Source organism: Ambystoma mexicanum, chromosome 2p (assembly GCF_040938575.1).
Source record: "Ambystoma mexicanum isolate Mex_15411 chromosome 2p, UKY_AmexF1_1, whole genome shotgun sequence".
Lineage (NCBI taxonomy): Eukaryota > Metazoa > Chordata > Amphibia > Caudata > Ambystomatidae > Ambystoma > Ambystoma mexicanum.
In genome coordinates, this window is record NC_090923.1 from 770,297,366 (window position 1) to 771,279,492 (window position 982,127).

A 982,127-nucleotide genomic window follows, 5' to 3' on the forward strand; every position below is an offset into this window, starting at 1 on the left:
TAAGTCCACAAGCTGGTTTCCTTCCCTAGGGCTATCTGGTTTTCAACAGCACTCACGGTAGTTGATCTAAACCACTGTCACCAGTCATTTAAAGTAGGAAAAGGTAACATTTGACTGTTACATGAGTGTTTTGACTTAGGGGAAGCTAGGCAACCCCTCCAGCACTCTATAGAAAGATAGGGTGTGCTGGGTCAGTACATTTAAAGAGACTAGTAAAGTCAATTTAACTTTACAGGCTCTGGGAGACAGTCCCAGAGAAGGTATTTAAACATTGGGAAGTCTAAAATACATCCCTGTGTCACTAAGCAAAGGGAGTTTCATGCACCTCCCTCACAACCTGTCCACCCCAGACACACAGGCGCCAGAGGAGGTCTTCAGCACTGAAACCCGCCAAAGGCCAACAAACAATGGGACCAAACCTGGTTTGGCATGCAGAGACAAACACAAGAAAGACTTTTCCTAAAAGAAATGGTGAAAAATGGTGACCGGAGTCTGTTTTTGCAGACAGGTCTGGGGCGCCATATTGAAAAACATGGCTGAACCGATTTTTAGTTAGCGTTCGGGAAAAATCATGGTAGTTGATCTAAACCACTGTCACTGGTCATTTAAAGTAGGAAAAGGTAACATTTGACTGTTACATGAGTGTTTTGACTTTGGGGAAGCTAGGCAATCCCTCCAGCACTCTAGAGGAAGATAGGGTGTGCTGAGTTAGTAAATTTAAAGAGACTAGTAAAGTCAATTTAACTTTACAGTCTCTGGGAGAAAGTAGTCAGTCCCAGAGAAGGTATTTAAACATTGGGAAGTCTAAAAGACATCCCTGTGTTACTGCGCTGAGGGTGCTGTGTGACACACAGAAAAAGATGATGCCACTGGAGTTGTTTTAAAACTCCATAACCAAAGAACACAAAAGTAAAACACACATCCAAATACATGGAAGAGTTGGAAAAAAAGGCTCACACTCTTCCCAGGTAAAAACATAAAATCCTAGAAATCCAGCTGGGGGTCTCAAAAGGTAAGGGAAATTAGCACATTTTGAGAATTCTCCCTAACACCGCTCCAGACTTGATACCACCCACCAACCTCCCTCACCCGTGACACCCCCAGGCACCACCTCCAGACTGGACAGCACCCAAAAGCCCCCCCTCACCCTTAACACACGACAGGTATATCCCTCCAGACTAGACACCACGCACCAGCCACCCACACCTCTGGCACCCCATACAGGCAGCCCTCTCCAGACTGCACAGGACCTACCATCCCCCCTTACCTGTGACAAACCCCAGGCAGCCCCCTCCACACTGGATATCACCCACCTGCCCCCCTCACCTGTGACACCACCCCGGGCATCCCTCTCCAGACTGGAAAAACCCACCAGCCCCCATCCAGACTGTACACCACCCACCAGCCCCCCTCACCTGTGCCACACCCAGGCATCCCTCTCCAGACTGTACAACATTCACCAGGGCCCCTCCAGACTGGTCAACACCCACCAGCCCCCCTCACCTATGACACCCCCCCAAGCATCCCCTCCAGACTGTACAACATTCACCAGGGCCCCTCCAGACTGGTCAACACCCACCAGCCCCCCTCACCTATGACACCCCTCCCAGGAAACCCCCTCCAGACTGGACACCATCCTTCAGCCCCCCCCTCACTTGTCACCCCCCCAGGTAGCCCCCTCCAAAGTGGACACAGCCCCCCCTCACATGTGACACCCTGTGATGCATCCCCTTCTAGATTGGACACCACCCACCAGCCCCCTCCCCTGTAACACACCCCAGGCATCCCCCTCCAGATTGGAAAACACCCACCAGCCCCCTCACCTGCGACACCCCCACAGGCAGCCCCCTCCAGACTGAACACTACCCACCAGCCCCCCTCACCTCTGACACCACATCCAGGCAGCCCTCTCCAGACTGGAGAGCACCCACCAGACCCCGTCACCTGTGACACCCCCCCCCCCAGGCAGCCCCCTCCAGACTGGAAAACACCGACCAGCCCCCCTCCAGACTGGACTCCACCCACCAGCCCCCCTCACTTGTGTCACAACCCCAGGCAGCCCCCTCCAGACTGGACATCACTCACCAGCCCCCCTCACCTGTGATACCCCCAGACATTCCCCTCCAAACTGGATACCACCCACCAGCCCTCCTCACCTGTGACACCCCCGAGGCATCCTCTTTCTGATGGGACACCACCCACCAGCCCCCCTCACCTGTGACACCCCCAGGAAACCCTCTCTAGACTGGACACCACCCACCACCCCACCTCACTGTCACCCCCCAGGCAGCCCCCCAGATGGACACAGGCCCACCAGACCCCTCACCTGTGACAAACCTCCATGTATCCCCCTCAAGACTGGACACCATCCACCAGCCCCCTCACCTGTGACACCCCCCATGCAGCCCCCTCCACACTGGACACCACGCACCAGTCACCCTCACCTCTGACACCTCATCCAGGCAGCACCCTCCAGACTGGACACCACCTACCAGCCCCCTCACCAGTGACACCCACCCATGCATCTCACTCCAGACTGGACAACACCCACCAGCCCCCCTCCAGACTGGACAACACCCACCAGACCCCGCTCACCGGTGACACTCAACCAGTCAGCCCCCGCCAGACTGGACAACACCCACCAGCCCCACTCCAGACGACACCACCCACAAGCCCCCTCACATATGACATCACCCAAGAAGCCCTCTCCAGACTGGACAGCACCCACCAGCCCCCCTCACATGTGACACCCCCTACGCAACCCCCTCCAGATTAGACACCACCCACCAGCCCCCCTCACCTGTGACACCCCCTGCAGGCAGGCCCCACCTAGACTGGACACCAGCCACCAGCCCCCCTTCACTGAGACACCCTCCAGGCAGCCCCCTCCAGACTGGATACCACCCACCAGCCCCCCGCACCTCTGACACCCCACCCAGGCAGCCCCCTACAGACTGGACACCACCCACCAGCCCCCCTTACCTGTGACACCCCCGAGGCATTCCCTCCAGACTGGATACCACCGACCAGCCCCCCTCACTTGTTCACCCCCCAAGTAGGCCCCTCCAGACTGGACACCACCTACCAGCCCCCCTCACCTGTGACACCCCCCAGGCAGCCCCCGCCAGACTGGACAGCACCCACCAGACCCCCTCACCTGTGACCCCACCCAGGCAGTTCCCTCCAGACGGGACAACACCCACCAGCCCCCTCCAGGCTGGACACCACCCACCAGCCCCCCTCACCTGTGACACACTCCCAGGCATCCCCTCCAGACTGGATACCACCCACAAGAACCCCTAACCTGTAAACACCCCCTGGCATCCCCCTTCTGACTGGATGCAACCCACCAGCCCCCCTCACCTGTGACACACCCCAGGCATCTCACTCCAGACTGGACAACACCCACCAGCCCCCCTCCAGACTGGACAACACCCACCAGACCCCGCTCACCGGTGACACTCAACCAGTCAGCCCCCTCCAGACTGGACAACACCCACCAGCCCCACTCCAGACTGGACACCACCCACAAGCCCCCCTCACATATGACATCACCCAAGAAGCCCCCTCCAGACTGGACAGCACCCACCAGCCCCCCTCACATGTGACACCCCCTAGGCAACCCCCTCCAGATTAGACACCACCCACCATCCCCCCTCACCTGTGACACCCCCTGCAGGCAGGCCCCTCCTAGACTGGACACCAGCCACCAGCCCCCCTTCACTGAGACACCCCACAGGCAGCCACCTCCAGATTGGACACCAGCCACCAGCCCCCCTCACCTGTGACACCCCATCCAGGCAGCCCCCTGCAGACTGGACACCACACACCAGCCCCCCTTACCTGTGACACCCCCGAGGCATTCCCTCCAGACTGGATACCACCCACCAGCCCCCCTCACTTGTTCACCCCCCAAGTAGGCCTCTCCAGACTGGACACCACCCACCAGCCCCCCTCACCTGTGACACCCCCCAGGCAGCCCCCTCCAGACTGGACAGCACCCACCAGACCCCCTCACCTGTGACCCCACCAAGGCAGCCCCCTCCAGACTGGACAACACCCACCAGCTGTAACGCTCACCTGATTCTCGCAGAGGTGCCGGTCTTGACTGGGCGACTACCATATCTTCAAAAGTGATGTGCACCACCCGGTTGGCTCTTTGGGCTGGACCTCTGTGCACTGTATGCCTGACTCGAAGAGTAAGATGTCTGCAGATAGAAAATATGGGATTAATGAACTGGGGTTATTGGGGTGTCCCTATCTCTTTCCTTTTCTCCTCTCCTGTAGAACCCCAAGGTTAACGCTCTCACCTTAGGTAAGTGAACGCCGAGCTCTCCATCTGCCTCGGGGCAGGGTGCTGTACCCAGTTTCTTCACTGGATAGGTAGCGCAGGCCTCTTGACTTCAGAGGACTGCTGTCCGTCGTTTACTTCACGAACGGTGAGTTCCGAATATTTCAAATGTCTTAAAGTCTTTTGTAATGCTGTCTCTTATTTTGCAGGGTTCCGGCGATGGCGGTTGACTGGCTGAAGTGAGTTGAGGATGGACCCGTATGCGGAATAGAAGCGCCTGGAAGCGCATAAATAAGCGCTTGTTGCTTGCTTCACGATGCGCACTAACTGTCCTTTTATTTTGCAGGTACCAGTTCGGAGCTGCTGAAGGATGCCGGAATGCCCACTGAGTTCGGCGTGGATGGAGTAATGGCACGTGAGTATTGAACGTTACCCAATGTCTTTAAACGCACCTTCTTTTGTCTTACAGATGCGGGATGCAGCACCGAAGGCCTCCGGAGCGTGCGAAGAGTTGGTAAGCTTTTGTCTTTCAGATGCCGGAATGCAGTGTGATGACCTCCGGAGCGCGTGAAGAGTAGGTAAGCCTTTGTCTTTCAGATGCAGGAATGCTGCGCGAGGCGTTGATGACAGCCGATGGACCAGGTAAGAGATGCGCTGTCACTGAAGACCGTAGTGCTAACCTGTTCTTTCTTGTCTTTATAGATGTTGCTGAAGACTGGATTCAGGATGGTAAGCCTTTTTCCTTTAGGCCCAGGATCAGATGCAGAAGACACGATGAGCGTCCTGCTCCAGAGGATGCAGAATAACGCAAAGCAAGATTCATCCATCAGGTGTGGTTTAAATAGCCTCCTGTAGTGCTTAGGTGTCTCCTTCCACAGCCACGCCTAGGTAAGAAAAGAGTTCCTGCTTTCCAGAAGAGTTCCAGTGTTCTGAACCTAGGGAGTGGCTCCTGCCCCACCCAACAGGAAAAGTAGTCCCAAACAGAAGAGGATCAGGGGTTCAACTGGCAGGTAAGTAAGCAGCATGGTCTGCTGCAGGTAAGTCCACCCAAGCATTATGAGCCCGGCGCTTGCAGCGCTGGGACTGGGCATATTTATGAGCCTGGCGCCACTGGCGCCAGGACAGGGTCCAAAAGGTCCCAATTGGGACTGGCTGGCACTCTGAACCTGGGTTATGGGTCTGCTTCCAAGGGAGTTGGGTAAGTCCTGGCCTTTTGGAAGCAGAGATCATGACACCAGCCCCCTCCAGGCTGGACACCACCCACCAGCCCCCCTCACCTGTGACACACTCCCAGGCATCCCCTCCAGACTGGATACCACTCACAAGAACCCCTAACCTGTAAACACCCCCTGGCATCCCCCTTCTGACTGGATGCAACCCACCAGCCCCCCTCACCTGTGACACACCCCAGGTATTCCCTCCAGACTGGATGCCACTCACCAGCCCCCCTCATGTGTGTCACAACCCAGCACCCCCCTCCACACCTGCACAACCCACCAGCCCCCCTCACCTGTGACACCCCCCAGGCAGCCCCCTCCAGACTGGACACCACCCACCAGCCCCCCTCACATGTGACACCCACTAGGCAACCCCCTCCAGATTAGACACCACCCACCAGCCCCCCTCACCTGTGACACCCCCTGCAGGCAGGCCCCTCCTAGACTGGACACCAGCCCCTCTTAACTGAGACACTCCACAGGCAGCCGCCTCCAGACTGGACACCAGCCCCCCTCACCTGTGACACCCCCCAGGCGCCCCCTCCAGACTGGATACCACCTACAAGCCCCCCTCACCTCTGACACCCCACCCAGGCATCCCCCTACAGATTGGACACCACCCACGAGCCCCCCTTACCTGTGACACCCCCGAGGCAATCCCTCCAGACTGGATACCACCCACCAGCCCCCCTCACCTGTGACCACCCCCCAGGCATCCACTTTCTGACTGGACACAACCCAACTGATCCACTCACCTGTGAAACCCCTATAGGCAACCCCTCCAGACTGGATACACACACCAGCCCCCCTCACTTGTTCACCCCCCAAGTAGGCCCCTCCAGACTGGACACCACCCACCAGCCCCGCTCACATGTGACACCACCCAGGAAGCCCCCTCCAGACTGCACAGAACCCACCAGCCCCCCTCACATGTGACACCCCCTAGGCAACCCCCTCCAGAATGGTCACCACCCACCAGTCTGCCTCACCTGTGACACCCCCTGCAGGCAGGCCCCTCCTAGTCTGGACACCAGCCTCCAGCCCCCCTCACCTGTGACACCCCCCCCCCAGGCATCTTTCTCCAGACTAGAAAGCACCCACCAGACCCCCTCACCTGTGATCGCACCCAGGCAGCCCCCTCCAGGCTGGACACCACCCACCAGCCCCTCCTCACCTGTGACACACTCCCAGGAAGCCCCTACCAGATTGGACGCCACCCACTAGCCCGCCTTACCTGTAAACACCCCCCCAGGCATCCCCCTTCTGACTGGATGCAACCTACCAGCCCCCCTCACCTGTGACACCCCCCAGGCATTCCCTCCAGACTGGATGCCACCCGCCAGCTCCCTCCACACTTGCACAACCCACCAGCCCCCCTCACCTATGACACCCCCCAGGCAGCCCCCTCCAGACTGGACACTACCCAGCGGCCCTCCTCACCTGTGACACCCCCCAGGCAGCCCCCCTCCAGACTGGACATCACCCAGCAGCCCCCCTCACCTGTGACACCCCCCAATAGCCCCCTCCAGACTGGACCCACCCACAAGCCCCCCTCGCCCATGACTCCCCTGCAGGCAGCCCCATCCAGACTGGACACCACCCATCAGCCCCCCTCACCTGCCACCCCCCAGGTAGCGCCCCTCCAACCTGGACACCACCCACCCGCCCCCTCACCCGTGACACCCAACCCAGGCAGCCCCCTACAGACTGGACACCTCCCACCAGCCCCCCTCACCTGCCACCCCCCAGGTTGCCCCCTCCAACCTGGACACCACCCACCAGCCCCCTCACCCGTGACACCCCCAGGCAGCCCCCTCCAGACTAGATACCACCCACCAGCCCCCCACACCTGTGACCCCACCCAGGCAGCCCCCTCCAGACTGGACAACACCCACCAGCACCCTCTAGGCTGGATACCACCCACAAGACCCCCTAACTTGTAAACACCAACCCCCCCAGGCATCCCCCTTCTGACTGGATGCAACCCACCAGCCCCCCTCACCTGTGACGCCCCCAGATATCCCCCTCCAGACTGGACACCACCCACCAGCCCCCCTCACCTGTGACCCCCCCCTACAGCCCCCTCCGGACTGGTCCCACCCACCAGCTGCCCTCACCTGTGACACACCCCCAGGCAGCCCCCTCCAGACTGGACACCACCCACAAGCCCCCCTCACCTGTGACACCTGAGGTATCCCCCTCTGGACTGGACACCACCCACCAGCCCTTCTCACCTGTGACACCCCACAGGCATCACCTTTCTGACTGGACACCACCCACCAGCCCCCCTCACCTGTGACACTCCCCCAGGCAGCCCCCTCCAGACTGGACACCACCCACCACCCTGCCTCACTTCTGAGACCCCATCCAGGCAGCCCCTTCCAGACTGCACACGACCCACCAGACCCCCACACCTGTGACACCCCCCAGGCAGCCCCCTCCAGAATGGACAACTCCCACCATCCCCCTTCCAGACTAGACACCACACACCAGCCTCCCTCACCTGTGACACCCCCCAGGCATCCCCTCCAGACTGGACACCACCCACCAGCCCCCCTCACCAGTGACCCCCAACCAGGCAGCCCCCTCCAGACTGGACACCACCCTGCAGCCCCCTTCACCTGCGACACCCCTGCAGGTAGCCCCCTCCAGACTGGACAGCACCCATCAGACCCCCTCACGTGTGTCACCCACCCCAGTCATCCCCCGAGTCTGGACACTGCCCACCAGCATCCCTCACCGGTGACACCCCTCCAGGCATCCCCCCCAGACTGGATACCCACCCACAAGACCCCCTAACCTGTAAACACCCCCCCAGGCATCCCCCTTCTGACTGGATGCAACCTACCAGCCCCCCTCACCTGTGACACCCCCCAGGCATTCCCTCCAGACTGGATGCCACCCACCAGCCTCCCTCCACACTTGCACAACCCACCAGCCCCCCTCACCTGTGATACCCCCCAGGCAGCCCCCTCCAAACTGGACACCACCCAGCAGCCCCCCTCACCTGTGACACCCCCCAAGAGCCTCCTCCAGACTGGATACCACCCACCAGCCCCCCTCACCTCTGACACCCAACCCAGGCAGCCCCCTACAGACTGGACACCTCCCACCAGCCCCCTCACCTGTGACAACCCCCAGGCAGCCCCCTCCAGACTGTATACCTCCCACCAGCCCCCCTCACCTGCCACCCCCCAGGTAGCCCCCTCCAACCTGGACACCACCCACCAGCCCCCTCACCCGTGACACCCCAGGCAGCCCCCTCCAGACTGGATACCACCCACCAGCTCCCCACACCTGTGACCCCACCCAGGCAGCCCCCTCCAGACTGGACAACACCCACCAGCACCCTCTAGGCTGGATACCACCCACAAGACTCCCTAACTTGTAAACACTAACCCCCCCAGGCATCCCCCTTCTGACTGGATGCAACCCATCAGCCCCCCTCACCTGTGACACCCGCCAAACATCCCACTCCAGACTGGACCCCAACCACCAGCCCCCCTCACCTGTGACACCCCCAGATATCCCCCTCCAGACTGGACCCCACCCACCAGCCCCCCTCACCTGTGACACCCCCAGATATCCCCCTCCAGACTGGACCCACCCACCAGCTGCCCTCCCCCATGACACCCCTGCAGGCAGCCCCATCCAGACTGGACACCACCCATCAGCCCCCTCACCTGCCACCCCCCATGCAGCCCCCTCCAACCTGGACACCACCCACCTGCCCCCTCACCTGTGACATCCCCCAGGCATCCCTCTCCATACTGGATAACACCTATCAGACCACCTCACCGGTCACACCTCCCTCAGGCAACCCCCTCCAGACTGGACACCACCCACCAGCCCCCCTCACCTGTAACAAACCCCCAGGCAGCCCCCTCCAGACTGGACACCACCCACAAGCCCCCCTCACCTGTGACACCCCAAGGTATCCCCCTCTGGACTGGACACCACCCACCAGCCCTCCTCACCTGTGACACCCCACAGGCATCACCTTTTTGACTGGACACCACCCACCAGCCCCCCTCACCTGTGACACTCCCCAGGCAGCCCCCTCCAGACTGGACACCACCCACCAACCCCCCTCACCTGTGACACCCCGAGGCATCCCCCTCCAGACTGGACAACACCCGCATCCCCCCTCACTTGTGTCACCCCCCAGACTGGACACCGCCGACCAGCATCCCTCCATGGTGACACCCCTCCAGGCATCCCCCTCCAGACTTAACACCACCGACCACCCTGCCTCACTTCTGAGACCCCATCCAGGCAGACCCTTCCAGACTGCACACTACCCACCAGACTCCCTCACCTGTGACACCCCCCAGGCATCCCCTCCAGACTGGACACCACCCACCAGCCCCCCTCACCTGTTACCCCCAACCAGGCAGCCCCCTCCAGACTGGACACTACCCTGCAGCCCCCTTCACCTGTGACACCCCTGCTGGTAGCCCCCTCCAGACTGGACACCACCCATCAGACCCCCTCACCTGTGACACCCCCCAGGCAGCCCCCGAGACTGGACACTGCCCACCAGCGACCCTCACCGGTGACACCCCTCCAGGCATCCCCCTCCAGACTGAACACCACCCACCAGCCCCCTCACCTGTGACACCCCCCAGGCAGCCCCCTCCAGACTGCACACCACCCACCACCCTGCCCCACTTCAGAGACCCCATCCAGGCAGCCCCCTCTAGAACGGACACCAGCCCCTCTCACCTGTGACACCTCCCCAGGCATCCCTCTCCAGACTGGACAACACCCACAAGATGCCCTCACCTGTGACCCCCCCAAAGGAAGCCCCCTCAAGACTGGACAACACCCACCAGACCCCCTCACATGTGACACCACCCAGGCAGCCCCCTCTGGGGTATGTCACATGTGAGGGGGGCTTGTGGGTGGTATCCAGTCTGAAGGAGGCAGCCTGGGGGCGTGTCACAGGTGAGGGGGTCTGGTTGGTGTTCTCCAGTCTGGAGAGGGATGACTGCGGGTGACACAGGTGAGGGGGCTGGTGGCTAGTGTTTGGTCTGGAGGGGGCTGGCTGGGGGGTTGTCACAGGTAAGGGGGGCTGGTGGGTGGTGTCCAGTGTGGAGGGGGATGCCTGGGGGTATCACAGGTGAGAGGGGCTGGTGGGCGGTGTCCATTCTGGCAAGGGCTGCCTCAGGGGGTCAGAGGTGAGGGGGGCTGGTGGGTGGTGTCCCGTCTGGAGGGGGGCTGCTGGGTGTTGTCCAGTCTGGAGGGGGCTCCCTGGGAGGTGTCACAGTTGAGGGGAGGTGGTGTCCAGTCTGGAGGGGGCTGCCTAGTGGGCTTTCATATGTGAGGGGGGCTGGCGGATGTTGTCCAGTCTAGAGAGTTTAGAGAGAGCTGCCCGGGAGGTGTCACAGGTGAAGGGGGATGCAGGGTGGTGTCCAGTCTGGAGGGGGCTGCCTGGTTGGGTGTCACATGTGAGGGGGCTGGTGGGTGGTGTCCAGTCTGTAGAGGATGCCTGAGGGGATGTCACAGGTGAGGGAGGCTGGTGTGTGGTATCCAGTCTGGAGGGGGGCTGGTGAGTGTTCTTTTGCATTGTCTTGAAGGTGCAGAGTGCCACCCCCTCTGCATTGATGGCATCCGTGAACCCATCCCAGATTTGCTGATGTCTTTCCTTGCTGAGTTGCATCACAGGTTTGAAGAGGGCATCATAATGCTCCAGGACATTCTCCACCAGGATGTCAACTTCCCTGGTGGTGAAGTTGACAGCCCTCTGACTCGCTGCCATGGGGTTGCCACTCTGGTCAGAGGATGATGGGGAGGACACGGTAAACCGCTGAGGGAGGTGTGGGTGGGCGGTCCTGGAGCTGGCTTTGGAGCGGTGGTGGTGTAATGGCATGGTGGGAGTCCAATGAAGCAGCTGACATGGTCACAGGGCCAAAGTCTGGAGAACAGGCAATGGCTGTACAGCAGGCACTCCAAACGCAGTGCAGGTGGGCAGCAGGCACACACACTGGACAGACAGCATCAGATGGCAAAGTTGGAGGCAGCACAGGGCAGTAGGAGGCAGTTAAAATTGCATGGAGGCAGGAATGTGGGCCTGTGGGTCTTCTGTGTCTCGCAATTTAGGCAGCCGGAAACAGTGAAGGGACTTTGCGCAAAAAAAAATGCGAAAATTGCAGACACATGACATCAGAGGAAAGGCCCTCAGCATGTAACTTATGTGACCCACGCTGCACGCGGGTGTTGAGCACTCCATAATCGGGGATAAATAAGTTGTGTAGAAACAACTCCGAACATGCATGCGAAGGGGAGGAGATGGATGAGTGGAGTATTGCATATTTTGGGGTGCCACGCAATCTGTTCACTTCAGGGATCGTACAAACTTCTTATTTTGGTGTGGGATTTGCCTCCGCGCATACGTGCATCTACCTTTGATTTTTGCGAGGCTAAAGGTGAGTCGCATATGCATTTTATTCAACGCTTGGTGCCCCTGTGTATCGCGTACCACTATTTTTACATTTCTGGTAGCTTTCCGGGGTTCGGGTACACATTTTTGTGTTGCTGGGTGCCACTGCTTTTTGCGTACTGCTTTTTTGTTATTTCCGAAGCTATCCTGGTATTGCATATACATTTATTTTATTTTGGGGTGCCTTTGCATTACACATACCTTATATTTCACACCTGGGGTACATTTGAGCCTTGCTGGACCACAGAAATATGTCTTCCCCTCACTCAAATTACCCAGGACAATTACTTGGTGTGCCTTCCAAATTTCCATTACACCTGGAACATGAGTTGAAAGGCTCCAAGAAGGAAAGGGGGTAGACGTGGCCGTGGTCAGGGACGTGCTGCGTAAGCAGCTGTCCCAGCCCCAATGGTTCCAGGACGTGCTTCAGAAGCAGCTGACACAGCCCAAAAGGGTAAGGGACGTGCTGCAGAAGCAGCTGCCCCAGCCCGACAAGGTAAGGGACATGCTGTTGAGGCAGCTGCCCCAGCCCTCGGGGGTAATGTTATGCCCCAGGCCACTTGTGGTCTGGCATCTGGACCGCAGAGCAGTCACAGCCACACAGGGGTGGCACTAACATCTCATGGCAAAAAGGCAAAGCCTGCACAGCAGGAACAGGCTCAACCCCATGACACGGCACAGGACACTGACACGTTAAGGAAGAAGAACTTCCATGAAGAAGAACTCAAGATCCTCATGGACGACGTGACATGTGCCAGCAACCGGGGAGCACACATAACTTGCTCAGCGTATGGTGCATTGGTAGCATGTAACGGATGAGATCAACGCCTTAAGGTTTGAGAAGCGCACTGCTGCACAGATAGTGAAGCACTGGAATTATCTCACCTGCCACACCGAGTCCAGGCTGGGTGCCAACCTAGCCTCTGCTCTGGCAACTGGAGGGGGGTCACCAGAGGAGGAGGAGCTAACAGAGCATGAAGAGGCTCTGAGCCAACTCATTCTACTGGAGCAGGTGCAAGGCATGGGAGGCCTGGAAAATTATGATGACATATCCGGTGAGTGCCCAACATTGTGGATTCTGAGTACGTGAAGTAAAGCATCACCAAGATGTATGATTGTGGTGCACATCTGGCTGGATTGGAATGACTGCCCCCGGTGAACCATGTCATGTGGTGCACTGACTCCTGTCCAGTGTACACAAGAGTGGACACAAATCACGTGTTGTACATAAGTTGACCATGTCCGTGTGGCAGTACTCATCCCCCACTAGCATACCCCTACAACATGTGCAACATGATTCCACAATGCGCACCATTGTTTGATGCATCCTTGATGTCAGTGACTCTGCTCTGCTAGACAAGTGCATGTGTCTGAAATACAAGTTACACTGCATGCCCTGCAGGGTATATATCCTCTTTACACACATATACATAGGTGCTTCCATGCTACATGGAACATCCAAGATGACAACTAACATGCTTTATGGCATGCCCTGGATGAGTGTGCATATGTCTAGACTGTGCACATTCCTGATGCCCCAATGGCAATGACTCCTGAGGAAAATCGTTTTGAGGCCTGCTCCCTCACTCAGCCCACATTCAATGGGTCCATGCCCCTCTCCCTCTTGTGGTTCACTGAACCTTGTTCCTATCTACAACTCCATTGACTTACTCTCGCCACTTCACAGACCTAGCCTAGGTGGTACCGTTACATCCATACATCAACTGGGACTGTTTCGTCTTTCCCAAATGTATGGCATGTTCCCATTGTGTACAGTCCCTGTGCCAGGAAAACATTGGTGTGGCATGTGACGGATGCAGACTTGGATGTGGATATGTGTATCTGCCTGTTGCCATGTGATGTAACTGCACATCACAGAGCCACATGTTCATGCCCCTTTCACTGATATTAGTGTACAAATTGTGGTACCATGGGCCATAATGTGCTTCTTAACGACCCTGTTGGTTAGAAATGTGTCCACTGTAGCATGCCCATGAGCAGGTGATTTTGTTGCCAGTCGGCATACGCCATGCTCAGATATCTTGTTGTCCATAGTCTGTGGATGCTGTATTTGTTATGGTGACATGTCCTGCATTTTGTTGCATGACAGCAATGTGATACATATGTTTACTGTAAACACGTTGCACATGACTCGACATGTCTTTTTCTGTCCATGTGCAGGTGAGGAGGCACCAAATTCAGAGGAGGAGGAAGAGGATGAAAAAGAGTTGGTGGTGCTTCAGACCACCAGTGGAGAACATGGTGTGGCAGGCCGTGAGAATCCACTGCTGCTACAGATCATACTGAGCCATGCTGCAGACACTTCTGACTCTGTGGACTCAAGTAGCTTTGATGCTGAACCGGATGTGCAGTCCTCAATGCTGGCAGAGGTGAGTACACCAATGGGTGGAGCAGCTGGGGCCTGTGAATCTGAAGGGGGTCATGTACCTTGACAAGGCCAGTCAGTGATGGCACGTCCATCTGTGGTGGTTATGTCTGCAAGGCCACACTCCTATGTATTGTTTTTTTTTTCCTGGGACAGATGTCCAAGGGAGTGTTGCAGTCCTGCAGCCAGGGACAGGGGCATAACAGAAAGGGCCATGCTCCCTTGGATCAGGCAGGTGAAGGTCCCGCACACGTGGGGGATGTGTACAGACTGGGCAGGCAGAGTGGGAGCAGCAGATGTTGCTTCCACACACTGACAGGGTGCTGCCTATGAGAGTTTGGCTGAGGGCATGTATAGGGTGGCCATGCCCATGCTCCCCCCAGCTACAAGGGTGGAGCAACAGCTGCAGGTCATGCGGTCCACATGCCACTCCCACATGCTGCGCTTGGTGCCAACATCATGGGCCAACGGGCAGATCTGCAGTGTCTGCAGGCATCCCTGCTTGCAGAGGGTCAGGCACACAGGGATGCCCTGAGGTGTCAGTTGTCCCACAGAGCTGCAATCCATGAGAATGAGGCAGCCCGCTGAAGACTCTTTTGCCAGGAGATGTTATCATTGAGGCAGCCAATCTCGGAGGAACTCCTTGCAGGTTGTGCATAATGACCTCCAAGCCTTCAATCCAAGCCCTCAATTCATCAGTGTCATGCATGGTGGCTGCCACTGAGGACCAGGCCAGGGCACTGCGTGGTTAGCCTCCAGCACCACTTCCACCTTCAGATTCAATGCAGGATGGGGGTGGTAGCACAGACATGCCTTTTGGGTCCACCACAGCCTTGTGGTCCGTGAGCCCATGGAGGGGTATTTTTATATTTATTATCTTGACGTCCACCACGTTGACATGCATACTTACATGTGCTTTGCATGCTACCATGCCAACATGTTTTTTAAGTGGTACTCATGTCACTGTGTTACCTCCCTAGGTCAATTCATCTATGCCTGCACCTACTGTTGTGTAGTGCATGTCATCGCCCATCTCCAATCCAGGCAGTGTACTCCTTGATGTATGTTTAACTTGGCCTTCCCTCTCACTGTCACTCTCTCTCCCTCTCTCTGTTGTACTACGCTGCACTCATGGGTAGATCACAATCTATGTCATGTCACCCATGTGGTGGTTCTGCAGTGGGTGCTTTCTGCATATTTTCTGGATCCATTCATGTGTTGTCATGGATGTGCATGTTATTTCTGTTGTTACTATGCATGTCATTGAATTTAGAGGATGCGTCTCCCGATGGGTTGCATCGCATTTAAGGCAGGTGGGTACCCTGTGCAGGCAAGTGAACGGCCAGTACTACTTCATGAGTGAATGTTTCACAGGGTGTGGCTCGAGTGATAGGTCTGGGCATGGTGTAGTTTCTATGGATTGGTGTAGCCACTGGTTTACTATTCAAAATTGTGGGAGTTTTAACTGTGAGGGATTTTCCTGTGTGGTTGGGAGTGGGTGGCTGGGCCAGCTGTTTGTGGCCTGTGACAGGTGTTGATGGTTGTGCTGGTGTGTGTGTCTCATTGCACTTTGACCATGTGTACTGCGTGACACTTTACATCCCTTGCAATGTTTGTGGGGTAATGGTTCAACAGCACATTTGGCCTCTCTTGCTTAGGGTTCCCCAATTATGGCGTGCAGCACCAGTTACAAGTCACAACCATGGAACCATTGATGCACATTTCTGGGAAGCTATGTTGTGTACCAGCACATAACATTTTGCAGTGTTGGTGTTTTCACATGCATGCACTATGCATACTACACCATGGTGTTTGCAGCTTCAAGTTGACCGCAGCTGGGTGCATGATACTGATGCATTCAATTGAATGCACAATTGGACAAATGATCTGCTGTCACAATTAAGTCTGCATTCACCTTGCACTTTTACTTTGCATCCTATGTTTTGCATGCATTTTTCCTTGCTTGAGTATCACATTGCTTTGTCTTGTCTGCTCATGTCTTTCATGGCACTCTCGTCGGTGGCCAGCCTTCCAGTCTGACATCGGTATCTGTGAACTGCTGAGTCAAGCATGATCAAGCCTGGAGTGCAAAAGGTGAGTATTTGTGTTTTGCATCAAGGGCAAACATGACTGTGTTCATTGCACTATCCCAATGCTATGCAGGGGATGGCATGCCTTGTCATGTCATTGGTAGTCTTGCAGGGGTGTCCCAGCTTTTTTGGGGGGCTCAATTATCTGCATATGGGATGTCTTCTCATTTTCAAGCAGCATGTTGACTAATGAGTGCATTGCATATGTGCCATTGTCTTTTGAATTGGGATATGTGACATGCACATTTGCTGCATGTCATTCAGGGGTACAGGCAGTGTGGAGGTTAATGTTGTTTGTCAGTGTGTGTGTTTGATTTGCATGCTGTGTGCAGGTGTTGCTGCATGGGTGCTGGGGCACATAATGATGGTTGTCTTGAGAGTTGGTGTTTGCATGTGTTGTATGTCATTGAGGGGGGCCAGTGGGTCTTAGGTTTTGGGTGTATGGATCTGTTAGCTGCACTCTGTTTCATTTCGTTCATTGTCTGTAGATTCTTCCATCAGGGAATGATGGCTATTTCATGTGATGGAATTTGACTGTCGACTGCATGCCAAGGGGACAGGTAAGGTGTGAATTTATCTTAATCATTATGGAATGGCTACTTTAGCTGCTGCATGTCTGGATGTGGCAAGTCTAGTGTGTCGCCCTTTTTGTCAAAAATATCAATTACCTCTTGTTACTTTTTGTTTTTGGGATGGAGTTTATTGTGGTCATGTTGCCAGATTGAGTCGCATGTGGATCAATACTGCACTGATTTTCTACACCCCACAATAGGGACATGTTTGTGCATATCATGCGCATACTAGACATGTGTGCATCAAAATTCCATTGGGCTTATTGTATTTTGTGTCCAAGTTCATTGTTTAGGCCATGTATGGCTAGCAGCCCAGACATGTTTCAGGATTTATCGCTGCTTAAACATTTGATGGGTATGTTAGTTAGTCATATAGGATGTTTTTGGTGTCAAAAAGGTTATTTCATTAAATTGTTGACATAGTGGTAGTGGTGTACTCCCTCTTCAATGTGTTTATTTGGGAAACACAAAAGGAAATGTCTTTTTAGTTCTAAGGGATGCACACGCATTTATACTTCCAAGGGCCCTTTCTCAGGGTGGTTTTGTGGGAACAGCGATTGACCCATTGTCATCATTGAATGGCAACTGGTATTTGGCGGGATCGTGCACACTCCACAGGGGAAGGATTATAGGTGAAAAAAGATTGCACAAGCTGGGTACGTGCAGCTTCTCCTCGTGCCCTTTGCCCAGCCATACGCAAGCAGTGTGCCTGTGGGTGTGGATGGTGTGCCACCACCATTTCCACCGGGACGCCACGTCATGTTGCAACATTGTGCAGGGCACATACTGCCACAATGCCCCTGCAGACTGCTGGTGGTGCATATAGCAACACACCACCAGAGTGGTCAAGGGAGTGAAAAGGTGACTTGAGCACTCCGAATGTGTGCTCCACTATACCCCGAGTTGCAATACGTGCAGTGTTATACCTTTTGTCAGCAGTTGTGTTGGGGTTGAGTATGGGCGTCATCATGTATGTGCTCAGAGGGTAGGCACTGTCCCCTGTAGAGGTGAAAATGGTTGTCTTTGTCATTTGTTGACAGTGTCTATTGGGCTGTGTGCAACATGGATGCATGTGGATGGGCATTCATACTCACCAACAAGCCATGTGTTTGCCCTGCTTCCCAGCTTCCATGGCCCAATTTAGAGGGAACATCCTGAAGATGTAACTATCATGTGTGCTACCTGAATTGTTAGCATACACTTCAGTAATGATGCCCTTGGCATCACACACAACCTGAACATTGATGGAGTGCCAATGTTGCAGTAGATGTGCTCTGTTGCTCTAGGTGGACATAGAACAAAATGGGTGCAATCAATGGCACCTAGCAATTTTGGGAAGTGTGCCACCCCATAAAAATCCTGGACCACTGCTTTCCTTTCTGGTGGTGTTCTGGGCATATAGATATGCCGGCGGACAGAAGGATGTGCACTTATGATTGCCAACACCTGGTGTAAGCAGCGAGACTGTGTGGCCTGGGAGATGCCACCTACTATCGTGGTGGTCTGCTGGAATGAGCCAGTGGCCAGAAAATGCAGAGCAGTGAGCACCTTTTGCAAGGGGCTCAGTGCTTCGGAGCAGATGGTGGGTGATCTGAGGTCATCTTCCCACTCCGTGACTAGGTCTAGGATGATATGGGGGAACCTATACCTGCCATAGACCTGGTCATCAAGCATCCCAAAAAGACTGGTCCTTGGGTGGAAGATCCAGGCCCTGGCCAACCTCCTCCTCCTGCGGTATCCCTGGTTGGTTGCTGCAACAAATGGTGCAGTTATCATGGCTATATCCGTGCGTTTGTTGATCATGTGTGCTTTTTATGCATGTGTTAGTGTGCTCATTGACGTTTACGCCTGCTATCACGTGGCGTAGGTGTTTCAGGATTTGCACATGCTTTTTTGCGACCCGGTGTTCCCTGTTCAATTCTATGAATACGTTTGTTTTGCGCGCGCATGGGCAATGCGATTGTTTGACGGTGGAACGTCCCTTGTAATGCCCACATTTTTGCTTGTTCTTCCTCATTCCACATGTTCTCTTGGAGTGACATGGTGAACTGGCATGGATTCCGCACAAGTCCTGGGTAAGCCCCTTGCATTGTGTTTTATGAATCGACGAACAGGGACTTGCGCGCAATTTCGCACACAAGTACCCTATTTTCAGCGCAGATTAGTCCATGAATAGGGCCCTATGTATCCAAATGAATGGAATTGGATACTGTTGTTTTGTTACCTTTACAACCACGTATTAATATGTTGAACAAATTCCAATAGCTTCTCTGTATTTGTGAGGAGGGCTATCCAACAAGTATAATATGTTCTCATAGGCGCGATGGGTCTAATAGGATCCATTTGTTTTGAAGTAATCCAGACAGGTGAGGACTTGTTTTAGACTATTGCTGCCTTGATTTAAAAATACATGTACACATTTTAAAAAATGTTGGTAGCTAAGAATGGTGAATTTAGCGCAGGAGGTGTCTCCCTTGTGAGTAATCTGTGTTTAAAATGTAATTGTCCTTGTGCATCTAGCTGGGGAGGATTTTATATTTTTGATGGCAGAGACATACAAGGAACACACACAACAGAATAATCATTTACATTCACTGAACCGCATAGTGACACAGTAATCTCAAATAACCAATTCACTGGGCATAGAGTCGGGGAGAAAGAAGACGTAAAAGGAGGAACATAGGGCTCCACTACACAGGGGTGCTGTCCAACAGGCCTACTGATGAACTGCTTTCGGATGCACTTGCATCCTCAGTATTAAGGAAACTGTTGAATGCAGTCCAAATGTTCTGAGGGTGGGAGCGAACGGGATGCATCTCAAGGTATTCCTCCTCGCAGTTCCGGGACCAAGTAAGTAAGTTCAACCATTTCTGAAATGTGGGCGGGGTAGGGTTTTTACAATCTTGAAGTATGCATTTCTTGGCCACTGCACAATTTATGTTAAGAAATGTAGCCATCCCCGTAGCGTGCTTAGCCTTCCACACCCCAAACAGCACCTCCAGAGGATCCGGATCAATAATGCTTTCGCTGATCTCCGACAATGTTATTAATATTTTTTCCCCAACTTCTCCTAGTTTATGGCATGTCCAAAACATGTGTAAGTGGTCTGCATTCTCCATTTTACAACGGGGGCATGTATGTGAACCAGTGCGAGCAAATTTGGAAATCCTGAAGGGGGTGTAGTACAGCCTGCTTAACAGCTTATATTGTATGGCCCGATAACGAAAGTTAAGGGAGATTCTATTAGTGTGCAAACACATTTTCCCCCAGAGGTTATCGGGGATCTCAAGTCCCAGCTCCTCAGCCCAGTCGCCGCGCGCCCCGGAGAGCTGAGATGGAGTGTTCGTAAGTAGTATCTTGTATAGTGTGGAAACGATATGGAGGGAGCTGGCGAGGATTTGTTAACTGAAGGTATAGTTTTGAATTCTCAACTAGAACGAGGTGAATTGCCCACTTAACTTGGAATAGCAACGATGTTGCCACACAAGCAATGGTGCTAGAAAATGACTGCACTTGTGGGTGCTGCCTTACAAGTCACCAATACATGTTGCCTACATAGGTAGGTAGGCTCTGGTGCCGGTTCCAAAAGGAAGCGTGGTAGCATTCTGTGCCCTAATAAGCATGTGTAATATTGGCCTACCTAGTTTAGAGGATTGGGTACACAAGTGTTCAGGGGTGGTGTTATGTGCCCAAAAGGGGTCTGGTTTCATAGCCAACCGGGGGTTTGATGCCTCCCTTTAAAGATGGTGAGTTTTCCACTGTGAAACCAGGATGTTTCACATGGCAGTTTTTTTTATTAAAAATGACTTGAAGCTACTTTGGTTGTCTTGGGGTGCAAATGTGAAGATAATATCCTTATCCAGAATGTGTCAAGTGGTCATGCTAGACCAATCAGCCCTGATTACTGAATATATTTGTTGGTTGGGTTGTAGGCGAGTTTAGGGAATAAAGGCTTTCCACAGTTTGAGGTTACAGACAAGGGTCGGATGCTCAGTAGTTGCACTTTCCTATCTAGCCCACATGTTATAAACAGACATACATGAGAATATATGAAGTTGCCACTGAGTAGGGATTACAGGTTAATTTGCAACTATTCATGTTAAACTTGCGTATGGTTGCATTGTATGAGGTTTAATAGGAAACCCTTCCACTAGTGTGGTTCAAAACATTAAACCAGTTTACAATGTTGTGTCGCTGATATTTGTATTTTTACATCTGATGCATCTATCGAGCTTCAGGTTTCAGGGATTTAGTGTGAGATACAATTTAAATAGCTGTGTTTGGTCTCTGTTTGCTTAGAACGAGATGATTGATAATTTACAGAAACACCAAAAGCATACTTCTGAACAGCAAACACAATGTTTTCAGAATTTGTGCCACCTTAGTGGCTTTCCTGGTCCTTGTAGAATTATGGAACACAAAGCACAGAGCCCATGGCTGTATTTAACATTCCAAACCTTCACCATCTTTCGGCTGCTGTTACAAAGCCGTTCCTATAAATATTTTATGTCATGTGAATATTGTGTCATGTGGAATGGTGTAGGAGTAGGTTGTGCTTTTATGGTTACATGGTGGTGAGCTATAACTGTTAAACATTGTATGCTCTCGTGGTGCATTGCTGACGCAAGAGGCACGTAACAGGCAGCTGCAGTTAAAGCATTTCTTGGCAAGCAATGTTTCAACCTCCAGCTGGGCCACAGACATGATCTCTCCATCACGAGCCTCCTTGTGGCAGGGTGAGCTCTAAGGACTCCTGAAACCAAGATAACTGATGCTGCATAGAACGGTATGTTTTTAAAGCAAAACCATGTGTGTATGTGTGGAGTCCCACACAATAAAACCACAAAGCCAACTAGTGCAGCAGCAACAGACTCAACGTGTATTTATGCACAGTTGTTATGTTATGTTATGTTAAAGGTATTTGCACCGCGCACTGTCACTAGCTCAAAATGGACAGCACAACTGACAAAGTACCCCACCACTGGGAATAGCCCCCAAGCACACATTTCTCAGGCTTCTACGCAACGATAATCATGCATACAACAGTAAGATACATCGAGTGCATTGCATTAAAAGAATGCACTTCCTAATGGAACAACCTCCAACGTTGGGAGACTTTGCTCAACAATAGCATGTTAAGCCTGTGCATCTCTACTCTGCCTACCCATGCAACACAACATCCGCCATTGGAGAATCCCTCAGTCATATGTAATGCGATCAGTGGACAGTCACCCATAGGGCCCTATTCCAGTTCCCAGACAGGAATACCTCTCCTGCATGCGTGACGTGTCACTTTGTATATGTCACTGGTGTGCCTATGTCCGCATCAGAGAATAACCACACAACCTTCTGGCTATTTTCCTTTCTTCCGTTAGCCAATTGTGTCCTCTCACAGTCCTGGGGTGTCACCCTGCTAATCCTGACAGTGGTGCAGTTTTGTTCAGCAAACCTGACATGCCACTACTATTGGCTTCGAGAATGTGCATATTTTGAATGTTGTGAAATGAGTGTGTTTTTGCTTGATGGGGACAGGGAAGTGAGAGTGGCAGCCAATGCAGTAACTTTGCTGAAAATGTTGGGGGGTCATGACATCTAAATGAAAGGTGCCCCTTCCAAATGAGTGGGTCAAAATGGTGTGCCACAAATGTTTGGGGGTTGACAAAAACCCTTCTCCCCACTAAGATTAAATCCATTGTGGCATCATGACATTAATGAGTATGTATGTGAAATAATGTGAGTACCAATCGACCATTCATTATGAAAATATTTACAGTAGCAATACTGGCATATTTTTGGGGACAGGCATCATGAACATTTCTGTAAAATGGTAATGTGTAATGTTGGTTCCCTGGCATCTATTGGATTATTTCATATGTTACCCTACATAGCCAACTTAATATTGTAAGGCTTTTACCCATTTAACAAAGAAAGAACACATGTTCAACCACTTCTGGCATCCCTGATCCCCACACTGAACCCTGCTCCCCCCAGGCACCAACCCAATGAGGAATCTGCCTCGCCACCCTATGCACACCAACCAGTTGCCGCTTTTTCTCTTGCCCTACCATACAAACCCTGTTCAGCTTGGCCGATCCCAACACACAAACATGTCCCGATCCCAGCATCCCAAACCCCACAACTCAACCCTTCATGCCATATCCAACCCCTGAAAAGACAGATGGCACAGTCACATGTGGCATAGTGCACATCCACCAGACAGCAACCATCCAAACAATCATGCTCATAAACCTACTCAGCCTTCCATCTAAGTCCACACAATTCATCCAACATTCTATCCATTCATGTTATGTTATTTTGCATTTATATAGAGCCTTATGTACCATTGGTATGATCTCAAGGCGTAGGTAGGTTGAACGCCCACGGGAACCAAAGTTCAAGTCAGTAGAGAGAGAGAGTCATAAGGTGCGTGTGAGCACCGGATATGTGTGCAGCAGGTGTGGCATTCATGTGATAGCTGCCTCTTAGCGATAGATGCAGTGGTTGGGAGATCAAGAGTATGTGTTAGTTCTGGCAGGTTGTTATCCAGACCGATTCTGACTGCATTGGGCCTGAGGAGAACGCCTAGGCTGGAGGGTGCGTAACCAGCTGTGTTTAGTTAGGATGATGGGCAGTATGAGGCAAGTGATGGTATGAGAACAGCTAAACCGAATGGTGTCATAGTATCGCTGTGTTTTAGTTGAGTGGTGGTGTAAAGAAGAGAGTAAGCGTGGAGATGTGATATGGTGGTTTACCTTAGGTGGTTGAGATCGAGCACACTCCAATAGCTCCATGCACTACAACCATTCCATGCACTCCGACCATTCTATGCATTCCAACCATTCTATGCACTCCAACCATTCTTTGCACTCCAATCGTTGTATGTACTTCAGACCATTCCATGCACACGAATCATTTTGTAAGTGTGCATTTCGTGCCCTCTATCTGTTCCGTGCATTCCGAGTGGTGCAATTCATAACCGAACAGCAACCCTTATGAAAGCACATCCAGTGCTGCTGATTTACCAGTGCTATTTCTATGAGAAGCTACCCACTCAGGAGGGCCTCATTCATGATTTAGCTCGATATCTATTTTCATATTAGACTGATCCTTTAAATATAGAGATCCCAATCTTTACCTCTCAATGGTGGGGTCAAAGGTGGCAACCATTGGATAAATCCATGTTTTTATTTTTTATTAAAACATCCAGAGAGGACACCTCATTCTCTAAAAGGGGCCAACAGCTCAACACAAGAGTCATATACTGTTTTGTATTTTATCAATGTTTGTATAATTATCTCCCAATACATGATAACATGTTTTACAATATAGCCTTTGTTTGCAGTAATAGTTATTTCTTCACATTGCATTTGATGGCACTCTCCTGTGTTGTTTCAAAAAGGAATTGCACATAATTCAAAAGGCTCTGGTGAATTAGAAAAAGCAGTGAATCTCGGTGTTATGTTGATATCCTTAGGATCGGTGAGAGATTTCAGTCTAAAGTTTTGTAATAGAGTGGTGAGAAACAGAAACAGCTCCATCCGAGCAAGTCCCTCCCCAGGACAGCTCCGCTTTCCTAGAGGTAGGAAAAAGAGAAACCTGTTACTTGAATAATTATTTATTGAATGAGCTTCACTGATGTAGGACAATTAGCATCTTCACATGCCACTAATGTCTTGCTTCAAAATATGGGCCTTAACATGCCCCTATAGCATAGACCCTCAAGTGAGATACTGTAGTGTCTTACAAAGATATCCGAAGTAATGTTTTGGGAACAATTCAGTTTCCCAATTTCATTGTTTGCTATATGCTTTCTGGAGTCTTCGGACTCATCCTTGAAACTTGATACACTTGTGTATAGGTGCGTTATAAATGCAATATCATATCATCCCCTCATTTTGATAATGCTGGTGCATCCAGCAGAGAATACCACGATTCTGATGCACTCTTCAGTTTATCATCATTTTTCGCATGGAGGGGATGATTACAATGGATTCCAAGTGGTCCCTAGTTTCCCATGCCATTGCCTACCCCAGGCGGAAAATGCTCTCAGATTACAGATGTGAGCAGAGTAGGGCAGCAACAACAAAACTTAAAGCTGACGCAGATGGAAATGCTGTTAGTTTACTTGCACAGAGCACCTTTCCATCACATCAAAATATCTTTGAAGCAGTGAAACGAGCACACAGCTTGCCTCTGCACGTTCTAATGCCTCATGGACGGACATTTTACAACCTCTCGAAAACGAGGCACTGACCAATACTCAGTTATTCTGCATTCTAGTCAAGCTATAGATAGTTTGGGGCGTGACACTTTTTTGAAATCAATTAGAAAAATGCTGGATTAAGTTTTTCTAGTCAAACATAGGAAAAAGCACGACCCTCAGAAATGTTAATTTGTTCAGAGTAAAAGTCAAGATAATATTCTACACACTTATCTAGAGAAGTAATCTGAATTCTAGACCAGCAATACTTCAGAAAAAGAAGACAAGTTCCAATATTTGTAAACCAGTGCTCTATTTGGATTGTTACATCTGCAAGCAAAGTTTTTAGTCCAGTTTTAAAAAATACAGAAATCCAAATGTTACTACCTTTTTTGGACTAACTGTAGATAATGCTGTTGCAGGGTTCGAAATTGCCAGGAGCTGGGAGCTATTTAGCTCCTGGTTATAGCCAATAGGAGCCTGGTTAGCTTGATACCAACAGCTACCAGAAACTACTTTTAACTCCTTGGGCACGTGGTGCCATACAAACCTAGCTATGTGATTTCTTATCTATGTATGTATTTGGAAGGTTATGAAGTACAATAAAGAATGCACTTAGAGCATATTAGATGACATTAAGGGGGTAATTCATAGAAATCAGCACACAAGTGGCGCACATGGCTGGCGCACAGTGTGCACGTGTGGCAGTCTGCGCCAGTCGCGTGCGCCAAAACCCATTTCAGCGCACAGCGTATTCATGGATTTTAACATCCATAACCAGCGGTGGCACAGAGTGGCGCAGCGACCCTGCAGCAGCGCCAGTTACACCCCCAACCCCGCCCTGTGAGCCATGAACATCGCACAAATCCAGTACATGGTGGCGCAAAGGCCAGTGGACCAGCATACAGCCCCCGACCAAGAAAACGCGTGTAAAACTCCCTGCGCCCCCCTCCGAATACACGTACCCCTCTCGCGCTAGCGAAAACACGTGTAAAATTCCCAGCGCACCCCTCAGGATACACGTACCCCTCTCGCGCTAGCGAAAGCGCGTGTAAAACTCACTGTGCACCCCTCAGAATACACATACCCCTCTCGCGCCAGCGAAATCGTGTGTAAAACTCTCCGTGCACCCCTCAGAATGCACGTACCACTCTCGCGCCAACGAAATCGAATGTAAAACTCCCTGCGCACCCCTCAGAATACACCTACCACTCTCGCGCCAATGAAATCGCATGTAAAACTCCCTGCGCACCCCTCAGAATACACATACCCGTCTCACGCTAGCGAAATCATGTCTAAAACTGCCCGCGCCCCCCTCAGAATACACGTACCCCACTCGCGCCAGCAAAATCGCATGTAAAACTCCCCACGCACCCCTCCGAATACACGTACCCCTCTCGTGCTAGCAAAAACGCTTGGGAAAAGTCCCCGCTGTGGTGTGGGCTGCCTGTGGGGCATGCACTGGGGTGATGGGCTGCCTGTGGGTTATGGGGAGGGTGGATGGGCTGCATGCGTGTATCCTGAAGGGTGCGCAGGGAGTTTTACACCAGATTTCGCTAGCGCGAAAGGGGTACGTGCATTCAGAGGGGTGCGCGGGGAGTTTTACACGCGTTTTCGCTAGCACGAGAGTGGTACGTGTATTCTGAGGGGTGCGCTGGGAGTTTTACACGTGTTTTCCCTAGCACGAGAGGGGTACGTGTATTCCGGGGGTGCGCTTGGAGTATTACATGCGATTTGGCAGTGTGGGTCCTCCCGGGTGTGCCCCCTCCCCCTCCCCAGGCCCTGCAGGCAGCCCACACCACAGGGGACTACCCTACACCCCTGGCCATGCCCTGCAGGCAGCCCATCCACCCCTGGCATGCCCCGCAGGCAGACCACATGGCACCATGCACTTGTGAGCCCCAACACATGTCCCATCCAGCAGTGACGGGCACCTGCCAGCAGGCCCCAACACATGTCCCCCTGCACCCCCACCCACCCAGCAGTGACAGGCACCTGCCAGCAGGCCCTGACACATGTCCCCCTGCACCCCCACCCACCCAGCAGTGACGGGCACCTGCCAACAGGCCCCGATAAATGTCCCCCTGCACACCCACCCACCCGGCAGTGACGGGCACCTGCCAGCAGGCCCCAACACATGTCCCCCTGCACCCCCACCCACCCAGCAGTGACAGGCACCTGCCAGCAGGCCCCAACACATGTCCCCCTGCACCCCCACCCATTCAGCACTGACAGGCACCTGCCAGAAGGCCCCAACTTATGTCCCCCGGCACCCCCACCCGCCCAGCAGTGACGGGCCCCTGCCAGCAGGCCCCTGACACATGTTCCCCTGCACCCCCACCCACCATTGTCGGGCGTCTGCCAGCAGGCCCCGACTCATGTCCCAACAAACAACATGTCCCAATAAAACAGACCCATGTCCCTAAAGCCAACCCTGAACCCCCTTGCCCCCCAATCCAAGCATGCAACCATCCACAGAACCCACTCCCAAATTACCCATGCCATGATAGTCTAAATGAACCACCATGCCCATGCAGGAATGCACAACGGAGCCACACAGTGGCAACACATGACTTAGGAAATGTTCAATGAGACATGCACAAAACCAATGACAGAACACAACACCAATTTAGAAGTTAGAAAAAAATCTATTAAAAACATAATGAACTGACTTGGAGGAATTATAAAATGAAAATCAATGTGCAATGACAGATTTTGAAAAAGAAATTGCAAATCCAATGAAGTTAAAAAAAAAGAAAAATCATGTACAATAAAAAAGTGGTCCATTGCCAATGACCATAATAAAAACATTATCCAAAAAAAAAACATTGATCCATGGGACTATAGAAAAAGAAAGTATGTACAAGTCTGCAACTATATACAATTGAAGTCCAAATGGTCCATGATCCACAAACAAAAGGACCCCACAAAAAAGTCCTATGAAGAAAAAACTATATACACGAAGTAGAGCAATGTCCATTAACTCCAAAATAAAAGAAAAACAAAGGAAACCTAAGACTAATGAACTATATACAATGGCGGCGGGCAAGTCCTACGGCTCACTCTGTGATGTTCCGGGCCAGGGCAACATCGAACTCCACGTCGATGTCCCAGAGGCGGGCTTCTTCCCTGTCCTCGAGGTCTCACAGGGATGCAGTCATGGCGGGTTCCAACTCCCTGCGAGTTGCCTCGAGGCACTCAGCCCGCCTCAATGCCCTGCGCATGGAGTTCTCCGCCCTAATCATAGTGAGCCATGCCTTCACCGCCCGCCACCGCTCCACATCTATCCGCTGGCACAACCGCTGCCACACGGAAGACACTCCCATTCCAGGGTACTCCTGCCCTCCGGCCGATGCCTGCCCCTCTGATGTTGATGGCCCCGAGCTATGATGCCTCCCACGTTGAGCCTGCTGCTGCCTCCGACGCAACTGCCTCTGCCAGCTCGACGGCATCCGTGCTGATGGAATCCACCGGCGCCGTCGTGCACCTGCCCTGCCCGATGATGCCGGCACATCCTCCATATGCTGGATCCAGTTGCTGGGGTGTCCACCCCTGATGGACCTCCGACTCTCGACTGTGGCAGGGATGGGATCTCCACCAAGCTGGCTGCATTGGTCGGGGCAGGTCCACAGGGGGCCCTGGTGGCATCTGGGCGGGAAGACAGCATGGAGAACGACTGGCACATAGTCTGCACAGAGGAGGAGAGGGCCGCCAGAGTGGCCGACACATGTAGGAAACCCCCAACCATGGCCCCTCCCAACTGGGCCACATTGGCACGCAGCTCTTCGTGATGACGTGCGTGGTCCCCCCAGGAAGCACGCAGTCATCACGAATGTTACAAGTGCGCAACGCGACACCAATTAGGGTGGACTCCATACGGTCACAGGTCCCCTCGTCCGTAGGTAGAGAAGTGCCAGATGACGTGGACCTCCCCCCTACCTGTGGACGGCCTGTATTGGGGCATCCCTGCTGGTGCATGGTGGTGCAGTCACAGTGTCAGGGACAGTGACATGCACAGGCCCCTGCACGGCGACCTGTGCTGCCTCCTGCCCCTGCCCCTGGACTGCACCACTTGCACCAGTGGTACCACCCCCACCAGGCCCCATGTGCGGCTCAGTAGTGGCCTCCTCCTCCTCTGTGCACATCACCAACCTGGATGGCTCCACACCGTCTTCTGCCGTCACAAGCCCCTTTGGGGGCTCACCCGCCCCTTCCGCTAGAGCTGTAATGGCAGATGCGGCACCAGTCCCCTCGCTCCCGGATGATGGTAATTCCCAGGAGGGTGACTGGCCCTTGCGTCATCGGCCAGTGGAGGCATCCCCACCGCTTTGCTCCACAGTGCCGTCTCCGCCCTCTTCTTCACTCGCCGCTGTGTAGAGGGAGACATAGAACACAAGCATCAGGGTACTGTACAATAGTCCCCTAGACAGGAAGCAATAGCACATGAGTGGCACTGTCAAACGTCACTTCCATCATGTCCCTCCACAACACATGGGTCAGTGCAGGCAACACACATGCAGAAACAGGCATGGTGCATCCAATGAACATTTGCATCCATGTCCAAGGAACTGTTGAAACATACAATGGTGGTATGAAACTCACATGCATCATGGGTCATACTGATCACATGCACACACATCACTGTAGTTTCATGAATCTGGCCTCGTACACCCCAGACACAGTGGATACAAGGATGACTAGGCTGCATCAGTGAATCAACACATCGTCACAGACATGTGTTATGCATCCATGGCGTTTACAAGTCACACACCAGCTACTCAGACACACAGACATGTACACCATACATGTCCATGACAGCAGCACACATCTCTCACACCCCAACCATGTCCAAGAACAGAGACAGGCATGCATTCATGTGTGCATTCCGCATGCTGCTCCGCATGTTGCATTGTAACACATACACTATCCATGTGGTTCACGCATGACTGGTCTCACATGCAGCACCATCATGTCCCTGCACACACACATCCATACATGGCCCATGTCACACATACAGGCAAGTAGCTAACTACCAGCACACCGCAACATGCCCTGTTTCACACAGCAATGTATGGCCACTTACCGCTCGACTCCAGACGGGCCTGCATCCTGAGGATCTGGTGGTGAAGCACTGGGCGAATGCGCTCCAGGACCCTCATCTGCTGGTTGGCCTCACATGCACCATTGGACATGCTGGTCACATGCACACGCGTCACCGGAGGGTCATGCATTTGGCACGGTATACCCCCGGACACAGTGGATACAGGGATGACTAGGCTGTATCAGTGAATTAACACATCGTCATCAACATGTGTCATGCATCCATGGCACACACACTACTCAAACACACAGACATGTACATCATGCAGGTCCATGTCAACAGCACACATCTCTCACATCCCAAACATGTCAAATTACAGACACAGGCATGCATACATGTGTTCGTTCCGCACGCTGCTCCTCATTATGCTTTGTTACAGATGCACCATTCATGTGGGTCACACCTGACTGGACTCACATGTGGCACCATCATGTCCCTGCACACACATATCCAAACATGACCCATTTCACACATGCAGCCAAGTAGCTAACTACCAGGACACTGCAACATGCCCTTTTTCAAACATAAGTGCATGGCCACTTACCGCTCGACTCCAGACGGGCCTGCATCCTGAGGATCTGGTGGTGAAGCACCGGGTGAATGCACTCCAGGACCCTCATCTGCTGGGTGGTAAGCTGCTCCCTGCGCCCCACTGCATCCGCTGCGCTAAGAGGCGACGGGCCTTCTTGAGGGTCCTGGACTTGTAGTCCTCCCAGTGCTTCTGGACGTGTTTGATGTCGCGGGGTGCCACCCCCTCTGCATTGATGGCACCCACTATGTCCGTCCAGATCCTCCTCTGTCCTTCCTTGTCGGCGCGCGATGGTGTGAAGAGGGCATCATAATGCCCCAGGACTTGCTCCACCAGGATGCCAACTTCATTGGAAGTGAAGCCCTCTGCCTCTCAGCAGGTGTTGGTGGGCAACTGGGTCCTGGGGCTGGGCGGTGGAGCGATGGAATACCAGTCGGGAGTCCTCTGTTCCAGCAGGGGTGGTCACAGCAACTGGACCCCGGGAGATGGCAGATGTGCAGGCACAAATTGGCTGGGCACGGTGACAGCAGGCAGGCAGACAGCAACAGATGGCTTGTGGGAGGCTGCTCAGGGCTCTGGGGGGCAGTAATTAGGCCTTCTGGGCAGGAGCGTGGTCTTCCGTGTGTTGTCGTGTGGCCAGCTTGATACGGAGTGAACAGGCAGGTGAAAAAACTGCACGTCGGCGTGTAATTCGAGGAAAGGCCCTTAGCGTGTAAGCGCGTGTGTGACTTAACATACGCGGGCGTTCCCCTCATCACGGGTGCATAGTGATTCAGCACGTGAGAAAACAGCACGTCCGCGTGTAAATGCGTGTAATCTGAGGAAAGGGCCTAAGCGCGTAAGTGAAGTGACGTGCACAGGCGTTTCCCTCAGCACGGGTTAAAGGTGAGCAGGGCCAGCAGTTCGCTGTACGTGCCTTTCATGGAGACCGACGTGTGTTGTTACTTTGTGTTGTTTCGCGCGCAATCAGAACTTCACAGCGGATCAAGGAAGTATCTCTTATTTTGGCGGGGTATTGGCTACACGTGTTTTTCATTATCACACTAGTCTGGCACTGAGTGGCGCATGCTATTTTTCCAACTGTGGGTTCCCCTGTGTATCGCGTACCCATTTTCGAGGTCATAGTAGCCTGCGTGTCCCACGCGTACATGTTTTTTATGTCCCTGGGTGCCACAGCGTACTGCGGCAGGTTAATTCCACACACGTGGGCTACCGGGGGTTGCGTGCATGGTTTTACTGCAGTTTTGGGGTGCCTGAGCATTGCGTGACCCGTCACTTTATCACCGGGGTCACATACAGCCTTGCAGGTGCAGGGGTGCTGGTAACATCTTGTATCCCACCCTCTTCACCCCAATTGCCCAGGACAATTGTTGTGTACATTTCCCATTGGCACTACTACATCTGTGCCGGCACTACTACATCTGTGCCATGGCTGGGAGGCCACTAAAGGTAAGGGGCGCCTCAGCTGGGTGTACTCCACGTGGCAGGCGTAGTCAGGGACGTGGCTTGGGTGACCAGGGAGTAGGGGGATTCCAGGGTGTCCAGGGTGGCTGCAGAGCGGGAAGAGGCAGGGGTGCACCACTTCGGCACAATGTTGTGCCACGTGTTGGTGCAGTCATGCCACCACCCCCTGCGGCTCTGGGAGATGCAGTTCTTGCATCTGGCACTGGCACCCATGTGACCCGGCAGTCCGTTTCATCGACTGCCACGGGCCCAAGGGGAGTGATAGCTGCAGGTGCAGCTGTGGACACCACCACCCAGGCTTACGGTCTGCCAGCGCAGGCTGCGTTGGCACCTGAAGAGTCCCAGGAAGATTCCCAGGAGGTCAGGAGGCACACCGTAGGTGCACGCAGGGCTGCCCTGACCGAGGCACGTGTCAGTCCGGCAGTAATGTCATCTGGTGCCCCGACCAGCCGGGTGTTGGTAAGTGCATGGGCAGATGCAGCCGACACCACCCCGGTTGTGTGTCTACCATCCAGGACAGTCCCGGTCAATGACCCTGGCACAACAGATGTTGCTGCGCAGGGTTCATTCCAGGGCACCCAGCAACCACTGACGCAAGTCAGGGCTTCCGTCTTCGTTCCACCTGCCACTCCCTCAGTTCAACCCACCAGCGCCACAGCCCATACTGATCAGGGCTGCATTTGCCAGCCAGGGTCCGGACCACTGTCCAAGAGGAGGAAGGTTGCACCTGCAGTAGAGGCTTTGACCCCAGACACAGCTCCGGCCTCCGGCACATCGAGGAAGAAGCCTTTCTGCATGCAGGAACTGGACTTCCTTGTGGACTACGTGCAGGACCACAACCGTGATATGCTAGTGGGGCCGAATTGTCAAACTACTGCTGCCCATTGTATGTCCCACTGGAAGCAAGTTGCGGATCGTGTGAGTGCATTCGGCCATGAGGTGCGCACAGCTCAAGAGTGCAAAAAGCGTTGGGATGACCTCAAACGCAGTACTAAGGCGAAACGTGCCTCTAATTACAACATGACGCTGGTGACTGGCAGTGGGCCATCACCTGAGGAGGAAGACCTCACTTTGCACGAGTCTGTCGCTGTGGAGTTCATACCAGCAGGAATGGTCTAAGGAGTGGGAGGGATGCTGGACTTTGATGCCTGTGTCCAGTGAGTGTTGTTGCGTGTTTATCGAGGCCATGTGTGGTTTGCTTGTGTGATGTGTTGTGCTTGACAGCCACTACATGTCATGTGTACATGGTTCCCATGTGCAAGTCATGCAATGCTTCAATGATGCGTGCCTGCTGTGCAGGATGCTGATCATGTAGAGCAGATGGGGACTGTCCTCATGGCCACACTTGCACCCAACTCACATGCTACTCACCCGGCTGCCCCTCCGGTCCATGTTCCAGCTCACTGGCCCTTCTGCATGTAGCATGGGGTGTCTTTCATCTCAGCACTGGAACTATGTCATTGCATGACTGACGTGCATGTGTCTTCTGCCTGCATGTGGGTACTCCATGTAGGCATGCTCCTTTGCCCCTCCACCTCCCCTGCACCACAATTTCACCATGGCACTGGTGTGCATCATGTTGGCATACTGCAATGGCCTGTTCAAGGCTCCTGTGTACATGCAGACTTCCACCAGCCAACCTGCCAGACACATGCAGTGGGGTACATCCTCTGTCCTTGATGCAGGGTGTCTCATTTGGACTGTGCAGATGGCAGATGCTCCACAGGGACATGAGTGCCCATTCATGCTCCATGTGCATTCCATGCATGCCCCTATGTGTCCTTGACAGGATGATCATAGTAGTATGTGTCCAGGATGACCTACATTTCATGGCATTTGATCATCCATTCCATGCCCACTCTGGCTCAGGCCAACATCACACACAGGTTTAGGGTGTCACAGTCTGTGTGGGGTACAGGCCTCACCCTGTTTCAGGCCCACTGACTCTGTTCAACTGGTGTAGTGGCTTCTGCACACATGGGTGTACTACTGAGGGTTCATCATGTGTCCTGCTTACTGTCCCATCATCATCATCTGCTGTGTTGTCAGTTGACTCAGATGATGCAATTGACGCTAGTCAACACTGTCTGGCAATACACAGGTCACTGGTAACCCTTTTGCTGCCATGCAATGCCTCCCTGCATTTTCACTTAGGGGTGTGGGGGGTTTGCTTGTAGCCATGCACGTGATGCCTGAACTTGCGCTTGAACTGCCTTCGCGTGTATCGTTAGACATCATAATATACTTGTTCATGTAGATAGTGGGTCACGTACACATTCTGCACTGCATCAACCCACTTCTGAGCCGTGTTAGACCCTTCTACATGCCTACTCACTGATGCAATGTCAAAGTCACCTGGCATATATGGACTGTTTTTCATCCCTTCTCTGTCATGTATGCGACGGGCACAGGTGCAGCCTGTGACACATATACTCAGTATTGGAACTCCCTAGTGGTTGTTTAGATGAGTTTATTGGTCAATGTGCGGCCTATACCAACTGGCATAGGGAACTGATTGGATGTAGCCTGCCAATCGGGTTGTGATGACTGTGGAGCATCCTTCACGTGTGTATGTGTGCACTTCCACATACATCAAAGCAAGCAGCGTTATAGCTGCTTGTTTTGGTGTATTGGATGCTGGTCATGTTCACAATACAGGTGTATGGGGAAATGGGTTTTTTTGAACGCTTTCACATGTACATATGCAAGCAGCTTCAACGTTGTGTGGTGCAACATTGCGAGTACTCACTTATGTGTTTGTGAAAGTGTCCATTTACACATGTGTCTTCCGCAGCTTTATTGTTGACTGACTAATATGTAGTTGATATACGTTTATGCTGGTGAAATTTCTGCATTGCACATGTTATGTGGAACTGGCATGATCCCAAAGGTTCACTGTTGTGCAGTATCTGTATGCCCAGGCCCACTTAGCTACTATGGTGGGTCCTGGCCGTGGAGATTTCCACACGGAATGATGTAATGGGGCACATTCATAGCCCAATGTGCTCAATCAGGCCCTGAGGGGTGGTGTGGAAACCTCATGGCCTGCAGCTCGGACAGTATAGGGCGTTATGGTCACTCATGCCTGGTTGCAGGCCCTTGCTTTGCTTGTGACATTCACTATATCTACATGGCCCATGCCACCTGGTACGGGCCGAGCTGCAGATGGATGTAGCTATATTGATGATGCTGCTTTAGTGATGCATGTCTACATGCATGGTACCTGTGGCATTGTGTGTTTGGAATCACTTGCAGCAGTGGTCATTTTGCAGTTCAGAAATGCTAATGGTGTGTTGCATCTCTTAGTTGCCATCTGTCTTTTCTGCCTGTGACGTGCCTGACAGAGGTGGTGTCTGATGGAGTTCATATGCTACATTTTGTAATTGTGTAGGCTTTGCTATTTAGACACATCCATTTCCGCTTTTGGGATGTGTTTGCATATCAAGGCCACTGGATGCATGCCAGGTTCTTATTTGTGTGTGACATGTCTGCTTCATGTGTTGGCTGTCAACGTGATGTCTATGTGTGTGGGTGTTATGTGCTTCTGACATGTGTACTAATATCTTTTATCCACTTTTCAGATGATGACGCAATGGAGCCAGAGGATGGTGTTGTCATGCCAGACACAGGGTTGCTATCACACCAGCAACCCAGCACAAGTGGGGATCGTGGGGTGGTAGGCCACGAGAACCCACTTGTGTTACAGACCATCTTGTCTAGGGCTGGCAATGAGTCTAGTTCGGAAGATCACTCTGATGACAATGTTGAGTTGGATGTGCATCGGGTCCATTCGTCAGGGGTGAGTGATTCTGATGTGGACGCTCCTCTGTCCGCGACACCTGCACTGAGGGGCCAGACGGTGGTCGGACCTCCGCCTGTGGTGGAACGGGAGGCAGGGTCAACCTCCACTCCAGTTGCTGATGTGCCTGGGGCATCAGCTCGATGGAGGAATGTAGTCCTGCTGCCGCGGGTGGTGCCAACCCAACAAGGACGTCGGCTCCTTGGGCCCCGCAGGTGTCAAGCCAGCAATGCGGTGGCCGTGCGCCACTGGGGTATACTGAGTGGGAGCAAGCCATGGTTGCCAATTCAGAACACCAGGGGGCAGCAATTGATAACATCGCTGGGAGCATGGAATGTGTGGCCCAATCCGTGCAACCCCCTGCTAGGGAGGTGGAACTCCAGCAGCGGGTGGCAAGGTCCACGGCCCACTCGCTCAGGCTGGGCATGGCGGTCTCAGAAAGGGCACGCTGGGCTGAAATGGTGTCTTTGCATCAAGCAATTGCTGCTCACGCAGAGGCACACATGGAGGCCATGAGGATTGACTATGAATCCCTCAAATCTACTCTGGCTGTGCTCTTGATGTCCCAGAGGACGCGGTCAGAGGAGAGGATGGAGCAGCTAGCGAATACCATCTCGGCTGAGCTATGTGCTTGCCGGGAGGTGTACCAGTTGTCCAGCCAGGCCATGCAGGAAGAACTCTGTGTTACACGTGTTACCTTGCAAGAGGAAGCACGCGTATCACGCAAGGTTCTACATGCTGACCTACGTGTCATCACCACACAGAACCAGGCTCACCCGTCCCGCAGACTTGCTGCCGATGAGGGGCAAGCTGCGCCTAGGCGTGGTCAGGGTACTGTGCCAAGTCAACCTTTTCAGCCAGAGGGTGATGAGGATGACGAGTTATCTCCCACACAGGTCAGGCTGTGCAGGCCTTGAGCCCATGGAGGTTATTTTTTTGTCTCAACATCATCGCATGTGGGTGTTGAGGTGCACCCTGTATCTCCCCCCTGCTGGGTGTCCTCCCCCCGGATCGTATGTGGCCATTTTTGATTTTTATTGTTAGTTTAGTTAGTTAATACAGTTTAAAATTGCTTATCTATTGTGCATTCATGTGACGGTGTTGTGCTTTGTGGTATTTGAAAGCATCCACTGTCTGTTCCAGCTGGGCCCTTCAAGCTTGTCTCATGTATGTGTTTGCAGTTTAGGGTCCTGACTCACATAGGCCACTCCTGCTTCCCTTATCCATGGGCTCGCAAGGATGGTTCGGCGTAACAAACATTTACACAAGGGCTTTGGACTTTTGTCATATCTGTGGCCTGTCTGCTGCTGTACTACTTGTGTTAACACCCCTAGTGTGGATTGAGTGGGTTTCATCCACGGCATGTCTGTAATCAATTTGGGTGACTACATGATTGATATCTCCATTAATTGATGTGGATTGTGATGTATGTTATTTTCTTGCCTGTATATGTGCTTGATGCATTTCATGCTGTAGACAGTAGACTGCACCCTTTGCCTGTCAAAGTCACACTGATGGTGGGAGGAGTTCGGATGTAGGTCTCTAACATGGCCCAGTGACAACCAGCATGAAGACACACACACAGGGAACTTTCAAGCCTTATTAATATCTTTTCTGCACTATCTGCAGGAAAATTAGCCTCCAGACTACCTTTGCCAGCAGACACAGGGCCCAGTACTACTGAAACCTGGCCACGTTCAGTGGTGCAGACGTGAGGATGTGTGTGCAGGCAGAAGCACAGGGCTTGTGCTCAGACGTCCGACAGAAGCAGATGTGTTTCCAGGAGCTCCAAGCAAGGTGAGCAGCACAAGGGGCCACACCTCAGCCAACCGTTCACCAGGCCACTTGCATATGCATGCTGTGTAGCGCCAGTGCTGGGGAGCTTGGGCAGGCATTGTTGTACAAGCGCACAGTACAGCTAAGTTGCGTTGAGGGACAAATGCCAAGTATCTTTACAAGTTGTCAGGGGCACACGCAGGGGCCGTCGCACACATCCTCGAGTCTCCCCTGCTCCATAGAAGCTGAGTTATTAGCACAGTAGCGTTCCTAGCCAGAAACTAATACAGCGGACAGGGACACCCAGCGAGGCACAGACTTGTGTGCAGTGCATATCATTTGCATGTGCAAATTGCCACGTGCACTACCTATTGAAATCCGCGGCTGCCAGAACACAACTTGGACTGAAGTCGCACCTCGCTATACTCGTCTAGCAGCTCATCCAGGGACCATTCTATCATGTGTGAATCTTGACGCATTGGTCTTCCATTTACTGCATGCCCATGTGCGCCTGCCTTACTGCATTGACAGTGTATGAACCATCACAGGGGCAAGCTAACGTATACGTACAAAGCAGCAGACAAGAGTGTTTGTTTGTGGAGAAGTCACTTACTTTGGGGCATGAATGGTGTTGTGTGTGTGTTTTGTAAACACACACAGCTTAGTAACTCACGCTCTGTTTGCAGCATTGAACTGCTCTTGTTACCGGACCTGCGAGTGCGCAGGCAGGAGGCCAGCACTCACCCCAGAGATAAGTCTCTCCTTGGCTTGCATTTGACTCATTTGGTACAATGTGCATGATGAAAATGGTTTCTCTGAGTATCTGTTATTGTCAATAGTTGTATTTTGTATTTTGCCTACTTTCCCTTGCCAATCCAACTCCCCTCTCCTGCCCCTCTTTCCGGTTATCCTGAATACCAATGCCTGTCCAAACAACAGATCCCTAACCCTCTTTCCCCGCCGGGGTCTGGGAGGCCTGTGTAAGTTTTATCTTGCAGGCACCCAGACCATGGAGGGGGTGGTTGTTTTGTGCCACTCCTGCGTCTGGCGACTGGAGCTGTGACACTACCCATCAGTTGTTGCATCATCATTGTATGTTGTGTACTGATATGGTACCCATCCTGTTGAACCATTGTTGAACTGTGCTACCTTGGTTGTTCTAGCATTCTGCTTGTACATGTGCTTGGGCATTTTTTGCAACTTCAAGTCATCTACTGGAGACTCTTCCAGGGTTTCCTGGTGCATAGAGGCTTTTTCCCTGTTTTGGGGTTTGGCTTCTTGGAGTTCTCTGCCATTTGGTATTTTTACCAGTCAAGGTGGTCTCTGAGGGGGCTGGACCCTATTTACACGCAAGGTGGAACATGTAGACCAAGGGGTGGGAGGATCCTGTAGTCAGGCAGACTAGAAGGAAGAAGGCTAAATACCCCAGACACAGTTGTTCAGAAGGTCATGGTGATGTGTATATGAGGGAGGGCCTTTTGTTGTTGGACAGTAAGCTTGGGCTACAGTGTTTGTGCACTCTCTGACATTGTAATTGTGGGGTACTATGTACATGATGTGTTCTGCTGGTCAATGCCTGTTCCTGTGTTGTGTTTACTTTTCAGGTTTCAGGGGATTGGTGTGGTTTGACATGCTGGGGTGTACACATGGGCAATGTTCACGTGTAATGTATACAGGGCACTGACGTCACTTGATTTCACATGCATATATTGAGTGCATGTCCCTACTGACACACACACAGTTGCACAATGCTCCACCACACGTACAACCACCCTTCCATGCCCACAGGTGCACACATATTGCCTCCTCGGGCACGCTGTGTCCCTGTAGCGCATGATCAATTACCATTTGGGGATCCTGTACATGCGTCAATAGGTTATTTTTTTTCTTTGTCCTTTTCATGTGATGCTCAAGGTGTATCCCCAACACAATGGCTGCTCACTGTGCTGTATGCTGAGCAGTGTGTAGCAGGAGACACACACAGCACCCGGGTTCGGGAGTAGCGATTTTGCCTTGCCCAATGTGCATGTGAACAGGCAATCAGTGCTGTGTTCAAGCTACCACTGGTGCAAGGCATTTGTGTATGACTTGGTATGTGTGGGAGGTTGTTGGTCAGTCATTTCATCTGATTCCATGTCAGGCATCATTGTCTCGGGCCACTTTCCATTTATCACATGTTACTTTGTATCTTATTGGTCATGTGTTGGGCTTTTGCTGTTGCATGTCATGTCATGGTGTGGCAGACAAGGGTGATGTGGGTTGGGAGGGTTTGGGTGACATACCAGGGATTGTCCTGGCCTATTTTGCGGGGGTGGGGGGGTGATACACACCTCGCATGTGTTCCTTTTGGTCACACGGGATTGGTTATGTTTGAGTAGCTAGGGATGCACACAATGTAGCACTTCCATGGCAACATCCGCAGGGTGGTAAGGTTGTGACCGTTGACTGTCTCTTTGTCATCATCGATTGTCACCTGGTATGTGCCGGGCCTGTGTGCACTCCGCAGGGGTGGGAATTTTTGTGAAAAATGTGGCCACAAGCTGGGTCCGGGCTGCCTCGCCACTTGCCCTTTCCCCTCCCATGGGCAGCGCCTGTGCCTGTGGTTGGGGATGTGGGGGCACCACCATGTCCACCGGTGCACCCTGCTGTGTTGCAACATTGTGCAGGACACATGCTGCCACAATGATCCTGCACACTACTGGGGCTGCATTTAGTAGCTGGCCGCCAGAGCGGTCAATGGAGCGGAAGCATGACTTGAGCACTCCGAATGTGCGCTCCACTATGGCCCTGGTTGCAATATGGGCAGCGTTGTATCTTACCTGGGGTGGTGTGGTGGGGTTCTGGATTGGCGTCATAATGTGGTTGCTCAGAGGGTAGGCACTGTCCGCTGTGGAGGTGATGATGGTTGTGATTAGTTGGGTTTGTGTATTTGTCTGTGTGTGACATGCATGCATGTGCACAGGCATTTGTACATGTGTCACCATGCTTTCCATGCTTCCCAGCTTCCAGGGCCCGGCTCAGGGTGGACATTCTGTATATGAAACTGTCTTGGGTTCAGCCAGGGTAGTTTGCATAGACAGAGGTGATGATTCCCTTTGCATCGCATACAACCTGCACGTTGATGGAATGGCAGTGCTTGCGATTTCGATAGATGTGCTCAGTGGCCCTAGGTGGACGTAGGGCCCCATGGGTGCAATCTATGGTACCGAGCACTTTGGGGAAGTGTGCCACCCTGTTGAATTCCTGGACCACGGCCTGCCTTTCTGTGGGTGTTCTGGGCATGTATATGTGCCTGCGGACTGAGGGGTGTGAAGTCATGATTGCCAACACCTGGTGTAGGCGCGTGACTGCGTGGGCTGTGAGACCCCCCCACTATGGCAGTTGTCCGCTGAAATGACCCAGTGGCCAAAAAATGCAGGACATTGAGCACCTTCTCCAAGGGGCTCAATGCTTGGGAGCACAGGTGGGGGATGTAAGGTCATCTTCCCACTCCCTGACCAGGTCTAGGATGATATGAGGTGGTACCTATACCTGCCATAGACCTGGTCATCAGGCATCCCAAAAAGGCTGGTCCGGGGCAAAAAAATGCGGGGCCTGGCTATTCTCCTCCTGCGGTGTCCCAAGATCAGTGCTGCGACAAATGGGGTATTCATTGTAGCTGTATATACGTGTTTGTTGTTGCGTGCACTTTTATACTGTGCGCGGGGATGCTTCCGCCTGCCTTCGTGTGGAGGACGTGTTGACGCCTGTGCGTGTTTTTTACCGTGCGCGGGTTTCCCGTATTCAATTCCATGAATATGTGTTGTTCGCGTGCGTGTGGGCGTTCCATGTATTTCCCTGCAGTACTTCCCCAGTTACGCCTTCTTTTTCACGCGTTGTTCCCCATTCTGCATGTTACGCCCTGTGTCCCGCCCCCTTTTTGGTGTGTGCGCCGACGTTGTGCACTTTCGCTGTACGCGTCGCGCACGGCGTTCGGGATGTTGCTGTGACGTGAGCACCCATGCGCGCCACGCTCGAATTTGGCGCACATCCCGCAGTAAACATGCGCAGGCCCTTCCATGAATCGCACGCGTGCGCATGCACTTGCTTTTTCACGCTTGCTGGCTTGCGCCAAGATTTCCCACGCAAATTTGTTCCATGAATCGGCCCGTAAATGGACAACAAATTAGAGTTTGTATCTTGTGCAAAGTTAGATTTTCTGCAAACTCTGTACTAGCACCTTTTTATTCAGAGGTAGCTCCTGCCTAACTGGTTATACCGGATACCCAGGAACTGCTTTCTGTTCCCTGTCAACAAATCCCAATTTCAATCCCTGCCGTAAAGATGCAAAGTATTAGCTTTAAAGCCCAATAGGCTTCTTTAAATGGTAGCAACAAAGTGAAAGGAGACATGGCTAAAACATTGTAAAATCGCTGCATATTACCTATAGTTAGTCAATAATAGATTTAAAGTTTTGGACTTTTTTTTACATGAAAAGGTCAAACTATCGCTTTAAAGCCCAATAGGCTTCTTTAAATGGTAGCAACAACAAAGTGAACGGAGAACTGGCTAAAACATTGTAAAATCGCTGCATATTACTTATAGTTAGTCAATAATAGATTTAAAGTTTTGGACTTTTTTTTTACATGAAAAGGTCAAACTAATAATCGGCGGGCGGTAAATCTTGCTCCCACTGGCAAAAAAATGACAGAATTACTGGCACCGGTAATTCCAGTGCCCGTAATCAGGACTCCATGGAATGGGGAATTACTTACCTTACTGGCACTTCGAAATCTGCCCGAAATTCCGAAAGATCGAGTGCAGGTAATGGTAAATCCGTTTGGTCGGATCCCACCGGAACTTGTAATGACCCCCACTGTATCACTTAAAAGAACCCTACCAAGACCGATTGAGGAAATAATACAAGTTTTTTTTGTGTTTTCTAAATTGTATTATGTATTGGCTCATATGAACCTTTCACAAACAGAAAAAACAAAAGAAAAAGACTTAAAAAGGACATTGGGCCTCATCACGAGTTGGGCGGTAGCCCTTAAATGCGGTGGTAATGGTGTTACCGCCTCATTTAAGGGTTCGCCAATCTCGAGTTTAGTAGCATTTACGCCTAGCTTTAAGCTGTGGTTAATGTGCCAGAAAAAATGCTGATTCTCAGCATAATTACTGCTCGGTAATACCTCCGGCAGTAATTGTGCCGAAAATCCCCAATTGAGTCCAAGGGACCCAACAGGGAATGGGGAATTACTTTTACCGCCCAACCCGTGATCCGGTTGTAATACCACCAGATGGGTGGGCGGTAACACAAATACAGTTGGGCGGTATCCCAATCAGGATACCGCCCAACTCGTGATGAGGCCCATAATATAATATTACACATCAGTTAAAAATGTATTTTAATAATTTGAACAATGAAGTATCGTGTATGCCATTATAATTAAAAAGAAGGATGAGAAGCCAAACTAATATAGCTCCCTCTGTTCTTTACATGGTATTATTAAAAGTTTGTTTATCACAACCATTTATATATCATAGTTAAAATCTGATTTAACCCCTTAAACCCCAGACTATTATGCCAGTCTATGCAAAAAGGACGAGCATACTCGTTGTTGGCACTTAGTAATCTCATAATATATTATCTACCTAATAATCAATTTCCAGTTCATTCGGAAAATTGTATCCAGTTCATTCATTGACAGTAATTACTTCATGGACTTTTACTACAAAGTAACTACTTCGAAATTACTTAATAAATATGGGTATTTACGGGTTACAGGGTAAAAAGGGATTGGGAAGTGTTTTCGGCAGGGTTAGTAATGAAGAGGATAGGGGTGGCATGAGGAAGTGGGGGGGGCATGACGGGGGAACCCCCACATTTAAAAACAATTCATTTGAAATAACACTCTGAAGTTATTACTTTGTTGTAAATCAACACAAAGTAATTACTATTGATGAAAAAACATGGAACCAGGAATATTACATTCATAAAGCCTCTTATTTAATCACCTGATATACAGGTGGCTCATCAACTAGCCTACAAGTTAGGTAGGGTCAGCTAGCATTTTTCTCTGTCCTTTTTCTTGGACCAGTGGTTGGATTAAGTGTAACAATTGGGTTGAGCCTTTTTGAAAAATACATGATGGCCCTCATATGCAATTCTCCACAAACTTAAAGAATTTGATCACACACACAGTGCCTGTCTCACCTTACACTGCTGGCCATTTACACAGTTTACCTAGTGAGTGTGATCTTCGTTGTGGCTAAATATTCGGGATCACCGGCCTTCATTTTTCGTGTTACTGAATATTAGCTCGGGCAAAACCGGTTTAGTCTAAAATTGAGCTTCAGTCCCCCTTAGGGTTACTACATTGGATTGAATTCACCTGCGTGCTTTCGTTTTGCGTTAAATAAGCTAAACATATTGGCTGAGTTTCTACAAGACAAGGCTCTTAACATAGATTCTGCATCTTTTTGGTTCATATTTCTCTTATATTGGCATATCCAACTTTTATATTGTTGTTTAAGAGACTTACTGGCACTCATTTTACCTGCTTCATCAAGTTGTCCTAACTCATGTAATTTATAACGGAATTCTCTTTTTTTCAGTTGGATTATTCTGCCAAAACTACGTTTCCTCCGAGCAATCAGGTTACATTATTTGGCATCGCATTATAGAAGATTACTAACATCTCCGAATAAGAATGCCATCTTAAAAAAATCTCAATATTTAGATTCTTAATTCCCCTTTCTACTCATCATTAAAGTTGGCAATGCTGCGTTTCCTGCAGGATAACTTGTTTTTGCCTTTATTTACTATCCCATTTGTTGAAAAGATTGTTCTAATTTCTCGTCAATCAAATATTCTCCAAGTTAAAACTGAAGGCAAGTTATCACTAAACTTCATATCCCAAATGTTCAGAGTATTACATTGTCACGTATAATCTGACAGTGTGCCTCAATACGAGGTATGCCGGTAAGGGAAAAACGATGGCGGTATGGTAATACCGGCATCGTTTACCGTTCCATAGCATTCCGACCTGGAAACCCGGTATTAGCGGCATACTAAACAACGGTGCCGCCAATAGCGGCATAGGCACGTACACACGCACCTTCAGGGAGCAAATACTGGCATGCTGGTAATAGGGGGTAATTCCAACCCACGCATATATGCACATACCGGCATCGCGAAGCCGGTAATCACGGGCTGCACGATGCCGGCCATACAGGCATCGCGGGCCACCCGCATACAGCAAGCAGGATACAAGGCAGCTGCCACAGGTGCACACAATCCCACAGGTGGAGCCAATGGAGGCTGTGCCAGTATAAACTGAGCACACCCACACACCACAACCCCCCCACAGGTGTATGCAATTCAGAGTGGGCCAGTACAAAAGGAGCACACCTACACACCACACCCCTTCCTACACCGAAATGCTACCATTAGCAGTTGCAATCATGGCGCTGGAGGACATGCCCATACTGCTACAACTGCAGCAACAACAGCAACAGCAACAACAACAACTACAGCATCAAGAACAGGCAGCACATAGGAGACGCAGGAGGAGAAGGAGGGTGAGACAGGCCCAGCAATTACCACCAGAGCAGGCAGCTCTGCCTCGTAGGCAGCCACCAATCCCTCGCACCTGACCCAGCCCATTCAACCTAACCCCTGAGCAGATCCACACCCTGTACCGGTTGGACCGTGACACCATCACCACCATAGTGGACATGATACAGAACGACATTGCCAGCCAAAAAGAAATTCGCACTGCCATCCCCCCACTACTAAAGGTGATGTCTGTGCTACACTTCCTTGCCACAGGCACCTACCAACACACAGTGGGACAGCTGCATGGCATTTCGCAACCACTATTCTCACGCATGCTGAACCAAGTGCTGGATGCCCTCCTGAAGCACGCAAGCACCCATATATCCCTACCACGGACTGCCCAGGAGATAGCTGAAACCAAAGTAGGCTTCCATGCACTGGCAGGCATGCCCAATTGTGTTGGTGGGTGCCATCAACGGCACCCATGTGGAATTGGTAGTCCCCCATGCCATAGAGGCGGTGTTCGGCAATCGCAAGCAATACCACACCATCAATGTGCAAATGGTATGTGACTCCAGCAAGATCATCACCCATTGCTGCGCCCGATTTCCTGGATCCACACATGATGCCATGGTACTGCGCAACTCAACGCTACCCCGTCACATGGAGCGACATGCTGGACCATGTGCCTGGCTGCTCGGTGAGTTGCACAACAGGCCCATGTCCATGCTGTGGGGTACTGATGTGTGCGGATGCAGAAGGGGGGGGCCTACTGCACCTGGGTGGGAAAGGAGGGGGAATAGTGCACCTGGGTGGGAAAGGGGGGGGAATAGTGCACCTGGGTTACACTAGCCAGTGAGTGGAGAATGCATGCAGAGCTAAACACTCCTTCCCTAAACCAGCAAAACGGAACACAACACATCACTGGGCCACTTATCACAAATATTGCAGATGGATGACAACAAGTAAGAAGCACAACCAGGGCACCATCGTTATTGCAAGCAATGCATGAATGAATAGGATGGCAACTTGGCGAGTGTGACCATGCATATTAAATAATATACAGCATGATTTGGAGGCCAAACATTTGTGCACTACCAAAGCACATCTGCCAGTGCATCCATGATTACACCCAGCATCATCTATTGAACCCCATCCAGTGTACCACACCTCATTACAGTATACATTGCATCTAGGTGACTAATTTGTACACGTACAGGGACATGTGCATGCCCTCACCAAGTAGCTGCTGCCATGACTTTGCTCCCTGAAGGTGGCAGTTCTGTGTGACACACACCTATTTGTATCTGCTTGCAGGTGATGGGGGATATCCCTTGAGGCCGTGGCTACTTACCCCTGTGCGGAACCCGCAGAACAGACATGAAGAGGAGTACAATTGTGTGCACACTCGTACCTGTGTTGTGATTGAGCAGACCTTTGGCCTGCTGAAGGCGTGGTTCCGCTGCCTAAGCAGGTCTGGTGGGGCACTCCTATATAGGCCCGAGAAGGTGGCAAAGATCACCATGACCTGTGTCATGCTGCACAACATGTGCGTCTGAACTAATGTACCACTGCCACCTAACATTGACATGCATGGGATGGGTGAGGATGAAGGGGATGGAGACGGAGGCGAAGGAGCCCCCCTGCCGGTACGTGATGCATGGATGGCCATGATGTACACCAAGCACTAATTGATGAATATTTTTGAAACTCATGGACAATGTAAGTTATGTGTCCGCGACACACTGAATCTGGACATGCACACTTTTTTTGTTCGTATTGCCCCACTGTACACCACCACACAATAAATGTCCATGTACGAAAAGAACGATGTCCAGCCAATGATTTGCTTGCACACAACCGTGTATTTCAGCAGACGTGATATGGTGAACATAATCCCCTCACAACCCCCAGTAAACTCCCTCACCCACCCCATAAACTCCAGAAAATACCACAGTAAACTCCCTCATCCACCCCACAAACCCCAGAAAACACCCCAGTAAACTCCCTCACCCACCCCACAGATCCCAGAAAACACCCCAGTAAACTCCCTCAGCCACCCCACAGATCCAAAATGTCCAGATATGTCCAACAAACAGTGGTTCCTTCACCAATGTACTTTTTCTAAATGTCATTGCCCGTCCTGTTATTTCTTGGCAATTTTTGGGTCTGGGGGTGCCATGGTCGAGCGCCGTGCACTGCTCTGCGTTAACCGCACAGGGCTCAATTGGGCCGAGGTGGAAGGGGTTGTTGCAGTGGAGGTGTCAATGGTCAGTCCCATGGCTTGGCCAAGGTGTGGGCGCTGCATTTGTGGGAGATTTGCAAGAAGGGCCTGTGTGAGTGACCCCATAAACTCCCTGAAGGCACACGTTGATGCCTCCACAGCAGCAGTATTGGCTGCAATGGCCGTGGCAATGGCCCTCATGGCCTCATTCCCAGTGTTCACCTGTTGCCGCATGAGTTCCAGCATGGACTCTTGTCGGGCCTCAACCCTTGCCAGGCGAGCCTCGAAAGAGTTGTCGGCTGCAGGAGTACCGGTGGCCAGGGTGGTGGCTGGCAGGGTGGTGGAAGGCACCTGCGTGGGGCCCTCGTCCAGGGCCATGTCCTCCTCAAAGATGCCAATGTCAGATTCCCCTAGGTCCGAGTCATGGAGGCACGGATCGTACATGTCCTCAGACTCTGTAGGGGGGGGAGGCTGGTGATGGGGCTTGGGGTCGGACATGATCTCTGCCTCATTATCCACCTCTGTAAACACAACGTCCGTGGTGGCTGGCGGAGTATCAATGGAAACGGCTCCCACTGTTGTGGGTGCCTGCTGCTGTTCTGTGGCTGCAGGTGTCCCCTGCGGGGTTACTGCCTTGCGTGGCACACTGGCGGTTGCTGCAGGCATTTTCTTGGGCTGGGGGGTGGCGGTGGTACTGGTCCCTTTGCGTGCAGTGGATGTACTTGCACCCCTGTCTTGCGTTCCATCTTCCTCATCGGTGCCTGGGGGATAGAAGAGAATTGCAGGTCATCAGTGATGTTGTCAAATGGCAGCTACGATGTATTGCGGTGTGATATGTTCATACATTCAGGCATCATTTCATTTCTGGGGTGTGGCATTTGGGGTTCTGAGGGGGCATGTGGGCAATCAATGCATGGCTGGTGGCATGGCATTGGTTTGGTGTCTGTGTGGTGAGTTCCATGGGCATGGTTGGGTCATGTTGCACCTCGATTGGGATTGGCACTCAGCATGCGTATGGTGCAGGGTGTGGCACTCATTCTTCAATGGATATGTTGATGTAGCCTTGGGACATGCATTACCTTGCCTAGTCTCACTTCCACATCACTTGTGCCACATCATGGTTTAGTCTACATGGATGCGATGGTTCACTCACCTTCCTCTGTGGTAGTTGCAGCGCCAGCCTCCTGGTCTCCAATTCCCTCAATTGATTCTGGGTCAATGAAGGAACTTGCGGTCCCCTCCCATGCTGTCGACTTCACAGGGGAGTGTGGGCCCCTGCCTGTCGCCATTGCGGCCCTCCTGTTGTCCACTAGGATCTTCCTCACCTGGAGGCGGAGGTCGTCCCACCGCTTCCGGCAGTCACGCACACTCCTTGGGGTGCTCCCCACTTCCGACACCCTCTGTGCAACCTCCTGCCAGACCTCTTTTTTTTTGGTTTGTGCCGCATGCTTGAGGTCATTGCTCCTGATCATATCTGCATGCTGTGCAAGGGTGTTGGCAAGCATGGTGAGTTCTGCGTCTGAAAAACGCTGCTTTCTCTTCCTTTGGAAGGACTTCTTGGTGGCCTTTGACATCCTGCTTCTGTTGTGGCACACAACAACACGAGAGAAGTGGTGGTTATGGATTGTGTTTTTAAAGATGGCCGTCGGCCCATTTCCCGTTCCTGCGCGATGATGTAATTTCCGGGTCCGTTTTTTGTGAGCACGGTAATACCGTGTCGTTATTACCGTGCCGGTATTTAGGGGTTGGTATGAGGTGGTACCGCTATGGGCGGGTCCCGCGATGCCGGTATAGGGGAGTTGGAGGCCCTTTAGCGGCATGGCGGTTTTGCCACTAGCGGCATGGGGGAACGCGCGTGCTCGCGCACTTGTGATCACCCGCTATTAGCGGGTTCATAGGAGCACAGACCCACTCATTCCGGCATGCCGGTAATGAACCTGGTTTTTCTGGCCAACTCGTAATGAGGCCCAGTCTCTTTTGCTGGTCCAGAACCCAAGAGTGTTTTGCAGGGATATCAAGCTTTATATTACCATTCAAATAAGTAAAGCCCCAAGTCTTGTATGGGAGGACAGGTCAAAGAGACCCCCCTCCCCTGCAGGTCTCTCCTTGTGATATCCATGACTCATCAGGGGCCCCCCTGCCACCAGGGCCCAGGTGGTGGGTGGACCACTGGCCGACACATCGACTAAACATACTGTATTAGGCTAAGCCCAGGAAACCATTTTGAAAACCAGAACGCCATCTTAAAACCTGACTCCTTGTGTGCTGCAGCACGGCCCCCACCTTTAGAGAGTCCTCGTCTACCCTGTTGCCTCCGCTCCCTGGCAGATCCGCTGAGAGCCCGTTCCCACGACCAGTCGGACATGAGCTAGTGTTAGAGCAAACACTGTATCTTTCACCTTCCGCAGTGCATCATTATCCTCAGCGTGACCCGGGCAGCGGGGCTGGCTTGGAAAATAACTGTAAGCCATCCTCGATGAAACAAAAGCCTTAATCCCACACCAGGAAACTGCTTATACATATATACATATATTGCATTACAATGATATCCCTTCTGCACGACCTCCGTGTCAAAAATCTACAAACACTGTACAAACCGAAGAATGTGTCATTGTGCGACCACATGGTCATAATACTCAAACCCCCTCAGTATGCACAACACACTCAGGGCCCCTGGCCTCCTACTATGTGCCTCTCTAGGGGTAAAGTGAATGACACCAAGTCCTTATGCCATGACTACCCTGATGTTGCTAGAGTGCAAAGGAACACAAGTGCAACAGTATTGTGAACTCATGTAAATAAGATACATAGAATGCCATCAAGTGCAAATGTACAGGTTTAATGTGTATTACTGCTGTCAACCGTATTGGTCTGTTGCTCCTGCGTGCTCCACCAACCCTAATGCTACCTCACGTATCGTGTTTACAGTGTAATGCTAAAACTGCTAATATTGCAAATACTTACCCTATAGTGACTAATAGAGCTGTAGATATAGTTAACGAATTCTGAAATTAATATGTACCGATGTAAATACTATAGATGTGTAACCCCTTAGCCAGTTTACATTATGCGAATCCCTTCGTTTTACAGTTTGCAGCTTGCGAGAAGACTATCATTGTGGGCATATCCAAGGACACCTCTCCTCCCTTCCCATCGAAGCCTGCCAGAGAAAGCAAAGGCTCGAGCGACACCGCCTCACCTCCCCCAATTCGGCTGGAGCCGTTTCAGGCATTCATGATTCCCCCGCAGCTCATATGGCCACGAACAGCCACCTGAATTATTTACAGCCCAGTAGCAAAATCCGACAATAACCAGAGGCCAGAGGTGCCCCCTCATAGGTCCCACGACCCATCAGTTCACCCCAGATTAATGACGCTTGTAAAAGAAGATACCTAATATTGCACCAACATTGTGTAAAAGCATCCGTCATGACTTCTAACGAGACCCAAAGCCCGGACATCTTACCCCATGCCCTGAGACCCGACCCCGTGGCCTATGATACCTAGTCATCAGGATAACAGCAACCCTGTATTGATGTATCGCCAAAGTACCCCACCTAATGCGCATTCCTCCAGTGTTATATTAACCTGTAGAATAACCTATTGTAGGATTTACAGGACAACTGACATTGCAGCATTGAATGAATGGGGTGTGCCTGGCCCTTAGGGCAGAAAGCCAAGAAAGAAGTCCATCAATGACACTGACCATGCCTGACCGAACAGCACCTCCCGGATGAGCCCAGCTGACCTGCCCACCCCACGTTGGCACCCGGCGGTGTCCACCAACCACGGAGAGACGCAACACAGCTGCACATATAGTTAGTCGACGCCACCCAATCCCCATGTACATGTGCCCCCTATAGTGTGTAGGTGCCTATGACACTTTTTGAAAATATAAATGCCTGTCTTTGCTATTGTCAGACAGAGCGCTCTCGGAGTTTGCAGAGTTCTTTGCATGCCCTATTTTGACTTAGATAAAACTTTCCTTAAGCTCACCCGCACTTGGTCCTAGCCTTATTCCCATTCGTGGGAGAGTCCATTCTTGCCTCTCATTGCGGGGAGGGTCGTGCTATCTGGGGACGCTTGCCTTCAGTGGTGACCCTGATTGCATGATTACATCTCCTGGTACATCCTTTCCATCCCCTCTGGCACGAAAATCTCCGGTCGAAAGGGGAGACGCATGGTACGCCTGCTCCGGCAAGCTACCCACCTACGGCGACTGCTACACTCAGAAGTGCGCACGTATTAGAGAAAGGGTAAGGGATCCCGTTTCAAAAAATCCCCTTTGAGTACCGCTCGCCGGAACTGGGGCTGGCCGTTGAGCGTGTGGCAGCGTCACCTAGACGAACCCAGTTCAGAGACTCTCGGTTCAAGACGGGCACGTGAGTATTAAGTGCGAGTGATCATAAGGGATACGGGGAGTAGGGGAAGGGAACAAGATTAAAAAAAAAAAAGAGGTAATTTAAAAGGGGGACGCGGTGGGGATCACTAGAATATATACTATACTTTCTTTCCTTTTTCTTTGTAAATGGCCATTAGGATCAAAAGGTGAAAAGAGATAAAGAGACGGGAACCTAGCTCTGCAAGGGGGTAGAAGGCGGCACCGCATAGTGCTACCTTGACTAGTACTGGGAATATATGAACAAGTGGAGAATAAGATAAAGGTGCCTGGTAGAAAAAGGAGACACAGTGAATATATTAGTAAATGCTTTTCTTTGATTCTTTCTGGGTCTATAAATGAAAATAGGTGAAATACTTAGTAAAGACAAAAAGAGATTCGCGTGAAAAAGGGGGACCTCATAACAAATAAAGAAAGGTTAGGGGAAACAAGGGAAGGGGGAAAGAGATTAAAGGTTAACTTCCAATAGGGTACCGACTATCATTGTATATGCATTATATGTGTTGACACAAAGCCATGTTATGATGATTTTAGTGGATTGTAAAATGTGCATGATCATGGTGTGGTCATGGTAAGTGTGACCAGGAAACATTATAATGTGGTAAGCCCAATGAATGAAGTTGTTTCTTTTGAATATTTGTGCTGGAAATATTGGTAGTGTGCAGAAAGTGGCTTGCTCTTGTATGTGCCCCCTAAGTAATTTTTAGTATAAAGTACACAACCGCACACCCCCTTATTGCAAAGGTGTCAGAAAAGCATAGAATTTTAGAGATACATATCTATACAAATATTGTTATAGAAGCCAACCACATACAATGGGGACAGAGACACCCCTGGCTCATATCTTTAAGAGTTTAACTGGATATGCTGAACGCATTAGGAAGTACCACGATCAGTGGGTCACAGAGTTAAAGGGAAAGGGTCTGCTCCAAATATGGTCCGAAGGAGGATCTTTTGATAAAAATGTTCTAGACATGGTGGCTATATGCATCTTTATGAAATATAAGGGGAAACAGTTCCACAATAGTAGGGAGATATTAGATCTCTGGCGATTGTTTGAAGAGGTGCCTCCCATCAAAAAGATAGAGTTGATTACCAATTTGCCATCCACCACAGACAACCCGTTACTGATACCCAAAGGCGATAAAGAACTGACTGAGGGAGAAAAACCAAGTGACGTGACACGGTTGTACCCTATACTTAATAAAACGGTGCCCGCAGAAGGGTATAGTGACCCCACACATGTGCCCCCAACTCAAGCTACAACAACACATGGCCCGACTGCACCCCCGCCATATGAGGGTCATAGACAGCGTGGACAGATATTTACACCCACAGTAGATATAGAGAAATTCACAGAGGATTTAGATTCAAGGCTCTCATTAGCAAGAGATGAATTATCTAGAATTAAAAATATCTGCGAGCAAAGTGGGACGAATGTTGCCCGATTAGAGCAAACACCAAGGGCACAAAACAATGACAGGACGATTGAGGAGGGTTGGAAGAAGGGGGAAATATTGTTCAGAATACAAGAAGAGCCCACGCGAATAATAGACATAGACGGGGCAAATGAACATGCAGATGATGAGCTTTTGGTTACAGGGGGAAGAGAAGACTTGTGGTGTGATGTGGAGGACGATGAAGAAGAAGGTGGGAGATTAAGTGTGGCAATGGGAGGAGAGAGTGGGAGAATGGATAGTGCACATCTGGGAAAACAATGGATGAGGAATGGACAGGGTGACTAAGAAACAGGCTAGGGAGAATGTCCCCGCTAGGGAGGAAGGGAACGAAGGTGAGTACAAGCAAAGCAACAAAGGGGAAGTTACAACTCCCATTGATACACATGGGAGGAGGGAGACCAAACTACATACCCTGGGCTCAAATGGATAAGGCCAATCTGTTAAAACTATTACCACCACTGTCCGGAGGGGCAAGTAAGTGGATATATGCCTTCGAGAAACACACAGCGGGGGTCCCACTGGCGGTAGGGGATGTAAAAAGCCTACTAGTATCAGCGGTTGGGGAACAAGCAGATAGAGTGTGGATAAAAGCCGGTTTTCCGGGGATAACATTAGATTGTGACCGTCATGATGGTGCTTCCTTTAACACAGTACGAGCACGAGTGTGGAACGCATTAAGAGAAACCTTTCCAGATACACTAGACTTGCAGTCGGTTATGCAATGCACAATGAATGAGGGGGAGGATGCTATGGATTACATTTTTCGGGTACAGGAGATGTGGAGTGCGGAAACGGGCACGCCCTGGTACCAGTCAACATCATTATTTTATTTCATAATCAAGAGAGGATTGCCAAAAGAGGTACAGAAAGCACTTGACAAAATTGCAGGGATGGAGGCGAAGGGGTGGCCCGAAATACAGAGTATAATAGTACACCACTGCAAACGAATAAAGGAACGAGAAAAGGAAATAGCACAAAAAAGATTGGCAGATGAGGCCAAGTTAGTACAAACGAAACTGGTGAAGGTCGCTGTAGCAGTTGTGGCGCTCCCACATAGTAGGGAGGGAGAAGAGGAGGTGGAGTGGCTGGTAGCAATACAGGGGAGGATGGCAGCGAATTGGGCAGGAGCGGGACAACCACAGTGGAACGGACAGGAGCAGTACAGAGGTCCGCAGTGGCAGGATTGGGCCCCTCGCGGGGGACGAGGTGGGTACAGGGGCGCAGAGGAGGGGAGCAGGGGTACGGTGGTAATGGAGGATATGGGGGGCAAGGCCCCAGAGGTGCACAAGGGAGCTGCTGGAATTGCGGGAGGTGGGGGCACTTCTCACGAGAATGTAGAAACAGACAAAACAACGAATTTCAGGATGTGGAGCAATAAGGTAACCCCCATCCAGGGAGCCCATATGGCCTCCCAATGGGAAGACAACAGAGGCCAGAGGAGCCAGGGTATGTAGACCAAAGACACGTTCAACACAGCAGAACACAGGGTCACCCACAGAACGACGAACCTATGCACTACACACCAGGAAACCCTTTCGCCACAGTTGCGAACAGGGCACCAGCCGCAGCCCCCTACAACGGTGTGGCTGTTGTGTCAGGCAATGTTTTTAGTCATGGGGGAGCAATGAGGCAGCCAGCATAGGACAGCCCACAGGGAACACTTGCGCGTCCCATCCTATCTACCACGTACAATGCAGCGGAGGAACCATTAGTGGGGTGCAGATAGGAGACAAGCAGTTCATATTTAAGGTGGATTCAGGAGCCGAAAAGTCATGCATACGTGAGGGTCGGTTTCCGCTTTCTAACCGTAGGTTGGAGACGCAGGGGTTCTCTGGGGCTGTCATCGAAGTTCCTTTCACAGAATAGTTGGAAGTGACGGTGCGGGGTAAGACAGTGAGGACGCCCCTACTGTATTACGAACATTCCCCAATAAACTTGCTCAGAAGGGACCTTCTCAGCAAGCTCAATATGACTATATCCTTCACAGAAAGAGGGATAGTTTGCTCAACCCCAAGAATATGCCCGCTGCGTGTAATGCTAGTGGTACATGCGCGAGCTACAGCACCAGAGATACGTGGCATGCCAGTAGATGAAAGTGTGTTCATTGAAGGGTTGAAAACTCTAGCCCGAGTAGTACCTGAGCTAAAAAGGTTAGAATGGAGGGTACCAATAGAATTCATCTTCCGCCCAATAGTACGCACAGACATTACACCGGGGTCAGTGATATGTTTAGATTTGCATGCAGTACAGATATCAGCCAAAAGAATTGCAGTAATTGGTATGGACATAGACGGGTGTGAATGGCGCATTGTGTTGTGCATCAATGCTTACATTGCCTTACGTGATCTATCGATGAGGATCTCTTTTCAGACTCAGAAAGTGACTGAGAAGTAATAATGGAAATAGCAATACCATGTGATATCTTGATACAAGCAAGACAAGTGCCTGTACAGTTAATGGCTGTGGTGGGAACACCACCTTCCTTCTTTGATGATGACATGAAATTAGTGCCAAGCAACTTGTGGACTACAGGTCCCCATGATGTAGGGTTGTTGCACAGAGGTACCCCAGTCACGATAAAACTAAAACCAGGAGCAATCCTGCCCCGAGTCAAACAGTACCCATTGTCCCGTGAAGCTGAGGAAGGAATAAAAGAAACAATAAGTGCCTTATTGGCCCAGGGAATAATAGTACCCTCAAACTCCCCCTGTAATACTTGCGTTTACCCGATCAGAAAAGCAAAGGGAGAGGCATGGAGGATGATCCAGGACCTACGCCCACTAAATGACATCATAGAAAAAGAGTTTCCCCTAGTCCCGAACACTGCATCAATATTTTGCAGTATCCCAAAGAACGCATCACATTTCACAGTAGTTGATTTGAAAAATGCATTTTTCTCCATTCCCCTGGCGACAGAAGAGAGCAGATACTTGACAGCATTTACACTAGGGGGGAAAAGATATGAGCATTGCAGGTTACCACAGGGTTACTATGAGAGCCCCAGTATATTCAATTGTATCCTCCAAGAAGACTTGGGAAACTTGACAGCTGAGAGCACAATCATTCAGTACGTAGATGACTTGCTCATATGCGGACAGAATGAGGAAGAGTGCAGGAAGGACTCAGTTACACTCCTAACACTGTTAGCCCACAAAGGGTACAAGGTGGACAGAGGGAAACTACAATACTGCCAACCAGAAGTATTATACCTGGGATAGCTGATATCACAGGATGGGAAAAAGATAATACCGGACAGAGTAGAAGCAATCACAGCAGTAAAAGAGCCAAAAATGGTAACAGAAATGAAGAAGTTTTTAGGAATGTGCAACTATTGCAGAGCGTGGATACTAGACTATGCAGAATACACAAGACATTTACTACAAGCACTCAAAGAGGCCCAGCAAGAGAATAAAGAAATAAAATGGTCAAAAGAGATGAGTGACTCATTTGCGTCACTCAAACAACTAATTTCAAGCGCTCCAGTACTCGCCAACCCGGACTATGAGCGCAAATTTTACCTGTTTTCTCACTGCAAGGGAACACTAATGACAGCTGTTCTGACACAAAAGACATCCATGGGACACAAGCCATTGGCTTACTACAGTGGTACACTAGACCCAGTTATGCAAGTACACTTTGCGTGCAAACAGTCTCTCGCTGCCGCCGCATTCGCCATTGAGAAAAGTACCACCATAGTAATGGGATGCTCCGTTACGTTATATGTGGAACACTCCCTTTTCGCGATACTGTAAAGGGGGAAAGGTGTAATGGGGCACGCTACATGATAGCAGTTGTATGTCCATTTTCAAGATGGGTTGAGGCTGGTCCATGTGCACGTCCTGATGCTAAGTGCGCAGCAAGGCTTCTAGTGAGGGAAGTATTCCCGCGCTGGGGAATTTGCGATGTGATTCGCTCAGACAATGGCACTCATTTTGTGAATGAACTGTTCAAGGAAGTTACTGCATTATTGGGGATCAAACACAAGCTTTGCTCGATTTATCACCCTCAAAGCAATGGCGTTGTGGAGAAGATCAACAGCCTATTAAAAGGAAGATTGTCGAAACTATGCTTCTCACTCAAAAAGAACTGGGTGTATTGCTTACCCCTAGCACTATTCGAGTTGAGAAACCAGCCAAGTAAGGACCACCACTTGTCCACAAACGAGATTGTGACAGGGAGAAGAATGCACACAGCACATACTCCGCTGAGTAGACACTGAGATGCACATAGAAGCGCCACAGTATTAGGAGATTACTGATTATCTGAAAAAAATGACTAGAGCAGCGCGTGCAATATCAAGACAATTGTCACTGCCATTTACAAGAGAAGAGGGAAACCAAACTGTGTCATTTGTGGAACAGAGCCCCCAAGGACAACTAATGCCAGGGGATTTTATTTATGTTAGAAGCTTTGTGCGCAGATGGAGTGCCCCAAGATTCCATGGCCCATACGAGGTAGTATTTTGTACTCCCACAGCAGTCAAAATTAAAGGGCTAAGGTACTGGATACATTTGACAAGCGTACGAAGGGCCTACAATAGTGTTCAGGAGGAAGTGGATGAGGAGGCACAGACAACAGCAAACGATAACAAATGAAAGATTAAATGAAAAATGTGCAGCTAAAAATAAGTGTATCAGGTATATTAATATGCTAACAAAGAAATTGATTTACAGGTACGAGAAAGAAATAAATGAATAACATTAAGGGATGAAATGAAAAATGGAAAAAGTGATTTAAAACATTTTTAAAAAAAATGAATATGCATCTTTCTCTCGTTCTCTCTACACCCATCCCCACTCTCTCCCACTATCTCGCATTATAATTGTATGGTGGCTACTGTACAAAATGAAAATGTTTACATGTATATACTTAATGCACTTTTATGTTTCAAATAGGAACAACCATGACAACAAACGGGCAGCCCGCAACGGAGAGCAATAGAATATCAAGATATAGAAATGCTATAGTAGAAAGTTGTAGATATTCGTATGAATGTGGATTGTGTAACGCTCACCTGATTCTCGCAGAGGCGCCGGTCTTGACTGGGCGACTACCGTATCTTCAAAGGTGATTTGTAGCACCCGGTTGGCTCTTTGGGCTGGACCTCTGTGCACTGTATGCCTGACGTGTAGAGTAAGATGTCTGCAGATAGAAAATATGGGGTTAATGAACTGGGGTTATTGGGGTGTCCCTATCTCTTTCCTCTTCTCCTCTCCTGTAGACCCCCAAAGGTTAACGCTCTCACCTTAGGTAAGTGAATGCCGAGCTCTCCATCTGCCTCGGGGCAGGGTGCTGTAACCAGTTTCTTCACTGGATAGGTAGCGCAGGCCTCTTGACTTCAGAGGACTGCTGTCCGTCGTTTACTGCACGAACGTTAAGTTTCGAGTCATTCAAATGTCTTTAAAGTCTTTAGTAATGATGTCTCTTGTTTTGCAGGGTTCCGGCGATGGCAGATGACGGGCTGAAGTGAGTTGAAGATGGAGCCCGTGTGATGAATAGAAGCGCCTGGAAGCACGTAAGTAAGCGCTTGTTGCCTGCTTCACTATGCGCTCTAACTGTCTTTTTATTTTGCAGGTACGAGTTTGGAGCGGCTGCAGGGTGCCGGAATACCCACTGGATTAGATGTGGAAAGGAGTAATGGCACGTGAGTATTAAAGTTCCCCAATGTCTTTAAACGCACCTTGTTTTGTCTTTCAGATGCCGGAATGCAGTGTGAAGACCTCCGGAGCGCACGAAGAGTAGGTAAGCCTTTGCCTTTCAGATGCCGGAATGCTAACCTGTTCTTTCTTGTCTTTATAGGTGTTGCTGAAGACTGGATTCAGAATGGTAAGCCTTTGCCTTTCAGATGCCGGAATGCTAACCTGTTCTTTCTTGTCTTTATAGGTGTTGCTGAAGACTGGATTCAGGATGGTAAGCCTTTTTCCTTAGGCCCAGGACCGGATGCAGAAGACACGATGAGCGTTCTGCTGCAGAGGTTGCAGAATAACGCAAAGCAAGATTCATCCACCGGGTGTGGTTTAAATAGCCTCCTGTAGTGCTTAGGTGTCTCCTTCCACAGCCACGCCTAAGTAAGAAAAGAGTTCCTGGTAAGAAAAGAGTTCCTGCCTTCCAGAAGAGTTCCAGTGTTCTGAATCTAGGGAGTGGCTCCAGCCCCACCCAACAGGAAAAGTAGTTCCAAACAGAAGAGGATCAGAGGCTCAACTGGCAGGCAAGTAAGCAGCATGGTCTGCTGAAGGTAAGTCCACCCAAGCATTATGAGCCCGGCGCTTCCAGCGCTGGGACTGGGCATATTTATGAGCCTGGTGCCACTGGCGCCAGGACTGGGTCCAAAAGGTCCCAATTGGGACTGGTTGGCACTCGGAACCTGGGTTATGGATCTGCTTCCAAGGGAGTTGGGAAAACCCTGACCTTTTGGAAGCAGAGATCATGACAGTACCCCCCCTCAAGGCCCCTCCCAAACCGGGCTTCTCCGGGGGTTTTGGCTTGTCAGGAAATGTTCGGTGAAATCTTTTGATTAGGCGAGGAGCGTGGACATATTCAGCAGGTTCCCAGGATCTCTCTTGGGGGCCGTAGCCTTTCCAGTCAATTAGGTAGAATAGTTTAGATTTGGAGATCTTGGAGTCCAGAATGCTTTTGACTTCAAACTCGAGTTCTCCATCCACTAGGATAGGTTTTGGAGATTTGGTTAGTCGGGTTTGAGGTTGCACGGGTTTTAATAGAGAGACGTGGAAGACCGGATGTATCTTCATGTGCGGGGGCAAGTCCAACTTGACCGCTACTGGGTTTACTATGGTAGTGATGGAATAGGGACCAAGGTATCTTGGGTTGAATGTGCGTGGCCCTTTTAGAGATAGATATTTGGTGGATAACCAGACTTGATCCCCTACTTGATAGTGAGGGGCTTCCTTCCGATGTTGATCTGCTCCTTTCTTGTATTGTTCTTTAGCCCTTTGAAGGTGAGAAACAGCTTCCTTAAAGGCTTGGGTGATTGTAGAATGCAGGTAGTCTACTGCTGGTGTTTCAAGATCTTGGAGGGGATCCAACTCCGAGGTTCGAGGGTGACTGCCGTACAAAAGAAAAAACGGGGTTTTCCCAGTTCCCGAATGGACAGAGTTATTGTAGGCATACTCGGCTATCCAAAGGATATCTTTCCAAGTTTTTTCAGTTTGTTGCAGCATGCAGCGTAAATACTGTTCCAGAGTTTGATTGGTCCTCTCGGTTTGTCCGTCGGTCTGAGGGTGGTGACTGGTCGATAGTCTCACATCAATTTGAGCCGACCGACAGCAACTTCGCCAAAAATGAGAAATAAATTGACTACCTCGATCCGAAATTAGAACCGAAGGAAAACCGTGCAGTCGGACGATGTTTTCGAGAAATTCTCGGGCCAGAGTTGCTGCTGTTGGCAAGCCTTTGAGCGGAATGAAATGCGCCATCTTGGAGAATAAGTCCACGATTACTAGAATCGTATTGTATCCGGAGCATGGAGGTAGATCGGTGATGAAGTCCATAGAAAGCGTATGCCAAGGGCGAGGTGGGATGTCAATAGGGCGTAAGAGGCCTGCTGGTCTTTCCTTTTGACTCTTGTTTTGGGCGCATACTCCACAGGACATTATAAAGTCTCTGATATCTTTTTTCCAAGACGGCCACCAGAAGTAGCGCTTGATCTTTTCTGAGGTCTTGGCTATACCGGGATGACCTTCCATTAAAGAGTCGTGATAACAAGAGATTACTTTTTTCTGTAAATCTGTGCTGGGTAGGTATAATCGTTCTTGGAAATACAATAAGTTGTCCTTTACTGCAAAGTCCTTTCCCTGCAGATGCCAATTCTGTATGTCTGCTGGAGTTACAAGTTGCCTGGCTTTATCCTTAACTTCCTCTATGGATTCTGTGGCGATTACACCCAGAATTCTTTGTTCGGGAATGATTGGTACAGGTTTAGGGTTGACCAAGTGTTCTTCCACTCCCATCCGAGAAAGGGCATCGGCTTTACCGTTCTTTGTACCAGGTCGATAGGTAATTATGAAGTCAAACTCGGCAAAGAATAATGCCCAACGGAGTTGTCTAGAGGATTGGGCTTTTGCGGTCTTCAAATATTGCAGGTTTCGGTGATCCGTAATCACAGTAACGGTGTGTCGGGCCCCCAGCAGATAATGCCGCCAAGCCTTAAAGGCAGACTTGATAGCCAGAAGTTCCTTGTCAGTAATCGTGTAATTGATTTCAGGAGGCGAGAATTTGCGGGACCAAAATGCCACGGGATGCAACTGATTGGTTACCGGGTCCTTTTGTGATAGAACTGCCCCCATGGCAAGGCTTGAAGCATCAGTTTCCACGATGTAGGGGCGAGGGTGTTTTAAGATTGGTGCAGAGATAAATTTAGTCTTCAAATCCTGGAAAGCTTGTTCCGCCTCGGTAGACCATTCAAAACGTTTGTTTTTCTTTAACAAGGCAGTGATGGGCTGGACTATTCGAGAGAATTCGGGGATAAACCTGCGGTAAAAGTTAGCGAAGCCTAACATGCTTTGCACACCTTTTACGGAGGATGGTGATGGCCATTTGAGAACTGCATCGACCTTCTTTGAATCCATACGCACTCCGCCAGGTGATAATATGAATCCCAAGAATTCAACTTCAGTCACGTTGAAAACACATTTTTCCAATTTAGCGAAAAGTTTGTGTTGACGCAATCTTTCGAGGACCATTTTCACGTGTTTCCGATGTTCAGATTCCGATGAAGAATAAACGAGGATGTCGTCAATGTAAACAACAACACATACATCTATGAGCTCTCTGAGGACATCGTTCATAAAATATTGAAAGGCGGACGGGGCATTGCAAAGTCCAAAGGGCATGACCTGATATTCAAATAGCCCATACTTGGTGCCGAAGGCCGTCTTCCATTCATCGCCCTCTTTTACTCGTACCGAGTGGTAAGCTCCTCTAAGATCCAGCTTTGTATATATGCATGCTTTTCTGACTTGGTCCAGGAGTTCAGGGATCAAAGGTAACGGATATCTATTCTTAACGGTGATCTGGTTCAGGGAGCGATAATCGATACAAGTTCTAAGGTCTCCTTCCTTTTTTGGAACGAAGAACAGAGCTGAAGAAGCAGGGGACTTGGAAGGACGAATAAACCCATTTGCCAGGTATTGATCCAGGTATTGTCGAAGGTGAAGGTTCTCAGGCTCGGTGAGGGCATAAATTCTACTACAAGGAGGAGTTGATCCAGGTATCAGGTCTATCTGGCAGTCATAAGACCTATGAGGAGGTAGAGAGTTAGCCTGATCCTTCCGGAAAACATCTTGCTATTCTAGGTATTCGGGAGGTAACTGGGGAGTCTCTGAAGAAATTGCGGCCAGTGCAACACCAGGTGGAGGGTGACAAGTAGAGACACATTCTGGAAACTGGACCGTTCTTGCTCGCCAATCGATCAGAGGATTGTGTTTCTCTAACCAAGGTATTCCTAGAATAATCTGAAACTGAGGGGCCTTGATCACATCGAACACGATCTTCTCATGGTGTCCATCTTGACTTACTAGCGTCACCTCTTGAGTGGTATGCGTTACTGGCCCGGAGGCTATCTCCGTACCATCCACCGTAGTAATGACGTCCTTTACAGCCTTGGGACAAAGAGTTAGATTCATCCTCAAAACCATTTCATGATCCACATAATTGCCGATGGCACCGCTGTCGACGTAAGCTTCAATTGCATGTAATCGATCCGGATTATCAGGGCTAATGAGGACCATAGGTATCACGAAATGCGAGGTCACGGAACTGGTTTTCACGCTCGGCAAGAGGACCTCTATTCTTGTCGGGCGAGGTTGTTTCCCTGCTCAGAGTTTGTAACTTTGGTAACTGCAGCTCCTACTGCCTTCTTGGCAGGTTTCACCGGACAGTCTCGAAGAAAGTGCCCTGAGTTTCCGCAATATAGGCATAATTGCAACTGTTTCCTCCTTTCCCGCTCCCTTTGTGTTAGAGGACCTTTCAGACCCCCTATTTGCATGGGTTCCCCGGAGTCTACTCCTTTGGAAGGAGTTGGCGGTTTGGAAAATACTCGAGCATCAAACTTGGAACGATCGGCCTTCCTGTTCTGCAGCCTGTGATCTATTTGAACGACCAAGTCTATATAATCCGAACAGTCTTGTGGGGGATTCACTACTTGGGCTAAAACGTCTTTGAGCTCTCCACGTAGACCTCTATAAAACAGCGTAATCCTTTTGTCCTCAGGCCATTGAGTTTCCACTATTAGTCTATTGAAAGATGCAATATAAGCCAAAAGGTCTTGATTACCCTGTCGCAACGAAAGAAGCTTATTGTCCAAGGCCTGCCCCTGTGAATGTCTTGCGAACAGTTTTTCCATACTAAGCTGAAAGGCTTGAAAATCATGGAGAACCGGATCATCTTGATTAACTAGAGGGATCGACCAGTCTGCCGCATTGCCACTAAGGTATGAAAGTACAAAAGCTACTTTTGCTTGATCAGTTGGAAAGGCTGCTGGCCGGCATAAGAAGTGCAACCGGCACTGATTGATAAATACTGCAAACCTCTTTGGGTCACCAGAAAATCGTTCGGGCGGAGCCAGAGGTACATTCCCAGGTAGGTTGATCTGCACTGGATTCATAGAGGATGGTGAAGGAAGATTTGCCCCTGATGCGGGTAACGGGGTCTGTCCGGCTTGTGACTGTAGCACTTGTCTAGCAAGATTGTCTGTTCTCTCCTTGGAAATAATTAGTTCCCTTCTTAGAGCATTCGTTTCCTGACGAGCTGCATGCACTTCTGCCCTTAGTTCACCAAGTAACCGGGCTAGGGGGTCAGTATCCGAGGTTTCCATAGCGCCTGGGCGAGAGTTTTGCGGTAGGCTTTGCGTTCTGTAACGCTCACCTGATTCTCGCAGAGGCGCCGGTCTTGACTGGGCGACTACCGTATCTTCAAAGGTGATTTGTAGCACCCGGTTGGCTCTTTGGGCTGGACCTCTGTGCACTGTATGCCTGACGTGTAGAGTAAGATGTCTGCAGATAGAAAATATGGGGTTAATGAACTGGGGTTATTGGGGTGTCCCTATCTCTTTCCTCTTCTCCTCTCCTGTAGACCCCCAAAGGTTAACACTCTCACCTTAGGTAAGTGAATGCCGAGCTCTCCATCTGCCTCGGGGCAGGGTGCTGTAACCAGTTTCTTCACTGGATAGGTAGCGCAGGCCTCTTGACTTCAGAGGACTGCTGTCCGTCGTTTACTGCACGAACGTTAAGTTTCGAGTCATTCAAATGTCTTTAAAGTCTTTAGTAATGATGTCTCTTGTTTTGCAGGGTTCCGGCGATGGCAGATGACGGGCTGAAGTGAGTTGAAGATGGAGCCCGTGTGATGAATAGAAGCGCCTGGAAGCACGTAAGTAAGCGCTTGTTGCCTGCTTCACTATGCGCTCTAACTGTCTTTTTATTTTGCAGGTACGAGTTCGGAGCGGCTGCAGGGTGCCGGAATACCCACTGGATTAGATGTGGAAAGGAGTAATGGCACGTGAGTATTAAAGTTCCCCAATGTCTTTAAACGCACCTTGTTTTGTCTTTCAGATGCCGGAATGCAGTGTGAAGACCTCCGGAGCGCACGAAGAGTAGGTAAGCCTTTGCCTTTCAGATGCCGGAATGCTAACCTGTTCTTTCTTGTCTTTATAGGTGTTGCTGAAGACTGGATTCAGAATGGTAAGCCTTTGCCTTTCAGATGCCGGAATGCTAACCTGTTCTTTCTTGTCTTTATAGGTGTTGCTGAAGACTGGATTCAGGATGGTAAGCCTTTTTCCTTAGGCCCAGGACCGGATGCAGAAGACACGATGAGCGTTCTGCTGCAGAGGTTGCAGAATAACGCAAAGCAAGATTCATCCACCGGGTGTGGTTTAAATAGCCTCCTGTAGTGCTTAGGTGTCTCCTTCCACAGCCACGCCTAAGTAAGAAAAGAGTTCCTGGTAAGAAAAGAGTTCCTGCCTTCCAGAAGAGTTCCAGTGTTCTGAATCTAGGGAGTGGCTCCAGCCCCACCCAACAGGAAAAGTAGTTCCAAACAGAAGAGGATCAGAGGCTCAACTGGCAGGCAAGTAAGCAGCATGGTCTGCTGAAGGTAAGTCCACCCAAGCATTATGAGCCCGGCGCTTCCAGCGCTGGGACTGGGCATATTTTTTGAGCCTGGTGCCACTGGCGCCAGGACTGGGTCCAAAAGGTCCCAATTGGGACTGGTTGGCACTCGGAACCTGGGTTATGGATCTGCTTCCAAGGGAGTTGGGAAAACCCTGACCTTTTGGAAGCAGAGATCATGACAGATTGTCTGTGTGTATCATATTATTTTTTGTGATACTATTTGGCATAAGCACATATTTGTTCATAGCATTCATCTCTGTCGAGATGAATGAGGGGGGAGGGGGGAGCATAAGTTATATTGCAAATGAAAATGTAACAACTGAAAAGGCAAAAGAAGGTGGTATGGAATGGATACCAGCTTGTGTGGGGGTATAACACGAAACCGCCCAAAACAACAAACCATTAAAACAAAACAGCGCTGAAATAAACGCTAGCATAAATCCCCTGCCAAATGTCTCTATCTACAATGCCCTCAGGCTAAATGACTGCAACCCTTCTGTCATATTGTGGCTTTAAATGACCCTCACTACCCCGCACACACAAGTAACCACCCCTACAGCAGCCAGTGCTTTACTTCATAGAACAACTGAAGAGAACAAAAAGATGGCAGAAAAGTTTGCATCTCTGTATGATAAATGGACAGACGGGGATGTGGGAAAAGGGGGGTATAGCGCACACATCGCCCATGAAGCTGTGAGATATCTTAGAAATAATAGGAGGAAAAGGAAGGTGGGAAGTAGGAAGTATGACGAATATTATGGTCTGGGTTTAGATCAGATGGAAGACCCAAGACACCCTCTCCAGACTAATAAATGGCATGCAGACATGAGCGTAACTGCTAAACAAACAACAAATGAGAGTTGCTATTTCTGCTCCCTTATCCCCCATGCCTCAGGGACACCCAAGGTGCTACTACCAAAAGAATTGCCTCAGATAAATGCCCAATGTCTCCTTCATCTTACGCTGTGCAGAATTAAGAACACCTTTCAGGCACACAAAATAACTTTTAGCATGCTGCAGAACGAGAAAACATGCTACCCGAAAGTGGAAGGCGTAATATGCCTGAAAGAACCATTTTTTGTAATAAAGCGGACATTATTCACAGAGAACAGATGGAAAGACGAAGAAGTTACATGTGAAGCGGAGGCACTGCAGGGAGTGTCACCTGAAAAAATGCAGTGGATCAAAAGAACATGTACACCCATCTGGAAAGAGCACATCACAAAGTTAAAGTGGGTGACTGCCATTGAAAAACCGTTCAAACTGCAGAAAGAAATAACATATGAATTATGCTTCCAGGGGGAAGGAAAGACAGCAGTGGGGGTAAACAAAGATTGCAACAGGACTCTCACCATCCCAGACATGAGGAAGGGGACAGCAGCACTCATGGACAGCTACCGAGTGTGTGGCCGCCAGGCATACTTGCATCTCCCACAATCATGGAGCGGCAGTTTCTCGCTGGCCACACTACATTCAGCGCTAATGGTGATACCAGAGAGCCACATCGGCGGGGGCAGGATAGGGCAAGAAGCCCCCCGTGAAAACAAGGCCCAACCAACAGAAGAACCGCAGATGTAGGAGGAAATGCTGTCCCGAAACAGACAATCATCCAACTACATATCCAAGGCATCTTCAGAGCTATTGGCACAGATCCCAGACAGATATCGATTGTTTAGCTCTGCAGAGACCTTCTTTGCATCACTCATTCCAAGCATCCAGCACGGGCAAATGCTAAGTGGCTCCAAATAACACGCTGGGAGCTGATCCAGTTGGCAAACGATACAAATAAGGTTTCAACGTGATCAAGGTAGAATTGAGAGCCCTGCGGCTAATGACAATGCAAAATAGGTATATCCTGGACCTATTAACAGCAATGGACGGAGGTGTTTGCCAAAAAATTGGAAGTGCATGCTGCACTTTCATACCTCCTGAAGACGCTAATAATGGTACATTGTCCCACGTGATCGCAGCAGTGCACAACCTAGGAGAAAGAATGAAAACGGAAGGCGGGACAGAAGCAAGCACGTGGTTCGATTACCTCTTCTCCTGGGTCCCATCATGGCTGGGATTGACTGTTAAACTACTCATGCCAAAAGTAGTGTTTTTACTTCTAATTTTTTGTGTGTGCCAGATGGGCCTTCGATGCTGTGCGGGCGCAGTACCAAATGGTACATTGATGATGGTGACAATGGGCAATGCTTTAGGCACAACAGTGCAAGCTATGCAGGAAGCTCAAGTGCAAACAGGTGAAGAGCCGGGGCCTAAATACCAGATAGTGCCGGTATACTGCAATGGGGATATAGTAGATAGATTATGGCACGCAACAATTAGAGAGCCCCGGGAACTGGAATGGTATGAGGAGGTGTGGGTAGACTTAGAGGGAACTAGGGATTGCATATATCTAACTTGTACCCCAGATGAATATGCTAGAAGGGGAGAAAGCCTGAGGGGTGTGTGCAGGGCTTGGATGCCCATAAAGGTGAATGACACCAAGTCCTTATGCCATGACTACCTGATGCTGCTAGAGTGCAAAGGAACACAAGTGCAAAAGTATTGTGAGCTCATGTAAATAAGATACATAGAATGCCATCAAGTGCAAATGTACAGGTTTAATGTGTATTACTGCTGTCAACCGTATTGGTCTGTTGGTCCTGCGTGCTCCACCAACCCTAATGCTACCTCACGTATCGTGTTTACAGTGTGATGCTAAAACTGCTAATATTGCAAATACTTACCCTATAGTGACTAATGGAGCTGTATATATAGTTAACGAATTCTGAAATGAATATGTACCGATGTAAATACTATAGATGTGTAACCCTTAGCCAGTTTACATTATGCGAATCCCTTCGTTTTACAGTTTGCAGCTTGCGAGAAGACTATCATTGTGGGCATATCCAAGGCCACCTCTCCTCCCTTCCCATTGAAGCCTGCCAGAGAAAGCAAAGGCCCGAGCGACACCGCATCACCTCCCCCAATTCGGCTGGAGCCGTTTCAGGCATTCATGATTCCCCCGCAGCTCACATGACCACAAACAGCCACCTGAATTATTTACAGCCCAGCAGCAAAATCCAGCCATAACCAGAGGCCAGAGGTGCCCCCTCATAGGTCCCACGACCCATCAGTTCACCCCAGATTAATGATGCTTGTAAAAGAAGATACCTAATATTGCACCAACATTGTGTAAAAGCATCCGTCATGACTTCTAACGAGACCCAAAGCCCGGACAGCTTACCCCATGCCCTGAGACCCGACCCCGTGGCCTATGATGCCTAGTCAACAGGATAACAGCAATCCTGTATTGATGTATCGCCAAAGTACCCCACCTAATGCGCATTCCTCCTGTGTTATATTAACCTGTAGAATATCCTATTGTAGGATTTACAGGACAACTGAGATTGCAGCATTGAATGAATGGGGTGTGCCTGGCCCTTAGGGCAGAAAGCCAAGAAAGTAGTCCATCAATGACACTGACCACACCTGACCGAACAGCACCTCTTGGATGAGCCCAGCTGACCTGCCCACCCCACGTTGGCACCCGGCGGTGTCCACCAACCACAGAGAGATGCATCACAGCTGCACATATAGTTATTCGACGCCACCCAATCCCCATGTACATGTGCCCCCTATAGTGTGTAGGTGCCTATGACACTTTTGTAAATATAAATGCCTGTCTTTGCTATTGTCAGATAGAGCACTCTCTGAGTTTGCAGAGTTCTTTGCATGCCCTATTTTGACTTAGATAAAACTTTCCTTAAGCTCACCCGCACTTGGTCCTAGCCTTATTCCCATTCGTGGGAGAGTCCATTCTTGCCTCTCATTGCGGGGAGGGTCGTGCTATCTGGGGACGCTTGCCTTCAGTGTCCATAAGTAATAACCAACCCTTTCCTTTTTTAACAGAAGCAGTTATACGAGTTATAGTTTGTAAAGAGGTCAGTCATGAAGCGAGGCAACTTCACCTGATGTCTCCACAGATTAGAATAGAATTAGATTGGTGCTTTGGTTACCAACTGGCATAAAGCGCTTTATAAATTCAAAATAACATACAAAATACAAACTGTCTAGTTTGCCAACAACATCATAAAACAAATTATAATATGAGATTATTTCCGGATTCCAATAGATGTTGATTATTAAGGAAAATTGTATATGGGGAAATCTTTCTGTCCCAGCATAGCTCAATAGCTTGCACAAAATGGTTGGAATAATCCCAGATTAGTGTCATAATGCCTAATGCATTATGAATTCTGGTTAACAGGCCTGCATACGGATGTCTGATCGTGCCTTTAATGGCCCGATAAAAAATTAGAGTACTCATCTAAAACAGGCTTGTTAGTTAACCATGTTTCTTGAAAAATAAACATTTTGAATTCCTGTAAATGAAGACTTTTCTTGTGATATAGGTGGGAGAATCCCCTTGTATTCCACACGACTTTACGAATGAGTCCATCGGCTACTACCTGAGATTGCTAATAATAAAGCATCAGGTTTGGAGGAGAGAGCTCTAGCCAACCAGCAGCAATTCCTATCTTCCATTTTATCAATTATCCTCAGTTCTGAGAATTGAATGTGTCTATGAGTCTGCCGAAAAATAAGAAATATCCTGTCAAGTCATATCTGTGTGCCAACAATTGGTTATCAACTGATAATCGATGCTGAACAACACATTTCAAACGTATATGCATAATCACATGATCTAAAGTGAACTCATTGGCAAATTCCACTCATTATATATCCATAGAACCCATTTTCCTCAAAGAATCTATGCTATTTAGTTAGCGCTAGAACATTTGATGTATTGAGCATGATGGGTTCCTTTAATGTTGGACGTTTTTCTGATAAAAGCGGAGTACATTCTATCTCTTGTTGTTTTGATATTAATTCCTTCGAAGGAACTAAGCCTCGAAGCACTAGGTCATGTTATCAGTGACTCGTTACAGATACATTTTGCTGTTGAATACTATCTTGTTACTTTATTTTTGGACTCTTAAACGGTCTGACAATCAAGTAGCTTGCACTCTCTGTACCACAACAAGCCTTCTTCCAACGTCAAAACATGTTCTGGTTTTACACTCATTATAGTTGGTAAGTTTATTTTATTCTTAAATGTAATCATAGTTGAAATTGCCTCATTCACAAGTGGTGTTTACGCAGTGACCTTCAAATGAATATTCATTGGACAGCCTCTGTCAATTACATCTTCAGTAGAGTTATGTGGAGAAATTTAGTAATGGATCCATCAGATCTTGTTGTGAATGTCCCTCAGGATCGAATATCTGGTCAGAGAATCTCATGTTTTTTTTTTTAGAAATCCAGTTTGGTGTTTTCTTTGTTGCTGTTGAGCCTGAACAGGTTCTTGCTTCTTATTTTTGAATAATATTTTATTTCTCCCTTTCAATAATTGGGGCAGGTCTTTCGGAGGTAGGGTAAGACACCTATAACTATGATTGTACCCTGCTTATAGCAAGATGATTCCCTCATTTGGGATGTTTCAGGCAGTTCATAAATGATCGGGGAATATCCTTCTTTACTAGCCACTACTAGACTTTAATTTGTTGTTCCACGTAATCGGGGAGGAGGACTTTCTCCCGCCAGACCTCCTCAGCAGAGTTCCAAGTTGCAAAGTTCCAAGTTCCAAAACAATATTGGGAAGGTGTCTCCATTCCCCAAGTATTTCTCAGGCTCTCTTTTCCAATAGCTTTATTTATCAAAGTTCTATTTGTGCCAAAAAGATCTCTTCTCCCCTGGGGATTTTCGTGACTTGTGCAAAATTATTTCTCAGCCTGGGCTTCTCGTAACTGTACCAAAGGATCTTGCCCCCTGGACTTCTCGTGACTTGTGTCAAAGTATCCCTCACCCTGGGATTTTCTTGACTGGTGCCAAAGGATCTCTTCCTCTGGATTTATCATGTCATAGTGTGGATTCCTCACCTCTTTCTCATCTCTGTAAAATGGATTTCTTAAGCCGGGTTCACTAACCTGCCAGGCATTGTCTCGTATGAATAACTCTCTTGGTTTCTCAATGTTCAGCTCATCGACTCCTTATTCATCTTGTAATGTGGCAATAAGCCACGAGACTGCGGGCCAATACCGCCCCAGGTAATGCCCCCGGGGCCGTAGTTACAGGCTCGAGTGTAACGAGGGCCTTAACAAAGTCCCGGGGGCATTACCGCAGGCGGTATTGGCCCACAGTCGAGGGGCTTATTGCCATTAGTACCCCCGCCCGTTAGACCGGGGTACTAATTGCTTTTTTTTCTGTTATGAAAGACGTTTCAAAAAAAAAAAAAACAGTAAAAAAAATGGCCGCCGGGAAAGAGAAAACGTAGTCCGTTTTCCCTTTCCATGGCGGCCATCGGGAGCGGGTGCGCAGGGAACACTCTGTTCCCAGCGCGTCTGCTCCCGAGAAAAGAAGAAAAAAGAAGGTAAGTGGGGGGGGGATGGAAGAAAAAAAAAAAACGAACTGCGGTCTCCGGCGGGGGACGATGGAAGCCTCCAGCCGTGGCTGGAGGTTTCCATCGTCCCCCGGCGGAGACAGCGAGATAGAAGGTAAGTGGGGTGGGGTGGGGTGGGAAGAGGGAGGAGGAAAGGGGAAACAAAAAAAAAATGTCTTACCTGAGCCCCCGGTGAGGGACGAGGGAAGCCTCCAGCCATGGGGAGGCTCGGAGCGGGGATTGCCCCGTTTCGAGCCTCCTCATTGGCTGAGGGGCTGCCACGCCCCTCGCCGGGAACAGAGTAGCCGGCACGTACGGCGTAAAAGGGAATACCGTGTGGTATGGCTCGCAAATGACCCAATCACCACGCTGTATTCCCGCCGCGCGTGCCAGGTACTAATGTTTCTTAACTAGGCATGGTTCACTATCCTGCCGGGCCTCTCTTTGAGTCTCTTTGGGTTTCTCTTTCACCCTGCACTCTCAACTGGTCTCTCTTTTCAGCTCCCACTGGGATGAGGAAGATGGCTCTTCACTTTCTCCCAACCAGAGTCTCTGGGGTCTTCCTGTGCCTTCCCGGTTCCCCTTCGTGTACCTTTGCACTTCTGTGAGGGTTCCATTCCTCGGCAACACAGGTAAGCTTTTGTGGCTTCCTCAAGGTGCTTGTGGTCTTCCTTCAGCTTTTGGATGCTCGGCCACAGTGATTTCTCACTGTCATCGGGTCTGGCATGGACCGCTTGGCTGGCTTTGTTTCTGTCACTGGACGCCCGGTTCCCCAAAAACCAGGTACATTGTGACTTCTCTCTGCCTTCTCAGTCCTCACCTTCCTACTCCAGGCAGTTGTGCCTAGTGCGTGTCCTCTCCCCAGTGTGAAGCTGCTCCAGGGCAGGAGCGACCTCGAGGAGAGTCCTTCATCAGTTTTTATGTCGGATTGTCTTTCTAGCTTCCAATAGCTAGTATGCTCATGTTGGTTCCGCATAGCGCTCGTCATTGCCCTGCTCTTCCTCGTGGCAGTACTTTTGGAGTCATCCAAATTCAGAGACATTTTTATGGGAGGGCAAAAGGGGCACTTGCCCTTGGCCCCCATCTTGGAGGGGGGCACCACAAGGCTGCTTGATCTAAAGAAGTAAGATTCCATTATTCAGCACAATTTAGGATATTTTAAGGCATGCTGCTGAGGCTCTAATCCTATTGCCTGCTGGTTGTTGACAAGTACATTTTGCCTTGATCTATACCTCATGTAATGTTTTCTGTGTTCACTGTGGTATACATAGGGCCTCCAAACCGGGCTCCATTACTGGGTTCCTGCAATGAGGAATAACCGGGTCATTCCGACATAGGAGGATCCGGTGTTTCCTCCTTGCAGGAACCATTCCCCATTCCCATTTGAGTCCCCATAGGGTTCAATTGGAATGGAGATGGAGGTAACAACGGGCACATTACAAGTGTCCCGTTGTTACCTCCCTCTTCCCCTCGCAGGACCCGCAAAGGGAACCTCGTAATCGGCCCTGACGGAATGAAGGGGGCCGGTCCCGTACTGGCCCCCTTCATTCCGTCAGCGCCAGGGTCGTAATGAGGCCCATAAGTCTTTGTGTTCACTACTGCGCAACTCATGCAGCATTATTTTCTTCCTGGGGTAATTATGTTGATCTTGTGCAATAGCCAAAGCTGAAATTCATATTGATAAATTGAGTGCCACAATGGTTCAGAAATTAGCTCAGTGTGTTAAGCACTCATTGCAGAGATATGTGTTCATATACAAGATTAGAATAGCACATTTCACAAGGCTGGCTGAGTCTTTCCTATTACTCAAGTTTATAACCTGCCTTCATCTGTACTTGATATTTCAGGACACCAGGTGCTATCATTAGCAATGTACCTGCACCAGATAGAGGTTGCTATAAAAACGAACATGTCATCAGTATGGTGAAGGTCTCTAAATTGGTTTGTTCAGATGGGGTGTTGTAAAACCTAGGCAATTACCTCCATTGATGAGCATAAACTGTTAGTCCAAGAGGTAACTAAGTATCCAAATTCAAGACTGTGGAACCAAAGCATTCATGCTTGTATCCTGGCTTTGCCAGCAGATGATACAGTGATCCTGGTCAAATCTTCTAATATCTCTTACATTACTGTGCTGTCTTCTGTGAGGTTTGCCTTCACTCATGCTGGTGGCATCATTTAGCCCATTACTTGATCTTTTTTCTTATGTAGCCCATTTGAGTGAGAGGGGTGGTAGACAGAAGAGAGTGGACCAGATGTAGGCCTTGGGCAAGCATATTTTAAGGTACAGAAAGAGCTTGGGGTTATTGTGCTCCTCTCTGCACCAGGCTAACCAATCCCAAGGCTTTGGTCTGTTGCTTCTCTGGGTGCATTTATGGTTTATACAACGATTAAACTGTGTTACCAATTTGTGTGCTACTTAACTTATGTTTGTGAGAACAGTTTACTTTGTGTACAAGTTTGATAAAGAGCGAAGTCAGCTCGAAACACATGTCACTAAGGGGGCACACTTTCAATAAAGGCACCATATGACATTTCTAGTACAATACTTCATTTTCAGTGATCTTGGCACAACACCCAGGGCAACCAGTTACAAGTATATTTTAAGGTATGCACATTTGACACAAAGAATTGTGTGCTTTTTCGTAAAAGTCAAAGGTTTTTGTGCAATTTCACAAGCCAGTGTTTTGGAAATATTTAAAGCTTTAAAATACAAAAGACAATCCCAGATTAACTCTGTGAAATCACATCAGTTGGTATGCTGGTACGTATATACTTCCCTTGAAGATGGAGAGAATGAAGCTAGAATAATTTCCATTTTTTGCGAAAAACACCCTTATATAATATGTTGTTTAAAAAAATTGTCATGTTTGGAAATGTGATTTGTGCTCTTTCCAAGTCTGTTTTATCAAATTTTATTATTTTAGTTCATGCTAAGATCTAGATAGGAATGTGTCGAAATGCAGAAATTGCAGAGTTGGCACAAATCCCAGCTTCACCCCATAACCAATGTGAGATCCTGGCCAACTCATTTAATCTTGTATTGCCGAACCTCTGAACATTGCTAGTCCCTAAACCTTTCAAAATTGTCAGCCCGCAGAGTGATTTCCTTCTCAGGGTATGATCTTCAAAAAAGCCTCTCTCATTGGTTCACTGGCTACAGTGTTGCTTCCACTATAATATTGAGCATTGATATATTGCACGCCACAGGCACGTGCTCTTTTGATCTCTATGGCAACACCAACACTATTTGAAAACCATTTCCCACTTCTAATCTCAGTCTGTCTGGATACATATACCCACCAGGTAGCTTCTAATCTACATCCTCTATCCATGCTATAGTATGGGTAGCTTTCTCTTTCCTTCCAATTGGTCTCCTCTATCCATGCTTGAGCACTTTTGCATTCTGTGAGGCAGCTAATGTGAGTTATCTGTCTATTCTGGGTTACAGTTACATTTTGCATATGGTTCTGCATGAATACTAGAGGCTACATACCAGTCCTGGATGCTATTGATAAAAAGTATTGTGAATCCATACTAGAACAAAAGTAACCTCTTCGTAGAATGCTAATGTTGGCCTTCAAATGCTACTTGTTTATCATTCTGATTAGAGCAAGAATGAAGAGGATAAGGGGACTTAAAGGGAGTAAACATGCTTATTTTTAATGCTTTGAGGCAGCATATCAACCTATACGTTATAGGTTTTGATCGCGACGAGGGAGGAGGATGCAACCAGATATTCCTGATCACTCAATTCCTTTGGTTTGGTGGAGGGGGCCCCAAAGATCTACGTGCCCAGGGCTCCAAACGTGCTTAAGATGGCCCCATCCATTTCACTCTTTCCTCACCCTTCCTCATCACAATATTATCTGCCTGATATACATAATTGCTGTTAGGCAGAATCATATGCAGTACCCTTTGGAAATAGCACATACAATTAAGACTACGGGCCTCATTACGAGTCATGCCGGTAAGGGAAAAATGATGCCGGTATGTAAATACCGGGATCATTTAACGTTCCGTAGCATTCTGACCCGCAAACCCAGTATGAACGGCACCGTTATTTACGGTGCCGCTAATAGCGGCATAGGCGCATACACGCGCCTCTTCAGGTAGTAAATACCGGCATGCCGGTGATAGGGGGTAATCACAACCCACGCAAACATGCAAATACCGGCATCGCGAACACGGTAACAACAGGCTGCATGATGCCGGAAAAACAGGCATCGCGGAACACCCGCAACCAGCAACCAAGATACAAGGCAGCTGCCACAGGTGCACACAATCCCCACAGGTGGAGTCAAAGGAGGCTGCGCCAGTATGAACTGAGCACACACACACACACACACACACACACCACAACCCCCCCCCCAGGTGTAGGCAATGCAGAGTTGGCCAGTATAAAAGGAGCACACCCACACACCACAACCCCCCCCCAGGTGTAGGCAATGCAGAGTGGGCCAGTACAAAAGGAGCACACCCACACACCACAACCCCCCCAGGTGTAGGCAATGCAGAGTGGGCCAGTACAAAAGGAGCACATCCACACACCACACCCCTTCCTACACCAAAATGCTACCACTAGCATTTACAATCATGGCGCAGGAGGACATGCCTATACTGCTACAACTACAGCAACAACAACAACAACAACAACAACAGCAGCAAGAACAGGCAGCACAGAGGAGACGCAGGAGGAGAAGGAGGGTGAGACAGGTCCAGCAATTACCACCAGCGCCTCGTAGGCAGCCACCAATCCCTCGCACCAGACCCAGCCCATTCAACCTAACCCCTGAGCAGATCCACACCCTGTACCGGTTGGACCGTGACACCATCACCACCATAGTGGACATGATACAGAACGACATTGCCAGCCACATACAAATACGCACTGCCATCCCCCCACTACTGAAGGTGGTGTCTGTGCTACACTTCCTGGCCACAGGCACCTACCAACACACAGTGGGCCAGCTGCATGGCATTTCACAACCACTTTTCTCACGCATGCTGAACCAAGTGCTGGATGCCGTCCTGAAGCACGCAAGCACCCACATATCCCTACCACGGGCTGCCCAGGAGATAGCCGAAACCAAAGTAGGCTTCCATGCACTCGCAGGCATGCCCAATTGTGTCGGTGCCATCGACTGCACCCATGTGGAATTGGTAGTCCCCCATGCCACAGAGGCGGTGTACCGCAATCGCAAGCAATACCACTCCATCAATGTGCAAATGGTATGTGACTCCAGCAAGATCATCACTCATTGCTGCGCCCGATTTCCTGGATCCACACATGATGCCATGATACTGCGCAACTCCACGCTACCCCGTCACATGGAGCGACATGCTGGACCACGTGCCTGGCTGCTCGGTGAGTTGCACAACAGGCCCATGGCCATGCTGTGGGGTACTCATGTGTGCGGATGCAGAAGGGGGGGGTAGTACACCTGGGTGGGAAAGGGGGGGGATAGCACACCTGGGTGGCAATAGCCAGTGAGTGTAGAATTAATGCAGAGCTAAACACTCCTCACCTGACACAGCCAAACTGAAAATGACACATCACTGGGCCACATATCACAAATGATGCAAATGGATGACAACAAGTAAGAGGCACAACCAGGCCACCATGGTGATGGCAAGCAATGCATGACTGAATAGGATGGCAACTGTGCCAATGCGGCCAGTGTGACCATGCATAGCAAACAGTATACTGCATGATTTGGAGGCTAAACATTGTCGCACTGCCACAGCACATCTGCCTCAGCATGCATGCTTACACCCTGCATCATCTATTCAACCCCATCCAGTGTTCCACACCTCTTTACAGTATACATTCCATATAGTTGACTATTTGGTACACGTACAGGGACATATGCATGCTCACACCTAATCAGTTCAGAGTGACACACTATTTGTATCTGCTTGCAGGTGATGGAGGATATCCCTTGAGGCCGTGGCTACTTACCCCTGTGAGGAACCCGCAGAACAGCCATGAAGAGGAGTACAATTGTGTGCACACTCGAATCCGTGTTGTGATTGAGCAGACCTTTGGCCTGTTGAAGGCGCGGTTCTGCTGCCTAAGCAGGTCTGGTGGGGCACTCCTGTATAGGCCTGAGAAGGTGGCAAAGATCACCATGGCCTGTGTCAGGCTGCACAACATGTGCCTCCGAAGGAATGTACCACTGCCACCTGACATTGACATGCATGGCCCGGGTGAGGATGAAGTGGATGGAGATGGAGGCGAAGGAGCCCCCCTGCCAGTACGTGATGCACGGGACAGCCATGCTGTACGCCAAGCACTAATTGACGAATACTTTTAAGACACAGGGACCATGAATTACTTTTGTCAGTCAGACACTGGGCCAATGAACATGCACAAATGGAATGTTGTAGTTTGGACACTGAACACCGTAACACATTAAATGGATGCACACCAAAAATTACAATGTCCAGCCACGGACTGTTCTCCAGAAAACTTGTGTATTATATGAAAGTGCAAAACTGTGCCCACTCCCCCCTCCCACAATCCCAAAACAAACTCCCTCACCCACCCCACAGATCCCAAATGTCCCCATGTGCGCAACAAACAGTGTTGCCTTCACCAATGTTACTCCTCACATTTTTTCCAATTTTCAGAAAGTCACTTTTTGGTGACTTTAGGGTCTGGGGGTTCCATGGCCATGCGCTGTGCGCTCCTGCGCGTTAAGCGCACAGGGCTAGATTGACCAGAGGTGGAAGGTGTTGACGTGGTGGATGTGTCAATTGTCAATCCCCTTGCAGACCCGTAGTGTGGCTGCTGCACTTGCCTGATGTTGGCTAGTAGGGCCTCGATCAGTGACCCCATGCACTGCCTGAATGCAGATGAGGACGCCTCGACGGTAGCTATATTTGCAGCAATGGCCGTGGCTATGGCCTTCATGGCCTCATTACCGGCAACGACCTGTTGCCGCATATCTGCAGCATCTCGTCTTGGCGGACCTCCACCCTTGCAAGACGGACCTCAAAGGTGGTTTCTGTCGCAGGTGTACCTGTGGCTGGTGGGGTGGTGGAAGGCAGGGTGGTGGAAGGCAGGGTGGTGTAAGGCAGGGTGGTGGAATGCAGGGTGGTGGAAGGCTGGGTGGTGGAAGGCAGCGTGGTGGAAGGCAGGGTGGTGGAAGGCTGGCTGGTGGCAGGCACCTGCGTGGGGCCCTCGTCCTGGGCACTGTCGTCTGCGAAAATGCCGATGTCCGAATCTCCTAGGTCAGAGTCATGGAGACATGGGTCATCCAGGCTCTCTGTCTCCACAGGGTGGGAGGGGGTGCCAATGGGTGTTGGGCTGGGCAATCCCAAAGATTCTTCGGCCTCTTCCACCACCTCTGTGAACACAAAGTCCGTGGTGGCCGGTGGTACAGCTGGCACTATCGCAGCAGGTGCACCCTGCAGAGAAGATGCCTTGTGTGGCACACTGGGAGTGGTCGAAGGCAAATTTTCAGAGGAGGGGGTTCCGGTGGCCCTGGTCCCCTTGCGTGCACTGGATGTGCTTGACCCCCTGTCCTGGGTTCCACCTTCCTCATCGGTGCCTGGGGGATAGAAGAGATGCAGGTCATCAGTGAGATTGCCAAATGGCAGCTGCGATTTGTTGCAGTGTAATATCTTGATACATTCAGGCATGATTTCATTTCTGTTGTGTGGCATTTGGTGTACTGAGGGGACATGTTGGCAATGATTGCATGGCTGGTGGCAATGGATTGTCTAGGTGGGGGGGGCATGGGCATGGATGGGTCATGTTGCACCTCTGTTGGGTTTACATATTTCACGCAGCATGCATGTGGTGCAGGGGGTGGCAATCAGTATTCTGTTGGTGAGTGGATGTTGCCTTGGGTAAAGGAATTGCCTTGCCTAATCGGACTCCCATCTCACTTGTGTCACATCATGTTTTGTTATTGGTAGATGTGATGGTTCACTCACCTTCCTCTGTTGTGGTAGCTGCCCCGAACTCCTGCTCTCCGATCCCCTCTATGGATTCTGGATTGATGAATAACTTGCAGTCTCCTCCCATGTGGTGAGCTTAACAGGGGAGTGTGTGCCACCGCCTGTTGCCATTGCGGCCCTCCGGTTCTCCACAAGGATCTTCCAGACACGGAGGCGGAGGTTGTCCCAGCGCTTTCTGCAATCCCGGACACTCCTTGGGGTGCACCCCACTGCTGTTACCCTCTGCGCAACCTCCTGCCACACCTGTTTTTTACGCGTTTGGGCCGCATGCTTCAGGTCCGTGCTTCGGATTATGTCAGCATGCTGTTGTAGGGTGTCCGCTAGCATCGTCAATTCTGCATCTGAAAAGCGCTGCTTCCTCTTCCTTTGTGAGCTTTTTCCAGTGGCCTTTGACATCCTGGTTGTGTTTTGGCACTCAACAACACAGGTGTAGTGGTAGTAATGGAGTATGGCAATGGATTGTGTTTTTAAAGATGGCCGCCGGCCCATTTCCCGTTCCTGCGCGATGACGTAATTTCCGGGTCTGTTTTTTGCGAACACGGTAATAACATGACGGTATTACCGTGCTGGTATTTACAAGTTAGTGTGAGGCGGTAGCACAATGGGCGGGCCCCGCGATGCCGGTATAGGGGGCTTGGAGGCCCTTTACCGGCATGGCTGTATTGCCACTACTGACATGGGGGAACGCGCGTGCTCATGCACTCGTGATGACCCGCAATTAGCGGGTTCATATGTGCACGGACACGCGCATTCCGGCATGCCGGTAATGAACCCGGTTTTACCGGGCAACTCGTAATGAGACCCTACAAGTGTAAGTACAAATTCACCTTTGGTACAAGCCTGTACTAGACAGTAAAGTGGTAGTGATGGCTGAGCAGACAGACTTATCTCAAGAGTAAAGTGAGCAGTATCAGAAGTTACACAAAGGACAGCAATTGCTATGTGTTACGCTCACCTGGTCTCCACGGGGGCGTTGGGGCATGGTTGGAGCCCTCCCTTACCTGGCTCCTCGAAATCACCTTCCTCTTCAGAGAGTGGTTGGACCTGCGGCTCAGGAGATGGGTGTCGCTCCTGTAGTTTTATGATGTTGAGCTATCCGTCCTGCTTTTCCTAGAAGGGGTGCGTAGAATGGACCAAGTTACTTCACTGGCCCGTGGGAGTGTTGATCCAGACCAGCTGCGACCAATCCACGTATAAGGTAAGTCGTTATTATGATTATAGTTCGCTTAGACTGTCTGTATTCCGTCTAATAGTAGTTCTTGCAATGTCTCATTCCATTTCCATAGGTATGGGAAGTGAATCTGGATCGAAGAGAGTCAGAAGACCCTAGAGGCTGATGGAGTTTCAACAGTGACAGTTGGTCTTTATAAGAAAACTTTAGTCTCTTGTATAATGCTGCCGTGCAAAATGAGTTCTAACCTGTTTTGTTCTTATTTCCTTGTAGGTGCAGGACGACGATGAAGAATGGTGTCCGGGTTCTCCATGAAGATCCGTGGTTGTAGGAGGACGCCTCCGACTCCGACTGTAATGGAAAGCAGGTAAGAAGAGGAGTCCAGCACAGGCCGCAACGAGTTGCAGGTAAGATGCGCGCTCAGCGATGTAGCGGCTGGCGCACTCAGCGATGTGGCGACTGGCGCATTCAGCGATGTAGTGGCTGGCGCGTTCAGCGATGTAATGGCTGGCAACAGGTAAGATGCGCGCTCAGCAATGTAGTGGCTGGCAACAGGTAAGATGCGCGCTCAGCGATGTAGAGGATGGTAGCAGGTAGGATGCGCGCCCAGCGATGTAGAGGCTGGTAGCAGGTAGAATGCGCATCCAGAGATGGAGCGGCTGACAGCAGGTAAGATGCGTCAGCAGCGGTGGAGTAGTTGGAGTGAAGACGCTCACGGGGATGTAGTGGTAGACTGCAGGTAAGAAGAGTTCTCAGGACCATCTTCAAGATGAGGCTGTTAAAATCCAGTGAGGCACAGGTAAGCACAGCGGAGAGCGTTATGATGCTTAGAAGTAGAATAACGTGAAGCAAGGGCACGTGGATGGGCTGGCCTTATATAGGCTGGTTCAGGCCCCTCCCCTTAGCTCTGCCTACAAATGCCACCATGCCCTTCTTTAGGACTGTAGCACGTGCCTTCTAGTTCTGTTCCATGGCCACGCCCGGCCCAGCTGCACACGCCCTTGTCCTAGAGTGTGCAAGGCACACTTTAAAATGATCCTGGCGCCAGAGGCGCCAGAACTGGGTCCAATGGGTCACTGGGGATGAGATGGACTAGCCCCTTGACTAGTCGCCATGACACTATGGTTCAAACAAACACTGACTCAAGGTTTCTGAGTAAAAGAACATACATTTATTTACACCATCATTTGTAAAACAGTTCACTAATATAAAGCAGCAGAAAATCACAATCTTAATATACTACACGACACCCAATCAATTCTAGACAAGTCAAGCTCAAAATTAAGTGTGAGCAAAATGGAACGCCAGCAATTTAAAAAGGGAGGGAAAGACAAGGTTATTCAAAATCAAACAGCACCAACAAGTAAGTAGGCAGGGCAATCTAGAGGCTTACTACAACTAAGATTCAAATCAATAGGCCTGGGCCAATGTTAATGGTTCAGAGTCTTTGCAGAGGATCACACAGATCAGAGTAGTTTGAGGTTTAGTCTTTGCCAAGAATTTGAAATGAAGTTGGTCACAGGAAAAGTTACTTGAAAGAGTAGAGAAGGACAAGCCCTCGGATTAGCGAAAGATTTAAAACACTTTTACCGCTGTCGGACGGAACGCACAACCGGGTTTGAACAGTACCTTAGAAGAAGAAGAATGCTGTAGCTGAGGCAGAAGTTCCTGGCAGGTCCTGCAGGCTCACAGTTCCTCAAGCGACTGTCAGACTGACACGAAAGAGGAAGACTGGAGGGTGTCACGAGTAGTTGATCCCCCCAGAGACTGTACTGAATTCATAAATCTGGTCGTGTGGCTAGACCATCGGTTGCAGAACCGAAAAGCAGACCAGTCCAAAGCAGACTCTCGAGTAGTTTATGTTCGGCCTAAAGACAATGCGCCATGGGGGCCAGACAATGCCGTAGAACCCATACAGATCGGAGGGATACAACCTCCATTAACAAAACAAGAGCGGGATACAAGAAGACAACAGCAACTTTGTTTGTATTGTGGAAAACCAGGACATTTTCTGACAAACTGCCCAATAAAACCCCCAAGGAGGACAGTCGGGGCCACAGAAAAGGATGAAGTTAAGGAATCATAAAACTACCAAGCTCGGCAACCGTAGAGGTCAGTTTGTCGAGTGATGAGAAAGAGCCACTGACCTCACACTTTGCGATACCCGTGATCTTAATAAATCACCAACAATCATTAAAGATGCATGCCGTAGAAGCGTACATCGACAGCGGAGCAGTTGGGAACTATATAGATCAAGAGTTGGTAGCAGAGATGGGGCTCCCTTTGTGTTCTAAGTCTACCAGGGACAAGATGGGACAGAAATCATCTCCGGACCAGTAACCTAGTGCACAGCAGTAGTAACCTTGCTGTGCCAGAATGGACATCGGAAGTGTATTTCGTTCGATCTTATAAAGGCACCTCAGTTCCGGTTGATACTAGGGATGCCATGGTTGGTTGCTCACAACCCTTTGATAGACTGGCGGGCATGGAAATTAATCTTCTCCACCAACTGCTCCCAAACTTGCTACTCTCCTGACCCGGAAACCGACTCCTGTGTCTCCAAGACTTCCAATACTAGAGCCTCTACTCTGGGAGTAACTAATATTTTGCCAGATGAATACCGTGACTTTCAGGAGGTATTCCAAAAAGACCAGGCTAACACATTGCCGCCGCATAGGCCTTATGATTGTCAAATTGAGTTTATTCCTGGGGCACAAATCCCTTGTGGCAGGATCTACGCTCTTACCGAACCAGAAAACCTTCACCTGAAATCCTATTTGGACCAGCACCTTGCAAATGGATTTTTCCACCCATCTAAGTCCCCAGCAGCCAGTCCTTTGTTCTTCGTACCGAAAAAGGGAGTGGACTTGAGGACCTGTATTGATTACCGCACAATAAACCAGATAACCGTGAAGAACCGCCACCCTTTGCCTCTTATCCCGGAAATGCTAGACCAAGTCAAAGATGCCCAGATCTATACCAAATTAGACCTTCGGGGAGCATACCACCTGGTCCGGGTCAGAAGCGGAGATGAGTGGAAAACTGCTTTCCGTACCAAATATGGCTTGTTTGAATATCAAGTCATGCCTTTTGGCTTATGTAACGCTCCCGCAGCGTTTCAATATTTCACGAATGATGTCTTGAGAGAACTGATTGATGTTTGAGCCTTAGTGTACATTGATGACATCTTGGTCTACTCAGCCTCAAAACAAGATCATATCAGGCATGTTTGTTCAGTCCTCACCAAGCTCCGCCAACATCATTTGTATGCAAAGCTGGAGAAATGTTTTTTTCACGTCACCGAAGTAGAATTCCTTGGTTTCATCCTTTCCCCGAAAGGCATCAGAATGGACGTACATAAGGTGGACGCTATTCTAAAATGGCCATTACCAACATCTCTGAAGGGGATACAGAGCATGCTAGGCTTTGCAAACTTTTACCGCTGGTTCATCCCAGACTTCTCTCAGGTTGTGCACCCGATCACAGTACTTCTACGAAAAAGCAATAAAAAGTTTGCTTGGACTGAGGAAGCAGAAGGAGCCTTTCAGGAACTGAAACAAAGGTTCACCTCCGCTCCAATCCTGCGGCACCCGCGTCCAGACCTCACTTATGTCGTAGAAACTAATGCTTCCAGTATGGCAATGGGAGTGGTCCTTTCACAGAGGGACCCAGAAACTGGCCAGCTGCATCCTGTGGCCTTCTGGTAAAAAAGATTCTCACCCCGGAAATTTATTACGCTATCATGGACAAAGAACTCCTAGCCATCAAGTCTGCTTTCAAGGCGTGGCAACATTATCTTCTGGGAGCTAGACACACCATTACAGGGATCACAGACCACCGGAACCTGCAATATCTCAAAACACCCAAAGCCCAGTCTTCACGCCAGTTACGGTGGGCCCTCTTCTTTGCCGAATATGACTACGTGATCACCTTTCGACCAGGGGTCAGGAATGGGAAAGCATACGCCTTATCTCGAATGGGCATCGATGAAACGGTGTATACAACTCCAGACCCAGTATCCATCATACCTGAAGACATACTCTTGGGTATCACAAGAGCGTTATCGCAAGCCGAATTACAAAATAAAATTCGACAGGCAATGAACTCAAGGAGAACAATATTGCATCAAGGATCAGTTACCTTATTTTAGGGACCGGCTATATGTACCCGAGAAGGAGTTACAACAGCATATCATTTCAGGTTATCATGACTCTCTGATCGAAGGACACCCTGGAATCGCTAAAACTTTAGCCAAGGTATAAAATAACTTTTGGTGGCCTACCTGGCGTAAGGACATTGTCCAGTATGTTCAGTCCTGCGGCGTCTGTGCACAAAATAAATCACAGAAACAGAAACCATCGGGTCTCCTCCAACCACTGGACATCCCTCCCACTCAATGGCACACTCTTTCCCTCGACTTCATCACTGATCTGCCACCGAGTCAAGGCTTTAACACCATTCGTGTAATTGTGGATTTGTTCTCAAAGATGGCACATTTTATTCCTCTCAAGGGCCTCCCGGACGCATCCACCCTAGCAGAAGTACTTCTGGAAAACATTGTCAAGCTGCATGGCTTTCCATCAGTTCTGGTCTCCGATTGAGGCAGCCAATTTGTATCAAATTTTTGGATAAAATGTTGCGCAATGGCACAGATTGATGTCCGGCTATCGACCAGTCACCACCCCCAGACAGACGGCCAAACCGAGAGGACCAACCAGACCCTCGAGCATTATTTACAGTTCATGCTGCACCATGAATTGAGAGATTGGAAGGACTTACTGTGGATAGCCGAGTACGCATATAACAACTCTGTACATTCTAGCACGGGCCAAACACCTTTTTACACCTTGTATGGCAGACATCCACGTACATCAGAACTTGACCTTCTGCCAGCTTGGAAATGCCTGCAGTAAAGACTCTTCATACAACCATCACTCAGGCGTTCAGAAAGGCGAAGGAACATCTTATTCATGCTAAAGAAAAACAAAAGCACTTCACCGACCAGCATCGGAAAAAGGCCCCAGACTATCAAGTAGAAGACCAGGTTTGGTTAGCCACCAAATACGTACCCATCAAAGGGACCCGGACCTTGCATCCTCGATATTTGGGACCCTATACCATCAAGGCAATTATCAACCCAGCAGCCGTCAAATTGGACTTACCACCTAATCTATAAATCCATCCGGTATTCCATGTGTCCCTTTTAAAACCAATGCAACCCGGTACATGAATCAAGACACCACCTCAACCTATACTAATATATGGAGAACCAGAATTCGAAGTCAAGGGCATCCTGGACTCCAAGTACTCTAAAGCCAAGTGTACTATCTCGTCGACTGGAAGGGGTTTGGGCCTCAAGATAGATCCTGGGAACCCAGTGAGAACATCCATGGACCACGTCTGATCAAGAAGTTTCATCAGAACTTTCCAACTAAACCTGGACCAGGCAGGAGACACACCTTGGGAGGGGCCTTCGGGGGGAGTGCTGTCACGACCCTCAGCCCTGATCCCCACTGGCAAGCCCATTGGCCAGGTGGAATCAGGGCTGGGATCACTAATAAGGCTTGGCATCCACTTCTCAGGCCCTCTTGGGGCCAGTCCTGGCGCCTTTTGCGCCAGGCTCATCAGTAAGGAAAGACATCTGCTTGAGGAACTACTTTATTTAGGCTTTCAGCCAACATGGAGGCATCCACATAGCTTGGTTCCTAGAACCAAGCTATGCGGTCTAGTGTTTTGGGTGTGGTGGCCTAGGGACTACTTTACCTGGACTACTTTACAGTGGCTATTTAAACCACACGAACAAGACAACACGCTTTACGTTACTTTGCTTCTAGCAACGTGACGCTCACCGTGTCCAGCTTTCTCACGAGCCTGGTGAATTCCAGACCTGCAGAAAAACCAAGAACATCGTTAGCAGCAGAATCTTACCTGCGTTCATCATCCTTCAACAGCTCGTTGCTCCTGGGCAGCTCTGTTGGTGGAGTTCACCGCCCGGATCGAAGGACCTGAGAAAAGGAGAAAGACATCATTAAAGGAGGTAGTGGAGACATTACAACCACAGACTTACCTGGTTGGTTGCTTTTCGGCCGGCATAGCTCCGGAACTCCATCTGCGCTGGGAACTCACTGCGACCTATGAAAAGAGAAAAGCACAGGTCAGTGAGGACAAGACATCAATGCGGTACGCAAAGCGCCTGCTTATTGCATCATAGCGCTATAGCGCGCCACCATCTCCCGGTGAGAGCCAGCATATCCAGTTCTCCAAGTGGACACTCCGCGCTCCTACGGATATAAAAAAAGAGACATTTAGAACAGAGAAAAGGCATGCAAGAATTACGACAGCATCAATCGCAATAAGACCTACCAGAAAGACACTACAAGGGCAGCAGTCAGTGAAGTAACTGGACCGCCCGCACCCACAAAAGACAACGTGCCCCTGCCCAGAGAGCAGGACGGAGAGCCCACCGATTCCGACAACCAGGTGAGAAGTGAACCTGGAGGGGCTGGAAACACAAGACTTACCTTGGTCGCCCAGTCCTAATATAGTCTTCATTTCCAGGCGGAATCCCATCGACACAGAGACCACACCAGGGAATCATTGGGAAGGGCACCAATGACCAACTGGCTGGGTGGCATCCCCGTGCATACCAGGTGAGCGTAACAGGGGGTTCTGCGCTGCCCAGGGAAGAAACCAGCAGCCGATCAAAGCAACAAATAAAAAGTGCGCTCCTTAAAACCCAAACAGGTTCCGGTCTTCCTGGCTATCCGGTTCACTGCAGCAGTGCACAGCAAATCCGACCAGGGGAGGGAGGCCTTGCTTGGTGTTTGGCGAACTGGTTGGTCCCACCAGCTCAAGGGAAAAAGATTCCTTGCAGATCTTCTCTGTTGTCGAAGTTTAGGAGATTTGTACCCGCAGCAGTGCTTCACCGGGAGGTTCAGTAGTTGCAGCAGTCCTCTTTCTTCAGTTTCTCTTTGGTTCTCTCGATCCAGTGGCGACTCTGCCTTCCAAGTCCCAGAGACCTGATTTTTATACAGTTTTCCCCCATTCACAAAGCCTGGCTGTCAATCACACAGTAGGGTGGCTGTCCTGGCAGGACAGTCACCTAGCCAATCAAACAAGAGTGTGACTTGGGTCTCCCAGGAGACCTTGTACAGGGGGCCTAAAACCCCTCCCTCACATCTTATCTACCTAGAATCTCAGGCGCCTATGGGGGGCTTCTGTGCAGAAGCCCGCCAAAGGATGGCAAACAAAGGAGCCAAACCTGCTTTGGCGCGCAGAGTAAAACACGAGAAAGAACTTTACAAAAAGAAATGGTGAATAAAACCAGCCGGAACCAAATAAAAGTAAATGGGGTCCAGCGGATTAAAGTTTGAGGCTACTAACATAGCCTAAAACAGTACCAAAGCTATTTTCATAGACTGCAGTAGGAGAAATATGGTAGATACCACTGCCACCAGCCAAATCTTAAAGAAAGGGGAATGAAATAATGTTCAATGAGAGATAGACAAAAGGTATTAATATTAACCCTTTCCAGTACTCTATGTAAGATCGTTTGTACTGGGTCTGTGAATTTAAAAAGACTAATAAAGTCAATGGCAACTTTACATGTTCTGGGAGACAGTAGTCAGTCCCAAAAAATGGAGTTTAAAGTGGGACGTCTGAAAAAGACAACCCTGTGTCACTGCACTAAAGGTGCTGTGTGACACACAGTAAAAAGATTATGCCAATGGAGTAGGTGAGGCTCCACAGTCTATGAACACAAACATGTGAAACACACAGCAAAACACATGTAAGAATGGGAGAAAAGGCTCACACTCTTACCAGGTGAAAAAAATAAATCCTAGCAATCCAGCCAAGCTGCTGAGGGACTCAGTAGGTAAGGGAAATTAGCCATTCTGGAGAATTCTCCCTAACAATTACTATCCATAAGGAAATTAGCAGAAGAAAGAGGAGACAGAGAGGATGTAGGTGTCTGAACCCTATTTGTACGGTTGAGTCACATATGTCCGACATCATGATTGTGTGGATACTGAGTTCTCCCTTGACAGTCCTCACCTCTCTCATAGAGGGGGTCACCATCCATGGCATCCTCCCACTGAGTACCATCCCTAGGGGGACTATCTGCTAGTGACCTCACTTCCCTGGCCCCGTGGGAAGGGTCCCCCAGGAGAAGCAACGACATTGAGGGGTTCATCGTAAAGGCCAATTTCAAATTGTTGGTACTAATCATCGATCTTTTCTCACTTAATTAGCATGTATATTGTTATTGTTATTGTTATTTTGCATTTGTATAGCACCTTATATACCATTGGTATGGTCTGAAGGCGCTGGTAGGTTGAACGCCCTTGGGAACCGAAGTTCAGGTCAGTAGAGAGAGTAGAGAGAGACAAAGGTGCGAGTGACCACCGGGTATGTATGCAGCTGGTGCGGAATTCATGTAATAGCTGCTTTTTAGCGGTAGGTGTGGTGGTTGAGAGATCAGGAGTATGTGTTCGGTCTGGCAGGATTTATCCAGACTGAGTGTGGCCGGCCTGAGTAGAATGCCTGGCTGGGGGGGGTGTAACCAGCAGTGTTTTGCTCAGAGTGATGTGGAGTATGCGGGGGATGTTGGTATGAGAACAGTTATACCGAATGGTGTCATAGTATCTCTGTGTTCTAGTTGAGTGGTGGTGTAGAGGGGAGAGTAAGCGTGGTGGTGTGATATGATGGGTTGTATGCTCTTTCAAAGCGTTCTCTGCATTCTAAATCATACTATATACTATATACGTTATGCAATTCAATGTGCTGCAGTCTGTTCCATGCACTCCTACCCACTCCATGCATCACAATCTGCTCCACACACTCTGGTTCACTCGATGCACTCATGCGCTCCAGTCTGCCCCATACATGCACTATACATTCATCTGTTTTGGGCACTCGCCCCCTCTAGGCACTCGCTCCCTCTACGCATTCGCTCCCTCTACGCACTCGCCCCCTCTACGCACTCAGCCCCCTCTACGCACTCAGCCCCCTCTACGCACTCCGCCGCTCTATGCACTCCACCCCTCTACACACTCCGCCCCTCTACGCACTCATTGCCTTCTACGCATTCATTCCTTTCTACGCGCTCATTCCCTTCTACGCGCTCATCCCCTTCTACGCACCCCTTTTTTTTCTATATGCACTCTTTCGCTCATATGCACTCGTCTGCTCTATGTACTTGTCGTCCCTGCACACTAGTCTCTTCTATGCAGCCATCCATTCTATACGTTCTTCTGGTCCACTCCTCCATCCTGCTAACCTCATCAATTAGTTCCCCGCACTCATATATTCCACACACTCCTCCGTTCTACATGATTATCCGTTTTGCGCACTCATCCGGTCTATGTAACTCCTCCGCTCTAGGCATTTGTCAGCTTTATCCCCTCGTATGCACCATAGCTTCATCTGCTCTACGCATTCATCCACCCTACGCAGTCACATGCTCCCCGCACTTGCCTGCTCCCCGAACTCACCAGCTCTTCATTCCCATCCGCCCTCTGCACTCATCCGCCCATCGCACTCATCCGCTCCCTGCACTCATCCGCTCCCCGCACTCATCCGCTCCCCGCACTCATCCGCTCCCCGCACTCATCCGCTTCCCGCACTCATCCGCTCCCCGCACTCATCTGCTCCCCACGCTCATCCGCTCCTCGCACACAACAGCAATATGCACCCATCAGTCTTATAAGTCATTCGCCAATACGCAGTAATCCTGTTCTATCTATTTGTCTGCTCTCTAAACTCATCAGCTCTGTACATCCATCCGCTCTGTACACCCATCCGCTCGGATGTATACGAATTGTTCGAACTACAATTGTTCGAATTACAATTGACCTTTGCACAATTGACCGAATTGTGAAGGTCAATTGTTACATATATGCGGGGGGAAACCCCCCGCAACACCCCATTATATATATAAATATAAATATATATACATATATATATATATATTACCAAACCAATATATATACAATTGTGCAAAGGTCAATTCGGACCCTCGACTTTCGGTCAATTCGGTAATTCGAACAATTGTGTTCGAACAATTTGGGTAATACTATCCGCTCTGTACACCCTTCCACTCTGTACACCCTTCCGCTCTGTACACCCCTTCTCTCTGTGCACTCCTCCGCTCTGTACACTTCTCCGCTCTGTACACTTCTCCGCTCTGTACCCTCATCCGCTCTGTACACTCACCTGCTCTGTACACTCACCCAATCTGTACATTCATCCGCTCTGTACACTCATCCGCTCTGTATTCTCCTCCGCTCTGTATACTCCTCCGCTCTGTACCCTTCTCCGCTCTGTATACTCCTCCACTCTGTACACTCCTCCGCTCTTTACACTCCTCCGCTCTTTACACTCATCCGCTCTGTACACTCATCCGCTCTGTACACTCCTCTGCTCTGTACACTCAGGCAATCTGTACACTCAGGTGCTCTATGCATTCAGCCGCTCTATGCACTCATCCGCTCTACACACCCAACCGCTCAACCTGATCATCCATTCTATACACTCATCCAATTTAGATATTCATTCGATTTGTACACTCATTTAAATTATATAGTCATCTGTTCTTCCACTCGTGCATTCTTTCACTCAGTTCATTCATCTGGTCCACCCGCTTCATCTACTCTAACTATTTCACCCACGCCATTCATTTCGTTCACTCCTCATGCATTATGTCTATTTCAGGCTTTTAAGTCTCTTTACTGTTTCCGTACGATGTATTCTTATTAACTACTTCATTGTTTTGTTCTATTTTATTCGGATGCTTCTGATTGTCCTTTTAGTTTATGTTAGGGGTTTACTAGCTGTCATTTTCTCGCATCAGGTAGTTTGTTGGGTTGGTGTCATTGAGATGCTGTTAGTCTGTTTGGGTTAGTCTGGTATGGGTTCGTTTTAGGGGAAGAGCCAGGTTTTCAGCAGTTTGCGGAAAGACATTAAATACTCAGTTAGGCGGATGTGGGGTGGGAGTGAGTTCCATAGGGTGGGGGCCAAGGCTAAGAATGATGATCCACCTAATCTGAATGCGTTTGTCTTAGGTATGACTAGGAGGGCGGCTGAGCTTGATCTTAGGGTGCGTGGGGGGTGATAGGGTTTTAGCTTGTCTTGAAGATATTGAGGTCCGTTTTTATGCAGTGCTCGATGGGAGATGCATAAGGTTTTGAAAGTCACCCTTTGCGCTACAGGAAGCCAGTGCAGGGATGGGGAGCTGTGGTCTCTTGGGCCGAGTGCAAGTAGCATTTTGGCCGCTGTATTTTGTGCCCTTTGGAGTTTATTCAGTTGGTAGGCGTGGATTCCGAGGTGTAGGGGGTTTGCGTAGTCCAGTCTTGATATAACGATTGCTTGGACCGCGGAGAGTCTGTTGGGAAAGGAGAGATATGGAAAGATGTACCTGAGAGTTATATGAGAGTATATGCTCATATAATCCCACTAGTGAATTCAGAACATAGTTCAAGGCAGATATTGCTGTCTCGCCTAGTGGAGGAATAACACCAGGATCCAGGGGGGAAATGCAGGTCTGCACAAAGTGAAGCGCTAAGGTGCGTAAGGACAAGGGTGAAGGGGCGAAGTGAAGGGAGGATGAAGGAAGATTAAGGAAGATGCTGTTACAGTAGTCAAGCCTAGAAAGGTCCAGAGTTCTGGAGACATTGAGTGTCTTGGGGAAGGTGAAGAAAGGTAGAATACCTCTGAGGAAGTGCAGCTGAGAGTGGTCTTTCATTGATTCAGAATTTAAATATCTAGTATTTCAATTACAGGCACTTGATCTGTTGTTACAGGAGCTGGGGAGCTAGACCTAATCGGCTGTACACCACTGCCTTTATTTACAAAGAAAGATGTTATTTATTTATTTTTTTCTTATATAAAAGTTGTTTATTTGTTTGATTAACAAACTTTTTACAACATCTTAAGAATACAATTACAAATAATTAAAATTTCATTTTGAACACACAAATTTCTATTTACATTTCATGATCGGAAATAATAATTATGCATACTCTTAAAACAAATAGACATAGTCTTATCATTGCATAGGAGAACATACACCTTTAGTGTTATGGTTCCTTCATATGCAGTTCCAGAACCAACTTCTCAAGGAGCATGCATAGTGATACAACTACTTTGAATGAGTATCCCCACATGAACTTCTTCCAACACCATTCCCTCGCTTTGTGAGTCATCCCCAACACTTCCGGACCAATAGGAGAGTATCTTAGAGCTTCAAAATGTGTGCAATAGATAGTTAGATGTTTTAAATTTTCTATGGAGCTATTTCCTACACAAAATTTACACCATGGTATCTTTTTTCAGCAAATCGTGCTTGTTCCAGTTGTTTGTTTTCTCAAACGTATGCAATTGATTGAGCTTGAATCTCAAGTACAAATCTCGGTATTCTTTGGCTGGGAATTTTATCAGATATGCCTTTAGCGGAATTCTCGGTGTGGCAAATTTTGCTGCTTCCACATATAGTTTTTTGTATGCATATCCCTCAGTGTAATTGACCAGTCATACTCGTATCGACGTTTTTTTACAGTAGCAGACCGAAATTCGAGATCTAGTGGTTTTAAACCACATTCGTCTAATTTCTTGATCATGAGATTTGAGAAAAAAAGCAATGAATTTGGTGATCGATTTTTAATCATTATTGAGAATTCCGCATAAAGCGATGGTTGGGGTGGAAATAGCATCTTACCATAATTCGTTAGTTGTCGCCAATGGAATCTAGCCGATAAGGCTGAAATACCCAGCTCCTGTCTTAGGACACAGTTTGGTAATGCATTTGGTAACCTTAGTACAGCTTTCCATATTTGCCCTTGAATTTGATCTAGAATTGAATCTATGTTGCACAAGCATAAGTCGAGCCCATATAGTAGAATAGCTTCCACTTTCAGCATGTAAAAATGCAAGAGTGGTTCTATAGAGAATTTGCAGTGCTTCATAAATACTATCCGCATTTGTGTAATCAGAACAGCTTTTTTTGTATTTAGATTTGAGAAACATGTTTTTTTTGTGGGAGAGCCTATTACATCATAGCCCAAGTATCTCATATTCGCATTGATGGGCATAGGTATTGAGTTAATTGACCATTGCATAGTGGATATTTTCTTTTTCATATTTTGCAATATAAAAATGCTTGATTTCACTACATTACTAGTTAGATTATGTTTATAAAAGTAATCCGCAAATATTGCAAGCTTTTTTTTGTAGGCCATAAGGAGTTCAATCAAATATTAGCACATCATCAGCAAAAGCGATCCATTGAATTCGCAAATGTCCCAGTTTCGCTGGGTAAGTTATTTCAGTTTTCCATATTTGTTCAATGTCCGAGAGGTAGAGGTTAAACAGGGTCGCCGCCAAGTTGCACCCCTGCTTAACCCCCACCTCTGTTGAAATCGGGACAGTTGTAGAACCAGACTCATTAATGCGGACTAGGTATGATGTGCCTTGGTGTAATTTGGCCAACAATGCAATTAGGTCATGTGGTATACCTTTTTCCTCAAGTTTTTCCCAAAGTAGATTTCTTATTACACAGTCAAAAGCTGCTGATAAATCAGCAGATGCCATGTATAGGGCACCCGAGTTTGGAGTTTTCGTTTGGGCAATTAGATGAGCCAGAACGGTTGCATTCAGAGCGGTTCCCATCCTGGCACGAAAGCCTATCTGGAATGGAGAGAGGATAGCTCAATGCTTTATAATCTCATTTAACTGCTGTAATAGTAGGAAAGCGAAGGTCTTTGCGCTCACATCAATCAAGGCGATGGGACGAAAGTTTCCCGGGTTCGATCTAGCGCCTTTCTTATGAATAGGAACTATAATGGATTGCAGCCATGAAGGTGGGACACAAGATGAGGTAATAATCTCATCAAATTGAAGTTTTAACATCGGTGCCCATAATTGCATGTTTTCTTTCAACACACATGGCGGAATACAATCAGGACCCGGTGCTCTTGATTTATAGAGCTTTGTAAGAGCCCATATGATGTCTTTGTGGACCAACCTTCGAGTTTCTTGACTGAGTATTGATTGAACTTAGACGTTAAAGTTGAAAATCTTTCTGGTAATGTAAATTTGTCCTTGTAGTATTGCGTCCATAATTCAGCACTTATGCTGGTGGTTTGCTCAGTCATTCTTGAATGCTCATTCCCCCTTAGGAGGGCCCAAGTAGAACTCCTGTCATTTGCACACAGTGCTCCTATCATTGTTTGATTTGTTGTATGATGGAGGTATATTCTATATTTTTTTTATATTATTATAGTATTTGTTAAGAATCTTCCGTTTTGTATTTTGATGTTCAGATTCATGCAGTCCCATTTTTATCAAATGAGCAATCTCATAAATTTTAGTTTTTTTAAGGTTATAATTCTTAAAGCCAACAAATCAACAACTGGGGGCTTTACTTTTTCTTTTAATTTAAGTTTTACAAGATATATAAGGGCTATTGTAATTATGATAATATTTTGCGTTGGTAGACTCATCCCTTTTATAGTCGGATCCTTGACATTCGTGCAGTTGTCAGAAAGACTCTTAATAATTGTGTTTAGTTTTGTGCATGTTTTCAGATTCCATCGTAAGGAGGCCCCTTGCCTATCCTCCCAGATGAATGTACTGAGTGGATCTTGAAACAGATTTAAAGTGCCTAATTGAATTTCAGTGTATAATATACAGTGATCGCTCAGATCGATCTTGGCAATTTCTACTCCCGTACAACTGGGAGCCAGTTCCACAGATACTGCAATGTAATCAATGCATGCTTTCCTGTTGTTTCTAGACCAAGTGAATATTTTCTCTTTTGAAAGAAAGGATAACAAGATCATATTCCATCGGCGAAAAAACAATTGAAAAGATATACCCCTTTTCCTATTTCTCAATGGTTGATTTTGTAAATGTATTTTTTGTTCATTCTGGGGCGTTTGCAAGCAATTGGAATTAAAATCACCCCCTAGAATTATTTTTATATCAGACCATTTACACAGGACCTCGTCAAACAGAAGATCAAGATCATTCATTACTGTTGTCATTGCAGTAGCTAGCGGATTATAGTACATTGAAACTATTAAAACATGCTCCATTTTACATGTTCCTAGTTCAATTACAATCACGGTATAAGAGCATGTAGTACGTGTTAACAGCAAAGCATATACCAGGCCTGTATTTACCAAGATGGTAATTCCCCCCGATGGTCTCCTTTTAGAAACTTGTGTGGCAAGCGTCGAATATGCAGCAAACCCGCTAATTTTGAGTTTGTTAACAGCCATCGTCTCTTGACAGAACACTATGTCCACAATTTCATGGGGGGTATATCTGGATGCCCATCTTTTCAAATTTTTCAGGCCACAAGAGTTCCATGACATCACTCGTAGACACTTTTTGCTACTACGAGTGCTTGGTTCTAGTTATCTCCTTCCGAGCCCCCATCAATGCAGATAACCAAGACCAGTCCTTAGAAACGGCAGAGATTGCAACTAATTGTTCCAAGACTGCCGTTTCCGAAGCGGGTAATGTATTAGTTGGCAGTGATTGGTTATTTGTAATTAATTCAATTGAAGGCCTAGTCTCATTAAATATCTTTGCTTCCTCGATCATCTGGATTTGAGTGATTGCCAGTCCTAACATTTTTAACTCCCTTCGATGATTCCATATCAGTTTTGCAATTATTGGGGATTGCAGTTCAAATACCATCCTATGTTTTTTTATGGATGGGAGAGTTATCCAAATAATGTCACTCGAGACCAGTGTTCGCAGAGCTGGAATCTTTTTAAACATCTGCATCATGAACGATCGATTTAGATCCTGCTCTCCGTTTATTTCCGGAGCACTAATCCATCCCAAAATAGTCGACATAGGCTTGTCATAAATCTCTTGCTCCATAGGTTCAGTCGTTGCAAGAGAGTCTTACCTCACAGGCTCGCCGTCAAAGTTTTTCATAGAATCCTTTGATTGAGCTGGAGGATTTCTTATAACTTCAGGCAGAGTGGATAACAGCGAGCTCTTTAACACCCTACTATCTCCCGTTTCCCCTGGAGATAATTCTTGAGGTGTATGGTGCCTTTGTTTATCTAATTGCAGAGTGTTTGTTTTTCCTTCAAGCTCAGAAGCAGGTACATGTGTTTGCGATTTGTCTTCCAAGACCTCTGCTTCAAGATTTAAAGAAAGGGCTGAATCCATATTGGCTCGTTCAGTCGTTCTTTTGTTGGGGATTGGTTTATAGAATACTGATAACAAAGATTGTTGTGAGTGAGACAACGAAGACGCAAATTCTTTTTGTTTATCAGTAATTGATTTTTCTGTCACAGATGTTTCATTTTTTCCTTTCTTTTCACCCAAGTTCAATTGTAGTTGTAATGCGAGCCAACTTTCAAGTGAAAGTTCCTCCATATCAATCCCCATCTCATTACTTGAGCTAACGGGGGAGGTATTAATTTTTGCCTCATTTAGTAATGTTTTGTCATTGGCTTTTATCTCACCACTGGAAAGTTGTTTCTGAGTTTTCTTTTTTTGTTTTTGGTTGCATTCTTGTACATCCTGTGATTTTGCATTGCGCAGATTTAATCTATTCAGTGCACGTATGTGCAATCTTTTTTGTTTTTTTGAGAGAAACTGTTTTTTTTCTTCATGCTGACAAGGTTCCTCCATTGGTGGGGAGTCCAGTTTTACGAGTTCCTTCGCATTTTGCTCATTTATTAGTTCAATTAGATCAGAAGGACTATCTGGGGTTGCGGGCGGAGTCACAAGCTGGTCAACCCCTTTGTTTGAGCCTTCCATTGAGGCTTCCATATTGTTTGGCTGCATGCTACGATATCATTTGACACAGCTGTGCATGGGTATAAATTTGGATGGATTCCACATTTCTTGGTGCATTGACCGTCTGCGCAAACGACGATTGAAATCCGTAAACTGGACCACCCATGTTTTTTTTTTAAGGGGCCATGGATCTCATTTGATGTACTTTCTTTTTGACATGTAATTGTGACAGTGGATATATGAGGAATAGTAGGAGAGTAACAACCCTTTTCCTTTTTATAATTGTCAGCAAATATATACCCCTCCAATTTATTCAATTTTGAGGAGATTTCAAGAAGTGCAGATTTTATATCCCGAAGTTCATAACAGGTGTAGTCGTGACCTTTGTCAAGGAGATTGAGAATTGAGAATTCTTGACATTACCGGGTATGAAGCTTCAAAAAATTTGGAGGTCCTCCCCTTCTGACGTAACTTTGGGTTGAAAGTTCCCAATCATTTCCTCATTTATGTGTTTTGATTGAGGGACATGTTGAAAGTCAGGTGATGAACATATTCCACCCTCTTTACTCTGGGCAGCAACTCCGTTATATAAGTCAACATTCACATGTTTACTAGGCGTGTCTTCTAAATCCAGATAAGGTGGAGGCACTTCTAATGTCAAAGTACATGGAATCTCGCTGTGGAGATGTACTTTATGTTTTCCGATAGGCCGCACTGTAACTGGAGTTGATGGGCCATCAGATAGTATTATTTGTTTTTCTAGTTCCATGAGTACTGCAGGTGCGAGAATCGAGATATCAGAAGGAGGTCCTATGTTTATATCCTCGATAGTTTCTAAATCGTCATTTATCTCTAGTTCTGGGACACTTAAGAAGCTTTGCCTAGAGTTGGATGTCACAGCCTTGTTCTCTTGACTAGTTACACTCATACTTGATATAGTGGGATTTTCATTTGCAGCAGACTTGTGGGACCCATACATTATATCCAGTTTGGCCATTGTAGCATCAATATTCCACTTTTTTAGAATTATTATTGTTTCTTTTAACCCACTACGTATTCGCGAAGACATGCTTTTAAGCAATTTGCAGGTAAGTACGTTTAGACGCTCAACACTATATGTCGTGCGCTTCAATTGTATAGAAGATGAATGCAACTTTGGATACAAAAGCAATCAGACAAAAAATGCAGTGTTAATTACACCATACAATTTAAGGAGCATCCAGTCATAAGCAAAAGAAGTGGTAGTCAATCAGACACTCAGCTCCACCCCTAACAACGTGCTAGTTATGAACAGCAGTGTCATTTGTTTCAATACTTAGCACGAAAAACCATCAGGTTTAGCTCCCATATACAATCAAATCCCCATACTACCTCGTAATTGAGAGCAGTCCCGTCGACCGCCGCACCGCGAACCGCGAACAGCAAACAGTACTTGATCGGTACTTTGCGGTGCGCGCGCGGTGAGCTGGCCGACGGGATAGTAAGCTCTCAAGCAGTCACGTCACAGACCCGCGAGGGGGGGCTTCACAATCCGGAAGTGACCTAAACCAAATACAGAGAGAACGTATATTTTAGAGGGGCAGGTTAGTAGGTCATAGAATAGCCCCCTCCAATACACAAATTAATTTGGTTGCCCTCCTCAGACCAGAAATCAAAACGGGGCAATTGGGCACACTGTGAACAATTGGGCACACTAGAACAGTGGTGAAGCACGTTGATTAATTCGTAACCCTTTAAGGAGGGCTTAGGAAGCGTAAGCAGCTGTGATTAGAGAGTTAATCAGAAACAGTCACCTCGTCCGTTTAATACGAAGTCAGGCAGGGAATGGGTGTCACAGCAGCAGACGTCCTCCTCGTGCGCTGCCGAGATGTTTTCCAAGAGGCTGGTCCACAATCCTTGGACAAGATTAGCCGGCAAACACAGCAAACAGTACTTGATCGGTACTTTGCGGTGATGTTATTTTGGCATACGATGGTGAGGCTGCCGATAACAATTGTTGAGGTTTCCCTCCCCCTTGCCCCTTGGTGATTTAGGCATTGATACCTGCTCCCCCATGGTTATTGCAGTTGGTATTAAGCCCGACATTGTCTCCTGTGTGCCTCCTTTAATTGTAGATAGAGCCACAATGTTTGTAGCTGTATTAGATGTTTTACTTCTTAATTCATATGCTGACAACATATTGAGATAAAAGGATAAGCTTACGGGCACACATACACAATGTTCCTCAACCTGCAGGCAACAACCACACAGCACCATAAAATAAGACACCTTGATGTCATTGTTACTGCTTCAAACTTTCCCATCTTTTATATTCCTATTATACATTTATTAATGCCCAGTTTCCAAGTTGACTTACAAAATTGCCAATTATTTTGCTCCCTGTTAATTCCTTCCTTATCCATAGCATGTTTAATAAATGGATGCAGACAGGAAAGACTATCAGTTTAGGAATACCTTTTTTTTCAATAAACATGTTTTCAACAATCTAAAAGCTAACCTACCATCACATTACATCATTATGAATGTCAGCACACTCATTAACACATTTGGTTTCATTTCCTGATACCTAGAGTATGTCACTTTTAGTATTTCCCATAAAAATACTTTATATAATGTTCTATCTTTATATAAATGTTTTGAGAAATGTCTTCCCAGATCATTTGCAATAAATACACGCACGACTGCAAGTGTAGCAGTATAATACCCGAAAAACAACAGTCTGATAATTACATTAACACATGTGTTTTTTACAGTTGTTCTGCACAATTATGACTGTACCACCAAACATGTGATTAAGGTACTAACCAGATGTGATAGAATACTAACGCTGCATTTGATACACCGTTAGTGCCTGTCTGCATGCAGAAATGATGATACCGGAAGGGAAATCTAGCAAATAGCACAACAGATTCCCCAGCGGAACAGATATATGGCATTAAGCAAAACGTTTTGAAGAAGCTTAATATCCATATTGACCAACAAAAACTCTTTAAAGGAGTACCCTTAGTTAATGAAGCCCAACTTTCAGATTATTCACTAGGACCCAATAGTTAATTACATCTTGTTAAATGCCAGCAAAACCTCTTCCTCCATTGGTTTACTAGGCATACAGCCTCTTCCTCCATTCGGTTACTAGGCATACAGCCTCTTCCTCCGTTGGGTTATTAGGCATACAACCAAGTCTCAAGAGAGCCACTCAAACAGAGCCACGGAAAACCTTGGTGACCTCTTCCTCATTAAATAATATCCCTGGAGTACAAGAAGGTTCAACAGACAGAGAAAGCAAAACAGGTCTCAGACCTGGCTCTGCAAACCAGTGGTTATATTGATAGATTTGAGGAGGAGATTTTTTTGGGGGTGGAAATCTGAATGATCTTTTTCCCTCCAGTACTTTTAGAGGGACCCGTAAAACCCTTTCTATCCATAGAAGATGAAATGGTAATACATCTACTCTTGTTTTGATGGGAAAATGAGCATGTTGGAAGCCTTATTGGAATGGCTGGTGTCGCATCCTATACAGGTTGATGCCAGGTTAAAAGAGTGACTCAAACAAATAGTTACCACCTAACAAAGCCACAATTATTTCCCTAAAAGATTTAAAGCCGTGCAGAGAGGGAGAAGATTTAGGAACGTGTTTTTAATTTTGAGCAATTAGCTCAAAAATATAATTGTAGTGAATAATTAACATCCTGCTATTTCACTCCATTATTGAGAGGACACTTACAATCATCCTACCAAACCTTAAATCCTCTAGGGACAACATCCTTAGATGAGATTTAACAGGGCCTGTTACTTCAAGTAGGACAAAAAGAAGTCCTATTGGAACAAACTATGGGAAATAAAATTAAATCCTGGGGAACCAGCAGTCGAATTAAGGGTCCAAATTCAAAATACTGTCCCTGTGGCTGGGGAAAACACTGCCCAAGGTCATGGAAGCACCAGCCTTAGAAGGGCTTACTAACAGCTTGCGCCCATCCTTGCAGAGGGCTGTTTTACAGATTAATAGACAAACCATTATTGACGCAGTAGAGACGGCACAGAATTATGCCATAGTGAACAGACATCTGAGAATTCTACATCGAGGTGAAGTACATAGAGACCCAAAAACAATTTCCCAGAATTCCTTTCATCCCAAGATAAAAAGCAATAATAGAGTACTCATCCCAGAGAGTTCACCTAATAGGGGCACAAGACGCAGAGAGAAGAGATGATAGAAAACATCCAGTAGTGAAAGATCGAGGGAGTATAAAACCAGAAGAAGCAAGACCCCTGAAACACCCAGTGATAAGCTGTTTGACTAGGCAATTTCACACTAATCGAAAAGAGGAACTGATGGAGATAAGCTGGATGAGAGAGGAGGAATGGGACCCTGGGGTAGTACAGGAAGACCCCAACATTGAGAATTCCAGTAATTATCTGTGTTTGACCATTTAAAACCATTTAAACCCACAAACCAGCTACTGTAAATGGCATTCATGTCTCCGCTTTAGTCGACTCTGGCAGCAAGCAGACCTAATCCAAACTAACACTCAAGAAGAAAAAGATCCCATTAAAATCAGAGGTGTGTATGGGCAACAGGAAGGTTATCATAGGTCTCCAGCAGTTATAAACATCAAGTTACAATAAGCTCAGCTTTAATACCGGGGTTACCTGAAGAAGTAATAATAGGGACCGATTTTCCCATAGTTGGCAAAATAATAATGGAAGTTAATGAAGTAACCCCAAAATATTCACCATTTGAAACCTGGGAAGAGGAAGAATTTTCCATTGACACTACTCTTTGGAGATGGGGCAAGGGAAACCAAGATCGGAAAGAGGCACCCAAGATCATGTAACCCACGGTTTTATCCTTTTTGCAAGGGGGAGACCCTTTCCATGGGGCCAGGGAGGTGAGGCTGCTACCCGATAGTCCCCCAGGGGTGGTACTCAGTGAGGGGATCTCATTTGGAGGGATTCCCCCTATGGGATACATGGACGACATCATGGACCAATGTGGTATCCTCACCACTCATCCATCTATGTCAAACCTCCCTCCTTACCTTCTTCTAATCCTGAATCCTGAAAATGTCCCTGTGTACTTATGTCAACCCTTCTATACCTGTAGTATTGGAACAAGAAATAGCAGGGATGACTATGCTGGATCTCCAGGACAAACTACTGTACAAGGAAGAGGCACATAGCCACCATGCAACACTCGGAGACCTGGGTGGAGCATTCTAGTGGTCAAACCTCAAGAAGCTTAAAGATGGAAGAGGGACTAGCATTGTGGTCAGTCCCTCCTTGGAGGCACTGCAAGCAGAGGTCTCCTCTCATGTCAGGGTGAGCGGAGACCATAGCAGTGGGTCATGACATGGTGAGGAACGATCAGGTATCCTTACCTGCTCTGATGACGGCAGAAGTGCTGGAATTGGGTACAGCAGTCTGCCCCGGGACAGGAATGTTGTACTGAGAGGCTGAGCAGGTACATATTGCACAGCTCCACAGAAGTGAAGCATTGCTGCATAACACAGCACAAACACAGACAAGAGTGAAGGAGAACCATCAAAAGATATAAAGAGACAGAGAAGGAGGCGGATGACTGGGAGCCCAAAGAGAAAGTACAGGGTTGCCCGGGAACCTCTGGGTCTTGAGAGAACACAATATAAAGAGGTCTGGGACCCGTATTTGAGAAGCCAATGTAAAGGGGCTTGGTACCCACAGATAAGTAGCCAATATGAAGGGATCTGGGATCAGTGCATGAGGAACCACTGTGAAGGGGTCAGGGGAACTAAAGACAATAGATCAATACAAAGGAGTCTGGAACCCATGTGTCAGAAACCATTGTCAAGGGGTCTGGGACCCAAGGCAAACCTTGGCAGGGGAGTATACCAGGATTGCCTGTTGAACTTTCAAATCACTTTGAAGCAATGTGGGACCCAAGACAAACGCTGGCATTAGGAAGGCTGAACGTTTTTAAGCAAACCTAAACACATTAGGCAGTCCCTGGCAGGAGAATACACCAGAGCTGTCTGTTGAACTGCCAAAGTAAGCCTGAGGAAGAGAGACATTCCCCCACCTTTGTTAAACCACCAAGAGAGGCCTGTTTTTTCTGACACTGATAGAGACCAAGATGATACTGGTGGATGGTCACCAGATGGTCACCATCTATCTAATGACCATCACCATGTCACTTCTGCACAACAGTCCACACTATCCCTAAGAGTCCATATGCCATCTACGATGGGCTAGTCTGCCAGGTTGGATGACTCCTGTGAGGAACAACACTAGTTCATCATCAATTCCCTCGGAGAGAAAGATACAGCTCCAGAAGGACCTATGATGAAACTCTGAATGTGCTGCAGGACATCAGAAAAGCCATAATTTGGCAAGGCAAATGCTGCGACAGAGGTTGTCCAGTTGTGTGGGGAACATCGATGGCATTGTGGGGGCTGTAACATTTCAAAGCCTGTGAATGAGTGACATCACAGAAGCAACACACCAAGGTTTCCATCTGCATTGTGGGATTTTGTAGTGGATGGAGAAGTCCCCACAGCAATTCCAGTCTGGTGAGCTATGTACCCCCACAACATAAACCGCTGTGAATATCACAGTTGAATCTATCATTGGCAGTCCTCCATGTTGCTCTATATTATGTGAAGACTAGCTTCCCTGGTATTCCCGATAGAACCTGCTCATTAGATCCTTCCGCAATGCTTTTTGAGTACCCGCGATACTGGGAAATGTAGTGCTTGCGGCCTCAGAGCCACTCGATTTGTGGGGAGGCTGCGGTTATAATCGCCCACTGCTCGCCAAGCTGCTGAAGAGAGATCGCAGCTCTGGGCCATTCGAATATGGCACTGCAGTGACAGAGAAGAAGAGCTGGCATGCAATGTGCACAGGGCTTCGGGTGTGACTCATCCATTACTGGAGAGGATCCATTGGTGCTGAGGACTGTACAAGCCCCTGGTGATGTAGACTGCTGGTGATTCAATACCTGTGGGTGGTCAGAGCTGTGGTGTCCATACGATATGGTGAAGCCTTGGGGTCGACTTCTCCTGACCCAGTACACAGAGTAGAGATGGGACATGGGCTTTGTGGCTAGAAGTGTGGTGACTGAGATTGCTTATCACCTGGGACTATGCCAGGGAGTAAAATTGTGCTCCTTACACCTGTTGCCGCTCCGGATAGCCCTGGCACTCATCTAGGCATATTGTGCATAGTTGTAACAAAGCTGCTGGGCTACAGAGTTGGCTACACATACATTACACTCAGATTGCCCTCCCTACATTCCGGACCTGAAGCCCATGGGAAGGGCTAAACAGACTAAGTTGGAGTCCTTCGCTAATAGGCACCATCTGAAAAACGACTTTCTTCTGCTCCCAAACTAGTGCAGACGATGCGATATCCCATCATACAACCAGTTGAAAGTCAAATCTTGGAAGCTACAGCATCCCTGAGGACTTCTGTGGAGTTCAGAATTGAGGATGTCAAAATTGATATTAACTTATTGTGACAGGATGTGTGTTCCCTTGCTGAATGAATGACTGTGGCTAAGAATAATGTGTCTGAGACAACTGTGACAGGTCAGAAATGAGAGGCAGACACCAAGTGGTAATATTCTCAACATCAGCTATTTTATTAACAGAAAGGGGTTTGGATAAAGGCCTACCTTTCCCTATCCTAAATCAAAAGTCCCTTCCTATGAAACAAAAACTAAAGCAGGCTAACCTTGTGTCCAAACTGAATCTGACCCTCACACTAACATACACATCAAAAGGTGAAAGGTAAATGTTTCGAATTTCAATTCAACAAAAATGTGCAAGAACTTAAACATATAACTTCATCAAAATCAATTCTTGTGTCTAGGGGTTGGTTCCCTTCTCCTTAAGTATTTCAGGACAATTGTTCAAGGTGTTCTGTTTCAAAAATAGTCTCTTAAAGTAAAATGAAAATGTCTTTCAACCAAAACTTTCATCAGGATAGCAAAACAAATGTCTCTTCCAGAACTCTGGTTAAATATAGCAAAGATAAAGGGGGTCATTACGAGTTTGGAGGTAGCCATAATGCTATTAGCACCATGGCTGCCTCCAAACCCGTGTCCGGGTTCCTTGAATGGGGACTTACCAGGTCATTCCAAACTTGGAGGACCCGGTAAGTCCCCTTTCAAAATACCCATCCCCATTCGAGCCCCAATAGGGCTCAATGGGAATGGGGAGGTAGCTAATAACGGGCCCGTTAATAACAGGCCCGTTATTAGCACCCTGGTCCCCTTGCGGGACCTGCAAAGGGCGTCTGGTCTGACCAGACGTTCTGAGTGGATCCCGCAAAGGGAACCTCGTAATAGGGCGGTAAGGGGTTAATGGCACCGGCACCCTTACCGGCGCTGTTAACCCCTTACTGCCAACCTCGTAATGAGGCCCTTAAGTCTCTCCTAGTCTTTCAGGATGGTAAAACAGGGTGTCTTTTCCACAAAAGTGGTTGGAATATAGCAAAGGAAAGTCTTTCCCAATGTTCAGGATGGTTAAACAAATGGCATTTTTCCTGTATTGTTTGAAGTATGGCAAAAGGCACATCTTGTCTAATTTTCTGGTTAACAAAATTTTCAATTTTAACAACAACTTGACATGCAAGTTCCTCTTTAACACACCAGTTCAAAATGGTCTCCTGGTATACTCTCCTGCCAGGAAACTTCTCTACTGATTCTCTTGATATTCTTGTTTACTCCCTTGCCAGATCCAGATCCTGTGGTGTACTCTCCTGTCAGGTATCTCTTTCCTAAAAGGTTCACTGCCTGATGCTTATGTCAGGTCTCTGCAACATTCACATTCCTCTTATTTATTACACAACTTCTTCAATAGTACAACTTTGTTGACTTCAGTTATCACTTGTGCCAATTTCCTCCATGCTGACATCCCATATATGAGCGTTTGTTCAAGCTCTCTCTCCCAATCTTTCTTTCAATCTCTCTTGGCTCTTGGAAATGCTTGTTCCAGTTGTTGCCCAACTGACCCCTCAAATCTGGAGAATTGTACAACTTTTGCTGCTTGGTTTCTTTTATAATATCTTTTGACTTATGGCAATGCCGGTTCTAGGTTTCCCCCAACTGATATCTCTTATCAGGAGAATTGCACCATATTTGCTTTTGCTTTACAAATCTATTTGGTGGGTATTGAAAAATGCTTCACAAATGTTCATTAACGTATTTGCACATCCGCAGGCCCCCTAATCATTTAGGTTGACTCACCAGTTCAATAGGCTTCATTCCGAGATTGGAGGTAGTCATGGCGCTATTTGCGCCATGACTGTCTCCAATAACGGGTCCGAGTCCGGTGTTGTCCAATGGGGACTTACCGGTGTAGTCCGACCCTGGCGGGACCGGTAAGTCCCCATTGAACAAACCATTCCCCATTTCCATTGAGCCCCCATAGGGCTCAATGGGAATGGGGAAGTCGCTATTTACGGGCCTGCTAATGGCAGGCCCATAATTAGCGGCCTGGTCCCCTAACGGGACCCGTAAGGGATGTGTGGTCCGACCACACGTCCCTTGCGGTTCCCGTAAGGGGACCTCAGAATCGGGCAGTAGGGGATTACCGGCACCGGTCTCCTTACCGGTGCCCGGTATCCCCTACCGCCCAACTCGTAATGACCCTCAATGAGTGGCTGCTGCGAGTAGGTTCTGTTGGGCAAACTTCCCCTTCTTGGTAGATTCTCTTTTGGCTCCCATGTCAGCGTGTCAGCTCTTCGCCGATGGAACCAATGCTGCGTCTCCCCTTGTCCTGCTGCGCACAGTTCACCTTCACTTCACCAGAGTTACTCCTCTCTGGTCCTGAACACCACCAGTCTGTTACCGGCAGACGCGTCTCGCCCTTCCCACTGCTTTTTTTCTGTGATATTGCCTCTGCCTCTGAACCGCTCTGCACTCTGCAGTCTTTCTCCTCTCTCCTTCTCCGGTCTGTCAGCTGCAGTTGATTTCCAGGTTTAATTGCCCCATTCAGCTGACTTGGATCTTGACAACTAGAATAGACGTTGTACTTGAGGTCACATTCCCTCCACATTGGCTCCTTGCTCCTCTTCCTCATCTCAGTACTTGAGACTTTTTGGGACTTGAAGTCCAAGAAAGTTTCAAATGTGTTTAAATTACATTGCTCGTCAGTTTTGTTTACATAAGAATCACCGTAAAAATCAGATGTTGGATTCATTCTAGGCTTATCTTGTATGCATTAAAATTGAATAGGGTTTTATTTGAACAAAGTAGTTTTCAGATTTTTATAATTAAATGGTTCTGAATAATGACAACCTGCCATCAAAAACTATGGAATTAAGGGATCTTCCTCTCAAGAAAGAAAAGAATGCCGCCTCTCTCCTGCTGTAGTCACCATGTTTCCATGGCAACCATGTCATCCACCCTCAGAATACCACCCCCAGGGTCGAGATCAGGTAGCGGCTGCCTTCCCCATGTCACATGGCAGGAGACTTTAGGCTGGGGATTAGTGATGACTCTGCAATATTCATCACGCCATGCATGCAACAAGAGATCTACAGACATTAGTGAAAGATTTGATAGCGAAAATAAGGATACTGGAGAAGAGGGCTGAAGATGCCAAAGGAAGGGCAAGCAGGAATAACATCAGGATTTTGGGTCTTCTGGAAGGGGAGGAAAGCCAAGACCCGACAATGTGGACAACATACTACTAACAAAGATAGGGCCTGGTACACTGAAAAGGGGCTTACAGTTAAACGGGCACACAGATCAATATTGAAGAAGCCACTGGCTGTGGCCCTCTCAGGCTTGATGTCAAAATCCTGAATTTCAAAGACAGAGAACTGATTTTGAGATTCTCCAAGGAGAGTGGGCTTATTCGGAGGGCAGCTTCCACTCTGGCTATCTACCCTGATTGTACTATTCAAGTACAAAGGAGACAGAACATATTTGTCTGGCTAAAGAGAGGATCCACCAGCATGGCCTGAAGTACATGTTGATTTACCCTGCTAAATTGAAGCTGCTACATGACGGGAAGTCCCACTTCTTTGATAGTCCATAAGAAGTGCACCACTGGATGGATATTTACAAAATGGCATCTTTACAAGATAAACAAAGGGTAAACATTGATTGTCAGGCTTCTCCTCTTTATTTTTGGAGTTCCATATGGTTAACCTCTCTTGCTGTCTGACTCTGATGGCATTGATCCTGTTCATTTGGTTGGGTCCCTAATATGATGTACGCATTCTTTGCCATGTTCCTTTTCTTAACATTGTCTCTTGCTGGGATCCCCCTAGTTGTTTTCTGTTTTTTTCGGTATACTCTGTGGGTGGATACGCCAATGTCTACCACAGTCCATGTTCTTAGGTGGTAAAAGTTAGGCGTAGTGGCTCGAATAGCACTAAACTATTGAGATTTGCTTTTGGTTTTACAGATTGGTTGTTATGTTTTATTTTCTTGCCTATGTACTACTGTGCATAGTGTATGGGAGGAAAGGTCTATAGGACACCCTCCCCGGCATACCCCGCCTACGTGAGGCTCGTGGCTCATCGGCGGCCCACCATGCACCCGTGATCGGGGAGCAGGATGGCTGCTGGCTGCTGATCGACACACAGGGCCAAACGACTTGTACTGTAACATACTATAGACACCATTTTGAAAGTATCAAGACTCCATTTTAGATATAAACGACCAAAGCCCAATTGAAACAGCCTGCCTACGAGAGCTGCAGCTTGGCCCCCGCTCACTGCGAGCAGGGAGCCATGCACTCCCCCTGCGCCTCCACCCCATGGCAGATCTGCTAAAGGCCCGTTCTCACGAGCAACCAGACACGAACGAGTATCAGAACAAACACTGTATCATCACTGTCCCCAAAGTGACCTGACTCATGGTTTGAGTCTGGAAAATAACAAGAACCATCCCAATTGAACAGGCCTCGACCCGGAATCTAACCCCTAACATTTAAAATATATGATGTCAATAACCTTCCTGTATGAACCCCTGCCCACATCCCCCAGATGAAGTGTTAACTACATACCAAAGCCCAACGATTCACAGGGTTGTTTGTAAATTATAACACAGGTGTTGGAAAGGGATGAAGCTTATAATGTTAATAAAGCAAGGATGACTTCAGCCCGCTGCAAGATACCACATGCCTTGAAGGCTTAATGAAAGGGTGTGATAGAGCCCACTGTAAAGACTGGTAGGGGGTGTCTGTACTTCCGCTCTCTATATGGTAGAGGAGAGGCACAGAGGACCCCAGCCAAGATTCTCTATAAGGTAGCAATGGACGAGCAATCAAGACCTAGCTTCTCAGGAGGTGATGCGGGCTGGTTCTTAAGTACAGTGTAGTCCCCGAACCCCCACAAAGGAATGTCTACACACTGTATTACTGAAAACACAGTCTTTATATAATTAATATTGAAAGGTATGTACAGGATCACAATAACGCGCTTTGTACTCGGAAGTCAATAATGATAAATATATACAATTCTAAAGTGGTACCACTAATGTTATCGAATCTCATTAAAGTGCATCAACTGTACGGTTAAAATGTCACACAGATTAATAATGAGGAAACCAGCAATAGAGATAGGCAGGAACGTAAGGTGGTTGAAACTATAGGCAGAATGCTGACCCCTACCGCTAGGCACAGTTCTGTGTGGAGATCCCCCCACCTGGGCAACCTGTAAAATAAGGATATATCGCACAAGCCCAGTCCATATGTTCAATAGTCTCACTTCTTCCTATTAAGGTTTTACCCCCCCAATGTACCTGGTGGAGTAGAGTTCTCTGACGATGCGTCGACCGATCCTTCTTGAGTTCCTCCCTTTCAGGCGGGAGCCACGGATCGTCAAGAGGTGTGGGGGAACTTGGCGTTCAGTGTCGGGGAATCGACGGCCCTTCTTGAGTGCCCTCCCTTTAAGGCAGGAGTCACGGGTCGTCGAACGTCCGACGGTGAACAGGGTGAACTACGGCAGGGAAGTGGCAGCTTCGTTCCTAGTGGTGCTCGTCGACGACAGAGCGTTGGTTTCCTGCAAGGAAGAGGCGTGCGGGGCACCTTGATGACGATAGTTCTGGACCGCAAAGAGATGATGAAGAACTGTGGCCCAGCAAGGGCGTTGAGTCGTTGGCGTCTCTGTGGTCTTTAGGTGGCGGGAAACCCACCAGTGGATGCTCCTCGGCGAGTCAACGGTCGGGCCTTCTCCAGCGGGAGACAAGCGGATGACGATGCAGGCGAGAGCGTCCGATGATCAATGGAAGTTCTTAGGCAAACGGGAGCACGGCGGCACCGGTCTGCGACGGCGGTCGTCGACAGTGGCGGACAACAGTCCGGGCGCTTCTCCTTGGAGTTCCGCGGCAGTCCCCGTATCGGGTCGGCAGCCTGTCGAAGGTCTGTCTACCAGGGAGCGTTGGCAAAGATCAGCTGTGCACAATGGTCCCTCGTAGCTCGGGCAGAGGTCGCTTTACCAGGTCCTCTCTGGGTCAGTTCTTGGAAACACAGCAGCTTTCAGATTGTGAAGGAGAGCAACAGCAATACTTATCATCCAGCAGGGCTTCAAGGTCAAGCGTCAGTCACTCCAGTTACTCATCGTAGTGGACTTCAGCTTCTGAACACGATTCCTAGCAGTGAGAGGTCCCCAGATATACTGTTGATCTCCCATGCATTCCGCTGGGTCACACTCAAGCATCCAATCACGACTACGGGCATTCATGCAGGCAGGAAGCCAATCAGGCACACAAGGTATTCAGGCCATTCACTTCTCTCCAGACACTCACAACAAGTTATGTGTATTGGGACAAGTACCGAGCCATTCAACACTCCAAGCTGCATTCATACCGGTTTCGGGCAGGGTTGTCTCAGTCATTGTGTCAACCACCAGATACTAGACACCCACAACACAGAATGCATATTCGTCACACACTCTATTCACCCAGGTCCCACCCACAGGAGGTACCCACAACATACATCAATGGGAAGAGTCCAGCCAGTCTGGCCGGGCCTTCACAACAACACCATATATGGCACTTCCACCCAACAGCCAGTCAGGGGGAAGGGACAGAGTCAGGGCTTCCCAGGACTTTGGGAAAACAAGGTAATGGGTAATAGAAAGCAAGAGGCCACCGGGGCCATCTTGTCTTCCATCAGGAATCAACTGATTCCAATGGCAGGGCCGGGGTATCCCAAAATGGAGGATACTCCGTGCACCTGTCAACTACAGCATGGAGCTGCCACCAGCCCATACCCTGCTCTGCGGCCCACCCACAGGTGCCCAAAAACATACACTATGTGCACAGGGTTGTATCCCCACCAATGGGGGCCATAAGGGTATCCCACGGGTCAGTTCACCAAACCAAAAGAGAGAGAGCTGCACCGCCAGAAGTCTCACATGAACTCCTGCGCGGAAAACACGACAGAACACACGATAAAAAGCAGTAAAGGACAAGGATACAGAGGCCCTGTGCCTCCGATGCATTTCCAGCATCACACCCACCTAATGCTAACTAATGATTGCTGCTAATGTATAAAGGAAAGCGAAAAAGCATTATTATGAATACTTGTGTGCAACGCAGGGAAACGCGTTTTAAGTTGTTACAAATAAAAATGTAAATATCCAATGGTATATGAACATATTGCTTCTATGCTCCTGAGTACACGATCCAACCTGATGCTACCTCACGTTGTTATTCATTTGTTGCCTTACGAATTACCAATATGCGTTCAACTAATGTTATGTAATGCATGTGCCACTGCCAGACCCTCATTGCCATGTATGAAGAAGTAAACGAATTTACAGATGATAGAAACATGTAATCATCCTAATGCTGCTAACTCTACTAACTGGTCCCTCGTATGATATATTGTGCAGCCCAGGCACAGAGAATCGCTTAGAGCCACAAGGCCATCTCCCCCTCCTCCCGCCAAGGCCCGCCAGGGCTTGCTGGTGCTCCAGCAGCACAGCCTCACCTCCCCTCACTCTGCTGGACCGGCTTCAAGTATTCACCTCCCCCATGTCCGAGGCCGCCATAGTCAGCCAAATGAATTATTTACAAACTGGTCCTAAACCCCACCGCCAACCCTGTACTAACATACCATAAAGTAATCCCTCACCACATCTAACAGGAAAGAATGACAAGGTAGCTCACCTCGCGCCCTCTGGCAAGACACCCAGACTTATGACACCTGGTCAACAGGTCAAAAGTAATAGTGCACTGATGTATTGGTGAAGCTTCACATTGCATGTTGTTTCTCCGGTCTCCTATTATTTCTTAGAGTAACATATTGTAGAATTTACAGGACAACTGGAGTCGTCTAAGGGATGAGTGTTTGTCTGTATGTGGCCACAAGGGCAAAGTGTTAGTGGAGCCATCAATCATCGACACAGACCGTGCCTGGCATGACAGCTCCATCCCAACGAGCACAGCTGACCCGTCCACCCCACGTTGGCACCATGCAGATGTCCACCAATCCTGGAGCGGCTCATCGTTGTACCACCTATAGCTTAGTCGACGCCACCCAATCCCCGAGACGATGTGCCCCCTATAGCTTACAGGATTTATGACGTGGTTTTGTAATAAATATGACTGTCTTTGCTATTGTCAGACAGAGCACTCTCGGAGCCTGCAGCGTCCTTTGCATGCCCTACATTGATTATATAAAAACCCCTTTTACATCACCCGCACTTGGTCCTGGTCTCATTCCCTCCTGGGGTGTGTCCTTATTGCCTCTCATTGTGGGGAGGTTACTGCCTTTTTGGGGACGCTTGCTTTCAATAGGCACATCTCTTTCTACATACCCTTTAGGGATGTTGACTATTTTTACCATGATCTTGAAGTGGAGGTGGCTGGGACTGGGATGGGACAGGCCATTGGTCTTCCGGGGAGACGTGGGGATGACAGTAGTGGGTTGCTTGTTGTTGTGTCTAGGTATTGCTCTTTTGGATGCTTTGATGGGTGGGTGGGACACTCAAGGAGAATGGTGTGGTCCCTAGCTGCACCTTTGCATGGTGAATGAACTGAATGTTGTGTCCTTGAATGTCAGGGGATGAAATGGATATATAAAATGAAACAGGGTAGGGACATATTTAAGCAGGAATTGGGTGGCAATCACACTTCTGCAGGAGACTTACCTCTGGAATTCCACACACGCTTATCTCATTGGTAGATGGGGTGGGTCTGGGTGTGGTGCTAACTATTCTACATATGTACGGGGTTTTTATTTGGGTAGCTGCTGCGGTGCTTTTCAGGTTGCTGGAGACCCATACTGATGATGATGCATGAGGGTAGGATAGAGCTGGTTCATGGATATGTGGAACATAGGCAAGCAGTATAATCAATACTTAATCCCCCAATCAAAACGCTTCGAGTTTTTTCCACTTCTTATACACAAGTTTGGCTCCATTTAGAGATGCTATGTGGATTCGGACCAGGGACTTTAATTGCACACTGGACCAAAGGCTGGATAGATCAGACGACAAAAACTTTCGCCCTTCTATGCCAGAGCGGACACTTGTAGAGTACGGGCTCACTTGGACCTTGTGGATGTTTGGAGGAAGGAAAATGCAGAGCATAGAGCATACTCGTATTACTCTTCTCCACATGAGGTTTTCATTTACAATCTTTTAAAACTGAATATATGAGCAGATCATAATCGGATCATGCTTGGCTGCTACCACCTGGTTGGAATGCAATGGGCCACCCCTCATTTCTACATTCCCCCCTCATTTCTCCCCTGCACTTTCCCCTTCCCCCATCCCATGCACTTGCGCAATTTGAATGACACTTGGCCTAGTAGGATTGTTGTCTGTCCTCCCTTCGTTCCCCCTCCCTTGCCTCGTCGCGCCTTGAAACACTTGTGTATAGGCACGTTATAAATGCCATATCATAGCATATCATATCGTACATGGTAATTAAGAGCAAAAGGATTAACTGATGCACCATTTTGGGGCCACCTGGCAGAGAGTATTGACAAATTCTTTGAGATGAATGTGGGTATTACCCCTTTGTCTCCCCTTTCTTGTCTTGTATGCCTAGAAACACTTGTGTACAGGCACGTTATAAATGACATATATCATATCATATCATGTAGTGAGAATTGTTGTGACACATTATGGAAATTCTTTTAAGTGTCGGTTAGGGGGAGGCAATTGCTATGGCTGGGGGCATTTGGAAGTTCTTGTTGGGAGAATTGTCCAGGACTGAAGTTGACATAGGTGACATTGAAAACTCACCTGTACAGGATAGCGATGCTGAGCGGAACCTGGTTGCAGTCAGGCAAGACTGGTTAATATGGTTTCGGAATGTACATAGAAAAGCTCCAAGAGCAGGGAGATAAGACTGGTAGGTTGCTTGCCTGGTTGTGCCAAATGGAAACCCTGAGATCTATGATAGATTTGATAGCAAACAAATGCAGGGAGGTCTCAGATTAAGACTAAGGGGAGTTTTCAGAGGTATTGCAAGGCCCTGTACGGGGAGACTGAGTCTGCGGATATGGATGAGATTAAATATACATTGTCCCAGATTCTGCTGCCCCAAATGACACCGGAACAAGTGGATCTGCTGGATGCTCCACTGACAGTAGTTGAACTACAGGTGGTAATATCTTTCCTACAGTTTGTGAAAACACCGGAAGGATATGGCCTTCCATCTGAGTTTTATGAGTTATTTAGTGAATAAATAATCCTGAAACTGTTGGAGATGTATTAGTTGGCCTTCGACAGTTGGATTCTACCCCTAAGCATGTGCAAATCCATGATAGTATGTATCTTTAAGCCAGGGAAGCTGAAGCACTGCTGCAAATCCTATAGACCCCTTTCTATGTGGAACCAAGGTTGCAAAATCCTTATAGCTTTGTTACCTGGCAGATTGTGGCTGGTGATGACCAAACTTATACATGCTTATCAACCATGTTTTGTGTCTAGTAGAAATACTTTGCTGAATTTGAGAAAGCTACATTATATCATTGATAAGACTAGGAAGATGGATGGACACTATGTGGTTGCTTCGTTAGACACTGTTAAAGCGTTCAATTCGGTAAAGTGGGAGTGTATCAGGGTCATCTTAAGCACTTTTGGGGCCCTGGGTACAGATATCTCTGGGGCCCACTCCACCAAACCAAAGGAATGAACTGATAAAGAATATCTGGTCGCCAACCTCGTCTCGATCACAACCCGTAGGTTGATATGCTGCCTTGCAGCATCCAAAATAAGCAAGAATGAAGAGCATTCAATTAGAGCGAGAATGAAGAGGGTAAGGGGATCTAAAGGGAGTGAGCACTCCCTTTAGATCCCCTTACCCTCTTCATTCTTGCTCTATCAGAATGATAAACAAGTAGCATTTGAAGGCCAAAATTAGCAGTCTACGAAGAGGTTACTTCCGCGTTAGTATAGATACAGGAGACATTTTATCAATAACATCCAGGAAGGTATGCAGCCTGTAGTTTTAAAGCAGGACCATATGTAAAAGGTACATGTAACCCAGAATAGACAGATAACTCACATTAGCTGCATTAATAGAATGCAAAAGTGCTCGAGCATGGATAGAGGAGCCCAATTGGAAGGAAGGAGAAAGCTTCACAGACCATAGCATGGATAGTGGATGCAGATTAGAAGCTACCAGGAAGGTGTCTTTATCCATACAGACTGAGATTAGAAGTGGGACATGGTTTTCAAATAGTGTTGCCATTAGAATTCAAAGTAACAAGTGCCTCTGGTGTGCAATAAATCAATGCTCACTATTATAGTGGAAGCAACACTATAGCCAGTGACACCGTGAGTGAGGCATTTTTGAAGATCATACCTTGAAGGAAATCACTCTGAAGGGCTGACAATTTTGAAAGGTTTAGGGACTGGCAATTTTGAGAGGTTAGACAATACAAGATTACATGAGATGCCCATGATCACACAGTGGTTAAGGAGTGAAGCTGGGATTTGTGCCAACTATGCAATTTATGCTTTTGTACACTTTCATTTCCAGTTTTTACCATGATCTAAAATAATCTCATTTTTACGAAACTGACTCAGAAAGTACATAAATCACATTACAAAGCATGACCATTTTTAAAAGCAAAATATTATAGAAGGGTGTTACGCAAAATGGGAATGATTCTAGCCTCATTTTCTCTATCATCACGGGAAGTATATAAGTACCAGCATACCAACCAATGTGATTTGACGGATTTTAAAGCTTTAAATACTTCCAAAACATTGGCTTGTGAAATTGTCATTTATAAATGTGGAGAAAAAACTTTTGACTTTTACAAAAAAGCAAACCATTCTTGTGTGTCAAGCGGGCAGACCTTAAAATATGCTTGCCTGAGACCTGCAACATCTGGCCTGCTCTCTTCTGTCTACCACCCCTTCCACTCAAATGGCCTACATAAGAAGAAAGATCAAGTAATCGGCTAAACGATGCCACCAGCATGGGAGAAGGCAAACCTCACAGAAGACAGCACAGAAATGTAAGAGCTATTAGATGATTTGACCAGGATCACTGTATCGTCTGTTGGCAAAACCAGGATACAAGAATGAATGCTTTTGTTCCACAGTCTTGAATTTGGATACTTATTCACCTTTTGGACTAACAGTTTATGCTCATCGTTGGAGGTGAATGCCTAGGTTTTACAACACCCCATCTGAACAAACCAATTTCTAGACCTAGACCATACGGGTGACATGTCAGTTTTTATAGCAACCCTTGTATGGTGCAGGTACATTGCTGATAATAGCACCTGTTTTGCTGCAAAACCAAGTACATATGTTGGCAGGTTTATAAACTTCAGACATTGGAACATCTCAGCCAGCATTGCTGGAATTTGCTATTCTAATCTTGCATATGAACACATATCTCAGGAAGGAGTGCTTAACACACTGAACTAACTTCTTAACCATTGTGGCACTCAATTTATCAAGATTCATTTCAACTTTGGCTATTGCACATGATCAACATAATTCCCACAGGAAGGAATGCTATAGGAGTTGTGCCGTAAGGAATACACAAACTATGTATACCACAGTGAACACAGAAAGAATTACATGATGAATTGATGAAGGCAGAAAATATTAGTCAAAACAGGCAGACAACAGGTTTAGAGACTCAGCAGCATGCCATAAAATATCCTGACGTGTGTTATTTAAGTCTGATGAACAATGGAATCTTACCTCTTCAGATCAGGCAGCCTGATAGGGCCCCCCTCCAAGGTGGGGGCCTGGGGCAAGTGCCCCTTTTGCCCTCCCATAAAAACGTCTCTGCACTGTATGTATGTTTTACTTCAACATTTTGGTATTGCAGAAGGCTTTGTAGGTTTGCTATATATACGCTGCCCAAAGCTAGGGTGAGATTGTGGAGGATCATTTTGGATGCCTGGGATTTAGTAAAAGGGCACTAGGCAAGGCTGCCTGCTTTACCCCTATGTTGCACATCCTGGCCAGAGTTTGCTAGGGTGGGTATAGTGGTGGACGGCTCCAAACATTTATTTTCCTTCTATGCTAATGACATGCTTTTGTATGTTCAGAAACGGGGAGTAATTCATCGTATATCCTGGAGCTCTTTAATAGTTTTGCAGCTCTCTCAGGTATTACTATACGCCAAAGTAAATCGAGTCTTTTCCTGTTGGCGTTGCTGTCCAATTATGAGTGTACAATTGCCTGACTTTAACCCCAGATGGCCTGTCAATACCTTCAAATACTTGGGGGTTGTTATATGCCATGACTCACATGAAAACAATATGATGTATGCATTGTCAGCATAGTGAGACCATGGGGTTCCGGAATAAACTTCCCCTGAATCTGATAGGCTGTGCTGATTTGGTAAAGATGGTTATTTGTCCTCGTTTGTTTTATAATTTCACAAATTGTCCATGTTAGGCAGAAACCTGTGCAGTTCCCTCTGGGACCACTGCAAAAGATTTAAGACTACAGGTGTTTGGCAGTAAACCCACTTGGTAGCCGTCTGTACCACACAGATTCACTTGGTAGCTGTGGCTGAGCAGTCAGACTTCCCTCAAGAAGAGTTAGGCAGTATACAGAGTATTCACAATAGGTCAAAAGAACACAGTAGAACAAGCAAACACTGACCAGAGCTTGGTGTAAAAGAGATATAATTATTTATTTAAAACCACATCTAGTAAAACACACAGGCACTAACATTAAACAGTTCAAAAACACGGTCACTAAAAGATATACACTCCCTTAAAAGAATATTTAGACAATTCTTAAGTAAAGCCCCACTTATTTTCAGACAGCGGTGAGCGCTTAACGTAGATGGCTCTCTAATAATTTGCTTTAAAAGGGAGAGAAAAGCAGAGTATAATTTGAAACAGATCCCAACACTTTCATAAGAACACAACAAGAGAGGAAGGCAAAGTAAAACGGTGAAGTTAGAGTTCAGAAGGCCGGATCCACTTTAAGAGGATCAGAACGAAATGTGTCCAAGGTCACACGGTTGAAGTGCACAAAAATTCTTGAAAAGCTTCAGAAAGAGTTGGACCAAAGAAAGGGACCAGTTAGATGGTCAAGGCGGCCAGCCCAGTCCAGAAGGTTAAGGGATTATTATTACCTTGTAGCAATCTTTAGAAAGGGAGGCCTGGCGGACACGCTACCTTAAAGTGGTGAGTATACTCCAGCAGGGGCAGTTGTTCCTGGCAGCGGATGCAAGTCGGTGCTTCGTCCGGGGGAAGAGAGGATCTCATCGGGGAGGAAGACAGGAGTCCGTTGCACTGCCAGGGAAAAAACCAGCTGCGGAGTTCTCAGGTAAAAGGAGCGGTCCTTTTATTCGCGGTCCAGTGGTAAGTGGCTATCCGGTTGCCGGGGTGCTTGGCACGGGCAATTTGACCACAAGACATCCTGGGATGCGAGGAAAAGAAGGTAAACTGGTTGTGCCCACCAGTCAGGGGAAGAAGCCTCTCTAGCCGGGAGATCTTCTCTGTCGTCGGGAAGTGGTGAGTCGGTTCCGCAGGGCTCCACCGGTGGTGTCGTCGTGGTAGGTCGGCTCAGCTTCTCCCTCGTCGGATTCTCAGGTCCTGTGGTGACTTCTGAAGTTCCAGTCCCAAAAGCCCTGCTTTTATGCAGCACACCCCCATTCACTCAGCCTAGCTGTCAATCAAACATGCTAAGTGGTGAGCCGGCCGGCTCACCACTTGGGCCAATCACACAAGAGTGCGACTTGAGTTACCAAGGTAACTCAGTCCAGGGTGCCTAAACCCCCTCCCACACCCCCTGTGGTACCCAGACAGAGTGGCACCACTTGTGGAGGCTTCTGTGGAGAAGCCCGCCAAAAAGTGGAACAAAGGGCTCGACTTAGGTTGGAGTCACAGAGGAGAACACAAACGCCATTTTAGAATCGTGTTCTGGAAAAAAAATCAACCGGCGAATTAATATTAAATAAATAAACCAGCGGTATGTTCGAGGCTATGAGAATTAAATAATTAAAGTTGGTAGCCTCGAACAATGGGAAAAACCCGTAGGGATATATTTGCGGTCGAATATAAAAAGTAGTATCCACTGCCACCAGCCAAAACTCGATCAGGGGGGACAGAGACGTGCCCCCTCGACTAGCAGACCCCGGGGCAATCGAATTGCCCCGACCAGTACGTCCACAATATGATGGTTTGTACCGGTTTCTGTTAATAATTTGGGACTAGTAAAGCCAATGGTGACTTTACATGCCCTGGGAGACAGTAGTCAGTCCCAGGGTATGGAGTCTATGGTGGGGTGTCACTATGACACCCCTGTGTCACTGCATGGAGGGTGCTGTGTAACACACATAGTAAAAACATATGAGACCCTATGGAGTAAAGGACCACATAGCCCATAAAACACTTTACAGTCACAAATCATGTCCAAGAGAGGGAGAAAAAGAGTCTCACTCTTGGCAGGAGAAAAAAACAAACTCCAGAAATCCAGCAAAGCTGCTGGGGGACTCACTAGGTTAGGAAATTCAGCCTGAACAGAGAATTCTCCCTAACATTCCATTTGATATGCCGAGATCCTTTTTTCATACTATAAATGCTAAAGTGGGGGACTGGGAGGCATAACATTTTGCTTGACACTCTCTGCCTGAGTTAAGAGGAGGGGGGCATAAAATGGCCACATTTCAAACTGTACTAACTTGCTGGACAGGTTTTTTTTTTTGGTGGCTGTCGGAATGGGACCACTGAACTGGATAGTCAAGCCCCTTTGATGAGTAGCACTTACCCTGGAGATGGATGGGGATGCAGATTTTACTCATACATCAATAATGGAGCCGACTCAGGAAGATGACAAAAGGAAGATTGTTTTAAAATCAATTATCTAAAATAGGGAGTATAACAAATATCAACGCAATCGCTCGATCCTCTTACTCAATGCATTTAAGAAAAAACTGAGCTTTTATAAGCAATATACGTCATCAATGACGTCTAACCCTCATGTGTACTAACCTCATTCTACGTGCCAAACTATAAAAACCTATAAGCATGAGTGATTGGCTCTGAGTGAACATCTAAGTATATGATCCATTCTAGTCTAAAAAAGTCTAACTATGTGATTGGTTACTTAACATCAGGTGGGGAAACTCAGCCCTCCCCTTAAAAGGACCACTATGAACATCACTAAATACACAACATCCCATTGGTTTACACAATTATAGGACCCCTAAATATGCAGTCCTCCTCAATTGGTTGGCACTCTAACCTCCTTCAATACTTTTCCACCTACGTTAGCAGCAAACAGCCTCCCCATCCGCCATCCAGGTGCTTGTGAGGTCGTCTTAACATTAGATTCCCACCAATTAGCATATCAATCTATCATCACCTCAGTGTGTTTTGTACTGCCCTGCACCCTTGTCGCTGCAACTGTCCAGAAATGACAGAGATACTGGAGGTCATGCAGTTCAAAAAGTGACACAGTTCCATTCCAAACAAATCTGCAGTTGGCCGAGCATCACTTCTAATTCTGATGGAGGCATTAGGGGTGTTCTCATTCACCTCCCAGTCACTATCTCTGCTTTAGTCCGGACAACATGATGAACTGTCAATTAGGCTTTTGAAGCTCATCCTTGAGAGTGTTCTTAGCTCTGGGAAATTTAGGGAGTGAGAAGCACAGTCAGCCTCCGTGCGTAGATGTTACTTTCTCGTTCATCCAACTTCATGCTTCCATGTGACTGGAGACCATGGAATCGAACCTTTTTGTGCAGTTAATATAATTTTTAATAGGCCTCTGACATCTTCCTTGTTATGTTCATGCCTTCTGAACAGGAGTCTTGTTCTTTCATACGATTTTGTAGCCAATGTCAGTTCACTCCAGTTTGATAAGACCTTGGCTTTTTTGGCTCGTGCAGCCTCGACTGCTGGAATTCACTTGTAATTCAATTTACTTTTTAACTGCGACACACTGACAATGAGGCCTTTTTGCTACTGTCCAACCTGCTATAATACGTTAGTGGAAACATCCATACTACTCTCATTCCTATATATGTATACATTGGCGCTTGCCACAATCTATTCACTATAAGCTTAAGGCTAGCTTCACGATTACTTTGCTGCTTGTGTTTCTTTTGCATCTGTACACGTGTAAAATAACTTGATATCGTCATCTGTTTCTGTGGCATAAGCTTCTTCACCTTGATCCCAGGATGTCACTTATCCTTGATACTTTCTTGATGCCTTATGGAATGTCTGCATTCTCTGGTCGCTGCATCTCTTCTATGTATGTCATCTCAGCTCCGTGTTAGATATACTGGTGATGATTAGTAATGTTACCATTCATCCTTGCCACTTATTGGCTCTGCTTCTTCAGGGATTTCATTCAAATGGCCATCATATTTTCTTGTATGCCGCTATGGTTTTCTCAATGGGTACCTTGCCTCCTAGATTTTCTTAGGTACTGGCACTTTCACTGGTACTGGACAGAGTCCATACTCTGCCTTAGTCGATTCAACTGTTCTGTGTATGTCACATACTCTGGTTTCCAGCATACAGGTAAAAGGGGTGGGATGGTTTAGGTGGGGGTACTTGGCTCCTCTCTACACTCCCCCCACTGGGTGATTCATCAACCACTCTCACATCATCCTTCACATCCAGACATTTTGGCCTGAATATGGACTTCTTTGGAATCCATATCTTTATGACTCCCTTTAGGCATCCTGCTGTTTTCACATCCTCATTTTTGTTCCATGTCATGAGACTACATTGTCCACTTGGACTACAGTAGATCCATCTTCCCACATACGTCTTGTGATTCTTCAGATACAGGAACTTCGTCCCTTCAGGTGCATTGATACTAGCCTTTACAAAGTCTCTAATGTTTTCATTTGTCAGGTCTTTGGGCTTCCATCCTGATTCAACATCGATCATGATCTTCATCCCTATGGCTTTCTTGGCTGTCTTCTTGCATTGTGAGATTATTATCTTGGTCACACAAAATCCAAGCAACACCAACACGATCAGGACTCCAAGAAACTTGAACATGTCTGCCATCCATTGTGGAACCCAAGAGAAGATTGATCCAAACTAGCTGTCATCAGCAATGTATTCCACTTCATCTATCATTTGGCCATGGAATTTGTCAGCATGTCTATGGCCTCTGTCAAGGTTCCATTCTCGTCATCATCAGAAAGTACAAATGTGCAACATGATTCTCTGATTTTTGACCAAACACCTCCATCCATTGCTGTAATCATATTCAGGAAATATCTGTTCTGAAGAGTCATCAGTTGTATAGCTCTCATCTCTTCTCTGATCGCATTGAATCCCTTTATTGTACTGTTAATTGTCTGCAACAATTCCCATTTGGTAATTTGTAGCCACTTGGTGTTTGCTCCAACCTGAATACTCGGCATGAAGATCAACGTGAGCAGAGATGAGGTCTGGCTAAACAGCATGTGCTCATATGGTATGGCATCAAAAGCTTCTATCGACTTAGCTAAGAAATAGTTCTCCCTCCTCATCTTCTTTATCAGCTCCACAGATCCCTTCTTCCTCAGGTGAGCATCTGCTTTTAGGAAACTGTCAAGGTGCAAATCACTTTTTGGAATCACCAATGCTGAAACATGGACATTCACTAGTGTGCATATTCCTCCCCAGTCTTTGGGTAGCTTTATGTATGCCTTGGATCCACAAGCCCAATAATGATCCATGATCACTGCTGTAACATGTACCATTCCCGGAACATCAAAGATTCAACCACAAGTCTTATTCTCTCCAACTTTTCTTGTGCCATTATTTCTGAAGCACAGCTTTGAACTTTCCAATGGCACTATCTGCAAGGGCCCTCCTCTATCTTCGACCCAAGTCAGTAGCTTAGCAAGTCTTGGCCACAATGTCTAACAGCCATTCTGCATGATGTCAACAACTGGTTAATAATATCCAATGATCACCCAGGCTCTGCAGATGACCACTCCTTCTTCCCATCCATCTGGTGATAACATTGATCCCCAGATCTGCATTTGTCCTCTGTTCTTCCATCTTTGAATGTCCTCTGAAGATTTTCCTGCAACCTCCAGTTTCTTGTTCACCTCCCATCTGATTCCAGCTCCTTTTACTCCAGGCTTCTCATATCTGATCACATGATTCTTAGTATGGGCTCTGTTTCTTGTCTGTGTATCCTGTACAAAATCATCTTCATCTGGATCTGTCCATTCAGGGCCCATTTGAGGTAGGCATCTCATCCCATGAACTGGCCTCTGGTTTTGCAAAGTGCTACATGTGAAAGACAATGAGCTGTCTGGATATTTATTTCAATAGCTATGAAGATTTTAGACTTCCCCATACTCTATGGCAGGAGTGCCCACACAACGCATTCTTCATTTGAGGTACTTCTTCCCACTTCTTTCATATGTTGATACCAAATATTATTTCCTAAGTGAGCTGTACTGTCCAGGTAATACGTTCAAAACCATCTTCTTGAGCGTTTCTTTTAGTTCTCATTCTCCTCATGTGACCTTCCATAATCATGTCATGAAGTGTACCAGCATAATTTCTTCTAGCTGGATCAATTAAAGGCACACCTAACAGTGTTCCTTGAGTTGGAGAAAGATCAGAACGTCTTATCTGCTCAGCAAACCATTTAGGCATGAACATGTCTTGCAAAATCTCAAAGTGTGTCTGTCTTTTAGAGATTATCTTTGGGTCATTTATCACAGGACCAGGTGTGTTTACATGCATTACTTGTATAGGCACAACATCTAACAACGCCTTGTCTTGCCTGTCTTGCCAAACCTGATTTTTGTGTTCAAACAGAAGTTCTACAACATTTCTTGCATATGAAGGGTTGCTAATGGCACTCATCTCAAACTCAGGTAATTTGTCATCTTTCTTTGGAACAGGAATAACTACATAGGGTCTTGGGGGCCTAGTAGTTGCCACAATTGCTCCCTCTTCCTGCTCAGGAGGATTCACTGGAGTTTTAGCTCTATTTACATCAACATAGCATGATATGCAAACTGTGAGTGAAAGCATCACTATGATGAACAAAATGCAAGCGTAAATGATGCAAAGATATGTTAATTTACAGCATCTACTTTGTGGACAATGTGGATGTCTTTCTGCTTCAGGCATCACACAATTACTGTTGATGCTACTCATCTTTATTGCCTAAAGAATGAAAAAGTAATCTTTAATACATCAGCATTATGTACTACTTCTGGAAGCTGCTGTCTTGACTCAGCAATTTCGTCCTCGATCTACTGTCTGCTTACTGGATGATAAGAACAAACTCTCGACCTCTCTCTAGTTTTTAACCACACGAAATGTAGATGTCTCTCCAGCAAGAAGAAAAGTGCTCTCAGAATGTCTAGACAAGTTCAACAACATACAATAGCTCCCAGTCCACTCCTTGAATCTGCTTTAGTCCAGACGACATGATGAACTTCTTTCAGCATGAAACAAGAGTCTTTCTTTATCAGCAACCTCTCAATCTGTCCCTCGAAGGAAGGTTTCACACCACGACCTGTGGGTTCGCTCAGAGTATATGCTCACTTGGATTATAATACCTTCCGAGATTACATTCAAATGTTCAGTGTTTCTAGCATCCCTTAGAAATTTGAGCACATCCATGTGTCTGCCAACAAGATGCGTGTACTCGTCAATTAAACAAAAGAAAACCCATCTGATAAGTCTGTGTTCAGCATCAGTTGATTGGGGCAATTGTGCTCTCCCCACTGTACTCAGGTAACTGCAAAACTTGCTCAATGATTGCTGCAAGTAGTCTCCTTACAATGGGACCATTCTTAGAATCCTGCAGGAAAACACAAATATTAGAAGTTCAGCCAACAATAGCCAGGTAAGAGTGCAGAACAAAGAAAATAACTTCAAATCTGATTCTTGAAACATTGTCATTGGATAACACCATGGGCAAATCCAAACAAAAACTGAGTGTGAAACCAGTTGGAATACTGCACTCTTTTCCAATTATCCAAACCACGATCAGAATCTGGAATATTTCTCTTCTTATCAAAGCTTAAGCATGCCTCAGTCCAAAGTTTTTAACAAGCTCCCCTGTGGCTTTAAGAAGAAAGACTTTTTCCTTTCACCCTGAAATTACAGCACAGAGTGTTCGCATCAGCTTCCCTTTACCATTTCAGAGATGGCTAAAAGAGTGTCCCGAACCAAGCCAGAGTCAAATAAACTCTTTCACTTTAGTTAAGAGCTTCTGCGTGCTTCTTCCTTGTCATAGATCACGTCTGCACGTGCTGTGGTTCTTCCCCGATGCTTGTATTTACTTCTAGTAGGGGGGCGGGCAGAGGGTTTTTTCCAGCAAAGATCTCAACATCGCCTAAGAAAGTCCAAGCACGCCTGCCCTGCACTTTGACAGCAGACGGCGTGATGTCTTCCACAATGAACGAACCATTGAAACTGGGTTTGTCCCACTTCTTCCTTGTATGATTGCGGATTTGGACTGCATCTCCGGGGATAAGTTGGGGAACACGAAATTCTTGAGATTCACATGTTGAAGCATCTCCTTCTGTGTTCTGTACTGCCCTGCACCCTTGTTGCTGCAACTGTCCAAAAATGACAGAGATACTGGAGGTCATACAGTTCAAATAGTCACACAGTTCCATTCAAAACAAAACTGCAGTTGGCCGAGCATCACTTCTAACTCTGTATGGAGGCATTAGGGGTGTTCTCATTCACCTCCCAGTCACTATCTCGTGGGGTGTGAGATGGTGGTCAGAACCCGGTTGGTTCCATAAAGCATATAATGCCAGTTGGAGGCAATGCAACCACCCTTTCTTCAAGGTAAGCGTCGATATAGCTATTCTTTCCATGAACAGGCCATTTAGTCTCTCACAAATTCCACTTTCTTGCGGATGATAAGCCGAAAAAAACATGGGCTTTATACCAAGCAACACGCTGATATGCTCAAATGTTTGATTCACAAAATGTGGGCCATTATCTGACCTCATTACTTCAAATACTGCCTATCTGGGAAACACTTCTCGCACTAAAAATGTTGCTGCACAGGTGGAATCTTGGTGCGTACAGGGACCTGCTTCAATCCACCTTGAGAAGGAATACACTACAACAATCATGTATCTATATCCATTACAAATTTGTATCATGTCGACATAGTCGATATGCATATGCTTAAAGGGGCCAGTGGGTCTCGGAATAACTCCCCTATTTTTGACAGGCTATACAATTTGTCATAAAAAATGCAACATGCTCTAACATATATGGTACAAACCAATCTTCAGCAATAGTTGCAGCAAGGTTCTCCCTAGTTGGGTGCACAGGATAGTGTAGCTGTTTATGTGCTACCCTCAAGGAGGCTACAGGCATCACCGGTTTACCAGTGCTGCCTTGTCACCACAATGCTTCAGAGGTGTTTAAAGAATACCCTCTTTGTGTCCAAAAATCTTTCTCATCTTGAGGTGCTTCCCCCTGAACCTCCATAAGCTGCGTCTTTGACAGATCACTATATTTTTCAACCACATTCATCAACACAACCATTTTCTCTTTTACATCAGGGCTTTCAAATGTCATTACGTTTTCAGAACATGCAGCAAGTTTCACTTCATTGTCTGCTGCTTGGTTTCCATGTGAGATATAATCTGCCCTTTTAGTGTGACCTGTGCATTTAACAACCGCAATGGCCACTGGTAGTTGCAGTGCCTTAATAAGCCTGTCCAAAAAGGCGGCATGCTGCACTGGCACACCATCTGCTTGGAGGTAGCCCCTCCTTTTCCAACGTGCTAATCCTGCGTGCACCATTGACATCAAATAGGCAGAGTCGTTTCACACTGTTACTTCCTGGTCTGCATGTTTCTCGAGCGTGACTATCAGCGCCACTAGCTCCACAGCCTCTGCTGAATAGTGAGACGGGAGTCGTGCCCTTACCAATGTCTGAAACTCGCCATTAGCTGCGTGTTTTACCACAGCAGCACCTGTATATCTCTGTCCATCATTTTGATCAATTCTTGAAGAACCATCAATAAAAACAATGTCCCCACCTGTCAAGGAATTTTCTTTTATCCTAGGGATTTCATCAAAGAACTCTTCGTAGTTTGAACAATCATGCACATGCTCATCCTCTGCCAGTGGTTCAGCTCCAAACATGGCAGGATGCACTACTCTGCATCAAACTATTTTGTTCGCTGGATTCAATATGACTACCTTGTAGGCAGAAGCCCTTTGAGAAGTCAATGTTCCTTTTGATTTTTCTAAGATGGCAAATAATGCGTGCTGAACAAATAACGTCATGGAGCATCCCATCACTATACTTGCAGCTTTCTCTATGGCGAACGCGGCATCTGCCAGCGATTGTTTGCACGGGAAGTGACCCCTCATTACTGGGTCCAAAATCCCACTGTAATATACAAGGAGCTTGTACCCCAATGTGGTTCTCTGCGTAAGGACTGCTGTCATAACATTGCCATCTGTATGTGAGAATAAAAAGAATTCCTCAGCATAATTAGGAATCCCTAAAACTGGAGCTGTGCTAATTGCTTTTTTCAGCTTTTCAAACCCTTCTTCCATTTCCTCAGTCCACACAATTCTTTCCTGTGTAGCCAGTGCTTTTTTAAAACCTGCAATAAAGGCCTTATATACTAGCTGTAGTCAAAGACCCATGCTCTGACATAATTACATAATCCCAAAAAAATTCTGCATGTGCTTTATCGTGTGGCTTTGCAGTTTTCAAAATAGCCTCAGCTCTCTCAGTAGTAACCTTCTTTCCTTCATGTGAAATCAATTGACCAATGTACACTTCTTGTTGACAAAACTGTAACTTTTCTTTGTCAACTTTGTATCCTTTGTCAGCGAGTATAATCATCAGTTGAACAGAATCACGTCAGCACTCTTCCTCTGAAGTGCTGTAAACCAAAATGTCGTCCACATATTGCAGGACAAGGCTTTCCAAATCAATATTGCTCAAGTCCATCTGCTGGACTCTATTGAAAATCGATGGATTCTCACAATACCACTGAGGCAAACGAGTGCATTTCAGACGTGTCTGTCTGAACATTAATGACGTGAGATCCTGCAAGTCTTTTTGCAATGGGATTGATAAAAATGCATTTTTCAAATCAATCACAGTGAAATATCGTGGTCCAAAATGTATATTACATAACATTGTAGACGGGTTAGGAACTAGAGGGAACTCAGTTTCTACAATCTTGTTTATTGGCCTAAGTTCTTGAATTAAATGCCACAACCCCCCTTTACATTTTTTGATAGGATACACTGCAGTATTACATGGTGAATCTGACGTCACTAAGATGCCCTGATCCATCATTGTGGAAATCATCTTAAAAATACCTTCATCTGCATCTCGAGACATGGGATACTGTAGTGCTCGAGGTAACATTGCTGCTGGTTTGAGTTTAATCTTCACTTCTCCGACCCCCTTCAACAGGCCTACGTCATAAGGACCTGTAGTCCATAATGAAGCTGGCACTTCTGCCATATCTTCATCAAAATAGCGTCACTGTGTTAGAGTTGGACTTAGAAAGTGTGCCCTAATAGCATCACTGTGTTAAAGTTGAACTTAGAAAGTGTGCCCTAATAGCGTAACTGTAGAAGGTATTCCAACATTATTGAGTGTGCCCAAATAGCGTCACTGTGTTAAAGTTGAACTTAGAAAGGGTTCCCTAATAGCGTAACTATAGAAGGTATTCCAACATCATTGAGTGTGCCCTAATAGCGTCACTGTGTTAAAGTTGAACTTAGAAAGTGTGCACTAATAGCGTCACTGTGTTAAAAGTTGAATTTTGAAGGTATCCCCAACATCATTGAGTGTGCCTGGTCGCATACAGTTTACTGATTGCCACAATATCACACTACTACGCTTACTCTCTCCTATACACCACCATTCAACTAGAACACAGCAGTAATATGACACATTCGGTAAAGCTGTTCTCATACTAACAGGACTCATCAAACTACCCACCATCCTAATAAAACACTGCTAGCTATCACATACCGGCTAGTTTAGGTGTCTTCTCAGGCCTAACGTAGCCAGAACTCAGTCTGGATGTCCACCCACCAGACTGAACACATTCAATTGATCTCCTCAGCACCACACTTACCGCTAAGAAGCAGCTATCATGCAACAACCACACCAGCTGCACACATACCTGGTGCGCCCACGCACTTTATGACTTTCACTCTCTCAACTGACTTGAACTGCGGTTCCCAAGGGTGGTACATGTACCAGCGCCTTGAGTTCATACCAATGGTACATAAGGTGCTATACAAATGCAAAATAACATAATATAACATAACAAAATACTCAGGACGGTGTTGTGATAACATCATTTTCTGAGGCACCTCTCGTTTGATTGCTTTCACACAATAAGTAATACTCATGTCAAATATCACTTCGTCATCAGATGGATGATCGCCAAATAGATCATCATCAGTGACGTCAGTTAATGTGTAACCTTCCCCGATGGCAATTACTGCACACCATTGTCTACCTTTGTCATCATTCCCATCAAGTAAAGCCATTTCACCTCACACTGTGGCTGCTTGCAACTCTAAGGGAAAAACTTGTCCTCCTTCTTCATGCATAGGTATCTTTGGCCTAAACAGAAATTCATCAGGTATTCTCATTGCTCTGCCCACTAGGCCTGGCAGATACGTCAATAGAATGTGTACTCCATAATGAAAAACATCTGGTTCTAAAGGTATTGCTCTCATGGTTACTTGTCCTGCAAATGCCATAATATTTTGCACACGTTTAAATAATGCATTCCTGATGTTGAACACACTATGCCTTCATCGGTAAATGAGATTGTCATATTCAGCTTTGTCATCAAATCTCGACCCAATATATTGACATGTGCCTGCCTCGTATATAGCAAAGGCACCTTCATGTCGCATTCTCCTATCGAGACTGGTAATTCTTCTGTGAAAGGAACTCTGCTTGTAGCTCCTGAAAAACCTTGAGTATACATGGCAGTGCCAGACATGAAAAACTTTCCCTCTCATATACATGAGAGCGTTGCACCCGTGTCTACTAAAAACGAAAAAACTTTGCCTCCTATATTGACGTCTACCCTCGGTTCCTCGTGAGGATTCGGCATCACAGATAGTACCGAACACATCAAGTCTCCCAGTGAGCTGTCCTATTGGGGGTACATCCTCATTCTGTTACCTGTAAAAGGATTCCCTCCATGGACAGTGACACCCCCTATTCTAGAAGTCGTTAATTGCCCTGTACTCCGACTCTGCTGGATGTGCATGGGTGCATGCTGCGACTTCCCTTGTGGCAGAGCCACTGCTACCTGCTGTGTCAGCAAGTCTTGCTGCACTCTTGGTGCTTGCTGCTGCTGCATCGTTTGATTCTGAGCAAACTCATCAACTCACTGCTGTGAATATGCAGGCAGGTTTGAAGACCCCCTCTTAAAAATGAATCGTTTTGCACGAACCCTTGAATTCTACACATACGAGCAAAATGCCCTGTCATCCTGCATGTCCAAAATGTAGGTGGCCTCCTAATCTGCCCATCCTGCATGTTTTGACCGTCATTCTGCATATTTTGAACCCCACCTTGATTGTTCTGGAAGCATCCCTGATTGTTCTGCCAATTTCCTTGATTATTCTGTAAACCTCTTCCTTGAAATCCACCCCTTCCACGCAGAGTAAACCCATTATTACTCTGATCAAACTGCCTTTGGTTATTCACTTGTGGCATATTTGCAATCTGTTGTGAATTTGATCCATCTACACTGGTCACCATCGCCCCTTCAATGGCATACTTAGACAGTTTTTGCTGCACTAATTTTGGATCTTTGCTTTTTCGGTCTCGTCTTTTTTGCGATTCTTTTCCTGCAAGAGTCTGCAATAATGTGCAATGGTCAGTTGAATCTCCGACTATGGTTTGCCTCTATGCCTACTAACTTTGTGAGCTGCTTCTGTACAGGGTCTGGCAGCCCTTGACACAATATATGATAAAACACAGATTTTCCCCTTGCCTCGCATGTCTCCATGCCTCCTGAAAATTCTGAATGTAAACAAGCGGATAATCTCCGTCCTTCATCTTTTTCGTCATTATAGCTCCCATACTAGACGTGTCTGGATACAGTACTCTAAGCGCTTTCCAGACTGACACCCTACAGTTATTTAATGGTGCTCCATCATGAGCAGTGTTGACTGTAGTCACACCAGGGTAGCCTGCCCTTGTCCACACGTCATCAGCTCTCTCACCAAGTATGGCAATTAGGAGACCCTTAATGTCCCCTATAGCCAACGTGTTTCCTCCCGTAATATTTTCTAACTCATGTATCCATTTCCCAAGTTAAACCCGGGAATTTACACCTTAAATTATCTTTGTCCATCTGGGGCCATGGCATATACTGGTACTGTGGTCTGGCCCCTCCTTTCTCTAACAAGGGAGACTGTGACACCCCAAACTCATTCTCATCTCCCATCATTTGTCTGTTCACTTCAGGGACAATATTGCCACATCGCCTTCTTCCTGGTAGCGATCTTAATCTGCTCACATAAGGCGGCGAATCCCCCCTCTCACTATGGAGTTGCCCTGTAAATCGGTCTAACTGTGTCAATAGTTCTGATGCCCTAGTTACAGGTGTATTTACATTTGACCATCTGACTTCTTTCTCCATTGAAAAACATCCCTCAAGACCGCATACGTTCCCTCTTTCTTCCCCATGAAAGGTGTCTGTGTCTTTGTCTGGAATTTCCTGTGCCCAACTCGTGCAACCTTTCTCCTGGTCATCTCTATTTAGAGTCAGTCTATCTAGAGACAACTCCTTTTGCCTCGTACTTCATGAGGCTCCCTCTATGTCATACAACTGAGTGCTCTCGAATCGATCATTTTTTCCCTTCCCCTTTAACTCTTTCTGAGTTTTCATGTCATAATATACTTTATCGATCGCTTCCCCAATGCTCCTAGAGTCAAACTCGTCTTCTAGATTTACTCTAGACGGGCCTAGTAATGACTCATATTCTGGGAAGAATTCCTCTATATCCTCCGATGCTACTGCTGGCTCAGGATCTCTTATCTCCTTTTCCAGTTCCATATGATTGTCAAATTCTCTACGTTTCCTTGCTTCCTGTCTGACTCTGTCTTTTTCTTTTTTCTTCATATCACTTCTCTCATTTGCCGTGCATATCTCCTCATCCTTTCGTCTCTTTATTCTCTTATCCCTTAACTTCTGTTCTTCTCCTTCTATTCTTTTTTGTTCTATCCCCTCTCGATCATCAATCTCTCTCTGTCTGTTATCACGTTTTCTTTGCTCTTCTGCTCTCTCTTGTTTTCTTGACTGCTCTTCTTGGTATAACTGCTCTTGTCTTTGCCTATCCTTCCTTTTTGCTCCTTTGTCTTTCAATCGTTCCTCTCTTTCTTTTTCTTTTTTATCTTGCTCGTCTTGATCTTCCTGTTGTCTTACATGCTCAATGCCTTTACCATCGAGTTTAAGTAAAATCTGACCACCCATCCATTCATTCTGTAAAAGTGCTATCTCATCAGCCTTGTCTCTTTCTCCTTTCCGTCTCTTTATTTCTCTTCCTATATCTAGAGATGTACTTGCGCAATCAGATATCTCCTTATTGCGTCTCTCCTTGTCCCTCATGACCTTAGAGATTACATCTCTCTCAGTATTTTTCTCCTTGCCCTCATCACTGCTGTGCACATTGACTCGTATGCCGGGTTGCTATACCCTGTTGCTGCCTTAAACTCCCTCAATGGGTGTAATCCATCGTCTTTCTTGCTCTTGTCTCCTATTTCGGTTGGGGCGGGGGGAGCAGAGGACTCCTCACCCCCCTTTTTGCATACATTGAGTATCCAATCTACAGGAGGCGGTTCATCTCGCTCCTCTTGGTACATTTTCCAAAGCTCTAAACTAGCGAATCGCTTCTGTAGCTTCTTTCCTGTGTATGCTGCATGCAGCTATGTCATCATATGCTGCAGAACTGCCTTCAATAGGGACCCTCCTTGAGGCCACAGCATAATCATTTTATCTGTGGTTCCTTTAACCCATTCCACACTGTACTGTCTAAGCTTAGGTGTATGTTTCAGCAACTGCTTGCAGAGATGCATAAGTGGGGTAATATCCTCCATTCTTAACTCGTCTACTTGTAACCTGTTTGACACTCGTTTATTTTTAATCACAGATTTTAAATAGGTTTTCATAAAAATAATACAATATGAGCGAGCACCAATCGTTGCAAGCTCCAATCCCGTTAACCACAATTCTTACTTTAATCTTGCTAAAAAACAACCACCAGGTTCAATTTTAACCAATCAATTATTTTTTCCCACTTATCACGTCATCATTTCCAAAACCACATAAAACAGACAAACTCAACAGGTCACATAAAACTTCTATGATCTTTTCTCTAGGACTCGTCTTGATCTCTAAAATACTTCATACGAAGTGTAAACTAACCCCTTTAGATCCGCCTTCAACCAGATCCGTCTTCTACCTGTTCCGCTATGGGACTCTGAGTTCAAATTTCTTCTGTTATGTTTGTAAAAAAGGCACGCCAGGTCGTATTCTCTTATCATGGCCTCTGTCACGATTATATATTGTTCAGCCACACTCCGGTCAATATTTAATTCCTCATATATATCCCACTCTTACTCTCACGTTATATTTTATCCCGCCACCCTCCATTACTCACTTTGTTTTTTTACTCATCACCCATGCTTTTGCCAACTCACTCAGTTTTTTACTCACAATATCATTTTCGTCTTCCGATTCTCAGGATCGTCTGTCTTTTTTACCGCCTCTTCAGCCTTCCGATCGATCCACTTCACGTAGAAGTGGGAGAGGATTCTATGGAAACTGGGGGCCTGTCACACCCAGCTTGCAAGCTTTTCAAATTACACTAACCACTACCTACGGGGAGCTTCACGTCCTTTCAGCCGGATGGCAAAGGTCGTCCGATATTTCTGAAACTCTAAAGTTTACTCAGATCGATGGCTCTGAACCATCCTCTCTCTGCTACTAAGTGAACTGGATAGTCCAGCCCCTTTGATGAGTAGCAATTACCCTGGAGATGGATGGAGATGTAGACTTTACTCATACATCAATAATAGAGCCGACTCAGGAAGTTGACAAAAGGAAGACTGTTTTAATATCAATTATCTAAAACAGGGAGCATAATGAAAATCAACACAATTGCTCGATCCTCTTACTCAATGTATTTAAGAAAAAACCGAGCTTTTATAAGCAATATTCGTCAATGACGTCAAACCCACATGTGTACTAACGTCATCCTACGTGGCAAACTCTAAAAACCTATAAGCATGAGTGATTGGCTCTGAGTGAACATCTAAGTATATGATCCATACTAGTCTAAAAAAGTATAACTATGTGATTGGTTACTTAACATCAGGTGGGGCAACTAAGCCCTCCCGTAAAAACAACCACTATGAACGTCACTAAATACACGATATCCCATTGGTTTACACAACTATAGGACCCCTAAATACGCATTCCTCTACAATTGTTTGGCACTCTAACCTCCTTCAGTACTTTTCCACCTATGTTAGCAGCAAACAGCCTGGCCATCCATGTGCTGGTGAGGTTGTCTTAACATTTGCTTCCCACCAATTAGCATATCAATCTATCATCACCTCAGTGGTCTACTGTCAATTAGGCTTTTGAAGCTCGTCTTTGAGAGTGTTCTTAGCTCTGGGAAGTTTAGGGAGTGGGAAGCACAGTCTGCCTCCGTGCGTAGGTGTGACCATCTCGTTCACCCAACTTCATGCTTCCATGTGACTGGAGACTATGGAATCGGGCCTTTTTGTGCATTTAATAGTATTTTTTAATAGGGCTCTGACGTCTTCCTTTTTATGTTCATGCCTTTTGAACAGGAGTCTTGTTCTTTCACATGATTTTGTAGCCAATGTCAGTTCACTCCAGTTTGATAAGACCTTGGCGTCTTTGGCTCATCCAGCCTCATCTGCTGGAATTCACTTGTATTTCAATTTGCTTTTTAACTGCGGCACACTGAAAATGAGGCCTTTTTGCTACTGTCCACCTGCTATAATACGTTGGTGGAAACATCCATAGTTCTCTCATTCCTATATATGTATACGTTGGCGCTTGCCACAATCTATTCACTATAATCTTAAGGCTAGCTTCACAATTACTTTGCTGCTTGTGTTTCTTTTGCATCATGAGACCTGGTCATTTAGAATGCAATGAGTTCATCTGGACAGCCTGGCGTCTGACTGAGAGGTAGGAGGTAAACCAATTCAGGACAGTGAAGGAGAATCTCATCCTGTCGGCAAAGAGGAAGAGAAGGATGCAGTGGTCGACAGTTCTGAATGCAGCCGAGAGGTCGAGAGGGATGAAAAGGCATGAGTCGCCCTTATCCATGATTTGGAGAGCAAGGTTTCTTATTTTCTTAATTATTTTATTTTGTAAACATATACACAATTATAAAGTAATACAGTATAAAACAAATACCTTGTGGGGTATGAGCTTCTCTAGCTCTTGTGGATACTTGGTTTGCCCCTTGTGGGCTATAGGTACTCCGACTTCATCCTTGATGATTTATCACAGGCTGTAGGCATATCTCACCTCTGCTGTTCTTTGCTGGCCCCTTCATGTGCTACATTCATCTCTCGCCCCAGTGGGTTCTCAGTATGCCCCTCACGGGCTGCAACTTGCTTTACCCATGTGGGAAGCCATGGTGTCAGCGTTTCCAGATGCTGGTTTCCTTCTTCTGTAGTGGCAGTGGTGCTCCCTGGCTCAGAGGCCCCCTAGTGCCTGGGAACTTAACCGATGCCAGAGCTCCGGCCTGCTCCTCCCACCATGGCATGTATCATGAACAGGACTCCTCCCTTGCACAGCTCAGCACGTTTGAGCTTCCTGTTCCCCGGCTGATGTTCTTCTCCCCTTCCTGTATCTCACTGGTTTTAAGTTCCTCCCTGTGATGGAAGGAGCAATCCGGGAGGCCATGTTCATCGGCAAAACGCAGCACCATATACAGGCCAGAAACCAAGCCTCTCACCTTAAAGGGACCCTTTATGTGATGGTCCTGATCTGTTTCCATATTAACCCATAAACATGTCACAGCATGAGGAAATGGGGCGGGGCGATTGTTGTCATTGGGGCATTCCTTGATCAAGTGGGATCCCACTTGTCCTATTCCATAGGGAGGGTTTTGCATAGTGGGCTTACCTCCCTGGTGCCAAAGAGGATGTCATCCCTTGGGGAGGAGGGATGAAGTCCCAGGATTCATCACAGACTTGAATGTGGTTCAGTTGCTAACCAAACAGCAAAGTATAAGACTCCAAAATAAAGAAATGTCCAATCAAGGTTCTATAAAATATATACACTTTAATCAAACAGACATGTTGTGGAAAGAACACAGAATATGCAAGATAGCAAGACGCAGCACTGTGGGTAAGGAGACGAGCAGAAAATGAAAAAGGAAAAATGATATAACACCACAATGAGCAAAATAATGTGTTGCAAAAAGGGATTAATGTTACTATGACAGTGGCTATCGCCCAAAATGGACCCGGGTGGCAGATATCAGTCAATAATATATTTGCAGTGTCTTGGCGGTTCGACAACAGCAAACGAGGCTTCTCACTGCTGTTCGGTGGTTTGATGCAGTTTGAATTGCAGCTGTCACAGAGGTCCAACAGAAAGCATATGTAGAACATTTCTGCAGAAGAAGGGCTGATGGTGAGATGCAAAGGCGAGTCAGCTCGATGTGGGTGCTCGAAGTAAGCAGTTTGTGAAGATATCCAGGACCGGTTCGATTCAAGACTTGCAGATGAAGCAGTGCTTTGTTTGAGCCAAGGCAATGGCATGCTTTCAGATGGTGCGGTGTGACAGCAAACGGGTTTGATGGTGCCGGACTGCGGATCGAAGTGCAGAGAGTGCCATATGCAGCTTTGGAGGATCCTTTTTGTTTGAACAGTTTCTAACACACTCAAACTAAGGCTCTCACTGGTTCAATGGGCAAAATGGCAGGAATCCTGGCTGTACTAGCTCCCAGGGCCTGGGAGTCCCACTCCAGGGTCTCAGCGACAAGATGAGTCTTTTTCTCTGGCTTTCAGATACGGGACAGATGGCACACAGCTTCCAGGAGTCCTTCAACATGGTCAGCTCCTGGGCATCTGTGCAGCTGACAGAGATGCAGGTCTTGTTCCAGCAGTGGTTTACCCCCAATAGTCTCTGTGGATTGTTAGGGGATAGAGCTTACCTCTGCCTTGGAATACCTGCCTTCACCTCACAACTGGATGACTTTGGAATGGACTGCTCTCTCAACAGTGTCCAACACAATTTTCTTGAGATGATTCAAATTAGTATTGGGAGACCCCTTATTTTGAAGACGAAAGCCCCCAGGTGATTGGACTAAAGCTAGCCTGCTTTAGGGTTCCTATCATGTTCTAGGAAGATGTGGACTTTGCTTTCTGACATCCTTCCCAAAGGGCTTTGTGCTATAGGTAGTGGAGGGGACAGGAAGGAAAGATAGAGGCAGGGAGAAACAAGATTGTGAAATCTTCCTCCAGCTGTCAAGTGTTCCCTCTGTCTGCACTAGCCTTCCCCCCTTTCCTTCTCAGTAGAATCAACGTCCTTTACAGTAACATTACCAATCTAATGAAGTCTGCTCCTAGATTGAATTTCTGCAAAGTGGCTTTTAGCCAGGGCCATTTTATAGAATCAAATGCTTTAATTGCATCTTATGATGTCACTGCGTAGTGACCCGTGAGGTGATTAGTACTATGTATAATGTGATGCAATCTACGCAGAGTCCATGTTGTATTTCTTCCAGCAATGTACCCTGTCTGGTCTGGGTGGATCAAGTCTGTGATCACATTTGTTGATCTATTGGCTAATAGTGACGTGAGGATTTTACCATCCTGATTGAGGAGGGACAACGGTCTGTACGAGCTACAGTCAGTGGGATGTTTATTAGGGTTCAGGAGGGGTATGACTATAGATTCTCTTAGGGATTTAGGCACCGCACCCACTATGTATGCTTCATTATTTACATTGAGGAGTGGTGTTGCTAGCTTGTTTGCAAATTCTTTATAACATTGGCTTGGGAGCCCGTCAGGACCTGGGGTCTTGCTCGCCGACAGCTCTCTTATCGTGGCAATAAGTTCCTCTTTGGTAATAGGGCCCATAAAGGGATCTTTGGATCTTTGGCCTGGGGGAGGGGAGATACCTGCGATGCTATCATAAGGGGGGCATGGTCTGATGGTTCCCGTGCCTTATATTCTGCTTGTGCGAATTTGCTACTAATCTCGTTGCACACAAAAAAGTAATCTATCCTGGTGTTTATGTTATGTGGTTCCGAATGGTGTGAGTAGTGTCTTGTGTGGGGGTGACGGTCTCTCCATATGTCTGTCAGTTCAATAGCATTCATCAGAGTGGTCAACACGTTGGCTCTGGGGGCTGGTTGTGTGAATGTATTGTCTCATCTGTCTAGTACTGTCATCAGTGTGCAGTTAAAGTCTTCTCCCCATATTATTGAGCAGTTCCTATATGGGCCTATCTGCACGTACAAGGATCTAAAAAAGGTTGAGGTGTTGTGATTTAGAGAATGTGTTAATAATACATACTTCTCTTTTGTTCAGGAAATCTCTGTGTTATGATCATCCTGCCCTCGTCATCCGTTATCGTTTTTAGTATTCGGAGTGGCACTGATGGGGCTATCCATATCATCACAGCACGGGCGTACATGGAGTATGATGATCCTGTTGTGTGGCCCTCCCATTTCTTTTTTAGTGTATTTAGTTTATCTATGGTGAGGTGTGTCTCTTGGAAGAGAGTGATGTAATCTTATGTCTACGTTAGTACGTCATGGCCCTGTTTCTCTTAATGTAATTATTTAATCCCCTGCCACAGATTAATAATTTAAGGCTTTCCATCAGGCACAATGATGGTGGTGTGTCCTCAGTAATAGCTTGTGTGACAAGGCTAAGGCACGCTGAGTTATTGTTTTTTGCAACCATAACCCCTTGTGCAGGGGATTCATCCAAGTGTTTATGTTATCGACTGGGTACCATATGTCTATCCCATGCTTGTTTTGCTTGCTGTCTGATCTGGCTTGTCGTATGGTTGTCTGGGGGCATAGGTAACCCTGAGACCTAACTCTTCTATGCGTGAAGTGGTATTTTCTGTTTGCATCCTGCTTGGTGGTGTCTGCATTATGCTGAACAAAGTAAAGTTATTGTTCTGTTTGATTCATTCTCGTCTTTTCCTGGTTGCTTTATATGCATGCAAGCCGTGGCACCTTCTGTTTCACATCATATCATCTTTCTAGTTAGGAACTCCTTCTTGTCTTGGCCTGATTTTCTCGCTTTCTATCCAGTCATGAGTGCTTTCTGGGGTGTTGAAGAAAAAGGTGTGATTTTTGTATATGACTTTAAGTCTTGCGGGGTACATCAGCATATACTTAAGGTTAGCTTTCCGGAGTCGTTCTTTGGCTGAACTGAACTGCATTCTACCTTTCTGTACTTGAAATGTGTAATCAGGGTACGCTGAGAGTGTTGCCAATGCTCTACATATGTTATCTCCAGTTCTGAAGAATGCCAATATTTTGTCCCTGTCCTTGTAGTTCATTATTTTGGCAATAATTGGGCTCAGGGGGGGGACTCCTGGCTGAGGCCTCTTTGTCAGTGCTCTGTGTGCCCATTCTACCGTAAAGCCCTAGGATAAATTGCCTGGACCGATTTTCATCAGTAACATGTTTTCAATGTAGGACGTTGAGTCTGTGCCCTCTTGTCCTTCAGTAAGCCGATTATTCTCACATTGTTTCTACGGGCCCTACCTTTGGCATCTTCAGCCCTACTCTCCAGGTTTGCCACTTGTTGTTGTAGGGTTTTTACTGCATCCCACGCACCTTTCATAATTCTTGCATGTTGCTTGCAACCTGTTTCTTGAGCGACCCCGTTCTGCCTGCTAATTCTCAAACATCTTGCCGTAGTAGTCCCACATCGATAATGATGGAGTCCATCTTGGATTCAAGTGAGGATTTCAGGATGGCGATGACTTGTAGGATTGGCTGTTCTTCTTCCATTCTGTCTGTCATTACAGCCTGTTTGTGCTGACTTATTGTTGGTTCCTGTGTTATGGATGTTTTAGTACGTCTTGATGGAGATCTGTTTGGCTTTATTCTTGCCTGCCTTGGATGGCATATGGGGGGCAGTTCTTCCTTAAGGGCCCCACCCCTGAGAAAAAGTAGTCTGCCTGTGTGCTGGCCTGTCTTTAGGCGGATCCGTAGTGTGGGTAAACTCTGTCACTACCCTTCCACCCTGATGCAAGGCAATACTTCAGTACTCTGCATAGCTGTTCAATGTACCACGCTTGTTTCTCCATGTGCTGGTGAACTTCTTGGTTATGCTCCACCACACCAGGTTATTATTGCAGAGCAGGGTCCACTGGCAGATGAACCCACACCTCTATGCAGCGGGTTTTCTTTTCTTGTGCACTGCCTGGGTGGTGCCATGTGTTTGTGCTTCTGGGGCCCTCTATTTCACTTCGCGCTGCCCTGTTTGTGGTTTTCGGGGCCAGACTGTTAACTGGGCATGCAGTCATATTTCTGGACTGGAGGGGTAAGATTATATGGGGTGTGCACTGTAACTTTCTTATCTGGAGATTGTTGGCAGGCTATCCCTTTACAGTTTCCTGCAGCTAATGTGAGTGCCTTTTGAGTGCCTCCTTTTACACATCCTTGTTGGTGTACTAACAGGCTCCTGTGCAGGTTCTCTGCCATGTTACTATTGTGAGTGCCTCCGTTTAGCTGTAAGCGGGTGACTGCCACATGGCGTGTGCGCTTATATTAGTTGGGTGCCTGCTTGTCAGTAATAGCGGTTTGCACCTTTGCCTTCAGCGTTTGCTGAGGATTACACACTATTATTGTCCATCCCTGCTTTGGGTATGCTTCTATTACAGTAACACTTGCAACAGCTATGGGGGAGGGACACGCACTTGCTTGGCTTACATGGTTGCCGTTGTTGTTATCTGGCGGCGGTTCTCCGTGGCTACACCCGTCATCAGGGTACTTGTTTTGTGCAGGCTCCTGTCGGCTCCAGTCTTCTGCACCCCCGTCTGTTGTTTGGATCAGCTCCGACTGAGCTTACGCCACCATCTTGAGATCGAGGATCCTTTTCAGAGCTGTGGCATTCGGGCCCATTTACTGGGCTTAAACCTGCGATCTCTGATTACCTTCAGCGTTCGGCTTCTGTGTGAAGGTTGATTATGCAGTATCCTCTGCCGAGAGCTGTGTTCATATTTTCTTTGTGTGTTTTCTTGCGCAAATCAGAGTGGATCAGCAGGAGCTCTGAGAAGTGCTTCTTCACTGCATGGCAGTTGGCAACACCCCCCCGAGCTTTGAACCATCAATATATAGGTTCTAGGAATATGAATATTCCAGACTTGAAACTGCAATAATGGTGGCACTTGGAATCTCTGTCATATGTAATCGCTTCAAGGACCATTGCCATGTGCTTAATTTTTAAGTGCTGGCCTTCCACATGGGGTTCGCCTTAAAGGTCTCAATTAGCATCCTGTAGAGAAGCTGCAAAGTACCCATGATTGACCTAATAGTGTGCAGTGTCTGTGGTCGAAGGTATGCAGTTCCACTAGTGTGAGGGAAGTGGGAGGAGAGCTCAAGATGAGAAGTTGGTTCTTTGGACCTGAGTAAAAAAGCAAAATATGATTTTCCCAAGAACATTAAACAGTTTCAGACATTCATGATTAATAGTTTTTTTTTTTTACATGAATATCTCCTCTTAGCTACCTGGTTGGTCAGGGAAACAAATCAACTTTATATCAATTTTATCAGCACATTGCTAGGTGCCAACAAAAAAGATACCACTACTAAAGCCTTTAGTTCAGGCACGAATGTAAAAATGGTGTGGGATCAAGTTATTCAACAGAAAAAGAGAGGTTTACGAAAACAGATGGCAGCAGCTCATCAATGATATTTAACTGATAAAGAATACTTATTTTTTTTTTTTTTTTATATATATTTTTATTGGTTTATTTACAAACCTTTAAAAAGAAAAGCAAAAAGGATGAGGCTATGAATCGCTCTTCATTACATTCACATTATCCACATTGATTTTTGAGCCACCACATTAGTCCATTAAACAATTCTCAATTAATGCTAACAAAGTTGTCAGTGGTAGTATCAATTTTTGATCCGTTCCTCTAAACATGTGAGACCACCACTCCTCAGCATTGAGGGAAGGGTGACTCTCACTCCAGTTACCCAGCAGTCGGGTTCTTTCTGTGCGTAGATTTGTGCAAAATAGCACTAAGTGTTTTAAAGTTTCTGGTTCTTGATCACAGAGTCGGCACATTGGATTCGTATTCCTGTTAGCTGTCCATGTTCTCAGACGTTCTTTTGTTTTGAACATGTTAAGCCGAAACCGCATGTATAGTCTTCTTGCGTTCGGATCAGGAAATAACTCAATGTATTTTTGCAATTTGTTAAACGCACAAGCCTCGGGTGGCACTTCGCTCAATAATTTCAAGGCTCCTCTTTCAGAACAAGTCAGCTCCCAGTCTAGACGCCATAGTTTTAATTTTGCAGCATCCGGATTTCCTTCTAGCAGGGCTGGTTTGATGTCATATTCCGACATTAAGCTTTCACAGCGTTTTAGCCACATTTCTAGTACTCCTAAAGCTGATATAGTTTCATTGTTGAAAATGGCAAATTGCGGAATTCCCTCTCCGACCTTTGTTTTTCGGTATAGAGACAACAAACTCCAGCAAACACGTGCGTGCATGGAGATCAGTGATAGTTCGTACCTAATTGATGCTGTTGAAGTCCCTTTGGGTAGTCCCAGGACTTTTACCCAGAAAATATTCTCGAGCGTGGACCAAATTTTCCAAGAGCACCCCAAGGCGTTTTCAGCTCCATATATTAGGGATGGGATTACTTTTTGTTGATAGAATTTTAGTACCACTTTGAGTGAAAACCTGCCGAATCTATTCTTTAGAACTAAGGCTTGGTTTGCTAATTGTTTACATTTACGTTTTGTTAAAGAATACTTATTAATTAAGAAACGACACCAACAAAAATTAAGAAATTGGCTTGAAATGCAAAAAGCTTTGAAAAGACAGCAAGTCTGGGATACCATGTTACATACAATATTCATTAAATACTCCTGGTATCTCTGGACTTCAGGGTTGAACTGGGAGCCAAAAGAGGCACTGGACATAATTTTCAAAGTGGCCCCATATTACAATTTTTTAGCAAGCCCAGCCCTTTTCCTATGAGAACATCTGAAAATAAAATAGGTTACCACACTAAAGAGGTCTGGGTGCAGAAGCCGATAGGGAAATCTCCAGAGCCCCTTATGGGCCATTCCACGCCTGCTCGAGTATGATCAACAAAGAGAATGAGATATCTAGATCAGCTCAATTTACAGCAGTCAGTGAGGAGAAATTATCAAACTATATTGAAGTGCATTTTCAATCAGACAATTGTTATAACACCTTTTTCGATTCATCCTTCTCTAAAAACAAAGAGTGTGTTGAAATACTGGACTAAACAGAAGCATTGATGATAATCAAAAGAATTAAAAGATTGCGGGCAATCGGGATTGCAGGTAGTTATCCCAAGTGTGACCACCACATTTACAAATGACAGACTGTCCTGACTGGGATGCCTCTCATATTAGTGTGTTTTCTATAAACCAGGGAGGCAGCAGCATGCTGTAGCTTCCCCATGCTACGTCTTGCTCTTGAGTAGGCACAGGTAATTTAAAGAGTTCTCTGGGGGTTGTGCTTTGGGGAGAGAAGGGTGGGCAGGGGAGTGAATTACTACAAGTTTTTAATAGCAATGGGTGTTGAATGGGCAGGTAGATAACTGAAATAAAACCTGCGGGCCATGTGTCCCTCCTCACATGTCATTTTCCAGTTATCTGTACTCCTATGACAGTATTCAAAACCAGTGTGGGAGCCCCTCTAATGAGAACAAACATTGGTCAAATACCCTGTTTTATGGAATTTCTTCAACTCAGGATTGTCTACAACCACGTTTTAGCTCACTGCACCCTTCACAGAGGAGAAATATCCATTTGCAGATCAGTCTTTGTCCCACCCACAAGGGCAGTTCAGCACCAAAATGCAAGGCAATTCTCCTCTGACCAAGAGTGCCATCAACGACCCTAGACATGTGTTTTGACCTTGTTGGGCCTCCTCATTGAGGTGAAGCTGAGCCTCTATATGGCACAGTGAGCAAGGGGTCCACGTCTGGATTATCCTTGGTTAATTATGCCGAAACCTAGAGTTTTACAAAATTCAAATGGAGCGTGCAAGCCCCACTACGGAGAACAGATATGGTTCAAATACCCTGTTCTATGGACTTTCTTCCACTCAGGAGGGTCTACAACGACGTTTTTGTAGCTTACTGCATCCTTCACAAGGAGAAATATCCATTTGCATATCCGTCTTTGACCCACCCACAACGGCAGTTCAGCACTGAAATGCTAGGCAATTCTCCTCTGAACAAGAGTACAATCAGCGACCCCCAGGCACGTGTTTCGGTCTTGTTGGCCTCCTCAGTGAATAGTAGGTTACTAGTGCTACCTATCAGCCAAAACTTAAAAGAGTGAGAGATCTGACCCTGGCAGTGACAAACTCATTGCATTACCAGGTGGAGGACAGCAAAATATTCACCTCACTCCTGCTCAATAGGTTAAGAATAGGCAAAGGGAGAAAATCTTTTTCCTCTTAATCAAATTGGTTTTGGCTTAAAACCTTTTCACTTTTAATGTTCTGACTGAATCTTCTTTGAAAATCGATGAGCTGTCGGGACTTAGCAGAAGACCCATCATGGCCGCCTGAGTTGCTGGTAAACCTGGTCACTCCGGAGCATCCACTTGATTGGTGCAGATCGCTGCACACTGCCATATATAAGATGGTGGCCGCCCTGAACACCAAGATGGCAAAACGTCTGCTTCTGGTTTTCCATGTTGAGATGCCAGTATTTCTTCCCTGGGTCACGAGGGTGAAAGTGCGTCTTATTCCATTCCCCACTTACTCCTCTCAAACCTTTTTTCTTGATTCTTCTGCCTCTAGTTCTTTGCCTTGTTCCGTGTTCCCTGTGCCCTTGACTTCTGCCTTCCTGCTGCTCTTGACTCCAGCCTCTGCTGACTCCAGTCCTTCATCCTCCGTGTGCTGGGACTCTCGCTTAATTTTGACCCTGCACCCTGATTCACTCTGATATGCTGGAGAGGCTCAGGGCTTCCAGAAGGGATGGGGCCAATGCCTGCCAGCCTGCCTTTTCACTCTCACTTAGCAGTGCTTTCAGAACAGGCCAAGTATCTGCCCTTATACTCTCAACTCATACTTACCTGGCGGGAGAATCTGTGATCAGAAAGGCAGAACTCCCAGGGTGAGATTCATCTGTTACACTTTGTATGTGCCGACCCCTGCAATGTCCTTAAAACTGCATTATTTCTGGTAGTGGGGGACTGCCTTTGCACTCTCCTCTGATTTATTGGTTTGGGAAAGTATGTATGTGTGTCAGAGAGTGTGTTGGATGGAAACAAAAGACAGCTTCTGGCCCTCTACTAGTCTGTGTCTTGCTGCAGTGTAGGCAAAGAGTCAAAGTGAACAAGAGTGTGTTCCCTGTTGGGGAACTCCAGTCCCCTGCACACTATCTAAGGCTAGAGTAGCCCAGTACTTTTCGAATAGTAGAAGTAAGTATTTCAATTCAAGTCACTGTTTTCTCTGTGGATCTGTTTATGCAAATAAGACCAAAAGTAGTCAATTCACAAAGTCTTTTTTCTTTAACGGTGATTTATTCCAAATGTATATGCCCAACACGTTTCGAGATTCATTCTCTTCATCAGGGGCTGTGAGTTCAGTCAATTTCCATTTATCTACAAATATTCAACAAAAATACGAATCAATAAGTGTATAACATCCAAAGTAGTCATAGTGTAAATCATCTAAAGATTGTTCTTGTACAGAAACCAGGTTCAATCATCATGTGTCAACACCTGATCAGATTTCTCATAATGTGACAATTTAAAGGAACCAGAATTTATTACAATGTTGCCCATCCTCAATTATAATTTCTGAATATAATTCATGATTGTGAACACAATAGGGAAGTTTTGGAAAAAGATAAATACCATGTCAAAAATAGAGAAAACATATGTTAATTCTGTAAATGATGAGATATGCTAGAGATTAGCCTCAAGAATATGTCTATGCTTTGGACTAAGTGTTCTGACTACATAAGTGAAAGAGAAGTTAAATTACTTACTCCAGTATAGGATGTAGCTAAATTCCAGACGTAGCAGAGACGCCAAATAAGTGTGGCTGAAGCGGGTAAACCGAGAACAAGTCTCACGGTCAAGAAGTCCGTGTTCCTACAGACAACAAAATGGGGTAAAAGTAAAGAAAAAAAAGGACCCGGGCTTGAAGTATGCCAAGGAATGGTGCAGAACGAGCCAAAAAGTACTTACAATAGGAGGAATCACGAGCTATCCAGTTCTTGCCTTGTCCAAAGCAGCAGAACATGGCCGCATAAATATACGTCATGCGCGTGACGTCATCACGTCAAGAACGTGTCTGACGTCACGAAGGTAAACAAGTGGCGTTTGTTGGCTATGTTTGTGACGTGATTACGTTGTGAACACAGTTCTTATTCCTATTGTAATGGAAGGATCAAAGAGTAATGTGCGAGATATACAACCGAATTATCTGATCCTGTCTGCAGGTCAAATCGCGTGTTGTGAGTGTATGTAAAAAATCAAAAGAATCTTATAATGGGAGCAATAGCATGCGATCTGGGATACCTTTCACTGCTTAGTCCATATCAGTAAGGGTATTTCTAAGACTCAAAGAGCAGTGAAGTGTCAGAAAGACTGTCGCTGTCAGAATAAATAGTAAGGTGCTATGGTATATATGGTGTATAACTAAGATGGTTCCTGTCTCCTAAAACTGGAGTGCACAATCTGATACAGTACTAGACATTTCACAAAATAAATCAATTGCCAACAATCTTTGCAGTATCATTATCAACCTTGTTCAGAGGAAGGATCCTAAGTAAAAATCTTCATTGAGACCATGTGGTTGGACGGCGTCTAATTTATGTATCCAACATAATTCCCTCTGGGATAGTTTCTTAGCAAAGTCCCCACCCCTCGGTAATGAATGAACAGTTTCCAAAATTACCCATCGTAGTTGGGTGATAATGTGACCATTTTCTTTAAAATGTCTAAAGACTGGAGATTTTTCATCTTTGCTTCTGATATTGGACTTGTGCTCCATCCAGCGTTCTTTAGCCTTTGTAATCGATTTGCCAACGTAATATTTTCTGCACGGGCATCTCAGGGTATATATGATGTTTTTACTATCACATGTAGCAAAATCGTGAAGAAGGATTTTTTTGCCATTACTGGGATGGCGGACGTGATCTCCCTTGATGATATTGAAACAATGTTGGCACTGTAAGCATGGGTAAGTTCCCGGTTTTTGTTTCGTAAGTGTAGTTTGACTCGAGGTTTTCTTCCTTTCTGCTTTGATGAGGCTGTCTTTGAAATTCCTCCCTCTTTTGTATGCCATCATTGGGGGTTCCGGAAAAAGTCTGTTTAAATTGGAGTCTGATTTTATGAGATCCCAATTTTTTGTGATGATCTTTTTGATCTGATAACTCTGACTTGAAAACTTCATGGTGTGGATGAGTCTGGTTGTGTTTTTTTTGGTTTTACTTCAAGTAGTTGAGCTCTAGAGAATGATTCTGTTCGAACATCTGCTTTATCCAGGATTGTATCCGGAAAACCTCTTATTGTAAATCTTTTCTTCATTTTGTCATATTCACTTTGTAGTCGTGTGATGTCAGATGTTATCCTTTTGAGTCTTAGCATCTGGCTAAAAGGGAGGTTTTCTTTGAGATGAGAAGGATGAAAGTTTCCAAAGTGCAATGTGCTATTGCAGTCTGTAGGTTTCGTATAGATTGTAGTATTTAGATTCAATCCAGTTTTTTTAATATTAACATTCAGGAAGTGTATGCGAGGTTGCCCTATTTCCAAGGTGAAAGTAATTCTTTCATTACAGTTGTTGAGATAGTCAAAAAATGGATGTAGTTCTTCAAGAGTGCCATTCCATATCCCGAAGATATCGTCAATTAATCTCTTCCAAAAGACAATTTTTGTATTCCAGGGTTCTTTGTTAAGTACGTTTGTTTCCTCAAAGTGGAACATAAATATGTTCGCATACGATGGGGCCACCGGTGAGCCCATTGATGTTCCTGCGGTTTGTAATAAATATTTGCCGTTGTATCGAAAATTTTTGTTAAAAAGAATGATGCCAATAAGTTCAATAGCAAAAGTCTTATGGATTGTAGTGTCCCTATGTTTGAGAACAAACCATTCTAGAGAATCAATTCCTTGTTGGTGAGGGATCGAGGTATACAGACTGTTGACATCTAATGTAAATAGGATCACTGCAGGATCAGTGATTTGTATTTCCTCAAGTAATTTCAAGAAGTGGGATGTGTCCTTCAAGTAAGTTGATGTTTGTTGGACCAGTGGTTGTAAGGCCTGGTCTAAATAAACCGCTAGAGGGTGAAATACACTTTCTGTGCCCGCCACAATCGGTCTAAAAGGGGGGTTGTTTTTATTTTTGTGTATTTTTGGCAAAGCGTAAAAGACCGGAGTAACCGGGAATTTTTTATTCAGGAAGTCACATGTCTTGTCCGATATCCAATCCATATCCGTGGCTCTTTCTATCGTTTGTTTAATAGTTTCTTTGATAGACAAAAATGGGTCTGTGTCTAGGACAAGGTATGTCCCTCGGTCATTCAATAAATTCAAACAACCCTCATTGTAGAACTCAGTATCCATTAAGACATTTTGTGAAATGTCTAGTTCTTTATCAGATTGTGCACTCGAGTTTTAGGAGACAGGAACCATCTTAGCTATACACCATATATACCATAGCACCTTACTATTTATTCTGACAACGACAGTCTTTCTGACACTTCACTGCTCTTTGAGTCTTAGAAATACCCTTACTGATATGGACTAAGCAGTGAAAGGTATCCCAGATCGCATGCTATTGCTCCCATTATAAGATTCTTTTGATTTTTTACATACACTCACAACACACGATTTGACCTGCAGACAGGATCAGATAATTTGGTTGTATATCTCGCACATTACTCTTTGTTCCTTCCATTACAATAGTAATAAGAACTGTGTTCACAACGTAATCACGTCACAAACATAGCCAACAAACGCCACTTGTTTACCTTCGTGGCGTCAGACACGTTCTTGACGTGATGACGTCACGCGCATGACGTATATTTATGCCGCCATGTTCTGCTGCTTTGGACAAGGCAAGAACTGGATAGCTCGTGATTCCTCCTATTGTAAGTACTTTTTGGCTCGTTCTGCACCATTCCTTGGCATACCTCAAGCCCGGGTCCTTATTTTTCTTTACTTTTACCCCGTTTTGTTGTCCGTAGGAACACGGACTTCTTGACCGTGAGACTTGTTCTCGGTTTACCCGCTTCAGCCACACTTATTTGGCGTCTCTGCTACGTCTGGAATTTAGCTACACCCTATACTGGAGTAAGTGCTTTAACTTCTCTTTCACTTATGTAGTCAGAACACTTAGTCCAAAGCATAGACATATTCTTGAGGCTAATCTCTAGCATATCTCATCATTTACAGAATCAACATATGTTTTCTCTATTATTGACATGGTATTTATCTTTTTCCAAAACTTCCCTATTGTGTTCACAATCATGAATTATATTCAGAAATTATAATTGAGGATGGGCAACATTGTAAAAAATTCTGCTTCCTTTAAGTTGTCACATTATGAGAAATCTTATCAGGTGTTGACATATGATGATTGAACTTGATTTCTGTACAAGAACAATTTTTAGATGATTTACACTATGATTACTTTGGATGTTATACACTTATTGATTCGTATTTTTGTTGAATATTTGTAGATAAATGGAAATTGACTGAACTCACAGCCCCTGATGAAGAGAATGAATCTCGAAACGCGTTGGGCATATACATTTGGAATAAATCACTGTTAAAGAAAAAAGACTTTGTGAATTGACTACTTTTGGTCTTTTTGCATAAACAGATCCGCAAAGAAAACAGTGACTTGAATTGAAATACTTATTTCTACTATTTGAAAATGACTGGGCTACTCTAGCCATAGATAGTGTGCAGGGGACGGGAGTTCCCCAACAGGGAACACACTCTTGTTCTATTGTATTGACAACCCATATGCCAGGGCTGTTTCTTTTCTCCTCTGCACCGTAAAACCTCTTTTATATTTTCTTGAATTGTTTTACTATAATAATTGTACCATACATTTGGAGTGCATGGTGTCTAATTCGCTAAAGAGTCAAAGTGAGCCAGCGCTGATCTGGCATGAGTGTCAGGTCAAGAGCATCCACTGGAGGAGGAGTGAAGTACACAAGTTCTTAGCCACATGCTTGTGCCACGCCCAGGGGAGGGCAGGCTTGGTATGCCATGATATTATGTGCTAGGGGTGCACCTATGCTGGGGCCGCCTCAGAGCTTACATTACCTTATTCCAGAGCTATGGTGCTTTGGTGATTGTTACAGCAGACTTTGTAAAGACGATGATGCTTTCACAAACTTAAAAGACTTGCATTTGCTTTGTCCTAATTAGGCACGGTACCATGCACAATATTTAGTCAAAATCATACCTGATATTTGCTTTTTGAACATAGAAACTATTTAGCACAGATGCATGATGGGAAAACAGGTTTGTTCCATTTTGACCCTAATTTACTTATGAAAAGAAGTGGAAAATGTACTTGCGGATCAATCAAAACAAACAATGTTATTACTTTTCTTTCTTTCGGAAACTTAATCCAAGGAAATGTGATCATGTATAATGATTGGTCTTAATAGTCCTTGAAGGGCCAACCAAGAAGCCTACAGCCCAGGACGGGCTAAAACGAGGGAAAGAGTAAACCAGGTTGGAGGAGGGTGCCACCATCCCCAGGACGAAGAACCAGATAGCCTAGAAGGCCTCAGAAACCAGTATTCCTGGAAGTGGACTTAGGGAACAACCCCAGTCAAATTGCACTATCCGTGAAAATGGGATAAGACTCAGGAAATGAAAAGAGACCTTACTGAGAGAACATTTGTTGTGACATTTTCATTTGAAAAACTGTTTCCTTTTCTTTTGAGCTTTATGATGACTTCTGTTGTTCTTGAAGAAACCACACCTGCAAACCTTCAGAGACGTTATGCACCACCTGAGGTAAGAAACCAGCTTTCACTGTGTTTCCTGGGTAGAGTAACCCTAACTAAAGCACTTCTTTATTTCTCCTAGAAAAGGTCAGTGATAGGTCAGATTATGTTTTGGACTGAGAACTGCATTTGTTTTGGGCCATCCTGTTTAGCACCGGTTCATTGTTTTTTAGCATAGGGAATCCACCGTTGTAACAGGGATTAGAGAAATGTTTTATTTTACATTTACCAATAAAGTGTTGGTTGAATGATGTCCTGGATTATGTCTCCTATGTCTAATTTATCACAGATCCATCTTGAGAGTAGAGCCTTCCCCCAGCCCACGTTACCACAAAAGGAGAAGTAGGTATACCTCTTAACTTGGCCTGTTTTACCTTTATGTTTGGGTTGCCTTTTGGCTTTTAGAAGTGTAAGGTCTGAGTAGGCGATTTAGCCTCTGCTCATCCTTATGCTCCTGAAGAAAGGTCAATTATTAACCCCAATTCTCTGGGATTATACAGCCATCAATTTTTTTTCTAAATACACATAGCAAAGAAACCTCAGAGAACATGAAACAAAGTATCCCTCTGGCACATAATCCTGCCATTTTTACTAGGCCCAGCTTCATAGACACCATATTTTACTAGGTCCTATCTCAGAAGGACTGTGATTGATTGATTGAGATATTTGTAATGCGCACATAAACAAACCAAATCGTATCCAGGCACACATGGAAAACAACACAGAGAAGCGATACCATCACCAGTCGTATGTCAACAACAGGCTCCAATCCTAAACAGATTTATTTAACAAATCAGTGTTTCATTTGTTTTTCAATCAATCTTCATAGCCTCCCCTACAATCATGCATCACCTTCAAAGTCAGATGCATCAGAAAGCAAAGGTGCCCCGATACACATTCTCTCTTACCTGGCAGACAAAGTCACCATATCTGGGCAACCCCAGACCAGTCAACCTGCTATGTTGTAAGGACTGCCCTCATCCACATCTAACCTTTTAACGTATGCATGTAATCACTACCTATGTACAAGGCTTCATTGCTTCCGGAAAATAGGTTTGAGCTCAATAAATATGCAAAATAAATGGAACTAATGTTCATTGCTACTGTTCTGTAAACTCTGGGCCTCATCACAAGATGGGCGCAGCGGTAAAATGTGGCAGTAATGCTATTTCTGCTGCATTTACCGCTTAGCCCATCTCAAGTTGGGCATAAAATGGGAGTTTTACCTCCAACCTTTTTTCAGCCCATTTTTGGCTCTATTAGCACAGCGCTACTTGCACCGGTGTTAATAGCGCCAAGAAACCCCCATTGGGAATGGGGATTTACCTTCCCCCCAACAACTCGGGATCCAGCGCAAATTGCACCGGACCGAGTTGCTGTAACGCTAATAGCGATGGGCAGTATCCTGGCACAATTAGCACCGGGATACCGGCCAAGCCCTGATGAGGCCCACCTCTTAACAGAAATGTCCCACTACTAAAAAACAGTAAAGTTCTTATTGCCACGCAAGAGTTTGATATAGGTGACCATAACTGTAGCTATGTGTTCTTTACCAAAGACAATTCTGGATAAGCTATGAAAAAATGTATTTATATTAGGGATGAGAGAGTCTTAAAGTGCTTGACTTGAAAGCCGGTTCGAAACTTTGAAGACAAGGTTTGAATTGGTTGAGCTATTAGAGCCTCCATGCAGATGGTTTACTGTTCTAATCAAGACAAGTCAGTACAGCTTGTGATTCACAATGTACAATTCCGTAATGTATCCTTCCTTAATGTTTACAGTTACCTTTTAGCCTATCATTTCCAACTTTGCAAATTCCTCATTAAAGCTATTTTCTACATTAAAATACTCTTTGCTAATGTTCAATTGGCTCAGCACCCTATTAAATACGTATATGTGAGACTGCTTGAACCTGTTGCCAGCTGAAATGTATTAGTGCAAGACTCTGCTTCTTAAATGTCATGGAGAGTTGTAAAGATTGACATGGATGGCTTATTTCACGTTTATGGAAGCATTCCAAAGGACACTAGGCATTTAAGGCCCATTTTCTCCTTTCTTACAAATATACACAACAGGGCACTGATTCAAGTGGATTCACAATTTACATTGATATTAATGCTGAATTAATAGGTTTGGTGATTCACACAATAACTCACATTTTGTGGGTGTTTTGCTTCTGCAACTATTTGGAAAGTTTTAGAGATTTGTCCTGGGATGTTTAACACGGGTACCAATTAGGGTGCTGCAGGGACTCCATGAAATGCCCACTGCCCTACTTGGGCTTGAAGGGTAATGAGCTTGGTTAAACCTTTTTCTATTTTTAGTGGTATTTCTAGTGCTCTTGTGCTGGATCCATTCTTGTATCAAATGTATCTCACATTATAGTGATACTGTAACCATATTTTTCGTAGTGTACTTAGTAACAATACTATGTGATGCCACTTCCTGCTTTGTCAAGGAATTAAAGGTTGTGTTCCATCGCTTCCCGCAATATCACTTTGGGGTGGATTCAAATGACATCACTTCCTGTGATGTCATCTGAGGTCAAGGGTCGTGTGATGTCACTTCCACTACCCCAGGCAATTTGGTAAAATGACGTCCCTGGATCGAATGCTATTGACTCCCGGACAAATCATGATCAGATGGTACAAGGATTCTAACATGGCACTACATAATCTGCAGTGACAGTCTGAGTGCCTTGGCTTTCCTATCCTCAAGTACTTCCTTTGTAGGTAGTAGATTGAAACGTACTCTTAAAAACTGTTTTCGAGAAAGATCGATGGGAATCGGCTCAAATATGGTAGAGCTGTTCCTTGCCTTTTCACCTCTGTGCAGTGCTTCACATACAAGTTCAACCCTGTGACTGACTCGAGAGTGTCTATCCAGTCTTCATCTGATCGTAGAGCTGTCTTTTTACATGCTCAGGATTTCCCTTAAATAATTTATCTGTTTGGCCTGTCAATTCTAATATTTCTTTGCATTTGTCACTCCATTCCACCCACTTAAGTTCCCTTTTCTCTAATAGAGCCTGACCAAGTATAGTGAAGTCTCCTTCAGATGGAGGGAGTATGTACTTTCGAAAAAAGGAGAGGCTCTTCCGAAATGTTACGGTGAGCAAAGATGTTAAGCCCAGCTCCTTTCTATTCACAGCGATTGGCATTAAAATTTGGCACAGAGAGGACATATATCCAGAAGAGACCCTCTACAATCAGCCACACTTTCCAGGGTAGTGATAGTGATGCTTCTGCCCCATAGGTCAAAATAGGGATAACTTTAATTCGGTAGAATGTGATTATTGGCACAAGAGAGAATTTGCAATAGCGGAACCTGATGATTTTGGCCTTGGCTGCCAAACTTTTTGCTTTCCTTTTCAGGTTTGCCTCTCTGGGAGCATCGACAGAGCTGTTGTTTATTAGGATTCCCAAGTAAGTCATCTCAGTAATCTCGACAACCTTTGATCCATTTATGGACCAACCAAAAGGCTTAGTTTTCCTTCTTGCTGTTCTGCCAAATGTTAAGACTCCTGATTTGGAGGCCTTAATCGCAAGACGTTTTCAGATAGTTAAGTAGCCAGGGCATCCAATTGCCGTTGGATTCCAATTGGTGTTTATCCAAAGGACTACATCATCTGCATACAGGAGTCTGTTTACTGGTCTTCCGGATATAAACGGTGGAAAGCACCTGATATTCTTGAATGCATCTTCCATGTCAGATGTGTACAGGTGAAAAATCGCTGGTGCCAAGCGACATCCTTGTTGGAGGCCGATTGTAGTCTTAATGGGGTCCGTTAGATCACTCAGTCTGTTCATCCTTATACGAATAGACGTATCTGTGTGAAGGGCTTGTATAGCTTCATGTACGTAAGTGGGACAACCCCAAGATCTTAGTTTAGACCACAGAATTTGTCGATTGACTGAATCAAAGGTCTGCGATAGATCCACTGAGGCCAAAAACAGATTTTACTGTTCTTTAATGAAGTTCTTATTTTTAAAAAGTTGATCACAAACAAGTTAAACGCTGTTCTGATTCCTTTTTCGAAACCAGCTTGCCATTGATCGCAGTGATTTGTTGTCTTGCTCCAAACAATAAGGTGTTTTAGGACGAGGGCCGCAAATAGATTTCCAATAACATCAAGAAGGCCGATAGGTCATTACCAACTAATTATAGGCCTATCGCCCTTCTTGAAGATCGGAACCACAATTGAGGTCGTCCAGGAAGGTGGTATTTTCCACTTCGGCTTTATTAGGGTCAGCAGCTCAAAGATGAAATCCACCCATTCTTCAGGGTTCTTCTTTAGAATAATATTTGTGAGCCCATATGGTCCGGCCTCCCTCAAGGTACTTGAGTTCTTGATTATCTCTCGAATCTCTTAGTTTCCAGTCACGAAAGATACTGAGGGTGGATTCAACTCTTGACCATCCACATGCTCTGCTATTGCACCACAGAAGAGGGTACTAAAGTGTGTTATCCACACTCCTGCTGAGATGGGATTTGCTGATAAGGATTGCTGAGGGACATCCAGTAAGTTGAAAACATGCCACATCTCCCCAAAGTTTTTTGTTGCCTACCAACTTCAACATATATTCCGCATTGTGTTGGATTAGGGTTTCTTTGTGTTGTTTTAACCAATTTTTATACCTTTGTCTGTCTGTCTTTAGGGCTTCCAGAGTATTCATTGATGGAATTTTCTTATACTCTCCTTTTTACGTGGTTCAGCTCTTTTTTCCTTTGTGTGGACCGCCAAGTCAAACTTATGCAAGTTGTTGAAGTTTTTTTTTTTACCACCAGTGGAAGGCCTTTCTGTATATAGACAAAGATGTTTTGGATAATCCAGATCAACTTGCTTTGACCCATTCATGCGAGCTGCTGTTAGTGAGGAAATGTTGTCACGCGCCATCCTCAGTCTGTTCCATCCAGGCACGATGCCAAGGGCCTCTTTCTTCAATGAGAGGCCTTTAGTTACCCTGTATAATATTCTTATCTTCAGAATAGTGTGCTCGCTAAGCGTAGTGCTTGTGACCAGCATATCCTTTATGTTCTCATAAAGGTTGTCTGAGAGGAAGATGTAGTCCCGTATCTGTTTTTCACTACGCCTTTTCCAGGTCGGGTTAGGTGGTATATGTCCCACGATCAATCCGTTTATTAAGGTGATGTGTCTTGATTCTAGTTCTTTTCTCCATGTTCAACCTCGTGTTACAGGTTCCTCAGGTGTGAACGCAGGGTTCTCTATCAAAATTAGTTTATCAGTAAAACAGTGGATGTTAAGGTCGCCACAAAGTAAAATGCCCAAATCAGGCTTGAGTGCCCTGGCAACGTCAAGCTCCTCCATGACCTGTTGGACAAAGTTCTTGGCCATTTTTGATCTGATGTTCTAATATAGATTGCACATTAGCCAGGGCCCTGCTTTAGCCTCATAAAAGCTTGTTCTCTCCAGTAGTGTAATTTGGATTAGGGGCGAGACATTCCTTGTCCAAGATACCTTCAGACCACTAGTATTTTTTACTAGAAGCAGAAGACCCACCATCGGTAATCCCCTTGTCCCTTTTGTTGCAAGATTTAAGTAAATGTTGAAGCCCTTCAACAGGGGTGTGGCCCTAAGCAGCCAAGTCTCCTGTAAGCAGACTACATCAAAATCCTCAAATTAGAGGTCTCCTTCACTTAGCAGACGCTTAAAGCCTCTAGTATTCCAGCAACCCAATGCAATCTCCTGCTTTGTCTCTTCTTTCTCTGACTTTGAATGTTATAAGTTGAAAGCTAGAGCTCCAGCCAGCCAGCTCCATCCTTCTTCCTCATTTGTCGCTTTCTTAATTGTGGGTTCCACCCATCCTGTTGAGGATGGGTGTTATCTACCACAATCTGAAAGTTGTCGGCTTGTGGCAGCCCGTCATCTTGAAGTCGGCTGATGGCAGTTACATTTCTCCAGTTGTCTGCTGCCCTCATGCTGTTAGATCTATACTTCAGTTGATGCCTGTCTTCCAACAGACTGCTAGTCGATTCTACGATGGAACTGGTTCAATGTGTATCCTCCTCTCTAAGGCTCAAGCCCATTCTAGTTAGTTAAGGGGCCCCCCTCTCGAACAGATGTTTGATTTTGGACGATGAAAAGTAAGTATTTTTTGAAGGGAAATAATTCTCAAAGTCACAGTCACAATTCCCCCACAAAATAAACACTATTAGCATCCAGAGGGTTGCAGGATGCTAAGAGATATATGCCCCTTTTTTTGGGGTAGATGAGGCCAAAAGTGGTACAGAACTCTCGCCGATGCCCTAGTGCTCATATTCCTGGTCTGCCCTTCAACTGTGTGGATTTGCCCAATTCCACAGACATTCTTCTACGTCATCATAAATCTGAAAAAAGCAACCACAAATAATATTATTATGAATTTACCTGGAGATTCATGGCCATTTCCTCAGGATTTTAAGCACTGTAGTGAGAGGTATTACCCAGTTTAAAGGTGGTCAATTTCCCTCTGAGGATGAGGGCTATCCTGGAATTGAACCTGTGACAGTTGGTTTAACACAGTCACAAAGGAGTACTTAATTTGCCGCGCAATGTGGTCTGAAGGAATGATTAGAAAAGAGGACTGCTGGATTCGCTATCATCTTTTCCAAGTTATGTAGCCACCTGGTATTTTCACTGGAAAAATCGTTTATAATATAACAATGTTGTATGGTCAGTTTAATTATTGCAAGTCCCTGAAATTGTAAAATACAGTACACCTTTATGTACCTGTGGAAAATGGGACAAATGCCTGATTCCTCTTAAAGCCCCCTTTGTCATCCAAGAATCGACCAGGATTAAATTCTTCAGGACTTGGGAACATTTTCGGGTCTTTCAATGCAGATGAGAGTATTGGAATCACATTAGTACCCTAAAGAAAAGAAAAAAAAATTGAGCATTTTGCAAGAAAAAGTGTCCACACTATAGCTTAATGCCAAATTATATATATGTTAAGCCTTTTTGGTTTTGGAACATATGATTGTGATTTAGAGCACCTTTGGATCCAAAACAATGCCACAGAAAGAAGTGAGAAGGAAGGAGTTTTGAGACACAGAATATTCAGTTGGTATGGCAGCTGGCAACAATATTGGCATGCATTGGCTTCATCACAGATTGTTATTTTTTTCAGTCCTTATGTTCACCATGATTTTATCTGCCAGCATATCTCGGGGCAGGCATGCATAAAGACAATGAAACGGATGAGCCCTCTAACATGTAAAGTCTAAGGACCAAATTGGATGGTGTTGGTAAACTGTATACCACTGACAAAAGTGAAGCACTATACAATGATAAAATCTGAATGCAGAAGCACAAGTGAAATTTGAGGTTTCAGCCAAGTTGGTTGGTATTTTGTCAGCAAGGTGGGTAGTGTAGAGTGACAACTGACATATTCCATCTTTTTGCTGTTCTCGATCGCAAAACTGTGGATACACAGTTCTGTGAAGTAGACCTCATTTTCTTGTAAATAGCGTCATTTTTGCAAAAGTGTATCATACATATGTTCAGTGTGGAGAATGTATTGTGTTATGAACAGACTCACCCGAAATTGCATGGGGAATGAGTCTAGAGTTTAAGTCCCTGAGCAGATTCACACCACACCAAACTGAAGGTGTAGTCTCTGCACGGGCTGGAACATTTTACAGGAACCATCTGGGGGTAGGTCCCACTGTGTCTTATGAATGCAACGGTATTGGACATGAGAATGGCTGATGCAGATCTGTGGGGCTGGGGAAACAAACATGGACCCTTTAGTATCTTGTCTAAGGATTATACAATGCCTTCCACCCACACAGTCCTGAGGGTCCTCTGGGACAGCAGACCTACCGAGATGGGCATTTCCTGCAGCTAACACTAGTAATGCACTCTCTTCTGAATCAATCAACAACAGGAGTTTTCTTGTTGCTAAGCATGCTATATGGCTGGCATATCAAGCTGCAGTAAAGGGGAAAACAGAGTAAGACCCAGATATTCTACCCTCTGAACAAATGGAAAGAATAGCATATCAGTGAAAAAAGTATCAAAGAGCCTAATACAGAGGAGGATCCTGGTGGCCTATCAGTCTTTGGCTACGCACACTGGAACATATCTCTAAGCTCATACAGATGAAGCAAATATATAGTGAATGTATGGCTAACAACCACATTCATTGGTGTCTAGCACGACAAACGTATTCGGAAATCAAAGCAGCAAAGGGTGCAACAAGAGAATTTTGGAAGCATATGCCAGAGGCAGCTGCCAAAGCAAAGTGAAGCAGAGCATGGAGAGTACATAAACAGAGGTAGATTAAGGGGCTGCAGATTTGGTGAACACATTTATATCCCAAAAGTGGTCACCGTGACTGGTCATTTTTGTGCTGCCAGTGTTGTGGATGTTAAGGACTGTTCAGGACCTATTTCCCTTGAGTAATTTGAATGTTGATTTGGCAGAATGTACGACATCCTGTGGAGTAATATTCACCTCAGATCCTCTGCAATGTACTTTCCATATGTCAGTAGCGTGCATTGCACAGCGTTTCTGGCTGTTGTACACTCAGGGAATGGGTTTTTCTTTGGGTGTCCAGTGAAATAGTGGACATTTCTGTGAGTGTGTCCTGATTTTTGATGGGTTTGTCGGGGGAGTGGCCTGACATTTCTGGGTGCAGTGGGGGTTGTTTGTGTCTCACCGAGCGTCATGCCCCCCAGGGTGTAAGTTTGTTGGTGTTCACTAAGAGACTATGGGGCTAATTCATGGAATTATTTGCGTGGAAAAACGGGGATTTGTGCGCCATTCTGCCCGCAAATCCCCATTTGTTAAACAGGGAATTGCGGGCAGAATGACGCACAAATAATTCCATGAATCAGCCCCTTTGGTTCTTGGAGAGTCCATATCCAGTGGCATAACTTGCATCATGAGAGTGAGGTTTAAATGTGGTGCATGATGTGTGAAACTGTTCCGTTGTACGCAGGGATGAAAGGATGTATTATTTTGGACAGTGCATGAGTTCTACAATGCATATATTACACAATTAACATATCCTTAAAAAAGCTCATATTAAAGGGAAGTCACAGCTCACTTTGATGTCAGTTTTGAGTTATTGGAAACATGTACACTTTAAATAGGACCTGTACACAGAGTGTGTACCAATGGATCATACTGATATAACAACGACACCTACAACACACACTCTTTTGACACACTCTCCAATGACATGGTCCTATGACACATGCACCTATAACATGTGATTCTATGGCATGTGATCCTACAACACATGGTCCTATGACACACATGCTTACAACACAAACTTCTACTACACATGTGCCTACAACACATAATATGTGGATGTACAACACATGATCTCACATTCACATAGGGCACATGTACATATAAAACATTCTCCTACTACACATGCTCCTATGACACATGCTCCTACCACCCACACTCTTACGACAAACACTGCAATTACACACATTCCTATGACATATGCTCTGACGGCCCACACTGCTATAACAAGCACTCCTAAAACACACACTCCTATATAACACATGCGCTACTACATATGCACCTACTATACATAACATGAGAACATGCATGTGCTCTCATATGCACCTATGACACATGTACCCAGGCCCATACATCTAGGACACCTGCACCCTTGACACATGCATGTATGACACATGATCCTACCACACAAACTCTTATGACACATACTGTAATGACAGACTCCTATGACATATGCTTCTACGACACACAATGCTATACCATGTGTTCCTATAACACACACTCCTACAACACATGCTGCTACAACACATACAATTCACAATCTTTTGAGACACAGTCTTACAACACAGAAACTTAGAACACGTGTACTTATGACGCATGTACATATGCCAGGTGATGTTATGTTACACACCCTTATGCTTCACCCACCCTACATGCTCTTGCAACACAGATTACTGTTACAATAAACACTCAGAATCAATAATAATGTAACTGTGAGCAAAAAAAGTTTACATTATTTGAAAAATATATTTGTTGCAAAAGAGTTAAGGTTAAACCAACTACAACGTAAAGTCTACAAACATCAGAAATAATAATTTTATGTTATGTTATTTTATTTGTAACGCGCCAAAGCCTGTGGGCATCGAGGCGCCGAGAGACAGAAAAGAATGTAATTCAAAACTGCTGAAGACATCAGTCGTACTGATTGAAAAGCACTGTTTTCAGCTGCTTTCTAAATTCGAGATGGTTGAGGTAAAAACATAAAAAACTGTATTAATAAATTAAATATTTTTAAATCAAATATCATGGTGACCTTAACTCACCAACACACTTAATTAAAAGCATTCAATATTACCATCAAATTATAACAATTTCACACATAAACACAAGTAACATTCAAAATGTCAAATCATTTAAAATTGCATAAATGTACAGCTATAATAAATGTTAAAAGAAACTATACAAGATTTGTGTAGTACAAAATTACTATATAAATTAAAACTATAATATACACAAATATAATTCCTCTAAATAAATTGCAATTAAAAAGAATATACAGAATATTTTCTAAAATAAATGTACAATGACAAAATATACATTAGGAATCAAGTCTTATACTTTCCATATACAATAATATCAATTAACAAAAACCTTTAGAAATGAAAAAAAATGCAAGTACAAATATTAACAAGGTACTTGTCATTGTGAATACATATAATTTGCTAAGCAATAAAAGTATCATAAATATAAAATATACACAAAGCCAATACAACCTTATTAAAATATTATATACAGTAGAAGCTTAGTAACATTTACTTCTACAAATAACATTAAAATATACTCAACAGTGATAGTCATTGCACTGTGCATAAACCATGCAAACATTTAATATGTGTGCTAAATAAGATTTTGTAAATAATGCAAACTGTAAATACCAATAAACGCAGCACAAATGCCATGTAAATTAAAAATATCAATATATAAAAACAGTTTAACATTTTTATTAAAAACAAACACATTCACACAACACAATAAATGACTGTGACTATAAAGCATTTGAGAGCAAAAACAAAATATTCCAAAACAAAAACAGGGTGAGTTAAGGTTATCATGATAGATGATTTTAATATACAGGGTAATTCATGGAATAAATATGCACCGAAATGGGGAGCGCAAGCGTGAAAATTGCAGCGCACGCGTGTTAAAGCCATGCACGCAGCCGTTCATTGATTCATGGAATGCGCTGCATGTGTAAACCCTGGGATGTGCGCCAAATCCGTGGGTGGCACGGACCGGAGTACACATCACTAAACGCTCGCAACGCGCACAGCGAAAGCGCACAACATGTAGCACACACAAGAAAAGGGGCGTAACACGGGGCGTAACACATGGAATGGGGAACAACGCATGAAAATGTAGGCATTATGGGGGAAGTACCACAGGTAAATGCTCGCAACGCCCACATGCACGCTAACAACACGTATTCATGGAATCGAACAGGGTAAACCTGTGTGCCAAAAAAGACGAGCTAATCCGGAAACACATACGCCAGCAGGAAGCAGGTGCAAGCGGCCCCGTGCAGCATAAAAGTGCACGCAAACAACAAGCTCATACGCAACAATGAATATACCATTCCTCGCAGGCGTGGTCGTGGGATACCGCAGGAGGAGGAGGGTAGCCAGGCCCTGCATTTTTTTACCCAGGACCAGCCTTTTCGGAATGTCTGATGACCAGGTCTATGGGAGGTACAAGTTTCCACCACTAATAATCCTAGAACTGGTCAGGGAGTGGGAGGATGACCTCACATCACCCACCCTGTGCTCCCAAGCACTGAGCCCCTTGGAAAAGGTGCTCAATGTACTGCATTTCTTGGCTACTGGGTCATTTCAGCAGACAAGTGCCATAGTTGGGGGTGTCTCACAGGCCACGCAGTCATGCTGCCTACACCAGGTGTTGGCGATCATGACTGCACGCCCCTCAGTCCGCAGGCACATATAAATCCCCAGAACACCTGCAGAAAGGCAAGCCGTCATCCAGGACTTTTTATGGGGTGGCACACTTCCCCAAAAGGCTAGATGCCATTGATTGCACCCATGTGGCTCTACGTCCTCCCAGGGCCACTGAGCACATCTATCGAAACCGCAAGCACTGGCATTCCATCAACATGCAGGTTGTATGTGATGCCAAGGGAATCATCACCTCAGTATGTGCCAACTATCTGGGCTCCAGCCATGATAGTTTCATATTCGAGTGTCACCCCTACACCGGGACCTGGAAGCTTGGAGGCATGGTGACACATGGTGCATGCATGTCAGACACTGGAAATGGGAAAACCCAACTAATGACAACCATTATCACCTCCCCAGGGGACAGTGCCTACCCTCTGAGCACCTACATGATGACGCCAATACGGAACCCCACCACACCACCCGAGGTAAGATACATCACAGTCCATATTGCAACCTGGGGCATAGTGGAGCGCACATTTGGAGTGCTCAAGTCACGCTTTCTCTCCCTTAACCGCTCTGGTGGGCAGCTGCTATATGCGCCCCCAGTAGTGTGCAGGATCATAGTGGCAGCATGTGTCCTGCACAACTTTGCAACCCAGTGGGGCGTGCTGGTGGACATGGTGGTGCCCCAACATCCCCAACCACATGCACGGCCGCTGCGCATGGGAGGTGAAAGGGCATGTGGTGAGGCAGCCCGTACCCAGCTTGTTGCAAATTTCTTCACCTAAAATCCCACCCCTGCAGAGTGCACACAGGCCTGGCACATACCAGCTGACAATTTATGATGATGACAAAAGGGACAGTCAACTGTCACAACCATACCACCCTGAGATTGTTTACCTGGAAGTGCTACATTGTGTGCATCCCTAGCTACTTAAACACACCCAATGCTGTGTCAGTAAAAGACACACATTCATGCAGCATGAAGGACTACCCCCTTGCAAAATACTACAACCAAATAGTGGCATGTCACCCAACCCCTCCCTAACCCATCTCAGCTACCCAACACACCATGGGCATGGCGTGCTATGTGAAAGCAACCAAATGAATGCACAACACATGACACAAGTGTCACAAAGTGCACTGTCCCAAATGGAAACAGGCCAAAGACAATTTCCTCTCACTAACAAAAAAGAAACGGCACACATGAACAAATACTTACCAGCAAGACAAAACATTAGCACAGGAACCAACAGTGGCAACGTATGACAGTAAAAAATGAAAGTAGTGCAAGTGTCACAACTTGACAAAGGCAGCACATCGACCCTTTCCAACTGCAGTGTGTTGCTGGTAGGCAAATGTGGCAGTGTACTGCATACAACATGAACTGCATCTGCAATGGAGACGGGCTCGTTAAGACATGAAGAAGCTACATGTATATATGCAAAAATTCCTGTATGTAATACTATATACAAATCAACCATGCAGTGGAGGAATCAACACCAATTCCCACTAGGGATGTATACACAGTTTGGACTACAGATTGCCCACACAACTTATGGGAGCCCAATGCCTCTGTGTAAGTTACTGTCACTTGGTCACACCCTTTGCGAGCCCATGGAAAGGGGAAGCAGGAGGGGTGTGTGTGTCAGGAACCCACGTTTCTAACCCAAAGACAGGACAAGCCTGCATGTGCCCAGCTGGAATACACAGTGGATGCCTACAGGAGCCACACAAAACAACACACTGTAACATGAATTTACAATCTGAAAGAAAATGGTTATGAACAAAAAAGTAAATGCAAATTAAATAAAGAAAAAGAAAAAGAAAATGAAAAGTAAACCAAATAAATAAAAGAATAAATTAAAAATCAGAATATAATTTAAATAAATTAATTAGATTAAAATTAAAAAAAAAACTAATGAAATATGAAATAAAAATGAAAATAATAAATAGAAAAAAGAAGAAGAAAAAAGATAATAAAAAAAAAATTCTAATTTGCAATTTGGCATGAAATCTGAAAAAAAAATAGAAAAAGAAAAAATGGCCATGTGTCGACCAGGGGGTGGGGGGCACCCAGGATGGAGGAGGTACAGGGTGCACCCCAACACCCACATGCGTGGATGTTGATAAAAAAAAAAAACCTCCATGGGCTCATGCCTGCACGGCTACGCTACAGTGGGAGAACTGCCTTCGCTGTCATCACCCTCTGGTGGTACATTAAAAGGTGCGCATGATATGGGAGTGAGACCATGCAAAGCCCTGGCATGCTCTTCCATGGCACCAAGCATGCGCGTCTGAAAGGTTTGGTTCTGCAGGATGATGGTACAGAGATCCCCATGCAGCACCTCACGGGTAGCACGCATTTCTGCCTGCAAGGTCTCGCATGATGCCCGGATCTCCTCACGGTTTGCCTGGAGCTCAGCTGAGAGTGTGCGTGTCAGCTGATCCAGCTGCTGTTTTGACCTTGTACTCTGGGACACCTCAAGTGCAGCCAGAGTATCTCTGAGGGACCTGTGTTCTCTAACCTCAGGGCATCCCTGTGGGCCTGTGACTCTGCAGATATGGCTGTGCGCAGAGTCTCCAGTCCAGCCCGTCGGTCCCTGTTGGACGCCAACATGTCCTCCCTGTGTGAGCGGCACATGGACTCTGTTGCCTGCTGCTGGAGCTCCACCTGCCTTTCAGGGGGGAGAATGGAAGTGTCCACCCTATCCTCGGCCTGAGCCATCATCTCACACGATGCCCCTGTTGTGTGCTGCAATAGTATACATGGAGTTCTCCCACACAGTATTGCCTGGTGGCGGACGGCCACAGCGTTGGTGGGCACCACACGTGTTTGGGGCAAGGTGATGTGCACCTTGCTGTGCTGGCACTGCCTGAGGCTGCAGGACTGCATTCCTCCTTTGATCTGCTGGCCCAGGAACAGGAGCAAATATAGTGGAGTGTGACCCTGCATCCGTAACCGCCACAGGTGGACTTTCCAACACTGAATACCACATAGAGGGGTCTACCCCCAGTACAGGTGGGTTGGCCAGAACAGCATCCCTGCCAGAAACACTCACCTGCGACGGGACATTTGTCTCAATGTCAGATTCAGCACCTGAGCAATAGAGGTCTTCGGAGGTGTACCCAGAGACACCCGTGGACAGGATGGTCTGTAGTAATAATGGATTTTCACCCACCACCACCCCACGTCCTCCACTGGTGCCTGGTTGGGGCTGTGAGTACTCCTGCCTCTGCACCATCTCCTCCTCCTCAACAGCATCTAGTGCCACATCACCTGCAAAAACATAAAAGAAATGTAATGAAGACAGGCATGAGCAGCATAGCCGACACACATAGGCATCACGAGGTACACATCTAATACATAAATGACACATGTCACACATGACACTAACTTTGGCATGCATGCACTGGCAATGAAGTGGAAGTAGAGCCGAAAAGTAGACACTGAGGACTCCAAGATGGAAAAGCAACACATGTGCTGCATAATGGGAAAAAGCCAGTGTGTACTAATACAGTGATGGCAGGCACATGGATACATCAACGGTTGGTCACTTGGACATGACAGAAGACAACTGTCATGTTGAACATTCAAACAGGGCCCAGAAGTGATTGTGTGAAGGGCATGTGTAGGTGCACAATACTCAATCAGCCTGATTGATGAAATCATTACCATAATAAGCAAACAAATGTGTGGCATTGTGGGATGAAAACTATGTCTGAAGTATGTTGAACTTGGGGCAGAACGGCACAAAAATGTGTGTTAATCATGCAAAGGATTGCATCAATCAGGCAGAATGAACAGGAAAACAGTATCAACAATGTTGTGGCATGATGGCAGTTGAAGGGCAAGTGCAGTAATCAGGTGCAAAATGTTAACTGCGGTCAGAAGGGATACTGTAAAACCCAAACACAAGGCCGGGGGATGGTTTGGAGGCACCACATGGATGACCCATAGCAGTCATGACTACACAGCCTCACCTGGCACTCAATCAGAACACATCACCACAGCAACATACACATGGTTGGCACACACATGCATGCCCACTCACCGGACATTGCCTCAAGATCTGGTAGGACTCCCACGCCTTGGATCTGATCCTCTGTGATGAAGCCTCCAGCGATTGACTCATGTTCTGTGAGTACTTCCTCCTCTGGTGGAGACCCACTACCAGAGTAGAGGCATGATTGGAAGCCAGCTTGTTTTTTGCTCTGCGTTTGAGGTCATTCCACCACTTAGAGCAATCATCACCTGTGCGCCTCACGAATCCAATCTGGTCCGCAATGCACTGCCAGTGGGCCCTACGTTGAGCAGTCGTAGTCTTGCACCCTGCAGTCACCAGCATTTCGCGGCCGACACGTAGACCACAAGTGCGTCTAGTTCCCATCATTGAAACTCTGCTTCCTTGACGTGCCGGAAGGGGGAGCTCTGTCTGGGGTCCCAGTCTGTACCGCAAGAGCACCCTTCTTCCTCTTCAGAGGTGGTGTGTTAGGGGCTGAAGCACAGGTGGACTGGGCACTGGAAGTAGCCAAAGGCACGATGACCAAAGGTCTCACTGCAGGCATTGGCTGCTGGGTGATGTTGGCAGGACCAACCTTGGTGTAATGGTCTTGGACCAACACTGTCCCGGCTGGGAGACTCGGAGTTTGGGTGGATTGAGCTGCAGCTGCCCCTGAAGCCTCCTCACCCTGGCTACTTGAGGCAGCAGATGACATTGCTGCCCCAGTTCCACGTGGCCTGGTGACATCAACTTTCACCGTCACACGTGGCTTTGACTTGGTGACACAGACGTCAGCCTGTGAGTCATCCTGTGCCAGTTCGGTCAACAATATGTCCCGGGTTAACAAGGCCTGTGCTGGGATGGTGGCAGCTGCATCTCCCCGACCCAATGGGGGGGGCATAGGTGTCCCTGATTGGTCCTCCACACACTGGGCTCTTGGGCCACCCTGCACATCCTGGCCACGTCCCCTACCGCGGACACCTCTTGGAGGTCGGCCACCTTTGCCTCCCTTACCACTTGGTCACCTCCCAACCATGGCACTGATGTTCTTGGGCGAATGGAGGTGCACTAAACAATTGTCCCGGGCAATTGGGGTGAAGGGGGCAGGGTACTAGATGTAATACGTACCCTAGTGCTCTAGCAAGGCTGTCTGTGATGTGCAGTTTTTTCACGTGCCAAATCACTCTTTATCAAGCTGGCCACACGGAAGACCATGCTGTTGCCCAGAAGGCCATTTTCCTGCCCCCCAGAGCCCCGAGCCCGCTCCCACCTGCCATCTGCTGATGCCTGCCTGCCTGCTGGCCAGGTGCCCTGCTATTTGGTGCCTGCACGTCAGCCATCTGCAGCGGTCCAGTTGCTGTGACCACCCCTGCTGGAACAGAAGACTCCCGACTGAAGTTCCATCGCTCCACAGACCAGCACCAGTACCCAATTGCCCACCCAAACCTGCCTCGGGGGTTGCCATGTCGGGGGATACACCATCGGAGACCACTGGCAACCCCCAGCCAGAGAGGCAGAGGGCTACCAGCTTCAGTGCTGCAGAAGTTGGTATCCTGGTGGAGCAAGTCCTGGTGCATTATGATGCCCTCTTCGGAAGACGACACACCGACAATGAAGCACGGAAGAGGATCTGGAAGGTCATCGTGGCTGCCATCAACGTGCAGGGGGTGGCAGCCCGCGACATAGCACATGTCCGGAAGCGCTGGGAGGACTTCAGGTCCAGGACCCTCTGAAAGGCCTGGTGCCTCTTGGAGGCAGCGCATGCAGAGGGGTGCCGGGGGTTACCAGCATCCAGATGAGGGTCATGGAACGTATACACCCAGATCTCCACCTCCAGGTCCTTGAGAGGCAGACCCGTCTGGAGTCGAGCGCTAAGTGTCCATGCGTACTTATTGGACGCAGTGCATGTTGAGGTGTGCCAGGAGTGTGCAAGTTGGACATATGTCTTGAAAGGGCCATGTATGGATGTGTATGTACAGGGACATGAGCCTGCCGCATGTGAGTCCAGTCATGTGTGAGTCACATCAATGGTGTATGTGTTCAAATGCATGATGCACGGATGCATGTGGAGATGAACACCTGTTTGCATTTCTTTGTATGTACTGTGGCATGGTTGTGGTTTGACACATGGATGCTGGTTCCACCTTCATGTACGTGCATGACATACATGTGCCTGTGTGTTTTTGACATGTGTGTGAAGGTGATACGCCATGGATGCATGTGACACAGACATGTAGGAGTCTGATTGGCAGATGTGACATAGTTGCCGTTGATTTCACTGTGACAGGTGGTGGAGATGTACAGATGCATGTATGTATGGTGGCGTGTGTGCATGTGTTTGGCACTCCCCGTGTTGCATGTGAGGTCAGGCTAACCTTCGGATGCTCATGCTGTTGTATGTGTATGGATCTTGCTGCCTGCTGCAACATTCCTTTTAATTTGCGCATGTGTGTGGGTTCAAATGATATGTGTGTTGGGGAGTGTGATGCCATCTGTGAAGTTTGACAATGCCACTCATGTGCAACTGTCATGTGTGTATCAGTCCATTAGACAGTGCCTGATGCCTGTGTTCTGTCTCTCCCAGTATACAGCGTCAACTGATGAAGAGGGCGGAGACGGTGCTGTGGAGCACAGTGGCAGGGATCCCACCGCCAGCTAGAGACCCAAGGCCCAGCTCCCCTCCCAGGTTGTCATCTCTTCGGGGAGTGAGGAGTCTGGTGCAGCGTCCGTGGCCGCAGCCTCCGAGGGTAGGTGCAAGAAGCGGAGGTCGGAGATGGACTCCTCGGCAGTAGAAGGGGCAGCTGAGCCCCCACAGGGGCCTATGGAGGAAGATGGCACAGAGTCATCCAGTTTGCTGGTGGGTTTGGTTGAGGAGGAGGCCATGGAAGGCCCATGCATGGGGCCTGGAGGGAGGAATTCCACTGGTGCTTGTGGTGCAGTCCAGGGGCAGGGACAGGAGGCAGCACAGGCCGCCACGGAGGTGCCTGTGTGTAATCCTGTCCCCGATCCTGTGACTGCATCATCCCGCACCAGCAGGGATGCCTTCGTCCAGACCCGTTTTCAGGGAGCAGATGCGCGAACAACAACTGGCCTTCCTCTCCCTGCGGATGTGGCTATCCCGGACCGGGTTGAGCCTGTCCAGGCTGTGGTGGCATTGCGTCAAAGTGGTATTCGGGATGACGTGCAGAGTTCTCGTGAGGACAATGCATGTCATTCCGAATACCGATTTGACCGCGTCGGCCTACTAGGACAGGTCACCCAGGCTGGGTACCTCCGAGTGCTGGATCTTCTAGCGACCCCCTCCTCAACTGAACCACCTATGCGCCAGTCATCCTCCATGCCATCTTCCTGCCCAGGTATCACCTGGGCACCCTGTGGAGCTGACCCTGAACCAGCGGCCAGGCTGGTGGAGGAAACATCCCTGCCACAGTCGGGAGTCGGAGGTCCAGCAGGGGTGGCCACCCCCACAACTGGACCCCAGCAAGAGGAGGACGTGCAGGCATCGACCAGCAGGGCACATGCATAGCAGCAGCAGGCTCAGGGTGGGAGGCATCATGGCTCGGGGACATCTACATCAGAGGGGCAGGCATCGGCCGGAGGGCAGGAGAATCCTGGATTGGGAGTGTCTTCCGTGGGGCAGCAGTTGGGAAGGTAAATAGATGCGGAGCGGCGGCGGGCGGAGGAGCCATGGCTCACTATGGTCATGGCGGAGAACTCCATGCGCAGGGCATTGAGGCGGCCTGAGTGCCTTGAAGAAACTCGCAGGGAGTTGGAACAGGCCATGACTGCATCCCTGTGAGACCTCAAGGCCAGGGAAGAGGCCCGCCTCTGGGACATCGACGTGGAGTTCGATGATGCCCTGGCCTGGAACATCAAAGAGTGAGCCGTAGGACATGCCCGCCGCCTTTGTACATAGTTCTTTAGTGTTAAGTTTCCTTTGTTTTTTTATTTTATATTGGAGTTCATGGACTTTGCTCAACTTTATGTACACATTTTTTTGTAGGAGTTCTGGTAGGTTTCCTTTGGTTTGGGCATCATGGACTCTTTGGACTTGCAGTGTATATAGTTCCCGACTTGTACATACTTTGGTTATTTTAACATCCCATGGATCAATGGTTTTTCCTGGATTTCTTCATGTACTTTATTTGGACATTGGAAATGGACCACTTCCCTTTTTTCCTCTTGTGGATTTTTGTTTTACATTGGATTTTTCTTTTTTTATGATTTTATTGTCTCTTAATTTACAAGTTTGAATTTATGATATGTTATTTCAATACGATTTTTAATACATTTCATTTAACTTCATTATTGGTGTGGTCTACTCTCATTGGTTCTGTGCATGTCTCTATGAGCATTGACTCAGTCATGTGTTGCCATTGTGTGGCTCTGTTGTACATTTATGAATGGTCATTGTGGTTCTTTTGAGACTCTCATGGCATGGGTAATTTGGGAGTGGGTGCAGCGGATGGTTGCATGTTTGTACTGGGGAGCAAGGGGGAATAGGGTTGGCATTAGGGACATGGGTCAGTTTTGTTAGGACATGTTGTTTGATGGGACATGTGTCAGGGCCTGCTGGCTGGTGCATGTCAATGGTGGGTGGGTGGGGGTGCAGGGGGACATGAGTCGGGGCCTGCTGGCAGGTGCCCGTCAATGGTGGGTGGGTGGATGTGCAGGGGGACATGAGTCAGGGCCTGCTGGCAGGAGACCGTCAATGGTGGGTGGGTGCTTATGGGTGGTTGGGGGGCATGAGTCTGTCCTGCATGGTGCCATGTGGGCTGGCCGCGGGGCATGCCCAGGGGTGTAGGGTAGTCCCCTGTGGTGTGGGCTGCCTGCAGGGCATGGTCAGGGTGGATGTGCTGCCTGCAGGGAATGGGGAGGGGGGAAAGGGCACACCCGAGGTCACACACTGCCAAATCGCATATAAAACTCCCCGCGCACCCCTCGGAATACGCGTATCCCGCTCGCATTAGGTAAAACGCGTGTAAAACTCCCAGCGCACCCCTCGGAATACGTGTACCCCACCTGCGCTAGCAAAAACGCATGTAAAACTCCCTGCGCACCACTCGGAATACGCGTACCCCACCCGCGCTTGCAAAAACGCATGTTAAACTCCTCACGCACCCCTCAGAATACACGTACCCCACCCACGCTAGCAAAAACGCATGTAAAACTCCCTGCACACCACTCGGAATACGTGTACCCCACTCGCATTAGGTAAAATGCATGGAAAAAGTCCCCCCTGCGGCTTGGGCTGCTTGTGGGGAATGGGTAGGGTGGATGGGCTGCCTGTGGGGCATGGGAAGGGAGGATGGGCTGCAGGCGCATATTCCGAGGGGTGCGTGTGGATTTCAAAAAAAGATCCCGAAGGGAAAAAGGGAGTTCACATGGAGGAGTACTGTATTAATTTAAGTACTCAATTATGAAAATAGAGGCGAGGAAGAAAAGGAGAGCCCAGTCATAAATATTCACATTATCATTTTTAATTAGTAATTTATTACCATTATAAAATTGCATAATATATAAACATCAAATCAACAATAAAATCGATGAATTGATTATAAAATACTTGTCAAATCTAATGCCTCAAGCCATTCAATAGCAGTTTAGTTGCCACAATTCGTAACCTCATGTTACTCAAGGTGAAGCATCGCTGTCTCATTTTAAATTCCATCCAAATAGTCAAAGTGCTATGGAGAGGGCAAATAGTTAACAATTGAATAAAGTGCTAAGTGCAACCAAGTGCTAAGTGCCAAGTTGTTAACAAAGAAATAAAGTACTAAATGCAAAAAAAGTGCTACATGCCTACTGTGCATACATGATCTTAAAATATCATAACAGTTTCGGCGAATTTAACCTATCTGGCTCCATTGAGCGAGTCAGTAGTCGCCTTCCTCAGGGCGCACTAAATATTGCAAATAAAAACCTGGAACGAACTAATGCTTAAATTTTTTGTCTATCATTCAGTAGTTCTTGCAGGTAAAACTTTGTACAATTCATAAGAGCTTGATTGTAGATCTGAAAGTCTGTGGGAGACGTTGACCCTTAATGAAACACATTAAAACAGACAAAATAAAAAAACAGAAAAAAAAAAACTTTGTTAAAATACAGAGTATAATGAGTGAGCCTCCTAATTTTCGATGCCTCTAGCCATGGAAATAAAACCTGGGGATATATATATATATTCACCTAAGTTGGTCCAGAAGTGGTGCCGAAAAATGTGTTTGTTTCGATCCGCCACCCAAACAGGACTGGTGATGCAAATAAATTTACATCTACAAAAGACAAAAATAAGAAGCTAAAAGAGATATCACTAGATTACCTGATGCGAGCAGGGTACGTGTATTCCGAGGGGTGCGCATGGACTTTTACACACGAATTGGCAGTGCGGGCCCTTGGGTGTGCCCTCCCCCCCCTCCCCATGCCCTGCAGGCAGCCCACACCACAGGGGACTACCCTACACCCCTGACCAGGCCCCGCAGGCAGCCCACATGGCACCATGCACTTGTGAGCCCCAACACATGTCCCCCACCCACCCAGCAGTGACAGGCACCTGCCAGCAGGCCCCAACTCATGTCCCCCTGCACCCACACCCACCCATTATTGACGGGCACCTGCCAGCAGGCCCCGACTCATGTCCCCTAGCCATCCAACCACCCAAACACCTACCATTGATGGGCACCTGCCAGCAGGCCCCAACTCATGATCTCCAGCCACCCAACCACCCGTAAAACCCACTAACCATTGACGGGCACCTGCCAGCAGGCCCCGACTCGTGTCCCCCAGCCACCCAACCACCCACCCACCAGTGACGGGCACCTGCCAGCAGGCCCCGACTCATGTATCCCAGCCACCCAACCACCCACCCAGCAGTGATGGGCTCCTGCCAGCAGGCCCCGACTCATGTCCCCCAGCCACCCAACCACCCACCCAGCAGTGACGGGCACCTGCCAGCAGGCCCTGACACATGGCCCACCAAACAACATTTCCTGACAAACCAGACCCTTGTCCCTAATGACAACCCTATTCCCCTTGACCCCCAGTACAAGCATGCAACCATCCACAGAACCCACTCCCAAATTACCCATGCCATGACAGTCTTAAATGGACCACCATGCCCATGCAGGAATGCACAACGGAGCCACACAGTGGCAACTCATGACTGAGGCAATGTTCATTGAGACATGCACAAAACCAATGATAGAACACAACACCAATCTTGAAGTTAACAAAAATGTATTACAACATTATGAACTGACATTGAAGAAATGAAACTCGAAAATCAATGTCCAATGAGAGAAATTAAAAAAAGAAATTGTTGATCCAATGAAGAAACAAAAAAATACGTCATGTTGGATCAAAAAGTGGTCCATTGCCAATGTCTATTAGAAAAACATATTCCAAATTAAAGAAAACCATTGATCCATCGGAACATTTAAAAAGAAAGTATGTACAATTCTGCAACTGTATACAATGGAAGTCCAAATGGTCCATGATCCACAAACAAAAGGAAACCTACAAAAAAGTCCTATGAAGAATAAACTATATAAACGAAGTGGAGCAATGTCCATGAACTCCAAAATAAAAGTAAAAACAAAGGAGACCTAACACTAATGAACTATGTACAATGGCAGCGGGCAAGTCCAACGGCTCACTCGTAGATGTTTGGAGCCAGGGCATCATCGAACTCCACATCGATGTCCCAGAGGCGGGCCTCTTCCCTGGCCTCGAGGTCTCACAGGGATGCAGTCATGGCCTGTTCCAACTCCCTGCGAGTTGCCTTGAGGCACTCAGCCCACCTCAATGTCCTGCGCATGGAGTTCTCCGCCCTGACCATAGTGAGTCGTGCCTCCTCCGGCCACCGCCGCTCAACATCTATCCGCTGGCCCAACCGCTGCCACACAGAAGACACTCCCAATCCAGGGTCCTCCTGCCCTCCGGCCGATGCCTGCCCCTCTGATGTTGATGGCCCCGAGCCATGAGGCCTCCCACGCTGAGCGTGCCGCTGCCTCCCACGCAACTGCCTCTGCCAGCACAATAGCATCAGGGATGATGCAATCCACCGGCACCGTCATGCACGTGCCCTGCCCGATGATGCCGGCACATCCTCCATCCGCTGGGGTCCAGTTGGTGGGGTGTCCACCCCTGTTGGACCTCCGACTCCCGACAGTGGAAGGGATGGGATCTCCACCAGGCTGGCTGCGTTGGTTGTGGCAAATCCACAGGGGGCCCTGGTGGCATCTCGGCCAGAAGACGGCACGGAGAACGACTGGCATATGGTGTGCACAGGGGAGGAGAGGGCTGCAAGTGTGGCCGAAACATGGAGGAAACCCCCGACCATGGACCCTCCCAACTGGGCCATGTTGGGACACAGCTCTTCCTGATGACGTGCTTGTTCCCCCCGGGAACCACACACGTCATCACGAATGTCACGTGTGCGCAACGCGACACAAATCAGGACGGACTCCATCCGGTCACGGGTCCCCTCGTCTGCAGGTAGAGGAGTGCCAGATGACATGGACCTCCCCCCTACCTGCGGACGGGCCTGGGATGGGGCATCCCTATTGGTGCATGGTGATGCAGTCACAGTGTCAGGGACAGAGACATGCACAGGAACCTCCGCGGCGACCTGTGCTGTCTCCTGTCCCTGCCCCTGGACTGCACCACTTGCACCAGTGGTAACACCCCCACCAGGCCCCATGTGCGGCTCTGTAGCAGCCTCCTCCTCCTCTATGGCCACCACCAACCTGGATGGCTCCGCACTGTCTTCTGCCGTTGCAGGCCCCAGTGGGGGCTCATCCACCCCTTCCGCTGCAGCCGTAGTGGCAGAGGCGGCACCAGTCCCCTCGCTCCCAGATTATGGTATTTCCTGGGAGGGTGACTGGGCCTTGCGTCGCCGGGCGGTGGAGGCATCCCTGCTGCTTTCCCCCACAGCGCCGTCTCCACCCTCTTCTTCACTCGTCACTGTGTAAAGGGAGACATTGAACACAAGCATCAGGGTACTGAACTATAGTCCCCTAGACACAAAGCAATGGCACATGAGTGGCACTGTCAAACGTCACTTCCATCATGTCCCTCCACAACACATGGGTCTGTGCAGGCAACACACATGCTGGTACAGGCATGCACATGCAACATACATTGGCATCCATGTCCAAGGCACCTTAGTTGCATCCAATGGTGGGCCTATTCTCACATGCACCATTGGACATGCTGGTCACATGCACACGCGTCACCGGAGGGCCATGCATTTGGCACGGTATACCCCCGGACACAGTGGATACAGGGATGACTAGGCTGTATCAGTGAATTAACACATCGTCACCAACATGTGTCATGCATCCATGGCGCACACACTACTCAAACACACAGACATGTACATCATGCATGTCCATGTCAACAGCACACATCTCTCACATCCCAAACATGTCAAATTACAGACACAGGCATGCATACATGTGTTAGTTCTGCACGCTGCTCCTCATTATGATTTGTTACAGATGCACCATTCATGTGGGTCACACCTGACTGAACTCACATGTGGCACCATCATGTCCCTGCACACACATATCCAAACATGACCCATTTCACACATGCAGCCAAGTAGCTAACTACCAGCACACTGCAACATGCCCTTTTTCAAACATAAGTGCATGGCCACTTACCGCTCGACTCCAGACGGGCCTGCATCCTGAGGATCTGGTGGTGAAGCACCGGGCGAATGCACTCCAGGACCCTCATCTGCTGGGTGGTAAGCTGCTCCCTGCGCCCCACTGCATCCTCTGCTTCCAAGAGGGGCCGGGTCTTCTTGAGGGTCCTGGACTTGTAGTCCTCCCAGCGCTTCTGGAAGTGTTTGATGTTGCGGGGTGCCATCCGCTCCACGTTGATGGCACCCACTATGTCCTTCCAGATCCTCTTCCATCCTTCCTTGTTGGCGCACAATGGTGTGATGGCCATGCATAAATGCCCCAGAACTTGCTCCACCAGGATACCAACTTCATTTTCATTGAAGCTGGTAGCCCTCTGCCTCTCTGGCTGGGGGTTGCCACTGGTGCCGGAAGGTGATGTGTCGTACAAGGCAACCCCCGAGGCAGGTGTGGGTGGGCAACTGGGTCCTGGGGCTGGGCTGTGGAGTGATGGTACTTCAGTCGGGAGTCTTCTGTTCCAGCAGGGGTGGTCACAGCAACTTCACCCTAGACTTTCGACTGTACGAGGGGGTTTGTACCCTTTGACATTTTCCTCGTATGACCACTTTGAATATTCACCTCCTTTCTTAGTTAATTTCTCTCGTGGCTTCTCTTACATGCACAATCTTGGCATTCTTCATTCTTGTTATAAATGTGCTTTCACTCGCTGAGCACTTCAAGCATAACTGTTCTTTTCATTCATTATCACAAGACTGTCTCCCTTTTCACTCACCGGCAGCAGCTGATGCAGCTTATCAAAACCCTTCAGTTCAGTCAAGGCTTTCCACCCAGCACAGCTAGCCTCCCTTCAAGTCATCACACCGTACACGAAGGAGGTACCGCCGTGACCTTCTGTAGTGGCAGAATGCTGTCAGTTTGGGATTCTGTAGCGACCTTCACCTAGCAGCTTGTAGAACCACAGCCTCTCATTCGCCTCCTGGTCCCATCTGCTTTGCTTCCATACTCGCGTCGCCTTCCCAGGATTTCCTGCCCTTCTGTTCTGCTGGTCTTGCTTGCTTCAATTGCCTTTCACGCATTGCTCTCTGGGTGCTCTCATGCTCTGCCTTTTATCCCATTGGGGAAAGATAATAGGATTCAGGTGTGAGTCATCAAGGTTAAGTGCCTGACTCTCCTGACCATGATATTGGGACATGTCAAACGGACTGGTTGTTGTCTGTCTTTCTATAAGCATTTTATCCGTGCAGCAGAGTGTTTGTAGTAAAGGGGGCAGTAATGTAGTACATAGAATGAGGGTGTTTTACAGCGAAATGGGTATATGGATACCGCGTCTCTCCTCCAGTTGCCCCACTCCCACTCACCAGGGTCCCCCTTTCAGGTGATCTGCCCACACTGGTCCACCTTGGGGTCTGGATTCAATAGCAATGGCTGTGACCCAGCCATCTGGATGACAGATCCCAAGGGACTAGTCGGTGAGACACCTTTTGCTTTCTCATAATGATTGAAGGTCATGGGTGACTCACAAGCATAGATTACTGGAAGTTGGGAGTTGCTTCCTTACGGAGCCGGGTGCTCACATGAAGTCAGGGACCAATCAACTGCAGAGGTCCCCACAATGGCAGGATGGGAAAGAGCAATGCAGCACATAGGAGTACTCAGTGCCTGCCAGGTGGATAGTCCACCAGCAGAAGGGGGACATGCCCCAGGCAGACCTTACTGCGGGACACTGGCTGATGTAGAGTCTTTCCTGGTCTCTAGGGAAAAGTTCCCCAAGCTCAGGGGTTTAGAGCTAAAAAGAGAAAAGGTGACAGACTAAGTGGGTGGATGTGGTGGTGGGAGGCACCGGGACAGTAACACTGCCTGTAAAGGGATAACAAATGCAAACCTATAAATAATAACTTGCAAATACATTTACAACACATTGATGCATTTTAAAACACATTCCTAATATTAAAATGACAAGGATATTAATAAATAACATAATTACGTGATGTTTTCTGTGCTCATAAAATTAAATAAATAAATGCTGGTTCCAGAAGGTGTCTGACATCCTACAATTAGGCATAGGTGGGCTGTCTCGTCCTGAGGGGGGACAGTGGCCTGGAACCTTCTTCTATTATATGGATAAAAATAATGGAAAAAACCCAAATTAACATTTTCCAACTGTCACAACTAGAGAATCTGGTAAACAGGATCTGGGAGATGGGCTGGACAGCAAAACTGCTGTACTGGAAAATACCAGCCCATGAAAAACAATGTAGTCAATTGAACAGAATGAAAGTTCAACAGACATAATTGTTGTCCATAAAAATCAATGGGCCTCATTACGAGGTTTGAGGTAGTCATGGCGCTATTAGCGCCATGACTACCTCCAATACCGGTACCGTGTCCGGTCCCGTTCAATGGGGACTTACTGGTCTTTTCCGACCTTTGAGGGGCCGGTAAGTCCCCATTGAAAAAGCCATTCCCGATTCCCATTTCAGCCCCCATAGGGCTCAATGGGAAGGTGCTAATAACGGTAGCGCAAATTGCGGTACTGTTATTAGCTCTGAAGTCCCTTAAAGAATCCCTTCCATAACACCTGGTAAAACCAGGCGTTAAGGAAGGGACCCGCTAAGGGACCTCGTAGTAGGGCGTAAGGGATTACCGGCACCGGTGCCCTTACCGGTGCCGGTAATCCCTTACCGCCCACCTCGTAATGAGGCCCAATGTCATTTAAAATCAAATATTACATCCGTTATACAGTATATATTTTTTCAGTCCACCAGCATTTGGTCCCAGCCTTATTTAAGAGCGCAAATTGGCCACTGCCGAAAAATCCACTTCTGCAGGGTCTGGTGGTCCATGGACCATTGTCCTGCAGCCCAATTACAATCTTCCCACCAGCTTAATTTTTGGAAGTGTTACAATTTCTGTGACAAGAATGGTAAGGCTTTAGACATTTCAGCAGGCCCCAGACTGCCATTAGTGCCATTTAGTGCCAAATCTTGGTCAGAACCCAGACTGAAAAGGGTCAAGCAGAGAAACCATCTATACATTGGGGGTCATTCCGAGTTTGGAGGTAGCCATGGTGCTATCCAAACTAGGGTCCGGGTCCGTGGTGTCGGATGGGGACTTACCGGGACATTCTGACCTATGCGGACCCAGTAAGTCCCCATTTCGAAAACCATTCCCCATTCCCATATGAGCCCCAATAGAGCTCAATGGGAATGGGGAAGGAGCCTGCAAATTGCGGGCCCGTTATTAGCTCCATGGTCCCTTAACGGGTCCCACTAAGGCCGGCTGGTAAAACCAGCCGGTCCTGGTGGGACCCGCTAAAGGACCTCGTAATAAGGTGGTAGGGGGTTAACAGCACCGGCATCCTTACCTATGCCGTTAAATCCCTACCGTCAGGGTCGGAATGACTCCCATTGTCTTGGAGCTGAACTGTAACAACTTTCTCCAGGACTTTACTGGGTCCGACAGTCCAGCCACCGGCAGAAAATTCTGAAGATCATTTGGATCCAGGTTTGGTTTTTTCAACAGTGGGGTGATAATGGGGTAAGAATTGTTTTGCCTTGATGGTACGATACCCTGCAATACGGAGGCATTATCAACTCTAGTCATAAAAGAATGGATCTCAAGGGCTAAACATTGAGCAGTTCGATCTAGTACGTAAAATCATGTCTTGTTAGAGGGTTTAAGTGTTTTCATAACATTTAAAATAACATCCTCTGAAACTGTTTTAAAATCAACCTGCCCTTTCATATGTTGATGCGGCTCCCCTTCAATCTTGGGATTACACTTAAACTCATGTGCCAAGTTTTCATTCTGGGCTAATGGCCTGTCTTGTGTAATTTTCTCCTGAATAGCTTTGATTTTATTTGGGAACAACATGTTAAAGGGATTATATTGCTTAACCGAGGGTTCTGTAACTGAAGAGAAGAGAGCCGCTTCCAGGCAGGGTCAAATTGGTAATGATAGAAAAAGGTTTTCAGGGCTTGTTATTGGCTGATCCAAACTTATTGTAGAGAAAGTTTGATTTGACTTTAAAGATAGCCTTCTTATATTCTTGCAATGTCGTCTTTGTAATCAAGTCCATGTCAAGAGATCTGCGTTTTCTACATTTTCTTTCTGATGCCTGGTATTTTGCTCACAGCAAAACAAGCTTCTGGGAGAACCGTGGCTTACATTTTAATTTCACTGTCTGCCTCACATAGGGAGTACATTTTGTACAAATGGCATTCATAGTAGACGCTCCCTGTGAAAATAAATTGTAGCAATTAAAGCCCAAATGTATAGACTCCAAGGCCTCCCTCAAGACAGGCCTAGAAATAGTCCCTAAGTCCCTAGGCCTGCGACACACAACCGTAAGGGATGAGATGGGGGTGCAAAACCTAACCTTAGGATTGTCAACAAACAAAAGCCTAATAAAGTGATCTGACTAAGTAACATGCAGAGAGTCGATCATGATTATTCCTACACTGCAAACCAAGATAAGATCGAGGCAATGCCTCTGTGAGTGAGAGGAGGTGACTTCCCATACTTCCCACTCAGGACATCCCAGAAGGCTCACTAAGGGCCAACATCAAACAGAACACAGTCCTCCAAACTCATTCAAAAGACTTCTCAGAACTAACAAAGAGGATCACGCTCCAAATGTGAGCCTGCCCCATGCAGCACATTTGCTGCATAGGGCAGCAAATGCCCTGTTTGCATTGCAGAACTGACAAAGGGTCAGGAAATGAGCAAGACGTGAACCGGGCCTTATAAAGGGGGAGAAACCTCCAGTAGGAGATACGTGGCCTCTGAATTGATGCACAAACTCAGAGAAACTTGAAATATTGCCCGAAAGGGCCCTTATTGGCTAAACAAACCTGAGAAGTAAACCTGTTATTCATCCCAAGATCCACCACTAAGGATTGGAGGATGAATAATGCCCATGCAGGAATGCACAACGGAGCCATACAGTGGCAACACATGACTGAGGCAATGTTCATTGAGACATGCACAAAACCAATGATAGAACACAACACCAATCTTGAAGTTTGCAAAAATGTATTACAACATTATGAACTGACATTGAAGAAATGAAACTCGAAAATCAATGTCCAATGAGAGAAATTAAAAAAAGAAATTGTTGATCCAATGAAGAAACAAAAAAATACGTCATGTTGGATCAAAAAGTGGCCCATTGCCAATGTCTATCAGAAAAACATAATCCAAATTAAAGAAAACCATGGGAACATTTAAAAATAAAGTATGTACAATTCTGCAACTATATACAATGGAAGTCCAAATGGTCCATGATCCACAAACAAAAGGAAACCTACAAAAAAGTCCTATGAAGAATAAACTATATACACGAAGTGGAGCAATGTCCATGAACTCAAAAATAAAAGTAAAAACAAAGGAGACCTAACACTAATGAACTATGTACAATGGCGGCGGGCAAGTCCAACGGCTCACTCTTTGATGTTTGGAGCCAGGGCATCATCGAACTCCACGTCGATGTCCCGGAGGCGGGCCTCTTCCCTGGCCTCGAGGTCTCGCAGGGATGCAGTCATGGCATGTTCCAACTCCCTGCGAGTTGCCTCGAGGCACTCAGCCCGCCTCAATGCCCTGCGCATGGAGTTCTCCGCCCTGACCATAGTGAGTTGTGCCTCCTCCGCCCACCGCCGCTCCACATCTATCCGCTGGCCCAACCGCTGCCACACAGAAGACACTCCCAATCCAGGGTCCTCCTGTCCTCCGGCCGATGCCTGCCCCTCTGATGTTGATGGCCCCGAGCCATGATGCCTCCCACGCTGAGCCTGCCGCTGCCTCCCACGCAACTGCCTCTGTCAGCACAACAGCATCCGGGATGATGGAATCCACCGGCGCCGTCATGCACGTGCCCAGCCCGATGATGCCGGCACATCCTCCATCTGCTGGGGTCCAGTTGGTGGGGTTGTGAAAACAGAAAAATAATATGAGGCCAGGAAGCCCAAAAGGAAACACACCAACACAGGTTACAAAGAAATATACAAGTACTTTATTTGAAGCTACAACAGTTACCAAGTCAACTGACAAACGGATAGCTATTCGGCTCTCAGTATAACATAACAAACTTCAACGAGGGTTCGATGTGTTCAGTGAGAGACCGCACATTGGAATACCCGGGCCATTTATACAATTTGTCCAGCCCTCGGCCAACCCTCTTGCGGGTTACCCATTCTGTGAAATACAATACTGGTCTAGGGTTCCTTGCCAGGTCAACCTTTAATATATGCATTTTGATTAGTTTCGCTGATATAAGTAGTACATTTACATATAGGTCAACCGTAGGACAAGGTCTCATTTCACGACCCCGACAAGTAGCCTGCAGGCATATTAATCATTCAGCTGTACGGAGGTCACAACGGCCAGAATCTATTCGAAATGTCATTTGGCCTCCATTTTGATGTTCAGGGTGACTTCTACATAAGAAGAGAACCTAAAATGGCGGCTTGATTCAAGATGGCGGCTTACATTGATTTCTCTGAGGTCAAGACCTTGCCGTGGAGTTTATTCGCGCATGATGTTTAGACAACTTGGCGTAGGCCAATACACATTGTTACAATAGGAGGCATAATATTATTTCTATTCCGACAAACCCTCCTTTTGGCCTATGCCAAGTGCTAATACTATTTCTGATGTCTTTGCAAATAACTCCATGCATTTGTCACCCATACATCCTTAATCGTTATCTGTAATATCTATAGCCATTAGGTTGTTCACCAGAACCTCTTGCAACACAAACTCTTTAGATGCTGTATCTGGGGCATACACTTTACGTCCTATCGTGCTCACCGCCTGAGCGCATCATCCCCCTAGTATTGCACCTATACTAGGCAGACATTGGATACAGCAACAAAGGAATAGCAGAATTCCCAAAATAACCAGTATGACAGAAAGCACCTTCCAACCCCAGGATCGTAAGGAGTCCCAGAACCAAGTACTAATACTCCAATCTCCCACTGGAACATGCACTTCTGAACTAAGGACGTGCAAGTTCTGTATTGCCTTGAAAATTGTCGGGGAGGAATCTGGGACGAAAACACAACAAGCGGACCCTACTAATTTACATACTCCACCACGCTCTGCCAGAATGACATCTAATGCCATCCGGTTTTGGAGCGATACCAATCTTTTTGCTTTCAGTTCCAGTGTCATATTATAGAGTATAACCGTGGTCCGGTTGATGGTTCTCTCCAGTACTCTTGCTAGCCCCCTAATATTTTCGGAATTTGCTATTTGTCCCCAAAATGGCACAACTGATTTTGCTATATCTCCCAATATTTGCCAACGGGTATCTCCATCCTCGTCCCGCCGTGGACGAGCCTTAGAAACTTCCAATGTACTAGCTATAAATACCCCAGGTAACAGGATCCCTAAATAACATGTTCCCTGCCAATCCTTGGGCAACCAGGGAAATGCTGTACTACCGCAAACGAAATAGACAGGCCCCACTACATACAAAGGCCTGTTCTCCCCGGTCAAATTTACAACGTTCGTACAACCTTCAAAATCTCCCATTGACCGGGTGCCATTCCTTTGTACACAGAAGGGAACTGAATCGGGGCTATGGTTAATAGAGTAGGAAGGAGGCACGGCATCCTTATTGCCTATCGGAGCCATTTTAAAGGAAATTAGAGTTTGGAAAGGAAGAGACAGTTTATCAGATGGCCTAATAGAAGGAACATTAGGCTTACTTCTATTTGCAAAAAGCGAGCATCCCAGGGGAATCAATACACGTTTCTCAAAATCATTTAAATTAGTTCCATCAAAGTTCCCTGAGATGCTATCATTCCAACGGCCAAAGAATAGTGCTCTAAGAGAGGCATAACAAGCAGTCGTTAAAGGTAAAGGGTGAATATACCATCCTAGCCACTTGTTCCCATGTTGCAGTAAATGGGTGCAGATCCAGCAGTTGCTCTTATTAAAAATGGCATGCGTCAAATTCATTATTATCATTAAAGTGTTATTGTGATACTTTCGTCTATGCTGAGAGTCCCTAGGTAACAGAGTATGAAGGTTTACAGAGGGAGTCAGAGCAGTAGGTACAATTTCAATTGGTAAAAGAGGCTCGAGAGGATACATTTCTTCAAAGTACCAGAGTCCCACGGCAGTGACTATACAAATCCCAATTATTATTATCACAACACAGCAATAAGTTTTTCGGGGCCCAGGCACATTGTTCATTGTCCGAGTTGGTCACCCCCTTATTTACAAGTCCAATACGAGCAGTAGCGGTGGAGGTGGCAGACATCGTAGTTTTTCAATCGACGACCCCAATGTTCGTTGCTGGCGACACTACGGTCGTGCGACTTCTTAGTCCTTCCCCAACCCTAGCCAGCAGAATCCCCTTTTTTTCAAAAATTTTCCTTTGTAAGAACAAAACTTTCAATGACTCTTTTCTTTTCCAGATGCACGGGCAAAACCCGTGCCGCAGTTCTATTTTCTTCAGGTCGTACCTGGTGGTTCCCGGTACTGCTTGATCCGGAAATAAGGTAACGTCACTTCCTGAGGGAAGCAACGTATCAGAGGCGACAGAAGTCGCAGAACTTGAAACAACGTTTTCCGGAAGTGACTTTTCCGAAGAGTGTGGAGACAAAATGGACGGTTCCCCAAGCTCCACGGGCTCAGAGGGATTCTCCGACACACTCACAGTGCTATTTGCTACTCCAGGATCAGAGATTGTAGCATCAGCAAGGGGTTCTGCTTGTTCTGTAACGTGTGGCGTCGGGTGAGGAAGTTTCTTGACATGTGTCGCGTGGATCCAATGCTTCTTTCCAGCCACCCGCACTGCTGTCTGGGTGACCAACAGTACCTGGTAGGGTCCCCGTCAGCGAGGCGCGAGGCAGGAGGACCTTTCATAGGCCTTCACCAGGACCCAACTTCCAGGCTGAATATTGTGTCCTGGGCCCGTAAACCGTACAGGTAAAGCTGATCGAACCTGATGATAAATGAAATACAGATATTTAGTCAACTGGTTACAGTAGTCTGCAAGCAATACATTTTCAACATCTCTCAGCGCTTTAGGCTTTGGAAGACCACAAATATTAGCAGTCATCCCCATCACCACCTCGAAGTGAGAGAGACCTGTCTTAGTTTGAGGTGTGGTACGCATGGATAACAACACAATAGGTAAGGCGTCCGGCCATTTCAGTTTGGTGCCGGCACATGTTTTAGCGAGCTTATTCTTTAGGATACCGTTATGTCTCTCTACCAACCCAGCACTTTGAGGATGTCTAGCCGAATGAAATCTTTTTTCGATGTGTAATGCTGTGCATATCTGCAAGATTACTGCTGCAACAAAATGTGGACTGTTGTCCGACCAAATGACTCTTGGCAACCTAAATCGTGGGAAGAACTCCTTTACCATAGTCTTCGCAGTGGTCATGGCAGTAGCATCCTTAACGGGGAAAGCCTCAACCCATTTGCTAAAGGCACAAATGATCACAAGGACGTATTTTAGATTGTTACACCGTTCCATCTCAATAAAATCAAAGTGGATGACCTCGAAGGGGACAGAAGGCGGCCCAAAACTACCCCTTGGAGTTGCTGTCTCCTTCCCCACATTGTGCTGCAAGCAAATCATGCAACTTTGGACATACTGCTGGGCGATTTTCAAAATTTTATCATTTACCCAGACTTTTTCTAACATTTTCGTGATCTGCTGAGCACACACATGCGTAGGACCGTGTGCCAATCGTAACCATCACCAGCACATATGAATTAGGGAGCAACCATTTCCCTTCAGATGTGTCCACCCAACACCCATCTTCATCTAGTTTCCCCATCCCTTCGGCCCACTTTTTAGACTCTTCTATTGTGGCATCAGCTTGGATATCTCGTACAGACCCAATACCCTCATCCATTACATTGGCATCTCTTGTTTCTCTTAGAGCATACATGTCTGTACTAAGGACTGTGGCCGTTTGCCTGGCTATCTGGTCAGCAAAAGCGTTCCCTTTCCCCACATCATCTATGACCTTGCGATGCGCTGCACACTTTATGATCGCTAACTGACTAGGGAGCGCGAGTGCCGAGAGCAATTGCAATATCAGGGGGCCATGCTGAATCTTGGTCCCATGTGAGGTTAGGAACCCTCTTTCCGACCAGAGCCTCCCAAAGTTGTGAGCCACCCCAAAGGCATACTGGCTATCAGTATATATATTTACTGTACGCCCTTCGGAGAGTTCACAAGCTCGGGTCAACGCTATAATCTCTGCGGCCTGCGCGGAGTTATGCGGAATTCTCTTAGTTTCAACAACCGTACTCAATGTAGTGACTGCATAAGCAGCTGTAGATGTGCCATCTGGAAGTTTGAAGCAGGAGCCATCACAAAACAGCTCCCCTTCCGCATTATCCAAAGGAGTATCTATAAGGTCTATCCTGCCCTTCATTTCCTGTTCAGTAGTATACAGGCAGTCATGTGATTCTTCGTCACCGCAAACAGTATTTTGCGGGAAAGGTAGGAGTTCAGCCGGATTAAGGACACAACACCTCTTAATTTGAATGTGAGGGGCAAACAAAGTCAATTCATACCTCGTCAGCCGTGCAGAGGTGAGGTGCTGTGTTTGGGTTTTATTCAATTGGACATCTACAGAGTGAGGTACCATTAGGGTTAAATCATGGCCTAGGACCATTCCCTCACTCTGTTTTACAGACGCGGCAGCAGCAGCGACGGCTCTCAAACATCTTGGCAAAGCGCATGCGACAGGATCAAGGGCGGAAGAGTAATAGCCGCACGGCCTATTCTTCCCTCCGTGTTCCTGTGTTAATACAGCCAAAGCACATCCATCACATTCATGCACAAACAACACAAAGGCCTTATTGTAATTTGAAGTACCCAGAACCAGTGCAGAGCATAACGCGGTTTTGAGAAGCTCAAATGATCGTTGATGTTCCGACTTCCATGGCAGCGGCGAAGAAATGCCCTTCTTCGTCAAGGCCAATATCGGTTTTATCACTAGTGAGAAGTTCGGGATCCACAGCCTACAGTAAGAAGCCATACCTATTAAGGCTCTGACTTCCTTCTGTGTATTTGGGACAGACATGCCAGAAATGTGTTTTATTCTTTCAGGTGTCAATCTTCTCCCCTCCTTTGACAGGAGATAGCCTAAATAGGCGACCTCCTGACAACAATATTGACATTTCTTAAGCGAAGCTTTATGGCCATGTTCAGCCAAATGAATAAGCCTTCTTTACAAGCACTTTCAGAATCTGCAGCTAAAAGCAAGTCATCGACATACTGAAGCAGTGTACAAGTAGATGGCAGTTCAAGGGTGTCAAGCTGCTCTTTCAAAGCCCTACTATAAATGCTTGGACTTTCAGTATAACCTTGAGGTGCACGAGTAAATGTGAACGAACGTCCCCCCAAGGTGAACGCGAACAAATATCTACTATCCTTGTGTATAGGAATACTGAAGAAAGCATTCTTCAGATCCACAACACTAAAGTGAGTAGCTGTAGCAGGGATCATCGTTAATATCGTTGTCACATCAGGCACAATTGGAAATTGTGGGGCGACAACTTCATTAATAGCGTGTAGATCAATTATGAAAGGAATGGGATTGCATTGTCGCCTTTCTTTTACACGGGTAAAATCGGACTGTTACATAAACTACCTGCAATCTCTTCAATCACCCCTCAATGCACAAAATCGGAAACAATGCACTTCAAAGCACGCTCGCCCTCAACTGAGATTCTATATTGCGGAATGCGTGGTAGTTTAACTCCATGTTTCAAAACTATTTTAACAGGTTCAACCTGTAATACCCCGACATCATTGTCGTCAACCGCCCACAAACATTCCGGGACAACGCTAAATTCAGGAGGCAATGGTCGAGTCAGAAACTGAGAACTAGGAAGTTGCTGTGGTGAAATCGTCAGTCGCACACCGTCAGAGGAACAATGAATCACTGCATTTAATTTCTTCAACAGATTTAACCCCAGCAAATTCTCTCCACAGTTTGAAGTCAAGAGGAATGGACAGCGGTCCGTAAAGGGACCCAAAGAAACAGGCACCGGCGAAGAAACCAGACAAACAACTGGTATGCCAGAAAACCCTACAGAAACATTAGTTTGCCCTGACAGTGGAATGTTTGGAACCCGAGAATGATCAATGGAGCACTTCTGTGCTCCAGTGTCTATCAAGAACTGATGTTTCCTATTCCCCACTAACAGTTCAACGTAGGGACCTTTTTGACTAACGGGAATAGGTGAAGGTTCCAAACCCTGCTTCGGGCAATCCTAACGAAACAAAATGTCGTTGAAAGGAAGCTCTTCAGAAAGGTAGGCAGCAGAAGGGTGATCAAATATGTTTCTTGTGTCCACACTCGAAGTCTGATTATCCCGTGAAAAAGGTTGCTGAGGATCTTGTGAGAGCTGACCTCTATCAGGGCCCCCCACTCCGAGGCGACCTCTAGGTCGTCTACCCATACTCCCAAATGTGTTGTTTGACCTCTGTCGAAGGATGGGGCACTGTGCACGCCAATGACCTTCCTAGCGACAATAGGCACATTAATTAATATTCACAGGACCCAAGGGGACGTTCCCTTGCGGAACATACTGACCTCTGGTCTGTGAATTACCTCCTCTGGGATTTCTAACAATTTGCTGTAACAATACTTCAGTCTTCAAATCTCCTTTCCTCTTCTCGACTCTATCTTTTTCATTATTGACACGGTTCTCGTAATACTGAGCCATGTGCAAAACTTCAGATTGGGATTTCGCCTGCCAAGCGCTCTCGGAGGACATAATCTGTGAATGGATGTCAGGCAGCAATCCACGCACAAATTTGTCCACAATACCTGTTCGAATCGATTAAAGAATTCAGTGGCACCCTCAGATTTTCCTTGAACACAGGCCGTAAGCTTGTCCCAAATAATTCTTTTCTCAGGAATTATGGTTTTCAATTTTGCAACAATTCTATCTGGCAAAGTGAGTATTACCTGAGGTGGTTTCTCACCAGCTGGCCTAGTTATGTTAGCCCATGTATCTCCCAACTCAGGCACATCGTCTATTGTTCTAACCTGCTTCCATAAATCTACGGGCAGGAGTACAGGGAATAACAAGTCAATATCACTTAAGGTGAACACAGAGGACTGTCGGATTTTTCCTAATATCAGGAATTGATTGTCTAATAGTGTTCACTTCCTGTCGCGAAAACGGGACGTGAACAAATTGTGATACATAATGTGCGGGAATGTCCACAGCGGGTGCGCCTGTCCCAACGTTAGCAGGAATCTCAACCTTTGGAACAAATGTCGGAGGAACCTCTCTCATAGGCAACTGAGATATAGGTAACTCCGACCGCTTACTAAGCAACAGAGCCAGGTCGAGCGCTAAGGCAGTCGAAGAAGTGTCGAGCGAGAAAGCCCTCTTACAAATACCCAATAACTCTGTGGGACAACTAACCTTCTTCCTTACACATTCATCCTGTAGGTACTCCACCATTACCTGAATCACCTTCCTCTGCATTTCTACTGTATACTGACTATACGTGTCATACACTTCATCTGGCGGTATCGATGAATACGAGATCCATCGAATCGCATCTTTTGTACAGATTCGTACTTCCTCAGATGCTGATTTACGACACGGAAGGAATCGTTTCTGTACATACATACTGTCGTCTTCATCATCCTCATCCCGCAATTTTCCTAAGTCCCTCCTATACTCAAATAACCTCTCAACATGACCATGTACTTTCTCCTCAGTGTCCCTTGAAAGCGCTAGAGTATTCAGATCCCTCAACCCTGAGATCTGCATTATGTAATCTACCCCACATTACACATAAATGAGTCCCCAAACCTTCAATAAAAACATTTTTCTCAGGAAAATTATCCATATTTGATAATGTGGAAAAAACATTAGCTTGATCATCTCTCTCCATACAATGCTTAGCCCATGCAAACAATTCCCGTTTCTTTTCTGCAGAGACAGTATTTCGAGTGACAATCTTCGGCTCCGCACCCTGATCAACTACAGTCGGTACAGAACCACTCGGGAGCGGAGGTGCGGGCAAATTCAATGGAGGTGTGACTATCGGTGCAAGGGGAAGAGGTGGTAGAGTAGGTGGAGGAACAACAACTGGAGGAATAGGAACAATAGGTTGTACAGGGGGAACAGGAATAACAACAGGAATAGGCAGAGCACCAGGGAGAGGATCATACGGAGGTGGCGCAGAGGCACAAGGCCTTCGTTCGTTTAACAATTTGTCAATAAATTCTTCGGAAACATGAAAATCTTTAGAGGGATAGATTTTCTGGATACCGAGTGAGAAAGCCCTATCCATATTCTTGACTGACTCTGAATGTTTTCCTTATCATATAACAACGCCTTTTCGGCATTCGTTTTATGACGGCGTGCATGTTTATCCCTACTTTTAAGCTGCTGCAACGCTTCTTTTTTCCAATTCTGCAAAACATCAAATGCTGCAGGTCTGGCCTTCTTCTTTAACAAGACCGATTCTAAGTATTCAATACGAGGGATCTCGAAACTACCATTGATTGGCCACTGAAATTCGGAGGCATGTCTGGTTTTTCTGTGCCAAATATCATAAAATACTATACTTCCAATGCCATGCTTACAGTACCTAGTACACGCCGGCGACCCCTCCTGTGGTGCCGGGCGGCTAAATTCCAAAGATTGTCGATCGCTGCGGAACAGTGCCCTAAAGAAGCTAGACAATTTCCCAGGCATTTCATAAAAAATCGTCAATAATTGTGTCTGCAGATACAATACGCCAAATTCAAATTGTCAGGGTTAAATTAAGAGTCGGGTCACGACTACACCTGATCAAACCTAAGGAGGACTGTACGGTTTACCAAAGAACTTACCTAACAAATTTTACCTTGTGTTTGGTGGTTTCGACAAATCTGGCCGCCTCAAAAAATGGACCCTCGTCAAGATGCCGTTTCAGACCACACGACTATCGTCCAAGGATCGGATCGTGCAGCGCCGCCGAGGTTTCGCGTCTCGTTCGGTCGGGCCCGCAGTATCACACTGTCCGATCCCGGTTCGATAGCCTGCGTCAACCTTCAATGATCCGGCATCAATCTTGAGGGTCCCTATTCGGGCGCCAACTGTGAAAAGAGAAAAATAATATGAGGCCGGGAAGCCCAAAAGGAAACACACCAACACAGGTTACAAAGAAATATACAAGTACTTTATTTCAAGCTACAACAGTTACCAAGTCAATTGACAAACGGATAGCTATTCGGCTCTCAGTATAACATAACGAACTTCAACGAGGGTTTGATGTGTTCAGTGAGAGACCGCACATTGGAATACCCTGGCCATTTATACAATTTGTCCAGCCCTTGGCCAACCCTCTTGCGGGTTAACCATTCTGTGAAATACAATACTGGTCTAGGGTTCCTTGCCAGGTCAACCTTTGATATATGCGTTTTGATTAGTTTTGCTGATATAAGTAGTACATTTACATATAGGTCAACAGTAGGACAAGGTCTCAGTTCACGACCCCGACAAGTAGCCTGCAGGCATATTAATCATTCAGCTGTACGGCAGTCACAACGGCCAGAATCTATTCGAAATGTCATTTGGCCTCCATTTTGATGTTCAGGGTGACTTCTACATAACAAGAGAACCTAAAATGGCGGCTTGATTCAAGATGGCGGCTTACATTGATTTCTCTGAGGTCAAGACCTTGCCGTGGAGTTTATTCGCGCATGATGTTTAGACAACTTGGCGTAGGCCAATACACATATAACTATTACAATAGGAGGCATAATATTATTTCTATTCCGACAGGGTGTCCACCCCTGTTGGACCTCCGACTCCCGACTGTGGCAGGGATGGGATCTCCACCAGGCTGGCTGCGTTGGTTGTGGCAAATCCACAGGGGGCCCTGGTGGCATCTCAGCCAGAAGACGGCACGGAGAACGACTGGCGTATGGTGTGCCCAGGGGAGGAGAGGGCTGCAAGTGTGGCCGAAACATGGAGGAAACCCCCGACCATGGACCCTCCCAACTGGGCCTTGTTGGGACACAGCTCTTCCTGATGACGTGCTTGTTGCCCCGGGAACCACACACGTCATCATGAATGTCACGTGTGCGCAACGCGACACAAATCAGGACGGACTCCATCCGGTCACGGGTCCCCTCGTCTGCAGGTAGAGGAGTGCCAGATGACATGGACCTCCCCCCTACCTGCGGACGGGCCTGGGATGGGGCATCCCTATTGGTGCATGGTGATGCAGTCACAGTGTCAGGGACAGAGACATGCACAGGCACCTCTGCGGCGACCTGTGCTGTCGCCTGTCCCTGCCCCTGGACTGCACCACTTGCACCAGTGGTAACACCACCACCAGGCCCCATGTGCGGCTTTGTAGCAGCCTCCTCCTCCTCTATGCCCACCACCAACCTGGATGGCTCCGCACTGTCTTCTGCCGTTGCAGGCCACTGTGGGGGCTCATCCGCCCCTTCCGCTGCAGCCGTAGTGGCAGACGCGGCACCAGTCCCCTCGCTCCCGGATGATGGTATTTCCTGGGAGGGTGACTGGGCCTTGCGTCGCCGGCCGGTGGAGGCATCCCTGCTGCTTTCCTCCACAGCGCCGTCTCCGCCCTCTTCTTCACTCGTCGCTGTGTAAAGGGAGACATTGAACACAAGCATCAGGGTACTGAACTATAGTCCCATAGACACAACGCAATGGCACATGAGTGGCACTGTCAAACGTCACTTCCATCATGTCCCTCCACAACACATGGGTCAGTGCAGGCAACACACATGCTGGTACAGGCATGCACATGCAACATACATTGGCATCCATGTCCAAGGCACCGTAGTTCCATCCAATGGTGGGCCTATTCTCCATGCACCATTGGACATGCTGGTCACATGCACACGCGTCACCGGAGGGTCATGCATTTGGCACGGTATACCCCCGGACACAGTGGATACAGGGATCACTAGGCTGTATCAGTGAATTAACACATCGTCACCAACATGTGTCATGCATCCATGGCGCACACACTACTCAAACACACAGACATGTACATCATGCATGTCCATGACAACAGCACACATCTCTCACATCCCAAACATGTCAAATTACAGACATAGGCATGCATACATGTGTGCGTTCCGCATGCTGCTCCTCATTATGCTTTGTTACAGATGCACCATTCATGTGGGTCACACATGACTGGACTCACATGTGGCACCATCATGTCCCTGCACACACACATCAAACATGACCCATTTCACACATGCAGCCAAGTAGCTAACTACCAGCACACTGCAACATGCCCTTTTTGAAACATAAGTGCATGGCCACTTAACGCTCGACTCCAGACGGGCCTGCATCCTGAGGATCTGGTGGTGAAGCACTGGGCGAATGCGCTCCAGGACCCTCATCTGCTGGGTGGTAAGCTGGCCCCTGCGCCCCACTGCGTCCTCTGCTTCCAAGAGGCGCCAGGTCTTCTTGAGGGTCCTGGACTTGTAGTCCTCCCAGCGCTTCTGGAAGTGTTTGATGTCGCGGGGTGCCACCCGCTCCACGTTGATGGCACCCACTATGTCCTTCCAGATCCTCTTCCGTCCTTCCTTGTCGGCGCACAATGGTGTGATGGCCATGCATGAATGCCCCAGAACTTGCTCCACCAGGATACCAACTTCATTTTCACTGAAGCTGGTAGCCCTCTGCCTCTTTGGCTGGGGGTTGCCACTGGTGCCGGAAGGTGTTGTGTCGGACAAGGCAACCCCCGAGGCATGTGTATTTGGGCAACTGGGTCCTGGGGCTGGGCTGTGGAGTGATGGTACTTCAGTCGGGAGTCTTCTGTTCCAGCAGGGGTGGTCACAGCAACTGCACCCTAGACTTTCGACTGTACGAGGGGGTTTGTACCCTTTGACATTTTCCTCGTATGACCACTTTGAATATTCACCTCCTTTCTTAGTTAATTTCTCTCGCGGCTTCTCTTACATGCACAATCTTGGCATTCTTCATTCTTGTTATAAATGTGCTTTCACTCGCTGAGCACTTCAAGCATAACTGTTCTTTTCATTCATTATCACAAGACTGTCTCCCTTTTCACTCACCGGCAGCAGCTGATGAGGCTAATCAAAACCCTTCCGTTCAGTCAAGGCTTTCCGCCCAGCGCAGCTACCCTCCCTTCAAGTCATCACACCGCACACAAAGGAGGTACCGCCATGACCTTCTGTAGTAGCAAAATGCTGTCAGTTTTGGATTCTGTAGCGACCCTCACCTAGCAGCTTGTAGAACCACAGCCTCTCATTCGCCTCCTGGTCCCATCTGCTTTGCTTCCATACTCGCGTCGCATTCCCAGGAATCCTGCCCTTCTGTTCTGCTGGTCTTGCTTGCTTTAATTGCCTTTCACCCCTTGCTCTCTGGGTGCTCTCATGCTCTGCCTTTTATCCCAGTGGGGAAAGATAATAGGATTCAGGTGTGAGTCATCAAGGTTAAGTGCCTGACTCTGCCTGACCATGATATTGGGACATGTCAAACGGACTGGTTGTTGTCTGTCTTTCTATAAGCGTTTTATCCGTGCAGCAGAGTGTTTGTAGTAAAGGGGGCAGTAATGTAGTACATAGAATGAGGGTGTTCTACAGCGAAATAGGTATATGGATACCGCGTCTCTCCTCCGGTTGCCCCATTCCCACTCACCAGGGACACCGCTTCAGGTGATCTGCCCACACTGGTCCACCCCCGGGGTCTGGATTCAATAGCAATGGCTGTGACCCAGCCATCTGGATGACAGATCCCAAGGGACTAGTCGGTGAGACACCTTTTGATTTCTCATAGGCTCCATTTAATGATTGAAGGGCATGGGTGACTCACAAGCATAGATTACTGGAAGTTGGGAGTTGCTGCCTTACAGAGCCGGGTGCTGACATGAAGTCAGGGACCAATCAACTGCAGAGGTCCCCACAATGGCAGGATGGGAAAGAGCGATGCAGCACATAGGAGTACTCAGTGCCTGCCAGGTGGATAGTCCACCAGCAGAAGGGGGACATGCCCCAGGCAAACCTTACTGCGGGACGCTGGCTGATGCAGAGTCTCTCCTGGTCTCTAGGGAAAAGCTCCCCAAGCTCAGGGGTTTAGAGCTAAAAAGAGAAAAGGTGACAGACTAAGTGGGTGGATGTGGTGGTGGGAGGCACCGGGACAGTAACACTGCCTGTAAAGGGATAACAAATGCAAACCTATAAATAATAACTTGCAAATACATTTACAACACAATGATACATTTTAAAACACATTCCTAATATTAAAATGACAAGGATATTAATAAATAACAAAATACGTGATGTTTTCTGTGCTCATAAAATTAAATAAATAAATGCTGGTTCCAGAAGGTGTCTGACATCCTGGAATTAGGCATAGGTGGGCTGTCTCGTCCTGAGGGGGGACAGTGGCCTGGAACCTTCTTCTATTATATGGATAAAGATAACGGAAAAAACCCAAATTAACATTTTCCAACTGTCACAACTAGAGAATCTGGTAAACAGGATCTGGGAGATGGGCTGGACAGCAAAACTGCTGTACAGGAAAATACCAGCCCATGAAAAACAGTGTAGTCAATTGAACAGAATGAAAGTTTAACGGACATAATTGTTGTCCATAAAAACCAATGGGCCTCATTACGAGGTTGGAGGTAGTCATGGCGCTATTAGCGCCATGACTACCTCCAATACCGGTACCGTGTCCAGTCCCGTTCAATGGGGACTTACTGGTCTATTCCGACCTTTGCGGGACTGGTAAATCCCCACTGAAAAAGCCATTCCCGATTCCCATTTCAGCCCCCATAGGGCTCAATGGGAAGGGGGAAGGTGCTAATAACGGTACCACAAATTGCGGTACCGTTATTAGCTCTGAAGTCCCTTAACGGGTCCCTTCCATAACACCTGGTAAAACCTGGCGTTAAGGAAGGGGCCCGCTAAGGGACCTCGTAGTAGGGCGTAAGGGATTACTGGCACCGGTGCCCTTACCGGTGCCGGTAATCCCTTACCGCCCACCTCATAATGAGGCCCAATGTCATTTAAAATCACATTTTACATCCGTTTTACAGTATATTTTTTCAGTCCACCAGCATTTGGTCCCAGCCATATTTAAGAGCGCAAATTGGCCACTGCCGAAAAATCCACTTCTGCATTGTCTGGTGGTCCACAGACCATTGCCCTGCGGCCCAATTACAAATCTTCACACCAGCTTAGTTTTTGGAAGTGTTACAATTTCTGTGACAAGAATGGTAAGGCTTTAGACATTTCGGCAGGCCCCAGACTGCCGTTAGTGCCGTTTTAGTGCCAAATCTTGGTCAGAACCCAGACTGAAAAGGGTCAAGCAGAGAAAGCATCTATACATTGGGGGTCATTCCGAGTTTGGAGGTAGCCATGGTGCTATCTAAACTCGGGTCCGGGTCCGAGTCCGTGGTGTCGGAATGGGGATTTACCGGGACATTCTGACCTATGCGGACCCGGTAAGTCCCCATTTCGAAAACCATTCCCCATTCCCATATGAGCCCCAGTAGGGCTCAATGGGAATGGGGAAGGGGCCTGCAAATTGCGGGCCCTTTATTAGCTCCATGGTCCCTTAATGGGTCCCGCTAAGGCCGGCTGGTAAAACCAGCCGGTCCTGGTGGGACCCGCTAAAGGACCTCGTAATAAGGTGGTAGGGGGTTAACGGCACCGGCATCCTTACCGGTGCCGTTAAATCCCTACCGTCAGGGTCGGAATGACTCCCATTGTCTTGGAGCTGAACTGTAACAACTTTCTCCAGGACTTTACTGGGTCCGACAGTCCAGCCACCGGCAGAAAATTCTGAAGATCATTTGGATCCAGGTTTGGCTTTTTCAACAGTGGGGTAATAATGGGGTAAGAATTGTTTTGCCTTGATGGTACGAAACCCTGCAATACGGAGGCATTAACAACTCTAGTCATAAAAGAAGGGATCTCAAGGGCTAAACATTGAGCAGTTCGAGATAGTAAGTCAAATAATACCTTGTTAGAGGGTTTAAGTGTTTTCATAACATTTAAAATAACATCCTCTGAAACTGTTTTAAAATCAACCTGCCCTTTCATATGTTGATGTGGCTCCCCTTCAATCTTGGGGTTACACTTAAACTCATGTGCCAAGTTTTCATTCTGGGCTAATGGCCTGTCTTGTGTAATTTTCTCCTGAATAGCTTTGATTTTATTTGGGAACAACATGTTAAAGGGATTATATTGCTTAACCGAGGGTTCTGTAACTGAAGAGAAGAGAGCCGCTTCCAGGCAGGGTCAAATTGGTAATGATAGAAAAAGGTTTTCAGGGCTTGTTATTGGCTGATCCAAACTTATTGTAGAGAAAGTTTGATTTGACTTTAAAGATAGCCTCCTTATAATCTTGCAATGTCGTCTTTGTAATCAAGTCCATGTCAAGAGATCTGCGTTTTCTCCATTTTCTTTCTGATGCCTGGTATTTTGCTCACAGCAAAACAAGCTCCTGGGAGAACCGTGGCTTACATTTTAATATCACTGTCTGCCTCACATAGGGAGTACATTTTGTACAAATGGCATTCATAGTAGACGCTCCCTGTGAAAATAAATTGTAGCAATTAAAGCACAAATGTATAGACTCCAAGGCCTCCCTCAAGACAGGCCTAGAAATAGTCCCTAAGTCCCTAGGCCTGCGACCCACAACCATACGGGATGAGATGGGGGTGCAAAACCTAACCTTAGGATTGTCAACAAACAAAAGCCTAATAAAGTGATGTGACTAAGTAACATGCAGAGAGTCGATCATGATTATTCCTACACTGCAAACCAGGATAAGATCGAGGCAATGCCTCTGTGAGTGAGAGGAGGTGACTTCCCATACTTCCCACTCAGGACATCCCAGAAGGCTCACTAAGGGCCAACATCAAACAGAACACAGTCCTCCAAACTCATTCAAAAGACTTCTCAGAATTAACAAAGAGGATCACGCTCCAAATGTGAGCCTGCCCCATGCAGCACATTTGCTGCATAGGGCAGCAAATGCCCTGTTTGCATTGCAGAACTGACAAAGGGTCAGGAAATGAGCAAGACGTGAACCGGACCTTATAAAGGGGGAGAAACCTCCAGTAGGAGATACGTGGCCTCTGAATTGATGCACAAACTCAGAGAAACTTGATATATTGCCTGAAAGGGCCCTTATTGGCTAAACAAACCTGAGAAGTAAACCTGTTATTCATCCCAAGATCCACCACTAAGGATTGGATGATGAATCATCATGTGAGCAGGGAAGCCTGGGATTCATCAGTGTTCTGACTATAGGGACGAATCTTCTCTAAAAGATTAATTCACTACCATGAGCACATTTTCCAACTGTTAATCCTGGATTGCTCACGAACATGTCTTTCCACTGTGGAACATTTATTTTCACTGCTGCACAAAGTATCAGGCTATAGTCCTTTTCAGGCACAAACATGTATGTGTGGTACATTCGGTGTGATTATTGGCAACATCATATCCTGATAGGGACATGCACCTGTCACTTGCAGCATAATAATCCAGCTCTTGGCCACTGCAGAAGATCTTGAAGTATTTGATTATTCCACAACCTCAATTTAGGATAATTTTGCACAGAGCAGTGACTCGTAACTGCAATGTAGTGCAACATGAGGGAAGAAACCATGCAAGCAAAATAGGACGTACAAGGAATCTCGTTCTGCGCCCAAATTCACAAAAGAACAAGATGGTTCCAGGGGGGTTTAGAAATAAGCCTCGCCTAAAAGAAAATAATTAATTATTGCACAGGAGGAGAATGAGAATCTGAAAATCACTTTAGTTTACTGTGGAGAAGGTCCTGCAACTTTCCACTGTAATTAGGCGCATCGACGTTTTGAATTGTACACGCAGGGTAATATCCGACTGGCAATATATTGCTGTTGTGTCATTTACCAATATACATTGCTCTGCAAAGTGATGGCTTCCACCCAACACAGAAACCTAACGGATGTACCATTCACACTTGCACCTAGTACATTTGAACAGATATATGCAACGTGGCATACTTATTTAGGTCAGGACAAAATAATTTGGGGTTTCTCTGTTCTCATCTCCAAGAAGCAATCCTGTTCCTTTTCAGATTTCTGGCACAGATAGCGGGCTTCTTCGATTGCACATCCTCTTTCAGTTGCTGGTAGCATGACGTTCCCTCGACGGTGTCTTTATGTTTGGAAAAAATTCCCTTGTTACATGGTCTGAATTATTAGATAAGGATTTTCTTCTCAGCTCAAACAATGAATTTGCTGGGGGTTCACTACAGAATACTCAACAAGCTCATTTTTCTCTGTGTGCTGGACCCAAGATATTCCTACTGTCTATATGCGAGGCGTCTGTGGCTTGTCTCTTGAATTACCTTCCTGGTTCCACAACAAACCTCTGGATAGGGGTGTTGCTCATAATCGTATTCTTTACCAAGTACCTTGGGTATTGTTCCATTGCAAAATAAACTAGCAGGGTAATTCATAGAATTCAGCGCACAAGTGGCGCACACGGCTGGCGCACAGTGTGCGCGTGCGAATTTCTGCGCCAGCCGCGTGCGCTAAAATCCATTTCCGCGCACAGCGTATTCATGGATTTCAGCTTCCAAAACCAGCCATGGCGCAGAGTGGCGCAGCGACCCTGCAGCAGCGCCAATTACGCCCCCAACTCCTCCCCGTGCGCCATGCACAGCGCACAAATCCCGTACATGGCGCACTGGCCCCAACCACGAAAACGCCTGTAAAACTCCCCGCGCACCCCTCCAAATACACGTACCCTGCTGCACGGGGAGTGGAGCGGGGTACGTGTATAACAGGGGTTCACGGGAAGTTTCACACACGAAATGCCCTATGCGAGTGGGGTATGTGTATTCCTAGGGTGCGTGGGAAGTTGCACACGTGAAATGCCCTGTGCGAGTGGGGTACATGTATTCCTGGGGTGCGCGTGAAGTTTCACACGTGATAGGCCCTGTGCGAGTGGGGTACGTGTATTCCATGGGTGCGCGGGAAGTTTCACACACAAAATGCCCTGTACGATTGGGGTATGTGTATTCCTGGGGTGCGCGGGAAGTTTCACACGTGATAGGCCCTGTGCGAGTGGGGTACGTGTATTCCTAGGGTGCGTGGGAAGTTACACACGCGATTGGAGCGGGGAACGTGTATTTCGGGTGTGCGCGGGAAGTTTCACACGCGAATGGCCCTGTGCGAGTGGGGCACGTGTATAACTGGGGTCGCAGGAAGTTTCACACGTGAAATGCCCTGTGCGAGTGGGGTAAGTGTATTCCTGGGGTGCGCTGGAAGTTTCACACGCGATAGGCCCTGTGCGAGTGGGGTACGTGAATAACTGGGCTTCGCGGGGAGTTTCACACGCAATTTTGCTGTCAGAGCGGGGTAGGTACATTTCGGGGGTGCGCGGGGAGTCCTACATGTGAATTGGCAGTGTGGGTCCTCCCAGGTGTTCCCTCTACACCCTCCATGGCCCCTGCAGGCAGCCCACACCACAGGGGTCTACCCTGCACCCCTGGTCATGTCCCGCAGGCAGCCCATCTACCATGGGCATGCCCCCCAGCCAAGCCACATGTCACCTTGCACTAGTGGTCACCAACTCATATCCCCCAGCACCCCCACCCCCCAGCAGTCAGGGGCACCTGCCAGCAGGCCCCCACTCATGTCCCCCAGCACCCCCATCCCCAGCAGTCAGGGGCACCTGCCAGCAGGCCCCCACTCATGTCCCACACATGTCCCCCAGCACCCCCATCCCCCAGCAGTCAGGGGCACCTGCCAGCAGGCCCCCACACATGTCCCACACATGTCCCCCAGCACCCCCACCCCCGGCAGTCAGGGGCACCTGCCAGCAGGCCCCCACTCATGTCCCACACATGTGCCCCAGCACCCCCACCCCCCCAGCAGTCAGGGGCACCTGCCAGCAGGCCCCCACTCATGTACCCCAGCACCCCCACCCCCCAGCAGTCAGGGGCACCTGCCAGCAGGCCCCCACTCATGTCCCACACATGTCCCCCAGCACCCCCACCCCCCCAGCAGTCAGGGGCACCTGCCAGCAGGCCCCCACTCATGTCCCACACATGTCCCCCAGCAGCCACGTCATGACGATCCTCAATCATGGGCCTCATGGCCACCCACATCACACCCCAGGCCACCCCAGCCCAAAGACCCAAGTATTGCATCCACCCACAGAGAAATGGCCATTACATGATACAACCCGAATGGCAAGTATGTACAAGAACACATGTCTGTCAAACACACACAATGGGTGCAAGTGAATGTGAAAACCCATATCATGACATGCATGAAACCAATGAGAGAATACCACACATCGAAGTATGAAACAAAAATGCATTGAACACAACATGAATGTAATGAAAAAAAATCACTCAATAATGGGAATAAGAAATAAAATGCAGCATGTCCGGAAAATAATAAAAAATATGAAATCAGAATCCAAAGAAATCCAAATGAAAATTAGTCCAAAGTCTCAGTCCAACAAAGCAAATCCAAGGGAAAAAAAAATATATGAAATCCATTGTGCCATGGTGAAATTAAAATAAAAAACGAGAAACATCCACTGTTCAACTATATACAAATCACCAATCCAGGGTCCATGAGCCCAACAAATGAAATGAAACCAACAAAAAACACTACCTAATAAAGAACTATACACAAAAATTGTGGTGCATTGTCCAAGCGGCCCAAAATAAACAAAAACAGAAAGGAAACCTAACACTATCTAACTATTTACAATGGCAGCGGGCTAGTCCAACGGGTCACTTTTTGATGTCCTGGGCCAGGGCATCATAGAACTCCCACTCAATGTCCTGGAGGCGGTCCTCTTCCATGGCCCAGAGGGTTCGCAGGGATGACGACATGTTCACCTCCAACTCCCTGTGAATTGCTTCGAGGCACTCGGCCTGCCTCAGGGCCCTCCGCATGGAGTTCTCCGCCCTGACCATTGTGAGCCGTGCCTCTTCCGTCTGCTGCCGCTCCACATCTATGGCGTGGCCCAACCGCTGCCACACGGAAGACACTTGAAATCCGGGGTCCTCTTGCCCTATGGCTGCCTCTCCGATGTTGAAGGCCCCGAGACATCATTGCTCCCACCATGTTGCTGCTGCTGTGCCTGTGCCTGCGCCCTGGCTCTTGCTGCCTGCATGTCCTCCTCCGGCGGGGTGCAGTTGTCGTGGTGGCCACCCCTGCTGGACGTCCGACTCCCGACTGTGGCAGGGATGTGTCCTCCACCAGCCTGGCCGCAGGGTCAGGGGCAGCTCCACAGGGAACCAGGTGATACATGGGTGGGAAGATGGCATGGAGGACGACTGGCACGTAGGGGGTTCAGGTGAGGAGGGGGTCGCAAGAAGGTCCAGCACATGGAGGAATCCAGCACCAGTGACCTGTCCCAGTAGGTCAACATGGTCAAAGAGGCATGCGAGACGACGTGCAGTCTCTACACGAAAAGACTGCAGGTCACCTCACATGCCCCGTTGACGCAACGCTATCCCACTCAGGACAGGCTCAACACGGTCCCGGATAGCCAAGTCCGCAGGGAGAGGAAGGCCAGTTGTTGTGCACTCATCCCCTCCCTGAAAACGGGTCTGGACGTAGGCATCCCTGCTGGTGCCAAATGATGCAGTGACAGGATCAGGGACAGGATTACACACAGGCACCTCCGTGGCGGCCTGTGCTGCCTCCTGTCCCTGCCCCTGCACTGCACCACTAGCCCCAGTGGAATCCCCACCTCCAGACCCCGTGTGTGTCCCTTCCGCAGCCTCCTCCTCCACCAAACCCCCCACCAACCTGGATGACTCTGTGCCATCTTCCTCCGTTGGACCCTGTGGGGTCTCAGCTGCCCCTTCTGCTGCCGAGGAGTCCACCTCCGACCTCTGCCTCTTGGACGTACCTGTGGCAGCTGCGGCCTGGGACGCGGCACCAGACTCCTCACTCCCCGACGAGATGACAATCTGGGAGGGGAGCCGGGCCTTGTGTCTCCGGCTGGTGGTGCGATCCCTGCCGCTGTGCTCCACAGCACCCTCTCCGCCCTCTTCATCAGTTAACGGTGCAGACAGGGAGAGATAAAACACAGACATCAGGGCATTGTACAATGGACTGATACACACATGACAGGTGCACATGAGTGGCAGTGTCAAACTTCAGACATGGCATCACACTCCACGACACACATGTCATTTCAACTCACACACATGAGCATTTCCACAGCAATATTGCACCAGGCAGTAACATCCATACACATACAACAACATGAACAGCCGACGGTGAGCCTGACAACTAGGGGTGTCCCGAACTTCGGCTTCGAGTAAGTATTCGGCCGAAATCCGGCTGAAAAAAAGCTATTCGGCTCCTGCCGAATAGTTTCTTGCTATTCGGCTCTTGCCGAATACTTTGTGTTCTCATTTGAATACAATGCAACATGAACTTAGAAAGGCAAATATAGACTTTAGTTTGCAAAATAGAATAGAATTAGACTAGATAAATTGCTATCACACAGCTGAAAAATATCTTTTATTGTAATCTGCTCTTTAGGGCATGTTTTGGTAGAGATTCTTAGCCAAAAAAGGTGCTCATCTTTTATACTTAGCCTGCAACAATAAAGGAACATCTTTTCTTTTGGCGAATGTTTATATGCAATGTGCACTTTTTTCAGTTGGAAAAAACAAAGAAATGTGCATAGATACTTTCAGTTCCTGTCATGTCACTTCCCATTGAGTACGTCATAGTCCCCCCTTTTCTTTTTTTAAGGACTCGAGTCCTGAGTTTAACATTATCTGATATTTTATCAGGAAATTATAACTTGCATATGTTTATGTATTGGCGAGAAAGAGTGGCTAGGATAAGTGAAAAGTGAGCAGCATTTGTTTGGGTGGGGTTAATAGTTGTGAGATGGAGATCACGCATTTGAGATTTCCTCTTGACTTGTCTTCTGCATGAGCCGAAATGAACCATTTCATACATTTCTATGTGAGCTGCAAAGAAGTTTTGAAACTCGACCACATCGACTTTGCAACTGGATAGAGAATGCAACGCATCTGATTCATAAAGGTAGTCCTTTTGCATTTGTGAAGCCTCCTACTTTAACTGGCACTGAATATGAAACAATCTTCTGTACATTTGGTCCCTTCATTTTGTTTAAATCTGCTTTATTTCTGGCGTGTATACTTTAAATGAAGATGCTACGTTAATTACAATGAAGAGAAATAAAAGTATAGAATGCATTTAAAATGGTGCTTTATTTGTTTTTTAATAAGTGTGTTTTTTGAAGTTATTTACTGAATAAAGCAACTATTCGGCTTCATATTCGGGAGAATAGTTGACAAACTATTCGGTATTCGGCCGAATACTAAATATACTATTCGGTACAGCCCTTCTGACAACACATGAAACACAGGGAGTGCACTAGACATGCATACACGCCACCACACTTACATGCATGTCTACATCTCCTCCAACTGTCGCAGTGATGCGATCGCCATACATGTCACATCTGGCATTCAGCCTTCTACATATCAGTGTCAAGTGCATCCATGTTGCATCACAGTTGCACACTTGTCAAATACACACACATGCACATGTACACAGTGCAGATACATGCAGCAGGAACCACCATCCATGTGTGACACCACAACCATGCCAATGTACAAACACAGAAATTCAAACATGTGTGCTCCCACACCTGTATTTGCACAGCATGCTTACCAACACATACACCATCGATGTGTCTCACACCTAAGAGGACTCACATGTGGCAGCTTCAAGCCCCTGTCCAAACACATCTCTACATGGCCCTATGAAAACACATGTGCAACCTGCACACTACTGGCACACCACCACATGCACAGCGTCCAATCAGTATGCATGTACACTTACCACTCGACTCCAGACGGGTCTGCCTCTCAAGGACCTGGACGTGGAGCGCTGGGCATATGTGTTCCAGGATCCTCATTTGGTGGTCGGACAGGTGTCCCCGGCGCCTCTTGGCATCCGCTGCCTTCAAGAGGCGCCGGGCCTTGTTAAGGGTCCTGGACCTGAAGTCCTCCCAGCGCTTCTTGACATGTTGTAAGTCGCGGACTGCCACCCCCTCCGTGTTGATGGCAGTCACGATGTCCATCCAGATCCTGGTCCGTCCTTCATTGTCGGCGCGCAAACTTCCAAAGAGGGCATCATACTGCCCCAGGACTCGCTCCACCAGGAAACCAACTTCTATGGCACTGAAGCTGGTGGCCCTCTGCCTCTCTGGCTGGGGGTTACCAGTGGTGCCAGATGGTGTTGTGCCCGACATGGCAACCCCAGAGGCAGGAGTGGGTGGGCAACTGGGTCCTGGGGCTGGGCTGCGGAGCGATGGTATCACAGTCAGGAGTCTTTGGTTCCAGCAGGGGTGGTCACAGCAACTGCACCCTTGGCTGATGTGCAGGCAGCAAAGAGCAGGGCACGTGGGCAGCAGGCAGTCAGGCAGCAGCAGATGGCAGGTGGGAGCGTGCTCGGGCCTCTGGGAGGCAGTAATTCAGCCTTCTGGGCAGGAGCGTGGTCTACCATGTGTTGTTGCGTGGCCAGCTTGATACGGAGTGATTTGGCACGTGAAAATCTTGCACGTCAGCGTGTAATTCGAGGAAAGGCCCTTCGCGCGTAAGCGCGTCAGCACACGTACGCGGTTTCATTGGACCAAAGGACCTTAGCACGTAGGCGTTTCTGTGACGTGACTCGCGCGGGCATTTCCCTCGTGACGTGGGCATAGTGGGTCAGCGCACGTGAAAAAACTGCACATCCGCATGTGGATGCGTGTAATCCGAGGAAAGGGCCTTAGCGCGTACACGCGTAAGTGACGCTGTACGTATGGGCCGCTTTAAAAGGTACGTGTAGGACCACATTCCCTTGTACGTGCTTTTCGTGGAGAACGAGTGGGTGAATTCTATACTTCTTGTCGGTTCACACGCGATTACATCACAGCGTTTCAAGTTCGTACTCCCTGTTACCTCTGACAGCGTTCTTTATTTATCGTTTGGACCTGTTTCCTCAAACAGCATTCACTTCTTCTTTTGTCCTGTCTCCTCAGACAGCGTACAGTTCTTCTTTTGGCGGCGGTGTTGCCTACGCACACACAGGCGTTTTTTTCACATTATTTTTCCAGCCAGACAGTGAGACGCGCACGCATTTACCAACTGTGCTTGCCCCGTGTGTCGCATACCCCTTCAGAGGTCATTGTAGGCTGCATGTAACATGCTTACGCTTGTATTTGTGTTTCTGGGTGCCACAGCGTAGTGCAGGTTATTTTGTCCACGCACGTGGTCTACGAGGGGTTGCGTGCACGTTACTTTTTGTTTTTGGGGTGCCTGTGCATTGCGTGACCCGTCATCTATCCCCAGGGGACACAGACAGCCTTGCTAGAGCACTAGGGTATGAATTCCATCTAGTACCCTACCCCTTTCACCCCCAATTGCCCAGGACAATTGTTTACTGCAACTCCCATATGCACACCAACATCAGTGCCATGGTTGGGAGGTGACGAAGCGGTAAGGGAGGCAAAGGTGGCCAACCTCCAAAAGGTGGCCGTGGTGGGCATGGTAGGGAACGTGGCCATGATTTTAAGGGTGCCCCTAGACCCCCATGTGTGGAGGAGCAATCAGGTACACCCATGCCCCCCATGGTTGAGGGCAACGTGGCTGACACCATCCCAGCTCAGCCCTTGTTGGACCAGCCCATTGTGGCACCTGCCCCGGCACATGATGACTCCCAGGCTGACTTCCAGGTCAGCAAGTCTAAGCCACGTGTGCCGGTGCAAGTTGGTGTCACCAGGCCACGTGGATCTGGGGCAGCGATGTCATCTGCTGCCCCAAGTAGGCAGGGTGGGGAGGCTGAAGGGGCAGCTGCAGCTCTATCCACCCCAGCTCTGAGTCTCCCAGCCGGGACAGTGTCGGTCCTGGTCCATCAAACTGACGTTGCCCCTGCCAACATCACACTTCAGCCAATGCCTGCACCAAGACCTATGGACATTGTGCATTCGCACACTCCCAGTACCCAGTCCAGCTGCGCCTCTGCCCCTACTGACCAGAGTGGCGCAAGCCACTCAGGCTCTGCTCCACCTTTGAAGAAGAGGAAGAAGGGTGCTCTGGTACTACAGGCTGAGACCCCAGACACGGCTACACAGTCCGACACGTCAAGGAAGCCTAGCTTTAATGACCCCGAACTTGATGCACTTGTGACCTATGTGTCGGCACATAGCCGCGAAATGTTGGTGACTGCAGGGTGCAAGACCACACCTGGTCAACGTAGGGCACACTGGCAGACCATCGCGGACCGCATAAGTGCCCTTGGATTTGTGAGGCGCACAGCTGATGATTGCTACAAGCGGTGGAATGACCTGAAACGCAGAGCAAAGAACAAGCTGGCCTCAAATCATGCCGCTACTCTGGTGACTGGAGGTGGGTCTCCACAAGAGGACAATGAACTCAAGAGGACACTGTTGCTGGGACCTTCGTCACAGAGGAACAGATCCAAGGTGTGGGAGATTTAGCTGATTACGAGGGTTTATCCGGTCAGTGCCCATGCGTGTGTGTGTGTAATCCATGTGTATGTTGTTGGGTTGACGGGTTCTGATTGAATGCCAGGTGAGGGTGTGTACTCCTGAGTGTTATGGGTCACCCATTTGCTTCCTCCCATACATTCACGTGCCTTGGATTTGGGTATGACTGTATCCCTTCTGCCCACAGTTGCCAATTAGGCTCACATTAGTGCACTTTACCTTGACCTGTCATCTTGCAACTACATTGTTCAGATTTTGTTAGTGTTCTTTCAGGCTGATTGTTTCCACTCTCCCATTTTTACTACGCATTTTTCTGCCCTATTGCAACATATGTGATCTGCTTCGGTCATTGTTAACAGCCCAGACTGGGCCACTATTTTTACCTGGTTATGTTAATGATTACACCATTCAGGCCGATGGAGTATTGGGCTGCAGACATTTTTTTATTAGGGCCTGTTTGCATGTGGAACATGACAGATGTTTCCTGTAATGTTAAAGTGAGCAACCATTGATCAGCCCACAATGACTGTATTATTGGACACTGGATGTGTTTCAGTGTGTGGCACATGCATATTTAGCAACACTATTCAGCATTAATCTTCGCATCATGTCGATGTGACATGGATGTGTGACAGTACTCATTCACTGACATATTGCTGTATTTTTGTAATTTAACGTGGCTATGCTACATGACATCTGTGTGGTGGTATGTGTCATGTATGTGTATTGGCCATGCCACTCACAGCCTGATGTGTGATGCCAGTGCTACCCAACATGCTGCCAATGTGTTGCTTTTCCATCTTGCTCTCCCTAGTGTCTGTCCTTTTGACTCCACTTGCAACTCTTTGACAGTGCATGCATGGCAGGGTTATAGTCATGTGGGACATGTGTAAATCATGTACTGGATCTCTGCCTTGTCACGGCCTATGTGTGTGCTATGGTGCTCATGCCTGTTTCCAGGCATGAACATTTGTTGTGTTTCATGTTTTTGCAGGTGATGATGCACTTGATGCTTTTGAGGTTGAGGAGATGGTGCACACCCAGAAGGAATCTCAGGCACGACCGGGCACCAGTGGGGGACGTGGTGTGGTGGTGGGTGAAAACCCAATGCTACTGCAGACCATACTGTCCAGGGGTTTCTCTGGGTGCATCTCCCCAGACCTCTATTCAGGTGCGGAATCGGATGATGAGACATGTGCAGTCGCAGGTAAGTGGCAGGGATTCTGTTCTGTCCAACCCACCTGCACCAGGGGTAGAACCCTCTATGGGGATGACAGTGTTGGTAGGTCCGCCTTTGGCGGTTACGGATGCAGGGTCAGACTCCAGAGCATCTGATCCTGTTCCTGGGCCAGCAGATCAGAGGGGGAATGCAGTCCTGCAGACTCAGGCACTGCCAGCTCAGCAAGGTGCATATCACCTTGCCCCAAACAGGTGTGGTGCCCGTCAACGCGGTGGCCGTGCGCCACCAGGCAATACTGTATGGGAAAACTCCATGTACGGTATGGCAACCCAACAGGCAGCATCAGTAGAAATGATGGCTCAGGCAATGGAGAGGGTGGCCACTTTCCATTATCCCCCCTGAAAGGCAGATGGAGCAACAACAGCAGGCAACAGACTCCATTTGCCAATCACACAGGGAAGACATGTTGGCGTCCAACAGGGACCGACGGGCGGCACTGGAGACTCTGCACGAATCCATATCCATAGAGTCCCAGGGCCACAGGGAAGCCCTGAGGGTAGAACTACATAACCTCAGGCAGTCTCTGCTTGAACATGATGCTTCCAGTAATTTCAGGGCAGAACTGCAGCTGGAGCAGCTCACACGTTCGCTCTCAGCTGAGCTGCATGCAACACGTGAGGAGATCCGGGCATTACGCAAGGCCATGCGTGCAGAAATGCAGGCAACCCGTGATGTGCTCCATGGGGATCTCCGCACTTTAGTCCTCCAGAATCAGACCTTCCAGACCTGTATGCTTGCTGCCATGGAGGACCATACCAGGGCTTTGCGTGGGCTGCCTCCCATAATGCCACCACTTCCTGATGCAACAGCAGAGGATGAGCAGAGCAACAGTAGTTCTCCCACAATGGCATAGCCATGCAGGCCATGAGCCCAAGGAGGTATTTTTTTTTTCGCAACATCCATGCAGGTGGGTGTTGGTGTGCACCCTGTCCTCGAACCTCCTGGGTGGCCTCCCCCACCCCCCTGGCACCCACATGGCCATTTTTGATTTTTGATTTTTTTTTGTTTACAGTGTGTTGCCTTGTGTGGCTTCCGTGGGCATCCACTGTATTCCGGCTGGGCACATGCAGGCTTGTCCTGAGTTTGGGTTAGATGCTTGAGTTCATGAGACACACACCCCTCCTGCTTCCCGTTTCCATGGGCTTGCAAAGGGTGTGACCAAGTGACAGTGAATTACACAGTGACGTTGGGCTCCCATGAGCTGTGTGGGCAGTCTGTAGTCAATACTGTGTAGACATCCCTAGTGGATATTGTTGTTGTATTGAACACTGCATGGTGTATTGATATGTGCTTGTGCATCCATGTCTTCCCCCTAATTTGCAGGTTCCTTCCTCATGTCTTCACAAGGCCGTCTACTTTGCAGATGCAGTTCATGTTGTATGCAGTACACTGAGACATTTGCGTGGCAGCAACACTACATTTGGAAGGGGTCAATGTGCTGGCGTATTCAGGTTGTAAGACTACCACTACTTGAACTTAGTACTGTCATGTTTTTGCATTGTTCCATGGTGTGTTGCAGCATTGTGTTGGTGGTAAGCATTTGGTAATGTGTGCTGTTAGTTATACATTACTGGGAGCATATTGTGTGTGGGCAGTTTTATTAGGGACAGTGTACTTTGTGACAGGTGTGTCAGGTCTTGTGCATTGCTTTGTTTGCTTTCACATTGCATGACGTGCCATGGTGTGTTTGGTGGTGGAGCTGGGGAGGGGTTGGGTGACATGGCGCTATTCTCCTGTTGTATATAGCAAGGGGGTAATGAATTTAGCACCATAGATGTATGTCTTTTGATGACACTGCATTGATGGTGTTTGGGTATGTAGGGATGCACACAATGTAACACTTCCAGGTGACCATTCTCAGGCTGGTATGGTTGTGACAGTTGACTGTCCCTTACGTCATCATCATTGATTGTCAGCTGGTATGTGCCAGGGCTGTGTGCACTCCACAGGGGTGTAATTTTATGTGAAGTAATTAGCCACCAGCTGTGTATGGGCTGCCTCACCACGTGCCCTTTCCCCTCCCATGCGCAGCGGGCGTGCATGTGGTTGGGGATGTGGGGGCACCACCATGTCCACCGGGAGGCCCCGGCGTGTTGCAACGTTGTTCAGGACACATGCTGCCACTGTGATCCTGCACACTACTGGGGGGGCGTATAACAGCTGCCCACCAGACCGGTCAAGGGAGCGAAAGCGTGACTTGAGCTCTCCAAATGTGCGCTCCACTATGCCCCGGGTTGCAATATGGGCTGTGTTGTATCCTTCCTCGGGTGGCGTGGTGCGGTTCCGAATTGGCGTCATCATGTGGGTGCTCAGAGGGTAGGCACTGTCCCCTGGGGAGGTGGTGATGGCTATCATTAGTGGGGTTACTCAGTATCTGACATGCATGCATGTGCAGTGGCATTTATACTCACCAAGCAGCCATGTATCGCCATGCCACCCAGCTTCTAGGTCCCGGTTTAGGGTTGACATTCTGTAAATGAAACTTTCGTGGGTGGACCCTGGATAGTTGGCATATACTGAGGTGATGATTCCCTTGGCATCACATACTACCTGCACGTTGATGGAATGCCAGTGCTTGCGGTTTCTATAGATGTGCTTAGATGCCCTGGGGGGACATAGAGCCACATGGGTGCAATCAATGGCACCTAGCACTTTGGGGAATTGTGCCACCCTGTAGAAATCCTGGACGGCAGCCTGCCTTTCTGCAGGTGTTCTGGGCAGGTATATGTGCCTGCGGACTGATGGGCGTGCAGTCATGATGGCCAACACCTGGTGTAGGCAGCGTGACTGCGTGGCCTGTGACACCCCCCCACTATAGCACTTGTCTGCTGAAATGATCCAGTGGCCAAGAAGTGCAGTAGATTGAGGACCTTCTCCAGGGGGCTGAGTGCTTGGGAGCACAGGGTGGGTGATGTGAGGTCATCCTCCCACTCACTCACCAGGCCGAGTATTATGTGAGGTGGAAAACTGTACCTCCCATACACCTGGTCATCAGGCATCCCAAAAAGGCTGGTTCTGGGTGTAAATATTCTGGGCCTGACTATCCTCCTCCTCCTCCTGCGGTATCCCACGACCACTGCTGCTAGGAACGGTATGTTCATCTTGGCATCTGAGCTTGTTTGTTGGTTGTGCGCACTTCCTGCTGGCGTACGTGTTTCCGGATTAGCGCGTCTTTTTTGGCGCATGCATTAGCCCCGTTCGATTCCATGAATACATGTTGTAGACATGCGTGTGGGCGTTCCGCGCATTTGCCTCCTGTACTTCCCCAGTGACGCCCACATTTTCAAGTGTTGTTCCCCATTCCTCGTGTTACGCCCCCTGTTCCGCCTACTTTTGTTGTGTGCGCTGCGCTATGTGCGCTTTCGCTGTGCGCTTAGCGCACGCTGTTTGGAGATGTTGCGCCAGCCTGCGCCACGCAGAATTCTAGAGCACATCCAGGGATTTACACGTGCACGAACTTCCATGAATCGCTGTGCACAGGTTTCACTGCGATTTTCGCACTTGCACTGCGATTCGCACGCTTTCACACGCTTGCGCCGAAAATATCAGCGCACATTCATTCCATGAATCGTCCTGTAAATAACTCAAGGCCCACATCTGAGGTGCTATAAGTGGGTTTTGTAATGAATTTAGGTGTATAAATCATGCCTAGAATTAACATAAACATTCTTTATAAGAAAGAGACTGCCCTTCCAGAAACCATGGGGAGAACTAATTAAAATACAATTGCTGTGACATTGTATGTTCCATAGGTTATTGTAGCAAATGTAAACGACTTCAATTTTTCAAGCAAGTTTTAAGCTTAGCTCAGCAACATGGTCCCAAGAAAAATATTCAATGGAGTTATACCTTGGGAATTGAAAATCCTCTGAAGTTAACGTCTTGAGTCACAGTGTGGGGGATTCCAAGTGGAAGAAGATCACAGAATCTTTGGATCTCATGGATTACTGCATCCGTGTACACCATCTTGCTGCGGTCGTTGATGGATGGCATGCGATTTCGACCAACAACCTCATTGATCTCTTTGTGGATTTTCTCTCAGTGAAACATGAATAAATAAGCATTATGTGAAGAAACGTCAACATAAAAACTATATGGGTTTCTATCGTTATGTTATTGGGATTTACATTGCACACTGCTGCCATCTGCATGCTCAGCAGGCACTCTGGTCAATTTGAAAGAGAAGAGGGTGTGTTAGGTTAAGGGGGAGTGAGATATATCTGCTGTTGTGCTGATGCATGTAGATCAGAAGTACCATGAGCTATCTGTGAAGATCTGTTACTAAGGGTCATGTAAAAAGAGTGCAGAGGCTATTCTGACCAGAAGGAAGCCTTACTTACCCCCGGTGCTAGGATTCAATGGCCATGGCTATGGTGTGTATGTTGATTGTAGAGTTGTAGCATTCTATCGTTTGATGTCTCTAAATATGAATGCCTCGAAGTGATTCTGATTCACAAATGAAACCATTGAAATATACTGTGTTATTATGTTTATAGGTTGTTTGAGCATAATGAATGTTAGTGCAGGGAGATTTGTGGAAAGACTGGTGTGCAATGGGGTTCTCGCCTGGTTTGGCTATGGAAACATTTCGGTAGGCATGCCCTTTAGGGGTTTGGTACAGGTGTGAGGATGTGTCTGGAGACACACTTGAGTTGGCTGGTGTCTCTAGCAGAACACCGTGACAGTGGCTGATTCTGGATGGGAGGGGGACTGAGGTGGTTGCCTTAGCGGTTCTTTTTTTTAAAGTTATTTAATGTGACTGGTTTAGGTTGTGGCTGCAGCTTCATATAAACGGTTTACAGAAACAATGCTTGCATATGTTGTGGACTCAAGCATCATGAAAATGGAGTGAAATACTTCCATGTACAGTTATGATGATATGATAGGTTATTTATGACACGCTTAATACCCAGCGGTTTATAAGCGCGGACCCGGGGATCGAACCTGTGTTGCTTCGTGTTGTCTTGCTTCCAAGGTGAGCACCTTGCCGCTGAGCTATCCTCCCGGGACAAGTTGTACAGTTGGTGTAATAGCAGCAACAGGATTTGCTCATGTGTTACCATAGAGAACCAAATGTATGGCTTTTTACTCCGTTTTTCTCAAACGTTTTGCTGTAAAATGGACCACTTCAAAACATTATTTTTAAACATTTTGTCGGGCCAGAACCCCACCCATATCTCCTACATTGCTATGGGTCCCACACTGCACTCGGTCGGTCACACTAAATTGTGGGAGATGGTAATGCTGCTCCACTAAAATATTCACCTGGCACCACTGACAATAAATAGTTTACAATGCCATCGCCCTCTCAGTATAAGCCCATGGTCCCAACACAAAAAGGCTGCCTCTCCCGTTAGCATGTGCATAATAACTGTATTCGTGCAGACACAGTGGTGGCTGACACTTTTGAGCACCAGACGCCGCCACACCTTGTTCATATGCAAGGGGAAAGATGAAGAGTTTGATTTCAAAACATACATCTTTCATCTGATGCCGTGCTCAGCGCTTCCCGTCGGCATCACGGTCAGCTGTGTTTTACGCATGCCTTGTGGCCCAGCCAGCCATGGGTGTCTTTGGCAGGGCCCACGCTTCTTCGAGAAGCTTGGAGGGGGGGGGGGTGCATTATGTGTTATGCCACTGCATTCAAATCCACATATACAGTTTGTTGTAAAAATGTCATGTTACCCGAGTGTATGCCAAACTATAGCAGAGCCAGTCCCTCCCCCAACAGCTATTAACATCTCCCTGACATGGATCAGCCTTTTTGAAAAACCTGGCATGCATCCATCTTGGCACCTCTTGACAGTTTACAGTGTTTTTTTGTTAAAGGCAGGATCCCAAATGACCCACACCATTTGGGCACCAGGGAATTCTACCACGGGAGATCTCGTGGCTTCAGCTGATGACATGGCATACTAGGGTCATTCAGCAGGGTTTCACGAAACTGTAAGTACATATATTTAAAGGTTTGGATACCCATTTCTAGTGCCTTTTTTATTTACAGTAATGGCAGTTGGTATTACTCCCCCCAGACACTTTCTGCGAATCTGGTGTCTTTTAGAAACCATCGTTACCACCATATCTGCTACTGCAGCCCCTTCCCTACCCAATTCTCCCGGTTGGTTTAGCACTTAACAAACGCCCTTGCTTACTCTGTAAATTAAGCACCTCTAGCTTGCATTCATTTATTTCACCTTCCCGTTCCTGACATGACACAATGGTTTACTTGCACTCTGTTGCTTGCCATGCAAAGCATATCACCTTTAGTTTATGTTGCAACTTGAGCAGAAGCCCTTGTACAAATGCAGCGGCAATGGCCTCTTTGGTAGTTTCTACCAGTTTGTGTGACAAGGCCAATAACAGCTTTGTCAAACGGGGGATAGGAACCCCTCTTAGTCATGGATTGGAGGCCTATCACAGAGGAATCAAATGCCAGTCCTACCCCTGAGATGAACGGTGGCAGAGAAGAGCGCCCCAATTCCAGTTTCCCCTTTTTATGCCAGTCTGTTTCTTTGTAGAACTGTCAAGGTGTTCCCTCATTTGTAGATACTGCCCCGGATGTGAGAGCCAGTGATTTCAAGAACTATCATCCACACAAACTAAGCTCCAAAATCTGCTTCAGCTTTGCTGGGACCTGCTCATCGTTGCAGCATGACCAAGCAGAGAGAGAGATGCCAGCTGTAGCCGGGCACCATCTCAGAGCGGAAATCTGCACAGCGGGACTAGCAAAGCACACCGGTAATCCTGCAATTGGGAGAGACATCCAGTAGACCACTACAAACTAAAATGGGGCAAATTCCCCAAACCTACCAAGACAGTCACTGACGGAAAGGACGCAACCACAAACTGTAATAAGTACTTCCAACAACACCAAGTCTACCAAGTGGTGCGGCCACACAGAGAAAATTAATGGGGCAAACCCTCATTTTAAAGCCTTTCTATGCACATACACACCATGGGAGGAGAAAGAGAGAAACAGTTTGGATAGGGATGAATGGTGAACACGCACAGAGAGAGGGCTACTGAAGCAGAGTACAGGAAATAGGGAGTGTGGGTGTATCAGGAGAGGTCAAAGGTGGAGGCAGTGGAGTAACTTTGCTGAAAATCATGGGGTGGGCATGACATCTGATGAAAAGGTGCCCCAGCCAAATGAATAGGGACATAATAGTGTGCAATGAAAGTTGGAGGTGTATGCCGACCAAGAGATGAGAAGAAGAAAGAGGGTGCAGCATCTTGTGGAGAAGAGTTTTGGAGGAGGTTTGGTATGTGGTGCGAGATAAGTGTGTAGAGCGGGTGGTGTACATTGTGAGTGTGAGAAGGTTTGGACAGGGTGGAAGAAGGGTGGCTGAGTAGTGGTGTGGGAGAGGTAGTAGGGTGGGAGGAGGAGCAGTAGGAGTGTGGAATGAGGAGGAGGAGTGTGGGAGTAGTAGTCGTATGCAGAAGGGGAATAAGAGAAGTGTGAGTGAATGTATAATAGTGGGTGAGGAAGAATAGTAGTAGTGTGGGAGTAGTAGTAGTGGTGGTGTGGGAAGAAGGAGTAAGAGGAGTGTGGGAGGATGAGTAGTAGTGGGGGAGTAGTAGTAGTAGAGTGGGAGGAGTAGAAATGGGAGAAGTAAGAGTTAACATCAAAGGAGACCGGAGGAGTGGTACATTGAGGGACAGAAGTTTGGTGGGGTGGAGTCAGGGGTGAGGAAGTAGGTAGAGTAGAAGGGTAAGGTGGACATGAGTGAAACTAGTTGAATCCTAGAGAGCATTTGCATTGCACAATCCCAAACACCAGAATACTACAATTTGGTGATGGTAGGGACAGTTAGGAAATCACTGAAGGAGTCTATGAGCCTGCGTTTAGGGAGCTATCACTAGTCTAAGCCAGAACCTGCACAATAGGGGTCAACAATTATTAGCACTAACCACAATTAGGGACACCTAGGCTAGAGAGGAACGCTGTGGCAAGGTGGGAGGGAGAATGGCCCTTGTGCCACAACAGTCTTAATGAACACCCTTTAACTGTCCAGAAAACAGGTCCCTTCAGTGCAATTTGCGTCAATTGCACTGTGAAGTGCAAATGAATAGCATAAAGAGGTGGCAGAAGCCTCTTTGCATTTCTTTATTTGCACTGTGCAGTGCACATAGAGTAAACGCTGCCTGCCATGTATCCATGGTCTGAATTGTAGTTCCGAGAAATATGTATATAGGGTTGCACTCAGAAATTCAATTGTTTCTTTTTTAAGTTTGAAAATAAATATAATGTTGCTAAGAATGGTGTTTCTTAGAAAGAATCAGTGCCCACACCCAGTGGCTCACTGCCCAAAATGCCACTAGTAATCAAAATAAACAACTTCCCAGTCAAACTCAGGTTTCAGACACGCACCTCTTCACACAAAATTCAAAACAAATATACAAACATTCCCAAAGTGACGGATATTATTCAGTGCAGAAATAAATACATAGTAATATTTTTTTGTGTGTAGACATTTTTTGTGTATAAAAGCTTCAAAATACAAATCACATTATCAATGTTCAAAATACAACCAATATTAAATCAGAAATTGAAATAAAAACATTAATATCAGTTAATTTAAAATAATCTGTTCTAATGCTAACTAAAGTCTCCTAACAGTGAGTTCATGATTTTCACAAAATTTAAATAACAAAATTCGAAATCCTATGGAGATCTGCAATATCATAACAACACGATAACCTAAGCATATTCCAAGGTAATCACTTTGTCAGAAAGACAGACTCTCTAATGTCGAGGGTTCTCTCAATAAATGGACACTAAGGAGATTATCAACAAATCATAAAAGTACACTGGTCATTTTTAAGAGGTCAATATATAATGAATATTCAAGACAAACCTGCCAAAAGGAGATATCCTCCGATTAATGATGCAAAGGCAAAACTTGCTCCAAGCCCAGTGAAGGAGTCGTACTCCAAATGTACATCGATATTTATAAGATCAGAATCCTTATCACTTGCTGTTTAAAGAAAAGGGAACCTCTATTGGAGCGACTACTCAGTAATTCTCCTAATCTATTCAACAAACCACCACATAACAAGGTTGAAAAGTACCTCTGAGTTCTCCGGAGCTATGTCCAAATAATCACTCATATCAGAATAGTTGTGTAGCAATATCTAGAAGCACATTAGTTCGTAGGAATGCAATCAATACACTATTTAAGCAAAAAGAAAGTCTCTAGTTAGCTATCTAGTTAAGAAGACTCATCACTTAAACAGTCAACCATGTAGCAAATTAAGAAGGTACCTCAAAGATCGTAAACACTGCTTCCAAAACAGCCGCTGACTTCGAAGAATTTCTATGTCATCATCTACAAATCCATCTATTCATGTAACAAAGTATCAATCACTACCTTAAATAAACTCAGAAGCTGCAAATTGTTCTTCAACTAGATTCATCCTCCCTTACCTGACAGGCAGCATACAGGTGTCCTCTGGTAGTGGAGGCTCTACCATTTCACACAAAACTTAATACTTGTATATTGGAAGCCGTACCACATGGTGTGTGGATTGCCGGACACTAGCATGTCAATTCCAGGAACCAAAAAGGACTTTATTTGTTCACTATCCTGGAAGTAGACTATTGCAGAATACCTATAAATAATGCTGGATATAGTCTAGTTAAATTAAGGTAATCAGTCTCCAAGTATCTAGTAATGAGTAAGGCATGGAATATCTTGTATATCTATTCTGGTTTTTATGTGCATATAAATCCAACAATAAATGCCATCTCCAGGAAGGTGTAAATCCTTTGCCATAGATAAATAGATAGATGAAGAAAGTATAGCTGTAAGTATGTGTTCTTCATTCACCCATTGCCTACACCAAAATAGATCATCCCGACTAAGAGAGGTGGTTAAATCTTGAAAGACAAGTACATTCCTAGTCTCTAATAAACATTGCTCAAACTACAGCTAACATGATATTATGTAAAATGCAATCAAATAACTGAAAGTGGGTCACACCCGTCCAAGGAATGTAGATATTGCAAAACTCTCAATTACCAGAATATCATCAGGATCATGTGCATTTTCTAGAAAAAGTAGCCAAAATCAATTTCTGAATTCATACCCTTCTGAGCCAGGGAAGACATTTAATTAAATCCCAAAAATGTATTTTTGAGACAATAAACTATTTAAGTCACTGCCATGTGGTGGTAAGTTTACAACTTCAAATACAACCAGCTTCATTTGGGCCACTGTGTGATGAAACTCAGCAAAATGCATAGCCACATGGGATTCAATGATTTAAGTCTAATGTTAGTCGTGTGCTCCATCCAATGAACTTTTTCTCTCTATCTCTATGGCCTAGTACTTTTACTTTGAAAGGGACTGTACTCCCAACAGGGTGCCAGGTATGTCTTCTTGGTGTCAAGCAAAGAATCAAGGAAAGAGTGGGAGACACCTTCCTTAATAAGGTAAAAAAACACATGAAATTGACCAAAAGCAAGCCTGAGGAAAGGGTCAATATCCTGTCACTGTGAGAGTAACCTTTGCATTCTTGCATCATACGCAGTGAGTTTTGTTTCTGTATGAAGACAGACATCAAGAGAGGCCACCAGATGGCAAAACCCTTCTCTGTGACCCTCTGTCCTCTATGGCTATGTTATGTTATGTTAACCACTCTTATAGAGCGCACGTACACCCAAGGGCATCTTGGTGTTAGGATACTCAGGACATCGAACAAGGCTGGGCTAAAAAGGAGAATTTTAAGACAGTGACAGCATTGTAGACAATTCTCCACACTCCACAAGGCAGCCAGGCGATCATGCCAGAGATTTCCAGCAGCAATGGAGAAGGCCGACCACGCACCCGTGTCAGCTGGCATTTAGGGATGACAACCAAATTGGCTGACTTAGATCGAAGAGCCCTGTCTGGGGTATAGTGTGAGAATTTTTCCTGCAAATACTCTGCCCCCTCATGGTAATATGCCCAGTGCATTAGGCAGAATGCCTTAACTGTAATCCTCTCAGCTACAGGTAACCAGTGGATGGAGCAGAGGACAGGGCTGATATAGTCTCCATAAGTAGAGCCAGTGGTAACCCTTGCCGCCGTGTTCAGCAAGTGCTCCAGTCTCTGGACAAGACCCTACAGCCCATTGCAATAATCAATGCAGCTGGTGATCAGGGAGGACACTACCTGGGGGCATAGAGACGCCGAAAGAAATGATCATATTTTATGGAGTACCTTCAGGGAATAGAAGGCTATCTTGCAGACCGCACTCACCTGCGCGGACATTGACAGGAAGGAAGAGAGATAGACACCCTAGTTCTTGACTGTGGAGACCCGGACAGGGGCATCACCCAAGCCAGAAAGAAGGAGCCCAAGAAGTGGCTTTAGGAGAAGAACCCACCACCAGAACCTCTGTCTTATCCCCATTCAGCTTGAGCCAGTTACGATCTATCCACCCTCTTCACAGCTGACAGATACTCGCACATGCGCATCAACACCTCAGTCTGGCCAAGATCTAATCGGACCAGAATCTCTCGGTCGTCAGCATACGCGTAGCTTCTGAAGCTGCGAGAGCAGATGAGCGCAACCAGCAGCTGAACATACATGTTGAAAAGCTTTGGGGACAGAGCAGAGCCTTGGGGGAGAGTGAAATGTGGAAATTAAAGGAGGAAGGGAAAGTGACTGGCCCCAATCAGACAAACAGGAGGTAAACCAGTCCAAGACGTTCCCTGAGAAGCCCACCCCTGCCAGTTGACACAGGAGGATAGCGTGGTCAACCATCTCGAAAGGCGCTGATACATTGAGCAATATCAGGCCTCCCACACTCCCTTGGTTGACTAGCATGGTTAGATCATCAGCAATGATACCAGGACACTCTCTGTACCCGCCCTGGGTGGAATCCTGACTGAAAAGGATCAAGGCCAGAAGAGTGTTCCAAGAAAGAAGAAAGAAGAGGTGCAACCAAATATTTCAGCAGTTTCAAGATACAGGGGGACAAAGGAATTGGCCCTTAGTTGCCGAGAACCAGAGGATAGAGTGAAGGCTTTTTTAAGAGGTGGAAGACAAACGCTTATTTGAGGTCAGGAGGAATTCTACTCTGTTTGGAGGAGCCATTGACTGCAGTGGTTACCCAGGTGCCCTTCAGAACGCCCACTGAGATAGGATCTGAGGGGTCAGCAGATTTCAGTTGGAGAATCGCCCGAGCAACTTCCTCAGTGGAAAACTCCAGGAAACACGACCAGGAGTGAGAGGTTGGCGTGCCTACTTGTCCTGCGTCTATGTTACTGCTGTTTGAAATGTTTGCACTACAATAGGAGATAAAGTTAGTGATGATTTAAAAATCATAGCGACTGCTCCTCCAGGGTGAAGGGCTTCCCTAACAAGCTGAATGATATTATAATCAGTTGGGAGAGCAGCGATGACTGTCAGAGCTGAGGCTTCGGAAAGCCAAGTCTCTATAAGGCAGAGCAGGTCGGGAGAAGGCTCTTCCAAGAGATCGCATATATAGAAGCAGAGTGCGCCATGAGGGAGCGAGTATTCAGCATGAGCAAGTTCAGAGCCTGGGTAGTCAAATTATTGCTGATATCCGACTTCAAGTCAGCTAAATTAAAGTCCTTCAGGAATCTAGTTTTGACTGGGCAAGCTGTATAACATCAGTCCGTGTAGGCCCGTCTTTAGAGCAGATGGGCATGGACAGGCTTAACTTTGGCGCTACTTCTTTGTGGGAGACATGCTCCCGCTGCGCCCAACGGCTGCACAGTCGGTGCGTCCAGCCAAAATAACAACACAGAGTATTGGCTCAGCCAATCCTCATGCTCTCCTAATGAGCAGCGACAACAGGCTCCAGTTAGTCTGTGAATGTAGTGAGAAAGTAAAATGCTGAAATAACATAGCCGAGCTTCAGAGTGCCCTGAGACCAGTCACTCTCAGCCAGGGGCCTGGCAATGCAAGGAAACAAGTATAAATAAAAATAAATAATGAAAATGAAGAATTGAAAATATACAGTGCATGGGGAGTAGCCATGTGCCACAGCCCAGGTGAAAGCCTGGAGCCTGAAAGGAACAAAAAGTGTGCAGCGCTATGAAACCAAATCAGATAAAGATTAAAACAGCCGGAGGCAGAGCGCCATACCGTTTGCATCAAGCGAGGCAGTGGGAGTGGAGAGACTAAACTTCTCAATGGCCAATCCATATGCTCTCCTAACGAGCTACTCTAACCTAACCCTTTTCCCAACTCTTCGGTTTCAATGGCCCTATGGTGTGCAACACACTGATGCATCTATCCATTCATCTCATTTACTGAAGTGAAGATGTGCAGGTTAAACGCAGTGAATCCGTGTAGCCTTCATAGGTCTGACCTGTGCATTCAGGGATAGCCCTTGTTCGATATCAAATAGTGTGTGGGTTTAATAATTGTGGGCACATATCAATGACCATAGCAACACCAGGTGACATGAATGTTGTCACCACTACCTCCTTCCTGAGGGGAGTGAAAGAGACCTCCTCAGCAGGGGCTGTGGTAGGAATAAAGTGAGGGAAAAGCATATACCTGTGACTGTGCCGCAGTAAACAGAGCAGGCAATCAACCCACTGCAGTGGGTGGCTGCCCCTAGTCGTCGGCACAGGAGGGGGTTTCTAATGTCACATATATTTTAATGATGGTTCACTGCTCAAACCTTCCAGTAACCGTTTGTATGTGTATTAAACATGCACCAGGTATAACATATCAATGCAAATCATTTAAAATAGATGCCCCACAAATAGGGCCTTATCACGAGTTGGGCAGTAGTCCTTAAATGCAGCGGTAATAAAATTACCGCTGCATTAAAGGGTCTTTCCAATCACGAGTCCGGCAGCATTTACCCCCAGCTCCAAGCTTGGAATAAATGCAGCGACTTAACACCCATTTTGGGCACAATTAGCGCGTGCTAATTGCGCCAAAAATTCCCCATTGGGCCCAATGGACTCAATGGGGAATGGGGAGTTACGTTTACCACCCAACCCGTGATCCAGCGGTAATACCGCTGGGTGGGTGGGCGGTAATGCAAATACAGTTGGGCAGTATCCCCCCGGAATACCACCCAACTCGTGATGAGGCCCATAATGTTCATGTTTAAACGCTTCCAACAAAATTCTTAGTAATGATTGCTCAATGAATGCTTATTACACTCTCATGTATAATGTACTATCTTTTAATTATGAGAAATGAGAATTACGAGAAATAAGTAACATTCCTGCCATTATTGTCACTATACACAACACACTTAATATGCAAAAAGCTATTAATGAGTATTCAGCAATTACTGTCATTTACTCTAAGTCTATTCAAGACTAATCAACCTTCTCAAGGACATCATAGCAACCTTAAAATAACTAACTGCCTCACCAGACCTCGCTAGGCAACCTCATCAAAGATTGCTAGGAAATTTTCATAGAAGCACCTGCCGTTTTCAGTACCTCACTACCGTTCTCAATGTGATATCAGCGATGGGTGAAAGCTCTCATACTTACTATCTGTAGAAGGTCGGGCATGAGGAATGGGGAGGACTAGATGTCTGGAGCGGTCTGCCCAATCCATGAAAAATTCTACAATTATCCGGGCCAATTGGAAAAAACATAAAATATTACCTATCAGAATCACCATGGTCTCCTTTGGCAAAAAAGAAAAAAAACAACAAAGGATACAGTGTCAATTGGAAATGCCCATGTTGTTAGTCAAAAATAGTCAATTGGGAAAAGGTGGTGAGCTTATTGCTATGGGTAAGGGTTTAATCCCCATGCAGCTCCCATTGAAAATAGTAGTTTTTCTCAAAAGCAAATAGCCATAGACCTATGGGGACACAAAAGCCTCAAAAAAGCCAAATATCCTATTTAGTTTCTTTAAAATCAAGCAAGGAAAAGGGAGGGACTCTGACCCCTCACTTCTCCATAGAGGATAATGGCCCCAGTGCTCCTTTGTGGAATGTCCTCACAGCTTTCAGTCGGACTTCTGTCTTGGTCTGCCAGCCCAGTCAGAACAGCTAATCTCCTGCTCTTTCTTCCCAAGTCAGCCCTTTTATAATATCTGAGAATAAGCTGTCAACTCCCTTTACTAGCCCAGAAGCTAAAAGCTAGATCATCACCCCATTATCATTGATCAGCATCTTTCACATAAGCAAAACACTGGTTAAATGATTTCCGCATTATTAGTGTTCAGCATCTTTCAGACAAGCAAAAAGCATGTTTATGTTGAAGCAAGGTCGGCAATAAGAAGCCTCGACCTTTCACCCAGTTGTCAGCTGCATTCTATTGCACTATGGCTAATGCAGTGCCGGAAGCATTGACCTTTAGAGTATTCCCTTACTTATTGTTTTTTATTTACTAGAACAATTACTATTTGTTTATAATAACAAACAGGAACACTTGGATTACATCCTAGGCTGTAGGAATACAGTCAGAGACTTGGTTTACTCAATGTACTTGCAAGTACCAAAACAAAGATAAGGCCTGAGGTAAAGTGCAGAAATCCAAAAACAACGTTATTATCTGCATTTAATTGTGAATCCTACTTATTGCCCGAATATATCAATTGCATTACACTAGCTGGCCATGTTAAACACTACAATGCTGGGAATTACACTTAGACATCTCATACCCTAAATATGGATAATACTAAAAATACACAGCACAGGTATGACTTGGATTGCAAGCCTTTGTTATCAATAATGTTTTTCTAATAGTAAATGTTCATGTTGTCCTCTGTTTTCTTATATTTTCACATCTCTTCCAAAATATATATATTTATTTATTTTTCATGAATATCTTTTTCACATAATATAAGGTGTTTCGGAAGCATTTGTTCTTCTGTTTTTGAACGGGATTGACACGTTTTCTATAAAGTATATCTGAAGAATTTTCACACAATGTACTGTACCATTTTAATTGATAGTAACATTGAAAAAACAGCTCCTTATCGCTGATCCCAGCGTGGGTTAGTTAGATACATCGTTTTTTATACTGTAGTACTGTTATAATGCATTATGAAACATATTTGAAATTGTGAATCATCATTTAACTTTGAATGGAATAACCCCCTATTTTGAAATACAACTTTGTATTTAGAAATGTCATTAACTCAGTTTATAAGTGTTACTTCAGATTATGATTTGAGATGCTAGAGCAAAGGTATGCTGGTTGAGAGTATTGTATACTGCACATCTTCCCCATTCTATTGAACTAACTTAATTGAATATACCTGTATAGTTAAGGGTAATTTTTAGATATAGGTGCATATTTATCAACTACACGATATTATGATTTGTCTAATCAGCACAGGCAGGATAATCAGCTGCACTTATCATTTTAATAACTTAAAAAGATCAACTGACTCCCTCAAATAATAAAATGTTAATGAAGAATGTGTGTAGACTGTGCATTAGGAAGATTTACAATGATGCTAAGCTTTACGATCTTCAAGAGACTACTAATGGTGCTTTGAATATTGCCTAACTGAGGGGTTACTCTTACCTTTAGTCAACATGCAACCACATTTCACATATGTATTCATACCTGTTCTAAAGGAACCCTATTGAAACTTAAGAGACTAATGTTTTAAGGTCAAATGTATAGTGCACCTTATAAATGTTTGTTAAATAAAAAAACAGCAGTGAGAATTGGCAGTGGACCAATTGTAGAACACGCTGAAGATGTAAGGTTCTTTTCACTCTGATTTGTACATGGCACACTTACATAAAGATGAAAGATTTTGTTATACATCCATCATCTTGAAAACCCCAGTAGGATTGTCCACATGGTAAGACAAATGTAAATATGAGGGTATTAAATGGTGTGTAAGTCACAACAACAATCAAACAGTAAGTGATAACCGCTACTTGTGAAATATGATCTGAAATGGGGCCAAGGCAGAGGTTGGGTATCTTTCCAAAGGAACTTTGCTCCTTCTTTTGATTTATGATATTTACCCCAATCTAGTGTATCCTTGCCTGATAATGGGCTGGACCAAGCAGTGCAACGCTACCTATGCTATGGATGGTGGATGAATGAGCTGCAACATAACTCCAAGGTTACAGAGACACCAACACATGAATTGTGCCATTAGTAAGAAACCACACTCACATTAACAATACTAAATGACATTGAAGAGCACAACTGCTGATTAAGAAACAGTGACCAGACTCTGTAAGGTGGCAGGACTAAATATAGAGGTAGAAAGTGATGAGCACTGCAGTGAGACATACATAGACAAGAGTGACTAAGTGGTAATGAAGGTGTAATCTCTGACTTGAGTAAAATCTACTTTGGGAGGAGACCCTTACAATTTTGTTTAGATAACTAGCCTCATCTACATGACTCATTTCTTCCTATCTGATATTGGTGAGTGTTTGTTGAAGACCCACAATTTTCCACCAAAACTGGGTGACACCAAGTTCTCGTTTGTTACTTATGCTGATAACTTAACAATGTTTTCGATACAACTTTCGTCGGCATCTGCAGAAGTGCGAGAGCTGTTTTTGAATATGCAAAGTAAAATAACCTGGTCATCAATTTTGGAAAATCAAAATGTATGAGATTTGGGAACAGTAATGGGAGCATAACTCCATTGTGACCACTAGAGGCAATTTGCATAGGTTTGTAATAATTTGAATCTGGAGTAAGAGGTTGAGTGCCATTCCAGAGTAACTTTGCTTTTTTTTAAATGCCACACCAAGGCAGTGGCGATTATGCTATCCATAAAAACAATTGTGAATATAGAGAGGCACGCTTCAGCCTAATAGGCATTGCCATGTATTAAGACTGTGAGCTGTGGGCTAACACTCTGGAGGGCTATATTTGGCAATGTATTTTGGATCTCTCAGATGCAGCCCATGTACAGGCCATCAGATTGGAGATAGGGCTAACAGCTCTGAGCACAGTGGTGATCATGAACAGGGGTTATCTCTGTTGTGTGCCCTGTAACAAAATCACAGTCACCACATTTCCATTAAATAATGACAGGAGACAGCCTGCATGTCTGAACTCCTTTTATTCCATATCTTAACTGCCCCCTTCCCATTCCATTCCTTCCCAAGTTCTACTCACCAAACATTCCACATTCTATTCAGCTACAACAATCTCTTCATAATGATAGTGTGTGCCAATGGCATAAATGTGCTGTCGATTCTTAAGGGGACTAGCTGCTCCCTAATTGAGATTATAACCATTAACAAAAGATTCTTTGCAAAGATTGCGTGGGTCCCAGATTGGAGCGTGGGTTTGGGGTATATTATTAGGTTTGTTTAAAAATAAATCTCTGGAATTGGACTCTGCCCAAAATCACAACCATGTGGGCAGATTAAGGTCTCTATGCGCTTTTGCTAGAATATATTTTCCTTAATGGAAGGCCCAGACATATAGCTATCAGTTCCCCTGTCCCTATATGAGCAGAACGTTTAGGTGAATGAGACTAAACAGCCTATGTGGTGATTGTGATGTGCTGATTGAAATGCTCAGGCATGCACTGAAGTCTTGTAAATCTATGATAATGCACTATATATGTGAAGTAATGGGGTCATACAATTAAGGGAAATATAATGTATATTTATTGTAGTATAATAAGATTACATATAACTGTTTTATGAGTACTTATCACTATACAGGGGACATGAACTGCACACGTCTCCTCTCTTCCTCTTCCTCTTCTAACTGTGGTTCCTCCGCATTCCACGCTGGAATCCTCTCTTCTCCCTCTCGCTTCTCGTGCAGTTCTCACGTGCCGTATTACCAACACGTGCAGTGTAAAGTGTAAGGAAAACACTACACACCCCCTTTCCTTATAAACAAATTTAAATTATTCAAATAACATAGTCTGAAAGATGTCTCGGTCGCCTGCAGTGTCTTCCAGTTTTAGACTTCCTCCTGGTTTCTTCCGGATGATAATCTGAAGGAATTGCCAAGGAAGATACTCCACAATATTCTCTGGTTCTCTCTCTGCTCTCCTCAACCACAACACTTCTCTCTCTGCTCTCCTCAACTACATCATCAGGATAGTTTTCCAAACACTCATCTTTCAGGACCATAACCCTCTCGTTATTCCACACCCTACCATCTTGGGTTTTTACTGCATGTGAAAATACCTCTAACACTCTAACTGGTTTGGACCACTGACATCTATCTTGCCTCAGAGTTATTGGAAGTTTCATTCTCACTAGACAACCTACACGAGGCTCAGGTCTTCTCCTGAAAGACTTGCTGTCATGCAGCCTCTTATTATTCATTTGTCTTTGTTCAACACTTTCTCTCACACCATCTAGATTAACCACATTTCCCGCTACAGCACTCATCCATCCTGGGAAAAGTTTTGTATTAGCTTTTCTGGCCCTACTCAGCTCAAAAGGGGATACGCCGGTGGTGCTGTGAGGTGTGAATCTGTGAGCTAAGAGAGTTTCTTTAACAACTCTTTTCCACTCTTCCATGCTAGTTTGATGGCATCCTTAATCACCCTGTTAAATCATTCCACAATACCATTTGTTTGTGGGTGGTATATTGCACTAAGTCTATGATTAATGGCCCTTTCACTCAAATATTTTTCCATCATTTTGGATACAAACTGTGAACCATTATCTGTTAAGATTTCTTGGGGATACCTTTCTCTCTCACATAGTTCTTCTAGAAACTCAATAACTTTATGTGTAGTAACCTGTGGCAAGAACTTAATCTCAACCCATCTGGTTAGCATGTCAATGACCACTAAACCATACGTTGAACATCCACCACTCCATATTGGGCCAATCACATCCAAAGCAATCACACACCACGGACTATCAGGAATATTTCTCATCACCATTGGATAACTAGCACCCATACATATTTGATCACTTTTGGAGCAAAGGATACACTTCTTGATCTGGTCTTCAATCTGGCGATCAACTCCAGGCCACAAATAGGAGTTTCTTATCCTTCTCTTGGTCTTCACAATTCCTTGATGGCCTTCATGACCCATCTGCATAATCTTCTCTCTGAGCTTAGTCGGAGGTATCATCTTATCATCTTTCATGAGATATCCGCTCTGTAAGTATAGATCATTTCGTACATCCCAGAATGCTTTAAGTTCCGTGCGAAACACTTCATTCTTCCTCCACCTTCCTTCTTTAACAATCTTTACTAATTCTTGTAATGTTTTATCTTTCTCCATTTCATCATTCCACTCCTGTTCAGATATGGCTTGATTTAATACCATACAAACAGTTTCTAGATCTTCTGAATCACTATCCATCTCATCTACACCTGTGAGACGTGAAAGACAGTCTGCTGTGGTATTCTTTGATCCAGGAATGTTTGAAACCTTGAAATTGAATTCTTGTAATCTGGACACCCATCGCCTGATTTGACAAGAAATCTTGTCAAGACCTTTGGTACTAAAAATGTCCACTAATGGCTTATGGTCTGTATGTATACTGAACTCCACTCCCCACACAAAACTCTTAAATTTTTTAGTAGCCCATTTAATTGCTAGGGCTTCCTTCTCGCTGGTGGCCTAGTTCTTTTCTGCTCCTTTTAAGAGTCTAGATGCAAATGCAATAACCATTTCTTGTCTGTTATGGTATTGCGATAAAGTTGCAACAAGTCCCACTTCACTTGCGTCCGTTGTAACTATAGTTTTTCTACCTCTTACAAAACTTTGAAGTGCCGGAGCTCTGGCTAACCCTTCTTTAATGAAATGACATTATTTTTCACATCTTTTGTTCCACACAAATTTCTTGTTCATCTTTAACAATTTCCTCAGTTCCACTGTATGGTCAGAACATTTTTCCATAAATTTAGCATAATATTCTGCCATTTCAAGAAATGTTCTGAGTTGTTCTTTGTTATTCGGTACAGTCATAGATGTGATGGAATTAGTTAAATCTTTCTTTGGTTTGATTCCTTCTCCAGATATTACGTGTCCTAAGTATTCAATTTCTTTCGTGTCTATTTTTGATTTTTCTTTGCTCAAAACCATTCCCGCCTGGTGTAGTTTCCGTAATACCATATTCAACCTCTCATTATGTTCATTCTGATCATTTGCATAAACCAATACATCGTACTGGAAGAATACAACTCCTTCCATATCTCCCAGGATATTCTGCATAACTCTCTGAAAAGCTGATGCTGCAGAAATTAGACCAAAAGGCATCCTTTGGAATTGGTAAAGACCTTCTGGTGTGATGAAAGCTGTCAATTGTTTGGAGTCATCATGTAGTTTGATCTGGTGATAGGCGGCCGTGAGATCCAGTGTGGAGAAAACATTTGCAGGTCCTAATGTGGATACTAGTTCTTGTATGTTAGGCAACGGGTGCCTATCTGGAATTACACACTTGTTCAATTATCTCATATCGACACACAAACAGACTTTTCTTGTTGATTTTCTTACTATAACCATCGGGGAAACCTACTCTGCAGCTTCAACCCTCTCAATAATGCTTTGTCTTTCTAACTTGTGTAGTTCTTCTTTGACTTCAGTCCTGAGAGCCAATGGTACGTTCCTAAGTTTCTGGGCTATTGGCTTAGAGCCCGACTTGAGTAATATGCGATGTGAGAATCCTTTTACACATCCTATCACATCACTTTTGAATACTTCATCCTTGATTTTCTGGATATTCTCCATATTGGTTCCGTCAACTTGATAGACTGTATCATTGGCATTTGGGTCTAATCGTACCTTCAACAGTTTCTGGTGGGTCCAACTAAGTAAAGCTGTCTCCCCTCTCCTTGAAACATAAATGCGGCCACATGCCTGCCTGTCCTTAAATTCTATTTTGGCGGTAAACCATTCGATTAGATCTATCCTGGCTCCACCATAGGCTTTGGGTTTAACATCTACTTCATGTAGGTATTCTGGTCCACATGACCTCCACATTTCCTCTGGAATAAGTGTATATTTGGCCCCTGAGTCGACCATCATAACTATAGGAAAGCCATTCACAGTGATCTTTGCTCTGGGACTTTTGTTATATGTGTCTCCGTCAGAGACCATGAACACACACTCCTCTTCTCCATCATCATCACCAATCCAGTTCGAGGTATGATCTTCATTTTGATTGGTTCTACAACATTTGGCCATATGTCCTTTGCCACCACATCTCCTGCAAATAATTTTAAGGGCTAAACATTCCTTGTTATTCGCCCAATGATTTGGGCTACCGCATCTCGAGCATGCCCTCTGTCTGGTTCTTCCTCTGTCATCCTGGGGAAACTGTCCTTTGTTTTGGCATTCTCCTCCTGGCATGGACAATCTGGTCATCTCACTTTTATCTGACCTCTTGATTCCAGGTCTCTTCACTACCATTTGGTTTCTGTACACTGGATCTCATGGCCGCCTATCACCAGATCAAACTGCATGATGACTCCAAACAAGTGCCGGAGCTCTGGCTAACGCTTCTTTAATGAAATGAAATTATTTTTCACATCTTTTGTTCCACACAAATTTCTTGTTCATCTTTAACAATTTCCTCAGTTCCACTGTATGGTTGGGTTGGCAGCCAATGGGCATATAGTCTATGAGGAAGGACGGATGAGGTACAGCTCTGGGAAAACGGGGCGTGGATAACTGCAAATACAATGCGGAAACTGGAGACGGGGTAGCGAGCGACTGTGCAAGCCCTGGCGATTGTGAGTGGCTCGATTACGGCCAGAGATCCCTCTCAACGGCCACCATGGGTTCTTCAGACCTCGTCGCCACTGAAGTAATGGGGTCATACAATTAAGGGAAATATAATGTATATTTATTGTAGTATAATAAGATTACATATAACTGTTTTATGAGTAGTTATCACTTTACAGGGGACATGAACTGCAAACTTCACCTCTCTTCCTCTGCCTCTTCTAACTGTCGCTCCTCTGCATTCCATGCTGGAATCCTCTCTTCTCCCTCTTGCTTCTCGTGCAGTTCTCACGTACCATATTACCAACACATGCAGTGTAAAGTGTAAGGAAAACACTACAATATGTTATTGTACACATTTGGTCATCGGTCTATCAGACATTCAGACTAAACTATTCTGGTTTAATGGTTTATAAGGATGTAATGTATCCAGAGCCATTGCCATGGTTAAGGTACGGCAAGCATTCAAGTACAAACTGGCCAACGCACCACAGCATTGACATAGGTTTTGTTAATTTCTAGGAGATGGACATTTAATGAAAATGGATAATGATTTATTAGGTCTTTTATATTTTTTTTTTATGAGCTTATGTATTTTCATTTTAAACTGTTTGTTTTATATATGTTGTATAATATTGTTGATCTTTGGTTATTTTGATATGTGAATAGTTGGTAATAAACTGTACCACAAACAAATAAAGACGATTGGGTTCATAGCCTCCCAATCAGCCTGCTGCATTTACCAACTACTTGTCTCTTCCTCCTTGAAGTCAATGTTATCTCCCCTGACAAAGAAATAATTGTCACCAGCCGCAGGGCAGTTCTAACAGAAATTCAAGTGACTATTTCAATTTACCAAAAGGTACCACAACATAATATAAGCTTAGATATTCACGTTTGTAAACATGAGAATTTACATGGCATCTATTTACGGTCTATAACAGACCATACATAATAAATTATGCATAGAAGTTCCCGGGGAATGGGCTGGAATTAATGCTCATGGATGTCTCCCCTGCATTGATATTTTCTGATTCCAAACCTGTTGCTACAGTTGCAACATATAATTGTTTCCGCAAGCCTTATACATGTGGGGATGCCACAAGTGTGTGAAGTTGGAAAGTTCACATAGGTTCAAAAACAGACTGTAGACAAGTGATTTCAGAATGTTGTCTCACCCAAATGCTAACTTTGGACATGCAAGAGAGCGGAAGGATGAGGTTACATTTTGTAGTCCATGTAATGGGGCTGGCGAGGCCATGGAGGCCTAGTGCCACCACCTGCTCAATGATGCAGGACCCACAGGAGGTAAATGAAATTCAACAGGCCTCCCAGTGCCAGCTGAACACCATTAGACACCAGGGTAGAGCAGAACAAGACCCTGGAATGGACTAAAGAACCCAAGGTTGGAATACTTGGGTAAAAACATGGGACCCAAAAGTTCAGAAGAGTATTAGCATCTGTTAAACAGTGAGATGAGACTGAAACAAGCAGGGAAACAAAACCTGGCTGATCCCAGCGTGGAAACAAAACCCTTAGGAAATAACTCACCTGATGTCCCTCATGACTTTATCTCAGCAAGAACCCCTTAACCATAATCCAAATAATAACTCACACAGGTATATGGGATAGTTCCATTTTACCCAAATCTCTGTGAATTATTATGTCTACACAGTGCATGGCAAATTGTGTGTTCTACCCCAGTGACTGCAGTCACCGAGGGTCACTATTTCAAGGATGCTAAACTATTACTAAAGGTTTATAGAAAATACTTTTGGGGGCCTATTTCTGGAACAACGGGAGTCGGGTCCAGTGTATGTCTAAAAAGCAATTATAAAGCATTGGTTAGACTAAAGAAGTTGTCAGAGCTGTACACACCTGTGAGCCTCGAGCCAAAACACTCACGGAATAGTCACAGGCCTGACCTGCAACAAAGAAAGAAAGGAATGGAGAATCAAGATGGCAGCTAGCCCTAATGAGGGCTTGGTCTGCAACTCTCCACCTACCATGGGTGCAAAGCAGCATCAGCGGAGGCTTCAGATTCAACCACCGACAAGGCGGGGAAAAGCTGAGCACCGTCATTTCATTATGGGCTCTGTAGGCTAGCCTATATAAGAACTCCCAGTCTGTAACATGGCGATTGGGAGTTCTAGGTTGGCGGTTGAGCAAGAGAGGTGGTGAATCAGTGAGGCAAGGAGGTGGAAGAGTAACGCAAAGAAGTCAGAGAGCATAAAGAGGGAGAGATCAAATGTGATGTAGTAGAATGAGGTGGAGGTAAGAAAGAGTGCAGAGGAAGATAGGAGGTGGTGGAGCAGGAACAAAGGGTTTGAGGGGGTCAGGCAGGAAGAGGAATAGTGGAGAAGATTGGGAAAGACTATGCAGTGATGAAAAGGAATGAGGAGTAGAAGGTGAACTAGAACAAATAGAAGGAGCGACAGAGATTGGGAGAGCTCTGGGGTTGCTGGATCTGAACAAAGAAGAGCCAATTGGATTGAATGAGGTCAACAGTGTAGAGGAGATGGAAATCAGCTTATTAGAGGGGTATCTGAGGAAAGTTGACTGGAGAGACCGAATGATGCAATAGTAGATATAAAAGCAGAAGTCACAAACAGGTGGTGGAGAAGAAAGCCAAGAGGGAACTTGAAGAGGGCAAAGGGTTGCGTGGCATTGATGAGGAAGTAGGAATGAGCAAGAGAGAGGATGAGAGATGAAAGAGCAAGGGAGGTCCGGAGACACCAGCACCGACACCGAAGTGGCAGGCCAACTACCATCCCAGTATTGGTGGAGCCTGTGGCAGAATCTTTCAAGAGCATTACCAGGGCCCCAGCATTATCATGTCCTGAAGGTTCCAACCAAGACCCATGGGCCCTATCAACCAAATGCAGCTTAACTTGCTACCAACAAGAGCAACATCGTGACTTTTATGAATTTGTGAATATACACAGCACCTCACACAGAGTTTTACCGGAATACAAGGCACGCCATCTTGTGATTGAAGGCATGGTAGAATATGGTTACCTTAAAACACTATCTAAATATATGATATTGTTTTAACATTAGAACATGTACATATCAGGTTTGCAAAATACTTTGATTGGGCTAGGCTTCAAAAGCATCTTCAAACATCCCTTCAAAGCTACATGAGTGTGATGGAATAACATTAAAGCAACATATTAGGTTTGTGATGTCAGCAAATATAAACACAAGCATATAGCCCCTTTAGCCAGAATTAAAATGTATTAATGTGCACAATCATAGAAATGAATGCCACCTTCATACTGAGCCATACGGAAGAGAGTCATTTGCAACCATGGTAAGAAATCCACAGCATGGAAATCCTGTGAAGTGCATTTATGTTCATTCAAAAGCGGATATATGTTATTCATGTTTTAATGTATACTCATAAACCATGCCATAAACTGGTACTGATATATAAACTGATTGTACCTATTGGAGAGAATAAAAGACTTGTGAAACAAGGCGTCAGCTTCTTTTCTCAAATCGGAAGAGGCCTTGTGTAACCAATTACAACAAAGCAACACAGGCACTGGCAAGGTGGTATGACTGGATGTGTAAATTTAGAGGATACTAATTTCTGTAAAGCTCCCACAGGACTAAAAAAAGGTTAGCCTCTGCGTTTGTAAAGGCAGATCAAGAAAAGGGAATGATATGATATGATATGATATGATATGATGTGATGTGGCATTTATAACACGCCTGTACACAAGTGTTTCTAGACGTGACAAGACAAGGAGGAGGAATAAAGGGCGGACAAAATAATGATCTTACTAGGCCTTGTATTATTCAGATCGCGCACGTGTGGGGAAGAGTGGCTCATAAGTGCAGAGAGAAGGGACTGTAGGGTTGCAGATACAGACCCTTAAGTGCTGGGGAGCCTGGAGGCAGGGCGAGGGCAACTGGACATGCAGAAGCCTGGGCTTGAGTTCAGAGGGTTACCAGGTGACCAGTGAGCGATCAGTCAGGAGCATCAGCAGGGGAGAGGAAGAGATAAAGCGAAAGTGAAAAGGAAGGTCTTGAGTTGCTTCCGGAACTAGAGGTGGTCCTGCTCAAGTTTGAGAGAGGAAGGGAGGCTGTTCCCGAGAGAGGCCCCAGGCAAGGAGATAGATCTGCCCCCAACTCTCTGCTTGGAGAAGCGTCTGACACTCAGAGAGTTGGAGGTCGATGAGCTGAGAGGCCGAGAAGGAAGACGTTTAGAAGACAAAGTTGGAGGTAGAGCAGTCCCAGGCCCGAGAAAGACTTGTGGACAGTGCAGAGTGTCTTGAGGTTGATCCTTGCAGCCAGGGGGAGCCAGCGAAGCCAGTGAAGAGAATTCAGAGCTGGAGAGATATGTTCCTTTGGCTTGAGGCCTAGGACAAGTCTTGCAGTCCTGTTCTGGATAAGTTGTAAAGGTCAAAGAGCAGAGGCAGGCAGATTTAGAAAGAGGCTGTTGCAATAGTCCAGCTTAGAGAGGACCAGAGATCTGGAGACAGTGAGCTTCTGGGGGAAAGTGAGAAAAGGAAGAATACCTCTGAGGAGGTGCAGCTGATAGTTTTACTTCTTAGAGATGTCAGAGATGTGAAGAGAGAAGGAGAGGGTGGAGTCAAAGATGACACCAAGGTTCTTAGCCTCACAAGAAGGAGCAGGAAGAGGGCACTGAATGGGCGGCCAGCGAGACAGAGGAAAGGAGGGAGCGGGTGTTCCAATGAGATGGATCTCAGGCTTACTGGCATTAAGGAACAGATCGTTGGTGGCACACCATTCCTGAATTGCGGGCAGACAGTCTGGTATGAGAGAAGAAGCAGAGGTGGATGAGGGGAGTCTGAAAGAGAGCTGAGTGTCATCCACATAATATTGAAAATTGGAGTGGAAAGTAGTGATGAAGTGGGCAAGAGGTTCCAGGCAGTGGTTGAAGAGCCAGGGAGAGAGGTTAGACCCCTGGGGAACACCACAAGTAGAGAGAGAGATAGAAGAGAGCAAAGACCCCAGTTAGACCTTGGAGGGTTGGTCGGTGAGAAAGGAGGTCAACCAGGCCAGGGCCTGATCCGTAATACCAACGCTGTCCCGGAGACGATTGAGCAGAATGGCATGGTTGACTGTGTCAAAAGCAGGGGATAGATCAAGGAGAATGAGGGCAGAAGGGAGATTAGAGTGAAGATTGGTGTGCAAGTCTTCACGGGTGTTCAGGCGAGTAGTTTCTGTGCTTCTGGCTGCTTTGAAGGCAGACTGGTGGACATGGAGGCAACCAACAGATTCAGTGTGTAGATTAGGCTGGGAAATGGCCAGCTTTTCCAAGAGTTTGCCTAGAAAAGGAGTGATGGAGGTCGGACGATATTTAGCTGGAGTGGAAGGATCGGCCGAGGGCTTCTTTAGAAGAGGGTGCACAGGAGAGTGCTTAAGGGGGAGGGGAAAGCTCCAGTGGCAAAGGAGTGATCGCAGAAATCGGCCAAGGCTGGAGCAAGGGTGTTGATGTGGTCCTTGATTGTTCGTGATGAGCAGGGGAGAACCTGCTTTGATGAGACTTTCATAGATCGGACTTGTCTAGAAACATTGTCAGGGTGAACTGGGGAAAGGAGGAGAAAGGAGGAGGAGAGACGGCCTCAGACGGGCCAGGATTGTTAGAAGAGTGGTAGAGGAGGAGCAATAGGAGGTAGAGGAAGAGGGGGTGGACAGAATATGTGTATATTCAGAAATATAGATACACCTAAAACAAACGGTACTATTAAACAATGTAGTATATGATGACTTTTACTTTTCCGTTTGAAAAGGGGAAGGATTCTCAAGATGAATAACTAATAGTGAGATAAATAATTAACTAGGTGGTCTCAAATATATAAACGGTCAATATTCTGATTGTATATGGAGGGAAACTATAGTCTATTTAAACATGATAGGGCCTTCTTTGACTAGCGTACACTATGAACTGAACCACCAACAAGAACTCCTAATGTTGCCAGGCCAGCATTGAGTGATTACATGATTTGCTTAGGATCACATAGTTTGGTTCGGTGGTGAAGCCCAGTCTCCAATGCCACCAACTTACCATATCTCTTCCCATCTCTATTTGTACAGTGAGATACATTTATTTTCAAATTATTGTCTCTCACAAGATAAAACATTACTGGGGATGTACTTATGCCGGTGAAAATGTGGTCATGAATTGTACTATTTATTATATCTGGCAAAATATTCTTAAACGCATGGAAGATACTGTATAGTTGTATTTTAATGATCTCTTGGTTTTACTAATGTTGATGTTTTTATATATTGTAATGTGATATTTTGTTTTCATGATCATTTGTATATTATCTAGATAGTTTGTTTAGTGTTAAAGTGTTATATTTAGCCAATAAAACACTTAAAATAAAGAAATACTCTTGTTTCATAGATCTGAATTGTAAAGGAGATCACAAGACAAACAAACCATACAATGTATACAGAACTCTTATAGAAACATGTGAAAACAAGAGAGCATGAATATGTTGTGTATTTTTAGAATAGCAGGCTGAAAATCAGGGAATAATTGCTTCTGCTACGCTCCAATATCATCAGGCTTCACATCCCTTGCTGTGCTAAATCTTAATTTCTGAAACACAGCGATTGTAGTTGAAAAGACGTCTCATTATAGTTGTATTCTGTTGTGCCCCAGGTATCCAGATATTGGTAAACCACATTGTGCTACCTGCAAATGATTCCTAATATTGCAACTGTCGGACCTTTAGACAATTATCTAGAAACTGCACTCAAATTAATGGCAAAAGAAGCTGTGCGAATTATGCTTTCTGCTGTATTGTACTTTTATATTTACATGTCTGTATTGTTTTAACTGAACTTTCACTACACAGTGAGTATTTTAATCATGGTTCTCTTGTTGTTAAGAATGGGTTTGTAGGTTTTTAAACAAACTTTAATGTATGTTTCTTATATTTTATATCTGTATTGCATGCATTGTTTTTATGCCCTATTGCCGAATAAACTCAAACTATTCATTTCATAATGTTGTTTTGCCTTTTGAAGCTAACCTATAATCAGATATAGTACATGTTCATGTTCTTGAAAACGGAGTATCATGTTTTATGTTTCAAAGTCGACCAGTACATTATGGGTTTTCATGTACAGAAGTTAGAATGTAATTGTGTTTAAATGCACACTAAGCTAAAAGAAATGTAATAGTGTGTGACTGCAGCGAAGTGCAGGGGGATTTTAGCTAAAGACTGGCATTCACAGAAAGTACGCTCACGTGCAATCTACTCACACAACACAATTCTTGAAAAGCCAAGTCTGGCAGTCGTCTGCCAGACATGCTGATAAAACCCGGGGGGAAGATTATATTCGATAAGGTAAATGTAGCCAAATTATGCTGCGGGAAAGTACTTATTGATTTCACTGCAGAATATTCACAGCGGACTGTTCACTGCATTGAAACCCATTTTGCAGCTGCTAGAAGGCAAAAAAATAAATCAGAGTTAAAAAATGTGTCTTCAAAAGGACATGGAACTGTGGGAACTGTGGGAACCTGTGGAAAGTTCGAAAAGTGTGATATAAGAAGTCTAATTTTGATAGTTTGTTTTCAGAATTAGAGGCGATACTTTGCAAGGAGCAGGGCTGCAAAGCTGCCACAGTAGAACTTTGATCCATAGCAGAAGGCAAGTGCCTGAATTGCATTTTCTTCATTTTTACTTTTGGAACATTGAGAGTTCGGGGGACTTTCTTTCTCTTGATTTTAACCATTCTGTACAGAATTGTCTAATTCTGACACACATTTTGAAGTTTTTTTAATGTTTACAATTGTTTTAATTTTGAAGGCATCTGTGTTTTTTTCAAGTGGAAAATACAAGTGGACTGTGCAATATGAAACTGCTCATTAATGCCTTACTGCAGTTATGATGGGTTACAGTTTACGTGGTATGGCATGCTTTTCAGAAGGCCTATGGACTGATTATTTCTAATGATGCAAAAGATTCAGATGATTAGTTGACGTTATTGGTTTTGGGGGGATGTAGAATCGTTTCTCCAGAAGTATGCTAATGTCTATCCCAAAAGTCCCTGAAGAAGGTCACAAATCCAGTGTCAGCATTTGTCCTACTTTGTTTCGAATTATACTCCTAAATGGCACTTACAGAAACAATAAACGTTCCCAGATAAAACTTCGACTTGAATACCCCACCTAAAACCAGACGTCTTTATGGGAGGGCAAAAGGGGCACTTGCCCAGGGACCCCACCTTGGAGGGGGCCCCCCAAAATGCTGCCTGATCTGAAGAAGCAAGATTACATTGTTATCCAGTCTTAAATAGCACACATCAGGATATTTTATAGGGGTGTTGCTGAGTGCTTAAACCCATTGCCTTTCTGTTTTGACAAGTACATTCTGCCTTGAGCAATTCATCATGTATTGCTTTCTGTGTTCACTTTGGTATACATAGTTTGTTTGTTCCTTACGGCACAACTCTGTAGCATCCTTTCCTTCCTTTGGGAATTATGTTGATCATGTGCAAAAGGCAACAGTGAAATGCATATTGATAAATTGAGTGTGACAATGGTTCAGAAGTTAGCTCAGTGTGTGGAGCACCCAATGCAGAGATATGTGTTCATATGCAAAATTAGAATATCAAATTCCAGCAAGGCTGGCTGAGCTTTTCCTATGTCTGAAGCTTATAAAACTGCCTCCATATGTACTTGGTTTTGCAGAACAACATCTGCTGGTATCAGCAATGTACCTGTACCAGATAGGGAATGCTATAAAAACTAACATGTCATCCGTATGGTGAAGGTCTAGAAATTAGTTTGTTCTGATGAGGTGTTGTAAAACATATAGAATCGCCTCCAACGATGGCATAAACTGTTAGTCCAAGAGGTGAATAAGTATCCAAATTCTAGACTGTGGAACAAAAGTGTTCATGCTTGCATCCTGGCTTTGCCAGCAGACGATACAGTGATCCTGGTCAAATCATCTAATATATCTTACATTACTTTGCTGCCTTCTGTGAGGTTTGCCTTCTTGCATGCTTCTGGCATCGTTTAGCCCATCACTTGATCTTTCTTCTTATGTAGACCATTTCAGGGGAAGGGGTGGTAGACAGAAGAGAGCGGACCAGATGTTTCAGGCCTTAGGCATGCATATTTCAAGGTCTGCTTGTTTGACACAAAAAACGGTTAGCTTTTTGGTAAAAGTCAAAGGTTTTTATGCACGTTTATAAATTAAAATGTCACAAGCCATGGTTTTGGAAGTATTTAAAGTCTTTAAAATACAAAAGACAAACCCAGATTACATTTGTTAAATCACATCGATTGGTATGCTGGCACTTATATACTTCCCTTGATGATGGAGAGAATGAAGATAGAACCATTCCCATTTTGCATAGAACCCTTCTATAATATTTTGTTAAAAATGGTCATGTTTGGTAATGTGATTTGTGTTCATTCCAAGTCCGTTTTTATAAAATGAGATTGTTTTAGTTAATGGTAAGAACTGGAAAAGAAAGTGTTCAAATGCAGAAATTGCAGTGTTGGCACAAATCCCAGCTTCACCCCTTCAGCTCTTAACCAATATGTGATCCTGGGCATCTAATTTAATTTTATATTGCCAGTCCATAAACCTTTCAAACTTGTTAGCCCTTCAGAGTGATTTCCTTCTCATGGTATGATCTTCATACAAGACTTATTGATGGTTTCACTGGCTATAGGGTTGCTTCCACTTTAATAGTGCATATTTATATCGCACACCACAGGCATTTGTTCCTTTGATATCTAATGGCAACACTATTTGAAAACCATATCCCACTTCTAATCTCAATCTGTCTGGATAAAGGCACCTTTCTGGTAGCTTCTAATCTGCATCCACTATCCATTCTACGGTATGTGTAGCGTTCTCCTTTCCTCCAATTGGTCTCCTCTGTTCATGCATGAGCACTTTTGCATTCTGTGAGGCAGCTAATGTGAGTTATCTGTCTATTATGGGTGATATGTACCTTTTACATACGGTCCTGCATTAATACTACAGGCTGCACACCTTCCTGGATGTTATTGATAATAATTATCCTGTATGCACTAGAGCAGTAACCTATTCATAGACTGCTAATGTTGGTCTTCAAATGCTACTTGTTTATCATTCTGATTAGAGCAAGAATGAAGAAGGTAAGGAGACTTAAAGGGAGTAAACGTGCTTATTATGTTGCGAGACAGCATATCAACCTATAGGTTGTGAGCGCAACGGGTGGGGGTGGGGTTGCAACCATTATTCTTGATCCCTTAATTCGTTTGGTTTGGTGGAGGGGGGCCCCAAAGATGTCCCTGCCTAAAACAAGTCCTTGAGATTAATAATCACTGATTTGTCTACTGAAACTGCTCTGCTCACGATACCAGCCACTCATGCGCACATGCCAACTTGCAAAGCCCCAACTTGTACATGTGTAGGGCTTTTACATAGGAGCCCTATAAACATAGCTGGCATTTTTTAAGTCCTGCAAGACAATGGGAAGACTTTAGGAAAATCTTGCGAGACTTCAGGTTTGGTGGGAACTGTATTCTTGTTGCATTGCGAAATGGAAATGATGACTTCCTGCTGTTGTAATGGTGCAACAATGCTCTACAAGTTCCCTAAATCTTCGAAGCTCTTTTTTTATTTTGTTTATTGTGTTTTTTGACCACCTTGGACTTTCTCCATTAACGAGGAGATTGTTCACAAAGGAGTACTGAAAGAATACATTTAACTTTCATTGAAGGCCCAAGGAGGATTTGTCGAAAAAAACAGGTCGTCAGCAAATGCCAGGGAATTTAACTTTACATGACACAGATTAACTGGGAAAGTTATTGCCTCCGCCCAAAGTTTTTCCAGGTCACTGAGGTACACATTAAAGAGGTTAGGTGCCAGAAAACTGCCCTGTCAAAGGTCTGTACTGGTCCTGACACACAACCCTCTCTAGTCAAACTGACCTTGATTGTCGTGTTCTTGTGTAGGTTTGCCATTAGTTGAACCAGTGTAAGAGGAACTGACCATTCCAGAAGTTTGTTCCATAAAAGGGTTCTTATTGCTCTATCACATGCACTGATCATATGGAGCAAGGTCATATAGATAGAGCAACCAGACTTCTTTTTCACAGATTGCAGCAGATGATCGATAACTGTGGCATTGAGAGCCGTTCCCACACTAAAGCCCACCTGGAAGCAGTTTAGCACTCCCAGATACACCACAGAATGATTGAGATCGCAGAGTAGCAATGTCTTTGGTGAGGATGCAGTCTGAGCCTCTCTCCCCTTCCAGTCTGGTATTTATGTGTCATTCTGGTCGCCCACGCAGCGGACGGGTGCAGCGGATGCGCTGTCAGTGTGCCAAAGGAACGCTTAAGGCAGGCCCGTCTGTGCCCGTCTGTGCTGAGGACGGTGATGATGGACGCCAGCACTATTTGAGGAAATCCTTGCAGGTGCTTGCCCCCATGCACACGGTATTCCCGCCTGGTTGGAGTGACAGTACTATTGGTGATAAAACATCTTCTCTGCAGCAACAGTCGGCTGCTATAGAAAATATCTCCCCTCTATCTCTGATGCTTCTAAACACTCGTTCCTTGCTGGCTCATGCTGACGAAATTCGTTATTTGCTATCAGACCGTCACCCAGCTGTAATGTCTCACAGAGACGTAGCTTCAAGCAAACTCTGTGCCCACCCTTGTTCAGGCTATCCTCCCTGACTATCGTATTATCCAGGTGGATCAGAGGTCACCCCAGCATGGGGGAGGAATTGCAGTCATTTTTAAGTCAGAACTTAATGTTACCCAGCTCAACTGCCCCTATGGGCTGCCCATGGATTCATTATTTTTCAGATGGGTGATCGCACCTGTTCTCACATGGCATTTCTTGCTTATTTATCGTCTTCCCGGTCCTCATGGGGATTTTTCATAACACTTCACGGACCTATTGGCAGATCTCCAATTACAATGTACACACTTGGTGGTACTTGGAGATTTTTATTTGAAATGTAATCACCCTAGGCCCCAAGCTCTTAACCTTTTGTTTGACAGTGTGTCAGACTTGGAGCTGCACCAACATGTGATAGGACCCATGCATAAGTTGGATAATACACTAGATCTGATTTGGGCTAGAAAAAATGTATTGACTTATCAGTCTACTGAACCTGTGCTGTGGACATATAATTGTCTGGTATCCTGCTTGTTTGAATCAGCTGGACCTCTGGTCAAGACCCCTGAGGACAAAATCTGGCAGCGTTCGTGGCATACTGCCGACACTCAAGGTGCAGCTGCCTCGGTTACTACCAAGTGCAAGATGGCTCCCAGTGTCTCTCTCTCGCTGCTTTCTCAGGAACTGCACACGGCTGCAGATGCGGTGGCTCCCCTGCATCTCATCCAACCCTGCAGACTGCCATCGGAGCCCTGGTTTTCGGACCTATTGAAGGCTGCACGGCTCAAGCTGAGACAAGCTGAGCACAAATGGCACAAAGCCTATGATCCTATCTTTAAGGGACAGTATAAAGTCTGCTCAGCAGCATATGCGCTAGGTATTAAAGCGGCCAACACTCTGTATTTAACCAAGAAGATCGAATCTTCATTATGTCAACCCAAGGCTCTGTTTTCTGCAGTTTGATCCCTCTCATCTGCCAAACTTATTCCTAATATTATTCCTACTCAGGAATCGTGCGATGTTCTCTCACAATATTTTGTCGCCAAGATCGAGAATATTCGTACTAATATATCCACATTGGTGAACACTCTTCCTACTAGTGAGAATAACTCTCCTGAATCTGTGGACCCAGTCGGTCCCATGAGATGGTCGTTTTTTCCAAGGTTCTCAGAAGAAATGGTGTTGGCTGCCATTCATAAGATTAAGTTGTGTTCCCCGTCGGATGCAGTCCCCTTGACTATCATGAAAAAGATTTCCCATGATATTACGGCGATCACTGTGGCCATTAATGGCTTTTTCCAGTTAGGACTGGTGCCGCCAGAGCTTAAAGATGCAAAGATTATTACTTTCCTGAAAAAGCCATCACCGGACCCCTCTGTTCTGTCCAATTCTCACCCTATTTCTCTCCTCCCCTTTCTCATAAAGCTTCTTGAGTCCCTGGTGTCACCTATACTCTCTAATTTTCTTGAATCGTCTCACCTTTTGCATCCTGCCCAGTCTGGTTTCAGGCCTGGTAGGGGTACAGAGAGTGTTTTGGGTTCCGTCCAGGACGATATGACCAGGCTGGTAGACTCAGGTGGGGTGCGTGCCCTGATTTTGTTTGACCTGTCAGTGGCATTTGACACTGTCAACCACTCATTCTGTTGTCCCATCTTGCCCAGATGGGTATATCTGGTCAAGTGCTGGCATGGTTCACTTCCTTCCTGGCGGACCACACCCAGACCCTTGTCATGCCCCCTTTTCTTTCTGCCCTCTGTCATTTCAGTTGTGGAATGCCACAGGGATCCTCCTTGTCTCCGATTCTATTTAATATTTACATCTGGGCACTTGCGTCTCTCATCCGCTCCATCGGCATCAGGTGCTACTCCTATGCCGATGACACCCAGATCCTGATCCGTCTAGATCTCGATCAGGCTGAGGTGTCGTCGTGCTTTTGGGAGTGCCTTGCGGCCATGGGAGACTGGATGAACCACAATTGACTAGAAATGAACGGAGACAAGACTGTGTTTCTGGTGGTGGGCTGTCCTCCTGACCCATAACTTTGGGTATCTTCTTTCTGGCCTCCTTCTCTTGGTCCTCTCCCGGTTCCAGTGAAGAAGGTGAAAAACCTGGGTGTAGTTTTGTCTGCATCCCTGTCTATAGACAATCAAGTAGCAGCTGTCTTTCAGTCTGGTCACTTTCATTTGAAAATGTTAAAGAAAGTGCTCCCTATGATTCCTGCCTCCCTTCATCCACTGGTGGTGGCAGCTATGGTGCTATCCTGTCTGGACTATTGTAATTCTCTTTACTTCTGGCAGACTATGGGTCGATCTGTCAGCTGCAGCGTCTACAAAATGTAGCAGCTTGTGTTGCAAGAAGTATGCCCTATTGGGCACACATTTCACTGGTGTTTCGATCACTTCATTGGCTCCCAGTTGCTCAATGCATCAGGTTCAAAGCGTTATGCATCGTGCATCGGGCGTTGCACGACCAGGGTGCCAAATTTATTAGAGTACAGTTTACGGGTTACTCCCCTGCGCGCTGTCTGCTTTCTGCCTCGGCTGACCGTCTCTGCGTACCTTCCTTCCGGCGTTTGGGACTCGAGGCCGAGCCTTTTTCATAGCAGCAGCTCTGCTTTGGAATTAGCTGCCTTTAGCTATCAAACTAAAATTATCCAATCACTTGGCCTTTAGGAAGGCTGTTAAGATCTACTTGTTCTAACAGGCTTTGGTTATGGTTTGTACGGTTTATAGTGATATTTTCGAATGCCATAGTTTTGAATGACAAAGTTTTGAATAAAAAAAGCGTTTTTTTACCCCTTAACACCCATTTTAGTTAAAAAAAAACTTTACCTACAAAATGCATTTTAGAAACTTTTTGTCATTCGAAACTATGTTTTCGAAAAAATGACTGTATACCGTTTGTACATTGCCCTCTAGCGCCAAGATACACTAGAGTGAACAAGCGCTGTAGAAGTTTCCCTAACCTAACAACAAATATTTTGCTTGCTTGCTGCATCTAGGAGCGGTATTGGCCTATAATTATTGAGGTCGGTAGTAGGACCATTTGAATAAATGGGAAAAATTGTTGACTCATGCCAGGAAAGAGGTGAGCAAAGAAGATGGATGAAAACAGGCGTTAATTTTCAACAGGACAGGAGCCAGGACATCCGGTCCGGGTGCCCTAGATGCCTTAGCCCTCAAAATAGCACACACCTTCTAAACTCTACCTTCAGCTACCTTGAGCTATAATATTCCTATTTGTTTATGATTTCATGACCAAAGTGTAGGAAGGCATTGGTGAGTTCTGACAAGAGGTCCCCAAGGGAGCACAGTGTTTTTATTTATGGTCATAGGATGATCACTACATAATAGGTTTACAGCTACTGGGGGGCGTCCCTGGAGTACCTATGTTTTGCAGTGTTAAATGATTGACAGCAGAGTCCAACATGGCATGGAGGTGAGGTACTTGCAAGACGAGCATGTTAAAACAGCCAAGTGTGGCTTTATTTCACTATCATAAATTGACAACTATAGACAACTACAGGTATTCAAAGTTATATTAACCTATACAAATCCTCTCTGAGTGGTATTGCTGTTTTTAGAACATTTAAAGACACAGACACATGGTTACATAAACTATTCAAAAAGGTCACCTGCTTATAGTCATTGTTTAACAGTTCATGTAGCTTCCTGTTATGAAGACTTTGAAGAAAACAACTGGATGATAATTATTTTGTCAGGTAAAATGAGTAACTTTGCACACTCATGTCTCAGTTCCTCTTTCTTCAAATCCACTTGACGAAACACATTTCTAGCAAATACCCAGAGCCAAATCCTTTTTCATCCCTAATCATAACGATGGTTTCGGAAACTTGGATCTATTTGCAAAGCGAAATTATCTATCACTTATGTGCTTAACACCCTCAGTTGTACACACATATGGTAATTCAACTGATACTACACGTCAAACACCAGCCCTCCCAATTGTCACACTTTGTTATGTAAGGTGTGTTTTATTATATAACTAGCAATTTGTATGATTCCTGCTATCATGTTTGCTGTCTGTTGTTTGGTTAAAGTGAATCCCACAGCATTCTGATAATAATCTAGAAAAACATTGCTTGGGATATTGTATAAATGTACGCTTTGCCCTATCACTGGAAAGTTGCATGTGGCGCCACCTAAATCTTTGGTCAGACACAGAGGTCAGACAGAGACTCCCAGTGTTATTATTGGGTCTTCGGAGATTAGGTGTCCAGTAATCTTCTGAATTAACTCATTCAAACATGCTGTATTGCATTGAACAATATTTTGCACACTACCTCCTGACAATTGTCATCTACAAATAAAGTAGTGATACCAAAGGGTAAATATTTGTTGTCTTGAGAGCATCCAGTTTCTTCTAAAATATTATATTTCTATTATCAAACACTTTTGGTCACTTGTGCCTCTCATCCAAAAAAATATATAAGAGAGCAAGATAGAAAAAATAAATAGTTTAAGTAAACACAAATTCACAAACCTTTGAATCTCAAAGATTGCTAAGAGGCTTAAGACAACTTCAAATCCAAGCAATTGCCACTCAGCCCTTCACGCTTCCATGGAGGATAAATTGAGTAACATTAATGCAGGTAACATTACTCCATCACTTAGAAACAAGAGAAACACGAGTGTATGTTCTATCAATTCAGATATGAGGAAGATAAAAAATAATGCAAAGTCACTCACATACATGAAAACCTGGTTACAATATTTAAAAAAAAAGTTCAAATTAATGGAGGATTGTTGGCAGACACCTAACAATTTAGCACAATTGTTTTCCAGCTATTGACATCATGTTAATGTTTTAATAATTGAAAATATAATTTGCATAAATATAGCCTATATGGAAATGCATGCTTCATACCATTTGGGGATTTATATCAACAAACTCACAATCCAAGAACTTGCTGAAATTTATGAAATGTTTTATTGAGCTGTGGATCCTGGGGGCCCTGGTGGCTTGAATATAGTACTAGGAGACTGGAGGGTGCACACAAATCGAAGACATGCAATGAGTTTTCTGACATATTTAGTTATGCTATTATTTATGTTTTCTGGAACTGGACCTGTAGGGTAAATCTCAGGTGGAAACACAATTAACAAAGGCTTTGTGCTGAGGCTGCATGATCATGGAACATTTGTTTAATTTTTTTTTATTAGCATTTGGTTTTGCAATTGAAAACCTTAAGCTTGCTGGCAAAAAACAACAAACCATCTAAAACAGTGAAATAAGAATACAACTCATCCTCTTAGGTAGCAAGAAAAGTCCTGACAGTGAAGCAATACATCCTCTTGGAGGTGTAAGGTTATCACCTCCAATGATTACATTTGCTTTGTCTGTCCACATAAGTAGTTCTTTCAAGTATCTGAAGGACAGCTATAATCAGAGAATTACTCTCCCCATAAAGGATGGCTGCCCGCCATTCGACTGCCGTTTTAGTTTTAAATTTGAGAACAGATTTACTCATCCATTTATTTCTTTGACTGTTCAGTGTAGGGCAGAACATGATTAGGTGTTGTTGGGTTTGCATTTGCTCCCCACAGCACCTACACACGCAATCTCTCTGGTTTCTAGGTTTCCTTGCATCCAGTACTTCTTTTGTAGGCATTAAGTATATCCGCAGGTTCATGAACTCTCTTCTACGCATGCTGCACATGATTTTTTTCAAATACTCCTGAGGGTTTCCTCTTTCCCTATGGTCAGGGTCTTTCTGTTCATACAGCTTTAAAGATCGAACATTATCTCTAGTGTAAGACCAGTCCAGATCCAAGAGATTTTTTTTTGGCTGGGTTTGTCATTAGGGTATCTTCTGAAATGTTCAATTCTGCCAAAGTGGACAGGCAACAGTTTTTCCAAGTTTTTAGGTTCTGATCAAATGCTTGTTGGAGTGCTTGAAGACTCCCTCCCGATTGTTCAGGTGGTATTTACTGAAGAAAGCCACTTTTTTCCATTGCACAATTGACCAGAGCGAGTTAAGACCGAATTCTTCTTGTATTAAGTCAATAAGGATACAAGAAGGGAGAGCCAACACCTGTCTCCAGTAGATGCCCTCCAATTTTTGCCAGAGGTCTTTAGGAAGTAGTAGTGTATTTTCAGAGCCATAGGTTATGATGGGCACAATCTTCATAGTGTAAAAATCCATGGCTGGTTGTAATTCTAAACGTACAATATTTCTTTGCAATAATATTTCCCTGCGAGGTGAGGTTTCTCATTTTTAATCTTAATCTGGTTTCCTGTGGTGCCTCTACTGCGCTGTTGTTAATACAGATTCCCAAATACACAAAACGTGTTACTTCTGTAATTGCTTCCCCTTTAAAGAACCATGATTGTTTCCCAGAAGGTTTATGGACAATTTTCTCCGAGAATGTCATGATTTTTGTTTTTGCAACATTTACCTTTAAACTGTTTTCATCCAGGTAACTCGCTAAGGCATCCAGCTGCTTTTGTAAACCTACTTTGGTTTGGTCGAGCAGAATCAGGTTGTCTGAGTATAGCAGACGGTCCACTGCAAACCCTACCATTCTAGGTGGAAACATTCTGGTTTTCTCAAAGGCTAGGGGTATGTCCGAAATGAATTGGTTGAATAGCATAGGGGCTAATCTGCAACCTTGTTTCAGTCCCTTTGTTGTTGCTATGGGATTAGTAAGGTTGCCTTTTTTATCCAGTCTGACACACATGTTGGTATTCGTGTGTAGGACCATTATTGCCTCTCTCAGATCATCAGGACAGTTCCATCTTTTTAACTTAGCACATAATTTGGGTCTCTCAATCACATCAAACGCTTGCACAAGATCTACTGATGCCATGTGGACTTTGATCTTTGGTTACGCACTTACACTTGCCTTGATGTGATTTATCAGAAAAAGATTAAGGGCTGCTCCTATTCCCATTTCAAAGCCTGCTTGCCACTTATCAAATTGGCCAGAACTCATCCTCCAGGAATTCAAGGCTCTCAGAATCAAGGCACCAAAGATCTTACCCGTAACATCAAGAAGGGTGATAGGTCTATAATTAGATTGCTCAGCCCTATCGCCCTTCTTGAATACGGGTACAACAATCGAAGAACTCCATGAAATAGGAATCATCTTAGTTCTCTTTATTTTTGTGAACAAGTTGTGCATAACCTCTGTCCATCCATCTGGGTCTTCTTTAAGTTTGTAGTTGGACATGCCATCGGGCCCCGGGGCCCTTGAGTTACTCTCTAATAAAATCAAGGCCTTCATTTCAGATTTCTCTATTGAAAATGACCAAGGTATGTTAGATAGATAGGGCTGTGACCCTGTGACATTATCAGAGTTGAACAATGTCTCATAGTGCTCCTTCCAAACTGCTGCCGACACCCCATTCAGCATTATAGAATTTTTTGGTGCATTCAAGTTGTTTAATATCTTCCATATTGCAGTAGTGTTTTTTGTAGCAATGAAGCTTAACATCTTTTGAGCGTCTCTTTGGTATAGGAGCCATTTGTGATTCTTTAGCCAATTTGTATATCGTTTCAATTTCCTAGTTGTTTTCAGGTCCCAGCATTCGATCTTGGCTTTAGATAAGTTAGCATTGAGAGCTTTTTTTTCAGCATAATGTCAATATCAAATGCGTGCTTTTGTTTGAAACCACATTTAGAATAGCTCCTAGATGTCTCCTTGTACACCTCCAGTCTACTGGTCTCTTCATCCCTACTTTCAACTTCTTCTTCAATTGCGAGTCTATTATGCCAGGTTGCACATATAAATTAGGTCCCATTATGCTCTGATTGAAGAAGGGCCAGGTGCCTATGGACGTAGTTAATATCTAATGGTTACTCTTATCCGACATCCTCACCATGAAGTCTTTTAGATTCCCAAGCAGATTCTCTGAGTCAAACAGATAGTCCAGGGTTTGTTGTCCTGCACCTCTTTTCCAGGTAGGTTTTGCACCCTGTATATGACCGTTTGCAATACAGATGTTTCTTTCGTACATCTTGTCACTCCAAATTAAGCCTGTAAGTATTTGTGGAGAAGAGTTTATTGATCAATTAGATACATAATTTTAGCTTTCTGATCAAAACAATACATGTTTAGATCGCCACAAATAAGGATTTCGAAATTAGCAATCACATCCCTAGCACTATCAATGGTGTCCAGGACTGCTTTGACGTACTCTTCATCCCCAATCCGCACCGGGTTCCAATAGAGATTAATAAGCAGAATGTTTCTCAACAGGTTATGCTTTTTTAAGCCTGTTGTAATAAGGAGAGCTAGGATCCAAGCTGAGGGGGAAAACTCTTTGTCCACTTTAAATGTTATGGTGCTTTTTATGGCAATCAAAAGGGCAGCCATTGGGCGTCCCTTATTCCCTTTTACTGCAGGATTGATGTATACCTCAAAGCTGTCGAGTAAAGGAGCTTCAGACAGCCATGTCTCTTGGAGACATATTATTTCAAAATGATTGAATTTCAGATCACCTGCGCAAAATAGGTGAGCGAAACATAGCGTATTCCAAGAGGCGAGAGAGACATGTTTTTCCCAACAAGTACCTTGTGTTTCTGCTCTAACTACTGTGGGCTATGAGGTCGATTTTCCGCCTGCCAGTGACCCTGCCAGCCATGACCAGTTATCACATTAATCTTGTTTACTTACCTCTTGACGAGTCCTTCCATTTGTTGCATGGTTCTATTTTCCACAGTTCTGTTTAGGTTTCTTTTGGAAGAGGGCTATCCTGTGTCACTAGGCTATGTCTCCTTCTGACGGTATTCAACATCAGAAGAGTGATGTCTATAACTTTTGGAGGCCTTGGACGTCCAGTGTTGACTCTCTTTGTATATAGCCACTTGTGTTTCTTCAATGTCGTATTCAAACAACTCAAATCCCATACGTACTAATTTACCAGCAACATCCATAATTCTGTTTTTTTATCTTTGGAGGTGACATAAATAATAGCATGTCCACTCTCTCCTTCTCTGGGAATTCAATCAAATGGAGGTCACCGGAGTCAATATTTCTCAGTCTCGGAAAGCAGTGGAAGAAGCGCAGTATATTGACTCGATTTAACACCAGTCCATCTTTTATTCTATGTACATTTTCTAACAATAGCTGATAGGTGAATTTGTCTTTGCATTTTGCACCAGAGAATTATTTTTGGGCTGGACTTTCACTTCTGTTTATCAGAGCTCCTCCCTTATACGATTCATGTGTATTTTATCAATATTAGCTCTTTTGTTATCCATTGTTAGGAATGGAATAGTTTTTTTTTGTGGGCAAGCTTTAGATTTTATGGGCAAAAATGTTGATGGTAATTCATCTTCTTAGGGGTTGATCTCATTGTTCACCTGTTTCTTTCTAAAGGTATGTCTCTGCGATTCTTTTACTGGTAGCGGTATGAACTTAATTGGACTGTAGTCGACTTCTGAGTCAGACTCTAGAAGTTCAGGTTTCCGTGAGGCATTCAGATGCTCTGTTGTTGAAAACAGCACCTTATTTTTCTGTACCTTAGAAGGTTTGAAAGTAACTGCTCTTACTGCTGGGGAAGCTTTGAGTACTTCTTCCCCTGTGTTTTATTCATGAATTCCCTGTTTTAAGGAATAAATGATCTCTGACCTTTGAGGGGAATTAGTATGGACAGAGGATATTGGTTTCACTTTCCGTAGGGTCCGAAATCAAAGAATTTTCATAACAGGATTCATCGTCATGATCTAAATTGACCTGTAGCCAAATAGTCTTTCCTAACTGATAATCTGTCGCTTCTTCCTCAGCATCCGATTCCCCTTCTTCCATTATTGAATAAGTGGATAGATCCAAAAGTACCTCGGTATCATCGTCTCCACCGTGTTCCTTTATGCCCTCCTTTAAGTTACAAATGCCTCTACCTTAGTCACCCATTTGAAAGTTCTTACTAGGAGAAGACAGCGTCACCAGCAAAGACATTTGTTACTGCCCTCCTAATCTCTTTTGTGAAAAAATGTAGTTGTTTCTCACTCGTCTTAATTCTCTTTAAGGACTCGGCAATAGTATTCTGTAATTTTTGTTGTTTTTTTTGTTTCGTCAATGAAGCTTTTAAGAGCTGTCTTTTAGAGTTCAGAGAGTTTCGTTTTTTCTCTACTTCGTTCAACTTTGAAAAGATGTTGTATTTCCTTTTCTTTGGGGGACCGTGATATAGTTCCTCGGAATCCCCAGTTGGTAGAGCTATAGTCTTTTTATTGTTTTGATTCTGCGGAGGGCAAGCACCTTCAACAAGTTCCACGTCTTCATTTGGACAAGCATATATTCGTGTTTCATCGTAATTCAGAGATGAGGGGGGATGTACTACTCCTGTTGTTTCTCCACAGCAATCTGGCCGATCTCCCTCATTTATTATTTCCATTTCCCTTCTCAATGTTTCTTTTTGGGATCCTCCTTCTCTCTAATAAACAGATCAGATTGGCTCATAGACTTGACTTCTGTATCTAAGAGACCCCAAATCTCAGAAATCTCCATTGCTGCATCCTTTACCTCCCTAGGAGCTTTATCAAAGTTTCATTTTGTTTTGTTTTTGTCCTTCATGACGGAGTCAATTATGCTGTGTAAAATATTAGAGATTCCTTCTTTGTTTTTTTCAAGGTTGGTTTGTATAGCTGTTACAAAGCCTTCAATAAATATAAGCTTTGAGTGAAGCATTGCGATTGGGGTCGATTGATCCCTAACTTGGTCGTTAAGTGTTTCATGGAGTTTCATATGTGGTGTTAAGGTTAAAGTAAGCGCAGCAATTAAATCAGCATTCATTGCAGCTTTCTTTTTATCTGATGTTTCTTCAATGTTAGTTGACTCCATAGCTGCCAATAGTTCTTCATTTGCTAAAGATGTTTCATCAGGGTGTTTTATGTTGGAGTCAAACTCTGCAGGGCCTTGTGGGGTTTGTGATGCCGGGGTATTACTACAGCAGACAACGCCCAGATTTGGCAAGGGAGTCTGCGTTAGCAACAAATCACTCCTACTTTTCATCACTAAAGCCCTGCAATCCACTTGCTTCTTCGTACCTTGCTTGACGTTGTGTTTTTCCAGGAGAACTTTGGGGGATAAAATCTTAAGAGCCCCCGGCTGCGCAGTCACCATTATACAGTTATGTTGGTGGTCCTGTTCTCGAAAGAAGAACCTTTGTTTTGAAGTTAACGTTGTAGGTTTCCATTGCGACCGGATCATATTTTTTTAGCCGGGGCTCCAAAGCTTGGATTGTGTCTTCCAAAGTTATATACACTCAAATTAGATGCTTCAGAAAAGGATAAACATAGCTCACCAGAAAGACATCCCAACTCTATAGCCCTGGAGTCAGCTTCAATGCACTCAAAGGAAGCAGAGGGTGTAGACTCTGAAGAAGCCTTAGCAGGGAACTTTCTTTTCATTGTTTTGCTATATATTCTAGTATTCCTACCCAGGGTTGCCAAATAGCTATGGTTCTCTTGATTGGGTGATGTTTCCTTATGTAGTATGTTTTCGGGAGACACCGTAGTGGCGCCTATTTCAACCCTAATCTCATTCGGGCATTTAGTAGCACTCAATCCACTCCAAATCCACGTTCAGACAATGGGTCTCTTTAGGAACATCGGATGAATCTGCCAAGGACATAACATCTCTGGGGTCAAGCTCGGGCCCTGAATTCTCTAGCAAGTTATTTGGGCCTGGTTGCTCTCTATTCAGTTGTTGCTGGTCAAATTGCGAATTCGGTTGCTCTGTCATTTTTTTGTTGTTGTTGTTTTTCACCCTTTTATGGAGTAATACAAGTTACGTCCGGTGGGTCCACTATGAGATCTTTTTAACACTTACCGCTCGTGTTTATTGAACAGCAAGGAGATCAGGTAGCAGATAACAATTAGTGTAGCGAGTTATTGCGAGAGTAACTAACGTTACAAAAAAATTGTAGACTCTCGCTGGCAAAATAAATGTTAAAATGTCACAATGTTACAGTATTGCTTGCAAGTGATCAAGGGACAAAGAGGAAAGCCCCCAACAGACTCCCGCTCACAAAGAAATCCGCTGACTGACTAAAGTTAGCCTCTTACCAGCTCTGCAGATCTGTGAACCGTAGTATGTAGCTTCACAGGGCCTCACGTCCACTCAGAGAGTTTCTCGTGTGAGCTACCTCGAGTAGCGGGTTTTCCGACAAATGGTCCTGTGTGCATCCAAGGTAGAAACAAGGTAGAGGTGTTGAGTGGAACGCAGAAACCTTTCCTTGCAAACTCCGCCTAACACTCCGCCTAAACTCCACTGTAGGCAGGTGTTTTGTAGGCGGTGGCAAATTTGCGCTGCAAATTAGATAGTGAAAGCAGACTGCAGTATTTCCCAGGCACAGCAAAGTTCATAGTAATGTACACGAAGGACCAAACACTCGGCCTAACACTCCATCTAAGCTCCGCTGTAGGCAGGTGTTTTGTAGGTGGCGGCAAGTTCGAGCTGCAAAGTAGATAGTGAAAGCAGAGTGCAGTATTTCCCAGGCCGAGAAAAGTTCACGGTAATGCACATGAAGGGCCAAACACTAAAAAAATTGTAGACTCTCGCTGGCAAAATAAATGTTAAAATGTCACAATGTTACAGTATTGCTTGCAAGTGACACTCCATGGAACTGAAATTCAAATATGATATGTGTTCCTTAAAACGAACACCCTATTATAAATCCTTGCTGATATGTATTTGCTGGAAGTAAAAGGGAAGAAGAATGTGCAGCAGCTAGAGAGAGGCTAGGATCCTATCACCTTGCAGGGTCAGTTCCTTCAGCTACATAAAGAATAAAAGCTATGCATTTAGGGAAAGGTGTAGGTCTAGAAGGTAGGAAGATGTGGACTAGTCAAACAGTGGAAGGAGAAAGGCAACTCAGTATTGAAAATGTTGGCTTAATAGTAGCTCCTGGAGGAACAGGTGCAGGCTCTGTTCCCACACCTGGAGAGAGGAAGGTTCTGAAGGTGAAGAGACTTTCAGGGCCTGCAGCTGGGGTCAGAATGAAACATGATTTACAGTTGGATGGAGGCAGGGTCTGTAGATAGAAGGACATTAACAACCCATACACAGAACAGGTCAGCTATTACAGTTAAGGACCACTCATTCCTAATCCCCCCAGGTGCTACTATAGGCCAACATAAACACAAATCCTGCTTTCTTTCCTGGGAAAGGCCTAGATACTGTGGCGGGTCAGAAGAAAGAGTCAGACACATTGAGCACAGGTTACCTTTCTTTTAATTAAAATATAAGGCAAAGGCCTACCTTTCCCTGTCACTAAAGGGATCGCTGTGTCTATCTAAATTAACTAAAGGGGCTTGTCTGTCATCAGGAAGTCAAAAAGTATAATTTACCCTCAGTTCCAAACAGAAGTCCACCTGACCTTGCCACTAATATGAATAACTCAAAATAGGCCAAAAGAATATATCTCTTATCTAGGTTGTCTTTCTTCTTGCCTTCTTCCCAGTGGCTTTCTCTTTAAGGTTGTGTCTTATCTCCTCTGAGTATTGATACACAAATATCTCTGTTTAGAATACACGATTCTTTAAGTGATCTTCCCTGATAGTATCTTGATATTTCCTTTTTGAGCTCATGTAGATCTTCCCATATACTTGGAGGACCTGCCTTCTCTTTAATGACAGCTTTATGATAACTTTCCTTGAAATCGTTTCTCACACTCAAGTCTTTACTTGTATGTCGCTTATATTCTTGAAGGTTCAGAAACCCTAGGTTTTGTATGACCTAGCCAAATAATCCCCCTCTCCTGGGTTCTTGGTTTTGTATTCTCCCTTTTATGATTCTGTTCCCTTGACAGTCTGATTTCTTCTCTCAGTTGTTGTGGGTTCTCTCCACTCTTCAAGCCTCAGTACCTGGGGGTTTCTCGCTTCTTCCCAGGGTATTTGCTTCCACTTTTTATCTATTTCCCAAACAGCGCTATGCATCACGTTCTGTATGGATTTCAGATATCTCCAATTCTGCTCACTTAATGATCAACTTTCATGAATTGACTTTGAGAGTATTCTCTCCTTCCAATATGTTGACCCGGCGGCCTCCAGCCTCTCCTGTTCTTCATAGTACCTTTTACGATACAAGGAAACCTTCCGAGTCTTGGGGTGAACTTGAGTACTCAGCTTCTTGATTCCTCTTCTCTCTGCCTGGCTTCACTAGCGTAGCGTTCTCGGCTCCTCAGACTTTGGGTGCTGTATATGTATGCAGGCTGCAGGTAACTGGAAGTACTCCCTTCGCTGGTGGTCACAGCGTCATTTGTTGGTTACATGCCCTCTATGACAATGCCATGGTCACTACTACCACCTTGTAGGGATGTTCAGTCCCTGTTCGGGCAATGGTTCTCCCGTTGCAGGATTTGTTGGATCTCTGGCATGACACTCTGGCATTCCACGCCATTCCAAAAGTTATGGGCTTCACAACTATGTTCTGCTCAGCCTCTCCAAGGCATAATCACGTGATGGGGCTTTCCCAGCATACTTTACTCTCTTTCCTCACCAGAGCTACTTGAAGAGCTACTCGTCCTAGTTATATTCACGTCTCTTTTTAAAAGAGACATCTCCTTTTCCTTGATTTGGCTGTTTTGTTGCGAAATGTCCAGAACCCAAACATAAGGATGACAGATTAGTCTTAATAGCAGGTAGTCCCATATATGTAGATATGGGATTGGTTCTAGGGGATTCCTCATCAGAATGGGAGTCCTTTTCCCCTAATGGGGAGTCACTCTCATTGAGGTCCCACTTGCCCATAACCCTAGGGAGGGTTTGCAGAGTGGGCTCACCTCCCTAGCCTCAAAGGGTGATCCCCTTTGATGGATTTGTCACATAACCCTCGACTCATCACATAACGTTCTGCTTGCGGTGCATGCTTCACCATCTGTTTTGAGTTGAAATATGATAAGAAAGTCCACATTTAGTTGTTCTTGATCTTTTCCTTTCTTTTTCGATGTTCCACAGTAAAAGGAAAAGGTTGGAGGTCCAGAAACCACCTCATTACTGTAAAGTTAGTTTCTTTCCTGAAGCTCATCCATGTTAACAGTGAGTGGTTGGTAATTAACCTGAACTTCCACCAAGTTAGGTGGAATCTCAGGTGTACAATGGCCCATTTGTTTGCCAAGGCCTCGAGTTCTACCGTGGCATATGACTGCTCTTGGGTAAAGAGCTTACTGCTGGCATAGAGTACAGGATGCTCAACACCATCATACTCTTGGGAGAGAACTGCACCCAAGCTGACTTTAAAGGTATCAGTTTGCAAAAGGAACTCTTTATTAAAATCCAGCATCTTAAGAACTGGTTCCTGACAGAGGATGTTTTTCAGGCCATACAAACTCACTTGATCTTACTTATCGCAGGTTAGTCTCTGGGGTTGGGAGTTCTTTAATTTAACAGTAAGAGTGGCTGCCAGGGTTGAGTAATTTGATAAACCTTCTATGATATCTGGTTAATCGCAAGAAGGCTCAAAGATCTCTTTTTGTCTTAGGGGTTAGTGTTTGCAGGACCACCTTCACTTTCTCCGCCTATGGTTTGTGATGAATGTGATGGTGTCATCATTACTTTCCAAGCAGTGACCTCTCCCCATGTGGCCAGGGGACATCAGCTGCTACCTGATCCTGCCTCTGGGGGAGGTTATATACGGGAGGATCACTTGGGGGGAGGCAACCCTCAATGGAGTGACAACATCATCAGGCCAGGCACACTATCCCCGCCAATTAATGTACCTTAAACCCACTTCTTATAACCCTAAAAAACATCACTTCCCCATTGAACTCATGGTTTGTAACCTTCCCCCAAAAGTACTGGGACAAGGAAGAATATGAGAAGCCTGAATGAAGCTCACTTTCCCAGTACTGTGACGAGGAAGATCCCAATGACTCACAGGGGAGTTCTACGATCAGTACTGTGACAAGGGAGAAGAATGGAGGAATGAGGATTACATGCAAGAACAAAATGGAGCGGTCTAGTCTTTACCAAACTCCTATTGGCCAGAGCCCATATAAAAGCAAGGAAAGACTCAGGAAGTGTGAGAGAGGTCCTCCCTGGAGGACCTAGCTGCAGAAATCATTTATTGTAGAAGAAGGGGCCTTCGACTGCTGTTTCAGAGGATGTAAGGGAAAACCCTTGGACCCTAACAGCCTGTGGAGAACGTGGAAGCCATGGAGACCCCAGGGACTGCTGTGGCCCCCAAAAAGGGGGAGAATCCTTGGATACAAGCAGTGTTCCAGACGGAATCAGGAGGCTCCCTCACTGAGGAAGTGCAACTGTAAGCAAGAGAAGTTATCAAGCTCACGGCAGAGCAAGGTACTGCCAACATCTCAGGCATCTAGGCAGCTATAAGGTGGGAGTGGACAGCACTGCGATTAATGCAGTCTGGGACACCATTCAGAGTACAGCCGCTCAGTGAAGATGCTCAAAAGCCATAAGGATAAAGCTGGTGAGCCCAGGGAAAGGTGTGGGACACTGAATAACTGTTGGGCAGTGTAACAAAAGCCCTAGACAGTGGGACTAGGGTCTGGGACCCACAGTACAAACTTGGGGAAGACCAAGTAGGGTCTGGGACCCACAGTACTAGTTTGGGGAAGCAACGCCCGAGAGATGTCAAGGGGCAGAAGGATAACCCCACACCTTGTGTTTTTGTGACACTATAACAATTACATATGTGTTCATATGAAAAAGCCCTGGCAGGAGAGTGTACCAGGCAGATTCAAGTTGCAAGTATGTTTTTATGAGAAAACCCTGGCAGGAGAGTATACTAGACAGATGCAAGTTATAAGTGTGGGATGTCAGGTACAAGTATGTTTCTATTAGAAAGTCCTGGCAGGAGAGTAAACCAGGAAAGGTCAAGTTGAACAGTGTGAAAAGTATATCATATGAGGAAGTCCTGATAAGGATAAATCAGGAATAGACAAAGAATGTATTGAAATATTATAAAGAGAAGGAGAAATCTGGCAGGAGTGTACACAAGGTATCCTACCAAGATTAAAACCAACATCCAAGTTGCATAACAGTTGTTTTGTTGAACAAGAAAAATGCATGGAAACAGAGGTCTATGAAATTGAAACGTGCAGTGAAGAGGAATCATAGGGGAACAAAACAATCCCTTTGAGCCTTGAACCTTATCTATTGGGAACATTTATTTTGGAGTTACGCCTTTCCTTTGGAAATTGAACATTTCAGCACTTTCAAGGCCAAATACATTACCCCTTTCACCTTAGAGTTACTTTTGTTAGAATGTGAGGGCCAGAATAGGACAGAGGACATTTTGCTTTGGACATCTTGACAACAGACAGACCCTTAGTTTTGTGCTGGGTAGGGAAATACCTCTTAGAATAGGGACAGAGAAGCATTTTTCAACCCCCTTTTGTGTTTCAATAATCTTTTTTAGCCAAAACATGAGTGCTTTGTGTCTGTGTCTCATTCCTGGCTTCTCACAGTTTGGATGAGACCATTCCCCATGAAGTAGCCAAGATATGTTATGACTGACTAAACTAAATGGCAAGTTTGTGGGTTTTCTATCAATCATGCTTTCCTCAGAGCACGGGTGATTGAATAAAGGTGGTGTACGTGCTCTGGTCAGCTGCTACTGTGAACTACTATATCATCCAAATAGGCCCCGCAGAAAGCAGTGTATGGCTTTAGTAATTTGTCCATATGCCGTTGAAAGATGGCTAGAGCTCCATACAAGCCAAAGAGAAGGACTTTGATTTGAAACAAGACTTGTGTTGTAGAGAAGTCTCTCTTTTCCCGTCCACTGGATTTAATGGAACTTTCCAGTGACCTTTTTTCAAGTTGAGTGTAGAGATGTATTTAGCTGAACCCAATTTTTCGATTAAATCATCAATCCGTTACAAGGGGTAATTGTCATGGATGGAATTCAAATTCAGTTTCCTAAAATCTATACAGAAACACCAAGATTGGTCAGATTTATCAACAAGGACAATGAGGGAGGACCACATAATCGCAGAGGGCTTGATGATATCAGCCTTGAGCATCTCCTCTATCTCCTTCTCATTTATTTTTCTCCTGGACTCTGGAATTGTATAAGGTTTTAGGTTAATAGTTTTCCCTGCTGGTGTATAAGGTATATGGATCGGAATTGGAAGGAATTGGTGACCCTTCCCAGTTGTTCCGAAAATACTTTGGGAAATTGAAACCGGTGGTCACTAAGATCTTCTTGTTGGGAGCAAGGTAATGACAGGGAAATTCATGTATGTTCCATTTCTGTGTGTTTGTGACATCAGCAACTTCCGGGGGGTGAGGACACCGGCTTGTGACCACGCAATGTTAATAGCAACTTTCTCAATAATAGGTGAGAAGGGGGTTGTGGTAAAGTCAAGTTGTAACGATGTGATAGTAAATACTTCTGGGAATAGATTGGTCCAATTTAGTTATCTGGTAGGACACGTAACAGAAAATGAGAAGAATGTGTATTGTTCACCCGAAGAATTTTTGAATACTCTGTTCAGGTTAAGAACAAAGACTCAGAATAGCAAAGGGTAGAAACAAATATCTTTGCAGAAGGAAAAGGGTATACATTTGATAAAAAAGTAAACCTGAAAAAAGTGTGCCATGAGATCTAACATCAGGATGCTATTAAACTCGAATGGGTTAGAACAGGAGGGTAAAAAAAAGCCAAGATACACACTCTGAGGCAGAACTTCAAACAGTGGTAAAAGGGTTACCACACTTTGTACTACATAAAAGAGAACCACGTTTTTTTTTAAGGAGAAATAGTAAAAGAAAAGATGCCAGATCGATTTGGCAGAGACTTAATAGGAAAGACAAGGCCCAAATGAATTTACAATTGGCATGTGTTACAGAGGAGATTGGGTTAAGCATTTCTCCACCATATTTGGAAATAAAGAAGAGGCTTGTGTTTATGGTCCGTGTTTAAAGAGTGACCTTGGGCTTAAATGATTTTAAAAATTCGACATAGAGGAAATGAAAGATATCATTGACAGTTTTAAAAATTCCTGAGCATGTGGCCCTGATGGCATTTCGAATAGTATATAAAAATGGCTTGGAGGTTTGGGCTGATATCTTATTTAGACATTTTACTGAAGTAGTTAGAACTGAAAATATCACTGCATGACCAGGTAACAATTGTCCCATTTTTTTAAAAAAAAGTTAAAAGGGTGGCACCGGCTAGTTGCAGATCAACTTCACTGATAGATACCTCCTCTAAGATCATGGCAAATCTAGTATTATGAGATTTGACCAAATGGGCTGACAGTATATTTAGGTTCAGTCCACTCCAGAACTGATATAGGAAGGGAATGTAAACCGCATTGAGCAGCATGACACTCTCTGCATGTATGTCGCAGGCTGATGGGCGGACAGGTAGGATGTTATACGTGGCATCTTTAGATCTCTCCTCCACCTTCGACAACATGAATAGATCCAATTGTGGCATAATTTGTCAGGGTGGGGATTGAGTGGGGATTGCTTCGTATGCTTCTGCTTTTTTACTCCAAGAACAAAACCAGGGTCACACTGAAGATTGATGATGATCTATAAGGGGTAATTGAAGTTGGCAAAGGGGTAAAACAGGGTTGTATGATTGTGCCAACCCTGTTGTACCTATACATAGCTGTCATCTGGCATGAAAGCATTGGTTGAGGTGGTCTGCCCCCATCATGTGGAGGATAAAGGGTCAATTGTGTTGTCTATGCAGATGATCTGAATTTACTGGATTTTACACCATCAGGACTTTGAATGGTGTTGGAGCTGTATTTAAATCAAAACAAATGGATCATTAATCCAGTAAAATCACAGTGATCATAAGTGATAAATGAAGGAGGAAAAGATAGGTTTTGGAAATTAATAATGTTAAAATGGTGGGGGTGGAATGATTGTGTTGGTTGGGCTACCTGTTCACAACTAAAAAAGTGTTACTCAAGTTGAAAGCGAAAATGGGGGTGAAAGTAAGATCGTGCACTTCACTGATGAAGTCTATTAAACACAGGCTGTGTGCATTTTCTTTGTACCACCAATTGAATTTTATTGTGTAAAGGTGACAACGATGATTCTGTATGGGGTCGAATTGGTGGCCTTTGTTAATCTGAAATATTTGGATTGCCTTGAAGGAAGTTTTCGATTTGCCAAAATCAGTAACTATAAGTGTTATAAGATTGGAGCTGGGTTTACAATCCTGGTGGGCCCTACATATGAACAAATGTATCTCTATCTATGAGAAATTCATGAACATGGAGAGTCCCAGTCTTGCCTTTTATTTGGGAGAGATGCTAAAAACAGGTGGTAACACATTTCTTTGTAAATTTGAAAAGGTATGTGTGGGTTTTATGGAAAAAGCTAACATAACTATCCTTGATTCCCAGTGGTGTATCAAAAACAAAATGAAAAGGTGAGATAGATCAACTCACTTAGAGCACTTGAGCAGGTTGAAATTGTATTAGAACAAAGGACTTGTGTATGCACTGTTAATTGAAACTAGATTGTATTTGGGGACATTTTCATCCCAACAGTTCCATACTTGCTACATGAAGTTTAGACTGAACTGTATCCCCATACTGGAGGTTATTGGGGCGAGATTAAAAATTACAAAGGAACTTAGAACATGCAGGCTCTGTAAATCGGACTGTTTAGAGAAAGCACAGCATGTTGTGATGGAATGTTCACATGCAATGAAGTCAAGGATAAAGTTCCTAGGACCAGTTGTATATTCTACCTCTGCGGTAATCACAGAAAGTCTGTGGAACAGACTATGGAGAGGAACACAATTGACTCTCTTATTGACTTTTGTAAAATATTAAAATATTTAATGAACATTTTTGAGAATCTGCAGCATGTAATAGATGCGGGCAAGTGAAACATACAGAGCATTTTAGAATGCGGTTTGTAGATTATTAATAGCTGTTATAGAGTATACAGTGACAGGTTTTAGGGTAGGTCATGTTCTTAAAGTGGTATTTGTTGATGAATATTTTATATTATTTCCATAATACCATGAAATGCGTAATGATGCCGATCAAATCACTTGATGAGATACCCAGTAACTCCTAATGGAAACATTAGACTCCACTATGTGTATTCATATATTTAATAATACATTTCTTTGAATACAAAATATATCTACATCAAATTTGTAGTTCAAAATAATGATACTTGATCTAAATTGAAAAATCTTTCTCCTTAACATCCAAGAAAATAATACATCTCATCCAAACCTTTTCTAAATCTAGGAAGAAGAACACAATTGTGTTTCAGAAAAAATGTAATTCTGACAAGTAACAATATCCTTTTTTATATATATATAACTATCCCAGATAACACTCTTAAATATAATAAGTCAAACTTCAATAAAGATGGTCTCTCATTTGAATATTCTTATATCCACCACTACACATTTCGAGACTCAAAGTCCCTTTATCAGGTACGAATGTTATCTTTACAAAACATCTAATCAGGTAAAAGAGATATCACTTTTAGAGTCACGTTATTCAACATATTTCAAACTTAAGCATGCATACTCAACAAAATCAATAATACTTAAATCTCACACTAACCTGAGTGTTCTTATACTATCGGAATTCACAACAAATGGAAAGCTTGTTTCTCTCTGGCCCTTTGTAGTTAATAATGTTGTAACCAGTAACTGACGTGACCCGGTAATAATCACAATGCCTTTATTTACAAATTCAAAAAATCACATATATATCCTGTAATGATTGTGTTCCACCACAGCAAAATTTCTCAATCTAGTAGCCCACTTCCTACATGCAGTGCGGTCCACTCACACTTACCTCAAAATCCACTCGGTACAGGAAAAGGGAGAAGGCTGTGACCATGGCACCTCACACGGCTAGTCATGTGGTGAATTTCACCTGAGGCAACTCTTGATGTAAACACGGCAAACATCTTGTAAAGGACCCAACTTTTGGTTAACCAATAGTCATTCTTGTCAGGACAACGTTACTCTAAAGTAACAAAAATGATTTCAGTGAATTCAAACTTCCACCATACAATATTGTGCACATAAAAGTGCGTTGTTGCCATTTGTGCCACTTTACTATGTCTGATTGCTTCATTGCAAAACTTCAACTAAATCCCAATTCCTAACTATCATTATTGGCAAAGTACTCTATTATTTGGGTGATTCAAAGACACTTCCAGATTTACAGAGCTGACCCTAAAAAATGTCAGTTTGAATACAATGAACATCTTACAAAGCTGGCGGTAGCCGTGCCTGTAATACAGGCACGGCTGCTGCCTGTATTCATTTTTCTCTGGCGCTCAGAAATGGGCAATTACCGGGTCATTACGCCTTTGCTGGACCCGGTATTTGTCCATTCCTGGGTGCCGGAAAACATTATTTCCCATTCCCATTATTTATTATTTCCCATTCCCATGGGAATGGGGAGGTCGGATACACCGGCACCGTTTATAACGGTGCTGGTGCATCCGACATGCTGTGCTCGCGGGTGCCTTTCATTCCACCAGGTTAGACCTGCAGAATGAAAGGCACCCGCGAGCACAAATCAGAGTTTGCCGGTCCAGATAGAACAGTACCAGCAAGCTTACCGGCACTGTTGTATCCGGACCGTCATGCTCGTAATGAAGCCAAATGAGTCTAATGCGCTCATATCATAGTCAACTATATCGAGAGCCTTTCTTATTTGACGTTCTCTTGTATATAGATCTCTTTACTAAATACATGAAATATGAACTCAGCCATATCAGAGCAACATCAATAATATAGTCTGAAATCCAAAAGTCATACTCAAATAAATTATCAAATAAATTATGATCTCAACATGATAACCACAAATATTAGTCAATAGTGTTTTTTGACCATATACACTTCATCAAATCACTCATGTTTGACAAAATCCATCTACAGATCAACTTCCAAGATTTTCTTGATCCCTGAGAAAAATTGCAACTCCCACAATCCCTTCATTCACTAAAGAAAACAAAGACTGAGACTAGTAAGATTCTCAGTCACCATCACGCCCACTCTGCCTTTAGGAAATATGTTCAGTGCCATTACCGCCCCCCTCCCATTTTTGAACAATACTAAGAAGAAGAAGAGGGAAAAGGGAGCTATGAAGTTTACCCATAGGAGCCAAAGCACCAGGGATTCCTATGGGCAGTCGCCATTTTGTCCCTATAATGAGGCCAGGCAAGGTCAGGCCTCCCTCCACAATTATCCCCGCCCAAAACCTGTTATGTCCCCCGGCAGTATGAAAGGGAGAGCACACAGGCACACTTTGAGCAAGCTGGGGAGTCTGAAAGTATCGTGCTGTCCAGAGGAGCCAAGGAGAATCTACAGAGACCCTGTGAAGGAACTCTGAGAAGGAGTATAGGCTGCCAAGACACTGGGCTTGTGAGTGCTGGAGAGGCTGTAGTGTGGCAAGAAATCTGTACTTCCAGGCCACCAGACTTGGGGCAGCAGGAGCTATAGGACAAGATCCAAGCCAAGGCTCATCCCCTGGGTGTAATATTAAAACGTAGGCCTCTGAAGGTAGGTGGGTCAACCATAACCACAGAAAATCCTCATTGGAAAACCCACAGCTCAAAGAAACCTGCATATTGCCATTTTGGGGATCTGTCGAAGTGGGAGCGAAATAGAGACTGATGCCTTGTGTACCTTAAAGTCCAAAGATTTATTTTTGTTATTGAACTTTTGTGCAAAGCGAGAGAGTCTGAGCCTGACTGAGGGAAACCCATGTTTGAAGCAAATGAGGGGTCTGAGCCCAACTGAGGGAGACTCGTGTGATAAGCTAAAGGAGGGGTCTGAGCCCAAATGAGGGAGACACATATGAGAAGCTAAAGGAGGGATCCGAGCCTGACTGAGGGAGACCTGTGTGAGGAGATAAAGGAGGGGTCTGAGCCCGACTGTGGGAGATCCATGACAATTGGAGCAGCATGTAACACGAGGAGGAGCAGAACTTCTTGGGCAAAGGAAAACCCACTGGAACAGATCGACCAATCGAGGGACCAGAGCGTAGGGTTGGGAAACCCCGAATTTCCCTGGAGGAGGTTGTTGCCTCTGAAAAACTGGGAGAGAGCCAAATCCCAGACAAGAAGACTACATTGTGTTTCAAGGACGCCAGCGACCCTTCCGGGTGAACGGCAGAGTTGGGGAGGCAAGGACACGCCTGTGGTATTAAATTTGACTCCTGAATTAAAGCCGCAAAGTGAATAAACTCTGAAATGCATCAAGGTCAAGATTAACCCCGGCAAAAGGGGACGTGAAAAGGTGAATGCTTGAAGAGGATGACTTCTTTGAACTTTTTGCTTGTGGTACAGAACTACCAAGAGACACTGGGGCAAATAACACAAGAAGTGAAAGTCGAGTGGCCCTGAGGAAGTCCATAGTAACTTCCTTGCTCATTCTAAAGTCTTTGACATTGGTGAAATGTCCGAGCCCGACTGAGGGAGACCTGGAATGTGAAATAAGTTAGGAGAAGCAAATGTTCAACAAATGTGAATAAAGTTTGTACACGGTAACCCCTGCAAGTGATTTGATTGTGAGTTCCGAGTCCGGCTGAGGGAGATCTAGATTGAATCAGGTACTTTTTGCTTTGAGAGGTCCAGACAGAGGGAGACCCACATGAACCTTTTTTTGAACTTTGAGTTATTGCGAGGTCCGAGCCCAACTGAGGGAGACCTACGTGAACTTAATGCTTTGAGAGTTTTGAGCCAGACAGAGGGAGACCTATGTGGACTTTGTGCTTCAAGCGGTCTGAGCCTGACAGAGGGAGACCTATGTGAACCTTTTATTGAACTGTGAAAGAACTTTTAAACGTGGAAGGCCAAGCGGGTCTCGACCCACATTTTGAACTGCTTCTTGAAAACCTGAGCCAAAGTCTGTCATTCTGCCTATTGGGGGGCAACTTATTCCGTTCTGTCCAACATGGGAAGGAGAGCTAACTCAGCCATCTTGATTCTTTATGTTATAACACTGACTTTTCTTTGCATACATAGTCCCCTTTTTGTATAAGAGATAAGGCAGGTATACGTTTTGTTAGTATTTGCAATTTTGATTTGATAGAGACTTACGTAGGACAGTGTTTTGTTTATTATTTTATGGTAGAGACTACTCCCATCATAGCTATAGGGCAAAGTAGGAGTTTTTCCAAACCACACAAAGCTAATAAAGGTTTTGAAATTGTATCTATTGTGTCAGTGTCATACTTGTGATACCATGTCTTCCTTACAGTCCATACCACTTGGGGATAATTTTATTTTCACACATGGGAAGGAGAACTAGGACTGACTGACCCACAGGCAAGGATCTGGTCATAGTAGGTTTATTATAGACTGCTTTCTGATGTGCTTGGCTTGGGTGTTGTTTTACAATTTATCTAAGGGACGCCATATGAATTTTCAAATTATGGGCGGTTTGTGAAATTGGTAATATGGCCTCCTCTTGCTCCTCCAATGTCTCCTTTAGCATGTCTAGAAAGTCCCAATGTTCCTCTCATGAAGCAGTTCAAAAGGGGAATATCCATGGGATGCCTGAAGGGTCTTCCGGACTGCAAATAAAGCCCAGGGTATCATGAACTCCCAATTCTTCATATCAGTCTGCACTAGTTTGTGCAATATTATTTTTAAAGTTGGGTTGAACCTTTCTGAAAGACCAAAGAAATATTGAGGCTTAGTACCACAAATGAAATACACCAATCACAGGCTGAAGAGATACAAGTATCTTTTATTACTGTACAGTTTACAAAACAAAGCAGATAGCTATCTGGCTCCCAATGCCTGACAGTGTGTACCATCAGACACAGTGAGGAGTGAAAGTGCTGGACATCTAAACACAGACATATTTATACCATTTTAGCAATATTGTCCAGCCTCTCTCCAAGTTAATCATTTGGGGGCTAGAGTTTGTGCCTAGTCCACATGACAGATATTACAATATTATACAAAGGATTAAACAAGTTTACATGGCCATGAAGATACAATGGTACTGTGGTTCTCGAATCCATGGTAAGCCTTATTCCAAGAGTCACTATAATGCAGTTCAGCTTAAGCATACGATTGAAGTTTACTCTTCATTGTTTTGGTGTTTATGTGAGGATGAGACTTGTGAATGCAGACAACACTTGAATGGCAGTTCGTATGAAGCGTAAGGTTTCTTTGCATAGGTTAAACAGTCGGTCAACCTAAACATTAACAAAATTCAAAGGTTGTTTGGCTTGACTGCAAGTCAAAAACACAGTCCACCATTTTAGAACATGGAACATGAGTCAGAATCAAAATGACAGACGATTCTTAAAATGGCGGCAAATTTAACCCAAAATTGGAACTTTGTGAATGTGGTTTTCTGCGTAACGCGAATGGGCTTAGGCCAATAATCATAATAAGGAGGCACTTATTATGAAATTGGTATCTCAACTTTGCACGTCTGGTTTAAATGGTATCAAGTTTGCGCAGTGGGCGCCCCATGAAATCGTCTCCGGCCAAAAAAACGTGATGTTCCTGGAACGAGTGCGTGCACTGCTACAGCGGCACTTTGGGGTCCAATTACTGATGAGGACCTAATAAAACATGAGGTGGCATTCTCCTATTCGCGTGCACAGGCATTCGCACTAGCACCAGATGGGTCTCCCTCAGCTGATTGCAAATTCCCGCTTAGGAAGCCCTTACCCAAACCTGACCGTAAAAACTTCTTGAGTATGCGCATGGACACTGTAGTCTCTGAGCCTGTGCATTCCATTGACGCTACCCCTTCCTCCCCCTCTGACAACTCCATATTAGCGCCGGTGGTACTTTCTGCCCTGGAGAAACGGGTGAAGTTATCGGTGGGTCCTTCAACACCAGTTACCTTTCCAAGTTCCAAAAGAGCTGATGTTCACATTCACTGCAAAGACCCCATACATATGGAGGGCGTAAATAGCTCGCCAACACCTCTTTCCAATGTACGTCAGTCTGCCTCTCCTGCCTCTAGTTCGTGGCCGTCCTCACCTGCTCGGCCACCTTCCCTTACCCGGGCTGTACCTGGTATTAATCTCTCAGTAACGGATCCCCTCTTTCCCCCCCCCAAAAAGGCATCGAATCATCCATTTGGCTTTGACATGCTGGAACCCACAGCTGACATGCAATCTCTGGAAGCATCTTATCCGGTACTAACAAGAATACTTAACTTGTTGGATCGTGGCCATGAGTACACGCACTAAAAATTGAGGGATTGCAAGACCGCACTTACAGAAATCCTAATAAAAATAAACAAACTAGAGGGTTTCATTTTTGCAGACAGTCTCAGACTGGGTGGGGACGGACATAAACCACAGAGAAAAGACGAGCTATTAACCAGCTCGGTCTCGACCCAAACAAATGTGTTAGAAATTCCAGTGAATTAATCTACTACTAGGAATGCCCCCACACTCACCTATGCATTCCCGCAATCCTTTGCACAAACCCTGGCAGCCCCAAGACCGACTACTACATGTAACATTCTCTCGCATGCACAACTATGTACGGAAGTAGCAATTCATTCGGAAATGTTGGAACAGCTCCTATTTTTCCTGCAACCCAGCCAGGTGGAAGAAAAAGCGGGCCCGTCTCATTCCTGCTTGGAGGGAGGACAGGAACTCTATCCGGACAGCCCCTCTGTACTAACCAAACTGTTTGAAACCACCAGCCAAACTGACTCCTAACTTGATAACATCACTTCTGCCCCTGATATCAGGCAATCTACTGATGAGAGTAGTCCCCCGCAACTTCCCGAGCGGTCCTTTATATCAAGGAAGGAAAAAAGGCTATTCTTCCGTGCTTTAAAAAGGAAAGCTGACCGGAAAAAAACGGCAAAGATGTGCCAAAATGAATTAATTCCTCCCACAAAAACGAATGAAAAAAACAAAATAAAAATTGAGAACAAGAGTGCAGGGAAGCCACTAAGCAAGTCTGATGGACGGAAAAGTCTTGCAAATGACTTGGACACTGACGAAATAATTGCAATCAGACAAACAAAAAAAGTGCACCACCAAATACCCCGTTCTGGGAATGAGGAGCTAGGACATCCCTCATCTCAGACGCAACTACCTAACTTCTTTAAACCTATAGATAATAAAACAACGCAAATAGGTAAGGTAGTTGTGTCCCCTTCTATCATCAGGGGGACCGTGACGGAGATGGCGATCACTGATGTGATGACCATAGAAGGTGACGATGACATCGAGTCACTTAATCCCTGCAATGATCGAGAGACTGTGAAGAAGTCCTCTCCTATGTTAAACAAATTGCGAGTAGGTGTTAAGCAAAAGCAGCAGGAGTCAGAGCCAGAACGGTTTGTGGCTCACCCGGAAGAACTCGGGGAAGCCACAAAACAATCCCCTACTATCATAGGATGGGAAATTATATCATTCAAGAATGGCATAAAGCGACTTAATCGCTCTGCCTTGATGCAAGCCTTCAACCGTATACCTGGTTTGCGTACGTTGCATTCGAATGATATCGAATGGATAACCCTGCCACCCATGCAAAACCATTGCATGGTATGTAAGGTGCAATCGGCCATTATCACCAACCTCCTCCTGCAATACATGGATGAGTTACGTTTTATTGGCCTAATGCTGTATCGTTCGATTCCATCGATGATGCTATTTCATTTAATGAAACGCCTCTGGCGCCTGGTCCGGCGGAATTGCCAAAGTCGGACACTGTTGATTCTAAGAGCGGCATTAATGCGGAAGTGATTGCACAACTTGTAAGTCTATCTAATACTAGTAAGGATTGGTCATGGCTAGCCGCCTTACAAAATACTCGAAACTCAGCCATGTCTAACATTCCCCAGTAAGTAGCCTGCATCTCTCTCCATCCTATCTTGGAATTCATGCGGGTACAGCAATTTGAAGTTATGGTTTAGTAAGCCGCATGTAGGATTGGAGTGTGATATTATGCTATGTCAAGAAACTATGTGCACATACGATCTCGTGTTGCCCGGTTTCAATGTTATTCAAACTCATGCGAAACAAGGCACAAGTGGTCAGCCGTATGGGGGGTTGGCGATAGCCTTGAATACAAATCAAAATATATTGGTACTTGATGTTTTCAAAGCAACTGTAATGATGGCTGTACTAATCTTGCTCAAGGGCTCTCTGCTAACTCCTATTCTCCTGGTGTCTTTATATCACAACCCTAATACGATCAACCAAACATGTGCATTTCAAGAGCTCAATCCCTTATTTGATGACATTTTGGTTCGTCATCCCGCTTGTGATATTGTATTAGGAGGGGACTTCAATGCTTATTGTATGAAAAGTAACTCTACCCCGTTGAGTTGTGGGAGTACTTACCAAACATGGCATAGAGGCAGACTGTGGCAAGAATACTTAAAATCCTGGGAACTTGACATTATCCCGTTTTGTACTAGTGACGGATGTTACACCTGGAGAAGAGGGGACAGATGGACATGTATTGACTACTTCGCCACATCGCGAGGTTTGCAATCGTATTCCGACAACATAACAATATATGATCCCGGTTTTAGTGACCATTACATGATCCATCTAAATCTTCATGTGACATGATGTACCTGCACATGGACCCGCAGCAAGGGTTTATAGAAGGGGACCGTCCTGGCCTGTCAATTCGCTGGGCCACTAAACTTTGTGATAAGGTGAAAGACATGGCTTCTGCACGTTTAACACTGCATCACAGTTCTGACTTCTATTCTAACAATCCTATTGAGGAGATTACTGTGATATCTAGAATAATAACGGAGGTAATTCAATCTCTCCAAGTGCATGCATCGCTCCTCGAAGTAAGATCGTCGCTGATAGCCCTGAATTTTATCCATGAAGCAAAAAGATCAAAGAGAGCGGCCTTGCGGAGTATTTTTAAAACCGCTCCCACATGGGAGGTTTACTTATCAGAGAAAAAAACTGTTCTGAACACTTATCGGAATAAATGCAGAGATCACAGACATTTTATGTATAATCAGGAGAATCAGAAAATGTTTAGTACACTGTGCCACAGGGACAGGCCCGCCACTTGGAGTTTGCTTAGGGCAGGTACAACTGTACTTTCCTCTGATCAATCATCATCTATCTCTGCGCAATCTTGGAGAATTTACTTCGAAAAAAAGTTTGCCCTCCCATCTGCATTTGTAGAAATCGTTTATAAATGGACCTCCTTAGCATTACCCTCCTTTCCACTCTGGGATATTTTGAGCATTGAAGCTGCAAAAATTGCCCTGAAATACTGAAAAGCAGCAGGCCCAGATGGGATTCCGCCTTGCGTTCTTAAACGCCATCCAGCTTTGTGGGCAGGAATTTTCAAGAAACTGTTTGATAACATGTTGACAACTGTGTATACCCCACCGTCATGGCTAAATTCCATCATTGTTCCGATTTATAAAAAAGGAGTGAGGTCTCAGCCATGCAATTTTCGTCCAATAGCGCTAATTGACACAGCTGCTAAAGTGTCTGCTAGTTTGCTTTTGGGGGAACTACAAACAGTGATTAGGAACCTTAAGATCCTGTCTAAATATCAAATTGGTTTCCGTGCAGGAATGGGGACCCCTTTAAATGCTACAATTATGGCGCATTTATTAGCTAAACACAAACTTAAGGATTCTGGTCCACTATACATAGCATCGATAGACCTCACATCCGCCTTTGACTCAGTTGTACGATCACTTTTATGGAAAAAAATGGCTGCTATGAGCATACCACAATACATCATACAATTAATATCCAAGCTCCACACAAATACCACCTATTTGGTAAGGGTAAATAACCAAGGTGCTACAACACATCCAATAAAAGTTCGCCCTTGGTGTGAAGCAAGGATGTAATTTAGCAGCCACCCTTTTCAATCTTTATTTATGTGGCATCAATGATATTTGGAATACCCAGATCTCCTATCCAGCAAGGCTTGGATATCTCAAAATACAATGGCTAGCTTTTGCGGATGATATTATAATATTTGATCGCACGCCCAAAGGCATGCAGACCAAATTGGATTTATTCTCATCCTACTGTCTAACTCAGAGCTAGTCGATCGCGGGCGACTAGTAGCTCGCCTGAGCCTTTTCAGTCGCCCGGGCTGAAGACCGGAAAATAAACATTTATCCTAAGCTATATTATTTAATGGTGCTTTTTGCAGCCGTGTTCCATGTTCAGGATCCAAACCCTAGTCGACCCAATTGCAGGCAGAGAGCTTGGCTACTGTGCCACTTGGAACTGCTTGTAAATCAACTGGCAAATGACAGTATCACGTTATGCTTCTGCAGGCCGCCTGTAGTACCACAGTTGGCCTTGTGCGCCCCCACGACAGTCTTTCTTAAGCAAGCTGCTCTTGTTTGCCAGAGATGTTGGAGGGGCTGGGGCAGGATCAGGATCATCAGGATCATTGTGACCACGCACTGAAAATATCACAGTAGCACTGCTGCTCGCCTGGAAATGTTCAAAATAATATTTAAAAAACGGTGCAAATTCTTTCCAAATTCCACACCATACATTTCCACTTTAAATCACTTCCATGACACAAGTACACTCACTTTTAGTACATTAAGCAATCCATAGACACGCTGTACAGTAGAAGTCTACCAGGGTAGTTCAGCAGGTTGACAGACCGATGCTGAGATGTTATATATTCAAAACTACAGGTTGTTAATCGTATGATTTTTTGCAATGCATTATAAAAAAGGTGCTATACAATGTGTTTGGCCAGGGTATGGGTTGGGCTGGTTGCTTGCTTATATTCAGTGCTGAGGTGGGGATATTTCTGCCCCTGTGAAAATCAAAAGTTGGCACCCATGAACCCACAGTTTAATTTCCTAAAAACTGCTGTCAGCATAACAGAAGCATTTGTGATTAACCAGTTTGATAAGCATATAACATCTCTATAAATATAACTTGTGCTAAAACACAGAGTGGCACACAAATAATGATAATGATGTGTTAGTTATATAGCGCCTTAATCCAAAGCGCTTTACAGAGCACATATTTAGATGCAATATCACCCAACTGAAATTGGTACTCATGTATCGACCTCAGAAGGATGAAAGGCTGAGTTGGCCTTGCCTGGACCTGCCGATCACGCTCAGATCGCAGCAGCGAGCGCTCAACCCGCTGAGCTATCTTACTGGCAAATAACAGAGTATGTGTGGTGTCTGACAAAAAAAAAAATTCAAAGAAAACTTGTGAACGCAAGCAACATTTTTCAATTTGGAAATTACTTTTTTTTTATTTGGAAAATAATAGTGTGCCTAGCATGTAGAAAGCCTGCATAAAACGCAAAGGAAGGGGCACAAAAATTACAGGATATTTGTGTGGTAGTCCAACAAATATCTGTCTTTTTGAGACAGCTACTAATAAATAATGATGCAACAAAGAGGTTTTTGAAGTTCTTAATATATTTGTGAAGACATATGTGATTCCATCTGTTTATAGAGGAGAAGTAATCGAGCCAAAAAAATATTGGCAAAAATTCCGAGGCTTATAAACATCCCCACCCCGACGTCGCCCGCTAGTAGCTCTCCACTGTTGGCCTCCACTACAAGTAGCTCTAGCTAACGTAAAGGTTGGAGACCCCTGGCTAACTCATAATCTGAAAAGTAATGTGGAAAAATCCAATATAGTAGTATTTAGGAATCGCAAGAGAAAGAACATCAACCCAATTGGAGAATTGAGAATTTTCCCCTAACCATAGTTCCTCAAATTCGCTATCTTGGTTATACCATAACTGATTCCCAATCTCTAGCAATGTGGAGGGAGATATTACAAAAAAAGCTGCCCCTCTCGCCACGCAAATGCGGATGGTATATCTGAAGTTTTGTAAATTTTCATTGCTGCCACTTATGCAATTTTACATCCTAAAAGTAGAGTCTGTTATCCTTTTTGCTTTAGATATGTGCCTGGTAAACATTAACACCTACCTTGACCAACTGCAAGGGTGCATGTGGAAGGGGGTTTTGAAGTTGGCTAAATCCACACCAAATATTGTAATAAGGCAGGGACTTGGAATTACTGCCTTATCCGCACGCCGTAGTTGGCGTTTACTGGCTAATTTTGCCAGAATGTTATACCCACCTGCAAATTGTCTTTATGAAAATTTGGTCCAAGTCATGGTCGCGTCTGAACGATCTTCCACCACGATCTATTATACACAAATGCTTCATTTATTGGACGAAATTGCACTTGTACCAGCGGACCTCGAATTTAGACCTAATCATGTAAAACATCGTATTATAGAAAATAAATGGTGTAAAACGCTAACGGGAATGGTGGGTCTTGAAGGCTACAAGGAAGTACTTCGTTTTTGCTCTTCAAGACGGCCCCACAAACCCTATGTAATCCAGTTTCCCTGTGATAAGGCTAGGGAAACCTATTTACGATTTAAAATGAACCAATCTCTTAAGCTAGAAAGAATCAGTGGTTGGAAACTGCACTGGAAAGTAGAAGCGCAGTTAGGATGTAGGTTCTGCAGGAATGATTCAAGAAACCTTGAAACATCTGGTTATATTTTGTACATATTTTGAGGCAATACGTGCATTAACAATTGCAACCGACTGTATATCAACTGAGGCAACCAGGGAATGGCTTTGGTTAGCTTGTATACGGGGGACCCGCACGAGCTTTATATTAGCACTGTGTAGACTGCTAGTCATTATAAACAATGAACTTGAGAAGATGTTTCACAAGAAAGACGAGCAGCCTACCTGCTGAGGCTAATAAGAAAATAATGGTACTTAGCTGTTTCTATAAAGTACATTTGAGCTACTGTTGGTATGTTAATCCTTGGTAAATCGATTTTTTCTATTCATAACCCCTCCTAGAATTTGAATTCCTTTACTACTGGTTGAAATTAATATGGTAATTTCGAATTTAATTGCAAGTGTGACAATGAAGTTCCACCATTTTGTGTTGTCTACCGCTTGAACTCTTGTAAAAATAGGTAAATGAAAAGTTGTTGAAATTGCGTTATTATGATGGATAAGAAATGCATCACGTTGACCTATTGTCCTGACTTAAAGGTATATAGCTCGTGCCAATTACCTAAATGGAATAGTATATCAAAGGACACAAATTGCCACATCGATATTTTAGAGGTGATACATAAAAATGTACTTTTATTGCTATCAATAAGAACATATATATTTATAAGTTATGGTGAATTGAGATGTTTCAAAAGGGCCCACTATGTCCATCGCTATTCTAGAGAAAGGGACCTCAATAATCGGCAAAGGTTTTAAGGCTGCTATCGAGACCGAAGTTGCTGTAGACTTTCGGCAGATGTCACAAGCCAAAACGTAGTTCTTAATGTTTGCAAAAACTTCAGCCCAGTTGAATCTGGGAATTACCTGATTCTGTGTTTTTCCCACCTCTTGATGAGTGGCTGTCAGATGTGAATGTGCCCGCACTAATATGATGCTTCGATTGCTCTGGGGAATGACTAGCTGTGACCTGGTTGAGCCTTCTTTCTCAGTATCTCCCGGATATAACAAACTTTTTTTACAAAGTAAAAACGTCCAGCCTGGCTTTGTCCAGTTGCTTCAGTGGTCACCTGACCAAAAGCCTCTGTGTGGGCTGGGTCATTTCTTTGGGCAACAGCCAGATAGGGAAGCGGTGTGACCTCTTCCACCCCTTCTTGGCCGGCTTCCTCTATGAGGATGTCTGCTTCTCCAAAGCCCTTTGGGACCCTCACCATCTCTCTTAGTTCTTTCACACAATGTGCATAATGCACAGGGCAATCTGCGAATAAGGAGATGAATTCCTACAAAAGAAAATAACAATCTACAACCCAACAAGACCCCTCAGGTCAAGCAACGAAATCCGCCTGAAACTAAAACCATACATCAAGAAAATATTCAGAGGCACAGCCTTCTACCACTTAGCCGCAAAAACCTGGAACAACATCCCAAAAGAAATAAGAAACACCAAAGAGCACTTAAAATTCAGGAAATTACAAAAAACCTGGCTTTTCAATACCACAGACTAAAACCGAAACAGCAGAAAGGAAAAGGAATGACTAAACCGCAAAGGACACAGGCAACCTCCCAGAACCGACTGAGAAGCACTGATGGCAACCGGACAGGGACACAGGGCAGAGTGGAACACAGGCGACACCCAGGGAGACGGAGTCAACATCCCCAGCCAACCCTAACCAACATCTTCACTAGACCCCTAACTGCTACTAGATACCACTGGGTTGCGGAACTGTCGAGACTAACTGAGGTGTGGACACTGGCAGGTGCACTGGCCATATAAGTGGGAGTGAGGAACATGTGGGCCTGTTGGGGAGGCTGGTAGAGGTGAAAGCGAGATATGAAATGGGCCATGAATGCAGAACGTGCATAGACCCAACCAGAGATACAGGGTGCACACACACCCCATCTATGAGAGACTACGCAAGCCCAACTCTTCAATTCAGGATAGAGATGCCAACTAACCAATTCCACTAACAATTTCCTCCTCTGCATACACCTCTCAAACTCCAAACCAAACACAAGCACAAACCTACAGCACAACAAACCGCACAAATTTCACTACACTGCAACAACAAAACATAAAACACACATAGGGCCTCATTAGGACCCTGGCGGAGAGGGTATTACGCCAGCGTAGTGCATGGCGTACCTCTCCGCCATACTACGAGTTCCCGTAGCGCCATGGAGGTTTTCTCCGCCTGGTTTTACCAGCCGGAGAAAACCATGGCGCTACGGGACCTCGTTGTTAATTACGCCACCGTATTTTACGGTGGCGTAATTAACTCCTTCCCCACTCCCATTATACCCTATGGGGCGAAAATGGGAATGGGGAAGGGCAGAATGGGGATTGGGGATTTACCGCTCCGCCGAGGTCGGAATGGGGCGGTAAATCCGCCAACCCCCATGGCGCTATCGGCGGCTTTCCGCCATGCTTCGCGGTGCATTTAGCACCGCGAAGTCCGCCTGGGTCGTAATGAGGCCCATAGACTTGCACAACCGTACACGACGACTACCGGTTGCAAACACCCCAGGCCCAGCCAACAGACACACCGGGCTGAAGTCTCCAACAGCACATCACGGCACTCTTGAACATTTTTCACCCTCCCCCATTAACTCACCCTAACTCCCTCTTTCAGAGCCGCCAGAGCGCCAGGGGACCACTCCGGTGGTGATAGTGATTGATTGATTGATTGATTGGTAATTTATTTCTATTGCGCTCGTATACAAGTGTTTCAGAGCGCGACACTTGCAGGGTACAAATGTCCTTTAACATTAGCAATAACATCTCTTGGGGTATCAGGAACTAGGTGCATTCTAGAAACCCTTGGGCTTATTCCTCTCCCTCCTTGACTTTGTAGGGATTTCTTCCATGGTATGGATTCTGATTTTTAAATCTCCCCTTAAGTCAGGATCTGTTACCTCCACCATAACGTGTGGGCCATATCTCCATGCTAAGCCTAAATTGGAGGCTAGCCTAATATAGGTCTCTGGTGGTGGTGAGAGAGTGAGCCCCGTGGTTATCAAACGGCTCTCATTTGGTGGAATTAAAATGTTCTCTGTGCTCTGCAAGTAAAAGCTTACAGACTCTTCAGCGGCTACTGTAGGGGCTGTTAGGGAGAATTCTCCAGAATGGCTAATTTCCCTTACCTTACCTACTGAGTCCCTCAGCAGCTTTGCTGGATTTCTAGGATTAATTATTTTCACCTGGTAAGAGTGTGAGCCTTTTTCCCCCTCTTACATTTGTTTTGCGGTGTGTGTTTAACATTTGTCTTGTGTTCATAGACTGTGGAACCTCATCTACTCCATAAGGCATCATCTTTTTACTGTGTGTTACTAAGCACCTTCAGTGCAGTAACACAGGGTTGTCTTTTTCAGACTTCCCAACTCAGACTCCATTTTCTGAGACTGACTACTGTCTCCCAGAACATGTAAAGTTGCCATTGACTTTATTAGTCTTTTTAAACTCACAGACCCAGCACAGACTATATTACATAGAGTTCAGGAAAGGGAACATTGTTTTGTTCCCTTTTCATTAAGATTTGGCTGGTGGCAGTGGTAACTAGCCTATTTTTCCTACTGTGGTTATTGTAAATAGCCTTGGTATTGTTTTAGGCTACCTTAGTAGCCTCGAACTTAAACCCGCTGGACGGTATACGATTTTATACGGTTCCGGCTGGGTTTATTTGCCATTTCTTTTTGTAAAAGTCTTTCTCGTGTTTTTCTCTGTGTGCCAAACCAAGTTTGATTCCTTTGTTCGCTGTCCTTTCGCGGGCTTCTGCGCCGAAGCCCTCCTTAGGCGCCTGAATGTCTGAGGGGGACAGGATGTGAGGGAGGGGTTTGAGACTCCCTGCACAGGGTCTCCTTGGAGACCCATGCCTCACTCTGGTATGATTGGCTGTGGTGACTGTCCCGGCGGGACAGCCACCCTGCTGTGTGATTGACAGCCAGGCTGTCTGAATGGGGGAAAACTGCATAAAAAGCAGGTCTCTGGGACTGAGAAGGCAGAGTCGCCACTGGATCGAGAGAACTGAAGAGAAGCTGACAGAAAAGGACCTCTACCACGACTGAACCTCCCGGTGAATCCCTGCTGCGGGTCCGAATCTTCAAACTTCAACGACAGGGAAGTTCTGCAAGGAATCTTCTCCCCTTGAGCTGGTGGGAACAACTGGTTTACCAAACTGCAAACCAGGACTCCCTCCTACGGTCGAATTTGCTGTACCGAACTACAGTGAACTGGATAGCCAGGAGGAACGGACCCTGCTTGGGTTTTAAGGAGCGCACCTTTTATTCGTTGCTTTGCTCCACTGCTTGTTTCTTCCCTGGGCAGTGCCAGACCCTCCAGTCTTCCTCCTTCTTATCAGTCTGACAGTCGCTTCAGGAACCGTGAGCCTGCAGGACCTGCCAGGAACGTCTGCCACAGCTACAGGTTCACAACCATAGGTTTTTTAAGACAATATCTAAATTATGAACACCCCTCTCCTGGGCTCTTAGTATTGGATTCTCCCATTTATGTACCTGATCCCTTGACAGTCTGATTTCACAATAATTTTCAACCTTATTTGCAGTGGGATCTCCCCTCAGTACAAGCCTCAGTGCTTGGGAGTTTCTTCCTTCCTCCCAGGGCATTTCACGAATAGTGTTATTCGTCACAACCTGCATGGATTTCACATATCTCCAATTCTGCTCACCTAATGTTTGACTTTCATATCTGTTATTTTGAGAGTTTCCTCTCCTTCCAATACATTGCCGCGGTGGCCTCCTACCTCTCCCGTTCTCCCCGGTATATTTTCCAACGTAGGGGCCAGCAGGGTTCGGCACACACTTGGGTTTTCGGCTTTTTGGTTCCTCTTCTCTCTGCCTGGCTATGCCGGCTTAGCGTTCTCAGCTCCTTAGACTTCAGCTGCCATCTACTCAAGTGGGCTGCAGATAACTGGCAATATTCCCTTCTCCAGTGGTCTCAGCATCAGGCATCACACCCACCACAAAGCAGCCAGGGTCATGCCATCACCTTGCACAGGTCTTCAGTCCTCTTTAAGGCAACGGTTCTCCCATTGCTGGAATTATTGGTCCTCTGGCATCTCACTCTGGCATTCCTCCCCTTTCAAAAAGTTGTAGACTCTGCAACTTCATTCTGCTCTTCCTGTCCAAGGCATAATCACGTAAAGGGGCTTCCCCACTGTACCATACCCTCTCTCCTCGCAAGACCCACTCATCTCAGTTATATTGCCATATCTTTTTAAAGAGACTTATCCTTTTCTTTGATATGGCCGTTTTGTTCCCATAATGCCTGAAGCCAAACATAAGGATGACAGATGAGTCTTCATAGCAGGTAATCTCATATATGCAAATATGGTATTAGTTCAAGGGAATTTCACATCAGAATGGGAGCCCTTCTCCCCTAAGGGGGAGTCACTCCCATTGAGGTCCCACTTGCCCATACCCCTTGGTAGGGTCTTGCGGAGCAGGATCACCTCCCTGGCTTCAAAGGGGGAGGCTCCCCATCAGGGAGTATGTACGAATACCCTTGATTTATCCCAGTGATCACTTGCTGTAGGCTAATTCTTTGTAACTGGTGCATGTCTGCATCTTGGAAAGGATGCCTAAGGCATGGCAGGTTTGTCCTTGACAGCTCCAAACTAAGTACCTCTAATGCAGTTCACTATCAGCTGACTCCTCCTCTGCTCCAGTGGACCCCCACCCACACATAAACACACTATCACATACACATCTTCATGGCAATATAATACGTCCGATGTTTGTCAAAAAGGATATCTGCTTTCCAATGTCATTTTTAGACCTCTCTCCTATTCTAATCTTTGACTAAGGTCAGGCAATTCCTGGTGGGGACACAGTGCACCTACTTTCTGGACAAATCAGCTGCTTTGAAACTACCAAAGTCATGCGGTGGTGCAGTATTAAAGATTCACAACAGAAAACACAATACTACACAATGCTAGTCTCTGGAGGTCATTACAAGGTAGGTGGTAAGGGATTACCGGCACCGGTAAGCACACCGGTGCCGGTAATCCCTTACCACCCTATTTCGAGGTCCCTTAGTGGGTCCTTTCCTTAACACCTGGTTTTAACAGGTGTTATGGAAGGGACCCGTTAAGGGACTTCAGAGCTAATAACGGTACCGCAAATTGCGGTACCGTTATTAGCTCCATCCCCATTCCCATTGAGCCCTATGGGGGCTCGAATGGGAAAATGGGGAATGGTTCCTGGAATGGGGACTTACTGGGTCCTCCAAGGTTGCTAACAGCACTATGGCTACTTCCTACCTCGTAATGACCCCCTCTGTCTTTGATCCACAACTCTCAAACTCAGCAGAATCCATGGGTTTCACCATTGACAAGAGCCTGTTCTTCCATAAAAACACAGCCAAAAAGGCCAAAATAGCCATGCTCTGAATTTTCACCTTTCGCAAAATCAAACCATTTGCTGCTGCAGGACTTCTAGACCGTACAACAGGCCCTGATGGTCTCGCACATTGATGGGGAAATGCCTTCCCAATGGGGCTTCCAGCTGCTCATTTGGCTCCCTTAAAAGCAGTACACCATGCTGCAGAACGTCTTATTACGGATGCATGGAAATTTGACCAAAACACCTTAATCCTATGAGAACTACATTGGCTTCCTCTCCAGGCCAGGATACTGTTCAAGACTGCATATATAATCTACAAGCATTCACAAGTATCACAGCAGAATACCTGGCAGCAAAGCTCCACATATATGGTGGCACATGATCCTCCTGCAGGAAATCAACCAATCCTTTTCCTCTCACAAACCCACCCTCTGGATCTCACTCTTGGTGTCGACTCAGAACTCTCCCACAATTCTCCAATTTCCCAAATCTCTCAAGACATGGCTTTTTCAACAACACCTGACGAAGGACTCATTTCAATGAATGCACAAACCTATGCACATATCTCAACTCACAGTCTAGTGCTACTGTTAAATATGCCAGCCCAAATGCTGGCAACCCACACTCTGTACATCATTCTGCTGATCTTGAGCCTATGATTTAAACAATAAAATTAAAATAAAAATTGGTCTGTCACTTGTACGGTAGGCCCAAAACCCTATCAGAAAAATCAATCCAAGTAAGCAATAATGGAGCGCTCGATTTTCAAAGAAAAACAGCATTAATACATTGAAATTACTGTCGGGAGGGTCAGTCAGCTCCTTAGAACTGAAAACTGAAAACTCACTCGACCCGCTACACATTGTGTTGCAGTATTTAAAGAAAAAAACCACAACATTTGAATACATTACAAGTATCAGATTCAAGTTATTCCCATGCTCCCTATTGGCTCCCACCTAGATATAAATCTAAACAGAATGAACCCAAATACTATCTTATTGATTAGTACATTACTTGTGACCATCCTAAGTGCAGCCCCTACGAATGACCTAATTGTACAGTCACCAGAATATACTCTATCCTGATTGACTAAAGTCATACATCTAACATTTACTAAAATGGCATACCCTCAGTGGTCAAAACAAGTTCATATAACTTTTGGTGTGCGGTTCCGGTGAAACGACCCACTGCTGCACTGAGTGTGAACAGTGAAGTCAGCAAATTAGACACAATACTATTTTCTCCCATGAGCCCAACCAATTCAGTAATCCAGTCAGTTCCCAGGCCTTGCAGCAGTATACTCTGAAACAATGTTTGCAACTCCCGTTTTGAAACATGTTGCTATCCCTGGCACATAGTATTCTGGCTAGCTACTGGCAACCAGGTGGCTTCATAAAAAACATAGCTGAGGCTTCACTCGTCCCAACACTCCGTAGGGGGCAGTAAAACTACAATCTAGTTTTGCGCTTTGGCATTGGGCCTCATTCCGAGTATGGCGGTAAGGGATAGCGGCCACCGGTAAGGAGACCGGTGGCGGTATTCCCTTACTGCCATACTCCGAGTTCCCTCTGCGCCCTCGCCCTTAACGCCTGCTTTGAGCAGGTGTTAAAGTCGAGGGCGCAAAGGGGCCTCCAAGCCAATAACGGTGACCGTAATGAACGGTCACCGTTATTTGCATCTTCCCCATTCCCATTGAGCCCTATGGGGGCTCATTTGGGAATGGGGAAGAGCCTTGGTGAATGGGGAATTACTGCCCCGCCAACCTTGGAATGGGGCGGTGATTCCGCCATCCACCAAGGCGCTGCCGGTCCGGGTACGGCGTCAACCAAGGCGTTAATAGCGCCATTGGTTAGCGCCGTACTCGGAATGAGGCCCATTGTCTTCACTCAAGGATTCGTCCACAAAAAAATGTGTCACTCTCAATTATTGTACTTATCATTGAGATCACAAACCGTTATTTTATATTTCACTCAAAGCCCAGCAACAAGAACTATTACGAGGTGCTGCACCTCACCCTTCCTCCCAGGACCTTGGCCTGCTGAACGCTTGGCGGGGGAAGCAGGAATAAAATGTAAATAGAAGGACAGAGGTCCAGATATGTGGCCTAGTGCCCTGGAAGGCAGAAATCTACAACTCCTATGTGGCCTAGTTCAATATGGCAGGACTCTGGCTACTGTGGTAAGGGGCCCTTATGCTAATGGAAACACAGAACGATATCTTTGTTACTCATCACTCCATTACGTACTCTGTAGCATAGTGCTCCCTAGACTATGGCAATACTAAATCCAATTCTCCAATTGGCCTGAGATGCTGCGACAAATGACAGAAACACTGGCCCTAGAAACAACCACATTTTCATGCTAGTAGAATGTACACAGCTTGTACTTCCCATCTGTGTACAATGCTCTGCTCTCACCAACATTGACAGCATGGTACCAGGGCACCTGCCTGCAGCTGACTCACTCATCAAGAGTGGCATCCTTTTGAGTACACATCAAAGGCTGATAAAAGCCATTCAATGGCCCCCTGACACTCAGGAAAGTTCGCAATGCAGAAAAGCACACTACTTAATCAGCTGAGAAGGAAGACGTGCACTCTGGCACATTAACTGCTTCCACTAATTAAGAATCAACCTATTGATCGGCAGAGAAGCGTCAATTTGTGCAGCACACATTAATGCTGTGGATGGGGGAATCATAGGCATGACCGTGGCTGTGAATACTTGTGGAAATAACGTGCACAATAGTTTTCAGAAATCCAAGTGCAAGAATGTTCCTCTCATATGTATCTTTAATAGCTCTGTACCCTTCAAAAGGATCTTTGGGAATTTTGTGATGCTTAATATAATGTACTTTTTTTTATTCTAAAGTAAAGCTTTTATTAAGACACCTGTAAACTAGTGTTTATAATCCTTGGCTAATTCGTAAAATCATAATTTAATTTGAAAAGTGAGATGTATAGTTCAATATTAAGAGATTGGAACAAAAGTGTTCCAGAGTCTTTTTGTAATATTGTATGCCTCAGGCAAAAATACTTTTGTGGCAATGGTATAGTTTTATTCTGGGTTGGTAAGCATTGTTCATCAAAAATTCCACATGCAAAATCTTTGAAGTTGTTGACACATGTGGAAATCATGACCTACAGAATATGTGTAGGCTGAGACTTTTGTGCAGTGTCAATATTAAAGCAATAGCCTGCACCTACAAATCAGTGGCATCTTAACCTTTCATTTGACACAGTTAGTAACTTTACTATACATCTACGTTTTTCTTTAACCCATCCAAATTGAAAGAAATACTATATTCTCAGAGAGATGATTTTCATGTTCAAGCATTTATTCACTACCTGTCATCAACAATTGTAATATCGGCCTATGCATTGTGCTGACTTTGGCACCTTTTGTATCATAGAGTGACCTTCATTTAATTGATTTCTTTTCCCACGAGCAATATCCTGACATAGAAAGTAAATGCACCTCCTCACTCTCTCCATGGTGTGGCATTGGATGGAAAACATGCTGCCGATTTGCAATTTTTTCTCCAAGCTGAGTGCATTATGACGTATATGGATGTGCCATCACTTATGTACGCTGAGCTGCACAATCCCCTTGTGGGGTGTTAGGGCCATGGCTGATGTCCCATATGTGTCAAGCAAGAGAGACACAGGTCCGCAGTCCTTTGCCATCCAGGACTTTTTAGTCAACAGTCACACTTTATTTTGGAAGCCAAATTCATACATGTACAGTGAATTAGTTACTATAGAGTTTAACTGAATTTTAGTTTGCTGCTTATATGGTTTTCCAGCTGTCATGGTCTAGCAATGAGCCAAAACCAACCAATTAAAATGTGGTCAAAATAACCAGAATTCTTAATTAAATTGCACACGACATGTCTTTAGGTGCTCGAGCAGCAACGGTACGTGCTGCTGCAAGCGTGCATACGCATAACTGAAACACTCTAGCTTTTTTATTGATTTCTGTATTTTATTATAATTGCTCGAAGATATCAAAATAAGACAAATAAAATACATTATTATTAATACCAATTACAACAGGTGTTGTTAGAGGTAGCTTTACTACTTTATAGAGTGGCAATCAAATCGTACCATGCTACAGTATGCAAGGCTCATTGCTGCTCAGAGTGTGTCGCTTTCCAGAGTAGAGGGTTAAGGGTGCCCCGCTGATATGCTAACCTGCTGCACAAGGCCCTGTCCTGCCTATGGCCATGTGCAAGGTGTCCACAGCTATTCTCTGAGATTTCTGTCTGTACAGTCTGAAAAATATACATTGGCCCTGATTTAGGTGCATTACAGGTTGATGCCTGTACTTACCACTGTACATGAGGAAACAATTAAAACTGAAAACCTGTTTACCCCTCTCCAACATGTTTATCCAATTTAAGTGAACAAGTTCTGGAAATGAACTTGCAGTTATTTATTTTGCATTAGACCTTGTGTCAAACTTCTGCACCTGCTACCTGTATACATCTGAGTTCCCTGCAATGCATGTAAGCATTATCCGTGCCATGATGAAATGCATCAGCACTGAGACGAGTGCCAAACTCAGGGAGATTTCTCTCACTGTGAATTCCAGCAATGTCTCATTACTCTCAGGATTTACCTCATGCACCCTGTCATTTATTAACACAACGCTGTGAAAGCACAAATACTGATGAGGATAATTAAGCGTCAGGTGAATATGCATCACAAAAGCTTGAGGTATATATTGTTTGTGGCCTCTGACATAATCCTCTAAGAGTGATTTTAGACACCGTCATCTGTGTAATTGGTGCAAAGCATCTAATTAGCATCCAGCAAATCAAATAGAGGCAGAGTGAAGATATTATATAATGTATAATTGAAGAATTTAGGTGTGTGATTAATAAACTGAACACGGGTCAGTCACTTTGTCCGGATGGACTCCCTGCAGAATTTTACAGAATACTTCCGGAGTCTACACTTGAGTTAATGAAAGATATGTTCAATACTTCGAAAAGAGACGGCTTTCTACCACAAACTACTAATCATGCCACAATTTCAGTGTTCCTTAAAAAGGGGTAAGACAGGAACTTACCTTCTAGCTACCGTCCAATTAGCCTGATCAATACCGATAATAAAGTTCTGGCAAAGATTCTGGCTATGAGGCTCAAGCTTTTACTGCCGACATTAATTCATGATAACCAGTCTGGATTTGTAAAGAATAGAAAGACATCTAGCAACGTGTTTTCACTTGATGCCGAAAAGGCTTTTGATCAGGTAAATTGGGAGTATTTTTTCTCTGTCTTGCATGAAATGAACCTAAGTGAGAGTTATATCTCATGGGTAGCTCTACTATATGCAAACCCAACAGCTGATGTTAGAACAAACGGATTAAGATCAGAGCCATTTAAATTGGAGAGGGGTTCCAGACATGGCTGCCCTCTGTCGACGCTCTTATTTGTTATTGCGATAGAACCCTTAGCAATCGCACTTAGGTGCGAACAAGGGTTAAATGGTGTGAGCTACCTGGGAATAGAACAGAGGATTTGGTTTTATGTAGATCATCTCCTGTTGGTCCCGCAGGATCTTGAAAACTTCATTGCCCGTTTTGATGAGTCTTTTGTGTAAATTCAATGAGGTTGCTGGTTACAAAATAAACTGGGCAAAATCTGAAGTCATGCCTTTAACCTATACATGTAATAAAGCTTCAATCACAGCCCGGGGCTTTCAATGTTGTGAGAAAAGGCTATGCTATTTGGGTATATGATTGCTACGCTATTTGGGTATATGATTAATCCTGTGGTCAGCGATATGGTGGATGAGAACTTGAACTTTGCAGAGATTTTAAGATGAATTTGGAGGGATAGGCGTTATTGAATTTATCACTTTGGGGTAAAGTGAATGCCCTTGAGATGACTTCGGCCCCAAAAATAAATCATATACTTAGCATGCTACCATTGATGATAAGGGTGTCCAGTCATTTGGTCGACTGAAAACTGGTCGACTGCAATTTGGTCGACGCAATTTGGTCGAAAACCAAATGGTCAAATTTTTTTTTATTTATATATTTATTTTTCGGGTTTTCGTTTTGTAAAAAAAGGGGTTTTTAGAGAAAAAAAGGGGGTTGCGGGGGGGACCCCCCCAAAAAAATAAAAAAAAAGGGTTAAAATAATAAAAAAAAAATTCGACCATTTGGTTTTCGACCAAATTGGTTCGACCATTTGTCTGGTCGACCAATTTTGTTCGACCAAATGTCTGGTAACCATGATAAGCCAACAGTATTGGAAATAATTGGACAGACTGATGGAGACCTTTATTTGGGACCGGAAACCTCCCAGGCTTAAACTGTGGAAGCTTCAGCTGCCACTACATAAATGGGGTCTTAGGGTACGCAATTTTCATGCATACCACCTGGCGTTTTCTCGCTCAATTTCTTGTACCATTTCTGAATGATCACCCAGATGAATGGACAATAGCTGAGACAGGCCTTGTTGGCCCACTAAGCCCCAGGGCGGTCTTGTCTACGACAAATTTGATCGGAAAGAAAATCACAACTAACACATTTTACGAGATACTTGGAAAAGCTTGTCTAGCCTACTGGGTGTTGACACTTTGAAATTGCCGAATGCCTCTATCTGGTTTAATCCCAGAATTAAAGACAACAGGAAGACTTTGTTTTGACCAGAATGGTTCCTTAGCGGGGTGCACTAGATTGGGGACCTTGGGAAAGATGGGAAATGGCTTTCATGGGTGGATTTAAAAGCAAAGTGGGATGTCTCTGATTTTTCTGAAACAGATTATAGGCTGTTGAAATAAATCATTGGGAAAGTTGAGTGGACTAATAAACTCGATATAGATATCTTTACTGCCAAGACAAGGTTGGGGGAAGGCGCTATTGCTAGTAGGATTTACATAAATTGTTGCAAAGTACAAAGAGAATGACAGTTTAAGGGTGTAATGGGGTAACAGATTGATTTATGTTGTTGCATCCGAAGTGTGGCAGAGTATGTGTTCAAATGTGAATCTTTGTTCTGTGAATCTAGGCGAGAGTTTGCGGCACATTAAAATAGTAAACAGAGTATAATGGAGTCCTGAGCGCTTGAAAAAGAGGGGTATGTGACATTTGGATGAGTGTTGGGGTTGTTCACATGAGGTTGGTACCTTAGAGCTTATGCTACGCAACTGCACTTGTGTGCGTGATTTTTGGTCGGCAGTTTGCACAATGTGTGTGAGAGAACTTTGTGGGGATCTTGATCTTGACTTCCAGACGATGATATTTGGTTGTGATGACTTGATGGATGAATTGACAATGTCCCAGAAGAAATGGCTCCTCAGAGGGGCTATAATAAGTAAGAAATTGATCCTGCATGGATTGAAGTCTCGGGTTGCACCATTAGCAGATGAATGTACTGACGAAATGTATAAGCTTGCGGACATGGAAAGGACAATATACAAGAGGCTAAGAAAGTTGCTGATTTTTGATGAAATCTGGGGGAAATTTTGGGAATTGTACTAGTTTCATGGTTCATATGTTTGTTTTACTGGCTAAGGGGGTGGGGGTACGCTGTTGAAAACTGGTATATATCTATTCTATCACATAAATTGTTTATTTTAAGTTTATATTGACAGATATCCTTTCCATGTTTCTATTCTGTCGTCACTTATAGCTTGTGTTTTTATCTGGAAATGTAAATAAAGAATTAAAAAAGAATACATATACATATATATAATTAAGGTGACAAGCAGGATCCAAAAAATCAACCATGGACTCACCAGAGAACACCCTAGCTGAGCATTCTGACAGAAATTATTTGACCCAGTTTGGTTGCCGCTGGCAAATAAAAGCAGAGTATAATAGCCTAGAAACCAGCAGCATATGGTCAACTGGATCAAAAGCTGCCGGCAGGTCCAGGAGCATAAGGAGGGCAATGCCACAGCTCTCAAAAACCTAAAAATGTTTGCCTTCAAAACAAGCAGGGCCGATTCTGTGCTATGAGCACTACAAAAACCAGACTGTCTCTGGCCTAAGATGTTATTCCTAGACAAACATTCCTGTACTTGAATATAGGCAGCCCTATCCAGAATTTTCAACCAAAATGGGACATTGGTAATAGGCCTAAAATATGAAGGGGTTATCGGATAAAGCATTTGTTTCTTAAGTAAGAGTGTTATCTATGCCTGCTTAATGCATGTCAGAACAGAGCCTTTACTATAACAGGAATTGATACATTTCATAATGAGTGGAATAAGCTGTGACGCACAAGTGTTAACGACCATGGCAGGGCAAACATCTTGCTTACAATAAGTAGATTTAAGTTGTTGTAGAAGCGCTAAAACCTCAGATTGTGCAACCATCTGAAATTCAGAAATGGGGACAGTAATCTCAGGGTTTAAAAAGTCAGTATTTAATTGCGGCCACTCATACACAGTAAATTTGCTCACAATTCTATCCTGAATTCTCCTAATTTTATTCACCATGGCAGCTTGGATAGATGTACACCATCCTTTGTCCTTGGTGACAGCTTAAGTAGCCAGACTGGGATCTTCTAGCTCTATGGTGTCTGACCTAAAATGTTCGATCCTCTGATCACAAGTCTGATGCTTACCTAAAATAATGGCAGAATTATAACCTTTAAGTGCAAGATTATATTTATTTCTATTGTCCTCTGAGTCTTTTTTTTTCAGAGTCTCAAAGGGGCTCATTACAAGTTTGCCCGTCGGGATACTGGCAAACTGACCCTACCATTTCCGTTGCCTGATATCCCAATAGTACCGGGATATTCCAGCCAGCGCAAATGCTGGTAAATCCCCATTCCATGGAGTCTCAGAGGACTCAATGGAGGAAATTGTTGCATTTTTTTGCTGGTGTGGGGACCTGATATACCGGCAGGTCAGGCCTGGATGTAGATCTGTAGCCCTCACCTGCAAACCTATGATTTCTCAGTACAGAAAAAATGCTGATGCCGGAATTACCAGCAATTATCCCAGAATTTTTCTTGTACTGGTAAACTCGCAATAAGGCCCAAAGGCTTTCTGTTTGGCAACTTTTAGTTCCTGAACTTCAGCTGTGAACCAAACCTTGGAGTTTTTAAGCCTAACAGATAGGGTTTCAACTGGGGCAACTGAATTCATGGCAATGAGCAGCACATTTTGAGAAGGCTCCGCTAGTTCAGACGCTGATGCAAAAGTAGTCAGGCTGTTCAATGTTGTTTCCGAATGAGGCACCATTAATTCAGGGGAAAGGCTATGCATATTTCTAGATAAGATAGTTGTTTGCCCTCACCGGAGCCCCAGGTCCAGAGTCATGCTCCTCTTCCCTGCTCACCATCGCTCTGGGTCCAGAATCGCATTCTTCTCACTCCGCTCGGCAAACGTCTTAACAGTGCTTCTCAGTGTTCCTGTCAGTGGAGTCCTGGCTTACGTTTTCCCCAGCAGAACTTTTTGTTAGCTGTTTTCTGGCTTCTTGAACACTGGCATCTTCTTTCCTGTATTGTCTTTGGATTCCTCAGTAGTTTTGGAATCTTGTTTTTTTTTTTTCCTTTGTTTTTTGAAATTTTGGCTTCTGCTCTCCCGGATTGCTCTTGGATGTCCCCAGTGTTTTTGGTGTTTTTGGACTCTCTATGTGGATTACTTGGTGACTCTGGACTCGGCTGGCTTTCCTGGATTTTGCCCCCAGAACTTTACTATCGGATTTGTGTACCTTTCAGATCATTGACTTTGTAAACACTGCTTCAACTCATCGTTTGGAACCTCCTGTGTTGTGGAACTGCTTATCTCTATTAGTGGCGCCCTTGTGCCATGTGGGAGGGGTTGCCTCTTTCCTTGGGTCCTTTCTACAAGCTGCTGCTGTTTTCCATGCTAGGTAGCTGTTACACGAGTTTCTAAGTACAGTCGATGTACATAAAAATCGTGTTGTTGAATAACCATGTACTGTTTACTTTTAGCGCTCGAGATCTGGTGCTGCAGTTCCTGTTCCACCTGTGGTCCCAATAATTGTTTAGAGAGTGCAGAGTACACCTCTCTGACTGGTGATTGGGGACACAGCTATTGTTCGCTTGGAAGACCACGTCTTGACAATAGTGATCCTTTCGGATTATACATTTCGGATACATTTCTTATACAGGAAAAGTGGGCAATATTAAAATGGATCAGAGAGTTAGTCAACACAGACTCAGTGATTGCAGCCATGGCGTCAGAGCGATCAGCGAGCTCAAAATTAAAGTCCCCCAGAATGACAACTTTGGATGAGGGCTCATATATGAAAGCAACACCTCCAACCCGACCTGAAATGTGATCAACTCAAAAAATCTCAAAGCTTGGTTGAATAGAAAGAGTAAGTGCAGGGCCAGCTGCATCATGCAGCCATGTTTCTTTCCAAGCAAATACATCATCATGGTTATCCACAATGTGATCTGCAATCTCTGCATCTGCTATCTGTATACATCAATATCACCCTCTTGGAGCTCCTAAGCTCTACACTAGCATGACCAAATTGTTACTGATTTGGTGCACAAGTTATTGCAAAAGCCTCCTGTGAACCTTCAGTCCAGAGAACAGGTACCTCATACAGTGTGCTGTGTGTAGGCAGTATAGGCTGCAAAGTTGTGGTACACTCTGGAATTTAGGAAGTTTGCCCACCCACTTCATGGTGCAGTGCATCACCCCCACATCTGCCTTCATCCACATCTGCCTTCTTATGTTTTAGCACATCTCCACAAAGCAGAACATACTGCAGGTTACAGAAGGGAAGGAGACAGCAGGAGAGAGCAGGAGAGAGAGAGAAAAGAGTGTGATGATGTGTTCATCACACATCTCCACAAAGCAGAACCCACTGTAGCAAGTTATAGAAGAAAAGATGGGGGGATTGAGAGAAAGCAAGAGACAGAGAAAATACCATGTCACTGGCATAGTCAGTGGTGTGCAGTATCATCTGCACAGTAACATACAGTAACATTACATAATGAACCCTGTAAGGGGGCAGAAGGAGGGGACTGACACACAAGTGACAGAGTGATTGCTACAGACCTTTGTTTAAGATCAAAATAAAGAGAAAACATATATTTCCCTATATCTATGAGGGGGATTCCATGCCGTAGTGTAATGACCGAATAGTGCGCAGGCCTGCAAGCTGCTGAGCTAACCACTTTGTGTATGGGCACACAGCCTACCAAAGTAGGATATTGGGTTATTGGCTTATCAAAGCTCACACTGAATGCTCACAGCCTTTAGTTCTCTTTTGCTTTCACAAGTGATGCTCCATGTTCCATGGTAACCAGGTAAGAGTTTGCATGGGAAATTCAAGCTGAAGTGCAAGCCAACCCTGCGCACTAAGACACATTCTAGAGAGGTGCTTCCCAGCCACAGACTTTCTCTGACATGGAAGAGAGGAAGAGGGAATGGAAAGGCAGGTGGCCAGCAGTACTTTTCCCTAGACAGCAAGTTAGTGAACCTTCGAGAGGAATTTGCATCACACCTAATTGAAGAGCACACCTAAAAATAGGTTTGCACCTATTGGGGGTAGGGCAATTCAGCAGTAGTTTTGCATCCGGAACATGCAAATGCAATGGGTAGACAGCTCTCTCCCAGCGGTGGTTCCTGTCTTGCTATGTCTCGTTTGAGTACGGGCCAGAGAGAGAGAGAGGGTGAACATGGAGTCCTGTCCAGACGAGAGAGGTCAGTCTGATGCCTGACCAGAGAGAGAGAGGGAGATCCAGTGCTTAAGCTAAAAGGGTCCCTGGCATTGGCTGCTAATGCCTGAGGAACGTAACATTGGGCTGCATGTTTTTTGTTTACTTACATTTTTTCCCATTCTTGCTAAATTGAAGTTCATGCTCAATTTTCAGTGCTCTTTTGTAGTACTCTTTCAGCATGTTATCTACTCATTGCTAAATAAATGCCAAGTAGTAAAACATTTAAATTCCTCTCATGAGTGCATTAATTGATTCTGCAAATCATCAAATCTGTAATCCAGTGTACACGTTTACTTTGGGCTAGTTCTAAGAGCAAACACACACCAGCATAACATCCCTCCCTCAACTAAAGGTCTCTCAGGATTAACTTATAAATTAAAAGAGCCCACCAACCTGTGTCAAACGTCCCACTCTCTGTGCCTTACACTTATAACAAAACTACAGGTTGTGTCAATGTTCTCGGTCCAGGAGAATGACTCCCTCCTCCTGGACTGGGCAGCACAGTACTGTTTGCAAGTTCATCACCAGGGAGAATGACTTCCTTCCCCTGGGTCAATACTTCAAAAGAAAGGATTGCTGATCCTTTTACACTCTTACATTTTTTTTCTCTATTTCTCCCCTTCAGAGGATTGACTCCCTTCCCCTAGATCACTGGCTTGATCCTCTTTGTAAGCTCTATTATCAGGAGAATGACTCTCTTCTTCTCTTGTCTGACTCTCAGCGTCCCCCGCCCCCGCAACAAAGCAAGGGGGAATGACTGCTTTCCCCTGGACTCTCTTTTCAATTGGTTTTACAATTCCACAATGACAGGGGAATGACTCCCTTCCCGTGGCCTTCCTTCGCTTTTTTCTCACAGTTCACAGCTGCAGGGAGATGTCCTCCCTTCCCCTGGCCTTTCTTGGCTTTAGTTTCCCCCTTCAGTTTCTCATCAACAAAGATCATGTAGCAGTAGGGTCCTTGACCCAGGCTTCCCCATGATGGCCCACTTAGTTATTTGGCACTCCAACTGCTGCCCCAAGGACAAGAGCTTAACTCTCTCTGCTGCCCTCTGTCGTTGCGGTTCTCAGACCCACATCTATCTGTTCTTTAGTTCTGGCAGACCTGGTTCACTCTCCCGCAAGGTACTGCAACAAAGAAGATGACAACTATCTTCCCCTTGCTGCTGTTTCAGACCCATACCCTTTTCCTGCTTCTTCCTACTTCTCCCAGACTTGGTCTATTTGCCTGCAAAGTACTATGATGAGGAAGATCTCCCAACTTGTTATTTTGATGCATGGTCTTGTTCCTCTGTAATTTCTAGCCCCTACTGGTCCCTTTGCAGTTCCTGTTACCTTTCTTTTCCGCCGGGTGCATGGCCTGTTCTTCCTGGGGTCCTTCACTCTGTATCTTGGATGCATGTGCATCTCCGCATTTGGGTTCCTTCCCCTTGCAGACCTGTACCCTTGCATAGAACGAAAGGCTTCTTTTCTGCTTCCCACCTTCAGGTCCCTGTTTGCGAATGTTCCGCTTGGATGCCGGGGGGAAAAGAAGATTGCTGCCTTCCCAATCCAGGGAGCAGACTCCTCTGTTCCTCACTGTTCGGCTCCACGTCTCCTTACAACTTCCCAGGCTTCAACTTCCTGTGATCTGGTTGGCTGCTTCTCCCTTCCTCGTAGTCCTTCCTTGCTTTTTATGAGTGGATAACAACTAGAATGGGTATCAGGTAATATTATCTCCATATATATGGTCGCCGTACATAATATCGCCGGGAAAAGGTTGTGGCATTATTATATTGGTGACCATATATATGGGGATAGGGGCAGCCAAAAAAAGAAAAAAAAAAAAAGGGTTTGGTGGTTGCGGGGGTGTCCCCCACATGTTCCATGCAATAATGTCCCAACAAAAAACGGCAATTTTTCGGCGATATTTTTGCATGGCGATATTTTTGTGGGGACATTACTACATGGAACCCTAGAATGATTATCCCAGTTTTCACTACAGCTCTTAATGGCTCTGCACCTCCTCCTCGTCTCAGTATCCACCCATGGAGTCTTCACCAGGTAGTCCCTCCTCTTTCTTCTCTCAGTGGGTGTCAAGTTTGTTGCCCTGCAGACATACATGGGAGTAGTAGGTCATTGGGGTTTCTAGTGTAAGGAGGTGTGTAGGATGCGTAATTAGGGTTTTTATACCCCATTCTCCCAAGATGCTCTTCCTGATTCCCAGAGGGTTAGTCTCTCCCCACACGATCCTACTTCTGAGTACCACCGCAAGGGGTACTATCAGATAGCAGCCTCACCACCATGGCCTCATAGGAAGGGGCTCCCCATCGGGAGAAGTGACGACATCTCTGGATTCATCATAACACACACACAGGTTGTACACAGGTTATATGCAAGAAAACATTGCATTACTTTAAGTGACAGGAGAGAGATACCATAGAAATAGAGAAAGAACTCTGGTATAAACCCCATATCATATGTCTGGCAAACAAACAAACCTAGTGGTTGCAGTAATTAACTTTTGTGAAGCCTGAATTTAAGTGAAGGATGAGAAACAATACAATGGGATGTCATATTGATTTTGACTTGTACTGTGCCCGCCCTCTCCCCCAATCTTTGCATTGGGTTTATTTGTATTATCCCTTTAACTCTTTTCTCCATTTCAACCAAGTCTAACTTAGTTCAAAACACTAGGATTGATACAGTGTATGTGGTTGATTTTGCTGTCTTTTGAATGTGTTTTTTTAAGGAAAATGAATATGCAATTATGATTTCATGAATTGTATGTTTTGATACTTGGAACAATTTCTTTTTAATTTGTTTGTTTCTTTTTATCATATTGTTAAGGTTGAATTAATTTTTAACCAATAATACAAAATAAATGAATACATAAAGCCCAGTAACAAACTTTACAGTAATACAACAAATTCAACAGATGGATGGTGCCCTCAATGTCATCCTCCATCAGACAGGCAACCACGGATGCATGGGGGAGCACTGTTAAGATAATTCATAAAGTAATATTATACTAGAATATTTTTGTATATTTACACCTATCAAAAAACACATTGTTAGATGTTGAAGAAGAGAGAGAAAGATGATAGACCACAGTCCAGTGGGAGCGAGAGAAGGGAGAGAGAGCAAGTGATTGGCATTGTCAGCAGTTTGTGGTATAAAGGAGCATAGGTTTAAATAACATTGTGTGCTGAAAAGAGGAGAGAGTTTAAGGGGTGGAGAGTTAGTTTACCATTTTTATTGATTTCATGAAGTACAACAATACATAATACAAACAACTTCATATCATAGTACAGTGAATAATGAATACACTTTGAGAGCGCTAGAGGAGAGCGGATGAACTCCCAGACATCAGGAAGAGCCTAAAGCTCATCATTCTCTACTGCTTCCAATGAGCAACCTGACAACTAAACAACTACACATGCCCTCTCACCCGGCCATCCACTTTAACACTGCTCAATTACTGGTAGCATATACACCACTCTAATCATCTAGCCGCATTGCAGAGGATGTCTTACTCGGTAGTCTCCAACAAAGTGTTGATTCATAACCAAATTCATTTAAACACAGTAACTACTCCACAGACAAACAAACAAAACAAAACACAGCGAACCACACAGACTTAGCACAAAATGGTGGCAGGGGGGAAGATGGAGACAGGAGTAGCAAGAGCACATCTTTCAGAGATTTACGCTGACATCACCTGAAGCAGAGAATCAATTGGCCTTTACAAAAGCCCATTGCCACCCAATCTGCTGTCCTCCAGGTCTTTGCCAAGGCAGCATGATCAGGATGCCCACAGCCTGATTACGCCCCATCCTCTCAGGCAGCACTAAGCCAATCTTCTAGATACTTCCATGGGGATGGACCTGCAAGCGAACTCAAAGATTTCCTAGCTATTCATGCTTCAATATGGTGAGTGTACACCACCAAATTCCATAAATGTTGTGCAGACAGTTTGACACAATGGGCCTCATTATGACCCTGGCGGTACGGAGTCAACGGTGTCGTACTGCCGCATTACAAGTTCCCTCGCGGTTTTCCCAGGCGTGCTTACCGGGTCACGCGAGGGGAAGAGGGAGCAAACAACGGGCCATATCGTAATGGCCCGTTGTTTCCTCCCTCTCCCATTCAGCCCTATGGGGGCTGAAATGGGAATGGAGAAGGACCATGTCTGGGTCCTTGGAGGGAGGAATTACCGGGCCTTCCCAACTCGGAATGGCCCGGTAAGTCCTCATTCCGAGGACCCGGACCCCGACGCTATTTCGGCGGCAGCCATGCCGCCAATAGCGGCATGGTTACCGCCGAACTCATAATGAGGGCCAGTGACTATTAGTGCATCAAGTAACTTCCCTTTGGACCTCCTCCCACAGAATAAAGAGTGTAGGCTCCCCATGAGAACAGCCATTGGGGTAAAGGGGATACCCGCCCCACATATATGTGGAAGCCATGGACAAATATCTATCCGGAAAGCCCAAGAATATCTGCACCGGAAAATCATATGAGCCCTGGTACCCCTAGCCTCCTTACAGGACCAGCAGAGACTCTGCTTACCATGCTTGTTCCTTTTAATGAGGAGGGAGGAGGTGAACAGGGCTATATTTTATATCATGTACAGCATCTGAGATGTAGTGGCAGCGATGGACGTGTGCCTAATTTTCCCCCATATGGCCGACCAAACATTGTTTGGTATTTTAACCCCACACTCACCCTCTCACACCAACTCACTAGCCCTATTGGTATTAGACTTGTTCTCCTGATTGAGGGCTTCATAGAGACCTGACACCATACAGGGAGGCCTCTTCCAGCATGCATCTCCCTCTATCCCACCTACCACCACTTTCACAATGCAATTAGCTAGCTGCCCATATTTTAAGATCTCGCCAGCAGGTAATCCAAAGGCTTTCTGAAGAGCAGCGAAGGGGAGCATGCCTGAAGACGACCTAACCTGTTGCAAGTACAATATACCCCTCTTCTTCCATACATCCCAGTTTACCGTTCTATCCACCATTACCAGATTTGAATTATACCAAATCGGCTATTCCCCAAAAAAGGATGCAGCTCCCCATCCAAGCAAGCCCTCCATTCTTGTGAAGCCTCACACGTAAACCTTATCGGGATAACCTCCTGAACAGATGGCTTGTCTCTAATATGGGCGATATTGCAAGCTGTAAAGTGGTATGCTAGCAATGCATCTAGATCAAGCCATGCCAGTTACTGATCCTGGTCTACCTCCACAAACGAGTCAATTTCTAGGTGGATAGCAAACGCTGTTAGATACTTTCAAAAGTTAGAGAACTTCATTTGACCCTTAGACAAATGTAGTTGGAGCCTGTTGTGAGCTATCCTGGGGCGCTTCCCCTTCGCCAAAAATGTGGCCAGTAGCTTATAAACGTCCTCAAAGAAAGATGAGGGCCAGCAATGGGGTAACATCACAGAGCTACACATGAGAACCTGGGAAATACACATATTGACCACCCCCACCAGGTAAGTAACAGTGGGCAGCATTTGCTCAGAAGCCCCCCCACCTTGGCTTTACCTCGCACACAATTCCTTTTTAGGGTATCCTCCATTTGAGTGGAGAAGGCAATACCCAGATACCTGACAAATCTCTGCTGCTATTTGAGGCCCCATCCCTTGATATGTGAACTAAAACTTAAGTTGTTTAGAGGAAGTACTTCTGATTTGCTTAAGTTGAGTTTGAAACCAGAGACAATAGACGACTGCTCAATTTCTTGCAGGAAGGACAGAAGCAAGGTCTCATGCATCTCCAATTAGGCCAGTATGTCATCCAAATATGCTGAGACTTTGACCCTACACAGCGAGAAGCCCTCCCCCTTAATAGAGTCATTCTTGTGAATGCGTTGGAGTAGAAGCTCTAAGGCGAGTATGAAAAGTAATGTGGAAAGAGGGAAGCCCTGTTTTGTGTCTCTACATCAAGGAAGACCCCATTCACAAATACTGTATCTGTAGGATGTTTGTATAACGGCATTACCTATGCTATTATCCTGGGCCCAAAACCATGCAAGTGCAACGCCTTCCTCAGGAACTCGCAGCCCACCCTGTAAATGGGCTTCTCAGCATCTACGGTAGCTGCCGCCGATGGCTTAGATGCTTTCCTCCCCAATTCCATTACATCACAGAAGAGCTGGGTGTTCGAGATGCTAAGCTGCCTTTAACAAACCCTGTTTGATCCTTGTGGATAAGCCTGGAAAGGATAGGGTCCAGATGCATGGCCACCACTTTGGGAGTGGAGAGTTTACTACGAAGCAAGCAGTTCTTTCATGCCACTTTATATGGTTTGGTGCATGGCTTTTTGGGTAAATTGGAATCAAGGCCTGTTTTCGCTGTAGAGATTTGAGTGGATTCCCAAGTTCTGGCTGGTCAAAGTGAAGTTTGCATGACTTGGTGTGGGTCTTGTAGAAGTTCCTTTAGATCAAGATCGAGGAGTATTCCAATACTGACGGCAACCGTGGCACATCAGAATATTGCCTTGACATTTAAGCACACTCTGGCCTTTGTCTGGGCTACAGACAAATTCATATGCTAATTGCTGCATCCCCCACAGATGGCCAATGCCTAAAGTGAGGTATAAACAGAACGAGGGTCAAGAGAAAGCTAATAATGCATTCCAGTACCCCTTCTTTTATTTGTTATTGTGGGCTGGCACAGGCTGTGGCTCTATGCTCATACAATGCCTGTTCTGCCTACCATATAGGCGGATGAGGCATTTCTTTGCATTGTGAGCTGGCCATCTTGCCTCATGAAGAACAAGTTTAAATGTACGAGGTTCCAGCTCACAACCTGGCATGTGCCCATAACCTTCTACACTCTTTCTCATACATAGATACAGGAATTTCAATTTTTAAGATGCAAAACAACAAAAAATATGACGCGGACAAACATGTTAGAAGTTTTCTTGTGCAAGTTATGACCTACATTTACAGTATTGGAGGCAGGAAATGCTTCTATGTGCTTTCCCTGATCAGCATATAAATGGTGAGTACATATCTTTGCTTTTTGCAGATCCCAGCTCAGGTATCCCAAAGTAGATCCACTAAGTACTGAGACTTCAGTAAGCAAATGTGTTAGCGATATAAGTTGAGGCTTTCAAATTACATCTCTGTTTGTTTTGGCCTACAACTTCCATAAACCTCCACATTGACCATGCTGGCTCAGACTGATAGTAGCTGTTGTCAGAAACAGAGGGTGAGCCAAAGTTTGTATGACCATGAGTGGCAAGAAGGCCACTCCATAATACTAGGGTATGTATGTGATTTCTGGAGTGCTGTCCCTTTCAGCAAGTTTTGTGGGCAGATAAAACCGAGTGGTGCAATAGTCTGCTCTCTCCAGGTCTGACCTCTTCCTGGAATCAGTGACCGCTTTCGTAAATCTCTGGTTCTTACCATCTCCTTCTGAGCCTTCAATGTGCAGGTTTAAATGGGCTCACAGACTTGTCTTACTTGGAAAGATCTCTTGAAAGAAAAAGGGTGCATGTCTGGCTGTTATTTACACTTCCCCAGGCTTCATCATCACAGTACTAGCTGGGAAGTAGTGAAGGTTTTCAACCCTAGAGGCAAGAAGCTGCTTTTAATTTCTACCTCCACCTCCACCAACACCTGAATTGGCCTTTTCTATGTTTACTTTTGTGCTTCTCCTTTCAAGTTCTCGAGCAAATACAAAAAACAATGAAAATAGTAAGATACAATATCTGTGCCCAAATACTTACAATAACATGTATTCATTTATTTCTTTTAGCATTTGTAGGGCGCACTAAGCACAGGGGCATTAAGGCGCTAGATACAATCAATGATTCAGGTTGACATAATAACAATCCTTAACAGATCTTAACTGGTGCAGGATGCAGCCTTGTAGGGTATGTGCAAAAAATGTGTTTGAAGAAGAGGGATGTAACAATCACCCCTATGACTCTTGGGAAAAGAGAAAAGTTTTGAGCTGCTTATAGGATTCCCAATTGGAATGTTCAAGTCTCAAAGATGGTGGGAGAGCATTCCAGTTCTTGGCGGTGATAACCAGGAAACTGCCTCGCCCCAGCTCTTTGGAGTCTGAATCTTGGGGTGTTGCATGTCGAATGGGTAAGACTGATGTCTGAGGTTTTGGTAAATTTGGATGTGAGTTATCTTCGGGCAGAACCAGCAATACATTTGTGAGTTATAGCCAAAGTTATGAAGCAGATGCTCTCTTTGATTGGTAGCCAGTGTGCATTTCTTCTGGCTGCCGAGATATGTTCTTTTTTTGCAATGTTCAAAGCTGCACTTAGAGAGTTGTTCTTTATAATTTGAAGCTTGTTGATGTTATCGGCAGAAGTGCCTGCGGAAAGGGCATTGCAGTAGTCCAGTCTGGATCCTAGCAATGTCCTTGCAATGGTGAGGCAGCTTTCTGAGGAGAGGAAGGGTCTGCAAGCATGGATACGTTTTGTAGTTTAAGCTGCTGATGAGGCAATGAAATTGACTTCCCTGGGCAGGGTATGGTCTAGATATACCCCAAGGGCTTTGACGCTGCTGGCAACTTTGATAGAGATGCCATCAATGTTGAAGAATTTGTATGCTAGGTCTAGTTTGTTTAGGAGAGGTAGTGAGCTGACTAAGAGCAGCACCCTTTTGAAGTTGTTGAGGAAAAGCATATGTGTTGCCATCTATGCTTGGATAGATTGGTATACTGGTCTGAATGAGTCAGAGTATGTGGGGTAGTTGGCAGTGATGGGTAGGAATAGCTGAGTATCGTCAATTTAATTTGTGTTAAAAACTTCCCTGGTCGTCGAGTAGATAGAATAGTGGTTTAGTGAAGATATTGTACAGTTTGGGAGACACACATGAACTTTGGGGGACACCACAGGTGTTGGGGATGGGGGAAGATGAGGAAGAGTAGAAAAAAAACTCTCATTGTTATATTTGATCAAAAAGAAGATCTCCAAGTAGTAGCCTCAGGAGAGAAGTGGGCTGAAGAGTGGAGAGTCTGGCATAGTATTTGGTGATCCACCAAATCAAAGGTGGCTGAAAGAACAAGCAAAAGAAGGCGGGCAAGGTTTCCAGCGTCTTTGGATTCATCAAGCTGATTTTTTAAGTCGAGTCTGGGAGTTTGATGTCTCTATACTGCATCATAAATATTGTTACGCTCACCTGACTCCCACGGAGGCGCTGGCCTGGTTCGAGCTGCTGTGACCTCTTCTAAGGTGATACGAAGGGTTCGGAAGACGGACTGGACCGGGCCCCCAAATCTGGCTTGTCTGGCTCGCAGAAGTATCCTTCTGTAGGCGAAAATAGGGGATTAACTGTCTGCGGGGTAATGCAATCGGCCTCCCACTTTCCCCTCTCACCCTCCTTGAAACTCTTCTGTGATTTCTCGTAGCGTCTCACCTTAGGGTCTGGAAGGACGAGCTCTCCATCCTGCTTCTGATGCAGGGGCACGTTGGTATCCAGTTACTTCACTGGATTTTCGGATTGGTGAGAACCAAACTTGCTTGGCTTCCAGGTAAGTTTTTTTGATAAGAGGTTCCCCCTGTGTCCATGCATTAATGTACTAATGCTAGTGTCTTTTTCCCCATAGGGGCCGGGGTACGGAATGCCGGGGAACAGGCACCGACCCGAGATGAGAGGTGAAGTCCTTGTAGAAATCAGGTAAGTCTTTAATGAGCTTTTTTGGTAATGTCTTTTCATTCGCTCATTAACGCTGATGTCTCTTTTTCCCCTTAAGGGCCGGGGTCCGGAAATGCCAGGATGCGGCGCGGTCCCAAAATGAAGAGGGAATGAATCAACAGGTAAGTCTTAACATGGAGATTTAGCTTTCCTTATTCCCTTCTCTCTCTCACCTTTTGTTCTGGTCTTTTTCTCCCTAGGCGCTGGGGCGTGACTGCGAATCCGGATGATCGCTGCTGAACATGGAGGTGCCCTGTAAAGGTGAGTGGAATGCGGCGCTGCAGCGATCTACGCGATGAGCTTTTAAATTAAAGTCGTCCTTTTCAGGATTGTCGGCGAGATGTCTCCGGGATGCGGATTTTAGCAGGTAAGGACTTTTCCTTCTTCTGTTCTCTTCTTCTCTTCCTTTGCAGGTGATCCAGAATGCTGGCAGGCGTGGCAGAAGTCAGGATGCAGGAGCAGACACGGTGAGCATCCAGCTGCTAGATGCAGAACAACGCGAAGCACGTGTGGCTGTTGGGAGGGGTTTAAATAGCCTTGGAAGAAGTTCCAGGTATGTATCCTTCCTCCAATCAGGTATGTATCCTTCCCCGACCACGCCCGGATGGTAAATTAGTCCCACAGGTAAAGTAGTTCCTTTCAGGCCTCAAGGAGGCCGGGATCCTGCAGCATGGTCTGCATCAGGTAAGTGCACCCAAGCATTCCCATAATGAGCCTGGCGCCTAAGGCGCCAGGACTGATGTCTTTTATGAGCCTGGACACTGTCCAAAGGGCCCCTATATGGGGTTGCTGGGTCCTTCCTTGGGGACTGGATGTCCGCTTTCGGGGACGCCGGGCTTGAACCGGCTCCCCGGGAGCGGGCATCATGACAAATATTTAAATATGTGCTACTGTTTGGGATGCCTTTCTTTATTTTATTTATTTTTTATTTTTGCATTTGCAAAGTGCACTGCAGCCCACGGGCATAGAGGCGCTGTCAAGGATACTTAAGAAGGCTTGCTTGAGGGTTACAATAAGCAGCCCAAGAAGTATATAACGTATGCTTTGGTTGGTACAGTTACAGAGAAACATTATTATACATTGTTAGGTTTGAAACATTCAGTGATGGAGCATATGTCAGGAATCGTACAGGAGGAGGCCCTCTAGACAAAGAGCATAGTTTTAAGACCTTGCGGAAGGCAGCATGGGATTCGATTGATCTGATCTCGTTCGGGAGGTTGTTCCAGAGAGAGGCTGCCATTGTTGGGAAGGTCGAGCCCCCAGCACGCACTCTACATGTGTGAGGAGTCAGGATGTGGTTGGCGTAGGCAGCCCTGGAGGGTCTAGTCGCTGTTTGTTTGGAGATCCTTTGTTCGAGATACGGGGATGCGAGTCTGTGAAGACATTTATGTGTTAAGGCAAGGGTTTTGAAGACCACCCTTTCTTTGATGGGTAGCCAGTGTGCCTCTGTCCTAACCAATGAGATGTGTTCCCTGCGTGAGATGCCTGCTGTGGCACTTAAGGCATTGTTCTGGGCAATCTGGAGTTTAGCAAGGTTTCTGTGAGAGGTACCGATGAAGAGGGCATTGCAATAGTCAAGTCTGGAGCTAATGATAGCTCTGGCTATGGTGATGCAGTTCTGTTGGCTGAGGAATGGCCTGATCGCATTGATCAATTTGGAGTGGTACGCTGCTGAGGAAGCTATAGCATTGACCTGCCTATCCATGGTCATGTTAGGTTCTAGGTATACGCCCAAGGTCTTAATGGTTGGTGATACTGCGATGGAGGTGTTGCCTATATTGAAGGCCTGATACTCCTTGTCGAGTTTGCTCAGTGTGAGGGGGGACCCGATCAGCAGGAGTTCAGTTTTTTAACTGTTTAGACAGAGACAATTGTCTGCCATCCAGGATTGAATGGTGGAGTAGATGAGGTTGAGTGTACACGTATCAGTGCGAATGTCCCCTGATAGGGGTATGAGCACCTGCGTGTCATCTGCATGGTTGGTATATGAGATGCCCAGTGATTCCAGAATACGGAACAGCGGTCTGGTGTAGAGGTTGTATAGAGTAGGGGCAATACAGGAGCCCTGGGGGACTCCACATTTGATCAGACTCGGTGTGGCATTAGAGGATTCTGAGAAAACCTTCATTACTCTCTCCTGCAGGAATGAGTTGATCCAAGCACAGGCCTTTGGGGAAAAGTTTGCAGTGGTTGCGAGGTGATGGCATAGGGTTTTGTGCTCTACCAAGTCGAAGGCCGCAGAGAGGTCTAATAGTAGAAGGAGCGCCGGTTTGCCTGCATCTCTTATGTCATCTATTTGATTTTTTAGATCAAGTAGCGCAGTTTCAGTGCCATGACGAGGACGAAATCCGGATTGGCGCAGGCCAAGAAGGTGGTTGTCCTCAATGAATTTCTGAACTTGCAGATAAGCTGCTTTGTCCAGGATCTTTAAGAGGAAATGGGACCGTAGTAATGGGTCTGTAGTTGCCAGGTATCATCGGGTCGAGAGATGTTTTTTTTAGTAGAGGTCGGACCCAAGCTTCTTTAAGGGAGCTGGGTACAGTGGATGATTGGAAGGAGGAGTTAATAAAAACAGTCACAAAGGGGGCGATGGCTGGTGCACAATCTTTGATGATGTGAGCTGGGCAGGCACCCCCCTTACAGTTAGAAGGCTTAACAGACTTAATGAGGGCAATGACTTCCGATTCGTCATTTCATAACTTTCCTTTAGTAACATTGAATTTAAGGATTCCAGTAGGAGGCCAATTTTGATGGCTGCGGACTCAGAGTGCATGCCAGTCATATGGGGATCGTAACCTCATTTAGAGTGCTTCAGACCTTTTCCCATAGGATCCTATTGCTGCAGGGTACCAGTGTTTTGGGCAGAGGAGGTCTGCAAGGGGAGGACAGGTTAAGACAAAGACCCTGTTTGAGAAAAGTAGTGAAGATTCATTGAGAAGTTGTATTGTTGATTTTTTCTGTTGTATGCAGTGCATACAGTTATGCCCCTATGCATTCAATATGTATTGCAAAACCAATGAACAATGTACATATCTGCCAGAGCCTATTTCTGTTGCTTACTTTTTTTACCGAAACAATTAGAGTATCTAAAAACACATGAAAAAACAAGAAAGGGGAAATCAAAAAAGAAAATCATGAATACAAAGTCAATAGATTCCACAGGTGTAATGTACTAATTAATTAAATGTAAGAGTCATAAGATGCATCAAATCATGGGGCCCATTTGAATAGGGGTTTAGGGGTTTCACAGTTTATGAAGCATTAACCTAGTTGAATGAGCCTCACACCAGGTTCAAACTCTGGACCATGGTCTATCATAGATACACGAGGTAGGCTATCAACCCTGCAGCCACCACTTCTACAGAAATCCCTGGACATATGAAAGTCTATGCGCTTGATTGGATGTCGAAGGGAACGTTGAGGCTAGGTCAGGAGCCCCTTCCAACTTGCAGCACGGATGTGACCAAGGCCAGTGCATGACGTTGCTGGTGCTTCTACTCCTGTTGAATGGCAGGTAGGCCCCAAGTGCTGAAATTATGAACAATGCCTTGAAAGGATGTCCTGAACAACATGAGGATAAAGATTTGTGGCCAATGTTTCCAATTCAGTCAATAAATGAAAGCAATACATTCAAAACTTGCTCACAAAGACTGTGGCCCTCATTACGACCCTGGCGGATTTTTTCCGCCATCGACAGACTTTCCGGCCATGGCGTAAAGTCCGTTTACGCCATGGCGGATGGTGGACTTACCGCCCCATTCCGAGGTCGGCGGGGCGGTAAGTCCCCATTGACCCATTTACCCTTCCCCATTCCCATTTCGGCCCCATAGGGTATAATGGGAGTGGGGAAGGAGTTAATTACGCCACCGTAAATTACGGTGGCGTAATTAACACCAAGGTCCCATAGCGCCATGGATTTCTCCGCCCGCAAAAAGCGGGCGGAAAAATGACCATGGCGCTTTGGGAACTCGTAGTTGGCGGTAAGGGGTCGGTGCAGCTAACGCTGGCGTAGACCCCTTACCGCCAGGGTCCTAATGAGGCCCTGTATGTGCTGAGTGTTATTTTGTTCATAATTCTTCATATTGCAAATAACTGCCTTGTTTTGATGGTCAATCATGTGCTCAGTTTATAGTTCATCCGATGCTCACCCCATGTATTGGAAATCAATATGTATATAGTGATGAATGGATGACAGATTTTAAGACATTCTATATATGATAATATTGATTACAATATTAAATTCTACATTTCTATTCCTTTGGATGAGCCTTCTCATGTCATATGTTTTAGTACAGTCTGTTTTTTAAAATGTGCAAAAGCCAAACAACTTTAAAAAAAATCTAAATCTAGTTGTGGGTAATTGTGCTCAATTCTGAAGGCATAATATACACATTTGAAGCTGGAGGATGAATGTTATATTTTCAATACTGTAAATGTTTGTACGTGTATACAAATTAAGTCTGACAGTGAAACAAAAGGTGGTTGAATCTACTGGACTGAGACAGTAGAAGTCTTGTAAAACATCCTCTTTATTGATTTGGCGCTCACATTTGTGTTAATTTTGCCTTCACAGACTAGATTAGTTCTTCGCCTCTGATCTGGGGATAAGCAACTGCAAACTAAAACATAAAGGATCCAGAAATCTTTCAGTCTGACACCAAAACGATTTTCAAAGCCATTATTATTGTTGTTGTTTTGAAGGGTGACAACCACAACATTAAGGCTTCATAGTGCCCCAAGTTGAAAGGTGTGGCGTGGGGAAGCAAAGGTAGCGAAGGAGCAGGAGGAAAGGTCATTAGACCTTACACGCATTGGTACATTCAGGAACAGTCCACATTGGGAAGATCTTAGTCAACAAATTCTTATTTTTGTAAATCTTGATGGGAAAATTAACATCAGAACATTGTGAAGTGTAAATAAATTCAGCCCTGAAACCTCCTCATCTGCTCTGACATTTTCAACCATTGTAGTACTTAAGGCTACAATATCATCAAAATCTGACATTGAGAATGTCTCAGTTTTGGACTTGAAACCCTCAATATCTTGAATTTGATAGACCTCTCCTTTGCTTCAACAGATTTGTGAAATGGAGCTTTGCGACCAAGGACATTTTTAATACCAAGTATATTTTCGACGCTGCTGAAAATTTAGAAAGGGCACAGTTATTGCCATTAGACATGAGGGGTCATTAGAAGGTTGGAGGTAGCCATGCCGCTATTTGCGGCATGGCTACACTCATACCGCATACCGGGTCCGGGTTCCCTAAATGGGAAAATACCAGGCCATTCCAACTTTGGAGGACCCGGTATTTCCCCATTCAGGGAACACATCACCTTTCCCATTCGAGCCCCCATAGGGCTCAATGGGAATGGGGACCAAGCTAACAACAGGCCCATTGATAATGGGCCTGTTGTGAGCATGCTGGTCCTTTAGCGGGACCCGCTAAGGGTGCCTGGTAAAACCAGGCACCCTTAGCGGGACCCGCTAAAGGACCTTGAATGCCGCGGTAAGGGGTTCACAGCTCCGGCATCTTTACCAGCGTCGTTAACCCCTTACCGCTGCACTCGTAATGTGGCCCATAGACATTGCTATTTTACGTGTGAAAGGATTATTACAATTATTACACGCAAGTGGACTCTGAAAAATATCTACATGTGCAATGGATACAACATCTGTGAATACTACATTGCTTTTTTGCCCAAGGAATTCTTGACCATCAACACTTAAGGCCATTTATACTTTATCAAATAATATAATAGTTAAGCGCAGAAAAATAGTCAATGTAGTGGCAAGACAATCACCAAGGGCAATCTGTGCCGTAATTCAAACTCTAGAACTTGCGATGGCAGCTCCTCTTCTGTACAATAAACTAAAGCCCTGCAAGTATATCTTTCTGAAACCTCCACATTCTGACTCTGTTCAAAACATACATCCAAACATCTTCTACACATGGACTGTATTTGTTCGCCAAGTGAGTGCTATTCACGTATCAACGAGGTTATAATATAAGCAGTAACTATGCCTTAAATTAAATGTTTTTATTTTATTCTGACGATCACATTGTTATTGACTTGGAAGGATAAAAACTCATATGAACTAAAATGTGAACGCACTCATGATCCCTATGAAAAAAGCACAACATATCTACCACAGGCAAAACAAAATCAGATATAGTAAACGGCAAACCATACCATAACAAAAGTGCCAACATCATAAGCAGCCATGCAAATTGTCCTCAAAATGGCAGACAAACTTGGATTCACTGAGAAATATTCAGACTATGGTATTTAGTAAGGTACATGCCAGTAGCATCAGAAAAAGTAATATGCTAAAACCTTGCATTCAGGTTTTAGAGACTACTTCATCGTCAAAGAAATTAGCATGATTCAGAGGTTCAAACACAGACACAGAAATCATAATGCCAATGCAGACTGGACAGATCAGGTACTGAGATGGTACGACGTCCATTCATCAACATGCATTTTTGGATGTTTTTTTTTCAACTTTGTTTTTTATTATTAAGGAATTTCACATACATAAGCGCCAGGGAAATCCTGGCAACAATCATAAAAAACAAGACTAAGAAAAACATGATGAAAAATTCTTCTCAATCCCAACCCATCTCCCTCCCCGCCCGACCAACCTGCTCAAAATTGTACCGGACCCAGACAACATCTGGGTAGAACTAGCGTGGAGAGAAAAAAAACAAAAATAACAACAACTCAAGAGGCAGGACAATCAATTACAGCAGACAAAGTGAGGAAACAATCTATGATCAAGGATAAGGCAAAAAAAAAAAGTTTGGCAAGCAATACTAGTCCGGCTGCCATGTCTCAGGCAACTCCAGCTTGCTACAGCTTCAAGGCACCACACTCATCACTGAGGAGAACAGACCACTTCAGGAGGAAAGAGTCAATTTTGTTGTTAGTTATTGCAGAAAGTTTATTATACGTGAAAATGGCTCCTAACTTAGCAAGCCAGTCAGCTTTGTAGGGTGGTGGTGGGGCTTTTCCACTTCTGGGCAATGGTAAGTCTTTCAGCTCTCAGCATAGCCTCAACCACCTTTGGGAAAGCTCCAATGCCAGAGTCCTGGCTTGGCATCCCTAGGAGTACCTCCAGGGGGTGTAAGGAAGGTGCAGACCCCACGATACTCTTAATTCAACTGAGTAACTTGGCCCAGTAGATCCGGACTTCTGGACACTCCCACCACATATGGAACCATGTTCCCTGTTGAATACAGTTCCTGGGACAAAAAGGAGAAGTACTCTGGAACATTTTGGAAAGGGTAGCCGGAGGACGGTGCCAAGAGTGTAATATTTTAAAGCCATGCTCCATAGCTGATGAGTAAAGGGACCCCGAGAAGATGGACCTAAAAATAGCACTCCACGTTTGCTCCTCAAGAGGCATCTCCAGCCACTCCTCCCAAAACTGCTTAAAAGGTTGTCTACCATCCAGGTTCGCCGCAATTAGTGTTTTGTATATCCTAGAGAGGGAGCTCTTCCTAGTGGTAGATTTCACTATAACCTTCTCAAGGGGTTTAACCGGGCAGACCAAGTCGGCAAGCCATCTGGGGTCGGTGAGGGTCCCTTTGAGCCGCAAATATTCAAACACAGTGAGCGGATTGTCCCCCATTGCAGCGGCAAGCTGGCCATATTCAATAAAGGCACCCTGGTGGAAGAGCTGGGCAGCCCTCTCCCAATTCTGACCACAAATGGGATTTACGGAACCCCTTCGCTTCAAGATTAAAGGGAGGACCCCACAGGGAAGTCAAGGGGAAAGTCCAAGAGGACAGTGTTACGGAGAATTCTCATTCTATGGCTAATTTCCCTTACCTATAGAGTCCCCCAGCAGCTTTTCTGGATTTGAAGGGTTTGTTCTTTTCTCCTGCTAAGAGTGTGACTCTTTTTCCCACTCTTAGGCATATGTGCTATGTGTGTTCTAGGCTATTTGTTTGTATTTAATGTCTATGGGGTTTATCTCACCCCCTTAGGAACAATCTTTATCCACATGTGTTGCACAGCACCCTCCGTGCAGTGATACAGGGGTGTTGTAGCGACCCCCCAACATAGAGTCCATATCCTGGGACTGACTACTGTCTCCCTGGGCATGTAAAGTCCCCATTGACTTTACTAGTCAATCTTTATGAACAAAACCAGTACAACCCATCTTACTATGGAGGTACTGGCCAGGGTAAATAGTTTTCCCTTACGTTCATTTACGAGAGGCTACAGTAAAGTCCCTCTCTCAAAAGTTTAAGGCTGATGGAAGTGGTTACTACCAAAAATATTCGACTGCAAATATTCCCCTGTGGGATTTTCCCATTGTTCGAGGCTACCACATTTACTGACAGCCTCTAACATACCGCTGGTTTATTTTTATAGTAACCTTACTCCGGTAGGTTTTATTTGTCAGAACATTGATATGAATTGTTTCTCGTATCTTTCTCTAAACTCCTAACCCAGGTCGGGGATCCTTTGTTCGTCCTTTTGGCGGGCTTCTGCCAAGAAGCCCTCCTTTCGACGCCACTGAGTCTGGGGTGGATCCATTGTGTGGGAGGGGGAGTACGACCCCTCAACAGGGTTGCCTCAGCAACTCATGTCGCACTCTGCCCTGGTAGGCTGGAGGGTCTCCCGCCAGGATGACCACTCCACTGTATGAGTGGCAGCTATGCTGTATGAATGGGGATCTTTTTGCATAAAAGCAGGGTCCTGAGGATTGGAAGAGCAAGCCGTCGCCACTAAGAAGCCAAAGAGGAGAGAAGCCAAAGACATCTGCAATGACTGAACCACCGGCGAAGCCCTGCTGCAGCATCTCACCACTTTTCTCCACACGACGAGAGAAGATCTTCATCTGCAAGAGCCTTCTTCCCTTGAGCTGGTGGGGCCAACCAGTTTGCCAATCGCCTTCCCCGGCCTGCCTTGGTCGAATTGCCAGTACCCTGTACTTGGAGACTGGATAGCCAGGCATCCGTCTACCCGGACTGCGATTTAAAGGAGCATACCTTTTATTCATTGGGAAGCACCGCGGCTGGCTTCATCCCTGGTCAGTGCAATAACTCGAACCTTCCTCCACAACGAGAGTCCCTCTTCCTCTGCTGGATCAACCGAACTGCAGAAACTGTCAGGAACAACCGCCAAAGCAGGAGCCTCTTCTACATTTCAAGGTACATTGTTCCGCCAGGCCGCCCTTTTCACGTGGTGGTGCTAAAGGTGTTTTAAATCCTTTACAGACCTGTTGGGTTGGCCACCCCTATCCTCTAACATTGTCTTTCACCTTCTGCATCCACCTTTTGAATCGTTAACCAAAGACTTGACTGCAGCTACAAGAACATTTTGCTCCTGGGCCCTTTGCCCTGTACTATTGACTCTGGAACAGACCTATTGACTCTGGCTACATTTGTTAGAACTGCCTTCTCTAGATTGCTTCTCAACTAGAACTGTGTTGATGCACCTACTTCTTATAACCACCTCTTTCTTCCCATTTTTAAAAACTTGTGAAGTGCCATTTTGCTTGGTTTTCATTTAAGTATTATGCATACTAAAGTACTACCTTGACTAAACGTGTTCACAAAATGATGGGAAGTGTTACTAAGGTGTGTAAGAAGATATTCCTGTATAACTTGTGTTGTCCCTCCCTTGTGAGAAATTGCTAGAGTGCCATTTGTGTTTGGTTTTCAATGTGCCGTTTTGCTCAGTTTTCACTCTTGCTCAAACTTGTCTACAATTTAACTACGGAGTTGTGTATACTTTTCTTAACTGATCTTAACTTGCTTTAATAACTGTGATGAATCTGTTGAACCAGAAGTGTGTAGTACATATATATATATTCAGTGAAAAAAACTTTGTTAAAGGGACGTTATGGTTAAGTTGCGCTACTAAAAACCTATGAAATTCAGTGAAAAAACTTTGTTAAAGGGACATTATGGTTCCAAGTAAAACCGAAAAACCCCTGAAATTCGCAAGCTAAGCAACCATAACTTGCGCCACCACCGTGCACTGCTAAGACTAACACCCACAACATCAAAGATGACATCACAAATGGCTATTCTTCAGAGCACAGCTATTTTTCCTGCAATCATCGAGATGGCATCCATGGCTGCACTACTGCCACCTTGTGCTGCACCTGCTTCAGCACCACCCCCACACCCTCCACCACCACCACCTCCCCAAGGCCCTGAAGAGGGGAACAGGAGTGAGGATGCAGAGGAGGAAGAAGAGGATGACGAGAATGAGGTAGTGGAAATCCCTACTACCCGCACTCAGCGTGAGTCTTGGGTGTGGCGGTTATTTACCATTCATGGGAATGGTCCTAAGGCTCGTGCGAACCGAGTCACCTGCAATGAGTGCAAAATGGTACTCAGTCATGGGAGGCATGGTTTGTATAGCTTTGGGACCACCACCATGAAGCGACACCTCAAGTTATTCCACACTGGGGCCGTTCGCAAGGTTGTGTCTTGTGAGGAGCTTAGCAGGTTAATTTCCTCTACTTCATCCTCCGTTTCTAATCCTGTCACAACAAGGAACACTCGTGTGGGACAGCGTCTTCCTCAAGCTGCCTCACAGGCCATACGCAACGCTGATGACCTTTACCTTTCGAGGGTCACAGTTGTGTGTATGTACTGTGACGCAGTACTCTGCAGGGGGGAGCGACTTCGCAGTGCTTTTGAGACTATCGACTCAGAGCACGAGAAGACATGCTCACTACCCAAATAAAACCCACTCTACATCTTCCTCTCTCAGCTCGCCCTTTCTTATCCCTGTGGTTGGTGTCCCCCCATTACCCTCTTTTCCCCTCCTCTCTTAGTGTGTCGTGTATAAAAAACCAAAAAATATATAAATAACAAAAATAAAAAAAAAATAAGGCTCTTTTCAGATCCGCCTTTCACAGTTAAAAAATAGAAGTGAAAATAAATGAAGCAGGGCCCTTTGTATTTTTTAGAAGTCCGCGGACATCTAAAATTTTGGGGTGCTACCCTATCATAAACATTGCAATTTTCTCTGGGAGGAAGTGGTGGCTATGAAAAGAGCCTTTTGGGAGGTGTTTGTGTTTCAAAAATTATAAACACTCAACACCTACTTCAAAATGGATGTTGTAATTCTAAAAAAGGTCGCAATGCATTTTGTATGTTTCTTAGAAAAATCTGATTGCCAGCGTAAATTAGAAGTACTCCATCTCAGAGAAAAATGTATGTACTACGAAACATAATATTTTCATTGTGAAAAGAGGACATGCCAAAATCTCTTAGGAAGGCACACACAGCCTTATTGACATTGTGCCTTGCTTTCTCCATTTGTGGACCAAATGAAGATGAACGAAGCCACATTTGTCTCTGAGCAATCCGTGAAACAATTACTTGAGAATTTGGAAACATGTCCATGACCTTCCCAAGTCCTTCTTTTATTGCAAATTGCAAAGAAATTCCAGACACATGTCCTAAACTGTTCCCTCCATAATGAATTATAATTATATCTGGATGTTGCTCTGTCTCCAAAGTAGCACAGAGAGGTAACAAGTCCAACCACTTCATTCCACATACTCCATGCCAGTGTACTTCCACATGTGGGAATCCAAGATCTACAGCTACTCGACAGCTTTCTGCATGCACCTTCAACCAATGTATCCACGAGTCTCCCAAAATCCAAACAATCTGTTTTCTGAAACACACAGCCATAGCTATCTGTTCTTCTCTCAGCAAAAAGAGTATCTGAGAAACTCTCTCCTGGCACAACACACCCACAAAACTTTCCTAACCAATCCCTTTCTGTGATGATTCTCATTTGCATGACTTCCCAACCCAAAAATCTCTGAATGTAACACCCGATGTCCGTGAACTACCGCCATGTGCGCGGACATTTCGTAACATGGACAGCCCTTTTACCATTTCCACTTCACTTTCTGTGCCATTCCCTCAATGGATGTAGCTAAGAAGTCACATGACCATCCACCAATCACATCCAAGACCTCTACATCTAACTGCATCATCATAGATCAGCACTGCAAATGTACTGTGAATCTCTCTGAGTACAAGTGTCATATCATTGGCAAACACCATCTACAAGAAATACTGTACAAGTCTCCAAGATTTCTACTTGCAGCTCCATGCATATCCATATGCATGAACACAAACTACAGGTATGCATATTTTCTGTACAGTACATGAACACATTTTCTAACTGACTTTTAGCTTGTGTAATCTGGAAAATGAATCTACTGTCATTTTTTCTATCTCCTAAAATCAACTGCCGCTTATAAACCTTTATACTATTTAATTTCTTTATACACACACACACTCAAATCATGTTAAACTAACATTTTTGAAATAAAATATATAGACTACATATAGTCAAACAAAATTGCATGCACACTCTATGTTCAAATCTCAAACAATAATACTTGTACAATTACATAATTTTTAAAAAAAATCTTTATTTATTTAATTACTTACATTTATATAGGAGAAGCAGCCCATGACATTGAAGCACTATTACTTGGAAGAGTTTAGTAACAAGAATAGTGGTATTCAGTGGTAGATTATTAATTTCACAAGGCATAGTAAAGATATTTTGTTTGCTACAGTAAGTCATTGCAATACAATTTATTCATTAAGAACATATGATATGTATTCACCTGGTGCGATGTATCTTATGTAAACAAGATAGTTTTAAAGGTTTTGAGGAAGGTGTTGAGGATTTCAATTAAAAAATCAATGTCTAAATTAAACACAGTGCTATATACAAACAAAATTACTCATTTGATTCTTATACAATTGCAGTGAAGACCATTCTCCTGAAAAGAAGCAGCCGAATTTGAAGTACAAAGAACAGCTAAGAAGCAACCTGCTCATTTTAGAAAAAAAGTAAGTAGAATATCACCATAATATTTGTATTATTACTCAAACACACTGTAAGGTTAATTCATGCTATTTCTGTGCCTAAAAATAGAGATTCCACACCATTCTGTCCTAAAATCCCCATGTCTTAAACAGCGATTTACAGCCAGAATGGCCCACAAATTCCAATTTTTTGACACACAAATTACCCAACTCAGCCGCTAGAATTTAGATGTTATAGAACAAACAACTGTTTTAATTGTATAGCATTAGATATACTATTTATACTTCTCCACACCACTAGCTTACTTTTTTCTGTAATCTGAACCCCAGTTTAGTAACACATTAATTCAAGAACCCCCATCCCTACTAGTTGTAGTTCCCAATGCACAATCAGACACCATTACATAAATCTTTATCATTTTACCAAACACCCCAACACATACCTTCTTTATTTTTTTCAACAGACCCTAAAGAATGCCTACCAAAAATCAAGTCCGTAGAAAGCAACGCAGAAGTAGAGAAAATGAAAATAACGTTTTTCAACATATGCACCCATCTCTAACAGAATTTGTTAAAAAAAGTAGAAACAAAACAGCTAATAAAGTCATTTGGTGAAACAAAAGAAGTTTCAAGTACAACAACTTTGCCTCCTCTATCAAAATGTAAAACAAACCAAAAACCAATTAACAGAAAATCAGCTATCACTACAGATAAAACTGCTTCTTTAAATCTTGAAGTAGTGCAAAGTAAGCATACCAAGAAAAGTATTTTAGCCAAAATGTTCTGTCACAAAGTCCTTCAAAATCTTATAAAAACAGGAGAGAAACCAGGTTCAACACTTAAAACATATCGTAGGTAATTAATCTTAGAAGCGTTGATAGACAGTGCAATTCTTCTCAAAAGAAAGTTATTTATTTTAGTGTTAGACAAAATAAAACCACTAACAAAACTAATAACTAAATTACAAAAAAGACTTCTCAATAAACAAAATGTCAATAGAAAGAACTTCTTAAGTATCTGCGGAGGTGAATTGAGTCACACTACGAGCACAGGACCATACTTTAATGAAGAAGTGTACAAACAAAAGCAAACAAATACAATTGCCATACACAGCAGTGGTCAAGGTTATGAAAAAGTTAATAATACCATAATGGAACAAGAAGTACTCCTTACAAAAATATGCCATGAAAACTTAGAATTACCCCTCCATTCAACTGAATCAGAACGTCTAGTGTGCAAATGGCCATGCACTTCAATGTGTAACATTCCCAAACAATTTTCCAATTCTTTACGCCAATTCCTCAATCAATATGTGAAAAGCAAAGACAAAATCAAAATTAAACTACTGCAAAATATGGATACCTGTCCAGTACGCAAGTACACAGGGCTACAAGGACATTCATTGGCCTGCATTACAGGACCTACTTGCAAAACCACCTTCCATGATATCAAAAGGATATCAACACATCATTCAACTATAAGAAATCTAGTTTATAAACTGTACTATGCTAAAAGTCCTGCTTTAGCACTAGCAAAATTTAAATAACATTCTTCTACATGGTACAGTAAAAGACCTACTAGAAGAAATCGACTATATCCAGAAAAAATATTTTGGAAGTGAAACCCACTTACAGAATGAAATAGCTGTAAACCAAATTACACATGGCAACCTTTTACTACACACATACAAAAAAGAAATACTAAAATTTAAAAGTACATCAGCTGAAGTACCAAACCATGTGTGTGTGTGTTGCCGCAGAACTTTTTATAAAAGTAACACAAAAACTGTAGACCTATCATACAAAATAGAAGACAATGAAGATTCTAAATGGTTTAAATTAGTTCTCTGCCTTATAGCAGAAAACAAATACAAAATAACTGACCCCGTAATACTTTGCAGTTACTGCACTACAAATCTTGACAACAACCAAACTGCTTCACGTGCTATCACAAATAATTTAGAATTATATCCACTACCAAAACCCCTTCAACACTTAATTTATATGAGAGCATCATAATTCAAACAGTGCACCCATTTCAAGCAATAATACGGCTTCAACCAAAAACTGCAAAATTACCTCCCTCTGAATTAGTGAAAGGTATTCATGGAAAAGTAGTGTATTTACCATTAGATCTAAAAGAAAATGTGCATACTCTAGGAGTGCAACGTCCAATGCAACAATCTTTAATTATCTTGGTAAATGGAGTACCTACAAAAGACAAAAAAAATTGGCAATAGCTGGTAGATTTACATAAAGTTAGAGAAGCCTTGCAATATCTTGAAGAGAATAATGAATATTACAAAGAAAGGAATATTGAAGAAAACTTGAAGGATACAACTGAAATAATTCAAGAGACACAAGAAGCTGGTCAATTTGAGCTCCTAGATCCTGCTACAATATCAAACACTTTAGACCATTATACAATTCATCCATTGCACTCTAATGACACTATAGAAGATGCACTGGAAACGTACCAAATGCGTCAAACAAAAGGATCACCAATCAGCATATGGGAAAAAAGTATAGAAGCACGTGCTTTTCCTCTACTCTTTCCTAATGGCAGAGGAGGAAGGTACGATGATAGACCTATTCAAATATCAGCATCAGACTGCCACTCATTACGGATGTATTCTGAAGATCCCAGTTTTAGACAAAATGTGGAATACATATTCCACCTACTCTTTGAAAGTGAACTAGCAACTTTATGTTACGAAGTTCACACATATTAAAATCAGGATTGCACTTTCAAAATATGACAGCTACTCAATTATTACAAAAAGTTCAACAAAAAGATGAGGTTTTACAATTAAATATTACAAATCTTTTAGCAAATATGCGTGGAACTAAAGAGTACTGGTTTCAACGTCATGGAGATGTACCTTGTATGATCAGAAACCTTGGCACACCCACTTGGTTTGTTACATTAAGTTGTTCAAAATATGCATGGGAAGATTTACATGATTTCCTAGGCATATCAAACAAAAACAAAGCAAAAATAGATATACTCACACATGGAGAACTTTGTTCTCTGGATCCTGTTAATGTTTCAAGATATTTTCACCATCGCCTCATTGCTATGCTACATTATATTTGTAATAAAACTGTTCGTCCCCTTGGAGAAGTGCAACACTTCTTTTGGAGAAAAGAATACCAGGCCAGAGGAGCACCACATACCACATGCTTTTGTGGATTAAAGATGGTCCTAAATTTGGTCAAGACAGTGATGCTACTGTTTTACAGTTTATTGAAAAATATGTTAATTGTGAAATTACATTAGAATCCACAAATAGTGATCTTCATGCACAAATTTGACAATTTCAAAGACACAAATGTGGCAAATATTGTCGTCGCAAATACAAAACAAAGGGAAATACTACACCAAATGCCGATTTGGTTTCCCTAGACCAGTTACAAATACAAGTCAAGTGAACAACCTCATGTCTTCAGTTAGACATAGTGTTAAAGGTAAGTCACCTAAAAACGCATATTACATAAAAAGAAAAGAAGAAGAAAAATATATCAATGATTACAATGCAATCATTGCCCACTTATGGAATGCAAACATAGATGTGCAGTACATTGCAGACAATTCTACTGCAGTTGCACGATATGTCACAGCATACTTAACCAAAGCAGAAAAGACAGAGCTGCAAGACCTCTGGAATGACCTGTCATCAGATAAAAAAGTGGGCCTCATTAGGTCTCCAGCGCTAAACCATGGTGCTGTTAGCACCATGGTTCATGCCGGAGTCCGCCATTGCGGAATGGGGAATTACCACCCCATTCCGAGGTTGGTGGGGCGGTAATTCCCCATGCCGCCATGGCCCTTCCCCATTCCCATTTTTGACCCATAGGGCTCAATGGGAATGGGGGAAGGCACTAATTACGGTACCACAAATTGCGGTACCATAATTAGCACCAAGGTCCCTTTGCGGGTCCCTACTTTAACGGCTGGTAAAACCAGCCGTTAAGGTCGGGTCCCACAAAAGGACCTCGTAATTAGGCACTAGGTTTTTAACGGCGCCACAGCCTTTTACGGCGCCGTTAAACACTTAGCGCCTGGGTCATAATGAGGCCCAGTGTCTCAGAAATTATACAGCTTGGGCATAAAAATGCTGTCCCATAGAGAATGTGGATCCTATGAAGCAGCTGATCATTTAACTGGTACTGCATTGTATGGTAAATCTGAAAATATAGTATGGCTAAGTCTTGGTCCAGCTAAATCTAGTTCTAAAGAGTTCTAAAATCATACGAAGATATAGAAACAATAGCCAAACATGATCCCAACAGCCAAGACATTTTAAAAAACAATTTATTGGACACATACTACCCAAACAGGAGTACCACTTTGGAAACCATGTGTCTATACCACATAGCCCAAAACTGCACATATAAAAATAATATAAAACCTGATGAAAAAAAACGGTAAATACAGAGTGACAAACTGTGAAAGCAGCTTAGTAAAACATGCCAAACCAAATTTAATTAATCATATCAAATTGTCATTAAAGACTCCTCAACATAAAGAAGTATTTTACATGTCCCTGCTACAACTCTTTAAACCATGGAGAAAAGAAGAAATACTAGATAACTATGACTCATATGAAGGCTTTTTCAAAGCAAATGAAAGCACTATAACTGATGTAAACTTTACACAGTACAAAACAATGTTTCACAATGAACAGCAACATGAAGAAGAACTCCAGGCCCAACTAGATAAGGACACTCCTGACAGTAGTCAACCTTCTGTAATAGGAAGCCAAGAACCACTGGGAGAGCCACTAATAACAAATAACAAATGAGGCAGAATTAGCTATGATAGAAGTAGAAAACACTGTGTGTCAGTATGAAGATAAAGAAGACTTAACTATACTACAATCAAAACTAAACAATGAGCAACGTAGCATTTTTCAAGAAGTAACAAAAGAAATTGCACATGGTGTACAACATGAAAACAAAGAATGTACCTGCTAAAATTACAAACCTATACTATTGTATGTCAGTGGTGAAGCTGGTTCTGGCAAAACATTCCTAATCAAAATCATCAGTAAGTTCCTTCAACAATTGACAAATAACAAACTGTCAGCTGTTGTCACTGCCCCCACAGGTTTAGCTGCCTACAACGTGGGTGGTGTCAATACACACCGATTACTACTCCTGCCAGTAGAACACCAAAACAAATTAGACTATTACAAACTTTCTACAGAGTATTGAAACAAATGAAAATGCTACTAATAGATGAAGTGAGCACGGTGTCCAACCTAATGTTGGCTTTGATTCACCTCAGATTACAAGACGTACTCAAAACAAACTATGAAGAGCTCTTTGCAGGAAAACACATTATTGTTTTCGGAGATCTTCTTCAATTGACACCAGCAAAAGGTGAGCCTATTTTTAAAAACATTAGGACACAAACTCTGCCATAAAACTGTTGGCAGCATTGGGAATGTCAACCTTTGGCAATATTTCCAATACAGAGAATTAACAGAAAACATGCGGCAATCTGCAGATCTCACTTATGCCAACATCTTAAAAAGTATCAGAGTTGGTATACTTTCTAAAGAAGCAGAAGCAATATTGAAAACCCGGCACATTCATGCACTTTATGGTGATAATGCATGTGCTACAGATGTTATGGAACAATTAGCCCATAAAAATGTCAATTGTAAAGCCTTAATGCCAACTCTTGCAAGCTGTTTCAAATTCAATTAAATAATGTTAAGTAAAGAAATGCAACCAATAATGGAAATTAGCGCCACAGACACACGATATGTACATGGTATGACACTACTCATATGTGACCAAGCCACAACAAGACTAAATAGTTTAGAAACATCAATCTCAAACACAGTAGGCTTGGAAAAGACATTAAAATTATCCTTAACCCCTTAAGTGCCATGGGTATTTCTCCCCAGTGCCAGGGCCTTTTTTGGTGATTTCGGTATGTGGCCATTCAATGGCTTGCAACATTTTTGTTACATGAGGTATCTCGGCCAAATTTGGCTCCTTTTTTTCCAACATGTAGGCGGTTATAATGCCACCCAGGAATCCTGGGTTGCTGTAGGGGGAGGGGGGTGAGAGAAAATAAGCAAAAAGAGCAAACATTTTGGGTTTTTTCAAAAAATGCCAATAAAATGATGTACAAAGAAGCCTATGATTTTTTCCTTGTGAAAGCTAGGAACAAATGATTTACTGTGCTGAATTCCCCAATTTCCTGGCTTTCAAGAACAGGTTGAGTGGAAACGAAAAAAAAAAATATTTTGATGTGGTTATCAACTGTTTTGTGAGAGGTAGGCGATTTTTGCCATTTTTGCCAATTGGACATGCATGGACGGAATGGAAGAAAAGGGTAGGAAAGCTGAATTGGAGGTCAGAAAGGCAAGTATTTCTGAAAAGTAGACATAATTCCACGTTTCAGAAGGGGTGATTTGCGTAGGTCAGGCAACAACTAGGTAGGGGAAACTGCCATAGATTGGGGGAAAAGCAGGAAAATTACTGAAAAAAAGGTATGTGTTGGACATGGTTGGCTTGGTACGGCAATGGCTTCTATGAATTTTGAGAAAAGCAATGCTCTGCTACATTCCCCCGACTCTTGCAGTTAGGAGAGCACACATTTTTTGTAGTGTTTTACAAAACAAGCAATACCACAAGCCAAACACTGAGCCATGGTACACAGGAGTTTTACGCTCACGGCCTGAACAGACGCACTTAGCATGTGTAAATCGGGAAAACCAATGTGGTGAGGAACGGCAAGCATACATTTTTTGAAAGAGCACAGGCAGACCTTTTCAAGGGTAGGTGACTTGTGCAGGTTACAAAAGTGTATGGTGCCTAAAGCAGCGACTAAATGTATGTCACATTTGGGAAATTAAAGGGTTGTATGACAAAGGCCACCAGCAAATGGGTCAAAACGTTATGAAAACCACACAAACACAACACATGGCCTACCGTCCCGCCTTCCCACAGGTGTCCCGATGAAAACGGTACCTAACAATTGTGGGTGCACCTACCTGGCCACCAAGCGGAAAGCCTAAAACACAAGTAACCCCAAGTCTGTTTTCAGATCGGAATTTGAGACGCTCTGCCGACCGGTACAACATACAGATATGGGCCTCGGGTGTCCAAGCCACCGGGGAAAACAGGGAACCCCATGCATTTCCGTGAAGAGCACACCCGTGGGAATCCACAGAGGTATGATATGCCCAAATCGCCCCAGAATTTATTACCCAGACACCCCCGCAAAGTCCGAAATGTGGGGAAAAAAACGCATATTCTGCACATTTCGCTCGGCTCACCCATCGAAACACGCCCCCAACAACACATGGCCTACTGTCCCGCGTTCCCACAGGTGTCCCGATGAAAATGGTACCTCACATGTGTGGGTGAACCTACCTGGCCGCCAAGGGGAATGCCTAAAACACAAGTAACCCCAAGTCTGTTTTCAGACCGGAATTTGAGACGCTCTGCAGACCGGCACAACATACAGATATGGGCCTCGGGTGTCCAAGCCACCGGAGAAAACAGGGAACCCCATGCATTTCCGAAAAGAGGAGACCCATGGGAATCCGCAGAGGTATTATATGCCAAAATCGCCCCAGAATGTATTGCCTAGACACCCCCGCAAAATCCGAAATGTGGGGAAAAAAACGCATTTTCCGCACGGCTCACCCATCGAAACACTCCCCAACAACACATGGCCTACCATCCCGCATTTCCACAGGTGTCCCGATGAAAACGGTACATCACATGTGTGGGTGCACCTACCTGGCCGCCAAGAGGAAAGCCTAAAACACAAGTGACCCCAAGTCTGTTTTCAGACCGGAATTTGAGACGCTCTGCCGACCGGCAAAACATACAGATATGGGCCTCGGGTGTCCAAGCCACTGGGGAAAACAGGGAACCCCATGCATTTCCAAAAAGAGGGCACCCGTGGGAATCCGCAGAGGTATGATAGGCCCAAATCGCCCCAGAATTTTTTACCCAGACACCCCCGCAAAATCCAAAATGTGGGGAAAAAAACACAGTGTCCGCACATTTCGCTCGGCTCACTGACCGAAACGCGCCCCCAACAACACATGGCCTACCGTCCCACGTTCCCACAGGTGACTTAATGAAAATGGTACCTCATATGAGTGGGTGCACCTATCTGGCCACCAAGGGGAAAGCCTAAAACACAAGTAACACCAAGTCTGTTTTCAGACCGGAATTTGAGAAGCTCTGCCGACCGGCACAAGATACAGATAAGGGCCTCGGGTGTCCAAGCCACTGGGTAAAATAGGGAACCCCATGCATTTCTGAAAAGGGGACACCCGTGGGAATCCGCAGAGGTATGATATGCCCAAATCGCCCCAGAATTTATTACCCAGACACCCCCGCAAAGTCTGAAATGTGGGAAAAAAACTAGTTTTCCGCACATTTTGCTCAGCTCACCCATCGAAACACGCCCCCAACAAAACATGGCCTACCGTCCCGCGTTCCTGCTGGTGTCCCGATGAAAACGGTACTTCACATGTGTGGCTGCACCTACCTGGGCGTGAAGGAATAAGGCTAAACCACTGCTACCCCCCCCAAAAGGGTTTGGGGAGCCAACCTACACATTTAGGCCTGGGGTGTTGCAGCCACCAAGTAAAACAGGGACCCCCATGCATTTCCAAAAAGAAGACACTCGTGGGAATCCGCAGAGGTATGATTTGCACAAATTGCCCAGAATTTATTACCCAGACACCCCTGCAGTCCGAAATGTGGGGAAAAAAACGCATTTTCTGCACATTTCGCTCAGCTCACCAATCAAAACACGCATAGGTCTGGCGATGTGTTTCGGTGAGTGGACACAGGGAAATGTCTCTAAATTGGCTGGAAATGAAGACCATTCTCAGACATTTCGCTCTGGCAATGTAGGGTGCCCCTCAGCCCCCCCTAAAAAGCAGCCTACCATTTGTGGTGGCCCTCTCCTCACCCACACCGAATGGAGGGGGGCACATCATGCAGCCCTTCCTAGGAGGCTCAAGGAGGGCTGCATAAGGTGTCCCCCCCAGCCATTTGGGGTGTTGGGGGAGAGGGCCACCACAAAAGTAAGGCAGGACCCCCGATAGATGGGGCAGTAGGGTTTGGGCACCCTGGGGACAGATTGGCACACTAATGTGGCCATCTGCGCCAAGCGAAGTTGGGTAAACAAAGAAAATAATACAAAATCGTAGGCTGTTTTTTAGGGGGGGCTGAGAGGCACCCTAAATTGGCAGTGAATGTTGTACTGCAACGGGGGGTGGCACTCTCCCCCCCACCCCAAATGGAGGTCCCCACCTCATGCATCCGTCCCTGGCGTCAGAGAGGGGAGGCCCCACCTCATGCATCCCTCCCTGGAGTCAGATGCCCCTTCCTAGGAGCAGATATCTGCCCCCAGGGAGGGTTGCATGAGGTGGGGCCCTCCATTTGGGGTGGGGGGTGAGTGCCACCCCCCGTTGCAGTAGAACATTTGCTGTCAATTTAGGGTCCCCCTCAGCCCCCATGGGTGGGGGTACAACCCTGTGCCCCTAGTGTATGTTTTTGGGCACCTGTGGGTGGCCCGCAGAGCAGGGTATGGGCTGGTGGCAGCTCAATGCTGAATTTGACAGGTGCGCGGAGTATCCTCCATTTTGGGATACCCCGGCCCTGCCATTGAGATCAGTTGATTCTGGATGGAAAACAAAATGCCCCTGTGGCCTCTTGCTTTCTATTACCCATTACCTTGTTTTCCCAAAGTCCTGGGAAGCCCTGACTCTGTCCCTTCCCCCTGACTGGCTGTTGATTGGAAGTGCCTTATATGGTGTTGTTGTGAAGGCCCGGCCAGACTTGCTGGAGCCTTCCCAGTGATGTATGTTGTGGCTACCTCCTGTGGTTGGGACCCGGTTGAATAGAGTGTGTGACGAGTATGCATTCTGTGTTGTGGATGTCTAGTATCTGGTGGTTGACACAATGACTGAGACAGCCCTGCCCGAAACCGGTATGAATGCAGTTGGGAGTGTTGAATGGCTCGGTACTTGTCCCAATACACATAACTTGTTGTGAGTGTCTGGAGAGAAGTGAATGGCCTGAATATCTCATGTGCCTGATTGGCGGCCTGCCTGAATGAATGCCCTTAGTCGTGATTGGATGCTTGAGTGTGATCCAGCGGAATGAATGGGAGATAAACAGTATATCTGGACCCTCTCACTGCTAGGAATCGTGTTCAGAAGCTGAAGCCCACTACGACGAGTAACTGGAGTAACTGAAGCTTGACCTTGAAGCCCTGCTGGATGAGAAGAAGTGCTGTTGCTCTCCTTCACAATCTGAAAGCTGCTGTGTCTCCAAGGACTGACCCAGAGAGGACCTGGCAAGGCGCTCTCTTCCCGAGCTACCAGGGACCATCGTGCACAGCTGATCTTTGCCAATGCTCCCTGATAGACAGACCTTTGACCGGCTGCCGACCCGAGACGGGGACTGCCGCGGAATCTCAAAGAGAAGCACCCGTACTGTTGTCTGCCACTGTCGACGACTGCCGTCGCCGACCGGAGCCGCCGTGCTCCCGTTTGCCTAAGAACTTCATTTGATCATCGGACGCTCTCGTTTGCATCATCACCCGCTTTATCCCGCTGGAGAAGGCCTGACTGTTGACACGCCGAGGAGCATCTGCCGGTGGGTTTCCCGCCACCTAAGGACCACAGAGACGCCGACGACTTGACGCCCTTGCCGGGCCACAGTTCTTCATCATCTCTTTGCAGTCCAGAACTATCGTCACCGAGGTGCCCCGCACGCCTCTTCCTTGCAGGACGTCAACGCTCTGTGGTCGACGAGCACCACTAGGAACAAAGCTGCCACTTCACGGCCATAGCTCAACCTGTTCGTCGTCGGACGTTCGACGACCCGTGACTCCTGCCTTAAAGGGAGGGCACTCAAGAAGGGCCGTCGATTCCCTGACACCGAACGCCGAGTTCCTCAACACCTCTCGACGATCCGTGGCTCCTGCTTTAAAGGTAGTCACTCAAGAAGGATCGGTCGACGCATCTTCGGAGAACTCTACTCGACCAGGTACATTGGGGGGTAAAACCTTAATAGGAGGAAGTAAGACTATTGAACAATATATGTACTGGGCTTGTGCTATATATCTTTATTTACAGGTTGCCCAGGTGGGGCGATCTCCACACAGAACTGTGCCTAGCCGTAGGGGTCAGCATTCTGCCTATTGTTTCAACCATCTTGCGTTCCTTCCTATCTCTATTGCTGGTTTCCTCGTTATTGATCTGTGTGACATTTTCACCGTACAGTGGATTCACTTTAATGAGATTTGATAACATTGGTGGTACCACTTTAGAATTGTATATATTTATCATTATTGACTTTCGAATACAAAGTGCGTTATTGTGATCGTGTACATACCTTTGAATATTAATTATATAAAGACTGTGTTTTCAGTAATACAGTGGGCCTCATTACACGGATGGTGGTAGGTATTTAACGTTACCGTTAATGGAATACCGGTAACGTTAAATGCCCATGCGGATTAAGACCCGGCTCACCGCCATTAGCGGCACCGCTAATTACGGTACCACTAATAGCGGTCAGTCCGCGTGCGCGTGACCTGCCAACCCGTAAATAACGACATGCCGCTAATAGCACACCATCACAAGGCCAGTGCACACGGCAATAGCGCCATGGTAAATACCCCAAAAACCCTTACCGACATGGCGGCAATGCCGCCATCGCGAACCACCCGTTAAAAGAACTAAGCAGTGTCAACACCTGCCACAGGTGGCCAAAATCAGCACAGGTGGAGGCAATGGAGACTGTGGCTGCTCAAAAGAAGCACACCACACCCCTTCCCACACCAAGATGGTTCCAATACTGGCAGCATTACATGGCCTGGAGGACCTGATTGCAGCGCTGCTACTACAACAACAGGCTGCACAGAGGAGAGGCAGGAGGAGGAGGAGGGCCAGACAGGCTCAGCAAGCACCACCACGCCACCTAATCATACCACAGAGGCACCCACCAATTCCCCGGATCAGAGCCAGTCCATTTAACCTAACACCTGAGCAGATACACACCCTGTACCGTCTGGACCGGGACACCATCACCAGCAACGTGGACATGATACACAATGACATTGTGAGCCTCATAGATATCCGAACTGCCATCCCCCCTCTGCTCAAGGTGGTGACAGTGCTCTACTTCCTGGCCACAGGAACCTACCAGCATACAGTGGGGCAGATGCATGGCATCTCCCAACCAGTATTCTCACGCATACTGAACCAGGTATTCGATGCCATCCTGAAGCATGCACCCGAACACATATCCATGCCACGGACTGCCCAGGAGATTGCAAACATCAAAGTTGGCTTCTATTCACTGGCAGGCATCCCAAGTTGCATTGGGGCCATCGACTGTACACATGTGGAATTGGTCGTCCCACATCAGAATGAAGTAGTCTACCGAAACAGGAAGCAATTCCACTCCATCAATGTCCAAATGGTATGTGACGCAAACAAGATAATCACACATTGCTGTGCCCGATTGCCAGGATCTACCCATGATTCCATGGTCCTGCGGAACTCAACTATCCCCGCTACATGGAGCGACAAATGGGACAACGTTTGTGGCTACTTGGTGAGTTCCATGCTAAGCACATGGCAGTGTGATTGGGGGGGATAGATAGATACTCCAACTGGGTGTGCATTGGGGGGGATAGATAGATACTCCAACTGGGTGTGCATTGGGGGGGGGTAGATAGATACTCCAACTCGGTGTGCATTTGGGGGGTAGATAGATACTCCAACGGGGTGTGCATTGGGGGGGGTAGATAGATACTCCAACTGGGTGTAGCCTGTAGTCCGTCGCCCAAATGCATGTACAGATGTACACTAATGAGCATCTGTGAGGGCAGCAACATACTTGGGATGAACGGACATGCAAGTATATGCCACACGACACAGCTGACAACCCAAATCTGGTGACATCAAACATCAATCCTCATCCACATTGCACGACACTCCACGCCACGAAATACACAAATGTCATCCATGCCGCCAACATAGTCATGCAGCATTCCTACAGCACAACATTAACAATGCATTGTGCCCTGGGATGCATGCAAAGGTATACCCCCTAGCTATGGCAATGCACCACAAACCCATGGCACCACTGAAGCGTTGCCTCTCAGCATGGCAACAGCAATGTCGGAATGACAGTACACCACCAGTGTGGTACCAAATGTGCCTGCCCACAGGGACACCAATGACCTGGTCTCACCCAGGACATGGCAGTCACTGTTGGAGGCATCCATGGGGCATGTCTACTTGCATGCTTGTGCTCATCTTTGCACAAAGCAGTCACACAGACCATATTCATTGATGCATTTGAATGTGTACATGAATCAAAATGATAGGCCAAAGTATGTGACATGAACAGGCCACACATGTGTCAAAAAGTAACAGGAACCCATTCCTCCCCCCATGTAGGTGATGCCGGCTATCCCCTGAAGAGGTGGCTCCTCACACCTATACGGAACCCACAGAACAGGCAGGAAGAAGAATACAATCATGCACATACTCGTACCCGCCTCGTCATCAAGCAGACTTTTGGACTGCTGAAGTCAAGGTTTAGGTGCATTAGCAGGTCTGGTGGCGCCTTCCTGTATGGCCTTGAGAAGGTTGCAAAGATCACCATGGCATGTGTCATGCTGCACAATATGTGGATGAGACGCAATGTGCCACTGCCCCTGACGTTGAAATGGAGGCACCTGATGAGGATGATGACGGGGATGAGGATGGAGGTGAAGGGGATGCAGGTCATGCAAGAGGGCATGGCCAGGAGGGACGTGCTGTGAGACAGCATTTGATCAACCAAATATTCTGAGTAACATGTAGTCATACTGTCACCTGTATATGGCTGGTTATGCACTGGTGTCTGTTTGTTAGCTCACAATGGACCTTGCCGTCAATAAATTGATCATACACAATGAAGGAGTCAAGGCCTGTGTTTTGCTCAAACAACAGTGTATTAATGAACAGAAACAGGAAAATGTGCAAGGCCCCAATCATCCCGCCACCCTTCCCCTCACCCCCCACAACTGTCCCATCACACCCTTCCCCCTACCACCCACAACTGTCCCATCACACCCTTCCCCCCACAACTGTCCCATCACACCCTTCCTCCCCACAACTGTCCCATCACACCCTCCCCCCCACAACTGTCCCATCACACCCTCCCCCCCCCACAACTGTCCCTCATGAGTCTCCAACAATGTATGTGTCCAGGCATGCACAGAGGTCAATGGACATTCACGCCCTATTGTTCATTGCCAGGGCCAGCATTTGGGGGCTGGCTGGAGGTGCGCCTGGTGGTGCGTGTAGAGCGTCTGATTGGGCTTGTCTGCCGCGAACTGGTGGTCAAAGAGGTGGCAGACTGTCCTGGTGGAAATTGGCGCTCCATAGCATCTGCGATGCGTGTTAGCACCTCCCGGACGCGTATCAGCTCCCACACAGCCTGTCTGTGCATGACTCCATTCCCTCCCTGGAGTGCCTGGATGTCTCCCTGAGGTCAGCCCTGAGACGGGCAACCTCCTCCACATGTTGACCTACGAGGTCTGTGAGAGTCTGCTGTGCACCCTGATGCTGGCTGGTGTGCAGATGCCGCCTCTGGGGGGCTACTGAAGGCCTCCATAGACTCGTGAACGGTGACGTGCGAGCAAGGTGTGTGTAGGGGTGATTGCTCGGGGGTTACAGCAGGGCTTGGGGTGTGCATAGGCAGATCGAGTTCCGTGGGCTCATCCACGTCGGCCAACGGGGCAATGGCTGCTGCCTCCCCTGCCGAACTGTTAGCAGCTGAGGGTGGACCCTCGGTGGCAGTGATTTGGGGGGGGAGTGGACCTCCAGAGGCGGCGCAGTAGGGTTTTGCGTGGCACTGGCAATGGCGCGCAGGAGTTGTTTTGGACGCTGCAATAGGGGCTTGGCCTTTTTCCACCTGATGTTGTTGGTGCGTCCTCGCTGGGCTGTGGCCTTTTCTTCTTTTGCACAGGGGGTGCCTGGGATGCTCCCTCGCTGTCTGTATGCGACCCTGTTGGGGACAAGAAGGGGGATGTCATTGGTTATGGTCGCATGTACTCAATGCAGGCTACATCATGAATTCATTTGGGGCCGTATGAACTTCATTGTGGAGGAAGCAGGTGAGGTTTCATTTCAGTGCCTCATCCATGCAGTGTTGTGTGTGGCACTTGGCTCTGTTGATGTATGCATGGGTGTGTGTTGGGGTCTGGCTCTGACATGCGCAGGGTAGGATGCATGTGTGGATGCCGGGCCATCCATGCAGTGATCCAGGGCTGCCATCTGTGGGGACTTGTACATTCACATTGCATGCTTGCATCAGTGCACTTACCTCCATCAGAAGTGTCCGGCACGCCGTGCTCCATCCTCCCGACTCCCTCATAACATTCTACCCCGATGAGGTTTGCACATGTTTCCTCCCACTGCTTCAGCTTGATCAGTGACCTTGATCCTCCAGCGGTGGCAGTCTTCTCGGCCAGGATCATCCTGACCCGGAGTCTCAGGTCGTCCCATCGTTTTCTGCACTCGCGTACAGTGCGCATGCTGGTGCCTACAGCACTCACTTTTGTTGCCACTTCGGCCCAGATTGGATTTCTTCTTTAGGAGGGTCTCCTGACGCATGTCATTTGCGAAGACCACTTCTGCATTAACTCCTCGGTGGGGCAGTAGGGTTTGGGCACCCCGGGGCCAGATTGGCACACTAATGTGGCCATCTGCACCAAGCGAAGTTGGGTAAACAAAGAAAATAATACAAAATCGTTGGCTGCTTTTTAGGGGGGGCTGAGGGGCACCCTAAATTGGCAGTGAATGTTTTACTGCAACGGGTGGGGTACTCCCCCCACCCCAAATGGAGGTCCCCACCTCATGCATGCCTCCCTGGCGTCAGGTAGGGGAGACCCCTCCTCATGCAAACCCTACTGCGCCATCTATTGGGGGTCCTGCCCCACCGTTTGTGGTGGCCTTCTCCTCACCCACATCGAACGAGGGGGGCACATCATGCAGTCCTTCCTAGGAGGCTCACGGAGGGCTGCATGAGGTGTCCTCCCTAGCCATTTGGGGTGGGGGAGAGGGCCAGCACAAGAGGTGGGGCAGGACCCACAATAGATGGGGCAGTAGGGTTTGGGCACCCTGGGGCCAGATTGGCACACTAATGTGGCCATCTGCGCCAAGCGAAGTTGGGTAAACAAAGAAAATAATACAAAATCGTAGGCTGCATTTTAGGGGGGGCTGAGGGGCACCCTAAATTGGCAGCGAATGCTGTACTGCAATGGGGGGGCACTCTCCCCCACCACCCTAAATAGAGGTCCCCACCTCATGCATCCCTCCCTGGCATCAGATAGCGAAGGCCCCACCTCATGCATCCCTCCCTGGGGTCAGGTGCCCCTACCTAGGAGCAGATATCTGCCCCCAGGGAGGGTTGCATGAGGTGGGGCCCTCCATTTGGGGTGGGGGGATGAGTGCCACCCCCCGTTGCAGTACAACATTCGCTGCCAATTTAGGGTGCGCCTTAGCCCCCCCTAAAATGCAGCATACGATTTTGGATTTGTTTTTGTTTACCCAAGTTCCCTTGGCGCAGATGGCCACAAAGTGTGCCATTCTGCCCCCAGGGCCCCAAACTCCCTCCCACCTCCCCATCCCTCGATTTATTTATTTGTTTATTTTTTTTGTTTTCACCCCTGGGGGCAGTGATCATCCATGCTTTGGGGCCACGGGGGGAAGGGAGCCGCTTACCTAGTATGCAGCCCCCTCCTCCCCCCGCATCACAAACGGATCTGTATTGATCTGGTGGCATTGCTGCCTGCGGATCGCACGCCCTGCGCCTGATCCGCGGGCAGCAATGCCACACAATGGGCATCGTTGGAAAGGGGAGGATCTCCCCTTTCCAACGATACCCACCTCGATCTCCGGCTTGAAATACAGTCGGAGATCGAGGCGGAACAAAAAGGTCTCTTACCTTCTCTCTTACCCGCAGCAGCCGAAAATGGCTGCTGCGGGGAATTTACTTTCAGTTTCACGCCGACGTGCGTTACGCATGCCGACGTGAAACTGAATGTAATCCAGCCCCCTGGCAGTGAGGGGGGACCTCCCCCTCACATAGCCCGGGGGTTGGATTACAGTTTTGCTTGAGCCCTGCGTGGCAGGGATCGAGCAAAACAGAGTGCCTAAACCGACTAGCCGGCTCGTCGGTGGCAACCTGGAGCGCTTGCCACTGACGAGCTGGCTCGTAGGTGGCACTTAAGGGGTTAACTTGCAGAGTAATGCTTAAACGTAACCTTGACATGGACCAAGGACTAGTTAATGGAGCACTGGGTACAGTTGTTGGCTTTCAAACATACCCACGTGACAACAAAATTCAGTTTGTCAATATTCTCTTTGACAAACTTTCAGAAGTAAAAAGGATAGGACGCTCAACAGCTCAATTCCTTCTCTTGAAAGACATGTATGTACGCAGAGAACAATTGCATACGCAGTCACCATTCATAAATCACAAGGTCTTACCCTAGACAAAGCAATGATAGACATTGGTAACACAGTCTTTAAAGAAGGCATGAGCTACCTAGCACTATCACGCTTACGTACACGTGACGGTCTATTTCTAATCAACTTTGATGCAAGTAAAGTAAACACTAATATTCCTTGCATTTTAGAATACAATTGACTTTGCTCACTATACACCCCTCATCTAAACACATATTCTGTACCACAAAAAGTAAAACGTTGTAACCGTTGTAAAAAAAAACTATATCAAACAGAAATGCAACAGGATGTCACTGCAAATCCTCCAAAGAGAGTAAAAGAAACTAAAACTTCATCAAGTACAACAAACATAAAAGAACCCATTAGGGAAAGTAAACCAGGTACTTCATCAAAGAAGGAAGACAAACTAAAAAAAAAAAAAATCAGGTACAGAACTACCTGGACCATTTAAACTCTCAAATATAGTTGGAGTAAGTTGCTACGCAAATTGCCACCAATTGTTGACAACAATTACTTACACAGTACAGACCAATTGTTTTTGCAAATGTTAGTACTTCACAGAAATGCAACAAACAATCCTGACAACACATACAGTGTTTATTGAATAAAACAACAATTGGACTACCGTTCTGGAATCGTTAAATTCACTATAAACTCATAGGAAGATCCACAAGAATTTCTAATGTACTTACTAAAAGTACTGGAAAACAGAAACATACCTATAAATGAAATTTTCCAGATTTCATACATGTGGAAACATACATGCACTCTCTGCAACAATGTGACACAAGAAGAAATCCCCAATGAACGCTTCATATATATATATATATATCAATACCTAATGGTGAATCCATTCCATTTCAGCAACTTGTACAAAATGCAAACCATGGTAGATTATGTACTACCTGCAATTCGGATAATCGCTCCACGTTAGTAATACAAACACATAGTAAATACGTAATACTAATGCTTCTACGTTACAATGCAGATGGTACCAAAAACACTTGCAAGCTGACTGGATTCACACATGGTCAAATATCACTTGGTAAGAAAACCTTCACATCAATACACTGCATATATAAAAAGAAATGTGGATGGTTTGAATGTAATGATAGTACCATTACTCTAAAGCAGAGATTACCAGCAAATCTTTAAAAAAAAATGCTTATTTAATGTTCTTAAAACCCAAATTTTATAACTAAACTGTACTTAAACCTTAAGTAAACTTGTAGTAAAAAAATATAAACTGTTAGAATATTCCAAAAACTATCTAACTGCCCAAAGATTCTACAACAACTAATCAGATAAATGAATACCACTAAATTAGAGCAAAAAATAGACAGTTAGAATACGCCAATTGGTATCTAATTGTCCTGAAATTTAACAATATCCAAACAAAAAAATAATATTTTACTGCTCCAAAAAACTGCAACAAGACAATGTATAAAGCATTAGCCAGAAACAACAAGTGAACACTGAAAACAAACAAACAAATAAACAGAAAAAGATTTTTTAATCCAAAATGGATTTTTTTTTCTCCCACAGACCCAATGATTTTAGCAACAAACACAGAAACTGAGCAAATTGCACAGTACTCTGGTTTGTAATCTACTAAATATGAGGGTAAAAAAAAATGTTGATTATACAATGTAATAAGTCATTACAAAATAATAATACTAACATGCTATTTTCTTTTATCACAGAAATGAATAATAAATCCATGTACTCCAGTTACTAAACCAAAAAGTAAATATATTATAATAAGTAAAACCATCGCAGCATATCACACCCATAGTGGCTTACAACTTTGTTCCTTATAAATGTGTTTTTGACCCAAAGTTATAAGCCACTATGAGTGTGATATGCTGCGGTGGTTGTGGCCAGGGCATAGAGTCTTGGGTGCATGGCCAAATGGCCATGCACCCAAGACTCTATGCCCTGGCCACAACCACCGCAGCATGTCACACCCATAGAGTCACACATTTCAACTATGGCCTGTGGAAACTTTTAATGTCCGCGGACATAATGAGTGTTCTTAGAACACTTTCAACTTGCCAGCGAACAATACGGACAGCCTCCTCAGAACACCCCCATTTTTTTATTTGGGAACATTTCAGGACACCGCGAGTGTTCTTAGAACACATTCAACTTGCCAGCGAATAATAAGGACAGCGTCTTCAGGACACCCCCTACGAACACTTCAGGACATCGCGAATGTTCTTAGAACACATTCAACTTGCCATCGAACAATACGGACAGCGTCCTCAGGACACCCCCATTTTGTTTATTTACGAACATTTCAGGGCACCGCGACTGTTCTTAGAAGACATTGAACTTGCCAGAGAACAATACGGACAGCGTCCTCAGGACACCCCCATTTTGTTTATTTACGAATATTTCAGAACACCATGAGTGTTCTTAGAACACATTCAACTTCCCATCGAACAGTATGGACAGCGTCCTCAGGACACCCCCATTTTGTTTATTTACGAACATTTCAGGACACCACGGGTGTTCTTAGAACACATTCAACTTGCCAGAGAACAATACGGACAGCGTCTTCAGGACAGCCCCTACGAACATTTCAGGACACCGCAAGTGTTCTTAGAACACTTTCAAATTGACAACGAACAATATGCACAGCGTCCTCAGAACACCCTCATTTTGTTTATTTGCAAACATTTCAGGACACCGCAAGTGTCCTTAGAACACATTCAACTTGCCACAGACCAATACGGACAGCGTCCTCAGGACACCACCATTTTGTTTATTTACGAACATTTCAGGACACCGCGAGTGTTCTTAGAACACATTCAACTTCCCATCGAACAATACGGACAGTGTCCTCAGGACAACCTCCATTTTGTTTATTTACGAACATTTCAGGACACCACGAGTGTTCTTCGGACACATTCAACTTACCAGAGACCAATATGGACAGCGTCCTCAGGACACCCCCATGTTGTTTATTTACGAACATTTCAGAACACCGCAAGTGTTCTTAGAACACATTCAACCTGCCACAGACCAATACGGACAGCGTCCTCAGGACACCCCCATTTTGTTTATTTATGAACATTTCAGGCCACCGCGAGTGTTCTTAGAACACATTCAACTTCCCATCAAACAATAGGGACAGTGTCCTCAGGACACCCCCATTTTGTTTATTTACGAACATTTCAGGACACCACAAGTGTTCTTAGAACACATTCAACTTGCCAGAGAACAATACAGACAGCGTCTTCAGGACACCCCCTACAAACATTTCAGGACACCACGAGTGTTCTTGGAACACTTTCAACTTAACAACGAACAGTACGGACAGCGTCCTCAGAACACCCCATTTTGTTGATTTGCGAACATTTCAGGACACCGCGAGTGTTCTTAGACACATTCAACTTGCCATTGAACAATACGGACAGCGTCCTCAGGACACCCCCATTTTGTTTATTTACGAACATTTCAGGACAACACGACTGTTCTTAGAACACATTCAACTTGCCAGAGAACAATACGGACAGCGTCCTCAGGACACCGCCATTTTGTTTTTTTACGAACATTTCAGAACACCGCGAGTGTTCTTAGAACACATTCAACTTCCCATCGAACAATACGGACAGCGTCCTCAGGACACCCCTTTTTTGTTTATTTACGAACATTTCAGGACACCACAAGTGTTCTTAGAACACATTCAACTTGCCAGAGAACAATACAGACTGCGTCTTCAGGACACCCCCTACGAACATTTCAGGACACCACAAGTGTTCTTAGAACACTTTCAACTCGACAACGAACAATACGGACAGCGTCCTCAGAACACCCCCATTTTGTTTATTTGCGAACATTTCAGGACACCGCGAGTGTTCTCAGAACACATTCAACTTGCCATCGAACAATACGGACAGCGTCCTCAGGACACCCCCATTTTGTTTATTTACGAACATTTCAGGACACCACAAGTGTTCGCAGAACACATTCAACTTGCCATCGAACAATACGGACAGCGTCCTTAGGACACCTCCATTTTGTTTATTTACAAACATTTCAGGACACCACGACTGTTCTTACAACACATTCAACTTGCTAGAGAACCATACGGACAGCGTACTCAGGACACCCCCATTTTGTTTATTTACAAACATTTCAGGACACCACGACTGTTCTTACAACACATTCAACTTGCTAGAGAACCATACGGACAGCGTACTCAGGACACCCCCATTTTGTTTATTTACAAACATTTCAGAACACTGCAAGTGTTCTGAGAACACATTCAATTTCCCATCGAACAAGACGGACAGCGTCCTCAGGACACCCGCATTTTGTTTATTTACGAACATTTCAGGAAACCACAAGTGTTCTTAGAACACATTCAACTTGCCACAGACCAATACGGACAGCGTCCTCAGGACACCCCCATTTTGTTTATTTATGAACATTTCAGGACACCGCGAGTGTTCTTAGAACACATTCAACTTCCCATCGAACAATAGGGACAGTGTCCTCAGGACACCCCCATTTTGTTTATTTACAAACATTTCAGGACACCACGAGTGTTCTTAGAACACATTCAACTTGCCAGAGAACAATACGGACAGCGTCCTCAGGACACCCCCATTTTGTTTATTTGCAAACATTTCAGGACACCGCAAGCATTCGCAGAACACATTCAACTTGCCATCGAACAATACGGACAGCATCCTCAGGACACCCCCATTTTGTTTATTTACGAACATTTCAGGACACCACGAGTGTTCTTAGAACACATTCAACTTGCCAGAGAACAATACAGACAGCGTCCTCACGACACCCCCATTTTGTTTATTTGCAAACATTTCAGGACACCGCAAGTGTTCGCAGAACACATTCAACTTGCCATCGAACAATACGGACAGCATCCTCAGGACACCCCATTTTGTTTATTTACGAACATTTCAGGACACCACGAGTGTTCTTAGAACACATTCAACTTGCCAGAGAACAATACAGACAACGTCTTCAGGACACCCCCTACGAACATTTCAGGACACCGCGAGTGTTCTTAGATCACTTTCAAATTGACAACGAACAATATGCACAGCGTCCTCAGAACACCCTCATTTTGTTTATTTGCAAACATTTCAGGACACCATAAGTGTTCTTAGAACACATTCAACTTGCCACAGACCAATAGGGACAGTGTCCTCAGGACACCCCCATTTTGTTTATTTACGAACATTTCAGGACACCACGAGTGTTCTTAGAACACATTCAACTTGCCAGAGAACAATACGTACAGCGTCCTGAGGACACCCCCATTTTGTTTATTTGCAAAGATTTCAGGACACCGCAAGTGTTCGCAGAACACATTCAACTTGCCATCGAACAATATGGACAGCATCCTCAGGACACCCCCATTTTGTTTATTTACGAACATTTCAGGACACAACGAGTGTTCTTAGAACACATTCAACTTGCCAGAGAACAATACAGACAACGTCTTCAGGACACCCCCTACGAACATTTCAGGACACCGCGAGTGTTCTTAGAACACTTTCAAATTGACAACGAACAATATGCACAGCGTCCTCAGAACACCCTCATTTTGTTTATTTGCAAACATTTCAGGACACTGCAAGTGTTCTTAGAACACATTCAACTTGCCACAGACCAATACGGACAGCGTCCTCAGGACACCACCATTTTGTTTATTTACGAACATTTCAGGACACCGCAAGTGTTCTTAGAACACATTCAACTTCCCATCGAACAATACAGACAGTGTCCTCAGGACAACCTCCATTTTGTTTATTTACGCACATTTCAGGACACCACGAGTGTTCTTCGAACACATTCAACTTGCCAGAGACCAATATGGACAGCATCCTCAGGACACCCCCATGTTGTTTATTTACGAACATTTCAGAACACCGCAAGTGTTCTTAGAACACATTCAACCTGCCACAGACCAATACGGACAGCGTCCTCAGGACACCCCCATTTTGTTTATTTATGAACATTTCAGGACACCGCAAGTGTTCTTAGAACACATTCAACTTCCCATCAAACAATAGGGACAGTGTCCTGAGGACACCCCCATTTTGTTTATTTACGAACATTTCAGGACACCACGAGTGTTCTTAGAACACATTCAACTTGACAACGAACAATACGGACAGCGTCCTCAGAACACCCCATTTTGTTGATTTGCGAACATTTCAGGACACCGCGAGTGTTCTTAGACACATTCAACTTGCCATCGAACAATACGGACAGCGTCCTCAGGACACCCCCATTTTGTTTATTTACGTACATTTCAGTACAACACGACTGTTCATAGAACACATTCAACTTGCCAGAGAACAATATGGACAGGGTCCTCAGGACACCGTCATTTTGTTTTTTTACGAACATTTCAGAACACCGCGAGTGTTCTTAGAACACATTCAACTTCCCATCGAACAATATGGACAGCGTCCTCAGGACACCCCTTTTTTGTTTATTTACGAACATTTCAGGACACCACAAGTGTTCTTAGAACACATTCAACTTGCCAGAGAACAATACAGACTGCGTCTTCAGGACACCCCCTACGAACATTTCAGGACACCGCAAGTGTCCTTAGAACACTTTCAACTTGACAACGAACAATACGGACAGCGTCCTCAGAACACCCCCATTTTGTTTATTTGCGAACATTTCAGGACACCGCGAGTGTTCTCAGAACACATTCAACTTGCCATCGAACAATACGGACAGCGTCCTCAGGACACCCCCATTTTGTTTATTTACGAACATTTCAGGACACCACAAGTGTTCGCAGAACACATTCAACTTGCCATCGCACATTCAACTTGCCATCGAACAATACGGACAGCGTCCTCAGGACACCCCAATTTTGTTTATTTACAAACATTTCAGGACACCACAACTGTTCTTACAACACATTCAACTTGCCAGAGAACCATACAGACAGCGTCCTCAGGACACCCCCATTTTGTTTATTTACAAACATTTCAGAACACTGCAAGTGTTCTGAGAACACATTCAACTTGCCATCGAACAATACGGACAGCGTCCTCAGGACACCCCCATTTTGATTATTTACAAACATTTCAGGACACCACGACTGTTCTGACAACACATTCAACTTGCCAGAGAACCATACGGACATCGTCCTCAGGACACCCCCATTTTGTTTATTTACAAACATTTCAGAACACTGCAAGTGTTCTGAGAACACATTCAATTTCCCATCGAACAAGACGGACAGCGTCCTCAGGACACCCCCATTTTGTTTATTTACGAACATTTCAGGACACCATGAGTGTTCTTAGAACACATTCAACTTGCCAGAGAACAATACGGACAGCGTCCTCAGGATACCACCATTTTGTTTATTTACAAACATTTCAGAACACATTCAATTTCCCATCGAACAAGACGGACAGCGTCCTCAGGACACCCCCATTTTGTTTATTTACGAACATTTCAGGACACCACGAGTGTTCTTAGAACACATTCAACTTGCCAGAGAACCATACGGACAGCGTCCTCAGGACACCCCCATTTTGTTTATTTACAAACATTTCAGAACACTGCAAGTGTTCTGAGAACACATTCAACTTGCCATCGAACAATACGGACAGCGTCCTAAGGACTCCCCCATTTTGATTATTTACAAACATTTCAGGACACCACGAGTGTTCTTAGAACACATTCAACTTGCCAGAGAACAATACGGACAGCGTCCTCAGGACACCACCATTTTGTTTATTTACAAACATTTCAGGACACCGCGAGTGTTCTTAGAACACATTCAACTTCCCATCGAACAATACGGACAGTGTCCTCAGGACACCCCCATTTTGTTTATTTACGAACATGTCAGGACACCACGAGTGTTCTTAGAACACATTCAACTTGCCAGAAACCAATATGCACAGTGTCCTCAGGACACCCCCATGTTGTTTATTTACGAACATTTCAGAACACCGCAAGTGTTCTTAGAACACATTCAACTTGCCACAGACCAATACGGACAGCGTCCTCAGGACACCCCCATTTTGTTTATTTATGAACATTTCCGGACAACGCGAGTGTTCTTAGAACACATTCAACTTCCCATCGAACAATAGGGACAGTGTCCTCAGGACACCCCCATTTTGTTTATTTACAAACATTTCAGGACACCACGAGTGTTCTTAGAACACATTCAACTTGCCAGAGAACAATACGGACAGCGTCCTCAGGACACCCCCATTTTGTTTATTTGCAAACATTTCAGGACACCGCAAGTGTTCGCAGAACACATTCAACTTGCCATCGAACAATACGGACAGCATCCTCAGGACACCCCCATTTTGTTTATTTACGAACATTTCAGGACACCGCGAGTGTTCTTAGACACATTCAACTTGCCATCGAACAATACGGACAGCGTCCTCAGGACACCCCCATTTTGTTTATTTACGTACATTTCAGTACAACACGACTGTTCATAGAACACATTCAACTTGCCAGAGAACAATATGGACAGGGTCCTCAGGACACCGTCATTTTGTTTTTTTACGAACATTTCAGAACACCGCGAGTGTTCTTAGAACACATTCAACTTCCCATCGAACAATATGGACAGCGTCCTCAGGACACCCCTTTTTTGTTTATTTACGAACATTTCAGGACACCACAAGTGTTCTTAGAACACATTCAACTTGCCAGAGAACAATACAGACTGCGTCTTCAGGACACCCCCTACGAACATTTCAGGACACCGCAAGTGTCCTTAGAACACTTTCAACTTGACAACGAACAATACGGACAGCGTCCTCAGAACACCCCCATTTTGTTTATTTGCGAACATTTCAGGACACCGCGAGTGTTCTCAGAACACATTCAACTTGCCATCGAACAATACGGACAGCGTCCTCAGGACACCCCCATTTTGTTTATTTACGAACATTTCAGGACACCACAAGTGTTCGCAGAACACATTCAACTTGCCATCGCACATTCAACTTGCCATCGAACAATACGGACAGCGTCCTCAGGACACCCCAATTTTGTTTATTTACAAACATTTCAGGACACCACAACTGTTCTTACAACACATTCAACTTGCCAGAGAACCATACAGACAGCGTCCTCAGGACACCCCCATTTTGTTTATTTACAAACATTTCAGAACACTGCAAGTGTTCTGAGAACACATTCAACTTGCCATCGAACAATACGGACAGCGTCCTCAGCACACCCCCATTTTGATTATTTACAAACATTTCAGGACACCACGACTGTTCTGACAACACATTCAACTTGCCAGAGAACCATACGGACATCGTCCTCAGGACACCCCCATTTTGTTTATTTACAAACATTTCAGAACACTGCAAGTGTTCTGAGAACACATTCAATTTCCCATCGAACAAGACGGACAGCGTCCTCAGGACACCCCCATTTTGTTTATTTACGAACATTTCAGGACACCATGAGTGTTCTTAGAACACATTCAACTTGCCAGAGAACAATACGGACAGCGTCCTCAGGATACCACCATTTTGTTTATTTACAAACATTTCAGAACACATTCAATTTCCCATCGAACAAGACGGACAGCGTCCTCAGGACACCCCCATTTTGTTTATTTACGAACATTTCAGGACACCACGAGTGTTCTTAGAACACATTCAACTTGCCAGAGAACCATACGGACAGCGTCCTCAGGACACCCCCATTTTGTTTATTTACAAACATTTCAGAACACTGCAAGTGTTCTGAGAACACATTCAACTTGCCATCGAACAATACGGACAGCGTCCTCAGGACTCCCCCATTTTGATTATTTACAAACATTTCAGGACACCACGAGTGTTCTTAGAACACATTCAACTTGCCAGAGAACAATACGGACAGCGTCCTCAGGACACCACCATTTTGTTTATTTACAAACATTTCAGGACACCGCGAGTGTTCTTAGAACACATTCAACTTCCCATCGAACAATACGGACAGTGTCCTCAGGACACCCCCATTTTGTTGATTTACGAACATGTCAGGACACCACGAGTGTTCTTAGAACACATTCAACTTGCCAGAAACCAATATGCACAGTGTCCTCAGGACACCCCCATGTTGTTTATTTACGAACATTTCAGAACACCGCAAGTGTTCTTAGAACACATTCAACTTGCCACAGACCAATACGGACAGCGTCCTCAGGACACCCCCATTTTGTTTATTTATGAACATTTCCGGACAACGCGAGTGTTCTTAGAACACATTCAACTTCCCATCGAACAATAGGGACAGTGTCCTCAGGACACCCCCATTTTGTTTATTTACAAACATTTCAGGACACCACGAGTGTTCTTAGAACACATTCAACTTGCCAGAGAACAATACGGACAGCGTCCTCAGGACACCCCCATTTTGTTTATTTGCAAACATTTCAGGACACCGCAAGTGTTCGCAGAACACATTCAACTTGCCATCGAACAATACGGACAGCATCCTCAGGACACCCCCATTTTGTTTATTTACGAACATTTCAGGACACCGCGAGTGTTCTTAGACACATTCAACTTGCCATCGAACAATACGGACAGCGTCCTCAGGACACCCCCATTTTGTTTATTTACGTACATTTCAGTACAACACGACTGTTCATAGAACACATTCAACTTGCCAGAGAACAATATGGACAGGGTCCTCAGGACACCGTCATTTTGTTTTTTTACGAACATTTCAGAACACCGCGAGTGTTCTTAGAACACATTCAACTTCCCATCGAACAATATGGACAGCGTCCTCAGGACACCCCTTTTTTGTTTATTTACGAACATTTCAGGACACCACAAGTGTTCTTAGAACACATTCAACTTGCCAGAGAACAATACAGACTGCGTCTTCAGGACACCCCCTACGAACATTTCAGGACACCGCAAGTGTCCTTAGAACACTTTCAACTTGACAACGAACAATACGGACAGCGTCCTCAGAACACCCCCATTTTGTTTATTTGCGAACATTTCAGGACACCGCGAGTGTTCTCAGAACACATTCAACTTGCCATCGAACAATACGGACAGCGTCCTCAGGACACCCCCATTTTGTTTATTTACGAACATTTCAGGACACCACAAGTGTTCGCAGAACACATTCAACTTCCCATCGCACATTCAACTTGCCATCGAACAATACGGACAGCGTCCTCAGGACACCCCAATTTTGTTTATTTACAAACATTTCAGGACACCACAACTGTTCTTACAACACATTCAACTTGCCAGAGAACCATACAGACAGCGTCCTCAGGACACCCCCATTTTGTTTATTTACAAACATTTCAGAACACTGCAAGTGTTCTGAGAACACATTCAACTTGCCATCGAACAATACGGACAGCGTCCTCAGGACACCCCCATTTTGATTATTTACAAACATTTCAGGACACCACGACTGTTCTGACAACACATTCAACTTGCCAGAGAACCATACGGACATCGTCCTCAGGACACCCCCATTTTGTTTATTTACAAACATTTCAGAACACTGCAAGTGTTCTGAGAACACATTCAATTTCCCATCGAACAAGACGGACAGCGTCCTCAGGACACCCCCATTTTGTTTATTTACGAACATTTCAGGACACCATGAGTGTTCTTAGAACACATTCAACTTGCCAGAGAACAATACGGACAGCGTCCTCAGGATACCACCATTTTGTTTATTTACAAACATTTCAGAACACATTCAATTTCCCATCGAACAAGACGGACAGCGTCCTCAGGACACCCCCATTTTGTTTATTTACGAACATTTCAGGACACCACGAGTGTTCTTAGAACACATTCAACTTGCCAGAGAACCATACGGACAGCGTCCTCAGGACACCCCCATTTTGTTTATTTACAAACATTTCAGAACACTGCAAGTGTTCTGAGAACACATTCAACTTGCCATCGAACAATACGGACAGCGTCCTCAGGACTCCCCCATTTTGATTATTTACAAACATTTCAGGACACCACGAGTGTTCTTAGAACACATTCAACTTGCCAGAGAACAATACGGACAGCGTCCTCAGGACACCACCATTTTGTTTATTTACAAACATTTCAGGACACCGCGAGTGTTCTTAGAACACATTCAACTTCCCATCGAACAATACGGACAGTGTCCTCAGGACACCCCCATTTTGTTTATTTACGAACATGTCAGGACACCACGAGTGTTCTTAGAACACATTCAACTTGCCAGAAACCAATATGCACAGTGTCCTCAGGACACCCCCATGTTGTTTATTTACGAACATTTCAGAACACCGCAAGTGTTCTTAGAACACATTCAACTTGCCACAGACCAATACGGACAGCGTCCTCAGGACACCCCCATTTTGTTTATTTATGAACATTTCCGGACAACGCGAGTGTTCTTAGAACACATTCAACTTCCCATCGAACAATAGGGACAGTGTCCTCAGGACACCCCCATTTTGTTTATTTACAAACATTTCAGGACACCACGAGTGTTCTTAGAACACATTCAACTTGCCAGAGAACAATACGGACAGCGTCCTCAGGACACCCCCATTTTGTTTATTTGCAAACATTTCAGGACACCGCAAGTGTTCGCAGAACACATTCAACTTGCCATCGAACAATACGGACAGCATCCTCAGGACACCCCCATTTTGTTTATTTACGAACATTTCAGGACACCACGAGTGTTCTTAGAACACATTCAACTTGCCAGAGAACAATACAGACAGCGTCCTCAGGACACCCCCATTTTGTTTATTTGCAAACATTTCAGGACACCGCAAGTGTTCGCAGAACACATTCAACTTGCCATCGAACAATACGGACAGCATCCTCAGGACACCCCCATTTTGTTTATTTACGAACATTTCAGGACACCACGAGTGTTCTTAGAACACATTCAACTTGCCAGAGAACAATACAGACAACGTCTTCAGGACACCCCCTACGAACATTTCAGGACACCGCGAGTGTTCTTAGATCACTTTCAAATTGACAACGAACAATATGCACAGCGTCCTCAGAACACCCTCATTTTGTTTATTTGCAAACATTTCAGGACACCATAAGTGTTCTTAGAACACATTCAACTTGCCACAGACCAATACGGACAGCGTCCTCAGGACACCCCCATTTTGTTTATTTATGAACATTTCAGGACACTGCGAGTGTTCTTAGAACACATTCAACTTCCCATCGAACAATAGGGACAGTGTCCTCGGAACACCCCCATTTTGTTTAATTACGAACATTTCAGGACACCACGAGTGTTCTTAGAACACATTCAACTTGCCAGAGAACAATACGTACAGCGTCCTCAGGAGACCCCCATTTTGTTTATTTGCAAAGATTTCAGGACACCGCAAGTGTTCGCAGAACACATTCAACTTGCCATCGAACAATATGGACAGCATCCTCAGGACACCCCCATTTTGTTTATTTACGAACATTTCAGGACACCACGAGTGTTCTTAGAACACATTCAACTTGCCAGAGAACAATACAGACAACGTCTTCAGGACACCCCCTACGAACATTTCAGGACACCGCGAGTGTTCTTAGAACACTTTCAAATTGACAACGAACAATATGCACAGCGTCCTCAGAACACCCTCATTTTGTTTATTTGCAAACATTTCAGGACACTGCAAGTGTTGTTAGAACACATTCAACTTGCCACAGACCAATACGGACAGCGTCCTCAGGACACCACCATTTTGTTTATTTACGAACATTTCAGGACACCGCAAATGTTCTTAGAACACATTCAACTTCCCATCGAACAATACAGACAGTGTCCTCAGGACAACCTCCATTTTGTTTATTTACGAACATTTCAGGACACCACGAGTGTTCTTCGAACACATTCAACTTGCCAGAGACCAATATGGACAGCATCCTCAGGACACCCCCATGTTGTTTATTTACGAACATTTCAGAACACCGCAAGTGTTTTTAGAACACATTCAACCTGCCACAGACCAATACGGACAGCGTCCTCAGGACACCCCCATTTTGTTTATTTATGAACATTTCAGGACACCGCGAGTGTTCTTAGAACACATTCAACTTCCCATCAAACAATAGGGACAGTGTCCTGAGGACACCCCCATTTTGTTTATTTACGAACATTTCAGGACACCACGAGTGTTCTTAGAACACATTCAACTTGACAACGAACAATACGGACAGCGTCCTCAGAACACCCCATTTTGTTGATTTGCGAACATTTCAGGACACCGCGAGTGTTCTTAGACACATTCAACTTGCCATCGAACAATACGGACAGCGTCCTCAGGACACCCCCATTTTGTTTATTTACGTACATTTCAGTACAACACGACTGTTCATAGAACACATTCAACTTGCCAGAGAACAATATGGACAGGGTCCTCAGGACACCGTCATTTTGTTTTTTTACGAACATTTCAGAACACCGCGAGTGTTCTTAGAACACATTCAACTTCCCATCGAACAATACGGACAGCGTCCTCAGGACACCCCTTTTTTGTTTATTTACGAACATTTCAGGACACCACAAGTGTTCTTAGAACACATTCAACTTGCCAGAGAACAATACAGACTGCGTCTTCAGGACACCCCCTACGAACATTTCAGGACACCGCAAGTGTCCTTAGAACACTTTCAACTTGACAACGAACAATACGGACAGCGTCCTCAGAACACCCCCATTTTGTTTATTTGCGAACATTTCAGGACACCGCGAGTGTTCTCAGAACACATTCAACTTGCCATCGAACAATACGGACAGCGTCCTCAGGACACCCCCATTTTGTTTATTTACGAACATTTCAGGACACCACAAGTGTTCGCAGAACACATTCAACTTGCCATCGCACATTCAACTTGCCATCGAACAATACGGACAGCGTCCTAAGGACACCCCCATTTTGTTTATTTACAAACATTTCAGGACACCACAACTGTTCTTACAACACATTCAACTTGCCAGAGAACCATACAGATAGCGTCCTCAGGACACCCCCATTTTGTTTATTTACAAACATTTCAGAACACTGCAAGTGTTCTGAGAACACATTCAACTTGCCATCGAACAATACGCACAGCGTCCTCAGGACACCCCCATTTTGATTATTTACAAACATTTCAGGACACCACGACTGTTCTGACAACACATTCAACTTGCCAGAGAACCATACGGACATCGTCCTCAGGACACCCCCATTTTGTTTATTTACAAACATTTCAGAACACTGCAAGTGTTCTGAGAACACATTCAATTTCCCATCGAACAAGACGGACAGCGTCCTCAGGACACCCCCATTTTGTTTATTTACGAACATTTCAGGACACCACGAGTGTTCTTAGAACACATTCAACTTGCCAGAGAACAATACGGACAGCGTCCTCAGGACACCACCATTTTGTTTATTTACAAACATTTCAGAACACATTCAATTTCCCATCGAACAAGACGGACAGCGTCCTCAGGACACCCCCATTTTGTTTATTTACGAACATTTCAGGACACCACGAGTGTTCTTAGAACACATTCAACTTGCCAGAGAACCATACGGACAGCGTCCTCAGGACACCCCCATTTTGTTTATTTACAAACATTTCAGAACACTGCAAGTGTTCTGAGAACACATTCAACTTGCCATCGAACAATACGGACAGCGTCCTCAGGACTCCCCCATTTTGATTATTTACAAACATTTCAGGACACCACGAGTGTTCTTAGAACACATTCAACTTGCCAGAGAACAATACGGACAGCGTCCTCAGGACACCACCATTTTGTTTATTTACAAACATTTCAGGACACCGCGAGTGTTCTTAGAACACATTCAACTTCCCATCGAACAATACGGACAGTGTCCTCAGGACACCCCCATTTTGTTTATTTACGAACATGTCAGGACACCACGAGTGTTCTTAGAACACATTCAACTTGCCAGAAACCAATATGCACAGTGTCCTCAGGACACCCCCATGTTGTTTATTTACGAACATTTCAGAACACCGCAAGTGTTCTTAGAACACATTCAACTTGCCACAGACCAATACGGACAGCGTCCTCAGGACACCCCCATTTTGTTTATTTATGAACATTTCAGGACACTGCGAGTGTTCTTAGAACACATTCAACTTCCCATCGAACAATAGGGACAGTGTCCTCAGGACACCCCCATTTTGTTTATTTACGAACATTTCAGGACACCACGAGTGTTCTTAGAACACATTCAACTTGCCAGAGAACAATACGTACAGCGTCCTGAGGACACCCCCATTTTGTTTATTTGCAAAGATTTCAGGACACCGGAAGTGTTCGCAGAACACATTCAACTTGCCATCGAACAATATGGACAGCATCCTCAGGACACCCCCATTTTGTTTATTTACGAACATTTCAGGACACCACGAGTGTTCTTAGAACACATTCAACTTGCCAGAGAACAATACAGACAACGTCTTCAGGACACCCCCTACGAACATTTCAGGACACCGCGAGTGTTCTTAGAACACTTTCAAATTGACAACGAACAATATGCACAGCGTCCTCAGTACACCCTCATTTTGTTTATTTGCAAACATTTCAGGACAATGCAAGTGTTCTTAGAACACATTCAACTTGCCAAAGACCAATACGGACAGCGTCCTCAGGACACCACCATTTTGTTTATTTACGAACATTTCAGGACACCGCAAGTGTTCTTAGAACACATTCAACTTCCCATCGAACAATACAGACAGTGTCCTCAGGACAACCTCCATTTTGTTTATTTACGAACATTTCAGGACACCACGAGTGTTCTTCGAACACATTCAACTTGCCAGAGACCAATATGGAAAGCATCCTCAGGACACCCCCATGTTGTTTATTTACGAACATTTCAGAATACCGCAAGTGTTCTTAGAACACATTCAACCTGCCACAGACCAATACGGACAGCGTCCTCAGGACACCCCCATTTTGTTTATTTATGAACATTTCAGGACATCGCGAGTGTTCTTAGAACACATTCAACTTCCCATCAAACAATAGGGACAGTGTCCTGAGGACACCCCCATTTTGTTTATTTACGAACATTTCAGGACACCACGAGTGTTCTTAGAACACATTCAACTTGACAACGAACAATACGGACAGCGTCCTCAGAACACCCCATTTTGTTGATTTGCGAACATTTCAGGACACCGCGAGTGTTCTTAGACACATTCAACTTGCCATCGAACAATACGGACAGCGTCCTCAGGACACCCCCATTTTGTTTATTTACGTACATTTCAGTACAACACGACTGTTCATAGAACACATTCAACTTGCCAGAGAACAATATGGACAGGGTCCTCAGGACACCGTCATTTTGTTTTTTTACGAACATTTCAGAACACCGCGAGTGTTCTTAGAACACATTCAACTTCCCATCGAACAATACGGACAGCGTCCTCAGGACACCCCTTTTTTGTTTATTTACGAACATTTCAGGACACCACAAGTGTTCTTAGAACACATTCAACTTGCCAGAGAACAATACAGACTGCGTCTTCAGGACACCCCCTACGAACATTTCAGGACACCGCAAGTGTCCTTAGAACACTTTCAACTTGACAACGAACAATACGGACAGCGTCCTCAGAACACCCCCATTTTGTTTATTTGCGAACATTTCAGGACACCGCGAGTGTTCTCAGAACACATTCAACTTGCCATCGAACAATACGGACAGCGTCCTCAGGACACCCCCATTTTGTTTATTTACGAACATTTCAGGACACCACAAGTGTTCGCAGAACACATTCAACTTGCCATCGCACATTCAACTTGCCATCGAACAATACGGACAGCGTCCTCAGGACACCCCCATTTTGTTTATTTACAAACATTTCAGGACACCACAACTGTTCTTACAATACATTCAACTTGCCAGAGAACCATACAGACAGCGTCCTCAGGACACCCCCATTTTGTTTATTTACAAACATTTCAGAACACTGCAAGTGTTCTGAGAACACATTCAACTTGCCATCGAACAATACGGACAGCGTCCTCAGGACACCCCCATTTTGATTATTTACAAACATTTCAGGACACCACGACTGTTCTGACAACACATTCAACTTGCCAGAGAACCATACGGACATCGTCCTCAGGACACCCCCATTTTGTTTATTTACAAACATTTCAGAACACTGCAAGTGTTCTGAGAACACATTCAATTTCCCATCGAACAAGACGGACAGCGTCCTCAGGACACCCCCATTTTGTTTATTTACGAACATTTCAGGACACCACGAGTGTTCTTAGAACACATTCAACTTGCCAGAGAACAATACGGACAGCGTCCTCAGGACACCACCATTTTGTTTATTTACAAACATTTCAGAACACATTCAATTTCCCATCGAACAAGACGGACAGCGTCCTCAGGACACCCCCATTTTGTTTATTTACGAACATTTCAGGACACCACGAGTGTTCTTAGAACACATTCAACTTGCCAGAGAACCATACGGACAGCGTCCTCAGGACACCCCCATTTTGTTTATTTACAAACATTTCAGAACACTGCAAGTGTTCTGAGAACACATTCAACTTGCCATCGAACAATACGGACAGCGTCCTCAGGACACCACCATTTTGTTTATTTACAAACATTTCAGGACACCGCGAGTGTTCTTAGAACACATTCAACTTCCCATCGAACAATACGGACAGTGTCCTCAGGACACCCCCATTTTGTTTATTTACGAACATGTCAGGACACCACGAGTGTTCTTAGAACACATTCAACTTGCCAGAAACCAATATGCACAGTGTCCTCAGGACACCCCCATGTTGTTTATTTACGAACATTTCAGAACACCGCAAGTGTTCTTAGAACACATTCAACTTGCCACAGACCAATACGGACAGCGTCCTCAGGACACCCCCATTTTGTTTATTTATGAACATTTCCGGACAACGCAAGTGTTCTTAGAACACATTCAACTTCCCATCGAACAATAGGGACAGTGTCTTCAGGACACCCCCATTTTGTTTATTTACAAACATTTCAGGACACCACGAGTGTTCTTAGAACACATTCAACTTGCCAGAGAACAATACGGACAGCGTCCTCAGGACACCCCCATTTTGTTTATTTGCAAACATTTCAGGACACCGCAAGTGTTCGCAGAACACATTCAACTTGCCATCGAACAATACGGACAGCATCCTCAGGACACCCCCATTTTGTTTATTTACGAACATTTCAGGACACCACGAGTGTTCTTAGAACACATTCAACTTGCCAGAGAACAATACAGACAGCGTCCTCAGGACACCCCCATTTTGTTTATTTGCAAACATTTCAGGACACCGCAAGTGTTCGCAGAACACATTCAACTTGCCATCGAACAATACGGACAGCATCCTCAGGACACCCCCATTTTGTTTATTTACGAACATTTCAGGACACCACGAGTGTTCTTAGAACACATTCAACTTGCCAGAGAACAATACAGACAACGTCTTCAGGACACCCCCTACGAACATTTCAGGACACCGCGAGTGTTCTTAGATCACTTTCAAATTGACAACAAACAATATGCACAGCGTCCTCAGAACACCCTCATTTTGTTTATTTGCAAACATTTCAGGACACCATAAGTGTTCTTAGAACACATTCAACTTGCCACAGACCAATACGGACAGCGTCCTCAGGACACCCCCATTTTGTTTATTTATGAACATTTCAGGACACTGCGAGTGTTCTTAGAACACATTCAACTTCCCATCGAACAATAGGGACAGTGTGCTCGGAACACCCCCATTTTGTTTAATTACGAACATTTCAGGACACCACGAGTGTTCTTAGAACACATTGAACTTGCCAGAGAACAATACGTACAGCGTCCTCAGGACACCCCCATTTTGTTTATTTGCAAAGATTTCAGGACACCGCAAGTGTTCGCAGAACACATTCAACTTGCCATCAAACAATATGGACAGCATCCTCAGGACACCCCCATTTTGTTTATTTACGAACATTTCAGGACACCACGAGTGTTCTTAGAACACATTCAACTTGCCAGAGAACAATACAGACAACGTCTTCAGGACACCCCCTACGAACATTTCAGGACACCGCGAGTGTTCTTAGAACACTTTCAAATTGACAACGAACAATATGCACAGCGTCCTCAGAACACCCTCATTTTGTTTATTTGCAAACATTTCAGGACACTGCAAGTGTTCTTAGAACACATTCAACTTGCCACAGACCAATACGGACAGCGTCCTCAGGACACCACCATTTTGTTTATTTACAAACATTTCAGGACACCGCAAGTGTTCTTAGAACACATTCAACTTCCCATCGAACAATACAGACAGTGTCCTCAGGACAACCTCCATTTTGTTTATTTACGAACATTTCAGGACACCACGAGTGTTCTTCGAACACATTCAACTTGCCAGAGACCAATATGGACAGCATCCTCAGGACACCCCCATGTTGTTTATTTACGAACATTTCAGAACACCGCAAGTGTTCTTAGAACACATTCAACCTGCCACAGACCAATACGGACAGCGTCCTCAGGACACCCCCATTTTGTTTATTTATGAACATTTCAGGACACCGCGAGTGTTCTTAGAACACATTCAACTTCCCATCAAACAATAGGGACAGTGTCCTGAGGACACCCCCATTTTGTTTATTTACGAACATTTCAGGACACCACGAGTGTTCTTAGAACACATTCAACTTGACAACGAACAATACGGACAGCGTCCTCAGAACACCCCATTTTGTTGATTTGCGAACATTTCAGGACACCGCGAGTGTTCTTAGACACATTCAACTTGCCATCGAACAATACGGACAGCGTCCTCAGGACACCCCCATTTTGTTTATTTACGTACATTTCAGTACAACACGACTGTTCATAGAACACATTCAACTTGCCAGAGAACAATACGTACAGCGTCCTGAGGACACCCCCATTTTGTTTATTTGCAAAGATTTCAGGACACCGCAAGTGTTCGCAGAACACATTCAACTTGCCATCGAACAATATGGACAGCATCCTCAGGACACCCCCATTTTGTTTATTTACGAACATTTCAGGACACCACGAGTGTTCTTAGAACACATTCAACTTGCCAGAGAACAATACAGACAACGTCTTCAGGACACCCCCTACGAACATTTCAGGACACCGCGAGTGTTCTTAGAACACTTTCAAATTGACAACGAACAATATGCACAGCGTCCTCAGAACACCCTCATTTTGTTTATTTGCAAACATTTCAGGACAATGCAAGTGTTCTTAGAACACATTCAACTTGCCACAGACCAATACGGACAGCGTCCTCAGGACACCACCATTTTGTTTATTTACGAACATTTCAGGACACCGCAAGTGTTCTTAGAACACATTCAACTTCCCATCGAACAATACAGACAGTGTCCTCAGGACAACCTCCATTTTGTTTATTTACGAACATTTCAGGACACCACGAGTGTTCTTCGAACACATTCAACTTGCCAGAGACCAATATGGACAGCATCCTCAGGACACCCCCATGTTGTTTATTTACGAACATTTCAGAACACCGCAAGTGTTCTTAGAACACATTCAACCTGCCACAGACCAATACGGACAGCGTCCTCAGGACACCCCCATTTTGTTTATTTATGAACATTTCAGGACACCGCGAGTGTTCTTAGAACACATTCAACTTCCCATCAAACAATAGGGACAGTGTCCTGAGGACACCCCCATTTTGTTTATTTACGAACATTTCAGGACACCACGAGTGTTCTTAGAACACATTCAACTTGACAACGAACAATACGGACAGCGTCCTCAGAACACCCCATTTTGTTGATTTGCGAACATTTCAGGACACCGCGAGTGTTCTTAGACACATTCAACTTGCCATCGAACAATACGGACAGCGTCCTCAGGACACCCCCATTTTGTTTATTTACGTACATTTCAGTACAACACGACTGTTCATAGAACACATTCAACTTGCCAGAGAACAATATGGACAGGGTCCTCAGGACACCGTCATTTTGTTTTTTTACGAACATTTCAGAACACCGCGAGTGTTCTTAGAACACATTCAACTTCCCATCGAACAATACGGACAGCGTCCTCAGGACACCCCTTTTTTGTTTATTTACGAACATTTCAGGACACCACAAGTGTTCTTAGAACACATTCAACTTGCCAGAGAACAATACAGACTGCGTCTTCAGGACACCCCCTACGAACATTTCAGGACACCGCAAGTGTCCTTAGAACACTTTCAACTTGACAACGAACAATACGGACAGCGTCCTCAGAACACCCCCATTTTGTTTATTTGCGAACATTTCAGGACACCGCGAGTGTTCTCAGAACACATTCAACTTGCCATCGAACAATACGGACAGCGTCCTCAGGACACCCCCATTTTGTTTATTTACGAACATTTCAGGACACCACAAGTGTTCGCAGAACACATTCAACTTGCCATCGCACATTCAACTTGCCATCGAACAATACGGACAGCGTCCTCAGGACACCCCCATTTTGTTTATTTACAAACATTTCAGGACACCACAACTGTTCTTACAACACATTCAACTTGCCAGAGAACCATACAGACAGCGTCCTCAGGACACCCCCATTTTGTTTATTTACAAACATTTCAGAACACTGCAAGTGTTCTGAGAACACATTCAACTTGCCATCGAACAATACGGACAGCGTCCTCACGACACCCCCATTTTGATTATTTACAAACATTTCAGGACACCACGACTGTTCTGACAACACATTCAACTTGCCAGAGAACCATACGGACATCGTCCTCAGGACACCCCCATTTTGTTTATTTACAAACATTTCAGAACACTGCAAGTGTTCTGAGAACACATTCAATTTCCCATCAAACAAGACGGACAGCGTCCTCAGGACACCCCCATTTTGTTTATTTACGAACATTTCAGGACACCACGAGTGTTCTTAGAACACATTCAACTTGCCAGAGAACAATACGGACAGCGTCCTCAGGACACCACCATTTTGTTTATTTACAAACATTTCAGAACACATTCAATTTCCCATCGAACAAGACGGACAGCGTCCTCAGGACACCCCCATTTTGTTTATTTACGAACATTTCAGGACACCACGAGTGTTCTTAGAACACATTCAACTTGCCAGAGAACCATACGGACAGCGTCCTCAGGACACCCCCATTTTGTTTATTTACAAACATTTCAGAATACTGCAAGTGTTCTGAGAACACATTCAACTTGCCATCGAACAATACGGACAGCGTCCTCAGGACTCCCCCATTTTGATTATTTACAAACATTTCAGGACACCACGAGTGTTCTTAGAACACATTCAACTTGCCAGAGAACAATACGGACAGCGTCCTCAGGACACCACCATTTTGTTTATTTACAAACATTTCAGGACACCGCGAGTGTTCTTAGAACACATTCAACTTCCCATCGAACAATACGGACAGTGTCCTCAGGACACCCCCATTTTGTTTATTTACGAACATGTCAGGACACCACGAGTGTTCTTAGAACACATTCAACTTGCCAGAAACCAATATGCACAGTGTCCTCAGGACACCCCCATGTTGTTTATTTACGAACATTTCAGAACACCGCAAGTGTTCTTAGAACACATTCAACTTGCCACAGACCAATACGGACAGCGTCCTCAGGACACCCCCATTTTGTTTATTTATGAACATTTCCGGACAACGCGAGTGTTCTTAGAACACATTCAACTTCCCATCGAACAATAGGGACAGTGTCCTCAGGACACCCCCATTTTGTTTATTTACAAACATTTCAGGACACCACGAGTGTTCTTAGAACACATTCAACTTGCCAGAGAACAATACGGACAGCGTCCTCAGGACACCCCCATTTTGTTTATTTGCAAACATTTCAGGACACCGCAAGTGTTCGCAGAACACATTCAACTTGCCATCGAACAATACGGACAGCATCCTCAGGACACCCCCATTTTGTTTATTTACGAACATTTCAGGACACCACGAGTGTTCTTAGAACACATTCAACTTGCCAGAGAACAATACAGACAGCGTCCTCAGGACACCCCCATTTTGTTTATTTGCAAACATTTCAGGACACCGCAAGTGTTCGCAGAACACATTCAACTTGCCATCGAACAATACGGACAGCATCCTCAGGACACCCCCATTTTGTTTATTTACGAACATTTCAGGACACCACGAGTGTTCTTAGAACACATTCAACTTGCCAGAGAACAATACAGACAACGTCTTCAGGACACCCCCTACGAACATTTCAGGACACCGCGAGTGTTCTTAGATCACTTTCAAATTGACAACGAACAATATGCACAGCGTCCTCAGAACACCCTCATTTTGTTTATTTGCAAACATTTCAGGACACCATAAGTGTTCTTAGAACACATTCAACTTGCCACAGACCAATACGGACAGCGTCCTCAGGACACCCCCATTTTGTTTATTTATGAACATTTCAGGACACTGCGAGTGTTCTTAGAACACATTCAACTTCCCAACGAACAATAGGGACAGTGTCCTCGGAACACCCCCATTTTGTTTAATTACGAACATTTCAGGACACCACGAGTGTTCTTAGAACACATTCAACTTTCCAGAGAACAATACGGACAGCGTCCTCAGGACACCCCCATTTTGTTTATTTGCAAAGATTTCAGGACACCGCAAGTGTTCGCAGAACACATTCAACTTGCCATCGAACAATATGGACAGCATCCTCAGGACACCCCCATTTTGTTTATTTACGAACATTTCAGGACACCACGAGTGTTCTTAGAACACATTCAACTTGCCAGAGAACAATACAGACAACGTCTTCAGGACACCCCCTACGAACATTTCAGGACACCGCGAGTGTTCTTAGAACACTTTCAAATTGACAACGAACAATATGCACAGCGTCCTCAGAACACCCTCATTTTGTTTATTTGCAAACATTTCAGGACACTGCAAGTGTTCTTAGAACACATTCAACTTGCCACAGACCAATACGGACAGCGTCCTCAGGACACCACCATTTTGTTTATTTACGAACATTTCAGGACACCGCAAGTGTTCTTAGAACACATTCAACTTCCCATCGAACAATACAGACAGTGTCCTCAGGACAACCTCCATTTTGTTTATTTACGAACATTTCAGGACACCACGAGTGTTCTTCGAAAACATTCAACTTGCCAGAGACCAATATGGACAGCATCCTCAGGACACCCCCATGTTGTTTATTTACGAACATTTCAGAACACCGCAAGTGTTCTTAGAACACATTCAACCTGCCACAGACCAATACGGACAGCGTCCTCAGGACACCCCCATTTTGTTTATTTATGAACATTTCAGGACACCGCGAGTGTTCTTAGAACACATTAAACTTCCCATCAAACAATAGGGACAGTGTCCTGAGGACACCCCCATTTTGTTTATTTACGAACATTTCAGGACACCACAAGTGTTCTTAGAACACATTCAACTTGACAACGAACAATACGGACAGCGTCCTCAGAACACCCCATTTTGTTGATTTGCGAACATTTCAGGACACCGCGAGTGTTCTTAGACACATTCAACTTGCCATCGAACAATACGGACAGCGTCCTCAGGACACCCCCATTTTGTTTATTTACGTACATTTCAGTACAACACGACTGTTCATAGAACACATTCAACTTGCCAGAGAACAATATGGACAGGGTCCTCAGGACACCGTCATTTTGTTTTTTTACGAACATTTCAGAACACCGCGAGTGTTCTTAGAACACATTCAACTTCCCATCGAACAATACGGACAGCGTCCTCAGGACACCCCTTTTTTGTTTATTTACGAACATTTCAGGACACCACAAGTGTTCTTAGAACACATTCAACTTGCCTGAGAATAATACAGACTGCGTCTTCAGGACACCCCCTACGAACATTTCAGGACACCACAAGTGTCCTTAGAACACTTTCAACTTGACAACGAACAATACGGACAGCGTCCTCAGAACACCCCCATTTTGTTTATTTGCGAACATTTCAGGACACCGCGAGTGTTCTCAGAACACATTCAACTTGCCATCGAACAATACGGACAGCGTCCTCAGGACACCCCCATTTTGTTTATTTACGAACATTTCAGGACACCACAAGTGTTCGCAGAACACATTCAACTTGCCATCGCACATTCAACTTGCCATCGAACAATACGGACAGCGTCCTCAGGACACCCCCATTTTGTTTATTTACAAACATTTCAGGACACCACAACTGTTCTTACAACACATTCAACTTGCCAGAGAACCATACAGACAGCGTCCTCAGGACACCCCCATTTTGTTTATTTACAAACATTTCAGAACACTGCAAGTGTTCTGAGAACACATTCAACTTGCCATCGAACAATACGGACAGCGTCCTCAGGACACCCCCATTTTGATTATTTACAAACATTTCAGGACACCACGACTGTTCTGACAACACATTCAACTTGCCAGAGAACCATACGGACATCGTCCTCAGGACACCCCCATTTTGTTTATTTACAAATATTTCAGAACACTTCAAGTGTTCTGAGAACACATTCAATTTCCCATCGAACAAGACGGACAGCGTCCTCAGGACACCCCCATTTTGTTTATTTACGAACATTTCAGGACACCACGAGTGTTCTTAGAACACATTCAACTTGCCAGAGAACAATACGGACAGCGTCCTCAGGACACCACCATTTTGTTTATTTACAAACATTTCAGAACACATTCAATTTCCCATCGAACAAGACGGACAGCGTCCTCAGGACACCCCCATTTTGTTTATTTACGAACATTTCAGGACACCACGAGTGTTCTTAGAACACATTCAACTTGCCAGAGAACCATACGGACAGCGTCCTCAGGACACCCCCATTTTGTTTATTTACAAACATTTCAGAACACTGCAAGTGTTCTGAGAACACATTCAACTTGCCATCGAACAATACGGACAGCGTCCTCAGGACTCCCCCATTTTGATTATTTACAAACATTTCAGGACACCACGAGTGTTCTTAGAACACATTCAACTTGCCAGAGAACAATACGGACAGCGTCCTCAGGACACCACCATTTTGTTTATTTACAAACATGTCAGGACACCACGAGTGTTCTTAGAACACATTCAACTTGCCAGAAACCAATATGCACAGCGTCCTCAGGACACCCCCATGTTGTTTATTTACGAACATTTCAGAACACCGCAAGTGTTCTTAGAACACATTCAACTTGCCACAGACCAATACGGAGAGCGTCCTCAGGACACCCCCATTTTGTTTATTTATGAACATTTCCGGACAACGCGAGTGTTCTTAGAACACATTCAACTTCCCATCGAACAATAGGGACAGTGTCCTCAGGACACCCCCATTTTGTTTATTTATAGACATTTCAGGACACCACGAGTGTTCTTAGAACACATTCAACTTGCCAGAGAACAATACGGACAGCGTCCTCAGGACACCCCCATTTTGTTTATTTGCAAACATTTCAGGACACCGCAAGTGTTCGCAGAACACATTCAACTTGCCATCGAACAATACGGACAGCATCCTCAGGACACCCCCATTTTGTTTATTTACGAACATTTCAGGACACCACGAGTGTTCTTAGAACACATTCAACTTGCCAGAGAACAATACAGACAACGTCTTCAGGACACCGCCTACGAACAGTTCAGGACACCACGAGTGTTCTTAGAACACTTACAACTTGACAACGAACAATACGGACAGCGTCCTCAGAACACCCCATTTTGTTGATTTGCGAACATTTCAGGACACCACAAGTGTTCTTGGACACATTCAACTTGCCATCGAACAATACGGACAGCGTCTTCAGAACACCCCCATTTTGTTGATTTGCGAACATTTCAGGACACCACAAGTGTTCTTAGAATGCATTCAACTTGCCATCGAACAATACGGACAGCGTCCTCAGGACACCCCCATTTTGTTTATTTACGAACATTTCAGGACACCACGACTGTTCTTAGAACACATTCAACTTGACAGAGAACAATACGGACAGCGTCCTCAGGACACCCCCATTTTCTTTATTTACAAACATTTCAGAACACCGTGAGTGTTCTTAGAACACATTCAACTTCCCATCGAACAATACGGACAGCGTCCTCAGGACACTCCCATTTTTGTTTATTTACGAACATTTCAGGACACCACGAGTGTTCTTAGAACACATTCAACTTGCCGGAGAACAATACAGACAGCGTCTTCAGGACACCCCCTATGAACATTTCAGGACACCGCAAGTGTTCTTAGAACACTTTCAACTTGACAACGAACAATACGGACAGCGTCCTCAGAACATCCCCATTTTGTTCATTTGCGAACATTTCAGGCACCGCGAGTGTTCTCAGAACACATTCAACTTGCCATCGAACAATACGGACAGCGTCCTCAGGACACCCCCATTTTGTTTATTTACGAACATTTCAGGACACCACAAGTGTTCGCAGAACACATTCAACTTGCCATCGAACAATACGGACAGCGTCCTCAGGACACCCCCATTTTGTTTATTTACGAACATTTCAGGACACCACAAGTGTTCGCAGAACACATTCAACTTGCCATCGAACAATACGGACAGCGTCCTCAGGACACCCCCATTTTGATTATTTACAAACATTTCAGGACACCACGACTGTTCTGACAACACATTCAACTTGCCAGAGAACCATACGGACAGCGTCCTCAGGACACCCCCATTTTGTTTATTTACAAACATTTCAGAACACTGCAAGTGTTCTGAGAACACATTGAATTTCCCATCGAACAAGACGGACAGCGTCCTCAGGACACCCCCATTTTGTTTATTTACGAACATTTCAGGACACCACAAGTGTTCTTAGAACACATTCAACTTGACAACGAACAATACGGACAGCGTCCTCAGAACACCCCATTTTGTTGATTTGCGAACATTTCAGGACACCGCGAGTGTTCTTAGACACATTCAACTTGCCATCGAACAATACGGACAGCGTCCTCAGGACACCCCCATTTTGTTTATTTACGTACATTTCAGTACAACACGACTGTTCATAGAACACATTCAACTTGCCAGAGAACAATATGGACAGGGTCCTCAGGACACCGTCATTTTGTTTTTTTACGAACATTTCAGAACACCGCGAGTGTTCTTAGAACACATTCAACTTCCCATCGAACAATACGGACAGCGTCCTCAGGACACCCCTTTTTTGTTTATTTACGAACATTTCAGGACACCACAAGTGTTCTTAGAACACATTCAACTTGCCTGAGAATAATACAGACTGCGTCTTCAGGACACCCCCTACGAACATTTCAGGACACCACAAGTGTCCTTAGAACACTTTCAACTTGACAACGAACAATACGGACAGCGTCCTCAGAACACCCCCATTTTGTTTATTTGCGAACATTTCAGGACACCGCGAGTGTTCTCAGAACACATTCAACTTGCCATCGAACAATACGGACAGCGTCCTCAGGACACCCCCATTTTGTTTATTTACGAACATTTCAGGACACCACAAGTGTTCGCAGAACACATTCAACTTGCCATCGCACATTCAACTTGCCATCGAACAATACGGACAGCGTCCTCAGGACACCCCCATTTTGTTTATTTACAAACATTTCAGGACACCACAACTGTTCTTACAACACATTCAACTTGCCAGAGAACCATACAGACAGCGTCCTCAGGACACCCCCATTTTGTTTATTTACAAACATTTCAGAACACTGCAAGTGTTCTGAGAACACATTCAACTTGCCATCGAACAATACGGACAGCGTCCTCAGGACACCCCCATTTTGATTATTTACAAACATTTCAGGACACCACGACTGTTCTGACAACACATTCAACTTGCCAGAGAACCATACGGACATCGTCCTCAGGACACCCCCATTTTGTTTATTTACAAATATTTCAGAACACTTCAAGTGTTCTGAGAACACATTCAATTTCCCATCGAACAAGACGGACAGCGTCCTCAGGACACCCCCATTTTGTTTATTTACGAACATTTCAGGACACCACGAGTGTTCTTAGAACACATTCAACTTGCCAGAGAACAATACGGACAGCGTCCTCAGGACACCACCATTTTGTTTATTTACAAACATTTCAGAACACATTCAATTTCCCATCGAACAAGACGGACAGCGTCCTCAGGACACCCCCATTTTGTTTATTTACGAACATTTCAGGACACCACGAGTGTTCTTAGAACACATTCAACTTGCCAGAGAACCATACGGACAGCGTCCTCAGGACACCCCCATTTTGTTTATTTACAAACATTTCAGAACACTGCAAGTGTTCTGAGAACACATTCAACTTGCCATCGAACAATACGGACAGCGTCCTCAGGACTCCCCCATTTTGATTATTTACAAACATTTCAGGACACCACGAGTGTTCTTAGAACACATTCAACTTGCCAGAGAACAATACGGACAGCGTCCTCAGGACACCACCATTTTGTTTATTTACAAACATGTCAGGACACCACGAGTGTTCTTAGAACACATTCAACTTGCCAGAAACCAATATGCACAGCGTCCTCAGGACACCCCCATGTTGTTTATTTACGAACATTTCAGAACACCGCAAGTGTTCTTAGAACACATTCAACTTGCCACAGACCAATACGGAGAGCGTCCTCAGGACACCCCCATTTTGTTTATTTATGAACATTTCCGGACAACGCGAGTGTTCTTAGAACACATTCAACTTCCCATCGAACAATAGGGACAGTGTCCTCAGGACACCCCCATTTTGTTTATTTATAGACATTTCAGGACACCACGAGTGTTCTTAGAACACATTCAACTTGCCAGAGAACAATACGGACAGCGTCCTCAGGACACCCCCATTTTGTTTATTTGCAAACATTTCAGGACACCGCAAGTGTTCGCAGAACACATTCAACTTGCCATCGAACAATACGGACAGCATCCTCAGGACACCCCCATTTTGTTTATTTACGAACATTTCAGGACACCACGAGTGTTCTTAGAACACATTCAACTTGCCAGAGAACAATACAGACAACGTCTTCAGGACACCGCCTACGAACAGTTCAGGACACCACGAGTGTTCTTAGAACACTTACAACTTGACAACGAACAATACGGACAGCGTCCTCAGAACACCCCATTTTGTTGATTTGCGAACATTTCAGGACACCACAAGTGTTCTTGGACACATTCAACTTGCCATCGAACAATACGGACAGCGTCTTCAGAACACCCCCATTTTGTTGATTTGCGAACATTTCAGGACACCACAAGTGTTCTTAGAATGCATTCAACTTGCCATCGAACAATACGGACAGCGTCCTCAGGACACCCCCATTTTGTTTATTTACGAACATTTCAGGACACCACGACTGTTCTTAGAACACATTCAACTTGACAGAGAACAATACGGACAGCGTCCTCAGGACACCCCCATTTTCTTTATTTACAAACATTTCAGAACACCGTGAGTGTTCTTAGAACACATTCAACTTCCCATCGAACAATACGGACAGCGTCCTCAGGACACTCCCATTTTTGTTTATTTACGAACATTTCAGGACACCACGAGTGTTCTTAGAACACATTCAACTTGCCGGAGAACAATACAGACAGCGTCTTCAGGACACCCCCTATGAACATTTCAGGACACCGCAAGTGTTCTTAGAACACTTTCAACTTGACAACGAACAATACGGACAGCGTCCTCAGAACATCCCCATTTTGTTCATTTGCGAACATTTCAGGCACCGCGAGTGTTCTCAGAACACATTCAACTTGCCATCGAACAATACGGACAGCGTCCTCAGGACACCCCCATTTTGTTTATTTACGAACATTTCAGGACACCACAAGTGTTCGCAGAACACATTCAACTTGCCATCGAACAATACGGACAGCGTCCTCAGGACACCCCCATTTTGTTTATTTACGAACATTTCAGGACACCACAAGTGTTCGCAGAACACATTCAACTTGCCATCGAACAATACGGACAGCGTCCTCAGGACACCCCCATTTTGATTATTTACAAACATTTCAGGACACCACGACTGTTCTGACAACACATTCAACTTGCCAGAGAACCATACGGACAGCGTCCTCAGGACACCCCCATTTTGTTTATTTACAAACATTTCAGAACACTGCAAGTGTTCTGAGAACACATTGAATTTCCCATCGAACAAGACGGACAGCGTCCTCAGGACACCCCCATTTTGTTTATTTACGAACATTTCAGGACACCACGAGTGTTCTTAGAACACATTCAACTTGACAGAGAACAATACGGACAGTGCCCTCAGGACACCACCATTTTGTTTATTTACAAACATTTCAGAACACATTCAATTTCCCATCGAACAAGACGGACAGCGTCCTCAGGACACCCCCATTTTGTTTATTTACGAACATTTCAGGACACCACGAGTGTTCTTAGAACACATTCAACTTGCCAGAGAACCATACAGACAGCGTCCTCAGGACACCCCCATTTTGTTTATTTACAAACATTTCAGAACACTGCAAGTGTTCTGAGAACACATTCAACTTGCCATCGAACAATACGGACAGCGTCCTCAGGACTCCCCCATTTTGATTATTTACAAACATTTCAGGACACCACGAGTGTTCTTAGAACACATTCAACTTGCCAGAGAACCATACGGACATCGTCCTCAGGACACCCCCATTTTGTTTATTTACAAACATTTCAGAACACTGCAAGTGTTCTGAGAACACATTCAATTTCCCATCGAACAAGACGGACAGCGTCCTCAGGACACCCCCATTTTGTTTATTTACGAACATTTCAGGACACCACGAGTGTTCTTAGAACACATTCAACTTGCCAGAGAACAATACGTACAGCGTCCTCAGGACACCCCCATTTTGTTTATTTGCAAACATTTCAGGACACCGCAAGTGTTCGCAGAACACATTCAACTTGCCATCGAACAATATGGACAGCATCCTCAGGACACCCCCATTTTGTTTATTTACGAACATTTCAGGACACCACGAGTGTTCTTAGAACACATTCAACTTGCCAGAGAACAATACAGACAACGTCTTCAGGACACCCCCTACGAACATTTCAGGACACCGCGAGTGTTCTTAGAACACTTTCAAATTGACAACGAACAATATGCACAGCGTCCTCAGAACACCCTCATTTTGTTTATTTGCAAACATTTCAGGACACTGCAAGTGTTCTTAGAACACATTCAACTTGCCACAGACCAATACGGACAGCGTCCTCAGGACACCACCATTTTGTTTATTTACGAACATTTCAGGACACCACGAGTGTTCTTCGAACACATTCAACTTGCCAGAGACCAATATGGACAGCATCCTCAGGACACCCCCATGTTGTTTATTTACGAACATTTCAGAACACCGCAAGTGTTCTTAGAACACATTCAACCTGCCACAGACCAATACGGACAGCGTCCTCAGGACACCCCCATTTTGTTTATTTATGAACATTTCAGGACACCGCAAGTGTTCTTAGAACACATTCAACTTCCCATCAAACAATAGGGACAGTGTCCTGAGGACATCCCCATTTTGTTTATTTACGAACATTTCAGGACACCACGAGTGTTCTTAGAACACATTCAACTTGACAACGAACAATACGGACAGCGTCCTCAGAACACCCCATTTTGTTGATTTGCGAACATTTCAGGACACCGCGAGTGTTCTTAGACACATTCAACTTGCCATCTAACAATACGGACAGCGTCCTCAGGACACCCCCATTTTGTTTATTTACGTACATTTCAGTACAACACGACTGTTCATAGAACACATTCAACTTGCCAGAGAACAATATGGACAGGGTCCTCAGGACACCGTCATTTCGTTCTTTTACGAACATTTCAGAACACCGCGAGTGTTCCTAGAACACATTCAACTTCCCATCGAACAATACGGACAGCGTCCTCAGGACACCCCTTTTTTGTTTATTTACGAACATTTCAGGACACCACAAGTGTTCTTAGAACACATTCAACTTGCCAGAGAACAATACAGACTGCGTCTTCAGGACACCCTCTACGAACATTTCAGGACACCGCAAGTGTCCTTAGAACACTTTCAACTTGACAACGAACAATACGGACAGCGTCCTCAGAACACCCCCATTTTGTTTATTTGCGAACATTTCAGGACACCGCGAGTGTTCGCAGAACACATTCAACTTGCCATCGCACATTCAACTTGCCATCGAACAATACGGACAGCGTCCTCAGGACACCCCCATTTTGTTTATTTACAAACATTTCAGGACACCACAACTGTTCTTACAACACATTCAACTTGCCAGAGAACCATACAGACAGCGTCCTCAGGACACCCCCATTTTGTTTATTTACAAACATTTCAGAACACTGCAAGTGTTCTGAGAACACATTCAACTTGCCATCGAACAATACGGACAGCGTCCTCAGGACACCCCCATTTTGATTATTTACAAACATTTCAGGACACCACGACTGTTCTGACAACACATTCAACTTGCCAGAGAACCATACGGACATCGTCCTCAGGACACCCCCATTTTGTTTATTTACAAACATTTCAGAACACTGCAAGTGTTCTGAGAACACATTCAATTTCCCATCGAACAAGACGGACAGCGTCCTCAGGACACCCCCATTTTGTTTATTTACGAACATTTCAGGACACCACGAGTGTTCTTAGAACACATTCAACTTGCCAGAGAACAATACGGACAGCGTCCTCAGGACACCACCATTTTGTTTATTTACAAACATTTCAGAACACATTCAATTTCCCATCGAACAAGACGGACAGCGTCCTCAGGACACCCCCATTTTGTTTATTTACGAACATTTCAGGACACCACGAGTGTTCTTAGAACACATTCAACTTGCCAGAGAACCATACGGACAGCGTCCTCAGGACACCCCCATTTTGTTTATTTACAAACATTTCAGAACACTGCAAGTGTTCTGAGAACACATTCAACTTGCCATCGAACAACACGGACAGCGTCCTCAGGACTCCCCCATTTTGATTATTTACAAACATTTCAGGACACCACGAGTGTTCTTAGAACACATTCAACTTGCCAGAGAACAATACGGACAGCGTCCTCAGGACACCACCATTTTGTTTATTTACGAACATTTCAGGACACCGCGAGTGTTCTTAGAACACATTCAACTTCCCATCGAACAATACGGACAGTGTCCTCAGGACACCCCCATTTTGTTTATTTACGAACATGTCAGGACACCACGAGTGTTCTTAGAACACATTCAACTTGCCAGAAACCAATATGCACAGTGTCCTCAGGACACCCCCATGTTGTTTATTTACGAACATTTCAGAACACCGCAAGTGTTCTTAGAACACATTCAACTTGCCACAGGCCAATACGGACAGCGTCCTCAGGACACCCCCATTTTGTTTATTTATGAACATTTCCGGACAACGCGAGTGTTCTTAGAACACATTCAACTTCCCATCGAACAATAGGGACAGTGTCCTCAGGACACCCCCATTTTGTTTATTTACAAACATTTCAGGACACCACGAGTGTTCTTAGAACACATTCAACTTGCCAGAGAACAATACGGACAGCGTCCTCAGGACACCCCCATTTTGTTTATTTGCAAACATTTCAGGGCACCGCAAGTGTTTGCAGAACACATTCAACTTGCCATCGAACAATACGGACAGCATCCTCAGGACACCCCCATTTTGTTTATTTACGAACATTTCAGGACACCACGAGTGTTCTTAGAACACATTCAACTTGCCAGAGAACAATACAGACAACGTCTTCAGGACAACCCCTACGAACAGTTCAGGACACCACGAGTGTTCTTAGAACACTTACAACTTGACAACGAACAATACGGACAGCGTCCTCAGAACACCCCATTTTGTTGATTTGCGAACATTTCAGGACACCACAAGTGTTCTTGGACACATTCAACTTGCCATCGAACAATACGGACAGCGTCTTCAGAACACCCCCATTTTGTTGATTTGCGAACATTTCAGGACACCACAAGTGTTCTTAGAATGCATTCAACTTGCCATCGAACAATACGGACAGCGTCCTCAGGACACCCCCATTTTGTTTATTTACGAACATTTCAGGACACCACGACTGTTCTTAGAACACATTCAACTTGACAGAGAACAATACGGACAGCGTCCTCAGGACACCCCCATTTTCTTTATTTACAAACATTTCAGAACACCGTGAGTGTTCTTAGAACACATTCAACTTCCCATCGAACAATACGGACAGCGTCCTCAGGACACTCCCATTTTTGTTTATTTACGAACATTTCAGGACATCACGAGTGTTCTTAGAACACATTCAACTTGCCGGAGAACAATACAGACAGCGTCTTCAGGACACCCCCTATGAACATTTCAGGACACCGCAAGTGTTCTTAGAACACTTTCAACTTGACAACGAACAATACGGACAGCGTCCTCAGAACATCCCCATTTGGTTGATTTGCGAACATTTCAGGCACCGCGAGTGTTCTCAGAACACATTCAACTTGCCATCGAACAATACGGACAGCGTCTTCAGAACACCCCCATTTTGTTGATTTGCGAACATTTCAGGACACCACAAGTGTTCTTAGAATGCATTCAACTTGCCATCGAACAATACGGACAGCGTCCTCAGGACACCCCCATTTTGTTTATTTACGAACGTTTCAGGACACCACGACTGTTCTTAGAAAACATTCAACTTGACAGAGAACAATACGGACAGCGTCCTCAGGACACCCCCATTTTCTTTATTTACAAACATTTCAGAACACCGTGAGTGTTCTTAGAACACATTCAACTTCCCATCGAACAATACGGACAGCGTCCTCAGGACACTCCCATTTTTGTTTATTTACGAACATTTCAGAACACCACGAGTGTTCTTAGAACACATTCAACTTGCCGGAGAACAATACAGACAGCGTCTTCAGGACACCCCCTATGAACATTTCAGGACACCGCAAGTGTTCTTAGAACCCTTTCAACTTGACAACGAACAATACGGACAGCGTCCTCAGAACATCCCCATTTTGTTCATTTGCGAACATTTCAGGCACCGCGAGTGTTCTCAGAACACATTCAACTTGCCATCGAACAATACGGACAGCGTCCTCAGGACACCCCCATTTTGTTTATTTACGAACATTTCAGGACACCACAAGTGTTCGCAGAACACATTCAACTTGCCATCTAACAATACGGACAGCGTCCTCAGGACACCCCCATTTTGTTTATTTACGAACATTTCAGGACACCACAAGTGTTCGCAGAACACATTCAACTTGCCATTGCACATTCAACTTGCCATCGAACAATATGGACAGCGTCCTCAGGACACCCCCATTTTGATTATTTACAAACATTTCAGGACACCACGACTGTTCTGACAACACATTCAACTTGCCAGAGAACCATACGGACATCGTCCTCAGGACACCCCCATTTTGTTTATTTACAAACATTTCAGAACACTGCAAGTGTTCTGAGAACACATTGAATTTCCCATCGAACAAGACGGACAGCGTCCTCAGGACACCCCCATTTTGTTTATTTACGAACATTTCAGGACACCACGAGAGTTCTTAGAACACATTCAACTTGCCAGAGAACAATACGGACAGCGTCCTCAGGACACCACCATTTTGTTTATTTACAAACATTTCAGAACGCATTCAATTTCCCATCGAACAAGACGGACAGCGTCCTCAGGACACCCCCATTTTGTTTATTTACGAACATTTCAGGACACCACGAGTGTTCTTAGAACACATTCAACTTGCCAGAGAACCATACGGACAGCGTCCTCAGGACACCCCCATTTTGTTTATTTACAAACATTTCAGAACACTGCAAGTGTTCTGAGAACACATTCAACTTGCCATCGAACAATACGGACAGCGTCCTCAGGACTCCCCCATTTTGATTATTTACAAACATTTCAGGACACCACGAGTGTTCTTAGAACACATTCAACTTGCCAGAGAACCATACGGACATCGTCCTCAGGACACCCCCATTTTGTTTATTTACAAACATTTCAGAACACTGCAAGTGTTCTGAGAACACATTCAATTTCCCATCGAACAAGACGGACAGCGTCCTCAGGACACCCCCATTTTGTTTATTTACGAACATTTCAGGACACCACGAGTGTTCTTAGAACACATTCAACTTGCCAGAGAACAATACGGACAGCGTCCTCAGGACACCACCATTTTGTTTATTTACGAACATTTCAGGACACCGCGAGTGTTCTTAGAACACATTCAACTTCCCATCGAACAACACGGACATTGTCCTCAGGACACCCCCATTTTGTTTATTTACGAACATGTCAGGACACCACGAGTGTTCTTAGAACACATTCAACTTGCCAGAGACCAATATGGACAGTGTCCTCAGGACACCCCAATGTTGTTTATTTACGAACATTTCAGAACACCGCAAGTGTTCTTAGAACACATTCAACTTACCACAGACCAATACGGACAGCGTCCTCAGGACACCCCCATTTTGTTTATTTATGAACATTTCAGGACACCGCGAGTGTTCTTAGAACACATTCAACTTCCCATCGAACAATAGGGACAGTGTCCTCAGGACACCCCCATTTTGTTTATTTACGAACATTTCAGGACACCACGAGTGTTCTTAGAACACATTCAACTTTCCAGAGAACAATACGGACAGCGTCCTCAGGACACCCCCATTTTGTTTATTTGCAAACATTTCAGAACACCGCAAGTGTTCTTAGAACACATTCAACTTGCCACAGACCAATACGGACAGCGTCCTCAGGACACCCCCATTTTGTTTATTTATGAACATTTCAGAACACCGCGAGTGTTCTTAGAACACATTCAACTTCCCATCAAACAATACGGACAGCGTCCTCAGTACACCCCTTTTTTGTTTATTTACGAACATTTCAGGACACCACAAGTCTTCTTAGAACACATTCAACCTGCCAGAGAACAGTACAGACTGCGTCTTCAGGACACCCCCTACGAACATTTCAGGACACCGCAAGTGTTCTTAGAACACTTTCAACTTGACAACGAACAATACGGACAGCGTCCTCAGAACACCCCCATTTTGTTTATTTGCGAACATTTCAGGACACCGCAAGTGTTCTCAGAACACATTCAACTTGCCATCGAACAATATGGACAGCGTCCTCAGGACACCCCCATTTTGTTTATTTACGAACATTTCAGGACACCACAAGTGTTCGCAGAACACATTCAACTTGCCATCGAACAATACGGACAGCGTCCTCAGGACACCCCCATTTTGTTTATTTACAAACATTTCAGGACACCACAACTGTTCTTACAACACATTCAACTTACCAGAGAACCATACGGACAGCGTCCTCAGGACACCCCCATTTTGTTTATTTACAAACATTTCAGAACACTGCAAGTGTTCTGAGAACACATTCAACTTGCCATCGAACAATACGGACAGCGTCCTCAGGACACTCCCATTTTGTTTATTTACGAACATTTCAGGACACCACGAGTGTTCTTAGAACACATTCAACTTGCCAGAGAACAATACGGACAGCGTCCTCAGGACACCACCATTTTGTTTATTTACGAACATTTCAGGACACCGCAAGTCTTCTTAGAACACATTCAACCTGCCAGAGAACAGTACAGACTGCGTCTTCAGGACACCCCCTACGAACATTTCAGGACACCGCAAGTGTTCTCAGAACACATTCAACTTGCCATCGAACAATATGGACAGCGTCCTCAGGACACCCCCATTTTGTTTATTTACGAACATTTCAGGACACCACAAGTGTTCGCAGAACACATTCAACTTGCCATCGAACAATACGGACAGCGTCCTCAGGACACCCCCATTTTGTTTATTTACAAACATTTCAGGACACCACAACTGTTCTTACAACACATTCAACTTACCAGAGAACCATACGGACAGCGTCCTCAGGACACCCCCATTTTGTTTATTTACAAACATTTCAGAACACTGCAAGTGTTCTGAGAACACATTCAACTTGCCATCGAACAATACGGACAGCGTCCTCAGGACACCCCCATTTTGTTTATTTACGAACATTTCAGGACACCACGAGTGTTCTTAGAACACATTCAACTTGCCAGAGAACAATACGGACAGCGTCCTCAGGACACCACCATTTTGTTTATTTACGAACATTTCAGGACACCGCGAGTGTTCTTAGAACACATTCAACTTCCCATCGAACAATACGGACAGTGTCCTCAGGACACCCCCATTTTGTTTATTTACGAACATGTCAGGACACCACGAGTGTTCTTAGAACACATTCAACTTGCCAGAGACCAATATGGACAGTGTCCTCAGGACACCCCAATGTTGTTTATTTACGAACATTTCAGAACACCGCAAGTGTTCTTAGAACACATTCAACTTACCACAGACCAATACGGACAGCGTCCTCAGGACACCCCCATTTTGTTTATTTATGAACATTTCAGGACACCGCGAGTGTTCTTAGAACACATTCAACTTCCCATCGAACAATAGGGACAGTGTCCTCAGGACACCCCCATTTTGTTTATTTACGAACATTTCAGGACACCACGAGTGTTCTTAGAACACATTCAACTTGCCAGAGAACAATACGGACAGCGTCCTCAGGACACCACCATTTTGTTTATTTACGAACATTTCAGGACACCGCGAGTGTTCTTAGAACACATTCAACTTCCCATCGAACAATACGGACAGTGTCCTCAGGACACCCCCATTTTGTTTATTTACGAACATGTCAGGACACCACGAGTGTTCTTAGAACACATTCAACTTGCCAGAGACCAATATGGACAGTGTCCTCAGGACACCCCAATGTTGTTTATTTACGAACATTTCAGAACACCGCAAGTGTTCTTAGAACACATTCAACTTACCACAGACCAATACGGACAGCGTCCTCAGGACACCCCCATTTTGTTTATTTATGAACATTTCAGGACACCGCGAGTGTTCTTAGAACACATTCAACTTCCCATCGAACAATAGGGACAGTGTCCTCAGGACACCCCCATTTTGTTTATTTACGAACATTTCAGGACACCACAAGTGTTCGCAGAACACATTCAACTTGCCATCGAACAATACGGACAGCGTCCTCAGGACACCCCCATTTTGTTTATTTACAAACATTTCAGGACACCACAACTGTTCTTACAACACATTCAACTTACCAGAGAACCATACGGACAGCGTCCTCAGGACACCCCCATTTTGTTTATTTACAAACATTTCAGAACACTGCAAGTGTTCTGAGAACACATTCAACTTGCCATCGAACAATACGGACAGCGTCCTCAGGACACCCCCATTTTGTTTATTTACGAACATTTCAGGACACCACGAGTGTTCTTAGAACACATTCAACTTGCCAGAGAACAATACGGACAGCGTCCTCAGGACACCACCATTTTGTTTATTTACGAACATTTCAGGACACCGCGAGTGTTCTTAGAACACATTCAACTTCCCATCGAACAATACGGACAGTGTCCTCAGGACACCCCCATTTTGTTTATTTACGAACATGTCAGGACACCACGAGTGTTCTTAGAACACATTCAACTTGCCAGAGACCAATATGGACAGTGTCCTCAGGACACCCCAATGTTGTTTATTTACGAACATTTCAGAACACCGCAAGTGTTCTTAGAACACATTCAACTTACCACAGACCAATACGGACAGCGTCCTCAGGACACCCCCATTTTGTTTATTTATGAACATTTCAGGACACCGCGAGTGTTCTTAGAACACATTCAACTTCCCATCGAACAATAGGGACAGTGTCCTCAGGACACCCCCATTTTGTTTATTTACGAACATTTCAGGACACCACGAGTGTTCTTAGAACACATTCAACTTTCCAGAGAACAATACGGACAGCGTCCTCAGGACACCCCCATTTTGTTTATTTGCAAACATTTCAGGACACCGCAAGTGTTCGCAGAACACATTCAACTTGCCATCGAACAATACGGACAGCATCCTCAGGACACCACCATTTTGTTTATTTACGAACATTTCAGAACACCGCAAGTGTTCTTAGAACACATTCAACTTGCCACAGACCAATACGGACAGCGTCCTCAGGACACCCCCATTTTGTTTATTTATGAACATTTCAGAACACCGCGAGTGTTCTTAGAACACATTCAACTTCCCATCAAACAATACGGACAGCGTCCTCAGTACACCCCTTTTTTGTTTATTTACGAACATTTCAGGACACCACAAGTCTTCTTAGAACACATTCAACCTGCCAGAGAACAGTACAGACTGCGTCTTCAGGACACCCCCTACGAACATTTCAGGACACCGCAAGTGTTCTTAGAACACTTTCAACTTGACAACGAACAATACGGACAGCGTCCTCAGAACACCCCCATTTTGTTTATTTGCAAACATTTCAGGACACCGCAAGTGTTCTCAGAACACATTCAACTTGCCATCGAACAATACGGACAGCGTCCTCAGGACACCCCCATTTTGTTTATTTACGAACATTTCAGGACACCACAAGTGTTCGCAGAACACATTCAACTTGCCATCGAACAATACGGACAGCGTCCTCAGGACACCCCCATTTTGTTTATTTACAAACATTTCAGGACACCACAACTGTTCTTACAACACATTCAATTTACCAGAGAACCATACGGACAGCGTCCTCAGGACACCCCCATTTTGTTTATTTACAAACATTTCAGAACACTGCAAGTGTTCTGAGAACACATTCAACTTGCCATCGAACAATACGGACAGCGTCCTCAGGACTCCCCCATTTTGATTATTTACAAACATTTCAGGACACCACGAGTGTTCTTAGAACACATTCAACTTGCCAGAGAACCATACGGACATCGTCCTCAGGACACCCCCATTTTGTTTATTTACAAACATTTCAGAACACTGCAAGTGTTCTGAGAACACATTCAATTTCCCATCGAACAAGACGGACAGCGTCCTCAGGACACCCCCATTTTGTTTATTTACGAACATTTCAGGACACCACGAGTGTTCTTAGAACACATTCAACTTGCCAGAGAACAATACGGACAGCGTCCTCAGGACACCACCATTTTGTTTATTTACGAACATTTCAGGACACCGCGAGTGTTCTTAGAACACATTCAACTTCCCATCGAACAACACGGACATTGTCCTCAGGACACCCCCATTTTGTTTATTTACGAACATGTCAGGACACCACGAGTGTTCTTAGAACACATTCAACTTGCCAGAGACCAATATGGACAGTGTCCTCAGGACACCCCAATGTTGTTTATTTACGAACATTTCAGAACACCGCAAGTGTTCTTAGAACACATTCAACTTACCACAGACCAATACGGACAGCGTCCTCAGGACACCCCCATTTTGTTTATTTATGAACATTTCAGGACACCGCGAGTGTTCTTAGAACACATTCAACTTCCCATCGAACAATAGGGACAGTGTCCTCAGGACACCCCCATTTTGTTTATTTACGAACATTTCAGGACACCACGAGTGTTCTTAGAACACATTCAACTTTCCAGAGAACAATACGGACAGCGTCCTCAGGACACCCCCATTTTGTTTATTTGCAAACATTTCAGAACACCGCAAGTGTTCTTAGAACACATTCAACTTGCCACAGACCAATACGGACAGCGTCCTCAGGACACCCCCATTTTGTTTATTTATGAACATTTCAGAACACCGCGAGTGTTCTTAGAACACATTCAACTTCCCATCAAACAATACGGACAGCGTCCTCAGTACACCCCTTTTTTGTTTATTTACGAACATTTCAGGACACCACAAGTCTTCTTAGAACACATTCAACCTGCCAGAGAACAGTACAGACTGCGTCTTCAGGACACCCCCTACGAACATTTCAGGACACCGCAAGTGTTCTTAGAACACTTTCAACTTGACAACGAACAATACGGACAGCGTCCTCAGAACACCCCCATTTTGTTTATTTGCGAACATTTCAGGACACCGCAAGTGTTCTCAGAACACATTCAACTTGCCATCGAACAATATGGACAGCGTCCTCAGGACACCCCCATTTTGTTTATTTACGAACATTTCAGGACACCACAAGTGTTCGCAGAACACATTCAACTTGCCATCGAACAATACGGACAGCGTCCTCAGGACACCCCCATTTTGTTTATTTACAAACATTTCAGGACACCACAACTGTTCTTACAACACATTCAACTTACCAGAGAACCATACGGACAGCGTCCTCAGGACACCCCCATTTTGTTTATTTACAAACATTTCAGAACACTGCAAGTGTTCTGAGAACACATTCAACTTGCCATCGAACAATACGGACAGCGTCCTCAGGACACTCCCATTTTGTTTATTTACGAACATTTCAGGACACCACGAGTGTTCTTAGAACACATTCAACTTGCCAGAGAACAATACGGACAGCGTCCTCAGGACACCACCATTTTGTTTATTTACGAACATTTCAGGACACCGCAAGTCTTCTTAGAACACATTCAACCTGCCAGAGAACAGTACAGACTGCGTCTTCAGGACACCCCCTACGAACATTTCAGGACACTGCAAGTGTTCTCAGAACACATTCAACTTGCCATCGAACAATATGGACAGCGTCCTCAGGACACCCCCATTTTGTTTATTTACGAACATTTCAGGACACCACAAGTGTTCGCAGAACACATTCAACTTGCCATCGAACAATACGGACAGCGTCCTCAGGACACCCCCATTTTGTTTATTTACAAACATTTCAGGACACCACAACTGTTCTTACAACACATTCAACTTACCAGAGAACCATACGGACAGCGTCCTCAGGACACCCCCATTTTGTTTATTTACAAACATTTCAGAACACTGCAAGTGTTCTGAGAACACATTCAACTTGCCATCGAACAATACGGACAGCGTCCTCAGGACACCCCCATTTTGTTTATTTACGAACATTTCAGGACACCACGAGTGTTCTTAGAACACATTCAACTTGCCAGAGAACAATACGGACAGCGTCCTCAGGACACCACCATTTTGTTTATTTACGAACATTTCAGGACACCGCGAGTGTTCTTAGAACACATTCAACTTCCCATCGAACAATACGGACAGTGTCCTCAGGACACCCCCATTTTGTTTATTTACGAACATGTCAGGACACCACGAGTGTTCTTAGAACACATTCAACTTGCCAGAGACCAATATGGACAGTGTCCTCAGGACACCCCAATGTTGTTTATTTACGAACATTTCAGAACACCGCAAGTGTTCTTAGAACACATTCAACTTACCACAGACCAATACGGACAGCGTCCTCAGGACACCCCCATTTTGTTTATTTATGAACATTTCAGGACACCACGAGTGTTCTTAGAACACATTCAACTTGCCAGAGAACAATACGGACAGCGTCCTCAGGACACCACCATTTTGTTTATTTACGAACATTTCAGGACACCGCAAGTCTTCTTAGAACACATTCAACCTGCCAGAGAACAGTACAGACTGCGTCTTCAGGACACCCCCTACGAACATTTCAGGACACCGCAAGTGTTCTCAGAACACATTCAACTTGCCATCGAACAATATGGACAGCGTCCTCAGGACACCCCCATTTTGTTTATTTACAAACATTTCAGGACACCACAAGTGTTCGCAGAACACATTCAACTTGCCATCGAACAATACGGACAGCGTCCTCAGGACACCCCCATTTTGTTTATTTACAAACATTTCAGGACACCACAACTGTTCTTACAACACATTCAATTTACCAGAGAACCATACGGACAGCGTCCTCAGGACACCCCCATTTTGTTTATTTACAAACATTTCAGAACACTGCAAGTGTTCTGAGAACACATTCAACTTGCCATCGAACAATACGGACAGCGTCCTCAGGACACCCCCATTTTGTTTATTTACGAACATTTCAGGACACCACGAGTGTTCTTAGAACACATTCAACTTGCCAGAGAACCATACGGACATCGTCCTCAGGACACCCCCATTTTGTTTATTTACAAACATTTCAGAACACTGCAAGTGTTCTGAGAACACATTCAATTTCCCATCGAACAAGACGGACAGCGTCCTCAGGACACCCCCATTTTGTTTATTTATGAACATTTCAGGACACCACGAGTGTTCTTAGAACACATTCAACTTGCCAGAGAACAATACGGACAGCGTCCTCAGGACACCACCATTTTGTTTATTTACGAACATTTCAGGACACCGCGAGTGTTCTTAGAACACATTCAACTTCGCATCGAACAATACGGACAGTGTCCTCAGGACACCCCCATTTTGTTTATTTACGAACATGTCAGGACACCACGAGTGTTCTTAGAACACATTCAACTTGCCAGAGACCAATATGGACAGTGTCCTCAGGACACCCCAATGTTGTTTATTTACGAACATTTCAGAACACCGCAAGTGTTCTTAGAACACATTCAACTTACCACAGACCAATACGGACAGCGTCCTCAGGACACCCCCATTTTGTTTATTTATGAACATTTCAGGACACCGCGAGTGTTCTTAGAACACATTCAACTTCCCATCGAACAATAGGGACAGTGTCCTCAGGACACCCCCATTTTGTTTATTTACGAACATTTCAGGACACCGCGAGTGTTCTTAGAACACATTCAACTTTCCAGAGAACAATACGGACAGCGTCCTCAGGACACCCCCATTTTGTTTATTTGCAAACATTTCAGGACACCGCAAGTGTTCGCAGAACACATTCAACTTGCCATCGAACAATACGGACAGCATCCTCAGGACACCACCATTTTGTTTATTTACAAACATTTCAGAACACCGCAAGTGTTCTTAGAACACATTCAACTTGCCACAGACCAATACGGACAGCGTCCTCAGGACACCCCCATTTTGTTTATTTATGAACATTTCAGAACACCGCGAGTGTTCGCAGAACACATTCAACTTCCCATCAAACAATACGGACAGCGTCCTCAGTACACCCCTTTTTTGTTTATTTACGAACATTTCAGGACACCACAAGTCTTCTTAGAACACATTCAACCTGCCAGAGAACAGTACAGACTGCGTCTTCAGGACACCCCCTACGAACATTTCAGGACACCGCAAGTGTTCTTAGAACACTTTCCACTTGACAACGAACAATACGGACATTGTCCTCAGAACACACCCATTTTGTTTATTTGCGAACATTTCAGGACACCGCAAGTGTTCTCAGAACACATTCAACTTGCCATCGAACAATACGGACAGCGTCCTCAGGACACCCCCATTTTGTTTATTTACGAACATTTCAGGACACCACAAGTGTTCGCAGAACACATTCAACTTGCCATCGAACAATACGGACAGCGTCCTCAGGACACCCCCATTTTGTTTATTTACAAACATTTCAGGACACCACAACTGTTCTTACAACACATTCAACTTACCAGAGAACCATACGGACAGCGTCCTCAGGACACCCCCATTTTGTTTATTTACAAACATTTCAGAACACTGCAAGTGTTCTGAGAACACATTCAACTTGCCATCGAACAATACGGACAGCGTCCTCAGGACACCCCCATTTTGTTTATTTACGAACATTTCAGGACACCACGAGTGTTCTTAGAACACATTCAACTTGCCAGAGAACAATACGGACAGCATCCTCAGGACACCACCATTTTGTTTATTTACGAACATTTCAGGACACCGCGAGTGTTCTTAGAACACATTCGACTTCCCATCGAACAATACGGACAGTGTCCTCAGGACACCCCCATTGTGTTTATTTACGAACATGTCAGGACACCACGAGTGTTCTTAGAACACATTCAACTTGCCAGAGACCAATATGGACAGTGTCCTCAGGACACCCCCATGTTGTTTATTTACGAACATTTCAGAACACCGCAAGTGTTCTTAGAACACATTCAACTTGCCACAGACCAATACGGACAGAGTCCTCAGGACACCCCCATTTTGTTTATTTATGAACATTTCCGGACACCGCGAGTGTTCTTAGAACACATTCAACTTCCCATTGAACAATAGGGACAGTGTCCTCAGGACACCCCCATTTTGTTTATTTACGAACATTTCAGGACACCACGAGTGTTCTTAGAACACATTCAACTTGCCAGAGAACAATACGGACAGCGTCCTCAGGACACCCCCATTTTGTTTATTTGCAAACATTTCAGGACACCGCAAGTGTTCGCAGAACACATTCAACTTGCCATCGAACAATACGGACAGCATCCTCAGGACACCCCCATTTTGTTTATTTACGAACATTTCAGGACACCACGAGTGTTCTTAGAACACATTCAACTTGCCAGAGAACAATACAGACAACGTCTTCAGGACATCCCCTACGAACATTTCAGGACACCACGAGTGTTCTTAGAACACTTTCAACTTGACAACGAACAATACGGACAGCGTCCTCAGAACACCCCATTTTGTTGATTTGCGAACATTTCAGGACACCACAAGTGTTCTTAGATACATTCAACTTGCCATCGAACAATACGGACAGCGTCTTCAGAACACCCCCATTTTGTTGATTTGCGAACATTTCAGGACACCACAAGTGTTCTTAGAATGCATTCAACTTGCCATCGAACAATACGGACAGCGTCCTCAGGACACCCCCATTTTGTTTATTTACGAACATTTCAGGACACCACGACTGTTCTTAGAACACATTCAACTTGCCAGAGAACAATACAGACAGCGTCTTCAGGACACCCCCTACGAACATTTCAGGACACCGCAAGTTTTCTTAGAACACTTTCAACTTGACAACGAACAATACGGACAGCGTCCTCAGAACATCCCCATTTTGTTTATTTGCGAACATTTCAGGACACCGCGAGTGTTCTCAGAACACATTCAACTTGCCATCGAACAATACGGACAGCGTCCTCAGGACACCCCCATTTTGTTTATTTACAAACATTTCAGGACACCACGACTGTTCTTACAACACATTCAACTTGCCAGAGAACAATATGGACAGCGTCCTCAGGACACCCCCATTTTGTTTATTTACAAACATTTCAGAACACCACAAGTGTTCTGAGAACACATTCAACTTTCCATCGAACAAGACGGACAGCGTCCTCAGGACACCCCATTTTGTTTATTTATGAACATTTCAGGACACCACGAGTGTTCTTAGAACACATTCAACTTGCCAGAGAACAATACGGAAAGTGTCTTCCGAACACACCCTCCGAACATTTCAGGACACCGCGAGTGTTCTTAGAACACTGTCAACTTGACAACGAACAATACGGACAATGTCCTCAGAACACTCCCATTTTGTTTATTTGCGAACATTTCAGGACACTGCGAGTGTTCTTAGAACACATTCAACTTGCCAGAGAACAATACGGACAGCGTCTTTAGGACACCCCATTTTGTTTATTTACGAACATTTCAGGACACCACAAGTGTTCGCAGAACACATTCAACTTCCCATCAAACAATATGGACAGCGTCCTCAGGACACCCCCATTTTGTTTATTTATGAACATTTCAGGATACCACGAGTGTTCTTAGAACACATTCAACTTGCCAGAGAACAATACGGACAGCGTCTTTAGGACACCCCATTTTGTTTATTTACGAACATTTCAGGACACCACAAGTGTTCGCAGAACACATTCAACTTGCCATCGAACAATACGGACAGCGTCCTCAGGACACCCCCATTTTTTTTATTTACGAACATTTCAGGACACCACAAGTGTTCGCAGAACACATTCAACTTGCCATCGCACATTCAACTTGCCATCGAACAATACGGACAGCGTCCTCAGGACACCCCCGTTTTGATTATTTACAAACATTTCAGGACACCACGACTGTTCTGACAACACATTCAACTTGCCAGAGAACCATACGGACATCGTCCTCAGGACACCCCCATTTTGTTTATTTACAAACATTTCAGAACACTGCAAGTGTTCTGAGAACACATTGAATTTCCCTTCGAACAAGACGGACAGCGTCCTCAGGACACCCCCATTTTGTTTATTTACGAACATTTCAGGACACCACGAGTGTTCTTAGAACACATTCAACTTGCCAGAGAACAATACGGACAGCGTCCTCAGGACACCACCATTTTGTTTATTTACAAACATTTCAGAACACATTAAATTTCCCATCGAACAAGACGGACAGCGTCCTCAGGACACCCCCATTTTGTTTATTTACGAACATTTCAGGACACCACGAGTGTTTTTAGAACACATTCAACTTGCCAGAGAACCATACGGACAGCGTCCTCAGGACACCCCCATTTTGTTTATTTACAAACATTTCAGAACACTGCAAGTGTTCTGAGAACACATTCAACTTGCCATCGAACAATACGGACAGCGTCCTCAGGACTCCCCCATTTTGATTATTTACAAACATTTCAGGACACCACGAGTGTTCTTAGAACACATTCAACTTGCCAGAGAACCATACGGACATCGTCCTCAGGACACCCCCATTTTGTTTATTTACAAACATTTCAGAACACTGCAAGTGTTCTGAGAACACATTCAATTTCCCATCGAACAAGACGGACAGCGTCCTCAGGACACCCCCATTTTGTTTATTTACGAACATTTCAGGACACCACGAGTGTTCTTAGAACACATTCAACTTGCCAGAGAACAATACGGACAGCGTCCTCAGGACACCACCATTTTGTTTATTTACGAACATTTCAGGACACCGCGAGTGTTCTTAGAACACATTCAACTTCCCATCGAACAATACGGACAGTGTCCTCAGGACACCCCCATTTTGTTTATTTACGAACATGTCAGGACACCACGAGTGTTCTTAGAACACATTCAACTTGCCAGAGACCAATATGGACAGTGTCCTCAGGACACCCCAATGTTGTTTATTTACGAACATTTCAGAACACCGCAAGTGTTCTTAGAACACATTCAACTTACCACAGACCAATACGGACAGCGTCCTCAGGACACCCCCATTTTGTTTATTTATGAACATTTCCGGACACCGCGAGTGTTCTTAGAACACATTCAACTTGCCAGAGAACAATACAGACAGCGTCTTCAGGACACCCCCTACGAACATTTCAGGACACCGCAAGTGTTCTTAGAACACTTTCAACTTGACAACGAACAATACGGACAGCGTCCTCAGAACATCCCCATTTTGTTTATTTGCGAACATTTCAGGACACCGCGAGTGTTCTCAGAACACATTCAACTTGCCATCGAACAATACGGACAGCGTCCTCAGGACACCCCCATTTTGTTTATTTACAAACATTTCAGGACACCACGACTGTTCTTACAACACATTCAACTTGCCAGAGAACAATATGGAGAGCTTCCTCAGGACACCCCCATTTTGTTTATTTACGAACATTTCAGGACACCACAAGTCTTCTTAGAACACATTCAACCTGCCAGAGAACAGTACAGGCTGCGTCTTCAGGACACCCCCTACGAACATTTCAGGACACCGCAAGTGTTCTTAGAACACTTTCAACTTGACAACGAACAATACGGACAGCGTCCTCAGAACACCCCCATTTTGTTTATTTGCGAACATTTCAGGACACCGCAAGTGTTCTCAGAACACATTCAACTTGCCATCGAACAATACGGACAGCGTCCTCAGGACACCCCCATTTTGTTTATTTACGAACATTTCAGGACACCACAAGTGTTCGCAGAACACATTCAACTTGCCATCGAACAATAGGGACAGTGTCCTCAGGACACCACCATTTTGTTTATTTACGAACATTTCAGGACACCACGAGTGTTCTTAGAACACTTTCAACTTGACAACGAACAATACGGACAGCGTCCTCAGAACACCCCATTTTGTTGATTTGCGAACATTTCAGGACACCACAAGTGTTCTTAGATACATTCAACTTGCCATCGAACAATACGGACAGTGTCTTCAGAACACTCCCATTTTGTTGATTTGCGAACATTTCAGGACACCACAAGTGTTCTTAGAACACATTCAACTTGACAGAGAACAATACGGACAGCGTCCTCAGGACACCCCCATTTTCTTTATTTACAGACATTTCAGAACACCGTGAGTGTTCTTAGAACACATTCAACTTCCCATCAAACAATACGGACAGCGTCCTCAGGACACTCCCATTTTTGTTATATACGAACATTTCAGGACACCACGAGTGTTCTTAGAACACATTCAACTTGCCAGAGAACAATACAGACAGCGTCTTCAGGACACCCCCTACGAACATTTCAGGACACCGCAAGTGTTCTTAGAACACTTTCAACTTGACAACGAACAATACGGACAGCGTCCTCAGAACATCCCCATTTTGTTTATTTGCGAACATTTCAGGACACCGCTAATGTTCTCAGAACACATTCAACTTGCCATCGAACAATACGGACAGCGTCCTCAGGACACCCCCATTTTGTTTATTTACAAACATTTCAGGACACCACAACTGTTCTTACAACACATTCAACTTGCCAGAGAACAATATGGAGAGCTTCCTCAGGACACCCCCATTTTGTTTATTTACAAACATTTCAGAACACCGCAAGTGTTCTGAGAACACATTCAACTTCCCATCGAACAAGACGGACAGCGTCCTCAGGACACCCCATTTTGTTTATTTATGAACATGTCAGGACACCACGAGTGTTCTTAGAACACATTCAACTTGCCAGAGACCAATATGGACAGTGTCCTCAGGACACCCCAATGTTGTTTATTTACGAACATTTCAGAACACCGTAAGTGTTCTTAGAACACATTCAACTTACCACAGACCAATACGGACAGCGTCCTCAGGACACCCCCATTTTGTTTATTTATGAACATTTCAGGACACCGCGAGTGTTCTTAGAACACATTCAACTTCCCATCGAACAATAGGGACAGTGTCCTCAGGACACCCCCATTTTGTTTATTTACGAACATTTCAGGACACCACGAGTGTTCTTAGAACACATTCAACTTTCCAGAGAACAATACGGACAGCGTCCTCAGGACACCCCCATTTTGTTTATTTGCAAACATTTCAGGACACCGCAAGTGTTCTTAGAACACTTTCAACTTGACAACGAACAATACGGACAGCGTCCTCAGAACACCCCCATTTTGTTTATTTGCAAACATTTCAGGACACCGCAAGTGTTCTCAGAACACATTCAACTTGCCATCGAACAATACGGACAGCGTCCTCAGGACACCCCCATTTTGTTTATTTACGAACATTTCAGGACACCACAAGTGTTCGCAGAACACATTCAACTTGCCATCGAACAATACGGACAGCGTCCTCAGGACACCCCCATTTTGTTTATTTACAAACATTTCAGGACACCACAACTGTTCTTACAACACATTCAACTTACCAGAGAACCATACGGACAGCGTCCTCAGGACACCCCCATTTTGTTTATTTACGAACATTTCAGGACACCACGAGTGTTCTTAGAACACATTCAACTTGCCAGAGAACCATACGGACATTGTCCTCAGGACACCCCCATTTTGTTTATTTACAAACATTTCAGAACACTGCAAGTGTTCTGAGAACACATTCAATTTCCCATGGAACAAGACGGACAGCGTCCTCAGGACACCCCCATTTTGTTTATTTACGAACATGTCAGGACACCACGAGTGTTCTTAGAACACATTCAACTTGCCAGAGACCAATATGGACAGTGTCCTCAGGACACCCCAATGTTGTTTATTTACGAACATTTCAGAACACCGCAAGTGTTCTTAGAACACATTCAACTTACCACAGACCAATACGGACAGCGTCCTCAGGACACCCCCATTTTGTTTATTTATGAACATTTCAGGACACCGCGAGTGTTCTTAGAACACATTCAACTTCCCATCGAACAATAGGGACAGTGTCCTCAGGACACCCCCATTTTGTTTATTGACGAACATTTCAGGACACCACGAGTGTTCTTAGAACACATTCAACTTTCCAGAGAACAATACGGACAGCGTCCTCAGGAAACCCCCATTTTGTTTATTTGCAAACATTTCAGGACACCGCAAGTGTTCGCAGAATACATTCAACTTGCATTCGAACAATACGGACAGCATCCTCAGGACACCACCATTTTGTTTATTTACGAACATTTCAGAACACCGCAAGTGTTCTTAGAACACATTCAACTTGCCACAGACCAATACGGACAGCGTCCTCAGGACACCCCCATTTTGTTTATTTATGAACATTTCAGAACACCACGAGTGTTCTTAGAACACATTCAACTTCCCATCAAACAATACGGACAGCGTCCTCAGTACACCCCTTTTTTGTTTATTTACGAACATTTCAGGACACCACAAGTCTTCTTAGAACACATTCAACCTGCCAGAGAACAGTACAGACTGCGTCTTCAGGACACCCCCTACGAACATTTCAGGACACCGCAAGTGTTCTTAGAACACTTTCAACTTGACAACGAACAATACAGACAGCGTCCTCAGAACACCCCCATTTTGTTTATTTGCGAACATTTCAGGACACCGCAAGTGTTCTCAGAACACATTCAACTTGTCATCGAACAATACGGACAGCGTCCTCAGGACACCCCCATTTTGTTTATTTACGAACATTTCAGGACACCACAAGTGTTCGCAGAACACATTCAACTTGCCATCGAACAATACGTACAGCGTCCTCAGGACACCCCCATTATGTTTATTTACAAACATTTCAGGACACCACAACTGTTCTTACAACACATTCAACTTACCAGAGAACCATACGGACAGCGTCCTCAGGAAACCCCCATTTTGTTTATTTACAAACATTTCAGAACACTGCAAGTGTTCTGAGAACACATTCAACTTGCCATCGAACAATACGGACAGCGTCCTCAGGACACCCCCATTTTGTTTATTTACGAACATTTCAGGACACCACGAGTGTTCTTAGAACACTTTCAACTTGCCAGAGAACAATACGGACAGCGTCCTCAGGACACCACCATTTTGTTTATTTACAAACATTTCAGGACACCGCAAGTGTTCTTAGAACACATTCAACTTCCCATCGAACAATACGGACAGTGTCCTCAGGACACCCCCATTGTGTTTATTTACGAACATGTCAGGACACCACGAGTGTTCTTAGAACACATTCAACTTGCCAGAGACCAATATGGACAGTGTCCTCAGGACACCCCCATGTTGTTTATTTACGAACATTTCAGAACACCGCAAGTGTTCTTACAACACATTCAACTTACCAGAGAACCATACGGACAGTGTCCTCAGGACACCCCCATTTTGTTTATTTACAAACATTTCAGAACACTGCAAGTGTTCTGAGAACACATTCAACTTACCAGAGAACCATACGGACAGCGTCCTCAGGACACCCCCATTTTGTTTATTTACAAACATTTCAGAACACTGCAAGTGTTCTGAGAACACATTCAACTTGCCATCGAACAATACGGACAGCGTCCTCAGGACACCCCCATTTTGTTTATTTACGAACATTTCAGGACACCACGAGTGTTCTTAGAACACATTCAACTTGCCAGAGAACAATACGGACAGCGTCCTCAGGACACCACCATTTTGTTTATTTACAAACATTTCAGGACACCGCGAGTGTTCTTAGAACACATTCAACTTCCGATCGAACAATACGGACAGTGTCCTCAGGACACCCCCATTGTGTTTATTTACGAACATGTCAGGACACCACGAGTGTTCTTAGAACACATTCAACTTGCCAGAGACCAATATGGACAGTGTCCTCAGGACACCCCCATGTTGTTTATTTACGAACATTTCAGAACACCGCAAGTGTTCTTAGAACACATTCAACTTGCCACAGACCAATACGGACAGCGTCCTCAGGACACCCCCATTTTGTTTATTTATGAACATTTCCGGACACCGCGAGTGTTCTTAGAACACATTCAACTTCCCATTGAACAATAGGGACAGTGTCCTCAGGACACCCCCATTTTGTTTATTTACGAACATTTCAGGACACCACGAGTGTTCTTAGAACACTTTCAACTTGACAACGAACAATACGGACAGCGTCCTCAGAACACCCCATTTTGTTGATTTGCGAACATTTCAGGACACCACAAGTGTTCTTAGATACATTCAACTTGCCATCGAACAATACGGACAGTGTCTTCAGAACACCCCCATTTTGTTGATTTGCGAACATTTCAGGACACCACAAGTGTTCTTAGAATGCATTCAACTTGCCATCGAACAATACGGACAGCGTCCTCAGGACACCCCCATTTTGTTTATTTACGAACATTTCAGGACACCACGACTGTTCTTAGAACACATTCAACTTGACAGAGAACAATACGGACAGCGTCCTCAGGACACCCCCATTTTCTTTATTTACAGACATTTCAGAACACCGTGAGTGTTCTTAGAACACATTCAACTTCCCATCAAACAATACAGACAGCGTCCTCAGGACACTCCCATTTTTGTTATATACGAACATTTCAGGACACCACGAGTGTTCTTAGAACACATTCAACTTGCCAGAGAACAATACAGACAGCGTCTTCAGGACACCCCCTACGAACATTTCAGGACACCGCAAGTGTTCTTAGAACACTTTCAACTTGACAACGAACAATACGGACAGCGTCCTCAGAACATCCCCATTTTGTTTATTTGCGAACATTTCAGGACACTGCGAGTGTTCTCAGAACACATTCAACTTGCCATCGAACAATACGGACAGCGTCCTCAGGACACCCCCATTTTGTTTATTTACAAACATTTCAGGACACCACGACTGTTCTTACAACACATTCAACTTGCCAGAGAACAATATGGAGAGCTTCCTCAGGACACCCCCATTTTGTTTATTTACGAACATTTCAGGACACCACAAGTCTTCTTAGAACACATTCAACCTGCCAGAGAACAGTACAGACTGCGTCTTCAGGACACCCCCTACGAACATTTCAGGACACCGCAAGTGTTCTTAGAACACTTTCAACTTGACAACGAACAATACGGACAGCGTCCTCAGAACACCCCCATTTTGTTTATTTGCGAACATTTCAGGACACCGCAAGTGTTCTCAGAACACATTCAACTTGCCATCGAACAATACGGACAGCGTCCTCAGGACACCCCCATTTTGTTTATTTACGAACATTTCAGGACACCACAAGTGTGCGCAGAACACATTCAACTTGCCATCGAACAATACGTACAGCGTCCTCAGGACACCCCCATTTTGTTTATTTACAAACATTTCAGGACACCACAACTGTTCTTACAACACATTCAACTTACCAGAGAACCATACGGACAGCGTCCTCAGGAAACCCCCATTTTGTTTATTTACAAACATTTCAGAACACTGCAAGTGTTCTGAGAACACATTCAACTTGCCATCGAACAATACGGACAGCGTCCTCAGGACACCCCCATTTTGTTTATTTACGAACATTTCAGGACACCACGAGTGTTCTTAGAACACATTCAACTTGCCAGAGAACAATACGGACAGCGTCCTCAGGACACCACCATTTTGTTTATTTACAAACATTTCAGGACACCGCAAGTGTTCTTAGAACACATTCAACTTCCCATCGAACAATACGGACAGTGTCCTCAGGACACCCCCATTGTGTTTATTTACGAACATGTCAGGACACCACGAGTGTTCTTAGAACACATTCAACTTGCCAGAGACCAATATGGACAGTGTCCTCAGGACACCCCCATGTTGTTTATTTACGAACATTTCAGAACACCGCAAGTGTTCTTACAACACATTCAACTTACCAGAGAACCATACGGACAGCGTCCTCAGGACACCCCCATTTTGTTTATTTACAAACATTTCAGAACACTGCAAGTGTTCTGAGAACACATTCAACTTACCAGAGAACCATACGGACAGCGTCCTCAGGACACCCCCATTTTGTTTATTTACAAACATTTCAGAACACTGCAAGTGTTCTGAGAACACATTCAACTTGCCATCGAACAATACGGACAGCGTCCTCAGGACACCACCATTTTGTTTATTTACAAACATTTCAGGACACCGCGAGTGTTCTTAGTACACATTCAACTTCCCATCGAACAATACGGACAGTGTCCTCAGGACACCCCCATTGTGTTTATTTACGAACATGTCAGGACACCACGAGTGTTCTTAGAACACATTCAACTTGCCAGAGACCAATATGGACAGTGTCCTCAGGACACCCCCATGTTGTTTATTTACGAACATTTCAGAACACTGCAAGTGTTCTTAGAACACATTCAACTTGCCACAGACCAATACGGACAGCGTCCTCAGGACACCCCCATTTTGTTTATTTATGAACATTTCCGGACACCGCGAGTGTTCTTAGAACACATTCAACTTCCCATTGAACAATAGGGACAGTGTCCTCAGGACACCCCCATTTTGTTTATTTACGAACATTTCAGGACACCACGAGTGTTCTTAGAACACTTTCAACTTGACAACAAACAATACAGACAGCGTCCTCAGAACACCCCATTTTGTTGATTTGCGAACATTTCAGGACACCACAAGTGTTCTTAGATACATTCAACTTGCCATCGAACAATACGGACAGTGTCTTCAGAACACCCCCATTTTGTTGATTTGCGAACATTTCAGGACACCACAAGTGTTCTTAGAATGCATTCAACTTGCCATCGAACAATACGGACAGCGTCCTCAGGACACCCCCATTTTGTTTATTTACGAACATTTCAGGACACCACGACTGTTCTTAGAACACATTCAACTTGACAGAGAACAATACGGACAGCGTCCTCAGGACACCCCCATTTTCTTTATTTACAGACATTTCAGAACACCGTGAGTGTTCTTAGAACACATTCAACTTCCCATCAAACAATACGGACAGCGTCCTCAGGACACTCCCATTTTTGTTATATACGAACATTTCAGGACACCACGACTGTTCTTAGAACACATTCAACTTGCCAGAGAACAATACAGACAGCGTCTTCAGGACACCCCCTACGAACATTTCAGGACACCGCAAGTGTTCTTAGAACACTTTCAACTTGACAACGAACAATACGGACAGCGTCCTCAGAACATCCCCATTTTGTTTATTTGCGAACATTTCAGGACACCGCGAGTGTTCTCAGAACACATTCAACTTGCCATCGAACAATACGGACAGCGTCCTCAGGACACCCCCATTTTGTTTATTTACAAACATTTCAGGACACCACGACTGTTCTTACAACACGTTCAACTTGCCAGAGAACAATATGGAGAGCTTCCTCAGGACACCCCCATTTTGTTTATTTACAAACATTTCAGAACACCGCAAGTGTTCTGAGAACACATTCAACTTCCCATCGAACAAGACGGACAGCGTCCTCAGGACACCCCATTTTGTTTATTTATGAACATTTCAGGACACCACGAGTGTTCTTAGAACACATTCAACTTGCCAGAGAACAATACGGAAAGTGTCTTCCGCACACACCCTACGAACATTTCAGGACACCGCGAGTGTTCTTAGAACACTTTCAACTTGACAACGAACAATACGGACAGTGTCCTCAGAACACTCCCATTTTGTTTATTTGCGAACATTTCAGGACACCGCAAGTGTTCTCAGAACACATTCATCTTCCCATCGAACAATATGGACAGCGTCCTCAGGACACCCCCATTTTGTTTATTTATGAACATTTCAGGACACCACGAGTGTTCTTAGAACACATTCAACTTGCCAGAGAACAATACGGACAGCGTCTTTAGGACACCCCATTTTGTTTATTTACGAACATTTCAGGACACTGTGAGTGTTCTTAGAACAGTTTCAGCTTGCTTGCGAACAAAATTGACACATATTGCGTCCTCAGAACACCCCCCCATTTAGTTTATTTAGAACATTTCAGAACAGCCGTGTTGTCCACAGACAAATCGAACACAACTAGAGCGTCTACCACATAAAAAAACACAACATTTAACCTATCCCATATTCTCCCACCCTCCCCAAACACTCTTACACACCAACACACTCTACTAAATACAAATTTTAAACCAAGTTTCACCGCGCTGTCCGCAGACATCTGCGAATCCTAGATGGCGGGCGCAACCGAAAATGTGACGCGCTTCATGCTCCACGCCGTCCAATCAGCGAACACGTCGCATGTCCGCAGACATCACCCAAGCCGATTGGCCAATCAGGACACTGTCCGCAGAGTGAACAGGGAAATGTGTCCGCAGCAGCACGCTTTTGGCACCAATCCACTACTCCTGGTCCACATTTGGTGAAAATCCGTCCAGCGGTTTGGGCTGTAGGCGCGAGCAAACTTTTTTCCCCAGTCAGTCTATGGGGAAAAAAAAGTTTTGGAAAAAATTTCAGAGTGGGCCATATACTTTTTTTGCAAAGTTTAGTGTGGATTCGTCCAGGGGGAGCAAAGTTATAAGCCGCCCAAAAGTGCTCTTCCTATGGAAACAGCAACCTAACCATAACTACACAGCCACTTCCATGACTGTGTAATTCTTTTTAATACAAAGCTTTGGTAAGTGTTTCCTTGTACCCTAGTATTGTAGTCCTATTGTGTAAAGCCTGAATACTGCTCGTCTCCCTCTTGAGATAAGTCTGACTGCTTAGGCACAGCTACCTACTAAATCTTTGTGGTACAGACTGATACCAAAGGGATTTATTGCTCATACCTGTAGTCTAACAGGTCGATTCATGGAAATAATGTGCCCCGAAATTTTCGGCGCAAGCATGCGAAAGCATACGAATCGCAGTGCCAAAATCGCAGTGAAACCCGCGCACATCAATTCATGGAAGTCTGTGCACGAGGAAATTCCAGGATGTGCGCCAAAATACTGCGTGGCGCACGCTGGCGCACAGGTCTTCAAACCGCATGCGCTAAGCACACAGCGAAAGCGCACATAGCGCGGCGCACACAACAAAAGTAGGCTTAACACGGGGCATGACACGGAATGCGGAACAACGCATGAAAATGAGGGTGTTACGGGGGAAGTACAGGAGGCAAGTGCGCGGAACGCCCACACGCTCGCCTACAACACGTATTCATGGAATCGAATAGGGCAAACCTGCGCACGGGCAAAGACGCGCACAGGCCTAAACACGTCCGCCACACGAAGGCAGGCGGTAGCGTCCCTGCACATGAAAGAAATGTGCACCAAAATGTGCGCTAACAAAAAGGACGTATATACAGCCATGATGAATGTCCCATACTGTGGCCCTCTAGGACAAATGACGTGCAAAGGGGTACGCGACAAACACTGACACCCGCTGTGTGAAAAATAGCGTGTACGTGTATTTCGGGAGTTCGTGGGAAGTTTCACACGCCATAGGCCTTGGGCGAGCGGGGTACGTGTATTTCAGGGGTTCGCGTAAAGTTTCACCGGCAATTTCAGCAGGGTATGTGTATTACGGGGTTCACATGAAGTTTCACCCGCAATTTCAGCAGGGTACGTGTATTACGGGGTTCGCGTGAAGTTTCACATGCAAAAGGGCCCTGGTCGAAGGGAGAGCGTGAATTTCAGCGGTGCGTGGCAAGTTTTACATGCGAATGGGCAACGCCCGTGCACAATACGTCACAGACGCGCTTACGCACTAAGGGCCTTTGGTCAAAATATATTGCGTACGTGTGCTGACACGCTTATGCGCTAAGGGCCTTTCCTCGAATTACACGCGGAGGTGCACGATTTTCACGTGCCAAATCACTCCGTATCAAGCTGGCCACACGTACACTCACGGAAGACCATGCTCCTGCCCTGAAGGCCATTTTCCTACCCCCCAGAGCCCCGAGCACGCTCCCACCAGCCATCTGCTGCTGCCTGTCAGCCTGCTGCCCACATGCCCTGCTATTTGGTGCCTGCACATCAGCCATCTGCAGGGGTCCAGTTGCTGTGTCCACCCCTGCTGAAACAGAAGACTCCCGACTGGGATTCCATCGTTCCACAGCCCAGCCCCAGGACCCAGTTGCCCACCCACTCCTGCCTCTGGGGTTGCCATGTCGGGCACATCTCCATCTGGCACCACTGGCAACCCCCAGCCAGAGAGGCAGAGGGCCACCAGTTTCACTGCCACCGAAGTTGGTGTCCTGGTGGAGCATGTCCTGGTCATTATGATGCCCTCTTCGGAACAAGACGCACCAACAAGGAAGGATGGACCAGGATCTGGACGGACATCATGACTGCCATCAAGGCGGAGGAGGTGGCAGTCCACAAATTCCATCATGTCAAGAAGCGCTGGGAGGACTTCAGGTCCAGGACCCTCAACAAGGCCCGGCGCCTCACGGAGGGGGGCCGGGTCAGCCTGAGAAACATCCAGATGAGGGTCCTGGAACGTGTAGGCCCAGCGCTCTACGCCCAGATCCTTCGGAGGCAGACCCGTCTGGAGTTGAGCGGTAAGTGGCCAAGCATTGCTGTGTGAGACAGGGCATGTTGCAGTGTGCTGGTAGTCTGATACTTGCCTGTATGTGTGACATAGGCCATGCATGGATATGTGTGTGTGCAGGGACATCATGGCCATGCATGTGGGACCAGTTATGTGTGAACTACATGGCAGGTGCATGTGTTTTCATGCAACATGGGGACCTCTATGCAGAATGCACACCTGAAAGCATGCCAGTCTCTGTTGCTGGACATGGAGGGGGGATGAGGAATGGGTGCTGATGTCATATACATGTATGGTGCATATGTGTGTGTGTGTGTGTGTGTGCACCAGAGAAATGTGTGTTTCACTTTTAAACGCCATGGATGCATGTGACTTTGAAGGCAACATCTTGGTTTACAGGGGCCCTTGTACATGGGTGTTGATATTGATTGCAGGTGCCGGGAGTGTTTCTGCATGTGTGTTGCATGCATTGACCCATGTGTTGTGGAAGGACAGGATGCAAGTGACATTTGACAGTGCCACTCATGTGTTATTGCTTCCTGTCAAGGGTATTTTGTGCTGTACCCTGATGCTTATGTTATATGTCTCCCTCTACACAGCGTCAAGTGAAGAAGAGGGTGGAGACGGCGCTGTGGAGCCAAGCGGCGGGGATGCCTCCACCGGGCGGCGACGCATTGCTCAGCCATCCTCCCAGGAATTACCATCATCCGGGAGCGAGGGGGCTGGTGCCGCGTCTGCCACAACGGCTGTGGCGGAAGGGCCGGGTGAGCCCCCACAGGGGCATCCAATGGCGGAAGACGGTGTGGAGACATCCAGGTTGGTGGTCTCCACAGAGGAGGAGGAGCCCACTACTGAGCCGCACATGGGGCCTGGTGGGGGTAGTAACACTGGTGCAAGTGGTGCAGTCCAGGGCCAGGGTCAGGAGGCAGCACAGGTCACCACGGAGGGGCCTGTGCATGTCGCTGTCCTTGACCCTGTGACTGCACCATCATGCACCAGCAGGGAGGCCCTGTCCCAGGCCCGTCCGCAGGTAGGGGAGAGTGCCATATCACCTGCCTCTCCACTACCTGCAGGTGAGGGGTCCCGCGAATGTATGGAATCCGTCCTGGTGGGTGTCGCATTGCGCACGCGTGTCATTCGTGATGACGTGCATTCTTCCTGGGCGTAGAACACACGCCATCACGAAGAGCAGCGTCATGACGTGGCACTGCTGGGAGGGGCCCTGGTCGGTGGGTTCCTACATGTGACGCGCACTCTGGCGGACCTCTCCTCCTCTGTGGAGGCTATGCGCTGGTCATTCTCCACATCGTCTTCCGGCCCAGATTCCACCAGGGCCCCCTGTGGACCTGGCCTGACCAACACAGCCAGCTTGGTGGAGATCCCATCCCTGCCACAGTCGGGAGTTGGTGGTCCAGCAGGAGTGGACACCACAACTGGAGACCAGCAGATGGAGGATGTGCAGGCACCATCGGATAGGGCACATGGACAGCAGCAGCAGCAGCAGGCTGTAGGTGAGAGCAATGATGGCTCAGGGCCATCAACATCGGAGGGGCAGGCATCGGCTGGAGGGCAGGAGGACCCTGGACGGGAAGTGTCTTCCGTGTGGCAGTGGTTGGGCCATGCGATAGTTGCGGAGCGGCAGCGGGCGGAAGAGGCACGGCTCACGATGGTCAGGGCGGAGAACTCCATGCGTAGGGCCCTGAGGTGGGCCGAGTGACTCGAGGCCATTCGCAGGGACCTGGATTTCCAGATGTCATCGTCCCTGCAAACCCTCGGGGCCATGAAAGAGGACCGCCTCCAGGACATTGAGCAGGAGTTCGATGATGCCCTGGCCCGGGACATCAACATGTGAGCCGTTGGACTTGCCCGCTGCCCTTGTAAATAGTTAGTTAGTTACTATTAGGTTTCCTTTCATTTTTTCTTTATTTTGGACCGCTTGGACAATGGACCACATTTTTGTATATCGTTTTTTTATTAGGTAGTTTTTGGTAGGTTTCATTTCTTAAGTTGGGCTCATGGACCCTAGATTCTTCAATTGTACATAGTTCTACATTGGATTCATCTTTTTTAATATTTTTTTTGTGTTCACCATGGAGCAATGGTTTTAACTTTTTATTTTCCCTTGGATTTGATTTTTTGAACTGTGACTTTGGACAACATTTCTTTTTGGATTTCTTTTGCTTATGTTTTCTTGATTTTCATAATTTATCGGACATGGACCATTTCTTTTGTTATTCCCATTGTTGTGTGTTTAATTTGATTTATGTTCATGTTATCTTTAATATATATTTTTGTTATACTTCCATTTGTGGTATCATCTCATTGGTTTCATGCATGTCATGGTATGGGTTTTGACATTCACTTGCACCCATTGTGTGTGTGTGAGACAGAGATGTGTTCATTTACATACTTGCCATTGGGGTTGTATCATGTAATTGGCATTTCTATGTGGGTGGATGCAATACTTGGGTGGGCCTTTGGCATGTGGAGGCTGGCCATAAGGGCCAGGGATATAGATTGCGATGACGTGTTGGCTGGGGGACATGTGTGGGGGCCTGCTGGCAGGTGCCCCACACTGCTGGGGGGTGGGGGTGCAAGGGGACATGAGAGGGGGCCTCCTGGCAGGTGCCCTGCACTGTTTGGGAGGTGGCGGTGCTGGGGGACATGAGTGGGGGCCTGCTGGCAGGTGCCCTGCACTGCTGGGGGGTGGGCGTTCAAAGGGGTAATGCGTTGGTGATCACTAGTGCAAGGTGACATTTGGCTTGGCTGGGGGGGCATGCCCATGGTGGATGGGCTGCCTGCGGGACATGACCAGGGGTGCAGGGTAGTCCCCAGTGGTGTGGTCTGCCTGCAGGCGCCGTGGAGGGTGTAGAGGGAACACCTGGGAGGACCCACACTGCCAATTCACGTGTAGGACTCCCCTGTGCCCCCGAAATACACGTATCCCACTCGCACAGGGCCTATCACGTGTGGAACATTCCGCGCACCCCAGTAATACACGTACCCTGCTGATATCGCGTGTTAAACTACCCCACACCCCAGAAATACACGTACCCTGCTGAAATCGCGTGCGGAACTTCCCGCGCACCCCAGTAATACACGTACCCGGCTGAAATCGCATGTCAAACTTCCCCGCACCACAGAAATACACATACCCTGCTGAAATCGCGTGTGGAACTTCCCGCGCACCCCAGTAATACACGTAGCCTGCTGAAATTGCGTGTTAAACTTCCCCGCACTCCAGAAATACACGTACTCTGCTGAAATCGCGTGTGGAACTTCCCGCGCACCCCAGTAATACACATGCCATGCTGAAATTGCGTGTTAAACTTCCCCGCACCCCAGAAATACACGTACCCTGCTGAAATCGCGTGTGGAACTTCCCGCGCACCCCAGTAATACACGTTCCCCGCTCGGCATTTGCTGTTTGGCAGCCCTGTATACTGGTCCAGGGTTAGCACAGCCCTTTGCGCTGAATTGGGAATTTTGATGGCTTTTCCTTGAGCGAGGGCGTTCTTGGGGGCGTAACTGGCGCTGCTGTAGGGTCGCTGCGCCACTCTGCGCAACGGCTGGTTTTGGAGGCTAAAATCCATGAGTACGCTGTGCGCGGAAATCGATTTTAGCGCACGTGGCTGGCGCAGACATTCACACACGCACACTGTGCGCCAGCCGCGTGCGCCACTTTTGTGCAAAATTCTCTGAATTACCCTGTTAATCTTCTGTAGTGCTCCCTAAGGGAACTGCACAGGATTCTGCCTAACACTGGTGTACAGCGGTGAGGATTAAAGTATTGGATTTACATTTTAGTGTGCTGCTAATACCTTGGTTCAACTAACCACAAGGCTAACAATCACAACAAAGTTTATTTTAAACAAAGTCAAAGTATGGAAAGTTACAGCCAGGAGACCCTCCTTACTAAACCTGCTGATTATTTAAGGGATCTGTGTAGACAGAAAGGTCTTCCTGTCAAAGAAAAGAAATCAGAAATGATTGATAGACTGTTAGAAAAACAAAGTCTGGATAGTGGTGCTGTAGTGCCAACTACTCCAGCAAATGTAGCAAACATTGAGGATGATAATGTTGATGATGTTATTGTTGAAGCAGATGAGGAAAAGGAGGATAACAATGTCATCCCTCTGGCCCTCTGCCTGCTCAAAGGCCTCAACCTGTGGCTACTGGACCAATGTCAGGTCCTGCATCAGGTCCTTACCCCAGCATCCGTCGCCACACGAGTGAGGTTTTTTACCTCGTCAGAGTTCAGGAATATTCCCCTGTGTACACCGCTCTCTCCGCGACACGGACACCCAAGGTTGCCATAACAACCCTTCAACTAACACTACCGCGCATGCGCCCTAACCAGACACACTGCCTCCCAACGCATACGCAGCTAGCAATAACGGCACAGCACATTAAGTGGACTGCTGCTCTTTCAGCTGCATTCACAGAGATCGCGATCAGTGTGATTTACTCGCACCCGTCGCTTCTTCTTCTCTCTAGGTAAGCCAGTTACCTCCCACCTAAGGGGCCTCCTAATAATGCGACAGCCCGCACTTTAGCTCCCTACCACCAAAAAAGATGCTGCCTGGACAGCCCCTGCCAGCTCTCATGCGCAGTCCCAGCTTCAGCTAAAACATTCTGCCCTGTTCCATTTACAGGGTCTTGGAGACTTAAATGATTGTGCGCCCTATAAATTTACAGCCTGCCTTCCACCACACTTGTCTGAGAGCCCTCTTTTCGGAAACTTGGATTACAACTACTAAAATCCAGGTATGGTGCTCTATCTCTGTACTTTTTCCCCGGCTAAAATTAGTTCTGTTGCCTCCCTGCTCTCTTCAATTTGTACATGGTGTGCTAAGCCTACAATCCCTTTATGGCATTTCTTTTTCTGCACAGGCACCTGCATCTGGTCACCAACCATCTCTGCCCTGACCAGCCCCTCCCTTCTGGCTCACATCTGGCAGTTCAGGTACCTTTCCACACTTTTGCAACGCCACTCTTTCACCTTCACAAGACCTGCCCAGCCCATTCACAGCCACCCTGTTTTTATCTCTATCCCTCTAGTGCATCCAGAACACTAGTTGGCAAGCCAGACAAAAGGAGTCACCTCCCCCAGCCCAACGGGTTCTGACCCCTCTGCCTCTCCCCCACAGGAAGAAGTGCCACATCTGATTTTTTGTCCAGGTCAGTAACTGGTGCACGCAAGCTACTGAACAGTGTACGCACACTGTTCAGCTTCACGGTCTTAATTCAATTTTAATAGATGCCAGTATCAGAGCCAATAGGCCCTTTTCTAAGGTGAGCTCAAAACAGTTTGAGCACCTTTTCCTTGTTCTGTTCCCCGTTGTAGGGAGACCCGGTCGAGGCCCATGAAGAAGGCTTCCTTGCCAAAACGTCACAGGACTACTCCATTGTGTGGGCCTACTACCCACCATCCCGCATCATCACTCGATCTACTTCCAGACGTAGACCAACGACTAGGTCCTTTTCCCACCAGCGAACTTCAAAACACTCAATGCCAGAAAGAATGGTTCTTTGATTTTGACTGTTTTTGTACTATTTAGTTGGTTGACCTTTGAAAAATTTGAAATATTTCTTGTATATGTTTGAATGTGAATGTTTACCTATGTATTTGTTCATTTAGTTTATATTCTTTTCTACACAATTTCGAATACAAGTGCAATACTGAAATTGCAATGTGAACACAATGCGGAACTGCATCTGCATCTCCAAACACTGGCTAAATAAACAAGCTACAGTGTCACCTATAAGAGTTTGTTTGGTCACTTTTTCTATATGAGAGTTAGTTTAGAAATACAGCTCTGCGTATACTAAGCATGACAAATGGTTAAATCTTTACAGAAAATGTGCATGTAAAGTGACTAAATATATGTGGTAGGATGCCACCCCCTGTTTCCAATCCTTAGCTCAGATAGCACTTGGCTGATTCAAAAGAACTAGATTCTAAGAAACTGGCTAAAGCTGCTGACTTGTGGGTTGCCAACAGGGCTACAAACGAGGATTCAGGGTCACTCAGAAAAAGGATGAAGGGAAACAGCCTAAGAAAGACAACAAAGAGAATTCAGGTAATTCCAATTCCAAAGAGGCCCCCAGACAAAATTCTAAGGGTAAGGCCCCAGGGAAACCTAATCAGGCTAGTGTGCCTTCTGGTCCCAGACCAGAAGCAGGTCAGAACAAGCCCCCATTCATAAAGACATTTGGGAAATGTTATGTCTGTGGCTCTACTGATCATGTGAAAGGGGATCCCAGATGTAAGGGTAAACCTTCAGGAGTCCACATTGTCTCCTTAGCCTTCGCTCCAGAGGAGGAAGTAGATATGGCCAGTGTAAACTTTCAACTACTAGCTGAAGACCCCATCAGAGTCTCAGCTAGTGTATCTTTAGTGTCCCTAGGGTTGTGGGAACAACGGAATTTAGATGTGTATAATTTGCTGTCCAGTCATTTGGTCGAAAAACATTTGGTCGAAAGACAAATGGTTGAGGGAATTTGGTCGAAAGCCAAATGGTCGAATTTTTTTTTTATTTATATATATATATTTTTTAGGTTTTAGTTCAGGGAAAAAAGGGGTTTTTTTTAGAAAAAAAGGGGGTTGAGGGGAGACCCCCCCAAAAAAAAAAAGTGAAAATACAAAAAAAAAAAAATTCGACCATTTGTCTTTCGACTAAATGGTGTCGACCATTTGTTCTGTCGACCTTTTTCTTCGACCAAATGACTGGTAACCGTATAATTCTATCCCTCCTAATACTAAAGAGTATTATAAAGACAGTGTCCTAGTAAATGGTCAGGAGATCCCTACCACTAGAGACACTGGGGCCAGCATAACTGTGGTGGATGAATCTTTTTCAAGGTGGAGGATGTTGCTAGGGTACCCAAATGCCTCACCAAGTTAGCAGGAGGGCCTGTGCAGATGCTTCCCCAATTACCAGCTCTCATCCAGTGCAATGAAATGACTGTGAGGATACCTGTTAGTGTGCAATCTGAAGTGCCTGGAAGGGTTCTTTTAGGGAATGACCTTAAGGAACTGGGAATAGTGTCAAGTACTCCCAAACCTCCCAGCAAAAGATTGCAGGAGCACACCAGACTTGCAAGGGAGAGGACCTTGAGGGGCTCTCCTGAGGAGATGATAGAAAAAGAAATCACTCCTACTCCACTGGAGTTACTAACAAAGCGGAAACCCAAGACTTCAAAGAAGAAACCAGAAGAAAGCACTCCAGTGCTTCCAACCAGGAAATCTCCTAGGTTGTCAAAAATCACATCTGTGATTCCTCCTCCAGCCAGGAACTCATTGGAAATCTTGACCCTGTGGACCATCCTGAGCTGCAGTCGTTACTGGCAGAAGGAGGCCCCAAAAGGGCAGACTTCAGTAGGGGACAAAGCGAATGCCCGACTCTGGAAGGTCTTCACCACCAGGCAGCTTCTCAGCTTGAAAGGCAAGAGCCTGGGAAGTATAGGTTACACTGGGAAGAGGGTCTCTTCTATAGTGAACAGGCAGAGTCATTCTCTGGAGACTACAAGAGACTTGTAGTGCCCCAAGAAAACAGACTCCAATTCTTGCAACTAGCCCATGAGATACCTTTGGCTGGTCACTTGAGTTTCAAGAAGACCAAGGAAAGGCTCTCTCTCTATTTTTATTGGCCTAAGATGGGGGCTGAGGTAGATAAGTTATGCAAGACCTGCCACACTTGCCAAACTTCTGGTAAAAGTGGCTCCAAGAACGTGGCACCTTCAGTGCCTCTCCCTGTGGTGGGAGTACCATTTTGAAAGGGTAGGGAATGACATTGTTGGTCCTCTTGACACTCCAACATCTTCAGGCAACAGGTTTATACTTGTTCTAGTAGGCCATGCTACTAGATACCCTGAAGCAACTCCTATGAGGACTGTTAGGGCTCAGGCTGTGGCTAAGGCCCTCCTTGGTATTTTTACCAGGGTTCGGTTTCCTAAGGAGGTAATATCAGACAGGGGGTCAAATTCTATGTCCCACTACATGAAGGCCATGTGGAAAAACTGTGGAGTTACCTACAAGTTCTCAACAGCATACCACCCTCAGACAAATGGGTTGGTAGAAAGGTTTAAAAGAACCATGAAGAGCATGATAGGAGCTTTAGAGGAACCCCTTAAAAAAAAGTGGGATCTCCTACTGCCATGCCTTCTCTTTGCATATAGAGAAGTCCCTCAGGAGGTAGTGGGTTACAGTCCCTTTGAACTTCTCTATGGCCATCGGTCAGAGGTCCTTTGGCCCTGATCAAGGAGGGTTTGGAGCATGCTCCTTCCCCCACACCAGCCAGAGTTACTGACAATGTGATAGGACTCTGGAGGAGAATGTCACACATGATGGCTGAAGCAAGTGATAACTTGAAAGCAGGTCAGGCTCTGGTGAAGCATTGGCATGACCAGAAAGCCAACATGGTTGAGTTCACTCAAGACCAGCTAGTTCTCGTTATGGTACCAACAAGCCAGAGGGCCTTACAGGACAAATGGTTGTGACCCTTCAAGATTGTGGGAAAACTTCGAGAGGTGAACTATCTGGTGGATTTAGCCAATCCTAAGGAGGCTCCTAGAGTCGTTCACACCAACCGTATAAAAGCTTATGTCTCAAGATCAGAACTGGGAGCTTTGCTTCTAGCTTCAGCTCAAGAGGAGGAGGAGATTGAACCTCTACCTGACCTCCTCAGAGGCAGCAAACCTTTAGATGAGAAAGTAGAAGGAGTTAATCTCTCTTCTAATCTGACACCTGAGCAACAGGAGGAGTGCAAAGTTTTGTTAAATCAATTTGCCCCTCTGTTTTCTCTAGCACCCCTTGGGGCCAGCATGATATCAATACTGGTGACTGTTTACCTGACAAAAGCAGGGGTTACAGGATGTCAGAGAATGTAAGAACCCACATCAAGAGGTCAACAAGATGCTTGATCTCGGGGTAATAGAGCCCTCTACTAGTCCATGGTCTAGCCCAGTTGTGTTAGTACCAAAGGCAGGATCCAAGGAGTTGAGATTCTGTGTGGACTATAGAGCCCTAAATGCAGTCACTAAGACTGATGTCCATCCTTTGCCAAGGACAGATGATCTAGTGGATAGATTTGGTTCAGCCAAGTTCCTCAGCACATTTGATCTCACGTCAGGCTATTGGCAAATAGCCCTGACTGACCATGCCAAGGAGAAAACTACATTTTCCACCCCAGTTGGCCTATACCAGTTTAAGGTTATGGCTTTTGGACTAAAGAATGCACCTGCTACATTCCAAAGGATGGTTAATCAGGTTCTGAATGGGTTGGAGGACATCTGCATGGCATACTTGGATGACATTGCAGTGTTCAGCCCTGCTTGGAAAGAACATGTTGACCACTTAGGATATGTTATGTTTTGCAGGCTCTTGAACAGGCCCATCTGACCATAAAGGCAAGCATGTTGTCAAATTGGTCAGAGTAAAGTGGTCTACCTTGGGCATGAGGTAGGAGGAGGTGAAATAGGGCCTTTGCTCAGCTAGATTGAAGCTGTGCAAAATTGGACAACCCCTTCTACTCAAACCCAAGTGAGAGCCTTCCTAGGCCTCACTGGGTATTACAGGAATTTCATTGAGAACTATGGGTCTATAGCTTCTCCTCTGAATGTAATCTCCTCTCCAAAATTCCCAAAAAAGGTCAGATGGAATGAAGAGTGCAACCAGGCCTTTGAAAGCCTGAAGAAAGCCCTTTGACAATCTCAAGTTCTCAGAGCTCCTGACTACCAACAACCCTTCATTGTGCAGACAGATGCTTCCAATATAGGTATAGGTGCAGTCCTCATTCAACTGGATGAGAAAGGTAGGGAGCACCCCATTTGCTTCATCAGTAGGAAACTGAAGGAACCTGAAACAAGGTGGCCAACTATTGAGAGAGAATGTTTTGCGATTGTCTTTGAAGAAGTTTAGACCATACTTGTATGGATCTACTTTCATTATTCAAACATACCACCAGGCCTTGAGATGGTTGATGCAAATGAAAGGGGAAAACCCAAAACTGCTAAAATGGTCAATCTGCCTCCAAGGGTTTAATTTTACCATTGAGCACAGGTCAGGATGTCACCACCAAAATGCTGATGGTCTCTGTAGGATGTTTATAACCGACTAGAGATAAGAGACTCATCCAGGAGTGGATAAGATCCTCCTGTCCCTTTGTCTGGGGGGGGGGGGGTGAGTGTTAGGGAGAATTTTCATTCTATGGCTAATTTCCCTTACCTATAGAGTCCCCCAGCAGCTTTGCTGGATTTGAAGTGTTTGTTCTTTTCTCCTGCTAAGAGTGTGACTCTTTTTCCCACTCTTAGACATATGGCCTATGTGTGTTCTAGGCTATTTTTTGTATTTAATGTCTATGGGGTTTATCTCACCCCCATAGAAACCATCTTTATCCAGATACGTTGCACAGCACCCTCCCTGCAGTGACACAGGGGTGTCGTAGCAACCCCCAAACATAGACTCCATACCCTGGGACTGACTACTGTCTCCCAGGGCATGTAAAGTCCCCATTGACTTTACTAGTCAATCTTTATGAACAAAACCAGTACAACCCATCTTACTATGGAGGTACTGGCCAGGGTTAATAGTTTTTCCCTTATGTTCATTTTCGAGAGGGTACAGTACAGTCCCTCTCTCAAAGGTTTCTGGCTGGTGGCAGTGGTTACTACCAAAAATATTCGACCGCAAATATTCTCCCATGGGATTTTTCCATTGTTCGAGGCTACCACATTTACTGACAGCCTCTAACATACCGCTGGTGTATTTTTATATTAACCTTACTCCGGTAGGTTTTATTTGCCAGAACTTTCATATGAATTCTTTCTCGTGTCTTTCTCTAAACTCCTAACCCAGGTCGGGGATCCTTTGTTCGTCCTTTTGGCAGGCTTCGACCAAGAAGCCCTAGTTTCGGCGCCGCTGAGTCTGGGGTGGATCCATTGTGTGGGAGGGGGAGTAGGACCCCTGGACACGGATGCGTCAGCAACCCATGTCGCACTCTGTCCTGATAGGCTGGAGGGTCTCCCGCCGGGATGACCACTCCACTGTGTGAGTGATGGCTAGGCTGTATGAATGGGGATCTTTTTGCATAAAGCAGGGTCCGGAGGACTGGAAGAGCAAGCTGTCGCCACTGGAACTAAGAAGCCGAAGAGGAGAGAAGCCAAAGACATCTGCAACGTCTGAACCACCGGTGAAGCCCTGCTGCAGCGTCTCACCACTTTTCTCCACATGATGAGAGAAAATCTTCATCTGCAAGAGCCTTCTTCCCTTGAGCTGGTGGGGGCAACCAGTTTGCCAATCACCTTCCTGGCCCTGCCTTGGTCGAATCGCCATTACCCTGTACTCGGAGACCGGATAGCCAGGCACCCGTCCATCCGGACCGCGATTTAAAGGAGCGTACCTTTTATTCGTTGGGCAGCACTGCAGCTGGTTTCATCCCTGGGCAGTGCAGTAAGTCGAACCTTCCTCCATGACGAGAGTCCCTCTTCCTTTGCTGGATCACCCGAACTGCAGGAACTGCCAGGAACAACCGCCACGACAGGAGCCTCTTCTACATTTCAAGGTACATTGTTCCGCCAGGCCGCCCTTTTCGCGTGGTAGTGCTAAAGGTGTTTTAAATCCTTTACCTACCTGTTGGGTTGGCCGCCCCTATCCTCTAACATTGTCTTTCACCTTCTGCATCCACCTTTTCGAATCATTAAGCAAAGGCTTGACTGCAGCTACAAGAACATTTTGCTCCTGGGCCCTTTGCCCTGTACCACTAACTCTGGCACAGGCCTATTGACTCTGGCTAAACTTGCTAGAACTGCCTTCTCTAGAATGCTTCTCAACTAGAACTGTGCTGGTGCACCTACTTCTTATAGCCACCTCTTTCTTCCCATTTCTATAAACTTGTGAAGTGACATTTTGCCCGGTTTTCATTTAAGTATCATGCATACTAAAGTACTACCTTGACTAAACTTGTTCACAAACTGATGGGAAGTGTTGCTAGGGTGTGTAAGAAGATATTCCTGTATAACTTGTGTTTTCCCTCCCCTGTGAGAAATTGCTAGAGTGCCATTTATGTTTGGTTTTCACTGTGCCGTTTTGCTCAGTTTTCACTCTTGCTCAAACTTATATACTTTTCTTGACTGATTTTAACTTTGGTCAGTGTTTCCTTGTACCCTACTATTGTAGTTCTATTGTGTAAAGCCTGAATACTGCTCACCTCCATCTTGAGATAAGTCTGACTGCTTAGCCACAGCTACCAACTAAATCTTTGGGGTACAGACTGATACCAAAGGAGATCTATTGCTCATACCTGTAGTCTTAATCTTCTGTAGTGCCCCCTAAGGGAACTGCACAGGATTCTGCCTAACAGTCAGTAACTGATTATCTCTCCGACCCCTCCAGGATGCCCATAACACAGCCAGGGTCGGATGCGTTCTGAGATTAGAAGGAAGGGCTCTGGGGGGGGGCACAGGAGGTCCCGAACTTTCTTAGGGTGAGACTGATTGTCCTCAATATAGGTTCAGTAGGTACCACGGTTGTCCCCCATGTGCTCCATAATCACTCGAAGCTGGGTTGCCTTGTCATACAACCTAAAGTCAGGAAGCCCAAACCTCCCGCAATATTTCGGAAGGGTCAAGATAGCATGTTTAACCCTTGCCCTTTCACCACCCCAAATAAATTGCAGAACCGCCACATGCAGGGTTGAGAAGAAGGATGTTGGAATCAAAATGGGAAAGGCCGAAAAAAGATAGAGAAGGCACTGGAGGATGTTCATTTTGACCGTGACCATACGACCATACCACGAGAGAGTTAACAGCGCCCAGCGTGAAAGATCTCTACTAATCTTAGTCAAGATCAGGGTGAAGTTGGCCTCAAATAACTTCCCTAGATCTCTAGGGATAGATACTCCCAAGTAGGAGATGGCTTCATCTTCTATCTTCATTCCCAAGAGCTTGCGCTTCCATCTGGTTTCATGGTCATTGTCCCCCATAGGCATTATGCCTGACTTAGCTAAATTGATCTTAAGACCAGAGAAGACCCCAAAGGACCTAATTAGATCGAGTAGCCTCGGGAGGGAGGTGCGGATGTTGGTTAGGTACGCTAAAATATAATCGGCAAAGAGCGACAGTTTAAAGTCATAGGGCCTCATTCCGAGATTGGAGGTAAGTAACCGTCCTTACCGGCATGGAGCAAATACTGTTTCCATGTAGAAAAGAGCCCGCTAATAGAGGGCTATTATGAGATTGCTTCCACGAGCTTTGCGCCACGGCGGTAAAGACATTACCGCCATGCCCTTAAAGTCCTCAAAATGGCCTTTAGCGGAATCATGTAAAGCGCAGACAGCACTACAGGCATCAATTAAAACGACATTAGTGGTCACCGCTAAAGTGGACACCGCTATTAGCGGTGACCGCTATCAGCGGTGACAGCTAATAACAGTCACGGTAAATAAGCGGAACCGAAGTAACATCATCACACAGGAACGGGAAAGAGCATGGCGCCCATCTTTAAAAACACAACCCATTGCCATCCTCAGCACCCAGGACATGGAGTATATTGCTGTGTACCTACATCAACCCAAAACAACTATATAATGCCCAAGGCAGTGAAAAAAGGCACCTCCCGCCATCGCAAGGAGCGCTTTAATTAACACAAGCTCACCATGCTGGCTGAGACCCTGGCTGAGAATGCCGATGTTGTATTCGCTCACAGCCTCAAGAGGGAGGCAGTCATCAAGAATAAGGAAATCTGGGCACTAGTCGCACAAAGAGTCAGCACAGTAGGCAACAACCCCCCGCACAACTAAGGATGTCCGGAAGAGGTGGGATGACCTGTGAGTCAGGAACATCCTGTCTGCAAACAGGAGCCAGGCCATGGCAACTGGTGGAGGAGCAAGCTCCCCGATAAAGCTGAGCCGGTGGGAGGAGATGTGTGCCAGCACGATCGGTATAGAAGCCATCGAAGGCGTGGGTGAAATGGAGTGTGGCGCCATCTCATCGGCGGAATGAGGTGAGTGTCCTAAGTAAACACTGTAATGCAAAGTCTGATGATATAGTCCACCAATTTGTCTGTCTAAGATGCAAGCCATGCACCAATACACACACATTCCCAGCCAAGTTGTCGTCCGCAGCACAGACACATGCAGATACCTGCAGCAAGGAAATGCCATACATGACACGCACCACACTAAGATGTCAATGGCATAAGTCACACTGCACGCAGGCCACAACAGAGATGCATGTCAAATAGCATATGTTCGCCCCAACATGAGTGACCTTGACGGATGCCTGCATTACCCACCCATATAGCAAGCAACGTGATCATCCAAACTACATTGCCTATTCACCTCTATTATATAGATGAGCAATTATACAAATGTATGCATGATGCTTGTCAAACCATCACTCATGCTGTCCCTCTCTTCGACCCCCACAGGCTCAGATCCTGACAGCGAGGCCCGGTACTCACCCCCGCAGCCGACTACACCCCGGAAGAGGGTCAGGGATGATGGCAACAGGCCTTCCACCCACCTTGAAAGCCCCCCACAAGCCACAACAGGCACCGAAGAACAAACCACCCCAGGATGCCGCGGCACTGGTGCCGCCAAGGCCCATCACCAATGGACCCACAACTCCTGTGAACCTGCTCAGCGGACAGTTGAACAGGCACTCTCTGCAGAGAACAGCTCTGTCGGAGAGGCAGCAGCTACAGCACCCCTGACTGATGACAACGTGCAGGGAAAGGTGTGTGTGCCCATCGAGGACGACTCCTCCGACCTACCGACTACACCAAGTCTGGCACCATCCCCCCAGCTCACATCTGTCGACTCCAACCATGGCACCACCCTGAAGCAGTCTGGGGGGGAGTACATCCAAGGGAGCATGAGTCCCATAGAGGACCCAAATGCATTTGAGCATGACACACAAGCACCCTCCACCTCCACTGGTGTACCGGCGGGGGTGCAGCAGGCAGGGCACGCTTCACAGCTGCAGAAGGAGCTAACTGCCCTAGCGAGAGAGTTTGTCACAGACAGTGCCCAAGCAAGGCAGGAGTGGCGTGAGAACACCGCCTCCTGAAGGCAGATCATTGTGGATAGCACTAGTAGATTGTGCTAGGAGGTGTCTGCCCTGCGGCAGGTCCTCAGCCGCATTGCTGATTCAATGGAGGCTGAGCGTCCGGCCTCCCGAATGGAGCAGGTGGCCACACCATCTTCCTCAAGCTCCACGCAAACCAGCCCCCTACGCAGGTCGGCGCGCACCATGCGCCGCTCGGACATGCCGTCACCAGGTGCAGGGAGTGGCAGGATGTAGACTGGCCAGCCTGATGAAGGCAATAGACAATTGCTTGGACACCATGCGTGGGCGAGTTGTGGGGGGAGAGGGAGAAGGGTGAGGGTGTGTGGGGGAGTTGTGGGGCAGGAGGGTGAGGGTGTGTGGGGGAGTAGAGGGGGACGGGGAGGGGGAGAGGGTGTGTGTGGTGGAGGGTTTGAGCACTTTAATCTTTATTGGACATTTAAGTACACCCGTTGTGTGAAAAAAATATCTTGATTGGACGTTCCTCATTGCATATGTGTCATTTATTCATATACAGTGCATAGTGTACATGTACTCCCACACCCAGTGCCCTCTGTCCAACTTTCATGTCAGCCTCTGCACCCATGTGTCAGAAATGTTGTGCTATCACTGACTGACATAGAGCACATCCCTCCTGTGCATCAGCACTGCGATGATGTGCAGCCACATCTTCCTCATCCCCTTCATCATCACCAGGTGGTTGCAGTTCAATGTCAGGGGGCAGGGAACGTTCCATTGGATACACATGTTGTGCAGCATGACACATACCATGATGATTTTGGCCACTTTCTCATGCCTGTAGAGGAGTTCCCCCACCCGACCGGCTAAGGCAGCGAAACTGTGCCTTCAACAGTCCAAAGGTCTGCTCGATGACCACACGGGTGCGGGTTTAGGAACGATTTTAGTCCTCCTCGTGCCTGTTCTGTGGGTTTCGGACAGGGGTGAGGAGCCACGGCTTCAAGGGATAGCCACTATCACCTCCATGAGAGGCAATAAAAGGTATATGTCAGTCAATTCATGATGGACAGCTGTAGTAGTCACACATGCCTGCAGATTTTCGTTGGTCACATGCACATGTCCCTGGTTGTATGCACACAATTTTCATGCCCTCAATGTGTTCTGTGCCATGGACTTGTGGTGTGGGTTGAATCTCCAAGTTGATACACGGTGTACACTGCCCTGATGTTGATCATGCATTGTGGATGCATACCGCAGTGTTTGTGTCAAATATGTGATGTGTAGTGTTCTGTCTGATTTTCTAACGGGCAGCGTTGGAAGTAGGCTCTGCAATATTAGGCATTCAGCGCTGATTATTACGATGGTGACATGCTGCACTTCATTGGTGGTGGCGGCCCTGTGACAAGCAGTGGATTCCCTTGGTGATGTTCTTCAGTGCACTCACATGGATGCTTGTCCTGTGTAGTGATTTGCTGCAGTTACTTACATAGTGAATGTTCACAGCATGTTCCAGGATTGTGTTACAGAGGATGAGGTACGATGATGGGTGGTGGATGTGTTGTGGGATGTTGGGTGTTTTTAAGTTTGGCATGTTGTGATAGGTGTCCAGCTTACTTCATTGCTATTGGATTTTGTCGTAGTGTTCAGTTTTGGATGCTTTGGGGCACAGTGTTTTCTGATAGCACATCGTGCTATCACATCAACAATGCCCCATGGTGGAGTGTGCATCTATCCCCCATTTCACTGCCATGTGCCTGCCATGCCACTTACCAAGCAGCCAGGCATGTCGTCCTGCATGTCACTCCATGCAGCTTGGTGGCGTAGAGTTCTGCAGGACCATTGAGTCATGCATTGATCCAGGATATCAGGCACAACAATGTGTGATGATCTTGCTGGCATCACATACCATCTGCACATTGATAGAGTGGTATTGTTTGCGGTTGCTGTACACCACCTCCATGGCATGAGGGACCACCAACTCCACATGGGTGCAGTCGAGGGCACCTATACAATTTGGCATGCCTGCCAGTGCATGGAAGCCAACTTTTTGTCAGTAATCTCCTGGGGAGTCCGTTATAGGGATATGTGAGCCCTTGTGTGCTTTAGGAGGGCATCCAGCACTTGGTTCAGAGAACCCAAAAAACAGTCAATATCAGTACCATCCCCAGAGTATTCTGACATATACAGACCATCATAATATTGGTGAAACTGTTCCACTATGGCAGGCTGACTTGTATGCTTATCCCCCTCCGCAGAGCAGATGGAATCTACCCTTCTGCTATTCCTGAGTTCCATCAACCTCCAGGCCAGAATCTTATCCACCTTTTCCCCTTTCTCCATATACCTCTGCTTTAGGAAGGCCAGTTTCCATTTTGTCTAACCCCCGAGGAGAGCTGACAGCTTTGCCCTAAACTGTTGAAGTTCTGCCTACTTCCCTGGGAATATTTCAGATCTCAATTTCCGTCCCTGCTGATTTGCTCTTATTTTTTCTCTTAACTTTCTCTCCTCATTGTCCCTCTCTCATTTTTTCTTCGAGCCCATTTCTATGAGAGAGCTCCTGATTGTAGCTTTGAACGCGTCCCAGACCCCCATGACTCCTACTTCCCCATTATCATTGATAGTGAAGAACTCTTTTATAGCTGCAAGTAGGGATTTGGCCAGTTCCTTATCTTGTAAAAGTAGGTCGTTGCATGACCAACATGATCCACTGGGCGAGTGGGGGGGACACCCAAATGAACCTTGACCAAATCAAGGTCTGACCACGGGACTACCGCGACCGTGAAATGAGACACATGCTCCCGCAGTGAGGTGTCAATTAAGATATGGTAAATCCTAGAAAAAGTAGCATGAGGTCTCGAAAAGAAAGTGAAGTAAGGGTCCCGACCCTGGGCTGGTGTGTATGGGTCCGACAATCCCAACTCCTCATTAACCCTTTGAAATGTGGCCACTAACCTCCGCTGCAGACGCAGGTCAGCAGGTGGATTAGCTGACTTTCTATCTCTCTCTGGGATGAGAACCATATTAAAATCCCCACCCACCATTAAGATACCCTCTGTGAATGCTATAATTTTCTCCTTCATTTCCTCCCAAAAATGGCCTTCGGTCTCATTCGGGGCACATATGCATACTGCCATAAAGGAGAATAAGGAGACTGTAACCTGGGTGAGGGAGGCATTCTCTCAAAGCAGAGTCACAGTTCGGAATTATTGAATACCTCTCAGTTATTTGGTGTTGGACATAGGGTGGTGGACACTTTACTTTGGGACACCCCGACAGATTCTGTAGTACTTTTGCTGAGGCAGGGAAACCCCTCTTAGAAATATGGCTAGATATATTTTCTTTTCTTTACTTATAGACCATAACAAAAGCATTTACCAATTAGTATGCCACCAGACTCGTACATCTGCACCCTTACAGTAGACCGAACTTTGTTCCAGGCATTAAACAAAATATATTCTGAGACTCGGCGGTTAGGCATATTCCTCGAGAATCGCCCCCCACTACACTACTCAGCTATGTGGCCATGTCTCAGTGAAACTCTGTGTCAGTCTGCACACAAAAACGTATGCATGTTTTCAATACTTACTTTCCTATTTCTAAGCATAGTGAATAGACCTGGAAAGCCAGCGATAGCTTCACCAATTTTAGTTATAGCAGTTGATAGTGAGTCTCCGAGCACCTTGTTTTGCCTTTCATCTGCCTTGCCAAATTTATATCTGAATAATAGAAATCCAGAGTCCTGCACTTTTTGGTCTTGACAAAAGTGGTCCACTAACAGGATATCTGCCCTGATCCAAAGAATCAAGAACACCTTACCTCTCACCAGGAATCGATGGTCCCCAGAAATTGTGGAAAATGTCCACCTAATTCCAAATTCAATTCGCCTAGTAGCTACAATGTTTCTAGCCAAGTCCCACTACCATGTGTAATGCTGCTGAACATTTGACTACTCAACAGTGGTTATTCCATAATTTCTATCCCTCCAAAGTAAAAAGGGCTTGGGTTACCCCTTCTCTATTTTTCTATGTGGCCCCTCCTGCATTACATAAGGCTTCCGTGAACTAAGTGTAACCCGCATTTGCTGTGGGTTTAAGCACTGTGCATAGGCTACGTGTCACGTTTGTTCGACTTGCCTGCTTGTTTATTGTCCTTTCTCTGTGTTGGTTTCATCTTTGCTGCACAGGTTTGCGCGCAGTGTTGCCAGCAGAGAGACATGGTAGGCTCCACCAGTAGGGGAGCGGGGCTGTCTCTGAGGTGATTTCACCTCAAGACCAGCACGAGCCCATCTGCTGGCAGAGAAAAGTGGAAAGTCCTTGTGGAACTTAAGAGCCCTGAGGGGCTCGTGAGGCAGAGAGCGCCAGTAGATACAAGGAGAGAAGGAAGCTCCAAGCCGACACAGAGGACTTCCAGGCCCTCTGTTGTGTCTGGGATGCCCCAACACCCGTGGGCCATCCTCCTTTCTAGGCCAGCATTCCTTTCTCCCCCACCCGGGGTCAAGAGAGTGTGCCGGTGTACGATATCCGAAGGAGCACTCGGCGGGTGCTTCACCCGGCACACCACTGCTCGTGTGAGATAGAGCAGAGACAGGTTTAGCGCTGCGTCTTTGCAGTCAGGTAGGAAAGAAGAAAGGTGAAAGAGAGAAAAGAGGGACACCATTCCCTGTGTGTGCCGGCTTGTGGTAACACAGCGGAGGTGGAGGATCATCAGGAAAAGTATTCTTATCCGTGCCAGTGCCAGTGGTGCTGAGAGGGTTTTCTCTGTCAGTGGCTCTGCGGGTGTATGGGGATCATTTAACTTGTGTTATAATGAGGTGGGTTTTGGCTGACTCAGAGCACTGTAGGTATAAGGCACTGTGGTGCCCTTAGGGGGTTTGCTCACACTTATAGTTGAAAGGTCCCGCTCATTTTCCAGAGGCCTGCCTGTGGGTTAGGTTTGGTACAGTTCCAACTCTCACAGTTTTATCCACACTGGAGGGCTCCCCTAGTTCAAATTAAATTGTGGATTATGGCCCGGTAGCCGGACTGGGTGATTGTTGATTGTTGTGTTAAGTGTTGTACGTCCCTGTGACCTTCTGTCTACCAGCAGTGAGGAAATGCTGCTCCGACCTATTTGAGTATTTATTTACCAAATGAGAATGTACTGGTTTTCAAGTGAACCCATTGTTCTATTTAAGTATTTATTTACTAAATGTGAGTGTGTTAACTCTCAAGGAGATCCCACAGATCTATTTAAGTATTTATTTACCAAATGTGAATGCATTTGTTTTCAAGTGAAACCACTGTTCTATTCAAGTATTTATTTACCAAATGTGAATGTGTTAACTCTCAAGGAGATTCCTCAGATCTATTTAAGTATTTATTTACCAAATCTGAATGCACTGGTTTTCAAAGTGACCCACTGGTCTATTTAAGTATTTATTTACCAAATGTGAATGCACTTGTTTTAAAGTGAACCCACTGTTCTATTCAAATATTTATTTACCAAATGTGAATGTGTTAACTCTCAAGGAGATCCCACAGATCTATTTAAGAATGTATTTACAAAATGTGAATGCACTGGTTTTCAAGTGTACCCACTGTTCTATTTTCGTATTTATTCACTAAATGTGAGTGTGTTAACGCTCAAGGAGATCCCACAGATCTATTTAAGAATGCATTTATCCTCAAGGTGATCCCGCTGACCTACTTCAATATTAATATAGCTATTGTGAAAGTGTTGACACCGAAAGGGATGAAAGGAGAACTTTAAAGTATTGTTTTCTTTCAGGTACTAGCAGAGAGCTCCTCTGTTAGGAACAACGTAAGTAATATTACACAAGTGTATCAAGGTTTGATTTGGCAGATTTCTATTACATAAACGAAAGCGGTCCACACTATTATAAGAATGAAGGCTGTGTCTGTTTATTAAACCAGGGGCACCAGTTTAGCTGTCAGGCATCTGGGCTGATCGACGTGGGACTCTCAAGAGGGTCCATCCAAAGTCCCCCTGGGCTTTCATTGTTTTGCACATGTGTGCAGTAAGGTGTTGTACTCATATGCTCAGGTCTCCTACAGGTTGCGGCTCAATCATTACTACAGAAAAGGAAAAAAAGGGGGAGAAACAACTTACACTTTTGGAGGCACTACTGAGATTCCTGGGGGAACTTCACCAAAGGGAACTTGATAAAAATCTTAGTGGTTATTTACACATAGTCAACATGGCACATGAATATGTGTTACACTGGATATGAGCTGAAGGGCTTAGCCCCGAGGCATGTTTCATCACAGATGAGTTCCCGTTGAAATGTTAGCCATGACTGGTCCCTTAGAATCCGTCACTGGTAAAGTGAAAAATGTGGGCCGCATGCTTGGGCCAGATACCAAATGTTATATGCTATGTTATGGTGGAGTTTCTGTTACAGGTAAAACCTTGCCCAGGGAAATTCAATGTGGGGAACCAGTGTTTACCTGCCCAGTGTGGCACTTCGAGGCTTAGCCTGGAATACCTCTCGGCCCAGAAACTACAACCACTACCAAGGATGCCATTGTCATTGCTGCTGCGGTGTCTGAAGCCATTACAGTAACTATGGAGCATCAAACACTGTCACCTTTGATTATTGAACATGGGGCCTACACTCGCTTGCACCCATTTTCATGTGAAAAACCTGTGACTTAAGGAGAAAAGGGTTGTGAAGTATGGGCCGACCCTGCTCAACTTATGCAGCATGACTGGAAAGTGTCAGATCAAGAAAAGAGGAGACGAGTGATAGAGGCATTGCGAGGACCTGCACTACAGAAGGTACAGTCCCTGTGCACACTGAGCCCTGATCTAACTTCCCTACAAGTGATGGGTACACTGGAAGGAGCACTTGGCACTACTGAACCCTGGGAAGATTTGGTGATGAGGTTCCATGCCACCTCACTGAAGTAGGGAGAGAAATTATCTGAGTTCCTAGTGAGTCTTGAACAAATCTTGTGCCTGGCACATCATAGAGGAGGGGTAGATACTTCCCAATTGAACCAGAAAGTTAGAGGAGCCAAAGACGCTGACATACCCGTCCTCCAACTCAGGCTACATGAAAAAATTGACACACCTCCCTCATATGAAGATTTACTAAGGTCAAAAAGAGCTTTTGAAGAAGAAACTGGCAATGTCAATGTACAGAGTCACCCGGTTCAAAGCAAGATCCCAGCACCCGACCATGCCCTTACTCAGCAGAAACAGATTGAAGAGCTGCAGCAAATGGTAAGAAAGCTACAGACCCAACTGCTACCCACGGAAAATTGGAATGCAAATCAACAGCGAGGAAGAGACTTTTTTTCCCTCATAACGCGAAAGAGAACACCAGGTATGTAGACGAGCCCAAGAGAATATTTTACCCAATCATCTGCACCTTTACCACCATGGAGATTTTGCCATCGATGTGGGAATGACAGCCACTCAGCTCATCTGTGTGACCAAGACCAAGATTATGCCCGAGTAACTGCTTGATTCACTGCATTGAAATCAACTCCAGCCTGAGCACTGTTGGAAAATGCCCAGGAGGTTGTAGCGGAGGAGCAGCTAGAACCTCAAACCCAGGAGTAAGGCCCACTGTCAATAACTCACGTACAGCCCTAAGTACATGAAATCCTGAATTCCTAACTACCAAGCACCAAATTAAGGTTCAGGAGGGTCCCACAGCTGATTATCTCTGACTAGTCCAGGAGCTCTGCAACTCTAAGAGAATGTCACCAGCAAACTGAGAACTCATGCTTGTCTTCCTAGAGGCATTCCTGCAGGCCTGATCGGGCCACCCATGACCATCTCAGTTGAACTTGAAGGGCAAAGGATTACAGCACTACTAGGCAGTGGCTCCCAGGTCACCATTGTCTTTGGGACCTATTATCGCCAACATATGTCATACCTGCCCTTAGAACCGCTGGAGGGGCTAAATCTGATGGAAGTCGGAGATGCCACCTGCCGATATCTGGGGTACATCTGCATGAAGATCCACCCAAATCAAGAAGTGTCTGGAGTAAGAAGCACTTTGACTGCCCTGGCATTTGTGTGCACAACCAAGAACCTGTATCCGGAGGTAGCCCTGGTCATGGAAACCAATTCTGCCCTGTTTGGTACCTTAGCCCAGATGTGCAGGGAGATGGCGGGTCCACAGTTTGCACATTCTCTGCCGATGCACCCAGCTTGCCAACAGGTCTACCTTAAGAAAAGCAAGAAGAAAGCGGAGCAACCCGACAAGCCCGTGGGAGAGGTGACCACCACTAACCACAGTCAACTTGACATAATGCCAGGTCAGACAATATTGGTACCTGGCCGTGTACACCTTCAAAGTCAAAACCATTACAGAAGATTGGTGATGAGGCTCCTGAAGGCAAAGAACTGCCTGGAGGCCTGATGGTTCCTGGTACGCTGATCAGTGATACCGGCCCAAGAGGGCCCACATTAGAGTCCCTATCACTAATGTCACTGATAAAACTGTGCATCAACCTGGAGGCCTGACAATCCACATTGCTGAATCAGTGGCACAGACGGCTGGAACAGGAAGAACATATCTTCCCTTGGAAATGGACAAGATAAACTTTGGGGAATCAGCTTTGTCAGAACGCCAAAAAAATCATCTACGAGACCAACTGCCCCTGAAAGCAGATGTGTTTTCAACCAGTGACTGGGACTTGGGTGAAGCCAAGGAAGTGCAGCACCATATTGGGATGAACAATGTCACCCCCTTTAGAGAAAGATCGCAAAAGCTGGCACCTGGAGATGTGGAGGACGTCCAGCGTCATCTTGAAGAATTGCTGCAGGCAGTTATTATCCAAGAGTCGAGAAGCCCCTATGCTTCCCCTATAGTGGTGGTGTGAAAGAAGAACCAGGATATGTGGCTGTGCATCTACTACCGGCGGCTAAATAGCAGAACCGTTCCAGTCCAATATACCACCCCCTGAGAGGATGAGGCCCTAGACTGTCTGGTTGAGAGCTGGTGGTTTTCGATGTTGGATCTTTGGAATGGGTATTACCAGATCCCCATGTCACCTGAGGATAAGGAAAAGATGGCTTTCATCTGCCCATTAGTATTCTACCAGTTTACCCGAATGCCACCCAGGATATCGGGAGTGCCAGCCACCTTTCAACGCTTGATGGAACGAACAGAGGGGGTCATGAACTTATATGAGGTGCTGATTTACCTAGACGATGTGAAAGTGTTTGGGAGGACCTTGGAAGAACATCACCAAAGGTTACTGAAGGTATTGGATTGTCTCCAGCAGCAGTGGCTGAAAGTATTGCTAGAAAAATGCCAGTTACGCTGCATCAGTGTAAAGTATATTGGCCATGTGTTGTCTGCTGAAGGAGTGAGTGTGTATTCTGCCAAGATGGAGACCCTCGAGGCTTGGCCCCGCCTGTAGAACTTGCAGGAACTGAGAAGTTTCCTGGTGTTCTGAAACTATTACTGAAGGTTTTTGCTGGGTTTCGCCAACATAGCTCGACTGTTTACCGAATTGACCAAGGGTTATCCAGCCCCACAGAAAATGGCAGTTAGTAGAGGGAATCAGCCCATGACTCTGTATCATCCTAAAGAGAACTTAGGTCTGCGATGGAGTGAGAAGTGTTAACAAGCTTTTGTCTAGTTAAAGAAAACTCTTACTGAAGCGCCTGTACTGGCATACGCTGATCCACACCTGCCCCATATCCTACACGTGGATGCCAGCTCTGATGGGTTGGATGCCATACACTATCAAGAGCAACAGGGGACCATCAGAGCCATGTTGTGTGCCAGCTGGCGGCTGACCTCCTCTGAATTGAACTACCCCAACCATAAGCGCAAGTGTTTGGTCCTGAAGAGGGCAGTGTCGGAAAAACTGCATGACTACCTGTAGGGAGCAGCTTTCACCATGAGAACAGACAACAACCCACTAACATACATCCTCAAGACCACCAAATTGGATGCTACTGGCCATCGATGGCTAGCGGCTCTGTCCGCATACAACTTTCAGTTGGAGTATCGCCCTGGAATAAACAACGTAGATGCTGATGCACTGTCCAGAAGATCCCTCTATGACAACAGCTCCGAGACCATCCCTATCGAGATGGCATCTGTGGCCGCAATGAAAGCCATCATCCAACAAGGGACTTGTCAGACCGCTGAAGCAACACGTTTTATCGACTGCTTAGGAGGGACCGAAAAGGGGGTCCCTGTGAGCTATTGCGATGCAGCCAGTCTAATGGCTTCTGAACTGCTACACCTGAACCAGACAGACTTGAAACAAAAGCAGCTGCATGATATGGAAGTACGAGAAGTGCTGCAAGGCAAAGAGAACAGCGCCAAAGGGCAACTGGAAAACAGAAACATGCCCAATTACCAGATTCATTGCAAAGAATGGAAATCATTAGTGATAAAAGGAGGAGTACTGTACAAGGAGAGTCGAATACAAGGGTGCCTCATACCCCGGCTTGTGTTGCCACGCTCATTACTTCCACTGGCCATGTGCACTCTGCTTGACCACCATGGACACCTGGGAAGTGAACAGATATTAGAATTGGTACAAAATCGGTTTACTGGCCTCGCCTAGGCCCTGAAGTAGAAGAGTATTGCCACACCTGTGCTCAATGCATCGCCCGAAAAACCCTGAGACATCCAGCTGCAGCACTCCAACATCTACTAAGCTCTGGACCCAATGACTTAGTTTGTGTGGACTTCCTGAGCCTTGAAACTGACAATGGAGGGATTCAGAACATCTTGGTAGTGACAGATCACTTCACTCGATATGTTCAGGCATATCCCACCCGAGATCAGAAGGTGACTACCATAGCGAAAGTACTTTGTGCCTTGTGGCTGGCCTGCTCACCTACATTCTGATGAAGGGGGAGACTTTGAATCCAAACTCATCAAAGAACTCATGCAGATGATTGGGGTAAAGAAAACTAGAACCTCCCCTTACCACCTACAAGGGGATGCCCAAACCGAATGTTTTAATCACACATTGTTGAGTAGGCTAGTGCCAAAGAGAAACTCAAGTGGAGCCAACATGTGTCCACTCTAGTTCACACCTACAACTGTACTAGGAATGACAGCACTGGATTCACCTTGTATCAACTAATGTTCAGGCGGGATGCCCTGCTACCCATAGACTTGTGCTATGGGGTCTCCTCTGATGGGACAGGGGTAGAAAACTACTGCAAATATGTGAGGGACCTTGAGGACCAATTGTCCCAAGCTTTCTAACTAGCACAAGCCACTGCCAAACTTAATGTGCAGCAAAACAAGAAAAGGTATGATGATAAGGTCTGGTTCCACAACCTGCAACCAGGGGATCGGGTGCTCATTAGGAGTTTAGGGAAGAGAGGGCGAAACAAGTTGGGAGACCGCTGGGAATCGCAGTCCTATCTGATTAAGCGACAGTTGATAAGGTTGCCCGTGTTCAGACTGAGAAGGGAAGCCCCCCCGCCCCCCGAGGGAGGTGAAGACACTCCATAGGAATCATCTCCTGCCCAAACGGGATGGTGTGGAAATGGATCTGACTGTTGCTGAAGTTCCTTTTTTTTCGCCCAGTAAGAGGAGCACCAGAAGTCATCAACAGGAATGTGTCCACAGGGAATTTCAACAACCGGCAGGCCCAAGTACTGTTCCATCTGTAGCCTCCAAATCATGAGAGAAGAGAAATGCGGAGGATAGAGAACCTCCAACACCTGAAATGGCCCAAAGGCTTTCAGACATTTTGACTAGTCCAGACGAAGATGAAGGAGATGAAAGTGCCGAAGGTTTAGCCATAGGATACTGGTATGGAAGTGAGGATACAACTCCAGGACCCGCAGTTCAGTCTGGGACTAGGAGAGAGGTATCAGGTTTTAGGGGCTCCAACACGTTATGGCCAACACAAGAAGAATGCATGCAAAGTCCAGACTCGTGACTAGAGATGGACCTCCTGCATCAATAGACCCTCCAGAAACAGCGTTGGAGGATCATTCAGAAGTCATTAATGAGCTCAGGTGATCTCCAAGCGAGGTCAGGCCAGTCAGAATATTGAGCTACGATGCTCCTGGAGCCCAAACTGAAATTATCAGAAGGGTACTGCTTGTTCACACCATTACGTGTGCAGATGCTTATACTAATGAAGCAATGGGTTATTCTAAACAATGGTGAACTGTGCCATTGCTATGGATGGACAAATGTCATATTGTATTGTATGCACTTCGGGAGTAGAGAAACCCTTGGTAAATAGGCACTTAAATCTGCCCAGCAACAGACTTTCAGGCACCAGAGATGTGGATTTGGACTAAAAGACCCAGCCCCCTTCTCTAGTGCACACACACAACACTCCTTAGCCTGTGAAAGCCACAGCTGTCCTCGGGTAAGGGATTTTAATATAAGGCATTACCTGACCTGGGAAGGCATGAAGAAGGCCAAACAACAAATTGGCCAAAGAACAAGGAAAATACCTTGTGGCACTGCCATCATAGGGTGCTTGCCACCTTTAGTAGCTATTCAAAGTAAATCCAAAAGTGCACAAGTAAAATAACAAATTGTAAAATATCTCAGCTTCCACCAGCGTGTCTTAGGCACACTGTGGAAGTAACCAAAAAAGCCATTATATAAAACATGAATGAACTGCACTTCACTGTGAGGTGATGTGTGCAGATGTAACAATACAAGAATTCAGAAAAAGAAACATATTGGGCCTCATTACGAGTCCAGCGGTAACTGAGGTGGTAAAACCGCCTGGTTACCGCCAGACTCGTATTACCATTCCGCCTCCGTGATTCCCGGAATTACCGGGGCATTACAACCCCAGTGACCCCGGAATTCCGGAGGCGGAATGGTGTAAATCCCCATTCCCACTGAGTCCCATAGGACTCAATGGGAATGGGGATCATGGAAACACCGGCACCATCTCGTGATGGTGCCGGTGTTTCCTCGTCCGCCTGCAGGTGGGCGGTGTTAAACCTGGCGGGATTGACGCCTCCGCCTGCAGGAGTCGTGAGTTGTAATGAGGCCCATTCTCTCAGTTCTGATAGTCTTAGGGACTAGTCTGTTTCGCCATCAGAATGGACAAAAAAGGCAAGGGAATTAAAACAGAAGTCTTTCGGTAGCTCCAAAAATCAGAACAAAGTTCAGAACAAGCAATAAGAAAGGGTGTTCCATAGAAATCTATGGAGGGAAAGTTGCAATAAGAAAATCTTTACTTATCACCACCATGCTCAATTATGAGTCAATGTATCTATGTCTGCCTTATTATTGACCCCGAAGTCAGCATTTAAAAGCCTAGTCATTGTAAACTTAAACTCTCCCCTTTATTGGTTGATTTGGGAACCATTTCAAAGAGCTTTTCTTCTCTTCCATCCTCACCGAATGTGCCCACAGAGTTCGGATCCCCCACTTCATCATTGGTTCTTTTAGCTGGGTACACTTTCTAAGTTGTGCTATATTTGTTGGAGCTGGGCATTATGTTGGGTAATCGCGGGTTACCTCTATCGGCAGCAGTGGTAAAGGGTCAGGAAAAGGAAAGACCAGGAGGTCAGCAAAGTGATGCCATCCAGGCCAACGGCCTGGCGTTTGCTGCATGGTGTTTTATCTGTATTGAATTTCTGGACATAGACATGTGCCCAGGACCTGAGCGTCAAGCTCAGACAAAAACTTAACAGGTTGTGGGATATCTTGATATCAGAGGAGGTTAACTTTCACATGTCAGTTTTCACATTATCTGTGTATGAGTGTAAGTGGAAATCACATCTGTGAAGTCTATCTGCAGTACCATTGGCTAGTCAATTGTGGCAGAATAACATTCTATGCAAATATGTGATTTCCGAGAGAGCTCTTTGGTAATATAGGTTTGATTAAACACTTCTATGAGTCAGAGAATTTCCCCCTGCCATTTCATCCTCGGATGCACATAAAAAGAACCAGGCTCACAAAGTTACAATCTGCTATGGTCTTTCTACAGAAATATATCATTCCTTTACATAGAGGTCAATTAATTCATTCTACAACATTTAAGACATCTACATAGTAGTACAAGGTGCTTGTCCTCACATGTTGATGCTACAAACGTAAACAATACTGAAGGGTTTCTGAATCCTACTTTTGATGAGACATTGGGCCTCATTACAAGTCCGGCAGTAACCGGACCGGTGAAACTGGCAGGTTGCCACCGGACTTGTACCTTTTACTGCCGCCTGGATTGCCGGAAACACTGTGGCATTACAACCCTGCCGGTCCGGGAAGTCAGGCACCGATAAAATGTTGTTCACCATTCCCATAGAGTCCCATACGACTTTAAGGGAGTGGGGAACAGGGAAGCACCGGCACTATTAATAAAGGTGCCGGTGCTTAAATTCAAGGCTGCCTACCGTGGCTGCTGTGCCCGACAGGGTCAGACCTACCGGACCCAGCAACTCTGGCAGACAGGCCCGTGATGTGCCGGTCCGGTAACAACGGTGCCGGTAGGCTTACCGGCACCGTTGTTACCGGACCGACACACTTGTAATGAGGCTCATTATATTATTTACTAGCTAATACACACAGCGTTGCGTGGGATTTTATTTTCTTATAGGTACTATTTGTTAGAAATGTAGCTTTACGATTTTCAGAAAGGCTCCATAAGAAAGGTAAAAAGAAAAATTCACTTAACTTTTCAAAATTCACTCAACTTTTCGATTGTCATTTTAAAAATGTTTTCTTTTTTTTTATGTGTTATAGTTTATTACACTTTTGACATGCATAGTTACCATAAAACATTGCATCAACAAGAAATTAAAATACAGACGCAGCACATGCATCTCAAGTAAAATGAGAGATGGAAGCCTGGCAAAGCTCATGGCCCCAGCAATCTCACGGCCCATTCATATCATGTTAACATTTCAAAAATATTTACAATTTTCCGCCAGTGAGAAAAATAATGCACCCATGATTATTCCCTCTCATCAACTCTTCCCACATCAAGTCAGTGGGTGAATTCACCATCAGTCCCACTGAGCGTAGCGCACCTGCCCTTAAATTTAAAAGAGACACACATTCACGCAGGAGATGCCTTACAGATTACAATCCCCCCTCTCCACATACACGACATTCCCAATTTACCCTTGGTTTCGGGTGCCAGACTCCCTCAATTTCCGTTGTTCTTACAGTGTTATATTTCAGTTTTAAGTATTCCCACTCCAGGTAGTTGCCCAAGAATTGTTGGATATAAGTGGGGATACAATTCCTTTCCTGAATGTAGGCAACAAACTGCAGCAATATTTTTTGTGCTGAGGCTAACTAAGGACAGTTCTTGGCCATAGCCAGATAAAATAGCTTTAATGGTTTTCTGGAAGTTGTGGAGAAAAGAGCCCAGTAATTTCCCAGGGTCTAATATTAACCATGTTTGCCGTGGTACAAAGTTTAACAAGATAGCTAAATTGCACCGAAGTTGCTCTGGACCTGTACACAAATGTTTTCTCATAAAGACTACACAACACAATGGGCCTCATTACGAGGAAATAGGTAGCCATGCAGCAATTTGCAGCATGGCTACCCCCATTCCGGGTACCGGGTCCGGGTTCGCAGAATGGGGAAATATCGTGCCATTCCGACATTGGAGGGCCCTGTATTTCCCCATTCAGGGAACCCAGACCCTGTGCATCCCCATTCCCATTCAAGCCCCCATAGGGCTCAATGGGAATGGGGAGCATGCTAACAACGGGCCTGTTGTTAGCATGCTGGGCTGCTCGCAGGACCCGCTAAGGGCATCCTTAGCGGGTCCCACGAGCGGACCTCGTAATGAGGTGGTGGTATGGGGTTAACAGGGCCGGCAGCTCTACCGGCCCCGTTAACCCCCTACCACATTCCTCGTAATGAGGCCCAATGTATTGTTCTTCTTAAAAACTCATTCAGAAACCTTTAACTATATGTGAGAACAACATGGAGGTATCTGAGCAACATGATAGGCGGCATGATGCCAACGGTGACAACAACTATGGAACTAAAGTTCAATATTACTAAAGTACATTTTAAGACTTGTTTCTAAACAAGATTTTCTGTTTCCCTTCCCGGTGAACACTGTTGTTTCAACTTCATTGGGCAGCGGTTTTTCCATGCCTAGCTGTTTGCCATTACACAGCCTAGGTGGGCTGTGATTGTGAAGCAGCATGATGGGTGACCCAACTTTCAGTCGAAGGTGATGTGGCGGCATTCCTGGGGGAGTGGGGTCGTGCTAGTTGAGGAATTCTGTTGGATAGTTTATGCCTCATGGGCATCGACCACCGTATCGATTGAGTTGCACTCAGTAACTGTGCCCGGAAGCATATCCTGAATTTGATCCTAGGGCCTGGACCTCGAGGTTTGTTGCTCATGTTGGGACCGGTCCGTCTACAACCAAAATGATGGTTTGCCGATTTCACGCAACCGTCTCATGTGTGAAGGTGCTGAAATCCATGGAAAGGGGTGGGGTGTCCTAATGTCATGTAGCTAGTAATGTCCGCAGGGTCCTAAGAGGTAACTATGAACAATTTGGTGCAGCTTGGTGAATCAGTGTGGAATTGCATAAGGAACAATGCTTTGCCGCAAACCCACAAACACACAACTATTGTAGGTCCTCTTCCTGCTCCCATCTGTGAGGCTAAAAACCCCAGGGTCATCTTCGACTCCACACTCTCCTTCTCTCCTCATATCTCTGACGTATGTAAGAAGTCACACAACTAGCTACACCTCCTCAGAGGTATTCTTCTTTTCCTCTCCTTCCCCCAGAAGCTCACTGTCTCCAGAGCTCTGGTCTTCTCTAGGCTGGACTACTGCAAAAGCCTCTTTCTAAATCTGCCTGCTTATACTCTCCGCCCGCTGTAACTCATCCAGAACAGGACTGCGAGACTTGCCCTTGGCCTCAATCCCAGAGATCGTATCTCTCCTGGACTGAAATCGCTGCACTGGCTCCCAGTGGCTGTGAGTATTAAGTTCAAAACCCTCTGCATTGTACACAAGGCCTTCTGAGGCCTAGGGCATCAATACCTTCAACCCTCTCTTCCTAAATATCTTCATTCTCGAGCTCTTCGCTCATCCGCCTCACACTCAGGGTCAGTCGCTTCTACAAGCAACAAGTTGGTGGTAGGTCTCTTTCTTTGGCTGGGGCCTCCCTCTGGAACAGTTTCCCTGCCTCCCTGAAACTTGAGGAGAACCATCTCTGGTTCTGGAAGCCTCTCAAAACCATCCTTTTTGCTTCTGCTTTCTCTCCTCCTCTCCCCTGCTGAACTCTAAAACTGCATTGGTCACCTGCATACCCTCTGATCTTGGGCACAGGTACACTCACCCACCAGTTGCACCCATGTACTGCCTCCCTGGCATCCCCCACATTTGTAAACTGTTTTCTGTATCCCTACATCCCCCTACCAGCACTTGACACCCGATGTTTGCACTTACCGTTGCACTTGCCACCAGCTGGCCGCACTTTTACTTTTGCTTTATGTATCTATTTATTTTTGCTGTTGTTCCCATCTACTGCACTCCCCTTCCTCCGTCCACTTACACTTTTCCCCCTTTGCCTGCACTTGCGCAATCTCAATGTCAACTGGCCTAGTAAGATCATTGTCTCTATCTTCCCTCTGTTCCCCTCCCTTGCAATGTCACGCCTTGAAATACTTGTGTTTAGGCACGTTATAAATGCCATATCATATCATTATCATACTCTTCACATCCTACAAAGTAAGTGCAGTAGTGTTGAAGTATTCTTTATGTTACTCATACAGTGCAGTGTAAACTTATAGTAGCATACAAAATTCTATCCAAACCAACAGAATTTACTTCACTCTTAGTCATTGCACCTCGGCAGGTACACTCTTCCTATTCTCATCTGAACAACAGAATCGTAACACCCAGTAGTATCATGAAAACAATATAATGCCCTTACCTATTCATGCACAGTGCACTGTCATAAGCACTACACACACAGCTACTATTACAACCTTCCCAACCAGAACTAAGAGCCCATTGCACAATCACACATCCCTCTATTTATGCCTGCCCTGATATTCACACTAGTTCACAATGCACGTAAATACATTGCAAACTTTCAAACCCACACTTTCCTTTTTTCTCCAACAGACAAAACAGAATGCCTACCAAAAAGCAACTCTGTTGAAAACAACAAACAAATAGAGCAGATACAACTTAAAGCATGCAATATACTCCTCCACCTCTAGCAGAATCTATAGCAAATGTTAAAAAAAAACAGCTAATACAGTCAATCACCAAAACTGAACCAGCTAGCAGTAAAATAACTATGGTTCATCTTCCAAAAAGTAAAAATAAATGTATTAAGAAGAATAAAACTACTAATAGTGCTAGCACTACATCTACCAATCTTAATGTAGCCTTAATGTATCAGTAAACTACAAAACGTACTTCAAAACATGTGCAATGTAAACAGAGATATCTTTGCAAACAGCTGTGCAGTTGAGAGGATTCACACAACCAGCACAGGACCATATTTCATTGAATAGGCATACAAACAACAGCAGAAAAAAACAATTGTAATAAATAGCAGTGGCCCAGGGAATTAAATGGTAGACAATGCCATCATGGCAGAAGAAACCCTAATTGAAATAAATGTCCCCACCAAAGTTACAATCAACTCTCCATTCCACCGAACCAATCCGTCCAGTCTACAAATGGCCCTGCACCTCAATGTGTAATGTACAGAAGCAATCCTTCTAATCTCTGCACCAATTCCTCAATCACTATGTCAAAGTAAAAGAGAAAATTAGAGTAAAAACTTTGCAAACCATGGACTCCTATCCAGTACGCAGTTACACTGGACTGCGAGGACATTCATTAGCCGGAATTTCAGGACCTGCTTGCAAAAGCACCTTCCACCACATCGAAATGTTAGCAACACACCATTCCACTCTACAGAATCTTGTCCAGAGACTGTAATAGGCAAAAGGCCCTGCTTTAGAACCTCGAGATTTTAATAACATTCTCCTACATGGCACATCCGAAGAACTCCTTTAAGAAATATACCATATCCAAAGCAAATATTTTAGAAGTGAAGATCACTTAGAAAATCCAGTAACTTTAGAAAAGAGTAGCGAAAACCTTACAAATGCCAATCTTCTAATAAATACATACAAAAAAGAAATAGCAAAGTTTAAAAGCTCCTCTGCTGAAGCACCAAACCAAGTATGTGTGTGTTGTCACAGAACATTTTATACAAAGAGCACCAAAAATGTAGATATAACCAAAAGTAGAAGACAATGAGGAATCCTGACGGTTCAAATTAGCTCTCTATCTTATAGCAGAAAACAAATACAAAATGTACTAACCCCGCAATACTTTGCACATACTGCAATAGAAAGCTTGATAATAACCAAATGCCTTCACAGGCTATCACTAATAAATTGGAAATATTCCCTCTTCCAAAATCTCTCCAACAGCCTAATTTGTATGAGAGCATTATAATCCAAACGGTACACCCATTTCAAGCTATAATAAGCCTTCAACCCAAAACAGCCATATTACCTCCTTATGAATTACTACAAGTCATTTGTGGCAAAGTAGTTTATTTGCCTTAGATCGTAAAGAAAATGTGCACACTCTAGGAGTGCAATGGCCAATAGATCAATCTTTGATTATCCTAGTGAATGGTGTAACAACAAAAGACAAATTAATTTAGCAACAACAAGTAGACTTGAACAAAGTTAGGGAAGCCCTACAAAATATTAAAGAGAACAATGAGTACTACAAAGAAATAAACATTGAAGAAAACCTAAGGGACACCACCAAAATAATTCAGGATTCCTCAGCAACTGGCCAATTTGAACTTGTAGATCCTATTACAGCATCCACTATTTTAGACCCGTATACAATGCATCCACTGCACTCCAAAGACACCATAGACAATGCACTAGAAACATATCAAATGCATCAAGCCAAAGGATCTACAATCAGCAGATGGGAAAAAAGTGTACACGCACAGGCCGTTCCTCTACTCTTTCCTACTGGAAAAGGTGGAAGTTATGATGAAAGATGCACAGGATCAGAATACCACTCTTTACGAATGTATTCTGAAGACCCCAGATTCAGACAAAATGTTGAATACACATTCCACCTCCTGTTTGAAAGTGAAATAGCAACTCTATGTTACAGAGTTGCACACACATTGAAAACAGGTTCCAATTTTTTTAACTTGTCTGCTACTCAACTACTTTAAAAGATAAAATAGAAAGATGAAGTTTTGCAGTCAAGTAGCACAAATCTCTTGGCAAACATGCGTGGTACAAAAGAATACCTGTTCCGATGTCACGCTGATGTAATGTTTATGCTACAAACCTTGGCCCACCCACATGGTTTGTCAATTTGAGTTGTGCAGAATATGCATGAGAGGACTTGCACAACTTCCTATGCATAGCAAACCAAAACAAAGAAGGGATAGACATAAAAACTCCAGGAGAACTCTTCTCTCTTGACCTTATAAATGTATTCACCACCGCTTTATTGCCATGCTGCACTTCGTCTGTAATAAAACAATTGCTCCCCTCTTTTGGAGAAAAGAATATCAATCCAGAGGAGCACCACACATCCACATGCTTTTGTGGATAAAAAATGCTCCTAAATTTGTCCAGGACACTGATGACACTGTTTTGCAGTTCATTCACAAATATGTAACCTGCAACACACACATAGTGCGCTACATGCACACACTTTACACTTCCAAAGACATAAATGTGGCAAATATTGTTGACGCAGATATAAAAACAAAGGCAACTACTACAACGAGAAAGATTGAATGAATGTGCATTATTTCAATTGCATGCTACATTGCTATACATGTATTTGTTGAGAAGCGTCGGAAGCGGCTGCATACGCGTACATGTCTGTGTGTACGTGTGTTGGTACAGCAGTGCGGTTTGAAGTGTTTTCCTTGACGTGTTTCCTGGTGGTCCTTTGGGTCCTCTCCTCTAACCGCCACAAGCGAATGAGCGCGATGAGCGGGTGCCAGAGTGGGAGCGGTGTGCCGAGTGGGAGCCTAGCCAAGCCTAGCTGAGCCTCAGAGGAGGCGCTGTTAATTCTGGCCGGTCACCTAAGTTCTTGGTGGGCCCCCAGTGCCGGCCTGGTGGTCTCCCTGCACTGCACTGCACTGTACCAGTAGCCCAGGACCCAGGGCATATCCCACGGAATAGATACCCAGGAAGTGGAGGAGGAGGAGTGACAGCATTTACAGTAAGTGGGTTTGGGTGAGTGAAACACTGCCCATTGTGATTTCTGTTGGCCTGCCCGGCTACCTGCTTTGTAGTGAGGGTACTTGGGTGCCGAATAAGGGGACTAGGTTGAGCGTGGCGGGGAGTGTGCCTTTTAATCACTGCTTTATTTGGCAGAGGTTACTCTGAGGGCGCCTGAGTGGCCAGCCGGCTGAAGGGGTGTGCTCCTGCTGCACACTGCCTGCCCTGCCTGTTTTGCCTGGTGGGGGTAACAGTGAGTGTCTGAATATATTGCCTTTCCTATAGTGTTAAGTGGGAAAGAGCGATACACCTCTGATTGCTCCAAATCCAGCCGTATAGGTGGGGACTGCAGGTTGGGCCTTTGACCCACACGGCTGTGAGTGAGGTTACACCCCATAGATTATCCCTATCACACTGAGGGGCTGTATTTGGGGCCCAAATTGATAGGGCTTTATAGCAGGCAAGAGTCGACATACGATTAGTGTCACCTGTGAGCCTCTTTTGCAAGTGCAAGATGCCCCCCAAAAGAAGAGTAGCGCAGAGTATTTACTACTTGCGCAAGAGTACTGCTGAGACAGTCACAGATGGCAATTCGAAGTTGGGGCTAAAAATAAATTAAAGCAGCACAGACTGACTAGCAAAGGCACTATACCTACCTTCTTTCCTCCTAACTCCTTAGTAGAGGTAATTTCAAATACTTCTGGAAAGGAGGTAGTGAATAACCCGGGTACTAGTAATGTGCTAGATAGCACTACTGAACTGATGATTGACAACAACTCTCTGTTGGAGTTATGCCTTTCAGTGCAAAGGTCATTGACTCCGGCTTTGATTAATCCGGCGATAGAGAAAGAAAAAGGAGAAACAGCGAAAGAAGCTATGCAATCGACTGCACCTCAGGAGAGACTATCAATATCACCTAATCTTATGATACATTCTGAAATCTCCGAACCAGAGCAAAATGGGGGTTCTTTCATCGGTACAAACACCTTGGTGGAAATACAAGCCTCAATGGCATCCCTGCAGTTTGCTCTAAACATCTTATTAAAAATGTGTGGCCGTATTTTGGAAAACACTATCAATTTGACTACTGATGGGAGAGACAAAGAAACCATAGAAGAAACAGAGCATAATCTGTCCGAAGCTATATTGATGATTAATGAGCCCATTATGCCTGCCGATGTAGATTTAAGTGCATCAAACGATTCAGAGGTTTATTTTTCCCGGAAACAATAAAGATTTGCAAAAGGGGCTAATACAAAGAAAAGAGTATCAAATACGGCTGCATCGCCCCTTATATCACCCACAGCCACAAACAATAAAAATAAAAATGAGGAAAAAGGCTGCTAGGGCCAGTAAGAGAAACACTGCAAGAGAAGGGCGCCTCACCAGCTGGCTCATCTCTGATAAAGATAAAGACGTACCAGAGGTGGAGGAAGTAGGTCTACCACCCAGAATTTTGCAAAATGAACAGTCAGCAGGTAATCCCTCATCGACACCGAATAGTGTCAGACAAATTTCCCACCTTGAGAGGACAAAGATGTCTGTATGCAATGAAAGATAACAGTTGCCGGTACCAAGTACCAATCAGATTTGTATAATCCAGAATCTTTACCAAAACCATGACCAGCATTGGTTATCTCGAACAGAATTCTTTATCAGATTGCATTCGATTCCACAGTTAAGAGTACTCACATCCGATGATTTTGAATATATAGAGCCATTAAGGATCCAAAATATAAATGTATCGGCAGTTCATTGTAAATTTCAGGTGACGGCAAATCTGCTACGCACACATAAACTAAATCTGTATGATGCTGATGTGGAAATCGACACAGATCCTGGGAAAATAGACTTGGAATGTCCTAAGAAAGTGGTGGTTGAAACAACAATCAAGACGAATACCCCCCAATTGCCGGCAAGTAATGTGGTACAAATGGCAGATATACAGAATATCCTAAAATGGTTAGCAGAATCGCTTCCAACAGTCCTTAAAAAAGACTGAGGGAGTTTGATTCTGTCTTGGAATAGCAGGGGTTTCAGCCACTTAATCAACCAGAAGGGATCATTACCCTTTATAAGCAATTTTACATGCATAGGCTTGCAAGAAGTGGGGCTGACTACCCCGGTGGTGCTAGAGGGTTATACAGTGTTCCAATCTCTGGCCAAAAAGGGGGAACGGGGAAGACCGTTCGGTGGATTAATAATTGGTATACAGCATAATGTTAAGTCTCGGCGTATCGCAGTTAAAATGGAGGACTTTGTGATTGCGATTGAACTTGTGCTGTTTATTGAGAACAAGGCAGAGAATATTGAAGTGGGAGAATGGGAGAAAAAGCTCCCCCCAATCTCCTCGCGACCATGGCCCAGAGGATCGCTGACTAGACACCCTCCACGAGATGAATTCGTCTATCTACCAGACGACCGCATACCCTGGTTCAAGAACATACGGATATGCCCTCCAGCCTGCCCACCAGCCTGCCCTACTCAAGCCGACACCTGCGGTATGGATGAACTTGACTAAAATGTCAACAACAAGCACTCACATCGTTAGAGATGCCATGATGACATAGCCAACTGCCAAGAACACACGTGCCACCATGCACACTGGACACGCACACATCAACCCACACGAAGAATATAATCAGTGCTATGACGTAGGTGACAGATACACCCACTGATGTGCATCTTTATTATTTTTCACATAGGTTTTCCGTAATGCAGAAACGCAAGACGCACAAAGCACTCACGTACACGCTTGCTGACGCTTCTCCCAACCCTTGCATCGTGATGAAAATATAACGAAGACATAATACTACCTATGAAGCCATGTCGCACCGCAACACAGGTGCCGTGCATTACACATCCCCACCTATGAACCAGGCCCAAGTAGGCCGTAAGCAAGAGCTGCCATGAACACTGACCGAGCAAGAGTACAAGTGCTGATCACGCAGAACGAGCCCAGCGAGAACTCACAGCCAAGGGAGTGATGTTGCAACTCATATGCTACCAGCCGGCACCAAGGTCACACCTGTAAGCGAAGCCAAGCATGCAGAAGCAAAATACAACTTTAAATGTGTAGAATTCTGCCCCAGCCACGGTCTCTCCTCACGTGACCAAGCCAACCTGACAAGGTGCCAGACCCACGAGGGAGAAGTCGCCTGGGTCCTACGTCTGGGACACAGGCTGCAACAATGAAAATGACCCAATGGACACCTACAGCGATGGGAATGATCTGCTCTCAAGCCTATGAGCAAATCCGCGCATTGTCTGCACAAACACATAGTTACATATTGTTGCTAATGACAGGTACACTGCGAGCTAGGAACAACAATGGTCCCAGGCTGGGGGGCTCGCGGGTGGACCAATCAGCACATGGGGGCACTCACCACTGACGCCACTAACATTAGCCAATCATTAGGGGTCTTTGTGTAACATTTCAAGTATCTAATAGAAGGGACAACCCAAGTATACCACCTAACTCACCCTCAACCACTAATAATGTTCTCTATATGTATGCTATACTAACCCTACCACTCGAGGAACCAATCCAGAGAGGCAATAGGTTTTTCGCTAACTTTCCCAGGTGACGCAAACAGCGCGTCATACTGAGGTAAAAAGGGCCTGCGAGCCCCACGAATTTTGAGAGTCTGGACGGACGCGTATGATCCTAGACCCATCCCTGCCGTTGTTCAATAAACAGCAGAACCATCTTGCTTCTTGCGTGTGTCTCATACTCATTTTTGGGGAACACGGAAGGAGTTGGGGCCTCCCAGCCCGGAGGTCCGCGGACGGCCCAGCCGACCCCGGGATAACTACCCCGACGAGTTGGAGGCACTGCTGAGATCTGTTTACGATCTTCCTTTTTATTCTTCCAAATCCTCTCGTTGTGAGGAGGCCCGGCGGCGCGGCCCCCTCTGCCGCTGCACCCTTTTTGAGGACTACAGGACCATCGCGGAACTGCGAGAAGACCGGACAGCGCAATCCGGATATTGGCCCTCGGGAGCCGGTTGAGAAGTATCCCGCCCGCGGTTGGCGAGTGTCCAGACGTGGTCCAGACGAGGGGAGGTGGCGATCCGCTTGGAGGGGTGCACGCAGTCGAGGGGCCCCGCATCAAGAGAACTTGGTGAGTATGTCACACCCAACAAGCAACGTGAGATTGTGAGGGAGGGGGGAGGAGTGCAATAAGGGCGGTGGGAGGTGTTACTAAGGTGTGCGGCGAAGATTTGATCAGTTAGTGCTGACGATGAAGTGAATGGTAGCAAGACAGGCGCAAGAGCCGACCGCTACCATGTCACGGAGAAGGGTGGGCGGAGCAAGAAAACATCACGTGGCCACCTGTAAGGGGTGTGTGTGTGTGTGGCTTCCTACGAATTGGCGGTTATTGATCAATGAGTAGATGAGGATCCCTATTGATCGAGTAATGAAACTCGATAGATAGATGACGTTTTCCTGTAGGCGGTAGCTAACTGGTTGCCTAGTATGGAAGATAATTGGCTGATTAAGCCCTCCTGTTGAGGGGCATATCACACGCGAGGCGACGCAGCGTGCACAGTTCGATTATATTGTTGGTTACCTTGTTCCAGGCGTAACAAGAGGACAGCTGTGGGGTTAACGGGGACAAACAGCAAAACTTATTTTGAGCCTTCTGAAGTGTAAAAGATCTTACCGGTAGTTTTGGAAGAGGTCAGTGACGTCACCTGTAGGGCTTTCATAGGATACCTCGACCACACAGCATTGTTGAAGGGTGGTGGGGAAGTGAATAGTGGAGTGGGGGTGCGCACGGAGGTTGTCGGCCACTTTAAATACGGGACAGGTGGAGAGGGGGAAGTGACCGTGCACGGAGAACGCCGGTCACGTCGAGTGAGGTAGGAGGAGAAAGGGAGGAGAAAAGTGGGATGGCTGTATAAGCACGTCAAACAGGGCACGCAGCTGCAGGGGGCTTCGTGTGCCTTGGCCACAGGGGGCCGTAACGGTATTAAGGAAGAAAAACAAAGACAGGGAAAAGACAGCATATTTGCAAGCGTTATATTTGACTGTATTTCTTTTAACGGACGGTCGCAAGTCCCCAAACTCCGGGGCCAGGTAACGACAACTATACTGAAGGGAGCTAACAACAGAGTGTAACCGTGTCATACGGGTTAGGATCGGGAGGATGGGGGAACACCATCACTACCCCACAACAGCATATATGTAAAACACTATCACCCCATAGGGAAAAACTGATCAAATACAGCATAGAATGGACACAAGGGACGGACAACAAAATGACGACACCCTGGCCGCCTAACGGCAGTTTCGACCCGTACGTCCAACACTCGCTACTGACACATATACATAACACATACAAGGGGAAGAAGTTGACGCACCACGTGGAGGTGTTCAACTTATGGAGGATGTTCCAGGGGTCCCGACCAGGACCAACCGGAATGTTTACCATGGAGGAAACGAAGGAGGGGACGAAAATTATGGAGGAAGAGGGAAATGGGGAAAAGGAGGTTGAAAGCGCACAGTGCACGGGAAGGGGCCGAGAGGGGGAGGAAAAGCTTAGCATCGTAAATGAAACAGAAATAAATAAGGAACGGACCGACGACATGCCTTTAGCGAAAGTAGTGAAAAAGGAGGAAGGGGGGTTATATCCTGTAACGGAACTACGAGAAGCGGTAAGGAAACAACTAACGGCGGCTGAGGGGTATTCGAACCCAGCGTACAGCCCACCACCATATACAGCTACAGGTGGCTACACAGGGGGGGAGGTGACAAGTGCGGTAGGCCCAACTTATACGAAGATGCACGCAAGGGAAGGGAAGACTAGTGAAGAACCAATCCCAACCATAGGACACGACGAGTGGGTAGCTGCGCAGGTGCTGCTAAAATTGCGAGGGACACTAATGGGGGAAGAGAAGGAGGTAGTAAGGAAAATGAACGAGGACGATGAGAGTAGCAGTGAAATAAAAGGGGAAAAAGGTAAAAAGATAGAAGGGGAGCTGTTACGAGCAGAGGAGGAGATGTTGGAGGAACGATTGGCGGAATTAAGGAATGAGCAAAACGCCCTGATCAAACAGCTTGAGAGGGAGGAACGAGAGAGAAGGAGGGAAAGGAAGGAAAGTAAGGATGAGTTAGAAAAGATAAGGGAACGAACTGAAGAACGGAAGAGGGAAGCTGAAAGGATGAAGGCGATAGCAGAAAGGGTATCTCGAGCAGCACAGCGTGACAGGAAAAGAGAGGAAGAAGAGAAAGAAAAGGAAATGGAAATATGGAAGAGGAAAATACTATCAGAAACCACCAAGAAATTCGAGGAAGGGAAAGTAATAGAAAGCATATTAGAAAGGGAGAGAGAGAGATGGGAAAGGAGGAGAGAAGAAGAATTGATATTAGAGAAGGTGAGTAGTGAGGTGATGGAGGAATTAAAAAAGAAAAGAGAGGAAATAGGTGGTGAAATAGTAGAGAAAAGGGAAGGGGAAAGAAGAGATAGGAAAAGAGAGAGTGGGGTAAGGAAATATGTACGCAGGGACGCAGAAGTAGCAACAGCATCAGCACAAAGGGGAGCAATTGGTAAAGAAGAAGTGGGAGGAACGGATTTAATAGATTTAAAAACAGTGACGATTAGGGGGAAAAAGACAGATTGGGGGTTGCCGCTCCTGGATGATTTTTGCAGCGAAGAAGAAGAAGGAATGGGGGGAGAAGGAAGAAGCGGCGATAGGGAAAGCTTAGACAAATTGTACATCACCCGCACCAACAGGGAATCCCCATGGGCATGCAGAAGGAAGGAAGAGATGGGGGGAGTGAGGAGAAAGAACAAGGAATGGCGGGAAGGCAAACACGTGCAGCTACACCCGCATCATCCCGTCCAACATGTCCGCCCACACCCGCTCCTGAACACACCCCCTACGCGGGCAGGCTTATAGATCTCCCCGGACGCAGGCAGGAAGAACAGACACACACACCCACATCAAATAAAGGAAATAATAAGAGAAGGGGAAGAGATGAAGGGGAAACTGCAATGAGCGGGGGAAATATGGACATAACAGATGACCTAGACGACACAGAAGAAGAGTAGGGGTATACGCACTCTACACCGCGACAACTGGGGGGACAGATGGGACACAATCTAATGCCGCTATTGGAGAGAGGGGGGGTTAGGCCACAATACGTCCCTTGGAAGCATGCAGATAAGGAAAATATGAAGTGTAGGCTCCCATCACTAATTGGAGGAGCGGGAAAATGGATATATGAGATGGAAAAACACACTGCAGAACAGAAACTAGCAGTAGGCGACGTGAAGGGCCTACTAATATCAATATTAGGGGATGCGGCAGATGACATCTGGAAGAGAGCGGGTTTCCCCGGGGTCACAATAACGAACACATCACATGACGGGGCACCATTTGCGAATTGCAGGCATGCATTATGGCAAGCGCTGAGGGTACAATACCCAGACACCTCAGACATAGGAGCAATTACGTCACGCAAGATGCGTGAAAACGAAGATCCTGTTAATTATATCCAGGAGATTCAGGAGAAGTGGCGTATGGAAACTAGAGAGCAATGGGACAAGACACCAGCAATATTTTACCACATACTAATACAAGGGCTCCCGGAGGCAGTACAAAAACAATTAAAGAAAGTAGTGGGGATGGAAGCCAAGGCTTGGCCGGAAATACAATTGACAATAGTACACCATTGTAGGACGTGGCAAGAAAAGATGAAACAAAAGGAAGAAGATAGAAAAGCGGAAGAGGCTAAATTAGTGCAGAAAAAACTGACTACGTACACCATGGAAGGTGCACTAATAACTACATCAACAACAATGACACCAAACCCCACGCAAGTAGTGGCCGCACAGGATCCCTCACTACAAACACCACCACTACCACAATCATCACGACTTATAACACAACAGCTGCCACCACCCCCACCATACACGGCTAACATGGGAGGAGGATACATGGCATCAGGAACTGTATATTATAATAACATCAGGGACATGGGAGGAATGATGAGGGGGAGGGGATATGGCCATCCTGCGCAACAGCAAGGGGGAGGATTCCGAAGCTTCTACCCCACTGGGCAACCAGTGTACCAGGATAATGCCAGAAGAGATTATGACATGTCTGTCCCGCTCCTGTATTCAAGGGAATCACCAGTGAACATACTTGGGAGGGACATAATGAGCAGGCTAAAAATGACAATCTCCTTCACGGAGGATGGCAAAATTTGTTCCACTCCAGGAATAAACATGCTTACTGCACGACAAATACTGCAAGCATACCGTGGACAGACAGTAGCTCGGGCTGAGCCAGTGGATGGCGAACTGTTCCAGTACGGAACGGACATGGCATTCGCCTGGATGCCAGGAATTGAAGGAAAGATCTGGAGGAGGCCAGCAGCATATTTGTTCAGGCCTGTGACACCAGCCAATGAACCAGAAGGGAAGGTGAATTCGGTGAGCATCAAGAGTATTATAGCAACTGCTGATTATATTGCAGTACATGCCCAAGACCGGGAAGGGAGAGCATGGAGGGCAGTGATAGCCCTGGCTGAGGGATGCAGGCACACCCAGGTGTCCGATGAGGAGCTCTTTTCAGAAGACAAGGAAGAAGGTGAAATGGTATTTATGATGAGTGTAGATATATGGCTAAGAGTGACATATAAGCAAGTGGCACAGAAAATGGCCATGGCACTTGAAGCACCCGCATCTACCCCAGTTCCCTTCTACGAGGAAGATATGGCAAAAGTTCCAACATCACTGTGGACCACCAGTCCCTATGATGTGGGATGCATAAAGAGTATCGGGGGAGTAAGAATAAAGCTGAAGAAGGGTGCAATACTACCTAGAGTGAAAACAATACCCACTATCAGAAGAGGCAGATGAGGGCATATACGAAACAATAACGCCCTAATAAATAATGGCATATTGATACCATCAGAATCACCATGCAACACGGCCGTGTACCCAGTGCGCAAGGCTAAAGGAGGGTCTTGGCATTTTATCCAGGACCTCAGACCCTTGCACAACATTTTAGAAGCAGAATACCCCATAGCAGCAAACCCGGCCACAATATTATGTGGAATTCCGGCAGAGGCCTCACGGTTCACAGTGACTGACCTCAAAAATGCCTTTTCTCAATACCCCTGCACCCAGATTCACAAGACTTGACAAGCTTCACATACAGAAACACAAAATGGAAACACACCAGGTTACCACAAGGAAACTGCGAGTCACCCTCAATTTTTAACAGAGTAATACAGATGGACTTGGGAAACATTGAATTGAAAAGTACGGTGCTGCAATATGTTGGCGATATAATAATTTGCAGCCCAAGCGAGAAAAGGTGCAGGGAGGACTCATTGAAAATGCTGACAGTGTTGGCTGAAAAAGGTTACAAGGTAGACAAAGAAAAGTTACAGTACTGTCAGGAACAGGTACTATACATTGGTCAACTAATATCCCAACACGGAAGAAAGATTGCACCACAAAGAGCACAAGCTATATCAAACACGCCACTACCACAAACGGTGAGGGAGCTGCAGCGGTTCCTGGGATTATGCAACTACTGTAGAGCATGGGTTTTTGACTACAGCTCATACATAGGACCCCTACTTGAAGCATTGAGAGAAGCACACAAAAGGGACAAAACATTGGGGTGGACAAGGGAAATGAAGGAGGCATTTGACGAGTTGAAGCACGCCATATCCACTGCTCCGGTACTATCCACCCCAGATTATGAACGGCAGTTCTTTATCTTTTCACATTGCGACTCAGCAGTAATTAAAGCAGTATTGACTCAGAAAACCAGCATGGGACACAAGCCAATAGCGTTCTACAGCGGTCACTTGGACCCTGTTATGTTAGGTCATTTCCCTTGCGAACAGAGTCTCGCCGCAGCTGCATTTGCGGTAGAGAAATCATCATCGATTACAATGGGGTGCCCAACCACACTATTTGTGGAGCATGCGCTGTTTGCAATATTGAATAAGCCTAAGTCCACACTAACCACGCAGAGGGCGTCAGGTTATGAGATCATTTTGTCTAGACCTGAACTGTCAATTGTCAGATGTAGCACAGTTAACCCAGCAAGGTTTATAGCGGAAGTTATTGAGGAAGGTGATTATGCTCACGATTGTACACAGACTATCGAAACGTATTCATGCACTAGAAAAGTTGAAGAGGATGCACTCAACGGTGGAGACATTTTGTTTATTGATGGGTCATCGACAATAGACCAAAGTAATGGGATAAGGAGAACTGGGGCAGCAGTTGTAAAAATTACAGAAGATTTGATGTATGTCCCGATGAAATGTGTGCAGTTACCACAGCATTATTCGGCTCAAGCAGCAGAATTGGTTGCACTGATCTTGGCGTTGAAGGAAAGCGTTGACAAAAGAGTTACTATATATTCTGATAGCGCATATGTCACGTCAACTGTCCACTCGGGGTTGATAAAATGGCAGAGAAGGGGGTTTAGGAGAGCTGATGGGACCCCAGTGCAATATGCTCTCTTGTTAGCAGAACTAATTGAAGTAATTCATGATCCCCAAGAAATAGCTTTGGTTAAATGCCCGGCACACACTAATGGAGACGACCATATCTCGAAAGGGAATGAAACAGCAGACGCACATGCCAAACATGCGGCGTACTTTGGTGAAATATGGAACCCCCCCAGAGTCAGAGAGAGGGAGAGGGAGGGGGATGGCCAAACAGATGTTGATGAAAGAAGGGTACACCCATCTTCCAGCCACACAGATAATGGAATTACAGGCAGCCGCACCAATGGCAGAAAAGGAACTATGGGTAAAAAGAGGATGTACAATGTCCCCAACTGACACACTGTGGCGTCAAAATAACACCGGAAAGGTGGTCATGCCGTTGGCACTGTTGAACACCGCCCTCACCCAGCTCCATCACCCAGCTCATACAGGAAAGGAAGTAATTGCAGCACGAATTATGGAAGACTGGTTCTGCCCCGAGTTAAATTCTCATGTAACAAATTTTATCAGCAATTGCCTCACATGCCAACAGGTTACGGCCGGTCACACGCTGCAAGTGATAAAAGGTACTATACCCCGGCCAGAGGGACCCTTCCTGCACATTCATATTGACTACGTTGATATGATCAATGTATGTCAAGGAAATATGTATATGATTGTAGTGGTATGCCCGTTCTCCAGTTGGATTGAGGCCGGACCCTGCTCACATGCAGATGCGTTCAGAGCAGCTAAATTTCTAGTGAGAGAGGTTTTCCCCAGGTGGGGTGTGTGTGAAGTGTTGCGGTCAGATAACGGCCCACACTTTGCTATTAAAATGTTTCAGCACATCACGTCCTTTCTGGGTATTAAGCATAAATTTGCGTGTGCATATCACCCGCAGGCTAACGGTGTATGTGAACGCCTGAATGGCCTATTGAAAGAAGAAATAGCAAAGATACAGAAAGCAACCAAGAAGAGCTGGTTGTACTGTCTCCCGCTAGCTCTATTTGAGCTAAGGAATAGGGCAGGGTCTGATCACCACCTCACTCCTCACGAGGTCGTGACAGGACGTCAAATGCGCCTTCCTCTAACGCCTACATCAAGAGCATTCACAGACCATGAAAACACTGCAACTGTTCTTGGTGACGAAATATATCAAAATGTGTCTTCTTTGGTTACTAGTGTAGCGTTTGTATCTCAACAGCTCGAGCGCACGCGGGGCGGGTCAAAGAGTTCTCAACAAGAAGACACCGACAAGGAACTGGAAAAGGAAGCACTAAGCAAAATTGCTAAAGGTGACCATGTGCTACTCCGCAACTTCAAAAGAAAGTGGAACGGCCCACGCTTTACTGGTCCTCATTTGGTAGAGGAGGTAGCTACCAGAGCAGTGAAATTGCAGGATAAGCGTGCCTGGAATCACCTACACGACGTGAAGATCTACAAACTCCAGACCCGCCCTAGCGTTAACAACAGGGCCATTGGAAGAGCAACGACAGCAACAGAATCGGCAACAGAGAAGGAAACATCGGCCACAGCTGATGACAGAAGTGTCACCACACCTGATCACCCCCCAGATTCCCCAGAGGCAACTACTGAAATAGACACTGGACGCTTGCCCACTGCCCATCCCATGGTCACGAGATCGCAAAGTAAACAAACTTCCGCCAATTGAGCCCCAACCCCCTCCCCTCTAAGGTCACCCCCGATTGAAGGACATTGTTTTGCGCACACACACACATGTAAAACACTTGTATGTTTTCTCTTTTCTTCTCTCGCACATGCAGGTACTGTGTATAATTGTATTGTTAAGAAAATAAGTAACTAACAGTGTACTGTGCCTAGGAGTAGATGCTGCCCACGGATGATAGCACCCCTGAAGCCCTATCACACCAATTTGTATATCACATAAGAAGACTGAAGTACCTGAAAAGAAGGAGGGTACGCGTATATTACACTGCATTTATTTTGGCCATAGAACAATCATTTCCCCATCTTCACCAGCACTTACCCGTGCTAAGGGATAGATCACTAAGGTTAGCGTAGGAACAGCTCTTCGCCTGGGCACTGAACGATTACTTGATAGGGAGAGCTTAATAACAACCACTAACAATAATAACAAGCGTATTGAGGATTTTCAGGCGGGCACCTTTAACGTCGCAAGAATAAGCTGCCGGACTGCAGCAAGGTAAGAGCAAATGCCGGTGAGACTAGCTTTTGTAATAAAAATGATAGGAGTATTGGTCATCACTGGTCTATTGGCTGCCTCTGTATGGCAGAAAAGTTATGCTATCAATATTATGGCTGCACCCAAACCTAACATACCCCCTCCCACGGCTGCAACAGGTGTGACGTCAGGTGGTACTAGCAACCCTCCGCATAAGGGAAGTAGAGTTAAACGCAGCACATATACAGATAACAAGGGTATTGATAATTACATAACAGATTCAGCACACGTCTCATACAACATGTGGTACCAGCACATGACACAAATAGGTAAGCAGACAACAGAAATAGCTGTTATGTTTGCTCATTGATCCCATAAGTCATGAGCGCTTCTCGAACATTCGTCGCCACAGAAATACAAGAAACGACGGTGCGATGTATAGTATATCTGGCACTATTCCAAACGAGAGGGCGATTTCAAGGAACGGTGATGAGAATGGAGTGGAAAACAAGAGACACATACCCATACGAAAACAATTTCCTCAAGTCATATTTGAGTTACCATAAGAGCAGTTTACATGCTGAAGCATTCAGATACATGACAAATGGCCCTGAAAAGGGAGAAATGAAGAAAGTAACCCTACAATACCTACCATGTGATTGGTACGCCACTGAAGTTCCTGGTATACAAGGCTGTTGAGAAAGGCCACTGATAACAATAACAGGGAAGGTATACATGAACAATGAATGGGAAATAGGAGTGGTCGGTAGCAACATGATAACAAGAGAAAATATTACCACCATAAAGGAACACAATGACAGATGTTGGACGACATGGGGCAAATACGTACCCATGCTGACATGGATGGAGAAGGATGAAGACCCAATAAGCATACTACCGCTGACCGTGCCCAAGTTATGCTACTAACACAGAGGAGATGTGGAGGTGGGATACAACACCAACTGTGGAAGCGTGCTAGAATTACCAGAGGGGGGTGCTGGAACGGCAGTGATAATGGATCACTATTGGGCCTGCGGAAATAAGGCATAACACACCCTGCCCCCGTTGTGGAATGGTATATGCACAATGGTACACATCAATGTACCATCGCTAGTGGTGCCCCAAAAACATGTGAACATGGCCAAATTCCCCAAAATGGATGAAGGGAACAAGAGGAAGAAGAGATCCGTACAATCACAGGAGGGAGAGAACAATAACAACAACAACAGTGTCCTAAAAAGGATAAAGAGACAAGGAGAACCCCTGACAGGAAACTACCTGTAGGGAAGGTCGGAAACAGCACTCACTTCTATCCCACCAGAACATAGGTTATTTAGCAGGGCTGCTATGTTCTTCTCGTCAATAATACACCCTGGACTACAAGCTTATGCAAACGCTAAATGGCTCCAGATCACCCGATGGGAACTAATGATGACTATTAATTCAACAGTAAACGGATTCAATGCAATAAAAGAGGAACTGCGAGTGGTAAGAATGGTAGCACTACAGAACAGATATGTACTGGATCTCCTCACAGCGGTGGAGGGAGGAGTTTGTGCAAAAATAGGACAATCATGCTGCACATTTATTCCTGCTAACGATGCAGATAATGGTACACTTACCGAAGCAGTATCACAACTGGCCCAGATGCACTCCAAGATGATGGAAGAAAGTAAAGGAGTAAAGAAGGATGATAGCTGGTTTTCATTGTTATGGTCATGGATGCCATCATGGCTGTCGGACGGGCTGAAGATAATAGTTGGATGCATAATACTGGCTGCAGCCGTATTGATTGTAATAAGGTTTTGGAAGGCGAGGAAGGCACGCACTACAGATGAAATGATCAAAATGGTCGGCATGCACCCCTTGATGCCAACTGACGATGACCAGCACACAGACGTGATAATAAAGGAAAGAGAGAAACTGCGCAAACAGATCATCGCCAATCACTTAGACCCACCATCCGTAAAGCTTGAGAACCCAAGAAACCCGAGGAGCTATATCGGAAGATGGGATACTGCAAACCGGGAGGGAGCTGTGTATACATGTACTGGTCATTTGAAGATCATGTCAACCACTATGGACACCTGGGAGGAGTGACGAAAATATGGAGAGTAAGAGGAGATAAAGAAAAAGATATGTTTGTGGTCGACAAGTCGAACAGAAGGGGGACTGAATTGGGAGAATGGGAGAAAAAGCTCCCCCCAATCTCCTCGCGACCATGGCCCAGAGGATCGCGGCCTAGACACCCTCCACGAGATGAATTTGTCTATCTACCAGATGACCGCATACCCTGGTTCAAGAACATACGGATATGCCCACCAGCCTGCCCACCAGCCTGCCCTACTCAAGCCGACACCTGCGGCATGGATGAACTCGACTAAGATGTCAACAACAAGCACTCACATCATTAGAGATGCCATGACGACATAGCCATCTGCCAAGAACACACGTGCCACCATGCACACTGGACACTCACACACCAACCCACACAAAGAATATATTCAGTGCTATGACGTAGGTGACGGATACACCCACTGACGTGCATCTTTATTATTTTTCACATAGGTTTTCCGTAATGCAGAAATGCAAGACGCACAAAGCACTCGCGTACACGCTTGCTGACGCTTCTCCCAACCCTTGCATCGTGATGAAAATATAACAAAGACATAATACTGCCTATGAAGCCATGTCGCACCGCAACACAGGTGCCGAGCATTACACATCCCCACCTATGAACCAGGCCCAAGTAGGCCGCAAGCAAGAGCTGCCATGAACACTGAATGAGCAAGAGTACTAGTGCTGCTCACGCAGTACGAGCCCAGCGAGAGCTCACAGCCAAGGGAGTGATGTTGCAACTCGTATGCTACCAGCCGGCGCCAAGGTCACCCCTGTAAGCGAAGCCAAGCACGCAGAAGCAAAATACAACTTTAAATGTGCAGAATTCTGCCCCAGCCACGGTCTCTCCTCACATGACCAAGCAAATCTGACCAGGTACCAGACCCACAAGGGAGAAGTCGCCTGGGTCCCACGTCTGGGACACAGGCTGCAACAATGAAAATGACCCAATGGACACCTACAGCGATGGGAATGGTCTGCTCTCAAGCCTATGAGCAAATCCGCGCATTGTCTGCACAAACACATAGTTACATATTGTTGCTAATGACAGGTACACCGCGAGCTGGGAACAACAATGGTCCCAGGCTGGGGGGCTTGCGGGTGGACCAATCAGAACATGGGGGCACTCACCACTGACGCCGCTAACATTAGCCAATCATTAGGGGTCTTTGTGTAACAATTTTCAAGTATCTAATAGAAGGGACAACCCAAGTATACCACCTGACTCACCCTCAACCACTAATAATGTTCTCTATATGTATGCTATACTAACCCTACTACTCGAGGAACCAATCCAGAGTGGCAATAGGTTTTTCGGTAACTTTCCCAGGTGACGCAAGTAGCGCGTCATACTGAGGTAAAAAGGGCCTGCGAGCCCCGTGAATTTTGAGAGTCTGGACGGACGCGTACGATACTAGACCCATCCCTGCCGTTGTTCAATAAACAGCCGAACCACCTTGCTTCATGCGTGTGTCTCATACTCATTTTTGGGGAACACGGGAGGAGTTGGGGCTTCCCAGCCCGGAGGTCCACGGACGGCCCAGCCGACCCCGGGATAACTACCCCGACAATATGCTATTGATTAACCTCTATAACCCACTGGGGGAAACCCAGACTGAAGCTATTCAAGAGGCTTTACATGATGTTATGATCAAGTGGACTCTTAGCAAGGGAAATAGATCTATAATGTTCATGGGCGACTTTAATTGTCCTATGTCTGGAGGGGTGTAGTAATCCTCACCTAAATCTGTGAGTATAATTTTCCACAAGAAAATTGAGCCTTAGGGACTATACTGGCTGAGTTCTTTTGAACTATGGGACATGGAAATGGTGAACAGTAGAACGATCAGTGATTGCCCGGGTCAATACACCTGGGAGGGTAGTGGGGCAAAGAGTACGCTGGACTATTTTTTTGTAACAGAAGATATTGCAGGCCGGATTAGAGATATGAAAGTGACCAATAACATTTGGTGTGATCATGCTGTGCTTGAGTTAAATATATATGCTGATGTTGTAAGCCATGTTACAAAATCTATGGGAGATTTAAGGATTAATCACGCTGCAACTCGTATCTCATGGTCCAAGCACAACGTAGCAAAGGTGGCCATTTCTTTATCAAAAGAATCCTATGGGGAATTTTATGTATTTAAGACCATGACGATTGAGGGGATTGAGCAATGGATATCCTCCTTTGTACTAACTTATGCTTCCGTTAGGACAGGAGAGGCGGTAACTTGTCATAATATGAGAAATCCGCATGCTCGTGAGGTGAGAGACGCCAAAAGGCGATTCAGAGCGGATATTAGGAAGGCTAAGAAAACCTATTTATCGACTAAATGTTTTGTGGCTGTAAGTAAAAGACTTAAGGGAAAATATAATTTATGGTTAAGACAGAAAACACATCTAAAGAAATTAAATCAATGGCAAGAGACCCTAAAGATTTTGTGTACTAAGAACACTCGGAACATCTGGGCTCTTCTAGGAGAAGTGAGAGGAAACAGAACTAATGCAATAGTAAATCCCATAGGAGCACACAGATGGGAATGTTTCCTGAGGGAGCGTAACATCTTGAATCAAGATAACGATAAGAAGGCTAGTAATAGTAACCCCCCTGGGCTGCCAATTACAATTATGGTTGCAGCATTAGTTGAGAAAATATATAAGTTAAAATCCTCGAGGGCACCAGGCCCTAATGGTCTGGCCAATATAGCATTGAAATGTAACCCCTGTCTTTGGGCGGGAGTATTAAAGATCCTTTATAAGGTTCTGCTCGAAGGGAGAATACAACGCTCATGGCAAACTGCCACTCTCATTCCAGTACACAAGAAAGTCGACAAGAATGACCCGAGCAACTATAGGTTGCTGTAGATGCTTGATTGTACTGGTAAGCTTTTTGCAGGCCTAATCTTAGAAAAACTACAAGAATGGGCGGAGAAGGAGCAGATCTTTAACTGTTTTCAAAGTGATTTTCGGCAGGGCTACTCAACGATACACAATGTAATTATTCTAGATTCTTTGCGTACAGAGGCTAGGAAAAAGGGAAGTCCCCCGCTTTATGCGCTTTATGTTGATTTTAAAGCAGCTTTTGATTTGGTCCGCAGAGATACCTTATGGTCCAAATTAGAACAGCTTGGTTGCCCAAAAGGCCTCTTATACTACCTAAGGCTTTTTCACCAGAACAATACAGTTGCCCTTAAGCTCGATCTTCAAGGTAATATGACTGATCAAGTCGATCAAAACAGAGGAGTAAAGCAGGGTAATGTAATGGCTCCTACTTTATATAATCTGTTTACATATGACCTACCGGCAGCAATTGACAAGGTACATAACTGTCCACCGAAAATAGGTGATAAGCATTGTCCAGTCCTTGCATATGCGGATGACCTAGTGTTATTAGATCATACACTTAGCGGTCTGAGGAGATCGGCCGAAGCATTGTGGCCCTACGTAAACAGCAATGGACTAATAATAAACTTACAGAAAACTCAAGTAATGCTATTCACTAATAAAAAGGTAGCACGTACCAGTCTGAAGGTACAGAATTTGGAGATTCTGTACACCCCAAAGTATAGATACTTGGGAATTGATATAGAAACACTTGGGGACTATCTACAATGTAAACAGAACAGAAAGATTAGGGCAGCCCAAATTACTTCACTTGTATATCGCTTTACTATCACTCAGGCAGGTTTCACAATATGGGCTGCACACCTGTTATACCAACAGGTCCTAGTTCTGATGATGATTTATGGCCTGGAGGACCTTCAAAATATGGAATTAAATTGGTTGCAGGTTGTGGAAGGCAAATATCGGAGAAAGATCTTAGACCTCCCAACCTGCATTCCGATGGCCATCATCAGGTTGGAATTAGGACTGATCTCTCTAAAATCCCTAGTGCTTAAATAAAGGGCTGAATTATTTCTATTGATGTTGAACAGAACAGGTAACCCTCTTATTGACACCTTGAGGGTGGAATCTTCTAAAGAAACTGGGAACTTTCACCTCAAAGACAAGGTCGATATCTATTTGAAAGAAATTGGGTGGAATATTCGATCTGATGGGTTCACTCCTAAAACTAGGACTGCACTTTCCCAAAAATTGGATATGCACGATTGGATAGGAAATTATGCCCATTTGGAGAATCTAAAGTCCTATCAATTTACCAAGTTTGTACTATACTCGTATAACGAGCCACAGTCGTATCTTAATCCCTGTCCAGCAGTCAGACTGAGGTGCTTTATAGTGTTACTTAGGGTAAACTATTTGCCGGTTATGGCCTGTACCGTAGTAATACACCAGACACCTCAGTCTGAACGATACTGCCGGACATGTAAGAACCAGTCAATAGCAGAAACGGGGAAACATGTGTTAACTAATTGCCCTAAATTACGTATAACATACCAGACCCAATACGGGAGATATGTACATAATCTTGACTCCATTGCAGAATTAGCTTTTTGGTGGAGCAGTGTCAATTCTCAGCATACGAGCCATTTAATTGCAATGTACAATGTTTGGCTGGTATTAGAGAGTCTACTGGGAATTTCCATCTGAAACAAGTGGCAGGTTACTTGTAAGACGCCAATGGTTTACTTAAGTGCTGTCCCTTTGGAACCCCCTGCTATAGAAAGCTGGAGGACTCATGAGTTGCATTTGTTTTATGGCCATTTTTTGTCAACTTTTAACCTTCAAATTACGACCTACTGCTTACAAGTGTGAAGACTTACAATGTAACAGATATATCGTTTTATGGAAATGTAGGTACTTAAGTGGGTTCTATTATTATTTTATTTTATTTTACTGTTTATATTAATCAACTATTCATAGTTTTAGGTTTCATATATATCCTCTTTTGTGTTTGAATAGTTAAGGAAGCAAGCATTAATATGTAATAGCTAAATATTGTGTATGTAAGAAAATAATGTGTATATTATATGCGTATTTCATTGTATGTGTAAAGTTTATTTATTAACTATATCGCATTAAAGTAAAATAAACAAAAATAAAAACAAATTCCGTTTCAGCAAAAGGACAAATAAACAGCTTCATGTCTTTTGTTAGACATAGTGTAAAAGGCAAACAAAGCTTCAAAGTACATCAATGATTACAATGCAATCCTTGCCCTCTTGTGGAATGCACACATAGAAAGACAATACATTGCAGACAATTCCACTGCTGTTGCACAATATGTCAAAGCCTAACTAACTAAAGCTGAGAAAACAGAGCTAAAAGACCTCTGGGATGACATATCATCTGAAAGAATACTGTCACAAAAATTGTACTTCTTTGGCATAAAAATAAAAAGTGACTTTGCACTGCAGACACAAACCCTGATACATGGAACCGTACAAAGTGTATTTTTGCTGGGCAAAGTCTGGGCAAATTCAGCGCATAGTCATTTTTGCAGTACAAAAAACACTTTGCGCGGTTCCATGAATCAGGGTTTGTGTCGACAGTGCAAAGTCACTTTTCAGCAGTGCAAATGCACTTTGAACTGGGCAAATATTTCATGACTCAAGCCTATAGTCTTGCTAAAGCCTTGGTCCTACTGCATCCAGAAAAAGAGTGGTGATATCGTACCAGGACATAGAAACAATAGTCAAAAACAATCCCAACAGCCAGGACATTTTGAAAAACTATTTATTAGACACATACTACACAAACAGAAGTAGTGCTTTGGAAAACATGTGGCCATACCACATAGCCCAACATTTCTTGTACAAGAATAATATTAAACCAGATGAAAAAAATGGAAAATAGATAGTCAAAACTTGTGAAGGCAGCCTCATTAAACTTACCAAACCCAGCCTAATAATCATATAAAACTATCATTTAAAACTCCTCAACAAAGAGAACTTTAGTACATGTCCCTATTCTAACTTTTTAAACCATGTAGAAAAGAAGAAGGTTTATTACGCACCGATGACTCCTTTGAAGATGCTTTCGATGCAAATGAAAGCACTATAAAAAATATCAATTTCAAGCAGTACAATAACATGTTGGACAATGAACGCCAACAAGAGGAAGAGGTTCAAGCACAACTAAATGAAAACACTCCTGAGAGCAGTCAACCTTCTGTTACAGGAAGCTAAGAACTCCTTGGAGAGCCACTCATAGTAAATGAAGCAGAATTAGCCGTGACTGAAGTAGAAAACATCATCTGTCAATATGAGGAATCAGAAGAAAACTTGCCTCTGCTGAAATCATAACTCAATGATGAGCAACGTAGCATTTTGCTAGAAGTTACTGAACACATTGAACATGGTTTGCAGCATGAAAGTAAAACTTGTAGATGTAAAAATTATAAACCTGTACTCCTCTATGTAAGTGGTGAAGCTGGTATTGGCAAAACATTCTTAAAAAAATCATCAGCAAATTCCCCCAAAAATTAACAAAGAACACACTTTCAGCTGTTGTAACAGCCCCCACACATCTAACTGCCTACAACATAGGAGGTGTTACTTATTACCCACTAATGCTCCTTCCAGTAGAACATCAAAACAAATTAGAGTACTGCACACTTTCAAAAGAAGCTGCTATGGAGCTATGCAGAATTCTGAAACAAATGAAAATGCTCCTAATAGATGAGCTGAACATGGTCTTCAACCTAATGTTGGCTTTGATTCACCTCTGATTGCAAGAGGTCTTTAAAATGAACTACGAATAACTCTTTGGAGGTTAACACATTATTGTTTTCAGAGATCTCTTACAATTAACACCAGTGAAAGGTGAACCTATTTTTAAAATATTTGGACACAAACAATGCTGTAACACACTTGACAGCATAGATGGAAATTTCTGGCAACATTTACAATACAGAGAACTAACTCAAAATGTGCATCTGTCTGCAGACCTCACCTATGCTAATATTTTAAAAAGCATTCATAGTGGTCTTCTTTCTAAAAATGCACAATCTTTCTTAAATAGTAGACTCATCCATGAGCTATATGGGCATAACACATCTGCTCCTGATGTCATTGAACAATTAGCACACAAGAATGTGAAATGTAAGTCCTTAATGCCAACCCTAGCAAGCTGTATGCAATTCAATGAGGCAATGTTAAAAAAAGAAATGCAATCAATAGTACACATTAAATCCACAGACAAACTACAAGTGCACGGCATGACAATCCCTATGTGTCAATAAGCAACAGCACAACTGAATAGCTTAGAAAACTGTATCTCCAACACAGCTGGTGAAGGCGCCTGGCCCCAACATGAAACAAACAAAACCAAAGAAAGGACGCACCCCACTACGGAATGAGACGAGGAGAAAGATTGCAAATTGAACAGAGTGCATATCAGTAAAGTTGTGCACACAGAGAACTCTGCTGCCCTGTGAGGGCTCTGCCAAGCATTAGACAGGCAGCACTTTTATGGACAAGTATCATCATTGATAACATCATATTCCAAATACACAACTCTGCAATATCATTAGGTTAAATCATCAGTACTATACAAAAAATGTAGGCGCTGACCACGTAGGATTGTCAGTGACTTGGGTGTCACTCTCACAGCATGTGGGTCAGGTGGGCTTGTCTCCTCAGGGTGAAGATTGAACTTTGTTCACAACATGTCATTCTTCTAGCTAATCTAAACTACACAATTACCATTGACATGCAAAGAATAATGTTAAACATTGGCTCATTATTCAAATGGAGCGGGCTATAGAATGTGGATCGATATACAGGCATTCCGACCCATGCTTTTATGGGGGCACAGGTACCTTGTGCCCTCAATTCGGATGTCTTATCTTCAAGACTTATATTTGTGATCTATTCTCCCTGGTGCCTCACGATTCAAATGAGTGAATGGATGGGTGTTGGTTTTACAGAAGGATATATGGTCACACTGGATCTGTTAAATGGTGGGCAATGGAGGGAGGTCCAGAGGGGAAAGTTTGTTCAGAAGTTACTTCAAAGAGAGGGAAAGGTATGTGGGCAAGGGGTCTGTAAGCTGTAACTCCTAGAGGTGGGGGTCGAGGTGGCACAGGCAGGTTTGTGGAGACAGATGGACGCGCAGGTCAGAGCTTGCTCTGGTTCACAACAATACATGGCCAAGCGCTTCCATGAGAAATGGGTCTGAGCAGTGCTGCCAGGAGGAGGTGGAGGAGGAGGGGGCTGGCAGGGCTCGCTGTGCGCGGCACATGACAGAGGGAGAGAAGGCTTCTGCGAAATCATAACAGGGCCTATAAAAAGATGGCATTTCGGGGTTACACAAAATGGAGTCTGTAGGTCTCATGAAATGGCTTTGTCTATCGTCTTTTTGTGAATACACTAAGGCAAAATTATTAGAATCGATAGACAAACGTGGGGACGATTCCCTCCATTTAGGTTAACACGAGATCCATTTCATGTAGGAATGTCAGGGGGGTCTGAAAAGACCTTTCCATGCTTGCATTCCCCCTTTATATTACTACTAATGTAACAAATGCCTTTGACCAGTGTTTCTGCGTTTTTCTGCCTTTTTTACTTCTGCATCCCATGCTGGATTCCCTTTTATTGGCATCCATGCATGACATGCATATATCAAGCTTTCACCCCTCCTGACATATTCTTCAGGTTTACATGTCATATAACTACAACCCCCATCTCCAGCTAGGTCCACCCCTACCTCCTGGTGATTTTCTAAGACTAGGGGTTCATCGATAGTTGTATGCCACAGATTATCCACTCCTGTGTCACACACTGCAGTCATGCAGTAGTTGAATTCATTACTTTCACCTGTTTGTGCCTGTGCTTCCTTGGTATTGTGAGGCACCTTAGTTGGGTTACCGACTGACACCATCATCATAGCACTACTAGGAATTGCTTTCGCACAGCATCAAACCCTACCTGGCACACACAGAAAATCCACAGCAGAAAAACAATAATAGGGACCAGCATCTTCATTGCAGTCCCAAGCTACGATGGTACCCAGTCCAATACTGTGTCAAACTAGTCACTGGGCTGGACCCCTCCTTCCTTCTTCATCCTCACTCCGAGTTTGTGCACAGCATTGATCACATGTGATAGTGTCCCATTATCAGCATCTGAAGAAAGTATGAAAGTGCAACACCGCATTCCATTGCTGTAGGAAGGTCCAGGACATAAACGTTCTGCATCTTCATCACCCGCAAGGCCCTTAGTTCTACCTTGATGATGTTGAACACCTCTGCAGTGTCATTGGCTAGTTTCATCTGTTCCTATCTAATTATCTGGAGCCATTTTGCATTTGCTCGGGCTTGGATGCTGAGTTGAAGAGTTCGTATTGGTCAGGTATCTGCGCCAGGAGTCTCAAGAGAGGTAGTTGGATGCTCTCTTTGTCACGATACTGACCTTGCAGCTGGTTTCTGTTAGTTCATTATAGATGGGGGTTTTTCCTGCGTTGACTGGGGTGCTGGCGACAGTCAAGTGGGAACCCTCTCCCCCTGGACTTGGTTTTATGGGATCACCATCAGGGCAGAAAGCAGCATTGCCAGAGCACAATCCCCCACCATGATTGCGGGAGATGCAAATATGCCTGGTTGCTACATACCCAATAATTGTCCATCAAGGCAGCAGTTCCCTTTCGCATATCAGGAATGATAAGTGTTCTGTTGCGATGTTTGTTTGATCCCAATGCCACCTTCCCTTCTCCACAAAAGCAAAGTTCAAATGTCTCTTCATGCTGTATTTTTATTGTGTTTTTTGAGAGCTGTGACCCAGGTGAGCTTTGCGATGTGTTTCAACCAAGTTCCAGCACATGTAACTTCCATCCATTTCAGCCTCTCATCTGGTTGTTCTTGTAGTGCTTCAGCCGTGCACATCACTGTTGCATCATTCCATTTACTTTCAGTTAACATGGTTCCTTTTATTTCAAAAATGGTTCTTTAAAACACGTTGCACCTTGTTGCTTCTTTTTGCATACTTTGTCGTCAGGAGGTTTTAATTGCAGTTTTACTGTGTGTGCCTGGAAGATACTTCAAATTCTACACAATGCAGGATTAAAGAGACACTGGGCTTCCACTATGGGGGTTTCCAGTGGCACTAAAACTTTAGGTGTTCCTGATGCATGAGGGATCAGCAAATACACATAACAGCTCTCGTTTGTGGTTTGCTTGCCGGTGGTGCTCATGCCTGAGTACCATTTGTTAGATTGCACTGGGTGATGGGGGTCTTCAATTGCATCTAATACCAAGCAGTGATAGGCATGATAATTATGTTTCTGTATTGCCCTTTTCCTGCTCCCTATCCCACCTAGGCCATTGTGGGCATATATTGCATTCTGCAAACAAATAGGAAAAATACCTGTATTCAACAGTTCCTCATACTCATTATATTTCTGATATTGCACATTCAGAGGAGTGGGTAATGTGATGGGTTGGGATCCAATATATATAAATTAAATGCTTGAGGTAGGTTAAAAGGTTTTCTGTAACTGAATGTGTGGTGTTTGCTGTTCATTATCATAAATATATATTACGTTGTCGCTAGCATTCATGAAGGATGAGTCATGATGGAAAGGGATAATCGTACAGTTTTTATATAATGTGGTTAGATTTGCAAAGACATTGTGGTTGCATATTAGTTTTACTCCATCCCATATCAGTTTAGTACCTTGTTGTATTAGTTTTCCCCCTCCCTCGCTTCTTTAATTTCACCCATTATAAAAGACACTCTCCACTAAAACCCCAATCATAATAATATAATGGAAAATACTATTGCTACAAAATACAATCCACAATTATATGAATAGGCCCTAGTGGCACTAACATTATCCCTACTGCTATCTTACTCTCTTCTCTCTGTATTCAGAGGGCTCGTCTCAGCCAGTGTTGCTCCTACAGAGTGGAATAAAAGTGTGTTACATACACATTCAGGTCTTATACTACTATCATATACATTGAGATGCTTTATTGAAAATAAAGCGAACCAAAGTGAGAGAGAGAAATTAGAGGGAGAGAGAGAGAGAAAAAGAAATGAGAGAGTGAGAGAGAGAGAGAGATAGATAGAGAGAGAGAGAGAGAGAGAGAGAGCGAGAGAAGAAAGATAGTGAGAGAAAGGGAGTTTAGCTATACATTATGCATTTCCATTTTTGACATTTTCTATCTTCTTCCTTCACTCATAAAAAGTAATGTGCATTACTTCTCATCGATATTTATGGTTGCACTTTTCTTTATATCTGTGTTGTGTAACTTTTATCAGGGTACTGCCACCTCATGGTCCTCTGGCACTACAGTTTGTGGTGTTACGCTGTCATGTTCTTTCCTAATGTCAGACAGATAGATCCAATATTTCAGGCCCTTTACCATGACCGCTGAAGCTGTAGAGTATATCACCTCGTAAGGGCCATAAAATCGTGTAGAATTCCATCTTCTGACAAAACTGAGAAAGTATACTAGTCCCCCTGGCATCAGTTGTGTTGCCGGACTGTCTGCAGCTGCTCTTATTGTGTCCGTTCCCTCAGTTTGTCTGAAGGGCAGTCGTATTTGCTTGGCAATACTCATTACTGCCTGTGTTAACTGTGTTAAGTATTCTTTAAACTCTTCAACCAGGATTGTTGCTGTTTTATGGGCATCTGACACCCTCCTTCCTGGGGAAAGGGGGGTTTGCATGCACCTTCCTGTCACTATTTTGTGCAGTGACAAGTGGTGGTCTTTGCTAGGCTGTGTGCGGAGTTGGAACAATGTTAAAGGTAGAAAATACACTCCATCTTTCTTTAAGGTGTGACACAATTTTGACAATCTGCTTTTAAGTAGTCCGTTGACCTTCTCGACAAGCCTGTTAGCTTGTGGGTGATAAATGGAACACATTTTATGTTTTATACCTAATAATGCAGTCACTTCTTTGAATAGATCATTAACAAAATGTGTTCTGTTGTCGGAGCGAATGACGTCAAATATCCCCAATGTGGGAACACTTCTCTCATCAAGAACTTCGCCATGCATTTCGCGTCTGGGTGTGCACAAGGTCCTGCTTCCACCCAACGTGAGAAGGGGCAGACCACCACTATTAAGTATCGTGCTCCATTGCATCTTTCTTACATGTCTGCATAATCAATGTGTAGCTCACGGAAGGGTCCAATGGGGCGCAGTAACGTTCCACACAATGTGTGAAGAGTCATTCCTTAGCTGTATGTTTGGCACATTACACATTCAATAGACATTTTGGTCAGGTATTCTTGGAGATTCGGAACAAACCAATCCTCCTAAATATCTGCAGCTATGTGATTTTTTGTCGTGTGCCCAGGGAAATGCAACTGTTGAAATGCTATTTGCAGCATTTCAACAGGCATTACCACTTTCCCCGTTGCAGTTCTATCATCTGCGTATTGGTAATGCATTGTACCCGTCTTCTTTGTGTTCCTCTACTTTGCTTTTCTGTACAAATTCGGTACAGAACTTTAGTATTCATTTTCTGAATATGTGTGCGAATAATGAACAGCATCCAATTTTAAGTCACTCATGACATGTACGCGGCGATCGCAGTCACGCACGTAGCACCCCGGTCCCTTGTTGACATAATTCGTTATCCTTGCGACTTAATTGAATTTTCTTTTGTGCACTACTTATTGACATTTATCTCTATTCAACCCCATTGCGTTTAAAGACTTAACCTTTGTATTAGTTATTGAATATTTGTGTGAATAATAAATAGTATCAAATTTCAAGTCACTCATGACATGTACGCGGCGATCGCGGTCACGCACACAGTACCTCGGTTCCTTGTTGACATAATACAACATCTTTGTGACTCAATTGAATTTTACTTCTGCCGACGTCACTGTGTTGACATTGTACGTCACTCACGTGACGTAATTCGTCAACGCCTCCGTCGTCGTCACTTCCGTGACGTACACGGCAGCCATTAGTATTTCAGAGCGACCCAGGTAAGCATTCGCTGGATTTGTTTCATTCTATTTGTTCCATACTCGATTTACCGAGTAAGTATTTTCTCCTTTTGCCCTTGGCCGTCAACTGATGATTCCATTTTCCAATCTCTCATTCATTGTGCTATTTTTGCAGGCGATATATTCGTCCTAGCCAATTGGCGTTTCCTATTGATTTCATCAGTTTAAATACGCCCTTTAATGGGAACGTACCTACCAATCTCCATTTTGGTGACTTTCGAAATCTTCGTTTTCTTTTTATTATTTGATTCCAGGTATTTCCTGGATTCCATCACTAATTTACTTTTGGTCATGTTCCAACAGGATTCTTATACTTATTGACCATTCCTAATTCTTTATGGTAAGCGTATCTTTGTTGGTTACACTATTCTTCACTGACCCACATGGTCCTTTTGATACCGTGCTTATGGGCTTTCTTGTACTGGCTTCTTTATTAGAATTGGTGATTCCTCAATTGCCGCTGTGCTTGGATCTACCCATCTTCTTTAGCACCATATTTATTGATCTTGCAACTTCTGTTACGGGTGCCATCTATATATATTTTGTCTTGATGGCCACCGGCACCACTGTCAATTGGACTACTTTCCTGCATTGACACTACTACTCTTTACTTACTGCACAGTGCTGGTGCGTGATCTGCATGAGGGTTTTGCAGCGGTGTTTGTAGCATCAACGATACTTGAAGATGACATAGTATTAATTATAACTATGCTTATGTATATTTCCCTACTCTTGTTCTTCATGCTGTGTGCCTATATTGATCCGTAACTGCTGTCCTACTCTCCTTACCTGATATGGTATGTCCTTTATTTATTTATTTCATTTTTTCATGCTGGATTATGCAATATTTTCTCTTTTTTCAAAAAATATGTTTCTTGCAATTGTCTCATACATATGTTATTCAATTCTATATTTTACATTGTTATACATGCTGATGCACAATGTTATTATTTATTGTTATTCACTTAACATGCTGTTTATGTTACTTGAATGTGGTTTAAAACGACCCGAGTGTCGAAACACGTGTCGGCTTTTCTTCATCTTATTTCATTAAAATACTGTATCTTGATTGTAGTTTCTTATCTTAATGGTGCTTAGCGCAATTCCACCCCTTTCATCATATAATTGTTTTCTTTCTGTGCTTCATTGTGCCCCTGTAATAATGGTTGTGTGTAGGCGGCATAATCTAATATCCATGCTCGGCAGTAATTACATATGGCGAGGAATTTTTGCTTGTCTTTCACTGTGTGGGGTCTTGCTGTTGCTCTTACTGTTGCGGCCCTATCGGGAGTTATTCTTTTTCCATATTTTGAGATCAATTGTCCCAAGTACAATACTTCTGTAAGGCAATATTGGAGTGTGCTTTTGTCTACCTTGTATCCCTTATGGGCCAACAGGGTTAGTAGTTGGACAGAATCCTTCCTGCACATGTTTTCTCCCTCACTGCATATTAGTAGATCATCTATGTACTGAATTATTGTGCTTTGAACAGTAATGTTTTCAAGGTCCTCATGCAATATTCTGTTGAAAATGCTGGGACTCTCCCAGTACCTCTGGGGCAATCTACAATATTGGTACCTTCTCCCGCCTAGAGTGAATGCTGTCAGGTATTGTGAATCTGTGTTGAGGGGCACAGAGAAAAATAAATTTTTTAAATCCACCACAGTGAAATGGGTTGCCTTCTTTGGGATACTGTACAAGATTGACGCCGGGTTTAGGACAAGAAGGATTTTTTTTTTTTTAATTTCAATTTTATTGGTTTTGTAAAAGTTCGACAGTCAATTACATTCAAATTCCAACACTGAGTCGAAAGAGAAAAAAATAAAATTGTTCACAACAAGTAACATTTTCGTATCGAGCATATAAAGTCTCTTGGAATCAAATAAATAGCCAATAACGTCATCAAAACCCACTTTCTTTACCCCACCGACCTCTACCCTTCACAAATTTAGACATTACCAAAGAACCGCTAATATACGCATGACATAAGGCAAGTGTGTACAGCATAACACATGACCCTGTCATAACAGGCTCCAACAGCAATTGATTAAAATGACACAAAATTCGGCAGTGTTTTGCACACATTCTTTTCACGTGACATATGTAGCACGGAATTCTGACCATGCGTTCTCAACAGTGGTACGATCTCCATGTAAGGCTGCAGTCAGGTTTTCCATTCTGTAAATATTCAGAGCAACACCCAGCCACTCAGTCTTGCAAGGGAGTGTGGCTCTTTTCCGTACCATGGTTAGACAGGCTCGTGCAGCCATCAACAGACCTAACACCATTTTGGGTGCTTTCATGATCGTGTCCTCCGTTTCAATCAAGCCAAACAAAATCAGCAGTGGTTGTTTCTCTCTTTCGACATCATCTAGGTCACTAATCCAGCTAAGAACCTCTGACCAATAGGCTTGGACCACTGCACATCCCCACCCCATATGGCAATAATCAGCTCGCTTCCCGCAGCCCCTCCAGCAGTATGGGCTTACTCCTTGATACATTTTGGCAAGCCGGGTTGGGTCATATTGCCATCTATACATTAACTTGATAGCATGTAGTTTATACTGACAAGATATAGATGATTTTGCCGTCCGTCTGCATATTTGAAGCCATAACTTCTGTGAAATTTGCCTACCCATATCCTCTTCCCATCTGCCTTTGTGTGTCAGGGAGGGTGTAATATCAACCTCAATCAATGCCAGGTACATTGCACTTATCAAACCTCTGGAGCCCATGCATGTGTCAAGCATTCTCTCGAATGGGGTAAGGTCCCTCTGCAATTGTTCTTTCCATGTCGGCATGTCGGCCTTGTCAATACCCTCTTGAGTCTCATGTACAGGAAGACCGAGAGCGGGCCTATGCCAAGCGCCTCCTGAAGTTCCTGAATGGTTATAAAAGAGCCATTTCTCCATAGTTGGCCTGCCCTTTCTAGGCCCACCTGATACCAGGTCTCATAGCTTCCTGGTTCCGGGATTGCATCTTGGATCCCCGGGGACCATAGGTGACCCAGAGGAGTGGGCCAATGTCGTAACTCCAACCATTTTCTTGCCTGGTTTCCATATTGCCCATATTGTACCTATAATGGGATGAGATTTTATGCTATTACGTAATTGGGACCCAGGCAGCCAATGCCATTCACCCAAAAAAAAAGGGACAGAGGTGATAGTTATCCAGGGCTATCCACTGTGGCTCTGACTGCTGCCTGACATGTGGAAGGAGGACCTGGAGTTGGGCCGCCCTATAATATGTTTCGATATCCGGTAGGCCTAGCCCTGCATTATCTTTTCGAAGCTGGAGCAAGGATCTCGGAATTCTAGGTTTTTGGCCATGCCACATTAAGGCTAGTAGCAATTTTCTCATATTTGTGAAGTATTCTGGAGGCATTTTAATGGGAAGCATTTGGAACAAATATAGTATTTTAGGGAGGATCAGCATTTTTATAGCATTTAAATGGCATTTAAGTGAGCTTGGACCATCTTTGAATATCTTTTTGAAGGGCAAGTGACAATGGTGGGAAATTGGCTTCATATAAGGATCCTAGGTCCCGAGTAACATTAATACCCAAGTATCGGAGCGTGGTGAGACTGACTTTTACTCCTAGGGGGGCAAAGCGTTCGACCTCAGAGTCTCTACTTTTGTCAATTGGGAGGAGGACAGATTTCGCAGTGCTAATTTTCAAGCCGGCCAACTGACCATATTCTTCAATTATTTCGAGTGTGACCGGGACCGATTCCAAGGGATCAGTTAAGTGTAACAAGATATCATCGGCATATAGGCCCAGTTTGTATTCTCGATCACCTACTGTGATACCTTTGACTCTACTATCGTGTCTCAATTTTTGAGCTAAGGACTCAAGGGACATTACAAATAATATCGCTGACAGTGGGCAGCCCTGTCTCGTCCCCCTTTCCAGTGGAAACCATCGTGAATAACCTCCATTCACCACTACTGAAGTTGTAGGGGAGGTGTACAGCGCTTTGATGGCACGGCAGAGTTTTGGCCCTAACCCGTTCGAGACCAATACCTGTTCCAAAAAATCCCATGACACCCTATCAAAGGCCTTCTCGGCATCTAACGACAAAAGTGATGGGTCCCCTCCCATACCATGTGCCTCGTGGAGTAAGTGGAGTGTTTTTCTCATAGTGTCCGCGCCCTGTCTCCCAAGAACGAAGCCAACTTGGTCAGAATGTATTAACCTAGGGAGGTGCGTCTCAAGCCGGGCCGCAATGACCCTGGCATGAATCTTAGCGTCGATGTTGAGGAGAGAAATGGGACGATAGGAGCTGCAGCATTTAGGATCTCTACCCTCCTTCAGAATGACTGCAAGGAGGGCCTGAGAGAAGGATGGAGGAGCGTGACCTGTGTTGAAGATGTGGTTGAACAGGGATGCAGGAAAGGGGGCAATGAGAGTGGAGAATGTCTTGTAGAAACCAGGCGTGAATCCATCATCTCCTGGGGCTTTACCTGTCTTCAGGCGCTTTATGGCAAATGACAAATGCTTCTTGTACGACCTCCTGGCCTGCCTCCGGCTCTGTGGATGCAATCAAGTTTGGGTTCATCCACTGTCTCATCCTTAAAAAGGAGCTTTAGGATGGCGTGCAGGGTCTGTTTCAGGTCTCAATCAGATTCTCCTTCCTTTTCGGGGATGCCAAAGACACGTATGTTATTACAGTGTTCCCTGTTTTCAAGATCGTCAACCTTTAGGCGCAATGCCTCTTCCTTGTGTTCTACTTCCGCAATGCGGTGGTCCATTTGGGCTTCCAACGTATTCAAGGAGGTTTGATTGTGTTCGACCTGCTCCAGCCTGTCCTCCATTTTGTCCATTCTCTGTGTAATTTTGTCGATTTTGCTGCCTATGTCTGCCCTCATGCTTCGCATCTCCGCGAGTATATCAGCGACATCTGCCTTGGTTGCCGTGGCCTCAGACCCAACAGTCGACATCTTAAGGTCAATGGGGGACTTCAGAGTTTTGTGGGTTGGTGTGAACTTGTATTTTGCCAATCTGTCCTTATGGTTCATGGGCGGTGGGACCCCGTCGATGAAGTGGGTAGGTCTCAACAATGCGCCAGAGGTCAGCCCCGCCAGAGTGGGTGCTTGAAAGGTATGAGCTTATGTGCGAAAGCCGGAAGTCGTGTGAGAATCCAATATCCAATGTTCTTGTTCGCTCGGTGTATTGACTTTCAATTCGGGTCCTGGGCGGTCCCCTAAGGAGAGGAGTCCACGCACAGCCTCTTCAGGCCACCATCACCCGCACGGCCTAGCCTAGGCCCAATGCTCAGTGTACTTCGTGTCGGTAAGCCTCAGGGTTCGAGTGGGGGGTCGAGGAGGGCACACGCCTCCTGAGAAACAGGGGCCCAACCCTCAGCCCTCTACTGCCTGGAGAAGCCTGCTCAGGGCCTCCTCCGGTACTCAGAGCACTGCGGTTCTTTTCACCTATGCCACTGGGGGGGGGGGGTCATCTCAAGAGCCCCAGGACTCACTCACCAATCGATTCATCAGCCGAGTTGGAATCCAGAAGGGGGCTCGGTGCACATGAGCAGCTCAAGCAAGCGGGTTGAAGAGAGGTGATGCCGTGTCACCGTAGGGCAGGGGCGTTTCACGGGCCAGAGCCAACGCCGCACAGGATCCGGTGACCTGACCGCCCTCGTCCGGGCCTCAAATTCACGAACCGGAGGCAGCTGGATGGCCCTGCGGGAGGAGATATGCATGTACTTTAGAGTGGGCCCCAGCAGTGCTGTGGATTGGAGCGCTCTCCCCGGTGGCGCGCGTGTCATGGCTCCGCGTATGGAAGAGGCACGCAGGCCCCTCCAGCCTTCGTGCTGCGTGTGGCGCAGGGGGAGTTTTCTCCGCGAAAAAAGCTCAGTTTTGCTTCGGGTTTTCTCCGGGTGGTGCCTGGACACTTCCGGTGCTGGTTTTCATCAATGAAGTAGGAGATGGGGGTCTCGTGGTGGGGGCTCAACCCACTTTTCAGGACCCTTGCGCGGAGCCTACACGGAGAGCGATACCATCCGTGCGCCCCCTGGTGGCCAGTCAAGAAGGAATTTTTTTAACTGATAAATCGCAGTATTGCATGGTGAGTTGGAAGGCCCAATAATACCTTGCTGGAGTAATGCATGTATTGTTTCTCATATTCCTTCTTCTGCGTCTCTTGACAAAGGGTATTGTCTTACTCTGGGAAATAATGCTCCTGGTTTTATTTTTAACCTTAAGGGGGTCCCTTCTTGCAATAACCCTACATCATGGGGATTAGCTGTCCATAAATTTGAGGGTACATGCTGTAGATCTGTATTGCAGAATGAAGGTGGTGCATTGACGATAGCCATAAGGGGTTAGTAACTCGCCTGTTTTGTACCATTATGTCACAAGGCAGGCATATTTACATGATTATTTCTCCATCATGGTCATCATCAGTGAACAACTCCTCATCTGTCAAATCGTGCAAAGCCTTATTGGGGTCTATGCATAACACTGCTCGCCATTCACACCCATGTGTGTCCAGTCCAATCGCCACAATACATTCCGCAAACACCTTCACCCCCTGTAAGTCTAGTGAGAGCACGGTACCCGGTAGTATGTCAGGTGTTGCTACAGGGCGGAAAACGAAATCAGAAGGTACTCTCCACTTTTTTGTGTTATTTCTGGCCTTACTCATGCCAATACCTGAAGGCCATATACGAACATATCTGCATTTGTGAGTATTCCTTGCACTGCTGTTTTGTTTGCTATTGTTTGTATTATTAACATAGCCTGTAAGATGCACATGCCGGCTGTAGAACATAACACGCCCCTCTCTGTGAATGCAATGGTCATATTGAGTTTACTGAGGAGATCCCACCCCAATAAATTTACAGGTGAGTCTTCATGGTATAGTAGGGGTGCTCTCACTGTTCTGCCCAATATCTTTACATCCATGGACCTGATTCATAGATTAATTGCGCCAAAAAAAAAACGGGATTTGTGCGCCATTCTGCCCGCAAATCCCTTTTTAACAAATGGGGGTGTGCGGGCAGAATGGCGCACAAATCCCGTTTTTTTTGCCGCAAATAATGCATGAATCAGGGCACAAATCTTTAGTGTAAGGAATCGTGACCAGAGCCCCAGAGAATCCCTGTGTCTTGAGATTTTTGCCAGATAGCAGAAATTTGCCTTCACAGAGACATGATTTCTCTGCCCCCGAGTCCACCATAAAGATTAACAGTTTGTTTACTATCTCTGCCCCCACCAGTGGTCCCTCGTTGGGACGTAAGGTAGTTGATGGGACTGGACACGCAAGGACTCTCTGTGGGCTGTCCTAGTCTGGGTGACTGTCTGTTCCAAGGAAAGAGAAAGCGTTATCGGTGAGTACACATGCTCCCCGGAATGGGGCTGACGCACCATTTGCAGTTGTAACAAAAGGGTTGGCATGAGTGTGTGCCATCTGGTTTTGGCACATAAGACATGTTTGCATATTTTGCGGTGGTGGTCTGGGTACACTGGGTGGTGCCGTATATCTGCTATCATTTTGTTCTGCCTGTGCATATCCCCCCATTGACAAACCATAGGGGCTTCCTATGTGTGGGTGTCCATACTGGTGTGTCTAATTATTTTGATAATTGGCCATAGGATTAGTACGACATTCTCTTGCAAAGTGGCCCCACCTCCTGCATGCCCAACATGCACCCTGTCCTCCTCCCCTATGGTCTTGCACTCCATACCCTCCTCTGCACTGCCCTCTGTACCCACCTCTTCCTCTTTCAGGCCTTCCCTGCCATTGGGATCTGGCATATTGCTCCTCTCCTCCCTATTGCTCCTGGCCATTGTCTGCCCATGCTGATGCCATTCTGGCCTGTAATGTTACTGTTCCCTTCCCCTCTTCTCCCTGCGGTTCTTGGGGCGGTCCTGCAGTTAATACTGCAACCATCACGAACTTGCTCTGTACCAGCTTGGCCTGGTCTGCTAATCTTCTTTGTGCTATTTCTTTTTTTCTCTCTTTGGTCCTTCTACAGAGGTGTACTATGATATTCTGAATTTCTGGCCCACCTTTGGCTTCTATCCCAGCAATTTTATCAAGGGACTTCTGTATCTCCTTTGGGAGGCCTTTTTTGATAATGAAGTAGAACAGGGTGGTGGATTGGTCCCACACTGTACCCGTCTCCGCCCGACACATATCCTGCATCCGAAGAATGAACTGCAGAGCATCCTCCTAGTCACCCATTGTGCATTGCATAACTGAGTATAAATCTGGGGTGTCGGGGAAGGTCCTTTGCAGTGAATCCCATACCTTAGCCCTTACATTATTAAACGATGCCTGTCATGTCGGTCATTGCCCATTGTGACTGGCGGAAACCCCACCTTCACCCACACCCCATCCGCTTGGTCACCCACTGCCGATACCAAGAGGCTTTTAGTATCCCCATTTGCTAGGGGGACCCCTGCTGGATTTTTCTCAAAGGCATATATCCATTTTCCCACCATCCCTGAAAGTGGAGGGAGAGCTTTTAGTAAGTTGGTTTTGTCCATCAGTGCCCAAGGGACGTAATGTGGACACCCTGCACCTTTGTGGATGAGGGGAGTTTGCAATTTGGACCTCACTTTCCCTTTACATACCTTTAATCCTTTCCTTTTTTCTGAAGCCTTCCTTCCCACCCCTCTTTTCCTGTTTCTGTCACTTGTGGAATTGCCCATTCAATCTGTTGTGTTCCTCCCACTGATCCTTCTTCTAACTAATCAAACATTCCTCTTCTTCGTCTGATGCTACTGTGTCATAGCCCACACTCATTGTCTCTCACTGTTGTTCCACCCGGACCTTTCTGATTGTGTGTTGTCTATTCGAAACAGGAAATCTCCAGATTTCCACTCGTCTTCTGGCAGTGCAGTGGAGCTTTGCAACAGGGGCAGCAGCTGTGGCTGTCCTCCCCCTGGAGTTGGTAATGCTGTTTCGCAAAATGTCCGCAATTGTGCTAACTCGGCCTTAGTTTGTCATTAATGCTTCTAGATCCGGGGTGCCTGTGGGGTTATCTGGGACATACGGGGGAGGTGGCACAGATGCTTGGGAGGTCGGAGCACTTCTTTGTGGTAGATACAAAGGGTCACAATACCCCTCAGTGGGTCTAGTGAGCAGTGGGTACAATTTGTTAGGTTCTAGCCCTCCCTTGTCCTTTTCTGCTCCCTCATCTTTTGGCGCCTCTGGGATTTCTGGTTCTTTGGCTTTGTTATTTGTAATGGGCGTTTCCTCAAACATCCTCCACAAATCTAATACTTTCCATCTATTTTGGAGATACTTTCCTTTATATTTGGCCATAAAGTATGTCTCTATATGGTCTAAAACTACTTTATCAAGCCTCTTCTGGCCATTCCCGGGGTGGTCCCTCCCCTTTTACTTCCGTTAACCATTGCCCAAGATATTTCTTGATTCTGTCGCTATAGAGGGGGAGATGTTTACAAATATTTGAGAGTAGTGTGTCTAAGCCCATGGTGTCACTATCTTTCTTCCCTCCTCATGTGTGTGAACCTATGTGTTTACAGCACTAGCCTTCAACCTTTAATAGTACACTTGTGATTTCAGTTTTCATGAATAAATCAATTACTTATGTATTGTAATGATAAACTAACAGAAGCACAAAAAAAATGTAACCAACTGACAGACGCAACAGACCGAAAACTTATACCAACAACCTAGAACAAAAAACATAAACTCTTGAAAGCCTGCCTCATACCCCCTAGCCCTTTGTTAATCAAAACAAAAATAATCTGTTCCCTTCACACATCCAACACTCATGTTACTTCTGCCTCTCCTGGGCCTACCTCCAAAAGATTATAGATAACTAAGAAGAAGAATTGCTGCTGTTTTTAACATGAGCCCTCCAAATATAGGAGGCTCCTGCTTTATCCTTATCTCCACTTATATTCCTGCACCGGACGGGACTGTGCTATGAGGCACTGCCTTCCACCCCCTTTTGGAGCTAGGTTTCGTATCACCTCTTATTTTATCACCTTATTCAAATTATCCTAATGGCCATAAAAGAAAAAACAATCTCTTTCAATACGACAATCACTATATTCACTCATACATAACAGAAACCATAACGTTCCCTTGATCAAATCTGCTCCATACCCTTCACACTTCCCACTTTTAATTCTTTTGCAATCGATACTCACGTGTCTGTGGTATTTCGAGATTCTCCATTTGCAGTCTATCCAGAAGGAGGGCCTCCCAGCGGTGAGCCCTGCTGGCTCCAGAGAGCAGTTGGGTATTCACAAAGCCGGGACCCACAGAACTTGCTCCGAGCGTACGCTTTTTGTAGAGGTCTGAAAGCCAAAGATGGCGTTTGGCCCTCCTGGGGAAGCCCCAAATCTCGCTGCAAAGTACGGGGGCATCAAGAAATATCACGTCGCCAGGTCACTACTTTGAAGGCGCCTGGTCCTATCGTGATACAAATAAAACCAAATAAAGGAAGCACCCTAGTAGGGAATGAGACCAGGAGAAAGATTGCAAGTGGAACAAAGTTTATATCAATAATGTCGTGCACGCAGAGAAATCTGCTGCCCTGAGAGCGCTCCTGCAAACATTACACAGGCAGCACATTCTATGGACAAGAATGGTCATTGATGACATCATATTCCAATTACACAACTCTACAATATCATTGGTTTAAATTATTTGTGCTATACAAAATAATGTAGGCGCTGACCGCATAGGATTGGCGGTGACTTGGGTGTCGCTCTCACAGCACGTGGGTCAGCTGGGCTCGTCTCCTCAGGGTGAAGGTCGAACTTGGTTCACAAGACGTCATACTTCTATCTAATCTAAACTACACATTTACCATTGACATGCAAAGAATAATGTTAAACATGGGGTCATTATTCAAATGGAGGGGGCTATAAAATATGGATCGATATATGGGCATTCCGACCCATGCTTTTATGCGGGCACGGATACCTTATCTTCAAGACCTCTATTTGTGATCTATTCCCCCTGGTGCCCCAAGATTCAAACAAGTGGATGGATGGGTGTTGGTTTTAAGGAATGATATATGGTCACACTGGATTAGGTATATGATGGGCAATCGAGGGAGGTCCAGAGGGGAAAGTTTGTCCAGCAGTTACTTCAAAGAGAGGGAAAGGCATGTCAAGGGATCTGTAAGCTGTAACTCCTAAAGGTGGGGGTCAAGGTGGCACAGACAGGCTTGTGGAGATAGATGTAGATGCAGGCCAGATGTTTCTCTGGTTCACACACAGAGCAATGAGCTCAGAGGAAGAGAGAAGGATACTGAGTGCTTGCAACAATGGCCAAGCGCTTCCGTGAGAAATCGGTCTAAGCAGGGCTGCCAGGAGGGGGTGGATGAGGGGGCTGGCGGGGCTCGCTGTGCACGGCTCTGGATAGAGGGAGAGAAGGCTTCTGCAAAATCATAAAGGGGCCTAGAGAAAGATGGCGTTTCGTGGTCACACAAAATGGAGTCTGTAGGTCTCACCAGGTCTCACCAAATGGCTTTGTATATCGTCTTTTTGTGATTAAAGTAAGGCCAAATGATTAGAATCGATAGACAAACGTGGGGATGTCTCCCTTATTTGAGTTAACACGAGAATCACTTCACGTAGGAATGTCAGGGGGATCTGAAAAGACCTTGCCATCCTTACACTGGTTTGGAGAAAATGTTAACAGTGTGTTTGAACTGTAGAGTAATTCTGAAACTTAACCTTAATGTGCAGCAAGGTTTAGTTAATGGAGCATTTTGAACAGCTGTAGACTTCTAGATGTATCCACATGACAACATTCAGTTTGTCAACATCCACTGTGATAAACTTTCAGAAGTTAAAAGGATAGGATGCTCAACATCACGATTCTTTCTTTTCAAAGACATCTATATACGGTATCAGGTAATAATATCGCCACATATATGGTCGCCGTAAATAATATCGCCGGGAAAATGTTGTGGCGATATTATTTGGGTGACCCTTTATATGGCGACAGGGGCAAAAAAAAAAAATGTTAAAAAAAAATAATAATAAATTTGGGCTTTGCGGGGGTGTCCCCCGCATGATCCATGCAATAATGTTGCCACAAAAAACGACAATTTTTCGGGGATATTTTTGTATGGGGATATTTTTGTGGCGACAACATTACATGTAACCGTATATACACAGATAACAATTCTCTATGGTTATTGCATATGCAGTCACTATTCACAAATTGCAAGGTCAAAACATAGATCAGGCATTGATTGACATTGGCAGCACAGTCTGTAAAGAAGGTATGAGCTACGTAGCACTGTCACATCTACGTACACTAAAAGCACTATTTCTAGTCAATTTTGATACAAAGTCGAAGTCTGACATTCCTTGCATCGTGGAGTACAACAGACTACGTGCACTCTACACACCCCATCTCGATATGTACCCTGTTCCTCAAAAAGGTAAACTTGTGAAAAGGAAAGTAATGCAAACAGAACTTATAAGAGATATCCAAACAGTACCACCAAAGAAAATGAAAGCAGCTGCTATTCCATCAAGTAGCACAGCCACAAGACTATGCAGTGCAAACGTCAGTGCACATCCAACAGCACAAACAAAGAAAAATATGTCTTCTAAAAAAACACATGGAGGTCCAGCAAATGACACAGCCACCCAACTTTCTGGTCCATTTAAATTTTCCAACACAAGTGGTGTAAATTTCTATGCAAATGTAGCAATCAATCTTCTGTTACAATTACCACCAATAGTTCAAAACATTTACTTGAACGGCTCAGACCAGTTGTGTTTGCAAAATGCTCCTCCTTCAAAGAAATGCAACAAACAATCCTGACAACACTTGCAGTGTCTTAGGAATAAGGCAAGAATTGGAATACTGAGCGGGAATAGTATCACCATAAACACAGAGGAAGATCCACAAGCATTTCTAATGTACTTACTGCAAGTACTGGAAAGGCAAAATATACCTATAAATGAAATCTTCCAGATTTCATATTCATGGAAACATACATGCACACTCTGCAACCATGTCCCTAATGAACAATGTGTGTATGTATCTATACCTAATTGTGAATCCATTCCATTTCAGCAGCTGATGCAAAATGCAAATCATGGCATAATATGTACTGATTGCAATTCAGATAATTGTTCCAGCTTACACATAAACTCATATCGCCAATATGTAGTAGTAATGATTTTAAGGTGCACCGCAGATGGTACCAAAAACAACTGCAAGCTTTCTAGCTTCACACACGGGCAAGTATCTCTCAGCACGAAAACCTTCACCACAGTAGGCATATTCTACCACACTGGTGTCACACCCAGTGCAGGTCACTATACTGCATACATTAAAAAAGGATGTGGGTTGGTTTGAATGCAATGAAACTTCCGGTGCTCTAAAACACAGTTTACCAGCAAATCTAACAAATGCCTAGTTACTATTCATTAAACCTAAATTTAGTCACTATCCTGTAAACCTACCACATGTTATTGCACAATAGACACCAATAGGTATATAAGTGCTAAATAAAATACCCTTCTGAACTGTAAAACTATAAAAACCTATCATACACCAACTGGTATTTAACTACATCCATAGCGCTACAATGCTGTTTGTGAAATGGAAAACAGTTTCAATATGCCAACAGATGTGCATGTTGTACATTTTTGATAATGCTATACAGTTTTTCCCCAATGACCCAATGATTATGCACACAGAAACAACTGTGAAAAACACTCACTAATGTTGTTTCACCCATAGTACTTAAAATGTACTGATTATGTGGGTCTACAAACTCTAGTTAATAACCTGTGAAACTATTAACCGTTAGAAATGGGCCAACTGTAATGTTACTTTCCAATAGTAAATAGTCGAAACCCACCATCAAGAGTGAAAGTGCTTCAAAGCATGCCCTACACAAGTATAAAAGTAGCATCAGTTATTATAAGCCGACTGCTATGCAACTGCACCCATAATACTGAAATATCACTTTCCAATAGTGAAACACTTGAAATCCACCAACAGGAATGAAAGTGCTTCAAAACATACCCTTTGTTGTAATGTAGGTTCCTAGGACACTTCAGTAAGGTTCCGCAGGCAAGCTTTATTCTTAGTTACAATGATAAACTGTTGACAATGAACCACTGGGTCCCAGCACCCAGGCTAGCTTCTCCCAACTGTTAACTCCCGGGACCTTCACAACAGTCATCCCTCATTCACACACAAACCCTCTCTCAAGCACACCAACATTCTCTCAGCATCACATGCACCTGCATTCATTCAAAAAACATCACAACACCCTTCAAAACTGTAAAACTATCAAGTTAGAATATGCCAACTGGTATCTAACGGCACCCATAAAACTGCAATATTAGTTTCCAATAGTAAAATACTTAGAATCCACCAACAAGAATCTAACTGCAGCCATACATACTACCAGCACTTTTGAAAAGCAAAACACATACACCATTACAATTCTTCCTACTGCAACACTGCTTGCAACAACAAATACACTTATTTGTGCACCCTAAACATTCCTTTAATTACTGCACACTTCAAACAAACATAGTGTGACAGGTAACATCAAATAAATGTAGTTCAAAAAAAGGTAGCAGGCGCTCCTCTCCAGAAAGAACATGGCATGATAACCTGTTCTGAGATGAGAGTTTGCAGCACACGCTTTTCAAATAAATGTAGTACAGCTTTTTCCCCCACAGACCCAATGATTATGCAACCAAACACAGTAACTGTGCACAAATACACAGTAATGTTGTTTGAAGCATAGTACTTGCAATGCTAATTAAGAGGGTCTAAAAAGTACATGAAGATGTGCGATTGTGTGCAATGCAAAATTGTAAAGTACCTTACCTAACATGTTATGCTATGTTTTTTTTTCACAGAGAAACAAGCAAAGATTTCTCTTGCATTACCATGTACAACAAAGTCAACCTATACCCCCAATGGCACATCAATCAAAAGTACCATTTACACTTCAATGGTATTGTGTCACCATGTCACATAAACTATACACTGCCGACACACTATATATAATTACTATACACATGTTATTATAATGGTTGTTTCCAATGGCCATTTCTGTACAAATATTATTACAATGGCCAGAACCATCACATCACAACTTGCCCTTAACTTCCCAATTCAAATGCCATCTGTAGACATCAAAATAGACCGCCAACCCTATTTTCTCCAATGGCAACATCGCCATATCATCTAGATTCCACTCCCCTACTCTAACAACCCCTCTTGTAGTCACCAAATAATCCCAAACGTGTTTCTCCAATTGCCCACCAAACACTTACTACTAGAATGGTTGTGGCCAAATTCTTGGTTGCACCGCCATATTTGCCTGTCAAACTTGTGCCAGTGTCTAGATTCTCAGGTGAATGGCCTATTTTTAACCTATACAATGTGAGTCCTGTCCACGGAATGAACAGGGAAATGGGACCGTGGAGCGGACCCACATATCACTCATTTTTAGGGACCTACATTTTGCCTATTTTAAAGAAAACTACAGGACGGATGTACACATAATTTACAAAAGCACGCTTTTGGGACCAATCCACCACTCCTTTGGTGAAAATCCGTCCAGCGGTTTGGGCTGTAGGCATGAGTAAGATTTTTTTCTATTGCCTCGATGGAAAAAAAAATATGGGACACCCATACAACTTAGCCCCCACTTGACGAAACCTCACCAAACTAGCCCAAAGATTTCAGAGCGGGCCATATACTTTTTTTGAAAAGTTTGGTAAGGATTCATATGGGGGAGCGAAGTTACAAGCCACCCAAAAAGTGCTCTTCCTATGATTTGAGCAACTTAACAATAACTAAAGGGCTTCAACCGCAGGCGCTGTAATTGCAGGTAATTGGCGTTCCTCAATATACACTGATATGCACAATCAGTGTCATGTGCACAGGTATGTCCCTTGCAGCTGTATAAACTGACACATATCTACCAACTTTGAAAAAAGCTAATCATTGTATTCCCAAAGAAAAAAGAATGCTATCTCTTTCAATATAATCTGTTGTACATAGGTTTAGAAAATACACAAAAAGTTGACAGAACAAGGAACAGAGATTACTTATTAAGCATCATTAAATATAGAAGAACATTCGAAAATCATGTTTCTGGAATGCTTTTGGAAGCAGTGTGTATTTAAGAAGCTTTGTGATTCCAAAGAAACTATTGTATTGGAAATAATTTCCGGTCCTCATGGTACCATACCTTCAATATCTGGGTACTTTAACAAGACCAGGATGCTGTACCTCAGAGTAGTGCTTACAGTTTCAGTACCCGCAAAAAACAGACCGAATACAGTTGTAAGCAAATTCTCCATGTGAAATTCTGAAGAAGGATTTTGTTTGTCCTGAAAGTGAGGATGATGACATAGTTAAAATCACAAATACTTGGCAATTTCCTTCCTTTAATGAATCAATGCTGACTTTCAGAACCTTTCATAAAATGAGTCAAAATCAAAAAGGAAAAAGGAGCAACATATTTGTGATGATCTTCACAACTAACTGCCTGTATGATTTCCACATGTAAAAACTAGAAAACAGTTTTCTATTTAAGATTAACAAAAAAGAACTTTAGGAATGTGGTCTTACAAGTATGATGGAAGATTTACACACTGAGCAGCATAAGGTTATGTTGAATATCTCTATTGGACCATGTTCCCCGTTCCCCTGCTGCCACCTCTTCACACACCAATATTTAAGACAAACCGTGTATCGCCATGTATCTATCTCAGGTCTCATTCACCAATATAACCACACATCCCCATTTCATAACATATTTTACAGCCTTTTTATATTCAGCGATTCGGGAAACACCAGCAACACAGCCTGACATGTTCTGTAGTGGGGTGAGTAAAATAGGTTGGAATTGTGAACGTATGAGGGGACAGTGATCATTTACAGTAAACTACATTGGGACACTGAGAATAAGTTCATGAAATTGGGTGACACTGCAAAGTGTTTTATTGGTGTATTACTTCTTAATGATAGCTATACATGTTTAATATCCATGTCTGTTATGTATATCAAGGTGAAAACAATATTCCAACATATTCTGCAAAGGTGTGTGAAGAAAATAGCAAAGTAGTCTAAAATAGTTGTTCTTTGTACCTTCCCTGAAACATCAGTCTCTGCTCAGCTAGTTCCCGCCTTTAACATACATTTTCAGCCTTCCTATCATACCTGGCATCTCATGGCAGAATGATGTCCTCTGTTTGGTAAATTGCATATATCCTAACGTCTTTCTTTGCAATTTAAAGTACCTGCTCCATCCTGATGAGAAAACAGTCAAGGAAGTCTCGAGGGGAACTTAGATCCAGTGTGTCACGGTTGAGTTTTACTCTCTTTTCAACAAACTCTTGGATTCTCTCAATGTTTCTAAATATATCATGGTGTGATCCTGGGATATAGTCCATAATATTTGGAAACATGCTGTACAGCTGGAAAGAGAAGAAAAACAAAACATTTCACTTACTATTTAGCATTCTCTAACTCCAGATTCACACTTGGACAGCAGAGGGCCCAATATTAAATTGGAGAAGGACGTTAGGGGTCAGAGACTGCATATCTGTCCCTTCTGTAATCTAAGATGTTGACAGGACTTTGTGTAATTATGGATCACCGCTCTTTACAAGCCATATTTACTCCAGCTCATGGACCAAACACAAAACAACACAGCGATCCGTAAATAGATATTCCCGGTATGATTAAGCATCACCCAATGAGAGGAAAGATCATACTATAAAAGGTGAAGGCACTCCCCTGAACGCTCACACCAGAGAGAATACAACCCGATATGAAAGAAAGGCCCAAGTCGATCTTGTAACGATAACAAGTTTTAATCTCACACCCAAATGAGAGCAAAGACAAAGGACTCTGATGCTAAGAACGTTCTACCAAAGAGAGGTACAAGCAGAAACATTTAAAGGTACACAGCGTCATGATGACGCGACAACATTCAGTAAAAATCTGTGCGGCTGATTGAATGGACCCTATACAAGTACCACCTTTATCCATAAGGGATGGAAGTTTATTGGTCCCAGCCAAATCCGCCGGTCTTCCATCATGTGGGTACTGTGGGGCTCATCTTCTTCTCACGTCGAAGGTCAGAAAAAAACCGAATTATACTCCTACTATGCAGCTTGTTTTTATCACTCACACTGTGCACTTTGCAGGCCTTAAGATGGCCATAAAGGAGGTTCTCGGGCACTCTAACCTTCACACACACATTTCACTCACTCCCTCCGCACCATCTGGCCCCAAGGTCTCTACCCTCGTTTTGAACTATAATGTATCCTTCCCAGCACCTCAAATCACACAATTGTCACTTTGCTGATATGCCCTGTCTGTCCTTCTTTGAATATTTCAGGACTTGTTACTTTGAGGTTGGTGGTCAAAGGGCACCTAGTGCCATGGAATTCAGGGATCTTAGGGTTTAGTCAGCTATATCGGCTATCATTCATGGTCACCTGGGAGTGAGACGGGTCATGCTTTAGCCAGTGTGAGATAACATGCACACCAGGCGCCGGTCTCTGATCGCGGCCTTGTAGGGCACATTCGTCTTGGGTAAAATAACTCTTCTTTGCAACAATTTTGGAACAATGACTAGACGTTGCAGCGATTGGAGGTGTGAACTGTCCTTCTGGGAGCTCGGGCATGGCTGGGGATCTCTGAGGTCTTGTGAATTTGGGCCTAGTGCATGCAATGCCGTATTTACCGTGCAGGGCTTCCCTTCTACCTATGATTAATAACAACTATGCAAAATAGCGATGCTGCTCATGCCTTATATTGTACTTTGTAGTTAAACTATATTAAGTTATACTGAAGTAAGGCATTGTTAAACAGGAAGGCATCCCTCTCACCGTCCTCTCTCCCCATGGCCCATCTTAGTGATTTGAATGCATCTCACCTCACTCTAAAATGCCTAGGGGGGTGGGACAGGGCTGCACCCTTCCCAACATTCACCCCTTTTGTTACATTTTACTGTAATAAATTCTGGAATGCTTCTGCACTCCAGCTCCCCCGTCTCGGCATTCACATATGGCTGAATCCCCTTTATTGGAACCCACACTCTACACACTGATCGCAAACTCTTCCCCCTATGCAAGTACTCTTCAGGTGAACAAGTCATATAAATGCATCCCCCCTCCCTCGCCAAGTCCCCCCAAACCTCTCTGTAATTGTCAGGATAAGGGGGTGGGGAAATGATAGTATGGTATGGAGGATCAACATCATCGCCATACGGGATGGGAAACATTTCATACTTTGGGACACCCTGTGGGACATCAGTTTGAACTTCAATATTTTTTGTTTCGCCAGGTGCTTTTGAAACCCCAATTGATACCATCATTCTTGCGCTATCAGGTGCCACAGGGCACAGCATCAAAGGACCAGCTGACACATGCAGGATGAACAATATGATTGGCATTAACATCTTCACGATTACTCCTAGCCCCAACATGGCCCAGTTAAATTCCAATGTCAGACAATCACTGTCCTGTATTCCTCCCTCCTCCTTCATGAGACCGCCCAGGCCATGGACAGTTGCAATGATGTGAGATAATGATGCGTTCTCTGCATCTTCTGGAGGCAGGCATGTACAGCAGGAATCGCCCATTTTTTTGCAAACCTCACCCTCCATCGCTGTTAATACATCCAGCACATAGCGATTTTGCATTGTCATAAGTCTAAATTCCTGCAACTCGACCTTGATCACGTTAAACCCATTCTCTGTGTCATTTGTGAGTTCTCACCTCAGTATTTGCAATCATTTGGCATTGGCTGCAGCCTGCACTCCTGGCAAGAGTAAAGATGTGAAAAGGATTCAACTGAGCTGAAAAGCCTGTATTCTTCTGGCATTTTAGCAAGCAATGTGGAAGAGTCTTTGAATATGTAATTTGATCTTTTCATCCTCTGCGGTCGTTGGAGCTGTCCTTTTCCCAGCCAGATGTGGGGCTATATTCTTCCCTGATCACTCGGCTTTTCCAATGTTGCAATCCATGTCAAGTTTGTGATGTGCTCTTTCCAGAATTGCGCACAGAAAGTGACCACTTGTGCTATCCTTTCCTTGCTATATGTTACTAGTCCCTCAGACAAGCAAGGTAGTGTTATGTCCCGCCAGTGGTTATTGATAAGTTTCTGCTCTTTCACCATCAGATAGGGTAGTTCCACACACTTGACTTTTTTCGGATCTTCATTGCACTTTACAAAGACGGGGCCCACCATTTGCAGTTGCACTCTATGTGCCTTGAACGTTCCTTTAATTCTGGATAGTGGAAGATGAACTAGGCATTGTGCCTCTATAATTGGAACTGCTTGCGGTACTAACATCTTGGGAGCCCCTGACACGTGAAGAATGAGTGAACACACATAACAGCTCCCATTCACAGCGTTTCTCCCCACACCTCTCATATCAGAGTACCATGAATTAGTGAACTCAGGGTGATGAATAACCTCAATCACATAACATCCCAGCCCTTGATACGTGTTGTACTTCTGTCGTACTTTTCTTTTTATTCTGCTATACACATTCTCAGAGATGGCCACATTAGCAGTACTATCAGAAATAACATAATATTGTTCCATATTGGTATACAATCCCCTACTTGGTGTAAACAGCCTATTCTCTGCTTCCCCGACTGACGTATCCTGCATATTAGAGTCATTCAATGCACTTCCATTATTATTGCTAGTGTTCACATTAGTGCTAATATATGTAAATCCACTCATATTATTAACATTTATATGTAGCCTTCCATTTGGGTAATATAGAATCCTATTTCCCCAAACCCCCCTATATAGGGCCTTCCCCTATAATACCCCCCCAAAAAACTCCGAACAGTACTAGCAATATCACGCACAGTCCTCCAGCTATAAGTGACCCATAATAATAGATAATGGACATATTCTCTCATTTGTGTGTCTGCGCCTCGGGTTACAATAATTGTGTCCATCATCTTCTTTCCTGAAATAGAATCACAAACACACAAGACAACAAAAAGGGAGAAACGTACAAGATGTACTTTGTACACAAAAGAGGAAGAAATTAGAGAGAGGGAAATAATGGAGGAAATAGAAAAGAGAGAATGAGAGATAAAGAGTGAGAGAATAAAAGCAGTCCTGGAAAAAAGATAAAATACAGAGCTAGAAGCTGAACTTTGGCCTGCCACCACACCCATATCACAAGTACTGTTATCCCTTGTTCCAAGATAAGTGATGCACAAGTGCATTCTCTAAAGGTGCCCTACGGACGTCAGAGAGGTGGACTGCAATGAACTCATGGTAGCAACAGTAAAGACAGACAAAAGTGATCACAGTTCAAGAGTGTTTATTAAACTGTATACATGGGTGAGAAAAATGCCTAACCTAAACCTAAATCTAAGATGGGAGCAAGCTATGACTATCAAATAATAATAAGGCAGCCATAGTGGTGGCTTGTCAAATAAAAAAGGCGTATACTAAAAAACCTATTGCCAATCCTTACTGCTAAATTACAAAAGAGTGTGGGATAGTGTTCACAAGAAAAGAAATGTGTTCATAAATGATAAGTCAGGATGTTATAGCCGAGGTCTCCCCCATGTTTTGAGCACGGGATAAGGCAGGACTCTTGAGCACAGCACACTCCTGGGCTTCTCAAGCACAAGGCTACAGATCCTGTGTGCGATATCAAGTTCTTTGATGGCCAAAACTCTTTTCTCCAAAGTCTCTTGCCTCTGAGGGCCTGATGTGTCAAAATAACAAAAACAAAAGTTGCTTTCTCTATGTACGTTGGGTGATGTTTTTCACCCCCAGATTCCTCTCTTCCGGGCTCAGACCCTTCTCGAATGCTAGCCTCCCTCTGTCAGGTTCACTACGGCTTTCTACTCAAGAATATTTCACCAGTTGTATTCATGAACCTCAATGTCTTTTTAACCAGTCTTTTACTCTGGATATCCCTCAGCTGAGCTCACGCTTGTCAACACAATGTTCACAGGATTATCGCACTTCACCCCGTTTTGCAAGCATCCCTCGGCCGGGTTCACATTCTCCAGTTACACAGATTCCTTTGCTTCATCACAGTGCAGGATTTACTTCTATTAGCTTTCCTTTTGGTTATGATAGCCTCCCTCCGTTGGGCTCAGACCATCAATTCACTGTAGACATCCCTCAGCCGGGTTCATGCTTGTCATTCTAAAACAGTTCACGATTTTAATGTCTCATTAGAAAATTGGGGTTCCCTTCCCCTAGCATTCTATCAGCATCCTTCTGTTGGGTTCACACTTGCCTTAGTTTGCTAGACACCTTAGGTTATTTACCTACATACGTCTGGGTCTCAGTCTCTAGTCAGGCTTTCTTTACAGCCCCAGTCATGCTTTCTCTAAGAGCCCCCAGTCAGGCTTTGCATAGTTCACACAATGTTCTCAGAGTGTTAGTGACCACCCTATTTCGCAGGCATCCCTCAGTCAGGTTCACATTTGCCCCATTAGCACAGTTCACTTTGTTATCTCCATGTGTCAACGACTTTAGATTGTACAAGGGGTTTTACTCGACCCTTGTATGACCACTTTGACTTCTTTCATTGGGCTCTCCTAGGGCCTCCTGGTATATGTAGATTCAACAAAAGGGGACCAGCCAGAGTCTTTTCAAATGATAGCCCACGTGGCACCGGACCACTCTGCAGCTGGTCTCTCCCTGGGGTTTTTCTGCCCAGTTCTATAATACACAAGTCTTTGTTCTTTGAATCACATTATGTTTCCATTTGCAACCTTCACTCAACACAGTTCTGTTTACTATCAGTTCTCCCTCTGACTCAGCAGCTGTGATGAACCGCTTGGTATTGTCTTGTGTCTGGAGTCAAGGATGGTACCACGTTAGCAGGCATCTCTCCCCAACTTGGTTATCAGTGTAGGAGAGTTCCGTGCACCATTGACATCTGTTACACCACACGTTGGCTGTTGTTCCCGGCCTTATGATTCCTTTCATGGAGGCTTTGAGGGTCTGGGTCAAAAAGGGGAAAGGACATTTCCCGCATTGTTGTCCTTTCGGTTCTCGCTGCCTTTCTCCTCATCTTGAACTGCTGTTCTGGAATAGCTGCCTCATCGTGCGGTCTGCCTTGCTCAAAGTGTGCTCTCATGCTCCACTTTTGATCCCTGTGGGGAAAAGAAAGGGCCATCAGGTGGGTGTAGTTCTTGTCAATTGCCTGACTCTGCCTTATCCTTGTGTCAGGAGGTGTCAGGAAAATGGCTCTGGTGTTAGTCTGTTGTTTTTCACGGTGTGAGAAAGTGTTTGTGTTGGAAAAGGGGGCGGGGTAGAGTTTATATGTATCCTACTGGGTAGAATGGGGATGGGGAAAAAAACTTTGTTGAGGGGACGTTATGGTTAAGTTGCCCTAACAAAAACCTGTTCACTTCACTACAAAAAATGTTCACCCTCCCCATTATGCTTCACATTAAAAACTAAGCCCCCAAACCTGCCACCACTCCTGTGCACTGCTAACACTAACACCCAGACCATGAAAGATGTCATCTCAAATGTCACTGATGACGTCACTGACGACATCACATGTTTAGCCCCTTTGCTTTTATTCCCTGCCATATATACATATGTACATTCAGTAAAAAAACTTACAGGCCGATTCATGGAATAATTAGCGCGGCGCAAGTGGCCAAAAACGTGCGATTCGCAGTGGAATAGCGAAAATCGCAGTGCAAGTGCGAAAATCGCACGAAAAGCAGCGCACATCGATTCATGGAAGGGCGTGCGCGAGAAAACCATCGGATGTGCGCTAAAAAAGTGCACGGCGCACGTTGGGCACAGGCCATCTAACGGCGTGCGCCAGGTCACAGCGAAAATCGCACAGGCCACAGCGAAAATCGCACATAGCGCGGCGCACACAACAAAAGTATGCGGAATACGGGCGTAACACTCGGAATGGGGAACAACTTGCCAAAATGTGGGCGTCACGGGGGAAGTACAGGGTGCAAGTGCACGGAACGCCCACACGCTCGCCTACAACACGTATTCATGGAATCGAATAGGGCAAAAAAGCGCACGGTCAAACCAACGCACAGGCACAAACACGATCGCCACAAGAAAGCAGGCGGTAGCGTCTCTGCGCCTGTAATAAATGTGCGCCAAAAGGTGCGCAACAAATAGCACCTATATACAGCTATGATGAATGTCCTATACTGTGGCCCTCCAGGACAAATGACGTGCAAAGGGGTACCCACAAACACGGACACCCGTTGACTGAAAAATAACGTGTGCGTGTATTGCGGGGTGCGCGGGAACTTTCACACGCGATTTGGCAGGGTACGTGTATTTCAGGGGTGCGCGGGAAGTTCCACACGCGATTTGGCCGGGTACGTGCGCGGGAATTTCCACACGCGACTTGGCTGGGTACGTGGATCTCAGGGGTGCGCGGGAAGTCTCACACGCGATTTGGCAGGGTACGTGGATTTCAGGGGTGCGCGGGAAGTTCCACACGCGATTTGGCCGTATACGTGCGCAGGAATTTCCACACGTGACTTGGCTGGGTACGTGGATTTCAGGGGTGTGCGGGAAGTTCCACACGCGATTTGGCCAGGTAGGTGCGCGGGAATTTCCACACGCGATTTGGCTGGGTACGTGGATCTCAGGGGTGCGCGGGAAGTCCCACACGCGATTTGGAAGGGTACGTGGATTTCAGGGGTGCGCGGGAAGTTCCACATGCGATTTGGCCGGGTATGTGCGCGGGAATTTCCACACGCGACTTGCCTGGGTACATGGATCTCAGGGGTGCTCGGGAAGTCCCACACGCGATTTGGCCGGGTACGTGCGCGGGAATTTCCACACGCGATTTGGCTGGGTACGTGTATTTCAGGGGTACACGGGAAATTCTACACGCGATTTGGCTGTGTGCTCCCAGGTATTCCCTGTACACCCTCCACGGCCCCTGCAGGCAGCCGACACCACAGGGGACTACCCTGCACACCTGCTCATGTCACCCTGCACCCCCACCCCCCAGCAGTGTGGGGCACCCTCCACCAGGCCCCCACTCATGTCCCCTATCACCCCCACCCCCCAGCATCCAGGGGCACCGTCCACCAGGCCCCCACTCATGGCCCCCTGCAGCCCCACCCCCCAGCAGTACAGGGCACCCTCCACCAGGCCCCCACTCATGTCCAACTCATGTCTCCCACCACCCCCACCCCTCAGCAGTGCAGGGGCACCCTCCACCAGGCCCCACTCATGTCCCCCTGCACCCCCACCCCCCAGCCACCATGGGCATCCCCCATCAGGCCCCCACTCATGTCCCCCTGCACCCCCACCCCCCAGCATCCAGGGGCAGCCTCCACCAGGCCCCCACTCATGTCTCCCACCACCCCCACCCCCCCAGCAGTGTGGGGCACCCTCCACCAGGCCCCCACTCATGTCCCCTACCACCCCCATCCCCCAGCCACCATGGCCAGCCCCCACCAGGCCCCAACTCATGTCCAACTCATGTCTCCCACCACCCCCACCCCTCAGCAGTGCAGGGGCACCCTCCACCAGGCCCCACTCATGTCCCCCTGCACCCCCACCCCCCAGCATCCAGGGGCACCCTCCACCAGGCCCCCACTCATGTCTCCCATCACCCCCACTCCCCAGCAGTGCAGGGCACCTTCCACCAGGCCCCCACTCATGTCCAACTCATGTCTCCCACCACCCCCACCCCTCAGCAGTGCAGGGGCACCCTCCACCAGGCCCCCACTCATGTCCCCCTGCACCCCCACCCCCCAGCCACCATGGGCATCCCCCACCAGGCCCCCACTCATGTCCCCCTGCACCCCCACCCCCCAGCATCCAGGGGCAGCCTCCACCAGGCCCCCACTCATGTCTCCCACCACCCCCACCCCCCCGGCAGTGTGGGGCACCCTCCACCAGGCCCCCACTCATGTCCCCTATCACCCCCACCCCCCAGCCACCATGGGCAGCCTCCACCAGGCCCCCACTCATGTCTCCCACCACCCCCACCCCCCCAGCAGTGTGGGGCACCCTCCACCAGGCCCCCACCCATGTCTCCCACCACCCCCACCCCCCAGCCACCATGGGCAGCCCCCACCAGGCCCCCACTCATGTCCCCCTGCACCCCCACCCCCCAGCATCCAGGGGCAGCCTCCACCAGGCCCCCACTCATGTCTCCCACCACCCCCACCCCCCCGGCAGTGTGGGGCACCCTCCACCAGGCCCCCACTCATGTCCCCCTGCACCCCCACCCCCCAGCATCCAGGGGCAACCTCCACCAGGCCCCCACTCATGTCCAACTCATGTCTCCCACCACCCCCACCCCTCAGCAGTGCAGGGGCACCCTCCACCAGGCCCCCACTCATGTCCCCCTGCACCCCCACCCCACAGCATCCAGGGGCACCCTCCACCAGGCCCCCACTCATGTCTCCCACCACCCCCACCCCCCAGCAGTGCAGGGCACCCTCCACCAGGCCCCCACTCATGTCCCCCTGCACCCAGGTCCTCACAATCCCCAATCATGTGCGTTATGGTCAGCCTCCACAGCCAAAAGGCCTTACCAAGTAACCCATTCACCCACATGGAAATGGAAATTACATGTTACACCCCCAATGTTCATAAAGCAAATGAACCCATGTCCGTCACACACAATGGTTGCAATTGAATGGGAAAACACCCAACATGACATGCATGAAACCAATGAGATGATACCACACAGTGAAGTATGAAAACAAAATTGTATTAAAAAAAATTGAATGCAAATGAAATGAAACAAACTACAATGGCAATGAAAAAAAGATAAGCTGCATGTCCGTCCAAAAAAATCAAAACTACAAATCCAAATCCAAAAAAATGTTGTCCAAAGTCACATTAAAAATAAAATCAATCCGAGAGAGAAAAATAAATGCAAAGACTATTGCTCCATGGTGAATAAATAAAAAACAAAAAAATAAAACAATCCAATGAAGAACTATGTACAAAACATCGAAGGGTCCATGAGCCCAACTGAACAAAGGAAACCTACGAAAAACCCTAGCTAAAATGCAACTATATACAAAAAGTGGAGCAGTGTCCGTCGACTCCAAATCATAAGAAGAAACAAAGGAAACCTAAAACTAAAGAACTATATACAAAGGCGGCGGGCAAGTCCAGCGGCTCACTCCGTGGTGTTCCGGGCCAGGGCATCAACAAACTCCTCGTCTATGTCCCGGAGGGGGTCCTGTTCCATGGCCCGAGGGTCCGCAGGGACGACGCCATCTGCTCCTCCAACCCCCTGCGGATTGCCTCGAGGCACTCGGCCCGCCTCAGGGCCCTCCGCATGGAGTTCTCTGCCCTGACCATCGTGAGCCGCACCTCTTCCGCCCGCCGCCGCTCCGCACCTATCTGCTGTTCCAACCGCAGCCACACGGAAGACACTTCCTGTCCTGGGTCCTCCTGCCCTCCGGCCGATGCCTGCCCCTCCGATGTTGATGTCCCCGAGCCATGATGCCTCCCACGTTGACTCTGCTGCTGCCTCCGACACAACTGCCTCTGCCAGCACGACGGCATCCAGGCTGATGGAATCCACCGACGCCGTCGTGCACGTGCCCTACCTGATGATGCCGGCACATCCTCCATCTGCTGGGGTACAGTTGCTGTGGTGTCCACCCCTGCTGGACCTCCGACTCCCGACGGTGGCAGGGATGAGATCCCCACCAAGTTGGGTGCATTGGTCAGGGCAGGTCCACAGGGGGCCCTGGTGGCATCTGGGCCGGAATATGGCAAGGAGAACGACCGGCTTATAGCCTCCACAGAGGAGGAGAGGGCCGCCAGATTGGCCGACACATGTAGGAAACCCCCGAACATGGAAGATCCCAATTGGGCCACGTCGGCACGGTGCTCTTCGTGATGACGTGCGTGCTCCTCCCGGGAAGCACGCACGTCATCACGAATTGCACCCGCGCGCATCGTGACCCCAATCAGGACCTTCTCCATACGGCCACGGGTCCCTTCGTCCACAGGTGGAGGGGAGTCAGGTGACATGGACATCCCCTCTACCTGCGGACGGGCCTGGGATGGGGCATCCCTGCTGGTGCATGGTGGTGCACTCACAGGGTCAGGGACAGCGACATGCACAGGCCCCTCCACGGTGACCTGTGCTGCCTCCTGCCCCTGGACTGCACCACTTGCACCAGCAGGGATGCCCCCACCAGGCCCCATGTGTGCCTCAGTGGCGGCCTCCTCCTCCTCTGTGGAAACCACCAACCTGGATGGCTCCTCACCGTCTTCCGCCGTAGCAGGTCCCTGTGGGGGCTCACCCACCCCTCCCGCTGCAGCCGTGGGGGCATCCCCGCCGCCTTGCTCCACAGCGCCGTCTCCGCCCTCTTCTTCACTAGCCGCTGCGTAGAGGGAGACATAGAACACAAGCATCAGGGTACTGTACAATGGTCCCCTAGACAGGAAGCAATAGCAGATGAGTACCACTGTCAAAGTACACTTCCATCATGTCCCTCCACAACACATGGGTCTGTCCAGGCAAAACACACACAGTAACAGGCATGGTGCATGCCATGGACATTTCCATACATGTCCAATGGACTTTTGAAACATACAATGATATGGAACTCACATGCATCATGGGTCATGCCTATCACATGCACACACTTCACCTCAGTCACATCCATCTGGCCTCATACACCCCAAACACAGCGGATACAAGGATAACTAGGCTGCATCAGTGAATCTGTGCATTGTCACACACATGTGGCATGCATCCATGGCATTCACAAGTCACAGACACGCAGGTCAGGCACACAGACATGGCTACCATATATGTACCTGGCATCAGCACCCATCCCTCACCCCCACCCATGTCCAGGAACAGAGACTGGCATGCTCTCATGTGTAAAATCTGCATAGGGCTCCCCATGTCGCATTTAAACACATGCAACAACCATGTGGTTCACACATCACTGGTCGCACATGCATTACCATGATGTCCCTGCAAACATACATGCATACATGGCCTATGTCACACATACAGGCAAGTATCAGACAACCAGCACACCGCAACATGCCCTGTCTCACCCAGCAATGCTTGGCCACTTACCGCTCAACTCCAGACGGGTCCCCCTCTCAAGGATCTGGGCGTGGAGCGCTGGGCATATGCGTTCCAGGACCCTCATCTGGATGGAACTTATGCGGCCCCGGCCCCCCTCCACGAGGCGCCGGGCCTTCACGAGGGTCCTGGACCTCAAGTCCTCCCAGCGCTTCTTGATCTTCTGAACGTCGCGGGTTGCCACCCCTCCGCGTTGATGGCAACCACACAGTCGGCCCAGATCCTCTCCCGTCCTTCCTTGCTGGCGCGGGACGATCCAAAGAGGGCATCATACTGCCCCAGGATATGCTCCACCAGGACACCAACTTCGGTGGCAGTGAAGCTGGTGCCCCTCTGCCCCTCTGGCCTGGGGTTGCCACCGGTGCCAGATGTTGAAGTGCCCGACATGGCAAACCCAGAGGCAGGAGTGGGTGGGCAACTGGGTACTGGGACTGGGCTGTGGAGCAATGTTATCCCAGTCGGGAGTCTTCTGTTCCAGCAGGGGTGGACACAGCAACTGGACCCCTGCAGATGGCTGATGTGCAGGCACCAAATGGCAGGGCACGGTGGCAGCAGGCAGGCAGGCAGGCAGCAGCAGATGGAATGTGGGAGGCTGCTCGGGGCACTGGGGGGCAGTAATTCGGCCTTCCGGGCAGGAGCGTGGTCTTCCGTGTGTTTTCGCGTGGCCAGCTTGATAGGGAGTGATTTGGCACGTGAAAATCCTGCACGTCAGCGTGAAATTCGAGGAAAGGCCCTTAGCGCGTAAGCGCGTCAGCACGCATACACGATTCTATTGGACCAAAGGCCCTCAGCGCGTAAGTGCGTCAGCACGCATACGCGATTCTATTGGACCAAAGGCCCTCAGCTCGTAAGCGCGTCTGTGACGTGACCCGCACGGGTGTCTCCCTCACAGCACGTGATGCTGGAGCACACGTGGAAAGACGGCACGTCAGAGTGTCATCGCGTGTAATTGGACAAAAGTGCGCGTACACGCGATTGGCCTATGTACGTGTATTTCAGGGGTGCACGGGCACTTACACACGCGAGTACATCAGCGCACGTGTATTCCGGGGTGCGCGGAAATTTCCACACGCTATTGGCCTGGGTACTGGATTTCAGGGGTGCGCGGGAAGTTTCACATGCTCGACTACAACACACGCAAAGAAACACGTACACCAGTAGGAAGCAGGCATACGTCGACCCGCGACGCATACATTTGCGCGCAAAAAACTAACAAGCTCAGACGCCAGGATGAATATACCGTTCCTAGCAGCAGTGGCCGTGGGCTACCAAAGGAGGAGGAGGAGGATAGTCAGGGCCAGAATTTTCACACCCAGAACCAGCCTTTTCGGGATGCCTGATGACCAGGTGTATGGGAGGTACAGGTTTCCACCACACATAATACTGGACCTGGTGAGTGAGTGGGAGGATGACCTCACATCACCCACCCTGTGCTCCCAAGCACTCAGCCCCCTGGAGAAGGTCCTCAATGTACTGCACTTCTTAGCCACTGGATCATTTCAGCGGACAAGTGCCATTGTGGGTGGTGTCACAGGCCACGCAGTCACGCTGCCCACACTAGGTCTTGAACATCATCACTGCACGCCCATCAGTCCGCAGGCACATATAACTGCCCAGAACCCCTGCAGAAAGGCATGCTGCCACCCTGGATTTCTACGCTGTGGCACGATTCCCCAAAGTGCTAGGTGCCATCGACTGCACCCATGTGGCTCTACGTCCCCCCAGGGCATCTGAGCACATCTATAGGAACCGCAAGCACTGGCATTCCATCAACGTGCAGGTAGTATGTAATGCCAAGGGAATCATCACCTCAGTATATGCCAACTATCCCGGGTCCACCCACGACAGCTTCATTTATGTCCACCCTAAGCCGGGATCTAGAAGCTGGGGGCGGCATGGCGATACATGGCTGCTTGGTGAGTATGAATGCCACTGCACATGCATGCATGTCAGATACTGAGCAAGGTCACAACCCCACCAATGATACCAATCACCACCTCCACAGGGGACAGTGCCTACCCTCTCAGCCCCCACATGATGACGCCAATTCGGAACCCCACCACGCCACCCCAGGTAAGATATAACGCAGGCCACATTACAACCCGGGACATAGTGGAGCGCACATTCGGAGTGCTGAAGTCACGCTTTTGCTCCCTTGACCGTTCTGGCGGGCAGCTGTTGTACGCTCCCCCAGTAGTGTGCAGGATCATAGTGGCAGCATGTGTCCTGCACAACGTTGCAACACGCCGGGGCCTGGCCGTGGACATGGTGGTGCCCCCCCCATCCCCAACCACATGCACAGCCGCTGCGCATGGGAGGGGAAAGGGCACGGGGGGAGGCAGCCCGTACACAGCTAGTGGCTAATTACTTCACATAGAAATCACACCCCTGTGGATTGCACACTGCCCTGCCACATTCCATCTGGCAATCAATGATGACTCAACCTGACACTGAGCCTGAATGTCTGGAGAAAGAACCGTGAAAACCATATCAGCCTGAGATTGTTCACCTGGAAGTGTCACAATGTGTGCATCCCTACCCACACAGACACCACCAATGCAGTTTTGTGAAGTTGCACATTCAAGCAGCTAAAATGAATACCCACTTGCAAAATGCAACAAGAGGACAGTGCCATGTCAGCCAACCCAAGCCCAGCACCGCCACACCACACACCGTGCCATGTCATGCTATTTGCAGGTAAACAAAGTAATCCACACAACATGACACTAGTGTCACAATGTACAGTGTCCCTATTAGATACTTGCAACACCTGAAATGCTCACAGTAATGCCGGACCAACAACAAACTTGAGCATGTACTACCATTAACATGACATCACTAATGTTAAATATTAGTAGTCTCACCACCTGGAAATGCCTGCACTCCCACCACTACCAACTGTGCAGTGTTGGCGCCATGTAGAGTTGTAGGTGCACTGCTGCCAACATGGACCACATCTCCAGACTAGAGGTCCTTGTGTAGACATGAGGAAGGGACCTGCAAATTGGGAGGTAGACACAGAAGATGAGTTACACATCAATGCAACATGCAGTGTACAACACAACAGCAATATGCACTAGGAATGTATACACAGTATTGACTACAGACTGCCCACACAGCTCATGGGAGTCCAACGTCACTGTGTAATTCACTGTCACTTGGGCACACCCTTTGCAAGCCCATGGAAACGGGAAGCAGGAGGGGTGTGTGTGACTCAAACCCAAGCATCTGAACCAAATACATTACAAGCCTGCATGTGCCCAGCCACAATGCAGCGTATGCCCACAGGAACCACGGAAGCCAACAAATCGTCCCCAAAAAATTGTGAATAAAAGAAATAAAAATAAAAATAAAAATAAAAATAAATCAAAAATGGCCATTGAAGGGCCCGGGGGGGTTGGGGAGGCCACCCAGGAGGTCCGAGGACAGGATGCACACCAGAACCCACCTGCGTGGATCCTGGGAAAAAAAACACCTCCATGGGCTCATGGCCCACACGGCTACCCTATTGTGGGAGTATCACTGCTGTCGCTATTATCACCCTGTGCAGCTGCATCCGGAGGTGGTTGCACTATGGGAGGCAGCCCACACAAGGCCCTAGTCTGCTCCTTCATGGCTGCAAGCATGCGGGTGTGGTAGGTCTGGTTCTGGAGGATGAGTGTGCGGAGGTCCCCATGCAACAACTCACGGGATGCCCGGACCTCCGCCCTCGTTGCCTGCATCTCAGCTGAGAGCGTACGGGTGAGACGCTCCAGCTGCTGTTCTGTCCTTTGGTGTGTTGAAGCCTCAAGCTCAACAAGAGTCGTCCTGAGGTGAAGGAGCTCCTGCCTCAGGGCTTCCTTGTGGCCCTGGGACTCAATGGAGATGGCCTCCTGCAGAGTCGCCAGTGCCGCCCGCCTGTCCCTGTTGGACCCCAACATGTCCTCCCTGTGTGACTGGCAGATGGAGTCGGTTGCCTGCTCTAGTCGCTCCATCAGCCTTTCAGGGGGGACAATGGAAGTGGCCACCCTATCCATGGCCTGAGCCATCATCTCGGATGATGCTGTCTGTTGGGTTGCCATACCATAAATGGATTGCTCCCATGCGGTATTGCCAGGTGGCGTACGGCCACCACGTCGGCGGGCACCACACCTGTCTGGGGCAAGGCGAACTGCGCCTTGCTGTGCCGGCACTGCCTGAGGCTGCAGGACTGCATTCCCCCTCTGATCTGCTGGCCCAGGAACAGGATCAGATGTCGCGGAGTGTGACCCTGCATCCGTAACCACCAAAGGCGTAGCTGCCAACACTGACATCCCCATTGAGGGTTCTGACCCTGGTGCAGGTGGGTGAGACAGAACAGAATCCCTCCCTGGAACACACACCTGCGACGGCACGTAGGTCTCATCCGAATCAACACCTGAGTACAGCTCGGGGGAGGTGCAGCCAGAGACACCCCTTGAGAGCAGGACCTTCAGCACTTGTGGGTTCTCACCCACCACCACACCACGTCCCTCACTGGTGGTTGGTCGGCCCTCGGACCCCTCCTGGGTCTGCACATCTCCACAACCCCAGCAGTATCAGGTGCGTCTTCCCCTGCAAAGACATTAAAACAAAGAAATGGAAACAGGCATTAGCACCATGGCACACAATGAGGGCTGAGAAGCAAGAGAACCAGTACTTGTTTGACACATGTCCCACATGACTAAAACCCTCCCATGCATGCACCCTCACTGCGTATGAAGGGCAGGCAAATGGCACACACTGATGACACCAAGATGGAAGATGAACACATTTTCTGCATGCTGCCTGGCAGTGGCATCACACATTGGCCTGTGATTGGCAGGTGAAACACACATGCCATCACACAGATGGCATGTACCATTGCTATTGAGTGAAGATGGAGAGGAGGGCAGCACCTATTAATTCAGTCCAGTTCCCGCATGTAATAGCTTTTCTAATTCAAACAGGTCAGATTCTTCACCTGGAGCTGCCAGTCCGAAATGGTGCAATTGCACAGGGACATGTTTGTACAAATGATATCCAGGTAACAAAGTCACTCCACTTTACCATAGCCATGTCAGACATGTGACTAGAGGACTGCGACATGCCTAGTAATAGTGGTGGAATGCAAACAATCTGACTAAATGAACAATGAAAAATCAAGCAACAATGTTGTGGCAAGGTGACACTTCAAGGGCAACTGGCGTGCAGTTGGGCTAGATGTCTACTGTTGGCAGAAGGGATACTGCTATGGCCAAATGCAGCTGCGCAGGATGTATTGCATGAAGCACATGGCTGACCCATACGACTCAGGCGCACACACTCTCACCTGTCACACAAACAGAAGCCCTCACACACACCATGCACATGGATGACACACACATGCATGTGCACTCACCGGACAATGCCTCGTAATCAGCCAGATCTCCCACGCCTTGGATCTGTTCCTCCGTGACGTAGGTCCCAGCGACTGACTCATGTGGAGTGAGTTCCATGTCTACTACTGGAGACCCACCTCCAGTCACTAGAGTTGCGGCATGACTTGAGGCCAGCTTACTCTTTGCCCTGCGCTTTAGGTCATTCCAGAGCTTATAGCAATCATTGGCTGTGCGCCTCACGATTCCAAGGGCACTTACGATGTCCGCAACGGTCTGCCAGTGTGCCTGGCGTTGTGCAGGTGTGGTCTTGGATCCTGCAACAATGACCATCTCATTGTCATGTGCGGACACATACTCGACAAGTGCATTCAGTTGGTCATCCGTGAAGCTGGGCTTCCTGGATGGGCCGGACTGTGTAGCCGTGTCTGGGGCATCAACCTGTGCCGGACGAGCACTCTTCCTCTTCCGCTTGGAAGGTGGTGGTGATCCTGAGTGTCCTGCGCCGCTCTGGACACTAGGGGCAGGAGCCCTGGTGGACTCTGTATCAGGAGAGTGGGATTGCACACTCAGCATGGGAGTTGGTGCAGGCATTGGCTCTAGTGTGATGGTGTCAGGGGGAATGTCAGCAGCATGGACTAGGACCGACACTGTCTGGGCTGGGTGTGTGAGGGCTGGGGTGGATAGAGCCGCCTCTCCGCCCTGCCTACTTGGTGCAGCAGATGACCTTGCTGACCCAGATGCACATGGCATGGTGACATCAACGTGCACCAGCGCACGTGTCATAGGCCTGCTGACCTGGAAGTCAGCCATGGAGTCAGCCAGGTCTGGTGCCACAATGGGCTGGTCCAACAAGGGCTGAGCATGGATGGTGTCAGCCACATCAGCCTCAACAGGAGGGGGGGGATTATGGGTGCCCTTGACTGGTCCTCCACACACGGGGGGACAGGCTCACCCTGCAAGTAATGACCACGTCCCCTACCGGATCCACCACGGCCACCACTTGTGGCTCTTCCACCTTTGCCACCCTTACGGAATCCTCGCCTCCCAGCCATGGCACTGATGTTAATGTGCGTATGGGAGTGGCTGTAGAATATTGTCCTGGGCAATTGGGGGTCAAAGGGGTTGGGTACCAGATGGTAATTGTACCCTAGTGCTCTTGCAAGGCTGATTGTAACCCCTGGGGAAAGATGACGGGTCACGCTACGCACAGGAGCCCCAAAAAAGGGAGATGACGTGCACGCAACCCCTCCTAGACCACGTGTGCAGAAAGAAAAACCTGCACTTTGCTGTGGCACCCAGTAACACAAGAATGAACGTATGCGTGTCACACGCAGCCTAGAATGACCTCTGAAGGGGTAGGCTACACACGGGGCAAGCACAGATGTTAGATACGTGCGTGACTCACCATCTGCCAGGTAAAAGAGCGTGAAAAAGGAGCGCGTTTGGTTGGCAACACCCCCGCCAAAAGAAGATTTGTACGCTGTCTGAGGAGACAGGACAACAGTAGAAGGGAACACTGTTTGAGGGAACAGGCCCAGGTAAACCAGTAAAAGAGAAAAAAGAGAAAAAGCTGTCAGAGGTAACAGGGAATACGAACTTGAAACGCTGTGAAGTAAATCGCGTGTGAAACGACAAGAAGTACAGAATTCACCCACTCGCTCTCCACGAAAAGCACGTACAAGGAAATGCTACCTTTTATACAGTTACGGGGCATGTACGCGCTAGGGCCATTTCCACCAATTACACGCTTTGTCACTTCTGCGTGTAGGGCCATTTCCACCAATCACACGCGATTACACTCTGACGTGCAGTCTTTCCACGTGTGCTCTGTCATCACGTGCTGTGTGGGAAACACCCGTGCGGGTCACGTCACAGACGCGCTTACGCGCTGAGGGCCTTTGGTCCAATAGAATCGCGTATGCGTGCTGACGCGCTTACGCGCTAAGGGCCTTTCCTCGGTTTTCACGCTGACGTGCAGGATTTTCACATGCCAAATCCCTCCTTACCAAGCTGGCCACAAATACCACGCTCCTGCCCGGAAGGCCGAACTACTGCCCCCCAGAGCCCCGAGCACGCTCCCACCTGCCATCTGCTGCTGCCTGACTGCCTGCTGCCCCTGCACTGCTGGGGGGTGGGGGTGGGGGTAGACATGAGTGGGGGCCTGGTGGAGGGTGCCCCTGCACTGCTGGGGGGTGGGGGTGGTGGTAGACATGAGTGGGGGCCTGGTGGAGGGTGCCCCTGGTGGCTGGGGGGTGGGGGTGGTGGGAGACATGGGTGGGGGCCTGGTGGAGGCTGCCCCTGCACTGCTGGGGGGTAGGGGTGCAGGGGGACATGAGCAGGTGTGCAGGGTAGTCCCCTGTTTTGTGGGCTGCCTGCAGGGGCCGTCGAGGGTGTACAGGGAACACCTGTGAGGACCCACCCAGCCTAATCGCGTGTGGAACATCCCGCAAACCCCTGAAATACACGCGCCCCGGCTATTCGCGTGTGGAACTTCCCGCACACCCCTGAAATACACGTACCCTGCTGAAATCGCGTGTAAAACTTCCCGCGCACCCCTGAAATACACGCGCCCCGGCTATACGCGTGTGGAACTCCCCGCGCACCCCTGAAATACACGTACCCAGCTGAAATCGCGTGTAAAACTTCCCGCGCACCCCTGAAATACACGCGCCCAGGCTATTCGCGTGTGGAACTTCCCGCGCACCCCTGAAATTCACGTAGCACGCTGGGAGACATGAGTGGGGGCCTGGTGGAGGGTGACCCTGGATGGTGGGGGGTGGGGGTGGTGGGAGACATGAGTGGGGGCCTGGTGGAGGGTGCCCCTGGATGGTGGGGGGTGGGGGTGGTGGGAGACATGAGTGGGGGCCTGGTGGAGGGTGCCCCTGGATGGTGGGGGGTGGGGGTGGTGGGAGACATGAGTGGGGGCCTGGTGGAGGCTGCCCCTGGTGGCTGGAGGGTGGGGGTGGTGGGAGACATGGGTGGGGGCCTGGTGGAGGGTGCCCCTGCACTGCTGGGGGGTGGGGGTGGTGGGAGACAAGAGTGGGGTCCTGGTGGAGGGTGCCCCTGCACTGCTGGGGGGTGGGGGTGCAGGGGGACATGAGCAGGTGTGCAGGGTAGTCCCCTATTTTGTTGGCTGCCTGCAGGGGCCGTCGAGGGTGTACAGGGAACACCTGTGAGGACCCAACCAGCCTAATCGCGTGTGGAACTTCCCGCGCACCCCTGAAATACACGCGCCCAGGCTATTCGCGTGTGGAACTTCCCGCGCACCCCTGAAATACACGTACCCTGCTGAAATCGCGTGTTAAACTTTCCGCGCACCCCTGAAATACACGCGCCCCGGCTATTCGGGTGTGGAACTTCGCGCGCAACCCTGAAATACACGTACCCTGCTGAAATCGCGTGTAAAACTTCCCGCGCACCCCTGAAATACACGCGCCCAGGCTATTCGCGTGTGGAACTTCCCGCGCACCCCTGAAATTCACGTAGCACGCTGGGAGACATGAGTGGGGGCCTGGTGGAGGGTGACCCTGGATGGTGGGGGGTGGGGGTGGTGGGAGACATGAGTGGGGGCCTGGTGGAGGGTGCCCCTGGATGGTGGGGGGTGGGGGTGGTGGGAGACATGAGTGGGGGCCTGGTGGAGGGTGCCCCTGCACTGCTGGGGGGTGGGGGTAGACATGAGTGGGGGCCTGGTGGAGGGTGCCCCTGCACTGCTGGGGGGTGGGGGTGGTGGGAGACATGGGTGGGGGCCTGGTGGAGGCTGCCCCTGCACTGCTGGGGGGTAGGGGTGCAGGGGGACATGAGCAGGTGTGCAGGGTAGTCCCCTGTTTTGTGGGCTGCCTGGAGGGGCCGTCGAGGGTATACAGGGAACACCTGTGAGGACCCACCCAGCCTAATCGCCTGTGGAACTTCCCGCGCACCCCTGAAATACACGCGCCCAGGCTATTCGCGTGTGGAACTTCCCGCGCACCCCTGAAATACACGTACCCTGCTGAAATCGCGTGTAAAACTTTCCGCGCACCCCTGAAATACACACGCCCCGGCTATTCGGGTGTGGAACTTCCCGCGCACCCCTGAAATACACGTACCCTGCTGAAATCGCGTGTAAAACTTCCCGCGCACCCCTGAAATACACGCGCCCAGGCTATTCGCGTGTGGAACTTCCTGCGCACCCCTGAAAATCACGTAGCACGCTGGGAGACATGAGTGGGGGCCTGGTGGAGGGTGACCCTGGATGGTGGGGGGTGGGGGTGGTGGGAGACATGAGTGGGGGCCTGGTGGAGGGTGCCCCTGGATGGTGGGGGGTGGGGGTGGTGGGAGACATGAGTGGGGGCCTGGTGGAGGCTGCCCCTGGTGGCTGGGGGGTGGGGGTGGTGGGAGACATGGGTGGGGGCCTGGTGGAGGCTGCCCCTGCACTGCTGGGGGGTGGGGGTGGTGGGAGACATGAGTGGGGGCCTGGTGGAGGGTGCCCCTGCACTGCTGGGGGGTGGGGGTGCAGGGGGACATGAGCAGGTGTGCAGGGTAGTCCCCTGTTTTGTGGGCTGCCTGCAGGGGCCGTCGAGGGTGTACAGGGAACACCTGTGAGGACCCACGCAGCCTAATCGCGTGTGGAACTTCCCGCGCACCCCTGAAATACACGCGCCCAGGCTATTCGCGTGTGGAACTTCCCGCGCACCCCTGAAATACACGTACCCTGCTGAAATCGCGTGTTAAACTTCCCGCGCACCCCTGAAATACACGCGCCCCGGCTATTCGGGTGTGGAACTTCCCGCGCACCCCTGAAATACACGTACCCTGCTGAAATCGCGTGTAAAACTTCCCGCGCACCCCTGAAATACACGCGCCCAGGCTATTCGCGTGTGGAACTTCCCGCGCACCCCTGAAATTCACGTAGCACGCTGGGAGACATGAGTGGGGGCCTGGTGGAGGGTGACCCTGGATGGTGGGGGGTGGGGGTGGTGGGAGACATGAGTGGGGGCCTGGTGGAGGGTGCCCCTGGATGGTGGGGGGTGGGGGTGGTGGGAGACATGAGTGGGGGACTGGTGGAGGGTGCCCCTGGATGGTGGGGGGTGGAGGTGGTGGGAGACATGAGTGGGGGCCTGGTGGAGGCTGCCCCTGGTGGCTGGGGGGGGTGGTGGGAGACATGGGTGGGGGCCTGGTGGAGGCTGCCCCTGCACTGCTGGGGGGTGGGGGTGGTGGGAGACATGAGTGGGGGCCGGGTGGAGGGTGCCCCTGCACTGCTGGGGGGTGGAGGTGCAGGGGGACATGAGCAGGTGTGCAGGGTAGTCCCCTGTTTTGTGGGCTGCCTGCAGGGGCCGTCGAGGGTGTACAGGGAACACCTGTGAGGACCCACCCAGCCTAATCGTGTGTGGAACTTCCCGCGCACCCCTGAAATACACGCGCCCAGGCTATTCGCGTGTGGAACTTCCCGCGCACCCCTGAAATACACGTACCCTGCTGAAATCGCGTGTTAAACTTCCCGCGCACCCCTGAAATACACGCGCCCCGGCTATTCGGGTGTGGAACTTCCCGCGCACCCCTGAAATACACGTACCCTGCTGAAATCGCGTGTAAAACTTCCCGCGCACCCCTGAAATACACGCGCCCAGGCTATTCGCGTGTGGAACTTCCCGCGCACCCCTGAAATTCATGTAGCACGCTGGGAGACATGAGTGGGGGCCTGGTGGAGGGTGACCCTGGATGGTGGGGTATGGGGGTGGTGGGAGACATGAGTGGGGGCCTGGTGGAGGGTGCCCCTGGATGGTGGGGGGTGGGGGTGGTGGGAGACATGAGTGGGGGCCTGGTGGAGGGTGCCCCTGGATGGTGGGGGTGGGGGTGGTGGGAGACATGAGTGGGGGCCTGGTGGAGGCTGCCCCTGGTGGCTGGGGGGTGGGGGTGGTGGGAGACATGGGTGGGGGCCTGGTGGAGGCTGCCCCTGCACTGCTGGGAGGTGGGGGTGGTGGGAGACATGAGTGGGGGCCTGGTGGAGGGTGCCCCTGCACTGCTGGGGGGTGGGGGTGCAGGGGGGCATGGGCAGGTGTGCAGGGTAGTCCCCTGTTTTGTGGGCTGCCTGCAGGGGCCGTTGAGGGTGTACAGGGAACACCTGTGAGGACCCACCCAGCCTAATTGCGTGTGGAACTTCCCGCGCACCCCTGAAATACACGTACCCTGCTGAAATCGCGTGTAAAACTTCCCGCGCACCCCTGAAATACACATACCCTGCTGAAATCGCGTGTAAAACTTCCAGCGCACCCCTGAAATACACGCGCCCAGGCTATTCGCGTGTGGAACTTCCCGCGCACCCCTGAAATACACGTACCCTGGCTAATCGCGTGTATAACTTCACGCGTAACCCTGATATGCACGTTACCCGCTTTGCGTTCCTTGTTTGGCAGCCCTGTAAACTGGTCCAGGGTTAGCGCAGCCCTTTGCGATGATTTAGCGATTTTGATGGCTTTTCCTTGCGCAAGGGCGTTCTTGGGGGCGTTACTGGCGCTGCTGCAGGGTCGCTGCGATACTCTGCGCCACGGCTGGTTTGGGAGCCTAAAATCCATGAATACGCTGTGCGCGGAAATCGGTTTTAGTGCACGTGCCTGGCGCAGACAATCGCACGCGGACACTCTGCGCCAGCCGCTTGCGACACTTTTCTGCGAAATTCTATGAATTACCCTGATAGTGTTTTTGAAATAAGACAACAATTGGACTACTGTGCTGGAATGGTGAAATTCACTATAAACTCACAGGAAGATCCACAAGAATTTCTAATGTACTTACTACAAGTACTGGAAAACAAAAGCATACCTATAAATGAAATCTTCCAGATTTCATACATGTGGAAACATACATGCACTCTCTGAAACAATGTGACACAAGAAGAAATCCCCAATGAACGTTTCGTATATATATCAATACCTAATTGTGAATCCATTCCATTTCAGCAACTTGTACAAAATGCAAACCATGGTAGATTATGTTCTACCTGCAATTCAGATAATCGCTCCATATTAGTAATACAAACACATACTAAATACGTAATACTAATGTTTCTTCGTTACAATGCAGATGGTACCAAAAACAACTGCAAGCTGACTGGATTCACACATGGTCAAATATCACTTGGCAAGAAAACCTTCACAACAACAGGTATAATCTACCACGCAGGAGCCACAACCAATGCAGGTCACTACACTGCATATATAAAAAAGAAATGTGGATGGTTTGAATGTAATGATAGTACCATTACTCTAAAGCAGAGATTACCAGCAAATCTTACAAACGCTTATTTAATGTTCTTAAAACCAACATTTGATAAATAAATTGTTCTTAAACCTTAACTAAACTTGTAGTAAACAAATATAAACTGTTAGAATATTCCAAAAGCTATATAACTGCCCAAAGATTCTACAACAACTAATCAGCTAAATGAATACCATTAAATTAGAGCAAAAAATAGACAGTTAGAATACGCCAATTGGTATCTAACTGTCACAAGATTTTACAATATCCAAACAGATAAATCAATACCACTAAAATATATAAAAAAATAGACAGTTGGAATACACCTACTGGTATCTAACTGCTCCAACATTTTATAATATCCAAACGAATACATAATACGTTACTGCTCCAAAAAAATGCAACAACCCAATGTATAAACCATTAGCCAGAAGCACCAAGTGAACACTGAAAACAAACAAACAAATAAACTGTAGCATAACAGAAAAAGGTTTTTTTTTAATCCAACATGGATTTTTTTTTCTCCCACAGACCCAATGATTTTAGCAACAAACACAGAAACTGAGCAAATTGCACAGTCCTCTGGTTTGTAATCTACTAAATATGAGGGTCCAAAAAAAATGTTGATTATACAATGTAATAAGTCATTACAAAATACTAATAATAACATGCTATTTTCTTTTATCACAGAAATTAACAAGAAATACATGTACTCCAGTTACTAAACCAAAAAGTAAGTATATTATACACTCTATGCCATAGTCACAACCATTGCAGCATATCACACCCATAATATCTTATAACTTTGTTCCTTATGAATTTGTTTTTGACCCAAAGTTATAAGCAACTATAACTGTGATATGCTGCGGTGGTTGTGGCCAGGGCATAGAGTGTTGGGTGCATGACCAAATGGTCATGCACCCAACACTCTATGCCCTGGCCACAACCACCGCAGCATATCACACCCATACAGTCAAACATTTCAACTATGGCCTTTGGAAACTTTTAATGTCCGCAGACATTACCAGTGTTCTTAGAACACTTTCAATTTACCAGCAAACAATACGGACAGCGTCTTCAGGACACCCCCTACGAACATTTCAGCACACCGCGAGAGTTCTTAGAACACATTCAACTTGCCATCGAACAATACAGACAGCGTCTTCAGGACACCCCCTACGAACATTTCAGAACACCGCGAGAGTTCGAAGAACACTTTCAACTTGACAATGAACAATACGCACAGCGTCCTCAGAACACCCCCATTTTGTTTTTGCGAACATTTCAGGAACCCGCAAGTGTTCTTAGAACACATTCAGCTTGCCAACGAACAATACGGACAGCGTCTTCAGGACACCCCCTACGAACATTTGAGGACACCGCGTGAGTTCTTAGAACACACCCCCATTTTGTTTATTTGCGAACATTTCAGGACACCGCGAGAGTTCTTAGAACACATTCAGCTTGCCACAGATCAATACGGACAGCGTCTTCAGGACACCCCCTACGAACATTTCAGGACACCGCGTGAGTTCTTAGAACACACCCCCGTTTTGTTTATTTGCGAACATTTCAGGACACCGCAAGAGTTCTTAGAACACTTTCAACTTGCCAGAGAACAATACGGACAGTGTCTTCAGGAAACCCCCTACGAACATTTCAGGGCACCGCGAGAGTTCTTAGAACACTTTCAACTTGACAACGAACAATACAGACAGCTTTCTCAGAACACCCCCATTTTCTTTATTTGCGAACATTTCAGGACACCGCGAAAGTTCTTAGAACACTTTCAACTTGACAACGAACAATACGGACAACGTCTTCAGAACACCCCCTACAAACATTTCAGAACACTGTGAGAGTTCTTAGAACACTTTCAACTTGACAACGAACAATACGGACAACGTCCTCAGAACACCCTCATTTTGTTTTTGTGAACATTTCAGGACACCGCAAGTGTTCTTAGAACACATTCAGCTTGCCACAGAACAATAAGGACAGCGTCTTCAGGACACCCCCTACGAACATTTGAGGACACCGCGTGAGTTCTTAGAACACACCCCCATTTTGTTTATTTGCGAACATTTCAGGACACCGCGAAAGTTCTTAGAACACATTCAGCTTGCCACAGAACAATACGGACAGCATCTTCAGGACACCCCCTACGAACATTTCAGGACACCGCCGCGTGAGTTCTTAGAACACACCTCCATTTTGTTTATTTGCAAACATTTCAGGACACCGCGAGAATTCTTAGAACACTTTCAACTTGCCAGAGAATAATACGGACAGCGTCTTCAGGACACCCCCTACGAACAATTCAGGACACTGCGATAGTTCTTAGAACACTTTCAACTTGACAACGAACAATACGGACAGCGTCTTCAGAACACCCCCATTTTGTTTTTTTTGTGAACATTTCAGGACACCGCAAGAGTTCTTAGAACACTTTCAACTTGACAACGAACAATACGGACAGCGTCCTCAGAACACCCCCATTTTGTTTATTTGCGAACATTTCAGGACACTGCGAGTGTTCTTAGAACACAATCAACTTGCCAGAGAAGAATACGGACAGCGTCTTCAGGACACCCCCTAAAAACATTTCAGGACACCGCGATTGACAACGAACAATATGGACAGCGTCCTCAGAACACCCCCATTTTCTTTTTTTTTGCGAACATTTCAGGACACTGCGAGTGTTCTTGGAACAGTTTCAGCTTACTTGCGAACAAAACGGACACATATTGAGTCCTCAGAACACCACCCATTCAGTTTATTTAGAACATTTCAGAACACCTGTGATGTCCGCAGACAAATCGAACACAAAAAGAACGTCTACCACATAAAAAAGCACAACATTTAACCTATCTCAAACCCTCCCATCCTCCCCAAACACTCCTACACAACAACACACTCTACTAAATACACATTTTGAACAAACTTTCACCGCGCTGTCCGCGGACGTCTGCGAATCCAAGATGGCGGGCGCTACTGAAAATCTGCCGCGCTTCTCGCTTAACACTGTTCAATCAGCGAACATGCCGTCGGTCCGCGGACATGACGTAAGCCACTCGGCCAATCAGGACACTGTCCGCGGAGGGAACAGGGAAGTGTGTCCACGGACCAAACACAGATATCACACATTTTTTTTAACCTACTTTTTGGTCATTTTAAAAAAAACTACTGGACGGATTTTCACCAAATTTGCAAAAGCACGCTTTCGGGACCAAGCCGCTGCTCCTGGTGAAAATCCGTCCAGCGGTTTGGGCTGTAGGCGCGAGCAAAAATAATTTCCCATTCAGTCTATGGGAAAAAAAGAAATTTGGGGACCCCCCTACAACTTTTCCCCTCCTGGACGAATCCTCACCAAACTTTACAAAAAAATTCAGAGTGGGCCATATACTGCAAAGTTTGGTGAGGATTCGTCCAGGGGGAGCGAAGTTATAAGCCGCCCAAAAAGTGCTCCTCCTATGGAAACTTAACCATAACTACATGGCCACTAATGTGGCCATGTAATATATATATATATATATATATATATATATATATATATATATTCAATGAAAAAACATTGTTAACGTTGCACTAATAGAAACCTATGAAATTTAATGAAAAAAGGTTGTTAAAGGGACATTAAGGTGAAATAGCACTAAAATAAAAAAAAAACTGAAATTCGCCAGTTATGGTAAGCTACGCAACCATAACTCGCGCCACCACCGTGCACTGATAAGACTAACACCCAGGACATCAAAGATGACATCACATATCTGGCCCACCTGTTTTTGTATACTGACATTAATAGGCCAGGTGGTTTTGTTCACTGACAGTCAGAATATTAAAATTGAAAAAAGGTGCTATATATCTAGACGTTAACCTTGTCATATGTTCAATAAGTACTTTCCTTAGGGTTTGGTCTCAGCTCATGGTGCACATACATGGGGAAATGAGCAGGCCTCAAACACACAATTAATTTGTATACATGAAGATAAACTTTAATGTCATTAACATTTTCTAATGATGCTGTTTCTTTCTTCCTTACTTGGAAGACTTAGATTCCCTGTATGTGCCTCTGATTTGTATGCATTGTGGTTATTCATATGTATTGTTTGTACCAGCACAAGTGTTTTAAGTCTTTAATTGTTAGCTAATTATTACATGTTTCACATGTGTAACATTACTCAACATTCTAATAAGGTAGCATTCATTATTGTACTATCCAAAATTACAAGATTATAAATAGTGTACTTCTATGGTGCATGCTGCAGTCATTGCCTATTTTTATATATGATTAGGTTTCTGTATTAACAACAACACTCCAATACAATGATTTTAGATGAGTACATTCTTTAATAGATTAAGTACTTCACAATAGATCTCCCGATCACCTCTAACATCTTATTACCAACAATATAAACACAACTCCTTGTAGGGACTTTTCATTAAAATGTATTTCACATTTGATGTCATCAGTGATGTCATCAATGACATTTTTTATGTCATCTTTGATGTCCTGGGTGTGAGTCTTAGCAGTGCACCGTGCTGGCGCGAGTTATGGTTGCTTAGCTTACCATAACTGGCAAATTTCAGGTTTTTTTTCATTGAATTTCAAAGGTTTTTATTAGTCCAATTTAACCATAACGTCCCCTTAACAATGCTTTTTCATTGAATTTCATAGGTTTTTATGAGTGCAACTTAACCGTAACATCCCTTTAACAAAGTTTTTTCATTGAATTTCATGGGTTTTTACTAGTGTGTGCTATTTTCCTACAATTTACTAATATCATACTTACCCAATATAGCAATATTTGTGTCCAATTTACACCTGTCACTTTAAAACTCTGCCATTTCCCACCTTCTAGACTAATTGTTGACACTTCTATACACTTTTTGCAACTATTTCAACTAGTTTACATCCGTGGACGTCTATGAACATCTGACTTCATTACGGACCTTCCGGACAGTGCCACATGACCATATGCTGGCGCGCGGCATGATTACGTGTCCGAGAACCCGTCCGCACTTCACGATAAGATCCGTGCTTCACGGACAGTTTGGAACTGCATTTTCTACTGATCTAGGAACTTTCAACTTCAGAATTTCCCATGCACAGCTCCAACACCTATTCCTACTCATTATCCATTAATAATCTAGAATAAAGGACATACTTTTAGCAAAACTAAATGGAATCAGCTAATGCCATCCCTCCTCCCCAAGAGCCACCACCACTGCTGTAACCAAGGAGCATGAGAAACACTGCGCCCTACATTAGAAATAACACACGCGCAACATTTTCCCCTGTCCACCTACCCCTCCATATTAGTGTTTGGTGCCTCTTCCCTCATTTCCTCCCCACATTTCGTTCTTAGCTCTTCTGCCAAAAAAAAAATACATCCAAAAACAACAAAAGAAATGTTCCTTTAGGAACCACCTTTCACAGTTAAAAAATAGAACAAAAAACAAACATATAGACTTCATCTACTTTATATTTCTCAGTAAAGTACATGGGGCCTCATTATGACTTTTGCGGAATGGGTTAACGGGCTCCACTAATGGAGGCGGACCCGTTAAACCCATTCTGCAAAATTACGAGGTCCCCTCGAGGGACCCGGTAAGGACACCTGGTAAAACCAGGGAGATAACAACGGGCCGGTCGGAATCGGCACGTTGTTAGCTCCCGCTCCCATTCCCATTGAGCCCTATGGGGGCTCAAATGGGGGTGGGGAAGGTCTGGGCCCGGATTCCCAGTAGGAGGAATTGCCGGGCCCTCCGAACTGGGAATGGCCCGGTAATTCCCCATTCAGGGAACCGGGACTCAGACCCGATTTTGAAGGCAGCCATGGATTCCAGTGTCTGAATAAATGTTTGGAATTTTACAAGCAACACATTATCATGACGTGCTTTCTACACGTTTAAACACCTATTAATCCAGCGGATCGAGCAGGTGAAATCAACACTACATTCCGACAAATTGATTACGGTGGAGCAACTTCTGGCACTTGATGTCTTCTTCAGCTTCATGTTTTTTCGCTGTGCCTGGAGTGTTAGATATAATTGAACATCAGATGCAACGGGTGAACGTGGTTGCATGACCCGCGACAATCGTTGACGCACCGGCAGGTTAGGACAATGGTCGGAGCCATGGAATTTTGTCCATAAAATCCTCCCAGCATTGCTCTGGGTAAGGCTCTTTTCTGGAACAATTTGAATTAGTAGTCGTGTATATTTAATTACATAATATGTTATATTACCCTGCTAACAGTATGTAATCTATAAAGAGGTTTATACGTAAGAGAAAAATATTTTTATTAAATAAATTCTTTTTTGTCTGTCCCCCGCAGGGATTATTAACTTGCACTCTGCCCTGAGGAAGGCTTTATTTTGATTCTGTTGGTCTTTCAGGTGGCCAGCCGAAACATATTTAGGTCTTTGGTTGATGACAGTTCATGCTCTCCAAGACCCTTTTTTCGAATATAGCAAATGTGCATTTCTACGTAGGCAGACCTGACGAAGTACAGCATTGTGTAAATACATTTCTTTTTTGATTATTTTGTATTCATTGTTTTATTCATTTCTGAACAACGAATCGCATGATGAATAGCCCACCAACCACAAATATCAGATATACACGAATTACCAGGATGTTTTCCGGAAGGATCAGACAAATACGCTACCTCCGCACAGGCCCTACGACTGCCAGATAGACCGGGAGCCCAGATTTCCTGCAGTCAGATATAAGTACTCACCGAACAGGAAAATCTCCAATTGAAAACCTACCTCGACCAATACCTAGCAAAATATTTCATCTGCCCTTCAAACTCACCTGCAGCATCACCCCTCTTCTTCTTCCCCCAAGAAGGAGGGGGATCTAAGGACATGTATTGATTACTGTTCATTGAATCAGATAACAGTTAAGAACTGCTACCCTTTGCCACTCATCCCAGAACTCCTGGACCAAGTCAAGGACGCCGAGATTTACACCAAACTGGATTTTAGAGGGACCTACGACCTGGTACAAGTTAAGAAGGGCGATGTATGGAAGACCGCCTTTCGTACTAAATATGGCTTGTACGAGTACCAGGTCATGCCCTTTGGGCTTTTTAACGCCCCTGCAGCGTTTCAGTTCTTCATGGATGACGTACTCCGGGAATTACTTGATTTCTGCACACTTATCTACATTAACAACACCCTGATCTATTCGGCTACCAAGGAAGATCATATCAAACATGTCCAGGCTGTGCTTGAGAAACTCCGGCAACATCATCTATACGCCAAGCTTGAAAAAAAAACCTTCCACGTAACGGAAGTCGAGTTCTTAGGTTTTATCCTCACACCACAGGGCATTCGTGTGGATAAACAAAAGGTAGATGTCATCCTCAACTGGCCTTCCCCATCATCAGTAAAGGGAGTCCAGAGTGTTCTTGGGTTTGCAAACTTTTATCGGTGATTCAGAACAGGATTTTCACAGATTGTCCATCCAATCACTTCATTGTTACGAAAGAACAAGCATTTCCAATGGTCCACAGAAGCGGAAGAAGCTTTCCAGAATCTGAAACGGCAGTTCACCTCAGCCCCAAATTTACAACATCCCCGGCCTGATCTCCCATACGTGGTCGAGACTGATGCCTCCAACATAGATATGGGAGCAGTCCTTTCGCAAAGAAACCCAGACATCCTGTGGCATTTTGGTCGCGTAAATTCTCACCCCGGAATTGAACTTCGCCATTACCGATAAAGATCTTCTGGCAATTAAGGCAGCATTCAAGGCTTGGAGGCACTACCTCCTAGGGGCCCGGCATACAACCATCGCAACCAGCAATATCTAAAGACTGCAAGAATGCAGTCGTCTTGTCAGCTCCGGTGGGCCCTTTTTTTGCTGAATATGACTATGTGATCACCTACCGCTCGGGGGTACGAAATGGCAAGGCTGTTGCTCTCTCGTGTATGGGTGAAGGAGAAGATGCGTATGCAACCCGGGATCCAGTGGCTAACATCCCAGAAAAAAAAATTATGGGGGCATTCACCATAACTTCACCTCTGGAGGATTTAAGACTTGAGGTCCAACGTCACATGAACATGGAGGAGCAACAAGCGTGGCTTTCAAAGGGGAAAAAACACACGGTCACCAACAGTTTGCCATATTATCAAGAGAGTCTTTATATTCCAAATAAGGACTTACAGAACCAGGTCATTGCAAGTTATCATGACTCACTAATTGAGGGACACCCGGGAGTGACCAAAACACTAACCAAAATCAAGAGAAGTTACTGGTGGCCTGTAACGCTCACCTGACTCCCACGGAGGCGCTGGCCTGGTTCGCGCTGCTGTGACCTCTTCTAAGGTGATGCGCAGGGTTCGGAAGACGGACTCGACCGGGCCCCCAAATCTGGCTTGTCTGGCTCGCAGAAGTATCCTTCTGTGGGCGAAAATAGCAGATTAACTGTCTGCGGGGTAATGCAATCAGCCTCCCACTTTCCCCTCTCACCCTCCTCGAAACCCTTCTGTGATTCCTCGTAGCGTCTCACCTTAGGGTCTGGAAGGACGAGCTCTCCATCCTGCTTCTGATGCAGGGGCGCGTTGGTATCCAGTTACTTCACTGGATTTTCAGATTGGTGAGAACCAAACTTGCTTGGCTTCCAGGTAAGTTTTTTGAGAAGAGGTTCCTCTTGTGTCCATGCATTAATGTCCTAATGATAGTGTCTTTTTCCCCATAGGGGCTGGAGTACGGAAAGCCGGGGAACAGGTTCCGACCCGAGATGAGAGGTGAAATCCTTGTAGAAATCAGGTAAGTCTTTAATGAGCGTTTTTTTGGTAATGTCTTTTCATTCACTCATTAATGCTGATGTCTCTTTTTCCCCTTAGGGGCCGGGATCCAGAAATGCCAGGATGCGGCGCGGACCCGAAATGAAGAGGGAATGAATCAACAGGTGAGTCTTAACATGGAGATTTAGCTTTCCTTATTCCCTTCTCTCTCTCACCTTTTGTTCTGGTCTTTTTCTCCCTAGGCGCTGGGGCGTGACTGCGAATCCGGATGATCGCTGCTGAACATGGAGGCGCCCTGTTAAGGTGAATGGAATGCGGCGCTGCAGCGATCGAGGCGATGAGCTTTTAAATAAAAGTCTTCCTTTTCAGGATTGTCGGCGAGATGTCTCTGGGATGCGGATTTAGCAGGTAAGGACTTTTCCTTCTTCTGTTCTCTTCTTCTCTTCCTTTGCAGGTGATCCAGGATGCTGGCAGGCGTGGCAGAAGTCAGGATGCAGGAGCAGACACGGTGAGCGTCCAGCTGCTAGATGCAGAACAACGCGAAGCACGTGTGGCTGTTCGGGTGGGGTTTAAATAGCCTTGGAAGAAGTTCCAGGTATGTATCCTTCCTCCAATCAGGTATGTATCCTTCCCCGACCACGCCCGGATGGTAAATTAGTCCCACAGGTAAAGTAGTTCCTTTCAGGCCTCAAGGAGGCAGGGATCCTGCAGCATGGTCTGCATCAGGTAAGTGCACCCAAGCACTTCCATAATGAGCCTGGCGCCTATGGCGCCAGGCCTGATGTCTTTTATGAGCCTGGCGCCATAGGCGCCAGGACACTGTCCAAAGGGCCCCTATATGGGGTTGCTGGGTCCTTCCTTGGGAACTGGATGTCCGCTTTCAGGGACGCAGGGCTTGAACCAGCTCCCCGGGAGCGGGCATCATGACGGCGCCGACCTGGAGGAAGGAGGTGTTCCCGTTTGTATCAACTTGCGGGATCTGTGCACAGAACAAATCACAAAAGACAAAGCATGCAGGTCTCTTATGGCCTCTAGAAATCCCTCCAACACCCTGCCACACATTATCCCTTGATTTCATCACGTATCTTCCCCCCTGTCGAGGCTTCAACACCATTCTGGTCGTGGTAGACTTGTTCTCAAAGATGGCCCACTTCATTACTTTGAAAGGCCTCCCAACTGCCATCACCCTGGCAAAGGTGTTCCTGGAGCAAGTTATCCGCTTACATGGATTCCTATCATTCCTGATATCTGACCATGGCAGCCAATTTGTTTCGAGGTTCTGGAGAAAGAGTAGCGAACTCGCACAAATCGATGTTTGGCTATCCACAAGCCACCATCCCCAGAACGACGGCCAAACAGAGGGGACAAACCAGACCTTGGAGCAACTGGCCAAGGCCAAAGAAAGACAGAAAAAATTTGCAGATCAACATCAGAAAAAGGCCCCCGTCTGCCAAATCGGAGACACTGTATGGTTAACCTCTCGGCACATACCCTTGAAAGGGCTCAGAGCATTCCGGCGAAGATACCTAGGCCCGTACACCATCAAGGCGATAATTAATCCTGCCGCCATGAAGCTAACTCTACCTCCTAACATGAGTTTTGCTACTGAAACTTACTGCAGCCCGGTACATGAATCAAAACACATCCAGAACCTGTGGCACCAGGAAGAAAGAAGAAGAAGGACAACAGGTCAGTTTTGGAAAACTAAAGACTTACGCGCACCCTGCAACTTAGACCCTGCGCAGCCACACTTACCGGGTTACGGTGCGCAATGCTCCATCTCTTCGCGAGCTCATCCAAAGCAGAGTAGGTCTGAGCATTTTGCCCCACGGACACCAACTTTATCTCGGCTCCTGCGGAGGAAGGAAAAGACACGTGAGAGAAAGAACATCACGTAAAAGCTAATTCTAACAGCAAGGACAATGCTAAAACACTTTAAGAGGGAGTAAGCAAGACGACAAAAAAGAAGACATAGTAAAACAACGGGAAAAGTCAAGAGAAAGAGAATTAACAAGTAGGAGACAAGGAAAGACTTACCTTGGCAGATCAGGGCAGGCTAGTCTTAGCCACAGCCGGACTGGACAAGCGGACCAGTGACGTAACTTGGTCCATCAGAGCCTGTGCCCTGCAGCAGCACCCCTGCAACGAATAGCAGGATGAATAGCCCACCAACCACAAATATCTGGTGAGGAGCATTCAAGGGGAGAAATCAGTACCTAGCGAAGGGGAAGAGCAACCATGGAGGGAGGTCTGGGCGGACACATGTACCAGTAGCCCACAGCTGACCTTGCTTTCCCATCCTAGTAGCAGACCCAGAGCAGACTATATCTCCCGAGTTAGTGAGCCCAGCAGTCCAGATGGGTGTCCTTCCAACAATGCTTGACGTCCCTGTGGTGACCAGGTGAGCGTAACACCGGCGACACCTCAGTCACCAAAGATAGATCTCTATTTTTTGTACCTACATTATGACACTTGTCAAAAAATAAAGCATGTGCACATTTGCAAAATCATGCTTTCAGGTCCTTTCCAATGCTCCTTGCAAGTTTTCTGGAAATCCACCCATGTTTCATTTTTTCAAAAGTGTCTAACGTATGCACATACAATCGTCATATAACCTAGCCCCCACTTGATAAAATCCATTCAGACTTTACGAAAACATGTATATCTAGATCTATAATCTTTTTGCAAACCTTTGTCTAGATTTGTCAAAAGGCACCACATTTATAAGCCTTTACAATATTTTGGGACCCCCCCTCTAATTAAGCTCCCTCTTGACAAAATCCTACCAAACTTCGCAAAAACATTTATATCTGGATCTCCTATCAGTTTGCCAAATTAAGTGTAGATTCGACAAATGGCAGCTCATTTATAAGCCTTTACATTATTTTGGGACCCCCTCTAATTTTGCCTCCTCTTGGCAAAATCCCACCAAACTTCACAAATACATTTATATCTATATGTAGTATCAGTTTGCCAAATTAAGTGTAGATTCGTCAAATGGCACCTCATTTATAAGGCTTTACATAATTTTGGGACCTCCCCTCTAGTTTTGCCCCATCTTGACAGAATCCCGGCAGACTTTGCAAACTCATCCGGGATCAGATCAAAAATATAACTACAAAATTTCATGCACTTTCGTTAAGTAGCACCAAAGTTATAAGCCATCCAAAAACTGCCCCCAAACATCTGAAGTGTCCCCGAACTTCACAGGATCACAGGACTGTTCGCGGACTTTCGCGGTGAAAAACCCACCATTTTTTTGCTTCTTGCAGCCATATCCCATTGCATCAAGGCATTCACCTCCCCAGAGATTAATTGATAAGTTTGACAAGTGCAATGTTGTGTTTTATAATATGTTTTTACCGCGATGTCCGCAGACACCGGCCGCTGTCTGCAAATCCAAGATGGCGGGCGTTTCCAAAAATCTGACGCACCTCACGCTTCATCCCAGCCAATCAGCAAACATGTCGCGTGTCCGCGGACATGACGCAAGCTGATTAACCAATCAGTGTCCTGTCCGCGAAGAAAATAGGGAAGTGTGTCCGCGGAGTGAACATAGATATCACACATTTATTGAGACCTACTTTTTGGTCATTTAAAAAAAAAAACACTAGACGGATTTTCACCAAATTTACAAAAGCACGCTTTCGGGACCAAGCCCCCGCTCCTGCCGCTAATTTGGTGAAATTCCACCCAGCGGTTTGGGATGTAGGTGCGACAGAAATTTTCAGTCTATGGGAACAAAAAGAAATGTTGGGACCCCCCCTATAACTTTACGCCCCCTGGACCAAACCTAACCAAACTTTGTAAAAATATATATATTCTTTGTCCTAGGGGGGTAGGTGACTTCAAAAAGGTGAGATTTGCAAGGTTTGTGAAATGAATAGGGGGGGGGTGGTGTTTGGATAAAGCAGACTGGGAATTTTGGGAAATAGTGATCAGAGTGTCGGGAGTAGAATGATTGGGAGTATTCAGATAAGACACAGGAAAACAGGGATTCTTGGAGATGTAGATTCCGAGTGCAACTGGGTTTGGGTTTCTAGGGGATTTACCATATACAGAGGGGTCGTTGGATTTAGGCAAGGGAGGTTCATTGGGTGGAAGAGAGGTAGATGTGGTACAGCCTACAAAGCCTCAGGGACCTCATCCTCCTCACCTTCTCTCGGTATAATACTGCATCTCGCCTGGGAGCTTCCCCCAAGGATAACCCTGGGTTACCCTACCCAGGTGATCCTCCCTCACTCATCCACCCCCAGCGAGTAGGCATCATCAGGCTAAGTGTATTGATGTATAGATAATATTTAACACATGTATGAGCCATGATTTATAGAGGAAATATATGGACTGTACCCCAGATGGGATATTCATCATATGTGAGTATACTCATAGGGGATACAACCATTAACAATAAGAAGTAATACTGGCGAGTAGCTTGCTGATGCCATGTCTTTGGATTTCTTTGCATGCAGTAGCTGGCAGAGGCTGACATACAATTTTTCCCGCACTGCAGTGCACGGCCTAATCATAATGGCCTAAAAGTAAATGAAGCCTAAATAAAAAAGGCTGGTTATGAGTTGTTACTGAGAACATTTTAATGGTATTATTTAGAATACACATATGATGTATAGGTAGATAATTGGAGAGCAGCACCCTTGATTTGCAAAGAGGGTGTAACGATTTTAAGGCTCCTTGTCGCATATCACAAGTGTGTCTTGCCGAATGGAATAAGGCAACACAAATGATAGCACCCATGCTAAAAGAAGGTTAAGTAGCCCCTGAAGAAGTTCTACTGTTTGATTCAGATTAAATAAGAACAAAACATGTTGGGCAATTAAGGAGACAGCAGATCTTTAATAGGATTTAAAGTGACGCTGTAAGGTTGTGCAAATTATTTAGCACTTTAGTACTTTATAGTCTCGGTTGACCATTGAATGGTTTTTAAAATGAATTATTGTATTTTACATTGTGTTATGTTTGTTACTGTACCTTCTGCTTAAGATGAACCCGCTGGGTGTATACTGATTGAGCAAGTGTTTATTCAATGTTTCTAGTCAATCCACCTGCTTCTGAGTAGTCTATACTCCACCTACGTCAGTAGTCCAAGGGGGTTTCTATATATATAAATAGAGTCTTGTTGTTCCAGGGATAACCCTCCTGCTGCTATATCAAAGCCCCTGGCAGCTCCCAAAGTATACTTATATATCTAGTATAGCTTTGTATCATGCAATATTAGAGTGCATACACAATCCTGTAGATATCAAAACATTGAAGACATGGCACTAGAAAAAGTTTTCAGCTACGACGACCGGTGTGTCACCAATTTATTGGCTAATACTTCAACACTACAAATTTAACCAACTCAGATGAATTAACTCAAACGAAAAAAAATATTGATGAGAACCGAACTTCACCGCTCCATCCTACTTGAATACCGATAAATGGCACGCTACCACAAGAACTGATTGTACACAACAAGCCAAGACTGTTCTTGGACAACAAAGAATTTAGGATACATGGCGCTATATAGCAAACTAATATGGAAGAGATTGGATGATCCTGATCATAGATACGGTCAAAGAAATGGTGGACAAAATAGCGATCAAATTGGATAATCAGGAAGAAGAAATAAACCGGTACCTCTATATGTTTTTAAGAAACGCCTTAACAAGATTAAAGCAGAAATGTTAAGGTTCAAAGAATATACAACGAAGGGGAGGATTAGCAGTATGAAAAAAGATCTAAGCACCTTCAGTCAGGAAAAGGCCTTTCCATTTTCCAAAGAGGCCTATAAATATCAAGAGGGAGAAAAATTCCAACAAATCCAAACAAAAAAGCATGTAGGATTTGGAAATACTTCCTACAGCTCCATGGAAGAAAGCTCAGGAGAAGGTAACAGATCCAGAGGAAGAAATTACAGCAGAGGGAATGTCACAAATTGTAGACCAAGAGGACAGAGAAGAAGAAGTAGAAGAAGTAGAGAAGATGGTAGGTCTTTTTTAGAACAGGACCACAGACTATGGGAATTAGAACCGAGAATAAGAAGATAGTCATTATATCAATGCACAACTGGACCACTACTGAATCACTCATGCTGAATAAAGGACTCAGATTGGTGACCACCAAAACACATGATAGTTTTAAATTCAGAACTGAATTTAAACAATTCATGCAGAAAAAACATCTGAGACAAATTTTCCAGAATTAATCTTATGACAGCATTCTTAATGAATCCAGACTGAAGAACCCTTCAGACTTTATACCTCCCCCGCTCAGCCACAGTGCCAAGGCAATTGTGTTAGTAAAAAGAGTCCTAGCGGACCTAGAGAAAATGAAAAAACCAATATCAGACCACTTCCAATAAAGAAAGAGAAGCCATACAAAACCTAGCCAACAATAATGAAGTTATAATACGAAGAGCTGACAAGGGTGGAGGCATAGTTCTTATGGACTACATACATGAATGCAATAGACAACTAACTGGTCAAATTAGACATAGTCCTCACTAGCAGACTGAAAGGCATAATCAAACACAAAGTGGATAAAGCTCTTCATAGAGGATGGATATGCAAACAAGAAGCCTCATTTCTTGTAAAAGAAAGTCCTAGAGTACCATTATTCTACATCCTCCCTAAATACATATATATCTGGAAAGACCTGGCAGACCAATAGTCGCCGTGATCAACTCAGTCTTGGAACCATTGTCTAAATTTGCTGACAGATATTTAAGACTTCTAGTAACACAAATTAAATCATATGTGAAAGACACTACAGCCATCATGTGTCTAGTGGAAGGAATGTCTTTTGACCCTATGCATGACTCTATGATATGCCTGGGCATAGTATCATTGTATACTATGATCCTGCAAGAAAACTCGCTTGAAATGTTAGAAGAACTTCTTTATCTAAACCATACTCCTAATGAGACACCTAATTCATTCATACTCTGGTGTGTAGAAATGAACTTAACAGAGAACTACTTTATGTTCCTGGATACTTTTTATCAACAAATCCATTGCACTGCCATGGGGGCAACTGTTGCTCCGGGCATAGCAAATCTAGATATTGAAATGCTAGATGTCAAAATGCTAGAGGAAATGAAGATTTGTGCTAGCCTGAATCACTACAAAAACAAGATCAAACTATGGAAGAGGTACATCGATGATGTGCTGGTTATTTGGGAAGTTAATAATCAAGCAGGAATCATCAAATTTGTAGAATGGCTATAATCAAGACATATGTCTACAATTCACAATGCGTTGGACTGCACAGCAGATTAACTTTGCCTTCTCACTTCACGTCTCGGTTCCCTGCATTTCCATTCTCTGCACTACCGGGCTGTTTGCAGCTTCTCAAATGAGGGCTGAACAATATCTTCAGTCCTTCTTCCATGTTTATGTCCCCGTTCCTTACAGGTTGTCCATATATACTTCCTGAACTCTTCTTCATCTCAGTACTGATGTTTTTGTCTCAACTGGGTTAACTGGACTCTTCTTCGTCTTAGTTTTTCAGCAGAATTCATACTTACAGCCCCTACTCTTCCTCATCTCAGTACATTTAAGGGGTTTGGTTGCTCTACCTTACATAGTACATAGACGACTGTGGAATTATATTACCCTGTATAGGGTAGGAGGATGAGGTTGGGTGTGGCACCTTTGGGGTATACTGCATTATTCCTGGGGAATCTTTCCGAATCCCACAAGGGGGTCCATCCCCATGAGATCTACCCGCTGAGTACTACCCTGAGGTGGACTATCGGTTAGTGGCCTCACATCCCTGGCCTCATGGGAAGGGGCTCACCCTAGGGAAGCAGGAACGATAGCCTGGGATTCATCCCAATAGAAATAGGGCAAACTTGCCCTACTGCTAATACCGTGCAACTTTGCACTTGCACCTGTGCAACATTTCTGTAATCTGGCTACTGATTTGTTTTAATCTTGATTCCTATAACAAGAGTTTAGATTAACTTTTGGTTGAGTTTCTATGTTAGGATGCTAACCCTAATAAGACCACATACATTTGACTATGAAGATTCTCTGAAAAAAGAATATTGCAAATCTATTGGAACCTTGAAGAAAGAATGTGATACAAATGATCTACGATTTAGATTTAAAAAATGATGCTTACAAAATATGAAAATTGGTTAAGATAACACAAAATAGTTCTGAACATAAAAGCTAGTGAACAAATGCTGAGTATATAGAAATAACACAACATTGTTTTGGCAACATATTAATAATACAGGATACAAACAAGTAGAAGTTTCTAGAAGATAATTGGGCTTTATAAAGACATGTGAAACACAACTGAATATCAAACCCATTTTTGTTTTTTATATCTAGATTTTATGAGGGATCATTCGGCTTCAACGATATCACATCTAAAAGTTCAAGAGCAATGGGTTCTAATAGATTCCTTAACCTTATCATGAAAGAAAACCTTATTTCATGTATTCAAGAAAATACTATCTGAATCCATAATTCCGTCTTCCTAGCTTACCAACTGTATAGTATCAATATTTTAAAAAGGAAAATGGCCCAGTCCTTAGAATTATCGACATCTCCCTTGGATTTGTCTAGTAAAATATATGCCCATTTTGTATGTCCACATCATCATGAAAAATGGGCAAAAGCTAACAATAGAGTTTTGAAGTTTTCAAACAGGCTGTAAACGAGCGATTGGTTATTTGCTCAGTGGTCTTATTGTCAAAACTACTAAGGATAAAAGCCTGGACAAAAGGTAACTCCCCAGTATACATGGCATGTGTAGATCGAACGTCTGCATTTGATTGAACAGACATAAATCAGTTGTGGAATAGGTTGTGGAAATGGAATATCCCAGATGTTTGTAAAAACCTCTCAAGTACAGAAATATGAAAATACATGTGCATATTAATTATACTAGTAATTATTCTAACCAAATGCTTTCCCTCTAAAATTGGACCTTAACATTGGGGTTGCTTTTGTAGACAATAAAACAGTATTTGATCATTTGCATTGGGAGGCTTATACCCAAGAAAACATCCTATTAATAAATGTTAAGAAATTTGTGATAATGGCTCACAAAAGTGACAGTGAAGCAAAAATGGTACATGCATGGACATCCTTTAAATATATCAGAACACCTTATGTATTTAGGCTATCCTTTATATGATAAGCTTAAGGCCAAAGATATCTTTAGGTTGAGGACAAAGTTTACCCTTTTGTTAGCCCTGATGAAAAAAGTCTTGCTCAAATATTGTGCCGTTTCCATCGTACCCTTAATTACATTTTATAATGTAAAGATCATTCCTGCATCGGCTGATTGGTTTGAGGTGATTCATTCTGCCAGTCAATAAGTGTTGGATGTTTTGGAGAGTACATATGGAAAGAAATCGCAGGTCTTTTTCAGTCCCTTCGTATTTCTCTTATTCGATTAGAATTGTGTCTCCAATGGATTTATTCAATTATTTGTCTCAAGAAACTGATGCGATTTTGTACGATTCTTTTTCCAGTGAAACGTTCACTATATGAAGATATTAACCACTTATTTGTTAAAGGTCTGTACCATCGTTTAGACAACTTCATTGTCGGATGTCCGCAAAATTTGGAGGAAATTGGAACCAACAGCGAAACCTTAATGAACAAAACAAATTAAATAAAATTGAAAATAAGACAACATGATTGGTTTAACAAGTATAAATTACACAAAGAATATGCCTCCATGCACAGAAAATTTGATGATTTACCTCATTACCTATGTTGATTTCAAATCGCAATTCTATGGGCATATTTAAGTGCTTTCAATTTAACATTTTGAGTTCACTGGAATTGATGGGCCTCGTGTAGGGTCCTAGCGAATGTATACAGGTATTGTTGTGTATGTAAGCGCTAGAATATACCTGAAAATTGGTATCCTTTAATTTTGGACCATTAGCATATTATTGAGGATAGATGCAAAATAATTAGGAAATGTGTTCTCAGCGTTGATACATTTAACCCCAGGATTTTCTGGCTACATAAGCTTGTGGTCAATCATATTTCTTTTACAATGGCTCGGGTGAGGATGATAAGAATCACATAGCAGGTCAAAAAAATGTTAGCATGTTTTGAGAAGTCATGTTAGTTGACAGTGAGACTAGAACGGAGATAGCATACTCTACACTATTTGGATTTTTAGGAAAGAATCAGAAAATATATTTCATTGTGTAATTGTTTTATCTATGTCAATCAAAATGTGTGAATTAGTTCTATTTTTATATTGCCTTTTAATGTGTAATGGTTAGGTAGGCATGTAAACCTGTGTAAGATTTTTGATAAACTAAGACAAAAAAAGCATCTTGGTCTTTCAGGACCCAATCAGTGATCACACCTTCACATTTTTACATGCACAATATTTTAATTGTATATAACTCACTACCACTAAATTGCAGTACTTCAATAGATGTGAAGCTTTTAGACAATACTCCAGAAGTTAAGTGAACACCTCATGCGGTTGACACAGGAGTCAACAGGCATTACAATAACGTGAGGCAAGATGCCTGAACTTCATAGAATAGTTAGAGACCTGAAACAATGAACTGCTGCACAACCTTTAGGAAAATAATCTGTCTGTTGAACCATTATAAATAGTATTTATTTTATTTAAAGTTTTGATAAAACACAAATTGTAACAGGAACTCGAACATGCATACATTATAAGAGCATTTGAGAGGGCTGATGATTTAAGTAGAAGTAGGTACAAAGCTGTTAGAGGTGGTAAGATTGGACATACACTGATGATAGACTATGGGGTTCAAAGAATAAAGTTCAACACTATGTAAGTCAGGACCCATAATGGGTGAGGGGCATAGGGCAACAACAGTGGAAATCTTTGGTACATAAGCTTAAATGTGTAGCACCCATAACATAGCGTGTGACACACTGAGATAACAGTGGACACTGCATCGTGGGCAGGGCCGGCCTTAGAGCAGTGTGGGTCGGGCAACCCCCTGGGGCCCCATGCCCCCCCAGGGCCCATTAGTCCCCGCCACGCCAGCTCGGGGGAGTCTTTCAAGGGCTCCCCCAAGCTGGCGTAGTGGGAAAAGGCACGGCAGGCACCCTTTTGTTATTAAATGCACCCACAGGAGCGAGGCGGTTTGCACTGGAATAGGGTACTCATGCTTGGCATGAGCGCCCAATTCCTGTGATTAACCCCCTGCGAGGCGCTGGAGCGAGTAGCTACAAAAAAGAATGTTGACCAGGGGTGCGCAGGGAGGGAGGGGTGCCAATTCGCCTAAGGGGCTGCTTCCGCTAAGGCCGGCTCTGACAGTGGGTGACTTTTTCCGCATCTGCCGCAGTGGATGCAAGCAATGAAAGCATTTGAAGGTTGAGGCACACAGAAGTAACATTGGGGACTGCACCAGTTTAACCTTACAAGCATATTTTGTTATATCACAATTTATGTCAGCCAGGGAATATTAGAAGCTGTATTGAAATTGCGACAAAGAGCCTGCAGAACACTTTTTTAAAATCTGTGTGAGGAAAATGCTAATGCTGGTTCTTAATCATCTCTTCTTAAACCTTTAATTTTCAATATGCCTTTTTATCAGTTCATTTAGGAAACTACTGGGGCCGACTTTAACTCTACCTGAGATGATTTGTTTTTCCTTTTTGTTTTTTATTTAACTTTCAGATAGAAATGTGTACTGTTTACAAATCACTGGGTGTTCCCTGTTTCTAGGAGTTTTATGGTCTTTTAGATAAAACAGCAGTTCCCAGACGCTCATTCTAGGTATGTCATCCCTTCAGACAATGGGCCTCATTACGGGTTTGGCGGTAGCTGTGCCCTTATTAAGGGCATGGCTACCGCCAAACTCGCTACCGGGCCGGCACCCCGTAATGGGCCATTACCGGCCCATTATTAGATGAATGGGCCAGTAATTGCCCATTTGCGAGTGACGGTATGGCCGGCCTCCCGATCCCCATTCTGCCCTACAGGGCAGAATGGGGGTCGGGAGCATGGTTGCACCGGCACCGTTCATAACGTTGCCGGTGCAATCACGAGTTCTGCTCGCGGGTGCTGGTCTGCACGCCTGGTCAGACCACACATGCTGTCTGGCACCGGCAAGCAGAACTCGTAATGTGGCAGAGAGGTAACAACAGCGCCGGTAGCACTACCAGCACCATTGTTGCTTTTCCGCCACATTCATAATGAGGCTAAATGACGTTTAAAATGCAATTTTGTTTTCATTTTGAGAACAAACTGTGCTGTAGCTTTATCTTTATGAATCATTTCACACTGCACCATCTGACAAAGAAGTCTGTGGGTCTTTGAAGCCTGATACTTTGTTCCATATCTGCAAAGTATGTTCAGTTAGTCCAATAAAAGGTATCAAAACATGCATCTTGTGTGATAGACATGGGGGAAATATATTGGGAGATAGAGGTAGTGTCATGGATGGAGGGTGAGCTTGGGGTTTGGTGGGATCAGGCAGGCAAAGAAGGGTGTTTTTTTTCTTAAGAGAAAGCGACGTTTAGATGACATTTGAAAGTAGGGACCTTGGTGATATTTTGATATCTGGTAGTAGGGAACACATTCCAGGAATACCTTCGAAGCTATAGGTTCAATAATTAATATAGATCTTGCACACCAAACGAAATGCAGCTTTCCACGATGCACCACACGAAATTCTGGAGCACACATAATTTGGTACCTTGCCCCAGATATCTCCTGAGCCTGCAGCTAATCTTGCAGAAAAATAAAACTATGTAAAAACAAAATTGCATTATCATTACTGGGGTGTTTGCAGCGAATGGAAGATATAAGAGTTCATTGCATGTGTATTGGGACATTGCTGTGGCTGGAAATTCACTACGCAACGGCATTTGAAATACAAGCTCAACAACAATGCTGGAGGAGGAACGATGACATTGCTACTAGACAAAATTGCCTGCCTCAAGCATAGAAGGCAATACGTAGCAGTGGAGGTCCGTCCATAATGGGTGATTGGGCATCAACCCACCACCCATTCTGGAAAAGCGAAACCAGCCCAGTGTAAACACTGAGCACTTTCGGAGCTACTTACTGCAGGCGAGGGAGTACTCTTCAGCTGGCTTTCAATGTCAAATGTAAACATAGTTTACCTTCGGCAGGTGGGGTTCACAACTTGCATGCCCATTGAGCCATGCACAGTTTTTGAGTCTCCAGCCTTGCATTGCCCAATGGGGATGCAGGCTGAGGAAGTGATAGGCTGAATGCACACTGGGGGCGCTCCTGTTCCTCCCCATTCATTCAGGTGGCCTACAGCATTGTAGATGGAGCATGCTGGCTGCTCCACACATGTGCAGGAACCTGGAACTGATCTCTAATTTCTGGTTGCTGTCTGTGCTACCCAGGAGCTGTGAGGCGACATGAGGAAGATTCCACACCAGAGTTGAAGTTAAGAAAATTATGCCAGCATGAATGTTTCTGTGTATGTATGCATGCTTGCGTGTGTTAATGAGCAAGTGCATGTATGTGTGAAGGAGCATGTGCATGTCTCATGGGAATCTGTCTGTGCCTGGGTTTGTGACGGGCTTTGGGCACTGATTTAGGGCAGGAGGGTTAGTAATGTTTACTGGGCAAAATGATAAAGGAAACGCAAGTGTTATTAAATGGCTACATTGGCCTAATTTGGTATGGCCAGTCTCATCATATACTGTTACTGTGGCATATCATTTCTGTACTGTGCATCAATGGTAAAGAAAACATGATAAGTGTTACTTCGTGGCTAGATTGGCCGGTTTTGAAGCTGCCAGTCTGGTCATATATGATTACTGTGTCATGGCATTTTCTGCTGGGCATCAAGGTTAAAGCCAACATTATGAGAGTTCGTTTGCAGCCATAAGGCCCGACATTTGTGCAGCCAGTCTGGAAAAGAGTTCTATTTTTGGCATAGCATTTTTATTTACAAAGTGAACAAAGTAAGCTCTTATGCGGGGATATTGGCATAAATTGGCAGAGCCAGCATGGGCAAGTGTTCTTACAGTATTATTATTGGTATTGTGCACGAAGCAAAAAGGACTATGTTTTTATGTGGGAATACTGGCATATGTTGATGCAACCAGCATATCTATGGATAGGCTCAGCTATCGTGAAGCTTTTTACTACACTGGTGTATACTGTGGGAAAAGGGATCATGAAAATCTGTTGGAAGATGCTCCAGCGCACTGGTGCTGACTTCCATCTTTTGGATTTATGCGTGAGTTACCCTACAAAACCAATTGCAAACTGTGAAGCTTTCGACACGATCTTTCAAAGATATTACTGTAAAATGCACCATTTTAATGCATTATTGTAAAATTGTCCTCTGGGGTAACCCTACATGTTTGGTTCGGGCTCCATCACTACACTCAGTTGCTCCCTCATATTTTTGGGAAAACTTTACCTCCCTCCAATTAAAAAACATCAGGAAATCCCACTGATCAATAGGTTTAATTTTGACTCCTTTAGTGTACACATGTCTATTTATGGCTTATTGGGAATGATGTACTTACGAAAGAAAAGGGACACAAATAAATAACTGGTAGAACATGGTAGCACCATTGGAAATATGGCACTAGCTGCAATACTGCTTTGTATTAGTACCAAAAAAATAATTGCCTGGGTGCAAAAATGCATTGAAAATATATGTTTTTGTCTTAGAGTAATTTTTGACCTAGTATATATTAGCACTAGGACAGGCATTGCACTTGCATCTGTGAAAAGTTAATACAGCTCATGTAGCACTTTCCAGCATTGTTACAATTCATTCTAACACTGACCACCAGGAGTGTGTATAGTGATGCAACTCACTTTGATGTAACATGGGCACAATGTAGTTAGTTCCTGCCTTTTGGTTGATTGGCAACGTTACAAATGATATGATGAGATACTGGGAACAACCAAGTATATGCCAAATGGGGGTTTTTCTCGAGCATTCCCATCACTATGTGAACGTGCCCCTAAGAACAACATGTTTTTTGTATTGTTTTTTTAAATACATGTTTTATCATTTTCAATCCATCAAATACAAGCAGTATACAACAGTGTTGAAAAAATATAATACAAGTAAAAAACAAAGAAAGTGTAACTTAAGTAATCCAATGAGAGATCTTACAAAAGCAGAACATAGCAAACAGATCAAAACATCTCATATTGTTGTAATAATACAGAATATCCCAGCCCCACTTTACTACACACTTGTCCCCGAGCACAATACACAAACACACAAAACAAAAAGAAAACAGGACAAACAATATGAGCAAACATTAGGTGCAAAAAGGGACGAGGGTCAGCCAAACCAGCAGATCATTATTCATACACACATTATAAGATTCCATAACAGTAATATTTTAAGCATATAAGTCATTGAAAATACCCCAAATTAATTGATAGTCTTCAACCAAATTTATTTTAGTATGTGAAACTGATTTCAACATACTCAGAAACCAGTCCTCAATTTGGGGTTTCCCATTAGACTTCCATTTCCTCAAAATCTGTTTCTTAGCCAGTAACAATGCTTTGTATGTCTAATTCTTAACTCCAGCTGATAACTTCAAACCATTTGGGAATAAGTCCAGAACACAGAATAGTGGAGTACGTGGCAGAACTGACTGTGTTACAAACTCCTTTCGGGAGAGGACTTGTGCCCAGTATTGAGATACTTGTGCACAAGACAAACACATATGTGTACTGGTTCCAATTTCGCTTTTGCAGTTCCAACAAATATCAGATTGGGAAAGTTTACATGCTTTCATCCTCCACAATGAGCAATACAAACAGGCTATAACCCTCTGTTGTGTATAGTGTTAAACTAGCTCCAGTTTGAATTTCTTCAGGCTTTTACATATTATCGACCAGTTGCAATCAGATATCTGCTGATGCATATCAGACTCCCACATCTTTCACTCTGGCCATTGCAAGGGCACTTTAGAGGTCACAGGGAGTAGGCAGTGGACCACAGATGCAGAGAGAGGGCAGTTCTTCAAAATGACACATAAGCCCGGAGGGTCATGGATCTTGGCATTTAATGGCAAGAAAAGGGATATCAAAATTCCTTGTAGCACTATATACTTTGATCTTTCAGAATTACGGAATTTATGTTTAAATTTCAAGAAGCCAAAGTCTAATCATATGCTATTCTATAGAACAAGTCTCAGCTTCCAAATACCTGCACACTGCCTCTTGCGCCAATTCAGCATTTTATTGTCAACCGTAATGGCTGGATTCTTCCAGATACATGACTCCAGAGATAGCAGGAATTTTGACTCACTTTTTCCATTCAGAAACCATATGTCGTACTGTAGGGAAAGGTTTTTCAAGACTAAGTCGATAACACATTGTAGGAAGACAATCCAAGGGTATAGGTGACACAGACTCCTTTTCCATGCCTACCCACATAGGGGCTGACTCAGAATCGTCATTAATCCAGTGTTGTAGATCCCTCAAGCAGAAAGCAGTGTGATATTTCCTCAAATGTGGAAAAGCAAAGCTCACTTCCTCCACATGTTTAATACACAGAAATGTCAGCATCACTCAAAACATCCGGCCATGAGCTCAGGTTCCTCCAACTGCTTTCTGGTTGACTAGAACTCTTACACAAATATCATTCTCGAACACTAGGATTGCAGTTTCACTCCAACACATTCAACACTTAACAAAAGACAACTATCCTTTTTAACACTCTGCTTTAAGACAGCATGATTCTCTTGGCTTTACCATAAAAAGATGCCTGGAATTACCTGGATATCAAAGAAGTGTGCATATCAAGAGGGGTATGATCAAGTTACGACTAAACAAAGAATAAACTGTCAATAAAACACAGAACAAAACATGGTGTGAATGATCATGCAAGCAAGGAATTCAGAAGGAGAGTAAAAAATCCATAGTCTACATATTTTCAGTATGTATTTACCTGTGCCGAGCGAGTGGTCATCAGTTGAAAGATGCCTGCAATCATGTGAAGCAGTGTGAGAAACTCTTTGTCTTGGTACTCAAAGCGCTTTCCAAACACGATGGAACAGATGATGTTCGAAACCGCATTACTGAAGATGTGAGTAGGATCGAAGGGTGATTCTAGGGGTGCAATAAAAATGGGTACTCACGACAAAGCGCTACATATGTCATGACTATCTAGCACATGAGCTAAACAATCTGTTCAAACCAAAAGAGGCAACCAAGTTCCTTTTTTAAAAAAAACAGATAGACTTAATTTAATGTTGTTAACAGTAAGACCATTTCTGAATGGATGGCAAAACTCTATTCTGGAGAGTTATTGAAGTGATAATGTGCACGGGAGTGAACTATAATTATAGAGTGTACACAAGTACATTGGAATAGACGAAACGAATTGCTACTGTGTTTTAATATACTGCCACCCTACAAGATTGCTGTGAAACTGGGCATGACGCTAACTGCCCCTGCTATGTCTGACTGCATTTAATTGTGATTTAAAGCAAAACGTATCTTGAGAGTGCAGTACATACGGTCCGTACAATCATACGTCGTGTTCATGGAATTGTTGCCTTTTATTAAAGTGATTGATGCTTCCGTCTATTTTGAGGAAGGGGAGAACTTTCAGGCTTGCACTTAAGAGAAAGTTAATATGCATATGTTTTATTTCATTCTTTTAAACCACTAAAGCAATCATCTGCAGTTATTTTGTGAATGACAATGGCCCATGCAAAACTATATAAATTATCCACCAAATTAACACTCAATTTGATTACTGTGGACGGCCATTTTAGAATGGATCTTCACCATTTGACGGCAACCTTTACAAGGTAACAAACATGGATGGATTACTGGAGGCCTGACATCCTTCCCTGAGGACTGATCCTGCCTGGAAGTAAACCAAAAACTGCCAATGCCAATAGTTTGAGCTTTTGTGTAGGCATGGGAACGGCACTTGCGAGGGACAGCTGATGAGGTATTAACTGGTGACTGATGGTAGCATCTGCAAAATGGTACTAGTACCTGGGCATCCAATCACAGTGCCTGGCAAATGCCTAAAACCTATACACAAGTCAAAACGGTTGGCTTTGACACTCGTTGTTTTTAACAGGACGTCATTGAAGGACACACAGAGTGCTTACAAATCGAGTGGCTGAAGGAACCTGGTTAAGACATCTTTATTATACCAGTAGCAGGTTTACAACTCCAATTAACTCATTAACTTTCACACCAGCAGGCACTTCGAGTGCAAAGTTTGATGTAAGGCTTGATTAAAGCAAGATCAAAGAGTTCCCATGAGGAGGTGTTTTGGGCGGGAGGGGCAGGAACTGGGTGGCAATGGCCATGGGGATTAGCATGGCCATGGACAGTCAATGGGTGAGCAAATAACCAAACAACACCTACAACATGGGTGTCTCTTCTTACATGCCATTTCTCCATATCTGTATTCTAATGCAATAGTTTAGGCTTATAGATGTGCATATCTCAAACTATACAGCGCAACATTGTATCATTGCACTAAGCAAACACACCACTAAAAAGAGTGACATGCTTAAATAGAAATGTCATGTTCATTCTTATTGTCATTATAGAGGAGTGATGTAACGTGGCCCTATGTTTACTTTGAGACAGGATGTAGACAGAGCAGCACAATGCCACGCTTATCAATCTATTCTTGTTACTTAAGCTTAATTTTGAATACATCTGCATTGCTATGAAGGTCGATCCATATGCATTAGTTGAAGATATTATTCATTAAAAATAATATATATATATAGGCATATATTTCTATTGCAACTGTCTGGCAACTACTGGCTATTTGCATTGTGCACCACATGTCCAGCTGCTCATTGTACTGTGCACTTTAAAGCAGGACGTAGAGTCCATTCTTGCTTCTAGCACTATGCACTTTATATCATCTTCCAGTTTATTTGTACAATTTGCACTCCTGTGCACTAGGCACTTTCGAATACTGCATTGTTTACATCGGCACTGTGCACTTTTTTGCTTGCCTTTGGCTCAAACTTGCATTGTGCAATGTATAGCTGCAGATTGGCTTAAAGCTGTGTTTAGCATCTCTATTTTAATCCCGTGCTGATGATTTAATGATTCTTCATCATTATGTTCGTGCGGGATACATGCTAACGTGAATGTATTTATATATTGCCTATCTCTGCATGGTCTTTGCTGCATTGCATTTTACCTATGGGGCAGATCTTAAGGTGACACTGCTTATCGTATCGTGCCCCAGTGACACTAGTTTCCTTTTGAGCTGTTGTGTAATTTCGAATTTCCTTTTTATTGATGTTAGGGAGAATTCTCCAAAATGGTTAATTTCCCTTACCTACTGAGTCCCTCAGCAGCTTTGCTGGATTTCTAGGATTTATGTTTTCACCTGGTAAGAGTGTGAGCCCTTTTTTCCCACTCTTACATATGTTTTGCTGTGTGTGTTTATTATTTTTGTGTTCTTAGACTGTGGAGCCTCACATACTCCATAGGCATCATCTTTTTACTGTGTGTTACACAGCACCTTCATTGCAGTGACACAGGGTTGTCTTTTAGACTTCCCAACTCAGGCTCCATTTTATGGGACTGACTACTGTCTCCCAGAACATATAAAGTTGCCATTAACTTTATTAGCCTCTGTAAAACCACAGACCCAGTACACCCTATCTTACATAGAGTACTGGAAAGGGTTAATACTTACACCTTTTTGTCTGTTTCTCTTGGAGCATTGTTTCGCTACCTTTTCATCAAGACTTGGCTGGTGGAAGTGGTAACTACCCAATTTTTCCTACCGCGGTTATCTTAAATAACCTTGGTACTGTTTTAGGCTATCTTGGTAGCCTCGAACTTAAACCCGCTAGACCATATATGTTTTATTCCGGTTCCGGCTGGGATTTTTCACCATTTCTTGTTGTAAAAGTCTTTCTTGTGTTTTACTCTACGCGCCAAACCAGGTTTGATTCCTTTGTTCACCGTCTTTTTGCGGGCTTCTACGCAGAAGCCCTCATTAGGCGCCTGTATGTCTGGGGGGACAGGATGTGAGGGAGGGGTTTAGTACTCTTGGCACAGGGTCTCCTTGGAGACCCATGTTGCACTCTAAAATGATTGGCTGTGGTGACTGTCCCGGCGGGACAGCCACCCTGCTATGTGATTGACAGCCAGGCTGTGTGAATGGGGGAAAACTGCATAAAAAGCAGGTCTCTGTGTCTGGAAAGGCAGAGTCGCCACTGGAACGAAAAAACCGATGAGGAGCTGATGGAAGAGGACCCCTACAACGACTGAACCACCCGGTGAAGCCTTGCTGCAGGTCCGAATCTTCGGAATCCAATGACAGAGAAGATCCTCCAGGAATCTTCTTCCCCTGAGCTGGTGGGACCAACCAGTTCACCCAAACTGCAAGACAGGACTCCCTCCTCTGGTCGAATCGGCTCTACAGAGCTACAGTGGGCCGGAAAGCCAGGAAGGTCAGACCCTGCTTGGGTTTTAAGGAGCGCACCTTTTATTTGTGGCTTTGCTCTGCTGCTGGTTTCTTCCCTGGGCAGTGCAGGACCCTATAGTCTTCCTACTTCGTGTCAGTCTGACAGTCGCATCAGGAACCGTGAGCCTGCAAGAGCTGCCAGGAACGTCTGCCTCAGCTACAGATTCTTCTCCACTTAAAGGTACTGTGCAAACCCGTTTTGTCCAGCCTCGGTGAAAGTGTGTGAAATCTTTCTCCAATCCGAGGGCATGTCCTTCTCTACTCTTTGAACTAACTTTTCTGCTGACCAACTTCGTCCGGAACTCTTGGCAAAGACTTACCCGTGAACTACCCTGAACTGTGTGATCTTGAGCAAAAGACTTTTGTCTTATTGACTTTTGCCCTAAGCCTTTTTGATTCTATTCCCTCACTGTAGTTCCTCTTTCTAGATTACCCTGCTTACTTACCTGTTGGTGCTGCTCAATTTCTGCCTAACTTTGTCTTTCCCTCTCTTTAAAATTTCTGGAGTGCCATTTTGCTCCCACTTCAATTTGTGAGCTTAACTTGTCTGGAACCTATTGGGAGTGGTGTGGTGTATTAAGAGTGTGATTTTTAAATTGCTTTACTTTAGTGAGATGTTGTACAACTGATGTGTAAATAAATGTATATTCTTTTACTCAGAAACCTTGAGTCAGTGTTTGTTTGAATCATAGTAATTGCTGTCCTTTGTGTAACCATTGATACTGCTCACTTGTTCTTAAGATAACTCTGGCTGCTCAACCATCGCTACCACTTTACTGTGTAGTACAGGCTTCTACCAAAGGTGAATTTGTACTTTCACTTGTAGTCTCCATTGTGTGCGGTGTTCACAAAGGATACTGCATATAATTCTGCCTAACACTGGTGTACAGCGGTGAGGATCAAATATAGTAATTACACTAAGAGTGTTGCTATTACCTTGGATCAACTAACCACAAGGCTAACATCACTAAAAAGCAATATTAATCATCTGTAATATGGAAAGCTACAGTCAGGAGACCCTCCTTAGTTACACTGTAGATTATTTAAAAAATATGTGTAGAGAAAGGAATCTCTGTGCCAAAGGCAAAAGGTCTGAATTGATTGAAAAGTTGTTAAAGAACCAAAGTCTGGGGAGTGGGTCTGAAACACCTGACTCTCCAGCAAATGTGGTAAACAATGAGCATGGTAATGTGTCTATTATTGATGAGTTAGAGGAAGTAAATGTGTCTCCTAATGTAGGCCTCACTGCTCCCTTATCTGCTGAGCAACTTCAACCTTTGTCCACTGGGACACCATCAGGTCCTACACTCAATCCTGAATTCATTGCTCTAGAAAAGATGAGGCTTGAATTGGAATTCAAACGTTTAAATGCCCAAACTGAACAAAAGCACAAAGAACTTAAGTTCAGAGAAATGGAGTTGAATCATGAACTAGACATTAGAAGGTTATCTCTTGAAAATGCTTCTCTCCCAGAGTCTTCTAGGTCTTCCAGTCCTAGGAGACCCCGTATGCCTAAAGACATTGTCAGTATGTATGAGGTTAAGCTTGATATTTTGGATTTTTTGGCAATTTTGGAATATAACCTTGGGATTCAAGGTCTTACAGGGAATCAGTTGCTTCCATGGCTCTTCTCTAGGCTACCCACTGTTGCATCTGATGTTTTGATGGAGTTGGGGGAGGTGGATAGGATGGATTATGAGTGTGTGAAGCTAGATTTAATTGCTAGATTTGGGAAGACCCCTTCCCAGTACCTTAAGAGGTTTAGGACCCTCAAAAAGCATGATGGCACCCCTTGGGCTACCTGGGTATGTGAATGTTTGAAAAACTTAGATGGTTGTGTTAAGGGTTACAGAGTGAACACATATGAAGGTATGAGAAATCTTGTTATGTTGGAGTCAATTTATGATGCCTGCTCTCCTGAGCTCAGACAGCACTTGGCTGATTCTAAGGAGATAGGTCCAAAGAAGTTAGCTAAGGCTGCTGACTTGTGGGTTGCCAACAGGGCTACTCACATGGATTCTGGGGCAACTCAGAAGAAGGACGAGGGAAAGCAGCCAAAGAAAGATAACAATGAGAATTCTAATACCTCCAATCCAAAAGAGGGCCACAAACAGCAACATAAGGGTAAACCACAGGGAAAGCCGAATCAGGTTAGTGCACCATCTGGAACCATATGGAGGTCAGAACAAACCCCCATTCATCAAGACATTTGGGAAATGTTATGTTTGTGGGTCAACTGACCATGTGAAAGGGGATTCCAGATGTAAGGGTAAACCTTCAGGGATCCACACTGTCTCCTTAGCCTTCTCCCCAGAGGAAGAAGTACTGATGGCAAGTGGAAACTTTCACCTACTGGCTGATGAACCCATGAGAGTCTCAGCTACAGTTTCTTTACTGTCCCTGGGCTTGTGGGAAAAACAGAATTTAGATGTCTATAATTCCATCCCAGATAATACTAAAGAGGATTATAAAGATAGTGTTCTTGTGAATGGCCAGGAGACTCCTGCCATCAGAGAAATTGGAGCTATAACAAGGGGGCTGTCCTACACTATATGAATCTAAGGGGTGCACAAGGTAAATTCAGTGGACACTGATTTTTAGACCCTTTCGGGTACCCGTACAATTTGGGCCACCGTTGTTAAAAACAACATGCTTGCTGCTGCCAAACACATATCTCAAACTCAAATAAAAATGTCAGTTTTTTATTATTAGTTAGCTGATGTTTTTTTCTTTATGCAAAATATTTAGGTTAATTTGTATACATGACATTACATGCTATCCATTGTGGAAAACAAACACATAGAGATTCACTATGACATAATTACAGATGGCATGGGGTGTCGATCAATCACTTATACATTTAACAGGCAACTTGTTTGTAAGTGGAATGTTCCATGCCGTTGGGTGTAAAAAACACAAGATGAAAGTGCAAATAGAGGAGACGTTGGTAGTAGGGCTTCTATGCCCGGCTAAAGTCTGACCTCATGTTTGGTCAACTGGACCAAATAACTATGGTGGATGAATAATTTTTCAAGGTGGAGGATGTTGCTAAGGCACCCAAATGCCTCACCAAGTTAGCTCTCATCCAGTGTAATGATATGACTGTCAAAATACCTGTTAGTGTGCAGAGTGAAGTGCCTGGGAGAGTCCTGTTGGTTAATGACCTGAAAACTCTTGGAGTTGTGTCAAGCACCCCGAGGCCTCCCAGTAAAAGGAGACAGGAGCTCACTAGGCATGCAAGGGAGAAGACCTTAAGAGGCTCTCCAGAGGAGTTGATAGAGGAAACTATCACTCCCACTCCACAGGAGTTGCTCACTGCTATTTCTGGAAGGAAAGAGGCAAAGGTGAAACCCAAGACCTCAAGGAAAAGGTCAGATATCACCCCTGTGCTACCAACAAGGACATCCCCAAGATTGTCCAAGATCACATCTGTGAACACTCCACCTGCCGAGGCAGAGTGTGAGGTGCAACCGTGGGTGGATGAGTCTGTTTCTGAAGAATCAGATCTGGAAGAAGACACTGTAATAGTTGGAGATCTTGACCCTGTTGACCATCCTGAGCTGCAGTCCTTACTGGCAGAAGGTGGACCCAATATCAGAGGACAAAGAGAGTGTCCCGATCTCGAAGGTCTTTGACAACAGGCTGCTAACCAACTTGATGGGCAAGAAGTTGGAAAGCATAGGTTAAGCTGGGAAGATGGCCTCTTCTACAGTGAACCGACTGAGTCTATCCCTGCGGACTGCAAAATAATTGTAGTGCCCTTTGCCAACAGACTCCAGTTCCTACAGTTGGCCCATGAGATACCTTTGGCTGGTCATTTGAGTTTCAAAAAGACCAAGGAAAGGCTCACCCTCTACTTCTACTGGCCTAAGATGGGTACAGAAGTTGACAAGTTCTGTAGGAGCTGTCACACTTGCCAAACCTCTGGCAAAAGTGGCGCCAAGAATGTGGCACCCCTGGTGCCTCTCCCAGTGGTGGTAGTTCCTTTTGAGATGGTGGGCATCGACATTGTCATTCCCCTTGACCCTCCCACATCTTCAGGGAACAGGTTTATCCTGGTTGTAGTAGACCATGGTACAAGATACCCAGAATCTATACCTATGAGAATTGTTAAGGCTCTGGCTGTGGTTAATGCTCTACTTGGTATTTTTACCAGAGTAGGGTTTCCTAAGGAAGTGATATCCGACAGAGGATCCACATTTATGTCCCACTACAGGCAAGCCATGTGGAAACACTGTGGTATCACTTACAAGTTCTCTACAGCCTACCATCCACAGACAAATGGACTGGTAGAGAGGTTTAATCTACTATGAAGAGAATGATAGGTGCTTTAGAGGAACCCCGTAAAAGAAAGTGGGACCTTCTACTGCCATGCCTTCTCTTTGCGTATAGAGTAGCCCCTCAGGAGGGAGTTGGATACAGTCCCTTTGAACTTCTCTATGGCCATCCAGTCAGAGGTCCATTGGCCCTGATTAAGGAGGGGTTGGAGAGTGTTCCTTCCCCCAAGCCAGTCAGAGTGACTCACTATGTCATAGGTCTCCGTAGGAGAATGTCACACATGATGGCAGAAGCTAGTGATAACTTGAAAGCAGGTCAGGCTCTGGTCAAACATTGGCATGACAGAAGGCCAACATGGTTGAGTTTACTGAAGACCAGCTGGTATTAGTTATGGTGCCAACAAGGCAGAGGGCCTTGCAGGACAAATGGATAGGACCCTTCAAGGTTGTGGGCAAACTTGGAGAGGTGAACTATTTGGTGGACTTAGGCAGACCTAAGGAGGCTCCCAGAGTCTTTCACACCAACCGTTTGAAGGCATATGTCTTGAGACCAGAAGTGGGAGCTTTGCTTCTAGCTTCAGCTCAAGAGGAGGAGGAGAGTGAACCTCTACCTGACCTTCTCAGAGGCCAACCTTTGGATGAGAAAATAGAAGGAGTCAATCTCTCTTTTCAGCTGACATCTGAACAACAGGAGCAGTGCAAAGTTCTTTAAATCAGTTTGCCTCTCTGTTTTCACTTTCACCAGGCTTGACCCCTTGTGGCCAGCATGATATTCTCACTGGTGACTCTCTACCTATAAAAATCAGAGGTTACAGAATGTCAGAACATGTGAGATCCCACATCAAAGGAGAGGTCAACAAGATGATTGATATCGGGGTTATAGAGCCCTCTACAAGTCCATGGTCTAGTCCAGTTGTTCTAGTACCAAAGGCAGGATCCAAGGCGTTGAGATTCTGTGTGGACTATAGTGCTCTAAATGCAGTCACTAAGACTGATGCCCATCCTTTGCCAAGGACAGATGGACTGGTGGATATACTTGGTTCAGCCAAGTACCTCAGTACATTTGATCTGACATCAGGCTATTGGTAAATAGCCCTGACAGACCATGCCAAGGATAAAACTGCATTCTCAACCCCAGCAGGCCTCTACTAGTTTAAGGTTATGCCTTTTGGATTAAAGAATGCACCTGCTACATTCAAAAGGATGGTCAATCAAGTTCTGAATGGGATGGAGGACTTCTGCATGGCATACTTGGATGACATTGCAGTATTCAGCTTTACATGGAAAGAACATAATGATCACTCACTTAGGATATGTTTTGCAGGCACTTGAGCAGGCCCATCTGACCATAAAGGCAAGCAAATGTCAATTTGGTCAGAGCAAAGTGGTCTACCTTGGCCATGAGGTAGGAGGGGGTGAAATAAGCCCATTGCCTAGCAAAGTACAAGCTCTAAAAAACTGGCCCACCCCTACTACTCAAGTGAGAGCTTTCCTAGGTCTCACTGGGTACTACAGGAATTTCATAGAGAACTATGGGACCATAGCCTCTCCCTTGAATGTGATCTCCTCTCCAAAATTCCCTAAAAAGGTTAGATGGAATGAGGAGTGCACTCAAGCCTTTGAAAACCTGAAGAAAGCCCTTTGTCAAGCTCCAGTACTAAGAGCTCCTGATTCTAACCAACCCTTCATTGTGCAGACAGATGCATCCAATACAGGTATAGGTGCAGTCATAAGTCAACTGGATGAGAAAGGTAGGGAGCACCCCATTTGCTTCATCAGTAGGAAACGGAAGGATCCAGAAACAAGGTGGGCAACCACAGAGCGTGAACGGTTTGCCATTGTGTGGTCTCTGAAGAAGTTTAGACCATACTTGTATGGATCTACTTTTGTGATTCAGACAGACCACCAATCCTTGAGATGGTTAATGCAAATGAAAGGGGAAAACCCAAAACATCTGAGATGGTCAATCTGCCTGCAAGGGTTTGATTTCACCATTGAGCACAGAGCAGGATGTCACCACCAAAATGCTGATAGTCTCTCTAGGATATTTTTAACTGACTAGAGGTAGAGATTCATCCAGGAGTGGCTTAAATCCTCCTGTCCCTTAGTCTGGGGGACGGGGGCGAGTGTTAGGGAGAAATCTAATTTCCCTTACCTACTGAGTCCCTCAGCAGCTTTGCTGGATTTCTAGGATTTTCTTTTTCACCTGGTAAGAGTGTGAGCTTTTTTCCCACTCTTACATGTGTTTTGCTGCGTTTTGTTGTGTGTGTTTAACATTTTTGTGTTCATAGACCGTGGAACCTCACCTACTCCATAGACATCACCTTTTTACTGTGTGTTACACAGCACCTTCAGTGCAGTGACACAGGGTTGTCTTTTAGACTTTCCAACTCTGACTCTATTTTCTGGGACTGACTACTGTCTCCTAGAACATATAAAGTTGCCATTAACTTTATTAGCCTCTGTAAAACGACAGATCCAGTACACCCTATCTTACATGGAGTACTGGAAAGGGTTAATAATTACCCCTTTTTGTCTGTTTCTCTTGGTGCATTGTTTCTCTACCTTTTCATCAAGACTTGGCTGGTGGCAGTGGTAACTACCCTATTTTTCCTACCGCGGTTAACTTAAATAACCTTGGTATTGTTTTAGGCTATCTTGGTTTTTTCGCAATTTCTTGTTGTAAAAGTCTTTCTCGTGTTTTACTCTGCACGCCAAACCAGGTTTGATTCCTTTGCTCACTGTCTTTTCGCAGGCTTCTACGCAGAAGCCCTCCTTAGGCACCTGTATGTCTGGGGGGGACAGGATGTGAGCAAGGGGTTTAGGACTCCCTGCACAGAGTCTCCTTGGAGACCCATGTCGCACTCTAAAATGATTGGCTGTGGTGACTGTCCCAGCAGGACAGCCACCCTGCTGTGTGATTGACAGCCAGGCTGTGTGAATGGTGGAAAACTGCATAAAAAGCAAGTCTCTGGGTCTGGAAAGGCAGAGTCGCCACTGGAACGAAAGAACCGACGAGGAGCTGATGGAAGAGGACCCCTACAATGACTGAACCGCCCGGTGAAGCCCTGCGGCAGGTCAGAATCTTCAGAATCCAACGACAGAGAAGATCCTCCAGGAATCTTCTTCCCCTGAGCTGGTGGGACCAACCAGTTTGCCCAAATTGCAAGCCAGGACTCCCTCCTCTGGTCGAATTCGCTGTACAGAGCTACAGTGGGCCGGAGAGCCAGGAAGGTCAGACCCTGCTTGGGTTTTAAGGAGCGCACCTTTTATTTGTTGCTTTGCTCTGCTGCTGGTTTCTTCCCTGGGCAGTGCAGGACCCTGCAGTCTTCCTACTTCGTGTCAGTCCGACAGTTGCTTCAGGAACCGTGAGCCTGCAGGAACTGCCAGGAACGTCCGCCTCAGCTAAAGCTTCTTCTCCACTTAAAGATACTGTTCAAATCCGATTGTTCGTTTTGTTCAGCCGCGGTGAAAGTGTGTGAAATCTTTCTCCAATCCGAGGGCTTGTTCTTCTCTACTCTATGAACTAACTTTTCTGCCGACCAACTTCGTCCGGAACTCTTGGCAAAGACTTAACCACGAACTACCCTGAACTGTGTGATCTTGAGCAAAAGATCTTTGTCCTGTTGACTTTGGCCCTAAGCCTTTTTTGATTCCCTCACTGTAGTTCCTCTTTCTAGATTGCCCTGCTTACTTACCTATTGGTGCTGCTCAATTTTGCCTAACTTTGTCTTTACCTCCCTTTTAAATTTCTGGAGTGCCATTTTTCTCCCACTTCATTTTGTGAGCTTAACTTGTCTGGAACCTATTGGGGGTGGTGTGGTGTATTAAGAGTGTGATTTTTAAACTGCTTTACTTTAGAGAGATGTTATACAACTGATGTGTAAATAAATGTATATTCTTTTACTCAGAAACCTTCAGTCAGTGTTTGTTTGAATCATAGTAATTGCTGTCCTTTGTGTAACTATTGTTACTGCTCCCTTGCTCTTGAGATAGGTCTTGCTGCTCAGCCATCGCTACCACTTTACTGTGTAGTACAGGCTTGTACCAAAGGTGAATTTGTACTGTCACTTGTAGTCTTAATTGTGTGTGGTGTTCCCAAAGGGTTCTACATATAATTCTGCCTAACAATGGAGCACTTATAAACCAGGTTGGCACACACAACCAATCTCATTACTTTGGACCCGTGTGCATTTTAATGTATTACGCATGGGCACGGAAGTAGTTTCATTTATATATCTATATATTTATTTTCATACATTGAAATATGTATGTTATCTGCAATTTGCAACCGTCTACACTAAGTTGAATATTTATTGTACGGTGCGATCCACTCTTCTACCTAACTCCCATCCATTGGCTAGGGTATTTCTTACATACAGATGGCCGCCCTATTTTCTTAATGTTTTTACTTAATGGTAAAAAGAAAAACTCCACATGTCTGTTTGGTGCTTATATGTGTGTGCAGTGCGACCCTTGTTTTCTTTTGGATATATATCACACAGCCCGTGGTACCAGGCGTGTAGTTATGGTTGAGTTGCTAAACCCTGGACGAATCCTCACCAAACTTTGCTAAAAAAAAGTATATGGGCGGATCTGAATTTTTTGGCCAAGTTGGGCGAGGGTTTGTGCGAGGGGGGAAAAGTTATAGGGGGGCTCCCAATTTTTTTTTCCCCATGGACTGAATGGGCAAAACCTTTGCCCATGGCTACAGGTCAAACGGTTGGACGGATTTTCACCAAATTTGGGGGCTTGGTACAGAAAGCGTGCTTTTGTATGTTCGGTGGAAATTGGACTGGTAAATTTGATACAAAACACTGAAATGTACGTCCCAAAAAATTAGTGATACCTGGGTCCGCTCCGCAGACCCATTTCCCTGTTCGCTCTGCGGACAGACGTGTCATTGTATCGCGGTACGGCCTGGTGTCTGAGAAGTTTGGACGCGGCCGGTGGTTGGCTGGAGTGAAGCGTGCTGTGCGTCACCATTTTTGTGGGAAAGCCGCCATGGTGTATCCAGAGGTCAAGTCCTAAAAATTAAAGTGGGGGGACTCATCAACAAATGAATGGGATGTGATGTCGCCACTAATATCATATCAAGGTGAAATATGCACATTTCATTAAGTTGGCATTGCATAACCACCAAAATTGCACAAGAGGAATGGCATTTGCTTTTCATAAAAGCAACACACACAAAACCAAGGGAGGATATTTTCTTCCAACCATGTTTTTGAAAACATTAAAAGGGGTGCATGTTTTCAACTCCAGGAACCAATACAAATGTTTTCCCTGGAACTTGCAGTACCGAAATGGGACATTTCACCTTTATTTGTTTGTTATTATTCATCAGGTTTTATAGTGCAGTGGTGAATTGTCCGGCCTACAAACCTGACTGTGGTTTGATCCCCGAGGTTGGCTTAAATTCAAAGAGGACATTCAATGTTTCTCATTTTAGATGGGGGGGGCTGAGTCCACCCTCTGAATAAAGTGGGTGGACTCCGTCCTCCCGCGTGTACCGTCGATTGAGCCATGGGTCTATCGGAGGACAGTGTGGCGGTGGCAGGGTCTAGAAAATGTACCGTACGCATTGTGTCGGCGGCCATAAAGGAAGGAAAGGCTGGGGGAGTGAGAAGTGGTATATGTGATATACGTAGGCTAGTAATTTCTGTGGTGATTGGAGGCAGCTGTTGTAACGGCCCCTTAGTTTGTGCCGTGACCTGTTTGCAACAAACTCTTTTCGTGGTGAGTGATGGCAGGTCATTTGCAGATGGGGAGTGAATTGCACATGAGATAGGTTGGGTGGGAGCGTGGGTGGCGGTGCGCAGCGGATGGAATGCAGTAGTTGGGCACATGGAGGCATGCATGGGGGAATGAACGTGCGGTGGGTCTTTGGAAGGATTTCACTATTGGGTACATGGCCGAAGCCAGTAGCCCGTAGGCTGTAGGGCATGCACTGAAGAGTGTAGGGCTGCAACATACACACCGCAGGAAGGCATGTTTCAGTTTGCATCTGGTACAGGGTGGTGCTTGCAAAGTGCAGTGTGTGCCGATAGGTTGCAGTAGCATTAGTGCTGCAAACTGATTGTGGGTAGGGTGGCAGTGACACAGTACTTTGTGAATGGGAGTGGGTACGCCTGTGGTATGTGAATGAAAGTGTATAGGGGTGCAGGAGAGAGTGTTTTCTTTCCACATTGTGTTACCTGTTGCAATTTGTTGCTGCATAGCTACGTGGTGGTGTGCAGGTTGGGTAGGAGCGCTGGTGGCAGTGGTGTGTATGTCGATGGTCGTAGTTGGTGAAATGGTGAAATGCATGGCAGTATTACATTGCTGTAGGTGTGTTCAAGGCCTATGCTGTGTGCAGAATTGCTGAATTAGGCTGAATGTTGTGAAAATGTTGTGGTTATAGTGACACAATACTTTGTGAATGGCTGTGGGTAGAGGTGGTGGAGGATGTGGTATGTTTGTTCATTCTGGTAAGTGCAACCTGATTGGGTGTTTTATGGTGTGGGGGAGTTGGCGTGAAGTGCTGCTACCTACGTGTGGCACATTTGTGCAAAATGTTAGCTGCCCACATGGCCATCATGTTAACTGTTGCCATTTGCTGCTGCGTAGCACCATGGCAGTGTAGAGGTTGGGTATGAGTGTTGGAGGCAGTGGTGTCTATGTGGATTGTCACAGAGGCTGACATGGAGACATGCATGGTGGCATTCTGTTGCCGGGAGTGTGTTCAGGGTCTAGACTATTGGATGCATGGATGAAGGCCGTAGGCTGTAGGCCATGCATTCAAGAGCCTAGGCCTTGAGGACACGCATGCCAGCAATGCATTTTTCAATGTGCATGAGTTAGAGGGTGGTGACATGTAAGGAATGGGTGTGGAGCCCATTTCTGCAGTTAAAGGTCACTGTTGCAAATAAATTGTGGGTAGGTTGGCAGTAGCACAATACTTTGTGAATGGTAGTGGGTATGCCATAGTATGTGATTGAATGGGCACAGGGATACAGGAGAGAGTGTCTTGTTTGTACATTATGGTAACTGTTGCAATTTGTTACTGCATACCTCCATGGTGGTGCTCCGTGGATGGAGTTGCTGCAGAGAAAAGTCCCACTGTGTGGGCACTGGGTGCAATGCTTGTACACTGTCAGTATGTTACAGGGTAAGGTTGAAGGGCAGCTTATATGTGCTTAGCTAGTGTGCTGTGTGCACAATGCTTGCAGTATGGACAATGTTCTAAACATGTTATACTTATGTTGCCTGTGAAACAATCTTTTCTGAGTGGCAGTGGGTAAGAGAATAGTATGTGAATGAAAGGGAATAGGGGTGCCGGAGACAGTGTGTTGTTTATAGATTATGGTAACAGTTATACGTAATGATGTGTATGTCCATTGCAGTGTTGAGGTTGGTTAGGAGTGCTGGTGCCAGTGGTGCATATGTCCATAGTTGTAGCTGGCGATATGCTATGTATTGTTCAATTACGGTGGGGGGAATATGTGCAAGGAGCAGACCCACTGGAGCAATACAGGTTTGGCAGTGTATGTGGCACAGGGTGGTAATCTTTGGGGAATGTGTGTGGAGCACATTGTTGACATGCTACAGCAGACAAATGAGTTGCAGAGAGTGAATTGTGCATTCTATGGTTGTGGTGATAGTTGGAACATGCCACAGTATTTGGTGAACGGCAGGAGATGGTGCAGTGAGAAGTTGGGTAGTGTGGCCACAGGGTGCAGTGCATATCTAATGTGAGTATGGAAGTGGGTATATGTTGTTGTTACCTTGCTGTGTGCACATTTATTGACGTAGGCCCAATGTTGTGAAGGTGGTGTGCATAGGTTGGCAGTGACACAATAGCGTGTGAATCGTAGTGCGTGGGGGTGGTGCAAGCTGCACTTGGCCGTAGGCCTTGCATTCAAGAGCTTAGGCCTTGAGGACATGCACACCAGTTATGCATTTTTCAATGTGCAAGTGTTAGAGGGTGGTGACATGTAAGGAATGGGTGTGGATCCCATTTCAGCCGTTATAGGCCACTGTTGCAAATATATTGTGGGTAGGTTGACAGTGGCACAATACTTTGTGAATGGTAATGGGTACACCCATAGTATGGGATTGAAAGCGCACAGGGATGCAGGAGAGAGTTTCTTGTTTGTACATTATGGTAACTGTTGAAGTGGGTATGGTTGAATGGCAGCTTATGTGTGGTGGTTACTGTGGTTGGTTACTGTGCATAATGTGCACCACTGTAGGAAGGACAATCCTTTTCCAAGATTGCCACCATGGAAAGAGAAGGTGGTGCTCAGTACAGAGCCCTTCTTCCCTTTCTATGGCAGCCTGCAGAACCCTATGACCATATTACCACAAGGAGATCTTTTTTTCCCTTTCAAACCTATCCTATGGCCACTTCAACACCATTTTTCGTCCGCAACAGGGGATAACAGCCGGCAGCCCAAGTTATCGGCCCAAGCAAAGTGTGCTGGCTTTAGCGTTTTATAAATAAATAAACAAGTAAATAACGAGGACTCCGGACCATTATCTTCCATTGAAGCCTCTGCAATGGGGGGTAAAGGCCATTAGCAACCCTGGTTCCCAAAGTGGGAAGCCAGGGTGCTAATAAATAGATTTCTCTTCCTACAGTAGGAAGGAAGGATATTCCTTCCTACAGCGGGACGCCTCTGGCATCCCGCTCCAGGACGGACAATCCGTTTCCAAGATGGCCACCATGGAAAGAGAAGGCAGTGCTCCATACAGAGCCCCTCTTCTCTTTCTATGGCAGCCTGCAGAACCCTATGACCATGTTACCACAAGCAATTTCTTTTTCCCTTTCAAACCTTTCCTACTTTCGAATAACTTTCCACACAGCCGGTCCCAGGTGGACATGGCCACTTCAACACCATTTTCGTCCTTCTCGGTCATGGCCAGTAGCCAGATTGTCCGCGTCATGACCTTATGCCATGACCCAGACAATCTGGCTACTCTCCACGGCCACAGGCTATACCTCAGTCACCAAAGGTATATGACTATTTTTTGTACCTACATTATGACACTTGTCAAAAAATAAAACACAGGCACATTTGCAAAAACCATGCTTTGATGTTGTTGCCAATGCTCCTCACGAGTTTGCCCGAAATCCGCCCATGTTTTATTTTTTCAAAAGTGTCAAAATGTGTGTACATACAATAGTCATATAACGTATCCCCCACTTGACAAAATACATTCAGTCTTTACACAAACATTGAAGGTTAGGTCTATAATCTTTCTCAAAAGTTTTGTCCACATTCGTCAAATAGCAACAAAGTTCTAAGCCATCTAAAAATGTTAAGACCCCTCCTCTAATATCGCCCCCTTTTGAGAAAATCCCACCAAACTTTAGAAAACCATTTATATCTATATCCAAAATCATTTTGCCAAATGTTGTGCAAATCCGTCAAATGACACCACATTTATATGCCTTTACAATATTTTGGGACTCCCCTCTAATTTTGCCCCCTCTTGACAGAATCCCATAAAACATTCAGAATTAGGTCTAGAATAAAAGTACAAAATTACATGCAGTTTCATTGAGTGGTGCTATAGTTGTAAGCCATCCAAAAACTGCTTTTCCCCAACCCTGTAATGCAGAAATAGGTACATATGTCCTAGGACATCTGAAGTGTCCGCGGACACCACAGGACTGCCTCAGGACATCTAGAGTGTTTGCGGATTGTCGGGGGTGAAACAACCCGTTTTTTGGCTTCTTATGACCATATCCCATCCCATCCTCATCCCCTCCCACCTCTCCAGAGATTTTTTGTTGAGTTTGACAAGTGCAATGTTGCTTTTCTTTTAATTTTTCAGCTGTGCTGTCCACGGACCCCAAAAAAGTCTGCAAATCCAACATGGCGGGTGTTTCGCTGAAACCGACGCATTTCACGTTTTCTCACCCCCCCAATTAGCGCAGGCATCCTGATGGCCGCGGACCATGCAAAAGTCAGTGAATTGTCTGGGCCAATCAGGGACCAGTCTGCGGATTGACAGGGAAGTGAGTCCGCGGACCGGACATAGATATAATTAATTTTTTTGTCTTACGTTTTGGTCGTTTAAAAAAAAGCTACTGAACGGATTTACAGCAAATTAACAAAAGCACGCTTTCAGGCCTAATCCACCGTTCCTGCCACAAATTTGGTGAAAATTCATCCAGCCGTTTGGGCTGTAGGCATGAGCAAATTTCTTTCACATTATGTCTATTGGAAAAAAGACATTTTGGGACCCCACTATAACTTTACTCCCCCTTAATCAAACCTCACCAAACTTTGCAAAAAGATTCAGAGGGGGCCATATACCTGTTTTGCGAGGATTCGTCAAGGGGGAGCAAAGTTATAAGCTGCACAAAAACGGCCCTTCCTATGGGTTTAGCAACTTAACCATAACTACAGGGCTGCTACCGCAGGCCCTGTAATATATATATTAAAGGGCCTGCGGTAGCAGCCCTGTAGTTATGGCCAAGTTGCTCAACTCATAGAAAGAGCACAATTTGTATGGCTTACATCTTTGCCCTCCCTGGACGAATCCTCACCAAACCTTGGACAAAAAGTATATGGCCTGCTTGAAATGAATCTGTTATTTTTGGTTTTATTTCGTCCAGGGGCGGCAAAGTTATAGGGTGTGTCCCAAAATTTGTCGAAATCCTCATAGACGCAATGGACATTTTTTTTTGCTCAAGCCTACATCCCAAACCACTGGACGGATTCTCACCAACCAGGGAGCATCAACTTGGTCCTGAAAGCGTGTTTTTGTAAATTTGGTGTAAATCTGTCCAGTAGTTTTTTAAAAAAATGGCAAAAAGTAGGTTAAAAAAATTATGATATCTGGGTCCGGTCCACAGACTCACTTCCCTATTCTGGGTCTGCGGACACGTCTGCACCAATCAGGGGTTGGCGTGATGGCTGCGGAAATCGTACATGCCCGCTGATTGGATGGTGAAAAAATGTGAGGCGCGTCTAAACTTTTGGAACAGTCGCCATGTTGCATTCATGGACTTCCTCCATAGTCTGTGAACCTCGCAGTGAAAACATGTTAAAATAACACTTGTCAAAATAATTAAACAATCTCTGGGGAGCTGGGGGTGATGAGGATGGGATAGGATGCGATACGGCCAATAAGTGCCAAAAATCTGGTGTTTTTTCTTCTCTGAAGTCTGCGAACATCGCAGATGTTCGGGGACATCCATGCGAAGTTCTGCATTACAGGGTCGGTGAAAAACTGTTTTTGGATGGCTTATAACTTTGGCTCCACTCAATGGGCCTCATTAGGACCCTGGCGGAGAGGGTATTACGCCAGCGTAGTGCATGGCGTACCTCTCCGCCATACTACGAGTTCCCGTAGCGCCATGGAGGTTTTCTCCGCCTGGTTTTACCAGCCGGAGAAAACCATGGCGCTACGGGACCTCGTTGTTAATTACGCCACCGTATTTTACGGTGGCGTAATTAACTCCTTCCCCACTCCCATTATACCCTATGGGGCAAAAATGGGAATGGGGAAGGGCAGAATGGGGATTGGGGATTTACCGCTCCGCCGAGGTCGGAATGGGGCGGTAAATCCGCCAACCCCCATGGCGCTATCGGCGGCTTTCCGCCATGCTTCGCGGTGCATTTAGCACCGCGAAGTCCGCCTGGGTCGTAATGAGGCCCAATGAAACTGAAAGAAATTCTAGTGTCATTTTAGACCCGCCTTGTAAGTTTCTGCAAGGTTTACTGCTGGTTCGCCAAGAGTGGGCAAAATTAGAGCGGGGTCCCAAAATATTTCAAAGGCTTATACATTTGGTGCTGTTTGACGAATCTATACAAAGGTTTGCAAACAGATTTTTGACCCAAGGTTGAAAGCTTTTGCAACGTTTGGTGATATTTTGCCAATAGGGGGCAAAAGCAAAATAAGAGGGGGGCTCTCAACATTTTTAGATGGCTTATAACTTTGGTGCCGTTTGGTGAATCTGCACAAATGTTTGCAGAAAGATTATAGACCCAACATTTAATATTTTAGCAATGTTTGAATGTGTTTTGTGAAGTGGGGGCTACGTTATATGGACATTTTTTGTACGTTAATTTTGACATTTAAAAAAAAAAAAAACATGGACAGATTTGCAGCAAACTTATGCAAGGAGCATTGGCAAGGACCCGACTGCATGGTTTCAAAAGTGTGTCTGTGTTTTATTTTTTGAAAAGTGTCATGATGTAGGTAAAAAGAATAGTGATGTACCTTTGGTGACTGAAGTATAGCCTGTGGCCATGGCCAGTGGCCAAAGGACCTGACCTGGACAATCTGCCCACTGTGCATGACCACGAGATATTGGCAGTGGGGTTAAAGTGGGCATGGCCACCGGGGACCAGCTATGTGGTAAAGCTTTCCGAAATCAGTAACATTTGAAAGGAACAAAAAAAATCTGCTTGTGGCTACAGCCTGAAGTGCTGGACGGGATTGCAGCAAACATGGGCGAGGAGCACCAGCAATGACTTCAAAGCATAGTTTTTCATTCTGTACTGTGTTTTATTTTTTCCAAAGTGTCAAGATTTAAGAACAAAACATATTGATATAACTTTGGTTCCTGGTCAGTGGCCCTGGTCCTCGGCAAGGATGAATGCCTACTCTGATTTACTTATTGGGGCATGAGTGTGGAAATAATCAATCACTTCAAATGCTGTATAAATTTGTGCAATGCAGGCACAACTTAAGTATCCAATCATTAATCCTGAGGCCATTTTATTTTTCAAATTGTTGTAATATATCCATTGTGTCTTTTATATAATTTGTTAATCTATGGACTGCAGGTTTTAATTACCAAACAATATATTGTGATATTTGATCTTTTACAGAGACTATAACACTATCATTGGTCTAGCATGTGGAAAGTCTGTGAAATGTCTTTGTGCCTTGGGCAAAAAATATAGATAGCAGGCATGCAAGGTAGCAGAACTGTTAAATTATGTATTTCTTCTCTTGTTAAATGTGTTTGGGAGTCCACTCGCAATGTGTGTCCCTGATTAAGATGTTAAAATCTTCCAATTGGTTACCCTCTAAGAGCATATACCTGTGTCATCTGAATGTATTTTATGTATAGTTTCATATCATCCCAATCCTTAAGGGCCACATTTCGACTTGCCTGTTCTTTGTATTATTAGGGCAGGATCCAGTTCTATGCTCCCAAGTGCCATTCTCTGAGATGTCAAGTTATAGGCAACATATGGTTTGATGGTTTTCTATTTTTGTTTAAATCTCTGTTCCCATTAATAAAAACACACATAAATGTTACAGGGCTTGTGATAGCGGCCCTCTAGTTATGGGTAAGTTGCTCAACTCATAGAAAGAGCACTTTTTGGGTGGGTTATACCTTTTCCCCCACCCCCCAGGATGAATGCTCACCAAACTTTGCAAAATAAATATATGGCCCCCGCGGAATGAATCTGCAAAGATTGGTGCGGTTTCATCCAGTGGAGCACATTTATAGGGGGAGTCCCAACATGTGTGGAGAAACGAATAGACGCAATGGAAAAAAAAATGCTTGCGCCTACAGCCCAAACTGCTGGACGGAGTTTCATCGAATTTGCACCAGGAGCTGCAGCCTGTTCCTGAAAGCGTGCTTTTGTAAATTTGGTGTAAATTCGTCCAGTAGTTTTTCAAAAAATTGCCAAAAAGTAGGTCAAAATAAATGTTCGATATCTGTGTCCGGTCCGCAGACTCACTTCCTGATTTGGAGTCTGCAGACATGTTTGGGCCAATTAAGGGTCAGCATGCTATTCAGAGACATTGTGCGTACATGCTGATTGGATGGAGAAAAACGTGCGCTGCATCATATTTTTTTAAACCGTCACTATGTTCGATGCACGGACAGTGGCCGGTGTCCATGGATAATGTGGTGGGGAAAAAGTTCAGAAAACACATTTGGGGTTTTTCATGCCCGAAATAGTGCCTGGAAAGGGTGGGGGAGTGAAATAAAGATGATACGGAACTGTTTTTATAGGTGAAAAAAGGGTTTGCAGATGCTGCCAAGTGGTGGTCAATTTTGTTGTCCACAGACATGAATTGGATGGCAAGGGGTTCTGGGTGAGTTTTTCTATTTGAAGGTGTAGTGTACGTACTTTGTATATGGCTTAATTATATTGTGGTAGTTGTGGCCCCTGGCCACACACATAATAGTAATATGTGTATAGTAATGATATGTACTGTAGGGGAGTATATAGTATTTGTAACATGGTGGAATGATATAATTGAAGTGTATATGGTATTTATGATTGCAGTACAATTGTGGATAGTGCTCCTTGATTTCTCCTCCGCCTTTCACACAATCATTGAATCCTCATTAAACAGTTACATGATACCTTTAGCATCATGGACTGGGCACTGGACTGGCTGACTTGTTTTCCTCACTTACCGCCCTTCCCAGCTGCAACTGGGCTGTTTGTACTCACCACCTCAGAATCTACCTGCAGAGTACCCTAGGGTTCTATCCTATGATTGTGGCTATTCAATAACTATTTCATCCCATTGGCTCACCTGATGTTGTTCTTCTTTTCTCATTTCAAGTGTTATGTTAATGACACACAGCTTTCCTTAAACTTCCCTCAACCAATTTCTTCTCCTCATTTGTTATCCCTGAATGTTTGACCGCCATCGAGGCATTGTGTGCAGCTAAGAATCTCTGTCTCAATGCCAGTAAGACAGAGATCTTTCTTATTGTGACACGTTTGGCCTTTTTTCACCTATCCTATGGCTGCTCTCTTTGGACCCTCTACTCTCACCATCCTGTAAGGTCAAAAAGCTTGGGGTCATCTTTAAGTTCTCTCTCTCCTTTAGTCCTTACATTTTGAAGCTTGTAAAGAAAGCACAATTTCAGCTTCACCTCCTTATAGGCATTCTACCGTTCCTCGCCTTTCCCCAGAAACTCAAAGTCTCTAGAGCCCTGGTCTTCTGTTGGCTTGACTACTGCAAAAACCTCTTCCTTAAAATCCATTTTGTTGTCTACACCCTCTTCAGCTAATCTAAAATAGGACTGCAAGAATTATCTTTTGCCTCAAGCCTATGGATTGTATCGCTGCAGCCCTAAAATGTGTACACTGGCTCCTGGTGGTTGCAAGGATGACATTCAAGATCCTCTGTATCATTTACAAGGCTTTCTGGGGCCTGGGACTACAGTATCTCCAACTTTGTCTCTCTACATACTGCCCTGCTAGAGTCCTCCGCTCCTGTAACTCCATTATCTGCTTGCCAATAGCTTTTTGAAACAGCGGGAGGCATGTCTTTCTCTTTGGGCGGTGCCTCTGTTTGGAACAGCCTTCAGCTCCTCTTATACTTCAGCTGGACTTCCTTAAGTTTTGGAAACTTTTTTAAAATAAACTCTGCTCTCCCCCTTTTCCTGTTTCATGTAATCCCTTCCCTGCTAACTCATACCACTGCCACTGAGACTGGGGGCCTGGTCCCACATGAACCTCACAGGTTCCAGGCCCTATATCTAGTCGACACCAGGACACACACCCCCTTCAGTACTTTCTTTGTGGGTCTACCGCCTGGTGTCTGTTTACCCTACCCTTGGGACTTCTCTGACCCAGAAGTTAGCCAGTGGCCTCCCACCTTGGCATCTCTTGGCTCATTCCTTCTGGGCCCCTATCAGCACCTGCCAATCCCTACTCCCCATTCCATTCATGAATCTCTCTTACTGCACAATACATATGTGTATTTCATGATAGGTCTCCTAATCACCTGCAACATCTTGCTACAAAAATTGCAAACACAACCCTTTGTAGGCATTTTTATCACATGTAATGTAATATGTGATGTCATGAGTGGTGTCCTAAAGGACATGTGTGATGTCATCGTTGATGTCCTGGGTGCTAGTGTTAGTAGTGCACAGTGGCGGCACCAGTTATGGTTGCTTAGCTTACCATAACTGGCAAATTTCTGTTTTTTGCTAGTGTCGGAACTCTCCTCTGCTTAATCAGGAGACTAGCGCTTTAACTGCCTGGAGGCGGGTCATTGCTGTCAGGAAATACTTCATAAACGCTTCCTGGAGCGAAAGTGTAGCGAAAGTGGAGGGCAAGTGGTGTTTGCCGGTGTCGAAACTCCCCTCTGCTTAATCAGGAGACTAGCGCTTTAACTGCCTGGAGGCGGGTCATTGCTGTCAGGAAATACTCCATAAACGGTTCCTGGAGCGAAAGTGTAGTGAAAGTGGAGGGCAAGTGGTGTTTGCCGGTGTTCGACAGGTTTCGCGGGTCGAACAGCTGTTCTAACCCTCTCGCTTTGCGAATACAGAAAGATCAACTAGTACGACTGAACTCCGGTAAGACACTTTGCAAATTGACTGTCCGCTACTAACGCTACTAACGCTGCCTTCGTATTACACGCTCACAACAAAGACCAACGGTAAATGAACATATGTGAGTAGTGCACAGCAACTTATCACACACCCCACGCTTCTGTGTCTGTACCAGCACGTAATTGAGGCACGCTGCTCTATGAGAGATATCAAACGATCTCATAACAAAGAAACGCATTACTTATCGCGCTGTTCGGCCGGACCGTTTAAGTACAGCCATTGATACTGGTGTGGAGACTGCGGGTTTATCCTTTGATCCACCCAAACACTGCGCTGGGACTGCGGATTACTCCAATGAACTATGGAACGCTGAACAATCATTAGAAATAACATCTCCGTCCTCAAATTAAACCGCTGACATCTGTGTTGAGACTGCGGGTTTATACCTTTGATCTTCACAGATATCTATACGGGGACTGCAGGCTACATACTTGATACACGGTCCACTTTTTCCCGCTCAATAGTGGATATCTGACTATTCCGCGGAAAGAAGCCCTACTTTTCCCAAGGTGCAGCCACTGGCACCTGGGTGAAGATCATAGGCTTGCTCCTTTGAGTCACACTGACATCTGAGTGCAAACTGCGAGTGAGTCCGGCAAGCCACAGAACTCCTTAGTTCTGCATAACCGTGGGTATAAGTGTGCCTCAACTATGGAAACAACACAACATTCTCCACTGATGGGCCCACAAACGAGGCATTGGACGCAATTACAATCCTTAATGGAGACAATCATCCAAGCCGATAATAAAGACAATCCTCAAACCGCGATTACGTCAACAATGACAATTATAGATTCTTCAGATAAAACTCAACAGCTAAGAACTACTTGTACTGAGCAGACTGTGGCAGTACACACTCCATTAACCCACATAGCAGCTGAAGGTGCAGGACAAGAATCCGCGCAGAAAGAGCGGACGAAGGCTGCTAAATTAAAATGGAAAGCGCTCCATGATCGACGTCACAATCCAGAGACACACCATGAACTTTCCCAACTAGTCTCAGATAAACGCGTTCAGAGACTTTCACTTGATCTCACAGAAATAGAAGCACTAATGGAATTGCAAGAGGCAAAAAAGAAAAAAGGTATCAAGAAATCACACAGAGCCTAGACTAAAACAGCAAGACCCCCTCATCTGCAATATAAATAAACACCAAGAGTATCCTACAACAAGTACACCTCTTACTGACAGTTTCTACTATAACCTACCACCTTATTCTAATACAGAAAACAGAAATCCTCTCCATAATGCAGACAAATGCAACCCGCAAGAATCGGTTGCTACAACGATGGTTGACCTGCAGAACATGCTTATTGCAGTATGTACGCAAGCACTAATTCCCTCCATGAAGATTCAAGAAGCACAAATGGAAGTTGCTAAAGATCAAACTACAATCCTTGACTCTATATTTTCAAAACAAAAGATACAAGAAGTGCTAATGCCGAATCTCGAAACCAGACTGAAAGTAGAAGCTGAAGCAACCATGATGTGGCAGCAACGCCTTGCAGACATAGCTCGAAAGGATAGGGCCGAAAAAACGCATCTTGCAGACGCCCTGATCGCCCTCATGCGGGTAAATATGAAGAATGCTACGGGTATTCAGCCCACAGCAAAATATGGAAACTCAACCCACTGTTCCACCAGTTACAATACCGCCACTTCTGTTAGCAAACAACCACAACAAACAGAATCCGCCAATAATAATCACAGTAGATGAGTGCAAAATGCCTACTATTGACTCCATTGGCGATAGTCTTCCGCCCCACGGAGACCCTGTCATAATCAATTGTTCCTTGAACAGAAAAAATACGGATCATACAAATTTGGGCCAGAATAAACAGAGAGAAGGGGCAAAAGACACATACAGTATATTTGACCCCAATCGCCCACCACCTAACCCACCAAACCGAAGACAAAAAAACAAAAAACAACAAAGAGGCTTGAGAGATTTTCTCCGAAACCTCACGCTTCCTTCAGCCAAACAGATTATACCACCTAACAAACCAGCTATCAAGAAACCCCTGCTCAATAACAACTCAGAGATCACAGAGATTTTTCAAGATGCTGAAACAGACGCTATAACATTGGATCTGTTAATAAACCTTTCGATATATTCAAACCAAGAACAAAATACAAGTAACCACAACAAACTTCAATTGAATGAATCTTCACAACTAGTAATAGACTGTTATGACCAAACATGTTCTGAAATCCACCATTTATCTTCTTTGATGGAGCTAGACTCCAAAATTACTGGCCAAGATCAGCATTCATATGAGGTGACAAATTTAGATGGTTCACTGATCTCAGAGACCTCCCTAACAGAGGAATCACTATTACAAAGAGAACCGACCTTAACGAAATTACCGGAATTCATAGAAATCTGCTTCTCGAAACATACTAAAGCTGGAAAGAACTTGCGGAAATGAAGAAACACTAGTTCTTAACCGAACAAATGTTCTTCGTCTTCTACATGTCATCCCCGGCCTCGCTGTTGTAACAACAAAAGATATCGATCTGATTGAATTCATCAGTCCAGACAAGCTAGACTCCATATGGTTACACTGCTGTAGTAACACGATTCTGCGCATAATCTCGTCCGAAATAGACGCCTTGCAAACTCTGGGATTCCTGCTGAGAACAATTGAAACTAATCAAAGAGCACCAAGCATTGAACACAACTCACATGATGATTGATCAATGTATTCACAAATCACGATAACAACCGATTCATCAAACTCAAGTATATCATTTAATCAAAGGACGTACGCTGACTCTTCGGTCCATGACCATCGAAGAACGGCTCCTCAAGAATTTTCGAAACATCGCTATCCAATCAGGAGGATACTAGATGATTCATACTCCTATGCAGAAACCACTTTCCAGCATCGGCATTAGCAACCAAGTTGCAACGCCAGCACTTTATTAACTGTATGCTCATGGAATACGAGAGGCCATCATCATCTATTTGGCCAAACCAGGCAGGAATTTAAAACAGCAGATGTGATATGTCTACAAGAGACATGGCTGGTCCACAAACCAGTATGCGATGGATTCAATATTTATATGAACCCAGCTATCTCCAATCATAAAGGACGACATTCATCCGGTCTACTGATCCTAATTAGCATGGACTTAAATCTAAAAGAAGTTAAACATGAAATCATTAACGCCTGGATACACACCATAATTTTACAATGGACCCATGAACCGGAAATCATCAATAAATCCGAACGTTTAAATATCCAAAACCAACATATATGTGTACTTAATACATACTGGAACCCCCAAAGTATCCCAGATGATGTATACATAGATACATTCTTTACTGCAATGGATGAAGCTTCACTCAATTATCCTGGCATTGAATTTATAGTCTGTGGAGATCTGAATTTACATCTCTTTTCTAAATTGGGCCAAGAACTTGATACCCTTAGTCTTGACCACCGTGCCAGAAGATGGACCAAAGAGATGACACATAGAAGCATGACACGACTAGAGGCAATCGACCAACAAACTAACCTCCCGGCTGCTACATGGGCGAGAGCCCAGAGTTGTGGGATTATTGATTACATATATCGATCTAACTCAATACAGTCCCCCATTCAACGCGCAGAAAACATCTATAGTGAAGCAAGTGATCACTACATACTAATAAGAACATGTCCGACTCCAAGACCCAATTCAACCTACTTAGATCTACCAGACTTAGAAATAAACAATGCCAATAAACAACTAAGTTTAACCAAAAAGCAAACTAACCAACTACCGGATATATTCAGAAGCACTCAAATGAAAGACCCAAAGAAATTGAATTATGAATGGATCCTACATACTTTTCACTAAAAACCTAATAACAAGAAAATTATGCCCTCTCAGGACCATAAACACGCCTATTATCCCTTAATTGCGGCTAAGAAAAAAGAACTTAAAAAATTGATAAAACAAATCAAAAAAGAGTCAGATTCAACACAGAACCAACAAATTAAAAAAGCTAAACAAAAATTTAAAAATTGGTCCAAGAACAACAAGATGATAATTGAAAAAAACAATGCAGAAAACATGTTGCGGTCACTAGGTCCGGGTTATACCTGTGACTTATGGAAGCTTTTAAACAGCTCAAAACAACAGGGGAATAAGTTAATCTCCGAAGTCTCAGAGGCAAACTGGAAGTCACATTTTGAACAACTATACCAACAACGCTCTAACGGAAAGCCAATAGAACTAATTCTTCAAAACTCCAATTGGATACTTGACTGTGCTCCTACCGACATCAGTGAAGCAATCATCAAATTAAATGCATCAAGAGCACCAGGGCCAGATGGCCTGTCAAATTACATCATCAAAAAAGATCCGGATATATGGGCTGCAATGTTTGTTCAAATCTTGGCCCTTATCAATAACACAAAAACCGTACCTTGCTCATGGCAAAAAGCAGTACTTGTCGCCATTTATAAACAATGCCCTTCTAATGATCCTATGAACTACAGACCTATTGCCCTGTTAGACCCTTTGGGCAAGATCTGTGCAAATATACTTCAACAACAACTTACCAGATGGGCAAAAGGGACACAACGACTAGCAACAAGACAGACAGGCTTTACTAAATATCTTGGCACGACGACCAACTTATTCCTTCTGAACTTGCTAAAACATGAATCATACAGAGCAAAAACCCAGATGTATGCTGCATTCATTGACCTGCATTGAGCATTTTGATAAAATTAACCGAGACTTGCTATGGTCAAAGCTAACAAAATGGGGCTGCCCATCGAACATCTTCGAACCAATAAAACTTTTGTACTCGAACACCGACATACGGATCTGACTTTCCAAAGGCGGCCTGGTAACACAACCCATTAAAACCTGGCATGGGCTGAAACAAGGCTGCCCTTTGGCGGCAGCACTCTACAACCTCTTCACTTCAGACCTCGAAGATTCTATAGCTTCTCCCCTAACCAATCCACCAAAATTGAACCCAGCAGTGCTTCCCATAATGTTATACGCAGACGACATTGTGCTATTCTCCAAGACTCCTAAAGGACTACAATAAGCACTGAAGAATATTGACACCTATATGACAGCCAATGAACTAGAAATCAACATAAAAAAAAACAAAGTTATGGCACTTACAGCTGGAATAAGCCCCACGATCAAGAGACCGACTTTCTATTTGAAGAATGAAAAACTCATCCAAGTGAAATCCTTCAAGTATTTAGGAATGTGGATTAATCAGTCGACAAATGAAGAACCTTGGGCAACTCATCTCATAACCAAAGCAAAATCAATGGCACGTCAAGCATTAATCATTCACAGAAAATTTTGAAAATTTACATTTAACCAATTATTCTATATTACAAACAGAAAGCTGTGCCAATTCTGACTTATGGTGGGGAGACGATGATCAACTTACACGAACACACATGGAATAAAAAAGAACAAATCTTTTGGGCAAAGGTTCTTTCCTTACCCAATGTTGTCCCTGCGGCACGTATAAGATTTGAATTAGGCCTGCAGTCTTTAAACTCTATCATAAAATGGAAGCAACTTGACTTACTAAGGAAAATCCTGAACACCGATTGCATTCCAGCATGGGATATAGTACGTGCTAATTCTACAAACATCAACGCTGCAGCTCTGAACAAGTGGAAACATTTTGTCCAAACACAAAGGATCGCCAACAACATATCGCTGGACATGCTCCTAAATCGACCACAAAAAGCAAAACTGCAGGTAGCAAGACTAGACTGGATGAAGACACAAGAAATCAAAAATCAGTTTAAATTAGCCTTGAACTGCACAAATGACATGAGAGCGCTTACTGAACCACCCCCCTACCTCAAAATGTTTCCTGACCGGGTTATTAGAGACTTATACCTCCGATTAAGATTGAACATTTTACCCACACAGAAAATCAACGGGCTTCAAAATCGAACTATCCCCCGCGACCAGAAGTGCAGATTCTGTAAGGATCGATACACCATTTGCTTATGATATGCACTGCGCTCGCACCAAAACGTACCACAATAGTTTGATTATACCGAAAATCCACAAGGATACTAGACCCCGAAGAGCGTTGGTCGTTAAAATTAGCAGGAAATAACAGAAGGATGATTACAGCTGTTATACGATTTTGGCTAGACATTATTAATTTAATTTCTCTTTTTTTTATTATTGAATACAAAATTAATGCTTGAGTACTATCTTTACTTTTCTCTGTTGAAACATAAATGTAAGGTTTAATTATATAAACCAATGACATTTTTAATTAAAAAGAAAAAAAAAACAAATTCTGTTTTTTTTTGGTTTTACTTGCAACCATAACGTCCCTTTTAACCAAGTTTTGTCATTTAATTTCATAGGTTTTTATTAGTGCAACTTATCCGCAACATCCCTTTAACAACTTTGTTCACTGAATATATATATATATAGAGTTTGCTCATACAGTGTTAGCCAAGGGTAAATGAAAGTGCTGATCCAAAAGAAAGCAACACGTTATTACATTAATTAGGCTATCAAAGTGTTTGCAAGCTTTCATAGGCTTGACCACGTCCTCATGCAGAGATGAAATTATTGGTTTGAATAGAAAATTAAAGCTTTATTAGCAGCCCCTCTGTGCACCTCTGTATCCTACCCCATGCTCTATATCTGTTGTGTTACCTCTGAAAAGCGCTCTGTTATGCATCTGTGTTGTTGTATACCCCTGTAAAGTTATCCGTTGTGTATCTGTATTGTTGTATACCTGAGTAAAGCACACCATTGCTTCTCGAAGCTAAGTCTGTGCTCAATAAATACCATAATAAAAATAATAATGTAGAATTCCTCTTTTTTTTTTTATCTGTGTCTGTCTGTGTACCAGATTTGTAGCTTGGTCTGGGGGACGGGTATTACATAAGTTAAAATCCACAACATTGCAGTGTTCAAGTTTGAATGATACACTGTGCAAAGTGGGAATGGGGACGTGAGCCCTCTATGCAAATACCTCACTAGGGGTTTGTGGAAGCAGAATCTCACTGGGGTGACCCCCCTGTGGCGACAAGGATGAACAAAGACAGGCTTACATCCCACCTCCCTCTCCCCCTAAGAGCCCTGTGTTTATGGTTTACATGAGAAATTACCTGATTACTCACAAGCAGGGCCCCGTAAAGGCTTTGTGACTGCCCTCTGCTTGCTCCCACCTCCTCTGAAATCTGATGACCAATGGAGTTATTTTTTCTAGATCCAGTGAGTAACAAAGTGAGTGACAGAACAAAACAGGGAAAGAAAATCCAGCAGGAAGCTTGGGAGAGAGTAGCATTCCAGTATGCGGAAGACAAAGGCGTCTCCTCGACTCGAGGAATGAGAACCACAAAGAGGATGTGGTGGGTAGAGCACAGGAGCTCCATGAGTAGGACAGCTGATTCAGCGAGCGCTGGGAAGCCCGCTACAACGCAACCTGAGGGCCTAGCAGCCAGTTGCACTCATGCTGTTGTACTCAAAGGGAAAAGACAGAAGAGAAGCCAGAAAAGTGCCACAGCATACCAATGCCGAGCCATGGAACCTCCAGGCACCAGGATCCCAACACCATCAAGGAACCCCACTGCAAGAGCAAAGGTACGCATCAGGAAAAGAAGTACAGAAGAAGGGCTGCGCAGGGACAGGCAATAAAAGCCAGAAAGTGCAAAGCCTGCAGGGGGTGAGAGCCACAAGATCCCCAAAGAGGATAAGAGATACATAACAAACAGGGTAGAGAAAGTCCAGAGTCCACTGAAGCCTGAGAAATGCTAGATCCCAAAGGAGGATAAGAGAAGCATGCTCAGGGATGAGAGCAGTCAGACCCTGAAGAAGTATAGCAGAAAACTTGTAACCAGGGCTGAGGAAGCCCATAGGCCGCTGGGGGCTGAGAACAGCAATACCTTGCTGGGGGACAGAAGACACCAAGTACGCAGGGTCAACTAATCCACAGTCCACTGGGGCTGAATTCAAATAAGACCCTCAAAGGCAGACAAAGCTGATTAATCCAAGCTTAGAAAACCCATATCCCACCGGGGACATAACAAAACAATACCTTGAAGAGAAATAGAAGGAAAATAATCATCAGGAACGAGAAAGCCCAGAGCCCATTGGGGCTGGAAGAATCCGAATCCCACCAGTTGATTCTCACCTCTTTGCCTCTGGATACTGAATGTTTGTGTTATTCTTGGACAGAAGGATCTATCCAGGTAAAGAAATTAAACCCTTGAAGAAGGGATACCTCTCATTTTTTTTAATTAATTGAGAAAAAACATTGGGGTGGTTGCACTAAAGCACCAGGACATCTTAATGATGTTCATTTGGGTATTCAGACGGAGGCCTATTGGAAAAAAACTATAAGGACATTGCTGGAGTCTGAATACAACTAGCCACCAAGATTACCAAGGGGGAATAAACCTTCTGACTAAGCCATGACTTAGTCGATCTTTCTTTCTTCCTTTATTTTCATCAGTGGCAGGTTGGAAATAGGATAGAATAGAGTTTTCACAGAGGAAGGAATTCTTTTGTAAGACGTCCTGATGAGCAAGGTTTGTTATTTGTTATCAGGAAAATCGCTTATTTCTGTAATTCACTAAATTTAAAACATTGCTGTCATTGTTTATTAAAAAGAGCCATAGGGCCTCATTACGAGGTGGGCGGTAAGGGGGTTAACGGCGCCGTTAACAGCGCTGGAGCAATTAACCCCTTACTGCCTTATTACGAGGTCCGCTTGCGGGACCCGCTCTGGACGTCTGGTTTTACCAGACGTCCTTAGCGGGTCCCGCGAGTGGCCCAGCATGCTAACAATGGGCCCGTCATTAACAGGCCCGTTGTTAGCATGTTTCCCATTCCCATGGGCTCAATAGGGATGGTCCTGGTCCGGGTTCCCTGAATGGGGAAATATGGGGCCCTCCAAGGTCGGAATGGCCTAGTATTTCCCCATTCAGGGAACCCGGACCCGAGTTTGGTGGCATTGCATGGTTACCTCCAAACTCGAAATGAGGCCCGTAGTCTTTTTTATTTATGTATGTATTTATCTATGCATGTATGAGATTCGTACATAGTAGTTCTATATGTACCTGGGATAGGTTTTACAGTACTGTGCATTTTTTTTGCTTGCAATAGTTATCCTGAAGAGAGTCTTTTGGCATGATATCCTATCTTTTTTCTGAGCTGGGGAAATTGTCTTTCACAATTATTGGATGTTATGAACAAGATCACCTTTGAATACATGCTTGACAAATTTACTCTGTTGTAGCTTTATTTGGGAAATTGGGAGTGCAACTACCTGTGGTATTGCTTTACAGTTAACTGGTTGTAGATTGTATGGTACTGGTTTGTGGGCCGGTGGCAGTAACCTACTTATCTGTGAAGTGGTGAATTGACCTTGAATTTTCACTCATACAGACACATTTGTTTAACTAGCTCGATATAAGGAACACCTTTTTCTGTTGAAGATAACCCTTAAATTCATATTCCACTGCTATACAGACTAGAAGGATTGAGAATGTTACTGGAGGTAATTCTGCTGGAGAGGAAAAATCCCTCCAACTCAGTGGGACGTTTATAACACTAATAAATTACATGCTATGATGGAGTCAACTGACTAATCTTGGGGACTGACGGCAAGGTGGCCGAAGGAACCAGGGACCACCACAAGCTACTGAACACCGCCCCCAAAGGAAGTACATTGGGGATGACTAAAGTACCCTTACTTGGACCCTCTATTGAGCTAGGGGACAGTTTTAGGAGGACTTTCATACCCACAATCTAACAATTACAAAAGACCATCAAGAGGAAAGGGGATGAACTGGGGGGTCAGAAATCCTTAAAAATACAAGTATCATACACAAGAGGAGCTTAGCGAGTCATTCCACCTTCCTACCCAGGCTCACACATCCAGCATTGGGAACAGTGCACAAAACGATTTAAATTATCTGGTAAGCATGGACATATGTTTCTTTCTTCAACACTGAAGGAAACATTTTTGCACATGGGTCATAATCTAGCAGACCATTAAAATGTTTCAGCTACAAAGTTGTCCGCAAACAATCTGAAACCGACTAGCCGTGTACATGTGAGGAGGAAAACAATAAAACACTGTTTTACTGTTCTGGTTAGTGTCACAGGGGTCATACATTTGCACATTCTATGTGACAAAGAAGTTACAATGACACCAAAATGCTTCACAGGATTACCAGAGGGTTTTTGATATCAGATGTACATGATGAGAAAATAGAGTGAGACAGGAACAACAGAGATTAAGTGGATGGGAAGGAGATCTCACATATGTCCAGGGAAGTTCTGGAATCCACGATAGTGGCACACCTTAACAGGTCTAGGCCAACTCCTCGTTAACAAGCCAGACTCCAAGAAGATGGAACATTAACCATTGCACAGATGCAATCCATGTCCCTAAGCATGAGGGATGGGGAGACCTCACATTAAAAAGCCACCAGTTCAGCGTGCGAGTGTGGGATCTTTGAGAAAAAGCTGGTGTAAGATGTTTGTCAGAATTTGGAGGGTGAGAGGTCGTTTGATAGGAAATCTGGTGGGTGATTGATGTAGGTTGGAGGAGGAAACGATATAGAAAAGGTTGGAGGGAGAAAGATATCTACTAGAAGAGGAGATAGAACATCTAGATGGGAAGACTACATGTTGTAAGATATGGAGATGTGAGAAGAGAGCAGTCACCTCTACTAGCCAGCAAGACCACACCATTTTCGTCATAGTCTAGGGCAGAAGTCAGATGCAGAAAGAGGAACGAGTTAGAACAAAATCACTGAGGGGCCCAGGAGAGCTACTTTGCAGGCAGTTTGGAGGGGAACAGACCATTCGCCTAGAAATGGGAAGTGGTCACAGTGCCCCCATGAAGCCCTTGCATAAGACCCTGGGAGATTGTGAGTGCACTGCAAAATATCCACCTTTGTCTACAGCTGTCAAAGTGAACCTGAGTCTGTGCCAGGCTAGTTGGGCTGTAGGCCCTGAAGAGCGCTGATGCTGATTCAGTGGAAGAGTGTGTGGGTCCTCTGAAAACATGCAACCCGAAGGGATGGTTCTGGGTAATCCCTTGAGCATTGGAGAGGAGGCCAGGACAAGCCCCAACTCATGAACCTTGCAAGAGCTGTTTCCTTTGCTCACGGTTCCTCATTTTGGACATTATCTATTTTTTTTATTCTTTTGGATTCACCTTGAGAAACCCTTTTCTTTGACTCAGCTTTGTGTTGCCACATCGGACACTTGACTGCTCTTCGTGGGCTGGATGTGAGGCTATGAACATCCATGAGAACTTTAGTTATTCATTATCGTCAACCCTAGCCTTAGTAATCTTCTTTGCCATTCGCACCATTTTATAGTTAATTTAATAAACATCTTGGGTCACTGCAAAACAGACTGCTTGTGTTCCTATTTGCTGCACTTTGTGGCAGTACAGGAACAATTTATATTTTGGCATACCCTGACAACATTGTGCTTATCTATTTTCAAGTGAGAAACGTCCTTCTAGATGTGGATTAAACCATTTTCCCCACAGGTGTTTATGACAACCTCACTCTGAGAAAGCCTTTAAAACATCTACTTTTGTATTTGTATTTTGTATTTGTTTATCATTTGTATCGCTCTCCGAACCCTGAGGTAACTGGGCACTGCAAAACTTAAACGTTACATACACAGAAAAAGAACAATAACAACTAGGGAGACCAGACCAATGGTTACAGCTGGGTCTGATGTCAGAACATTTACAAAATAAGTGCAGGCTTGAAAGACAGGCGATAGGGGCCTCAATGGAGAGGCTTGTTGCTCAGCCAGCTTTTTATTCATGAGATGTTTTGTCGATTCTCCACACAACTGACCCACATTGCCTCCTTACATGTCCATATCATGATAAAGACTTAAGGTAGTGTATTGGCCAAATACCATCTACGCTGAAACAGCCAATGTTGTGATATTTTACAAATTCTTAGTTTGGTAGAGTACCAGTCAAGCTCACCTATCATGGAAAACAACTCTTAAAATGTTTTCCCTCTTCACTCTAATCACAGGAGGGTAGCTTAGCTCAGAATGGAGCAAGAAAGCTTGGACAAATAAAACACATACCCTGGAAGCTTAGGGTGAGGAATAGATAGGTAGAACCAAAATAGGAACCACGTACGTTTAAGAGCTTTTTATGTGAATAGCATCAATAAATCCAAAGACACTACAAGTCCCCCGCTCCCGCCCCTTCAAACGTCTAAATTCAAAAACTACTATGTACATACGCACACTAAATGCTGAATCTCTCTCACACTCAGGACTAATGTATGGCTGACATGCATGCCTTTGAATTGTCTCTCTTTGGCTTGTCCCATCTTGCCTCCTTGCCTCCGTTGCCACTCTTCATTTTACTTCACAGGTTCTTTTGCTGACATGTATGAACCTATTATCTCTGTTTCTCGCACCTGTGCCCAATCTCTCTCAAATCTCTACCTCTAGTGGTCATGCATTCAGGTCTGCACGATCCTGTGTGTTCTTTTAACCTTTTTTTTGAGAAACACCAAGCTGCGCCGTCTACCGACCTCTCATAGATCTGTCTGTTTGCTCTTTCTTCATGCACACACGTTAACGTGGGTAGCCATGATTCAGTAACTATGTTTGGTAGCCCTTCTTTAGCCTCAGAATTCACATATCAAATGTCCCAAGGTAAATCACCTCAGAGTCTAGGTTGGGCTACAAGCAGAATGGCATCTATATCTTGGGTGGTGGACATAACATATCTCATGCAGCTCAAGCAAAGTAAGGACAAGGGAAGTATCTATAAATGCCAGTGAGCGAAACAAACAAAATGAAATGGCAGGACACTGTGATGAAAGTTTTCAACCAGGTGAGTGCATTACAATATAATTTGATAAAAAGTGAGAACAGGAGAGTCAGTGATGGGCAGTAGGGTTATGTCCAACATCCTCATGCTTTACTGCCAGGCCCTTCCTTACTGGACTCAAGTAAAGCCCAACCGATATTGGCATCTCAGAGGCAGTTTTCCATCAGCAGTGATAGTGTGAGTGAAACAGTCTAGTGTGCTGGAAGTGCGGGCAATGATACTTGACACACAATGAGTTTGGCAGCTAGCTGCTCCAGTGCTGCTCTGCCAAATCCCACAAAAATTGTTTTTTTTAATCTAAAATCTACAGTTTTGCTTTTAACCATGCATGGATTAAACGATGGCAATAGGATTGAAAGCATACTCCTCCTTTCAAAGAAGAGATATTGATCTTCTGTAGCATCTAGAGAGCATTTCCTAAATGAGAATGTACCCTGGACTAACTACTCAGATTGAAATAGATGTTTTTCAAAGTAATCTACAATCAACGCTTTGGTGCATTAAAATAGTTTCAAGACCTTATACCATTTTCGACCTGGATAAAAATCATTTGTTTTCCCTTGATTGCAATTTTAGCAAACGTCAAATACAACATCAAACCTTTTGTTTTTCTGAGCTCTTCCACAAGGAACTTCGCCTCTTCCTGAATCCTCTCCTCTATGCTCCTTTTTCCCATCCCGAAATCCCTCAGAGTCGTGAGGGAGAATCGGCGCATCTGTTTATATCTCTCCCCATTGGCAGAAAAACCTGAAACACAATGGAGATGGACAATGATAGGCAATTCACATCTTGGAACAGGGCTGATTTGCAGTGATATCTGTTTGATGGTTTCCTTTGAGGATTATCACATGTTAACTTCGTAAAATGCATGAAGTGGTAGAAACAAAAAAAGTATGTGCATGCCAGATAAATCCCCTACATTCAGTTGGTGGTATCATCCTTTCTAATAAATACTGCTACACTATACGAGAGATCCTGGGACCTCTTGACCTTAACAAAGGACTGCAGGGAGAATTCCCAGGTTGCTCCTACTATTGGGCCCTACCAGCTTCTAGAACCCACTGTCCCCATACAGCCTCTGGATTTCACTTAAAATAATGCGAGTAAACTTAATTAAGCGATAACACCCCCGCCCGACCAGTGAGGGGCTAATTGCTATTAGTACCCAGGCTCGTTTGACCCAGGTACTAATAGTGACTTTTATCAGGTTTGTGTTTTACAACTGAAAAAAAGAAAAGAAAAATAAATATGGCCACCATGGATTGGATGAGATGTGGTCCCTTCTTCCTGTCCATGGCGGCATGTCACGGATTGGGAGCGGGTCAAACCGGGAAGGCGCGAGACGAGAAAGGTGTAGGTAAGTGGAGCGGGAAGGAGAGAAATCTGTGGGAAGTTGGTGGTAGAGGTGGGGGAGCACTTACCTGTGGTACCCGGCAAGGAGATGGTGGCATCCAGCCCTGAGGACGTTCGGAGCAGCGGGATTACTGTATGGTAATGCCCCCACTGCGAGCCTCCCCTTTGGATGGGAGGACAAGGCCACACCCCCGCTGGGTACTAATAGAGGATGCACTATTTATTGAAACAAGTAAGCATTTGTACCATAACAACACAATCTCATATAATGGTGATGAATCAAAGCAGTGGCTGTTGGACTTTCTTATTTTTATGACACTCCCTCTGCACCGCCACCCATTTTTTATTAATGTTCAGCAGATTTTACACCAATACATTTAGTTAGACACCATTTACAAAAAGGAATCGTCTTTACCAAGAACAAAACAGTACACAAAAAAATGCAGACATCCCCTCTGCATTAAGTTGAAGTCTGTATATATTTTACCTTTGCACTTCACTTGCCAATCCTTGTTTAACAACCTTCAACCATTCCATATGTAATCTTTAACCCTTTTTTAGCTACGTCCACTAATCTCTATATAATACAATACATGCTCAAAATAATCTGTTTGTCATCCTTCGAAATGAATCCCCAGAAATTCTCTAAATTACCCTTTGTTTAGTAATTCCTGGATAATCTCCATGAAATCCTCACTTCAATCTTCAAACCTTCCTAATCATTAGCAAAGGCCCAGGAAACCTGAAATGCCCCTTTTGCAGGCCCGAGAAGATCTATTTGCAATCGATAACCTCTGCCCAGCATTATTGCAACCCTAGGTAATCAGTAATCCTTAGTGAGTTGTAACCATTTGCTACATCAAGAGTCACTAGATGTATTGACTCGACCACCACAGAAGCTACTACAGTTGGTACAATGTGTCTATTTCGCTTTTCTTTATCAAGTTTGGATACAGTGCATTTGCAGCTGTGCTGTACTAGCCCAGAACCCACAAGAAGAGCAAGGAACTGTACAGGAAAGAGCCAATCTTTACATTGTTTTCTGAAATAATTGGTAAACGGTAGGGGCAAGGACGCAGAACTGGGAGCGGGTGGGCAGAACAGAGAAAGAGGATCTACCTAGATGTTTCTGTTTAAATAATGGACCCTGAAGCATTTTAAGTGAGGACTTTTGGAGAGAAATAATAGAAGTATGGTTAGACAGGATGGCTAAGAGAAACAGATGGCACCCTCCAAAGGGTACACTGTAAAAATGACAGTCGAAAAAAGAAAAATATTGAAATAAAGAAATAAATCAAATTTTACTGAATATAACTGACGTGAAAATGAAGAAAGCAAAGCCATTCCAACTTTTAGATGTGTTAAAGAACATCATGACCTTGATCATTAAATTGAGGCATCCTTACTGGCTGTCATTAGATACATGTATTCTTTGTGATTTCTGGCCACCTGCAATGGAAGATGCAGTGGATTATACATAGCGTTTTCAGTTGGATTATACATTTGATGGGGAGCCAGTGGATTGTTTGCAGAGCAGGGTTGATGTTTTCCAAATTTTTTAGGCTAATGTGGGTTCAGCTCAGTGACTTCTTTATGAGCTGGAGAAAGGGGCAGGTGCCCGTGCCCCGCCCTTAGGAGGGAGGGCCCACATGAAAGCCTGATTCAAAGAAGACAGTTCTCATGGTTCACAAAACAGAACAAATATCTAAATATGTTTTGGAGCACTGCTTATGCGCTAAACCTACTGCCTTACTATTGACAAGAACATCCTACTCTGATCAATTAATCCTGTAATTCTGTCTCTGGTATGAATAGTTTGTATTGTCAATAAGGCACAATTTAGCATTCTCGCCTTTCTGTGAGCAATATATTGATCATGTGCAGTAACCGAAACTGAACTACATATTCATAAATTGTAAGTGTGTAATACTTTAGAAAGTAGCTCTGTGCATTAACCACTGGGTACAGAGATGTGTGTTTGTATGCCAGATCACAAAATCAAATTCCAACATGGCCTCCTCTGCCTATCCTATGTCTGAAGTTGACAAACCTTCACGTATATGTATAATTTGTTGATAGCAACACCTATTGTCCTACAATAGGCAAAACAGCATACCTGCTCCAGATACTGCTAGCTATAAAATGTTACATAGCATCAGTACGGTGAAGGTGCAGAAATTGATTCCTCCAGATGTGGGTTGTAAAACCTGGGCAGCCACTCACAATGATGAGCATAAAGTGTTAGTCGGAGAGGAGATTAGATAGCCACATTTGGAGACTGTGGAAGCCCGGTGGCCAGGCTCACATCCTTGCGCTGCCAGCAGACAATGCTGTGATCATTCTCTCACTGTAAAGTACTGTTCTTTCTTCCATGAACATGATTGCCATCTCACTTTCTGGTGCTATTCTCAAGGCCATTGCTTGATCTTTCTTTTTATAAATGTGATTTTAGTAGCAGCGTTCCTAGACAGAAGGGTTCTGACTAAATGTTACAGGCCTCTGGCAAGCATATTTTCATGTCCTCTTATTAACCCAAAAAATGACTAGCTTTTAGTACAATTGCAAAGGTTCTTCTACACATCATAACCAACATACCGCAAGTCTCTGTATTGTGAGAGTTTAAAATACAAAAAAAAAAACAGATTAGATGTTTTAAGATCATATCAATTAGTATCCTGGTACTTGTATACTTTCCTTGGGAGATGGTGAGAATTAAGCTAGAATAAGTCCTAATATGCATAACATACTCCTATAATGTGTTGTGTTTAAAAACATTAATGTTGGGTTATGTGAATTGCATACTTTCCAAGCAAATTCTACAAAGTGGGATTATTTTATTTCATGAATGTCAAATATTTGCAAATAATTACACCTTGCAAATCAGACGCACAAGAAAGCAACATGATAAAGTAGAGAACATGCAGAGGCTAGCTTCACCATTGTGCCAATGATTGTGATCCTGGGTAATTCATTTAACCTCACATTGCTTAAAATGCCAAAATTGTCACTTCCTAAACATATTAAAATTGTCATCCCTTTGGGGTGGTTTCATTCTCAGGGTATGCTTTTCAAAAAAATATTCATTCATGATTTCAACGGTTGGCTTGTTGCTTCGTATATAATAATAGTGTCCATCGATATATTGCCCACCACAGACATATGGATCTTTGCTCACTAATGGCCACACCACTTGAAAAACATTTCCCTCACTTATCTCAGTCTATGTCCGGAAATATGCACCTTCCTGGTAGCTTCCAATCTGCGTCCACTATCTATGGTATGAGGCGTGTGCCTTCACTATTTGCCTTCAATTGGTCGACTGTATCCATGCTTGAACACTTATATTCCGTGAAGCTGCTAATTCGAGTCATCCGTCTATTCTGGTTATGCAAAACCTTTTTCATATAGCTAGTGATTTGTGTTATGCATACTAAAGCCTAAGAGGCCGATTCATGGAATTAATGTGCGCTGACATTTTCAGCACAAGCGTGCAAAAGCGTGCGAATCGCAGTGCAAGTGCGAACATCGCAGCAAAACCTGCGCACAGCGATTCATGGAAGTCTGTGCACGTGTAAATCCCTGGATGTGCGCTAAAATTCTGCGTGGTGCACGCTGGCTCACACGTCTCCAAACAGCATGCGCTAAGCGCACCGTGAAAGCGCACATAGCGCAGCGAACACAACAAAAGTAGGCGGAACAGGGGGCGTAACACGCGGAATGGGGACAACGTGTGAAAATGTGGGCGTCACAGGGGAAGTACAGGAGGCAAATGCGCAGAACGCCCACACGCGCGTCTACAATACGTATTCATGGAATCGAACGGGGCTAATGCATGCGCCAAAGAAGACGCGCTAATCCGGAAACACGTACACCAGCAGGAAGCAGGCGTACTTGGACCCGCGCAGCATAAAAGTGCATGCAAACAACAAACGAGCTCAGACGCCAAGATGAATATACCATTCCTAGCAGAAGTGGTCGTGGGATACCGCAAAGGGAGGAGGAGGATAGTCAGGCCCAGAATGTTTACATCCAGAACCAGCCTTTTTGGGATGCCTGATGACCAGGTGTATGGGAGGTACAGGTTTCCACCTCACATAATACTCGACCTGGTGAGTGAGTGGGAGGATGACCTCACATCACCCACCCTGTGCTCGCAAGCACTCAGCCCCCTGGAGAAGGTACTCAATGTACTGCACTTCTTGTCCAATGGATCATTTCAGCGGACAAGTGCTATAGTGGGGGGGTGTCACAGACCACGCAGTCACGCTGCCTACACCAGGTGTTGGCCATCATGACTGCACGCCCATCAGTCTGCAGGCACATATACCTGCCCAGAACACCTGCAGAAAGGCAGCCTGCCATCCAGGATTTCTATGGGGTGGCACAATTCCCCAAAGTGCTAGGTGCCATTGATTGCACCCATGTGGCTCTACGTCCACCCAGGGCATCTGAGCACATCTATAGAAACCACAAGCACTGGCATTCCATCAACTTGCAGGTAGTATGTGATGCCAAGGGAATCATCACCTCAGTATATGCCAACTATCCAGGGTCCACCCACGACATTTTCATTTACAGAATGTCAACCCTAAACCGGGACCTAGAAGCTGGGCGGCATGGCGATACATGGCTACTTGGTGAGTATAAATGCCACTGCGCATGCATGCATGTCAGATATTGAGTAATGCCACAACCCCACTAATGATACCCATCACCACCTCCCCAGGGGACAGTGCCTACCCTCTGAGCACCCACATGATGACACCAAATCGGAACCCCACCACGCCACCCGAGGTAAGATATAACACAGCCCATATGCAACCCGGGGCATAGTGGAGCGCACATTCAGAGTGCTCAAGTCATGCTTTCACTCCCTTGACCGTTCTGGCGGGCAGCTGTTATACGCTCCCCCAGTAGTGTGCAGGATCATAGTGGCAGCATGTGTCCTGCACAACGTTGCAACACGCCGGGGCCTGGCCGTGGACATGGTGGTGCCCCCACATCCCCAACCACATCCATGCCCGCTGTGCATGGGAGGGGAAAGGGCACGTGGTGAGGCAGCCCGTACGCAGCTGGTGCTAATTACTTCACATAGAAATCACACCCCTGTGGAGTGCACACTGCCCTGGCACATACCAGTTGACAATCAATGATGATGACATAAGGGACACTCAACTGTTACAACCATACCAGCCTGAGATTGGTCACCTAGAAGTGTTACATTGTGTGCATACCTACCTACCCAAACACCACCAATGCTGTGTCATCAAAAGAAATACATCTATGCTGCTAAATTCATTACCCCTTGCTAAATACAACATGAGAACAGCGCCATGTCACCCAACCCCTCCCCAGCTCCACCACCAAACACACCATGGCATGTCATGCAATGTGAAAGCAGAAAAAGCAATGCACAAGACCTGACAAGTGTCACAAAGTACATTGTCCCTATTGGAAACTGCCCACACACAATATGCTCCCATATATATAACTAACAGCACACATTACCAAATACTTACCACCAACACAATGCTGCAACACACCATGGAAAAATGCAAAAACATGACAGTACTAAGTTCAAGTAGTGGTAGTCTTACAACCTGAATACACCAGCACATCGACCCCTTACAACTGTAGAGTGTTGCTGCCACGCAAATGTCTCAGTGTACTGCATACAACATGAACTGCATCTGCAAAGTAGACGGCCTTGTGAAGACATTAGGAAGGAACCTGCAGATTAGGAGGAAGACATGGATGCACAAGCACATATCAATACACCATGCAGTGTACAATACAACAACAATATCCACTAGGGATGTCTACACAGTATTGACTACAGACTGCCCACACAGCTCATGGGAGCCCAATGTCACTGTGTAATTCACTGTCACTTGGTCACACCCTTTGCAAGCCCATGGAAACGGGAAGCAGGAGGGGTGTGTGTCTCACAAACCCAAGCATCAAACCAAAACTCAGGACAACCCTGCATGTGCCCAGCCGGAATACAGTGGATGCCCAGAGGGACCACACAAGGCAACACACTTTAAAAAAAAAAAAAAAAATGGCCATGTGGGGGGCAAGGGGGGTGGGGGGGTGGGGGAGGCCACCCAGGAGGTTCGAGGACAGGGTGCACACCAACACCCACCTGCGTGTATGTTGTGAAAAAAAAAATACCTCCTTGGGCTCATGGCCTGCACGGCTATGCCATTGTGGGAGAACTGCTGTCGCTCTGCTCATCCTCTGCTGCTGCATCAGGAGGCGGTGGCACTATGGGAGGCACCCCACGCAAAGCACTGGTATGGTCCTCCATGGCAGCAAGCATGTGGGTCTGAAAGGTCTGATTCTGGAGGATTAAAGTGTGGAGATCCACATGCAGCACATCACAGGTTGCCTGCATTTCTGCACGCATGGCCTCGCGTGATGCCCAAATCTCCTGACGTGTTGCATGCAGCTCAGCTGAGAGCGAACGTGTGAGCTGCTCCAGCTGCTGTTCTGCCCGTAAATTACTGGAAGCCTCAAGTGCAACCAGAGTCTGCCTGAGGTTATGTAGTTCTACCCTTAGGGGTTCCCTGTGGCCTGGGACTCTATTGATATGGATTTGCGCAGAGTCTCCAGTGCCGTCCGTCTGTCCCTGTGGGACGCCAACATGTCTTCCCTGTGTGATTGGCAAATGGAGTCTGTTGCCTGCTGTTGTTGCTCAATCTGCCTTTCAGGGGGGATAATGGAAAGTGGCCACCCTCTCCATTGCCTGAGCCATCATTTCTACTGATGCCGCTTGTTGGGTTGCCATACTGTACATGGAGTTTTCCCATACAGTATTGCCTGGTGGGGCACGGCCACCGCGTCGACGGTCACCACACCTGTTTGGGGCAAGGCGATCTGCACCTTGCTGTTCTGGCACTCCATGAGGCTACAGGACTGCATTCCCCCTCTAATCTGCTGGCCCAGGAACAGGATCAGATGCTGTGGCCCTACATCTGTAACCACCAAAGGCAGACCTACCAACACTGACATCCCCATAGAAGGTTCTACCCCTGGTCCAGATAGGTTGGACAGAACAGAACCCCTGCAAGAAACACTTACCTGCGACGGCACATAAGTCTCATCATCCGACTCAGCACCTGAATAGAGGTCTGGGGAGGTGCACCCAGAGGCACCCCTGGACAGTATGGTCTACAGTAACATTGGGTTTTCACCCACCACCACACCACGTCCCCCACTGATGCCTGGTCGTGCCTGAGATTCCTCCTGGGTCTGCACCATCTCCTCAACCTCAACAGCACCAAGTGCGTCATAACCTGCAAAAACATGAAAGACAACACATGGAAACAGGCATGAGCACCATAGCACACACATAGGCCGTGATAAGCCAGAGATCCAGTACATGAATTACACATGTCCCACATGACTATAACCCTGCCATGCATGCACTGTCAAAGAGTTGGAAGTGGAGTCAAAAAGGCAGACACTGGGGAGAGCAAGATGGATATGCAACACATTTTCAGCATGTTGGGTAGCACTGGCATCACACATCAGCCTGTGAGTGTCATGTCCAATACACATACATGACACATGCCACCACACAGATGTCATGTAGCATAGCCACGGTAAATTACAAAACTACAGCAATATGTCAGTGAATGAGTACTGCCACACATGCATGTCACATCGATATGATGCGTGCGAAGATTGATGCTGAATAGGGTTGCAAAATATGCATGTGCCACACACTGAAACACATCCAGTGTCCAATAACACAGTCATTGTGGGCTGATCAATGGTTGGTCACTTTAACATTACAGGAAACATCTGTCATCTTCCACATGCAATCAGGCCCTAATAAAAAATTTCTGCAGCCCAATACTCATTCGGCCTGAATGGTGTAATCAATAACATAACCAGGTAAAAGTAGTGGCCGAGTGTGGGCTGTAAACAATGACCGAAGCATATCACATATGTTGCAATAGGGCAGAATAATGCGTAGTAAAAATGGGAGAGTGGAAACAATCAGCCTGAATGAACACTCACAAACTCTGAACAATGTAGTTGAAAGATGACAGTTCAAGGTAAAGTGCACTAATGTGGGCGTAATTGGCAACTGTGGGCAGAAGGGATACAGTCATACCCAAATCCAAGGCACGTGAATGTATGGGAGGAAGAAAATGAGTGACCTATAACACTTAGGAGTACACACCCTCACCTGGCACTCAATCAGAACCCGTCACCCAAACAACATACACATGGATTACACACAAACGCATGGGCACTCACCGGACAATGCGTCGTAATCAGGTAGTTCTCCCACACCTTGGATCTGTTCCTCTGTGACAAAGGTCCCAGCAACAGACTCATGTTCAGTGAGTTTGTTGTCCTCTTGTGGATACCCACCGCCAGTCACCAGAGTAGCGGCATGATTTGAGGCCAGCTTGTTCTTTGCTCTGCGTTTCAGGTCATTCCACCGCTTGTAGCAATCATCAGCTGTGCGCCTCACAAATCCAAGGGCACTTATGCGGTCCATAATGGTCTGCCAGTGTGCCCTACGTTGACCAGGTGTGGTCTTGCACCCTGCAGTCACCAACATTTCGCGGCTATGTGCCGACACATAGCTCACAAGTGCATCAAGTTCGGGGTCATTAAAGCTAGGCTTCTTTGACGTGCCGGACTATGTAGCCGTGTCTGGGGTCTCAGCCTGTAGTGCCAGAGCACCCTTCTTCCTCTTCTTCAAAGGTGGAGATGAGCCTGAGTGGCTTGCGCTGCTCTGGTCAGTAGGGGCAGAAGCGCAGGTGGACTGGGTACTGGGAGTGTGCGAAGGCACAATGACCATAGGTCTTGGTGCAGGCATTGGCTGAAGTGTGATGTTGGCAGGGGCAACGTCAGTTTGATGGACCAGGACCGACACTGTCCCGGCTGGGAGACTCAGAGCTGGGGTGGATAGAGCTGCAGCTGCCCCTGCAGCCTCCCCACCCTGCCTACTTGGGGCAGCAGATAATATCGCTGCCCCAGATCCACGTGGCCTGGTGACAGCAACTTGCACCGCCACACACGTGGCTTAGACTTGCTGACCTGGAAGTCAGCCTGGGAGTCATCCTGTGCCGGCTCAGGGCCACAATGGGCTGGTCCACCAAGGGCTGAGCTGGGATGGTGTCAGGCACGTTTCCCTCAACCATGGGGGGGCATGGGTGTCCCTGATTGGTCCTCCACACATGGGGGTCTAGGGGCACCCTGCAAATCCTGGCCACGTCCCCTACCGCACCCACCACACCCACCTTTTGGAGGTCAGCCACCTTTGCCTCCCTTACTGCTAGATCGCCTCCCAACCATGGCACTGATGTTGTTGTGCGTATGGGAGTTGCAGTAAATAATTGTCCTGGGCAATTGGGGGTGGAAGGGGTAGGGTACTAGATGGAATTCGTACCCTAGTGCTCTAGCAAGGCTGTCTGTGACCCCTGGGGGAAGATGACGGGTCACACAACGCACAGGCACCCCAAAATAAAAAAGTAACGTGCATGCAACCCCTCGTAGACCACGTGCGTGGAAAAATGAACCCGCACTACGCTGTGGCACCCAGAAACACAAAAACAAGCATACGCGTGTTACACGCAGCCTACAATGACCTCTGAAGGGGTACGCGACACACGATGCAAGCACAGTTGGTAAATGCGTGCGCGACTCACTGTCTGTCTGGAAAAATAACGTGAAATAAACACACGTGTGCGCGTAGGCAACACCCCCACCAAAAGAAGAACTGTATGCTGTCTGAGGAGACAGGACAAAAGAAGAAGTGAACGCTGTTTCAGGAAACAGGCCCAAAAAAAATAAAGAACGCTGTCAGAGGTAACAGGGAGTACGAACTTGAAACGCTGTGAAGTAATCGCGTGTGAACCGACAAGAAGTACAGAATTCACCCACTCGCTCGTACAAGGGAATTGAGTCCTACACGTACCTTTTAAAGCAGCCCACACGTACAGCGTCATTTACGCGTGTACGCGCTAAGGCCCTTTGCTCCAATTACACAAGCTGACACTAGGACGTTTTTGGACGTGTACGATGAACATGCACCCGTGTTGATAGAAACGCCCGCGCACGTCACGTCACTTACGCGCGTATGCCCTTTCCTCGGATTACAAGCATCCACACGGGGATGTGCATTTTTTCCATGCGCGCTGAACCACTATGCCCACGTCACGAGGGAAATGCCCACGCGAGTCACATCACAGAAGCGCTTACACGCTAAGGGCCTTTGGTCTAATGAAACCGCGTACGTGTGCTGACGCGCTTACACGCGAAGGGCCTTTCCTCGAATTACACGCTGACGTGCAAAATGTTCACGTGCCAAATCACTCCGTATCAAGCTGGGCATGCAACAACACACGGAAGACCACGCTCCTGCCCAGAAGGCCGAATTACTGCCCCCCAGAGCCCCGGGCACGCTCCCACCTGCCATCTGCTGCTGCCTGACTGCCTGCTGCCCACGTGCCCTGCTATTTGCTGCCTGCACGTCAGCCAGGGGTGCAGTTGCTGTGACCACCCCTGCTGGAACCGAAGACTCCCGACTGGGAAACCATCACTCCACAGCCCAGCCCCAGGACCCAGTTGCCCACCCACTCCTGCCTCTGGGGTTGCCATGTCGGGCACACCACCATCTGGCACCACTGGCAACCCCCAGCCAGAGAGGCAGAGGGCCACCAGCTTCAGTGACAGGGAAGTTGGTGTCCTGGTTGAGCAAGTCCTGGGGCTGTATGATGCTCTCATCGGAAGTTCACGCACCGACAATCAAGGACGGACCAGGATCTGGATGGATATCGTGACTGCCATCAACGCGGAGGGGGTGGCAGTCCGCGACTTACACCATGTCAAGAAGCTCTGGGAGGACTTCAGGTCCAGGACCCTCAACAAGGCCCGGCGCCTCTTGAAGGCAGCGGATGCCAAGGGGCGCCGGGGCCACCTTTCCGACCACCAGATGAGGGTCCTGGAACACATATGCCCAGCGCTCCACATCCAGGTCCTTGAGAGGCAAACCTGTCTGGAGTCGAGCGATAAGTGTACATGCATACTGATTGGACGCTGTGTGTGTGGTGGAGTGCCAGTAGTGTGCAGGTTGCACATGTATTTTCGTAGGGCCATGTAGGGATGTGTATGAACAGGGGCGTGAGACTGCCACATGTGAGTCCTCTTAGGTGTGAGACACATCGATGGTGTATGTGTTGCTAAGCATGCTGTGCAAATGCAGGTGTGGTAGCACACATGTTTGAATTTCTGTGTATGTACGTTGGCATGGTTGTGGTGTCACACATGGATGGTGGTTCCTGCTGCATGTATCTGCACTGTGTACATGTGCATGTGTGTGTATTTGACAAGTGTGCAACTGTGATGCAACATGGATGCACGTGACACTGATATGTAGAAGGCTGAATGCCAGATGTGACATGTATGGCGATCACATCACTGTGACAGGTGGAGGAGATGTAGACATGCATGTAAGTGTGGTGGCGTGTGTGCGTGTCTAGTGCACTCCCTGTGTTTCATGTGATGTCAGGCTCACCTTCGGCTGTTCATGCTGTTGAATGTGTATGGATGTTGCTGCCTGGTGCAATATTGCTGTGGCAATGCTCATGTGTGTGAGTTGAAATGACATGTGTGTCGTGGAGTGTGATGCCATGTCTGAAGTTTGATACTGCCACTCATGTGCAACTGTCATGTGTGTATCAGTCCATTGTACAGTGCCCTGATGTCTGTGTTTTATCTCTCCTTGTCTGCAGCGTCAACTGATGAAGAGGGCTGGGAGGGTGCTGTGGAGCACAGCGGCAGGGATCGCACCACCAGCTGGAGATGCAAGGCCCGGCTCCCCTCCCAGATTGTCATCTCGTCGGGGAGTGAGGAGTCTGGTGCCGCGTCCCAGGCCACAGCTGCCGAGGGTAGGTCCAAGAGGCAGAGGTCAGAGATGGACTCCTCAGCAGCAGAAGGGGCAGCTGAGACCCCACAGGGTCCAATGGATGAAGATGGCATGGAGTAATCCAGGTTGGTGGGGGGTTTGGTGGAGGAGGAGGCTGTGGAAGGGACACACACGGGGTCTGGAGGTGCGGATTCCACTGGCGCTAGTGGTGCGGTGCAGGGGCATGGACAGGAGGCAGCACAGGCCGCCGCAGAGGTGCCTGTGTGTAATCCTGTCCCTGATCCGGTCACTGCATCATCTGGCACCAGCAGGGATGCCTACGTCCAGACCCATTTTCAGGGAGGGGATGAGCGCACGACAACTGGCCTTCCTCTCCCTGCGGACGTGGCTATCCGGGACCGTGTTGAGCCTGTTCTGAGTGGGATAGCGTTGCGTCAATGGGGTATGCGAGGTGACCTGCAGTCTTTTCGTGGAGAGACTGCACGTCGTCTCATATGCCTCTTTGACCATGTTTACCTATTGGGATGGGTCACCGGTGCTGGAATCCTCTGTGTGCTGGACCGTCTTGCGACCCCCTCCTCACTTGAACCCCCTACGCACCAGTCGTCCTCCATGCCATCTTCCCACCCATGTGTCACCTGGGTACCCTGTGGAGCTGCCCCTGACCCAGTGGCCAGGCTAGTGGAGGACACATCCCTGCCACAGTCAGGAGTCGGACCACCAGCAGGGGTGGCCAACACGACAACTGCACCCCAGCCGGAGGAGGACGTGCAGGCAGCAAGAGCCAAGGCGCAAGCACAGGCACAGGCACAGCAGCAGCAACATGGTGGGAGCAATGATGGCTCGGGGCCTTCAAAATCGGAGGGGCAGGCATTAGCCTCAGCGCAGGAGGACCCCGGATTTCAAGTGTCTTCCGTGTGGCAGCGGTTGGGCCATGCCCATAGATGCGGAGCGGCAGCGGGCAGAAGAGGCACGGCTCACAATGGCCAGGGCAGAGAACTCCATGCAGAGGGCCCTGAGGCGGGCCGAGTGCCTCGAGGCAATTCGCAGGGAGTTGGAGGTGAACATGTCGTCGTCCCTGCGAACCCTCGGGCCATGGAAGAGGACCGCCTCCAGGACATTGAGCTGGAGTTCGATGATGCCCTGGCCCGGGACATCAATAAGTGAGCCGTCAGACTAGCCCGCTGCCATTGTAAATAGTTAGATAGTGTTAGGTTTCCTTTCTGTTTTTTTTATTTTGGGCTGCTTGGACAATGCACCACATTTTTGTATATAGTTCATTATTAGTTAGGTCTCTTTTTTGTAGGTTCCATTTCATTTGTTGGGCTCACGGACCCTGGATTGGTGATTTGTATATAGTTGAACAGTGGATGTTTCTCGTTTTTATTTTAATTTCACCATGGCGTAGTGGATTTCATATATTTTTTTTTCCCTTGGATTTGCTTTGTTGGACTGAGACTTTGGACACATTTTCATTTGGAGTTCTTTGGATTCTGATTTCATACTTTTTATTTTTTTCCGGACATGCTGCATTTTATTTCTTATTCCCATTATTGATTTTTTTTTTCATTACATTCATGTTGTGTTCAATACATTTTTGTTTCATACTTCGATGTGTGGTATTCTCTCATTGGTTTCATGTGTGTCATGATATGGGTTTTCACATTCACTTGCACCTATTGTGTGTGTGTGACGGACATGTGTTCATGTACATACTTGCCATTCGGGTTGTATCATGTAATGGCCATTTCTCTGTGGGTGGATGCAATACTTGTTTGGGTCTTTGGGCTGGGGTGGCGTGGGGTGTGGTGTGGGTGGCCATGAGGCCCATGATTGAGGATCGTCATGATGTGGGTGCTGGGGGACATGAGTGGGGGCCTGCTGGCAGGTGCCCCTGACTGCTGGGGGTGGGGGTGCTGGGGGACATGAGTGGGGGCCTGCTTGTAGTTGCCCCTGACTGCTGGGTGGTGGTGGTGCTGGGGAACATGTGTGGCAGTCTGCTGGCAGGTGCCCCTGACTGCTGGGGGGTGGAGGTGCTGGAGGACATGAGCGGGGGCCTGCTGGCAGGTGCCCCTGACTGCTGGGGGGTGGGCGTCCTGTGGGACATGTGTGGGACATGAGTGGGGGCCTGCTGGCAGGTGCCCCTGACTGCTGGGGGTTGGGGGTGCTGGGGGACATGTGTGGGGGCCTGCTGGCAGGTGCCCCTCACTGCTGGGGGGTGGGGGTGCTGGGGAACATGAATTGGTGATCACTAGTGCAAGGTGACATGTGTCTTGGCTGGGGGGCATGCCCATGGTGGATGGGCTGCCTGCGGGACATGACCACGGGTGCAGGGTAGTCCCCTGTGGTGTGGGCTGCCTGCAGGGGCAATGGAGGGTGTAGAGGGAAAACCTGGGAGGACCCACACTGCCAATTAACGTGTAGGACTCCCTGCGAACCCCCGAAAATCACATATCCTGCTCTGACAGCAAAATCGCGTGTGAAACTTCCCGCGCACCCCAGGAATACACGTACCCCACTCGCACAGGGCATTTCGCGTGTGAAACTTTCCGCGAACCCCTGGTATATACGTTCCCCTCTCCAATCGCATGTGAAACGTCCTGCGCACCCCAGGTATACACGTACCCCACTCGCACAGGGCATTTCGCGTGTGAACTTCACGCGCACCCCAGGAATACACGTACCCCACTGGCACAGGGCCTATTGCGTGTGAAACTTCCCACGCACCCCAGGAATACATGTACCCCACTCGCACAGGGCATTTCGCGTGTGAAACTTCCCGCGAATCCCTGTTATATACATTCCCCTCTCCAATCGCGTGTGAAACTTCCCGCGCACCCCAGGAATACACGTACCCCACTCGCACAGGGCATTTCGCGTGTGAAACTTCCCGCGAACCCCTGTCATACATGTACCCCGCTCCAATCCCGTGTGAAACTTCCCACGCACTCCATGTTCCCCACTCACATAGGGCATTTCGCCTGTGAAATTTCCTGCGAACCCCTGTTATACACGTACCCCACTCCAATAGCGTGTGAAACTTCCCGCGCACCCCAGGAATACACGTACCCCACTTGCACAGGGAATTTTGCGTGTGAAACTTCACGCGCACCCTAGGTATACACGTACCCCACTGGCACAGGGCCTAATACGTGTGAAACTTCCCGCACACCCCAGGAATACACGTACCCCACTCGCACAGGGCATTTCGCGTGTGAAACTTCCCGTGAACCCCTGTTATACATGTACCCTGCTCCAATCACGTGTGAAACTTTACGCGCACCCCAGGAATACATGTACCCCACTGGCACAGTGCCTATCGCATGTGAAACTTCCCACGCACCCCAGGAATACACGTACCCCACTCGCACAGGGCATTTCGCGTGTGAAACTTCCTGCGAACCCCTGTTATACACGTACCCCGCTCCAATCGCGTATTAAACTTCCTGCGCACCCCAGGAATACACGTACCCCACTCGCACAGGGCATTTCGCGTGTGAAACTTCACGCGCACCCCAGGAATACACGTACCCCACTGGCACAGGGCCTATAGCGTGTCAAACTTCCCGCGCACCCCAGGAATACACGTACCCCACTTGCACAGGGCATTTCGCGTGTGAAACTTCCCGCGAACCCCTGTTATACACGTACCCTGCTCCAATCGCGTATGAAACTTCCCGCGCACCCCAGGAATACACGTACCCCACTCGCACAGGGCATTTCGCGTGTGAAACTTCACGCGCACCCCAGGAATACACGTACCCCACTGGCACAGGGCCTATCGCGTGTAAAACTTCCCACGCACCCCAGGAATACACGTACCCCACTCCAATCGCGTGTGACACTCCCCGTGCAGCGGGGTACGTGTATTCAGAGGGGTGCGCGGGGAATTTTACAGGCGTTTTCATGGTTTGAGGCCTATGCACCATGTACGGGATTTGTGCACTGTGCATGGTGCACGGGGAGGGGTTGGGGCGTAACTGGCGCTGCTGCAGGGTCACTGTGCCACTCTGCGCCACGGCTGGTTTTGGAAGCTAAAATCCATGAATACGCTGTGCGCGGAAATGGATTTTAGCGCACGTGGCTGGCGCAGAAATTCGCATGCGCACACTGTGCGCCAGCTGCGTGCGCCACTTGTGCGCTGAATTCTATGAATTAGTCTGTATATGTCTTCCTTGTGGCTGCTGCTGTTAGAAAATGGTACTGTCCCTATTCCAAAGCACAAGTACCCTCATCCTGGACTGCTTATGTTGCCTTTCAAATGTGACTTGTTTCTTCTGATTGCAGCCAGAGGGAACAGGGTAAGGGAACTAGAAGAGAGTACCCAGGCTTACTTTGATCACTGCGGGGAAGCATACTAAAGTATGGGCTGTGATAGCGATGAGGGGGCGTCACCAGATATTCTGGATCCCATAGTTCCTGTTGTTTGGTTGGGGGGCAAGGGTTTCTTAAAATGGCCCTGATCTAGCTGATGTGCGTGAAGGCAGTCAAGTACATATTGTTGGGGGTCTAAGTTGAGGCTGTTCACGTAAACCAGTCTGGAAAGTACCAGGGCTATAATTGCAATGGTTCTGCATGGGAATGTCAAGCATGGCTTCACTTTGTAGATGTGAGCTGAAAAACTATTTTAGCTTGTGATTCTAGTTTGAGGGTGATATCCATGAGGTATCTAAAATTCTTGATTGTGGCTGTAGGTTGGGGCAAGTTACCATTTTTTCAAGGCAAGGAATGTTTGTAGGTTTGAATGTTTTGGAGCCACAAATCATGAGGTCCGTTTTAATTGCTATGCCATTATCTATTATTATTATTATTATTATTATTATTATTATTATTATTATTATTATTATTATTATTATTATTATTATTATTATTACCAGAGCGTTGGCTGAGTGTTGACTCTACTGTGACCCTGCTACTCTGCTGTTGGTACTCACCTGGAGTCTGTTCCCAGTGTCTGCTTTGAGGAGGCGGGTCTTCCCCACTCACACTCGCCTCTCCCAGGACAGAGGGTCATGGAGTGTTGGTGCTACTGTGACCCTGCTACTCTGCTGTTGGTACTCACCTCAAGTCTGTTTCCAGTGTGTGCTTTGAGGAGGCAGAGAATCCCCATTCACACTCGCCTCTCTCGACGCGGAGTGTTGGTTGAGTGTTAGCTGAAGGGGTAGATGATGGAGCCCCTACCAGCTGGCTGCTTAGAGCGGACTCAGAGTCAAGCACAGCAATTACTTCAGGGAGACCATAGAGATCTGACGAATCCTGCCATGGCTGCAGCTACCTTTTCTAGTGACATGATATCTGTGATGCCCAGACTTTTACCTTTGCCAAGCATTTCTGATTAACTTTGCTTGGAGAGCGAGGAGAATGCTGAGACGTGTGCACTGCATCCTGCTTTTTGTTATGATATGATATTTATCACGCGCTTAATACTCAGAGGTTTCTAAGCGCGGACCAGGGGATCGAACCTGTGTTGCTCTGTGTCGTCTTGCTTCCAAGGCGAGTACGTTGCCCCTGAGCTATCATCCCGAGCTCAGGTACAATGCCCAATCACCCTTCTGTGCCACTGATGGTGGAAATTATAAATCCCTGTTTAACTTCTGGTCAAGACTGGTTAATTAGCTCTATACCCGCCATACGTGTACAGACAAGTATGCTTGATTTAAAATCAACATGAATAGATGTTTGCACGCAACTTTGCGACAGCGAGATTGCAGTTACACCGATTAATACTGCCCAGGACCCAAATGTGATATCTGAGGTACCAGCATTAACTGGAAATGTTAATCATTTGCAACAAAGTTTAGCGCAAAAAAGTCTTTTGATGATTTGTGCTGCAGCATGCAGAACACATCTTAGGGGAGCTAGGTTAGTCTCGGGAAGGCCATCCAAAAGGGAATTGCCACCATCCATGTGGGAGAGACACAAGTCTTGGACAGAAGATCTGAAGTTGTTTTCTGGGATGAAGAGCTTGGTTTTTGACATTAGAGAATGTTGGTACCAAGCTGTTTGTGTCTTCCTTGCTATGCGCGGATTGAAGGAGAAGTGTCTGTCATTGTCAAACCCAAGGGACTTGGCGCAGGTGTCCAGCTGGGATGTGAAGCCCTCGAGGTGCATAGCAGAGGGCCAGGTCTGGATGTCTGTGTTGTTGGTCAAAAGTTGTTTTGCGAGTCGGGATATGTAGTGCACTGTCAATTTCTAGCATTGTTGTCTGTGTGCTAGCGGATCATGTTGATCTTATTGATGAAGAAAGAGTTGATGGCAGTAGATTTCTCAATGTAGTGTGGTACGGTGGGTTGGGCACAGAATTGGTGCAGTGCTTGATGGCTTTGAATAGGGCTCCTCTTTCATTGTTGGCCTTGGCTATGGTGTTTTGGTAGTAGCTGACCATGTCAGTGATGATCAGTGTTAGGGAGAATTCTCATAAATGTGCTAATTCCTTTCACCTTAGAGACCTCCAGCAACTTTGCTGGGTTTTGAGGACTCGATTTATTTTTTTACCTGGAAATAGTGTGAGCCTTTTTTCCCACTCTTTCCTGTGTTTTGATGTGTGTTTTACACTTGTGTTCTTTGAATATGGGGTTTTAAGTAACTCCATAGGCATCATCTTTTCATGTGTGTTACACAGCACCTTCAGTGCAGTGACAGAGGTATGTTTTTTAGACTTCCCAAAGGTTAAAATATCTTCTCTGGGATAAACTACTGTTTCCCAGAGAATGTAAAGTGAAATTTACTTTACTAGTCTTTTGAAATTCATAGACCCAGCACACACCATCTTACAATGGAGTGCTGGAGGGGTTAAATATTATCCCCTTTGGTTAAATACTCATGTAGCAGTCAAATGCTACCCTTTCCTATTGAAAAGGCTGAGGGAGTGGTTTTACAACAAACTACCATGATTTTTCCTGAACACGAACACTGTTAGCTAAAAATCACGGGAGCTATGTTTTTCAAGATGGTGCCTTAAACCCCTTTGTTTAAACAGGTCCCGGTCTTCTTTTTTCGCAGTTTCTTTTTGGAAAGGTCCTTCTAGTGTTTGTCTCTGCGCACCAAACCAGGTTTGGTCCCTTTGTTCGTGAGCCTTTACCGGGCTTAAGGAGTGAAGACTGCCTCTGGCGTCTTAGTGTCTGGGGTGGGCAGGAAGTGAGAGAGGTGCCCGAAACTCCCTGTGCTTAGTCTTCTAGGAGACCCAAATGCACTCTGTCATGATTGGCTGGCTGACTGACTGGCAAGGACAGCCACCCTGCTGGGTGAGTGACAGCTATGCTGGAATGAAACGGAAACAACTGTTTAAAAGGCGAGTCTCTTGGACTGGAAAGCAGAGTCGACCACTGGAGCAAAAGAACCGAAGAAGGGCTGCAAGAGGACGGCTGCTGCAACTCCTGGACTGTTGGTTTGCCCGGTGACGCCCTGCTGCACGTCCGAATTTCCAAGTTCATCTCGACACAGAATCTACTTCATGAACGACTTTTCCCTTTGAGTTGGTGGGACCAACCAACTCGTAAGCCACCTGGATACCATTCTCATGGCTGGTTAGGATTAAACAGGAAGAGGGACACCAGCATGTGTGCTTGAATCTACAGCTACTGGAACTGAAGTGACTCCATCTTGTTTGCTTTTTTGATGATCCCATGCAGTGCAGGAGTCCCCCGATGTCCTCCCTCTTGTCTCCATGACTGAGGCTCAGGAACAGTGAGATCTGAAGGAACTGCCACGGACCAACAACTTCAGCTGCATCTGTTTCTTCATACTAAGGTAATGCGCCAACCCAATTGAGAGAACGCCACTCTGGCAGTGAAAGTTCGTGAAACTTTCCCAACTTGCAGGCCTAATCAACTTGTGACCCAACACAAGATTCTCTTTCGCCTAAACTACTTCTGAGAACTTTTGCAAAGACTTTACTGTTGGATACCAGAACTGCCCTTTCCTATCCAGAACCCTAGCCCATTCACTTTGGCCCAAGCCTATTGACTTGGATTCAACTCTTCTGGTGAACTGAAACTATTTGCACTGTCTAACAAGTATATGTGATCTATTCTACTTAACTTTTCCCTTTTGCCCACTTCTAAGTAACTGAACTGCTATGTTGCTCCTACTTCAGGGGAGCTCAAACTGTCTCAAAATCTGAGCGTTTTGTATTGAAGTGTATTGGTTTATAATATTAAGTTGTCTCCTTCTAATGAAATGTTTTCTAAATGATTGTGTAATAAATTAATAAGTGTTTTAGCAAGAAACCTTGAGTGTAAGTGTCTACTTGAGCCACTGTGATTGAAAGACCTCTGTGTAACCACTTGTACTGCTCACATTCACTCTTGAGATAAGCCTGGCTGCTGAGCTGCTGCCAAGAACTCTGTGGTACAGACTTATACCAAAGGTTGGTTTGACTAGCATGTGTAGTCTTAATAGTATGTGGTGGTCCCAGAGGATACTGCATGCAATTTTGCCTAACACTGGTGTACAACAGTGAGGATAAAGTATAGTTGTTACATTGAGAGTGCTACTCTTACTTTTGTTCAAATAACTTTCACAAGGCTAAGCACCACTAGAAAAGCAATTGTTTTATAATGCCAAATATGGATAACTTCAAACAGGAAGCCCTGATCATTCTTACAGCAGATCAACTGAAAGATATGTGTAAAGTCAGGTATCTCTCTATTAAAGGCAAGAAAAATGAATTGTTTGAGAAACTGTTGAATCATCAAAGACTGGGAGGTAGAGCTATCAACCCTTCCACCTCAGCAAACGTGGATAGTGTTGATGAGGATGATAATGATTCAGAGTCCAACTCTAATGTTATTGATGAGCTAGAAGAGCCAGAGGAGTCTCAGGATGTGAGCCCCACTGCCCATCTACCTGCTTTAGGCCCTCAACCTGTAGCCACAGGGACCCTACCAGGTCCAGTACTGAGTCCAGAAAATGTATCTCTTGAAAAAATGAGACTTGCGTTAGAGTTGAAAAGAATCCAAATGAAAACTGAAAGTAAACATCAAGAAATCAGACTCAGAGAAATGGAAATGCCTCATGCTCTTGAAATGAAGAAATTGTCTCTTGAAAATGGTTGTATCCCAGAGTCTTCTAGGTCTTCCAGTCTTAAGAGACCTTGCATGCCTAAAGAAGCTGTGAGTATGTATAAGGTGAGACTTGATATTGAGAATTGGTTGGCTGCTTTTGAGTATAACTATGGGATTCAGGGTTTCACAGGGAATCGGTTTATTCCTTGACTTTTGTCTAGCCTTCCCCAGGTTGCAACTGATGCTGTAATGGAGGTGGGGGAACTTGAAAGATTGCAGTATGAAAATGTGAAGCTAGCTTTGATAGCTAGATTTGGGAAAACTCCTTCCCAGTACCTTAAGAGGTTTAGGACCCTCAAAAAGCAGTATGGCACACCTTGGGCTACCTGGGTGTGTGAATGTTTGAAGAACTTAGATGGTTGGGTAAAGGGTTACAGAGTTAACACTTTTGAAGGAATGAGACATCCATTTTCATTGGAATCTATTTTTGATGCCTGCTCTCCTGAGCTGAGACAGCACTTGGCTGACTCTAAGGAAATTGATCCAAAGAAGTTAGCAAAGGCTGCTGACTTGTGGGTTGCCAACAGGGCTACTCACAGGGATTCTGGGACAACTCAGAAGAAGGATGATGGGAAGAAACAAAAGAAAGATGGCAAAGAGAATTCTAATACCTCCAATCCAAAAGAGGGACACAAACATAAGAAGGGTAAGCCACAAGCCAGAGCATTGCCAGTGGTTAATATTCATTCTAAACCTTCCAGCCATCACCTCTTTGTTTTTTGCTTTGACACCCCGAGTGGGACGGGTATGCCCAGACGTGGGTCCCGTGCCTGCTGGGCCTAGAGACCCAAGCTACTCCTCACTGATGAGCCCCAACAAGGGCGAAACATGTTTGGGGATGCTTGTGGTCCCGTGCAGAAGGGATGTGGCCTAGCAGTTCGGGCTGGACTGCCCCTTTTGGGGTGGGGCCAAGCCTGATTTGCATATGGTCTTTCCCCCTCTCTAATGGCTTGGCAGGCGAGGAACGATGGTCTGGAGGGTTGCCTAGAGCATTGCCAGTGGTTAAGATTCATTCTAAACCTTCCAGCCACCACCTCTTTGTTTTTTACAAGGGAAACCAAATCAGGCTAGTGAAACCTCTGGTGCCACACCAGAGGGAGGTCAGCAGAGACCCCCCTTTGTCAAAACATTTGGAACATGTTATGCTTGTGTGTCTACGGATCATGTGAAAGGGGATCCCAGATGCAAAGGTAAACCTTAAGGGGTCCACCCTGTTTCCTTAGCCTTCTCCCCATAGGAAGAAGTACATGTGACAAGTGGTAACTTTCACGTACTGGCTGAAGACCCCATTGGAGTCTCTGCCAGTGTTTCTTTAGTGTCCCTGGGTCTGTGGGAACAGCAGAATTTAGATGTCTATAATTTAATTCCAGATAACACAAAAGAATATTACATGGACAGTGTACTTGTAAATAGTTAGGAGACCCCTGCCATTTGAGACATTGGGGCCAGAATTACTGTACTGGATGAACATTTTACAAGGCTGGGGATGTTGCTAAGGCACCCAAAAGCCTCACTAAGCTTGCTGGAGGCCCTATCCAAATGCTTCCTAGACTACTAGATCTCATCCATTGCAACAACATAAATGTGAAGATACCTGTTAGTGTGCAAAGTGAGGTGCCTGGGAGAGTCCTGTTGGGGAATGACTTAACAACTCTTGGAGTTGTACCAAGCACCCCCAGGCCTCCTAGTAACAGGGAACAGGAGCAGACAAGGAGGGCCAGAGAGAGTACCTTAAATGGATCTCCAGGGGATGTTACAGAAGAATCTATAACACTTAGCCCACAGGAGCTACTAACTGCAATTTCAAAGAAGAATGAGCCAAAGAGGAAACCCAAGGTCTCAAGGAAAAAGCCAGAAAACATTCCTTGCTACCAAGAAGGACATCCCATAGAGGACTGTCCACAGTCATACCTGTGACTGCTCCACCAGCTGAGGCTGAGTGTGAAGAACAACCAGGAAAGGTTGAATCAGCTGCTGAAGATTCAGAGCTGGAAGAAGACCTTACCCCTGTTGGAGATCTGGATCCTAAAGACCATTCCTGATCTGCAGTCTTTACTGGCAGAAGGTGGCCCCTGTATGGCAGACTTCAGCAGAGGCCAGAGTGAGTGTCCTACTCTTGAAGGTCTTCGCCAACAGGCAGCTTCCCAGCTGGACAGGCAAGAGCCAGGGAATCATAGGATATATTGGGAAGATGGCCTCTTCTACAGTGAGTCTATCCCAGGGGAATACAGAAGACGTGTAGTGCCTCTAGGAACAAGACACCAGTTCCTACATTTAGCCCATGAGATTCCTTTGGCTGGTCACTTGAGCGTCCGGAACACCAAGGAAAGGCTTTCTCTCTTTTTCTACTGGCCTAACTTGGGGTCTGAGGTATATAAATTATGTAGGCGCTATCACACTTGTCAGACATCTGGCAAGAGTGGGGCCAAGAATGTGGCACCGTTGGTGCCCCTCCCAGTGGTGGGAGTTTATTTTGAGAGGGTAGGAATCGACATTGTTGGTCCCTTAGACCATCCAACCTCTTCAGGCAATCAATTTATATTGGTTGTAGTAGACCATACTACTAGATATCCTGAAGCTGTTGCTAAGGCCCTACTTGGTGTTTTTACCAGGGTAGGTTTTAGTAAGGAAGTCATTTCTGACAGGGGCTCAAATTTTATGTCCCACTACATGCAGGCCATGTGGAAAAACTGTGGAGTAACTTAAAAGTTCTCAACTGCCTACCATCCACAGACAAATGGAGTGGTAGAGAGTTTTAACCATACTATGAAGAACATGATAGGTGCCTTAGAGGAACCCCTTAGAAGAATGTGGGACCTTCTACTGCCATGCCTTCTCTTTGCTTATAGAGAAGTCCCTCAGGAGGGAGTTGGATTTAGTCCCTTTGAGCTTCTCTATGGTCATCCAGTTAGAGGTCCATTGGCCCTAATTAAGGAGGGGTTGGAGAGTGCTCCTTCTCCCAAGCCAGTGTCATGTCCACATGTACGATCGGTCCACGACCATACGCGTATAGCCCTTTAAGAACGCTGCAGCCAGGTGCCTGGAAGTTGGCATGGAAACTTTGGCGTCCCATCCTTTCCTGTTCCTGGTATCGTCAACGTCGAGTAGCATGTAGCGTCATCACATGACCTGTATTTAAGCACCTCCCACTTGTTGCCCAGTGCTTCTGATTTGTATTAGTAGCGTTATGAAAGTTGCTTGTGTTTTTCCTTGTTTCCTTGCCCTGGTTTTTCCCCTCCTTGCTTCTGGAGCTCTTGTGCCTTGACCCGGACCGTTTATTGGATTTTCGCCTTGGATTGCCCCTTGCTACGTGCCTGCTGCATCTGTGTTATGACCATGGAAAGCTAACGGAACTGCCTTGTTTCTGCCCCTCTTGTTGTGCCGCTCTTCGATCTCGTCCATTTCTGAACAGTGTCTTCATCTGCTGAATTTGGGATTTATGAACTTTGGATACCTGAGTTTTTGGGATAATTTGGAACACTGACTTTTGTACACGGACTAGAGACTGCCTCAGTGTACTTAGGCGTCCTCGTGCCGTCGGGTTAGGCTGTGCTTTTTCCTCTGGAAACCGGACCTGCTCCATCTTGCCTCTCTGCTTGGAACTTCCAAAGACTGCACGGACTTTACTCCGGTAAGCCTATAAGGGGTTTCTTGTTTATTTGATTTAGCCTTGGATAGGGGGAGGGGGCCTAGATTTGTATTGACTAGTACAGCATCAGTACTATCATTTATGCATCTCGTCTAACTGTATACCATTGCAAACTACGTTCTGGGTTCCAAAAGAGTGGTTGTCCTGCATATGCACATTGTGATTAAACCTCGCACTTTGCTTGTAGGTTCACTGTGTGTTCCTGTCCTACGCATCCCGTCTTGCCTTCTCGACATCGGCTTCTACGACACTGATGCTCTGGAAGCAGTCTCCTAGTGCAACACATGGATCTCATCTGGTATCCTTCTTTCCTCTGATTAGCTGCTCTGGTTGTCTGATTGCAACACCAGAGGGGCACATCAGGTGGAAGAATTCGTCCACTACACTACATGGGCAACTCGGATCCTGACATAATCAGAAACCTTACTATGGATACCAATGAGGCATTGGCCACTATTATGCAACTAGTGGCAGATTTGCGTAACAATGTGACGGTGGCTCATACAGCTACGCAACGTCGCATAGACGAGTTGCAAGCAGGTTTTCAACCCCTTGGGGGCGAAGCTCCCGCCATCACTTCCGGCTCGGGTGTGGTGCCTCCACAACAGGGTACTGGACCTGTTTATATGACCGCCCAGTTTCCCTTAGCCCCACCGGAATGCTTTAATGGTGACCCCAAGGCTTTCCAAACCTTTTTGAATCAGTGTAGGCTGCACTTTCTGTGCCACCCTGCCTCCTTCCCGGATTCTACTACTAAGGCAGCATTTCTGTTGTTTTACTTGGGGGAAACGGCAGCTGCTTGGGCAAATCCGTTACTGGAGGAAGGGAGTCATCTTCTCTATAACTGTGATGCTTTGATCGACGCCATGAGTCGAGTATTTGAAACACGTTATGCCACACAGACTACTTTGCTGGAACTACTTGGTCTTCAGCAGGGGAACATGTCCCTATTATCGTATTTAGCCAAGTTCAATCAGCTTGTGGCAGAGACAGGGTGGCCCCAAGAGAAGAAGGCCTCTATGTTCCCTTAAGGACACTCTAGCTACCGTTCCCGTAGTACCCACGGCTTTCAACGAACTATTGGATTTGGTTCTCCAGATAGATTCTCGACAGGCAGCTAGGAAGGGAGAAAAGAGAGGGATACCTCCAGTTGTCCCTGCAACCCCTCTACCTGCTCCTGGATCCACAGAGCCTATGCAGATAGGGGCAGTTAGGGCCCCCTTCTCCGCCGAAGTCAGGGAACATCGGAGAAAGAATGATTTATGTTACTATTGTGGATCATCAGACCATTTGCTGCGAGAATGTCTTAGAAAACCCACCAAGAAACAGGGAAACGCCAAAACCCAGTGACTGAAGGGATCCAGACGCCGGGTGATTCCTCTGTTGGTCCCACGTTATATAGCCCCTACTGCTTGTCGGTATCTCTTTCGGCTGTTGAACTTGAGAAACTTGATGTGGTGGTGATTTTGGATTCAGGAGCTACAGGAAACTATGTGGATGCTTCTTATGCTAAGGAACTGGGTTTACCAGTGGTTCCCAAATCATGTCCTGAAGAGGTGAACGCAGTCGACGGTTCCTCGTTAATATCAGGTCTGGTAACAGAACGTACGACCGATCTCGTCATGACTACGGAGTGTGGCCATCAGGAGGTTATAGCGTTCGATTTGGTCGCTGCACCACAGTTCAAGATTATTCTAGGTTTATCTTGGTTGAGGTTGCACAACCCCCCTGTGGATTGGCATTCTGGAGAGATTAGTTTTTTCTTGGACTATTGCGGAAACAATTGTTTAACAACCCACTTAAACACGGTTAGTCCGAGTCAGATACTCTCAAAAAATGTTCATACCGTAGGGGCGGTTACTAACACTGTACTTCCTCCTATGTATAAGGAATATTGGGACGTCTTTGACGCCCGCGGGGCGGACGTGCTTCCACCACACCGGCCTTATGACTGCCCAATTGAGCTTGTCCCCGGAGCCAAGATTCCGTCCGGGCGTATTTATTCCCTGAATCCAAAGGAGGATTTAATCTTGAAGGAGTACATTGAGAAGTCCTTGAAGTCTGGCTTCATTCAACGTACACGTTCACCTGCTGCCTCCCCTATGTTCTTCGTCCCCAAAAAAGAAGGGGATCTCCACCCATGTATCGACTACAGGGAACTAAATGCGGTCACTGTCCGGAATCAATACCCCATTCCTTTGATTTCAGTCTTATTAGACCAATTGGGTTCAGCTAAGCTCTTCACTAAACTGGATTTGAGGGGGGCATATAATTTGGTGCGTATACGTCAGGGTGACGAGTGGAAGACCGCCTTCAAGACCAAGTATGGTCTTTTTGAGTACTGTGTCATGCCATTTGGCCTCTGTAACGCTCCGGCAACCTTCCAATATTTCATCAATGAGGTTTTTCACAACATGTTGGACCAGTACCTAGTCATTTAATTAGACGACATATTGATTTACTCGCCATCTATCTCCACTCATGTCACTCATGTTTCTAGTGTGCTCCAAAGATTAAGAGAAAATAACCTATATGCCAAATTGGATAAGTGCATGTTCCATGTGTCCGAAGTGGAATTGCTAGGCTATAATATCACTAGCCAAGGGATACAGATGAGTCGGTCCAAAGTAGCGGCCATATTGGATTGGCCCTGCCCTAATACACGAAAAGCCCTGCAATCATTTCTAGGTTTTGCAAATTTTTATCAGCGTTTTGTCCATGGGTTCTCTGCTATTGTGTCTCCGCTTACAGAATTAACCAGCAGCAAGCGCGAGTTTAAGTGGAATCAGGAGGCTCAACAGGCCTTCGAGACCTTGAAATCCGCTTTCACCTCGGCACCAGTGCTCCAGCATCCAAACCCGTCCCTGCCATTCATCGTGGAAGCCGATGCTTCCAACATTGCCTTAGGAGCAATCTTATCAAAACATTGCCCGGAGACCGCCGGTTTGCACCCGGTTGCCTACCATTCCAGAAAACTCACACCCTATGAGAGAAACTATACTATCACTGAGAGGGAACTTTTGGCCGTTAGGGATGCCTTTATGGTATGGAGACATCATCTCCTGGGCACCCCTGAACCGGTTCAAGTGTTCACTGACCACAGGAACCTCTTAGCCCTTCAATCAGTGAAATGTACCACAGCACGCCATGCTAGATGGCATGAGTTCTTTGCCATGTTCAATTTTACCATTACTTAGCGTCCAGGATCTTTGAATTCCAAGGCTGTTGCCCTCTCTCGTTTCCATGGAGATTCCGAACCGTCCAATCTTCAGGGTGCACTGTTGTTACCAAATCAAGTAGTGTGTGGGTGTACGTTACGTCCCTCCCTAAAGGCTTCGATCCAGAAATGGGTCTCCACCAGTCCTCCAGAAGTCTCTACCCACGGATTGGAGATCATTTATTCTTTGCCATACAAACAGGGAAAGCTCTATCTACCTGATTCAGACACACGGAATACAGCCTTGCCATGGTTTAACGACTCTGCTTTGGCTGCGCATCCGGGAATGCAGAAAACCCTAGACCTTTTGAGAAGATGGTGCTGGTGGCCTTCTATGGCTCGGGACATTAAGAACTATGTAGCCTCCTGTGCTGTGTGTGCTCAGTGCAAGCATCAACGTGGTAAACCTGTGGGTTTGTTGCAACCTATGCCTTTACCCGACACTCCTTGGAAAATTATTTCTATGGATTTTGTTGTGGAGCTTCCATTGGTCAAGGGGGATGACACTATCTGGGTCGTTATCGACTATTTCTCCAAAATGGCACTTTTTGTACCCTGTCGTGGTGTACCAACCGCTCCAACACTGGCCAAACTGTTCTTAAGGAACGTGTTTCTATTATTTGGTCTGCCTTCGGTAATAATTATGGACCGCGGGTCCCAATTCACCTCCCGTTTCTGGAAAGCCTTGACCATGACCTTGGGTATTGATGGCAGATATTCCAGCGCTTACCATCCCCAGACTGATGGTCAAACTGAGCGGTTAAACGCCACCATGGAACAGTATCTACGTTGCCTTACCTTTCAACGTCAGGATACGTGGGTGTCTGTTCTCCCCATGGCAGAATTCGCCTATAACAATTCACTACATGCCACAACACGCTTGTCCCCCTTCTTTGCCCTCTATGGACAACATCCTTGCTCCTTGCCTAGTATTACTGATCTGCCTCCACACAGTCCTGCGGCCTTTGGATGCCTGCGAAAACTATCAGACAATCATGTCTTTGTTAGAAAACAGCTACTGCAGGCCCAGCTCCGGACCAAAAAGCATGCTGATGCACGCCGTACCCCGGCCCCGGAGTATCTTCCGGGCATGAAGGTGTAGTTATCTGCAAAAAACCTTCGCATTCCAGGCCAGAAAACCCTGCTGCCTCGGTTTGTGGGCCCCTACAAGGTTTTACAAGTTATCAATCCAGCCGCTATCCGCTTGGATCTTCCCGCTACATGGAAAATACACCCGGTGTTTCATGTATCCTTGGTAAAACCATGTCTCCCAGCGGCCAGACTGCCTTCGCGCCCTCTGCCTATCAAGGTACAGGGGTCAGATGAATACGAAGTGGCAGCGATCTTGGATATTAAAGTTCGACGGGGCAGACGCCTCTATCTGGTCGATTGGAAAGGGTACTGTCCGGAGGATCGTACCTGGGAACCTACAGAAAACATCCATGCCCCTGTTCTTCTGGCACATTTTTGGTCCACCTGGCGGGTGAGGGTTCCTTTGAGGGAGGATACTGTCATGTCCACGCGTACGATCGGTCCACGACCATACGCATATACCCCTTTAAGAACACTGCAGCCAGGTGCCTGGAAGTTGGCATGGCAACGTTGGCGTCCCGTCCTTTCCTGTTCCTGGTATCGTCAACGTCGAGTAGCACGTAGTGTCATCACATGACCTGTATTTAAGCACCTCCCACTTGTTGCCCAGTGCTTCTGATTTGTATTAGTAGCGTTACGAAAGTTGCTTGTGTTTTTCCTTGTTTCCTTGCCCTGGTTTTTCCCCTCCTTGCTTCTGGAACCCTTGTGCCTTGACCCGGACCGTTTATTGGATTTTCGCCTTGGATTGCCCCTTGCTACGCGCCTGCTGCATCTGTGTTATGACCATGGAAAGCTAACGGAACTGCCTTGTTTCTGCCCCTCTTGTTGTGCCGCTCTTCGATCTCGTCCATTTCTGTACAGAGTCTTCATCTGCTGAATTTGGGATTTATGAACTTTGGATACCTGAGTTTTTGGGATAATTTGGAACACTGACTTTTATACACGGACTAGAGACTGCCTCAGTGTACTTAGGCGTCCTCGTGCCGTCGGGTTAGGCTGTGCTTTTTCCTCTGGAAACCGGACCTGCTCCATCTTGCCTCTCTGCTTGGAACTTCCAAAGGCTGCACAGACTTTACTCCGGTAAGCCCGTAAGGGGTTTCTTGTTTATTTGATTTAGCCTTGGATAAGGGGAGGGGGCCTAGATTTGTATTGACTAGTAGAGCATCAGTACTATCATTTATGCATCTCGTCTAACTGTATACCATTGCAAACTACGTTCTGGGTTCCAAAAGAGTTGTTGTCCTGCATATGCACATTGTGATTAAACCTCGCACTTCGCTTGTAGGTTCACTGTGTGTTCCTGTCCTACGCATCCCGTCTTGCCTTCTCGACATCGGCTTCTACGACACTGATCCTCTGGAAGCAGTCTCCTAGTGCAACACATGGATCTCATCTGGTATCCTTCTTTCCTCTGATTAGCTGCTCTGGTTGTCTGATTGCAACACCAGAGGGGCACATCAGGTGGAAGAATTTGTCCACTACACTACGTGGGCAACTCAGATCCTGACAGCCAGTGAGAGTCACTGACTATGTGTTAGGTCTCCGGAGGAGAATGACACACATGATGACAGAAGCATATGATAACTTAAAAGCAGGTCAGGCTCTGGTGAAGCATTGGCATGACCAGAAGGCCAACATGGTCGAGTTTACTCAATACCAGCAAGTTTTAGTTATGGTACCACAAGGCAGGGGGCCTTACAAGACACATGGATAGGTTGTGGGAAAACTTGGAGAGGTCAACTATCTGGTGGACTTAGGCAATCCCAAGGAGGCCCCCAGGGTCTTTCACACCAACTGTCCAAAGGCCTATGTCACAAGACCAGAAGTGGGAGCTTTGCTTCTAGCTTCAGCTCAAGAGGAGGAAGAGAGTGAACCTCTACCTGATCTCCTAAGGGGACAACCTTTAAATGAGAAAAGAGAAGGAGTTAATCTCTGTTCTAATCCGACACTGGAGCAACAGGAGGAGTGCAAGTTTCTGTTAAATCAGTTTGCCTCCCTGTTTTCACTATCACCAGGCTTGACCCCTTGAGGCCAACATGATATTCTCACTGGTGACTGTTTACCTGTTAAAAGCAGAGGTTACAGGATGTCAGATAATGCCAGAACCCACATAAAGGAAGAGGTCAACAAGATGCTTGATCTCAGGGTAATAGAACCCTCTAAAAGTCCATTGTCTAGTCCAGTTGTACTAGTGCCAAAGGCAGGATCCAAGGAGTTGAGATTCTGTGTGGACTATAGATCTCTAAATGCAGTCACAAAGACTTATGCCTTTCCTTTACCTAGGACAGATGATCTGGAGGACAAACCTGGTTCAGACAAGTCCCTCAGTACATTTGACCTAACGTCAGGCTATTGGCAAATTGCCCTGAGAGACCATGCCAAGGAGAAAACTGCATTTTCAAACCCAGCAGGCCTCTACCAGTTTAGGGTACTGCCTTTTGGATTAAGGAATGCACGTGCTACATTCCAAAGGATGGTTAATCAAGTTCTGAATGGGAAGGAGGACTTATGCATGGCATACTTGGATGACATTGCAGTCTTCAGCCCTACTTGGAAATAACATGTTGACCACTTAGAATATGTTTTGCAGGCTCTTGAGCAGGCCCATCTGACCATAAAGGTAAGTAATGTCAAATTGGTCAGAGCAAAGTGGTCTACCTTGGACATGAGTAGGAGGAGGTAAAATAAGGCCATTGCCTAGCAAAGTACAAGCTGTACAAGAACGGGACACCCTCTTATAACTGCCAGTAAGTTCAGTCTGAATAATATCAACACACCAAATTTACCTGTGGGTAAAGCGACAGGGGGAGTTTCAGAGAATGCTCGGGCGACATGTTGCTTTAATTGAACATTATCCTGTTTAAGGGTTTGCATCTCAAGGGACATAGACTGAAGGGCAGCCATTAACTGCTGCATTTGCTGCTCCATACCAGGTTTCTTTTTTTGGGCGTTGCTAACTGTTATAACTGCCAGTAAGTTCAGTCTGAATAATATCAACACACCGTATTCTTCAAAGGGTTCACACTAACCTGGTTGAAACTGGTTGGCCTGGAAGCAGCAATGGTAGCAGGCAAGAATTGCCCTGAGATCCTTGCTCCTCCCTCCACCAGAAACACAGAACCAGTGGGGAAGAGGCACGAACCCAAGGGAAACCCTCTGGGGAATAAAACCCTGGGTGGCGATGATGGAAACCTCTGATGTGTGAGAGCTTGGCGAGTCTGAAGCTGGAAGTCTCCTGAAGAAAGAAATGACAGGTGAGTATCGGAATATGGTAAGTCCAAGGAAATAGAGGGAAGGGAGTACGGATGCTTACTGAAGGTTCACAGATGAGTTTGAATGCTCTCGGAGAGAAGAGTCTTTTCGAGGGAGAATGGCGTGTGTAGGAGCAGCTCTGAATCCTCCTGGATTTTCTAAGAGAGTAGAAGGGGTAAGTAAAGGAAACAAGGAAACCAGAAAAGAGATCTCAAAACCAGGAGGGAAGGAAACTCACTGCTGGTAGCAACTCAGGGATTTCTCTATTTACTGGATGGATTTTTACGGTGAGCGGAACGGGAAGCAAATGCAAACCCGGAAGCAAAGATGGATTCAGAAGCATTCCTGAAGGCAAGCACAGGAGGGAAATTCTAAAGTGAACGTTAGAGAGAATGGGTTAGTTCAGATCACAGGTTACTCAAAGGAAAGAAAGGAACCTAGGCTTCAAACTTACGGAGCTTCATCCGAAGTAGCAACGCATCGCAGGGACCATTTCCGATCCTTAAATATGATCATGTGATTAGTCGCCGACTTCTGTTGGAAGCATGATGACATCATGTGACTTGTAGCAAACGTTCCTTGAGAACGTGAAACAATTAGACTGCAGATACTTGAATACTCCGACTCTCCACCTCTTAATATTACATCAGGACAAATCGATCCACATATTCGCCTTTGATGTAACCATGTCCAACGCCGGAAAGGTGTAACAAACCCCTTCTACTCAAATCCAGGTGAGAGCCTACCTAGGCCTCACTGGTTATTATATGAACTTCATAGAGAACTATGGGTCCATAGATTCTCCCTTGAATGTGATCTCCTCACCCACATTTCCTAAAAAGGTCAGATGGAATGAAGAGTGCACCAAGGCATTTGAAGGTCTTAAGAAAGCCCTTTGTTAAGCTACAGTCTTAAGAACTGCTGACTACAGCCAAACCTTCATTATGCAAACAGATACTTGCAATACAGTTATAGGTGCAGTTCTGAGTCAGCTGGATGAGAAAGGTAGGGAGCACCCCATCTGCTCCAACAGTAGAAAGCTGAAGGAACCAGAAACAAGGTGGGCAACCATTGAAAGAGAATGTTTTGCTATCGTGTGGTCACTGAAGAAGTTTAGACCATACTTGTATGGATTTACTTTTGTGATTCAGACTGACCACCAACCCTTGAGATGGTTAATGCAGATGAAGGGGGAGAATCCTAAATTGTTAAGATGGTCAATCAGCCTACAGGGGTTTGATTTTACCATTGAACACAGGTCACGGTGTAATCACCAAAATGCTGATGGTCTCTCCAGAATGTTTGACCGATTGGAAAAAGGAGATTCATCCAGGGGTGGATTAAATCCTCCTTTCCCTTAGTCTGGGGACGATGAATGTTAGGGAGAATTCTCATGAATATGCTAATTCCCTTCACCTTAGAGACACCCAGAATCGTTGCTGGATTTTGAAGACTTGATTGTTTTACTTGGAAAGGGTGTGAGCCTTTTTTCCCCCTCTTTCATGTGTTTTGATGTGTGTTTTACACTTATGTTCTTTGAATATGGGGTTTTAGATAACTCCATAGGCATCATATTTTCATGTGTGTTACACAACACCTTCCGTGCAGTGACACAGAGATGTCTTTTAGACTTTCCAAAGGTTAAAATACCTTGTCTGGGATAAACTACTCTTTCCCAGAGAATGTAAAGTGAAATTGACTTAACTAGTCTTTCCAAATTCATAGACCCAGCAGACACCATTTTACAATGGAGTGCTGGAGGGGTTACATAGTATCCCCTGTGTCTAAATACTCATGTACCAGTCAAATGCTACCCTTTTCTATTGAAAAGGCTTTTGGCAGTGGTTTTACAGCAAACTACCATGCTTTTTCCCAACCGCGAACACTGGTAGCTAAAAATCACGGGAGCCATGTTTTTCAAGATGGCGCCTTAAGCCCCTTTGTTTAAACAGGTCCCAGTCTTCTTTTTTCGCTGTTTCTTTTTGGAAAGGTCCTTCTAGTGTTTGTCTCTGCACACCAAACCAGGTTTGGTTCATTTGTTCATGTGCCTTTGGTGGGCTTCAGGAGTGAAGACCGCCTCTGGTGTCTGAGTGTCTGGGGTGGGCAGGAAGTGAGGGAGGTGCCCGAAACTCCCTAGGCTTAGTCTTCTAGGAGACCCAAATGCACTCTGGCATGATTGGCTGGCTGACTGTCCGGCAAGGACAGCCACCCTGCTGCGTGAGTGACAGCTAGGCAGTAATGAAAGGGAGAGAACTGTTTAAAAGGCGTTTCTTGGACTGGAAAGCAGAGTCGAACACTGGAACGAAAGAACCGAAGAAGAGCTGTTAGAGGATGGCTGCTGCAACTCCTGGACTGTTGGTTTGCCCGGTGAAGCCCTGCTGCAGGTCCGAATTGCCAAGTTCATCTCAACAGAGAAGCCACTTCAAGGACGACTTCTCCCTTTGAGTTGGTGGGACCAATCAACTTGTAAGCCACCTGAATACCATTCTCAATGCTGGTTGGGATTAACCAGGGAGAGGGACACCAGCTTGTGTGCTTGAATCTACAGCTACTGGAACTGAAGTGACTCCATTTTGTTTGCTTTTTTGATGATCCCATGCAATGCAGGAGTCCCCCGACGTCCTCCCTCTTGTCCCCACAACTGAGGCTCAGGAACAGTGAGATCTGCAGGAACTGCCCGGAACCAATGACATCAGCTGCATTTGTTTCTTCATACTAAGGTACTGTGCCAACCCGATTGAGAGAACGCCACTCTCGCTGTGAAAGTTTGTGAATGTGGGTGGAGGTAGATGTTGCCCTGGATCAGCAAAATGGCATACAAGTCATGTGTGGTGATGAGGTTGGTGATGTCTGCTGCATGGATGGTTGTTGAGCAGACATTGGCGAGCATCGGTTTTCTTGTGGATGATGGAGTGCTGATTGGGTCTATGGTGACGTAAGTAAGATTGCTGCAATGTGGTCTGCATGATGTTGCTGGTGAGCGGCATGGTTGTTCATGAGTGCTGATCGTAGGAATGGGCTCTTGGGTGAGAGGGATGAAACAGTTGAGAGAGCTTACTTGATGTTAGAACAGCAGGGGTTCTGGGTCCTTCTGGTCTAAACAGTAATTGCCCTTTTTCTATGAAGGAGTGCGATGAGTGTAGTGGTGAGTTTATAGACAACATTGATTTCATTCAAATAGTGAGGTGGCTTATTTGTGTTACATAGGCTCTATGCCCATGTCACATCAAATACCAAGCTTTGCCTCAGTGAGTAGGTCAGGAGAACACATATCTGCAGTTGTACGTGCTCCTTAGCCCTGACTTTTCCCACTTGTGGCAGATGAAGACTGAGTTGCTATTGGGTGGTGCCCTTCTGAAATCGTTAGGATTGTTATAAAAATGATGGCATGAAGGTTTTGCACACAAATTCCCAGTAGTTATGATCAATACGTTGCGACAGATGGCCCTAAAAACCTTCTGAGTCTCAAGAATGGTTCAAGGGTTTTTATTATTTTATTTTATTTGTGGGCCCTATGGCTATTCCTTTTTCTCTAACTTTCCCACAAACCTCCTTCCTCGCCCAGGCATCCATAACCCCTGGTTAGTACTACAGATTGTTGACCTCTATTATCTATTAGATGATTTATACTCAAAACAGTCTTACTATCTCCCTCAGTGACTTCTTATTTTTAACTACTCTCCCCCTTGGTTAGTGTTCTAATGGGGAAAGTTAGGATGTTGTAGCCTGCAACTACTCAGTAAGGATGATCTTGTTCCATTCATGTCCACCTTCACGTTTTCCTTCTACTCTGCCCGATCCTCCCTTGTCTCGTCCCTGCCAACATCCTGTCTCTCTGATGTTTCACTCCTACTCTCTCCTGCCTCCACTTGTTGATGTTATCTGTCTATATACTCCTCCCACTCTATTCTACTACAACTCTCACACTACTACCACTGTTACTATTCCTCTCCCCCCTACTACCACTCTTCTTACTCCCACTACTACAACTCATCCACATCTGACTGTTACTACACCTCCAGCTCTCACTGCTACCAGAATCTCCACCTCTCACTACTACCACCACCCTCTCACTGCTACCATTCCTCGTCCTCCCACTACTATCACTCCTCCTCATTCCACTACTAACACTTGTCCTTTCCACTGACGCTACCACTTGGCCCACACAACAGTCCACCCACACAACCACTCTATCCACACCAATGCTCAGTCACCCTCCTTGCACTTAGTATCAGTCTTCTCACAGTCACATTGTACACTGTCTCTTCTATACACAGGTCTCACAAACATGCCCACTCTGTGATGAATCCTACAGAGTAATTACTGAACCCTAGCCTAAGGTATCCTACCTGATCCTGACCCTGGGGTTGGCATTCTGAGGGTGGATCACATGAAAAGAAATTGCTATCAGGGCAGGTGATAACTCTGATGGTAGGGACATGGTATTCTTCTCTTGATAGTAAAGAAGAAACTAAAATCCAAAACATTATAATGGCCTGCTGCCATAACCATTTACTTCTGAAGTCTTAAAAGCGATTGCTATTAAACAATCTAAGCAGAACTTGATCACTGCTTTACACATGAATAACCGCTTTCAAACTTCTTTGACATTTAATGTTAATGATGATTGTAATGTAAGTAAAAATGTACAATACCCAGACTTACAATAATATTGTCATTATTTCTTGGGACTTCAACTCCAAGAACTCTCTAAGTACTGTGACAAAGAAGAGGAGTAATGAGTTAATGAGGATTACCAGCATGACCAATGGTAACATGAAGTCAAGTTGATGTCCCTTTTATTATCAGTGCATGACTTTTAAAAGGGAGAAACACCTGCGAGCAGGGCCAGGAAAGAGAATGAGAAGGAAGTCCTGCAGAACAGGAATGCAAACACGAAAGAAAAGGAGAAGCCAGGTAGGACAGCAGAGCGAGGGCAGCAGGAAGCAGAGCCACTCAGAAGGGCAGCCATGCGGGAGTGCACTGTAGTCAAAGAGACAAGGTGCTCCTGAACGGCTTCTCTCCATTCCAAAGTACCAGAGTGGCGTGAAGTCCAAGGCAGTCTAACAGATTCCCAGTAAGGGCCACAGAGGTGCTGGCAACCACCGGCAGGTTGTTTCCGGCACTAGCGAAGCAGTATCTGTACTGGTAAGGGACCGCAAAGACATCAGAGAACCTGAAAGGGGGTTTTACTAATCATGGAAGTCATACCCAAAACAGATCTCTTATATTGCCACAATCCACAGGTTTTAGACACCAAGGAAACCAGTGAGTTTGCCATTTGGTATTGGTGACCCTGTGTTCCGGCGTGTGTGAGGACATGAAAGTGAATGTCAATTGGGGAAAACTTGGGACCAGAAAGAGAAAAATAGAGGCAAGAACTATGCAAATCTCTTGACATGAGATGTTGGATAGGGAACAAATGAAACAAGCATAGCCAAGAGCTGAGAGACATTGAACTTCATTTTGAAGATATACCTGGCAGACGTATACACCAGGCAATTTGTTGAGCCAAAAGGTGGATATTTCTGTCAGGAGAGTAAACTAGAATATCCAAAGCATATTGTTGAACTTTCTTTGGGAAAAGATACCTGGCAGGAGAGTACACCAGGGTATCTATAGGTAGCAAAGGGAGAACAGGAAGTGTTGTTCTATTGAGTCTTGAATGAAATTGGACATTTCAAATGAAGGAATTCCTTTTTTTCGGGAGTAGAACAGGAAGTCAACATGTTTGTTGGAAAAGAACTTTGGTATATCAAGATTGCTCATGTTGAAATTGAAAAATCTTTGCTTTAGCCATCCTGAAGACTGTTCTTGTTGAAATTGAAAAAATGCAAAGTATAAAAGACTATATTTCCATATAGCTTAACCCTAATGGTAAAGAGAACATTTTGCTCCATATCTTTCAACCCTAATAGTAAAGAGAACATTTTGCTCTGTTATCTTGAGAAAAATATCCAGGAAAAAGACACTGGGCCTCACTACGAATTTGGAGGTAGCCATGGCGCTATCAGCACCATGGCTGCCTCCAAAATCGTGTCCGTGTCTGGGCTGGTGGAGTGGGGACTTACTGGGACATTCCACCCTTGGCAGACCCGGTAAATCCCCATTCCAAATGCCATTCCCCATTCCCATGTGAGCCCCCAAAGGTCATTTAAAAAAGATAAGAAATAAAGGAGGAAAAGAAAGAAGAAGAAAGAAAAAGAAAATAGAGCAAAGATTAAAGAACCTAAACATAATTATACTCTCAAGCATTGCTATTGGTTAATAAAGCATCATATAATGAGTCACAGAGTGAACCATGTTGGTATTATAGCTCACAGTCCAGAGACCTAATAGTCCAAGTAATGAGGCATACATCACCCATATATCTCAAGGAAACTTCCCCAAATGTCCCAAAATTTCTCAACGTCTCCTGAATCTTTGTAAATGGCCTTCTCATAAGTGGAAACCATGAGTAGTTCTTCCACCCACTCATCAATGTTAAAGGAGCTGCTTGACTTCCACATTCTCAGTAACATCCTCTTGGCGATTGTACACACCCGGAGCAACCACATTTTCTTTCCAAAGGTAAAATCATCCAACTGAGATATGTCACCTAAAATCAGAAGGGAGCCAGATGGAGGGATTGTACAGTTCAAAACCATTCCTAATCTTTCACATACATATTCCCAAAATGTTTTTGTTTTCGGGCAAAACCACAACAAGTGACTGAGGGAGCCACTTGCACCTTTGCACTTCCACCAGAGATCGTCCGCCAAGAGTTGCCTCCAAAATAACTTAGCTGGTGTCCAGTAGGCTCTAAAGAGAATTTTTGTTTGTGACGCCCTAAGTCCCCAGTCCAAACTCATCAAGCGAATGTTCTTGCAGCAGCGTTGCCAACATTTTTTATCAATGTCCTCTCCTATCTCTTCTGCCCAGACAATTGGCAATCTTGGATCCCTTTTCTGTATGCCTCAAGAATCCATATAATGTGGCAGCTGGGTGGAAAGCACTTGAACATGTCTGCAGTGCCAACCAAGCGACATTTTCAGCTTTCAGTTGAGGTATTTCAAAACAACTTGACACAATAGTTCTAAATGTCCTGTATTCGGCGAATGTTCTGAGATTGGCAAAGTTGTGTGTACAAGGTCCAATTCCCCCCTCCTATAAGATCATGGATGTACTTTATGCCCATCAGGAACCATTCCGGCCCAAATAAAACTTTTTCCCTGACATTTCAAGGCACGGTTGAACCAAATGTAGGCATTCAAGTGCTGATAAGGATCTGCATTCATAGACTTGGTTATTTCAAACCAGCAATCCTGTATAAAACTAGTCAAAGGACTAGCTTTTTTGGATTTACATTCCTTAGTAGTCCACAGAGCTTCCGGGTCCAGCTGGGACACCGCACCACACTCCCACACCAAATCGCGTGGATGTTCATTAGCATATTCAATGAACTTGCATAGATGGCGTGCAGAGAAAGATAGATGGTAGTCACTAAATTTTGGTAAATTCATCCCTCCCTGTTGCAGGGGAAGTTGATGTTTTGCACAATCTAATTGATTTGATGATAGAAACTATGATATACCGGTTTCATTTTGTTTGTATGTTAGCATGAGGAATAGATGCAATTGGGTACAATGTCAACTTATTTTCGTTTTGTTTTCATAGGAAGGGACATTTTTCTTTGGTTAGGGAAAGAAAGGCATTTTTCCAAACCACTTTTTATTTGAAAAAACATGGCAAGTACTGAAAATACTTCATCTTTGTTTGCACCTCTAATTGCTGACCCCTCACAACTCACACTCAGACACTTTCATTTCTAATTCAGTACCTCACCTGCTCCAAAACTGTTCACCACAATTTGCCTGTCCCTCCTTTCTCCTGCTGGTCTCTTGGCCACTGTACAGCTCCTCTTATGGCCACACCCTAGTCACCCAGATGTCTGTTTTAATGCACCAGCATTATATTGTCCTCACCCAGTAAGGGTTGGTCAGAGGCATTTAACCATCTCCTGGCTTCCACCGACTTTCTTTCTGAGTATGTAAAAAATTCTTAAACATGTGCCTTAGCGCCACTCAATTTCTCCTCATGGGCTTGTCACCCAGGAGTTCTGGTGGTGAAGGAAAGTCAATGGCAAAGTTATTCCCATTATTTGCATTAGTGGGACTCATGTGGTAAATCCTGGAAACATTCCGCTAGAAAATGAATTGTGATATACTGGGTGCTTTTCCATTGCTAGACTGCTGGCAGCCCTCTCCAGTGTTGTTTATTTCACGGCCGCTCAGGGCAGTGATGCATCTGCTCTGTGTTGCTGTGCATCTCTCTCTGGGTAACCACTTAACTGCAGTGATCAGGTCTCTGATCAGCAGGAATCATGCTTGGGCAGGTGATTGCTTCCATCTCTGCTCTCCTCGCTTCCCAGTCTCTGGTTATCTCCATGTGCCAGCATCTGAAAAGAAAAATGGCCCCTTCTAGCTGCTCACCCTTCCTCTTCCACCACACTCTGCTATTCCATCCTTCTCCTTCAATTGTGGCTCTTCCTCAACGTGACTGAGGATGGGAGCTGCTTTTATAGTTGTTCAGTTCCTCCCATGATTGGGCTCCCAGGGTGATATTCTGCCACTATATGGGTTTGAGGAAGCTTTTTCTCGATTGGTTCTAGCCCATTCCTTCCTTGGCCTAATTAGTGGAGTCCTATTCTGGGACAGCGGCCATAGGATGAAGTGTGGTCATTTTGAATTTCACTCCTCTGCCTAACCCCCCATACTTTATCCAGCCAGTGTTTTCCACATTGAGGTGCTTTTTGCAAGTTAGACTGATTGATTGCACATTCTCTTGACCCCTGTCCTTGCCTCACCGTCTGCCCCACATGTTCCTGTTTGCTGTTTGGGTCAGTCTTAAAGGAAGCATTCTCGATCCCTAGCAATGATGGGAACCTCAGAGCTGTAATCTCACTTGGGGTTTCAGTTTGCATGGGAATTTATCATGAGGGTTGGCCAGAGGGATTCTGGGAGATTTTTGTGTCATGTGATGGATTCCAGCGAAGCTGCTGGACCACTGTGTCAGAGCCAAAATGTGTCTCTGACATCATCCTGACACATTAATATGCATATACCGCGTTCTAAGTGCATGTGCAAATACAAGTTGAGAGAGCCCCCATCAGTTAGATATGAGTACTCTAATGATGACATAACAGTCACATAGACACGTGTAAGTTGCCTCATTATAATAGAGCTTTAGGATGATAGTTAAATATATACACAGCAACAAGCACTCACCAAAAATATACATGCATCAAAGTATTGAAAAAGCACATGTAGAAAAAGCCTTTAGACATATTAGGAAGGGCGCTTTTTTTGAAGTTAAAGTGTTTGTTGCTGTGTTCATATTTAACTATCAACCTAAAGCTCTATTATAATGAACCAACTTGTACTAGTCTATGCGCCAGAAACGTCATCATTAGAGGGCTAATATCTAGCTGGTGGGGGCGTTCTCAACTTGTATCTGCACACGTATACTGCCACAACAGATCCAACCACTTGGGTGCTCTAGAGAAGCAGGTTGACAGCCACAACCCCATCTTCCTCGACCGCTCCTGCCACCAAACAAAATACGTCTTTACGGCAGAGGATCCTAGTGGTGGCCAAGCAGGCCATCCAGAACAATGTTGACCCTTACCTTTCGAGGGTCACAGTACTGTGTTTGTACTTCGAAGTAACGATCTGCAGAGGGGAGCAATTTCTAAGTGCTCTTGAGGCTGCGGTCAAGAAGCATGAGAAACACTGCCACCTACCTTAAATTTAAGGCCCACCCAACATCTTCCTCTGCCCCTCTGTCTCTGTGGTTAGTGCCCCTTCCCTCCATTCCCCCTTGCTCCTTACATCTCCTGAAAAAAACAAAAAAAGGACACAAAAAATACAAAATCACAAAAAACAAAAAAAGGTTTCTTTTAGGAGCCACCTGTCACAGTTAAAAAAATAGAACTGAAAAAAAAATCATAGGCCCCTTTGCAGTCTACATAGTCTGCGGACACCTGTAAAATTCCAGGCATTGGGTGGTGGAATGAAAATCATTTAAATAGTTTTTTGTTAAAAATGGTGGCTCTTAAAAGAACCTTCTTTTCTTTTTAATTTCTATGTATTTTTTTGATTGTTTGGTTTTATGTACTAAGCTAACAAATATTCTACAGAACTTCATTATTTTTTCTAAAAAAGTGCTTCTAATTTTTTCTTCTTTTTTCCTTTTTGTTTAATTCAACAACGAAAGAATACTTGAATCCATATTTTGTGTTCACAGAAACTGCTTCAATGCATTTTGAAGGTTTTCAAGAAAAATATGATTGCCCACATCAGTTAGATGAACTCCATCTCATTAAAGAATGTTGACAATATAAAATGTGATATTTTCATTATGAAAAGATGTCACAACAACATCCCACAAAAACACACATACAACTTTGTTCACCCTGTGCCTTGCTTTCTGAATCTGTGGACCAAGAAATATATTGTGGACACATCCATATTTGTTTCTGAGCTATGGGGGAGCAAGGGCACGGGTGTTGGCGTCTGATTTTCTTCTCTTCCAAAGCCCAGGAGAGCCACCGTACTCTCAGAGGGGAGGCCACGCCCCCTCCCTACTTCCTCTCCACATTATCCCCGCAGGGCAGGAAGCCCGCGGGGGGAGCAAGGGCGTGGGTGTTGGCGTCCGATTTTCTTCTCTTCCAAAGCCCAGGAGGGCCACCGTACTCTCGGAGGGGAGGCCACGCCCCCTCCCTACTTCCTCTCCACATTATCCCCGCAGGGCAGGAAGCCCGTGGGGGAGCAAGGGCACGGGTGTTGGCGTCCAATTTTCTTCTCTTCCAAAGCCCAGGAGGGCCACCGTACTCTCGGAGGGGAGGCCACACCCCCTCCCTACTTTCTCTCCATGTGGCTTCCTGCCCTGCGGGGATAATGTTATCCCCGCAGGGCAGGATGCCCGCGGGGGAACAAGGGTGCAGGTGTTGGCATCCGATTTTCTTCTCTTCCAAAGCCCAGGAGGGCCACCATACTCTCGGAGGTGAAGCCACGCCCCCTCCCTACTTCCTCTCCACATTATCCCCGCAGGGCAGGAAGCCCGCAGGGGAGCAAGGGCGCTGGTGTTGGCGTCCCGCGGAGGGTGTTCGCGGACCCGCAGTGGTGCACCACCTGGACTGTGACCTTGAGGTGGTGCTAGGGCGCAGTGTCTCGGTGGTGAAGAGGGAGGCCCGGCCTGGATCCGCCTGTGGGAAGAGGGTGAAGTGCAGGCGAGGGACTGTATGAGGAGCTGTTTGCCTATTGGTTTTGGACAAGAGGGGCGAAATACTGGTGTTTGCTAAGCCTGCAATGTCACTTCTCAAGACCCTGAGATCTCGGAAAGTCAACGGCCCACCAAGGAAACCCCCCCCCTCCGACACCAGTGCTCTCACCTTTCCCCCTCCCTCCATTTTGTTCAGAGGTTTATCCCGCCCGCCAAGAGAGTGGACCCAAACCCAAGCAAAAAGTCCTGGTTGTGAAGAGGCCTCGCCCCCAGGATCAAAAGGGAGCACCAGTAAAAGCCCTCCTCCCGGATGTGCAAAACTCTGTCCTAGCACATGGAGGTGAGCGCCTTTTATGTTCCCCCCAACCCCCACTAGAGAAGAAAGATGGGGGCTGTCGGCTACCACAGGGAAACAGTATAGTTGCCGGACAAGGGATCAGAGAAGGTCCAATACCTTCCAACCATGGCAGTCTGACCGATCCTTGTGAAGGAGGGGGGTCGCACCTCTAAGCCTCAGGAGACCCAGGCTATCATAGGCCACAACGGAGGAAGACATCCTGGCCCGTTGTCTTATCCTTTTACTGAAGCTGTGCTCTCTCCCCTTGTCCCCACCCTGAGCTTCAGTCCCCCCAAGGTGTTTTCTGTCCCTGGAAATCTCGGTCCCGGAACGGAGATGCCGGAGCCCAATGAGGGAGACAATGCAGGAATCGGAGTACTAGTCCGCAGCCATCCCTTAGTAAGCTCCACTTCTGCAAGCTACATCGCGGCTTCCACACCGTCATCGGGCTTTAACATTGGTGCCATCCCTGGAAAGACTCATTCTAGCTCTGCTCTGACCAGCCCAATTGTGAGGGGCAGCCCATTTATTGATGATGACCTTGTGTGCAATCTCCCCCTGGGCAACAGAAGTTTCGGGAGTGTGCCCATGCCCACAGTGTGTCCATTGGCTAGCCCCTCTCCCCACCTATCCCCACTTAGGGCGTCCAAGCAACCAAAATGTGATACCTCCCCGGCTACAGGGCCGGCTACAGGGCCGGTTACTAACCTCCCAGTCGAGGTGGATCTGTCATTCGGAAAGTGTAAGTGCAACCAAGTCTTGGCGGAGTTGGCTGCTATTAGAAATTTGCTTACAGCCCTAATAGCCATTCAGGGGAGGGAGCAAAGGGAGGGGGATTTCTTTCCCATTCCGATTGTTTGTAAGGGTCACTCCGACTCTTCTTTGGCACATCCCAAGAACCAAGACCCGAGTCCCGAGATTATAGCTCCAATATATTCCTGCCCTAGCCTGTTGTCTGGGATCATACATTCGGCCATTGGAAAAGACCCCAGGGCAGATGGCACCAAGCACAGTGAGCTCAGTGAGGTGGCGGACTATGCCCCAAGTCCTGTAGGTCTAAAAAGCCCCAATCTTGTGAGAAGGATTGCCCCTGGTTCACGGCACAGATGCAGTCCATCTCAGCCTCCTATTCAAGGCCAGCCTAGTCTAGCTACAGTGTATCTTCACGGGGTCCCAAAAATGGAAAGGACATTGTTGGAGTCCAGGGAGTCTCTTGTAAACAAAAGTGTACACTGGCTACGATCCGTGAGAGGATGTTCCTTTGTGTCCAGGGCAAGAGTTCAGAGGACATAGTGAAACTGGTCTTTTGGGACTGGAGACTGGCGAGCAGGGTCCTGGGTCAATGGGGGGGGGGACGGGAGGGAAGCCGGGGAGCGTAATCCTAATCAGTCCACTCCCATATTTAGGCTCCGAATCCCCCTTGAGGCCAGTCAGGAGGACCTACCCCCTGTCTGGGGCAAACCTTATACCCCTGGGCCGTGACCGGACAGACTTTTCGGTGGTCAGGCCCAGGCAAGGGGAGTTACCCAGAGGGTGATGGGGTCCTTTGATTTATCCTTTTTCTTTCCCTAAGTAATTCTTTGCTGTACTATCTTACTATATGGTATATTGATTCTAACTGCTTTTTGTGTGCTGTTTTTGCTTTGTGTTAGATGTATTTTTTTTTTTTCAATCCGAATAAACTTGTTGACTGACTGACTATCCGAGAAAAAAATATTTTGGAATGTGGAGACAGTTCCATCAACTTTCCAAATGTATCCTTCATTGCAAACTGTAATGATATTCCGGTAGCATAGCCCAAAATGTTGTCTTCAAAGTGAACTACAATGATGTCTGTATGCTTCAAGTGAACCATTTTCTCATGTATCGGGAGGCATACCGCCAACTTAACTCCTCAAACGCTATACCATGAAACTTGAAATTCATCGAATACAAGATTCTCAGAAAATACACAGTGCCCAAAATACACCTTCAGCCGATGGTTCCAATAGTGTCCCAGAATCTATACACTCTGCTTCCTCAAACACATAGCCATCTTCAGTGCACTCAGCAAACAAAACTCCTGCTACCCTCTCTTCTTGTGCACCACGCCCAGCGTTCTCGCCAGTCCTATTTCCATGCCAGGTGCCCTTAAAAGACCAGGATTGATTGTGCGGTGTCCGTGGACTACCACGGTGACCATGGACACCGTAGCACAGGGCAGCCCTTTTACCCTTTCTATTCATGTTTTTAACACTCTCTCATTGGCTGCTTTCAAACAGTCCCACGTCCGTCCACCAATCACATCCAAAAACTCTACATGCAACCCTGTAATGTCAGTTCAACACTTCAGATGTACTCTTGAACACTGATTACATGTCTCCTGTTACTCACAGCCACCTGTATCGAATACTACTGTACAACTCTCCAAGAATTTGATTTGCATCTAACAGGACATAGAACAGGCATGCTTACATTTTTTTAAAAAGTTGTCAGCTCTTTTACAAATGTATAAATATTTACAAATGTATATTATAGGATTCCTGCCACTTACTCTTTAATAATCTTCTCAATAAGCATATTCTCTTTTTTAACCACTCCAGCAAATGCCATGTACATCTCATCAAGTGGCAGTTACTTACAATGCTGTGCGTTTACAAATATTTCTTTTTAGGAGCATTTTAATTAAAGTAAAAAAATGCATATATACATTTACAGCTGCACTGTTTGTAACTTCTTTGTAAAACCAAGAAAAAGCAGATGCAAAACATTTGCACAACATTTCTAAGTGCATGGAAATTGAATATCTTGACAGTACATGCACACTTGCTAACATGACCCATTGCAATTGGGAGGTGCATATCCAGTCCTAGTTTCTTCTATTCATTCTTGGAATTGTAGTCCAGGTTTTCTAATGGAAAAAGTGCAACTATAACTCCCAGAATGCAAAGAAAAACAACAAGACGTCATAACTACCTACATATTGCACGTTGCAATGGATCATGTTGGCAAGTAGCCATGCACTGCCAACATATTAAACTTCCACACAACAACTGCCACTGAATAATGTGCTACAAACCTTTTCTGTCTACTTTTCTTTTCTTTTACAAAAAATGTACAGACAGTGCTGCTATACATGCATGTCTGCATTTTTTACTTTCATGAAAATGCTCCTAAAAAGAAGCAGTTTTAAACAGTCAACAATACACATGTTTCATTCCATATGAATCTCACACTTTCCAATCTCACTCATTACATCCCTTAAACTGCAACCATTCTCCACCTGCTCACACGTATGTGTATACCACCAAAGCAGCTATATACAATTCACCTTACATATAAAGTACTCTTTCCGAACATCTACCATAAGACACCAAACACTGCTGCAACAACAATCAGCCAATGCATTACCACTAGATCACAGTTTCATATTCTTTAAAAACAATGCAACATATTACAAATACATTAAACCACAAACACCACACTTCTTCTATTAAAATCAGCAGCACAGAAACAACCTAGAGATGCACCTTTTTCTCACACCCATCTTTACCCTGTTCCTTCTAATGTGCCAAACAGCACTACTCGTAAACCAATCCCTTTAACAACCTAGTTTACACACTTTCGTACACCACACATAACACAACTGTATCAACTCTTTTTTCCATCAACTCCTCCTATCTTCAGCAATAACCTCACTTACTAGAAGTACTTCACCATTACCACATATACCCACTAACTTTCTTTTACAATTACAGAAAAGAAGAAGATTGGCAAAGACAGCTACCGAACAAAGGACACTCTTCATACCCTACAAAGTAAGTACATCAATATTGCATGTATATGTTTCTAATTGTAGCTATGTACTTTTACTATATATTATCCTAGAGTATTCTTTACAAATCAAGAACATTTCTTTCACTCTTACTCGTTAAATTGCAACATTCACACTCTTTCTATTCCCAGCTAAGCAGCTGTAAAGGACTCATGGTGGCAATAGTAAAGACAGACACAAGTGATCACAGTTCAAGGGTGTTTATTAAACTGTAAATGCAGGGTGGAACAACGCCTACCCTAACCTAAATCTAAGATGGGAGCAAGCTTCGATCATGAAATGAACAATAAGGCAGTGCTTGCGGTGTCTTGTCAAAGTAAAATGACTATACTAAAAACAAACTATTGCCAAATCCTTACAACTCATTTCAAAAAAAGTGTTGGATAGGGTTTTCAAATAAAGAAAGAAGTGTTCACAAATAATGTCAGGATGCAATTGCTAGGGGTCTCCCTTCCCCACGTTTTGAGCACGGGATAAGTTGAATCTCCTGAGCACAGTACGTACTCGAGCTTTCCCAGCACAAGCCAAATGTTCCATGCCAGCTATTAGGTTCTTCCATGGTTAAGCCTCGTTTCAATAAAACGTCTCTTGCCTTTGAGGCCTGATGCATCCAACAAACAAAAACAAAGTTCTGTTCCACATATACTTAGTGTGATGTCTTCACCCCTGAGTCCCCCTCTTCTGGGTGTAGAGCCTTCACAAATCATATTCAACAAATCAACTAAACAGTTCCTTTTCCAGTGAACTTTTGGTGATAACTTTCCACACCTGGATCTCCCTCTTTCAGGCTTGGACCCTTCCAGACGTCAGCCTCCCTCCTTTGGTTCACTGTGACTTTTCTTACTTTCATGAGTCTTAATGTCTTTTCAAACAATTCTTCAGGGTTTTCCCCATTTGTTGGCTTCCCTCTGCCGGGTTGACTCTTGCCAACTTTTACAACACACTGTTCATGCTTTCATTTCACCAAGCAGGATTAATTTCCCTTAGCTTTGCAATCATCTGTCAGTCAAAGACTTTCGATGGTACAGAGGATTTTACAAGACGCTTGTATGACCACTTTGACCTCTTTTTGCCTCTTCCAAAGGCCTTCTGGATACGGTAGTTTCTACCACTGGGTAGTTGCCCAGAGTTTTCTGAGTGAGCACCTACATGGTTTCAGACCCCTCTGTTGCTGGCTTTCCCCCCTCTTTCATCAATAGTATATTTTATCTTTTTCAAAGTTCAAATTAGCTGTTGGCTATTTTTCGCTCAACACAGTTAAGTTTCTTATTGACACTCTCCTCGACTCACCGGCTGTGATGAACCGCTTGTCTTTCTTCTCCTTCAAGTCAAGGTTGGTTCCACCGAGACCTGTGCCTCTCCCCAGCTTGATTATCAGTGGAATAGGGTCTCATGTACTGTAGATCTGCTGCAACGCACGCTGGCTATTGCTCGCAGTCTTCTGTTTCCTTCTGTGGAGGTTTCACAGGCCTTGGTTGGAAACGGCAAGGTTGTGTCTCTCCTTGTCACCCTCTTGGCATGTGTTCTCCTTTTGAACTGCTGTGCTGAGTTAGCTCTCACATCGTGCAGTCTGCCTTACTCGTCTTGTGCTCCACATTTATCCATGTGGGGAAGGGAAAGAGCCGTCAGGTGTGTGCGATCTGATCAATTGCCTGACTTTGCCTAACCCTTGTATTGGGACATGACAGGTAAACGGCTCTGGTATTAGTCTGTTTTCTTTTGTGTTGTGCAAAAGTGTTTTTGTCTGAAAAGGAGGGGCAGTGTTTTGGAATATCCTACATGGTAGGATGGAGAAAAGGTTTTAAAAGAAGGGGGATACTGCGTCTCAACCGTCGGTGTCCCACTCCCTCTCTCCAAGGACCCCCATCCAGGTGATCCTCCCTCACTGGTCCACCCCCAGGTACTGGATCCAATAGTGATGGCCATGTCATGGCCACCTGGATGACTGATCCCCAGGGACTTGCTAGGGAGACACCTTCAGGTTTCTCAAATACCCTTCCTCCATGCGATGTAGCCACATTTGTTTCACAGGGAACCAGGAAAGAAAATCTACATTTCCCTGGTCTTTTCCTTTTTGGGGTTCCACAGTGAAACAATAGGGCTGTAGGTCTGGAAACCATTGCATGACCCTAGGGTTGGAGTCTTTGTGTTGGCCAATTCAAACTAGGGGTGCGTGGTCGGTAACGAGTGGGAACTTTCATCCCAATACGTAGTACCTAAAATGAATTATGGACTACTGAATGGCCAGGGCCTCCACTACCAACACAGAGTTATTTTGTTCATGTGGGAACAGCTTGCAGCGGGTGAATAATATGGGATGTTCCAATCCATTGCGAATCCATTGCAAACCTGGGATAGGATGGCTCTTAAGGGAGTTATTTATCTGTAAAACAAACTCCTTAGAGAAGTCGACTACCTTTTGAATTTGGTTCTGACACATTGTCTGCTTCAAGGTGTTATAATATATCTCATCCTTGTCATTCCAATGATTTTTCTGGGGTTCGGCATTCAAAAGTTTATCTGATCACCGGGCTGTTTTGTCCGATAAATTAGGTTAACCGAAGATAAGCTCTAGAAACTCTTTTGGTCTTGGGATTTGGTGTATCTAAGACGGCTTCTGACTTCTCATGTTGTGGTTGTACATTCCTGTTCCCTACAAAGAAGCCAAGATATTTTACAGCTGATTGGGCCAATCTGCATTTAGCTGGATTAGCAGTTAAGCCAGCGTTTCTGAGGACTTCCATGATGGTATAAAGATGGAAAAGATGATCCTCTCAAGTCTTACTATAAATGACCATATTGTCAATATAAGCTCCACATAAATCAGAATAGGGTTTTAGGATTTGATCCATGAGACATTTGAAAGTGGCTTTCAAAACAGGTAGACCTAAAGGTAGGACTTTAAATTGGAATAATCCTAGTGGTATTGAAAACGTAGTCTTTTCCTTATCTGGTCCATATACAGGAACTTGCCAGTAACCCTTGGTTAAATCGAGGGTAGATAGAAAGGTGGCTGGTCTGAGTTTATCAATTAGGTCTTCGATGCATGCCATTGGATAGGCATCGATGCCCGATATATGGCAGGTTTAGTGACCAGCATGATAGGAGAGGCCCATGGAGTTGAGGATGGCTCAATAATGTTGGCTTTCACCATTTTGTTGACTTCCTCAATCACTATCTGCTTACGAGATTCTGGGAGTCGATGTGGTTTTAAGTGTACAACTTTACCTTGGTGTTCTAATATAGTGGTATTTACCTTTTACTCTTCTTGGTTTTTATGAGAATACATCAGGTAATTAAATTACTACATTCTTTAAGTCTTGTAGGTGTTCAGTAGATAAATTGAAGGAATTACATCAAAGTTATCTATGTCTTCAGGAACCAAACAGGCTAGTACTTCGGCATGGGTGGCTGATGGGTTCCCCTTCCACTCTTTCAAGAGATGTTTCTAAGATATTTGGATTTTCTGTTTTCTATCCGGTTGGGCTACTGTATAAGTGCAGGTTGCCATTCTTTCTACTACTTCATAAGGTCTGTGCCAATTGGAGACCATCTTGTTCTCTGAGGTTGGTAAGAGGACCAGAACTTTCTGTCCTATGGAGAATTATCTTATATTCACTTTCTTGTCATAAGTGGCCATTTGTTGGATCTGAGCTTTTTCCATATGCATTCAAACTAAGCCTTGGACCAACTTCATATGTTCATGCATTCGGGTGGCAGTTTGCGAGATGGGAATAGGGGCCTCCTCTCATTCTTCCCAGGTTTCCCAGAGTATGTCCAGGACATCTGTTGGCTCTCTTCCATTGAGCAATTAAAAGGGAGAGAAACCCGTGGAAGCTTGGGGGGTTTTCCTCATTGCAAATAGTGCCCATGGGATCATTTAAGTCTGTTCTTTCCCTTCCTTGTCTACCAGTTTTCTGAGTATTAGTTTTAAGGTTTTATTGAATCTTTCTTCCAAGCCATTGGTTTGGGGATTGGTACACAGATGTTCGCATGGTAGTAATGTGGAGTAGCTCTTTGACTTGAGCCATAAGCTTACTCATACAATTAGAACCCTGGTCCATTAGTATTTCTTTGGGAAACCAACCCTGGAGAAATATGGTAGAAGGTGTTTAAGGATCTGCTGGGTGGCATTATTTCACATTTTGAATGCCTCCGGATATCGGGTTGCATCATCCATGATCACAAGCACATATTTATTGCCTAATCTGGAGGTTTCAAGCAGTCCAATTATGTCCATACCAATTTTTGAAAAGCAGATTTCTATAATCTGCAACAGGTTCAGAGGGGCAGTGTTATGGGATGTGCGTACTGGTCTTTTGACATATTTCGCACGTCTGGATGAATGTTTTTAGATCGGCGTGGATACCCGGCCTGTAAAACTTATCACCAATATGTGCCTGGTATTTAGATTGTCCTAAATACCCAGCAGTAAAATGGGAATGCACAATTTTAAGATAACCTTTCTGTGGCTTTTGGGTTTTACCAATTGAATTTTTACCCTGCCATCTGGGTGGTTTCTTTTCTGTAAAGCAATCTTTGTTTTAGAAAGAAAAAGGAACTCCCCATCTTTAAGCCTTCTTCTTCTGGAATTGCTTGTAGAAATACTTCAGCGAGAACTCGATCATGTCGCTGGGCGAAGGCTATGTTGGGATAGATTGTGGGTTCCACTCCCTTCCTTTCTTTGATGTTAATATATTCATCAGCTTCCCAAAAAACTCTTTTTGTGTTATCTTGTTCACTTGCTTTAAACTGAGGAAATAGAGCTCTTTCCAAAATCTCCTGGGCAATTTGATCTTCACGATGTACCTCAAAAGGTACCTTGCCATGGTTTTGTAAGAGAACCTTCAAATCTCCCCAAAATTTGGGATCATAACGCCTGCTAAGAAGTCGATCCCGATCTTCCACGCTAAGCCAGATTTTGGGGCCAGTCGAATGTAACACCCCGGAGGGGGTATCAGAACAATGTCTGGAGGAATCATTCCTCTTTTCCATGTGAAATAATAGCTTCCCCACTGCAACAGATATCAAACCCTATTGATTCCTGAGTGGTGATGGAAGGGTTAGAGGCTCTCTTACTAAGCTTTTGAAATGGTAGGGTTCCCCAATACGTTTCAATTGAGTCACATTCCACTCCTGACACCATATGTAAGGAACTCATGGTGGCAACAGCAAAGACAGACACAAGTGATCACAGTTCAAGGGTGTTCATTAAACTGTAAATGCAGGGTGGAACAACGCCTAATCTAAACCTATATCTGAGATGGGAGCAAGCATCGATTATCAAATGAAAAATAAGGTAGTCCTTGTGGCGTCATGTCAAAATAAAAGGGCCTATACTACGAAAAACCTATTGCCATTTTCTTATGTCTAATTATACAAAGAATGTGGGATAAGGGTTCAAAAAAGAAAGAAGTGTTCAGAAATACTAAGTCATGATGAGAATGCCAGGGGTCTCCCTTTTCCCACGTTTTCAGCACAGGACAAGGTAGGACATTGGAGCACAGCAAACGCTTGAGCTTTCTCAGCATGAGCTAACAGTTCTGTTCCAGCTATCAGGTTCTTCAATGGATAAGTCTCTTTTCAATAAAAAGTCCCTTGCCTTCGAGGGCCTAATGTGGTCAACAACAAACAAACAAACAAACAAAAAGTTACTTTCTCAATGGACTTTGGGTGAGGACTTTTCACCCTTGGATCTCCCTCGACCGGGGCTCGGACCCACTTGACAAGAGGAACCATTCACATCTGTAAGTGACTCCAATCAAGCAATCCCACTAAGTCAGTGCCTTGTCTGGGATGCCCAAGGGAAGCCCTTATTTATATATTTTTATGGCAAGTTATAATCTGGATGATGAACCCTTGTATAACATCCCTCTCTTAGAATCCCCCTTGACCACACTGAGCCAAGAAGTAGGCTTGTTTTGCAAATTATCTTAGTTTCTTTATTATCTTTTAAATAATAAAAGGTTTATTTGAAAAATTAAACAATATATATCTATCACACTTTTATAGTAAATTAATATTTGATAGCACACTTGTGAAGATGATAGTGATCAACAATGGATAATGTTACAGTGGTAAACTCTTTTTGATGGCTTAGAAGTGATATAGAGAGGATAAAGTAGCTGAGAATGCTTTATGGCTTCAAGGACAATGCAATGATGAATGAAACTGCAGTACAGAAAATAAACTTGATATGACTTCAACAAAAGACAATGTAATCACTTTTCCTTGACAATTCACTCCCCCCCTTTATGCAATATAAGGAGATGGAAAGAGGAGCACACAGTTCTCAGGAATGCAATCAAATACAATACAAAATTCAGTTCCTCCCCAGCAAGCTTAGAGGAAAACAGGTAGAAGTTTGAAACACAGGCAAATTACTTTAATGTGGTTTGCAAGGAAGTGAAAAGGTGCTAAAATTGCTTTTAAGTCCCTCTCGAGGTTCAGGGTAGGTGATGGCTACTTTATATTAGTTCAGGCTCACTTTAGCAAGGTTTTACGAGTAACTAGCAGGTTAAACGAATTTTAGCAAAGGAAAGCGGGCAGGAGCCCCCACCTCTACTCCCTCAGAGCGGGCAGGAGCCCCCACCTCTACTCCCTCGGAGCGGGCAGGAGCCCCCACCTCTACTCCCTCGGAGCGGGCAGGAGCCCCCACCTCTACTCCCTCGGAGCGGGTAGGAGTTCATACCCCTCCTGGGTCCTTCCTGCCACCATTGCAGGGCCCCATTTGCAGGCCCACCACCTTCTTTGTCCTACAACCCGCTCCCGCCGACATTACAAAAAACAAAATGTCGGGCGCGATGCGGGATGAAAGCGAGGCTCGGCCTCGTCTTCGTTGCTAGGCAACGCGTCCCTGCTCCACATCTACAGGAACTTCCGCCGGCAGGCGGAATAGCCGGCGGCCACCTCAAGGCCACTATAAGGCCAAGCTGCCCTGTTAGCCCACACTAGGATCCCTCCGGCGAGCGGGCAGGAGCTCCCACCTCTACTCCCTCGGAGCGGGCAGGAGCCCCCACCTCTACTCCCTCAGAGCGGGCAGGAGCCTCCACCTCTACTCCCTCGGAGCGGGTAGGAGTTCATACCCCTCCTGGGTCCTTCCTGCCACCATTGCAGGGCCCCATTTGCAGGCCCACCACCTTCTTTGTCCTACAACCCGCTCGCGCCGACATTACGAAAAACAAAATGTCGGGCGCGATGCGGGATGAAAGCGAGGCTCGGCCTCATCTTCGTTGCTAGGCAACGCGTCCCTGCTCCACATCTACAGGAACTTCCGCCGGCAGGCGGAATAGCCGGCGGCCACCTCAAGGCCACTATAAGGCCAAGCTGCCCTGTTAGCCCCTGTTCGCCGCTGGCAGGCGCGAGGCGCTCGCCCCTATTGACCCCTGCCATTGAACTTGCTTCTATCATAGACATCCACCTGCTGCACCTGTTGCCACCCTTTTCCATAAAAAGTACCTTTGGTCCAGGTCTCATAAAATGCCGAGTGCAAGGTCTCATGCTCCTTCTGAAACCCACCAACAACATCCTGATTATGCCGGCACCTATTCAGGGTAAGAAGCTCACCACCAGCATACAACCCTAACCGTTATTGCAAACGTATTGCACTGTTAGTGTATGGCTGTGTGGCCTGAGTATACTCGCCACTTCTAAATTGTGTTCTGCCCTATGGTCGCTTTCAGCCCACTTTAAACTGTGTTGTGCCTTATGGTCGCTTTTAGACCACCTTATACTGTGTTGTGCCCTATGGTCGCTTTCAGCCCACTTTAAACTGTGTTGTGCCTTATGGTCGCTTTTAGACCACCTTATACTGTGTTGTGCCCTATGGTCGCTTTCAGCCCACTTTAAACTGTGTTGTGCCTTATGGTCGCTTTTAGACCACCTTATACTGTGTTGTGCCCTATGGTCGCTTTCAGCCCACTTTAAACTGTGTTGTGCCTTATTGTCGCTTTCGGACCACCCTTAAATTGTGTTGTGCCTTATGCCTTTGTCAATACCTAAGTGCCATGCCCCACTATATTGGCATTACTAGCTACGATTAGGACTTCCCAAGCCTGAACCCTTGCTGTAGCATACCCGCCTTACAGATACTAATAGGATCTTCCAACCTAGACTGATAGTACATTTGCACCCCAATCCCCTCCGAACTCACCAAATACAAGCATTATCTTGCCACTCCCATAATATGTACACTACTACCTGCTTCTCACACACACGTGGGACCATAGCCTGGACTCTCCTAACCACCACCATAATAATGGCCCTCACCAACTCTACACCCTGCAACTTGCAAGAGAGAAACCTGCGACTTAGAGCTAGGCTCCCACGACTTTACGACATCAAAAATAAGAGAACCAACCCACCAGTACCCACGCGCACCTCCATTACCATTCATCCTAACCTCCTAGACCCTGCGACGATAAATCGTCCTCAACCACTTGATTACCCATACTACAAACAGAGGAGACCCAACCACCCCACTCCCAGAACTGCCAAAGATAACACGATAAACCCAACACTATCAGGAGCCCTTATTAATGCTAGGTCCCTTATAGCACACAATACCGAAATAGCAGATATACTGTCTTTGGACAATCTAGATATCCTTGCTGTCACTGAAACCTGGCTCCATGATGCAGCTGGCCCTACCCTCTCGACTGCCATACCAGATAACTTCAATATCCTTAGAGTCGACCGACCCAACACTAGAGGAGGTGGCCTGGCCATCATAACCAAAACACATCTAGCTGCCAGACTCACCCCACACCCAGCTCTCACATCGTGCGAACTTCTCTCAGCTAAAATACCTATCTCAAACAACAGCACACTAACAATACTTCTTGTGTACAGACCACCAGGCCCACTAGGTAACTTTGAGGAAGACCTATCTAGCCTCCTCACTGACAGCATTAAAGACTCCACTCAGCTCCTTCTACTAGGCGACTTTAACCTAGGCTTTAATGACGCTGAAGACAAACAAGCACAAGCAATCCAATCTATTCTAGCCAATCACGACATCACCCAAAATGTCCTAGCTCCTACACATACAAAAGGCTGCACGCTAGACTGGATAGCCAACCACAATTGCAACATCACCATCTCCAGTATCCTACCTCAAATATGGACTGACCATCATCTTATATGCTTCACAGCCAACATCGAACCTCCCAAACCCAATAAGAATAAAATAGCACCCCCCATGCCAACAAGAAGTAAAAAAGAAATCACAGCTGAAAAACTACTTCCACTTCTCCTACCAACTCTCATAGCTAGTCCTAATGATTCCAACCCTAGTGAGTTAGTTGAATCATTTAACAACGCCATGACCAAAGCTCTAGACTTGATTGCCCCTACCAAACTTCATAAAAGTAAACGTGAAACTCACCTCAACTCTTGGTTTACCCCCCATCTCAAAGAAATGCGTATCCAAAAACGCAAACTCCAAGCTATTTGGAGGCATACTCCCTCTGCCGACAATAAAACCACACTTGCCAACTTTGCCAAAAAATACAAAAAGGAAATTATTCAAACGAAAAAAGACTCATTCAATCATAGAATCACTAAAGCCAATTCAAATTCTAAAGAGCTCTTCACCATTCTTCGTGAATTGGAAAACCCTATTGCCCCCACAGACAATGTCCCCAAGGACAAATCCTGGTGCACTAGCATCCAAAATGCTCTAGCAAATAAAATCACAACCCTTCAATCTAAAATTGCTGAGAAAAAAGCCTCCTTGCGCCCTCATGGTACTCACACCACCCCACTGAAGGAATTACCCAGCATACCCCCCCAAAACAACGGTAAACCCTTCAGGTTCACCAATATCTCTATATTGGAAACTGAAAAGGTCATTCTGTCCCTTAAACCGTCAAATTGCCAAGGCGACAGTTGCCCTGCGCAAATCATTAAGGATGCAGCTAGAGATCTAGCACCCTTCATCTCGAAACTTATCAATGCCTCCTTCAACACGAGCACTGTACCTACCAACCTTAAAGGATCCTGGGTTCTCCCCCTTCTCAAAAAACAGACACTTGACCCAGCTATCCCCACTAACTACAGGCCTATTACTACGATCCCATTTCTCCTTAAAATCATTGATAGAGTAGCCTACCTCCAAATCCAAAACCATTTGGAGACGCACCAACTGTTAGGTACACGGCAATCTGGCTTCAGACCACTGCACGGTACAGAAACAGCCCTCATTGACCTCAAGACACAAATCGACGAGCTGAAGGATAAAGGTAACACAGCTATGCTCCTCCTCCTTGACCTGTCAGCGGCCTTTGACCTTGTGGATCACGCAGTATTATGCAACCATCTAGCGACTGCCGCTCACTTCTCAAGTGAAGCTATAGCATGGGTACAATCCTTCCTAGCCAACCGTTCGATGAGAGTGTTCTCCCCTGTAGCAGCAGCGGACTCAATCCAGATCACTTGTGGTGTCCCACAAGGCTCATGTGTCTCCCCAACTATGTACAATATCTTTACTAAGCCTCTCTTCGACAAACTTGACAAATTAGGGGTAACCTACACGAATTATGCGGACGATACACAGATTCTCATACCTCTATCAGGCAACTTTGTCGAAGATACGGCTCTAGTAAACAAAATCTACCTCCTCATTCAGGCATTGATGGCCTCCCACGGCCTCTGCCTAAATGACGACAAAACTGAGATATTAATACTGGGCTCCGACTCTAACCTAAAAAAACTGAGCCCCAACTATCGTAATTTCAACATAGATGGCAACACTATCAAGGTGGCCACCGAGGTAAAAACCCTGGGCTTTTACCTCGATTCCACTCTATCCCTCAAAAAACAAGTTAACACCCTGGCATCCTCTACAGCGTACACCTGCAAATTAATCAGGACCTGTAGACCTTACCTCTCTAAAACCAACTGCATCATGCTTGCCAATGCATTAGTCATGTCCAAACTGGACTATTGCAATGCCCTCTATGCAGGCGCCAACAAATCCATCATAAATAAAATGCAAATCCTTCAAAACAACGCTCTTAGAGCAGCCCTTGACATACCCCGCAAAGCACATATCTCAAACGTTAGGAAAGACCACCACTGGCTCAAAATCAGCGACAGAGTCCTGCTCAAGACACTATCGCTTACCCATAAAGGGCTCAACAACACTGCTCCCCCCTACATCTCAGCCAGACTGACTAGAAAATCATCCAGGCACCATACTAGGGCTACTAACCACTACCTGCTCGAAACCCCTAGATTCAGACGTTCCAAAGCGGGCAGAGCAAGCTTCCCTGTCAAAGCTGCCCAGGCCTGGAACGCACTGCCCATTGCACTGAGAACCAACTTACCCTACTCCAATTTTAGATGCAAGGTAAAAAACTGGCTCTGGACAAACGACAACTAACTATCGTGGCACCCAATAACCATGATACCGTTGTCCAAAACGATTCTGTTCTCATACCTATACCTGTACACTCCCTCAAAACTACAATATGCTAGTTTTTCTCCTTCCACACGGCGTGTATTGATATGTTCTTACTGTACTGTTATGTTGTTTCTCGCCTATACTCTGTATGTAACCCAAGCTTAAGTAACCTTGTACCTGCTGCGCCCGGCTACCCCTGGGTTTTGTGCGCATTATCAAATAAATAAAACATAAACATAAAACATAAACATAAACAAAGCAAGGAGCTGCTGACTTTTTTACTGGAGAAGAAGTCAGCTCAAATCGCAAATCGCGCTAAAATTCGCGAGTGCGTGAATCGTGATTACGGCAAACGTATAAGGAGTAGCAAGTCGGTTTTAGGTTTGTTGGAAAGCCTAGAATCTTAGCTTTTAAATGAAAGTTAAACCACGTTCCTAGGACATTTTAGTGGGTTTTGCAGTATAGGATTTTCATCAAAAATTATACAAAGGTACACCCCCCTTCTCCAAATATCCCAGTAAATTTCCAGGTCTCTAGCTTAAATACAGTGTCTACAATATTCATAATTAGCAGGGTTTTGCCCCAGAACATGGTACAAATTGGAGTTTGGACTCAAATCGTGAGGGCATTTTTCATACTAAGAATCTCAAAGTTGTACATTCCTGTCATTTGGTTACAACAAGTTATGAATGTTTCTATAAAATATATATTTGTTGCAATTCAACTCCCCAAAGTGTTTGTGTCCGCCTCCAGAAGTCTGGGTGGGTCAGTGATCACATGTCTATCCTTGCTGGCAGAGGGCTGTTGACAGGAAACACTCAACATTAACATACCCCATTCAAGGGAAAGAGTCTTTTGTGTGGGCTCCAGCAGGCTGTCTGGAAGTCTCTCCTCAATCAATCAACAGGCTCATGTGATATCCTGCCTCCTGGTGTGAATCTCTGAGGTGAGAGGTTTCCCAGCCTCTTGAAGCTGTTAATGAAATCAGCCTGCCTCCTGGGAACAGCAGGTGGCTAAGATTTTCAATTAACCAACAGGCTTTGAAGTCCCTGCCCCTCTTGCAACTCCTAAATACAGTTTCCCTGTCAGAGTTTAGACCGCTAGCGCCGATTTGTGGACAAAGCTGGTACTGCACCCATTTTTGGGATCTGTCTTGAATTACTGCATTTCAATAGAGTGGTCTTTTGCTTGATAGAATAGGACCCTTGCTTAACATTGTTTTGATGGCATCCTTACAGTAGAGTGGTGATATGGAACCCCCCACAAGAAGGTTGCATCTTTGGAGTGGTCTTGTGCCAACTGCGCAGTTCTCCTGGACTCTGGGATGGAATGATGGGCGGCGGCAGCTCATCCCCACATCTACCCAGTCTATTGATTCAGCATGGATCAAAAACCTTCACAAACCCCCCCGCCGACTACGCTTTGATTCAAGTCGAGGGGAAGTCGGGTGCAAAGGAGGTTTTGAGCCCTTGCGCTGGTATGTCCACATTATCTTCTTCCAATTCTGTAGATGGCACAGTTCAGCATCTTTTCCTCCACCAGTTGGATCGATCGGTCCTCCTTGCCGGTCCTGATGGGAATATTGGGCGGTACCCCGGGCCCCTCGGATCTTTGCTCCCGGTCCCTGGGCGTCCTCCTTGGCCAGTCTCCAGGTTTTCTTTCTCCTAGGACGACAAAGGAAAGCGGCAATACCTATTCATAGACATTTCTCCCCCACTATTGCTATATTGGGGCGACATATACATTTTATACTTTAATAGACATAGCATTCCAATTTTGAAAAACAAGATATAATTCAGAGACAGTGGCTTACAAGCGTCATAATATTTTAGAGACTATATGTGGGATATTTTAGAGTTGGAACTGAATTAATCTGGAGCGGTCCCCTCTGGTATTGCAGAGGACTCCTCCAGTTGCTGCAGAGTGTGCCTGGGATGGCAACACTTTAGTTGATTTATATGTACCCACTTGTCTTCCCCTTCCACCAGACTACCTTTGGGGATGCAGATCTTATACGCTACAGGGGAGATCTTGTCTATAATTTCAAACGGTCCCTTCCATGTAGGAAAAAATGTTCGCTGTTTGGCCTGGTTCCTTTGGAAATTGTATAGATAGACCCGGTCTACCACAGTATATTCCTTCCTGGTGGTCTTCAGGTCGTAGTGGGTTTTCATGCTCTCAGCTGATCTTTCTAGATTCCGCTGAGCATAGGCAAAAGCATGTTGGAGGTGTTTCCTTAAATTCTCCACATACTCATGAGTTATCGAGGCATTTATCAGTGTCTGCTCTTGGGTCCTGTAGAGCAAATGCTGGGGAAGCACCATCTTGCGCCCGGTCATCAACTCAAATGGTGACATTTTAGTTGCAGATGAAGGGGTAGATCTGATGGCCATTAGGAACAGAGGTAATCGGATATCCCAACTTGGCCCAGAATCTGCCACAAACGTTTTTAATATGCTCACAATGGTTCGGTTGTATCTCTGTACTGCTCCTTAAGAAGCTGGCCTGTAAGCAATGTGTAGCTTCCTTTTAACCCCCAGTATCTCCCACATCTTTGTCATTACTTCACTGGTAAAGTGGCTACCTCTGTCTGACTCAATCCTTTGAGGTAGACCAAAACGGGAAAAGATGTGGTTAATCATCAGGGCAGCTGCTGTTTCTGCCTTGCAGTTTGGGGCTGGGAGACATTCCACCCACTTGGTAAACAAGCATGTAACAGTCAACATGTACTTGTTTCCTCTAGACGAGCGAATTACAGGGCCTACAAAGTCGATTTGCAAATCTGACCATGGCAGTGTCATCCCCCTCTTTTTGTGAGGGATGATGGCTGAAATTGTGCACACACAAGACACCCCTTCAAGTATTGGTCGAGGTCCTGCCCCATGTGTGGCCAGTATGCAACCTCTCTTAAGATTTCCAGTGTTGTGTGAAACCCCCTATGACCGGCGGTGGCCGCATCATGGGCGTGACTTAACATCAGGCTTCGGAATGAGGTAGGAACCACCCACTGATCATGGCCGGCTTGGGATTTCCTTACCAACAAACCGTCTTGGATTCTGAACATTTTTGGACATTTCATCAACACTCTTAGGTCTTTTTTCCCAATGTAATCGGTATCCGTCAGGGGAAAGTTCTCAGGGTCCTCAATGTGTTGGTAGAACTTACCAATTATTGGGTCCCCCTTCTGAGCTGTAATCAAATCAGCATCAGGGGTCTCCTTACTCCATTGTGCAGTTGAAAGATCATTGTGAGCATTTGTCTGGGACCTAGTGATTGCAGTGACCTGGATTTCCCCCAACAGGGACTCTATTTCTATTAGATCCCCTTGGATGGCCCCGGTTTTGGCCAGCTGATCAGCTAAGTCATTTCCAGTTTTGTCTGGTCCCTCTACTTTGGAATGACCCTTGATCTTTTTCCAGTAGATGGTCATCCCATTCGATGTGACCAGATCATCAATGTTTTGAATTAACTTCCCATGTTTCAGGGGTTTGTTATTAGCACATAACATGCCTCTGGTTTTCCAAGTAACCATGTGCTTCACGAACCCGTTCCGTACATAATCCGAATCTGTGATTATGACCAGTTTGTGGAGTTGATGTTGGACAGCAGTGAGGATGGCTTGATGCACAGCCATCAATTCTGCCACCTGACTACTTCGGGGACCAATTTTGTATCCAGTGGAGGGTTCTGGGGACTCATTCATCCATGCATTCCCTACGCCGGCCACCAGTTCTTTCTCCCCGTTGTTGTCAACATGGTACGAGCATCCATCCACATATACAGTGGGCATTCCCTCACACTTGTCTTCTTCAAAGACTTTGTGTGGGGAATTAAAGTATGCCTCCATGTTGTCCTTGATTTTTAGACTTTCGTCCTCGAGACAGTTTTCTCTGGCACAATCATACAAGTCAGCCAGACCTTGCGCGAGGGGACTCTTCATGTTTTGGCCATATCTGACCTCCACAGGAAAGCCTTGCATTGACAGAATCCAGGAAGTAATTCGGGAATTACTCACATTTCCGGCCTGGATTCTGTCACTTTGGAGATATTGCAGAGGCTGGTGTGGAGTCTCCACTATGATGTGTTCCCCCTGGATGAACGGGCGGTAATTCTTCAATGCCCACACCGTTGCCAGGAGTGCCTTCTCACAATCGTTGAATTTTTCCTCCACAGAGGATAAAGTTTTGCTCGCATAGGAGATTACTTTATTGACCTTGTCATGCTTTTGGTATAATACTGCCGTCAAGCACGTATTAGAGAACCCTGTCTCCAGGAAGAGCTCCTTGTTTCTGACAGGGTAAGCTAGGCAAGGCGCTTGTGAGAGGCTTCTCTTCAGTTGTCTTACTGCCTCAGATTGTTCTGGACCCCATTCCCACTTGACCCCCCCTTCAAGAGATGAATCAGGGGTCTAGTGATCTCTGTGTAGCCTTCAATGAACTTTCTGCTGTAATTAGTCAGTCCAAGGAGGCTCCTTAGTTCCTGCAGAGTTGTGGGATCCTTCAGTTTCTGGAGTGCTTCCACTTTCTTTTCCTGCCCCAAGAAATTAACACGGGTTCTACACCACTGTGCTTTCTGAAAGGAAAGTTTTGCTCCTGCGGCCCTCAACTGTGTCAGAACATAACGGATCTCCGCTATGTGTTCTTCCACCGATGAACTTTTGATGAGGACATCATCTACATAAGCCAGGTTACCCCTCGCACGTATGTCGGGCATGGCCTTATGTAGGAAAATGTTGAATTCATTGCCGGAGTTGAGGTATCCGAAGGGAGTCCGGGTCCATGTGTACTGCTGGCCCCCAAAGGTAAAAGCCAGTTTGTATTGGTCCTCCCTACTGACAGGCACGGTCCAGTATCCATTGGTCAGGTCTATTGCTGTGAATACCTGTGACCCCTGGATCTGGGCCAGCCCTTGGTCGATGTAGGGCAGAGGCCATCGGGAAGTATGGACCCGTTTGTTGAGCTCCCTAAGGTCAGTGCAGAGTCTCCACTGGCCGTTTGGCTTCAATATTCCCAGCACCGGATTATTGAAGGTGCTGTGTACTGGACGGATTATTCCCCAGGACTCAAGGTTCTTAATTATTTCAGTAAGGGACTCCATGGATGCGAGAGGCAAACGATATTGCTTCACAAACACTGGAGTCATTCCAGGGTCCGTGGGAATTGTTGTGGTGTGGATGTCGGTGCGACCACAGTCATGTGAGTCTACCACAAAGAGATCTTGGATATCCAAGAAAACTTGTTTCAACTTTTGCTTCTGCTCCAGAGTCACACAGGCATCAGCTAGGTTGACTCTATCTTCCACCATCTGCCTGAAGCCTGGAAAGACTTCTGGTTTGGCTATCTCAGCGGCCTCCTCCAGCTGGGTGGAGAAGTCCCTGGTCAGAGTGCTTATTTGGACTGGAGGCTTCAGGTGGGAAAGGCAGCCCTCATGGACATGGAAAATCACCTCATCCCTCCTGAAGTCACAAGTCACATCTTCCTTACCATAAGGGCAAGAAGTGTACACCAGGAAGTTCCCCCCATGCCGGGTGAAAATCCTGTCTGGTGTTGTGTTGTCATCACTGTCACTGTCAAAACAGTCCTTGGGGATTGGTCCTAACTGTTCATTTCCTAGATCAATGGAAAAATGTCGGTCATCAACCGCCATTCCAATAATGGTGCCTGCGGCTAGAGGAATACTCTTTAAGTCGCTGTTATCCATCTCTATTGGAATGGTGTCATGTTCTATGTTGACTAATGGAGTTGGGTTTACCCCCAACCCTTGCTGTTGGAGAGAAGCATTTAGATGTATGTAAGCATCAGGGTTTTTCAATTTGTGTCCTCTTTTAACTTTCACTTCCAGGGAGAATTGTCGGGTCCTTTCTGGGATGGTGACTTCCTCTTTAATCTGAATTTCAACTGCATAAGTTAGCAATTGAGCTGACCTAAATGCTTTTTCTGGATCATCAAAGCCCATTGGGATTATCCGCTAATCGGGACCAAGCTTTGAAGTTTATTAGGTCCAAACTAATGGCAAAGCGATTGAGAATGTCACTGCCGAAGTAAAAGGCGGCAGTGACATATCGCACGACCCAAAAATTATGGACTATGCTCTTGTTGCCGATGGAGATTTTGAGCATACACCTGCTTGGCAGGAGATGTTTGGAATTGGGTGTTTCCAGATCCATTTCCCATTTGTCTATCAGTTTGAATGTGGGAATGGCTGGATCTTTTGGGAGTTGGCGGAACATGGCTTCGCTGATGAAGCTCTTACCATTGTTCACACACACTCGAGCGAGAACAGAGTCCTTCCCATCATTTAACTGAACAGGGATGAACAACTGCTCTCCAATTTGCTGAATATCAGCCAGGCTCTGAGCTGATTTCACATCTTTCTGGACTATAGGAGTGGGAGTGTCTGATTGTGGATTGGTAAAGAATTTCAGAGTATTTCCTTCTAGTGTGGAATACCACCTTAAACTGGAAGGAAGTTTGATTTTCAGAAATAGAGAGGACCCCCCATCACCAGTCTGTTGTCCTACTGCTATTTCTGTCACATCTGGAATTTGGTTGTTCTGGAAGTGAAATTCTACTTGGTCAGATTTTTGTTCAACCATGTGGCAGGTGCCGTTTAAACTAACATGGTTGACACTCTGTTTTAATTTTATTGGTCGGCTAGTCTGGGACCAGAGGACCTTGTTTACGCAATCTATTAGGGGTGACAACCTTCTCAGGAGGTCATTCCCTAGTAAACAAGGGGTGCCCTCTGGAGTCACTACTATGACCGGGTGTTTCACCTTGTGTCGCCCAATTTTGATGTCCAAATCTGCAGTCCCCTCGACAGGAATTTCCTTCCCGTCAAAGTTCTGCAGTTGTCCAGGAAGAGAGGTGAGAGGAATACAGTAATTCTCCCCCCTTCCTGCATTTAGTTCATCAAAGGCCCTTTTGGACAGAAGGGTAGCTTGGGATCCAGTGTCCACCAGTGCCGAAATTGTACCCTGTCCCTGTACTTGAACCAGGGCATAATATCTTCCCTCCTTCTCCTCAAGGGGGCACAGATAATGCACATTTTTGGACAACTGGTGGGCTACCTTTCTGGTTTTGGACATTGCTAGTGAAGAGATTTGGGCAGAATTCTGTGGAGAGCCTGGGGAATCTGAAAGAAAAAGTTGGCAACTGGAAATGGTTTCGGGTTCTGGGCCGCCCCCCCCTTTTTGGAGGCAGTCATCAGGATGGGTTTGACCGATGGGATTTTGGTATTGTCGGTTCTGGGATGAGATGATGGGCGGCGGTAGCTCAGTCTCCACATCTCCCCAGTCTGAATTGGCATCCCTTGGGACCCATTTTTCCTTGGGAGGAGTTCCCCCATCTCTGAAGGAGAAGATCCTTTTCCCAGGATCTTTTGAGGATCCCTCTCCCTCAAATTGGATGACCTGTACCTCCTCCACAAAGTGGGTCTGTTTGGGTCCTTTGTTTCTCCTACCCCCCCTCTGCTCCTTGGGAGGCAGGCTTTCAGGGACAGGAGATTTTGTTTCCGGTTCCTGGTTTTCCAAGTTGGGAAGGAAGCTTCCTCCAAGGCTTTACACCTCCCTTCCCCTTGTGCCTCCTCCCTAGGACCCGGTGGGTTATCGGGGTGCTGCCCCCATCATTGTTCTGGAGCATCAGGTCCAGAGTTTGGGGCATTGTGCGGTGGCATGCTCATCTGAGGGTTCTGTTGAGCCCTCAGTATGTGACCCAGATCCCGTGCCATATTTTGGACCTGGTGCTCTAACTGGGAAACCCGATCCCGGGAAGGGTAGCTATCCCTTCTCTGGTAATACCCTGGGTTGGGAAGATTCGGGTACCCCTCCACCCTTGGCCTCCCCTCTCCCAGATTAGGTTGTCTGGGCTCAGGGAATTGGGGAAAGAAGGATGGATGATTTTGGGGCTGGAAATTGGGTGGATACCTGGGGAAAAAGTTCTGCCCAGGATTTGGTGAATTTCTGCCCTCCTGGGGGACGTTAGGAGGGAAGTTCCCTGAGTCAAGTGGTTGGCTGGACCCCCCCCCCTTGGGCTGGAGGAGTTCACACATAACCCAGGATGGGTCAGTTTCCCTTGTAGCGGGGACTTACAGAATCAGGGGAGCGAGGGACCCCATTTGTGGGACTACCTCCTCGATTCCCTGTCTGTGACTGGCCCGAGGGCCTTCTGGGCTGTGAATTATTTGGTGCAGGCAGGTTTTTAGGCCCCCCATCTCCAAATCTAAAATGGGGGCAACCTGTACTCTGCCACCTTAGCAGCAGCAGGGGTGCTGTTGGTTTTGGGGTTTTTCTGCGCATTACTTTTATTTTCTATGGGCTTCTGCACCTCATAGATCCGGGTAGCCTGTTCAATGACCCAGTCTAGTGACCTCTTCTCGTGAAAATCTCTCACTAGCTGGGTCATGATGTATTTGGGCAAGGCATGGAAAAAAGTATTGACAAATTCTCTGCTGTCCGTGTGCACCCTTCTGGTGGTCTGCCCAAAGGCATGCTTCAATTCTTGTACAAATTCTTGTGGGGCCGGATCCTCCCCACATTGCAAATTGTAGGCTGCCTTGCGAGCCTCTTGAGGATTTCTATGAACAGAAAAATGTTTCAAGATGGCCGCCCTATATGCAGACCATCTTGAATGGTTTTGGTCCTCCAGCCCTGCAAAGAAACTGGAGTATTCTGGGGAGAATGTCCATTTGACGTACTGGATGCAGCTACTGCTGTCCTTCAAATGGAAAGTCTCCATCATTTGCTCATAGAGCTCCAAGTGTTCCCAAACAGAATACTTGGCGTTCTTATGATAAGGCGTGATGACACTCCTTATTGCCTTTATTTGTTTCAATGGGTCCTTAAGCAAGGCCCTTTTTGCCTTATTGGCCTTTTTGGTTCGGGTCACCCTGGTCCATTCATCCTCTGACTCCGAAGCACTGCTCCCAGAGGTGCCCGTCTGATCTTCCAGGTTTTCCCGGATTCTGCGAGCCTGGGAATGGCTGGCAGAATGTGGGGACCTGGTCTCCTGTGTCCTGTAATGCTCAGAGGAGTCTTCAGATCCCTCCTTGCTGCCAGGATTTGATGGGTACCCCCCCACTGACCTAACTGGGCAGATATTTTCAGGATGCCCTTAATGGGCCTACTCTCCTGGGGTTCCCCACTAAATTGCACTGTGCTTGGGTGCCCATACCCGGATGCCCGCCCCTCCATTCCTGGGTGGTACTGGCCTATGAGCCCCATACTTTTGGCTGGATAGTAATCTGCCATTCCTGTGGCCCTTTGCTCATGCGCGCCAGGGGACATGGGGGTGGCAGAGTCTAGGGACTGGGAGAGATAAAGTCCTCTGGTACCAGGGCTCCTGAGGTTATGCTCAGGCATTTCCCTTTCCCAGCGAACCTCATGTCTGTCAGCACCTGCTCCCTGTTGCAATGCAAGAGCCTGTGCTTTCAGTTCCTCAGTTAAGGCCTTACTAGACTCTATCAGTCTCTCCTGCATGGCTACCTGTTGCTGGAGCCTATCATTGTGCTGACAGAGAGCCTCATTTTCTCTCTGTGCCTCCTGATTGGTCCTGGAGTATTGGGCCAGTCTCTGCTGCAGGAGGGTTACCTCCTGAGTCCCATCCCTACTGGCCTGCTCCTTTCTTGCCAAAGCCTCCTTCACCCTCCTGGTGTGCTCTAGCAAGTCGTGATGCTCTTTTTGGAGGTCACCCAGCCCCTGGAGGGCCAGGTGATTTTCTTCAGTTTATTATTTTAATTGGCAGACTTCCTGGCCTAAGGTGTCCCTTTCCTGACTAAGAGTCTGCATCTGTGCAGCCAGGTCGTCCCTTTGCCTTTGAAGGGCACCAGCTTTCTGGTGCTCTTGATCAAACTCTGCCTGGGTATCCAGGTCTTTCAGGATCAGTTTATTGCTCTCTGCCTTTTCCCTATCTAGGTGGCTTTGCAGGGTGACTACCTGCTCAGCACATGCCCTATTGAAATCTAATTGTTGCTCCAGCTTTTTCTGGCTCTGCAGTAGGGAGTCCAAACCTTCTTGGTACTCCTTCTGCAAGGCCTGAAATCTGGTATCCTGGTCAGACTTTTCCTGTTGCAGGATACACATGTCCTCTTTGATTTTAATGAGATACTGTCTGCTCTCATTTTCTGACTCCTGGCTTCTGTGCATCCTCTGCTCAGAAGAGACCAGGTCAGATTGGGCCTTCTCTAACGCGATCTGTTGCCTATTTGCCAGATCTTGGCCTTCAGCACATTTGTCCTGCATGGCTCCCATATATAGGTACAAATATGCCGCTATCCTAACCATCTTGTCGTGTTCATCTTTAGCTTTAGGAGCCATGTATTGTTCACTCAGGGCCACATGTAAGGGACCCTGATCTCTCCAGATATCTACCCCAGTTGCAGTGACCTGTTGCGTGATTGCCTGCAACCACGCATCCTGGCCCTGCTCAATCCATTCACCTCTCACAAATAGCTTATGTAAGAAGTGCTCTCTGGCTATTTTGATGTCTACCAGTGTCGTCATTCTGGAATTTGAGTTCCTTCCTGACTTACAGAAGTTTGTATTTTATTTTGCAAAACAGACCTTCTCCTTAGAGCGTTCCTTTGAGGAGTGCTTTACAGCGTACCACAGCATGGTGATCCGACCAGATGTATGTATCCCGTCAGTTAGCACACTGTATTAAGCTGCACAAGTGCTAAATCTGACCCAGAAGATCCCGGACGAGCCCCCACTCTGTAAGTGACTCCAATCAAGCAATCCCACTAAGTCAGTGCCTTGCCTGGGATGCCCAAGGGAAGACCTTATTTATATATTTTTATGGCAAGTTATAATCTGGATGATGAACCCTTGTATAACACCCCTCTCTTAGAATCCCCCTTGACCCCACTGAGCCAAGAAGTAGGCTTGTTTTGCAAATTTAAAAGGTTTATTTGAAAAATTAAAAAATATATATCTATCACACTTTTATAGTAAATTAATATTTGATAGCACACTTGTGAAGATGATAGTGATCAACAATGGATAATGTTACAGTGGTACACTCTTTTTGATGGGTTAGAAGGGATATAGAGAGGATAAAGTAGCTGAGAATGCTTTATGGCTTCAAGGACAATGCAATGATGAATGAAACTGCAGTACAGAAAATAAACTTGATATGACTTCAACAAAAGACAATGTAATCACTTTTCCTTGACAATTCACTCCCCCCCTTTATGCAATATAAGGAGATGGAAAGAGGAGCACACAGTTCTCAGGAATGCAATCAAATACAATACGAAATTCAGTTCCTCCCCAGCAAGCTTAGAGGAAAACAGGTAGAAGTTTGAAACACAGGCGAATTACTTTAATGTGGTTTGCAAGGAAGTGAAAAGGTGCTAAAATTGCTTTTAATTCCCTCTAGAGCATGGGTGCACAACATACGGCCCGCGGGCCAGTTGCGGCCCGCCATGGCCTTTTTGACCGGCCCGCGAGGCACAAAGACTTTCCTAAAGGAGGGGGGCCCGCGGCCACCCTCCATTAGGAAAGTCTTTGTTGTCTTCCGGGCCGGTGAAAACACTGGCCCTCATTGGCTCAGCATTTCAGCCTTGGACCATGCCAGCCGTAGTACGATTCCAGCTTACCTGCCGCTTACCTGCCTGCCTTCCAGCACGTCTCCGGTAAGTGGTCTGTTTGTGTTTGTGTGTCGGGTTTGTTTTGCTTTATGTTTGTGTGTGTATGTTGCGGGGGTGTGTGTGTCGGATGTGTATGAATGTTTGTGTTTGAATGTATTTTGTGTGTATGTTGAGATGCGGGGGCAGGGGGGTGTGTCGGATGTGTATGAATGTTTGTGTTTGAATGTATTTTGTGTGTATGTTGAGATGCGGGGGTGGGGGTGTGTCGGATGTGTATGGATGTTTGTGTTTGAATGTATTTTGTGTGTATGTTGAGATGCGGGGGTGGGGGGTGTCGGATGTGTATGAATGTTTGTGTTTGAATGTATTTTGTGTGTATGTTGAGATGCGGGGTGGGGGGGCGTGTCGGATGTGTATGAATGTATTTGAATGTATTTTGTGTGTATGTTGAGATGTGGGGGTGGCGGGGTGTGTCGGATGTGTATGAATGTATTTGAATATATTTTGTGTGTATGTTGAGATGTGGGGGGTGTGTGAATGTTTGTATTTGAATGTATTTTGTGTGTATGTTGAGATGCGTGGTTGGGGGGGTGTCGGATGTGTATGAATGTTTTGATTTGAATGTTTTTTTGTGCTGAGTTGGGGGGTGGGGGTTCGGGTCTGTATGGGTGCTTGTTTGAGAGTTTGCTGATTTGGGGGGGTGGGGGCTTCGGGTCTGTATGGGTGCATGTTTGTGTGTGTGCTGAGTTGGGGGGTGGGGGTTTCGGGTCTGTATGGGTGCATGCTTGAGTGTGTGTGTGCTGAGTTGGGGGTGGGGGTTTGGAGTTGGGGGGGTGGGGGGTTCCGGTCTGTATGGGTGCATGTTTGTGTGTGTGCTGAGTTGGGGGGTTAGGGGGTTCGGGTCTGTATGGGTGCATGCTTGAGTGGGTGTGTGCTGAGTTGGGGGTGGGGGTTTGGAGTTAGGGGGGTGGGGGGTTCAGGTCTGTATGGGTGCATGTTTGTGTGTGTGCTGATTTGGGGTGTGCGGGGTTCGGGTCTGTATGGGTGCATGTTTGTGTGTGTGCTGAGTTGGGGGGTTCAGGTCTGTATGGGTGCATGTTTGTGTGTGTGCTGAGTTGGGGGGTGGGGGTTTCTGGTCTGTATGGGTGCATGTTTGTGTGTGTGTGCTGAGTTGGGGGTGGGGGTTCGGGTCTGTATTGGTGCATGTTTGTGTGTGTGCTGAGTTGGGGGATTTGGTTGAGGGTGAGGGGGCCATGGGGCATAGTGTTTGGTTGGGGGCGAGGGGGCCATGGGGCATAGTGTTTGGTTGGGGGTGAGGAGGCCATGGGGCATAGTGTTTGGTTGGTGGTGAGGGGGCCATGGGGCATAGTGTTTGGTTGGGGTGAGGGGGCCATGGGGCATAGTATTTGGTTGGGGGTGAGGGACATGGGCCATAGTGTTTGGTTGGGGGTGAGGGACATGGGCCATAGTGTTTGGTTGGGGGTGAGGGACATGGGGCATAGTGTTTGGTTGGGGGTGAGGGACATGGGGCATAGTGTTTGGTTGGGGGTGAGGAGGCCATGGGGCATAGTGTTTGGTTGGTGGTGAGGGGGCCATGGGGCATAGTGTTTGGTTGGGGTGAGGGGGCCATGGGGCATAGTATTTGGTTGGGGGTGAGGGACATGGGCCATAGTGTTTGGTTGGGGGTGAGGGACATGGGCCATAGTGTTTGGTTGGGGGTGAGGGACATGGGCCATAGTGTTTGGTTGGGGGTGAGGGACATGGGGCATAGTGTTTGGTTGGGGGTGAGGGACATGGGGCATAGTGTTTGGTTGGGGTGAGGGGGCCATGGGGCATAGTGTTTGGTTGGGGGTGAGGGGGCCATGGGGCATAGTGTTTGGTTGGGGGTGAGGGGGCCATGGGACATAGTGTTTGGTTGGGGGTGAGGGACATGGGGCATAGTGTTTGGTTGGGTGAGGGGGCCATGGGGCATAGTGTATCTAGGGTCAATAAATATATATATAAGTTAATTAAACAAGCGAGATACAATAACTAAATAGAAATAAATTATAACAATGGAAAATGTGTAGTACAAAATGTAAGTTTGAAATGCAAATAAAAATCGTTACCGCTCAAAAACATTCTTTTTCCATGTGTTTAGTACAAATTGGGGGTTTAAAAAGCCTCCTGCCCCGCCTACCGCCCCGCCCACATTTACTTTTCGGCCCACTATAGCCCTCATGTAAGGTACTTCCGGCCCTCTGTCAAAATCAGTTGTGCACCCCTGCTCTAGAGGTTCAGGGTAGGTGATGGCTACTTTATATTAGTTCAGGCTCACTTTAGCAAGGCTCTACGAGTAACTAGCAGGTTAAACAAATTTTAGCAAAGGAAAGCAAGGAGCTGCTGACTTTTTTACTGGAGAAGAAATCAGGCCAAATCGCAAATTGCGCTAAAATTTGCGAGTGCGTGAATCGTGATTACGGCAAAAATATAAGGAGTAGCAGGTCTTTGGAAAGCCTAGAATCTTAGCTTTTAAATGAAAGTTAAACCATGTTTCTAGGACAAACGGTTCCAGAGATACGGACGATTTAGTAAAGGTAGTTTTTCGGATTTAAAGTAACACTCAAAATGACAGGTGACAGTTTGCAGCTTTAGAATGACAGATGAAAGGATTACTAGGAGGCAGTTCTACTTAGGTTAAAATAGTTTGCATTAGATTATTTTAACTACGGGATTGGGTTTCGCACAGTTCTGGCAGTATTCACACTATATTTTTAGAAGGACTGGGCCTCGTCACGGATCGGGTCAACTGGACTGGACTTCGGGCGGTTCTGCTCACAGCGTCTGGGTCAGCTCTGCTTTGCTGGTCTGTCAGGCACCGGTTCCCTCTGCTCGGCGGGTGGTTCTGTTAGCGGTCTCTGGTTCTGGATACTGCTCTTCTGTTAAAAGTTCTTGGCAAAGAATTCAAACAGCTCGCCCGGCTGTGGAATAGTTTGCAAATGATTTTAAGGATGCTGAGGCCTGCTGAGAAGAGTTCTCAGTTTGTGGGTTTAGGCCCTTGCTTTAGGTTCTGAAATAAAGTTCTGGTCTCTGGAGATTGATGGATGTGAAGTCTGGAGTCTCCCGGCAGAGCGTCCCGCAGAAAATGGAATTGAATCTCTCTACCTGGGTTTCAATTTTCCTTTTATGTGTTTTGAAAGTGGGTGTGTGCGTAGCATCACTAAACCTGTCCCTCTCTTGATTTGATAGGTCAATAAATTCTTTGGTCCCTGATTTGGGAAGGGATAGTGTGTCAGAGTGATGTCATTTTTATGACCTACAGAAATGACACTCCCCTGGTCAATGTGCACACAAATCTATTTCTGATCCAAATACATATTTCCCAGGTACACAAGTGGTTGACATTACATGTACATACTACACATTGCCTCAGGTAGTCTCTGTTCCGACTCTGGCGTTTCTAGGAGCTTGCATTCAAAAATGGCAACTTATTTTCGATTTTAGTGGGTTTTGCAGTATGGCATTTTCATCAAAAATTATACAAAGGTACACCCCCCCTTCTCCAAATATCCCAATAAATTTCCAGGTTTCTAGCTTAAGTACAGTGTCTACAGTATTCATAATTAGCGGGGTTTTGCCCCAGAACATGGTACAAATTGGAGTTTGGACTCAAATCGTGAGGGCATTTTTCATACTAAGAATCTCAATGTTGTACATTCCTGTCATTTGGTTACAATAAGTTATCAATGTTTCTATAAAATATATATTTGCTGCAATTCAACTCCCCAAAGTGTTTGGGTCCGCCTCCAGAAGTCTGGGTGGGTCAGTGATCACATGTCTCTCCTTGCTGGCAGAGGGCTGTTGACAGGAAACACTCAAAATTAACATACCCCATTCAAGGGAAAGAGTCTTTTGTGTGGGCTCCAGCAGGCTGCCTGGAAGTCTCTCCTCAATCAATCAACAGGGTCATGTGATATTCTGCCTCCTGGTGTGAATCTCTGAGGTGAGAGGTTTCCCAGCCTCTTGCAGCTGTTAATGAACAGCAGGTGGCTAAAATGTTCAATTAACCAACAGGCTTTGAAGTCCCTGCCCCTCTTGCAACTCCTAAATACAGTTTCCCTGTCAGAGTTTAGACCGCTAGCGCCGGTTTGTGGACAAAGCTGGTACCGCACCCATTTTTGGGATCTGTCTTGAATTACTGCATTTCAATAGAGTGGTCTTTTGCTTGATAGAATAGGACCCTTACTTAACATTGTTTTGATGGCATCCTTACAGTAGAGTGGTGATGTGGAACCCCCCACAAGAAGGTTGTATCTTTGGAGTGGTCTTGTGCCAACTGCGCAGTTCTCCTGGACTCTGGGATGGAATGATGGGCGGCGGCAGCTAATCCCCACATCTACCCATTCTATTGATTCAGCATGGGTCAAAACCCTTCACACTTCCCCTGGTCTTCCAAAACGTCTTACTTTCATGAGTCTAAATGTCTTTTTAAACAGTTCAGGCTTCACCTCTGATTGTCGGCTTCCCTCTGCCGGCTTCACTCTCACCAACTTTTACACACAATTCACCATCATGGGACATCAGACTTCACTCCTTCTTGTTAGCTGCCTCTGCCGGGTTTACTCTTCCCAACATTTAACAAACAGTTCATGTACTAGTTTTAACCATGCAGGATTAATTTCCCTTTCTTCCACAATTAACTGTCGGTCAAAGAGTTTTGATGGTACAGAGGATATTACAAGACCCCTGTATGACCACTTTGACCTCTCTTCACCTCTTCCCAAGGCCTTCTGCTTATGGTAGTCTTTTATCATCAGGTAATCTCCCAGAGTTTCCAGCCTGAGCACCCACGTGCTGTCGATCGCCTCTGTTATGGGTTTTCCCCTCTTTTTTCAATGGTTCCTTTCAAAGTTCAAATCAGCTCTTGCTTCTTTTCGTTCAACACAGTTGGTTTTCTTATCAGCTCTCCCCTCAACTCACTGGCTGTGATGAACCACTTGGCTTTCTTCTCCTTCGAGTCAAGGTTGGTAACACCGAGACAAGTGTCTCTCCCCAGCTTGGTTATCGGAGGAGGACAGACTTGCGTAGCGTTGACATCTGCTGCAACACATGCTGGCCTTTGTTTGCAGTCTTATGTTTCCATTTGCAAAGGTTTCATGGGCCTGGATCGGAAAGGGCAAGGTTACGTCTCTCCATATCACCTCTCAGTATTCGCAGTCTTTCACCTCCTTTTGAACTGCTGTGCTGAATTAGCCCTCACGTTGTGCGGTCTGCCTTGCTCATCCTGTGCTCTCATGCTCCACCTTTTATCCCTACCTGCAAACTGCTAATTGGAATGCTTAATATGTAAGGCAAAACTGGCAGGGTGTTTTACCTGATATATATTTCATTTATAAAACCTACACTACAAGCCACCTCTTTTATCAGTTACACACCACACATTTGTTATGGAGGTAATGTCCAATTTGACAATAAAATCTAGAGATTTCAATCAGATGCACCAGAAAGGCAAAGAAGAACAACTTCAACAAACATTGACAAGCAACCACTATACCATACCGTGCTGATGGTAACCAGGCAAAACAACAGACTACAATGGAAAGATTTTTTAATAATTTTCCTATTTTCTCTTACACAAAGTTCTCTGCCTGACCCAAAAAAGCCATCATGTGTACATGCATTTAACTTTAAAATAAAATATGCTGATGATATAAAAACTTTATCATAGCAGCAGCATGAGATAAATACATTCACACAACATATCACATACAAATAATCAGACTGATATTGTGCCTTCAAATGCAGGGTATGATTATGTCCAAAAAGCCCTCCAATCACTGACTGGGATAAATTAGGAAAGAAGCATACTACAGACTATTCAATCAGATGATTTTCTGTGACGGATTGTCACCACAAAAAAAAACTTTGTCCCAGCTTTTGTGTCTATCTGTTCTCCAATCCAAACTATGTTCCTCCTCATGTGCCATTCCTCCCTATCTGTACTACAATGCAACAGTTTTGGCTACTAGGTGTTGCAAGCAACACCTAATAGCCCAAACTAAAAATCTCAGATCACATAAGCCAAAGAAGAGTTGGACCGGAACGCCAGATCCTGCAAACACACAAATCCCAAAGATACTTGCCAATGACATGTTTACTTAGAAAAGTTACCCAACGATACAGTGCTTGCTTATTACTCACTTTGTGGGCATTCAGAGTAGGCAAACATTGATTTGCTTCCTGTTCAAAACGATTATGGGTATATGCTAAATACATTACTTTGAGGAACATTGCAAGGATGGAATGGAATTTTAGTGATGGGTATGACAGAATGGCAGCAATGTTGCACTTTGCAGGAAGGGGTAGGATAGCAAAAAGAAATAAAATCTTGTAATGGAGTGGGAAAAGGAGCGTACACGAAGGGCAGCTGGGATGAGCTGAGGATAGAAGAGGTACCAATTTAGGAATAGAATCAAAGAGGGCAGTGAGGTAATGTCTTGCAAAGAGTGTATAGCTCGGCGGTGGGTATAAGCAGCCACTGTTGCACTTTGAAGGAATGGGCTGTATAGCAAAAATGAATGAAAAATGCAATGAAGGATCGGAAATAGGAGCAAACAAGAAGGCCACCATGGAGGAGAGAAAATGTGCCAACTTAGAGATATAATCGGGAAAGGTTAGGCACTGCTGTAGGGGTACCGGTCCATATAATAGCAATTCCTGGCAAATGCCTAATACTTACACACAATACAAAACTGTTAGCTTTGCCAATGTTTGTTAAAAGAACTTCAGAGAAGGACATGCAAAGTGCGTACAAATACAGTGGCTGATGATTTCACTGTCCATTGTCTGCAAAAATTGGGAGTTCTCAAAGACTGCCATCATTTGTAGATCATTAAACTGCAGTCCAAACAAGACACAATCAGTCTTTGATTGATGAACATCTTTGAGAGAATGTTGCATTAGGCTGACCAAATCAAATTAAATTGATGACCTATTGCTGAAACATCTCATCCATGTCCAACTCACTGTCATCAAACCTATTAGTGTCTGCTATCTGTTCTTCCCGCTCAGCATGGTACATTGCACATAACCAAACAACACCTACAGACTGTGTCCATCCTCATATGTCATTCTTTCCAATTTGTACTCCAATGCAATAGTGTGGGCTATTAGGTGTCACAAGCGACCCGTAATAGCCCAAACATACTACATATATGTCCATGCTTTACTAATGAATTGCCATATATAATCTAATCCTAAAAATCAAACACAAACACCCTTCAGGAAATAAAAAAAATCGCAGTAAATGTTCAGGGAGCATAGAAAGCTACTCTGACAAGTACAATGGCAAATCCAAATAGGGTGTAGACATTTAAAAAAAAACAAATAACAAATATAGCATGTTATTTAGTGCCAGGTACAAATGTCGTTATGTAAAAATACGCCTGGGTGCATAAAGGCACATTCTAAAAATAACTGCGATGCCAGTGTCTTCCCTTCTGCACCTGTCTGAGGGTTCTGCTACTAGGTCCAGTAAACTACATCATATGTGTTATTTGATCCTTGCTTTTTTATGAAGTGGGAACACTGACAAACAACATTAGAGCAGCATGTGCATTCTCCGCCCGGAGGATGGATTGGGCGTGTGTCCCCGCCTGTGTCACACCTTAAACGCATTGCAGCAGTGAATTATTCTCTCTCGATGTATGATACTTAAAGTGACAAGTGTCTTTATTCAAGTCTTTGGTAATAGCTGCCTCCAACCGCTTATCCGTAGGTGTATGTCACATGCCTGCCCATAGGCAGTGTGAAATGTATCATGTCAACCATCCGTCAGGTGGACGTTAATCCAGTTTTCAATGGAATTCAGTTAAGAGGTGCAAAAAAAACGGGAACAATCCTACATGTTGTAATTGGTGGTTGGTGTCTAGCTAATGGCATCTCTCAGTCACAGATCACTGACAGCATTTTCATAATTATAATTGTGTATGAGGGACTTAATATCAAGAGGTTTCTTTGCGCGGTTTCTAAGCATGGAACGGGATTCGAACCTGTGTCGCTCTGCGTCTTGACAAGAGTGTTGCAACTGAATTTTACTAATCATGCCAATCCAGTTTGGTATTTGCGAAATGCAGTTTTCTTTTTTGAAACCCCAAAGTTTTGAGCTAATGGAAACTTTGCACTGACTGTTAGGCTGAATCATATGCAGTACCCTTTGGGAACACCACACACAATTAAGACTACAAGTGACAGTACAAATTCACCTCTGGTACAAGCCCATACTACACAGTGAAGTGGTAGCGATGGCTGAGCAGCCAGACTTATCTCAAGAGAAAAGTGAGCATCATCAATAGTTACACAAAGGACAGCAATTACTATGATTCAAGCAAACACTGACTCATGGTTTCTGAGTAAAAGGATATACATTTATTTACACATCAGTTCTAAAACAATTCACTATGGTAAAGCAGTACAAAAATCACACTCTTAATATACTACACACCACCCAATATATTCTGGACAAGTTAGGCTCAAAATGAAGTGTGAGCAAAATGGCACTCCTTTGCATGGTCTGTCAGGGCTATTTGCCAATAGCCTGACGTCAGATCAAATGTACTGAGGTACTTGGCTGAACCAAGTATATCCACCAGTCCATCTGTCCTTGGCAAAGGATGGGCATCAGTCTTAGTGACTGCATTTAGAGCTCTATAGTCCACACAGAATCTCAACGCCTTGGATTCTGCCTTTGGTACTAGAACAACTGGACTAGACCATGGACTAGGAGAAGGCTCTATAACTCTGAGATCAAGCATCTTGTTGACCTCTACTTTAATGTGGGATCTCACATGTTCTGACATTCTGTAACCTCTGGTTTTCAAAGGTAAACAGTCATCAGTGAGAATATCATGCTGGCCCCAAGGGGACAAGCCTGGTGAAAGCGAAAACAGGGAGGCAAACTGATTTAACAGAACCTTGCACTCCTCCTGTTGTTCAGATGTCAGATTAGAAGAGAGATTGACTCCTTCTATGTTCTCATCTAAAGGTTGGCCTCTGAGGAGGTCAGGTAGAGGTTCACTCTCCTCCTCCTCTTGAGCTGAAGCTAGAAGCAAAGCTCTCACTTCTGCACTCGTGACATATGCCTTCAAACGGTTGGTGTGAAAGACTCTGGGAGCCTCCTTAGGTCTGCCTAAGTTCACCAAATAGTTCACCTTTCCAGGTTTGCCCACAACCTTGAAGGGTCCTATCCATTTGTCCTGCAAGGCCCTCTGCCATGTTGGCACCATAACTAGTACAAGCTGGTCTTGAGTAAACTCAACCATGCTGGCCTTCTAGTCATGCCAATGTTTGACCAGAACCTGACCTGCTTTTAAGTTTAGCTTCTGCCATCATGTGTGACATTCTCTTGCGGAGACCTATCACATAGTCAGTCACTCTGGCTGGCTTGGGCGAAGGAGTACTCTCCAACCCCTCCTTAATCAGGCCCAATGGACCTCTGACTGGATGGCCATAGAGAAGTTCAAAGGGACTAACCAGTGGTCGAAGTGTTTGAAAAGAAGTAGTGGAACTATGTTCCCTACTGGCCTGCACCCATCCCCACAGACCCCATTCACTGCGCCCCTTCCCAGTCACAATAAAAACCCCAAAACACATATGCCTGATCTTTAAGGAAACGTCCTGTGCAGTGCACTGGCAAGTGTGACAACACCTACAGAATTTGTCAACTTCTGAACCCATGTTAGGCCAGTAGAAGAATAGGGAGAGCCTTTCCTTGGTCTTTTTGAAACTCAAATTGCCAGCCAAATGTATCTCATGGGCCAACTGTAGGAACTGGAGTCTGGTTGCTAGGGGCACTAAACGTTTTTTGCAGGTTCCAGGGATAGACTCAGTCGGTTCACTGTAGAAGATGCCATCTTCCCAGTGCAACCTATGCTTCCCAGGCTCTTGCCCATTGAGCTAAGAAGCTGCCTGTAGGCGAAGACCTTCAAGATAGAACACTCTCTTTGTCCTCTGCTGAAGTCTGCCCTGTTGGGTCCACCTTCTGCCAGTAAAGACTGCAGCTCAGAATGGTCAACAGGGTCCAGATCTCCAACTAAAACAATGCCTTCTTACAAATCTGACTCTTTAGAAACTGGATCAATTACACAGGGTTGTACCTCACACTCTGCCTCAGCAGGTGAAGGAGTCACAGGTGTGACTTTGGACAATCTTGGGGATGTCCTTGTTGGTAGCACAGGGGTGCTATATGTCTTTTTCTTGAAGGTCTTGGGTTTCCCCTTTGCCTTTTTCTTTCCAGAAATAGCAGTGAGCAACTCCTGTGGACTAGGAGTGATAGTTTCCTCTACCAACACCTCTGGGGAGCCTCTCAAGGTACTCTCCCGTGCAGGCCTATTGAGCTCCTGTTTCCTTTTACTGGGTGGCCTGGGGGTACTAGACACAACTCCAAGAGTGTTCAGGTCATTACCCAACAGGACTCTCCCAGGCACTTCAATCTGCACACTAACATGTACTTTGACAGTCATATCATTACACTGGATGAGAGCTGGTAACTGGGGAAGCATTTGCACAGGGCCTCCAGCTAACTTGGTTAGGTGTTTGGCTGCCTTAGCAACATCCTCCACCTTGAACAATTATTCATCAACCACAGTTATGCTGGCTCCAGTGTCTCTGATTGCAGGAGTCTCCTGGCCATTCACAAGATCACCATCTTTGTAATACTCTTTAGTATTATCTGGGATGGAATTATAGACATCTAAATTCTGTTGTTCCCACAAACCCAGGGACACTAAAGAAACACGAGCTGAGACTCTCATAGGTTTATCAGCCACTAGGTGAAAGTTTCAACTTGCCATAGGTACTTCTTGCTCTGGGGAGAAGGCTAAGGAGATAGTGTGGACCCCTGAAGGTTTAGCCTTAAATCTGGGATCCCCTTTCACATGGTCAGTTGACCCACAAACATAACATTTCCCAAATGTTTTGATGAATGGGGGCTTGTTCTGACCTCCATCTGGTTTCGGTCCAGATGGTACAGTAGCCTGATTTGGTTTCCCTTGTGGTTTACCCTAATGTTGCTGTTTTGGGGATTCTTTTGGATTGGAGGTAGTATAATTCTCCTTGTTAATTTTCTTTGGCTGCTTTCCCTCATCCTTCTTCTGTGTTGCCCCAGAATCCTTGTGAGTAGCCCTGTTGGCAACCCACAAGTAAGCAGCCTTAGCTAACTTCTTTGGATCTATCTACTTAGAATCAGCCAAGGGCTGTCTGAGATCAGGAGAGCAGGCATCATAGATGGACTCCAACATAACAAGATTGCTCATACCGTCATAAGTGTTTACTCTGTAACCCTTAACACAACCATCTAAGTTTTTCAAACATTCACATACCCAGGTAGCAAGGGTTACCATCATGCTTTTTGAGGGTCTTAAAAGTCTTAAGGTACTGGGAAGGGGTCTTCCCAAATCTAGCAATTAAAGCTAGCTTCACACACTCATAATCCATCCTATCCACCTTCCCCAACTCCATCACAACATCAGATGCAACAGTGGGTAGTCTAGAGAAGAGCCAAGGAAGCAACTGATTCCCTGTAATGTCTTTAATCCCATGGTTATATTCAAACATTGCCAACCAATCTGAAATATCAAGCTTAGCCTCATATATACAAACAATTTCTTTAGGAATACAGGGTCTCCTAGGACTGGAAGACCTAGAAGACTCTGGGAGAGAAGCATTTTCAAAAGACAATTATTTCATTTCTAAGGGATTATTCAACTCCATTTCTCTGAGTTTCAGTTCTTGAGGTTTTGTGTTCAGTTTGAGCATTAATACGTCTAAATTCCAATTCAAGCCTCATCTTTTCTGGAGCAATGAATTCAGGACTGAGTGTAGGTCCTGATGGGGTCCCAGTGGACAAAGGTTGAGGTTGCTGAGCAGGTAGAGGAGACGTAAAACCTACATTGTGGGGCACATCTGCCTCATCTAACTGATTCATTATAATGGACACATTATCATCATCATTGTTTTCCAGATTTGCTGAGGGATTAGGTATTTCAGACCCACTTCCCAGACTTTGTTTCTCTAACAACCTCTCAATCAATTTTGTCCTTTTGCCTTTAACAGAGAGATTCCTATCTCTACACAGATTCTTCACATAATCCACAGTGTAACTAAGGAGGGTCTCCTGACTGTAGCTTTCCATATCAGACATGATTAATATTGCTTTTTAGTGATGTTTAGCCTTGTGGTTAGTTGATCCAAGGTAATAGCAGTACTCTAAGTGTTATCACGATACTTGATCTTCAACGCGGTACACCAGTGTTAGGCAGAATCATATGCAGTACCCTTTGGGAACACCAAACACAATTAAGGCTACAATTGACAGTACCAATTCACCTTTGGTACAAGCCTGTACTACACAGTAAAGTGGTAGCGATGGCTGAGCACCCAGACTTATCTCAAGAGTAAAGTGAGCAGTATCAATAGTTACCCAAAGGACAGCAATTACTATGGTTCAAACAAACATTGACTCAAGGTTTCTGAGTAAAAGGATTTACATTTATTTACACATCAGTTGTAAAACAATTCGCTAAAGTAAAGCAGTAGAAAAATCACACTCTTAATATACTACACAACACCCTATAGATTCTGGACAAGTTAGGCTCAAAATGAAGTGTTAGCAAAATGGCACTCCAGCAATATAAAAGGGAGGGAAAGACAAGGTTTAGACAAAAATTAAGCAGCACAACAAGTAAGTAAGCAGGGCAATCTAGAAAAGGCTACTACGGTGAGGAAATCAAATTAAGAGGCCTGAGCCAAAGTCAATGGACCAGAGTCTTTGCAGAGGATCACACAGTTCAGAGTAATTTGTGGTTAAGACTTTGCCAAGAGTTTGGAATGAAGTTGGTCAGAAGAAAAGTTACTTTAAAGAATAGAGAAGGACAAGCCCTCGGATTGGCAAAAGATTTCAAACACTTTGACCGCTGTTGGATGGAACAAACAACCGGGTTAGAACAGTACTTTAAATGAAGAAGAAGGCTGTGGCGGCTCTGGCAGACTCACAGTTCATGAAGTGACTGTCGGACTCACACAAAGTAGGAAGACTGGAGGGTCATGCACTGCCCAGGGAAGAAACCAACAGCAGAGCAAAGCAACGAATAAAAGGTGCGCTCCTTAAAACCCAAGCAGGATCCGGTCCTTCTGGCTATTCGTTCACTGTAGCTTTGCACAGCAAATTCGAGCAGAGGAGGGAGGCCTGGCTTGTAGTTTGGCAAACTGGTTGGTCCTACCAGCTCAAGGGGAGAAGATTCCTTGCATATCTTCCCTGTCGTCGAAGTTTGGATATTCGGACCCGCAGCAAGGCTTCTTCAGTCATGGTAGAGGTCATCTTCTGTCGCTTCTCTTCGGTTCTCTCGATCCAAGTGCAATTTTGCCTTCTCAGTCCCAGAGACCTGCTTTTTATGCAGTTTTCCCCCATTCACACAGCAGGGTGGTTGTCCTGGCGGGACAGTCACCACAGCCAATCATACAGAATGCGACATGGGTCTCAAAGGAGACCCTGTTCAGGGAGTCTCAAATCCCTCCCGCACAACCTGTCCCTCTCAGACATTCAGGCGCCTAAGGAGGGCTTCTGTGCAGAAGCCCGCCAAAGGACAGCGAACAAAGGAACCAAACCTGGTTTGACGCACAGGGTAAAACACGAGAAAGACCTTTACAAAAAGAAATGGCGAATAAACCCATCCGGAACCAAATAAAAGTATATGGGGACCAGCGGATTTAGGTTTGAGGCTACTAACTTAGCCTAAAACAGTACCCAGGCTATTTAAATAGATCGTGGTAGACAAAAAGATGGTAGATACCACTGCCACCAGCCAAATCTTAAAGAAAGGGGAACAAAATAATGTTCCATTAGAGACAGACAAAAAGGGATGACTATTAACCCTTTCCAGTACTCTATGTAAGATAGTTTGTACTGGGTCTGTGAATTTAAAAAGACTAATAAAGTCAATGGCAACTTACATGTTCTGGGAGACAGTAGTCAGTCCCATAAAATTGAGCTTAAATAGGAAAGTCTGAAAAAGACAACCCTGTGCCACTGCACTAACGGTGCTGTGTAACACACAGTAAAAAAATTATGCCTATGGAGTAGGTGAAGCTCCACAGTCTATGAACTCAAAAAGGTTAAACACACACAGCAAAACACATGTAAGAGTGAGAAAAAGGCTCACACTCTTACCAGGTAAAAAGAAAAAAATCCTAGAAATCCAGCAAAGCTGCTGAGGTACTCAGTAGGTAAGGGAAATTAGCCATTCTGGAGAATTCTCCCTAACACTGACAATGATTTCTCTGGTAGAAAGGAAGTTCGCTGTCGCTTTTTAAAATGTCAGACACGTCTTGGAGGTTGGAGTAGGATTTGTGCTTGCTTATATGCAGCTAAAATACATCAGAGAAATGTTTAGTATTCTTATTTACGGCTAATATGTCAGGGAATCATGGCCGAATCAAGGTTGGTTGGTACACAGTTAAAACGATTTGCAATTGCAGTGTGAACTACGTCAGAGAACTGCTCTTGGTGCACATCATATTCCCACTCCGAGGTGCCAATTTCCACCGGTTCCAACTTTATATGTTCACACTAGGGTGCTGGAAGAACCAACTTTCACTATGTGGTCAGAAATTCCCACACATAGAAGTGAGGGAGCCAATCCATCCATCGATATATATAAAAGAAAGTAACTTAAACTAACAACACCATTTACAATACATTTAGCAGAGGAATTGTAAAAAGCTTTTGCATTTACAGGCACTGGCAGGTTTGAAGATATAACAACACAGCACCAGTCGCCTCAACTGCTGAACTGGCTTGGCAGTATTCTGCATTTGGAAACCATTCTGCTCCAAACAACTATTTGGACGCCACACAACATACTTCAAACTTTGTGAAGATATCAGTTTGTATCTTCTGCCACACTCAGACTTGAGCCAGATCTTCGTAAAATCTGGAAACTTCTACAGATGTTCCTTTTCTCCTCCTCCTTCCCCCTCCCCCGCTAATGTCTGTCTACAGGTGAGCCTGGTGCCCGGTCCCTCATGGGTGTTACAGGGCCCAGGTCCTCCTTTGACCACTCTCTCCCAGCATCTGTAACCAGCACTTGCCTTCGGTCACCCTTCCTGGACTAGCCTCAATCTGGTCCACCACAATTGTCTTCCCTCTCCCACTTATCCCCCAACACTTGGCCTCGTGGTTCCCCTCAGCACTTGCTCAGCCCCCTAGGCCCCGCACTCATGCACTTCACCCTGTCCTGGCCCCGCTTCCCCATGCCAGCCCTCCCCCTATTTACACCCCCCCACCACTGCACGTCTTTGTCTCTGTACTTACACGGTAAGAATGTGACATGGCCTATTATGACCATTACTATTGTTCTTTCCTACACCCCCCCCCGCCCTTGTCTTGTCGCGCCTGGAAACACTTGTGTATAGGAGCCTAGGAGCCCTACAAATGTCCAGCGAAATAAAATAAATACAAAAATGGTATCACTCATCACAAGATAGAATGCAGAAAAAGCAAGCCAGGATGCAACCGAGTCCAAATTATGTGGGCTTTCACTCATGCTGCTGCATCAATGAAAATGAAACGTGTAAGTTGCATGTTTCCTTTTCATAACCTTGCAGTATCAGTGAGTGAGTCACTCAGTTAAAATACATTTTTTGGGGTGCAAAAACAGGTGGGGCACTGCACATGCTGCCCCCATAGGCCACCTCTGAGATAACCTCAATTGAAGACACCCACAGGCTCAAGGCCTGCCTCCCATTGATCAGGTTGTGAATGTCCAGTGCTTACCTGAAGCTCAGCCCCTCCAAGACTAAATTCCTACTACTGACCAACAACCAACACCTGGACATCCAGACCTGGCTATCTGCTATGCACCTCAAGGGCATCACACCCCAGCTGGCCACCTTTGCCAAGTCCCATGGGTTTGACATTGACAGACATCTCTACTTAAATCAGCACATAGCAAGGAAGACACAAAGGGCTTGGTACCAACTGTCTCGCCTGAGGAAAATCATGCCCTTCATTCCAGAAAATCTGCTTCTAAGCCTTGGTCCTCTCCAACCTGGATGGTGGCAGTGCCCTTTTGGAAGACCTTCCTGTGACTATCCATGCTACCTGAGATATGTCCTGCATGCTGCAGTATGACTCATCAAAGGACTCCACAAATCCGACCACATAACCATGACCCTCATCGAATTGCATTACCTCCAGTTGCAAGCCTGTGTCATCATCATATCCTGCTGCATAATCTACAAGGCTGTCCCCCTGAAGTAACCAAACTACCTCACTGAGAAACTCAGCCTTTCCAGAGGCCTAAAATCCACTAAGAGTAATATCATGTGCAGACATGAAAAAAACCAGAAGGTAGGCCTCCTCCCCATCAACATTTGACTCACTTCCTCACTTCTGCAGTTCAGGAGGGAGCTCAGGCCACTCCCCTTCAAGGAATGGCTCCTCAAAAACAACTGTCCACACAACCGCAACACCCCATCCTACCTGTGATTGGGTGATCTGATCTAATCCTCACAGTTACCACCCCTAGTTACCTTTAGATCAATTTCTGACAATTACCCATCTACCCTGTTGTTAGATACCCACTCCCTTGTTTCTATGCGCCCTAACCTTGTTCTTCACCCTATGATTGCAAAGCTTTCCATTACTTCCCAAAGCTAGTTCTGCACTCAAGAAATAAAATAATAATAATAATAATAATAATAATAATAATAATAATAATAATAATAATAATAATAATAATAATAATATTAACAACAACCATCAATAATCATACACTTAACCCAATAGCTTAAACGTTAAACTGAAATCCGAATTACCAGGACACAGTGAATATTCAGGCTATTCGAGGTCTGGACACATTTATTCACCCAGAATTAGTAAAGAGCTTCAATAGTGTTTATTGAAGGAATCTTCAGCAAAGGATTATCTTCAAGTTACTTTTACCCATAGGGTAAATGGAAAACAACAATGAGAAGTTTTATATTTTTATGCAAGCTGAAAAGAAAACAGCAGATGATGTTTTGCTGGAGATCTACTTAGCAAACAGAATACAATCAATTAATATTGTTTGCTGAGTAAACCTTTACATCTATTTTGACTGTTTTTGCAGCCTTTACAGAAAATGCAATGCTTACATTTTTTTATAATTGGCAAAATATCATGCGTAATTGCATGACACAGGCAAAATCAAATGTCATAATTATGCAAAATTGTATGGTGGAGACACACTACAAATTCCAACTATTTCATTGTTCACTGAAAAAAATCAGTCCCTCCATCTCCTACAACATTCAGGTTCAGCCCAGAAGTCACAAACTATAGATGTGGTTGCAAATACACCACTCTAAATATACATTGTGCAATTCTATGAATTACTAACCATAATCTTTCAGTACTTTATCAAATGCAGGTGAGGGTCCTCTTCCGGAAAACGCCTCACCATAATCATCCAGGGCTTCCCTCACAGCATCATAGCCATACAACACCACCACTGGTTTTGAGCCAAGGTGCACTGTGGACACTGGCCCGTACTTCCGACTCAGCTGTAAATCAAAAAGAAAGCAAAATGGCATACTTGTTAGAGTGGATTACATCTTTCCTTTGTGCCCTGATATGGAGCACAACATTGTTTTACATATTATAGTTCTTAACACTCAAATGACTCAGGTAAATGAATTGCAAATTCCACCAAGATTCAAATTAACATTTAAAACAATTCTGGGATTTGTGGTTCTATTATTCAAATGGTAAACTGGTTCGAAAACAGAGATGAGAAGGCGACATCTAGATCTTGAAATAAATCATGTTCTTTGTACTGGGCACCATCAGATGTTAGATGCTGTATAAAAGGTTATGATTTGACAAAACTGTGATAATGCATTGGGACTGCTTATTGAGGCGACACTGAATGCGCATGGAAAGTAGAAAAAAAAAACAATGAAAATAAATGAGACCACTATATAATTACTGATGATAGTGTAGTCAGGGGAAATCAGGGGGCCTGTTGTTGTATGTTATAAGGCGGGAAGGGAAAAGCATTCCCTCCTCTGACACTGACTCCTGTGTAGTGGGGAACCAGGTTTTGCCCTAGCACCAGTGTGGTTCCCACTGCTACTGTGGGTGGCTTGGTCACCGCTGGGAACATTGAGCAGCTATCAGTTGTTCCTCCTTGGGGCTGTGCTTGTACCTGCACTGGAGGACTCTGTATCTGCTGCCACTGGAGACCTTGCAGTTGTGCTCCTTGGTTTACCTGTGGCTGTGCCTGTTGCAGAAACGTACAAATGTGTGCTACATGTCCCATGTTCTGACATATGTAGCATAGTCTGAAGACCCTATACCCTGTTCCTCGATACCCCTCTCTTCCTCACTGTGAAATCCCTCTTCCTATAGGGTATTGTCCCACATGCATGCAGTTCCCCTATGGTAGTATTCCCCACTGTGGCCCATACTGTGGCTGCATGTACCCTCCTTGTTGTGGTGCTTGTCCTATGTGAAACCCTCCCTGTGGTGCTGGTACCATGACAGCAGCATCTGGCACTAACAATGCTCCTTCCATAGTGTATTTAGCCAGCTTCTGTTGTACTCATTTGTTTTCTGCCTTCGCAGCATTCTCTGCTGCCTGCCTCTCTATTTCCTGCTTCCTTTTACAAAAGTGTATTATTGTGGCTTGTATTTCGGGCCAGCCTTTAGCTTATAGGCTCACTATCTTGTCTAAGGATGCCTGCACTTCTGTTGGCAATCCTTTCACTAGTATGTGATAGAGCAATGGTACACATTCGTCCCAGGACCTGTGTGTCTTTTGGGTCCATAAATCCTGAACTCTCTTTATATATTCTGCCGGGTGATCTTTTTATTTCATTTTATGAGTCATCACTGTCCCTAGGTCATAGCTGTCTGGATACATGCTTTTTAGAACTTCCCAGACATGTGCTCGATAATTGTAAAATGGAGCTCCGTCATGAGCATTGGTGCTCAATTTCACACTTTTGTAGCCTGCCTGGTTCTAAACTTTGTCTGCCTGTTCTCCTATGATTTCGGCAAACAAACTTTTCATATCCCCTATGGCCAAAGTCACCCCCGCTGTCTTTCTCTAGTGCCTGTATCCATTTACTGGCTCCGACCACGAGTCAAGGTAAACTACATATTAGGTTATCCCGGTCTATTGTTTGCCAGGGCACTTAATGAGCTCCCCCTCCTCCTTTCTGTAATAATGGCATTATCCATGTTTTTGGCCCTGCCCTTCCCCCCCTGGCAACTTGTGTTAACCCCATATTAACCCCATGTGTATCTTCTGCGTCCTACTGCATAAGGAGGTGGACCAATCCCGACAGCGACTGTCTCTGTCCTGTCGTTTCCACTCTTTCCTTGCCCTTCTCCTTAGTTTTTTGGGTGTGCATTCGTCACTGTCCCCATCCCTCCATTTGTCTCCTATTAACCCTTTGTCTGATGATATGTCTTCCTTGTCCCCTTCATCGTATTTTTTCGTTTCTTACTCTCCGTCCTCACCATCTAATCTGAATTACATTCTTCCAGATACCCATTCTCCCTTCTCCTTCCTCCTCACCTTCTCTTCGATAACCCATTCAGCTTCACTGATCAATGCATCCACATGCTGGCATGTGTTCTTTTTGATAAACAAGATATCTACTTTTGCCCCATGTATGCATCTCCTCTCTTTGTCCCTCCTTCTCTTTTGCCATGTGCTTTTCTCCTGATCTCGCTTAGATGTTTCACGCTGCAGGTTTGTGTACCCTGCGGCTGGTCATAAAAAGTGGGATATAACTTGGAGAATGGGGGTGGTGAGCACAGTCTGTCCCCTCCCACTGTCAATTCTTTTTTCTTTAATTTGTGCTTTGATTTCCTTCTATAGTTTCAAGAGACCCAATATATTCTGCCTGCTTTTTAACTTAATGCATAAGAACATGTTCTCTGTTATTTTACTGTCAAACATCCCTTCTCCTGGCCAGGCATGGAAACACGTGATACTGGGGCAATTTACGGCACATATGGTCTACGGGGCTGACCGTATATGCCATTATTTTCTTGTCTTTTTTATTGCACTACCCTGCGTTTCCCCTTTTTATGTTACCCCAACTCTTCCTCCTTTCTTTATTCCCAAGCACACCCTTCAATGTGCACTCTGGCCCTCTGCACAGGCCAACCAGCCACTCCGCTCGTTCACAACAGCCCTCTCCCTAGGCCCGACCACTCACTCAATGTTAGTATTTGACAGCCCCTCTCCATGGGCTCACTGTTCCCTATGTTAGTGCAAGATTGTCCAGTGTCTACCCATGCATAACCGGCACACTCATCCTGTTAATAATGTGAAACGCCTGTTCTTTTACACAAGATACCTCTGGGTGCCGATTTGTCAACCACAAACCCTCACCACTCAATGATGCTAACTGCCACATGCATGTCCCTCTCTACAAGAAACAAACAACACAACTCTTACCCCAATGATGCAATTATACAATCACCTGTACTATGCGCCATTCCTGGCTAACAGAGTTCACCACACACTCCTCCTGCTCTACTGCATGTGTGACCACAGCAGCGCCCATTTCCTATCGGGATTTACGTTCAAATATCTACTCTACTACAGCCAATCGTTCTCCCTTCTCTCGACGATGCGTACTATACATATAAAAACAATCTATCCCTTCCCCTTCTGCTAGCATACACCTATGGTGAAGCATCTTATTGCATGGTTATACTCATGTCCTGGATAGTCTTGAGTCCCCTCGGCACTGAGCCACCACCACCGGCTTGCCATTCCATTGAAAGGCATGAGGGCTCTCGGGACTTGGCAGACTTTGTGAACTAGCTGTCTGCAGGGTCTTTTCAGTGATGTACTGTGGACAGGTCTGTGGTACCAGACCTGTGCCCCAAGAGAGGGCAGCTTGGATACCCCCAGTAGTCTGGGGAGTACTGAGATATATCACTAGGGCATCCAAAAATCTAGTCAGGGGTCCGCTAATTAGTGCATAATTAAGACCATGTACTCAAACAATGGAGCACAAACCGGGCAAGAAACAATGCTGTTTATTACAGCTTGGTGAGCACAAATCAAACAGAACAGTGAATTAGCTCTGATCGAGAAGCTGACATCTGAATGGACTATGAGAAGCAGTTTTATAACAAGAAATATAATGGTCGGAAGTCAGGAGAAACACTTGCAAGTTGGAGGATTAGTTTTTTCCCTGTGCTTCTCAACATTTGATTGGTTTGCAAACTCCTCCACCTCCACCTAGTTACATTAATTAGTGAAACTGTCATTAGAGCAAACAATTCAATAGAGTCCCATCACCTCACCTCCCCATGTGGTACCACATTTTATTCACAGCCCACCCCAGAACAGCTTGTTATTAATGAAATGTTTGTGCTGATTGCCAGAAATTTAATATAGTGCCATTGGTCAGCACCATTGAAAACAGCACACAAGACACCCTCCAGCTGGTGGGAAAGGGGACATTCACACAATACCTTTTAGATAATGATCTTTTCAGACTCTGTGGTAGATACTTTGAGGGCTGGCCCCCTCACCGGAGCTTAGGAACTTACCGTCTGATTGGCTCTCCCAGGAACGCCACTCTGGCTGGTGTTCCTTTCCCACTGATGCCTGCTGATGGGCATCAGCAGTCATGCGACCAGCACACTGGCACACAGTCACCCTCCATGCTACCATGCAGGGCAGCTTGTTTTGGCTGACTGCCCTGCAGTAACCTCACCCAATGCTTCCAAGCACATATTTGGATGTGTCACAGGAAGACATTACGAGGAAAAGAGATATCAGATTTTCTCATATCAATAGAGGACTGTTGGCATGTCAGTAGTAAGTAGTTGAATCATGATTTGAATTCCTTTGCCTAAAGTCTCCAACTTATAAACGTGAAAAACTGAAATACTGCCAGTTTAGTGACAATGTGAAAAAACAGGACTGGATGATCTGCTCATGCCTGGCATGGGACAACTGTAGATCTGTGAAAATAACTAATTCACAGTGAAAAGAGTTTTGTGATGAGCTGTTCTGACTAGATAATACACACATACCCAATGAATAGGGATTGTAATGTCACAAATTTCAGCAAATGTCTTTGGCATGATCTGTTAATATTACATTAAGCCTGCTAAAATACTGGTCTGATTTTGTGTTATTCGAACCTCAGCATGTATGGTGCACAAAAGAGCATTTTCTAACCCGGCTTTAGAACATCACTGCACAATTATCTGGTACTACCTGTGAATGGGGGGCTGAAACAGATATAAGTGCCCAAGTAATTTGTTTAGTGTTTACACAGGATTCATCTAGCAGTATAAACCACTGTTTGTAGCATCAAAGTGATCAGAGGTGAGGGGTAAAAAGTGTATGATCAGGGCAAAATGAATGGCTGTGCATGGTCATTTGCCAAATTAACAGAGATTGCAGTCTTCTGCCATGGAATGTCCTCTCAATGTACATGTGTAGCATTGAAGTTCAATATGCATCATGTGGAATGCAAATCAGATAGCATTTCCTATTCCATAGTGAGGTTAACAGCAGTTAGAATGAGCCGTTGGTGCAATGACGGATGAATATTCAACTCTCTCCATTAACTTACAGAGTATAACTTGATTATTTCACTGGCGATGAGCCGGAGCCCCTACAGCCGGTGTCCCATTGAGTAGCTGACAGTCAATTTGTTTCCATGTTGTCTCGGTTTTGGGCTGATTGCCAAGAGTGATTTGCGTATTGTATGCGGTGGTCCCATATGTGTAGGATGTGCATCCGCAGTGAGCTGTGCGGTGAACCCTTTTAATTTTTCCTAGCAGATCGCTAGGTCATCTTGAACTCTTACCTACACCGGAAGGGAAACGTTGTAGCTTGCACTAGGCAAGCATGCATTGGGTAGTTGCTGTGCAAGTCCGGATCTATGATGCATTGTGGAATAAAGTGCACACTAACACCAACAGAGTATAGTTTCCTGGAGACTGCAGTTTTATCTGTTGTCCAACTGAGTTATGATATGATATGATATGGCATTTGTAACGTGCCTATACACAAGTGTTTACACCAATGCAGGGAGGGCTGCCTCCTATCTTCTTCCTTGAATCCGAAGGAGAGCCACAAGTGCTGTAGAAAAGGTGGAGGAAACATTTTGACCTCTATGTTAAAGCAATACATAGGTCGAATTACTCAAGTGAATGGACAATATCATTGCTGATAGACTACCTAGGAAACTTTTGGCACAGCAAATTGAGAATCATCCAGCTTTGAGTCAGCAGGAGGAGTCAGAAGGTCAGACTGAATATGAAAAATTCACCAACATGCTGGATAAGCATTATGATGAAAGACTCAGTATTGTACTTCAGTGGTATCATTTTGGCAAACGTGTGCAGAAGCTTGGTGAGAAAATATATCACAGTACTCAGAGGACTTGGCACTGCGTGTGATTTTGGCAACATGTTAGAAGAGCACCTGCATGAAAATTACATGCTAGAATTAAATGATACAAAGGTACAAGAAGTGCTATGGTTGAAAGTAAATCCCTCTTTAGACAAAGTACTCTGAGTTGCCAAGGAAGAGGAGCACAGCAGCAAATGTGTAAAAGAACTAGAGAAAAGGGCAATGTAGGGGTGTGTAAGTAAGACTCTGACACAGAGAAGTCATGCTGATTATGAAATACTTTTATGCAAGTGCAAAAGGGAAAAATAAAACTATCTCTCCCTAACTCTAAGGTTTCCCTGACTCAGCTGAAATAAGTAGTGTCAGAATGTCCAAAGCAAATGTTCCAATGTCCAATGTCAGAATCCTAACTCTGTCCCTCACTTCTAAGTTTAAACTAAAGCCAAAGTATGGTCTTTCTGACCTAAAGGGAGTGGTACCCTTCCCTTGGATAAAATACAGTTATAAAATCTTCAGATCTTGAAGAATTTGGGAATATCTCCTTGTTCAGACTTCTCGTAAAGTTCAACAACTGTTGGGGGAAATTCCAGCCCCTTCGTGTTTCCCAGGGTTCTTCTCTTTTCCTGGGTCCCTGACCCTGATTGGCAGACGTGGACCAGCACAGTTGCAAATACAAAAGGAGTTCGGATGTGTTTCCAAAATGGAGTGGTTCCTTGACCCTGGTTGGCAGACCTGGGTTCCTCCCTCATGGCACTGTAATGAAGAACAACAACCTGGATGCACTCCCAAGCTAGGAAACCCTGGCCAAGGTTGGCAGACCTGGTTTCCTCCCACGAGGTACTGTAAAACAAAATCCAGCCTGGATGCACCCCCCGCAAACCAAGGTGAGTCCCTGATCCTGGTTGGTAGACCTGGTTTCCTCCCACCAAGTACTGTGACAAATAAGAACAGCCTGGATGCACTACCCAAGCTGTGATGGGTCCCTAACCCTGGTTGGCATACCTGGTTTCCTCCCACCAGTAACTGCATAGAAGAAGAACAGCCAGTATGCACTCCCCAAACTACAGTTGAAATTCCTAGCAAGTACTGCTGGTACTCTCTAACAATTGCACATTTCTCTTTATATGGGTGTGGGTCTAGAACTCTTAATTCTGACTTTATTTTCCCACTTTGTAGTTTTGGTTCACTCTCCTGCCAAGCCTTAGCAGAAGCCCATGTCCAATCAACCCTTTAACCCTTTCTTCCACAGTGTCAGGGTCCCAGACTCTTTTTTCCCAGCCTCTCAGCTCATGCCACCACCTCCTTTGGCCTTCAGCACATCTCTGGCACCTTCATACCTTACAACTCAGTGTGTGCAAGTGTGGGCTCCTCAGGGGCAGCTGGGCTCGATCACAGGGCTCCGGTGGAGTTAAGGAGCTTCTCTCCCTCAGTAGCAGCTCAGCAGTTCTCTCATTTCTTGCTGGTAGTGTGTTTTCTTTACTGTGCTCTCTCCGGGTCTCGGCTCGTGCTCTGCAGCTGTTCCACAGTCTGTCATTTCCAGCAGTGCGGTTTCCTCCCTGCATGCTGCCCAGGATGCAGAGATGCCCAGAGTTTCAGCCCGCCTTCTGACCATATTGTCATCACGTACAGGAATGGCCCCGGACTCTATTCCCCCATTCTCATTTTCCCGGTCAGCTTCTGCCTTCACTCCTGGTCTGTGCTTGCTCTCGCAGCTCCTCCTCAAGTCCTTAATTTTTTTGTTACATGGCTTCTTCCAATTGGCTTTTGTGAACCACTAGAATGGTCACAGTGGTTCTGGTAAGTATTCTGTACTGATCCATGCCTCCTACTCATCCAAGTTCTGAGTGAGGTCTGATGTTGTTACTCACTAGAGATCTTCCTTTTCTCAGTACTTTCTACTTTTGTTGGACTGAAAAAATACATGGCATATGAGGAAAGGGGTGGAGAGGGAGGAGGTGAAGGAAAGGCGTGGTTGTTGTAGGGAGGGGGTCCAGTGTCAGGTGATTGGAGGGGATACTGTGTTCTCCCACAAGTCGTTGCTGGCCCCACAGGGTGTTTCCATCCTCATAAATTCCTCCCACTTAGTACCACCCCCAGGAGGACTATCGGGTAGCAGCCACACCTCCCTGGCCTCATTTAAAGGGGCTCTCTCCATGGAAGCAGTGTCAATATGCTGGGATCCGTTCCAGCAGACGCTGAAGTAAAAATAAAGTCAGCCGCAAACTTTGGCAGAGGTTCTAGCAGTGCAGACCATGACTTGCATGAAAGGAAGAAACGGTTTGTAAAAAAATAATAATCTTCCGCAAAGAGAAAAGTGAAGGAGAAGAAAGGATACAATTCTTTGAATGCGACAGCTTCTTTCATTTCTAAATAGTAGAGTGCCTGGCTTGGAAATCTTTGTGCAAGAAGTGTAACTGCAAGGATCCCTTTGCAAGTTGCTGCAGGAGCAAAATAGAATCAAATCACTATCTGGATGAGTTATGGCATGAATTGTAAGAGTGCACATTCATGATTGAGGAGATGGTGGATGCGGTCATGGCAATCCATCCAAGACAAGGATGCATATACTGAGATGCCCATAGCACAGCTAAAGTTGCAAGGAATTATGATAGACATGGTTACTGATTCTGGTGTGCTCATGCTGTAGAGAGTTTTTGTGAGGTTTTGAGAGGTGGAGTGTCCATGGGCAGAATAGACATTAATCCTGTGGCTTAAGAAGGGAAATGCATTCAGTTGTTAGGCTGGTTTTGGGCCACCCTGGGTTTTAAAGAGTGCACAACAAATGTTAAGGTTTATGTGTCAACCAAAGAAAGCTCATCTCTGCTTGATTGGTCTAACCAGAAAAGGCTGAACATCAAATTTGACCCCAATGCTAAAGAAGCTGTGTTTGTGATTGAGGGCAAAAGGAGACGCAACAAGTAAGTGACGTAACTGCAGGACAGAGGGATACACGTATACAGCATTGAGTGTTTAGGGATGAGCTAGGATTCCTCAGAAAATTCTCGCAAAGGATGAGGATGAAAGCAAATTCAGTTCCAGTAGCTCATAGAGTTAGCAACATCCCCATTGCTGCAAGGGAGAAGTTAAGAAGTCATTTTCTCTCATGGAAAAACAAGTATTAATGGAGAGGGTGGATTCATCGGAATGTGTTTCACCATTCGTTTTTGTGAGTTTGTGAGAAAGCACACTGGAAAACTGAGACTATGCATTAATTTGAGAGCAGCGGATGAAACGTATAATTCCTAATAGACATCTTCTTGCGAATAACATGGACATGTTTGGTACTATTGGAGAAGCAGTGTGGTTTCCTACTTTAGGTTTAACGTCAGTTTACCATCAAATTAGGTTACATCCCTCAGAAATCATACAGCTTTCATTACACCTTATGGGCTACTTCAGTGTGCTTGCATACCCTGCAGGTTAGGGTCAGCGTTGGCTGTGTTCCATTGCATAAAGTACGAAGTATGTGATGATGAACCAGTGTAAGCGATTTCAATCCGGCACTTCACCTAAGTCAATGCGTAGCGTGGTATGCACAACTGAAACCCTTAATTATTTCTTTGTGACTATAAGTTCTTTTATTCTGAACGATGTACCACTTATATCACGCCCCTCTCTTTGAATCCCCCCGGGTCACACTAAACCAGGAAGCAGGCTGGTTTGCAAAGTTAAAATACTTATTTATATATATTCACAATATTGTCACACTATTTTTAATGGGTATACAGTAATCACCAATGGGGTGATGTCACACTAAACAATCTCTTTAATCACAAGGAGCAATGATGGGAAACAATAATGCAGCACAGAGATAATACTTTTGTGTGTGTTCAATCAAATGGCAATGTGGTTAATATTTCCCCCTGAACACTACTCAATCCCCCCAATATGCAATATAAAGAGATAGAAGGAGAGAGAACAGGTTTCAGGAATGCAGAATTCAAGCAAATATATCAATCCCAATTTCCCCCCAGCAAACACCAGACAAAAACAGAATTGATTGGCAAACTTGTCAAAAATGGTTTTAAAGTTGGCTTTGAATGAATGGGGTAAAAAACTGAAAATGGTTTAATTCACTGAAATTGTTGAAATTGTCATGGGAGCCGCTTTGCATGGTATCAGACAAACACTAGCAATGATTTAAGAGTAATAAGAAAGTTGAAAACTTAATTTTGAGGTTGGGTGCAATGAAAAGCTATTTCACATGTTATAGATTTGAGCCAAACGAAAAATTCACAGCAAACTTTTCTGCGCGCGGTAAGCGCGATTGCAGAAAAACTATAAGAAGTTGAGAAGCAGTTTTGGGTTCATGAAAAAGCTTAGGATGTTAGCTACAAGTAGACACTTAAATTTTGTTTCTAGCAAAGATGAAGAAGTTATGGACATTTTCGTGGAGGTCGTTTTTTTCAGATAGAGGCAAATTTGTAAAACAAGATGCGCTTTTAAAATACAAACAAGGTTTCTTTACACTAGGGATGGACTATGAAGAAACAAACTACACAACAGCACAGCTACCAGATCAGAACGCCTCTGATCAGGTTTTTGCCCGCCGAGACGCTTGCCCTCTTCAGATGAAATATATCAGCGCAAAGATGATTTTAACAATATTATTACAGAAGGACTATAGGATGTGAGAGAGAGTTCAGGCAAGACAAAAAAAAGGGATTCCTAGCAATACAGTTCTGGATATAAGATTTTTATATTTGGATAGGGATACCTATGGACAGTACATAGGCTAGTGAGAATCCTATACTATGGATACTTACTACCAATGTTTTGACTGGAATCGTCAGGGATCTGGTTCTGGTCAAAGATTTCTGGGACAGACTGCTGGGCACACGGGACTGGATGGGTCAGCGATCAGCAAGGTCCTCTGGACACTGCACGTCAGGACTGGACAGCAAGGCACTCTGGTCTACACTGCACAACAAGACTGGACTGGATCTGCAATGGCTCTCTGGTCTGCACAGCACAGCACGGCACCAGACGGGGTTTAATCTGCCCTTCTGGTTATGAAGATGATTCTTTGGCAGGCAAACAGTTACAGCACAGCCTGGCTGTTCTTTGGTTTCCCCTTTAAGTTGAGGGATGGGTTCTGGAAGCTAGGCCCAGCTGAAAGTGGTACAGCTATGCTCTGAGCCTTTCTGCTTGTAAAGTTTCTGTAGTCTGGAAGAAGGCGTATGGATGGACCTCCGTCAGAGTGCTTCGCCAAATTCAGGGTGGTGGGTGGATCAGTGTGTCTTTCTAGGTCCTAAGCTTTCTCTATTTATGTGTTTGAGAAAGGGGTGGGTATGCTGAGTTATCCTAGGCGCACACCCTAGGTAGTCTATTGGCTAAAGTCTGCTCTCTCCCTTGATTGGAGGAGAAAACAGAGTGTCATCATGATGATGTGGTTTATGAGACAGGGAAAACCTCCCCTTTGCCTTTTGTACATAAAATCTATTTTTGATATAATACATCTTTACATGTGTACTATCTTTATACCAATGACATACATAGATCACATATTTTGTGGAACAAATATTCTTCCAAGCCCCGTAGCTGTGAGGTCTTGGGTCTGGATTTGACAATTTTTCACACTTTTTATCCGGGAGCAAACATCTGATTTGTCCACAATTTTGTACATATGTGCGCATGATATCTGAGTATAATCATATGAAGTTTCGTGCTTCTGACATAAATGCAATTGCTACAAAACAAGAATTTTCACTGTGCCTTCTCAGAGCATCGCACAGAGTTCTGGCTCCTTTTAAAATGTGCAAAAAAAAAAATCACATTCACAATGCTGTTAGTTCTCTAATTTTTACAAATTTGCACAGACCTTTATCAGTCTTTTCCAAAAATATGCTTTCTGTCCATTGAGAATCAACAAAAATGTCTATCTCCGCTTCCAAAGGTTTCTTTAGCTCAAGAGCAATCTCCACCCTCTTCCTCTGGCATAGGCCACTGTTGCCACTTACAATCTGCATATCCTTTCAGCCAAGGAAGGTTCATTGTCTCCTCCAGGAGCAGCAGCCCAAAATCTCTTCCCCTCTTAATCAACACCTGAATGTGAGTTCCTGGCCTTTGGTGGGAAGCAGGAGTGATACCTTTTGTTGGGGAAAGCTGTGGGAAACTGGTGTGGTGAGTTCAGCTAAATTCACTGTCAATTTATAACGTTTTCTTAATTTAAAATAAAACTTGCAATTTTTAATCAAGCAGCTAGAACTCTGATTCCAGTCTCTAAACCATGGAGATTAAATAGTTACAACCTATGTTCCTCTTAATGACAGGTCATTTAGACTTAAAACATTAGTTCTTAATATTGCAAATTTACAGTTTAAATGCAGGCTTTTGAAACAGTCACAGGCGGCCGCTAGTACTGCGACAATATTTTGACAGATTTTCACAGGCAAGCACACTTTTTACTGTGGATATTTTGATGATAGATTCCACTTTTCCTGACATTGTGGGTTCATATTGATTCCTAAACTGAAGTGGCGGGTAACACCCAGCAAAGATATTGGGTGTTTTGTGGTGTTTTGATTTGGTATTCTGTATTTTCAGCAACCAAGAAAAAGCGATTCAAAAGCAATTTCTGGGTTTCTTGCAATAAAGCACTGCCTTTTTATGCAGTTTCAATTTCTACTCGGGAGGCAGCCCAGTGACAGGTTGCAGCAGTGAGTCTCCTTCCACTACTGACAACAGGCAAAGTAGATTTGGCAGCCATCTTTTCCAGTTTCAAAGCGCAATTTCCATAAGTTTTGGCACGCATAGGGTGTCATGATGCCTACCCCCGCGGACCCAGACCAAGTCCAGCAACCCCGGAAGCAGGCATCAAGTTATCCCAAGCAAGCCCAACAACCCCTGCTAGGGGCTATTTGGGTCCAGTCCTGGCACCTACGGCGCCAGGCTCATATGGAGAGTCAGTCCTGGTGCCATAGGCGCCAGGCTCATAGATTAAAACTTACCTGATGCAGACCATGCTGCAAACTTACCTGATGGAGACCATGCTGCAAGAGCTCCAAGCTAAAAGAGGCTTGGAAGGGACTACTTTACTTAGGACTATTTTTTACTCGGGCGGGGCTGGGGAGGAATACTTACCTGGGACTACTTTGGAGGCTATTTAAACCATGCCCGAAGAGCAGCATACGCTTTGCGTTATTCTGCATCCAGCAGCGTAACGCTCACCGTGCCTGCAAGTCTGCATCCAGCCTTCTGCCACGCCCGCCTCGAGTTTGGAGCTCCTAGAAAAAGGGAGAAGAAAGGAGAAAAGGTTAGAACAAGAGCAATACCTTTGATCCTTACCTTAATTCCCGATCCATCGCCTTCGAGCTGGAAGAAAGAAGTTATTTTATGCGCGTCGCCTCGCCTGCTGCAGCGCCGCGCTAAACTCACCGGCCTTTGCAGCATCTTCACATTCCACCGCATCCTCCTGCATGTTCCCGCCGCACTCCGGCACCTAAGGAGAAGACAAGAACAGCAAGTTGAGCCAAGGGAATACACAGAGGAATATTAGTTACCCCCCCATACACTTACCTGATTTTACCACCGGGGGTACTATTCCTCTTCACGGGTCGGTGCAGCTTCCACTGCAAAAGTCCATCATCAGAGTTTATAGGCACTATCCAGCAGTCAACAGAAATCAGTTCCCCACATGTTGGGTATACATAATCACAATAACCCAATGATCAGCATATTATAAATGTTCAATGATGTGATAATTAAAACGCAGTGAATAGAAAACATAGTTGAATCCCAACTAAAGAACCCATTGAATTTATTTTTTGAATATAACCAAGACGCAGCTGTGCCCACGCCATCTTTTTCTTTTGAATATTTTTAGTTGCCCATGAAGGACATCAAGGGATGTAAAAAAAAAAACAAATGGCTAGACAAGATTATTGGTGGCCAGGGGTGGACATATAAGTTGAGAGAATGATCAGGGATTTTGATACAAGTGGGAATGCCCCAAAAAAGTTGCATCAGCAGAACTAGTTCCATGCAATCATGACAATTCAATCCATATGCTAGGAAAGGGTTGGCTTTGATATTGTGGGTCTTGTGAAGAGTCAAGTTAAACAAGAATATTGTATGGTTTTGATTGAATTTCTGTCAAGATGTGTGAAGGTTTAGTGGACACATAATATATGCACCAGTGATATCATTGTGTTTCTAAGTACAGTGTTTCAGAGAAAAGGTTATCCCAGAATGTTGTTGACTGATAATGGTTTACAATTAGTTTCAAGCGAGATGGAGTGATTTCTTAAGGGAAATTGCATAGAACATTGCACAAGTTCTGTTTATTATCTGCAAACTAATGGTTTAGTTTGAGAGGTTTAACAGGGCGATAAACCAAAGTATACAAGGAGCCATAGTGGAGAAGGAGGACTGAAAAGCAGCAGTAAATGGTGGTGTACACAGGTGTACACCCCAGTTCACAACTGGGGTGTTTCCTTTTGAAATTCTCAGGGGTAGGAAACACAACACTAGGGTGTGTCCTGCGTGGTTGGGTAGGTCAAGTGTGAACAAAGTGAAGTTAGAGGATGTCTGTTCAGATATAGAAAAGAGACAGCAGAATAACTATGTTGTGCAAAGATTCCAAAATGTACAATGTTAGGTAGGAAATGTGGTGCAGATTAAGTTACCTCCTCGTTTGCACAAACATGGTGGTACTCGGTCTAGACCAATAAGTGTAATAAGTTTATTGTATGGCTCTGTTGAGGCATCAGATGGAAGGGTATGGAATATGGGCAGAGTGAGTAAACACAGGAAGTCTTGTACTTTATAGTTTATTCGCCTGCCAGAACTCTTTATAGCTATACATTTTCTTATGACTTCTTGTAGATTTGTAACTGCCTGGTATACATCCCCGCCAGGACTTCTTATGCACTTGCAATTGCCATGTATACTCTTTTGTCGGGGCTTTTGAAATTTGCATACACAGGTTACTGTCTGGTTTACTTGCCTGCCAGGACGTGATTCCTCTTTTACTTCCACAGTTACATATAGCCCTTTAGGTATCTTATATCTCCCTGGTACATCATTTGTTTCATGCTCTCCCCATATTCCATGCACTCACATATGGCAGAGGTTCTTATTTGCAATACACCTTCTTGGTTTTCAATCAACCTCTCTATTGTCTCTGTTTCTGTGGCTTTAATTGTTATTCACTGTACTTGGCGGGGTTGCTAAAATGCCCCTGGTCCCTACTATGCCTGAGTTGACTCACTGGCTCTGTTTGGTGTCTTCAGTTCCATTAAGGCTTGCGCTGCAAAGGTTTTCCCTTCCGAGTTTCACTCTGGACTGCTCTTGCAGTGTTCTGGACTCTCTCGCATCCTTGCTTCTGCACGCCGATCCTGCTCCAGGTTCCGGTAGGTGAAATGTTGCTTTTTTCAGTTGCTGAATGCCCACGAGTCTTCCCTTGGCTACTCTCATGTCTGCCGAGGGTTCTGTCATTGAAGCATTTCTCTGCTTCCTCACTGGCCAGCCGCTTGCCTCTGCCCAACTGGTTTGTGCCTCCAAGTTCCATAAGCCTCGCGTAGAGGTACAATGACTTAACCCAAACAGCAACAGGCTCTAAGATTTTACTTTGATCTTTAAATGTCCCACACACAGGTGTATTATGAAAACAACTAGAACGCTCATTGAGCATGTAGGCTCCTTCTGCTCTGCATTCTTCTTTTGTTCTTCTATATCCCAGTACTTGACTGATTGTTGGAAAAGGAGTCCATTAAGTCCATTGATGTTGATGTTGAATGACACCGATTACTTGGAAATCACTTTAACGGTTCTGAATGGCAAGCCAATGATGTACAGTTAGAATTGGAAAGTTTATTCTAGACCAGGGATGGAAGTTTGGTTTACAGGGTTTTCGGAAAAGGTTTCTCTATTTTCCCCAAAGGGTAGTATAGATGTATGTCATTAGGCCATTATGGTATTGTGTATCAAGGGGTCTTCCTCATGGGCAAATGGGGGATACCGTGTCTCATCTAATGAAGCCATGACAAAAACTGAGGCTCTCTGTTCCCATGTGATACACCCTCATATAGCCAGCCCCAGGGTCAGGATCAGGTAGCGGCTGCCATACTCGAGTCTCGGGAGGATAGCTCAGGGGCAACATGCTAACCTTGGAAGCAAGGAGATACGGAGCAACACAGGTTCAATCCCTGGGTCCGTGCTTAGAAACCTCTGGGTTTTAAGTGCGTTATAAATAACCTAAGATAACTTATCATTCCATGGCCACATGGGAGGAATTAGTAATGACTCCATATTCATCACACTGCTGTTTGGCTGGGCCTCGCAGAGAAAGCAGGATGCCTATGTACCTCGAGTAAGATGTCAAGTAATTCAGATTGAAGATGCATTTCTGTATTTAGTTGGTATTCAGGTTTTTAGTTTTGTTGTCTGTAAATTTTGTATGCCATGTTCCACTGTTCTTGTGTTGCTTTTGTGCCCGAATGTTGCATTTTCATTTGTATTTATGTAGTTTTCAAAGAGTTAGTGGTCATTTGGTATGCCATGTAAACAAAGGGGATGTTTAGCATTCATGTTCCACGTGCTTCATGTGGAATGTGAAACCTATAGCATTCCATATATGCCACAGTGAGGTTACCGGCAGTTACCGGTGGGGCATGGACGGATGAATATGAAACCATCTCCCTTTACTTACCATGCATGACGTGATTATTTGATGGACAAGCAGGAGCCCCTGCAAGCGGCACCCCAGAGGGTAGCCGCACCTTCGATGTGTTGGTGTCTCCATTCCGTGCTGAACATCAAGTGAAATGTGGGTATTGCACCCGGCGGTCCCGTAGATATGGGAATGTATCCACAGGATGAATACCACTCTGCGCTGTGCGCTGAGCCCTTTACATGTTTCAATGTTTTGGTACAAGCCTATCCTTTGCTCGCCAGAAGGGGAATGTCGTAGCTTGAGCTCCGTGAACCACAAGGCGGTGTTGCTGTGGAGGTCTGGATATACTACGTTGCCTGACAACAAGTGAAGTCATGCAACACGAGCACTTGAAGCAACAGCTCATTCAGCATTCCTGTGTAGGGCGTACTTGAATTGTTGTTAGAAGATTATATTGTTAACTCTGTATTGATTTTATTGCCATGTGTATCATAGATGAAATGTTGTATTGGTGATTTGTTTTGTTTTTCTTTTTGTAAGGTTTATTTTGTAAGCCAAACACACAATATTTTTTTTAAAAGTGGTTTCAGAGTTCACACTCAACGCGTCAATCTGTGATATATATAAACAACGAAAAACAATCATTTGCAATCCCACTAGTTCTGGCGTTTTCTGCTGCACATTTCATTTTGCATTTATAGGCACCAGGATGCAAGGAGGAGAGTGCAAAATTTCAATGGGGGATGTAATAGGGGCGCTGTGTGCAATAGAATAAGTAGGGGAATAGATCATGGGGCAACGTGAGGAAGACACTGATAGAGCATGCCATCAATGATGGGCGAAAGGAAATATGAACAAGAAAGTGTGCGAGTGAGAGAGTAAGAAATAAAGTGAGAGTGTAAGAGGAAGGATGAGAGGGAAAAGGGAGAAGGGGTAAGAACGGTGGGGTAAAGGAGGAAGTAGGATGTGATAGGATGGGTGGGGGAATAAAGGCTTACAGTGGATAGTGGTGGTAAAGAGAGGTGATAGTGTTGAGCATAGAGAGAGGGGGAAGGATGGGATGCGGTAGAGTGAGGGAGGTAGGTTGGTTGGGGATAGAGAGAGAGGAGGGTGGGTGTGGGTATAGAGAGTTGGTAGGGTGGGTGGGTTAGGGTGGGTGAAGAGGTAGAGTGGGTGAGGGTAGAGAGAGTCTGAATTGGGTGTGTGGGGTAGAATGAGTGTGGGGTAGGGTATGTATGACTAGAGAGAGTGGGGTTATGATATGATATGATATGGCATTTGTAACGCGCCTATACACAAGTGTTTCAAGGCGCGAAGGGGTTAGCGTGGGTGGGGTTAGGGTGGGTTGGTGGGTTAGAGAGAGTGTGGTAGGGTGGGTGGGGAGGAGAAAGCCAGGGCCTGGGGAGATATGGTGGGGTAGATAGAGAGTGTCATGGTGAGTGGGGGTAGAAAGAGTGGGGGTAGGGTGGGTGAGCTCCAATAGAGAGAGTGGGTGCAGGGTGTGTGGATGGAGGTCCAGAGAGTGGGGGTAGGGTGGATGGGATGGGTGGGGGGTAGAGAGAATAAGGGTAGGATGGATTGCTGGGGTAGAGAGGGTGGGGGTAGGGTGGGTGAGTGGGTGGCACAAGGTCCAGAGAGTGGGGTAGGGTGGGTGGGTTATGGTCCAGAGAGTGGGCTAGGGTGGATTTGCTCTTTGGGGGTCCAGAGAGTGGGGGGTAAAGTGAGTGGGGGGTTCAGAGGGTAGAGCGTAGGGTGGAGAGTAAGGGGGTTGGGAGGGTGGAGTAGAGAGAGTTGGGGTAGTCTGGGTGGGTGGGGTAGGATGGGTGTGTGGGAGTGGAGAGAGCGAGGTTAGGTTGGATGGGTGTGGAGAGAGTGGGGGTAAGGTGGGTGGGGGTGGGTGTGGAGACAATGGGGGAGGGTGGATGGGTGGGGTTGGAGAGAGTGGGGGCAGAGTGGGTCAGTGGGGTTCCAGCGAGTGGGGGTAGGGTGGGTGCCATTCCAAAGAGTGGGATTTGGGTGATAAGAGTGGGGTAGGGTGGGCTGGGGGGATGAAAGTTAGGATAGAGTGGGTGGGTGGGGGTCTTGAGAGTGGCAGTAAGGCGGGTGGGTGGTGATGGAGAGAGTGGCAGTAGGTTGGGTGGAGGGGTGGGATGGAGAGAGTGGGGGTAGAGTGGGTGGGTGGATGAGGTGGAGAGAGTGGGGGTAGGGTGGGTGGGTTAATGAGGTGGAGAGAGGGGCGGATGGGGTGGAGAAAGTGGGGGTAGGGTCAGTTGGTGTAGAGCAAGCAGGGGTAGGATGGGGTAGAGAGAGTGGGAGTAAAGTGAGAGGGGGTTGAGTGGGTGTAGGAAATGAGGATAGGGCTTTGAGAGAGAGGGTGGGTAGAGTGAGTGGGGGTACAGAGAGTGAGGATAGAGAGAGTGGGGTTGGGTGTGTATTTGAGGGTAGAGTGGGCGTATGGTGAGTGGGGGTAGAGAACATGGACATAGGGTGGGTGCGGGTAGGGAGAGTGGAGGTAAGGTAGTTAGGAGTAGAGAGAGTGGGGGTAGGGTCAGTGAGGGTAAAGAGCATGGGGATATTTGGTGGGCATAGGGTGGGTTAGGGTAGAGAGAGTGGTTGCAGTAGAGAGAGTGGGGATAGTGGGTTGTTGGAGTAGAGAGAGAGGGGGTAGGGTGGGTGAGGTTCAGGAGAAAGTGTAGGTGGTGGGTGGGTTTCTGTAGAGAGGGTGTCGGTAGAGAGAGTCGGGGAAGAGTAGGTGGGTGGGGCAAGGTAGTGGATGGGGATAGTGAGGGTGGGGGTAGAGAGTGTGGGTAGGGTGGATGGGGTAGAGAAAGCAGGTTATGGTGGGTGGTTGGGGTGGAGAGAGCAGGGGTAAGTCGGGTGGGGGTACAGAGAGCAGTTAAGGGAAGAGAGAGTGGGGGTAGGGTGGGTGGCTGGGGTTGAGAATGTGGGGAAGGATGGTGGATGGGGTATAGCAAGTTTGGGTAGTGTCGATGGGGGTTACAGAGAGTGGGGGTATGGAGAGTAAGGGGTAGAGAGGGTGGGGTATAGAGGGTGGGGTTAGGGTGGGTGGGGGTTGAGAGGGTGGGATTGGGGTAGCTAGAGGCAGAGAGGGTGGGTGTAGGTTGGGTGGGGTAGAGAGGGTAGGGGTGGGTGGCTGTAGGGAGAATGGGGGTGGGGTGAATATGTGGCAGTATATAGAGTGGGAGTATGGTCGATTGGTGGGGGTAGAGAGGATAGGAGTGGGGAGTGTGTGGGTAGAGAGGGTGTGGATATGGTAGATGGGTAGTGAGAGTGGGTTCGGGTGGGTGGTCGGGGGTGGAGAGAGCAGGGGTGGGTTGGGGTAGACAGAGTGGTGATAGGATGGATGGGGTAGAGAGAGTCGTGGTAGGTTTGGTGGGGTAGAGAGAGTGGGGGTATGATGGCTTGGGGTAGAGAGCGTGGGGGTAGAGAGAGCAGGGGAATGGGTGGATGTTGGTAGAGAGATTGGAGTTTGGTAGAGAGATTCGGGGAGGGGGGGGTACCTGGGGGTGCTTTTCTGGTTTGGAATGAATCTTACATCTGCGGTTTGCCTTTTTTCACACTGGATCTCTTTCTCTTTGATTGAATACATTGACATGCCCATTTAAGGGTTTGAAGAGGACATCTCCTGGTTCACCTTCATTCTTTTTTCCTCTGCAAGTGGCTCAGGGTTTTGTCTCCAATGTTCCTCGAGTTTCTTCTTGTTTTTTCTTTTTTTTTCCTTTTCTTTTTCTCACAAGACTCCAGTGTTGTAATTAGGCTCAATAGAGTTTCTCAAAAACTTGTGTAAATTGTTCAATCTTCATTTATACTAGAGTTTCTATTTTGTCTTTGAGGCATGCCGATTTCTGTGCATTCATTTTCAGCATTTTTGACCAAAGGTGGGTAGGACTTTGATGTTTGAGCCAGGTCCTGATCTGGAAAGTTGTCAATGTCGCTCGCTTTCACTGCCTTCCCTTCCAGGATGTTAGGGACGGGGTTGGCCGAGCCCCCATGACTGCTTGTATTTACAATGCAGGTATTTTTGGTTACAATATTGACATCTCCAAAAATTCGGCAACGGGAGTCTCTCTCAGCTTTGGTCTTATTTACCGTCTCCTATTGGCATGAGATGTCAATACTAGCTACCATTGTTTTCACCAATACCAGAAGTGTTGGTCTCCCTGCACTTCATCATGGGTTACTAAGTTTATACGAGTGCGCTCTCTTAGGGTGCCTTCTTCCATTGGCACTGCCAGGGAGGCTTGTTTGGTCTCAAAGCTACATCCTCCTTTGCAGCTGTAATGTAAACTTTGATAAATAGCATCTTAGAATGTAACATCGCCATTAAAGTGGCTTGATCCTTGATGTTGTCATTCATGTTTTCATAAACTTTCAAAAATTGGGCCAGGGAGATGGTCAAGGTAGACATAGTACTAAACAAGTCCGGCATAGATGGGGCTTCGACTGAGCACCTACTCTCTCAAGCCTTTCTTTCTTGTGTACGTTCCTCTATTGAAAACAAGGAATTTGATGATGTTGATGAGTTAAAAGAGGATGATTCCCTCTCTCCCTCACCGTTCCTTTCAGTGTGGTTTGGAATCAGGATGGCCTTCTCAAGATCTCCCAACATTTTTTCAAATGCCTTGGGAGAGTCTGGAGTTCACACCCCTCCATCCTTGGATTTTGCTTTTATGGCAATTTTGGGCTGGTATGTCTGATTGGCTGAAGGGGTTAAGCATTCTGAGTCCAACAGCTGAATCATTTTTTCATTTCTAGCTTTGTCCGTCTTTAGGGATATTTCCACAGCTCCCCCTTCTCCTTTGCAGATAGGAAATCCAGGTGACCCGTGGAGCTGTTATGCACAGCTATGGAGGCCTCAAAACCCCCCTCAGTGGAGTGGTCCCTTCCTGATGCCTTTGTGGGTGTTGTTTTCCCTACCTCCCTCAATGGTACTCTGAGGATGAGCGGACGGGGGCCTGGTTTCGGAAGTCTAAGGCACTAGCTTGTTCCTTGCCAAAGTCAAGGCTATGTCCATGGCACAACTTCCTCCTCCACCCCTCCAAGAATTTAGCATCTGTCACTTTTCCAAGACTGCTAATCCATTGATTTGGGTCAGCGTTATTCATCATGAAGAACTATGTTATTGTACTCCCTCCATGCTTGTAACGCGTGTGCAAACGTGAGCTAAAACATGGTGCCGGTGCATGGCCATTTTGAACATTCACTTCCAAACCGCAATGAAAGTCTTTGTTTCTGTGAGCTTAGTGAAAAGGCAGACAGTAATTCTGCAATGGTTGCAATATTATATTATGAAACAGAGGAGCTACTATGAAGGATAGTTGTATTATTCGCTCAATGATGAGTTGAGAAGGGAGTCAGAGATGTTCAGGTGCATTGATAAGGGGTGAGGATGGTTTTTTCCACTACTGTATGGATTTGTCTGCTCTTTGCCTCCCATGCATGCTGACTGTCCTTCGGCCGTGGACAGTTCTGCAACCTAGACCCCGTTAGTACGTGTGATCTCTCGGCCTACCTGCCTCGGGACTGGGTAGTGTCGTCCTGTAATAGGGTGAGTAGCTCTGGAGGCATTACACATGTCAGAAAAGTAAAACATAATGGCGCTGTGAGCAGGGTCTTTGTGCTTAAATTCATGCCAGATACCAAACGAATCTGAAGCTTGGTCACAGAAAGGCAATTTTAGTTTTATGTTTGTGACGTGTATAAGTGTGTGAGGTATTATTGATAGGGACAAGAAACATCTATCGACACCATGAGATCCCTATTTAGGAAAAAAGAAAGCTCCGCAGTCAGAGATTGTCCTGAAGTAACAATCCCAGGGTGGACAAATAGTCCGTATGACAAACTGGCACAGACTTGGGCATGTGGTGCAGGTCTAAGTGAGAACAGGGATATGCGTATAGGAGAGGCAGTCCGGACGAGGTTGTAGCATGCTTGCAAAAGGCACTCATAGGAAAGGGAAAGGAGTGCTCAGCACTGGGCAGACAAGGTTGAATTTTGTTGCATGCTTTTAGAAAGGTACATCAGCAGACTGTAGAGTTAAAGGCAGATGTTTTGAAATTGGAAAAGGAGCTGGCTGCTGAGAAACAGATTGTGGTGATGCAGCAGCTTCAGATGAAATTGTATCATGATAAGGCCAATAAATATCAAGCAGTAGCCAAGCGATACAAGCAATACAAATATCAGAAAAGGAGAGGGAGAGTGAATACCTGCAAAGCAGCAATGGTGATTGCCTGCGCAGAGGTTGATTGTGATCCTGACCAATGGGACAGGGATGTATTTGACAGCACTAGATTAGAGAGTGACTCGGATATGGAGGTATTGCCCAAACCAGAACCTAACAGAAAGGAGGTGACTGCTTAACCAGTCACACATAGATGAGCTGGACCACATCTGAATTATCCCAGAGGTGGTTTAGTGGATTTGACAATGTTGAATGATTATTCTCAACAAGAGGTTGGGGAAATAATGTATCTATTGAAACAGAAGGCTGGTGAGCATCTGTTAACATGGATGGTCAGATTATGTGATGGGGGTGCGGCAGCTCTCCTTGTAGAAGTGACTGATTCGCAACAATTTTTTCCATTATCCCATGAAATCCATATTCAAGAAGTATTACGTGCAGGCCTGTCTCCCGATGGTCAAGGGAGAGATTTACAAGTATCTTTGTTACTGTTAGCTGCTCATGGATGTAATCGCATGTATCCGATTACATCGGCTTGGCCTAGTGATGAGAAGAAGTGGTGCACGCTGAGAGAGCCAATTCAAAGACTTAGAGAGCATGCCATGAAAGATGAAAGAAGCCATCCATATTGAGGATCCAGAGCATATGGAGGTAGTGGCATTATCGGTCTCAGCACGAAAAACAATCATTCGGACAGCTCCACCGGGGCATACAAAAATATTATTATGACGCCGCTGGTGGGGATGACTGGTAAATTAACAGATGAGGTAGTGGATGCTATTGAGCAGCTGGTGGACCTAGGCGAATGGGACAAGACTGAAGAAAGGCCTAGAAAAAGAGAGAGAGAGGGGTGAAGTGATGAACATATCCCTGGAAAGAGGTTTGATAGTCGAGATTTACATGCATCCAGAAAAGAGATGTTCCTAGCCCTTCTAAAAGATAGAGTACCGCGTGAAGATATTGATGGAATTGAGACTCGCAAAATATGTCAGCTGTATAAAAAGCGAGAGCTTGAAGGGAAAGAGCAGTATCAAAAAGTGAAACGGCAGGATGCGAACAAGCGAAGTGAGGATATGTCCTCTTCTGCGCCACCAGAGAGGAGATGGATAACAATTCCATTGGGATGCCTTCACCATATCACAACCGATGCTGATTTACGAAAGGTTGTGAGTGCGATGTTGGAGACAGAGTCCAGATACATGCATTTGAAATACAAATAGGATTGTGGTCAAACTCCAGTAGCGTCTGCCGGGATTAAGGTAGACAGACGACCTCATGTGAATGTGAAATTATTCTAGCAATCAGGAAATATGCAAGAGGTTCGAGCTTTGATTGATAACGGGGCGGAGGTCTCCTTGATTCATGGCAATCCTTTGAGATTTAATGGCAGACATTTTACCATTAGTGGACTGGGAGGAAAAGAGACCCTCACAGTTCAAACAAAAGTGGACATGAAAATTGGCAATTTAAAAAGGAATAAGTGTTGATTGTTCCCATACCTGAATACATTACTTGCTTTGATATTCTGGAGGGATTGACTTTAGGACTAGGGAAGATTGTCTCTACTCTTGACTATGGGCCTCATTACGACCCTGGCGCTAAGTGAAAAACAATGGCGGTAAATGGTTACCGCCATCGTTTTCTGCTAGCTCCGATCATGACCCGTGACTGTTAACTACGATGCCATTAGCGGCATCGTAGTTAACGCTGCTGCTAATTGCGCCAAGGGCGCACGCATGCGACCTCCCACACCGTACTTAGCGCCATGGCGGAAAAGTACGCGAATGCCGACCCAAGCGGACATGCACCTAACGCCATCACCCAGCCCGTTAAGTACCTTACCGCCATGGTGCTAATTACGCCATCGCGTACCAACCGTAAATGGCCATGTAAAGTGAATGCAGCTGCCACAGGTGCACAGAAACAGCACAGGTGAAGGCAATACAGACTCAGGAAGTACAAAAAGAGCACACCCCACTCCTTCCCACACCCAGTCACACTCCACAATGATACCAATACGACTAGCAATGTTGGGGCTGGAGGACCTGATAGCAATGCAAGTGCTACAACAGAAACAACAACAACAGGCAGCACAGAGGAGACGCAGGAGGAGAAGGAGGGCAAGGCAGGCCCAGCAAGCCCCACCAGCACAGCCAGTGCCACCACGCAGGCAGCCCCCAATCCCACGCATCAGAGCCAATCAATTCAACCTCACTGCTGAGCAGATCCACACCCTGTACCGTTTGGACTGGGACACCATCACCGCCATCGTAGACATGACACACAACGACATCGTCAGCATGATAGAAACTCCAACCGCCATCCCACCCCTACTGAAGGTAGTGTCTGTACTTCACTTCATGGCCACAGGCACCTACCAGCACACAGTGGGGCACTTGCATGGCATTTCACAACCATTATTCTCACGAACACTCATACAAGTGCTCGATGCCATCCTCAAGCACACAGACGACCACATCTCATTACCACGGACTGCCCAGGAGATTGCAAACACCAAAGTGGGTTTCCATGCACTAGCCGGCATACCTGGTTGCATTGGTGCCATTGACTGCACCCATGTGGAATTGGTGGTTCCACGTGCCATGGAGGTACCGTACCGCAACCGGAAACAGTTCCACTCAATCAACGTGCAAATGGTCTGTGACTCCAACAAGATCATCACACATTGTTGTGCCCGATTGCCCGGATCAACCCATGATTCTATGGTCCTGAGGAACTCCACAATACCACGCTACATGGAGCGACATACAGGCCCAAGATCCTGGCTACTCGGTGAGTCCAATGTCATGACCATGGAAATGTGAAGTGGGTAGGTGAATGACGTACCAATGCATACCTCACCTGGCTGAAAGGGGGGGGATGATGCATACTCCACCTGGCTGAAAGGGGGGGTGATGCATACTCCACCTGGCTGAAAGGGGGGGGAATGATGCATACTCCACCTGGCTGAAAGGGGGGGGAATGATGCATACTCCAATTGGCTGTGAGTAGCAGAGAGAACGGAGACAGATGATACCCTAAAGCAACCCAAACTCCACCCAACACCAGTAAAGCCAATACCCAAAGTATGCAGCCCTACCATGTGAATGAGGTTGTGTCCCAACCATGACACAACCATCTGCAAGTGCATTCTACCAATTCAGACCACATTGTCAACAATGAAATTCACCTAGATGCACGTCACCAAACACCATCAACCGATAGGCCTGTCCCCCATAACTGCCCACGAAGGAGGCACATGACGGACAGAAACATCAACACACCATTACACAGACAGCAGGGCCCCCAAAATGTCCCTATCTACATCAGCATTGCTCACTGGGGTCATGATGAGGCCCACAGCAATGTTGCAATGATGTGCGCATTGCCATCACAGGACATGTGCCAGGCCAACTAACCAAACGGCACAGTGGATGGGCACTCACAATGCACTCCACCCCTCTGCATACATTGGGTGATGGCATGCAAAACAGGCCATGAGAGCCATGAGCATATACTGGTTGCATTGTGTGAATCAATTAGTGCATGTAGAAGTGAGCCAAAGTAACAGTTGGATGCACGCCATGGTGGCACATCATGTTCTTGATCAGACGTCATGACTGACACATACATTCTCGCCTACATACAGGTGGCTCCTTACACCAGTCCGGAACCCGCAGAACCAACACGAGGAGGACTTCAACCGTGCACATACACGTACCCGCATGGTCATAGAGCAGACATTCGGCCTATTGAAGGCACGGTTCCGATACCTCAGCAGGTTTGGTGGGGCACTCCTGTACCGCCATGAGAAGGTGGCAAAGATTGTCATGGCATGTGTCATGCTACACAATATGTGCGTCAGACGGAATGTGCCCCTGCCCCCTGACGTAGAACTGCAACCACCTGACGATGAGGATGAGGAGGGTGCAGATGGGGCGGCACCTCATGGAGGAGGCGATGCACAGGAGGGGCGTGAAATGCGTCAAAATATCATCGACCACTGCTTCTAGCACACACGGCTGGTGTGTATTTCATGGAGACTGCACTTGGGGCACTGTGTGTCTCTGGGAAATGCACACTGTGGACTGTACACCAATAAAGCACACATATGCAATGAAAATGTCCACACATTTCATTTCAGAAAAGGAAAAAGTGTATTTCAATCATAAATTGTGTGACACACCCCCTCCAACCTCCCCCCTCCCCCCTGCACACCCCAACAAACCCCCTCCCGCCTCCCCCCTCCCCTGCACACCCCAACACACCCCCTCCTACCTCCCCCTCCCCCCTGCACACCCCAACACACCCCCTCCCACCTCCCCCTCCCCCTGCACACCCCAACACACCCCCTCCCACCTCCCCCCTCCCCCCTGCAAACCCCAACACACCCCATGTGTCTACAGATGCCTGTGACAGTGGCCACAGGCTGTTACGAGCCCCCTCTCCCGGCCCCCGGGGCACCCCTGGCTGTGGAGCACAGGTTCCGTCCGGAACGTCGGACGGGGCTGCTCTGTGCAGAACTGGCAGCGGAGGATGTCCCTGCCTGCTCCCGTGCATGCACGTCCTGTAGGGTGTGGGAGAGCTCAGTGAGCACACGACGCAACCCGGCAAGTTCGCCACAAATGTCCCTTGACATGGCCTGCATAGCATCCCTCAGGGTGGCAGTGCTCTGCGCAATTTCGGCCCTAAGGGTCTCGTGGCCTGTTCAATGGTTGCCCTAGCCCCCACACATTCCGCAGCATGCTCAGTCAGCAGCGTGGACAGATGTTGCTGCCGTTGTATGATGTCCTCGAGGGACTGCTGCCCCTGCTGGGCCATGTCCAGTGCTGGTGGTGTGATGGAGGGGCTGCTCCCCTCCTGTGGACTAAGAACTGGGCATGGGGTAGAAGGCCACTCCTCTTCCTCTGTGTGCCCCTGTGTGTGATCCTCATTGGGGCTGACATTTGACAAACAGGGGGAATGTAGAAGGTCAGTGGGGCTTCTGACGTCGTGCTCCTCAATGTCAGAGTCTGAACATGCAGCAATTGCAGCTGTTTCACCCATGTTGCTGCTGGCCGCAGACCCGGTGCCTTCTGTGGCAGGCAAAGTTGGTACAGGTGGTGCTGCTGCTGCTGGCCTGCTGCCTACTGGGGTGTTCGCCGGTGGGCCGTCCGATTTGCTTGCAGTGGATTCTGCTTGTTGTGGGGTCTGCCTCACTGCAGCTGAGATTGAGGGTGCGGGGATGGTATTCTTGGCCTTCTTGGCTCTTTTCGTCGCAGGGGTGTCCTGGTCCTCGGGGTGTGATTCTGTGCCTGTGGTGGAGCAAAGGAGGGAGGGCGTTATTGATGGGTCTGCGGACTTTGGAATGACAATGATTGACATGATTCTGGTCAGTAGATGAGGCAGATTTCAGGCAGGGCCATTCAGGTTGTCTCCTTTTTGTGTGGAATGTGGATGGAGGTATGTGGGTGCCAGCAGTGTATACAGGGTGGAGTTCGCATGTGTCTGTGGGCAGTGTCCAGCTAATGTGTTGCATTTACACTCTAGGGCAACATTGTGCTACACATGAATGGACTGCAGTGACTATGGCATGTCTTGTTTGAGGCACCTACCTTCATCGCCTGATGTCGGAACTCCCCTTTCCATCCCTCCGACGCCTTCAATGCCTTCCATGCCAATCGTGGTTGCACATATTTCCTCCCACCGTTGGAGTTTCAGTGGGGATTCCGAACCTCCACCGGTACCCAGGGCAAGGTTGCGGTTCGCAGAGATGACGGCTCTGACCCGTATGCGAAGGTCATCCCAACGCTTCCTGCACTGCTGTGGGGTGCGGGGTACGGTCCCCACCGCGCTGACGCGCTCGGCCACCAGGGCCCATATGGCCTTCTTTTTTGCTATCGCCGGCCTGGTCATTTCCGGCGAGAAAACAACAGCTGCATTGTCTTGCAGGGTCTCCGCAAGCATGCAGAGTTCCTCCCGGGTAAATCTTTCCTGGCGCTGGCGGTCACATGCCTTGTTAACAACTTTAGGCATTTTTGGGTGGTTGAATGGGTGGGTGATGGGTTGGGACAGGTGTCAGGGTTGGATCTGGTGTTGTTCGGAAGGATGGCAATGGATTGTGTTTTTAAAGATGGCCGACGTGCTGTTTCCCGTTCCGCCGCAATGACGTTATTTCCGGTTCTGCTTTTTATGGTGACCGCTAATTGCGGCCACCACTAATTACGGTGGCCGCTACTTACGGTGGCGGAAGTGCACCTTGCTCGCCCTACGATGCCGGTAGGGGCCCTTTCCCCCATGGCGTTATTTACAATACCACCATGGCGTAATGCTCGTGCGTGATGGGTCGTAATGTGGCGCTCTTTACGCCATCGGCCCACGGCGTAAACGCTCATTACGCCATGGCGGTAATGTCGGCAGATTACAGCCTGGGTCGTAATGAGGCCTGTGTTTGTAAATACTACTGGACTTCAGTGGATTCTGGATATGGGGAAAGTGGCGTGAGAGGAGAGCAATCACTTACCTCTGTGTTTGCTGCTCAAGACTACGTGCAAGCCAAATAATGAGATAACACATGACAAGTGTGGCAACATATTTCTGAACAATGGTGGCAACCGTATCCAATGGCATCCAGTAAATTTAGCCAAGGGTAAAGTTGCCACTGAACAATTAATGCTGGGGTTTGTTGAGCTCTGTCAAGGTGCAAAGAAGAGTGGAAATGAGAGAAGCGAGGCTTTCTCGGCTATGATAGAATGGATTAAGAATACAGTCGCCTCCAACTGAGATTATAAAATACCTCAGGAACACTAATTCTACCTTACCCTCTTCCAACACATGGATTTATGGTGCTGCTGAGGTTAATACAAAAATTAAAGAAGCTAAAATGCTATATAGATGATGGCTACGACAACACAAAAAAAGCTGTGAAAATGAGCGATAGTTAACTCTGGCCCACATAGCAATGACCAATAATACGGTAGCCATATGGCAATCATTAAGAGCTAGCAAAAAAAGTGTTGTTCCCATTATTTGTGTGCCTGAAGAAATATGAGTTAAACACATAATAATTACTTAAGGTGCTGGTGATGAAGTTAAAACAGAAACCACTATTTCAGAAATAAGAGAAATCATTGAAAATGTAAACAGTTCACGAACATGTGGTCCCGATTGGATAAATAACAGTCTACTGAAGATGTCAGCTGAGGTATGGGCTGAAGCATTGTGGCTACTCTACATGTTAATTGGGAAGTCTGGAATACTCCTGGTAACATGGAGGGAGAGCCACATTCTGCCTGTATATAAGAAGGGCCAGCGCCTACTTGCCATTTGGATATTCGTGCAAATGTTTTTGCACGAATACTCCTAGCTGAACTAGACACTTGGATGAATGAAAATGATATCTTAAGCAAATATCAAACTGGCTTTAGAGCAAAATCCAGGACCTCTCACAATATGCTCACACTAGTATCCTCAGTCCAACATGCCTGGTTATGCAGAGCAAACAAAGTGTACAGTGCCTTCATAGGCTTCAGTGACGCTTTTGATACAGTCATAAGAAACAACCTTTGGCAGAAATTATTTGGGCCTTTTGAGTATGCAAATGCTACTCCACTCTGAGACCAGTGTGAAAGTACAATTGCATGCTGTTGGTTAAGTCTCTGTATCCATCCCTACTGGCAGAGGGGTAAAGCAGGGATGTATTATTGCTGTGTGGGACGCGGGGAAAGCAGTATTATTGCTACCACACTATTTAACTTGTACATGGCTGACCTTGCAATGTCTTTCCAATCTAGTAGTTTATGTCCTGTTAATGTTAGTAGACAGTGCATACGTTGATTGGGATACGTAGATGATTTGTTGCTTCTAGACTATACACCTAAGGGGCTCCAAAGTTTGATCAACTGTCTTGGTGATTTTGCTAAACAGAATGATCTTCGAGTCAATATTGAAAAGAGTAAGATAATGGTATTCGCGGACAATAGCAAAAGAATTGTGAACATGAATTGGTCTCTATATGAGAAAAAACTTGAGTGTGTGTACTCCTACAACTATCAAGGCCTGTTAGTGGATGAGAAACCCAATTGGAAGTTGCCTTGGGAGAAAACCCAAAATAAAATGCTGGAGTTCGGTTGGGGCAGTAAGCCCATTCATTGGAAGGAATGGCGGATTCTCAATGAAAACAGTCTTACTCCTGAACTCAATGAAAATCGTACCTGTTCTTACTTATGGAATAGAGATATGGGGACACAGCTTTCTCCTAGAGTTAAAAAGATTTGAAGCAACAATTTTACGTAGGCTTTTTCGTATGCAGCAATCTATACCTGTGGAATCTTTTTATCTTGAGTTTGAGCTAACCTGCATTTCCTCCACCCTTGTCTTTCATTTGTTCTGTGGACTTAATGACATTGAATAATAGTACAATTATGGTTCACTATTTTAAAACCTTTTTGGGTTTAGACAATTATGTACGGATCGGTGTATGGGGAAATTATTTACCATATTTGATAAATGGAGGGTGGTTGTGATCTTGCTATGTCTGCAATTAATATAAAGCAGATAGAATATTGTCTCAAAAAGAAAATGACATCATTCGATTGGGACAATGTTGTGGTACAACTATCAAGTAAGTCTAGCAGTGGACCCTTCATTCGGTATATATATTCTCGAAACAGCCCTCCCAAATACATCATGGCTTACCAGACTTGTGGTTGATAAGACAATGGGCCTCATTATGAGAATCGCGGTGATGAAAAAACGATGCCGGTAAGGGAATACCGGCACCGCTTACTGCTCCGGCCTATTACGAGTAGACATCCTGGTGTCAGCGCCACCGCTGAGACCGTACCCTTCCATACCGGCATGTGCACTGGAACGTGCCCCTTCAGGCCGGCAATACCAGGATACCGCTAACAGGAGGACATCACAAGCCATGTGGACATGCACCTACCGGCATCTCAAAGGTGGTAATTAGGGATACTGCGATACTGGCATCACCGGCATCGCGGAGCACACGTTAAAAGCAAACTGCTGTTTTTCCAAATGCCACAGGTGCACACAATCAGCATCGGTGGAGGCAATGGAGCCTGGCCAAGCACAAAAGGAGCACACCCACACACCACACCCCTTCCTACACCAAAATGATCACACTTGGTGGTGCTAACTCGTGGCTGGAGGACATGCCTGCATTGCCACTCCATGACCAACAACTACAACCAGCACATCAGAGGAGACAGAGGAGGAGAAGGAGGGTGAGAGAGGCCCAGAAAGTACCACCAGTGCAGCCACTGGATCCATGTAGGCATCCACCAATTCCTCGCATGAGGGCCAGTCCTTACAACCAAACCCCTGTGCAGATCCACACCCAGTACCACCAGGACCGTGACAGCATCGACACCCAGTACCACCAGGACCATGACACCATCACCTCCATTGTGGACATGAAATACAAAGACATGGTCGGGGGCGGGGATTTTTTACCCCATAAGAAGAGAGGTATCCAGAATGTAAAGAGAGAATTAGAACCCCGGGCCATGACGTCTCAGTGAGACATCATGAACCGGGGTTCCAATTCTCTGTCTGACGTCTCACTGAGAGGGAGAACGCTCCACTCCAGTCCCGTTAGTACTTGTGATCTCTCTGGCTACCTGCCTCGGGACTGGGTAGTGTCATTGTGGCCGGGATAAAGTTTTCTCCTACAACTACACTAATGGTGATGTAGACCCTTTGTAACTATTGTGTGTTTATGTATAACCAATTGTATATATAGCCAATTGGATTTATTCCAATAGTTATCTGTATGTGTATTGTGTGTGAATAAAGGGCATGTAAAGAGACAATTATATTCCAATTGTTGGTCTAGGTGTGCATTATTGCCTTCCTGAGTACAAGAACTTTTAGTCTGTGTAATAGGGTGAGTAGGCATTACACGTGTCAGAAAAAAACAGTGCTTTACAGCTGCAGCAGTGATTCTGGATTCTTAGCATTAGTTAAAGTTAACAGAATGCCTTCATGGTTGACTTCCAGGGCACTCTTCTCCAGTTCTCCACATATAGCTAAAGTTATTAGGTCACTTAAGGCAGTGACGATAGTAGGGAGGTAGTGAGAATCCATCAAGTTCTTAAGGTTCTTTGGGACCACCAGCACCTCACCATCCCCCACATCTGACTGAGTCATCATTTCAGGTATTGAGCCTCCTAGACCTGCTACAACCACAGCCCCTCAGGACCAGAATAATTTTCCTGGTCCCGTTCAAACTCCAGGGTGCCACTCACACCTCTCACATTCAATCCATCGGAAAAAGGAGACACCTGTGCCTCCAACACACAGTCTTCTGGATTGAATAACTCCTCAACCAGTAGTTGAGTATTTTTTTCATTTCAAAATTGCGAGGCCAGTCCTCTCCCAGTGGAGTAGGGCCTTTAACATCCGCTGAACCTCATCGGCTTGCTCAGGCTCTGACACTACCACCCATACTTTGTTGGAACTTCCTGACAGTCTACCCAACAGTCTTTTGACCCACGGCCCTCCTCCTCGCCAAGTCTTTTACAGTGTACATGATTCTCAAGTGATTTGTGAGTTCTCAGGGCTATGGTGTCAATCTGGAAAAGTGAATACCCTTCATTTGAATGACAGACGTAACTTGATGGCCGTAGGCCAACCGTCTTATGCACCGAATTATAGAAAATACAGACTGCTATGCTTGACCAACAAGCGGCCATTTTAAACGTAGCAAGAATCGCCATTTTGCTTGTTAACCATTGCGCATTGCTTTCTGTCTAAAACTGCTTTGCAGCTTGCAATTCTTGCGGATTCTGCTTACTCTGCTCAACTGTTAACATTGTTGTCTGAATATGAAAGGGCAAGGTCGCGGGACTGAGGAGTTTGTTCAAACTCCTCATGAGTAGCCCAGAAAGGAATGCCAATGCTTCCTCTCTGTAGCCTTGAGCGAGAGCTGCAGGGCATTTAATCATTTCACAGCTGCCAGCCAGCCTCGTACTGTGGTAGAATATGTTAGAATAAAGCAGCTAAAGGCTTGAATTATGCTCTTCTTATGCCCCCCCCCTTCGCAAAACCCTTTAGAGCGTGTCGGCTCCCAGGACACGAATAGTACCTCATAGATAGCAAAGCTTGGAATGTGACTCTTCCCCCGTGTGCAGCTTGCTTCCAAGAACAGAACCACCGTGTTCTGTTCAACAACTAAAAGATGCCTCCGCACTTTCTAATTGCACATTGTTACTAGAATAGACATCGAAAGTGTCATAATTGTCATACCCGTCGGAAATGTCCATCGTCATCCCGAGTTCAAAGAAACTTAATAAAGGAGGGTGTTAAACATGACATAGCTGATTGTATGATATGTATTTTGTATATATGTAACTTATGTACGTAATTCACTCTCTTGCGTCCCTCGACGTCTAGGAAACTCACGTTGCGGGGCGTGAGACCACAGTTGGCCAATTGGGACTATTTTTGCTTGCAATAAACCCTAGCATTGTGAATTTGAACCTCGTGTCTGGCGCATCTTTTCGTGTATGGCTATTGCCTTGTTTCCATATCCCGAGGGACCCCTAGAGGCCCCTTTCAAGATGGCTCCCGAATAGGGACCCTCCCCCACTTTCCCTATCGTATACGTTGTAACGGAGTAAAGGCGGAAGAATGGCGAGGACGGGACGATTGAGCCGGGATCAAGAGGTGTACGGGACGCCCTGTAGAAGTGAGGAGAGATTCCTTTGCAGATCTGCACACATCTGATCCCTGATCGACGTACCGGGCCAGAGGGCAAAGGAGGCGAGGGCCCCGAAATGAGGCAGAGGCCAGAGAAACGTTGGGAGAGGTTGTGTTAGGACAGGCGACTTGTTTTATCAGGTGAGTCATTCCCTGATTCAAACAAAAACCTGATTTTTGGTAGAGTGTTGATTTTGCAAATTCAAACGTCCAGGTAAAGGTTAGCTAACCAAAGGGGAAGGTTAAAAACATGCCTGGAGTACTGTCCACTTTAGCTGGGCTTTTCCTCTGTGGTAGACAGTCCTTGGAATATGGTCAAAGTGCACCGCCTGGGGGAACGCCGGCTTATGACATGTATGCAAAATATGGTGTGGGTGCGATAATATTTTGTGAAATTTGGCATAGGCAAACTAGAAAGCAACAGGACCATCAGTGGCCAATTAATGGTAGTTTTGAGATTGCGAGGATAGATAACCTAGAAAGGGTGCTGATTAGGAAAAAAGCGCGACCCGCAGCTTTTGAGACTGTCAAGGATTGGAGGAACGAAGCAATGCTCCGACTTAGGAGTAGACAGTAGAAGGTTGAGGTAGCGGAAGAAAAGGAGGAGGAGGAGTGGACGGCAAGTCTAAGGGAGACGTGAGCAAATGAACATAGAAGGAGTATACCCGCAGCGGGAACTACACATAGCAGACGAATTAATGGAACATTTGCTAACTAATATGGGTCGAGGCCCAAAACCAGAATCAAAACCAAACACGCCAGTAGTGACTGCACAGGCCCAACCAGTAGTTCTCATACCCTCTCCTAAAGCCCAAGCACTTCCCCTCACGCAAGCATTAACCCAAGCCCCACCCACAGCTCGAGCCCTCCCACAAGCGCAGACCGCAGACACACAATTTCCCAGCACCCAGGAAGGCCCTTCACAGATGCCACCTGTGTCACTTGTCCCATCCGCACCTCCCGCTCCAGAGACAGATTCTGCACCATCCGCCCCTCCCGAAGTCGAAATTGAGACCGGGGAGGCGAGAGGCAGGGCTGAAGGAACAGGATTCGGACAAGTAACTCGAAGCGCGATCAGCAAAGAAAGAAAGATCGAATTACAGCAAGAGGGTGAAAAGTACATTGAAGGAAATGATGGGATGGCAGCATTGGCCTCATTGTATGGGTACCGAAGAAGCAACGAGAGACAGGTAGTGTTGGAATGCATGGGGACATTTTTGGTGGGAAAATGGAAAAAGTTACTTGAGAAATTACTGCCACAACGATTGTTAGATTTGAACCAATTAGCATGTTATAGAATAAAAGATGAAGAAGTAAAGGACCATGTGAATGGACTTTTTGATCTTAAAAATGAGTTGGATAATGAGCATGCCGAAATGTTTGCTGCACCTGGATACAGGGGTTGGGATATTAGAAGAGATGGGAGAGGGACGGTAGAACCATACCTACAGCAGAGACATTCAATGTCATCTGTACAGAGGGGCGACAAGCTGAAAGTGTGTATACGAGAAGCGATAAAGTGGGTGTCGAATCCTAGTATCCCAACAATGGTCATACATGACATATTTGACGAATATTCCATGCCAATGAAAAGAAAGGCACTGCAATCGATGGCTGAAGATTTGATAGAGAAGGATATAAAAAATAATAAGGCCAGCCCACCTGAGATACTAGCGGTATACAAGAGAGCATTCGAGCGAAGTACAGGAGAAACGGGCCTATAACTGGATTTAGGAATACTATTGAACCTAAGAGAAGGGGGAGGGATCGTGAGTGGGGCATTTCCAATGAGAGAGGTTCCGCCCACGTTTGTACCAAAAGTAGAGATCCCTGCGACGGGTACAGTAGGAGTGCAGGTAACACCAGCCCATTTCACCGCCCAGTATGTGCATGTCCCCTTTTCCAGGCAAGAGGTGAATACTATAAAAACAGATGATTCCCGATATAAGAAAGAATCCTGCAGGTTTCTACAAGGAAGTAGAGTCAACCTTGAGATCAGCAGTGCTTACTATGAGCGATATAGATTTGATTATCCCAGTCATTTTGCCAGCAGATATATGGAAACAGATGAGGACGGTAGATGACGTGGGGGCTTTTGGCGCCACATGGGCAGAGTTACAATTGGAGGACAAAAATAGAAAAGTAGGGGAAAATCTGGGAACCCGCATGGCAGATCTACCAGAACGGATATTGCAGAGATTGAGGGAAACAATTCCAGAAAAAAGGATTCAGTGGGACAAATTAACTACATGTGTACAGGGCAAGGATGAGCCAGTAACGGATTATTACAATAGATTTGAAGGAGTATTCACAGACTTCAGTGGGCAGGATGTGAGCACAGAGTCGGGGAAAAGGCTATTTGTTGACAAATATGTGAGGGGACTAATATCACCAATTCAAGATATGTTAATGACGTCGGAAAGTTCCTGGGCAGCAAAACCGGTGAGTGAGATATTGATCATAGCCCAATATTACGAGAACAGGGTAAATGTGGCGAAAGAAAGAGAGGTGAAGGATAGAGAAAATTTAAAAACGAGAGTGTTACTGCAGCAGGTCATTGGATACAATAGAGGTAGAGGAAATGCACAAGGCAGGGGAAATTTGAAAAATATGCACGGGGTGTCATTGGAAGTAAATCAATGTGCGTACTGTAAGGAGGAAGGACACTGGCGAGCGCATTGCCCGCACCTACAGAATAGAGGTGGGTTTGGCCAGAGAAGGCCTCATAGAGGACATCACGGGTCAAATGGCCCAAGCAGAAATAGCATGCAGCAGCAGCAGGGATATACCAATAGAGGTACTAAAAACCAACCCTATGGTCAAAACCAAGCGCAACAGAACCAGGCATTGAACCAAAGTGTTCCGAACCAAAATCAGGGTGGGCAGGGCCAACAGAGAAATTATCAGAGTGGAGGACACCGAGGGGGAAATGGGAATATTTTTGATACACAGCCAAACACGTATTAAAGCAGCAGCGGTGACTACACATCGGACAATGTGTTATTTTCCCAATAGGACAGCCCACGCAGGGATCGGAACCAGTGTCTATTCCCGTGAATCAGAGAGGACCCTACGTAGAAATGAGAGTCGGGAATAAGGAGCACCATTTCATTGAAGATAAAGGGGCGCAGAAGTGTTCGATAGACCACCACTTGGTTTCGGAGATCCCACTGTCGGGGCAAAAGAATGTTTCTGTAGGGTTCGCAGGTACACCAGTAATTAACCCCATGTCCGAAGCTGTCCCGATTACAATAGGACCATTTACGGAACAGTGTCTATTTCTTCTGACAGAAAATTGTGGGGAGAACTTGCTAAGATTACATTTGTTGAGAAAATTGGGGGCAGTTATACATTGTACGGCAGATGGGGTGTTCCTCACGATGTGGCCTCACGATGCACCGGTGACGGAATTTATGTCATAAGCGTTACCAGAAGAGCTAAGTAGAGTACCAACTTGTCTGTGGGCAATGCATGATAACGATGTAGGATGCTTGAAAATAGAGCCAGCAAAAATAACTTTGAAAGAAGGTGTTACATTACCACAAATTCCTCAGTATAAAATTTCTGTTGAAGGTGAGAAGGGTTTAAAGAGTATTGTTACTGACCTAGTGAGATTGGGGGTGGTTGAAGAAATTGCAGGTAGCACGTGCAACAGCCCGATTCTTCCAGTTTACAAGAAAGTAGGCAATGAAGTATCATATCGTTTCATAATTGATCTGCGCGCATTGAACAAAGTGGTAGACCCACAATTCCCTTTGGTCCCAGATGTCACAACAATACTGAAAATGATACCGGCCACTGCAGAATACTTCAGTGTAGTTGATTTGAAGAACGCGTTCTTTAGCATTCCAGTGGATAAAAGCAGTAGATATCTGTTCGCGTTCACTCTAGGAGGTTGATCATTCACATTCACATGCATTCCACAAGGATACACAGAAAGCACGAGCATTTACAGCAGAGCGCTAAAAGAGCAGCTAGACATGTTAGAATTACCCGAAGGTTGCGTACTCTTGCAGTACATAGATGACTTATTACTAGCTGCTGACTCAAAAGAGATCTGCAAAGAAAGTACTATATTACTATTGACACACCTAGCGACCCATGGTCACAAGGCAAGTTTGAAGAAATTCCAGTATAATCAAAAGGAAGTGTCTTATTTGGCTTACCTGCTTTCGAAAGAAGGGAGAAGATTAACACCAGAACGCATAGAAAGTATTTCTAGTATGCCTATTCCAAAAACTCAAAAAGGAGTGAGAGCTGTAATAGGCATGGCCTCTTATTGTCGGCAGTGGATCAGTAATTTTGCGTTGATTGTGAAGCCGATGATAAAGTTAACTAAAAAGGATGCAGTGATGCCTCTACAGTGGGATGAGGAATGTCAGAAAGCGTTTGAACAATTGAAAGCTGCATTGTGTGCTGCGCCAGTTTTAGGCACTCCTAACTATAAAAAGATCTTTAGATTATTTGTGAGCGAGAGTGAAGGATGTGCATTGGCGGTTTTGACACAGGAACAAGGTGGAAGGAATAGGCCGTGCGGCTATTATTCTTGCGCGCTGGACGCTGTAGCGTGCGCACTACCACGATGTTTGCGATCCATCGCAGCGGCTGCTGCGTCAGTGAAACAAACGGAAGGAATGGTATTGGGGCACACTTTAATTCTGATGGTGCCACATGCTATAGACGTTCTATTAAATAGAAAACAGACGCAACACCTCACTTCTGCTAGACTAACAAGATATGAGCTCATCTTGTTTGCACCCCACATCCAAATTATGAGGTGTAGCACATTGAATCCTGCAGAATTAATGCCACTGCCCATAGCAGAAATTGGTGACAACGAATCACCACCCCATGATTGTTTAATGGTCACTGAAGAAGAAACAAAGGGAAGAGTTGACTTGAGCGACATCCCACAAAAAGAGCCAGATGGGGAGTTGTTTTGTGACGGCTCTTGTTTTAAATTACCTGATGGCACATCAACGGCCGCATATGCAATTACTACCCTAGAGAGTGTTGTAGAAAGCAGAAGAATCCCCTACAATTTGGCACAAGCTGCAGAAATATTAGCACTGACCCGAGCCTGTGAAATCTCTGAGAATTTGAATGTGAACATTTATACTGACAGCCAGTACGCCTTTGGCGTGGTTCATAACTTTGGCTGACTCTGGGCTGAGAGTGGTTTCTTGACATCACATGGGGCCAAGATTCAGCATGGGCCTTTCATTGTGCGATTGCTGTCTGCACTCACGTTTCCAAAGCGCCTAGCTATAGTGAAATGCGAGGCGCATAAAAAAGTAACATGTAAAGTGGGAGAGGGAAACGCATTTGCAGACAGGATTGCAAAACAAACAGCCACAGATTTGGGAAATAAAATGATGACAGTACAGACTGAGGAAGTACCTTGTATGATAGAGAATGGAGTTGCCACAGTCAAAGAAATGCAGGCTGAGGCCACGACCGAAGAGATTCAGGGGTGGGCTGAGGGCTCTGCTGAGTTAGATTTGGAAGGATGTTGGGTGGACAAAGAGACCAAGAACTGGATGTTGCCAAATTGTTACATAACCGCAATGCTTACAATGGTGCATAGCCCTACCCACATTTGCGCGAAAAGATGGTACAGCATTTATCCACAGTATGGAAAAATAAGCACATAAAAAAGAATGCAGAAAGACTAGTGCAGAATTGTATTACGTGCCTGCAACACAATGTAGGGAAGGGAACCATGACTCCAGTAGGTAGTTTTGGCCCACCCTCTATACCATTTGAGGTGATCCATTTTGATTTCATAGAAATGGAAAGGTGCCAGAACTACAAATATGTGTTAGTGGTGATTTGTGCATTTAGCAAGTGGGTGGAGGCATATCCTTTAAAAGACTGCACTGTCATGTCAACGGCAAAAGTAATGTTGAAAGAGTATTTCTCCCGGTTCGGGTTGCCCCGTGTCCTGTGGTCAGACAACGGTCAACACTTTGTGGGCGCAGTAGTACTACAGATCTGTGCAGGTCTACAGATAGAGAAACGATTCCACAGTTCCAGGCATCCCAGTTCTGCCAGGCTTGTTGAGAGACCTAACGGTATCTTAAAGTCAAAGATAGCTAAAATCTGTGCTGGGAGCAAGTTGAGTTGGGTGGTGTGGGATGTTTTTATCCATGCATCCAAGCCCTACCACCAAAGCTGTGCATTACTGGCATTGAAAACATCATAATGGCCAGAGCTCCCCAGAAAATGCACAGCAAAATCCCATTTCGCCTATATTGTGAGCTCAGAGAGGCAATGCTGATTGCCAAAAGCAAACCCATAACTGTTGGGAATTCATTTTTCTTGAATGTCAAATATGGCAAAATCATGGGCACAGAATTACTTTACTGCAGAAACACACCAATGCCATGTCCTGAACATGGACAATATACTCCATGTAATATCACTTGCTGAAATTAATCAATCTAAAAAAAATCCCAAGGATGGATGCAGTAACCACAAAATCCTGAGGGTGGCGCTAGCGGTCTAAACTCTGACAGGAGAGCTGTCTTGCAAAACTGTCTAGTGCAAAGAAAGGGGTCTTATTGCATTGAAAGTTCAAAGGGGTTGCCTGTCCTGAGAACTCTTGACACTTCAGAACTCAACACAAGAAGCCAGGAAATCACCGGGGTCTGTTAATTAAATGCAAAGTGGCTCCCTGGCCTCCTGATCTCAGCTTCCCAGAGACCACACAATGGCCCCTCTCCTCTGAAAGGAATATGTTGATTTTTACTGTTTCCTGTCAACAAAGGCCTGCCTGCCCAGAGGACACATGTGACTGACCCACCCAAGTCTTGGAGGCGGACTCCAACACTCTGAGAACTGACTTGAAAGCAAAATATATATTTTACAAAAACACTGATAACTCTTTGTAATCAAATGACAGAAATGTATAACTTTAAGAGCCTTAATTTAAAAAATGTACCTTCAATTCAAGCCCAAACTCCAATTTGTGTGATGTTCTGGGGCAAAACCCTGCTAATTGTTAATATTACAGACACTGTGTTTAAGTTAGACAAATGAAAATTTACTGGAGTATGAATGGACAGGCTGTGTACATTTGTATGAAGTTGGAAGAAAAATCGGATGTTGCAAAACCACTAAAAAGGTGCAAATATTGCCATTTCTGAATGCAAGCCCCCAGGAAGAGCAAAGTTTGAACAGGGGATACCTCCTGTGATATGTGAGGGGTGCATGTAATTTTAAACAAATGTTTACCTGTGCAAATATGTCTTTTTATATCAAATATAGATTGTGTGCAATTTGACAGGGGAGTGTCCTCTCTGCAAGCCATAAAATGACATCGCTCTGACTCACAGTTCCTTCCCCAATCAAGTGAGAAATGGAAGTTGGACCAATGGCAAGTGGAGAGGGGTAGGGTCTAGTGATGCTGCACACACACCCACATTCTAAACAGATAAAAGCAGATAGTGCAAGCCAAATAGACATTCATTTTCCACTTGCAGCTGGAAGCTCTGCCAAAATTCCATACTTTACCTCCATCAACATCCAGAGATCCAGACTTCAAATCCCTCAATCTCCAGAATCCAGAAGCAGTGCTGTACCCAGAGAGAGAGAGCAGAGCTGACCCAGGCCAATGTTAGCAGAACCAAAGAGCTGAACCGGAGTCCAGTCCAAAACCTGACCAGATCCTATAGTTTTGCCGCAATCGCGTAAAACGCACGTGCGAATTTTGCCGCGATTTGCAAATTTCTCCACGTGTGAAAACAGCAGTTTGTTTTTGCTTCCGTTGCCAAAAATTCGTTTAACCTGCTAGTTACACCCTAGATCCTTGCTAAAGTGAGCCTGGACTTCCCTTCATTGCCAGCACATATAAAAGCATTTTGGGCCTGTGTTTTCAACTTCTGTAGTCTAAGTTGCTGGGTGAACTGAATTACATTTGATTGCATTTCTGAGAACTGTGTGCCTTCCTTCCATTTCCTTGCATTGCATAAAAGGGGGGGGTGAATTGTCCAAGAAAGTGATTACATTGTCTTTTGCTGAAATCCTATCAAGTTATTTTCTGTACTGCATTTCATTCCACATTGCATCCATTTGAAACCATAAAAGTATTGTTGCTATCTTATCCATCCTATAACCACTCATCATTGATTATAAAGAAGTGTGCCAGTGCCAGATTCTCCGTTGTTAATCTTTATCATATCAGATTAAGTGTGATATTCAATTATTAATTATTAAAAAGTGTGATAGATATATATTACTTTACTTCTCAAATAAACCTTTTTAACTTGCAAAACAGAACTACTTCTTGGCTCAGTGGGGTCAGGAGGATTCCAAGAGAGGGGTGTTATATAGGGGTAGTCATCCAGAACGCATGAACTGGACATAAAGATATATCAATAAGGGTTTTCATTCAGTATTCTAGACTAGGCGTTGACTTGGCTGTAGTGCTGAATTGAATCCTCTTACAGTGGATGCATTACCCCTACCTCTATTGTGCATGCGCACGTCTGTGCAGGCTAAAACTGGGCTCTCCCCTTATGAAATTATAATGGGGAGACCGGCAAATGTATGGTGCGCACCGCAGCCCAAAAGATTATGTGAGGTCGAGCATCCTACGTTAAGCACATACTGTGGCCTTTTAATGCAGAAGTTGCGTTTAATTCATCAGCAGGTGCAGGAGGCGTTACCAGTGCGATACACCAGACCGGGGCACTCGCTGGAGCCTGGAAGCTGGGTCCTGATAAAGAACTTTGAGCGGAAGACAGCATTAGCACCCAGGTGGCGCGGCCCCTACCAAGTACTTTTGGCGATGCAAACGGCCATTCGAGTGGATGGACGGAAGGCATGGATCCATGCGACACATGCCAAAAGATTCCCTGGACTGCTGACAACTTCCGACGACCAGAGAAAGGAAACTGTCTCGGAAACGAAAGAAACTGTTGCCAGTCCATTGCCACAGCATCAGCCTGAGCGAGAAGTGAAAGTTGAAACAAAGTCCAAGCGAGGAATGAAACTCGAAACAGATCCTGAGGAGGCTGCCAGTAAGGGGAAAGGGAGAAAAGTGCCCCAACGTTGCTCAGCAGAAACAACATCACTGCCGAGCGACACAAACCCTGCATTGCAAACACGAGCTGAAACAACGCGTGTACCCCTTTGGTGCCCACCAGTTTCTGCAAATGCACCAAAGCCAAAGAAAGAAACTACATCATTGCCACGTTGCTCATCGCTACCCATCATTGTGCCGCAGGCTGAAACTGAGCCTGATACTGAAAGTGCAACAGCACTATTCACGGATCATACAATACCAGGAGTGAAACGGTATAATTTGCGGCCTCGACAGGCAAAGTAATCCACAGATCTTTGGTGCTTTTCTTTTGCCTTTGGTTCCACTCACGGACAGAGTAGGAGCCAGGGGCGTAGAGGAGAGAAGTGTGAGAGTTGTGCAAGTCAGGCAATTCAAGACTCACGGCTCCTCGATGCGCTTATAAAAGTACATGTGTCAGGAGCCAGAGCAGGACAAGCTGGACGCACATAAGTACTAAGGCTGATAGAATGCATGTGTCCTAAACCTGAGCAGGACAAGCTGGATGCACATAGTACTCTATCAATAAAGAACTGTTCAGAAATCGTCTGAGCAGTGGGAGAAAGAACAACTAATCTTGCTCGGAGTGGATAAGTGATCTAGGCTGTGAAAGGGCTGGCAGAATTGAACTGTGACATATTCGTTGAACTTTTCTGGCATCAAGAACGAGAGACTGTTTTGTACATTGGTCCTGTGTTTCTTAAGTATGGTAGTACCAACAATAACAGCTATTACACTATGGTTCCTGGAGTCCGTGCACCCATTAGAAACACTTTTTGCCAAAAGCAGCTACTGAAAGCCTGGTTCATGTAATCACTGGTACTTTGCCCCCCATGGAAGAAAGACATAGAGAAGGATACGGCAACAATACATTGTTGCTCATCATGAACATGACCCATGCGGTTTTAAAGAAAAAAGATTGCTGGGTTTGTGCCCATTTACCACAGCACGGTGGGAAAGGAATAGGCTGGTATGTGCAACCGTTACCATTGGTTAATTCATGTGAAGTATCGTTGAGTGCAATGTTCTTTGGGAAAAGGAACAAGAGTAATACAGGTCAGCTAGATGAGACCAATACAAATGAATTTGAGGAAGTGATCATGAGACCTGTGGGTTGTTCCATATTCCACAAAGCTCGCGTGTTTTCACCAGATCCCATGAGGAAGAATACATGAAAGACAACAAGACTAGATAGATTACATAGGCAGAATAGACCGACCCTGCCAGCAGAAGAAACATCAGTAATGACATTTCGAATGAGGGATTAATGGAATAAAGATGCTGTGCCCCCTGCCTATACAGTGGATCACAGCCCCGAAACTGCTCCCCTATGTTTACAGAAAAAAGGTTCCTATAAAGTAGGAACGTTTAGCAGCTGCCTGAACACAGTGGTTTTGAAGCACGAAATAGAACCCGTGTACGTAGGGGACCCTGTCTACTTTATATGTGGAAATAAAGCATATCCATGGTTACCTAGGAACTGGGGAGGTACATGCTACTTAGGTCTACTGTTTCCAGGAGTGTTTCTCTTGGAAACAGCAGAAGTAGCCAGACGGACAAAAGGTAGAACTCAAAGGAGTAGCGAGGATGGAATGATAGCAATAGATATAGCCAAATCATTTATACCATTCTTGTCCCAAATAGAAAATTCCTACAATATAATAAAACTGTCTAGAATATTAAAAAATACAATAGATTCAAAAACGGATATTTTATTGAATATGACGTTAGAAGAAAAAGGAATAAGACTAATGGCACTACAAAACAGGATGGCTCTCGATATAATATTAGCTGATCGTGGAGGAGTTTGCAAACTCGTAAAAACTGCATGCTGTGTGTATATAGATGATGACTCCCCTACGATATTTAAAGCAATCTGGAAATTACATGTCCTAAGTTCCACACTCTCTACTGAAGAAGAGGGTTGGGGGATAGGATCCTGGTTGTGGGGACTGTTGCGGTCCTGGGGATGGAAGTTAATTTCGATACTAATGGTGGTACTTGGTATATTCATAACCTGTTGCTGTTGCATACAATGCTTACCAATTATTTGCACTGAAATAACTGATGGATGTACTAAGGGATGTATGCACATGGTGTAGAGAGGAAAACAAACGCATGGCCGAAATAACAGAGACACTGATGAAACAAAAACAGTAAAACAATTCATGGCTATAGACATTAATGATGAAGATGATGCTCATGATAGCATGAGAGGTTCAGACATAGATACCCCAGACTTATCCTCATCAGAGGAGGATACAATGAATGAATAAGACGTTTGGCATACGGCCAAAAGGAGGGTTTGTCAATCTGGAAAAGTGAATACCCTTCATTTGAATGACAGACGTAACTTGATGGCCATAGGCCAACCGTCTTATGCACCGAATTATAGAAAATACAGACTGCTATGCTTGACCAACAAGCGGCCATTTTAAACGTAGCAAGAATCGCCATTTTGCTTGTTAACCATTGCTCATTGCTTTCTGTCTAAAACTGCTTTGCAGCTTGCAATTCTTGCGGATTCTGCTTACTCTGCTCAACTGTTGACATTGTTGTCGGAATATGAAAGGGCAAGGTCGCAGGACTGAGGAGTTTGTTGAAACTCCTCATGAGTAGCCAAGAAAGGAATGCCCACGCTCTCTCTCTGTAGCCTTGAGGGAGAGCTGCAGGGCATTTAATCATTTCACAGCTGCCAGCCAGTCTCTTACTATGGTAGAATATGTTAGAATAAAGCAGCTAAAGGCTTGAATTATGCTCTTCTTACGGCCCCCCTTCGCAAAACCCTTTAGAGTGTGTCGGCTCCCAGGACACGAATAGTACCTCATAGATAGCAAAGCTTGGAATGTGACTCTTCCCCCATGTGCAGCTTGCTTCCAAGGACAGAACCACCTTGTTCTGTTCAACAACTAAAAGATGCCTCCGCACTTTCTAATTGCACATTGTTACTAGAATAAACATCGAAAGTGTCATAATTGTCATACCGGTCGGAAATGTCCATCGTCATCCCGAGTTCAAAGAAACTTAATAAAGGAGGGTGTTAAACATGACATAGCTGATTGTATGATATGCATTATGTATATATGTAACTGATGTACATAATTTGCTCTCTTGCGTCCCTCGAGGTCTAGGAAACTCACATCGTGGGGCGTGAGACCACAGTTGGCCAATTGGGACTATTTTTGCTTGCAATAAACCCTAGCATTGGGAATTTGAACCTTGTGTCTGGCCATCTTTTCGTGTACGGTTATTGCCTTGTTTCCATATCGCGAGGGACCCCTAGGGGCCCCTTTCAATGGTATTCACACGTTCTTCTAAGGGCAAATCTTTTTTATTACTGATTTGCAAAGTCGTGAGGAGGGATTGAGGTGGAACAAATGGTATGGCGAAAGTTTTGGTAATGTTGCCTCATGTCGCTTTACTGATAGACCCTGGTGATGGATGCTGTTCCAGACAGGCACGCACCCCATGTTTCATTTGATTACTTCTGAGGCTCTGACCTTCCTCCACAGTACCAACACCACCCCCAACAACCTCCAACAACCTCCTGCTCGTTTTCTTCTGGATGACTACCAAGTGACTCTGCACCACCAGGGAATGGATTTCTGAGCTACCTTCTTAAAGAGAAAGCAGCACCTCCAACGCCCCCATCACATGTACACACACTGTCTAACTGCTGTTAAGGCTGTTGAAGTGTTTGTTGTATTGCTGTATTGCTGTATTGCTATCACACTTCAAACGGAAAGGTGTGCAGGCTCACTGCAGACTCACAGCCACTAAGAGTCAAAAGACTACCACCAACCTGACAGTGCTCTCTGTGCACTTCAGAAGGAGGAAAAGGAGAGGGAATAGAGGGGACTCGACTCTACAAATGATGCACCGACCTCCAGAGTTGTACAGAGATTTGCATTATTTATCAAAAATGCTGGCAAAAAAGGCCTGTGGGAAAACCTCTCCATGGCTTCTCTGTGATGGGGTGCTGAATGCACTTGCCACCCCTGTCCTGTGGTCGGGAGGGACACGAGAAGCTTACCTTCAGCACAATGCAGCAGCAGCTCAGCATGACTGTAGGATTATCCAATTCACTCAACACCCCCACACCGCTGTACTGCTTTACTGCTTCCCTTTTTCCTTTTCCTCGCTGGACCTCGAGCAGGAGCAAGTTTTCACAGCTCACCTAGTTTGTCAGAGCCATTAGAAAAAAGGACCAAAAGGCATGTCAAGCCACACTAGACTGACTCACTGATTCACATTGCATCCGCCTCCGACACACTGACATCACCACTTCTAACACTATGTTTATTTGAGTGTCAATAGTAACGTGATCAGCTACACTTCCTCCAGTTTTTCACAATAAATGGTTAACAACCGTGCCCCAGCCAGATTTTACTGCCACACCATGGCGACTTAAGGGCTTGGCTTTTTCTCTCCTTGGCAGTGTTCATTCACATGTTTCAGAGTGTCCCTGGTCAGTTGACATGCTCTGAATCGGCCAGTACAATGGCAAATCAGGTAACACCTTCCTTATAACCAGCCATCCCTAGGTGTGCTCATCACTGGCATGCTCAGCAAAGGTGAAAGATAAGAAGATTACTTGATTGTACATGGTAGGGTCTGGATAGGGTCAATTTCAGGAATCCCTTCCTCTCCAAAATCAGGTAAACTTTAGAAGGTGTCAACGACAGCTGCACCCCATTCCAAGATTTCTGAGAGCAAAGGCTCACAAACATTCAGGGTCGCAACACCCGCAAACCCTCTCAATCTTACCTATATCCTCCTCATTCACATGTCATTTCCACGACCTGCCTCTCTCAAGACATGGTGGTCATAATTACACATTTAGCTGTTGCCACAATGACGACATTACCATCCTCATCACCGCTCGATGCACATTTTATTACAGAAATTGGTCCCTCCCATATCGTTACCATATCTTTGATGGACTTATCCCACTTTAATACAGCATACAACATGCTGACTGCACTGGGAAGAGGCTGAAGGTTTGGCAGGTATCTACACATTTGACTGGACCTGTACTATGCACAGCCTTGACACATCTATTATGCCAACTTTCATAATCATATAAACAAACTGATACATTCCATCTTCTATACGTCTGTACCCCCCACCTCGCAGGTGTGGCTCATTCTTTGATGACATGTCTGACTCCATCATCTCTTGTAAAACAACCAAGCATCTGGTTATGTAAATCTGCCATGGATCGAAGTCACTAAATCCCCCAGAGAAAATGTCCTCCACCTTGTGAATTCCTCAACATAAAACAAGACCACATACTGTGAGGGGACAGTTATGCGACACTGACAATTGCTTATGGGTTTTCTAAAATATGCCATTTTTATTGAAGAAAATAAGTAAGAAAACAAAACCTTGCTTACCCTACTCCATTGGGGAATTCCCAGCTTAGTCTAAAAGCTAAGGAGCCATTTTCTAGCATGTCAAAACTGCCCCTAACACTAAACAACAAATGTACAACTAAAAATATAAGGCAATGGAATATAATAAACAATAACACAATGGGCCTCATTACAAGTCCAGCGGTAGCCGTGCCAGAAGAACTGGCAGGCTGCCGCCAGACCCGTAATACCATTCCGCCTCCGTGATTGCCGGAATCACCGGGGTATTACAACTCCGGTAATTCCGGAGGTGGAATTCTGTAAATCCCCATTCCCATGGAGTCCTATAGGACTCCATGGGGATAGGGACCATGGAAACACTGGTTCCCGTCTATGACAGAGCCGGTGTTTCCATGTCCGCCTGCAGACGGGTTGTGTTACTTATATGCAGTACCCTTTGGGAACACCACACACAATTAAGACTACAAGTGTAAGTACAAATTGACCTTTGTTACAAGCCTATTCTACACAGTATTTGGTAGGGGTGGCTGAGCAGCCAGACTTATCTCAAGAGTAAAGTGAGTAGTACAAGAGGTTACACAAAGGACAACAATTACTATGGTTCAAACAAACACTGATTCAAGGAGTCAGGGTAAAAGAATATACATTTATTTACAACATCACTTATAAAACAGTTCACTATTATAAAGCAGCAGAAAGTCTTAATAAACTACAAAAAGACCCAATCAATTCTGGACAAGTTAAGCTCAAAATGAAGTGTGAGCAAAATGGCACACCAGCAATTTAAAAGGGAGAAAAGACAAGGTTATCCAAAATCAATAACGCCAACAAGTTATAGGCATACTACAACTGGATTCAAGTCAATAGGTCTGGGCCAATGTTAATGGTTCAGAGTCTTTGCACAGGATCACACAGTTCAGACTAGTTTGCGGTTAAGTCTTTGCCAAGAGTTCAAAACAAAGTTGGTTGGAGGAAAATGTACTTAAAGGAGAAGAGAAGGATTAGCCTTCAGAGAGGCTAAATATTTCAAGCACTTTCACCACGGTCGGACGGAAAGAACGATCGAATTTACGAAGTACCTTTAAAGAAGAAGAATGCTGTAGTAGGCTAGCGGTTCCTGAAGCTTCAGTCGTGGTGACAAGAAGGAGGATGGCTGGAGGGTCCTGCACTGCCCAGGGAAGAAGCCAGCAGCAGAGCAAAACGACGAATAAAAGGTGCGCTCCTTAAAACCCAAACTGGTTCTCTTCCCACTGGCTATCCGATCTACTGCAGCGATGCACAGCAAATTCGACCAGGAAGAGGACCGGTGTCTGGTGTTTGGCGAGTTGGTTGTTCCCACCAAGCTCAAAGGAAGAAGATTGCTTGCAGATCTCCCCTGTCGTCTAAGTTTCAGGCAATTTGGACCTGCAGCAGGGCTTCACTGGGTGTCCAGTAGTTGCAGCAGTTGTCTTCCTTCAGCTTCTCATTGGATCTCTCGTTCCAGTGGTGAATCTGCCTTCCAGTCCCAGAGCCGGGCTTGTTATGCACCAAATCCCCCATTCACACAGCCTGGCTGTCAATCACACAGCAGGGTGGCTGTCCTGGCAGAGCAGCCACCTAGTCAATTAAACAAGAGTGCGACTTGTGTGTCCAATGGGGACTCAAACCCCTCCCTCACATCCTGTCCACCCAGACACCCAGGCGTCTAAGGAGGGCTTCTGTGCAGAAGCCAGCCAAAGGACGGCGAACAAAGGAACCAAACCTGGTTTGGCGCGCAGAGTAAAACACTAGAAAGACCTTTACAAAAAGATATGGCAAAAGATCTCAACCGGAACCAAGTTAAAATAAACGTGGATTACCGGGTTTGGGTTTGAGGCTACCACCGTAGCCTCTAATGGTACCCAGGCTATTTTCATAGTCTGCGGTAGAATAAAAATGGTAGATACCACTGCCACAAGCCAAATCTTAGAGAAAGTGGAACATAACAATGCTCCATGAGAATCAGACAAAAGGGGATAACTATTAACCCCTGCACTACTCTATTGGAAGATAGGGTGTACTGGGTCTGTAAATTTAAAAAGACTAGTAAAGTTAATGACAACTTTACATGTTCTGGGAGACAGTAGTCAGTCCCAGAAAATGGAGTTTAAAGTGGGAAGTCTAAAAAAGACTACCCTGTTTCACTGCACTAAAGGTGCTGGGGATCACAAAGTAGATAGATGATGCCTATGGAGTGGGTGAGACTCCATAGTCCATGAGCATAAAAATGTATAACACACAGCAAAACACTTTGAAGAGTGGGAAATAAAAGGCACACACTCTTACCAGGTAAAAGATTAAACCCTAGAAATCCATCAAAGCTACTGAGGGACTCAAAAGGTAAGGGAAATAAGCCATTCTGGAGAATTGTCCCTAATACTCCCGCAATGTCATACCTGGTGGGAGTGACACCTCCTGCCTGCAAAACTCAGAATCAGCCGGTCCGGAAACAGGGGTGGCAGCGGATTTACCACCACCAATGTTTCCGGACTGGCTGACTTGTAATGAGGCCCAATATCTGAATGATCTTCTCCTGTCCTGAGTAAGGTCCCTTCCCAGGATTCAAAATTAACCCAAATGCTTATCAAAGGAAAGGAAAGGTTTTGAACCAGCCCTTTATAGTTTCAAGTCAAAGAAAAAGTTCATCAAACAAAAATCCACTTTTAACAACTGTTTGTTCATGGGTGAAAAGATCCCCTTCCAACTTCCAGAAAAAAAATGACACCAATGGCAATCCTGGTTATGGTACATTGACTCTTTTCCAAGACAGTTTGTCACAGTTCTAAAGAATGTGTAATAGTCACCAATGCCAAACATAAGTGCTTCATCGCTTCTTTGGTTCTCCAACCGCTGTGGATTGTGTATTGTGGAGTGTTGCTTTAAGGAATACAAGATCCATCGCCCTTAAAAACTCCTCTTCAGCGCGGAGCGCGCGCGGAGTATCGAGTAGAGTATCAGTCTGCATCAGTCCGCACCAGGAGGCGGGGAGGCTCCATTTCTGAACAGTCGTCCCCTGATACTGAGGTAGACTGAAGACTTTAATGACACTATTGTTTGAATTCTGTTGAACACTTAAAGGATAGTTCCGGGACTTTTTTTTTATTGTTCCTATGGTTCGGCCATGTGTTTTTAAGCATAAATCGGTAGATCGTAGAAAACTTTCCTATGGACCTTACCCGACTTTTCGTCCATTAACGCACTCGAAAACATCCGCCATTTTATGATAATCCTCTCACTTGCCGCATCGCCCTGGCTCACCTGCTTTTGCGGCACTAAATCAAATCCCCCGCCCCTGAGCCTGACATCAGCAGACGCGTACCGCCCATTTCCCGTTTCGTGTCAACAATCGCTGCGCCTCAGCTAATGAAGTGTCGCCATGGAAATGGCAGGACGCCTCTTTCCTCAATAAGTATAAACAGACCGTTTCACAACACACAGCAGCAGATTTTCGAATCCATTCCTCTCTCTGTGTTACTTTGAGTATTCTGTGACTCGTTTCTGTGCTCTGGTCAGCTACCTCGTTGATTGTAGCCCGTGTGAACAGATACCAGTACCACCGCTATAAATTATTTTACTTTCTTTACCACATAATGGCTACAATAATGCCGTATATGTACGAGCCCGAGTACACCGAGGAAGAACTACTGGAAAGGCAAGCACGCGAAAACGATGGGGATTCGGACGGCAGTTGGGAGGACCAGTCAACGGATGAAGAGCCTGGCCCATGTCGCATGGACGGCGTCTCCACCTGGTGCACGTGCAATCGGTGCGAGCTAATGCCAACTGAGGAGGAGAACTGCTGCTGCCGAGAAAACTCGGGATCCCTGGCCTACATTTCGGAAGGCGAGCAAAGTCTGCAGGAAGGCGAGCAAAGTCCGCAATGCATCACCGAGCTGCCAGAGTTCAGGGAAGCCTGCCTCTCACGGACCGTCTTGAGGATGATGATGGTGCTTATGCACGAACTTCGCGGCACTGTTCGTCCGCGTAATCCGAGTAACGAGTAAGTATACTCTGGTTGTGATGTCAGTGATGCCACTACTATGTCATGGTCGTCTCCCACATATAAAATTACATCTACATATCATTCGAATGCATGTAAATTGGTTCCATATTGTGCATTTTCTAGATAGAATTTTATTCAAAGCAGAATGACATTTTTTACCTGAATCGACAGTGATAAGAAAGTTTTGTCATTTTAATACAGTTTGCATCTTTCATTTTCACAGGTGGTACAGGCTGGTGGCCTATCGTTGCTTCACTTGGTGGCTTCACGGAAGGCTTGGACACCGCGTTCGGAGAGTAATACCTGCCTGTGCGGTACTTGCCATTAGACAACATTTCCCCAGCGACAGTGGACAATACCGCGGATTTTCCCTGGATGTGCTGCAACCGCAAATTTACAATGTGTAATGTTTATTATTTATGTTCAATTGAAATTAAGATCCAAAATAAAACCCAATATATATTTTAACAATGGTTGTTTTGATTTGTTCAAGCGTTGGCAATAAAAGGAAGGCTGTTGTATTTTATTGATACAAAACATGGTTATAGGTAAATATGGTTGATCATAATAAATCATCCTTTTGGTCACCGGGTACAGAGATGACCACCTCTGGCCCGTGCCGCCTTGCCACCACAGGCCAGCCTGCTGCTGACTAACTGCCTAGGCATCCAGGGTCTCCAGGGTGAACTGCACCCATATATTCTCCTGGGAGGGTGAGGTATTTATAAACTCACCCCCCTGCCTTCCATGTACTAGATCCTGCAGCCAGCCTCTTACATGCAGTTAGATGGCCTCTCCTTGGTGAGGCCCTGCGGCAAACGAGTCTTGTCTGCACGACCACCGCCCCAATCCACCCCCCGCCCTATCAAAGGCAGTTCGCACCGGGGTACTTGTGCTGGTAACTGGAGCAGTCAGGGAGCGATAAAGGCCAAGAGGTGCCAAAGACCATGTACACTTCAAAGTGGTCTACAGAGCATGGGTTGTTGTTCCCATGTCTACCTCCAGACCCCGTGTCTCCTGCCAAGCATCCCCCCTCACGCTGGACGGCCCCCTGCAATCCACATAAGTGTGTCTCCATTCACGAGTCTTCCTGTGTCTTGTCTGCACGACCACCGCCCCAATCCACCCCCGCCCTATCAAAGGCAGTTCGCACCGGGGTACTTGTGCTGGTAACTGGATCAGTCAGGGAGCGATAAAGGCCAAGAGGTGCCAAAGACCATGTACACTTCAAAGTGGTCTACAGAGCATGTGTTGTTGTTCCCATGTCTACCTCCAGACCCCGTGTCTCCTGCCAAGCATCCCCCCTCACGCTGGACGGCCCCCTGCAATCCACATAATGCCACGACATATACACGTCATTCATTCACAAACACACCCCTGTTTCGAATTCTTTATAACCCACTTCATATTTCTAATGAGCACTTCTTTGCGCTTTGCTAGTCAACCCGTGAAGGTGCTGGTTATCTGCTCTTCGTCTCTGTGAACTTCCGTGACCACTTCGAGGAAACTCGTCAGTTTGCAACCTGTGAACTGCTCCCTGTTCTACGACAAGAAACTACTCTGATCCCCGCATCTAACTGTTTGTTCGTCAAGGTAAGGCCATGTACCATAATCATTTTGCGTCCAATTTCTTTTCGTTCAAGACAGTACATGCAAGGAACTAGTCACATGTTCTGAGTTTACATTGGTATTCATAGAGAATTGTTGATCTTTTCTTTTCAGAACTTTCCACAATGCCTGCCTGTTCCATTGGCGGTTGTCCTTCGAAGACCCATAATAAATCAGAAGGTACTATAATGCATGTTTTCCCTAAGACAATAGATCAGATAAGAGAATGGGTCCGATATTGCGGATATCCACCGTCTGAGCTTGAAAGTAGAGTCCTAGAGGTCTTTGCGGACAAGAGGGGTGATCGATACCGCATCTGCAGCAGGCACTTTACCTCTGACATGTACTCCACATCATTGCTAATAAAGAAGAACACACCGCGAGCGAGGCGAAAATTGCTCTCAACCGCTATTCCCACTCTATTCGTCCACATCCCTCCACTGGTGAGTCAAGTTTACGTATTTATCTCTTGGCCTTGCGGTAGTGTGTAGCATTAGCTAACAATAATTTCCCCATTTATGTATCCACTCAATATGAAGGCGGAAGATTCTCCATCCGTGTCATTATTGCAGTCATCAGCCACTTCAAGCGCCTATCGGGTAATCTTACTTGGCTATTCTGCCACTGACTTGTTTTAGGCATGTAAATCAATAGTTTTAATTTATCGTGTAATTATGTTACCTAATGGTACACCCTTGTACTCGTCCTCTAGTCTTTGTTTTCAGTTATAATTATTGTTATCCAAAATAACGCAAGTACTGTCTTTCAGGGAGATGCTGAGGAGTCCAACGTATTGACGACTACCGTTGATGTCACTCAGATGCTCGAGGTACGTTTCAGGACAGTTCCGTCGCCCTCCTATGTGTCTTCTTTTTTCAATTTTGTGTTCATTACTAATGAAAGTCCTATGTTTCAGGGAGTCGATGGAGCATTAGTCCAAGAAGAAGGGGGAGCATGCAGTTACGGGTCGGCGCAACAGCTTGCAGAAGTGTGCACCGCAGTTACATCGTCCCTTGATGTTCTTATGCATTTCGAGGTATGGATACTGACAGTTCGATCAAGCGAAATCATATGACGTGATTACATCCGCTATACTTCCTTCTTTATTAACGCTAGTACTATGTTTCAGGGAGATGACGGAGCTTCTTCTACAAGAACATCACCCCTAGTAGTTGATGCAGATCTCTGGGTGGTGACACTTCCAACGATCAAGCAAATCGAATCATATTTACATATCCATTATTTATTTTAGACAACTGATCATTTGTGCAGGTCTATTTAGATGAGCCGTTCACGCCTGCACAAACTTTCTGTTCTTTTTATCAAAATAGAAAACCATACTAATGCAATTACTATGTTTCAGGGAGTCACTGAAGCATCATCTTCAATAATATCATCAATGGAAGTCTATGAGGAGCCCGAGGTATGGATCTTGCCAGTTCCATCTAACTAGATCAACAATGCGTGAATAATTGTCGTTTGAATGTTCTACACAAAGCGTTCATTCGTGTTTTGCTATTGAGATGTACGTGGGTATTGGTCCCCAAGTACATTTTGTGTTTTCAATATTATTATACATACTAATGAAAGTTCTATGTTTCAGGGAGTCGATGGAGCGTCAGTGCGTGATGGATGTGCTTATCATGAAAATGTAGTCGTTGCAGCGCAAGAGGAAGTGGAGACATGCACACACGAGTCGGAGCAACAGCGTCCTGATGTTGAAGTTCGAGGCAAGAAAGTTTCAAAGAAAAGAAAGCAAAAGAAGGTTAGTGTCCTGGTCACTATATTATGTTGTTTGTCACTATTAATAGTTCAATACTGTAAGTTGTGTTTAAACTGAACATCCCTTTTCCAATCTGTCCTCTAGTTGCGAGTGGGTGTACGAACTAGATCTACACAGACAGTGAAGCGAACGAGAGATGTTGCTTGTCAAACCTTTTGGCAGGGACTTGAGACTGGAGATGCATCGTGCCAATGGGAAGAATATGAAGTGATTGACAACGGAGCTATACCACCACCAGCCATTGATAGTGAATGTCCTCCTGGTAGTTCGGATGCAGTTGGAGATAACTTCACAGAATCCACACCCGCAAAAACTAAGACCGCGAGAAAGTTGAAGAAATTGTCCTATTCACCCATTGCCGGAGAAGGAACAGATGTTGCAATGGAAGAGAATGAAGTGGACTACAATGAAACACCTTCAATATCACTGAACATAGCGGAAGACGATATCAGAGATTCTACCTTTCATGTGAGTGACATGTCCTCAACGTTACAGGCCGAACCAGCTGAGATGCAGAGTGACACTATAAGGAAAGAGGCCAAATTCATTGTATTCAATAGTTGTTTGATTGATATAATTATTCGGTTGAAATGTGGGCATTCGGTAGGTGGGGAAGTATGTGGGGAGCCATTGATTAATGTGACTCGTGCAATTCGAGGCACTAACCTTAAAATACATGCCACCTGTACAAAATATCATCCTTTCTCATGGTCTGCACAACCCATGCTGGGACAACTGCCAGCAGGCAATCTACTTTGTGCAGCGGCTGCACTTTTTAGTGGTTCAAGTTTTAAAAAATTAGAGTCTTTCTTTCAGTTTGTGGGAATCCGTTTCATTGCGAAAACTCAGTTCTACAAATACCAAACTGATTATCTATTTCCAGCCATTAGCGAAGCTTGGAGAATGGAAAAAATGTCTATTGATAGTACATTCGCGGGCAAACGGTTCAGGCTAGCCGGTGATGGACAGTGCGACAGCCCAGGATTTTCAGCCAAGTACTGCACCTACCACTTTCAGGACATGGAAAGTAAGAAAATTGTGAGTTCGGTGGTTGTGCAGGTGTCACAAAGTACATCCTCAGTGGCCATTGAGAAAGTTGGCTTTGTAGCATCATTGCAATAACTACAATCGCGGGGAATGGTGATCGACCTGATAGCCACGGACAGACACGTTTCAATTGCCAAGACAATGAGAGAAGAGTACAAAAATATAAATCACCAATTTGACGTTTGGCATCTTGCAAAAACAATCAATAAAAAAATGTCTGCTGCAGGTAAAAAAAAAGAAACGCAAGGTATTTCACAGTGGTCCAAGTCAATCAGCAACCATCTTTGGTGGAGCTCAAAAACATGTGGAGGGTCGTTGGAAATTCTACTGGAAAAATGGCGGTCAGTAATGCCACACTGCACAAACGTTCATCGTTGGAACACAAACCGACATTTCCACAATTGTGAACATGGCCATTTGTCCACAGAGGAGGCACGGAAGAAGAAGTGGTTGATTCCTTCATCACCCACTCACAAAGCCATTGAAAAGATTGTATTTGATAAAACTATAACAAGAGATTTGAGGGGACTCACGGAATTCTGCCACACAGGAGATTTGGAGGTGTTCCACAATATGTGCCTAAAGTACAGGCCAAAACGATTGCATTTTGGCATGGAGGGCATGATAAATCGGACTCTTCTAGCGGTCTTGGCACATAACCATAACGTTGGACGTCAACAAAGTAGGACGACCGGAACTTTAGGGACGCTTCGCTACAATAAGGCCTTCACTAAAAGAAGTAAACAATGGGTGATCAAACCAGTGTTTGAGGATATGCAATATGAGTTTATTGAGAGACTTATTGTTGACGTCCTAGATAGGCACATAAATGGAGTTGTGAACGAACCTGTGCAGGTGACAACTGCATTGCCACCCAACATTGCCTCTGTTCCATGTCCACCTAAAGAAGAGCTCATTGAGAAATACACATCACGGTTTAAATGATTGTAATTTGATTGTCTGTTCTCTCGAGTCTCCTCATGTCGCAGGCCCATTGAATATGTTTATATATCGAACCTTGTTCATTTGCGCATTAAATTAAACAAAACAGTAATATAAATTATTTTTCCAAAAATATAGAATGTCTCCGTATTTATGGTTCTGTGGGGCAGCAAAGCAAGCAGACAAAATGCAAAGATGGAGTGTAAATTTCAAGTCCTGTAAAACGGCCGTACACTGATTTTAGCTAACTAGGAATGTGTGTTCGTTCAAAGTGAAGGTCAGCTGCTTTGATTTTTTCTCGAGTGCCAGAATGGCCCACGACTCAGTATAAGGTTCTATTGTTATTTGACCTTGACAGGCCGGGACCACGTAAGAAACGATAATGAATATAATTTCAGAAACGAAAGCCATTTCATGTTCGTTCATTAGAAGAAATAAAACGTCGGCATAGAAGGAGTGGTATTTCGGGGCTGCCCTATGCACAGACACAATGGAAAATGCAAATATAATGTAAGTAACTCTTTAGATGAGTTTATACCGCAATTTAATTACTATACAGTAGCTTTAAAGACGGGTTAAGTTGTACTTGTTCATTCTATGTGGCATATTGTTTTGTACCGCGCACTATCTTGGGGAGAACCGTCTCCTTTTACGGAAGCACCTCCAAACCTTCCTCTTTGCTTCTGCTTTCTCTCTCCCTCTCCCCTGCTACAACTTGTCCACTGTCTGCGACCTCGGTCCTGGGCCCTTCCACTCTCCACCTGCACTCCCTGTCAACCCCTGCACTGGGGGACTGTCTCAGTATCCTACAGCCCCCCTTGACATATAAAACCCAGTTGCACTGTCCTAGCTATGAAATAATTTCCAGACCTAATATATAAAATGAATAATTTTAATAAAGATCTGATGGTGAGACTAATTTCCTTTTTTTATGTTTTTCAAATAGATACATCGTGCATTACTGCATGTGTCACGAGTACCAGACACCGGCGGATGGCTTTTTCAATCGCCAGTTGCTTCTCCGCGTGAACAACGTTAGCACCCTGACCATTTTGTGGGACGATCGCCAAGTACAAGTATGCCCTTACGCGGTACTAGCGGCTAGATGCAACATACAGACCGTTGTGGTGCCCTAGTGCCTCGTTTTTGGAATAGCCATGCGATTATCAGTGCGACCGAAGAGCTTATTTTATCGTAAACCAACACCCTGTCTACTGCACACGAACATCGCTTGCCTCAAGACGAAATATTTTGGATCGAGAGCAAATAAAAATGCAAATCGCTGAATATTCTCAAAACATTTGATGTCAAATAAATGTACTTTGCCAAATGTACAATCTTGCCGTTTGCTTTTAAACCACTGTTTCATATTCCGAATTGTGGCGCTGTATTGTGAGATGATCTAAGACACTGTGTACAGCAAAGGAACATCGTGTGCCTCGAAACGAACTTTTCGGAACGTGAGCAAATAAAAATGCAAATCGCTGAATATTCTCAAAACATTTGATGTCAAATAAATGTACTTTACCAAATTTACAATCTTGCGGTTTAATTTAAAAGTACAGTTTCATATTCCCAATTGTGGCGCGCTGTGTTGTGAGCTGATCTGTGTTGATTTCCGGGTTGTGTGTGGAGTCGCGTAGAAGACGCCTGGGCGCGTTTGCCTACGCAGCTCAGTCACGTCACGGATAGAGGCGGGGAATATGAATGTTTTGATCAAGTCTGTTTCAGGGGCGGGGGATTTGATTTAGTGCCGCAAAAGCAGGTGAGCCAGGGCGATGCGGCAAGTGAGAGGATTATCATAAAATGGCGGATGTTTTCGAGTGCGTTAATGGACGAAAAGTCGGGTAAGGTCCATAGGAAAGTTTTCTACGATCTACCGATTTATGCTTAAAAACACATGGCCGAACCATAGGAACAATAAAAAAAAAGTCCCGGAACTATCCTTTAATTCGAGCACTTGATTCGAGCACTCAAGACTTTTGACTCTATTGTAGGCAAGCTCCCTCCATACTACTACCTGTAAACCATGGAGGAAGACCCCGACCAACGCTTCCTAAGGAGTCATGTGAAAAATAACTCCATGACTCCTAATCAACCTCTCAACCCAAACACTCCTTCCACCACAGCTACGGCGGGGAGTCCATTCGACCCTCTTGATCCTTTGGGCCTCCCCATCTCCCCGCCCAAAATTGGCAGCATGGGACAGACATCGTCATCTTCACCACTTCTTTTTAGTCTACAAAAGAATTTAATACACTTACCGGCGGTGCTTAATTTGTAAAAAAATAAGTGCCAGTGCCCAAAAAATATTGGCCCCATAATGCCGGGCGGGACGTTGCCCGCAGTGCGGATGCGCCGCCCCGCAGTGCAGATGCATGCCCCGTGCCAGTTCAGCGCTAGACCTACCTAGATCGGCCCACCAGCAGCCCATCACACTGCAGCTGCTCCATTTGACATGTTTGGCGCTGCAGCAACTGCTGGCACAGTCTAGTAATGGGATGAGAAGGTATAATGCTTTAAAGTTGGAAAACACTTACTTGTTATGGTAGGTGTAGTGGTTCCAGCATTCCGGCAACCCCAGAGGCAAAAGAGTGCATTTGAACACACTTCTAAGTTCTAGACCACACCCGTTAGACATCTGGACCATATTTGCTGTCCTCGAAGTGATAATGCATTTGAAAATTGTTGCAAACCTGTGGATGTTATCTTATTTGTCAATTTTGTAGAATGACCCCCCACTACCCACACCCTCCCACACCCTCACACCGCCCTCTTTCCCAAATAGCTCTGAATGTATCTGGGGTCTCTTGTGAGACTCACAGTGAGAGTAACTTTCTGTTTGGCATACACTAGGAAAAATAATAGACTGTATTTAAAACATTAGGTTTGATTGAATGAAAGTTAATAGATGTTGCAGTAATTACAAATCTGGGACATGATCCTCAAAAACACTTTTTTATTTAACCTTACACTGAATAAATAATAAATAAACACACTAAGAATAAATAAACACATTGGATATATAGAAAAGAACCAAACAAGAAAGTACAAGGTGCCATGTTTGGCTTTCATTTTAAACTTAGAAGAGGGGCTAAAGAAGGCATTGAATCTATATCAATTAAATAGACTGGCAGATGCTATTTAAATGGTGTTTGAAGTAATTAACATTCTGCCAGCCACAGTATTTAGCCAAACATGGCAAAATATCCTGTATTACTTTTCACAAAATGTCATGGTAACTCCAGATTCTATTACAACTTTGCCAAAAGCTGGTTGGGATCACCATGGCTAAACTGCTATAGTAAAGTGCAATTTGTAATAGATGAACAAAACAAACAAATGCAAATAGCAGTTACTAAATAAAGTACAAATAAATAATATATTAAATAATTACAAGTGCAATAGTGTGCATAGTTGTCTCTATTCGCTCATAAAAGCCCATAAAATGTCACTCCTTGGAACCATTTTCTTCTATGGCCTTCTGGCACTGGGGAGAGTGTTTTCCTCACCTTTCTACCATTGCCTCAAACACTGATATTTGTCGGCAAATAGCATAATGTGCATCAATGATCGTGTAATCACGCTTTTGTAAGTCAAGAGACAATTCTGATAACTCTTGAAGTGCATCAAACATATTGCCCTCGCAACAACAACACGTGGCCCACGCACGTCACCATGTCATTTCACTGGGTGGAGAGTACACAGGCACAGCCAATGAAAACTGTACATTCTGTGTTACTAATGTATCAAATATTGCATAGTAACAGAATGTTGGTTTTCATTGGCTGCTGGTTGCTGTACTCCCAGGCCCATGGCCTGCAACTGCAAGCAGAGCTGCAGAACAATGATTTATGATCTTGGAACGGTGGAAACTGAACAAACAAAGTAATTGCACATGCCTAGCCATGTTCCAGTCCCCAGAAAAGAGTTCCGGTGGTGGGGACCAGCAACCACCCCCACAAATTAAGCACTGCAGTTACCGGCAATCGGTGGGACTCCGCTGTCACCATTGCTCATGGCCTTGGTGCCGGCAGCTGCCGCAGGCTCAGGATTGGCCCAAGCAGCTGGCAGGCCACGGGGCGGGCGCGAGGAAATGCGAGCGGCCGGCGCTGGCAGTCCAGGCAGGCCGCGCCGCCGCGGCATGCAGCAATCATGGCAGTTACAGCCAGTGGCATGCTGACCCGGCGGCCAGCCACAATTATAATGTAATGGCCGCCGGGGCAGCAAATAATAACAGCAGTGCCGAGCCCCGGCCCGTGCCCCCCCCCGCAACCATCACAACTTTCACTTTCACTGTCTGTGGCCAGCTGGCCGCCCGTGTCATTGAATATCACTGCATTGTGCTAATGTGCTAACCAATGCTGGAAGTGGTATGGAAAGTTTTCTGTTTGCTGGCTTCAACGAAGAGGACACATGAAACATGAGCTGATAGCTACTGGTCCTGCCTTACTTAGCCTGAGCTCGGAGGAGACCAATAAAATGTGCGTGTGTGTTTTGTGGATAACCACACCTAATCCCTGACTTGGTGCATTGAATGTTTTCTCTCTTTCATTTTCCTAGGCTTTCTACGAGGACTGAGTTCAAGGAGTTATTTAACTTCTTGCATGTCATTCGGTACCATGCTAATGGGTATGATTTTATTTTGGGGTGGAAACCATACCTAAGGAAGAAAGGTGTTGCCTGGGTTGAGCTATGCTGGTTGTTGTTGTAAGCAAATGTAGCCCTCCAGATTAAATCTACCCGTATATAGGTAGCAAGAGCACTCAAACATAGTAGATATTGTTCTACGCCATGATAAGCCTCTGATTAGCTGTCTGTTTTTGGATGAAAGTTGGTTCAGAGTTGTATGTCATTTCCAATGGGCACACAAATCGACTTGACTTACAAAGAATGACATGAATTGTGTTGCCTGATCTGAGATAATTCATAAACTCTATCTAATCATATCACGTTTTATAGAGAAATGTCTACTAACTTACTAGAGTATGACATTACTTTAAAGGGTGCCAAATGTGCCATTTTAGTGAGCCAATTTACCAATACTGTCACAGATTGGGGATTTTTAAGGGCACCTGTGACAGGATGTTTCAGGTGTCTTTCGGAAAATTTCAAATGACTCATAAACGAAATGAATTGTGTGGAAAAAGCGTGGCCCTAAGGGACATCCCCTCTCTTGTTTCTCATTGAAGTTCCACCTCCCTAGTGCAGGCTTCCCCAATCCCGAGGTTGGGTAGAGATTGGTAACACACTTACTACCCATAATCATTCCCTCTGGGTTTTATTCAGGGGGAACCTATCATAATGATTGCCTCAGATATAATGCAACAAGAATTGGTGCCTTTTTGAATGGTTGGTTCCTCTAAGTCATATGGCCTGTGGCGACTGGCGTGTGCCCGCCATTTTTGCCCAAAATGAGGCACAGGTTGCTATGTCTTGTAATTGTGAAACCGAGCGGATTAGGGTCAGGAGGTGGATTCATAAATTAAAATCCAGGTACCTGCTCCATTCACAAATACAGTGATGCAAACAAAGAAAACGAAAACAGAGTTACCTGCAGTGGCAATGGATCTCATTTGGGGCAAAGGTTGTGAATGATATTTCAAATGTTGATGAGGGCTGTATCTGGCAAGTAGTGCAAAAGAGACTAGCAATACAAATGAGATCATACATACAGCTCGATGATTAACAGAAGGCAGGTGAATGTAATTTGGCATGCCATGCCAGGTGAACAGGTGCTGAACTGTTTTGTAATGCCTGGGCAGGTTCACACATAGACAGTAGCGTGTGTGTCCTTGAGATGGGATGAGTAGATCTGTGAGGTTGTTTAGGTTCAGCAGGGCCGGCCCCGCAGGGTTACCTAATGGCCTGCCCTGCCCATGACAACAAAGGCCATGTTGTGCCTACCTGCAGCGACGGCGCTGAGTCTTTACATGTTATGGTCTGATAGGTTATTTATAACGCACCTAATACGACCAGAGTTCGGTTTCTAAGCGTGGATCTGGGATTCAAACCTATGTTGCTCTGCGTGGTCTTGCTTCCAAGACCAGCGCTTTGCCCCTGTGCGTGCGTGTTATAATACAAAGTATTAACTAAAACAGTAATAATTTGTTTAGGGTAATTCCCTAACTTGCTCTAGTTTTCTCAATTGACAGCATTATTATGTGTAAAGCTTTTAGGTATATTTATGAAGCATTAGCAGCACCCTGGGAGGTGCCTGCTGTTCAGCATAAGTGTGTAATCCTTGGCAAATAATGTAATCTCACCTGACTTCACTGCAAAGAGTCACTCTACCCTCTTCTTCCCCTCTGCATTGTTGAAGGCAAGTCAAACATATGTCTGCGGGTGCTGTGATGGAGATCGGTAAAATATTGTGCAGTGTGTGTAACGTCCTGTCATGTTATGTCCAACCTGCCATAAAAAGTTTGCCCTGTTAGTAAAATGTCTCTCTTGCAATACGTACAGATTTGGCCCACTGTGTCCTATGAGGCTTTCTTTTTCCCACCATCATGTTTGATGCATACAGTTCAGGGGGCAATGTTTGTGCCTTTTGTGTGAACCCAAATATCCCAGTTCTGCCTCCAGCAGTTGAATTTCCTATTGAGCATATACAGGTATCACGCCAGCGGTTTGCAATTTAATTGACTAAGTGCCTTTGCCCCCCTTTAGGTTTGCAGTCGCTTGTGATGGAGCATCAGTAATGTTTGGCCGCAATAGTGCGGTTGTGAAAAGGTTACAAGAAATAATTTCTCCCAATATTGTAGCCTGGCACCGCTCAGCACACCGCTTAGAACTTGCAGTCAATGATGTCATGAAAGACATTGGAGCTACAAATCATTTCAAAGCACTGCTAGACAAACTGTATTCTCTTTTCAGCACACCTGTGAAACATCGTTTGCAGCTAAAAGAATGTGCAGATGCTCTTGACATTCAGCATTGTAAAATAGGAAGAGTGTTAGATACTTGCTGGGTTGCCTCAAGCTAGAGAACAGTAGAGGCTGTCTGGAATGCTTATCCCGCACTTTCCAAACACTTACATGGCATCTAGTGATGGCTCTCGTGATGGCACAACACAAAACATGTACACTGGACTATGTAGGCGCCTTTCGACTGTGCAGTTTGTTGGTAATCTTGGCATTATGTTTGATGCACTTCAAGAGTTATCAGAATTGTCTCGTGACTTACAAAAGCGTGATTACACGATCATTGATGCACATTATGCTATTTGCCGACAAATATCAGTGTTTGAGGCAATGGTAGAAAGGAGAGGAAAACACTCTTCCCAGTGCCAGAAGGCCATAGAAGAAAATGGTTTCCAAGGAGTGACCCTGCATGAAGGAAAGGCGTGCGACAAAACAATTGCAGTCTTGCAGAAAATTAACGGAGTCGTTTGTTGTCTACAGGAGGTCCTGCTGCTGCTGACAACAAAGTTGCATACGAGAAACTAATAAGCAAACTCAAAGTTTTGTACAAGCAGTACTGGCCAGATGAGTTAACACCTACGTATGGAGAATGTGAGATAGAGTCTCTGTGTGAAAGATTTGACATTGGTGACACACTCGTCAAACCATTCGGGCTACAAGGAACATAGGGAGACGGGTGGAAAAGAAGCTAATAGACACTACAAGGAACTTCTGACAGCTGTGAACACTATTGCCATCTCCACTGCTAAGTGTGAACGAGGGTTTTCACAAATGAATCTTGTCTGCACATCAACAAGAGCATCCCTGCATACTGACACCATTTCATCCTTATTATTTATTAATCTCGTTAGCCCACCATTGAAGAAGTTCAACCCCATCCCCTATGTCAATTCATGGATTGCAAAAGGACGAAGAGCTGCTGATGACCCTAGAAGTAAGGAACGAAAAGAGGACATGGCCAGGTCAGATTTAGACATTTTATGGGCTTTTATGAGCGAATAGAGACAACTATGCACACTATTGCACTTGTAATTATTTAATATATTATTTATTTGTACTTTATTTAGTAACTGCTATTTGCATTTGTTTGTTTTGTTCATCTATTGCAATTTGCACTTTACTATAGCAGCTTAGCCATGGTGATCCCAACCAGCTTTTGGCAAAGTTGTAATAGAATCTGGAGTTACCATGACATTTTGTGAAATGTAATACAGGATATTTTGCCATGTTAGTCTAAATACTGTGGCTGGCAGAATGTTAATTACTTCAAACACCATTTAAATAGCATCTGCCAGTCTATTTAATTGATATAGATTCAATGCCTTCTCTAGCTCCTTTTCTAAGTTTAAAATGAAAGCCAAACATGGCACCTTGTACTTTCTTGTTTGGTTCTTTTCTATATATCCAATGTGTTTATTTATTCTTAGTGTGTTTATTTATTATTTATTCAGTGTGAGGTTAAATAAAAAAGTGTTTTGAGGATCATGTCCCAGATTTGTAATTACTGCAACATCTATTAACTTTCATTCAATCAAACCTAATGTTTTAAATACAGTCTATTATTTTTCCTAGTGTATGCCAAACAGAAAGTTACTCTCACTGTGAGTCTCACAAGAGACCCCAGCTATACTCAGAGCTATTTGGGAAACAGGGCGGTGTGAGGGTGTGGGAGGTTGTGGGCAGTGGGGGGTCATTCTACAAAATTGACAAATAAGATAACATCCACAGGTTTGCAACTATTTTCAAATGCATTATCACTTCAAGGACAGCAAATATGGTCCAGATGTCTAACGGGTGTGGTCTAGAACTTAGAAGTGTGTTCAAATGCACTCTTTTGCCTCTGGGGTTGCCGGAATGCTGGAACCACTACACCTACCATAACAAGTAAGTGTTTTCCAACTTTAAAGCATTATACTTTCTCATCCCACTACTAGACTGTGCCAGCAGTTGCTGCAGCGCCAAACATGTCAAATGGAGCAGCAGCATTTTGATGGGCTTCTGGTGGGCCGATCTAGGTAGGTCTAGCACTGAACTGGCGCGGGGCACGCATCTGCACTGCGGGGCGGCGCGTCGCGCCCGGCATTATGGGACCAATATTTTTTGGGCACTGGCACTTATTTTTTTACAAATTAAGCACCACTAGGCCTACTGCAGCCAAAAGTTTATCCATCACAAAGAGGAATGAGTCTACAACCTTGGACAAAAGCCCATCTACCAACTCCAAATTCTTTGCCAATGCCTCAAGCGCACTCAACAGACCAGCTGCTTCAAGGAGGCTCCGACACTGGCCCGTGGAATTCCTCCCCAAGGCCATTTAATCCACTGGAGACCGGCGGCATTGGTGCCAGGCGTCGGCACTCAGTCATGAACCCTCTATCCACAGAGTGTAGAGATACAGCTCTGAAAAACAGAAGACTCTGTGATTTTCCACCAGCCATGCAAAAAGAATCTTTGAATAATAGGAGAGATATGACCACGATCATTTCAGCAATAACAATTGTAATGGCCCCCTTTTGTAAACTCTACGAAACTTTAGGTGACACCTCCAGAGACAACACAGCAACTTTAGCAATTATACAGTCAAAGTTAACCTTCTTGGAAGGTTTTATAACTGCAATAGATTTGAAATACGACATTTCACAAAGAAAAGGGGACATGAATGAAGCTGTGACTGAAAATGCTTCGGGCCCCATAGCTCAAAAAGACGTGCCACCAGGGCTATCGCATCAAAAATCAACACAGACTTCCCCGACTAAATGGAATGACGAAATTGCACCAATATTTCTTAAGAAACCCACACCGGCAGCAACTGTGAGCAAGAAACAACTGAAGACAAACTCGGTGTTTATGGAGAGTGCTGGTCACCTACAAAGGCCGAGACAGGAAAAAAAGGCTCTAATACTGGCAGAGAAGGAGCAACTAGAAGCACAGACCCAACTGCCTATACACTCCGAACCTGATGTGACCACGCTGGCAAGTCAGCCGCCCACAACCACTCTTAATCTGGATTCAGCGAAAATGACGGCGGCTTCCTCGATTGATCTAACTCAGTCACCTAAATCAACGAGTGAATTTTTGGACTCAAGCCTCTTAATCAATCTGTCTCAGCATCTTGAAGGAGAGCTACCTGCTAATAACAGGCATCCGCATTCAGGAGATAGCGGTCCCATGGAAACTCAGACAATCGCCAACCTCACCAAGAAGACATTAACCCCAATGTCTGTTTCAGGCCAACCAACGGATGGCTCACTGCCTCAACACCTCGTCACAACGAACTTTCTGTACCAGTCTCAAGACCATCATCAGACTCAATGTCAACAGCCACCTCTAAGCTACCTACACACGGAAGCCCGCTCAGCAAACGCAGACTTACACCCAGACCAACAGAAAAAACAGAGGCGGATGTAAATATGGACAAATCTACTTGTCGTTTGAAAATAGAGCAGACTTCTAGCAAAGACAAATATATGATCTTGAATCGCAGAGCAGTGTTGAAAATAACAGCTTCTATAACTGGCCTAAACAAGCTGATAAAGGAAGATTTCAAGCTAATCGAGCCATACCATATAGATAGCAAGGCCAAAGCCTACTTGCACATGAAGGCAACTGCAATCCAGGATTTGAGTCGGGACGCTGGAAAAGAATTAATACTAGCCGGCTTTCTACTCTCCGAAATAAAAAGCCCTGCCCCATAATACAAAAAAGGAAAACAAGAAGATCAGTTCACAAACAACAGAAAACACGAAATCAACTCAACAGACCAACATATCTCCCGAAGAGCAGAACTGAAGGCCCATTTCGTGGATACATCAGACAAGAATAAGGAACTCTGTGAAATGGGCCATCACACATCTCGAAGAGCAGACCTGAAGACCAACAGGGGCGACCTACAGAGAAATACCATCGCAAACACTCGGCTGACTCATCTGAGGTTTTCTCTACCTTAGACCCACAAGATAGAACTAGGTGCAGCCCGGACAAACGTACGTTCGATAGGCATCGCAGATACCAAAGAAGACAAAGTCTGAGAGATCTTTCTCCACAAAGAAGATTTGACAGCTACAGAAATCATAGGAAGGAGTCGCCGATTAAGATACTCTCAGACACATTGGCTGATGAAAAGAAAGATTCGACCTCAGGCGGACCGTGGAAGTGGCTAAAAGGAGCTCTAATTCCAAACCGAAGCAGATAGCAATCATCAAACGAAGCCAACAAACCCTACCATCAAAAGACGTTGACGTTGGCTTCATGGAATACCAGAGGCCATGCCCATCTAACTGACCCCAATAGTGAGGATCTGGGTCGTTTTGAAATTCTCTGCCTCCAAGAGACATGGCTCCTCGAGAAACCGTCTATGGATGGCTTTGAAATTGAGATCTCTCTGGCGGTCAAAGGACTGCTGGGTCGGCCCTCTGCAGGTCTACTCATCGCTGTGCGGTCAGGTCAGAACCTGAAAATCGTCAAGTCGATTGTTAGATCATACGGGGTTCTGGCTGTTCTTATTGAATGGAACCATTTCTTAGAAAATACAAAGCTCTGGCCAGCGACATCTCTCGCAGTTATCACCACATATTGGAATCCTCAAAGAACGTTGATCACAGATTTCTGTCAAACTATGGCCTAAACCATCGACGCCATTGTTATTTTAGTGGAATACCCCATTTGTAATAACATGCGGGGACCTGAACTCAAAGTCCACCCGAAAGACTAATCTCTATCATCTGTCCCCCTGACGCAAACTGAAGTCAGAGGACGTGTTTGCATGAACTTGATGTAATCAAAAATCCTACACAATGACGTCTGGATCATGGATTGGCAAGCACACATTCCTACCTGGGAAAGGGGAACGTCATCGGTCAACCTGGACTACATCTTTGTCTCAAATGCCATGTGCCCAGAAATTGAACGCTTTCTGGTGGTCAAAGCAAATGCGAGTGATCACAACATGCTTTCCCTCGCATGGTCCTCCATCTCCAAGGCAACCAAAAGCTATCCAGCTTCGGTCGAGTCCAATCCCAACAAACCCGGCTTTGCTTGACAGCAGCCAGTGTTAGAGCTTTGATCCAGCAGTACGCCACAGTAGGGGATGCTCTCACGATCTCTGAGTTGACATTGAGACCGAATTATATGCCAATCCTGACCAAGTTTAAGACAAACCAGAAAGAGGAAAAGGTCACTCCTACTATTTACAACCACACTTATGATAAAACAATAGCAGACAAAAAGAGGCACTGAGAAAACTAAAACGCACAGTAAAAACTGAAAACAGCAATTCGGCGTGGACAATGTGGACAAAAGAACACAAAATCTATAAATCAAGGATCAGATTACGAAGGGCAGCACTATACCAAAACAAAGCCGAAACTATGCTGAGAACCCTCTCAACTAAAAAATCAGCTGACTTCTGGCACCTTATTAACAACTCTCAACGAAACACAGGGATAAACATGATAAATTCAGTTCCTGAATCTGCGTGGGTCAAATTCTTTACAGACCTAGACACTAGACTAGTACCCTGGGTTGATCTCTCCGCAAAAGTAGACATAAGTTTGGCCATCCAAAAGGTAAAAACATCTAGAGCCCAGGACCTGATGGACTTACTAATACTGACCTAAAAAAATATATCAACGAATTGACCGCCTTCATCAGCCTCTTGTTTAAGCACCACTGCAGAGCCAGTAGACAGATACCAGCATCATGGACAAAAGCAACTGTCATTCCAATCTTTAAGAAAGGAAGTAGGGAAGACCCGGCAAACTATAGCCCAATAGCTCTTCTGGACATCAATTGCAAACTGTTTGCAACCCTTCTCCTAGAACATTTCCAACGCTGGGCGAAATCGGCTCCCTGCAATGATCCCTTCCAGCTGGGCTTCAAGAAGAATGGTAGTACCGCGGTGAACATTTTCATACTCAGCATTCTAAAGGCAAAAATAAAACAGGGGGCTCTGACAGTCTACGCCGCATTTATAGACCTCTCGCTGGCGTTTGACAAAGTTGACAGAATACTCTTATGGAAAAAGCTAAAACACTGGAGCTGCCCGGAACAAATCCTAAATCCTATAATAGCGCTCCACACCAACACCTCCCTATGTGTCCGTCTGAACAGGCAAGGTACACTCTCCAAGGAAAATCACACAGAAAGAGGAGTCAAACAAGGCTGCGCGCTGGCACCTGCACTCTTTGTAGCCTTCCTGGGGGACTTTAAAGATTCGGAAGCTACTGTTCGGTGCTTTCCCCCAAAGATTGGCAACACTGAGGTGTCCCGCATTCTCTATGCAGACGATATGATACTTCTCGATCAGACTCCAATAGGCCTCCAAAGACAGCTGGATAATCTGGCAGAATATATGGCCACTAACAACCTCTGCATAAACAACACCAAGACTAAAATTATGATTTTTTCTAAGAATCGACAGCCCCAGAAAACCACTAGCTCTTGGTCAGTGAACAAAACCTGAATCGAAGTTGTACCACACTTCAGATATCTTGGAGTAATCATCGATGGGACACCACAAGAGTCTAAAATGCAACATCATCTCTGGGACAAAGTCAAAAACCTGACATTGCAAATGAGGATGATCGATCAAAAGTTTGGCCAATTCTCGCTGATTCCAGCTATTAACGTCTATAAAGGCAAAATGGTTCCTGCATTAACCTATGGTATGGATGCCACGATCAGCATGCAAAATTGTCTTTGGCAGAAACTGGAGGGATACATTTGGAAAACGATCCTGGGTCTACCAAACTCCATACCAATAGCGGCTATCAGAAGAGAGTTGGGACTACTGTCACTGGATGCTACCGTCAGTGTGTCTTCACTGGCCCTCTACAGGAAGATTCTTATACAAGATGGCCTTCCGATTTTTAATACCATCTGTAATGAGCTTGTGTCAACAAAATGTAAGGTACTTCAGAAGTGGATAAGTCACCACAAGAATAAACTGAAAGATCTAGCATGTACAACAGATGATTTGATCTTTAACCCACAAAGAGTGACTCAAAAATTGAAAAACCAAGACTGGATAATCACAGGTGAGCAAACAGTAGCGATCAAGTTCCTGAAACATCTGCCACCAACATACAATATGTTAAAATCTCTTCTGGTTTATTGTACAACATTTCCAGACAAAAAGCTACGGAGCATCTTCTTAAGAGCACAACTAAATCTGCTCCACATCAGAGAGATCCTGGGGATAAGAAGCCGAGCCAGCGTAACAACTTGTAGACTGTGCAAAACTCCAGACTCCGAAGAAACAGTTTGACACCTATTGCTATTGCACCTATCTCCCTAAATCCAGAACGCACAGTAGTTTTGGCACCCCTATGGGTTAACTCTGTGTTGGTAGATGAAGACACATGGTGGTGTCGACTTATTTCGGGGGAAAAAGCATGATGGGCAGTGGCCACATCCAAACTAATTGAAGTAGCCTTCACAAAAATAAACGCCAATGAGACCATTCACCCGCCAACGACTAACCAAACCAACCGTAACTCATAATCACTTGGCAAACCATGTTTGCTTGTCCTTGGTTCCATCATCTGGAGGAAAGTTACGTAGACACTTGCTGTGGTGAACTTTTGGCATCTGGCGACGATCGGAATGGCAAACTACCGGGGATATCTATTTCCCGGGACTGCGAGTTCATAGGATTAAATAACCGTGTAAAACCATGGGCAAATCTTTGAAACTGTTCGGAAGTGAATATCTGTAAACTTCTTGCTCTTCTTCTTGTAAAAATCATTATTTTCTTTTCTTTGATTACATACAAGCAAATAAAAAAAATAAAAAAATACATCATTCTTTAGGACTTCCTTTGTTACAACTTTACATCGGTATATTTGTCAGGATGCACACTTTGTGCTGCTGATTCCATTTCAACAACCACACTTCTATAGTTGGTACTATGAGAACAGTCACCTTTGTCCTCCTGTATGTTACTGCTTCAGATCCCTTCAATGTGACACCTGCTGACAACTTGGTATAACACCACAGTGTAAGTACTACTAACACAGCTAAGTACTTTGAATGGTTAGACAGGCTTTGACAAGATACACTTTAACCTCTTCAGGTCGGCGAGGAACTCTTCCTGTTAATGACTTTCTCTTTGCCTCGCCTGTCGTCTGCCACTGTGACAACCTGCTTGAGCCCATAAGACTCACTTCCTTCTAGCTTCAGCAGTCTTTGGCACCACGTGGTGTATTTTAATTTTGAATATTCTTCACAAGTATTTAGTTCCCCTTCACCAGCTTTAATACCACCTTTCTGCCAGTTATCAGTCCAAGTGTTTACTGAGAAGCCTTGGGGCAACTCTCTCAGCTTCAGGTAACAAGGGTATACTTGTATCTTAGACAACTTGACTAAATAACTTCACAGTGTAGTTGTATGGCTCTTTAACTCTCAGATTTAATTCACTATGAAAAAAGAGTGCCTCTTGGTTTGGTAATGCTTGTTCTTCTCTTCAATACATTAGACTCTTTACTTCTTAGAAATGGAAAGAATGTCACTTCTGGACACAGTACATGATTCAGTATTTCAAGTGAAAACACAATTGGGCACACATGCTCTCCATTTAAAGTAGATTTCAAGTTGAATGACTAATTATATTCCTGTGCAACAGCAAAGGGTGAAGTTATGACTTCCTGTGGGAACTACAATTAGGCACACGCGACCTTCTTTTGATGCAATTGTCACTCTTTGTAACTTGCAACTCGTCTATTGTTAAGGTTAGGTATTTAGTAATGGTTTAACAAGTGTTCCCTTGTCTTAATTAGAGAAACACAACCACTCCCTTAGGTAGTAACAGTGTTTAAACAGTTCATCAATGGGTTTTAACAACTTTAGCTTCTCATGCAACTGTGGATCTGTCATGGTATATGCAAGAGTGCTACAATTCCATTGTTAACAGGACTTCAGGTACAATGAACAGCTTGTACTCGCTTCAAGAAATAGGCAAGTCAATTAGGAGCCAGCTAGTTACCAGCAAAACTGAGAAGGAGTGTGGAAACCCCTCTACTGAGAATGGGCATGGGTCAAATATCCTGTTCTATGGAATGTGTTCCAATCAGGAGGGTCTACAACCACGTTTTTGCTCAGTGCACCCTTCACAGAGGAGACATTTTTTTTGCATATAAATCTGTGTCCCAATCACAAGGCAGTCCAGCACTGACATTCTATGTATTCTCCTCTAAACAAGAGTACCATCAGCAGCCCCAGACACATGTTTCAGCCTTGTTCGGCCTCCTCAGTGAGGTGATGCTGAGCCTCTCCAAGGCACAGCGAGCAAGGGGTTCACATCTGGATTACCTTGGTTACTTAGGGTGAAACCCTAAGTGTTACAAAATTGGAACGGAGTGTGGGAGCCCCTATGCTGAGAACGAACATGGGTCAAATAACCTGTTCTCTGCAATTTCTACCACTGGGGTGGGTCTACAACTATGTTTTAGTTCCATACACCATTCACAGAGGAGAAATATCCATTTGCATATCAGCCTTTGTCCCACCCACAAGGGCAGTCCATCACTGATATGCTAGGAAATATTCCTCTGAACAAGAGTACCATCAGCAACCCCAGAGACATGTTTCAGCCGTGTGGGGCCTCCTCAGGGGAGGGGAGATTAGCCTCTCTAAGGCAGAGTGAGCAAGGGGTTCATGTCTGGATTACCCCGGGTTCCTCAGAGTGAAACCCAAAATGTTGCAAAATGTAAAAGGAGTGTGGGAGCCCCTGTACTGAGAAAGAACATGGTTCAAATACCCTCTTCTATGGAATTTCTTCCATACAATAAGACAAAGCTCACACAGTGTGTTTGAACACCATGCTTCACTCACCGGCTTCATAGATACTAGTTTTGCGGGTTGCACTGCTTTCCCGACTTCCTCCAGCACTTCTACTGCTTCTGGCTCACTGGGGACCCACATTCTTATCCCTGCACTGGTGTCTGCAGTCAGGCCCCTCGAATTAGCAGATCCTTTTCCTCCCAGGACCCTCAGCTTGCCTCTTGCTTCTGGCCTTAATCTCTTGCACTTTCAAAGATCTGCAATCCCAGCAAGGCTCATATGGGGGAAACTCAGCCTCCAGCATGTCATCCACTGTGCAGCCTATGTATGGAAGATTTTGGGAGAACATGACCCACCCCATCGGAACTTCAACAATGCTGTCTTCATGTTCCAGCATCCCTTCTGCACTCGCACCTCTTTGTAATTTGCTAGCCTCAATGCTTCTCCTCTACTGCTACAACTACAGCCAGCCTTCCAGCTCTCATTCCAGCTCCTTGTACTTCTTCCTTCCTGTGGGGGCCTTTTATGCCTCCCAGGTTTAGTAATAGGCTTCAGGTGCGGGCTATAAGCCTTAGTTGCCCGACAAATGCAATGGCTACGAGGCTTAATTGCCTGGCTGCTACGTCTGCATGTATCTTCAGCCCTCTTCCTCATCTCAGTACCTCTAGGATTCTGGGACTTGAGGATTCTTCCAACAAAGTGATGTTTTTCAACTTCTGAATCATTTGTAAGGGTAGATTTAATTCCCTTAAGACTTTTACCAAAGGGGTTATGAGCATTAGCTATCACAGAGGAAAATGGTTTAGTGAAGACAACATATCCATAATCCTTCACATTGTACCCTTGGGGCTGAGGAAAGTATTTAGATTGGGATGCCAAAATGGATCTTTATTTTAGTGTAGTTTGCTCTGATTTAATAACCTTAGGGTTCACAATCTTATATCCAACATGAGGTTTAGCGACATTAAAATGACAATAAGCCACAACATCTTTATGTACATTGGAAAGAATCCTCCTGTCAGGGGAAAAATACTGTGTCTCATCCTCACCACCCTCACCACCCTGGGGCCTATCTCCTCCCAGATGATCCTCCCCTAGTGAACCTCCCCCATGGTTGGGATCAGGAAGTGTCTGCCTTCCCCTGACCACCTGGGAGGAGACATTAGGCAGGGTTTCAGTGAAAGATCCATTGGAAGCTTCACATACGCACCTAACCTCATCTTCTCAGTATCCCCAGGTAGAATGGGTAAAATGTCTCAACCCTCTTGAACGGGCAGACCATGCTGTCATTCCCATCCAGCATATTCTCCTGTCTAACATGGGACAGGGTAAGCTTACCATAGCTTTGAGTGATTTCTTTAAGAACACCCCATGGAAGAACTAGAACACAAACTAGCAAGTATAACTAACCCATACACCGCTAACACCGAAGCTCTCATATGAACTTGTAACCGAACCAAGGGTCCTGAGAAACTATGTTGCATCAGGGTTATCTCGCATGTGCCTTGGCATGCAAACAATGGCATAAAACACAGAGGACCACAGACCTCCTCATCATCAAGACCTCATGCATTACAAACCGAACTCTCATTATCAAAACCAAAACTACATATTATTCATCAACTACCGACAGGAGTAAAGCAGTTTCATAACCTGCTCAAACCCATTAAAGTAATCCCTGATACTGCAGAAAAATGCAACATTGTTACATATTTTTCATAATTTTCCTCATTAAGATAAATAACATTGGAAAGATCAATATTGAAAAAAGGTTGCTCTTATGCTTACAATGCAAAACAAACCAAGACCACCTTCATCTCCTCATCCACAAAACTCTTGTTGGCACCCTTGCATCATTTAAACCAATCACATACAAGGATGATACCCTCCCTGCTGTTATCCTTAAAGCAGATAAAAGCAGTCACCCTCTTCCTTGAAATAGTAAAAGCATTGCTCGCACTAGGCATAGTCTCAAGAACCACAAAACAAAGTCTTACCCACCATCGCTTCAAAAAAACCACCTTGGTTCCAGCCAATCACACAAACTACTGACCTCCCATAGATTAAAAATCTGGGTTTTGACCAAAATGTAGCACTAAAACAGCCACCATTCTGGTCATAGATGATGCTCTGTAAATCACAGACAAAAGGGACTCATGCTTCCTGGTACCCCTTGACCTCTCTGTTGCAGTCTTTACAGTTGGCCTTCAGACACTGTCTAGACTACCTATGGACATAATTGACTTATCTGGCACAGTTTTTAATTGGCCAACATCTTACCTCATAGACCAATCCATCCAGCAGATGGGCCACTTTCGTGGGGAAAATATTATTGAAAAAACAGACTTTTATGTTAGGACTTCAAGTATCAGAATTCCGAGAGTACTGGGACAATGAAGAGGCTTGCAAAGGTACAAGGGTGCAGAGTGTAGTCTATTAAGGTTAATGAGCCACACCTGAGGAGGGCCTAAAAGGCCGTCTCAGGTGCAGGCCAAGAGACCAAGATGGAAGATGGTGAGGCAGCCGAAGCAGAAGCAGCAGTAGCAGGAGAGCAGTAGTAGTAGTGGTTTTTGGAGGAGCTTTGGAATCCCCACAAGGCAGCAGAGGAAAATATTGTCTAAGAGACAGGATGCTGGGACTAGAGTGGTGAAAGAAATTGATGCCAATCCTGAGAGGGTCGTATTGGGCTTGAGATTTCAGCTGCATAGGTTGCACAGCGGAAGGCGCAACTGTTTATAACTTTCCCCATTGTGAAGCTTTCAGCGGTGGCAGGCAAACAACGGGTCGGAGGGGAGATTTTAGCTGCCAAGGTTGGCAGCCGAAAGTGTACCTTTCTGTGACTTTCCCCACAGTGAAGCTTTCATCGGTGGCAGGCCAGCACAGGATTGCTGGGGGAGCAGCGAGGACTCTGGATGTCGAAGATGCAAGATGTGCAGGAGAAGTTCCCGGACTGCACAGCAGAACTGAAGCAGATGAGCTCAGAGAAGCGAGATGCATGGACATGCACGCCAAACCCAGTGAGTTCACTATTATATTGTACATTCAGAGTGCTCTGTAATTACCCATTGCGTGAATCCAGACTCCCTTTGGAATACAGAACTGATGACACAATGCAGATGGAATAGGGAGACATTAGAGGTGCCACTAGAAGGTGGTGATTGTGATGTAGTGGGAGATTATAATGAACTATCACACAAAGGAGCAGTTTCTCAAAAAGGAAAAATAAACTACTATTGTCAAAATTGACACACATTACGGAAATAGAGAAACAAAACAGGGTTGTCTAAGCCAAAAGAAGATAACTGAGACTAACAGTGTTTGTGAAGACTATTGCCCCATTGTAGAGAACGTTTAAACCCACATTATCAGCAGTTGGTTAATAATACAAGGTTGTAACAAGATTGGCAGGAGGTATGACCTTCTGATAAAAGAGGTTCAGGAGGAATGTAACATTGCCTGTCTTGTGTGTGGCAAAAAAGCAGGTGTAATAAACGGCACCAGTGTGATTCTTGTAGCACTTGAAGAAAGTGCTAATCCTTAAGACATTGTTAGAACTTTTGAAGTTGACCCTTACCATAGAAGTACTTAGAGGTAGTAGTTGGGCCTGGTTTAGTAGTATATCAAACATTCTGCCAATTGGTTCTGTTAGGGCAGAAGAGTATACCCACAAAGAGAACTGCAGTAGTTTATCTTGACTGGCAGGAGTGTATACCGTACCAAGAGCATTTGTAACCATTGGAACTGACCTTGCAGGAATACACCACAGCAGAGTGTTGTAGCAGTGGTAAACCTGTCATGAGAGTGAACCAGGTGGAAACTCATAAGGTACTGCGGTGAGGTAAAGCTTATGACAAAGTGCTGCCAAGATATCTTGACGAAGACATTTGTTTTGAAGCTAATGAAGTTTTGAAATATTCTTAATTGTTATCTATTTCGATGAAGTAGTACTGAAGCTAAAGTGGTGCCAAAATATCCTGACAAAGACATTTAATTTTAAGTTAATGAAGTTCTGAACTATTCATTGTTGATGACAAGAAGCAGTCTCAAAACCTTTAATACAAGTGGTACGGGGGAATAGTTAATAAACAATTGTGAACAATCCCTGGAATCCAATTTGGAACTTTGTGTTGTCAAATTGGATTATAAAGAGGACTGAAGTCTAACATTTTATAATGACAAAGGATTTTTGTATCCTTTTTGAATATTTAAAGAAAGACTTGCCTGAATCTGGGGAAGGAGAGTCAGGTTATTAGAAAAAGCAGCTATTGTGGTGTGTTTTATATTGTTATATGTGTTATTGTTAAACTGCCATATATTTCCTTATTGATTTATTGTGTTTATAAGTGTGAGTGTTTGTCTATGTTTTACTTTAGTATATTTTAGGTAGGAAAATCCTCTTCAGAGTTGGGATAGTGAGGCATTTATCCACACTTTTGAATTATTAAAACATGCATCTTTTGAAAAACCTTCACAAAGTTGTCCGCTACACATTTCTGACCATTCATAGGTGGCTGCCGAGAATGTGGGGTCAATCTTTAAGACTGCATTACAAAGCCCACCTGGGCCAGGCACCCTTGAGTGGCTGAACTTTGCTTCGATGTCCCCGAAGTCAAAATCAAAGTCACAGTATCCTACTTCACCCTTAGGGTCATGCAATGACAAAGTTGGGCTACACAACTGAAAGAAGTGGTTCACCCATAGTGTTGCCACCACAGGAGAGTCCTGTAGTGTCGCCTGACTATTTTCCTTCTCATTTATAATTTGCCAAACACTTTTATCTGACTTTTTCAAAATTGTAGTAGCTAACATGCACTCCCCTGCTCTCCAGTGTCTCAGCACTTGTAGGTCTATTAGTTGGCTTTTAAAGTTCACCTTTTCGGTCTTATGCCTAACTTGTAGTCAGAGGAGCTCAAATGTTGACATTTCATGTTTCTTATGTTTTTTAGCATTTCGCATTTCAATTGCTGTATTTCATGCATCTAGGTGTCGCGTGTGGTAATAACATGCAACCCTATGCACTTGACGCTTGCTATGGTCTTGTGCAAAACATTTGCAAATAGGGTATGGTGCGCAATGATGTTGTTGCCTCTACTTCCCCTTTGATCCCAATCCTCTAAAATAGAGCCATGAACCTACTCATATTTTTGTCACTACAGGTGAGTCTATTTTGGGAGTTATTTAAAGCTAGGCTTACTACTGGACATTTATTTTTACCCAAGTGTGAGCATGCAATCTTACCCCATATCACTAGGTTCAGCTTCTACAACTCTAAAATGCTCAGAGTGATAAAACAGCCCATTAGAAACATAAACACAGTCGATCCTGGAGTTTTGGTCACCAAACTGCCATGTAGTTTTACCATCTTGGTCACTCTTGATGTTCCACTTTAGTGGGCAAAGATTCCACTCGCTCAAAGTTGTCCCCCCTCTAAGACAGTCTACATTGAAATCACCTGCTAAGAACACATGATTTGCCCTTAAATAATTCTGGTTGTGCATTAGAATGGTGTGCAGTCACTCAAGTATAACCGCCTGTTTCACCTCTTAGTAATTAGGGTACAAATTCATATTTAACAAAGAGCCCAGGTCACATCGAGTAACTTTATTTGAATTACAACTAGTATGATGTTAACTTGTTTTTTATCATAAAACAACACCTTCCTTAGACAAAGATATTGCTTTATCTTTCGTTTTATATAACATCAAATGTACTGTGTGATCGGATACTTCGACCAGGTATGATAGAACATTGGCACTACCAGGTAATTCAAAAATGAGGCTATATTAAAAAATGATAATACCGGTGAACACATTAATCCATCTTCCTGTTTATAAAGATACAATGCAGATACTGTTGGAGAATTCCCCATATGTACATTTAAGGCCAGATGTAAATCTGTATCTTCAGATGATGGTGGATTTTTGGGCCAAGCACTGCAGTTATTGTCAGGAACCAATCCCAGAATAGGTACACCCTCTCCCCTGTATTTTCAAAGGATACAAGTTGAAGGTCAGACCTCAAAAAAGGATACGTGGTAAGGATATCCCAATATGTCATATTCTGAGCCAGCTCGCTGATGATCTGCTACAGAGGGACAAGACTTGATCAAAATCTGACCTTCCAATTGATAAAACCCTCTGGGCCTCATTACGACCCTGGCGGTAAGGGGTTAACGCCAGCGTTAGCTGCGCCGACCCCTTACCGCCAACTACGAGGTCCCTTAGCGCCATGGCGCTTTTAACACCTGCTTTTAGCAGGTGTTAAAATCCATGGCGCTAAGGGACCATGGAGTTAATTACGCCACCGTAATTTACGGTGGCGTAATTAACGCCTTCCCCACTCCCATTATGCCCTATGGGGCAAAAATGGGAATGGGGAAGGGTAAATGGGGATTGGGGACTTACCGCCCCGCCGACCTCGGAATGGGGCGGTAAGTCCGCCAACCACCATGGCGTAAACGTAGTTTACGCCATGGTGGTAAAGTCACGGCCCAGGCGGTAACTTACCGCCTGGGTCGTAATGAGGCCCTCTGTCTGATAGCAAGTTCACAGGCAGAGCGAGTGATCAATGGAAAGGGCAAGGAACACAAATAGCCATCAAGCAGTGAGAAAACAAATAACGCTATGAGTATGATGTTTTGTATAGCTCAATCTATAATAACATCCCCTCTGAACCCGCACTAACCTGTTGGTGTAGTTCAAAAAGTATCCACGTAGAACTCCAGACAATCCAATGGGAAATCAACATCAAGGAAGGGAACATTAGTGAGGAAGCTAAACCCGAACGGCACGAGGGTCGCACTAGCACCGGGTTGGTGCACCCCTGGATAGCATCCCAAATGTCAAGTGCACTGTAGAAGAACAAAGTTCAGTATGGAAAAGAGTTCTAATCCTCCCTTGGAGAATTGTTTACCATGTGAGTAGAAAGTTCCAATGCCCTTGAAGAAAATAAACCTGGAATCCAATACCAAACTATTGTAGGCACAGCCCCAATACTGCTTGTGGAAGAATGCCAAAGAAGGATGCCAAATTTAAGCAGAATAAAGCAGGCACAACCCCAATTAACACTTGAGGAAGAATGCCGTAGCAGATTGCCAAACACTAATGGATGGAACAGGATAAGTTTGGCTGCAGGTTCAGTAGGAATAATGGTAGTAGAATTGTCCCAGGAATTGTCCCAAGAATAACAGAAAACAAAGGTGAAGGTCAAAGGCTGACCAGGGAATGCTTACTTAATGATCCTGGTCAGAAGAGCAATCAAGTTTGATTAAAGTGCAGCGTACAGAACACTGCCGGGAAGAACGCATGCAAGAACGTCCCACTTCAAATGGAGGCAGAAGGAAGGTTTCCAAAGAGGTCCGGTCTGAAGCAAATGGAAAGGAAGACGGGTGGAGCAGGAAACGGAAAAATGACTCAGTGAGCTGGGGCTTCTTTGCCAAATGAACAATAATCAGAAGCAGTGGCCAGACGTCTCCATATGCCTAAATATGTGCAACAAAGTCACGTGATCGGAATATGAGTCACGTGATCTTTAGCGGCGTATCCACTGCTGATGCTGCCTACCAGGAAGTGCATCGAAGAGTCTCCAGCGGGTGTAGAACGGTTTAACCGTTCTATGTGCAACGTGCATAGTTTGTTGGAAGTTAAGCACTGGAGCTGCGCGGACTTCACTATGAAGGGGCTAAATTGTGACAGTTATGCATGTATTCACTATAAAGAATATGGTGATTAGGTTACTGACACCTGAGCCAGAAATCAGCTTAAAGATAAACATATAAAGATCAAATACAAAAACAAGTCATCAGCAACAATCACATGGCACAAAACAGAAAAAAGAATGTCCATTTATCTAGCATGCCAACACCTATGTGTCCACTCCTGATCGGCTATCCAATTATATTCATGAGAACCTGCAGCAGTTTTCTCAGAAACGACCAACAGCAGAGTGGTGGTCTTGAATAATTTGGGCATGCACATCAATACCAAGTCATTAGACTTTTTAATAAACTACAATTTGTTTAATCACCTGTCTACGCATTTATACAATTGGGCCAACATTTCTGAATGGTCTCTCTTCCAATAAGAGGCTTTATTTGGGCGTTAGCACCAGTAATGTAGTTGAATACAATCCAATCATAAAAGGGAATTCTACAGAGCTTATCTTTATTCATGTGACGGAATGGCATGTAGACCTTTCTAGACTGCTAAACAAATGAATACTATTGCATTTCTATTTGCTGTATACCATTGCAGTTTGGAATCCATTTGGTTCCATGTACCACAGTAAAGGGGAATGGCAGTGGAAAGAGCTGGTGGGGCATTCACAAACTTCCAATACATTTCTCCCATCACTCTGTGCATGGCGATGTGCGGGATTCAAGGACAGGCGGCACTATACCCAGGAGCCTTATTGTCTATACACCACTGACAATGGTGTGACATTGTTGCAGTTGTAAGGAACTCATGGTGGCAACAGTAAAGACAGACACAAGTGATCACGGTTCAAGGGTGTTTATTAAATTTATAGGATGGGTGGAAAAACACCTAATCTAAACCTAAATCTAAGATGGGAGCAAGCTACAACCATCAACTGAAAAAGAAGGCAATGCTAGTGGTGTCTTGTCAAATAAAAAAATAAAAAATTGCCTAACCTTACACTAGATGCAAAAAAAGTGTGGGATAGGGTTTGTATGAAAGAAAGAAGTTTTCACAAATAATAAGTCAAAATGTGGTAGCCGGGGTCTCCCTTCCCCTGTCAGAAAAAGTCTCTTGCCTCCGACTACCTGATAACAAATAATCAACAAAATGTTCCTTCTGATTGCACTTGGGTGGTGATTATTTACCCCTGCCTCCCCCTCTTCCAGGCTGAGAACTCTCTAAAATATCTACTTTCCTCCGTCGGGTTCTCTCAGGCTTATATTCAAAAGTGTGTCTCTATTGCATCCATGTGCCGATGGGTGATTACTTTTTCACCCCTGGATGCCCCTCTTCCGAACTAAGATCCTTCTCGAATGATTGCCTCCCTTTGTCAGGTTAACTTCCTTTCTGATCATGCTTAGGTTGATGATTCTTCACCGCTGGGTCCTCCTCTTCCGGGCTCAGACCCCTCTCGAGTATCAGCCTCGCTCGTCGGGTTCACTATTACTTTTCAGAAAAACACTTCACCTATTGACTTCACAAGTCTAATGTCTATTTAAACAATGCTGTGTGGACATCCCTCCATCGGGTTCACTCTTGTCCTCACAATGTTCTTTAGGGCCTCATGCTTCACCCCTTTTGGTCGGCATCCCTCTGTCGGGTTCACAACTGTCAACTACACAATTCTTTCTCCATTCTTACTATGTGGAATTCCTCTACCTTAACTTCACCAATAATATGTCGGTCAAAGACTTTCAACTGTACAGAGGATTTTGCTAGACACCTGTATGACCACTTTGACTCTTCTCTTGCAGCTCTCCTAAGCCTTTCTATTTTTGGTAGTTTTGTAAATAAAATGGAGTTTATCGAGAGTATCTCGAGTGCGCACCCACTGCAGCTGGTTTTGCTTTTCCTTCAAATTGTCATTTGCTACTTTCATTCAACACAGTTCGGTTTCTTTTCGGCTTCCCTTTAGACTCACTGGCTGTGATGAACCGCATAGCTTTTCTTGTTGTTGGAGTGAAGGAGGATACCACGGTAGCAGGCGTCGCTCCCTCAACAGGTTATCCATGTAGTAGGGCTCCCTGTACCATTGACATCTGCTAGCTATTGTTCGCCGTCTTACAATTCCTTGCAGGGAGGTTTAGCAGGTCTGGATTGGAAAGGCCAAGGTTGCTTCTCTCCTTGTCACCCCTTCAGTTCTCGCTGCCTTTCTCCTCCTCTAGGATTGCGTTGCTTGGATAGCTGTGTCGTTGTGTGGTCTGTCTTGCTCGTCTTGTTCTCTCCTGCTCCACCTTTTATACCTGTGGGGAAAGGAAAGGGATGTGAGGTGTCAGTGATTCTGGTGAATTGCTTGACTTTGCCTGACCCTTGTATTGTGACATGTCAGGTAAACGACTCTGGTATTAGTCTGTTGTCTTTCGGGTGTCTGACAGTATTTGTATGGGAAAGGGTGGGAGCATTTCTGAATATCCTCCATGGTAGGATGGGGAAAAGGTGTCGAAAGAAGTGGGATGCCACATCTCACCCATCGGTCTGCCACTTCCACTCCTGAGAACCCAACATCCATGTGATCCTCCCTCACTGGTCCACCCCAAGGAGCTGGATCCATTAGTGATGGCCATGTTCTGTCCACCTGGATGACATACCCCAGTAAACTACACAGGGAGACACCTTCAGGTTTCAATCAGCAATGGTGTTATTGGGAGGGTTATTTCCCTCCTGTGTGAGCAGTTTCCAATGGTATGCAATGTTAAAATAAATGTGGTCAATCTTTGTTAGTCCTCACCCTGCCGTCCACGCAAACTGCCTGTCCATGACACTGTGAGGAAAGAACTTGGCTATGTAGAACATAATCACGCAATGTGACTTGCATTGCTTAGCAACTGAGGATGCAGTCTAGCACTGCAGCTAAGGATCGGAAAAGAAAAAACTGATAAAGCAAACAGATAAGCGTGTACTCAAATGTCAATCAGGCTTAAAACCATGTATTGAGTATATGTTCCATACTCAATTAAGAAGCATATTAAACCTAATCTATATATGTACAGCAGTGTACATTTTTACCACGTGTGTTCTAAATCGATGTACAGTCAAAATTGCTGAAAGGAACAGCAACAAAATAATAATAACAACACTTACACCGCAACTTCACCACGAAACAGCAGACCTGCATGTTGTGAAACAGAGCATAGTGCGCTGTTGTACCAATGCAAGGCGTAATACCTCCACATTTTTACCTTGCAATCCAAGGAGAACCTCAAGTGCCTTGGAAAAGATGGAAGAAACGGTTTGACCATTGCAGCCAAATTACTTGAGTGACCAGAAAAAGAAATGGACAATCGTCTAACTTTAAATCAAGTAGAATCAGAAGGCCTGAGAGAATATGAAAAATGCACACAAATTCCGGATATGCATTATGATAAGTAAGCCAGTATTGGACTGGAGATGGTATCAGTTTGGTAAATGAGTGCAGAAGCAAGGGGAAACCATCAAACAATATATCACTGCACTTAGGACTATGGACAATGGGGAGGGGGAAGGTCATGAATTGACCACTTTTTCATGTCAGAGGACCTGGGACATTTGTGTGACCCGATAGAGAAGGGGGATCCCCATGGTAGTGGTCATTATCTGATAACCCTGGCTATACACCTCCCCTATACAGCTCGCTAAATCCAGCATGGAGCAGCCTTCATTTAACCAGAAAGAGGGGGGCAGACAATGGGCCTCATTACAAGTCCGACGGTAACCGTGCCGGATAAACTGGCAGGCTACCGCCGGACCCGTATTACCATTCCACCTCCATGATTCCCAGAATCACCGGGGCATTACGACCCTGGTGACCCAGGAATTCCGGATGCAGAATTCTGTAAGTCCCCATTCCCATGGAGTCCAATAGGACTCCATGGGGATGGGGACAATGAAACACCTGTTCTGTCAGTGACGGAGCCGGTGTTTCCATTTGCGCCTGCAGGCGGATGGTGTTACTACCGCCAGGTCAGACCTGGCCGGAATGACACCTCCCGCCTGCAGGGCTCTGAATCAGCCGTTCTGGAAAGAACGGTGGTGGCAGTTTTACCACCATTCTTTTCGGACCGGCATGGTCGTAAATAGGCCCAAATAAGTGGAACGCCAGAGCATATAGGACCTTCAGCACCATATGGGGAAAGGAAATGCTGAAATAGGAGCTGAAATGTATTAGGTTAACTGCCAACAACTATACCTATACCCTTCTGGAATGTATTAAGTGATATGATATGATATGGCATTTATAACGTGCCTATACACAAGTATTTCAAGGCGCTACGAGGCAAGGGAGGGGAAACAGAAGGAGGACAGAGACAGTGATCCTACTAGGCCAGATGACATTGAGATTTCGCAAGTGCAGGGGATGGGGGAAGGAGAAAAGTGCAGGGGGAAGGGGACAGTGCAATACATAGGATAACAGTAAGATAAATAAGGACAATAAATAAAAGCATGGTCAGCTAGTGGCAAGGGTTAGTGCAGACATCAGGTGTCAAGTTCTAGTAGGGGCTGTAGGGATACAGAGCAGTCCTTGAGTGCAAGGGTTGCCAGGGGGGCAGTGCAGGTGTGCAACTGGTGGGGAGGAGACCTGGGCCCAAGATCAGAGGGTAGCCAGGTAACCAGTGCAGTTTCAGATTCAGCCAGGAGATCAGCAGGGGAGAGGAGGACAGAAAGCAGAAGCAAAGAGGAAGGCTGTGAGGTGCTTCCAGAACCGGAGATGGTCCTCCTCACGTTTCAGAGAGGCAGGGAGGCTGTTCCAGAGGGAGGCCACAGAAGAAGAAAGAGATCTACCACCAACTTGCTGTTTGGAGACGAGACTGACCCTGAGGGAGTTGGAGGTGGATGAGCGAAGAGCTCGATAGGAAGATATTTAGGAAGAGAGAGTTGAACGTATTGAGATCCCAGGCCCCAGAAGACGTTGTGGACAATGCAGAGGGTTTTGAACTTAATCCTAACCGCCATTGAGCCAGTGCAGAGATTTCAGTCCCGGAGAGATACGATCCCTGGGCTTGAGGCCAAGGACAAATCTCGCAGTCCTGTTTTGGATGGGTTGCAGAGGGCAGAGAGGAGAGCCAGGCAGATTTAGAAAGAGGCTGTTGCAGTAGTCCAGCCTACAGAGAACCGGAGCTCTGGAGACAGTGAGCTTCTGTGGGAAGGAGAAGAAAGGGAGAACACCGCTGAGGAGGTTCAGCTGGTAGTGTGACTCCTTAGAGACATCAGAGATGTGAGGAGAGAAGGAAAGTGTGGAGTTGAAGATGACCCTGGCCAGAGAGTAACAGGAAAGGAGGGAGCAGGTGTGCCAATGATGAGAATCTCGGTGCACCACACCTGTGTCTGAAAGTGTGTTACTAATAAGGGCCAAATTGTTGGAGGGAATCTTCATAAGCACCACTTTAATCTAAAGGTAAAGCTGGCAAAACAGGCAAAGAGGGAGGCTATTAGAATCTCCCTCAAAACAGCAGCCGACAGACCCGCGTTTATGGTGACCAAGAGAAGGATAGTTGGCAAATACAAAAAAACGCTCTTTCACACACATTGGTCTGGAAAAACTAGTTGAACAGAACCAAGTGGCTGTCAAGACCCTTATTCAGAAAGACACTGTAAACTGTAAACATCTGGCAAAAAATGGGGGGAGTCACCAAAGGTGCCCAGAATTGTTTGGAATGCAATATCACGGCAAAGGAGTGGGAAGGCTAGGAGGACCAAATCCAACTAACAAATGCAGGCCAACCCAAAAGGCTCTCCATTGGCAGATCAATGAAATCCTATGGGCAATTGGTAGGGCCAAACCAACAAGAGCCCCGGGACCTGACAACATACGCCCCACACTAATTAAATCTATCCCAGACCTCTGGGTTGCTCCCTTGTGAGACCTTTTCAATCACGTGAGTCAAACCCTGTCAATTCCCGAAACATGGAGAGAATCCACAATTATCCCAATCTACAAACAAGGAGACAGGAGGGAACCTAAAAACCTCAGACTAATAGCTTTTGTGGACTCTTCCAGCAAGAATTTTTGAACCCTCCGCCTAAGGGACAAATTACATCACAAGGTTTGTACTCACAGTATCAAATAGGGTTTTGCAATGGCAAGGTAACCTCTTAAAATGCCTTCACTATGTCACACCTCCTAGCAGCTTTTAAAAAACAAAAGATATGGACTATCTGTATGGCATCAATAGACATGTCCAATGCCTTTGACAGAGTAAGCAGAGCCAAGCTTTGGAGGAAACGTCTGGGCATGAACCTCCCAATAACATTGGTGCACTTGCTAGCCCTGCTGCATACTGACACAACTATCAGGGTGAGGTTGAGTATGGAGGGAGCCATGAAGGACCCTATTGCTAACCATGTGGGTTTGCCAGAGGGGTGCGTGGTGACCCCCACCCTGTTCACCTTCTATGCAGACCTCTGCCTCTCACCCCTTCACCCCCATGATTTTGCCGCTGTATCTGTCTCCCTCTGTCTCCATCTCGCTCTTAAGTGGTGAGTCAGTCACCACCCACTCTCGGGTCACATGTCCCTTGCTTTCGTAAACCAGAGGCCACAGATTCAAACTGAATAATATAGCTCAGCATGTTAATGCACCCGCTGTGAAATGCAGTGTGCAACCAGAGTGTCCAGCTGCTTCAGAGAAGAGTGGAAAATAGGGAATTAAGGTGAGGAGGATGGGAAGAAAGGTAAGAGAGGGTGGAGGTAGGTTGGTGAAGTCATGGAGAGAAAGAGGGAGGGAGAGAAAGGCAGGGAGTGATCTAGAAATTGGAATGTGAAAAGTAAAGGTGGGAGGGCAGGTTGAGGGATGAGGAAGAGCATAGGTAGCTAGCTGGGTTTGGGAAGGGGAAAGCAAAGAAGAAAGAACGACGGAGTGATCAGGGAGTAAACAGTGGAGAGAGTGAAGTAGAGTTGAGAGGGAGACTGAGGAGTGAAGAGATGAAAGGAGCAAAAAGGAAACATGCATTTGAGGATGGAAAAAGGGAGGGGAACAAGATGGAGTCAGATGAAAAAATATAAAGGGAGAGTGGGTAGAGGGTAGGCGGTGGGAGGTTGGAGCGATATTGGAGGAGTGAGGTGGGAGGGGGTATGGGAATGTAAATGTGGAGGGGCAGATACAGGGATTGTGCAGATACTGAAAGTGGCACTTCATGGTGGAGTACCTTCGCCCCCAGGTATTTACACACAGACACAAACTTTGAGAAACAAAGATACAAAACATATAAATAATCAATACCCTGCAAAGGCTGCAAGGATCCAAGTAGAGATTTGCCATGCCTCAAGCGGTGCATGAGAACCAGAGACCTTCTGAGGTGCAAGGCCACTCTGAGGCCCCCCTAATAGGGCTGAGGAATGCCTGCCGATCAATGTGGTGTTCACTCCAACTCCCAAATGTTACTCTGATGGCCAGATTTCTCAGGAACAAGATCAGGGCCAATCAAACTTTTCAATTGAAATGAGCCATGAACCGCAATCATAAGACACAGGAACACGGAGCTTTAATTCAGGAAATGAAATGTGAGCTTTGCAGCGCACACATTGCAGGTTGGATTTGCTGGCGCCTTCAGTACATCACCTCCCTCTGGTCTCTTAAAGTATCCAGTAATCTGCTTATCACCTTGCTGCATTTTTATTCTGGTTTCCTCTATTTTAGAGCCCTGGTGTCAAATAGTGATTAACACCTTTTCAATGGCAAATGAGTTTTCCAACTCTCCATTGGCTGCCCATGATAATCTGCAGCTATTAACCCCATTGCTGCATTCTTTTGACTGCAATATAATTTAAGCACCCCACTGGTGCTTTGGACAGTTTTGTTCCATCTGTAGGTAGGGGCCTCTGAAACATCTTTTTAAAATGGGCAGACTTTCTGCAGTTTCCAATTGCTTTGTGTTCCCTTCCCCTAAGCCTCCCTTATGCCCCATGGTCACTGGTTTTATTTCTAATTTATGCAAGTATCAATCAAAACTCAGGACAAAAGTTAAAATGTTCAGCGTGTAGGCCTGTGCTTTTTATTGAATCACAGCACATTTGTGCTGAGCGAAACATTATTGTTTGCTGTCTCAGTTGTGAGGCAGTCGCTTGAATGGGTAGGCATTATGGCCTATCTCACTCACCTCTGTTGGACCGATTTTGGGTTGTCAGAATGTCTTGATTTAAAATTTTCCTTGTGATATACTAGACCATTTAGACTTGGACACCATTATGTATGTAGATGGCAACTGTACGCGAAAACACATTTGCATGGAACGATTGCCTGTAATAGTGGTACTTCAATAAACTATGTTTTATAGTCAGAATGTTTGTTTATAGTATTCTCTTGAATGAAATGTAAAAAAATATATGTTTTAACCAATAATTCTAAGGAGTTTACAACGTGTTGGTGCAAATTGTGATAAGGATTCAGTGAATGGAAAATAAAAAATAATCTCACCCGTAATGAAAATCTAAAGTCGGCACTCATGGATCTAGACATTCGAGCCTGACTTCCCCTTGTGTGTATTGCCTTTGTGAGCAACTACAATCTGAAAAGGGTGCAAAGCCACAAATCTTTTTATTTTTTATTGAATAATATAATGATATGTGTAGTTCCATTTCGGAAAAGGCAATCTGCTAATCACCTAACCCAAAAGAATAGTATGTATCTGCAGCCGGCTAGATCGGTATCCTGAGCTACAGCGCCTGCTTTTCCGGTGTCACTGAGCAGGTCCAGAGGTCGAACATGCCCATGTGACAGCAGTAGTGAAAGAAAAGTATGTACTGTACACGGGCAACATTAAAGATATGCACCTCTGTACCCTAACAGTGATGATCATAAGTAACCCCATGATGCGGCAGGATAATCTTTAAAATAAAGATATGCCTGAGTTTATGCATAGTGCATGGTACTACTTATGATCACTGCTGCCACATTCCAATTGATTTCAACATGTGTCAGATACTGTGAGTGAGCTCTGCTGTGGAAGGTGATGTTTATTCTGCTCAGCCAGGTGTAGTCCGCCAATGGCAGGACAGAAACCTGGAGAGCCGGGCCTCCTCTTAGATCTCTTTGTGAGGGCAGGCAACACCCTCCACACGAGACAGCCACATAGAAGTCAGCTGCCCTGTATCCGGGCATCAAAGGAGCACACCCATTCAAAAGGAGTAGTCTCACACCAGGATGCTGCATCTATAAAGGCCTTTGTTCTCAGTGAGAAAAGAAGGGGGCAGGATTATGATAGGCAGGAGGGTCAATGGAAGAAAACTTCAACCATCTTGATTCTCACTGTTCCCTCTCTCTTTCCTGTGCCCTCCACACCTCTAGATCAAAGCACTTTGGGTGTGACAACAGAAGGGTAAGGTCCACTCTGATCAATAGCAGGGATTGGACCAATAAAGGAGGCCAGCTTTAGTCTAATCAATTGAGGAATTGTGCCTTTAAAAGAAGGGTTCTCCCACCCCTTCTGCAGATGTTCTCAGTTCTGCGCAGATCCTTTAAGGTTGCATATTCATTCTGAAGATCTCACTGGACTTCCCTTCAGAAATGTTTCATTTTCCAAACACGTCAGCATGTGGTGGAAAGGGAATCATTCAAGATACTAGAAAGATCTGTCCGCAAATCCCACTCCCAGGAAATATCAGGAGTGACCACTGCTGTGGATCTGGACCTACCACTGAATTGGAATCCCCAGATCTGAGAGAGCTGAACCCTGAACGGAAGCATCCTATCTGTGAGTCCCCCTGAGTGGGCCTCACAACAACTTCAGGACCATACCAGCCACATCTTCCTGTTCTACCATAACAAATCGGTCGTTCCATGATCACTGCACCTGAATCAAGAGTGAAATCACTGGCACTGGTTGATTTGCTTCTCCACCACTTTAAACATTGCTTCCACTTTCAACCAGATTGACACTGCATCATGTTCTACCTTAAGCTCATCAACTGCTATGCCCAAACAGACTACTCAATGATGGGACCCTAACCGAATTCTTGAAGAGTCACTCTAACCAGGGGTTACAACCACAGGGCAACCCAGCTAGCTCCTGAACTGTTAAAGCTCATCAACTGCTATTCCCAAACAGACTACTCAATGATGGGACCCTAACCGAATTCTTGAAGAGTCACTCTAACCAGGGGTTACAACCATATAGCAACCCAGCTAGCTCCTGAACTGCTGGCTCTTGGAGCGCACATTGACAAACCCACAATCACAACTTCGGCGACCGTCGGCCACAGACTCAAAGCCCTGGAGCACCACATGTTGACGCTTCCAGCGGCTAAAAAGCTGAATCAACCTGGCCAATTTTGTTTCTGGGACCACCATGTCCTGCATCCTTGGGAACCACCCTTGTACCACACAGAACGTTCAACCTCACCCCTACTCGATGCCAGCTTGATGCTGAGAACTCCACAATCCTACGTGCCCAAACTGAGCATGATCCACTTGCATCTACGTTAGACACCCGGTCTGACTATGTCAAATGACCAGGACGTGAATCCAGATACTGTTGACTCTCAACTGCCCCCTTAGTCCACTTGGTCCTAGAGACTGGTTAGGTCACAATCGCTCCTGTTTCCAGCACGAATATCCTTCATGTGGCTAGTGTATTAGCAACCACCCCTGGAACTACACTCAGAGTACTACTCTACCCATATGTCGTATATTCTCTGTTCTTTCTTTGTGGTAGATTTTTGTAAAATATTTTCTATTCATTGTACATGCAGATGGTGTGTTTGTTTAAAGTATATATCTTCTTTTTTAGATTTTATTTAGCGTTAAGCCATAAAAGCAGATCTTAAACAATGTCATAAAACATTGTGCTCAGAAAATATTTCATTATACATCAACCACCAAAATAAAAACATTTAAAAACAACTTTAAAATACATACTAGATATAAAGATCAAAATAAAATAACATTTTTAAGTGCAGGTCCATTTTATTGTGGGGGCCATAGTAGCAGCTACAAAATTCAAAACATCAGCAGGAATAATCAATTAAGAGATGCCTGGTGTTTCGGCCTACTTCCCATGCAACATCCAAGGCGACCAGGATATAAAGTCAAGTTCAGGACAGGGGGAGATAAAACACAGTACCCAACATGATTGAGAGGAGAAGATTAAGCTAAAACTAAAGCCTTAAAATGACTCAATTTTTTCATACTGCTGGCATCATAGATCCAGACCATTTTATAACATTGGTCATGCCAGCTTATTCCTTCTTAGCCATGATTGATGCAGGAATTTGGCAAATAAAAACACTCTGTTTAGGTCAGTTGTGCCTTTGCAGTGCAAAACCGCCAAGTGCGCCACTGTATTGTTCTGAAGTCTGTATAACGGCAGGAGGTACATCTGCCTCAGGTCTTTATACCCTGGACAGAATTCAAAAAGGGAGGTTGTCTCTTCTAGCACCCCACCAAGTCTGCACTCTGGACCAGTAGTATTGTGCCAGTTCTTTGTGAAGGTTTCCTGTTTTAGTGTGTTGCTCCGAAATTGAAGGAAGAGAGTTCACGCATAGCGTGGACTTATGATATAGAGGTATATTTCAAAGCCGTAGGTGGTTTTGGTCATTAGATATTGCGACCTGTTTGTAACACTTGGCAGCCTTCCACCATCTGATGTCTCAATTTCTCACTGCTTGCTTTTATGTCATTTCTTTTGCTGTCTCTGTCATTCATTCCAGTAGCTGCCATAGAAGACCCAAATTAAGCTTTAAAAGCTAAAGGTGAACATGCTTGAGCCATGGGAGCGATCAAGAACCCACAAGCAAGATTAGAAGTTATATTTGGATAGGAAAGGAGAAGACCATATTTTCACCCGTTTGCATTCCATTTGCTGGGTTGCTGTGGGAGCACAGATTGGCTGCATGAGTAGTTGCATGAGGAATTGATTTTTGACAAGAGTTAATGTTTGGGTGTTTTGTGTGGCCCCATATCTCAACACCATATGTGGCTGCGAAGCAAGCTTGCAATCTATACAAGTGAAGTGCAGGCATTGTTGCCCACCACCCATGCACGGCATGGATTTTTCTGATCCGACCACTGTGTTTTGTTAGAGTTACAGCTTTGTTTGTTATTTGATGGGTCCATAAGCAATTCTCTGAGAACCTAGTGCCTAAATAGTCGTAGGTGGGCACCTACTCCAGAATGGTGCCATCAGTATCAATTGTCAGTTTGGTGTTCTTTGCCAACCTATGCAAACTATGTCTAAAGAACATTGTCTTGGCTTTCTCTTTATTTAGTTCAAATCACAGCTCTTTACGCTTCTTACTAAAGAGAGCTAAATTGTGTTTTAGACCCATTGGTGTGGTGGCTAACAGAACCTTGTCATCCACAAAGATAACCTTTCATTGCCCCTCTTTAGGGGGTCTAGGTTGCGTGTGACTAGCTCCTCAATAATCTTGATGATATAGATACAGAAAGGGAGGGAAGTTAGAACACAAGCTTGTTGTACTCTTCTCAACACTGCAATAGATTCCTTGACTCCCCCCTTATTCCCCCGTGCAGTGAAGCTCTTGATAGCTGCCAGTAAGTTCCCAGGAATGTCCCTCTTTAATAGAGCCTGCTAAATATGACTTCTAGGGATGCAATCGAAGGTAGTTCTAAGCTCTACAAAGATGGCATACACTTTGGTTCCGTTTAGCAAGGAGAATTTTTCCAGGATCAGCTAGAGTCTATAGATCTGGTTGAGCGTGCTGATGCCTTTCTGGAAACCAGATTGTAGGTGGTTTATCATTTCATTGTCGTCTGCCGAGCTCTATAGATGCCCAAGTATGACTTTGGCATAGATTTTTCCAGCAGCATCTAGCAAAGACACTGCCTGATAGTTCCCTAGTGAGCATCTATCTCCCTTTTTGAAAATCATTAGAATCTCTGCTTTCCGCCATGCATGTGGGACAATACCACCTTTTAGGGATATGTTTAAGACACAGTACAGCACTAGGGCCCAGATCTGGAGCTCATGTTTTAAGTGATATATTGTGATTCTATATGGGCCTGCCACTTTTCCTGACTTCAGAGCCTTTTTAGCTCCCTCTATTTCCTTGATGGTTAGACTTAAGGGCTCCCCATCCAAGGACAAGCCTCTACTGCTCGCTGCTGATGGAATTTGTGCTGGCTGATCACAGTACAAGTCAACAAAGTGTTTCTGTCAAGTTGCTGGAGCAATTTTACACTGTAAGAGATCTGGGCCATTCGTTCCCTTCCCTGTCATCATCGTCCAGAAAGAATATGTGACCCCTTTCTTATATGCTATTAGCATTTCACCCCGTCTGTTCTTGATACATTGATCTTTCTTGGTTTTAACCAAATGTTTGAATAAGGATGCGTTTGGGCCAGAGGTGCTGTTTCTCTATTGGAGCTCCTCCAACAGGCAAAAGGTTAGTTTTATTTTTGCCATTTTACACTCATCATCAAAGCATTCATTCTTCCTGATTGTGAGCTGCTTGACTCTTCCAGTTGGTTTTGTAAGCAAAGGAAATACATTCAGGCCCATCTTTTGATAATAATCCATAATAGTCAGGTTTTGGGCCCCTTAATTACAAATACTAGCTATGTTCCTTGCTGTAGCTCCATGAAAATCCAGGCTTAAGGGTGGGACGTTCGATGGAACACCATTTAAAACAAGACCACGCATGACCGCCAACGCTGCCCTTACCACCATTTCCATGACAATTCTCACTTTGAACAGTTACTTGTAGTGGGTTGTGATTATTCTCTGGGTGATTGAGAACTTTCATGTCAACCAGTCCTTCATGCTTATCAGAGCGTAATCAATGCTTGATGTTTCATTATGCCCCTTAAAGGTAGTTGTCGCTGGCTGGTCTGATTCAGTTCTCCCATTTCAAGCTCTAATGTTTATATCTATAAGTAGGCAAGCTGCGTCAATTGCTTGCCGAGGTGTTCTCAATGGATAGCTGCTCACCAATGTGGGGATTTCCCTGCACTGTCCTGTTCATCCCACAGTTCTTCACACACATTCGGAGGCTCTGACTGCAAGTTCAAATCGCCTACAGCTAGCACCAAAGATGGGGTCTTGCCCAATCAGTCCCACGCCTGGGTAATCTCTTCCATATTCCTCAAAGATCTCAGGGGACTGTTGTCATAAGGGCAGTTATATATGTTTAAAAATAAAATAATTCTGACCTCATAAGCTGCCACTTCGAAATGTTGTAAATCCAGGGTACCCATGGATTGCTTTGTGATCTTGGGCTCACACAAGTCAAAATGCAGGCTCCATTGGTACCACTCACTGCAGTGGGTGTACTGTTTGAGAGGGTGGGTGTTGAAATTGTTGTTCCCCTTGACCCTCCAACATCCTCTGGCAGCAGGTTTATTCTGGTGCTAGTTGATCATGCCACCAGATATCCTGAGGCCATCCACTGAAGACAATAACTGCCAGGTCAGTTACTAAAGCAATACTTGGCATTTTCACCAGGGTTGGCTTCCCTAAATAAGTTGTGTCTGACAGAGGCAACAACTTCATGTCCAAGCACATACAAGCCATGTGGTAGGAGTGTGGGGTCGCCTATAAGTGTTCATGAGCTTATCTTCCACACCCAAATGGCTTAGTTGAGAGGTTTAACAGAACTCTCAAAAGCATGATTGGAGCTCTTGAGGAGCCCCAGACGAGAAAATGGAATCCCCTTCTACAATGCTTGTTCTTTGCCTTCATAGAGGTCCCTCAACAATGGAGACATACTGAATATAAGAGGACAAGGGAAAACCGCAATCAAACTATGCAGTACCTGTAAGAATCCAGCCAAGCAGAGCCTGAAGCACCTTTTGATGGACTGCGAGGGCATGTGGGAAAAAAAGATCAAACTATTTCTCTAAATTCGCAGAGGGGGAAGAATGGTTGCTCTCTGAAAATTTCTGGAAAAAGTTGATTTCAGGTCAAAACACAGCCATAACAATAGCCGTGGTTCATGCTCTAGATGGGAGTGGATTTATAAATGACCAACATTTTCCCATCGTAGACAATGGCTTTACAATATGATTAAGTAAGCAAAGCAGTTCAAACAGTGTGTAATACTATAATGAATGCTGAGGGAAAACATTGAATGGAAAGCAAGAGGATTATGCACTAAGTGGCTAATGGTTACAAGATACATTCTTCCTCATTTTTATTATTTTAGGAGGGCCTCGGCTCCATTGTGTAAACTTTGTAACATAACTTTTTATAATTTCGCTGGTTTGCTTCTACATCTCTGTATCTTGATTTTCTTTCCTCTCCTTTTTCATTTTTCCTTTTCTTCTGTTCCTTTTCTTTATCTCACTAATCTGCTTTCTCTGACCACAGTGAATCTTATTGTAACAGACGAATATTGTAAAAAACAAAAAGTATTTCTTTTTAACTGTTTTAATTTTGTAAAGGTTGTTGTACAATCATAAACAAATAAATAAACAAAACAATGGTTTGGTTAGAGTCCCTTTGAGCTTCTCTTTGGACACCCTGTCAGGGCACAACTAGCCCAAGTCAAGGAAGGGAAGGAGCTCCCCTCTCCTCCTGTTACTATAAATGTAGTGGACTATGTGATGTGTTTGAGAAAGAGGTTGGCCTTACTAATGGTTCAGGCCAGAGACAAGCTGAAGGCTGGAGCTAAAACATGGACATGGAAAATGTTGCCTCTAATTATTGATCTGCAGCCCCTATCAAGGTGCAACCAATGTATAGATCTGTTAATGAGTGTTTCTTGATTCTCAAATTGCCCTGGAACAAGCATAGGTACATGGTACATAAAAAAACAGTTGTAATCATGGGGTCTTCTAGGGCTTGAATTGGTGAATATGAGTCTACATGGGGTTGGCAGGGCCTATTGCTGGAATAGGGTGTTGATAATTCTTTCTGAATTGCGGAATCTTCTCATGGGGATGGACAGTACAAACTTTTTAATTGTTTCTGTTAGTGGTGACATTTCACAGGCACTGCTGCCAATGGCCTGAGGACTCTCAGGTCCAGTGGACGCTGATAGGCTGATGCCCGTGTGATTGCAGTTAACCAGCTCCAGTGGGTACACTACTTTTGTAGATAGACGGGCACTTCATCACCCAATCCATTTTTACCTCCCCTGCATATGGGTTGGGAGGTGTTAATTGGATTAGTTGTGGACTTAGTACATACATTGTCTTTGGCACAGACATTCGAGCTAGTGTGATTAGTTAATTATGTTTGTGTGTCAAGTTGTCCACAATTAGCAACACAACCTGCTACATCATAGGTTATCCGTCTAGTATTACAGTGCTGGTATGAATGTATACCGGCACTCTACATCTCCTTCCGACTATAGGTTTGCTGGTTGGGAACCTTTGTTGACTAAAGACAAAAGCTGGAGGTAAGGCAGGCGCATTATCAGCAAAATATGCCATCATTGCCGGCACCATTGCCAGTGCCGGTAATGACGGCAAATCTCCCTTGGAGTCCTATGGAACTCAGAGAATGGGGAATTAATTTGTCACTGTGGCACTCGTAATCCAGCAGCAATGCTGCTGGACCGAGTGCCAGAAACGCTAATCGCAGTTGCCGGTATCCTGGTGGGTTTACGGCCAGGATACCAGCAGTGTCGTAATGAGGAAAAATGGCTTTTAATTTAATTAATTCTGGGATGATAACTCCCAGATTTTCCTTCCCAACACATCTACAGCCACAGCCAGGTAGCTGCTGTGTTGAAAGGGATAGGTTGGAGGGTTTATCAACAGGAAGAAAAATGAGTTCCCAAAAGTAGGGAACTCCCTTCCCCTGCACACTATCACAGGCCAAAAATAGCCAAGCCTTTAACACAAGTCTCAACATAACACTGTGTCTATTTTCTTGGTTAGGACAGATTCAGCTTGTAAATATACAACATTGTAGTACAATTCAAACATCATACACTCCAGTAAAGATTTAAATTCAACAAAATAAATGCATTAATGTGACACAACATGTTTCGAGAGTTCATCTGGCCTTGACCAGTTGATATTTCAACAAAAATAAAAAAAGACAATCATATGTTGTTATAGACCTTAAAATCACAAAAGATTTCTTTATACAAGTATATTCCATAATATGACCATCTTGACAATTATCCTTACAACTATTGAATCAAACATAAATGTATGAACATCTGCCTTATAACTTCTGTGGTCCTAAAGGCACCAATATTCTAAAAAGTAGAATTGAAGAATTGAAGGGGCTGCAAAGTGCAAAGATAATTGTCAAGATGGTTGTGTTAGCAACAGAAATAGTTGTGCCTGAGTGTATGCGTATTCTGGCTATTAATGTCTATGACCCTCCAAACGGGGATTGCACAGAGGCCTCACAATTGTCTATATCCGAAATAATTATCTCACAATTGAACAAGAGGTTTGATGAATGGATATTAGTGGGTGGTGATTTAAATGCTAGATGCACAAACTACATTATATCCAAAGATAAAGTGACACCAGATCATTCTACAGAGATTGGGGAGGGGTCTTTCAAGACTGCTTTTTCTTGGATTGAACTTTGTAATGATGTTGATCTTTGTTAGGGAGAATTCTCTGTTTAGGCTGAATTTCCCTACCTAGTGAGTCCCCCAGCAGCTTTGCTGGATTTCTGGGGTTTCTTTTTTTCTCCTGCCAAGAGTGAGACTCTTTTACCCTCACTCTTGGACATGTTTTTAAGTGTGTTTTCTTGGTTAAACCTGGTGTTGAATGGGCTATGGGGTCTTTTACTCCATAGGGCCTCATGTATTTTTGTGATGTGGGTTACACAGCACCCTCTGTGCCGTGACCCAGGGGGGTCCTAGGGACTCCCCAACATAGACTCCATACCCTGGGACTGACTACTGTCTCCCAGGGCATGTAAAGTCACCAAAGACTTTGCTAGTCTTGAATCCTGAACAGAACCAGTACAAACCATCATATTGTGGACGTACTGGCTGGGGCAATTCGATTGCCCCAGGGTCTGTTAGTCGAGGGGGCACGTCTCCGTCCCCCCTGATCGAGTTTTGGCTGGTGGCAGTGGAAACTACTTTTTATATTCGACCGCGAATATTTCCCTATGGGATTTCCCATTGTTTTAGGCTAACACATTTAATTATTTATTTACGGTAGCCTTAAACATACCGCCGGTTTATATATTTATTATAATAACTCCGGTTGGGACTTTTTGCCAAAACTTGATTCTAAAATGGCATTGGCGTTCGCCTCTGTAACTCTGACCCAAAGTGGAGCCCTTTGTTCTACTTTTGGCGGGCTTCTCCACAGAAGCCCTCCAAAGTGGTGCCACTCTGTCTGGGGTACTTAGGTGGGGTGGAGGGGGGTTTAGGCACCCTGGACTGAGTTACCTTGGTAACTCAAGTCGCACTCCGTCCTGATTGGCCCAAGTGGTGAGCCGGCCGGCTCACCACTTAGCATGTTTGAGTGACAGCTAGGCTGGGTGAATGGGGGTTTGCTGCATAAAAGCAGGGCTTTGGGGACTGGAACTTCAGAAGTCGCCACAGGACCAAGAATCCGACGAGGGAAGAGCTGAGCCGACCTGCTTTGACGACACCACCCGGTGGAGCCCTGCTGAACCGTCTCACCACTTTTCCCGACGACCGAGGAGAACTCTTAACGGAGTGGCTCCTTCCCTTGACTGGTGGGGACAACCAGTTTTCACCTTCTTTTCGCTTCTCGAGGTATCTCGTGGCCGCCTTGCCCGTGCCAAGCACCCCGGCAACCGGAATACCACACTTTTACCCCTAACCGCGAAAATCGGTACAACCCTTTAACCGGAGGACTCCGCGGCTGGTTTCTTCCCGGGCAGTGCAACGACCTTCTTCTTCTGCTCTTCAGCGAGAACTTCTTCTCCCCTGACCGACGTCGAGCCTTGCTGCCACTGCCTGGAACAACTGCCATCGCTGGAGGATCCTTTCCGCTTAAGGTACCGTGTTCCGCCTGGCTTCCCTTGCCACCGACTGTACGGGGTAGATTTAGCCCCCGGCTTTCGAACCTGGGAGTGCCTGGAACACCCTGGCTAAACTTTCTAAGCTACTCTAAACTCTTCCTAACTCTTTGCAAGACTTTGAATCCCTAATAACAGTGTGATCTTGGGCACATTTTTGCTCCGGCTACTCTAAGAGTGGGCCCTGCCTAGTGACTTTTGCTCACCTGTGACTTTGTGCTTCTTTGAGCCTATTGCAAGTGTTCTGGACCTTAGAGTGGTGTGTTTAACCCATTTCTGTTTCTTTTTACCCCTTTCTTGAACCTACTAGAGTGTCATCTAACGTTAAGCGCTCACCTCTGTTTTAATTATGTGGTGTTAACTTAGAGTTGTCTAGATAGGAGTAAGGGTTGAAACTGCTTTCATTATAACTGTGTTTGAAGTGTTTTTACTATATTTTGCTAGAGTGATTTCAACTTATGTGTGTTTAATAAATCAATAACTATATACTTTTGAAACCAAGCTCTGGTCAGTGTTTGCTTGTGCTATTGTATTTGAGTACCTATTGTGTATACTTTACATACTGCCTAACTCTTCTTGAGGGGAGTCTGACTGCTCAGCCACAGCTACCAGGTAAATCTGGGTGGTGCGGACTGCTACCAAGTGGGTTTACTGCTATACCTGTAGTCTTAAATCTTTTGCAGTGTTCCCTAAGGGAACTGCACAGGTTTCTGCCTAACACTGGTGGCAGCGGTGGGATCTGTATTGAGTATACATTTTATTGTGCTTGAATACCTTAGTGCAACTAACCACAAAGCTTAGCACTGTAAAAGTAAACCTCTAACATGTCAGTTATAGAAAGCTATAGTCAAGAGTCCCTTGCAGCCAAAACTGCTGATTGTTTAAGAGTGCTCTGTAAACATAAGGATCTCCTGACTAAGGGCAAGAAAATGGAGCTGATTGAAAGATTGTTAGCTAACCAAAGTCTGGGTGATGGTTCAGAGGAACCTACCACTCCAGCAACTGTAGATGACAGTATTGAAGTTAACATGGAGCAAAATGTTGATGATTCTGAGGAAGAGTCAGAAGAGGAGGGTGAGGCTGTTGTGACTGTCCCCCCTAGGCCTCTGCCTGCTCTACCTGCTGTACCTACTGGACCTTTACCAGGTCCCACATTTAGTCCTCAGTACTTTGAACTGGAGAAAATGAAACTAGAATTGGAGTATAAGAAACTTAATGCTCAAACTGACAAAGAACTAAGGCTAAGGGAAATGGAGCTCAAGTATGACTTAGAAATGAAGAATTTATCTGTTGAGAATGTTTCTCTCTCTGGCTCCTCTAGAAGTTCCAGTCCTAAAAGACCCCGGATGCCTAAAGAATTGATTGGTATGTATGAGCCTAAGTTGGATGTGTTGGATTGGTTGTCTCTGTTTGAATATAATCATGGGCTCCAGAACATCACAGGAAATGACTTACTCACCTGGTTGTTCTCTAGGCTTCCCCCTGTTGCAACTGATGTGGTAATGGAGATGGGGGAGGAGGATAGGAAGGACTATGAATGTGTGAAACTAGCTTTGATAGCTAGGTTTGGGAAGACCCCTTCCCAGTATCTTAAGAGGTTTAGGAGCCTCAAAAAGCATGATGGTACCCCTTGGGCTACCTGGGTGAGTGAATGTTTGAAAAACTTAGAGGGATGGATTAAGGGTTACAAGGTGAACACTTATGAAGGTATGAAGAATTTGTTTAAGTTGGAGACTATTTATGATGCCTGCTCTCCTGAGCTCAGACAGCACTTGGCTGATTCACAGGAATTAGATCCTAGGAAACTAGCTAAGGCTGCTGACTTGTGGGTTGCCAACAGGGCTACTCACAAGGATTCTGGGGTAACTCAGAAGAAGGATGGGGAGAAACAGCCTAAAAAGGACTCCAAAGAGAATTCTAATAATTCCTATCCCAAAGAGGGCCCCAAACCACAAAATAACCAGGGTAAGCCACATGGGAAACCGAGTCAGACTACTGTACCTTCTGGCCACAAGCCAGAAGGAGGTCAGAACAAACCACCCTTCCAGAGAGCATTTGGACAATGCTATGTCTGTCAGGGTACTGACCATATCAAAGGAGATCCCAAGTGCAAGGGTAAACCTGCAGGGATCAGCACAGTCTCCTTAGCCTTCACTCCTGAGGATGAAGTACAGATGGCTAGTGCCCACTTTGAACTCTTTGCTGAAGAACCCTTGGGGCTTCAAGCAACTGTAAACTTAGAGCCTATGGGTCTGGTTAGTCCCCAGAATAGGGTTGTGTATAACTCCCTACCTGTTAACTCTAAGGTGTATTATGTGGACAGTGTTCTTGTCAATGGCCAGGATACTCCTGCCAGGAGAGACACTGGGGCCAGCAGAACAGTCGTGGATGAAAGCTTCTTTCAACCTGAGGATGTGGCCAAAGCACCCAAAGGTCCCACTAAGATGTCTGGAGGCCCTGTCCAAATGGTTCCTATTCTACCAGCCCTCATTCAATGTAACAACATGACAGTAAGGATCCCTGTCAGTGTTCAGGCTGAGGTACCTGGGAAGGTCCTGTTAGGGAATGACCTAAGAACTCTAGGAGTAGTGTCACATACCCCCAGGCCTCCCAGTATGGAGAAGCAGAACTTAACCAAATTGGCTAGAAAGGCTACCTTGAAGGACCCTTCTAAGACTGTGGGACCCTCTACTGAGAACCCCACTACAAGCCCTGGGTTTAGTAAGTTGACCTCTGACCCAGGCACCTTTCAGGATAGTATGCTAGGAACATGGGAGCCCCAACCAAGCTCCATCATTGTTCCCCTAGTCTCAGAGTCTCTGACTCCCCCTGCTTCTGAGGAAGAGGTGGATAGACCAACTAGGCCCCTATCTGGACCTGAGAGAACTGGTAATTCTCAGTGCTGGTGGAAAACCAGAAAAGAAAAGTCTAAGGCCAAAAACCTTCAGACTGTTGGACCTTCTACTGAAGACCCCAACTCAAATCCTAATATTAGGGGGGAAACTCCTAAGATGGGTAAGGGTAGATCTAAGAGGAAGGGGAAGCAGGTGCATTGCCTAACCCCAACCCCTCCAACCAAGAGGCCTAAGACCCAACCTGCTCCCACAAGAGAGGTGGTGAGGAACCTTGGAGGCCCCTCTAGATCTAAGGGAATCCTTTATAAGGACCCCTTCAAAAAGCCTAACATAGGTTCAGAAGTTGTACCAACTTCTGAGGGACTGGTCAACCAGATCCCCTATAACAAAAAGACTGATGTTCCTCAAAGGGTTTGTAGGTCCTTTAGCTTGCAAAAGAAAACCTTTGAGTTTTACCTTAAGCATAGGTCAAGGTGTCACCATCAAAATGCTGATGGACTCTCTAGGATGTATATCATCGACTAGAGGTATGAGGTTCATCCAGGAGTAGATTAAATCCTCCTGTCCCTTAGTCTGGGGGGGGGCGAGTGTTAGGGAGAATTCTCTGTTTAGGCTGAATTCCCCTACCTAGTGAGTCCCCCAGCAGCTTTGCTGGATTTCTGGGGTTTCTTTTTTTCTCCTGCCAAGAGTGAGACTCTTTTACCCTCACTCTTGGACATGTTTTTAAGTGTGTTTTCTTGGTTAAACCTGGTGTTGAATGGGCTATGGGGTCTTTTACTCCATAGGGCCTCATCTATTTTTGTGATGTGGGTTACACAGCACCCTCTGTGCCGTGACCCAGGGAGGTCCTAGGGACTCCCCAACATAGACTCCATACCCTGGGACTGACTACTGTCCCCCAGGGCATGTACAGTCACCAAAGACTTTGCTAGTCTTGAATCCTGAACAGAACCAGTACAAACCATCATATTGTGGACGTACTGGCTGGGGCAATTCGATTGCCCCAGGGTCTGTTAGTCGAGGGGGCACGTCTCCGTCCCCCCTGATCGAGTTTTGGCTGGTGGCAGTGGAAACTACTTTTTATATTCGACCGCGAATATTTCCCTATGGGATTTCCCATTGTTTTAGGCTAACACATTTAATTATTTATTTACGGTAGCCTTAAACATACCGCCGGTTTATATATTTATTATTATAACTCCGGTTGGGACTTTTTGCCAAAACTTGATTCTAAAATGGCGTTGGAGTTCGCCTCTGTAACTCTGACCCAAAGTGGAGCCCTTTGTTCCACTTTTGGCGGGCTTCTCCACAGAAGCCCTCCAAAGTGGTGCCACTCTGTCTGGGGTACTTAGGTGGGGTGGAGGGGGGTTTAGGCACCCTGGACTGAGTTACCTTGGTAACTCAAGTCGCACTCCGTCCTGATTGGCCCAAGTGGTGAGCCGGCCGGCTCACCACTTAGCATGTTTGAGTGACAGCTAGGCTGGGTGAATGGGGGTTTGCTGCATAAAAGCAGGGCTTTGGGGACTGGAACTTCAGAAGTCGCCACAGGACCAAGAACCCGACGAGGGAAGAGCTGAGCCGACCTGCTTCGACGACACCACCCGGTGGAGCCCTGCTGAACCGTCTCACCACTTTTCCCGACGACCGAGGAGAACTCTTAACGGAGTGGCTCCTTCCCTTGACTGGTGGGGACAACCAGTTTTCACCTTCTTTTCGCTTCTCGAGGTATCTCGTGGCCGCCTTGCCCGTGCCAAGCACCCCGGCAACCGGAATACCACACTTTTACCCCTAACCGCGAAAATCGGTACAACCCTTTAACCGGAGGACTCCGCGGCTGGTTTCTTCCCGGGCAGTGCAACGACCTTCTTCTTCTGCTCTTCAGCGAGAACTTCTTCTCCCCTGACCGACGTCGAGCCTTGCTGCCACTGCCTGGAACAACTGCCATCGCTGGAGGATCATTTCCGCTTAAGGTACCGTGTTCCGCCTGGCTTCCCTTGCCACCGACTGTACGGGGTAGATTTAGCCCCCGGCTTTCGAACCTGGGAGTGCCTGGAACACCCTGGCTAAACTTTCTAAGCTACTCTAAACTCTTCCTAACTCTTTGCAAGACTTTGAATCCCTAATAACAGTGTGATCTTGGGCACATTTTTGCTCCGGCTACTCTAAGAGTGGGCCCTGCCTAGTGACTTTTGCTCACCTGTGACTTTGTGCTTCTTTGAGCCTATTGCAAGTGTTCTGGACCTTAGAGTGGTGTGTTTAACCCATTTCTGTTTCTTTTTACCCCTTTCTTGAACCTACTAGAGTGTCATCTAACGTTAAGCGCTCACCTCTGTTTTAATTATGTGGTGTTAACTTAGAGTTGTCTAGATAGGAGTAAGGGTTGAAACTGCTTTCATTATAACTGTGTTTGAAGTGTTTTTACTATATTTTGCTAGAGTGATTTCAACTTATGTGTGTTTAATAAATCAATAACTATATACTTTTGGAACCAAGCTCTGGTCAGTGTTTGCTTGTGCTATTGTATTTGAGTACCTATTGTGTATACTTTACATACTGCCTAACTCTTCTTGAGGGGAGTCTGACTGCTCAGCCACAGCTACCAGGTAAATCTGGGTGGTGCGGACTGCTACCAAGTGGGTTTACTGCTATACCTGTAGTCTTAAATCTTTTGCAGTGTTCCCTAAGGGAACTGCACAGGTTTCTGCCTAACAATCTTTTAATGATTAATAAGAAAGCTAATAGTGATATCCCACTAGCAGCTACTTGAAGTAACAGGGCTAAGTCCTCCACTATTGATTTCCTGTATGGATGCGAGAACATTCATAGAGCCCTTGATAGCGTGAAAGTGTGCTTTTACGATTTCATTGACCATGCCATATTAACTATTATAATAGAAGCTGATGTTGGATGTGGGAGAAGTCTAGACAAACTGGGGGCAGTTTAGATTAATGGAGGAAACATGGGCTTGGATGGTCTGATTGCAATCTGGGCACAGTTAACAGGGAATACAAGTGGTTGGATTCACCTAATAAGATTGTTGAATGGGTTTCATCGATTACAGTGAGATTTCTGCCCATGGGTATTTTTACATTTGTTAAGCAAGATGTGTTGAAGAACCGTGGGAGTCTCTCACCTTGATGCTGCAGTTCCTATCCATATGGGGTCTTAGCTCTTCCCCCTTGGTCTTCCCTTGTGACCCAGTATTGTGGCTCCAGCATCTCACAGGGCCCTCTGTTACCCCTTCCAAACACCCCAGTATCCATTGTACTTTTAGGGTCACTACTGACTCAGCCCGGTCAGTCTCAGGGTTCACTGCTTCTAGGCTTTTGATCTCTCCTGTTGTGCCGTGGCATCGCGCCGGCACTTTCAGATCCTGAACCTGCTTGCAACTGCGCAGTCCCTCGACTTGTCTGACCTGGAAATTCACTGCTCTGCTTCATCAAATGGTCCTTCTGTGTCAGACTAGGTGAGAGCCTCTCCCCTGGCCCGGTAAGCTCTTCTGTAGCTGCTTTGGTTCGCTTCTGAGCTGAGCGTTCCCCACTTTCATGGTTCCTCCAGGGACAGCCTCTCTCTCCTTGATGATTTCCAGCTTTAGTTTGAACTAGCTGCTTTCCACTCAGCTCTCGAGAACAACTAAACTGTTAATTAATGTTCTCATGAGTGCAATCTATGCTTCCACATGGCTTCCTCATTGAAGTACTGATCTTTAGATCTTCCAATGAGTCAAATGGTCTCTCCCTCATTTCATTACTTAAGGGAACCCTAAGGAGTTGACACCCTTCCTCACCCAAGTATTTCCCATTTTGGTGGTGTAAAGAATGTCCTTCTACATCCCATCAAGCCCTCTGGCATCTGTGGACTCTGGCACTGAAAGAAGAATAAAGGAAGAACGGATGCCCGGGTGAAGTTTTAACAGTTATCTTTCATACAAGTTCAAAAGACACACTGGAAACACACAGAGCAGCATTCTGCCTTCCTTCTTTTATAGGCATTTTCAATGATGCAATACTTTCATGGAATTTCAGTATACATATCTGATTGGTCCTCTTAGCCAAAATAAAGCCCTTCTTATCTTTGATTGGGTGGCTTATCTGTCACTCACAAAGCCCACATTAGTTCACTCTTGGCAAGCAATGGCTGACTGACACATAGACTGATAAGCTTATTGTAGACCCAGCTGAACACAATTACACATCATTTAACTCCTGCCAAAAAACAGTCCTTATTTGCTTCTCGAGGTCCTGCCAAATTAAATTGGCAGCTCATACCGTGGAAAACCCCATGAGCTCATGTTGTTTGCTGCCAAGTAAGCAGCTGTTCTGTACTAATTGGTAACTTCCTTGACTTCATCTGACCATCAATCAGGTCGGCTTTTTCCAGCCAAGTTTAAAATTTTATCTCCAGACTCAAATATTTCAGAGCGAGATGCTGCAAAAGACCTTCTACTGTGTAAGCCTCTTGACACCTGTCCTTACACGCCATTTTGTATTTGGCATCCATTTTAAAATATCTCTCAATCTTCGGTGTTGTGAGATACAAAGCACCATATTTGCATATTAGGGCCTTAGATGGCTGCATTAACAGCTAAAACAAATAGATTATTCAAAGTATGTGCTAAATGCTGAAAGTAATGTGCTGATAGCACCTACATTACGCATTAGTGAGCTACAAGGAATGTTAAGGCCTAGGAGGGGTGGAAGGTGACATTATGCATTGTGCACAGAGAGGCCCCAGTTTAGTAGCTAATAGAGACAGCTATTTGAGTGTTTGGAGCATTATAGCACCTATATAGCATTTAGATAGCCAATCTTTGAAGCCCTATAGCCACTAGATAGCAGAGTGGAGGCCTGCTAAAACTTGCTCACTAGGGGTTAATTGATTTTAGCTTCTCCTAGAATATTCTGTCTTTGCAACCATGGCTCTACCAGGCTTTGTAAACATACCTTCTTAGTCTGAGAATGCCTGGTACTGCCTTCCCCACGCTGATAAGACATTCCAGTGCTTTCGCCGACAGGGCTCCAAGGGAGGGGTACGAGCACATAGCATCTCAGAGAGAGCTGGGTTTTTCCATGGGCAAACATATTTTGCACGACAAAGGTTCTGGAACTCTGCGTCATGCTGATTGACGGCACAAGAGCACAAAAGGTGCCAGCACCCAGAACTAGGGGGGAGATTCATCTGCGAACTTGCTTCAAGCAAGAGCGAGTGCCCGGAGCCAGAGGCCTCGTGCGGCACCTTGCAGCGCTGTTATCTGAAGGAGCGCGGCTGGCAGCAGTTAGCTTAAGATGACCAGGGTCTCCCAGCGCTGATTAATGATACCATCTCAATGGACGTAAGACTGTGTTTCTCTAAGTTTTGTGATTTCTGTAATTAGCTTTGTAATCTTCTCTAACTTGAATTCCAAATTGCTGCTAAATTTACTGTTCTGTTATGTTATGCTTTTCATCTAATAAATGCTAAATCTATACTGAAGGTGTCATTTCTCACACATGAGTTCATTGCTCAGCACGTCCGGACCTGTAATTGGGTAATTTATGCTAATAAGGGCTGGTCCCAGGGAGCATTTACCTCTTTTCAAGACATTCGGTCATACTACCAAACAGTAAGTCAACATTTACTTTAAGCATATTTAATCTCCTATCCAGCTTCCAGAATATATGTTTACTTATTCATGATATGTGAGTAATACTAGAGACACTCTTCACTTCCTGAGTCATTCTGACCCAAAAAAATATGTTGCCCGAATAGGGACTTTTTTATCTTTAAAAACACTATAATTCAAATTTCTGCAATACTGGCACCATTTATCATCCTATCATGTTATCTGCACTTGGTTTGATGGGGGAGGGGTCGGGTACCCCTATACAGTGGTATGACAAATACACATAGAAACACTAGGCAAGGTGATAATGGAAAGGGGCTAGAAAGGTGTTTTAGGGTTAAGTGGGCTATGGGGATACCATGTACTCCCCAGGTTGTTAATAATCCATTAGGGAGCTTCCCTGCCAATGTGACCCACTTGCTGCAATGCCCCCCCCTTCCAGGGGGAGTATAGGGTATAGGCCTTACCTCCCCTGCCTCATCGGAAGGGGCTCCCCCTAGGGAAGAAGTGACAACATCTGGGGATTCACCACAGTAGGTAATATTAGTGAAGTTACATTGGGTAAATTCTTAATGGAGACATGTCAGGCTGAACACCAGGCGGTGGTGCCCAAGGGCTTTTTTATGATGAAGTTTGACTGGGAGGACATCTGTGCAACAATATGCGATCTTCCCTTGGCCCTGTTCCTGATGCGGTTTTCAAAGCTGTGATGAAAGCTAATCCTACAATATGGGCAAATATTTTAGTTAACTTATTCAGAAAAGTGGTGAAAGTGGGGGGAAATACAGAGTCCTGGATGGTTGCCCAGTTTATGATCTGCCTTTAAAAAATGGGAAAACGGACTTGCCCGAAAATGTTAGCTTTCTGTCTCTGTTGGATGTTGCTAGTAAGATATTCTAGCCCTGCATTTTAAGGGAATTAAACAGGGTAGATGCTAATCAGATGTTAAGCCTGTTGATTTAGAAAAGGGCTGTTGACCATGCTGTGAATATACTAATCTAACAGACTTGATTCAAGGAGGCACCTCCATTATATGCTTTATTCATCGATTTTACATCAGCATTCCACATAATAGATAGAAATACATTGTGGGTGAAACTGGTTGCTAAGGGGGTGCCAAATGATGAGTTGTATGCTTGCCAACTGCTGTATCGTGATAATGTGGCATGGGTAAGGTTAAATGGTAGGGGAGAGTTGAAAACTCCTATTCCCATTGTCCTATTGGTAGGGGGTCAGATAAGGATGTGTACTGCCACCCCCATACTATTTAACCTGTTTATTTCAGATATTGGAGGCACCTTCAAAAGAATCAACAATGTGCCTCATAAGCTAGGAAAATCAAAAATTGGGTGGCTGGCCTTTGCAATCGATGTAGTTATATTCGACAACACTTTTATGGGCATTATTAGGAGTGCTCAAGCTTTTTTGAAATATGCAAATGAAAATGACATGGTTGTCAATATGTCTCAATCAAAAGTTATGAGCTTAGGTAGGGCTAAAATTGACAGAAAATCTATCAATAAGAGGGAACGGATTATTGATAAGGTAGATAGTAATCCCTACCTAGGACATGCAACATGAATATGGAAAGGTGAAAAGGAGTTATTAAGCAAGAGATGTGCAAAGGCAATCACAACCATGCTTATGATCAAACAGTTGGTCTAATCTACAGCTGGGTATAGCCTCATTGGAGTTATAAGGATGTATTGGCAGAAACTTGTGGCAAGTATAATCAATGCATTAGAAACTACCTATACCAACCTGAACTCATGGGTCAATAAGCTGAAGGGTCTGTTATGGTGGAGAATTCTGGGTCTGTCTAGCGATTGGAGCTGGGGCTGACTGCACTGGCTAGCTTGATATAGATCAATTGAGGCAACCTTTATATAAAACAAATGTGTGCAGAAGCTGGACCTGTGTTACCACGGTTAAGAAAAGCAATATTAAGTGAGTCATGTTGTTCATTATTGGAATTTAAATCTCTGAATGAGATTTTTTTTGTGGCAATGCTTGGACTCCGGAGTGGGAACATGGAGTAGGTGCACTGCTTAAATCATGTAGGGGCTGTTTTGAATTGGGCAATGAACAATGAGCATGTGGGTAGGTTGAGATCTTTAAGTACATTTGCTAGGGTGCATTTTCCATATTAAAAAAAAAAACACAGAAATACCATTGTCAGTACCCATCATCGCCTTTGAGAAGGATTTATGTGCTAATTTGGTTTAATAAGCTTAATTGAACTGTAAGGTTGAATGTGTGCATGGCCTTATTACCTTATTGAGATTATTTTGTGTTTATTTATTCATGTTTTACTTTCAATATCTCTTTAATTTGATTTGAGACCTTGGTCAGTAAATTTATTTGAGCTACATTCCATTTCTGGAATCGCTTTAGCTTTATTACCCATTTCAAAGACATTTGCTGATTCACATATGCCAGCCTCGTTAGAGCTACATTTCCCAGCGGCACCTACAGCTATTTAATTAACGATCAGGCACATTCGCGCTAGCGCATTCGAGCCATTTTGCGCTGGTCTGGGTTTGTTTGTGGGATTGGCCGCTAGCTCTCTTCAGCCTTTTAAGAACCACCTGCACCCCAGCTTCTTGAGTGTTCTCTGAGTGTTGGTTTAGTTTCCCAGTCCAGTACTATTGCAATATGATGCCTAAGCTTGATTTATCGTCCAGTCCGAAATCTCAACGTGCTTTGAACATTCTACAGTGCTATTTGACTGTGCCTTTTAAACCAGTGAAAGATGGCAACATGTGGAATAGTTCTACTCATACAGCTCCACAATGATTTAGATGTTGCTTATTCTAACATACCACCTAGCCGGTCACCCTTGCATACGTCTCACATGGTTTTGACCACAGATAATTTAAATCAGGATGATACCGTGACCCACAATGTTGTCTTCACTCGAGATCTGGTTAGTCCATCAAGCACTGAAATGAACTATCATACAGACTTTATTCATCTACATACAACTCCCACATTCATGCCTAGGCTACATGACTCGAGCAATGTGAATTATTCATCTGATATGTCTGGATCTGGCCAGCACAAAGTTACATCTCTGCTCTTGTCCTCCCCTACTGGGTCAACTGTACTGGGCAAACAATCATACTTTAATTCACATGAAGACTGCAGCAGTTTTTTTGCTGCATTATGGCCACCCTGTTATACAGGGAATTACTCTTTTGCAGGATGATATTTGTGCACCTCAGAAGAAACCAGTGCCTAAAACGAACATACCTATCATACCCTTGATTCATTTGATAATCCAAAACATGGCCAACGGATTGAAATGTGTAATGTTGAATACTCAATCACCTGTCAAACAGGCTGTTGATGCGGCAGATTACATTACAACTCATTTAATTGATATTTGTGCGATTACTGAGTCGTGGGTATGTGGTGCAGGGCACCTACTCTCTCACTAGCCATACACACTGGATATAGAATGAGATTGATGTTTTATTTCTATCGTGCTCGTACACAAGTGTTTCAGAGTGCGACAAGGCCAGGGAGGGGAACAGGGGAGAACAAAACAGCAATCTTACTAGGCCCAGTGACATTGAGAATGCGCAAGTGCATGGGAGAGAGGGGAGGGGAAAAGTGCATGGAAGGGGGGAGAAGTGGAAAGTGCGAAGCAGAGGAGAAACAGATAAATAACAATAAATAAATAATAAAGGCAACAAACAGTGGTAATGCAGCCAGCAATTTTCAAGTGCTAGGTTTAAGGCAGCAGACAGGGTAGGTCCGATAAGTGCAGGAAGAAAAAGGGGGGGCTGTATGGGTACAGATACAGACCCCAGTGCAAGGGGTCGCCCGGAGGCAGTGCGGGAGGGTGACAGGATGAGCAGGTACCTGGGCCCAAAAGACAGAGGGTGGCCAGGTGCACGGTGCCAAGAGAGAACAGATCAGCAGGGGAGAAGGGGAGCGAAGGCAGAAGAAAAGAGGAAGGTCTTGAGGTGCTTCTGGAACCGGATATGGTTCTCCTTAAGGTTTAGAGTGGCAGGGAGGCTGTTCCAGAGGGAGGCCCCCGCCGAAGACAGAGATCTACCCCCAGCTTGTTTCTTAGAAAAATGACTGACCCTGAGTGAGTTCGAGGTAGAGGAGCGAAGAGCTCGAGAGGGGAGGTATTTGCGGAGGGAAAGTTGAAGGTATTTTGGACCCAGGCCCCAGAAAGCCTTGTGGACAATGCAGAAGGTTTTGAATTTAATCCTTGCATCCACTGGGAGCCAGTGAAGAGATTTCAGAGCTGGAGAGATACAATCCCAGGGCTTGAGGCCAAGGACAAGTCTCGCAGTCCCGTACTGGATTAGTTGCAATGGGCGGAGAGTAGAGGCAGGTAGATTTAGAAAGAGGCTGTTACAATAGTCCAAGCTACAGAGAACCAGAGCTTGAGATACCATGAGCTTCTGGGGGAAGGAGAGGAAAGGCAGAGTACCTCTGAGGAGGTGCAGTCGGAAATGTGACTTTTTACAGTCCTCATAGATGTGGGTGGAGAAGGAAAGAGTGGAGTCAAAGATGACCCCGAGGTTCTTAGCCTCGCAGGTGGGGGTAGGAGGAGGGCCAAGGGAGGCCGGCCAGAGAGTGAGGGGAAAGGATGGTGAAGGTGTGCCGATGAGGAGGATCTCCGTCTTGCTGGCATTCAGACAAAGATCATTGGCGGCACACCAATCTTGAATGGCAGTTAGGCAATCATAGATGAGAGAGGGAGAGGAGGTGGCAGAGGGCAGCCTGAAAATGAGTTGAGTGTCATCAGCGTAGCGCTGGAAATTTTGACAGAAAATGGCAATGCAGTGGGCGAGAGTTGCCAGGTATTGGTTGAAAAGCCAGGGCGAGAGGTTAGACCCCTGGGGAACAACACAGGTAGAGAGGAAGATAGATGAAAGGAAGGAGCAAATTGGACCTGGGAGGGTCGATCTGAGAGGAAAGAGGTCAGCCAGGCCAGAGCCTGATCAGTGATACCCAGGTTTTCACAGAGACGGTTGAGCAGGATGGTATGGTTGACAGTGTCGAAGGCAGAAGAGAGATCGAGGAGGATGAGGACAGAGGGAATGTTAGAGTCAAGGTTGGTGAGCAGATCTTCACGGATGTTTATGAGAGCAGTTTCCGTGCTTCTGGCAGCTCTGAAGCTAGACTGGTGGTCATGGAGACAGCCAACAGAATTGGAATGAAGGTTAAGCTGAGAGATGGCCAACTTTTCCAGGAGTTTGCCAAGAAAGGGAGTAATGGAAATTGGGCGATAGTTAGCTGGACAAGAAGGATCAGCTGTGGGTTTCTTGAGAAGAGGATGCACAAAGGAGTGCTTCAGAGGGGAGGGGAAGGATCCAGAGGCAAAGGAGATAGGAAGCTAGAAAGAGATGGCAGGCTTGCTCTGATTTTTAAATCTTCTCTAGTGGTACATAAAGTGGAGGACAATGGCCAGCTAGGCTGCGATATCCTACTTGTACACATCTTAACAGATCCACAAACAACAATTAACTTCTTACTTCTGTGTCGACCACCATCTACCGTGACTGCATTTCTTGAACAACTCTGTGATATGATTTTGCAATGCCTAAACCTTCCTACAAACATGTTATTCTTGGAGATTTCAATCTTTGGCTATCTGATAGCCTAGATTCTACTGCTTACTCAATTGAATCCAATTACGGTGAAGATGTTTAACTGGCTTAGCTACAATTTCCACATTCATAATTTAGATCTCACCCCATGCCATTGGTCTGATCACAGTTTTGTTTATTTTAATATTCTTCCTGCTATGCAGCATGCACAGGTCAAACTTGAGAAAACTATCAGTACCTCCAAGAATATACACAAGCATACCTTAGAGTATGTCCTCTCACGTTTGTCATGGGGCAAGGCAACAATCATGGTAGCTTAGCACTGGGAAAGGGGCAGAGACTACTGCTAGTCAGCACCACCAAGAAACATGCCTCTGTAGGTAGACTCCTGCCTTACAAAAGACTCCTATGTGCTTTATGCAGGAGAATCGGCCTACAGACTACCTTTCCCAAGCACCCCCGGGCCAAGAACTACTCATCACCGCCCACGTCGGGTGGGACACTGTCATGATCTCTGCTTCCAAAAGATCAGGACTTGCCCGACTCCCTTGGAAGCAGACCCATAACCCCGGTTCCGAGTGCCAGCCAGTCCCAATTGGGATCTTTTGGACCCTGTCCTGGCGCCAGTGGCACCAGGCTCATAAAGATGCCCAGTCCCAGCGCTGGAAGCGCCGGGCTCATAATGCTTGGGTGGACTTACCTGCAGCAGACCATGCTGCTTACTTACCTGCCAGTTGAACCCCTGATCCTCTTCTGTTTGGGACTACTTTTCCTGTTGGGTGGGGCAGGAGCCACTCCCTAGGTTCAGAACACTGGAACTCTTCTGGAAAGCAGGAACTCTTTTCTTGCCTAGGCGTGGCTGTGGAAGGAGACACCTAAGCACTACAGGAGGCTATTTAAACCACACCCGATGGATGAATCTTGCTTTGCGTTATTCTGCATTCTCTGCAGCAAAACGCTCATCGTGTCTTCTGCTTCTGATCCTGGGCCTAAGGGAACAAAGGCTTACCATCCTGGAATCCAGTCTTCAGCAGCACCTGTAAAGACAAAGAAAGAACAGGTTAGCACTACGGTCTTCAGTGGCAGCGCATCTCTTACCTGGTCCATCGGCTGTCACCAACGCCTCGCGCTGCATTCCGGCATCTGAAAGACAAAGGCTTACCTACTCTTCGCATGCTCCGGAGGTCTTCGCACTGCATTCCGGCATCTGAAAGACAAAAGCTTACCAGCTCTTCGCACGCTCTGGAGGCCTTCGGCGCTGCATCCCGCATCTGAAAGACAAAAGAAGGTGCGTTTAAAGACATTGGGCAACTTTATTACTCACGTGCCATTACTCCTTCCCACGCCGAATCCAGTGGGTATTCCAGCACCCTTCTGCTTCTCTAAAGCTCCGAACTTGTACCTGCAAGATAAAAGGGACAGTTAGTGCGCATCGTGAAGCAGGCTACAAGCGCTTACTTACGTGCTTCCAGGCGCTTCTATTCCTCACACGGGTTCAATCCTCAACTCTCATCAGCCCGCCATCCGCCATCGCCGGAACCCTGCAAAACAAGAGATATCATTACAAAAGACTTTTAAGACATTTGAAGTGCCCAGAACTTACCGTTCGTGCAGTTAACGACGGACAGCAGTCCTCTGAGGTCAAGAGGCCTGCACCCTTATCCAGTGAAGAAACTGGTTACGGCACCCTGCCCCGAGGCAGATGGAGAGCTCGGTGTTCACTTACCTAAGGTGAGGGCGTTAACCTTTGGGGTTCTACAGGAGAAGAGAAAGGGAAGAGGAGAGAGGCACCCAATAACCCCAGTTCATTAATCCCATATTTTCTATCTGCAGACATCTTACTCTTCGAGTCAGACATACAGTGCACAGAGGTCCAGCCCAAAGAGCCAACCGTGTGTTACACATCACCTTTGAAGATACGGCATTCACCCAGTCAAGACCGGCGCCTCTGCGGGAATCAGGTGAGCGTTACAGACACGTGCGCACATGCACACAAGATCATCAAGAGAACGGGGCTTGTGCTCAGAACTGCAACGAGTGAAGACGCGTTCTCTGGAGCTCCGAGCAAGGGCTAGCGAACGAGGGGCCACGCTACAGCCATCCTTCACCTGGGCCCCTCATCTCATTCAGATAAGTGCCGCAAGCCATAGGCAGACCAAGCAGACATGGGGGAAGGCGCGCAGCAGTGTAGCGCATCGTAGAGAGTCAGGAGAAATCATAAGCAGCTGCGGTCGGGGACACCCGCAGGAGCCTCTGCCCAAGATTCTCATGTCCCCCTGCTCCGGCAAAGCTAAGTGAAAACGTCCTGACTATCAGTGCAGTAGTTTCTGCAATCCGAACTATGCGCAGTCTTTAGGAGTCATGCAGCGCGTAGCTGTGCATGTATTAACCCACTAACTGATGTGAGGTGACCTACAGGAAGAGAACGCTCTTGTAAATACGCAGCTTTCTGAAAAGTTACAACTTGATTCGTGTGAAGCACAACACAAGTTTTTGCTTCGCAGGATCACTCTTAGTAGAACTATTACTTTGGCCACAAATAGACGCGGAGCCACGCGCGGCTGTAGCCCGCTCGTGAAGGGGATAACCTGGGCAGAAGCATGTGCCTAACTGCTTGAGCATGACGCACCTAAAGCATGTTTAGGGTGCAATTAACCACTTGTGTGAGAGTGTGCGAATGTAAGGTGCAGTGTGTGAGGTAACACGCAGTCGTTAATTCCCACTCTCTTTTTAGCAATAACACTGCTCTGGATTCTGGACCTGAGAGTGCGCAGGAAGGAGGCCAGCACTCACCCATTGAGATAAGCCTCTTTCTGGCTCTAGCCTTCGTTGTGGGGCATGGGGGGGAATTGTGCATGCTGTGAATGTACAAATGTTCGATTGTGTTATCCTATGTCTGCTTCCCTGTACACTCCCCCTTTCCTAGTCCTCTCACTGGTTACCCTTGCTACGGAACCCATCCAACCAACAAGATCCTAACCCTGTTTCCCCGCCGGGGTCGCAGAGGCTTGTGTAAGTTTAAACTTGCAGGCACCAAGACCCGAGAGGGGATGGTTGGTTCGTGCCACTCCTGAGCCTGGAAGCTGGAGCCGTGACAACGTTGAAGTGTCCCTGCATGATCTGCAATTATATAATCCTGCCGTTGAAATGGCAGAAGCATATCAAGATACTCTTGCTAGAGCAGCAAACATGGTTGCCCCTCTAAAGACTTGCTGCATTTTTAAATGGAAATCTAAGCCCTGTTTTTATAGAAATTACACAAATTGGAGTTAGCTAAGTGCAAAGCCTTCAATGCATGGCTGAAATTCAACTCTGAGGAGAACATAGGAATTTATAATCACATCTTCAAAGCTTATACATGTGCCTTCATACAGGCTCCAAAATCGATGTATGATGTCAGGATTGGGAATGCTAGTTCTGTTACCAAGGAGCTGTTTACAATCTTGAAAGAGCTTGAGACTCCATGTCCATCTACATTCAAAATGATCAAGGACAAGGCTTTGTGTACAAACATTCAAGAAACTCACTGATAAGATTAAACTATACAGGAAAATAGCTCCTGCAAACCGAATACCTTGGATGGAACTTTGCTGGGGATAGATAAACCCAAGATGGATACACCTGAAATCTTCTTTGAGTTGATGTCGGTCACTGAGTTGGAAGTTAATAACATTATCAACCCCCTAATGTCTACTTTCTGCAGAGGGGATGTGTCCCACTTCTGTGCTTAAAACATTCATGTCGCTGTTAATTCCCATTATTACTAAGTTTATAAATGCATCTTTTCTGGAGAGCTCTGTACCATTCTGCATTAAGCAGGCATGCATTGTCCTTACTTTGAAGAAGTCTACTTTGGATCCTAATGTACCAACTAATTACAAGCCTATCACAAATGTGCCATTTGTACTCAAAATTCGTGATTGGGCCATGTATAGTCAAGTTCGGGAGTTCCTGAACCACAATAAAATCTTAGGTCCTCGACAATCTGGACTTTGCACTGTCCATGGAATGGACACGTCACTACTTGACTTAAAAGCAAACATCCTGCAGACAATTGAAAATGCTTGTACTGCACTGTGTGAGGAACCTGAGGGTGTACTCACTTTGTTTCCCCCACAATCCTCCTCTCAGGTGGCCAGGGAAAGGCCATAGGTCTTGGATCCTGACCCTGAGAGTGGATATGTGAGGGAGGATCACATGGGTGTAAGGGCCTTGAGGAGAGGGGAGAGGACGTCTTTGGGTGAGACATGGTATCCCCTATCGCTTGTCAAATTGAACACTATATTCCCCATGCCTTTGTAGGCTCTTATCAGTCTTCATCCCTTTCTGCTGCCCAAAATGTCCCACAGCCATTAAATCTTAAAACTGAGACAAGGAAGAAACAACCGGGCGTTATGCACACTTCCATTAGTTCACAACACTTTGGCACTGAGACGAGGAAGTGGGCTTTGGAGGAAGTCAATTGTAATAGCCAGGCATAGGCCGCAGGAGCTGTGGGACACCGAAACTGCCAGATCACTGCAGGTCTCTACAAGAGTGAGAAGGGACTCTCCATGGCTCCCACAAAGGGTGAGCAGACCTACAAGCTGCAGAGGACAGCGAGCTACTGCGAGGAAAAAAAAAAGTGAAGAGGAGACTGGAAGTCGAAGCGAGAAGCCCGAGGTAGTGGCTGCATACCGGTGAGTGCAAAAAAGGGAACACTTGTACCGGGGAGCTCAGGGGACTGCAAACAAGCATGTCTGAATGCTGAACGAACAGAAAACTATTACAGAAAACTATTACAAGGGCTATGGGAGGCCAAATCAAGTGGTTTGGAATTCCGAACAAGCTGCAAGATATTACAAGTGCTTTTGCTTTTGAATACTGAACGGATTGGAAAGTATTACAAGTACTTTTCAAAGTCGCAACAGGTATTATTGATAACCGAACTGACAAAAATGATATGAGCATATTTGAACATGGCACAAGGCAAGGCAAATGCTGAACACGATGTATGAAGAGAAAGCAATGTGATAAGGAGGAATGAATATCTCGGAGTGGTGCGAGACACAAGTTGTGGCAAAGCCAAAATAAGCACTGGCCAAGGATACAGGAGCCCAAGGAACTACAGGTTAAGAGAGAAAATCTGTGTTGGAAAAACCCTGAAGGATACAGAAGTATTACAAAGTGCACAGGGTTATCGGTTGTGTGACCTGTGATGGGTGGACTTGGTGGTCAGACAATTGCACCTAGACCAAGTCACCCCTACTTTTAAATACCAAGGATAGAAAATGTAAAGAAGCTTGTAACAGTTGCTGAAAGGCCAGTGAATGTGGAAGCAGAACAATCTAGGTGAATTATTGAAAGGTCTTGATGACCAAGGATTCGAACTGGAACTGTTTTGAAAGATAGATTTGAACTTGTTTTTGGTTTTGGAAGCTGGAAGTGCGGAATTCTGGAGGAGGGGAACCCAGAGACCTTGTGAACTGCATCAAACTCTTGGGGAAGGCAGCTGCGAGGTATTTTGGAAATATTTTGAACTTGGGGAAGGGGAAGCTGAGCCTAAGCCAAGAGGTGGAAGAAGCTCAGAACTTGATTTTGAAACACTGTTTCTTTTCTTGCTGACATCCTTACACATTGTATATGAATAGTTGTGAGAGCAAGTATAGGTTTTGGACACAGACAGACTTTTGAGTTGAACTTACTGACACAGACTTTCCATAGTTTTCTTTAGGTAGGGAAATCCCACCTTAGCATATGTTAGGTTAGGACTTACTCCATCCTGACATTTAAGTAAAATAAAGCTTTTGTGAATATTTTGTGTGTGTATTATGTCATGAAGCCTTCACAACTGCTTAGGCTCCTGGATCTGTCGGCAGCTCTTGACATTGAGGCTCATGGTCTACTGATAAAAGGTCAATACTCTCTGCCTTTTCTTCACCCACAGCAGCAAATTGGGTAAAGTCCTTCTTGGCTGGTTGCCGTTCCAGAGTTTTCTGTGGTGATGCCATAGCTGAGGACTGTGAGGTTTCATGTAGGGTCCCTCAGGGATAATGTCTGCCCCCCATGCTGTTAAATATTTTCACAAAGCCATTGTTTGAATTATTGGATGCCAGAGGAGGTACATACACAAATTACGCTGACGGTGTCCTGTTATTTTGCAGGCAGGAATTTTGCAGAAGTATTGAATTCTGCCGACACAACACAACAAAAAATTAAAGGGGCTATGGGCAAGGGGCTTAAAGGATTGAGGAGGGCATTTGGGGTAGGGGAAATAGCATAAGAAAAGGGAGTGATTAGCGGGAAACCCCCCTCAAATAAAAAAATGAAAAACAATTGATGATTTATTTCAGCAGAATTCCAGCAAAGTAAAATACTACAGCAGGATTCCTGTCAGAGAAACGCGATAGAACCACGCTGATGATAGGCAGTGCTTAATACCACTCTCTGGGAATGATGTTCAAGACACATAGACCATTAATGCTTTCTTCTCAGTGATACAGCAATGGATGGCTTACAATGGTTTTGCACTCAACATATCAAAAACAGAGTTTAGTGATTGCTGGAAAGGCTGCTCAACTCAGGAGGCTGGACCCTAGATTTGGGAAATTTCATATAGCAGGATGTATCATTGCAACATTACCAACATTTAAAACTTTAGGTGTTGTGCTTGACCAAGAAATGAACATGAAGACACATGTTAATAGCTGCGTAGTTACATCCTCTTATTACATCAAGCTGCTCAGCCAACTAAAACCATTATTGACACATAATAATTGTGTGACAATTGATAGAGCCATCATCAGGGCCAAAGTAAGTTATTGTTCCAGTCTGCTTCAGGGGGTTGGAAAAGAAGAGATAACCAAGCTACAGTGTATCCAAAATTCTGCTGTGCATGTATTTGATGGCTTGCGTAGAAGAGAACATATTTCTGAGGTTAGAAAGGCCCTTCACCTGATGCCGATTCAGTCTAGGATCAAGTTCTGCTAGTTTTCTTGAAAGCATAACTGCCTCTTTGGTCAGAGCCTAGTGTATGTTTCTGACAGATTGTCTTGGTTATCGGTCAGAAGGACAGAAAGGTCAAATAACACACACCTAATATTGGTGGCAAAACCTAAACTGGCCCTGGTTAGCCAGGGAAAATTCCACCATGCAGCCCTAACGTGTTGGAATGACCTACCTCCATACATCAGGGGGTGCATCTCTCTTGATTGCTTAAAGTGTGGGCTGAAGTCTTGCTTATTTGAATGATCTTCCCATCTGCCTTCTCCCTCTCTCCTGCTTCTTTGCCTGTTCAATTACCATGTTACCTGTTATGTGGGTGTGTCTGTCTTGTTTGTGCTCCCATGACTCAAGCCTAATTCTTAGCACTTTACAAATATTAAATACAAATAAACAATGTGGTAGCAATTAGGGGTGCTTGGAAAAAGGTTCATGTAGATTGTGCTGGGATTCAACCCAAGTAGAGACTATAACAACTGTGCTAACGTCCTGCCTTTAAAACCTATGTACTATTTTTAACACCTACGTACTATTTTTAACACCTACGTACTATTTAATGAAAAACATGTGGAGGACAGAAATAGTATCCTCAGTGATTCCTTCTGGCTAAGGTGCGTCTCTGGGTTGTAGTCTGTACTTGTTCTCGCCATTAGCAAGGAATGGAGGGCAGCACAGTCTACGTTGATGCTACTGGCAGCGAGGCGATACTTTGACTAGACCATAGGAAACGTTCTGATGTTAGTGGATGTATGTGTGCATGTTGTGAGTCAATACGCTTAGGACGTTTTTCTGTGAATTTAATTGTGGTGACATTATATATTATGATTTATTTATTCTCATATGGAGACAAAAAAATTAAGACGCTTAATTATTAGTTGCATTTTTATAATGAAGTACTTGCAAATAGTTTAATAACTGAATCACACTAAATTAAATATTAAAAAACTGTATATAAAAGTTACCACAAAAGTTGAACACAGAGTTGGAGGTGGGTGAGCGAAGAGCTCTAGAAGGAAGATGTTTTGGAAGAGAAAGTTGAAGGTAGAGTGGTCCCAGGCCCCAGAAAGCCTTGTGGATGAAAACATTTTCCATGCATAGCACTAGTGTAGTACAACTGAACATTTCATTGTTTGCTTATTCTACACCCAAAAATAGTTTTATTTTATGTGGAACTTTATGGAGTTTGCCTGTGCCAAAACATTTACAAATCTAGGTGGCATTTCCACAGAGTACTTTTTTGTGTGCCTTTAAGTCTTCGAAGGGCATTTTCTGAACCCAGTGGAATTCGTTTAGACTGAATTGATTTGGATTCTGGTACAGATACCAGGCAGTCTATTAAGCAACACACCATATGATGGCATTAATGAGGCACCAATAGCTAAGGCCTTGCTCTACTTTTTTCGTCTCTGTTTGTTCCTGGTGTGGAATGATCATGCTCCTGTTTATAAAATGGCACGTGCCCGGTGTGCTAGAGGTTAGCAGCAGCAATAGGCTTGCCTTTGAGAAAGTAGAGTGTAAGGGCCTCATTACACGGATGGCGGTAAGGATTTACCGGTACTGGTAAAATACTGGTACCGGTAAATCCTTACCGCCTTACTACGAGGTCCCTTTGCGGGTTGGGGGATTTAACGCCTGCTTTTTGCAGGCGTTAAAAACCAACCCGCAAAGGGACCCAGGGAGCTAATTACGATACCGCAATTTGCGGTACCGCAATTAGCGCCTTCCCCATTCCCATTATGCCCTATGGAGCAAAAATGGGGAAGGGCAATGGTGGAAGGGGGAATTACCGCCCTGCCAACCTTGGAATGGGGCGGTAATTCCCCTTTCCGCCAAGGCAGTGCCGGTATTTTACCGGCATGAACCATGGCGCTAATAGCGCCATGGTTCTCCGCCATCCGTGTAATGAGGCCCTAAGACTTTTTTGGTCCTCTGGGGAATTTAGAAAATCATTATATCTGCTACATTTGTAAAGTCAGAGCTAATCTTGTTGCCAATCCTTGTGTTATGAGGCAGGTCAGTGTATGTTTTTATTATTTTGCAACTAGTTCACAGAGATAGCTGGGCGCATTAGTACAGTCTGTCATATATATGAACATGGAGAACGTTCCACTAAGACACATATCTCCAAGGGTTTTCATGGCTTTTATCAATAATCAGTGCTTAATTTTTGTGGGTGTTTGCCAGGGCTCAGTGCTGGTACTTGTTTCTGATCCCGGCACTTATTGGGCCTCATTCCGAGTTTGGAGGTAGCCATGGTGCTTTTAGCACCATGGCTACCCCCTTACCGCATATCGGGTCGGGGCTACATGAATCGGGACTTACTGGGTCATTCCAACCTTCTAGGACCCGGTATTTCCCCATTCAGGGAAGCCATCCACATTCCCATTCGAGCCCCCATAGGGCTCAATGGGAATGGGGAGGGAGCTAATAACGGGCCCATTCATAACAGGCCCGTTATTAGCTCCCTGGTCCTTTAGCGGGACCCGCTAAGGGACCTCGGAATGCAGTGGTAAGGGGTTTATGGCACGGCATCCTTACCAGCTGTTAACCCCTTACCGCCGCACTCGGAATGAGGCCCAATTGTTTCAGACTGTGTTCAATTATGATATGGTGTTTTGTCAACTTCATAATCTTATCTTTCAGTCACATCGCCTAAGACACACCTATAGAATCAGAGCAAAATATTATCAATGATTGTGTTTAAAGGCACACTTAAACATTTGACTGACAAAAAGACACAAAAAGTACATTAATTTATGTCAGTTTGTTTGGAGTGTGGAAATCACACATCTGCCATAATTCGTACACCCATTAACCCCAATGACCCAGTAAGAGTTGCAGCTTTATCCCCACACATATTGCCACTGATTGTGCCACTGTTGATTCGGGTGTTGCTAGCATGCCTTGCCTGAAATCGGATGTAGGTTTTACATCTGCAGCCATTTTTCTGTGCCTGGTTGTGTAGAGTATCCCCCCACCCTTTTATCTCCATCTTTATGTCTTTTGCACTTATTTTTGTTCTTGTGCATTTTACTCCACACCTCCCCCATCTCCTCTCTCCGTCTTCAAGTTAGCTCTTGCATTTTGTAGCAACCGTCAGGCATGTGCAATATTGCAATATTGCGGTCATATGTTGTAACAGTATTGCATTTCTCCTGTATTATTTTGTACCTCTAAACGCATTGCACTTGCCCATTCTGAATGTCCCAATGCTTGGTAACAATGTTACTCATTGTAGTCTTTCACCCTCCTTCGTTGGAGCGCTTTGAAACTCTTGTTTAAGTGTATAGGTGCTACATAAATGACCAATAAATAACATATAAAAACATGGTGGCAACAGTGAGCGTACCCGTCCCGTTGTGTCATGGGTGTGCTAGAAATATTTTAGCCACCCTGGCACTTATTCTTCCACAAACTAAGCACTGGAGATAGTGAGTATTTGAAGAAGACTAAACTTGCTTTACGAATCCCGATGAGCTCTGATTTTTTCAAAACGAGAGAAATGTAAATGGCTGTGCCCAGGTTGGACAGACACTCACCGCCATCAGCGACTCGGCGATCCCACTGGGCTTCATCTGCAGCAGGTTGCCAATTACTGGAAGCGGAAACGGCCCGGGGGGCATTTTTGCTCTTACGTTGGTTTGTTTCCACACACAAATAAAAATCAGACTGAGTACCCCAATGAGAAGGATAGCAGACACCGCAGCAATATCCATCGTAAGGAATGCAACGATCTGTAGTTGGACTGGCAAAACAAATGAAACAGCTCTCTGAACTGTGTGTTCGGTTTTCTCCCAAGCAGAGACTTTGCTCTTTGGCAGCATTTCAAGGTGTGGCCTTCTTGTGGAATACAGTGCGCTTGGCTACATCTGTTAAAATCGCCTGTTCCATGTGCATGGAAAACAGTGCGATTAATGGAAAGTAAACATTGCAATCCAATCCTTTAACAGATAAGGCGATATTTTATACGCACTGCTTGCAGCTAGAACTCGTTTTAGAGCCAGCAGGAATAAGTCAATGTTTTCAAAACGGTCCATCCTTCCTCCAATGACGTCCCCCTACACCCCAGAACACTACCCTTACCACAAACAGGCTTCTAAATTATGCATTTCTGCCAGGGACCTGAAGTTCAGTGTAAACGTGAATATCCCATTAAATGCGTCCCCTTTTGCTCTGGTAATATACTCTGCAAGTCCTTTGAGAAAGTTTCATGCTGGAGGCTGGGCTGGAACTGTACTGATCTTGGAGTGCAGGAGTCACCACCCACCTCTAAATCTGTTTCTGAGATGATATACGCAGTATCCCCCCCCCCTCACCCCACCCTCAGCCCCCCTTCATCATCAGCCTGGTGTGTTACCCCTTCTACAAGCCCTAGCCAACCCTGGCAGGGTGCCCATAATGAAAGATGACAAACCAGGAGGGTAACACATATTAATCGGGCTTGCCTCCATAAGTGCTAAGGGCACCTATGCTCGTCCTGAATTCCCATAAGGAAGCACTGTAGGCTCCACCCACCCCAGCAATCAAGTTATGCTTCAGAGGAAATGGCTAGGAAAAATTCCAAAAGAGCTACACAAAAGGGTTAACAGATATTGACAGAAGCATATAACAGCACATTTATCACCTCAGGGGTTTATCGTAGTCAAGAAGTGACACCACCACAGTAGCATTTGCGGACTGATTTCAAGACACTTGTCTGTGACGTTGGGTGACATTTTCATTTGTGGACCTGCTTTGTCAGCATCCACCCTCTGAGCTCTGTGCAAGTCCAGGAATTCATTGCTCAGGCAATGCAAAAAGAGGGGAGGTCTTGAATCTGCCGGGTTTAGATTGTTCTAGGTTTGCTGGCATATTGACATCAGATGAACGATTTGTAGTTCTGTGGTAAGCAAGCTATTCACAAAATGCACTCGGTACATTCTCACATCAGATAAATCAAGCAACACAATACCCCGAAGGAATGCTGTTTCAGAGTAAAAGGAGGAGAGCCACAATAATGTATGGAAGTCTGCAGTTAGGGCGTAGGACAGTGGGCAGTGTTGTGGCGAGGAGGGAATGTACAGGAATAGAGAAGAATGGAGGAGCCGAAGCGCAGTGCTACAAAGGAGGCGGATACAAAGGTAAGATCAGGAGTGGAGGAGGAATAGGAGTATGGAGGAGGCAAGAAAGCAGAAACTTGAGAAGAAGAGCGTTCAGCCCTAAGGAGAAGAAGGAAGTAGTGCTGAGGAAAAAGTGCCGAGGCCAGGCAATAAACTGGGCTTTATTAAGAGAAGAATGGGAGGTGAAAAAGTCAAAAGCAGAGAAGGAGTAACACACAAGTATTGTGGAGGATGAGTGGAGAAAGTCGAGACTTGAGCAGAAGGAAAGAAAAGTAAGATCAGAGAGGAAGGATGATACAGCAAGACAAAGAGGGAGAAGGAGAAGGTTCGGTAGAGCACAGTAAATCATGCCAGAATGTCATGGGGCACAGGAAGGCTGAGAATAGAGAGGAGAGAGAGAGAAGGTAAAGAGAAGAAAGGAGAGAAAAGGGGGTAACAAGGAGCCCAGGAAGAGGCCAAGGAGGAAAATTGATTGGCAGGTCTAGACCTAAGATCTTGGACTAACATAACCATGGGAACATCCCGACAGCCTTTCCAAAGAATTAAATCTGGGAAACACGGGGGTGCAATTTGAAGGTTCGACACCTGACCCACCCTCAGACTACTCAACCACCAGAGGCGATGGCAGAGGCGTTGCTAAGGGGGGGGCTGAGGGGGCTCTAGCCCTTGGTCGTTTGGTTGTAGCCCCAGATAGAATCTCAGGGGCTACAAACACAAAAGGCGAGCTAGCCCAGAGTCCCGACAGTCCCAGCATTAGCATAGCCCCGGACATTTTCCAGACCTAGCAACACCCCTGGGCGATGGTGCCAAGGTATTGCTGGAACAGACAAGTAGAAATGTGACATCCTGATCAGGCCACTATTTACAAGAAGCTAGAATACACGATTTTGGGGTGATGTCGATATCAAAAACACTAGTAGATCACGAGGACTGCCATTAATTATCATCAAAAGCAGTTGACCTGTTTACAGAAGTGAGTCTGCACAATACCACAGACTACTCAAAGTTGTACATTTATAGAAAAGCTCATTGAGAAATACATTTTTTTAGAGGTAATAGTTACACCAATTATTAGAATAAAATGCATTTAAAGACACACATCGGGAGACTTCTCTCTTCCCTACAAGCAATGATTCGTTTATTTTACATTTATTTATTGCATTTAAATTGTAAAACAATTTTCTAGAAATGTATCTCACATTGGAGAAATAGAAAAGGTGTTAAAACGAGTTGACTGCTAAAAACCAAGAGACAATAGTTCAGAGATTAAATCAAGTCACTGTGCCAGTCTCAAAAGAAATTATTTCTATAAATTGAACAAGTGCAATTACATTTTTAGTTCTCAATCCATCTATCAACAAATTTCAACAGTTCGAAGGATCTGAGGCTGTGAAATCGGAAAAGTGAGGTCTAAAGTAAATTGTGCAAAGATCTCTTAGCTCTGGACACCCCATCAGGATATGGACCAGTGTTTCAGTCTCACCAAAGGCGCTACAAAACCGACAGTGGTATACTTTGGACAGCCCCTGAATTGCTTGGATCTCGTTTGTAAGATGTAGGTTCAAGCGAGCTTGAAGGAATTGGTCCCTTAGTTTCATATCCGGGAATTGTTTCAAGTAAGGACGTACATTGTTCAATTTCCAACCCTCCGAGGGCAAATGCGTCACCAATTTGTAACCACTTGCTGCTTCTAGGGTTTGCATCCAGTCAATGGTTTTCAGTTTTGCTTTCACTCGAGTAGAGTTCGTCACCAGTTGTTCAAATCACCTACCAATGGCCTTCAGGCAACTAATCATGTCTTGAGACCAGTCTTGCAGGAGTAGATTGTCATTCCGCTTTGATCCGTTGTGGATCAGGTCCAGGATTGGATGTCTTGAGGTGGCCAAACATTTCCCAAGAAAAGAAAGTCTATTCCAGGTGACTGAACACCTCAAGGACGAAAGGCCCAATTCTCGACGGAGAAAAACAATCGTGGTAGATTGTGGAACCCCCAGAACTCGCTTCCAAAGAATCCCCTCGAGGTGGGACCAGAAAGGCTCTGTAGGCTACCGATGGAATAACTTTAGCCTTGTAGAATCGGACGACTGGGAGAATAGAGAAGCGCCTACATTTCCTGTTCATTGCACACGCCTAGCAGGTTAATTTTTTCATTTTCCCAATGAGATGGGATAGCATGGGTGCTTCAGATCTAAAGTTGCTTAACCACACCCCCAGGTATTTAAAGGATTCCACATGCTTGATATCCTTGCCGCCGATATGCCATATAGGCCGGTTCTTGGTTTTGGTAGATGAGCCAAAGCTCATGGATTTGGTCTTCCCTTTGTTGATCTCCAGCCCATTTTGAGTGGTGTAATTTAGGAGGGCATCGAGTTGCCTCTGTAGGACCACCGGAGTCTTATCGATGAGCACTACGTCATCGGCGTATAACAGTCAGGGCAAGTAAACACCACCCACCTCGGGGGGAAATGATCTTGTAAACTGGAAAGCGTCAGGCATGTCCACCAGATAGAAGTTGAAAAGTGCCAGAGCCATTGGGCACCCCTTTTTCACACCTCTCAAGGTCATGATTTCTTTAGACAAGAGCCCCGCTTTAGTCTGATCTCAGAGAGGTGTAAGAGTGGATGGCATTAATGGGGTCCAGTATAGTCGATGGACAGTCTTCTTCTCACTTTTAGGCCTGGAGCAGACCTCTGTCTAACTGGTTAAAGGCCTGAACAAGGTCCACAAATACCATGTCAATTTTAGCCTTTCTTCACCAGGAATTTTCCTTTAAAACATGCAGCAGAAAAATGTTAACCGCCGCACCCAAGCCCTTCACAAAGCCACTTTGAAAATGATCGTAGCCGTCGATGGACCTGTTAGGCAGAATCACATGCAGTACCCTCTGGGAACACTACACACAATTAAGACTACAAGTGCCGGCACAATTCCATCTTTGGTACAAGCCTGTACTTCACAGTAATGTGGTAGCAGTGGCTGAGTAGCCAGACCTATCTCAAGAGTAAAGTGAGCAGTACAAAAGGTTGCAAAAAGGACTAGCAATCACAGTGATTAAAAAAAAAAAACACTTAGTCAAGGTTTCTTGGTATAAGAATATACATTTATTTACACAGTCATTTGGAAAACATTCCAATAATAGGAGCATCTCAATATCACAATCTAATATACTACAATATACAACCAATCAGTTTCTGAACAAGTTCAGCTCCCCTGAAGTGGGAGCAAAATGGCACTTCAGTTACTTTAAAAAGGGGTAAAAAGACAAGGTTAAGAAGAATCAAAGCACAAATACATTCAGAGGTAGGCCAAATAGTATCAGTTCACTACAACCAGCAATTCATTTCAATAGGCCTGGGCCAAAGTCAATATTTCAGAGTCTTGTATAGGATACCACTGTTCTGGTACTAAACGGTTAAGCCATGGTTTTTAGAAGTAGTTGGTCAGACGAAAACTTAGATGTTGGTTTAGGGAAGGACAAGCCTTCAAAGTTGGGAAAGTTTCACAAACTTTCGCCGCGGCCGAATGGAGTTCTGCACCGCACTTGCACAGTACCTTTTAAATGAAGAAGAGCTGTAGCTGAGGCAGTTTTTCCTGGCAGTTCGAGCAGCTCTCGCTGTTCTTGAGCTTCAGTCGTGGGGACAAGAAGGAGGACGTCGGGAGGTTCCTGCACTGCCCAGGGAAGAGGCCACAATCTTGGCAAAATGCTGGTTTAAGGTGTGAGTGCCTTAAAGACTACAAACTGATATCCTTCCCACTGGCTATCTGGTTTTCAACAGCACTCTGAAGAAAATTCAACCAGCATTGGGACGGTGTCCAGGTGACTTGCAAAGTGGTTGTTCCCACCAAACTCAAGGGAATAAGTTAACCTTGAAGGGCTTCTCTGTCGATGGAGTTTCAGGCAATACGGACCTGCAGCAAGGCTTCACTGGTGGACCAGGAGTTACAGCAGTCATCTTACTTCAGCTCGTCTTTGGTTCATTCGTTTCAGTGGTCGACTCTGCTTTCCAAGTCCCAGAGACCTGCTATTAAACAGTTTTCCCCCATTCATTCCAACCTGGCTGTCACTCACACAGCAGGGTGACTGTCCTGGCTGGACAGCCAGCCGGCCAATCACGCCAGAGTGCATTCAGGTCTCCTAGGAGACTAAGCACAGGGAGTTTTGGGCACCTCCCTCACATCCTGTCCACCCCAGACACTCAGGCGCCAGAGGAGGGCTTCAACACTGAAGCCCGTCAAAGGCCAACAAACAAAGGGATCAAACCTGGTTTGGCACGCAGAGACAAACACAATAAGGACCTTTCCTAAAAGAAATGGCAAAAAAGTCGACCAGATTCTGTTTTTACAGATAGATCTGGGGCAGGATATTGAAAAACATGGCTGACACGATTTTTAGCTACCGTTGTCAGCGGTCAGGAAAAATCATGGTAGTTTGATCTAAACCACTGCCACCAGTCATTTAAAGTAGGAAAGGGTAACATTTGACTGTTACATGACTGTTTTGACTCAAGGGAAGCTAGGCAACCCCTCCAGCATTCTATAGTAAGATAGTGTGTGCTGGGTCAGTAATTTTAAAGTGACTGGTAAAGTCATTTTAACTTTACATGCTCTGGGAGACAGTAGTCAGTCCAAAAGAAGATATTTAAACCTTGGGAAGTCTGAAAGACATCCCGGTGCCACTGCACTGAAGGTGCTGTGTGACACACAGAAAGAGATGATACCCATGGAGTTGTTTTAAAACTCCATAACCAAAGAACACAAAAGTAAAACACATTGAAAATGAAAAGTTCAAAGCCCCAAAATATAGCAAAAGAGCTGGAGGGCTCTAAGGTAGAGGGAATTTAGCACTTGTGTGAGAAATCTCCCTAACATAGATGTCCCTGCAGAGATAAGGTGAGCGAAACAGAACGCAAAGACTCATCAGAACCTCTGCCTGGACGTCATGGAGACCCCTGATGTTGAATAGTTAGCCCAGGTGCAGGGGGAATTACAAACCGAGGTGCATGCCGCACGAAAGGAGACCAATGCCTTAAGGAGGGAGCTAGTGATGGGGATAGCACAGACAAATTAGCTAGGCAGCTGCTCCAGACACAAGCTGGTCAAGCCCAATTACCCCAGAGTAATCCCCTGGTACAGGCACCGCAGATACCACCAGTCCAAGTTGTTGTTCCCGGGGCCATTACATTAGCGCCACCTGCGCGATTCACAGGAGAGCGAAACAAATATGCCATATTCATGAACCAGTGCTGTCTGCACTTCCTTTGTAGACCAGGTGTGTTCCCCACAGACCAGTCAAAGGTAGCTTTTGTGCTATCCTACCTGGGGGGAAGTGCTGTGGATTGGTCAACTACCTTGGTAAATCGGGATGACCCTCTGTTACGGGGCTTTATGGGTTGCCAGCGGGAACTTGAAAAGCTAATCGCCCGTCATACACAGGGCCAGGCTCTTGACAACGAGCTGTTATCACTTTGACAAGCAAGCCAAGACCTGTTACCATACATCGCCACCTTCACAGACTCTATTCTATCGGGGCTTGCGAGGAGAGCTTAAAGATGTCTTAGCCCAAGTGGTAAATCCTCCAGATGGCTGTGCAGAATACATGGACTTAACTGTGCAATTAGACCATAGGTTACAGGACAGGCAGACCGACCGAGCTCGGTCAGAAGGAAGAACTGTTACGTACGTCTCAGAGAAATTAAGGCCCGTCAGCTGGAAAATCACCCAGAGCCTATGCAGATTGGGGAGCTACGGAGTCCTCTTGCTAAAGCAGAGAGGGAAAAAAGAAGGCAACAGTAGCTGTGCTTGTATTGCAGTAAAGCTGGGCACTTCCTGCGCGATTGACTTGTAAAACCACAGAGAAAATCAGTAGGCGCTATGGACAAGTTAAATGAGGAACATTTCTCAGAAAACTCCAACAACCGGCAATTGTAGGGGTCCATTTGCTGAGCAAAGAGAAGGACACACAGACCTCGCATCTAGTCATCCCAGTGATCTTGACGAAGGTTGAGTTTTGGGGTTTTATCCTCGCCCCTCAAGGGATTTGAATGGATGACCGGAAAGTAGATGCTATCCTCAACTGGCCCGCAACTGGCCCTCACCGTCCTCTGTGAAAGGAGTCCAGAGCTGCCTGGGATTTACAAACTTTTATCGCCATTTCATCCCTAGCTTTTCACAGATAGTTAATCCGATCACATCTCTACTATGAAAAAAAACAACCTTCCAACTGGTCCGCAGAGGCGAAAAGAGCCTTCCAGATCCTGAAGCAGAGATTTCACTATGGCCCTGCTTTCACAACATCCCAAACCGGACCTCCCATATGTGGTGGAAACTGATGCCTCCAGTATAGCCATGGGAGCTGTACTCTCACAGAGAAACCCAGAAACCGGCCAATAAAATCCTGTGGCATTTTTCTGCTGCAAGTTCTCAGCACCTGAACTGAATTACACAATCATGGATGAAGAACTCCTTGTGATCAAGGCAGCATTCAAGGTCTGGAGACACTAACTTTTGGGAGCCAGGCAAAAGGTCACAGTAATCACACATCATCGTAATCTACAATACTTGAAGTCAGCCAGAGCACAATCATCACGCCAACTTCCGTGAGATTTATTCTTTGCCGAATACGATGATGTCATCACATACCGTCCAGGAGTACAGAATGCTAAGGCTGTTGCCCTATCTCGTCTAGGTAAAGGTGAGCACGCATACGTAACACCAGATCCAATAGCTATTATTTCAGAAGATAAACTCTTGGGGTTACTCAGAACAGCATCTCCTTTGGAAGACTTGAAGGCCGAAATCCGACGGCATATGGACAAGGAAGAACTACAAACATGGGCCACAAAGAGAATTCAACATACAGTTGTGGATGAGTTACCATACTACCTAGGGCACCTTTACCTCCCGCTTAAGAGCCTAGAGGAACAGGTTGTCTTAAGTTATCACAACGCATTACTGGAAGAACATCCAGGTATGGCCAAAACGCTGACAAAGATTAGAAGGAACTACGGGTGGCCAACCTGGCGGAAAGATGTAACTCAATTTGTATTGTCATGCGGAATCTGCGCACAGAACAAATCTCAGAAACAAAAACCAGCGTGACTGTTACACCCTTTGGCAGTCCGGTCTGCACCGTGGCACACAATGTCACTCGACTTTATCACGGATCTTCCACCTTGTAATAGCTACAACACCATCTTACTCATAGTAGAGTTGTTCACTAAATGGCCCATTTTATACCTCTGAAAGGTCTGCCAACAGCAAAAACACTGGCAAAGGTCTTCTTAGAGCAAGTTGTCCGCCTACATGGGTTCCCTTCAATATTGATTTCAGACCGGGGCGGTCAATTTGTTTCAAAGTTTTGGAAAAAAGTTGCGAGCTCGCACAAATCGATGTCTGTCTGTCTACAAGTCATCATCTCCAAACAGATGGCCAAATTAAGCGCACTAATAAGACACTCAAGCAGTATTTGAGTTGCATGCTACACCAGTCAGAGAGCACTTGGAAAGAAGTGTTATGGATAGCAGAGTATGCTTATAACAATTCAAATCTTACCAGCACCGGACAAAGCCTGTTCCATGTTTTGTATGGACGGCATCCGCAAACTTCCATCTTTGATCCACCAGAGACATTGGAAATGCCTGCAGTAAAGACGTTGCACACCACAATCACCCAAGTGCTCAAGAATGCAATGGAGCAACCAACAAAAGCAAAAGAAAGACACAAAAAACATGCAGATCAACATCGGGAAAAGACAGCTACATTCCAAATCGGGGACGCAGTGTGACTGGCCCCTAAAAACATTCCCCTAAAAGTAGGGGTGTACCGAATAGTTGGTCCAACTTTCGACCGGTGCCGAAAAGTGAGCCAAAAAGTTGTTTTTTTAGGCAAACATGTTCTAGGGCATAGTAACCAGCATTTCAATGAATAAACTAAGGAGGCATTCTACGGCATGGGTATCCATATTTTTTAATTGCACACATCTCTGTAAGCTTATGACAAAGACAAAAATAAATACAAAACAGATCTGGGAAAAGCCCTCACTCCTAGTAAGAGTAACCTGTAAGGGGAAGGTTATATTTTAGGAAAACAAGCCATTCAACATTTTCAGCTAAAAGGCTACTTTTGTGTTCAAAATAAATATCTCCAGCTGTACTGAACACTCTCTCGCTGTGCACACTGGTAGGAGGAGGTGGCAAGTATACACGCACAACTTTTGCCAAATCTGGAAACCAAACACTGTTCATGTCCCACCACTCCAGTGGGTCTGCCATTTTAGGGAGCATTTTAGGGAGCAATGGCTCCCTCAAAAAGATAGTGAGCTCAGTGTCCAGGGAACTTACTGATTGACTCACACCAGCTGTGGACTGCTGAACAGCACTATCCCAGAATGCCCATATGCCACATGGTGGAACACTCTTGTCGGGCGGTGGCTCGTACTCTTGCAGGTCTGGGTCTGCAGGTTGCCTCTCAAGAAGGGAGGTCTGCTCACAGAGGGCTAAGGCAGTAGAGTGCATTGAACATTTCACATTGTTGGCCACAACATCATTACTGAAAAATGTTAATTTGAACCGCGGATCCATACCTATCGCCAGGCAGTAGATAGGTATAGCCTCAATGTCTTTGAACCTTGCCTCTACAGCCTTCAAGACCTCTGCTTTCATTAGCTTCACACCAGTGTCCCTAACCTCACCAGAGCTCAGGTAGGACCTTGAAGCTTTCACAGCAGGAACCACCAAGGAGATTCTTGATGCATGGGAGCAAATCTCCTTTGTGAGCTCTGAAAATGGTGCCAACAAAGATAAATACATTTCTGCCAAAAGCCACTGGCAGGCAGAAAGATTAGATACTTTATCGTCCTCCGCACAGTACAAACCTACTGGCCGCCTCTGCCCTGCCAGGCGCCCCAGCATCAGAAAGGACGAGTTCCACCGTGTTGACACGTCTTGCATCAACTGCAAATAAGGGAACCCAAGATCTTTTTAAAGTGCATTCAGGTGGTACGTGGCAGAACTAGTGGCCAACAAGATTTCTTGCTTGTGCCATCATGTCCCTAGATACAAAATAAATCAGGGTGAAAGATCATATATTTGGTTTTTGATGTACTCATACGCAATCACATCCAAAAGACAAGGTCTTGCTGTTGGGTCAACTGAATTATTGACCCAAAGATGTTTTATTCAACAAGTAATTTCTTAAAAATTCATTAAAGAATGAATAACCCAAAGTAGACACTCAGTCAAAATAAATAAAAGGTGGTACAAATGTGTACAATCCAATTAGATCAGAAGGATTCAACTCATACAAAACATGTTTCTTTCTATACTTGACAATACATTTACACAAGAAAACATGTGCTATCCAGAGCATTATGCTTTTCTGTAGTACAGAGAAAACAACAGTGTGACATTGAACACGTTAACACTACAAACAGGAGGTCGTCAACGCTATAATGTTTCGGCCAAATTAAGGCTATTTGTTGAAGGTTGTCGGTGGGTATCTGTCAAAAATTCAATGACAGTGGATGTGTGTGTTAGACCAATTTGTGATCTGAAGGAGCTTATTGTATAATTGAGAAATTCGTATTAGATGCTTATTTGTGCTGAACAAAAAACCAAAGTGCATAGTGTCATTGGCGTAAGGCTTATCGTCAGTACTCGTTTGCTGTGGTAATAGTTTTGAAATAGACCCTCTCTTCAAATGATCAAGGGTATTCGTACCTCCAGACCTCATCTATAAGTGTTGATGGTGAGAGAAAGAGTTCACTTATGGGAAACCAGAGGGATGTGAATGGAACTGGTGAAAGGACTGAACACAGCTCTTTTTGCTGAAAAGACAGTAGTGGGGGACAGTTCTTACCTTGCAAAGAAAATATCCCGCCATGCGTGTAGTCAAGGAAATGGTAAAGAAAAGGGTCAAAAATCCACTGTCGTCAGAAGCTGGGTAAAAATCCTGTGTTGCCTGATGTTATCCAAACTGAAATGAGAACCAACTGTAAATTGAAAAGAACGACACGTGCTGTGTCAGTTTACATCACTCTATATTTCGCCGGGTCATGTATTAAAAACCCAAAAAGGGTGGTGATGCCTGTGGCATGCATTGTCTAAAGGGCTGTAGCCGTCGCATGTGATGAATACATTATTCTGCAAAGTCATCTCATTCACTAAAATGTTGGCGTTCAAGACCTGTGTCCGAAATGGTGTTCAACCTTCGACTGTGGTGTTAGTGCGTGGTTCTTTTAAAGTCTTGTGTCATATACCACACAGTTGATAGATAAATATACCTCTTTGTGTGAAAAAGAATCTTGGCTACGTTATATCCACAGTATTTTAATGATAGCGTTATCTGCATGCTACATAACCAATGGTGTGTCATAGTCATTACAACCCATGCCTAGGAGTTTCACCCCGTGCTCGTATAACTCACTGTGGTTGACTAGACATGGTGCAGAAAAACCATGCATGGACTTACTGGTCTTGAGCTGTTGTGATCCTGATAACTTGTACAGGCCCCGCAAAACCAACCAGCGTGTGTCTCGCTGTGAGGGACGCCGGCACAGCCTTACCAAGGAAATGATTCTAAAACGAAAGTACGCTCGGTCTACAGATCACGTCCCTGCGCCTCATCATGAATCCAACACCTAATCGCATTTGTACACGCGTCTTACTGTAAGCTCTGCATGGGTTTGTGTGTACAGCAAAGATATGTTGAAGCGGATGCACGCTCACTATCTCAATGTGATTGTAAAACACATAACGGATTACGACTTGTGAGTGCCCGCAAATAAACTTGTCTTGCATTATTGCACCATGCTGCATATGCCGTTCTGACGTTTGTGAATGCAAATAGGACAATCTAAATGTGAAATATACACTGGATTTCAACTTCCGAGTTACCCCTATATGGTCTTATGTTGCATGGTTACATAAGGTGGCGTGGTGCACATCAGATACTCATAAGTTGTTACTATTGTGCTGAAAGGAAAAGCCAGGCAGTAGTTTGTCTTATATGTCAACTAAAAACAGATTCAAAAACATATTCAGAGACCAGGGTTTTTAACATGCATTACTACACATGATTGATGGCTGTTCTCATTGGTGGTAAAACACAGATTACTGGGTTATACATACAGCACAATTAAACACCCTTCCTAGTATTAAGGGCATATGGCATGAGATGTTATATACAAGATCACATCTTTCCCAGTCATTTATATTTCAAGACCAGTGCGAGACCACTTGAGGTACAATATGTTCTGTTATACATTTAATTATAGCATGGGAAGGCCTATCCGAGCTGGACCCAAACATCATGTTGTTAGGTGAGTTTCAACATTTGTCCATTCTTTCCATTCATACCATCAAACGTCATATTGTGTCGTATACTCAATATATGGGTTCCATTGATCCTCAATCCGTTCAAGTAGCCGGTTTTACTGTTTTTGGTCATGTGACTAGAAGCATAGACTCCCCATGGATAACTTAGAGTCTCAATTATACAAAGGGAGCAGGCTTATACTGCTGGTTGTAAATTATCTTGTGTGGTTCAGCTTAATTGTCCTTTGCAGGATTCACTAGCCGGGATGTTCTATCCGTTTCATAAGTTGCAAAAGTGTTTCCATGCTACTGTGACATTAAGTCCGTTCTTGACTGTATCCAGCCTATGGACCTATTGTTGTTCTAGTCTTGGTAGGGATAGATTGATGTCATCTCTCCTCTTTTGTGGGGTCAGTTGCTGAATGATCGTCCAGGTAAGGTCTTCGTTTGAGTGTCCCAAACGAGTGTAGTGCTCAACCAATGGTTTGTCAGCAATTTTGTTTTTGATAGATGACCGATGCTCGGAAATGCGTTGATTGATAATTCTCGTGGTTTCGTCTATGTAGAGTAGATTGCATGGACATCTGATGGCATATATCACATGTTTACTATTTTTTGTGAATTAATTTTTTTATTTGAACTTTACTCAGGTACAACTAAGTTTTGTCAAAACTTCCACGTCTTCAGGAGCTTGTTCTCAGAGAAACTACAGAAACCTCCCCAAAGCTGGCCAAGACACTTAAGCTTGCTTAAATACTTAATTCTTGATTCTTCTTTTCTTTATCCTGGGTCAGAGTCCTGCAAGCTGCAGCCGTTGGGCTGTAGACGGTTAATCTGATCAAAAGCAAGTTCGATTAGTTTGGCCAAAGCTGTGGTCCATCTCGTGTTCTCGCCGGAAATTAATCTGTTCCACAGATCGTCCGTTTGGAATATCCAGAGGTTTTCCGCCAGCGAGGGGAGGTAGATGTTTCTGTTTTCGTTCATTTTTGCGCACTCTATCACAAGGTGCTTCAATGTTTCGATGGATGATTCCTTTTTGCAAAGGCGGCATCGCTTGTCGGTTGAAGCTCCTTTGATTGTTATGATCTCTCTGGTTGGCAGTAGGTTAAGTCTTGCTCTCATAATACTGATTCTCAGGTTCTTGTCCGGGAATTTAGCACAGTAATTCAGTGGTTTTTTCACCTTATTGAGTGTTGGAGGCAGGTGGTTTAGAAGTTTATTCCCCACCGCTTTCTCTGTTGTCAGAATCCAGTCTGTTTCTTTCGTTTTTCTTTTAATTCGGACTGGATTTTCTTTCAGCTCTTTTTCAGTACATTCAATTTTTGCCAGATCATCCTTTCTGATTTTTACCAATTTTTTCAGAGCCTCACATTTGCCTGTTTCAATTTCATCCTTTATGATGTTAAAGATGGGTAGTGTGTCCGACATGATTATTCTTCTATACAGACGCATATCACTTTGATCTACCATTGACGCTAATGACACAAGCCCCAGCTCTCTCCTGATAGCCGGCATTGCAGTTGATTTTGGAAGGGCTAACACTGTTTTCCAAACATAACCTTCTAATTTGCTCCAGATGTTACGTGGGGAGTATAGCGAGGCCTCCATTCCATAAGCCAAAGCTGGAACCACTTTGGCTTTGTAAAAGGTTATTGCCGGTATCAGTGAGAATTTCCGGACTTGCGATCGACTGCTCTTGTTTGGGCGGTCAGGCATTTCACTTTTTCCCATAGTTGGTTTTGGAGACTCTTTTCTGTTCTGCAGCTGTCCATTTGGATCCCTAGATATTTTAAATGTTTTACTATTTTGATTTTGGTGTTGTCGAGGAACAGATTTCGTTTTTTCGTTGATTTACTGGGAATTTTCTCCATCACCAGAATATTTGTCTTTGTTTTATTTAGCTCCAGGTGGTTTTCAGCAATATAGTTCTCCAGATTTAGTAATTTTCTTTGTAGGCCCACTTTCCTCTGATCGATCAAAATGATGTCATCCGTATACAATAGGCGTGGGATCTCCGTTTTCCCGATTTTTGGGGGGAAAGATCGGATTTTGCTTTCTGAGAGTTGGTAGTCACCTAGAAATGCTATAAACAGTGCAGCACCAGGGGACAACCCTGCTCAACACCTCGATTCACGATGATCTCCTCTGATAGAGTGCCCTGATGGTTTAATTTAACTCTAATTTTCGTATGCGAATGGACTTTTATGGGCTCAAGTATTTTAGTTGGACATTTCCAACCTTGCAGCTTCGACCAAAGTCTGGGCCGGTCGATCTTATCAAACGCCTTTGAGAGGTCCACGAAGGCCAGGTAGACGTTTGGAGCACCCTCTTTAACCTTGGCTTTCAAGATGTTTATTAACATTAGGTTGATTGAGGTACACCCATTTTTTTGAAAGCCCGTTTGTAGTTGATCTTTAGACTGGCTGTCTTTTCCCCATGCTCAGAAATGCTCAAGCAGAAGGGTTGCATATATTTTGCCTATTATGTCCAAAAGGGCGATAGGCCTGTAGCTCGCTGGTTCGTGTCTCACTCCTTTCTTGTAAATTGGGACTATCACCGCTTTCTGCCAGGATTCCGGAACCATGTTCGTTCTGCAAAGATCTTGCTGATCATTTCAGCCCATTCTTTTGGAAACGTTTTTAGGTCCATGTTCGTTAGTCCATCCGGACCCGGGGCTCTGGATGTTTTGAGTTTCCGTATGGAAGCTTCAATGTCTTCTGCCTTCGAAAGATCAACCCAGGGTGTTTCAGGGATCTGGTTTCTCTTTTGTGCGCCCAAAGTCGGACCCTCAAATTCTGTCGTGAAATACCTAACCCACCTTTCTTCGGCCACTGCATTGGACAGAGAGGAACTCTGGGTGTAGTTTGTCTCTTTTATCAGCGTCCAAAATTCACTCGATTTTTGTGTTTGTAATTTGTGCATCATATCTTCGGCGTCATTTTGATATTGAATAGCTCTATGATGTTTGCGCCAGTTGTTGTAGCTTTTTACTTCCAGTTTCCAGTTCTTCCAGTCATCCACGGCATTAGATTTCTTGCTATTTTAGCAATCTGCGGCCCACTTTTCTTTTTTATCACCAAATCCTTATCATAAGTATGGTTGATATGATCAGGTTTCTTCAGTTACTTCGTCCCATTTACTTGGAATGATAATAATAGAGACAACTAGTTTGGTTTTTCTTTCCTATCATTCCGGGCATGATCGGTGACTAAATTCTACCAGGTCTGTTTGATTTTCACAATGTCTTGTCCAGTTAGCCGTAGACGCGTCTGTTGAACATTTGTTTCAATCGCCCAATCATAAGTTCTTGATTTCGGACTTCTTGTTTGCCACGTGCAGTACAGTAGATTGTGATCACTGTGCACGTTTTTTTGGACCTTGAAGCCGGTCATATCATCTGTAAGTCCATTTGAAACAAAGATATAGTCAAGCGTTGCATTTGAACCATTACGTTCCCACGTCGGGATATTCGTTTGGTTAGGGAACAATGAGGCAATATTTCTTGAGCTGATAGATTCATTCCAGGCCTTTCCTCTCTCGATGGTGGAGTCAACACCTCCCCGTTGATGGATGGGTCGTTGTTGGTCGACCAAAGCCTCCGTGCATTTGGTGTTAAAATCGCCACAGATGATAACCTCGATTTTGTGAAATTCGACGTATAGCTGATCAATCATAGCACACATGTTGGAGTAGAAGGTTTTTATTGACATTCTCTGCGGGTTCCAATAACAGTTTACAATGTCCAAGGGATTTTGGAGCCCATTTTCCGTCTTGTCCTTACAGTGGGTTTGAGAGGTCAGGGTGACCAACATTTCGTATGACTGTTTCCACTTTCTTGGTTCTCTCAGACCCGTTCCCGTTTTAATTGCAGTTAACAGACCCGACGACGGTCTGCCTAGCAAGCATTTAACTGCAGGAGAAATCACCACTGAGAACCCGTCCAGTGCGGGTTGGTTTACCAGCCAGGTTTTTTGCAGGCAAAGGATATTGTAGTGACCTAGATCGACGTCTCCAGGTATCGTGAGATGAATATGGCCTCTCGTATTCCATGAGCCCAGATTGTATGTTTCCTTTATGGGTCGCTCGCATCTTCTTTCACTGATGTTGTCGTCAAGGCGAACTGACCCTGGTCGTTGCTATTTGCCAGTGTTTTTATTCCAACTTGACATTAGCCACTTCCAGGGTCCTTTTGGTTGTCTTTCATCTTTTATTTTTGCTTGGTGATTTAAATGACTATTTAACTTGTCCTCTGACTGTTCCCACCCTGGATTTCTGCGAGAGAAAGCCTGCCGCTGTTCCTCCCTATTGGTTCTGGTTGGTTTCCGACTCAAGTCGAACTGGTCCTTTGTACTTTGGTATTGTCTTGGGTTTGTGTCGCCTCTCTCCGTCGGCTCAGTGGACCATTTCACTGCCCTACCATGATGCTGTGGTCGTCTATATGGTTCCTGAGGCTCCTGGGGCTTATACCATCGACTTCGGTGGTATAGATCCTCCGTTTTTGATCGATAGTGGTACTGGAGTTTTGGCTTTTCCACCTTTTCCTCTTCAGGATCTTGTCTACCCATCTTCCTTTTTAGTTCCGTCAAGCGAAAACCCATTTGTTCGAGTTCTTCATAGGCTGACTCATCGATGTGTTTGATGCCGGCTGATTTCAGGTGTAGAAATGCTTTAGCCTTCTTTTCCCTGTGATAGGGTTCCACAAGCACAAGATCCTCCGTTCTAATATTTTTCAGAGTTTTCATTTTATTTGTTATTTGAAGTATTGTCTCTGTTTAAAATTAGGAAGTTTTTGTCTGCTTCCGTTTGTTCAAGCTTGAAGACTCGTATCTCTTCTTTTGCTTTTTTTCTATTTTCGAATTCGCCTTTTTCTACGCGGTACTTCCGCGGACTTCTTCGGTTGTCAGCCTCCTCTCGTGCAGGTCGGGATTTAGATGGACTTCTTCTTGTTCTGGATACATGACTTTTGACCTTCTCGTCCTCTGCACTCGATTGGGATGTAGCTTTATGTGAATCCGGCGGGATTGTTGCTCTCTTATCACTCCGGACGAATCCCTCCTTGTCCATCTTTGGCCTGACTGTGGGAATTTCATCCCATTCTATGCAACATATGTTTTCACCACCTTCTGTACAAGGCACCCTTGACTCCTTTAACCCCTTCTCTGAGTAGGTGGATATGTTCATTAAGTCTGTACAGCCTAGGAATTCGTCCACGGTTCTTGGTGATCTCGGTGAGCCGATCTCCTCCAGCCGTTGGCTCTAGTCGGTTATCCTTGGTTCGTATTTGGCCCTGGCTAGACTCCCTTGCGTCAGATTTCGCCGACGTTTTGGTATCCTTCTTGGGGTTTAACTTCCTTTCAGTCTGGAAGATTGTAGGCGACTGCGTCTTTTGTAATTTGGCAAGTTGACCCCTTCGGTTTTCTCTTGTGTCAGTATGAAAAGGCTTTTCTCTTTTCCCTTTGACCGCACTGCGGCCTCTTCTACTGATTCTTCGGTAGCCGATGTTTTTGCTGGTGAATTTCTGTTCAGGATTTCCATGGTCTCGATCTTTTTTTTCCAAAGCTTCGATTTTTCTTTCCCACTGTGTTTTCTGATTTGGAGCTTTATCTGTTACCTCGGGACGTGATGTTCTTAATAGTGGAGTTCTGATCAGGATTTCCGTGTTCTCGGTCTTTTCCTCCAGGGCTTCGATTTTTCTTTCCCACTGGATTTTCTGATTTAGAGCTTTATCTGCATTTGCTGGTTTGATGCTTTCCATCTGGGCCAATTTCTTCATCATATTCGATAAAATTGCTATGTTGTCATGTACGTTTTCTTTGATCGCTTCATACAGCTTGCAGAATGGTGCTAGCACGATGGTCATGGCCGACATGATTGCAATCATGTCCAGTTTCTTGTTTGGTGATTCATTTTGTAATGCCACTGCAATGTCACTGAGTCGTCTCTTTTTAGGTAAGACTTGGGTTTTATCAGATTTTCTTAATGGTGCTGATGAGTCCACGACCGGGCATTCCACTGGTGATCTTGGATTCCTATCGGTGTTTACCCAGTTTCTTGGTGATCCAAATTTCATATGCGGGTTTTCCTTGTGAGATTTGGACAGGTCCCCTTTTGTTTTGTCGTAAAGATTGAATTGGACTGACCCATGGACAGATGGGGCTTTGTCCAGGCCAGACGGTGATCTCTGTCCTGCTGTAACTGGGATGTTCGATTAGGGTCCCTATCTAATTGGACCACCTTCACCCCCTCTTCTTCTTGCTCATCCTCCAGAACGACTATCTCCTCTATGGTTGCTGGAACCCCTTTTGGGGCACTTTGGGTCTGGGCGATGGGAATCCTACCTCTTGGGTGGCCCTTTGAGTTTGATGGACAAGTAGCTGGACTCTCAACCCCATTTGTTTTTTCTGTATCCGTGCACGGTTCATTTGTGGGTGTCGTAGCTTTTTCCTGAGGGGTGACCTCAATCCGCCCTTGTTTGTCTCTTAATGCTATAGATGAGTCAGTTCTCCTCTGTTTGTGGGGGGGCTGTGTTTCGATTGCTATTTCAAGCATTTCGGTGTCAGATATTTCCGTCTCTATACTCTGTTTTCTTTTATGTTGTTGTGTGAAGAAAACCTTTAGCAGGCATCACAAAAGTGGGTTGGGCAACCCTTTTGGCATTGGTCCGCATCTTCTGGTGCTTTTTTCTTGCTTTTTGTTCCACCAGTAGAGTTTTCTTTAGCGCTCTCGTGTTCGCCGTCTTTTTTGATCCTTGTAGCCTGGCTTTAGCTGGGGTGTTGGTTTTGTTTCTCTTTTTCCTTATTGCACCAGATCCGTTTTTGAGTTGCTCGCCGTCAGTTTCCTTGTTCGAGTCCTCCGGCTCTCCCTCCATTTGATTTTCGCTCTCCAAACCATTTTCATCCGATTCCGTGCCTTTGTCAGAGTCGGCGTCTATCACTTTGTCATTGGCCTCTCTAAAGGACTTAGGGGCCCTTGCAAAACTTTTGCCCAGCCCTTGCGTGATTTTGTCGCAGTCACGATAAGTGTCATGGAGTATTCCTTGAATGCGGATCACATCGGGCTCAGATTCGCCTTTTTCTGTTGTGACTGGGGGCTTCATCACCGCTTCCCCTTCAGCGCTGAGGTTTCTTCTCTCCCCCTCACTTGTTGGTCGGTGAGGCAATAGTTCAGTTATTTCGGTTAATTCGTTTGTCTCTAATCCCTCACCTGGCTCTTTTAACCCCCGTAAGCCCCTGTTGTCCGGGTTACGGGCGCAACTTCGATAAACTTCGGTATTGCTCTCTGGTTTAGCCGGGGAAATGACTTCAATCCGGTCCTCATTTCGCTCCAGTTCCAGGTCTTCTTCAATCCCGCTGCACGACTGACGATTTGAGTCAGGCGGGCACCGTCCTCCGACTACGCCCGGCGGTGATCCATTTCGTGGCGCCGGATTGGTTGTTTGGCCCTGGGGAGCGGGAGGAGGCGTGCGCGGCCCCACTTGGCCTCCCGTCCCACGGTCCTCAAGAGCGGTTGAATTGTGATGCTCGCCTGCTCGTTCCTCCATCAATGACGAGGACATGGAGTGGAACGGCGTCAAGGAAGCGGACGCTCTCGCTTGCCCTCGGGATTCAGGTAGGCTGATATTTTTTGCTCTATTTTTGTGGGCGAGTCCGTGTAGTGGGCCCTGTACACGAGTCTGCCCAGGGGTTGTAGATAGAAAGTCTCGGATCGAGGGAGTCACAGTCGGTCTTGGTGCCGAATCAGACTTACTCCTCCTCCTTTTACCCGGGCTCATTATCCCCCCGACTTTGCTGTTTTTGTCGACGGTGAGTCCTTCGGGAAGGTTTTCAAACTTTTCAAAACTTTCAGAGGTCGGACCTCTGGCTCCATACTACTTCGGCTACGCGTCTGCAGCAGACTGCTGCAGACTGGCTCGTACCTCAGGCTCGCAGCTCCGCTCACCGCTCTGCAGTGACAAAAGGCTTTAATAGGCACTTCCTGCACAACAATGCGGACTGCTGCAGACTGCACCTGGACCGCCGAACCACCAAACCATCACCTTCACTTATTGCTCACTTGCTTGTAGGCGTGCATGTTTACTATTGCAATTTGTATGATTCTTGAGAACCCAGTAGAAATCCTTATGTACAAATGTTTTGCTTGGTACCGTGTACTTACAAGCCACATAGTGCCCACAGCTGTAGTGTCCTACCATCTAGGGCATATTCCACAGTGTGTTGGGTTCTTTGTTAGGTTCTATATAGGTGTGAACCAGGGTGTCTCTTAGATTCTTGTTTTTCTTGAATGCGAACACAGGTTTTTTTGTCCAAAGTGCCTTTGTTTCTAATGAGGTGCCAGTTTTTGTTTATGGTGGCTTTTGGAGGTTGCTGAGGGGGCTGTATGTGGTCACACATAAGACCCGGGTCATGGGGCATTTGTCTTTGGAGGTGAGGCAAACTTCCTTGTCCGTATTGGCTGCTCTTTTTTTTGCTGTTTTAATTGATTTTTTGGCGTAGCCTCCGTCAGCCAAAAGAGTTTGCAGTTGGTTAGCATGCGCTTCATATTTCTCCTTCTCTGAGCAATTCCTCCGGATCCGAAGAAACTGGCCATATGGTAGGTTATACTTTGGACCTTCCGGATAGTAACTTGAGGAGTGTAATAGACTGTTTCTGTCCATGGATTTTCGGAAAAGCTCTGTTTTAAGGGTGTTGCCGGATTTGTAGATGTGTAGATCTGAAAAGTTGATGGCTTGGTAGTCCCATTGATTGTGAATCTAATATGGTTGTTGCAGTTGTCGAGCCATTCATGGAAAACTAGTAGATCTTCGATGGTGCCTGTCCAAATCAACAAAACGTTGTCTATGTAACGTGGCCATAGTTTGATGTTTGATTTAAAGGGATTGTCATCACTCCACATATGGTCTTTTTCATACTGCGCCATGTATAGGTTTGCCACATCTGGGGCAAATGTGGTACCCATACTGACCTCCTTTACTTGTTGGTAAAGTTGTTTCTCGAAAATGAAGACATTTTTGGACATAGTGAGGCAGATGCATTCCAAAACAAAATTAGTAGGACTGGTGGTCATGTCGCTCCTCTTGTTGACGCATAGCCTAAGTGCCTCCAGCCCTTCCCGCTGGGGGATGGAAGTGTATACTGATTCCACATCCATAGTGGCCAGGATGCAGTTTGGTGGTAATTCAACTGTTTGTAGTATCTTGATTGCATTCGTAGTGTCTTTTATGTAGGAGGTCATCTTGCCTACAGATAGTTTAAAAAAATAGTCGGTATACCGAGAAAGTGTCTCTAGAAGGGAGTCACACGTAGAGACTATCGGTCTTCCGGGTGATTTTGTAGCGTTCTTGTGCATTTTTTCGGTAGAATGTAAAATGCTTGTGTTATGGGTATGATTTGTTTAAAAATGTATGCTCACCCTCACATATACACCCTTCTTCTTGAGCGTGTCTGTTTCGACTTGTGGGATATTTTTATCCACGCATCCAAGCCCTACCTCAAAACTGTGCAGTACTGACATGGAAAACATCATGATGGCCAGAGCTTCCCAGAAAATGCACAGGGAAATGCATGAAGAATAGGCTGCCACTCATTTTTGCCGATGTTATGGGCACAGAAGGACACTGCCTAAAAACCCCATTGGACTACCCACACAGTAGCCTGAAACCATTGGGAATGGAAATGCTGATTGCCAAAAGCCACCTAGAATTGTGGGGAATTCATTTCTTAAATCCCAAAAATGGGTGCATTACCAGTACTCACCACTATCCAAAAGCCGGCATTTTAAAACAACACCATAATCAAATATAGGCAAAGCAGCAGCTTGTTTACAACTTTCCGGGATTTGTTCTTTTTGATTATCGCACGTAGAGTGAGCTGAGTCCATAGATCTTTATAGATAACAGTTGATGTAGGGGTCGATTTTAAACTCCTCTCAAATAAAGTTGCAAGAATGGATGTATCACGTTCTAGCATTTTAGTAATTAGGACTGATTGCTTGTTAATTTACTTTTTGTAAAACTGAATAAATGAACCCAAAACAGGCCAAAGAAAGACTTACTGAGAGGTGGATCCAATGTAAAGTTATATTCTGAAGTGACTTGAAGGTTTATAACAAGACTGGCTGAGCTGTGGATTTCAGCAGTTTAGATAAACCTGGACTGAAAGACACTAAAAATCTAAATGTTTAAAAGAAATGAGTGACCTATTTCTGAGTGTCACATAGGTTGCAATTGTTTAAATGTCATAGTTTTGAACATAGAATCAGCATTCTAGCTGCATATGTAAAAAATTGTCTTGACTTAAACTGGGGAACAAAAAGTGACATTTTATCTGAAACCTGGCTTAAGGAACTGAATTCTGCCCACCAGCTACCCCCGACAGGAGATGAGACTTGAGTCACAGCTGTATTCCCAGGCCTATCTGCCTTTTGCTGGCCACACTAAGGATATGCCATCTCTCTGATAATTGAATTAAGGGGAGCCCCCACAGAATACAGGAGCTCTGAACAAAGCCCTGTCCTGACTCAGGCAAAGGTTTTATTACGGGGGCTGTAAAAGTAGCTTCCTCCTGAAGCAAAGGGGAGGAGCACTGCCTGTGAGAGCAAGCTGGCTTGGCAGAATTGGAAAAACCAGAAATTCAACCTTGTGCTGGGGGAAAACCACACCCCTTTGGGGCCAGAACATAACTCTAAAAAAGATGGATCATTCATAGAGCGGACATGTGAAAATTTTATAAATGATACCATAATTCTTGTGATTTTTCTGCCCACATTTTAAGACGTGTTAGGACCCGGTGGTATGTTCAGGGGGGTTTTAGCGGAAAAGAGGATATTACTCAAAATGTGTGCATGTGAAAAATCTGACACTTCATCAATTAATGTCCATACTCCTTGCGCACATGTGTGTAAATTTGGGGTAATGTCCGGTATTGCAAACCAGTTAAAAAGTGCAAAATATTGCCATTTCTGAATGCAAGTTCTCAGGAAGAGCAGAGTTTGAACAGGGTATACCTCCTGTAATGCATGAAGTTGACAGGAGGAGTGGACTTTCTGCAGGCCGTAAAATGACATCACTCTGACACAACTTAGCTCCCCCAATCAGGGGAGAAATGAAAGCTTGGCCAATGATAAGTGGAGAGGGGTAGAGCCTAGTGATGCTGCACACACACCCATTTTAAAAACACATAAAAGCAGACAGACAGGACAGATAGGGACCTTCAAATCCATTTGCTGCGGGACGCTCTGCTGGAAAATCCATACTTTACCTCCATCAATCTCTAGAGAAAGCTGTGCAGAAAGATCCAGACTTTAAATCCATCAATCTTCAGAATCCAGAGAGAGAGCAGACCCAGATCACTGTGAAGTGCAGAGACCAGAGTCCAGTCTAAAACCTGACCAGATCCGTGGCGAGGCCCATTCTAATTCAAGAATATAGTGTGAGTACCTAGCAAGACTGTGCAGAACCAATCTCTTAGTTAAGATAATATAATTCAAGCTATTTTAATCTAAGTAGAATTGCCTCCTAACTGTCAACTGTCAATTGCCTCCTAACTGTCATTTGTAAAGCTGTCACTTGTCATTTTCTAGTTGCAAGCTGCACTTGTCTTTTTGAACTTTAAAATTTCGAATCTGAAAAACGACCTTTATTTAATCGCTCATATCTCCGTGACCGTTTGTGCTAGAGACTTGCAGTAACTTTCCTCTGAAAGCTGAGAATCGTGGCTTTCCTAAGAAACCTAGACCCCCATAGTTCTGCCGTAATCGCGAAAGACGCACCCGCAAATTTTACCGCGATTTGCAAATTTCTCCACGTGTGAAAACAGCAGTTTGTTTTTGCTTCCGTTGCAGAAATTCGTTTAACCTGCTAATCATTCCTAGGACATTGCTAAAGTGAGCCTGGACTAATATTAACTTGATTTCACTCACCCTGAACCTCCTAGAGGTAATTAAAAGCATTTTAGCATATTTTTCACTCCATTGCCAGCACATATAAAAGCATTTTGGGCCTGTGTTTCCAACTTCTGTAGTCTAAGCTTGCTGGGGTTAACTGAATCACATTTAATTGCATTTCTGAGAACTGTGTGCCTTCCTTCCATTTCCTTGCATTGCATAAAAGGGGGGGGTGAATTGTCCAAGAAAGTGATTACATTGTCTTTTGCTGAAATCCTATCAAGTTATTTTCTGTACTGCATTTCATTCCACATTGCATCCATTGGAAACCATAAAAGTATTGTTGCTATCTTATCCATTTCATGTCAACTCCTTAGTGATTATCAAGAAGTGTGCTAGTGCCAGATTCTCCGTTGTTAATCTTTATCATATCAGATTAAGTGTGATATTCAATTATTAATTATTAAAAAGTGTGATAGATATATATTGCTTTACTTCTCAAATAAACCTTTTAACTTGCAAAACAGAACTACTTCTTGGCTCAGTGGGGTCAGGGGGATTCTGAGAGAGGGGTGTTATATAGGGGTAGTCATCCAGAACGCATGAACTGGACATAAAGGTATATCAATAAGGGTTTTCATTCAGTATTATAGACTAGGCGTTGACTTAGCTGTAGTGTTGAATTGAATCCTCTTACAAATTGGGGGCTCGTGCCGGACGTTTAGGTTAGATCTACCATTTGTGCAGATTAATACAGCGTGCCAGCTGACCAGATACACATATCCGGTTGGATCACCACGCTGTGTTACTCTGTAAAGCACTCCTCAAAGGAACGCTCTTAGGAAAAGGTCTGTTTTGCAAAAATAAAATACAAACTTCTGTAAGTCAGGACAGAGACCAATCTCTAGAATGACGACCTTAGTAGACATGAAAATAGCCAGAGAGCACCTCTTACATAAACTATTTGTGAGAGGTGAATGGACTGAACAGGGCCAGGATGCCTGGTTGCAGGCCATCACGCGACAGGTCACTGAAACAGGGTCAGACCTATGGAGAGATCAGGGTCCATTACATGTGGCCCTGAGTGAACTATATATGGCTCCTAAAGCCAAAGATGAACACAATAAGATTGCCAGGATAGCAGCATACCTGTACCTATATATGGGAGACATGCAGGATAAATGCACTGAAAGCCAAGATCTGGCAAATAGGCAACAGATGGCAGTAGAGAAGGCCCGTTCTGATCTGGCCTCTTCTGAGCAGAGGCTGCAGAGGAGCCAGGAGTCAGAAAATGATAGTAGGCAATATATCATTAAAATAAAAGAGGATATGGGCATCCTACAACAGGAAAAGACAGACCAAGATACCAGATTTCTGGCCCTGCAGAAGGAGCACCAAGACAGTTTGGACTCCTTACTGCAGAACCAGAAAAAGTTCGAGCAACAGATCAATTTCAACAGGGCATGCGCGGAGCAGGTAGTCACCCTGCAAAGCCAGCTAGATAGAGAGAAAGAGGAGAGCAATAAACTGATTCTGAAAGACCTTGATACCCAGGCAGAGTTTGATGAGGAGCGCCAAAAAGCTGGTGCCTTTCAACGACAGAGGGACGACCTGGCAGCACAGATGCAGGCTGTCAGTCAGGAAAGAGACACTTTAGGCCAGGAAGTCTGCCACTTAAAAAAGGAAATTGAAGAAAATCACCTGGCCCTCCAGGGGCTGGGTGACCTCCAAAAAGAAAACCAGAACTTGGTAGAGCACACCAGAAGGGTGGAAGATGCTCTGGCAAGAAAGGAGCAGGCCAGTAGGGATGGGACTCAGGAGGTAAACCTCCTGCAGCAAAGACTGGCCCAGTTCTCCAGGACCAACCAGGAAGCACAGAGGGAAAATGAGGCCCTCTGTCAACACAATGATAGGCTCCAACAACAGGTAGCGATGCAGGAGAGACTGATAGAGTCTAGTAAGGCCTTAACTGAGGAACTGAAGGCACAAATGCAGGCTCTTGCATTGCAACAGGGAGCAGGGGCGGATAGAGATGAGGTTCGCTGGGAAAGGGAAGCTCCGGAGCATAACCTCAGGAGCCCTAGTACCAGAGGCCCTCATACCTCTCAGTCCCTGGACTCTGCCACCCCCATGTTCCCTGGCGCACATGAGCACAGGGCCACAGGGATGGCAGATTACTATCCAGCTAAAAGTATGGGGCTCATAGGCCAGTACCACTCAGGAATGGAGGGGTGGGCATCCGGGTATGGGCACCCAAGTACAGTACAGTTCAGTGGGGAACCCCAGGAGAGTAGGCCCCCTAAGGGCATCCTGAAAACCTCTGCCCAGTTAGGTCAGTGGGGGGGAGACCCAGCAAATCCTGGCAGCAAGGAGGGATCTGAGGACTCCTCTGAGCACCACAGGAAACAGGAGACCAGGTCCCCACATTCTGCCAGCCATTCCCAGGCTCGCAGAATCCGGGAAAACCTGGAAGAACAGACAGGAACCTCTGGGAGCAGTGCCTCTGAGTCAGAGGATGAATGGACAAGGGTTACCCGAACCAAAAAGGCCAATAAGGCAAAAAGGGCCTTGCTTAAGGACCCGTTAAAGCAGATTAAGGCGATCAGGAGCGTCATCACGCCTTACCATAAGAACGCTAAGTATTCTGTTTGGGAGCACTTAGAGTTGTTTGAGCAAATTATGGAGACTTTCCATTTGAAGGACAGCCAAAGCTGTATTCAATATGTAAAGTGGACCTTCTCCCCGGAATACTCCAGTTTCTTTGCGGGGCTGGAGGACCAAAATCATTTAAGATGGTCCACCTATAAGGCGGCCATCTTGAAACATTTTTCTGTTCACAGAAATCCTCAAGAGGCTCGCAAGGCAGCCTACAATTTGCAATGTGGGGAGGATCAGGCCCCACAAGAATTTGTGCAAGAACTGAAACGTGCTTTTGCGCAGACCACCAGAAGGGTGCGCACAGACAGTAGAGAATTCATTAATACATTTTTTCATGCCTTGCCCAAATACATAATGACCCAGCTCGTTTTTTTCACGAGAAAAGATCTTTAGACTGGGTCATTGAACAGGCTACCCGGATCTATGAGGTGCAGAAACCGGTAGATAGCAAAAGTTATGCCCATAAAAACCCCAAAGCCAACAGCACCCCTGCTGCTGCCAAGGTGGCAGAGGTAAAGGTCACCCCCATTTTGGATTTGGAGATGGGGGCCTAAAAACCTACCTGCACCTAATAATGCTAGGCCCAGAAGGTCCTCGGGCCAGTCACAGACAGGGGGCCAGGGAGGCAGCCCCACAAATGGGGTCCCTCGCTCTCCTGATTATGTAAGCCCCCGGTACAAGGGAAATCGACCCATCCTGGGTTATGTGTGGACTCCTCCAGCCCAAGGGGGGGGGATCCAGCCAAGCACCTAACCCAGGGAACTTCCCTCCTAACTTCCCACAGGAGGACAGAAATTCTCCAAATCCTGGGCAGAACTTTTTCCCCAGGTATCCACCCAACTTCCAACCCCAAATTCCTCCACCCTTCTTTCCCCAATTCCCTGAGCCCAGACAACCGAATCCGGGAGAGGGGAGGTCAAGGGTGGAGGGGTATCCAAATCCTCCCCACCAGGGGTACTACCAAAGAAGGGACAGCTACCCTTCCCGGGATCAGCCCAGGGGAGAAAACAGGGCCCCGTATCAGCCTGAGCGGGTTTCCCAGTTAGAGCGCCAGGTTCAAAACATGGCGCGGGATCTGGGTCACATACTGAGGGTGCAGCAGAACCCTCAGAACGGCATGCCGGCGCAGAACGCACCCAACTCTGGACCTGGTGCTTCAGAACAATGACGGGGCAGCACCCCGATAACTCACCGGTTCCCAGGGAGGAGGCACAAGGGGAAGGGGGGTGTAAAGCCTTGGAGGAAGCTTCCTTCCTCACTTGTAAACAGCCCGTGGAAACCCAGGAACCGGAAACAAAATCTCTTTCCCCTGAAAGTCTGCCTCCTAAGGAGCAGAGGGGGGGTAGGAGAAACAAAAGACCCAAACAGACTCAGTTTGAGGAGGAGGTACAGATCTTCCAATTTGAGGGAGAGGGATCCTCAGAGGATCCTGGGAAAAGGATCTTCTCCTTCAGAGAGGGGGGAACTCCTCCCAAAGAAAAATGGGTCCCTAGGGATGCAAATCCAGACTGGGGAGATGTGGAGACTGAGCTACCGCTGCCCACCATCTCATCCCAGAACCAACCGCAAGAAAATCCCCTGGTTCAAACCCATCCTGGTGACTGCCTCCAAAAAGGGGGGGGGCGGCCCGGAACCGGAGCCAGGGGAACCCACAATGGCTCTGATCTCCAGTTGCCAACTTTTTCGTTCAGATTCCCAAGGCTCTCCACAGAACTCTCTGATGTTAAGTCACGCCCATGATGCGGCCACCGCCAGTCATAGGGGGTTTCACACAACATTGGAAATCTTAAGAGAGGTTGCATACTGGCCACACATGGGGCAGGACCTCGACCAATACTTGAAGGGGTGTCTTGTGTGTGCACAATTTCAGCCATCATCCCTCACGCACCGTGCGCCTCTCCAAAAGCGGGGGATGACACTGCCATGGTCAGATTTACAAATCGACTTTGTAGGCCCCGTGATTCGCACTGCTAGGGGGAATAAGTACATGTTGACTGTGACATGCTTGTTTACCAAGTGGGTGGAATGTCTCCCAGCCCCAAATTGCAAGGCAGAAACCGCAGCTGCCCTGATGATTAACCATATCTTTTCCCGTTTTGGTCTACCTCAAAGGATTGAGTCAGACAGAGGTAGCCACTTCACCAGTGAAGTAATGACAAAGATGTGGGAGATACTGGGGGTCAAAAGGAAGTTGCATATTGCTTACAGGCCAGCTTCTTCTGGGGCAGTAGAGAGATATAACCGGACAATTGTGAGCATCTTAAAAAAGTTTGTGGCAGATTCTGGGCCAAGTTGGGATATCCGATTACCTCTGGTCCTAATGGCCATCAGATCTACCCCTTCATCTGCAACCAAAATGTCACCCTTTGAGTTGATGACTGGGCGCAAGATGGTGCTTCCTCAGCATTTGCTCTACAGGACCCAAGAGCAGACACTGATAAATGCCTCCACTACTCATGAGTATGTGGAGAATTTAAGGAAACACCTGCAACATGGTTTTGCTTACGCTCAGCGGAATCTAGAAAGATCGGCTGATAGCATGAAGACCCACTATGACCTGAAGACTTCCAGGAAGGAATATCAGGTGGGGGACCGGGTCTATCTATACAACTTCCAAAGAAACCAGGCAAAACAGCGGAAATGTTTGCCTACATGGAAGGGACCCTTTGAGATCATCGACAAGATCTCCCCTGTGGCCTACAAAATCCACATCCCCAAAGGTCCTTTGGCAGCGGGGGAAGACAAGTGGGTCCACATAAACCAGTTGAAATGTTGCCATCCCAGGCACACTCTGCAACAACTGGACGAATCCTCTGGAATCCTAGCGGGTACTGTCTCAGACTAATTCAGTTCCAACCATAAAACATACCACATCTAGTCTCTAAAATATTGTGATTTGCATGAAACTGTCTCTTAGTTATACTGTTTTTTTTTTCAAAATAAGAATGTAATGTTTTGTTATGATGAAATGCATATGCTGCCCCACTATCTCAACAGTGGTGAAAAAACGTCTATGAGTAGGTATTGCCGCTCTTCCTTTGTCGTCCTAGGAGAAAGAAAACCTGGAGACGGGACAAGGAGGACGATCCGGAGACTGGGAGGATGACGCAAGGGGGCCCAGTGTACCACCCAATATTCCCATCAGGACCGGCGAGGAGAACCGATCGATCCGACCGGATGGAGAAAAAGATGCTGAACTGTGCCATCTATTGGAAGAAGATGAGGAAACATCCCAGGTCTTGCGAGTCCCATCAGTGAAACAGAATGGCCATCGCAAGAGGGGGGCTTGTGGGATGTTTTTATCCACGCATCCAAGCCCTACCTCAAAACTGTGCAGTACTGACATGGAAAACATCATGATGGCCAGAGCTTCCCAGAAAATGCACAGGGAAATGCATGAAGAATAGGCTGCCACTCATTTTTGCCGATGTTATGGGCACAGAAGGACACTGCCTAAAAACCCCATTGGACTACCCACACAGTAGCCTGATCCCATTGGGAATGGAAATGCTGATTGCCAAAAGCCACCTAGAATTGTGGGGAATTCATTTCTTAAATCCCAAAAATGGGTGCATTACCAGTACTCACCACTATCCAAAAGCCGGCATTTTAAAACAACACCAGATTTTACTTTTTGTAAAACTGAATAAATGAACCCAAAACAGGCCAAAGAAAGACTTACTGAGAGGTGGATCCAATGTAAAGTTATATTCTGAAGTGACTTGAAAGTTTATAACAAGACTGGCTGAGCTGTGGATTTCAGCAGTTTAAGTAAACTTGGACTGAAAGACACTAAATATCTAAATGTTTAAAAGAAATGAGTGACCTATTTCTGAGTGTCACATAGGTTGCAATTGTTTAAATGTCATAGTTTTGAACTTAGAATCAGCATTCTAGCTGCATATGTAAAAAATTGTCTTGACTTAAACTGGGGAACAAAAAGTGACATTTTATCTGAAACCTGGCTTAAGGAACTGAATTCTGCCCACCAGCTACCCCCGACAGGAGATGAGACTTGAGTCACAGCTGTATTCCCAGGCCTATCTGCCTTTTGCTGGCCACACTAAGGATATGCCATCTCTCTGATAATTGAATTAAGGGGAGCCCCCACAGAATACAGGAGCTCTGAACAAAGCCCTGTCCTGACTCAGGCAAAGGTTTTATTACGGGGGCTGTAAAAGTAGCTTCCTCCTGAAGCAAAGGGTAGGAGCACTGCCTGTGAGAGCAAGCTGGCTTGGCAGAACTGGAAAAAACAGTAATTCAACCTTGTGCTGGGGGAAAACCACACCCCTTTGGGGCCAGAACATAACTCTAAAAAGATGGATCATTCATAGAGCGGACATGTGAAAATTTTATAAATGATACCATAATTCTTGTGATTTTTCTGCCCACATTTTAAGACGTGTTAGGACCCGGTGGTATGTTCAGGGGGGTTTTAGCGGAAAAGAGGATATTACTCAAAATGTGTGCATGTGAAAAATCTGACACTTCATCAATTAATGTCCATACTCCTTGCGCACATGTGTGTAAATTTGGGGTAATGTCCGGTATTGCAAACCAGTTAAAAAGTGCAAAATATTGCCATTTCTGAATGCAAGTTCTCAGGAAGAGCAGAGTTTGAACAGGGTATACCTTCTGTAATGCATGAGGGGTGCATATGATTTTAAAACAATATGTACCTCTGTAAATATGTATTTGGTTCAAATCTAGATTTGTGTGCAAGTTGACAGGAGGAGTGGACTTTCTGCAGGCCGTAAAATGACATCACTCTGACACAACTTAGCTCCCCCAATCAGGGGAGAAATGAAAGCTTGGCCAATGATAAGTGGAGAGGGGTAGAGCCTAGTGATGCTGCACACACACCCATTTTATAAACACATAAAAGCAGACAGACAGGACAGATAGGGACCTTCAAATCCATTTGCTGCGGGACGCTCTGCTGGAAAATCCATACTTTACCTCCATCAATCTCTAGAGAAAGCTGTGCAGAAAGATCCAGTCTTTAAATCCATCAATCTTCAGAATCCAGAGAGAGAGCAGACCCAGATCACTGTGAAGTGCAGAGACCAGAGTCCAGTCTAAAACCTGACCAGATCCGTGGCGAGGCCCATTCTAATTCAAGAATATAGTGTGAGTACCTAGCAAGACTGTGTAGAACCAATCTCTTAGTTAAGATAATATAATTCAAGCTATTTTAATCTAAGTAGAATTGCCTCCTAACTGTCAACTGTCATTTGTAAAGCTGTCACTTGTCATTTTCTAGTTGCAAGCTGCACTTGTCTTTTTGAACTTTAAAATTTCGAATCTGAAAAATGACCTTTATTTAATCGCTCATATCTCCGTGACCGTTTGTGCTAGAGACTTGCAGTAACTTTCCTCTGAAAGCTGAGAATCGTGGCATTCCTACCCCCTATAGTTTTGCCATAATCGCGAAAGACGCACCCACAAATTTTACCGCGATTTGCAAATTTCTCCACGTGTGAAAACAGCAGTTTGTTTTTGCTTCCGTTGCAGAAATTCGTTTAACCTGCTAATCATTCCTAGGACATTGCTAAAGTGAGCCTGGACTAATATTAACTTGATTTCACTCACCCTGAACCTCCTAGAGGGAATTAAAATCATTTTAGCATATTTTTCACTCCATTGCCAGCACATATAAAAGCATTTTGGGCCTGTGTTTCCAACTTCTGTAGTCTAAGCTTGCTGGGGTTAACTGAATCACATTTAATTGCATTTCTGAGAACTGTGTGCCTTCCTTCCATTTCCTTGCATTGCATAAAAGGGGGGGGTGAATTGTCCAAGAAAGTGATTACATTGTCTTTTGCTGAAATCCTATCAAGCTATTTTCTGTACTGCATTTCATTCCACATTGCATCCATTGGAAACCATAAAAGTATTGTTGCTATCTTATCCATTTCATGTCAACTCCTTAGTGATTTTCAAGAAGTGTGCTAGTGCCAGATTCTCCGTTGTTAATCTTTATCATCTCAGATTAAGTGTGATATTCAATTATTAATTTATTATAAAGCGTGATATAGATATATATTGCTTTACTTCTCAAATAAACCTTTTAACTTGCAAAACAGAACTACTTCTTGGCTCAGTGGGGTCAGGGGGATTCTGAGAGAGGGGTGTTATATAGGGGTAGTCATCCAGAACGCATGAACTGGACATAAAGATATATCAATAAGGGTTTTCATTCAGTATTATAGACTAGGCGTTGACTTAGCTGTAATGTTGAATTGAATCCTCTTACAGACTCAACATTTCTTCCTGTATCCTGTGAGTGGGATCTCCATTAAGTTTCTTATATGCTGTATCATCTGCGAGGAGTCGTTGGCATTCAAGGTTGTATTGTGTCGTGTCCATAACCACAATCCCACAGCCTTTGTCCGCCAGTTTGATGGTAATGGAGAGGTCTGAATTGGGTTTTGTCATTGGTTTTCTCTCTCCCGGGGTTTGGATTGTCTTGGTATAGTTTTTTTGGGTGAGGCCTCCTGACACTGTTTTCATAATCAGTTTTTCGAATGCGTCAAATTCCACTGGTATCGTGTGTGGAGGTGGCGTGAACGTCGATCTTGGCTTGAAACCTGTGGTGTTTTCAAGTCTTGAACGCTGGTAGTTCCAGAATCCAAAGTTTCCTGGTTTTTTGGTAAGTATACTTCAAAAAAGTACTTGAGCCTTATGTTCCTAAAAAACCTTTTTAGTTCCAGCTCAGTCTGAAAAGGATCTGCTTTCGTAGCTGGGACAAATGAGAGGCCTCTCTCTAAAAGTGCTTTTTCTGATTCTGTTAAAATCCTGGAGGATATGCTGAAGATAGGAATCTGTTGGGTCAGGGTTTTTTGGAGTACCATTGTTGGTTACACATGTATTGGCCTGGTTGCGATGGTCTTCTTTTTGAGCGTCCCTGTTGCCCATCTCTCTGGAAAAAAGGATGTTGGAGAGGTACGGCAGAGGTACTTCCACCTTCTATATTTGGATTGCTGCCTCTGGATGATCCTGAGCTACCTGTTAAATTCACTACTTTGTTACGCCTATTGTAGTTACTGTACTATTGTTGTTGTAGATTGGTATAGTATGTTTCCCGAAGGTACGGGTACGTTTTTTCTTCTCTGTAGTTATTTAAATCCTTCTTAAATTTTTGGACTTTCCTCTCACTCGTGATCTGTTTGAATTTTGCCACTTCCTCTTCCAATTTTTCCAGCTTTTTCTTTGCATCCGTTATGGTTGTATTTTCAGCGAATTTCTTCTCTAGGTCTAGCAGCTCCTCTCCCTGCTTCTTGCACTCTTCTTCTGCTGTGTCGATGATCAGTATTATCCAATCTCGACTACATTTATTCCCAACTGCACTGAAATTGGGTTTGAATTTGGGATTGTCTGTGAAAACCCGGGGGATGTTTTTAACTTGGAGTCCATCAGGGATGATTCCAGCTTTTAAATATTCCATCATGAAGGTTCCGTGTATTACGGTGCAAACCAGCTTCTTTTTCTTCTGGTTTATGGGGTCCAAATCATCTTTGTTAGTGTCCTGTATTAGGGCTCCTTCTTGTGAGCCAAAGGATAAGGTTGTTCCCAAGAGTTTCTGGAAATATTCATTGGTGTAGGATACTATATTAACTATCCATATTAGGAGACCTATTTGGAGACCTAATATGAAGCCAACAAGCAAACAGCTTATTTGGCTTCTGCATCCTGACCACTGTAATAATTTCTATGATTGGCTGTCATCTCTCAAACAGGTAGAAGGCAGCTAAACATAGAAAGTGGACTTCGGCTTCGAGTCACTACGCAGAAACTATTCTGCCGAAGCTGGATAGCTGTATTTCAGCCAAAGTTCGACAGTAAAGTGACTCGAAGCCAAAGTTAGATAGACCCCTACCTAAAAGGGTCATGAACATTTCACCCTAGATATTTAGGTCTGTACACCATTGAAGCAATCATAAATCCTGTTGCCATGAAACTACTCTTGCCCCCAAACATGCGGAAACATCCGGTATTCCATATTTCCCTCTTGAAACTGGTCCAATAACAGCACCCCCATCGCTCATTGTAATAGATGGTGAACCTGAATATGAAGTTAAAGATATCCTGGACTCCAAAATGGCCACGTCAACCTGTACTATGCAGTGGACTGGAAGGAATATGGACCACAAGATAGGACATGGGAACCTAGTGATCACATCCACGCTCCTTGCGTAATAAATAAGTTCCATCGTAATAACCCAAACAAACCAGGACCAGAGGGAAACCCATCCTTGAGAGGGGCCTTTGGGCAGAGTGTTGTCACAACTACTTGGCCAGCCCCACCAATACCAGAGCATTCACTGGCCAGTTGTTCTTATCCTGCTAAAAGTTCACTACTCAGAAAGAACACTTGTGGCACAGCCCCGGAGAAAACCTGTGGGATACAGAAGAAAGGCATGTGGACTATGTCATGGCGTCTTTGGCATCAGGCCCATGGTGTAACTGGGGATTTAATCATTTCCTGTTTTCCCCCAACATGGCTGGCTGAGGAGCCATAGACTTCTTACACATGTGCTCACGTGTGTTGAGAGGTGTTTGGGAATGGCTGCCTATATCAACCACACACCACACCCTGAGCCTCGCTTCACGTTACTCTGCTGTATGCAGCGAGACACTGATCCTGATCCGGCACCTGAAAGAAGAAGAAGGCAATGTTAACTCAGGAATCCACACGGACCTCACCGCTATGCAATTGTAAGCTTGCCTGTTGTTCCTGGTATATCAGACTTTATCCCCTGTGTTCATCTCGCACCGAGTCAGCATTTTCCAGTGCAGCCTTGTTCTCCAGCACAGCAGCACGATCCAGACCTGCAACAGAAAGGGAAAAACAAGACACAGTGAGTGGACAATAAATAACAATGTGCATCCAAGACAGAGCGAGTGCAGAAGCAAACCACTGCATCAACGCGAGCAAGCAAGCCTAGAAAAACAACCTGAACCCAAATACTTTCCACGCATCCAAGGCAGCGCACATGCAAAATCGAATAATTGCATCAACGCGACCAAACAAGCAAAAGAAAGGGAAAGCAAGGCGCAGTGAATGCTCGGAAAACCCAAAACTCACTGCGCATCAAGGGCAGCGCAAGAAAGCAAACCGGATCAACAGAATACTGCACCTTATGGGAAGAGTCAGACAATATCTGCAATAGCTTGCCCCAGTGCATCTACCTTGTTAGAATTCACGCTCAAGCGAGGACAGATTGACAGAACTTGCCCTATATCACAGAAATCAAGGGCAGTATAAAAGACCACCAGCAAGAACCACGCTAATTATCAATAAAGATAGACAAACTACTACCAAATCCGCAGCAGGACAGGGATTGGATACCATCTAATGAACCAGTGAAGCAACTAGGCTTGAATAAACGAAGTGGTACAGACATAGCGCCCCTGCTAGGAAGAAGCAGGATGGAGTGCTTACCAACTAACAATATCAGGTGAGCAAAGAGAACCCAGGAGGAGGGAGGAAGGACCAGAACTCACGGGAGATGGAATAAGCAGGGATTTGTTAATTGCTAACCCTGTTTCCCCTTGTAGCGCTTTCCTTATGTTGAGTGCTGGGCTGTTCTAATAAAGAGGGGAAGGAGCAAACAACATTGCACACCCGATTAACACCCGTGTCGAGGCCCCAGACGTCCCTGCAGAGATAAGGTGAGCTTAACACTCTCTCCATTCCTTTTTTGCTTGATGACTGTCTGCTTGATGTACCTCAAGTTCTCACATGCCCCTGTGAACCTCAGATATTTGTGTGGCTCTTGCCACCGAGACTTGGAATAGTGTCATCATCAGTGCCCAATAGGGTTACATCTCTCTGCACTTACCCGGGCATACACTGAACTGGTTGCACTTGACCCACCCCTGAACTTGTTACCAACCTCGGAATACCACACCCCTCTAAACATCTGTGAACTTTCTCCTTCTGATTGCACCATGCAGGTTCAGTGTCTGTCTGTTCCACCCTGTCCTGCCTCCCTGCATAATGGCACATTGAGGCACTTTTGGAAATATGATGAATCACTGTCCAACAGATTCTCTGGTAGGTCCAGTGTGAATAGTATAGTATAGTAGACAATTACTGTTCCTGTGTACGTTTTTATGCTTATGTATGAGCGGGAGTTATTTTTGTACTTGTTCCATACATCGTTGAGCTCTTTGCTTTGAGGCACTAGTGTTATGTATTGGCCATTTATCTATCTTGTTTGACATTACATACCATGCCATGGTGTGTTGATAATTTTACATAACGTATGGGAGGGTTTATGTGACAGACAGGGAATTTGATGTCTACTTTGGCATAGTGGTAGTGGCATACTCCCTCTTTTGTGTGTTTCTTTTGTAAACACCAGATTTAATTATTTTTATTTCTAAGGAATGCACATAATGTAACACTTCCAAGGACACATTCTCAAGGTGGTTTGGTGGGCACACACGATTGGCCCTTTGTCATCATTGAATGGCACCTGGAATGTGCCAGGCCTATGTGCACTCCTCAGGGGTTGGATATTAGGTGAAAAATATAGCCACATTCTGGGTACGGGCAGCCTCGCCACATGCCCTTTCCCCTTCCATGTGAAAGCAACGTGCATGGGGTTGATGGCATGCATGGGGATGCGGGGGCACCACCATGTCCACGGGTACGCCACAGTGTGTTGCAAAATTGTGCAGGACACATGCTACCACAATGATCCTGCACACTACTGATGGTTCATATAGCAAGGAAGTGAAAGCGTGACTTGAGCACTCCGAATGTGCACTCCATTATGGCCCAAGTCGTAACACAATATGGGCTTTGTTGTACCTTACATGGGGTGGTGTGGCAGGGTTCCGTATTGGTGTCCTCATGTAGGTGCTCAGAGGGTAGGCACTGTCCCCTGCAGAGATGAAAATGTTTGTCATTGGTGTGTATTTGTCTGTGTGTGACATGCATGCATGTGCACAGGCATTTATACTCACCAATGAGCCATGTGTTGCCATGCCTCCCAGCTTCCAGAGGTGGGAGGTGTGACATTCTGAATATGAAACTATCATGGGTGGATGCTAGATAGTTTGCATATAAAGAAGTAATGATACCCTTGGCATCACTTACAACCTGCGCGTTGATGGAATGCCAGTGCTTGCGATTGCGATATATGTGCTCTGTGGCCCTAGGTGGATTTAGAGCCAAAGGTGTGCAATCAATGTCACCAAGCACTTTAGGGAAGTGTGCCACCCCATAAAGGTCCTGGACGACGGCGTGCCTTTCTGCCGGTGTTCTGGGCATGCATATGAGCCTGCGGACTGAGGGGCATGCAGTCATTATTGGCAACACCAGGTGTAGGCAGTGTGACTGTATGGGCTGTGAAATGCCCCAAACTATGGCAGCTGTCTGCTGAAATGCTCCAGTGGCCAAGAAATGTGGTTAATTGAGCACCTTCTCCAAGGGCTCAGTGCTTGGGAGCACATGGTGGGTGATGTCAGGTCATCTTCCCACTCCGTGACCAGGTCTAATATGATATTAGGTGGAAATATATGCCTGACATAGACCTGGTCATCAGGCATCCCAAAAAGGCGGGTCCTGGATAGAAAAACATCTGGGCCCTGGACATCCTCCCCCTCCTGTGGTGTCCCATGATCACTGCTGTGAGAAATGGTATATTCATTGTAGCTGTATACATGCATTTGTTGTTCGCAAGACCTTTGCATGCATTTGTTTTAGTGTGCGGTGACACTTACGTCAGCCTCCTGCGGTGTCCCACGATCACTGCTGCAAGAAATGGTACATTCATCGTAGCTGTATACATGCGTTTGTTGTTCGCGAGGCCTTTTTATGCATTTGTTTTAGTGTGTGGTGACACTTACGTCAGCTTTTGCGTGGTGTACGCATTTACAGATTTGCACATCTTTTTCCGTGTGCCGGCGAGCCTGTTAAATTCCATGAATATGGGTTTTTAGTGTGTGTATGGGTGTTGGAAGGATTTTTACTGTGGCACTTCCCTTGTTATACCCAAATTTTCACTCGTTGTTCCCCATTCCATGTGTTCCGCCCCCTTTTTATTTAGGTGACTGCTCAGTAATGAACGCGTCTTCGCTAAGAGTCTCGTTCAAGACGTTCGTAGTGTCGCAGTGATGTGTTGGACTGCCACAGATTCCTCTCAAGTCCCTGGTAAGCCCCGCCATAGTGGTCCATGAATCGACATACGGGCGCTTGTACGCGATTTCGCACTCAGGTCCCCTATTTTCGGTGCACATGAATCAGGCCGATAATATCTCTGGGGCTTTAATGAGTATTTCTAGAAAGAGTGTACGTCTTGTTCTGGGCGAGTTCAATCCCTGTACATTGCATGTTCGTACCCCTACTCTTTCCATTGTTCTGCCTTCTTACTGCTGTGTATTATCATACATTTTTAAACCGATGACCTTTTCATCCCTTCTTTCACTTTTACATAGACAATGTTTCCTGTTTCCCCTCAGCATACGTTAGACTTACAGTGAGCACAATAAGGAATGCTCACCTCTCCCGTCTGTCCAACATGGCGCTGATGCTGATCTTGCACCATCGTTCCTCTATGCAGTGTCAATCGCTTTCCTTTTTGCAGGTGTTCCTTGTCTTCCTATCCCCCCCCTGCTTCCTCTTCCCCATCGTAATCTCCTCAGGAGGGCAGCTAGCATGTCCATTTATCGCATCGCTTATTAACATCTGTTTCCTATTTGACAGCTGCATAGCGAGTCTGCCATTAGTTTCACTGGGACATTTTTTAGTGACAGTGCCGTGTAACACAGTCCATGCTTTGTTAGTCACGCAGGGGATACATAGTCCAAACAGTTCTTGCTCGGGTCTGCTCTCTTATGACTCCTAATAAAAGGAACCCTGTAATGCCTATATTCATTGGAGGCGTGTGAACTTTGGTCTGGGGTCACTGCGTTGTCTTTACAGTGTGCAAGTCAATTGAGCAGCGAATTCTGTGCTCCTGCATAACTACCTCCACTGTTGCCAATCCTATATGTCCCATGTCTCCCGCTTGTTTGAGAGGGTTTCTTCTGTTACTCGCCCTCTGAGGATTGTCCATGCAGTTGCGTCACACACATACATAACAGCGCGGTTTCAGCTGTGAACTCTTGGGTATCCAGCTTAAAATGAATGTCCAAGTGGAAGAACTATCTGTATTGAGTATCTCTCCTGATTGGTTAATCAGTTAGAGCTTTCATGTTCCACCTCTTGGCTAGTGCAGTTGGGGAGATGTCGTTAAATATCTGAACATCACTATACAAGAGCAATATTGATATTTTGTTCATGTTATCAGAACGTTTTTTTCTTTGTTGTTTAGCTGAGTACATCTCTTGGTGCTGCTTACGGTTCATTTCTCAGCCTGCCAGTGCTAACTCTGTGTGCTGTGTCTACTGCAGATGCTGTATCATTCAGCTGGATCCCCATTGTTGGGAAAAGATTATTCATCAAACCCAACTGGATGATGTCTCACCGCCTGGATCACCTTGACTCACTGCATTCGAACCGAGATATACCAGCAAACACAGACCTGAGACGCCCAGTTCGATGCTGCAGAACCACCAGGAAGAGAATAAGATAATTTTTAAACGCCCAGCACCCACCTGGTCCTAGTGATGGATAAACTACCCTTTTGCAACTTTTGCTCAAAGACATATCCTTTTAAAGTGACATTATTGTATTGTATAGCTCTTCACCTCTGTAACAGGGCCAAGCGTGCCTTCAGAGCTATGATTTGTTATGTCTGTGTCTTTGTTCTACAGGTTTTGTTTTTTGTTGTGTTGTACTGCCCTTATTTTTCAACTGTGTGTTTAACATCTATATATTTGTATAGAACCTTTATTGAGCATTCCTTTAGTTTGGTTTATTGTACTATTGCTGTTTGTGTTGCTACTGTCATCAGATTCACACAACTCTTAAGAGTATAGCCTGCCCTCAGCCCCTGTCACCCCAAAAGGAAAGTGGTACATCTTTTGACTGTTCCTGTTTTATTTTTATGATTTCAGTCACTGTTTGTAGAAGTGTGAGCGCTGAGTAGGTGTTAGGCATAATTACATGCAGTACCCTTTGGGAACACTACACACAATTAAGACTACAGGTGTAAGCACAATCTCACCTTTGGTATAAGTCTGTACTACACAGTTTTGTGGTAGCAGAGCTGAGCAGTCAGGCTTATCTCAAGAGGGATATGAACAGTACAAGGCATTACACAATGGACTTGCAAACACAGTGTTTCAAAAACACACTTACTCAAGGTTTCTTGGTAAAACAATATTAATTTATTTACACAGTCATTTAGAAAACATTCCACTAGCAATATGCAGCTCAATATCACATTATAATACACTCCAAACCAATATGTTTCGTAACAAGTTAGGCTCCCCAGAGGTGAGAGCAAAATGACACTTCAGTAACTTTAAATGGTAGTATAAAGACACAAGTTATAAGAATTAAACACAAATACTTTCTTACGCAGGGCAAATAGTTTCAGTTCACTATTAGAGGAAGTTCAATTCAATAGGCTTGGGCCAAAGTCAATGGACCAGTGTCTTGGATAGGATAGCACAGTTCTGGTAGTAAACAGTTAAGTCTTTGCCAATGTTCTCAGAAGTAGTTTGCACGAAAAAGAGTTATATGTCAAATTTGGAGCAAACAAGACTCCAAAGTTGGGAAAGTTTCCCGAACTTTCACTGCGGCAGAGAGGCTTTCTCAACCGCATTTGCACAGTATCTTGGTAATGAAGAAAAGATGTAGCTGAGGCAATTGTTCCTGGCAGTTCCTGCAGATCTTGCTGTTCCAGGGCCTCAGTCGTGGGGAAAAGAGGGAGGACGTCGGGAGGCTCCTGCACTGCACAGGGACGGATCCACGCGCTTGGCAAAATATCAGTTCAAGGTGTGAGTGCCTTAAAGTCCACATGCTGGTGTCCTTCTCACTGGCTATCTGGTTTTCTACAGCACTCTGAAGAAAATTCGACCAGTATAGAGACGGTTTCCAGGTGGCTTGCGAGTTGGTTGTACCCACCAGCTCAAGGGAAGAAGTCATCCTTGAAGTGGCTTCTCTGTCGAGGAAGTTTCAGGTGATTTGGACCTGCAGCAGGGCTTCACTGGGCAAACCAACAGTCCTGGATTTGCAGCAGTTGTCTTCCTTCAGCTCTGCTTCGGTTCTTTCGTTCCAGTGGTTGACTCTGCCTTCCAAGTCTCAGAGACCTGCCTTTTGAACAGTCATTCCAGCCTAGCTGCCACTCACCCAGCAGGGTTGCTGTCCTTGCCGGACAGTCAGCCAGCCAATCATGCCAAAGTGCATTCAGGTCTCCTAGGAGACTAAGCACAGGGAGTTTCGGGCACCTCCCTCACTTCCTGTCCACCCCAGACACTCAGGCGCCAGAGGCGGTCTTCAGTACTGAAGCCCGCCAAAGGCAAATGAACAAAGGGAGCAAACCTGGTTTGAAGCACAGAGACAAACACTAAAAGGACCTTTCCAAAAAGAAATGGGGAAAAAAGTTGATCGCAACCTCTTTTTACAGAGGGGGCTCAGACGCCATCTTGAAAAACATGGCTCGGTGGATTTTAGCTACCGGAGCGTTTAAATGGGTCGCGGTCAGGAAAATCATTGTAATACCACTGCCATGAGCCATTCTGAGAGGAAAGGGTAGCCTTTGTGTGCTCCATGAGTTTTCTAGGCATAGGGAATACTGGATATTCCCTCCCACACTCTGCTGTAAGACAGTGTGTGCTGGGTTTAGCAATTTAAAAAGACTAGCAAAGTTAATTTAACTTTACATTCACTGGGAGACAGTAGTCAGTCCCAGAGAAGGTATTTAAACCTTGGGAAGTTTGAAAGACATCCATGTGCCACTGCACTGAGGGTGCTGTGTGAAACACAAGAAAAGATCATGCCTATGGTGTTGTCTAAAACTCCATATCCAAAGAACACAAAAGTAAAACACACATCAAAATACACGAAAGAGTGGAAGAAAAGGCTCACACTCTTTCCAGGTAAAAAACAAATCAAGTCCTCAAAATCCAGCAAAGTTGCTGGGGGACTCTAAGATAAGGAAAATTAGCACATTTATGAGAATTCTTCCTAACACTAGGCAGTTTACCCACCACTCATCCTTGCATTCCTGCAGAGCACTAGTCGTTTTGCAGCACCTGGGAAAAAGAGACTAGGAGTGGCAGATCCTGAATGTCAGAACTTTATACCCAGTCGAACTAAGACCGCAGCCCAACCATCTTAAATTCAGTAGATCCCTGAATACTTTACTGTTTAAGAAGGTCTTTCCAGAGGGACAGAAGTGGCTGAAACACATATCAAACAGTCTTGAATTCTCATTTATCTGCATTTCATTGTTTTAAAATAGAAACTGGTGCTGATTGATAAGCCGCTTATCCAAGTTGCCTTTCTTCCTTTTCTACCTATATGGAAAATCATTCAGCAATTCAGGAACTTCTACACCAGAATAATGGTTATTGCCAATGGTTAGCAAAAGCAAACATGGTCTCAGGAGCTTCTACACCTTTGAGAGCATGATCATCGAAGTCTTCCATAGGGACTGAACCTGTCCCCCTCTCTCACTTTCACTCTCTGTTTTTCTCTGGATTTCTCTCTCTTTCTATGTCATCTCTGATTCTCTTTTTATATCTCTGAATCTCTTTCTCTCTAGGTCTAATGTGTGTCTTGCTGTCTTTTTCCCTCCATGCCTATTCTTTCTGTATTTTTCTCTCTCTACATTATGTCACTCTGTCTCCTCTCTCTGCCTATTGCTATTTGTATTTGTATTTGTATTTATTTTATTTGTATAGCGCAAACCAGGCCCGGAGGCTACCAGGCACATATCTTCAAACAGTAGTTACAACATAACAGGAGCATAGTACAGAAGCCGAGGAATACAGGAACAGTACAGCTTAGTCAGACATACATACATACATAGCAAACTGGGAAATCGACTATTCAGTAAGGCAGTCCGTCATCTGAGGCGGCTAGCCAGCATTTAGCATTGAATTTAAATAGGCTAAGAAATGATAGATTTCTGATGGTGAGAGGCACAGTGTTCCAAAGTTTGGCTGCCAAGACTGGGAAGCTGACCCCTCCGGCTGTTTGGAGCTTGAATCTGGGGATTGAGAGGCTCTGGTTATTGGCAGACCTGAGTGACTGAGGAGGGATGTATTGAGTGAACCGCAAAGCTAAGTAGATAGGGGCCAGGTTATGAATGCATTTGTAGGTAAGGGCAAGTGATTTTAGTGAGATCCTTTGGGCGACTGAGAGTCAGTAAAGGTTCTTCCTAGTTTCAGAGATGTGTGCTGATCTAGGGATGTTGAGGGCTGCTCTAATGGCGTTGTTTTGAGTGATCTGGAGTTTATTGAGGTTGCACTGGTTAGTGCCTTGGTACAGTACGTTAAGGTAGTCCAGTTTTGACACAACCAGTGTCCTTGCGAGGGTGATGCAGTTCTGCGTAGGAAGGAATGGGCGACGGGCTGTGATCAACTTACATGTGTAGGCTGATGCGGCCGTGACTGCATTAGTCTGTCTGTGAAGGGAGAGTGTGGAATCTAGGTAAATTCCCAAGGTTTTTGTGTCTTTCGATATTTGGATGGGGTTGCCATCGATATTGAAGGAACTGAACAAAGGGTTCAACTTGTTGAGTCTTTGTTGTGTACCTAGGATGAGGAGCTTTGTCTTGTCATCATTAAGACAGAGCTCATGTTGTTCCATCCAGGTTTGGATGACATGGTAAATGTTGTTTAGTGATTTAGAGTCTACAGAGTAATCACCTGTGATGGGAATGAGTATCTGGGTGTCATCGGCATAATTAGTGTAGGTAACACCCAGATAATCAAGCACATCAAACAGGGGTTTAGTGAACACATTGTAGAGGGTGGGGGATACACAAGACCCTTGCGGGACCCCGCAGGGGACTGGCGCTGGGACTGCTGAGGAGGTTGGGGAAAATACTCTAATGTGTCTATTGTCTAGGAATGACCTGATCCAGTTGGTGGCGTTGTCAGAAAAGTGGGCTGCAGATTCCAGATGTTGACAGAGGATTTGGTGGTTGACCAGATCGAAGGCAGCAGATAAATCCAGTAGGAGTAGCAGTGCCAGTTTGCCATTATCTTGTAGGTCCTCAATTTGGGTTTTGAGGTCTAAGAGGGCTGTTTCAGTCCCGTGTTTTGGTCTGAAACCAGATTGTCTTGTGCCTAGAAGATTGTTTGTTTCCAGATAGTTCTTTATCTGTAGGTAGGCTGCTCTGTCTAATATTTTTAGAAGAAATGGGACCGTAGTGATGGGTCTGTAGTTGGTTGGAGACTCCGGGTCTAGGGTCGTTTTTTTTAGTAGGGGGATGACCCATGCATCCTTCAAATTGTTAGGGACCACTCCAGATTGAAATGAGGAATTGATGAAGGTGGTTATGAAAGTAGCAAGGTCATGGGCCGATTCCTTAATGATCGGTGCTGGACAAGAGTCACCTTGACAGTTCGAAGGTTTTAAGTTACTGATGATTTTTTCAACCTCGGGGATGGTAAGTGGCGTAAAGCTGAATGGCTTGTGTGAAAATGGGATGGTCGTTTTAGGTGGCATGGTTTTAGTTAGGGGGGAAGTGAGAAGGGTGTTTTGTTTGGCATTCATTTTGGATTGCAGGGTAGTCATTTTGTTGAGAAGTGCATTTTGGATGTTGTTGCACCAAGTGCTGTCTTTGATGCAGGAGTCGGGGACAGGTGAAGGGGATTCTAATTCTTTGAGAATTTTAAATAACTCCTTTGTGTTGGATTCGGCTTGAGATAAACGTTGGTTATACGTCTCTTTTTTGGCTTGGAGGATAGCTTCCTTGTAGTTAAGTCAGGTGATGAGAAGGGAGTCTTTGTTAGCCATGCTATGATTGCTTTTCCAAAGAGCTTCAGCCTTCCGCTTTTCTTTGCACATTACTCTAAGCTTCGGGGTGAACCATGAGTTGAGATGGGATTGTTGTTTGGCTTTACGTATTTTAAGTGGGGCTATAGTCTCAATGGCTTTGAGTAGAGTAAGATTGAAGGTATCTACTAGGACGGTAGGGTCCTTGTGCTGCAAGGCGCATTTGTTGAGGATGGGGAGAATGAGAGGGAGCAATTTGTCCCTGGTAATGTCCTTTTTGTTCCTGGTGGGTATAGCAGGGGCTATGGTAGGTTTGGGCTGGGGGTTGGTGGCTGGTAAGTGGAAGGTAATGACGTGATGGTCAGACCAGGCGCATGCTGAGTTAGAGGTGATCATGGTATTACAGTTGAGGTCGGATATCCAATCGAGCGTTCTGCCCTTAATATGGGTAGGTGCTAGAATGCATTGTTGGAAGTCTAAGTTACCAAGGGTGGTGGCAACCTCGATGTCCATATGGTCGTTAGGGTCAGAGAGGCCAAGGTTGAGGTCACCTAGTAGCAACACCTGAGAGTTAGGCTTAGTGTTGGCAGAAAGGATAGATGTAATATCATCTGTGAATGAAATGAGTGGACCTGGGGGTCTATAGATGAGGTGTACTGTTGCTGTGTTAGTCAGTGAGAGGGATAGTTTCACCGATAAGGATTCTGCAGAGCTGAATTGGGAATTGGCAGTAGTTCTCATGGTGATATTGTCTCTGTGTATAAATGCGACTCCTCCTCCTTTAGACAAGTTGGAGTGGCGGTCATTTTTAATTATGGAGAAACCGTCAGATATGGCTAGGGCAAGAGGAGGGCCAGAGGCAGCATGTAATCAGGTTTCAGTGATGGCTAAGAAATCGAGGTTTTGGATGGTGATGAGGTCAGCAATGTCGATAGCATGGGCCGTGAGGGATCTGGCATTGATGAGAGCTCCCTTGAGCGCTGTGATGGGGGTAGTGGAAGGGGGGAGGTTGGGTAGCGTAGTGTATAAGTTTGTTTATGGGCGGTGTGGCTGCGCTGAGTGCAGGTATCACGGGTCAGTCTAGCGTTCCTAGATTGTAGTGTACAAGGTTGATTAGATATAGGTTTTGTGGCAAAGAGCTTCAGCCACAGAGCCGGGTTGTTGAGGTAAGGATTAGTTGGGTAGTCTGTGAAATGGTGCAGGGTGAGGGAGTGTGTGGAAAGTTGGTTGTGGACGTGGGTGTGGTGTGTTTTAGCAATGCTGGTGGAGGGAATACCGTGGGTAGGGGTTAAGTACCCTACGATGATCAGGTAGGTCAGGTGGAGGCAGGCAAAGGGCCACAGCCGCATGATGTGAAAAGGTGATTCGGGTAACAGGTACGGTATAGTGTCAGGCGCTTATTAGCTGGTGTGGTACTAGTCAAGGCGATAGGTCACACCGGGGGTGCCCTCTGTAAGTAGCCACAAGTAGAATGCAATGGGGGCACATGGATACAAAATCACAAAGTAAGGTAAACATTACCAGGGGTAGTACAGTTGGGTAGAGTGCAATGGGGAGCACCTAAATTCAAAATCATTAACTAAGGCAAAAATGCACTGAGGTAACACAGTTGGGTAGAGTGCAATGGGGAGCACCTAAATTCGAAATCATTAACTAAGGCAAAAATGCACTGAGGTAACACAGTTGGGTAGAGTGCAATGGGCAGCACCTAAATTCGAAATCATTAACCAAGGCAAAAATGCATTGAGGTAACACAGTTGGGTAGAATGCACTGGGGAGCACCTAAATTCGAAATCACAAAACAAGGCAAGAGGTAACACAGTAATCACACAATAAGGCAGGTATGCACTAGGGTAACACAGTTAAGTAGCGAACAATGGGAAGTTCCTAAGTTTAAAGGTGACACAAATGTGCGACATACCGTGGTGCAGCATCTAGATGCAGTAAGGCACATTAATACACAATAATATAGTTATGCGTGGCCTAGAATCAGAGTGGCGCGGTATGCTAGATGTGTGGTGCATCTCAGTTCAGAGCAGATGCATAGCCTAAAATGCCGGGGGTGGCAGAATGATAGGATATTAATATTTATGTGTGAGGAATGAGATGATGCACATATAAATTGCATGTGATGCAAGGTGTAAATACTCAAGAGGCAGGAGGCAATAGCAGCAAAAGTTAGGGTGTGACTGTAAGTGTATCAGCAGTCACTGAGGGTCCGGTTGTGCCAAATAACCAACCAAACTATTCAACAGCCGGGCGAGCTGTTTTCATTTTCGCCCAGAATTTTTGCAGGAACCTGTAGCAGTATCCAGAAAGCAGTGCTGTATCCGGAACCCGAGAGAGACCCAGACCGCTGTGAGCAGAACTGGTGCCTGATTGACCCGCTGAATCCAGAGAGCTGACCCAGATCGCTGTGAAGTGCTGAGACCAGAACCGGAGTCCAGTCCAAAACCTGACCAGATCCGTGGCGAGGCCCATTCCTGCCCAAAATATATTGTGAGTACCGCCAAAACTGTGCGGAACCCAATCTCTTAGTTAAAATAATCTAATTCAAGCTATTTTAACCTAATTAGAACAGCCTCCTAGAAATCGTGTCATCTGTCATTTGTAAAGCTGCACAACCGTCACCTGTCAATTCTGAAGCTGCAAACTGTCACCCGTCATTTTGAGTTTTACTTTAAATCCGAAAATCTACCTTTATTAAATCGTCCGTATCTCTTGAACCGTTTGGGCTAGGAGCGAAATTTTTCATCTGAAAGCTTAGAATGTAGGTTTTTCCAACGAACCTAGAACCGACTCCCTATACTTATTCCATAATCGCGAGACACGCACTCGTGAAATTTACCGCAATTTGCGATTTGGCCCGATTTCTTCATCTGTAGAAATCAGCAGCTTTTTTGCTTCTCTTTGCTAAAATTCGTTTGCAATCTGCTAATAATTCATAGAGTATTGTTAAAGTGAGCCTGAACTAATATAAAGTAGCCATCACCTACCCTGAGCCTCTAGAGGGAATTAAAAGCAATTTTAGCACCTTTTCACTTGCTTGCAAACAACATTAAAGTAACTTGCCTGTGTTTCAAACACCTACCTGTTTCCTCTAAGCTTGCTGGGGGGGAACTGAATTTCGTATTGTATTTGATTGCATTCCTGAGAACTGTGTGCTCCTTTTTCCATCTCCTTCCATTTCTTACATTGCATAGGGGGGGGAGTGAATTGCCACAAGGGGAAAAGTGAACATATTATCTCTTGTGAAACCATATCAGTTTATTTCTGTACTGCATTTTATTCCTCATTGCATTTCCTTGAAGCCATAAAAGCACTCTCAGCTACCTCATCCTCTATACTACTCCTAAGTAATCAAGTGTACCACTGTAACATTACCCATTGTGGATCCACATCATATGTCTCAGTGTACTATCAGATATTAATTTATTATAAAAGTGTGATATATATATATTGTTTAATTTTTCAAATAAACCTTTTAATTTGAAAAACAAACCTACTTCTTGGCTCAGTGGGGTCAGGGGGATTCTAAGAGGGGGTGTTATACAAGGGTTGTCATCCAGAGTACTGAACTGAATATAAAAATACATCAATAAGGGTTTTCCTCAGCATCCCAGACTAGGCATTGACTTAGCTGTATTGTTGATTGAATATCGCTTACAAAAGTGGGGGCTCAGAGCCGGGATATTCTGGGTTAGATTTACCACTTGTGCAGATTAATACAGTGTGCCAACTGACCAGATACACATATCCGGTTAGATCACCACGCTGTTTTACACTGTGAAAGCATCCCTCAAAGGAACGCTCTAAGTAAACGGTCTGTTTTGCAAAATAAAATACAAACTTCTGTAAGTCAGGAAGGAACTCAAATTCCAGAATGACGACCTTGGTAGATATGAAAATAGCAGGAGAGCACTTCTTACATAAGCTATTTGTGAGAGGTGAGTGGACTCATCAGGACCAAACGGTCTGGTTGCAGGCAATCGCGCAAGAGGTCACTGAAACAGTGTCAGATATATGGAGAGATCAGGGTCCATTACATGTGGCCCTGAGTGAATTATACATGGCTCCTAAAGTTAAAGATGAACACGACAAGATGGTTAGGTTAGCGGCATATTTGTATCTATATATGGGAGCCATGCAGGACAAATGTGCTGAAGGCCAAGATCTGGCAAATAGGCAACAGATGGCATTAGAAAAGGCCCAATCTGACCTGGTCTCTTCTGAGCAGAGGCTACAGAGGAGCCAGGAGTCAGAAAATGATAGTAGGCAGTATATCATTAAAATAAAAGAGGACATGGATATACTGCAACAGGAAAAGACAGACCAGGATACCAGAATTCTGGCTTTGCAGAAGGAGCACCAAGACAGTTTGGACTCCTTGCTGCAGAGCCAGAAAAAGCTGGGGCAACAGATAAATTTCAACAGGGCATGCACAGAGCAGGTAGCCACCATGCAAATCCAACTAGACAAAGAGAAAGAGGAAAGCAATAAATTGATTTTGAAAGACCTGGATACCCAGGCAGAGTTTGATGAAGAACGCCAGAAAGCTGGTGCCTTTCAAAGGCAAAGGGACGACGTAGCGTCACAAATGCAGGCTCTTGGTCAGGAAAGGGATACCTTAGGCCAGGAAGTCTGCCATTTAAAAAGAAAAATTGAAGAAAATCACTTGGCCCTCCAGGGGCTGGGTGACCTCCAAAAGGAGCATCAGGGCTTGCTAGATCACACCAGGAGGGTGGAGGAGGCTCTGGCAAGAAAGGAGCAGGCCAGTAGGGATGGGACTGAGGAGGTAACCCTCCTGCAGCAGAGACTGGCCCAGTACTCCAGAACCAATCAGGAGGCACAGAGAGAAAATGAGGCTCTTTGTCTGCACAATGATAGGCTCCAGCAACAGGTAGCCATGCAGGAGAGACTGATAGAGTCTAGTAAGGCCTTAACTGAGGAACTGAAAGCGCAGGCTCTTGCATTGCAACAGGAAGCAGGGACGGATAGAGATGAGGTTCGCTGGGAAAGAGAAACTCCTGAGCATAGCCTCAGGAGCCCTAGTACCAGAGGCCCTCATCTCTCCCAGTCCCTGGACTCTGCCACCCCCATGTTCCCTCGCGCACATGAGCCCAGGGCCACGGGGATGGCAGATTACTATCCAGCTAGAAGTATGGGGCTCATAGGCCAGTACCTCCCAGGAATGGATGGGCGGGCATCCGCGTATGGGCACCCAAGCACAGTACAATTTAGTGGGGAACCCCAGGAGAGTAGGCCCATTAAGGGCATCCTGAAAACCTCTGCCCAGTTAGGTCAGTGGGGGGGATACCCAGAAAATCCTGGTAGCAAGGAGGGATCTGAAGACTCCTCTGAGCGTCACAGGACACAGGAGACCAGGTCCCCACCTTCTGTCAGCCATTCCCAGGCTCGCAGAATCCGGGAAAACCTGGAAGATCAGACGGGCACCTCTGGGAGCAGCGCTTCTGAGTCGGAGGATGAATGGACCAGGGTTACCCGAACCAAAAAGGCCAATAAGGCAAAAAGGGCCTTGCTTAAGGACCCATTGAAACAAATAAAGGCAATAAGGAGTGTCATCACGCCTTATCATAAGAACGCCAAGTATTCTGTTTGGGAACACTTGGAGCTCTATGAGAAAATGATGGAGACTTTCCATTTGAAGGACAGCCAAAGCTGTATTCAATATGTAAAGTGGACCTTCTCACCAGAATACTCCAGTTTCTTTGCGGGGCTGGAGGATCAAAACCATTCAAGGTGGTCCACATACAGGGCAGCCATCTTGAACCATTTTTCTGTGCACAGAAATCCTCAAGAGGCTCGCAAGGCAGCCTACAATTTGCAATGTGGGGAGGATCAGGCCCCACAAGAAATTGTGCAAGAATTAAAGCATGCTTTTGCGCAGACCACCAGAAGGGTGCGCACGGATAGCAGAGAATTTATCAATACGTTTTTCCATGCCTTACCCAAATACATAATGACCCAGCTTGTGAGAGATTTTCATGAGAAAAGATCTTTAGACTGGGTCATTGAACAGGCTATCCGGATCTATGAGGTGCAGAAGCCCATCGAAAATAAAAATAATGCGCCGAAAAACTCCAAAACCAACAGCACCCCTGCTGCTGCCAAGGTGGCAGAGGTAAAGGTTGCCCCCGTTTTAGATTTGGAGATGGGGGGCCTAAAAACCTGCCTGCACCAAATAATTCACAGCCCAGAAGGCCCTCGGGCCAGTCACAGACAAGGAGTCGAGGAGGTAGTCCCACAAATGGGGTCCCCCGCTCCCCTGACTATGTAAGTCCCTGCTACAAGGGAAACCGACCAATCCTGGGTTATGTGTGGACTCCTCCAGCCCAAGGGGGGGTATCCAGCCAAGCACCTGACCCGGGGAACTTCCCTCCTAACTTCCCCCAGGAGGGCAGAAATTCTCCAAATCCTGGGCAGGACTTTTTCCCCAGGTTCCACCCAATTTCCAGCCCCAAAATCATCCATCCTTCTTTCCCCAATTCCCTGAGCCCAGACAACCTAATCCGGGAGAGGGGAGGCCAAGGGTGGAGGGGTACCCAAATCTTCCCAATCCGGGGTATTACCAGAGAAGGGATAGCTACCCTTCCCGGGATCAGCCCAGGGGAGAAAATAGAGCCCCGTATCAGCCTGAGCGGGTTTCACAACTTGAGCGCCAAGTCCAAAATATGGCACGGGATCTGGGTCACATACTGAGGGCTCAACAGAACCCTCAGATGAGCATGCCACCGCAGAATGCCCCAAACTCTGGACCTGGTGCTCCAGAACAATGACGGGGGAAGCACCCCGATAACCCACCGGTTCGCAGGGAGGAGGCACAAGGGGAAGGGGGGTGTAAAGCCTTGGAGGAAGCTTCCTTCCCAACTTGTAAACAGCCCCTGGAAAACCAGGAACCGGAAACAAAATCTCCTATCCCTGAAAGCCTACCTCCCAAGGAGCAGACGGGGGTAGGAGAAACAAAGGACCCAAACAGACCCACTTTGTGGAGGAGGTACAGGTCTTCCAATTTGAGGGAGAGGGATCCTCAGAAGATCCTGGGAAAAGGATCTTCTCCTTCCGAGATGGGGGAACTCCTCCCAAGGAAAAATGGGTCCCAAGGGATGCCAATTCAGACTGGGGAGATGTGGAGACTGAGCTACCGCCACCCATCATCTCATCCCAGAACCGGCAATACCAAAATCCCCTGGTTCAAACCCACCCTGGTGACTGCCTCCAAAAAGGGGGGGGGGCGGTCCAGAACCGGAACCAGGGGAACCCACAATGGCTCTGATCTCCAGTTGCCAACTTTTTCTTTCAGATTCCCCAGGCTCTCCACAGAATTCTGCCCAAATCTCTTCGCTAGCAATGTCCAAAACCAGAAAGTTAGCCCACCAGTTGTCCAAAAATGTGCATTAACTGTGCCCCCTTGAGGAGAAGGAGGGAAGATATTATGCCCCGGTACAAGTACAGGGGCAGGGTACAATTGTGGCACTGGTGGACACTGGATCTCAAGCTACCCTTCTGTCCAGAAGGGCCTTTGATGAACTGAATGCAGGAAGGGGAGAGAATTACCGTATTCCTCTCACCTCTCTTCCTGGACAACTGCAGAACTTTGACGGGAAGGAAATTCCTGTTGAGGGGACTGCAGATTTGGACATCAAAATTGGGCGACACAAGGTGAAACACCCGGTCATAGTAGTGACTCCAGAGGGCACCCCTTGTTTACTAGGAAATGACCTCCTGAGAAGGTTGTCACCCCTAATAGATTGCGTAAACAAGGTCCTCTGGACCCAGACTAGCCGACCAATAAAATTAAAAAAGAGTGTAAACCATGTTAGTTTGAACGGCACCTGCCACATGGTTGAACAAAAATCTGACCAAGTAGAATTTCACTTCCAGAACAATCAAATTCCAGATGTGACAGTAATAGCAGTAGGACAACAGACTGGTGATGGGGGGTCCTCTCTATTTCTGAAAATCAACCTTCCTTCCAGTTTAAGGTGGTATTCCACACTGGAAGGAAACACCCTGAAATTCTTTACTAATCCACAATCAGAAACTCCCACTCCTATAGTCCAGAAAGATGTGAAATCAGCTCAGCGCCTGACTGATATTCAGCAAATTGGAGAGCAGTTGTTCATCCCTGTTCAGTTAAATGATGGGAAGGACTCTGTTTTCGCTCGAGTGTGTGTGAACAACGGTAAGAGCTTCATCAGCGAAGCCATGTTTCGCCAACTCCCAAAAGATCAAGCCATTCCCACATTCAAACTGATAGACAAATGGGAAATGGACCTGGAAGCACCTAATTCCAAACATCTCCTGCCAAACAGGTGTATGCTCAAAATCTCCATTGGCAACAAGAGCATAGTCCATAATTGTTGGGTCGTGCGAGATGTCACTGCCGCCTTTTACTTAGGCAGTGACATTCTCAATCGCTTCGCCATTAGTTTGGACCTAATAAACTTCAAAGATTGGTCCCGATTAGCGGATAATCCCATGGGCTTTGATGATTCAGAAAAAGCATTTAGGTCAGCTCAATTGCTACCTTATGCAGTTGAAATTCAGATTAAAGAGGAAGTCACCATCCGAGAAATGACCCGACAATTCTCCCTGGAAGTGAAAGTTAAAAGAGGACAAAAATTGAAAAACCCTGATGCTTACATTCATCTAAATGCTTCTCTCCAACAGCAAGGGTTAGGGGTAAACCCAACACCATTAGTCAACATAGAACATGACATCATTTCAATAGAGGTGGATAACAGCGACTTAAAGAGTATTACTCTATCCGCAGGCACCATTATGGAATGGTGGTTGATGACCGACATTTCTCCATTGATTTAGGAAATGAACTGTTAGGACCAATCCCCAAGGACTGTTTTGACGGTGACAGAGATGACCATACAACACCAGACAGGATTTTCACCCGGCATTGGGGGAACTTCCTGGTGTACACTTCTTGCCCTTATGGTAAGGAAGATGTGACTTGTGACTTCAGGAGGGATGAGGTGATTTTCCAGGTCCATGAAGGCTGCTTTTCCCACCTGAGGCTTCCAGTCCAAATCAGCACTCTGACCAGGGACTTCTCCACCCAGCTGGAGGAGGCCGCTGAGATAGCAAAACCAGAAGTCTTTCCAGGCTTCAGGCAGATGGTGGAAGAGAGAGTCAACCTAGCTGATGCCTGCGTGACTCTGGAACAGAAGCAAAAGTTGAAACAGGTTTTCTTGGATTTCCAAGATCTCTTTGCGGTAGACTCATATGACTGTGGTCGCACCGACATCCACACAACAACAATTCCCACAGACCCTGGAATGACTCCAGTGTTTGTGAAGCAATATCATTTTCCTCTCGCATCCATGGAGTCCCTTACTGAAATAATTAAGAACCTTGAGTCCCGGGGAATAATCCGTCCAGTCCACAGCACTTTCAATAATCCGGTGCTGGGAATATTGAAGCCAAACGGCCAGTGGAGACTCTGCGCCGACCTTAGGGAGCTCAACAAACGGGTCCATACTTCCCGATGGCCTCTGCCCTACATTGACCAAGGGCTGGCCCAGATTCAGGGGTCACAGGTATTCACTGCAATAGACCTGACCAATGGATACTGGACTGTGCCTGTCAGTAGGGAGGACCAATACAAACTGGCTTTTACGTTTGGGGGCCAGCAGTACACATGGACCCGGACTCCCTTCGGATACCTCAACTCCGGCAATGAATTCAACATTTTCCTACATAAGGCCATGCCCGACCTGGGTGCGAGGGGTAACTTGGCTTATGTAGATGATGTCCTCATCAAAAGTTCATCTGTGGAGGAACACATAGCGGAGATCCATTATGTTCTGACACAGTTGAGGGCCGCCGGAGCAAAACTTTCCTTTCAGAAAGCACAGTGGTGTAGAACCCGTGATAATTTCTTGGGGCATGAGATTACTCCTCAGAGTCTCTGTCCCCAGGAAAAGAAAGTGGAAGCACTTCAGAAAATGAAAGACCCCACGACTCTGCGGGAACTAAGGAGCCTCCTTGGACTGACTAATTACAGCCGAAAGTTCATTGAAGGCTACGGAGAGATCACTAGACCCCTGATTCATCTCTTGAAGGGGGGGGTCAAGTGGGAATGGAGTCCAGAACAATCCGAGGCAGTAAGACAACTCAAAAGAAGCCTCTCACAAGCGCCTTGTCTAGCTTACCCTGTCAGAAACAAGGAGTTCTTCCTGGAGACAGGGTTCTCTAATACGTGTTTGACGGCAGCATTATACCAAAAGCATGACAAGGTCAATAAAGTAATCTTCTATTCGAGCAAAACTTTAACCTCTGTGGAGGAAAAATTCAACGATTGTGAGAAGGCACTCCTGGCAACTGTGTGGGCATTGAAGAATTACCGCCCGTTTATCCAGTGGGAACACATCATAGTGGAGACTCCACACCAGCCTCTGCAATACCTCCAAAGTGACAGAATCCGGGCCGGAAATGTGAGTAATTCCCGAATTACTTCCTGGATTCTGTCAATGCAGGGCTTTCCTGTAGAGGTCAGATATGGCCAAAACAAGAAGAGTCCCCTCGCGCAAGGTCTGGCTGACTTGCATGATTGTGCCAGAGAAAACTGTCTCGAGGACGAAAGTATAAAAATCAAGGACAACATGGAGGCATACCTTAATTCCCCACACAAAGTCTTTGAAGAAGACAAGTGTGAGGGAATGCCCACTGTCTATGTGGATGGATGCTCTTACCATGTTGACAACAACGGGGAGAAAGAACTGGTGGCCGGAGTAGGGAATGCATGGGTGAATGAGTCCGCAGAACCCTCCGCTGGATACAAAATTGGTCCCCGAAGTAGTCAGGTGGCAGAATTGATGGCTGTGCATCAGGCCATCCTCACTGCTGTCCAACATCAACTCCACGAACTGGTCATAATCACAGATTCGGATTATGTACGGAACGGGTTTGTGGAGCACCTGGTAAATTGAAAAACCAGAGGCATGTTATGTGCTAATAACAAACCCCTGAAACATGGGAAGCTAATCCAAAATATTGATGATCTGGTCACATCGAATGGGATGACAATCTGCTGGAAAAAGATCAAGGGTCATTCCAAAGTAGAGGGACCAGACAAAAATGGAAATGACTTAGCTGATCAGCTGGCCAAAACCGGGGCCATCCAAGGGGATCTAATACAAATAGAGTCCCTGTTGAGGGAAATCCAGGTCACTGCCATCACTAGGTCCCAGACCAAAGCGCACAATGATCTTTCAACTGCACAATGGAGTAAGGAGACCCCTGATGCTGATTTAATTACAGCTCAGAAGGGGGATCCAATTATTGGTAAGTTTTACCAACACCTTGAGGACCCAGAGAACTTTCCCCTGACGGATACCAATTAGATTGGGAAAGAGGACCTAAGAGTGTTGATGAAATGTCCAAAAAGGTTCCGAATCCAAGACGGTTTGTTGGTAAGGAAATCCCAAGCTGGCCATGATCAGTGGGTGGTCTCTACCTCATGCCGAAGCCTGATGTTAAGTCACGCCCATGATGCGGCCACCGCCGGTCATAGGGGGTTTCACACAACACTGGAAATCTTAAGAGAGGTTGCATACTGGCCACACATGGGGCAGGACCTCGACCAATACTTGAAGGGGTGTCTTGTGTGTGCAAAATTTCAGCCATCATCCCTCACACACCGTGCGCCTCTCCAAAAGAGGGGGATGACACGGCCATGGTCAGATTTGCAAATCGACTTTGTAGGCCCTGTAATTCGCTCGTCTAGAGGAAACAAGTACATGTTGACCGTTACATGCTTGTTTACCAAGTGGGTGGAATGTCTCCCAGCCCCAAACTGCAAGGCAGAAACAGCAGCTGCCCTGATGATTAACCACATCTTTTCCCGTTTTGGTCTACCTCAAAGGATTGAGTCAGATAGAGGTAGCCACTTCACCAGCGAAGTAATGACAAAGATGTGGGAGATACTGGGGGTTAAAAGGAAGCTACACATTGCTTACAGGCCAGCTTCTTCTGGAGCAGTAGAGAGATACAACCGAACCATTGTGAGCATATTAAAAAAAGGTTTGTGGCATATTCTGGGCCAAGTTGGGATATCCGATTACCTCTGGTCCTAATGGCCATCAGATCTACCCCTTCATCTGCAACTAAAATGTCACCATTTGAGTTGATGACTGGATGCAAGATGGTTCTTCCCCTGCATTTGCTCTACAGAACCCAAGAGCAAACGTTGATAAATGACTCCACAACTCATGAGTATGTGGAGAATTTAAGGAAACACCTTCAGCATGCTTTTGCCTATGCTCAGCGGAATCTAGAAAGATCAGCCGAGAACATGAAGACCCACTATGATTTAAAAACTACCCGAAAGGAGTATAAGGTGGGTGATCAGGTCTATCTATACAATTTCCAAAGGAACCAGGCCAAACAGCGAAAATTCTTGCCTACCTGGAAGGGACCGTTTGAAATTATAGACAAGATCTCCCCTGTTGCCTACAAGATCCGCATCCCCAAAGGCGGTTTGGCAGAAGGGGAAGACAAGTGGGTACATAGAAATCAGCTAAAGTGTTGCCATCCCAGGCACACTCTGCAACAACTGGAGGAGTCCTCTGCAATACCAGAGGGGACCGCTCCAGAGTAATTCAATTCCCACCCTAAAATATCCCACATATAGTCTCTAAAATAGTATGATTTGGAAAAAAAATGTCTTATAGTTGTATCTTGTTTTTTGTTAAAATAAGAACGCAAATGTTTTGACTATAAAATGTATATGCCACCCCACTATATCAATGGTGGGGAAGAAATGTCTATGAATAGGTATTGCCGCTTTCCTTTGTCGTCCCAGGAGAAAGAAAACCTGGAGACTGGCCAAGGAGGACGATCCGGGGACCGGGAGCAGAGACCCGAGGGGCCCGGGGTACCGCCCAATATTCCCATCAGGACCGGCGAGGAGAACCGATCGATCCAACCGGATGGAGGAAAAGATGCTGAACTGTGCCATTTTCAGAATTGGAAGAAGGTAATGCGGACATACCAGCGCAAGGGCTCAAAACCTCCTTTGCACCCGACTTCCCCTCGTCTTGAATCAAAGCGCAGTCAGGTGGGGGGATTTGTCAAGGGTTTTGACCCATGTTGAATCAATAGACTGGGTAGGTGTGGGGATGAGCTGTTGCCGCCCATTATTCTATCCCAGAACAAACTAAATCAATAGACTGGGTGGATGTGGGGATGAGCTATCGCCGCCCACATTCACGCCAGAATAGGAGAACTGCGCAGTTGGCACGAGACCACTCCAAAGATACAACCTTCTTGTGGGGGGTTCCACATCACCACTCTACTGTAAGGATGCCAATCAAACAATGTTAAGCAAGGGTCCTATACTATCAAGCAAAAGACCACTCTATTGAAATGCAGTAATTCAAGACAACTCAAAAATGGATGCAGTGCCGACAAATTCCCCAAGGTGGCGCTAGCGGTCTAAACTCTGACAGGGAAACTGTATTTAAGAGTTGCAAGAGGGGCAGGAACTTCAAAGCTTGTTAGTTAATTGAACATTTAGCCACCTGCTGTTCCCAGAGGCGAAGAGGCTTGGAAACATTAACACCACAGAGCTTCCACACTAGGAGGCAGGATATCACATGACCCTGTTGATTGATTGAGGAGATACTTCCTGGCAGCCTGCTGGAGCCCACACAAAAGGCTCTTTCTGTTGAATGGGGTATGTTAATTTTGAGTGTTTCCTGTCAACAGCCCTCTGCCGGAAAGGAGAGACATGTGATCACTGACCCACCCAGACTCCTGGAGGCGGACTCAAACACTTGGGGGGGTTGAATTGCAACAAATATATATTTTATAGAAACAGTGATTATTTATTGTAACCAAATGACAGGAATGTACAACTTTGAGAGTCTTAGTTTCAAAAATGCCCTCACGATTTGAGTCCAAACTCCAATTTGTACCATGTTCTGGGGCAAAACCCTGCTAATTATGATTATTGTAGACAATGTGTTTAAGGTAGAGACATGGAAAGTTACTGGTATATATGTGGAAGGGAAATGTACCTTTGTATAATTTTTGATGAAAAACCAATGTTGCAAAACCCACTAAAATCGAAAATAAGTTGCCATTTTTGAATGCAAACTCCTAGAAACGCCAGAGTCGGGACAGGGACTATCTTTAGTAATATATGATGTGTGTATGTGATGTCAAACAACTGTGTACCTGGGAAATATGTATTTGAATCAAATATAGATTTGTGTGCAATTTGACAAGGTGAGGTTCCTCTGACCATAAAACCTACAGCATCACTCTGACACTCCATTTCCTTCCCCCAATCATGGGAGAGGAGAGAATTGGGCCAATGACAAGTAGAGAGGGGCAGGCTTAGCTAGGCCCAGGCACACACCCATTTTCAAAACACATAAAAAGAGACTGCTGGGACAGGTAGAGATATTCAAATCCATTTGCTGCGGAGCATGCTGACCGACGACTTCACATCCAGAGATCCAGACTTCAAATCCATCAATCTCCAGAACCTGTAGCAGAAGTTAACTCTAGAATTTGTAGCAGAGAGGCCTGAATCCACCAGCTGAATCCTCTTCAGCAGGCCTCAAAACCAACCAAACTATTCAACAGCCGGGCGAGCTGTTTGAATTTTTGCCCAGAATTTTTGCAAGAACCTGTAGCAGAATCCACAAAGCAGTGCTGTAGAAATCAGCAGCTTTTTGCTTCTCTTTGCTAAAATTCGTTTGCAATCTGCTAATCATTCATAGAGTATTGTTAAAGTGAGCCTGAACTAATATAAAGTAGCCATCACCTACCCTGAACCTCTAGAGGGAATTAAAAGCAATTTTAGCACCTTTTCACTTCCTTGCAAACCACATTAAAGTAATTTGCCTGTGTTTCAAACTCCTACCTGTTTCCTCTAAGCTTGCAGGGGGGGAACTGAATTTCATATTGTATTTGATTGCATTCCTGAGAACTGTGTGCTCCTCTTTCCATCTCCTTCCATTTCTTACATTGCATAGGGGGGGGTGAATTGCCAGAGAAAAAGTGATTATCTTATCTTTTGCTAAAATCATATCAAGTATTTCTGTACTGCATTTTATTCCTCATTGCATTTCCTTGAAGCCATAAAAGCACTCTCAGCTACCTCATCCTCTATACTACTCCTAAGTAATCAAGTGTACCACTGTAACATTACCCATTGTGGATCCACATCATATGTCTCAGTGTACTATCAGATATTAATTTATTATAAAAGTGTGATATATATATATATTGTTTAATTTTTCAAATAAACCTTTTAATTTGCAAAACAAACCTACTTCTTGGCTCAGTGGGGTCAAGGGGATTTTAAGAGGGGGGTGTTATGCAAGGGTTGTCATCCAGAGTACTGAACTGAATATAAAAATACATCAATAAGGGTTTTCCTCAGCATCCCAGACTAGGCATTGACTTAGCTGTAGTGTTGATTGAATATCGCTTACACGTCCTTCCTTGTCGGCGCGTGATGATCCGAAGAGGGCATCATAATGCCCCAGGGCAAGCTCCACCAGGACACCAACTTCCTTCTGACTGAAGCTGATGGCCCTCTGCCCCTCTGGCTGGGGGTCGCCAGTGGACTCGGATGGTGTTTGCCCCGACATGGCGACCCCCGAGGCACGCGTGGGTGGGCAACTGGGTCCTGGGGCTGGGCTGTGGAGCGATGGTATCCCAGTCGGGAGTCTGCTGTTCCAGCAGGGGTGGACACAGCAACTGGACCCCTGCAGATGGCTGATGTGCAGGCACCAAATGGCAGGGCACGGTGGCAGCAGGCAGGCAGGAAGGCAGGCAGGCAGGATGGCAGGCAGGCAGCAGCAGATGGCTCGTGGGAGGCTGCTTGGGGCTCTGGGGGGCAGTAATTCGGCCTTTTGGGCAGGAGCATGGTCTTCTGTGTGCTTACGCGTGGCCAGCTTGATACGGAGTGATTTGGCACGTGAAAATTCTGCACGTCAGCATGTAATTCGAGGAAAGACCCTTAGCGCATAAGCATGTCAGCACGCATACGCGATTCCATTGGACCAAAGGCCCTTAGCGCGTAAGCGCGTCTGTGATGTATCGCGCACAGGCATTGCCCTGGCAGGGCTTGAAGATCCCACGTGGATTTCCATTGCTCTGTACGTGCTTTTCATGGGGTGCTGTGCGTGTGTTTTGCAGGCGTTGGGGTTCACACGCTATTACTTCAAAGCGGGTGGGTGTTGGCTTACGGGTTCTTCTACACGCAAGGCAGACGGTGAGTGGTACCCTGCTCCCCCAGGCTCGATCGTGTGTAAAACCACCCGCGAGCCCCTGAAATACACGTACCCTGCTCCCCCAGGCCCGATCGCGTGTGAAAACACCTGCGCACCCCTGAAATACACGTACCCCGCTCCCCAAGGCCCGATCGCGTGTGAAAACAACTGCGCACCCCTGAAATACACGTACCCCGCTGCCCCAGGCCCGATCGCGTGTAAAACCACCCGCGAGCCCCTGAAATACATGTACCCAGGACAATCGCGTGTGAAACTTCTCACGCACCCCTGAACTACACGTACCCAGGCCAATCGCGTGTAAAACTTCTCACGCACCCCTGAAATACACGTACCCAGGACAATCGCGTGTAAAACTTCTCGCGCACCCCTGAAATACACGTACCACGCTCCCCCAGGCCCGATCGCGTGTAAAACTTCTTGCGCACCCCTGAAATACACGTACCCAGGACAATCACGTGTAAAACTTCTCATGCACTCCTGAAATACACGTACCCAGGCCAATCACGTGTGAAACTTCTCGCGCACCCCTGAAATACACGCACCCAGGCCAATCGCGTGTAAAACTTCTTGCGCACCCCTGGAATACATGTACCCAGGCCAATCGCGTGTAAAACTTCTTGCGCACCCCTGAAATACACGTACCCAGGAGAATCGCGTGTAAAACTTCTCACGCACCCCTGAAATACACGTACCCAGGCCAATCGCATGTGAAACCTCTCGCGCACCCCTGAAATACACGTACCACACTCCCCCAGGCCCGATCGCGTGTTAAACTTCCCGCAAGCCCCTGAAATACACGTACCCCGCTCCCCCAGGCCCGATCGCGTGTAAAACTTCGCACGCACCCACGAAATACACGCACACGCTATTATTCACACAGCAGGTGTCCGTGTTTTTCGCGTACCCCTTTGCACGTCATTTGTCCTAGAGGGCCACAGTATGGAACTTTCATCAGAGCTGTGTATACGTGCTTTTTGTTGGCGCACATTATGGCGCAAATTTTTTTCATGCGCAGGGACGCTACCGCCTGCTTTCGTGTGGCGGACGTGTATGGGCCTGTGCGCGTCTTTGCCCGTGCGCTGGTTTGCACTATTCGATTCCATGAATACGTGTTGAAGGCGAGCGTGTGGGCGTTGCGCCCACTTGCCTCCTGTACTTCCCCCGTGACACCCATATTTTCACGAGTTGTTCCCCATTCTGCGTATCACGCCCGTGTTCCGCCTACTTTTGTTATGTGCGCTGCGCTATGTGCGATTTTGCTGTGGCCGTGGCGCACGCCGTTAGATGACCTGTGCGCCGGCGTGGGCCGCGCACTTTTTCAGCGCACATACAATATTTTTCTCCCGCACGGACTTCCATGAATCGATGTGCGCTGGTTTCCCTGCGATTTTCGCACTTGCACTGCGATTTTCGCTCTTTCACTGCGAATCACACATTTTCGCACGCTTGAGCCGAAATCTTCGGCGCACATTCATTCCATGAATCGGCCTGTATATGGACTGGCTTTTTTAGTGTTAAATTGGTGAAAGCGTCAGGAACGAGCCAAAATAGAGATGTGAGGATATTTTTAAATGTTTATGTTTTTATTGTGTGTTGGTTAACACATACAATATTTATAAAGCATACACAATGATATCACATATCAAGAAAACAGCACTTAAATACATTAAAATACAGACACTTATTACAATAGCATATAGTATGTAAACACATCATCCTAACATACACAAATATTAGAATAGTACAAAAATAATTCCTCTACGCACCTTAAAGAAGCTAGTGAAGAAAGTGCGTATGCCTTATAGAGTGAGACAGATGGCAAACCGTCACAAGGTGTTCCAACTTCTAAAGTTCATCTTCCCTTTTACATAACCCACAATATCTCTGACTCTTCTCCAGACCCTTTTGTGCCCCCTGAACATACATGGTTGGTAAAAGATTGAAATGAAATCTTAAACATGTGAACCTCCACTTGAGGCAAAGGAACCTCTTGATGTACAACTCAAAGTCATAAAACGTTTTTTCCTGTGCGAGTAAAACATTAAAAAGTGAATAATTCATGGAAATCTCGTATGTTTGACACCAGTCAAGGTCCGATAATGCCTTTTGTACCTTATGTGGAAGCTCTTCCATACATTTCGTCATCCTATTCAGTTGACAGTCGCAGTATATTTGTTTAGCCATTCTGATAAACATTGCCCATTTCCATTGTTCAACAAGGCATTTGAAACACAAACCAATGAATGTTCTGGTGGCTCAAACCTTTTTCAAAGAAAGGCCAAGAATGTCCACGTCATACGAACTGCAATAATGAGCAAACGAATTTGTATCTAATACTAAACATTGGGACATACCAGCACTTTTTCAAGAAATCCACCCTTCTACGACTTGCCAATATTTGTCCTGATAATCTACTAGCATGTCAGTGTCACAGAGTAATGCAGGCAGCACATTGGCTCTGTAATAATTAATCGATGGAGACAATGAAAATGTCCCTAGTTTAGAATTCAGTCTCCTCATTTGGTCGCATAATGAACACATTTCCTTTTCCTCTTATTAAAATGTTCAGTCTTCCAGGGGCCATTATAAATAGAAAAGACCAAATACATATAGCCGTCTACCACATCCAGTGTTGCACTATTCAAACGCCAGATAAAAGGAAGTTGTTTTCCCTCCATTATGTCATATCATTACCTTGGTCTTAGCAATATTAATTGCTAGGTCATTCAGATCCATACATTTTGCCAATGCATTTAATGACTGCTGAATTCCAATCGGCGTCTTGTCAAGGATGACCAAGTGATCAGCGTAGGCAAGAAATTGAATCCAATCATGGGGGAAAACATTTACATTTGAAATATAAGTTCCCAAGTCTGCCAAATACAAGTGAAAGAGTTTTGGATCAAGGACACACCCCAGGCGTACATCTCTTCCTGTGCTGACTGGCGCAAATAGCGAACATTTCCCATTGAGCCTTACTCTAACTTTGGTCTCACTGTGTATTGTTATCATCCCCCATCCTTTCAGCTTCTCGCAAAGGATATTTCTATTAACCCTCTCATAAGCCAATGTTAAGTCGACAAATATCATATAGAGTCTGTGTTTCTCCTGTATGTTTGCCTTTATTCGGAGGGACACATTGAACCCATTTAACAGTGTTCCCATTCCCCCTCTGAACCCAGCTTTATGTATATCCACTTTCCCGGCAGATATTGCCCATATTTTCAGTTCCCTAAGAACCATTTCTGAGAACATTTTACTGCAAGAATCCAAAAGTGCAATGGGTCAGTAGTTAGCAGGTGACATTTGGTAGTGTAAGTGTGCAGTTATATTTTCGAATGTAATATTTTCAAAAGTCAAAATGTCGAAAATATTATTTCGAAAATAAGATTGTCGAATTAACAATAAATCGAATTTTTCCGAAAATAATTCTACATACAAGGTAAGCGTTGTATTATATGCCATATTTTATTAAACAGTTAAATTGGTATATAGTTAATAAGAAATACTTTATTAAATAAATACTTTGCTTAAATAAATATTTTTATTCAACTATAACATTTTTAGCTATAATAAATATTTTATTAAATAATAACATTTGTATTTGTGATTTGCAACTTGGATTAAACTATATCTATTTTCACCACTAGATGGTAGTATTGTATAAGAAATTGTAATGTATGTTTGGTTTATATTCCTTAAAGTTCTTGACGTACTGGTACGTTAGCTTTACGTTGACGTAACCGCGATTTTTAAAGTCCATTTCTTCGTCGCATTCGTTCCGGTCGGGTCTACGCACACCGGGTTCCTGGATTTTTTTCTTTTTGGATGTTTTTTTCGTGGATTTCCTGGACCTGACAGATTTTTTTTTTTTCATATGGATTTTTCCTTTGGATCGTGGATTGGAATATGGATTTTGACCCTTTTATTTGCTGGAACTTGCTTTTTGTCCGTGGATTAGGATATGGATTTAGTTTTATTTCCTTTCTGGATTTTACTTTTCGAGCATGGATTCCGATTTTTTTTTCGTTGGATTTTTCTTTTCTGTCTGTCAATTGGGATATGGATTTTGTTTTTTTCTTCGCTGGTTTTATTTTTTGAGCATGGTTCTGAACGTTGGATTGGCATCATTGGTTACTTTGGATTTGCTATGGTGGATCATGGACTCTTCAAACCGTGAGGATTTTAACATTTTAAATTATATGCAATTGAATATAAGTAGTGGTGTTTTTCTTCTTGTTCAAATTGTTTCACTATTTGTTGAATTTTTTGTTCATAGTGTCAGTGTTTCCTTCTTTTTAAATGGGTGTTTGCAAGTGAAGTGCTTTGAGATAGTCTAAATTCCTGATGTGATTGTTCAGATATGAAGTCCTTTAAGAAGTGCCACAAAGTTGGATTTTTAGTGTTACAGTTCTTGCTAACATGGTTGTGCCACCCCTCCAACATATTGTTTGTTTTTGGCCTTCCTTCCATCACTGCATTTTAGCAATTCCACCATTCAATTGATATTTAGGCTTTCGTCTTGTGCCATTTCGTGTCAATTGTCCCAACCAAGTGCTTTCCATATAGTCCATTAAGTCTGAATTCTGTTCTTCATTATTTTTAAAATTTTCACTGTCAATTAAATGTTAATAAAATGCTATAACGCTTTCTTCTTTTACAAATGCTAATGCAAATAGTTTTTTTTACATTGTGTTGGTATGTACTGTCCTCGATATATTTCGTATGGAGCCCTAGTTTCTTTAGTTTCCTCCAAATGTCCTGTGTGAAATGGAAAAAAAATCCCTGTATATTTGTCTCCTTATATACTCATGAGAATGCTTTTATTTAAGCCATTTCAAAGTCCATTATAATATTGGCAGGTTTTGTGTCTGGTATGCCGTCTTTAATTTTTTGAAACACAATTTTGTAGATTTCTTCCGTTTTTTTTGGCATCAAGACGTAGATTCGGGGAATTAGATGGCTATTGAGGGATTCATGTATACTAAAAAACTGATGGAAAGGTTGGGGACATGTTTTGAAAGTCGCATCACTTTGCCACATTTCACACTCACCAAGTTGTCTTAAATTGCTGTCTGTTGAGAATATTATAATTTTTTCATCATTTCTGTCTAATGTTGCGTGATGAAAACGTTCCCCTTTCTCTGTCATTTTACATATATCGGGGATGTTTATCTCGTTATAATTTCTTGGTACTGGCGGGAGATTTTCTTTCTGTTGTTTTGTTCTGTTTATTGTGCGTTGCATGTGTTTTACTGCTGGCATTTGTGCCGACACATGGAATGGAATTTTGTTACACGTTCTAGCAATTACAGACCCCCTGGCCTCAGTAGGGTTTTCTAATGCTTTTCTCTTCAGTTCATTCATAGTTTTTTAAAATTATTATAGTGGTTCTGTCAGGCAGATGGTTGTGTTCCCCTTTTAATTTTACCATGGTATTTTCCGTTATTACTCTTCCTGTACACTTTGATTTCGTATATTCCGTGCACTTCCAATATGTTCTTTCATTTTTTTGGGATTCTTTATTATACACATATCCCTCGTGAATTAGCTGTTCTCCTACCGTCTGCGAAGTTACATACTCTACGTTCTCTGTCATCTTAGATCTAAAATAACGAAAACAATGTTTCACTATTTCTGTCAAACATTACGTATAGTTTACTTTTCTAATTGCTTATATAGATTTATATTTAGTATTGTAATATTACCTGTATTCACGTGAAGTAGCTGCAGTGTACGTCGTTCAGTTTGCTCAGACCTTAGGTTCTGTGAGGTAATGACAGTTTGTCACAACCAGCATCTGTTCCTTAGCATTCATTTAAGGTTCTTTACTCTTTGGTTTCATTCACTCGTTTAACCTTTACTAATCGTCCTTTTGTGTGTTTTTCGTGACTCATAATGTGTCATACCCATTTTTTTGTGGACGGTGAGACGGTTCCGTGGGGGGTTTGGGGGGGTTTGGGGGGACCCCCTCCCATAACAACGTTACTGTTTTGGACATTTTACATTGACATTTCAGCAGTGCGTTTTCAAGTTTTTTTAAACTTTTTTTTCGAATAAATGACTTTGTCTATTGTATGTATGTAATTTCGACATATTTATATTCGATATTCTTTTTTTGACATATTTTTTTTCTGCATTATTTTTTCGATATTATCACTATAAACCACATTTGGTCACATTTCTAAACTTTTGGACCTGTACGCTAGGACTCCTGGATCATTTTAATTGCTGGGATGTTATTGAACAGTTGAAATTAGATTTTCTCCTATAAAAGGGGGGCACCTTAAATACCACATTGGGAAGCCCATCAGGGCCATCCGCTCTGTATGTTTTAGAAGCGTTTGTTAGAAGGAAAATATGCTCTTTGTCAAAGTCCAAGAACCAGACGGTCCATTTAGGTAAAAGAGGACTCACTTCATTTCTCAACCCATCCTTGTGTTTATTATACATTAACTCTAACCACACCTCCTCAGGGATAGTATTTATCTGGGAGAAGACCTGGTGAGCAGAAGCATCATTTACCAAGTTCCAGAAGGCTTTAAAATCTCTGCTAACCAGGATTTTAAGCATTTGTTTTACCTTCAGAGTGATAGATCTTGGCTTTCTTACCTCTCAGCCCATTATTAAACTGTCTAAGAGATCTAACTTGCTGCCCGAAATGTTTAATCAAAATCACCCTTTCTCGAAGTGCACAAATTGGCACCTTAGGATGCTCTTTTTCTACTGGATCTCAGCATCAAAATTTACCCTTGTACTGCTGGGTTCTTTAGACCCATATAAAAGCTACTAGACTCAATTACTGCATGTTTTAATCTCAGAAAATGGGGAAGCTCAACACAGAAAGGGTCTCAACTACAACCATCTTCAAGCATGTCAATACTTTCTTGCAGGATCCTATTAAAGCGATTGATAGAAGCACTATTTGATTTCATTCAATTACCTCCATTAGTAACAGATACATTGATAAGTTTGCAAAAATCTTGTATAATACAGGGCAATCATAGTGTACAACCCAAAAGTAAATGATCACTTTTATCAGTATCATGGATATAGAAATCAATACATGTATCATATACGATCTGAAATGCAAACATGCAATCAATTTGCGGAGGCATGGGTACCTGATCTCCATATCTTTTCTAGCTCCCCCTACTTAATCTATAATAACATGATAAATTCCAGTTATTCATTAGATTCATCCAACCAATGGAGTTCTATTTCACCTTCCAATTACCTCTAAGGGTCCCCATACTTATGCCTCCACAATAGCAGTTGAAATGGCCCACAACAATTACATCATGTTTCCCCTCCCGGCAAATCATTTACATGAAGGTTCCTCCATCATATAAACTAGTTGGAATGGTAAGTCTCCTTGCGGTTCCAATGCAGATTAATAATTACCAGATCTTTAAGTGCGGCCTCAGGCTCCTGAGAATAGGAGATTGCAATTGGAAGAAAACCAGAATGGCTACATCCAAGTGGACTACTGTTATATTTAAAAGGTTTTGAAATGGCCATAACCAGGCTCCTGGAAAGCCTCCTTATGGGATCTTAAAATGCAGGTTGAATATAGGTAATTTAGCCATCCAACAGAGGGGCGTCCTGCAAATATTGCAAATTTATGATGTGAGTTTTTTAACCAGCTAGATATTTCTCTGGTATCAAGAGGTGACTAAAACCAGTTTATGGTCATTTCATGTAAAACCATTGCATCTAATGCCATTCCATCAAAATGTTTCCATCTAAATAATTTCCAATGCATTTGATTTTTCATTTTTTTGGGGGTGTCCCATTAAAATACACAAATTAACCCTTTACCCCCAAAACATGCATTTGATGGACATTTTTTAGATGGAAAAAATTCGATGGAATGGTATTAGATGGAATGGGTTTAGATTAATTGACTAGATACCCTAAAACCCTATGGGCCTCATCATGAGTTGGGCGGTATCCCAGCGGTATTAATAGCTTAGCGCCACCCATTCTGGCGCTATTAGCGCCGGATCAAGAGTTGGGCGTTAATGGATATTCCCCATTCCCCATTGGGTCCATTGGATCCAATGGGGCATGTTCGGTGCAATTAGCGTGCACTAATAGTGCCACTAATAGTGCCACGCTAATTGTGCCAGAAAATTTGAAATTTTCTGGCGCGTTTATCCCCAGCTTGGAGCTGAGGGTACATTTTGCCAGCCTCATGTTTGGGCAGACCCTTAAATGCGGTAGTCATGGCATTACCGCCGCATTTATGTGCTACCGCTCAACTCATGATGATGCCCTATGTGTTCCAGGAGGCCACATCAACACATCCTATTTCTTATGGCACACACCACCCTTGATATACCCTGATGCTAAAGACCTCAGCAGCCAATCCCACTCCTTTTCAGCTGAGTAACTAGCAACAACATTTTTTTCCTGAAAAGTATTTGAGAATGGACAGGACCACACTGCTGCATATTTTCACTCAATTTGCATGGAAAAGTATCCAAACCTGATCTTGAGCTGGGGATTTCCCACTTCGCAATGTCATTACCCATTATTTGTAGCGCATCAGCCTCCGTTAATAACAGGCCAGTTACATATTTCGATTTATTGTGGACGAACACAACATCAGTTTTACAATCATCGGGAAACTCAACCAGAATGATATCACTTGAATAGATATTCCTCAACTGAGGTATATTTATTAAGAGGTCTAGGAATTTCGCCCAATTCAGTAGTATCCCATCATTAACTCCCAGTACAAATTCTAAGCACAAAACAGCAACAAAGCCATCTTGTAAAGACGGTGTATAAACACTGGGCTCATGAGCAGGCAGTGGCAAGTTTTTACTGTAATCATATCCCTGTACATAAGAGCATGATGCCTTGGTGTCACGGTCTTACAGATGACAAGTGAATTCACCAGTATTTCCGCCATATCTAGTCCTTCATCAGGCATTAATGAGGCCTTCATATTACATGTTGATTGATCCTCAGCTGTCTCAGGAACTCATCATACATAGAGATATCTGAGAGATCATGAGTCTTGTTGTGCTGCACGCTCAGCTCAGATGCCCACCCAAATGATTTAGATTGCAGAAAATATATTGGTGCATGACAAAATGAACGTGCAAAGCTGTAGCGGGGTGAAACATGCAAAGTGGGAATAACAAATATAGGGTTTGTAGCAGTTATGGAAACGTTGGTATGCCCCGGTAGAGGGGACGAGTGATATTACTAATGTACAAGGACGTAAACATAGGCCCTGGTTCGGGATGAGAGAAATACTGAAGCACCACCATGTTTGAAGTGAGCCTTAGTATGTAGCAGGCCCTGGTGAAAGTAGCAGTGCAGTATGGCAATGAGTTCTAAATCACCTTCCCATCAGGGCAACTGAACATATAAGCATTCAGGCCTTATAGATAAAACATACAATCGTATTGTGTTGTAAGCCTGCCAAACCAAAATGAAATGTGAATGGCTGAGAACGGGTAGGGCTGCGCGTGTCCCGAAGGACAAGCATGTGAGAGTCAGGGTAAGGGTCTTGAGCTGCCAAAAAGCCTGGCCTAGATTTAGAGTATTAGCGCAACCCCAGAATGATGGCCGTTCATTTTGAACTGCCAGATGCCCAAAAGCAGAGCACCTAAATCCATCACAATTGGGCAGATTTGTGTGGTGCTAGAGAGGGCCAGGAGAGGCTTCAGGGAGGGGCAGCTGAAAAGGGGGGACCATGAGTGAAGCATCTTGTGATTTGTAATATGAGGAGCAAGAGGTGATGCCAAAACATGTAGTCCCATGGTGTGGGGGCATGGAGGGACCTCCAGAAATACTCCATTATTCTAGAGTGCTAATTTGACCTTGGAGGTTTCCACTAAGCTCATGTTAAAGACCAGGTGTGCACCATGTGGAAAGACCCATGGGGATGGTAACATTCTAAGAGGCCTGCCAATTGGACAGTGGGGACATCCAAACCTGCGTAAAAGACATTGTGCTAGAGGGTAAGGATAGATTAGAAAGTGGCCAAACGGAAGAGGGATGATAGGGGATTGGTAGTATGTACATAGGTGGTAGCCAATCAGGGTGTTGGTTGAACACTGTATGCTGAGTGTGTCACGAGTGACCATGGTTTGCCTTAAAATGGCGTGTCTGGTTTGAACTAACAGAGAGCTCCATGGCAGTTGGGTTCTATGGGACCCTCTGTCACCTTGTTCCTTTTTGCATACAAAATAAATCTAATTTTCCTTGCAAAGAGGTGCACCCAGCTTTTTTCCCTAGAGGTTTTCTTTCTATTTGGTTGTCTGGAGATCTGCCTTACACTTTGAACGATAGTGGGTGTTTATTAAAAAAGGGAAGAACACTCTCTACTTCAACCCTGAAGAGACATTTATTCCCTCTACTAACTTCTGTTCAGAGTTGTTTGTTTGGAATTTGCAACATTAGCAATACTTTAGCCAGGGACAGTCTCTGGGATCAGTAAGTCATTGGGCCTCATTACGACCCTGGCGGTAAGCGAAAAACGATGCCGGTAAATGATTACCGGCATCGTTTTCCGCTAGGTCCGATCATGACCCGTGACCGTTAACTACGATGCCATTAGCGGCATCGTAGTTAACACTCCCGCTAACTGCACCAAGGTCGCGCGCATGCGACCTGCCACGCCGTAAATACCGGCATGGCGCAAAGCTAAGCGGATCACGACCCAAGCGGACATGCACCTAACGCCATGACAAAGCCCGTTAAGTATCTTACCGCCATGGTGCTAATTACGCCATCGCGAACCAACCGTAAAAGGCCATGTAAAGTGAACCCAGCTGCCACAGGTGCACAGAATCAGCACAGGTGGAGGCAATACAGACTCAGGAAGAACAAAAAGAGCACACCCCACCCCTTCCCAAACCCAGTCACACTCCACAATGATACCAATAGGACTAGCAATGATGGGGCTGGAGGACCTGATAACAATGCAAGTGCTACAACAACAACAACAACAGGCAGCACAGAGGAGACGCAGGAGGAGAAGGAGGGCAAGGCAGGGCCAGCAAGCCCCACCAGCACAGCCAGTGCCACCACGCAGGCAGCCCCCAATCCCACGCATCAGAGCCAGTCCATTCAACCTCACTGCTGAGCAGATCCACACCCTGTACCGTTTGGACCGGGACACCATCACCGCCATCGTAGACATGACACACAACGACATCGTCAGCATGATAGAAACACCAACCGCCATCCCACCCCTACTGAAGGTAGTGTCTGTACTCCACTTCCTGGCCACAGGCACCTACCAGCACACAGTGGGGCACTTGCATGGCATTTCACAACCATTATTTTCACATACACTGATCCAAGTGCTCGATGCCCTCCTCAAGCACACAGACAACCGCATCTCATTACCACGGACTGCCCAGGAGATTGCAAACACCAAAGTGGGTTTCCATGCACTAGCCGGCATACTTGGTTGCATTGGTGCCATCGACTGCACCCATGTGGAATTGGTGGTTCCACATGCCATGGAGGTACCGTACCGCAACCGTAAACTATTTCACTCAATCAACGTGCAAATGGTCTGTGACTCCAACAGGATCATCACACATTGTTGTGCCCGATTCCCCGGAGCAACCCATGATTCAATGGTCCTGAGTAACTCCACAATACCACGCTACATGGAGCGACATGCAGGCCCAAGATCCTGGCTACTCGGTGAGTCTAATGTCATGACCATGGAAATGTGAAGTGGGTAGGTGAATGATGTACCAATGCATACTCCACCTGGCTGAAAGGGGGGGGAATGATGCATACTCCACCTGGCTGAAAGGGGGGGGGGGAATGATGCATACTCCACCTGGCTGAAAGGGGGGGGGGGAATGATGCATACTCCATCTGGCTGAAAGGGGGGGGGATTATGCATACTCCACCTGGCTGAAAGGGGGGGAATGATGCATACTCCACCTGGCTGAAAGGGGGCGGGGTGATGCATACTCCACCTGGCTGAAAGGGGGGGGATGATGCATACTCCACCTGGCTGAAAGGGGGGGGGGTGATGCATACTCCACCTGGCTGAAAGGGAGGGGGATGATGCATACTCCACCAGGCTGAAAGGGGGGGGTGATGCATACTCCACCTGGCTGAAAGGGGGGGAGATGATGCATACTCCACCTGGCTGAAAGGGGGGGGAATGATGCATAATCCATCTGGCTGAAAGGGGGGGATGATGCATACTCCACCTGGCTGTGCGTAGCAGAGACAACGGAGCCAGATCATACCCTAAAGCAACACAAAGTTCACCCAACACCAGTATACCCAATGCCTGATGTATGCAGCACTACCATGTGAATGAGGTTGTGTCCCAACCATGACACAACCATCTGCAAGTGCATTGTACCAATTCAGACCACATTGACTACAACGAAATGCACCTACATGCAAGTCACCAAACACCATCAACCGAAAGGCCTGTCCCCCATAACTGTGCACGAAGGAGGCACATGACGGACAGAAACATCAACACACCATCACACAGACAGCAGGGCCCCCAAAATGTCCCTATAAACATCAGTATTGCTCACTGGGGTCATGATGAGGCCGACAGCAATGTTGCAATGATCTGAGCATTGACATCACAGGACACGTGCCAGGCCACCAAAACAAACGGCATGAACGAACACAGTGGATGTGCACTCACAAGGCACTTGACCCCCCTGCATACATTGGTTGATGGCATGCAAAACAGGCCATGAGAGCCATGAGCATATACCAGTCGCATAGTGTGAATCAATTAGTGCATTTAGAAGTGGTCCAAAGTAACAGTTGGATGCAAGCCATGGTGGCACATCATGTTTCGAATTAGACGTCATGACTGACACATACATTCTCGCCCACATACAGGTGATGCAGGCTATCCCCTGAAGAGGTGGCTCCTTACACCAGTCCGGAACCCACAGAACCAGCACAAGGAGGACTTCAACCGTGCACATACACGTATTCGTGTGGTCATTGAGCAGGCATTCGGCCTATTGAAGGCACGGTTTCGCTGCCTCAGCAGGTCTGGTGGGGCACTCCTGTACCGCCATGAGAAGGTGGAAAAGATCATCATGGCATGTGTCATGCTACACAATATGTGCGTCAGATGAAATGTGCCCCTGCCCACTGACGCAGAACTGCAACCATCTGATGATGAGGATGAGGAGGGTGCAGATGGGGCCGCACCTCATGGAGGAGTTGATGCACAGGAGGGGCATGAAATGCGTCAAGATATCATCAACCAATGCTTCTAACACACACGGCTCGTGTGTATGACATGGAGACGGCACTTGGGGCACTGTGTGTGTCGGGGACATGCACACTGTGGACTGTACACCAATAAAGCATACATACGCAATGAACAATATCCACACATTTGATTTGTGCAAAAGGAAAATGTGTATTTTAAATGTGAATTGTTGTGACACACCCATTCCCCCCTCCCCTCTCCCCCCTGAACACCCCAACACACCCACTCCCCCCTCCCCCCTGGACTCCCCAAAACACACCCTGTGACTAAGTGGCTAATGTTGCATGATAACGGTGGGCAGCCGCTATTGCAAGCCCCCTCTCCCGGCCCCTGGGGCACCCCTGCCTGTGCTGCGCAGGTTCCTTCCCAATCGCGGATGGGGCTGCTTTGGGTGTAACTAGCAGCGGAGGAGGTCCCTGCCTGCTCATGTGCACACATGTCCCGAATGGAGTTGGCTAGCTCTGAGACCACGCGCCACACGGCGGCAAGTTCGGCACACATGTCCTTTGAGGAGGACTGCATTTCAGCCCTCAGGGTCTCTGTGCTCCGCTCCATTTCAGCCCTCAGGGTCTCAGTGCTCCACTCCATTGCTGCCCTCAGGGTCTCTGTACATTGTTCCATAGCTGCCCTTGCCCCCCCACATTCTGCAGCATGCTCATTCAGAAGCGAGGAGAGTTGTTGCTGGTGCGTGATTATCTCCTCCAGGGAATGTTGACTCTGCTGGCTCATGCCTATTGCAGATGGTGTTACGAAGGGGCTGCTCCCCTCCTGATGATTTTCGACAGGGCATGGGGTGGATGGCCAGTCCTCATCTTCTGAATGCCCCTGTGTGGGATCCTCATGGGGGCTGCTCTGGGACAGACAGGGGGAATGATGGTGGTCAGTGGGGGGTCCGACATCGGGCTCCTCTGTGTCACTTTCAGAGCATGCTGCAATGGCAGCAGTTTCACCTATGGTACTGCTTCCTGCAGAACCTGTGTCTTCTGTGGCGAACATTGTAGGGATGTGGGGTGCTGCTGCTGCTGCCATGCTGCCATGCTGCCTGCTGGGGTGCCTGTCAGTGGCCCGTCCTGTGTACTGGCAAAGGATTTCGGCTGCTGCGGTGTCTTGGTCACTACAGCTGAGGTGGAGGGTGTTGGCACAGTGGTCTTGGCCCTCTTGGCTGGTGTTGTGGCAGGGGTGTCCTCATCCTCAGGGTTGGAATTGAAGCCTGTGGTGGAGCAAAGGAGGGAGAGAGTTATTTGTGGGTCTGCAGACATTGGAATCGCGATGACTGACAACATTTTGGTTACTAGATGCAGCACATTTGAGGCAGGGGCATGCAGGTTGTCTCCTTTTTGTGTTGCTTTAGCATGGAGGTATGTGGGTGCCTGCAGTTAGGGTGTGCATACTACATGTGTACAGGGTGGAGGTCGGATGTGGCTGTGGGCAGTCTCCTGCTGATGTATTGCATTTACACTCTAGGGCAACATTGTGCTACACATGAATGGACTTCAGTGACTATTGCATGGCTTGATTTGAGGCACCTACTTGCATCGCCTGATGTCGGTGCTCCTCTCTCCATACCTTCTACCCCTTCTATGCTCTCCATGCCGATTGTGGTGGCACAGATTTCCTCCCATGGCTGGAGTTTAATTGGGGAATCCGATCCTCCCCCGGTTGACAGGCCCAGGTTGCGGTTTGCGGAGAGGATGCTCATGACACAGAGCCTTAGGTCGTCCCACCGCTTTCGACACTGCTGTGCGTTGCGGGGTACGGTTCCCACCGCACTGACGCGCTGTGCCACCAGGGCCCATATGGCCTTCTTCTTGGCAATTGCCGGCCTGGTCATTTGTGTGGAGAAGACCACCGCCGCATTCTCCTGGAGGGTCTCCGCCAGAATAGTGAGTTCCTCCCGAGTGAAGCGGTCCTGCCGCTGCCGATCGCAGGCTTTTTTGACAACTTTTGGCATTTTGTAGTGGGAAAATGGGTGGGTAATGGGTATTGACAGGTCTCAGGGTCGGATGTAGACTGGTTGGGGAGGATGCCAATGGATTGTGTTTGTAAAGATGGCCGCCGTGCTCTTTCCCATTCCTCTGCGATGACGCTACTTCCGGTTCCGCTTATTTACGGTCACCGCTAATTGCGGTGACCGCTAATTACGGTCGCCGCTGTGATGGATGGCGGTAGTGCACCTTGCGCGGCGTACGATGCCGGTAGGGGCCGCTTGGGGTCTTTTACGGCATGGCGTAATGCGATGGGTCGGAATGTGCCGGACTTTACGGCATCGGACCAAGGCGTAAACGTTAATTACGCCATCCCGGTAATGTTGAATACTTACCGCCTGGGTCGTAATGAGGGCCATTCTCTTAACTGATCTCTGATCTGCAGCCAACTGAAATTGAAACCTCCTCTGGAATTTTCTTGATCCAATTCGTTTTTATTTTGGAGGCTTTAGATTTTTGGATTTCTTAGGCTGACTACCCCCGCAGGTCTTTATCAACAGCACATTTACCCCCCTACCAAGGTGCCAAGCTGTAGGGGCTGAACAGTAGCTCGATTCTTACAGTTTTGACAACCCACATTAATGGTAAAATTGGGGGAATTATTACCCACCAAAATATTCAGATGTGTTTTTGTTTCTATGACAGTTTGAGTTGAAGCAGCAATTTCTAATCCAGTAGACAATCACTATGATCAGGGTTAGATACCCTGTGCACCACCCTATTCAAAATTACACCTCTGCCCCAAATGAGTCAGCCAATCTAGGTTCTATAGTGAGCAGGTTAGTAGCAGAAAGAACTTTCAAACGTGCACAGCACTGTTAAAAACATTGGAGAGACAAAGGGAGACCACATGCAAATTATATGCAGTAATAAATCCCTCAATAAAGTTAAACCTCAATACTGATTTGTAATCACACATATCTTGGTTGAGGTTATGGTAAGACCTCTCCAGAGATTTCAAGATGAAGTTCAAGACAGACTGAGACAACTCTTCTGCACCCTTCAATGTAGTGCTTAGTGGCGAAGGGAGGATTTTTCCATTACAGTCTTCAATCTTCAATGGGGAGTCAATTGATCTTGTAGTGTAATCCAAACATGGACTTCCACAAATCCCCAGCTCACTAGGCATTTGCCTCAAAGGGGTAGAACAATGCTACGACTCTGGTGGTGGTGGCAAAGTTGCATGCCCAGAAAGATCTTCCTTTGTATGACATACATAGTGGAAACCTCTATCCACTGTAAGTATTAGCATAAATAGGAGTGTCACACACACACCTCAGGCTGAGTTTTCCCAGAGACGGAGACAAAACAAAGAAAACTGCCTCTACATGGCTCTCAGTCTCGTTTCTAGCACCTCGCCCTCTGTCTCTCACTTGCAGTCGGCCCACTTAACTGCAACTGCTACAGTGCCTAGCTTGCTTGCAACTAACTGTGCCATTATGCCCGGCCCCAAGGGTTCCAGAAGCGCTGCTCTTAGGACATAGCCACAAGATCACCCACAGCCTGCTACTGAAGGGCCGCCGCAAGATGACCCCCCCACTGTGTTTGTGTATGCCGTCACTCACCATTCACCAATGAAGAAAGGAAAAGACCTCTCATGCTCAAGCTTTGGGTGCTCAGGCGTTCTCACCACAACAGGCTTGTCAAACTGTACCTCTCTCTCTGGAACCATGAAACACATTGAGACTGCGTCCGACACACTCCAAATCTACTATATGTCTATTGTTTGTAATCTCAGCCACTCTGATATATTCCTATCATTATCTTCTTTCTTTAACACTTTCTATTTCCTCTTTCCCCACAACATACTGCCCATCTGCAATTTTCTATCATAGTACTCTTTGCTCCTTTGATTTTTCTATGTTTCTTTTGTTCCCCATCTTGTTGAATTTTCCACTCTTCCTGCTGATTCAGCTGTTTCATTGCTGTCCTCTAGCCTGAAAACTACCCTTGAATATTTGTGTCCTTCTTATTACTTTTCTTCTTCTAGTAAGCCTCCTTAGCGCCTGCCCATCCCATTTCTCCCTCGAGGGGTCAGAGCGTTGCCCAAGATCTTAACAGTCAACCTTCTTTTCATGCTTTTTAATATTCGTCCTTACCTACAGCTATGCAACAATACTATGGTGAACCTTTACTTAACCTCTTTCCTTAACTCTTTCCCTAACGTTCCTCTCAGTAAGGTAATCCCAGGCTATCCATCATGAGCAAAAGGATGATTTTACTCCTTTACACTGAGGAGGGGTAACTTTGAAACACTTTTCCATCCTTTTCCTCCATCATCTTCCTTTGGGCCAACCTGTACACACCCATTCAGATAGTCCCTTGAGAGTTGTTTTAATGATCATCTCTTCTCTTCCAAGTCTGATAGGGGCAGGGATCTTAGGGAGTCAACACAAACCAGCTGCACTGCACCTACTACTCTGTGCTCTAGTCTTACTTTTTCCTCAACACACAGCGTCAGCATCCCCGACAGGAAGTTGGCAATACCATTCTACTTACTAGGCAAGTACATAACTTCTCAGTTAAATTCTAACCATCTCAGTCTGGGAGTTGTCAGAACTTATACTGAAGTCTTATCATTGTTCTTGATAATGACCTCTTCACTCCACACATCCTGGCAGAAATACTCCTCTTCGCAACAGTATGAAAATAATCCCCTCTTGAACAGTGATTTTCCGTTTGAATGACTGTACCGATGGCAATCAGAAGTATCTTTTAATTGAAGCCCTCTTCTGAGGACAGGACTGCACCCAGCCCTTGCAGCTAGCATCCACAGCAATAATTGACTTTCTTCTAGTAACAAACCAACTCAAAGATGGAGTGCTACCTATCCATGATGGGTTCTTCTAAAGCCTAATCCCATTCAAATCTGGCACCTTTTTTCATCATCCTTCGTAAGGGGATAGTGATGTCAGAAAAGCCTCCGATGAATTTGTAACATGATTTTGATAATGTTAAAAATTAACATAATTCATCATTGTCAGGCAGGGTGACTCCTCCTTGATAGCCCTCATAACTTTCTCCCGAGAGCTAGAGACATTCTTGGACAAGTTCACTTCCACTCCCAAAATGTATATTTAATCTACTCCACACCCAGACCACAGTCAGTCCTTTTTCTCCCAACTTGCTCACTACGGATCGTGGCTTTTCATCTTGCTCCAGTGTACTTCTTCATGCACTAAATTGTCATCCTGCAATACCAACACTCTAGGGATTCCTTCCAGCATATTTAACATGACTACTTAAAAATCTGTTGTTGCTAGTGCCAAATAAAAGGGGCATCCTAATGTACAATCCAAAAGGGTAGTAAAATGGTTTATTGCATAGATTATTTGCGTATGTGATGAACAGCAGCTGACACATTCATGATAGAAGACACATCTGCCTCCTTCTTAGGTTCAGCATTTCAATATCAATGATACCTTTCTACCACAGAACAGAGTATTTGACCCACATTTGTTCACAGAAGAAGGGCTCACACTCTATTGTTTAAAATATGTGTTGCCTTTGACAACCAGACTGAATTACTTGTTTCTTTAGACATCCAAGCCTTGTACACCAATAGTCCCCAAGACAAAGCTATCGATTGAATCAGAGAAGCTTTAAACATAGAAATGTTGAGTTACACTCTGTTGGGTGTCTTGACCCACGTTCAAGTTATTATGCTGCCACATTGGGTGCAGTGGGCTTAGAAAATCCAAGATGGCAGAAAAGCCCACATTTTCGCCAGAATCCAAGAAAACCGCGCAGTTTTGCGCACACCAAAATGGTCGCCTAGCCTGCCACCCACCAGTGCGAGCGTGATGGGCCAGAAGTGCCATGAGTGAAACGTGGTGCAAAAGGAAAAACAGCAGTCCCGGTTAGCTCAAAAAAGCCCTTTGAAATCACCTTTGTTTCTCTGAAATGCAAGCTAAAAATGCCTATTTTAAACATTGCAAGATATTCAAAAATCTCACTGAACACCGGCAGACATTTGGCAGAATGTGGTCTTGTGTGCATACAAAATCTGGAAAGCTAAGGAGCCCAAAACAATGTTTATAACAAAACTGGCTGAGCTGTGGATGTCAGCAGCTTAACGGAAATCGGATTTAAAACCACTAAAATCAAAATGTTTAAAATAAATGAGTGACCTACTTTTGAGTGTCACATAGGTTGCAACTGTTTAAAGGTCATAGTTTTGAACTTAGAATCAGCGTTCTAGCTGCATGTGTAAAAATTGTAAGTTTGATTTGAATGAAGAAAACTGGAAAAAAAGTGACATTTAGCTGAAGCCTGGCTTGAAGAGATTGAATTCTGCCCGGCAACTACCCCCGACAGGATTTGAAACTTGCCCTGCCACTGCATTCGCAGGCCTGGCTGCCTTCTGCTGTTCTCACCAAAAGGAGATTACACCTCTCTGATTGAATCAGGGGAGGAGCACCTGGGAGCAGGGAAACAGAACAATGAGCCTTCCTTGGCTCAGGCAAATGTTAAATTAGGGGGGGTCGTAAATGGCTTCCTCTTGGGAGAAACTGGGAGGAGCAGTGCCTCTGTGAGCAACCTGAGTTGGAGGAAGTGGATAAACCAGAAATTCCACCATGTGCTTTGGGAAACCACACCCCTCTGGGCCAGAGCATAATTTTAAAAAGATGGATAATTCATAGTACGGACATGTCACAATTATATAATTATTATCATTATTCTGGTGATTTATCTGTGCACATTTTAAGAGGTGTTAGGATTCTGTGGTATGTTATGGGGGTAGTAGTGGAAAATAAGGTATTACTCTGAATGTCTGTATGTTAAAAATCTGACACTTTATCATCTGATGCCCATATTCCTTGGCATGTTTGTGTACATTCTGGAAAAGTTTAGAGGTTGCGTTCTTGATGAAAAGGGCAGAATTCTGTCATAAGTGGACACAACATCTTACAAAGACAGGGATCGGATGGTTTGTTGCTACAGAAAATATGTTAACTGGACATATAATATTAGAAAAATGGTACATAGATAAATAAGATAAGTATGTATTTGGATCAAAAATAGATTTGTGTGCATATTGACAATGGGAGTGTTCTTTCTGTATGCCATAAAATTAATACCTGATGACACTCCATTCCTTCCCCCAATCAAGGGAGAGAGGAGAGTTTGGCCAATGATAAGTTGTGAGGGGCAGGCTTAGTTATGCCCACGCACACATCCATTTTCAAAACACATAAAAAGAGACTGCTTTGGACAGGCAACACACTCACTTTCCATTTTCTTGCAAACCACTTTGCCGGACCAGACAATATCCAGAAGGACCATCTCAAGAACTTAGAATCCAGACTTCAGAACTTTTTCAGCAGGCCTCAAAATCTTTTGCAAATGATTCAAACAGTCGGGCTGAGCTGTTTGATTCTGGCTAGAACCCTGTGCCAGTACCCAGAAAGCAGTGCTGTATCCAGAATCCACTTGATCCAGACCAGCAGAACCAGAGACCCAGACCAGACCGCAGTGGCACTAGCAGACCCATACCAGATCGTTGTGAGCAGAACCAGTACTAAAGACCATCCGTGGTGAGAGAACCGCAGCCAACCTGACCAGATCTTGATGGCCTATTTCAAATTAATAGTGTGAGTACTCCGCTAGAACTGTGCCAGAACCAATCTCTCAGTCTAAAATAATCTGATGCAAACCATTTTCACCTGTTCAGAACTGTATCATAGAATCGTGTGTCCCTTCTCCGATTTTAACCTGTAAAAATGTAATTTTGCCATTTTGAATCATTATTTCATTTCTGAAAAACTACCTCCACAAAATCGTCTGTATCTTTGGAACCACGTGTGTTAGGAACGAGATTTAACTTTCATTGGAAAGCTAAGATTCTAAGCTTTCCAACAAGCCTAAAACCTTCTATTCTTTATAGTTATTCCGTAATCGCGCTCGACGCATTCGAAAAAATTGCCGCAAATTTAAAAATTAGCTCCTGTCAAAGATAGCCGTCTTTTGCTTGAACTGCTAAAATTTGTTTTCAACCTTCTAATCCCTCATTGAGCATTGTCAGTGTGACTTGAACTAATTTTAAATAGCTATCACCTAGCCTGAAACTTCTACAGGGAATTAAAATCATTTTTTTTAGCATATTTTTCCCTTCTTTGCAAATCACATTTAAAGTATTTTGCCTGTGTTTTAAAATCATCCCTGTGATCTAAGCTTGCTAGGGGGAACTGAACTACATTTGATTGTATTCCTGCAAACTGTGTGCTCTCCTTTCCATCTTTTTATATTGCATAAGGGGGGGAGCGAATTCCCACCAGGGGAAAAGGGAACATATTATCTCTTGTGAAACCCTATCAGTTTATTTCTGTACTGCATTCTTTCCATCATTGTTTTTCCTTGAAACCATAAAAGCATTCTCATTTACCTTTTCCATCCTATACCAACTCCTAAGTAATTAAATAAGCCTACAATTGTAATATTATCCATTGTTGATCACTGTCATATTCACAAGTGTGATATCAAAGATGAATTTATTATAAAAGTGTGATATATATATTGTTTAATTTTTCTATAAATCTTTTAAATTGCAAAACAAGCCTACTTCTTGGCTCAGTGAGGTCAGGGGGATTCAAAGAGAGGGGCGTTATATAAGGGTTTATCATCCAGAGTATAACTTGTCATAAAAATATATAAATAAGGGCTTCCCTTGGGCATCCCAGACGAGGCACTGACTTAGTGGGATTGCTGAATTGAAGTCACTTAACAGATTGGGGGCTCATCCGGGATTCTGGATTAGATCTATCACTTGTGCAGATTAATACAGTGTGCTAACTAACAGGATACATAATCCTGTTGGATCACCATGCTGTGTTACACTGTAAAAACACCCCTCAAAGGAACGCTCTAAGGAAACGGTCTGTTTTGCAAAATAAAATACAAACTTCTGTAAGAAAGGAAGGAAATCAATTTCCAGAATGACGACCTTGGTAGATATCAAAATAGCCAGAGAACACCTCTTACATAAGCTATTTGTGAGAGGTGAGTGGGCTCATCGGGACCAGGCGGTCTGGTTGCAGGCAATCGCACCCCAGATCACTGAAACAGGGTCAGATATATGGAGAGATCAGGGTCCCTTACATGTGGCCCTGAGTGAACTATATATGGCCACTAAGGCCAAGTATGAGCACAACAAGATTGCCAGAGTAGCGGCATATTTATATTTATATATGGGAGCCATACAGGACAAATGTGCTGAAGGCCAAGATCTGGCGAATAGGCAACCTATGGCATTAGAGAAGGCCCGATCTGACCTGGTCTCCTCCGAGCAGAGGCTGCAAAGGAGCCAGTAGTCAGAAAATGATAGTAGGCAGTATATCATTAAAATAAAAGAGAACATGGATATACTGCAACAGGAAAAGACAGACCAGATTTCTGGCCTTGCAGAAGGAGTGCCAAGAAGGTCTGGACTCCCTACTGCAAAGCCAGAAAAAGCTGGAGCAACAACTAGACTTTAACAGGGCATGCACAGAGCAGGTAGCCACCCTGCAAAGTCATCTAGATAGGGAAAAGGCAGAGAGCAATAAACTGATTCTGAAAGACCTGGATACCCAGACAGAATTTGAGGAAGAGCGCCAGAAAGTTGGTGCCTTTCAAAGGCAGAGGGACGACCTGGAGTCACAGATGCAGGCTCTTAGTCAGGAAAGGGACACCTTAGGCCAGGAAGTCTGCCGATTAAAAGAAAAAATTGAAGAAAATCACTTGGCCCTCCAGGGACTGGGTGACCTCCAAAAAGAGCATCAGAACTTGTTAGAGCACACCAGGAGGGTGGAGGAGGCTCTGGCAAGAAACGTGAAGGCCAGTAGGGATGGGACTCAGGAGGTAACCCTCCTGCAGCAAAGACTGCCCCAGTACTCCAGGACCAACCAGGAGGCACAGAGAGAAAATGAGGCTCTCTGTCAGCACAATGATAGGCTCCAGCAACAGATAGCCATGCAGGAGAGACTGATAGAGTCTAGTAAGACCTTAACTGAGGAACTGAAAACGCAGGCTCTTGCCTTGCAACAGGGAGCAGGGGCTGACAGAGATGAAGTTCGCTGGGAAAGGGAAACACCTGAGCATAACCTCAGGAGCCCTAGTACCAGAGGCCTTCATCTCTCCCAGTCCCTGGACTCTGCCACTCCCATGTCCCCTGGCGCACATGAGCACAGGGCCACAGGGATGGCAGATTACTATCCAGCCAAAAGTATGGGGCTCATAGGCCAGTACCACCCAGGAATGGATGGGCGGGCATCCGGGTATGGGCACCTAAGTACAGTGCAATTTAGTGGGGAACCCCAGGAGAGTAGGCACACTAAGGGCATCCTGAAAACCTCCGCCCAGTTAGGTCAGTGGGGGGGGGCACCCATCAAATCCTGGTAGCAAGGAGAAATCTGAAGACTCCTCTGAACGTCACAGGACAAAGGAGACCAGGTCCCCACATTCTGCCAGCCATCCCCAGGAAAACCTGGAAGATCAGACGGGCACCTCTGGGAGCAGTGCTTCTGAGTTAGAGGATGAATGGACCAGGGTTACTCGAACCAAAAAGGCCAATAAGGCAAAAAGGGCTTTGTTAGGCAGAAACCTGTGCAGTTCCCTCTGGGACCACTGCAAAAGATTTAAGACTACAGGTGTTTGGCAGTAAACCCACTTGGTAGCAGTCTGTACCACCCAGATTTACCTGGTAGCTGTGGCTGAGCAGTCAGACTTCCCTCAAGAAGAGTTAGGCAGTATACAGAGCATACATAATAGGTACAGAGGCACAGTAGTACAAGCAAACACTGACCAGAGCTAGGTGTAAAAGTATATAATTATTTATTTAAAAGACACACTCAAAAATTACACTAGCACATAAAAGGTAAGTAAGTCAAAACACAGTCACTATTACTTATATGTACATCCCTAGTTATTTGTTGGACAAGTCTAAGTTAATACCACTTATTTCCAAACAGAGGTGAGCGCTTAACGTTAGATGGCACTCCAACAAGTTAGTTAAAAAGGGAGTGAAAAGGCAACAGAAGTGAAAACAGCAAGGCAAAACACTTTTCACAGATTCACAGTAAGTGTAGAAAGGCAGTCTATTGAGGAGCAAGGAAGTTCGGTTGCCAGGCCCACTCTAGGGAAAGCCAGGCGAAAAGATGCCCAAGATCACACAATGTCACAAGTCTTTACAGGTGAGTAGAAAAGGTTTTATCAAGTTTAGAAAAGTTTAGCTAGGGTGTCCCACGCTTACCCAGGGTCGAGAGCCGAGGGCTAAATCTACCCCGTACAATCGGTGGCAAGGGAAGCCGGGCGGAACACGGTACCTTTAAAATGGAAAGGATCCTCCAGCGGTGGCAGTTGTTCCTGGTAGTGGGTGCAAGTCGCGGCGTCGTCCAGAGGAGGAGAAGATCTCGTCGTGGAGGAGAGCTGAAGGTCGTTGCACTACCAGGGAAGAAACCAGCTGTGGAGTTTTTCCGGTTAAAAGGATGTTACCCCTCTTTTGCGGTTGAGGTAAAAAAGTGGTATCCCGGTTGCCGGGGTGCTTGGCACAGGCAAGGCGGCCATGAGATGCTTCAGAGCAGCGAAAAGAAGGCAGAAACTGGTTGTCCCCACCAGTCAAGGGAAGAAGACTCTCCGGCGGGAGATCTCCTCTGTCGTCGGGAAAAGTGGTGAGACGGTTCCGCAGGGCTCCACCGGTGGTGTCGTCTTGGCAGGTCGGCTCAGCTTCTCCCTCTTCGGCTTCTTAGGTCCTGTGGCGACTTCTGAAGAACCAGTCCCAAAAACCCTGCTTTTATGCAGCAAACCCCCATTCATACAGCCTAGCTGTCACTCAAACATGCTAAGTGGTGAGCGGGGTGGCTCACCACTTGGGCCAATCACACCAGAGTGCGACATGAGTTGGCAAGGCAACTCAGTCCAGGGTGCCTAAAGCCCCTCCCACACCCCCTGTGGTACCCAGACAGAATGGCACCACTTTGGAGGGCTTCTGTGCAGAAGCCCGCCAAAAGTGGAACGAAGGCTCGATTCGGGTTCAGGGTTACTGAAGTGAACCTAGACGCCATTTTGGCAGCGAGTTCTGGCAAAAAATCCCAACCGGTGAATTTATATTAAATAAATAAACCGGCGGTATCTTTAACATTGCACCAAAAAGTGGTGCATTAAAATCAATGGGAAATCCCATTGGGAAATATTCCGGTGGAATATTTCCGTGGTATTCACTGCCACCAGCCAGAAACTCGGCGAGGGGGGACGGGACAGTACCCCCTCGACAACAGACCCAGGGGCAATCTAATTGCCCCTACCAGTACTTCCACAGTATGATGGTTGGTACTGGTTAAGTTCCTAAGTTAAGACTAGTGAAGTCAATGGTGACTTTACAGACCCAGGGAGAGAGTAGTCAGTCCCAGGGTGTGGAGTCTATGTTTGGGGGTCTCTATGGCACCCCTGTGTTACTGCACTGAGGGTGCTGTGTAACACACATTTAAAAAACAATGATAGCCTATGGGTAAAAAATACCCCATAGCCCATAAGCACATAGCAAGTCACAGAAACACTCTCAAGTCATGCCCAAGAGTGAGGGTAAAAGAGTCTCACTCTTGGCAGGAGAAAAAAATAAACCCCAAAAATCCAGCAAAGCTGCTGGGGGACTCACTAGGTTGGGAAATTCAGCCTAAACAGAGAATTCTCCCTAACAGGCTTTGCTTAAGGACCCCTTAAAACAGATTAAGGCAATCAGGAGTGTCATCACGCCTTATCACAAGAACGCCAAGTATTATGTTTGGGAACACTTGGAGCTTTATGAGGAAATGATGGAGTCTTTCCATTTGAAGGACAGCAGTAGCTGCATTCAGTATGTAAAATGAACATTCTCCGCAGAATACTCCAGTTTCTTTGCGGGGCTGCAGGACCAAAATCATTCAAGATGGTCCACCTACAGGGCGGCCATCTTGAAACATTTTTCTGTTCACAGAAATCCCCAAGAGGCTCGCAAGGCAGCCTACAATTTGCAATGTGTGGAGGATCAGGCCCCACAAGAATTTGTGCAGGAGTTAAAGCGTGCTTTTGCGCGGACTACAAAAAGGGTACGCACGGACAGTAAAGAATTTGTTAATAAGTTTTTCCATGCCTTACCCAAATACACAATGACCCAGCTGGTGAGAGACTTTCACGAGAAAAGATCTTTAGACTGGGTCATTGAGCAAGCCACCCGCATCTATGAGGTGCAGAAACCGGTGGAAACCAGTGGAAAATAAGAATCAGCCCAAAAACCCCAAAACCAACAGCACCCCTGCTGCTGCCAAGGTGGCAGAGGTAAAGGTTGCCCCCGTTTTAGATTTGGGGATTGGGGGAGCCCAAAAACCCACCTACACCGAATAATTCACAGCCCAGAAGGCCCTCGGGCCAGTCACAGACAGGGAGTCAAGGAGGTAATCCCACATAGTCGCTCTACTGACTATGTAAGTCCCTGCTACAAGGGAAACAGACCCATCCTGGGTTACTTGTGGACTCCTCCAGCCCAAGAGGGCGGATCCAGCCAAGCACCTGACCCAGGGAACTTCCCTCCTAACTTCCCACAGGAGGGCAGAAATTCCCCAAATCCTGGGCAGAACTTGTTCCACAGGTATCCACCTAATTTCCAGCCCCAAAATCATCCATTCTTCTTTCCCCACTTCCCTGAGCCCAGACCACCTAATCCGGGAGAGGGGAGGCCAAGGGTGGAGGGGTACCCAAATCTTCCCAACCCGGGGTACTACGAGAGAAGGGATAGCTACCCTTGCATGGACCAGCCCAGGGGAGAAAATAGAACCCCGTATCAGCCTGAGCGGGTTTCCCAACTTGAGCGCCAGGTCCAGAATATGGCACATGAGCTGGAGCGCGTGCTAAGGGCTCAGCAGAACCCTCAGATGGGCATGCCGGCACAGAATGCACCAAACTCTGGGCCTGGTGCTCCAGAACAATGACAGGGGCAGCACCCCGATAACCCACCAGTTCCCAGGGAGGAGGCACACGGGGAAGGGGGGTGTAAAACCTTGGATGAAGCTTCCTTCCCCACTTGTAAACAGCCCCTGGAAACCCAGGAACCGGAAACAAAAACCCAAGGAGCAGTGAAGGAGGTAGGAGAAACAAAGGACCCAAACAGACCCATTTTGTGGAGGAGGTACAGGTCTTCCAATTTGAGGGAGAGGGATCCTCAGAGGATCCTGGGAAAAGGATATTCTCCTTCAGAGATGGGGGAACTCCTCCCAAGAAAAAATGGGTCCAAAGGGATTCCAATCCAGAATGGGTAGATGTGGGGATTGAGCCGTCGCCTCCCATCATTCTATCCCAGAACCAACAATACTGAAAACCCCTGGTTCAAACCCATCCTGGTGACTGCCTCCAAAAAGGGGAGGGCAGCCCATAACCGGAACCAGGGGAACCCAGAACCGCATCCTTATCCAATTGCCAACTTTTTATGTCAGATTCCCAAAACTCCCTGCCGAACTCTGCCCAAATCTCTTCTCTCTCAATGTCCACAACCAGAAAATTAGCCCACCAGTTGTCCAAAAATGTGCATTATCTGTGCCCCCTTGAGGAGAAGGAGGGAAGATACTATGCCCCGGTACAAGTACAGGGGCAGGGTACAATTTTGGCACTGGTGGACACTGGATCCCAAGCTACCCTTCTGTCCAAAATGGCCTTTGATGAACTAAATGCAGGAAGGGGGGAGAATTACCGAATTCCTCTCACCTCTCTTCCTGGACAACTCCAGAACTTTGACGGGAAGGAAATTCCCATCGAGGGGACTGCAGATTTGGACATCAAAATTGGGCGACACAAGGTGAAACACCCGGTCATAGTAGTGACTCCAGAGGGCACCCCTTGTTAACTGGGGAATGACCTCCTGAGAAGGTTGTCACCCCTAATAGATTGCGTAAACAAGGTCCTCTGGACCCAGACTAGCTGACCAATAAAATTAAAACAGAGCGTCAACCATGTTTAAACGGCACCTGCCACATGGTTGAACAAAAATCTGACCAAGTAGAATTTCACTTCCAGAACAACCAAATTCCAGATGTGACAGTAATAGCAGTAGGACAACAGACTGGTGATGGGGGGTCCTCTCTATTTCTGAAAATCAACCTTCCTTCCAGTTTAAGGTGGTATTCCACACTGGAAGGAAACACTCTGAAATTCTTTACTAATCCACAATCAGACATTCCCACTCCGATAGTCCAGAAAGATGTGAAATCAGCTCAGATCCTGGCTGATATTCAGCAAATTGGAGAGCAGTTGTTCATCCCTGTTCAGTTAAATGATCGGAACGATTCTGTTCTCGCCCGAGTGTGTGTGAACAACGGTAAGAGCTTCATCAGCGAAGCCATGTTCCGCCAACTCCCAAAAGATTCAGCCATTCCCACATTCAAACTGATAGACAAATGGGAAATGGACCTGGAAGCACCCAATTCCAAACATCTCCTGCCAAGCAGGTGTATGCTCAAAATCTCCATTGACAACAAGAGCATAGTCCATAATTGTTGGGTCGTGCGAGACGTCACTGCCGCCTTTTACTTAGGCGGTGACAATCTCAATGGCTTTGACATTAGTTTGGACCTAATAAACGTCAAAGCTTGGTCCCGATTAGCGGATAATCCCATGGGCTTTGATGATCCAGAAAAAAAACATTTAGGTCAGCTCAATTGCTAACTTCTGCAGTTGAAACTCAGATTAAAGAGGAAGTCACCATCCCAGAAAGGACCGGACAATTATCCCTGGAAGTGAAAGTTAAAAGAGGACAAAAATTGAAAAACCCTGATGCTTATATTCATCTAAATGCTTTTCGCCAACAGCAAGGGTTAGGGGTAAACCCAACACCATTGGCCAACATAGAACATGACACCATTCCAATAGAGGTGGATAACAGCGACTTAAAGAGTATTACTCTAACCGCAGGCACCATTATTGGAATTATTGGTTTTATGACCGACATTTCTCTATTGATCTAGGAAATGAACGGTTAGGACCAATCCCCAAGGACTGTTTTGACAGTGACAGTGATGACAATACAACGCCAGACAGGATCTTTACCCGGCATGGGGGGAACTTCCTGGTGTACACTTCCTGCCCTTATGGTAAGGAATGACTTGTGACTTCAGGAGGGATGAGGTGATTTTCCAGGTCCATGAGGGCTGCCTTTCCCACCTGAAGCCTCCAGTCCAAATCAGCACTCTGACCAGGGACCTCTCCACCCAGCTGGAGGAGGCCGCTGAGATAGCAAAACCAGAAGTCTTTCCAGGCTTCAGGCAGATGGTGGAAGAGAGAGTCAACCTAGCTGAACCTGTGTGAACAGAAGCAAAAGTTGAAACAAGTTTTCTTGGATTTCCAAGATCTCTTTGCGGTACACTCATATTACTGTGGTCGCACCGACATCCACACAACAACAATTCCCACGGACCCTGGCATGGCTCCAGTGTTTGTGAAGCAATATTGCTTGCCTCCCGCATCAATGGAGTCCCTTACTGAAATAATTAAGAAATAATTAAATCCCGGGGGATAATCCGTCCAGTACACAGCACCTTCAATAATCTGGTGCTGGGAATATTGAAGCCAAACGGCCAGTGGAGACTCTGCGCCGACCTTAGGGAGCTCAACAAACGGGTCCATACTTCCCAATGGCCTCTGCCCTACATTGACCAAGGGCTGGCCCAAATTCAGGGGTCACAGGTATTCACTGCAATAGACCTGACCAATGGATACTGGACCGTGCCTGTCAGTAGGGGAGACCAATACAAACTGGCTTTTACCTTTGGGGGCCAGAAGTACATATGGACCCGGACTCCCTTCGGATACCTCAGCTCCAGCAATGAGTTCAACATTTTCCTACACAAGGCCATGCCTGACCTGGGTGCGAGGGGTAACCTGGTTTATGTAGATGATGTCTTCATCAAAAGTTCAACTGTGGAGGAACATATAGCGGAGATCTGTTATGTTCTGACCCAGTTGAGGGCCGCCGGAGCAAAACTTTCCTTTCAGAAAGCACAGTGGTGTAGAACCCGTGTTAATTTCTTGAGGCATGAGATTACTCCTCAGGGTCTCTGTCCCCAGGAAAAGAAAGTGGAAGCAGTCCAGAAACTGAAAGACCCCAGAACTCTGCGGGAACTAAGGAGCCTCCTTGGACTGACTAATTACAGCAGAAAGTTCATTGAGGGCTAAGCAGAGATCCCCAGACCCCTTATTCATCTCTTGAAGTGGGGGTCAAGTGGGAATGGGGTCCAGAACAATCCAAGGCAGTAAGACAGCTGAAAAGAAGCCTCTCACAAGCGCCCTGCCTAGCTTACCCTGTCAGAAACAGGGAGTTTTTCTTGGAGACAGGGTTCTCGAATACATGCTTGACTGCAGTATCATATCAAAAGCATGACAAGGTCAATAAAGTAATCTCCTATGCAAGTAAAACTTTATCCTCTGTGGAGGAAAAATTCAACGATTGTGAGAAGGCACTCCTGGCAATGGTGTGGGCATTGAAGAATTACCGCCCGTTTATCCAGGGGGAACACATCATAGTGGAGACTCCATACCAGCCTCTGCAATCTCTCCAAAGTGACAGAATCTGGGCCGGAAATGTGAGTAATTCCCGAATTACTTCCTGGTTTATGTCAATGCAAGGCTTTCCTCTGGAGGTCAGATATGGCCAAAACAAGAAGAGTCCCCTCGTGCAAGGTCTAGCTGACTTGCATGATTGTGCCAGAGAAAACTGTCTTGAGGACGAAAGTCTAAAAATCAAGGACAACATGGAGGCATACCTTAATTCCCCACACAAAGTCTTTGAAGAAGACAAGTGTGAGGGAATGCCCACTGTCTATGTGGATGGATGCTCTTGTCATGTTGACAACAACGGGGAAAAAGAACTTGTGGTCGGTGTAGGGAATGCATGGGTGAATGAGTCCCCAGAACCCTCCGCTGGATACAAAATTGGTCCCCGAAGTAGTCAGGTGGCAGAATTGATGGCTGTGTATCAAGCCATCCTCACTGCTGTCCAACATCAACTCCACAAACTGGTCATAATCACAGATTCAGATTATGTACAGAACGGGTTCGTGGAGCACCTGGTAAATTGGAAAACCAGAGGCATGTTATGTGCTAATAACAAACTCTTGAAACATGGGAAGTTAATTCAAAACATTGATGATCTGGTCACCTCGAATGGGATGACCATCTACTGGAAAAAGATCAAGGGTCATTCCAAAGTAGAGGGACCAGACAAAACTGGAAATGACTTAGCTGATCAGCTGGCCAAAACCGGGGCCATCCAAGGGGATCTAATAAAGATTGAGTCCCTGTTGGGGGAAATACAGGTCACTGCTATCACTAGGTCCCAGACAAATGCTCACAATGATCATTCAACTGCACAATGGAGTAAGGAGACACCAGATGCTGATTTGATCACGGCTCAGAAGGGGGATCCAATAATTGGTAAGTTTTACCAACACATTGAGGACCCTGAGAACTTTCCCCTTGATGAAATGTCCAAAAATGTCCAAAAACGTTCGGAATCCAAGACTGTTTGTTGGTAAGGAAATCCCAAGCTGGCCATGATCAGTGGGTGGTCCCTACATCATTCCGAAGCCTGATGTTAAGTCACACCCAGGATGCGGCCACCGCCGGTCATAGGGGGTTTCACACAACACTTGAGATCTTAAGAGAGGTTGCATACTGGCCACACATGGGGCAGGACCTCGACCAATACTTGAAGGGGTGTCTTGTGTGTACACAAATTCAGCCAACATCCCTCATACACCGTGCGCCTCTACAAAAGAGGGGGATGACACTGCCATGGTCAGATTTGCAAATCGACTTCATAGGCCCTGTGATTTGCTCCTCTAGGGGGAAAAAATACATGTTGACGGTGACATGCTTATTTACCAAATGGGTGGAATGTTTCCCGGCCCCAAACTACAAGGCAGAAACAGCAGCTGCCCTGATGATCAACCACATCTTTTCACGTTTTGGTCTACCCCAAAGGATTGAGTCAGACAGAGGTAGCCACTTCACAAGTAAAGTAATGACAAAGATGTGGGAGATACTGGGGGTTAAAAGGAAGCCACATATTGCTTACCGGCCAGCCTCTTCTGGTGCAGTAGAGAGATACAACAGAACCATTGTGAGCATCTTAAAAAAGTTTGTGGCAGATTCTGGGCCAAGTTGGGATATCCGATTACCGCTTGTCTTGATGGTCATCAGATCTACCCCTTCATCTGCAACTAAAATGTCACCATTTGAGCTGATGACTGGACGCAAGATGGTGCTTAATGAATGCTTCCAAAACTCATGAGTATGTGGAGAATTTGAGGAAACACCTCCAACATGCTTTTGCCTATGCTCATCGGAATCTAGAAAGATCAGCCGAGAGTATGAAAACGCACTATGATTTGAAAACTACCATGAAAGAATACAATGTGGGAGACCAGGTCTATCTATACAATTTCCAGAGGAACCAGGCCAAACAGCGAAAATTTCTTCCTACATGGAAGGGACCTTTTGAAATTATAGACAAGATCTCCCCAGTCGCCTACAAGATCCGCATACCCAAAGGTAGTTCGGCGGGAGGGGAATACAAGTGGGTCCATATCAATCAGCTAAAGTGTTGCCATCCCAGGCACACTCTGCAACAACTGGAGGAGTCCTCTGCAATACCAGAGGGGGCCGCTCCAGAGTAATTCAGTTCCAACCCTAAAATATCCCACATATAGTCTCTAAAATATTATGATTCTTGAATGCAAAATGTCTCCTGATTATATCTTTTTTTTTTAAAAAATAAGAATGAAAATGTCTCTTGATTTATAAAAATGTATATGCCGCCCCACTATATCAATAGTGGGGGAGAAATGTCTACGAATAGGTACTTCCGCTTTGCTTTGTCATCCTAGGAGAGATGAAACCATGGAGACTGACAAAGGAGGACGACCCGGGGACCGAGAGCAAAGATCCGAGGGGCCCGGGGTACCGCCCAATACTCCCATCAGCACAGGCGAGGAGAACCGATCGATCCACCCTGATGGAGGAAAAGATGCTGAACTGTGCCATCGGCGGAATCAGAAGAAGATGATGCGGACATACCAGCGCGTGGATCAAAACATCCTTTGTACCTGACTCCCCCTCGACTCGAAATCAAAGTGCAGTTGGGCGGGGGGCTTGTTGGGTGTCTTGACCCATGTTCAAGTTATTATGCTGCCACATTGGGTGCGGTGGGCTTAGAAAATCCAAGATGGCCGAAAAGCCCACATTTGTGCCAGAATCCGGGAAAACCGTGCAGTTTTGCGCACACCAAAATGGTCGCCTAACCTGCCACCCACCAGTGCGAGCATGATGGGCCAGAAGCGCCATGAGTGAAATGTGGTTCCAAAGGAAAAACAGCAGTGCTGGTTAGCTCAAAAAAGCACCTTGAAATCACCTTTGTTTCTCTGGAATGCAAGATAAAAATGCCTATTTGAAACATTGCAAGATATTCAAAAATCTCACTGAACAACGGCAGACATTTGGCAGAATGTGGTCTTGTGTGCATACAAAATCTGGAAAGATGAAGAGCCCAAAACAATGTTTATAACAAAACTGGCTGAGCTGTGGATGTCAGCAGCTTAACTGAAATTGGATTTAAAACCACTAAAATCGAAATGTTTAAAATAAATGAGTGACCTACTTTTGAGTGTCACATAGGTTGCAACTGTTTAAAGGTCATAGTTTTGAACTTAGAATCAGCGTTCTAGCTGCATGTGTAAACATTGTAAGTTTGATTTGAATGAATAAAACTGGAACAAAAGTGACATTTAGCTGAAGCCTGGCTTGAAGAGATTGAATTCTGCCCGGCAACTACCCCAGACAGGAGTTGAAACCTGCCCTGCCACTGCATTTGCAGGCCTGGCTGCTTTCTGCTGTTCCCACCAAAAGGAGATTACACCTCTCTGATTGAATCAGGGGAGGAGCACCTGGGAGCAGGGAAACAGAACAATGAGCCTTCCTTGGCTCAGGCAAATGTTAAAATAGGAGGGGGGTCGTAAATGGCTTCCTCTTGGGAGAAACTGAGAGGAGCAGTGCCTCTGTGAGCAACCTGAGTTGGAGGAAGTGGATAAACCAGAAATTCCACCATGTGCTTTGGGAAACCACACCCCTCTGGGCCAGAGCCTAATTTTAAAAATATGGATAATTCATAGTAAGGACTTGTCAAAATAATATAATTAATATCATTATTCTGGTGATTTTTCTGTGCACATTTTAAAAGGTGTTAGGATTCTGTGGTATGTTCTGGGGGGTAGTAGCGGAAAATAACGTATTACTCCGAATGTCTGTATGTTAAAAATCTGACAATTTATCCTCTGTTGCCCATATTCCTTGTGCATGTTTGTGTACATTCTGGAAAAGTTTAGAGGTTGTGTTCTTGATGAAAAGGGCAGAATTCTGTTATAAGTGGACACAGCATCTTACAAAGACAGGGATCGGATGGTTTGGTGCTACAGAAAATATGTTAACTGGACATATAATATTAGATAAATGGTACATAGATAAATATGTATTTGGATCAAAAATAGATTTGTGTGCAAATTGACAAGGGGAGTGTTCTTTCAGTATGCCATAAAATTAATGCCTGATGACACTCCATTCCTTCCCCCAATCAAGGGAGAGAGGAGAGCTTGGCCAATGATAAGTTGTGAGGGCAGGCTTAGCTATGCCCACGCACACACCCATTTTCAAAACACATAAAAAGAGACTGCTTTGGACAGTCAACACACTCACTTTCCATTTTCTTGCAAAGCGCTTTGCCGGACAAGACAATATCCAGAAGGACCATCTCCAGAACTTAGAATCCAAACTTCAGAACTTTTTCAGCAGGCCTCAAAATCTTTTGCAAATTATTCAAACAGCCGGGCTGAGCTGTTTGATTCTGGCTAGAACCCTGTGCCAGTACCCAGAAAGCAGTGCTGTATCCAGAATCCACTTGATCCAGACGAGCAGAAAGAGAGACCGAGACCAGACTGCAGTGGCGCTAGCAGACCCAGACCAGATCGCTGTGAGCAGAACCCGTACTAAAGACCGTCCGTGGTGAGAGAACCGCAGCCAACCTGACCAGATCTTGACAGCCTATTTCAAATTTATAGTGTGAGTACTCAGCTAGAACTGTGCCAGAACCAATCTCTTAGTCTAAAATAATCGGATTCAAACCATTTTAAACTGTCCAGAACTGCATCATAGAATTGTGTGTCCCTTCTCTGATTTTAACCTGTAAAAGTGTCATTTTGCCATTTTGAATCATTATTTCATTTCTGAAAAACTACCTTCACAAAAGCGTCCGTATCTTTGGAACCGCGTGTGTTAGGAACAAGATTTAACTTTCATTGGACAGATAAGATTCTAAGCTTTCCAACAAGCCTAAAACCTTCTATTCCTTATAGTTATTCCGTAATCGCGCTCGGCGCATTTGAAAAAATGCCGCAAATTGAAAAATGTGCTCCAGTCAAAGATAGCCGTCTTTTGCTTGAACTGCTAAAATTCGTTTTCAACCTGCTAATCCCTCATTGAGCATTGTCAGTGTGACTTGAACTAATCTTAATAGCTATCACCTACCCTGAACCTCCTACAGGGAATTAAAATCATTTTTAGCATATTTTTCCCTTCTTTGCAAATCACATTTAAAGTATTTTGCCTGTGTTTTAAAATCATCCCTGTGATCTAAGCTTGCTAGGGAGGAAATGAACTACATTTGATTGTATTCCTGAGAACTGTGTGCTCTCTTTTCCATCTTTTTATATTGCACAAGGGGGGGGGAGTGAATTGCCACCAGGGGAAAAGGGAACATGTTATCTCTTGTGAAACCCTATCAATTTATTTCTGTACTGCATTTTTTTCCATCATTGTTTTTCCTTGAAACCATAAAAGCATTCTCAGTTACCTTTTCCTTCCTATACAACTCCTAAGTAATTAAATAAGCGTACAATTGTAATATTATCCATTGTTGATCACTGTCATATTTTTAAGTGTGATATCAAAGATTAATTTACTATAAGAGTGTGATATATATATATCTTGTTTAATTTTTCAATAAATCTTTTAAATTGCAAAACAAACCTACTTCTTGGCTCAGTGAGGTCAGGGGGATTCAAAGAGAGGGGCGTTATATAAGGGTTTATCATCCAGAGTATAACTTGTCATAAAAATATATAAATAAGGGCTTCCCTTGGGCGTCCCAGACGAGGCACTGACTTAGTGGGATTGCTGAATTGAAGTCACTTAACAACTCCTAATGAGTCAATCATCAAATGAATGTCAATATCCTTAGAACACAACTATTTCGATTACAGGAATACATTCTTATATGAAATTAAAGGCACTGTAATGGGGTCTGATGTTGCCCCTCACCTGACTATCTTATCAATAGATTTGAATTCGAACATCAACACCCATTCAATGCAGAGAATCCTTATTTTAATGTGGTAGTGTTACATTGATGATGTCATTTTCATTTTCAATTTGTGCAAGCCATCTAGATCAATCTGAATGTTTTCATACTTGTTTGAATACGTTACATCCTAATATACAAATCACAAAGGAGGATAGCGACAAGTACATTTCCTTGACATTACAATCAGCAATTCATTGGGAGAGCTTACTTACACTCTCTTTTGAAAAAAGACAGATATGACCATGGTGCTTCACTATAAAAACTAGCACCCATGGGTACTGAGAGATAACCTCCCTTATAGTCAGTTTATTTGAGTTTTCAGAAACTGTAGTTCCCTGACTGGTTATGCTAAACATCTAAAGAGGGTTTTGGGGTCTCAAAACCACCACTTCACCCTCCCAAATGTATGACGAGAAGAAAGGCCAGAAAGACTTGCAGCCACCCATCGTATTTTGGACGAATCCCAAGTGCACCAGTGATAGACAAGCACATTGAAAGGTATCCTCTCAGTGAGCCATAAAGACCGAATCCTGTACACGTCTTCACAGGTATAGGAGAAGAAACAGAGATCGTGGACGGAAATACCCTTATGGACAGTCTCGACTAAAGCACCATCATCAGTGACAGCACGGCGTTGCTTTTATTTTTGCACTAGTCAAATGCAGTAATGAAGAACCACAAGGAACAAGAGATCCTGAGCAAAGTTGCAGATGCTTAACGCTAATAACCCTATGGAACTACAGTTATATATACAGAACCTGATAGGACCAAGTGTGACTAACATATAGAGAACCTAGCATAACATGGACGATGTAGAAACTGCATTATAAGGTTTAGGAAAATTACAGCAGGCCTCAAACCACTGAAGCTGTGACGAGCTGAGCTGACTCAGGCTGTGCAGAGAGTAAGATGTGCAAGACAGGCCACAGCCGAGGTCAGAGATACAAGGACACATTCCAATCTCCAGATGACAAAGGAACCAACTGCAGAGAAACAGAATAAATCCTCATAACTGTGGGCTGCAGAGCTCACATTTGTGGTCTCTAAAAAGGTTGTACAGCCATATGAGACAATGGACAACCATCCGTGGCGGGAAAGGGGGGCCCGTCCCAGCAAGCCAGACATAGACTGCAACAAGTGTTGAAACGTGAGGAGTATATTCTCATAGGCAAAGGTGGTACACACAAGTTACAATACAGACAAATAACAGTTCACATCACCTTGAAGAGGTGCACAGCAAGCTGAGAGCCAATTCCGATCCCAGGCCTGTGGAGATCAGCTCTAAACAATCACAGTTTAGAAACCCATGGGTGGATGGCAAGTGGCAAGAACCAATGGTATGCCCACTATTCTGCAACAATGTGGGGATGGGACAGGCCAGCCACCTGACATGCAAGGACCAGTAGAATAACTCCTTTAGGGTCCCCCATATGTGGTAAAACTCTCAATACCCAATCTCTTGTGCTGATAGTTTTTTTGGGAAGGACCCAAGTGATGACGCTAGAGTGACACAAAACTGGCTTGCATGCCATCGAACAATGAGATGTACCTGACAGTGTAGCAAAGGAGCTAAATACCCCCACCTCAATCACTTTGCCCATATTGCCTATCTGCTGGAAACCAGAATATGACACACGCACAAAGCCATTTGATTTATATATACCAAGGAGAATCCTGGGAGGAGGTTCATATTGAGGCAAGCATACCCACATATGAGACAGTATGATGGCTGTCTGTGTGATAGTCCAGAAGAAAACAGGACAAATTGAATAAACAAAGAGTAATAATGACATCACACAATGCAAAGTTGACGTATAGAGAAGAGATGCAGAGACCAGAAAGCTGGCAATTCTATAAAGGCATCAAGAAAGTATTGAGATCAATAACAACTTGGATCAAGATGAAGAGACTTATGCTACAGAAATAATAAAGATATGAAGCTATTTCACATGTGCAAATATGCAAAGAAACGCAAGCAGATGAAGTATTCTTGAGGCTAGCTTTATAGTAAATAGAGTGCTGCATGCAACAACATATACATATATATTGGAGTCAGTAAAGGGTGGATGTTCCCACTACGTACAATAGTAGAGCTGAGCAAAAGAAGGAAGGCCACTTTTCCATTTTGTCGCAGTCAGAAAACAAGTAAATTACAGGCAAAACTCAGAAGGTGAGGTTGGATGAGCCAAGAAGCCAACTCCATATCAGACTGGGGTGAGCTGACATTGGATACAAATCGTGTGAAAGAGCGAAGCTCGTGTTCCGAAGGCATGGACAACAACAAGAAGACGTCAGAGGTCTATTAGAAAATAGTATTTGAATACACTGAAAACTCAATTTCGTGGTCTTCAGTCATGTGGGGAGAAGAAGTTGGATGAGCATGATGGTCACACCTATGCACGAGGGCAGAGTGTACTTTCACTCCACTGAATTCTTCAGTGCAAGGAACATTTTCAAGGACGAGTGCTAATTTGTGGAAGCACAGTTAAGATGAGTTCTCCAGCCCCTGGACGCTCAGCCTGCCTGCTGCTAACATAGGCTGGGAAGGTAATGACGGAGGCTAGAAAGTAACCAATGATAGAAGGACACATGATTAAGGGTCCTATAGTTGTGTACCCAATTAGACATTGTATATTTAGTGACGTTCATAGTGACATATTTTAGAGAAGAGCTTAGTTGCCCCACCTGATGTTAAGAATCCTGTCACTTTATTTCACTGCCCAAACGTGTATAGATCATATACCTAGATGATCTGTTTAGACCCTATCACATTCACCCGTAGGTTTTTAAGTTTGCCACATAGGATAACGTTAGTGATACGCAGGTTAACGTCATCAATGACGAATATATACTATACAAATGTGATTTTTTATGAAATGCTTTGAGATCATGAAGAGAGACATCTGCTGATGTCCGTTGTACTCCCTGTTTTAGAAAATTGATATTAAAATAGTTATCCTTTTGCCAACTACCTGAGTAGTTTCGATTATTGATGTTTAAATACATTCTGCATTACCATCTACCTCAAGGTTATTGCAATCTCATGTTTAGGGCTGGGAGATCCAGTTCACGTGGTAGCAGAAATTTCATGGATAAATAATCCGTCGAGATAAGTACCCTTTTGAAGTCCTGGAAATAGCACACAACCTCTGCTATTCAGCTGAAAGGACGTGAGACTCCCTGTAGATAGTGGTTTTGGAATAACGTAAAGTCTTGCAAGCAAGGTTAGATAGGTCCCCTTGTTTTCATGCAGAAACCCCTCCCAGCATCTACAGGAAGCTGAACGGATGGAAAGTTGAAGAGGCCACTGAGGAGGCATGCGATCCTGAGATTCGAAAGTTGAACGATTCGAATGGTGAGTAGAAAACTGAGTGAGATGCCAAAAGAGTGAATCGGCAGTGGGTGAAAAAAAGTGATAAAAGGGAAAACCAGTAACAGAGGGAGGTAGTGTTAAATATTCAGTAAAAATTGACTTGAGGTGATGTCAAGCAAGTTAAGAAATATTGCGAGGAAAGCCCGTGATAAAAGAGTACGCCTAAGTGCCTGCGTGTTAAAAAACATAATAGAAGGAACAGCCCCTAAAATCCTGTAGTGGATTACGTAGGAGATGGGTTCAATTAAAGACCAACCTAAGGAGGGCTGTTCACACTCCATATGGGTTATTATTAGGGGCAGAATTAGTCTTATGAGAGAAGACGAGTGTGTATGTAGCCGGCCGAGTGTCCTTGTCCATTTGTCTGTTTTATGTGATTGTATAAAAAATGATAAAACAATAAAACAAAGTTGATGAAAAACATAAGAGTTGTTAAGGACTAAGCGTATATTTAATGAACTTGAATTGATGATATTTTTAGCAAATTAAAGTAACAAACGAAATTATAAAAATGTTTTGAGCCTGCGATGATTGGTGATCGTTCATTATGTTCTGACTGTATTAAAAAGTATTAGCATAATTTGCAAAGAGTAAACAGTGAGTATTGACAGTCAATGAGTGATGTATCAAAATGAAGGATATTACTCTGCTTATACACCTTTGCAAGCAGTTGCCAAAACAGGCACCTATGATTAGACAGTATAGTGCGGAATGGGTTTTAAAGGAACCGCAGACAAGATGTTAATGCCATGGTCGCAAGGGGGATCGATATGGAAGGCAGTCCTGCAGCACATGATGACATATTTGCATGGTGCATATACGGGGAAAAATGTAGACAAGCGACTAGCGAGCTTAGAGCTCTGGAAGATGTACCAGGAGAAGAGAGAGGACCCGCCTCCTTTAGATTGGATACTTAATGTGTGCAGAGAGGGGGCTGACAAGCATTCTGCTCCACCCGCCATGCCTGAAGCAGACGGCGATAGTAAGAAAGATAGTAAGAAAGTAAACAGGTTTTACCCATTAAGGGAGCTCAAGGCAGCAACAGGATATAGCAACCCGGCATATGAGTCACCTGAGCAAAGCAGCAACGAAGGTCCGGAGAAAAATACTGAGATAGATGTATTCTCTAAGGTCCCGAGGGACAAGGAGAGGCGCAATAGGGAAAGAAGTGATCGACCTAGTACATCTATAGATATAGGACGAGAAATAAAGAGATAAAGTATAAAGCTGATGAGTTGGCGCTTATACAGAACAAATGGATGGGTGGTCAGATTTTTCTCAAACTGGATGGTAAGAGCATTGAGGATGTAAGGCAAAGGTAAGATCAAGATGATCAGGACAAAAAGGATAAATAAAGAGAGGAAAGATTGAAAGACAATGGAACAAAAAGAAAGGATAGACAGTGACAAGAAGAGTTGTATCAAGAGGAGCAACTGAGAAATTAGGAAAGAGCAGCGGAGCAGAGAAAGTACGATAACAGGCAGAGGGTGATTGAAGAGCAAGAAAGAAAATAAAGAAAAAGAAGGGAAGAAGAAGAGTAATTAAGAGATAAAAGAATGCAAATACACAGAGAAGAAGAAATACGAAGGGGAAATGAGAGAAGGGACATGAAAAGAAAAGAAGAAGACAGAGTAAGGGAGGAAGAAAGGAAGCAAAAGGAATTTAACTATGAAATGGAATAAAAGAGAAGGCAGAGAGCACTTGATTTTGATCGCATGGAAAAGGAGGTAATGGATCCTAATCCAGTAGTGTCATGGGAGGCTATAGTAGAATTCTTCCCGACACATGAGCGATAGCAGATCCGTTCAGAGCAAATCTGGAGGATGAGTTTGACTTTAGAAGCATTGAAGAGACAATCGATAAAGTCTATCATGACATGAAGTCCCAGAAAGCATTGCAGGGGAAAGGTAAACATTATCGACTTGAGAGTACGCACCTGTACGATAAGGAAGGAGCTTTATGTAGTTTTGACCCAAAGGAGCTGTCTTTAGATAGACTGACTCTGAACAAAGATGGCGAAGAAAGAGGTCCCATAAATTTGGGACAAGAGATGTCAGATGAAGATAGGAACCCGCTTATGGGGAAGAAGGCAATATATGTGGGCCTGAAGGATGTTTGACAATGGACAAGGCAGTAAGATGGTTGGATTTAGACCTACCTACATCTCAGGCGACAAATTCCGTGATGCATCTTACTCAACCTAAAGAGAGATGCCAGGGTCAGAGGGGGAACTCGCCACCATATGTGAGCAGGCTAAGGTCACTACCAGGTAGAAGGCGGTGTGGAACTATTGTCCCGGGTATGGACACGCAAATGATGAGTGACGAATACGAGTTTGGGATTTCACAGTTTCCTTTATTAGAAAAGGGAGCAATGGGACCAAAGTATATACCTTGGCCGCCATTGGATAAGGATAATTTAAGGTGCAAACTCCCAAGTTTAACTTCCAGTGCTGGGAAGTGGATACATGAGCTAGAGAAAATGACATGCGAAAATACATTACCTATAGGGGACATTAAGGGTCTCCTGATTGCCATTCTTGGGGAAAGAGATGATGATGTCTGGTCAAGAGCAGGATATTCTAGTGTTACCACGGTTAACACTGCTCATGATGAAGCACCGTTCAATAATTGCAGAGCAGCTGTTTGGAAAGCGCTTAGAGTGCTATATATGGATACATCAGATATGAGAGCTTGAATGACAAAAAAGATGCAAGAAGGGGATGATCCACTTGTTTACATTCAGAAATTTCAAGAGCTGTGGACTTTGGAGACACGCAAGGCTTGGGGGAAATCTATACCTGTGTTCTATCACATATTATGCCAAGGGCTGCCAGACCCGGAACAAAAGCAGCTCAAGAAGTTAGTGGGAATGGAAGCAAAGCCATAGTCAGAGATTCAGCTGACCATTGCACATTATTGCATGCTTTTGCAAGAAAAGAATCGAAAGAAAGATGATACTAGGAAATGCAAAGAGGCAAAGCTATTGCAGAAAAAACTTTCTAAATACGCCATTGAAGGGGCAATGTTGACTAGTGGAGATGGATCCCGTTCACAGCAATCAGAAAACATGCCACAAGGGAATAATCAAAGACAGTTTGACCAAGGTAATAATTGGTTTGTACCAGAGGGAAGGGGAGGTTTTCGAGGAAGAGGCTTCCAGAATAATCAGGGAAATTTCCAGGATAATCAGAGTGGGTTCCAGAACATTCAAATTGATAACCAAGGCATGCAGGGAGGAGAGATTAGGAAACCTCCTGTATGTTGGACATGTGGAATGACAGGGCATGTTGCACGAATGGGTGGAAGTCAAATATTTGTACAGAATAATACATTTTCAAGAGGGGGGATGACAAACCCACCTGCATATTCACAGCAGAATGGAGATGGGTTTGCTCAAAGCCAGATAGTGCAAAAAACACAAGTGCCGAGAGTACAGCAAGATTTTCAAACACAGCAGCTGCCAATGAATCCGCCGCAAGGGCAGTCCCAGCAGTCCAGGGTCATTTTAACGGTTTTGGGGGCCCGGGACACAGACAGCCTTGGGGCCCCCCCAAAACCCATGTTGCCCCCCGAAACCCATGTCCTACTCCCACCTCCCTCCAAACCCATGTCGCCCCCCACGACATGACACCCATGCCCCCTCCATATCTCGAGTCTAATTCAACAGATACTCCTCTAAGCTTTAAATGGATTAAATAGTTGTTAATAAAATATACAATTAAACAAACTTCACATATCTCGCTGTCGCAGTGTTTTGAAAGTTAATGGCTTAATTGGAGTTGGAAACCTGCTGCTGGTGTAATAAAAATGGCTTAACCAGGTCTGCCTTCAGCTGCTCGATTTGGAAGCACTGTGTGTGTCCTTTACCAAAGTCCTGTTAAAACCAGGCATTGGCAAAGCCAACAGTTTTGGCTTCTGTAGAAGTATTAGGCATTTGCCAGGCACTGCTATTAGATGCTGAGGGAGTACCTCGGAGGTACTCACACCATTTTGCACCTGCTACCATCAATGAACAGTTAATACCATTCCACTTGTGCCTGGCAAGTGTCTTTCCCATGCCTACTAAATAGCTCAAACTGTTGGCATTGCCAATGCTTGTTTTACTAAGCCATTAAGCACATGCAAAATGACAGCACAGGGCCGTTGCAATAAGTATAGTGTGATCCTGTGGACTCATCCTTTCATAAAGGCATTTTGGGCTGAGGGTGGGAGGGTAAAGAGGCTCCATCACTGCTGACATTTTCTAACATCAGCGGATCATTTGCATATCTTTGGTATTTAACAAATATGACGTACAAACTGTTCTGACAAATAGCATAATGGTGCCAATAGCGATACTATCTTTATTCACAAACCATATTTCGCCCAAAATTCCAAGGAGCGCATTGAAATGTGAAATCTAATGTTATGTGAGTTTAATGTTTATGCATTCCACTTATCACTTTAATGGCTTAAATATCTGCCCATGAAGTAGAGTGTGGAGCTGTATAGACAACATTCGGCAAACGATCGGAGCAAAATCATCAAGCAGTAAGATTTACACAGAAATATTGGTAGAGGAGGGTGTGGACAGCTGCGATGAGCGGGCACGTTGCTAGTTCACAAGTGATCCTAAGGGCCACTATGGGGCGGTAGGACCGTTATGATAGCATGCTTCTGTAATGCGAGGTGGACAGCAGGGAGTGAGTGCTTAGGCAAAAGAGCAGACATTAGCGCCTGTTTGAGTGTGGTTAATTGCACTCGGCAGCAATGCCGGAAGTGAAGAGAGGTAGAGGTGTGGTGGGTAGTGGGGTACACGCCGCAGTCTCGGGGGCCGAATTGGGTACGCTAAGAGAGAGGAAGGTGGCCTGTAAGGTATGGGGACACACTACGGTCGGGGAAGGCCGTGGACACAGCAGTGATATTAGCTAAGTGAGGCGCTGCAATTAATGTCAGCAGGTACAATGGGCAAGGTGTAATTACTGCAGACTGCAGTCCCCCATCCTGTGGCTGTGGTCCAGCCCCGCTGAATGCAAGGCCCAGGCAATCATTCTGTCGTCCAACCCTGCAGAATGCAAAGTGCGCCAGTCCCCCAGACTGTCATTCTGTGGCTCATCTGCACAGAATGCAAGGTGCCAGACCAATCCCCCAACTCTGCACACTGCAAGGTGCCAGTCTCCTACCCTGCAGAATGCAAGGCCCCAGTCCCCCATTCTGTGTTCCAACCCTGCAGAATGCAAGGCGCCAGTCCCAGCCCTGCAAAGCGCTAGTCCCCAATCTGTCATTCAGTTGTTAACCCCGCTGAATGCAAGGTGCCAGTCCCGTGACCCCGCAGAATGTAGTGCGCCAGTCCCTAATGCCCGCTGTGCCCTCTCAGGCCAGGGTCCACCAGAATGCCCTGCAGATACCAAACACACTCCCTACCACAGAACCAGCGCCCGCCCTGCAGGCATCACTAAAAACACCGCTCGGTGCAAATGATGCACCACTGGAGCGCCCGCAGCCGCAGTCATTTCAAACACCGCCCGGCGCAGCGTCCGCTCACGCAAGACACAAAAACCAAAGAGGAAATATGGATGGGCATGAACGCATACTTGCCAACATTCTGTGACCAAAAAGATGTAGGATTTTTCAAGTTTCAAAAATAATAATTTGCATAACAATTACATCATAGGCAAATGCAAAACATGCATTGTTGGTACCATTGAACCATTCTAAAATACACAACCCATCAAACATCACAACATGGAAAGATGTTCAAATGTTAAAAATGTATAATTCTGAATGTTAAGTTAACACCAAATTCAATTACCTAACTTCACAGAAGGTAATCACACAAAGCTGGCAGTTTGACACTGCTCTGTACCAGCATCCCGGGTAGTACATATCTATTCCTGCAGTGCAAGTTGAACACTGAATGACATGGAGACTGACCCCACTCAGCAGTCTGATAGGCAGATGTAGCGATGGGCTGTGCGAATGCTTAGGAGAGACCCCCCCACTACTCGAGCCCATCTCCATGACGAGGTGGGGGGGGTCGCATGAACTGTAAGTGCGCCCATCCTAAGAAGGATGCGTTGCCGTGCGCCCCCAGAAACCGGTGGCAGCAGCTAGCACATCTGGAGAGCGAAACTGGGTGTTGATGCCCCCGGGGCTTTTGAGTTTTATTTCACCATATCTTCAGATTGCATTCCAGGATGGAGTGGCGCCGCACACCCTGCTTCTTAGCTTTGTGTATTCAATCTCCGCTTATGTTATGGTGGCTGTTCATATAGTCCCCTCACGGCCTGGGAGCCGTTCAAAGCACTGAGTTTGGAAGGGTCAGAGACCGGAGGGCGGGCATGAGTCGCCATGAAATGGAAGGAAGGAGGCACCATATTTGGTGAGGGAGAAAGAGGGTGAAGGACGTTGAGAACCTGGCAACTGTAATTTTGCATTCCAAGTGAACAAGTGCCACATAAAACTTCAGAAAAGCTATTAAAAGCTACCCGTTTTTTCAATGTTCCCATTTGGGCATCTTTTATTGAATCTGAAAGACGGGCACTTGTAGATGGTGGCCATGTCATGACCAGAGAGTTCTGTCCTTTGGCTTCAACTGCAGCCTTTGTTTCGGGAGAGCGCAGCCAGGACAAGAGCGCCGGCAGCAGGGATCCTTTCCCAAACGGGCTGCTCGACTCCTCTCGCTGGAAACTTGCGAAACCTACCAAGTGCATTCTTTTGGGAGGGCTCGCTCCGTAAATGAAATTGTTGGGATCTGCTGGTGACCTACTTAAGCGAGTAAAGGTACGTGCTAGAGACACTTGCTGCCTCCATCCTGCCAAAACAGGGCTCCCGCTCTTCAGAGCCTAACGGGAGATCTCGCCGGGACCATTTTCACAGCGGCTGCCGTCTCTGAAGCGCTGTGTGTGTGGCTAGAAAGAGTGTGTGCGCGTCCTTGCCGGCCGTTTTCACACTTCTTTCTTTATTGCATCGTCCTGCTAATGGGCCGCAGTACTTTGAGGCAATGGCTGCAGCACTCACTCCCATTTTGGGCCTTGATGGATGGACCTGCTCACATTTCCAGCTGCCTTGTGTCTGCAGCGTGTAATTTGCCATCAGCCTGTCTCCACCATAAGAGTGGAACCAGTAGTCCACCGACCACCGTGAGTATTTTGGATACTATGGGGACAGGAGTGGGGAGGTGGGGGGGAGGCTGGCTCTCTGCCTCTCGTTGCCTGTGACTGCTATTAGACCCGCCATAAGCATTCTGACAGCTGTAGTACCCTCGGAGTGCAGACTAAATTAGTGCTTTACATGTCCTCTCACTGCGAAGTCCTGCGCCAAGAGGCTACCAGGTCCTCCGAGCCCAAAGTACTTGCCCCTTTCATATGGATGGGTTCTGCCCATTCAAGGAACAGGCGTGAGGCGTCCAGTGTACACGAATGGGGCAAGTCCCGTTGAACTTAAGGGGAAGCCATGTTAAAAGGATGGGACAAGCCATGTTAAAAGGATGGGATAAGTCACAATAAAATGAAAGACGATAGTCCTGATTGAATGATGGGCAAATGAATTGCTACGATTGGCAAAAAAATTGTTTACATGATGGTGCAGGTTGTGCTAACATGTGTGAGGCCTGACCTTTTTACATGATGGCACAGGCATTGGTGAAATGCACGAGCCCAATCCTGTTATAATAACTGCAACATGTAACAGTGACATGACTAGCCCCAGTCCTCTTTAAATGCATGAAGCCAGTTCTGTTTAGGTGATGAGACGGGCCCTGTGGAAATGCATAAGGCCAGTCCTGTGTAAATGATGCGACAAGCCTTCTTGAAATGATGCAATTATTGCACTTAAACAGGACTGGCTTCCTACATTTACACAGGACGGGCCTCCTGCCTTTAAACAGGACGTGCCTCCTGCATTTACACAGGATGGTCCTCCTGCATTTGCACATGACGGGTTACCTGCCTTTAAACGGGACTGGCCTCCTGCATTTAAACAGGGCTGGCCTCCTATATTTAAACGGGACTGGCCTCCTGCATTTGAATATGATTTGTCACATCCTTTCAAGTCCTAGAAAGAGCGGGGCAGCCCTGTGTAAACGAACAGCCCCTGGCGAATGAGACCAGTCTCGTTTAAACAGAGAGGCCTAGATTGGCATCGAGTCCAATGGGTGATACTTTCGTTGGTGAGATATTCCGATAGCTGTATTTGCTACCATAGTATGGTGGGGGCGATGATAGAGCTGCCTGGGAACTGTGAAACAACTGCCTTGCACCGATTCCCCGTTATTTTTCACATCATAATACAGCCCTTTCTGTGCCCTCTCCATGTGTGTCACTGTGGATGGTGGGCACCAAAAGTACCCGCATGATGCCACACACACAAAGACTAGTTGTTTCGAGGGTTCTATGTTCATTTTCGATAGGTTTTTAGCAGATTTGTTTCTCGAAAAAACCCATTGACATTTTCCCCAACCCTAACTGAACTCTATTCCCGACTCCCCTAAACTCCTTATATAGCCTTCCCCACACCCCCTATGTTTTTCAATGTTTTTGTTTCTCGATGAAAACATTAATCAAAAACCCATTGAAAAAATGACTTTCGATAAATGAACGTTGTACCCTTTCTAGACTCGAAGGACATGCCAGAAAGCGTCCATCTTCTTGGGGCTGCAGCTTTACAGCGAGTTCTTCACGGCGCCGAGGAGAATGGAGCAGAGTTTGGGAAATGGGAGCTTCTCCGGCCAGTGGGGCTGCCTGGGGCTTACAAGTTGGTAAGGAGGTCTGGAAACACTGCACCTGTGGGTGGGGTGGGGGGTGTAGCAGGGCAATTGTGGCACACCTTTGGGGAGCTGACCCCAGACAGAATGTGGACCCCAAAAGGACAAATGGAACCCACTTATTCTGAATCCGTGGACGGGGTCTCGCCTCATGTAGCTTGTGATGAGAATTCCCACTAAGTCCCACCGCATTTAATATGAAGGACTTTGCAGAGATGGGGGGGTCACCCCTGGATTCTCTCGACTCCATACCCCCCGGGCAGCTCTTACCTCCATACAACCCCGGGCAGCTCCGGGGCAGTCATCGCCAGTGCAGCCAGCACCAGCACCATGCCAGGGACAGGGCTGCTGCCTTGGGGTCCATCCTGGCAGTGGGGGGAAGGGGGGGCTTCTCCAGAGCGCTCAGGCCTGCAGTGAGGAGCTGTTCATGCAGGGAAGGGATCTGCTCGTCACCTGACCGGATGCGGCCTCCTGGGCCTTTAAATGACCCCGGCCCTGCTTCCCTTTCCTGTACAACACACAGGGCTCCCCCGGCCCCGTGAACCCCAGCGTCATGTCCAGCAGTGCATGTGTTTGCACGGCTCAAAAGCCCTCGCCCTGGGGTGGGGGGGCAGGATATGCTGAGCATATGCAGGGAGGCGGTCTCAGGAACTCGTTCCCCCATCCCAGGGCATAGGCCAGGGGTAGGAGAAGTCCAGCAAATGCTACAGCTGGTGCCACTGTGTCCATCCATACATCCATTCATCCATCCGCCCCTCCAATCGACCATCCTTCCATCTGCCTTGTCACCCATTGACTCACCGTCGTCCTCGTCCTGAGCCGGCCCTCGGAAGCCTACAGCACGCACTGTGAGGAGGCTGCAAGCTGCGCAGCAGTGCACTGCGCACTCCAGCCCAGTTGGCTGGCACGTGCCGTTATTCCCTGGGGGTGGGGGAGGAGAACCCACAAGCAAGAGTTGTTGTTCAGTTGTTCTCCTCCCCCTCCCCCAGTGTTGTTGTTCAGAATTAATGATCAGGGAATTGAAACCACGGCCCGGCGGCGCGGGCCCCTGCCTGCTTCACAGAATAGATCAGAGTCAAGATTCAGCCAGGAACAGGGGCCAGGGCTGCACGCACGCTGCAAAAAAAAATAATAATAAAAAAAACACACACAACTCAACTTTCCGGGGGTCCCCTCCAGGGCCACCAAGATGGGGGGCCCAGGGCACGTGCCCCGTTTGCCCCCCCATAAAGACGTCCCTGCAGCAGTCACCTTTGCAAATGCAGCAAAGCATAAGCACATGACAGTTGACTACTAGAATAGGGGGTGTTACTGTCGATGGAGGAAATCCTTTCACAGATACGGGAATGAGAATGTACCTGCAATAGGACAGCTCACTGGGAGACTTGATGTGTTCTATACTATCAATAACGCCTAATCCTCAAGAGGAATCCAGTGTTGACGTTAATATAGGAGGCAAATCTTTTTCGTTTTTAGTAGACACTGGTGCAACACGCTCATACATATGAGAGGGGACATTATAAAAGTCTGGAAAGCCATGAATACTCAAGGTTTCACAGTAACTGCAAGTAGAGTTCCTTTTACTGACACACTACCAGTCTCTATACGAGAGTGTGACATGTCTGTACTGTTATTATATTCCATACAGACACCTGTCAATATGTTCGGTCGAGACTTAATAACCAAGTGGAATATGATCATTTCATTTACTGATGTAGCCATAGTGTGCTCGACACCAGGAATGTATTACGTAAATGTAAGTTAGTCTGTTATGGCATTTTGCAGGAAAGGTAGTCATACAAGGAGTGCCATTAGAACCATATATTTTTTACTATGGGGTATGCATTCTGTTGACATGGCTACCAGGCTTAGTGGGCAAAACTGTGAGAATACCTGATACGTTCTTCTTCAGGCCAAAGCTACCTATGTTTGAAGAGGAAGGACAAATCTTCCCTTTAGAGTTACTAGCAGCTATAGTACGAGGAGAACTAGCTATGCTTGATGGAGCTGATTATGACGTCAGATGATGGGGTGCCGTAATCACCATTGGGAAGGGTTACAGATTGACTGATGTCACGGATGAAGACTTGTTCAGAGATCCTCCATCAGATGATGAAGTAATCTTTGAAACTAGCATTACTTATTGGGTAAGAGCCATTAAACGAGAGGTTCCTCAAATGATGTCAGCACTAAAACCAGAGGCATAGCCACTATTCTCTAGCAGATGGGGCCTGAAGTTAATGTAGTTGGGCCCACTGCACTGACAAAAATATCTGCAAATGCCCACACAGCACTGCTGAGTGAGCATTTACAGATTTTGAGTGGGCCTTGCCCCTCAGGCCCTACCCGGTCTGTGCCTCTGACTAAAATGAGGAAGACATGGCAAAGATACCAGTTTCCTTATGGGCAAAGGGCCTCTTTGATGTAGGCCGACTGAAGGGGGGTGGGGAAGTAAAGATTACATTGAAACCAGGAGCAATTTTACCTCAAACACAACAGTATCCCATGTCTCGAGAGGTGGAAGTTATTTTTAAGATGGTATCTGCCATGATTGAACAGGGTATTTTAGTGACGTCAGAATCACTGTGCAATGCTGCAATTTATCCGATCAAGAAAGGGAAAGGGGGTTTGTGGTGTTTAATCCAAGATTTAAGACCGATTAACCAGATTGTAGAGACCGAGTTTCCCCTACTTCCTAATCCAGCGACAATTTTATGTAACATACCTGTTGAGGCACGATATTTTACTGTGATTGATTTGAAAAATGCTTTTTTCTCAATCCCATTGCACAAAGACTTGCAAGATCTGAAGTCATTTACGTTCAGACAAACCCACCTGAATAGTACTCGATTACCACAGGGGTACTGTGAGTCCCCATCTATTTTCAATAGGTTCCTACAGATGGACTTAAGCAATATTGATTTAGAAAGTATTGTATTACAGTACGTAGATGACATATTGGTCTGTAGCACCACAGAGGAGAAGTGCAGACGCGTTTCAGTTCAGCTGATGATTATTCATGTTGAAGTGCTGTAGGAAGTGCTGCTACTCTGCAGTGCATCCTCCCTTGCAGGAAGCTACAGCAGAGGCTGTCTTCACTGCCTGTTCCTGTGTGCACTTTTGAGCTGCCTGCCCTTCCTGCTTCAAACAAGCAGAATATGCCACTCCACAAAGCCGAATGAAGAAACCCGACAAATCTACGGCAGAATCAGCTGTTCGCCGTGATTTCCTACGAGGCCTGAACTTAAAATGGCTGCCGTATCTTTTTGTTTATAGGTTGCTATGCAACCGTGATATTCGTGCTGCCGCTCAACCCCATTGGTCAGGTATATTGATTTATCCTGGCATCCGTCACAGGAAGGCGAAGCCAGCCCTTCCCAACTAAGGCCCCCATACAAGGTCAAACCTGTCTAACCCTGTCTATGCCGGGCATGCCAGCCGTTGGCCTGCCACGCTGCCTCTGGTGAACTGTAAGTACTCTCCTCTGTCTACAACCTACGTGCAACACTGCCGTTCGCATAATAGTAGTTTTCTGCTCTTTGCCTTCCCTGCACTTTTGACAAAAATCATGGGGCCTCCCAGTGAGATCCACATTCATCGCACTTCAAAGCGCTGACACTTAAACCCTGCAGCTGAACCCAAATAGCCCCATGCCCGGGCCAGCACATCCAATATACTCTATTGCCTACTCAGGGCACAGTACTCTTGGCTCCGTACTTGCCGCCACACTGTACTACCTAGAATTGTAATAACCTACACAACAGTATCCAGACTCATATGCTATTCTAAGAAAGATATTGCTTTTGCATTCATGCCCATTTGACCGCTGGTTCAACTGTATAGCAGCACTGTCTTAGAGCAATGCTGTCGTAATTCTTAGTGACATATGGTTTATCTGTATCTATCCCAATAAGTACTATTCTAACATTAGATGATATGTTCCCCTTTTGACTACCCCAATTTGCCTGTTCATGCCACATAGCTACTACCCTATGCTCTGTTTGAGTCTAATGCAACTGTTGTAATCATGTGAGTATGCTCATTGTCTTAAGACATGCGATCCATTACCTGTGCTACACCGATGCATATGACCTGCCCACATCTGCTTTCCTAGGATACTTATACCATCTGTGGTCCGCAGCCCGCCAGTTTCTACCAATACTTATATGAGCTGTGATTGTTGCTTTGTTGTTACGTTGTCATATTGTCACTGCATAGGCCAATATGAAATGTACTGTGGTAAAATTGACCTCTCTCATAGATTGACTGTGTCACGTTATACTTTTACTCAATAAACATAACATGCCAGTTCGCCCCACGTTGCTTAATTTGCACTGTCATCCACCTCCAACTCCCTCAGGGTCAGTCACTTCTCCAAGCAACGAGTTAGTGATAAATCTCTCTCTTCGGCTGGGGCCTCCCTCTGGAACAGCCTCCCTGCCTCCCTGAAACTTGAGGAGAACCATCTTAGGTTCTGGAAGCACCTTAAATCCTTCCTCTTTGCTTCTGCTTTCTCTCCTCCTCTCCCCTGCTGAATTCCTGGCTGATGCTGAGACTGCACTGGTTACCTGGCTAAACTTCGGTTCTCGCATCCAAGCCTTGCCAGTTGCATGCCTGCACTGCCTCCCTGGCAACCCCTGCACCTGGGGACTGTTTTCTGTATCCCTACAGTCCTCCCACCAGCACTTATATCTGCACTCACCCTGCACTTGCCATCAGCTGGCCGTTTTTTATTTATCTCGTTTATTTTATTATCCCATGTACTGCACCCACACCCCACACTTTTTCCCTTTCCCCCTTCCCTTGCACTGGCGTGATCTGAATCACACCTGGCCTAGTAAGATAGCTGTCTGTCTTCCCTCTGTTTCCCCTCCCCTACCTCGTCGCGCCTTGAAACACTTGTGTATAGGCACGTTATACTGCCATATCATATCATATCATCATATCAATGCTTAAATTACTAGTGCACCAATTTGTGGAGTTTCACCCTAGTGGTTAAAACTGTTGCTCTCCCACTTCAAAGAAAATACATTTAAAGTTAAGAAATTAAGAATTAAGAAAGGCCTACAATTGCCCCATACCCAAACAGGCGCAGATGTAGGTCTTTCACGTTTGCACATTTGAAAAGGCATCCCATTTGTGGATTTGGGTTTGTGCATTGAAATACACTAGCAACGTCCCGTCTACTCCTCTTCACGTGACTTTCCTACGTCATCATTGTGATTTTTCCAGCACAATGAAGAGGTTCTAGAGCAATTTCTTTGTGAGCCTGGGTACGGGTACTACCGGCCCTCTTCCGAGCTGTCACAGAGAAACGCAGCAGAGTACCGAGCGAGCTGCCCCCTTTGTGCGAGTGAAGAGCAAGAAGCAGTCTCCCTTTGCTCCTCCCTGCAGACAGCAGATGGCACAGATTGCAGATTACAGTTAAAGGTGAAAGGACGCCTTCACTTCAAGTATTTACACAGACTGTCTCTCCAGTGACGCGCACGTCACGTGATCATCAGCTGTGTTCATTACGACTCCAGGAGCGCCCTTGCAGCGTAAGCCCTGTGACTGAAGGGCAGTGAACACTGTTTTGCTGTTTGGCGGCTTTGGAGTATGGAGTGGCTCCCTTGCTCGTTGGGAGTAAAGCCGGCACCATCCCTTGACAGTGCAGCAGGTAAGAAGTTAATTATGGCCGAGGCAGGCCCCCTGACACGCTCAAAATTAAAGCACTCTACACAGGCGAACAATAAAACTTTATTGATGGAGGGGAATCTGTACACTGATAAATGTGATTTTGAGGGATACAACTGGTTGTGTCAAAAGAAAAACAAGCTACTGGCTGTTGGCACACATATAGATCAGACAATGCAAATCTCAAGTGAACGGCACCCTGCTTTTCCATAGTTAGCGCAACTGGCAAGTACATATCTCTCAGAAACCTCTCTCTATATGCCTTCAACGTCCTTAACAGGTGCCGCAAGGAATGGCGCGGTAGCAGTAGTAAACATGGGAGACGAGCGTGGCAAAGATGGAAGAGAGGGCGCACAGACACATGGAGTGATTGGGCTTGAGGGCGCTTCAGATGACGCCGCAGGAAATGAAAAGTTAAAAATCGACAGCACTCTATGCCCAAGTCCAAATGAAACTACACACAACGGTGATAGAGGAAAAGAGATTGAAATTAACACGGCAGTCTTTGACTCTCCCTTTGATGTAACAGACATTAGTTATTGCAATTATAGGTTCCGTGTTTACCGAACGAAGCTAATTCAATGAGATTTACATATCCGCCCGTAGAGGGAATAACCAAAGACTCGCATGCAGGAAGGAACTCGATTAAAACCCCTTCAGCCCTTGGACAAACAAAAACAAACATTAAAAATGCCTTAACAATAAATAAGGATTTGTTCATAGAAGGCAATGGAAACACGAGCAGTACAGGAGCAATGCATGCAAAAGGAAAACCAAGCTCTTGCATGAGCCATTATGGTAAAACCAGCCATGAACGCTCAGTGCCAAATGGCAGCACGCCCAATAGCGGATTCGGCTTTGCAGTGAGGCGCAATTAACTGAGCGTTTAAAAGCAGATTTTGAAGCCATGAAGAACAAACTAGCAGAGAGCTTCATAGGCACTAATAAGATAAAAGGTAGATATGCACGCCCTGAAACTTACAAACAAGTCCGGAAATAAATGGTCAGCTAGTGTCTTTCCAATTTAACACGGACAAATCATTGTTCAGGAAACAAATGTATGTCACGCCAGCAAACTTGCAAAACGAGAAAACGACGATACACCAAGAGGCAAGAAAAGGAATTAGAACTACCGTGATGCCGATGGTAAGCTGTTCACCACCTGAGCCATCTACGTCGTCACATGAAGTTGGGCCAACGCCACACATGGCTACAGGAGAGCCAAAGCCAAATGAAAGAGGGTTGACAAACGGGATCAACGACTCCCAACAAAACAATTTGGAAAATGAGCAATCATTCAAATCTAATTTGTCAACCGCGGCGGCAATACAAATTTACAATAATGTATTGGCCGCCACGTCCTTTGCATTGATTCCATTCGTAAAACTTTACGAATCACTCAATGAGGAACTACAAAATAATAGCGCGCAAATGAGTCATTTAAATGGAAAAATAAACAACTTGGAAAGTGCAAATGCGTCACTCAAACAATATCTTGAAAATGAAGCTTCTAAAACTACGTCCTGGCAAGTTGACTTAAGTGAACAAATCAGGAAAGAAAACATCAATAAAAATACCCTAATGGAAGCACTGCTAGGCTGTTTAATGCAAGTGAGATCTGCCGTAAACAGCAAGACCATAGTATCCACAAGTTCGAGGGCACTCCAAAAAACCGTGGAACCACAGGTTGCTATAGGCAATGATGGCTGCAGCATGCCACAAACATCAGATGGAGATGACGCCTCAAGTCAAATGGTACAACCTAGGGAGCCACAAGGCACTAGACCTCACGAGAACACTGATCCATCATTAGGACCAAATCAAATGGGTCAGGTGGGCGACAGTGAAATGATAATTGCTAACACAAACGAAACGGTGGCAAACTCTCACCCAAGAAATAGAAATATCTTGATAGTTTGCTTGGAAATTGTTGAGCAACCATCAGAAAAACCCCATTGCTCCTCAGATAAATTTACATATGGAATCTTCGGAGGAGCTGCAAAAAATATTGCAAGCGACTCCATAACTCCCCAACCTAAGGTTGACAAGCAGTGTCTGCGAAAAAAAAAACAGAAAAAAGAAAAATCTTGCTTTAGCAAAAAAACAAACAAGCGGTTCTAGAAAGTTCATGCGAAATTTGCCGACTCCAGTCAAGAAAAGACTCTTTACAAGAGAGAAACAAGGTCAACATAAAGACCCTGAGAAAGAAAAAAATCTAATAAATATTGCTGGAGTATTAGTCAAAACGAACATCAAAAATCCCCAAAAAAAGAATGAGACTAGACTCAGATAACGACTCTATTCAAACAGTAAAATCTTTGGTGGACCTTTGTGATCTGTCGACATACTCTGATGCCTTTGAAGATGACAATATGTCAGAGTTTGAAGAAATGGATGAAAGGAGTCAGTCAAAAATGAAAGAACCAAATGAAAGAGTCGCAAAGCAAATCTTACCACAATCAACGGCAAAAGCTTGAAAAAAAAGGAGAGTCTCAAAGACATCTGGGACCGACGGCAAAGCAGAGAAATGTGTCTGAAATCCAGAACGAGACACTGAGTAAGCAACGTATGACTTTAAGTCCAAAGTTTACACAAGCACAATCTCAGAACAAACTACTTGTTGCGGAAAAACAAAAGTTGATTGAAACAAAAGGGTTGTAAGGAAAAATACTGATTGAAAACATATTCCGTGATGAAAACGATGTAAATCTAAACAGAGGTAATGTTATTCGACTATTGCATTCAGTGCCAATATTAAGGACGGTGACCACACAAGATATTGGCATAGTGGAATACATTTCAGAAGAACGAGTAGACCCAGTGTTACTGCATATAAAATCAAAAGCAGAACGCAAGACCATTATGGCCGCGAAAGATGAATTATTGTTTTTGGGTTTTGAGACCTCAGAAGAAGAACTATCTGCATCGAAAAGTCCCATAGGGCAAAATAAGAACACAAAAGATAAAGAAACTGATGAACAACGCCGAGACACTTTAAGGAAACTGCTAAAAACGGGTCATTCTGTGCCGCACCAAAGCGAATAGAACGGAAACAAGAACAAGAAAGCATTAGCTAGGCAAACATAAGCAAGAAGGACTCGCCACTGTGATATCATGGAACACGAGAGGGTTCCAACACTTATTTGATGACTTCCCTGTAGAATTGACTGGAAATTTTGTGATATGCTTACAAGAGACCTGGTTGCGGATTCCACCCATAAAAGATGGGTACTTAACATTGCTAAATCCAGCGGAGAAAAATGCCCAGGGCCGCCCGTTCTCAGGCCTAATTACAATGGTGAAAAATGGAACCACTTGGGAAGTATGCGGAAAAGAAAACCCAAATAATTTTGTTCAGGCGACCCTAATTCAAAAACCAAATGGCCAATACATGAAAAAAACAATATCTGTTATTAATTAACACGTACTGGAATCCAGCAAAGATCACAACAGAGAAGTTTATTTCATCAATAACAACCATAATTGATAAAAACCAAATGAAACATCAAGACTTATCGATCATCATATGTGGAGATATGAACCTAACATGGTTCAATGAGGAAAACAAGCTTATTTTAACTGCCAATAAGGAAGCACAGAACACAACTACAAGGAGAGTTCAATGGAACAACAAAATGGATGCAAGAGATTGCGACATGATCAACGGACATGTTACTGGTGACATGCCGCCGAATTTCACCTGGCGAAACTTTGGTCATTAAAAGATCCTTGACTATATATGGACTTCAAAAAACTTATGGAATAAGATCTTAAAGCTACGAATTGTGCAGACTGTACATAGTGATCATGATGTCTTGGAAATGACATGGCCATTAAGCCAGAAACTTGAAATACAGACCGATAAACAACCTTTAGAAGTAAATCAAGGGCGAAATCGGCTACGCCTAAAAGAGAAACAAATAACAGGTCAAACAGAGGAGTTTCGATCCTTATTACATACATCACAAGATTCGATAAATTATGCAGCATTATGACCTTATCAAAACATGTGTGGACCACGAAATGCACAAAATTCAAAATGACATAGGCATGAATGGAGTAGAATTGTAAAAGATCAGAAGAGACTGCTCAATAAGGATATAAGAGAGATAAAACGTAAAATGGGAACTAAATCTGCATTACCAATCAAACCACATCGACAAAAATATCGAAATTGGCTAAAAACGTTTTCATGTATGCGTGATCAAGAACGTGGGCAGATGATGTTATCATTAACTAAATCTAATAATTCGAGGGAAATCTGGCGCATTTTAAATCAAGACAACACCAATCAACAGATATGCTAGCAAACGGGGTCTCTGAGAGCGACTGGCAAAAACATTTTGAAGGTGTATTCTTGGAAACACAACATGGATCATCAATAAACCAGAACGCCGACGTAATGCGATGGGAAGTAGTGGAGACAAAAGAAGATATACAAATCGCTATTTCCAAGCTGAAAAACTCCAGAGCTGCAGGCCCGGACGGCATTTCCAACGTAATGTTAAAAGCGCATAAAAATTAATGGTCCACCTTTATAGCCATCTTATTCAATAGAATCGCTAAACAAAAGTCACTTCCAGCCTCCTGGACTGAGGCGATTGTAGTGCCAGTCTTCAAGAAGGGCAGTCGGGCTGATCCAGCAAATTATCGGCCGATTGCCCTTCTTGATACTATTGGAAAGATAATGGCTACTTTTCTTCAACAGAAATTAACAACGTGGGCAACTAACAAAGGAATTTCAGACTGTCGACAGACAGGTTTCACAAAAGGAGTCGGGACGGAGATCAACCTGACAATGATCAATTTGCTGAAACTGGAAGCCCTGGAGAAGAGATCAAATCTATTTCTCGCCTTTGTGGACATGCAACAGGCTTTTGACACAATAAATCGCAAATTATTATGGAGGAAACTTACAAACTGGGGTTGCCCAGAAAACATATTACAACCAATAAAGGCCTTCCACGCAAATACATCAATTCGTGTAAGGATAAATGGAAATGGAGATCTGTCAGAAGCAATAGATACGAATAAAGGGGTAAAACAGGGCTGCCCCTGGCTGCTGCTCTGTTTAAGCTGTTCATCACTGATATCCCTGAGGCCTTAATAAACATTAAATGCTTCCCTCCAAAAATAAATGGACATCAAATCTATTGCGTAACATATGCTGATGATCTGGTCTTGATCGATTCTACTCAAATATGGCTTCAGCGACTTCTATCAGGTCTACAAAAATATATGGTGGGAAACAAACTGAAAATAAATGTAAAGAAGACAAAAATCATGAAGTTTGGTCCAGCAAAAGGAAGATTAAATCGAAACTTCAAGTGGACGATCAAAAACGAGGAAATTGAAGAAGTCACTGAAATCCGTTATTTGGGAGTAATGTTAAACAGGTCGTTACGAGAAACAATCTGGGTACAATACCTGTTTCAACGAATGGAAACGTTCTCCCTACAAGGAGCGAGAATCCATACTTTATTTGGAAAGTTCAGTCTAATCCCTGTTCAGCAGTTCTACCTGCAAAAAGTATTCCCTGGCATCATCTTTGGAGCAGAAACAGGATGGAATCTAGATCACAAAATTTGGACACAACTAGAGGGAATTTTCTGGCGGCGAGTATTAAGATTACCCAAATACATATCAATAATCATAATTAGGCACAAACTTGCATTAGAAGAACTATATGGTTCCGTCGTCTGGAAATCCCTTGTGATTCTACGCAAAATGAAATTCGCCAAGCCAGAACCAGCATATAAAATATTAGCGCCTGGAGACACTACAGCCTATACTGGTTTACTTAAGAAATGGACGCAAAAGCTAGAGGCAGTTCTGAAAGCGGCAGACATCCAGATGGCAATGTTATTAGACCAGCCTCAAAATGCAAAAAAGAAAATAAAGCAATGGTTTTGGAATCAAAACGTGTCCAAATACAACAAACTACCAACTGCTTTGGAACGTGGACTTGTAATGAATCCACTAGATAACATGCCACAATATCTGCAAAAATTCCCCTCTCGCTACCATCGTAATGGGTTTCTAAGATTGCGCTTAAATGCTTACAAAACGAAGCAGATGCTAGTGAAACGTCATATGGAAACATCAAATGACAATGCATGTAGATTCTGTATGGTCAGTATAGAATCACTTAAACATCTAATTACAGAATGTACTGCACTAAAGAGCCAAAGGTCAACCCATCTGAGTCAATTCGCTCCAGTAGGTGGAAACATGGAGGAATGGTGGCTCAGGATTTTAGGCGGAGGCTCGGTGCATTTGACATGCTCAGTGATAAACTTCCTGGACAATATTTGGAACAATCAGGAATTGAAATGAAATAATTATCTTATACCTGTTTAACAGATCATGTGCTCACTGTGACAAAAACATTGAAAGTCCTAGAGTTGATGTAGTGAAATGTTAAGGAAGCCGTTGCTAAATGAAATGACAAGAAATTTGTTGTGACAAAAGTTTAAATTAAACTAAATGTTACAAATAAAAAAAAAGAAATACACTGAAATGCCCGCTTATTTACTCAAATGAGCAAATGGAGTAAAAAAGGGTTTCTGAATGTGCACACATTAAGAGGCCCTTTCTGGATTTGGGTGCACCTTTTTTGGTACAAGTGATGAGATGTACTAGCGTATTTGATCACTTGCGCAAAATGTTTGAGAATCTGGCCTACTTACTGTCTGTAATACAGTGAAGACAGAAAACTTTACTGCGTTAATTGATCAGAACAGAATTTTCATGTGCACATTATCCAAGAAGCAGGTTTAGAACTTCAGTAGCACACCATAAAACATCCTGACATGTTTTGTAAAAAATGGCCACTGAACTCTTTGAATCAGGAAGGCACGTGGGTCCCCTGCCCACGAAGCCTCTTTTGCCCTCACATAAGGCTGAATATGCTGCAATGTCCTAGGTTGCCCAGCGTTGGCCCGCCGCTTCCCAAATATGTTCCCGTGGCATCATCCTGAGCCCTACTCGAGGTAATGACCCAAGAAGAGAAGACAGGTCATATAATAAATAATGTATTTATTGTATTTTAATGTATCTAGTTCAAAATAACTTTTAACATTCAAATCAATCAATAAACCATCACGCAATCAAATAGGTATACATCAACTCTTCTTCTTTAAAGTACCTGACACTTTACACAGTTTCGATATTTATTTTTGATTCTTCTAATCCTTTCCGCAATGTTTGTCATCTCGACGCGTCATTTTCTGGTGTTCCTGTCTTCTATTCACATTAGGCATTTAGCAGCCCTTATTTTGTTATCAAAGTCTTTGCCCTGTGCTTTGGAGTTTGAGACAAATGGGCCTCATTACGACCCTGGCGGTAAGTAATGGACATTACCGGCATGGCGCAACTAACGTGTCCGCGCTGGCCAGAAACCGTTAAAAGCGGTACATTACGACCTCTCGGGCACGTGCATTGCACCATGCCGGTAATGTAATCAGCGCCATGCCGGTAACGTCCCAAAAACGGCACCTACTGGCATCGTATGCCGTGCAAGGTGCACTACCGCCACCCCTCCCACCGATATTAGCGATCACCGCAAATAGCGGTGACCGCTATTAGTGGGGAACGTAAATAAGCGGATCTGGAAGTTGCGTCATCGCAACAGAACGGGAAAGAGCACGGCGGCCATCTTTAAAAACACAAACCATTGCCATCCTCCGCAACCAGTGGACATCTGACCCCCAGACTCGCCACAAACCTTCACCTACATCCACCCATCATCAGAATGCCGAAAGTTGTTAAAAAAAAGTTGCGATCGGCTGCGGCAGGAGCGCTTCACTAGGGAGGAGCTCAACATGTTGGCCGAAACCCTACAGGAAAACGCCAATGTCGTATTCTCAACAGAGATGACCAGACCGGCGATAGCACGGAAGAAGGCCATATGGGCCATAGTAGCACAGCGGGTCAGTGCAGTTGGCACAACACCCCACAACGCAAGACAGCGCCGGAAAAGGTGGGACGATCTCCGGCTCTGCGTAAGGAGTATACTGGGCCTCATTACGAGTCAGGCGTTAAGGGGTTAACGGCGCCGTAAACGGCGCCGACCCTTAATGCCTGATTCCGAGGTCCCTTTGCGGGATGGTGTTTTTAACGCCTGCTTTTTGCAGGCGTTAAAAACCATGCCGCAAAGGGACCTTGGCGATAATTACGGCAACCGTAATTTACGGTGCCGTAATTATCGCCTTCCCCATTCCCATTATGCCCTATGGGGCAAAAATGGGAATGGGGAAGGGCCATTGGTGAATGGGGAATTACCGCCCCACTCACCTTGGAATGGGGCGGTAATTCCGCCATCCACCATGGCGGAGTTGGGACCTTAGCGGCATGGACCATGGTGCTAATAGCGCCATGGTCCTCCGCCAAGGTCGTAATGAGGCACACTGTCTGCTAACAGAAACCTGGGCATGGCAACTGGTGGAGGAGCAGAGTCACCAATAAAATTGCAGCCGTGGGAGGAGATATGTGCCACAACCATTGGCATCGAGAGCATCGAGGGGGTCGGAGAAATGGAGAGAGGAGCCCCGACATCAGGTGACGCAGGTAGGTGCCTTAAATCAAGCCATGCCAAACTTACTGAAGTCCAGAATCATGTGAAGCGCAATGTTGCCTAATAGGGTTAACGCGACACATCAACAGAAGACTGCCTACAGGCATATTTGACCTCCACCCTGTACACATGCAGTATGCACACCCTTACTGTAGGCACCCACATTCCTCCATGCTTCTTCCACCCTAAAGGGAGACAACCTGTATGTCACTGCCTCCAATGTGCACCATCTAGTTATCAAAATGATGGCAGTCATCACAATGCCTGCTCAATGTCCGCAGACCCATCAATAACACTTTCCCTCCGTTGCTCCACCACAGGCTCTCATTCAGACCTTGGCGATGAAGACACTGGCACCACACCTGCCAAGAAGGCCAGGCCCGTAGTACCACCACACCAAGCCTCCACCTCTGCTGGACAAAACAAACCCCCACAGCAGCCAAAATCTACGGGCACAACACAGGCCAGGGCACTGATAATCACCAAGGCAAGCACCACGGTACCACCAGCAACAGACATCAATCAACTGGTGCCCACTGAAGGGACTGTGTCTGCAGGAAGCAGCACAATTGGGGAGACTGCTGCCATTGCAGCTAGCTCGGATAGTGATGTGGAGGATGCTGATGTTCTAGTATGTCCCACCACTGCCCACCCTCATTCCCCCTACCTTTCCCCAAGGAGCCAGCATGATGATGGCACAAAGGGGCAATCCCCTGAATACTCATGGCCAGCCACTCCATGCCCGGTGGAAGATGTGCAGGAGGGGAGCAGCACTATCGACACGCCACTGGCAATATCCATTGCCCAAAAAACCAAAAGTCGCTGGACCAAATCATCACACGCCAACACCAACTGTCCTCACTCCTGACTCAGCATGTGGCCGAATGTGGAGGTGCAAGGGCGGAAATGCACCAATGTGCATATACTGTGAAGGCAGCCATACAATCCTCCACCAAGGATATCTGTTCAGAACTCGCCGCGGTGCGGCACGTGCTCTTGGAGCTCGTTCAAACAATGAGGGACATGCGTCCTCGTGAACAGTCAAGTACCTCCTCCGCTGCCAGTTCGACCCCAAGCAGCCCCGTCGGCAGATCGGGCAGGAACCTGCGGAGTTCAGGCAGGGGTGCCCCGGGGGCTGGGAGAGGGGGCTGCCAATAGAGGCCAACCAGTGGAACAATCACACGTTATGCACGTCACCACAGGCATCCACACACTTTTGCGGGGAGTGGAGGGGGGAGTGGAGAGGGGAGTGGGTGTGTTGGGGAGTTGAGGGGAGAGGGGGGAGCGGGTGTGTTGGGGAGTTGAGGGGGGAGGGGGGAGGAGGGAGTGGGTGTATTGGGGAGTTGAGGGGGGAGGGGGGAGTGGGTGTGTTGGGGAGTTTAGGGGTGTGGGGGGAGTGGGTGTCTTGGGGAGTTGAGGGGGAGGGGGAGTGGGTGTGTTAATTCAAATCACATTTTCAATACACTTTTTGCTTGTGCACAAATCACATGTGTGGACATTGCTCATTGCGTATGTGTGCTTTATTGGTGAACATCCCAAAGTGTGCATGTCCCAGACAAGTGCCATCTCCATGTGACACACACCATCCGTGTGTGCTAGAAGCATTGGTTAATGAGAGTTTGACGCATGGCACGTCCCTCCTGTGCATCGCCTCCTCCCTGAGGTGCTGTCCCATCTGCACCCTCCTCATCTTCATTGTCATGTGGTTGCAGTTCAGCGTCAGGGGCACATTTCGTCTGATGCACATATTGTGTAGCATTACACATGCCATGACGATCTTCGCCACCTTCTCATGTCGGTACAGGAGTGCCCCACCAGACCTGCTGAGGCAGCAAAACCGTGCCTTCAAGAGGCCAAATGTCTGCTCAATCACCACACGGATTTGTGTATGTGCACGATTATAGTCCTCCTCGTGCTCGTTCTGTGGGTTCCGGACTGGGGTAAGGAGCCACCTCTTCAAGCGATAGCCTGCATCACCTGTATGTGGGCAATAATGTATGTGTCAGTCATGACATCAAACTTCAAATCATGACGTGCCAGCATGGCATGCATTCATCTCTTACTTTGTACCACATTTACATGCACGAATGGAGTCACACTATGTGACCGGTATATGTGTATTCCTCTCATGGACTGTTTTGCAGGCCATCAACCAGTGTATGCAGGGGGGTCCAGTGCCGTGTGAGAGCCCATCCACTGTGTTAGTCCATAGCAGTTGTTTTGGTGATCTGGAAGATGTCCAGTGATATCAATGCTCTCATCATGGCAACATTGCTGTCAGCCTCAAGATGACCTCACTGAGCACTACAAATATTGTTATGCAATTTATTTTGGCCTCTGTGTCTGTGTAGTGGTGTATTGATGTTTATGTCCGTCATGTGCCTCATTTGTGCGCAGTTATGGGGGACTGGCCTTTCAGTTGATGGTGTTTGGTGCTGTGTATCGGCTGAAGTCATTGCATGTAGGTGCATTTCTTTGAGGTGGATGCGGTCCGATTCAGTACAGTGCACTTGCAGATGGTTGTGTCATGGTTGGGACACACCTTCATTCACATGGTAGGGCTGCTTACATCGGGCATTATGTGTTCAGGTGTCATCTAAAATTTGGGCTGCTTCAGGGTATGAGCTGGCTCCATTGCCCATGGTACTCGCAGCCAGGTAAAGTATGCACCCCCCCCCTTTCAGCCAGGTAAAGTATGCACCTCTCCCCCCCTTTTCAGCCAGGTAAAGTATGCATCTCCCCCCCCTTTCAGCCAGGTAAAGTATGCATCTCCCACCCCTTTCAGCCAGATAAAGTATGCACCCCCCCTTTCAGCCAGGTAAAGTATGCATCTCTCCCCCCTTTCAGCCAGGTAATGTATGCACCCCCCCCTTTCAGCCAGGTAAAGTATGCATCTCTCCCCCCCTCCTTTGAGCCAGGTAAAGTATGCATCTCTCCCCTCCCCTTTCAGCCAGGTAAAGTATGCATCCCCCCCCCTTTCAGCCAGGTAAAGTATGCATCTCTCCCCCCCTTTCAGCCAGGTAAATTATGCATCCCCCCCCTTTCAGCCAGGTAAAGTATGCATCCCCCCCCCTTTCAGCCAGATAAAGTATGCATCTCTCCCCCCCTCTTTCAGCCAGGTAAAGTATGCATTGGTACGTAAATCACCTATCCACTTCACATTTCCATGGCCATGACATGAAACTCACCGAGTAGCCAGGATCTTGGCCCTGCATGTCGCTCCATGTAGCGTGGTATTGTGGAGTTACGCAGGACCATTGCATCATAGGTTGATCCCGGGAATCGGGCACAACAATGTGTGATGATCCTGTTGGAGTCACATACCATTTGCACGTTGATTGAGTGGAATAGCTTACGGTTGCGGTACGCTACCTCAATGGCATGTGGGACCACCAATTCCACATGGGTGCAGTCGATGGCACCAATGCAACCAGGTATGCCGGCGAGTGCATGGAAACCCACTTTGGTGTTTGCGATCTCCTGGGCAGACCGTGGTAAGGAAATGTGGTCGCCTGTGTGCTTGAGGAGGGCATCGAGCACTTGGATCAGCGTACGTGAGAATAATGGTTTTGAAATGCCATGCAAGTGCCCCACTGTGTGCTGGTAGGTGCCTGTGGCCAGGAAGTGGAGCATGGACACTACCTTCAGTAGGGGGGGGTGGCAGTGGGTTTTTCTATAATGCTGACGATTTCGTTGTGTATCATGTCCACGATGGTGGTGATGGTGTCCCGGTCCAGACGGTACAGGGTGTGGATCTGCTCAGGGGTTAGGTTGAATGGACTGGCTCTGATGCGTGGGATTGGGGGCTGCATGCGTGGTGGCATTGGCTGTGCTGGTGGGGCTTGCTGGCCCTGCCTTGCCCTCCTTCTCCTCCTGCGTCTCCTCTGTGATGCCTGTTGTTTTTGTTGTTGTTGTTGTTGTTGTTGTAGCACTTGCATTGCAATCAGGTCCTCCAGCCCCAAGAATGCTAGTCCTATTGGAATCATTGTGGAGTGTGACTGGGTGTGGGAAGGGGTGGGGTGTGCTCTTTTTGTACTTGGTGAGTCTGTATTGCCTTCACCTGTGCTGACTGTGTGAACCTGTGGCAGCTGGGAACACTGCACATGGCAATTTACGGTTGGTCCGCGATGGCGGTATTTGCACCATGGCGGTAACGTACTTTACGGCCTTCGCAAGGGTGTTAAGAGCATGTCCGCTTGACTCGTGATGTTCCCCAATTTGCGCCATGCTGCTATTTCCGGCATGAGGGGTCGCGTGCCCGCGCCCTTGGTGCTGTTAGCGGCACCGTTAACTACGGTGCCGCTAATTGCACTTACTCGGATCGTAATCGGACCTAGCAGTAAGCGATGCCGGTAATCCTTTACCGGCATCGTTTTTCACTTACCGCCAGGGTCGTAATGAGGCCCAACATAGTGACTTTAGCAAATCTCCACATTGGTCGTCAAGATTTGAAGCCAGTATTCAATTTAATTTACCATCATTTTGCACACATTATTTAGATGATTATATTTAGCATGTGAGATGAAAAAGGTAATCTTTTTCAGATTTGCCACAGACCAGTTTGCGCAGCTGCCTGCCCTGTTTACTTCTAGATCTCCTATTTTGCATTAAGTCGAGCCACAGAAGGCACATTTTATCTTAAGCGTCAAAGTAGCATAATCGCTCCACTCATTGGGGTGCATGCCTAGACTTTTACCATGGTGGATCAAGTCACTGCTGCCAAAGAAATAATCAAGAGTTGCCTTGGCCTTTCCATTACTTCAAGTGTGACTCCCCAGGCAATCTCCTATTGTACGCCCATTTTGCATAATCATATCCCAGTCCTCAGATATTCCAGGCAATTTCTGCCTTGGTTATTGGAGCCTTTATGATCAGGTATACTTTTACCAACCACATTTGCCAGAGGGCACTGTGTTGTGTTATGTTGTGTTATGTTATGTCATTATATTTATACCGCGAGCCCATGGGCATCCAGGTGCAGAGAGGCAGAATAAATTATGTATGCTAAGGCTGCAGTAAGAAATCATTCATTTTGCATGAATAAGGCAGTTTTCAGCTGCTTCTTAAAAACCAGATAGTTCTCGGTTTTGCGCAACTATACAGGTAATGCATTCCATGCACGCTCCCTGAACATGGAAGGCCCGACCTTATCCAATGGCTTGTTTCATGTGGTGTAATTCCAACAAAAACCCCTCGGATGATCGCAGGTCTTTTTTTGGATGATAGATATTTACCCTATCTTTAAGATAAGCCAGATCATTTCCAAAAATACATTTATGGCATATGGATAGCAATTTAAACTGAATCCGGGCAGCCACCGGTAACCAGTGCAACTTCTTTCTTGCTGCAGATGGCGGTTCAAAACGCTTCATATGGAAGATGGTAAAATGGCAGCGTTCTGAATTTTGTGTAGTCCTTGGATGCCCATCTTGTTTGCGCTTCCCAGTGGGGCATTGCAGTGATCTATGCGAGGGAGGATCACTACTCTCACAAGTTTGGTACGATTCTCAACTGAGACCAGTAGAGCTACTCGCTGTAGCACCTTGAGATGATAGTTGTTGTTTTCGGTAATGGCTGTACATGGGCATCACTGTCCATATTTTCTTCCATGTAGGTATCAAGGTTCTTGACCTTGTGTACGACCAAGATCTGGATGCCATCAATAACAAAACTGGCATACCTCTGAACCAAGCCATATCAGGCCTGCCGGGGACTGAAAAGCATGAGTTCGGTCTTAGCCGCATTCAGGCAAAGCCAGTTTGTTGACATCCAACACTTAATGGTCTGGTATACGGAATCCAACATTAGTTGGTCCTTCTCGTGTTCCCCACTGATTTCCAAGAGCAATTGGAGGTCATCAGCTTAGTTGCAGAAGAATATGTCTAACAATTCCAAATCATTACACAGGCGGAGGATGTAAATTTTAAATAATAGGGGGGAAAGACACGCCCCCTGAGGCACTCCACAAGTGATAATTTCTGCTTGGGGTGCACTATCACCCCAATGGACTCGCGAGTGCTGACCCTCAAGGAAAGACCTAAGCCAACTAATTGCCTCCGTAGAGAGACCCCGACAGTGGCCATCCTGTCAAGTAGGATTCTATGATCTAGCAAGTCAAAAGCTGCCGATAAATTCAATGACATCAGCAGCCCTGAATTGCTATATTCCAGCTTCGAGAGCATGTGTGTCTGCAAATCGAGAAGTGCACTTTTGCTGTTGTGATAACTCCGGAAGCCCGATTGTTTCCCGTGCAGAATACCAGCAGCCCGGACATAAGATTGAAGCTGTACCGTGGTCACTTTATCAATAAACTTAAGAAAGAATAAGGTATTTGTAATGGGCCTAAGATTTGCCACATCGCTAGGTGCTAAGCCACTTTTTTTTAACAGTGGAGTGACTGTGACACTCTTAATAGACTGAGGGATAACGCAGGTTTGGAACGAGGAGTTTACATAACTACAAAGAAAAGGAGCAACGAGGTCCTTGTGCTCTAGTATGTATTTCGATGGCAGCATTTCACCTGGGCAATTGGTAGGGTGAATGTTTTTTAAGTATATTATGGATCTCTGCCACAGAGAATTCCTTAAACCTAAACCCGGTATGCAAGTCTTGTTGGATTAGTGTTTTGGGTCCCGAATCTGGTGGGCCCTTTTGGGAACTAACTAGATCTTTTATTTCTGTGAGCTGGTTATGGTTAGGTGTGGTTGCTGAAAGGGAAAAGGTCTCTGACAGGGATTCCTTCATTATCTTGTGTTGTGCTTTCAATAATTTGACAGCAAAAGCTTTATGCACTCTATTGCAGTCATCACTTGAGGGTTTAATGGCAATGGGTTTTTCGAAAGACCTGAAAAGTCAAAAGGGTTCTTTCGTCTGATCCCCGGCCAGATTGAGTTGATCATTATAAAAGTGATTTTTTGCTTTAATGATCTTGTTTTTATAATGCTTCTCTTTGAGTTTCCAGGCCAACATGTTTTCCAAAGAATTATCTCTTTGCCATGCATGTTCCGCCTGTCTTTAATTGCTTTAAGTTCGGCCAAGGCTGGAGAAAACCATTTCAGTTGGTTGGGTGAATCTCTAACAGATTTAACTTTCAGAGGGGTGTATTGATCTAGCATAGCTGTAATTTCCTCATTATAGCTGTTCATGGGGGTCTCTGGACCATCAAGGTCATTGGTTTTGGTCATCAATCCCTGCATGCATACGGCCAGAATAGGGGAGGTAACTTCCTCAAAAATTCAGAGTTATTTTCTTGCATGCAGGTTCATGTACTCTGCAATTTGCCAGGAAGTTTCATCAGGCAAGAAACAATAGAGTGGTCTGACCAAATGCAGGGAGTTGTAATAATGCTCTTGATTGGGATGTTTCTACTACCAATCCAATCAAGAATATGACCCTTGTTATGCGTAGGTTCTGCATTGTGAACTGTAATATGCTGACCTTTCAGGATTTTTTCCAGTTCCAGTGCTTTTTTAAAATCTTTTTTGTCGTTTTTCCAAAGATTAAAATATCCCTAGATGACTAAGGCTGAATTAACTGTTAGCATAGCTGCAACAGTATTGACTAAGTCATTATTAAAATTATCCGATTCCCCTGTTGGCCGGTAGAGCAGTACCAAGTTTGTGCTGTTGTTAAAATTGGAAATCAGTTTAACATGGACAATATCACAACCGGCACACACAAATTTGGCCTGATAGAACCCTAGCTGTTTTTTGTATATGATGGAAACCCTGAATCCCGTGGCTACCTCTCCCAATGTTTCCCAAAAAAACACATAATCGGGGCGGGGGGGGGGGGTCACCTGTTCTATAGTGGGGCCGTGAGCTTTGGTGAGCCAAGTTTCCATGAGGCACATGATGTCCACATTATACTCCAAAAGGTAGTCGTGGACATTTAAACTGTGCTTCACCAGGGACCCGGTGTTCAGTAATGCCAATGGGAGAACTCTCCTTCCCCAGTGAAGCATTGTGCAAGTATGGGTCTCCAGATAATGGACAGTTAGCAAGTGAAATAAGGGGTTTCATTTTCTCAGTACTGGGTAGCTTAGTGCCCTTCTTGATGGTCATGGTGCTGTGTTCTAAGACAGTACTAGGGATTTGGAGATTAAACACTGGGTTTATGATTGCTTTAGTGATCTTACATGCCTTAACATGTGTGTCAGGCAGTCCGTGGATTCCCTTCTGGCCTTAGCTAAGGCCTCCACAGTCAGGTTTGTCTGTGAGAAACCTAACTGTGTTTTCCCACCTCCTACACCAGGATCTTCCATTCAGTTGGCCAGGGAAGGGCCATCACTTTTGGATGCCGACCCTGGGGCTGGACAAGTGAGGAAGGATCATCTGAGTGGAGGGTCATGAAGGATTGGGAGAAGAATACCAGAAAAACAGAAGGAAGACTGTCACCTACTACCATTAGATTGTCCCATTAATAGAGTCAGGCAGGGCATTTAACACTGACTGCTTACACCTGACTCCACTTGTCTCCGGTTTTAAGTATAAAAGGTATGGTTTTGCACAATCAGAAGAGGGAGCTGTGAATCCAAATCAGAGCCAAGAAGCCAAGGAGCATGGAGCCGCAGGGAGAGAAGCCTGGAGGATCTAGAGGAGAGCAGCGTGCTGAGACACTGGCCCGATGTTTGTGAGGGGCTACAGTGTGGATAGGTAGCCGTGTCTCCGGAGAGCCGTAGAGAGGCAGCTTGTGTACTGCTGGTGTGCATAAATGTGCTTGTTCCCTTGGTATGTGTGCCGGTCCCAAGGGGGTCCGAGGGGCAGGGGGTGAGACCCTGACCTCCATCCCATATGCCTGGAGAGATCAATCGCTAGTGGAACAAGACCTGGTGAGTTTAAGTCAGTAAGCAGGAGAAACTCAGGAGCGTACTGCTAGCTGGAGCGGGAAGGGAGAAACACCGATTTTGAAAAGTGTCACAAAGCAGAAAGGAAGAGAGAAAGCAGAAAGTGAATGGAAAGTGAGAGAATGGCACTAAGAGAGCAGAAAGAAAGCAAAAGGCTTGAACGTGAATAGGAAAAGTGAAAGTGACCCGCAAGTAAAGGACATTTGGGTCCTTCCTCTCCTTCCTCTCCTCTATCGCTATCTCTACCTCTGGTGTTCTCCAGGGGTCTAACCTCTCTCCCTGGCTGTTCAACCAATATCTGGCACTTCTTGCCCATTGCATTGCCGCTCTCTGCCCCAACTTTCAGTGCTATGCGGACGACACTCAGCTTATTTTCAGGCTACCTTTGGCCACGTCTTCTCCGTCTCTCATCTCTGACTGACTGTCTGCTACCCAGGAGTGGTGTGCTGCCATTGATCTTTGCCCTAATGCCAATAAGACTGAGATTATCCTCATCGACACTCCCGCTCCCTCCTTTCCTGTCACCCTCTCTCTGGCTTCTCTTGGCCCTCCTCCTGCTCCCACCTGTGAGGCTAAAAACCTCAGGGTCATCTTCGACTCCACACTCTACTTCTCTCCTCACATCTCTGACGTCTCTAAGAAGTCACACTACCAGCTACACCTCCTCAGAGGCATTCTTCCTTTCCTCTCCTTCCCCCAGAAGCTCACTGTCTCCAGAGCTCTGGTTCTCCCTAGGTTGGACTATTGCAACAGCCTCTTTCTAAAACTGCCTGCTTCTACTCTCCGCCCTTTGCAACTCATCAAGAAAAGGACTGCAAGATTTGTCCTTGGCCTCAGGCCAGGAATCGCATCGCTCCAGGACTGAAATCTCTGCACTGACTTCCAGTGGCTATGAGGATTAAGCTCAAAACCCTCTGCATTGTCCACAAGGCCTTCTGGGGCCTTGGGCTTCAATACTTTCAACTCTCTCTTCCTAAATATCTTCCTTCTTGAGCTCTTCACTCATCTGCCTCCAACTCCCTCAGGGTCAGTCGCTTCTCCAAGCAACAAGTTGGTGGTCGATCTCTTTCTTTGGCTGGGGCCTCCTTCTGGAACAGCCCCCCTGCCTCACTGAAACTTGAGGCGAACCATCTCCGCTTTTGGAAGCACCTCAAAACCTTCCTTTTGCTTCTGATTTCTCTCCTCGTCTCCCCTGCTGATTTCCTGGCTGAAACTGTACTGGTTACCTGGCCAACCTCTGATCTCAGGCCCATGCCCCCTGCCCAGACAGTTACACACCTGCACTGCCTCCATGGTAACCCCTGCACTTGGGGACTGTTTTTTTGTATCCCTACAGTCCCCTTCAGCACTTGACACCCGATGTATGCACTTACCCTTGCGCTTGCCACTAGCTAGCCTACTTTTTCCTATTGTTTTATGTATTCTATTACCTCCTATACTGTGCTGTCCCCACCCTCCCTCTCACTCTGCACTTTTCCGCTCCCCCCTTCCCGTGCACTTGTGCGTTCTGAATGACACCTGTCGTTGTAGGATCGCCTTCTCTGTCTTCCCTCTGTTCCCCCTCCCTTGCCGCGCCGCGCCTTGAAACACTTGTGTATAGGTACGTTATAAATGCCTTATCATAGCATATTATATCATATCATATCATATCCAAGTGAGCGCCTAAGAGTAAAATAAATGTGCAAGAGGCACAATAAGAAAAAGAACAGGTGCAAGGTTGCACAAAAGTAAAGAAGTCAATGTGCAAGAGGCACAATGAAGAGAAAGTGAATCCAAGGAAGGTGCCAGGAGCGCAACAAGGTGAAAGAAGAGAAAGCCAAAGAAGGTGCAAGTGTGCACAGCAAAGTGGAATATAAAAAAGGTGTGCAGTTGGCACCTGAATATGAAAGAATAGAAGAAAAGTGAGCCCACGAAATACAGAGAGCGGCCAAAGATCAGAGTGGTCGCGCTTATGAGGAGCAAAGAATCTAGCTTTTTGAAAAATCTCTGTTTTTACCTCATGAGAAGGTTGTGTGCGAAAGGAACTGTAAATAAGTAAAAGTCCCATCCTGACAAGTTGTATTTTGTGTATAAAACTGATGGGGCCTAAGCTTAGGGAAGGGAACACTGAGAGGCCTAAAAGGAACTGCGTTATCAAACTGAACTTGTGTTTGGAACTGGAGGGGCCTAATCTTGGGAGGGGAATCCTAAGAGGCCTAACAAAGGTGAATACTTATCTGGTGAAACAAGGAGACATATGCTTGTGGAAGGGAACCCTGAGAACCTTAGAGAAACTGGTATATTTTAGTTTTGTCTGTAACTTGGAAGGATTGAAGATTGGGGAAGGGAATCCCCAGTAACTAAATACATTGGGAGTTGTTTGAACAGAGTGCAAGAACTTTGTGGAGAAGAGTTAACAAACAACCTCTTTTTTGATTGCGCGTAACTTTGATGATACTGACCGAGCCACACCTGGTGAGAAGACCACCTGAAACCAGCTTCCGTATATATTTCTTTTCGTATCACAATTTTTCTTTAAAGAGACTTCCTAACACATTTTGTCAAAGAGTGAGGGCAGGCATAGGTTTAGACACAGACAGATTTTGGTTTTGTACTTTCAGACATCGACGGCCCTTAGAAACATCAGTTGAGGAAACCATCCATTCAGAATTAGTGCCAGTTAGGTATTACACCAACCCCAGCATTATAGTAAATAAAGGTTTTCAAATTGTAACACCCCAGTCTGTGTCCCTCTTGATACCATGCCTGTCTCTGAGCATACATAACCGCAGCTAAAATCCCCTTCACAGGGAGCACAGCTAAACATTTGGACAAATTCCAAACTATAAAAAATAACGCCCTTCTCCCTGCACTAGGCATACCCAAAATAGAACACATCTCAGTAGCCAGACAGCATGCTCACTGGCTGCCTGTCTGCCAGCACATCCTATTCAAAACGCTAGCTCTTTCGCACAAATGCATCCACCCAACAACACCTCCAGACCCACAGGTACACCTTATGCCAATTTACTCTCTGTTCCCAAAGTTAAGCACGCCCGAGGAGGGGGTGCAAGCTTCCCCTTCATTGTCGTCAGGCATTGGAACTCCTTACCGCGTGACATCAGAGCAGAACCGTCTCAGCTCGCCTTTCGTAAAGCAATCAAAACTAGACTGTTTGCCTAAAACTGACCAGCCACCTCCATATCCCTGACAACTGTCAAACAACTGTACGCTTTGACATCGAACCCTATATGTCCTGAATCCAGCAAACTGGATCCAGCAACTGTACCAATTCTGTCATTGTTTTCCTGACATGCAGCATAACATGTAACCTTGTGCTGCACAATCACACTTGTAACCAATTCCATTATCTCAAACTTATTTATGGGCGAATGAAATCAAGCCAATCATATCAATTATTGTAACTGTACGTGCCATCAAGTCAGCTAATATAACCCAGCCGCATTGTCTTGTGTTGTAACTAAGTCATCTCCATGTAACACAGCCTCGATGGCCCTGGGCTGTGTGTGTGCTTTATAAATGCAAATAAATAAATACAAATAAATAAGTTGCTGTCATTACATTTCATTTTTATGTCCCCACCAAACAGAATCATGTCATCTTTGTTCCCACCCTACCAAGTTGTCTTCATCAAGGTAATGCACTGGAAAGTTAAATCTGTTTGCATTGCACATGGGGGACCATAGACGTTTATAATTAATAGTTGTTTATTCAGATTTTAAGATACCCAAACCTCAACAGGCAGTAGATTATCAGCTCTGTTTGATTGGACAACCTCTCTAGGTTTGAGATTATTTTGAACCCCAGTTATTAGCCATCCATTGAGCTGCCCATGGGTGCCCTTCTTGGTAAATATTTGGGAAACACGTAAGCCATCAATATGTAAGGGTGCCAACAGCCATGTCTTCTGCATGATAAAGAAATCATTTACAACTATTTCACATAAGGATCCATTTGTACTCAGGAAGTGACTGTCGCCCTGTGTATTCCATGACATCACTTTACAAATTGACTCTCCTGAGTTGGCTCTCGCAGGCAGAAATACCATGAGCCACTCCCTCCCTCGAACATTTTCATTTCTATCAGGAGCCTTGCTTACTAAAGCTCTACCCTTTAAACAATTGACTTCAGAAGTACTATCACATTTATTACAACAGGAGTTGGGAGTAATATCACATTTAACATCTAAATTGTAAGGAAATTTGCCAAATGGGACTGAATGAGTGTTGCGTGCATGCCATACAACAGTGTATTTGAGACAACCTCCCACCCCCCTGATTCAGGGTCTATACAAAGTCAAAGGGCCTCATTACGACTCAGGCGGCCACGGAATGAACAGTGCCAGTAAGGGACTGGCACCATTCATTCCAGGCTGCCCTATTACGATGTCTGCAGTGGGTCCCGCTAAGGAATGACTGGTCAGACCAGGCGTCCTTAGCGGGACCCGCTAGCAGACGAGGATGCTTACAACGGGCCCATCATTAACGGGCCCGTTTTTAGCATCTTCCCCATTCCCATTTGATCCCTAAAGGGGCTCAAATGGGAATGGGGATTAATTTTTACCGGAGCCCAATAAAGGGCAATTACCGGGTCCGCCAAGGTCGGCATGACCTGGTTATTGCCCTTTTCTGGGCCCTGGTAAAAATCATTACCGGCGGCAGCCGTGCCCTTAATCTTGTGTGTTCAATAATCGTGGAAATGGTATATGTTGGAGGAGTTGTAAAAAATCAGAGTGGTTAATTCTCTTCTGTGGATTTGGAAGGATGCCCAATATAGTTAAGACTTTTTCGTCATGGCCTGGCTCTTTATTTCTCTTTAGGCCTTCCTTATTGCTTACAGGAGATCCTTGACGCTCAGCATTTTTGATGGAAACTTTATGCGGGACGTTCCCTTCAACCTCACAATCACAGCTCTATTTCAGTTATAGTTTGGTCCTCAAGACTGAATTTGTCAATTCCTGGTCCTTTGTTTTTCTTAATTAGCAAACTCGTCAAAGTGCCTATGTTCTTGGTGAGTCTTTTCTTGCATCTATTTTCTTTCTTCCTCAATTTCTTGCTCTCTATTTTTGACACTGATCTAATGATGGAGTATAGTCGGTCGACCATTTCTGCTGACTTTTGATGGTTAGACATTAACCCATGCACCTCTGTCACCTTAGTAACAGACTATGTTTGTTTGTTTGTTATATTTCAGAAGGGCCCATTTCTTGCTCTCTATTTTTGACACTGATCTAATGGTGGAGTATAGTCGGTCGACCACTTCTGCTGACTTTTGATGGTTAGACATTAACCCATGCACCTCTGTCACCTTAGTAACAGACTATGTTTGTTTGTTTGTTATATTTCAGAAGGGCCCATTGAGTCATCAACCACATTACTTAAGCTCAAGGTTCCAGGGCGCTGGCTACGGGTTCTTCACCATCTGCGGAAGTGCCTAACTGAACAGGAACCTCTTGAGATGTGTTTTCAGTACCAGTCAAACTCACAGACTTCTCATCTATAAGTCTCAAGTCGCATCACCGACCCACTGTACAGTTTCAGATCCTTGTGGATTCTGCTACAAATTTGGAGTATAATTTTGACCGCAAATTGCAGCATAGCCATACTCGAGGCAGCACCTGTGGACTACTCTTTACACAGACTGAAGCTTGCCACTCCCTCGGAATCTGGATATAGCTCCAGCCTAGTAGATACATGTTGGATGATGTTCAGACAAATTGCTGACAGTATCACAACTTCAGTGGTTGTTATGGCAGTAATCACAGCTGAAGCAGCATTAGTGACAATGGCTCCTGTATTTGCAGGGAATAGCAAAGCTCTAGTATCGCGTTATTATCCATGACCTAGCCATTATGACTTTCGTGCTGTTCTGATGTTTTGGCATTGGTAATCCTAGCTGCTTCATACCTTCCCCTTAGTATCTCTACAGCTGGAATACTAACTTCAGGCTGAAAGAAAGACGTTATTTTCCCCCTGTTCACCTTAGTTATGACTGGCAGGTTGCTGTTCGGCCTAGTTAGTGGGAGTGGAAGTTGTTTTCTGCCATCCCAGTTCTTCAATATTGATTCGAGGGGGGTTTCCGACCTTGCAGTACATTTTATTCTTCGTTAAGTTATATGAGCAGGCCTTTCCAGGCATATTGAGCTCCACAGTTGCCCTGGGTATTTTTAAAAACCTTTCCCGTCACTTGGCGTTTAATCTTGTCTTTCCTTGGGCGAAGAGAAACTGGACACAGTCACAGTCTCCATGGGCCAGAACTAGCCGAGTAATAGAGTACTCACTCAGTACACTCAAACAGTATATATAGCATATAGTATATATGGCTAACTGCAAATTGATCTCTTATGCTGTTGTTGCCACAAATCGCTTAGTATGCCTATTTGTGGTCGGGTCTCAGTGTGTGCGCCCTCCTGGGATCCAGTATCCATACTCCATGGGCAATACGGGGAGACTGCACTCTGCTCAAACTAGCACACCTCAGAGGATCCTCCTCTAAAACAGGGGGACCCGAAGTTACTGTGCCCTAATTGTTACGTCAAAATGTCCACCCACCATTATTCGGGTGATGTGCAAAGCCTTGCTGTGTCTCTTGCCCCCGTTTTTGAAGGGTGCTTCAATCTGGTGTAGCGTTCACACCTGTGTAGCAGCCCACTACTGACTCCTACTGCAGTGATACTCATGGGCAGTGCTCTAAGTTGATCCATTGAGGAAAGGACTAATAATTTCAAAACCCTGCATTAGTGACTGTTCCTTACTAATAATATTGCAATAGCAGATGGTAGAACTGCATCTAGTATTTGAAAATGTCAACTTTCCCAGTGAGTCTGTTGATATTCCACCATTACCCACTCTAAAGCGCCATTCAAATTAAAGGGAGTGCAATTTGAGTCTACATTGTTACAACAAAAGTCAGTCAAATTAAGATTGGGAATATACCAGCCCCTGTCTTGTCCATAGACTAAATGCCTCACTGGAGGACCATTCCCCAGTTTCAAATGAAAATCAACGTCAGGGATTCAGAGATTCTTCTTTGTGGTACTCATAAAAACAGACACATTTTGAATGTGAAGAGCACTACATCTAGCACATAAAATATTAGCATTGTCATACTCGCCTATAGGCACAAACCACTTGAGTTCTTGAACCTTCTATTGTTCTTGTTCCATTTGAAGTGCCTAATTTTGTAATTTGTCATTTTGTAATTTGTCATTTGCATTTAAAAAGCACCAGAGCCCAATGTTACTTGTTATTTTTTTTTTTTTAATATATTTTTATTTCATTTTAAGGTCAAACAAACACACTACAACCGTTTCAAAACATAGAAAGCATCATATTTCAACACATTTTCAAACTCCCCAACTCCCCCCTCCCCCCTTAAACTAGAGCCAGTTCTCACATATTATTTACGGGAACATCACTGGGTGGCACACTACCTAGACTGCCATCAACCGGGTCCTCTGTCTCGTTGTCACCCTGGTGGGGGTTTGCCAACGAGGCCACCAATCGCCAGGCCAACAAGGGCCCTACTTCTTCTTCGCCCCCCCTGGTGACCGCTTCAAACCAGACTACGGATTCAGCTTCCGCCCATCTCAAGAGGTCGTTCCACCACAACTCCACCCTGGGTCTATGGGCCGCCTTCCAGCCCATGGCGATCCTACGTTTGGTCAAGACATAGGCCAGGTCCTTCATCTTGCTTATGTGTTTCAAATGCCGGGGTCTAGGGAATAGTCCAAGCAAGCATGACCAGGCCGATTCCACATCCAGCACTACCCCCCCGCCAGCCAGTTTCGTCTTGACCTCATTCCAAAATCTATGCACCTCCGGGCAAGCCCAAAACATGTGTAGCAATCCCACGTTCACCTCCCCACACCTGGGGCATTGCTGCATAGCTGATCCCCCAAACTTTGCAAACTTCCCGGGGGTTAAATAACCCCTGTGGGTAACATACATCTGAAGCTGTTGGAATCTCGCATTGCGGGACACCTTTTTATGGTACCTCTGGGCCCGCTCCCACTGCCTATCCGTCATGGGTCCTTCCACCTCCTCCTCCCAATCTTGTCTCAATTGGAGCAACTCCTTCCCTGCCCTTGCCCGCAGGAGCTCATATATCCTCGATATTTCGTGCCCGCCCTCCGATACATCGTACATGGTTTCCAGGGTGGCATCTGGATCCTCCGCGAGCACTGTCTCCGGCCATCTTTCTCTAGTTTTTTTCACCAGCCTAGTGTAGGTTATATATTGGCCACCATGTACTCCCGTCTCTTCCTGCAGCTGCTGAAAGTCCATCGCCTCCCCTTCCTGCCATATGTCCCCGAGGGTGGCTAGGCCTACCTGTTCCCAGTATCTGCGGACTGATTCAAGTAGTTGGGAGTCACTCCCACACAGAGCCGTCAAAGGGGCTTGTTGGGAGTATGGATCTGAATCCCCCCCCATCTTCCATGTCCTGTGCCAGATCTCCCATCCCAACCTCAGTAACTGCCCCTTGCCCACCAGTTTATCTCTACTCAACCACACCACTTCCATCAGAAAGTATGGGGCTGTATCTTCGCGCAGAAGCCTGGCTTCCGCCGAATCTTCAGTCGAGAGCCACCTGGCCACGTACTGCAGTTGCCCTGCCAGGTAATAGAGTTCTAAGTTAGGCAGGCCTATTCCCCCCCCTGTCGCACGGGTTCTGGAGCTTCCACAGAGCCACCCTATTCCTAGAGCTGCCCCACACAAAACCCCTACACATGCTGTGAAGTTTCGCAAATAGGCTTTGGGGTATCAGAAACGGGACGTTTGTAAAAAAGTGCAAGAGTCTAGGCAGGACCACCAACTTGAGCAAGGCGGCCCTCCCCATCATGGTCAGGGGCAGTCTGGACCAAAATACCATACTGTTCCTAATCCCCTCTATTGCCTTTTCCGTGTTGTGCTTGTGTTCTGTCTCGATCTTGTGGTAAATGTTTATTCCCAGATACCTAAATGTTACGGGCTGCCATGGTATTGGCAGAATAGGCAGCCTCTGCACCGGGACGTTCCTATTTCTACCCAAAGGGAACAGGCTTGACTTTCCAGGGTTCAACGATATACCGGAGAGGATGGCGTACTGTTCTATAACCTCTAGGACATACTTTAGGTTTTCTTCTGGATAGCGTAAATAAAGGAGCATATCATCCGCATATAATGATATCAAATGCTCTCCACTGGCCGTGTTTATGCCCACCTCCCCATATTGTTGGCATGGGCATATTACCAGCGGCTCTAACGCCAGTATATATAGCATTGGTGACCAGGGACATCTCTGTCTGGTCCCCCTGCCCAGTTGCCAAGAATCTGAGATCGTGGACCTTGTCTTGACCCTCGCTATCGGGGTGCTGTAGAACAACTGTACCCATCTGAGGTATCCGGGTCCCACTCCATACCCCTTCAGGACCGCTTTCAGCCAAGGCCATCGTACCGAGTTGAAGGCCTTGACCGCGTCTAACGACACTATGGCCAGCTCGCCCGTGTCCTCCTCAGTTTGGTCCATGACATGGTGTAGCCTCCGGTGGTTGTCGGTGATGTTCCTGCCCGGAACATATCCCGTCTGATCTGGGTGTCGCAGTTTCTTAATCACCCTTTTCAGTCTATTAGCCAGCACCGCCGTGAGTATTTTGCTGTCCTGGTTGAGCATGGACAACGGTCTGTAAGACCCGCACTCCACGGCCGGCTTGCCTGGTTTCAAGAGTGGGATGATTACGGCCTCACGGAGAGACAACGGGAGTTCCCCCTTCTCATAGGCCTCATTGAAAGTGGCAAGCAGTGGCTGGAGCAACTCTTGCTGGTATGTTTTGTAGAACTCGCTGGGCAGCCCATCCGAACCCGGCGCTTCGCAAGTGGGCAAGTTCCGAATCACTACCTCCAGCTCATCCGAGGTGACGGGTGCGTCCAACTAGGAGCGTTCTAGATCATCTAAGGTGGGCAGATCAATGTCCTCCAATGTGTCTAGTATGTCTTGACCCCTATCCTCCCCCGTGTCCTCATACAAGTGTCTGTAGAACTTCAGAAATTCCTCATTTACCTCTTTCTGGGTGTTGCATATGCTACCATCTTCGCCCTGAATCTCGCTAATCACCGAGCGCGGGGTCTCACTCTTGTACAACCAAGCCAGCAATCTGCCCGGCTTATCGCCCCCCCGTGTATCCGCTCCGTATATTTCCTGTAGCTGAGTCTGCACAGTCTATCCCAGAGTGCACCACAGGACAACTGTAGCTCCTCTACTTTAGTTCTGTTATCATGAGCGGAGCTCACGCAACGCGTGAGCTCCTCTAGCTCTCTTTCTGCCTCCCGGAGCTCCCTTTCAACCCCCCCCTGTAGCCCTTTGAATTGGGAAATAGCTACCCCACGCACCACCACCTTAAACGCTTCCCAGAGTGTGCCCACAGAGCCTACGCTTCCTGTGTTTTTGTCAAAATATTCTTCAATAGCGTCTCTCAGGCCCTCCCGAAACCCCTCATCCTGCAGAGCCTCGGTCCTAAGTCTCCACGTAGGGATCTGCGGGCGTGGGGGCTGGTGTCTCCAGTCTACCACCAAGGGCGAGTGGTCCGACAGCACTCGGGCCTTGTATTCTGCTCCTTCTATTTCTCTCACTATCCTGGCTGTTGCAAACATGTAGTCTAACCTTGTGTACAGATCATGTGGTGCTGTGTAGTGTGAGTACTGTCTATCCGTGGGATGCAGCCTCCTCCACGCATCCTCCAGGCCTAGGTCTTTCAGTAGGGTATTCAGCGCTTTAGCCGCCGGTGCCATTTTCCCTGCCCTATCCTTGGACCTATCCATACTGGGGTCTGCGGTACAGTTAAAGTCCCCCCCCACACTACCGTACCCCCGCCAGGGGGCCAAGTTTACTGTAGAGGGTCCTAAAGTAAGCTGCTGTATCGTTATTGGGGGCGTACAAATTTATGATGTGTATTTCTCTGTTTTCCAAGAGACCCGTTACCACCACCATTCTACCCTCTGGGTCCACCGAAGAAGCAAGCACTCGAAACAGCACGTGGGGCGCCACCCAAGTGATGACCCCTCTGGCATACGCTGAGTACGCTGCCCCCACAAAGGTGCCCTTCCATTTCCTCCCGACCACCTCCAACCTTTCCCTAGTGAGGTGGGTCTCTTGCAACAGGGCTATGTCTACACGCATCCTCTTTAAGTACATCATCACTTTGTTGCGTTTAAGGTAGCTGTTGATGCCCCGTACATTCCAGGTCACAATTCTAAGATTACCCGATGCCATCTAGTCGGTCTATCTCCGTCCCATATCTCCCCATAATGTTCCCCATATAGGGTTGTTTTCTGGCTTCTTCCCTACTATTAACAAACCGTGCCCCCCTCCCCCCTCCTCCAACCTCACACCACTGCACCCAACTCTCCCCCCCCTCCCCACCAACCCCCAACAATAGCCCAGCTCCATCCCTGGATCTCAGGCCTACCCACGTCTGGACCCGTCTCGTAACCAAGAACAAGGACCCGCGGGGTGTCACCAATCTAACAGTGACCTAACTAAGTATACTACTATCGGGTACAGAGGTTGCTCCCCAGGAGCTCCCAGTCATCTGTTTAGGAGACGTGAATTCAACGGGACCCGTCGGCAGAAGCCATGACTTCCCCCTCACAGGCACAATATCAAACTATATTCTAGTCCCAATGTCATAGCCATGGCCTCACGAGTGCCTCTGCAGCCTGCTACTTATCTCCATCCGCTTCTGTCTGGGCATCCGATTCCTGTGGTCGACCTTGCATATCGAGCCATTCCATCGCGTCGCTCGGCGTCTCAAAGAAGAGGGATCTGTTCTTATGGATCAACTTTAACCTGGCGGGGTAAAGCAACATGTAGCGGTGGCCTGCCTCTCTGAGCCTCCTCTTCACTGTTCCAAAGTTCATTCGACTCCGTTGTACAAGCAGCGTGTAATCCGGATACGCTGTTATATTCGCTGACCCCCTTTCTATCGTGCCCCCTTTCTGGAAAAATTTGAGAATCTTCTTGCGGTCACGATAGTTCAAGATCTTAGCAATCAACAGCTGCGGGGGGGCTCCTGGGGCCGGTCTCCTGGTCAGGGCCCTGTGCGCCCTTTCGACCGCGAACCCCTGGGTCAGCTCTCCGCCTGTGATCTCCTGCAAAAGCATGGTTTCAACGAAATCCGTAGGGTTCGATCCTTCCATTCCCTCCGGTACCCCCACTATGCGAATGTTGTTGCGCCTGGCGCGCCCTTCCGCCTGCTCTGCTCTGTCCTCCAAGTTGCCCACTCGCTGCACGAGGGCATGAAGTTCCTTGGCGTGTGTATTGCACGCCTCCACAGTCGGGGCCAACTCCTGCTCCAGTTCCCCAGTGCGCTCCGCGATCGTTCGCACATCCTGGCGCAACAGATTCACTTCTTCTTGGACCGCTCCTATCTTAAGGTTTAGGCCCTCTTGCAACTGTTTCATGGCCAGGCCCAGCTTCGTCTCCCAGGCCACCTTCAGGTCAGCAATTGCTGCCAGCACCTCCTGGATGGTACCCGGTGGGTCCGTCGCCGCCGCTGGGGTTTCTTTGCTCTTGCCCCCTTCCGCGCCCGAGGGCGACCGAGCATAGGTCTCCATCGTAGGCTGCTTGATCCGGGGTCACACCACCTTGGAAGACATCTTGTTGCGTCAATTGGGCCCACACGCCCAGCTGTATCCAGCGGGTTCAATCTGCTAGTCTGCCACAACCCATGGTCGCTGCAGTAGGGGCTCGTCCTTATGTGCTTGCTTTCGGCCCGAGGCGCATGCGACCCGTCTATCTAGTTGGGCTCGCCCACGTTCCGACCAACCTTGTCTTCCTCAGCGCGTCGGTCCTTTTATGGCCCTTTGTCCACAGGCGGACATCTTGGGTGCTCCCCTTCCTTTGCGCGACCGCCAACTTCTTCGGGGTCTAGTTCCGTGAATATGCAGTCCCGCCGTTGGGGAGGGCACACACCATGTGCCCCCCACTTTCAAACGCCTTTAGATGCACCGTGGGCTCGAAAGTCCGCCAAAAACCATCACTTTTTTCCCAGGATCAGGATCGGATCATCGGGAGCTCCTCTAGGGAACGTCCTCTCACGTAGCCATCAAGCCACGCCCCCCCCAATGTTACTTGTTGTTTACGCCTTGCTGATCAAGCCCATATCTCAGCAAAACAAGCAAACCTAAATAGCTTAGCAGAAAAAATATCCATCTCACAGATATTCTGGAGGGGAGAACTCCATAATCTTGGAGCGGCTACAGACAACCTGTGGTCATCTCTGTGTAAAAACCTTGGTCCAGGGATCGTAAGCAACATCTTATCTTTAGAGTATAAAGATCTTGATGGAGCATACCCATACAATTTGTTTTGAAGGTAAACGGTTTCATCCTGGGATTCATTCTGAGGCCCTCGAGGTGGCCTTTCTCATTAATTTTCTGACTTTGCCTGCTGAAGCTCCTACACTGCCGTGGCTGTGCAGCCCCTCATTTGCTGCATCACCCTACACATGCTTTGGCAGGGTAAGACCTACATTATGTTGGCGAAATTCGTGCTGTTTGTGCGTTTCCCTTATTTTGCCTAAAATATTGAAATTCGCAACTTTGGCGCCCATCAACAGACTGGATGCAATCTTAATTTTTTTCATCTAAATCTTGGGTTTCTTCTGCTCCTTGTGAATTATCAGAACATGTGGGCACACAGTTCATGTGCCATTCCAGGATGGTGGGTTTCTCTTTGTATTAAAAAGGCTCCTTGCCCGGCCTGCACTCCCTCTCTCCCATTGGCTGCCTGGGCTCTCATAGCCCAATCAGGGAATCCGGGAGGCGGGAGCCGGCACACCAATGAAGGCCCAGAAGGAAGGCCTCTGTCTGCTTTCCTGTCTGCTACCGGGACGCACCATGAAGCTACTACCACAACCTGACCCTCCCTGGTGCTGACAGTTCACTCAGCCATGATTCTGGAATACGAAGACTTGTGTACTTCCCTCTCCATGGGTTAGTGTCCCTCCTTCTGCCTACCCTTCCATTTACCCTACATTGTCCTTCACCCTTGCCTCTGCTTGCTCCAACTGGTCTCCCTGCATGCCCTCAAATGCCCACGTCTCTGCATCTGCCTCTAACTCATACTTCATCTTTTCACCAATGTTGGCTTAGCATTGCCTTTGTATTTGAAATGTGGGTTATTTTTGAAAGTCAAATCTGGGTGTGTTTTTGTAATTGGAATTCTGGTTGTTTTAAAAGTCAAATCTGGATGTGTTTTTGTAATTGAAATGTGGGTTGTTTTTGAAAGTCAAATCTGGAGTGTTTTTGTATTTGAAATGTGGGTTGTTTTTCAAAGTCAAATCTGAGTGTGTTTTTGAAATTGAAATCTGGGTTGTTTTTCAAAGTCAAATATAGGTGTGTTTTTGTAATTGAAATTTGGGTTGTTTTTGAAAGTCAAATCAGGTGTGTTTTTGTAATTGAAATTTTGGTTGTTTTTGAAAGTCAAATCTGTGTTGTCCATTTTTCTTGCATATTTCTCCTACTGCCTCCCCTCTTTACTTGCTCATGCCTTTATCTGTTTCTCCTATCTAATCTAACTACTTCTCTATTGACTATCCTTCCCTTCTCACTAAGTCTGGTAAGAAGAAATTCAAAAAGGATATCTTGGCTTCCAACCCAGGTCTTCCCATAGCTGATACCTTTTCCAGCGTCTCTGCCAGACAGGACCTCACTGACATTCTCTTTTTTGTTTATTTGCCTGATCTCTGGATCCCTCATATGATATATGTGCTCTCTCCTGTCTCTTCCTCTCCCATTAATGCTGGCACCCACTGGGAATTCCTCATGGATTTCTTTGACTCCTCCAGAGTCATCATTAATGTCTACCTCAAGTACATCAAGTAGCATCTCAAGTAGCTATTGAGCTGAAGGAGCTGCCACTCTGCTACTTTGAACCCAGTACTGCATGTACTGTGTCTATTTAAGGACTATTGTGTGTTGACTCCCGTCGGCTTTCTCCGCCCACCACCCGCCTCCTGCCTGCCTCCCAGAGTGCATCATCTTTTACAAATACTGTGGGGTCGTGAATTGCGCGCACACATCAAGTAGCATCTGTAGTAGCTGTTGAGCTGAAGGAGCTGCCACTCTGCTACTATGAACCCAGGACTGCCTGCACTGTGTCTATTTAAGGACTATTGTGTGTTGTCTCCCTTCGGTAAGAAGAATCATAAAGTACCTCGCAACACGGACTGTGAAGCCCACTGAACTGTGTCTTGGTGCAACGTTTTCTATTTTCTTTGTGCATTGTTTTGCACTGAGTCCTATCGAGTTGAATCTAGTTCATAATCACAGTCCTACTGCATTCTCTCCAAAGAACGTCAGACTTGTTCTGGCATTGTTGTGGACTCCGCCATTTTGTGTATATTCGCACTAAAGTTTCCTCTTTTACTTTATGTTTGCGCCTCCCACCGCCCGCCTCCTGCCTGCCTCCCAGAGTGCGTCATCTTTTACAAGTACGGTGGGGTTCGCGCATCGCGTGCGCGCATCAAGTAGCATCTAAAGAAGCTGTTGAGCTGTTTGGCTGTTCGGCAGGCGCCAGGAGGCGGGTGGTGGTCTTAGTGCTATCGTGGATTTTAAAAAAAGAGCGAAGGTACTATTCTGTTCATTCTTTCTTGCTGTGTAACTTACAAGAATTATAGCGACTTTCTTAAGGACTTTCTTAAGGAAGAAAATCATGGGAAATCCCAGGTATCTGTGAGGCCCATTAAAAACAGAAAATAAAATAAAAAATGAGTGCTGGGGTATTCCTAAATCGGAAGAGCTCTTTTATGTCTATGTCTGATCCACCTGAGGAAGTTGTTAATCCCAAAGACAAAAGTGAGGACATAAATATGGACGCTAAAATGACTGAGCCGAAAGTGCTTTGTTTCATAAAACTAGCAAATGAGGATATCACAGCTGACCCTTTTGCTGCAAATGTAAGTGTAAAGAAGGAGCACATAGTGGCCCTGTGCACTTCCATAAGCCTAACATGAAAGAGCTTGGAAGAAACGGACTCAATTCTTCCCAATATGAAGCGCATTTTCCCAAACCCACCTTTCTCTCAACCAGCTCGCCTACTGCTGAGGCCGAGAAAGGAATAAACCCAATTTCCGCAATATAAGTACCTCGGCTCCGGTATTTAACTTCTTGCATTCACCAGAACATCTATCAGCCCCTGAAGAAAATTATTCGGAGCACCTAGAAAAAGAGATGCAAGATTTTCCAGTCATCACAAGAATTCTGAATCTCCTTGACCAGCACCACGAATTTTCTCATCTACTATTAAAATAGATAAAAAATATTATTGTTGTCAATACTGAGAAGTTAGCAAAACTGGAAGGATTTATGCTAGCTCAAGAGGCATGTCATAAATTTCACATAGATTGCCCTCAAAGAGCTGCCTTGCTAGTGAAAAATGCTCTACCTAAAGTTGATAATGTTCTGACAATAAGCCACAAGAGTACACAAACTCGAGGTGAATGGTTACTCTTAAATGGAAAGCCCACTTCATTTGCTCAAGTAATGCAGTTACAAGTAGACCCTTTCAAGGAAACTCCCATTTGTGAAACCATTGACTACCTTGAAGTTGCAAAATTGCAACATGATTGTTTGCGCCAGGTTGAACATATCCTTTTCAAGTTGCACCCCAAGTTGCACCCCAAGATATGTCAAACGGAAGCACCTCCACCTTTAGAAAGAACAGACACTAAAACGGACCCACAAGTTGACTCGCCTGATAGTCCATCAGTACTTCTTTATATTATAGAACATATATCAGAGTCTGAAGCACAATCTAAAGGGCAACAAAACGAAGCAGAAGTCTAGAGAGAGCTTCTACCACCTGTCTAGAAGAGCAAAAAAAAAAACTACCAGAGAGCACTAAAAAGAAGGCATAAAGCCAAAAAAGGAGAGAATGCTGCAGAAACTAGGCCCAAGGATAAAAACATCGATCATTCTGTCATGAGTATGAATTAAAAAAAAGCAAAGAAAAACAGTCTTCTAAATTAATTGCTCAGTCCTTGATTTAAGACAACTAGTTGAAGAAAGCAGGGCTCTTCAGATTAATTCTCTCTCCAAAAAGTGCAAAGGTACAGAACAGATTGTAGACGCAAAAACTTCGCCAGATGATCACATCAAAGAGGAGGTTACTAAAACATTGAGAGTGACAATACCTCCGGGGAGGTGACAACCTTCAAAGATTCTAACATGATACAGCCAAACATGATTGCGTACTTTTCTTAAATCACGATGAAGAAAAGTGATTCATCTGTGAGAGGGGACAAGCACACAGCAGGGGTCTCTGTTACCAAAAATAAGCTGCCCTTGGTAGCAAATGAAGGGGAAAAAGCATCCAAACCCTCATGTATAGAAAAATCTCAAAAAATCTCTACACATAGTCAGACATGCCCGGATTCTGAAGGTACGAAACAAGAAAAATGCTCCCTGAAATTTCACTCAGACTAGAGTACTATTGAGCCGGTTCATATTGATGAGGTGGCATGTCTCACGCCTTCTGTGATGTGTCCTACAGCCACGGGATGTACGGCTCCGATTGTACCCACTTGTGAACCTTCAAAAGAATGTGTAACTGTGGTAGAAGGGAAAATGTAGTTGTCTAAATCCATGATAAGTAAAAACAAGCAGGTAGGGGAGGATAAAATGGTTGTTGAGGGCGACATGGGTAATCCCACAGCCCTACATGACAACAAACATCTATCCTTTCATACCATTCCCATGGAAATGAAAAACACAATTGGGTGGAAAAGTGACCCTAACATAAATGGAATGGCACGTATTAATCGATCATTCCTAATGAATGCTCTCTATAAAATACCCTCCCTACGCAGCCTTGTCATGAATGACATTGAATGGGTATGTCTACCTAATCTAAATAATAACTGCATGCTCTCAAAAATGCTCTCGCCAATAATTGCCAAACTAGTTTTGGAACATAAAAACGATCTAAGTATGCTGGGTCTTGACATGCAAGTATTTGCTACAACAGAAGATGCCATGGCTTTTCTGGAATATCAACCCCCTGTGGTCACAACTGCAGAACACAACTGGCAGCATGCTTCAGCAACCAATGAGCAATCAAAAATCTGAGGGAACAACTAGCTTCCCTTACGAGGGCCTTAAATGGCGTGACATGGTTAGAACCTCTAATTAAAGCAGCTGCTACCATTATTCCTCAACAAACAACCTCATAATTACATGAGCTTAAAATCATTACATGGAACTGTTGTGGTTCTAATAACTTAAAGAAATGGTTTTTGAAGACTGATTCAGACTCTCTTCTTCACATTTGTTTATTACAAGAAACCATGTCTGTTGTGAATATGCAATTTGATGGGTTTTCTTCTTGTATTCACCACGCAGTTAGAGGTATTGTGGGTAGACCTGCTGGGGGTTTAGCCATACTTATTCACAATAATTTAAAATTCACGATTAACCACATATATGAAGAGGATCTATACCTGCTAGTTGACCTAAAACTGGACTCACTTTATGGCATGAACTTGTTTTTGGTTTCCCTATATTGGAATCCTAATAGCCTGGCAGTACACTCTCCATGTGAAGCCCTCAACAGTGTCTTTCTAGAGGCCTTTAAGCGTACTCCACATGCTGAAATACTGATAGGAGGTGATTTCAACTCCTCCTTTAGGGATGATAACACTGTAAAAGCTCAAGACTCAAATTATCATCATGTGTCAAAGCAAAAAGGAAATGTTTGGAGGAATTTCTTAAAAAGTTGGGATGTTCAGCTGAATCAATCTGAAATCAAACATGAGGGTTTTTCTTGGAAAAGAGGAAATCTCTGTTCATGGATTGATCACATTTTCGCATCGAAGTCCCTCTCGGGAGTCCTTATCTCTGTTATTACTGTAGATCCATTTCTGGGTGATCATTTAATGTTGGTATCGTAAATTACAGGGCATTTCAAAATAATGCAACAGGACTCTTGTCTCTCCCTACCCCAGGTCGAGAGACGCAGGCTCGCGATTAATTAGAACAAATCTACTTGCAGAAAACTTTCTTTCCTTGTTAATAGGGATTTATGGAAGAATAATGCACTTTCTGTTCTGGCTACTTAATGTACGTTAAAATGGAATATGCAGATAATTATGTTTCATCTAAAAGCAATGGCTGCTCTACAGAAAGAGCAAGACCATCATTTAAAGTCTGTACTTCCAGTGTCACACGAGTTGAATACTATCAAACAGAAAAAAAATCACGAGCTAAGAAATGCAAGGAAGTCCATATCACTGCATATTTGCAGACAAAAAAAATCATGTAAAAATGTAAGAATGACATGTGAACAACTCTGACTTTATTTGTTCTAAAATGTAATCAGGAGATAGTTTGTTCCTTATGTAAGCACAAAAATAAAGATATTTGGAAGGTCATTAGATCGACAGATAAAGTTCAGAATGTGGAACTTTTATCTGCAATTGATGGCATAATATGGACTTCCTTCCTTCTTAATAAATTTGCGATGCCTGTAGCGTTTGTGAATATTGTAGAGAGATCCTGTTGCAATAATATACCTAATACTTGTCCTTCGGGGTTAACTGAAATCTTGGTAGCAATTTCTAAACTAAAAGGTTTGAAATGTGCAGGGCCTGATGGGCTTACTCCATGTGTTATTAAAGATGACCCTCAATTTTGGTCCACCATTTTGTTGGACATATTTCAGAATTTTTTTGGAGTGAAATTAATACCATCATTTTGGCTCACTACCATAATAATCCTATTACATAAAAAGGTCCTATCAACAATCCAAACAACTTTAGACCCATAGCCCTTATAGATATTGCTGCTAAAATATTTGCATCTCTTATTTTCAAGATGTAGAATTTTTTATTCGTAACAACTAGTGCCTAAGTAAAGCGCAAGTGGGCTTCAGAAAAGCTATGGGAACCCCTCTCAATGCCTGTATATTGGCACATTTGATTGCTGATGCTAATCTTCCAGATAGATGTCCATTGTTCGTGGCTTCGCTAGCCTTCAAAGCTACCTTTGACAGCGTAATCAGAGGCATATTGTGGCAGAAAATGCGTAAATTAAATGTTCCCACATATCTGATTACTGGTCGCTATGCTTCACTCCAATACCTACTTCAAAGTCTGATTAAACCGTGAAGGTACCTTGACGGAAGCTATCCCTTGCTGGATAGGGGTCAAACAGGGCTGCAATCTGGCAGCTATATTGTTCAATCTGTATATGGCTGACCTAGTTAATATCTCGAACAAAGAGAAATCATTTTCAGCCCGGCTAGGTTCGCTGAACCTCTCTTGGCTAGCCTATGCCGATGATGTTCTTCTTTTCAACAAAACACAAGCGGGACTTCAAATGAAACTTGAAAGCTTCCTACTGTATTGGCAAGACCATAACCTCACGGTTAACCTGCAAAAATCCAACATCATAATTTTTTGCAATAAAAAAGAAGTGCGCCACTTCACTTGGTAGATTGACTCTATCCCCATTTTCAGCGTGAAAAACCTAGCATATCTAGGCTTTACACTGACTAACAACATATCATATTAAAGAGTGAAGGAATTATTAATGGTGAAATTGTTGCCCTTGATAGGTCAAATGAAATTGATATTTCACAGATGTTGCAGTTTTTCGCTTTTGCCTCTTTTTGAATTTTATGGAAAAAAGTAGAAGCCATTCTATTATACGGTGTGGAGCTCTACCTGGGAGATCTTGTCCCTCTCTTGGATAAAATGCAAGGCCCTATTTGGAAATATACTTTGTGGTTGCCTGTATTCATCCAAATACTGTGTTAAGGTATGAATTAGGTTTGAACTCCCTTCCAACACGTTAGCACGTTATAAGTGGCAGCTCCATATAAATTATTCAAAAATGTTGTTCCCGCCTAAGAACTCAATCTACGTAGATATCAACAAAATGCATACAGTAAAAAAGCCTAATATGTTGCATTATATAAAGAGAGAATGGACAATTTACTAGAAAAGATCACTATGTCCCCTAGTGATCTTCAAATGTTCATGAATAAGGCTAAAAAAAAACTATTTGAAAACGACTTGGCAGAATGTGGAGAAAAGCTTCATTCTTATTCGTCTTTCGCTTAATATGCTAAACTTTTCCAAAAACAATTGCTACGAATGCCATACTTAACCCTTTGTCCTAGTAAAGAGGTGCGAAGTTCTTTTATGTTATTTATATTAGACTTGTTGCATAGAAAAGTAAGGACCAAGTACTGGGATAGGAGTGAGGATGAGTCCTTTGAGGACTCTTGTAGATTCTTTAATGTTTCGGAAGAATCTTTAAGACATCTTGTCATTTTCTGTTCTTTTTTTCGAAACAGCACAATGTAAATACATGAAAGAATTCATACAAGTAAATATAGTATTTGCAAGAAACTGCATCTGGTTGAAGTGCTTGTGGGGAACAACTAACACATCACTTTTAGCAACTGCAAGGCTGATAAATCTCATACTAAAAGAATTGGAAAGAATGGAAATCACATTGTTAGATTAGTAGTTCTTCAGTTTCATGGTCACACTATGCTTGATGGTCATACTTTGTCTCATTTTTCACATTGGGAACTGCACGTAGATGTAAAGAGTTTTTATTATGTAGTAGGAATGGGCAGATTAGCTCTATATTGTATTTTATAGAAAATTGCATTAATCTTCCTCTATTTATGATTTTTGCATTAAATATTGTTTGCGTAATGTATAAAATTGGATGTAATCATTTATTTTAATTTGTAAAAGTGCTGTGCACTAAAAACACATTTGTTTTTAAATAAAAAAAAATGTCTACCTGAATGGCACTGTCATGGTGCAAGGCCCTCAGGCTAATCTCCTCCTCTTTGATAGACGGTTCCCCCACCTCATCAGCTTCTTCGCATCTCCAGCTGTCCCCTACTCTCCTCCCTTGTCTACCTTGCCCTCCTTTCCTCCCGCCTCTGCCCCGTCTCAAGCTCCCTCCACACCTCCAGAAGGCTTACCTCTGATTTGTACCCCTCCCCGGAAGGTCATTAAGGCTGGCAACCTTCTTCAACTTGCCACTCTCAACTCTCACTCTTCTGTCAAACACTCCTCTGACATTTGCCACCTCCTCGGTCTTATTCAGACTTGGTTCATAGCCAGCTCTGTCACAAGTGTTTTGACACTCTCCTCTCTGATGGCTACACGTTTCTCTCTGCCCCCAGATCCACCCAGCCTGGAGGGGGTGTAGCCCTGATCTTCCCTGAGTGGATTCCTGTCTCTAGCATCCCCACTCAGATCTACTCTTCTTTCGAAAGCCTTGTCTGCAGGCTCTCTTTCTCTCCTAGCCACTCTCTCACTGTTGCTACTCCTGACCAGCCCCCTGGCCAAATTACCTCTTTTCCAAGTGTAATTCCTGGTATGACTCTGACCTAGCTATTCATAAACGTAAGTGTTGGGCGGCTGAGAGGAAATGCATGGCATTGTGCTCATCCTCTGACAAACTGACAAATACCGACTTGATGTCCGCTCCAAGAAGAGAGGCCACATTCAAGCCTGTGTCTCTGTGGCATCCAACAACTTAGACAAACTCTTTAAAATCTGCAAGGAGCTGGCCAACACTGCTGCAGTCTCCACCCCTCCTCTCGCCTCCCAGGCTCTTTGCAATACCCTTGCCTCTCACTTAAATTCCAAAACCAAGGACAACTTGTCCACCCTCTCCTCCACCCCCCCACCTTTCCCCTCTCGTTCCGGGCTTGCTGACCCTCCCTCAGCCACCCCTTCCCTCTTTCTCTTCCTTTCCTCTTTTCTCCCCCGATGAGGTTGCTAGACAAGTCCGATCCTGAAAGCCTCATCAAAACAGGTCCATTCCTGTTCCTGTAGAACCATTAAGGACCACATCGACATCCTCGTTCTGGCCCTTGCCGATTTCTGTAACCGTTCCGTTGCATCTGGATCTTCCCCTCCCCACTGAAGCACTCCCTTGTGCATCCTCTCATCAAGAAACCCACAGCTGATTCCTCTTGTCTGGCTAGCTATTGCCAATTTCCATTACTCCCTTTTTGGGGAAGCTCCTGGAAAAGCTGGCCATCTCTCAGCTTAAAACTTCATTCCGACTCTGTTGGCTCTCTCCACGACCACCAATCTGGTTTCAGAGCTGCCAGAAGCACGGAAGCTGTTCTCCTTAACATCCATGAAGACCTGCTCTCCAACCTTGAGTCTAACATTCCCTCTGTCCTTATCCTACTTGATCTCTCCTCTGCTTTCGACACGGTCAACCATAGCATCCTGCTCAATCGTCTCCATAACAACCTGGGTATCACTGATCAGGCTCTGGCAAGGCTGATCTTGTTCCTTTCTGATCAACCCTCCCAGGAACTACTTGGGCCCTTCCTTTCCTCTATCTCCATATCTACCTGTGGTGTTCCCCAGGGGACTAACCTCTCGCCCTGGCTTTTCAACCAATACCAGGCAACTCTCACCTACTGCATTTCTATTTTCTGCTCAAACTTCCAGTGCTACACTGATGGCACCCAACTCATTTTCAGGCTTCCCTCAGACACCTCCCCTCCTTCCCTCATCTCTGATTGCCTAATCGCCATTCAAAATTGGTGTGCCGCAAATGATCTTTGTCTAAATGCCAACAAGACTGAGATCCTCCTTATTGGTACACCTTCACTATCCTTTCCCCTCACTCTCTGGCTGGCCTCCCTTTGCTCTCCTCCTACCCCTACCGGTGAGGCTAAGAATCTTGGGGTCATCTTTGACTCCACACTTTCCTTCTCTGCACACATCTCTGACGTCTCTAAAAAGTCAAACATCTTACTGCAACTACTTAGAGGCACTCTGCCTTTCCTCTCCTTCCCTCAGAAGCTCACTGTCTCCCAAGCTATGGTTCTCTCCAGGTTGGACTACTGTAACAGCCTCTTTCTAAATCTACCTGCCTCCACTCTCCGGCCCTTACAACTAATCCAGAATAGGACTGCAAGACTTGTCCTTGGCCTCAAGCCCTGGGATGGTATCTCTCCAGCTCGGAAATCCCTTCATTGGCTCCCAGTGGATTCAAGGATCAAATTTAAAACCCTCTGCATTGTCCACAAGGCTTTGTGGGGCATGGGTCCAAATTACCTTCAATTATCCCTCCATAAACACCTCCCCTCTCAAGCCCTTCGCTCCTCTACTTCTAACTCTCTTAGGATCTGTCATTTTTCAAAGACACAAGCTGGGGGCAGCTCTCTGTCCCCGGTTGGGGCCTCCCTTTGGAACAGCCTCCCAGCCACCTGGAAACGTGAGGAGAACCATCTCCGGTTCCAGAAGCACCTCAAGACCTTCCTCTTCGCTTCTGCCTTTGCCCCTCTTTTCCCCTGCTGATCTATTTTCTCTCTCGGCACCGTTCACCTGGCCACCCTCTGTCCTTTCGGGCCCAGGTACCTGCTCACCCTCCTGCACTGCCTCTGGGCCACCCATTGCACTGGGATCTGTATCTGTACCCATACACTCCCCAATTTTTCTTCTGCACTTATCAGATATACCTTATGATATGATATGATAGGTTATTTATAACGCCAGAGGTTTCTGAGCGCAGGCTTGGGGATATAACCTGTGTTGCACTGTGTCGTCCCGCTTTGAAAGCGAGCACGTTTCCCCTAAGCTATCCTCCCGAGACTGACTAATCTGACTAATCATGCACTTGCCACTGGCTGGCTGCACTACCACTTTTCACTGCCTGTATTATATATTTAGTGCACTTATTATTTATTCTGTTCTCTCCTCTGTTCCGCACTGTCCACTTCTCCCCCTTCACACACTTTCCCCCTTTTCCCATGCACTTGTGTGTTCTCAATGTCACTGGGCCTAATAAGATTGTTGTTTTTGTTCTCCCTTGTTCCCCTCCCTTTGCTTGGTCACACTCTCAAACACTTGTGTATGAGGGCGATATAAATAAAATATCATATCATATCATATCAGGCAAACAATAAAATGTCAGGCAGAGGATTTCATAATGAATCTGTCTTTGCACTGGAAACCATTGTGGAGAGTACAGCCACATACGGGAAGAAATTCCAGATGAGGGATTGAATGAAGTGCAGTTTTCTGTAGTTTTAGGAATTTTTTTAATCTGGTAATCCAGATTGCCTACATATAGTGAATTGCAGTAATCCATTTTTGCGTTTGTTCAAGAAACAATCACACCTGCAAAAGTAATCAGAATCAATAAAAGAGGCATCTCTTCATAGTAACCAGAATTTGTAGAAAGAGAGTTTCACCAATTGATTGATTTGCTCGTCTTTGCAGAAATCGTGCTGCCAATAAAAAACAGGATTTTTTTATTTGGTAGTAATTTCAAATATTAAGCAGATGTTTTCTGTATTTCAAAATGTGTTTTTTACCCAAAAAGAATTACCTCAGTCTTATTTTTGTTTTGTGTATTTCTTTTATTTATAATGAGATATTAGTTCAGAAGACCCTTCCACATATATCAAGAGCAATAAAATGTATACATTCAACCTATTTCTATGATTTACAATAGATATAAAATCACATTAATCATATATATGGACATACTGATTTCATATAATGCATATCATTTCACACAGTAGAGCTCGATTCAGCTTCAATCACATGTTCCCAGAATGAAGGCAATAAAGCCAAAATGTGTCTTTCCGTATAGAGGATTACTTTTATACAGGCAGCGCCAATAAATAAGTGTATTGGTGCACATGCGCTTTGCAAGATTTCAGCACATGTTGAGCCCTCTTGAATTTTTTGAGACTCTACACAGGTGGCAAATACGACACATATGCAATATCCCTAACTGAGGTCTTAAAGTAATCATGGTAGCTAGATGGTTGAAGCTCAAAAGTAAAGAAAATCTTCCAATACATCTAGTAGGGCATTTTGCCAGATCATTCTGTGGTGTCAAAATATGTGTGTTTAATGAGACTGTGTAGGATATGCTCTTAATGCCTCCATATGGTTAAAGTTGGAGACCCAATCTCAGGCATTGAGTTTGCGCTCAAATTCAGCATTCAACAGATGGCATTCATCATCCCAATTAGGGCACCCATCAATTTATTTGAGCAGTTCACTGACTGATTCAGCACAAGTGTGCAATCTACAGTTCTTATCCTCCACTGTCATAACAGAACCCATCAGGGAAAGGAGAATTTATATTGGGGCGCAAGCCGACTTGATGTATAGGTTCGAACTCCAAACGCACCAGCTGAACTGACACTGATTGAATTAGGTTCAGGACTGTCCTTCAGAATTTCCCCTCCAATACTTTGAGCCATTGGTAATTTGTCAGTAATAGTGATTCCAAGCCCTAAGTTATGGCCAGACAGAAACTCTGTTTATAGAGCATCACTATCTCGTTGTCACTGTAACCTGTAGTATTAATCACACATTTTCTAATAAGTGAGGTAAGCAGCCATGTTTTCCTATTCTTTTCTACAATAATCGCTGTGTATTTACCATGCCCAAACTCCAAACCAAGGTCCTTTTACACCATTACCCCATTTGACTATTCAAGTAGTTAGTTGAAGAGGCGTTCTTCTCCAGTTGTTGTTACTGTAACACACATATTTTGTTTTTTCAACATTCAACATCAGATCATTAGCCTTTGCATACCTGCCTAACAACTGTGCGTCCCTATGCAGACCGTCATATGTGCAGTCCAACAGGATGATGTCATCCACATAGGACAGCTGTTCCACCTGCTCTTCTCCCCTTTAAGGGAGGCAATTGTTAATCAAAGTCAGGGAGGCTGACAGATCTGTGAGGTACAAGTTGAAGAGCAGCAGGGCAGGAACATATCCCTCTGTTAGTGAGGACAGGGGTAGTGCCAAACACACCAATCTCAAACTGCACACATACCATAGTTGAGTATTGTAATTGCATAATTGCCTCAAGTTAACACCAGTCAATACCATCATTGCTTAGTTTCTAACAAAACCTAGCATGATTTACCATGTCAAAGGTTGCTTTTAAGTCCACATGTAACACGAAAGGTGTGCTAGCACCTTTAAACAAATCATTCCCAATCAGTGTGTCCAACAATAACATACTATGCACATGGGAGAACCTTTTCTAGTCTGGAATGTGCCAATATCTGAAGTGAATCTGCCCACTTCTTTAGCTCTGTAAGCAGGAGGGTCGCAAAAATCTTGCTAGTCACATCCAGCATAGAGAGCAGTCGATAGTTGGTGTGCACTGTACAACTTCCTAATTATAAACTGGAATTAAGATCGCATACTTCCATGAATTATGTACTTGACCAACTCTACAAATCTTACTGAATAGGATGACCAATAATGATGACCATATGTCTGGATCATGTTTCAAAGCCACATTCACTAGACCATTAGGGCAGAGTGCCCTGGACCATTTTGATACCCTTAATATTCATCTCAATGTCATCTTGATCAAATGTCAGTTTAAACGGAGTCGGAGCCATAATCTTTTGTCTCACTGTTTTCATCATAAAAAGTGGCTTTTAAATATTCTGTCCATTTACTAGCCGGAACAGGATTGACCACACATAAATAGGGATTACCTCTAAAAGTACTAAGGGACTCCCAAATCTATTTCATGTTCCTCCAGCCAGTATCTGTATCATGTGCTGCCACTGCATGTTCTTCACAGAGCACTTGTGTCTCTTTAACCAATTACAATGCGTATTTCTTATGTTTCAAAGCAGTTGGGCAAGGATCAAGGGGTCACCCTGCTCTCCATGAGCAGCCCGGATGTCTCATCTTAATCTACTCTTGGCCCCAACAATCTCTTTCTCAAAGACTTTTTTCCCCCATCCTTCCCCACCTTAAAGATGACAGAAGGATTGTGTGCGTCAGCCTAGCAATCCACTCTTCAGATTCATCAAACAACAAATTCAGAAAAATGGGAAAATCTAAATTCAATTTATCTTTCATGAATTTCCCAATCTGTTCTAAATTGCGGGCAGGTCAACTAATTCTATTACCCCCCTGGTTGGCAATTCCCACAAATGTGGGTAAATAATATCCCCACAAGTGCTTAATACAGTTGACAGAGCAAACACATCATGATCACTGTGCTCATCCCAAATTATCTCTAGCCTTCTTACATAATTAGTCAAATCCTGGAGCAATAGAAATAATCAATCGCTTTCTTCAGTCCACACTTCCAATCAAATCCACCTGGGATGTCACCTGCTCTGAATCCATTCAGCATTAATATTATTATTATTATTATTTTATTGTGATAATTTAGTTTAGTTTAAACTTTTAATACATTCCTTGTTTACATCATTAAAACCCAGTGATCATCAGTCCATTTAGTCCTTCTTTTAGGTTTGTATCTACTTATCTAATTTCTCATTAGCACATTTCACTTAAAGTCTTACATTTTTTCCATTATTTTGTCCATAAATTTAATTCCAGCAAAGGTCAGACCAATTTTTGCCACCATTCTTCAGCGGTTTCCATTCCGTTATTGTTAGTGTATTTTCCCAGGAACAAGGTTCTCAATTCATTGATTGCTTTATAGTTTTTCATTAGATGCTTTACCGTCTCGCTTTAATCATTGTTACAACACATCCGACAAATTCCTTCTTTTGTCCCTCTTTTTCCTGTTCTCCAGAGAAACTCGTTTGTCGGAAAGATGTTTAACCTGATTCTAAGTAATGTCTCTGTATGCCATTTGCTTGGAAACTGTTGCAGACATTATGGGATTTCGTGCTGTTTCCTATGTTCATTTGCCCCGTTCACCAAGCTTTTGTAGGAAATTTTGTTTTCTTGTGTGGAAATCCAATCCAGATGTGTTAATTTTTCTTTCACTCCGTCTGGCTCAAGTATTAGACATTAAATGGAGCCACTCTAGATGCTCCATGCATTTGGTCTTCCATTCATTTAAAATATTAGTTCCTTTTCCTTTTCCAATTCCTTTTAAGAAACAATATGGTAGGGCTGGGTTTTCTTCCATGATCTTTATCAGTAAATTTAAGGAATTCCATACTATTACTGAGTGTAAGGATTGTAGTCCAAGTTCAGCTCTTATTGCAGCTATCGGCAGACATTGCGGTAATTTCAGGACCCTTTTCCAGAATTTGCTCTCAAGCTTTTTCCAGATTCTCCAATCCACATTTATAATTCCTTCACCACCATAGGTGAGACAAGGCACCACTTTTTGTATATAAAATATTCTTAGAGGGGCCATTGTGAATTTGCCATACCGTGTGCGCATGATCACACCTTGTGTTGCCAATGCTGATACAATGTTACCCAGTTCATTTTCCGAGATTGTCTCTTTTTCCACCGTATTAAACAGGACTCCTAAGTATTTGATGTATTCAATCCTTTCCAGCATTTGACCATCAAATTCCCAGTTGAGTTTTTTCTGTTTTCTCAATATGTTAGTTCTTATCTCTAGTATTCTTGTTTTACTACTGTTTATTCTCAACTTGTTCTCCTTTAAGTATCTTTGTATTTTCGTCAAGCTCTTTTGGAGGCCGATCTAAGTTTGATCTAAAACTGCCAAGTTGTCGGCATATATGATTGTTGAGACTTTCATATTATTCAAAATTGGTGTGGTAGAATTTTCATTTCTCGTCTCACTTGCTAGGTCCGCTAAATAGAGTTTAAAGAGAGTACCTGCAAGGGGGCTTCCCTGCTTTACCCCCTTCTCTACCTTTATCTCTTCAGATAGCTTTCCCTCTTTGTTTAACGAGACTCTTGTTGATGTATTTTGATGTAGCATTTTTATAATTTCTAGCAAGTCACAGGGGCACGTCCACTTTTCCAGCTTGAGGCAAAGTTTCTCCCTATTCACGCTGTCAAATGCTTCTTTTAGATCAATGAATCCAATATATAGGTTTGTTTTAGATTTGATCGCTTTCATCTTTAGTAATAACAGTGTGAATATATTGAGTTCTGTTCCCGTGAATTTTATAAAGCCTGTTTGTCTGGGATCTACAATCTTGTTTTTGTCTGCCCAATCCGACAGTCTTTCTTGTAAACCTGCCGCAAACATCTTTCCTGAAACATGTAGCAAGGAGATTGGCCTATAATTTTCTGGTTGATCTCATGGTCCCTTTTTGTATATAAGCACTATAATTCCTGAATTACATGATTTGGGAATTTATTTTGAAATTACAACTTGTTCATAGACCTTATCCAAGAATTCAGCCGAGACAAAGGGATTATCCTTTAACATTATTGCAGAGATGCCATGCGAACCCGCGGCTGCTGTTTTTTTTAGTTTGTTCATTTTGATTTTAATTGATTCTGTTATTAGCTCAAGCATCTATTTTTTCTAGACTTCCTTTCAACTTTAGCTTCTTCTATTGCTTCACCTCTTCCAAGGAGCTTAGAAAAGTGTTCAATCCATCTTTCTTCAGGTACTATATTGCACATCCTACTATGTTGATTTAATGTTATCCCATGTATTAATGCCCAAGAGTCTTTTGTGGTCTTATATTTCAGTGCTCCGAGCATGCACTCTCCTTGTTCTTGGTCTCTTTTGTTTTTAAAATGTATCATCCAGTTCTTATATCGTTGTTTTAGGACTCTTTTTCCTTCTGCCCTGTACGTATCCGATTGATTCAAACTCGTTTTTTCCCATTTTTTTATATCCCTTCTGAGCTGTTTTCTTTTTTCCACTACTGTTTTACTATGCAGATGTTTGGGAATTAATGATGGCTGTTTCAGACCAGTTCTCACTATCCGATATTCTGTCAGCAGGGGCTCATAGTCTAGGTTATTATTAGGATCTTCAATTTGCAATGTATAACATTTTTTCAGTTGTTTCACATCGCAGTGTCTTAATTTTAAACAATTACACCCTTGATTAATTACTAATCCAATTGCCGATGTTTCTTTATCGGCCTTTTCTCTGGATGTCCACATTACTTTTAGGGGTTTGTGGTCACTATATTGACAATCCAAAATGTCTAGTCGTTGGATTTTGTGCAGATGATTGCGAGACACATATATATAATCCAATGTGGAGGACACTATTCCATTTGACCACGTTGTGTTTCCAGGGATGTCCCCCATCATTTGTCCATTCACACATGGAGATTCCGGGTTTCCATCAGATTTTCCCATTGTGTCTTATTTAATGTTATCTAAGAACAGGACCCGGTTGCTTCGATTTTCCTTGAGGCTTAATATGATAAACTGTTTATGTTAAGATCGCTGCATATCAGTATTAGCGGGTTTACCACTTTTTTTTGGATATGATTTATTATGCTCTATATACATTCAACAAGGGTCATGGTTTCAACTTTTATTTTGGTTCCAATAGATATTTACAATTAGTATGTTGTTTGTCTCAAATGTCTGATGCTCACCTTTTACGAGTGACCATTGCAAATACCTATTTGGATTCCGAGTGCTTGTTATTGACCACTCACTATTGTTTTTGACCATGGTTACTAGCTCTCCATAAGGGCAACTGTTTTCACCCTTCCCCGCTGGGTTAATCCTTGTGTCACAGCCGTCACAAATGTGACACACCTGCAACCAAGTTTCCTGGAGGCAGATTATTTCAACCTCCTTTACAAAATCTGGGGTGTTATTGAACAGATGTTTAAAGCCTCTTGTGTTCCATGTTATCAAGACATTTCTCCCACCCTCTTTGTTCTGTGTTGCCTATTTGTTATGTTCCCCTGCTAGCGATTTTGCTTTCCAGGTCCAATGTTCTTCCTTACCATTTTTATATTTTTCTTTTTCCAAGTTGTTTTCCTGTGCTTTGTCTTTGACCCTTTCATTCTCAAATGTTACTTTGAAGGTTGCAAATGCTCTTACGTTCTTTGTGGAATTTGAATCCTTGATGTTTTCTCTTGCTTTTTGTCTTTCCATTCGGACCTTTTGCTGCAGGTCATTCTTTCTTTGCAGGATCTTCCTCAGCTATTCTTTCAGATCTCATAAAAAGAATGACATATTCAACAATGACAATGTCATCGGAATCCACTCTCCGCAGGGATTCAACTGAATAAAACAACCTCATTACGTTTTCTCTGTTTAGCTTCATCACCTTTTCGCTCCTAAAAATGCTTTCTAGTTTTTGTTTATTTTTTGATAAACCGTTGATTATGGTTGGTATGCCTGTTTTATTCCCTTTTGTTTGTCCACCGTTAACTTTCACTGGTTTCCTTGGATTCCATCCTTGTTTCACTGGTTCTTCTCTCGGACTTGGCGCTTCTTCCCATCTTTCTTCTGTAACGTGTTTTTTGTTAAGCCTTTTTTTCAGATAGTGTGAGGAATGGTATCGCCAAGTCCCCCTGTTCGAGTGTCACTCTTCTCTTTCTTGTTTCTTCCACTCTTCCTGTCAAGCCTTTGACGCCTTTTTCACTCTGATGCTTGTCCACCTTTTTACTGTCTTTTCTCCCAGGAGTCGACATCTCTTTGTTCCGTTCTTCATTTTCTTTAATATAGAATGATTCATCATTAATTAAGTCACCCTCTTCATAATTACCCGTGTGATTTGTACACTATCTTCCGGCGAAGAGTCTAGGGGTCGAGTCATGGAACAAACGTGTGCCGAAAATCCCAGCGCAAGCAGGCGCAAGGTGGCGCAAGCGTGAGAAAGCAAGCGCACGCGTGCGATTCAAGGAAGGCGCTGCGCTTGTTTCCCGCTGGTTGTGCGCCAAATCTGTGCATGTCGCACGCAGCACACACGTCATCAAACGGCGTGCGATATGCGCACAGCAAAAGCGCACGTAGCGCAGTGCACACAACAAAAGTAGGCGGAATAGTGGGCGTAACATGTGGAATGGGGAATAACATGTGAAAAAGAAGGCGTAACTGGGGAAGTACTGCAGGGAACTACACGGAACGCCCACACGCACGCAAACAACCCGTATTCATGGATACGAAAAAGGGGAAACCCGCGCACGACAAAAGACGCACACAGGCATGAATGCGTCCGCCACACGAAGGCAGGTGGAAGCGTCCCCGCACACAGTATAAAAGTTCACGCAAACAACAAACACGTATATACAGCTACGATGAATGCCCCATTTGTCGCAGCACTGATCGTGAGAGACACCGCAGGAGGAGGAGAATAGCCAGGGCACGCATTTTTTCACCACGGACAAGCCTTTTTGGGATGCCTGACGACCAGGTCTATGGCAGGTATAGGTTTCCACCCCGTATCATCCTAGACCTGGTCAGGGAGTAGGAAGATGACCTTAGATCCCCCACCCTTTGCTCCCAAGCATTGAGCTCCTTGGAGAAGGTGCTCAATGTCCTGCATGTTTTGGCCACTGGGTCATTTCAGCAGACTACTGCCATAGTGGGGAGGGTCTCACAGGCCACGCAGTCACGCTGCCTACACCAGGTCTTGGCAATCATGACAGCGCGCCTCTCAGTCCGCAGGCACATATACATGTCCAGAACACCCGCAGAAAGGCAGGCCGTTGTCCTGGACTTTTACAGGGTGGCACACTTCCCCAAAGTGCTCGGTGCCATAGATTGCACCCACGTGGCCCTACGTCCACCTAGGGCCACTGAGCACATCTACCGAAACCGCAAGCACTGGCATTTCAACAATGTACAGGTGGTATGCGATGCAAAGGGAATCATCACCTCTGTCTATGCAAACTACCCTGGCTCCACTCATGACAGTTTCATATACAGAATGGCTGCCCTGAGCCGGGCCCTGGAGCTGGGCAGCATGGCGACACATGGCTCCTAGGTGAGTACAAATGCCCTTGCACATGCATGCATGTCACACACACACATACAAATACACACACACACACACACACACACACACACACACACCCCAATAATCACAACCATTATCACCTCTCCAGGGGACAGTGCCTACCCTCTGAGCAACCACATGATGACGCCAATCCGGAACCCCACCACACCGCCCCAGGTAAGATACAACACGGCCCATATTGCAACCAGGGCCATAGTGGAGCGCACATTCAGAGTGCTCAAGTCACGCTTCCGCTCCCTTGACCGCTCTGGTGGGCAGCTACTCTATGCACCCCGAGTAGTGTGCAGGATCATTGTGGCAGCATGTGTCCTGTACAATGTTGCAACACGGCAGGGCGTACCGGTGGAAATGGTGGTGCCCCCACATCCCCAACCACAGGCACAGGCGCTGCCATAGGTGGGGATAGGGCACGTGGCGAGGATGCCCGGACCCAGCTTGTGGACACATTTTTCACCTAAACTCCCACCCCTGCGGAGTGCACACAGGCCTGGCACATACCAGGTGACAATCGATGATGACAAAGAGACAGTCAACTGTCACAACCTTACCAGCCTGAGATTGTTGCCATGGAAGTGCCACATTGTGTGCATTCCTAGCTACTTAAACACAAGCAATCCTGTGTGACCAAAAGGCACACATGCAAGGTGTGAATCACACACACCTGCAAAGTGGGCCATGACTATCACTGGTATGTCACTCAAACCCTCCCAAAGCACAACATGACGTGGCAAGCAATAGCCATACACCAACACAGTACCAATAAGGTACACATTGCCATGTGAAAAATGTAAATTGGCATCAGACAATGATGCCTGACATGGAATCAGATAAAATGAGTGACCAACAACCTCCCACCCAAAATAAGTCACACCCAAATGCATTCCAAAAGTCAAAGTTGTAACATAACAATGAGTGCCTGTCTACATGCACATTGTGCATTGAAAAATCAACACTGCAGCTTCTGTGTGCTGTGTCCACCTCCTGCAACACACTGCTCAGTGCACAGCACAGTTAACAGCCATTGCGTGTGATGCACACCCTGAGCGTCACATCTAAGTGACAATCCACATCAAAAAGCAAATTAGGCATGTACAGGATCCACAATTGGTCATCGGACATGTGCTGCAGGGACACAGTGGGCACCAGAAGGAAAACAGAGTGTACACGTGGACATGGAAGGGTGGTTGTACATGTAGTGCATTATAGTGCGAGTGTGTGGGTCAGTAGGGACATGCACTCAGCATATGCATGTGCAATGAAGTGACCATCAGTGTCCTCAACACATCACATGTGAACATTCACCATGTGTACACCCCAGCATGTCAAACCACAACTATCCCCTCACACCTGAAAGGTAAACACAACACATGAACAGGCATTGATCAGCAGAACACATCATGTACATAGGATACCAGAATTACAATGTCAGGGTGCCCATCACACTGCAGGGCAAGGCAACTGTCACCAACCAAGCACCACCCCTCCCTCACAAATCACCATGATCGTTGTTAAATTGTCCTTGTTGCACAGTTAAGTCCTCTGCATCTTCTTGATACTGATACATGATGTTTTCTACTTCTGCCATAGCAACTTTAGCCTCATTTGCTATCAGTGGTTGTCCTAATGGCTCTTGACTTCCTGTTACAGAAGGTTGACTACTGTCGGAAGAATCTTTATCTAGTTGGGCCTGAATTTCTTCTTCTTGTTGCTGCTCATTGTGTAACATTGTTTTGTACTGCGTAAAGTTAACATCGGTGATAGTGATTTCATTTGCTTTGAAAGCATCTTCATAGCACTCATAATTACCTAGTATGTCTTCCTCTTTTCTCCATGGTTTAAAAAGTTCCAAAAGAGACATGTAATATAGTTTGTTCTGTTGAGGAGTTTTTAATGACAACTTCACATGATTAATTAAGCTTTGTTTGTTAAGTTTCACTAATCTCCCTTCAAAATCAGTCACTCTATATCTATGTTTACTTTCATCAGGTTTTACATTATTTTTTTTTGCAAAGTTTTGAGCTATGTCATACGGACACATGCTTTCCAGAGTGGTACCCCTGTTCGGATAGTATGTGTCCAGTAAATTGTTTTTCAGAATGTCTTGGCTGTTGGGATAATTTCTGGCAATAGTTTCTATATCCTCATATGATTTTAGCACTCTTTTTCTCGATTTTGCAGGACCAAGACTGAGCCATACTATGTTGTCTGATTTTCCGTACAAAGCAGTGCCGGTTAAACGATCTGCTGCTTCATAGGCCCCACATTCTCTATGAGAGAGCATTTTTATGCCTAGGCTGTACAATTTCTGTGATAATGTTTTGTCTGATGCTAGGTCATCCCAGAGGTCTTGAAGCGCTGTTTTTTCTGCTTTTGTTAAGTAGGCTGTAACATATCGTGCAACAGCAGTTGAATTGTCTGCAATGTACTGCACATCTATGTTTCCATTCCATAATAGGGCAATGATTGCATTATAATCACTGATATTTTTGGATTCTTCCCTTCTTTTTATGTAATACGTGTTTTTAGGTGATTTACCTTTAACACTATGTCTAACTGAAGACATGAAGTTGTTTACTTCACCTGTTTCTGTAACTGGTCTGGGGAAACCAAAGCAGCATTTGGTGTAGTATTTATCTTTGTTTTTGTATTTACGGCGACAATATTTGCCACATTTGTGTCTTTGAAATTGTAAAATCTGCCCATGCAGCTCACTATGACTCTGTTGTGAAGGGATTTCACATGTGACATATTTTTGAATAAACTGCAAAACAGTGCTATCACTGTCGTGGCCAAATTGTGGAGCACCTTTGATCCATAACAGCATGTGAATATGTGGCGCTCCTCTCGCTTGATATTCTTTTCTCCAAAAGAAGTGTTGCACTTCTCCAAGGGGAGGAACACTTTTATTGCAAATAAAGTGTAGCATTGCAATGAAATGATGATGGAAATATCTTGAGACATTACCTGGATCTAGAGAGCAAAGTTCTCCAGGTGTTAATATATCTATGTTGTTTTTGTTACTGTTTGCTATACGTAGAAACTCATGCAAATCTTCCCATGCACATTCTGCACAACTTAGCGGTACAAACCTAGTTGGTGGTCCAAGGTTTCTGATCATGCAACGCACGTCTCTGTGCCGTCTAAACCAGTATTCCTTTGTACCGCACATATTTGCAAACAAATTTGTTATACTTGATTGTAAAACCTCATCTTTTTCTTGTACTTTTTTGTATTAACTGCGTAGTTGACATATTTTGAAAGTGCGTTCCAGATTTAAGAATGTGTGCAACTCCATAACATAGTGTTGCTAATTCACTTTCGTAGAGTAGGTGGAATATGTATTCCACATTTTGTCTAAATCTGGGATCTTGGGAATACATTCTTAATGAGCGGTATTCTGATGCCCCAATCTGAGTGGGTCTATCATCGTACTTCCCACCTTTGCCAGTAGGAAATAGTAGTGGGAAAGCATGTGCTTATATACTTTTTTTCCAAATACTCATTGGTGACCCTTTGGTTTGTCGCATTTGGTAAGTTTCTAGTGCATCATCTATACTTTCATTGGAATGCAATGGATGAATTGTGTAATGGTCTAAAAGAGTGGATACTGTAGCTGGATCCAAAAGTTTGAATTGTCCAGTTTCTGATGGCTCTTGTATTATTTCTGTTGTTTGTCTTAAGCTTTCATCAATATTTATTTCCTTGTAGCACTCATTGTTGTCTTTCAGATATTGCAATGCTTGTGTAACTTTGTGTAAGTCTACTAATTGTTGCCAAATTCTTTTGTCCTTTTTTGGTACTCCATTTACCAAAACTATTAAAGAATGCTCTATTGAACGTTCCACTCCTAGATTGTGCACATTTTCCGTTAGATCTAATGGCAAGTACACAACTTTGCCACAAATGCCTTTCACCATTTCAGAGGGAGGTAAATTTGCTGTTTTTGGATGAAGGTGAATGATTGCTTGAAATGGGTGAACTGTTTGAATTATTATGCTCTCATGCAAATTGAGCTGTTGCAGGATTTTTGGTAATGGAAACAATTCCAAATTATTTGTAATTGCACGTGATGGAGTGTGGTTATTGTCTAATTTTGCAGTACAGGAAGTGCAACATATTACACGTTCAGTTATTTCATATTTTCTTTCAGCTAAAAGGTACAAAGCTAATTCAAACCATTTAGAGTCATCATTGTTTTCTATTTTGTATATGTCCACATTTTTTGTGTTCCTTTTGTAAAACGTTCTGCGGCAACATACACACACATGGTTTGGTACTTCAGCCAAAGACCTTTTAAATGTTAGTATTTCTTTTCTGTATGTGTGTAATAGAAGGTTGCTACGTGCAGAATTGTCGCTACTATGCTCTAAACCTGTTGCCTTTTCTACGTGGCTCTCACTTCCAAAATACTTTTTCTGAATACGGTCCATTTCTTCTTGTAAGTATTTGGGTGTACCATGCAGAAGAGTGGTATTTAAGTTGCCTAATTCTGAAGCTGGACTTTTTGCACAATATATTGTATACACTAAATTTCTTACTTTATAATGATGTACTGATATTCTTTTGATATCATGGAAGGTACTTTTGCAAATAGGCCCAGAAATGCAGGCTAGTGAATGTCCTTTTAGTCCTGTGTGTTTTCGCACTACACAAATATCCATATTTTGCAGCATTTTGATTTTACTTTTGCCTTTACCTTTTACGTATTGATTGAGGAACACACGTAAAGATTTGAAAGCTTTATTTGGAATGGCACAAATTGATGTGCATGGCCATTTGTATACTGGACGGTGTGGTTTTGCTGAATCGAGAGGTAATTCTGAGTTTTCAGAAGACAGTTTTGTAAGCAGTGTTTCTTGTTGCATAATGGTAGTATTTATTTTCTCATACCCACGTCCACTGCTATGGATGGCAATTGTGTTTGTTTGATTTTGCATGGGTTAGAGGTTTCTAAGCGATAAGGCAACGTAGTAATGGGCAAAGATTTTGTAATTCTTAATGAAAAGCACAATGTCCAAAAATCGGGAGACCCTCCGAAGGACATGTCAGCACCACAATCGTGAGCGATTACTATTCTCATACAATCACATTGCAAGTAGCATTACTGTTGGCAGTACAGAATACAGAACTGCAGCATTTTCAGATACAAAATTAAGGTCTGCCCTAAATTATACTTCTCAACTCACACTCTTTTGGCAGGTGAAACCCGCATTGTAAAGGGCAAACTCACCCGCCAAGCCTCCTGCACGGCCATTCATTCAAATGCGCGTGTCACCCGCCAAAAACAAAATCAGCTAATTTCACCTGCACTTCACACAAAAATGGTTGAGAGCTATGCGTCATTAGGCATGCTTGCCACATATGTACAGGTTATGCAGAAGAAAGTAAGCAGTCATGCAATTTGTTAATGGCAAATTGGCAATCTTGCACTTTACAAGGGGGAGCGTTGTTACGTGCTTCCTATGGAAACTTACCGCCATTATTTTGTCTATTTTTAATTTTTAAGGCTTCCACATGTACTCTGATTAGAATGAAGATACCTGTACTCTATACTGATGCATGTGGTCATGCATGGAGCTGTACTTAGAAATTCGCAATCCTTGCACAGTAGTTTGTGAAGTAGGTGCTTTGCAATGGTATGCGCTTTCCATTAAGATTCATCAACAGTAATTTTGAAGTGCGCAATGTTGATGACAGAGTTAAAATTGGCGAGGTTCAATGTGATTCGTGGCTGATTGTGCACCCGCTTAGTTGTGTCCAATGATAGACTCGCGTTGGTACCGCTGTAGAAAGGGTGGAAGGACTGGGTAAGAGTTACGTGCTGCACGTAGGCAACGCTTGTCTGCTGGTAGGGCGTGTCACATATGGGTTTCTACAGAACTGTAGCCATCAGCCAATCAGATGTTCACATTAGTCTTTTGTGTCGAAAGACGGTGCGCACACTGAAAATGGCAGAGGTGCAGAGGGTCCGGGTTTTGCTGCTCTGAGACATTTTTGTGCAAGGTTTACAACACTATGCCGAGAGTAGGCATGTGGCACACCATTTCGATGTGCACAGAGGTGGTCTGGAGCGCTGACACTGATGCTAATGCTGCGGCAATTCTGCAAGTTTGCAGAGATATGCATACAATGGCCACTCCTCAAGTGGCAAGCACTACGGTGCTTGCCACTTGGGATACCTGACTTTACTGTTGTTGGCAGATTTGGCACAGTTGGTTGAAGCAATCATGGCCATCTTCCCAACATCCAAAGTTATTTTTTCTGCTTTACTCCCCAGACTACAATGGACCAACACTTCTGTTTTCTGTCCAGATCAAAGCATCGGGAGGTGCATCATCAATCGCGGTATGCGTACATTCATGCTGCGAGTTGGTATGTTTTTTTGTAGCCAAGATAACATTGCTCCCAGCAATGTGCGTTACTTTGAAGGAGATGGCGTTGCACTATCCTCTTTTGGAAATGCAATGTTCTTTTGGAACATAAGGCTTGCTTTAGAGAATGTTCTGTAATGTTTGCAAGAGCAAAGCAAGGACAAAAACTACAAAAAAATGCATAAAATACCACATGTCTGTACCATATGTGGCCAAAACATAAAATAAACAGCTCTTCTCAGAGCCTACCTTCAAGGGGAAATAGGTACTATTACTTTAATGTACCGTCGTCACGCTCTGCTCCTCTACATGTCCGAGTACATAGCAGTAGTTAACTGCCAGCACATTTCACCACCAGGGATTGAAGGGTGGAGCCACATGTAAATGAGAATGAGCAGAGCTAGGGATTAGTCCACAAAGTTCAGTAGTTGTATTCAGCCGGACATACTTTGGTAAGACCGTCTTTTCCATCACAGGACACCACACAGTCAGGGCTTTCCGTGCTCGAAAACAGATTGTCTGGATTGTGGGAGACTCATGGACCCCCTGGTTGAAGGTGCATGCCAAAAGCTGCAGTTGATCTATAAATCTCGGATTTCCAAATGTGGAAGTGCACTGGCATGGCGTGTGCGGCATGAGATGGCTGGACTTGGTACCTCTTTGTGTTACTTTACAGAGAGAGCGTCCTCCAGACATATTCATCATTCATTGTGGCGGAAACAGATTAGACCATGTATCTGGAATTTCTTTACAATTTGCCATGAAGGAAGGACTTGCGAAGCTCATGGACATGTTTTCAAATTGTCAAATACTGTTTTCCCGTATTGCCCAAAGACAAATATGGTTGCGTTCTTCTGCATTTGGTCCACAAATGGAGAAAGCGAGACACAATGTGTATAAGGCTGTGTGCCTTTTTACGAGATGTTCGTATGTCCTCTTTCCACAATGAAAACATTTTGTTTCGTAGCAATTTCATTTTCTGCAGAGATGGAGTCCACCTCACACATGCAGGCAATCAGATGTTTCTTCACAATATACAAAATGCTTTGCGCCCTCTTTTGCAATCATCTGACAATCCGTTTCACCCAATCCACTGCTTTTCAACCCACACAACACCCCACCAAAAGGCACTTTTCAGAGCCGCCACTTACTCCCAACGTACACTTTATTGCAGTTGCTCTGCTTGCACCCTCCCTTTTTGCCCACTACAACTTTCTGCAAACATTTGTTGAACTCCGCTGGGCTCTACGGCCTTCTCTTCATAGTTCTATTGTTACAATGAGAAAGGCGGCTCTGAAAAGAGCCCTTTCTATCATTTTTGCTGTTTTTACGTTCATTGATTAAGAGCACTCCACACACTAGGAGAAGAGGCGAGAGGAGGGTAAGGAAGGGTCACCAGCCATGGGGATAAGAAAGGGCAACTGAACAGAGAAATATTAAGGGTGATCTTTATTTAGGTAAGGAGCAAATCTTCTGGTGCTCGCTGACTGCAACCTCAAAAGCACTTCGAAGACTCTCACCCCTGCAGAGTACTGCGTCACAATACGTGCACACTACTGTCACCTTCGAAAGGTAAGAGTCCACAGCATTGCGAATGGCTTGTGAAGCAACTGGAGGGAGGCGCTCCCCCACAGGAGTGTCTCTTGTGGTGGGAGGATCGGATTCCGAGGATGCTGTGGAGGAACTCAAACGACTACGCTCTTCACATGGCACCACCTTGCGAATGTCCGCAGTGTGGAACGAAGTGAGGTGGCGCTTCATGGTTGTAGTATCAAAACTGTACGCTCCACATCTCCCGCGACTCAACACCACATCGCACTGGTTACACTTCAACAGGTTTGCACGTGCTTTTGGTGCGTTCCCATGAACATAAAACAACCGCCACACCCACGACTCCCGCCGAGTGTTCCTACTGCACAATTCCTCGACTTCATTCTCTTCCTCCTTTTCTTCCTCAATCTCTACATCCTCACCCAAATATCTCTCTGCAGGCCCTTGGTGAGGTGGTGATGGTGGCGGGTTTGGGGGAGGTACAGAGGCTAATAACCCAACAGCAGCCATGGAAGCCATAGTAACTTGTTTCCTTTTCGTCACTACAACAGTAAAGGCAACGCACCTCTATCTGCTATAGCTAGAAGGACAATGAAGATGTGCTCCGGAGGTGTGGCCTTTTCAAGGGGTGCAGGGGTGTGCCTCGTGACCGTCTTCATCCTTATAAAGTGGTTCACTCACTGTTACACCTCATCTCCTCAGGTGGCCTATTGTTTGGTATGTGTGAAATTGCATTTTTCCACTCCACAATACTTTGCCTTGTGTCTACAAGTTCATTTTTAGTGTTGCAGAAGCACACAAACCACGGAAACTAGTCCCCACGCTCAGCGTAGGTGCAGTCACAAGATGACATCGTCAACACATTCGTCCCCTTCATGAAAGTCCCCTGGACAGCAAATGCAAAGAATCACACATGCGCATGCGCCCAAGTGTCCTACGGAAAGTGTTCGGGTTCTCAAAGTGCTTGAAAGTGCGACACAAGTGAGACAGTCAGTTAGGAACTGGCGTAATGTTGGCAATCCTTTTGTTTGTACTGCGCATGTGCTCGCATGCTATGTTCACTGTAAGGACAGTTCCAGTCTCCTTAGGACAACTCCATTTTCTTTGCCTACAACCTTGCCGCCCACCGTGCCTGTTCTACGGACGGCACCATTTTGACTGTGCCCAATACGACCCGCTATACTGTCCTTCACATACTCCCTTTCTACTCATTTACATCCATTCTGGCCTTCTTGTGCATTCTACAACCATGTATTATCTCGTTCCCAAACGGTACGCCAAGTTAATATATCATTTGGACACCCCTTTCTGTTTATGTACGCACCTTGTGAAAAGATGTTGCAGTCACACATCACATCCGTCTTACTTAGCATTAGACAGCACCCACACTCCATTGCTTGCGGATAGGTCGAACATTTTACTATTTTAAAAAAAAAAATGTAAACACATACTCAATCTCTACAGCTACTGTACAAAACCATTTACTATACACACAAAAACACACATCACTCTAAAGAAACAGCAGGGGAAGCGGACACTGAAACAAGTATGGGGGAATTTGGATTTAACATGGGCTGGTTCTGAGGGGAAGATTTGTGAGGGGAAGAAGGGATGTATACTTCGTCGAAACGTCTATTTTCCTGTTGCAGGTTTGGGGATGGGTCACTAGGGAATGGAGAAGCAGGGCAGGTGCAGGTGAGGTAATGGTACCGAACTTTCCCTCTCACGACATCCTCCACAAACCCCCGTAAACTTTGAAAATTGTCGTTCAAAACATCCATTTTCGACTCTATCCTTTTTACTCTGTCTTCATCTACCTCTTCTGTTGCCCTTTCATCTTCTTTTTCCTGGTCTGTTGAAAAAGAAAACACCTCACTTAAATGCCTATAGAATACTGGTCACTATTCTTCATATGCAGACCAATATGTACCATTGTTGTCACTGTCTTCAGACATTTCCCGTCCGGGAAATACTCTTCCAGCCACTCCAAAGTACTAGCCATTTCTGAGTCAAAACAACAGAAATACACTTTTATTCATGCACCACATACCAAAAAAAAACACACCCACTTTAAAAAAAATGACCTGCACTCACTCTTTTGCTGTAATCTCCCTTCGTCCAAATGCGTCCGTCCACTATCCTTCCAGGCTGCCGAGTTTCTGTGAAGTAATTACAGTGGTGCCATCCTTTTTTTTTTTTTTAATACCATCCTCTTCATTCTACATGGTTATTAAATGTGTCATTTCCATTTCCCACCTTCAGGTTTCCATATTTACTTATTAGTACTTACAATATCTTTCTGCCCTTCTTCACCGTTTCCCACTTTTTGTGTAAGACAATAGTACATTTTCAGATACCCCCCACCTCTTTGGGTCATGTTGATCCTGTCCGCCCCTGTCCGCAAACAGGCACTCAGTCCGTCCCTTTCTAAAGTCAATAGGGAGGGGGTTCTGAATGTTCTATGTTAAATCTATGGCAATTACATGGCTTATACTACATATCTCTCAAAATCACATTATGACAGTGCATATTCTGCTCACCAACTTCATTTCCACAATTTCATGCTTCAGTTCCACCTTCCAAAAACCTAATCAATTCCCTACAAAAAAAACCTTGTTACAGGGACATTAAGGTTAAGTTGCCCTCCCAAAAACCAGTGAAATTCACTACAAAAAAAACTTTGTTGAGGGGAGTTATGGTTAAGTTGCCCTAACAAAAACCTGTACACTTCACTAAAAAAAAACTTCCCTCCTCCCCTTTATGCTTCAAATTAAAACCTAAAAACCCCTGAAATTCGCCAGTTATGGTACCCTGAGCCCCCACCCTGCCACCGCCCCTATGCACTGCTAACACTAACACCCACACCATGAAAGATGTCATCTCAAATGTCAATGATGACATCAATGAAGACATCACTTGTTTAGCCCCTTTCTTTTCCTTCCCTGACATACATATATATGTACAATCACTAAAAAAATGTCACTCAAGAAATGTTATACTTCATAGTGCAACCAAACACCACTGCACATATTCCCCCATTGTAGTAAGCTAAGCAACCATAACTCGCGCCATCTACGTGCATTGCTAAGACTAATACCCAGGACATCAAAGATGACATCACAAATATCATTGATGACATCAGGGTGGGGGAGTGAGAAGTGATTTATCTGATATTTTTTATTAGGTGAAAGAAGACGGTGGTGTGCCAGAGGTATCCGTGCATACTGTGCCAATTTGCGGGTACCTCCTCAGGCGACTAACTTGTGTGGTGAATGCAGGCAGCCTTTCTTACAGCACAATAGGCGACAAACCTGAGGCAACTTCTTTCTTTGGTAACTACTGGCAGGATCAATTGCAGATGCGGAGTGGATTGCACATGACATGAGTATTTTTACATAGAGTGTAGTATGCTGTGTTGTGTGTGGTAAGCCCCTAGCACCTTGGATGCATGGCTGGAGGCCTTACACCGAAAAGTATGTCCACTGGTTGCAAGTAGGTTTCACATTGTTGCCTTGTGTGTGTGGTTTGCCAGCATTGTAAACATTGTTGGTTGCCTGGGTGTGGTGATTGTTAGCACGTCCTCCAGTTGGGTTCATGGCTGGAGATGATGGAGTCAACAGTCCTGCAATGTGTCCTCTGGTCGAAGTGTTGGAATACTGTGTTTATGAAGTGCATAGGGTTCCAGTGGCTGCTTTATGCGGTAGGGTTGTGGCCATTGCTCAGATTACTGAGTACTGTACTGTATTATGATGTATTGGTTCTTTTTACTTAGTAGAGTGTTGAGAGCAGGGACAATGTTGTCAAGATTTTGTGGTTTGGTTGGAAGTAGTAAAATACTATGTGAATGGAAGTGGGTAGGGGTGCTGGAGGCTGTATTATGTTTGTGGATTCTGCAAACTGGTTAGATGTTTGCATGCATGGCTGTATTATGTTGCAGGGGTTGGGTAGGAGTGCTGATGGCTGTGTTACGTTTGTGGGTTGTGGTACCTGGCCACATGTTCACATGCATGGCTGCATCACGTTGCGGTGGTTGTGGCCAAGGCTTAGGCTCTTGGGGGCATGGCCAAAGGCCGTAGGCCATGCACACAAGAGCCTAGGCCTTGGCCACACCCACCAGAACGTAATGCAGCCATGCATGCCAACACTGTGATACTGGTATATGGATGCCAGAAATATGTTTACAGAGTCATTTTTTTCCCTTCTCTCCTTTGGGTAAGTTGTTATAACCATACATTGTTGCATTGTACACAGTTACAACTCTGCACCTCCCCGAGGGTGGTCACCTTTACAGAATGGTTGTGAAGGACATTTTAGACTTGGTAGAGCACCAGAAGTGAGCTGACATGCGTACACTTTCATATGGTGAAGGTCATTGCATTTGCATTTGATATGGTTTGCCCCTGATGAGACCCTTTGTTTAGGAAGTGCAGTAAGATATTGCAACATGAAAGCCATTGCTCTGCATCACACCTTTAAAATATGGACAATGTACACAGCCACCCACATATAGTTGAGGGTGTACTTCACATATGTATGTATGAGATGTTTTCTTTATAGAAATGATTTAGAAACAAACATATCCCATTACAATAGAAGGAGCATTTCACATTGACCTACCCTTGCACTACATAATTGGTTATACAAATCTCTTCAGCTACATGTATATGCTGTTATTCTTTTCTCCCCAATCCAGCATGAGGGTACATTAGTATTGGACACACTACAGTGCGGGAAAAAATGTACACTTCACTCTGACAATTACAGTCTTACTTGAAAGACAACATGCTGCACTGCCGCTAGTAATCACTCCAAGTTCACATTTCTTAAAGGACAATAGTGCTTGCACATATCCACCCTTGGCCCCTATTGATGTTTCTCTGCTGCCATAGCCATGCTCTGTTTACACAGAGCAACATCTTCAAATGCTGCACATCCTGGGAGAGCTGCATGCTGCACATCTAGGCAGAGCTCCCCTACTGCCTTTCTGCCCTGCCGTTCACTATTACACAGAAGTGTGTGCTCAGGGCACAAAAGACTTTAATCCGGCAGGGAGTGAAGGCAAAAGTTTGCTATGTTTACAGGTCCACACAGATTACCAGCACATCATCAGCCAAAACCATCCATGCAGGAAACTCCCGCAAAATACGGGAGGGTTGGCCATTTTACTATTACCTTTGTTTTTTGTACTTTTCTATATGCGCTAAGAACACGCCCAGTGTTGGCATTTTCGGCTAATGTTATGTGTGCATCACTTGCACTAACTTTAAGTCAGGGCGCGCCACTACATCTCAATACACACCCCAATACATGACATTACTTGCAGACAGTAGTAGCTTAAACAGTGTAGTACTGCTATTTTCATAACGTCCCTGGCCAGTGTAACCCAATGGGCCATGTGAGCACCTACGTCCGGGCAACAGGAAAATAAACAGAAGGTAAAACTGACATGCACACACAGAGTGTATGTGTCAGGAATAAGGGCCTGTGGTGCAGGAGGAAGCAGGTACGGCATATCTAAAACCTACAATTCCCAGCAGGCATGGGGAAATGTGTAGTTCCTTTGGCCTGTCGGTACTCAGCTGCCGGCACTTTGCAATTAGGGATTGGGCTCTTAACGGCCGCCGCCCGTGCTCATGTGCTGTTGATTAATGTTGGAGAGCATGGGCGGCGGCGGCGACGGCAGCAGGAGCGAAGCAGGAACGCTGAAGGTGTAAGCGAGCGGCGGGAAGGAATCACGCCGGTTTTGTCGCAAGGCATCTTTATATCCTGGGGTGCGGCTGCACACGCTCCTTAATCTGCTCTAGAGCTACAGGTCCGGGTCAGCCGCAGCAGGCTCCCGGACCATCAGTTAAGTATTTCTATGTTTGTTCACTTGTCCGGTTTACGGCATTAACATGGAGTAATCAAAAGCTTCAAGTATTTATGTCCGGACGTCTCAGGAAAAACGTCCGGACCAAAAGTTAAGTGCAGGCACATAAATCCTTGGTTTTTTGGGCAAGATAAATGCCAGTTTGGTAGCTGGCACATTGCTTCCTCACGTTCTAAGCACCATGGAAAATGCAACTCTTCTAATCTGCATTTCCAGTATTAAGTTTGTTTCTATGTGCAGCGTATTATGTTAATTCATGCTTTGGTGAGCATGTGAACGTCTCCATGTTCTCTGTTCATTATAGGTGTATTATGGTTCTAAGTCAAAGCGCCTTTCTATGTGCATTATGTTGTGCTAATACATGTTTGCTCACGATTTGTGTAGGGTGGCGTGTTATGGGTTAATTAATGACTGAAGATAGAGTCAGGTCAGGTTGCAGGAGTATTAAGCTATCTAGTCAGGAATTGTAGGGGTCTTTTTGTCGTTTTATGTCTCGTTGTCTTCCCTTCCTTCCCTTTATTGGTCCATCCCCTTTCCCTAACTCCTTCCCCCCCCTTCCTCCCCCCATTGGCTGCCACGTGGCTACCTGTAATTCGAACATCCAGGCGCCCGTGCCAACCACGGTGGGAGGGGTCGATCCATTCGGCTTCTGTGGTTCGGGAGAGGGGATTGAAATCCTCCTCCCTTAAGTTCAGTTGTGACAGTATGGTTCCTGTCTTCCTATACACAGTAATCGGTCAGAGAATATTTGCATAATTTGTGAACACCACTGTTTAATGTCGCCAGTGGTTTCATTTTAAATAGAATGTTCACAAGAAAGTGTAAGCTGCCTGAAACACATTCTTTTTCCATTTTGCGGGTAACTTCCAGGGTAGAATGCTGCATGTGCTTTTGTGCACTTCTTTTGTTGTCTGGCAAAGCAGCAAACAGATTAATGTATGGTCCTTGGTGGTTCGTGTGGGAGAACACATTTTCTTTTTAAGTTAGGAAAGGTGAGAGTTGTTGTCTTTGTGATGTCTTACATCATAAAGGTATGCATGTTGCTTCTTATTGCCCGAAACGCAAATGGGCATACAAGGAAATAGCGATCTTCCAGATAGCGATGAACATCTACACACCGCTTATGGTAATCTTGTAATGATTGTTCCACAATCCGCTTGTTGCCTTGTGTAAGGCGTGACACGGGCAGTAAGGTGTCAGGTATCTGCGAACGAAGAAGAATAAGAATACATTTACATAGCCATTATCAGTGGCAGCGTAATGGACAAGGGCTCTGAGGGAAGGATGTCACAAAGGTCCCTGGATGGCCGGTTCATGCACCTTAGGGTGAGCTACTGTGTGTTAATGAGTACCGTTGGATGTTCACTCGCAGGCCTGCTGTCTGTTTTGTAGGTGCCACTCTCCTTCCAAGGCAACAGACATGCGCTTCATTTTTCAAACGTTGCCAACACACCCTTCTTTCATGTGTTTGCTTTTTACAACAGATGTCAGTGCCAGCAAGTATCGTCAGACCCACTGCACATTCTCTTTGTGTGTGCCCAAACAAACATACAAAACAAAAAAATTGTCCTACAGGACCGCTCCGACTGCAGGACAATGCAGGAGGTGTTTTTCCAAACCGTTGAACAGTAAAAGATTAGCTGTCGACTTTTGTGTGCCAGCCGAATGCTATATGCACCTCTGACAATTATTATTTATAATACAATGAAGGCACGTAAAACTGTTAAGTGTTTGAAAGGTCATTGTAAGGACAGTACAGCCAATATTTTAGCACACGATTGAACCTACAGTGTGCTGTTTCCGTGCAGGAGTTGCATTCATTTTCACTGTTGTGCTCCATATCTAGGTTTTAATGGACTGGAGAGCCATGTGAACAGAAACGAACACCAATCCTAGTACTCATTTAGGCTGAATGCTGCAGAGATGGTACTGTAATGCAGCATGCACGAGTACTCTTACAAAACCCAGTACATTGCAAACGGACAAAGGGGGTAGTTCATGGATTATTTGCGCCAAAATAAAATGGGATTTTTGTGCCATTCTGCCCGCAAAGCCCTGTTTAACAAATGGGTATTTGCGGGCAGAATGGCGCACAAATCCCATTTTTTTCAGCGCAAATAATCCATGAATTACCCCTAAAGTGTACGGGATGGTAAGTTAATAGTGCACACCAATCCTATTAAATTTGTATCCCTAAAAACATGTTATTTACAGTTATACTTACATAATTTCTGCAAATTCCATGGTTATATTGTGTCTCCAGGAAATTGCTCTGTTTGGCGTACTGGACACTTGCAAACTACCTTTTCAGAAAATGTGCACTGCGACTACACTAAGTAATCTTTCATTATCTTTTTACATTTCATAGAACGTCTGCATTTGAAGCAATTCATGCGTCCCACTCAAGCCGATTTTACAATGAGCATTTCCCCTGTTGATAGAGAGGTATGTTAGGTTTCGATTTCCAGCCACCATGCGGCGACAAAAACAAAATCAGGCGGCAACATGTTACCATTTCATTGCGCACTTCCCATTCAAAGTACTACAGTTACGTAGAACTTACTTTTACGTACAGGGAGCCATGCTGGTACCTTATACATGGTGCAATGAATGTACAGCTGAAACAATATATAAATGTACATTTACGGGCCATATTTACTATTTATATGTGCAGTGTCTTACGAATCAATGGTGTATGTTGGCAGACTGTGCGTGCGATGGCTGCGAATACGTGAGTGGCAGAGCCATATTACGCAATTTAGTGCCTTAAGGGCAAGGAGATTTTTGAGCCTTTCGTTCATGAAAGGAAACACATTTTTACAACTTATTCAAAGATTGTATGTTCTTTCTTATGTATGCAGTACAGTGACCTGGACTGGTTGTGTCGCCTGAGTGGTAGATTATGGCTATTGGTGTGAAGGTTTTGTTGCCAAGTGATACCTGTCAGTGTGTGAAGGTAGTAAGCTTGCAGTTATTTTTGTTTCCATCTGCATTGTATGTTGAAAGCATTCATATTATGTATTGCCTATATGATTGTATATGTAAGGTGGAACAATTATCGGAATTGCATGGCCTACACAATATGCTATGGTTTGCATTTTGTACCACTTGCTGAAATGGAATGGAATCCCAGTTAGGCATAGATATATAGAGAAAGTGTTTGTTATGGACTTCTTCCTGAATGGCATGATTGCAAAGAGTTCATTCATGGGTATGTTTTTGCTTTCCAATACCTGTAGCAAGATCATTACAACTTCCTGTGGATCTCCTTGTCTGTTTAACGTGAATTTACCATTCTAGCACAGTAGTCCAATTTATGCCTCATTCCTGAGACACTGTAACTGTTTCCAGGATTGTTTGCAGCATTTCCTCGCAGGTATATCATTTGTACAAACAACTGGTCTGAGCCTTTTAAATAAATGTTTTCAACAATTGCTGGCATTTGCAATACACCATTGATTGCCACATTTGCATAGTAATTTACACCACTTGCATTCGGAAATGCGAATGGACCAGGTAGTTTTGTGTCTGAGTACTTTTTGCTTAGTACACTTTGTAAGTGAGATTTCTTATACTACAATGGTGTGTTGCTAACATTTTCATATGGTAGAAGGTGCTTTTGCAAGCAGGTCCAGAAATGCAGGCTAGCAAATGTCCTCGTACTCCTGTGTATTTGCACACTGGACAGAAGTTCATAGTTTGTAGTATTGTACTTTTTCCTTTCTTGTTGCCTTTCACATGGTGCTTGAGGAACTGCTGCAACGACTTGATAGAGTTGTGGCGACCCTTACACATTGATGTGAAAGGCCATATGTAGATGGGCCACATTGGTTTGGTACCATGGAGAGTGGCATCTAAGTTTGATGGGGATATTTGTTAAAGCAGTGTTTCTTCTTCCATTATGCTATTGTCTACCTTTTCATACCCTTGTACACTGCTATGTATGGCAATTTGGTTTCTTTGCTCTTGTTTGTATGATTCTTCATTGAAGTATGACTCTGTGCTGGTGGTGTGACTCCACTCACTTGTACTGATGTTGCTAAAGGTATCTATGCTGATAGTGCATTTGTTTCGAAGTAGTGGTTGTAGTTTACAAATTAATTTTGTTAGTAGTTTGATTCTGTTTAAAATTAATAGAAATAATGTTCTTTTCAAGAGCATTGCACTGTCTACAAGAGCTCCCAGGATTACTTTTCTGCGTTAAGGTTTAAGTATGGAGTGTGATTTCCCCCCTCTACTTATAAGGTTCTGAAGGACTCTGTGGTGGAACTTTTTTTGGTAAATTACTTTTTTGGAATGATACCTTGTGGTGACATTAGCATTTGTACATGCTCTATTACCAGTAGTGACAGTTGCACTCTTTTTACTACCTTTCTTTTCATTTGTACATTTTGCCAGAGGAATTACATTCTCCTTACTGGTAGGTGCTTTCGTTTTCCTTTGTGACTGTATTAGCTGTTCTCTTTCAACTTTCAGTGCAAAATCTGCTAGGGGTGGATCGCTACTTTCTATGCTGTTAGGTAGAGCTGGTCTATTTCTGCGTTGTTTTTGACAGAGTTACTTTTTGCTAGGCATTCTGTAGCAGCTGTTGGAGAAAAAAGAAAAGTGTGGGTGTGCACATTTTGTGATATATATGTGTTGCAGCTGTGCATAAATGGATGAATATGAGGGTAGGAATATAGATAGAGGTGTGTTAAAGCTATATTTCTATTTGGGAGTTAATATAACACAAAGTGAGCAACTGTTGAGGTGCAATGAGTACGAATGAAGCAAATACCAGTGGGTTGATGCAATTGGGTACCTTAAAATACGAGAACACTGCATTGTCTCAGTAAGAGACAGTCCACGATACCAATGCACTAACTTTGTTGGCTGTCGAAAGTAGGCTTACTCTGTGTTGTATTTTCAAGTTGACATGCCACTGGCTTTCAGGACAGAGGTGGTTACTACAACTGTCAACGAAGACAGTAAGACAATATGTTTTTTAATGGCATAATGACTGCATTTGGAGAATACATTACTTAAAAGGTTAGGGGGATGTGTTGGCAGGAAAACTTAGTGTGTGTGTAATTGGATGGCTTTGTATATGAATAGGGACTTGGAAGTATCAGCATTGTTGATAAGGGGGTAAGTGGTTCATTTGTAAGTGTGCCATACAACTTGCGGTTTAGCAAGTATTTGCATTGGAGTAGGAGTACTTACTTTGCAAATGGGTTAGTCCTAGCTGTAGAAGGGGGAGAAAAAGGTTTGGAAAGGTGTACAGTTTGTACCTTTTCTGGACATATATGCTTCCTACATGAGTAGAGCAATCATTTCAATTGTTGGACTTCTTTATCTGCATTTACGATTGGTACTGTTGTCAATGCACACATACATTTTTTGCCTTTCTAAGTAATGTTACATTCTGTGTACGTGGCAGGCACCCTGTTCCTATGCATGCAATGTATGTACTTGGTTTAGGTTGGTAGAATGCATTTGGTGCTCCTTTTCTGCAACTGTAACTGTTTGGATATTACAATGGCTGATATGGGTAAATGAAAACTTTCAAAGCCCATACCATTGCAAGTGGCATGTGATGGTAGGTGATGGGGGAATTGACAGTATGCTTATTGAGTATGTTATGGAGGTTCAGTAGCAGGTAATCTGCTCCAAGGCACTTATAACAGAGTTGCAAAAGTACTGTATGAACAATATTGATGCCTGTACTTTGTGGTGATGGGTCCTGATGTGGATGAATCTGGAAGCAGAAATATTGGATAGTTTCACAGAACTTTCTGCTCGAGGTGCTTTCAAATCACACAAGACTTGAAGTGTTTAACGGTACATATGGAGTGTTGCACAGAAAAGAAAGTGTTAGATGCAGAGGTCTTGGATGTGATTGGTGGATGTGTGTGTGACTATTTAACATTACCCAATAAGGGAGTGCAGGAAAGACAGTAGTGGAAAGGGAAGAAGGACTGCCCCTGCTTTACTGGGGCACAGCCCTTGCGGTAGTTTGTGAAGTGCACGTGCCACATCCTGCCCTTCTCAGCATGCTGGGCATGGAAATGGGACTGTGGGGATTATCCAATCAGGTGTTGATGGTGTGCTTCAAAGGAAGGGCTGGTAATACTTTTTTTTCATTGCTCTATGTAGTGAGGCTGGCAGAGATGGAGAGACTCACAGTGTTGATCGTGGGTGATGCCTTTCTGCATGATCTGCACAGGTATGCCCAGGAAAGAGGCATTGCTGACAATTTCAATTTTGAAGGAGTGGAGGCTTTGTGGCACAGTGTGCATGGGAGCAGTTTCGCCACTGTAGTTACACTTTTCAGGGATGTGGCCACTGTCACTACTGTTCATGTTGTTGTGCTGCATTATGGAGCCCTGCATTTGGGTTACATCCCTTGTGCACGTTTGCTCAGTCGACTGAAGAAGTTAGTTAAAGCAGTGATGCAGGTTTTTCCCACTGCCAAGGTGGTTTTCTCATGCATACCACCAAGAAAAGTATGGGACTATCCCAATACACTTTGTCTCCAGCCAGAGGTCGGAAGGTGTCTTATAAACAGAGGCACTTCTAAATTTTTGTGCACTGCTGGGATGTTCTCCTGTGACAATGAGATGCTTGATTCTCGAAATGTGTACTTTTTCCATGCAAATGGCATTTCTTTGTATGCCATTGGAAATGCTATTTTGTTTTAAAATCTACAGGATGCTTTGAAGAGATTTCTGTAAGAATGTAAGGAGAAGAAAACAAAAACCCCAATAGAAAACAAAAAAAGGGTGTTTGTTTACAAGCACCTACAAAAAAATACTTTTTCAGAGCCACCACTAAAGACGAAATCCCCTACCCTGGTTGAAATTTGTTCCCCCACTCCCATACACAACACAATATGTCCACGTAGTTCCAGGATCGCATGTGCCACATTCGGGGCTTTTGAGGATGGCAGGCATGGAAATAGGTCTGTGGAGGCTAAGGGATTGGTCAATAAGGTTTCTGGGTGTGGTGTGTATGCACAGACTGTGGCAGAAGGTCTGTTTGTAGAGAGGAATGCAGTAGCCCATGGTTATGGCTGTGTCGTTCAAGAGGCAGAGTGTATGGATTTTGGGTGACACAGATGTGGCTGCGTTCTTCTTCATTTGGTCTGCAAATGGAGAAAGCGAGGCACAATGTCAAGAAGACTGTTTTTGCCTTTTTGAGAGATGTTGGCATGTCATACTTCCACAATGCATATATTATGTTTAGAAGCACAAACTTTTTTCCCACAGTTGCAGTTCATCTTACTGATACTGGCAATCAGCTTTTTCTGTGAAATATCCAAAATGCATTGCTGCCCTTTTTGAAAGTACAGCAAACATTTTTCAAGTAGGTGTTACCCATTTCTACCCTTCGAAACACAAACACCACAAAAAGTCTCTTTTTTGAGCCAGCACTTTCTCCCGTAAATGACTGCAATGCTTTTGACGGAGACGCCACTCCCATTATTTACCGCACAATCTGCAGAGCTTATAGGTTGCCCGGCGGCCTACATCCTTTTATTATTATTATTATTGTTATTATTATTATTATTATTATTATTATTATTATTATTATTATTATTATTATTATTAGCAATTCTATTTTTGAACTCTGAAAGGTGGAAAGGAATGGATTGGAGGATTGGGAAGGGGCACCAACCACAGTGATAAGATAGGGCAAGTGCAGAGAGAGGAAGATGTTGGTTGGCTCTCACTTAGGTAAGAGACAGAACAGTCTTGTTCGCCTGATCACCCCACCTTCTGATGTGACTCCCATCCCCCAGGGATACTGCGAATTGTGTACGCCTTATATGCATACTATGTTTAACATCCATGCTATCCAATGCACTGAACGTATACCTACTGTAACTAAGTCTCCTACAAGTACAGTGCCACAATGCCCCGGGGCTGTCTGTGCGCTATATAAATGTTAAAAATTAAAATAAAATAAAATAAATGCTCCAAGACCAAACCCTCAAAACCACTTCGAAGTTGCTCCCCCCAGCAGAGTACCGCGTCACAGTGCATGTACACTACACTGAACTTTGAAAGGTAAGGGTCTGCTGCGATGCATATGGCCTGCAAGGCTGATTTAGGGATCCACTGCCCAATAGGAGTGTACTTGGTGATGGCAGGAGCAGATGCAGAGGATGCTGTAGAGGAAAGTAACCTACTGCCTTGTTTGAAGGGCACTACCCTCCGAACTGCTGCATCCTGGTTTGCTTTGAGGTGTCTTCACAAGGAGGTGGTGCTGTAGCCGTACAGGCCAAGTTTTCGGTGACTGAGTGAGTTCATCTCAACTGGTTAGCACAGCATTTCGGCACGTCTCCTACGCTGGTAAACAGTTTCCACACCCAGCACTCATGCCATCTGCAGGCATTGGGGATTTGCTCTACTTCATCCTCATTCTCCTTTGATCCATATCTACATCACCACGCCCATTCTCTTTTCTAGGCCCTTTGGAAGGAGCTGGTGCTGGTGATGGTGAGGGTTTGGGTACTGCTGACTTAGAGGCAGTAGCAGCAGCCATGGTTTCCATTACTTGAAAAGGTAATATAGCACAGCAGAACTGATGAGAATGCAATTCCAGCACAAAGCAATGTGGCCCCCTACTCTGCTCTGCAAAGCCAAAAACAGAATGTGGAGCAGCTCTAGCGTGTGGCCTTGGGTAGGGCTGCTGTGGAGCACTTGGAACAGGAAAGTGGGCCTAAATCGTTCCAAAAAATTGTTACATGCACAATAGCACAGTGTGGGATGTTTGTAAGGGTGCACTTTCACAATAACACTCCTCACATTGCAGAAAACAGTACTTTTCCGATGTCCGGGGGCCTGGATCGTGTCCGGCAAATAAGCGCCCACACATAGTGTGGATGCAGTCACATAGTGATGTCGTGAATGTTCTCGAATGGGACGGCTGTATTAGGCGGAATACTTTGTGCGCATGTGCATAGGGGTCCTACGAACAGGGTTGGCCTCGCCGGACTCATTAAAAGTGTGACACGTGTCCAGCGACCATTTTTGCACAAGCTGGGTGTTTGTAGGCTACAGCAAGTGCAATGTGTGTGTGCACAGCTGTCTGTAGGACGTGAGTGGATGCCTCAAACTACTGAAAGTATGTCACAACTTTTTCCCACCATGCTGAACACGGGCAGTGTTACCGGGGCACAGAGGATGACATACGCATGTGCATAGCTGTGGGACGGACAGACGTGCACTGCCTCAACTAATTAAATGTGCATCAGAAGATGCGGACAGGCGACCTGTACTGGCATCCTACGGATACCTGCATTGTCATTGCGCATACGCTGAGCAGGTGCAGTGTCCGTAGGAAACCTCAATTTTGCTTAACTGTAGCCATCCCAGACAGTACTGTGCGCCACAGACTCATAATGGAATTTTTAAATAAAAAGAAAAGCCACTCACACACTCAGCAACACTTTACATCTACACCTTTAATTTCTGACATACATAGACACTATAGACACTATTAGAAAAGGGAAGGGGAAGCAGAAATGGATACATACAAAGGGGAATTGGGGATTTGTACAAGTTCATTGACATTTGTGATGTGATCTTTGATGTCATGGGTGTTAGTCTTAGCAGTGCACAATGGTGGTGCGAGTTATGGTTGCTTAGCTTACCATAACTGGCGAATTTCTGGGGGGTTTTGGTTTTACGTATACCCATAATATGGATAGGTTTTTGTTAGTGCAAAGTAAGCATAACATCCCTTTAACCACGTTTTTGCACTAAATGTGCTAGTTTGTTCTTAGGGCAACTGAACCATAACATGCCTTTAACAATGTGTTTTCACTGATATATATGTACAAATGTGTATATATAAACATACATCAATCATTCATGTTCTCTACTCACCTGACTCAGGACTCAGTGTGTGTTGAAATACAGTTGGAACAGTAATTTGCGAGTGTGCCCGGGGCGACGCTTTTTAGTGAAATTTGATGGTTCAAAAATTTCTCCTGAGAAGTGCATGCTGCAGACACAGAATTGATTGCCCCTCACATCCTCCAAGACATCCTTGTGGTGCTGTCAATCTCAGATACTAGAAATCTACAACTGACCAACCATGTCCGTATCAACGACATCTCTTTGGGGACAAAATGCTTAACTGTACCAGGAGTTTAACAGTAGCTGACATTAGGGCACCCAAAAACAATACATGAAGGCATTGTTGTATGCTAATGAATATCTGGAAAAATATTTTAAAATATATGAAAACGATCAAAGTATGACAGTGAGACATTCACTAATAAAAACCCTGCAAAGACAAAGTGCTTTAGAGTTTGGTAACTGGCCTGTAGGCTGGTCTGAGCCGTCAGGCTTACCATCAACTTTTATGTCTATGGTCTGTCACACAAAGACATTTATTATTTGAACATTGATAATCCATTGTGCCACCCGAAAGAAAAGAGGGATGACAAAACATAAGATATTCAAAAAAGACCCTTTCATGTGATTTAGAAATTTAAGATATCTTTATACATAAAAAGCTTGATAATGGTGATTTAATTAAGATATATGATTGAAGTTTAGAGAGTGGTGCCAGTTGACTGTGTAGTGTAGTGTAAAGCAATGAGGCTGTTGTATGAAAGGTGAGTGACAGTGAAAGAAAGAGAGTAAGGGGTGAGGGTTGTAGGCAGAGTGAGAGGGAGTGGGTGTTGTGAAAGAGTAAGGATAGTAGAGAATCGTGTAAGATGTGGGTGTGAGGAGAATGGTGCAGGAGAGAAGTGAGAGGATGTGTGATAATGGTTAGTGTGATTTCATTGAGATAGAGATCAGGACACTATACGCATGGAAAGGTAAGGAGGGCACCATATCCCTGAGTAGGGGTATGACGAGTTGTGTAGTGAGTGATGGGGGAAGAGTAATAGTGCACAGAGAGTAGTTGTAGTGTGAGAGTAGAGAAGAGTAGTAGAAGTGCATTGAGTTTAGTAGTCATGTTGAAAGAGTAGTAGTAGATTAGAGAGGGGAGAGTAGTAGTAGAGTGGAGAGGGCAGAGTGGTAGGAAGCCATTTTGAATGTGGGCGGTAGCTTGTAGATGAAGAGCGAGACATCAGAGGGTCAGCAGTGAAAGAAGTAGGAAGGAGAGAAGGTGGGTTGTGTTGGACAGAAAAGAATAGGGGGAGGATGATAGCAGTAAGAAACAGGTGAATGAACATCTGGGTGTAAGAGTAAGGCTACAGAGAGGGGGGTGTGAGCGTCTGATGGCACATCCATACAAAGCCCTATAGAGCTGACCTTGTAGCAGGGTAGGAACAGTCTACGAATTCCCTGAGGGAAATTAGATAGAGAAGCTGATTGCCTTTTTTCGGTCCTGTAGGACAGTTAAACCTTAGACAGTAGGCAACATCCTTTCTATATACTAAACAGGGCAGTAGGGACATCTAAGTTAGGGAGGGAGTGGTGCATTTAGATGAGAGAGAGGGATGGCCCTGCTCGAACTAAATCTGAGCAGGCTACTTGTATTATCACCCAGTCCACTCATTTTCAAACAATCTGATCACATTCAGTCTGAACACTCCACTGACGTGAAGTGCTTAAAAAAAAATAATCCTAATCCTTGAACTGTCTCCCATCTTTCATGAATTATTAAGGTCATCTGTGGCACACTGTACAAACAACCGCTTTTAAACATACAATCTATCACTTTTGGTGGGAAGCTTTGTCGCAATGAAGTAGGGCTAGGTAGTAAGTCAGCCACATACAAACACTGACCATTTTTCAGGATACCTTTGTGCACTCCACTGGCTATCTGTGAGGATCCGAATTAATTTTAAAGTTCTGTGCCTTATCTTTAAATGCCATAACAATCTGGCTCTGGCCGATCTGGCAGATAAGATTCATAGATATTGTCCAACTTGGTCACTCCGGTCGGAGGATAAACTGCTGTTAAGTATTCCATTATCTGATTTTGTGTCCAGGGACGACCAGAGTTTTGCGGTCTATGGACCTCGAATCTGGAACAGCCTACCCCTGGAGATCTGAGCAGTTAAATCACTGATGGCCTCATCACGAGTTTGGCGGTAACCCTTAAATGCTGCTGTAGCGCTATTTATGCCACATTTGAGGGTCCGCAAGATCATGACCTTGGCGGATTTCCCCCCAGCTCAGAGGGAAATCCGCCAGTGGTAATAGCGCGAAATTTCCCCATTGGGCCCAATGGGGAATGAGGAATTCCCGAATGGGCCCAATGGGGAATGGGTAATAACCGTTCCGCCAATCCCGTGATCCGCCGCTAATAGCACCGGGGGGGTTTGGCAGTAGGGCTATTTGAGCCAGCGCTAATAGCGCCAGCGTTACCGCCCAACTCGTGATGAGGCCCTGAGTCTGTTTAGGAAACGGTTAAAGACTAATTTATTTAAATTAAAGTTGTTGTCTATGAGGGAAGAATGGACTTGTCAGCAAACCCTATACATTGTACATGGGCCAAACTCTGATGATTATGCTTTTGTCTGATTATTACAGTCTTGGTGAGTCATCTGTACCCAAATATGATTAAGTTCACCAATCAAACATGTGCATGTGATTTCCTAAACTGTGATGTTAGATCCAATGGCACCTCCTGGGCAAAGGCTGTACCTTAGGTTATGTACATCACTGCTAAATTTAAAACATTGCCCCCCCCCTGCTCCTGATATTAGTTATCACAAGAGCAGCAGAGCTCTTTGCAAGGTTGTGAAGCCAATGTTGCTCCTGGTGTTTTTGGACATTAGCGCAGTACTGTTGGTGGAAGGGTGGAAAAACGTAGATTTAGTAGTGCTTGATGTGTTCTGCGGAACGGAATCTGCAGAGTGATTGACTTCCAGATGGTCAGGGTGAGGCAAGGAAAGGACTGTTTTCGGAACTCAACCTTACAATTGTTTTTTTATGAAGGCGCACGAGACTCCAGAGGTGTGGAGTTTAGCTATAAGGTATATTGATGTGCCATTAAAGATTGCTTTATAGATGATGCAAGCAACTTTGAAAGGGATCCTGTCAGGGTAGGAGCAGGTGACGCTTGCCCAGAAAGGGAGAGCTCTCGGATTTGCAGGCTCCTGTAATGAGGCAGGCAGTGACATGGCGGACAGCAATGAAAGGGGCCAGATGCATGGCTGGGATCGCAGGTAAGAGGCCATTTCCTCCATCAGTGTGGGAGATCAGGGGAGGCTGAATAATCTTTTAGAACTTGCATGCGGGGTCAGGGGTTTGTTTTTATGGAGTGTGATGATATATAGCCAGGACATTTGGACATTGATGTCTATGTGCCTGTGGAGCTGCTGTTGACCATGAAGCCTAGGGATTTGGCAGAGTCTGACCACAAGGCTTTTGAGTGAATCATTGTATATGCATATCTCCAAGCCCTCGTTGAGCATGTTTTTTGGCAGAGGGAACAATGAGAAGGAATTTGGTCTTTTTTGGGTTTAGTTTAAGGTATGTATTCGATATACAGGTATGGATGGTGCCCAGGAACTCACACAATTAGATCATGTCATGGGGGGCCTTTGGCCTTGCGGCACAGCTGGGTGTCATTAGCATATTGATGAAGGGTCATGTTGGCTTTTTTTGGGAAGGAAATTCCAACAGATGTTCCATGTAGAGGCTAAAGATGATTGTGGGGGAATGTGTAATCTTGCAGGACCCCACATGTCACTGGGTGCTGATTGTCTGCTGTATAGGTAGGAAGCAAATCATTTTAGGATGGTACTAGAAAAAGCCAATCCTGTCACTGAGGAGGGTGAGGAATGTATGATGGTTGACGTTGCATGCAGCTGAAAGATTTAAGAGGACTAGGAAGTACAACTCACCCTTGTCGATGAATTGCAAAGCATCATCAAACACTTGGATGCTGAGAGTCTCTCTACTGAATTAGGGGCAGAAACTAAACTGCTAGTCACAGAGGAGGACTATTGTTTGATTTTAGCCAATAATTGGCAGCACATTTTTCCATATCCCAATGAAAGAGAAGATTGTGAACAGTCAGTAGTTGACTAGGTCCTCTGGGTAGAGCATGGGCTTCTTTATGAACGTTTGAATAAGATGTGTCTTGAATGCACCTGGGAATGATGTCTCTTTTTCGGTTGCATTTATAATGACGAGGAGTGCATTGACCACTGGACTAGTTTGATACGGGGGGACTGGATGACATTGTGGGTGTAATTGGTGAATTTGAGGGAGGCAAGTTCATCTGAGAAATCCTTAGGGAGAGAGGCTTAAGTTGGTTTAATGGAGGAGTGCGTGGAAAGGGATGGAAAGCTAAACTTTTTCCAATTTGGCTGTGTCAATGAAAGTTCTGGTTTTGTTAAATGTGTTTATGAAGAAGCTATTGATTCTATCACACTTTACATGTGAAGCCAGCACGTTGGGTTGGGTGTAGGCTTGAGGCAGTGCTAGACTATTTTGAATAGGACGTTGCTCCTGTTAGAGTTTGTCACTATGGTGGAGTTGTAGTAAGCAGTCTTAGACTTGAAGATCATGTATCTGCATGGGGCGTCGAAGGATTTGAATGATATGAGATCCTCGAAACTGTGGTTTTTGTATAACATTGCTTTTCCAAGGAAAATTAAAATCTAAATGTTTATGTTAGAAACTGTAATCCTGGCACAATCCTTTTAGTGTTTACATAGTATTTATGAAGTATGGTTATGTGCATCCCATTGCTTGTTTCTTCATCTTTTTTTGTCACAAAGTGCAGATTCTCTAGTTTCAATTCCCTTGCTTCACATTTACAGTGAAATACATTCAACCACATGCTCAAATGCGTCTTTCCCTCCTCCCTGCACATTTTCTGAATGGATCTACTCCCTCTTGACTGGACCAACCTGGCTGAAATGTCACTACTCTTATCACACACATCATTGCCACAAAAAGGGCAGAATAAAGACACAGTGATTGAACAATGCTCTTTCAAGAACCTACCAATAGACACCCCAGATGAAAGCTTTGCAATATTCCCTATTCCATGGGATGTTGCAGCTCTCTTGGAATCATCAATCTCACTGCAAAGGAGGTAGTTGATGCCCACATGCCTCTTAAGCCTGGCCATGCCAAAGCCATACTATACGGACAACGGTACATATCCAGGTTTACCGCCAATAAACACTCAGTCAGATCCTTGTAAATGTGGTGGCACAAAAACCAAAGTTCTGAGGCTTTTCAACCAATACCTGGCAACGCTCGCCTATTGCATTTCCATTTTCTGCTTAAATTTTCAGTGCTATGCTGATGACAACAAACTCATTTTCAGGCTTCCTTTAGCCACCTCCTCTCCTTCCCTCATCTCTGATTGTCTAATCACCATTCAAACTTGGTAGCCGCCAATGATCTCTGTCTAAATGCCAACAAGACTGTGATCCTCCTCATTGGTACACCTTCACCATCCTTTCCCCTCACCCTCTGGCTGACCTCCCTTGGCCTTCCTCCTACCCCTACCTGCGATGCCAAGAACCTCAGGGTCATCTTTGACTCCATTCATTCCTTCTCCTCACAGATCTTTAACATCTCTGAACAGTCAAACCGTACTGCACCTCCTCAGAGGTACTCTGCCTTTCCGCTCATTCCCTCGGAAGCTTACCGTCTCCAAAGCTCTGGTTCTCTCTAGGTTGGACTACTGTAACAGCCTCTTTCTAAATCTACCTACCTCCTCTCTCCGCCCTCTACAACTAATCCAGAACAGGACTGCGAGACTTGTCCTTGACCTCAAACCCTGGGATCGTATCTCTCCAGCTCTGAAATCCCTTCATTGGCTCCCAGTGGATGCAAGGATTAAATTTAAAACCCTCTGCATTGTCCACAAGGCTTTCTGGGGCCTGGGTACAAAATACCTTCAACTATCCCTCTGTAAATACCTCCCCTCTCGAGCCCTTTGCTCCTCTACTTCTGACTCACTCTGGGTCAGTCGTTTTCCAAAGAAATGAGCTGGGGGTAGATCTCTGTCTTTGGCTGGGGCTTCCCTTTGAAACAGCCTCTCTGCCACCTTGAAACCTGGGGAGAACCATCTACGGTTCCGGAAGCACCTCAAGACCTTCCTCTTCACTTCTGCCTTTGCCTCTCTTCTCCCCTGCTGATCTGTTTTTTCTCTCAGCACCGTGTACCTGCTCACCCCACACCCTCCTGCACTGCCTCCGGCCACCCCCTGCACTGGGGTCTGTATCTGTACCCATACAGCCTCCCACCCACTTCTCGTCTGCACTTATGAGATATACCCTATCTGCTTAACCTAGCACTTGCCACTTGCTGGCTGCACTACCACCTTTATTTATTTATTTTACTTATGTATTTATTTTGCTTCTCCCCTTTCCACACTTTCCACCGCTCCCCCTTCCATGCACTTTCCACCTCTCCCCCTTCCATACACTTTCCGCTGTTTCCCTTTCCCATGCACTTGCGCGTTCTCAATGTCACTGGGCCTAGTAAGTTTGTTGTTTTTCTTCTCCCTTGTTCCCCTCCTTTTGTCTGGTCGTGCTCTGAAACACTTGTGTAGGAGCGCAATATAAATAAAATATCATATCTCATATCACTCAATTCCTTCCGCTCCCAATGCAGATACATGGTAATTTTTGTAAAGAGCTGGAGACACTGAATGCAATTCAATATAATTTCTAACATTTATGATTCATAACTTCACATCACAAGGAGCACTTATTGGTCTGGTGACTAAAATATGGCCCACTGATTTACAGTCTTTGAGTGCCATCTAATTTACTTTTTGACCCTGACAATTCTATGGTGGTTTTCTCTTGACATTGACAAGAAGTGTGTTTTGTCATGCCTAGTTGTAAATTGCTGGAATTCTTCGTTGACTAACAATAAACGTTTGCTGTCACTTACATCCACGGAATAATCTCTTCCTAGGCCTTTTCTATGCAGCTTCTATTTGGCATGGCTGCAATAAGTTGACACACTCAGTTACAGATACTTAATGATCTCTTTTGTTTCAAAATAACTCTAAGATTCGATATTGGCAACTTTACAAGAAAATAGTATTTATTTTAATGACATAAAATATTGCAAAGCAATTGACAGCAACTGACAGTAATGTAATCTCCTGTCTGCCTCCAAACAATTCTGTGGTGTTCCTCTTCCTCTACTCACACTGACAAAACATGCCATACATGATTATTACATGACATTTGTTTAGTCACTGAGCTTCTTTCTTCTCTATTATTAAAAAGTAATTGCTACACATTGCAAATGAATGCAATCTTCTCCTTTCTAGCAAAAAGTAGAAGACTGTCCACTGCAATTCATATTTGTGTGTCTACTAAAATATGACAAACTCAGCTGCAAACAGAGAATGCAGTCTCATGCCTCAAACATTTTTTAGAATGTTTTATTCAATACTTCACAAGGAGCACGTATTGTGCTAAAATCTGACTCACCAATTTATAGCAACTGAATGTGATCCAAACTTGAGCCATAATGTGATTTTCTCTATACTTACAAAAATGCGATGTGTGTTTGTCATACAGTATCAATGTGATGTAGAAAAGTCAATAGTAGTGACAAAAAGATGTCTTATCCTATTTTGATTTCCTACACTTA

The 982,127-nt window shown here is 45.4% G+C and overlaps 1 protein-coding gene and 1 pseudogene across 2 annotated transcripts; one reads left to right on the forward strand and one right to left on the reverse strand.

Annotated features, from left to right (window-relative positions):
• Nucleotides 1-24,155: 24,155 nt before the first annotated feature.
• On the reverse strand, nucleotides 24,156-782,940 carry LOC138566775 (cytochrome P450 2A4-like). 2 transcript variants are annotated; one of them, XM_069644423.1, is made up of 9 exons: nucleotides 782,730-782,940; nucleotides 656,575-656,737; nucleotides 567,837-567,983; nucleotides 530,264-530,424; nucleotides 480,222-480,398; nucleotides 479,168-479,309; nucleotides 214,735-214,922; nucleotides 159,271-159,412; nucleotides 24,156-24,571 (listed from the first exon to the last, which is right to left on the reverse strand). In XM_069644423.1, exons 1-9 carry the CDS (start codon nucleotides 782,904-782,906, stop codon nucleotides 24,390-24,392), a joined length of 1,479 nt encoding a protein of 492 aa, XP_069500524.1. In that variant the 5' UTR covers nucleotides 782,907-782,940; the 3' UTR covers nucleotides 24,156-24,389. The 2 variants fall into 2 exon arrangements, with proteins under 2 accessions (XP_069500524.1, XP_069500525.1); XM_069644424.1 differs by lacking the exon at nucleotides 782,730-782,940 and adding an exon at nucleotides 738,325-739,137.
• LOC138568208 (U1 spliceosomal RNA) lies at nucleotides 146,621-146,767 on the forward strand (annotated as a pseudogene).
• Nucleotides 782,941-982,127: the final 199,187 nt, after the last annotated feature.

Excerpts from the sequence above, each read along its gene's own strand:
- LOC138566775 (XM_069644423.1), bottom strand. The coding sequence starts at position 782,906 with ATGGATATTGCTGCGGTGTCTGCTATCCTTCTCATTGGGGTACTCAGT. Across the intron at positions 567,984-656,574 it reads TAAAGTACTGAAAGATTATG|GTTTTTCTGCCAATGGGGAG; the intron begins GTTAGTAATTCA and ends ATTGTGTTTCAG. Across the intron at positions 214,923-479,167 it reads AAAGTACCCAGATATTGAAG|AGAAAATCCACAAAGAGATC; the intron begins GTATGGTACCAT and ends TGTTTCACTGAG.